Raw genomic sequence first — 1153433 nt, forward strand, 5'->3', positions numbered from 1 at the left:
CATTATCCTCATCACCTGGAAAGGTGTTAAAAATATAAATTCTTGGGCCCCAGACCTACTGAATCAGAAACCCTGCGAGTGAGTTCCAGTAATCTGTAGTTTAACAAGTAATACAGGTGATTATAATGCATGGTAAATATCAAAAAAAAAAAAAAAAAACACCTTTTCTCAGGAGGATATACCAAATTTATCAGCATACTCGGTTTATTTCCCACAGATTACGGGCCCGGGATGGGTTTATAACTCAGACCTACATAATCAAAATCAGGGATGTGCAGGAGACCAAACACGGCATACTTTATTGAAGCTGAGATTTTTCTTGCTAAATACAAACCAAGATGCATGTAATGAAAGATCCATGCCACCATGAATGAAGCCAGATTGAAAAATTAAACTGTATCCCTGGTGACAGGGGTATATGAACTTCTGGGTTTTAACCATTCCTGAAGCTTGCCCTATCTCCTGACTTTCATTTATATAAGCTAATGAGGTTCCTTATTGGATTGAATTGGCTTACCTCTTCTTTAAAACATAGAAAATTCTGGTGGTAAGGCATTTCCCACATCCAGTGGAAAAATTAGAAGAGGACAATACCTCTGATGAAAGGTTGTACAACCCATATTTTCAAACCTCTAGTGATCAGAAATTCACCTAATTCAATGACAAGCCATTCCAACTTGAAGATGATTGTTAGAAATGCCCTTTTTATATTGAGCTGAACTCTGAAAGTTACATTTTAAAACCCAAACGCCTGATTTCCTCTACCATGTAACATCCCTTTAAACATTTGAAGGTACACCTAATTCTCCCCCCAAATCTTCTCTTCTTTAAATAAACATCCAGATTTCTTTTCCATCATAATGTGTTTTTGAGTGCCCCCACCATCCTAATTGTTTGAATACTTGGCCTCAATTTCTCTTAATTAGTGTCTTGCAAATGGGTGCCGTATTACAACCCATGTAGAGAACACACCAAATATTCTCCTTCTTCAAATATCAGATTGCACTATGCATAATAGAAGTCTACTCTTCCTGTTGCTGCCAAGCAACATTTGTGAGGCAGTGATTCTCAACTGGGTAGGAGAGAGGTTACCAAAATCTGGACAAAAAGAGAGGAAACTCTTTCTTCCAAATTTTGTACACCTCCTTCACCTCTCACAATGACTATTCTTTGATTGAAAGCCAAGGAAGTTTCAATCTGTTTTATAACCTAGATCTGACACTATCCTTCTTCTGGCCTAGTTGCTTCATTGATTCATTCCCTTTGTGGTTATTTACAACTTCTTAGGATTTTAATTCAAACTTTCCTTCTCTACTTATTTTTAGCTATTCTAGTTTATTAAGGTTTAGTTTCTGCATTTATAACATGTGGATAGCAGTGCCTTTATCCTAGGATGGTGCAAAGATTAAGCAGAACGTACTATAGGTAAACTGATCAGTTTCAGCTTCTGGCATATATTCAATGCTGAATAAATCTTGGCTTAAAAATAATGGCATGCAGGGCTTTCATGTGCCGATTTATGTATACCTTCCCAACCTCATGTGCTTGCAGCTCTTGTATCCTAAATTCCAACCATTCTCAATGATATACAATTTCTGTAATGTGCAGGTTTACTCTTTAATGCCTTAGTTTCCAGCCAAATACAACACTGAAGTGTTTTTTTTTGCATATATACTTCTATTCTACAACATAACCCTATTATGCACTTGTGTTGTAGTTTCTGTGGACCGAAAGGTAGTACTTTACCATGATCAAAATTCAATTTTACCTCATCAGATAAGGTCCATGATTCCGGCATTTTAAAATGTTTTTTTAAATCCTAACTCTGTCATGTAATATATTGATTTTATCTTTTCTACCATCATTCTTTAAGCCCTAAGTAGAACACTGATGGGATAAAGTTTTTGATATTAACAAGTTTATACTCTAAATAAGAAAGACACAATCCAATCTAAAAATAATTGCAAAATAACACACTAACGAGTTAGAACATATGTATGATAGAATAAATATATTACAATGATTAGATATGTACTAAATGAAAATCTGAACAAATGAATTAGAGTAGGAAAATCTTGGAAGGTAACTTGGGGAAAACTAGTTTTGAGATGGGACTTAACCACTAAATATGGACTAATGAACAGGAGAGGAGAAGAGGGAATTATTGCAGAGAGACATGTGTGGGAATGGTCGGAAGCAGGGATGAGCAAGTTCTATATTATGGAATGAAAGTTGATATAAGTCTTCCAAGCTTTATTTTCCTAAGGTAAGTAAATGTTTCCATTTGGAATCTCTACCTTTGTTTGCCTAAAATTATCAGGGATTCTGAATTCATACCACAAAGTCGTGGGTGAACCCTTAGCATATGCTAAACATTTTAGAGATGTCTGGCCTAGAATCATATGTGATTGGTCCACATTAGGAATTTGCATTCCAAAGAAAAATACTGCCAACGTGGGGAAATATTTTATACAAATCTTTGGAGGTGGAGAAAGGAGGGAATTAAAATTATGATTAAAAAAGACATTTACGTGTTTTGCTCTTTTGATTAATCTTTTCTGTCTTTTATGAATACCCACAATATGCAGTTACCATCTGGAAAACCAAACACAGGAAAGCTGCAGGGCTAATGTTTTATAAATCTCTTGATTCTAACATTCTCTAGTCTCCAAAGTATTATAAAATAGACATAGAACCAGCGGACTGTCTTGTCTTTTCCAACTTTCTGGCTCATATTAGCTAGTTTCTGCTATGAAACTTGGATTGTATCTGCAATTCTCCAAAACATCCAGATTGAAATATTTTTAGCAATTACTTAAATATGGTGTATAAATAATAGCAAATCTTTTAATATCCAACATTTTTCTTATTAAAAAATTATATTGGGTGACTAATTTTTGCAAAGATCAACTAATTGCCGCTGGAAGTTTATAATGCATTAAGGGTACTAAAACATGTATACCATTGTCAAAAAATACTTGACAGTACTAGACAAGAGATAAGATATTCAATTTCCAATCACTGTTGTTAAGGAAATCATTGAGAAAGAGGTGAAATTTGCACTGACTGGGTAGAAAAAATAGTCAGTCTGACTGAATTTGGGGAGGACTCACCAGGCAGTGAAAACGGCAGGAGTAAGATGAAATTTTGTTAACTGTGAAAATTTTTCATGGATTTCTAGCAAAATAAATTCTGTTAAGTTAAGTAGGCCCTCAAATATCAGCCAGTCAAAACTGCTAAGAAACGAGTTATCTTCTGGTTTTGCATTTAGAGGGTAAGTTTTGTTTGGGAGGGCACTTTGTTTGTTTATCTATCTACCTTTTGAATAATATTTATCTTAGAATAGCAGGGATTTGTACTAGATTTTTCTTGCCACCATAAACTATCTATACCAATTATGCTACAAAATTAGATTATGTATAAACATCTAAGAAAAAATAAATTTTAAAATATGTTATTGCAATAAAATAGTGATATCTTCACTTTAGAATAGAGAAAACAAGGAGAGGAATTATTAAATATTAACATTTCTGATAGTGACAAAGATTTCACTCAACATTTTAGATTGAGATATGTAAGACTGGATACAGCTATGTACTCCTAATTTAGAAAGCAATTTCTTGAGATAGAACCCAGGGAAAGCAAAATTCTCAATTCGAATTTTATTTTTCTGAATTAAACTTGGACAGATCTATTACCAAAACTGTCAATTAAGTTCTTAAACTAACTATATCAGTTAATAAATGCATGAGTATACAATGATCAGAAGGCACTAAATTGGTAACTGATCTCAATGCACAGTAGAAGGTGTGTTAATAGGGTAGTCTTATAGGAAGCTGGTTCTCTATAAGTGGGAACCCTCTCTTTTTGCAAGTTTCAGGTATTCAGAGTGGACCCAAATTTGACTCTGGGATGTTAAAAAAGAGCAGTTGATATATATACATTACTTTTAATATTAAATGATGTTTTGTGTAGGTTTTTGTTTTCTTTATTCTTATTTCAAAGTATTTGCTTTTTTAATAAATCCATTGTTATATTTTTTATCTGTATAACTGTAATATCTCCTCTTTTCCCTCTTCATTCTCAACATATGTATTGACATAATTAATAACTGTTTAGTGTCTATCCTTCCGTAATGGTTTTCTACATATACATACTTGATATACATATCAAGTATATGTGTGTTTTTCCTTTGTTTTCTTCTGTTTTTTGATAAAATAAGATTATATAATATATATTCTTCTATGTATTTTCTCCTTGTTAACAATTTTGTGGCCCTCAGACCAGGTCAATACATGTAGACATAACCTGTTTTTATTAGCTGCATCCTGTTTCATACAATGGATGCCTATAATCACTTCAAGTATTTCCCCTGGGATAAAATTTTTTTTCCTCAATATTTGCTGTTACAGTACAGTAATAAACATCCTTGTATACATATCCTTAGATACTGATAGTTTTATTTCATTATGATAGATAACTAATTATGGGGTTGCAGAAACAAAGCAAAGGCATATTTTGATTTTAATATTACAGATAAAGCTCTTGTACTATCCAAGAAGGTAGTTGTGTCAATTTACACTCACTCATGAGTGGTCTATGATGGTTCTCCTTTCCCTGCACTTTTTCCATCGCTGAATGAAATCATTTTTTTCCATTTTGCCAATGGAAAAAAATGGCACGTTATTGTTTTAATTTGTGATTGCTCAGCTACTAGTGAAGTTGAACATATTTTCATATGCTATATGGCATTTGCATTTAATTTCTTCTAAATTTTCTGTTCAAATTTATTTTCCATTTTCTATTGGATTTTTCTCTTTTTACGAAATCTGTAGATATTTGTCTAGTAAAGATATTAACATTTTGTCTATTTTATATAATGTCAATATTTCTTTCCATAGTTTTAAAAAAATCTTTTCACTATTTTTTATTCACTTAGTCATATAAACATCCTAACTATAACATCATCTAATCTCTCAGGGTTTTTTGTTTGCTTGTTTTGGTATAGTTTCTCAATTTTGTCCTTCTCCTCACAAATTATGAAAATATTTTCTTCAAATGTTTTATAGTTTTATACCTTGTAGTTAAAGCTCTAACACATCTGGTGTGTATGTGTGTGTGTGTGTGTGTGTTGCCTGTGATATGTGGTGAGGTATACTTTTACATTCTTCAAACTGAATAACTATATCAATTAGGATCCTGGCATGAAAAAGAAGGCATATTCAAACAGGGTAAATTAGGAGGTTTAATAAAGGACTGTTTATAAAGGCAAGGCAAAGTTGAAGGAAACCAATAAATAGTGAAGCACCCTTTTCCTTCCTTCTACTTGGAAGGGAAGGAAAGGCAGGAGGAGAGAGTGGTTACCAGAGCTCTGCAGGAGAGGGCCAACTAAAAGAAATTATGGCCTTCAGGAGAGGGTGAAACCACCTCACCCAGTAGGCTGGTACATGGAGGAATATATACACCAAACTCACTGTCCTTTCACTCTATGTTCCTCTCTTTGGTGCCTCCCTTTGGCTGAACTCTGCAAGAAACCACAGAATAAGGGAGTCTGATCTATGCAGTCCACGGCGGAGAGAGGATCCAATATGGCAGCCATTAGTTACATGCTGCTCCTGAGTACTTGAAATGTGCTAGTCTGAATTGAGATGTGCTATGCAAAATAGATACCCGATGTCAAAGAATTAGTAGGAAAAACAAACAAAAGAATAAAAAATATCTAATTCATAATTGTTTATATTCATTGCATATTAAAATGGTTGGGTTAAATGAAATACACTAAAATTAATTTCCTCTGTCTCTTTTTATTTTTTAAATGTGGTTACTAGTGCATATGTGACTTGCAGCAGTGATATAGAGGGGTAAATGGAAAGTATCCGATTATTCTAATTAAATAATCTATCTCTTTCCCACTAAATTCAAGTGCCATCCTTTACATATATTAAATTTTCCTATACAATAAAATTTGTTCATAAACTCTGTATTCTGTTCTGCTTAGTCCTTATCCACTTGCCTATCCTTATTGTAATAACATACCATTAAGATTAAAGGAACTTTCTAGAAAGTTCTAATGTGAAGGAAATACAAAACCTTTCTCACTGTCAGTTTTATTTTTGTTCTTTTCTTAACAATTTCCATATATGTGTTATTTTATGTGAAATTGAAAATTGACCTATTATTGTCTTCTCCTAAAAATGTCAATTGGTAATCTGAATCAAAGTATGTTAAAAAAATCTGATGTCAAAGTATATATGTACATCTGGCAGGAAATGTCATTTTTATGTTGTTAATTCATACCTTGTATAAAATGGGCTGTTATTCCATTTATTAAGATCTTGTTTAATACTCTTCTATAACATTTTATAGATACCTTTATATTAAGTGTTACATATTTCTTATTAAATTCACTTCTACATATTTTATACTTTTTGGTCATTATTATCAATTTTTTTTCCGTTTCCATTCTTGACATATTATCCTTTGAATAAAGAAAACGATTAGGATTTATAAATTCATTTCATAATCAAACATCAAATAACATTAATTCCTATATATTAGATTCATGAGTATTTTAAAAACACAGGCATGTTATCTGCATTCTAAGTTAATTTTCTTGTATTCATTTTATGCCCTATTTTAAATTACATTATATTAATTTTATAAAATGTCTACTACAGTGCTGATTAGTAGTGATAGCAATCATCCCTCTTCTGATCCAGAGTTTAATGAGATTGGTTTTAATATTTCAATTTTTAAGATGATGTTTCCTATTTTGGGTAAATAAATAGGGTCAGGTATAAGTAGTTTCCTACTATTTCTATTTTACTCTCATTGAATTTTATTTAGAATGAATTTTTGTTCTTATTTAACTTATTGATATATTCCTTAATAAGTTGTAGATGTTATTTTTACTTTAATTGAAATACATTGTTCATATTTTGATAGATTACTTAACATTGAACAACATTTGCGTTCCTAGAATAATGCCAAATTTCTCATGGTTTCCTATTCTTTTAATATATAATTTATTGACATTTTGTTTAGAATTTTCACATCTGTATTTATAAATGAATTTTATCTATAGATTTTTTACTGTGTTTGTTAGATTTGAGTAAGACAGTTTGTGTTGACCTGTAAAATTATCTGGAGAAATTTCAATATTTGTCTTTGGTATGGGATTATCAGAATTTTAAATCAGCTTTAAACTTAATTCTTATGTAACTCTTGAGGAACCTATGATTCCTAAACCCATCTGAGTTTAGCACCTTTTAAGCTGTAATCACTTAAACAACTTCTAAAGTTTCCCTATGATTATCTGTCTATTATTATTTTATAACTCTTCCACAAAGCGATATTTATATTTTGTTACAAAGTCATCCATTTCTCCTATAGTTTAAGTATATTTTCAGTTATTCACTATATTATCTTGTAAATTTCTATACTTTTACATAAATCAGGTTAAACCTTTTCATTCTTAGTGTTGTATGTGTTTGTTTCCTTTCTCTATTTTGTTAATCAAACCAACCAGCATTTCAAAGAATAGCTATTCATTATATATAATTTTCCAATCTATTTCATTAATTCCTATTTTTGTCTTTGTTAATGTTTCTTTCAATTTTTTGGCTTATTTTTTGTTTCATTTTACTAGTTTCTTAAAAGTAATAATTTATTCACAATTTAGTTTCTCTTTTACTTAAAAAATATTTAAAACTACAAATATTCCTCTGAGTCTAGCTTTAGCTTAAGCTCATGTTTAACTAGGATTTATTACTTTCATTAATTTCTAGATAATTTTTAACGCTGGGTTTAACATCACTTTCATTAGGAAATACTTATAAGAATTTTTAATTTTTAAAGAGTAAAATTTTGTTCTCTTTCATTGATATTTAGAATTTGTGTGCTTATTTATTTTAGTTATATAGACTTATCGGATTATAATAAAAGAATTTGGCCTATAAAGTATCTAATATTTGAAAATTTAGATTTTCTTCATTGCTACTTATAACAGTGGATTTTTCCTTAAATATTCCATCACTTTATGAAAAGAACATGTATATATGTGATCTCTTTGGAAATATTTGATTGTATTATTCAATTTTTTGTTTGATTTTTGCCCACTGGATTTATCAAATTCTATAAAAGTCACATGAATACCTCCCTTTATGTATTTTTCTGCTATAAGATTTGGTACAAGACAGTAATGACTAGTGTACTACTACAGATGGTTTCCTGTAGGATAGAAAGATATTCCTTTTCTTTAACTTAAGGTAGTTAGTATTGAATAAAACATTGATATTAATAAAGCCAATTCCTTTTTTTTGAAGTTACATGATGTTGATATAGTAAGTACAAAATACATACTATAAATGTATATGTTTGTGTGTGTGTTTAAGTAAACTTTTTTCTAGAGCTGTGTTGAGGTATAATTGATAAACAAAGAACTGCACATACTGAACGTATACAATTTGATGAGTCAGGACATATGCAAATGCTTGTGATAACATCACCACAATCAAGATAATAGACATACCCAACACTTTCCAGAGTTGCCTTGTGCCTCTTCGTTTTTTGTCTTTTTGTGATAAGAACATTTAGCATGAGATCTACTCTCTAAGAGTTGTTGAAGTGCACTGTACTGTACTGTTAACTATAGGCACTATGTCACATAGCAGATCTCTAGAATTTATTCATCTAGTGTAACTGAATCTTTATACTATTTGAATAACTCCCCAATTCCCCCACTCCCCAGCTCCTGGCAACCACTATTGTTTTCTCTGCTTCTGTGAGTTTAACTATTTTAGATACCTAAGTGGCAAAGAACTTGACAGATATTTCTTCAAAGAAAACACAAATGGTCAACAGGTGTATAAAAAGATACTCAGCATCATTATTTTAAGTAAACTTTTAATCAAATTAACATTCATAGAGGCCAAAAATCATAAGTGCACACTTGTTAAATTATTATAAATTCTATAGCCACAATGAGATTAAGAAATACAATATTCCCAGTATCAAAGAAATCACCCTTGTTTCTCATTCCAGAGATTTCCCCTTAAATAAATACCTTTGTATATGTACCTGGCAGGCAGACTTTAAGGTGCTCTTCTCCCCAATGAACACTGCCTTCTTGTGTTCATGCCTTTGTAAAATCCCATCCTATTGAATGTGAGTGGGACCTGTGACTTTCTTCTACCAAAAGACACAGCAAAGGTAATAAGATGTCACTACATGCTTGTTAAGTTATATATGACTTCATCTTACTAGTGAATTGGGAGACTCGTTGTTGGCTTGAAGATGTAAGTGACTGTGTTGCAAAGCTACATGTGGCAGTGACTTGAGAGCGGCCTCTAGGAACTGGAGGAAGCCTCTAGGACCCAAGGGCATCTTTCAGTTGACAGCCAGACAGAAGCCAGGTCTCTCATTCTTACAACCACAGGGAAATAAATTTTTCCAACAATCTGTATAGGTTTCAAAACAGATTATTCCCCAGCTAAACCTCCAGATGATAATGCAACTACTCAGACTCCTTGATTGCTTCTTCCTGATGCCCTAAGCAGAGGATCCAGCTAAGCCACGCTTGACTTCTGAACCCATAGAAATTGTGAAATAATAAATGTGTGTTGTCTTAAGCCTCTAAATTTGTGATAATTTGTTATGCAGTGAGACATGACTAATACACCCCTATTCTGAATTCTATCACCATAGTTTTGCCTGTTTAGAATTTTATATAAATAGACACATTTAGTGCATCTGGCATCTTTAAGTCAGTGTTTTGTTGCTTCTGCAGTTCTTTGATGCATTAATGTACGTAAATTTTTAATTTTATCTGTTTTTTCTCTTTGTTTTTATGGCAGTATTGGCCTGTACACCTGGCTCTCCACTAGGCATCTACAGTCAGTCCTACTTACTTTACGAATTAGAATGCCAAGCAGGTGACAAAAAGTGCACATGAGGAACACCTATTTAATAATTGGCCATCTTCTCTCATTCCCTCCATTTTATTTTATTACTAAATATACCAAAGAACAAATTATACATTTTATTTCTGAGTTTTTGTTTAAGTTCAAAATTATGCAGACAAATTTATGTTTAATTCAATTCACAATTTTAATATTTTGCCAAGTTATTTTGGGTGAATGTTATTTAGAAAATCCTGGTTATAAAAAGAGGGTTTTTTGCCACTAGCTAATGTGGAGTGTTCTCACAGAGCTGTAAATGAGCTCAATATTCGTTATGCAAATGAATAGAACCAGACAAAATTAAATGGGTTCAGCTTTGTGGCATCATCTCAGGGATCTAATTTGGGGATTTCAGGCCTCTAGGCAAAGAGAGCTATGGGAGTCACATTAAGCTGCTCTTAATAAACAATAAAGCATTTCAAAAAGAAATTGCACGGAAAGGGGTATGACCCAAACAAAGAAAGGTTTTCAGGGAAATGACACTAGGAACTGATCACAACTCCATCATATACTGTTCCATGCCTAAAAGTGACCTTTACAGTCCATTCCACTTTATTTGGTTCTGTGATCAACTTTTAGCCCTCCGTTTTTAAGGACCAATCATCTATTTTTATTAGCTCCTTCCTGGTAAACTAGGAAATATATGTTCTCACCTATTTAACTTTTTGAGAGATGGGTCAGAGTCAAACAAGAAAATTTTCCCAATGTATTTAGCACAAAACTAAATCTAGATACTATTTCTGAGTCTGCCACCAAAAAACGTGGTATATCTTTGAATAGATAACTTCATCTTTGAGGATCTTGATTTCCTCCTTGATTAAAATAACAATAGGGGCCAGCCCCATGGCCTGGTGTTTGGGTTTGGCATACTCCAGTTCAGCGGTCTGGGTTTGCGGGTTCAGTTCCCAGGCATGGACCTACACCACTTATCGGCCTCACTGTGGAGGTGACCCACATGCAAAGTAGAGGAAGATTGGCACAGACGTTAGCTCAGGGCAAATCTCCCTCAGCAACATAAGTAAATAAATAATGATAATAATAATAACAACAATAATAACGAGAGAAGTGAGATATATGGACCAGATGATCTGATAGACAACTGAAATCTTAAATACTAAGACGGAAAGAGTATTAAACACAAAGTAATTCACAGTCCTTATGTGCAAAAGGGTGAAACTGATGCTAGTAAAGTAAAGTAACTTATTTCATGCGACGTGGTTAGTGACTAGGTCCCAGTTTTCTTGAATTAAATTTCTGATTTTTTTTTTTTTACTATGGCACTCAGATTTCTAAGTGCATTTATGTAAGTTTCAAAAAATATGTACATGATTCCACATTCTTGTCTAGACAACATAAATATGTCCAAAAGGATCTGCAAGATAATTGAAGCTGTATTGGAAAACACATCTGGAACTCTTTTGGTGAGTAAAATAAGTTAATCAAAGAATTAACATTTCTGGTTTATGGACAATATGTGGAGAATTCTATATTTTCTGTTTACTCATTCAGCAATGTTGAACCATTAAGAGAAAATTGACCCCTACCCAAAGGAAAAATCTAAGGTTAGATTGTAACAATATGACGCTAAATATGGTTAACAAAACTGAAAGTTTTCACAAAGATGAGTGACTCGTGGCCAATTTCAGAAAAAGAAACAAACTGATCATTTTCATCAACTATTTTTCTCATTTAACAAACAAGTGAATGGGTAAAAATAATAATAAACTTAGATTTTATTTTATAGTTAAGAATGCTTTATGTATGTAATATCATTTGATTTTATACCAATCAACCCATGAGAGATAGATATTAGTATTGCCAGATATAAAATTCATCTGCATTTCTCAGGTGGGAATTTTGCTTCTATTTTTGTAGTATCACCATAAAAAGTAGGGAACCCCCTATAATTGGCTCAGAACATCTAAATAAGCCCAGCTCTTTCGAGAGTGCTGTAATTACTGTGATGAGGTTGTCTAAACACCCAGCCATCCTGTCTTTGCAGGATTCGATGCAAAAGAAGCAGTTGTTTCTCTAATGTGTTCTGCTTATCTCAAGGAAGTGTTTCCAAATGGGAGAGAAAAGTTCATCATTTTTCTTGCAAGCTGTTCTAAAAGTATTATTATCAAAATAATTGCAATTTCAGACCAATCAAAGACATGTTTAGTAGAACCAGCAAGTGCTCAAGACTAGCATTATATTGAGGTACTCTGAGAATTTCATTTGCAGCTCACTCTTTCCATCACGAGCCTCACATGTCTAATTTCCCCAAATCCAGCCGGAAAAATCTCCCTTTTACTGCTGGGTGTTGAGACCCTGAGATAAAACTGAACAAAGTCAGCTGCTGCTGTAAGCCTCTGGCAGGTCCCTGAGGAAGTCTGCATCTGTCAAGCAAAGCCCCATCTTACTTCTCCAGATCTCACTCCTGGTATTATTCTAACAAATAGCCATTTTCACTCTGCCTTGCCTTGTATGACATCTTCAGCAATGCTGATATGTGTTTGAATCTGTGTGTCATAGCCACAAGACAGCCGTACCATTTTAATGAGACATTTTCCCTATCCTTAATGCCTGTTTTTAAGTATCTTTTACAAGGATCCTGGGATGTTGTTTTGAAGATTAAATCAGAGAAAATGAAGTTACTCTAAATCAGGGTAGATTTTGGTGGGACGTTAGGAAGAACGTCTTATTTACCTGGGATAAAAACCAGAAATATGTGACTGATGAAGGCTGAAAATCTTCAAGAATAAAAGAGACAACATCCATTTCAGAGTAAACCCGAAGGCAGGACTTATATCAAACGGTCTCTTCAAATTTTAATCTAAGAAGATGTAGTTCAGGTATTAATTCTCAGCTTTTAGGCAAGGAAACAGGCTCAAGGAAGAGCCTAATTTGAGGCTTGTTGATTTAGATGACTGGAAGTCACCTTCACTGCTTTTGCAGAGTTTTTAATCTTATTCTCAAATGCAGGGCCCAAATTTAGCCTATTCTGGGTATTCAAAACATATCAGTTAAATAAAGCAATAAAGGAGTTAACCATTGTCCTTTATTTCACAGTAGAGGATTCTCAATTCTAAAAAAATAAATGATTCATCCAAGGTCACACAAAGAAACTTGCTCTTATTTAAAAAAAAATAAATTATGCTGGAGCAGAACAGTACATGGAGGAGACAGCCTGCCCAGGAGTCTTTGCAGCAGACCCCCATAATTAAGGCTGGGGCTTGAAGATAACTCTTCTTCCTCTACTCTTTCCTCCAAGACTTCCTAACATGGCAATGCAGCAAAACCTGATAGTGGCAGTAATTCCTTTCCAAGTCCTCCTTTATTGAGGCCCAACATCTCATTAGTCTATCAAGTTAGTTGCTCACCTTCACTGATTAAGGAGTTTTTTTGTTTTTACCCTAAAGAAATAATAACCAGCTCCTTATCTGTACTTCTTGTGAAAAAGCATTTGCTTAAACACCAGCTTGCTGTATGTGAAGTGTATGTATTTTTGAACCTGAGAGTTAATCATCATCCAATTATCATCTTAGGCATTACTTGAGAACTTTGTTTTTCTTGTTTTCTATGCACCTGATATATCACAAAGAATAGGTTTGTGTAAGATAATTGAGTGTGCTGTTGTCATATATTTATCAAGATGATTAATAATATTATCCAAATGGACTTAAGAGATGGATACAAAATAGGCAGATGCTAAACAGATTAAGAAAATCAATGAATGTTTGGATCTTTTGATGCATCAAATCTCAGGATCAGAAGGAACTCTAAAGGTCGTCTCATTCTTCTGTAACATGCTCAGTTACTCTGTCACTCAATTTATGCTTGAAATCACCAATATCCAGTCTCCTCCATCCATTCTAGATTTCCCTCACTCTTGGCCAGCACTTCGACTGATCCTGATAGCTTACTTGATGGAATGACCCAAGCACTTATCCCTGATATATCTGTGCCCTTAATTGTTTTATTCTTTTAAAGTCAAGATTTTGCAAGTGTTCATTCTCTCTTATTGCTGGGCACAGAAGTACAGGTGCCACAACGAACCCCATAGGTTTAAGACATTCCTCCCATCACCCACTATATAGGACAAACCCCAGCTCAGCATGGTAATCAGGATCTGCTACTTACAGTAGTATAGTATCTCTTTTTATGCCTGTCCCACTGGTAAGAAGCCCAAAGCGACCAGAAAGAATTTATAGTTTAAAATTCAACAGAAACCTTAGTATCTCTAAGAGAAGCATGCTTTCTTCCAAGATCTATGACCACAAACTTGGCAAAGCCTCAGGTCAGGGGGACCAAAAGTATTAATTTCACAAGCAGCTCACTGAGAGTAAGGTGAGAAAAGCCAATCCTACTTCCATTGCTTAGTTCCTAGACCCATTTGTACTAGCTATTATGGTCCTTGTTGGTCCAGCAAATAGACTGCATTCTGACGTTCATGCCCCAATCGCCAGGATGCTGTTCCTGAACTGTCTCCTTAGCTGAACCTTTCACAATTCATTCTGCTGTTCTGTCTGGATGATGGTGTTTATGGTAAGACCAGTGGAACTGTTATCATGCAATCATTGTCAGAGTTCCTTTGCTGTAAAAGGGTCCCTTGTCCTGAAATAATGATTTGTAGGCTACTATGACAATGGACCAGGTATTTTGTAAATTCTTAAGCAGTGATGGTAGATGTACTTCTGGTAGTGAAGAAAAATCCATATATGTAGTAGGTGTCAATTATTTCCCTTTCTGTGTGGAATGAATGCAATTTAACTGATTTGCCACCATGTGGGCAGCTAGTTTTCTTGAGGAATTATGCTATATGGAGGGGTCATCCTTACAATAAGCCTAATTTTCAGTCCAGTCTGTGCTGTGGCTTCAGAAGATGAAAATCTCCTCAACAGCTGCCCCAGAGGCTCTCTGGCTTTAGAATGCTTTAAGTTAGCAGTTGGCTGCCCTGAACCTATCACGTTCTTATCTCAAATTTTTCCAATAAAGAACTCACTTTACATTTCTTATCCTTTCCCCCACCCCATTAAAGCTCTCAGCTACTGCATAGCCAGTGCTTCACCTTCCACCTGTCCTTTATTCTGATTATTCATAAGTGAAAGCTTCAATGGTAATTACCACCTCCCATATCACCAGTAATGAGATCCTCTTGCCATCAGATCAGACAGTAATCTAGCCCCAAATTTCTGTCTCCTTTATAGAGTCACTCCCAAAACTAACTCTTAGTCTGCCTTCCGCCCACAATGCAGGGTCTAATGCAAAGAGGTACCAGCTATTGCTTTATCAGGAGTGCTATCTCAAGGAACAGGAGTAAGGGAAAGGAAATTGAGATAGGAAGCAAGGAAGAGATAATATGAGGGTGTGTTGTAGAGCTAGAATCCATAAAGTGGAGCTTATTAAATTGTCCTCCAAAAACCATGTTAACTATATCGTGATAGACCACACAAGAGTGGATAGAGGGAAGAATTTATCCATCAAGTTTCACCCCTCATTGATCAAAGGTTTGCACCACAGTATGTGAATTCCCATATTTTTCTGGGTTTCACAGATGTGATCACAAAATGCAGTCCATGGCATCCAATGGCCACATGTCCCCACAGAAGACCCAGGGTGGGAGGCAAGAAGAACATGGCACAAACATGAGGCAGAGCACTGTCAGGTTGAGCCTGGGTGAAGTGAGTCTGTGTCCATTCTGACTGTGGATGAGCTGCAACCTCCACTGGAATAAGACAGGTAAGACTGAGAAGCTCTGAGGTTGTGCATAAACAGTTTCTGATGCAGTGAATAAGATTGGGAACAGGTGAATGCATTTATGACATATCATAGCTTCACTGGGTCCCCTGGAATCACTCATCTTAGATAGTCACCCACTCTATTTTATAATACTGCTTCTAATCAAAGGATTGAATTTTTCCCAACTTCTTGGTGAAGCAGAAAGGCCATGAGGTCTGCTGAAAGCTGTTAAGAGCTCAAATGGTGGGTGGGGTCTCTTCTGTAATCTGATTTGTATATATAGGCATCTCTCCTGTTTATTACCTGAATGGAAGTGCAAACAGCAGAGAAACATAACAAACATCTTATTTTGATTGTCCAAGCTGAGACTAATGAAAAAGGCAGACTGATAGAAATGAGGAAATAGAAATCCAATTTACAAAATTCTGCCAGGGTTAATAAAGCAAGGTATATCATCAGTTGCACAATCAAAAGACTACTATTTTATTGTTATTTTTATGGCATATGATTTTGACATTGACAACATTCTTTTTAATGTGCTGCTTATATGAACATTCTATTCAACATTTAAATTTAAAAAGCTGTAGAAACAAAGCAAAGATCACAGATCTCAATAACCAGTCAACTAAGAGTCACTAAACTAGATTATAAGGTAGGTATAAACAATGATGTTATAAAACAGAGAATTTCATCATACTGCAGGTCATACATTCTTCCTTCACACTTACTGACGCCGTCTACTTCCATCTGGCATCTTACGCACACCCCGGGAATATGCCTTCCACACATTGCTGAAAAGAAAGGCCAAAGAAATATCCCCACAGCCTTACTCCAAATAAAATAATTCAAGAAATGTGTGGCCTTAGTCAATTTTTTTTTTGATATATATGTGTGTGTGTGTGTGTGTGTGTGTGTGTGTGTGTAGATACACATACACATACATATTGAGGGGCTTCTATGTGCAAAGCTCTGGGCACTGGCAATATAACATTGTAAATAGACAAAAATGCCCACTCACATGGAGATTACATACTAGATGTGGAAATATATACTAAACAGGTGAGTAAGTAAAATACAATATATGGTATGCCAGTTGAAGATAAATGCTGTGGATAAAACAAAGTAGGAAATGCCAATAGGAATGAAGGAGGAGAGCAGCTGCAAGTTTAAAATTGATGGTCAAGATGTTACTAGGAAAGCAACATTATTTATTTGTTTGTTTATTTATTTATTTATTTATTTATTTTTGGTGAGGAAGAGTAGCCCTGAGCCAACATATGTTGCCAAACCTCCTCTTTTTGCTGAGGAAGATTGGCCCTGGGCTAACATCCGTGTCCATCTTCCTCTACTTTATATGTCGAATGCCTGCCACAGCGTGGCTTGATAAGTGGTGCATAGGCCTGTGCCTGGGATCTGAACCTGTGAACTCCAGGCCACCGAAGCGGAGCATGTGAACTTAACCACTACGCTACTGGGTCGGCTCCAAGAAATCAATATTTAACAAAAAAACCTAAAAACCAAAATCACAGGTGACAAAAGCAAAAATTGACAAGTGAGACTACATCAAACTAATAAACTTCTGTATAGCAAAGGAAACAATCAAAAGAGTGAGAAGGTAACCTATGGAATGGAAAAAATATTTGCAAACCATATATCAAGTAAGGTGTTTATATATATATATAAGGAACTCCTACAACTCAATAGTAAAAAAACCTCAAAGAACATGACTTAAAAACGGGCAAATGACTTAAAGAGACATTTCTCCAAAGAAGAAATACAAATGACCATGACCGGCAGGTATGTGAAGAGGTGCTCAACATCACTAATCATCAGGGAAATGCGAATCAAAACCACAATGAGATATCACCTCACACCTGTTAGGATGGCCATTATCTAAACAAACAAACAAAAGATAAGTATTGGCAAGGATGTGGAAGTGAGGATGGAACCATGTACACTGTTGATGGAAGTGTAAATTGGTGCAGCCACCAAGGAAAACAGTATGGAGTTTCCTCAAAAACCTAAAAGTGGAGCTAACATATGATGCAGGAACCCCACTTCTGGGTAATATCCAAAAGAGTTGAAATCAGGATCGTGAAGAGATATCTACACTCCCATCTTCCTTGCAGCATTACTCACAGTAGGTAAGATAGGAAAAAAACATAAATATCCATCAAAGGATAAATGGATAAAGAAAATGTGGTATATACATGCAATGGAATATTATTCAGCCTTAAAGAAGAAGGAAATCCTGTCATTTGTGACAACATGGATGAACCTGGAGGACATTACGCTAAGTGAGATAAGCCAGTTACAGAAAGACAAGCACTGCAGAATTCAGTTTATATGAGGTATCTAAAATAGTCAAATTCATAGAAACAGTAGAATGGTAGTTATCAGGGGTTAGGGAGAAGGGGAAATGGGGGGTTACTGTTCAATGGGTATAAAATTTCATTTATGTAAAATGAATAAGTTCTAGATATCTGCTATGAAGCCATGTGACCACAGTTAACAATACTGTATTGTACCTAGCTGAGCTGTGCCAAGACTTCTAACTCACAGAACTCTGAAATAATTCATAGCGTTGTGTTAAGCTTCTAAGTGTTTGATAATTTGTTACACAGCAGTAGAAAACTAATACACATAAGAAAGACTAACCATTCATACCATTATATCAGAATATGGCAGTGACCTGGGTCATTGCAGAGGGATATGATAGACTAGTAGGGTCAGGCCCTGACTTATTATGTTTCCTTATAGTTATTTCCAGGTGTCATTTTTTTTCAAGGTGGAGATTTGGAGCCACAATAAAGTTCTTAAAGAAGGAGATATTTGTTCATCATAACCCTGAAGCTTTTCTCCTGTCGACTCCACTGAACAAATGTGAGATTTTAAAAAAAAAAAAAAAAAAATCAACCTGTTTTTCCTAGAGTGTGGATCAATAACTAATTTGAAAACTAAATCACCAACCCTGATTAGATAGTTTGTAAATAACAGCAGTGATGAAGGATATAAAAGAAACAAACTGTTCAGGTAAGTGTCCACTCATTCAGCTGATTCCAGTGGTGTCACTTTTAATTTGTCAAAGGGTGGAAGTGTTCCAGAAGACATACCTTAAATCTTTATGACATACTAAACTGAGCACAATGAAAATAGTGGCTGATTTTTCTTAGGGGACTTCATTGTATCAGAAGGTGAAATTATACAACTGCAGACTTGTGTGCTTTTTATTAGAAGTCGTGGTAGAGTCCCATTGATCTGGGTTCCAATTCCAGCTTTGTCCTGTATTAACCGTGGGAAACTGGGTAAACCATATACTTTCTTTAAAGACTTAACACACCTGTGTAGTGGTAACAATTCTTAAGTCATGATCTTGTGACAAAGCTTGAAAGTGAGGATATACATTGGGTAGGACCAGGACTTTTGACATCAGGCAATCCTGTGTTTGATCTAAAGCTCTAACGTTTGTGAGTTTCTGTCCATGAGTGACTGCTTCAACCACTAAGCCTCAACTTGTCATGTATAACATGGGAATTCTAATTCCTGCTCCATTCAATTGTTATGAAGATTAAATGACATAATGCACAAAAGCACTTGGCCTAGGGTCTTATGTATAGTAAATGTTCAATAAATGTTATCTAGCATACCTAGATCGTATAGTATCTAGCATATTACACACTCAATACTCAGTTCCTTTTTCCATATATTTTTATCACCCTTTCCTGTGTCTTACTCCTACCCTAATATTCAGAGATAATTCTTCGAGAAGGTCCTGGGATATCTCAAAGATGTAAGAGATTAAATAGAAAAAGATGCTCAAGTAAACATTCTCTGAAAATGCACCCTTACTAAAATCTAAAAGAAAGGTGTATTCAAAATTTCAAGCTGTTTGAAGTAGTATTCAAATTTCTTCTTGGACTTTGTCTGGACAATATAAATAGCTATATTCCAATCCATAATAAGTGTCTATGCTGTGTATGTCACTCTCCTAAGTACCATGTGTAATTTAAAAAGTGGAAGCCATCATTTGTTTTGCAATTTAGTTGAAGAAAAGATTTAATTACTACCAAAGGGAATTTACAAATGCCTAATCAAATTATAGGTGGAGAACATAAATATTATATTTTGGGCTTTGTTCACTTGTTTGCCTTAAAAATATCAGAACTCTGGAAAAAAAAAGCTCTGACAAACATGAATACTTGTGGACCTCCTACTACTTTTTAGAAATCTGGCCAAAATGGAGGATAGGGAACAGGAATTAAGTGATATGATATTAATGTAAATGTTGACAAATTGTAATAGATTTTTAAAGGTTGATGGTGGGGATAATGGAAATGGACTTTATTGTATTGAATAAAATGCCAATATTCCAGATAGACAAGATAGTGAATTGTGAACACTTGACTAAGAAGTATATTACTACCAACCTCCTACTTTGATTTGACAAGAAAATGTGAATTACATAGCAAAGGCAAGTTTTGGATGCCTCATGGAACATCTGTGGCTAAACATTTTTCATGTTCTTCATCAAGATGTAAGATATAGAGCCAGCTCTGATGGTCTAGTGGTTAAAGTTCGGCGTGGTCTGCTTCGGCAGCCCAGGTTCGGTTCCCTGGCACAGAACCACACCACTCGTCTGTCAATAGCCATGCTGTGGCAGCAGCTCACATAGAACTAGAAGGACTTACAACTAGAATATACAACTATGTACCGGGGCTTTGGGGAGGGAAAAAAAAGAGGAAGATTGGCAACAGATTTTAGCTCAGGGGGAATCTTTCCTGGGGGGAAAGAAAGATGTAAGATATACAAAAGTATTTTTTAATAAGAATTTTTAATTAGAAAAGTTCAAAATGGTTTTCAAAAATTTTAAATTTATAGCATTTCTAAGCAAAGTAGTAAATTAAATTAAAATATCCTTATCTCTTTGACGGTTGAGGAAGAAGAATATAAAGGAAGGAGGCAAGCAAACAATCTATAAATCACTAGGTAGCTGGCTGACTTTATTGGACCACGGTAACAGATCCCTCTTCTTCCCCCTTGTCTGACACATTTTCCTGTCTCTGTTCTTCTGGTAACTCACACGGTACTTTTGATCACATAGATTGGCAGGTGAGACAGGTCTGTGGAATCATAGCACCCTATCTTCCTGGTAACAGTTTTTAGGATATGGGATAGTCACCCAAATCTAGAAGAATCAGAGTTCATACTCTGGATTGATATCTGGACCCTAAGGAAAAGAAACTCCTTCTGTTGAAGTTGTTAAACTGGAGCTGACAATTGTCATCCATCCTAACATGTTAAGAAAGTGTTTCTCTAAGTAAAGGGAATGACATCAACACACTAAGAAGGTGGGAAAAGCAGAGATGAACTATGGGTGGAGTCAGAGAGACCGTGAGAGATCCTTCCTGGAATGTCATCTTAGATCATAATCCTTTAGGTCCTAATTCCTATAGAACCTTCTTCATTCTGCTGATCCCCTAGTATCTTTCCTTTCGCTATGAGCTAAGATAGCCTTTTCTTCATCAAGCTAATATGAATTGGGTTTCTGTTACTTGCAACAGAAAAAGTCTTGACTGCAATAAGGATATAGTTTAAAAACGCATTCTAGTAAGCTTTCTGACATGAAGGAATTTCATTCTACTCTGAAATAGCAGAAACCTGACCTAAATGTGATTTTCAGTATAAAAGAAGTTAGAAATCCCCAAAATCTTTCTGATAAATGTCTAAACTTTTAGTGCACATTTCACCTTTACACCACAATACTATTCCTCAGAATATGTTTTTTTCTCTCTCTGATCACAAGAGTATAAACCTCTATATAACTATGTTTAGATGTTTGGAATGATGGTTCAAAAGGCTAAGAATATGACAGAACTAACTTTCTCAAAATAGTTACTGATTCAGAAAATGTAGCTGTTGTATTCATGAGAAAAGTCTCTCAACTGGTAATTTACATCCTAAGGTAAATGACAAAGATCACACTGGTTCCATGACTACTATGGTTCTCAAATTAAACTATAGGAAGATATAAAAATGGGAGCCAAGGAAAGGAAAGGAAAGCTCCGGAAAGAGAGTCACATTCTGTATCTCAGTCTCTGTCCATGGAGCAAAGAGAGATCTATTGCTTGGGTAGTATGTTGTAGTAGTTCAGACTACAGTTTGTGGGGAAAGAATCTGGGTTCAGATCTTGGCTCTGCTTCTAATGAGACGTATGACTCATATACAGATCACCTAAATCAGTTGCCTTGCCTGTAAAACAGAGCTAATATTAGCTCTCCATATGATATGCCATTGTGAGGATTAAATCAGTGACCCACAGGAACACTTTGTGCTAGAGAGTCTTCATTTCCTCCACTCTTCTCTCCCCACTTTGATGCCTGGGACACAGACCTTTGTGTTCTGAAGCAGCCAGCCTCCTCCTCTAGCTTCCAATTAGGTTTGTCAATACAAGACACACCTGCAGGAGATTGGCGAGCATGCGGAAAGTGAGGTTTGTATACTTCTTCCCATAGCAGCTCTCTGCCAGGCCACAGATAGGCCCTGCTGCAGTCCTCCACCAAAAGCCAAGCTGGGATTGAGTGGCAGCGTTCCGTAGCTATAGCTTTGCCAAATTCTGGTAACCCCTCCCACCTCTTGCTCTTTCTAGCTTAGAAGCAGTAGTAGCTTCTCTCTCTTGCTAACCCTGAAGTACTTCACCATCCCCTGGTGTTTTCCCTGAATTCTGCTCAACTTTTTGTAAACAGTCCATCACTTAAACTCTCTAATGATTCCTTCTGAGTATGCCATCTCTTTTCTGCTGGGTGCTTGAACAATGTACACTTAGAAGAGTGTCCATCATGCAGTAAATATTACATGAATGTTATCTATTCTTAGAGAAATTGCAGAGATGAAAGTGGTGTCTTTTCTAAGTACACAAATCATCATAAGAACAAACAAACAGAAACCCTTCCAGAGCAAGATTGTAATTCAAAGACTTAAGAGGACCAGAACTACTACTTGATTCTAGAAGCAGTGCCCAGGAACATTGCTGCTTATGAAAAGCAAGACAAGCAACAAAGATTAAGATATGCAGTAAATGAGAGTATTTGAGTGAAAAAGAATGAGTACTCTGTTACAGTCGAGTTTTTAAATACTACATTCATTTATTTGAATAAAACAAAGTACACGAGTAATCAAAAATAGAATAAACTAAGAATTGTTTTGAAAACAATATGCTGAATTATTTTAGAAAATAGGCACTCTGGAATAGGGTTAGTTCTTTTAATTTTTTTTTTTTTTACTATACTAACAAAACATTACTGTATATCCAGCTATATAACTTTGCAGTAATCTTAGGGGAAATACACAAATATCAAGTAGCTTTGAAATCCGGTCTGACCACATGATGATAATACTATGCCAACTTGCCTTAGAAAACATATCAAGAGCAAGGATTATGGAAATAAGTGGTTGCAGTTTTGCATCTTTCTTATTTAAGAACTGGAGGGAAGTGAGCACAATGAATAACAACAACATTGTTGTTTGTAGAGGAAAAAAGAAGTCATCATGAAAAATACAGATAATATGGATTCATGCATTCATCTCATGCCCCACATATTTAAATGGGTAAACCATAACATGTGATTGTATAAATATTAGAATTTTAATTTATTAGGATTTTTATTTTCCTTATAAGGAAAGAAGAAGATGCAAGTCCTTTAAAAGTCTTGCCATCTATTTTTAAAAATGGGATTGAATGTTATCAGCAACTTACTTTAAGGAGAGTTCCTACAAGTAGAAATAAATGCCAGACAAAACATTGCTGCTAGTTTGTTCCTTAAGTCTGCCAAAAGGATTACATATTTACAAATAGAATATATTCTATTAGTAGTTTTTTTTAGTATTACTGCAAAACTATAAAGATTTTCTATATAATAGGAAAAAAAAACTCTTCCCAGTCCTAGAGAATTGTTTTTTCGGGGGAAAAGAAGGAAAAAAAAAAAAAGAGAGAAATCATGCTCTTCTCAGCAGAAATCATTGCCAGGGTGAGAAGGTAATATATTTCATCTCCCAGTCTATTAGAATTTTAAAGGTTTCATATTTTTTTTCCTCTTCATGCTTCTTTTTCCACCTGCCCGTTGTCTCACCAGCTCTTCTGCATTGATCAGATGTCATTGTTATTATTCTCTCCTGTGAAAGGTGAGCGATGTTTCTAGGATATTTGCCTCTGCCCTTTGTTTTGGCAAAGAAAAAACAAGCAGCTTCTCTTTAATCAAATCAAGCTTAAGGTAAGAGACAAGGTTCTACATGCATAGGCAATGGGGATAAGCAGGATGGGATGGATTGAAGGCAGCATTTAAACCTATGGAGACTGGTTTTTTACTGGTTTATTACGTCTCTTCAATGAACTGACAAGCTATTTGTGTGCTAAGCATCTTGTGAACTAAGTAGGCTTTTCCTATTGTGTACCAATGGGTAAAAATAACTATATATTGAGTGCTAACCATATAATACAACCTAATAGAATCCTCCTCTACAAAGTACTAAAATTACATATTGGGTACTGATGGAAAAAAATAGAACTATTCCAAATTATCATGCTATTTTAATAAAACAGGAGGAAGAAGCTGTTAGAGGGATATTGGTTGAGAAAGCATGTTTGCTCTTAGGGGCCTGGCTAATTCCTCTTCATGACCAATCTCTACTCCATTAGATTCAGATCATTGTCTCTGCGTTTGATATTGAAACTGAGCTTAGGCTCAGGGTAATGAAGTAAAAGAAGAGATGACCTTCAAGTCTTCCTATGTAAAAGCTGAATAGTATTTTCTATGTAAACACTTGCAACGAAAAATGACAAGTAACATCATATTGGCATTAGAATCAGTAGGTTTTAGTTTGCACAACTTGCAGGAAGAGAGGGAGATGAAGGTTTGATAACAGATTGGGGGCATCTTAAAACAGGGAAACTAGTGATTAGAAATTCTATTTGGCACATTACCTCCCTGCCTTATCAGCATGTGAAGCAGTGTAGTTGTGAATTACACCTACAGGGTTTAGTGGTTTATACCATTCAAAACTAAATTCCAGTGTCATTGGGCTGTGGAGTCTTTCCTAGATTTGTGACCACCACATTTCCACATTATCTCCCTCTCACACCTTCAGGGAAGAGGGAATTGTCTTTTGTTGATGCCTCAGTGCAATAAAAGACCTTCAAAACTAGCCAATGTTTTCTCTTTTAAGATCACTTTCTTAAAAATTTATCATTTTCCTTTTATAAACACCAATCCTTCCTTATGTCCTTGAAAATAGGCTAAGGCCTGTGAAGCCCTCAGATTGAGTGGAATTTAAGGTTATTGATGGTGGTCTCAGTTTGAGAGGCATTGGACTGGTCATGGTATCCCTCGATATTTGCCCATTTGACTAAACTTCCAACATAGGAAGTCTAATTCCAGAGGAAATACAACTGCCCCAGTGAGGAGAATTATCTTAAATTTTGTAAGAGCTTTAATTAATTAGAGCAGATATCTAAAAGCATGCAGCCTGGAGTATGGGCTATAGGGATAGGCAATGAGCGGAAAGGGGAATGGGGAATAGGGAACAGAATGAAGAGAGACATCCATTCATTCAACATTCAGTAGACACACACTGAGCAGCTCATATGCCAGGCGCTCTCTGGATACTGAGATAGAGAACGGACACTCAACAAGATGGACAGGCCCCTCATGGAGCTTTCATTTTAGTGAAAAGAGACAAACAGTAAACAAATAGATAGTAAATAAATGTCAGATAGTGGTAAATGCTGAGAAGGCAATGAGAGAACAATATTGTAGAAAGTATTGGTGGTGGGGATGAGGAGATACTCTCAATGGTGTGATCAGAGATAAACCCTCTGATGAGGGGGCATTTGAACTGAGACTTGAAGGAAGAGAAGGAGCCAGTCTTGAAAACTGCCAGGGAAAGAGAGTTCCAGACAGACAAACTTAAAGTGTAGGGACTTTAAGAACAATTTTTTTTTTCCCTATGAACTTAGAATGTCAAAGGAATACAAGCCAGTGTGTATGGAGTGTAGTGGGGAGAACAGCAGGAAATAAGCTTGAACAGGTGGATAAAGCCAGATATAGGTTTTCAGACGTCATATTAAAGAGACTGAATTTTATTCTGAACTAAATGGCGTGATTGGAGACTTTTATGCAGAGTGTATTAGTCTTCTCAGGCTGCCATCCCAGAATACCACAGACTGGGTGGCTTAGACAACAGAAATTTATTTTCACACAGTTTTGGAGGCTGGAAGTCCAAGACCAAGGTGCCAGTAGGGTTGGTTTCTGGTGAAGCCTCCCTTCCAGTCTTGTAGATGGCCACTTTCTTACTGTGTCCTCACATGGCCTTTCCTCAGTGCTCTCGTACTCCTGGTGTCTCTTCCTCTTCTTCTAAGGATACCAGCTCTGTTGGATTAGGGCCCTACATTTATGACCTCTTTTAACTTGAATTACCCCCTTAAAGGTCCTATCTTCAAATTAAGTCAGTTTCGGGGATAAGATTTCAACATATGAATGTTATGGAGAACACAATTGAATCATAACACCATGGCTGGGTGATATAGTCTTATACCTGTAAATTACCCCTCTGGCTGCCACATAGAGCTTAGATGGGGGAAGGGGTCATAGACACATAGAGTCAAACACAATCTTTCTTTTCTGTACTCTAATGTCCCCCCAAAGCCTCATCATTGTTAGAAGCAGGTAAACAAACAGAAAAACTTAGTGGCCGGCCCTGTGGAGTATCAGTTAAGTGTGAGTGCTCTGCTGCTGGCAGCCCGGGTTTGGATCCCAGGCGTGCACCGATGCACTGCTTGTCAGGCCATGCTGTGGCGGCATCCCATGTAAAGTGGAGGAAGATGGGCACAGATGTTAGCCCAGGGCCGGTCTTCATCAGCAAAAAAAAAGAGGAGAATTGGCCTGGACATTAGCTCAGGGCTGATCTTCCTCACAAAAAAAAAAAAAAAAGAAAAACCTTATTAGCTGTTCATATTTGACGTAAAGGTCAGGGTTCAATCCAAAGAAAGGAATCTTGGATATACTCAAACAAAAAAATGTCTTATTTTCCTCCTGTTTTAAGGATTACAAGGTCACAGTTTTTCTTTCTATAAATTTCAAAAAAGGCACTGTTGGATCATCAGCAGCAATACAAACACTGTAAAAGCCTCATAGATCAGAAAGGTCTTGCGTCCTGCACAAGGCAGTGTGCCAATGTCATCCTCTTAGCCCAGAAGAAGTGATTTGTGCCCCATTTACCATGCCTGTTCAGAGCTGGGATGATGGCTCTTAAACATATTCAAACAGAATTCTTTCCCCCAATTACACCATCTGGAGCAAGAAGTCAGAGTAATGGAATAGTAATAACAGCTAAAATTTTTGAGCCTTTACTATATCCCAGCTATGTGCTTTAAAACATCATCTCCTTGAATCCCGAGAACAAACCTATGAGGTAGGTATTATTAACCTGATTTTAGAAATGAAGAAGATGAGACTCAGAGAGATGAAGCAGCTTGCCCAAAGACACACGACTAGTAAGTACAGAGTCAAGTTCTGACCTTGATATACCTCAAAAGCCTTGATTCTGAGCCAAGTGCAATGGTACATACCTCTGCACACCCGGGGTTTCACTTCTGAAGTTACCCAACACAGCAAACATTAGCAGAGTTCTCCTAGACTTGAAATAACCAGAACTACACACCCAGATGTGCAGCTTGTGAAACAAGTTCTTGTCTATTCTGATAAAAAATATAATCATCTTTTATGCGTACATATTGCTTCACAGCTTATGGAGTACTTTGATATGTATGATCTCATTTGACTATCAGAATAATTCTGTGCATGTTAAATATTGCTTGTTCCAGTTTACATCTAAGAGAGAGGCTCTAAGTGTCTAAGTGACTAGTCCATGGTTATATGGCTAGCAAATGGCAGGGTTTGAACAGGATCAGGATCATCTCTTACTTCTAGGCCAGTGTGATTTCCACTAAGATATTGCCCATCCTGTAGCACCTACCCCCTCCCTAATCAACTATAGTCCTCCCTTTATGCCTGCTAAGTTTGGACCACATCCAGCTTACCAAAAATGAGCAGTAGAAAAGAGCGAAGGCTATGGAATAAGACAGTATTGTTTGAATTCCTCCTGCCACAATGATTTTTTTGTGTGACTTTGAGTCAAATTACTTAATTATAAAAGTTTCATACACTGGAAAAGTTCTGCCTTCCATAGCAAGTGGTTTGTCATTTTTGTTATATTAGACCAGAAAAAGTCATTTGTTGGCTGTACCCGTGTATCTGGCTTCTAGTGATAAGCTGGAACAAGGAAGCTTAGGCTGTTTAAATGAGGATAACGACAGCACTTACCTTATAGTTGATTGTGTATTTACGTGGAAGTATGTGCATGATACACTGAGAATAGGAGGAATGATGTGATCCTAACTCTTTTTTAAAAAAACAAAGGGTGTGGGTGTGCATAATCTCACAGATGGATTAAATGAGACTCTAGGTGCAATAAAAAAATATTGCATTCCTCTCCTGCTCTCTCCCTCTTGAACCCTGCTTGGGAGGCTGGTTATACCTCTACTTCACATTAGAATATTGTGCAGCCTCCATATCTTATTCAGTCACTTTCAGAGAAGATAATATTTTCCTATTTGCAGAAAAATTTCTGCAAATTTAAGTAATTAAAATGTTCAATTCCATGTGGTAATCAAAACCTTTGAAATTCATTTGATACCTCTCTCCTCTGCAAATGGAACTACCCCAGTAAGGAAGCCTGCGCTAGGAAATGCTGGCAGAGGCATTATCTTCTCTCTTTACAGGAAACCCTCTTCTATTCTACCTCCACTAATAGAAAGAGGGACCAAAGCAAGAGGGTAGGTAGGGCCAGCAAATGTCTTACTGACCAGTGTTAATGCAGTTTGCCCTTTGTTTCCTCTGAACCAGGTACATATCTAAAGGTAACTCTTCCTTTCTTGGGTCATTTGTAGGTTCTTCAGAACCACCTACTACTGATGATCTCTTAACTACAGCTCCAATGCCTCATGGAAATGTAGCTCCACCAGTGGAGTTGTGGCATTTGGTGGCACACACCCCCGACTCTCTCAGCTGAGAGTGCTTTGTCCCTCCAGGTGACACTCTCAGACATTGCCAAGCCTGCTTTCTTTCACACATGGTTCATATCTAGTCAAGTGAAAACTTGCACATTTGGCTTGCCATCTGTAAGAATGTGATTGCTTCTCAAACACAGCCCTCTCCTCTGCTGCTCCAGAAATCATCACAGGAGACACATTTGATTTTCTCCTTGAGAGGGGGCCTGATATGAGAGAGAATTAACCCCTCCATCCTTCAAGGCATAGAGAGAGGGAGCTCAGAGCCAACACTTCTCTCCAAAGAAACCCTTTCTCTAAACTCCAGTATCTCTTTTCTTGGCTTCTTCAAAGTCTTAGAGGTTGGAGATGGGTGGTCAGCTGTTGAAGCTTCATAACCAGGTAGCTCTTGGTCAGCTCTTCCAAGTTCTTCATTGTTGGTCTAAAGACTCACTTTGAAATGTGGAGTTATTGACTTTTAGGGCCACAGATGAAAGAGTCAGAATATGCATGGGCATAAAATGTATCTGCAAGGATATATAGCATGCTATGAATAGAGGTTACATCTGAGGAGTAGATTTAGGTGGAAGGAGATTGTCTGCACTGTTTACATCCCTTCCCATTGAGGATTTATTATTTTGTAATTATAAAATAAGACATTTTTATAAAAAAGCTTCTACTTCATCAGTTGTGTGTACCTGTAGTGGGGCTTGGCGTGGACAAACCTTGATGACATTATCGCTATTATTACTATAAGTATTAGTATTATAATTTATGCATTCAGAAAATGTTTTTTGAGCACTTTTTCTATACAAGGCACTGTGCAAATTTCTGGGGATATAATAATGAACAAGACAAACATTTCCTGCCTTCACTTCTGTTAAAGGAGACCAAGTAAAGTCAAATAAACAAATGAATAAATACAATTATTACAAATTATAATTAGTGCTATGATAAAAAGAAACAATGAGGGACTGAGAGAGAGTTAAAATGATCACCCTAAAATTACCTAGGGTGGTCATGGAAGGCCTCCTGGGCATGTAGATTTAAACTAAGACCCAAAAGATGAGAAAGCTTAGAGAGAAAAGTCTGGGGAGAAACATTACTCTTGGAGAGAAGAGCATTTCCTAAGGCAGGAAGGAATTTTATATGTTTGAAGAACTAAAGCAAGATCAGAATGGCTGGAATATAATGAGCAAGGGAAACTGTGGTGTGAAATGATGACAAAAAACAGAAAGGGCCTCCAAACACCTAGTTGCAAACTGTAGTCTGGTTTGAATTTCATTCCAAACACAATTTTGATATTCTTTGGTAGTCCATTAGAGCATGTCAAACAGCATAAACCTAGAGAAAGTGGGAGTGACCCACTGAAAGAATTCCTTTGCTTTAAAACCATAAAGATTTATGTTTCTCATCCTTTAATAAGCCCTATGAAGATAAAGATGATGACTATCTGTTGACTATTATATCCCAAGAACTTAGAAAATCTGGCACAAATTAAATCTTCAATAAACATGTTCTGAATGAATGAACAAAGGAATGCATGATGTCACCATTACGTAGTAGCCAAATGTTTAAGCTCTGGAATATAACAGACCTGTATTTGAATACTGACTTTCTAAAATTTATTGAACGTGTGGCCTTGGACAAATACATTTAACAATTAGAGGTAAACTAATTAGAGGTAAACAATTAGAGCTAACTCAGAGAATGATAGATTCCCTGAAGTATGGCCTCCCAGAGAGGCACATAGAAGGAATTAGTCTCCTATAGAGCAGAGTCATTGGAGAACTGAAACCTGCACCATGGAAACTGGCCACTGTTGGGCCACAGAAGGGACTTGAGCCTCCCACCAAGAATCTGGGGCAGGGAAACTGCGACCACACAGCTACAACCAATGCATGGACTTCTGCTCCTAGCTATGCCAGGGGAGGGACCAGTGCTCTACCAACCCTGAATACTGAGGTGCAGGAACAGGGCTTGGAGGCCACTGATCCACCACATTATAACAAGTCAGCCTTATCCTCATCAGGCAGCTGAAAAGCTCCAAAACCTAGGGCCACAGCTCCCCTCTGCATCTGACATCTGGTCCTACCTAGAGCCCTATGCACCGCCCAGAGCACCATGGAAAATAGGTGACCACATACCTGTGTCTGCCTCTGAACATGTCTCCCAGCAAACACTATGCCAAACCTGGAGTGGGTCAGCTCTCAGGTCATTTACCCTCTTCTTGCTCTTCACTGCTTTAACCCTCATTACTTATCAGTAAAATACGTAAAAAAATAATACCAACTTTATATGGTTGGTTGGGTATTAAACCAGACAATGTAGGCAAAGAGTTTAGTATCTTACTTGTCTTTATTTAATATTCTGATATTTTTTCAAAATGGAATTTTTTGCATTAATTTGGATTTTTAAAATATTGTTTTAAAATCTTATTTATCTTGATTACTGAGTTTTTTGGCACCTTCTTAAATTTTGCTTCTGAAGCGAGTTCCACACTTGCCTCTCTCTAGTCTCAGTCCTGCCTCACCTAACATGCATTAAACACTGAATAAATATTACACATTATTTTTGTTGCTGTTATTACCATTATTATATTACTAGCTTTACCCTTTCTCTCTCTATTTCTCTGTTTCTCTCTCCCTTCCTTCATACACGTGTGCACATGCACACACCCCCAAAAGACTACTATTACAGCTGCACAGTTATTTGTTAAGATAGAGCTTGATTTCTGAAAAATAAAATATATAACATTCATCGTGGATAGCCTTTTTATTTTTAATTACTCCCTATCACAACACACAGCACACATTGTTTTGTAAAGGATTCGATGCTGGAATTGCTACGTAATGAGGCTTTATCTGTCACTAATGTGCTGTTGCTATAAGCAACATTTCCATCTAATCTCATCAACAATGTCAACAATTCTAAGATTGTGCCTCAGGAAACAGGCACAGATTTAGAGCTCAGCATAACCTCTTCTAATGCCCAGCATGAGAAAGCAGCCAAGGAAAGGTTTCTTGATCTCTGATGGCTTTCTTGAAGTAGGACAGAGACCAGATTAGGGAGATATGCTTTAGGTAAGAGCTACAAACAACTTTGCTGTGCATTAGAAAAGTGTGCTGCAGACGGTTAAGAAAACAGCCATTTATTTATAACAATGGATTTCACTAATTTTTCTATGTGTTTTTAAAAAATATCAATAATTAATAGTAATACATTATTTCAGCAACTATGAAATTTAACCTCCATTCTCTGTTACAACTGCATATTAATGTGTTTGACACATGCCCTACCTAACTTTTGGCAACCATGGCCATTGCAAAGACAACAGAGAGAGGGGAAGAAACAGAACGAGAAAGAAAGAGGAGATGGAAAAGGAGGAAAGAGAGAATGTGGAGGCAGAAGGGGGTGCTTATAAATAACAGAGCATTTGAAAATCAACTTTGGTCTTACACAGAACAAACCTAGTCCTAAAATAAATCTAGGAGCACTGTCCTCAAGACTGTAACAAAAATGAAATGTGAAAGCCACACTCTAAAGTAGGTAATCGTCCCTGGATTTTCATGCTTCTTGCCAACAAAGGGGTTGTTCACTGATTGATCACAAAATCTGAATGCTGGCTGAGATCTGATTTAAAGAAAAAGTCTGGGAAGAATTAGGGTTAAAGCAAACAAAAAACACGTGGAATCACTTTCAATTAAATGAAGTTCTGAAGAGCAAGAATCAGGAGTCGTGTATATGCTGGCAAAACACCCTGATCATCTTAAACTAGGTGCTATCTTGAGAGTGGGTGGAATTTATGAAGTCCCTCACTGGATGCTATAAAAATCCATCTCTCTATTATCAGGTTCTATAGAATTGGAAAGTACCAGAGGGAAGAGGGACTTTCATGAATGATTAAATAATCAAAGGAAATAAAATGAAGATGAGCTGCCAGCAAACCCAGGAGTGTCATATTATGGGCATAATAAAAGCGACTTGATATAAAATTCTTGGGAGTAGTTGCCATTTGGGTTTATAGATAAGCCGGGGGAAGAATTAATGCAATTCTTTTGGTAGCTTGTTCTCTGGACTTTGTGTATGGGCAGTCTCTCTTAGGATCATTCTCTCTTTGTGTGTATGTAGTCTATTTAGAATGGAACTCTCTTGTTTAGGTATTCTGAGTCTCTCTAAAATGAATGGGATTTCAGATTTCCTTGTGGAAGAAAAGATTTCCAGTTTCATTTTAGAGAAATGATAAACACCAGGTTGATTTTAAACTATAGGAGAGGACCAATGGGGATTTTGTTTTTGTTAAGGAGCTGTGTTTTCACTCTGCTTCCCATCCATAATTTGCATCTCTCTTCCCCGACTCCAAAGTGGCATACTATGCACTATTTTAAGGCTAATAACTAACTCATAACAGGCATCCTGTGTTCCAGCAGACTTTTAATAAAAAATATTTGTCCATAGAATAAATCCTAGATATACATTTTAACAGAAAATTAATTCTAGCAATTTGAGTCTTGAATAGTCTTAACATATACATTTTAGATTGAATGTTCTAGTAAAAGAAATAGCTGGCCAAAGTTGTAATAGGTTATTTTTTTAAATATTGAGATACATAATATTTAACAGTAAATTAAGCATTTTATATAGCCTACATTCTTGGAATATTTTGTTACAAATCCTTATGAGATTTAGAACATCTCCAGATTCTCTGGTGAATAGTCCTGAAGGAAATATTCAAGCATACCCCACCTCGTGGTTATTGTTTAAAGTGTAATAGAAAGAGGACTATTAATGGCCCATATTTAGGTTCCAATAAAATGTATCTAATTAGATAGTCACTGAATCTAGTGCCCAGCTATCAGTAAGACAATTAGGAACCACCTCTATATTTGCCATGTAAGTGAGAAAGAATAAACACTATTGTGTATGTTCATTTTTGTTGTTGTTGTTGTTATGTTTTGAGTGAACCCACAGAGCCTTATTTAGTAACTTAGTAGGAGACATAAATTGACTCTTTTTAATATTTGCCAAAAAAAGCAACACGGGGACAATTCAGGCTTCAGAATTAGGAGGACAATGCTATGGGCCTGATATTAGGAGGTACCTAGTCATTTGAAGAGGGACCGGTTCTGGGACCTGTTGTAGACTTGATCATACCACTGCTTGCAGAGACAGATTCTCATTGTAGAGCGGTTTTTCTTCATCTGGGTCCACAACATTTTATTGGGGATTAAAAACAGTGTTTCCCTTTTAAAATGTATCCGGGACCCATTGACATTTGAATATCATTGTGATGGAATAATTCCAGAAGGACACAAAGATGAGGAGCTGTTATTATTTTTTTCTTTATTTTCTGAGACCTTCAGATGAAAGTGAAAATAGACGGGTAAAACAATATCCCCACTTTCACTCTTGGAGCAATTTGCTTGGATCCCCCAAGGATTTTTCTATATCAAAAGAGAGAGCCTGTGTTTTGCTGAGATGAGCTTGAGGGTATAGAGGAAGGCAAAATGCAAGAACTATAAAGAGTATTTTCTTACATCTTTCTAAGTGGCTGTGTCTGAGCTGCTCTGTCTCACGGACACACATTTATCAAGGTGATACACAGAGAGTAATGCAGTAACACAGGAAGCAATGTTTATCAGAGCTTACTTACATGAGAGGAGGGTGCCATGGCTTAACTAAAGGGAATGGAGAAGCCTGAAACTCTGAGAACACTGGATCTAACATATCTTGGGAGATGTGGTGGGGAAGAAGCAAAAAATAAACCAATAGCATTAGCCTAGAAAAGCCAACCTTAAAAACGAGACAGTCACCACAATTAAAATTTCCTTTCCCTAAATTTCAAGGTCAATCAATCTGAAATTTCCTTTCCCTAAATTTCAGTCAATCTGAAAATGCTGGAAAATTAGTTTTTCCAAAATACAACTCCGAGCACACCCCTGCTTTGCTCGGAGACTATCAATGCTGGACTCTGCCATTCTGCTGTTAATCTAAAATACTCAACCTGGCATTCAAAGCCTTCAACAAACTGTTCCAAACTACATTTCTATTCTTAGTTTTCATCTCTTTACTACCCTATAAGCTTCAGCCTTACTATTCTTTCTACAGTCTTCAATGTTTCATCCTATTTCTTTATTTATATTGCATTTTGGCCTATGGTATCCAATTCTGTCCTTCCTTGCCATATGTCCTAATCTGATCCAGCCTAAATGCCACCTCTTCCATAATACTTCACAAGATTTCCCCCAGCAGGAAGCACTTTTTTCTTTTTTTTCTGCTTCCTTCTCTGTTTTTCTTATGCTCTAGGAGAGTCCACATGATGGAAAAAGAAAAACACAGGCTAGAGTTGGAGTGAACTGGTGCAGAGTGGACTTCACAGGCTACTCAGTGTGTAATCTTTGACATTTTAATCTTGCTTCATTTTGATGTCCTCATCTCTACAATGGGCCTAAGAGAAGTCTCCAACCTCACAGAGTTACTGGGAGGACTGAGTGCAATGACGTGGTAAAGATTCTAGCCTAGTGCTTTCTCTGCATTTGTTCCCCTTTCCCCTTCTCTTGTGAACTCTCCTGGAAGAGAGCTGATGAAGCTTTACCCCTGTGGATTCAGCTCCTCCCCATGTTATCCTCTGTCGCCATGCCTAGTTTCGAGTCAGGATTCTTCAATGCTTGGTAGACCTCACACTCAGGACGTCCAAAATCAAACCTATCACCTCTCCATTGCCTTCCTCCAAATATATACATCATCTCACGTGTCCCATTTCCTAGAGTTCTGACAAAAATAGAATCATAGCTTATTCAATCGACAGAGGAAATTGAGGCCCAGAGAGGAAAAATAACCTGTTGAAGGACATACAGTGAGTAGAACCAGAATCTAGTGAATATCCACTCATTGAAATCAAAGATCTTGTTTTTCTTGTTGAGGGCTATATGTCTCAGAGCTGGCACAGTGCCTAGTACATTTCAGGCGCTCAATAAATGTTTTTAAATAAATGAATGGGACAGGAAGGACTCCAGATCCCTTGGCTCATTATCTGGTGTTGTTTCTATTACATTATGCCATTAGAGTTCTCAAGAGCTATTCCCTGGTTACATTCTTTTCTCTGGGCTTCTCTGGAGAGATGAGGGCAGGGGTTGGCATCGTTCTTAAGACATCCTTTCAGTCATGAAGTTTGCTCTCTCCCAGTGCCTTCTTGCAGTACCAGCATTCTGACATGCTCACTTTCTTACTGGTCATACATCAGTGGGTTTTTTTTTTTTTTTTTTTTTTTTTTTTTAAAGATTTTATTTATTCAGTTTTTTCCCCCCAAAGCCCCAGTAGATAGTTGTATGTCATAGGTTCACATCCTTCTAGTTGCTGTACGTGGGACTCGGCCTCACGTTGGACGGAGAAGTGGTGCCTCGGGGCGCTCCCGGGATCCGAACCCGGGCCGCCAGCATCAGAGCGCGCGCACTTAACCGCTAAGCCACGGAGCCGGCCCCATCAGTGGGTTTAATTAACTTTTTTTAAATGGCACTACATTTTACCTCCCCAGGACAGAACGTGGACTCTGGTGGTCTACCGCAAAATCAATGTCTGTGTCTGGATCTTTTACAAAATATATAGCCCCTGACTTTGTCTTCCAGTGATTGATGCAAATGACTTCCTTTAAGTCTTTAATCATCTCAAGATGATAACACCTCTTAATCTAGCCATTGCTGAAGCTCTTCTAAATAAAGAAACTGGCTGTGCAAAGAATTGTTCCCTTATGGGGAAGAGGCAAATCCTCTTTAGATTAGAAAGACAAAATACTGTAGCTGTATATGAATGGCATATCAATTATTTAGTGGAAATTACATACCAAATGCTTTCTTATCAATGTTTTAAATTTATAATGCAAATAACAAACATCTTGATAGCACCTATTCTCCCACATAAGATAGGAAACCCCCTCAAAGTATTTCCTAGCCACATTTGGAGGTCCACAATGGGATGCTTTCAATGTGCCTGTAAACATTTCTGTTGGCTACAGTCATCAGGAGGAATCTACCCTGTCCTTCCAAGTCTAATTGCCTACATGGCTGCTTGGAGAGGCCTCACAGCTGCTTCTATCAATCATGAGAAAACCAATGTCTGTGCCAAGAGTGCTATATTTTTATGTCCCCAGAATTTTCAATCCCATGTCACTAGATCAATACTGGGTCTCATGCAGATGATGAAAAAGTTGCCCTGTTATGCATGACCATAATCAACGTTGTACGCAGGAAAACCCTGTTTAATAGCTCTTCTATTAACTCCACTTTACAGATGATTGAACCAAGGTCCAGAGAAGTAAAAAAACTTTCCTAAGTCATGAAGTAAATAAAGTGTTCAAACCTAGATAATACCCTCAAGTGACTGCTACTTTGTAAATGGTATCATCTAAATAGTATTACTGGGTTAAAATCATCTTCAGACTTAAGCCATATTCCTGATAACACATCACATGTGCAGGTATACTCACATTTATACATAAAAAAACATATTTTTCACACTGTAAGTATAAACATAGAATTTAAGTTTTAATTAATTGGACTTTGGGTCAATGAGTAGGAAAGAAAGAAAATCTGGGGGAGAGATTCACAGAGAGAGACAGAGAATAGAGCACAGTAATTAGTGCTAATTTTAACTAAGTTGATAGAGTGTCTTCTTGAATCTTTTGGAAGCAGAGTTGTCCAGTAGATACGGCCCTGAACACATGGCCAAAAGACCTGGGTGGTAGCCCTGGCTCTAGTTCACTGTTGTTTAAATCTGGACAAGCCAAAACTTCTTTGGGGTTCAGTGTTTTTATCTGTAATTGAAAAGGGGGGTCATATGCTTTCTCAGATTCCTTATTCCTCTGGCATTTTATGATGTGATAGTAATAGATGGGTAATAGAATCAGTAAAATACATACATGGATATTTATAACATACACACACAGGCATACACACATATGCATATGTATCTTAATTATTATTTTTCTTTATCAACACCTCAAAGTGCCTCTTGGTGGAGGGAAATATGTAGTTTCTTGCAAAGCCCCTCCTACCCATAAGAAAGGCAGAATTAGGTGCTTATAAAGCAGTTGAAAAGGGCAGAGTGGCACAAGTCAGGGAGTTACCTCTGGCTTGCTAAATTTAAGATCATTTTATTGTAGCTACAACCCTGAGCTTAGCAAATTGCTGCTGTTCCCAAGTCTTAAAGACCTTTCACCACCACAGCTCTGAAAAGTGAAAACATTAGAGCGAGACATCCAGCTGCTACAAACAGTTCCAGTGGCTCCCACAGAAGGATGATGACCTCTGTCTGAACTACTCATATCTGGATTCTGGATTCTGGGTTTGCACATGTTCGTCTAATGGCAGAACCTGATTCGTATCCAGACCCAGCTGCAAGGGAGTCTGGGAAATGTGGTTTCCAAATTTTCCAGCCTCTCCAAAGATAAAATACGTAGAAAGGAGGCTAAGAGACCCAAGACAAACTGTCTACCACACATAGTAATTAGGTTCCACAGTTATGGCAAAATATAAGCATTGCTTATAACCAACATTAGCTTTGAGCGTGCCATCAGTTTCCCCCAAAGAGCAGTATTATATTATCTCTCCCTAAATTCAATACAGTCAGTTTTACTCCTAGTGTTGCAGCAGACTGTTGTATTCTAGTTTTGTACTTGGGATCTGTTGAGAGACATACAATCATTACAACCATTAGAACAAGTCAAGGAAACAGAATGCAAGGCCCACAGGGACTTGAAAGCAAGGAGTCCCAAAGCCCAGAGAGTGAAATGGCAGGATAAATAGCCTCAATCTATGTTTTTTTATTTTTATTATTATTTTCCACAGCCTGTATAGTTGTATTTGCTTATGTTAAATGCTCATATAGTTGAATTCCAGTGAATTTATTAAGTGTATATGATGTGTGTCTGGTACTATGCCCAGTACTGCAAACATTACAGATGTGCAGCAAGAATGGATCATAACTTCAGGGAGCTTGTGTATGGCTTGGAGAAAAAGCACGTATACACATATGCAAACTAGGAAGAGCTAAGCAAAAGAGACACATATTAGTATTTATGGAGTTCACAAAACAGGGAGGGGGTCCCTTTTGACTGGGAGAGGTTAGCATCTGAGATAGAGAAATGTGATGATGTATGGAAACAAGTACATATTTTATGGGGCATTTCTCGCTCCAGATGCAAATAATCAGGTTTCTGTCACTGTGACAAAATAGAGTTGACATCCCTTAAGGGTCAAGTATAATGTTTTCTTGGTATTCGCACATTTAGTCAATTATAATTTGCCTAGTTGCAGTATGATAATTTTTAAGATATTAGTTTGCTTTTATTTAGGATATTTTTCCCTTTTTCCTTATCCTCTGTGCCCCCTCCAGGCCATGCAGGTCTTAGTGTTTGTTTCCAGGATTTTATAGGTGCAAAGCAAAATCTTCAATGTGAAATGTTTCCCTCCACTCTTCAATACAAGCTTAAACTGAGGGAAGAGAACATTCTTGGTGTACTGGAGAGGAAGGAGGAGAGTCTCTACCTTTGCAGGTTATAAGAGAAGGAAGGGATATTTTCCCCAGGCCAAGTAAGAGTTAGAGTTCTCTGGGTCTCATAGGCAGCAGGAACATGTTCTCCAATTCTGGACTTCTCTCCAGTGTGCTGGTGAAACATCTGGAGGAGGAAGTTTAACAAATTTATGGAGGCCATTCCCTGGCCCGTGACCTCTGGCTCTCCCCGACTTAGTAAGAATCACATGCCAGCATGTGGCATGGAATCCAAGAGACAGAATTCTTCCAGGAAGCCTGGGGACTTGAACAATAAGGCCAACAGCAACAACAACCATGACAGACTGGAGATTAGAACTCGCTGGATTTTCCCAGAGGCACGTAAACCTCCCACAGATGAGTGAGATAGAATTCCCCACCCGTGTCCTCTTGAATACTTGAGTTAAGTCACATCCACTACATACATTTCTCCAACAAAAGTAAATATTGATTCGCAGCTCTGCAAAAGAGAAAAAAAATATTTGCAAGGGGAGTTGTATGGACTTAGAGACAAGGAAAATAAAATCCTGCTGACAGATTTATCTCTAGCTGTTGCAGAGCGGTATACACTGGACCTGGATACTTCAGGAAACAGGAGCCTTCTCATCTCATTTTATCTCTGACCAATTGTCAGACATCATTTGATTTCCACAAAAATGGGTAGACTTTTACCAGCTACCGTAAAGTTTCCCTGAAGCCATTCTGCTCTAATCAGAACCACAGAATAGGGAGGAAGGTCAGAGGCTGATTAGGATCTGTGTAGTCCAGCCAGCCCAATGCACAGAGGCGTGATTTTAAGTAACAATCTCACTTCAGAAGTGTGTACACAGTTCTGAATCACTGACATGAAAAGTTTCTTAAAAGTCTGTTTGATTTTTGGCATTCTCCTCTAAAGTAAAAAATGCCAGAAACATAGTATATGCCCTGCTTACCCCTCAGTAAAAACAACAAAAAACCACCTTTGGACCCTGTATGATGAGGTGGTTTCTTGATTCATTTTCCACATTTAAAGACTGTCTGGGGATGCATGTTGGGTTGAAGAGATTTCAAGCAATATTAGTTTTGATGGATGGTTTATAAATTCCTGTGACAGAAACGATTTTAAAAGGAGACAAATTTCAGATAGTTTATTAATTATTTTCAATTGTGAGTGTTGGATATTTTTTGAGAAACACACCTGTTGAGGGCTACTTTAAAAACCATGTAGTAAGTAGTTCTGTCATTCAGCCAAACTTTTCTAATTTCAGATGGATTTAAAAAAAGAAAATTATCCTAACTTCTCATGATTTAGTACCATGTCTCAGAATAAAAATTTTAAGGGCAGCCTCACAGATAGATTGAAAAGTACCATATCTCAAATAATTTAGAGAGTAATAAATATGTGTTCCAAATAACCATGTTAGATGACCCAAAAAGTGATTGCAATAATAATGAAAACAGGGATAGGAAAGATGATGTAAAGAATTCAAATAATATTGTTTTATGGAATGTGTGAAAAAAGTCATTATAATATGTTATTTTAAACATGCATTGATAACCAAATTAATGAATAAGCAGATATCTATTTCTTGTGTAACTATAAGACTTTAAATATTAGCGTTTACAAGCAAAAGGAAAACTTTTTAAAGAAATGTTCCATTGGGGAAAATCTTTCATTTGATACAATTTTACATATACATGTATATCTGTATATATACACATATATGACATCTATATGTGTGTATATTACATATACTATATATTTATATTTATGTAAAAATATATAGCATTAATATATGTTATGGTATTATTTTTTTATTGATGTTTTAATAGTTTATAACATTGTAAAATTTTTGGTTGTACATTTTTGTTTGTCCATCACCATATACATGTCTCCCTTCACCCCTTGTGCCCACCCCCTACCCCCACTGGCCCTGGTAACCACACTACAGTTTTCTCTGTCCATATGTTGCATTTATATTCCACATATGAGTGAGATCATATGGTGTTTGTCTTTCTCTTTCTGGCTTATTTCGCTTAACATAATACCCTCCAGGTCCATCCATGTTGTTGCAAATGGGATGATTTTGTCTTTTTTTATGGCTGAGTAGTATTTCATTGTATATATATACCACATCTTCTTGATCCAATCATCAGTTGAGGGACACGGGTTGCTTCCACTTCTTGGCTATGGTGAATAATGCTGCGATGAACATAGGGGTGCATAAGACTCTTTGGATTGTTGATTTCAGGTTTGTTGGATAGATTCCCAGTAGTGGGATAGCAGGATCATAAGGTATTTCTATTTTTAATTCTTTGAGGAATCTCCATACCGTTTTCCATAGAGGCTGCACTAGTTTCCATTTCCACCAGCTGTGTATGAGGGTTCCTGTTTCTCCACATCATCTCCAACATTTGTTGGTTTTTGTCTTGGTGATTATAGCCATTCTAACGGGCATGAGGTGATACCTTAGTGTTGTTTTAATTTGCATTTCCCTGATGATTAGTGATGCCGAACATCTTTTCATGTGCCTATTGGCCATCTGTTTATCTTCTTTGGAAAAGTGTCTGTTCATTTCCTCTGCCCCTTTTTTAACCAGGTTCTTTGTTTTTTTGTTGTTCAGTTGTGTGAGTTCTTTATATATTATGGAGATTAACCCCTTGTCACATATATGTTTTGCAAATATTTTCTCCCAGCTGGTGGGTTGTCTGTTCATTTTGATTCTGGTTTCATTTCTCTTGTAGAAGCTATTTAATCTGATAAAGTCCCATTTGCTTATTTTTTCTTTAGTTTCCCTAGCCTGGGTAGGCATGTCATCCAAAAAGATTCCTTTATGACCAATGTCAAATAGTGTGTTGCCCATATTTTCTTCTATGAGTTTTATAGTTTCAGGTCTCACCTTCAGGTCTTTGTTCCATTTTGAGTTAATTTTTGTGAATGGCGATAGCAGACGGCCCACTTTCATTCTTTTGTATGTGGCTGTCCAATTTTCCCAACACCATTTATTGAAGAGACTTTCCTTTCTCCATTGTATGTTCTTAGCTCCTTTGTCAAAAATTAGCTGTCCAAATATGTGTGGTTTTATTTCTGGGCTTTCAATTCTGTTCCATTGATCTGTGTATCTGTTTTTGTACCAGTACCATGCTGTTTTGATTACTATTGCTTTGTAGTATGTTTTGAAGTCAGGGATTGTGATGCCTTCAGCTTTGTTCTTTTTTCTTAGGGTTACTTCAGATATTTGGGGTCTTTTGTTGCCCCATATGAATTTTAGTATTCTTTTTTCTATTTCCGTGAAGAATGTCATTGGGATTGTGATTAGGATTGCACTGAATCTGTAGATTGCTTTAGGTAACATAGACATTGTAATTATGTTTATTCTTCCAATCCATGTGCATGGGATGTCTCTCCATTTCTTTATGTCATCATTGATTTCTTTCAATAATGTCTTGTAGTTTTCATTGTATAGGTCTTTCACCTGCTTGGTAATATTTATTCCTAGATATTTTATTCTTTTTGATGCAATTGTAAATGATATTATCTTTTTGAGCTCTCTTTCTGTTAGTTCGTTATTAGCATATAGAAATGCAACTGATTTTTGTACATTGGTTTTTTACCCTGCGACTTTGGTGTAGTTGTTGATTATTTCTAATAGTTTTACAATGGATTCTTTAGGGTTTTCTGTATGTAAAATCATGTCGTCTGCAAATAGTGAGAGTTTCACTTCTTCATTGCCTGTTTGGATTCCTTTTATTCCTTTTTCTTGCCCAATTGCTCTGACCAAAACCTCCAGTACTGTGTTGAATAAGAGTAGTGAGAGTGGGCAGCCTTGTCTCATTCCTGTTCTCAGAGGAATGGCTTTGAGCCTTTCTTAGTTGAGTATGATGTTGGCTGTAGGTTTGTCATAAATAGCCTTTATTATGTTGAGGTACTTTCCTTCTATACCCATTTTGTTGAGAGTTTTTATCATAAATGGATGTTTTATCTTGTCAAATGCCTTCTCTGCTTCTATTGAGATGACCATGTGGTTTTTATTCTTTGTTTTGTTGATGTGGTGTATCACGTTGATTGATTTGCAGATGTTGAACCTGGTATAAATCCCACTTGGTCGTGGTGTATGATCTTTTTAATGTATTGCTGTATTTGGCTTGCCAATATTTTGGTGAGGATTTTTGCATCTATGTTCATCAGCGATATTGGCCTGTAATTTTCCTTCTTTGTATTGTCTTTGTCTGGCTTCGGTATTAGGATGATGTTGGCCTTGTAGAATGAATTAGGAAGCGTTCCATCTTCCTTTATTTTTTGGAATAGTTTGAGAAGGATGAGTATTAAGTCTTCTTTAAATGTTTGGTAAAATTCACCAGAGAAGCCATGTGGACTTGAACTTTTATTTTTTGGGAGGTTTTTGATTACTATTTCAATCTCTTTACTTGTGATTTGTCTATTCAGATTCTCCATTTCTTCTTGGTTCAGTGTTGGGAGGTTGTATGAGTCTAAGAGTTTATCCGTTTCTTCTAGATTGTCCAATTTGTTGGCATATAATTTCTCATAGTATTCTCTTATAATCCTTTGTATTTCTGTGGTATCCGTTGTAATTTCTTCTCTTTCATTTCTAATTTTATTTATTTGAACCTTTTCTTTTTTTTTCTTAGTAAGTCTGGCTAAGGGTTTGTCAATTTTGTTTATTTTCTCAAAGAACCAACTCTTTGTTTCATTAATCCTTTCTACTGTTTTTTGGGTCTCAATTTCATTTATTTCTGCAATGATTTTTATTATTTCTCTCCTTCTGCTGACTTTGGGCTTTGTTTGTTCTTCTGTTTCTAGTTCTGTTAGGTGTAATTTAAGGTTGCTTATTTGGCTTTTTCTTGTTTTTTAAGGTGGGCTTGTATTGCTATGAGTTTACCTCTCAGGACCACTTTTGCTGCATCTCATATGATTTGGTATGGCATATTTTCATTTTCATCTGTTTCCAGATATTTTTTGATTTCTCCTTTAATTTCATCAATGATCCATTGGTTGTTCAGTAGGATGTTGTTTAATCTCCACATCTTTTTCACTTTCCCAGATTTTTTCTCGTAGTTGATTTCCAGTTTCACAGCATTATGGTCTGAAAAGATGCTTCTTATTATTCCAATCTTCTTAAGTTTATTGAGGCTTGCTTTGTTTCCCAACATATGGTCTACCCTTGAGAATGTTCCACGAGCACTTGAGAAGAATGTGTAGTGGGCTGTTTTTGGATGCAGTGCTCTGTAAGGAAAACTTTTTAAAGAATATGACCCATTGGGGAAAATCTTTCCTTTGATATGGTTTTACATATACATGTATATCTGTACATATACACATATATGACATTTATATGTGTGTATATTACATATATGATATATTTATATTTATGTAAAAATATATAGCATTAATGTACATTATGGTATTTTTATAGAACATAGCAACATCATAGAGTAAAAACAGTGGCTACTGCCATTGAAAGTCTCATCTTTTTTTTAACATTTCCTCTTTTGAAATAACTTTAGACAAAGAAAAGTTTGCACTGTGCAAAGTAATACAGAGTTCCCTTACACCCTTCACACAGCTTCTCCTAATATTAACGTCTAACATAACCATAATAAAATTATAGGAACCAAGAAATTAATTTTTATATAAAATTATTAGCTAATCTTAAGACCTTTGTTAAATCTCCTCAGTTTTTCCATAGTGTCATTTTTCTGATCTAAGATCCCATTCAGGATCCCACATTGCACTTAGTCATCATGTCTCCTTAGGCTCCTCCAGTCTGTGACACTTCTCAACCATTTTTGGTTTTTCATGATCTTGACATTTTTACCAGTGATCATTTATTGTAGAATATCTTTCAGTTGTGTTTGATGTCTTCTCAGGATTAGATTGAGGTTGTACAGTAAAAAAGTGACATTACGTGCTTCTTAGAGTATCTGAACAGGGCACACATGATGTTCATACATCTTATTACTGGTAATATTACTTGATCACTTGGTTAAGATAGCGTCTGCCAGGTTTCCAGTGTAAAGTTGGTAATTTTTCCTTTGTAATTAATAAATATACTGTGGGGACACACTTTGAGATGATGCACATCTCCTGTTTCTCATTGTACTTTGCCCCACTAGTTTCAGCATTCATCAGTGGTTCTTTGCTATAACAATTATTAATGTGGTATTGCCTAATTGTGATTTCATTTGTTAGTTCTGTAATGTTGTTCCTCTTCAGAGGTTCTTCTAATACTGTTATTATTATGCCTTCTTTGCCCGTCTTCTATTTCTATTACTTTTTCTTTGACAATTTTTTAGTTGTTTCTTTATCTCATTTGCTTTCTCTTAGTTGATTCCCTTCCTTTCTTCAAAATCACTTATTACATTTTTCCTTTAGTCTATTCTCCCTTGGGTGCCTTGTTATTTACTTTTAATTTCTGAGACAATTTGTATTTTTCTTCCATGTCTTTCTTGAGTCCAATCACATCTCTTTTAATTTCTTCCTATTTCTTGACCATTGCTATTTTCAGTTTCTGAATTTCTGATTTAAGGTGGTTTTCATATACTTAAATGCTTGTTTGGGTGTATTTAATGCTGTTTGAAGTATTGATTTGCAGTTTTCTTTTGCTTCCTGACTGTTTTGCTAGAGAATTATCTGTAGTTGATGTGTTCTGAATTTTGTTTTCTGAATTTTTATAATAGATGTGTATGGATTTGTTAATTTTCCTTCTGTGAATTTTTGTGGTATTGGGTATCTCATGGGATCCTTGGTTTAAAGGCACTCTATTCTGTCAGTGTAGACATTTGAATGGATTTTGTTTGTTCTAGTGATAGGGAAAGAGTTATAACTCCTTAGATTCTGTGGCTAGCAAATCCTAAATTATGTCTTGCAAACTCTATATTTTGCTCTTTTGCTTCTTTTCCCTTTCACCCAATTGCCAAAGAGTGTTTATTTCTTTCATTTTTTACCCCTTTCTTCCTTCAGAAACTATGTTTATCAACCTGCCCCCTTTAAATCATGCATATTGTTACGTCTTTTCTTATAGACCATGCTCTGATCTATCAAGAAACTTTTTAGTATTTTCATACTAATGGTGGTGGTTTTATATTAAGCTTAGGCCTCACAGTTAACTGTGCTTTCTGTCCTCCATGGTTATTCTCCATCTGTCTGTGCTTGGCCCAAAGATTTGTAGGGGGGCAGAGGTAGAGTGGTGGCATGAGCAATTGTAGCTGGGATCTAGTGATTTTCCTCTTTTTACTTAACTTTCTGTGAAAATTGGACATTCTTATCTTTATGGAAATGGCATGATATATGTATATCATTGATATATTGATAAATGTATAATTGATACATATTATAATATATGTGTGTAGATATATTATTATATCTTATATTATATGTTATATATCCCCTTCTTGCTGTTCTGTATTGTTTGGGGAGGAAATATTGAGAGATAGATGGGTAGGTAAGTAACCACCTTTGTCTTCAGCTACCTAGACAGTTTTTTTAAGTATTTATTATCTTTTTCTTTCTATTCTTTCAAATCTTTTGTCTCTTTCTTCTTCCCAACTTTCTCCTTCAGGCTATATTATGTGATTAAAATATAAGCCTTAATATTTATGATCGAACTATTTATGCTTGGATTCTTCCTTTCAAAACAGACAAACAAAACAATTGTGCTATAAAAAACAGTGGTTTTTCTAAGCCACATGGCCTTCATTTTTTACCCTTGAGATAGAAGAGAGTAGGAATCAGCCTGATTTATGATTTAACTTTTTTTAAATGAAGAGGGAACATCATGGCGCTAATTCTTTTTAATTTTTTATATAGAAGTATGTGTTTAATTGTGTAATTTAAATCAAAGAATGCAAGGTTATCAGATACTTTGTATTTTTACATGTATTTTGACTTGTTTAGAGCATTTGCATTATATAGCCAAAACACCACATCATTTAATGGAATTATTTTTCTCACCTCACTTCAATATGTGATGCATCTCTCTTAGAGTATTTATAGTACCCTCAAAATTTTTCGCAAATCTCTAGTCAGAAATAAAAGAAAATATTTAGACATTTAACAAATTATAAATGTCCACATTTTCAGTCTTTCTTCATGCTTAGTGCCACTCTTGCAAATAGTGCCTGTTTTGTGATTCATTGTCTCTTGACTTCTCTCTTCCGTGTTTATCTGACAGTTGTTAAAATCAGGCTATGATTGGGGACAAGGCCTAAACCACTGTAGTCAGCAGGGTGACATTGGCACTGAAGAAGCCACACACAAAGAAAAGTGGAAGCAGCAGCCTCAGCAAACAATTGCTCAGAGTCCTAGAGTTATAAGGCTGGAGTTAAGGCATACATAGCTCACCAACGTCAGAGAAAGAGCAAGTCAGGAGATGGCGATAGATAGACAAGAGAGTTGGTTGGAGGCAACAACAGTCTGGATTCCTCAGAGATCCTGAAGCCACATCCATTTCCAGTCCAGCCCAAAGCTTCTTTTGTTTCCAGTTATCTTATTTTGTTTCCAGAACCTTATTTTTAGACAGGGTTGGCAAACATGTTTCAATTTTCATGCTAAGTCTAATCAATTGACAATGAATTATGGAACTTTTACGAGTAGAGAAACAATATATCCCATTTCACCTAGGATGCTCCCATTTCATACTTTTTATTCAAGCATTTATTAATAGTTCTCGCTTTGACTCTCAAAAGAGTCCTAGTTTCAACAATCAATTATGTTGTCACCTCAACTATTAGAAAGATCTTGAGTCTTCCTAAGGCTCTGTGAGAATATTTTTGATTGATTTGTGATATCTCCCCAGGGTTAAGGGTAGTTTAAAAAGCTGGGAGAGTTGGCCATATGTACATCATGTTTTCCATGTCCACGTTAATGGATGAGCCTGATGCAAATATTTTGTTTAACTAGAAGAATACAGGGAGTCGACAAATGGGAGTGTGTAACTTGACAACATATTCTATATTGGCACATATAAAAAATATTAAAGAGAATGGTGATAGGAAGGGTAAGTGCTTAATAAAAGTTTAATAGCATTTTCTGATTTCATTGATTGTAAGATGCACATTTTCATATTGCATCACAATTGAAATCAGGAAACATCTTACAGTTGGTGAAATATTGTAGTTTAAGTACCAGCGTATTTGTTCTCAGTGCTAGATAAAATAGTAGCGCATTGTACCTGCCCTGATTTCTCTTTCAACAGCCATCACAATCTCCTTAGGACGTCTGTCCTCAGACTTCAAGCATCTACTGAACTTAATTCTCCCTGGAGTGACCCTTAGGGAATAATTCTGAAATGAATTTACACTCCTCGGTTTTCCTGCAGGACATTTTCTGAGATCACACCCTTGTTCAGCTTCCTCTCCATGCTAGGCAGAATAATGATCCCCCCAAAGAAGTCCATATCCTAATCCCCAGAACCTATGAATAAGTTGCATCAAATGGAAAAGGAAAATTAAGGTTGTAGATGGGATTAAAGTTGTTAACGTTGTTAATCAGACGACCTTAGCTAGGGAGAGTATAGTAGATGACCCAGGTGGGCACATTATAATCACAAGTGTACTTGAAAGTGAAAAAAGGGGACATATGAAGAGGTTAGGGTAATAAAATGTGAGAAGGACCCCATCTGCGGTGCTGACTTTGGAGGAGTTGGGTGGAGGCCATGAGCCAAGGAATGTGAGCAGCCTCTAGAAGCATGAAAAGGCAAGGAAATGGATTCTTCTCTAAAGCCTCCAGAAAGGAACACAGCCCTGCCAATACTTTGATTTTGGGTCAGTGAGACCTGTGTTTTACTTTTGACCTAGAGAACTGTAAGAAAAAAAATTGTGTTGTTTCAAGCCATTGAGTTTGTGGTAATTTGTTACAGCAGCAATAGAAAACTAACACACTTCTTTCCTGTGCTACTTTTTAAAACGCTTGAGTGGCTTTCATTGCATTTCAGTAAAGTCTAACATCCCAATTTGGTTTACAAGGTTCTGCAAGATCTACCCTGTGTCCATGTCTGTCAACCTCCCCCTTCTGTCTCTGCTCTGGCCTTCCTTAGATGCTCATGAGAACCAAACTCCTTTCCTTTCACAGATTTTGCACATGCCTTTCCTCTCCCTGGAACACTTTTCCCTCGTCTTTTCTCTTGGCCTACTTTTACTTGTCTTTTGAGTCCTAGTTTAATATTCTTTTTTTCCTTAGGGAAGACTATCATGATCTTCAGACTTCCAAGCATTTCACTAAACCTGGTAAAAATTTAAGTAAATAATCATATGTGACTTAATATTTTAAGTCTCTCTCCCTTGCTAAATGGTAAATTCCGTGAAAGCCCAAGCATGTTAATTTTGTTTATCCTGATGAACCCAGATCTAGTGCAAAACCGGCAAAAAATATTTCTTGATCGATGATAAATTCTATGAGGCAGACACAGATGAGATAAACTTGAGGATCAAAGATAATAACTTGCCTCAAGATCACAAAGCTGGTAAGGGGTAAATCTAGGATTCAAATTAAGTTTTTTTGTTGTCAAAGTTGAATACTTACCGTAAAACTCTATATTATATTGCCTCTCATAGACTTTTAAAAATTAACTTCTGAGCATGATAAATATACGCTCAGAAGCAAATAAAATATAGGGTAGAACCAGGTATATAGAAGACATTTAATATGTAAGCAGAGAATGAACAAGATAGTTGGGAATTACGTGTGCTATAGAAAAACCATATGAGTGAAATGGACCGTAAGCACTATTGTGAGAAAATGGCACTCTGTCCTCATCAGAAATGCCAGAATTTTAATCAAGTGGAAGCAATTGTTGGTTAAACTTCCGATGGTTTCTCTGATTTCAAGATGCCTTCTCAATATAAATAATAACATCAATAGCGTGTTGACCTCATTTTGCAGGCCTCACGCCCTACTGTGATTTTATTAAATGCTAGTGGGAAAGTTAATTTCCCTAAATTATTCAAGTTCAACTCCAGTCCCTGAAAACAAAGTAATCCTGCCTAACCATTAATAAATTGGCTGAATGTTAAATAGCACTTTAATTTTGTGTCATTAATGTTCATTAAACAACCAAGAAAGGAAGGAAGTTGATTATGTCAAGCTCACAATTTTTAATTAAAATGGAAAGAAGCAGGAGCTCCTAATTTGCAAACACAGAGCTTCAGACAGCAAACAGATAAAGTTGACTGTGCACGCCGTGGGAAGAAAAAAATTAGTGGTTAATTAAAACTTGAGTTGTTTCGAATGTCTCTACCTCAAACACAAATTGCTACTTTGCATCTTCCCATAAACCTCCAAACTCTATGGCATGTCTCATATGAAGGAGAATCTTAAATATTGATGATGCATTTTGTTATTGTGCCGCTAATCCTATGTACTTGAACGCTCTATAGAGGCTGCAGAGTAGTGGAAGCAGTGGTGGCTAGGAATCAGAAAATGTGGTTCTACTGCTGACTTGAGTTTTATCTGATTCGTGGTGTGATTTGGAATAAGATGTCACTAAGTCTTCCTGTGCCTTGATTTCCTTTACCAGTAAAGTGAAATAATACTTACTCTTGAAAAAGCAGCTGTGTGTTTTTGTTATTTGACTTAGTTTATTTGCTTGTCTGTACGTTTCGGCAATAGGTGTTTGGGGCTGCCTTAGAACTGGATCCTCATTCAAGCCAATTCAACATCAGGAAAGAATAATCATAGAATGGCTCAGCCTGACCCTTGGAGAATTTGATTCAGATTCAAGGTGGCAGCCTGTCAACTCAAAGGCCATGTAAAAACCACAGACTTCCTTTTATGCTAACTGTCTGAACAGACAAAGGGAATACGCAAACTTTTCAATCTTGTTTCCTCCAGCCTAGGAAAGACAGAAAAGATATGATTTCCTGGAAAGTAACCACTTTTCAGAGCAAGACAGGTGAAAATACTTTATGTTACAAATGTCTTCATGGGAAAAAATGGTATGTAATTTGAATCCTATTTCAAATGTACTTGGAGAACTTACTATTTTAAAATGGCTTGCAAGGAACACACAAAAATATAAAATTTTTATATGTATATCACATAGTCAATTTTACTTTTATCTTTTAATTTTAATTGTACCTTAGGTGCACAGAATTAAATTAAATTAAGTAATCATGCCCACTATCACCATTCACCCTTGCAGGGCCTCTCTTTTATTTCATTGCACTGTTTTCCCTTCATTTCTCATTCCTACGGCTATTTCCCTCCTTCTGAAATGTACTCACACTAGTGTTTTTAATATATATCTTTCCAGTTTCTCTTCTGTGTACCTATTTAGATATATGTATATCCTTGAAAAATATATGGTGTTAACTCATGTTTTTAATTTGCATAAATGGTCTATAAATCTTATTCTTGCTCCCTTTTCTTATTAACATGTTCATGAGATGTAGACTAATTGCAATAAATCTGGCTATTTGCTTCTGATTTTGCATCATATTTTATTTTATGCATATACCATATTTTATTTAATAATTCCCCTGGGAATGGGCACGCAGGTTGCTTCCAACTATTGACATCCACCATCAAAAAAAAAGTTTGTTATAAAAAATTTTGTACGTGTCTTTTTATGAATTTATGTAGACTTTTTTTTTTTTTGGATCTAAACCTTGCAGGCTTTTTTTGGATATAAACCTTGGAATAAAATTTCTTAGTCTTAAGGAAATGATATAAGAATATATCCTAGTCATTGACAGTCTCTTCTTCACAATGAATAGATAGTTTAATCACCCACCAACAATGCACAAGAGTTTATAATAATCTCAGCAGCATGTTAATATTTGCCAACTTTGCAATTTTGCCATTTTAAAAATTAATTTAAGGAAATTTTATTTTGTTCAAAGTTGTGTATTTTTATCATAAAGTCATATAAAACATTATCATATTTCTGCATATTCTGACATATTTACATGCTAAAACATGATTACATTTCTGTAATAAACCTATTGATTCATGATGTATTATTTTTAACATACTATTTGCTTCTGTTAGATTTATTTAATTTAGAATATTTACATCTATGTTTAAAAGATTATAATTAACTTCATTAAAGGAATTGAATAACTTTCTTCTTTATTTGATTTTATCTCACTTTTCATAATTTCTTGTATAAGATTGAGATCATCCGTTTCTTGAAAAATTAGTGGAATGTCACCTTTAAACTAGACCTGGGCTTTTGGATGGGAATGGAGTTAGAAGTTTCATTACTAATTAAAGTTTGTGTTATTGTTATCATAAAGTGTGAGAAATCTACAAAGACACCTTATGATATCAGATAATTCCAAACAGGCTGCTCCTAACATATGGGGGGCTAGCAACAAGAGTGTAAATGAAGGGCTCACCCTCTTCTCCCCACAACCAGGCCTGGCTGGCATGTGTATGGACACTCATCTACACATCCAGGCTCTATCCCTACCCTACCTAGGGCCAGCACTTATGCTCAATAAAGGGGCAGTCTGCCCACAACAAGGAAGGACTTGGAAAGAGGCCCTCACAAGCCCTGAAACAGACTAGAGACAGGTTGAGCAGGGAAAATTTCTGAATCCCAGGTACCTGAAACATGGTCTAGAAGGGAACATATATGCATATACCGTTAGTGGACATATCCCATTAGCTCCACGGACTCCTTGTCCCAGAGAAGGGGGTGGGATACAGCTGGAGAAGGGCAAGAGCAGACCCTATAAAACATAGTGTCCAGGGAAGGGGCTCATTACCTTGAATATAAGGACAATACTCTTCCCAGGTTTATCCGGCGTCCGATTAGTCAGTAATTCCAAGAGCCATCTTCTCCAAAACCATTAAGCTTTTATTTCATTGCCTATAAGGTAGCTTAGTGAAGCAGCTCCTATGTGTAGTGTAACAGAATAAGGTGTTTTGTTTATTTGTTTGGTTTTGGTTTTAGATATCATGTCTGGAAATTCAGATTCACTGGTTCTAAAGTAGAATTGGGACTACACATATTTTAAAAATCTCATAGGTCTTTGTTATTTTATAAACCACTTTATTGGGGTATGAGAGACACACAAGAAGCTGTACATATTTAATGTGTACAACTTGATGAGTTGGAGATAAGTGTATACCCATGAAACCATCACCACAAACTATGCCATAAACATATCCTTCAGCTCTAAAACTTTCCTCCTGCCCTCTTTATCTATTTATTTATTTTTTGTGATAAGAACACAATATATAATCTGTCCTCTTAGCAAATTTTTAGGTATACAATACAGTAGTGTTAACTATAGCTCTCTACTTTACAGCAGATTTTTCTAAAGGAGATACTAGTTGTGCACTTAAAAATTAATCGAGCAGGTAGATCTCATGTTAAGTGTTCTTAACACACACACACACACACACAGAGCAAATAGACACAAGAAATCTTTTGGAGGTTATGGATATGTTTATTACCTTGATCATGGTGATGCTATCACAGGTGCATGCATATATACATACTCATCAAAATATATACATTAAATAGGTGCAAATTTTATGCATGAGCATACCTCAATAAAGCCAAAAAAAGAAAAAAAATAATAAAAAGAGCATATAACTGCCCTTAAAGGCTAGTTCAGACATCAGAAACTTTAAAAAGGATTATAGATGGTCAGAAATCTAGTACACTGCATGGAACTTAGCACCTCATCAGAATATGACATCAAAAGTTGTAAGTTGTGGGGCCACACCTGTGGCCTAGTGGTTCAGTTCAGCACGCTCTGCTTTGGAAGTCTGGGTTCAGTTCCTGGGCATGGACAGATACCACTCATCAGCGGCCATGCTATGGCAGCAACCCACATACAAAATAAAGGAAGACTGGCACAGACATTAGCTCGGGGCGAATCTTCCTCAGTAAAAAAAAAGTCATAAGTAAAAAAAAAACCTAGAGTTATGTAGGTTTAAAAAAAGTCATTGTGAGATTAGTAAAAAGACAAGAATATTGAACCCAGTGTCAGAAGAGTTACACTATCTAGATTCTAGTCCAAAAACAACCACTAACTCTTGGCTTTTCCAGGCAGCTCAATTCACTTTCTGAACCAAGTTCTCTCTTTGAAATGAGGGACATCAATTAGATAATAATCAGGTTTTCCATGAGGCCAGCCCCGTGGCGTAGCGATTAAGCGCGCACGCTTCGCTGCTGCAGGCCCGGGTTCCGATCCCGATCCCGCACCGATGCACGGCTTGTCAGGCCATGCTGTGGCGGCGACCCACGTAAAGTGGAGGAAGATAGACACGGATGTTAGCTCAGGGCCAGTCTTCCTCGGCAAAAAGAGGAGGATTGGCATGGATGTTAGCTCAGGTCTGATCTTCCTCACAAAAGGACAAAAAGAAAAAAGTTTTCCTTTTATCCCCAAAATTTAGATAATGAATGAACAAAAGTCTGCAATTCCATATTAAATCTAAGGTTGAATGCCCTATCTTAAGCCTTCCTGGCAGTTACTAGAATCTCAGTGAAGGTTATGGCAAATAAAATGGCCTTCACCTTAGTATAGTCTACCTGATGGGATTGAAGAGGAGGATTATTGCTTGGTTGCTCTCCACAAATTAGTGTCAAAGGTGGGATTCTGCCAAGGAGAAAGTCTAATTATATTTTAATTGGTCTGTCAACCCACTCAATTATATGTATTTAAAGTCAATAGATATCAAGAAGCACAGATGTAAGAATTTTAGCATATTCTCCCACTCCAGAGTCTTCTAGTCAGAATTCCACTAGAATTTTGAACTAACCTTTGGATTTTACAAGGAAAGATGGAACAATGAAAGCAACACCTGTGAATCAGGAGGCTTGACTTCCACCCTGCTTTTTGCTGTTTGATGGACAAGGGAAGTTATTTATTCTGGCTAGGCTTCTGTGTCCTCATGTGTTGAAGGAAATGATGGCCATCATATTTGTAAGAAAAGAGGTTCTTAGGAAAGATATAATGAGAAATAAATATAAAAGAGTTTTAAATTATTTTAAAAAGCTGTAGACATTTATATACTAATGATGACATTTTGAAACCTGGGAAGATTGGCACTTTAACCCATCTTGTCCTCTCTAGGCTAGGTCAGGCTTGCATATATGTCTGTAGGGAAAAGGAGTGGAAAAAGAAGACAGAGAAGCAGTATAACAGTGCTCATCATAGTCATCAGGCAGACAGTGGAAAGAAGGAGTCACTGTGATAAAAGAATAGAGGCATGAGATCATGAATTGGCTGTTATTAAGTTTCCCTAAGACATTCCAGTTGTGTTTTTTACTTTTTCTAATTGTTAAACATGATGCTTGCTGTCCCATTATTTCTATACAGCTATACTCTTAATAGGGAGCTATTAACATTTTTTTTTTTTCTGTGAGGAAGATCAGCCCTGAGCTAACATCCGTGCCAATCCTCCTCTTTTTGCTGAGGAAGACCGGCTATGAGTTAACATCTATTGCCAATCCTCCTCCATTTTTTTCCCCTTTTTCTCCCCAAAGCCCCAGTAGATAGTTGTATGCCATAGTTGCACATCCTTCCAGTTGCTGTATGTGGGACGCCGCTCCAGCATGGTCGGACAAGTGGTGCGTCGGTGCACGCCACGGATCCGAACCTGGGCCACCAGTAGCGGAGCACACACACCCAACCGCCAAGCCACGGGGCCGGCCCCAACAATTTTTTGTATATATACCAATTATAAAAATATATACCAATTTTATATTGTATATTATATTAATATATAATTTATTACATATATATGCCGTAATGCACAACACATGAAATCAAAGTTGAATCTGGGTCACATGAAAGTGAGATTCTGACATCCAAGAAGAAAATTAAAGGTATAGAATAGGCATGTATTTTAAATATAAATGTGATGGGAGGGGTGGAAAGGGAAAACAATTTTTATTAAGCATTATCTTTTTGATAATCACTAAATCACTATGCCTGACTTGTTTTACATATTAACTCATTTTATCCTGCCAACAAATGTATATTTCTAGATGATGATTCTGAGACATGCCTAAGGTCACAGAACTGTTCTAGTAAATGAAGCTAGAAGCGAGATTTGAACCTGGGTCCATCTGAGGTTGAGGGTCAGACATTTTCCATTCTGCTATACTGCTTTCCAAAGGTATGTCAGTTATCTTCAGTTGTTTATGTCCCTACAGCCTCCCTTTGCCTTTTCCCAACCACATCTAAGAAGAAGGAAAAGATGTTGAGGGAGCATGCTGTTTATTCCAGTTAACTCCCTTTACACACATTTTGATCTTTACCTTTTAATTCACCATGATGCTTATCATCACAGACAAGTGATTTGCTCATATTTCTGCTTCTTGTCACCCTAGGTAGAAGATTTTTGTGACAATTAGGACATTTAGCCCCTGAACTCCCATTCCCTGTGAATCATACATTAATTAGTGCCAGACTGGATACGGATCGTCAAAATACCCAGATGAATTGCGCAGATACCAAGGCTAATCAACACCTTATTTTATTTTCCATCAAGTGAACAATGATGTCAACCATGTTCCATCAAGACCTACTAGATTGAGAAATGTACCAATTTAATGTAGCTATTGAACTTGTCATCATGTGCTCTAAAGAAAGGCGTTCTTCTGTCTTCATTATTTCCAAAAACAATCTTTATGCCTCAAACTAGCAATAGGGGCACACTCTCTTTCCCTTTCATATCAGACACACTTCCTACAGTTATCTTTCAGTGCTCCGGATATTTTATTGAATGACTTCTCTGTTATTTTGATTATGAGTAGACAGACCAAGTGCTCTAGATTCTACTATATATCAGGGCCATTAGATGGATGAATTATTCCTGGAATTCTGAAAACAGTAAAAAAAATATACTTCACTAACAGTTATAAAACCACCTTTTTTACAAAAGTGGAAAATAGTACCACTCCCAAAACATGTTATTCTTTTTCTCAAAACCTAGCAAATGCAATTCAAATAATAGATTTTTCATGTAAGTATATACATTTTTACCCCATATTTCAAATTCTTCTAAAGAAAATAGATATGCAGCAGGCATCCATGGGCAATTATGAGATTTCCTCAAAATTAAGACTCTGAGGGATACATATTAGATAGGGATGAAAGGAATTTTACTTGGAAGCAATGGGAAGGGATTGACTTGCACTAGAAAGGATGTTTTATAATGTAGATTTAGAGAAAAACCTTCCATTACTCCACCTGTCAAAACAGGATGGCAATCTGGGATAGCCACTTCACACATTTTCACATTTGGGGTGACAGCTGATTTCCTGTACAGATGGTAACACTTCCTTCATGTACAAAGTCATCAGCCGCTCCAGCTAGGAGAGAGGCACCTGCCATTTTTTCCACTAGCATCTAACGCCGACTTCTCCACATGCTGCAGAAAAGAATTCACAGATTTTCTCCACGTGGTCCAATGGCTTTCATGACAGATACAGGGAGGAAAGTTAAGCAGCTGAAGTTGTGCCCACACAAAGTTCATATCATCTCAAGAAGTAATGGCAGTGGAGGATCAAGGGGAGCCAAAGAAATCATTTCAGGCATCAGGTGACAAGAGTTATCTTTTTTATCCTACTCACCACTTCCCTACATCAACATTTGTCGAAATGTACTTTATAAAAGAATAATCCCAGAAGATACTCAATTAAAAAAGGGTCCAATGAATATGTAGGTTTGGGAAACACTCAAAATGGATAGCTGTCTTGTAAATTCACATGGCATTCTGACCTATTAACGGTACTGATAATTCTAGAGTTTTGAAAAATCTGTTTGATCTTGGCTAGAATGTATTAAATATGTGTGAATACAGAACCCCCTTTTTTTTAAAGCCTATAGAATTATTTTCCATGAAAGACACTTTAAGAAATATTGCCCTATACAATCCAAGTATTAAAAATTATCTCTATATACAAATCTCAGGTCATTCATGCGAAGAGATTTGATCCTTCCTTCCCTTTAATTATATAAAGAGACACCTGGTTTCAGAAAAGATCCATGAGAATAGGGATTTTTGTGAGTTTTTTCCTTCACTATTCATTGTATCTCCATTGCCTAGCAGAGTTTCCAATACCTAGTAGGCATGTCACAAATATTTGTTGAATGAGTTACAAGATCCTCTATTGGCATCGGTTCCTCATCTCTTCTCATCCCTTTTATCTTCCTCTTGACGTCTATGGCTTTCTTGGTCCACATCAGTTTGCCTGGCTGTTAGCCCACTTTGCTTGAGTTTGATTTTTGGATCTTTGTTGTAGGCGATCTAACTGAATCCTGACCCACCGTTGGCTGTTACTTTGTTCTGAGTCTGCCTTACCTGGCTCATGTTCTACTCTGACCTCTAAAACCTGTGTGATCTCTCTGCAGTCTGCTTCTTGTTTTCCAGTGCTGACTTCTGTCCGGATAGCCCAATCAGTTGTGAATACACAAAACAATGCGAGGGTCAGTACAAGAATAAGGCCCATCCAAAGAAGACAGGCTGGTTGGATTGGAGACACATCTAGGAGTGCTGAGAATCAGAAGTGTTCTGAACAGTCTGTAGTCTGGAAGCACCAGTAGGGTCATATTAAGCAGTGGGTCAAGCACCAGAAGTAAATCAGTGCCAGTGAGCAAGTTAAGGAAGCTGAACATAGAATAAGATAAAAATAGAAAATCAGCATATCTAGAGGACAGTAATTGATTTCAATTCAAACAAAAATTAGCTTTTATCTACCATGTGCAAAATTGTCAGAAGTGCTTCCTTGAGTAACAAAGGAGCACTGATATTGAGATAATTTATGGCTGAAGCTTGAAAGTGTCTTGAATGCTTGCTCCCTTCCAGAACAGGAACAGTCTCCTATCACGTGGCAATTTGTCGGCCTTGATGTATAGCTAAGCACCTTCACTCAATCAATTACGGAAACCTGACAGTTATGCCTTTTTGTTCTCTTAATTTCTTGATTTTCTTTTCACAATAAGAAAATCCATGTACCAGAAATCCAGAGAGGCAGCACTCCACTTCCACAGAGACTCTCAGCGTGAGCCATTGCCAACTACTACTGCAGACAATAGTCAGTGTTCAGGAGAACGCTGGACTGCTATTCTGGGAAGGACGTGCAGTTAGGGTGGGACAGAGCCTTGAAGGCTTTCCTATAATTCAGGCAAACTAGAGGCTGAAACATAATTAAAGTTCAGCCTCATTTCTGTTCCCTTACAGAATCAAGCTACAATGAGAGACATAGAAGCAAGAATAGAAAGGATGATTGGTACCCTGAAGTGGCATGAATATAATGAATTAATTTCCCTACAGCATTCTTATGACTAAACGTGCTGTGCTGAATGTGGCGAGCCTGCGAACAAATGCCAGTCATTTCATGTCCATGCCAGCTCTTCCATTAAGCTTAAGATAGAGTAACTCCCATGTGCACAAAGACCTATGTACAAGGTTGTTTATTGCTTCATTTGTTCCAGTAGTAAAAGATCACAAAAAAGCTAAATGTATATCAGTAGGAGATGGGGAAAATAAACAATGGTGTATAAATGGAATACTCTGCATTGAGTATATCTGTAATATATTGTTATTGGGAGAAAAAAATGAAAGCATAGAACAGTCTATAAAATGTGCAAGTACTTTTGCATTTTTAGCATACATATGTGTCTATTATATATGTGTAATAGATAAATGAAACATATGTTTATGTATTCATAGTGTATCTCTTGGCAGATATAAAAGAAACTGACAGTAGTTGTAATCTCTGAGAGAGAGAAAATTTTTACTGTATATCCTTTTGTACCGTTAATAGTTTTTACCATGTGCTTGTATTAAGAAAAATAACCCACTCTAGACACAAAGGCCTATATTTTTTCTCAAAACAAAGAGGAAGAGGAGAAAAGAGGTGGAGACCATACACCACACTTTCATTTTAGAATGTCTAATGTTTGCTATCATTGTGATTAATCCATTTTATAATCTACATAATAGGAGTTCTCAGCCTGGAGTGCAGGCCTATAGAGTATACAAGAAAACTGAATGAAAAAATTTTAGTATGTCTGCCTATTTCCATTTTTCCTCAGGATAGTGTTCATAGCCTTCATCACATTCTCAAAAGAATCTAAGGACTAAAAAATGTTAAGAAATACTGCTCAGCCTAGGCAGACTTGATAGAAGGCTTTTGCCAATTTTTGTCAAATTTTATCAATTCTTTAGATTACATATGATATCATTTGATAAAATAGCCATGTGACATCTTTACTTGGCAGGGTGATAAATATTCATCTTTTTTAGTGAATACTGTGGTTTGCAATCTGATCCCATAGTTCTGTGATATGAATTTATAACAACCATACCTTACACCAAGCTTTGTAAATGAGAAAACACAGACACCTATGTTACTAGCCAGCTGGCTAGAGATTCCTTGAGGTCACAGAACAAACAAAACACACCTTTTGGCAGGCATTCTACTCAGGAGTTGTAAAATTTTATTTTATCGTAGAACAAAGTTAGATTGATTATGTAATATTTAAACTTATTTCTGAGATAACACTTGAGATTGAAAAGATTTTGTGTTCCAGGGAGGGATACAATTCTTGGCTATAGCCTCAACACTCCCAGAATTTGCATTCTTCTCTGCAGTAGTTTAATGGAAGCATTTGAGATTGTCTACCTTACATTTATTAATGCTCTAGAGTTTGCAATGCATTTATAGTTCCTTACTCTTTCCTTCCTTTCCTCACTCAGCCCTTGAGTAGATGCCAGGCCAAATGTACAAAGTTCTTGCCTTCTTGGAGATAATATTCAAATCCAGACACATCATTTTCTTAAAGCAGCCATGCAAGGTATAGTAGAGTAAATCTTTAAATAACTCATCTCACTTGAACAATAATTGAAAATAATCGAAGACTAAAACCTGGTCAGTTTTTACTGGTTTGTAGCCTAATAAGGCCTGAGACCTGCTGTTCCTCACATTCACAGAAATTATTAAGAAACTAATTTCTTTTTTTTTTTTTTTTTTTTAATTTTTTGTTTATTGCAGTAACATTGGTTTATAACATTGTAAAAATTTCAGGTGTACATCATTGTACTTCTATTTCTGCATGGACTACATCATGTTCACCACCAAAATACTAATTACAACCCATCACCACACACATGTACCGAATTATCCCTTTCACCCTCCTCCCTCCCCCCTTCCCCTCTGGTAACCACCAATCCAATCTCTGTCCCTATGTGTTTGTTTATTGTTGTTATTATCTACTACTTAATGAAGGAAATCATACGGTATTTGACCTTCTCCCTCTGCCTTATTTCACTTTTGCATTATACCCTCAATGTCCATCCATGTTGTCACAAATGGCTGGATTTCGTCGTTTCTTATGGCTGAGTAGTATTCCATTGTGTATATATACCACATCTTCTTTATCCATTCGTCCCTTGATGGGCACTTAGGTTGCTTCCAAGTCTTGGCTATTGTGAATAAGGCTGCAATGAACACAGGGGTGCATGTACCTTTGCAAATTGGTGTTTTCAAGTTCTTTGGATAAATACCCAACAGTGGAATAGCTGGATCATATGGTAGTTCTATCGTTGATTTTTGAGGAATCTCCATACTGTTTTCCATAGTGGCTGCACCAGTTTGCACTCCCACCAGCAGTGTATGAGAGTTCCCTTCTCTCCACAACCTCTCCAACACATGTTGTTTCCTGTCTTGTTAATTATAGCCATTCTGACAGGCGTGAGGTGATATCTCATTGTAGTTTTGATTTGCATTTCCCTGATAGTTAGTGATTTTGAACATCTTTTCATGTGTCTGTTGGCCATCTGTATATCTTCTTTGGAGAAATGTCTGTTCAGGTCTTTTGCCCATTTTTTAATTGGGTTGGTAGTTTTTTGTTGTTGAGATGCATGAGTTCTTTATATATTTTGGAGATTAAGCCCTTATCAGATGTGTGGTTTGCAAATATCTTCTCCCAATTGTTAGGTTGTCTTTTCGTTTTGTTGATGGTTTCCTTTGCTGTGCAGAAGCTTTTAGTTTGATGTAGTCCCATTTGTTTATTTTTTCTATTGTTTCTCTTGCCTGGTCAGATGTGGTGTTTGAAAAGATGTTGCTAAGACTGATGTGGAAGAGCGTACTGCCTATGTTTTCTTCTAGAAGTTTCACAGTTTCAGGTCTTACATTCAAGTCTTTAATCCATTTGGAGTTAATTTTTGTGTATGGTGTAAGGTAAGGGTCTACTTTCATTTTTTTGCATGTGGCTATCCAGTTTTCCCAACACCATTTGTTGAAGAGACTTTCTTTTCCCCATTGTATGTTCTTGGCTCCTTTGTCGAAGATTAGCTGTCCATAGATGTGTGGGTTTATTTCTGGGCTTTGGATTCTATTCCATTGATCTGTGTGTCTGTTTTTGTGCCAGTACCATGCTGTTTTGGTTACTATAGCTTTGTAGTATATTTTGAAATCAGGGAGTGTGATACCTCCAGCTTTGTTCTTTTTTCTCAGGATTCCTTTAGCTATTCGGGGTCTTTTGTTGTTCCATATAAATTTTAGGATTCTTTGTTCTATTTCTGTGAAAATGTTGTTGGAACTTTGATAGGGATTGCATTGAATCTATAGATGGCTTTAGGAAGTATGGACATCTTAACTATGTTAATTCTTCCAATCCAAGAGCACGGAATATCTTTCCATTTCTTTGTGTCCTCTTCAATTTCCTTCAGCAATGTTTTATAGTTTTCGTGTACAGATCTTTCACCTCTTTGGTTAAGTTTATTCCTAGGTATTTTATTCTTTTTGTTGCAATTGTAAATGGGATGGTATTCTTAATTTCTCTTTCTGCTACTTCGTTGTTAGTGTACAGAAATGCAACTGATTTTTGTATGTTGATTTTGTATCCTGCAACTTTACCATAGTCGTTTATTACTTCTAAAAGTTTTCTGGTGGATTCTTTAGGGTTTTCTATATATAAAATCATGTCATCTGCAAATAGTGACAGTTTCACTTCTTCCTTTCCAATTTGAATCCCTTTTATTTCTTTCTCTTGCCTGATTGCTCTGGCTAGGACTTCCAATACTATGTTAAATAGGAGTAGTGACAGTGGGCATCCTTGTCTGGTTCCTGTTCTTAGAGGGATAGCTTTCAGTTTTTCACCATTGAGGATGATATTAGCTGTGGGTTTGTCATATATGGACTTTATTATGTTGAGGTACTTTCCTTCTATACCCATTTTATTCAGAGTTTTTATCCTAAATGGATGCTGTATCTTGTCAAATGCTTTCTCTGCATCTATTGAGATGATCATGTGATTTTTATTCTTCATTTTATTAATGTGGTGTATTACGTTGATTGATTTGCGAATGTTAAACCATCCCTGCATACCTGGAATAAATCCCACTTGATCATGGTGTATAATCTTTTTAACATATTGTTGTATGCGATTTGCTAGTATTTTGTTGAGGATTTTCGTGATCGATGTTCATCAGTGATATTGGCCTGTAATTTTCTTTTTTTGTGTTGTCCTTGTCTGGTTTTGGTATCAGGGTAATGTCAGCTTCGTAGAATGAGTTAGGGAGCTTCCCCCCCTCCTCAATTGTTTGGAAGAGTTTGAGAAGGATAGGTATTAACTCTTCTTTGAATGTTTGGTAGAATTCACCAGGAAGCCATCTGATCCTGGACTTTTATTTTTGGGGAGGTTTTTGATTACTGTTTCGATCTCCTTACTGGTGATTGGTCTATTCAAATTCTCTACTTCTTCTTGATCCAGTTTTGGGAAGGTTGTATGATTCTAAGAATTTATCCATTTCTTCCAGATTGTCAATTTGTTGGCATATAGTTTTTCATAGTATTCTCTTATAATCTTTTTGTATTTCTGAGGTGTCTGTTGTAACCTCTCCTCTTTCATTTCTGATTTTACTTATTTGTGCCTTCTCTCTTTTTTCTTGGTGAGTCTAGCTAAGGTTTGTCAATTTTGTTGATCTTTTCAAAGAACCAGCTCTTGGTTTTTATTAATTTTTCTATTGTTTTTTTGGTCTCTATTTCATTTATTTCTGCTCTGATTTTATTATTTCCTTCTTCTACTGATTTTGGGCTTTGTTTGTTCTTCTTTTTCCAGTTCCTTTAGGTGCATTGTTAGATTGTTTATTTGAGATTTCTCTTGTTTGTTGAGATAGGCCTGTATTGCTATAAACTTCCTCTTAGAACCGCTTTTGCTGTATCCCATAAATTCTGGCATGTCGTATTTTCATTTTCATTTGTCTCCAGGAATTTTTTGATTTCTTCTTTGATTTCTTCATAACCCAATCGTTGTTCAGTAGCATTTTGTTTAATCTCCATGTATTTGTGGCTTTTCTGATTTTCTTCCTATAGTTGATTTCTAGTTTCATACCGTTGTGGTCAGAAAAGATGGTTGGTATTATTTCAATCTTCTTAAATTTATGGAGACTTGTTTTGTGGCCTAATATGTGATCAATCCTGGAGAATGTTCCATGTGCATTTGAAAAGAACGTGTATTCTTCGGTTTTTGGATGGAATGCTCTGTATATATCTACTAGGTCCATCTGTTCTAGTGTGTCGTTTAAGGCCAATGTTTCCTTATTGATCTTCTGTTTGGATGATCTATCCGTTGGTGTAAGTGGAGTGTTAAAGTCCCCTACTATTATTGTGTTACTGTCTATTTCTGTTTTTATGTCTGTTAATAATTGCTTTATATATTTAGGTGCACCTACATTGGGTGCGTAGATATTTACAAGTGTTATATCCTCTTGTTGGATTGTTCCCTTGATCATTATGTAATGCCCTTCTTTGTCTCGTTTTACAGTTTTTGTTTTAAAGTCTATTTTGTCTGATATGAGTACTGCTACCCCTGCTTTCTTTTCATTGCCATTTGCGTGGAGTATCATTTTCCATCCCTTCACTTTCAGTTTGTGAGTGTCTTTAGGTCTGAAGCGTGTCTCTTGTATGCAGCATATATATGGGTCTTGTTTTTTTATCCAGTCAGCCACCCTATGCCTTTTAATTGGAGCATTTAGTCCATTGACGTTTAAAGTAGCTATTGATAAGTATGTACTTACTGCCATTTTTAACTTTTTTTTTTTCCCTCAGTGTTTTAGTAGTCCTTCTCTGTTCCTTACTTCTTCTATACAGAATTGATGGTCACTTTAGTTTGACCTCTGTCTGAAAGCTGTACTCTTTAACTACCCTCCTCCCTCCTTTTATGTTTTTGATATCATATCCAACTTCTTTTTGTGCATTTGTATCCATTACGTTCTAATCGTGGAAATAGATAATTTTTCCTATTTGTGGTCTTCTCTTTTCCTTAAATCAGTCCCTTTAACATTTCTTGTAACACTGGTTTCTTGGTGACAAACTCCTTTAATTTTTGCTTGTCTGGGAAATTTTTGATCTCTCCTTCCATTTTGAGCGATAACCTTGCTGGGTAGAGTATTCTTGGCTGTAAGTTTTTTCCTTTTAGCACTTTAAATATATCATGCCATTCTCTTCTAGCCTGTAAGGTTTCTGCTGAGAAGTCAGCTGATAGCCTTATGGGGTTTCCTTTGTATGTAACTTGACATTCTCTTGCGGCTTTTAGCATTCTCTCTTTATCTTTAATTCTGGACATTTTGATTATGATGTGTCTTGGTGTGGCGCTCTTTGGGTTTATCTTGTTTGGGGCTCTCTGTGCCTCCTGTACCTGGATGTCTGTTTCCTTCCTTAGGTTAGGGAAGTTTTCATCTATTATTTCTTGAAATAGATTCTCTGCCCCCTTGTCTCGCTCTTCTCCTTCCGGGACACCTATAACACGGATGTTAGTGCGCTTGATGTTGTCCCAGAGGTCCCTTAGACTGTCCTCACTCTTTTTAATTCTTTTCTCTTTACCTGTTCACCTTGGGTAATTTCTTCTAGTCTTTCTTCCAGCTCACAGATCCGTTCTTCTGTATCCTCTACTCTGCTTTTGAGTCCCTCTAATGAATTTTTCATTTCCAGTATTGTATTCTTCATTTCTGATTGGTTCTTTTTTATATCTTCCATTTCTTTGTTGACATTCTCACTGAGTTCATCTATTCTTCTCCCCAGATCAGTTAGCATCCTTAACACTCTTAGTTTGAACTCTCTGTCGGGTAGGTTGCTCATTTCTGTTTCACTTAGTTCCTTTTCTGGGGTTTTGTCCTGTTCCCTTACTTGGAATGTATTCTTTTGCCTCCTCATTTTGCCTCTTTCCCTGTGCTTGTGTCTATGTATTAGGTAGGTCAGCTACGTCTCCTGCTCTTGGATAGGACCTTATGTAAGTGATGGCTTAGGAGGCTTCCAGTGTGCTTCCCTCAGTTCTCAATGTTCCAGGGGTGGCCCCTATGTGGGCTACGTGTGTCCTTCTATTGTGGCCTGTTAGCTCTCCTATAGGCCCAGGAGGCTGAGTTATGCTCCTGGCCAGCTGTTGTAATGCTCAGCTGCTTGTAGTTGTTGTGGGCCCTTCAGTCTCTTTATCAGGTGTGAGGAGCCCCAGCACAGTTGGCTGCAAGTTCTAATACCACATCTGTGTTGCAGTATTTCTTTTAAGTGAGTAGGCCCCAGCGTGGCAGGTTGTTAGGCTCAGGGCCTTAGAATTGCTGTAAACCTCTAGCCTATTAGGTCTCTTGTCAGCTCTCTGAGGATTGCAGCTGGGTGGGGCTGGCCTCAGGCACAGGAGCACCCAATTGTTTCAGGCTTTGGAAGGTGGGGCAAACCTCCTATGTGGGTCTTTGAGAAGCACAAGTCTTCTGCAGCTGACAAGCCCTGCCAGCCCACAGGTCCACACACACAGTCAACACAGTCCTGCCCCGTGTGGCGCCCGACCTCCCAAGCGGACCCAGTCTCTCACGGCGGGAGCCCCACACACTCCGCCACCACCCCACACTCTCCACCGCTTCCTTGTGCACACCCTGCCCCGCTCAAGTCAGCTCAGTTGCCAGGCTGCAGAAAATCCAGTCACCAATCTATGCAGGCCCACACGTTGCCTGAGGGTTTTGTTGTTAGAGTGGGGCCAGTCTAGGGTGGGCTGCCTGCCCTGGCTGAGCTGGATTAAATGGTGCTCTAGCGGGTGGAGCAGACCCTGGGCTAGCAGGTCTCAGGGAAAACTCCAATGGCGTCTGTGTCAGCACGCTCACACCAGGAACCACAACAATGGCCGCCAATGTCCCAGTCCCTGAGAGGTCTCACCCCTCACCGAGATGCACTCAGGGCCTATTAGGTGAGTCTCTTGTCACCAAAGCAGTGTGCACCTTTCTTTCTGGTGATTTTAGGATGCTTTCTGGAACGGGTGAGTTTGTGCGCGGGCCCTTTAAGAGCCAGTTTTAGTTTCTTTGTGAGCCGGGTTTTCTGGGGATGCTACCCAATGCTTTAGTAGCAGCAAAGTCAGATATTATGCCGCTGGTCTCGATTGTGCTGGGTCCACACAATGCCCACAGCAGGGCGCTCCCGGCTCAGGGCCCAGCGTCTCAGGAGGCTGCGTCCCTGTGAGCTGCTCCCGGCGGCCGTGAAGCTGGCGGCTTGTGAAGGCGGCGTTTTTCCTCTCCGGAAGGGAGTCTCTGCCTCTTCCACCCCAGTTAGGATTGTCCGTTGTTGCAGGAGTTCCTCTCATCCAGTTTTCAGCTCTGTCTCAGGGGTAATTTTTCCACGAGTAGTTGTAAATTGGCTGTGTCCACGGAAGGAGGTGAGTTCAGAGTCTGCCTACGCCGCCATCTTGACTCCCTCTCCAAGAAACTAATTTCTTAATTTGTGTCCTTTTGGTTGTCTGTTCATCGCATATAAGTCAAAATATACGTGATATTTAAAAGGAGAAAAAAGTTTCCAATCTGGCATGTAGGAAGCTTAGAAGTCACCACTCCTTTCTAACAACAAATAAAAAGCTGAAAAAACTGAAAAATTAACAACTCTTCTTAGATTCATCAGAGAAGTGAGGTCACAGGGCCAACTACTCTCCCCCAAATTGGGAAGACAGATACGTGGATGCAGAGAATCACAACTTCACCACAGCAGAACCCCACAGGCAGAAATCTTTGTGAGAATCAGTGCTGAGGTAGGAGAACATGAACTATAATTGACAAATTGCTGGACGGTCAGTGTGGACAACTCTGAGAGTTAAAACTCTAGAGGGACCCAGTCACAGGGGGCCCCCACACATTTGTGAGTTTTACTTCCAGGAGCTCTACCAGGTCCTCAGAGTGAATATCAGACAAAAATCCCCTTGTGCTTCTGGCAAGGGGAAAGGAAAAAGAACAATTTTGTAATACACCAGAGCATTCTGTTCTTCTAACAAGACCTTCCCTCAGGAAAAACTATATTACCAGATGCTAACCTGCTGGAGTTTTATCAGAGCCTAACCTACTTGTGGAAGGTGGTGGGCAGCTCCAGCTCCCCCTAGCCTTCCACATGGGAGAAACCTGCACAAGGATGTTTATAGTAGTTTTATTCATAATTGCCAAAACTTGGAAACAGCCAACTTTTCCCTCAGTAGGTGAATGGATAAATAAACGGTGATATATCCAGACAACGAAATATTATTCAGTACTATAAATAAGTGAGCTATCAAGCCTCGAAAAGACATGGAGGAACCTTAAATACATATTATTAAATGGAAGAAACCAATTTGAAAAGGCTACATACCATCTGATTCCAACTATATGACATTCTGGAAAAGGCAAAACTACGGAGACAATAAAAAGATCAATAGTTGCCAGAAGTTGGGAGAGTAAGGGAGGGATGAGTAGGCAGAGCAAGGAGGGTTTTAAGGCAGTGAAACTATTCTGAATGATACCAAGATGGTGGGTACACATCATTATACATTTGTCCAAACCCATAGAATGTACAACACCAAGAGGGAACTCTAATGTAAACTATGGACTTTGGAGAATAATAATGTATCAATGTACATTCATCAGTTATCAGAAATGTACCACTCTCATGTGGGATGTTGACAGTAGGGGAGGTTGTGCCTGTGTGGGAACAGGGGATATATGGAAACTCTATACTTTCCACTCAATTTTGCTGTGAACCTAAAACTACTCTTAAAAAAGTTTATTGGGGCTGGCCCAGTTTCCTGGTGGTTAAGTTCATGCACTCCGCTTCAGCAGCCTGAGGTTCCCAGTTTTGGATCCTGTATACAGACCTATACACCACTCATCAAGCCATGCTGTGATGGCGTCCTACATACAAAATAGAGGAAGATTGACACAGATATTAGCTCAGGGACAATCTTCCTCACACACACACAAAAAAAGTTTATCAATTTAAAAAGGAGAAATATGACAATTGCTCTCAAGAAAGAGCCCGACCAATTTTTACATGAGTATGTCTGATTTTAATTGATAGAAAAATTAGCCCTTTCAATCAAAGAGTTTCTAGTTGCACAAAAGCATTTGGTTAATCATATAGAACTTGGTGAAAAGTACATCCATTGGTACAAAGTTTTTAGTGCTTGCTGTAAACAGAAAATCTAGTTAATTATATGCAAATAAGCTTCACTAACAAATACCTAAATAACTCAGCCTTTTCTTCATTAAGCTAGAAGATATAGTACATTTCTCAGGGAATTAGACAAGGAATATTAATCAAAGATGCTTGTAAGTCCTAATGAGTTTATTGATTGTTGACCTTGATGCTACAACAAGTGGCAGAAACCCAAATGACAGAGTTATTTGAGGAAGCAAATGCTGATCTTTAAAATTTAGAATAAAATTGTTTGTTCATTTTTGTGATATCCTGCCCAAAGCTTTTAGTGTCAACTTTCTTTGTAGAGAGAAACCCTATATTTAATGTTGTCCCTATTGTCTACTGTGCACCGAGAATCATGAACAATTTCTATTTTGAAGCAATCTGGAGGGCATTTGTGACTGGGAGAGCTGGAAGTTACTCTGTGAGCTAAGGGCAGAGAAAAAGGGCATGCAACAGATAAAAGGCAAAGGACTGAGAAGCAAAACTGAATTTCTTCATTACTAGCCATCGACCTTGAAGCTGATTTCTCCCCTTACTCCTGTATTCTCAGATTTCAATGGCTTCTTTTCTCTTACCCCTGGCTAAAGTGGCTGGAGAGCATATCCCGTCACTAATTGGGCTTAATGTTAGCTAAGTGCTTTCAACACCACCAGCAACTCCTGAAACATGGCTGCCTTTCTGTACAGTAGATGCTTGGTTACTTTTCTGTAATAAAACACTCCGTTCTCTACCTGCTGATGACTCGATCCAAAGTTTTACAGTGTAATTTAGCCCTTGTTATTTTCCATTTTAAATCTCTCCAATTGGGCCTTTATCCCATTCCTTGATACCATTGATTTATTTCAATTAAGATTCCCCATGTTCAAGCACCACAATTAGCTACTGTCACTATTGATTCCCATCCCTAGGGATTTGTACATAGTTCGAAGTTGACCACTGACAGTTTAGCACTAGTCCATTAGGGCTGACTGAAAAGTGAAGGCGGCAAGAATCTTCCAGCAAAGAACATCTTATAATAGCGATAATAATTATCAAGTATGGATAAAGTGCTTATTATGGGGTAGACGTTATTCTATAAACTTTATATGTATTAACTGTTTTAACTCTCACAACAATCCAATAAGGTGGTACTCTTATTATCTCATTTTGCCAGTGAAGAAACTGAAGCAGAGAGGTTAACTACCCAATTCACAGATGTAGTAAGTGATGGAGCCAGGATCAGAACAAAAGTAATCTGGCTTCAGAATCTATATCCTTCACCAGTACAATCTACAGCCCCTATAGTTGATATTGAATGAGTGACAATATTACTGTTAATAATGGCTGCTTGTTCTGATAAAATAAGCTTCTTTCACAGATATCTCCTGGCTCTACAATTCTTTGGTTCTCTACTTGTTCCAAGCTTTGAAATTGAACTGACTGATAATGATCATATATCCAGCTACTGGGAGAATCAGAACCAGAACTCAGGTTTTCTTTGTGCTTTACTCAATGTTCTTTCCACTATGTCACTCTTACTGGGCATATGGAGGCTGAAGCATTGTGATATTTGACCATTTTTATCTCCATGGCAGTAACTTTCTTCTGGTTCAACCTAATGCATAAGAATGACAGTAGCTCTTTTCTCCCTATAAAGAGATAGCATTCTCTGTTGAGTAAAACAAGGAATAACTAATTTGGGATAAATGTTCCTTTGTTTCAGGAGTTAACATTTTGGGCAAAGCGAAACTCCTCATTGCCAAACTTCTTACAAAACTTGCCACATGCGGTGTGTGAATGCCAGGACCTTTGTATCTGAATCTGCTCAAGCAATTCAAACCTGGAGCACACCTGTGCAGAAGCAAAATGGGTTACTGTGGTCTTATCCTTCTGAATTCTTTATTTTTCAAATAATATACTCTCCAGGAGACCAATTGGTCACCAAGTTGTTTCATGGAGCTCATTCTTATAATTGCCAACACATATAATGAATCCATGTAATGCGTATCTGTGTGCCACAGCTCAATCAACTATTAAACATGGATATAGGATACAGTTTAGTATAGGCAGCTCTTAACTTCTTCTCAACTCACAATCAGTTCTTCCTCTGATTTCTCTGTCACCTTTTACCACCACCATTTCCCAACATGTAATACTTTACAAATTTGTTCTATTCTACCCATGCAGTTTTCTGTTACCCTCAACTTCTCTCCTGTGCTCTTGCAGTAGCCTTGTAACTCTTCTCTGTGCTCCTCCTTCTTCAATTCACCACTATATTGTTGTCATAAGAAGTTTTCTAATACATGCTCTGTTCATATTTATTTTATATTCAAAAAATAATCAGTGATTCGCCACTGATTACCAATGAAAATGTTCTGCCTGACATTCACGTCTTATCTATTTCCATCCTCAACATACTTCCCACTTTTATTCCTCCTACTCTCGTACAAGGGACAGATTTCTCTCTATACCCCAGGGATGCCCATCTATACTTTCTCACCTCTATGTTTTTGCTTAAGCTCCTGCCATAACCTATCAACATTATACTACTTTTCGAGGCTTTAGTCAAACACCATTTACTAAAGCATAAAGAAAACTGTCCACTAGACCTTTTTTTGGGGAATGATGATCCCCTATTCTGGAATCCATGCATTCTATCTCTTTCTTAAGGGAATTCCCACATTTTTCCCATCCTCAACATGTCTTCAAGTTTCTCAAAAGGAGTGACTATGACTTTAGTCTTTGAATCTCCAACATGTAGCTTACATAAAGTTAGCTACAATAAATAGTACAAGAATGAGTAAGTAAACATATGTTAATTTCAATAAATTTTCAAGTCTCCTTTAAGAATTCCTATGCTATACACCTTTCTTTCTGAATTTCTTAGAGTTGTCATACTAGATACTATAATGTGGGATTCAGCTGTGTTCACTGTATAGCAAAGTGAAACCCATGGTAATGGAATGTTCACGCTAGAGATTGGACCCCAAGACTGAAGAGCTGTTTTTAGTTTAACATCTTTGGCCATAATTTATTTTACATAATATCTACTTGTCATTCTCTGAAAAATCAAATTATTACTGTCTTTTTTTGTCTGTGTGCATGGTATCACTGCTTCCCAGAATGTCTTTTCTCTGCCTGACCCTCTGAGTCGATTTCAAAACAAAGCTTCAACTTCTCTTCCATGAACTCTTCCCTGAAATCCACTCTGGGAAGAGCTGACTTCTACTTTAATTGTTGTTTTACCTTTATTTATCTCTTCATTGTTGCTCTTATCAGATGGCATTTTAATGGCACTGTTTTAATGTCTTTCTCTTCCATCCTACTGTGATTATTGTGAGAGTAGAGGACAGGTCTGATTCATTTCTCTGTCTCTAGTACCAACCCTAAAAATGTTTCCCATAAATACACATAATGCTGAACCATTTATTTAGTACTAAAGTGAGGACTAAAATTCAATGTAGAGTATGAGTAAAAGACTGACCAGTCTTGTCTTCAGAACGAGTCCCTGAGCCAAGAAAAGAGAAGGGCTTTAATTTGAAAAAACATTACATTTTTACTTGGATTAAATACAATTGGAATTTTCCGTAACCAAACGTGACAGGGAACCCATGGGATCTGTACAAAATATTGGAAGGAAGATTCAACATAACGTGGCTAAGCAAAATTCCGGGAGTAAAATTACCTCAAGTTTGTACTTAAGTTCTGATCTTTTCATACATTGACTATACTAAGACCCGTGGTCAAACATGGCCAAACATTTACACACAACTTCTGAGAAATATTAACAACCTTAGTTTATTAAATAACACAATATAAGCCAACATTCTGACACACTTAAGAACAATTGTGAGCATCTTTCTCTCAGGACTAACACAGAATACCTGTCTCACTCAATTCATACTTTACTTTGTGAAGAAGGACTCAAGACGTAATCGCTCCTTGAAAGTCTATGCTATGAATAATAATTTATAAAATCACTTGGTGGAAGTATTACACGGTAGATTTTATAAAAGCTAGCTTTAAGACCCATGCTTATTTCTTTGTGCTTTTCAGCTCTTCATAAAATCTTTGCAATTAACTCCACAAACATTTATCCTTCTGTTTACAATATAAGTAGTTGCTACTGAGAAGGTCAAAAATGCAGTGGCATTTGAAACTGATTTTTAGGAAAACTTCTTTTAGAGGTATGGGTGTGTTTTGCTTTTACTCTTTTGTTTTTTTGTGCTCCATACTCATGTCCAAAAAAAAAAAAAAATCTTTTAGATTCAGGCCAAATGCTATTGGTAAGTGTAGCCTTGAGTGGGAGTGGGGATAGCTATATATTGGTTCTTCAAAAGAATGAATAACAAACTACGTTAATACTGTCTTTACCAGGTCATCATCCATCAAACATGATACATAGAAATAAGGGAATGTAGATTCAAATTTGACAGTTATAATCTCTTAGCTATGTTTATTATTCTTTAAACTAAAATGTTTAGAAGTTTAATAAAGAAACCCAGAATTTTTTCTACTCTTTACTTGGCTGTAATTTTTCTGAATTTCATAAATTACACATAGGCTAGATTAAAGGGTCAAAAACATTGACAACAAAGATCAGGACTGTTTCTCCTGTTTTAGTGAAGAGAGTAATAGAGTATACTGTAGTGGTTAGGAGGATAGGCCCCAGGGTCAGATTAAACGTGGATTCAAGTTCTACTCATCAGACTTAATTAGTTGAGAGACTTTGAGAGGATTGCCTAAATCTCCCAAGCCTCTGTAAAATGAGGATAATAATAGTTTCTAACTCAAGGTGGCCATAGGTTTAAATGGCATAACCCATGTAAAGGGCTTAGCATAGTGCCCATGCCAAATAAATGATCAACAGATGCTAACTATTCTCTTATCTTTCTGACACTAGGTAACAGTGCACCTATCAAGCCAAAAATAATGGTGTTCTCAATCTTCCTAAAATCTCTTGTTTTTTTCCTTAGTTTTATGACAGAAAGAATATCTATCACATGCCATCTCCCATTCTTGAGTGTTAGTTTGTTCAACTCCATCTCCAAGTTTTCCTCAGTCACGTGATAGCCAGCACTTAAAACGCCTTGGCTGCGAGTCATGTTTGTGTGTGTGATTTACTCAACACTTTGATGAATAACGACCAGGCCCATAGTTAGAATAACCAAGTATTGCAGGCCTAGTATGTGTTCTGCACAATGTTAAAATTGTTGTACATATAGTTGCGTTTAAAAACAATATTTGGAAAAAAGCAATATTAATCCCATTTTACAGCTGAGGCATTTAAAGATGCTGAGGCATTTGCCTCAGGTCACATAGCAAGTGTAAACTTCTAATACAGCTTTAGGTTCCAAAGGCCTTGAACTTACCAACACTCTCTTTGAGTTCTTAACATCTTCAACTTCTTTGGAAACACTACACAGGCTTATTGGAAGAATTTCTCATTTAATTCGTTAATCAGTGTGTAAAATCAACAAGAATTTAAGAATCCCCTATTCTGAAGGCAGAATGTTTAAAGATCTAAATAATATGAAGGGAGCATCTCTATCCTCAAGAAACTCTTATTCTTTTACATTCGTGATTCAACATACAAGCAATTTTTAAAAATTAAATGAGAAAAGAATACATATTCTGTGTATACACATGTGCATATGCTTGTAACATTGGAATTATTATCACCAATACCTCCCGAAATTTGCAACACTTCCTATATATTAAGTTCTTTACAAAAATTATGCCATGCAGTTATCCCACTTAACCTATTTTATGGAATGGACACTATTATCATCCCTTTTTATAATAAAAAATATCACGGGGGCTTAAATATGTTAGAAACTTGTCCTAGTTCCTACAGCTAACAAGTGGCCAAGTCAAGATTTCAGAGTGATACCTGGATTTTTCATTGTAACCTTATATTGCATTTAACTAAAATCCTACTGGAACTTATACTCTTTAGGATCCAGATCATGCTGCATTTTTATTTGTGTCCCCACATCTCCTAGTAGAGTGTGTTATATATTATAGGTGTCCAACAAGTATTTGTTGGAAGAGTGATAAGTAACTATGAACTGATCTCTCATGATCCCTTAGTGAATTCTAAAAAGGCTATGGAAAAATAAACTGTCTTTGTCACTGAAAAATAATTTAATTGAAAACAAATCAGGGGATTCAATAGGCAATGAATGATAATACAGCATGATAGCGCTTTCCACAAATCCTCAAATCAATTATAAGTTGCTAAGTTTATAAGTTTGTAAACTGTAGTGATGAGTTGCCCATACTCCTCAATTGTCAATCAAACTTCTATCTCCTTCATTTACCTAAAAACAACAATAGCTATAAGATGTCTTTTATCCCAAGAAGTATGTTATTGCTGTATTTCACATTTGCCCTGGAAAAAGAGACAGTCTTCCCCAGAAAATGGCAGCACCACCCATTGCAGCACAGGATCGCATGGCCTACTCCCAGCACAGGCTAGTACAATCCAGCCCAGACTAGGCTATCACAGCCCACTCCCAGCACAGAACGGCACAGCCCATCTCATTCACAGGATCGTAGATCCCCTTCTAACTCCACTCAGTAAGAAGGTCAGCAATGCTGATATCAAAGTATCCTTGATTCCCATAGGGAGGATAGCCAGAGGAAAATGAAACAAAATTAGATCAAGTGCCCATTCAACTATAAGATATGCCATGTGAAATTTGGGTTTTTGAAATCTAACATTACAAGCTAATCTAAAATCTATTCATGATAGATTCCACGATATGATCCATTTACTCCCACCTCACCCAATGGGAAGTTAAACAACCATCACCAAACTTGGACCCCTCTACTGTGGTAATGATAATGATAGGAATCAGCCTGAAATTCTGAACAAACTTGCCTTTTGATTCCACCTAAAAATTCCAAAAATGGCCATGCTGGCCAGCAGGCTACATACAGAAGAGGGAACAAGAGATGCTGTCTTGGAAGCTGCAATACCAAAGGCCTCCAACCCTCCTGCAGTCTAACAATGCTTGTCAGTAAAAAGGAGTGAGCTGGTGGCCACATGTCCACTTGGTGTTTACAGTGTCCTTGTTAAGAATTTTTATAATGAAGGCTTAAATAATTTTACATGAAACAAATTTGGAGGGTGGCTTCTTATTGGTTTTGGCTAACTCAGCAAGTTGAGTCTGATACAGGATTGAAAGAATTGTCATTGTCAGGAAAAGGCAGGTATTTTGTGAAGAAATCCTATTGTTTGGTATGCTACTATGTTGATGACCTGGGAAGTATACAAAAAGCTAAGAGGGAATTTCCGTACCAGTGTTGTGATATGGTACACTCTGCAGGTAGCAAATTAGAAGGCTACCTGTCAGCCCTCCTGTGACATGGAGCAAAGCATAAGCAATCCGTTAGTAGGGGTTCTGATGCACATATGCAGGGGAACACTGCAGGTAAATATTACTAGTGAGGACTGGCTCCCTCTGCTGGGTATGCAGGTACCTCTTATACGTGGCTCCAGTGTTTAAATGGTGAAGGTTTCCTAGTGCTATGACTCTGGATTGGCCTCTTCGTGTATGGGGAGGAGCAGGGGTGGATAAAGAGGGTCTCAGCTGAAGAGACAGATCACTCCTGTGTACACTCAGCCTGGAAGACAGAGCCTGAGGGGCCTGGATGATTTGAGTATGGTCATCTTTCTGCTTGGGAATATTGAATGGGTCCTGATATGGGAAAACTCCTCCACTCTGGTTTGAAATAAGATGCTGAATCCCCTCATGGAGATATTTGACAAGCAGAGAAGGAGGGAGTCTAGGATGATGTCACAGGCTTTGTACCAGCCATTTGGTAGTAAACACAGTGTGCAGGAGGGCAAGGGGATCAGGCCTGAGCTCATTGTCACAAAAGTCCTCCTCAGATTTAGATGTTTGGTCTTATCTTCTCAAGAGGTCATATATACAGCCATTGAAAATTTATAAAAAGTGTTAATTTGTTAAGTAGAAATACTGTTAGGGGCAGGCCCAGTGGCGTACGGGTTGGGTTTGTGCACTCCGCTTTGGCGGCCTGGGGTTCTCTGGTTTGGATCCTGGGCGTGGACCTATGCATTGCTTGTCAAGCCATGCTGCAGTGGCATCCCACATACAAAACAGAGGAAGATTGGTACAGATATCAGCTCAGGGCCAATCTTCCTCACCAAAAAAAAAAAAAGAAAGAAATATTGTTAAATGGAAACTTTAAAGTGTCAATGCATTAAATAGAAAATTAAAAATACCTCAATGTGCATGAACTTTTCTCATTTAATAGTGCAACAGGAGACAAACAATGGAAGTCTGCACCTTGGTTTCTCTTGCCCAGGAGAGATGCTGATTGTAGGATTAGCAGATGTCCTTTGGAAACTTGTTTCAGTTCTGTTTGTATTTTCTGTTAATGCTTCTCTCAGTTGTTAATAAATTTCTTTTCTAATACCAATGTCTCAGCTTTTCTAAAGAGAATTGGCTAAAAGATTCCATTCAAACTTAGGCTAGGGATGCAGACATAGTGCTGGTGAGAAGGAGAGACGAAGACAGCATGGGCAGGCAAAAATTAGCGTGTGTCAATCATGAGGATCAAATGTGGGGACACTCCTAAGAGTGCTTTTGCAGACACAAATATAGGTGACTCTGCATTTCAGTTTTCACAAGGAAGGCTGCTACTGTACAGTACACTTCATCCTCCAAGGACCCTGCTCAGACAAGATTAAATCCACCCATTCCACTTGGCAGAGATATGACTGTATCTAAGCCCTCTCCACGTCTGAGTGACCACAGGGAGCTCAAACCAGGTTACATCCTGCTCTGCGTTTCTCTGGCTGCCTTAGAATTAGCTAACACAAGAATCTCCTCACTCAACTCACAGACAGGCAGGAAAAGCAGCTATTTTCTACTTTCTTTCTTTTAGTCTGTCACAGAACCATGACACTAGAAAAGACCAAATCCGCATAATATTACACATAGAATTTGGTTCTTCCAAAGAAAGTTTGGAACTAGTAATGGAGTCTATTGCTAGTTCTGTTACAACAAGTGTTTCTTTTAAAGGACTGCTGAAAGGTACATGCTAACTGAAATCTTGAGGATGGGGGCTGGGCATCAGTAAAGAGATTCAGCCTGGCTTTGGGGAGGCATTTGTCACAGACAACACCGCTGGAAACGAAGCTTATGCACTGATCCCAGAACAAGCTGAGCAAGGAGAAGCTCCCTATCTCCGTGCATACACCACAGACTAGCTTTCCACCATAGAGCACAGGGGCTCCTGCTGCTGTAGGATAAAGCAGAGCAGATGCTAATGCCTCTTGTCTGTGGACAATGTCTCAGAACATGTTCCCATAGAAGGGAGGCAGCTTTCAGCTCAGAGAAATCCGGCTTTATCTGCTCGGCTACAGAATGTCATGAAACGAGTGCCCTTGTTGAGGGTACGAAGGAGGGAGGGAGAGGAGAGGGGGTAGAAAGAGATACAAACTGATGGATAAAAACCGAGCTTTCAGACTCAGTACACAGCACCCGCCTATGGGCAGATGAGGTTTTAATAGTAGGGAGGATATGCAGCTGCCCACTGGGATAAGTCCCTTAGGAGGGAAGACGTAAGGTAACTTATTCACCTCTTCACCCCCAAACCATCAGTGACAGTTAAAACACCCTCGAACATGTATTTGAAAGGATCTGAATCCAAACACTAGTGTTTTTTAAGGGATTGCAGGGCTTCCTCAATTCAAGTGCCTTTAAAATCAGTATGTTTGAAATGCATGCCCCTAAATGAACATCTCCACCAGAGTCATCTGGACCCCAATTCAGCTACACTGATTCAGAGTCTCTGGGTAGAGCCCATAAGTGAACTCCCCTAGCAGTCCCCTAAGCCCAGGTGAATATTAGACATGCTAATGTTTGAGATCCATTGCCCTAGAACTTCCAGGAGGGATTTATCACTGAAAAACAATCTGGACTCTCCCTCATCTGAATCTTCTTATTCATACCCTGCGTATTTTTCCCAATTCTTTATCATCTGGTATTATTTTCATAATTTCTATATCTTAAAATTGCTTGTTTTGATATGGGTATGTTCTTTTTTCCTGATATGTTTTCCACCCTGTGATTCCAGTGGATTCTAACTCTAAGGTTAGCCCGTGAGTTTCAGGTTTATCCTCTCAGTGCCCAGGCCATAACCCATGGGAGTTCTTAATAGGAGCATCTTCACAGCCTGCCTTGACTTTGCAGTATTATTCCTTTATATCTTAAAAGATATTTCAGTATTAAAGAGCACCTCTACGCCCATTAGAAAGACATTCTCATTACTGATGACCAATTTAGCAGTACTTATTAAATGAGATTTTTAACTGTATTTCCTTACCCAGTAAATAAATAATCAGAGACATACACTAAAATAGGTAGGTAGGTAGGTAGATAGATAGATAGATAGATAGATAGATAGATATTCATTATGGCACTATTCAACCTATAATAGTAAAAATTTAGAAGCATCTTAAAGGTCTTTTAAATAAATTTCTATACTCGAAATAAAGGAATGCTATTAATATTCAAATGTTTTTACTATGTAATATGGTGGACAATTTTTTAAACAGTGTTAAATCTGATCACTCAGTTTGAGCTCTACAGCTTTTGTCCCCAAAGCTACCTTTGCCACTAAAAAATGAGAGTAAGAGAAACCAAAAAAGAGAAAGAAAGAAAGAGAGAGAGAGGAAGGAAGGAAGGAAGGAAGGAAGAAAGGAAAAGAAAAATATTAAAATTTAGAATAGGCTGGAGGAGAGAGTAAGGGAATAAACAAAAATAAATAAAATTATTAAAAGATAAAATAGGTAGCATACGATTCCAAAGAGTTCATTGAGCAGGCTGTAACACAGTCCCAGCCAACTGGACCCATATTGTTCTCACCTAGGTGTAATTCATCAGGGTCTCTGAAGTCACTGGCTTAGCTGCTGGCCATGAAAGGAGCTCTAAAACTGAGTATTGCCAAAGATAGTGGGATTTTGGAAAAGGAACCTCCAAATAAGTAAACAAGTAAGAAAAAAATGCAGTGTTTTGGTCCTTACCATATAAAAGCAGCCTTTCTCCTGGCCAAACACTCTAGTGTAATTATGGTTGTAAGGAACGAATTAGATAAATAACAGTAGAAAATTCAACTATGAGAATGAATCTTAGACCACAAGTTGAGAGATGGAAAAAACAGAACGCTCTTTGATTTTTCTATGTTGCAACTAAATTTCTATTTCAAGCCCCTCCTCTGCCATGGTATAGGAACACTCGAACTATTTCAATTCATCTGCCCTTCACAGCTTTTTCTCTCTACGTTGACTCTGAATACCAAGTCATGAGGTCTCAGCATGCTGTTACTTCAGCTAGTCATTTTTAAATTATCCTTTGTGCCCATCCACAAAGCCCCTCTCTATTAACTGGCTCTTTCTATTAACGTTGTGCCATTTGTGGGTACAAAGGAAGCTTTCTGATACTTCTGTGCCTTGTTGAGGCCCTGGAAATATCTGCAAGGCTGCCTAAGGCCCCATTTGTCTAGGCACATCACATAGATATTTCCCTTTTATGGAGTCTTACCACCTCTCCACAAATGCTTCCTTTTCCTGTATCCATGAGTTTGCTGTGTGACTTTGCCTTTCAAACACTTGAATAACTTTTTTAGTCATAACTTTTTTAGTCAACATACATGTAGCAAATGTGGTACAATCAGAGACTCCCTCTCTCTTTCTCATACACACATACACTATGTATATATATAAGATATCCCTCAACTGGCTGTGGATTAAAAAAAAAAAAGTAGTATATCCATACAGTGAAATATGATTCAGCCACAAAAGAATGAAGTGCTACTGACCTATGCTACAATAGGAAGGAGTCTTGAAACATAATGTTAAATGGATAAGCCAGATACAAAAGGCCACATAGTGTATGATTTCATTTATATGAAATGTTCATAGACAAATCCATAGAGGTCAGAAAATCATGTGTTTAGTGGTTTTCAGGGGCTAGTGGAGGGGGAAGAAGAGAGTGACTGCTGACGGGTATAGAGTTTTTGGGGGGACGGTAAAAAGATATTCTAGAATTAGATAATAGTGATGTAAAGTTGTATAATCTTATGAATATAGTAAAACACTGATTTGTACATTGTAAAAAGATTATTTTATGGCATGTGAATTATATCTCAATTTAAAAAAATGAATGAGAAGATATGGCCATTGTGATAGGAGAAGAAACAAGAGAGTATGCTGTACCGGACGCTAAGTGATAAACAAAAATGGTTTTATTAATAGGGACTGTTCATCTGTGTAAAAATACTATGTTGAGATTGATTCTATTCTGGACTGAGAATTAACCATTGAATTCAGCAAAGATGGAGCATGTTGATGATCATGCCAAGAATGTTTTCAATGGAGCGGTAGCAATGGACAGAGTTAAGGAGAGAATGGGAGATAAGGATTGGAAACAATGAGTAAAAAATTCCCCCAAGGATTTTTGTTATGCTGTTTAATGGAGACATGAGATTGTATCTGAAGAGGTTCATTAAACCTAGAGAGTTGTTTTTCCTTTTTTATTTATTTTTGGGGGATTGTAAATGGCTAGCACAATTGTATATTGATTGGCAAAGATTCAGTAGACATGGAAAAAGAGATGATGCAAGAGAGACTAGGGATAGTAGCAGGAACAAAGTCCTTGAGAAAATAAGGAGGAATAGAACTTAGAGCCTGAGTGTAAGGTCTGATTAGTGACAGGAACAGGGACATGCCATACACTACAGGTATTTTCTTGTGCTTCGCTTTAATGAGCGTCGCAGATATTGCGTTTTTTACAAACTGAAGGTTTGTGGCAACCCTGCATTGAGCAAGTCTATCGACCTCATTTATCCAACAGCATTTGCTCACTTCATGTCTATGTCACGTTTCAGTAATTCTTGCAATATTTCAAACTTTTTCATTATAATTGTCTTTGTTATGGTGATCTGTGATCAGTAATCTCTGATTTTACTATTGTAATTGTTTTGGGGCCCCACAAACCACACCCAGATAAGATGGTGAACTTAGTCGATAAATGTTGTGTGTGGTCTGACTGCTCCACCACCTGGCCATGCCCTCATCTCTCTTCCTCTCCTCAGGCCTCCCTATTCCCTGGGAAACAAAAATATTAAAATTAGGCCAATTAATAACCCTACAATGGCCTCTAAGTGCTCAAGTGACAGGAAGAGTCGCACATCTCACACTTTAAATCAAAAGCTAGAAATGATTAAGCTTAGTGAAGAAGGCAGGTCAAAAGCTGAGACAGGCTGAAAGCTGGGCCTCTTGTACCAAACACTTAGCCAAGTTGTGAGCGCAAAGGAAAAGTTCTTGAAGGAAATTAAAAGTGCTACTCCAGTGAGCACACAAATGACAAGAATGTGAAACAGCCTTATTGCTGATATGGAGAAAGTTTTAGGGGTCTAGATAGAAGATCAAACCAGCCACAACATTCTCTTAAGCCACAGCTTAATCCAGAGCAAGGCACTAACTTTCTTCAATTCTATGATGGCTGAGAGTGGTGAGAAAGCTGCAGGAGAAAAGTTTGAAGCTAGCAGAGGTTGGTTCATGGAGTTTAAGGAAAGAAACCATCTCCATAACATAAAAGTACAGGGTGAAGCAGCAAGTGCTGATGTAGAAGCTGCAGCAAGTCATCCAGAAGATCTAGCTAAGGCAATTAATGAAGGTGACTGCACTAAAAAATAGCATTTCAACGTAGACAAAACAGGCTTATATTGGAAGAAGATGCCATCTAGGACTTTCATAGCTAGAGAGGAGAAGTCAATGCCTGGCTTCAAAGGACAGGCTGAATCTCTCGTTAGGGGCTAATGCAGCTGGTGAATTTAAGTTGAAGCCAATGGTCATTTACTATTCTGAAAATCCTAGGGCCCTTAAGAATTATACTAAATTTACTCTGCCGGTGATCTACAAATGGAACGATTAAAGCCTGGATGACAGCACATCTGTTTACAGCATGGTTTACTGAGTATATTAAGCCCACTGTCGAGACCTACTGCTCAGATAAAAAAGATTACTTTCAAAATATTACTGCTCATTGACAACACACCTGGTCACCCAAGAGCTCTGTTGGAGATGTACACAAGATTAATGTTGTTTTCATGCCTGCTAACACATTCTTCAGAGCATGGATCAAGGAGTAATTTCAACTTTCAAGTCTTATTATTTAAGAAACACATTTTGTAAGGCTATAGCTGCCATAGATAGTGATCCCTCTGATGGATCTGAGCAAAGTAAATTGAAAACCTTCTGAAAAGGATTCACCATTCTAGATGCCATTAAGGACACTCATGATTCATGGGAAGAGGTCAAAATATCAACCTTAACAGGAGTTTGGAGGAAGTTGATTCCAACTTTCATGGATGACTTAGAGGGGTTCAAGACATCAGTGGAGGAAGTAACTGCAGATGTGGCAGAAATAGTAAGAGAACTAGAATTATAAGTAGAGCCTGAAAACATGACTGAATTGCTGCAATTGCATGATAAAACCTTAACAGATGTGGAGTTGCTTCTTATAGATGAACAAAGAAATTGGTTCTTAAGATGGAATCTGCTCCTGGTGAAGATGCTGTGGACATTGTTGAAATGACAACAAAGGATTTAGAATATTACATAAAGTTGGTTGATAAAGCAGCAGGGTTTGAGAGGATTGACTCTAATTTGGAAAGAAGTTCTACTGTGGGTAAAACGCTATCAAACAGCATCACACGCTACAGAGAAATTGTTCATGAAACGAAGAGTCAATCAATGCGGCACACTTCATTGTTCTCTTATTTTAAGAAATTGCCACAGCCAACCCAGCCTTCAGCAACCACCCTCCCATCACTCAGCAGCCATCAACATTGAGGTAAGACCCTCCACAAGCAAAAAGATTATGATTTGCTGAAGGCTCAGATGATGGTTAGCATTTTTTAGCAACAAAGTATTTTTTAATTAAGGTATATACATTGCTTTTTTAAATATAATGCTATTGCACACTTAATAGACTATAGTATAGAATAAACATAACTTTTATATGTACTGGGAAACCAAAAAAAATTTGTGACTCACTTTATTGCAATGTTTGCTTTATTGCGGTGTTCTGGAACTGCAGTATCTCCAAGGTGTGCCCATATCATGTTATTTTTTTCTATGGTTTCTGTGTCATCATTAGTTGACTCATAAAATGTAAATGCATGGCTGGTCATCTAAATTAATTTAGTCACCAAAGATAAGCAAAGAATACATAACTGAAAGTTGTCAAATATGGTAGTATAAACTATTAGCTAAAATAATCTTAGGTCGTGCTAAAAAAATCAAATGAGGATATTTTAAAAGTTAACTCTAACTTCTATATTGGTGTTGTGCTTTAAGTGAATGCACACTCTTTTTTTCCAGCCCTGTTTGGAATAGCTTTAACGTTAAAACTAATCTCAATAAGCTCATCAAATTTAAGCTGCATCAGGGTTTTATGGATCTTGTTACCCAGCCCAAGACAAACATTAAAAAAACATTGATCTCTAAAATGAAAAATAACTAGTTGGCTTGATAAGGGACCTTTTTTTCTCAAAGGCTGAGAATGCAGCAGGGATCAGCATGTGTAGTCTTCCTTGCAAATCAAATACTTTATTTGTGAAGAAAAACCCTATGCAGAATTCTGCTGAGATGAAGAAGTAATGATGGTTAGTTTGTAGTTTTGGTTGAATAGATGTTGATGGAAGAAAAACTCAGCTGCTGGAGCTTTTAGAATTAATATTTTCCAAAGTTGTAAGAAAATCTAAGGCGTTCTCAAAAAATTGGTAGGGGGCTTAAAGACAAAACTGAGGAAAAAATAATTTTCCTTGATGCTTTTCTGATTTTCTATATTTGTAAGTCATTGCTGTATTTGTGCAAATGGCTATGGAGAATAAAACAAAGAAACAACATTCTAGAAACATAGTGGATGGAAAAACATGAATTAACCCTCATATATATACAGCACTTTCCCATCTATTGTCTCATCTGCTACATATTCTGCTTTATATGGAAAGTCAGAAATATCTGTCACCCTTTTACAGACTAGAAACTAAGGTCTCAGAGCAATTAAGGCCATTTATGGAATGGATGTTGTAGCCAAGAACAAAAATGTATATATCCTAACATGAAAAATTCCCTTTCGGTCTGATGCAGTCCTATACCAACCCTTCTAATTCCAATTAGAAATGAATTCTAATTCATTTGTTGTCAAATTCAACCAAGAAATTTATTGGGAACCTCCCATTGGCTGGTTCAATGTTAGGGACTAGAAATGAAGTGAGAGACAGCTTTGTCTTCAGTGGCCATAGAGTTTAGTGTGGAGATAAAGAAGAAAAGCAACAATTGCAAAACACGGGAATATGGAACATTAAGCAAACAGTGCCCTTGGATCACTGGAGGGACTCCAAATTTAGGATTACCCTAAGTCTCAGTTTGCTGGAACAATTCTGGTTTGCTTCTGCTGCTCTTTGGTAATTATTGATGGCACCCAATTTCTCCCTGGAAAGCATCCTCTTGGGATTATAAATTATATGGCAACCTATACTAGGAGATGAAGAAAAGCTTTTTTGAATGAAGTTGCCCTAAATTAATCATCTCCCATATAGTTTTCCTACTAATTTCTCAAACTGCTGTCTAATTCACCTCTAATATATTATCTGTATTGTCACTAAATGATCTTTCTAAAACCCAAATCTAGCAATGTCATACTCCAGACTGAGAAAACTTTCAATGGTCCCTCTTTTTCTCTAGGATAAATTCCAAACGCTTTAGTATGATATATAAGGAACTCCCTATTCTGGCTTATGACTATCTGTTCATATTAATTAAAAACGAACACACAAATAAACAAACATAACATGCTTCTTAGTTCTTCAGCCATAGAAAATTACTTGGAATTCTCAAATGTGCCATGCTATGTCAGGCCTCTGTGCCTTCACACATGCTATGCCCTGTGACAGTAATGTCCCTCCCCTAATATTGATTTGCCTGGTAGAAACCTACTCCTTTTTTCTAAGAAAACCTCCCTGAGCCTCACAAGCTGAAATTTCCCTCTTCCTTTCATCACCGCACAATCTCTAGATTGGTGTTCATCATACCACATTACACGTTTTGCTTACATCTCTGTCTCCCCGACTTAGCTGCAAATTCTTTGAGGCTTACAATCAGGTCTTGTCTGTGCCTCACTATACCTGTGCTCATTCAATAAATACTTATTGAGCTGAATTCATTTAAGATTAGGGGGGCAGGAAAGGGAGTGGAATAAGAGAAGCTTCCCGAATATACAGGACAGAATTTCTAGAGGCAGAGATATGCAAGAATATCACACCATCTCTGGGACCTGCAAATTGTTTAGTGTATCTGGGTCATGGTGTAACTATGGGTGAAGAAGTTAGGGAGGAGAATGTCTCTGTGTAATTTTAATTCAAAAACACAGATACTATGAATTATCTATTTTTCTAGAGTGTATATTTTAAAAGGGATACACACACTAAAAGATTCATTCATGTGTTTCCTTAATGGATAATGATGGAATAACTACCAAGCAGTCATTGTGCAGAGCAGCACTGCATACTCTGGTTGGAAGAGTAGCCATTAACATTGGTTCCTCGCTAGAGCACTTCTTAGTATTCCACTTAGAGACTCCCAGAAATAGAAAGGTCTCACTTAGGAAAGGGGGAGATTAACATTTAATGAGCATCTACTCTGTGCACTCCTTATTTCACACAAAAGAAAACCAAGGATAAGGTCACAGCAGATATCGGTGGCAGAACCAGCATGACTCAGAACACAGTCAGGCATGACCCTGGTCCTAGAGGGCTCTGGGCTCAGTTAACTTGCTCGGAAAACAATAGTAAAAACAGCTTCACTGGCTACTGAAAAACACCTACTGACTATCCCTGGATATGCAAATATCCACATAATATCCAGCATTGATGGGATTATAGTGAATGCCAGAACGAAATCAAAGAATCAGGAAGATGTTGGGGGGGGGGGACACTGACAAATTCACCTACACAGATTTCAAACACAGTGAACTTGAAATAATCTCTCGCTTGTCCCCTGTCGAGGGATTCATGGCCTTCAGTTCTGTACATTCTTGGAGCTATTTATGGACCAATAGGTGTAGAATTTGAGAAGTTTGAGGAGAGGGGCTCTGGTATTAAAGAAGTACGCTTTCCAGGAGATTTTTTTTCTGGCTGACTGCCTGGGGAAATTTACTGAGACTTTGGGGAGGAAGGGAGATTAAGTTAAAACATTTTCAAGTAGCTTCAGAAGTTACAACAGAGATCTCTAGATCTCTACAGGCTAATTCAATGTGAAATGCAACAATATAATAAGTCCAAAGACTTTTCTAACCGCTAACCCTGTGAGACATCAGTCTGGGCTGTAGGAAAATCTTGCTTACTTCTTGGTGGTAGTTTAAGTGTTAATCTCTCTTTCTCAGATGGTGCATTGCCAATTACAGCTAATCTCATATGGCATTTTTGCATTTCATCCTTCCATAGGGATTTGGGGAGTAGGGCAGATCATATATGTCTGCCTGAGGCAAGACATGGCAAGGTGGATCTTGATTCTCTCCCATGATGCACTTGTAAGAGCATTTTGTGGTTGTGCAAGGGCAAAAAAGAAAAAAAAATATATATATATATATATATATATAAATGTAATATATGTCACAAAAAAGCCAGCCCTAGTGGTCTAGTGGTTAAGATTTGGCACTCTTGCCACCATGGCCTGGGTTCATTTCCAAGTCAGGGAACCACACCACCCATCTGTCAGTTGTCATGCTGTGGCAGCTGTGTGTTGCTGTGATGCTGAAAGCTATGGCACCCGTATTTCAAATACCAGCAAGGTCACCCATGGGGGACAGGCTTCAGTGGAGCCTCCAGACTAAGACAGACTAGACTGGCTGCCCATTTCTGAAAAAATTGGCCATGAAAACCCTATGAATAGTGGAGCATTGTCTGATATAGCACTGGAAAATAAGAGGATGGTGCAAGAAGACTGGGCAGGTTTCAGCTGTGCTGTACACAGGGTCAACTAGAAGTCAGAATTGACTTGATGGCGCTAGCAAATAAAAATATAAAATTTACATCCAGCCCTGATGGTCTAGTGGTTAAAATCTGGCTGTCTCACCGCTTCAGTGGCCCAGGTTTGTTTCCTGGTGGCAGAACCACACCACTGGTCTGTCAATTGCCATGCTGTGGTAGCAGCTCACATAGAAGAACTAGAAGGACTTACAACTAGGATATACAACCATGCACTGGGGCTTTGGGGAAGGAAAAAGAAAAAGGAAGATTGGCAACAGATGTTAGCTCAGGGTGAATCTTTCTCTGCAAAAATAAATATATATAATTTATAAAAGTATATAAAAAACAAAAAAGAATATAAATATATAACAATTAAAATGTTTGTTATAGAAAGGTATTTTTACAAGTATTTACTTTCTAATTAAGATGTGTAGAATCTGGGGTTATGGAAAACACACCAATGTTGTATCTTGCCGTGATAGGTAATTCTAAAACAACATAGTCCCAGTCAAAAGCTCTGATAGGGCGGCAATGCTTTTAAACAAAGCAATTATCTTGCTTAGATGGATAGGTTGCTTTGAATGCTTCAGGAATTCATCAGCCTATAGACAACTCAGGCTATAGACAACTACACCCAGTAGCTAGTCTGGGATACCCTTGGGAACTCATCTCACTACTAAGGTCAAGAAGTAATTTGTATGATATGACAGGAAAGTGCTTCTGAGATAGATGGTTCTCTTTCTGGTTGCAGTTCATGCCTCAGCAGGCCCATGACACATAGATGCATGACGATATGCTTTGAGTTGTGTTCAACGGTAATTACAGCATAAAAATGGAAGCATTTCAAGAGTCACAGGATGCCTAGAACAGCCAGCAGTTGTTTCACTTATACATAGACTTACCAGGACATGTTTCATGCTGTATTCTAATTCAAAAGGCTGCCACATGTATGGTGCTATCTTGTGAATTAAAGCAGTCATGTCTGTTAATCTCCATAACTGGTCTTCACAATGACCCCTAACTGACATCCCAAAAGTACTGAGCACAGCATTATTTTGGTCTCCAAGATCTTATGTATTTTTTCCATTCCCAATCCTATTTCACTGTCCTTCCAACTTCCTCTGCTCCAACCATACTGGTTTCTTTTTACTCTTTGAACATATTCTGCTTTTCCCTGTCTCAGGGCCTTTTATATCTGATATTCTTTCTACCTAGAATGCACATCGTCCAGATTTTTCACATCTGCATCCTTCCCAATATTCAAATTTCAGTTCATATATCACCTCCTCGGAGAGATTTTCCATGATTAGCTATATTAACCCTTTGCCCACATACACATGCACACCAGCACTCTCTATCATATTTCCCATTTTTATTTTTTGTAACAGTTACCACTATTTAAAATTCCTAATTTTTAATTTTCTTGTTTATCATCTATCTTCACCTGCTAGAATTCAAGCTTTATTTGAATGGAGACCTGTGTGTCTTATTTATTGGCATATCCACAGAACTCAAAACAGTGCCAAGCATACAGCAGATGATCAAAGTTTGAATGATTATATGTCTAATAAAATAAACTATACTATCATTGCCATGAGTGGCCTAAATTAGGAATTTCTTCCACATACTCTGTCTGGAAATAGTTAGTACCATAAACTAGGCTCTTTGCTTTCTCCATGGGCTCATCCTTTATTCCTTACTCTTTTGATACAATAATTGAACATGTACAACTTTTGGAAAGAGCTGAACTTAGTAGGATGCAGTCAAGAAAGCAACATTATTCTTTCTTACCTTTTCCCACTAAACGTGCCCTATGGATCCCCTTTTCCTCAGTACCTGGATTAATTTCAGGCAGGACCCTTGGCTTTCCCAACCATTTTTATGTAATAAAAATAACTTTGTTTGTGTTCAAGCATTAATGATGTGACATAATTCTAAAATTATTCAAAGTTAAAACCTTCCCCTCCCCATTATCCAGCCTGCTTCAATGGTGTAAGACTGCAGTAGGAAAAGGGGTCTTGGTTGGCTTCTTTCCTCGCTTCATTCACCACCTCTTTCATTAGCTAACTGCTGATTTGTGCCCCTCCCAGTTGGACTTGGGGGAGAAGGGGTTAGGAGGAAAATGGCAAAGCTTTACGTGTCTATCACAGGTGCAATATGGTACCAGTGCCCTCTAGGCCTGAGTTGAGCAAAGATGACTCTTCTTCAGCGACAGTTTTTCAGGTTCTTCAAATATCTTCTAGGCTGCAGTTCTCTTGTCCTGGGTAGTGTTTCTCCTTTGGCTGGCCACTTATGACCCACCCGTCACTTGCTATATTAGAGCCCCTTTATCCCTCCCTGTGGTCTTCTTCTACAGGACTTTATAAGAAGACCTCAGTCAACTTCATTTTCTGGGGATCCACATCAAATTCCCAAACTGCAGGTTTTTGCTCTGTAAAATGTGGAGGAAAATGCGGCTTGACCCTCACCACAGCCTTCCAAACTCCACGGTTCAAGCAGCAGCACCGGTAGCCGTAGAGTCTCACCTTTAGACACTCAAGTATGAGTCCAACACTGGTTACTATGGCCCTTATATTCCAGAAGATGCCTTCCAGGCTCACTGAATGGTCTCCTGAAATCTTTCTATCTTTATTTGAATTGGAGAGGAAGCCTCCCTCTACGTTTCCCCATGGTTGGGAATATAAATAGTACAGGGAATACTCTCTCCAAATCAATCCTCTCTCTCCTTGTTCTGTCAGATTTGGCCAGGCTCTCCTTTCAGATTTCTCAGGAGTACATCAGAAACCAAGCCACTGATCCCAAAGCTCCAGAGAAGATGTAGCTAACTCTCCGAAGAGTCTCTTTGAAGCCTTTCTGGTTGGACATGATTGAAAGACCCACCAATTCTCTCCTCTATGGAGGGAGAGAACACACAGCAAATTAATACCTTTCTTCAAAAACTATTGTTTTCCTTCTAGCCTTCTCACCTGAAATCTTTTATACTCCTGAGGTGGACGTTACGGTAAGGCAGTTTGGACAGTTTTACAATCCCTGCATGTCCTGACTAGCAGGTCTAGCACCTTATTTCTGGACATGAGGGTGATTAACATTTAGTGCCTTAGTCTAGGCCTTTGGGGAATCAGCCAAAGACAAGACAAAGTCTTGTTTTAAATTCCCATTGCATTAAAAAGTGCATTATTTAGTAATATTAAATCAGTAGTTCTTTCCCTCATACTGCCATATTTCAGCTCTCATGTGAGTTTGCAACATTAACTAATGGCTCAAGAGTCTTTCTGGAATGAGCAGTGCCTAGTTAGAAGTGGGATCTCTACTGGAGGAGAGAAATGAACCATTGTTAATTACTATATATCGTATAAAGGCATAGATTCAGGGAACATACACAGGTAAATGGGACCTTGTAGAGAATGAGACAAAATAGAGAGGAAACTGCTGAATGTTTTACATTCTTCTATCACAGGTGTTACACATAGAGTAGAGTTGGAGTTAGACCAAGCAGAGTGGAACTTCTCAGCAAAAGCTGAACCTCACATTTACTACCCTGTCAATGGGGCCGCTTGATTATTTGGATATAATTTGAAAGATAACAGCAGCAACTTAGCACTTTAGTGCTTTGGAAACTTTCTTTTCATTTGAATTCCTGATACCTATTATCTGTGCCTCTCATTGGGCCCTGATCTCTCAGTTAAATGAGTCATCATCTTTTATATAAACCATGTATGTATGTCTTGTTTCCACAAATATTTTCCACTCAAAGTAGCAAAGAATATGTCTTTATACTCTCCTATTAGGTCCATCAATTTAAGCTTACAAGTAGTAGGTGCTCAGCTGGTGACTACTGATTGATGATTAGGTTTCCTTTCTTTGTTTATTCTTTAGGTTTCTATTATGTGAAAAATACTATGAGAGATCTTGTATTAAATAGCAAAAGTCAAGTCACAATCACCCAGGAGTCAACTTAAAGAGGCTCCCACTGGCCAATGATGTGGAAATTTGGTCATCTATAAAGACACTAATAGGAATTGGTTAAAACACATCAAATATGTTTAAATCTGAGATCTTAATAAGAAAAAATTTATTATCATTAAAAAATAGTGGGAGCCTGTTCATTATTTGGAGACCACCAAATAAAGTGAAGAGTCAAGTATTTAGCCTGCTTTTTCTATGCTAATTGTATCACTGAGTAACCAAATAGATGAAAAGTAATGAAGAAAAAGGAATGTTAATGTTAAAGTACCACGATTTTCAATCTCTAATCAAGAAATGAGTCTAGGCATTCAACATCAAAGACTGCCTACATCAAAAAAAAAAAAAAAAGAGGGAGACAACCAGATATTTTCCGCCTTCTGATGGAAAAACACATCACTTAGAAATAGCCTTAAAAAAGACGTAAAATCTGATCTGAATCTGATCAAGTTTCTAGATCCAATTTCCAATTTATAGGAAATACAGAGGACAGAGGAGCATATTAAACTATACCATGGGAGTGCAGTCAACAAAGTCTTGATTTTGTAATACTCCACAAGAAAAATGACCCAGTTTATTTGACTAATAAATTGCAGGAGACGGACAGAGGAAAAAGAAAGAGAGAACATATAGAGTAAAGATTTAAAACACATATCAATCAATTCCAATGTGTGGGCATTATTTCAATCCTGATTTTAATAAATGGTAAAAATAAGTAAGATTTCTGTAAAACAATTGGAAATTTGAACACTACTTGTAAATTTGATTACATTAAGAAATAATTGTTAAATTATTTTTAGTGTGACAATGATATTGTTCTTATATCTAAAAAAGGTCCTTATCTTTTATAAATGCATACTGAAATATTTATGAATGAAATTATATGATGAATGATATTTGTTTCAAAATAAGATGGGAGAGCAGATAGATGGGGCATAAATGCAATGTGATTCACCGTGAGTTCATGATTGTTGAAGCTAGATGATGGGTGTATGGGAGTTCATATATATACCACTCTGTCTATTTTTGTATCTATTTCACATTCTTCATAAAACAAAAATTTGAAAAATACTGGAGGGAAAGACAATATATTAATTAATGTAGACTTCCTTCATAAAACCTAATGCATTAATTCCCAGAGAGATAAATTAGTACATTTCATTGTGAATATTTGATTTTGTTTTTGTTTTTTATAGAAAATATGCACTCCAGAGTAGCAATATAGGGACTTTTAACCTGGTATATAGGTCCAAGAGTGATTCAGGAAATCCAGAACTACCCAGAACTATATGCAAAATTAACTTTGGATGTGTGTGTGTTTGCATTTTGGAGGTCAAAGGACCTTATAAACCAAAAGACTATAAGAACAAATAATTAATAGACATTAGTATTTTTTAAGAGAGACTACCGAGAAATTTTGATTTGCTTAGTATGAGTGGGCAACTAAAATGGAAAAAGAAAACGCATTTTCAAAATAACTAAATCAATGAGAAAAAGTCTCCATTCCGTCAAATCCAGGCATTTCAATTTATAATTTGAGGCAAACCTGCTATTGGAGCAAAGACAGTGATAGATCCTGTGTTATTTGAAGTTTTCATTGTCTGGCTCTGCTTTGTCCAAATTCTTGCACTCAAAACCACCTCCTCTCTAGACCATGTCCCTTCACTCATGTAAGGCAACCTCCCTTCTGGACCATAGCCTCCTCCTCCAATTTACCTTGGGCAATGTTGAACTAGAAGAACTCTTATGAGCACCTTTTAGATTTCTATATGTATTATTTTATATATGTTCTCTCTGCAAGTACAGGATAAGTTCTCTACTGGCAGAGACCCTGTTTTTGTTGCCTGTGTATCCTTCTAGTCATGTGAATCCAGTGCATAAGAAAGCATCACTATGCATTTGCTTCCACTGTTCATTCAACATACCCTTGATCTAGAAGTAAAAGTGCCTGAGTTAGATATTGTAGAGGAAACTGAGTAAATACCATGTTTATAGCAATTATTAGTATAATCCTTACTTGTTTGGTAACCTAAGTTTACTCAACTACTTTTATTCTAGTTCCATCTGAAAAATCAGATACACATGGAAATATTCAATGCCATATCTGTACGCAAAATTCTTTTTTAAGTAGTTCTTTTTTTTTTCAGTTGTTATTTAATTTTAATGATTCCTCATTTTAAAGCCCAAAGGGTAAATTCTAAGATAAAATTATAAGAAACCTTTCTTCCTCATATAAATTTTCTCATAAAGTCATTTTGAATGTGATCTTTTTTTCCTTGCAGTTTCACTTAAAAACTTTTTTTGAAGTATACACATTCACAGGTTTACTAGGTTATCACTACCTCTTATTCTCACATTTAAAACTGATTTTAGGAAAATATAATATAGGAAGATTCTCGTGAGTTTTCCCATCGGCAGGGTTACCTGTTTTTCTGCAATGTAACTGCTTTGGGACACAAAGGCATTTGAAATAGGCATCCTTGATACAAATTGCAGATTACTTTCTCACTACTCCTGGCTGTGTACTCCCAAATCAATAGAAATTCATGGGATCTGAAAATTGAATCTTGCAATGCATTTTTTTTTCATTCTGACTTTATTGATAAGGTTATAATCCTTCTGCCCCATTTTAGCAAGTTCAGGTGGAAAAGTATTAACATTGACATTAGAAAGTGAATGTGTTAGGTAGGAGAGGCATAGGAGATGTTAGGACTCCGCAGCCCAATTACCTAGGTCCTCTTTAAATTTCATAGACTGTGCTAAGCACATCAGAGACATTTTGCTGAAAAGCCCTGCTAATGCCCAGTTTGATCTTTTTGCATTACCCAAACGCAAGAGAATAGACTCATCAAAAAAAATGGAGAAAAAGAAAACTCAGTCTTTCCCAATTAAGGAATCGCTGATCTAGATCATCAAGACTCAGAGTTCTTCTACAAAATCTAAGGCAATTTTGTAATGATAATGACGACAGCCTCGTTTCTGAAGGGCCAGCATAGGGAGCTTTTCTAAAAATGAACAGATTCTGAATTTAAACAGAGCCTCTAGAACTCCATATGTTCTTGGCTGTAATATACCATGTAGTAAGAAACAAGGTGTTTCCATAGCTCATCTCCTTCTTGGTAAACCACTAATGCATGCCATGCCATAGGGACTGTGATTCATTACTTCAACCAGTCTCAAGGAAAGGATATTAGAACTTGTCCATCTTCCTCTGGTAAATTGCTTGGAAATAAGCAATCATTCTTTATATCCTTGTTTACCTCAACCACCATCGGAAGTCTAAAATTCCCTGTTTCTACATCCAGATGGATTTTTTCTAATATGGATATGTATATCCCTCAATATAATTCAATTCCACACTTTTCTTCAGTCCCCCAAAACGCCCAAAGCCCTCAAGATTTCATAATCTGTCATCATGAAAATTCCCCATCTCTTTAACTTCTACAGTTGTTGGTCTCTTTCTTCTTGCTATGAATAGGATGATGTTCCTCTCCTGAACCCACTGCTTCCCTTGTAGCTCTATGAGTTGTCACTGTTTTTTTATCGCCATACTCCTTACATCACAAGTCCCAGAAATAAGATTGCTTCTTGATTCTAGTTGTCATTTCTGGATCTTTCTCCCTCAAAAACCCCTATTCCTTTGAAGAGCTTGACATCACACTTAACTACCTGCTACCCCTTCTTATTGCTGTCATCTATCAACCTTCCAATTTTAGCACCAGGCTCACTGTTTTTCTTTTAACCTCTACTAATTTGGAATAATTTTTGGTAACATTAACAGTCATGGGGATAATCCATTGAAAGCCCTGGGCTCTTATATTTTTACCAGTCTAACTCAGCCATCCAGTCCTATATTCATCGCTTAGACATTACCAGTAATACCTGTACCATCTCTCCAAAATCTCAATTTCAAATCTCTCTGAACATCATCTCCTATATTTTATGCTCATTTATTCCATTCCATTCCTGACAACAGCTTGACTCCATTTGAACTCCTAATCCATTTATCCTACCCTTTTTCTGCTTTCTCCTGGATTGTGTACTCATTTTCCCTCTTACCCAGCTTAGGTTCCAGGGTCTATCACTGTAGTCACTTCCTAAAATGTACTTTCAATTCCCTTGCACCCCTCCCCGCCACCCCCACCAATCTCACAAAAGTCCAACATTGCTTAACCCAACTTTCTCCCTACTCTGCTCCTGCTCCCATAAAGCAACATCTAGAGAAATCACACAACCTTACAACTAGGATTCAATTTAAATTTGTAACAGCAAATTTAAAGTGAGGACTCGGAACTGCTCAGAAGTGCCCAAATACCCTCTACATTTCCCTAGTCACATCACTTTCTCTCTCTCCAGAATGTTTTACTTGTCTGCTTTCTTCAAACCTCATATCCTCCATTAGATCCCCTCACTTTACTGAGATCCTCTCAGTAAAGAATTCATAGAGAATGAGAATCATTATCTTCCACCTTTGAATCTACCAATGTATGTACAACTGCACTCACACTCTTACAGAGTGTACTAGAGCACAATCTGCTCTAGTATGCCTTCTATGGTGGGAGTTTATTTTGTGTATTTCAATAATAGCTTTTCCTGTTTGGTTAGATTTTGGCCTCTCTTCACATTTAGGAACTAACCACCTTTTTACCTTGCTTGGCCAGCTGAAAATGATGCCCCAACAATCTCCTACCCTTATGTTTCTCTTCTTTCAAATGATCACTCCTGTGTGCTGATGGTAATGATCACACACTCTCTGGAATCAGGGAAGAATTCGTTAGCTACCCATAGTAAAGCAAAATTATTGTTTACTAGGACAGAGGCCAGGCTGGAGATCCTGTCCAATCTTAAAAAAGACAACAAAATTTTCCTGAGATTATTTCCTAGCAGGTAACTAGCTCTGAATATCTAAGGATTGTTGTCCTGCAGGACTGTTACTAAAGACAAAAGGTTCTGGCTCAGACGAAGTTCTTATAAACCTTAAAGACAAGATTGATGTTTGCTTGTTTGGTTTTGCACCACTGGAGATAAGGGTTAGGTCCTCAAACCCTCTCCCTACTCAGAGAACCAAAATGGGTAAAAGCTACAAAATCCTCTCTGACATTTCACAGCAGGGATGGAGAGAGGAAAAGACAAAAAAGAGAAGTACAATTTTAAAAGTATCCTTTCAAAAGTAGATATAAACTCGACTGGTCAGATACGCTATGCCAAGAACTGTAATTTCTTTCATGTAATCTTATGGGCAAGGGTATAGGGGAGAGTGGTAGACACTCCAGTCTTCATGAACTGCTGCTCTTTCTCACTGAACAGCAATGTCTGAGCGCCTACATTGAGGAAAGACTTGCACTATCTGGAAGAATCACAAGAAATGAACAACTCAGTCCCTGACCTCATAAAGCTTATGATCATTTGAACAAAGCACATATACACATTTCAGACATTTTTTAACCTGTGCTACACTAAAGACAAAAATTAATTCACAATCAAGTTCTTTTATATTTAAATTATTTGCATTAAGTCAGGGTGTAGGTGCAGAAAATCATTACTTTTTTCAGCCAACAGTGTCACTAACTATGATAGGCGTTAATTCCAAATTTGGGGATGCAAACTGGCTTTGAGACATATTAACAGAGAACAAGATTAGACCCCTAAGATCTTGATTGTAGTCTTGGTTCTGTCCTGAAATAGCTGTGTGACCTTGAGCCAAGCCACTTTTCCTCCCTTGGCCTAAGACTGTCATCTAGGGGGACATAGATTGCATTTTTACATTCTTTGAATTCTAAAAGTCTGTGATTCATGGTGCCAGAGGACAATGAATATCAGTCAACATTCAGGCACCCACATTCCATTTAGGTCTTTTCATGGCATTGTAGTTTCCAAAATTAGGACCGCTTATGGGAGGTGGACTATTTTTTTAGAGTTTAGATGCAATTCAGGATCCTCTTGTGTTCCACAATATTCCCAGATGATTAAATTTTAATTACTGTTAATGGGTAAAATTCCATATCTCAGAATAATTGGACAAATATATCAGAACTTAGTGCTCACTATTTCTTTAAGGGAAGCTCTCCAAAGGGAGAGCTGACCTTCAACTTCATCTCTGCAACATTTCAGTATTTTGAATAGATCCAAAATGCAAGCAGAAAGAGTATTTTCATCTTCCATTACCAAGTGTGAAGCCAGAATCCTCTTTAAATAGAAAAACTGCTTTGGAATTCCGTTTGCTGGCTGTGGATGCTGATTAGCTCTCTGTGGAAGAATTTTTGTTTCAAGTGTAAGAAAAAAAAAAAAAAGCTTATAGTCACTAATGAGTACTCTCATATGGGAATGATAAAGAACCCCATTACATTTGGTCCATAGGCTGTCCAGAGCGCAGGCTGTGTCCTCTGAAGTCTGAGTTTGAGATTCCAGGCTGAAGCCTGTGGTAATTTAGACAAAGTGTTGAAAATTATCTCAGCCATGCTAATACAAATGAGTTTAATTGAAACATTTGGTTACAGGGCAAAAGTAAATCAAATATTGTGTGATGTTTCAATTACAGTCACGTGTCCCTTAATGATGGGGATATGTTCTGAGAAATGCATCCTTAGGCAATTTCATCATTGTGTGAACATCATAGAGTATACTTACACAAATCTAGATGGTATAGCCTACTACACACCTAGGCTATACGGTACTAATCTTATGGGACCATTGTCGTATATGCTGTCCGTTGATGAGTGAAATGTCGTTATGTGGCGCATGACTACATTTAGTCTGAGTCCCTCCTTTTTATCTTTGGACCTGAAGTCTGATAAAAAACTTCATCTTATTCTCTACCATTCCAAATTTAAGTTTTCTTTGATGCCCACTCCAGGTGCCACCTTGTTCATGTTATCTGAACTTCTAATTACAGACTGCCATGAATTGACATCACCTTCACTGAACTTAGAACAAAAACTATCATTCTCATTGTTTTGGCAATTAAATATGCAAGATCTTATGATAGCTCTTCTGCTATTATTTTTTTTTCTTTTTTTAGCTTATTTGTTTATTGCAGTAACATTGGTTTATAACATTGCAAAAATTTCAGGTGTACATCATTGTACTTCTATTTCCGCATGGACTACATCATGTTCACCACCAAAATACTAATTACAACCCATCACCACACACATGCTCCGAATTATCCCTTTCACCCTCCTCCCTCCCCCCTTCCCCTCTGGTAACCACCAATCCAATCTCTGTCCCTATGTGTTTGTTTTTTGTTGTTATTATCTACTACTTAATGAAGGAAATCATACGGTATTTGGCCTTCTCCCTCTGACTTATTTCACTTTGCATTATACCCTCAATGTCCATCCATGTTGTCACAAATGGCTGGATTTCGTCGTTTCTTATGGCTGAGTAGTATTCCATTGTGTATATATACCACATCTTCTTTATCCATTCGTCCCTTGATGGGCACTTAGGTTGCTTCCAAGTCTTGGCTATTGTGAATAAGGCTGCAATGAACACAGGGGTGCATGTACCTTTGCAAATTGGTGTTTTCAAGTTCTTTGGATAAATACCCAACAGTGGAATAGCTGGATCATATGGCAGTTCTATCGTTGATTTTTTGAGGAATCTCCATACTGTTTTCCATAGTGGCTGCACCAGTTTGCACTCCCACCAGCAGTGTATGAGAGTTCCCTTCTCTCCACATCCTCTCCAACACATGTTGTTTCCTGTCTTGTTAATTATAGCCATTCTGGCGGGTGTGAGGTGATATCTCATTGTAGTTTTGATTTGCATTTCCCTGATAGTTAGTGATTTTGAACATCTTTTCATGTGTCTGTTGGCCATCTGTATATCTTCTTTGGAGAAATGTCTGTTCAGGTCTTTTGCCCATTTTTTAATTGGGTTGGTAGTTTTTTTGTTGTTGAGATGCATGAGTTCCTTATATATTTTGGAGATTAAGCCCTTATCAGATGTATGGTTTGCAAATATTTTCTCCCAATTGTTAGGTTGTCTTTTCGTTTTGTTGATGGTTTCCTTTGCTGTGCAGAAGCTTTTTAGTTTGATGTAGTCCCATTTGTTTATTTTTTCTATTGTTTCTCTTGCCTGGTCAGATGTGGTGTTTGAAAAGATGTTGCTAAGACCGATGTCGAAGAGCGTACTGCCTATGTTTTCTTCTAGAACTTTCACAGTTTCAGGTCTTACATTCAAGTCTTTAATCCATTTGGAGTTAATTTTTGTGTATGGTGTAAGGTAAGGATCTACTTTCATTTTTTTGCATATGGCTATCCAGTTTTCCCAACACCATTTGTTGAAGAGACTTTCTTTTCCCCATTGTATGTTCTTGGCTCCTTTGTCAAAGATTAGCTGTCCATAGATGTGTGGGTTTATTTCTGGGCTTTCGATTCTATTCCATTGATCTGTGTGTCTGTTTTTGTGCCAGTACCATGCTGTTTTGTTTACAATAGCTTTGTAGTATATTTTGATATCAGGGAGTGTGATACCTCCAGCTTTGTTCTTTTTTCTCAGGATTCCTTTAGCTATTCGGGGTCTTTTGTTGTTCCATATGAATTTTAGGATTCTTTGTTCTATTTCTGTGAAAAATGTTGTTGGAACTTTGATAGGGATTGCATTGAATCTATAGATGGCTTTAGGAAGTATGGACATCTTAACTATGTTAATTCTTCCAATCCAAGAGCACGGAATATCTTTCCATTTCTTTGTATCTTCTTCAATTTCTTTCAGAAATGTTTTATAGTTTTCGGTGTACAGATCTTTCACCTCTTTGGTTAAGTTTATTCCTAGGTATTTTATTCTTTTTGTTGCAATTGTAAATGGGATGGTATTCTTAATTTCTCTTTCTGCTACTTCGTTGTTAGTGTACAGAAATGCAACTGATTTTTGTATGTTGATTTTGTATCCTGCAACTTTACCATATTCGTTTATTACTTCTAAAAGTTTTCTGGTGGATTCTTTAGGGTTTTCTATATATAAAATCATGTCATCTGCAAATAGTGACAGTTTCACTTCTTCCTTTCCAATTTGGATCCCTTTTATTTCTTTCTCTTGCCTGATTGCTCTGGCTAGGACTTCCAATACTATGTTAAATAGGAGTGGTGACAGTGGGCATCCTTGTCTGGTTCCTGTTCTTAGAGGGATAGCTTTCAGTTTTTCACCATTGAGGATGATATTAGCTGTGGGTTTCTCATATATGGTCTTTATTATGTTGAGGTACTTTCCTTCTATACCCATTTTATTCAGAGTTTTTATCATAAATGGATGCTGGATCTTGTCAAATGCTTTCTCTGCATCTATTGAGATGATCATGTGATTTTTGTTCTTCATTTTATTAATGTGGTGTATTATGTTGATTGATTTGCAAATGTTAAACCATCCCTGCATACCTGGAATAAATCCCACTTGATCATGGTGTATAATCTTTTTAACGTATTGTTGTATGCGATTTGCTAGTATTTTGTTGAGGATTTTCGCATCGATGTTCATCAGTGATATTGGCCTGTAATTTTCTTTTTTTGTGTTGTCCTTGTCTGGTTTTGGTATCAGGGTAATGTCAGCTTCGTAGAATGAGTTAGGAGCTTCCCCCTCCTCAATTTTTTGGAAGAGTTTGAGAAGGATAGGTATTAAGTCTTCTTTGAATGTTTGGTAGAATTCACCAGGGAAGCCGTCTGGTCCTGGACTTTTATTTTTGGGGAGGTTTTTGATTACTGTTTCGATCTCCTTACTGGTGATTGGTGTATTCAAATTCTCCACTTCTTCTTGATCCAGTTTTAGAAGGTTGTATGATTCTAAGAATTTATCCATTTCTTCCAGATTGTCGAATTGGTTGGCATATAGCTTTTCATAGTATTCTCTTATAATCTTTTGTATTTCTGAGGTGTCTGTTGTAACCTCTCCTCTTTCATTTCTGATTTTACTTATTTGTGCCTTCTCTCTTTTTTTCTTGGTGAGTCTAGCTAAAGGTTTGTCAATTTTGTTGATCTTTTCAAAGAACCAGCTCTTGGTTTTATTAATTTTTCTATTGTTTTTTGGTCTCTGTTTCATTTATTTCTGCTCTGATTTTTATTATTTCCCTTCTTCTACTGATTTTGGGCTTTGCTTGTTCTTCTTTTTCCAGTTCCTTTAGGTGCATTGTTAGATTGTTTATTTGAGATTTTTCTTGTTTGTTGAGATATGCCTGTATTGCTATAAACTTCCCTCTTAGAACCGCTTTTGCTGTATCCCATAAATTCTGGCATGTCGTATTTTCATTTTCATTTGTCTCCAGGTATTTTTTGATTTCTTCTTTGATTTCTTCATTAACCCAGTCGTTGTTCAGTAGCATTTTGTTTAATTTCCATGTATTTGTGGCTTTTCTGATTTTCTTCCTATAGTTGATTTCTAGTTTCATACCGTTGTGGTCAGAAAAGATGCTTGGTATTATTTCAATCTTCTTAAATTTATGGAGACTTGTTTTGTGGCCTAATATGTGATCAATCTTGGAGAATGTTCCATGTGCATTTGAAAAGAACGTGTATTCTTCGGTTTTTGGATGGAATGCTCTGTATATATCTACTAGGTCCATCTGTTCTAAGTGTGTCATTTAAGGCCAATGTTTCCTTATTGATCTTCTGTTTGGATGATCTATCCGTTGGTGTAAGTGGAGTGTTAAAGTCCCCTACTATTATTGTGTTACTGTCTATTTCTGTTTTTATGTCTGTTAATAATTGCTTTATATATTTAGGTGCACCTACATTGGGTGCGTAGATATTTACAAGTGTTATATCCTCTTGTTGGATTGTTCCCTTGATCATTATGTAATGCCCTTCTTTGTCTCTTTTTACAGTTTTTGTTTTCAAGTCTATTTTGTCTGATATGAGTACTGCTACCCCAGCTTTCTTTTCATTGCCATTTGCGTGGACTATCTTTTTCCATCCCTTCACTTTCAGTTTGTGAGTGTCTTTAGGTCTGAAGTGTGTCTCTTGTATGCAGCATATATATGGGTCTTGTTTTTTTACCCAGTCAGCCACCCTATACCTTTTAATTGGGGCATTTAGTCCATTGACGTTTAAAGTAGCTATTGATAAGTATGTGCTTACTGCCATTTTTTAACTTTTTTTTTTTTTCCCTCAGTGTTTAAGAGTCCTTCTCTGTTCCTTACTTCTTCTATACAGAATTGATGGTCACTTTAGTTTGACCTCTGTCTGAAAGCTGTACTCTTTAACTACCCTCCTCCCTCCTTTTATGTTTTTGATATCATATCTAACCTCTTTTTTTGCATTTGTATCCATTACGTTCTAATCGTGGAAATAGATAATTTTTCCTATTTGTGGTCTTCTCTTTTCCCCTTAAATCAGTCCCTTTAACATTTCTTGTAACACTGGTTTCTTGGTGACAAACTCCTTTAATTTTTGCTTATCTGGGAAAATTTTGATCTCTCCTTCCATTTTGAATGATAACCTTGCTGGGTAGAGTATTCTTGGCTGTAAGTTTTTTCCTTTTAGCACTTTAAATACATCGTGCCATTCTCTTCTAGCCTGTAAGGTTTCTGCTGAGAAGTCAGCTGATAGCCTTATGGGGTTTCCTTTGTATGTAACTTGACATTCTCTTGCGGCTTTTAGGATTCTCTCTTTATCTTTAATTCTGGACATTTTGATTATGATGTGTCTTGGTGTGGGCCTCTTTGGGTTTATCTTGTTTGGGGCTCTCTGTGCCTCCTGTACCTGGATGTCTGTTTCCTTCCTTAGGTTAGGGAAGTTTTCATCTATTATTGCTTGAAATAGATTCTCTGCCCCCTTGTCTCGCTCTTCTCCTTCCGGGACACCTATAACACGGATGTTAGTGCGCTTGATGTTGTCCCAGAGGTCCCTTAGACTGTCCTCACTCTTTTTAATTCTTTTCTCTTTTACCTGTTCACCTTGGGTAATTTCTTCTAGTCTTTCTTCCAGCTCACTGATCCGTTCTTCTGTATCCTCTACTCTGCTTTTGAGTCCCTCTAATGAGTTTTTCATTTCCAGTATTGTATTCTTCATTTCTGATTGGTTCTTTTTTATATCTTCCATTTCTTTGTTGACATTCTCACTGAGTTCATCTATTCTTCTCCCCAGATCAGTGAGCATCCTTAACACTCTTAGTTTGAACTCTCTGTCGGGTAGGTTGCTCATTTCTGTTTCACTTAGTTCCTTTTCTGGGGTTTTGTCCTGTTCCCTTACTTGGAATGTATTCTTTTGCCTCCTCATTTTGCCTCTTTCCCTGTGCTTGTGTCTATGTATTAGGTAGGTCAGCTACGTCTCCTGCTCTTGGATAGGTGACCTTATGTAAGTGATGCCTTAGGAGGCTTCCAGTGTGCTTCCCTCAGTTCTCAATGTTCCAGGGGTGGCCCCTATGTGGGCTACGTGTGTCCTTCTATTGTGGCCTGTTAGCTCTCCCTATAGGCGCCCAGGGAGGCTGAGTTATGCTCCTGGCCAGCTGTTGTAATGCTCAGCTGCTTGTTGTTGTTGTGGACCCTTCAGTCTCTTTATCAGGTGTGGGGAGCCCCAGCACAGTTGGCTGTAAGTTCTAATACCACATTTGTGTTGCAGTATTTCTTTTAAGTGAGTAGGCCCCCAGTGTGGCAGGTTGTTAGGCTCAGGGCCTTAGAATTGCTGTAAACCTCTAGCCTATTAGGTCTCTTGTCAGCTCTCTGAGGATTGCAGCTGGGTGGGGCTGGCCTCAGGCACAGGAGCACCCAATTGTTTCAGGCTTTGGAAGGTGGGGCAAACCTCCTATGTGGGTCTTTGAGAAGCACAAGTCTTCTGCAGCTGACAAGCCCTGCCGCCCAGAGGTCCACACACACAGTCAACACAGTCCTGCCCCGTGTGAGCACCCCGACCTCCCCTAGCGGACCCAGTCTCTCCACGGCGGGAGCCCCACACACTCTGCCACCACCCCACACTCTCCACCCGCTCCTTGTGCACACCCTGCCCTGCTCAAGTCAGCTCAGTTGCCAGGCTGCAGAAAATCCAGTCACCAATCTATGCAGGCCCACACGTTGCCTGAGGGCTTGTTGTTAGGTGGGGCCAGTATCTAGGGTGGGCTGCCTGCCCTGGCTGAGCTGGATTAAATCAGTGCTCTAGCAGGTGGAGCAGACCCTGGGCTAGCAGGTCTCAGGGAAAACTCCAATGGCGTCTGTGTCAGCACGCTCACACCAGGCCACAACAATGGCCGCCGCCAATGTCCCAGTCCCTGGAGAGGTCTCACCCCTCACCGAGATGCACTCAGGGCCTATTAGGTGAGTCTCTTGTCACCAAAGCACTGTGCACCTTTCTTTCTGGTGATTTTAGGATGCTTTCTGAAATGGGTGAGTTTGTGCGCGGGCCCTTTAAGAGCCAGTTTTAGTTTCTTTGTGAACCGGGTTTTCTGGGGGTGCTCCCCAATGCTTTAGTAGCAGGCACAGTCACATATTATGCCGCTGGTCTCGATTGTGCTGGGTCCACAAAATGCCCCCAGCGGGGGCGCTCCCCGGGTCAGGGCCCCGTGCCTCCAGGGAGGCTGCGTACCTGTGAGCTGCTCCCGGCGGCCGTGAAGCTGGCGGCTTGTGAAGGCGGCGTTTTTCCTCTCCGGAAGGGAGTCTCTGCCTCTTCTACCCCAGTTAGGATTGTCCGTTGTTGCAGGAGTTCCTCTTATCCAGTTTTCAGTTCTGTCTCAGGGGTAATTTTTCCACGAGTAGTTGTAAATTGGCTGTGTCCACGGGAGGAGGTGAGTTCAGAGTCTGCCTACGCCGCCATCTTGACTCCGCCCCCCTCTACTATTATTTAACCTTAAATATTTGTGCCTTTTTTGTCCAGTTGTACTGTGGAGGATATGAGTTTTGTGTTCTCTAGTAGAGACCTTTCTGTTCAATAGAACTTTCTGCAATGAGGAAATGTTTTAAGTTTGCACTGTCCTATGAGGCGACCACTGGCCACAGGTGGCTTAATGAGCATCTGAAAAATCACTAGAGCAACTGAGCTTTTATTTTATTTAAATCTAAATAGATTCATGTGCTTAATAGCTATAATATTAGACGGCCCAGCTCTAAAAAGTCTGACATGATCTCCTGAATACTGTAGGTGTTCCTATTTCCTCCTTTGCCTCCAAAGACAAGGAAAGACTCATCCAGTTACTCCCCATCCTCAATGGCCCCTTGATTGAAAGTCTGTTATCGCTTAGTGAATTTACTTCCTTATTTGAAAGCTGCTTTGCTGCCAAGTCACTGAGCAGTTTAGGAACAAGGATTCTTACTTTGTCAAAGATTCTACCACATTCAGCTTCAAATTTTCCACTGTGTAGATGATTTTGGGGGAAATGTTTAATTCTAAGCTCTTTTTCACTCTTAATCTTGACCTCTCCTTTTCATATGTTGAACTTGCAAAAACATTTTAATATCTACCTCATTAGAAATGCTTAATTGGAAGTGAAAATATGGAGCAGCCATACACACGCACATTTAAGAGATTTTTTTTTTATGAAAGCATGTCTCAGTTCAGAATCTCTGTGCCTTTTTCAGGATAAAAAATAATTGCTACATTAATATTCCCACACAAATTTACTGTTATCAAAACAACAAGTTCATATCCCAGTGAAATTAGAGAGAAGAGAGAAAATGCCCGAAGCGAGAAAGGATAAAAAGGAATTTAAGGGGCCAGCCTGGTGGCGTAGAGGTTGAGTGTTCACACTCAGCTCTGGTGGCCCTGGTTTGCAGTTTCGGATCCCAGGACTGCACCCGTGCACTGCTTGTCGAGCCATGCTGTGGTGGCATCACATATAAAGTAGAGGAAAATGAGCACAGATGTTAGCCCAGGGTCGATCTTCCTTAGCAAAAAGAGGAGGATTGGCATTGGATGTTAGCTCAGAGCTGATCTCCTCACAAAAAAAAAAAAGGAATTTAATATTTATCATTTTCATTTTTCAAAAGTAAAAACACAGATGTACATAATGACAAAGGAAAAATTTGGATTTACATACATAAAATGTTAATAGTAGTTTTATCTACAGGATAGGATTTCTAGTGATTTTTTTTTAATTTTTTGTTTATTGCAGTATTCTTTTTAATACAGTCATGTGCCACATAACGATATTTCAGTCAACAATGGATTGCATATGATAGTGGTCCCATAAGATTAGTAGCATTTAGCCCAGGTGTGTAGTAGGCTATACCTAGGTTTATGTAAGTACTGCGTACCTATATCTAAGTTTGTGTAAGTACTATAAGGAAGGAAGAAGTTTTCCTCTACCCTTCTAGGTTCTCCTGGTTGGTCTAAGAATTAAATCGACATGAGACAGATTAACAGAAGAAAAACAAAAGTTTAATAACATGTATGCCTGGGAGAAACCCAGGAAAATCAAGTAACTCACCAAAATGGCTTAAGCCCTCATCTTAAATACTATCCTCAGCTAAAAACAAAAGAAGATGTTGGGGGTGGGGAGAGTCAGCGACTTCAAAGGGAAGGAAGGCAATTAATAGGTACGTGAAAAGGAGCAAACATTTGGAAAACAAGTGTTTGGCCACACAGAAACAGAAGAACACAGAGGGGAACATGACAACAGGTTTTTCTAGGTTCTTCCCTGTCTACCACCTAGTTCATGTTATGCTAAGATGATAGCTCACTTCCTGAGACAGGTTTATTTATTTATTTTTTTGTGAGGAAGATCCGCCCAGAGCTAACTTCTACCAATCCTCCTCTTTTTGCTGAGGAAGACTGGCCCTGGGCTAACTTCCATGCCCATCTTCCTCCACTTTATATGGGACGCTCCCGCAGCATGGTTTGACAAGCGGTGCGTCAGTGCGCACCCGGGATCCGAACCGGTGAACGTTGGGCCGCCACAGCCGAGTGCACACACATAACTACTTGCGCCACCAGGCCAGCCCCAGTGAGACAGGTTTTTTTAATCTGAATTCTTTTAGGCAGTTAAGGACGAGGTAACAAGAAAAACTTTTTGAGTATTTTGTTTCTTAAAAATAATCAGCCTAAAATAATCTTCATGCTAGAGATACATTTCAAGATGGCAAATTTTGTTCCCCTTAAGTACACTCGATGATGTTCACACAATAACAAAATCACCTAACAATCTATTTCTCAGAATGTATCCCTTTTGTTAAATGAGACATGACTGTATGTTCATGTATTTTAAGTGTACTAACTTCTAAAAATTGAATATACTTTGCATGTGTAATGAAAACATAAAAATAAAAGAATGAATGCATACACATTCTTTAATCTGATATTTTGATTACATATCAACATGTTAGGAATTTAGGTAACCTGATTCTTTGCATTTCACTTATGCTCTGATTTCAAAGGTAATGCATTAGACACATGCCTCTATAATCCTAAGGGAAGCTCACATACGTGTTGACTACTCATCTGAAATTGGTCTTTTGATTTGAGTATAATGCTGAAGTAGAAATGTCTGTCCTTGCTTTTGCTGTATCATAAATTCACCATTTTTTAAACTCTTCAGTCTCTAGTTTAGCAATCTTTGAATCTCAAATAGTTTCTGGTCATTCGTCTTGAGCAGTTTTCCTACACTTGTGCCTCACATTCGATCATTTAGACCAATATTGTAAACTGTTTGATTTTCTACTGTCCTTCATCTGACTCTCTTGAACTTTCCATTCATTAGCAGGGAGGATTGAAAGAGAACCACAACTCAAATGAAACTTTGTTAACAGTGAGTTGGAACAGGGGAAAATACAAGGAATTAGGGATTCCGAATACTGGTACCAGTATGTCATTAACAAATTCGCACATCAGTTTATTCACTAGGTTAACATTTACAAAGTGCATATTATGTACCAGGTTATGCTGGGTATCTGTGGTATGGTAGTGAGAGGAAAAGACACAATCTCTGTCCCGTTGTCTGACATTGGGTAAGCCATTTCACTTCTCTTTAGCCCTTCCGTTATTTGAAGGGGATGGGAGGCTCTCAAAGGTCCTCTTTAGCTCTGTATCCTGTGAACTTACAGCTTCTTTTCTCTCCATTAACTCAGAAACAAAACACTAAGACTTTGCCCACTCTAAAACAAACAAAATTTTGGAGAAAACAGAAGGAGAACAGCAATATGAACAACTGAGAAGTTTTCCATACTACTGAGTGTCCTGTAAGAGTCCTCTGTCATCTATAGGAATAAATGCAGCAATGGTAATGACATTTTCTGCTAATAACCTCATAAATATTTTTACAATCTTGTCTTGAAATTCTAGACATTATTGGGTCAAGTTAAAAAAAAGGAAAGTATCACATGCTCTTTGGTATCTGGCTAGAAAAATGGCCAATGCTGTCTAGAAATGGGACCACTTACCGTGTATTACTTTTGTGTAACTGTCCTTGTGTCCCAGAGTACAATGGCTTCAGTTCCACACACAGATCCCTAAAACTGTATCTTTTGTTCACACACTCAGATACAACCTTGAATTTCTATTTCTCAGAATGTCCATGTGATTGAAAGTATGGTTCCCACAGAGGTCATTAAATAAATTTCTCCTTGCCAAGAATATCATTAATAGACCTAGATTGCCTGTATTGCAGCGTTAGAGTTCACAGTCATATACGCAGGTCTCAAGGGATCAAGTTAATGGTCTGAATGTTATGATGCTGAGCAAGGTGGGAAATGAGAGGATGGAATCACAAAAAAATAAGGGCAATATTGTGTGGTCAGGTAATCTATTCCCATCAAAAAGAAATTATATTAACTACATAATCATGAGATTTAAAAAGAAATGCCATGAGGAAGATCTTCCCATGCCTCATTCATAGTTAATTGGTGCTATTTTCATGCCATGTTGAAAGTATTAAGGGACTTGCCATCTCTAAAGAGTGTGATAAGGAGAGCCTGGCGTGCAGACTGGGGACTTTAGTTGGTTGAGTTGTGCCTACAAGGTAGCCGTTTCATGATGGATATAACTTTGGGGAGGTTACTGCATAGAGAGGATTTTCAGGACATTCTGCTTTTTCTGTGTTGTGAATTTACTTTTGATGCTCCCTTAAGAAAATCTTCAGTACAGATGTACCTGATTTTTTCAAACCTTTTGAAGTCCTTATGTAGCCATTTGTTTGTATCGTTGTCCAGAGACCAGGCCATTTCCATGGTGAGAGCAAAATAAGCCAGTTTTATTCAGATTCCCCATTAACACTGGTGAGGTGGAACAATGAAGTAGAAATTGCAGTACTGACTTTTAAGTCTAATATGCAAAACTTACAAAATATCTTTCCTATTGCCCTCAGAGCAGTAATGATTCCTGATCTGAAATTATATGCAACCAATTCAGAAGACTGATTTTATTATTACCATCTGTTCATGGGGTGTATTGGAGACAGCTTCTGTGCCCCAATTCCAACGACTTCAAATCATTCCTGACCAGCTTACGTCTGTCTTTCCACCCCAGGCCATGGAGGGTAAAAATATTTATTATTATTATCATTATTATTAATATTAATAGCATGAAATTAAATAACGTGAAAGGATACCAATTAAGAACCTTTAATTCCAAGGGAAATCAAATTTTTTTTTTAATTTTTTGTTTATTGCAGTAACATTGGTTTATAACATTGTAAAAATTTCAGGTGTACATCATTATACTTCTATTTCTGCACAGATTACATCATGTTCACCACCAAAATACTAATTACAACCCATCACCACACACATGTACCAAATTATCCCTTTCACCCTCCTCTGGTAACCACCAATCCAATCTCTGTCCCTATGTGTTTGTTTATTGTTGTTATTATCTACTGCTTAATGAAGGAAATCATACGGTATTTGACCTTCTCCCTCTGACTTATTTCACTTTGCATTATACCCTCAATATCCATCCATGTTGTCACAAATGGCTGGATTTCATCGTTTCTTATGGCTGAGTAGTATTCCATTGTGTACATATACCACATCTTCTTTATCCATTCGTCCCTTGATGGGCACTTAGGTTGCTTCCAAGTCTTGGCTATTGTGAATAACACTGCAATGAACACAGGAGTGCATGTACCTTTACAAATTGGTGTTTTCAAGTTCTTTGGATAAATACCCAACAGTGGAATAGCTGGATCATATGGTAGTTCTATCCTTGATTTTTTGAGGAATCTCCATACTGTTTTCTATAGTGGCTGCACCAGTTTGCACTCCCACCAGCAGTGTATGAGAGTTCCCTTCTCTCCACATCCTCTCCAACACGTGTTGTTTCCTGTCTTGTTAATTATAGCCATTCTGATGGGCGTGAGGTGATATCTCATTGTAGTTTTGATTTGCATTTCCCTGATAGTGATTTTGAACACCTTTTCATATGTCTGTTGGCCATCTGTATATCTTCTTTGGAGAAATGTCTGTTCATTTCCTCTGCCCATTTTTTGATCGGGTTGTTAGTTTTTTTGTTGTTGAGATGCATGAGTTCTTTATATATTTTGGAGATTAAGCCCTTATCAGAAGTATGGTTTGCAAATATCTTCTCCCAATTGTTAGGTTGTCTTTTCGTTTGTTGACGGTTTCCTTTGCTGTGCAGAAGCTTTTTAGTTTGATGTAGTCCCATTTGTTTATTTTTTCTATTGTTTCTCTTGCCCGGTCAGACATGGTGTTTGACAAGATGTTGCTAAGACTGATGTTGAAGAGCGTACTGCCTATGTTTTCTTCTAGAAGTTTCACAGTCTCAGGTCTTACATTCAAGTCTTTAATCAATTTTGAGTTAATTTTTGTGTATGGTGTGAGGTAAGGGTCTACTTTCATTTTTTTGCATGTGGCTATCCAATTTTCCAAGGGAAATCAAATTTAATTGCATTCAATTTGGGCAAAATACCTTAAGCATTTGATGGTACTCAACTTGTTCAGAGGATCTCAAACATACTTTGCCACTTTGCCATTTTGGACTTTCCTTCTCTGTTATGTACACCATTATTCTTGGCAGTCCTTTAGTTGGCTCAATGAAAATGGGTTTTTGATTATTTTTGCAAGTGACTTGCTATATTGTCCTTTTCACCAAATATCTTAACTATCTGGATAATTCTTACAGATTCTACATCAAAACTTTTGTCTTAGGAAGACGTGACACTGTGGAAAGTGGCTTTTGGAGTTTTATAGACCTGAGTTCAAATTCTGATTTAAATTTTAAAATATGAGCCTAACTCTTTATCTTTTTAATTATGAGAATCAAGGTGTGTTGCTTAATTTCTCTGAGTCACACTCTCCTTATCTATGAAACAATGTTTTTTAAGAGTATTAAATAGATATATAGATATACATGTAGATATAGATATCTCTCAAAATTATATACGTATAGTTTTTTGCTTCTAAGATCAGATTTTTTAAATTCCAAGTACTTTTTTCTGTTTATAGAAAATAAAATGTTGATTTACTCTTTATCTGATTTTTTTGACAATATGACTCTAATAAAATTATCTCCCTCACAATTTAAGTAACATTTTTTTCAGTTAAGAAAAATTGGGGGGAATTTTTCCCTTTTGTTAAAAGATTATTCTCCTCCTGAAAAGGAGATCACACAGATGTTTGATGATCCTGTACTTTACATTGGCCAATATCCTCCATCCTGAATTAGCAGCTGAGCTACTCTCTATTTTTATTTAGCTAGAGGTAAAGTTGCCTGCAGTTTTGTGGGACCACTTTCCACAGTAAAATAAAAATATATATTCACTAATTGTGTGCGCTTGAGGCGCTGATCATACCCCTAATCTTCACATGGGGCATTTTAAAATTTTGTTACTTAACTGATCCAGGGCCAACACATACAAAGGTCAGTAAATGAGATGAATTACAAATGTCTGTTCCCCTTTTCATACAATGTGAGGGTTCCTAGTCTGTAATAATCTGAATCTGAGCAACCAATTGTTCAAACCAGCATGGGGTAGGGGGAACAAGCCAAGAGGTAAACCATGAGGGTGAGGAAATAAAGGGAACTGATGATATGTTAGACGATAGGAGCAGACAGTTGGAAAGCAAGGGCTGGAAGAAATAGAGAATTGAATAAATTCCCTGAGGCAAACAGTCTTATATTTATTAAGGCTTTCATTTCACAGATGTCAATAATCTTCGAGTGAGTCCTACAGGAAAATGTAAAGAACCTTCACTAAACGCATACAGACGTTACAGAAACTTTGCGAAGAGGCTCCTTCCAGCTCTTCATGGTACTCATCCCGGCAAGCATAATTAGAGTCTACTTAATGCAGCTGGCTACAGATCTCTGCTCTTAGCAAAGCCAGACCCAATAACACAAACACACTTACATCCATTTCACCAACGTGAGCAGGGGACCATTAACTGCTTTGAAGGAGAAGCCACGCCATAATGGGCCTGAGATTATGAGGAAATCATCTCTCTACAAAATACACGGTGTAAAAATATAGCTCAGTGATTGAGTCTTGTTCCATACAACTCTGAGATAAAATAGGTTTCCTATACCTTTTGGATAAAGATGACAAATGATGTAGCTCAGTTGTAGAACAGGTAATGGGGCTGCCTCAGATCATTCTAGGGCATAATTTTAAAGTCAACAAAAGATCTGTCAATCAAATCTTCAATCCTGGCTTGCCTAGAAACAACGCTATAACTACCTTCCTCAGCAGTCTCAAACTGCTTCCTCTACTGCCTTTTCATCATAATCTCAGCAATAAAAAATCCTATGTATTTTCTAAAACACTTTGGGTCTATATAGACTCAAGTGTAGCAATTATTCTCCTTGCTTCTGGAGGAAATAAGGGAGACAGTTTTAGAAAGCAAATAATGAAATATAAAAATATAAGTTTGTGTCTGCCTTAAAAAGACAACAGTGGTGTTCATTTTACAAATTACAGAAAGTAAAATTTAACAAAATCTGTTTTCCTTGGTAGATGATGGATGATCATATCACAATCTGGAGGAAAGTAGAATTCTTCCTCAGGTTGAGATAAATTGGATTAGTAAAATAATCCTGCTAGAAGGTAAAGAGCAGAAGAATGTTTGCTTGAAGTTTAGTAATCTGGTGATAAGCATGCAAACTCGAGACAGCACAAATGTTTGTCTTGTGAAGATATAGCCTCTGGGCCCTACCATTAAATTAGAATCACACTCAGGGTATCACCTGTCACCATCTTTTCATGATGCTTTAGTTAATTGGTTGTGAGTTCTTTGCCCCATAAATGAATCACCTTTGATAAGAAAGAAGAGCCAACGGTAATTTTTAGACTGCCAAAGAGTGATTTTTGGTCACTGTAGACTTTTTGCTTCAGATTTTAAAAAATCCTTCCCTGCTGCATTGATATACTTGGGCTTGTTAGGATCAAAGATGCTGAGAGGTGGTGTATGTGTTTTGGGCTCCCCTACACCTGGCTTTATAGTTACACCTCCTCACTATTCCCACCATTACCAGATAACTGACTTCACCCTGGGAACAGCTCTCAAACTTCTGTTATCTTATTACTTTTCTATAAAATGAAAATAATGCCTTTCTCAAAAAAAATCAATCAAACATATGATAACAAATGTAACATTGTCCATCTAGAAAATCACCTGACACATTCCAGCAGCTCAACAACGTGTTCCCTAGCATTGCATCTTATAAAACTCTTGTAGCCCAGAAATATTTTAATTGGTTTTAAAAGTACTTATTTAGACTAGAGACACTAATGATTGAAGATATGGGGAAAAACTTTACCTGAGAAAACCAATGATAGTAGGGTTGTTTTTGTTTGTTTGTTTCACTTATTTAAGCTTCCAGGAAAAAGAACAAAATAAAAGCTTTCTGGAGTTTTATGCCAAAGACAATAAATATTGAAAAGATTCTGTTTGTGATAAGTTTTGAAGAAAGAGAACTCATTTGCAGAATGGCCGGGAGAACTGCAATAGAAATTAGAAGAAAGAAGAAACAGAGAAATCGAAACTGAACAATTTAATTTTTAAAAAGGGGTGAAGGAGAAGAATAAAAGCATAACAATAAATGGTACAGCTAAAAATAAAGAGACTTTATCAAACATTAAAAGATGACCTGTGAGTTAAAACAATAACAAATATTCATCTAAATTTCTGGGAGCTTTTCCAAGCTACTCTAAAATTCAGAACTTGTGGAATTTTATTCATTACACTTTTTTTTTTTACAAGCTGTTAGTAATGAAAATAATATATTATTGTTATTTTTTAATCTCAAAATGAATCATTTAGAATCAGTTCTCGAAAAATAGGTTCTACTGCCTCACATTAAATAAACTACTGACAGTTATCATTTGGAGAACCTACATGTGCCCTTGTACTGTCTGTTGTGTTATAGAAAAATATTTAAATTTAGGATATAAAATTAATGCTTGGTCTTTCCTTAGAACCAGGCAGCTTCTAGTATAAAAATGAAACTGGCATCCAACGCTGCTTTGAGAATTGCAGAAAGAAACATAGGATGTTATTTTAAAAGGGATCTCGGCCACCAGTGTTTTACAGATGAGGTCATTGCAGCCCAAAGAGAAAAATTGTCTTCAATTATGGACATTCAAGAAAAAAAAGACTTGCAAAGTAATTGCTAATCAGGTTCAAGAAAACAAATTTGAATCAAAGACAAAGCTGAGAATAGAAGGAAACTTTGTCAGAATTATTAACACAATCAGCCTTTAGAAGTGAGAACCATATCTTTGCAAATATGTGTCTGAGTCGGGGTTGTGGGGCATTATAGATTGAGTGTAAATATTAGCTTCTCTGCATGGCTCTGAGCAGACATAAAAGAAACACAGATTTTTCTCCATAAATGTAGAAAATGTTTGACTAATCTCTGATTGCTATTTTGGCCCCATAGTCTTGCCTATTATTAGGTTTCCTGGCAAATCAGATTCTCTCATTTGCAATGGCTATAATCATATGAATTATAGGATTCATTTAGACTCATCTCACCTCTCCCAGTGGGAAGTATCCTTCTGTCATTTTCACCAGACAAAAATAAGATTTGCCAATATAAATGAGGAATCAAAGATGCTCATTTACACAGCCTATCTGTCATCCACGGACATCAGAGAATCTTGTGTCTTGTCCAGAGCTGTGTCCTGATGGAAAAATGCATTGTGAACATTTGATTTCTTTAATGTCCTTTTGGATAATCCACACACTGATAATTATCAAGATCCGTTACACTCTGCATTCTATCTGTTATCAGAAACCGCACCTTCGCCTCCCTAGCTTATTAATCTTCATGAGACCTCAGAATTTCTGAACAGTATTCAAACTTGAAAACAGCTATTGACTTTGTAAGAGTTTCATTTCCAGCTTATTTTGACATTTTCATTTCAATGCTGCATTCTAAATATCTACACAGGAAGCTTAAGGAAAACACTTTTAGAATATAGCCAGAAAGGTGGACACTCCTGTACAGAGATGGGCCATACCTATTAAATTGTTGTGAGGATGGAGGAGAGAAAGGGAAATGAGCATTGCTCTGTATCGTGTATGGCCAAGTGAGAATCATTAGTCCCATTTTAACAGGTGAAGAGCTTAAGTGACTCGTTTGAGACCCAACCTAGGCATCACCTCCTCCAAAAAGCTTTCCCAAATCCTTCGTATCATCAAGCTGCCAACTAAGTTAGGAGCTTCTATTGTTACCTGCTCTTTCCTAACAATAACAATAGTAATAAAAATTATGATAGAAATAAAAAGACTTCATCTCTCTGGACGGACTCTATGAGGAACTCTACAATAAGCACATTTCGTCTATCATCTTATGTATTCTTCAGAGCACACTAAAAAAGTGGTGGTGTTTTCATCTATTTACAGATAAGGAAGCTAAGGTGTTGTGAAGTTAAGTAATATCTCCCAGATTACAAAACTATAACTGTCTGAACTTGCAATTCAAACTTAAACAATTTTAGTCCATAGCACATCCTCTTGTCTTGTCCTCTCTGGTCACTGGATTCCATATTCCTTAAAAGCAGAGCCGAGCCCTCCTCCCATTTATTTTTGTATTATTCAGAGCTTGCAAAATGACTGGCCCATAGCATGTGCTTAATAAATGTTTGTTTTTCACACCACACACCTCCTAAGATAGGTTTTAAAGTATACTTTCAAAAAGTAAAGCTGTGTTCAAATATAAGAAATTAGCGGTAGAAACTAGAATTTCAGGTAAAGAAAGGCTCCTGAGTCTGGTTACATCTGAATCTTTCCCTTTCTGTACCACGTTAGGGAGTACTTTAAGAAGTTGGATGCTAAATGATTCTTGAAGGGACAGAAATCCAAGGATGGCTGCTCCATGTGCAGAAGTTTAGACAAAAAGAAAGATTTAAAGAAGGAAAGTGATGGAAGGAAAAGTTTCATGGAAAAAAACAATACTTTAGAAAATGTGAATGAAGTTTTATTAAATATGTGTGTTTTACAACATGAAGTAGCTCACAAAAGTTTTTGAATGGCCCAAGGATTTAACATTTAATGATAGAGAATTGTTAACCTAAGCCGTAATCTAAAACCAAAGAGAATAGTTCCTTTCACTTCTAAGAATTTAGAAGCAATGCAAGCTGAACTCTTCCGGAAAGTAACGAGGTTCACATTTTCACATGTATTTTTACAGATATCCTTAAGGCATGAGAATTTATTCTTTCACCAGAGACTACAATTAATATTTCAAGGCCAAATTAGCTCTGCTCACCAAAGATGGAACAGAAGACCCCAAGGAAAACATTGTTAGGAGAAGGGAATATAAAAAGACAAGACACTACCTGAAAATGTACCTTAAAAAAAGTATGGAAAGCTTCAACTAGCAAGGAAAATGCTGCTAACTTTTCCTGAGAAAACATAACAGAAACTCCTGTTCAGGTCCCTTTAGCCTGAGGTGAATATTTAAAATCTAGCTACAGTATATTCCTTTTGGAGTTGGACTATCAAATCACTTGAAAGTCTTTGAATATAAAACACAGAACCAGGGCCTAGCCCCGTGGCATAGTGGTTAAGTTTGGCACACTCCTCTTTGGCAGCCTGGGTTTGTGAGTTTGGATCCTGGGCGCAGGCTTACACCACTTGTCAGCCATGCTGTGGTGGTGACCCACATACAAAATAGAGGAAGACTGGCACAGATGTAAGCTCAGGGTGAATGTTCCTCAGCAAAAAAACCCAGAACCAAACAAATCCAAAGCATAATTTAAAAGGCAAAGTCTTCCCCTATAGCCCAATTTAGTCTTTCCAGATCTCTAACTTAACCTAAATCCCTAGTCCACAAAAGACAAATCAGATATCTAAATACTGATTCACAAGGAGAAGATCAACACCCACCCCAACTCTACCCTGTAGATAGTTAGTTCCTGAATGGAGTTCCTATATTTAAGAACCATTTCAGAGATAGCTTCAGATAGAGAAAGATCCAATTAGCATCCTGGTATCTGCAAATAAGGATAACCCCCTCATTTAAAATTGATTATGCTGAAACTAACATAACACTTATATAAGCCCTTTTCACTGACATCAATGTATTTAGCTATCTGAGCTAGTGCTACATCTATAATTGGTGTTGGTCAACTATGACCCACAGGCCAAATCTTGCCTATTGACTACTTTTATATAAACCATGAACTAGAGGCGGAGTCAAGAAGGCGGCGTAGGCAGACTCTGAACTCACCTCCTCCCGTGGACACAGCCAATTTACAACTACTCGTGGAAAAATTACCCCTGAGACAGAACTGAAAACTGGATAAGAGGAACTCCTACAACAACGGACAATCCTAACTGGGGTAGAAGAGGCAGAGACTCCCTTCCGGAGAGGAAAAACGCCGCCTTCACAAGCCGCCAGCTTCACGGCCGCCGGGAGCAGCTCACAGGTACGCAGCCCTCCCTGGAGGCGCGGGGTCCTGAGCCGGGGAGCGCCCCTGCTGTGGGCATTTTGTGGACCCAGCACAATCGACACCAGCGGCATAATATCTGACTTTGCCTGCTACTAAAGCATTGGGTAGCACCCCCAGAAAACCCGGTTCACAAAGAAACTAAAACTGGCTCTTAAAGGGCCCGCGCACAAACTCACCCGTTTCAGAAAGCATCCTAAAATCACCAGAAAGAAAGGTGCACAGTGCTTCGGTGACAAGAGACTCACCTAATAGGCCCTGAGTGCATCTCGGTGAGGGGTGAGACCTCTCCAGGGACTGGGACATTGGCGGCGGCCATTGTTGTGGCCTGGTGTGAGCGTGCTGACACAGACGCCATTGGAGTTCTCCCTGAGACCTGCTAGCCCAGGGTCTGCTCCACCCGCTAGAGCACAGATTTAATCCAGCTCAGCTGGGGCAGGCAGCCCACCCTAGAGACTGGCCCCACCCAACAACAAGCCCTCAGGCAATGTGTGGGCCTGCATAGATTGGTGACTGGATTCTCTGCAGCCTGGCAACTGAGCTGACTTGAACGGGGCAGGGTGTGCACAAGGAGCAGGTGGAGAGTGTGGGGTGGTGGTGGAGTGTGTGGGGCTCACGCCGTGGAGAGACTGGGTCCGCTTGGGGAGGTCGGGGCGCTCACACGGGGCAGGACTGTGTTGACTGTGTGTGTGGACCTGTGGGCAACAGGGCTTGTCAGCTGCAGAAGACTTGTGCTTCTCAAAGACCCACATAGGGGGTTTGCTCCACCTTCCAAAGCCTGAAACAATTGGGTGCTCCTGTGCCTGAGGCCAGCCCCACCCAGCTGCAATCCTCAGAGAGCTGACAAGAGACCTAATAGGCTAGAGGTTTACAGCAATTCTAAGGCCCTGAGCCTAACAACCTGCCACACTGGGGGCCTACTCACTTAAAAGAAATACTGCAACACAAATGTGGTATTAGAACTTACAGCCAACTGTGCTGGGGCTCCCCACACCTGATAAAGAGACTGAAGGGCCCACAACAACTACAAGCAGCTGAGAATTACAACAGCTGGCCAGGAGCATAACTCAGCCTCCCTGGGCACCTATAGGGAGAGCTAACAGGCCACAATAGAAGGACACACGTAGCCCAAATAGGGGCCACCCCTGGAACATTGAGAACTGAGGGAAGCACACTGGAAGCCTCCTAAGGCATCACTTACATAAGGTCACCTATCCAAGAGCAGGAGACGTAGCTGACCTACCTAATACGTAGACACAAGCACAGGGAAAGAGGCAAAATGATGAGGCAAAAGAATACATTCCAAGTAAGGGAACAGGACAAAACCCCAGAAAAGGAACTAAGTGAAACAGAAATGAGCAACCTACCTGACAGAGAGTTCAAACTAAGAGTGTTAAGGATGCTCACTGATCTGGGGAGAAAAATAGATGAACTCAGTGAGAATGTCAACAAAGAAATGGAAGATATAAAAAAGAACCAATCAGAAATGAAGAATACAATACTGGAAATGAAAAACTCATTAGAGGGACTCAAAAGCAGAGTAGAGGATACAGAAGAACGGATCTGTGAGCTGGAAGAAAGACTAGAAGAAATTACCCAAGGTGAGCAGGTAAAAGAGAAAAGAATTAAAAAGAGTGAGGACAGTCTAAGGGACCTCTGGGACAACATCAAGCGCACTAACATCCGTGTTATAGGTGTCCCGGAAGGAGAAGAGCGAGACAAGGGGGCAGAGAATCTATTTCAAGCAATAATAGATGAAAACTTCCCTAACCTAAGGAAGGAAACAGACATCCAGGTACAGGAGGCACAGAGAGCCCCAAACAAGATAAACCCAAAGAGGCCCACACCAAGACACATCATAATCAAAATGTCCAGAATTAAAGATAAAGAGAGAATCCTAAAAGCCGCAAGAGAATGTCAAGTTACATACAAAGGAAACCCCATAAGGCTATCAGCTGACTTCTCAGCAGAAACCTTACAGGCTAGAAGAGAATGGCACGATGTATTTAAAGTGCTAAAAGGAAAAAACTTACAGCCAAGAATACTCTACCCAGCAAGGTTATCATTCAAAATGGAAGGAGAGATCAAAATTTTCCCAGATAAGCAAAAATTAAAGGAGTTTGTCACCAAGAAACCAGTGTTACAAGAAATGTTAAAGGGACTGATTTAAGGGGAAAAGAGAAGACCACAAATAGGAAAAATTATCTATTTCCACGATTAGAACGTAATGGATACAAATGCAAAAAAAGAGGTTAGATATGATATCAAAAACATAAAAGGAGGGAGGAGGGTAGTTAAAGAGTACAGCTTTCAGACAGAGGTCAAACTAAAGTGACCATCAATTCTGTATAGAAGAAGTAAGGAACAGAGAAGGACTACTAAAACACTGAGGAAAAAAAAAAAAAAGTTAAAAAATGGCAGTAAGTACATACTTATCAATAACTACTTTAAACGTCAATGGACTAAATGCCCCAATTAAAAGGCATAGGGTGGCTGACTGGATAAAAAAACAAGACCCATATATATGCTGCATACAAGAGACACACTTCAGACCTAAAGACACTCACAAACTGAAAGTGAAGGGATGGAAAAAGATACTCCACGCAAATGGCAATGAAAAGAAAGCTGGGGTAGCAGTACTCATATCAGACAAAATAGACTTGAAAACAAAAACTGTAAAAAGAGACAAAGAAGGGCATTACATAATGATCAAGGGAACAATCCAACAAGAGGATATAACACTTGTAAATATCTACGCACCCAATGTAGGTGCACCTAAATATATAAAGCAATTATTAACAGACATAAAAACAGAAATAGACAGTAACACAATAATAGTAGGGGACTTTAACACTCCACTTACACCAACGGATAGATCATCCAAACAGAAGATCAATAAGGAAACATTGGCCTTAAATGACACCTTAGAACAGATGGACCTAGTAGATATATACAGAGCATTCCATCCAAAAACCGAAGAATACACATTCTTTTCAAATGCACATGGAACATTCTCCAGGATAGATCACATATTAGGCCACAAAACAAGTCTCCATAAATTTAAGAAGATTGAAATAATACCAACCATCTTTTCTGACCACAACGGTATGAAACTAGAAATCAACTATAGGAAGAAAATCAGAAAAGCCACAAATACATGGAGATTAAACAAAATGCTACTGAACAACGACTGGGTTAATGAAGAAATCAAAGAAGAAATCAAAAAATACCTGGAGAAAAATGAAAATGAAAATACGACATGCCAGAATTTATGGGATACAGCAAAAGCGGTTCTAAGAGGGAAGTTTATAGCAATACAGGCCTATCTCAACAAACAAGAAAAATCTCAAATAATCAATCTAAAAATGCACCTAAAGGAACTGGAAAAAGAAGAACAAACAAAGCCCAAAATCAGTAGAAGAAGGGAAATAATAAAAATCAGAGCAGAAATAAATGAAACAGAGACCCAAAAAAAATAGAAAAAATTAATAAAACCAAGAGCTGGTTCTTTGAAAAGATCAACAAAATAGACAAACCTTTAGCTAGACTCACCAAGAAAAAAAGAGAGAAGGCACAAATAAGTAAAATCAGAAATGAAAGAGGAGAGGTTACAACAGACACCTCAGAAATACAAAAGATTATAAGAGAATACTATGAAAAACTATATGCCAACCAATTCGACAATCTGAAAGAAATGGATAAATTCTTAGAATCATACAACCTTCTAAAACTGGATCAAGAAGAAGTGGAGAATTTGAATAGACCAATCACCAGTAAGGAGATCGAAACAGTAATCACAAACCTCCCCAAAAATAAAAGTCCAGGACCAGACGGCTTCCCTGGTGAATTCTACCAAACATTCAAAGAAGACTTAATACCTATCCTTCTCAAACTCTTCCAAAAAATTGAGGAGGGGGGGAAGCTCCCTAACTCATTCTACGAAGCTGACATTACCCTGATACCAAAACCAGACAAGGACAACACAAAAAAAGAAAATTACAGGCCAATATCACTGATGAACATCGATGCAAAAATCCTCAACAAAATACTAGCAAATCGCATACAACAATATGTTAAAAACATTATATACCATGATCAAATGGGATTTATTCCAGGTATGCAGGGATGGTTTAACATTCGCAAATCAATCAACGTGATACACCACATTAATAAAATGAAGAACAAAAATCACATGATCATCTCAATAGATGCAGAGAAAGCATTTGACAAGATCTAGCATCCATTTATGATAAAAACTCTGAATAAAATGGGTATAGAAGGAAAGTACCTCAACATAATAAAGACCATATATGAGAAACCCACAGCTAATATCATCCTCAATGGTGAAAAACTGAAAGCTATCCCTCTAAGAACAGGAACCAGACAAGGATGCCCACTGTCACTACTCCTATTTAACTTAGTATTGGAAGTCCTAGCCAGAGCAATCAGGCAAGAGAAAGAAATAAAAGGGATCCAAATTGGAAAGGAAGAAGTGAAACTGTCACTATTTGCAGATGACATGATTTTATATATAGAAAACCCTAAAGAATCCACCAGAAAACTTTTAGAAGTAATAAACGGATATGGTAAAGTTGCAGGATACAAAATCAACATACAAAAATCAGTTGCATTTCTGTACACTAACAACGAAGTAGCAGAAAGAGAAATTAAGAATACCATCCCATTTACAATTGCAACAAAAAGAATATAATACCTAGGAATAAACTTAACCAAAGAGGTGAAAGATCTGTACACCGAAAACTATAAAACATTTCTGAAAGAAATTGAAGAAGACACAAAGAAATGGAAAGATATTCCGTGCTCTTGGATTGGAAGAATTAACATAGTTAAGATGTCCATACTTCCTAAAGCCATCTATAGATTCAATGCAATCCCTATCAAAGTTCCAACAACATTTTTCACAGAAATAGAACAAAGAATCCTAAAATTCATATGGAACAACAAAAGACCCCGAATAGCTAAAGGAATCCTGAGAAAAAAGAACAAAGCTGGAGGTATCACACTCCCTGATTTCAAATACTACAAAGCTATAGTAACCAAAACAGCATGGTACTGGCACAAAAACAGACACACAGATCAATGGAATAGAATCGAAAGCCCAGAAATAAACCCACACATCTATGGACAGCTAATCTTTGACAAAGGAGCCAAGAACATACAATGGGGAAAAGAAAGTCTCTTCAACAAATGGTGTTGGGAAAACTGGATAGCCATATGCAAAAAAATGAAAGTAGATCCTTACCTTACACCATACACAAAAATTAACTCCAAATGGATTAAAGACTTGAATGTAAGACCTGAAACTGTGAAAGTTCTAGAAGAAAACATAGGCAGTACGCTCTTCGACATCCGTCTTAGCAACATCTTTTCAAACACCACATCTGACCGGGCAAGAGAAACAATAGAAAAAATAAACAAATGGGACTACATCAAACTAAAAAGCTTCTGCACAGCAAAGGAAACCATCAACAAAACGAAAAGACAACCTAACAATTGGGAGAAGATATTTGCAAACCATACATCTGATAAGGGCTTAATCTCCAAAATATATAAAGAACTCATGCATCTCAACAACAAAAAAACTAACAACCCAATTAAAAAATGGGCAAAAGACCTGAACAGACATTTCTCCAAAGAAGATATACAGATGGCCAACAGACACATGAAAAGGTGTTCAAAATCACTAACTATCAGGGAAATGCAAATCAAAACTACAATGAGATATCACCTCACGCCCGTCAGAATGGCTATAATTAACAAGACAGGAAACAACATGTGTTGGAGAGGATGTGGAGAGAAGGGAACTCTCATACACTGCTGGTGGGAGTGCAAACTGGTGCAGCCACTATGGAAAACAGTATGGAGATTCCTCAAAAAATCAGCGATAGAACTACCATATGATCCAGCTATTCCACTGTTGGGTATTTATCCAAAGACCTTGAAAACACCAATTTGCAAAGGTACATGCACCCCTGTGTTCATTGCAGCCTTATTCACAATAGCCAAGACTTGGAAGCAACCTAAGTGCCCATCAAGGGACGAATGGATAAAGAAGCTGTGGTATATATACACAATGGAATACTACTCAGCCATAAGAAACGACGAAATCCAGCCATTTGTGACAACATGGATGGACATTGAGGGTATAATGCAAAGTGAAATAAGTCAGAGGGAGAAGGCCAAATACCATATGATTTCCTTCATTAAGTAGTAGATAATAACAACAATAAACAAACACATAGGGACAGAGATTGGATTGGTGGTTACCAGAGGGGAACGGGGGAGGGAGGAGGGTGAAAGGGATAATTCGGTACACGTGTGTGGTGATGGGTTGTAATTAGTATTTTGGTGGTGAACATGATGTAGTCCATGCAGAAATAGAAGTACAATGATGTACACCTGAAATTTTTGCAATGTTATAAACCAATGTTACTGCAATAAACAAAAAATTAAAAAAATAAAAAATAAATATAAACCATGAACTAATGATGGTTTTTACATTTTCAAATGGTTGAAAAAATTCAAAAGAAGAGCAATAATTCACAACATGTAAAAATAATGTGAAATTCAGATTTCAGAGTACCTAAATAAAGTTTTGTAGGATTACAGCCATGCTCATTCATTTATTTATAGTCCATGGCTCTTTCACCCTATGACAACCAAGCTGAGTAGTTGTAACAAAGAGAGTGTGGCCCACAAAGCCTAAAACATCTACTGTCTACCCTTTATAGAAAAAGTTTGTTGATCCTCAATCTACAATAATTCTAATTTTCTGGGATAGAACTAATTTCAAATATTATCTTCTACTGTGAATATATGTATCCTAATTGTTTGATAAAACATGTGCTAACTACGAATCTCCATCTGAATAGTATAAAATGACTTGTTTCAATATAATCAGGTTCATGGCCTTAAATAAGCACTTTGAATAGGAATTTGTTATTCCCTGAGTCCTTGTTTCTCATTCACATTCTAGTGAAGAGTCCAAATTTTGACCCATATTTATTCAACATTGAATGACCATAGGATCCTAGTAAAACACCCTGAAGGCCGACATGTGAGTCTGTTCATTCAATAACTTTATACCTGGTGTGAGCCTGCAGCTGTGCTTAGGAAGTTGATAGAGGTTTTCTCAACTGCATGGCTTTGTCAATCCAAATAAGAAAGAGACACAGTCTCTAACCTTAAAAAACTTCTAACATATAGAAGAACATCAGCTAAGGCGGGAAATTACAGTATGCATTTAGAAAATAAACTGGTTCTGTGGTTTCTATACCATTATGGGAGTTCTTTACAGATTATTGGCAAAATGAGGATAAAAATCATAATTGTTAGTGTTTTATGAAGAGAAGTTGGTTCAATTTAAAAGCAATTATTTATTCCAAATTTGTAATCATCCTAATTTTTTTACATTAAAAGTCTTTATTTTATGAACTAATGATGTAATTATTATAGATGACATTTTTGTATTTTTTACTTTTATGTTAATTTTAAATAGTATAATCTCATATATTAAAGGTATTTCCAAAGCCAAAAATTAAAGTAATTAATAATAATGTAAAAATCAATAAAATCCCAAAGTCTGGAAACTACTTCTCTGGTTGGCAAGACCATAGAGTCCAAGTAGCGGAATAGTAGTTGGAAAGGTTCAAAAGTGGGGTTGGTGTGTTCAAATTACCCAAGTAGAGATAATGATGGCCAAGTGGAAAATTTTAAATTTAATTTATGAGTCAAAAGGGAGCCATTAATAGTGTTTGAGCTAGAGAATGGCATAATTAGAGCTGTGCTTCAGGAAGATTAATTTGGCAGGAGGAAGGATTGGCTAGAAAGAGACTGGGAGCAGGGAGATCATTTAGGAGAAGATTGCTATTGTCCAAATGAGATGGAATGAAGTCCTGAAACTGATAGTGACCATGGGAGTAGAAAGGAAAGACAAATGGGGGACACATGTGGAGTCAGACTTGACAGGACTGTGTGAATAACTGGACAGAAGAGATGAGAGAATAGAAAGAGTCAAAGAAGAAGATCTAGTGCTAGGCAACTGGATAGACTTGAGTGCTATCATCAGAAACAGCAAATGGTAAAGGAGAAACAGATTTGGGGGTGATTGCAAATGCAATATTAATTCTAAAATGATGAACTACAGCTACTCTAGATTTAAGGCACAGGGTATGGCCACTGAAAATATGAATATGACTAAGTAAATGCTATAACACAGCCATGACCTCTTCATTATAATGCTCAGAGTTATATGGCTGCCTAGGGCCCACAGGAACAGAAACCGACAGTACTATATTTCCACAGGACTATAAGTTCAGGGCATTTTACAAATTTAAGTGAACTAATACAATAAGGGCTATGCCTCCTTAACTAATAAAGCACCCAGAGGAAAAGTAGATCATAAAAGTCTAACACCCTTACATCCTTAATTTCCAGACATGATAATTGCTCTCTAAATTCCCAAAAGAAATCTGCATTTTTGTGTATACGCTGCCATCAGCTACTCATTTGGCTCAGAGAAGCAGCCAGTGTGCTACAGTGTAAAATTATCACTCCAACTGCCTTAGTTACCAGCACCTAGGACCATGGATCATAAATAATTCCAACAATTCTAAACTTCAAGAATGTAATGAATTATGAGCTTTTCATCAGAAGACACGAGGATCAATAGAAGCAGAGGGTTTCTAGATAAGCACATTCCATAATTACTGCTTAGGACTGAATAAATCAACTTAATACCACACTTCAGAAAAGTTTTTAAAATGTATTTTCCCCCAGATTTATTAGAGTGACAGTGTGTTGGTTCATGGTTTCATCCCATTTCCTTCTTAATACAACCTTTTAAGGAAATTTAATTTCTACTTTAAAAGGAGTTACGTATAAAACATCAATTCTGCATAACTGGATTTGACACATTTATATTTTCTTTTTTTCCCCTGGAGGAGATGAATCAATCATTCAGTTACTCCTCAACTTATCTTATTTTTTCAGTGTCCCAGTAACTTAAATTTATCAGGCTTCTTTAGCAATTAGAGAATAAATAAGTATTTAAATATTCTTTACTTGCAATCTAATAGTCCATGTAATGAGGCTAAAATAGACTGCATGATATATGTCAAGCTGGCCACTTCTTTCAAATTTAATAAACTTTTTTCAGAATAATTAAAAATGCACATTTGCTGATCACCTAAACAGTCTGCAAAACTGTAAATAATTGAACACTTTAATGCTCAATGCCAATAACTATAAAAAAATTCATTTGGGTTATTATTTCTGATGTAATAACCACATTAAAGATTAACATGGGCCATAATATAAAGGTATATATTTGTTTTGTGGCATGTGTGTGTTTATATTATAATACATATATATAATCAAAAATTCACTGGTCTTCTAAAGAGGAATTGTTTGCAGTACATAAAAGAGGATTGTTTAACAGCTCAACACTGCAAATGCTGCAAAGATTAAATAACTGATGATGTTTTTGAAAGTGAAAAAAGAATCTTGATAAAACTAATATCATCTAATCTCCAAGGCTTTCTTACCATTCTTGTCAAGTGAGTATTGTGTTCACCAGTTTTAAGCATGTATGAGTTCTGTTAAATATTCTGCAAGATAATAAAATGAGAGATCTGTGAGTATACATAGGAAAAATATCAGGGTAAATATTGGGAAGCTTTTGCAGAATAAGGGATATTAGATGTTAAAGAAAGTTACCAATAATGCTCACAGAAATTCTTTTTCTATTGAATTAGGAATTAAAGATCTATTAGTCAAGCAAGTCAAGAACTCGGAATGAAAGAGTAAATAACATGCCATTTAATTAATGATCATGCAAACTCCTTCTTGTCACTCAAAGACTTGAAAACGAAGGAGAGGCAAACTGAGGCCCTCTCTGCCTTCCTCTCTCCATTCCAAGGGCCCCAGAGTGGCACAACCTTAGTGACCCAGGGTCCTGAAGCTACATCATTATCACTCAAATCCAGGAGAAATCAGGATATTTGGAAGTGAATGGAAAATTTTGGGGGCATTCACGGGGAGGGTAATCAATAACAGTTACAGAACAGGAACAGTTACAGTTACAGAAAGAGCACTTTTAGAATTCATTTTCAGTCAGGCAAGGATATTTTTTAAATGAGTTGTTGAAAGGAATGTTTGGAAAGATTGTCACATTCCTTTAAATTGTGTAGCTTTTCATCTCTGGCACTGTAGGAATCAGTTTCCCAGTCCTCATTTTTTTTTTTCAATTCTGACAAGCAATTTTCAGAAGACAAGGATTTTCTTCTTTAATTATTGAGGCTTTAAAGGAATCTTACCTTCTGTTTTTAATGATATACTTAATAAAATTGGACCTTGAAAATGGAATGGTGATTCTTTATCCTTTATGAAATGTTTCTAATAAACAGAGAATTTGATATCAAGACTAGGTCCTTGAGCAAACAAAGTTACAGAATGAGAATTTGGTCTAACCTTGGAAGTGTTAACCAACATCATGAATTTTGGCTTGATTTAAAAAGACAGGCTTGCTCCCCAAAGCACTGTAATTTGACTTTAGAAATTAAGAACTTGCATTAAACTATTAGTAACTCATAGACATTCTAACCATAAAGTAGCAGATACATATATATTCTAGTATTCATTCTCTTTTTAATATTGAACATTGGATGTGATGATTGTGTTAATTGCTAATGGCACATAGCAAAGCAAGTGAAACCAACCAAATAGAGAAAGATGGCTTTGAGTCATCAATGTCCCAGAGATTAAGGTTGTAACTAGAGTCAATAACCAATTCCTACCTTGAAGCCCTGACTAAAATTATTTGCTTGTCTTGAAGATGCTTCTAAGTGTGAATTAAAACTGGAGATATCCTTTTCAGATACTCAGTTGAAAAACTGAGTTTCCCTCCCCTAATCTGGGCCCTTCTACCAATAGTTATTTCAGGGTGACTTTTCTGCCAGTGTTACAAGTGCAATTAATCCTACCAAAGGGAAGATTTGTGTTAAAATTTTGCATTAAATCAAGTTTCTCTGCCTACAACATCCTTCTCAGATACAGGAAAGAATCATCCCAGGGAGAGTGAGGGCAGAGATACAAAGAAATAGGAAGATATTAGTGGATGGCTCCTGCACTCCAGACACACTGACCCCTTCTTGCATGGCTGCTTTTGGCTGTGCACTTTATTTGAAGCCCTCTGGAAAACTCAGGATGATGTGAGCATCTAGCTCAGCACACAACCTAGCCAGCTCAATAAATTAAAAGCTTTGTAAATAGTAAACATAGACAGAGACAAGCAGGAAGACAATAAATTCTGAATTTCAGACACCATGAAGAATTTGCCTCTAGTAGACCCAGAGTAGAATCACACCCCTTTAGGGAACAAGCTTTATGACCAGAATAACCATCATTAGGAAGGTTTAGCTACAGTAGCCCTGGTTATGAAAGAAAGAAAGAGAGAGAGAGAGAGGAAGGAAGAAGGGAAGGAAGGAAGGAAGGATGTGGGTGGATCCTAAAGAAGGCACACTGATCAAAAAAATTGCAAATGATTAACACACCGAATATCCTTTTTCAGTGGGCTTTAGGACACTCTCAATGGAAAATTCCAATCTTGCCATACTAATACTCAAATGTATTTTACCTTGTTCTCAATGTGTAATTGAATCTCAGGTTCTACAAAAAACAAAATTTAAAATGAGCCCAAACTGTTCTAATTATCTCATAGAAAAAAGTATTGTTTTTATATTTTGTGTCATCCATGAAGTCAAACATATAGTAATATTCTTTGTGTTTCTTTGCTACATAGTCTTACCACTATTTTAATGAGGAAGGAAAATGTAGAGCAGTAATTAAAAGTATTGGCTTGAAAGTCAGAAGAGCAACAGTTTGATGCCCAAATCACCTAGTTCTAGCTATGCAATCTTAGAAAGGTAATTTGGCTTTTTATGTCTTAGTTTTCTCATCTGTAAAATGATGATAATAATATCTATCCAAAAAATAGTTGTGAGTATTAAGTGAGATAATATAGACAGTTCCTGAAATGAGTGTGTACAATGTTACCTGTAATTCTCATTATTATGGTTTCATATTAGGATTTTTATCATTGTTGTTGAAAATTATTTACGTTACCCACAAGAAGTTGATTCTGCCTCCTGGGATAAGTGTATTGGACTATCTAAAGAAAATAGAGACATCCTTAGCTTCAGGCTCACACATTACAACTATGTTAATAGTTTCCCTTTCCATCTTAGTTAGAAAAGTGAGTATTCTGGTTGGAAGAGGGAAATATTCACTCTTGTTGCGGGAGGGAATTTCTGTGCTATGATTTTCTTTCCTTATCTGCATCGGAGCACTTTTAATCATCTCTTATATTGAAATGGAAGAATAAAATAAGGAATATACAAATCAAATTCATCAGGGACAGAATTAGTGAAATACACTCAGACCAAGTAATAGAGACTACAAACAAGTGGGTGGCAACTTGACCTTCCTGAGACAGGAAACATTGAGAGGAACAATTAAATGCTCTTTTAAAAATAAGTGCTGAGATCTTGGTAAGTAGTCTCTTTACAAACTTAGTGCGTTATTGCTAGTACTCCAAAGAATATTTTATTCATAACACAAGGGCGCCATAAAAATCAAAAGTCCTAGAGCTTGAGAAGGTCTTGTCCAACCTTGAAAGGACATTTAGAATAAATCATTGCCTATTCTTGCAACTTTATTGAAATTGCAAATTCAAATTTCTCTTCACTATTGTGTTTTTCTTCTATTTGTTAATGTTATCCTTGCTCTACAAGGAGAATTCATGAGTCAAAACGCTCCACCTGACAGGTAGACAGACCACCCCAGAGGTTACTTGTGGCAGAACCAGTGCAGACTAAATCTGGAAGCAATCCACTTGTGGGAAAAGATTTGGAGAAACATCTGAAGATTTAGTGTTTGCATGTTCAAGTGCAGATCATTTCCATTTCATAGCTTGTCCTTGATTGGCAGTGTGCCCACCTCTAAACATTCTCATCTCAGGAAAGGATAAATCAGAATAAGGAATCCATCAAGGCAAAAGTTACTATTAATGCTGCAGAACTAGAGACCTGAGTTAGGTTTAAACAGTAAATACTAACTGTTGTGGAAGAGACCCATATACTACTTTTTAGTTCAGTAAGTCAAATCCATGCTGCAGAGACAAAAGAATCTATAGCCCATCACAGACCCTGAGAGCTTCGATTTCACACCAATCTTATTTGATAGAGGAGGTAACAGCAGAGAGAAATGAACCACAAAGGACTTCTTAATGATACACACCAAGACTAACTGAAATACAGTCATTCAGTCATTCTTCCAACCATCTGACATTTACTGAAGACACAACATACATGGCACACATTGAGTTTATAATCTACTAGATGACAGACTTTTAAATATCTAATTATAATGTAAGAAAGATTTTTGGAAGTGTACTTATTAATTGCTGCCTAGGGTTATGGTTATGGTTTCTAATAAGAAAAAATATCACATTCACATTAATATCAAAAACAATAAAAGTAAGGTACCCAGGAACAAATCTAACAAAAAATGCACAAGCCTTTATAGAGAAAATTGCAATATATTAAAGTTACTGGTGGGGCCGGCCCTGTGGCTTGGCGGTTAAGTGCCTGCTCTCTGATGCTGGCGGCCCGGGTTCGGATCCCGGGCGCACACCGACGCACCGCTTCTCCGGCCATGCTGAGGCTGCGTCCCACATACGGCAACTAGAAGGCTGTGCAACTATGACATACAACTATCTACTGGGGCTTTGGGGGGAAAATAAATAAATAAATCTTTAAAGTTACTGGTTCTTTCCCAATTAAATTAATGAAATAAACCAATGCAAATTATATTAAAATCCAAATAGGATAGCTCATAGAACTTGATGAGTTTATCTATCTATCTTTCTTTCTTTTGGCAAGCTATCTAGCACTACAAGACCAAGAATAAAAAGATAATTTTGAAGAATATGGGTGAAAGGAGAAAACTTACCCTACTATATGTCAAAATTCATAACATCATTGTAGTTAAAACAGAATAGTGTTAGCACAGATGTAGACAAAATTGACCAGTAACCAGACTAGCAATCATGAAAAAAAGATTCATGAATATATTAAAACCTGATGATATTATTTAATAAATAATATTATTTATATGTAGCATTTTTAAATAAATAATGCTGAAATAATTAGTTGCTCATATGGATCTGTACTTTACATTGTACACAAAAACAATTTCCAGGTATATTAAACACAACGTAAAAAAGTAAACTTAAAAAAAGTGTTTTCAAAAGAAAATGTAGGAACATATTTAATGACCATAACATTGAGAATGAATTAGAAAGAAAGAAAAAGTATAAACTATGAGTAAAGATTGATGCATTAAAAATGATTATGTAAATGTTCACATAATAAATAGATAAATAAAAGACTGAAAACAATGTTAAAAGAGATAATATTAGCAATGCACAAAACTGACAATGTTTTGTATTCAGAATATACAAATCTCTCTCTTTCTCCCTCATATCTTATTCTATGGAATACTACTCAGCCATAGAAAAAGATGAAATCTTGCCATTTGCGACAACGTGGATGGACCATGAGGGCATTATGCTAAGCAGAATAAATCAGATGGAGAAAGCCAAATAGTACATGATTTCACTCATATGTGGAAGATAAAAACAACAAAAACAACAGACAAACACATAGCCACAGAGAATAGATGGGTGGTTACCAGAAGGGAAAGGGCGAAAGGGATAAAAGGGCACATGTATAAGGTGATGGATGGCAATTAGACTCTGGGTGGTGAACATGATGTAGTCTACACAGAAATTGAAAAATAATGATGTACACCTGAAATTTATATAACGTTATAAACCAATGTTGTTACCTCGATTTAAAAAAAAAAATATTCTGGCAATATCATGTAGAGCAGATGTACAACTTCCTTCTACCAAGAAATTTCTCTCAAGTATGCACTCCTGAAAACCTCCAAGGAATATTCAGGAAGACATAAAAGAATATTTTTCACATCATTATTTCCAACAGTGAAAAATTAGAAACAGTCCAAATATCCATCACAGAAGAATGGATGAATATATTGTGGTAAAGCCATACAACAGATTACTATAAGCAACAATGCAAATAACCTAGACCTATATCTATAATTACACCTATATCATTACTTATTGGCTTAGATAAATCTCAAAAAAATAATATAAGTAAATAAAGCTGTAGATTGAGAAGATATTGATAATATTCATATAAAATGTAACAACATGGAGAATATACTATACTATGTATTGTTTATAATATACATTTAAATGTTTATGTATACATTTTGTTTTCAGTTACATATATATTATTGATAAAGGATATAAATATTTATGGAGATGATAAACAACAAATCCCAAATAGTAGCAACCTTTGGACTGAAAAAAGGAAGTGATATTGGGAAAACATACAACGGCAGAACCAACTCTAGCTGTAATGAGAAAGCAAGAATAAGAGCAAAAGTGCCTGTTAAATTTAAAATGGAAAAATATAAGATTGGTTAAAATTAGGTGGTAGAAACAAGTGTTAGTAATATTCGCCATACTTTTCCCTATATTTGAAATAATTCACTAAAATAATTTAAATAGTTGACAAAAAATTATAAAGAATTTCTAGCCTAAAATGTTTGAACTTGAACCACTTAATGGAAAGTCCTTGAAGGTTTTTAAATCATAGAGTAGCCAAACAAACACCTCATTTTTCTCAGCTTGCCAGGAAAAAGGCTTCATTTGCTGCAAAAAAATATGATCAGCCCTGACCTAGTTTTTGAACTCACGTATAGGGCTGTCTTCTTTACATCTGTACTTGAATGTGCTACTCTAAATGTCCCAAATAGGGTTCCTGAACTTCTTTCTAAAGCATCCTGCTCCTGTGGTCTTCATATTTTTCGATAAGAGTAACTCCATTCCTTGAATTGCTTTGTAAACCTTGGAGTCACTCGTGGCACTTTTGTTCACTTGTCCTATCTTCAAATCCTACTTGCTCTACATCAAAATAAATCCGGGTTCTTACCATTTCTTACCACCTCTATTACTAGTGTGTTCATCCAAACTACCATCTCTCTTGCCTTGATTATTATATCCCCCATTTCTATTCTTAATTTTTATTTTTTCTTTTTTTTGTGAGGAAGATTAGCCCTGAGCTAACATCTGTTGCCAATCTTCTTTTTGCTGAGAAAGATTGGCCCTGGGCTAACATCTGTGCCCATCTTCTTCTACTTTATAGAGGAAGTATATGGCACACTGCCACAGCATGGTTTGATAAGTGGTGCGTTGGTCTGCACCCGGGATCCGAACCTGCGAACCTCGGGCCGCCGAAGCAGAGCACACAAACTTAACCAGTCTGGCCCCCCTATTTCTATACTTGATAGCCTACATATTGATAGAGATCCAAAATGATACTTATGAGACAAGTAAGATAATTTCAACACTTTTCTGGAAAATCCCCAATACCTCCCTGAAGTGAAAGCTGTGGGGTGTCACTCAGATATCTATCTTCCGCAGTAAAAGGACACTCATTTCCCCAGCTGCTAGGAGTGTGAGCTGCTAATAACTTACAGCTGGGTCTCTTTCCAGCACTTGCCCTTGGCCAAAGCAAGTAGCCTCACCTAATGTTGGACTCCTTTCCCAGAGGCAGCTCTCATCCAATGACTGGTTAATGCAGGAGTACAAAGGTCCAGGCTCCTTGTCTCAATTTGGAACAACTCTGAAGTATCATCTTAGCTCTAGAGTTCCTCATATGATTTTCTGAGGTTCTGTCGCAATTAGATCATGGCTCAACACCTCTCTTTGCTAAATCCCACTTCCCTCCTTTACAAGTTTTGTTCCTGAGAGCACTCCCCAATCAACCTCTTGCAAATATCTGCCTACAAATCCCTACACAGTTTGCTTTCCTTCTACTCCTTACATCTTTTCCTTTACTCTCCCTCTCACTCTCTCTAGTCCCTCCAGCCCTCTGGTCTCCTGGCCGTTTCTGGGAGATACAAGACACACTCCCACCTCAGAGCATTTGCTCTCACTTTTACCTTTACCAGGAATACTTCTGAGATACACTACTCCTTCCTCATATCTTTCAGTTCTACATTTTCCAAATCTACCTTTTTCTAACCATCTAGTGTAAAACTGTAACCCTCCCTCCACTGCCCCACTCCCACATTGTGTGCCCTCTACTTCGATTGCTTTCATCACCAACTTACGTGCATATATCTTATTTTATTTAATGTCTATATCCTCCCGCTAGAACATGAGCTCCAGGAAGACATGGGTTTTGTTACTGCTACATTCCCTAGGGCCTAGAACGTGACCTGGTACAACCTGGGTGAATCAATAAATGAAAGTGCACTCAGGACAGAATTAGAGAGGATAATTTGAATGCCATAGAAACCTCCACATGATTCTATTCCTATTCCAAGTGTCTCCATTCCCCCTCAAATAATTGGCTCTGGAAGTAATATCCTCACCCCCAGTTGAACCACTAATACTCTTGAGAAGGTAGGAATTGGCACCCGCCTAGGCAAATATAAGTAAATTTTCAGTGATCATAGATCTGTAAGTGGGATTTTCTCTTTACATAAGCTGAATTTTTATGATAAATAAGAATACACACTTATCTCCCCAGATGTGTGTGTGGTGGGGGAGGGGGTCTGATATTGAAAGAGGTCCCAGATTACAGCCTTGGGAACAAGGATTGAAGCAAAGGATGGCAGAAATTTCAAGGTCATAAAAGCGTGAAGAAAGCAAAAATTCAACTTTTGAACAGCATCTCCTTACTAATGTATTGCTTATAGGTCACAAGATCATCAAAAGTTACATTGCTTGCACAGCATTGATTTATGTATTCCTTACAAGAAAAAATAAGGTAGCTTTCCAGAGTCTCTTTGATGAGATAATATTAATACTGCATCTTGGTTACATTTAATGAATGTCTAAACTGATTTTATATCCATATCTCGTGTGATCTCCACACAAAGCCACCAACGAAATCAATAGGACCAGCCTTATTCCCATATGGCATAAAAGGACAGTCAAACACAAAAGCTTGCTTAAATGCCTAAGATCACACTAAACTCATCAAGGACTTTGAATCTTTCTGCTAAATATATCACTCTTCACTCTTTGCTGTAAGAAACTGCTGTGCTGTGAAAAAGGGACTAAGAAGCTTCAATGGATAATTATGAATTTGAGATCAAAAGGTGTCTTCAAATTTGTGTCATAAAAGATCTGTTAAGAAAACGCAAGCTGTAAAGACATTAATGTGCCAGTTAGGAAAAACCGCAAGCTCATAGTAGGAAGAAGAAAAAAAGCCTTTCTTAAAAGGAGATGATTTACTACAGTAAAATTGTAGTTTATTGCACATTGAAAAAGCATATTCTCCTTATTTCCTTTCTAAATTACAACTAACACCAATCTTTTAGGAGAAAAGAAGCATGGCTGAATATTTTAGATCTCCTAAATTCAATAAAATCCTTAACTGGGGTAATTCAGAGTACTCTCCCCTTAGATTTCTTAAAATCTTATTTTAGTATCATTGCAATTTAATCAATCTACAATTCTGATTACTTATACTCTGAACAAGTTATTAAGACTGTGCATATAGGATGCCAAAAATGCCAGTTGATTAAGTAAAGGGGAAAATAAGGCAAACTCACTGTTGGTGCTCCAGAGAAGAAATGACGGTGGATTGACTCAGAATTTCATTTTCAGTCATTGTGTAGGCAGAGTTTAAGTCATTTCTCTATTATGTTTACTTGTCAGCTTAAGATAACGGAAACCTATAACTTTTTTGCCACAAATGCACTCCACCAAATGAGTTTAAGTTTGTAAAATACTCTACAGCATGAGCCAGGTCGACAGCAAAAGATACCCAGTACTACCTCACCAAATAGTCTGTGATTATTATTATCATCATTATGATTGCATGTACGTACAGCAAACTCCTCTTAAGTGTTTGAATAAATACATATATAAAGGAACACTTATAGTCTATCCTAGGTATATATAGACATTCTGTATAAAGGTAAAACAAACACTGTAAAGAGAGAAGAGAAACCTATGATAGACAAGGAAAGACTAGTTTTTAGCTATGTTATTGTGGTTTTTGAACACACGCCATCACACTCTTGGGCAATTAGAAAATTAGTATTCAAACAGGTCTGTAACCTCTATCTCTAGTCTACATCAGCATTTCTCAAACCATTTATGGTAAAGGACAATTGTTCCTCGTTTTCCCCTCTCAAATCTACCACAGATGGATATTTTTGTAAAACACAGTAAATATAGAACTAGAAAAATGAAATAAAAAACCAAAAGCATATAAAACACAAAACCTTTTTTATTGTTAGATTCAATACGCATAAAATTACTCTGTCAAGTTGCTATAAAATTGTTTAAATACTTATTCTCTATTTCAGTACTCATCTCATCAGGGACTAGTAACAGTTTGCAGACTGACAACCATCTGAGGGACACCTACTAAGTGGCACAAATATATTGCTTATAGGTCACAGGATGATGTTAACGATGATGGATAAGGGTTATGAAATGCTTACTATATGTGAGGTATTGTGCTAAATTATTTATATATGTTATCTTGTTTAGTCCTCACAACATTCCTGTGGAGTTGTTACAAATTTTAGCCCCATTTTACAGATGAAGAAACTGAGGCCCAGTCTTGGCAAGAATCCTGCTAAGCCGGTTTAGAGACAATCCTTCCACTCTTGATATCTGATCACCCATAATATCTGATTAAGTGCCTCATCCTCAACCTTTGATATCTAAGTCCTTGGACTGCCTGTAGCAAGGATCCTGTTAGGTCAGTTTAGCAAGGATCTTTCTGCCCTTGAATCTCCTCTTAGTAATATTCCATCCACTGACCCCTCAGCCTATTCCTTGGCTATAAATCATCACTTGTCTTTGCTGTAAATCAGGCTTAGAGTTAAGCCTGATCTCTCTCCCTTAGTGCAATACCCTTATTGCAATAGTCTTGAATAAAGACTTCCTTACCGTTTTGACAAGTGTCAACAGTTATGGTGCCATTACTCAGACAGGATCAGATTCATCAGTGGACCCCCAGACCTCCCACCCAGGAAGCCAAGTGTGCACCTTGAAGCATTTATCCCCACTTATGACTGATTAATGGGGGATCCACTGGCGAGTCCAACTTTGGAGCCAGTGCTCTGGATGACAGTCTGCTGAAGCACAGTTAAGGACAGATTCTGAGTATTCTCTGGAGTCTGGGTTACAGTCCCGAGCTTCTCTGTTTGTAAGAAGCTGGGTTAAAGTACCAGCCAAACAAAGACTGGGTTAGAGTCCCAGGCTTCTCTGTTTATGAGGTACCATTAGTTAAGAACATGGGAGCTTCTCAGTTGGCAGAAATCACCCCTTCTCAAACCCCTACTGACTCTATGCTCTGCCACTAAGGCACTAGCTCTGTCAGCTTCCTTTCTTGTTGGCATGATTTGACTAAGGATAATTTGGAACTTGAATGTCTTCCTTTAATCAGTTTCTCTAAGAGCTCTCCCTTTTCATTGCTTCCTCTCCTCCTTCTTCCTTTACCACCTTTCATCTTCCCTTCAGTTCCCTTAAATCCTTTCATATGTCCTCCTTCAAACTCCTACCTGCTACATGCTTCTGTCCACCCTGCCAGACCTTTCCCTTCCCACTCCAGCCCCTCAACTCCCTACAATCACTCGAACTTTAGGCCACTGTCCCTGTCAGGGGCTCTCAAGGGATGCCCCAAAATAATTGCATATCAGAGCAGAAGAAAATATTAAGTCTCCTTCACAAATATTGGTAAAAAGCTGTAGCGCTAATATTGAGCAAGTAACCTTAACTTGTTGCATCTGTCAGAAACACAATTTGGATAAAAATAGGAAGTGGGGCAAAGACGAGAGCCAACTATTTTATTTTATTATTTTATTTTATTTATTTAAGTTTTTTACCAGTGAGTTTTATATTGTGTTTACCTGACTCATGGCTAAAAATTTTACAATGAACGCTATAAGATTCCTAGTTGTGTCTGTCTGTGTTGGTTTGAAAGCTTCTTAGATGACATTGGAAACTGGCCCCCATACATGGAGGGCATGGAAATACCAAAGAAAGAGGCAGTCCTCTCCAGATTGGTAGGTGGCAGGCTTAATAAGCAAGGAAACTTACATACAAGGCTTGTCTTGGGTGGCCATAAGATGGGTAGATCATCACACCTGCCTGTCAGAATCTTAAAAGTTTATATAGAGGCCTTAACTGAATTCAGTCACATATACCATCCAGATGGTCTCAACAACATATTTCTCTCTCAAGGCTGCATCCTTGAAAATGGCTCCCACTGTGGGAACAGTGAGTAGAACATACGCTTTTGTTTGGGACATTACTGGTTCTTTATTGTTCTATTTTATGGATATAAGTAATCCTTTTCTTTTTTCTCTTCACTACCTATAACTCACAACAGTTACTAGATTATAATTCTGTAGAGACAAATGAAACATTTATTTTTTTTCTCTCAGCCTGATTCCTCCAGAATTCAGAAATTCCTATTGAGTGTTCTCATTTTCATGGCAATATGATGATTTGCATAAGTTCAATAGGAATCTGTCCTCATTGTAACAGAACATAATTGGAAAAAATTGTCATATAACAGATGCTTTGACTGGAATGTCATATTGAGAATGATGATGCATAGAATCAAATATGAGCAGACACTTTTAGAGATTAAGGCTGACTTTATGGAACCAATGTTTACAAAGCCCTCTCAGGAAAATTGGCTTGGTACCTGGCTTACAGAGTTCCCAGCTTTACAGGTGAGTAAGGAAAATCATTTCGTGGTTAGGCCCAGGAATCTTAGGATATTTTAGGGACCTCGAAAAGAGAGGACTTCACCAAAATCTATAGCTACTGCAGGTGAAATCCGGTGGTGAGTTTGGCTTCATTTCCCAGCCAGAGGCTTTTAAGTCTAATCTGAGATTCCTTATGGAAAGGTCCAACAATTCAAACTTCAAAAAGTCCATGTGATGAATTACCATTCATACTGCACTAATGTATCCGTCCACATCTAATACGGTCTGTGTAATCAGACCATATCAAATGAGGCCAGACTTATTTTGTAAATGAAAATAATCTTACTTTGATTATCTTTAGTCAAAAACAGGGTGTTTGTAGAGAGAAATTTTATGTTTCAATAGAAAACTATAGCACATCTTTGTGGGTTATTAGTTTCTAGTCCTGATCATTGTGTTTGAGCTATTTTTTACCTCTTGGTAAACTACATTTTCCTTTTTTATTTGTTGTCTACCTGTAAATTGAACTGATCCTGGCATTAGATCTTTTCAAGATCTAAATAAGCCCTGCCAGCTAAAGCTGGGAAAATTGATTTAAACTTCAAAGAACTCGACACCACAACAGATTAAGCATGGGCAACCTTCCTGCTGTGCTGTATGGGCCACTGAGAAAGTTCACTGGAACACCTGCATCTTCCACGCTCTGCTCCAAAAAGAAACCATGACCGTGACACTGATGTCTACACCATCAACAAAGACATTCAAACCGCAAAACAGAAAGTCAGTCAGATTGCTTCTGCTGTCCTCATTTGAACATCTGAAGGTGCTTTGAGCCAAACATCTAGAAGTCTTCTCAATTGGCTGCCTTACAGACTCAGAATCTGGATTTATAGTCTGCTCCAATCACTAATCTTTGTTTTTATTTTATTTTCATGGAAATCCTCCTCATTAAATGCCTAATGGCTCACATCATCCAGCAAATATCCTCTACCACCAGTCTCAACAGATGTATTAGCTGGTCCTTAATGAACAAACGGCAACCAAACAAAAGAAATGGACTTCTATTGTTCAAAGAAAAAAAGAACATCTCTTATTTTCTTGAACAAAAGGACTCACAAAGACACTCTCCTTCACCAAACTTCACTCAGGCTCCTCTAAGTGTTCTTCTCCTTCTTCTCCACTGGCCTCATTTTTGGCCTGACTCGCTCAGTCCTAGTAAGAGTCCTGCTAAGTCAGTTCAGCAAGAATCCACCCCGCCCTTAATATCTGATCACCCTTAATGTCTGATCAAGTTCCTTGTCCTCCCCCACTAATGTCTAAGTCCTTGGCCCACTTTTAGCAAGAATCCCCCTAACCTTGATATCTCCTCTTCGTAGTTTTCCATCCACTGACCCTCTCACCTTGCTCCTTGGCTATAAATCCCCAGCTGTCTTTGCTGTGTTCAAAGATGAACCTGATCTCTCTCCACTATTGAAATAGTTTTGAACAAAGTCTTCCTGTTTTAAGAAATATCAGAATAATTTTTTCTTTAAGAAAGGCAAGCCCTCCTTAACCACAAAACTCAACAAACAGCCTTCCTAGGAAGAAGTAAGAAATGTAGAACACATATTTTAAGTAAACCACAGAAAAGATTATTTAAATAGCCCACATAATTGTTCTCACTGACTATTGTTTCCCCTGACTAAATCAGGGGCTATTTTCATAGTTCTTATAAGTAATATACCACAGTGGTTAAGAATATGAGTGTTCAACACAAACTATCTCTGTTTGAATCCTGACTCTGCCACTTACTAAGTGTAGGTCTTTGAACAATTATAGAGCACCTCCATCCTTCATCCATCAGTAAAATGGGAGTGTAATACTTACCTCATAAGATTGTTGTATATATATGTTGTATATAAATATGTATGTATATAAGATGTTAATATGTGTAAACCATGTACAAATTTCCTGGAACAGAATAAATGTTTAAGTGTTAGTTATTTTTATTCTTACCATACTCCTACTTCTGTAAGTGTTATGCATGTTGGATAGGGAATTTGATGTTCTTGAAAAGTTTTTTTATTGCTTTGTAAAATCCTGCTCAATCCCAGGTACATTGAGTTAACAATTGAGTTAGCCCAGTTGGATCGGGATAAGATAGGAAGTGTTTTTTGGGGACAGGTGTCCAGCACCCTGTTTGGTACAGTGCAAGAAAGGAGCTTTTTAGATTCTCATGATAACAAAATGATGTGGTCATGACCATTAAGTCCTCTAAAGTAGCTCCAAATGTCTTCTGTCTCTTTCTCATCATCAATAAATGTTACTGATGAATTCTCAGGTGCTCTGAAGATCATAAATGATGTTTAATCCTTCTGCTGGATTATTTATTTCAGGGCTTGGCTAAGGAAATTGTATTTTTAACCAATTCTTGATTTTTAGTTGGTATAAACAGATATTTTCCTTTTGTACTGAGTATTCGCATAAAGAAAACCAAATTTCAGAAAAGAAAGCTTGGTCCCATCATCGTGTTAAGATGATGGTCCTTTAAACATTTCATAGTACATTTTAGCTTTTGGTAACAATGCTTAATTTTCTAACTAGAGGCGCAATTTGCAAACTTCAAAATCCCTGTCAATTATGAGTGAGAGGAAAAGATGCCACATAATTACCAGTGACTGTGAAATAACTTAATTCACACAAACAGACATCTTTTATGGATTTTTCTTCCTTGTCATTACATAGTCACATGAGTAATAAAGTTGTAAAGGTCAAGAAGAAAATTGTCTCCACCCACAAAATCTCCCATGGTACTCTCTGAGATTCTGCAATAGATTCTACCCACCCTCTTAAGGGAAAAAGAAGGTATCAGGAAGTTTGTCAAGCTGCTGTGGGCACTAAACCAGATGGATGCGTGACACATTTTAACATTCCAGTGGCCAGAGACATCTCATGATGCCCAGATGTAAAGAGAGGTATTTCAACCACACTTGGAAACTTTTCTAACAAGAAATGAAGCTCTATTTTCCATGAGACCTGCTTCTACTTTTCTTAACAGACTTTTGAAAAAAGGAATAAATTGGTTTCACTTTTTAAAATTCTTTATGCAACCAGTGTCACAAGTTCATATAGGTAGAATTATCCTCTCTGACTCATATTCCAATATACACATGCATTTTTGCACCTTTAGTAAAGAAACCATCAGGGCAGGCCTTATTTCAGAATTAATTATGTCTTTGCTTTTTTCCAACCTGATACTAATCTCCTGGATGGCAGAAACCACCTTTCATTTATCTTTGCGTCACCCACATTATCAAAGCCTGATGCTTTGTGCCCAGAGGCATTCGATAAACTTTTTTAAAATTTAGTTGATTATTATTCATATCTAAAACCAGAAATAGTGTGTTTATTTAGGGGAAAAAGGGCTTTCATCATTTAAAATCTTTAGATAAAATGTAAGTTATCTCGCCATTCTAATCATCATGGATCTGAGAACAGAGTTAACAGAGATGACTTGAACATAATTAAGGACAAGAAGTAATTGTTTCCTCAATCCAGAATGGCAACACGTTGCAAATTATGTCACAAACTCACCATAGAAACATGTTTTTTTTTTCCAAGACCAATTTAAAGGAGGAAGAATACTGTTCAGTTTCAATAATGAAAGTGGGTAGAATTTGTCCTTAAAAGTCATGCTGAAATTGTTTTTAAAGTTTGCACAACTGTAATTACCCTGGGGCTAAATGTTGTAAATGTAGTCGATAAAACAAAAAATGAAATAAAATTAGCCTTACTCCTTAAATGATTATGCCTTCTGACTATCGAGGGAAAGCATTATTTTTAAAAATCACATTCCTCTTTGGATTGCTGAACAGTATAGCTCATTGGAAGGACTTCTCTTAAAAAGAAATATGGAAATCTTCTGATGGCTTCCTATTTAAATAAGCCAAAAGCATTAAAAATAAGTAGTTCAGTGGCTTTTTTAAATGTTAATAAGTGAAGGAGAATTGAAATATCTAGTTTCTAATGTATTTTCTATAATATTTAAGATTTAACCCGTATCCAAACAACTTCCTTTGGCTAAGGTTTACGCATGTATATACGTAACATAAATCATCAACAATAAAGCTTGTTTTTGTGCTACAGGCAGATTATATGAGAGAAAGCACAGACTCTTCTGAGCTAGCCAGATGGCCTACCAGTTCTCTGCTGTATAAGAACACATTCATTAGTCTGAGTAACTCTGACCCACTCAAAATTGGGCTGGTTTCTGGTTATGCTATTGTAGCATGCAAGTAGGCTAAGTTACAGATACCTATAAAAATGAAGGGGCCTTTTTACTTTTCAATACAGAGATGAGAAACCAGAGTCTAAAACTGCTGCAGTGGGTTAGAGTGAACCAGCCCTACAACACCCAAAGATCTTGGAAATATTAGCACATGTTGATGAAAGTTAGGGCAGAATCGTTCACGCAGAAATGATAAAGGAAATGGAGTTTTGTTTTTATTATATTTACCTTGGTATGCAGCTAATAAGGTGATATTCTCCTTTACTACAAAGCCTTGACTTCCTTGGCAATGAACTTGCCCCTTCAGGTAACCTTCACCAAGTCAGTAGTATACAAAGGGTTAAAAATATGTCATGCTAGTACCAAAGGTTCTAAAATCTATTGCCCAAGGCAACTTTGCCAAAACTTGTAGTCCTCCTACCCATGCATTCCTGTAGAATAATATATCTAAATTCTCTCTATTATATTCAATCATCATTTTGTAAATATTTATTGAGCACCTGCTCTAGAGCAGACGTTATGTGAAACAGAATAAAATGATCTTTACTTTCTAGTTGCTCAGAATCTCATAGCTTATCTAAGGAAAATAAATAATTGTATCAATATAAAGCTGTTATAATAGAGGCACACATAAGAGAGTAGTCAATTCTTGGTTGGAAATCCATGGAAGACTTCAACATCAGGAAGCTGCTATGGGATTACAAAAACAAACTGTAAGTATTTACAAGTTGAAGAAGACAAGAAAGGAGGGTCCATGAAGCTTAATAGTTTAACTCCCCAGCTTAAAACCATCCACGGCTCCCTATTGCTCTTAAGATAAACTTTAAAGTTTTTATTAATAAGGCCTTGTTGGTTTACGTGATTTGACTTCTGATGGACTGTCCAAGCATCATCACTGGATTTTTACCGACTAGATTTTTAGAATATGTATTTAACAAATATTCATTATGCTTCTTTCATGAACTAGGCATTGTGTTAGGCCCTGGGAGCACAATTATGAATCAAAGAGACATACATACTCACTGCCTTCATGGCGTGTAAACACCAAATAAAATTATGGCATAATTATATGTGACAAAATAAATAAAGAGGGTGTGGTAATAGAATAATGAAGTGGGAGTCAGTCCAGAAATGGGGATAGAACTCACTGAGGAGGCAATATTTAATCAGAGATCTGAAATTTAAAAAGGAAATTGTCTTGCTAAGAGCTTAGAAAAGTATTTTCAGGCTTAGGGAACTGTTAATGCAGAGGTCATGAAATGGAAATTAGTTTATTGCATCCAGAAAAAGAATAATATCAGTTAGGAAGGAGGGAGAGGCTCAATGACACACAGCTTTGTAGGCCCCTACTAAGAGCATGGATTTTATTCAAGGCACAAATAATATGCACTGTACTCTCTTTCTCACACCAAGCTTTTGCACACGTGGTCATAGACCAATTCCTACTGGTCCTATTGTATCAATAACAATGTACCAAAGTTTTTGCAGGGGCAGTGAGCAAAAACTGCAAGTTATGGGGCTGGAGCATGGTCAGAAGATGGGAACCTCATCCTCAGATGACCTCAAGCCACCTAGGAACCAAAAGTTCCCTAACTATGGAACTCAAGGTGAAGAGAAAGCAGAATAGGGAACGTAATAAGAAGTGAGAGGTCTCTCAATTTGAGGCACATCGGACTTAAAAGACTCTTACTCTCCCACCCTCCAATCAGATCCCGCCAAGTTAACATTTTGTATAACCACTTACTCTCCCAACTCCTTGAAATTCTGTCCCAACTTGCTTGGGGAGACAGATTTGAGCCTTGCCTCCTGTCTTCTTGCTGGTCATCATTCAATAAAGCTCTTTCTTCTCTCAAAGCCAGTACAGTAGTATTAGCTTCTATGTGTTCTTCCTCAGTAACACCTCTGCCTGATCTGCTGTCCCTCTACCTTCTCTGCCTGGTTAATGTTAGTCATCGATATCAAAGACCAGGTCTGAATTCACTTTTGCACGCTCAGGACTGGCTTATATTAGGTGTTTGATGATTGAAGAAAAGAATGAAAATATGGAGGCATCCTTTTGCTTAATTAGACTTTTGGTAAATCATGGAATAATCTCTTTGCCATTTCAATGATAGTATAGAAAATAATATTGAGAGCTGATGGAACAGGAGAGAATTACCCCTTAAATTTGAGGGAGGAATCTACCTGCCTCCATTGAAGAATATATACAAAGTATTATTGTGTCTAACTCTTTAACTTTTGCACTCAGTATTTTAAAATCAATATTTTGGTCTTGAGTTATCTCATCCTTCACACTAAATATATATTTTTTTAGTTTCATAATGTGGAAAAATGAACAGTTTTGCATTAGGTCACCGAGAATATTGAAGGAGGATACCAATGAAGATATAATTATAGTTAATACTCAGACCTTCTCTCCTTTGTAAAGGCAATTGTTTTGTAATTATTAATGGGGTCATTGATATACAGAGTATAGTCTGTAGGATGCATATTACCATCTAATGGTATACTTCCGATGATGCTGTCATGGTAACTAGTAGCAATAGGAATGTGGTTCTAGCTGCTGTCATTATCAAGGATATGCTTAACACATTCCACAAGGAAATTCTCAGCTGCAAGAGGAGTCCTCATAGGCTAGTTTCCAGTCACAATTGGTGAGAAGATGCCTCATCCTCTCTCAATGCAGATAACTCCAGTTGTGCAAAGTAATAAAGAGCCAGTTGCCATGAATAATGGCTAATTAGGAAAATTTTGACAGGGGTATAATTTCAGTTGGTGAGTCTCAGCACTGAGATAATTTCATGCTTTGTGAAAACCATTTGGTGAAAAGTTAATTCAAATCTAAACTTTATTTTTGTAGGAATCCAGTGAAATTTCTTTGACATTGGCTAATGCTTATATAACAAGCAATCAAGATGAGAACCCTTTAGGGAGAAGCTTAAAAGTCCCTGTTTTTTGCTATGTGATATCTAGGTAGCATCAGAAAGACTTTAGCAACTATCCATATATAGAGAAAATATATAATTCAATCTCACCTTAGTGGGTGTGGGAAAAAGAAGTCTGTACATTTATTTAACCATATTCACTGTTTCACAAGCCAAACATTTGTAAACATTTGACTTAATTTAGGTAATTTTTGTTTTGTTTTGTTTTTTTTGTGAGGGAGATCAGCCCTGAGATAACATCCATGCTAATCCTCCTCTTTTTGCTGCGGAAGATCGGCTCTGAGCTAACATCTATTCTCAATCCTCCTCCTTTTTTTCTTCCCCAAAGCCCCAGTAGATAGTTGTATGTCATAGTTGCACATCCTTCTAGTTGCTGTATGTGGGATGCTGCCTCAGCATGGCGGGAGAAGCGGTGCATCGGTGTGCGCCCAGGATCCGAACCTGGGGCGCCAGTAGCGGAGCACGAGCACTTAACCGCTAAGCCAGGGTGCTCGCCCTAATTTACCTATTTTAACATTTCAATTTGCCACATTTAAGACAGTCTTTGAAATTCTTAAATGTGAGATAAAAGGATCTCTTTATACAAAATTTGGATTTCACAAATAACACCAAATTCTATACAAATTCTCCACTTGAGATCTTTGAAGGGAATTGTATTTTTAAAAATTGCTCTGGCTAATGTAATTCATCTTTCCTTTGTGGTAACTATTTCTCAGTAGTAAACACATCTTTTTAAATTCTTTAATGCAATGAGGATTTTGATGGACATTTTAAAACATTATAATTTTACAATGTGATTCATTTTCTAAGCTGTAAAATATCCAGTAAAGAGAGTTTTAATTAACTAAGTAAAAAAATACAGTAAGATCAATTCACGTACTAATAGAGCAGGAATTGGGAAACATTTTCTGTAAAGAGCCAGATAATAAATGTTTTAGATTCTGTGGCCCATGCAGTCTCCATAATAACTATTCAACACTGCTATTATAGTTCAAAGGCAGCCATAAACAATATGTAAAGTAAAGGGGTGTGTCTGTGTTCTAATAAAACTTTATCTACAAAAACAGTCCATGAGCTGAATTTGGCTCATGGGCTATAGTTTGCCAACTTCTGCTATAAAAGAATAAGAGGCAGTTCATAAAAAATATGCTTTAAAGACAATTTTTTTTTTAAGGAAGATTGGCCCTGATCTAACATCTATTGCCAATCTTCCTCTTTTTCTTTTTTCTCCCCAAACTCCCAGTACGTAGTTGCATATCCTAGTTGTAGGTCCTTCTAGTTCTTCTATGTGGGATGCCACCTCAGCATGACTTGATGAGCAGTGAGTAGGTCTGCACCCAGGATCCAAACCAGCGAACCCCAGGCTGCCAAAGCAGAACACGCAAATTTAACCACTATGCCAGTGGGCTGGCCCCTAAAGACAATTTTTTAAATCATCATATTGAAACCATCAGCTTTTACTCAAACTTCAAAAAAGACTAGAAATTATCAAATGATATTTCATAGTAATTTTTCATATATACAGTATATGAAAGCAAATGTCAAAGAAATTAGTAATACTTTGTAGTCATTTGTACTAACACTCAGTAAAAGTATTGCTTTAAAATTATTCCAGATTTGAGAAATTTGATAATTTAGATCGTTCTTATGCACAGTAACCCAAATGGACAACTTAATCCCATATATTCCACTCCTTCAGTCTTTCAAATCTGTCCACTCCTCTTTATCCCCACATGTGATCATGTCCCCAGCATCATCTCCTTTCTTGATCACAGCAATAGCTTGCTAACTTACATCCCTGAAACCAATTCTCCACATTGTCCCACACGTTCCCATCCAAATCTCCATTCAGTTACCAGAATGATCTGTGATAAATAAAAATCTAATCATATCTCTTCCTCTCTCCTGTTTAAAGCTCCAAAGCTTCTGACTATGTTTAGGATAAAATCTAAAGTTAATGTGGCCTGCAGAATCTTGACTTGCTCTTGGCTGTACACTTTAGCACCACTGCTGTTCTTTCTTTCAAGTCATCATGTTCTTTTCAAATCCAGGACATTTGCACATACGGTTCTCTTAGCCTGGAATTCTATAGTTAATAATGATCTCCCCACCTAGTTCCATGAGAAGAGGAAAGGTAACATATATTTTAGCACTTGACCCAAGGTTGACATGCAGTAGATGACTGATCTAAAAGGTGCTCAGTAAGTATGTGGAAGGCATGAATGATTGAATGAGTAAGTGAATGAACGGTATCCTAGAAGCTATATTTAGACATCTTGAAAATACACTGTAGTCCAATGATGGCAATGGGGCAAAACCATTCATTTTGCTCTTATCAATCGTTAACTGTATAGATATTGCTGCCTCCTAGTCTATAACTTTTTCTATAAAACTTTCTAAAATCCTTTTCACTCTTCCTGCCCATGTAATATTTCAGTTAGCCTTCAAATCCAATTGATTGGGTAAGACTTTTTTGTTTTTCAGCTCACTAATACTAATTACCAAGCAGGAACTTTCATTCCCCTTAAAACATTCCTAATCTGAGACCCTAGCAGGGACTTCAGAATAATGGAGAGCTGGAAACATTCCCAGGTCTTCGAGTCAATCTGCTGACAGCTTAGGGTTATAAACTATTCAGAGGAGAAAAGCTGTTAGATCAATTTGTCTTGTAGAAGTTCTAAGACAGTTTGCTCATGCACACTTTCTTTCTGATGGGTTCAGCAGTCTATAGCTCTTTTGCTGAGCTGATGAGAGACGTGACTTCCCAGATGTTAAAACAGCTGTCATGTTCACCCCTAAGGGATCAGAGCAATTGCTAAAGTTTTCGCTTTTGCCTTCTGGATGAAATTTGCAAAATATTTGAAACTTTGCCCTGTGAGAGAGCTGATCTTCAGCATTCAATGTTGTTACAAAGCTTCTATATGCTTGTGAGTTGTGTGGGTTGGGGGCTGCTCTGGAGCCAGGGTAGAAAGGTCATAAATGAACTCGGGATAGGATTTGCAAGGGAGAATGTTATTTCCAGATTTAGTGGACTGAAAAGTATCTTCATTCCAGAATTCAGTTAGCAGGCCCAGTATTTCAAGAAGCCCCACTAGAAAGAAACATGAAATTATCAGAAAGATACATGTATCTAGGGCTCAGTGTATCCCCAAATCCCTATGAATGTCTGAATGTATACAATCATATTATAAAATAAATATTCTTGATTAGGAATCTAAGTGCATTCAATAATTTTAATGGTTTCTTATGGCATTTTTGTGACGGTAAGAGGAAAGGAAAATCAATTTAAAGGTTATTTATATAATAGTATGTATTCCCAAATCTTTTTGGAGGAAACAGAAATCATATTATCAAAATACCTTTTGCAGAAAGGAATCTTAAGTAGAAATAGGAAATGTCAAATAATTTGCCCAGTATCACAGAAATAGTGTCACAATCTGAACCAGCATCCTGACTTGTATTCAAAGATACTTTCCATTACATCATACAGATAGTTGTATTAAAAAAAAACTCAATTCTATCTGTCATTCTACAAATAAATTTCCTAGTTTAATTAAGATGTATAATGATTTATTTTTTAACTGTGCTTTAAAATTTGCAACTTTAAATCTCATGCAAATAAGATTTCTCCCCTCCTGTCTTAAGAAACTGAATAAGATTCACACATCAACTTATACTAATTAGGTGCATTTGACATCCAAAGGAATAAAAACATTCAAGAAATTAAGAAAATAAGAAAATGAATTCTACATATTTAAAGAACACTCACATAGTCTTATCGGAAGGAAGGATTATTGTGCTAAACCGCCAACAAATTGCAAAATAAAAGCCCTGGGACTATTTGCTCCAATCAGTATTTTATCTTAGTTTTAGCCATTCCTGCCTCTGCTTTCCTGAAATTAGGACAGGTTACTTACAGTAAACCACCAGGGTAGTTCCTAAAGCCCTGACTTCTTTATTTACATGCATAAAACAAACATAAACTCCCTCCTTGTATGTTCAACAAAGAACATTATTTTCCTGTAAAGATATAAAGTGAGGCAAATGTATGTCAGCAAGTTTCATCTAAATAAAGGGGAAAAGTTTTAATACAAGGGGAGGTGATTGATATAATCCCTACTGTTACAAATTGTAGGAATAATAACACTACTACTACCAGTAATAGTAGCTACAATTCTTCCATTTTTGCCTGAAACAGAAAGAAGCTTCAATATACGTACTTATTATATGGCTCCTGTGCCATGAAGCAGCTGAAGAGCTTCCTTGACCTAAAGGATGAAACCATTTATACTTTGTCACACAATTATGCAGCCACCTACCGATTCAAACCCTGAGCCAAAGGAAGTCATCTATAAACAGGACATTAGCTTATGAGATCCCCTGGGATAAGAACTCAGCCCAAAAGTGCTTTCAGCATTGTATATTGAGCATTTAACCCAATCCCTTCAGAAGTTCTGTCTTAGGATATTGGAGGCAAAATTACATAGCTGCACACAAAGTGCTTGACACAGTAACTGGTACAAAGTGAGTACTAATAAATAAAACTAGTATTAGGAGTTGCTGAATAGGAAGCAGCCCAGGTAGCACAGAGGCAAAGACAAGCTGAATGATGAGAATGATACATTGTTAGAATTGCTTCTGGGTTACAGAGATATTTTGGATGAATGTTATTTTTCTATAAGAAATCACTGATGAGTTACCGAGGTTAATTTCCTGAGCATCCTGACTTCTTGTTGTTTCCTCAAAATTAAACACACCCCCTTAGTCAATCTCTGTCCTCACCACCTGAAAGAGCCTAACTCTATAGAAGTGGCTACAAGTCAGGCACCTAGAATATTTTATCATATAAAATGGAAGACATGGGGCCGGCCCCGTGGTGTAGTGGTTAGGTGCGCGCGCTCTGCTGCTGGCGGCCAGGGTTCGGGTCCCAGGCGCGCACCGACCCACGGCTTGTCGGGCCATGCTGTGGCAGCGTCCCATATAATGTGGAGGAAGATGGACACAGATGTTAGCCCAGGGCCAGTTTTCCTCAGCAAAAAGAGGGGGATTGGCATGGACGTTAGCTCAGGGCTGATCTTCCTCACAAAAAAAATAAAAATAAAATGGAAGACATTTAATATTTGCGGGCAGAGGGAATAGTGCTACCTGTCAACTGTCTGTCCCTTAACATTGCTTAATGAACATGATAATCACTATGATAGAACAAAAGCAAATTAATTTCTCTTCATAAATGTCTAATATTCAGAAGTATACCTTATTCAAGGGGGAAATAGAACCTCATGTACCTGCCACTCTTCCAATACGTCTGAATTGCCAACAGATATTTTGAGACATAACTCAAGACTTAAGAAAGACAAAAGCTCAAAACTTGAGAATTGACTGGTCTTTTAAGGATGTGCTTAGAAACAACTGCTGCATTGTTTCTCCTTTCTCTTCATATTTGTGGACAAAGCTAAAAGTGATAATTAGTTATGGTCAATACATCAACATATGCCAATAGTTTCTGTAGTTGAGAAAAGCAAGACAATGCCATTTGAAGGCAGTACTGTATTATAAAATGTATCCAAACTGCAGAATGTCATAACAGCAGCAGATAAGAACACCACATTGTAATTCTTACCTCTGATAACAGTGATGAAGACACTAGCATATCTATTTACTTTTTACCTGAAAAAAGTGAGAGTTGAATGAGAAGAGATCCAGGAAAGTAAAGCAATCTATAAATCTGGATACAACACTTACAATGAAGAGGTTTCGTATCAAAATTCTAAGGAGAGAAAAAAGCTAGTACAGACTTAACTAAGGGATTTAACCTTGTGAAGGGCATATTCTAAAATGGTCTCTCCCTAAGTCTCTTTCTCCATGATTCTACAATAACATGAACTAAAAATTATTTTCTCAAATTAAAGGCCTAACATTCAGGGAAGTCGAAATGAAGAGTCTCTGTAAGCAATATGTATTCCAAGTTGGTTTTGGTAGGTGACCTTGGGGCTGTAGTAGATATTCAGGGAGTATTTCCTGATATTTACTGCTTAATTTCAAAACCAGACAGGACTTTAGATAATTATCATTTAATGAGCACATAATGGGCCAGGAAGTTTATTTAGATTTCTTCATGCTATCCTCACATCAACCCCTAAGTAGGAACTATTATTATCTCTATTTTAAGGATAAGATAAATGAGACTTGGAGAGGTCAAGTAATTCATTCAAGGAAAGATCTATCCATAACTGGGGGAGTTGGACTCCACATTTAGGCTTGAAAACCTACACTTGTAGCATTTGTCTTTGAGTATTGCTTATTCTAACCCTCTTTCTTTCCACAAGAAAAAAAAAAATGGGAGAGAAAAGAAAAGTTGCTTTTTTTTTTCAAAAACTGAGGTTTTGAAAGATTAAGTAACTTGACTAAGGTCGTATGACAAGTTCATGACAGAGTTGGATTTAGAAATTAGTCTCGGTGCTGTTAGTTCAGAACATTGTCCTTCCTGCCATTCAGTTATGGTTTATTTTTAGTTTAAATGATACCGGCCTGAAAGTCATGTGGCAAAGTCTGCAGCCTGCTAGGTGAGCTTAGACAAACCATTTCGTCTTTCTGTGTTCCATTTACTTTGTATTTCATATGAGGACGCTATGCTATCAACCAAGATTTTTTCCATTTCTAAAATGTGACACTTCTATGTTTCTGTAACCTATAATGCTATCGTCAATCTATTTAGCAAATACCTAAGCTACAATCCCAACTTTTGATCAAGAAGATCAGTATAGTATGATTTATAGGACTGTAGTCATGGTCTACGGAGTCAGAAAACCTAGGTTCGAATCTCAGCACCATTTCCTAATTATGAGAACTTGGGGAATTTACTTCATAGTTCTGGAGCTGAGCTCTCACATCTGTAAAATGAAATTAAAAATTGTCCCAACATTTGAGGATGGTAAGGATTAAATGAGATGCTCACATATATTCTGAAGAACTGGCAGGATTAAGCACTCAACACGTGGCAAATGATGATGATGATGGTAATAATGATGGTGATGATGATGGTGATGGTGATGGTGATATAGGGATATGTGCTATGATTACAAGGTATATAAGTTTGTTTCTGTGCTATTAAGTGCAACATAAATTTCTTCCCAGTATGGACATAATCTTTCATAGTGATGTTCCACAAAGACTTAAACAGAAAAATATTATAGATGAAGATGAATAACTGCAGTTATAATTAAAGCTGATAAAGCCAGAAGTCATATGACTAATATGACTAGTTTGTCTCTCTCTCTCCCTCCCTCCTTCATATCCATCCCTCCCTTGACCTCCCTCCCTCCACATCCTCTCTTTTCTACTTCCTTCCTTTCTTTTTTCTCTCTCTCAATAAATCTGATTTAAATGAATGATTTCCCTAACAGGATAGTAATAATGGATTTATAAGGATATAAAGGTATGATCTCAAATTATTCAAAAAATGTATAAAAATGTAAATTATATACTTAGATACACACCTGTACTTATGAATAAATGTGTATGAATGTGTTTGTATGAAAATTCCCCCAAATGTTAGCATATCTTGATTGTGGACTTGCTGGTGATTTTAACTTTTTTCTTTATAAATATCTGCCTTTCACAAATAAACGTGGATTACTTCTAGTTGAAGAGGAAGACTTTTTAAGTCAACAAAAGTCATAGCAAAAAGACTGTAAGAAATCACAGTCCTTCAGAATCTTAACAATGGTTATTTCCAGGTGGTAGGATTAAAAGTGGTGTTTATTCTACTCTTTAACAGCTACTGTTTTCCAAATTTTCTAATTGAGCATGCATCCTTTTAAAATCATTTTTAAAGTGTTTAAAATCACATATAAGTACTCTAAAGAATATAGTAGAGAGATTTCTACCCACTATTCAACCACTTGATTTATGGGCTTAAACAACTTCCCCCTAGAGGCAGCTACATCCTTGTACTTCAGAAGGTCTCAAATTGTTTGACATTAGGCCAGTTATTTAACTTATGCCTCACTTTCCCTTTCTGAATAATGTAAGATCAATATTTTCCTTGAAGAGTTATCATGAGGATGAAATGGGAAAATGTACATGGAGTGCTTGTAACAATGCTTGGCACTTAACCCCAAACCACCATCAATTCAACATTCTCTTTTATCTCTGCTAATGTCTACAAGAAGATAGAGGCCTCTTGGCCAACAAATTGTTGCTGAATTCAACCTTCCCTCGAGTCTCTAGTACATCTCTGTGCTCCCATCCCATTGTCATATGTTAAGAGTTCTGCAAAAGATCATAACCATTAGGATGACACCACATAATTGAAGAATTACTGCCTAATTTAACAAAGCCGGTGTGAACGTCTTCAAAAGGAACAAATAGCTAGTTGAATTATGATCCTGAAGCAAAGAATAGTTTACCGGAGTGCTTGTTTGCAGGCTTAAGAGCAGGACAATTTGTCTACACAGAATGGTCTCAATGCACATTTGTTCTCATCAGTACTGGTGCCCCTCTCCAATGACGTGGCTTTGAATGGAATTGCTTTGGATAAAAAATGTCACTTGAGTTCCCCGTGCATTTAAATCTCACACTGTTCATGGACAGTCTCTACCACTTGAATTCTACAGCTCCTTGTTTACTAACAAAACAAAAGAGCAGGATAAATTTGGAGGAAACGCTTGGATTTAACTCCTCAATGTGAGGAAATTCTGAGTCTGGTGACTGTTTATTGTCTCATCATGTATGCAAGTGTCTGACCTGAGAAGATGCAAGTTGGATCACAAACTCCTTGCTAGAAAGGCTACTTACTAAATCAGGAACTACAGTAACTATTTTGCTTGGCCAAAGGCAAAGCAGACATTTTTCCCATGGCTGATTATCATGGGCTATATCAGAGCTTCTGGCACATAGTAGGCATTTGATCAATGTTTATTCGAATAAATGGGAAAATAAATAACTAATATTAACTTCTCATTTGGATTTATTTCTTGAATAGTGTACGTAAATATTACTCACGGTCTGTTTATTAAACACCTGAGCTTGATATTTTTAAATCCATAGTTTCTATTTAGGTGGCAGTAAAATAAATACAAAACTCAGTCACAATTAAAAAAATTGTAATTAAAGAATTAATTTCAGGAGCTATGTATTAATAGCTACAATTTATTGCTTGTTATAGATTAGACATTTTAGTATTTTATTTATTATTATTTCATTTAGTCTTCCCAACACAGTTGTATCACATTTATTATTATTGTTTCCATTTTGCAGATGATAGAACAGTCTTATTATTGTTGCTAAATAAACTACCTCCAAATTTGGTGATATGAAACCATAATCATTTTATTACTCATTCTATATTTTGCTATTTACGGGGATGGCTTTTCTTGGGTCCACCATGTCTGAGGTCTCTTCTGGGAAGGTTCCAAGGCTGGGATGACTCAAGACTTGTAAGATGGAATGATCTGGGTCTCCTTCATTCTCATGTCAGTCTCCACTATAACTTGAAAACCAAGACTACTTGTATGGTTTGGCTTCCTTATGGCATGTTGACCTCAATGTTGGCAGACTTCTTACCTGGTGGCTCAGGGCTCCAACAGCAAGTGTTCCCAACACCAAGGCAGAAACTATGTCATCTTTTATGACCAAGCCCCAAGAGTCACACAGAAGCATCGTTTTTGGTTGAAGAGTCACAAGCCACCCAGACTCAAAGGGAAGGTGCATAGTCCCCACAACTTGATGGGAGGAGGGTCAAAGAATTTTAGGGTTATGAGACTTAAAGGAATTAAGGAACGTGACAAAGTTTTAAACCTGGAGTACGTCTTTTGAATCCAAAGCACAAACTACTAAGTATCTTATTGAAATGGCAAACTAAGGTTTTCAAGGAGGATATTCGTTGGGATGTGTTTCAACAACAAACAGTAAAAGCAAGGGGAATATTATAACCAAAACTTAATTTATAATTCAAGATGGTCCAGTTTATAAGGTAAAATATTTCCCTATATACTTTCTTTCATTATGTTCATCTTCAATAAACCTTTACAGGAAAAAAAAGAAAAACAGTAATGGTATATTGCAGCCCACTCTGCGTTAATTATAACAAATATCAAGTTAATGAAGTCTGAACTAATCAAGTGTAATGCAGCAATAATCGTGCAGTCCCAGTGAGAGAAAGGAAAATGGTTATTTGGACTTTATTTTGCTTTAGAAGTATAAATTGTGGCTTTCAAGGTACTTGCTAAGTGACTGTGCATGTGCACACACAAACCCCTCAATCCAGTGTTTGTCAGGAATACAAATGCGTCATATTCTGGAAGACTTTCATTGATGAATTGCATAGTAGACCACAGCTCTAAATAACATTGGAATCTACTCCTAGACTTGCGGGTTATTTTAACTGACTTGATAGATCCAGTCTAGGGGTAGGCAAATTTGCTCTATAAGGGACAGATAGCAAATATTTTGGGCTTTCTGGGGCATTCAGTCTCTGTTGCAACTACATAACTCCGCTGTCATCACCCAACAGCTTCCATAGACAGTATGTAAATGTATAGACGTGACACAACTATATTTAACAAAACTTTATTTACAAAGACTTGTGACATGTCAGATTTGGGCCTTGGGCTGTAGTTTTCTGACCCCCATTCAAATCTTTCATTTTACAAGTGAGAAAAATGAGACACAGAAAGAAAAGTACAGTTTACTTTTTTATGTGAACCTAAAAACAATGGATGAAACTGTCCAGATCGAGAAAAAAAATCCAATAATAAAATCACGTATGCTGGATTTCTCAGGTTTTAAACCATCCTCTGATTCTCATCATCACCAATGAATATTTATTGACCATCCCCCTGAGTGCAAAGTTCTGTATCTTACATTTGGCTTGCAAAGTGTCCCTTTAGCTAGGTTACATTCATCATACTGTTTTCTCTTTTTTCTTGCCAAAGCTATTCAAAACTCCTCTAGTTTCATCAGCTTTCAGTATGCACATCTGAATGTGTTGAATTTTCTTTTATTGAAGCTTCTAATATTCTTTGCATCTCTCCATCTATACTTCTTTATTAGGGGACCCAGACAACCAATGATAGTGGTCTATTAATGATGTCATCTGCTAGCTAAAGGCAGTTAACATTTTTCTACTCATGTCAAGCATCAAACATCTCTAAGCATCAATCAGGTAGAGATGGTGGCACTGCCCATGGAGCAACCATCTTTTTCTCTGCTCTGGACTATGTCTGTTCTCCCGAGAATCAAGATCTGAAAACATAACAATATTCCAGCTTCAATGAGATGCTCCTCTCGGATAAACTTGACAGTATAGGGATGAATAGTGGTTTTGCTCTTCAGTGATTCATTGTATCAAATAATAAGGAAATATTTCTATTCTAGCTAATTTGTCAAGAAAAATGAATATATAATAGAATGTGGCAGTTTAGATAGCCCATCTTTTCCATCATTGTGGGTATAATGCCTCTCTCAAAGGCAGTTTCAGATACATATAGCAAAATTTCATTTGTCTTTAAGACATAATTGAATAAATAGCTAAACTGTATTATGCAGTCTCAGGGGTCAGTGAGGACTTACACATCAGCAGATTAGTTGCTTATACTTCTGATAACCTATTTATGCCGCATCGGTTGAAAAGAAGATATGACCAAAACTCTTTAGCTTGGCATTCGAGGTATCCAACATGCTTACCTCAGTCTTCCTTCTCAGCTCTATTGTCTGGCATGTTCCTTTGTCAACTACACATTTATCATAAACTTTCCCCAAACAGTATTTTATGCTTCACCCTTCAATGTACCATTTCTCTTGCCTATAGTTCTCTTCCTCCTTGCCCAATACCCCTTAAACATCATAGCTTCTCTGGGAATCATCCAGATGCCTATTTCTTCATGGAGACTTTCTTGATCCATCTAGTTAATTTGATGCATCCAGCTAATTCCTCCAATATTTAACTTGAAAATCATGTTATTGCTACCCTTGTTATGACATTTAATATATACTGTTTTGTATTATAATTGTTTATACCTGGCCATGTTTCTCTTTGAGGTTTTTTTTTTCTTTACTCACATCTGCATCTTATTCAAACACTGACAGGTTCTTCTCCCATTGTGGACATTTACTAATTGTTTAAGTATGAAAAGATAGTTGGATAAATACATGTTAAATTTTGTCTCAGTGATTCAAATTTTGCATCGTTATACTTCATAATGACACTGAGAACATCATAATGATATTGAGAATAGCCTATATGGTAAAATACATGTCTGAAAGAGATGTGAAATTTAATTAACATATGTTTTTTTAAAATGCCTGAACATACTCTATCATTTGAGAACATAATGAGACCACCTCTCTCAGACAATGAGCTATGTCCTGAAGCACTTACAGAGTGAAAGAATTTATACAGATTTCAAAACCATCTAACTTAATCTTAAGACATGTTTTATATTCTATAAAAACTTGCTCAGTCATGCCTAATGAGTAAAAAAAAATCATAGAAATTAAATTTTGATGAATTTTATTTCTCTCCTTTCACACAAGCATACCATCTCATTTATACCTTTTGCTTTTATACACTGTCCACTTTAAATATACGTACTCATTTTCCTCAAGAAATTGGCTAATTTATGATAATAAGTAACACTCTTTCTCTCATTATGTGAGAATAATGTTCTAAAGAGAGAATGCTTTAAACTTTAATAGAACTAATACATTTTTAATAAGCCAACCAAATATTGTCTAAACTGGCTGACGTTCAAGCAGATTTCAATGGCCCTGTCACCATACAATATTTCCTCTTTGCCCTTGATTGAGGCTAAGCTCTTGTCCTTATCAGCTTAGGATATTCTTAAATGTCAGAAGGAACTTTAATTTTGATACCCACCACTTGTAAGATACTCTGACTCCATTGGTTCCCAAGGAATTAGAATAAGAGTTTTGTTGTTGTTTCTTTGTTTATTATTAATCAAGAGAGATTTAAGTGAGAATGTTAGAGCATAAAAATCATGGGTCTTTTGTGTTGAGGACAATTGGGAAGTTCAAAAATAAGAAGAGAAAACAAATGCAAGGAGCCTCAGACTCAGAATTCTTGCTAAAGAAGCTTGAGTTCCAGCTGTAATTTACCTGAATGATATACAGGATATTAGCTGGTTATCGGCCAGTGAGGTAAAAAACACCCTTTTTTTAATACTAAATAACTGATGGTCAATAGACCAATTCTCAGAATGCCTGCCAGAGCCACAGCCCCCTTCTGTGTAAACTCTCTCTCTTGTAGACCCTGTTTGCTCTTTGCAAAATCCTAGGCAGACTCTATAACACTGTCCTAGACCCAAAGACGATGGGATTCTAGGACAACGATGTTCCAAAACAGTAAACTTTCGAGTTGATTAGTTGAGATGTTACAGCCTAAAAAATAATAGGCTAGGTCAAATAGAGTCTCAGGAGTTCAAGCTAAAAAGAAAATAAAACAAATGAAACAAAACAAAATCAGAAAATTAGGCCATTAGCAGAAGGAGGATATCAAAAGATGCCTTGAAACAGAATTTGATCCATGACAGGTCCTGATATGTCAAAGCTATGGGTAAACCAAAGTCATGAGAAAGAAGAAGCATAAAGTGAAGAAAGCATTCAACAGTATAGAAAGAGAAAGATATCAAAAAAAGAAAGAACTAAAACAGTTCAGTGGCACTGGCATTGCTAGTAGTTTTCCTTCCCTCCTGTTGGTCTGGCTTATCAGTTGCCTCACATTTTACTCAGAATTTAGAGTCCACAGTGAGTGCATATGATAAACACTGAAGATAGTCATCATTTCCCTTGAAAATCCTTTGGGGGAATGCCACTAAAGAGACTAAAATATCTTTTTTTTCCCTAGCTTTGGAGCAAATCATGGTTTCTTTCATTGAGTACCAGATGAAGTGACTGTCTTGCTTTTGGAAGAAATTTTGTGTAAAAAATATACTTCTTTGAACACTATAATCCCCCAGTGTTTCATGTGATGTTCTCACTGTAAGAGAGAATGACCAAGGAAACAGAAAATTCCCATCTTCCAACTCAGGCTCACTCTTGGGCACACGTTTATTAATGGAATAGTCACAGGACTGTCCCACACATTTTAAATGTACCATTCCTCTTCCCCCTCAGAAAAACCAGTACAATAGGATTTGCATGAATTAACTATGCCTATCTCAAGATGTGCCATGGGTTCTTGTACATGTGTTTCCTTCTAAATAATCACTGATGCTTTAAGTAAAATCAGTAACCTTCAGTCCCTTGCAACCAAAAGAATGTAATAGGATGGGGAAACCCTGTGTTTTACCACTTTATCTTCTTACAGAGAAATAGACAATCAAAAATACCTAAAATTAACCTTGTTGAAAAATCATCAAGGAGAATTGTAGAGCACGTAGCTTACAAGGATGTTATACATCTGAGCTGAAAAATCAATAAGCTAGCTCGTGGTTTTATTAAAAATAATCCCTTCTTCTTAGGATAGATTTGCCCATTATTGGATAATCATCTCTCTTCTATTTCATTCAGCGTTCTCTACTGAATACACCAGGTGCTCTCCCCTCATCATCATTTTGGCCCACCTTGTATTCCAACCATTGCTGCAGCAACCAGCTCCACATAGGTGTAACCACAAAGTGTCTCACCCCAGTGGCACCTAGCTTTCTGACCTTTTGCCTCTCTGGTTTTGCAGTGTTGGCATTATTAGGTAGCTGCCGAAAACCTACCAGTGCACACAAGCAGGCAAACCAGAAATGAGAAGGAGTTAACATCCCATTTGGGTGGGATGGAGAGAAGTGCCCAAGACAGTCTCCTTTTTTGTTCCTCTGATGAGTAATCCTGAGGCACGTTCAGTATGTTCCTCAGACCATAGCTGGCCACTGTGAAAACAGACCCTGGGACACATCTGTTACGTAAGCTTTCCCTCTTTTCCTAATTCTCTCTCTCCAGCCGCCACTGGTATTCCCTGAGATCACTTCCCCAAATAAACTACCTGCATGCAGGCTCTTGGGTGAAGCTCCATTATCCAAGAGTACTCAGATTAAGGCCTACCCCAAAGTACGGGAAAGGATCATGGAGGCAACTAATATTTATTGAATGTATACTATGTACCTGGTGTTTAGCATGTGTTATCTCATTTTATCTCATCCCAGTCTTATCAGTTGGCTATTATGACCCCCTTGTTTTACACAAGATAGCTGAGATTCTTAAAGATAATGGAATTGACAGAGGTCACATAGCTAATAAGAGATAAAACAAGGACTTCAAATCCTAATCTCTCCAATTCCAAACCCATCTTCTTTTCACTATAACAACAGAGATCTCTGTTATATAAATAAACCTCAGTTGGCCTCCATATTTTAGCCCCTAGGTTGTTTATTTCTTCACAGCAGACTGAGACCCAATAGCTCAAAGACCTGCTGGCACCAAACACAATTTTTTACACATCCAGTTGTTTTAAACATAACCCAAATAAGCAGATTTTTAGCTATTTAGAGCCTGTCTACTTTGCATATCCAATGAAACTTTGCCCAACACATGCTAGCCATAGATAAGCTCTGGGACTATCTGTACCCCAAGCTGCTGCTGCCGTAAGGAGCTCTCTGACCCAGAGACTTCCCATCATGCTGAGCAGCATCACTTAGACATTAAGCCTCCCCTCTGATCCATCTCCACCTGGGAGTTCCTTGCCCTTCTCCCCTTCTGGATGGTGTCCCTCCTCCTACAACCTCTAGATGGTCTCCCTCTGTGAGGGATTTCTCCACATGCAAGCTTGTCAGAGGGTCACCCAAATAAAGCCTGTGTGTGCTACTGCCACCAGGTGGTCATATGTTTTTCTTTGATGAGTCCCCAAATTCAAGGAACCCCCTACACTCCTGCCCTAGCTTGACTACTCTTCTTGTCTGTTTGTCCGGCTAGTACGATAAAAGTTTGCCTTAAAGGTGAAGATTGAAATTGTGAATTAATAAAAGCAACATTTGTTTGAGAGAAAAAGGAATAAATCTGTAAAATGTATTACCAGAAGAGGTGACCCAGGTTGAAATATAAATTGATGCCAAGAAAATTCAGATAAATTCAAAGGTGACAAGGCCATACTGGTTTATTAAGACTGTGATTGTCATATGCCCTTAGTCTTTGAGATGAGAGTCAGGAAGGCTAAAAAGCTAAAAGGAAGGAAAAGAGTTTTTTTATTATATAGGTGTCTTCCATATTTACCCAGCACAATTCTTACTAACAAGAAAAATACTTAGTGGATGCTCATTAAAAGGAAAACAATGATTTTTCATAGTCCATCCTTCATTGTTACTGACAGAGAGAGATTCTGTAGCTGAGAGACACATGAGGCAGAACCAGGGCGATGATGTTAAGATTTTTTGGCCAGTTTTGGCCCAAAGCTAAAGTATCTGCCTCTCTTCTATCTACTGTATTTTCTTAATTTTCATAAAACTCATGTGCTATCCAAGATAAGATCCATTTGATTCAAGGCCATTAGTTGGGCAAATTGGAGCTTGGTAATTTACTGATCTTCAACACTTCTATTGCCATCAATTAAAATTTCCAAAATATTCTTAATAGTTCCTAAATTTTACAACTTGACTTGAGTCTCAACAATCCTCAAATTACATATTACAAGTTAGAATGATTAATGTATGGGTTTAGAATAAGGGAGCATTAAGGAAATTTGGAGTACGTCTTGGGTTATCACAGTGACTAGGAGTTATGACTGGAATCTAGGAGTTGGGTGCCGTGAATGGTTAATGACCTCCAATGCGTGACAGTTTCATCCAATAAAAAATTTTTCTATATCCTGCATGACTTTTGGATACATCTGATTTTCAAAGACTTTTTGCTTCCTCATTTCTCCACTTCTAGATTTTAAAATTTATCCTGAAATGTTTTCTGTATTCCACATAAGCATTATCTTTCCTTCTTGTATTGTAGTCAAATAAGTCTAGTTGACTAATACTTAGTCTGACACCAGTTTTTATTCTAGTGTCTACTCATATAAATTCGCTTTTAATTTCCTGAGTGTCTTGTATGGAAAAGCTTCTGATCTTTTACATCTAAACTTATTAATTATAAGTGGGTGCTACTATTAATATTAGTATCATAATCTAATATAATCACACAGAAGTATTTACATATATAAACACATGGAATTTTACTTTTCTCTTATTTTTCCTTCATATTACAGAGTTTTATATTAATTGTTATTATGTGTTTAAGTAGGTTATATTATTTGTGAATATCATTTTGTGATAGTAAATAGGATATAAACATATTTGTAACAAAAAAAGAGAGCTGTTAGGTCTGATAGGTCTGAAAGACACTTTAAAATTCTACTAGAAAGGGCTATCTTACCTCTTACTGGCTGTGTGGCTTCTAAATATTAAGTTTTATCTCTAAATATTAGATTTGATCACTTAGATTTTTCATTTGTAAAAAAAGGAATCATTATACTTGCCTCGTAGGTATAGTTTTATGCTGACATGAGATAATGCATGCCAAAGTTCCTGGCCCATATAGACCATCCTTCCTACCCAATAGTTTGAAATTATACATTAAAAATAGATATTCTTGGGGCCAGCTGGGTGGTGTAGTTGTTAAGTTTGTGTGCTCTGCTTCAGTGGCCCAGGGGTCGTGGGTTCGAATCCTGGGCGTGGACCGACACACTGCTCATCAAGCCATACTGTGGCGGCGTCCCACATACAAAATAGAGGAAGATAGGCACAGATGTTGGCTCAAAGCCAATCTTCCTCACCCCCCCCCAAAAAAAATTAAAAAATAAATAAATAAAAGTAGATGTTCACTCCAAAATAAGAACACAAACAACCTAATTTATAAAACGGGCAAGAGATCTAAACACATGTCTCACCAAAGAAGACACACAAATGGGAAATAAGTATATGAGAAGATGCTCAACATGACTTGTTTTTAGGGAAATAAAAATTAAAACAACAATGAGATATCACTGCACATCTGTCAGAATGGCTCAATTCCCCCCAAAATGGCAACACCAACTGCTGATGAGGATGCAGAGCAACAGGAACTCTCATTCATTGCTGGTGGGAATGCAAAATGATACATCCACCTTGAAGGACAATTTGGTAGCTTCTTACAAGGCTAAACATAGCCTTAGCATATGATCCAGCAATTGTACGTCTAATTATTTACCCAACTAATTTGAAAACTTGTGCCCACACAAAAAACCTGCACATGAATGTTGACAGTAGCTTTATTCAAAATCACCAAAAGCTGGAAGAAACCAAGATGTCCCTCAACAGGTGAATGGATAAACAAACTGTAATACATCCATCTAATGGAATATTGTTCAATGATAAAAAGGAATAACCTTTCAGGCTATCAAACACATGGATGAGTTTCAAATACATATTGCTAAGTAGAAGAAGCTGATCTGGAAAGGCTACATTCTATTTGATTCCATTTAGATGACATTCTGGAGAAGGCAAAACTATAGAGATGGTAAACAGATCAGTGGCTGACAGAGGCTAGATGGGAGAAATTTGAAGAGGTGAGGCACTGGTTACTTTTTGAGATGGTGAAACTATTCTGGATGATACTGTAACAGTGGATACATGACATTATGCATTTGGCAAGACCTATAGAACTTTACTGCACAAAGAATAAACCTTAACATATGCACATTTAAAAAAGTCGTTTAGGGGGCTGGCCCCGTGGTATAACAGTTAACTTCAGTGCACTTTGCTTCAGTCGCCCAGGTTCACAGGTTTGGATCCTGGGCATGGACATACAGCACTGGTCAGCCACGCTGAGGTGGCGGCTCACATAAGAAAAATAGAGGAAGATTGGCATAGATGTTAGCTCAGGACTAATCTTCCTCAAGCAAAAAGAGGAGGATTGGCAATGGATGTTAGCTCAGGGCCAATCTTCCTCACACACACACAAAAAAAAGTGAAGATGAAATTGTACCTCAATTCCAAACTCACTGAAGCACTATTACCCAGTGAAATGGTATTAGTAATCAATATTTCTCACACAGAACCTCTCACAAACCATCAATATACAATGCTCAATACAATAGAGAAGGGTTTCCTGTTTAAACCAGCCAGCCCATCTTGATAGTTGGGCAGTCAAGCTTTAATTAATCTGTTGGAAATCTTGTTCTTATTTACCTTTATTCATGCCTACCCACATGGGTAATTATGATAGCAGTAATTCAATTTTGAAAGGATTGTGTAATATGAAAAAAAGTCATAAAGCCATTATGGGTCTGTGTCCTTTTATTTCCTATACCAACTGACCAAGCTCTAACATCTAACATTTTCAAATGTTGGAGTCTCCAAAATACATACTATCATCAATGCCTTTAAATGTGTAATAATAATGTTGTAACCAAACAAAAACTAGTAATATCTGAGTGCTAAAAGCCATATCTCTGCCCTTGCTCATTAAGAAGAATTTTGGCTTGGCCCTCTCAATATCCTTCTCCCTCCCCTCACCTCTTACATTTCAAGAATGGGAGTAGAGAAGAAGACAGGGGACTCCTGGGAGGGGCTTTAAGAAATTATTGCTGCAGTGTGCACGTTCTCCATCATGGTGTTCCAAAATCCAAGGAAAGAATTCGAGTCATGTTCATGTTATCCTCAGTTTCTAGATTGTTTTATTTTGAAATGCATTACCTCACTGATCCAAATCCTAACTTTCTGGCCTTTGGCTGAATTGCTTAATCTTTCATTATCTCACTTTCCCCATCTGTAAAACGAATATAATAATAACACATACTTGACGTTAGTAGTGAGGAATAAACTGTATAACCGTGTAGAAACAACAGAATAGAGACTGGCACATAGTAAGTATCCAATAAATGTTATCCAAGACTGCATTTTCCTTTGTATTGCTTCTCCATAACTATCTGAATTGTATTGTTTTGTTAAAGGTTTTTACCGTTAAGGAAATAAGATATTGACATTAAACAAATATATATTTCTTTTGTGATTAATTCCCATTTATTAGGGTAGCTAAGTCTTGAAAATGTAGTGAAGATGTTTAACCCAGTGATTGTGTGATTATGTTCATTCCTGCTCCTGACTGGCTACACAGAGGATACATTTTGTATTCAGTGAATGTGAAATCTAAAATAGCCGATTTTCTGAGTAATGCAATTTTAAGGGACACTTAATTTAAATAAAGTCCTTTCCAATTCTCTTTGTTTTAATGAAATGATGACACCTATCAAGTTGAACTTTCGTCTATGATGCTTAGTCCTTCCCCTGTGGGTTGGCCATTGATACAAAAAAAAAAAATCAGCCAAAATGGAGCTATCACAGATGGTTCAGCCAGACAGCAAGGATTCTTTATGAACTGAAAAATCAGCCAATAGAGAAAACACACAACAACAATAAAAAAAGTCTCTCATAATTCAGATCTTCTTTTTTTAAGGAATTATTATTAACTTTACAGGAGCAGCTGAACCACATTTTGCACCCAGTTGCTAACATTTTTCTTCTAATCATACTGAGAATTCTTTCTCCCCATGATCTGCTTTTGCGTCTTAATGCTTTTGGGAACCAGTAGACTAAAAACAATATTATGTATGTTAATTGTGCTGTGGACTGCATTAATAAAAGAGTTTAAAAAACATTTGTGATATTATGCATTTAAATTTTGTCTATATCTTCACCCTTTGATGACAGCGGCATTTGCACAAATGGTAAAGGATTGAAAATAAATTCATTTTTTGTGACAAGCTTGCAAACGTGAAGGCGAATATTAATGGGAAGGCATGAACAAATGGAAAGCACTGAATTCTCACAAAAGAGAATTTCAAGTAGCATTACACCCAAAACAGAGTGTAAGGATAGCGAGTAACTCACCACATCAATTCTTGTAACTTAGGCTGGAATAATACACCTGCCCTTGCTAAAATGAAGGGCCACAGTGTGAGTATTACTAAAGACATTAACAACCAACCTCTTCTTAATTCAAATGAAGAGAGACAATCAAGAACTCTAAGTGAAGAATCTGTCCAAGCTTGATGTATAATTAGTGGCAGGTCACAGAGAGTGAAGCAGAAATCATTAACACTATATTAATATTTCCACTTAAATAGCTAGCATTTCATAGTTGTCATTGGCTTACATGCATTATATGTGAAAGTACTATACAAGTACAAACTTAATAATTATTTAATTAAAATGATCTCAATTTAATCTTGTAATAATCCTTCATGTAAGAAGGGCAAAAGTTATCTCTTGAGAGATGAGAAAGCTAAGACCAGGGAAGTCATGATTTGCCCAAGTTAACAGGTGACTCGTACAATTGATTTTTTGAAAAACAAACTCTTTCAGAGGAATACGTATATACTACTAAATCAAGTTTCTCAGGTTAAATTCAGTCTTCCACGCATCTACTGAACAGCAACATTTTATCTGTTGAGTGGTGATACTTTCTGCCACATACAGTAGAGTTTTGTTGTCATCGTTGTATTAATTATCTATTGCAGCATAATAATATTACCACAAACTTAGCAGCTTAAAACAACACATATTCATTACCTCATAGTGTCTGTGGGTCAAGAATCTAAACATGGCTATACTGGGTCCTCTGCTTAGGGTCTCACAAGGCTGCAATAAAAGCTAATTTGTCTGGGGTTGCGGTCTTATCTGAGGCTCAACTGGGAAAGTTTCTGCTTTCCAAGCTCACTCATGTTGTTGGCTGAATTCAATCTCTTGCAGTTGCAGAACTGAAGGACTCTGTTTCTTGCTGACTTTTGACTGGAGGCCACTCTCAGCTCCTCAAGGTCACCCACAGTTCCTTGCAATGTGGGGATTCCCCAACATAGCCGCTTGCTTTCTCAAAGTGAGCAAGGGAGGGAGAGATTTCAGCAAAAAAAGCACTACAACGTTATGTAACAATCATAAAATCACATACAAATAATCATGCACATCTTATCACTTTTGCTATATTCTATTAGTTCAAAGAAAATCACAAGTGTTGTCCACACTCAGGGATAGGGGATCACGCGATAGCATGAATACTAGGAAACAGGGATCATTAGGGTTACCTTAAGAGCCTATTTGCAAAAATCGCTATCAACTTATGCAATGATATGAATAATTCATTGCATTTTTTTTTGTCCTTCTTATGAAAAGGTTAAAAAATGTGCTTGTTACTGATAAGAACTATTATGTTTATCAATTCAATACAAAGTTAGAAATTCTTGGGTAAATATTTAGTCTCTCTCAGATGCTATTATAAGTTTAATTGAAATGAAGAAAAAAGGAAATTAAATAACATGCAAAATTCTAAATATATGTTGACATAGTATCTAAAAGAAAATTGGGGAATTTACCATTTGTTGTAGCTCTCTTAGAACTCTTTTTATAAAGTGTAAGGGCACAGTTCAATGTTTGCACACACAAATTTCATACAACAATACATGCATTTACTGGGTATGAAAGTAAGCATTGTCTCTAGTTAACGAGTGGCCAAGAACTCAAAAGTAGATTCTGTAATATCTGTTAGAGTTTTCATTCCAAAGTTTAATTGTCAAAGCTTAGATCTAATTTGTCAATGTCTGCTTAAAATTGTCCAAAACCTTCTCATTGCACATAAAATAAAGTCAAAATCCTTAATCTTCCCACACTCTTACCTCATCCACTGTTGGTTTCTCATACAACCCATGCTCCTGTGTACATACTGCTCTGGCAGAAATCAGTGCTCATTCACCACTCTCTTCCTTATTTATTTGTCACCTACTAAGACTGCAAGTATCCTTTTCTCAAGAAAGCTAAGTTCTTTTGTAAGTACCTTATTGAAAAGTGGTGTTCCATTCCTTCATAAAATTTATCTCAGTTCATAATTATATACTCATTTAAAAAATACATTATTGTTTGATGAATGTCTTTCTATCTATTAGACCAGAAGTCGGTAAACACAGGGACTGGCTAAGTCTAATAGTGTGCACTAGTGTATTCCTAGTGTTTGGCACCATACTTGGGACATAGATGCTCAATAAATATGTTCAAAGATGAGCCAGTCAACCAACCTACCAGTCAATCAATGATTACCAATATTTGTACACAGGAACATCCAACTCCCGTCTCCTAATTCAATCTCTATTTTTTGCCCTCATTAACTTATTGACTGTTCTGTGTACTTTTAGAAGTAAACCATAACCCATTTTCAATAGGTAGAGTTAAATGGGATGTCTTTTTTTATTTGGAGGATAAAGGGACATAGTTGAAACTTTGAGAATAAAAAAAAAGTACTTTAGAATGATTTATTTTTTACTATATTTTCAATGATAATGATGGCATTAAGCTTCTGGAAGGAGTGAAGGCTTTTAGTATCAATTTCGTCATAGGCAAGTGGAGCCCAATCTTCTCTTTTCTACAGCTTGCAAGAAATAGAATTGTTGGAGTCAGGGGGTGGATATTGTTAAATTCTTCATATTCTTTTGAATTTTTTGAATTGCAATGAAGTAGCAAAATACTTTTTTAAGGAATTAGAGAAATTTCCTGAAGACTAAATGTAGGAAGCAGTCCTCCTGGAAGTTAGATAACCAAAGAGAATCCATTAACATTAAAAGGAATTGAAAAACTAAAAGAAAACAAAAATTTTGTACCATAGTCTCCAATTTAATCAACAATTACATTCAAAATCAGAGAGAAAAAACGATAATTCTGAGATGGGTCTGCATGATTTATTCCATTGTCATTTCATGCCAGTCTCGACATGGAGTTAATCTTCTAGAATTCTGTTAGAATTAATATATGCTGATTGTAAACAGATCTTGGGTGACTGCTCCCTCCCTCTACATTCTGTCACAATTTCAGCTAGGAACTTTTCCATTTGCTGGCTCTATAGGTAAACTCCCTGGGCTCTGCCATTGCAAGTTGTTTTGTTCATCAGACTTAAGCAAATATGTGTTAAAATCAAATGAGGATATCACATGGGTCTTTTTTGGATATCCGTTTTAACTTCTAAGGAACTTCTGCAGAGAAAACTTGGTAAACTATCTCCATTAACCCCAGGGTAGAAGTCGCAATCAACATCACAAAGATTAAACACTTCTGTTATATAAAAGGAGGAAGTAGTCTCTGGAGTCAGCCACCCTTTCTCCTACTTCTTCCGCACAGAAAACTAGAGAAAGAAATACTTTCCCCCAAAGCATCAATGGTACACTTACTCCAAAGAAAGAAGGCTCTTAAAACTTCAAGTCAAATTGATTGTTACATTATTTCCTCTACATATAGCATCTCTGCTAATTTTTCCTAATGTGACAATATATTTGAGACCTCAAACCATTTCTTGTGTTACTGTTCAAATCTCAGATTATCAGTATTATTTTAAGCGAACGCCTAGATTTTAAAGGGAATTGTTTTAACTATGGCTAAGGTGTATAATCTCTTTGTAAATAGGTTGAGCTTTAAAGCAATCTGGACACTTTTCATAAGGAGAAAATAGGCTTTGTTTTCAGAGACATCAATAGGGCAGAGATTTCAAGCTGCCTCTAGTCATGAAACAGAAAACAGTGTGAAGGCCATTTATCCAGAGCATTCATTCCAGGCTGGGTCAACCAAGCCCTAAGCACCTGTTTTCTTTATTAGCACACAAAGCACCTGAATTACCCCGATTATTATCTCGATACTTCCTTTTACCTTGCCTGTGGGGACAGTCTGCCAACATTCAGGGCTTCAACCAAGAATGACAAGAACCCACAGGAGGCTCCATTTGGCTCTTGCCAGCAAAGGAGAGAACTGGAGCAGAAATACAAGCTACCCAAAAGACTTTCCCTGTTGATTTCAGCCTTTATCTGTTCTTCTAAAAATACCTGTAGGTATTCTTATGCACATTATAGATCAAATCACATCGTTTACTTCAACTGCCCTCTAAGGCTGCTATTTTTACTGGCACCCACATTTCCAAGCAAATGAAGATTTTCTGAATCAGTTTTCCCAACTCTATCAAGAAGGTGCTGTCAGTTTCAGGATGGAAAAGATCACTTGAGCCTTCATAAGGCATGCATCATCTGATACATTTTACTAGATTCCAAAAAAAGTGAGTTGATTATCTTCCTGAGGAACATGTGAGCTGAAAACTATGCAGTTCAACATCACTTTCATTTATACATGCAAGTAGCTAAGGAGAGCCTACTCTATCCAAGGCATAGAGTGAGGTACTGTTGCATACGAGGACAGGTTATAAGGACATGAATGATTTCACTTCTGCCCCTGCCCTTCCCTCCACCCTAGGAGAATATAATTTAATTAGGAAAGGAAGGGCTCATATACAATTGCTAAGTAAAGGAATAAGTAAAAAGAAATCTTAAAAGGAGATCAAATATAGTGGTTTATGTATCAAAGGAGGAAGACAAAGTATTTCTGCCAGTATCAAGGAACAAAGTAAGAAATCAGGAAGATGTCAGGGAGATAAGAATGCACTTGAAAAATAGATTAGAAAGGAAAGAAAAGAGGACAAGACATGATCCAGGTCTTCAAGAACTCAGGGATGTCTTTGAACTTGATCGTCTTTGTTCCATTATAGTAAATCAAATAAGTAAATTAAAAAAAAAAAGACTTTATTCAAACAATACAGGGAATTTGTAATTCCTAAAGGGTGTTAGCCAATGCCAACACAAGGGTCTATGCACAAAAATAGAGTGATTATCAGACTGTAAAAGCTGTGGGAAGGATGCAGTACAAGAAATACAGGAAAAAACAAATGCCCAAACTCCAAAGAATTGATGTACTAATATCCTTACTCTGTACAATAAGTTATCACAAACCTAGTAGCTTCATATGACACATTTATTTTCTCATAGTGTCAGGAGTCCGAGTTCAGTGTAAATGGGTTCTCTGCTCAGGGTCTTACAAGGCTGCAGTCAAGGTATCAGCCAGTCTGTGATTTTTTTTGGAGATGGAGGTCATCTTCCAAGCTCATGTGGTTATTGACAAAATGTAGTTCCTTGCAATTGTAGGACTCAGGATCTCCTAAGAGCTTACCCAATTCCTTACCAGGCGGCCCTCTCCGTAGGCAATTCACAACACAGCAGCTTACTTTTTCAAGGCTAGCGGGAGAGCGCCTTTCTCGGGCCTCCCAAGACTGAGTCTTGTATAAGCCTTCCATCATTTTTGCTATGTAACATAACCAGTGACATCCAATCACCTTTGCAGTATTCCACTGGTTAGAAGTAAATTACAGATTCCATCCATACTCAAGGAGAGGGGATATCCATACTCATGGAGGATGAGTATGAGAATCCATACTCATTGGAGGTCACTTTAGGGTGTGCCCCCCATAAGTAGAAATACTGTAAGTGGAATGATGGGGGTGGTATAATATTGATCAAGTACAAATTGGACACTTGTCTTAGTCCAAGTATGAATTATCGTAATTCATTTTCCTTTTTCTTGTGTTTACAAAGAAATAAAATTTACATACAGTTAACAACCTTAGACCTAGGCAACCAGCCACTGTCCTAGGCCTTATGCTGTAGTGGTCCCTCCTATGGCATTCTTCTACCTGTGTCCCCCCATATAGGAAGAGGGGTCTGCGGGGTCCAGAGAAATAAGCCCGACTGGAGCCCCTATATCTCCTTTTTTATTTTGCACTCTGGATACTTGAGTCTGCAGAACTCCCTGTCCAAAAGGCCCCAAGCCTGCTTCCCATAGCCCTTTTCTTCAGTCTGTCCCCCTAAAGGCAGAGCATGCCACTGATGTACATGCCTTTAAGTGCTAGGAATCATTCAAGAGGTAGCTCTTTTCAAGAAGGCATTGGCTGACAGGACTGGGACTTATGGTCTGAGATATCCACAAACATGTTCCTGGGTCTCCGCAGTACAGTCTGGAACCAAGGCAGGGAATTGAAGAGGCGGGCATTAGATGGAAGACTCTCCATTCCTCCTCTTTCTCCAAGCTTTGCAAATGTTAGCGGTGGGCCTGTTTACATATAGAAAATAGGACACCCACTTTGAGCAGATAATTTCCTTCACGCCCATGGTGTCAAGTGACAACCCACTCAAATATTTTCCCTCTTTACTGAGTGAAAAACAGTCTCTAGAAAAGTTCTAATACAAAATGCTACCTCATCAATAAAAGTAAACAAATGAAAAAACTCACAACCATTCAGGGAAAAAAAATGGTTCTCTGTAGGGTAATTGTGACATAAGATACCTGAGACCTTTAACTGTTTTGACTTACACGTTTTTAAAGGGAGTGTAAGGATCTTTGAGAACCAGTTTGGACTCTCATCATACAAGGCATGAGAGATACAATAAAATGTTGAATGTAAAACTCAAAAGAGACACTGGGGAAAAAGAAAAGAAATTTCTCACAAAAACATTTTAATTGGAAATTTTGTTCAGAGATGAAAAAAAGAGACACCTCTGACTTGAGGTTTTAGTGCTGAGCACAAGCACTTTTGTGCACCCTCTGTTACCAGAAGATGGTAAGAGAATCAGGTATTAATGCTGCCCCTTGGAGGCTGTCCTGCCTGTTTACAATATGGCATTGGAGAGGTTTTGGAACTCAATAGCTTTCTTCCGAGTTTTCATTTTCCAATTTCATGGCCCTTCCAGATAAACATCTGTGCTTCATACCGTGTGCTGGGCACGTTGCTACTGATCTGATATCAAGTGGTTTCTCTTCCATCTGTCGCCTGCTGAGGTAACACTTGATTAAAATTTTTTTTTAAGTAGTTCAGTCAAATCTCAACTTCTACCATGTCTGACCCCTAAAAGGAGGGAAAATCTGGGCAAAAACTCATTTAACATTAACAGCAAAAGGAATTTTCATGGGTTGGACTTTTTGTAAGTTATTATAATTTAAGTATCTTAAGAGGTATATATCCTAATTGGCCCTGGGTTTTGCTTGGTATATGCATAGTCATGCCTGAAACCTTAGTGGCAGAAAACACATTTGATTTAAGGCCACAGGAGTGTGGATGCGTGTGGGTGATGTTACACAGAGTTATTCACTCTCTTTGGCCTAGACTTTTTTTTTTTCCAGGAGCATCTTCTTATAAAATGGTTGGGTCTTGCCTAAGGTACGGTGATGGTCAAGAAGATGAAGTCAAATGAGGTTGAACTTTCTACTTTAGTTCCATCAGCACTGACTTAACTGACAGTTCAGTTTGCCAAACACTTCTTTTTAATAATAGAATAGAAAATGACAGTAATTTCCCTCGTGAGCCTCATGTCTTGAAAGATTGTGTCAATCAATTAAATGACATCTATAAATTCTTAATATGTCTATTGTTTATTACAAAGGAATATGTAATTGCCAATCAGCATAATTTGTCTGTCTGAAATCATCACTGGTTATTGGAGTAAGATGATCTACGTCAAGGCAAAGCAAGAGCAAAGAATTAGTCTTTCAGTTATCAGTATCTCAGGTTTTGAAATATATAAGATCCCATCAACCCTTATCAATCTTGGACCAAAGATTAAGAAGAACTTACTCTTGTAAGATGTAAGATGTTAAGATGAAGTTTTTAACAGATTACTGTGAAATAAGGAAAATTAATTAATACAGTGATTTTTTCATTATATCATGCATGTTCGTTTTAAAGTGTCTTTTATTGTGAGATGTTCTTTTCACTTACTTCTGTTAACATCATTTTTTCCCTATTAAATAATATTGATGCCATATCTTCTTCTCCTCCCTCCTCTTCTCTCTCTCCCGCTCCTCTTTCTCCTCCTCCACCACTGTCTGACTATGGCTCTATTTTTAGCTCAAATTCTCAATAGCTCATTTAATTAACCAACTTATGAATGGATGCCAACCCCAAGTCAGCTGTCCAGAAATGTTCCAATCAACAGTGGCCACTAAGAATAGGGTCTGGTGTTACAAACTTGTCTCCTATATTCAATTACATTTTTTTTAAAGCAAGTTACAAAAAACACATGTTTAGAATGCAAATCAGTATGGATATAATGATCACTGCTTAAAAATAAAAAAAATTGTAGAATGCATTAGGACAGACAGGATCCCCATGTTTACCCCTCCCGCATACGAGACCCATAGCAGCCTGGTTCCAGACGTATTATGCAGTCAGCAAGAAAAATAAAGAGAGATTAACATTTGGAAATCTCATTACAATTGCAGACACCAATCTTGCCACATGGTATGATGTAGTATCAGTCCTTCAGTATTCTGACAGTACTCATTTCTCATGGGTTTGTGTGCGGTGAAGGAGTTGGCAGGGGAAGTCAAGCATGATAAGGGCCAAAAGGACGGTATTTGTTGTTAAGGCATTTTTAGGGCAAAATCTATAAGCTGATTTGTATAAGATGAAATAGTTTTATGCTAATCTATCATCAGAGAAATGACCAGCACTCACCCATAAATAATCAATCAAACACAAGATATTATAAATATAAATATGAAATATGCAATGAACGCCTGGGACAAAGATTATACCATGTTCTTAACATGTGCAATATTGTGACCAAGGGGGTAAAAATTGGTTCTTGAGGGGTGAAAAAAATCTAGAAATCACAATGGATTGTGGCCCTCCAAAATGTCAGAATATATAATCAGGTATACAGTATATGAACGGTATTAAAATTTTATGCTGGGGATGCCAATTAGGAAAATATATCTAAAAATGCTTTTCAGAGGTGAACAATAGTGAAAAAAGGTTGAGAAACACTGGATTACCTCCAACATACAGCAATTGTGGTGGTAGTGGTGATAACTATAACAATAGTTTAAAGCAACTATCACTCAGCTAGATGAAGAGAAAGAGAATAGCAAACACATTTCCAAGTCAACGTAATATGCTAAATGCTAGTGTGCTTGTGGAATATTGGGACAAAATATTGAAGATATGCAGTGTTTAGTTATTTAATATACTATAAAAGTAAAGAAAATAAGACTTCCAAGAAAGTAAAGATTAGATGCAACTTTTAGCCTAGGCCTCCATGTGATTGTTCCCAGTGTAATCGACTTAGAAGAAATTGAAGAATTTATTCACGTAGTGTTGGAACAAGATCAAAGGAAGGTATCAAGAGTGCATTCACACGTAATCTTTCTGGAAAGTGGTCCAGAGTTGGTAAAATATATGGAAAAGGATCAGACAAAACCCACCAATACGCTTTAATTTAGAAGGGAGAGGCAAGAAGGTTGGATAGCCATGGATGATATAGAGGGCACACGTGTAGAAGACCACTTAGTGTGTCTGCTTATTGAACATTGCTTAAACGCATCTGCAGTGGAAATATGGAGGGCTACTGAGGCCATATCAAGTAAAAAGCCAGCAGGTGTCTAGATGTACCCTAATCAAGCAGGAGTCCTGTCTAGAATATATGATAAAAGAGACAAGACGGAGTCACATAATATGCAAAGAATGAGCACCAGATATATCCTGTTCACCCAACCCATGGTTTAGTGTGGTCTCTTGATGTGAGTACCTATAACTCCAGCTTCCTCCTTCTCTCCAACCAGCTGGGCCTCTAGATGACTGAGCAGACGGTAAAACTTACATCAACTCTCCATTTATCTCCAACAGCACAAATTTGGACAATAAGGAAAACATAAAAAACTTGACTTGACGCAAAGTAAAGGACCATATAAACTTTTACTCAAAACTAATGAATAATCAGCGAGAAACATGTGATGCAGTATATGAAGTACTCTGCAACATAAAAATAGAAACAAAAAACACAGCACTTAATCCAAAGGAAGAGATGCTTTGAAATAAAAATGTATGACAAGAATCAAAAAACAATTAAGAAAAAAATTAATATTAGAATCAAAGAAAGTACTCTAAAGTGATTGTCACATGATAATTATATGGTAATAGTTTTCATATTTACTTTTAGCGATTTGTTAAAATGTATACACACACATTGTAAAAATGTCATTCACTAAATCACTTATATAAAAGTAAGAACAAATTTTAAAGACAAATGCACAGAGTCTATGAAATAACATAGTTATCAAAACCCATATGGAAAGCTAAATATTTGGGTTAAACAGACTGTTTTGAAATAGAAGAGTTATAAAAAGTTTATTGTGCTTTCAAATATTAAAAAAAATAGTACTACTAGCATTACATAGATCAGTGAAAGATTACTTAATTTTCCCAGAGAGAAATTTAGCATATGAAAAGAACGGTATTTTTAAATGTAGAGGAAGGTAGTTTGTTTTTATTTAAGTTTTTCTAGTACAGTTTGTTAATTTGAAAAGAAATAAAATTGGATTCTCTACCTCACAACATCCACAGAAACAATTATCATTAAAAATGCTAAATGTGGGGGCCAGCCCAGTGGCACAGTGGTTAAGTGAGCGCGCTCTGCTACTGCAGCCCAGGATTTGCAGGTTCAGATGCTAGGCTGGCACCAACGCACCGCTTGTCAAGCCATGCTGTGGCGGCAACCCACATAAAGTAGAGGAAGATGGGCATGGATGTTAGCCCAGGGCCAGTATTCCTCAGCAAAAAAGAGGAGGATTGGTATCGGATGTTAGCTCAGGGCTGATCTTCCTCACAAAAAAATAAATAAATAAATAAAAAATAAAAATGCTAAATGTAAACAATGAAACTAAAATTTCTGGAGAACATACAGATGTATAGTCATCTATCTCATTTTCCAATGTATACAGGTTTTCTAAACACAAAACCAAGAAAAAGACAATCTAGCTACATAGAAGTGTAATACGTTTAAACAACAGCAGAAAAAACTTGATAAAATTAAAAGAAAAATCACTAGCTGGAGAATACATTTGCAACACAAGAGGCTAAAGGACGTTACTCTTTTGTGGAGAACTCTGACATGTGGTAACAGGGAAGGGCAAATAGCTTTCCAAACTTTTTCCTTTTTTGGTCACACAGGTAAACTACATTTCCCATGCTCTTAGCATCCAGTTGAGGTATGCTATTAGTTCTCACTAATGGCCTAAAAGTGACTCTTAACTTCCACACTTTTAGCCACTCTTTCAGAATAGATTTTCTGGCAATAAATTTTCTTCGATTTCCTTTGTATAATAATGTCTTTATTCCCCTTTATTCCTGGATATAGAATTCATGGTTGATAATCCTTTTTTTTTTTTAATTATCTTATTGAGGTCTTATTGACAGGTATAAAGCTGTACATATTTAATGTATACAACTCAATGAGTTTAGGGATAAGTATACACCCATGAAACCATCATCACTATCAAGGCCATACACATACCCATCACTTCTCAAAGTTTTTTTTCACCTATTTTATTGTTATTATTATTTTATTTTGTGTGTATATGTAATAAAACACTTAACATAATATCTACCATCTTAGCAAATTTTAAGTATACAATACAGTATCGTTAGGTATAGGCACCATGCTGTATAGTAGATCTCCAGAACATGCTTATCTTGGAGAACTAAAACTTTGTACCATTTGGCCATCTCCTCCCTTTCCTCCCACCCCCCCACAGCCTGGCATCCAGCATTCTACTCTCTGCTTCTATGAGTTTGACTACTTTAGATCCCACATATAAGTGAGATCATACAGTGTTTGTCTTTCTGCATCTGGCTTATTTCACTTAGCATACCCTTCTGTTTAATCCATGTTGTCACAAATAACAGGATTTCTTTCTTTTTTAAGGCTTAATAATATCCCACTGTATGTATATACCACATTTTCTTTATCTATTCATCTTCCAATGGACCCTTGGGTTTTTTCCATATCTTGGCTATTGTGAATAATTCTGCAATGAACATAAAAATGTAGGTATCTCTTTGAGACCCTGATTTCAATTTCTGTGGATAAAAACCCAGAAGTAGGATTGCTGGATCATATCTTAGTTTTATTTTTAATTCTTTGAGGAACCTCCATACAGTTTTCCATAATGGCTATACCAGTTTACATTCCCACCAACAGTGTACCGGGGCTCTCTTTTCTCCACATCCAACACTTTGTATCTTTTCTTTTTTTAGTAATAGCTATCCTGCCGGGTGTGAGATAATATCTCCTTGTGATTTTGGTTTGCATTTCTTTGATGATTAGTGATGTTGAGCACCGTTTCATATACCTGTTGGCCACTTTTATGTCTTCTTTGGAGAAATGTCTATTCAAGTTCTTTATAATTTTTTATTTATTTTTTTCCCCCAAAGCCCCACTAGATAGTTGTATGTCATAGCTGCACATCCTTCCAGTTGCTGTATGTGGGACACGGCCTCAGCATGGCCAGAGAAGCAGCACGTTGGTGTGTGCCCAGGATCTGAACCCGGGTCGCCAGCAGCAGAGCGCGCGCACTTAACCGCTAAGCCACGGGGCCGGCCCTATTCAAGTTCTTCATCCATTTTTTAATCAGGTTATTTGTAATTTTGCTACTGAGTTGTATGAGTTCTTTATATATTTTGGATATATATTTGGACATTCCTTATCCCATATACAGTTTGTAAATACTGTCTACCTTTCTGTAGGTTGTATTTTCATTTTGTCGATTGTTTCTTTTGCCATCCTAAAGATTTTTGGTTTGATGTGATCCCACTTGTTTATTTTTTATTTTGTTGCCTGTGCTTTTGGTATCATATCCAAAAGATCCTTTCCAAGACCAATATCAAGGAGATTTTTTCCTCTAGGTTTTCTTCTAGTAGTTTTACAATTTCAGGTTTTATGTTTGTTTAATCCATTTTGAGTTTATTGTTGTGTATGGTGTAAGATATGAGTCCAATTTCATTCTTTTGCATGTGAATATCCAGTTTTCCTAACAGCATTTATTGAAGAGACTATCTTTTCCTTATTTTGTATTCTTGATGCTGATGTGGAAGATTAGTTGACTGTATATGAATGAGTTTATTTGGGGGCTCCCCATTTTGTTCCATTAGTCTGTGTGTCTGTTTTTACGCCAGTACAATACTGTTTTTATTACTATACGTTTGTAATATAGTTTGAAATCAGGAAGTGTGATGCCTCCAGTTTTGTTCTTCTTACTCAAGATTTCTTTGGTTATTTGGGGTTTTTGTGGTTCCATACAAATTTTAGGATTTTTTTTTTCTAGTTCTGTGAAAAAATGCCATGGGAATTTTGATAGGGATTGCATTGAATTTCTAGATCCTTTTGGGTAGTATAGACATTTTAACAATTTTAATTTTTGCAATACGTGAACATGGGATGTATGTTTTTGTCTTGTCATTTATTTTGTCTTCTTCAATTTCCTTTATCAATGTTTTATAGTTTTCACTGTACAGATCTTTTACCTCCTTGGTTAAATTTACACCTAAGTATTTTGTTCCTTTTTAGGCTATTGTAAATGGGATTGTTTTCTTAGTATCTGTTTTTTTTTAAAGATTTTTTATTTATTCATTTTTTCCCCCCAAAGCCCCAGCAGATAGTTGTATGTCATAGGTTCACATCCTTCTAGTTGCTGTACGTGGGACTCGGCCTCGCGCTGGACGGAGAAGTGGTGCCTTGGGGCGCGCCCAGGATCCGAACCCGGGCCGCCAGCATCAGAGCGCGCGCACTTGACCGCTAAGCCACGGAGCCGGCCCTCTTAGTATCTGTTTTGTATTGTTTATTAAGTGTAGAAAAAGGTAACTGATGTTTGTATATTGATATTGTGTCTTGCAAGTTTATTGAATTAATTTATTAGTTCTAACAGTTTTTTGATGGATTCTTTAGGATTTTTTATATGTAAGATCATGTCACCTGCGGAGAAAATTTTACTTCTTCCTTTCTTATTTGGATGCTTTTTATTTATTTTTCTTGCCTAATTGCTCTAGCTAGAACTTCCAGTACTATGTTGAGTAGAAGTGGTGAGAGTAGGCATCTTTGTCTTTTTTCTTGATCTTAAAGGAAATGTCTTCAGCTTTTCACCATTGAGTATGATGTTAGCTATGGGCATGTCATTTATGGCCTTTACTATATAGATGTACATTCCTTCCTTTTTTATCAGAATATTTTATTTCAAGAGTTAACACTTTTTTCAAAAAGTAAAAACAGTATAGTTACTTCCCTGAACATAAAGAACTACTCCTGCAATAAAAGAGTTGCAAAATTAAGCAATTAGAGGTACATAATTCTCTGCATTCAATTATACTTTATTACAAATTTATTCTTAAAAATAACATGTATTTTGAGACTTTAGTTAATGTCTCAAAAAAAAAACCCAAAACAGCTCATTTTGCACTAGTGTTGTTAAGGTATGTCTGATCTGTCTCTCTCAAGTTCCAGAGCAATCTTTAAAGTAGTGCTACTGACGTCAACAGATTACGTTACATATAATAGAAATAATTATTCCTCTTAGGGAAACATTGTTATTTATAGCTTCTGCATCCAGTTTTTCAGGAAGGACCAATAGGACACAACTCACACCCACTGCACCTCTAGTATGTGAAGCAATACTCACGTTGTTGACAGAATTCAGTTCCATGCAGCTGTAAGAAGGAGGGCTTCAGTTTTGCGCTGGCTATTGGCTGGAAGCCACTCTCAGTTCTAGGGGCTGCCCACAGTTCCTTGCCATGTAAGATTCCCTCAAATGGCCAATTGCTTCTTTACAGTCAGGGCGAGAGAGATTCCAGCAAGGTGGACACTAACCATTTTATGAGACATAATCACATACATACATACATCCCATCACCTTTGCTATATTCTATTGTTAGAAGTAAGTCACAGTTTCTACTCACATTCGAGCAAAGGGGATCATATAACAACTTGAATACCAGGAGGTGAAGATCATAGGGGCCATCTTAATGTCTATCTGTCACATAAGGGCAGAGTAAATATTTGTCAAATAAAGTGAATCAGTGGTCCTCCAAAGAACTCTGGTATTACCAATTAGTCCTCAAATGCAAAATCAAAATTGGGTAAGAAGTGTTCTATCCATTACCTGCAAAGTTAGGAGAGAAGAGAGAGGATGGAGGCATTAAACAAAACATACGTAATTAGAACTTAGGTTTGACTAGTTTAAAAAATTTTATTTCCTCATGAATTTATCTGTATTACTTACACTGTTTAACCCAAAGGGAAAAAACGGAAAGTGCAAAATTGAATAACTAGGGTAGTTTATAAGGATTTCTGAAGATCTGCTTCAGTTCCTATTATCTCTGAGCACATCTGTCAACGTTTCCGATTTATTTCAGATGAGATAGGAAGACCTCTGACATTAGGGTAGGCATCACCCGAATCAAATCCCCATTCTCCAGAATGATTTCAGAGAATGTATTATAGGCTTAGGGAAAGTCCTGAATGCCTAACATTTTAAACACAATAGGCCAACCTGGAAAAAGAAGTAGGGAAGAAAATAAGAGGCCAGGGGTTTTAGATCAGGTGCCTCTACATTGCTCATGTTGGAGGCAGGAAATTGTCCACATACCCTTTGGAGCGAATGAAAGCATATATCTACACAGGCCGATAACATCCACTCTTTGAGTGACACATTTTAGTTTTTGCAATTTGCAATGCCAAGCCCAAAATGGTCTGGGGCAAAGGAGAAGTTTTGTGCATGAAACTTTCATCGGGCAGAAGACATACGCTGCGAGTCCTCCTAGACTCAAAACTGTCATGTCTCGGTGATTGGACTGCAGATATTTAGGCTGAGGACTTCTAGTCCATTAAATGTGACTTTGGGAAAAATATCTTAACTTCTTAAGACCCCAATTTCACTCTGTGAAATGAGGTCACATGTATGTCATTTCCATAGTCAGCCCACTCATCTCTGTCAGGCTATCTTTAAAGACGTTGTGTAGGGAGCTTGCTTAAAAATACAGATTCCTTGATCTCCCCTCCTGGAGATCCTGATATAGCATGTTGGGCTGGTCTGAGAATATGTATTTAAATTTTTTCCCTCCAGGAGATTACAACACAGGTTTGAAAACTGCTGATCATTAACCATACTTTGTGTCCAATATGCTATGATTCTCCTATCAGCAGAGTTTCAGGTCTTACAGGTCTTAGGGAGAAATGCTAATCATGAGAGCTTGAGCCTTAGGTTAACTTGATTTGGAAAAGTAAATTATTGATTCTTATGGCAAGAAGGAGAATATGAGAGGATTTCTGGCTGAGGCAGACTTTGCCACAATTTTAAGCTCTTGTTACTTGTAGTGTGTTGTGACTGCTCTACTCTCTTTACCCATATAGAGTATATGGCTATAGACTGAATATTTGTGTCCCTCCGAAATTCGTATGTTGAAATCTAATCCCTAATGTGATGATATTTGGAAGTGTGGCCTTTGGGAAGTTCTTAGGTCATGAGGGTGAAGCGATTATGAATGGGATTAGATTAGTGCATTTATAAAAGAGACAGAGCCCAGAGAGCTCCCTCACTCCTTCCTCCATGTGAGGACACAGTGTAAAAGATGGTTATCTATGAACTAGGAAGTGGGCTTTCACCAGACATCAAATCTGCTGGCACTTTGATCTTGGACTTCCCGGCCTCCAGAACTGTAAGAAATAAATTTCTATTGTTTCATAAACAAAAAAAAGTCTATAGTATTCTGTTACAGCAGCCCAAATGAACTAAGACAACCCATCTCATTGCCTTAACCTCTGGTCAGTCATAATTATTTTTATGGAGGAGTGTTTCATCTGATCTTCTGCCTTACCCATGGCTACATGTTCCTTGTGACTTAGAGCTAGTACTTTTGCTCCAGGCCTTCCCTTGCGTATTCCAGCCCCAGTTTATTTGCCTTCCACCTTGATTCACAGCACATAAACAAGGAGGATGCCAAAACTCCCATTATATAATTTGGCACTTGTAGGATCCTGGTTGCATTGTAACTGGCAGCAGAGGTGCTGAATAGTAGTCTCAGGTGCTGAAGGATTAAGTGGATGACACAGAAATGTTAGAACAAAAGGAGAAATAGAAATAAATTTGAAGCTGACTAATGTGATGGAAACATACTTCCTTGTTTGTGTTAATGATCTGAGTTTCTTTATGAAACTTGATCCCTTTCAATGGTTCCTCCTTCTCCGCAGATTTAAGGCAATCCCTTTGAGCAATTATTCAAGGCTCTCCACATTTAGCTAATTTATCTGTGGTAGGTAGAATAATGCCCCTCCCCCAAAGATACACTCCACATAATCCTAGAACCTGTAAATATGTCACTTAATATGTCAAAAGGACTTTGTGGATGAGATTAAGTTAAGGCCCTTGGGTTAGAAAGATTTTCCTTGATTATCTGGGTATATCCATTCTATTTACATGGATCCTTATTGGAGTACCTTTGCTCGAAACAGAGAACCAGAGAGATGGCAGCATACAAAGGACTTCACCTGCTGTTGTTGACTTTAAAAATGAAGGAAGGGAGCCACAAGGAATGCAATCGGCCTCCAGAGGCTAGAAAATGCAAGGAAGCAGATTTTCCACCGGAGTCCCAAGGAAAAACGCAGACCTGCCAATGGCATGATTTTAGCCCAATGAGGACTTCTAACCTACGAAATTGTAAAAACATAAATTTGTATCTTTTAAAGCCTCCAAGTTTGTGATAATTTGTTATAGCAGCTAAAGAAAACTAATACATCCCCCAATAATATGCTCATCACTTCCCCTGAAACTTTTTCTCCAGCTGAACTGACTATGCATATCTCCCCCAAATATTTTGCTTTCTGGAGTTTCATGCTGTTGCTCACAGTTACAGCATTTGTGACTTTCCAACTCTCTCTGCCTCTCCATTTGGTCCTACATCTCCTTTAAAGTCCAGTCAAAGTCCTACTATCTTTATTAACCTTGATCGTATCACACAAAAGTTTGTATGTTATTCAAACTTTCATAGCATTGTATTCACCATTCAATTTCACCTTTACTTATAAGCTTATATTGTTACATTTTTTTCCAGCATTTAACTCTTCAAAAAAATACATTTTTTAGGGCCAGCCCGAGCCTTAGCGGGTAAGTGCATGTGTGCTCCACTACTGGCGGCCCAGGTTCGGATCCCGGGAGTGCACCAACGCACCACTTCTCCGGCCATGCTGAGGCCACGTCCCACATACAGCAACTAGAAGGATGTGCAACTATGACATACAACTATCTACTGGGGCTTTGGGGGTAAAAAAAAAAAGGAGGAGGATTGGCACTAGATGTTAGCTCAGAGCCAGTCTTCCTCAGCAAAAAGAGGAGGATTAGCATGGATGTTAGCTCAGGGCTGATCTTCATCACAAAAAAAAAAAAAAAAATACATTTTTTAAAAGGCAAATATTATTTCATAACAATTTAAAATCCCAATTATGCCCTGAAGGGAGGTACAGTAGCTCTGTATTTAAATAATGTATACATTTGTTATAAAACCCATTCACCCAAAGGCAGAAGTCTAATAAAAAAGAAGTGTTTAAAGATAAAAGATGAGAGGAAAAAATAGTTTATGATAGGTGCTTGACCAGACAATGGAAAGGGATGATGAATTAATTACTACTGTACATCCTGGTCTGGTCATAGAGGGGAAGTGTGGTGGTTAGAAGACTGGTCTGAGAAAATGATGAAGGAAATGATAAGATCTTGACTGGAAATTTCATCTCCTAGAGAGCAAAGGAATCTATTCAGGCAGTGGTTCTCAACCAGGGTAATTTACCTACTAACAGGATATTTGACGATGTCTGGAGACATTATCATAACTGTGAGAAGGTGATACTGGCCTCTAGAGGATAGAAACAAGGGATGATGCCAAACACCCTACAATGCACAGGACAGCCCCACAAAAAGAATTATCCAGGCCCAAATTCAATAATGTTGAAGTTGAAGAACTTTAATCTGAGGAAATTGTGACTCCGGCCAAAAAACAAATATTGTTTGGTGAAATAAAAGTGACAGAATTTATGAATGGACTTTGAAAGGACAGTTAATTGTGAATAAAATGAACAATTTTACTTATTAAGCTCTAGTATATATGGATGTGAAGCCTGGCTATTAAATGACTAGCATGGATTTTCAAGTAGGCCAATTTTTTTAATATTCAGTTCATAGGAGTGGATTCCATGGCACTTCATCCTGGAAGGAAGATGGCTTGAGGGGATTGTGAGGTTCTAAGAATTAAAATTCTGACCATGCAATTGTAAAGTACCTCAGTGAGGTAGAAAAGGAAAACCAGGATGATTGTGTAACAAGATCTATAATGAGCTCAAATGAGTGACATAAAGAAGGATATCGTGATAAACCATGCTGATCATTGTCAGCAAACTAAAGCTAATTTGTACAAAGTATTAAGAAAATGAGAGTACCAGAAAGAATCAATTGTTTTAATGCTGGTCATTGACAAAGATAAACTTGATTCAAATCCTACATTTTCTGCCTTCTCTGATGAAGAAAATTATATGCAAGTAATTATGGTAAATGATGACAGAAGTCTAAGGTGGGTGAAGAGATTAAAAGGGATTGTAACAATTCCAGGCTCAGCATTAGGACTGCATTCTGGGATGCTGAGGGGAATAAGTGAGTGATCTCAGCTACATTCGGTTTCTTGGAAGAATCTGATAGAATGGCAGTAATGCAAAGAAGCTGGAGATGGGCTAATGTCTGTGCAAGACTCAAAATGAAACAGGCAGATTTTACATGCTTCTGACTGGCAAGCTTTATGTAATTTCCAGGAAGACTTCTAGAATGATGTTATAATGGAGTAGTTTATGAGTATTAAGAGGCAGAAATGCGTTTGTTAAATACATGAGCAATTGAAAATGAGCAATATCAAACTAATTGCATTCATTTTTTGTAGAGCTGAAAGATAGCTCAGTCAGACATGGATGTAATACCACGTGTATACCGTTTGCACATGGTATAGCTGGATTGCAGTAAAGCATTTGAAAATATTTTCTTGATATCTATATGTAAAGTATAAAAATGAGTTTGGAACTAGTAAAATTTAGTAGATTCATAATTGATTGAAGTACCATGCCCAAAGAGTAGCAACTAATGAATCAGTTCCCTACAGGGCTTGGTCCCCAGCCTATCTTGATTAATATTTTTGTCGGTGACCTTGCTGAAGTTGTTACAGGCCATATTTATCAAATTCTCAGTGGCATAAACCTAAGAGTGTTGTGAATACAATACATAAAAGAATCAGGATCTTAAATTAACTAGCTGGGATTATGGAGAAAAGATGAATATCCATAGATTCATAGTGTATTGGAGTTGGAGAAAATTTTAGTCGAAATCTTCCTTTTGTAGGCAAGTAAACTAAGGCACAGAAGAGTAACTTTGTGTGGTTCACGTACGGGTTTACAGGAAGGTAGTAAATCTACGGGTTTACATGAAGATAAATATGAAGGGCTGATTCATTAAAAAAAAAACATGGGTGATTGTTTTAAGCAATTATTTAAACTTCAATAAACTGTAGCACTAGCAAATATAGCAGAAACAAATAAAACAAAAATCAAAAAGACCTATTGCCATCTTATGCTGCATGAACAAAGCTGTAGTTATTGATGATGAAAAGGTAACCAGTTCGAGATTTCTTCCCTTTACTTTCAGTACATGTAAAAAGTATAATGTAATTATTTATAGATATTAAAAAGAGAAATCAGTTTCTCTGTATGCTGAGGTTTTGTCTCGGAAAAATGATCCACATGGGACTGACTAAACATATAAAGGACACCTTTATAAGGTAAGGAGATGTGCTAGGGAAAAAGAAAAAGAAAACTTCACTGTTAGCAATGCTTATTACAGAAATGAAAACACAGTGTGCAATTCTGGGTTCCTGAGAAATGTCAATAAACTTTGCACTGGCATAAGAACTTGCTGTTACTTGCAAACAAAGATCAGAAGAGGGTGTTAATTTATTTGAGTCAGTATGTGTCACACTGTTCTGAAATGCAAAAAAACAAAAAGTCATACATTATCACCATAAGGACAAGAGAAAGTATTGGTGATAGCCTCACTCAAAGGAAATAACTGACGCTTTTATGGCTGTCTCAGAGAATCTCAAACCAAAGAAAACTCAATCTGTGAACCCATGGGAGTTGGAAAAGAAAGCTCCCACTACCAGCTCACAGGACTAGGATTGGAAGGAATTGAATATTAAGGAAAATGGTGATTATATCTACTGACGTAATTAAATATTTATTATGATTGCATGGGCATCAAACTTGATGAAATTAATTAAATTACTGATTTATTTCTTCCTGTCCTCATTCAACAAATGTCAGTGACTGTTTACCACATGTCAGGTGCAGTGATAAGTGCTGGGGATACAAAGATAAATGAAATTCATCCCTCACACCCAAGAATTTACAGTCTTTTATGAGACACATAAATCTCCAACAAAATTTTCCAAGGAAGCATAATATATCCTATAAGAATCAAATCTATTAGGTAAATGGTGATATAATGGAGGGAGGAATAAACAGATTAATGAAGTAAAGAAAGAATTTACTAAGGGAAAGTCAGCACAGAACAAGCATTAATAATCTCCAAAACTTGTTCTGAATTTTATAGCAATCTCTGCTTAGAATAAAGGAGCTGAGTTGACATTTGTCACTATACTGGGGTATTAGTTGTTAATCTTACCTGAGTTTCTGTTAGGTGGAACCATAGCCAGAAGATCTAGAAATACCCAAGTCTTATCCCAGAATGCATCTCCTCCCCCACTTTTCTCAAGATAGCTGTATAAACAAGAAACTAGTATCACAAAACAGAATAGCAATGTATTATGATACCCAAAGTCCAAGTTTAGTTCCAACCTTACATAATAGGTCTCATTCCCTCATTGAACTGAAACATGAATCTCAGATATTGCTGTACTCCAGCTAAACACTTGGGTGGATAACCACAGAAGAAGAGAGAGAAGGGAATGAAGGTTGGATCCACACCTGGGCTGGGTCCTCTTAGCACTCAAACCACATGGAATACAGAGCCTGAGAGAGCCAACTACATCTATGCACAATAATCACAGCTGTGCAAAAATCAGACCAATTCATAGAACTCCTCCTTGTATAGTCTAGGTGAAGATGAGGACACGTGTCTAGAGGAGATATTCCTGGAAACCCTTCCCTCAAGGGGAACATTGACCAACAGAAGGATGACACTCTACTCAAGTTGTCAGTTGAGAATGCAGCTTGGAGGTACATTTCACTAACCCTTTGTCTTACAATGTGCTTGCATGTTACAGTCTACTGAATGAAAATATAAAAAATTCCCCATCCATTTTTATATTTCTGATCATCTAGAACCACATCCTATAAAACAGTAGTTTTTATTCTTCTGCCATTTACAGAATAGACTTTTTTAAATTTGCATGGCACCCGACATAAAAGTCATCTGCTTTAGAAAGTTTTCCAGTAAGGGTATTAATAAAACAAAAAACACCAAGAATAACAACCCCCACCAAGTACCTTCATGATATGCCATAAAATAGATAATTTTAAAACCAAAAAAATAGGAAAGGGAAACAGTAGATTAAATAACAACCTTGTAAAATTAATGATAATAGCATAAAGAATTGACAATATTCTCACTTCGGTCTCATTCTCAGACCAGCGAAAGTAGCGCCAACATTGTAATGGGCTAAGGATGGGTATCTGGGGAAAACTGCTCTATAAATTTCATACTTCCCTACTCATAATCATACTGTCTAGAACAAGCATCTTAAGAATATTGGAAATTGCCGTATTCTAATGTATTGCACATAGAAGACCTTAGCACCTCATCCTTTCTTTCACAGAAGGAATTGTTCATTGAAGGTCACTGTTGTCACTCAAATTGTGTGTATTTGAAACAATTCTTGGATGGATAGATTTACCTCCCCTCATACAAATCTTCTAAATCTCTTCAAACCTCACCTTCCCAGTCCTCAATGTGAGTGACATGGTTGGCTGGCAAGGACATTGACTTAGTGTCTGAGGGAGATTTGTGAGAGTGTGCCTGCCTTCAAAGCCCCTTAGAACCATTTCAGTCATTAGAAATTATTTCATTTTTGTCAATGTTGAAATGTTTTCCACTGTAAGAGAATGGCGAATGTCACATTAGCTACAAAATTAGGGGTTTTACCCAGAATAATGAACCTCAAAACAGTTTTAAAGTCAGAGAAAGCAAGTTTTATGTTGTAAGTATATGGCACAGAGCTGTCAAATTAAGAATAATTTCTGAAAATAAGGAAAGAAAAAGAGTTGCTTTAAGAAAGATTTATAGCAAATTGCATAATTCAAAGCAAGGCTGTCAAGATCCACTGTTCCCAGTGAGAGTATTAGCTGAATTAGTTTTCTAGTGAGAGCATCAGTTGGGAGTTCACTTCATCAGCATGACTTTGTGTGTAGTTAAAACAAGACAGCATATGAACAACCACCTAAAGAAAGGGACTGGTGATCTTTCGCTACATTAAGGACCTATACCAGGAAGGAGTTGCCTACGTCCATTCGGTCTTGATGCATTGAAAGGCTGGAACTTATGCAGAATTCTGTAGAAAGAGCAGATCTTATTTCATAAATATTCCTCTCTTAAAAAATATAGGCGTCCTCCTAGAGAAGTTCCTGTCACACATCATTCTCGTCAAGATAAGTTCTAAATATGTTTGCTATCTGCAAAAAGGGACTAACTGGATTTTAGCCATTGAGCAAGACATTATGGCCCTAGTTACACAACACTGACTTGGTAAAAAAGAATCAACTAAGTCCCATTTGGATTTAAAACTTGAAATTATTGTCCATCACTTAAAATTAAATAAGACTTGATTCCGTTATACATTATAGTCCCATCCTTCATGCTCAATGTGTGTGTTAATGAGCCATCTTTTCTTATCATAGACCTTCTGTATCCTTTGCCACATTTGTTAACATACAGGTGGATTCTAGAATCTGTTAAGATCTAAATGTCTACCCTGTAAGACTAGAAATTATTATCCTAGTTCCATTTATGTGGCACCTTTCATTTCCCTCAAAAATCACATTTATTACTTCATTTCAATCTTCTAGAGTCATTAACTAGTAAACATTAACCCCATACCTTGTACTTGAATCACTTAAACAACTTATCCTCAACACTCAACAGAAAATTCCTTGGAACCTCTGACCCAGAGAGGAAGAGACCATACTTCTCTTCTGCAAGTAAGGTCGTTTCAAGCATGTATAGTGTCTCTACGATCAGTAGTGCTCCTTTCACATGCATCCTATACTGCCTGATAGAGTGAGCTGTTTTTTATGCATCATTCCAATCCTTCTTATCTTAGGGACATCAGTGTAGACTTCTTTGAATCCCTAATATAGTTTATATTATATTTGGTTTGAAAGAGTAAGGAACAACATCGATTTTGCCAGGATATATCTATTTAATGCTGTTAGACAAATAGCTGTTTAACTACTGGAAAATTGCAAAAAAGGAACTCTGTTTTAGTTAGGACTCCAAACTTCCCTTGAAAGAGTCTAGAAAAAAACTCTCCTGTTGGTAAGCATTGACGTCATATGTAGGCCACATAGCGGCACAGCACCAAGTTCTGTTCTATCAGCACTAGGATAGACACCTAAACTCTATGGATTTTATTTGAGTGAAAGAAGAATGACAAAAGAATATAAACTATATGATTCTATGTATACAAAGTCGAAAAACAAGTAAAATAATCTTTGGTGCCAGAAAACAGGATAGGGTTGTCTTTGGAGGGAAGCTAGAAGATGATGACTGAGAGAGACTCCTAGAATGCCAATAATGTTGTCTCTTGATCTGTGTGGTGGTGACATGGGTGTGTCCATTTTGTGATAATTCATTAAGCCTTACACTTATAATTTATAAACATTTTGTGAATGTTAGATTTCATTTTAAGAAATATACACAAATGTGTATGCCTACTTCCAACCAACTAAATTGGAATCTCTAGAGATGTGTCCAAACATTGGTATTTTCTCAAAGCTCAGAGTGCTAATTATGCTTCATTTGCTTCCCCACTACCTGTCATTCTCTGTTTAGTACTATGGGAGCTTGACAACTAAGAAATGCATCACCCCAGCTCCCTCACCCTCAACCCTCCCGTTGGATTTGGGCAATGTTGGGGTTGGGGGGGTGGATTTGCAGGAGAAGAAAAGGATGTTGGAGGATTTGTTCCTCCCACCATGCTCTCTCCCTGCTGGACTGTGATTCTAAGTGTGGCAGTGTTTCCTCTGGTGGCCACTGCCATGGCAATGACTCATTGTGCTCAGATTGCACTGTTTCCTTCTTTTGCCCCTTTTGCTCTGGAGTAGTAATGGCATCTGAGGAGTCTGGCTCCTGGTTAAAATCCTATGTGTAATTTTTCAGCCTTGACTGTAGGTAATTACAAAGGCTTTATCTGACAGGGCTCAAGGTGGGAAGCAGCCCTTCCCACACTAGACTTAGTGCACAGCCAAGGCATTGCAGTCTCTGAAGGGAGTTGCGGTCAAGGACTCAGGCCCGTCTGGCCAGACATGCTCTTACACATTTGCATTCTTAGCCTTAATCTTTATTCCTAGGTTTCTTTATCTGAGGCCTTGGGCAGAGGTCTTCTTCAGGTGCCCCTGCCAAGACCTCTTTATCTGGGGAGGACAGGGAAACCTTCAGACGTTTTTCCCCGCTCTATCTCAACACCCAACATTTTTTCACTTCTAGCCCTTCCCTCTCCCCACCCTCTCCCCACCGCTCCTGACTCAGGGTCCATGAAACTTCCAGAGCCTTTAGTTAAGGCTCCCTCAACAGTGAGGCAGCCCCCACGTTTATGCTGATACACCTGACTCCTGACCTTGACCAGTGTGCCATTCCACGGGAACAAATGGAACAGTGGGAGTCTGTGCTCCTTCCTCCCTCCGGTTTTAGACTCTTGCTTGCTTTTACCATCACAGCAAGTGATTAAACGCTTTCATTTTTGGCTCATTGCTTTAATTGGCTACTCCAACACCTGGCAGCTCAGCTCTCCCTCTCCCAGCTCAGCAGAGCTCCTGACAGTGTCTTGCTGCTAATAGTACTAGATGCTTCACCACCCTTTGGTGGTTCCCATAACCCTGCCCACACCTCTCTAAATAGTAACTTTATTCAAATTTCCTTCAGTTATTCCAACTGAGTATGCCATGTGTCTTGAGAACCTTGATATATTACCTAAATGGTTCTAATATGCAGGCAGTGTTGAACAGTATTGACATAAACCTTATATGCCATTTGAAGGAATAAGCAGTTGACCTTTGTATTAGTTTCCCAAGGCTTCCATAAGAAACTACCACAAACTGGGTGGCTTAAACAACATAAATTTACTGTGTCGCAGTTCTGGAGCTAGAAGTCCAAAAATCAACACATCAGCAAGGCCATGCTCCCTCCGAAGGTGCTAGGGAAAAATCGAATCCAGGTCTCTCTCTTAGCTTCTGGTAGCTCCTCGGCTTGTGACAGCATAACTCCAGTTTTCACATAACGCCTCACTGTGTGTGTGTCTGTGCCCAATTTTTTCCTTCTTATAAGGACACCAGTTGTGTTTTATTAGGGGCCCACCCTGCTCCAATATGACCTCATCTAAACTAATCATATCTGCAAAGACACTGTTTCCAAATAAGGTCACATTCTGAGGTGCTGTGGGTTAGGACCTCACGAATTGAGGGAACACAATTCAATCCACAACAGCCTTGTAGGGGAATGATTTCATAATGAACTTTTGTTCCTTTGTTGTTGTTCTTGCTATTTTATGTTTCCTCCTTTGAAAAAATGATCTTAGTAGAAGTGGTTCAGGTGATGCTGCTGCCACTCACTAGCTCCAAGTAGAATATATGACCCAAATCTGGTTAATCAGAATACTCCATCTAATGGGCCATATTGATCATTAGTTCAGGGATGTGCAAGTGACCCAGGAGAAGCCAATAAGGGCAATCCCCCTGGTCCTGAGACTGAAGCTATCAAAACAAAGGTCCATGAGAATTATGCAAGCCTGGAGCTGCCAGTGCCCCTCTTTACATATACAAAACCTGCCTTATGAAGGAAAGAACCTTGAGAACAGACCCGAGAGCTAGAGAGAAACGATGCTGTGATTAACATTTGAACTCTAGTGGAACAAGCTGAACGTTTTGACTTCCCAGGCACGGGAGCCAATAAAAATCCTCTTGGTTTAAACTAATTTGAGTTGAGTTCCTGACATGTACAAGCAACATAGTCTTGATATACATGCCCAGTATGAGACAAATATGTTGGATTTTAGGGCACTGTTCCTCAATTTTTTTTTGCTGAGGAAGACCAACTCTGAGCTAACATCTATTGCCAATCCTCCTGCTTTTTTTTTTTTTCCCCAAAGCCCCAGTAGATAGTTGCATGTCATAGTTGCACATCCTTCTAGTTGCAGTATGTGGGACGCGGCCTCAGCATGGCCGGAGAAGCGGTGCGTCGGTGCGTGCCCCGGATCTGAACCTGGGCCGCCAGCAGCGGAGCACGTGCACTTAACCGCCAAGCCACGGGGCTGGCCCTATTCCTCAAATTTTAGTGAGTATCAGAATCACCTGGAAGCCTTGATAAAACACAAATTCTTGGCCATCAGAGTTTCTAATTCAGTAGATTTAGGGTGCATCTTGAGAATGTCATTTCTAACAAGTTCACAGGTGATCCTAAAGCACTTGATACTGCTTCTCTGGGAACTACACTCTGAAAACTACTGTTTTAGAGAGATCATTTAGGTGACAGTTTGGTGGATGGAATAATTCTACCCAGCAGAACTGAGAATTACATCACTTTTACTGTTTTTATCAGTTTTAAAAATTACAACTGATTCAATGAAAATGTTATTTGGTATCTGGCATCTGATAAGTGTTTCTCTTTTTCAATGAGATCCAAAATAAAACCAGGTCCCAAGCTGCAGGGCTTCATCTAATTTCCATTCAAATGACTAGATCCGTGGGTTGTTTTCTCAAATCAGAAATCATTTGCGCACCTATTTCAGAGTAGTACTTCATTGCTGCTAGACTGATGAAATTTTCCATGGCAGAACTCAAGCTGCAACAAATCCCTTGAGGCCCAAGGAATTTATTATTACCCAGCGTCAACAACCAAGATAAAATGTAATCACATGCTGCCTGTTCAGGTATGATGGATCAGTTTTGACACCAGGCTCTCACCTCTGACCTCCCTAATGTGAAATCATTCCTACAGGGATATTCATTTGGATGGCAACCTCCTTTGAACCTTAATAAGGTCAAAGTGTTTGGTCAATCAGTGGATGCATTTCTGGATTCAAAGTGTACAGGCTGTCAGGGAAGACAGAGAGGAGAATGTAAATGGCAAAGACTCCAAATTCTCATAGCCTCAACACTTAGTGGCATAGTCTAAATGGTGTAAGGTCAAGGGGCATAATACTGGCCTAGGAATCTAGAGACCTGGGTTTCAGTAATGGTTTTGGCAACACTGGGATGAATTACCTTGGAAAGTTATTTAACTTCTCTGAGCTAATCTAAAAAGAAAATAAATTAAACTACTTAAATGCTACATTTTCTTTTATCTTTTCTTTCTTCTGCCTATGTATAGTTTTGATTTTAACTAGAGAGGTGATATTCTGACTTGGAATTCTATTAGCTAAAGGGAAAGCAGGATGAGAGAGTTTACAGAAACCCAAACCAGCTTTGGATTCAGACACAACTGGCTGTGAATCCTGGCTCTGCCACACCATAACTGTATAACCCTAGATAGATTGACTAAATCGCTCTGAGTTATAAATTTCTCATCAGTGAAATTGAAGTGAAAATACTTACCTTGAGGGTTCTTGTCAGGATTAGAGATAATATATGCAAAGCACTATGCATCAGTTCTCAATCAAGGGTAGAATAAATCACTTGGTGTCTTAAAGAATTTCTAGAAGCAGAAACATCTGAACGTGGAACAGATGGAAATAACAAGTAAAGATAAAATCCAGCAGCATCAGGCCCAGCCCAGCAGAGTTCGAGCTGTTTCTTTGCTCCTGATGAAACATCGGATATGTGCTGGGTTTTGACCACATTGGCTTTCTTGCTTCTGCTTCTGCACTGCCCTGAATTATTCCTACTTTTCAGCTTTAGCCTCACCTTGGCTTTATTCCTACTTACCTGATGTAGCTTTCACCTGGCTCTACTCTATTCTCTCCAGCGTTGGACTTCTTCAATGAGTATTTTGACGCCTGCTTGTGGCTTATGACGTGGTTGCTATATTCTGCCTCTGCCTTAATTCTAGTATGTTTATACTGATAAGGGTTTGTGTAACCAGGATTCCTAATAAAAATGAACCAAAGTGACACTGTGTTTGCAGCTTACTGATTCCTCAGTACAGCTGTGAACGTAAAAGAGCAAAAGTGCTGCTATGACAGCAGCAACAGATAATGAAAATAATCAGAAAAATCAAAGACAGACTGAAAGGGAGCTTTAAAGGCAAAGGCACTGGTAGCAACACAGGAGAGCATTGTGGCAATTCTCCGTTTCTAAATTTAATGGTGGGAGACAGAGACATAGATCTCAGGGGAAAAGATTATCTCCTATAATAAATAACAAGAGACTGGCATTCCTACACCCTGCTAACCAAGACAAGGAGATATTCTGCCAAATAACTCTAAAGCTGGTAAGATTTGAACATCTGAATGTAGCAGTCACTCTGAAATCACCAAACCTAATGTTGCATTTCTGATAGCTATAAACAAATTAGGTTTATTCAGCAGGGCAGTCTAAATGTCTGAGCCACTCCTAAATCAGCCTAGTGGTAGGAGGATGATCTCAATGATGTATGACAAGACTTGCATTACAAAATAATTTCAATTACTGGACACGTTAGAAAGCTACTTTGCAGCTGTTAGAAAAATTTACAGATAGATCTTAAATACATCGAATGCAAAACAGGCTTTAACCTTTCTGTTCCAGTTCTAATTTCACTCTAACCTGTGGAAACAAGCTGGGAAACAGACCCAGGGATGAGGACAGGAGGTGCTGAGGGAAATTGGGATGAAATGAGCAAAGAATGCCTTCTTCCAATTTAGAAGATACTTCCTTATCAGAATGGCATCATGGACCCAAATGAAGATGCCTCATTACTGATGTTATTTCAAATTGCTCCAAAATCCTGGCTCAACTTAAAAATCTCACTATATGAGCAATTAGAAAATTCCTTAGAGATCGCCCCAGAGAATTCTCACCAGGCTCCTGAGATTGGTGTTGGAGGCTTTCTATGAACTGGCTCCACTGTGCCCGTGCAATCTCCAAAGGCACAAGCTCTGCAGTGAGACATGGCACATTTTACTTATCACTCTACCAGCTGTAGGCTGGGTCATTTGGGCAAGTTACATAACTGCACAAACCCTCAATTTTCTGGACCATGAACTAGAGATAAGGCCTTCTAATATAGATTTGTTTTGAGATTTTATAAAACCACATTCTTCAAATGACTAACTTGGCACTTTATGATAAGAATAGTTCATATTATTAAGAGACATCTTCTGCTCCAATCACATTGGCTTCATTGTTCTCCAAGGCACCAAGCTTTTGCTATTTGTCCTCATCAAAAAAATCTCTTGACTCTTCTCCAACTACACAGAGCCTACCTAACTTATAAGATCTAATTCAAGTCTCCAATCCTCCATGAATCCTTCTCTGCACACCCCAAACCTTATTCATCTATCCCTTATCTGAACCATCAGATTCAATAGTACCTCTCATTTTGACAACTATATAAAGCTGTTTTCTCCACTCAACCACTTCACATAAGCAATCCTATCTTCCCAGACAGAAATGAAAATTTGAGATGACAAGATTTTGTTTTTAAACCTCTTTGTTACTCCCTTAAAGAACCAATGCCATAATATCCACAAAGTAGTATAAAAAAATCATTCTCACTAATGTATCCATATTTAATAAGTATTTTCTCTACTCAGTGAGAAAATACTCAGTTTTCTCAGTGATCTCAAAAATATAGTGTGACATGGCCACACCGCCACAAATATAACTGAGGAAATCAATACAAGCTAACATATATTGTAGCATCAAAATAAGCAAGACATTAAATGTTTTCCTTAAGTCCAGTTTACAAGGGAAGGCAGAGAGGATGACAACAAAAATGTCAGGGACCAGGAAAATGAACCCTAAAATGAATATTTCAGGAGATGCACTCTCAACACCAGGTCACAGAAACAATGACTCAAAATGGAAACTTACTAATTCCCATAAGGAAGAGGGCCAGGATGGGGCCAGCTAGATATTATGACCTGATCTCTCTCTGTCCACTGGGCGTGTTCAGCTGCACTCTCACTCTCTTTGGGGTAGCAATATGGCAGAGCAGATCTAGGCCCCCATTCTGTCATGATATAAAGATAAGAAAAACAAGAAAAGAGTGCTTTTTCCTCAGCAATCCCAATAAAAGTCCCATTTCCTTCTATTGACTCTGATTATCTGCCTACACTGAACCAATTACTACAGAGTGTGATATTCCGATCGACCAGACTAAGAAACACATCCAGTCTGCAAGCTGGCAACTTAGTCAACTCCACAGAAAACCTGTAACCTGAAAGTGGGAAACCAGCCTGGTTGCCCAAGGGAAAGCTGAAACCTACTGTCAGAAGAGTGAACAGCTGCTGGGCCATATAAACAGTACATGTCTGCTACAGGTAGAAAATGACTAGTTGGTTGATATTTAAATCTATAGATATGGAAATGATCTAATTCTCCCACCTTGTACTCAATTTTAAAATTAAATCCTGAAGGAAATATCCACGAGCATATTGTGTACAATGAAGAACAAGTCTTTGGAGAACCGTAGTTCACTGTCTGAGTCTCCCATTACGTGGGTTTGTTGACTTCCCCAATCATTCAGCAGTATGACTGGAATTCCCAAAGTCCTTCTACCTGGGCTACTATTAGGGCCAGACATGAGATAAAAGGACAAAGAACCAGTATTGTTTCACACTCCCCACAAAGAACATACACTGGAGTTTTGGAAGTTCATGGACAGTAAAAAATAATCTTCCAGTATAAATAATTTTCTTTTTAATAACATGTAAAAACAGGATCCTAAGAATTACAATCATTATGGATTCTCATCCCCACCCCATTTTCTCAAAAAGTAGATTTATTCCACTTTGTTAATTACATGCTGCCTCCAAAAATATTCAATTTAGTGTTCAGTTTTCTTCTTGCTTTATTTTCAGTTACACTTCTGCATTGTCTTAATTACTATAATTCAAATCACATTAGATGTTGCTCTTTATTTCTTTAAAAGAACAAAATAAACAAATCCATGCCCTACAAAATGTCACTGATGTGCGAAAACAGCAACAACAAATATTTATTGAGCACACACTATAAAAGAGATATGGTTTCAGTCTTAAAAGATAAGTGCTCTGTGGATGACGAAAATAGGGCAACATGATAGAAAGCAACTGGATGGTCAAAGGAGATTTTTTTTAGAAGACAATACTAACGTTGAAATCTGAAGGACAAGAAAGGTAGCCAAGCATCAATAAAGGGGAAGAGCATTCCAGAACACCTAGTACAAAGACCTGCTATGGACTGAATATTTGTGTCCTCCCCAAGTTCATATGTTGAAGCCATAATTCCCAATGTGATGGTATTTGGAAGTGAGACCTTTAGGAAACAATTAGGTCACGGCCTCTTGTCAATGGGATTAGTGCCCTTATAAGAAGAGGCTAGACCGGCCCCGTGGCTTAGCGGTTAAGTGCGCGCGCTCCGCTACTGGCAGCCCGGGTTGGGATCCCGGGCGCGCACTGACGCACCGCTTCTCCTGCCGTGCTGAGGCCGCGTCCCACATACAGCAACTAGAAGGATATGCAGCCTATGACATACAACTATCTACTGGGGCTTTGGGGGGTGGGGGGAGAGGAGGATTGGCAATGGATGTTAGCTCAGAGCTGGTCTTCCTCAGCAAAAACAGGAGGATTAGCATGGATGTTAGCTCAGGGCTGATCTTCCTCACAAATAAATAAATAAATAAATAAATAAATAAATAAATAAAACTGTTAAAAAAAGAAGAAGAAGAGGCCAGAGAGCTAGCTAGCTCTCTTTTGACCATGCAAGGATACAACAGGAAGTTGACTGTCTGCAAACCATGAAGTGGGCTCTCACGAGACACCATATCTGCCGTCACATTGATCTTCGATTTTCCAGCCTCCAGAACTCTGAGAAATATATACTTATTGCTTAAGCTACCCTGTCTTTGGTATTTTGTTATAGCAGCTGGAACTAAGACAGACCTTGAAATGTGAGCAAGGTTGCTGTGTTGAGAACAGAAAGAAGCCATTCCATGTGTGTGCATGTGTGCACGCATGTGTAGTTGTTTTGTTTTTTCTTGGTTACAATAAATTTGGGGAAGACTGGCATGAAATGAGTTCAGAGACTAGTCAGAGGCCTGGTCATGTAGAACTTTGTAAATCAGAGTAAAGGTTAGATTAAAATTCTAAGTTCCATTAGAGGGTTTTAATTTCAGTAGGGGTAGTCAAGTTATCTGCAAGTTTAAAAAAAAAAACATCATGGAAGGTATATGGGCAAAGAAAAGGGAAAAAAAAAAAACAAGAAAAGAACTGAAGGCCAAGCATTTATTAAAGAAGTCCGAGCAAGATGGGATGCTGAATTGGATGAGAGCAGTAGCAGTAGAGAGACGTGATTGTATATTTGACATGTTTTGGAAGTAGAGTCAAAAAAATTTGGTGGTGGATCTTACATGGTAAGAGGAGGGAAAGATAAGGCTAAAGACTGCTCTTAGATTGTTGGCATAAGCAGCTAAGGGGGTGGTTTAACATTTACTTAAGTAGGAAAGAAAACAGGATGAGTAGAGTGAGGATGGACATCAATCAAGAATTCTAGTTCATATCTCTTGTTTAAGATGTCTATTAGAAATTTAAGCAGTATGGTAAGTAGATATTTACGGGTGCTGATGTAAAGTTGTGGGAAGAGGTGATTCTGTGAGCAGTGAATTTGAAGGAGAAGGGCATACGGTTAGATCATATTTACAGGCAGAGGCTGAGTGAGCTCACCTAGGAAGTGAGTAGTTAGGGAAGAGAAGGGGGTCCAGGACCGAACCCTGAGGCAACGCAACAGTTAAAAGTTGAGTAGAAGAGGAGCAGTTAGCAAAGTAGGCCAAGAACAGGTGGTCACCATAGTAGGAGAAAAGCCAGGAGAGTGTTCTGTCACAGAAGCCAAGAGAAGAACGTTTGAATAGTTGTGGAATAATCAGCCATGGATAGTGCTTACAAGAGTGTAAGATAAGGACAGAGAAGTAATCATTGGGTTAGCAACATGGGTGTCATTGATAACTTTGACAAGACTGATCTCAGTGGAGTGCCAGAGAGAGAAGCACAATTATAATGTGTTGATAAAATAATGTAAAATGATAAAGTGGAAACAGCATCCATACACCACACTTTTAAGAATCTCATAACAAAGAAGAATAGAAAAATAGGATACTCACAAGAGGAAGTCGAGTAGAGTCAACGCAACACATTTTAAGATAGGAAATATTTGGGCATGCTTTTATAGTGATAGGAAAATTATCCAATAGAGAGGGAGAAACTGATGATGCTGGAGAGAGTGAGTATAAAGCAGGAGTGAGGCCCTTGAGTAGCAGAGGATAGATTCAGGAGTCCAAACAGAAGGGTCAGCCTTGCCTAGGAGCAGGCACTCATTCAGTCATCGTAAGATAAAGGCAGTCAGAATGAGTAGAAATGAAGGTGGGTTGGTAAATGTGATGTTGGAAAGATGAGGAGGTACCTATTGTTTCTCCTTCAATAAATAACAAGGGAAGTTATCAGCTGAGATAAGGAATTGTTGAAATGAAAGACGTTTGAGGAGAGTCAATAAGGCCGTATATAATCATTTGGGTAGTGGGAAAATATACATAATTGACATGTACAGGAAGATTGCTGAAGAGTACTATGTCTACATTTGAGATAAGGAATAAACATAAAGTAAACAAAATTACTATATCATTGAGTATATATCCTCCATCAATCCTTGGCATTTGCCTGTAAGCAAGAAAAAAAACCATCTTTTGAGGAAAGTCTATTATTTGTGTAATGTAGAGATGTTAGCCATGAACAACCAAGGAATATTTGATCAGTAAAGGACACAAAAGGTGTAAATATTGACCATACAGAACCAGAAGATACTGATAAGGGACCACTGAACATTCAGAGCAGAGAGAAAAGTTGGAAGCTGGATTGCACGTACAAAGCAAAGTCTTTCCCCGGTAAGTAATGAGCAACGTGAAGGACCAAATATTAATATATTGGAGGAGAGCAAAGCCTCCTTGCAAATCAACTGATAGATGATACTTGTACAGCAGTGCACTCCTTTTGCAATGTCTGCCTAGCCCACAAATTCTCTCCTCTGATATTTTCACCTGCTCAACCTGAGGAACAGGCCCCTGTAACCTCTTTGCCCTAATAGCCTTCTCCTCACGGCCATTGTTGATTCATGCAGAGATGGATATCTCATCCAAGTTGGTCAGTCCACTTTGTCTTGATTATTTTAATCAGGATTAATTGCTGCAAACAAGTCTCTGCTGGTCATTTGGTCTAGATCTGTAAACTCAGAAGCTGAAAAATGAAGGAGAAATGCTGAAAAAGCAGAGATGAAATTGTGTGTCTAGAAAGGGAGAGCTTTCTTTAAATCTGCTTTGATTCTTGAGAGATTTGCAACCCCAGGTTTCAGACCTCTCTAAGATTTGACTCCACTCGCCAAACTGGGAGGAAGTCCCTTATCCCTATAATAAAGTCTGTTCTGTGGCCTAAGCATTTTGAGTGGATTTTTGTAATTTACAAACAGAGATTTCCAAGGCTTAAAGTGAACTCTAAGTATATAAGCAACAGCAAGAATCTCCTGAAAATCATAAGATACGATATGAGGAAGCAACAGCTCAGTGTGGACTGCCATGTGCTTAGTCATAAGATATGAGGAAGAAATGAAGTAGAAATTCAGGTTTTATCAAAACAGAGATTCTTCCTTTAGCTATACCCACCTAAGAAATTTCACCAGCTCTTTAATTAAGAAGAACTAAAAATACGATATCCTTCTCTACAACGTTCAGAGTCACCATATTTAGTTGTGCTAATATAAAATACATAGTATAGTATATATACTTATTCCATAGTGTGGATTCACTCAGTCTCAATTAATCCTTCTGTTGTTTTCATGAAGTTCTAAATATAAGATCCCTTCCAGATAATGGAAAGGTAAATAACTTAATAGAACTAACACATCCTACTTGGCTATTTTAGACATGATTCTTGTGGTCAGAGAGGATAAAACAAGACAAGCGATATATCTAAAAAATAATGCTGTTTTAACCACACATATCAATCTAGATTCATTACAAGTTGAATTACAATGGAATATCATGATGAACCCTGGCATCTTGGAAGAGACATGGGGAAAAATAGGACCAAAGTAATTGTCATTGCTACCAAGATCTACTATCAACTGAAACTTGCTCTTTGATGTCAGTGTGGATGCCTTGAGGAATGCATAAGGGTCTACAGTATTTTCACTACTGGGTTTCCCTCCTCTCAGCATGTGAGAACAAAAGACAAGACAGTCTCATGGAAAAACTCCAAAACATATATCAAGAAAACAGAATCTTTTATTCCAACAATGTCAATACTTGATCTTTTTGGCTTTAGCCCCCTAAGGGTCTGTAAGAACTTTGGGAATTCTGTTAGTCTTTCTTAGCTACAGTTTATTCACCTCTAAGTGGATTTAGCTAGTTAATATCTAGTATTCATTTGTGTTTCTACAGTTTATGATATTAAAATCAATGTAGATTTTCAATTTCCTTAACTCAAATGTAGCAATAAAAATATTTACTCAGTATCCATCTCAAAGGGTTGCTACATATACAAGGCACCAGAGTGAATCTTCCAAGCAAGGATTGGCATTAAACCAAAAGCAGAGACCTAACCCTGTATTTCTATTTCAACTATTTTAATGCATTGTATGAGTCTGCAAATATGGTCTGTTTAATCTTTTAGTCAATTTAAAAATCTATACAAGCAAGTGAGTAATAAATGTGAAGGGCACTGTATAGATTCAGTTTAATTTGACAAACATTTATTGAGTAATTATTATATGTTGATCCCTGCAATAGGTACAGACTGTGACATGGTCCCCGATCTTGAGGTGCTCACAATCTTGAAGGGAGAGAGAGTTTTGGAAGAAAAGTATACTAAGTAAATACAGTGAGTAATTCAAATAATAAATTAGTATATGAAATGTGTGTGTTTATGTGTATGGGTATATGGGGGTATATGCATAAGTAATTTCAGGCAAAGATAAAGAATGAGAACAAGTGTATGAGTAAAGGGCAGAGGAAGTGGATATTCTAGCTATGTTAGTCAGATAAGGATTCTCTGAGGAGGTAACATTTTAAAAATACATAAATGCACTGAGGGGGTGAGCCATAGGAAGATGTAGTGGAATAGTGTTCCAGGCAGGAGAATAGCATGCTGCAGAGGTAGAAACAACCTTGGTGTGCTCAAGAAACCATGAGATGGCCAGTGTGGCTGAAGCAACATGAATGGGGAGGAGGGTGAGAGATGAGGTCGAAGAGGTAACCTATGACCAATAAGACAGTCTTGATCAGTCACAGTAAGAATTTTATTCTGAGCGTCATGGGAGACCATTGAATGGTTCCGAGCAGATAAGTCACATGATCTGATTTATCCATTTTTTTAAATGTCACTCTCGCTGCTGCATGGAGAATTGATGTGAGGAGGACCAGGGAAAAAATAGGAAGACCAGATCAGCTACCAACACAGCCGGCCAGCTTCAGAGAGAATGTCAGCTTGGATTAGGGTGGTCAGACTAGGAATCTGTTTTGAAAATAAAGCTTATAGAACTCACTGGTTGGATACGTATGTAAAGAATCAACGTCGACATATTCATTTTGTACTTGAATGAGCCACTGAAAAGTGGTACTTGAAATCTCACATAAAGAGGAAGTTTGTAAGAAAGTTGGTGAGGAATGTTTGTTGAGAATGTATCAGAAGTTCTGCTTGGGACATGTTACTATCAAGATGCATACTAGACATTTGATAGAAGATGTCAAATATGCAACTTGATTTTCATGTATGGAGCTCAAGGGAGAGGCCAGAGCTAGAAACTAAATGGGTGAATTATCTGCAAATAGATGGTATTTAAAACCATATGACTGAATGGAATCACCTTGGGAGTGAGTGTAGGATGAAAATAAAGAATAATGACTAATGAAGAGTAAATGACATCATATATGTAAAGCAGAGCTAGTGAGAGCTCAAAGATGACTTTAGGAGTCTTGGAGTAGACAAAAGTATGACGTATAAGTTTTAATAATATTATAAATGTTGGGAAATATACACACACACAGATACATACAAACACACACACCAAAAATTCCCCATGACATCACGAGTACAAAATAGTTATTACTTTTTGTTGTTGTTGTATATTGCAGTAACATTGGTTTATAATATTGTATAAATTTCAGGTGTACATCGTTATACTTCTATTTCTGCATAGATTACATCATGTTCACCACCCAAATACTAATTACAACCCATCACCACACACATGTGCCGAATTATCCCTTTCGCCCTCCTCCCTCCCCCCTTCCCCTCTAGTAACCACCAAACCAATCTCTGTCTTTATGTGTTTGTTGTTGTTATTATCTACTCCTTAATGAGGGAAATCATATGGTATTTGCCCTTCTCCCTCTGACTTATTTCACTTTGCATAATACCCTCAATGCCCATCCATGTTGTCACAAATGGCTGGATTTCATCGTTTCTTATGGCTGAGTAGTATTCCATTGTGTATATATACCACATCTTCTTTATCCATTCGTCCCTTGATGGGCACTTAGGTTGCTTCCAAGTCTTGGCTATTGTGAATAATGCTGCAATGAACACAGGGGTGCATGTATCTTTACGCATTGGTGTTTTCAAGTTCTTTGAATAAATACCCAGCAGTGGAATAATAGCTGGATCATATGGTAGTTCTATCCTTGATTTTTTGAGGAATCTCCATACTGTTTTCCATAGTGGCTGCACCAGTTTGCACTCCCACCAGCAGTGTATGAGAGTTCCCTTCTCTCCACATCCTCTCCAACACATGTTGTTTCCTGTCTTCTTAATTATAGCCATTCTGACGGGCGTGAGGTGGTATCTCATTGTAGTTTTGATTTGCATTTCCCTGATAGTTAACAATGTTGAACATGTTTTCATGTGTCTGTTGGCCATCTGTATATCTTCTTTGGAGAAATGTCTGTTCAGGTCTTTTGCCCATTTTTTAATTGGGTTGGTAGTTTTTTTGTTGTTGAGATGCATGAGTTCTTTATATATTTTGGAGATTAACCCCTTATCAGATGTTTGGTTTGCAAATATCTTCTCCAATTGTTAGGTTGTCTTTTTGTTTTGTTGAGGGTTTCCTTTGCTGTGCAGAAGCTTTTTAGTCTGATGTAGTCCCATTTGTTTATTTTTTCTATTGTTTCTCTTGCCCAGTGAGACATGGTGCTTGAAAATATGTTGCTAAGACTGATGTCGAAGAGCGTACTGCCTATGTTTTCTTCTAGAAGTTTCATAGTTTCAGGTCTTACATTCAAGTCTTTAATCCATTTGGAGTTAATTTTTGTGTATGGTGTAAGGTAAGGGTCTACTTTCATTTTTTTGCATGTGGTTCTCCAGTTTTCCCAACACCATTTGTTGAAGAGAGTTTCTTTTCTCCACTGCATGTTCTTGGCTCCTTTGTCGAAGATTAGCTGTCCATAGATGTGTGGGTTTATTTCTGGGCTGTCGATTCTATTCCATTGATCTGTGTGTCTGTTTTTGTGCCAGTACCATGCTGTTTTGGTTACTATAGCTTTGTAGTATATTTTGAAATCAGGGAGTGTGATACCTCCAGCTTTGTTCTTTTTTCTCAGGACTCCTTTCGCTATTTGGGGTCTTTTGTTGTTCCATATAAGTTTTAGGATTCTTTGTTCTATTTCTGTGAAAAATGTTGTTGGAACTTTGATAGGGATTGAATCTATAGATTGCTTTAGGAAGTATGGACATCTTAACTATATTAATTCTTCCAATCCAAGAACACTGAATATCTTTCCATTTCTTTGTGTCTTCTTCAATTTCTTTCAGCAATGTTTTACAGTTTTTGGTGTACAGATCTTTCACCTCTTTGGTTAAGTTTATTCCTAGGTATTTTATTCTTTTTGTTGCAATTGTAAATGGCATTGTATTCTTAATTTCTCTTTCTGCTACTTCGTTATTAGTGTATAGAAATGCAACTGATTTTCGTATGTTTATTTTGTATGCTGCAACTTTACCGTATTCGTTTCTTACTTATAAAAGGTTTTTGGTGGATTCTTTAGGGTTTTCTATATATAAAATCATGTCATCTGCAAATAATAAGAGTTTCACTTCTTCCTTTCCAATTTGGATCCCTATTATTTCTTTTCCTTGTCTGATTGTTCTGGCTAGGACTTCCAGTATTTTGTTAAATAGGAGTGGTGAGAGTGGGCATCCTTGTCTGGTTCCTGTTCTTAGAGGGATAGCTTTCAGTTTTTCACCATTGAGGATGATATTAGCTTTGTCATTAGGGTTTGTCATATATGGCCTTTATTATGTTGAGGGACTTTCCTTCCATACCCATTTTATTCGGAGTTTTTATCATAAATAAATGCTGTATCTTGTCAAATGCTTTCTCTGTGTCTATTGAGATGACCACGTGATTTTTATTCTTCATTTTATTAAGGTGGTGTATTACGTTGATTGATTTGCGAAAGTTGAACCATCCCTGAATAACTGGAATAAATCCCACTTGAGCATGGAGTATAATCTTTTTAATGTATTGTTGTATGCGATTTGCTAGTATGTTGTTGAGGATTTTTGCATCGATGTTCATCAGTAATATTGGCCTGTAATTTTCTTTTTTTGTGTTGTCCTTGTCTGGTTTTGGTATCAGGGTAATGTCAGCTTTGTAGAATGATTTAGGGAGCTTCCCCCCCTCCTCAATTTTTTGGAAGAGTTTGAGAGGGATAGGTATTAAGTCTTTTTTGAATGTTTGGTAGAATTCACCAGGGAAGCCGTCTGGTCCTGGACTTTTATTTTTGGGGAGGTTTGTGATTACTGTTTCGATCTCCTTACTGGTGATTGGTCTATTCAAATTCTCTATTTCTTCTTGATCCAGTTTTGGAAGGTTGTATGATTCTAAGCATTTACCCATTTCTTCCAGATTGTCAAATTGGTTAGCATATAGCTTTTCATAGTACTCTCTTATAATCTTTTGTAATTCTGAGGTGTCTGTTGTGATTTCTCCTCTTTCATTTCTGATTTTACTTATTTGTGCCTTCTCTCTTTTTTTCTTGGTGAGTCTAGCTAAAGGTTTGTCAATTTTGTTGATCTTTTCAAAGAACCAGCTCTTAGATTTATTAATTTTTTCTATTGATTTTTTAGTCTCTATTTCATTTATTTCTGCTCTGATTTTTATTATTTCCCTTCTTCTACTGATTTTTGGCTTTGTTTGTTCTTCTTTTTCCAGTTCCTTTAGGTGCATTGTTAGATTGTTTATTTGAGATTTTTCTTGTTTGTTGAGATAGGGCTGTATTGCTATAAACTTCTCTCTTAGAACCGCTTTTGCTGTATCCCATAAATTCTGGCATGTCGTATTTTCATTTTCATTTGTCTCCAGGTATTTTTTGATTTCTCCTTTGATTTCGTCATTGACCCAGTAGTTGTTCAGTAGCATTTTGTTTAATCTCCACGTATTTGTGGCTTTTCTGATTTTATTCCTATAGTTGATTTCTAGTTTCACATAATTGTGGTCAGAAAAGATGTTTGGTATTATTTCAATCTTCTTAAATTTATGTAGACTTGTTTTGTGGCCTAATATGTGATCAATCCTGGTGAATGTTCCATGTGCATTTGAAAAGAACGTGTATTCTTCAGTTTTTGGATGGAATGCTCTGTATATATCTACTAGGTCCATCTGTTCTAGTGTGTCACTTAAGGCCAATGTTTCCTTATTGATCTTCCATTTGGATGATCTATGCATTGGTGTAAGTGGAGTGTAAAAATCCCCTACTATTATTATGTTACTGTCTATTTCTCTTTTTATGTTTGTTAATAATTGCTTTATATATTTAGGTGCACCTACATTGGGTGCATAGATATTTACAAGTGTTATAACCTCTTGTTCGATTGTTCCCTTGATCATTATGTAATGCCCTTCTTTGTCTCTTTTTACAGTTTCTCTTTTAAAATCTATTTTGTCTGATATGAGTATTGCTTCCCCAGCTTTCTTTTCATTGCCGTTTGCATGGAGTATCTTTTTCCATCCCTTCACTTTCAGTTTGTGAATGTCTTTAAGTCTGAAGTGTGTCTCTTGTATGCAGCATATATATGGGTCTTGTTGTTTTATCCAATCAACTACCCTATGCCTTTTACTTGGAGCATTTAGTCCATTGACGTTTAAAGTAGCTATTGATAAGTATGTACTTACTGCCATTTTTTAACTGTTTTTTTCCCCTCAGTGTTTTACTAGTCCTTCTCTGTTCCTTTCTCCTTCTATACAGAATTGATAGTCTCTTTAGTTTGACCTGTCTGAAAGCTCTACTCTTTAACTCTCCTCCTCCCTCCTTTTATGTTTTTGATATCATATCTAACCTCTTTTTTGTGCATTTGTATCCATTACGTACTAATCATGGAAATAGATAATTTTTCCTATTTGTGGTCTTCTCTTTTCCCCTTAAATCAGTCCCTTTAACATTTTTTGTAGCACTGGTTTATTGGTGACAAACTCCTTTAATTTTTGCTTATCTGGGAAAATTTTGATCTCTCCTTCCATTTTGAATGATAACATTGCTGGGTAGAGTATTCTTGGCTGTAGGTTTTTTCCTTTTAGCACTTTAAATATATTGTGCCACTCTCTTCTAGCCTGTAAGGTTTCTGCTGAGAAGTCAGCTGATAGCCTTATGGGGTTTCCTTTGCATGTAACTTGTCTTTCTCTTGCAGCTTTTAGGATTCTCTCTTTATCTTTAATTCTGGACATTTTGATTATGATGTGTCTTTGTGTGGGCATCTTTGGGTTTATCTTGTTTGGTGCTCTCTGTGCTTTCTGTACATGGATGTCTGTTTCCTTCCTTAGGTTAGGGAAGTTTTCATCTATTATTGCTTGAAATAGATTCTCTGCCCCTTTGTCTCGCTCTTCTTCTAGGACACCTATAACATGGATGTTAGTGTGCTTGATGTTGTCCCAGAGGTCCCTTAGACTGTCCTCACTCTTTTTAATTCTTTTCTCTTTTACCTGTTCACCTTGGGTAATTTCTTCTAGTCTTTCGTCCAGCTCGCAGATCCCTTCTTCTGTATCCTCTACACTGCTTTTGAGTCCCCCTAGTGAATTTTTCATTTCCAGTATTGTATTCTTCATTTCTGATTGGTTCTTTTTTATATCTTCCATTTCTTTGTTGACATTCTCACTGAGTTCATCTATTCTTCTCCCCAGATCAGTGAGCATCCTTAACACTCTTAGTTTGAACTCTCTGTTGGGTAGGTTGCTCATTTCTGTTTCACTTAGTTCCTTTTCTGGGGTTTTGTCCTGTTCCCTTACTTGGAATGTATTCCTTTGCCTCCTCATTTTGCCTCTTTCCCTGTGGTTGTGTCTACATATTTGGTAGGTCAGCTACGTCTCCTGCTCTTGGATAGGTGACCTTGTATAAGTGATGCCTTAGGAGGCCTGCAGTGTGCTTCCCTCAGTTCTCAATATTCCAGGGGTGACCCGTATGTGGGCTACATGTGTCCTTCTATTGTGGCCTGTTTGCTCTCCCTGTAGGCACCCAGGGAGGCCAAGTTATGCTCCTGGCCAGCTGTTGTAATGCTCAGCTGCTTGTAGTTGTTGTGGGCCCTTCAGTCTCTTTATCGGGTGTGGGGAGCCCCAGCACAGTTGGCTACAAGTTCCAATGCCACATTTGTGTTTCAGTATTTCTTTTAAGTGAGTAGGCCCCCAGCGTGGCAGGTTGTTAGGCTCAGGGGCCAACAAATGCTACAAGCCTCCAGCCTTTAGGTTTCTTGTCAGCTCTCTGAGGATTGCAGCTGTGTGGGGCTGGCCTCAGGCATGGGAGCACCCAATTGTTTCAGGCTTTGAAAGGTGGGGCAAACCCTCTATGTGGGTCTTTGAGAAGCACAAGTCTTCTGCAGCTGACAAACCCTGCCACCCACAGGTCCACACACACAGTCCACATAGTCCTGCCCCGTGTGTGCGCCCTGACCTCCTGATGTGAACCCAGTCTCTCCATGGCGGGAGCCCCACACACTCCACCACCACCCCACACTCTCCACCCACTCCTTGTGCACTCCCTGCCCTACTGAAATGGGCTCAGTTGCCAGCCTGCAGAGATTCCAGTCATTGATCTATGCAGGCCCACAAGTTGCCTGAGGGCTTGTTGTTGGGTGGGGCCAGTCTCTAGGGTGGGCTTCCTGTCCTGGCTGAGCTGGATTAAATTGGTGCTCTAGTGGGTGGGGCAGACCGTGGGCTAGCAGGCCTCAGGGAGAACTCCAATGGTATCTGTATCAGCACACCACACCAGCCCACAACAATGGCCGCCGCCAATGTCCCAGTCTCTGGAGAGGTCTCACTTCTCACTGCAATGCACTCAGAGACTATCAGATGAGTCTCTTTTCACCAAAGCACTGTGCACCTTTCTTTCTGGTGATTTTAGGTTGCTTTCTGAAATGGGTGAGTTTGCATGTGGGCCCTTTAAGAGCCAGTTTTAATTTCTTTGTGAGCCAGCTTTTCTGGGGCTACTCCCCAATGTTTTAGTAGCAGGCAAAGTCAGATATTATGCCACTCATCTCGATTGTGCTGGGTCCACAAAATGCCCACAGTGGGAGCCCTCCCCGGCTCAGGGCCCCGGGCCTCCAGGGAGGGCTGCACACCTGTGGGCTGCTCCCGGGTGGCCCTGACGCAGGTGGCTTGTGAAGGTGGCATTTTTTCTCTCCAGAAGGGAGTTTCTGCCTCTTCCACCTCAATTAGTATTGTCCTTTGTTGCAGGAGTTCCTCTTATCCAGTTTTCAGTTCTCCTTCAGGGGTAATTTTTCCACAAGTAGTTGTAAATTCGCTGTGTCCATGGGAGGAGGTGAGTTCAGAGTCTGCTTACACCGCCATCTTGACTTCCATCAGTTATTACTTTTTATATTACCTTTTGCTATCTTTTTTCAGGTACCTTTATCTTTTTTGCAGAATGATAATACTTTACATGACCTTATGTTACTCAAGTACATATCATTAGCACATTACAGACAACTGCAAATATGACCTATATGGAATGAAGGACACAAGAGAGGAATCACTCAGGAGTATAATTTCCACATGATGGAAGGGACTGCAGAAAAGAGATCAATAAATATTTGGTGAAGTAGTGAATAAATAGACGTATTCTATATCCAATCTCCAAGTCAGAAATTGTATTTATGTATCACTAAGGGAAAAAAGATCAGAATTGCCCCTACGCTCATTCAAGCTCATTAGGAGTATTATTGGGATAGTATTTTCTGTTTCTTTGGGCAAATGCGCCACAAAGTCACACAAGGACAAGAAGGCTGTACATTTTCCCACCAGGTTCCCCATGACTCATTTCATTTAAATAAAAACATAGCATTTTAATGGAACTTCTCCAATATTTTATTGCCAGACACTGAATATTCAAAAATTGGTTCCTATGTCCACTAGCCATAAATGGTGAGATGGAGCTTTTCTTGTTTTATTGTTATTTCCAAAAGTATCAGTCTATAAAAGGAACAATGAACTAGAAGGACTTAGGAGAAAGGTTGGGGTTTACTCATTCGTGTTAATGGTAGTTGCCCTACTGACAAAATTCTATTTTGCCCACCATCTAATTCAATTTCTTCTTATTTTTGTGCAAGAATAGAGCTACCCTTCACAATGGGGTTTTTCTTACCATACCCAGGGCAGCCCAACAGAAACTCCCTTTACTAATAATGTTATGGTGGTAGCTGCCATTTAAAAAGGATCTACTACGTGCTAAGTTTATAACAGGCTTAATACAACATCTCATTTAATCCTCATGGCAACCTTATAAGGTAGGTTTATATATAAAATATAATACACGTGTGTATGTGCACACATGTGTGTGCATGCATACACACACCCAAGTCATCAAAGTTATAGTGGCAGAGCTGATACTTAAACTAAAATCTGTCTGATGTCGAAGTTGCAATTTTAAGCACTATGCTGCACAGAAAGTCCCAGGGGTTTTCTGCAGTGGCCACTGGCACAGACAGTGATATAGTATAAGATGAATGGATTTCAGAATCAAATAGTCCTTAATTGAAATATTAAACTTCTCTGAGCATCTCATTGTTCATGTGTAAAAATTCAAATAATAATTTTTTTTCTTTCAGTACTGTTATGAGGATTAAGTGAGAAAATTTATGCTGAGTCACATAGTATTGTATCTTGTATTGCTGGATTCCAATCCCCTTGAAAAATCAGTATTTATTTATATTCCAAACTCTAGCCCTGTATCTGTGGAAAACGCTAATTGTGTATATGTTGAATGAATAGTACATAGTAGGCAACCTACATAACAGTTGCCTCATTTGCCTTTGGAATCATCAAAACAGTCTGTGGGTTGTCTCTTTGCCTTGGATAAAAGAGGTAATTAAGAAAGGTAAGAGATTCACTGCTTTAACTCTGAAAGTACAGCCTTCTAATTCAGATATTTTGCTTCGTACCCATATCACTAAGTGCTTCCCACGGAGATCACAAGTGTCGCAGACTAGCAGAGATCAGCCCATTTTAGGCTAAAGTATTTTCCGGGTAGTATATTAACATACTTGGCACATAGCCTCACCAACGTTGCTTACGGTAAGTTGCTTTTACTATGGAAAATTAAATGGGACTCTCCCGAGAGCACTATTTTAGACAAGGATATCCTCTGAGCCATGAGGATACTTAAAGAAATTCATGGTGCTGACACTGACTGATGTCATCCAATTTTTGATAATGGATAATTTTCTCAGGGAATCCAGAGTAGGAAGACTGTGTGTGTGTGTGTGTGTGTGTGTGTGAGTGTGTGTGTGTGTAACAGCTGACACAAATCAAAAGAATGAGAGTCAAGAATAGCAATAACAACACTCAACTGCCTTCCCAATTTGAAGGAACCTCAGATCTGACAACAAAATAGGAGTGTCATGAGGACACTCACTGAGTATAGCCACATAAACAATAAATCAGGACAATAACGAATGCAATGAAAGGGACTTGCCATACATAACATACATTGGGAAAGTGCTATAGAAGGAGGAAATAACACAAAAAAACCAACAAGAGCAGATCAGACAGCAGGGACTTAGTCATTTGGATCATGAGAGTCAGACAGACCTGGGTTTGAGCCCAGCTCTTTCATTCACTAGTTGACTGACCTTGGGCAAGCGATTTCCATTCTAAGCTTCTGATTCTTCATCTATAACGGGAACAGCAACAGTACCTAGTTTATGGACTGATAGGTTTATAATGAGAATGCAAGGACAACGCCTGGCACTTATTAAAAACCTAATAAATGTTGGTGGAAGTGGAGGTTGGTAGTAGCCAGTGCTCAGTAAATGTGAGTTATGATGGTCTAGGAACTGGGCTACATGCATTTAATCCTTCTAATAACCTTATGAAGTGAGTGCAATTATTTTCCTCCTGTAACAAACGAAAAGACTGAGGCACAGAAGCCTAAATAACTTGGCTGTAAATATACAGCTGATAGGTGGTAGAGTTAGAACCAAGGCAAGATGGTTCTTGTGTCTGGGCTCTTAGTAGCTGGGGCAGTGGGGATGGTGGTGGTAGTAGTAGAATTATAGAAGTGTGGTAGTTTATTAAAAGGCATTAATGTCATCTTTCTTGAATAAAGCATTCAATAATTTATCTATCCATAAAATATGAAATGAGTATTTGCTTCCTGCCTGATACTCTGTGAGATTTAGAAAGCAGTGCCTAGCTTCGTCTACTTGCATGAAGCCTGAGGAAATGTATACAAAGCCACATGCTCTGGGATTTGAATTCAAGCTCCACTAGGGCTGTGTGATATGGGGAATGTTGCTTAACTCTCCCAGCTTCAATTTCCTCTTTGGTAAAACTTCACAGCATTGCCATGAAGATTAAATTAAGAGGATAATCATATAATGCACCTAGCATCATAGAACATTTAATAAATGTTAATTAAACCTGCTGTTGTCTCTTTCCTTTAAACTAGTTGAGTAGAGTTTTATTTACATATGAAAGTTAAACCAAAAAAATGGAAGTTCAGTGACATTTTAACACAATGCATGCAATACCAAATTCCTTTCTTCCTTCTGTTTTTCCTTCTGCCCATCTTCCTTCCTACTTTCCTTCCTTCATCATGCAGCATCAACTATATCAACTACATGCCATGCCGTATGTATACCACTGGGGATATAACAAAAACCAACAATAAATATATGATTAAGTGCCATACTTAATGTTCCAGAGGGAGTGATCACTCTGTGCTGAAGTGATCAGGGACTGTCTTGCACATATGATGAAACTTGACTTGGCCCTTAAGAATGGAGGATTTGGATAGGTAGTAATAATCTAGGAGGAGGGAAAGGAGAGAAGCAAAGTGTAAGAAGCCAGAATGTGTGAGATGTTTGCTCGTCAGTATTTGGCTAAATAAACTGTTTATAGAGAATAGCCGTTATAATTAATTCCCACAACACCCCTATGGAAACTTATCTTTAACAGCAACCTTGCAATGAAACCCAGAGCATAAACCAAATAAAGCTGAGGTATTCTGATTGAAGTTGGGAAAATAAGTCCAGAGTTCTTTCCACAAGCATGCCTTTTGCTTCAGGGCATCTACAGAGATCCCTTAGCAATTTTTGGAATAAAATGTAAAGCAAAGAAAAACAAAAGCTCCCTTAAGAGAGTAGCGAAAGTTTAAACATTCAACTGGGAACAGACGAAGGAGAATTTTGAGTACAAGTCTGAGTAAGCCCATATACAACAGAAGTTAAATGAAGAATCTGAACAGGAAAATAATATAATGAAAGTCATGTTGAGGAAAAAAATCACCCGATTTAGATAAACAGTCTGATTTGAGGGACTAAAATCTTGCTTGCAAGGTGATTAAAAAGATAATACTACAGTCTAGTTTTAACCCACTCCAAAGTCTCTTGTAGAGAAATCAAGATGATCTGAGTGGCAAGAAGGATCTAACCACAAATTTGCAGGTAGCTCTGAATGTCTGCTTCAAAAGAGAAGAAAATGGAGCCCTACTATTTTCTATCAATATTCGAAGTGTGAACACTTTTGTGTATGAAATTAAATGCATGAAACTATTTTTCCACAGCGATTTCCTCAGATCCATGACAATGTGAACCTACATCAGTAGTTTATATCTTTACATATAATCCAGAATCCCAAACACAGGTAAAATTGCACTCAATAAAGTAGCATTTGATCTTACTCAAAACACTACTCACTGAACAATTTTAATATTATGTTGCTTTGGATTAACAGTGCTGATTAACTTACCTCTTAAAGAACGTCAAATAAAGTCTCTGAGATGTTTTACCAACTTCTTTCTATTCTCTATATGGACCATGTAGTACGTAAAATAATGAGCCCCCAAAGATATCCATGTTTTAATCCCTGGAACCTGCAAATATGTGACCTTACATAGCAAAAGGTACTTTTCAGTTATGATTAAGCCAAAAATCTTGAGATAGGAGATTATTCAGGATTATCTGAGTGGGCCCAATGCAATTATATGAGTCTTTCTAAGTGAGAGAGGGAGGAAGAGTCAGAGAAAAAGATGTGATGATCAAAGCTAGAGTCAGAGCAATGCTACATGAGAAAGACTCGACTGTTTTTGAAGACAGAAGCGAGGTCACAAGGCAAGAATGTGAGTGACCTCTAGAAGCTGGAAAAGGCAAGGCAACAGATTCTCTTCTCGAGTTTCCAGAAGGAACACAGTCCCATCAACTCTTACATTTTAGCCTAGTGAAAACCATGTTGTTCTTCTGAACTTCAGAACTGTAGGATAATAAATTTGTGTTGTTTTAAGCCAGGAAGCATGTGGTAATTTGTTAGAGCAGCAATTGGAAACGTATATATACAGAACAATCTCAATAACTTGAAAGACAGATAACCATAGAGAACATCTTGAAGGTCAAAGAGGTTCATTGACCCATTCCTAGACTTAATTCTTAGAACATCTCTTTTCTGGCAACCTTATTTTTCTTAAAATTTCCCAGTGACTATCTATGCCCACAAGTTTTCGAATCATCCTGAAAAGAGTACTCTAAGACACTAATCAGTTGTATATTCATGGAAAAGTAAAAATCCTCTCTAGGTCTCAGTTTCAATTTCTTTATAACAAGCTCAATAAAAGCACCAATTTTGTAGATTTTTGTGGGAGGGAGCAGGGGGACTAAACTTAAACAAGAATTGCATAGCTTAATATGTCCATCCATTAAAAAAAATCCTTTGTAATTGTGATATACTATGAACTGTCTTTTCTGGTCCATGATGTTATGGAGAGGTATGAATGTATAATCAATGCACTAATACTCAAACTAATGAGCTGTAACAGCTTTCTCTATATGTCACATTGACATAGGGCATTTAGCAAATGCAACGAAGTTTCCAAGCAAAAGGTAGATTTCTTACTTTACTCACTTCTGAATTTTCCAATATTCACATCTCCCTGGCAACAGCAACATGCATTCCTTAGAAGCTGCCAAATGAAAACAGGAATAAAAATAGAGTGGTACACTGCCACTTAAGTAAATCACACCAGCCTTGAAGCCTGGGGAAGATGGCAGGGCAAGTTGGACTTTCTTGAAGACAAGATTAAAGTGCAGTTCAGAGAAAAGTCACCGAAATGAATACTTCATATTTGAAGGCAACATATATTTACAGAAAATGAAATCTTGGTTAAAACATTTTTGAATCATGTCTAAGTGTTCACTATAAACTAGAAAGATTTTGCTTGATTTACTCGGTTCAATTTCTAAGCTTTTCCCCCCTCTGTGCTAATGGCAAGCTATCAATCATCAAAGCTGTAATCAGATTTTGCAGAAGGCCGCCGGCATCATTTTCAATCATTTAAACTTTGCCAGCCTGCCTCCCTTCTTTATGAATCACAGAGATTAATGTGAAAGGATTTGTAAATGCATTTTAGAAAAATTAGCAAATTATGATTGTTCTTCAACTCACAGCTCCCCATTTCATCAGGCATTATGCATAGTCTCTATTGAGGCTTCTAACAGCCTTATCGTTCAGAGGAGAAAAATAGTCAAGGCATCCTATGCTTGATACTGGGATGCTCTTTGGACAGATAATGCATATATTCAAAATAGAAAGCTTTAGATAAAAATGCTTTTGGGGTTATATCTTCTTTTTCCCCAAGTTATTTTCCTGAATAAATATTTCCCAAAGTAGGCTATGGTTCAAATGGCAATAAAAAAAAAAAAATCACATGAATTTTGTCTTCAGGCTGATCACTTTTTGAAATTCTCCATAGCCTCTTCAAGTACAAGATTTTGTTTCAGTTTGGACAAGAACATTTTTAGATTTTCAACCATAAAATTTTCTTTTAAAAATCTTTTCCAATTCATTGAAATCAGCTTTATTACATTTTTCTGTTTATGTAAGCATTGCATGCTTATTTTAAAATAACAAATGAAAGAATAAAGTATAGTAAATAAACTAAAAATGACCTAGGGGCCAGCCCCATGGCATGATGGTTAAGTTCTGTGCATTCTGCTTCGGCAGCCTGGGTTCACTGGTTCAGATCCTGAGCACGGACCTACACCAGTCATCAGCCATGCTGTAGTGGCGATCCACATACAAAATAAAGGAAGATCAGCAAAGATGTTAGCTCAGGGCTAATCTTCCTCAAGGAAAAAAAGAGGAAGATTGGCAACAGATGTTAGCTCACGGCAAATCTTCTTCAAGAAGAAAAATCAAATGACCTAGTATCCTATCAGTCTGAGGTAGCAACTATTAATTTTAAGACAATTTTTACATACATGTATATTTATTTTAATGCCTTCATTCTTTCTCTTTCTCTCATTCTTTCTTTTGTTTATATCTTCCTCCTTTTCTTCTCTCACTCCAACATCCTTAATCTCTGTTCTTCCTCCTGAAAACCACAGACCTAAATGTAAAATGCAAAACTATAGAACTCCTAGTGGGAGATAACATAGAAGAAAATCTCAATGACCTTGGGTATGGTGATGACTTTTTAGATACAACACCAAAGGCACAACCCATGAAAGAAATAACTGATATGTTAGATTTCATTAAAATGAAAAACTTCTGTTCCACAAAAGACAATGTCAAGAGTATGAGAACACAAGCCACAGAATGGGAGAAAATATTTGCAAAAGACACATCTGATAAAGGACTGTTATTCAAAATATACAAAGAACTCTTAAAACTCAAAAAATAAGAAAATAACCAAATTAAAAAATGGGCCAAAGTGGCGTAGTGGTTAAGTGCACATGCTCAGCTGCTGGCCACCCGGGTTCAGATCCCAGGCTCGCACTGACACACCGCTTTTCAGGCCATGCTGTGGTGGTGTCCCACATAAAGTGGAGGAAGATGGGCACAGATGTTAGCCCAGGGCCAGTCTTCCTCAGCAAAAAGAGGAGGATTGGCATGGATGTGAGCTCAGGGCTGATTTTCCTCATACACACAAAAAAATGGGCCAAAGATCTTAACAGACACTTGGCCAAAGATACACAGATGACAAATAAGCACATGAAAAGATGCTCCACATCATACGTCACCAGGGAAAGGTAAATTAAAATAACAATGAGATACCAATACGTACCTATTAAAATGGCTGAAATCTGTAACACTGACAACACCAAATGCTAGCGAGGACTTAGGGCAGTAAGAACTCTCATTCATTTCTGGTGGGAATGGAAAATGGTACTTCCAGATTGAAAGACACTGTGGCAGTTTCTTATAAAACTAAACATGCTCTTACTATATGATCCAGGAATCATGCTCTTTGGTATTTACCCAAAGGAGTTAACTTACATCCACACAAAAACCTGCACTCTGATGTTTATAGCAGCTTTATCTATAATTGTCAAAACTTGGAAGCAACTGAGATGTCCTTCAGTAGGTGAATGGATAAATGAACTGTAGTACATCCAGACAATGGAATATTATTCAGTACTAAAAATAAACGACATGCATATTATTAAGTGGAAGAAGCCAATCTGAAAAGGCTACATACTATAGGATTCCAACTATATTACATTCTAGAAAAGGCAAAACTATAGAAACAATAAAAGATCAGGAGTTGCAAGGGGTTAGGAGAGTGAGGGAAGGATGATTAGGAAGAACACAGAGGAATTTTAGGGCAGTGAAAATACTCTTTATGATACTATAATGATGGGTACACACCATCATACATTTGTCCAAATCCATAGAATGTACTTCAATAGTGAACTGTAATGTAAACTATGGACTTTGGATCATCAGGCTGTGTCAATGTAGGTTCATCAATTGTAACAAACACATCACTCCAGTGGAGGATGTTGATAATGGGGAAGGTTATGCATGTGTGAGGGTAGGTGTATATGGGTAATTTCTCTACATTCCTCTTAATCTTCCTGTGTACATAAAACTGCTCTAAAAAATTTGTTTTTAAAATTTTTTTGAAGGATAATTTCAACTCTCTGGATGAGAGAATTTAATTGCTTCTGCATATGTAGCTAGGCCAGAGGTCCACTGTCTTAATTCAATCAGTGTTTGACATTATTCAAAGCTTTGTTTCAGTCCTCGAGAGGGTCTTCAATTTCCAGTTTATTTTTATTTTTAGGAGGTAGCACATCAGGGTTTCAAGCCTAGGTTGCTTATTAGGGTTCTTCCTCCCTGGTGAGCCATTAATTCCAATCTTTTGTTCTCCTAGATATTGTAAGATTATTTAAAGTTCTGCTCAGTTTCTCAGCCAAGACTTTTACTCTCAGATATGGCAGAGATAACAAACTTTTAGAAATTATCTCAAAGAAAAAGCAGCACCAAATAGCAACCTTGCTTCTTTTGAATTCCTTTGTCTTCTAGATATTAGCCCAGCAAATTATCAATGCTTTTGGTAACTCTCTCATTCTTTCAAAAAGATTCATTTTTAATATTTTATTTAGCGTTCATACTTGTTCTTAGTGGGCGAGTTTTGTCTGCAACAAAATAATCAGCTGGAAGCACAACGCTTTTGTAAATTTCCTGTTCATTTCTGTGTCCACTTTATTTGGATCATTTGCCTTTTAAAATAAGAGCTTTTTGCCTATTATAATTTTAATAAACTAGTATCAGTAATTGTACCTTTTAGTCACAAATCAAGGACTCTTCACTTGACTTTTATTTCATTTTTTAACAAAAAATATCTAATGATTACCTGCTTGTGAAAAACTACACTAGGTGCTAGGGAGACAATGAAGACAGTCATATCTCTTGACCTCACAGAACCTACTGTCTAATGGGAAAGACAGAAAATACACAAATATTTCCCTAAAAATTTAAAATAATGCTATGAAGAAAGCACGTGTAGTATGTAGGGAAGAATCTTGTTTAGTCAAAGGATTCAGGGAAAGTTCTAAAGAAGTTACTTTGAAGAGAAATGGGAGCAGAGTTATCTGGGTAACTGAAGAAGGGAAATGCGTATGCAAAGACTTCGAGTCAACAAGGAGCACGGTGGCTTCCAGAAATTGAACAAAGAACAGCATGGTTGAAGTTTTGTGTGTCAGGACGAGTGTGGTACAAGATGAACCTAAGGGAGGAGATATAAATGAGATGATTTGGGTTCTTATAGGACACGTGTGTTATTTTTATACTACAGAATAACAAATTTATCACAAAACTTAGCAGCTTAAAACAATAAACATTTGTTATCTCATACATTTTCTGTGGATTAGCTTAGTGGTTGTGGGTCAAGATATCTCACAAGATTGCAGTCAAGCTTTCACCCAGGCTGCAGGCACCTGAAAGACTGACTTAGGCTAGAGGATCCCCTAACAAGGTGGCCCATGACATACTTGGAAAGTAAGTACTGGTTATTGGCAGGAGTCCTTCATACCTCACCACATGAACTTCTCCAGATAGCTGCTTGAATGTCCTCAAGATGTGATAGCTGGCTTTCTCCAGAGTAAATGATCCAAGAGGGAGTAAGGCAGAAGGCATAATGTATTTTATAACCTAGCCTTAAGAGTCATACCCAGTCATTTGCACAAAATCTCGCTAGTTACACAGGTCAACCCCATTCAGTGTGTGAGGACTAAAAAAGGTGTGACTATCAGGAGATAATCTTGGGGGCTGGTGACCACATCATTGTGGATATTTATCTTTCCTTTAAGAGTGATCTGAAATTATTTAAGGATTTTTACTAAAGGACTGCCATAATGAAATTTAAATTGTTAAGAAGATAATTTTGACTGCAAAGTGAAGAAAAAATTGGAAGGGAGCAAGAGTGAAAGCAAGATACTTACTGGAAAGTTTCTGCTGTGGTCCCAACCAGAGATAATGGTGACTTCCATCAGTCTAAGGGCAGGAGAGATGGAAAGAAGCAGAAAGGGACATTTGGGATGCAATTGTTTCAAAGTTTTCATTTCTAAAAGTCCTAATGGGCTCAACTTAAAAAGAAAGAAAAAAAAGTCCTCAATCCCAGTTCCTCTCTTTTCTTTTCCCTTTTTTGGAGCCCTGATCAACAGTGCCATCAATATAACCCTGGCTCCAGGAAAACAGCCTCATAAGGAAGATGCCAGCATTTCAGGATGGCACACCCCTCTTCCATCCAAAAGGACAAATGCTTGAAAACATAGAGCAACACTGTTTTATTGAGCTACAGACACCAATTTGAAGTATAAGGTTTTTTTCTTAAGAACTAGGATCATTTGTAATTATGGAGAGTTACATGAAGGAGGAAGAAAATGTGGAGCTACTCAGAAAAAAAGCCAATGGATTGGAGACTGTTATCAGCACAAATGTCCTGCAAGGTAAACCCTGGTGGAATTTCAGCCTCCACCAATAGATTGGTTGTTTGTCATGCTTGGACCTCCATGAAGTTAGGTTCAAAATGTTAATCCTCCCCCAAAATCAGATGCCAGTTTCTTTTATTAGTTTTTTGGGATCAAGTCCTTAGTTCCAGGTTACCTGGAATTGCCAATTTTGATTCTTGTCTGAATCTTCCCCACTTGAATCTTGTTTGTGGTTTTGATGGAGCAAATTCTCAGCAAGTGTTTATGGACGTAGATAGGGATTTAAAATTAGTAGATGGTAAATTCATTATATATATATTTATATATGTATTTCTTCATATATAAAATATCTATTAAGCATCTCTGTTAAACCGTGGGACATAATGCTGAATTAAATGGACCCAGTCAATCCCTACCCTTAGAGCTTAGTCTATCCTTGTCCAGTTGGTAAGGACATTGCTACACTTATCTGCTCTCTCTTCTTCCCTCTTAAAATCCTAGAAAAAACTTCTCTGGAGCTTTTTACATGTTCTAATTGGCATTGGTTTTAGGTTGATTTTCTTTTATTATTATATACTGGATGATGTGTACAGGAAAGATAGAAAGATGATAATATTATAGCTAATTTGGGGAAAATTTGCCAACCGGCTCTCACTTTAAAACAGACTTAAAAGTTTTATCCATCTGGTGCTACTTAATCTAGAAGTTCACTATTGATCATCATCAAGCATTGAGGTTCTTTTCCTCCAATAATACTCCTAGAAAGTGTGTGTGTGTGTTATTTGTTCATTTAGTTAAAATTAGTAACTGTTGTCTGCTTAGTAATGATGGTGGTGGTGAAGAAGTAGCAAACCATGCCGCTTTTTTTTGAAGGATCTTTATTTCAGAAATAAACAGAGGGCTTAACCTGATAAAATAAAAACAAAAACATTTGCCTTGCTAAGTCCCATGGATTGTCATAACTCTTTGCCTCTACCTGTGCTATGACCCTACTTGACTCCTTCTCCAGATGTATCTTGTCTTTCCAAGCCCAGTTCACATCCCACCTACTTCAAGAAACACTTCTTATATTACATATTCTCCTCTGATGATCATCTCATGCAGCACCAAACATTCAAACACCCAATCTCATTTCACTAATTTTGCCTTTATCTTCCAATCAGGTTTCCTTCTCCTTGAGGTTGGCAATCATGTAGCATAGTTCTCATAGGAAAACCATGATGATGAGGACATAGCAAAAGACTGAGGGATACTAACTGAATTTTTATTCACTCATCCATTTATTCAGAAAATAATTATTGAGCATCTATTATATCGTAGGCTTTTGTACTAGGCATATACCTGTCAACAAGACTCCCACAGTGTGGTAGAGAAGGCAAATATTAAAAAATTTTTTGAAAAATTATATTTATAATTATCATGTGTGCTAGGAAGAACAAATGAGATTATATGGATGGCTATAACTGGAGAAGCCATCCTAGTCTTCCTTGGTTAATATTTAAGCTTCCTAGGGGGAGGGATATTGAAATGTATATGAAGCAAATCAGGAGACTAGAAGGTGAAGAGTCCACTGTCCTTAGGGAGTCTGGCAAGTGAGGCCATTCTAATTGGCTGTAGGGATTAAATTGTCCTAGAGTGTGGCAGTTGTTCAGTGATCACAGTTCTTTGAAGCCCACAAGCTAAAAAGGACCAGTACCTATTCCAGATTCACATCCTAGTGGTTCCCTGGTGTAAATGGCCTATTGAAGGTACTCTGAAAAAGTCTAGGGTTATTTCTTCAGCATTCCTAATTGAAGCTCAAGTTTAGGTAGTCATCTCCTTTTGAATGTTCATAACAAATCAGCATTTTTCACCTCTTGTGCAGTGCTATGGGCTGAATTGTCCCCCTCCCTCCAAAATTTAGACATTGAAGCGCTAACACCCAGTACCTCAGAATGTGTCTGTATTTGGAAACAGGGTCTTTAAAGACGTGATTAAGTTAAAATGAGGCCTTAGGGTGGGCCCTAATCCCAAATGACTGGTGTTCTTATAAGACTTCAAGTCTAACTAAATGTTCTTCACATTGAACATATTGGGTCCAGGCAAAGTTGCCATTGTAGATACAGAAACATCATTCCTTACTACCAATCCCTTGCTCTTCCCCTTCTTAAGATATTCTGCTCTCCCTAAATTGCCAAGGTACAGGACTCTTTTCCCCAGACAATACCTCCTCTGAAAAAATATTTTTATACGAACAGGAAAATGCATACCCTTATTCACATTTTGGCGAGCTAGTTCCTGGCCTGTACCTGCCTTTTCATGACTTATATCCTCCCTGGATATGCAGACCTCTCTTCTGAAATACTATTTCTTGAGCATTGTGACTTAACTTGTTGGCAAAATTTCTACAGAGCAGCTAGATAAACCTTATGTACTTGAGGGTCTTTGATTTATTATTTTTCCAGTTACAAGGGGCTTCTCAAAGGGCATTTTAAATTCAGTATTAGAATGAAATGTGCCTTAGGAAAAGTAACTTTCATACACAGATGTATCATTTGTCCTTTTATGAAGCAATATTGTACAGCAAAAAATAATCTTCATTGAATTCTCGTAGACCATATAACGTTTCGGACAAATGAAAAGACTCTTCCCTGGAATTAGATATGGAACACTGAAGAACATTCCTGGCTCTCTTTGGTTGCAGGAGTACATTATGCACTAGGGCCAACACTTTTATGGATCAAGAAAGTCATGATCTGAATCATCTGGAGTTCAGAATGTTGTTTAAACATTTCAGAGAAGAAATAAATCGTAGGCAAAATGTGGTATAACTGTTAGCATGCAGGAGGTTATATAAGACACTGACAGTCTCCAATCCTCATTTGTTTTAAAGATAAATCTAATATGTTACAAATAGAAATCCAATGCTTTTAACAGAGTAGATGCTGTCAATCTAAAACTAAGTGGAACAAACCACCTCCAATAAATTCATCAGTCAATGATCATTATTCTTTCATTTTATCATCGTATTCCCAGAAACATAGTTGAACGTAATTTATGGAACTTCAGGAATCTGCTGTTAGCAGAATAGGAGCAACAAGAGTCTGATCTTACAGGGTACATTATTCGCCATTATAAAATGACGTGTTATTTAATACCCAAACTTTGAATTTCACCTCAAAACCAGGCACTTCATGAAATTAAAAAAAAGATGAAGAACATTCTCTTTGTTCACATATTTACTATTTTAATAAGAAAAAAAGAAGAAAATATTGGCAAATAATTTTAAAATGCTGTTTTGAGCAGATTTTTTAATTTAGGAGTATATTTTGAAGGCTAGAATCCAGTTGGTTGAAGCTTTGAAGTCACGCAGAATTCTTACTCTCTTCTTAATCTGGAAAATTTGCTCAGAAAAGAGAGGATTTTAGGTGGGTTTTAGAGGCCATATATGGTAGAACAAGAATAATTTTTCTAGCACATCCACTTTGGCAAATTGCCACATTCTCTTATTACTACTAAGGATAGGAGAGTAACCCCAAGAGGTTGAGTTCCTTCTAGGCTTCAATACTTTCTCCTCAAATGAAAGTTAGTTAATCCAAACAGCACAGTTCTTTTAAAATAGGAGTTAATCAGAAAGTCAACTCTTTGATAATTTAATCAGTCTCCTGATAAGGTAGCATCACAAATGGGCCCTCAGTGTCATTCATCCAACCCCACTGTTTTGCTCATAAAGAGCTTGAAGCCTACAGGCATTTGGAAAGTCACACAGATAGTGATCTAACTGGAATGAAACACTTGGTTTCCTTATTCTTAGACCACGACTCCTTCCACCCCAGCACACATGCTTTCTATCTTGAGCCAGACCAGATGAAAAAGTCCATGCTGAGCCTTCGGTTACACATTGCCCATCCTCAGGTTTGATCCGGTCTTGAGAAACTATGCTGTTTAGAGAGATCTTCATGGGCAACAAAGATAGAAACAGATTAAGTAACTTTGCCTTAATGCCATGTGGGATTTCTCCTAAAATTTGTTCTTTATATTTATATCACCATTAGATTCAAATACAGTTAAGACAATTTTCAGAAATTATTTGTTTGAAGATCCTCTGAGCCCAGTCAATGAATTGGGATTCTGAGGAATCAGGAGGAATTGTCCACTTTAGGTAGCCTCAGCCCTCATAGCACCATTTATTTACATAACTTATAGCATGAATACGTTGAAAAAAAGAATCATTATGAATTTTCCATTATACCAAAGAATAGCTAAACACTCTGTGTGATACGTAAGTATATTTTGGGGGTTAGTTGGATGGGATCAGATGTACCATGACATTTAAATGTTCACAGACCTATGTGATATTCTTGGAAAAAATGCACTTTACCATCCCTATTCATTTTCAGGCAATGCTTAATTATAGTGTATATTAATGCTTAAATATACTGGAGGCAAAAAGAAGTACAATGTAAGAGGAAGGAATTAGCAGTGCAGTCTTCTTCAGACAATGAAACCTATGGAAGATTTTTAATAATAATGAGATAGCATGAATATCCCTGCTCTACCAAAGCAACAGAGCTCTTTTCTCTCTGACCTCACACCTAAATTTTACCAAACATTTTTGAGGTCAAAGTAGACTTTTATAATTTGTGGCTTTCTTTTGTCCGTAATAGAAGACTATTGCCTAAATATTGAGTCCAAGGCCACAGTTTGGAAATATGCAGATATGACCCTACTTCTAAGTTAACAGAAAGAAATTTAATTCAAAAACAGAGGTATCCCAAATGACTGCACTTCCTTCTTCAATATTAAAGAACAGACACATCCTCACCACTTCTCTAGAATTCTGTGGGCTGATTAATTCATTAAAATCAACAAATGTGTATTGAGTCTCTGCCATGCCCTAGGCATTGTTCTTCCCATAGTCTAGTGGGAAAAGACAAAAAAGTAATGAAACAAATATATCATGTGTCAGATGGTGGTACATGAGAAGAAAAATGAAGCAGAAAAAGGGACATAAGTAGTGAGGCATCACATGGGTGCTACTTTATATAAAGCCATGGGGAGATAACTCTCTAATAATGTGATATTTGAGCAGAGATTGAAGGAAATAGGGGACTGAGTCATGCATGTGTCTGGAAGAAGAGCATTCCAGGAAAAGAAAAGGCAAGTGCAAAAGCCTTGAGTTAGGAGTATGCTTAGCATGTTAGTTGAAAAACAAAGGAGGCCACAGTGGCTGAAAAGGAATGATTGAGAGGGCAAGTGGTAGGAGATGAGGTAGGAAAGATGGTAGAAGTTAGGCCATATAGGACTTTGGCTTTTATTCTGAGTGAGACAGAAAACCATCTCACTGGTTTTGGAGGGTTTTGAGCAGAGAGTTAAATATTGGCTGCTCTATGGAGAATAGAGTGCAAGAGTATAAAGGTAGAAACAAGGAAACAAGTTAAAAGTCTACTGTAATGATCCACATAACAAATTTGGCAGCTCAGATCAAGTAATAGCTGATGAACATATGGTCAATTCTTTCTCAGGTCTTGCACCCACTCCAAGCTGTCCCTAACCTAGTAGACGCTACCTGCTCAAAAAGCTTTCCCTTTGCTGAATCTGCCATTGAGAACTTCTGGAGCCTGCCATATTCTCTTTCTACCCACTGGCCTAGGCTGTCATCACTAATATGATAAGCATGATGAGTGTCAGATCTACTGACTCTCAACTCTGTATTCAAATATATGGAGGCCTAGGGAGCCTCATGAGTCCAAACTATGAAATTCATTCTCTTCTCACTATGCAACACTCCTTGCACCTTACCTCTGCTTGAGTCTGACATTATTAGGTGGGGGAGCTATGCAGAAAGATTTCTCATGGAGTATGGAAGAAAGCATCTGTGCTATTGGTTTCCCCCTCATTCTCATACTTAGAGAGGTAGACAAGGGTACATGTGTGAACATCTCTCTTCCTATTGCTTTCTTCTCCCCTCCTTCCTTTTAATTCCTTCTAGGATAAAAAGGGTTAACTTTTCTTTAATGGTCTTTGTGACATATTATTCTAATATATAGCAACAAGCCTCTGCCTGGCTATCATAGGTAAAGGGATAATTTTTCTCTATGAGAGGAGAAATATGAAAATCTGAATCTGGACTTTGTTCTTTACAGACTAAAGAAATTTGGAAAAGTCTCTCTGCTTGTCTTGCTAAAGAACTGATTGTTTTGCTAAAGAGGTCAAGTACCTACTTTTTCCTTATTTGGGGTAAAAGACCTGATAGGCCTCTGAGATGGAAAGCTACAGGGGAATATAGTTTAAGATTAAAATATACTAGTTTGTCATTTGCTAAATATTATCCCTGGAAGAGCCATGATAAATGCTAAATGTCAAATCAGTGAGGAAAATGATGAATTATTCAATAAATGGTGTGCATTAGTTTCCTATTGTTTCTGTAACAAATTACCATAAATTTAGTGGCTTAAAAGAGCACAAATGTATTCTCTTATAGCTCTGGAAGTCAGAAGTCCACAATCAGTCTCAGTAGGCTAAAATCAAACTGCAGGGCAGTGTGCCACTTGGAGGCTCTAAAAATCCATTTCTTTGTCTTTCCCAACTTCTAGAAAATTCCTGCATACCTTGGCTCACATCTCTAGAGTACATGACTCAGGGCCAGTCTGGTGGTGTAGTGGTTAAGTTTGCGTGCTCCGCTTGGGCGGCCCGGGGTTCGCAGTTTCAAATCACAGGCGTGGACCGATGCACTGATCATCAAGCCATGCTGTAGTGGCATCACACATACAAAATAGGGGAGGATGGGCACAGATGTTAAGCCCAGAGCCAATCTTCCTCAGCAAAAACAGGAAGATTGGCAACAGATATTAGCTCAGGGCCAATATTCCTCACCAAAAAATTAAAAAAAAATAGAGTGCATTACTCCAACTTCTGCTTCTGTCATCACATGACCTTCTCTGACTTGCACTCTCTTGCCTCCCTTTTATCAGGACCCTGTGATTACATTGGGCCCCTCCAAATAATCCAGGATAATGTCCCATCTCCAGATTCTTAACTTAATCATATCTGCAACATTCCATTTGTCATACAAGGTAACATATTCACAAGTTCAGGAGACAAGTTCACAAGTACGTGAACATCTTTGGGTGGCATTTATTCTCTTTGCCACGTGATGCTAGAGAAACTGCCTAACCACTTAAAAGATACAAAATTATATCTAAACCTCACATTATGTACCTCAGTAAATTATACACAGATTAAAAATTTTAATGTTAATTATGAGAGCAATACTTATAAAATCTTTGTTCAAGGAAGGGACCTTACTATGCATGAGAGAAAAGTCAGAAACAATATAGAAACCCAAATTTTACATTCAACTTGGTTGGACCGTGGTGCCCAGATATGTAGTCAAACATTATTCTGGATGTTTCTGTGAGGTTGTTTTTGGATAAGATTAACATTTAAATCAGTAGACTTTGAATAACGCAGATTCCTTCCATAACGTGGATGAGTCTCATCCAGATAGTTGAAGGTCTGAATGGAACAAAATACTGACCTCTCTGAGCTACAGGGAATTCTGCCAGGAGATGGCCTTCAGACTTGAACTGCAACATCAGCTCTTCCTGGGTGTCCAGGCTGACAGCCCACCCTGTAGATTTTGGACTTGCCAGCCTCCATAATCACATGAGCCAGTTCCTTAAAATAAATCTTTTACTATATATATATATACACACATCCTATTGGTTCTATATCTCTGGGGAACCCCAAACAAATACACAACTTTAATGGCCAAGCAAACTATAACATGTAGAACAAAAAGGCTAAATATCCTAAATATATAAAAAGTTCTTGAAAATCAACAGGAAAACAAAACACCCCATGAACATGGACACGAACGTATTGGGGGAAAAAAACCAAGCACTAAAAAAAAAAAAAAAGCATATAAAAACAAGTTCAGGTGCCCTAGTTTTCAGAGATGCTGTTTACAATAGTAGAATAGAAAGACTGGCAAAGAGCAAAGGTAATTGTAAGACCCAGTATTATTTGTTATGGTGATATCAGTATTCATAATCTATTTCTTAGAATGCAAATTGCTAAGTTATATGCTAGAAATTTGGTTATATGTATCAAAAGTCTAATAGAAGGCACTTACTCCATCAATGTCAGCTCTGTGAATGTGTCACTAAAAATAAATTATCACATATGCAAAGATATATTCAAGCTTATTTATTGTCATGATGCTAATGATAGGGATCAATATAGGCAGCCTAGTATCCAACAGATGATTCTTTAAATCATAGTAGAGTCAAAGTAAATAATAGACAAATGTTAAAAATGCAAGCATATATCTCACATAGAATATACTTTATATTAAAAACAGCAATAAATAATGAGGAATAGTATAATGCATTTCAACAAATAAATTCTATGTATATGTAAATATATTTAACACATACGCATATGTATTTACACGGGAAAATCTGGAAATATATAGCAAAATTTTAGAAGTGATTATCCCTTGATGGTGGAATCTAAGTTGGGTGTTTTTTTCCTTTTATATATCTGTATTTTTTTCTATCCATTGATTATTTATTACTTGCATATTTTAAACTTTCAAAAACAGGTTAACCTGTAATAATAATTTTTTTTAAAAAGCTCTTCTGCATAAGAAATGTAGCATGGTTGGTTGGTTAGGTTTTAAGTAATTATTTAATAAATAAATAATGGAGAGGGACCACAGCAGTAAAGTGGAAGTTACCTGCTTTAGGAGGAGAAGCAGAAAAGAGCACTGATGATGCTCTCTGAGACACAATGCCCTTTGTAGTTAGCACTTTATTTTCCTTGGTGTGTAAATAAAAGGATGGCAATCTAAGTTCCGTTTTTAGTTCAAACCTCTTGGCTAAATTGGTTCATCTTTTTCTAAGATCTCTAAGCAAATACTGATATATAAACAGTCCATGGATGTTTTGATATTGTCACAAACTGAAAATAAAGAGCTCACAAATGTTATTTAAGAATTTAATGGAAATTGTCTCTGACTCTCTCTCAAAATTATCACATCTAAAATATACTATAATTTTTTAATACACTTTGTGGAAAAGTCATAATAAGCTTGTGAAAGCTTATATAAAAAGCTTCATTCAATGATACAGATGTCAGCAAAAATGGGGGAGTAAGGATCAAATTTATATCAAATTATCTCCTCCATAACAGCAACAATAATACTGGCAAAAACAGTCAGAATCAAAACGTTTTTAGAACTCTGGAAATTAACGAAAGGTCTGCAGCAACATGGGGAATGCTTATTCAAGCAAAACAGCTGATTCTCAGTAAGAATGCCAAGACTTGTGGCAATTCCACTTGCACTATTCCCAAGTCTCCCTCCTCAGATCTGCAATATCCTTGAAAACCACAGTCCACAGTCACAGTAAAAAACAACCTGGAGGAGGCAGAACAGGGTTAGAGCTCCTTCAAAGCCCAACTGCCAGGAAATTCTCATTATTTGACCCGTCTTTTGGCTCCTAAAAGACCACACTTGTAAGGCTGACTTTATTTGACCTGACTCAGCACACACAGCACATACAAAAAACCTTTTCCCCAAGGCATTTATTGAAAACTAGAGGCAAGCGTTGCACACTGTGGCTGCCTGAAGTGCTGTATAACAGGGCAAACAATTAGCTAACCAAACATACTAATAGGAAAATCTGGAGAGTGAAGTGTCCATAAGGGGATTTAAAAAGCTCAAAAATATTTCTGGGAAACTAGAAGGCCATGCACGTATATAGGGCAGTGCATATGTGCAAGAAAGCCCTGAGAAAGCCCTAAACTCCCACTTCTGGATAACTTGGAGCCTGTGTGCAAGTAGAAATTAAAGGTCAATGTGGAGTTGTAAACTGCCTGGCAGAGTGTTGAAAACACTCACCACACACAGGGAGCCCTCAACAAAGACTGGGAGACTTTTTGTTTCCAGGGAGCAAAGGAAATAACTGTCCAATCATTAGCTGACTCCTAAGTTAAGTTAGCAGAGACTTTAGTGGCCACGCATGACTGAGAGTACAGACTTTGCATAATTAATTCAAAAAAGTCACTAAACAAACAATAACAACAACAAACACTGGGAAATGGAAAGAAACTGATTTCCAGAGTTGTCATATTATATTATTTTAATGTCCATTTTTCAACCGAAATATTGCAAGTCATGCAAAGAAATAAGTATGCCCCCTAGAGAGAAAAATAAAGCAATCAATAGAAGCTGAAACTGAGGAAGTCCAGGCATTGGATTTACTAAACAAAAACTTTAAATCAGGTATATTAAACATGTTTAAAGCCCTAAAAGAAACCACGTCTAAAGAACTAAAGGAAAATATGGAAATAATGTCTAACCAAATAGAGAATATCAAAAAATAGACAGAAATTATTAAAAAAAAGACAAATGTAAATTAGGGAGTTTGAAAATATAATAACTAAAATGAAAAAATCACTAGTGGGGCTCAGCAGCAGATTTTAACAAGCAGAAGAAAGATCAGCAAAATGAAAACAGGTCAATTGACATTATGCAGTCTGAAAACAGAAAGAAAAAAGAATGAGGAAAAAGAACAGAGACAAAGATTTTAAAAGGAAAACAAAAACAAAAAACTAGAGATCAATATTCCTCATAAATGTTACCACAAAAATCCTCAACAAGATAATAACAAGTTAAATTCAGAAACATGAAAAACATCATACACCATGACCATCTGGGATTTATGTCAAGAATCCCAGGTTAATTCAACATATGAATATCAATCAGTATAATACACCATATTAATAGAATAGAGGAAAAAGCTACATGATTAATAAAGGACAAAATCCAATCTCAATAGATACAGAAAAGTAATTTGACAAAATCCAGCACACTTTCATGAGAAAAACACTCAACAAACTAGGAATAGAGGAGTACCTCCTCAACATGATAAAATTATCTATGAAAACCCACAGCAACTTTATACTAAATGGTGATAGACTGAAGCTTTCCCTCTAAGATCAGGAACAAGGAATGGATGTCTATTCTCACCACTTCTAGTCAACATTGTACTTCAGGTTAAGAAATTAGGCAAGAAAAAGAAATAAAAAGTATCCATTTTGGAAAGAAAGATGGAAAATTATTTCTATTTGCAAATGACATCAACTTATACATAGAAAATCCTACAGAATCCATCAAAAAATGATTAAAGCTTATAAACAAGTTTAGCAAGTTGAAGGATAAAAGATGCATATGTAAAATTTAATTGTATTTCTAAATACTGGCAGTGAACAATCTGAAAATGAAATTAAGAAAACAATTCTATCTAAAATAGCATCAGCAATAATAAAATACTTAGCAATAAATTTATCAATTTATTTCTGCAAAAGTATAAGACATACATTTAAAACTACAAAACATTGTTGAAAGAAAGTAATAAAGGCCTAGATAAATGGAAAGATGATAGAAGACAAGGTTGTTAAAATGGCAATACTCCTCAAGTTGATTATCAAAATTCCAACTGCCTTTTTTCAGAAACTGACTAGCTGATCCTAAAATTAATTTGGAAGTTCAATGGACCGAGAATAGCCAAAACTTGAAAAAGAACAAAGTTGGAGGACTTACTTTTCCCAATTTCAAAAGTTACTGCAAAGCTATAGTAATACATGTAGCAGTAGTACCAGCATAAGAAGAAATGTATAGATCAATGGAATAAAATTGAGAGTTCATAGATAGATAGATAGATAGATATCCACATATCCATTTATATATATATATGTGCTAATAATGTGTAGTATTGTCAATTTTTTAATATATTATTATTTTTGAAACACAGATTTAAGCTATGACTGAGGAAAAATAGCAACCTGGTAGAGGTATATCTAAATTTCAATATTAGTTATTTAAAAAAAAAAAGGAAAGCACCCCTGCTGGAGGATATAAGGGCTTCCATGCTCTTGGTATAAATCAACCTAGGTGTTGGTCCAACTAGAACTATTTATGAAATTACATTTTTTTCTGTCTTGGTATCCTCTGACAGTTTTAAACATGTTTTGTTAGGTTTTCTGCAGTTACATCTCAGATAATTGTAGAAAAGAAAACTACCAGTATTCTAGTAAATATATAAAGAAAAATTGATTAAATTATATTTCTTTAAGAGTGGCAAAACAAAAAGAAAAATATGATTGGACAGAGAAAGCAATGGAGGAATGTCTTTCCAACAACTGTGCAATCTACATCTGTATGCAATAATGCAGACCTTCTTCTTTACCAACCAATGTGCCTAATTGAATTCTGCATTACGTGGGCTGCAACCTTCCTTCCGGCCACTGATTGGAAATATATTATATCATTGTCCTACTGTAAAGATCAAGACACCTGCCTTGAGCTATAACAACTGAACAGTGAATAGCAAGGTGAATAAATTATCAAGCCCCAGAAGCCCAGCTTCTGTAATAAAGCCCTTTGTTATATTTCAAAAGAGATCCTTGGGAAATGCAGAATGGGAAACAATACTTTCATTGATGAGAAATGAAGATTATTCTCTCTTCTCTATAATGAAAATTTATGAGAACAAATAGCTAAAAAGAATCACATAATGCCATTGTGCTATACTGAGAACAGGCAAGAACATAACAGAAAAGGTTATTTTTTCCACAAAGTTTTGTGTCTGGTAGGAATGAGTGAAAGTTCTTCATTTTAATAAAGCCCACTGCCAACTCAGAAGATTATGATGTTGTTGCAGATTTAAATTGCAATTTCTTAATTATATGGTTCAGGTAAGAAAATGCCAGCTAGGATAATTTATTAGTTTAAAAGCCCCCAAGAGATCTTTTATATTAGTCTTCTATATTATATTAGCTTATATTAGTCTTCTATTGCTGCATAATAAATTACTACAAATTTAGTGGCTTCAAACAAAATACATTTTTTTTTCACAGTTTCTGTAGGTCAGATGTCTGGACATGGCTTAGCTCAGTTCTCTGCTTTGGGTCTCAGAGGCTACAATCAACCAGTCAGGTGGGCTGCATTCTCATCTGAAGGCTTGAGTGGGGAAGAATCAGCTTCAAACTCATTCAGGTTGCTGGCAAATTCATTTCCTTATGGTTGTATGTCTGATATGTCCAAGCTTTTTGCTGACTCAGCTGGAAGCCATCCTCAACTCCTAGAGGCCACTCACAGTTTCTAAAGACCCCTTGTAGTTCCTTGCCACATGGGTTTCTCCAATATGGCCACTTACTACATGAAACCCACAAAGAGAGTCTCAATCTGCTAAGATGGAGTGTCACATAACATAATGTAAAATGGGAGTAACATTCCATCATCTTTGCCGTATAACATAAACTAATCAGAGGAGTGACATCCCATAACCTTTGTTATATTCTATTGTTAAGAGAAAGCCACAGGCCCCGCCTACTTTCAAAGGGAGGGCATCACACAAGGGTGTGTGCACCAGAAGGTAGGGATGATTGGGTGTGATCCTACAGACTGTCCACCACACTGCTCTTCGGCTATTTCCAAACTCAAAAACTCATTCCAAAGGCCTAAAAGTTTTAAAATCTATCCTCAAAAGAAGGCAGAAATTTTCTAGGACTCATTCTCTACTGCAATAACTAATAGGCATTGCTTCCTTCTGAAATATCACTGCAGTAACAATCAGTTAATTGGTGCCGACATGCTGGAATTCTAATTTCCTCATCAACACCCCGTGGGTTACATCCACGACCCTTGCATCAAAAGCCTCTGCAATAGGAATACAAACGCAACCACTAGATAGAGGCCAATTTAAAAGATAGCAACCACAAGCTGCATTGTAATCTCCCATGGAAGGAGGTTGTGTGTGTCCTTATGCCTTTGTATTCTGGGCATAACTTTCTTCTGCTTCTAAAACTAGGAGGCTCAGCCCTTGGTGCCTTGAGGACCCAATTAATCGAAGGCCAAAATAAAACACTCCCTCTCACTTTCTTTTTTTCAAGCGCAATCATCTGAGGCTGAAAACACATGCACCTCTGATATCCTAGGGATGAGTGGAACCAGACCTGTCACCTGTACATATCTGTAAGGAGATGAAAGTCCTGAAATCCCCCCACATGTGTGGCTTGCTTTAAAAAAATAGATATATACTTTGTTCTCTTTCATTCTGAGAGAAGAAATTATGCATCAGAGTTGGGCCTCAAATTGATGACAGAATGATTCAAAAGCAAGCATTTCTTGCTGCTTTTGACCTAGCATCGAAATATTTCCAAATGTTCCAAATCTCAATTCTGGCAAAAGTGATAAATTTTTAGGAAAGAAAGCATGAAGGTCTCAAGTGGAAAGAAGGCAGTCATGGACTGAGGTGGCAAGATAGTTTGTGTTGCCAGGAAATAGGCAACATGATCCATAAATATTTGTTTTCCTTTTTAATTCTTGAAACTACTGTCTATGCTGACTTATTTGAGACATAAACAAAGAATTAGTTCCCACTACTATTTAAGCACAAGCAGTTAGTTATCTCGGTCATATAAAGTATTTTTTAAAAGGTTTTTTAAGCTCCTTTGTGCATTGAGAAGATAAATAGGATGATGGAATCGTGTTATAAACACCTCACAACCCACTCTCCCCCCCGGCAGGCAGCCTTCAGAGGTGTGTTCATTTACCAGGCATTTTCGTCTAATACAAATTATTAAAAACTAAATGGGGGAAAAAAATTACTCTTGCAAAGAGGAAAGTATCTCCTGGTTTGGGTGAGAGGTGGAGTGGGGTAAGAGAAGGGAAAGAAAAGGCATGAGAAATGGCTTAAATTAGAGGCCACAGTCATCCATTTCAAGTGGTTTTGAGGGATTGAATTTAAAAAGGATGTCTATTCAGTGGTTCTCGATCCTGCCTACACATTAGAACTACCTGGTGAGCTTTTAAAAATGCTAATACCAGGGCCTAGACTAATTATACCAGCATCTGTAGAGGTGAGGTCCTGGTATGAGCTTGATTAGAAAGCATCCCAAGTGATTGTAATGTGCAGCTATGGTTGAAAACCTCTGCCTAAAGCTAGAAAATATAAATTTTATACGAGCACGAACGCCTTCCTCAGTGCTAACACTCTTGGGCTACGCTTGGGAGTTCCGGGACACATCCACAAATCAGTATCAAAGCCTCTGGGGTGGGCTCTGAATAATTTTTTTAAGCTCTCAAAATGATTATGATGCAACCCTCTTGGCTGATCCATGATTCATAGGCTTTTAGAAACCACTGCTCTAGGCTGATGATCTTGCTTTTTTTTCTTGTTAACCAATAACCATTTGGGGTTCAGGATGCAACATTGTGTCTTGGAAAATTGTCTATTGTTTACTAGACTCACAAACATTTATATCACATCTACTTTGGGCTCACATATGCAAAGATACATACAACTTGGCTCTTGACCACATATTGCCGGCAGTCTGGAAAGCCTCATGTTTACTAGTATGAATTATTGCTCGAGGGATTCAGAAAAAGGAAGAAGTCATGGAGAGCTTGTAAAGGCAGAGAAATCTTCTATAAGGGGTACCCAAAAGAGGTAGCTACAAGAGGTACCCATAAGAGGTAGCTAGGATTAGAACTATTGATAAAAATAGTGAGTCTTGAGGGAGGTATACGTAGAACTGAGATAAACAGAGAAATAAAAGGTTAATGCATATTTTATAAATAGTAAACATGGTTTATGCTGAGGAAAAGTATTAGGTGATACAGAAAATGGAGGCCAAGAGAGGATTGAATGCCAACATTTACTGTTTTATTCTAGAGGCAACAGATCATGGTATTAGATAAATTTATGAAGACATTTTCATGTTTATTAACGTGCACAACAATAACAACTCTAACCACAAATAGGTACATTTTGTAACTATTTACTGATGTAGATAGTAGCCAAAGGTGAAATGAATACACATAGACTCAGTGTGAGTAAGCTTGATATTCATTCAGTGTCCAGGTTTTGTCTATTTACTAGCATTTTTCATCTGCCCCTTCTGTCACATTTTTGCAAAGCAAATACACACACACATACATATAAACACACTTGTGAACACACACATGCAAAAACACACATAGTCATCGGGAAGTGAAAAAAATTTCTTTCTACATGTTGCTTATTCTCTCAAGGGGATCATGCTGAGAGAGCGCTATAAAGATATTCAAAGCTCAATAAGGACATTCAGATTTAGTGGAAAGGTAACTGGGATTTTAGTTTCTTTTTGCTACTAATTAGTAGTGTGACCTTGGGAAAATTGCTTCTAAACAAAGAAGTAAATTTCTACATAGATAGATAGAGATAGAGTAGTGGGGTGGGGGGAGTAATTAAGTCCTTAATATTTCCAGAATTATGTAACATAAACCATGTTTTTATACATTAATAGACGTAGTTGGACATTTTTCAATGAATAAACCTTACCTTCTGCCAGCAGTAAGGTAAAAAAATATCTATTTTCAAGTGAGTTATTAGAATACATTTATGATCAACTGGCTGACATCATGATTATTTGCAGTTTGCCAAAAATTCGGCCTTTGCTCCTGCTATAGCCGTATTCTCGCTAACACCCTGCTATGGCCATATTCTCGCTAACGCTTTTTTTTACAGGTGCAAAAAAGTGAGAAAGAGAAAAACAAATGCCGGCTAGTCATAATTGGCCATAGCACATTCCTGTACAGCAGTCAGACCCTATTACCAAATTAAGACCAAGCTATTTTCATAACATTAAGGGCTTCTATAGATTTATCTTGGATTTAAGCAGAAGTTACTACTATCTTATAAAAATCGCATAGAGCAGGTTTTTAAAGGATTGTTTACCATAGTGAAATTTTTCAGAGGAAAGGACTTTTATTCCACATACAGACAGATATAAACATAAATATATTTAAGCATAGGTGAATAAGAAAGAAGTTAAAAGAAACCAAAAAGGATTGATGTCTGTTTTTGAAGAAACAACTTAAGGATCATTGATAAAATAAAAACTTGTACAACATCCATTTCCATGAATTTAGGCAATGGATTATGAATGAGTTGGTAGACCAGTGCTATGGATGAATTTGAGACAAAAATGCTTATAATGAAATGGTTTAAAACTACTCAAACCAAACATTTTCTAGAGACTAACCTTCCCTTTGCCCTTAGAAATCATCCTAAATGTGAGCAATACATTTCTTTCTAGACATCTAAAACCATTTAGGACACAAACATCCTCAACATCGGATAGAGTTAGGAATAAAACTCAGAATATATTTGCACCACATTCCCTGCAATCATGACAGTGGCTTTTTAGGTTTTCTGCTAATTCTCCTTTCATTTTCTTGCACATATGTGTTTCTCAAGCTTTAAAAAGAAAAAAACTTTTTTGATTCTAAAACATTTAAAAAATACACAGAAGTAGAGAGAATAGTGTAATAAACTCCCTATACCCATCACCTACTTTCAACAATTACTAATACATGGCCAATCTTGTTTTATGCCAACTGCCTACATCTCCCTTCCTCTTTCCAAACTGGGTTATCACATAATTTCCTCTGTGAATACTTCTGTACACAACTCTAAAAAAAATAAGGAATTTGTTTTTCACTAACAAAATTATAATACCATTATCATACCTAAAACAATTCAAAGTAACTGTGTAATATCATCAAATATCCAGGCACTATTGAAATTTCCTTGTTTTATTTTTCTTTTGTATAGTTGGTTTCCTTAAATCACAATCCAGAGAGGTACTACATTTAGTACCTCTATATTATATTTAGTATAAATATCTTTGAAAATCTTTTTATAATTTTTTAACTTTTTTTTAGTAAAATTTAGTTTTGAACAGTTTTAGAATGTACAGAAAATTGGGGTAAATAGTACAAAAATTCCCATACATATCACACTCAGTTTCCCCTATTATTAACATCTTGCCTGAGTATGGTACATTTGTTAAAACTAATGAACCAAAATTGATATATTATTATTAGAAAGAGTCCACACTTTGCTCAGATTTCCTGCGTTTTTTCCTACTGTCTTTTTCCATCCCAGCATCCCATCCAAAATACCTGATGACATTTGGTCAACATGTCTCCTTTGGCTCCTCTTGGCTGTGAGTTTTTCACTTTCCATGTTATTGATGGCCTTGATAGTTTTGAGGAGTACTAGTCAGGTATTTTGTAGAATGTCCCTCTACTGGTATTTGTTTGATATTGTCTCATGATTAAACTGGGTTATGGATTTTAGGGGGAAGATCACAGAGATAAGGTACCATTTTTGTCACGTCATATCAAAAGTATATACTATCTACATTGCTTATCACAGTTAGTGCTGACCTTGCTCATCTTGCTGAGGGAGTACTTGTCAGCTTTCTCCATTGTGAAAATACTTCCCCACCCTCCTTTTCCATACTACACGCTTTGGAAAGAAGTCACTACATGCAGCTCACACTTAAAGGAGTGGTTAATTATGCTCCGCCTTCTTGAGGACGGAGTATCTACATAACTATTTGGAATTCTTTTGCATGGCACATTTTTCACTTTCCCTCAGTTTATATACTTGTTCAATTATTTACTTATATCAGTATGGACTCAGGAATATTTAGATATTTTATACTTTGTATTATAATTTAATATACTTTGTTTTGTATTTATAATCCAATACTAATTTATTTATTTTGTTGCTCAAAGTATTCTAGGTATAGCCTTTGGGAGCTCTTTCAATAGACTTCTGTGTCCCTTTGACATATCTTCATCATTGTATTTTATTTTAAGCATTTCCTTACTTTCTGACACTACAACGTGTTCCAGCCTCATCTTTCCTGCTGCAGTCCTAGAATTAGCCACTTCTCTAAGGATCTTGGTTCCTTTTATTGGAGAATGGCATTAGAAACCAAGATCTGGGCACTAGGTGTGCTCATTGTTACTGGGATATCATTTCTTTCAGGCCTTCTCAACTGACAAGGCAAAGAAACATGTGTATGTATTAACCCGTGCAAATTCACATATCTGTAAATATATTTCTATGTAACCATCTATATCCATATTAAGCTAAACTGAACTTTATACTGATGTCTCCAACTCTAATCCATGACCATATGCATCATTCTGTCCGCATCCGCTTATTTATCTGTAAACTCCCTCTCCAGCAGGGAGAAACCTGGCTCACATCATCTGCCTTCCATTTATTTAATTGTTCACTTCCAGTGTACATGTATAGTAGTACCAGATTTGCTAACCTGTATCCCTATGGGAAACAACATTACCAACTGGCGTATAGTACTTGTGTAAATTTTCTTTTGCTTTGTTTTTACAAACTCCATTTCCAAAGTTATGTCACCCTTCTTTCCCTACCCTCTTCAGTGAGCTGTTTCATATATTTGTAAGAGTTAGACTGTTTTGTCACATTTTGCATTTCATCATTGGATTGCCCCACTTTCTAAATGATTTTTTAAATTTGCATATATTAAGGTTCATTCTTCATGTATAAAGTTCAATGAGTTTTGACGAATGCACACTCTCATATACCCATATTATAGTATCATATAGAATAGTTTAACCACCCTAAAAAGTTCTCTATGTTTCACCTATTCAACCATCCTACCTCCTTCCAAATTCCTGACAACCACTTATTTTTTTACTGTCTCCACAGTTTTACCTTTTCCAGGACGTCAAATAATTAGAATCATACAGTATGTAACTTTTTCAGACTGCCTTCTTTCACTTAGAAATATGCATCTAATAGTCATCCATGTCATTTCATGACTTGATAGTTCATTTATTTTTATCGTGAACAATAGTACTCCATTGCATGGATGTACCACAGTTTGTTTATGCATTCACCTATTGAAGGACATCTTGATTGCTTTTGGTTTTTGGCAATTATGAATACAGCCGTTATTAACATTGCAGGTAGGTTTATGTGTGCGCATAAGTTTTAAATACCTAGGAGCACAATCACTGCATCATATAGTAAGACTTTATTTTAGCTTTGTAAGAAACTGACAAAGTCTTCCAAAATGGATGTAACATTTAGAGTTCCACCAGCAATGAATGAGAGTTCTTGTTGCTTCATAGTCTTGCCAGCAACTGGTATTATCCCTCTTTATTGTCTTTTAATCAATATGTTCCTCTTTCTACTTTTTCTTTCCTTGCAATTAATATGTTAAAGAAACTAGATTTTTTGTTTTCTGCTATTTTACGGATTTTTCTGGTTTTCATCCCTGTGTTCCTCTGTCCCCTATATTACTTGGAACTGAATGTTAAGTTTAGAAGCATGATCAGATTTAGGTTTGATTTTTTTTGCGAGAACACTTCATAAGTAGTTTGGTATGTTACCTATTGCATCCCAACCAGTGACACATAATTTTTGGCTGACTCTCTTTTTGTGACCTTAAGCCTGATAAATAGGCTTAGGTGTAGCCCCTCTGATGCATCATTTATAATGGACTCTGTCAGCTTATCTTCTAATGGATTTCTCATCCAGTGCTTCACTCCATTACTAAGGGTTGTCTCCCATTTTTAGCCAGTTCCCCAATGGAAATTATTCTAACTTCTTTACTTCCAAACCTGTTCTTAGGATTTGTTCAGTTTTTCCTGCTATTACAAAGAAATAGCTTTGCTGATAAGCATTAATTTTAAAATAGCAAATATTTGTTTTTAAACTATAGTCACCTCATTAGATTCAGATATGACTCCCTCTTGGGATTTTTTTTATGTCCCGCTATTCCATGATAATTCAATAACTTCTACCAATTTTACCTGCTCTATACTCTTTAAATAATTGTGTCGTTTAACGTCCTTACTTTATCTCTTTTTGACCACATTTATGCCTGACAGAACTCTCTATAAACTCTGTCTCACATCATAAATCAGTACCTGAAGCTCTTTAATCATTCTCCCCTTTTCTAAACTGTCTCTGATTTATTCATTTGGCATCTTTCGATCAATGTGTTATACAAAATCCAAAGCCATGTTGCAAAGGGACAATTAGAATTGACATCTATCTCAAAAGATTGTTTTAAAGATCAAAGAAAATAATGTACATAAAGTTCCTATCACATTTTTAACACAAAACAAATACGTAAAAATTGCTTGCTCTTAACTCCTCCAATTTTATGTCCTATCCCAAGGAAACTTCATTGGTACATATAAAAATTATATTATTTCAAATGTTGATTAATGCTGTATTGCATTTTCATTGCAGAAAAATTGAAAAATTCAGCATAAAAAAGAAAATAAAGATCATTCATAATCCTAACATGCAATAATAATAATGGTTATAATTTTAACTTACCTCCTTCACTTTTTCAGCATCCTGTTTACTTAGTTGAGCACACGTTATATATAAAATTTTGTTTATTTTGATTTTTCATTGAACTTATAATTTTATGATGTCTTTTATAATACTAGGTAAATATTATGTTTAATGCCAAACTATCTTTCATGCAACACTTTTGACACAATTCTTTCTCAATTACAATTCTTCAGGTCTATGATGCTATTTCACCTTCTCTCCCATCCAAACTCCTAACTCACACCAATACAATTCATATCTTTTCAAGCTTACAAACCTCTTTTGTCTCTATTGGATCAAATATTCCCAAGACAACCTCTCTAAGAATCAAACACACCCTAAAACAAGGAAATATCTTTTTTAAATATTTCTATTTTTTAAAATGAAGGAAAACATCAGAGAGCCTCTTAAACCAAATATAGCACTCAGAGCTAAATTAAAGCTCAGGTCCAAATTCTTTGTCTTGCCTTCACCTAATAGATCACTTTACTTCCAAATTCTCCCACCTTCCCGCATCTCTTTAAATTAAAAAGAAAAAGTGAGGAAAAAAATGGCCATTGTGTGCTGGTCTCATTGGCATGCACTCATGTGTTAAATTTTTCATTCTTCTAAACTGATAAAAGTTTCTAGCAACAAAATTGTCCCTTGGAGACCTCAAATGAGTTATTAGAATTCAGCTTCACTTTAAACCCAAATGGATCAGAATAGCTTACTCTTCTCCAACTACACACTTTGCTGTTGATTTTTCACTGTTTGAGACCTTAAGTAGTTTTCCACCCACAAAGCATTATTCATTTTCCAGAAAATTTGAACTGATGTAAATTTCACTAGAGATTATCATATATAATAAAATAAAAACATATTACAATGACTTCCTTTCCATAGTCTATTAATTTGGTAATCCTATCAAAAAGCTATTAAATTCCATCTGTCACAATTTTTTTCTTTATAAAACAATTCTATTTATCATTCATAATTTTGTTACCTTTGAGAGGTTTTTACAGGTTCTTCTCTTTAATAGTTGTCCCATTATTGAAGGATTTAAGTTACATTCACTGAACTGTAATTACCATGATAGCAGTTCTTTCTATCCTGGAAAATTGATACAATGTTGGCATTCAATTCTGTCATTTCCCAGTTCTCAGCGAATTTTCATTAATAACCATCAGCAGTGGTTCAGTAAGTTTTTCAACAAAATCCATTAACACCTTAGATGGTAGATCATTCAGACTTTGAATGCTTATTTTGCCCAAGTGTACTCTTACCTGTTTTTAATCAACAGCTATTTTTGAAAGTATTATGTTACATTGAATCCTAAAGTTAGAAAAATGATTTTTTGTAAAGCAATTTCTTTGTGTGAAATACAATTCTCATATTTGCACTGTACAATAACAGTGGAATATTCTGAGGAGATACACATATGGGCTGGTCACACACGCTGTGAGGTCTGTGTTTAGAGATTATCTCCTCCCGACTATCACTGCTCCAACTTATACCTTTCCCTCTTGGTTGTACAGGAAGACATCTCTTTCATATCCAAGGACATCTTTCATAGCTTCTGAAAATGAAAATGAATCACATTTACCAAAACATGATGGACATTGTAGTGGATTGAATAGTGACCCCCCCAAAAAAGATTTGCCCACGTGCTAACCTCCAAAACCTATGAATGCGATCTTGTTTGGAAAAAGTATCTTTGCAGATGTTATTAAGTTAAGGATCTTGGGATGAGGTCATCCTGATTTAGGTGTCCTTATAAGAGAAAGGCAAAGGGATGCTTGAGACACAGGGATACATAGAAGGCAAGGTCATGTGAACATGGAGGCAGAAGTTGGAGTTATGTTGCTGCAAGCCACGGAATGCAAGGATTATTAGCCACCAGAAGCTAGGAGAAAGGCATGGAATGGATAGTCCCTCAGAGCCTCCAGAAGGAACCACTCCTACTGACACATTGATCTTCGTATTCTGGCTTCAAAAACTTTTTGAGAATAAATTTCTGTTGTTTTTAAGTTATCCAGTTTGTTGTAAATTCTTATAGCAGCCATAGGAAACTAATACAGATCCTTTGAGGGGAAATGGTAAAACTGTGGTCAATAATATTTAGATATACAAATTCTCTATTTTTTATCCATTCAGGTTCAAAAAAAAAGTATGAAATTATTTTTTAACTAGAATCTTTACAAAGCTGGTCTTGTTTGTGATGATAGCTTTTAATTTCTAATTTCTTTCAGAATCATGGTCTTATAGTTACAGCTCAACAGATTTACCTAGAGGATGAGCTGGAAAGGTAGATCTTTCCCTAGAACTGGCTAACGTTATTGGTGCTCAGAGTCAATTACTTTAACCATTGCAAAAGTAGGATTAGTGAGGGATTTTGAGTTTAGCTATTTGTTCTCCTCACTAGATATTGGCACAATTCTTATCCTTAGCCCAGACACTCTAATAGGGGTTGACTGCAAATGAAGAAAATACTTGTAAAACTTTAAAAGTGAAAAAAATGAAGAACTCAGTTAAATGTAATTACCATGTGAAAAAACTAAAATATTCATAGGTCACGAGTTGCACATGTTTTACTGCAAAGTAATAAAGTAACTCATCCAAAACTCTTTTTCTAGGTGTTTAAAACATGGTGGTTACAATCCCTTCTAAGCCGTGTCCTTGATTTATCACAGTTCATTCGGAGCATCATGACACATAAAGTCATCTAACTGACTCAAAGTCAAGGCACTTCCTCTGAGAAAACTCTTCCTCTTCTCACTTATAGGTGAGGAATCTAGGAAACCATGTTCAAACTAGTATAGAATGTCAAATAAGCCAAGAATGATAATATTCATTGATGGCAGAGGCACAAGGAAACAGGCACTCCTGGATAGAGAAAGCAGGAGACGAAAAGAGAGCTGGCAGAGGTAAATGAGAGAACAGTGGTATATTTTAAATGATCTGTGATGAAGAGCTAATTGTTATGGACAAGACATAATATCATCATTCATAAATAGGTTAAGTGAAGGAAATAGAGGGATAGCTAATACAAATTGCAGATATAAATTCATGAAGTTATTAGTGGTAGTGACTGACTATCACCATGACATATCAAACATACTAAAAATAAAGACAGAGAAAAACAAAATAGTATAAGGATGTAATTGGAATCAGGTTCAGGTAGGTAAGAGAAAACTTAAAACAATAGTGTTTTAAGCAAAATAAAAGTCTCTATTATATAAAAATTCATAGTTGGTCAATTCAGGCTTGGTATGTATCTTTGTTTCCCTAAGTTTTCAAGGACCCACAATTTCTCTGGCTTTCTACTCCACTAACATAAAGGAGTAAACTTCATTCTTATGATCCAAGATGGAATTCCAGCAGTCATATTTATATTCCAAGCTGTATAATGGAAAAACAGAGGAAAACAGGTCAACAATGCTTGACATATATCTTTTAATAAGTTCCAGGAGGTTGATGGATGATATGCTTACATTCCTTTGGCCAGAACTTCATCATATAGCTGTGTGGAGGCTGAACATTTTGTCTTCATTCTAAGAAGTCAAGGGCCCATCAAAAAGTTATATTATAGAAGGGAAGGATGGACAAACAGTATTCTCTGCCGAATATATAAATCCTGAAATAAGAGAAAATAGTGTTTCAAATATTTATGGAACGTGTACTAAAATTGACCACACATTTATCAAAAAATAAAACACTAATAGATTCTCCAAAATAGAAATAATAGAAACAGCATTCTCAAAATCATATTCAATACAATTAAAACAATATTGAATGATAGCAAACAAAACAAAGTCTTCTCTAATTTTAAGAGTAAATTAAAACTGTAATGGCAATAATGAAAACACAATGTCTCTAAACAGCTAAAGCAGAAGTCAATGAAAAAAATCATAGCTTTAAATATTCACATTGTAAACAGTAAATAATGAGAAAAAATCAAAATAAATGTTAAAATTTAAAGCAAGGAGATAGTTGCAGTGGCTATATTAATATCAGACATAGTAGATTTTAGAACAAAGGAAATTAAATAGGATAAAGAGAAACATTGCATAAAGGTAAAAATGTCAGTTGTCCAAAAAGATGTAACAATGTCAAATGTGTATCCACCTAATAAAAGAGCTTCAAGATACATGAAGCAGAAACTGAAAAAACTGAAGGGAGGAATAGACAAATCTATAATTATGGTTGGAGACAATACTTCTCTCCCCATAATCAATAGAACTAGTAGATAGAAAATCAGCAAAGTTATAGACACGAGCAACAACATCAACCAACTGGATTTAGTTGACATTTATGGAACACTCCAACCAACAACATCAGAAAACACGTTTTTTCCAAGTGCACATGAAACATCCACCAAACAGACTATATTCTGGGCCACAAAATAAGCTTTAACAAGCGTAAAAAACTTGAAATGATAAAACATGTTTTCTGACTATAATGGAGTTTATCTAGAAATAAATTACAAAAAGATAAAAGGAAAATCTGAAAACATTTAGAAATTAAGCAACATACATCTAAATAGCCCATGGAGAAATCTAATTAACCCAATGAGAAAGTCTCAAGGGAAATTAAAAAAATTTTTTTGACTGAACAAATATGAAAGCACAACATGTCCAATTTTGTGGGATGTTACTAAAGCAGTGCATGGAGGGAATTGATAGCAATACAGCTTATATTAGAAAAGAAGAGGTGGGGGAAATGGAGAGATGCTGGTCAAAGAGTACAAAGTTTCAGTTACACAGATGAATACGTTCTGGAGATCTAATGTACAGCATGGTGACTATAGTTAACAATACTGTATTGTACACTTGAAATTCGACAAGAGGATAAATCTTAAATATTCTCACCACAAGAAAAATAAAGGTAACTATTTGAGGTGATGGATATGTTAACTAGCTTAATTGCAGTGATCATTTCACAATGTATACATATATAAAAACCTCGGGTTGTACAACTTAAATATGTATAATTTCTGTTTGTTACTTACGCTGCAATAAAGCTGGGGGAAAAGAAGTTTTCAAAGCAGTAGTCTCAGATTCCACCTAAAGAAATAAGAAAAAGAAGAGCAAAACAAACCCAAAGCAAGCAGAAGAAAAGAAAAAATAAAATAAGAATAGAAAGTAATGAAATTTAACATTGAAAAACAATAGAGAATCTTAAAAATACCAATAAAACTCATAAACCTCAAGCAAGACTGACCAAGGGAAAAAAAGAGAATACACAAATTCTTCATATCAAGATTGAAAGAGGGTCTATTATTACAGATCTTGCAAATATTAAAACCATAATGAGGGAGTACTATGATAACTGTATGCACTTATATTTGACAATTTAGATGAAATGGTCCAAAGCCTTGAAAATTTCAAATTGCCCAAACTCACTCAAGATAAAATAGATAAACTGAATAGTCCTATAACTATTAAATATATTGAATTCAGTGTTAAAATCCTTCTGAAATAGAAATCTTCAGGCCCAGACAGTTTCACTGGTGAATTCTACCAATCACTAAATAAGAAATAAAGCCTATTCTACATAAACTCCTCCAGAAAATTTAAAAGAAAGGAATACTTCCTACCCATATAATGAGCCCAGAATTAATGATACCAAAACTAGACAAAAGAGAATAAGAAAACAATACTATAGAAGAATATATCTCATGAAAATCAATGCCAAAGTCCTCAATCAAATATAAGTGAATCAAATTCAGCAACATCCAAAAATAATAATATACGAAAATCAAGTAGGGTTTATCCAAAAACACAAGACTTTCAACATTCACATATCAATGTAATTCAGCATATTAATAGTCTAAAGAAGAAAAACTACATCATCATGTCAATTGGTTCATAAAAATCACCTGATAATTCAAGATCTGTTTGTGATAAAAATTTTCAGCAAACTATAAAGGAAATTTTTCAAAAATGATAAAGGGCATTTATGCAAAAACAAAACCTACAGCTAATATTATACTTGATGTGAAGACAATGTTTTTTCCTCTAATATAAATATTAGAGGAAAAATTTTTCTTCTAATATCAATATCAAGGCAAGAATGCCCACTCTCACTATTCCTAATCAACTTTGTACTAGAAGTCCTAGCCTAAGACTAAGTCAAGAAAAAGAAACAAAAGCAATACAAATTGGAATGGAAATGTGTCCCTATTCACAGATGACATTATTGCCTAGCTAAAAAATTCCAACAAATCTACCAAAAAGATATTCCTAGAACTAATAAGTGAAATTAGCAAGGTCACAAGATGCAAGGCCAACATACAAAACCAATTATATCTCTATATACTATTAATGCATGATTTTAATACGATGTTTAATAAACAATACCATTTAAGATAGTTTCAATATAAAATATTTTGTTATAAATCTAAGAGAACATGCAGAATCTATATGCTGAAAACTACAAAGTGCTGATAAAAGAAATCAAAGACAATCAAAATAAATAAAAGGATATAGTGTGTTTGTGGATTTGAAGATTCAACATAGTACAAAATCTTACAGAAATCTATAAATAATAAGTTCTAGATATCTGAAACTCAGTTTCTCATACTGCCTTCAGTCCAAACTCAAGTCCTGATCTTGCAGAAAAGGCAAGAGAGAAGAAAGGGTCAGCCTGAGTACATGTTCTGAAACTGCGTGTGATCCCTGACGAATGTAAAATGGTTGCCCTTGGTTGGATAAGGTCAAGTTAAGAGACTTGGAAGCATTTGTGAAACAAGAAAATTGATAGCTTTGTATATTTAATGTCTCCCCTGCAAGCAAAGTCACAGAAGAAAAACAATGCCACTTTGTACGTAGTGTTCCATAGGAGATAAATCCTTTCAAATGATCTGAGATGGTGGTATACATTATCTGAGAACTGGCAATTTAGTAAGAGCTGATAAATCATTTCACTTGACCTAAAAATGTGTAGAGAAGATGTGATAAAATGGCACTCAATGCACACTTTCTTGACATGCATCTTTTACATAAATGACTGATGGATTTTTTCACTCCTTCTCTGTAACATAAATTTAATATACTATTTCAGATATGAGAAGCAGATTTTTTTTTATTTATGATTCAACCACTTTGAAAATCTTAAATGTCAACAAGTTTTGGTGGGTTTTTTCCATTTGGTAATGGTAATGCACTTCTAATGTGGTTGTCCCTCATCCAAGTAAAATGTCCATACACATTCACCCCAGGACTTACTTTAACATGCAAGTATAGATTATATAGATCTAAAATATTTCTGCAAATAAGTATAATTCACGAACTCTTATGTAGTCTCCCTCACAATGTAACTCACATTTATTATGCACTTTACATTCCAACACTCACTACCTTAATTCAGATCCCAGATGCTGCTATCTTATCCTAATACTGGTCCCTGAAGGGATGTTCTCTATCTTTTCCAATTCCAGTGTAACTTATATACAATTGCCAGATTTTTCTTCTCAAAACAGTGTTCTATTAATAGTCTTCCTTCTTCAAAATTAATTAGTGGTTCTCCATTATTTTTTAAATCAATCATGAACACCAATGCATAATATTCAGAACCCTCTATAATCTGGCCCAAGCCTGTCCCATACATACACATACCATAGATCCAGCCACACTAGACTGTCATTTCCTGAACATATTTGGTACATTTTCATAAGTTACTACTATATCTATAAAGTTCTATCCCTTCTAATTTAATCCCTATCTACTTACTAGGGCAAATTTCAAATGCACTTTTTGCCATGAAGTCTTCTCTGATCATTTCACAGATAAAGGTCATCTTTGATCATTTCACAGATAAAGGTGATCTTTTGGGTGTTAGGGCTTCCATAATACTCACCATTTAAGTTCTTTAATAACCACTGGCAAAATACTGAATAGAATCCGAGTCGTGCCCATTTTCTATCCCTTAGTAATTACAAAGGGCACAGTCTCCTTTCTAGAATCTATAGAGCGCTTAGTCCATGCCTGGTACACAGAAAGTATTCCATAAAAATGGGAATGATGGAATATGAAATAAGCCATAGTCTACCTCAGATTTATAGTATATATGATTTCTTTCCTAACACCTAAAATACTTATATTCAATAATTATATCTATGTTTTAACCATTTTTCTCTCACAGAAAATCTATTTTAAGTACAGATTTTTCTGAGAGGGATAAAGGATTAAATTCCTTATATTTTATATTTATCAGATTCCTGTCTTTTGATAAAAATTGAGGGTCCCTTAATAGGAGAGCTCTTGGAGGTGTATGAAGGGAACCATAATTGACGCAAAGTGGAGGGCAGTTCCTGAAGACAAATGTCTCCTGACTTCAACACTAATGAGAGGTGCAGTGACCAATAATAAACAGACATTATATAAGCCGTGTGAAGAGAGCTACAGAGGGATGGAACGTTAATCCACAAAGGAAGGTAATAGCAGAGGTAAACCTTAAATTCTAAGGCTGGTCCATAAAGGAAGCATCAAGCTAAAAAGGGCCATTGATCCTGTGAAACAAATGATCTTTCCCAGAGATAGTAGGAGAGCTAATATTTAAAGAGAGCTAATATTTACCAAATTCCAACCATATGCTATGCACTTACAATTATCTCATTTGATCCCCATGGAAGATAGACATTATTACTCTCCTTGTTTAGAGACAAGTGGTGATGTTGATGAACTTTTTAAAACACATGCAGTTAGAAATGATGTAACAAGGATTTGAAGTCAGCTCTGTCTGATATCAATCCTATGCTCATTTCAGTACATCATGCTGCTCTAGCAGAGGTTATTTTCCAAGATTGTTTACTTTAGGCATGACTAAATTTTGGTACATTACATAGTTACCCCCTCCTAATCTTAGAGTAGATGTTAGTAGTTGATCATAATACTCTTTGATTCCAGATTCTGCATCAGCATCCCTCTCAAGACAGTGATTTGAGAGGCCACTAGAAAACAGAGTTCTTTGTATAAGTTAAACTTATACATTCCTAATTCCAGTGACTTTTCTAACAGCGATGAAATGAGCAGCATGATCTCTGACATTCTTCCTGGCCTAGAGATTATATCAACAATAACAACAACCAGCTAACCAAACAAAAATTCAAACTCATTTATTCCTAAACAGCAACATTTTTTTTAATATGGACATCTAGAGAAATATATTATGGAGGCAAAGATTTTTTCTTACATACACACTTCAAAACTACTTGTTTACAAAACTCGTTATAGGAATCTATAACAATCACTATCAATTACTCAGCACATTCTAAGTGCTGAGCACTGTGCTAGACTTTTAAATTCATCATCTCTAATAAAACTGAATAAGTCTGATTACAACATTTGACACTCCCTGATTCCCAGATCCCCAGGGTTCATCTGACAGATCGCTCTGACCACACAAGTGCTCCCTTCCCCCCCAATTTGTCTCTTTATATTTTCTTCCACATCTTCACAATTGTTTGAAGAAGAGGGCCTTCCCAAACAGAGAATAGTTCTTTGATCAAACATACATGCTATCCACCAGAAATTCCCATACAAGTTCTTCAAGTCCATTTGTAAGAAATCAAATGAGCTGCCCCACAGCAGCCTGTACAGGTACCTGCACAGCTAAGGCATCATCCCAGAATAGTTATTTGGCAATGACAGAATATATGGCAACTAAAATTTAGACCCATTAATTGACTAATCAGTCTCTCCTTTATTTTTCTTTTCTATGAAGTGTAAATCAGATTTATCAATTCACATTGCTTAAAATATTTCAACGGATTCCTAGTTCTCTTAGAATATCTAAAATACAAAATGTTTTCCTGGTCTAGCATCAGCCTACTTCTTCTACCTTACCTTTCTCCCCACTGCTCACACTGTACTCATTTTGTTGTTCAGTGCCTGCTGCCATTCCTTTCACTGTATGCCTTCATTTCTTATTCTCTCTGCCTAGAATACTCTTTCTTCATTGCTTCTCAGGGCTGGCTTAGTCTTCCCCTTTTAGTCCCAGATCAAACAACACCAGCCCTGCCTAACAATTACTCTCTACCTCATCATCCTGCTAACCACCTACATCGACTATCACAACTTGTATCTTTTATTGTTTTTTTACTAGCTTATTGCATTCCTCACAATACTAACAAAAAGTGTTTCTCTCACAATAGAATTATCTTTCTTTCTTTCATTCATTACATCATTAAATATTTATTGAGCACCTATTAAGTAACAGACACTGTTCTAAGCGTTGGATATATAGGAGGGAAGACAAAATCCTTGCTCTTATAAGTTTGTTTTATTTGGGGAAAATAAAGAAATAGAAAAACAAAACACAATCAATTCTCATTATTTGCAGTAGCTATATTCTATAAAGTCTCCACAAACACTGAATTAGTGAGTACCTAACCATTGCTTCTAGGGCAAATAGAGGTTAGGTACCCACAAGCCTCTGGTCACAACATTTTCATCAAGCAATCAAAATATAACCTTGCTTTATATGTGTTTCTGTTTAAAGACACCTTATTGAATATACATTGTTGATTCATTTAAGAATGAACTTGTGGCCACAACACTTTAACTCATGCCTGAACGAAGCTCATCTAATACAGGTATTTTCTCTGTGAGGCACATCACAGCCTTCTTGCACTTAGAACACTAGACCCACTTAAGATGTTTTAAACAGAAAAATCACCAATGAAAAGCAGAAAAATGAGGAAAATGTGGCACTAATAGACTGCAAAAAGGATACGTGTTTGTAGCAGTATGAGAACTGAAATAAGAAGGCAGAGCATCTCTCGTTCAACCTCAGCTAAGAATGCATGCCTCAGGCACTCAAATTTTTCACCACTTTGCATATGTCTGTGAATGGCCGTGGAAGTGCTGCAAGTATTGATTTGGGGCTACAAAATAAATTTTAGCAAATGGAATTCACAAATATGGAATCCACGAATAATGGAGGATCAACTATAATTACAGGTGAGTAGAAGTATGAGCAATACTAAGAAGAAAGGTTTAAAGGCAGAGTAAGGAGGGTGAATATGTTATTCTACACGGTTTGGTCAGGGAAGACCACTCTGATAAAGTGAAATTTAAATAGAGAGTTAAATAAAATGAAAGAAAAGTTACGCAGATTTTTGTGGGGAAGAGCATATCAAGCAAAGTGAAGACCAAGTGAAAAATCTGGGGGAGAAAATGTGCTTGGAGTGGAAAGAGGTGGACAGAGAAGTGGTAGATGATAATGACAGAGTTGGGGGGAAGTGAGCAAAGCATATAGGAGGTCATTTTTGGAGCTTTGATTGTTACCTAGAATGAGATGGAAAATTATGAGAGGATTTTGATCAGAGGAGTATCAAGATCTAAAATTTTTTAAATGTCCCTTCGGGCTGCTCTATGGAAAATAGAATGTAAGGGTCCACATTGGAAGCTGAGACCAATTGAGAGTGATTACAATATTCTAGATAAGAAAACTTGGTGGCTAAATGCAGCGTTAAGAGTAGATATAATAATTGGAAGTCATGGAACTGGGAATATATTTCATGTTTACCATTAATAGAATGTGTTGTAGACTGGATTTAGGTAGGTGCAGTAAGTGCACGAGAGAGAGAATGGTTACAGACCACTGCAAGCTGTTTAGCTTAGATCAATCAAAAGAATGAAGTTAGCATTTTCTGGATGGAGAAGGGAAGAGGAAGAATAGACTGGCAGAAACCTGAGTGGTGAGAGCAGAACAAGACTTGCATTTTAGACAGTTAATTTGAGGTACCAAATAATCTTCTCAGTAAAGATATCAATAAGGGAGTTAGATATATGAATCTGAAGTTCAAGGGAAGGACCAGACTAAAGATGATTTGGTCGTCAACAGTTCAAACCTGATATTAAAGCCGTGAGACTGATGAGATTGACTAGAAAGTAACTAGAGGTGGAGATGTGAAGAGATCTAAGGACAATGGAATATCACTTTCAAGAGGGCAGGGATCATATCTGACTTATTAACCCTTAATACACCTAGTACTATTTTCAGTGTCTACAGAAAAATATCCTCAGTAAATAATTTGAATTATTTTTGATAATACATTAATATTTTTATACTGATCAAAAGCTGTACAATGGGTTTTTATTTTGCTTTTTCAGTTAACTTTTATTTATCTATTAATTTTTTTTGTGAGGAAGATCAGCCCTGAGCTAACATCCATGCCAATCCTCCTCTTTTTGCTGAGGAAGACCGGCCCTGAGCTAACATTTATTGCCAATCCTCCTCCTTTTTCTCCCCAAGGCCCCAGTAGATAGTTGTATGTCATAGTTGCACCTCCTTCTAGTTGCTGTATGTGGGACGCCGCCTCAGCATGGCTGGACAAGTGGTGCATCTGTGCGCGCCCGGGATCTGAACCCAGGCTGCCAGTAGCAGAGTGCATGCACTTAACCACTAAGTCACGGGGCCAGCCCCTCAGTTAACTTTTAAATATGTTTTCCATGTGTCTGTGGAGCCAGAAAGTATAATTTTGCAATAACTAAGTACTCTGGATTAAGGTTGTTTGTTCCTTTATTTCATTTTATTTTAACAGAATTCATATGTTCTTGGGCCTTGCTTATGATTTTTCAGAAAGACATTGTTTCTGTAAATCTCAGTTGATAATTAGGGTAAAAAAGAATTGTCTCCAAAATGTCAATCAAACAGAGGAATTTTATTCTCCTGTTTGACTTTCCACACCCACTCTAAGACTAATAGCTTTCTGAAATAACCATGATAATTACCGTTGTTGTTACCAATGTTGTGAGCTGGTACAGAAGCAATTTTTAAATGTTAATTCCTGTGTTGGCTCATCAGAATTTCATCTTTCTTTTTCAAAGGTTACCGTATCCTCCTAATTGAGCAGTCTTCTCAGGAGAATGAGCCTATCCGATTCATCTTTAGAATACAGTCTCAGAGACATCAAAAGGAAAAATAAAAGAGACAAGGCAGCATACAGCCCTGTTGTAGGCTTTCCCCTATTGCATTGTACATATCAGAATCCAAATTTTGAAAAATAAAAGAAGGTATTGTCTTTAGGATTTTGAACCCAAATTGAAATTACAACTCTCCCTGCCCTGGTCTACAAGTTCGGTTGGGCAGCTGGGGACTTTCCAGCAGAACCCAGACTTTCATTTAAGAACTGTAGTTCTAATTCAGATCTCCTGACATCACTGAATTAATTCTCCAGGCCCACTCACTTTGAGGAAAGGTCCCAATTCAGTGCCTGAGACTTTTTCTAAAGGCCTACTACTTTATATGTAGCAATAGAAATGCAGGCTCCTTTTTCAATAATCAAGTGTGGTTATTACTATAGTATGTGAATTTGGTCCATTTATAAGCTCTTAGTGGACAAAAAATATTTTACTCTTCTATCCCTAAACCTCATGGCAGAGCACTTCTAAACTGTTTGTCAAGAGAATGCATCTTCAAACTACCTCTATCATAATTTCACTTTCACAGTTCTGATTTCTCAGAAAGAAAGAGAGTAGCCCAGTTACCACTGTCTACTAATTCCTAGTTAACCAGCCATCTCAGAAGAGATCACAAGAAGTAAGCTAACATGGGCTTGATGATTACTTCTTATTTGAATGAGTTCTTAAAATAGCACCTTGATAAAGTCACTTTTCCTGATGTCAGATGGAAGATCTGGAGTAAGATACCACGTTTATCTTCCTAAATATCAGATAACAGTATCCTGAGATGCAGGTGTCTCAGAATGACTCATAATTACTGTATTTCTTCATTCATTCTTCAACAAATATCAGTTGAGCACCATGCATATGCCTGGGATGGCAAGTGCTTTGTTACAGGCAGTACTATTTCATAGTGAAGGTATCTCTAACATCTGGCACTGTCATTAGCAAGGATTCAACAAAGGCCCCTCACTGTATATGGTGAACAGAGTGTCAGCTGATCTGAGATATTAATGTGTCCTTTACAATCAGCTAAGGATAAGGGTGTTCCTTTGAGTAGGAAACCCAAATGGAGCTGAAGGACTCCGGAGAAGCAGTAGAGTTGAAAGTAAATGTTTATGCTCAAATGAGTTAGAGATAAAATGAGCAACTGAAAACCTTTTACGCACAGGAAATAAGCTGTGAGCTGTCTCACAGGGAAATTTGTTGGGAGGGAAAGAAATCCAAGAATGGCCTCGTAAAGCTGTTCCAAGTCTAAAGCCTAGATTTTACTTACATCAGCAGCAGGATCTTGTGCTGCATAAGATTAACTAATTGTATGACTCTCTTATTTTATGTCCTTTCTATTGACGCTTAGTATTTAAAAGAATTCTTTTTGAAAATCCCAGATTCTCGTGGATGTGCTAGTAGAAGGATAGAAAAGAGTCTGGGTATGGTGATAGGAATAAAAATTAAGGTGAGGGAAATCCTGTACTTACCTGGGTGGCTTGTTACAAATTCATATTCCTGGGCCTCCCTCCAAACCTACTTAATCAGAATTCATGGAGAACAAAACCTAGAAATTATTATTTTTGAAAAGCATCCCAAGTGATTCTTCAGGTCACTAAAAATTGATCCTTATACCCAAGGGGAAGTTAAAACTCAGAAGTGTCACCTTCATTATCTTCCCTTTCTACCCAGTCTTATTCTAGATTCTCCTCTGCCAAACAGTCTAGGTTCAACGTTTTCTTTACATAAGTAGATTTTTTTCCCCCTCTTACAAGATTTTTCAATGGATTTCAATTTTACCACATTCCCTTAAGTAGTTAGAAGAGGTCATTCTAAGCCTCAAAAAAGTAAATTTGAACAACTCTTTACCTAGCCAACATCTACTTATATTTTGATACTCAATTTAGACGTCAATTTTTCCTAGAAACTTTCTCTCATTCCCCACCTCACCCTAATGCCCCTCCTGTGTGTTCCTAGAACACCGTCTATTTACTACTAAGGCACTGTGGTAGAATCATCTATTTACTTGTCAGTTTCCTAAAGCAAAGATTCTTCATATCAGATTTTGCATTATTTGTCATTCATGTTTTTACCTCCAGCTTCTCAACCAGCACCTGGAACACGATAAGTACTCAATAAATGTTGGTTGAAAACAAACATGCATGCATGAATAAATGCATGAAAATATGATTCTGAAAGGAGCATTGAACTAAGCAAGCCTGAAGCTGCAATTTTAGAAACTAGAGTTTCATTTTCTAGTTGATACTTAAGGACATAGAAAGACTTATCTGAGAAACAGTTCAGATTATCTGTGTTGTAGGACCTTGAGAAAATAAAACCTAATGGTTACCTACTCACAGCATCTATTTCCCAAAGCAACTGAAGAGAACGGCCAGCTCATTATTCTTTGCTCTGGTTCCAAGGTAACTAATGTCTTGAGTGTTTTACCAACAACAACTGACAGATGCTCTTACACTAAATGGGTTTTGTACTTGCCATGCAATGTGCAGACTAAAAAATACAATTAACCAACTAAAAACAGGAGAGTAATGAAAGAAGAACCCAAGACACCAAGGAAAGAAACTTAGAATAACTACTCTTCCACAGGCCTCTTGTTCTCTTAGAGTATGGTATTTTGTCAAGATGGAAAGAGATTTTCCCATCAAGGTGAAACAGGTATCATGGCCACATGCATATCTACTGCAGCAGTACATTTAACTGTACACAGCACAGAAATTTAAGAAAAACAAAGTATTTTACCCAGTGTTAAGGGTTTTTGTTTTTACATGGCATGATGTTACATTGTACTATGGGAGCAAGTTTGCAATGGAGGGCAACTTTCTCAGCTCATCTCCAATGGATGGCCTCAGAGTCACCAGCTCAGCCACTAACGAGCACTAGTCTAGTTGCTTTCCCACAAATCACCAATTAAAGCTAGCCTCTTGTTGGTCTAGGTATAGCATAAGAAAACAAAACAGGATTCCCAGCACCAGTCTGCTGAAATTAGGTGGCATTTAGATAGACTCACAGTGACTCCTTAAATAAATCCAAAAATAATAGATATCTGTGAAAGATCAAGATGAGAAGAATGATCTAAGTTAGCCACCTAGCTAAGGATTGCCCCTTCAAGACTCTAATTTAATGCTAGAAAAAAAATTTATCCAGTGCATAATTTAAACACTTTCAAACTATCCATAATGGTTCTGATTTTGCTAGATGGTTGCTTAATGGCAGCAAACAAAGCTTAAGGGAATGTAACTTTTTTGACGTGCTAGTTTGGAGCACCAAAACTTGTACCCTATTGGCTCCAAAGCATGCATTCCTCTTCTCAGATTTCCACCTTAAACTGAAAACTTTTACCCAAGCATGGAATGGGATCATAGGTCCCCATAGGAGAGATTCTGTAAACCTTGGGGCCAGGAAATCTGTCAGTGGAGAATCTCAGGAGCACCTGGAGACCCATTCTCTAAACTATTTCTAGCCTGATTAACATGAAAATGGGTGCTCTGGCAGAACTACAGGTCATTAGAAGATTAGGAAACCATGGGGATAAGCCAGCATTCACCATGCATATACACTACACCATAAAAAGTTGGGTTAATCTTGTCCCAAAAGGGAGGCACCTAATCAACACAGACAGTATCCTTCATGATCCCCCTGCTCCACCCTTCCATAGTCATCCAATTTTCATCCATTCTATAATTACATTGAAAGTCAAAGGAAACTTCTTTTATTTATAATAACAATAATCACAGACAATGTTTTGGAAGGCTTTTTAATTGCCAGGCACAATGTTAACATACATATATAAGAAGAAGATGGGCACGGATGTTAGGCCAGGGCCAATCTTCCTCAGCAAAAAAGAGGAGGATTGGCATACAATGTTAGCTCAGGGCTGATCTTCCCCACCAAAAAAAAAAAAAAAAACCCACATATATATATTTTTTCTTCTCTTATTTAGTCTTTTCAACCTGTGGGACAGAAGCTATTCTCATTCACGTTTTTATTGTTTCATTTTACTTAATTTTGTTTTTAATTAAAAAAGCAATACATGCAAATGATAAAATTTTAAATGGAACAAAGAGGAATACAGTAAAATGTGATTTTTCTTCCTTATGACCTATGTCCCAGACAACTTACATAATCTACATATATATAAACATGCAAGAAAAGATATCATTTTCCATGCAAATGGACAGACATTGTACATTATCATCTACAGTTTGTTTTTTGTACTTAACTGTTGATATTGAACATCCTGCCCTATTGGCACATGAAGCTCTACCAGTTTATTTTTAATGGTGCCGTAGATTAGATGTACCACAGTTTATTTAATCATCTCATCTTGATGGATGCCTGACACTGTAGTAATATAAGAATAAAAACAACATAAGTGTTTTACATATTAGCTAATTCTCATGATAACTCAATGAGATAGGTGCTATTATTAATTTCATTTTATAGAAGAGGAAACAGTGTCTTAAGAGATTAGGTTAGTAATTTATCCAAAGTTCTAGAGCTAGCGACTTAGAATTGGAGTACTTAATCATGAGGCCTGCCTATCATTTCTTTTATCTTTTGCATATTTTCTCTGTCCTCCCCCCACGTTCTTGCTCTTTTCATCACTCCTCCCCACTCCCCGCATCACACACACACACACACACACGCACGTGCGCGCACACACACACACGTGCTCCCAGTTATTTCCTCTTCCTTCTCCGTTGTTGATTGGTCGATTATGCAGCAGAGCCCAGTTATGTTAAGCCCAGAGTGAATGGGCTCACAAACCTCAAAAGAAGAGCCCTTGCTTGAGAATAAACTGCACTGATAAAGGTTCCATCACACCTTCCTGAGAGATTTCTGCTCAAGTGCCTCATTCACAGTAGAAGGAGCAGTCTCCATCTACAGGACTGGTCTCTCTGCACACTCCTCTTTCTCATTCTCCTCCTCCACTCCTCCTTCTCCTATTCTTTTTCTTTGTTCTTTTTCTCCTTCTTCTTTTAACTATCTTTAGTTGTGGTGAATCCTATATAGTAAGTAGATATTTTTAATTCAGGGAGAAATAAAGATACACAACCACATAAGCAGACTTTTTTCTTATTCGTATCTGCTCAACTTCCCCCTCATCCATAATCATATCATTAAGTTGTTTGGGTTTATGTGTTTTGTTGTTTTATTTCACTTGTTGATTATTTTGCTTATTCTGAAGATGTCAAACCTAGTCTGTTCATCTCTGAAGCCCTTGCTCTTTTCTGCTGGTTTTTCATGTCACCATCCCAACCCTACCTTGGACTGGTCAATAACTGGTTCCAATGCTTCCAGAATGGCCCCCCTTTATATAAATACCTATGAGGTATCTGTGAATCACATATCGCACTGTACTTCTGGTTTTCCTGCCCTTGACTCATAGAAAAATGTCCGCTCACCAAATGACCAATGGATAAGGCAGAGTGAGTAGAAAGCTAGGACTGTAACCAAACAGTATTAACAACAATAAGAAAAACTAATAATTGTTGAGCACTTACTATGTGCCAGGAAATTTATGTGTATGTATTGTTCTGCTACGGCTGCTGTAACAAAATGCCATGAACTAAAAAAGGAAGTTTGCTGTCAGTTCTGGAGGCTAAAAATCTAAGATCAAGGTATTAGCAGGGTTGGTTCCTTCTGAGGTCTGTAAGGGAGAGTCTGTTCCATGCCTCTCTCTTAGCTTCTGGTGGTTTTCCAACAATCTTTGGTGTTCCTTGGCTTGAAGATACATCACCCCAATCTCTGCCTTCATGTCCACAGGTTGTCTTCCCTGTGCATGTCTCTGTGTCCAAATTCCCCCTTTATACTAGCACACCAGTCATGTTGGATTAGCATCCACCCTAATGAACTCATTTTAACTTGATTACCTCTGTAAAGACTCTATTTCCAAATAAGGTCACATTCTAAACTGATACATTCTGACGGGGTTAAGGCTTCAATATATCTTTTGGGGGGGGCATAATTTGACCCATAACAATATATAACCTCATTTAATTCTCATTACTGTTGAAAGGTAGGTGTATTATCTACACTCAAAAAAAAAAGAATACTGAGCCTTAGAGAGGTTAAATAATTTACCAAAGGTCATACAGATAGAACATGGCAAGGTTCAGATTTAACCCAGGGCATCTGAATCCACATCCTGAGTCCCTAACTACCATGCTCTATTACCTCTATGTATAATAAGTTTCTTAACATGTAAACTGGGCTGTGCTGGTAGACACTCTCTATTGCAGCATCACTTGTGCATGCTATGATAGCTTTACCCCCTAAATTGTATAAAACTTCAGCTGAGGTAAATACTTTACCTAAGGTAAATAAATGAAATAAGCCAGACAGAGACAAATACTGCATGTTCTCACTTACATGTAGAATCAAAAAAAACCCCAAAATCTCATAGAAACAGAGTAGAATGGTGGTTACCAGGGGCTGAGGAGTGGGGGACATGGAGAGATGCTGGTCAAAGAGTATAGCCTTCAGTTGTATCATGATAAGCTCTGGGGATCTAATGTACACCATGGTGACTATAGTTAACAATACATACTGTACGATATACTTTAAATTTTCTAAGAGAGTGGATCGTAAGTGTACTTACCATACATACACAAAAAGGTAACTATGTGAGATGATGAATGTTTGAATTAACCTGAACATGGTAATCATTTCACAATGTATACGTATATTCAATCATCATGTTGTACATCTTAAATATATACAATTTTATTTGTCAATTTTATCTCAATAAAGCTCAGAGGGAAAAAAAGAGAGAAATGGGAAGTGACTTGACTCCAGTTAGAGATTTAGCAAAGGCAAATTTGATGACAAGAAAAAATGGGGGAAATAGGGGGTGGATACTTTATGTCAGCTAATCTCAAACTCCATTGTGCATAAAATTCAGATTCCTCATTTAGTAGTTCTTAGGGGGGACAAAGAACTCTGTCATTTTAATCAGCATCAGGAGTGATTCTTGTGAACACTAAAATCTGAGAATAACTGCTATAGGTCTTACAATAGAATCAATGACATAAATAAAAGCACTACAACTACTGACTTTTTTCTTTTTTAACCTCTTTTCAAGGCATAATGTTAAAATAATTTAAAACAAGAGCAGGTTCGTTAGTCATTCTATCTACATGATTTCCTCCTTGTCGTGTATCTTCACATTTCTTTGTACGAAGCCGGTTTAAGTCATTTCTTCTACCTCTAATTCACACAAAGCCCTTCCTAAAAATCTGAGCTTCATTACTTAATTACATGTTGTGGGGGCTATGACTGAGAAATCCACAGACATTTTATTAATTCTTCTTGAAATAAAGAAGAGCTATAGCTGAAGACGTGGAGTTTGTGAAAAATCAGGTAATTATTGCCAGCTAATAGCTCCCATTTCTAAACAGCTGTATAAAAGTATCTTTCTTGAAAATGATCGTAGTCAGAATTTTTTAATGTAAATTTATTCTCAGCCTCAATAGAAAAGAACCAGAAGCAAAGATATAAGAGCATTTGTTCAAAGAGTACCACCTCAATAAAAGAAATCTGACCTGGTATTGGCCAAACTATTCAAGTTTCCATCTCTCAAATACCCTACAAATTCTCTATCTTTAAAGGGTGCTAAAATAATAAAATCTATTCCCTGGATGAAAGATACTGCCATAAAGCGAAAGTGCTGGGAGAAATCGCAGGACCCAGAGGGCTCCCCTGTCTCCTGTGGTTTACTGGTTTTATCGTGTTAACAAATCACTAAGTACTTAGTCCAGGTCAGTGATATTATCTGAAAGGAATTTCTTATCCAGAGAATTTAAGAGAATGAGGAGCTATAAAAACTTCTCTGTCTATACGTCCAAAATAAAATGAGTACTCTTTTGGGAACTGAAAACGTCTTTAGGAATAAATATAACCCTGATGAAAGATTCAAGCCTATCAAAAGAACACATTGGCTCCATACCCAAAGACTTCACAACTCCTTCAAGAACTTTTGCCAAACTCTACCGCAGCAAGCCGGCTCTTCTCACGCTCACCAAGAGGTGCATTTATCTCTTGATACAGAATGCTGGAGAGCTCTCCACAGTGGATTTGTGGACTCCTATCCACTTAAGATTGCCAAGACATGCCTTGATAATTTGAGTAGTTCTAAAGAAGTGAATGTTACCTATTAAAAAAATCAAAGAGATAAAAATATGAGTTAGCTGAGTGTAGCAAGCAAAGGGACTTCTTGGTAATAAACTATATTAAAAGTGCTATTTAATGATATTGAGTATTTCTTATGTGCCGGGAACTGTTTTCTGTATGTATTAGCTCTCGTAACTCTCATAACCACTCTAGGAAATGGCACTATCACTGGTCTCGTTTTGCTCTGAGGTGCAGAGGGGTTGAGCAACATACCCAAGATCATACCATCAGTATTACAGCAGAGCTGGAATTCAACCTGGGAAGCCTGGTCTTAAAGCCTAAATACTTAATTAACCACTGTGTCTGCTACCTCTGATGAGTACCTTCCTCTCTCTATCTCCTTCATGTAAAAGAATAATGAAAAATTAGGCTAGATAATGATGAGATTTTTGATGGACATTGCAAACTCTGTTTTGTCTACAAAGGACCCTAAATAGGATTGAGTTAGGAATGAAAAATTAAAAAAAAAAAAAAAACCCTCCAGTGCCAAAGTCAATGTGAGCTATTTTGAGCTTTAAAATCGTTTTCACTCTTGAAGCTTTCCCTCGCCTCCTATCTTCAGAGCAGTATTTGTAGTTCTGAGTTTTGACAGAAACTCAATGAGCCAAAATTCTGTTGGAGCAGCTGTTCTTGAGCATTTCTAGATTGACTGGAACCATGAGACACTGAACATACTCTATTCATAAGTAGTGAAAACGGAGGTTGGTTGTTTTCAAAATCGTCGGTGATACTTTGTCAGAATTGGCTAGCGTGATACATGTGGATGATATATTTCCAGGCTTTTAAATTTGTTTCCTTGAATTAAAATTCACCCAGAGGCCATCCCAAACACTAACAGTAGCTAGTGATTTTTTAAAATACAATAAATACAACACAAAAAAATAGTGAATATTTGTCATTACCATCCTGTGAGCCAAAAGAGTGCTAATACCCTTTCTATTCCAGATCTTTATCGATGGATGGGTTTATTAAACTGCAACAGTTGCCTTTAAAATCTGGCATGGAAACCCTAACTATAGAGTTGAAAGGTTTTTTCTGGCCATTCTGTAGTGGGTAAATTAAATCTCAAACTTTCTGATGTTGCAACAGTTTTTCAAATTATAATCTTAGCTTCCAATATCTTAAATTCATGTTGAATATTTATTTTATAAAAATTTGAATGAACTTGACTTTTCTCCATTATAATTTTTGTGAATTCTTTGATCACTAACATTAAAGTGCTATTAAATTCATGTTTAGTCTATTATTTCTGCAAAATATATCTTCCTTCATACCAGAATTTCTTAGAATTAGAAACTTCAGCATCATAGTTTGGTTCAGAAGGTGCTCTGAGGGAGATTCCAGATTAAAAGGCATATGGATCTTTTACTACAATATATTTGGGTAGAGTAAATCAGAATTTTAAACTTAAAGAAACATGGAAATGCATTTAGTCCAGAGGTTTTCAAAGCGTGTTCAGTGGAATTCTGGTTGTTTTATGGAGTGGCCTCAACTTTCAAAGGAAGGCAGAACAAAAATATGGAAAGAACCTGAATCTTCAGTGATTCATGGAACCTGCCCTAGGACCATCCTAACTCTGTATTTCTTATCCCTTTTGAGTTGTTTCTTCAGTGACTCCATCAAAAGCATCCTAATTGATATTCTCGCTAAATCTATACTGTCCAATATGGTAGCCACAACCCCTGGATGTGAGTAAGATGGATTGGCCAAAGCTGAAAACCTACTTTAATCTAAACCAAAAGAGCTTCACTTTTCCCTGACACGCAGCAGCACAACCACACACACGCACGCGCACACACAGACACATGCATACGTCACAAATTCTACTACTTTACTTCCGGCCTTCAATAGGGGATTAACTAAACTTTTAAAAGGAAAGAGACTAATTATCATCTGAGTTCTGAACCTCAATACAAGGACTGTCAATTTTTTTAAATTAAATTGAAGCAATGTAAAATTTTCTCCAACCACTCATCAGGCTGCTATAATGATTGATTATTAGTTCTCTTAAGTTGCATTCTGATGTCAATGCTACGCTGTGTTTTGTTTGTCCTTTCTTTGCCCTAGACCTCTAAAGTGTGGTTTCTTTTTGTGGAGTTTCCAACATAAATCTGGTGGAAGCAGGTGCTTTCCATAGGCATTCTCTATTGACTTTATAGAGTCAATAGAGAAGCAGGCGTCTGAGAATACATACTCGACGCCTCGGTGAAGTCTTAGAAGTTTATCAGAAGTATAGTTCGTTGGCAATTATATTTTAACCAGTAATTATATCAAGTCATCTGGTTCAGCTTGCATCAAAATGGCATATCTTTTTGTGACAATTTCTAATTTACACTATTTGCTCAGGTGAAAGCTATCTTCAAAAGGATTAATAATATGTAGATGTGTGTGCTAAACAACATCTCACCCCAATTAAGCATGTGAGAAGCTTCTAAGATCTCTGGTTTCTGGTCAAAGCACAGTTGAATTAATTGGTTGAAACCACACAAGTCTAGAAAGTTTTATTATTTACCGTTTTGAGTTTTGCATACGCATTATGCTCCCTCCCCTTTGCTGAGAACTCTATGCCCAGAACATTCTGCTTTGAAACAATGATAGCACTCAAGATCCTGCTTGATTCAATCCCTGATATGGGATTTGAATAATACCATATAGTGGTCCTACTGTGCTTTAGTTTTCAAAGACTTTTTCTCTACATTTCCTCATTTACAAATTGGAACTTCTACAAATTGGAGAAGTTATATATGTCGACAAGAAGTGACAGGACTTTTTTCTCTGCTTTTAGTTCTCTAGAAATGCGGAATACTATTCTCCAGACCAGTGTTAAAATGATCCCATGGCCCAGACTTTCAGATTTTCTGCCTATTCTATCCTACTGACTCCTTAAGCACACTGGGAAGGCAGATGATCAGTTAATACATTTTGGATAATACATAAAATCCAACTAAAAATGTCCTTAATATTATGGAAAATAACTCCTAAAAATCCCAAGGTAGGAGAGTTCCAACATGGTTCATTCTTCAGCTCAACAATGTCTCATGTGTCACCCATCTTTCCGCTTAGCCATTTTCAGCCTGTTGGTTTTGCCCCGAGGGTCACCAAATGGCTTCCACAATTCCAGGTATAACTTTCAGACGTAAAAATCTCTAACAGAAGAAGAGGGACAATTTCTTTCTTGTATCGCTTATTACAAATAGGGCAAGCTTTCCCAGAAATCTCCCCAGAAGACTTTCCCTTGCCTGCCTTTGGCCAGAATTATATCACACACCTATTCCCAAACCATTACAGGGAGAAAAGGTTGAGATTCCTGGGACTGGCTTAGTAAACCATATGGCCATGCTTAGGAGAGTGGATTACCCAAACAAAAGCATAGTTTTGTTAGAATCTACTGGATAGGCAACTGGCCATGTCTATATGTCTGTTGCAGTATGAGAGGGTTAAGCTGGGGACTGTGTTTTCACTAAATAGCACAGAATTCATGTTTGATTACAAATGCCAGTAAAAAAAAAAAAAAATGCCAGATAGTTCAAGTGAAAAATTCTATTATAAAAAGTATATACTCAGGGGGCCAGCTAGGTGGCGCAAGGAGTTAAATGTGCATGCTCCGCTGCGGCGGCCTGGGGTTCCCCAGTTTGGATCCCGGGCACGCACCCGACACACTGCTTGTCGAGCCATGCTGTGGTGGCGTCCCTTATAAAGTAGAGGAAGATGGTCACGGATGTTAGCTCAGGGCCAATCTTCCTCAGCAAAAAGAGGAGGATTGGGATCAGATGTTAGCTCAGGGCTGATCTTCCTCACAAAAAAAAAAAAAAAAAGTATATACTCAAATTAGGCACAAATAAGAGTCTGGATATTTTTCCCTTTTACATTCAGTAGCCACATCTCTTCAATTTTTTTGTTGTTGTTCAGAAGCAATTTGCTCAGGAACATGTTTGATTTGAGGGAGGGTGGGTGGTGCTTCAGAGCTTTACATAATTTAGAAGAGGAGTCGTGTGCTTTCTCATTGGTCGGGAGTAACCAATTAAGATATTTTGATTTTTTTTTCTTTTCACATCAGAAATACTTGACAAACACTAACCTGTGACTTGCTGAAAACACACCACTCCATTTTGAAACTGTTCTTTCCAGGGAAAAGATCATTGCTACTCTATGGCACCTCAAAGAATGCTTTTCAGAGAAAACTTTGTCCCCTAAAAATCCAAGGAAAAGGAATCTGTAATTTCTATTTCCTCATCATCTCCTGAATTATCTAGGTATTTTTGAAGCCAAGAGACTTTTCTTTATCATGGACTCTTAGTGAGCAACATTTAGGAGTTTTCTGTAAACGAAGGGCACATTTAAAGGCACAGCTACATGTATTTGAGATCATAACGCACTAACTTGAGATCTTTTTTTCATCTGTTAGAGCAAAGTGGTTTCTGGTCAATTTCTGATGCTCACCGAAGATATGAATAAACTAATCCTTCTTCAGTTTACCTCATTGTTGTTCACTTCTTTCTTAAAATTCTGTCCTCTTCACCTTTCTTTTGGCATTGGAATTTCCTTATATTTCTTCTATGACTTTCACTACTCTCAGTTTCCGTCACTGAACACTGATCTTATTCCTATTCTTCACAGTTTTTTTCTTAACCTCTCGTTTTGCTCCCTCCATATCTTCTCCCAAATCTCTTTCACCAGTCTCATGTGTCCCCAAACTTCAGCATTCATCTCTTTGTAGATAGCTGCCAAATCAATGTCTCTGGCCCAGATTACCGTATTTCCAGGTGCCTGTTGGGCAACTCCTCGCAGAAACCATCCAACGGAATCTTAACCTTCTTCTCACGCCTTTTATTCCTTATTTCAGTTAATAGCACCACCTTCTTTCTAATCACCAATGCTTGAAATCACAGTTACCCCTGACCCTTCCCTGCTCCCTTAATTTCCATTCTAATTACTTACAGGTCAAAGTCTTTCAGATTTGAGCCTGGTAGGCTTTCATATGTGTCCCTTTTGCTATATTTACTACCAAAAACAAAATTAAAATCTTATTAAAATGACCATGGTCAATTGCAATAACCTGTAAACTGGAATTTCTATTTCCTGCAACTTCTCCCAAAGCAAATGGGCTGCTGATGTTCTGCAATCACTTATCCTAGTGTATAATTCTGATTTCATGATTGTTCTGCACAAGAACATTTCATTGTGCCCTATCACCTTTGTACTGGCCTATAAAGCTTTCCAATTTCAAACCCTAATCTATCTGTCCAGGCTTATCTCCCTATACTCCCTTACCTGTTTCCTTCATTTTATTCAATTAAGATTAATTTTGTTATGTACCACCTGTGGTAGGTAGAATTCTAAAGAAGTCTCCCTACCTCCAACCCCAGCCTTCTGTCCTCTAGTTATTCAATCAAACATTAATCTAAATACTGCTGTAAAAAGACTTTGCAGATGGAATTAAAATTACTAATCAGCTAACATTAAAATAAGGAGATTATCCTTGATTATCTGGGTGGGTACAGTATAATCATAGGAGCCCTTAAAAGCAAAATGGAAAGCAAAAAGTCAGTCAGGGAGATATGGTAGAAGAGGAAAAGGAGAGATTGGAGAGCATGAGATGGACTGCACTCACAGGCCCACCCACGTGGCTGCTGGAGGGAGGCCACATGGAAAGCATGAAGGAACACAAGCAGCCACTAAGAGCAAAGATCAGCACCAGGCTGACAGTCAGCAAGGACATGGGGACCTCAGTTCTACAAGTGCAAGGAGTTGAATCTGGCCAACAACCTGAGTGAACCTGGATGTGGATACACACTCAGAGCCTCCAGAAGGGAACATAGTTCTGCTAATACCTTGCTATTGGCCTTGTGAGACCCCAAGAAGAGTATCTAGCTAAATGATGCTCCACCCAGAATTCTGATCTTCACAACTATGAGACGATAAATGGGTATTGTTTAAGCCACTAAATTTGTGGTTATTTGTTATGGCAGCAATAGAAATCAAATACACCACCGCATTTATGCACTGCTTTCTTTTCCCAGTTTATTCCACTTTCTAAACTAGGACACCAGTTTGTGCCAGTCTTAGGCTACTGATTGTGATATTACGGGCTAGAATGGCTGGAGGCACTCACCTGGGCCCGAGGGGAGCCCCCACAAACATTTCCCCCTTCTGAGCCAATGTTGGGGCTGGACTGCCTCTTGTGGTTCTTGTTATGATTGCAAGACACACTTCAGCAACAACCATCAAGGAACTTGGTAAAAAAAAAACAAGGCTTATTACTCACAAGTCCTGGAGTGTACACAGCACACCTGAAGCCACACAGTGAGGTTGTGGGTAGAGAGAGAAGGTGTGCAGGCCTAGGGTTTAGCTTTTATTGGGGTCAAAGGTGGAATGCCTGGGGTTTTGCAGGTTCACTCTTTATCTGTGAATTTAAAACATAAAAGCAGGAGGAGAAAAACAACCAATCAAATGGTCAGTTACTAAGTCAACCAGAGATCATCCCTAAAACAAAGGAAACTTGAAGTGTGGGGTGGCCTGACTCTATCTATTTGTATATCTGGCAATGTGTTTATTCAAGATGGCTGTCTTTGAAGTGGATGCCTCAGCAATCAAAAGCTTAATGTTAGGCACTTGTGTTATAATAAAAACAAACTGTCAGGTGTTTACACTACAGATACCTTCTCCATCTTTCTCTTGCTCTCCACAATCTGCTCAAATCCTACCCTTCCGTCAAGGGTATTGCTGTCACTTTCATAAAGTGTAAACCTGAGGCCTCTCACCTCCTCTGTGACCCCTATTCCCCAGAATACTTTATAGTTCTTTCAAGACACTTATCCTATTTACTAAATAGTATAGTTATTTAAACACAAACCATTATTTCCCCTTTAGATTACAATTTATATGAGGACAATCTTAATTTCTAGATCAGTCAGCTTTTGCTGTGTAGCAAAAACCTCCAATCATAGTGGCTTACAACAAGAAGCCTTTATTCTTCTGCTCTTGATCTGCAGGTTAAAAACAAATTAGCTGATCTAATCTGAGCTCTGCTGCAGAGTTGTGCTTCAAGATAACAGAATCCAGCTGTGCTTAGATACAGTCTAATGTTGGGCTTGGATCTGCTCCATGTCTATTCCTTCTCAGGTCTGGACAGAAGGGGAAGTCCTTAAGCAAACTGCTGACAGGCTAGATCAAAGACACAAGGGAGCGAGTTCAACCACGTGAGCACATTTCAAGCTTCCGCTCCCATCATATCCATTAATGACTCATCTGCCAAGGAAGTCACATGGCCAAGACCAAAGTGAAGGGAAGGTACATCCACCCACTATATACCATGGTATGAGTGTAGAAGTATAATTCTATTATAGGAAAGTGAAAAATTGAGACATCTCATTCAATTCACCTATGTATTCCTTGTGATGATACTCTTACCCCTCCCCCATCCAGTATAAACAAAATGTTTAGCACATGGCTTTCTGTATGTTAGATAGAGGTCCAAGAGGGAATTGATTTAATCTCTTTTCTTGACCATACTTTGTTTCTCCAGGATCGTTGTTCCCTTCCCAATCATTCAAAACACATATTCTCTGTATCATCCACAAACACACACTTGCCTATGTTCAATTTAGCATTCAGTTCATTTATAATTTTAAAAAATTTCTCCAGCATATATGTTTTACCTCTCATGAATTCTTTTGGGAATTCATGAGATCCTAAAAGACAATTACGCTTCATTTACTTATTCTAAGGCTCCCACTCAGTGTCTAGCCGAGGGCTGAATAAAGTGGATACCCAATAAGTACCTGATGACTGCTATTTCTTATTAAAAATGATGGCTCTTCTTCTCTGGGAATTTTCGGAATGTGTTCCCTGTCTTACTATACAGAAAACATCAATAGTGTTCGTCTCATTACAAACCCAAGTGTCAGCTTTAGCTGTATTTTATTTAAAGGTGAATAATGATACATAAAAGCTTTCATAGACCCTTGAGAAGCTGATGTGCGACATTTCCTGTCAATCTGAGCTTGTTCTGTCAGGGTAACCGACACTGTTCTTGACATTTCCGCTGATAGAGAGCACACCTGTGCTGTTGAGAAATTAACGGAAGCCTTCCTCTCTTGTAACAAGTTATTGGTTATAATCTAATGCTACTATTTGTTTGGTTGTCGGACACTGGTATTGCATTGCTGAGGGAATGCAAGGCAGCAAGGAAGCTTGGGACTAAGAAGAGTGCTACTGCTGCATTTGATTAACCTTCTATAGGATAAAATTGAGGGGAGGAAACACACTCTTTTCGCTGCAAGGTAATGTCGTCTCCTTGACTTCATTATTATTCATAGATATGCTTCTGACAGGTTAATAAACCATTGCAAAAGGCTTTGGCATTGTAGTTCATGCTATTAAGAAGAACCATGACATTAGAAATTAGGCTGAACAAGTTTCTTAAAGATCTCCAGCTGGTTTTATCCCACAGCAGGTGACTGAGTCATGCTCTGGCTTCATCACAAGATCAGTTGACAACAGAGGTATCGGCAAAATAATCACTTTGGCACGTGTATGAAAACGAGTGGCTCTCCATAAACCAGAGGAGCAGAATCACATGGGTGCAATGCTCTCAGCAATACATCAAGGTCTCATCCTCAAATTGACTTAAGTGGACTATAATACGACAACGTTACATAGTCCTGTGGCTACCATGGGATCAAAGAGAGAGAGAGAGACATTTAATGAATGACTGCCTGCCCACTAAATTCAAAGCTTCAACAAGACTGAAACTCCATAAGCATTTTTATGTTTACGGAGATTCTAGAAATCACGGTACAGAGTGTACGGAACTTTATGCCACAAACATTGCATTTAAGTCATAGCGATACAATGACTTTGGGCAAGTCATTTAATCTCTCCGGGCCTCCATTGTCTTATCCATAAAATGGAAAACAATCTTACCTGCTTCCCCTGCTTTCTAGAGCTGTTGTGAGGGTTGCATGACACCATATTTTGAAATGGTCCTGTAAACTAGAAATAATCACGTAGAGATCATCGGTTAAAATTTTGCATTTTACGGGAGAGAGAACTCAGGTTCAGAGAAACTGACTTTTCCAAAGCAAACAATTATTGTTATCTGTGGGTGCTTAGGGGATAACAATAATAATAATAGTAATAAAAATAGCTAGCACTTATTAGGAATTTACTATGTGACAGACACTCAAGCATTCTATCATATATTAACATATTTAATCTTCTCAGAAACAAACTATGAAGTAGCTGCTATTATTATCTCCATTTGCCAGGTGCAGAATCTCAGACAGAGATTTTAAGTAACTTGTCTGAGGTTATACAATTAGCAAATTTTGGAGCCAGGATTTGAACCAAAAACTTAGGTTCAAAATCGATACTTGCAGAACAAATTACAGTAATATTGTTTTTGCAGATATGCAAGATTTGCTTTAATCAATTTTCAAGAGTTTATTGAGTCTCTATTATGAATATTAGGATAGTACTTTCGACTTTCTAGAAGCCCCATGAGTAAATGTGACCTTTTCCAACCTTTGCTAATTTCTCTTCTAGGTCTTCCCATGGAAATTTGGGGGTAGTGGTAGTTTGTTTCGTTTTGTTGTTTTTTTTTGTTTTGTTTTATATTCCTCATGGTCTGTCAATCAGTTTGCGGAGTACTATATCTGAGCCATGAATCTGCTGCATTTGTGAATTAGCTGAATTCATATCAGCTAAATCTGAGCAATTAATATGGTCTGTGAATCAGCCAAACTAAACAGTGACTTCTCGTGCCATAATTCACCTTAGAAACAAAGGACACTCACCTTTCACTTTCATTTCAGTCCCAATGTGAAATTAACTACCAGGCTCTCCTCTGTAACAGCTCTAGGAACTGCCCCACATTAGAAATATGTGCATGATTTCTAAGCAACTCTTAGTGACAATCTGCCCCTGGTAAAAATCATTGTTAGTCCTTTCTAAATGAAAAACTTTCTCCCTCTCTCTCTCTCTTTCTCTCTCTCTCCCACATACAGAGGAAATTTCTCTAAGTGTCTTGCTTTTTGAGTAAAAGAATTAGGCTTAATCCTACAGACCAAACTCTAGCTTAGTTATGCAGCATTTGAAATATAGCATTCTATTTGGTAGGGGGAAAGCTCCCATAGTTTAGCCCATACCTGTACACTGCCAAAATAAATGAGAGAAAATATAAGGCCAGAGAGAAATAGTTCTGCACAGTTGCTTATAAAGCTAAAGATTGTCAGGAAATCTTGGAGGACATTGTATCTCTTTTATGTAGGCACATGGATTACACATCAGTTACAAAGAGTCAGCGGCATAGTATATAACTTCCCCTGCTACCGCATCACAGGCTGGGCTCCTGAGACATATTATATAAGTGTACAGAGACAATTACCTTATATAACTATAACTGTTAATATTTTACTTCTGTGTGACAAAGACTGAAAATGTATATTTCAAAGTGACACCAAGTGGCTATTTTGCAGATTAGCCATGAGACTTCTTGGCCTAGAGCCACATTTGTGTGGATACCCAAATCTGTAATTCTCTCACACATTTTATTTCAATTTTTGTAGGAAATCTAAATGTGCCAAGCTTCTCAGGTAATTCTCATGCCTGTAGTAAACCACTGTTGTTTTTACCTACCCAACATTTTTCTCCTTTTTTGGAACAGGATCACAGTTTTTATTGGAGGAAACACCTTTCCTCCATTGCCTGTGCTATTGGTGGGACTTCCAGTCAGGGAGTCCTGCATGCCCTTTGGTGACTTGAGTCAGGCAAGGCTAACTCTCTGTCCCTGGAATTTGTCTCTTGAGAGGAATAATACAAGGACAAGAAATGTATCCAGCTGATCAGTCCCAGCTGTGGATATCCAAACCAATTCTCTATTAAATCTTGCTATCTCTACCTAGACTTTGACATTTTTAAGACCTATTTATTCAGTTAACTCCTTTATGTCCTTGAGCTGCTCCATATCTTCTTTTGATTTTATATATATTGTTTTTGTCAAATAAAAAAAAACACAAATCTGGACTTAGTAAGGAGACACTTTATTCAAAAGGATTATTTCAAGGGAGGGGGAGGTAGAGAAGGCATATTGCACTAGGGAGAGATGGACTTTTGTGATAAGAAGAATACTCAGACCATAAGATACACAAGTGCTCTTAAAGGTTGGGCAAACAGTTTTCTTTTATAGAGAGGAGTAAACAAGTTTAGAAAGAACCAGGTATAGAAAAGTGGGGTGAAAGAACACTTTGATGGATAGGAGATCAGAGAATGTTTTATCCTGAGTCCAGCCTATTCTCTGACGGCTGTTAAAAAGAAGTTGTTTGCAGGTTCAGGCTGAGGATGGGTCTAAGTTCAGGGGCCTGGGGGAAGGAAAGAAACTTAACCGAATTTGATTAAAGAACATTTTGTTCCAATTGATCCACAGGGACAAGCATTTCAACTTATCATTTAGGAGGCAAAACGAATGGTAATCTGAGGATCTATATCTGGTCTTTTCGTAAAAACATAAGAGGGGCATCCAGGAGTCTATTTAAATCCTATGGGGAAGGGTGGTTCTTGGTAGTAAGCTGTTTCCCAGAACATAAAAGGATTGGAGGATTTCTTAAACTTCACTGTTTTCCAGATTCCCAGGGCTCCAGTAAATTTCAACATTGTTAGTTTGTATTGCCTGCCACAAAAGAATACAAAATAATGTGCGACCTCAATTCTCAGATTATTTGATCTGGAGTTGCCTTTAATTTCTTATGTCACCTGATGCCTGATGCAGGCAGGAGGGAGGAAGGAAGGAGAGAAGGAAGACAGAATGGGAAGAAGATAAGCATGCCAACTCTAACCACACAATGAAAGCTAGAAAAAATGATGATTCCACCCTGGGCTCATATAAGAAAAAGGCATACTATTCACAATCTAAAAATACGCAAAATTGCAAAGGCAAACAGAACCCCAGGTTACTTCTCCCCATGTTTTATCCAGCCTGTGAAATCTTTGGGGACGTTCTAAACATCTCTTTAGCGCATCTTAGAGAGAGCTGCCAAAAGTCCACCTTGCGCATTCATTCTGGTGCAAGAACTGCATTTACATGATATGATGAATTTCCCCAAATGCCTCATCCTCCAAAAAAAGAAAAGAAAGGACATGAAGTGTGAGATACATTGATAATAAAAAGAGCTTTTCTCTAGACTTCTTTCCCTAGTCTTTGCTGCCAAGCTTTGCATACAGGCTATTGTAAATTTCTCAGGATCATTCCAAATATGATTACATGCTAAGATAACTCCTAAGAAAATCTGATGAGTCCACTGCATAATGATTTGTAATCACTAGGAACAAAATAAAGACCATTTAGCACATTCCCTTTCTTGAAATAAAGTATATCACAGTACAATATCTTCATTGAAAAAGACAAGAATATGAAAATCTCATGCCCATTGCTTTAACCATCACCATGGATGTCCTTATTATGGAAATTGATCAGCAAAGAGAAAACTTGGTAAGAATATTCAAAGAACCACATAAAGTCAGTACGTTTTTAAAGGAAAGGGAAATAATTATACTTGGCTTGGATTACCTATAAATTCCTCATTAAGATCTCAAAGTACGTTATAAATTCCCATTTTGCTCCTAGGATGTGACTCAATTGTTTCTGACTTGTTATTGTTCATCACCTCTTTATGCCTATTTTAACCTCTTTATGCCTATTTTATGGAGTCCCATAGTGAACAACAGTCTGTTTCTTTTGACAGCACCTCCTTTATATAGCACATCGTTTCCATTCACCCGTTCTTGGACTGTGTTAAATTCAACTACAGTCATGCACTGCATAATGACTTTTCAGTCAGCAATGGACTGCATATACCACAGCGGTCCCATGATGTTAGCACCATATAGCCTAGGTGTGTAGTATGCTGTACCCTCCAGGTTTGTGTAAGTACTATAGGGGAGGAAGAAACCCAGGAAAACTGAGTAACTTGCCAAAATGGCTGAAGCTCTCACCTTAACTACCATCTTCAACTAAAGACAAAAGAAGATGTTTGGAGTTGCGAGAGTCAGGGACTTCAAAGGAAAGGAAGGCAATTGACAGGTAGGTAAAAAGGAACAAATAGTTGGAAAACAAGTATTTGTTTGGCCACACAGAAACAGAAGAACACAGAGGGAATCCCAACAAAGAGGCTTTTCTAGGTTCCTCCCTGTCTACCACCTAGTTCATGTTATGCTAAGGTGATATAGCTTGCTTCCTGACACAGGGTTTTTTATCTGAATTCTTTTAGGCAGTTAAGGGGGAGACAACAGAAAAAACTTTCTGAGTCTTTTGTTTCTTAAAAATAGTCAGCCTAAATAATCCTCATGTTAAAGAGACACATTTTGGGGTGGCAAATTTTGTTCCCCTTTAGTACACTCTATGATGTTTGCACAAAGCAGAAATTGCCTAAGGACGCATTTCTCAAACATATCCTGGTCATTAAGTGATGCCTGACTGTAAGTCAATTTTAACAAGCCCCTTCTTCAATTGTGAAGAAGCAATTAGCACCCAGTGATGTCACCCAAATCCCGATTATTGCAAAGCAAATGTCTTCCATCTTTCCTCATAAGTTTTAAAATCCAGATAACTTGGCATTGTTATTGATCCATTCTCAAATGGAATTTAATTTGTCTTTTTTTTAAAAAAAAAAAGTCCCATTTCCCCTAAGTTATTTGAGTTATATAAGAAAGGAAAATATTCTGACATCTAGAGAAACATCTATGAAATATCTTGGCTTTTATGACATTCCTGCCTCAGAGGCATTCTTTAATAAGCATAGGGGGCAATTCTAAGAGAATATGGCATCTGATTGACAGGAATTCTCTCTCCTTTCTTTCATATTCTACACTGATCTGTTTTGCCTAAGTGAGGAATATTTCTACTACTCTCTTTTCGGTTTTCTGGTTCCTTAATTCTGGTCTCATTACATTATGCTAATCCTCATCTTGCTGAATTTGTTGCCTATTAGACCACATGCTGAAATAATCAAAACCTTTCTGTGTTTCAATGTCATGGTCTTTTTATCTTCCTCTTTACTGAATCCCTCCAATATCATTTCAGGCCACAGATCTTTCCAATGTCTGGAAGTCTCCCTTCTCATCCCAACCTCTCCTATATCAAATGCCATGAGAATGACAGTGAGCTCTTTGAAAATTTGATGCTTTTGATTATTTAAAAGAGACCTGTTCACAAAGTTCCCATTATTTTGAAGAGGAGACAAATTTGGTTTCAATTTGGGAATGGATTTTAAGTTGCTTCAATTCCACATCTAGGGAAAATGGCTGAGGTTATAAAAGCAGATCCTATGTTTATATATACTTTCATCAGCAGCTTCTACTTTTTATCATAGATAAATGCAAACTTGGCTTTCTATTTGTAGGAGAAGGAAAAGAAACGCCGTGCTTTCTTTTCTTTGAAAAACGATAGAGAAAATATTTTTTAATGTGTTGACCCTTACAAAGGAAGTAGAGAAAATGCATTACACATTTGAAGATTATTGGATCTTGAACACATTGTCAGGTAGAGACTGGAAGATGGAGGGAAGGGTAAAAACATGAAGATGATTTAACACGGTCCCATCATCAATGGCATTAATAGCCCAGTAGGAGTCAAAAGAGAAAATGTTAGAAATAACATAGAGATCCTCTTGAAAAACCTTAGAATCTTTAGAGATTCTTTGGGTGAATAATGAAAGGCAAGGACAGCTAGCAGGTAGATAGTCTCCGAGGAAAGGCTGGAGAAAGGCTGGTCTGTATGTTTTCTAGGCCTCCAAGCCTTAAAATATCTTCTCTCCATACTGCCTGAATTTGTTCACTTATCCTCAAACCATCTGAAATTCCATTAATGAAATAAACTTTGGATTAAATAGTTTTTGAAAAATAGAAATGCCTTTGGGAGTGTTCTCTGTCTACCAGTAGCTCTGAATTTAGTGTAAATTAGCTCAGTTTACTTTTCTTTCACAAATAGGTTAGACTAGAAGTGCCAAGGAGATGGAACATGAGAGGGACACATACTCCTGAAGCATAAAGTACCTTGGACTAGAAGTAGGCAAAGGTGGGACATTACAGTGGAAGGTTTCAGGACACATAAAAGCCTGGGGTGATTAGTGGAAGGTGAGAGCTATAGAGACACAGGATCATCCCAGGACAAACCTTCTTAATCAGTTTGCCTGGGGTCAGCCATCTACTCTGGAATAGGGAGAAATCATACTTCCTTCTTTTTATAATCTCTGCCTTTCTGTGCTTTCTCTTTATTTGCTTTCTACCTTTCTTCTCCTTCACTTTCACCTCATCCTCTCCTCTCACTCTTTCTCTTCTTTCCCCGCCTTGATTCTTTGATTCAAAGACTCAACCACCAAACCAGTATTATATGCATTCAGTTGCATTATAAATTAAATTAGTTTTGGGTCCTGGCCTAATGAAGGAAATATCATTCTGAAGAAAATGTGTTAAGAATTTGTAATAACCAAGTTACAACCACATTTTGGAACAAAAACAGTGTGTAAAGTGGGTCCTGAATCCTTCTGCACTCTAAGGCACAGATTATACATCTTCCAGTTGTACTGACTCTGATGGAATAATTTTCTCAAACATAGCTGACTCTGGATGGCATGGGCCTGGTTGGTGCCTCAGCTCCATGACAAACATTTTGGAAAATGACTGAAACACAGGAGATATAACACATTTTTTTCCTCCCCAAAATTACCACAGCTTTGACTGTGTTTCTGTTGATTATACCCATTTAGAAGTAATCATGTTAGTATCATTGTATCATAAATACTTCCTTGTTTTTGTTGTATTGAATCTGCTTGAAATTCATCCAAAATATTTTCTATTCTTAATCACTTCATTAAAACCACAAAAAAGCATGTTCAGGATTTAAATGCTCTGCCCTAAGATTTTGTGCAGGAATATTATGGCCTCATACGCTGGCCAGAGATGATAGAAATAGACCTTACCCTTACAGAGAAGCTAAATCAGTGGAACAGAGTTTTTTCTTTCTGAACATAACATTTCCACATGGTGTTGGTTACTTCATGGGTGTATGACTATTCTTGAGTTAATCAGGTGATATTGGTTAAATAATTACTGATTACTACTCTTTAGCTTATCAAGGTTCAAATACCTATCATTTAAGCCACACTACTAGACACAAAGGTATAAAAAGCCAAAAATTCCAGAGCTATAATAATGTTCTATAGACTAATGGTTTGATAGACGGTTATGGGTGTGTGTCCCTCCCATAGAGCTACCATGCCCATTACAGATGCACCCATTATGACAAATCCTGACAATAGTAGCTTCTTCTCATCCTCATTCAGTCCTTCCTATTGTCATTGCATTTTCATCTACAGTCACAGAGAAGGTGCATATATAAATCTATGAATGCATATAAATCCATGATTTCATTTAGGTCATTTTATAATTGACTCTTCTGATTCCCATACAAAACTGCCGTTAAATGAAACAATAGACAAAACAAGGTGGTATTACTCAGGAATTGAGTATTGGAGCCCAAGAGAATAATAAAACAATGACTGTGGTTTATTCAATATGGTAAATTTTAATTGTGAATTAACATAAGAATCAAAATAAAGGCACCACCATTTAAGAACAAAGTTAGCCCCCAAAAGAGCTAGCAGATGATCAAGCTGGGGTTTAGAGGTCTTAGCATCATCTTGTCACTTCTTCTATGACCTTCTTGATGCCCTCTCACCTACTCATTTAGGTGTGCAAGATGCATCCCCCCCCAGAAGATGCTTTTGGAAGCACTGCTTTAGGGGGCAGCATAAATTTAGACAGGCCAATGAGCCAGCAGAATACATAATTTGCTTCTAGTTCTGGCTACAGAGAGCTATTTACCTCTAATCTCGGCCAGTCTGACTACTAGACTTACCTTTAGACTGACCCCATAAAGCTTAACCAAAGTTCTATTAACCCGTCAAATGCCAAAGAACCTTGCCCCTTTGGAGTTCTACCTCTGGAATGTTCTTCTTACTTCACTCCTACTCATGCGGGTCAGTTTAAATGTCCCTTCCTAGACTGACTCAGATCCCCTCTATAATGAACTCTCAAAGCATCCTCTATATTTTCCTGGTAACATCCATAAACATTATAATAAATTCATTTCATGGTATAGTACAATGAGTTCAGAGATAAGATGCTGTTAGGCTGGTCTCTAGAATTAGACAACTTCCCTCAGAAGTCCTCTGAGTTCCATAAGTGTGGCAGTCTGCCAACTAGCACTGTTTTTGAACATTCTGTGGCCATTACAATGTTCCCCAAACATTCTGTGACAGAAATTCCCAGCTATGGCCCTTGATGTCAATGGAGACCTGAGAGAAAGAATTTCACCCAAAATTAAAGTTACAAGCTGGACTGGGTACACTAAAGGAGTTCAGCCTTCAAGGAGAGAAACAAAGAAAATCTCCATATATATATACACTGCTGTTGCAGAACCAAACAGGTGGAATAACAGGGCCAGAAGGGGATAGTGATTCCAAATATGGTGTTACACTGTGCCTCACCTTCTCCTTACCTCACTCCACTTCTATCAGTCGAGTCCCATTGAACATATGTTTCTTGGTAATGTGACTCATTCCTTCCCAGGACTAACTTTCATTCACAACATATACTGTCTTGGGAGAAAGCAGTAAATAGATTATCAGCTTTGTCACAAAGGTTGCTATTTTTGCTCTGTCACATCTGGTATAATCTCCTAAGTAGCCATTCAATTATCTGATTTTGTTCCTATTTTTTTAGGAATTTACTGGCCACTAAATAATCATGTCAACCAGCTTGTTCTTGATTTAAGGCTTACAGAAACATTACGCCAGGAGACAACAGTCCTGAATTATTTCAGTTGTAGTTTCCATTTTGTTCTTTGTCTACGTGGCTTCCTCGTGACTATTAAAGACTCATTTCTAGTCTTGATCATCTTCTTATTCCTTTCTTCTCAATTACTGTTCCAAGGACTTAAATTCCCAGTCTCCTAATCTCACAGTTATTTATGGATTAATCTTATGGTATCATCACACATTTTTTTCTTAGGAAGCTCTTCTCTCAAATAATAATTAACATTTATTGAGCCTTTACTATGAAAACAGGCACCGTTTTAAGCACTTTATTTGTAATCACTCATTTGATCTTTTGAGTAACCCTATGGTGAAAGGAATCTGTGTGTTCTATAAATGAGGATATTGAGGTACAACTGCAGCTAATAAATCGTAGAATAGGATTCCAACCCAAACAGTCTAGTTTCAGAGCCCAAATTCCAAGCTTCACCATTTTAGTAATATTCAAGTGTTAGTGATAGGGTTAAATATAAGCCAGCTCCATTGCAAGATACTTACAGCGGAATAGCACTTCAAACAAGCTAAGATTCAAATATAAAGTTTGTACTGAAATCACTTAATTAGAAATTTAAACTTCTAAAACATAAATTGGGTTATAATAGATCTCAATAGGAGGTCTTGGTTTCATTCTTCAAGGACAATAATTATAGTCACCAATGGAATGGTACCTACATGCAAAAAAGCAGAGGCAGATTTCTATTGATGACTGGTATTGTGAAATGACTACTGTACATACTGTCAGGGATCTGGATTTAATTTTAGCTCCAACACTTACTACCTGTATGATCTTTATAAGTCTCCTTTTCTAATACTCCATTTCCTCATGGTGCTGGAAACCAACATTTTGCTGAATGTCTACTACATGCCAGGCTCCCTGCTGGTGCTTCATGTGCATTACTTCATTTAATTGTCAGATCTGTTGGGTGTTTAATATTATCTCCATTATATAGGTTGGGAACCTAATGGTCAAAGACATTAAGTAACTTGACCAGAGACAATAGCTATTCAATAGCATAAGCTAGAATTTGAATCTAATTCTGCTTGACTCCAAAATCTGCCTGATTTCAGCTACACCACATTGGCTTGCAGAGATAATGCATGAGGGCTGCCTCCCAGAATTATGAGTTTTGAATACAGAAATTTATAGGAAAAGTAACTAATAATATTACTGATAGCTGGTGAGCATTCAATGTTAGCTAAATAGGGATAGCAACTTGACTTCACAAACAGTTCTCCAAATTTTGTATATTGGTTCTTTAAAGCATAGACTTGGTATAGTAATCAATTAAAAAATGTCTATTAGTCATATAAGCAGATAGCTTTCAGAGGATCTCAACATCAATACTATTGAGATTCTGTTTTACTTGAGGGATTCACTGCCCACAACACAGTTTACCCTAATAAAGCCTTCATGTTCAGCTCTAGAGAAGACATCATTGGGCCCCACACTTATCACCTTATCCTCTTCTATTGCAGTGCATATGGGCTAGAATTTCAAGACCAATGCATCAATATCTTTGCCATGCATCTGTCTATCTGGCTCCACAGCCTCTCTGCCCATGTCACTGCAGGCCTGAAGTCTCAGGGGATTAATGCCCATCAGGAGCAGCTCCCGAATCATAACTGGTAGAAGTTGATGTATAAATAGTCCAAGTCTCTCACTTCTCAGTTGGGATAACTCTGGGGCCATGTTCTACACTGTTTCCCAAGTTCCCCAGCTGGATAAAGCTCCAGTTGGTCATCATGGAAACTGGCTTAATAACATGCTCTTTATTCACCTCTTTCTTTCCCTTTTCTTTCTCACTTCCTTCATTTACCTACTGAACTATTTGCTCTCTAATCTGTTTCAGTGTCTGCCTCTGCGAGACTATAAAATAAGACACATCCTTTTAGCCAATCCCATTGGTGGAGTTTGAGGATACCAAGTGAAAAGCTCCCCTGTTTCTGTCATAGTTCTAAACTGATTAAAAGTTGTTATGAGAGTAAATCATATAGGGTCCATAAATATTTTTATTACAGATAAATCTGATTAATTTCTCTGGGCAAATAGCCATATCTATCTGTGGGCAAATGGCTCTCTTAACAGTGACCTTCAGAACTAAACAGCTACTCACTCAGGACATCTCCTGCCCCTGCCAGTTCAGAGGCTGACCCCTGTAGGAACTATGGCATGGAGAGCAGAAGAGAAAGCATGATCCTCTGGGTATACCACTCTGATAAAGAGAAGAGAAAGAGGCTGGGAAAAAATTACCAATTTTTTTTCCAACCTTGCCAGTCAGGTGTCTCTCCCTCTCCTGGGGTCAGAGTGAGTAAAGAGGCAAAGAGAGGTGAGAGGTATGTTACTAACTGGTATCCTTCCACATGGAAGGAAACATCAAAAGTAGGGAAATTATGTTCCTAACACATGTGTTCAAAAGGTTAGAGCCCATTAATATGCAAGACAGCACTTTAAACTTTGATGCCCACATTCTTCTTTAAAAAAATGCTAGATTAGAACTTTTCATCTAATGTCATTCATAAGGAACAATTAGATTTAAAGTACAACTTTTCCATTACTAAACGCTCCTATATTTCTTGAACCTCACTGAGAAAATAAGAACAAAGAAAGAGTGTTTATACTGCTACCTGATCTCTTGTCAGCCTTAGATTCTATGGCTACCAGCTAAACCAAATTTTATGATCTTAGTACAAATCCTACACTTGTAACGGGTCTCAAATTCTGCCTATTAAAAAAATTGTCAGAACCCGAAATGGACAAACATTACATTTGCAGCTGACACTACAATACAAAATGCCCATCTTAAATGCTAGGAATATCTTAAATGCTCACCCATATACTTAAAATTATATTTAAACAATTTGAGGTGACTTATATCATTTAAAAGCATGTTTATCTGCCATAGCAAATAAAAGTTAAAAATAGTTTAATGATGATTTGTGAACGTATAATCAAAACCTTAGGATGTTTCAAGTTATCTTAAGATGTTGGATTCACTGATAAATTATGTTGAAACAGAAGTCTTTAACAGTTATTAAATTAAAGCAAAAATTGTTGTATTTAGTAGACAATCTCCAAAAAGCAAATGACCAATGCCAAATAATTTTAATTTTACTGTGTTTTCTATTAAGAATTTAATTGTGATGAAAGTCATGCTAATAGGCACAGCACAATTCAGAGTTCTCAACATCAGATGTTCTGTGGAAACCATATGGCCCCCTTGCATATGACTTACCCTGCCTAGCCCACTGGTGAACTCTTATAGGTCCCTTTGACCTAACTCAAGAGTCAGTTGTCCGTTGAACCCAACACAGCCACCAGAGTCTCTTGAACCCATGGTCATTATTACATGTGACTAACTCGGTTATATCAGTTCCTTCTACCATATTTTCAGGTCTCTGTTGACAGTAACTGCGTATTATTTATCACTTGCCCCAAGCATCCTTCTCAGTCAGGCAACCAATAGATAATCAGTGAATTTTTTCAATAATCATATAAGCCCCCCAAAAATGTTCATATAGTCAAGGCAGCTAGTTTGAAATGCATACCATTAACATCGTCACATATAAACTGTCTTTCCTACATTAAATACCACAAAACTCTGAGAATCTCAACTGAATATATACCCAGAAAAATTTATACATCCCTTTTATTCTCCTATTTCTTTATTTAGTCAATCAAGAATATAAATAGGATATATGAGTAGAATATAAATGTATTCCACCTACACATGTGATACTCTAAAGCATGTGGATCTCTTTTTAATCAAAATTGAAGAATATAGGACATCTGAGACATTCACCAGATATGTGTATCACAAATTAACTGTGATACTTTCCTTACCTAACATTTAACCCAGAGTTTAGGAAAATACCATCCAATTTTTAGGTCTTCTATTTCTCCACTGAGATATGATAGCATGTTTTAAGGTAATCACTATCTTATTTAAAGGCTATTCCTTTATCTTTGGAGAACTATAGGCAGAGATCATGACCTATGGAATTTTATAAGGGAATTAATACAATAGTAAATTCAAGAGTACAAAGTTATTATTAATTTGAAATACCATGAACTCAGAATTTGAAATATTTATGACCAAAGGTTTATTTGTAATTTAGCTTTACAAATCTTATATAATCACACACATAGATACACACACACAACAGGATAATTGATAATGTCAAAATTATAATATTAGTATAAAAATGAATAATATGAAACCAAATTACCCTCTTTGGATTTTTTTAAAGCCTGCTTTTTCTCTAGTTACATTTTTCTGTGGTAGAAAATTGGGAAATGAAGAAATGAAGAAATGTCACCTGTATTTACCTTCAGACAGATTTGTCTATTGGTATTTTAGTTTATAATATACATCTAACAGAGGTCTTTTCAGCCATCCCAAACATCGTAACATATTTTCTTCCCTTTTATTCCTTGTGTTTCACACTTTTCAATACACCATATATTAACCAGACATTCATATATGGTCTTGTGCCACATACAGACGTTTTGGTCAAGGACAGACTGCATATGGGATGGTGGTCCCATAAGATTAGTAGCAGATAGCCTAGGTGAGTAGTAGGCTATCCCATCTAGGTTTGTGTAAGTACACTCTATGATGTTCTCACAAGGACAAAATTGCCTAACGACCCATTTCTCAGAATGTATCCCCATATTAAGCAACACATGACTTTACTGGCTCTGAAGAGCTACAGAAGAATATGAGGTAAGATACGGCATTTCAATATAGTTGACTAGACACGATATAAAAACACATAAAATGGTGTTAAGATATCAAGAAAGGATATTACTAATTAACACACTTAATAAACTGGCAATGATCTATAAAGACCAAGGTCCTAAGACAAACTTCATGAAAGACATGACATGAGATGTCTCTTGTTGATTTAGTTGTTGAAAACTGAGACAAAGTAAAAATAACTGGTGCGGTCTCCTCATGGGAAGAAAGGCCTGACACCGCAAGAACAAAAAGCACCCAAAGTCCAATGGTTTGAATATATAAGAACCAACCATGAAATCATTTGTGCCGTGAACATTTATTGAGACTCTACTGTGGGGGCACTGTGGGAATTTATACGAGAGGAGAAAAATGGTACTTCTTCTCTGTCTGCATGGATCTCACATTTCGGCGGAAGAGAAAAAAGTCTAAGAAAATAGTAACGTCAATGATAATTATGTGACAGTGTAATAAAGGCTATGGTCAAAACACATTTGGATGCTATGAAAATGCCAGATGGTGAGGGATAGTTTCCGCCCAAGGACTGAAAGAGGCCTTCTTCACAAAGAAAGTCAAGAAAGCCACTGGTGAAAACATTTCAAAGGCTGGTAGATGTTAGACATTATTTGTTCATGTGTGTCTGGCATCCATTCCATATGCCACCTGTATACAATAACCGCACCCTGATTTTCCAGTGGGAGACGATTCCGCTTCTACTTTCACCCCAAATTTTCACAAATGATCTCTGCTTGGTCAACTAGATGTACTCCATGCCATCCAGCTGGCGTAAACTGATTCAGAGGTGGGCCTGGGACCCAAGCCAATGAAATGCAGGTGTGGGAATTACTGGTTATGCTCAGCTGACAAGATTAAAACCTGGAGTTGCATATACCATCACAGAGTGGGAACCTGCCTTAAGAATACAGCCCAAGAGAAGGGCAGAACTGATACGTGGCGAGAAATAGACTAAACTCTAATGACATGACTTGAGGTCCTGAACGTAGCTGCAAATAAAGCAAACTCCAATACTGAGCTTTTTGGTGACATGAATGTTGGAAGGGGGAGGAGGTGTGCAAGAAATTTACTTTTGCTTAAGCCCCTTTGAGTTGGGTTGCATTCAACTACGAGTAGGAAATGCTGAGTGTTATAAGGAATTAATGAGCATGTTCATCTCGACGAAGAGTCAAAATATAAGAAGATAACATTAGTCTTAAGTGAACAAAGAGAGACATTTTTGAAGAGAGAACCTATATTTTTAAAGTAATGGCATGTGGCAGTATATTCTGCTTTTATAACACACCTACCAAGAACAAAAACTTCTGTATTCCTAATTCCGTGAGTCATCAGCGCTAACCGATACTGTTTGTGCAGATAAAAACCCTCTTGGGGACCCTGTATGCTTTGTTTGTGACACAGGATTTTTTTTCCTCTGCAATTTCTCTTATTTTTATTGACATGCCAGTGGTGTTAGAGATGGATTGGTGTGATTCCATTCATTGGTACCTTCTGCAATGAAAGCTGCACATAATAATTACTGGTGAGAAGGTTCCTGGTGGTGGAGGCGCTAGTGGCAACATAAGAGAGATGGCTTTTACTTAATCTCCCTCTTCAGGAGGCTATTTGTCTCATCATAGAATCTGTAAGCTACTTTTTTTTTTTAAGGGAACAGGATAAAGACACAGCTAAGTAAGGATTTGCATGCTTTGAGTGATAGTAGAACTGGAAATTGTTACTGAACTGGAAACCTAACAGACGCTAACAATACCAGTGAAAAATGAGTGGAGAAGATAACAGAAGGTATTTACCTTAATAATAATTCCTCTTGGGGAAGTATAAAAATGCCTTTAGCTACCAACACAATCTGTTTAGTTGAATTAAACAATTGGTTTTTTTAAAAGTAACTAGATCAGGGGCCGGCCCGGTGGCACAAGCGGTTAAGTGCGCGCGCTCTGCTGCGGCGGCGGCCCAGGGTTCACCGGTTTGGACCCCGGGCACGCACAGACACACCGCTTGTTAGGCCATGCTGTGGTGGCATCCCATATAAAGTAGAGGAAGATGGGCATGGATATTAGCCCAGGGCCAGTCTTCCTCGGCAAAAAAAAATGAGGAGGATTGGCATTGGATGTTAGCTCAGGGCTGGTCTTCCTCACAAAAAAAAATAAATAAATAAATAAATAAATAAATAAAAGTAACTAGATCAACAGCAACTTTTAAAGAGACACTGGACAAGCCATGGTTGTAGTAGATTTGGGGACAAAAATTCTGGCATTATGCATTTGAAGAATGATTTTTTCAAAAGCAATGAAGCTGTGTTGAGTGTAACTGCAGAAAAAAATGATTATACCAGTATCAGTTTCAATATCACAATTCCGAAAGGTGCTCGCCGTAAATAAGGTCTACAAAATAAATTACAGGCCAAAAATGCTAAGTAACAATACAGCTGAATTTATCCCAAACAACTGACTACCAACTAGCATAAAATTGATTGTATGGGAATTCATGAGTTCTACTGCTTTTTTGTATGTTTTTGCTTTGTTTTGATAAAGATGAGGAAGGATTGTGGGGGTATAGCCACAGAACAATGGAGGATTTAGTTCAGTCACCCTAAATATAAAGGTCATAATAAGCGACACCATCCTACAATTAATTTAACCACAATCTATTGTCAGTAGCCGTTACATTTACTAGGCTACTTATGGGTTTAGGACAAGCTTAGCAAAAATATTCAGCTTTCCCCAAACAAAAGAGCAAATTTTTCCATGAAAGAGGATGGTAAAATGCAGAGGGTTGGCTCTTATAGATATTTTGAGAGGAGAGCAAAGCCTGCACTTTTCTTGAACTACTACAGTGATATTAGCAGACGTTGGTATGGAAAAATTGGCAAGGATGTTGTAGGGAGTCTTGATTTGTCTGAGAATAAAAATTAAAACAAAAATGAAAAAAGGGAAGCAGCACTCAATGTTAGGAGATGGTATATGCGTTGAGTAAAGAGCCTACAATGTATCTCTGCAGTGAAACTTGCTCATGGTTTTCAGTTATCCTGTTTATGGAATTCAGGGTTCCTACTTAGTTTTTAGTAATTCCCACATTTCCAGCTGCTTGCAAGAGAGCTCTGCTCTGAATATCTCTGACTGAACATAGTCAAATCGAATCAACCACAACTTCACCACAAATCATCTCCTCCTTGAGCTCTCCCTAGTTTTGTTAACGACACTATTTAGAAAACATTATCTAGACTTCTTCCTTATTTCCTCCCATTCAATCATCTTCTACTTTTTAGTGGCCTTCAAGTCGTTAAGACTCTCAAATCCATATTCTCCTTTACTCTTCCGCTACCATCACCATAGTTAAGATCTTTTCTCCTAACTTCTTAGCTGGAAAGCTTAACTGAGCTCTGGTTTCCTGTCTCCTTTTTGAATCCATTGAACGTTCCAGTGCTGTACTTCCAGGCACGTGGTCCTGCCCATGCTCAAGGCCTCCTGTGGTTCCATTTGCAAAGGTATTCGGTCTAAGTTAAATAATGTACAGGCTTATTCGTGTCCCAGTATGACATTGACAAGCTTGTCATCATCTTCTTTGCCTTATTTCCAAGTTCTGGAATTTTTTCCTTAAAATCAGCATAGAATGTAAGATGCACATACTAGAATTCCCTTCTACAGCTATGTTAAACTAGACAAATCAAAAAAAAAAAAAGAAAGAAAAATAAGAAAAAGGCTGGATAATGGTTCCATATTATTCACGGAAAAATAATAATTCCTAACAATTAAATAGTACTTACCCTTTGCCAGACAATGTTCTAAGAGCTTTACCTACATTACCTTGTTTAATCATTACAACAACCCTATGTAATGAGGATAATAAAGGGACACTACCACAGTTCCCTACTTCCACTGTCAGATTCATCTTTCTAAATCACAGCTCAAAGCATAGCAGACACCTCTAAAAACCTTAAATATTTCTCAGTTGATTTATAATAAGTTCAGCTACCTAATCTGAAATCAGACCCCTGCATGTTCGGACTCTCAGCTAACTCTCCTGCTTTATCACCTTCTGCTCCACTAGTACAACTCCATACCACAGGCCTCCTTCCCTAACCCCGTCTCCTGCTTCCCCACTTCCACACCTTTTTCCGCACTCCTCCTTCCACTTGTCCCAGATTTGCAAAATGAAATTATACCCAGCCTTCAGCTCTCAGTATTTGTTATCAGTTGTTTTTCTGAAGATTTTAATGAACCCACCTATATGTGATCTCTCCATCCTCAATACCTAATAGATTGTTGCAAATCTTTTAGCATTTACCACATTCCCTCTTGAAATGTAGCAATTTGTGGATATAGTTTTGTTCCATTGTGGCAAAAATTCATTGAAGACAAGACTGTGCCATTTTTATCTTTCTTTTTCTAAGCAGAGTGAAATAAGTTGATGAATATAAAATGATTAGAACAGTGCCTATTATATGCTAAATGCTCAATAAGTGTGAGGTATTATTCACTAGAGAAACTATTCAACTTTGATGAAAAATCCAGCGGCAACACCGTCCCTTGCCTTAAGAACTGTTATTCCCATTTTAGAAGTGAGGAAGCTGCATCTCACATAGGCTAAATGACATTCTCATATTTTTATACAGCAAGGGGTGGCAGTGATATAAAGGTCTTGAACCGAGATATTTTTTACTATAAAGTTAATGCTCTCTTTAGTATATTTCACTATCTATCAACACATAGTGGTGGGTATTCCTTTATTAAATTAATTAGTGGATTCTGAGGCTAAAATTAGGATTAATGAGTTGCTAATCCAAATCCTCAATGTCAGGCTAAATATGGCCTCCCGCCTTTGATTATTGAAAGGGTTCTGGAACCCAATTACAATGTGTGTGCAGGGGTGGTGTCGTCCTCACACCAAGCAATTCTCTGTGAGACTAGCTGGGTATCCTACAATCCAACTCAATTCTGATACTATCTACCTGGAGATTCCATCAGATTCCACAGGACACACTTCAGATGCCAGTTGCAAGCCCAGGTTGTTACCTGTGCTTCTGACCAACCAACCGGCTATAGACTCGAGGTTCCAAGGACCTCCTCCTCGCATTAGATTAATTTGTTAGAGTGGCTCACAGAACTCAGAGAAATATTTTACTTATTAGATTACTGGTTTATTATGAAAGGATATAACTCAGGAACAGCCAGATGGAAGAGATGTATAGGGTGGGGTATGGGGAAAGAGTGCGGAGCTTCCATGCTCTCTCCAAGTGCACAACTTTCCCCAAACATCTATGTGTTCACCAACCCGGAAGCTCTCTGTTTTGGGGGGTTTTTTAAGGCTTCATTACATAGGCATGATTGTTTAAATCATTGGCCATTGGCCGTTGGTTCAACCTCCATCCTCTCTCCCCTCCCCAAAGGTCAGGGGGGTGAGAGGAGTAAAATTTCCAACCCCCTAATCACATGGTTGGTTCTCCTGGCAGTCAGTCCTCATCCTTAGGTGTGGTCCAAAAGTCAGCTCATTAACATAACAAAAGACATCTTTATGCTTTCATCACTTGGGAAATTCCAAGGATTTTAGGAGCTCTGTGCCAGAAACTGGGAAGAAGACCAAATATATATTTCTTATTATAATTCACAATACCACAGTTAAAAATAAAGTTTTACCTGATGCAGCCATACCCATTCATTTACATATTGTTTATGGCCGCTTTTCGGGCAGAATTTCAGTAGTTGTGACAGATTTGAGTAGTTGTGACTCAGCCTAAAATATTTCCCATCTGGCACTTTACAGAAAAAAATTGCTGACCTTTGGTCTATGCCAGTGATTCTCAACTCTGGTGCACCTTAGAATCACCTACCATGGAGTCCTACTTCTAGAGATTCTTATTACATTGCTGTGGAATGGGAATCTGGGCATGTGTGGTTTTTGAAAACCTTTCAGGTGATTCTAATGTACAGTTGGGCTTAAGAATTACTGGCTAGGAAATACTTTTACAAGCTAATTGTGATGACAGTCAAAGCCACTGGATACAGAATTAGAAAATATGACCAAGTCACAATTTAGGACTTTGTAATATGCCTGGTTGGTAAAGATACTGGCATAATTTACTCAGTGATTGCACAGGGCTAACAATGTATAAGCACTAATTTTCTGGCTCTGATGACAAAGCCATTGGAGAGAAGAGAGAGAAGCCTCATGATAAAGGCTGGGATGATTCTAACACCTACTTGATTTCCCTAAACAAAACTACATTTTATTCCAGGGGATCAGACCAAGGCAGTTAATTAGAAGATCATTTGTGCCTTGATTAGAAGGCTCACCTTATGAAAAATACAGAATGCCACTTACATTAAACACAATTGAAACAAGTGGAACACAACTTTAGTGCACTTGGGTTATCAATTATCTACCTAACGGGCTTATAATTGTAGCTGCTCTTGTCATGTGTATCTCATAATAAAGAATGATTCTTGAATAGCCCTCCTCTACACACACGCAACCTCCAGTCCACATTTATGTAGAAAGGTTTATAAACCACGTAACCATGATTTTTTGGCTGTGTGTATGTGTGTGTATGTGAAAGAGAGAGAGAGAAACTACCTAAACACGGCTAAGATGAAATTCTGTACCTTGCGTCCTTCTAATTTTATAGCAATGTGGTGGTCTTTGTGAGTTACGAAAAGAGATCTAAAGAGGGATCAATCTGTGAAAGGGATTGCTCTAGAGTTTTCATACCCAGCTCATAACAGATACTTTCACCCAATCCTTTCTACAGGGTTTAGAGAGTTCCTAGGGAGGTAGATTACACCAGGAAGAACATCCAGAGTATGGACCAACCAGGGTCTAGAGTTTTCTTTCTGGTGTCATTAGAATGCTTTATGGTAGCCAGAGAGAAATCATGCTAAAAGCTACCACCGCTGCTCCTCTACTCACTGTGAAAATATCTGCAGTACTCCAGGTCACTAAACTTATGTCCAAAAGATCCTCACAGAGTTGAATCCTGTGTCACTGAAAATAGAGGGAAGGCCACAATGATAAAGGGGAAAATAATGTTAATAGAAATAATTTCCTTCCCCCTAATTCCTGCCAACCTGTATTCGAGGAACTTCTATTGCTCAGAGGTAATGGGTAGAAAGAATCTATCTCTTATTCCCTCTCTTAATAGCTTCTCCCTGTTGGAGGAGAATGATTTATTTGATTGGTGAGACCGCTCAAGTACTACAGCCATTAGTTCTCATTTCTCTCTTAGGCAGGACTAACGTGTTAAAGATTGAAAGTGCCACTTGAGTATTGGAATCTTAGCCTTTCCCTCCTTGATGAGGTGTGGGGTTGGCCACTATCTTCCATGTGGCCAGCTGGGTAAGTCTGTGCTCTGCAGATGCAGACTCTCCACCCGAACTTTAGACTTGGGAAGGAGAGAGGATCTGTTAGGAAACCTATTCTAAGTTCACATTGCTGCTATGTTCTTTAATCACAATAGGCAGAAATGAAGCTGGCCCCATTAATTCAGAATTTGGAGGTGAAATACATCTGATTAACTAGTGGCTTCAAACCCCCAACAATACTGTTTTGTATATTTACTATTCTTTATATGATTCAAAGCACGGGCTGTTCATAACAACCCTGTGAGGTCACTGAAATAGGTATTTGTTTCAAATCTCTTTAGAGAGTTTCTGGCTATCCCTTCCTATTGTGTTTATATGTCTATTAAAGAATCTACTGCAATTTATTTCTCCCTTTGTCCATCCTTCCACCATACCTGTACCAAATTTAACTCTTTTGACAACACACAAAATTACCCCAAACTTTGGTGTTCCTTCTCCAACAAGCTCCACCAAGCAGTCTGGTTATTACTCCTAAGAAGTTTTCAGTTCCTTAACTGAGCATAAGGAGTCACAAACTGTTGGTATGAGTACACCTACATGTAGAGACTGGAAGAGAGTGGTACTGTCAATTTCATTCTCTAAATAAGAATTATTGACGTCCTACCATGTTCTAGGCGCCGCAGATACAAAAGCAAAACATCAGTGGTACTTACTTTCCGAGAGATCACAGTCCAAAAAAGTTTAATGGTACATTACCTTGACCAACCATTGGGTCCTATTTTGTGCTTTTGTTTCCCAATATCTGGTACTGCCCCAGGAGGGCACATGTGGTACTATGGAAAGAAGGACATGCTCACAACGTATAGCTACAGAGAAGAAATGCAAAAACGAAATACATTTGGGCAACCATCATCAGGGGATCTACTTCTCATTCCTATTTTTCTTGGCCTTATTTTAAACAAGGACATGAAGGGGATTTTGTGAAATCTGATCCTCTTCTTCCCAAACCACAGAATCAGAAAACCACCCATCATATAGAACAAAGCAGCTCATTCATCCTCATGGCAACTAATGATAAAAGCAGAAACAATTTATAACTTCAAGTAGGAATAGAGTAGTGGAAATAGATGAACTTTCAAAAGCAAAAAATTATGTCTCCATTCAACTGTCTCATGAAAGATTTACCCCCCAAAAAAGAACATAAACAAGACTGGATGTAGTAAATAGCCAGAATTGTTTCAAAATACTATTGAATATTTTTCTAGAGATGGCCTTGAAGCATCAAAGACTCTTTGAGATGCAGCAATCAAATAAACACAATTTGCACAACACTCTGCATTATTACTATTTCAATAATAAGGAGCACTTTTTAGAGATTGGTTCCACATTAACACACTGGAAGGCAGATGATCATCATAATTTTTAAAACATCATAGTTAACCTTGGCCTTGGTTTCCTTCAGACATTAAAAATCACACAACATTAAAATCTGCTAGTTTGAGTGCAAGTTGTATCTTTTATGTTCTTTTTTCAAAAAAAAATAAGCCCCCAAATTTTCTCCTTGAAAGAATTCATGAATCTCTCATGGTTTGTAGAGATCGGAGGAAATCTGGAAGAAATCTGCTCAGTTTGGGTTTTAGATAATTGCAATGAATATTGCAGTCTTTACTAACTTAGTCATAATCACTGATCTGATTTTTGGAATGAACTAGAAGACAATCGTCAAATTATATAGGCCCACAGTATGTTGACATGTTAACAATATATTAGTGCAATTTTTACATTTTTGGTGGTTGTTTCCTCGTATATATATTGATAGAAATTTTATGATAACATTCTTCTTATAATTTTTAAAAATCCAGATCTGAAATCACTGATGTTCCTTCTCTAAGAGCATGCAAAAAGAAGGAGAATCCATTTTGAAATCTTAACCTGCTATTTCTCAGCCGAATGTCTTTGGAAAAATTATTTCACTTCTCTGAAGATTTCTCATCTATAAAATGAAGATAATAGTACCTACCTTAAAGATTAGCATAAAGGAATAAAGACATTTTACAATATTTGTTCTCACTTCTCCAAATGACCCACATCACCCTCATCCCAGCAGTGATTCACATATTCATCGTTTTCCCAATTACTCTCCTCTATTCCCAATTACTCTCCTCTATGTGTATTAGTCCTTATATTAAAAAAGATACTTTTGCTGAAAGATATTTGGACCCTGAGAAAAATGCTAGGAACAAAATTACTCATGATGCTTCCGCTGAGTTCACGTTTTAGACTTAAGATGTGAGTTTTGGCACTGGTGTGGGCATGGTTAATAACTGCCAAGAAATCCTGCTGGCCTCTAAATATATTATCATTTGCCCATATGAATTGTCTCCTCATGTTTGTTGAGAGAAGAGTGCTTACCTGAAACGCTGCAGTATCATAAAATCATTCTTCAATAAGACATTCTGGGTGAAGGACTGATATATCAGTCAGACAGATTCTCAGGCCGTAAGGTTTAAGTAATCAAGTTTAGTAATCAATGGGTTTTAAAGCTCATAATGGATGAATTCATCTTTCACTGAAATAACCTGAGTAGCAAAAAGCTTTTGGTAATTTTCCCATTATAAAATTCAGGTGTTTAAAGACAAACTGTTTTCTAAACTCGACCAAGCGTATTCTGTAAATCCCAGTTCTGGCAGCTCTCACAACCCCATATAAATACCTTCCTTTCTGAAGTAGATTTTGGATTCATAGAATATTCATTTGTGTGCCTGGACGCTCCATCAAACAAAAAAAAATCCTGCATGATTAAACAGAATATATTATTCTGCCTCTTTATTTGCATAATAAAACAGACCTGCACTGTGGGTCATTGAGTGCTGGTTACAGCATCTAACAAGTTGTGCCTTTAACTTCACTCTGAATTTTCAAATTAAAATAATTTTAAAGGGATACAAAGGTTCCACAATTATTAAATTGCAAATGGGTATTCAAGAATATGTGGACTTTTTTAATATGCATATTGCAGCTATGCGATGCCAAAGCAAATAATTCTATCAATCATACAGTTCAAGGTTTGACCTACTATGCAGCGGCTGATACACCTACTTTTGAGATTGAACACTGTATTAGGATGTTATAGATACAAACTTATGCCACAGTCTGGGCTTAATTATCAGCAATGGAAGTCTCTGCTTATATCACTCTGTGTTCTCCCTGTTGCTCAGTTAGGTAAGAAGACATTAACTACACTATTCTCAACAGAGCTATATACCAAAATGGCTAAACTTACCATTAAATGTTTAAATTATCAAAACATTAAAATTGAAAGTAACAATGATCCAGGTTTGATCCTCATTCTGTTCATAATTAACCATTAAACGCATAATATATGAAAAAATAGTATTCAGGGCCTCTGTGATAATATTGCAATTAAATTCAGTCTACGTGTGCATAATTGTACACAATGAACAAATATATTAAATGTAAAATACATGAACTAATAATAGTGTACCTCTATATTAAAGCGAGTGCTTCTAAGTTCGGAGCTAAATTAGTCAAGATTTCAGATTTATCTAATCACGTCTGAAGGTGGGAAAGGTGGGTCCTCCAGAAGCCTATTTATATAATGGATCCAGTAACCTTCTGAGAAATAACTTGTCTCAAGAGAAAAGAGAGTTTAGGAGCATTAAGTTGGTCCAAGAACAATAGAATAATGCTGAAGAGAAAGAGTGGTCTTGAGTAGAGCAGAGTTTTGATCTCTTACAGCTGATCACTTACACTTATAGATCACTTATAAATTCTTCATAAATTTATATCTAATGGTTGAGTAGATTGGTTAGAATTTTTAAAATCAGTAAAAATAAAAGAACTCTCTTACTAAACTTTATACAAGTATTGAGGAAATGAGTTAGTTCTACTTTGTAACCTGGATAACAGAAAAAATCAAAAGTAAGAGTGAAATATCATCTCTCTCGGTCTGATGTATGGGAAAATGTGAAATACGGAAGTTAGTGTGAGCAAAGATGTGGAACAGAGAAAGAAGGAGATGACATAGCATACCAATAAGTTTTTGATGGCCTCAGCAGAAGATAATGAAACAGAGAAACAAAAACAAATATAAAGTATAAAGTATAAAGTATAAACAAAAAAAAGTAAGCACGAGTTCATGAGCATATAGTATGCCCCCGGGGACTTTGATAACTGTTTGAACTACATTTTTGTAACTTCTTTTCCTGATTTTATAAGTAGTTATATTAACAGTGTAGAAAAAAATTAAAAAGGTACAAATTATGGTAAATATAATTCATATGTGACCTTATCAAAATCAGGAAGAATTAGAGGAAAGTGAAGTTCTTGTAGGTGAACACAACAAACAATAATAACCACAACAAAATTCTATGACTGTTATTGTGACTCCATCTTTACTCTTAACCGGGATAGTCTTGTTAATTTCATAGATTCATGTTAGCATACCACAGACCCTATGTCTTATGACTCATTCCTTAAATAAGCCATTTTCCTCTAATAACTTAGAAGGCAGCTTTTCCGGTCATGTCTATATTTGTAAATCTAGGCAACAGCATCCCTAGAAACTTGGAGTTACGGGGCAAAAATAAATATCTAGATCTAACAGCCTCAAATACATTTGTTCTTCTCTTAGTTGAGTGCTAATGACTCTTGGCTTACTTTCTATTTCCTTGAATTTCTTTAATATAAACTACAGCAGTCTCCCTCCTCCAGAAGAAATCAACACAGTGATTACTGACCTTTTGGATATAATCTCACGTCATTAGCAGAGTGAAACCAGCAGCAGTAGCAAAATGATGCATATTTTAAGCTTCTCTGCTCAGCCCCATTTCTGTGGTTTTTAATATGCTATTACAACTGGAGTTTTGTCATTTTCACAGAAAATTGAATGTCTGGGATGATACTGGCTCCATTTATTGTTGCTTTAACAAACATTAATGTCTACAATACCATCAGTCAGGACCCCCCAAATTGCGCCATGATAGTATGGCACAACTGAGTTTGGTGCTGTGTTATAAAAGGCATAATCAATTCCAAGACATTATAAAGGGAAGTATCCTTTATTCAAAAATTTTATAGATAAAATTAATTAGGGATTTGAGCTGAACATTTTAAGGCAGAGTGCTACAGCTCTATATCCCTAATCTGTTTCTGAACATTTGAATCCCCATAAATTGCATATTCCCTGACACATGATAGATGTGCAAGAAATGTATACTGAATAAACGAATGAATGAATCCTTCACTTTTGGAAGTGCAATGGAGTTGTAAATGTCTACTTTTATTAGACTTAATAGCCTTTGTAGGATGAATCATAGATGGTGGAGTCAAATTACTGGAAGTCATTCTGTTACTGCTCTATTGCTGAATACCAGTCACGTGGGATCCGTCTGGTTGGTTTTCCTGTTCATTCTGCACCTCTCTGTCCAACCCCCATGCTTGCTCATTGTCTCCACCATCTCACCCCTCTGCCCAAATCTATTCATTTCATATTGCAGTATCTGAATTTCAATTTCTTATCCTGACTTTCAAGGATTTCCATGATCCGTGGCCTAGTGAACATCAGTTCCTATCACCCTCTTTCCCATGGTTTTATCCTTTCCTTGAATTAGTGCTCACAACTTCCTGATCCATGACCATTCAACAATCATTCCTACCTCTGTGATTTACATCATCAAGACCTCCACACTACAAATATTCTTTGCTCCCTTCTGCCCTTTCAAATCCTACTCAGGCTTCACTACTTAGACTTAGGCCCTCTGTGAAGTCTTTTCGACTATTGATGTCTCATTAATCTCTCATTCATTCACTGACAACTTACTATGTGCTGAAATACAAAGTTACCAGCTGCCAGAGATGCAAATACTAGTATAATGCAGGTCCAAGTTTTAAAATTCTTATATTCTAGCTGGAAAGATCAACATGTAGACAAATAATTACAATGTAGAGAGATAAGCACAAACTTGAATGTATACAGAGGGCTTTGGGAGTACATTTATAACTCTTACAACATCTTGCATACAATTGAGCGTGCATTGTATGTTTATAGCCTTGTTGTTTTTTGATGTTGTATATGTGTTCAATTTGATCTGCAGGTTGAGGACACACATCTTGAGGACAAGAACAATGTCTGATTGCATTGTGTTTGTGTGTTCTCCCCACTGCCCAGCACAGGAATTCTTATTAGTTGATTTTACCTTTCTCCCTGTGGATGCCTAGATTTATAGGAAAAAAACAAATTATTACAAATTAAAACAAATTAATTTTTGACATCATTTTCAATATGCTCTCATAAAAATTCCTTGATTTACACAAAAGGAATAGCAGATGATTTATACAAGAAGACTACAAGTAGAAACCATGGTACGGAAAAATATTAAACCTTACAAATTGTTAAAGCTGTGTAAAATAAATCAACAGATACCATTTTATACAAAATTTTTCAGGTTTAAAATATTCTGGGTTATATATTCTATAAATTACAATATATTTGTCATTAAATAATGGAACACCTTGGTAAAAGCCACTTAAGTAATGAGGGTTTGTAAGAAATCTGGAGGCATGTACAGCAACTCAACAACGCTGTCAAAGAGTCATTCGTTCATTTATCCCACTGGGGATTCAGCAGTGAACAAAATAATTATTATTCTCTTGAACTTTTATTCTAATTGTATTTGGGTTTGGAAGTAAGAAACAAATGAAAATCAATGATAGATTAGATAGACAGACAGATGTAGATAGATGTATGTGTGTGTATATACACACAAACATATATGCATACACACACTTATATGCTTGTTAGAGCAGGTAGTGATAACTATTAACAACAATAATGCAAGGTAAGATAGATAGATAGTTTGGGGTTTCTAACTTTCTAGTCTTCCATATTGGTTAGCAATATCTCCATTCATATTCACAAGATGGCTACAGCAATATCTTATGCTCGTATGATAGCCTTTACCACAAGAAGGGTAAGAATAAAGGGGGAAAATCTTTCTCCTTCTGAAGCTTTCTGTTTTCATCAGGATGGAAAATATTTCTCATAATTCACTCAGTCCACATCCCCACCTTTTTCTTATTGCACAGCAATAGGTCGCATGTCCTCCTCTAAAGCCGTGACTGAGAATGGAGTGTGGGATTATCAAAACTGGCATAAATAAAAATGATTCATCCTCTGGAGCAAGACAAGGTGTCTACCTTCCCCCAAGCAGATGGTTCAGCTTGATACCTGAACCAAATCAGTCTTCTGTTAGCAGGGAAAAGAGGAGGAAAATGGTTTTAGGGAAAGTGAAACAGCAGTGTCAGTCACAAGTTTAAATGAGAAAGTTTAAATAGGCTGCCCATGGTCACACAGCTACTAATTGGCAGAGCCCTGACTGGAACCCTAGTCTCTCAGGGCTTTCTCACCACTGAGCAGACTGTAAGCTCCATGCTGTTTTGCTTAGCAGTATAGACACAGACCACCAACACAGTCATAGAGTAAAAGTGTGCAGAAGGAATGGGGAGTGAACAGAATAAACTGATAAATGAATGACAAGCAATAGGATATATTGGAGTATATGAGGAAGCCATTTGGGTTAAAACTAATTTGGCCTGACCTTGTTTTTCCAAAAGGGCCTGACATGGCCTGTTGAGCATGCATTGTACATCTGCTTTAAACATTTGCTCTGTCCCAAAGACAAGAATGATGCCCTTAAAGATAGGGATGTAGCTTCCCCCACACTGGCATTTCTTTAAGGATAAGCATCTCTTCCTGGAAACTAAGGATTAATTACCGACCTGCTGTGCTCACCTTGTGACCACTGACCTGCTACACCAGCTAAGCATCTCGTGCCAGTAGTAAAAGAGATATTCCTGTTATATGGGCTGTGTGCTCTTTGTTCCAAGACGGTATCTAACCACTCTGTATACCCCACATTTTGGTGCCCTTCCTTCCTTGGGGAAGGAAGGCCAAGGGCTAGTCTTCAGATCTGGCTCATAATAAACTTATCCCAATTTTGTTTGTAGATTGATTATGGATTATTTGCATCAACAAACTAAATAGAAGCACTAAAATGTTTCTCTTGAATATCATACTGTTTTTGAACACATTTCAATTTTTCAATTACCCTCCTAAAATATGTCCATAGAATTGAACACACTGCTGAATTTCAGTTCTTTGATTATAAGACAAAGGATTAAATCTGATTTCAGTGGCCTCTCAGCTTTATGTGTCCCCCACCTGCAGATGTGTTATCACTTTAACCAGTAAATGAATTCATATTCCTAATCCATAGACCTCCAAGGGCCTTAATATTTATGAAAAATGCATCATTTCAGTATCAGTATAAACAAATTATTAAATAACTTTTTTTTCAAAGGGTTCTCTACCACCAGCTCAGCAAGTGGCCTCAACAAGCCCTGTGATCATTTACAATCTCTATTCCTTCCCTTCTGAAAGACACTTATTTTATTTGCCTTGTTGGATTTTGGATAAGATCATATGTGATTTTTACATGTGAGAATAAAGGCACAGTGCCTGGCACATAGCTATCATTTATTAGGTGATAATTGCTGTTTTTAACGATACATTGTATTTTTTACATCCATAATTTTTTATTCTCTAGTAACTCAGTTTTACCTTTTAATCATGTCTTCCTAAATCGTCTCTAAGAGCTTAGAGGGCAAGAAAAAGAACAAATTATTTCTTTATTATTTTTACTCGGTAGATTTCTGGATGCACACCAATTAATACTAAATATATGTTAAGTTAATGAATATATATAAATAAATACAGTACTTGCTGTGGACACCACTTAAAGATATGATGAATAGATAACACTGAACCTCAAAAATCTTATGAGTTGGTGGTCCTAAAACCATAGACTTTTACTTACTATGAATCTTATAAATTATCTAGAAAGCCCTAAGAAAATAATTCTTTTTTTCTATTAAATCTAAAACAGGAATACATAAGCAAAATAATATGAAGGATTTACTCAATCTGCCAAGACTGAGGGCTTTTTGATATGAGAGTCAGAGATTAGCCAGTAGAACCCTCATGAAATACCAGATAGAAAACTGTCAGATATAGCCAAGGTGTTTGAAATTAAGTCTGGTGTGAAAATAAGAGGAAGTACGTTAACCTAGTTAAGTCTTCTCTCATTTTATGCTAGGAGAATAAAAATTATTTTCATCAAAAATATCCTTTGATGTTCATGTCAGTTCAATTGCCCTTCCAAAGCAGAAGTTCAGAGCAGGGTCCCAGACGTTTGTCTTTCCCATTCAATTATCTCCAAGGAAGATATATGAAGCACATATTTGCATGAGTCTGAACCACCAGCCTAAGGGAAAGAAACTAAAGGCTTATCTGCTTGTGAACAATGGGCTTCATTTCATGCTTTCTTCTAGTGGGCAATGGATCTTATTCAATCACGGAAGAACAGTAGCTAATTTTCCATTCTAGTCCCCAGGGCACACTTGGTATTAAATGAAAACAGTAGACTGGCATATAGAAAGCATTCAATAACTGGTGGATAACGTTTTATCTAAACTTTGGATCAGTCCTATTGCAGTAGGCTTTATTATTCTCACATTGTAGATAATGCAATGGATGCTCATTGCATCCATTGTATACATTGTATACATTATATACATTTGGCATCCCACACACCTGGATTTGAATCATGGCTTTGCCACTTCCTAACACTGTATCCTTGGACAAGGTCCGTCCTCTTTCCACTATATCATAATATGTCCATTTCCCCCTCCAACAGACAGTCACCTGCAATGGAACTTATATTATGTGGACTGTCCATATCTAACCCCTGATTTTTACCTTGGACTACACAGACAGGACACAGATCAGCATTGAGCTCTCTGCAGATTTACTCCTGTCATGTCAGGATGCGCACCCTTGCTCTTATATTGTTACTGTCAAGGGAATTTAGAGCTTATTTTTCTGCTTATGCAAAGCTTTAATTCACGAGCTAGGGAAGTGCTCCAGCTTTTCATAAATGATTTGTCTTTTGATAAAATTTCATCTGATAATTCATAAAAAATGAAGAAACGCTATCACTACAGGGCACCTTGGGTAGATCAGAGCACAATATTACAGAAACTTTTCCCCAATCTTTTCAGATCATCAAGCTAAATAATGAATCAGAAGTTTCCTGATGTCTTTCCTGCATGAAGTTTAAATTAGATGTGGTCTCCCCTGGGTACCATTCAAAAGAGTTCTAATGACAGTGTAAAAATATTGAAAGAAGCTAAACGAGATTCTTTTATTTAAATATACATAACTATATACGTACTAACTTCACCTCATTGAAATGAAAAAGAAAGAGCTAACTTCAATGTTAATATCATTCTCTCATTGCTTGACTTTATATATAAATGCCAATAATTCTGAGGTTTTGCAAGATGGATATTTATAATTACTGCAGATTTCATTAGCTAAAAAGCCAGCATTAGAAGGTAAAAATTAGATTTTAATGAACAATTCTTTGGAAAGATGGCATCAATTGGTATCTGGAGGATATAATCATGACTTAAAAATCAAGCAGATTAAATGAGTCCAGGAAAGGACTAGATAGAATAAAGATTAAAATAACTTCAAAGACAGGCCCCTCTTGAACCACATTTCCCACCCCCTGGGGAAAATGATATCGTAAGAAAAGAAATAAGAAAGAATAAGAAATGTGTGCTTTAAAAATGTAATTTGTGTTTTAATGCTTTATATTTGATGGGGAACATTTGGGTTGACAATTTTTACAGTTGCGATTTAACACAGCAAATTAAAGGCTTTGGCAGCAAATAAATAGATTCACAGTGATTGGTGCTGAAATTCAATGGCCTGCCACAGGATTTTGTCCAAATTCTGCCTTGTCACTCTTCATGACTCCAGCACCATCTTGGGAGAGGTTAATGATCAAGATAAATTTAGGGTATGGGTTTTCCAACGCAACCTGGGAGGAAATCTGCTGCTGCTGCTAATAGAAATAATAACAAGTAATATTATCATAGCCAAACGCAAAGAGCAGTTTTCTATGCCATGGACTGTGCTGAAGACTCAATATTCATGAAACATGTTTACTTGAAGTGATGATTTAACAAGGAGATTCAAGAGCCAAAAAGTAAGGATAACCTTGCCTTGCAGTCTTAGTTTATTTCTGTTAAGTATTGTGTATTGGGTCATAATAGCTTCACATCAGTTAGACTTGAAATTGCATTTATATTTTTAAAATAATAACTTTTTAAAAATATATAAGAAAAAGGAAAAGAACCACCTGTATCTACTTAGTGGTAATCATTAAGCACGAACACTTTGTTCTAGAAGCTAACACTTACTTATAAGAAGTTTTGAAATGACTATAACCACCTAACAGTCAGTACCGTGTTTAAGATAGATTACAGTGAGCTTGTGTTACTTGTGTAGAGGAGCAAGAATTATAATTCAGTCTAGCTGGCGGTCCAGTAATTCTCAGATCACACTCATGGTCATTCATAATTCCTTTCCCTTTTGCTAAAACATATCTTCCTTGCTATGGTCTCATTCTGAAATATCTGTGTCTCCTGTGATTTTTATTTTATAAACAAAGCAAGGAAAGGAGATTCTTTATCGCTCTGTTTTTGATTGCTCACAATTCTGTTGTGGGGGCACTAATAGTAAATCATTTCAAAAACTGACCCTGCTGAATTGTTTGAGATATTTTGGCCTTTCTAGAAACTTCATGTTAGTTTGGTGTTATTATTGTTTTCGTGAGAGCGTGTGTGTCTGTGTGTGTGATGATTAAGGAATGGACTTGTAATTACAACAGGGAGAAAACAGAACACATTAGCAGGCACATCTTAGCCCTCAGGTATCTTTCCACCTTCTTCCCCCTCTATTCCTCTACAAATCCTAACTATAGAATAACTGGGCTATTCCTTGTATTTGCTAAAATGTAGTCTCTTCTGCCACAAAATCTTTGTTTACTCTGTCCCCTAATACTTTCACATCTGTCCACTAAAATATAACCTATTTCGTATGTATGTAAAGTGCCACCATGTCTGTCAAGCCATCCATTAACTGCTAATCAAATTCTCCTCTCTGATACCAAAAATCTTTAGAAACATCCCATGGAACTTTGCTAGTCACGCATTTTCTGTCTTACCAACTAAAAGAACCTTGAAGACAGGGCCTGTGATTTATATATCTTTATCCTCATCACTGCTCCTTATTCAAGGCTCTGCATTTTGAACACATTCAGTAAATGTTATTGAATGATGTATGCCTAAAATGAAATTTAAGTCCTATAGAATTTCATCCTTCAAGACTCCATTGGAAAAAAATGGTTCCTATAAATAAGAGGAATTCCTTGCTTTAGTCTGCAAATCCCAGGATCAAATGCAAAAACTTTGCAGTCAGATTACCTAAAGTCAAATCTCAGCTCTGTTGTTAAATAACTGAGAGATCTTGGGCAAGTTACTTAACTTCACTTTTTTTGTTTTCCTCACCTGTAAAATGGATGTGATAATAATAATACTGATTATTAATACCCATCTTATAGGGTCATTGGAAGTCTTAACTATATTAACATATGTAAAGTACTTAAAAGTGTGCCCACCCAGCATATGGTATATGCTAAATAAGTATTAACTATATTGCTGTCTATTATACAGATGGGAGATTTCAAACTGGCATTGACAAGCTGAATCTGTCCTGCAATCATGTGTTCAGCCTAACACTGTTTTATATATATATATATAAATGTTATATATAAAACTTTTTATTTGCTGCCAACATTTAAAGAAGGATATTTTGCATTAAATCCAGATTTCTGGATTTTCTTGGAAAAAAATGGAAGGCTTGGTTAACACTGAAGCCTTTGTCTACTAAAGGGAAAAAATCAGTTGGAAGCAAATAGCGCCTGCCCTGTTTGGACAGGGTGTGTATTTTCTGGTGTTACAGGCTCCACAGCTGCTTGCTACCTCCCTGATCGGGATCCCAAATGCCATATGCCATTCCTCACATCACATCTCATCTGAGACACTCATCCCAGCTATCTAGCTGGCCCACGTAGGCACTGGACTTAGAAGATTTGAAATTTAAAAAAATAAATTTGTGAATACATGGTTGATGATCGCCTACAGCAAAATGACACAGCTTGGATGTTAATGTTACTATTGCAATGACCATGATCTTGACTGCCTCCCCTGCTATTGGCCAAGGTTTATTGAGTACACATTATTTACCAGGCACTGAAAGAGACACTTTACATGAATTATCTCTTCTACTCATGAGAAATTTGCAAGATAGGTAATATTCATTTACTTATTTTATTAGTGAGGAAATGGAGGCTCCATGCAATTTAGCTGTTTGCCCAAGGTCAATGATGATGTCAGCAAGAAAACAAGTCTATCTGGCTCCAAACCCAATGCTTTTCCACTAAATTGACCTCCCCTCCTCTTGTCAACTTTTCCGGCTTCTCTCACGTGATATTTATCCACATATTGAGGAAGATTGAAAGAGGATGATTTTAGCTCTATTGTATAGAAGAAGAATCAAAACCTAGGCAGACCCCAAAGGAAGAAAGTGACAGAGACAAGTAAGCACAGTCCTGGGACAAATGCAAACATTGTTTCTCTACTAGAATTATTATGAAATTAACTCAGAAAAAAAATCTTGCCCTCATCTATACTAGAGTCTCCTCCAACTGAATCCTCTGAAGTGAGACAATAGCCTTTGAAGATAATTTTCCAACTGCTAATGCTTATCTCTATTTTCGAAAATATAAAAATTTTGTTTTGAAGGCATAAGAACCCCTTTCTAATGAGGCAGAGAAACAATGCATTTCCATTAACATTACAAACTGGGAAGGGTATTTCAAGCAAGAAAAACCTCACTATAGATGTGTAAATAGTGAATTAGGTATCTATTATTCATTCCCGTTAGGATACATAACAAATATTTTCATAATTTTACTAAGAATAATTTGCAGTTGCTTGTTAATTTTTGTTTATAGTTTCATTGAACTCCTTGGAGCTCAAACTCCTAATATTTTGCTGGATCATTTGCAATATCACTAGGAATTATATTTTATGATATCTGTTGGGGAGAGATGATCCATTTTTGCAAATCTTGACTATATTTTCTGATTCTCCAAGAAGCAAAGTATTCAATGCAATGTTTCAGTTTCAGAAGAAATTACTTAGGATGTCCTGAAATTCTGTCTTCTCTCCTTCTCTCTGGAAAAAATAGGAAAGCAAACTGTAAATTGTCATAATAATTGTCTGGCAGCTCTGATATTCAGTTATCAAATATATTTATGTCTGATTAATTAATAATATTTTTCAAGAGACAATATTAAATGTAGATGAGCTGAATAATTCTTAGGAGAAAATGAACAAAAAAACATTGAAATATTGCAGAGATATCACTTGGAGACCAATTCCTCTAAGCCCTGAATAATAAAATCTAGAGAGTTCATGAGCTCTTGAATGTTGATGAGCATTCACCATGGCAGTCACTAAATAGATTCACCAAAATTATTTACAAACAAATGAGCTGTTGCTTCAGAAAAGGAGCAAAATATGTCTCAAAATTTTGTATATTTTTTCTAATGTCCACACTTGCCATGCTTCAAGCAGGCATAAAAGGGAGAAAATCCTAATAAGTAACAGATAGAGGAAGAATGCCTTGATCTCCATTTAAATTACAGTGAGAATTGATAGCCATAAGCAAAATAAAAAAATGATCAAGCTCTAGGTTCTATTGGAATTCACCTTAATCTTATTCAGATTTTACCACCTCATTCTATAGTAATTGAAAATGTCACAAAAATAACGCTTCCTTTAGTGTGAAATCAGCAATTACTGTAAATAAGGCATAATCAAGTTCAACTATTTTAACGATAAACCATCATTATGCAGTTTTTAATCTATATGTACAAAATAATTTATCATTTATATAGCACCCACTCCCTTGAATATGTCAACACATCAATCTGGCTTTCTGTTTCCTGCATGTTCTCAATCATCTCTACATGAGCAGTCACATTCTAAGGGAAGCAAACATTCTAATATATTCACACTATTATTGTTCCCTGGAAAGGATCCAGAGCCTCAATAAAGCAGTGATTGGAAATGCACAAAGTATTTTAATATCCTAATTATTTTGATTTAACTTCCTCTAATAGTTTAAATTGATACTGAATTTATTTAGAACCCACTAGAGTTTTTTTTTTTTTCCAACAGATCATAAACACAGTCTGAACTTAATCTCAAGACAAAATTAATTATTCATGCTTCAAATTGCCAATACACTTTTCCAAAAACCTGCCATCCCCTTCTACATTCAGGCTTTTATTTTAATTCCTCTTCCATTTTAGGAAAGTAATTACTGGCAATGTATATGTCATTCTGAAGAGCAGTGAGGCCTTCTCCTCACTGATCTGAACAGAAAACAGACACTCAGAGGTACAAGGAGAAAAGTTGGTTGGTGTCATCAATTCAATATCACCATCACAGCCTACTATCCCCTTTACACTGAGCTACCATGGGAAAAAAGACAAAAAGTCAAAAGAATCATCACTACTGTATTAATAAAAATAAAACTGATCATTAAATTATCTCACACACTACAGAAAACTCAAGGCTGTGTTTTCAGTGAACACAGTGCACTTCTTTCTAAGTTAATGCTCACCTTTTGGCCATTTTGCTGAGTTCAAATGGTTGTTTTCAAAGACGAGTGGGTTATTGACTCAGTGGAAACATTATGTATTCAAACTTGTTAGTAACCAACTGTGGCAATGCAAGACCTTTTGACTCTTTTTTTCCCAAACCTGAGTAGAGATAGGTAATAATAGCTACAATTAATTAAAAACTTACTAATGCCACAAATGGTGCAAGCACTTGGCACGCATTAATTCATTTCAAATCTCAGAGAATCTTAGGAGACAGATTAAGTTCTATTAGTATCTCTATTTTACAAGTTAAAAAAAATCTAAAAATTGGAAAGGTGAAGCAACTTGCCCCAAATTCTACCAATGGCAATAACAAAGCCAGGTCTGTGTACTTTTTAACCCTAATGTAATTAACTACATCCTGCTACCTTTCTGCTTCAGTGGCACATGGACATTTATTTATTCGTTCAACACATAAAGCAGGACATCCTTGCATAGGACCCTGGTATATGCTGGACTCTGTGAAAAAAGCTAAGACGGTTAAGACATGGTCCCAATGCTCAAGAAACTCCTAATGTAAAACACAGGAATACTTAACAAATACATATTTTGATTGTAAAGAATGAAAGTGGTAATTTTGAAGAATATTTTTTTCCCTAAAATAAGAGACACTCAATAATGTAAATGGAAGAAAATTCATAGCAAGGGCATACACCATCTAGTTTGACCAGGCAGAATCTAGAAGACCTGTAATCACTAACATCAGCATTACCTTGGCAAATATCTTTGATTCTTTTGCTCTACATTCCTCATCTTTGAAGAGGGTCTAGATTACTAGATCAAATTTTAAAATAAAATATATCAAAAATCACTTAGAAAAAGAATAAAGAACTATTCAGTTGTAAGATGATATCTCTAGTTTCAGATATGTAACTCATTTCATCTCCGTCTTCTATTGTACAGTATAAGAATTACTTTTAACAAGCTGCAATATTAATTTGTTTTATGTTGCTTTTTGATGAACAGTATCTTTATTGGAAGAAAGATCTAATTTTTTTTCTTTGTCTTTTTTTTCTCTCCAGGCTCATTTTCCTTAGGCGGAGAGGGTCTGATCAGTGATGTTACCCAGAGCCTAGGGAATAAAAGACAAATAAAAGGATGATTCAACAGGCTTGCCTGTCTTTTGTTCTAGTTGAAGCAACAAATGGACAGTAACTCTATAAGTCATCTGTCTTGATATGGGATGTAACCTATTTCTGTGCTTCCATTTCGCAGTATTCCAAACAACCGTCCTGTTGGGCCCTGCTGTGCTATACTACCAGCATGCCAATTATATGATCCCAATAGATGTGATTTTGGCATAAATTACAAGCTTCTTAAGCCATTGAGTTCTCTGACTCTTCTTATTCCCTCCAGTGATTTGCCCTTCTCTTTCATCCTTATCTACTCAAATCACAAACAATCTTTGGTTCATTGCCACGCCTTCCATGCAGCCTTCCTTGGTCAGAGTTTGGCTGTTAATTAAAGTCCCTGAAGTTGACTCCTGGCTCCAATACTTCATAGTTGCGTGAGTTTGGGCTAGTTACTTAAAACTTACCAAGGTTTAGTATCCTCATCCTTAAAAGAGGAAATATATAGTCAACTGGAAGAATCTAAACAAGCTAATATATGTAAATGTATATTTAGCACAATGTTTGATGCATATTAAGGGAACAAGAAACATCAATGAGTGTTGCAATTTGTAGTATCCAAAGCCCTGATAAACTCTTTCACCTTGTGGAAATCATACATTTTTTGCCTGTGCCTCTCATTTGGTTGTTAGCATTAACTTTTTCTATCTTTGACAGCTCTTCTTCTAGAATTTTTTTCAGGTGTGGCCCTCTAATGCAATTTTGAGGATAAAAAAGAGTGATTTATTTTCCATTCTCCATAGCATTTAGTAGAGTGCATTTACATAAAAGGAGCCCAGTAATATTTTTTATGTGAACAAATGAATAAATGGGTTACTTACTTGGCTCCCGGAGTGTGGCTTCTGGCTAAGCTTCCTCTGAATGTTTCACCTGTTGGTTCTTCTGATAGACTCTGATAGTTGCATTATCTCCTAGCCTGTGGAAAGCTCCTTCCCCTTTCATATTCTGCTCCATAAAGTAGGAAGCTCTCACTCCACTGTAGCCTATTAAGAAGGGACAAAACTCACGTCCCAGTGCTGAAGGTGGTTAGACTCCAGGGCACTCAAGCAGAACAGGAGTCTGGACACGTGGTTTATTGACAAGAGAACACACTAAAATTTCAGGAGTAGCTTTCAGGCTAAGTGTGGAAAAATGTGCTCAACAAATGTTCAAGGTGTTCTTTCTAGAGGGAACAAAGCAGAATCTTCTCTTGAATACAGACCCCACCCCTGCTATATGGAACAGAGGCGTGTCATTGATAACATCCGGGCCTGAGGGTGAAAGCAGGAAGGACCAGAATTCCTGTCAATCATTTTCTATGTGAGCTTGGGTAAGCGACTTCTCTCTGGACTTCAGTTTCCCTTTTGCAAAAGAGGGTAAACCAGATGTCCTCTCCGATTCTTTCAAAATGTATAGTTATACGAATCTAAAATGTGTAATACATATAATACTGCATAGCATAATAAATTAGACCAGCACGAAGAAGGGACTGGTTAAAAATAGGAGAATATTTTGATGTCTACTTTAGAAAAATAAAAACCCCAGCTCAATGGCTCAAGTTCATACAATTTGGTCAAGATTTGACATTATCAAAGAGTCACTTGGTTTGGAGTCAGAACGTAGGAGACAGAGGAAAAGAGGTCAGGTCCCATGTGACACAACTCAGAGCCTATTTCAGAATAGTGCTCAACATAAAGAAAAAACAAAAGTTAACTTATTTCTTGATTTTTAAAAAGAGTTTAAAAAGCTAAAAGAAGATTTTTTAACTGAGAGAGAGAAACACTGTACAATGCTTTTCTTATACATTCTTGGATAGAGCAGGTTATGAAGATAGGCTGATTTTTAAATCTTTTCTGTCCCGAGGAATGTGAATTCAAGTATAGGGATCTGAATTTAAGCAGTTCTTATTGTTTAAAATCTGGGACCTGAAAATTCTTCATATGAAATGCAGATTAGAAACAATATAAGAATTTCCTACAGTCACACCAGGTCCCTTTGATAACTATCATCCTCCTGAGTCCCTCCAACACACACAGATCCAGTATCAGTTTTTCTCCTGGAGGAGATGCTATGCCTATACCGAGAGAGGGGAGGTCAGGAGGAGAAGGAGGTGGAGGAAGCTGTTTGCCATTTGTAACTATTTCCCAACAACCTGCAAATGTTCCAAGTTGCTTGGCAGCATGCTACACATAAAATTAAATCTGAAGTGCTAATTTGGCATAATTTTTTATTCATAACATCAATTCTCAACATTAATTTTGACATATCCTTTTTTTTTTTTTTTTTAAGATTTCCATCTGGAATTGAAAAATTACTTGGCAAAAGTAGGATCTGGTGAGAAATATGATGAAGTCCCTGCGTCTGGCTATTGGTGAGCTGTGTTCTCTGTCTCTCCTGGGTAGGTGGGAGCTATTTCCTTATCGGGCCCAGGAGCCAGCTCTTTCTCCAACTCTGTGCCATTGATTCCAGTGAGCTGATAAATGGCACTTATTTCCTACTCATGACCTAGTTTGTGAGCTCCTAAATCTCAGCAAACACCCTGAAACCCATTTGCTAGAGCCTTCTCTTGATAAACCACAGAGTCAGGTACCTGCGAGAGGTCAGGGAATCAGCTCAGAGATCTGGGCTCTACTCCTAGAGCCCATTAGATTCATGAGTAAGTCATTTCAGTCATTAAAACACTGGCTGGTTGGAATGTTTACCATTGGAACTGTGTGTGTGTGCCTGTCTGCAGTTGTGGCCAAGAAGGAGGGTTTTGTTTGTGCTGACTGTGGGAAAGGAAGAAGGGAGGTGCAGAGGATGGCTATGTGATATAACACTAAAAATCAGAGTGCTTAAGTTTAGCTAATAAACCTTCCCAGCATGTTTCATACAGTACTTTCCCCACCCACAAAATCCAAGCATTTCCATATCACCTTTATGATTTTTGCCACATCTGTGTTCCCCATATATTTATTAAATCTTACATCTCTATTTTTAACTCAATATCCACCTTAAGCCTTGTCTTTAAAAATATCACCTGTGAAATTACAGGATCCAAGTTCTGCTTATATATTTTATAATGCATATTGAAATAGACACAGAACTTTTGAACGTTTTTAAAAAATGATCTGGGTACCATCTAAAATTGTGTATTTATCTTCAGTAAATTGTATATCATACTTTGGGAAACTACTGTAAAGGATTCACCATCAGTGACATCATAGGTCTTTGCACTAGTATGGAAAAGCTAAGTTCTTGATGAGAATGTTTTTGCCTATTGTACGTCTAAGACTGAATGGATGGAGCACTGCTGGGGGATCTGTTGCAGAATTCAGACTTGTAAGGGGGCCTCTAGGAATTTAAAATTCAGCTGGGAAATAATTTTAATATATGAGACAGCTAGACTACATCAGTTAATCCAAAAGAAGATGCTCTATGATTGAAAGGCAGTATCCCAACAAAGAGCAATGTTATCAACTACTGGCTTTAGACTACTGACAGAGCCAAGCTCAAGGGAGTCCTTTTCCCTTTGGGAGAGAGAGAGCAACCTAAAGTTACCAACAGTATACAAATAAGTCTTAGATGAAAACTGGGTTGTGAAGTTTCTAAACCACACTATATTGAACTCATTTAATTAACTGCAAAACTTACAACTTAGGTTTTTCATGGTAGAACAGGCTTGGCTTACGGGCACAGACCTTGCTCAGTTAAAAGTATGGCAGAAAGGATCAAGCCCTGACCTTACACTTGAGTATCATGTATTGGCCACTGTGGCTCTCTTGGTCACTTGGAGCTCCTGAACTCTAGGCATTTACCCTGCTAATTGTACTGAGCTTGAAGAGAGACCAAGTCCTGGGCAGGCAGGCAAGTAGCTTGATCTTGCTCTATGGGCCCAAATCATAACCAGCTCTGTGTAAATGGGAACTCTCTGGCACAAGCAGAGCAGAGGTGGAATGTAGATGGCTCCGTCCAACTCAGCTTTAATCCTGGGAAAAGTCAGTACTCTTGCTCTAGGGTCAGAGAGGAAACAGAAGAGTCTTTACTCCTGAGAGTCATAGAGACCACTAGGCCATATGACAAATTTTACTGCAAAGACTTGGATGGGCTTTGGCTGCTTGGAAGCAGAACATCTCTGACCATAATTTTTTTTTTAACTGGATTTTGTTTCTTAAAAATCAACTCTATTGATTTAAAATTTAATTAAATATTATATCATATATTATAATACATATATAATGTAATATAAATTACATGCAATAAAATGTATCCATTTAAGTACTATTAGAGGAGTCAGAGCTGTATACTTGTAAAAGTAGCACCACAATCAAGATCAAAAATGTCAATCACACCAAGTTCGTCTCCCTGTCAAAACCTGTCTATGTTATTTATATTTTAAATGGTTTTGCTGTAGACAGTATACAGTTTGAAAAATCTCTGCCTTTTAAATGGAGTATCCACATCATTTAAATTTATGATTTTCAAATATAAATAGGTTTAAACCTACACTCTTTTTGCTTCCTATTGATCGTGTCTGCTTTTTTTCCCTTTTTCCTTGCCTTTTATTGGACTAATTTATTCTATTGGTTTAGTGGTTGTTTCAGAGTTTGCAACATGCATCCGAAATGTACAAATGTATAAGCCTTACAACAATATTCTTTCCTTTCCTCCTCTTGCCCTTCGTGTTATTCTTGACATATATTTTTATACATATATTATAAACCCCACAATAAATTGTTGTTTTAAACAGTTAATTTTCTTTTAAAGACACCTAAAAATGAAGGAAAACATCTTTTATGTTTACTATTTGTGACAGTCTTCACTTAGTTATGCAAATCCAAGTGTCTCTTGTGTGTCACTTCCTTCCACCTGAAAGACTTTTAAAATATTCTCCATAGTATAATTCTACTGGTATGAAATTCTTTCAGCATTTGTTGTCTGAAAATTTTTCATTTCACCTTAATTTCTGAAGAATTTTTTTTGCTGGGTACAGAATTCTAGGTTACCAGATTTTCCCCACACACACTTGAAGATTTTGCTCCACTATATTCTGATTTGCATAATTTATGGTAAGACACCTTAAGTAATTCTTATCCTTGTTCTGCATTTGGTACGTCCTTTTTCTCTGTGGTAATTCTGAACTCTATTGCTAAGTATTTCATGTGTCTTTTAACCTCCTGATGCTTTTACATTATTTTTCCTCTGTCACTGTTTTTTATCCATTTCACTCTGATGTCCCTTGGTGTGGTTTTCTAAAACCTGTGCATTTATAGTTTTCACCAAATCTGGAAAAGTTTCATCATATTTCTTCAAATATTTTCTGCCCCTCCCCCTTTTTTTCTGGGACCAAAGTTATAAATATGTTGTACCCATTGCTATTGTTCCATAGTTCACTGAGGCAATGCTCTTCTTCTTTTAGTCTTTCTTTTTGTCTCTATGTTTCAGATTGAATAAATTCTGTTGCTCCTCCTTCAAGTTGGATTGTATTTTCTTCTGCAATTTTAATCTTCTATTAATTCCATGCTGTGAAATTTTCAGTTCAGATATTTTACTTCTAGTCTTTTATTTCTAGATGTACAATTAGTTCTTTTATATATCTTCCCTTTCTCTCATGTTAACCTTTAAAACTTTTACATATCTTTAAAAGCTGTTTTCACATCCTTCTGAGGTAGTTCTATTATCTCTGTCATTTTTGGATCCTTATTTTTTCTTTTTAAGACCTTATTTTTTAGAGCAGGTTTAGGTTCATAGCAAAATTGAGAGGAAGATACAGAGATTTCACAAATACCCCTTGCCTGTACTCATGAATAGACTGTCCCATGATCAACGTTTCCCACCAGAGTGCTACATTTGTTATGATAGATGAGCCTGCATTGACACATCTTTGTTACCCAAAGTCTATAGTTTACATTACAATTCACTCTTGGTGTTGTACATTCTATGGGTTTATACAAATGTATAATGGTATATATCCATCATTGTGGTATCATACAGAGTATTTTCATTACTCTAAAAATCCTCTGTGCTCCATCTATTCATCCCTCTCTACCCTCTACACCTAGCAACCACTGATATTTTTACTGTCTTCATAGTTTTGCCTTTTCCAGAATGTCATATAGTTGCAATCAGACAGCATGTAGCCTTTTCAGATTGGTTTCTCTCACTTAGTAATACGCATTTAAAGTTCCTCCATGTCTTTTCATGGCTTGATAGTTCATTTCTTTTTTAGCACTGAATAATATTCCATTGTCTGGATGTACCAGTTTATTTATCCATTCACCTACTGAAGGACAACTTGGTTGTTTCTAGGATTTGGCAATTATGCATAAAAGTGCTATAAATATCCAGGTGCAGGTTTTTGTGTGGACATAAGTTTTCAATTCTTTTATGTAAATACCAAGGAGTGTGATTGCTGGATCATATAATAGGGTATGTGTAGTTGTGTAAGGAACGACCAAATTGTGTTCCAAAGTGGCTGTACCATTTTGCATTCTCATCAGCAATGAATGAAAGTTCCTGTTGCTCCACATCCTCTTCAGCATTTCTTGTTGTCAGTGTCCCAGATTTTGGCCATTCTAATAGGTGTGTGGTGGAATTTCATTGTTGTTTTAATTTGCATTTCCCTGATGACATATGATGTGAAGCATCTTTTCAAATGCTTATTTGTCATCTGTATATCTTCTTTAGTGAGGTATCTGTTAAGATCTTTGCCCAATTTTTTAATCTGGTTGTTTGTTTTCTTATTGTTGAGTTTTAAGTATCCTTGTATATTTTGGATAATAGCCCATATCAGATGTGTCTTCTGTAAATATTTTCTCCCATTCTACGCCTTGTATTCTCATTGTCTTGACATTGTCTTTCACAGAGCAGAAGTTTTTCATTTTGATGAAGTCCAGCTTATCAATTATTTCTTTCATGAATTATGCCTTAGGTGTGTACCTAAGAAGTCATCATTATACCCAAGGTTATGTAGGTTTTCTCCTACGTTATTTTCTAGGTGTTTTATAGTTTTGTGTTTTACATTTAGGTTTATGAGCCATTGTGAGTTAATTTTCGTGAAGGGAGTACAGTTTGTGTCGAGATTCATGTTTCTGCATGTGAATGTCCAGTTGTTTCAATACCATTTGTTGAAAAGACAATCTTTGCTCCATCTTGTCTTTGCTCCTTTGTCAAAGGTCAGTTGGCTATATTTATGTGGGTCTATTATGAGCTCTCTATTCTGTTCCATTGAGCTATTTGCCTATTCTTTCACCAGTATCACACTGTTTTGATTACTGTAGCTTTATAGTAAGTCTTGAAGTAAGGTAGTGTCAGTCCTCCAACTTTGTTCTTCTCCTTTAATATTGTGTTGGTTATTCTAAATCTTTTGCCTCTCCATATAAACTTTAGACTAAGTTGGTCAATACTCACACAATAACTTGCTGAGATTTTGATTGGGATTGCTTTGAATTAATGGATCATTTGGGGAAAAACTGACATCTTGATAATATTGTGTCTTTTTATCCGTGAACTTGGAATGTCTCTCCATTTATTTAGTTCTTATTTGATGGATCTGTTTTTAATGACTGATCTTTCTCCTGGCTATGGAGTATATTTGCTTGCTTTTTGGCATGTCTGTTAATAGCTGGATATCATGAATGCTGCATTGTTAAATGTCTAGATTTTGTTGTCTTTCATTAAAGAGCACTGGGCTTTGTTCTGTCAGGCAGTTTGATTACTTGCGGATCCATAAGATCCCTTTATGGTGTGATGTAGGCTTTTTTTAGGTGGGTCTAGAACTAGAGTAGCCTTCATTCCAGGATAGTTCAGCCTTACTCTTTTAGCATGAAATTTTTGGGGAATTCACTCATTGCTTTCGGGGATCACAGAGGACTCTCCACTCTGGCTGGTTGAAGCTTGAACATCTCTCTACCTTCTGTGAGATTTGGGTCTTGTTCAGCTTATTGCTCTGTGGTCATTATTTGTTTATCCTTGTAGCTTCACCCTACATAAGTATGGCTTATTATTCAGTAATAACTCAAGAGGACCCTTATGCAGATTTCTAGAGTTCTTTTTTCTATACTGCTCTATCTTTTCTAGAGTTCTGCCCATACTTCTAGATGCTTAGTCTCCTTGAATTTTGATCTCTATCTCCTCCATTCAGCAAGATCACCAAGCCCTGTTTGTTTCCCCTTCTCTGAAGCATGTTTTCAAAATTGTCACTAGGCAGAGATCTGGGGAAATTGTGGTACTCACTTCATTTATTTTTCTTTTCTCAGTTGTCATATTCCAGCACTTCATAGTGCCCAACATATGAATACAGTCAGTTAATATATTTTGCCCAGTTTTCTAGTTGTTTATGGTGGTACTTTATATTCAATTACGGAGTATACATACTGGCCATATGTATTTTAAATTTGATAAAGTATACTGTGGTTGTGTATGTTCACATGACAGTTTGAATTTTCAACTTTCTGGATTTCATACAAAACACTGAATTTTGTATTTATTTTATGCCAGATAGCTAATAAACCATGGTCTTTGCCTTTTCCAAAGCCATAGAGAAATGTCACTGTTAAAAGAGAATAAAGGGAACATTTAATTTTATCCTTGCATGATGTCCAGATGACTTTCTACAAAACTTTTCGATTTTGTTAGCATTATATTTGAATGTCTGTAATGATGTAGAACTCTGTTATCCCAGAGGGATCTCATCCCATAAGACAGCTGTGTTACAAAGTGCCTTCTTAAATTTACCTAAATTCTTTCTTCTTGTACTTTCCAATATCTGATCCTTATGCCAGCCACTGGAATCATCCAGAATTTAATTTTTTTAATCATTCACATGCTACTCGCTTTCAAATCAGATTTGAAGCAGATTATTCAGAAGCTAGGCATGGCAGATATTTGATGCATGAGAATAGCTCTCAAGGTCCCTAGGCATACTCTAGTGCAAATTAAGCATTCCTGGTCCCTCAGTTATTTCTCATATGAATACGGATTAGTGCCTTTATAAGAAGAGACAACAGAGAGTGTTCTTTCTCTCTCCCTCTCTCTCTGGCATGTGAGGACACAGCAAGAATGTGCCTGTCTGCAAACTAGAAAGAGAGCTCTCACCAGAATGCAGTCATTGGTACCCTGGTACCCTGATCTGGGACTTCCAGTCTCCTGAACTGTGAGAAAATAAATTTCTATTGTTTAAGCCTCCTAGCCTACGGTATTTTGTTATGGCAGCCCTAGCTGAATAATATACTCATGTTCATTTCAGCATTATTCATAATAGCCAAGAGGTGGAAGGAACCAAAGTGTCCATTGATGGGTGAATGGATAAAGAAAATGTGTATACATACAATGGATTATTGTTCAGCTTTTAAAAAGAAGGACATACTGAGGCCGCCCCGATGGCATAGTGGAAAGTTTGCGTACTCCACCTCGGCGGCCCGGGGTTTGCGGGTTCAGATCCCAGGCACAGACTTACGTACCACTTATCAAGCCATGCTGTGGCAGCATCCCACATATAAAGTAGAGGAAGATGGGCACAGATTTTAGCCCAGGGCCAATCTTCCTCTGCAAAATGAGGAGGATTGGCAAGAGATGTTAGCTCAGGGCTAATCTTACAAAAAAAAAAAAAGACATTCTGTCATATGCTACAACATGGATGAATCTTGAGGACATTATGCTAGGTGAAACAGTGAAATAAGCCAGTAACAAAAAGACAAATACTGCATGAAGTCACTTATATAAGGTATATAAAGTACTCATATTCAGGAACAGAAAGTAGAATGGTGGTTGCCAGAGGCTGGTGCGGGGGGGTGGGGGGGAGGGAGTTGTTGTTTAATATAGAGTTTCAGTTTTGCAAGATGAAAACGTTCTAGAGATCTATTACACTCACTACTGTACTGTACACTTAAAAATGGTTAAGATGGTGAATATTAATGTTATGTGTTTTTTACCAAAATAAAAAATATTACAATGAATGCACATAACAGACAATTGAAGCAGTAAGCAAAAATGGAAGTCTTTTCCAGAGCTCATGACAATGTTTTCCTTCTGTTTGCTTCAATACCAGAGCTTCTTATCAATGAATATGTCAAATGAAACCTTGTTTCAGAGCTCTGTTGAGTGGGAGACAGGAAAAAAAGGAATTAGGACCATGATGGGGTCTCCAAAAATGAGGCTGTAAGTTAGCCATCAGTCTGAGGCAGCTAAGTCTGTAGAACCAAATATGCAAACTCTGTTGCTACTATAGTGGCCAAGAATTTAGAGGTTTTTACATTGGATTAAAATAAACACCTTGACTTGAATTTGGAAGCTGACCTAGAGCCAGTGTACATTAAAAAGTTAATGTCCTGGGCTGGAAGTCAGCCAACTGGCTCTGGAAGAAGCTGCACACTAGACTCGGGCCAAAGAAAGCTTCCGTGTCATCCACAAAGTGAGCATCTCTTGTGAGGCTAATGTTGCTGTGACAAGCCTGATGGTCACTGAGTAGGGCCACATGATACTACACACCAGGGTTCTGTAGTCATATGTGAGGATTCTGTTGTCATGCCCATGCAGCGTCCATTTCTCCCTCATCTAGTTATAGCATCTGATTTTCATTTTGGGAACTCCCAGTCCCAGTCCATGTGGTTTGCAGGATGCTGACCCACTCCAATAGTTGGCTAAAAAACAACATAGTCCTTGTTATCAGAGAATTTCTTCCCACTGGCCACAGAGATGGATTCAGGGATTGCACACAACCTAAGCTAGGCACACTAGATTCAAATTTTCTGGAATTACTGAGAAAGATATATTGCTTCAGTTACTAAGCTGGAAAAAAGATAAGGTTCTAGAGACATGGAGTGAAGGAGAACCAAGAGATAGAGGTAATTTCCAGGTGATACTTTTTGAACCCCTGGATTTGGCTGTGCCAAGTCCAGATGTTCAAAATTCCCCTTTGTGCCTAAGTCAATTTGAGCTGGTATTCTGTCACTTAAAACAAAAAGTAATCTGAAAATAATACTATACCAAACTAAATAATTCCATAGATCTTTCTCTTCATTCCATATGTCTTCATCTGCTGCCCAAATGATTTGAAGTTTTCCAGAGGGCCCTCAGAAGGACTTGATCTCCTTTGTGATTTATCATAATGCATAGCACAATCCCGGCAATATACGAAATGCTCAATAAATAATTGGTGGTTAAGCTCTGTCTCCCTCAACCACCCCCAGGCCAACTGCATCATTCCTGAGTTTGAGAGGTCAAGGTTCGAAGTGTAGTACATACTAACGGTGGTGTCTGGGTGTGTTACTTTTTTGTTTCTTTGTCTTTTTGTTTGTTTTCTTTCTCACAAAAGCAAAACTCTGAGTGTGTGTTTTTAGAAAGATGTATTGTTTTTCTTTCGTATTAAAACCAACTCCCCTCCCCGCAAAAATAACAAACGGGAACAAAAATCAATCTCTTTAGACATCTCTGTATTTCAGTATACCCTCTCTACACCCAAACCCTCAGGTATCATGTTCCAGACCTTCTGTTGCAGACATGACCTGAATACTGCCTTCCATGACAAGGAATTGAGTAATCCTGACATGAGTATACCAAGTCCAGTACTTACTCTCTAGATGTGCTTGACGTTTCTATTAAATGCTTTGAATATTTAAAATTAACATGTTTTGCTTCCTTACATCTATGGAAATAAGTAGGAGGTAATAAATTGAGGTCCAAAGGAAAGAGGGCCACGAGTAAGTGGATTACTGAGGACATAACTTGAATTTGCCTATTTTCTGCAATAGGTTTTTCTTAAAAACCAAAAACAAAAAACAAATACATGCAGAACAAAAGACTTGGCAGTTTTTTTAGGTAGTGAAGTGCTTTAAGGAATACCATGGTGGCAGAGGGTGATTGTCTGGTCCTATTCTAGTCCGGTGATGTGATTAAGAGTGTTAAATTGCAAGCTGCTGGGGTTTGAATCACCACTTACTGGCTGTATGACTTTGAATAAAGTATGTCACCGTCCTGTGACTTTATTTTCTCATCCATAAAATGGATTCATAATAGAATCTACCTTATCAAGTTATTGTGAGGATCAAGTAATTCAATGCACATAAAACATCTAAAACAGTGCACAGATTAAGTTCTTAATAAGTATCAGCTTTACATTGTAGAGGAATGTAAGGATGAGTAAAGGCTCTTTTGGTAGGGAAAGAAAATTCTCTTAAATGAAAGAAGAATAAAACAAAACAAAAACAAAAAAACATTCTCTCATTTCCTCCAAAGTGTTCTTCCCTTTTCTCCCTCACAGGGTGGAGAAAAACAAGACAGTTCTGAAAATAAATGAGCAAGAGATGTGTCTCCGTGGGTAACTTCTACATACATTTTTCCTAGCTGCTAATGTGGAAATTAATAAAAGAAACCTTAACTAAATTGGAGTCGGGAAGGCCTGTAGGGGGAGCTTTCATGTCCTATCACGCATCACACATCCTCAATTACACCAAACAGGAAGAGAGGGAGGCTTGCACCTTGGACAGGAAGGAAAACTACTTTACTACTGAAGGAAGACTACTCTTCCCACCCAGCAACAGCCCAGCCAATGGGAAAACCCACAGCTCAGCCAATGAGAAGCCATTGCTGCCCTGAACTGCTACTTCCCCCAATGGATTTTCATTTAGAACAGCCCCTTCCTACTCCCCCTTTTTCTTTATAAAAGCAGGCCCCCTCCTTCCTTTTCCATATTTGCCCATGGTTTGCCATAGCATTCACATCCCAAATTGCAATTCTTTTGGCTATTCCCGAATAAACTCATTTGAGATAAAATAACAGGCAAATTTGCTTTTTAAGTTGACACTAAGAACCTCAATGCTGATGCCCCAGATTTGGGAATATCATTTCATGTCTATCCTGAGGTGCCATGTTTCTTTTCCCTACTGATATCTTAAAAGAATGGTAAAAGTCATTATTGATGGAATCTGTCTACATTTTTCTCATTGCTCTGGTAGCAAGATGCTATGTACTGGAGGCTAGAGAAAGTCACAGTTTCTTTTCTTTTCATTTCAGTACCAGGGACTAGTGGGACTGTAGGAAAATAGGCAGCCCATTCAGGTAGGATAGTTCCGCCATCAGTGCCAGCTCCATGGCTGCTAACAAACTAGGAAAGAACCTGTGCCACTCTGGAAATTTACTTGGCTCACTTTTAGGCACTGATTGATAATTTATTGAGTGGATCTTCGAGATGGAACTCAACCTTGAACGCACCACAAAGGAATCAATCTTTGCACTTTCCCAGTTGATCCCAGCAGTGTCATTGCCTCTTTTCATTTGCCCTCAAACTTGCACTTTTCTCTTTGCTGCTCCACTACTTATTTTCAATGCCAGTGCCTGCATTTCTATTTCTCCAGTGTCTTTTTTTCTATTTTTTGGGGGGGAAACCATAAGAAAAAAAATGATGAAGAAAGAATTTAAGGTTTTTCTAGGAGAAAGCAGAGCGTAGAGTAGTAGCTTTCAAATTTAGGTTCAACACGGTTCGGGTCACTTTCTTAATAAAAGAGACGCAAAAAACATTTCTTCCAAGTCGTTGCGAATACATCTCATATCCTAATACGAGAAACATCAGTAGGAAGGGAAAAGTTAGGGACGTAGGAGTTATCCACTTCAAAATCAATAGCTCTGGTCACACTCAACATGCAGCCTAGGGAAACTGACTTAGCTTTCTTGAACCTCAAACTCCTGATTTGTAAAATGAGGATATAATAAGAACCATCTGAGAGGATGGTTGTAGTGACCAAGTATGGTAACACGTGAAGGACCTATGACTTGCTAGGCAAGCAACAATTTTCTTTCCCTCTCTCCCACCACCTATTCTCTTATTAGGAAAAAGATGGTAATTTACCTGAGAATAAATTTAACTCACTTCACATTCTGCATTCCATCTTAGGATTCTCCTGAACTCCTACATGATTTTTTAAAAATTTGCATACATTAATGCTCACTTTTTGCACAGTAAAGTTCAATGGTTTTGAAAAATGCATAATGTTATGTATTCACAATGGCAGTATCATACACAATAGTTTCACTGCCCTAGTCAACCCTCTCTCTCTCCCCTAGAATTCCTTGAACTCAGTTTTTGTGATTATGAATAAATCTACTATAAACATTTGTGGATAGGTTTTGTGTGGACATAAGTTTTCAACTCATTTGGGTAAATACCTAGGAGCCTGACTGTTGGACATATGGTAAGACTGTGTTGAGCTTTGTAAAAAACTGACAAAATGTTTTCCAAACAGCTGTACTATTTTGCATTCCCACCAGTAATGAATGAGGGTTCCTACTGCTTTGCATCTTCAGCAGCATTTGATATTGTCATATTTTTGGAATTTAGGCATTCTAATAGGTGTGAAGTCTATCTCAGTGTTTAATTTACATTTCTCTAATGACATATGATGTTGAACATCTTTTCACATGCTTATTTCCCATTTGTATGCTTATTTCCATCTGCTTATTTCACCATTTCCTAGGTGAGATGTCTCTTCAGATCTAGCGTCCCTGTTTTTGTGTTCCTGTTGTCTTTGTCTTTGGTTTTTCCTAAGAACTATTCCTTAGATAGAGCCTGTTTTTGCAGCTCTCTTATCTGTAATCCACTATGATTAAGCTGGAGCCTTGTTGGAGTGGTGGTAAGGTGTAGGGAATGGGAAGTGTTCTATAACAGTCTCAGTCTTTCAATGGGCCTGTTGTCCTGGGTTGTGACTTTCACAAGTGTTGCTTAGCATTATTCCTCCATAGGTGAACAAGGAAGCTAGAGATGTCTGGAATGGGGGAATTCCCCTAAATCCAAGTCAGTTAAGGTTCTGGTAAAGTATTTTCTTCTGGAGAGTAGGCCTTTGTTATGGAGAAGGTCCTAGGTGTTTTTCACAAGGTTATTTTTCCCCTACCCCTGGCAAGCCATGAGAGTATCTTTCTTGGTTCTTCACCATGAGAACCTGGTGTACTTCCTGGAGGCAAAATTCACAAAAGTTTGGAGGCCCTCAAGACTGAGCACCTCAGGAGTTTCTCACTCTCAAGCTAATCCACACCATCCTCAGCAATTCCTCAAAATTACCATTGAATTATTTCTACCAGTTCATGCCCCCAGTAGATTCTGCTCCAAGTAAGCATATTTCAGCAGTGACTTTTGGGATTCATCTGTCTCTCAGAATTTGGGGTGGCAATTTGCCCTATGACCTCAGTTCTCTGATGGGTCTAAGAAAACACTGCTTTTTTTTCAATTTGTAAAGTTTTTTTTCTCGTTGTAAAGATGGGAGTGACAACTTCCAACCTCTTGACAAGTCAGAGCTAAAACCAGATATCTCAATTTCATTTACTTCACTCTGAGAAAACTCCTGTTATATGGTTTTTCCCATTTCTACTTATATCTGATGGAAAGGGGTTTTGGCCAGGGCAGCTGATAGGCTAGTAACCAATTTAAGAGCAATTCTCACACCCAGGTTTCAGGATTCTAACCCAGGGTTCTTTGCAACACATCTTTGTGTTCCTCAATACCCCCTACAAAACAGGCTAATCATTTATTTGTTCCTTCAACAAAGATGATTGCATACCTAGTGTTCACCACTGTCCTAGATGCTGTGGTACAACCGTGAAGAAATAGACAAAAATCTCTGCCCTCATGGGCTCACATTCTAGTGAAGAAGGAGACATGTGATGTATTTTACTTTTTATCTTATTTTTGCTTTTATTGTTGTTATTTAGAAAGTCATAAGTCTAAGAAAAATAAGGGAAGAATTTTAGGAAAATTTGTAGAAGACTCGAAAATGGGCACAAATATTATTTAGCATCCTTCCAAAGGAATGCTGGGTTTTATCTAGTAGATTCTCCAGGGATTATGTGATTCTACAGGAGTCTGAGCCTTTGATTGACATTGATAGTGTGGGGAACAGATTCTAAGGTCCACTCCAATGATCCACACCACTGGTATTCATGCACTTGTATAATCCCCTCCTCTTGAGTGTGACCAGGATCTGTAACAAGGTGGCAGAGTGTCACTTTCATGATTTCTTTATGTTATATATTATATATCTCTGTCTTGGTAGCAGACTTGCTCTAGAGGCTCTCTTTGCTGGCTTGGTGAAGTAAGTGGCTATATTGCTGAAACCCACATGGCAAGGAACTGCAGGCAGTCTTAGGACCTAGGGGTGGCCTCTAGGAGCCGAGGACAGCCTCTAGTTGACAACCAGCAAGAAGCCAGGGTCCTCAGTTCCACAACCACAGGAAAAGAATTTTTCCAACCATCTGAGTGAACTTCGAAATGTATTCTTCCCCCGTTGATATTCCATATGATAACTTAGCCCTGGCCAACACCTTGATTGCAGCCTGGTAAGACACTAAACAGGGATTAAGCCATACCCAGACTTCTGATTCACAGAAACTATAGGTGTAATTTTCATTAGAAACTGTCTTAACATCTTACTGGTTCACTCATTAATTAATAAGTTATATACAATATTTGACATGTTAATTTTATGTTGTATTCATTAGGGTTCTCCAAAGAAACAGAACAGCAAGAATATACATTTATATATATATATATGGAGAGAGAGACAGAGAGAGATTGATTATAAGAAATTGGCTCACGCAATTAGGAAAGCAGGCAAGCCTAAAATTTGCAGTGTGGGACAGCAGGCTAGACACCCAGGAGAGGTGATGGCACAGTTCCAGTCTGAAGGCCAGCAGCCTGGAGATCTAAGACAGCTGATGGTTCAGTGCCAGTCTAAAAGAAAGCAGCTTGGAGACCCAGGAGAGCTGGTGGTGCAGTTCCTGTTTGAAGGCGGTCTGATGGAGAATTCTCTTGCTCGGTCTTTTTATTTTATCCAGGCCTTCAACTGATTGGATGAGGCCCATCTACATATGGTAGCCAATCTGCTTACTTGAAGTTCACCAATTTAAATGTTAATCTCCTCAAAAAAAACCCTCCAGGTTAACACATAAATTTAACCATCACAGATGTTTATATGAGAATTAAGAAATTTTTTAAATAAATTGTCTTTTAACAAGAGGGATAGGAAATGCTAGCAGTAGTTAAGTGTCGAAATTTTGGAAGGCCCAACTGAGATTTAACTGAAAGAGCAAGTCCTGTAGAAAACTAGGGGAAGAACATTCAAAGAATAGGTCCCAGTGAGTACAGAAGGCTAGTGTCAGAGTGTATTTCTCTAAGGAAAGGGAAGAGACCAGCACGGCTGGAGCAGCAGGAGCACAGGAGAGAGGAACCGAGGCTGAGGTCAAAGTGGCAATGTGGAGTCAGATCATAGGCCATTGAAAGGATATTGGTTTTAATCTGAGTAAAATAGCAAGCCATTCCATAGTATAAGCTGAGAAATAACATGAGGTAATTCTGCAATATGCTTTTATTGATATTATTTCAATTAAAATAGGCCTAGATGGTGGAAAGGCAGGCACTATTTCAGACATGTCATTTGAACTGAAATTCAAAGCATTTAGTGAATTATTGAAGGTCATAAAGCTAGCAAGTGACAAAGCCAGAACTGATTCTCTTTTCCCTCACACAATGTGCTGACGTCCAGGTCACTCTACCCCTTCCTATAACCTGAAGAGTCTCCAGGTCATTATTTGGTGATGTAGAATCATGATGATTAGAGCCATAATTTAGAATTCTCAGAAAGAAGAGTCAGATTAGTCTAAATATTAAAAGACCCAACTCCTCTTCTTTTCTGTGAACTCAGGACAAGGATTTGTACGCAGTGATGGAAGCCATTCCTACCTTCTACAAAGCTCTTTTTCTTAAAAATGTCAGCCTGTTCATTCTCCCAGATTTCAATCTACTCAGTGATATAAAGAAATGTGGGGTTTTTTTTCCCTTTCCTCCAGTCGGGAGTATAAGAAATATTTCCCTGGATGATGCTATTACAATATTCAACAGCAGCTCCCTGGAGAGAAAGGATAATTCAAAATCTTAAATAAGATATTCAATTTGAGATTAGTTAAGTGGTTGTTTGGCTGAAAGGGATTTGACAAACAAGAAGCACTTCTATATCTTGAGGTAAAAGAAATATTCAGTTGGATTTAATTAGCAGTGGAATTTTTCTGGCACCTCTCCATTACGAACCTTCAAGCATTGAAAGGATAATTAAAATTCTGCAGGTTAATAATCACAATAAAGTTTCACTTAAAAAAAAATGAAGATTCTAAGCTCAAGTGCAAAATACTGGTGTGGGAGTCCCAAGTGTATTTCCTCCGAGATCATAGTTAATATACAGACTGTAGTCATGCCTTCATTAACAGTTGTGGTCTTGATCAATTTGCTTTAAAATCACATAACTTTCAAGTCTGGTAATTTTAGGCTTGGAAGAACATACATCATAAATAAATATCGGCACTGAGTTTCTTCAAAACTCTCCAGGAAGCATATTGCCCTCGGGCACAGAAGAAATACTTACAGGTTAGAAGAGAGCCCTTGTTTTTGTCTTGTCTTTGTTAGGATTCCTTTGTGGAGGACTGGTGGCTCAGGATCAAGGACACCACTGACAAAAATCACAATGATGGTGAGAAATACCATGTTCTGGCAGAGGGAGGTAGTGTGTAGCTAGTCTCTTACTATGAAGTCTCATTTTACATATTCTAATTATGAGAGGACATGATTCTCCTCCCTCTTTTGTCCCTTTATATCTAGCTGTTCTTATCCCTGGTGTGGAAGAAGGCTTTAAGCATGACATATAAAAATTCTACTATGAGAGATGACAGATATTAGAAAGTAAGAAGTTTGCTTGTTTTCTTTTATTTTCATCTGTAAAGAACGCGAGTGTTCAAGGCAAAAGATTCATACTTGAAAAACGCAGCTGCTGTGAGGTGAAGTCAACTCTAGGGGAAGAGTGATGGAAAGGAAGGAGGGACAGAAACTAAGAGAAAGGGAACTCCAGGTGGCCATGTGAACTCCAGGTAGGTATGTAAAACTGAAAGAAAGGGGCACAGAGAATGGAGCAAAAAAGATTTCCTCTGTCCTCTGGATACTATGACCATTACTGGATAATTACTGGAAGCTTTCTGAGATGACACCATGTGTTTCCACATTGATAGAGCGTAAGTGTAAGTTACCATGTTTGTTTCCAAAAGTTCAAAAGAATACCTTACATATACCCATTCATCTTTCAGTTCTTCCAGTGATGTACTACAACCAGCTCATACAGGCTCAAGAGAACCAATTGTTAAATTTTCAGGAATCCTGTGAGACAATTGTTAAAGCATTGTTAGCTCGAAATTAGCCGTGATGGAAGTATTTACACCATGAAATCCAGCAAACGCTACAAATCAGGCCTTCTCCCTGCCACTCACCCAGAGAGCCAATTGTTAAACATTTTCAGCACAGCACTGAGGCTTTCCGCTCACTACTTAACTCCATACCATGAGATTTTTGTGTCACTTTCCATCCCACTTATAACCCTCCCTTGGATGTCACAGATAACATAATTTCCAAATACAGTTATCGCTACAGTCCTCATCTTTCCTGACCTCTCAGCATTTGACAGTGTAAACTGACTCCATCTTCTGTTTCTTCCCCTGATACTGTTATCTCTTGGGTCCCATGCAATTCTGAACTCTCTCTTTGGCCAGTTTCAACGGTTCTGTTTCTTCTGTTCTTCCTTTAAATGTAAATATTATTCGTGAGTCTGAACTGAGCCTTCTTTACTCTTTCTCCCTTGGCCAACCCATTCATTGCTTGGTTTGTATTACTGCTCAGTGCAGATGACGACCACGTCAACCCCTATCTCCCAGACTCACAGTCCAGTTCCAGGTTAGTATTTCGATAGCCTGCTAGTGCTTGCACATGGTAGGCTCACTGATATCACAAACTCAGCCTTTCCAGAAGCAAACACATTATCTCCCCATCTTTCCTCAGCTTAGTTTTGACTTCCTTATTTTTGCCAATGACTTCATCATCCTTACTGTTTATATCTAATTTACTGCACATCTTCCTAAAATCTCCTCCATGATGTCACATATGTCACTGTAGACATTCCTCTTATCACCACACAGCTTTAGCTAAGATCTGCTTGTTTGGTCCTCTTCACCATTGCTCTAGACTTCTAATTTGTTTTCCTGTCTCAAATACCTGTTGGAATAGGAGGTACCAGATGTAAGGTAGAAAATCCCTAGAACATTTCAATGCTAAACTATCAATGTTGGTTTTAATTTGGGTCCTTAAATTTTTTGCTCTCTCTCCCTCCCTTCAAGGGGTGGAGCCTAATTACCTTCCCTTGAGTGTGCACTGAACTTAGTGACCCACTTCTAATGAATTTAATAGAGCAGAAGGGACAGTGTGGGACTTCAGAGACTAGGTCATTAAAAGCACCAGACTTCCTCCTTGCTCACTTTCTCTTGGATCATTCACGCTAGGGGAAGTCAGCTGCTATGTCATGAGGACATTCAGGCAGCCCTGTAGAAAGGTCTGTGTGATGAGACTCCAAAGATTCCTGTGAAAGCCATGAGACTGAGCTATCTTGGTGGATCCTCCAGCCCATTCAAGTTCTCATATGATTATCGTCCTGGTCAACAGCTTGACTGCCACCTTATGAGGAACCCTAAGTCAGAATAACCTAACTCACTCACTCCTGGATCCCCGCCCCTTGGAAACTGTGAGATAATACACGTTTGTTGTTTTAAACTGTAATTTTTGGGGTAACATCTTATGCAGAAATAGACAACTACTATACCACCCATCTTGCACTCCATTCCAAAGGAAACTTTAAAAGTAAACATTATTCCACTTCGATGCTGAAAATTTCCAAAGGCTTTGGAAATGAATTTTCTACTAGATGAAATCATGTCTTTTTAGTCTGGTATTCAAGGCCCTCTACAATATATCAACAACCAATCTCCTCAACTTCATATCCCAGAATACTCTCTATCACAGCTGATGTTTTAGCCAATCTGGAAGATTATCCCTTCTCTGTATAATATGCTCTGTATTTCCTATCCCATTCTATTCCTAAAGAGGAGTGTAGGGGCTGTGTTACGGTGATTACAGAGACTTTTAGCTTCACTATGTTTTCAAACCCTCTTCCCTAAGGAAATCCAGACATTAATGCTTCCCTTAAGCATAGCGGAGGGATAGAGCCTTAGAAGGAAGATAAAGGTTAGAATATACTTCAGGTCATCTAGTCTTTCTGCAGTTAAAGACACCGGAATCATTCTGTTTTGATTGGTCAGGTGTGTGACTCTGTCCTCTTTTCCCAGCTCTTAGCCTCTATTGCCTTTGGCTTGGGCTCAGGTCCGCCCAAGCTGCTGCTTTCTGGAGTACCCTGTCTGAATGTCCACTGCCCTGGCTCCTGCTTCATCATGACACTTTGTTCCAACCTCCCTAATATTAGAGAATTGCTCTGTTCCCAGTTTAACAGTAGGAATGGCTACCTTGTGTTTTCTTCAATTAGCTATTTCTAATTCCATGGCTCCTCCACTTAGACTTGTAATTGAATTCATTTCAGTATCTTGGTTTCTTAGAAAGCAAAATACACCACACACACCTCCTCTTTCTCAGAGGATCTCCGGGCCATCTCCACCCTGCCTGGAGGTTTATGAAACAATAGAAAGAAAAGTAGTGGGTGTCCCCTCCAGCACTCCAGATGCTTCTCATCATACATGGAGTGATGGCTTTGCCGAGTTGATAAAGATTATTTCATACATCATCTGCCTAGATAAATTTCTGTCTTTTCCTTTCCTTTCTCTCCTTTCTTCTCTTTTTCCTTGTTCTTGCTTTCAATTTTTAATCTTTATTCTCTATCTTTTCCTCCTCTCTTGCTTAAATGCTATTCTTCATGCTTTCACTCTGTGAAAAATGTGCCTGTGCAAAAACAATTACTGTTTTTAATTTGTTAAAAAGTTAAAACAATAGTTCAGTCCTCATGCACCAGCAACTGCTATAGGAAGGGAAGAACTGACTTCTCCTGCTTGGTGCCTTTGGGTTCACGCTAAGGACATCTCAAGTCCTGATGTACACTGTCCATTTAAACCATCTTAATTTATTCATATGAATGAATTAAGGCCTATTTTTGCTCAACTCTCCCATGAGAACAGAGTAGTCAGGCATGAGCCAGTCATCTGATATGCCCTTAAAGTGGGCAGAGACTTGTATATACGTCTAACCTCCTGAAGTACCAGACTCCACTAATTTTATATCTGGAAGAGAAAAGTGGTTGTATTTGCTTCTCCAAGATTGTCAGATATTTGTGTGACATTTCTTACACAATGACCATCTACCAACTTTCCTACATGAAGACAATCCCTAGAAAGGGGCTTGAGAAAATGGAAGAACAATATCTTCTACAAGAGAAAACTGATGCTGGGAGAAATAAGTGACTTGACCAAGGACACTAAGCCGAAAGGGAAATCAAAGGGAAAAACACAGTTCCCTAACCGCCAGACCAGTGCATGTTCAAGGGAGTTACGCTGATGACATGTGTTGATTAATTAATTTTGTCCGTCAATTTGGTTATGGTGCCCAGTTGTTTGGTCAAACCCAGTCTCAATGTCACTGTGAAGATATGTTTTAGATGTGATTAACATTTAAATGAGCAGACTTTGAGTAAAACAGGTTACCCTCCATAATGTGGGTGGACCACATCCAAAAAGTTGAAAGCATTACGAGAAAAGACAGAGTTCCCCAGAGAAGGAAGGATTTGTGCTTCTAGATTGCTTTATGAGTCAAGACTATAACATTAGCTTGTCAGAATTTCCAGCCTGCCGGTCTGTCCTGTAGAGTTCAGACTTGCCAGCCCCCACGATCACATGAGTCAATTTAAAATCTGTCTTCATGTACATATCCTATTGGTTCTGTTTCTCTGGAGAACCCTGACTAATACATGGCAATACCGCATTTAAGCCATGCTTATTTACCTTAAATACAGATATAGAAACATTTGTACCACTGTATTGTTACTAGTACTGCTTACTAATACTAGAATTCCTGGCCAGCATTTATTGAGTTCTTACTGTATACTGGACTCTGCACTAAAAATTTTCCATAGATTCTATTTTTAAACCATACATTAACCATTTGAAGTGGTTGTATATTTCATTTTATACAATTGGGTTTAAGGAGAAAATGAAAAGAGGAAAAGAAAGTAGAGGAGAGGAAAGGCAAGAAAAGAAGAGAAAAGAAACACTTTCCCACACAATCAGTAAGAGGAAGAGCCAGGACATTGACCCAGATCTAACTCCAAAGTCACATTGATACCAGTATACTGATCTCAGGTGCAGGAAAATCCATTAGTCACTTGTGAATTGAGGCTCTGATATTAGGGACTCCAAGCACACGGATAGAAATCCAGTTTAGTAATCCCATTCACTAGCACTACTAGGGCAATTTATAAGTAGCTGGTCCTGGTAAGAAATGGGTTAAACCTGAACTGAAAAAAATAAGGATGATCAGTCATTACCAAGAGACAATCTACAAATCAAACCTCCAGATCTGCTGGTTTCTTTAGAATATTGAAATACAGAAGGTTCGCACTCCATTTAGTTTATTTATGTAGCATCACTGGGGCATTAAGAGTTTTACGTAAGTGAGGATTTCTTATCTTCATTTTAAAGCAATGGAACCATATGGCTTTAAATGACAAAATATTTGTTAATAATTGTCAAGGGATTTTTCTAAAATATCCTACACTCGCTACCTCCTCCTCACAAAAAGAGACTCTAACATAATCCAAATGCATCTTTCTGGCGTAGGATCACCGTTATGACCACATACTTTTCTTCATAGATACCTTCCAGAACTAATAATATACTTAGAATTTTTTTTCCTGTACTAAAGAGCCCTGGATGTCTGGGATTTTATATCTTCATCTAATTCTTTCGATTTCCTCATACTATCTGCTGGTACCACTCAGCACTGCTGTCAGTAGGTCCTTATTGCCTTTTTTATGCAACGTGTCTAAATCTGAAATCATTATCTTTGGCAAATCTTCTTTTTCAAATAGCATTATTATTCTCTAGGTTCCAAATTTTATATTACTGTTTAACTTCTCTTTGTCTTGTTTCTCATCTTCAACATATTGCCAAATTGTATTGAATCTACTTCTTCCTATTAATTCTTATGTGACATTAATATATATATAATGCTCAGACAAGATTTATTAAAGTGTAACTGTTCTCCTCCCTTCCCCTCATTCACCTGTCTAAGAGATCTTTAGAATGCAGAACCAAGTGAATAGGTAGAGATCTGGCCAGAGATTGGATTTAAGCAGCAATCTCAGTTGATTTACACAATGAGGAACCTGGGGTGGTGGGTGCTGCGGAAGTGAAGAATAAAGAAATAGAAAGAGTTCAGGGTTGGCTGTCAGGGACTGCACAGCAATTGTGAGGAGGGGAAAATTGGGATATGTAAAAAGTAGTTTTTAAAATTGTTGCTACAGTTATGAATCACTTCTCCAATAATATTCCTTGAAAGAAGCAAGTGAAGGTTAGACTTTCTTTTTTTTAAATTACTAGTTGATGACTAGACTGCTTCTTTAAATGTTACACCCTTCAGAGACTGTCTTGTGATTCAGTAGTTTTTCAAATTGTTGAATAAATAAATGAATAGATGAATAAATGAATTAATAAACAAATACTTTATTTTTGATGGATTGAGGGTCATTCCACACCCTCATAATCTGGGTTGTGTGGCAGTCATTTGTCTCACTTCTGGATCCTTTTTTACCCATTCCAAGCATCTTGGCTTGTTCTGAATAGATGGGAGAAGGTGTCCCAGAGAAAAGAACAGAGGCTAATAATCTGGTGAGGGAAGGGGATTTAATCTGGATTCATGAGTCTTTGCTCTGCTCTAACTTGCTATGTGTCTATGAGAAAATAGTTGGACCTCAGTTAAATGAGGTGATTGGCCAAGTCGATAGGCTAGCATGATGCACAGCACTTAAGAAATACTTAGAGAATGATTTTTAATTTCCCTTCCAGCTCTAGAATTGAGTCTATGATTCTAGTAAAGCAGTTTTGGCAGACAATTCTTAATAGAGATGTCCCCTGAGCTCTGAAAATTTGGACTCAGGCTGAGTTACCTTCTGTCTCTGCTTCCCATAGGTGGATGGATGGCGGTCCCAGTTGTAATGCATCTGAAATTATGCAGAGTGGGCCACTGTAATACACTTAATAAAGCATCCTGGCATTGCTTTTGCTTTGTGTCCAGAAACTTCCTACACACATTATTCCAAAAAGAGCACCTCCGCATATACACAAAGCACACAATCCTGCTTGTTCACTAAAAAGTTTTCCCTGCAAAACAGTTCAAGGTGAGTTGGTTATATGTTCACTGGTTTTATTTGTGGTCCCCTAAAACCATACAGCTAGGACTCAGATCAGTGCTGATGCCAAAGGAAGAGGAATAGTGTGAAGAACGAATGTGGGGAGAAAGAAAGTGCAGACAAAATCTATTTGAGTCTGATAACAAATGCGCAGTTACTCTTATTTACTTGACTCCTTCTTCACGTCACTTTGTGAGAGACTGTCAAAGAAGCTCTGAAATTACCGAATAATCCGTTCATTCTCAGAGGGTTTGGAGGAAGTGGAAACCACAGTCACCAAGGCTACCAGGATTGAAGAGTGTATTAGTAGTCAGTAGCTCACGTCTTCAGTCTAGGAGAGGTTGAGATGCTTTTAGCTGTGGGCCCAGTGTGCCTGGAAGTAGCTCTGGATGCTTATAATTTTACTGAATCCCAGCTATTCTCTTGTCTCCACCACATGACTCAGTCCAGGGTATTTGGCCTTCACCTCAGTATTTCTCTTAGACTCCAGACCCTTGCTCTATCAGCCACTGAAATGGAACCCAGATGCCCTGAATTGTTTCTGCCACCCCCTGTCCTTCAAGGACAGACCTAGTTGACATTCCAACCCCAGTAGAGTCTTATTCATAATAGACTGACACTGATGATTGAGGACACCCAAGGGCCACCTCGATTATGGCTACCAGCCTGACTTCTGGTGTAATCACTGATTAGAATCTTCAGGCAACATGTTCTACCTGTGGGATTGGGCCTCATACAATCTAAATTTCTCATGCCTCTTTGGATACTACATTAAATTCGAAAAGCAGCCACTCACCTGGGTCAGTCCTGCCTCACCAGTCCTTTTTAGTCTTGCTTTCTTCTTCCCACTTAAGTATCATGATATCTCACATCTCAGCAGGACATCCCAAATCAACCAGTTCTTTCCTATTTGCAATAATACTGTAGACTCACATCAGTTAAGAAACAAAAACACGTTTGGTCAAATGTGCCCGTCTATAATAGAGCCACAAGGCTTCATTATGAGCTATTACAAAAATTTCCTCACTCCATGGGCCACAGTGGAGAAGAAGGTCTTGCCCTGCAATGAGGCCCCTGAGGAGAAACCTCATGCAGAGGCATGAGAATTGCAGCAGGGAATCCAATCTCTAATGGGCTAAGCCATGTCTCTGTCTATGGTTTACACGCAGCACTCTGGGTGCTGAGCTCCTGGGGTTCAGATTTCTTAGTGCTGGTATTTGGAGAACACTTCCTCTATATCTACTTGTTTACCGAAGTTAACAGCAAATATCAGTTCTTTCCTCCGGGAGAGCTTAAGCGGCCTACCGTCCCCGTGTACCATGTCAAGTAAGGTCAAAAGGAGTAAGTCTTTATTTGTGTAACTCAACAGCAAGGACTGAGACGGGATCTGATGTGTGCTTTCAAAAGAATGATAACTCTTTGCCTTGTGTAAACTCTTTCCCACAACCATATTTGGAGCAGGGAACTGTGTGAATATGCAATTTTCTTGTTTTAAACCGTCTCCTATTTGTGGCTTACCTGTAGGAGACTGGAGGGGAGGGTGGTGAATGGAAGAGGAGTAGGCGTGTCCATTAGGAATCTTGGGTTGAAATTCTGACTTTAATACTTTACTGGCTATGTGACCTTGGACATGTGACTTAAACTTTCCAGACAGATGTTTCTGCCTTATTAAATAAACATTCCTTCCTTAAAGCATTTGCATGTTTTAAATCATTTATTCCTTATAATATAGCACATGTGCCACACATCATCACCTCTTCCTCTTCTTTTATAGTTCATTGTCCCTTACTTATATCAAATCCTTTACATCCTCCTGTTCCATAGCCCCAACATCCTTGTAACATGTTACATAAAATCAAGAGGCTAAAAACAAGGAATAATATTTATAGAACATTTGGAAATACATCTAGAAACTGAGATTGATATACTAGCCAAACCAAATAACTTTCTGATTTGTCACATTAAAAAAAAAAAAAAAATCAATAGTTACCTGGCCTTCTAGATTTCCTGGGAACATTTTCAGATTATTTCTATGGGAAAAATCTCATCTCATGTTAGTTATTTCCCTTGTGCTTCTTAGTTTAGCAATTTGTCCAAAAAAAAAAAAATGTGCAAGAGAAATCTATTTTACCAACTTATGTTCACCTTCCCTTCCTGGGTGCCCACAGATTTGATTCCATAAAACCTGAGGGACATCTATTCAATCCCAACCAGGAGACAAGCTCTGCAGAGCGAGAAGGAAGAATTGAATCTTTTCTGGGCATTCTTCCAGACCGTAACTTGGCCAGGCCTGTTACTGAGGACGACTGTATCTGCCTTGTTTTGAGCCATCTGAAATGCAGCACACTGAAGGATTCCGAAAACAGTCCTCATTGCATTGAGCAGCTCTCTGATTTAATCCAGCACAGGAGAGTGCTTTGATTTGGAACAGATCCAGTGGTGTTTCTAACCTGCCCAAGCCCCAGGCTTGTCTAGTTTTTGAGTCTTGACCCATCCTTTGAGTCAGCCCAGACCATCAAATCAGGTACCTACTAACCATGGAGATGATTCTGAAACATTACTCATCTTTTAGGAAGAAATGCAGCACAGAAGGAAAAGCAAAGGTTTTGGTGTCATAGAGACCTGCTACCCTGTGATCAGGAGTGAGTCATTTCACTTTTCTGAGCCCAGCTTTCACCTAATCTAATTTTTACTTTGGGAATTTGTATGGATTAAACAAGACAATGGGCATACAGAGCATTAAATAATGACACAAAAATAATGTTCAAAAAAGGTAGCTGCTTTGTTATTACCATATTTTCCATTCATAACTTCCACATTCTATACTTTTGTTTCATTCACATCTTCTCTTTTCATTTAACTCTGAACTCTTGACTTGGGAATTAAAATTGTGATAGCCTTTGGCCCTTTGGACTTAGTGTTCATATATGCTCACACCAGCATTTGGACCTCGACTTTACAGTATGAATTTGGTTTGCTTACACGTCTGGCTGTCAGTGTTCCCTCTGTGCCCTAGCCTTGGGCAATGAGAACATCCTATCCCCAGTATTCAGTGAACACTTGGCTAAGCCAGTCTCGCCATCTGTCACGTGTATGTGTGTGTGCGCGCACGCATGTGAGGTATTATGCGTTGGTGCTATTACTAAGTAAGGTTGGCACCCTTCTTCTTGTGGCCAGAAGATGGCAGGAGAGTAAGCAGTTGCTGATTGAACAATTAAGGTTACTACACAAGTTAAGTCAGAGGGTATCCTCCAGCAGCTTCCACATCTCCTCCAGAAGTAACTCTTCCGCTTACACCTCCCGTCCCCACCCCAGTTTGGGTGCTGATCTTAAGTACCTAAGAACAACAACCTCAGAGAGCACAACACACATACATACTCAACACATACTCAATACACAGTCTAAGCTATGGGTCTCGACTCATGAATAGGACATGTTTCTCTGTTTACGGCCCATGACTAACTACTGTTACCTCATTATGTGTTTATGTGTGTGGGTTTATTTCTATGGGCATGTGCATATATCTACATAATGTGTAAATATGTATGTATACATATTTACATCACACTTCCATTGTAAAATTTTATAAATCGTTTGCATGTGTATGTGTGTATATATATAATACAGATATATAAAAAACATATATACACACAGTTAGCAAAGTTACACAGTTTAAAAATTTCCAATATTTGAAACTTCATGAATTAAATTGCAAGTACCATAGTAGCAAAATAATGTTTTCATCTCAATATGAATTTAAATTGATCAAAATGAGATCAAAATTGTCTTTTTTTCTAGAGAAGCCATTTTTTATTTATTAAATGAATTTAAGTATATACTGTAAACAATTTTGAACTTTCCTATAAACTTTACATATTAAATATATATTGATAAGAAACAAGTATATAATTAATACAGTAAGCAAATATATTTTAGGTTAACCTCACAATATATTTTTTATAAATTTTATTTAAAACAGCATTTTTTCTGACCATACAAGTAATATATGTTCATTTTAGAAAATATACAAAAAGATAAAAAAGGGAATTTTAAAAATCTGGGATTTTACGAGTTAGAAATAACCAGTGTTACTGTATTTCAATCTCTCAGTCTGTCCCTATATATTTTCCATACCATACAAATTATTTTCATACTATGTAAAGTCTTGAATTCTGCTTTCTCTTCACATCACATGAGATTTTTCTCATGCCATTAAATATTCTTTAGAAAAATAGTTTTAATGGAAGTATTCTATTTTATTATATGGATTATATATATGATTTATTACTAAACAAATTAGTTTATAAATACTGTTTACTGAATCCTTTTTCCGCATCTGCAAGCTGTTATTAATGTTTACATTGGCAGGAAGATTTTATGAAGATATCTATACATGCATATATTGAAATATCTTAGTCTGGTTCATAGAGTGTTTTTTACTATCCAAATAACTTAAGCTTATTTTTAAATATTTCGAAGCTTTCTTTACCTGTTTCACTTTTCTTGGAACATCTTAGAAATATATTTTTTCATACTATCGTCTTCTTTAACAAAGAGTTTTGACCACAATTTAACAATCTTTGGGGTAATTCATATTTCTAAAGATTAGTTGCTGGGGTTGGTGGGAACTGAGTGATGCTCTAAAGTCTGTGGAAGTGGGCAGGCTGTTGGTCTCCACACCAAAATCCTCAGCCGGCTGCTGCTACTGCTGATAATGAGGATTGGCACCATGTTTTTATCTTTTTCCTCCGCTGCCAAGTTAGACTTCTTCCTCCTACCAGTATATGCAAATTACTTTTAAACTAACATCTGAATTACTGTCAGTTCTGCTATAAAACTTTTTTTGAAGATGTAAATTTGTTCTAATGCGATTGATATATGAGAGAGGAATTTGAAGATAATGCAAATTTTGTGTTTGCTTATGTGTGATTTTGCCAATGAGAAAACTACAGGACTAGGTGAACACAGGAAACTACACACAGCTGAATTCAGCTGTGTAAAAATACATGGAACACACACACACCCCCCCACACGCACCCCTCAAACATATACTGGCTACCTCCATTTGCCTCCTTGTGTTACAAGCCACACCATCCATTTGGTGGTATAACTTTCTGCTGGATTTCACATAACTCTCCTTCCACCACTTTACAGAAACCACAAGCTGTAAGCACTCCAACGTCCGCTTTCATCAGCGAATCTTAGGTCTTTTTCCAGGTAAGTGTTTTTATTCATGAATTTCTTAATCATTGAACATGCGTAAAACTGTGCTACCATTTTTATTAGGTTTCGCTATGGTCTGAATGTTTGTATCCCTTTCTAAATTCATATGTTGAAAACCTAATGCCCAAGATGATGGTCTTGGAAGGTGAGACCTTTGGGAGGTGATTAGGTCATGACAGCAGAGCCCTCATTAATGGGATTAGTGCCCTCATAAAAAAGACCCCCGAGAGATCCCCTGCCCTTCTATCAAGTGAGGACCCAGCGAGAAGGTGCTGTCTATGAACCAGAAAACAGGTCCACTGCATCTGCTGGCATCTTGGTCTTGAACTTCTAAGCCTCCAGAACTCTGGGAAATAAATTCCTGTTGTTCATAAGCCATCCAGTCTCTGACACTGTGTTATAACAGCCTGAAGGGCTAAGGCAGGTTTGTATCTTTTTGTAATGTGTCACTGACACTACTCATCACACTGACAGGAGAAAGGTTTAGTGTGTTGTGTCCCAGTCTCATTTTTTTTTTTTTTTTGAGTCTTGTGGTTTTTATTGTGCTGTTTTGCTTAGTGAGGTGGTTTTTAGGAACACATACATCACATAATAGTAGAACTGACTATATATACAATTGATTCCCTCAGGAAATTCCTGTGCATTAAAATTCTGAAAGCTATTTTTCCTTAAACTCAGAAGCATTTCTAATTGTTGTTGAGGTCCAAAATTGTCTTCTGGTTGAGGTTGTTCTAGGACTGACTTTGAACAAGTTGGGACAATGTATGTTTCCCCAAATGGCTGGTTCCTTTTCAGCTTTCAGATCTCAGAGAAGCCAGGGACCACCCCTGTCTCTTCCTATTCCCATTCCCGCCAGTCTGCTCCCTATTGTGTTTTATTTTTACTATCAATATCTTAAAATTACCTTATATGTATGATAGCATTGTATCTGTTACACTAAATTTTATTATCTGTTCATTGTTCCTATTAGAATATATGCTCATGAAGGCAGATATCTTATCTGCCTTGTTCGCAGTTATATTATCACCACCTAAAGAAGTCTGCACCACACATGGATTAATAAATATTTGTATTCTGTAAATCAAAGATTTCTTTTCAATGTGTTTAATGTGAAAACTATAACAGCTGTTTCCTTGTATATGTCCATCTGGAATTATTTTGGGATTCCCCCACTATGAAAGCATTAGCCTAACATACATTTTCAAAATACTATTAACTCCTAAGAAATAGGGAAACAAATTACATAATGATTCAGAAACCAAACTTAGACCTTTATTTTTCATGCTACTTTCTAGTCATTTTTTTTTCTTTTTCTAAACTGCAATTATTTCACTTAAATTAATATCCAAGAATAGCTCCCTGAACACAGCAGCTTGGGTGCTAACAGAGAGGAAGGGCAAGGATGTGTTGGTTCTTGACAAACACCAATTGAACATGTAATTAGAGGTGCTAGCTGGGTAAGGGAGTCGGACACAAGACGGCACCTCAGAGATCGTTGCTAAATAAAATGGACTTGCTCCCAACACAAAGCTGAAAATACAAAGTTGAGTTTCAGCAAACATTTATCTAGTGCCCCCTAATGGCAATGTCCAGTGCTAGAGGCTGAAAGAGTGAAAAGAAAAGTAAAATATAGATCTTCTCCTAAATGAGCATAGAATTTGGTGAGAAAGGCATAAAGTGGTGGACATAAACATAATGCCAACTGTTAAATACGTGTTGTTTAAAGAGAAATATGTGAAAGAATGTCACAGAGAAAGGAGCACCTACTATTTCATAAGTGCCTTTGGGTTAGGGGAGATTTGTTGGATTTGATGTGGGTTGAACTTGAAAGAGGTGCTGTACCAGTCACCTGCCTGTAGTCTCTCAAGTCTACTCTCCACTCCTCCCCTGCTCTGCTTTGTTATTTCAGGAAACTGTGTTTCCCAGGTTCCACTGCCCACAGGCTTGCGGCTGGGTTTGGCCACTGGGAAGCATGGGCTAGAGATGGCAGGGCCAGGGCAAGGGAAAGACAAACTCTCTTTCTCCATCTTCTCGGCTTGGGCAGTGTGGGAGATCAAGATTTGGCCACCCTGAAATCTATCTCTTTACCTTGGTTGTTTTCTCGAGGACATTTGACCTCCCCCACTAACTGCCTAAAGAATTTGACATAGTAACTGCTTCCTGGAACAGATCTTCTACCTGATGGCTGTAATATAATGTAAAATAGATGTTACAATAGAAAAGGCATCAACAAGACCATCTTATGTCTCTCTGGCTACATTCTCTGGATGGCCCTGCGAGGAGTTGCCAGACAAACATTTACATTTATAAGGGAAATCTCCATTTGTAAAGGCATTTCTCTCTCTGTATTGGGAAGAGGGGGGATGACCTCATTTCTAGAAACTTATCACTGTGGAAGGTGAGGCCTTAAATCTGCATAATAACCTTACTCTTGTTTACAGTGCTTTAGTGGTAATCTTCTGTAACTGACTCCCCCCACCCCCAACATCCTCCTTTGTCATTGGCTGAACATGGTATTTAAGACGAGAATTTCTGCTATTGTGTTGAGAAACGCAGTGTCCCTGCTTTCTCCCATGTATACATGTTATTAAACTTGGTACTATTTTCTCCTGCTAACCTGTCTTGTTAATTATTTGGCCAGTCATAAGAACCTTAAGGAAAAGGGCAGAGGGAGATTCTCTCTCTCTCCCGACAGCAGCATCGTTGGCTATGGCCTTGTCTCCTCCATAGCCCTTCCATGGCTCCAGCAACTGCCAGACAATTCCTTCCTGACTTCAGCTTCATCTGTGTACTGGGTCCTGAACTCTGGGAATCCCTGCATCCTTGCAGCCCAGGGAAGGTAGAGGCTTCTTATTGATGCTAATCTTGGGGTTGCCTCCCCTTCCCCTATTTGGCATCTTGGCTCTTCAATTATTTAAGGAATTTGTCACCTAAAAACAACAGGAATTCTCATGCATGCTGACACCTTGCTCTTGAAGCAACTGCCATTCTGAGCCCGGCAGGTCTTGGGGAAGACTAAGGAGGGTTCTGTGTTTACCCAAATGTTTCAACCAAATATGAGAGCAAAATATTGCCCAAGAAGAGTTGCCACTTACTTAGGCAAGACACAAGGCTGAAAAGATTTGGATCCAGTCCACCTATTTATTTTCCACCAAGTTTAAATCAGCTGTTTGGGACTCTCGGGAATGACTCACCCACTCAGAATACCAAAGCTGGATGGTATCTTCTTCCTTCAAATTATATGCGCGAGGACACTAATGCTTTTATATGTTAAAGTGCTTTGCTCAAGGTCACACAGCTGGCATAGCCAGCTGGAAGGAGATTTCCACTCCCCTAATTCCAGGTTCCAAGCCATTTCTATGCTCTCATGCCAGCCTTCACCACTCCCCAAGTTTCAGTTCATTACATGCAGGTTTGGTCCTTAGTAACTAAAAGATTATGAACAAATTTGAATGGGTTTGTTGCATATTAATAATTTCTAATTTTGAACTAAAAATAATGAGCATGTTGCTCATTCCTAAGTAACCAGCTTGGAGTGATTTTTATATGGAATCAAGTAATTTAATAAAGCAACAGACCTTATATAGTGAACTGAAATGCAGATAGAATTCAAGTAGTAGAATATATTCTACTTTGTTAGCAAAAAAAACACAAGCCCTTCAAGCCTGTGGTGCTTACTGCAATGAGCCTTAATGAAATCCCATAGATGCATCACTTCTATATCAAGACTGACCACCAAGGTTTGGGATAAAATAAACACTATGAGGCCAAGACTTTAGAGACATTATCTGTTTAATAAATATGATTGTAAAAGCAATAAACAAGAGCAATTATACATTACACTACATAGTATTTAACAAAAAATACATCAAAAAGTCGTTTTAAAATAGGAAGTAGTTCTGATACTATAAGAAAACTTTTTTTTTTTTTCTTTTTAAATTGGCTTCCTATAAAAATAAGTTGGCAAATGAGGGATTTCAATGCTCAGTTGGAATCCTGGAAAACACAGAACAGCTGCCAAGCACCCCATTGCTCTCAAAGTTGCTGTTTGGAACTTCTGAGAAAAAGCAAAGCAAACCTCTGCATTTTGGACAGTGAATCCAATTAGGAATAAGGCAAAGGAGAAAATGTTTGTTGGGTAGTTCAGGGTAGAGCACGCACAGTTTGCCTTCCGGGATTTTGGAAAATGTTGCAATATCAGGTTGTTAGTTTGCCCTGAATATTACCTTCTATATCCATCTCCCTCCACCCACTCCTCTGCCTCAAGCCCACCCAACTCCTCATTGCGTTTGCACCTGCTGTTGGTGAGTAGGTAGGCACTTGGGTCCCTCCCATTTGCAGTCTCTCATTACTACCTTCTCTTTGGGATTGAGCTGGAATGGCCTAGTACAGTGGTTCTCAAACTTTAGTGGACATCACAATCACCTGAAGAGCTTGTAAAAACAGACTGCTGGGCTTCACCCCTGGAGTTTCTGATTCAGTAGATCTGGGGTGGGGCACCCAAAATTTGCATTTCTAACAAGTTCGAGGTGATGCTGATACTCCTGAGAACCACAGAACTAGATCATGAGAACAATGAGGTCCCCTCTGAGCAGTACCTTGCCTCACGAATCTCCTACAGGTGGGAGGGAGCTTTGAGGAGAGGCACATGAGGACCTTGGAGATGCTGAATCTAGAGCTGGCCATCTTTGATCACTTTCCAAAATGCCAGGCATCTCATGTCCACCTCTATTTTTAATTAGGACTTACAAGCCCATTCTTCCCTATGTCTCTCATGTATTCATTCATTTATTCCTTCAACAAATAATTTTCTTCATACCTACTCTAGGCAAGGCACTGTGCTAGATCAAGAGTGTTATTCCCTTTTTCATAATTTTCTAATTAAAATTAACTGAACTGCAACTCTGAGGACTCCCTGTGCTGTGCTGAGTGAGCCTCTCTTCGTTTCTAAACACTTTGTCTTCCAGATTAAATTTGGGAGGCTCCAACTGAAGAGGATCAATGAGGATGTTTCCTATGGGATAGGAAGCCTGGCAGGTTAGGGATCAATTGAGTTCTACAAACAGATGGCTGCCTCAGGCGTAATCCATTGCCCAGATTCCTACTGGGCACCTTTAAGCATAAAACCTTCTGCTTGATTAGCTTCTGACTGCTGCGTTGCTACTCGTCCCTTGCTGGGTACATAAGGGGAGGGATCCTCAGGATCTTTAGGACACCCTCATTACCGCAGAGCAATATTATACCCTGTTGGCTTGGGGACATGGCTAAGAAGGAGGCTGCGCTTTCTGAGGGGTTTTTCAAAACCACTTTCTCCTAGATTTTAGACTGGGCTTTGCCCAATTCATAATATTCCAAGGGCTTCTGCTAGACATACTTTCGTTCCTCTCCTTCTCTGAGCCTTCTTTCATGATTGCGCTGGGAAAACGGGGATTTCTTCATGCTTTGAGCCCATCTGCTTTAGTCAGCTAACTCCTCCTCTTTATGCTTATTGATATTTCCTTTGCTGAGACTGTGATACTCAGAGATCAGAGAGCACATATGTGATATGTTGGAGACCATCATACATCATCAAAATCTCATCCTGGTGAAGACAAGACCTCTGTATATTCTCAGACGTTTTGACACTCTTAAACATTAAATCCATTAACCTGCTTCTTCTGTTTGAAATCAGTTTTATTTTCCAAATATTTTACTCTACTGTGAGAGAGGAAATACCGGGTAATAGCAACCATCACAGGAGGAAATTGCCCTGCCACAGGGTAATGCATTCAAAACAATTCTCACAAGAACCTTCTGGAATCTGACTGCACGAGATTTTTGTTAAGGTGTGAGAATACCGCCATTTATCTGTATGCTTTCTTTTCTAATGTACATGGCTAGGTTTGAATTGCTTTGCACGTCTCAACTCTTTAATACACATTGTACTTTTCTAGGTGGGAAAAGGCGGAGATATTTGGAAGAGGCAGGTTCTACAGGAGGAGACAAAGGATACAGGAAGCTGAACCCTGCAGGGCAGGATGCAGCTTGGTCAATGTGTAGGGAAGCTGGCATGCTTGGGAGTCTACAAAACTGATGGAGAGATCAGAAACTTGCGGTTGGTGGAGGCAGGGTTGGCAGAGGCTGGGCCGGTATTTAGGGAACATCAAGATTAATGTCCAGAATCTAGCGACATGTTTGGGAAGAAAAAGTAGGCGCAGTTGAAGGATAACTTGGGGATTGGAAGGAAGATACAAAGATGTCAACAGATCGTGACCACACGTGGAGAGCAAACAATGGGAAGGCAGAACAATGGGTACCTGGGATTCTGTTTTCTACCTACGTTGGGGGGCAGGAGTAGGGAAAGCTGCCAGGGGTAGCAGTCCTGATGGGAAGGAGTGAACAGGAAACAAAGGTCCTCTTCTGACATGCTTGCCCTTCACCTGCCTTCCTTCACTACTCTGCTACATACATGGAATTTCAACTTGCTTTTTTGTCCCTGTGGCCGCACAGAATGGAAAAAGCAGCCTTGTGGCCACTGCTGGCCAACAGAGCTACCAAAGATAACTCAGAAGGGAAAATGGCAACAAGGAAAGTGGAACAGAGAAACAGCTCAGGGTTTCAAACTCCTGTGCATGTCTTTGTGTCTTATGAAAGGGGCTGGGGTGGCTAATCCAACCACCAGCCTATAGTGCTAAAATAGCTGTTAAATCTAGAGCCAAGAATATTTCCAAAAATACATGCAGATTTCCTTGGCTTTTTATATGTTATGAATTTTCTACAAACACGACCGATCAGAAAAAAGAGAGAGAAGAAGAAAGGGGGAGGGGAGTGTTTTTCCAGTAAAATACAGCACCTGTACACTGCCCTCCAAGCATGTTCTCAAGGTATTGTCCACATGCACAGGCTTAAAGCTAAAAACCCTTGTTGTCTGTGTCTGAAGAATTAAAAAGTCCCGATGCAGTGAGTGTTTGTTTGTTTGTTTGGACTTTGATTGTTTTTATTTTATTTTTTGTTTGTTTTTGTTTTTACTGGCGTCCTCCATTCAAACATTTACATAGGTAGGGATTTCTTTTGTGCTTTGATTCTCAGCAACTATGGAAATACTTCCTGGCGAAATAGGAAACAGAACAACAAAGGAAAGAAAAAAAACATAAAGTTAGTGGTCATGAAGGATGATGCACTTGACAAGAGCGAAATTCTTTCCTGATCAGCAGGTCGCCTGTAGCCTTTGGGGGTTTTCCTTAAATTGCAAATTGTGCCCCAGCAGATCCCCGCTTTGGCGTTGAAGGTGGAGTGGCGTGTCTTGCTCTTTGCAATCGGAGAGATGAGTCACCAGGTTGAGTAGAAGGGGAGGGAGGGGAGGGTAAAGCTACTCTCCTAAGAGAAAACGTGTAACACTTACTCATTTAATGACACTGGAAATGGAAAGGTGTCAGAGACTTTGCAATGTGCTGTGAGACGTTCCTGGAGAAGGACGGATTGCTACCTTAATAAAGTAAACAGCGGCTGTGCTTTGTACCCCGTGGAAATGGGATTGAAAACCAAATGATCCACAAAAATGCACTCAGAAGCTTTAGAAGTGAATAGACAGGGTGAACGCTTCTCTGGACTTGAAGACAGAAAAGCCTTTTTCTTTTTAACCCAATGCAATTACACATTTATCACCCTGTCTCCCCAAATAAAGGAAACCACACTGTGAAAATTGGACACCAGACATGGCTGGCTGTAGTTGTTATTATTACCTCCCATAGGAGCCAGTCATCGCATTTAAATTTCCCCTTAATACAGCCACAGAACTTTCCCATATCCATTTAAAGAGAGGGTTATGTTTCCATTTAGGTACTCATTTTTTTTCCAAGTAAGCAATTAAAAATCTATAAGGGCATTCTAGGTGGTTTGGCATTATCCCAGCAGGGTGAAGCAGGAAGGGTTATATCATAATTTATGCATGGTAGTCATCGATGTAGGATCTAGATGGGAACAGTTACAGCTTCAACTCCTGATGCCAACAGACAGGATCGCAATAGTGTCTCCATGGGTTTGTCTAACCTCCTGGAAAATTCCCTCTGCAATAAATAGGACTGAGCAATTACACTTGAGACTCTCTATACCTAACTGTTGGATTCCCATGCTTACTTCACAGGCAGAGAGAGAGCTCTATTGAAATATAATGAAGTCCTTGTTAAGACTTCTGGGAGGGGGCAGGTAAAAAGGAGGAAGAAACCTGCTAGTCTGCTCTGTAATAGTCTAACCCTCCAGTGGTCTCTCTCAGGAAGTCCCACTCCTGGGATGGTTGCAAACTTTATGCTTCTTGTCCTTAAATTTCTCAGGTTCCCTGTTTATTGGGGGACAGTTTTTAGATTACTGCTAGATTAAAAAAAAATCCCAGAGTGATCAGTCTGCCCCATCTCTACTAGTCTCATGATGCCCCCCCTTTATGAGTGTTCTGGAACCGTTTGCTGTCCTTAGAGCTGTCTCAAGGTGAGGCTGCCATGTCTTGTCTTGGTCATTACAGACTCTATCCTTCAAGCCCTACTCGGCCCTCCAGACCACCAGATGCAGCCTCTGAAGCTTGTCCTTCTTGTATATTGTTAGAGCAAATGCTTTGCTCTTTGCCCATGAACATTTCGAAGACCAATGTTTTAGCAAAAGTTTTTGCAAAAAGAAGAATAAACTTATGAGAGAAAAAAACTAGACAGGAGCAAGAAGGCTTTTTTTTTTTTCTCATTCCAATGGGAGGAAGCAGGGAAAGAGGCATCTTAGCTGTTTCTCTCAGGGATGTTAGAGCAGAAAAAATTGGTTATATCAAGCAAGAAAGGGGTTAGAGAGAGAGTCAGCCATTGACTACTTGGCTGAACAGCTTATGGCTACTGGGAATCATTTACCTATGAGCTGTGATTCCACCTTCTCATCTATCAGCTGGCCAGGCCTCCTTAGTTCAGTCTGAGGGATATGGGGCCTGCTTTCAGTGTGACTGACTCGACTGACCATCTCTTGTTCTTTCTCATTCTGCATCTGGGCATAAACATTAATCCCCGGGATCTTCCTAAAACATTAACAGAAACCATCACTGCTATGCATGGGAGATGTACATCACTGCGACGCATGCTTCTGAACCTGCCAGGAAGAAGGAAGAGGGAGGGGAGATGTGGACGGAGGGACACGTACCTTTTAAACTTGTAGATGACAAACACCGCCAGCCCCACAAACACCACCGAGAGCAGCATCAGCATGGCGGATCCACTGTGGGTTGGAGTGAGGTCCACCAGTGGGGCTAGAGGAGAAAAAAGGTATGGTCATGAGCAGAGACGTGGGCAGGCATGACTCTGAAAGGCTTACACTGTTCACATAGAGGCACGGTGAGTCCCAGAAAACCACGTGGGATGCACATATCTACATATGTGTATGCGTCTCAGCCCATGCCAGGCCCCAGAATGCTCTAGCTGGCCTGTTCAAGAAGTGCAGCAGAGCAATTCAAAGCACAGACCCTTGAGCCAGACTGCTTGGATTCAAGGCCGGCTCTACCACATGCTGGCTGTGTGATCCTGGGCAAGTTAGTTCACCTTAATGTGCCTCACGTGGTGAGAGGAGAATAACAGTACACATCTCACTGGGTTTTTTGTGAGGATCAAACGAATTAACGTATGTGGAACACTGATAACAGTGTCAGGTACAGGTTAAGTCTTCCATAAGTATGAGCTTTCACTGCTACAGCTGCTGTTATTATTATTTTTAATCAATATTTATAATAACATAAGTATTAAATTTTCCTATACTCTGAATGCAAGCTTTTCCCACTATGCAATGCGGATAACCAGAAAAACCACCAAAAGGAATATTCCTATGAATTATCCACTCTCTCTCAGTCCTATCCCAGCCATTGTCATGTGAGAGAAAGAACCAGAGAGTCATGGAGCCTGCTTATATTTTTTGCACACAAGAAACTGACGGCTAAGTGAATATTTTACAAGGGCAGCCACTCTGATGCTGGAGGAGGGGTGAGCAATCCGGTGTTGTCTCTACAATTTCCCAAAGCCCTGACAGCTCGTGCCAGGAAGCGCCAGCCTCTCAGAGCACTGAGTCTTCCTCTCGGACCAAACAGATGGCTTTGCATCTGTAAAAGATTCCGCCTCCCTGAGTTTGCCCTTAGAGTGCAGCTCTGAGGAACATGTCTCTCCACCTCCAGATCCTCCTCCATCTCAAGGTCAAATCTGTTGTACTTTAATGACTTTGCTTGCAATTAATTTTCAGCCTCTCAAAAACTGACCTTTTGCAAATATAGCACAGCTCAAGCATAAAACACAAGCCCCATGTACCTCTTAGAAGCCTGGATGCTGACCTTTACCTTCCATCAATTTAAGCAAAGCCTGATACCCAGAAATGTGGGTGACCTTTAAGCACCATCTCCTGTGGCTTTTCTCTGTTGAGAACCAAGAGGGCAATGTTCTGGTCACCCAGGTACAAAGTTTCAAGCATACGTGGCTGTAATACTGATGGTCTCAGACAAGACTTGAGGCTGCTTCCCCTCTGGTTATTGGAGGATTACATCCCAGCCACTCAGTAACCACTGCTGGAAAGCATATTCCACACACCAAATAGTTTTGGTGAAAAACAAAAGTCAAGCCCTCCTCCTCAGAAAACAGGCTTAGTTGTTTTAGTAGAATCAGCTTTCAGAAAGCATGAAAATTAAGCAACCCCTGTGATTCTCTCTCTCTAAGTTAAACAGTGCTTAAGCCGTGAAGTGCGAGCCTGTGAGTCTGTGTGTGAGAAGATGGGTGTAGTGCCACTGCACTGGAGCACCCAAGGCAAATGTGCTCTCAACTCGAAATGAGAAAATAAAGGTCCCTTTCATTTACTTAGGCAAACACAGTGCCATCAGCACAGGAGTCCAGAAATACTTCAGAACTCACACCACAAATGTTAGGATGCCATCAGGGGGAGAACACCTTCCATTTGTCATAGATATTACCGCAATTGACTTTCAGAAATAGAAGGCAGGGGCTAGGATCTCCACTGAACAGATAAGAACAGTGAAGTTCTCATTGGTTAGTGTCATTCCAAGGATTCAGAACTAGTATATGGAAGAGCTAATACTTGAACCCAAGTCATCTCACACATACACACACTTTCTAAATATTCAACCCCGGGCTAATTTCAGTGGGAGATATCAGAAATTTAAAAAGATGTTTCTGAGGATGGGGATTAGGCCTAAGACTATAGCACAAAAAGCAAATTAACAAGTGACACAAGGTAAAACATTACTCAGTATTACAAGGAGCAGTTAGAATCATAGCTCACATACTCAAACTTGGATGACATGTATTTGTACACATATATGTATATGTGTGGTATGTGTGCACAGAGAAATGAAGCCTCATGTCCCCACCACCCAGCTTCAACAACAATTAACCCACAGACAATATTATTTTATTTCTACCCCCATCCAGTTCCCACAACCTCCAACCACTGGGTTATTTGGAATCAAATCTCAGCTGTCATATAAATGCATCTGTAATTCTAAAAGACAAGGTGTCTCTCTCGACATTATCACAATACCATTATCATACTTAAGGAAATAATAATAGGAAGATATCTTAAGGGTAATCTTCTAATGCAAACCCTTAATTTCCCAGAGAGGAGCCACAGACAGTTAGAGGCACGTTAGCTTTATTAGCTAAACTGCTAATTCCTAGCTGACTGCTCTTTCAGAATAAGTAGAGTCTCAGTGTTATGGAGCAACCAAGAAGAAAGCTTGAAAGGGTTGGTATCTGAAACAAATGGAAAACTAAAGAGAGGAAATTGCTTTGGCCAGGCTCTAATGAACACAGAAAGCAAACACACACACACACACAAATAGACTCTCCTTCTCTCTCTTCACTTCCTCCACTTCTCTCTCCCCACACAAGCTTAAATCTTCCAATTCTAAATCATTTCCACTCAAATCCTCATTCGTGAACAAGCAGCATTAAGATGGTTAAGTAATTAGCATATTATTTTGGGAAAATGAGCTTCTGTATCCCCAGTTCTAAAATGTGTGCTCTCTCTCCGCCCGCCATCTTGGCGTCACTTAGTCACTCCTCGGAGGCAGGCAAGCAGGAGGCAGCAGTCAGAGATTGAGTACCACTGCCCTCTGTGTTCCGTGGGAGGCTGCTGCTTGCTGGTCTGTGCCTGAATATAAACGGGCCTATTATCATTCTACACACAACAGCAGCTGCATATTTTAGTGTGCCCAACACTTAGGTGTGCTCGTGTGTGATTTGCTGAGGAACGGAAACTTGTGAGAAATGGGCTTCAGCTTGTTGTGTGGAATTAGCATAAATTAATCCCTCTTCCATTGCTGCCTAAACAAGGTAGAAGTGTGGGGGAAAGTGCTGAGCAGTTTATTTGCCATTATTCATACACAGAGTAAAGCATGGGCACAACAGTACTGCAAGTGACTCAACATTTCTGAGTCTGGTGCTGTACACATCGTTTCTAGAAGCCTCGAGGAACTCAGAAATGCATTGAATTATGATATTCCATTCAGGAGGACCTGGGTTGATTATAATAATAGCAATGCTTACAGTAATAATAACAGTCTTCTTGTGAAAAGTGATCGATGTACAGTGAGTGCTAAACAAATGGTCACAGGTTGCGTGTATGAGAACAAATTCAAAACTCCACATTTGGGGTAAAGTAATTGATACGGTCCGCTTTTGGAATCAGATTCTGACAGCCACTTATGGGCTAAATGACTTACACTGGACCTTAGTTTCCTCACCTGCATAATGGAGATAAAACTCGTGCTTGTTTTAGAAAGTTGTGAGAATAAGACAAGATAGAATTTATAAAGCACTGGCATAGTGTTCAACACATATACTTGCCCAATACTTTTAACCATGTCATGTCATTGCTATCATATTTCTGAAAGTGTAGTCTATAGAAAACAAGCCCTAAAAGGTGACGAAAGAGTTCCACAGTCAAATAATTCTGGGAACGATATATATGGTGTTTTCCCTTCTTGGAGATTCATGAAGCTCCTCAGTATATTAAAAGTTCACAGCAGTCCTGCAGGAAAAAAAGTCAATTACCTTTACCATTAGTGTTTCACACACTCATTAGACCACGGTCTAATGACCCTTGCAGACCACAGTCCCACACAATACCTTTGTTTGGTTTATTTCCAAATTTTAATGCCAACAATATGGTGGCATAGTCTGGTGAAGCTAGGCAGGAAACCCTTGTTGCTGTCTATACTCACTCACATTCCATGAAAGGGACTTTCCTGGAGAACTTCTACTTGCATTATGACCCTGAAGCTTTGAATTCTAACTGCATTTCTAATCCAAGAGGTAGTGCTGTCAAGAAGTTGCAAAAGCAAGTTCACCATACTTTGATTTTCTTTTTTCCTCTCCTGCGTCCAAGGCAGACCCAAGCCTGGCTTTAGTCACTAGCCTTGAATATCATAAAATCCATGTGGTCTGAAATCTCTTTTTCAGAAATTAAGGTGATGTGGGAATGGCACAGAGAAAGTTTATCTAGAGTACATGAAAGGGCAGAAAGGCTTCCATTTACAGAGCACCCTCCCTTGGCCAATAATCTTTCCCTCCAGTTCAAATCCAAACCTGATCATGAGAGTCTTATGGATTGCTATGCCCTAGAGAGATACAGCCATGATCCTGGAGGCCAGACTGGGTGGGAATTAGGGAAGGCTCTAATGACTAGTGAAGCACTGCTGCTAGTTTTAAACTGAGGATGAGTCTTCAGGAACATCCAGTCACAGAAGGCTGAGGTCATTTGGCCAACTGATGACAACCATGGGTACCTCAAAGGCCAATCTTATCACCTCACTTGACAGATAGGAAGAGAAGGATGCCTTTTGGTTTTCTAGGATTGAAAGTCAATGAGAAATCCTGCTTATTATGTAAAGTATTTCTCAAAGTGTAGTTTACAGACTACCTGAATCAGAATTACCTGGAGAACTTGTGAAAATGCAGTTTCCAAGGCTTCACTTGAGAAAAAATATATCAGTCTCTGAGAGTGGGTCCCAGAAATCTATATATGTAACAAGCTACACAGGTCATTATTATGCATACAAGTGTGAGAGTACTGCATGGTAGGCGCCACCTACTGTCACTCATAAAACCTCCAGTGCTTATCTTTAGAGTGTGCCTGATCACTATATTCTCTGGGTCACTAAAACATAACAAAACAAAACAAAACAAAAAAACACAGCCCTTGACTACTAATAGTAGCTCAATCTGGTTATGGCTCTAGGAGAACTTTCTAAACTACCTAAAAGCATTTCTAGTCTCCCTTCAGAGAATGGTCAGCCTCATGTAGATTAATTGCATTGCTGGATTAATTCTCTATCCGTCTCTGTGTACAAGCCTTGTAGAATTTGAGTTTGAAAATTCTCCCTGCAAGAGGTGAAATCTGATTCCTCACCTCTTGAATCTGAGCTAGCACTGTAACGTGATTTGACAATGGAATGAAATGGAAGTGACAGTGTGCTAATTGTGAGGTTCAGGCCTTGTGCACTTTTGCTCTCTCTCGAATCCTATCATTGCCATGTGTGAGCAAGCCCAAGGAAGCTTGCTGAAGGAGGAACGACCACATGGAGGAGAGCTTAATTATCCCAACTGAGGCCATTCTAGAGCAGCCTACAGCCAGCATGTGGGATAGCCCAGCCAAGATCAGTAGAACTCCCTACCCAATAATTCACAGCTGATTGCAGATACACAACTAGCACAGACAAAACCAAACCACCCAAATGATCCATAGACTCATAAGCAATAACAAATGTTTATTGTTAAGCCATTGAATTTCTGGGTGGTTTGTTACACAGCAATAGCTTACTAATACCTTCTTTCTTCAAAACTCTTCTATTTCAATGGGTCAAACATCCAATTCTTACCTTTGGGCTCTACATTACCCAATTCTTGCTATGGACCTCTGCCCCCACTGGCAGGGAGGCATGGTAAAAGTAAGATGACCATAAATGTTCACTTCTCAACCAGGACACTTTAAGAATGAAAGGGAGTGCTATTAAAGCTTATGCAGACACAACAGATATAACGCAGGACAGTCCTGGCCACTCTAGGTATAAAGAATGTGGTGTCTAAAAGGTAGCTTGTTTTGGGGCCTGGTATCTTCTCTGTGTTTTATATATGTTCTCCTGCCTTCTTTTTTTCTTGCCAATTTCTGTGGACTATCTGCCTTGCTTTCCCCCTGGGGACCAGGGGGAAATTAGTAAGCTATTGCTGTGTAACAAACTACCCAGAAATTCAATGGCTTCTGCGTCCTAACTACCACTTATTTCCAGCCTGATGCATGTATACCCTGTTTCTGAACTGTTCATCTGATCACTGCCCCCTGACTATTCTCTGCTCAGAGTTTCTAGGTACATCCTCAGACCAGTTACCCTGTGGTCACTTCCGGCCTTTTTATGGGCCCAGGGAATCTTAAAAATAAAACAGTGAAGAAAGAGTCTCTTAGAAGCTAAAGAGCATCCTCACTGCTGGCTCTTGGTATATTTATGAAAGTACCACCTTCATTTAATCACATTGGGGTGAGGAATATGTTTAGATATCTTGGCACCTGTTATTAGTTATCATAACATCATAACTTAATACTGTCAAAAGCCACTGGGTCCATGTGTCTGTGAAACAGCCTAATTTTCTGTAGAGGAAAAAAAAAATATTTATTTTGGGGGAAAATAGAAGGAAGGAAAACTACTACTAGCATGACTTTACTCACAAAAGACTTGTAAAAGATAACTGTGTAGATAATAAGGCAACCAGAGACTAAAGAGACAGATAAATTTACGGGCTGTGGAAGAATTTCACTAGTACTAATTTCATCCCTAAATGGAAAATGTTATTGCAACAATTTATTTCACTCTATAGTTCAGAACTCCACAACTACAATTTGGCATCTGCATCTATAATGACCTGGTTTAGATTATATTGTATTTTCTAAAGCTTCTTGACTAATGCTAATTCTGGCTTCGAGTGGAAGGGTCTTTCTCAATGTAAAAGTGTGGGGCAGAATTCATGATGTATCCTGACCTAAGCTGAAATTCTGAGTTCCTATCCCCTCCCACAGTTATTCATAACGTACCCAGTAATAGCTACTGAAGCCTGGAAATATTAATTCTCTAATATCTCTGTGATAATATCTTTTTATTACACCTGAAAAAGAAATTGAGCCAGCCAGCAGCAACCAAGGAGGCCAAGATAACACAAGATAACAGTTTTATTAAAAACCCACACATACCCTTGACAGAGGACAGTTTTCCTAAATGTAACAGCTTAAGCAAGGCAAGTGCTTCAGGAGAGGGTGGAAGCAGCGTTCCTGTGTATTTAAAATGTATTTATTCAATTGGGAGTTGAAGGCTCTTCCTTTGAGAAATATTAACCTTTCACTTTTTTTATCATATGTATCCAAAACTCCAGCAGAGCAGTGACCCCACTGGAAAGCCAAGGATAGAAGAGCCCCTGATTCTCTAACACGTGCAGAAATAGAGTGAGATGCCAATTGTATCATTGCCTGCTCATACGAGCACATTAACAGCATCTAGATGATATCATTTGTTTAACTTTCATAAAACGCATGGCTATGCAATTACATCTGCCACTAAGATTCTAGTTCATACTTTAATCATTTTTCAACTGCTTCGTGGTCACAGCTCTTGGCTGGCCTTTGCCATTCATCTAGATTATGGATATAGTATATCCCAGATTCAAAGACATACTTCATTTTTTTCTTACTCTCACTGTCGTCTACCCATTCTGCCAATTAGGTTGGCTCTAAATATACCGAGGAATTAGATTTTAATGTTTATTACTAATTTCCTCCTACACTTAATATCGCTGGCTCTTCTTTATTAATGCATGCCTCTATTTAAATGGATGCCTTGAGTTGTAAATCAGATTTATTGGGGGAGATAGACGTGCACATTTCCTTGGTATGCAGATGGATTTCTGTCCGTGGAATGCTCTACAAGAGTGGTTGTTGAGACGGGTGAAAAGTCTGGCTGCATAAGCATCATTTGGGGAACTTGTTAAAAATGCATATTTCTGGATATCACTCACTGGGATTCTGATTCAAAGTATGTGCAGTGAGGCTTGAAAAATCTCTACTGCTAGGAAGCTTCCTACGTAACTGTGATGTAGAACCAGGTTCAAGGACAGCGGCTTTATAACAGGGATCTCCTATACTGGCTTACAAAGAGTTTTTCCAACCACAGAACAGGGTTTCATTGATCCCAAATGTTTTGAGGGAACCAGTCAGTTCTAGTCCCTCTGTGTAGCAGTCCCACCACTCAAGTTTCAGTTTATTTGCCCAATAAATAACTCTTGTGAAATGCAAATAATCCCTAAAGCACTGTTCTTTGTAATTTACTGTGAATCAGTCTAGTTAGGCTCTGTGTTCTCAAATAAGCATCAGTCTTACCCCTTGCTTGCTCAGTCTTGAACTTCTGTTCTCGTGTGGGCTATCATCTGTTCTACCATAGAAGAATCAACAAGTTTTTAAGCTGCTTCCTTCCTACTCCCATTGCCACCCCCAAATTTAATGACTGAATTTACTCATGACCATGGTTCCTCATAGGAACAAAGATACAGAGTTTGATGTAGAGTTTGATGAAAAATGTGTCAGCAATTAGGGGTTTAATTTATCACCTGTCAGCAGATTCCCCTCACCTGGCAACGTACTAAAAGGTGGTAAATTAAAGCTCATAGTTTAATGCACAGTCTGATCCTGGTCTGTTCACCTGAGTTTCAGCCCCCTATTTCCAGCTTCCTGATATGTTTTTTGACATCAAACCCAACATGCACCACTAAACCCATCTTCTTTGGCAACCAAGGAGGCTCCTACTCCTAGGTCTCCATCTCTATCTAATAAATTGCCATCTCTTGACACTTGGCTTGAAAACTTCTTGTAAAATGTGTAAATGCTTTGTTAAAAGGAGAAAGGATTATTGAATGCTGTCCAAATTTATTATTTAAAAAATCCTTTCATCTGCTACTTCTTCTCTTTTCCATGTTTATTAATCTTAAACCTGCATTAATGAAAGCTTTCTCAGTAGTGTGCAGGAGGATGAAAAACAAAGTTTATAATATACTGGCATATTCGCTTTCCCTGAATTTTATCCCTCTCTCTTTCCTCTGCTCATAATTTTACCTTCAGTAAATATACCAAATAGGAATATTTGAGAGTATGCATCTAGATGCCCTAAACATGTCAACTATGCATCACTTTACACATAAACCATATAATGTCACCTTGCTGTGCCTCTGCTCAACATAGCCCCTCAACTTGGCATGCTTATTTTCTCTCCTTTTACTGAACTCCTATTCAACATTAAGCTTCATCTTTATTGGGCTTTCTGTTTGAAATGTTTTTCATTCCCTTCATTCAGAATTAGTAAAGCTTCATGCAACTAGTATTTGTGCCTCAGGCCTAACCAGTGTGGAGTGAGTGAGGGTCCTAATTCATCTCATATCCCCAGATGGACCATAGTTTTAAAGGAATAATGGCAAAGCGAGGTATAGAGTCACGTGAGGAATAAGATGATAAACCTGACATGGACCTTGCCCTTGAGTAAATTCCAAGCTACTAGGCAGCATTGAGAAAACTACTGGCATTTTAGGGATATTTTCTTAATGGCTCAGGTTTGTTCTTCCATAAGGACCTATAGAGATCAAATGCTCTATATCAGATTCAGAGCCTTCCTGTGAGTCTTGCTGGAAAAACTCTCCCTAGGATGACATCACAGCTCTTAAAATATAGAAGAATATAAATAAGGGGCCGGCCTGGTGGCGCAGTGGTTGGGTGCGCTCGTTTCACTTCAACGGCTAGGGGATCGCAGGTTCGGACCCTGGACGCGCACCAATGCACCACTTGTCAGGCCATGCTGTGGCGGCGTCCCATATGAAGTAGAGGAAGATGGGCACAGATGTTAGCCCAGGGCCAGTCTCCCTCATCAAAAAGAGGAGGATTGGCGTCGTATGTTAGCTCAGGGCTAGTCTTCCTCACACACACACACAAAAAGAAAATAAATAAATTAAAGATAACATAAACAAATAAATGAATAAACAAACAAATGAATGAATAAATAAATTAGTAAATAATCGAAGGCCAGGGTAAAGCATGGGAGAGAGGGAACACAAGGGAGAGGTCACAAGAGCTGTGAAGAAGGTCTGGTTTGTTTGATAAGGTAAAGATAGTGCAGTCTAAGGTGTGTGACCCTGAGCTCTGCCATGAAGTGAGGCTGCTCTCTATATTGGAAACACTCCTGCCAGTGACCAGAGCAGTAAAATAAGGGCCAATAAGTGGTACTTGCTTCAGTGTCTTTCAGGAATACCCTTCTTGCCAGTCCTTCTCCCATTTTCTCTAGGATCTCTTATTTAGGGACACAAAACTTTAGTTTTCAACCTATCCATTTTCCACAATGTGTATATAAACTATTATAACACATCTTAAAGGGATACCTGACATAAAAACACAGAGTTGGGTTTTCCCTGGATGCTTATTGGATAAATGAATGCAAGGTTCCACTCACCAGTTATTTGGTAAGAAGTGGCATCTTGTGGGGACAGGTTCACAATTGAATAAACTGAATCCCAAAGTTAACTGGGGGAATGGGATTTTGAATATGTCTCTACAGGTTATAAATTGATTATACATGTAATTATTTATAAAAGCAATATTTATTGAACACCTGACATGTGCAAGTTCTCTGCTAGGTACAATGGTGGAGACAATATAAAGATATGATGAACTCTCTCCTCAAGACTCAACTCCATGTGAGTTCAGACAAGGAATAGGTGTATCCAGGTAAAGGTCTCTAGAAAGACGCCATGCAAATGCTGGCATTGAGCTGAGCCTTGAAATACAAAGAGACTTAGGAGACGTACAGAGGTGGAAAAGAGGGGAAAAATGTTCTAATCAGGAATACCATGAGCAAAGTACACTTCAGTCAAAACACCAGTGTTTCCAGTCCAATCTCAGCTAGACTGATTTCTACTCCCTTTTCCAACTCTCTGGGTTGTTTTGCAACATCATAGCCTTTGTCTGCTAAACATAGATGCCAGCTGCCATCAGGTCCTAAAAGTCAAAGAGAGCTACTCAGGCCGTGACCCTCCCTCAGCCTTCTTGGTAACAGCTTCTCATTCTCTCTCTATTCTCATACACTTTCAAATCTCTCCTTTCTGCAAAGAGAATTTCAGAAATATAGCTGTCAAAAGTGGTTAGGTCCTCAAGAGGATTGCACAGAAACCAAGAAGCATAGGAATGACTAAGAACAAAACAAAGACTGCATTCAAAGTTTAGCTCAGCTTAGATGCCAGTTAATGAATTCCCAAACAGAACCTGGGCGGTGGTGGGGGGAGAAACAAACTAAATCCAGTCTCTAATGACATCCAGGTATCTGGAAATGCTTACCTTGTGTTCCCATAAAAGCAATAGGGAACTGAATTTGAAAAACAAAGTAAGGCGAGTAAATTCCTGAAAGGAGACAGTCCTTTTTCCTTGGAGACAAACGAAGTTATGCATTGCCTCTCTCATTAGCAACATACTCTGGCTCAAACATTTTTAAAAGAAGGCTGCTGAACATCTGCTCAGCAATTAATGGAACGCAGTAGTGTGCTGTAATGGTCCCTGGGAAGGTATTAGCAATCCTGCTTATGAGACATGAAATGTTGCAAACAGTGGTCCTTTTTTCTTTTAATTTTTATTTTCTCCTGCCTGCAGGGGGGATGAGAGGAAGGGAAAGGGAGGTGAGGTGGAAGTTCTGCATCAAATACTCTTCCTCACTGTTGCTACTTTTCCCTAGTTTTCTTCCTCCTTCTCTTCCTACCCATCCAAATAGAAATGTGTTAATTTCAACTTAATAAAAGCAACTGTGGCAAGTGTCTCAATCCACTGATCCCCCACTCAATGTGCCAAGTTTTCTATATGTGAAAGCAGAACTCCCTCCACTGTCTTGGTAGATATATCAACCTGTTCAGAGAGTTAAAAAAAAAAAAAATTCAGATAACTACAGTTAATTCAGGAAAAATCTCTAATGAGAAACTGATCCCTCATACATTTTACTTCCTCATCTTAATCACTGAAGAGTGCTAGCCTTAACACAAATCTTGTCTTTTGTATATAAAATCTTGGTGAGAGTGATTTTTGCACCTGTGGGTACTGTCAGTTCTAACCCTATTATGACAAACATGGCTGAACTCAATATAGCAAAAGGTTCCAAGACTCAGTTATCATGTCAGCCCTTGACATTCTCTTCCTTTACTCTTCAAACTGCACCTGCTTATCCTCACATAAGTCTATATCTATTCCAATCGCTGAGCAGTCATAATAGGAAGCTCAATAATGCCCGTTGATTGGGTTTGGAAATTACACCACCAAATGGCCCTACTATCAAATCTAACGGGGAAGAACTCTGAACAGCCATAATGGTTGGATGTCAAAGATTTTTCTCCCTTTCTCAAAAGTGGCCCAGTTTAAGATTGAGTTTTTGCCTCAAACTGTATTTTTTCTTGTTGTTGTTCTCTCATTCTTTGGTAACCTTGCATCATAAATGTCTATATTGCAGGGGGCTCTCCTTCAAATCTCAGTGTGCTTATCTGAACTCCAGTAGTTCCCTTTTGCCAGCCCTTCTTCCCAGGGATCTGAGTCTTGCTCCCCAAATTCCCAGTTATGGTTATTCTCCAACTATGAACATTAATTGGAGAAATTTTCCAGATCTTCCCAACTTTGCATTATTCCTTGCCATCTGGAGTTTACACCAGTGGGCTAAACCCTTCATGGTTACCGGGAATGGATTTTCTTTTCCACATGGAACTATGGAACCATGGATGCCTTTGCTGTATCAGTTGCCCTGGCCAAGCCATTGGTTAAACCAGTTTAAGCTAATTACCCACTTTTTTGATCCTTATTTTTCAGCTTGATCCCAGCTCTACCAGTTGTCATTATAGGAAAGCTTCCTCAAGTAACATCTGAAACAAGCTTTCAAATTTAGCAAAATAATCTGAACCATCTTTGGAATGTGATATGACAATCTGTTAAGTAAAAACCAGGCACAAAAAATAACTGACAGAAGAGAGGTATGGGGAGGTAAAAAGGTAAGAAATACAAGTGGCCTCCAGAAATGGAGAAGTGGAGAAGTGGGGTTAGTTCTCTGCCTAGCTTGGCCTAGGATGCTCCCCTTTCCAATAGAGGCCCATGGTAAACAGTAAGGGAGTGTTTTCTAATAAATCAAGCTACTCTACAGCAAAATATGCTGCCTGAAGATAGTGTTCATTTAGAAGCTGAGTATGCTGTAAAGCAAATTTTGCATCACAAGGGATGCACTAGTTGGCCACATCCCTTCAAACTCAGAGTTCAGTATGGAATATCAGGCTCAGTTGTTTTTAACCTCTAAACTCAAAGGGAACAAGTAGCTCTAGCTCCATAGGAGAGGATGGTTGGTTCAGTCAGCCACCGAAGTGGGCTGGACTGTCTGATTAGATTAAATAAGTCAGTGAACCTATTTAAACCAATTTCAAGTAGTTACTTCCTATTCATTTGACAAAATTTGTCAGTGGCTTGGCTATCAGGATAACTACAACTAATGTTTCCGGACTTTGTTTTCCAGTACCCCCAGCCATGTGTAACTGCCGTGTGTCACTATAATTCACCAAAGACCAAAGAAGGTCAGTTTTCTGAGTAGGAAGCAGCCAATCCAGATCATCAAATGCTCTGAGATAAGTTGGCAGTCATCTTTCAGGCCTTAGGCTTAGGGCTTGCTTTCACAGGTGCTGCTTACTCGATGCTCTTTTCTTACTCATTCTCTCACACTTCCTTATTTTCTTCGTGGCATTCTCATCAGCAACACAATTCAGAAAGTGGCATTTGTTAATTTGCTTCCTGCCTGGCTTTCCCCAGTGATGGAAGCTTCATGAAGGCAGAGACTCAATCCCATTCTGAGAACATTGCTTGGCTCAGAGTAGCCAGGCTCTCAATAAATGTCTGCTAAGTAGATGAATTAGGATGACAAGATGCAGAACAGCAAATCAGCTTTACCCAATCCTCCCTGTTCTTAAGAGTCACCTTCCTCAAGTGACACTCTCAATTGGTCACACCTCTGTTCAAACGTCTAGATGGCTTCTCAGAGCCCATCAACGGAAGTACAAGCTTCTCAGCCTGGCATTCCACGTTCCACGCCCATATCCCATGCCCAAGAACAGTGAGCTTTAAATACTTGTTTTTCTAAGGCAGTGGATTTTTATTTTATTTTAAACAGAATATTTTATGAAACCCTAATAAAGAAAAAAAAAAATAGAATTCAAGAAGAAAAGAGGCCAGTGGCCAACCTGCTTGGCCTTCCTCTAAACCTAGGCACACCTCCAGAATCTCCAGGAAACCAGAGACTGGAGTTGGAAACTACTCCTTTTTGTCCCCACTTAATCAGCATCCCCAAAGCCCTTGAGGCTTTCATGCTCCTTCTTTGATGCTTTGGTGCTTGAGATGATTTTTTGAGTTCAATCCTATCCATCTTTCAAGGTCCTTTCCAAAGACTATCTCCTTCATGAAATTTTCCTGTATCATTTTGACTGAGCACAATTTATCTCTGCTTGAAATTTCCTATACAACTTTGATTGTTAATAATAAAAAAGAATAAAAAGAAAAATAATACCTTACTGTGCACTGGGCACTATTCTAAGGGCATTACCTAAATTAACTTAATCCTCCCATTGATATAAGTGCTATTGCCATGCCTATGGTACAGAGAAGTTAAGTCTCTTCTCCAGGTCTATATAGTGGGTAAGTGATGGAGCCAAGATTGAAATCAATGATCTGGCTGCAAAATTGCAAAATCTAAGTGCTTAAAAATACTCTATCGCCTCGCTATACAAGCATTTATGCATTGTGCTCATTGAGATACCCCACCACTGCCCACTTCCCCTACCCCAGGGCACCACCACCACTGCTACCACCAAACTTTGCCACACCACACCAGATTATACGTGTTTTGAGGACAAAGACCACTTCCTACTGGCCTTTGTACTCCATGCAGTACCAGCATGGTACTCTGCAAAAATAAGTACTCAATAAATATTGTTAATTTAATTTATTATTAATATAACACAATAATATTTATTTCTATATACTTTGGATTACCTGAACCCATTGAAATATCATTGAAACTTCTATATAGCCTTAGGAGGAGGATTTTCCTCTCAACCTTTTATAGGTGAAGAGACAGAAGCTCAATGACCTTAATTAATTTGTAAGATCATGACCAACTCAGGGTTCAACTCCTGGCTATGGTCCAGCTATTTCTACTGTACTACTTTATCCCAAAACTTAAAGAAAAAATTCTTTGTAACATGAATGATTTGAAAACAAGGTTTTGCAGAAAGCCTGGAAAAAAGTTATTTGTAGGGTTATTTTCAAGATTTCTGTTGAGATGAAGCATGTTATCATTTGAGGAGTATGTATCTAGGTGATTCACTGATGGTTTTCGCCAGGGACTAAGTAGGAAAAGTCAGCTTATTCTGTTGCCTTATGGGTTCCCATTAAGGTAAAAAAGCCAAGCAAGGGAACCCCCAAAGACTGATGCCCTATTTCCTATTAGCGGTGGCACCATCTAGTCTTGTTACTCTGAAACAACAGATTGGGATCCCCCTTTGCCAGAGCCACTCGCCAGAGCACAGGGACATGGAAACTGACCTGCTGTTAAGTGGGCTGCATGGACAAGGACTTGGACCCCAGGCTTCAGCTCAAAGTGCACTGAGTTTTGGTTGAGCTTGTGGATGAGTAGTTCTGATATCTGAAAGAAGAAATGTCACGGTGAGTGCCACCAAAATTGTTATACTGACTACAAGCAAACCTGCTTAGACACACTTACTGCATTTACCTAGGCATCCCAATATTATACCTGTGAATTACATAAACGAGTTTTATATGATTTTGAGTTTTTATTCCAGAATATGCAGATATAATTATTTTTTAGGCAGGATCTGACTTCATATCTCAATTGCTACAAAATAGGACAATTAGTAAATCAAATAATTTCTACTCTTAAAAAATTATCCTATATTATCTTTAGAAAAGTACCCTCATTTTTTGAGAGCATTTGTCATATACAAGGATTTTAAAGAAGTAGATATATACAATTTACATATTCTGGTGAGATTCATATACATTTATTTTACTTCTTGATAGTAGACTCCACCTTATTTCTCTCTATGCCTCCTTCCCTTTCCGCAAACCATGTCTTGTGAATTTCACAGAATAGATACTTTGTGAATATATATTGAATGGTACATATAGTTCTGATAAAATAAATACTATACAGTTAAAACAAAGTGTAACCATAACTTAAGTAATGAAATGGCTGATCCTTGTTTCATGATTATGGACATTAGCTAAATTGCTCCTCAAGCTGACAAACGTGTACTGGACAGACCCATGGAATTCTGGGCCATGAAATATTTAATCCTAATATGGGGCAAAAAATCTTGTCTGCATAGTAACAGCATAACATAAGGTTTTACAAAAAGGTAAATCTCTACTCATTTGTTTAAAATAGAAAACTCAGCTCAATTTGCTGTTTTGCTTATCTTTTTGAGCAATTTTTAACAAGCTATCAGGGAAAACCACATTCCTATTATTTTTATCTGGATTCTTTGCTTTATTTTTTATTTTTTTATTTTTTGCTTGAGGAAGATTAGCCCTGAGCTAACATCTGTGCCATTCTCCTTTTATGTTTTTTTTGTATGTGGGACACCGCCACAGCGTGGCTGGTGAGCAGAGTAGGTCCGTGCCCAGGATCTGAACCTGCAAAGACGAAGCAGAGCACATGGAATTTGAACCACTTGGCCAGCAGGCTGGGCCCCCTTGCTTTATTTTTAATATTCTAATCATCAACTTAATATGCTATTTAAGTCTAATTAGATGCTTTTTGACCACCATTCTGCTAGTTAAATTCTTAATTTTTTTTTCCTTTTATATTTGCTGAGTTTCACTTAGTCCGCTGAGTGGCCAAAATGACATCTTTGATCCTTTTATCAATTAAGCAGAGCCTGATGGCTTTGTTTTGAAGCCGAGTCCCTTGTAGACACCCCGATTGGTAATGGAACCGAACTGCCCTGCGGATGACCTTCTTTGCTTAACAACAGGAACGTGGGATGACTGTCAGCACCGGTGTTTGAGCACCTGAGATCCAGTGCAAGCTCAGACTTTCAAATGTTTTCATTTGGCCAACAAGCCATGCAGAAAAACAAGGTTGTGATAAAATTATGTTGAAAACAACTTTATTCTCTATATTAGGCTACTCTTTTTCCTGGGCACTGAGACTCTTCCAGAATGCTCCAGGTTTATAGGAAGAGTGGATTTCTAACACTGACTATGTAGAACGTTCTTCCTCTGCGTTCTCTAGAGTGCTGCAATGCACAAGTTTCTATCCTATCTTATTCTTATTCAGCTGGTAAAGTCTTTACAGGAATCTGACAGTGGAGTTTCAGTGGAGGTCATTCAGAATAGTTTTGGCTATGAAATACAAATACACTCACACACATACACACATATAGACATGTGTAATATATGTGAAATATGTATAATTATGTATTCATGAAATATACGTTTATATACACATGCCTATATATGTGCAAATATACACACTTACATTTGCAGAAAAGATATTTTAACTCAAATAGAAAAGACTTAGAAGTAATCAAGGAATTGCCCTGTTTTGCAGAGTCCATCACATGGACAAAAGGAAACTATGTATTTGCAAAAGAAAGACTTCTTTTTCAACCAATTGAAGTGATATTTATTTCTTATACCTGAGAATGTGTTTTCCTCAAGTGAGATATATAAACAACTAAACCAGAAAATAGAGTTCATCAGAACAATATACTTCTAATTTATAATCTTCGGGGTAAGTCCCTTGTGAAAATAATTAACTTCCCAGTCTTGTTTTAGTTTATGACATTGTTTCATTGGCCTTATCTGTATCATTTACAAAATTAAGCAGGCTATGAAAAAATGATTTAGTAGCAGAAAATATGTTTCATGTATTTAACTTGCATCAAAGGACATGCAATAAAGAACACATACTTTGCGGGAAGGAAATTATGCTCAGAAACAAAACTAAATGAAATTTACATTGCATACAAGAATAATCTCAATTAAAACCATGTACTTCTGTACTCAAATGAGTATGAAACTGTTGATGGATTTGATAATATTTTAAATGTTTTTCATGCCACTTGTAGAAGTGTTTACCCTGTTTCATCAAATCATGACGATATATATTTTAGTATACTATATATTATACATATATCATATATGCATTGAACACTTCATATTGGTAAAGTTGCACATTTTTTTCTAACGCAGATTGTTTTAGGTGTCAGTGCTGGTATTTTCACAGAAAGGAACACAGAGGTTAAAGGACATACCTAAGTTTACCCAGTTAATATTTGAAGAGTTAAGACTAGACTTCAGTTTTATTTGACTCCTAATCCTAGGGCATTTCCATTAAAACATTTTTCTTGAACCAGCTGACAAAGAAAGAGAGCAAAAGATATTTGGAAAGATGTCTGGCTGAGCAGGTTTAAGAGATTAAAAAAATATAGCATTTCATTAATTATGCTTCCATCTCTCCTGTGTGCATCATCTGTGAAGCACACAACTTATAACACCAGTCCCATGTTAGCTGACCAATATGAGCTACAGGAATAGACAATTCCTAACCCTATCCTCAGGAGTGCCACATTCTGTTTACCAGTTAATACAATTTGTAATGTTTGAGAGAGCCTTTGGCTGTGAAAGGAGTAGAATAAACCACAATCTATAGAAAAGTGTGGTGACAGCCTAAATGAGAAGTACAAAAACTTGCATGATAGACTCAAGCGAAACAATATATGATTGCTGGGATATTGGACCTGCTAAAGCAAGCTGAATTTATTTTTGTTTTTCTGTCCAGCGAAAGTGTGTTGTCTTCACAAATTTCATTTATCCTTTTTACTGTCATCCTTCTTCTGCTACTTGCCTACACAGTCCATTTTCTATTCTCCTTCAGGTAAATAATCAGGACCAAAGAAACAACATATTATACTTGGTATCTGTCTATTTGGTGAAATATGCCTGTGACTCAAGTGCAACGCACACTTGACCTAAAGTACCACTTAAAAAGACAGTAAGGACTCAATAAAAATACTTGGAAAGCTACCGTTAAAAGGATGTAGTGGGGGCCAGCCCCGTGGCTTAGTGGTTAAGTGTGCATGCTCCGCTACTGGCGGCCCAGGTTCGGATCCCAGGTGCGCACCTTCGCACCGCTTCTCCGGCCATGCTGAGGCCGCGTCCCACATACAGCAACTAGAAGGATGTGCAACTATGATACACAACTATCTACTGGGGCTTTGGGGAAAAAAAAAGGGGAGGATTGGCAGTAGATGTTAGCTCAGAGCTGGTCTTCCTCAGCAAAAAAAGAGGAGGATTAGCACGGATGTTAGCTCAGGGCTGATCTTCCTTACAAAAAAAAAAAAAAAAGGACGTAGTGGGAGGGACCTGCTACAGGGAAAATACCAATTCTCCTCTTCTTCACAAAACATAAAATTTCAGTGCAGCAATGAGAATAAGCTAGGTTAGGCTGAGGAACAATGTTAAAATCTCAGAGACTGGAAACAATGAAGGTACATTTCTTGCTTGCACTTCATATGCACTGCAGGTAGGCAGTGGTGCTGTGCTCATTATGGTCACACAGGGTCACAGGCTGGTGGAGCAGCCCCCTCAAACGTTTCCATTCACAATATCATAGGAAAGAAAAGGAGCTCTCGAGGATCTGCAACTGGCATTTGAATACTTCAGCTTGGAAGTGACACATATCACTTCTGCTCCCAACTCATTGGCCAGAATTAGTCACATGGCTCTGCCTACAGAAAAGACTCATGGGTACAACCCTACCATGAACCCAGAAGGCAGTAAGCTGGAAATATTTAGTTAACAGCAGTGATAGTTACCACACAAGGAACACATTCAACATCTAAACAATTTTTAATGAAAACAGTAGGGGAAAACACACTCTCAGATTATTAGAATGGAAGTGACAAACAGTGAAACATGAAAAAAGAGAAGTTTAAGGATACCGAAGCAATTGGTAAATTTATTAAACACACAACCCAAAGAAGAGGGACAAGGTGAAACCATAGATTCAAAATGGCAGATTTATCAATGACAAAGCTACACTGGGCCAAAAAACTAATGCTTGGCTCTGAAGGTGGTAGGAGGAATGCAAACTCTACTGAACATCAATAGCATTCTGGTGCCATGTTTAGAGAGAGACTTGCCTGGGATGACCTTGGAGCTGACCCAGTCGATCAATCTTGATTCTTTTACATTATTAAGGTCCCTTCAAATAGTAGTTGAATAATATTCCTTTTGGATGCCACAGAGGAAAATCTTCCCAATTCATAAAACATAATTTCTGGATTAAATCATGAAGCAAGCAACAGAGCTAGCCACTAATTCTAGTTAATACTAGCTCACCCAATTCTCTTTTCTTTGGACCAAAGAATCAGCTTGATTAAAGTGCCTACGAAGTTTCCTGGATGGCATAATGCAGAAATAAATTGGCCATACACACCTCCTCCTCTTGTATGCCCCATTACCAAAAAGCTCTAAGCTTTTCTCTTTCTCCTTTTGCCATATTCCGTTTGGTCCAATTCTTACCCACACTACTTTCAGTTATTGTTTTCTGCTTTAACAACCTTCCTTGTGAACTCCGGAGGATTTCTATAATTCAACTCCTATGTTAAAAACTCTGACCAGGGCAGACTATGTGAGTATATAGAAAATAGTCTGAGATTATTAATTATATTTCATAATAAATCTTTAATTTCTAAAAATGCTGACAATGGACTGTTCCATCTTCAAAGGCACCTTTCCTTTCCCTGGATTTCAGACTCTGCATCTGTCAAACGTATATGGTAACATAAACTGCCCAGGAGGAAATTCATTTTTGGTGGTTGACATTTTTTCCGTAGTCTTTTTGTTTCTTTTAAATGTTTTCATGCCCTTTAAGGATTCTGCAAGACAACATGTAGGCTCCCTATCTCCCCAGCACAGCATCACAAACAATCTCAACAGAGCATGACGGTCTTTTCTCCCTTCAAGAGAGCCAGATACAAATCTCCTCACCTCCGAGGACTCAGAGAGGAGCAAGGGAGTACAGGGGTGGAGGGGCTGCAGTGTGCTCCATACCTGAGCAGCTGGCCGCAGGGTAGGAGGATGTGCTATCCCTGATGAGGCCAGCTAAGGGCAAGAGAGCCTTTTCTCACTCACCAGAGATCTGAAGTAAAGACTGGTGGAGCTCTCCAGACAGAGGTCACTTGATTAACCCAGCCCACGTTATCTTGATAACAAGGTCAAGTACTTCTCACTGTGAGGAATCTTCCATTTATTTCACAGACAAGATAGCTCGAGCTAAGCCAGCATCCCTGCTCCCCTGGGAATGCTATTAGAGGAAGCCAAGGGAGGAGAACCAAGAGCCCTTTGCTGGGGCTTTGCCCTTGCAGTCTTCAGGGTCCATCTGGCCAGAGTCCCATTTCTTCCTCTGCTGGAGGTTCTGTACTGTATCTTTGCAAGAATGGGGCCAGAGCATTAAGAGAGGGGATAAAGTTAGCCCTTCCCAAGTTCCATCTGGGATTCAGAGTGCAGCCTTCAAAGGAGGGTGTTCCCTTCTGTTGTTTGGTTTTGCTTTGCATTCCTTTTAAATTTCTGTGTAATTTATTACAAAGGAAGTCAGTTGCTTTCGCCTGGCGTTCCTTTTCTCTCCCCCACATTTTTCTTTGAGGAATTACGTCCTTCTTTATTCTTGGTCCATTTGATTTAGGAGGCGCTCCCTAAACCTCTGATGCAGGGAGGGTACAGAACATCTGAGTTGTCACTGACAGCACTCTATCCCTCTGACTACAGGGGCTGGTTAAGAGATGCCCACTTCACCCCAGTCAGGCCAGTGAGAACTGTCCACCTGGGGCTCTTGTGGTGCAAGCCGCGGGGGAGGGCACTGTCTTTTGGATGGGGTTGACAGACTAACTAAATAGAAGCTGGGGCTTCCTGTGGCCATTCTTGCTTTCCTGAATTTTGGCTTCATTATCAGGCAGACTTCTCACATAGTAGCAAAGAAAAGAGATGCAGAAGGAGGGAGAGACGAAGACGGAGGAGTAATTTGTTGACACTTTTGAGTGGCTCTGAATTCATCTATGCCTGAAAACTGTATCCTTGGACTTCCCAACTAAATAAGCTCATAACTTCACTCTTTCCCATTAAATTTGTTTTAATTGGATATCTGTTCATCGCACCAGAGGGGAAAAAAGAAAACACGCAAAACTCAAAACAAAGCAAAACATCTTTCATTCATTTCCTGGTGCAACAGCCTTGTTATTTCTGGGCCCACAGAAGTAAAGTGGTATCTTTTTTTTTTTTTTTTTTTTTAACAGAACAAGCCTTTTGACTTTTTTTATTACTCAAAAAAGCTTCATTTGTTTTATTTAGCTTTCTGACTCTGTGCTTGTGCCTTCAACACTTTCACAACGATTTTCTGCTCCTCAATAAGGAAAGCACGCTTGATCCTGTCACGGACACATTTGGCACACATGGAACCTCCATAGGCCCTGCTGACATGCTTTTTCGTTTTAGACAACCTCATAAGAACTTTAGGTCTCACAGCACGAACTCCTCGAAGTCGGCCTGGGCACACGCCACATGCGGATTTTGGTGCTTTCCCAACTTTCTTGGTATAAAGGTAAACAATTCTATTACCAGGGGTTCGGGACAGCCTAGTTTTGTTAGAGGCTGTATTGTAGGACAGCCTACGACGATATGTCAAACGCTGGACCATTCTGAATGCCTCTCTACACCGTCCCCGGAAGAGGAAAAAGCAGTAAAGTGGTATCTAAATCCACATCTGCAGCATGGCGGAGTGGGAGGACTATGGTGGTGTGGGGGGACAGCCAGGCTTGCGAGTTAGCTGCAGAAACAGAACTAGAATCTCATTCTCCCTGAAGAGTTGTGTCATCTCAGTCAATCTTAGTTGGGACCTGAATTCTTCATTTTAAAGTGACTGATTCAGAGAGAAGGATCAAAGGACCTCTCTCAGGATGAAAACTAGAGGTTCTCGATGGGCAGCCCCTGTTTCACAGGTTCTTGACACACGGGTCAGTTTTACATGTCGATTTCATTACTACACTTTTTAATCAGGGTAATGATATACTCCATAACTAAGACACTGATTTCCTATGTGCTTGGTTTGGCATTTGTTTGGTCACTGTATTTAGTTTAGTTTGAGTCTTGGATAAGGCTGATGATACACTGGCAACTTCCTTCAACAGACTTTTCTTTTCCTTTAATGCTATAAATCTGCATGATAACTTAGGTGGGTCATCCTTACTCCAGTATAGTCATTCATATATGTTCTGTCTATTTCTTATTGTCCTTGTTCCCGTGTGTAATTTCAATTATTAATCTTTTTTCCTTACTCCCACTATCGTCTTTCTTCTAATACATGCCCTTGACTATACCAAATAGTCTTTAATAGGCCTAAGTTTTCTTTTGCATTTCCCATATATTCTCCTCCTATCATAAAATGGCCATAAATGTAACCATCATCTATTTACCATTTATTGAGCATCTACTATAGGCCAAGTACTTTGCTGTATCACTTCTTTAATGACTCTCAAACACCTCTGAGATGGGTATTATAGATTGTGTGACTTCGGCTGAATTATTTAACTTTTCTGGTCCTAATTTTCCTCATCTATAAAACAGACATAATGAATATCAGTGCTGAAACTAGAAACCTGGTTTATATTTCTCCAAATCTGTGCTCTTTCTAATAAAATGGCTGGACTCCCTATATATGTACCAAATGCCAAGTCACATAGCCTTCAAACAAGCCAGCTGCCTTCAGATCTCTAATTAAATGGTCCTCAATATCTTATGCCAGGCTGCCTTGGAGAGAAGCATTCAAGTCTCCGAGAATGTCTTTGGAGGAGGCACTCAGACAAGATGGGGAATAAAGAGAAACAAGAACTCCAGAGACAATGGACAGTCAAAGCAAGATACATTCCTACACAAGCAAAAGAAGTTTCACAGAACATACCCCTCTTCTTTCCACACTTCGCCTCAAGGAAACACATAGAAAATATTATACTTTTAGAGAAAAATGGAAAGTATGAGAAATACAGATGCACAGATGATGTGGTGCCTGGGAAATTCACTAGGAAAATCCAGACCCTTCTATACTTGAAAAGATTATAATCTGGATTTCATGGACAATCAATAAGATTTCCAGAGGAGAAACAACTGCAAATGTTCATACCTAAAGACCTTGGATAGTGATCTACTTCCCCTCTCAGTTCTCATCAGCTGTGCTGTGATGAGAAATAACCCATCCTTTCTCCTGCTAAATTGCAGGTGCAGATAATAATTTGTAGAATCTAATGGGAAGCTGAGTGCCAGGGCTGAGCAAAGTCAGATGCAAATCTGACGGGTTACCTGCTGCCCGACCTTCAATTGCAGTTCACTAGGAAATGGGGTTCAACAGGGCTTTCCGTGACAGCTCTGTTCTTCATTACTTGCACATGAAGACAATTATAGAGGTGAGTCTTCCGCCAAGTGAGAAAGTGGCATTTGAAAGGAGGGTGTATGCTAGGAGGTGGGCCAGGCTGTAATTTGGGGTTGTTGTTAATAAGGCTGTTATAAGAGCTTCTCAAGTCATCTTGAAAGACGAGAGATCACGGGAGTAGATTATGGGTTTATTCTAAGTAAATTGAAAAGCTCCAAGTACTGGAGGGGACAAAACCAATATTTCTTTAGTGTCTGAGAGAAATCCTATTTTTAATCCATCTGCCAGAAAGAATTGAGAAACCAAAATCATGTAGTTTCTAAAAGGGTAACCAGACCAAGACTGATCGTTTTAACTAAATAGATGAAGAATAAGATAAACAACAATAATATAATAATGATAATAATCTCCACTATAGAGATCGGAGAATCTTTTGAAATTAAGAGGAGGAGAGGGAGGAAAATAAAGATCTAAGGGGACAGAAGAAACACACACACACACACACACACACACACACACACACACACTCTAATACTCCAGAGTTGGTGGAGATGTAGAGGTGCTCGGAGCTAATATTACTCATTCATTATAAATACACATCAGGTCATCTTAGCATGGTGGTGATAAAGAGGACTCATGATTTGCATAAAACTTGTACCTTTTTAAAAAGATATCATGTCATTTGATTCTCATAACACTCTTGTGATGAAAGTATGTGAAGTAAGATATAAATGGGTTCAACTTCTATGTATTGTTTACTTGCTTTTTTTCCCTTTTTGTCATGTCAGTACACATAGATTTATCTAATTCATTGTAAACACTGTAGAATATTCCATAGTGTCAATATACTCTGAATAATTTAGCCACTGTCTACAATAAACACTCCTGCACATGTTTTTTGGTGAAGCTGTAGTTAGGATCGCTAGATTATGTTTCTCCATGGAGGACCAGAAAGTCAAAGACTCCACAAACTGCCGGTGCCCTCCTTCTCAAGCAGAGACTGCTCAGAGCTGCTGTTGTGGTGGTCAGATACCAGCAAGGGTGTGGCTCAGACTTCTGGGAGACGCTAAAATGTTGCCTGGGGGACTCACCTGCTCCAGGTCCTCGGCTGACCTTTTGTTTTCTCCTGTTGGATCCTGATAGGGCAAGACAAAGAGCTCGGCAGCAGTGGGCAAGCCAGGGAGCACTGCCACCAAGATGTGCTGGCCTGGAACCCCTGTGGCCTGAGGGAGAGACACAGAGGCGCATGTAAGTCCTGCAGGAAAGGTGATGAGAAGGGATCGAGTATTCAGTGGGGAGTGGGGGGTGGGGAGTGGTAAGAAGACACAGGGCTGGCGTTGGGGGCCATGAAAGCAGGGTCTTGGGTGCACCAGCAGGAAGGGATGTAAGAGACAGCACCGGGCTACAAATGCAGGCTCCGGAGTCAGACTGTTGAGGTTTGATCCCAGCTCCACCCCAGCGAGATCATAAACACTTTGCTTATCTCCTCTGCCTGCATTCTCTCAAATAAAAAATGAGAATAACAGCAGTTCTTGCCTTGAAAAAGGGTGCTTTTGAGAATTAAACGTGTTACACATGAGCATTCGTAGTGGTACCTGGGGATTCAAATGTTTGCTCTTCTTCCTAAAGGGCATCTCTAGTAAATGGACCATGCCAGTGAGAGACCCTCATTTACTTTATCATCTGCCCCTCATGCCTTAATCGTTTTTTTTTTTTTAAAGATTTTATTTATTCATTTTTTTCCCCCCAAAGCCCCAGTAGATAGTTGCATGTCATAGGTTCACATCCTTCTAGTTGCTGTACGTGGGACTCGGCCTCGCGTTGGACGGAGAAGTGGTGCCTCGGGGCGCGCCCGGGATCCGAACCCGGGCCGCCAGCATCAGAGCGCGCGCACTTAACCGCTAAGCCACGGAGCCGGCCCGACCTTAATCGTTTCTAACCTAGCCTGCTTCATTGTAGTACTAGAATTACTCTCCAAATTGACCAGTCACATCCTAATCTCCTAGCCTAATAGAACTCCTCCATATCACAACCCTCAGGCACCTGTTGACTTCACAGCATCAGAACCTGTTGACCAGCCCCTGTTTCATGAAGCACTCTGAGCCCTTCACTTTGCCATGCTGAATCTTTTGTTAAAATTATAGATATCACTCAAAGACTTCCTCTTTGTCTTAATTCATCTGCTCTCTTTTGAGCTTATATGCCAGGGTTTCCCCTGAGCCCACTCTCTAGATGGTTCTGGAATCAATAGCTACAATCCCAGTTTTTCTCTCCAGCAGCCAGTCAGAATGTCATTTTGGTTGTTTTACTAGGCCTTCCAACAAACGTGTCAAAAAAAGAACTCAGTCTCACTCCCCAAATCTTCATTCTTCATTTGGATGACTTGAAGCAGTGCTTTCCCAGATACCCTAGTTGAAGCCTTACATTTGCCTCTGACACTGCACCCTCCTTCCCATGTTGTACCCAATCAGTCTATGAGATCCTGACAAATTGACCTCCACATTAAGGATCCCATTGGTTCCTTCCTGTTTAAGTACTCACTGTTAGTATCTCAATTCAGGCTTTATGCTCTCTCCCCTCAAGTTTTACAATAGCCTCCCCGTCTCTAGGAGACAGGCTACTGCTTCCAGATTTATCTTCCTACAGTCCAACTCAGATCCCGTTCCCTGTCCAAATTCTTGCAATGATTCCCATTGCTAACTGGATTAAATGTATATTCAAACTCTTCTGCAATATGGTCCCGCCTTTCCTCTCCAAACAAATTACCCACAACTCACACAGTCATCTTATGCTCCAGCCAAATGGAATCATGTACAATTTTTCAATATTCTGGCCTTTTCCTGCAATTGGTTTTGTGCATGCCATCTCCCCCAGAATGTCTTTTCTCTACATTTGCTGCTAGAACCCTACTTATCCTTCATGAATCTTCTTAAAGTCCACTTATTTCAGTATGTTTTTCATGACTTCCCAATTAAGTGATTGTTTCTGAACTCCACATTTATACCTTTATTGAAGTAGCAAAAAATTCCATTTATTAGGTCCTTACCATGGGTCTGGCATTGTGCTAAGCAACTTGTTAATATTATGTGGCACAACTCCCCACAACGACTTTTTGAAGCAAGCATTATTATGCCTCTTTTTGCAGGTGAAGACATATCACAGGTTGGGGTCCTCAGTAAGCTGACTCTGAGTTTAGTGTGCAGAATGTTTTTTAAGGGGTATTCTTGGGATCAACATCTATGGGAGTTAAGGGAAGGAAGCAAGAATGGGCAGATGGAGAAGTTGAGCTGTGATGAAGGCCAACGACAGCCTCAGGAGACTTTGTAGGGAGTGAGAATGGCCCTTCAGATTTGTCTGAGGTTGAGCTGAGATGGCCAGGCCGTTATATAACTCTCAGTCAATCATTGGACGTGAGCCACCCTGGAAAGGAACATGATATGGGGCAAAGCAGCTGAAGCCTCTGCCCCCACCACTCCCAGCAGCTAAGACAACAGTCTCTCCCTGAATGGGGATCTGGGTGGTGCATCTCTATTTCTGCTACAGGATAGATGGTAGATGAAGAAGGTTAAACAGTGTCTCAAGGCCATCCAGGTAGTGAGTGGTGACGCTTAGTTTGGAACCTCAGTCTGACCATGAAGCCTATGTTCTTAACCAGTGCTCTACTGCCTCCATCGTCCCAACACTTAGCACACAGCAGCTCCTATCACAGCTAATTCCTACTGTTTTATGGTCCTACTAGATTTTAAACTCAAAATTATGTCTAAACCATCCTCATCATGTACAAAAATGTTTATTAAATGACATTCAGTTAAAGATTCCTTTGTGAAACGTCAATAGAAAAAACCTATTTGATGAGGAGAAGGCAACCAATTTTATTTCAAATTCTGTCATGTAATGAATAGGAAGAAAACTACAAATAAGTTGACCCCAACTTGTACCGCTTGTAGAGCTTATTAGGTTACAGTTGGCTATGCGGTACTTCAGGGCTTAAGGAAGTGGCCAAGTATAATCACTGATCTCAAAGACAGGGTGGGACACTAGGAACTAGGGGCTGGGTCAGCTGCCTCTTAGGATTGGGTAACCAAGGAGTCTTCAGAACTCCCTCCACCCCATCACACCCTGTCTTGAGGGATGTTGAGCCAACCTATTTATTCTGCATTTAGTTGATTATGCTATGCAGCAGCCTAGAAAGACTGATGAGCAGTAATTTCTAGCCTACTGGACAGCTGGTGGAAAGGTGGAGACCCAGGGCCTCTGATCCCTAGATAATAAATGTGAAGAAAAAAATCAGCCTGGAAAATTGGTCCCTGCTGAGCTAATGCCTGGTTGATAAATCACCTGGGGGCGTTGGACAGCTGCCTGGGAGATCTACAGGGACATGGATCCCTAGAACGTTGCAGACTGAAGGAGGTGGGCTGTGGTTCTTTGAAGGGTGTCAGTCATCTCTCTTGGACAGCAGAGGAGAGAAACCAGTTGTCACATCAGGAACAAACACCAAACAGCTCCAAGGGTAGAACAGCCTATTCCAGTTGGGCCTGTAGGCTAGGAGCCACGCTCCCTGGTGGTCATAATGTTTATCCTCCAATAGTGTCATGGATGCTGAGAGTCATGAAGACAAAGGTGAGATGGCATTTACCCAGAGGCACATGAAGATACCCCTTCTACCCCCCACTATTCCATTTATTCATGTTTCTCCATGTAACAAGGCAAAGGATGGCAGTAGAGTGGAGTGATTAGCAAACCACAAAATCAAGATTCAAACCTTTGTGGTCTGACTCTAGAGCCTGAACTTTAAATGTATGACCTTGGGCAAGTTACCTGTCTCTAAGTACAGTTTCCTCACCTGTAAAATGGGAATAATCATACTATCTACATCATAAGCTAGTTTTTTTGTGATTAAATGTGTTAAAAAAAAATGCAAAGCACTAAGAAGAGTTTCTGGAATGTTGTAAGTGCTAAATAAGTACCAACAAAAATAACGGTGTGAATATGGGGAAGGCCAGCTCTTTGCCAAAAGGCTGGGTGTGAAATCCATTTTCTGAGCAGGGGTTATCTGAATCATCCCATCATCTCTTTGTGTCATGAGGCACCATGTGTTGGTTGCAGAAAAGAATAAAAAACCCTAAATTGACTTTCCTTTTGGGCTAAGAACATACCCCAGGGAAAAGTCTGTCATCTCTGATTTTCTGAGTTTGTGCAATACATCCAAGCAGCTCCATGAGCAGAGATCCCATTCTTCTGATCACTCATGAAAGTGGACTATGCAGAGGGAAACATCCCTAAAAGAAGGTGTCTTAACAAATTGTCAGTGACGTTAGCTTGGAAAAGGATAAACCACACCACTGTTATTCTCCCAGTAATGTGGGGGGCTGTGTTTCATTAAGTAAAAACCCAGGCATTGAGCTGAGATCCTTCTTCACTTCAATTTTGTAGCTTTATCACTTACTAGCTGCAAGACATTAGGCAAGTTACTTAACCTCTCTAAACCTCAGTTGCTTAATCTGCAAAACGTGGACAACAATACTTTCCTCATGGGGCTGTTGTAGGAGAAAAACACCTTTAAAAGAACTGGGACATAGAAAGATGGCTAACCATCAAGTGCTGAATGCTCACTGTGTTGTTATGCTCGCCATTTGTGGAGCTGGAACCCAGGGCTGATCTTACTAATTGTATTCACGCTGTGTCTTTCTGTATTAATGCACAGTAGCTGATTTCACACTTACTAATGTCTAACCATGCACTTTTCTATATGACTGTCACAAATTTCCATGTTCTTCTTCTCTAAGCAGAATAAGAGTTTCACAAGGGGTAAGGACCACATGTTTTTTCAGTTTCATTCCTCCCATAGCACCTATGATGTGTCTGCGTGCGTGCGGCTCAGCCATGCAGATATCAGACAGATTAGCCAGACCTCCCATGGGCTCCAGCTCTTTCCTGTCATTTGTTTGCACAAGGGTCCCCTCACCATGAAGCTCTTCAAGGACAGAAAGGAAATGTGCCCGAGCCAGAGAAGGCACTGTCTGCACTCACTTCCACCAGGGACTTTTTGATGACTCGGCTGATGTCCCTCCTCCACTCAGGGATGTCCGGGTTGTAGTCGTCCAGGTTTGGAGAAAAGGACAGGCGAAGAGAGCGGAATTCCTCTGGGGACACAACAGTAGGGTGATGGCTATAAGTCAAATAGTTCTCTCAAGAAGCCTATGATACTTTATATTTTATGAAAAGCCCTAATGGAGGGTCCTTTTTCTCCATGCTAACCAGAGAGACCCTACTAGAAGGCAAATTCAATATCCCAACCCTATTATCTCCCAGCTCCTCATTTTCCAGACCAAAGCACAAGGCTCTGGCCCATGTCTAGCTCTGCAGCCTTTGTCCATGGTTCCCAGTTCTAGACTCTGCACTCCTGGACACTAAATGACCTGGAGGGCTCTGAATGCATCTCAGTTTTATGACCCTGGGCCTTTGCACACACTGTCCCTTGCCTAGAATGCCCCATCCTTCCCACAGTCCATGCACACAATATGCAAGCTCTAGTTAAGGCATTTATTAACTGAATACTCTCCCCTACCATGCCTTAATTTTCTTTTTCACGGCACGACTGTGTTTTGCACATACTTTCATTATCGTTATATGATTGTATAATAATTATTATTACATGATTACATAACTATAATTATTATTGTAGTCATTCTATTGCTATTTTTTGTTTGCATGCAAGTTTCATTTAATGGAATTTTAAGCTCCTTAATTCAAGGATTTTGTTAGTTGTCTCTGCAGCCCATGAGTTAGTCCTGGTCCTCCAGGAAGTAGATGAAATTATAAAAGCAAGGATGTTATGAGGAGAATTGTCTAAGAGAGAATATGGGGAAGAAGACAGAGGAGCTTGGAGCACTATTAGCCATGATGCATATATGACACTTAGCAAAAGAGAGGGAGGAGGGATGGATGACTGTTCAGCTGTCTGAGGAAGGTTCAGCAAGAATGTCGGGAGCCTTGGAGCCAGAGCCAGCCAGAGGAGCCCCCTGTGTCCCAGGAACAGGTACGCCTTAGTATCCCTGGTGCATTTACTCACTGGCTGGGATCAGCCCACAGAAGGCGAGCCTTGGCGCTCTCACAGTGACGGCTTTCAGAACACAGCCCTAGGGGCCTTAACTCAGCACAGCATTTGGCTCACGGTTTACTCAGATCACATCGCTCCCCGAAAATCTGCAAGTGGCTCCATGTTGCATTTTGAATAAAATTCAGATTCTTGCCATGGCCTCCATAGTCCCATACAACCCAGTACTGACTCTCTCTCCTGCCTCGCATCCTGCCAGGTTCCTGCACTGTCCTTCTCCACGTTCCTCAGTCTGCCATGCTCCTTCCCACCTTAGCACGCTTCCACTTCCCTAGATTATGGCATGTTTGGCTCCTTCTCATCATTCAGTGTCCCCAGGAGAAGCCCTTCCTACCAGCAACCTCAGGTAGCCTCCCTTTCACCAACTCAAACACCCTTCATTGTATGACCCTATTTGTCTTCTTTATACTTCTTGCTATTCAAATTATTTTGTTTTTACTGTCTGTCTCCCATATTGGAATATAAGCTCAATGAGGACAGGAGCATTGTGTTCTTGGCCCTTTGGGACAGTGCCCAGCTCACAACAGGTTTTCAATTACTATCTATGTCGTTTAATTAATACATTTTTGTTGAATAAATAAATGCATAAATTACAGTGGAGGCTCTCTATAATTTATGCGTTTACTTATTCAACAAACATTTCTTTCTTGTTTCAAGCATGTCCTTGTGTTTCAGCAGGGGTTTAGCCACATCAGCAACGCCGATTACACATGCAGAAAACATGAAAGCCCACCTGTGCATTTCCTAACAATGCTAAAGACTTATCTGACACAGGCTTTGAGGACTCTTGCATTATAAGGTGTGTATTTATGGCAGTTAGCCTATTCTAAAGACGTATGTTTCAAAGCTTGACTATTTTATGAGTCACTGGTCACTATGTGAATATCGCCACTTCCGTTCTGATGGAGAATAATGAAATGCATATTAATTACTAGCTTGGTAAATGGCAGTGCCAAGGAATCACCCACTGAGTCCTAACTTTTGACTTTGAAGATATGTTTATGTCATTTTCACTTTCCCTGAACCTCTTAACCAAATCACAGAGACATCATCAACGAGAGAAGATATTTATCTTAATAAAAGGACACAAATGAGAAAAATGATGCAGCTCCCTCTGTAATTACTTAGCATGCTAAATGGCAGGACGGAGACATGTTATATTTGAGTTTATTCAACAGATAGGGGAGGGATGTGAGAGGACTGAAAAGGATAAACACCAATAATGTATATACACTTTACAGCTGCTGAGAGAGATGAATTCTACACATTTGCATTTTCCTTTTTGTATTTAAAAGCAAACCTGTGCCCTGAGGCAAATTAAAGAAAACAATGGAAACTAAATTTTCTTTCCTCCAGTCTGTCGTGGGGCTTTAGGTAGATTTTTCCTCTGTCAACTTTCCAAATATGATGCCTCATTCTGTCTACCAGCGATGGTCTTCATGTTCCCCTCAGCTTGACTAAACTTTATACAGGTTTCTTCCTGACTGCAGGCCCCGATCTCCCTTTTTTTTGGAGTGTTTACTTTAGAAAACTTGCATTGTAAATTTTTTCTCTGCACCTTTGAGATGTAAATCTTCTACAACCCAGGAATGCCTTTCTCAAGGACCTGGGAGCCATCTCTTTGAAACAGAATGATCGAGAAAGATAGGACCCCTGTCTCTAGAAAAGTAGGAACCTGACTTCCATGAGCACCGATTAGCAAACACAGATGGCCTAATCACATTGACAATCCCTCACTCTAAAAGTCCTCCAGTACTTTTCCACTAGCTTATCCCAGAGTTCAAAAATATTCCTGCCTGTTGTTTCAGTTGAGTTCAATCTTGCCTGTTTAACCTCCTGTGAAGCAATTTGCCTTTAATGGGTCACATCTGTCATTAGAATTTTCTAGTCATACATTTGAACCTCGGATAAACCATCTGACTGAAGACCAATTAAGGGTGCTTGATTGATCAGGAACTTCGCTGGGGGGGGGGAGGAGATGACTTCCCCTCCTCAAGCTTTTAATGGAGAAATCATTTTTAATGAAGATAACCCATTTGATGGAGAGTGACTCACTCTTGGATGATGCCTTTACAGAGATTTTAGGAAGAGGAAGAATTAAGCATAGCAAGGGAGTGGAAGGTGGTTAGAACATTCCCTCTGGATTTAGAATTCTCAAGATCTGTTTATGATACTTATATCATACTTTCTCATTTCTAAAACAGGGGTAATTTATAGCATATTTCTCATAAGTCTGTTCAGAGAATTCAATTAAACAGATCATCTATATCAAGTGCATAGAACAGATACTAGTAAGGGCTTCATCAACGTTAATTACTACCACTGCATCACCATTATTGTTATTGGATCTCTCACTGAACTGCAGAATGACTTTAAGCCAGTAATTTCCCATTTCTGGGCCACAATTTCCTATCTGTAAAAAGATGGGTTGGACCAGATAAGCCCAAAGACTTTCTAGGTTTAAAGTTCTCTCTGTGGTTCTAATGAGGTCGCTGATGTGCTTAACCAAGAGGACATCTGTTGGACTAATGGGACAGTGCCCATGAGTGACACCTATGATATCCAGGAGGGAAAGAGAGGAAAGAGAGCATCAGATGGAAAAGACATGAGAGCCAGTTATGAAGAGTAATTTCAGAGCATGGGCCCTGGGTCTAGATGGGCTGGGTTGGAAGCCCAGCTCCACTACTTACTAGCTGGAGCAAGTTATTTACCTCTCTGAAAAAATGAGAGTAATGACATCACCTACCCTATCCTAGGGTTGTTATGAGGATTAAATGCATCCCCAGAGCAAAGAAAGGAGATGGAGAAGGAAAGAGAAGCAAAAGCCCTCCTCCATTTTGGCCACCTGGCTGAGAGGTCGCCTCACTGATGGGACCTTGTTAGGAAAACCGCAGCCCTGGTTTACTTTCACTTACTATTTGGGCTTATCAAGCCTCTTCAGGAGGGGGGAGGGAGGAAACATTATGAAATCTAACACCCAGCCATGCGAGGAATAGTGTCCTCAGACACGTTCAAAGTTGCTTACAAATTACTTTCTGAATTTGAAGGTCAAGTCGGCAAGATGAGAAATAAAAACGGAACCTGCATCAGAAGCAATTAATTCTGGAACTGGGGCAATTGATATTATTTGGACCACTAGCTAGTCTCCCTCTCTCTCTCAACCTCTGTCTCACCCTCCCTCCCTCCATTTCTCTCACCTTCCCTCCTTTCATCCCTCCCTAGTGGTCTCTCTCTGCACAGCATTTACTTTCCGTATCTATCTACTTTTAAATTCTTGCTTTTTACATTTTCCGTGATGCATCCATACCACTTTCATTTTAACAATAAAAGTTCACATTTTTTTTTTAAAGATTTTATTTATTTATTTTTTTCCCCCCAAAGCCCCAGTAGATAGTTGTATTTCATAGATGCACATCCTTCTAGTTGCTGTACGTGGGACGCGGCCTCAGCATGGCCAGAGAAGCGGTGCGTCGGTGCACGCCCGGGATCCAAACCCGGGCTGCCAGCAGCGAAGCGCACGCACCCAACCGCTAAGCCACGGGGCCGGCCCAAAAAGTTCACATTTTTACCATCCACTAATAACACTTGGTTTATATCCATCTGACTATCTTTCTATGCAGAAAAAAATTACCAAAGGGAGATCAATTTGTATAAACCGTTTTTTTAATTTCCCATTTCCAATCAATGATACTACCTTTCCATTTCAGTAAATTTCCATTCCATGTAATACTCTGACTATATTCACCTTCCCTAATTGATTACCAGATTGTTCTGTACAGCTGTTTGTTCACACCAATATCCAGTCAATGAGGATGCATGACATCTGCTGGTTATGACCCTTCCGTCACTTTTAATCTAGCAGAGTTTTTTCTTAATGATACATATTTATGGAAGAGGTTTTCAGAGTATTTAGTATTTGCAGATTCCTCTTAATAATCAGAACTGTTAAAGTTTAACTTTAAAAAAAGCCTCAATATTAACCGTTTTCTTTCAAAATGGGTTTTATTTATTCGAACACCACCAAAATACCAAATGGAATGAATTAGCCTTACACATAATGAAACTCCCTCTACCCTACCTAAGGTATGTGAGCACATAGTCACTCTATGTGTACCAGAGCCACTTTAAGAAAACAAAACAATAAACCCTCTTGGGGTCTTGGGACCACTATTTTGCTGATGAACCACATCTTCCCCAAAGGAGACCAGACTTGACTCAGCTCTTTCTCACTACTACGCTCTGTTCTCTGGGTAGAGGTCAGATGCTGCAGTGGCCTCCAGCACCATGGTACCAAACAACCTCGTCTGAGCACGAGGGCAGTGATCGATCAGTGAAGACGGAGCACTCACCATACACTGCGATGGTCTTCGTGTCTTGTAGGATGGCATTCCCAGCTGAGACCTGCACTGTGATGGTGTTCATTCCTTCAGAAGTAAACTTGAATGATATGCTTCCCTCCAAGGTGATCAGGGGCTAAAATAAATGAGGGCACAGAGTGAGGGGAAAGCTGTTCAGTTACAGATGAGACAGCCTCTAGCTCTGAGCCGCCAACAAGCTACTTAAATCAGCAGAGGCTCTTTCCGGTGTACCGCAGTGCGACTGACTCCCTCTACACCTCCCATCATCTCTAGTCCAGGCCAGAAAGGAGCTATTAGAGCCATTGCTCCAAGGATTCTGCTCATTCCTCGTGAATTTGACACCTCTCTTCTGGTATCATCCTGATTCAGGGCTGGGAGATTGCTGGTGGGGTATATGTCTGTCTTTATTGATAATCTACTCATATCAAGCGGATCCCTTAATCCAAGGAAACACTCCAATCAGACCAAATCAGGGAGCTCATATTAATCTAGACTTAAGCAGTAGTCATTGAAAATCTATAAGCTGCCAGTTGTTTATCTCCAGGGTGTATATATTTATATAAAATTACAATGGAACACAGCAACCATGGACACCAAAACTACGCAAGTTAGATAGGAGTGGCCTTGTGTGGCTTGGCTTCCTCCAAGAAGCCCTATCAGCAGTTTCCTAGAAGTAGCAGCTATGAAAACAAGTACTAATTGGATAGTGGTTTGAGAACTCAAAAAAAAAAAAAGATTTGGAGTGGTGGCTATAATACAACAGGAGGCCAGGCCAGGTCCTGGAGGAAAGGATTATTAGCCTACTGACCTCCCTCGACTCACTCCCCACAAACATTTCTTTTCTACTTTTTCTTAATTAATTTCAAAATCAAAATTCATTTAACTCCCTGTAAGAGGAGGCAGAGGAGGCAGAGGGAAGACTACAGCCTAGCATAAGAAGTCTACTCAATATAATCTGTTGTGAATTGGGTTTTCTGCTAAAAGGTAAAAACATAGGAGCCACAGAAGAAAGTTGTTTAATACTTTCACCTTCTAGTACTAGTTTTCAGGCAAGTAACATAGATTTCTCCTCCTCCACTGTGGATAGTGGGCCCAATTTGGGCCGAATTTATACATAGTTTCAGAAAAACTAAAAATGAGTTTCTTTTCCACTGAGTTATGTCAGCTATGTCAGGGTTATAGTAGAGGTGAGAGATTCCTTCCTCTGTCAGACGTGCAGCAGGTCTGGGGTCAAGAGAGGTTTCCTCCCTGCGCCTATGCAAAATTACGTCTCCAGTTAACGCCAAAATTCAGCTCTGGAGTAGCAAACGGTTTGTATTAAAATAAGATGCATTGCACTTGAAGAGCAATATCACTAAGCGAAAGCAACTCTGCTAGAAGATGAAGATTTCCAGTCCAGAGCATTCGTTCCAGTGCCCTTTGGGGAGAGATGCTTCGGGGCCTTAGTCCTACAGCCTTAACTGACATTTGGAAGCACATTTTAATTTCCAAGAATGGAGTGAGTTCAAAACAGAAAGAGAGCATGCAGCCTGGTGTGAAGGGAAGAAAAACTCCTGTAGGCTTGAGAACGTCTTGGATCTGACCTCTGCCAGAAGCAGTGGAATGAGATTGGAGCAGCCACTTCATCTGCATCATCCTCACTTTTTTCATCTGTAAAATGAAGGACTTACAGGAAATGAGGTTTAAGGTCTCTGCTGGTTTTAAAATTGCTGCTGACTTTTGATCATAGGCAATGTTTTGGGAAAACAGAAAGGGTAAAGTTGAGCTAAAGAAGTGGCCATGTCTGATTCAGGGTGAGGAGGCCATTTGGGGCTGGGCTGTAACAGGCATCTGTTGCTTCTGCCTGTCTGGTAGCCACTGGCCTCTTTTCCTTTTAGGGACCATTCCCTCCCTTTTCTTGGTCTATGTGGTTTCTAAGCAGGCTGACTTCAACACCCCTTTCCACCCCCAGCACTGTGATTAAGGCCTGGTCAAAAATATTCCATGCTGAGACTTCTGTTAGACCTTTTGGGAAAGTCAGTTTTTCCCTGCTAAGCTGTGAGAGTATAAAGCTGGGGCTGCTGCTAAGGCTTGCTGTGAAGGAAAGTCCAATTGGAGAGGGACACTCACACAGAGGAAGGGAGACGTGAGAGGGAGGAGGTGAAGGGGTAAGAGAGAGAGTAAGACAGAGGGAGACAAAGAGAACATACTGATGAGATTATTGGAGCACTAGAAGCCTGCTGTCCCTGAAGCCAGGACTACCCCTAGACTCTTGAGTTACATAAGCTTTTTCATTCCTTTGCCTTCAGCCAGTCTGAGGTGAGCTGCCACTAGACCCCGTGCAGTAGGCCGACCCACCTCCGTGTTGTTTCCGTACCACCACACGTAAGTGAGGGTGCCCACTTGGCTGGGCCACAGCACTGCAGTTGCGTTGACCTCTTTGTTCTTTGTGGTGACAAAGGGAAGAGACAGGTGTACATGCTCCAGGGGACCTGAGGCACAAGAGAAAAGAGGAGGCATAGGGAGGGAAGAGCTTCCTCTGCTTCACCTTCCCTGCTCTGAAGAGAACACATATTCCTTCTGGAACCCTTCAAAACATCATGGTCATAGTCCCTGAGGGAAATGCCCAGGTGCTTTCTCTACTTTGGAGAAAAAGATATATTGTGAACAATTGCGTCTCAACACTTTCCATTTACCAATCTTTCTTCTAGGCCTAAAATCTGAGTTATTTATGTGCAAAAGTTTAAAAATTTACAAGTAATTTATGAAGGCCTTAAATGAAGAGGCAAATATGAGATTTCACAGGGACATGCAAAGTCTTTCCAAGAGGTTGTATACTTGGTGCTGAACCAGGGTTTTGAAAACCCCATAGAATCCATGTTGGGCAGTGGTGGGGTTGGGGGGGGGTGGTTATTATACAAATCCCCAAACCACTCCAGACATAATTATTCTTTACTCTTTATTGGATCTTAAAGATCTAAGTGAGTGTGTATAAATGTGTGTGTGTGTGTGTGTGAGAGTGTATCTGTGTGCGAGTGTAGGTTAGGTACGGCCTGGTTAGGTAAGCATGGAACAAACTGTGTTTAGGGTTGCATTAAGCTGGTCTGGGACAAGGGCATGCATGAGTAGGTAGAGAGAGCTCTGTGGTTCTCAGGATGTACTCAACTATAAAGGAGGACGATTCACCCTATGGAGGCCTATTAGACCAGAAACCTTAATCAGATGTGCAAACCCACAAAGATATGAATATCCTTTTCATAGAAAACTACCAGGACCTTTCCTGTGACACCTGATCTTCTCTTTGAGTCACTGTTCTGGGAAAAATGTAGTTTCCTCTGAGGTGAACATGACAAAAATCTATCATCCTCACCATTATTCCATGAGGTGGAGAAGAAAGTGGTACCCTCAGGCCTTTCCACCAGGTTTGATCATTGCCTCTTCTGCGTGACCTTTAAGTGTGTTTCCTAGAGTACTGTCTTTGGCCTTTTTCTCCCTCAATTTGTTCTTCTGCTGAGTAATATCATCCATACCTTGACCTTCAGCTATAAACTACACGCTTAGGCCTCCAAGACCACCTTCTTGACTCCAGACTCAATTAGCAGCCAAATGTTCCTAAGAAACACTCTTTCCGCCATTCTGTAGTCTCCATAATCTCGATAAATAAAACCCATGTTTATCTAGGGGACCAACCCAGAAGCAGACAGTCAATCTAGATTCCTTATTTCTTGCTGCCCATATCCATTTAGGAAACCATTGATTGGGTTTCATAAATCTCTCTCAGTTAGAGATTCTTAGCCTCCCCCATCCTGCCCCGGTTCATACACTAAGCACCCTCCCATCTGGACCGTTACAACTCCTACAGATTTTCCTGCCTCTAACCTTTCCCCACTCTAATCCACCTGCCTGCTTTGTGTTCAAGCCTGCGTCCCTCAATAATACATAAGGTGCACCAAGTGCCAGGTATCCCCGGCACCTGGAATAAAATATGTGATCCAGGTGAGGGTAGAGCAGTGCAAAGGCTTTGAGGAGAAGGTGGCTCTCCAGGTTTGAGGAATAGCAAGAAAGCCCAAATGGCTGCAGCAGGGAGATGGAGGGAAAAAGTGGAAGCCAATGAGATCTAAGAGGTAGTTAGACATGACCTGACACCTAGCATGTCAGCTTTGTAGGCCCTGAAATATGTATGTGTGTGTTTGCATATGTTCATTCTTGCAAATTTATACATTATCCATTCATACAATGTAAGCGATGTCTATGTACCTTCTCACCTTCCAAATCATTGTGATTTTTCTAGACAGCCAAGTTGATCGTGCTACTCGTTTGCTCAAAATTAAAATTCCCATTACCTAATTATAATAATAATGATAACTACCACATATTGATCTAAAGTTTGTGAGACAGAAAACACAGGCTGCTAACTTCTTGAGGGGAATAACCCTTCATGTATATCACGTATAAAGACTAGCACAGTTCCTGAGACATAGCAGATACTCAAACATTCACGGGGTAAGTAAACTAACAATGATAAAATTTCTGTTTCTGCTTTTGCCATGCTTCTCTCTCTTTATAGAATTAGAGGCGTCGTGACCGGCATGTAGAATAGAATTAACTTTCTGGCTTATAAGCCATATAATAAGAAGTAGGTGAGAGCCAGCCCTGATGGCCTAGTGGTTAAAGTTCGGCACACTCAGCTTTGGCGGTCCAGGTTCTGTTCCCGGGCATGGAACCATACCACTTGTCTGTCAGTAGCCATGCTGTGACGGCTCACATAGAAGAACTAGAATGACTTACAACTAGAATATACAACTAAGTACTGGGGTTTTGGAGAGAAAAAAAAAAAAAAGAGGAAGATTGTAACAGATGTTAGCTCAGGATGAATCATTCCCAGAAAAAAAATAAAAATTAAAATTAAAACAAAAGAAAAGAAGTAGTTGATCTTACATCAGAATGGTTGACTGAAATAATAAAATGGCAGCATTTACTTAGCGATGACTACGTACCACATATTCTGCTAGTGGCTCTTTTTATTCTCATCTAATCCTCACAACAACCTTATGAAGTAGGGACTGCTATCACCCCCATTTAGAGAGGAACAGACAGAGGAAGGTGACTTTCCCAAGGTTACACAGCTAGGAGACATCAATTCCAGGGTGTGAACCAAAGCAGTCTGATTTGAGAGCCCATGCTCTGGCCGGCTGGCAAATGCTCCAAGAGACCTTTCCCATTTGAGCAAAACAGCTATTAAGAGTCGCTACTTACTAATTACTTAAATATGTTCCCGCCATTGGGAAATGCACTTTACACCAGCTCTCATTTCTTCCACGGCTCTGGCCATCTCCCCATCACACTCCAGCAGGCCATGCCTTGTCCCACCCTGGGACCTTGGCTTATCCACCTTTCTTATGGCACCTGTCATTTTCAAGACTCAGTCCCGGCGTCTCCTCCTCTGTGACACTCCTCCTGACTCCCTGATCTGACTTCAACGAGCCAGTTAGAATGCAAGGACTAGGGAAGCTCTGCTAGACATGCTAGTTCCATTCAGAAAAGGTCTCACTCACAAACAAGCATTTAATAATGTTTTTAAAGTCAGAAAATCAAACTAAGGATGATACCTCTGTCCTGTTAATGACAAATATTGAACCTTGTTAGTGCAATATGGTCATTCATTCATTCAATAGTTTTTGAGTGCTACTATGTGTCGGGCCTTATTCTAGGTGCTGGGGACACCTGGCGCTTGGTGGAGCTCATGTGTTATTGAAGGAGGCAGACATGGAACACATAAAGTTGGGGTAGGTGAGAGAGTGCTATTTTTGATAGGGTGGTCAAGGAAAGTCTCTCAGAAGAAGTAACACTTGAGCAGCGACCTGAATAAAGTGAGGCAGTGCACCAAATATCTATTTGGGATGCTCCAGGGTGAGGGCAGAGCAAGCGCCAAGAGGGGAGGAGGTGGCTCTCCATGCTTGAACAATAGCAAGAAACAGCTGCAGGGGAGAGATGGAGGGAAAGAGTGGGAGCCAACGAGATCTAAGAGGTATTCAGGACACCTAGCATGTTGGCTTTGTAACCCCTGAAATATGTATTTGTGTGTTTGTATGAGTTCATTCTTGCATGTTTATACATTCATACAAATGTGTGGAATTTATCTTTCAGATTCCCACATCCTCTTGTATTCATTTACTTTTTACGCATTAAATATACCTAGTTCCTGCTACCTAAAAGCCTGTCTTTTAAGCATCTCTTTTCTGCACAGAGGGTGCGGTCTGCCCTAATGGAGTCACGGAAATGAACCCTGAGCTAAGAGCTGCTGCTCAGAACCCACTAAGTGCAAATGCATGTGCTACTTCGCGCTGATGGAAATGAACCTCCAGCCCTTGAAGGACCCCAGCTGGCTGGCTGCACTAAGCCCAGAGGTGAACAAACTGGCAGATGTGGCTCCATCAGACAGGTGCCTGCGATGTACAAAAGGGACGGAAGGTGGCGCTGCATCACTCCTTATGAATCTTCCCAGGCAAGGCGGTTGAGAGAACTGGGGAATTACTTGTCTGAACTGGGTTTCCCTTCCTTTTCTTGTTTAGCCCTGCTGTGCTGCAGGAAACAGCTGACGTCCGTGAGACTGAACATTGTGTGCATGTGTGTGTGTGTGCGCGTGTGTGTGTGTACACATATGCACTGATTGCTTTGGCCTGCCTCTAGCATTTGTTCTGGAGACCTCCTCTGACCACCAAATGAAACATCATGTATGCATCACATTGCTGTTTGTCTGAAATGTTAAAAAATCCACTAGAAGAAATAAAAGTGATTTAATTGTAAAGGTGAGATCCTGAAACAGAGTTCCTTCAACCTCAGTGTACATAAGGACCATACTCATCTGTTCAAAGCAGATTATGATGCCACACTTCCAGGAATTCTCATTCAGTAGGTCTGGAATGGGGCCCAGGACACTACATTTTTATCATGTAATTTTGGGGCAGGTGACTCATTAAATCACACTTTACAAAACCCTAGTCTGACATTTGCTGGCCAATATAATGATCATGTGAAAAGTTGCAAAGCTACACAGGTTTTCAAGACACTGATCACTTTATGCTAAGCTGGGCACAGAAAGATATCTGTAAATGGTGCCCATGTGAGGACGTAGCTGAAGAGAAGGTTTGGGAAAGACTAGAAAATCCACCTCATCTTTTTTTTTTTCCTCCTACCATTCTGCACATTTGTACCATTTTCGGTGATTTTTTTCCTGCAAGACTTGCTGAGACAGGGCAGCTTTCTGAACAGAAACCTGCATGTCCTCTAAATTCTCTGCCCCATCCAGCTGAAGGGAACACTGGCTGCACCACGTGTCTCATTAGTTTGCAAACTAGCAGAGCACAGTGAATACCATCCCCAAGGAATTTCCAACTGTCAGGCTACAACAGATTACCCAGCCGCCTGGTGAGAGCTGCTGGCCCACTCCTGGAAACGTTACAGCAGGAACATCATCTCCATTTGTCCCTGATGACCTTTGCAAACCCACATTAAAAACCTCTGATTTGGAATCAAATCCTTTCTGCACTGGAGAGCGGAGGGAGTGTGTGTTCTAGATAGGCAATGGGGCTTTCTGGAAGAGTCTCGGGGTCGGGGTGGGGGAATGAGTGAGAGGGGCAGAGGGTAGGCTTGGCACCCTGAGCTAAGAGCTGCTGCTCAGAACCCACTAAGTGCAAATGCATGTGCTACTTCATGCTGATGGAAAATCAAGCCTTGCTGGTTGACAGGGCACAGAATATTTTGCTTCATAGAAACTTTGGGAAACAAGATATGCATTCGTCATGTGACAGAGAAGAAAATCTAGGCTCAGAGAAATGGAGTGACTTGGCCAGGAGTTCAGGCCTGCATTTGGACCTAACAACAACCAATTCAGTCCAGAGCTCATTTTCGTTTTTTTCTACAAAGCCACCTCCCTCCTATATCCTGGCATTGTGGCATCAAAAACTGCCATGATGCCCTTCAGGTTTGAGCTTTTGGGGAGTATGAATCAATTATGGTCTTGTTCTGCCTTCCTCTTAGTGTAAAATAGTGTGAAAGACACAGTACTTCTCCAATCTTTGTTTTCTCTGAAAGCACGCACCAAGGCTGCCCATCACGGTAGAGGTGTCAGGATGAGCAAATGAGTTCATGTGCTTGGTAAAGTGCAATGGGTCCTCTAGGAGAGAGGCGCTAAGCAAACATGTCGGAACCTGCTGAAACTGCTTATGACGTGGGTTTAGATGTATGTGACTTAATGAAAGTGTACAAATAACCCTGCTTTAATATAGTTAGTAAAAAAAAGAGTTGACTCTTGTCCCCAAGGCCAGGCTTAGAAAGGTGTTCCATTACATGAGGCATGCTTATCCAACCACTTAACCCAAGAGGAGACTAACAGAATTAAAATCAGAACACAAACCCTTCCACTACCAATCATCTGCCACTAATGTTAGGGTCAAAACGTTTAGCCACTCGGCTAGGCTAATGAGACAATTTAAAAAATGGCAAGTAAACAAAGAAGCTCATTTCTTTTAGAAGTCCTGGCATCAGCCACCTTTAATCTTGAGCAGAGGCAAGCTCTGTGCTGTTTTCCTTCCCAGGATGTAGTAAACCCGGGAGAGGGCTGGGGTGGGGAGGTATCTCTCAGGGAATGTGATCATTTTCAGGGGTGAGGAAGAATCCACAGGGCGACCAGAAGGGTGAGCTGTGAATGACTGTACGGGAGACCCTGAGAAATGGAGACAAAAAGCTGCTGCTGAACTTTAAATCAGCATTGACACGTGGTTAGAGTATGGTGGATGTTTAATATGTATATGGGATATGGAATAAAATTACTATAATTCTGCAGGAGAGTGGCTCTCTAACAAAAATCCCCCTTACAGAAAAAGCTGTGGAAAATGATAGGCTGCTAGGCAGGCAGCCATTCTCAGCAAATGCACTGTCATTTGTGTTGCAAGTTATTTTTGCTACTAATAACCAAGGTTTGTGATGTAGTTTGGAAATATTTTATGATTATTCCTATGCTATCATCACTTGAGATTATTTCTTAGTAAGAGGCAACTCCAGAAAGTCTATATAAGACAGCTTAGGGGGGAAGTCAGCAGGAAGGGAGCCTCTGAAACATGTCTTGAACCTACGTAGTTGTATAGCAAGTACACTGCTTCTAATGTAAATGTTCATGTTTCTCAAGATGATCTGCAAAGATGTTGAGGGGGATAAGGGCTGACAGAGACTTAGTTCCTCCCACCCCAAGCCACTGTTGGCACTGACAATAACCTTAGTGATCAAGAGCTGGGATTCTTGAGACAGGTAGACCTGAGCCTGAACCCTGGCTCTGCCAGATAGTAGGTCTACAACCTCAAATGGTTATTTAATCTCTCTGAACCTCACTGTTCTTTGAAAAGTAGTGTTTCCAATAGTGCCTACTTCATAGGGTTGTCTTGAGAAGTGAGAGCATACACATAAAGAGCTTGTTTTGCACAAAGCCTGGCACACAGTAAGACCTTAATAAACTTTAGCTGAAATGGTGTTAGCATACTAGGAATCTTGTAAAACTTTGTTTAAACCCAAAGAAGTGAGGGTGTGTTTCTTCGAAGCACCTCTGTCATGAGTGTACAGGAAATAAAGATCAAGAATTACTGATACAGCAGGAATCCTTGGTAACAAACAATGTTTGTTGCGGATCCCTAAATAGTGTTGTCCTCCACTGGACCACAGCAGCTTAAACAAATTCTAGTTGGTACTTTCTCTACTCAATTCGGTTCAATGGGTAAGGGTCAGGTGAGAGGGCTGGAAAACTGCCTGGCCTTAATACTCTTGGGTTGGAAGCTGGAATTAATTTGAACAAGACCATTCATATAAAGGAGGTACTTTTGTTTTAAAGTAAACCATTTCTCTAGCAACCTAAACATGTCCTACGCCTGTGTGGGGACACCCACACACCTACCATAAGAGGCAGTCATGGCACACATTTTGACTAAACATAATTTAGGAGTTATCATCTCATCATATCTAGTATACCTTTAGATTCTTCAATGGGGGAAAAGCTTGAACATTTCTTGGAACCATTTCCTAATGTAGCTTCCTTAACATTGTTTACCCTCTTTTCCTCTATACCACCTTCTCTCTAACACCAAATCATCCACAGATAAAAGCCCAGAAAACACACTTTCAAAATAAGGAGCAAAAGTCTAAAAGAATTATTACTAGTGAGATATAACGTGGGGAGAGAAGACTAATAAGATGGGGAGAAATTCCGTTACTTGTGCTAATTCTCAATGCATTAGATGGAGCCATACAAGAAGACTGTTTTCAAACATTTTTGACCCAAAAAAAAAAAAAAATTCAACCAAACAGCTCAGCAAGTTGCACAGGCCCAGCCCCCAGACACAGGTGTTATATCTCAGAGGCACCTGGAAGAGGCAAAGTAAGGGCAATGAGAACAACTTGAAGCAAACCAGAGTCTGGGATTATTCAAATTCCACTCGCTGATTTTCTTCTTACTTTCTCCCCACTTGGCTCTCTTCTTCCCCCTTCCCCTTCTGCTAAAAGGTAACTAGTGAGCTTCTTTTAGATATGAAATTTTGGTTTATATTTCAAAAGGACACAATATTTAAAATATGTCATAAGCCAACAACAGCAATAACATACAAGTTACATGTAAGTACAGGACGGCGCTGTCAGACCCCAGACTGTTGTCCACCTGCACGGTCACTCGGAAAATGCCCACATTGTGATAGACGTGTTTGATCCCGTCTTCCATGGAGCTGAGATTGACATAGGACACTGCGATGCCATCACCGAAGTCCACTTGGATGAGTGTCCTCTGAACGTCACCCTGAAAAACAGCCCAACATCAGAGGAAAGGGAGTCAGTGCTGGGGCTTGTCCTGGTCCCTGGCTCAGGGATAATGACAGCCCTGGCTCCCTCCTACAGCTGGGAGCATCTGTCTGTTTTGACAGAATCCCTGTGACATTCCCTGGCAGACAGTTTACTAAGATGGATGCTCTCCAAATCTGAAGGGCACCGACTACTAAAAGTTTCAAGGTTTGGAAAATTAAGTGTTTGATTATCAGCTCCAATGTGATATTCAATTCCTCTGAAGGCTTTGTTTATAGTCTTACCATGAATATGACTAAAAGGTGTACCCATACAGTTTTAAAAATTCGGCATACCTGACATGGTCATGGGCCACTTCCTATGTGTTCAGGACCCCTGAATTCCCCCCTCTATTTCTGATTCCCTAACCATGTTGGAGGAAGGATGGGAGACACCTGGCCTTACACCTGACATGACATTGGACTCAGCCCTATTATTATTTAAGATAATGGTGGTTAATTCTTTTATACTTCAGCATTTTGTTCTATCAAAATCATTTCATTCTTCACAGAATCTTATTCTGGAGAGAAAAGCAGGCAACATTCATTACTTTTACAGGTAAGGAAGCTGAAGTCAAGAAAGGTTTAGTCATTTGCTTAAGGTTAACACAGCTAGCTAGTGCAGTTCTGGGATCAGAACCCATCTCTCTGGACTTGCATTTCATTCATTCATTCAAATGGAACAATAGCACTGTGGGTAGAGCATTGACGGCTCCTCCAGGTTTGAATCCTAGTGTGCCATTCACAAGTTGGATGACTTCATGTAGTCATTCAGCCTCTGTGGGTCTCGGTTACCTGATCCATGAAATGGGCATGATAATACCTTAGCATCTTAACTCAAAGGGTTGTTATAAGAGATGTGAGTAATTAGTAATCTTTAAAATTGTATACCTGAATAAATGACTACAAAAACAATGCAGGTGTTAAAGACCTGCAATATCCCTTTTAAAGCTTGATTGGAATCACACGATTCTAAATTTCCCACAGGTAGGCAGGAGACGATAAAGTTGGCTTTATAAAATCCCAGACCTGTAAAAAAAAATGGCCTTTGGAATTTCAGTTGAGATTCTTAAGGAACAAAGTTTCTTAGACCCAAATGACAACAACCAGCTTCCCTCATGCACAGCCCATCCTTTAACAAGTTTTTTGTTTGTTTATTGGGTTAACTTTTCCATTTTCAAGGGAAAAAAAACACAAAACCTTTGAACTATAAATGTATTTTCGATTAAGTAAGGTTCATACGGTATCATATTTTTTGAAAAGGCCAAGTTTAAAATGCTGACATTTAAAAGATTAATTCACAGGGAATGGAAAAGCAGTTCAAATCCTATGAATCGATGTGACCTACTCTTCTGATCTGTGCCCAGCCAAGCATCGTGTTGGGGGCACACGGCAGTGAACTCTTGGTAAGGACATGGGCAAAAATTCTCCCCTAGGGTGGGAAAAGAAACTCCCTTAAAAACTATAAAACAAATATCCAAAAGCCCAGACACTGTGCAATTACTTGAATTCCCTTCACTAATAATATAAATGTCAACCATTCTTGCTGACTTGTCCTGCATTTGGACAACCAAAGTGGACTGATGGATCAATTTCTCATCCTGTTTCTAGTCAGTTTCCACTCCCGTGTTTCCCGGGGTTTCAACAGAGTTGCTGCCAGGTCAGCTCTATGCTTGGGCGTGGAGGAAGAGCCCACATTATAATCCACTCACATCGTTTGGAACAAATGCTCCAGGGAAGTATCAGGAGTAGCTATAGGGTTAATCGTGGAACAAAACAAGCAATATAGTTTCTGAGAAAAAGAGAGAAAGAGAGAGGGAGAGGTGTTTGCGGTTCTTTGTGGGGATGGAGTGGACATCACGTAGGGGCCAGGATTTGCAAGAGGATGGAAGGGAGATTCACATCTTCAGCTGATTCCACTTCAGTCTCCACTGAGAGAGAGCAGCTACCCGCACAACTGGGAAAAGTACAACTCTGGCTGCCATTGCTTGAGTCTACTTTGCCTTCCCTTTCTGATTTGTATTCACCATTCTCCTTTTGTGGGCCTGGACTTAGACCTCTTGTCAATTACATAAAACCCCTCCCAAGTTCTGCCTGTCTGGATGTCTACAGTTTGTCATGCTGGTCTTTTGGCCTGAAAGCATTCTTAATTCTCCACTCATGATAATATTCTCTATGTATAGAACAGATGAAAGGAGGGAGCTACACAGTGTTGAACTAGTGCATCAGTGGGGCTGCCGTTACAGAGTCAGACTTTTAGGGTATTAGGTCAGGTTCTATATACATATATAAAATGGATATATGTTACTAAAGTATTAGGCTTACCATGCACCTGAGACCCCCTGTAGGGAAAGGCATGGAATCCCCTAATCAAATCGGAGGTCCCCAGGACCTTCTGATGAGGGTGTAGGCCTCTGAGCTTGGTACCCTGCACTAGGAGACAAGAGCACCAAGGGGCCAAGTCTGACAGCTGAAGGCAGCAGGTTTCATCCCTGCTGTTGCAGCTTTGTCCACTCAGTGGAACAAACTGGATCCCATGCCTTTGCCTTTAGGGGATCTCAGGTGATTGGTAAGCCTGATACAGCAGTAACCGCATCACCTTGAGGCTCATTTGTCATCAGCCTCTGACGTCCTTGGGTTTTATAATTACCATCTGAGGCAGGAATGCCAACTCCTTTCAGAGAATAAGAAACAGGGCAAAGGAAAGAGCCCAAGTCCTAGGTCGCCATTCAATTAGGCACACTTGCCCTGCTTTCACTGGCTCTCTGGTCATTCATTCATTCAACCAACCAGCAGGTATTTACTGAGTGTTGTATCAGGCACTAACTGGTAAGTAAATTATAACCAACCAAACAAAACGGATGTGGTCTGGGCTTTCATGAGCATACAGACTACTAGTGAGACAGATGGACTTTAATTAAATAATCATACAAATAACTAAAAATGCTATTACAAGGGATGATATGAAGGAGAGGTGCACAATGTTGTAAGCTTGCACAATAGGAAGCGGTGGAGAGATGAAAATCTGATCTGATTGAGAACTTCAAGGAAGGCTTCCCAGAAGAAGTGACATCTAAGCTGAGAAGGCCTAAAGAAGTAAATTAACCAAACAAAGGACATGAGTGAGTGAGATGGGGGTGAGGATTCCAGGCAATGGGGATGGAAGGAACCAGATGTGCAAGGGCCCTGTGGCAGAAGGGGGATGGTATAAAGGAAGCTGAAGATATAGACGCAGTAGGAACATGTTACAAAATTAGACTGGAGGGGAGAAAATGACATTTTAGGACCTGCGGGCCACGTTTCTGATTTTGATCTTTTTCCTAAGAGTAATGGGAAGCCATTAAAGTGTTTTAAGCAGGAGTTTGGGGGAAGATAGCATGATCATATTTTTAATTCAATAAGGTCACTCCAGCTACTACATGAAGGATGAACTGGAAGGAGGCTCAAGTATTCTGAGAAGCCAGTTGGGGGTAGTTCTGGGCAGATAATGGTAGATTGAAATGTGAGTTGCAACAGGAAATTACATTCACCTTCCTGTCAAAATTAACTCCCATAGTTTATTGGTTCTGAAATCAGTGAATCTCAGCCTTTGATATCAGCATCTCTTATAGAAAATAAAAGAAAACAGTGCTGATGCTCAGCTACCACCCAAGACCCACCTCCTGGCTCAGGGCCTCTGGGGAGGATGCTCGTTCTGCTGTGGTCTGAGAAGGTCCACAGCTGATGCTGGGCTACACCAAAGGTCCGGGTTCAGATAGTTGAACATTAGGTTTTCTGGTGATTGAATTTATCTGGAGATAAATATAGTGCAGCACGAGCTGACGCTATTTTTAGTCCATTTTGATTCGATGGTAAAGCTTTCCCAGGATGTTTTAGGATTCTAAATGCTAAGGGTGCATTAATAAAGCCGGGAAGGGAAGCACTAAACTCATTGTTAGTGACTGGTGCATCATCACACACAGAAGTTCTACAATACATGTCATCAAGATTAGCTAACCTCTTCAGGAAAACATGTTGCTGGATGATAGGAGAGTAGTTTGTGTAAACTACTAAGAGCTAAGATGTGTCGTTATTTGGCTGTATCATCAGCACCTAACACAATGCTTGCAGGTGGTTCTTTTCTGTTCAATAAATTTTAAATATTTCTGTTCCTTTTCTGTTCAATAAATTTTAGTATTTCTAATGTGTTTCTTCATCAAAGTGCTTTCATACATATTATTTCATTTGGCTGTTAGGACTCCCGGGAGATAGCAAGGGCAGAGGTTAGTTCTATTTGGTATATCAGGAGAACTGGGGCACAGAGAGGTTAAACAAGATGCCTAAGGGCCCAGCTAGGGAGAGACTTAAGAAAGTGTTTAAGATTATCTGCGGGTTAACTCAGATAATCGGGTTATCTGCGGGTTAATGCAGCTCAGTGCTTGTTGAGCCTCTTTAATTGAAAGTTACTTGTAATATTTCAGAGGGGGAGGAAGCTGCTTACAAAAGAGAGGCATCACTTTCTTTTCTTCTTAGACTCTATTCCTGGCTTTCACTTTGTTTCCCCCCTCTGACAATATTTTTGCTAAGAAGTGGAAAGAAGGGTTGGCATGAACTATACTCTACTCTTATGTCTTCCCTCCGGTAAAGCAGTATCACATTCAAGCCATAAAGAAGACAGAGAAAACGGCAAACAACAGGTATTCATAATCAGTAGTCAGGAAACTCTAGTGTATAATTGAGAGTTACTTCAGTCTAATAAATCATGTCATCATTCCTAAAATGGAACCTAGGCTAGCAAATATCTAGACCATTATACAAAATGCTTCAGACCAAATGCCCTTTAGTCACAGGCCCTGATATAGACACAGAACTGAGAATACTAGCTCAAAAGAAGTTCTCAAGAAAGGCACAAAAGCCACATGAAATCCATATGGGGATTCTCCAAGGGCATCACTGACTTCTCTAACAGAAAAACAAATATATCAAATGGCCACCATGAAGCCAAGATTAACCTGAGGAATGAAAGGTGTGTGAACCTATCAGTTCCTGTAACAGGGCTTTAGTGAAAAGTGGGAAAGCAAACGCTACAGTAACTCCACACCGACAGCCTCAGTCCAGCAATGAGACTCCAAGATGCTCTTGAAGGCATTAGGGACCCGCCGCAGAGAGAACCTGGACGCCTATGTCAGAGCCTGGTCCCTGCAAAGCTCGAGAGCGGGCCTGACTCAGGCTCCACTGACATTCACTCTCGAAAGGGACCTTGAAGTCCATGCAGCAAAAACTACATTGTAGAGAAATAACTATAGTATAACCCATTTTTATAAGAAAAGAAAAAAAGGCAACAAATAACACAGTATATGTACTATAAGCCTGTGTGTGTTTGTATGAGCACAGAGAAAGGTGCTGGCAAATATAACCCAGCCTGCTGATGCTAATTACCTTAGGGGGTAAGGTGAAGTGAGAGGCAGAGGGAGACCAGCAGCATTAAGAGATGGGGAGGAAGGGGCTGGCCCAGTGGTGTAATGGTTAAGTTCGTACACTCTGCTTCAGTGGCCTAGGGTTTGCTGGTTCGGATCCCGGACATGGACCTATGCACTGCTCATCAGCCATGCTGTGATGGTGTCCCGTATACAAAATAGAGGAAGGTGAGCACAGATGTTGGCTCAGTTGCCTCTTTTTGCTGAGGAAGATTGGCAATGGATGTTAGCTCAGGGTCAATCATCCTCACCAAAAAAGAGAAAGAGGGAGCAAATAAGGGCAAACAAAGATTTCACCAAATTTAGAGGGGGGTGGAGTATGTTACAGCACAAGAACCATCACAAAACACAACATTCTATCTCATTGTTCCTGGACATATTTAAATATTGATTAAGTATATGGGAAATAACCAGAAGGTAACACAGACATGGGTTACATTGATGATGGGATACAGTCAACTTTGGTCTTGGACTTCTGTTGTTATTTTAATGCCCTTTTGACCTCAAAGTAAGATAAAAAATATCATTAAGCAGCATTGAATGACAAAAACAAAAATCAGACATTTCAGCTTTTTCTTCTTGTGGCTAATGACACCAGGCAGAGTGGAGAGCATGAAATAAAAGTAGCCCACCATTGCCCTGCATACTCTATTAGAGGTACATTTAGACTCAGGTGAGTGAGGTCTTGACAAGAAACAGGAAAGGACATAGCTATGGTACAGTGTGCTCTGGCCTTCAGAGAAGAGATTTTGTCAGCCAGAAGAGCTGAGTACATGGAGAAAAGCGCTATTCACCTTGCGCTTATTCAATAAGAGTGAACTCTGGCATGTGACTTCTTACATAAAGTGTGCAGCTAAGATTGTTCTAGAACATTCCCTGACGGTCACTAAGGGAAAAGACAGAGAACATTTCTTGAAAGTTTACTGTGCCAGAAATAATAAGAACTGGTCTCTATGTAGTATCTCGTTTCATCATCAACCCTAAAAGACTCAGGCCTGAAAGACTATTAAAATTTGCCTAGAGTCACAAGACCAGTTTGAACAAAGCTCTTCTTCACTCCAAGTTTAGCACTCCTACTACTTGTTTACAGAAGACATTCAAACTATTCTGTTGTGCTCATTCCCAGGTGGGTGCAGAAAGATGGATTCACTCATATTTGAAACCAGAGAGCTTTTGTAAGCTTAAGTAACTAAAACCCTTTAGAGAAATGCCAACATGGACCAAATTCTTCATTACATAGTGACATAAGAGGAGCCCAGTGTAATATACCAGGGTCTATAAAATACCATGGGAGCTGCAAAACATGTTTATGAAGACCCCTGGTGATGTGAGTGTTTGATTAAGAGTGAGATGACTCTAAATAGGAAACAGCTGCTGTAACTGTGTTGGACCTGCTATTTTATAATAGTAAACTGAGCCCTTCGAGCACAGAACAACACTAGTCAATGATAAGAGGCACTTGCACATGCCCTATTTTCTGTTCCCAAGCAAGTTCTTGGTCCTCTCACGTATCCCTTCCAAGAGGTGCTACCATTGCTGAAAGCGAGGCTGCCTCTCTAGATCAGCTGGGGAAGAGTGTTTCCTGGATGTCTGGTTTGAATCATGCCCTCTGGGCTTCTTTTCAGTTTCAAAACTGAGTTATGGACAACAATCCCAAGATATCTGGATATCAGCATAACTGCAGAAGATAGAGTCAACCTCCTCCCCTTGCGTATTCAGAGATGGTTTTCTATAGCACAGGTATCTCTCAAAATGCACAGACCCCCAAGCTTCTCTGCACACAAAGGCAACAGTGAACTTGGATGCCCCGATCTGGAGGGAGAAGGTTCGCAGAGCAAGGAGGGAAGTGCATAGGGATTTATGATTTTACCAAAGAACTCATATCTGACAAGGCCAGTGATGCCAGGGAGACCAAACTATGGGCCCACCAAACCATTTGACTGGATACATGATATTCCACCTTCTCTCTGATGAAATGCAAAGGACTGGGTCCTTTTTTGAGGACTCCAATCCTTGGGACTTGCCTAACTAAACTTCCAAATACTTCTGGATCTAATGGTCATGCCAAGAACTTCCAATTGGAACATCACAAAATAGTTTAATCCCTCACTTGCAAACATGCCATAGCACCATGTGTTTGAATGAACAGTAAATTTCCAAATTTCCTTTTTATGTCTCTGTACTTGGTGTCTGGCTTAGAATGGAACAGAATACCATGAGGCAGGAGGAACACTTGGCTTGTGTGAGCAGATAAATAACTATTAGCCAAGTCTTCTTTACTCCATCTAGACATTGTGGTACAGAGAGGTCAGAACCTTGACCTGCTGTGCTTTGGAAACACTTTTTAGGTGATAAAGTGACACTGTTACCACTACATAGTGGCTTTAGGAATTACCTCAGCAGGCTTTGGCAGCAAAACTATGGGGCTGCTAAATGACATAAATCTTATAAATGTTTTGAATGACTTTTTTAAATCACTCTAAACAGTTAGGTATGCAATAAGAACAAAATTATACTCTTTAAAATATACATATACTTTTTTAAAAGAGTAGTAGAGAGATTCCTTTAGGAATAAACCTATGCAAGGAGTTTTTCCTAGGAGTAAAATATGTAATAGAAATATGTTAGCTTTATTAGAAGAAAGAAGAAAAAATAGAGAAAAGGCATGATGTATTCATGGAGAAAATGTAGCAAATACATAAAATGAGGAAAAAGAAAATCCAAATTACCCATAATGGTACTACCCACAGATTACGTTGTTAGATTTGTGAATACCATATTAACCAATGAGAAGACACATGAACACACACACACACGCACAACAATACTGGAATCATTACACTGTTTACTTTATGCTGTCAACATCTTTAAATAGCTTTCCAAACTTTTGTATCTAGCATCACTTGGTGGACTTAACCAAGTCATAAGATCCTGTCTTATAGGATATATGATTTCTCTGGATGTCACTTCAACATGTTTCCAAATTATTAGGCTGTTGTGAGATGTAGGTGACTTTACAGAAGTCTACAGAGGAAGTGTATGTGGAAGAGGTGCTCTATGGAAGTCAGGTGGAAACCTGCGAGTTAGAAGACCTGGTTATAGCTCTTTGAAATGCATTTTACATTTGGACCTCAATTTCTTTACCTGTAAATTAAAAGTGGGCAGAATGATGATGATCCTATCATTTCTAGTCCAGATAACCTGTGATTTTTATAATTTATTATTCTTCTTATTGGCATTGTTGGACATCCACACATATTCCCATATCCCTCCAGGCTGCTGAAATAATCTCAGCTCTTAGATGAAGATGCAGAACTTATTCAAGTGCTGTTGTCACATGGTGGAGACTTTCCACACACTTTTTTTTTTTTTGCACATTAATGGTGGGTTACAGTGAGAACTGAGCTAGTAAGGCAAAGAGTCAAGGAATAATGAAGGGTGAAGCATGAAGCCAGAAACCTGAGGAAGTTACGTACCTGGGCAAGAATTGTGTGGTTTAGTGAAGCCTTGATTCAGGAGTGGTGGCCACCCATGTGGATGCAATGGGACACCAGTGTTGCATGGCATAGAGCAGACAGGCTGGGAGACTGAAAATCCAAACTGAAGACTATTTCATGACTTCAGCCCTTGGGATATTCACTGAACTGGAGCTCTCAGTAATGAGCCAGGTATCTCTCTTTGCTTGTCAAAGCAGACTGAAGTTCTTTGCAAACATCTATTCCTTGAAACCCTAAAGAACAGCAATACCCCAATGTATGTGGACCAGTACTGAGGGAAGAGGAAAGCAGAGCCTTAGAAAGAGTTGCAAACCTATTTGACCTGAACTTCAGACACCAGGCCTTTAGCTAAAGACAACTTTTATTGCCAGCCTCATTTTCTTCTTTCCTTTTTAACCTGAAGCAACAAGGGAGAAGAAATGAAGTGGCTCAATTACCTTGCTAGAGTCAAAGAGAATAAAGCTGAATGGAGTATAGAATAATACATGAGAAAGTCTCTTAAATCTCCACGGCTCATTGAAATCAGCTCCCGTTCCTTTGTGTGGAAGGAGAAAACAGTTGAGGCTTCTGAGTCAGATCTGGGCTGGCTTAGAAACTGACACCTGCCTAGACTTAACACTGCCTGCTAACTCTTTGTGCCATCTCTAAAAGCCCCGATTTTTCTCTAGATGAAAAAGTAGGTCAAATTCTTTCATGACTTCGACAAATGAGTGTCTCACAAAAAAAACAATCAAGAGTCATCTTCTACCATCCGACGACTGGCAGTATCCTGCAATATTATGAAGTGTTATTACATTGTGGCTACTTTCATGCTGCCATAAGTCTTTCAATGTATGTGAAATTACAGATCATTGAAATTCATCTAATGAGGACACAGCCTTCACGTTTTGGAGTTAAATCTCACAGAAGAAGTTATAATCATGAATTTTCCTTATTAAGTTCCAGTCTTTGTATGCAAATTGAAGTATTAAAACAGTGAGATACAGATCAAAGTTTTAATTTTAGTCCCTTGCCTCAGATTTAATTTAAAAGTCTTAAATTATGCAGAGAATTGCATCTCTTTATTCTTATAGCTGTTTAAAACAGATTTAATTATCTGCCGTAACACACAGACACTACTTCTGCCTAGCAGTCCTCTCAAATGAATGCCTCCCAAATCAGTTTTGTCGAGTTCTTAAGACTGATTAGGCCCTTCACCATCCACCCTGTACCTTCAGATTCTTGCATTGGATTTCTCTGGGAAGCTGACTTATCATGCTGAAAGTCTACAGGCTCATTACATGCTCATTAGTGGTCCAGAGGACATCCATCTTGAGGGAGTCTCCAGACAGAGACATGCCACCTCTCATTGGATGCTTAGGCCTCAGTGCAAAGCATCTTCAATCAGTTTCCTAAAATTCAGGTGTAGTTGAAAATGTTTGGCTTCTTAGACATAACTTCATGGACTCCTTCTCTCCCCTCTTGGTTGGTCTCTGGATCAACTGTTCTTTGTTCTTAAGGAAACAATGGTGAGAAATGCATTGTGTGTGTGTGTGTTTGCATGTGTGTGTGTGCATACGTGCAGCATGTGGGTGTTTTTGGATCTGCCACAATGAGTGAATCTGGGATGGAAGCAAGACGGGCTCCTTTGCCTTGTTGCTTCTAATGAAGGTTCTTTCATTACAGTATATTTGGAGAGAACCCCATGAGCAGCAGGGATAGGGTTCCTGACAATGGGGCTTTTCATCAACTTCACAGAATTGTGTAGTTCTCTGAGAAACAGATGAGCCAAGCTGTGGCATTTTGAAGGAGTTGTGTTTTGTCACTTAGATGTAGAGGGTGGCCTCACATGCTATTTTCAGGAAGGGATTCCACGTCTTGTATATGTCAAATTTGCAAAATTCTGGCTCTAGTACACAGTATTGACATGGTGTCACAAGCTTTTGATTATCTTCTGTGAATAAGAAGTTCTCTTTGCTCTGTTTTTAGAAAGTTTTTCATTGATATTCTTATGTTAGAATTAGGACATGCACTATTACAGTATAAAGGAAGGGATTTAGATTTCAGATGAAGACCTTAACACCTTTTGGATGTTATTCAAACTTAAGAGTCTTTTCCTTTTAAGTTTGGGCTTTATCTCTACACTCTTTGGGGAAACTTATCCAAATCCACACATATTTATTGAATTCCCATCAATATATTAGGCACTAAGAGCAGAGACGCTGGGGCTGCAACCAGGCGTGGTATGACTCCTACCTTAATGATATTTATAATTTATTGGGGGATGCCAAAAATGATTATTACAATATAATGCAGTAAATTAGTTTTTCTTTTTGCTTTGAATGAATACAAAATATTAAATATTTTCTATTTCATGTGGTTAGATTTTTATTTAAAACTTGATACAGCAGAGGTCCTATTTAACCCAAAACATGTATTTCCATAAACTGAAGTATGTCTACAAATGAATGAAAAGTATATGATGTAAAATTAGAACTCAGTAACATGTTTGTTCAAGAACAAATAAACACTCATGTTTAGACTCATGTCTAACTACTTGGTTGGACAGTTGATTCCTCAGGTCTCTAAGGCTTTAGTTGATACACTTAGGAGATGGAGCCCTCATGGAGGGTTTGTACAAAAGTAACTGCGGACAAAGAAAGGGGGGTTGCATCAGTCCCTGGCCCAATCTAGCCCCATAGACAGAAGACAAGTCTATATAGGAGAAAGTTGAACTATGAGTAAACCATGAGAAACAGAGGCATAATCTTCAGTGCCCAAATGACAAAATATACTGACTTGGAGTGTCTTCGCCCACTTCTGCATTAATCACAGTGTACTGTGACATCAGAATGTAGTAGGGACCTCTCGGTCCCTTTGGCACCTGGAGGACTTGCTGCTTTAGGGGCATCAGAAGCATGGCATTAATATCCCTATTATTATGAAGAACTGGCACTAGGTATGGGGGTAAGAGTCAGATATTATATTCAAAATAAGTTTAGAAGCACCAAATTCAAATGAGAAGTGGACTCAGAGATTTTGAGGAGGATAAAGAAACCCCATGTATTGCAGGTGGCACATGTCAAAGGTTTCTGTTTTGGATTTAATTTTTTTTAAAATAATTATTATAGCCTAATTCACAACCAAGTCCTGGAGAAGTCTGGTATGCATGGATGATAAACTCCTCAAGTGCTACATTCATAGCCCATATTTTCTAACATTCTTTAGAATGGATAAAACAGTGCCAGATACACAACAGCCGTTCCATAAAGGCACGGTTTTGCAAAAAGGGGGAAACCCAAGAGACGATCTGGCATCTCTCTGCTGAAATGATTTTCAGCAAACTGATCTCAAGCCATAAATATTCTCAGAAAATCCAGGAGGAAAATCTTGGTTTATATATTGACGAGCGTCTAAGAATATAGCTGTAGCCATAGGCCAGATTGGCTTGGGTGTACATAATTTTGCCTATTCTTGATTTTTGTTACTACCTGCCCCCAGCCAAGTGTTTCTAGGGAGCCTTAGGAACTGCGTGAAGTTCTTTCCCAGAAAACGGTTCTTTCCACCACGGAGAAGCAATAGCAAGGCAAGATACCATAGAGCCAGGATTTGACTCCTGGCTCTATTACTTAGCAGGCATGTGGTCTTAGGTTAGTTACTTAAGTAACTTTGCCTTTCTGTGCTTCAGCTGTGCTATCTATAAAATGACAATGGTGATGATAACACCTACTTGCATAGGGTTGCTGTGAGATCTAAGTGAGATAATGCGTGAAAGCACTCACAAAATGGACCAGAGTTAGTGCTCCATAAATGTCGGATATCTAAATTATTATCATTGTGTCAAATTTCAATGCTCCCCCACTTCTCAGAGACACTCTGCTTTTCTTTATTCCACATTGCTCATCGCAGGCATCACCCATTCCTACGTATATAATCCAGAGATTAATAGAGAAACTGACGTTTCTGTAAAGAGAGCTTGTGAATCATTAGCACAGAATCCCACAGTCAAATGTGAGGTTCCCAGGGCCTGCTGATGTAGGGACAGTCCTTTTGGCTCGGTGCTCTGCACTAGGAGACAAGAGCATCAAGGGGCCAGGTCTGACAGCTGAAGGCAGCAGATTTCATTCCTGCTGTTGTAGCTTTGCCCACTCAAGTGGAATGAACTGACTTGTATTTTTTTCCCTTCTTGCGCCCAGAAGGCATGAATTTACACGTCTTAGAACCAGATTCCCCAATCTGTTCCCACATCACTAGGCCAAGTTTGAGATGCCTGCCGATCTTTGTTACATAGAAAGCAAAGTCGAACAGATGAGAGCCTGGCCTCCATCCCTGGAGGGTGTACAAAGATTGCAGCTGACCAGGAGTGAGTTTTTGTTTCAGATTTTGCTCTGTGTTCTTAGAAATGGAACAAAAATCTGAATTCTGAAGCCTGCTCCAACATAAACATCTGCTGCTTCAAAAGATGATGTTCTTCTCAGTATCAGAATCGGGTTCCTTATGTCTCTGGGAAAGGGGCCTTCACATTCACCATACAAGGTAAGCATAGGGTATAGGATTGGCCCAGAAAATGAATCCTTCCCTAAGAATCCAAAAAAAGTTTTCTTTTTCCTTTTTTTCCCTAAAGACTTAAATACAAAGCACTATATTTTATTTGCATTTCCAAACATTTTTAAGTAAGCCTTTTGTTGAGCAGGAAATACATAAAGAAACATATGCAAATGATTAAATATATAACTTGATTTTTTACAAAGTGAATGCATCCATTAATTACCAAGAAATTAAAAATTGCCAGTACCCCTCAAATCCCCCCTGCCACTCCCCCTCCAAAGGTAACAATTATTCTCACTATGATCACCATAAATTAGCTTTGTCTGTTTTTGCAGTTTCATAGAATCATACAATACGTATTTTTTTCAGTCTGATTTCTTCAGCTTAATATTGGACATGAGATTCATTCAAGTTTTTGTAGGTAGCAATAGTTTTTTCTTTTTCATTTTTGCAAGGTATTCCATTTCATAAGTATACTGTAATTTATTTCTCCATTTTACTGTTGATGAATATTTGTTTCCAGTTTTGAGTTCTTATGAATAACTCTGCTATGCATATGACTTTACATATATTCTGGTGCATATCTGTATGCATTTCTGATGAGCATATACTTAGGAGTGGAAATGCTGGGTCACACATTGTGCATATATTCAGCTATAGTAGTTAATGTCAAATAGGTCTCCAAAGGGGTGGTACCAATGTACACTCCAAACAGCATTGTATGACTGACAGCTTGCTCCAACAACAACACTTGATATTATTACTCTTTTAAAATATAAATCTTTTGATGGGTGCATAGTAATGTCTTATTATAGTTTTAGTTGCATTCTCTTGATGAGTAGTGATGTTGAGAATTTTTTTATATACTTATTGGCTATTTGGTTACCTTCTTTGAGAAATCTATTTAAGTCCTTTGTGTATTTTCTATTGGTTTGCCAGAATTTTTCTTATTCATTTGTAGGATTTATTTATATTTTTCTGGGTATGAGTCCTTTATTGAAATTATGTATTGCAAATACCTTCTTCTACTCTAGGGCTTACCTAAATAGTGTCTTTTGAAGAAAAGAATTTCTTACCTTTAATGTAGTCTAATTAAACCATATTCTCCTGTATACTTACTGGGTTTTGTTTCCTGTTTAAAATAATCATTGTCTAACCCAAGGTCATATAGATACTCTTCTGTGTTTTCCTTTAAACATTTTAGTTTTATTTTTCAAAGTTAGATTGGCAATCCTGTTAGAATTATTTCTGCGTGTTAAGAGAGGTCAAGATGTATGTATTCTCACACGGATATTCAATGTCACAGCACCACTTACTGAAAAGATTATAACTTATCTACTATACTGCAGTGTCTCATTTGTCATAAATAAAGTGTGTGTGTGTATATATATATATATATGTATATACTTACTTATATACATATACCATATGTATATGGGTATGTTTCTTGACTCACTATTCCCTTTCTTGGTCAGCTTGTGTATTTAGGAGATATATATATATATATATATCTGGACATGGTGTCTAAATGTATATATATGCCATCACTACACTTTCTTAATTACTGTAGCTTTATAATAAATCTTGATATCTGGTAATGTAAGCCATCCAATTTTGTGAGTTATCTTCAAGAATATCTTTGCTATTCTTGAGCCCTTGCATTTTCATATAAGTTTTATGATCATCTTGTCAATTTTAACCCACAAAAACATGCTGTGGATTTTATTGGAATTGCCTTGTATCTAAGATCGATGTGAGGAAAATTGGCATCTTTCCATAATGCATCTTCCAATCCATGATCATGGTATATCTCTCCATTCATTTAGATTTTTTCAAATATTTTTCCAAATGTGTTGTAGTTTTCTAGGTAGAGCTATTGAAAATAAGTTGTTATATTTCTCTGTAGGTATGTGTTGTATTTTGATACTATTATAAATTATATATATATATATGATTTTCTATTTGTTTAGATGATTTATATGCCCAAAGATCAAGACTTCCTCTAGATCTAGAGTAATTAAAATGCCTTTGAAATTAGCAATTAACACAAGTTTGAAAGTTAGACTAGTGGAACAAAATAAAGTGTCTAGAAATAGACCCTCACATATTTGGTCAATTGATTTATGACGACAATGCAATTCAGTGTGAAAAGAATGGTTTTTCAATGGTCCTGGGTCAATTAGGCACGCATATGGAAAAAATACGTAAACCTTGGCCCCTGCCTGAAACCATATTATTCAAGATGGATCATAGACTTGAATATGAGAGCTAAAGAAAAACCTTGTCCTATGATATCTTCACAACCTTGGGTTAGACACAGACTTCTAAAGCAAGCCACAAAAATCACTAATTATTTATTTTATGCAATTACTGATAATATTTGGGTTTATATTTACCATTTCAGTATTTGTTCTATTTGTCTCAACTGCAGTATGTTCCTTTTTCTCTCTTTCTTGCCTTATTTTGGATTAATGAGGCATTTTTAATATTCTTCCAATTCCCCTGCCAATAGCTTGATAGTTAAATATTCTCTTACTATTCTTTTAATTGTTACTCTAGATATGAAAGCACACATTCTGGACATGTTGGTGTCTAATATAAATTAGTACTTTTACCTCTTCACAGACATTTCATGGAACTTAAACTACTTTAACTCCATTTAATTCCTTCCACATATTGTATTATTGTCATGTACGTATTTTAATTCTACATATATTTTATTGTCACACATATTTTATTGTCATACATATATTCTGTTGTCATTTATTTTAATTCTACATATATTTTAAATCCCACTGCTGATTATCATTATTGGTCTGCAAAGTCATTATTAATTTCAGTTTATCCATATATATATACCCTCTTCCTTGCTCTTCATTCTTCCCATGATTTTGTGCTTTTGTCTGATGTAATTTTCTTCATGCCTGAAGAATTATCTTTAGTATTTCTTTCTATAGAAATCAGCTTATATGACTCATCTCAGTTTTGGTTTGTCTGAAAAATGTCTTTAATTTTACCTTCATGTTTGTTTTTTTCCCCAGCACTTCAAAGACAGCATTCCATTTGTTCTGGGCTGCTTTTAAAATTTTCTCTTTGCTTTTAGATGTAAGTAGTTTGAATATGATACCTAAGTGTGGGGTTTTTTTGTATATATGTTGCTTGGAGTTTGCTGATTCGCTTGAATCTATGTGTTGATATGCTGATATCTTTTATCAGTTCAGAAAATTCTCAGGCATTATCTCTTCAAAAATGATTCTGGGGTCCAGTCTGGTGGTGTAGTGGTTAAGTGCGCACCCTCTGCTTCGGCAGCCCAGGGCTCACAGGCTTGGACCCTGGCGCGCATCGACACACCACTCATCAAGCCATGCTATGGCAGCGTCCCATATAAAGTAGAGGAAGATGGGCATGGATGTTAGCCCAGGGCCAATCTTCCTTAGCGAAAAAAAGAGGAGGATTGGCTTCGGATGTTAGTTCAGGGCTAATCTTCCTCACCAAAAAAAAAAAAAAAAAAGATTCTGGCTCCTTATCTCCATCCTCCCTTTCTGGGACTCTCATTACATCTGTGTTCACCCCTTTCACCATTTTCTATTTGTCTCTTATTCTTTTCTCTATTTTCCATCCTTTTGCTCTTATGCTCCAAATGTTATGTTTCCTACTGTCCTTTCTTCCAGTTAACTGATCCACTGGGATCATCTTCATCTGGATTCAATCTGCTGCAAACCTATTAAAATTCTTAATATCAGTTATTGTATTTTTATTTCTACAACTTCCATTTGATTACCGCTGTCAACTGATTACTGCTGCAGGGTTAAATTTTCTATCATCTTCCCCCATATTCATCAACATATTAATCATATCTCAAACAACTGTTCTTCCAATGATCAATCAAGTGTATCTCAGACAATGTTGCTTTTTTCTTCCTGTTGGTCCTGTTTCTTGATATATCTGTAATTTTTAAAAATTAAATGCCCAACATTTTATATGAAAAAATAGGTAAGGGCTCTGATTTATGTTATTTTCCTCTAAAGAGGATTTGTTTTACCCCCTCTAAAGTGGGGGTAAGTCACCCTAAACCACTCAGAGACTGAAATAATTTCAGGTTGGATTTCAGCATTGAGAAAGCATGGTCTAATTCTGGTTTATCTTTCCTCCTAGGCTAAAGCTTTCCAGGAGTCTCAAGAACCTTGTCTTATATTGTTCACCAGGGGTCTCCTCCTTCATGTCCCTGAACTCTAATTTTTATTTCCCAAAAATGTAATACTTCTAAAACTATGGTGGATTTCCCATCCTTTTAGTGACTTACTTTCTATTCTGCCTGTATCTCTTAGGTATGGTCAAATAACTCAAGGAGAAAAAGGGCACAGAATACTGTGCTCCTTCTCTATGCTTCCCTTCTCTCTAGAATTGACCTCCTCAGTCCCAGTGGCCATGGTAGTCCTCATGTCCAGCTTTTATCTTCCAGCCTTGTGAGTCCACCAAGAGCTGTTCGGCTAACACTTCTTCCGTCTCGCCTTCTACTGGGAACCTGAAATCTGACCTCTTATACAGTGTGATGTATAAATTGGCAAAGTTCTTGAGGGGGAATATAGCATAAAATATTGGACTCACCACCATGAATTTCCCATCTCTCAAGAAAAGAATTTTGGCTTCTCAAATCCTCTTGATAGTTCTCTCATGCTCGTCCTCCTTCTCTCTCTCTCTCACTCTTGCTCTAAATACATACATATATATTTGGTTTGCTGCAAGCTAATCTGTCACAGCCTCAGGCAGAAGTCCCCAAAGATTTTATTTCTGTGAAATGCGAGCAACTCCAATTGGCCTAAATTGGCCTGTATCTTTCTTATTCTAACTGAAGAATTTTGGGGAACCTTAGTATTTAGAAGATTGGGTATGGCTGAAAGGCACTTATTAAGGAGATAATAGAAAGGAGTATTAGAACAGTGGTTCTCTAAGTGGTCCTTGGACCAAAAGCATCAGCATCATCTGAGTCAGAGTTTCAAACTCATTATTTCACAGTTGTTTTTTCTACAGGAATTAAAATACTCATAATTTTGATCAAACATGACAAAGCAATCCTAATTGTTTCATCTTTTGCACTTCAAGTCACACTCCAGAGCCTCTCAGACAACTCTATCGCCCTTGACTTTGCCCTTGTTTTTTTTTTTCTTTCTTGAAGTATAATGCATAACCTATGACCTTGTTAGCAGTGCATATTTTTGGGACCCAGCCCAACCTACTGAATCAGAATCTTTGGAGATGGGGCCCAGAAAACTGTCATTTATTTATTAATTTATTTTTATTGAGGTCTTGTTTGCCTATAACATTGTGTAAATTTAAGGTCTACATTATTATATTTCAGTTTCTGTATAGACTGCATCATGTTCACCACCAATAGCCTAGTTTTTATTCAGCACCATACATGTGTGTCCCTTCATCCCTGTTTTAATATGGTCACCAGGTGATTCTTACATATGTCAAATGCTGAAAGCCACTGGGCTATTAGAAGAGGAAGCTGGAAGTCAATGTTGTATATCTTAATCTTGGTGTCATTATTAACTTTTTGAATCCCTTTGTATGCACAGCTCAGTGCTGGCCGTATTTTAGGCACTCAGAAAATATGGTTGAAGGTAGGACTGTCTGGTTTAACAACTGAAATCATTTAATAAAAGTGTTTATTCTTTGTGAGACCAATTTCCTCATTTACAAGATGACAAAAATGCCTGTGTACATTCTAAAATACATAGTATAAATTTCATCTTATCCACCATCTAAATATTCATAAATTTCAGACAACCATAATTTGGCAAATAATAATTGATGTTAAAAACGATATCCCTGAGGTGCTACAAAAATACAAACTCTCAATTGCCAAAGAAAGTATACTCAATTATGTTTAGATTGGCCTTAGTGCCATATGTATGACCAGCATGTTGCCTTTGGAAAAGAAATGCTAACACGTTTGGTTGAGAAAGGAAGACAGCATTATAGTGATGTGCTTCATAATGATGTTTCGATCAATGACAGACCACATACATGACGGTGGTCCCATAAGATTAGTGCCACATAGCCTAGGGTTGTAGTAGGCTATACCATCTAGGTTTGTGCAAGTACACTCTATGATGTTTGCACAATGATGGAATCACCTCATGATGCATTTCTCAGAACGTAATCTGTCATCAAGTGATGAGTGATTGTATATCTTTTAGGTTAGTTGAGTGTGTGTGTGTTAAATTATTCTAGGAATACTACTAATGCACTCTGAGAAAATTTTTGCTAGAAAAGAGCCAATAAGGCAAAGTTAAATCCAAACAGAACCCCCAAAATGTGTGCTATTACATAGGAGTGAAGAACAACTTGCAGTGAAAGGAAAATAATTGAAGAAATGTGACTGAGAAGATGACATAACAATAACCACAAAAAAACCCAAGAAACTAAAAGTAGAATAAAATAAAAATTTTAAACAACATTTAAAATTAAAAAAATGTAAACGAAAACAAAAAGATATGTAAACAAAACTATGACTTCTTTGGGAAAATCACTGGCCCTAGATCATAGAAGTGAGACAGGAGCCAGTCCTACCTCTTCCAATTGTACCATGAGAGTAACATTGTGCCCTTGTTCCGCTGTCAACTTTCCATCAGCGGTGACGATCCGGAGTCCTCGCGGGGCCTTCCCTGGACACTTCTGCGGTTTGGCAGTGTACTGTTCTCTCACTCCATCAGTACAGTTATTGGAAACCACCTTCCTATACCTAAATGGAGAAAAGCTCAAGTTGTAATCCAGCTCATTATAATTCAGATCACTCCCACCTTTTTAAGCTGGATCTACTGCCTAGCCATGAGGGCTATCAATAACTACATTTCATGTTGCTCTGAGGATTAGAGCTAATTCATATAAAACACCCAAAAGAGAGACAAATCATCATAGTACACATTGTACCTATTATTAGCACTTTAATATACTTCTTTTATTCATTTAGTCAACTGCTGAATCATTTTACTTTGGAGCTATGGGAAATGCACAGCAGTAGAAGACATGGTCCTTGCCCTCACCGAGTTTATAATTTAGTTGAAGAGACATATGTGGATAATCAAGGAGATACTTCTAGGGTTAGAATGAGTAATATCTATTGCAAGGAAATTTGCAATTCAGAGAAAGAATAGATTATTATGAATTATATGATTTAACATTAGATCTCACAGATGATCCTGTAGTAACAGTATAGTGCTGAAAGTTAGCTAAGCTTGGTAAAAGTCAGGCTAAACTATCTATACTTTACATTAAGAAGATTTTTATCTGCAGATGGAGTAAATCCTTCCTATTCTGTTGCTTATTTCTTCTTGTTTTAGCTTTAACAAAAAAAAAAATTATCCTACAAATTTATCCTACACAGTTTATCAGATTCATAGTAAATTAAAATCTGTGGAAAAAGATGACTAATCTTTAAGACTTTTGAAGTTCAGTATTATTTCTTCATTATCTTTTTCTCTGGGGCCCACAATAACCACTTTATGTATTCATATATTTAATTTCCCCAGCCTACTTGCCTGGGGTTACTGGTAGAGCTCAAACTGGAACCAATCAAAGCCCAAGGCCTTTCCACCAGGAGTTGACAAACTTTTTATACAAAGGGCCAGACAGTATATGTTTTAGCTTTGTGGGCTCTATGGTTTTTGTCATAAGTATTCAGCTCTTTGGTTGTAGCATGAAAGTAGACATAGACAATGCATAGAAGAATGGGTGCAGCTAGGTTACAATAAAACTTTATTTACAAAACTATCAGTGTGACAGATTTGTTCTTCAGGCTATAGTTTTCCAATCCCTTCAAATCTAGACAATGTCCTTTCCTCTGTTCCTGAGTCTCAAGATTGGCTACCTAAAAGCATGGTTGAGAAAGTCCAATTAAACACTGTGTGGGAAAGTGCTTTGAACGCGGTGGATCACAACAAGGTCATTATTAATATTTAACTCATCTCATAGGGTAGTTGTAAAGATTAAATGGATTAATGTACACAGAGTACTTAAAACCACCCTGACAATTAGTAAGTGCTTATGAAATGTTACCAATTATTTTTATTTAATATTGTTATTATTTCTCCTACCTTTTCACAACCTCCATGGCTTTCAAATGTCCTTTGGATAAGTCGCAAATCCTGTAATCTTGTGCACGGAGCCCTCCACAAGCTAAGTTCATTCTACTTTTCTGGACTCTTTCTCTCCAACAAACTCACTCTGCCCTAGCCAAATCTCCATTTTCAATCCTCTTAAAAGTATTTTCTTTTGCTCCTTCTGCTTTTATGTCCTCCCGCATGCTGCAGCAGCTGCCTAAAACTTACTCATGCTTTAGTTACAGCCTATCTACTGTTTTTCCCTGACTATGATAGTAAAATAGTAAGATAGCAAAACAGTAAGTGCATATTTAGAGAATACTTACCATGGTCTAGTTATTGTGCTAAGTTCCTCATATGACATTTCTCATTTACCTTCAAAATATCACTAATAAGAAAGGTATTACTATTCCCAATATACAGATGAAGAAATTAAGAGTCATAGAATTTAACCAATTTTCTCAAGATCACACAGCCAGGACCCTAGACAATTTGTCTCTAGAATACATCCACTCTTCCCCCCTACACTGTACTGCCTCTTTAAACGGAGTAAGATCATCCCTCCTCTAAACTCCTAAAGAAATCTTGATGGTTTACTTGAAAGGAATCATTTATGCCCTGTTTGATTGTCTTCCTGTGTGTGACTGTGAACTTTAAGCTCCTTGAGGGTGTCCTTGTGTCCTGGACATGCAAGGCTGATAATAAGGAGGTCCACACTGGGATGACTGTACCATTTTAAATGTTGAAATATCTCCCTAGCAGTTGGTTGCTACCATTGCCCCAAACCCTTCAAATACCTCACCTACCAACCCAGCTATGCTGATCCCTATTCTTGGAGTCCCTGCTTCTCCTTATAATCCAGCAACTAAAGGGTTAACATCTAGCACTTCAGGCAGCCTCCCAAATGCTGCTCCAGCACTAAGATCTCTACCTATTCTGATTGGTCATTGCCCTGTCTGAGCATTTTTAAGATCACCCCATCCGATATTTTAAGAAATCTATTGTAGGTGCTTATGAGTGTATGCTGATTAAAAGTGAAAATAATGGCAGGTAGAAGAGAGAAGAAAAAAAAAAGGTGCAGACACTGGAGAACGGTGGCACTCTGGTACTGGCAATGGTAGCAAGGATATGACCAGCAATGTCACGCAGTAATTATGGCATCCCAGTGAGTTTAATTGTGCATCAGAAACTCCCCGCGTGTTTCAGAGGCAATGCGCTATACAAACTAAACGCAGGTTATGATTTTTAATCACTTAGCATCCAAACACACCTGTGACTCTGTCTTGGCGAGCAGCTATAGAGGCATGGGCTCACCATCACCATTGGCATCATCAGCTAGAGAACATTCCTCTTGTTTGTCACTATTCTGGCCAATCATATGCCAGGCTTTCCTGAATCCTGCAGCAACAGAAGTTCTGCTTAAATCCAAGCACGAATCCATCCCCCTGGGATTCTGCCACAGAGAAGACTGTTGGAAATTTTTTTAAATGCTCATTAAAAAACTTTCTGAAACCATTTTATTTCCTGGACGAAAATGGCATCACATTAGCCCTACCAGACCTGTCCCTGAAATTGAGAAGAAAATTGTGCAGAAATACAGAGTTCATTTACTCAAGTAAGCACACACCTGCTTTTTGCATTACGGAATGGTTCTATTTTTATTCCAGCAGCTGTCCCTGGGCCTGAGTTACATAAATGAATAATGCATTTAATATGTTATTAAATGGGGCTGCTACCTCTGTAATAAGAAGGCAACTTATGATTATGTTGGACCTAAGTTCTGAATATTAGTGGGATGCATTTAGTTGGTAAAGCATTCTTCAATCCGCCAAGAAGAAAAGTGCTTTGTTACGGCAAGGGAGTCTTTGTACAATTACTGAAAAGGAAACATTCTGCAAATGTGCCTTGGATACTACGACTGTTCATCAGCAGGTGGTGTCTTCTTACTACAACAACCCCAACTCCAGCTATTCTCTTCCTCCCTATCTTGAACTCCTCTGTCACCTTTTCCTTTTCACCCCTGCCTTCTTTCATTTTGCTTCTGTGCCGCCTGCCAGTCTTAAAAAAGATGAAGGCCATTGTTTTTCTTTGCGAGAATAAAACTGGAAAAAAACACGCAAGTCTTCATATTCTGCGATTTTACTATTTGGTATTTTTTTCCTTGTGATTTTGGGGTGGTGGGGGTGGAATACAGATGTTTATGACTATTCAGTGTATGTTAAGGTAACGTATAGTCTAGCTCAGTAGGTTGCAACCCTGTCTGCCCTTTAGAATCACTTGGCAACACTTTTAAAATATATGGATGCCAAGACCTAGCCCCCAGGAAGTATGATTTAATTGAGCATTCTGGGCATAAGTGTGTTTTTGTTTTTGTTTTAAGTTCCCCTGGTGATTCTAGTGTGCAGCCAAGATTAAAAGACCACTGCCCTGGTGGTTAACACTAGTGTTAACCAAATTGCCTGAGTTTATATTCAGGCTCTTACTATATGAACTTGGGCAATTTACCCAGCCTCTCTCTAATGACTGGTTTCTCTGCCTGTAAAATAGGGATAAATACAGAATCTTTTCACAAAGTTCTTGGGAGGATTAAATGAGATAATGCATTCAGAAGGGCTTAGCATATAATCTGGAACATTGCAAGAACTTAATAAATATTAAAATATCAAAATGTAGCAAAAAGTTAGTATTTGAAGTGTTAAATATTAACTTGCTATTACACATCAAGTTCCCTGAAAATACAAGCTGCACTCTTAGTGCCAAGATTATCTTAAAATCAGATTGGACCATGTCAATTCCTTCCTTAAAATCATTCAAATCTTCCTATGGCTTATTCTAAAGGGTAAAGTTCAGGTTTAAAGTAGAGGTCCACGATCTGTCCCTATCTCACTTTTTAACCTTCCATTCTTTCCACGGCCTGACATGTTTCCTGAGCTCAGGCCACGCTGAAGTCTATGTGCCTTTGTTTGCCTGTGCTGTTTATGCTGCCTGGGACGCTCTTTCCTCCTGTCAAGCTGCTACTCATTCTTTAAAAATAAGCTTAGAAATCACATTTTTCTGTGAAGTTGTCTCCTTCCTTTTTGCAAAGTAATCACATATAATGACCAAGGTAGAGCGGGAGCTCCAGCTCTTCATGTCGCCAAGGCAAGTCTATTGTTACTGAGCTATGGTGTCTCTCACTTGTGTTCACAATAAGAAGAATTTAAGTAGTTTCGTTTCTTGGATGGTAGTATGTACTTTTGCTTTCAGGAGAAAACTGCCTTGTTACAATGATACTTGAATTAATGAAACAAGAAATGGAGCAAGCCTTGGTGACAGAGAAGGGACTAGTTCTGGGTACAGTGTATGGCTAAGACTTAAAATCTTCCTAGACCCAATGTGCCCGTATTTCAACAGTAATCCTGTGGAGTAGCCACGACGTCAACCTTCAGAAAGAATGGGGTTCCATGGCTGACTAAGCAGGTTCTCCAAGTTTCTCTACTCAAGGCAATAGCTCTCAGGACTTTTCCCTTAAACTGAGTAAGCAGACCCTGGGAACCATCATGAGACAGAAGACCAGGTGGAGGGAAGAAAACTTCTCTTGCATTAAAGCAGGATGGAAGCACAAGTCATTTAGCTTAAACAGTAAATGGAATGTGACTTCATTTTGAATGCCAACTTGATGCACTGGGACATATGGCCACGCTAAACTAAATGATTTAATATCAAGAATCATGAAAATGCCTCATGGAATCCACTACCTAAGTCAACTAGTTGTACAACTCACTTATGTAAGGAAATTTTCCCTTCTTTTGGGCACCTGCAGTCCAAGGAATCCTAATATTGAATCATTTCAAATTGGTCATGGACATGTCAGAGCCTGAAGGGGTCTCAAAGATCATCAAATACAATCCCTCCATTTTGCACATAAGGAAAAGGAGATATAGTTTAGAGAGTTTCCTAAGATCACATGGGGGACAAGTAGTGGTTATGCACCTCTGGACTGACCCTGGTGTTCTCTCGCCACTATGTATGCCATACCACCTGGATGAGGATCGTTAATGCCAATACCACTGACGTGGGCAAGAACAGCTATGTGAGGAACTAGGTCTCCACATACAGTGACTTTCACCTTCTTCTTCATTTCCCAACCCCAATGCCATCTCATGAAAATATGGAAAACCATATCTAAGAAAGGTACTCTGAAGAGTCAACTTCGTAGCAACAAACAATTATTGAGTGCCTGCTGTGAGACTGCACGGCACTTTGCTAGAAAACAGCTACATGGGCCCCTGCAGTGTTGAGTCTGTAAATAATGCAAGTGATTTCCTTTCTGTGGACTTTAAACACATGCACCACTTATAGGACCCATTATTCTCCATGACGCTCACTGACAAATCTTGCAAAGGAGATCAGACTGAAAATCAAAATCCCCACCAGGCACAGGAATGGGGTCACTTGGGAAAAGACCACAGCCCCCAAAGATCCTGGAAATAGCAACTCCAGGGCAACGGCAGGTTAGCCAAGGTCAAAGTGTTTGTATGGTTGATATAGGGAGGAATGTTTATAGAAAGTATTTTAACAACATTCCAAATGTATGTTGACAGTACGGAGATTACTATTTTGAGATAATTGGTGTGTATATATTTTTTCCTGGATCCACTAAATGTTCTTATATAGATACTGAATTAATGCTATTACAAAATCATTTTTTTAAGCTTCTTAAGTAAATATCCCCATTGTATGTTGAGAAACTAACCCCAAGGAACAATAAGAGCTGTCGTTGTACATTCTTCCAGGAGGGATTAATGGTTTCTCTAAAGAAACTCCATGGACAGAAATTTTTATACACACTTTTTTTTAAACACATCTAGAAATATCTCTAGCTTAATAGCAAGAAGAAATCTGTCCCTTGAGAAGATTATCTTGGTTTCTTAGAATAAGCCAGCCCAATGCCCACTTTATTTTATATTTACAGAATCTTTTATGGTTGACATGAAACAAGCAATGTCCTAGTTAATTTAGCAACTTAAATTTGCAGCATGTTCCCTGGACCCCAAACAGTATAAACAAGATATAACCATATATAAGTACAACTAAATGAGCTTGTGCTTGTGTAAGTAGAAACTGAGATATTTATAGGCACCGATGGAGAAACAAAGAGGAATGAATCTGGGGTTATTTCAGCACTAACATGAAAGAAAATATACAGATAAACACTGACTTCATTTTATTTGAACAAAAGGCACTCATTCACTCATCAGACAAATGTGTCATCTGCCTTGAGTGGTACTGAGGGACAGACGTGTTTTGGTGTACAGTGGTTTCTAAATTTGTAACTTTATGAGCCTGTGCAGGTTATTATTTCTGTTTTACAGATGAGAAAACAGGGCCTTAGATTAAATATGTCCTAGATCTCAGTATTGCAGTGACTATTAAATATCAAATAAATGTCTGGACTATAGACACAGAATAAAAGAGTCTTCCCCCCTTTTTTCTCCTTCGCTTCAGAGGAGCCCTTAGATGATGACTATTGGTGATGGTATCTGCATTTTGCAAAGTGACTACTATCTGCTAGGCATTGTGCTGCATGATCTACATACAGTATCATATTTAATCAAACCCCAAAAACAAATAGCAAAATTTTATAGGTTAGAAAATTAAAGCTCAAAGAAAGGACGTCACTTGCTAAAGACAACAGTAAATGGCAGAGGTTGGATTAAAACCCTTATTTGGTTCACTCTAAAATAACTCTCTTTTTCACCAAATAAAACATCCCTCCATTTATCCATTACAGGATGGACCTCAGTACCAGGCACCTTGCTTTCCATGGAATGGCTTGCAGAAGATGTGAGGGCAGAGGGTGAAAACAGGCAGGGATCTGACAGTGGAGAACATGGCAGAACTTGGCTCACACAGTGCTCCACGGTGTGAACATTAGAAAACTAACATCACTGGACCAAGGACTAAGGACTGGTGGTTATAGCCACCTGGAGGGACATTCGACACCCATTTCAGCTCTTATTCCAACTATCTTTTCTAAGTCCTGCCCAAGAACTAAAACAAAAATTGCACAACCATTCACTTCTACACAGTGAAGCTGATAAAATTTTGGTGTCTCCTCAAAATAGCATTTCTATTGAGCATAATAATAACCGAAGCTAGAATGTTTCCATCGTGGTGAAGTGAGTGAACCTGAGAACACTGCTATATATACAAGGTAATAAGCTGACTGTGAAAGCAACCATCACCATTTACAAAGGGAGGTGTTAAAATAAAAAGGAGAAGGAAGGTTTACCTGCATGCTTTCAACAAAACTCTCAGAAAGGTGATGCTGGGCGATTTGCTTGTTAAGCTTGACTGACATGGGATGATTGTTTAGTAGACCTCAGTCAATTCAAGTTCTGACTGCGTGACTGCACCGTGTGCTCTGCTGTAAGGGATAGGGTGAGGCAAGCGAGGCGCCCGGGGATTAAAATTTATGGAGGCACTCAGTCTCAGCTGACTTTGCATTTGTGAGTCCCCTGTGCTTCATCCCAGCCTGAAGCTAATACAGATTCTGTACTGACTGAGCACAAGATGCCCGTGGATGGGTTCAACCTGGCACTGGAGAGACTTAAGGTGCAGGGTGGCCCCTTAACTCTATAGACTTCCATGCACTGACGTCAGGGCCTGTCCTTGAGAAAACTCCCACCATGGCCCTTTCACCCTGGTCATCTCTTACTTCTTTGCCTGAAATGATCTTCCTCACCTTGTTAACGTGGGAAATCCTGCTCAGTCTTTGCTTCAGCTTTCCCTTACAGAATTCATTGGCATTTGTGTTTTCAAGGAGGATGGCAGTTAAGACAAATAACTCTCTAATGTGTAGGACTCACAGGCAGTGTGTGAGCAGGAAGCTAGTGTCCTAACTCTTCTGGGAGAGCTTTTTGGCAGTGCCTGGATCCTCAGGTCTCAGAAGTAACCAGTTAGCTGGGTGGAATTTGCTCTAGAAGCCAGGAGAAACACCTCCAATTGCCAAAAGAGACTCTAATTATTGTTGAATGTTTTTAATAACAACTATTATGGGATGAGAATGTTAATTGCAGCATTGTTTATAGCAGCAGAAAATGAAAAATGACCAAAATGTTCACGAAAGGGGATGACTAAATAATCCCAGGTGCTGTAATACTATGGAATTAAACGAAATAGATAGAAGGCAGCTCTATATATTCTGACTTGGAAAAATATTTAAGATATATTTTTGAATGAAAAAGGCAAATGGAAGAACAATATAGCTAGTAGGAAATGACATACAAGAATAACTTCCCAAATTACTTTTGTATATTTTTTCTTGGCATGATTATTCACTGGCAAATGCAAAGAAAAGTGTTTGGAAGCACGCATACCAAACAGACCACAGGTGTGTGAGAAAGGCGGCCAGGATTGGGGTGATGACCTACATTGCCTTTTTAAACATAGAACACATATGTATGTATTTCTTTTGTAATTCAAGGTTTTTAAGTGAAAAGATAAATGCTTACTGGCAGCATTACAGTGGCTACAACGTTGAATACTGAATCTGCACTTATGAAATGCCACTGAATCAACACATAGCCAAGTGACACCTGGGTTGAGGGGCTGGAGGCACATTATGAAAGACAGAAAGTTCTTCTTCAGTTTCATCTACACTCTACCTCTTGCCAACTCTGAGTTGATTATAGACACTGCAAATAAGAATTTGATGGTATGGGGCCTTCTTTGAAGATGATTTCAGGCCCCTCTCCCAGCTAAGGGTCTTCTTGTTCCTAATACAAAATGTGTAGTTTACACAATCTGCTGATCAGTGGTGTTACTACTGTCACCTCTCCCCTCCAACTTTAGGGTCCTGTGGGGGTGGTCACTCTTCCACCTGTGAGCATCTTACTTTTGAGAGCAGGGCATTTATCCCACCTGCTGATGGCTGGTATTTATCGTATGTTCACTTTACACGGGCTCGCTCACTGATGCTGATGCTTTTCTGCAAAGAGTTTGAAAGGGATAGACGAAACCAGTGGATGTGGTAACTTAACAAAAATCCTTTGGGGTCAGATGCTATGATGTAGTACCCACTGATATGAACAACCTCTGAGAGTGGAGGTCGAGCCCTAGAAAGTAATGTCTGTGATTTTATGATTCTTAAACATGACAGCACTGACAAATATTTATATACCTGGACATTTACCATTGAATCACATTTCTAATTTAAATTTTAATTTAAATTTTATAAGGCATAAATGAAAAATCGCACTGAATAGGACAGTATAATTTAATCATGTCTGATGTTTTCTTTTACACGAATCAGGATTTATTTGGATTTCACATTCTGAGTTTGCCAAAGGAATGGTGAAATCTATTTAGGGGTAGCTAAAAATGTTTGTGTGTATGTGTGTGTGTGTGTCTATGTGTGTATGTATGTATGTGTGTGTGTATATATATATATATATTCTCCATAATCTGAAAAGTGAGCAGTCATGGGCCTTCATTCTGCATTAGTCCAGTGATTTGAGTAGCATCTGGAACAATTTAGATCCCTCTGTATTTCAGCCTCCTCTCATCAATACCAAAGAGAGAATAATAGAACTTCTTTGACTGATTGAGTTAGTGAAAAAAAATAAACTCTGAAACTAGCTTTAGGGGTTTCAGGTGCCCTTAATAATGTCTAAACATGCTAGTACATGCAAGTAATAAAATTCCTTTCTTTGGCATTAATTTACTTATTTCATCAGCCCTTTTCAATTTTTTTTCCCATGGTACTAGATGCTGAAGACCTAACTGACCCAGTGCTGTAAAAATGTCACTTGTATCTCCCTCAGATTTTGTGTTATAGTTCAGTTAAGTCACAACTTATTCCTTCATTCAAAAGTTCTAGAAATCCCTGACATCAGAGATAATATTTGAGGTACATGTCTGTGTTTTTTTTCTTCTTCAAAAAAGTAGTATATATTATTTTGTTAATCTTTTTTCAATTAAAAAACTTTAAAAATTTTAAGTATGGAAGTACATAAATGGAAACATGGAATTCGTCACCTCTGTAGTGCAGCTGGCATGAGAAATGAGGAGTTGCCAAGTAGAACTGGCCTATTGGGGGGGTTTCTACCCCTCCCTGCCTTCTTCCTTCTCTCTTTTTCTTCTTTTCTTTTTTCTTACTTTCCCTGTCTTTCTAACTTTTTAATATCAGAATTTTCAAATATTCACAAATGAGAGAAAATAGTATAATAAATCCCCACGCCCCCCTTAGCTCATCTTCACACATTATCAATACCTATTCCTTTTTTAACATTTTAAAACAAATCTCACATATCATGTATCTCTAAAAGATAGGCTTTCTTTCTTTTTAGCCTAACCAAAATACCATTATCACACCTAAATATATAAATATTTAATTAATATAATATAATAAATATAAATATTTATATTTTGATTAGGTATCACCCAATATCACCGATGATGGTTAATTTTATGTGTCAGCTTGACTGGGCCACAGGGTGCCCAGATATTTGGTCAAATATTATTCTGAGTGCTTCTCTGAGGGTGTTTTTGGATGAGATTAACATTTAAATCAGTAGACTGAGTAAAGCAAATTGTTCTCTTCAATGTGGGTGGGCCTCATCCAATCCATGGAAGGCCTGACTAGAACAAAAAGGCTGACCTTTGCTGAGTAAGAGAGAATTCTTCCTGCTTGTCTTCAAACTGGACATTGGCTTTTTTCCTGCCTTTGCACTTGGACAGAAACATTGGCTTTTCTACGGTTTTGGGCCTGCTGTCCTTCAGATGGGAACTACACTGTTGACTTTCAGGGTCTCATGCCTTCAGACTGGGACTGGAAACAAACCATCAGTCTCCCGGGTCTCCAGCTTGCCAACCCACCCTGCAGATCTCGGGATCTGGACTTGCCTGCTTCCATAACTGCGTGATCTAATTCCTTATATTGAATTTCTTTATATATATGTGTGTATTGGAACTATAAAAACATATCTCTGCAAAACCCTGACTAATACATCACCTAATCATCAGTCCATATTTCATTTCTCCAAATGGTTCAAAAATGTCTTTTTACATATTATTTGAATTAGAATCCAAATAAGTTCCACATACTATTTTTTAAGTCTATAAACACCAGTTACACTTGTGATAAAGTCATGGAATGTTTTCCCTTTTATGGTATTTCTTAAATAATACTGGATAAGCCCCACAAAACAGAACATTAAACACAAAATTTTAGAATCTGATTTCATATTTATAAAGATCAGAATGCATGCCTTAAATGTGTCAAGACTGGACATAGAGAGAAAATTAATCATATTCCTACTAATACCAGCATACTCTTGAAAATTCAAGGAGTTTCTTTTTTGACTGTAGGCTCCACATCCATAAAACAGGAAACACACATATAAAATAATTTATTTGGCCTTCCTCCCAGGGATGCAGTGAGAATAAAAGGTAGCCTCACATGATTAATTAATTCTGAAATAGAGTATCAAAAAATAAAGAAATTTATATATTATCACCATCGTCATCTTCATCTAAGGAAACTGTTTCATTTCTTTATTTGCAACTGAGGTCATTCTCAGAAGAAATTTGCACTGTAATGCAAATCTGTGCTGCATTATTAAAATGAACAAAAGCAAATAAATTGTGCTGTAATGAAATAGGCCTGCTGTTTGATCAGAAGTAATTCTGTAAGTTTAACACACGCTGAAACGCAGCAAAGGTTGACCTCTCAAGGTCACTGCTTCAGACACTCACCCGGTACTATTGAGGTAACTCTGCCCCAAGCTGCAATCCTTCGACAGAGAAGATGGATTGAACCAAAATGCTGGGAGGCACTGACCATTGCTGTGTCGCTCATAACCATAGTCACTGTTGGGGAAAGAGCCAAGAGAAATCTTTCAGTAGGTGAAAAAATTACCGAGAATAATTTTATGTTAGTCCACAGCCAACTTCTACTCTAGTCAACTCGTCAAAAAAAGGCATTCACTGGGGCCGGCCCAGTGGCGCAGTGGTTAAGTGCACGCGCTCCGCTGCAGCAGCCCAGGGTTTGCAGGTTCGGGTCCCGGGAGCGCACAGATGCACTGCTTGTCAAGCCATGCTGTGGCGGCGTCCCATATAAAGTAGAGGAGGATGGGCACAGATGTTAGCCCAGGGCCAATCTTCCTCAAGGAAAAAAGGGGAGGATTGGCATCGGATGTTAGCTTAGGGCTAGTCCTCCTCACAAAAAAAAAAAAAAAAAAAGGCATTCACTGAATCACTGTCTTTCCAGAAATGGAACTTCTTTCCCCCTGGAATATCTATCAATTAGATAGATATTGAAAATATCTACAGAACCCATTTTGAGAAATGCTGACTTGAAGCAAAAGAGATGCCTGTGTAGAGATGAAGGCTCAATGCCCAATAATTCAAATTAAATGCCTTTAAGCTGAGAGAGTAGATTATGTTCTCTTTAGAAGGATACACGATACTGATTGTGGTTGGGCCCAGACAAAGCTATAATTGGAAAACAGTCAGTGGTAGAAGCTCAATTCTCAGTGTAAACCTTCACTGAAGTGTTTAACACAGCCACATGTGGCACCATTCTCGATCCTGGTGATGTCTTTGGGGTGCTCTTCCAAGACATCTGGATCTAGCAAGTAGAGCTGAGCCAAGTCTCTCTCTGCACAAGCCATATGCTTCAAAGTCACAGCAGAAAAAGAAATGTCCTTCAAGAGTGTCGCGAGCATTCCCCCAAGGAAAAGTTTTGTCCTAGTCGGTAACCACTGCCAGTGGGACTAACTGCTTTAAATCTTTTCTCTAGTTTGCAAATAGTAAAACACTTTTCTCTGGGTCTCCTCTCCTTCTTGCCTCCAGGGGCCTCTGAGTGGCCTGATATTCTTGGCTTCTGGAAGATGAACCTGGGCACGGAGGATGACAACAAATTGCACCTCTGCATGCACAGACAAATTGCAGGTAGCAACCAGCAAGCATTAGTATGAACTGGCCCATCTGTGTAATGGAGGTGAGATGCTGGCACATGAGGGTCGGGAAGGGAGAAATAGGCTCATCTAAGGGGCCTGTCACCAGGCAGCTGGCACTTAGAATTCTGCACACACCAGCTGGATTTGGTGCTGGTTCAACACAGCATGGGTAGGAGGACTTAAGAATTGCTGCCCACAACCAGTGTTCATTTCAGGGAATTACTTTACAAATGCTGGAGAATGACAGGCAAGGTCATCTGGAGGACTGACCAGGGGAGAGCCAAGCTAAGAGAGAACATTCGACAACCACCTTTCATTATGCTATAGTCAAATGGAATCACTGAAGTTCCAGCTACTGGTAGAAACTCAACAAGGTCGTGGTGAGCCTTCCAAAATATTTTCAGAAATCACGCAGTTACAAAAATCTCATTTGACCAGAAAATCTTACAATGGCTTCATTTATGATTCATTTCCCACTTTCGGAATACATTTGTTAGTGGGATGAGCAGCAGATTCCAATCACGGATGAACTCAAGAACTGGGCGAAGGTTGAGGGGAGTGAGAGATAGGGGAAGGGAGAAACCTAATTACTCTCCTTACCACACATTCCCTTTACTCTAGACGAGCTTAACATGGAAAAAGGGAAACAACAAATAACCACGACAAAAACAAAAGACTGGCTTATTTTGGAACTTTGTCAAAAAGATTCCCAAAGGAACAAATGTATCCAGGAGAAATCTGGGAATTGGGACACCTCACCTTACTTTTTCTTTTTGGTGTTCTATGACAGAATACATTGCTCTTTGCAAAAGATCGACCCTTTGGAAAAGCCAAAGTTAAGCCACCAAGATAAAATGTTAACTTCCTTTACAAATCCTCCTTGAGTAGAGTGGATAAAGGAGAAGTAGTTAGGCTTCAGAAAGAGGGATGTGATGAATGACTTAAAAATTCCATGTAAGTTTTCCCTCTGAATTTATTTCAGCGTGTCAATCCCAAAAGGTAGGACAAGGATAAAATATCTGCATCATTTTAATAATGTTGCACTGACTAAAACATAAGTCATGGTTGGCGAGGCCCCTGCAGAATTCCTTTTGAGCTTAACCGAAGCTCTGTTGCCCTCCGGCTGAGCCTAGGGAGACACAGCACTGGCTGTTGGCTTGCCTTGTTTACCCACAAGAGGAGAACAGCCTTGGGTTACTGGCGTGATTGCTGGTGGTCAATTTTTCCAGGCCTGCCCGGTACTATTTATTCAGAGAACATCTCCAGAGGTTTACCATGAGAGACTTACTTTTCCTAAGATACCTGATGTATATGTATACAGTATCTCAGCCCAGTCACTGATGCTTTGATGATCAGATATGTGACCTGTGATTGCTACACAGAAAAATGGTTAAAGGAATGACTTTAGTTCTTAGGCAGGTCAAGTTTCAATCGTTCAACGTTGACATACATATTTACCAATTGCTTTCTCTAAACTAAAAATACATAAATAAATAAAAAAGAAAAAGAAAAAAGAGGGGAAAAAAAAGGAACAGCAAATGAGATGGATATAACCAAGAGAGTTACCACCTACTCATCCTCAAGAATTTGTCAACCTCACCTGAACACTAACACTGACCTAGAACAAGGCGAGGGCATCAGCGGTCCCATAAGCTAGCTTTCTGCTTACCAAATGCTCCAGAAATAATGCTATGGTACTCTCAGTTATTTAACTTCTAAATGTCTCAGTACTTTTCCAGTTTAAACTAGTTGAGGCCTGGTAAAGAGAGAAGTCTCCTTTACTACTAGGTTCACAGAGTCATAGATTGGCAATGCCTCTGAATCCATCTTTGCATTGAATTCAGAAACGTCTGCCACAGCTTGCGTAGCAATAGTCAGCTAACCACTGACCGAAAACTTCCAGGGATAGAAAATTTACTGCCTTATAAGGTCATTGTTCCATTACCGGGAACCCTAGATTCTAGAAAGTTTTTATCTTGAGCATAAGTATGTTTGTTCTCTCAAAAGTCCACTTATTGTTTTCAGTGCTGCTGTTTGAAGCAACTTGGGGTGGATCTGGTCTCTCTTTTTGCCCTGAGATCTATCAAATATGTGAGGATAATCACCAGCCATCTTCTGAATCCTCTTTAAATCTAAAGAAACTCTTGGCTTTTCCATATTCATATGCACATAGCCATGTGTCCATGAGCCATGATGTCCCCAAGACATAATTTCCAAGAATATGAGGCTTGTCATTTAGCTCTATGGATGTTAATATTATTTCAGATCTCAGCTGTCATTAAGGCCCATATGGATCTGATATACTGAATGACTTTTATCCACGAGATAAAAGCACAAGCTCACCAGTCAAAATCAGCCTCTGTGCAGACACACGGTTCAGATTCCATAGCTCCTGCATATTTTCCTTGCATACATTTCCGCTCTGATTTACGCTTCTTATATATCCTTTTTGCTCCCATGATGCATGCTTCCCCCTGGAAGGAGACAAGGATCTCATGCAGTTGGGCAACATAGTTTGGACCCTCCCTGCTCCACATCAGGACAGTTCAGGGAGATGTTCTCAAACTTCAGTGTAATCCAGACGTGGGTAGCCTGCTTTGTGCTAACAGAATTTTCTTTTTGATATCTAGAGCCCTATTATAGAATGTGACTATACAGGCAATCCTACGAAGCACTGAGGGTGTGTAAAAAAAAGTCCTTAACTCCTTATGCATTCAGCAAACCTTTACTTGGCCAGGCGTTGGGCGCAGTGCTGTGAGGGACACACGGATAACTAAGACTCAGCCCATAACAAGTGTATTGTCAACAAATCTGTAATAATTAGGTTTAATTCTCCTGTAATAAAAGATTTATACATTTGGTCATTTATGAGCACACGAAAGAAGAGTATTGCTAATAAATATAAAGATCTATTTTCCCCTGATTTATTATGCCTCTGCTCACACAACTGTATAGCATGAATTTTATGTCCATCTACCAGACAAATGAGAGAACTAAATTCAGTGTTTCTCTACAGAATAAATAAAAGCTTTGAATATCATAATCCTTGTGCATCCCAAAGTGGAAAATATCAGCAATGTAAATGAGCAATAATTTTATTGTTGAGTCTCCGAATAGAGTAGATGATTCTAGCTGACGCAGCCCCCACTGTCAAACATAGTTCTTCGTGTGTTTGAAGGACCAGAACAGAGTTTTCTCCAAGTGACTGTTGTCTTTCTTGAGCAAATTCACTTTAACTGGCTCCATTACACATGAACATGTAACTATACTACTTAGTCAAGGTTTGGGGTCACATATGATGGGTCACTGTCTGAATATAGTGATGACTTTGTGGCAAGAGCCTCCGCCATGTCCTTTGAGAGACCCGCAGGATGACTTCTGCCTTGGGAAATCAAAGGAGAGAAGTTTTCAGCCAAGCACGTTGATATGAGCTGAATAGCTGCAGGGCCAGGATGAAGGAAAGTTTCCTATTAGTAATTCTGCATTCTTGTACCATGAGTTCTTTAGAAGGAGACAAGAAGCGCTATCTAATCCCAGGGAATCGCAGTGGTGGGGAGGAAGGATTTTATTGGCACCGCTCACCCAGCATAATTTTGTTATTTTATGTCTCTGTTTGCATTGCTAGATAAAATTGAAGATCTTTTCCTCACTCCTGCGCCCACCGTGCAATCATATGACATGCTTAGATAAATTATGTTCAGATCTCCGTGCTGAGTTAGTATTTCATTTTGAGTTGTAAGTCTAAGCCAAGCACATTTGAATTTTATCTCATTATATCCTAGTACAATAAAAACAGAAATTACTTCACACCAAGCTATAAACGTTGAGTTTGTTCACTGCTGTGGAACACAAAACACATAAGAAAGTAAGAGATGGGCATTTTAGCCTGAAAAACACCAATTCCTACACTTTAATGATTAGTTTTCCCCCAATATGCCCCATGCCTCCCACCTGACTCAACCTCAGCTCTCTTCCTCCTACCTGGCTATGCAGTTGCCAGGGTCTGTAGTCCTCTTCGGCACACCGTCTATCGAAAATGGACTTGTAGTCCACTTTGACCAGCTGCCATTCAGAGCGGTGGCTGAAGTGTCCAAACACTCTACAGAGTTGATGATGATGAAAACAATCACAATAATAACAATGCCAATAGTTATAACAATAGTTAGCATTGGCCGAGTGTTTACAATGAGCTTAGCATAATGCCAAGAACATTACATTGATCATATTATTTAATCCTCAAAACACATTTGTGAGGAGGGCACTGTCATTGGCTCCATTTCATATATGGGTAACTTGAGGCTTAAAGAATTTTGTTAACATGCAAAAACCAAAGTCAGGTCACTAAGAACTGGTAGAGTCAGAACCCAGGGTATTTGACTTAAAAGCCCACTTCTACATATTGTACCACAAGAACGGTTGACAAAAGAAAAAAACGATTGAGAAAACAATCGCAAATGCTGCATTCTTTGTGGTCATGACTATACTTCTAGCTTCTGTTGCTAATGTACATGGTTCCCATGGTTTCCACACTATTTTACCTTCCCACTAGTCCCTAGGGAAAATGGGCAGCAGAGTCAAGTAGTTACAACTGTTTCCTACAGGGTCTATTCTACTCTCCTTACTCACAGAGACTTAGGCAGTTAATGAGGTGTGTCTGAATCACCAATTGTAGGTGTGGATAAAAGCCACAAAGTAGCCTTTTCAGTCAGCTTTTTTTCATCTATGTTTGGAAATATAAAAATTGAATAAAGACAAATTATGGAAAAATTGCTAATCTAGCAATGTTTACCATGCACAAAAGTGTAGAGTGTAGGCATATTAAATTTTTGTTGATCTTTTATGATCATTAAAAAAAGTGGGAGGGAAGAAAAAATTAGAAAATGTACCAACTATTCACTTTGATTTTAAAATTTTCATTGATGACAGGAACAACTACTTTAAAACCTTCCCTTTCTGTTTTCCATGTCCAATTTTCCAGGGAAAGAAAAAAATCACAGTTTCATATTTCAAATTCAAAGCTCATGTTTTGAAACCCATAGGCAGGCAAGTCATTAATCAAGTCTTTCACAAATTAATGATCATCACTTTCCAGAGAAGAATGAGTGCAAATACAATTTCACAAGAACAGATTGTTCTCATGGTTTTCCTAATATGCCTCACAATTGCGTTAGGTAAAGAGCCAGGGAAAAATAAAACACTTTGTGGGGTTTTTGATCAAGTTCTGTGTTCTGTCTTAAAGTGAAATCATTCGTAAATGCCTGTGATTTTCTGTATATCGAGTTTATTATTAAAGTGGTAAATTTATAGCTTTATTTTCTATGGAAATAACCACTTCTAATTTCCCCAAGGCCATTCACTATGGGAATAAATAAACTATGCCCTTCTGCTGCCAACCCTCAGTGTGGGTCCCCTAATAATGAGGAAAGAGCCAAGAAAATGGCTGCCCACATTTTTCTTTCCTCTTTGCTGGAGAATCATGAAGTTCGACGTACTGACTTTGCTAGTAACTTCAAACCTAACAGCAAAGTGAACAGGCTTAGCTAAAAACAACATGCTTCTAGGTTTATATTAAGACTAGAATACATCATAGTTTTCCACTTACGTCATGATGAGAGTCTCTTCCCCAGGCTCTCCCAGAACCCCATCCACAAAAAGTGGAATGGATGTAAAGCTGTATTTGCTCCAAGATCTCCCTTCATCAAAACTCAACCTAATGACAGAAAAAATAACAGTTATGGGATCTCAAAAGAAAAAAAATCCTTTCAAAGGAAAGATACTATCAACCAGGAGAGAATACATTTTAAAAGTATCCGGGGCATTGTCCAAGTGAGGCTTTTATATGAATAAGTGCTCTTAATTACATCAGAAGGTAGAAATAGAGTTAGCCAAGCGTTTTGGAAGCCAGATGTGTTATAACATCAATAAGGGAAGAGCTGCATGAAACAGGAATAATAATAAGTCTTTGAAAGAATTTTTTTTTTAATTTGGATATTTAATTAGATCTTAGATCTCAATGCGACCCTCTCCAAAACCTCACTGTAATCTAGCAGCAAGCCTTGCAGGTGATTCCGAAGAGCAATGACCTTCTGAGACCACCTTAGATGGACTTGAAGCAGCCACCTCTAAGTGATCAAACCCTAAGCAGTAGCCCTCTTACATTGTTATAAATCCTGGTTGACTCATTGAGTGAATGGGTACAGGGAGGACAGGCTCTTGAGAGTAAGAAAAGTCTACAAATCTGATGGTCACACAGGATGTTTCTTTTGCTCTGCCTTTCTCTATGGATGCCTTCCCCCAAGCTATGCCTCTGTCTCTCTTATTTCTGCAGCTTCCTTTTCGGTCACCAAAGTAACTAACAGTGGAGGGAAAACCAGGCTTTTGACTTTGATCAAGCTTGCACATGGAGAGGACCACTTTCAAAAACACAGATGAAGGAGTCTATTGGAAATCCCTCTGGAAGCGAGGCCTTGCTTGTCCATCTGCGGAAGACCTACAGGTAGACTTGCAGAATGTCACCCCTGAAAAGGAAGCTAAGGAAGTAGGGTCAGGAGAAATGAGATAGGAGCAGAAGTGTCATGAACTGCTGATCTCTGTGCAGAACACACATAACACAAATATTAAACTCCAGGAGATGTTATTTGGGAAAGGTGAATGCAAGAAGTTAGGCTACTCAGAGATTACACCTGACACACCATTCTACCTATGATTATGCTGAAAGAATAAGGTACGGGGGTGGGGGGGATATCATCACATGTGAAAACCATAATGCAATTCCTCTCTCAGGGGCTGAATCAATCAATCAATCACTCTCTCTCTCCCTCCCTCCCTCCCTCCTTCCCTCTCTCTCCTTTCCTCCTCCTTTTGTGAAACTGCAGGCAACAATCTTATTTTAATAGAGCAAAGGTATAAATAATGTTCGAGTAGACCTTGACATTTTACTACAAACAGTCACAATCTGATGGCCTGACTCCTAGACTGGTCTTAGCAGTGTGCACGACTCATGGGCAATAGATGCCTTTACCAGAGATGTCGAATTGGGAGAGATGTGTGCTTCATAGCAACCAGGACTCCACCTTGATCCAGATACAAAACACTGTGCTCTTCTTCAAAGATCTGAAAAAGGAAAACACACATGGACACACATCCACATCCATGCACACCCAGAATTCAAAGAATTAGTCTTCATATGAGGGGAAAAATCCTTACCATGATAGAACTAGGTTTCCCAAAATCTTTGGGAAGACAAAGTTATGAACAATGTTTCCCAAGGTGGGCTATATGTACCATTGGAGTTACATAAAATGATTTTAGGTACACCACAAAAGAAATTTAAAAAATAAATAGTTATGTTTTCATCTCTATATTCCTGTCTTTTTGCGGTAAGTTCTATTATCCCCATTTATAATGATGTCAGTATATTGGGTAACTGTCATATTGAGCAACATCATTATATGGAAGAAATCTTAGAGATGTTTTACTCCAATATTCTCATTTTTACAGATGAGAAAACTAAGGTTTAGAGAGATGTGGTGACTTGCTTAAGACCATGCATATAGTAATTGATGGAGCTGGGACTACAGTGCCATTTCCAAATGTAATGATTTCAAAATTTCCAAGTATTATAGAGGAAAGGTATTCTTGTTAATTCATAGATTCTCTACCAAGGCATAAAGTAGTTCTGATCAAAATGGAATCATCATCTTTGGGTACATGTGTCATTGGATCTTTCTCCAAATGTGGAGAAAACAATCTGAAGTCAAATGGAGACAGGCTGAAAACAATTCGTAAATCCTCTCTATATAAGACACATGCTGTTTTCTCAGAGTTACATTGTTAGTATAGCCTTGTCTGTGGTTACACTACAGACATAATCTTTTTCCCCTTTGTTTACTGCTTATATGTAAACAAGGACTACGGTATGTATCCCAAGACTACAGAAGTAGAGACTTCTTTGCTTTGTTTAGGGTATTGGAAAGAAAAAAAAAATGGGATCCTGGCTCTCTAACTATTTTCCAGAGGAAGCTTAATAGTCCATGTTCCTACACACCTCCAAGATCAATAGCCCTGAGGTTTCTCAAGCAAATTTCTTTCCTGCTCTGCTCTCCTCAAAACATATGAATCACACTGAGGATCTACGAAATGTCTGAAACTAGGACATGGTAACTGGACCATAACACGAACATCTCTGTCTAAAATTTAAAGCAGAGTGTTCTCAAGGCTGTATGATTACCTATGCATTAGATTTCAATTTATGGTGCTAGTTATTGTATGATAATTAAATGTCAGTGGGTTATTAAAACATATTTATTGAAGTGTAACAACCATGCATTAGGCACATATCTTGTTATGATTGCTAAACCTCATTAAATGCCTGTTTTATAAGCTATGGGTATCTAATTTTCATTCAGAAGAAAGAAAGGCAGCATTTAAGCTAAACACATTGGTTTAAAGTGATTCCATTTCTACTTTCCCTAACATATGCACGCTGATGGTTATTACTTTGTCTTTTGCACACGAGATTTAAACATCTCAGAACACCACCTGGATAATGGCTATTTCTATATCACTGAATTCCTCTCTATTCTGACTTCTAGGCAAGGGGAATTTGTGGAAGCAACTCAGTACTAGGTATATAATCCACCCTCGGGGATCCATGTTCCCTATATGACAAACTCTTTGGGATTCTGGTTTTCTTTTATGGGAAAAATTAAGTCAGATCTAATTTGCTTTCATTGTCACTTATAAACTTTCTTATATATAGGCTCCAAATAAGGGTCATTTTTATTGAACAACAAAAAAATCAAATTGCATCAATATCTGCTAAACTCAAAGACTTGTTCTAAACTTTCATAAAACAAAAAGGAAAATAACCACACTGGCAAGCTTTAGGATTTATGTGTAGCTAAATAAGTTCCCAGAATTAAATTTTTGGCAATTTGGGCAATTTTTATGTCATTTGAACTTCAGCAACTTGACCCAGGATACTTTCTTACCTGCCTCCAAGTGTTCCCTGCATCTGAAGAGACAAACATGCTGATGTCGCTATCTGACAATTCAGAACCTATATTACCTAGAAAAAGCACATCACCATTAGTGACGGGAACTTTCTGCAAAGGCTAACAACAGGCTATACCGGCATCCGCATTGCCTGAGATGGATTTAGACTATAAACATCTCTGAGCAGGGCTTTTCAGCACACTTGCTTCAGGGTCAGTGGTTTAGGTGCCTTTCAAAAATATTTTTAGCTTGCTCATTAAGTTTCAAGCACAGATATCTAGCTCCTTAAAATAAACACAATTTACAACAGCAAGCAAATCAGGAAAGCTTCTTACCTGAAGCCACTATGATGCTGGGAGCTGTGTCTCGGCTGGCAATGATCCCCGATGTGTAGGGATTCTCAGAGACCTTAAGGTGAAGGTGTAGTGAGCAATAGGGCTGAGAAGAGGAGAGATGAGTGTTATAAAAGCACATAATCTAAATGGTCATTTAAAGCCCAGATTCAGAGCAATCGTCCAATCAACCAACCCTCCCATGGATCTGTCCATCTATGTACACATCCATTCACCTATGTCTCATTCCACAAATATCTGGTGTCCACTCAGTATAAGACAGCTGCCAAGTTGGCAATGGAGAGATCACCTTCATTTTAAGTCTAATCTACTGCCTTAATTGCCATTTGGTCATTCAGCAAACATTTTAGTACTTTACCCGTAAAACACTAGGTGTAGCTTATGAAAGAGTTACATTGATTAAAATTTGGTCTCTGCCATTATGGAGTGTATAATTTAAGATCTTTCTATTGATTACCATAAAGAGAGAATATTTTAACAGCCATAAGATCAATATAGACAAACTATGAGATTCTAGAGGGTGACAACACTATGGCCACCTTTGGATCAGGGAAGGTTCCCAAGAGAAAATGGTGCCTGAGGCAAAGATGGGTAGGAATTAAACTCCAGATGAGATGTTCAGGAGGATAAAGAACATACAGGCCTGAGTAACATCAGTAACAAAGAAAAGAAGCAGAAGAGCTGAGCTACAATAGAGTATGTAGTCATGTAAGACTGAGGAGGAGAAGTGGGATATGAAGTCAGGAAAGAAGGTTTGGTCAGGCTGGGAGGGCTTTGAAGAAGTCAGTTGGCATCTCTTAGCTACTCTCCATTTGAGACCACAGTCTCAGTTGGATAGAAGAAGTTGCATGACATGCGAAACTGTCCTAACATCCACGAGACAAATCAAAACAGTGTTTGTATCAGGGTATTATCAGAATCAGTATTATTCAATATAAAAGTCATGTGTGTAGACAAAATGTACACAAAATGTGTAATAACAATTTAAATGAAAATTTAAGGGACTTGTTTACTGTGCATAACAATCTCGATCAAATTCTCTGATTAAGATATCAACAGTTTTCAGAAACAGGATAATAAATCTTATACGAATTTCATTTAAAATAGTTCTTGTACTGAGTTGTCGAAAACTACAAGTTTGTGTCTGAACCCATATTTCTTTTCATCTCTCAGGAAGATTATTTTCTAATCTTATCGACTTGAGGTTTTGGAATCACCAATGTATCTCTGTTATTACTTTTATTCTGCTTTGTAAGTCTCAGCCAGCAGATATTCAGAGATCTAAAGAGATACAGTGATTAAATTTATATGAGATAGACTAAATGACAAACTAAAAATGAAACTCAGGAATAAAAGCAGCCAAAATACTGGTGAAATAAAAACAGTGGATCACAGTAGGGTCTTTTCTTCACTGCCAATACATTGGGTAAACTCTCAAGGAATAATGACAGTAATAAATTGTTGGTTTTGTATGAAAATTTCATGTAAAGTTTTCAAAAAAGGAATTTTTACTTTATAAGATTATGTAAGAATAAGGAAGACAGCCGCTATAAGAAGAAACAATCAGATCCAAACACTTAGCTGCCTTTTGTCCCAGAGGAAGATTAGAATGGGTTTTGTTGTATGTTAAAGAGGTTCCACGACAGTGGTGCACAACACTCAGACAGATGCTAAGAGAGGATACAGCAGAGGTGTCAAACCATTTTTCCATGGAAGTTTTCCTGGCAACTGCAGCCTATCAGGATCGCCCCTTTTCTGATCTACAAAAGTTTATTTTACCATGAATAATCCTATATTATCTATTTGATGTATGTATAGTTTTATCCCCCTAAGATGCACTCTACAAATAAAGAGAAAATATCAACTACTACTTTGTGCGTTCTGCAGAACCCAGCATAGAATCTAAAAGACAATCAATAATGCTTGAAATATCAAGCAAAGCTTTTACGTTAGGACATGAAAGACACTACTTTACTATTTTACTCAGAACGATGCCAGAAGTACGTGGGCTTATTTATAAACCACACAATCAGAGTAATGTGAGTATCTCCGTAGTATTCCAAGAAGTTCATCACTCCTTGGGGATTATGCCTAGACATGAATTTAGTGGAGGGCCTTTTGTACCACTCAATTGAGCAGGATATCCCTGGCCAAGGGAGCACCGAGTTTGCAATCTTGAGCCAGCCACCTGCCACATACATCACCACCCAGTGGTCTGGGAGACTGTGAAGCTCACTGCCACCTGACCTAGGGATTATTTGATATAGGACACTTGCCATTACGAAGGAAAAACGGCATTTTCAATTGGCCATCTCAGCACTGCTCTGTTGCTGTGGCTTTCAGAGCCCCAAGATAAATTAATCTGAGAAGAAAAGACACCAGTTCATGCAGTAGCAGCAACACTAGAAATGATCTTTTTGGTGCACTTTTTTCTCCACTCTCACATTTGTAGTACTGGATTGCCCCCAGCTGGTACAAGGAGAATATTCTGTGGCTTTTTTTTTTCTTTCTTCCTTCCATTTTTTCAAGGAAGTTATACAGTCTAAGCCAATGTTTGAAGAAAAACAATATTAAGTGATTCATCTTCACTTTTTTAACTTAAACTTTTGTACCTGACCAGTTTTGGACATTTGTCAAAGTTAAGTCACCAAAAATTAATAGAGAGGTTTATTATAATGGCTAACTAGCCACTGGGAACTCCTGGAGGACACCAGAGAAGGCTTTCTAATTCTTATGCACATTTTGCCCAGGCAGGAGGCACTCTGTCCACCTCTCTCTTCTCTCCTTCCTGCCTTCTTTTCTGTCATTAGCAAACATGTACTGAGTACCTGCGTATCTTTCCAGAGTTATCTCCAATTCAGTAGAGTCAAAGCACAGTTTGTCCCAAATGTATTCCTCTGTTTCCCTTCCCTTTTCACATTAAGAAAATAGAGAACTGAAACCACCATGACCTAGCAGTGGACTTACAGAGAGTGGAGGGACCAGCATACGTGTCTTGAAGCTGTTCTTTGTGCCCTTACTCACACATAGTCACAGGGCATGGAATATCATCAACCAGTCAATTTTAGGAGCAACCAGATCCTTAGTCTTGAATCTTCTCATGGTCAGGTACAGAGTTTGAGAATCTGATGCAAATTAAGGACTCTTTCCCAAGAAAAAGTGCACAAAGGCAAGTGCACACAGTTTTGTGTTCAATTTGAGGGAGGTGACAAACTCCTGTGGCCCATTGTGGACCTCTAGGTCTCAATTATTTTTCTTTTGCTTTATTCTTTTCTTTCTTATTTTAACCAACAAAATCTTTTGGCCATTGCAAATATTCGATAAATGTCTGTTGGATTTAATGGCTCCATTAACTAGCTGCTGTCTTCTTAGCAGTGTGTATGGCCAATGGAGAATTAGTAAATGACAGAACATTCCCCCACTATGATATAAATCAACTTAAAAAAACTATTAGATTATTTGAAAGTCAACCAGCTTCTCATTCTACTTCCTCTCCCTCCCCCCACTCCCATTGCTGTATTAACAGCCTTTAGATCTCATCTTCACGGTACCTTTATTCTTAGGGCTCCTAATCTGACTATTCTGTTGAAAAGCCAGATCAGAGCTTTCATAAATAATAAGGCAGCAGGTGAATTCCCAAATATTGTCCCCCAAATCCACCCCCATACATACACATTTGTGCTGTTTCTGACCCTGAATTGGAGCTGGGAATCCATTAGATCTTCAGTAAAGAGCCAATGTCAAAGAAGAGGGAGATCCCTGAGCCAATTGGCTGGGTACGGGGCATCTGGCCCCACTCCACTCCAGTACAATATGTAGAGTCACAGCCAGTGCAAAGGAGGTGGAAGGCAGAGTCAAGAAGCTCGTTGGGTAGCTGGCTGCTTAGGTCTAGTAGAAAACTGCCAACTGCATCCATCAAGAAGTCATGGCCTCTCTCCATGAAACACTATGCTTTCCCTAGGGGCCGAAGGATTTGTCACAGGCTCAGCTCACAGATCTTGCTTCTTGGGAACCCAATCCTGAGGCTTTGGAGGCAGGTGGACCATGACCTGTAATACCCCATCTAATTGTACAATGCAGTCTTCAGAGGAAAGAAATCCCAGCTGAGCCCTCCAGGCAATCAGTCTAAAAGTCCTAAAAATACAGCCCCAAATTACTCTGAATGTCTTATTTCTATAGAATACATTTTACCAGGAGCATTCCATTTGGGGCTGTAATTCTGAACTTGTTCCACATTTGTAACAGCCCTGCTGGAAAATCTCTTCTCTAATCACTAAGCTGTGCTTTCGGTGACACTGTCACTTTCCACGTACTCACAATCTAAAATCACTTTTTATCTCCTCTCTGCCACCAGCTCCCCAGCCTAAAGAAGGTTTTTAACGGTCTGGGTCTCCTGTAGCTCAAAGATTTTCTTTCCTGTTTTGTGACTTTGGCAGATTTTTTAAAAACGATTTTGGTTTCTCCTCCCCACTCCTGTTGTCATTTCCCCTCCTCACCCTGCTGCCTGTTTTCTAAAGCTCAGATTGAAACTATAGTCATGTGCCACATAAGGACATTTTGGCCAATGATGGACCGCATATAAGACGGTGGTCCCATAAGATTAGTACCATACAGCCTAGGTGTGTAGTAGGTGAGACCATCTAGTTTTGTGTACTATGATGTTCACACAAGGACAAAATCACCTAATGAGACACTTATCAGAACGTATCCCCGTGGTTAAGTGATGCATGACTGTACATTAAACAACATGGTTAATGAGGGAGGAAGGCCAAAAGACTCTTACCCAGGGAGTATACACTACTATACACCTAGATCTCATTAATTCATCTTTCCTCAATCTTAATGAGCCTACTGATTTTGTCAACTTTCAGGTCAAGTTGAGCCCGTAAGCTTCAGAGAGAGATATTATGACAAATCCTCCAGTGTGGCTATCAGTGGCAAGGAAAGCCTTTCACAGAAGTCCAAATTTGGAACTCAAACAACACCCATCAACGGGGCATCCACTTCAAACAAACACAACACCCACAACAATGTGTGTGTAGAGCACCTACCACGTGGCAGGTATCACTCTTGAGCTGATTCTTTGGAGCGGCCAGAAAACAGCCACAATCTCTATGCTCATGGAGCTCCTTTTCAGCAGGGGAAGATGAACAAGAAGGTCAACAAATGTGTCTGCTGATTTCAGACAGTGAGAGACGTCACGAATAACAAAGGCTGGAACAACTACAACTTCAGAGAATGCTCAAGAAAGCTCTCTGAGACTAAGGTAACCAAGCAAGGAGCTGAATGCCAAGAAAAAGCCAGAGTAGAAGGGCATTTTAAGAGCAAGAATGGCAAATGCAGAGCCTAAGATATAACTGAACACAGTGAGTTAGTGGTATGGAAAGAAGCACCCTCCTCCCCCATCATGGTCTGTGTGTAAGGAAGGAGAGAGAGGATGAAGACCAGACAGGGGAAATAGACAGGTGCCAGACCATATGGGACCCTGCAGGCCATGGTAAAGTATCTGAATTTTATTCTACCTGAATTAGAAAGTCATTAGAAGGTTCAAGCAATGGAGGGACATGATCTGAACTTTTAAAGCTCAAGTTGATCCCACTGACATAAAATTTTAGAAAAGAGAAATCTAATCTATTAGTAAAGGAAAGCAGATTAGTGGTTGTCTGGGGCCAAGAGTGTGGACAGTGACTACAAAGGTGCACAAAGAAATTTGTTAGGGGGATGAAAATGTTCTATCTTGACTGTGGTGATGGTTACATGGGTATATACGTTTGTCACGATTCATCAAACTATACTTAGAAAATGGGTGCTTTTTATGTATGTATGTTTTACCTCAATAAAGTTGGATTTAAAAAAATGAAAGGTTGAATTGGCTGCGATGTGGAGAAGAGATTGCCAGGGAGAGATGGGAGAAGCAGTTAGGAGCCTGTCACTGTAGGGGAAGGGAGAAATGATGGTGGCTTGGATTAGGATGGTCCCAGTGGAAATGAGAAGTAAACTGACACTGCATTTATATTTTGGAGGCACAGCAATAAGACTTCCTACCACTGGGCTGCAGCTGGAACAGGGAACTCTTCACTAAGTGCTTTGTGTAAGAGGCATTTCTAATGGTCCATTTATGATGCCAGAGCATCCAGGAAAGCCTCTAGGGGTGATATGGTTAATTCTCTCTTGTGACCATTTAATCTCCAAAGTGCATGGTGGGACGGAGGACCACATTAAGGCACTGGTGCATCCCATGCATCTTTGGCTAAATATCATGCCGCTCCAACTTAAAAGAGCTAAACTAAGAAAGTGGCCCTGTTTTTTTAAAATGCTACTGAACTATGCCTTGCATAGTAGGTATTCAATAAATAACTGTTACATTTACTTACTCTGTCACAGGCTTTGTGCACTTACTTTAACAACTGGCTTTTTTTTCCCTCTGTAAGTTGCCAGTAATAAGGATAGAAGCCGAGTGGGAGGCTGCATTTTAGACTGCTTCCCTGATGTACAGTGACAACTGTGATATCCTCTGCACTAATAAGGTCAAGCTATGGCTGCTGGCATCTTCTCGAGTAGGAGGGTGACCCACCTACAGCTGTATGAGATGAACCTGCAAAGTGACTCTTCAGAATTTATGGGACAGAAGGAAGCAAGCTGGATAATATCAAAGTCAGAATTGTATGAAGAGTGTGAACACTGTTGTACATATTTATATATATGCATATATACCAAGCCCTTCTTATTAAGAGTTCTCCCCTCTAAATTTATATACTAGGTTCTCCCTTTTATGAATTTAAGCAGAACTTCTGATTCTTTTTACAGAAATTAGCATTTAATATACTTTGTCTTGCAATTAATCTCTTCCTACCCTCCTGAATTCACTCAGTATCTATTCATGTGTCAAGTACAGGGCAGGTACCAGAACTACTAAGAGGAGTGAGATGTGACCCTATAATCTTTCATTTATTAATCTAGTCTCTCTCAAGTACATTGCAATATCCTTGAAGGCAAGATTCACCTTTAACCCCTCAATTTGGATGCCATCAGATAATCAAATATATAAACAAATTCATGCTGATCTACCTAATACCCAAACGTTACACAATTAAAAGAAAGCTATACTTTAAAGCAGGGGTCAGCAAACTTTTTTTTTAATAGAGCCAGATAATAAATATCCTAGGCTTTGTGGACCATATAGTCCCTGTCATGACTACTCAATTCTGCCATTGTGGAGCAAAAGCAGCCACAGACAAGATATAAATGAATAAGCATGACTGTTTTCCAATAAAACTTTATTTAGAAAAACAAGTGGTGAGCCATATTTGTCCCACTCGCCATAGCTTGCCAACCCCAGTTTTATAGAATGAGACATAAATAAATAGTATATATAAAGAGCACCAATAAGAGTTTAAATCAGTGGTTCTTACCCTTTTTTGAGGCATAAACTCCTCTAAAAATATGATTAAATATCTTTGCTAGAAAATACTACTACACAATTCTGCATTCAGTTCACCAATTCTACAGCTCAATATATGTATCATTAGACCTGTAACAGGTTATGCACGTGAAAGTAAGGATGTATATCCCCATCACACATGAAAACTATCATATTCTCGCTTAAACTACAATTTGAGATCCTCATCAGAACTTGGACCTCAATTGAAGATCCTTGGAAGTGAGCAAGAAACTTTCTCGTGTTCTCTTATCTCTTTGGTCCATCACAAATGGCAGCACTGTGACTCTTCTACACACTCAGCCTTCACACCCTTCTCTGTCTCCTTTTGTTCATCAAAGTGAGCAAGACGCCCTGTAACCATTTTCATCTGCTTGTTTAACATCCATTTCCAGCCCTCACTGGGTGGGACATTCTGTCCCAACATGAAGACTCACCAGTAAGCACTGAACAGGGTCCCCCCTTAGATCCATGTCTGGTGCCTGCAGCAAACGCCAGTCTCTGCCTTTGTTATATGTGATGAAAGTCTTCACTTGGTTGTCAATCTTCTTGTTAGCCAAGAACATTCCCTTTATCCCTGCTACCTGGGAAAAATTGACATGGCTGAAAAATACATCAATTTGAGAAGGGATATATTTGTTTACATAAAAAAAACAACAACAAAAGCAGACTGTCAAATTCAGCTGTGAGCAGTTGTCTTGGAGGAAGGAGAAGGTGAGGATGGAGGAAGAAGGGGTGATGCTTAAGTACAATGACTTCCTGGGCTGTGGGACAGAAAAAAATAGATTAGTGCCTCTTAGAGCATGGGGGCTCTAAAGCAAGTTTGATAGAGGCTTCTTATTTCCCTAAGGTAGGTTGGTAGGAGCTTGCAGTTGCCTAGAGATAAACTTTGGTGCTTTCAGTTCTGTTGCTTGGTAATTGATAAATAAATAGGAGATATTTTTATTATATGTTAGGCATAGCACCCATGATCTTAAATACTTTATCTCATTTAATCCTGTAACACTCCTCTTGGCTAAGTGTCACTTATTCTATTTCACAGATGAGGAAACAGGCTCATCCAGATAAAGTGACTTGGCTAATGTCACACTGCCTGAGGTCAAACAGATAATAAGTGGTGACCTGGGATTTTAACCCAAAACTCTCTGGCTTCACAGCCCATTCTATTAAGGACTATCTAAATCGTTGAGCTATCTACAGCCTTGGGCAATGGAAAGAGGTCAGTTAAAGCTCAGGACCCAATTACTAGCATTTTTTTTTTTCCGTAAAAGATCGCTCTATTAAGCCACCAAAGTACATTGAACAAAAGAGAACAGCTTTTAAATTTAAAGAAGCAATGGTTTCCCTAAATTGTTAAATAATCCCTCCTCCATTCCTATTACAGCTTTGTTCCCACTATAAACAGTCCTTATTTATTATTTGGCTCTGAAAATATGATTGCCTTCTCTCCTCTATACATTAGGAAAGAGGTAAAAATTGGTAAGTTGCCAAAACTGTGCAATAACAAGTCATTAATTGAGCATTATATTTTTCATGTGTTTTAGAGTTTATTCAACACATTCATACATAATTTACTCTGCTTGAAATTATGACAACACAGGAAAACTAGAGGGCAGTGAGAAAAGGGTCTGAAATGTGTTGAATGGTGCATTGTAACCCTATGCATAGGTATCTCATTCAATGCTCATAATAACCTGAGATAGTTCTCATTAGCCACATTTTGAGGATGAGGAAACAGAAACTTAGATTAAGTGGCTTCCCACAGCACAGACAGGGAGTAAGTAAATAAGCTAACAAGCATATTTGAACCTGTTTAACTTAACCCAGGTCCTTTATATTATAATACGAAAATTTTTAAGCAGAAGAGTGAAACAATAGCATCAGTCCTTGCCATGTACCAAGCACTACGCCCAGTACTTTACATACAAAACCTCCAATATTCACTGCAACTGGTCCCCACTCAAATCTTTCTGATTTCCAATGTTCTTTCAACAACTACAGCTGTGAATTTCTCAATTAAAAAAGGTTGAGTTTCCCATCAATAGAATACGCACGTTTTGCCTTTGCTTTTGACACAGTCAAACCTCATTAGTTTGTACCTGCTGATTTGGCACCTGGGATAATTTAGAGTTGGGCCAGCTTCGTACTCTTTTGGAATGGCAAGTTTGTTAAGCAAATAAATGGTAGAAACGAGTTGCTGGGAGGAATAGTTTGAACTACTTAGGAAAACAAGCCATTTTGGGCAATCAAGAGAGGCCAGAACAGTTTGTTATGCATTGTCGATCCTCAACAACTGCGGAAGACATCAACTCCAGGAGCACTCTACCTCCAACAACGGTATGTTAATTACAAATAATATTCAGTTATTCACTATACCAGCTCCATAAGGACTACACACTAGGGAACCCCATATTGGTTTTGCATATGTTCGAGAGGCTGTTACATATTTAAATAAGACTAAACTGCCAGTTCTTTAAAAATTAAATTTCATAAGTCAGAATTTTCACAAAGACGTACTTGTCTTCCCTCCACAGTGTACCCATATGTGAGAAACGACACTGTCTTAACCATTCAACACGCTCGGAGGCTACAATAAGTACAAAATGAATAAAAATATTACCCAATCTAGTAGTTTCATTGCTCATTTTCCTTCCTGCCCTCTCCCTCTCTTGGCAAGGGTGTCAGAGCAGTGTTAGGCGTGTTTAGGAGCTGGTTCATTTGATTTGCAGAAGTGGTGACTTTATTGGCCCCCAACTGCTTGGCATTATCAAATGCCACTTGAGCGGAGAGCTGCACTTTGTAATTCATCTCTGGCAGCTTGGGCTTCAGGTTTATCTTGAAGAATAAAAACTTGGCAAAGCAGAGGGAATGTGTGACAACAGGGGATAGAGCTGGAGAGGCTCTGCTTATTTTCCAAGGCACTCTATCTGTGAAAATCCCATTTGCGGTGCCTTGTTATTTTTTTGCTTCTTTGACCTGGTCTGCAAAGATGGTCACCCCCGCTCTTAGGTTTTTTGTGCCATTCACTGTTCCTTTTGCTCTGAGCCTGAGAAGTCCATCTTTCTGTGTGTCTCAGTGCAACCCTGCGCACGAGGCACTTTCCTTAAGGGCTCTTTTGTGAGGTCTCATCGGATATTTCTTGGAACCTCTACACTCTCACTGTAGGACTTTGGATATCAAGGGAGCAGCATTGGTGCCCAAAATGTGGAATGTGTGTGGGTGTACACGTGTGTGTACTTGTGCGGACATTTATGTGCATGTGTGTATATGTGTGTGTGTAAGGTCTGGGGTTCCACTGAGGACAAGGGGACATGTTTTTGTTTCCAGACAACCCCCCCTTATATCCACAGTATGTGCATATTTGTGGAATGGGGTGGGGCTGAGGGATGGGACGGGGTGGGGAAAAGTAATATTCCCGATGAAGATATGCCTTCACAGAGACACAGAATTTCCAAGGAAGATCTTCCTGTGAGAATGATACATCCCACTGCTGGAAGTCTGTCTTCCTTCGGGGAATGACATGTTACAAAGAATTCTGCACAAGGATGTCTGAGGATGCCGAGTGTGTTCAGAAGCCACTTTTCTTTCTTTGCCTCTCATATGGGAGAATCTGATACCATAAGTCTCAAAGGTAATTAATAATTATTTCTTATTCTCTACTATCATATAAGCCAAAATATCATTTTGATTAGACTTTAAATATAAAATGTTATAGCTCAAACCTCAAGCCAACACAAAGCCCATCAGCACGTTTACTGTGCCCCATGCACCAAAGTGCTACCTTCCCTTCTCTTATCTTACTCTCTCTCATCATATAGACTACTCCCCACTCCCCTGGATAACATCCTGACACATCTCTACCTATCCATCCCTCCAGTCCCAGCTCAATAAGACTTTTTCCAGAAACCAGAATCTTTTTATCCTGAACTGTCCCCAACTCTTTTTCTCTGTCTTCCAATTTGTCTCTCGTGTAGTTGGGGCCTACATCTTGGCTCTCGACAACGTGTAAGCTTCCTAAGGGCATGTCTTCCTGAAAACTTCTCTAGGACTCCTTACACTCCCCTTACCACAAGTTAATTCACCACAGCTACTCCTGTAATGTCTCACACTGTGGCCGCTCACTCTAATAGAACTTTTGGATTATCATTCAATCTACCATATTCCTTCATTAAAACTAATAATAGAAAAATCATTTTGTACAAGAAATCCTATTTCTGTTTTTAATAAAACAGCAAGAATTCTTCATTAGAAGATATAACAACAATAGTCATACCCCAGATTTACTGAGTACTTATGAAGTGTCAGGCAGTACATAAAGGGCTTTGCAAGTGTGAACACATGACTCTCTCCATGCACTCTAAGTGGTGGAGTCAGCTATCCTTATTTTACAGATTTGAAAACCAAAGTTTGGATGTGGCCAATCATCTGTCTAAGGTCACTCCCTAGAGAATCTCAGAGTTGGACTCCAAATCAGTCTGTCTGACTCTAGAGCCCACACACTTAACCCTTTGGCTGTACTATTTCTTCAAACTTCTCCCTCATCCTAGAGTATCCTGAGAGAAATAGCATATACGATGTCATACTTAACAGGAAGCTGCCTCTTATTCATTCTTCAGTACATTTACTCAATAGTTGTTCAATAAATATTTTTGAGCATCTACTATCTATCATGCATTCTTCCAAGCACCGGGAATACAGCAGCTAGAATGTCTCAGCACCTACGCATTCATTCAACAGACTCTTTTTCAGAGTTAGAATGCGCTAGGCGCTGGGACTTGGATTTCTTTGGTGATTTAAAGGAAGAACTCCAGATATCTCATTTGTTTTTTGATATTTACCTCTCCTGTCCCAATCTCTCATGTGTTCGACGTGGAAGCTAAGATGGGAAAACTTTGGACAAGAGCTTTTGCTTATTTCTGTCTCTGATGCTGACTGGGAGATGATTCCTCCCACCCTCTCTGTCTCAGATTTTAACTGCAAATCCAAAGTGTCAAAATTTAGAGAGAATGAAAAAGATGAATCAACAACTGTGGCAAGAAAGAGAACATATTTGTGACTTCTTTGGGCTTTGGGGATAGGATATTTTTCTGTTCTAAAGAGAGGATCGCAGCCAGGATAGAGGCATGCGCAGCAGGGGCCAAGGGTTCCTCTATAATCAGGGAACCTATTGCCAAAAAAACGCTAAGTGTTCCTTCTTTCCCTGTTGCCTTGATCAGTCAGCACTCTCTTCCCAGGGAGAGAGTAGCCTTAAATAATTAGACGGTATATTCTATGTCCTATAATAAATATATCCTGGATGGGAGAGCATTTTCCTTCCCTACCTCCTATGCCGGATTGTAAGAGGCAGTCTTGTGCCAAGAAATCAAGCTGTAAGCTACATCATCACAACTGTTGAGCTTTTTCTTTTAAAGAGAGGGTACTTATAATAAGCAGAAGACCCTACGTGTGCAGAAGAACATGCATTAGTCATTGGTTATGTATTTCATGATGCCTACTGTGGCTCACTCACGTATGCACGCATTCTATGCATTCTGCATTCGTCAGCCAGGTGGCTTCAATCCCAACACAACCCTTTCCACTCAGCTGGGGTGAACTGTCATTGTCCATTAAACCAAAGTGCTCTTCATCATCATTAATTAATATTCCCCTCCCAGAGGAGGCAGGATATTGTCCAAATATGTCAGACCCCCTCTCATCATCCACATCAGATGAATACACTAGAAATCACATGTCTCAGACACACTCGTCACATCCCTTTTGCTCTGGCCACCATCATGCATGCTGTCACCCATCCCACATGATGCCACTGGAGCATTTGTGCTATTTGGGAAGAAAAGAATTTTAGGACACTTGTTTCTAAGATTATCTTACACAAACACATCCACCACACACAACTGGGAGCCACATGATAACACTGCCTGGATTTAGCTCTAACTGTGGGCTCAGGACTTGGTTCAGAAGGTGGTGAATAGGTTCAGAGCAATCATCTGCTGATCCTGTTTGTGTTGGCTTTTCCTCAGACCATTTTGTTCTTCCGATCAGATTTCTTCTCCTGCTAGGTAAAGTCTCATACTATTTATCCTGCACTTCAATGTCCTTCTATTTCTATCTTAGGGCTATTACTTGGCCACAACCAAATATAAGCCCAAACACTGATCTTTCTGGAGACACAAAATGGTTTGTAGTTAAGAGTTCGTGCACTCTAGATTCAGATCCTAATTCTGCCACTTACTAGCTCTGGGATCTTATAAAAATGATTGTACTGTCTCTGCCACCATTTACTTATATTTGAAAGGGGAGTGATTATAGTCCCTATGTCAAAAAGTCAATACATGGATTGAATGAGAGAATTATTGAAGGTTCTTTACACAGTGCCTGGCACACAATGGCACTCTAAATATTAGCTATTCTTATTATGATCTTTCATCAAGAAAAATCAGTTTCTAGCATTTTTGCTTTGTAGCCAACTTTCCTGGCTCACATTTCTTGACTCTCTTGAATGGAGTCCATGTTCAATGAAAAATTCACACTGAGAGAAAATTTTGGTATTTCAATAACTAAACCATGTAAGATGGTCCCCCAACATTTTGTCCCCAATATTTCCCTATCTCATCACATACACACATGTAGTTCTAGTGTAGAGAACCACATTTGTTGCAAGGTTCCAAGGTGCACGTGAACAAAATGATTGATTTTAATGAGAACTGTGCTACCTTCTGCATTTCCCACAAAGACTCATCAGCAATACATATCCTCTATACGCAGACTCATCATACACTTATACATTGTACAGTTCACCTCTGCTAAAATAGCTTAAAGAGCACACAGATACAGGAATAGCAGGTAATTGGCATGCAGAAGTATACAAGCAAAGAATGCATGTCATCCTCCTCAGTCAACCCCTAAGTGGGAGCAGACGTGCACTCCATGTATTCTATCTCTGTCACTCCCACCTTGTATGGTGCTCATCTCTGCTCCTTATTAATTCATTTATGGATTTTCTTACTTTTCATTTATCTCTAAGTACTCATCATTCATTGCAATTCTACTGGGAAATTCATGCTGGATGGCATTCAGCTTCCTGCTAGCCAGAACAATCAGATTTAAGGAACAGTTGTGCCAGGTTCCATGTCAGCCAATATTCTTTCTATCTAGGTAATCAGCAGATACGGGACTGCCGTTCTGATCACATCAATTTCAATTCAAGTTGCTGTGAACTGTCAGGCTAATAAAACAAAGACTCTTCCCAGGATGCAGAACACCTTTACATAATGCAGTCACACCACTGCACACAGAGATGATAATGAGAGCCAGCAGTTTCCCTACAGATAGTCAACTGCAAGAGAGACATAAAGGGGCAACTCGAGGATTAACCAAAAAATCGTTTGCTGTGTCCAGAGGTCACCCTGTTTCCTCCTCTCATTCCGTACCTGTTAGCGATGTTTGAATTCAGAAAACCATTCGAGGAAACAGTTGCAAATAACATGACATTGCAAAGTCATCCCTATCCAAACCTGTCATCTTTTCCATCAACAAGGGACCAATTAAAATGGTCTCGATTTTGGCAGAAAACAAAATCTATCCAGAGAAGCTATTCCACATTGACTTGAAATGAAGGAAGAAGATAATCAGGAAGGGGGAAATGCAACCTGAAAGTCAGGAAATGTTTTTGGAAGACCAAGGGCAGAGCCAAGACCAGGGAGGCAAACTGGGTGATTAACCTGGAACAGCTGCTTTGACTTCATACCAGCCAGACACTAGGAGCAAGATACTTCCATTGCGTGCACTGGATCAAGGCAAAATAATGCGTGGCATTTCGACAAAACACATTTAAAGTTTAAATGTTTATAAGACATTTACAAATGAGGAAAGAAATGTGGCAATTTACACTTGTTTATAAGAAGACAACTAGTTGGTGTTAAAGAATGTCATATGGCCATGCTAATTGCAATATGGGAAGAAGTAGAGACCCAAAATAGTGGAAATGTGTTGTATTTTTAAACAACGTGGGTAGATTTTAAGACTACAAGAATCGAACATTGTATTGGGGCTTAAACTCATTGGAATGTAATATTAATTATGCTATCTATAATTTGTTGAGCATCGCTGTATTTCAGGCACTAATCAGTACTTTAAGAAGATTAACTTATTTAGTCCTCAAAGAAATCCTGTCAAGTACATACCATATTTATCTTCATATTTAAACAAGGAAACTGAGGTTCAGAAGTTATTGGATTTGTCTCAAGAGCACATACATGTGGTATAGCTAGGATTTAAACCCAGGCAGCCTGACTCTAGAATTTATACTCTAAGTCACAATTTTATCCAACACGAATTTGAAACTAAATCACCAGAATATGTAAATGTTTTCCAGAAAACATGTTCAGCTTGAGGCTGAGATATATGATACTATATTTATCTGGAACAGGGGCAGAAAAGGAAGTGAAAGAAACTTGTGAATGTATAAAAAAGTTTGCAGGGAATTTTTCTAAATATATACACACAAACTATGTCCTATGCTAGTCTACTGTAATTTCCATTACAAATACTTGGGCTCTAAATTGGGCATACAGTTTGTTAACATGCCTTTCCTTATAGATACACAGAGAAGTTTAGATACTAGAAGCAAATCCCCAAGAACTCCTAAAGGAGAAGGAATATGGATAGCATTAAAAGGAATTACAATGATAAGTTTAAATTTCTTAAGTGAAATTGCTTTCTTTCTTTGACATACTGGTTATAATTCCCTTGCTTCTCATTACACAAACAACCTCTTGACTCTGAACTTATACTCAACTAAACGGTAGCATCATTATGCCTGTACATATTTGAATCAGTTTTAGAATTTTTTTCAGATAGAATATAGGTATATGATTACACTTCCAAAATTATGAATATGTTTCGTTTCTTTTTTTTGTGTGTGTGAGGAAGATTAGCCCTGAGGTAACATCTGTTGCCAGTCTTGCTCTTTTTGCTGAGGAAGATTGGCCCTGGGCTAACATCTGTGCCCATCTTCCTCTCTGAATATATTTTTTAATGGCTCATTATAACTCATTATAAATCCTTCATAGCACAAGATAAGACTGACAAATGGCTAATATCCATCCCAAAATAGCAGCTTTCTTTCTACCCAACTGTGCCTTAAATGGCAATTAAAGCGTTGGTGTTTGTCATGAAAGCTAACTGATTCAACATACCTGATTTTATTTTGAATCTTGGTCACTTTGAGAAACCAAGTGCCATAAGTTCCCTTAAGGTAGAATGGTGAACTCTGCTTTTTGTCTCTCCTCCTCCTCCCCCTCATTTAGGAGAGAAAGATTTATTAACCTTATCTTACTCATTGGCCCTCTGAGAGGATGGCAAATAGCCAGTGGAGGTTATCTAGTTAGAAAGGTCTTCAAGTCCAACAAGAGTGTCTTCTGAGGCAATGCAAAGATGTCCCCTTCATTCTTTCTTTAGGGAGAGATAGGGGGGCACTGCCCACCACCCCTTTGCTCACACCCTGACACCCTGTTGGCCCTTCAAGACTATTTTCAAATTTCACACTAGGATCACTCTTGTTCAAACCCTATAATTGTTTGACTGCTTCCCAAGACACTCTCCAAGCCTTCTGAGACTTCATGGCCTGTGGACTTGGTCAAAAAAGCATCCCTCCCAGAGATGTTCTACGGATTGCAAATTAACAGATAAAAATGTTCTCCAAACCAGTCTCTCTCTCAAATGAAACGAGGCCACATAAGGAACTAGTAATTAAAATGATTGAGGAAACAGCCAATGTTGGGCCTACATAAGCCAGTCCAGGCACTGTAGTGAGTCAGAACAACATATGCCTTGTGACATACCTCATAGAGGTCGATCATGATGTTGCCCTCAGGGCCTCTGCTGCTCTGGACATTTTCCAAGGCCAGGGTGAAGTAGACACCACGGGTGTCTGAGATGTAGAGGTTGTACGTGTCGTTTTGGTTCCATTCTTGGACCGCTGCAAACACTTGATTCTCATCTGTGCTGATGACATGCATGTCCTGAAGAAAGACACAGGGAAGTGAAGCAGAAGAAGTGCTTCATAAGTTAACCTGGACTGTGTCCAAAGAGTGTGGAATCTAATGAGGAATAGGAATACCTGATTAGGCACTTAGGCACTATAATGGAAGACAGAGATTTTCCTATGGCATATTTATGAAATAATAATTAGTTAAGTGTTAATCAAATGTTTCCTTTGTCACTTGTGGGGTTAGGCAGTAAGGTCATGAGAAAATAGGACAGAGAGATGCTTGGTAGCTCAGTTATAATTTAATTGCCTCATTAGATAATTTGAAGAATACTTTCTCAAATATGTATGACTTTGGAGAATCAGTCATCCTGATACATTTGCCATGCACAAACAGGGTACATGCTCAGAAGGCTTATATGGGGCAAATATGAGGAAAAGATGGAGGGACAGAGAGAAAATAGACAAGTCCTGCATCTCTCAGTGTGGTCCACGGACTAGCATCGCGGGCATCACCTGTAAGTTTATTAGAGGCACAGAACCTCAGGCCTCCCTAGTGTATTGAAATCTGCATTTTAATATCCATGAGTGATTGATATGCACTTTAGAGTTTGAGAAGCACCGTCCTAAGGCTAGGCTCAGAAACCCCCAGAAACCCCAGAGGAAAAACCCCAGAGCACTAATCTCCACGTTAATGAGTGCTCAAGAACTTATCTGCTTATTTAACCTTTGCTCTGAGCAGTTCAGTTAGGAAACCTTAAGTAAAAGAGGGAAAAAATAGTCTGCATCATTGATGATGTTTTCAGATTCTGGTAGTCCTGGAAGATAGAAACAAAGCAAAGGTAATGTGGAGGTAGTGAGCAGATGTCCCGGGGGTGGGAATTCCAAATCCTTTCTTCTCCCATTCAGAATTCAAGAGAAGTGGATGTTCAGGGAGAGACTGGCACAGGCCAAAGCTTGTCTCAGACCAAGGCTTGCTGTCTTCTGTAGGGGATGCCTGCTCAAATGCTCTTGGCAGCTTTTCACCCTTTGCCCAAGGCAGTAGATATTTGTGTGACTTTCAAAAAGCAAAAAGCAAAACAAAACAAAACAAAACAGAATTACACATAAGCACAAAGGTAGGAGAACAACATGAAAAGATTCTTGGCCTTTGTTTAGTTTAGTACCCAAATCTTCCCAGATGGACCATCCTCCACCCTTGAAAAGCTTCAGGAGATCTGTCTTCCTTAACAACAATTCCAGCACTAGAAAATTCTACCTAACTTCTAACCTAAATTTCTCATTGTAATATAAGCCCATGTTCTCTCAACCAACCAATCAGAAATTCAGCTCTAACTCTGCTTTAGATACATGGGAATGAGTCTCTCCCTCCTCTTTAGCCTTGATCATAGTGAACTCATATGATCCCAGAAGGAAGAAGTTCTTATGCAAAGGGTTTCATATTCCTCACCCCTACCCAGGCCTTACATGCCATACTCTAGAGTTTGGTAATGTTTTTGTAGAGAGAATACAGAGAGGGGAAGCCAAAAATGAGTCCTGCCCGTGAATTCAATGTGGTCAAAAACGTAAACTAAGGTTTAATATAAAAATTGGCCATATCTTGTGTCTGCCCAATGCCTATTTATATTTCTTCTGGTAATTGTAGCTTGACAGTCTTTGAAAAACATGCTCACCCCTCTCAGAGAAATTTCCTCCCAATACTCAGTCTTTGCTACTTTCTTCCACCCTCAGCACCAGAAGTGAGCTTGTAGGCCTGGCATTCAGAAAATTCAATTTCTCTGATGATAGTTATTGGATCAGTGATGGCTATGTGACCCAAGCAAAGTCAATAAGACATGATTCTAGAAAGACTGTGGAACTATTAGAGAGAGAGAGAGAGAAAATATCTTTTACTATTGGTTTGTAAGCAGACAGAATTTAAAAAAGTCTAGATCATATCTTGGAGGCAGAGGATGAAGCCAATCCAGAAAAAGTATGCTCAAAAGGTAGAGAGCGATAGGCCAAATTCTGTGACATTCTTTGAGTCTTTGAATGTGGATATCTAAGAAGCCTTCCCACCTGTAACTCTTCAGTTAGAGAGGACAGCAGAGCAAAATGGTTAAAAGAATGGACTTTGAAGTAAAACTACTTAAGTTCAAATCCTGGCTCTATAACTTAGCTGTATGAACTGAACTCTGTGCCTCAGAATTTCTACCTGCAAAATAGAGATAATAGTATGCCCTCCATGGACTTGTGAGGATTACGTCAGTTAGTAAGTGTTAAGCATGTGTAACAGTGCCTGGCACTTAGCTTCTGCTCCACACATGCTAGCTATTTTCAGTTAAGCAAGCCCTTAAATCCCCTTTTGTTGATGAAGCAAGGCTGATTTGGCCTTTCAGTTCGTTGCAAATGTTAGGGTGCTTACTGATCTACTCAACAAAAAGTGGTTCATCCAAATGTTTTGTTTCTTTCTAATGGAGGGAATTAGCTGTGGAAATTAGCCCAAGGGCCATTCATCCATTGAAAGCCAAACCTTCTATGGCCCTCCATTTCCTATAGGACAAAGATCAAAATCCTTACCCTGGCATCCAGAATTTTCTTTCTTTTTTTTTTTTTCCCAATGAAATCATTATAGGATTTTATTTTACTGTCAAAATGTATACAAACAAAGGAGGAAAAAATATAGTTTTAAAGGGATCCTGCAATAGGGATATCCCTTTTGGAAGAAATATGACAATTCCAAAGCAACATTTTGTCCCTGACACACTATATTTCATCAAACAACTATTCCCAATTCATGTTTCCTTCCTTGTCAGCAGGATGTAGCATCATCCTTGAATTCAAGTTAAAATATTTCAGCACTAACCTGGTCTCTGCATAACTAATTCCCACCTCTGTGCCTTTGGAGTGAATTTGTGCGCTGGTAAACCTCTGAGGTCTGGGTCACAGTAGACATCTCATTAAATAATCCTGGGGGCTAGAGTAAACCATCTATACTATCCCAGCTTGCTCAAACCTTCATTGGTAGATATGGAACTGAAAACACAGATGCATCAAGTGTTTAAGTCACTTAGAGAACTAGTCACGTAACAAAACCAGATTAAAATGGTCATCTCCATGTAAAGGTCATGATCAGATCTCTTTCTCGCCATATAATCTAATTACATTGAACAGACTTTTTAAAAATCATGTTGGTCTTAAATATTTTAATTGAAAGGTTTGACATATTTAAATACCATCTTTCTTTTTTCTTCTTGCCTACTTCTTCCTCCATCATGAAAATATGCTCTTTCTCCCCAAATGGCACTTTATGTTGAATGCTTTTACTGAGACAAAATTTTAGACCAAGAAGTGATCTTTGAGCTCTTGTACTAGAGTGTTTCCCAAAGTCTGTTCCATAGGACACCAGCATTATTGGATTTTAATAGAATTTTTTTAAATGGATCCTTTTGTAAATGTTTGGAGCAATGCTGAATTATACAGCTTTCTTGCTTGCAGGACATCCTAGAGCGTTCAACATTCCAGTGAGCTACTGTTACTCTCTAGGCAAGGAACACAGAATGACGTTTATTTCTTTTTTTAAACTTATTTGATCATAGAACCAAATTTTCATGAAGCATCTCCGAAGACATTTTATTCTAACACACTTAAGAAAATATTGTTGTGAATCTAAGCTCCTTATTTTAAAAAATGTAAAAAAAAGAAAGAGAGAGAGAAAGAGAAATCGATAAACCAGCTTAAGGTTTCAAAGCAGGTTAGTGGCAGATCTAGGTCTGGATTTTGGGTCTCCTGCCGCAAAATCAAACAGCCTTTGCCCCATGCACCCGCCAGTTCACATCTATCTTCTACCCCACAGACAACTAGATCCATACTACTAATAATATTACCTTGCTTTTATAGAGTATCTGTCCTCCAAAATGCTCAAAGCACTTTCATATGTATTGCCTCATTTATCTCACTTGAGTAGCTCAGAATGAGCTCCAAGTAAGTTAAGGGAGGGAAACTGTCACTATGTGTCCCTGTCTGGAGGGCCTCATGCTCTTAATGGCAACAGCAATATTAAAATCTCCCCATCCTCCTCTCTGATCATTTTTACAATCATATTAAATCTTTTTTTTTTTTTTTTTTTGACACAGCTCACGGTAACCACAGTCTTTTAAGAACTGATACAATGGCAGTGGATGATTAAAGAAAATTTGAGCACTGGTTTGTCTTGATTCCTTTGGCAGGCATGAAGCTTTGTTCATTTCCAGCCACGGCCATCCTGGCTTTGATAGAAGGCCATGAAATATATTCACCCTTGCCACAGATCACTCCACCTAAGCTAGGGCTTCTCTTTGAAGGTGTAATGGGATTATAATGAGGCAACTCATTGCCTTAAATAATAAACACCCACTTGGACCAAATAGTACATTTATTTGCTGTACTGGTTCCTCTGTTCCTGGGGACAAGCTAAATTAATCACTGCATTCTACCCTCAGACCTCAGATGAGGCTGAGTAATGGAACCTGCATATCTGAGAGAGCAGGGGGAGGGGACAGACAGCCGATTCAGGTCAAAGTAAAACTTTTCCTTCAAGATTGGCTAGATGCCACCGGGGGCGACTGTCAACAGTGATCTGTGTGATGGCTATGAGCAAGCAATGCAAAGTGTGTGTTTCTTAACGCCAGCAACGGACCAAAAGATAGATGTCTCTTTGATTTTAAACTACTGTTTCTGGGGTTGCTTAGGTCAATGGAACTTCTTTTCCTGATGCCCCTCAGTATATCAAAATTTGGGGTGGGGGTACTGCTCTCTTTTAATAGTAGAATCTACTAATTTATTTCAAGGGAAGAAAAGTATGATATAAAGAACGCCAGTTTGGGAGTCAGGAGGTTTGAGTTCTAGCCTCAATTCTGCTGCAAATAGGATTTGGTTTTGCTGAAACTTATTCCACTCAAAAAGGATATTCCCAAGAGTAAGCATGAGATGAGTGACTCAAAGCTGCTGTTTCCTGATTCGGTCTCAATTACCACATGCCTCTTGAACAAGAGCATCTCATCAAATTGAGTATAATTCTTGTTTTTAAAGGTGTAAATCTTGCAAGCCAACTACTTCATTTGTTGGTCAACCAGAGAAACAGCAATGCATTTCACCACTGGAGGGGTGGGGGGGGACGGCTCTGTTGGACTTACTGAGGTAACATGATCATCTCCCTCAGCGACCTTCCTAAAAGATTCTCAAGGGTAATTTTAACAACACTAAGTTTTGCTTTTACAAACTGATTTTACCCAATTCTCTTCTAAGGCATGACTCCGATGTTGTAACTACTTGCCTTTTTGAAAAATACTTTAAGCCAAATCAAGAGCAAGGAGCAGTTAAATATATACAGGCACAGATGTATAGTTCTGGGCAATTACCTGTCATTAATCTCTTAGCAGCTGAAAATAATAATAATTACTAACATGGATATAGTTTAGTTCTTCAGAGTTAATAGTGCTATCTAATGTGTGTTATTATTTCTAATGGTCTGAGATTTACATCCCACCTCTCACGATGCTAGGGTTAGGGGCAGAGTGATGGTCAAGACAGAGAATTCTGCTGGAGAAGCCAGAGCAAATAGCTACCATTTTTTCTCCTGGGAGAAGAGACCTGCTATGCCCTTGTGCTATATCTATCACAGGACTTCCTGGGCAAGTGTTGGTCCAAGACAGCATATGAGAAAGTCATGGATAAAAACACAAGAGAAAGAGTCATGATAACTCAATCAAAAAAAGTTTTCATGTTCTCTGTTCAACCCAAAGGTTTCAAATCTGAGCCACAAATATATTTAAACTTACACAGTCCCCTCCGTACAGCCACACACATCTTCCTTGCTCTAAGATCAAGGCACAATACATTAACAATTTCCGGCCACTGAAAATACATAAGGATGGCAGCAAGACCGCAAATCCATAGCTTTCAGCTCCCAAGTCAGTTTGACCTCCACTAGGTGGCGCTCCATATTAACGCAGTTCTTCAGTGTTTATGGAACGATAGCCCAGAAGGGCAACAGTTGAGAGTCTTTAACTTTTCTCTGCCGCTATTTTCAAAGGAGTATATCTTTGGGGAAATCTAAAAAATTAGGTGTGCCTCAAAACTCTAAAGACAACCAGTCTCCTAAGTTCCATTGAGAGAGAAAGCAAAGGTTGGATGCCATATAAGGCTGCATCACCTCTCAATAAATAACTGATAACTACAAAATGGGATAAAAATATATCACACTGTTGCACTGATATACCATGTATTCAAAGCATATTTTCTGTCTTGCTAGAAAATATGATTGTCCCAATACCTACTGCTTGAAAATCTTTACTATTGAAAAGCAAAAGCAGAGCAATTACCAATGTATTCAGATGCTCCTATAGCAAGAATTCCAGGCAGTGTTGGGAGGAGAGAGAACAAACTTGAGAAATGGAGGTGGGGGATGAAAAGAAATAAATGGCTGGGCCAGCCCGGTGGCATAGTAGTTAAGTTCGCACGCTCTGCTTTGGTGGCCCGGAGTTTGTGGGTTCAGATCCTGGGCGCAGACCTATACACTGCTCATCAAGCCGTGCTGTGGCAGCGTCCCACAAACAAAATAGAGGAAGACTGGCACAGATGTTAGCTCAGGACCAATCTTCCTCACCAAAAAAAAAATAAATAAAAAATAAATGATTACGAGAGACTGAAAGGGTCCAAGGGTCCTTCGGAAAGGGAGTGGAGGCAGGAATATGTGAATCAGAGGAAATACTGAAATGAAGAAATCAGGTCATACCTTGGGCAAAGCATATTTGGGCAGCTTCATTTGGGCAAATGCATTCCTTCGGTAGGACACGTAGTAATGTGGCCGTCCTCCTGATGTCAGCTGAATCATAAACACAAAGGTTGTAAAAGGAGCTACTATAATGGTTACAGGTCATAGAAGAACAGCCACCAAATGGAAGGGGGTAGCTGCCAACACAACAGTGTGAACGGCTATTGTGGACAAGAGTAAAGAATTGGCATTCAGTTCAAAAACAACTCATACAGCGCATGTGAGTTGGTCAGAGGCCCAAACTGAACCCACTGCACAAAAACATAATTCTTCGATTTGCACTGTGGCCCAGAAGCCAGGAAACAGTTTCAGTTTTTTTTTTTTCAAATGACACAAGGCTTAGGCTATATTAGCTCAATGTCCATCAGCAGCCCAGCTATTTAGCCCCAAGACTACGGCCATGCAAACAGGTCCCCCTGCCATATCAGAAGGGAATGGCCCAGGTCAAACAGTGGCAGAACTAGAGACACATCTCTGGGCACTGGATGCCAGTTTGATGCTGTCACATTGACAACTGTGAGCATGTCCCACACACAGCAGTGCTGCTGACATGTTAGACGGAAAGCCAAACTGGGACCGTGGGCCAAAATCATTCTAGATCTCTAACTCCGAGAAGAGAATTGTGGGCTACCTCCCCCAAGTTTGTCCAGGACATACAGTCCCATGAACCCTGTGGGTGTGTGGGAGGGTGAGAATGGGTGTGGTCCCCACTTCAGCACGAGCATCGTTTGGTGCAGTGTCAAGGGCTCTACTGCCAATCTCTCTCTCGTGTGTAGCTACTCTTTTTTCCCCAGCTTTATTGAGATATTGTTGACATATAACATATGTACATTTAAGGTGTACAATGTGATGATTTGATACACATATATATTGCCAAATGATTACCACAATAAGGTTAGTTAACACCTCCATCCCTTCATTTTATTATGATTTTTTTGTGTGTGGTAATAACATTTAAGATCTACTCTCTTAACAACTTTCAAGTATATAATACAGTATTGTTAATCTTAGCCACCATGCTGCACATTAGATTTCCAGAACTTATTCATCTTATACATAGAAGTTTGTACCCCTTGACCAACATCTCCCCATTTCCCCTACCTCCCAGCCCTTGGCAACCACCCTTCTACTCTCCGCTTCTATGAGTTCGTGTAGCCACTCTCAACCCACATAAATATGTGGAGTTTGAACGTTAGCTGGAGTTTGCATACTAACAATGTCAACAAATGCTCTGGGAGAATATGCATCAGACACATAAAAATGTGGTTGGAAATTACCATTTACCACTATGTGGGCAGACCACCTCTTAGTACTCATGATGGGTTACGGGATCACGTTCACAGTGGCCTGGGTGGAAGGTATATGAAACTCTGAACGCAGAATTGATTCTCAATGTAAGTCATATATGTGGATTATAAACTGTTATTCAAAAACAGAAAAGGTTTGTGGGAGCAACATTGACAGAGAAATGAATTATAGATAGAACCAATATATGTAACCATTTTAATGTCACTTGATAACTTGACGCTGAAGTTATCAGAGTACTCATTACTCATTTCTCTGAAGAAAAAGGAAATGTATGTGTGTGTGTGCATGTGTGTGTGTAATCATTTGTGAAACATTTTAAAAGTACATAAGCTGATATTGGGCATTTTGAACATTTGCTTCCTCAAAACATGGAATTAAATATTTTAAATTATTTCTTTCTAAATAAATATAATAGTGTCTAGAATGTGTCTCAATGATAGTGAAATGATATATATGTGTTTATATATATATAAACTATTTAGCAATTGTACATTTGTCATTTTTAACATGGAAATCAATAAGTGAATTTTTAAATGCCTTGTCCAAACAAGCCTAAAATTTTCCTTAAATGCTAAAAAGAAGCAAAGCATACTTGCTCCCTGTGTCTTCTAACCACTCATGAAACTTCAGCTTCTCAAAGTGTTTCCCACTCACTCTGGAGGTGAAAAACTTGTCTGAATACATCTCATCTAAACTCTCTTTATCCCAATCACAGTCAGTGCACGACAATAATGGCTGATTACTCTCTCCCTTGCTTCTGCCTCCCACCACCTCTAGCCTCCCCACAGTTTCCTGTTCCCACCTGCTTCTCTATTTTTAAGGTGGATTGCGGAGGAGGCTGATTGGCTGGCCATTCTCCTGATAGGAAGAGATTGACACATCTGCTCAGTGCTGTTGATGACTATCAGGAGCTTCTCTGAATGCAGATGAGGGGGCTGAATGGAAGTGTGACTCATTCTGGAGACAACTTTAGTACTCTAAGCAGTGCCTCCTGACCCCTGTTGATAAGGTCTTCCAGGCATTGCCCAGAGGAACTAATTAATATTCTGTTAGGATAGAAGCTCAGCATTCAGTAATGTTCCTTTTGTTGAAAAGATAATGCTTTTCTTTCTTTCTTCCTTTTTTACTCTTAAGGGAGTGTAAGCAGACAAAAGGGGCTGCAGTAGGGACAGAAACAGGGAAGAGAAGTGTTTTTGAGAAAATCAATAGAAGTGGATCTTTCATACCTGAACAAACACGTAATCATCCTGGACAATCAGAGAGTCTGGATCAATGTAGCCCGGGAAAGGTTTATGTCTGTTGGCCTCTGTGCAGTTCTGCATTCGGCAAGTTAGATATTGGGAATCTGACAAAAAAGTGGGAGTGGGGGGTAATATACACACAGAGTATTAGAGTCAGAGTGGACATTTTCTACATCCCTTGCTATCTTCAAGTCTATAAACAAACCTCACATTCTTTGTTAACCACATTACTATTATCATTATTATCGTTAAAATTATCATCATTATTATTTTACTCACTTGCTATCAACACCACCACCACCATCTCCCAGTGCCTTCTCCAACTCTTGCCATCCTAGAACACTAAATTCTTATTAATTAATTTTTCCCCTCCCAAACCCAAATGAAAATATTTTCAAAAACTGGCAATAATACTTGTGCTTTCATAGTTATTTTTTCTCATTAATAGGCTTCACCTCCACACTTTGACCTTTGACTGACAAATAGGAAAACACACACATGCATGCAATCATCTCATGCTAGAAGCGCTGTTGTTATAAATAATAAGGTTCTAGGTCAAAATAAAGGTTTTTCTTCTACTACTAATTAGAAGGAAAACACAACAGAGAGGAGATTCCTAGTCAAAAACTTGCTCTCATTTTATAGATGAGTAAACTAAGACCCTGAATCTCACCAGAGACTGTACAGCAGACAAAAAACCTATCAGTAATAATAACTCTTACACAGATTTGATCCCTAGTGCTGGAAGCCAGTGTTGTATCAGGGAGGCAGTCCTGTTGTTCAACCATGACTATCTCGCCCTCTCTACTAATCAGATGTCACTTCCTTACTTAAAACTCCTTTTGCCTTCTTGCATTTAGAGTAAATTCAAACCCTCCACTGCCCACCACTCCAACCTCCCCTCATGCTAATCTCTTTCTCTCTCCCTGGGATTCTTCTAATCTGCCCTACTTTATGGTTGGAAATTTGGCCAAACTTTCTACCACTTAAGAGACTTCATTTGTATTCCCTCTGCCTAAAATGCTCCTCCTCAGGTTGTTCCCAAGGAAGGTTCTAGATTTCAGCTCATTATTACTTCTGAGGGTCTTCAATGATTTACTTTTGACCACACACAATCCTGTTAATTCCCTTCCTGGAATTTATCACAATCTAAAATTACCTTGTTCCTTATTTATTTCTGCCCCCCACCCCCGCCCCCATTAGAATATAATCTTCCTGAAGTCAGAGACCTCTTTTGTTGTTGTTCCCTGCTGTACCCCCAGGATCTAATACCATTCCTAACACATAGTAGCCAATAAATATTCACTGGAACATGCCTCTTTATTGGAATGTATCTTTTTGAATGAAAAAGGAAGTCATTTGCCTTTTTTTCGATGCTTAATGAATGATGAGTTTGATTTTAGGACATTAGAGATGTATGCAGAAATCCACTCTTCCAAAGGAAAAAAATCAGGAGACAATTATTTACATGATATGAGGATGGGCAATAGCGTGTTGAGTTGGATGTAAGGATTCACTAATGACTTCCCTTAAGGAAATTTCCAGGACTATCTTTCCTTTAAGGAACTTGGGTATCCCTGGATTCTATCAGGAGCACCACTAGGAGGCGGCGTGCACATTTGCTCCATTTGACCAAAGACTGATGCAGTCATTGATAAGCTCTCAGGAGACTGATGGAGGAGAGCTTTATCCACAATCTTCCTCCATCTGGCTGTGAACCATGGGGACAAACGGGGATAGCTCTCAAGTACTTTAACCCATCTAGTCCTGGTGAAACAACCTCCGAAGACAAACTAAAGAAGAATCTTCTACTCACCCTTCCCTATCTCCTTTTTCAGATATTCTTATAGTTCCATTTTAGGGCATAACTCAAGACCTTTCTCCTCGAAAACAATTTCTGGGACTCATCCATTCCCAGATTGGTCCGCCCCATAGCACACAAAATTTTTACCTCACAATTTCACACTCCATCAGAGCCTTTTACAACTTTTAGTCGACTTCTGTTTTTCAAAAGGTAGCTTGGGGTCATAGTAACAATGGAGATTGGTGACTATGAGACCTGTGTTTGAGTTCTGTTGTGGTCACTACTAGTGATCACACAGTTCAAAGGAAATCACTTCATCTCCCTGAGTCTTGCCACCCTCATCTATTAACTGGAGATGCTAATATCAACTATCTTGTAGTTTGGGTCTAAGAATTAACTGAAATAAAATGTGTATATATATATATATATATATATATATATATATATATATATATGCGCTAATGTTTTGAAACTCTAACTTGTACAAATGTCAGTTGTTATTATCACTAACGATAACATTCTTGTTTTCTCTTTTGCTACCTTTCACAATGATTAGATCAGTTTGGGGCACATAGTAGGTCCTTAAAAAGACTGGTTAAACTGAATTTGAGTATTCCAGTTATATTTCTGTATCAGGTACTGTTGGTGACCTATCCAATGCTCATTCCTTCCTGTGTCTTTGCTGGAAAAGCCAATAATAGATCTGTTGGCTCATTCTTCCTCCATGTGACTCAGAAGTTCGCATATGCAAGGATTAATCCTCTTGGGTCTATGGGTCTATGGGTCTATGGGTCTATGCCCACTCAAGGTCTTCCTACTCCCCTTGTCATTGGATGGTTAAGGAAAGGGCATTTAAACCCAGTTCTAGTAAATGAGAAGTGAGGGAAGTCTTTTAAGGGGCTGCAGGGAGGTACCAGGAGATATAGCAGAAGACTCTCTTCTGTCTCTATACAACACTGAGTCTCAGTGCGATGCTTGGGACTGCTCTAGCCTTCTTGTCATGAGGAGAAGCCAGTCTTAAAGTTAAGCTTACATAATGAGTATGACAAAGAGATGGAAAGGACCTGTTCTCTGATGATATCATTGAGTTACTGATTGTACTAAGCCTAGAGCTGCCGTTTCTCTGTGCTTCTTGTTATGCGAGATAATGAATAAAAACAATGATTAACCAAATTGATTCAAAGGTCCCTGATTAGGAAGTCTTGTGCTTCAAATTACAAATACAACTTCCAATTAGAATTTCTAGGACTGCTACCTAATGAGGACTTCTTGATAAATACACAGTGCTTGTTTTATTTGTAATGGAGTCTAAGAACTTCTTTCTTAAGACCTCAATCTCTTCTTCAAAGGTTCCTGAACAAGCATAAGATGAAAAATATAAAAATATAATTTTCATATTTATAACTCAACAATACAGAAATTATGAATCTGAGGGATTTGGGGATACAATAAAAGAACAGGGAAACTAACATTTCTGGAGCATCCATGTGCCAGGTATTCTAAAGCATGTTCACATTTATTTAGTACATTTAATCTTCACAATACTACAAAGTACAATATGTCAACTGATTTTTCAGATAAAGCGAATGAAGCTCAAAGAGATAGTGTTTTATAGAAATGGTGTTATGGGTTTCAAACTTGGTTGGTTGGTTTATTTCCACAACTGTATGTTGAATGAAAACCCCAGTAAATTTGGGGCCAATTTTTGTTAAGCGTATTTTGGCTTTCATCTAAGTATCAATGGATATACCTAGATACAAAAGAAGACCCGTAAACTGATATTTTTTGTGGGGGTAATTTGGCAATATGGATCAAGAGCCTTAAAAATGATATATCTTTTGACCTGAGGTTCGTTTCTGAGATTTCTACTTGAGGAAATAATTAATGATCTATGCAAAGATTTAGCTACTTCGATATTCATCAGTGTTGTTTACAATCAAAAAAAGAGAAAACAAAATGGACAATAGAGGAATAACTACATAAACTGCGGACATGAATCGTTTGCTATTAAAATCCTGCTTCTAAAGAGTGTATGAGGATTTACAGAAGTGCTTAATACATTTTATATTATAAAATTAGGTTACCAATTAATAGTATTGTATCAATGTTAATTTCTTAGTTTTGAAAAATAGACCATGGTTATATAAGATGTTAGTATTACAGGTAGCTGGGTAAAGCTGTACTTTCTTGGTAACTTTTTTGTTTATCTAAAATTATTCCAAAATAAAAGTTTTTCAAAAGTAGGTTGCCAAAATATGTTGCATATGGACCCGATTTTGTGCAAATTGTATATATAGATATCTATATATGTATGTTTGCATGAGAAAACTGAATAAAATATATATATGAGATATCAACAGTAGTACAGAGGCAGTGATGTGAGAGAGGTGGACAACAGGTGTGCAAATCTCTGGTCAGCGCCTCTCAGCTGGGGGAGAGAGGGAGTCAGAGTCATGTTGGGCTTGTGAGATCCATCTCACAAAAATCAGAGAATTGTCTCTCATTCCTCTGCTCTTTCCATCTTCCTCCCCTCCCCATGCCACATACTGAGGTGGAGCTGTGCAATGAGCCTATCCTTGGGCTGAGAATTACAAAATATACAACTGGGTGACACAAGAAAAGGCCCTGGAAGAGGTCTTGAAACCATTTCTCGCTCAGAGTGGCTCAAAGTGAAATTTGCAAGCTGAAGGGGAAATGATCAATTTGGAGCTGCCTGCCCGCAGTAAAGTGCTCCTGGTTTGTTCGCTTTCTCCTCCTAATGGAAACAGAAAGAAATTGGCTGCACATCATAATGAGGGACCAATCACTCTTATTTCCCTCGGGGCTTGCTGTAATAGCATTAAGTATGATGAACTCTTTCCATATTCAATTCTGGTGAGCGTATGATGCGATTCCATAGGAAGTATCTTGTAATTTGGCATTAATTAACGTCAATTAATGTATGCAACTGCTAGACTTTAGAATTAATTTCATTACTTTTCCCACACAGATGTTTTCCTTGCCATAGGTAATTAGGACACTGTGCTGCTCTTTTCAAGCATTCTCACTCTCTGCAACAGCTGCTGCTTAGAATAATGCAATCCCCATCCCCCCAAAATCTGTGCTGGTCTAGAGAAAGGAAGCTGTCTTTAAAAGGCGAGGCTTTGAGCAGAGGAACAGGGGTTTAAATGCAGGCTCAAGGCCTGCTCACTTGGTAAACCTAACCAATCATTTGACCTCTTTAAACTCTGATCTGTGAAATGGGAACAGACGAGATCCGTCTTCCCACTGGTTATGATGATTGAAGACCTCCGTCATGAGATGTGTTCAGTCTCCTGCCTGGCTAGACTGCACTCAGATAATGGGGGCTGTCGTCGTCCTTACTGAGGGTCTCCCTCTTTCATCACCAGTATGGCTCGCTCTGTCTCAAGGGAACCAACCATGAAGCGCTACAGACATTTCTACCTGAGATAATATCTTTCTTTATATTCAATGTTTGATTTGGGTTAGTTTTTTTTTTTTTTAAGTAATTTTTTTAAACATCATGAAAAATATTCCCCTTGTATAATTAATAGATAACAAACATTCTGTGCAGGCAGTGTGAGATAGTGGTTGGGGAAGAACCAGAAAATAACTAAGGCCATGAAGATGACGTGGAAGTCCCCTTGGCACCCAGCACACAGGGCCAGCCAGCCGGCAGCCATATCGTTTTGTAGGCGCTCCCTCCTGTTGGAATTATTTCCGGGTCCTAGCTCTATCGCCAACATGCTGTGTGACTCTGAGAAGGTCATTTACTAAACTCTGCATCAAACTCTCTCTATATATAATGAGAGTAATTAGAAATTTAGAACTAAAACAGATGTTAAAAATCAGATTATTGAGGCCACCCTAGTGGTTAAGTTCAGCGTGCTCCACTTAGGCGGCCAGGGTTTGTAGGTTTGGATCCCAGGGGCAGACCTACACCACCCCTCAGCCATGCTGTGGCGCCTACCCACACACAAAATAGAAGAAGATGGGCACAGATGGTAGCTCAGGGCTAATCTTCTTCGAGCAAAAAAAGAGGAAGATTAGCAACAGATGTTAGCTCAGGGCGAATCTTCCTCAGCCAAAAAAAAAAAAAAAATCAGATTATTACTTCAAGATTTGACAAGTCTTTACCATACTTTACCTATTGAAACCTGTTTCCTTCCCATTCCTGCCCAAAACTATGTAGTGTTATTGGCAACTTTGTGTCTTCAGGGCTTCTGCTATTTCTAAACACTGCGATCACTCCTGGCTGACACCCTATGCTCATTCAGCGAGTTCTCTGGTTTGAACTGGCTTTTCGTTTCCTGTTACCCTATATAAATACTTCCTGGGCCTTCTTCTATGGAGTTTTTCCTGAGGCTCAGGCAGACCTCTCCCTTCCCAGAATGTCTCCACTGATAGCAGCAGCAGCAGCAGCAACCTCCAAAATAACCAGAGCAACCTCTCCTCTGGGTCAGGAACTGTGCTAAACGGATCACATGCTTTTTCTCTTTTAAACTTTGTAAAAAATCCAGAAAGAGGTACATTTTACGAGTGAAGAGTTCCAGCCTTAGGAATGAGATTACTACAAGCTCATAGGTTAGCAAATGACAGAGCAAAGAATATATCACAGATCTCCAGGACTCTATCCATTGATTCTATCATTCAACAAACGTTTATTTAGCACCAAATCCTTTAATATACCTTAATATTGTAAAAGTTTAATTTTAAACAAAACTATAATCTAGGCAGGCAAGTTTGAGCACTTTAAACCCCTCTCTTCCCTCATTAATTTTCAACTTTAAAGCAAAACAGTTTTTAAAGCCCATACAGTTGCATAGAAATCTTCCTTTTTTTCTTTCTATTGTTCTATTTTTTGTTTTATAACCTTCCTATTAAATGTTCCCACTCATACAGACATACATACACACATGCACATGTGTATGCATGCATGTGTTAACATGCTCATGCTCATATAAACTCCATTCGTGTCAGGGTTCTAGAGCCTTCTGAGGCATGTACCTGTTATAAATCGAGCTCTTCAGCCCTGGCCGCTGAAAGACTATGTAGAGGACAAGAAATTTCTGTGAAAATTATAACTTAGATCAAATGTCCTCTTTTGGCATGATGAGCTTATGGCATTGTTTTCTTCTATGAATCTCTTGATTTTGGTCCAGTGTAACTTTCTAAATGTTGTCTTTTATTGTTAACCTTTGGACATTCAGAAGGCCATGATTACTACAGGGAAAGGTCTGGGATCATACATTTTTTGCCAACCACAGTGCTAAGAACTGGGGACATGAGAGAGAACACAAGGACATAATAATTTAATAGAAATACAGAAAAGTCACTTGCCAATTACGATGCAGTGTGGTGAGTATATCTAGGAGAGGTTCAGGTGCTGTGGGTCCACAGGGGAGGGACATCCAACCTTCCTACCTCTCCACAGATGGTCTGCTCTGTGCCAGGACTTCTTCTGTGACTCTGCATTTATTTTACTTTGCATCACACAGAATGGCCTATAGTACTTTTGAGAACAGAGACCATTTTACTAACAATTACCTGTGTGGGGGTGAGGGTGGGGACACTCATGGAAGGTTTCATGGAAAAGCTGAGAAAAGCCTGGGTGGCTGCTTGGAACGATGACAGGGATGAGTCATCATTCCAGAAGGAAGGAGCATTGGGCAAGAGCACAGAGACATGAGAGAGAATGTGAGATATGTTTGGGGAATACTAGCTGTCCGTTTTGTGAGAAAGCCACACTCGAAATCCAGTTTAAGTTGAGAAAAGACACAAAGTTATCTATAAGGTCCCACACCCAGCCACGGAAAACTGAGAAGTACATTTTTTCAAGTAACTTTACAAATTGAGTTTACAAAAAAAGGGGGTGGGGGTGGGAGAGACACAGAGGAAGAGGGAGAGAGAGAGAGACATAAAGAGAGAGAGAAGGACAAACAGTAGGAAAGAAAGGAGTAAGGAAAGCAGGAATAGAAGTTGAAAGGAGAGAGGGGGAGAAGGAAGGGAAGAAGAAATGAAAGCAGTTTAGTGCATGGGGGAGAAAATACATAGAATTTGTTTTCCAGGTCTTTTTGGGGAGAGCAGTGTGCAATATTTAGCTAAATGTATTCACATGTTATGTGATTAATGCCAGGACAAAGAGTCCGTTCAAGAGACAGTCTCTGAGACATGTGGGTATATTCAATCTACTATTTCTTCACTTAATAACTTTCTATTTTTGTTGCCCTCAATACAGAATATCATACTTGGATCATGGTACACGGTCCACAAAGATCAATAAGGTACGATCCCTGCCTTCCATAGCAGAATAAACAAAGGCAGATGACACATTTGCCTGTCCTATCTACGTTCCAGCCACCCGGCCTTCCTGCTATATCTCAACCATGCCAAGTATGCCCATACTCCATATCCTTCACATGTGCTGTTCCTTCTGTCTGGAATGCTCTCCCACCAGGCAGACATATAGCTCTCTCTCTTACTTGCATAAGGACTTGGCTCAAATATCAAATGCCTCCTTATCAGAGATTCCTTCCTTGACAGCTCCCTACTCTGCTTTGTTTTTCCTAGAACTTATCACCACCTCACTGTATACATTTGTTTATAATCTGTCTCCTCTAACTAAAAGGTAAACTCTGTGAGAGCAGGGCCTTTGCAATGCTGCCTACTATCCCTCATTCATGCCTAGAAGAGCACCTGGCATAGCATACATGTCCAACAACATCTGTCGGATGAATGAATAATAGGTCTGGAGTGAACCAGACCTGGCTGCAAATTCTAGCACCGAGGCAATGGCAAAAAACATTTAATCATTGTAAGCTTCGTTTTCCTCACAGTTAAAATGAGGCAAATAACAATAGGACCTATGTCTAAGAGTTGTAAGTAATGCAGCTGAAAAGTATCTAGTGCAGCAGCACCAGGCAAATAATAGGAATATGATGCATGATAGTAGCATCATTGTTGCTTGAGAACATACAGTGACAGGAAGGAGATGTATGAGTAAGTGCGAAGATCTTTAGATACCCCTCTCCCTTTTTTTAGCAGGAGTCAGAAGTATTAGGAATTTTCCCAACACTTGGAAACTGCCACAGATACATGTTATGTGGACTGGTGCTGCTGTGTCCTGGGGGATCCTGAGAACCAACAGAAAGCCAGACCTTTGTCCTAGAGTTAAGGTCTGGGGATGAAAAGTTTCTCTTGTGCACCTCTGTCCTCTCATCCTCAGGATGGGAGGTAAGGGCACAGACCTCCTCACAGATGGGTGGGCACACAGGATGCAGGAGAAGTAGCACACAATGGGTACAAAGAACCCAATTTGAAAGCTGCCCAGCTGAGCCTGTGATTGCACTGTCGCTGTCAGGCTTTTCATTGCTGTGTGGGGAGGCCTGTGTTATCTTATTTCATGCTTTCCTGGTTGGTTTTCACGGCTGTCTTTAGGCTGCTAAATCAGAGAGGCCAGGTTGAAATCACTAGTAGTTGAAATCAAGAGACTTCTGCAATATGAAAAACGAGGTCAGAATGATAGAAGCGCTAGAAAGAAAAGCAAAGTTCTAGATGCCGCTGTGTTATGGAGTCCTCGATACCTGATTTGGGGATAGAAAAGAGGTAAGAATGCATTTGTTTAGCATGTTGGGAAGCAGTGGAGAGCTATCACAATCTGAAGCTGGCCAGAAATGGAAACTTCTAATCTCTTCCCAGGCCGCACCCTAAAAGCTATTGATAAACAAACTGATTGAAAAATAAGGTAAATGAAGGCTATGAAATGTGGGTCTAATAATGCCAATTGGTGTGCTAGTGTTGGGACTTTGGCTGGAGTAGGGATGGCAAGTTTAACATTTTCTATATTTGTATATAATGCCAAAGTATTATTCTGTTCTAGAATATTAAAGAGATTTAATACCTTTTGAAGGTTCATTGAAAAGGAAATACAAATAGCCAAGAAAAATAAATAAAAATTCTTAACCTCACTCCTAATTAAATAAACACAAATTAAAGCAATAAGGATATGTCAGGGTTTTTTTTTTCTCCCTAAAGCCTCAGTACATAGTTGTATATATTCTAGTTGTAAGTCTTTCTAGTTCTTCTATGTAAGCCACTGCCACAGTATTGCTACTGACTGACGAGTGGTATGGTCCCGTGGCCGGGAACTGAACCCAGGCCGCCGAAGCGGAGTGTGCTGAACTTTAACCATTAGGCCATCGGGGCTGGCTCAAGATATGCCATGTTTTTTGCTCATCAGAGGGGTTATGTCTAGAAAATCTTTCATAATGTCCTGGATTATTGAGGGCTTGCAAACACAGCATTCTCATATTGAGAGAGTATGCATAGATGCAACTATTTCAGAGGGCAACGTGACTACCTCTACGAAAATTTAAAATATATATTCTCTCAGGCCCAGGGATTTCTCTTCGGTGATTTCTCTTTCAGCTTGCTGCCTGCACAAGTCTGAATGCTTACTAACCAAATAAGAAATATATGTGTATGAGTATGTATTAGTACTGTTTGAAATAGCCAAACCTAAATATCCATTAATGAGAGAGTGATTAAGTAAATTATGTTGACTGTATAATGGGGTTCTGTTGTCCATAGAATTTATACCTGCTAATATGGAAAAATTTTTAACTTGCTGTTGTATTCACCAACACTGAATTTGGCATAACAGTTTTACAACATCAACATTTGTGAGTGTGTATGCATGTGTACACACAAACATATTTATCTGTATAAGCTCAATTTCTGGAACAACATAGAAGAAATATTTTTAAAAATACTGCCTTTTGGGGATGAGAATGATCAGGAAGTGGATTTTACTTTTCACTTGATACACTCAAGTACTGCTTATTCTTTTTATTGTTGTCATTGCTATTCTTGTTGGTATAAAAGTAATCTACGCATATAGTAAAAACTCAAAACACCCCCTACTAATATATTGAGGACTGATGCGAACTGAGGTCTCTATCACCTCCCCACAGTATTTCAGCAGTGCTCACCCTATTCAGATATTGGTATGCATGCCATTCAATATGGAAATTAGATTGGAGGGCTGGAAAATGGGATGTAGAAATGAGGTGTCCACTTCTCACCCAAGACCAGGATTAGTGGGATGATGGTTATAAGAAGTTGTGAGTTTCCTTTGATTTTATTTCAGCTTGTAAAATGCCTGTTTGGGGTTCATTTCAGGAAGTGTTTTTGGGCAGTCATTTTCACAGTTGGTTAAAGGACTAAGGTTGTTTTTCCCCAGTGCAAGAGATTAGTCCTTGGGGCAAGTCATTACAAGGTTACTTACTCATGCAAATAGACATTGAAACCAGTAATTGTCCCCTGTCCCCTGTCCATGCTAGCACGGATCACCACCAGTACAGAAACATTCAGGTCACAGTCCAGGCTTTTCATCTCAGAAGTAACAGGAAGAAGCAGTCAAGGTCAAACTTGGTACTGCAGGTTCTCTTATAAGATGATGTTTACAGATGAGCCTAAATACAAAACTGTACATCCAGGTGTAATTGTCATGTGAAGGATTCTGACAAAAGTTATGTCAGATACATACACAAAATCACATACACATGTGGCACACAATTTCAGGGAGTTAGTGAGTTTCTTGTGCTCATCCCTATGGGATTCCTCAGACCCTATGGTTACAGGCCCTTCTTTAAGAAGACATATCTATACAGTGACGCACACATATGTTTATTAGATCAACAAACATTAAGTGCATCAGGCTCTGAGCTATGTTTTGTAGAACCACAGAAGCAAGAATAAATAAGATATGGCTTTTCACAAAGCTTCCCATCCAACAGTTTGTTCAACATTTTCTCTTTAACTGCATACATTCTATAGACACACACACAAATGTATCTATATTAGGTAAATCAATTGAATGTAGGTTTCTTTTTTACTGTTTTAATGTACCGGGTAGCAGTTTTAATGTACTGGGTACATACAATGCATGCATGCATGCATGAACACATGCACATACACATAGACACGATATTTAAACAGTAAAATCTTTGTTTCCTGGATGAGGACCTGTCAATTTGTCTTCAGTTGAATGCGAAGGCCAATAACAAATGCCACACCAATAAATATGTTCAGAATTCCCCAACATTGTGATTGATTGTAACTGAGGTTGCTCTCTTCAGCTTGCCTCCCAAGGCAGAGAGGTAATACAAGAAAGAATAACGTCCTTGTCACTGTTGTAGACTACATTACATTCGGATTTCAGAGCACAGCTGGCAAGAAACATCTACACCACTCACAGACCCTGGTAGAACAAAAGCTTTCCAGAGCTCACCTCCCCTGAAATACGGAGACTTCAGTTGAAACAGAAATTAATTATAAAATGTAATCTAGGGAGATTTGAAATGAAACTAAAACTAAACTTTGAATAACAAGCCCAGATAAGCATTTACAACCCACCCCATGGGGATAAGCCAAAAAAGCTAGAAAAGGATTTCTCCTGTGTCAAATGTGTCAGCACCTTGACTACAAAATTACTAAACCCATGAAAATTAGAAAAAAAATTACTTGTTAAAAGTCAAAAATAGGGCCGGCCCCGTGGCTTAGCGGTTAAGTGCGCGCGCTCCGCTGCTGGCAGCCCAGGTTCGGATCCTGGGCGCGCACCGCTGCATCGCTTCTCTGGCCATGCTGGGGCCGCGTTCCACATACAGCAGCTAGAAGGATGTGCAGCTATGACATACAACTATCTACTGGGGCTTTGGGGGAAAAAATAAATAAATAAAACTTATAAAAATAAAAGTCAAAAATAATATATTATTTTGGCTTATACCCTAGAAATGTATGACCTAGAATATAAATAATGGGTTCCATAATCTTAAATATTGTACTAAATAATAATGAAGGGATGGAGAAACAACAGGGATCTCAATCAGGGAATGGGGAGAGAGATAACACGTAGATATTGGACATCTTGGAGTAACTGATCAGCCTGGAGCCTGATTTTGATAAACACACTCTCAGCTACATCTGCTAATCCCTTGCTACTCTGACCTCTCTGTGCTCTCTGCTTCCCTCCTCCTCCTCTCTGTTTCTTTTACCTGGAGCCATGGGTACTGACTGCCCTGGAGAGAGGAGGACAGGGAGGGAGGGAAGAAGGGAAAGAGAGGCGGAGAGACAGAAAGAGAGAGAGAGAGAATACGATACTGAGAAAATCTCATTTTTTTTACACTTAGCCAGGTCGGGCGTTATGCTTAGATCTTTTATTTCAATTGGTAGGTAATTTTTTTTCTCTGTTTTGTTTTGACAGGGATAACTTTTCAAATTAAATCCCTTTATTGAATTTTCACTGTTGGGTAGTTTCTGAAGATGCTGCCTTTGCAAAAAAGTAAAATAAAATAAATAAAATTAGAACGGATACATTTCACGCCTTGTGAAAGCTGAGCCTGAGATGACAGTCTGGCATTATCAATCTCTATGCATGCAGGGAGCACAGGAAGAATGCCCAGTGAAAGGAGACATGCAGCTCAGAGAAAGTGATGGCCTTGGGGTTTTCAGGATAGGGGGTTATGTGCATTAGATGCCACAAGCCAGAGAGCAGCATTATCCCCAAGAGCTTGAAAAGGAAAGCAATCTGGGATGCTAGCAATTCCATCCAGAGCTTTCTAAACAAGGGAGTCATGGGAAATAGACCCCAATGCTCTTTCATTAGTTTTTCATTGTGGGACTCTGTTACTCTAAGCGTGTTCTACAGATCAGCAGCATCGACTTCACCTGGGAGCTTGTTAGGAATGCAGACTCTTGGGCCTCTACTGGATCAGTATCCATGTTTTAACAAGATCTCTAGGTGAGTTGTATGCATGTTAAAGTCTGAGATGTAACGCTCTAAAATTTTCAGACAACTTGGTAAGTGAGGTAGGTAGCCAGCTGGTAGCCCTGACAATTGATCAACTATGCATTCATTCATTCAGTAAATATTTACTAAGTTCCATCTACATGTAGACACTTTGGCATGTTCTAGAGACACAATATTGAACAAAGGTCCTGTACTCATAGAATTTATAGACTGGTGGGGAGGAAAAGTTGTGAGCAAATAATCATATAAATGGAATGCATAATTTCAAACTGAGATGAGTACAATAAAGAAAAAGAATAGAGTTGGATGAGAGTAAACAAAATAAAAGAAACTGGTTTAGATTACGAGTTCAAAAAAGACTTCCTTAAGAAATGGATGATTTCCCTGGTTTTGATACCATTTTATGGTTATATTGGATGTTATCTTTGGGATAATCTGGGTGAAGGGTACAGGGAAACTTTTTTTACTATTTTTTTTGTAACTTTTACGTGAGTCCAAAATTATTTCAAAATTAAAAATTAAAAATACATAGAAATGGATGTTTAACCTGAGATCTGAACCATTAATTACACTGACTTGGTCGAGGAAGGGGGAAGAGAGGAGGGTATTCCAGGCAGAGGAAACAGCAGCTATCAGAGTCTTACCAAGACATAGAACCCTGTATGTTACACGAATTGAAAGCAAGCCCATAGGCCTCCAGGCAAGGAGTGAGGAGAGGACAGAGTGAGAGGAGGCTGAGGAAATGGGCAGGCACCAGATTATGCTGGAGCTAGAAGTCAAGAGGAAAACTTTGCTCTTTATCATCAGAGCAATGGGAAGTAAATCAAAGCCTTAAACAGAAGACATGATTACTTCTGCCTTAGGAAAAGATCACTCTGGCTATTGTGAAGTAAGAACCAGAACTTGGAATCCAAGACAACATAATCAGCTCCAGGGCAATGGAAGGGTCACCACCAGAGAGAGACCACTGAAGAGGTGGGCAAGAAGCTCTAAACTGTTGAGCTCATTCTGTGTCAGGCACAGTGCTGGGCATACGACATATGGCAGCCCTGCCTGAGTTTATAAAGGAGGAAGGTGATGGTCCGCTTGGCCCCTGATCTGTCCCCTGCACTGATCCTGCCAAAGAATACATGCATTCCCCCCAAAGGGAAGCAAAACCTCTGGAGATGAAAAATCTCACAGTGTGTGCATAGTAATGGAGCAGGTGTCATTTCTGGAGGGTTTGGATTGCAGGCTTGACTGGCTTCTTCTGGTTGTAAGCTGGTAAAGTACAGGTATCATCTGCCTTTGTGTTTAGAAGAGCTGAGGACAAGTGGACAGGCACAAGTGACCGTGATAATGAAGTTTTTGAAGTGTAAAGGATATTTTCGAAATAGGAAATGTTTCAAAAATTAGATTATCGTTCTCTGGCCCAGTGCTGGACAACCTCTAACAGCCTCATTACTCTGTGGTAACTGTGGACAGGCCATTCTCTTTCTCTCCTCTACACTAGAGACTTTTTTCTTTCCTTTCTTTTCTCCTCTCAGCCCTTTTTCTTCTATACATTTTCCCCTTTTCTTTTTCCTTTATCCCTTTCACCTGGAACACCCCATCTTAGGTCTTCTGGTACCCCCTCAACTGCTTAGGCCTTCTGGAGGATCCTCAGGACCAACGAAGGGGAAGGAAACTTACGTTGTTGTTGTTTAAATATATTACTTAAACTTTCTATGCCTCAGTTTTCTCATCTGTAAATCAGAATAACAACCGACGAGTTGTTGTGAGGACTAATTGTGATAAAATATATAAAGTGCTTAATTCTTGGTACAGGGTAAGTGCTCAGTAAATGTTAGCTGCTGCAGGAATCATTCTTATTGACTTATTTAATTTACAGAAGAAGAGACTAAGAGTTTAAGGCATAAAGAGTTTAAGTAGATTTTTCAAGGTCACACAATTAGTGAGTGGACTTTTGAGTCATTCAGGATTCTGGATCTGCAACTTACTTTCCTGTGTATCATGTACCTAAAGCCACATTCTCCACAAAGTGTAGCCCAGCTCCCTAGGGTTGTTTAGAACTACCAAAGGGCAAACAGCTGACTCAACTGACTTTCCTTCCTATCGCTTATGATGGAGACACACAGGATGAGACTCTTTTCTTCTATGTTTTCCAAGTGCTTTGTGAATCTCCAAGCAAGACAATGAGGTCTTGTCTGGTTGATGTCTGATAAATTAAGGAAACTGGAAAAACAAAACAGCAGCAATAATACAATAACAACAAAGCACTTTAGAAATAAGGCATTTTGGAATTTTCCCATCGCCTGGAAAGAAAAACACCTTGATTGGATGGGAGTTGCTGAAAATTATTGAGACAATTCTGGGTTACCAAAGATAGGAAAAGTCCTCAGGTCCAAATGACTTGGAATATTGCCACTGTGATTTCCCTTAACACAGATGCCATTTATGGCCGTGACACTAATATTACTATGAACATCATGGAAAAGTTGATTTACTTACGACCATCCACAGTTCTGGCCTCTAGATGCACAAGATCTGGTTCCTTGTTCGACCCCATTACAGACCTAAAACATGGAGAAACATGAAAAAAAAATCACCATTAATGACTTCACATGTGCCTTAGAGCGACTCAGTTGAGCCCGCAGACTATTCACGTCCACAGGATTCTAAAACCACAATCCTTGGAATACATCTACTGTATTTATTTATATAGCCTGACAGTAAAATGTCCACTTCAAATAAAAACAATAATGAAACCTTTATTTGATGAAGGTTAGGCTTAACTCTGGCAAGGATATTGTGTGTTATTAGCTCAGACTTGCAAATAAGTTCTGCACATGGTGTATGTGTCCACTTGCAACAATCTCACTGACAGTGCATTAAACTTTCAAGGCTTATCAGGCAGAAGCCAGACAGGCTGATATAGCTGGGTGACTTGAACAGCGATTTACATAGCAAATTGATCTAACAAATATTTTCATTTGAAATTTCCAGAACCTACTACTACCCTATGAACTATGAACAGACCACGTGACCCAACCAATGTGTAGCGAGCAGTACAGCAGAGTAACAATTCTCTGTATCGTTGAACAGTGTGAGGGGAAAATGCAGGTGCACCTCTCTACGGTATGTGCCTAAAACTGCATGTGTAAGTAAAATAAACACCTATTTAAAATGCCTCAGAGGCACATATTATTTAGTGTATCTTGCAGTGAGCCATATTAAATAGAAAATAATTATTCTGTTGCAGAAATAATATGGGCAATCATATTCTATCTCTAAGACTTTTCTACAGCAAGATTAATTAAACTTGGGACCATCTATAAATTTTTTCATCAAGATTTGCAGAATTTGCATTTAATTTGTTCCATTTCTACATGGAAAATAGTCAAATGCCTCAAAACTGGTCCCTCTGCCTGCCCTGAGCCACTCAGCCCAGCCATCAAATCCATGAAAGAAAATGCAGATGTTAAAAACACTTATCACGGGGCGTGCCCAGTGGCATAGTGATTAAGTTCACGCTCTCTGCTTTGACGGCCTGGGGATTGCAGGTTCGTATCCTGGGTGTGGACCTATGCACCACTTATCAAGCCATGATGTGGCAGGTGTCCTACATATAAGGTAGAGGAAAATGGGCATAGATGTTAGCCCAGGGCCAATCTTCCCCAGCAAAAAGAGGAGGATTGGCAACAGACATTAGCTCAGGGCTAACTTTCCTCACAAAACAAACAAAGAAACAAACAAAAATCCACTCATCACTTTCAGGACTCAGTGTGGTACCCAAGACCCTATGCTGATGGGTCCCATTTTGCTTTTTCTGCCCCATCTCCTGCCACACTGAAAGATTTGCCATTCCCTGAAAGGCAGTGTCCCATTCATTTCCTCAGCCCTCCGTAAGCCTCTGTTTCTGTTTTCAGCTTGAAATGCTCTTCTCCAGCTCTACTTAATTTTCTTTGACTCTTATTTTAAGATACAACTGAAAAGTCACATCTTCCATTAAATATTTCCCAGTTATACCAAGAAAATGATTCTCCTCCTACCAACAAATAATTCTTAATATAAATCCTGTAACAGTTTGTTATAAATAATTATTTTTGTGTCTTTCCCCATGTAAAAGCAGCCACTCCCCCAACATGTGTGTGGGTGCACATGCACACACACACATACACACACAGACACACACACCAAACTGAGAGCTACTGGAGGAGCTTTATTTTAAATACTTTATATATACATATACTTTTTTACATTTCATTTATATTTATATTTATATAAATTATTTATACATATATATATATCGCCCCTAAGCTATAATAGATAGTGAAATGTTGAAGGAAGGAAGGAAGGAAGAGAGGAAGGAAGGAAGGGCATAACCGTCTGTCAACTCTTCGAAATATATAAATTTATCATTGTCTTAAGGGCATTCCCAGAACTCTTCTTATTTAAACTCACTTTCCCAGCTTAAAGAGGGAAGCCTAGCTAAATTAGTCTCTCTTCATCTTAAGAAAAGAAGTCTCCTTAAGTCCCTATTATCGATGTCAGTAAGTTTTCTCTCACTGATACATGGCCTGAAACTCAGAGTCTATGCTTGAAACATTAAACCCTGCTTTCTTCTTCTCCCAGGAGCAGAAATGTCCTAATAAAGCTTTTATAATTTCCCCCAAAAGAGACAGGGGACGTGCACTTGGACATTTCACCTGACTGGAATCTGAAATCAGGCAGATGGTGACACTTTCACCATCATTTCAGCTAAGTACTGTAGCAACTGCTTGTCCAGGGATGGCTGTCCACTTCCCACACTGATGCATTGATTGGATCCACAGGTGACCTCTTCCGACAAGGCCACAGTCATGAGCACTAAAAAAGAAAACAAGCTTCCTGACAACCCTCAAACTAGAAAACTCAGCGGTTAACTGGTTTTTGCAAATTATTACTAGGTAGTTACATGTTGTTCATCTCTCACCTTGCCTGCTGCGAGTTTCTTCCTTGAAATCATGAGCACCTATTACTTGCAGGAGAAGGCTAGCATCCCAGAAACACAATGTCAAAGCTAGCCTGCAAACCCATCTGCTTTGCTTGGGCTTAGTGTCAATAGGAGGCAAAATAATTACCCTCCATCCAGTTGCATCTTTCCATGTGCTCATCGTCCTAAATCAATACCAGCAAAGGCAGGAGCTATTGTTTCAACTGACATTTCCCTCTTATCAACTAACGAAAAGAGACAGAGACAAAACAGTCCTTTATTTCTCCAAAGTCTACTGTGGCTAATCAACTCCCTTACCCTGCCTAAAGTTTTTTCCATCTACAGTAAAACAACTGAAACAACAACAAAATAAAACTTGAAAGTCAAACCACAGTGTTTGCAACCATTTTTATTTGCTGATGTGCTCACCCCTTTTCCTAGTGGTCCAGGAGTACCTCTAGATCTGCAGGCACAGATTATAAAGAACTATTGCTGCTTTTACTTTGTGGCACTGGTGAATTCTCAAGAGCTGAAGCCAAACAATGCTAAATGTCTGCAGAGGTGCTGGCTTTAACGGTCCTGTCATTGACCAGACGCCATGAAGAATCACACTGCTGCAGCTCACCCACAAAGTATCATTCTCTAGCCCATTTATACATTGTAGTTGGAACTGTGGAGTCTGGTGGTTTTCTGTGTTTCAAGACAAAGTGTTGTGCCTGATGATGATGATGATGATAGGTGGTTGTCAGGGGCTGGGGGGAGTGGGAAATGAGAAGAGGATGGTAAAAGGGTATAAACTTTCAGTTATAAGATGAATAAAGTCTGAGTATCTAACGTATAGCATGGTGATTATAGTTGATAACACTCTTTTGTATAATCGCAATTCGCTAAGAGAGGAGAACTAAGTGTTCTCACATAGACAAAAAAGCAAATATGTGAAGTGATGGATGAGTTAACTCGACTGTGGAAATCCTTTCACAACGTATGTTTATCAAATCGTCATGATGTATACTTTAAATATATTACAATTCTATTTGTCAATTATACCTCAATAAAGCTCAAAAAATAAAAAAAATCAGAAAAACCCAGCATAAACACAAAATTTAATCCAAAATATCCTCTTGATGATCTTATTTTCAGAGTGAGATCTCAAGAATGACTTCAAGTATCCCTATTCAATCATGTTAGTAAGTCTGACTTCTGGTACTAAGCAGAAACGGTTGGGCACCTTTGCTTTATGCTTCTAAATTGCCCTGTACACATCCCTGTCATGGTTCAGAATGGTCTGCTGGACCTCTTTGCATAAGTGCCTCTTTTACTTCACTGAGCCCCCAAAAGGCAGGTGCTCTGTTTTTTTATCACTGAATTCTCTGTGCTTACCAGAGCAGAGAGAAGAATGTTTCCTCAGTAAATTTATAGAGAACATTTTTACACTGACCATTATTTACTATAATATCCAATATATTGGGTTATTCAATTCCAGGTCTCAGAAAGAACCTTTCTATGAATATGAGATAAAAAATTTTGGTTTAGGATCCTTTAGTTATATAAAAAGGTAATAGGTGGTTGTATCTTGTATATCTTTATATTGCCTTTACGTCTAATTGGGAAAATGAATTCCCTTCTTAAATTTAATTTCAAGGAAGGGAAGGGAAGTCTTCACGACTTTGCACACACAGTCATGCGCTGCATAATGACATTTTGGTCAACAACGGACCACATATATGACAGTGGTCCCATAAGATTAGTACCATATAGCCTAGGTGTGTAGTAGGCTATACCGTCTCGCTTTGTGTAAGTACACTCAATGATATTCACACAATGACTAAATGGCCTAACAACGTGTTTCTCAGAACGTATCCTCATTGTTAAGTGACACATGACTGTACTGGTGTCTCTGCCTGGAATTCCCTTTTACTCTTCTTCTGCCTTCTTAACTCTTATGGTCTGTGGCTCAGCCGAAGATGACTGAAGTTGAAAATAGGCTTCCCAGTGGGGGTGCCACTTAAGTTGGTTATACCTTCTGAGACTTCCAGAACCATGCACATACTTTTGCATAGCACAAATTAGGCCATGTTTCAATTGGTGACTCATTTATCTATCCCTTGCATTGACAGACAAGCTCAGCCTTTCTGTGTTTCCATGCCAAGTACCATGCGTGTCATGTATAGATATTCAATAAATGTTTACTGAACACTTTTGGATAAAAGAGAAGAGCACGATCAGCCACATCAGCATTTATCAATTTATCTGGATGGATGACATTTGGCAAGTTACTTAATATCTCTGTGCTTTAATTTTTTTAATGTATAAAATGAGGCTAAAATAAGTTTTCCTAGAATATACATCTTAAAGCACCTAGTAGATTCCTGGCACAAAGAAAGGGCTCAGAAAGGCAGCTGATTTCTTTCTTCTCTTCTTTCCCTTTCTTATTTCAGGATATAGGTAGGAAATATTAATACTCATCTGAAATTAAAATTAATGTTGGTAATAAAAGCTTCTTGGGATATCACGGGTACCGCATTAGCAGAAATGATCTATCATTATAAATCAATAGACAAAAGAAAGAATCAATCACCTAGAGATCAACTATATGAATAAATGAAGTCACTTATTTATTGAGTGAAACATTCCAATACCCTATTATTTGATAAGGGCTACAGATTCCCTGTCCTTATGAGCTTTAGGGCCAGAGAAGAGACAGTAATCCAATGACATAAGGGTTCTATTTTCAAGGTGCTATTTGAAGGAATGGAAGGAATGCCCTTTCACTTGCAGATAGAGACCTAGGGGAGCAGGAAGGTATAGGAAGCCTTTAGAGTAAATGGGTTGTGGGAGATCAAGATCTGGCCACCCTGAAAAGTATCTCTTTACCTTGATTGTTTTCTCTGACGGACATTTGACCTCTCTCACTAACTACCTAAAGAATTTGACATAGAAGATCTGTTCCAGGAAGGAGTTACTATCTGATGGCTGTAATATAATGTAAAATAGATGTTACAATAGGAAAGGCACCAACAAGCCCATCTTATCAAAAATTCTGTCTCTCTGGCCACATTCTCTATAGATGGCCCTGCAAGGAGTTGCCAGACAAACATTTACATTTATAAGGGAAATCTCCATTTGTAAACGTATCACCCTCTCTATATTGGGAAGAGGGGGGATGACCTCATTTCTAGAAACTTATCAATGTGGAAGGTGAGGCCTTAAATCTGCATAATAACCTTACTCTTGTTTACTGTGCTTTAGTGGTAATCTCCTGTAACTGACTCCCCCCACCCCCAACATCCTCCTTTGTCTTTAGCTGAAGATGGTATTTAAGACGAGAATCTCTGCTATTGTGTTGAGAAACACAGTGTCCCTGGTTTCTCCCATGTATACATGTTATTAAACTTGGTATTATTTTCTCCTGCTAACCTGTCCTGTTAATTATTTGGCCTGCCATAAGAACCTTAAGGGAAAGGGCAGAGGGGGATTCTCCCTCTTCCCTCACAGGGTTGAATCTTCAAAAATATGCAATATGATCAATGGATAGAGGGGTTGGAAGAGCATTCTATTTAGAGATAAATATCAGGTAAAAAGGCCCTAGATCAGGGAGAGGATGATCCATATAGGCTTCTACTAGCAAGTCAACAGGGTAGATCTAATGTTTCAGAGTAGAGCAGTTCAAGAAAAAGTGAAGAGTTAGGCAGGGATGCAACTGAAGCACCATGTGCATCATGCTAAATTTTTGTATTTGATTCTAAAAGCCCTGGGATGCCATTGAAGAAAGTTAAGTGTGTAAGTTTATAAATAGCTAAAAAGAAGAACTTCTGTCCTCATCTATCTATGTGTAGGCCTCCCTGTCCAAGGAAAGTCTAAGGTGAAGGCCCTCAGGCCACGCTAGATCCAGGTCTGCTGACGAAAACAAGATAAGCCAGCCTCAAGCATCTTTGCTTCCTTAGGTCGGTGTTCACACTTAGGAGCCATTTTGCAATACAATCTAAGGATTACCAAAGTCAAGAATGCAAATAAAACAATCACTCCCTGATATAGTTCACTGTGATGTTAGCAGGGCAATAGCAGCCTTCTGAAATACAATCAACGAAATGCAGCCTTTGTAGACATTTTCTACAGAGCAACTCAGAAATGTCACCAGTTCATCATTCTCCTGGCATTTTGTTTGAGTTCATACCAGTTTAATATAGTGCTCAATAAAGGCTGCAGAGCCACAGAATGTCCTGATGTAGATAACCGCAGAGTGAGTATTAAAAAATGAACACCGTGAAGGGATGGCACCTATTTATTCAGATTTAGATTTGCAGCTAATGGCACAGGGAGGAATGAGGAGGGATCTGCAGAGGAGCAGAGGCTGGGGAGTTGGAGATATCTGCTTTCCTCCTTTTTGTTTTAGATGGAGCATTCCCGTTCCCGCAGGCTCTCTCCATACTCAAAGCCCAGAGAAGCACGTGGGCCTGTCTGCTCCAGAGAGAAGAAACAAAATGCAGGCAGCTATCAGTGGCTCGATACTCTGATTTCCTCTTCTGGAGTCAAGAGTTTCCCAAGCACCTGTCACCACAGTCAGGCTCTCAAGACACACATCATCAGGAGAGTCCTGGCTAATGTCACAACTTTTATTCTTGAACAAAGCAGCTCAGCCTGATGTCTCATCTCCTGCCCATCTGGGGGAAATGAGCTAGAAAAAATAAAAAGCAGCCTGAAGGTGTCATTTTAACCTCTCCCTTAAGCCTAAGAAACATGCTTGCTTGCTTTCTTCTTGGCCCCATACTATTATGCTGGTTTCCCAGAACCAAAGGTAGCTACTACAAATAAATAAAAAGATAGACAGACAAATAAAAATAATGCTTACTTTCTTGAATGCACAATGGCTACCGAGAATCAGCGTGGCCAACATCCATGAGCCAGCATGGCCAAACTCATCAAATTCTGCATTTGGTCATCCTTACTCCCCAAGCCAGAAGCCTGACTGCTTAGTTATATGACATCTGCAACAAAGTGTATGAAAGAGAGAGAGAATGTGAGTGTGTGTGTGTGTGCGTGTGTGTGTAGGAGAGCAAGGGGAGGAATGCCGTGTCTGACTCAGAAAGAAGGAATTCAGAAGGCTCAGGAGGGTCCTGAGAGGTGAGGATGTTTGTTGCACAAAGTGTCTGGTGGAAATAAAGCGGCAAGTTTAACGAGCAATGCTTGGAAACAAGCTACACGTCTCTCTAGACATCAGAATGACCAGGTCTAAATTGGTCCAGACCAAAACCATACTGCCACAGCGCACACCTCCCCTTCTTCACTTTCTCCTTTTGTAATGTCATGATTTTGCTTCTTACACCATGGATGGCATTTGCTGTTTCCTGCTTATTTCCCTACTTTGTGGCCCCTCCCCATCTCTGTCCTTATTGTTTCTTGAGGGGATCCAGATGAGGGGATCCAGAGAGACACCAGGGAACATGATCAGATCCCTAAGCAGAAAACATAGTGCCAATGAGACACAGAGAAATATATTTAAAATGATCAAAGAGTTTAGGATTGAGGTAAAGAGGAACTCACAATATTTTTTTAATAAGGTTTCTTTTTATCTTTTCAAATTTTAGTGGTATCATACCCTATGTATTTTCAGCAACTTGTTAATTTTACTCAATAATATATCTTAGACACGTTCCATGCCAGAACATAAAATTAATGAGATAGAGCTCCAACTACTTTGTTGCAATCTATTAAATGAAAATACCCAATTTATCTAGCTATTGTCTATTGATAAGTCAAAGCAAAAAATGCATATAAATGGAAAAAATGCTACTGGAAATATACATTCAAAATTCATAATGGTAGCCACCTCTGGGAGGTTTTGGAATTGGGGGTCATAGTCAAAGGAATCATTCTCCTTATTAGTAATTTTAAAAATTTTTATAAGGAAGATGTCTTTATGCATTACTCAATATTAATAAATCTGTACTACTAATAAAAACAAGAAAATTTCTTCAATCTGGAAAACAAAGTCTAAGGGGTAATCAATCAATACACTGATGTAATCAATGTGTCCAAATCACAAAGGAATAGAGAGAAGGGATGAATGAAGTTTGTATGGGGAAGAGATCTGGAATTATCTCAAATCTCAGAATACTGGCAACTCTGACACCATCTTACTAAGAGTGCTTAGGAAGGCCACAGCGGTGAAAGAGTTGTGATGGGGAAAACAATGCTAGGACACCAGGAGGTATCTGTGTTGATCTTATATTCAGAATGAGAGGAGGAAGGTGTGGAGGTCTTGCTTGGGACTGGAGGGGCCCCATATTAACAGAAGATGAGGAGACGAGAAAACCTCTCGTTCCCGTTTCTTCCCATTTCTGTTAAGGACAAAGAACTTCAGACTAGAAGGTAAAGGAATTGAAACCTGAGCGTTTTGCTGCTGGAGACAATCAGACCCAGAGAAATTATATTCCATAAGAGAATTCCAAGGACAGCAATATCCATATTTTTTGTTTGAACACATCAAGCAAGGAAAAAAAATGAGCACACAGTACATGATGCTGTTAGTAATAAGCTGTGGCAATGCATGAGTATTTATATATTAACTTTAGAAAATATACACAAAATAGAAACTAAAATAGCAAGAAAACCTGAGAAATTCTCATATCTTCTCCCCACATCTCAATGAATCAGCTGTACATCCCTGGGGTGATGTTGGAGGTGACTCATCACGGAGCCTATTGCTCTGGACTGAGGACTCCGGGGGTATCCTTAACACTTAAAACCTAGTAGGGCAGACAGTGGATCCTCAATTAAAATTTTTTGATTAATGAATGAATTCAACAAATATTTACTGAATACTGACGAGTGCCAGTGGTAGCTCCAGGTGCTGAGGGTTTGGCAGTGGATAAAACAGAGGAAAATCCCTGCATCTCATGAAGCTTACATTCCAATAGAGAAGGCAAGGAGCGTATAAATATCAATGTATAATATATCAGGTGGTGATAACATTTCTTGAAAGTTGTGTAGGAAAAAAAATATATATATAAACTATAAGGGGCTTTAACTACATCAAAAAAACTGTTATATGGTATTGATCAATGGCTGGTGTCCATCTGTTAAGTGTGGGATTGATGTCATATAGGGCTTGTGACATCCTGCTCATCGATTGTCCTGCTCATCGATTGTCAACAACTTGGATAAGGATACATATTGTGTGCCTAGAAAATTCACACACGACACAAATTCAGGAAAAATAATGACGAGGTAAGAGAAAGGCAGTGTTAGCTCTGAAAGCAATTTACCTGCCTAAGGGCATACCACTAACAAATGACAGAATCAGATTGGAACCCAGGCTTTCTAATTTCTCTACAGCTCCATGTACCATCTGTAAAAACGTTGATAATAATAATACTTAATAACAAGACTGTGGTGAAGAGTTAAAGAAAGAGTGTGCACAGCTACCACCAGGGTCAAAAATATGAATTAAGAGACCCTTTAGAGATGGAAAGTCTGTTAGAGATTAATCAATCCAAACCCCTCATGTCACAATTAAGGAAACCAAGGCTTCAGGAGAGCAAATAGCTTGTCCAAGGTCACACCACTCAGACAGTGTCAAGGTTGCAACTACTAACCTGGGTTCTTCACTCACTCCAGTGATCCTTCTCAAGAAAAACACAAAACTCCTTTTCTTTTTACCCCTTTGTATCTCAGGAAAAACAGTGTTAACTCAGAAGGTAATGTGTGTGTCTTACACTGTGAGGATAAAGAGAAATAATGGGGATACTTCAGACATTTTGACTTCCTGCAAGGATTATATGTTGCTTTGGTCTGAAGGTTTTTGTCTCCCTAAAATTCATATGTTTAAACCTAACCTCCAAAGTGATGGTATTAAAAGGTGGGGCCTTTGGAAGGTAATTAGATCAGGAGGATGCAACTCTCATGAATGGGATTAGCGCCCTTATAAAATAGGCCAGAGAGAGCTCCCTTGCCCCTTCTGCCATGGGAGGACACAGTGAGAAGGTAGCTGTCTGCAACCCAGAAGAGGACCTTCATCAGAACCCTACTATGCTGCCACCCTGATCTTTGACTTTCAGCCTCCAGAATTGTAAGAGATAAATTTGTGTTGTTTATAAGCCATCCAGTCTGTGGTATTTTGTCACAGCAGTGTGAAGAGACTAAGACATGTGTATTGGGGATTAGGGTACCATAGGGCTAGGCATATTGGAGAGGGTTCCATGTCCTAGAGATTGGAAACAGACTAGATATTAAGTTTAATTTAGACCCTCACGTATCAGGGCTTCTAAGTTGGAAGGTGACTTCTCTGTAGTTACTTGCAAAATGACTAGCAAATTCTGACCCTTCTCAGAAACAATGTCAGTCTCTGCACTGAACTTCCAGGTCCCCGGCCCTCACATAAGGCTGGTTTAACCATCCTTGAATAGTTCCTCCATACTTTTTCAGCCTATTATGACACAAAAACATTCTCTTGCTTTATTGCTGGGTATTGGTACTTCTGAAAAAATACCCGAAGATGCTATTACCCACAAGCCCCTCAATAGAGAAGGGAAAGTGATCCAGTCAGTAAAGCGTGGAGGGGAGCAGGGATAGAACTGGGTTAGATATAGGAGGAAATTAGATTCATCTTCACAGCAGACACAAAAATTCCTGGGGTGTCAAATGGCAGCTATTCTCCTCAGGACTTGGCTTATTTACAAAGAATTTCCGGAGTTCTGAGTGTAACGTGTGAAGGGATTTGAAACTGGGCAAACGTAGAGATAATATCCTGTGAAAATACTTTGAAGGCTATGCCAATTTGTCTTTGAACTCATATTAACTGTCTGGCAAAGGAAACCAAGTGATGATGGAAAATGTAAAACACACCTTTTTATTTACCTTAAAAAATGGGCACTCTATTATGGATGCAAATTCCTAAAGTTAGAGTTGAAAAGATCTCAGTGTGATAGAAAGAGGAGAGAGGAGAAGAGAAGAGGGAGGGTGAGAAAGGGGAAATTAGGAAGGAGGGTAGGGACTGGAGAGGAGAGGAGAGGTGGATGAAGGAGCGAAAGAGGAGATGGGAAAGAGAAGATAGGGCGAAAAAGAGAAGTAGAAGAAAGGGCTGGAGACACGATGAGGATGACAAAAAGAGGGAGGAGGAGGAGGAGAGAAGAGAGTCCATTCTCTGTGACTATTCTGCAGTGGTCACAGTGCCTTCCTGTTGGTTGTCTCCCACCAACACCACCCCCCCCCATTGGGAAATATGCTTGACTGCTTTATTATTATTATAATTGGTATAATTTATTTAAATAACACAACATTTGTTTTAAAAAAATCTAATTGTAAAAGTAATATGTGTTCATTTAAAATATAATGGAAAGTGTACCAAAGTATAAAAAGGAAAATAAAACATTCACACAATCCTTCCGTCTAGAAATAACCACCTTTAACATTTTGTTGTTGGTCCTTCAGTACTTTTTCTGTTTGTGTAGGCACTCCTTTTTTTTTTAAACAACTTTTGCATCATTCCATTAACAGAACATAGCATAACATACTATAATGTTGGGATGCACTGTTTTGCCAGCTGTACAATATTCTGTAATTCACTTAACTAATATTCTGACCATGGAGTATTGGTAGTGTCTACATACATTACTGCACTTATTATCTTTGTAGGTAAATATTTCTACATCTCTCTGATCTCTTGGTTTTTCAACAGGGAGAATTATTAGAAGAATCATTAAAAGAATTTCACTGGCTCAAAGTGAATGGGCATTTGTTTAAGACCCTTGATATATTGTCCAACTGTGTTCCAGAAAGTTTATGCAAATTAGGCTCCTAGAAACAGCATATAAGAGTGTCTGTTTCCCAAGCCCTTACCAAGGCTAACTATAATCATCTCAAGAATTCTATCCATTTGATAGGATACTGAACTGCATATCTTTCCGTTTACATTATTATTTCCTATTTGTGAGATTAAACATTTTTACGTTAATTAACTTTTTTTTTAATAAATTGACTGTTCACATTTTTAGTCCTTATGTCTATAGAGACGTTTTCATTCAAGTTTTTCATTTATAAGAGTGCTTCAGTTGTTTAGGATATTTACCCATTTCCTGTACTCTATTTTTCATATATTTTTCAGCTGGTCAATTCAGAGCCTGCATTGTTTGTTTGGGGAATTAAAATCACTGTTAAACAACAGAGGTTAGCATCCTTTATAGAAGTTTGTTTAGTTTTTTGGGCAGCAGCAAGCCTTGTCTTTTTCCTTGGCTTGGACAGAGGAGGGGGGAAGACACGGGGAAAGGGAGACGTGTGTGTGTGTGTGTGTGTGTGTGTGTGTGTAATGGTGAGTACCCCCATGTTACCCTCCTTATGGTGAAGGTGTTGTGAGATGCCTGCCTGAACAAACAGGGGAGAGCCCAGAACCACTTCGGGGAATCCCCACCTCCGTGGTCAATCAAGTGAATGCGTCACTGGTAAAATGCATTTCCTGCTGAGTTCTTCATCCAGGTCAGACCCTAAAACGTTCCTTTAGAAAGAACTTTAATAGGCAGAGAGGTCTTGCTCTGAATTAGCAGGTGGCACCTTAATGACACGTTAATGCCTAATAGGGATTATTTGGCTACCAGCTCAAAGCCAGGGCACAGAGATACCTGAGGTGAAGAAGAAATAACAAAACATAATCCAGAATTGGGCTTATTCACCATCTTTTCTGGTCTCCTCTTTGTCTGAGCGACTAAACAAGGGTATTAATAAATAAATGGTCAAGAAAGGGCAATTTCTCCTTACAGAAGAATTCCAATTACTAAACATATAAGAAATGATCAAAATAGAAAATTTCCGTTAGAACACCATGGCAATAATCGCTGCAGGCAAGATCGACTGATGAATGCTAAAATTAGTGGGCGAAATGCATAGCCTCAAAGTATCTCTTCCAAATATTTATTAATCATTGTGGTAATTATAAGATATGTTCACAATTTTTGATACTCCTTCTTCCAGGAGTTGGAGCTTAATTCTTCTTCCCTTGAGTATGAACTGGACTTAGTTACTTGCTTCTAACAAATGGAGCATGGACTAGGAAAACAGTAAGTCTGCAACAGAGAAACCCGGCAGACACTATCTTAATCAAGTGATCAAGGTTAACATCATCAGTAATAAGACATACTGATATCTTGCACTCCTTGATATGATGTCATAAGAAGGGCACGTCATTTTTGTGATATTCTTCCCAACAGTCTATAACCCTGTAATCATGAGAAAATATCAGACCAACTCAATTTGAGGGATATTCTACAAAATACCTGACTAGTACTCTTCAGGTCATCACAGGCAAGGGAAGACTGAGGAACTGCCACAGACTTGAGGAGACTAAAAGATCTGACAAATAAATGCAATGTGGGATTCTAGATTGGATCCTGGATCAGAAAAAAGGATATAAGTAGAAAACCTGGTGAAATCCAAATAAAATCTCCAGTTTACTTCATAGTATTTTACCAATGTTAATTTCTTAGTTGTGAATATTGCACCATGGTTACATAAGATGTCAACATTTGGGGAAGCTGAGTAAAGAGTACAAGGGAACTCTCTGTCCTATCTTTGCAATTCTTCTGTAATTCTAAAATTATTCTAAAATAAAAAGTTAAGGGGAAACAAACCATACCCAAATCTCATAAGGACATACTCAATTATAGCAAAGCTATTATAAATAGGAAAGCAATCTATTTTCACTAAATCATCATCATGTAGAATGGATTGGTCATGTTGTCATTTCCTCAAGCAGAGAAGTAAACTACTGTAGCATTTCAGTTGTCATAAGTTTATGATTCATAGATTCAACAATCACAAAAAATAAAGTTTTATTATTTTTCAAAAAATAATAAGATTAGAAAAGTGGCTCTTATTACTGGATGTTCTTACTCTCCAATTGTTCAGAAGTAGAAAACAATGTGGACAGTCAGAGTTTTTATTTATTCTAAGGCTGCCCTGGTTACTATGGAAGGAGCCTGATTTCAGCTGACAATATAAAGATGTTGGGCCCAGGAGCTGTTAAAATGTGACGTCAAATGTGAGGCTTGTGCCCAATGTGGCTGTATGCTGTCTGTTTTGGATTCCTCTCTCTTAGGCATCTTGTTTTCCTTGGCTACTGAATTACTCAGGAAAGCTAACTGCCCATAGGAGACAAATAGAAGAGCTAGCTTGTTCTCTGGGTTGGTGATGCAGACACTATCCCAGGCACATAAATATTCTAACAAGTTTCATCTCGTCACTATAGAGTCATAAAGTTGCTCTGTTCAGCACATGATAATGGCTTTGTAATTCATTTATTGGTAGTATTTGTCTTCTGGGATTTATCTGCCTTAAACTTCGGCATTCATGTAAAACTCTTTACCATAAATCTCTCAAATGCCGCGGCAGGTTCTGTCCCCCACCCTAGGGCACACCTTGCCATTTCTGTGAAAACCTTGACAGGCTTCTCTAAATTATGGGATAGCTCTGTTTAGCGATGTTGATGTTTTAAGTGCCAGAGCCAACAATAAAAAACGGTGGGACAGGTCCGTTTCCTCTAGTTATTCTCTTTAGATCCTGACAGACAAAGTTCCATTCTCAATGCAAAAGGCTGTTTTCAGCCATTTATCTAGAATTTTGTAGAAAGGATTCCTGCAAGTCATAAGAGGTCAGATACAATAGCTTCTTCTCTAAGAATCCTGAGATTCTGAGGTATAAACCCACCAGAGTTAGTCATCTACATGGATTCACTAGTCTTACAGTTGGTTTTAGGATCTTCCTCTGCTTGCTCTGTCTTTCATTCCTACCTAGTCAAATGAGCCAGTTTCTGGGTCTTCTCTACCCTCTTGTCTAGAATTTACCATCCCAAGCCTAATTAGTTATCCACTAAGACAACCCTATCTAACATTTGATTTGAAAATTAAATATCTGTGGTTGCCTCATCTCCAATATTCCCACCTCATTTTTCACTCATTCAAAAATATTTATTTAGAACCCATTTTATCAATTCCAAAATGCTCATTTTTTTTTCACTTTAACATTTCTTAAATCAACAGGTGTCTTACAGCCATTAAAATGTTAAAGTTTAATTGGCAGAATTTTTTTTGACAGATATATAAAATAAGGATGTGCCTTCACTTGACAAATTTTAGATCTGATGGTATATGGTATGTGCCAGACACTGTTCTAGGCACTTCTTTATCCTAGCTCTTTGGCCAGTTTCTTCTCATTTTTGACCTATCAATGAACAAATCCCTCTCTGTAGACACCATTCCTCAGAAACCACCCCCCCATCATAATTTAATATGAACATATATTTGTGTGTATGTGTAAATCTTTTCCTTTCTTGTTCCTCTCTCCCAGTCCTCTATGCTTCAACATAAGATTTGAAGCGGTATTTTGGTTACAGAATATAGAAAGGGGAAGTAGGACTCAGTTAGAAGAGGAATATCACCCAAAGATAGATAATGTGACATACGCAAATTTTTCATCTTTTGGGGGAGATATCATGTTTTAGGTTGTATGGGGAGAAAAGCTCATGATGCTAAGTAGAAGCTTAGTTGTGTTTTTGTTTTTATTTGGAAGTTATATGTAGTTTCAAAAGATGTGCACGGGTGCCACGTGTTCAAGGGGTAGACTATGGTGATTTTGTTCTGGGTCAACTTGGACAAGCCACAACTATATTTCCAGAGTCTCCATATGGTTCCAAGTTAGAATTGACCAAAAAGAAATATGTACGATTTGGAAGGAAAGAGAGAAACAGAAGCCACTTCATTCTGAAGGTCCTTTTGTTTATAGGTGATGAGAGGCAATGCAGAAGTGCTGGTAGGTTCTAGTTTGTCCTCGCCCTTCCCCTCCTAATTCCATCTCCAGCTTTTCCTCCAGACTGCCAGCCTTATGACCTCAGGCCCCAACCCAGATTCTTAGCTGCAAACTCAGAGGGGCAGCTATGCAGGGGCAGTATCCTTCCACATACTTCTGAAGGGGCTCCCTCTGCAGGCCCACCTCAGCAGCTGCAAGTCCCTTGAGGGGAGGGACTATGTGTCCTCTATCTTCGTGGCCAGGAGGCAGCTCTGAAAATTACTCAACTGATGTAAATTAAATAAATTGGGCAACATAAGAGTTTTCAAATAATTGAGAAGGTATAAAACAAAACAGCTGATTTTCTATCCATTGTTTCTAATTCTGGGGCAACACAGAAGTAAAATACATGTACACATTAAAAATTCCCATTGAAAATATAAATTATTAAACTGAATATCAAAATGAGATTGCCACATTTCAGAAACTCACTAATATCCAACTCCTCCCTATTCCTCTTTTTTTTATAATAGTTATATTTATTCATCATATGTTATATGTGTTTAGAGGTTAACCTGAATTCTTAGTTTTATCCTGACAAGTATATGAGGAAGACACTATTATGATGACCATTATACAGATGAAGACTGTAAGGTTTAAAAAATCTAATTAAATAGCTCATCATCACACCCCCTGAAAACAGGATTCTAACAAATTTAGTATTCTGAGTCCAGAGCTCTCACTCTTTTTTTGTGTGTGTGTGAGGAAGATCACCCCTGAGCTAACATCCATGCCAATCCTCCTCTTTTTGCCGAGGAAGACTGGCCCTCAGCTAACATCCGTGTGCATCTTCCTCCACTTTATATGGGAGGCCGCCACAGCATGGCCTGACAAGCAGTGCATCGGTGTGCGCCCGGTATCCGAACCCGGGCCGCCAGCAGTGGAGCGCACGCACTTAACCGCTATGCCACGGGGCCGGCCCCAGAGCTCTCACTCTTAAACACTAGACACCATCTCTTACCCACTTAGGGAAACATACAAAGGTGGTCAATGACTGAATGAGCAAGAGAAACCACACATATAGACACTGTACAAACCCAAAGGCTCTTGAACTTGAAAGCTAAGTGAGATCTGATCACTAGGGCATAAGTCAATTTATTTTAATATTATCCTAAATTAGGAAACCATAATTATGAGGATTTTTCCTCTCCCTTTCTCTCTCATTCACTGCCATCTCTGGCACTCTGCCATCATAAGAGTTCTTAGTGGAAATCTAGAGAAGTGATAGAATCTCAGTGCTCAGAGATAGAGGAGCCGCAGTCCATGGAGACAGAAAATCGTCAGGATAAGGAGGACAAGAATCAGCAATGACCATTAGTGAAAGAAGGTCACAAGAAGAGTGATGGGCTCACACTCTAGCAGGAGAAATTTGATTTAATTTGTAGAGAAAACTTGCTAATCATATGAAGAGATGAAGAAGTGGAGGAAGGCACAAGAGGGTTGGAAAATAGTACTCATGTGAAGAAATTAACAGAAAAACAAAACAAAATACCAGGTCTCTCAAGATAACGAAAATCCTCTTATCTAGCACCCCTAGCACAGGTACCAGAGATGCCCCAGTGCAACTCTTGGGATGTGATCTCAGGAACGGTTTGCTGCCACTTCTCCCTGCTCTTTACCCAAGCCACACACATGGTTCAGCTCAGAGGGTAGGGGACTCAGAATCAGAAGAGACTGTCAGAGAGGATGAGGGACAGTATAAGAGAAGAGAGAATAAAGCCCATAGTCCACATAAAGTGGGGTTCAGAGTTCTTCTGAATCCCATATTCTGAAGTGTGTAAAGGATTTGTCAGTATCGGCAATCCAGGGCAGTACTCCCTGTGAGAGAGGTCTAGGGTGCACCCACTCTGTCTTTGCTTAAATTTCTCTGCTTACATGGATCTCATTACTCCTTAGGACAGCCTGTTGAGTTAATAAATAGACTACTGCATAGAAAAGTGTTCATTTTACTGATCTAGAATTTTCCTCCCTTCAATATATACTTTGATGGCTTAGAAGTGTAACCTTTTCATGCTAGAGGAAAGAGGTCATTTATTAATGGTCCCTAATTTAACAAGTGAAGTCCACTCAAGATGTGTTTCAATCTAGATGTTTGTGGGTTTATGTATGTGCATACACATGCATGTGTGCATTCAATGAATTTCAGTATCTTATATGTGTGTGTGCATTTGTACACACAAGTTTCTGCTTCTCCATTTACTATCATAAGCAAGATAGAAACATTTTAAAGACAGAGTCTTGGTCCTTAAGGAACTTACTTTCTAGCAGGAGAAGAAAATGAAGAAATAAAAAGATAGATATGGAGAATATACTAAGTGCTAAGTTACTTAACAATAATTATGATAAGTCATTTTTATTTTCAAAATAAGCCTTGGAAGAAGGAAATTGAAACTTGGGCACGTGAAGCAGTTTCTCCGAATCACTCAGTTAGTAAATAATGACGCTGGGATTTGAACCTGGATACGCTGACTCTAATCCCATGCTCCTTCTATCAGTCACATATACAGACCTGCAATACAATGGTGTTATGACGCATCACATTTTATTTGTGAAGTAATCACATTTAAATTCAGAAAAGAAAGATATTCTTCCTGCCTGGAAAAACAAGAAGCAAGAACCAAAGAAGGCTCCATGGTAGAGGCAGACTTCAGAATAAGGTCATAAAGGTCCAATATTGTGATCCCAATAATGACAAAGATCCTCACACATTATCTTTGTAGTCAAAGACCAAAACTATCCTGACACATAGTATGTGCTAAAATTTAATCACTGCTAAAACAAATAAGGACAGTCTGTCCCCAGTTAGGAGCATGTATAAAACCACAAGGGATAAGAGGTATAGACTGGTCCACAGACTAATCAGTGCCTAGAATTATTTACCTGGCCTTTTGGAATTTAGCAAACAGAATTGGGAGGGTGGTGGTTGGGTCAGAAAATGTACATTGGAGCCCAGGTTGGCAAGAACCTAGTTATGTTCTTACTCTTTTCAATTTTATGTTGTAAGCAATGAGGAGCAAGGCAAACACTTGAACAGGAAATGCTTACATGATTCCTTAGGCAGGAGTGTGATATGGCAAGACCAGGGGAGGGGCTTTCTCACTATTCCTAGTGAGAGAGAAGGGGACTGAACCCATGTAATGTGAGAGAGAATGGAAGAGAAAATTGGCAGGCATAACTTCACAGGGTAGAATTGATGGAAACCCAAAGATATAAGAGGAGGTAAGAGAACCAAGTAGAGTATGACTCTGAATGCTAATGCTAGGATAAGGGGAATGTAAACATATGGAAGCTTATAAGAAAAGCTGATTCTGAATGGACAGATGTTCCACTCCCAGGTCAACATAAAATTGAAAGCAAGTGATGGTCTTCATTTAAAAGTTCTCTGCCGACAATGACCTGCTTCATAGCTTTGAGTGAAAGATGAGGCAGAGTATCTTGAAAAAAATAGCCATAACCCCTTACAAATATAGTATCAAATTATCTTGTTATTTTGATAGAATAGCGTTTACATTTTTTTTTTTTTTTTTGGTAATATCATTAGACTCCAACCAATTTCTAGTCTGCAGAACCTGGGATAGGAAAAGTGCAGAGGATTCTCTGGTTATTGAATCCATTAAACCCATCTGGGGAAAGAGAAAAGAGTTACAACCATCTCATGCCACATCCTCCAAGTCCCTTTGGTGTGAGTAGCTTAGAAGTCTTGGAGATGCTATGTTGCATAACCAGCATATCTGAAAGAGGAAGATGAAGGGTCATGGTGATCTGCTGTATATAAAACAAACAAACAGTCAAACAACAAGAACAAGGGGGAAAAAAATCCTTGAAATTGGCTCAGCAGCAATATTCAACAAGAAATGGAGGTTGAGTGGTAGTAGTATGAGTCAGAATCAGAGAGAGAAAACTACTTTAACTCCTGGAGTGTTTTCTGACCACAGCCAGATGGGTTGGTAAAAGTTTATGGATCTCCCTCTTATGCCTGAGGTTAGAGGAGAGAACCATAGGCCAGGTATACAGATAAATGTGACTTTAATGACTGGGTGTAGGGCCCGATGGATATGAGGCCAATAGGAAATATCTGCCAACAAAGCAGTTCTGAATAAGAAGAGAGCTCTGCGGAGCAGAGCAGAGAAGCTTCAAGGAGAGCTGGAGCTCAAGCCAGTATTTATTGGTCCCTAGCATAACGGGAGTGGTGAACGTATGCTGGAGAGAGCATAGCATGGTGCTTAAATAAAATAGCACAGGCTCTTTAGCCAGACTTATCTGGATTTAAATTCCATCACCATAACTTACTAATGTGTGACATTAGGCAAAATTATTTAACCTCTCAGGGATTTTGTTTTCTTATATCTTCTTATTACTCATCTATAAACGGGAATTAACACACCTCCGAGTAATGGGCACCTCTTCTTGATGCCTTCCCATTAACCTTCCCTATTTCCTTGGTAAAAGTACTCCAGTCCTTCCTGGGGCATCACCATTCCTTACTTTCTGTCCATGTGGTTTATTGGAATTGATTCAACACCCAGGTCTAGATGTGAACATGTTACCTAATCAGGGCCCATAAGATTTAATCCCAGTTTTGCTGGAGCAACAAGCAAGAAGGTGTTTTCTTTTCCATTGGAGTGAATCTGGGAAGACGTAACCTGCCGGAGACCACCAGGAGGAGAGAGTCTGCCTGAGAGCGAAGCTAAAACAGAGGAGAGCAGAGCTGAGTGATGGGGCGAGATCAAGATCTGATGACTTTAATGAGTCTGTGGATCTAGTGGAGTATAGGTCAAATGAGACCTGACTTTCCAGACTCTTGAGCCAATATCTCTTTAAAATTTTTTTTCTTAAAACAGGTCGCATTTTTCTTGTCTTGAAAACAAGTTTTGATCAATAAATTATTTCACCTCATTGATTTGAGGATTGCTTGAAACAATGTATGCAAAGTACTTAGCACAGAGCTTGGAACACAGGAAGTGCTCAATAAATGGGACTTTTTGCCAAAGATGTGGAATGAGAAGTCATTCGTGTTGACTGGCATTGGACCATGGGAATGAATGAGAATGTGTATACATGCTCAAACACACTGAGTATGGAGTTTTAAGTATTCTTGTATCTGTCTGCTATACAATATAGCTGTCATATGCCCCGAGGGACATTACTGACACAAGGCTGGCATATCAGAACAACAAAGGTTCATTGTTGAGCCAACTCCTAATCTTCTATGTGCAAATTAGTCACATGAAATATGTAATCAACATTCAGTTGTCCCTGTTTCCAGCCAGCCCCCTATGTGTGAGAATAATATAATCAATAAGGTAAGCCTGCACCTATTTTTAATTAAGTGGAACAGCTCTAAGATTGTATTGCTCTTGTCTTTTGTATAGATAATAGATTGCTGAATGGTTTATAATGAAAACTGCCCTCCATTGCTTTGTCCTAAACTTGAATCACATTCCAACAAACCACATTCATGAACCTCTAATAGAAGATTTGGCTTCACTTATTCAAGGCATTTGGGTACCACTGATCCTTCAATTCCACATTCCTCTTCAATGTCAAATGCAACACCTTGGGTCTTACCTATTGAACTGTTAAACTCTAAACTTAGTTATTACTGGGGGATACAGGCAGGAAATAAGTCTTGAATTTGGGGTTAATCTTTACTACTGCAAGCAAGGGCCATGGACACAGACAGACCAAGTTTCAAAACCTGGCTGTATGACATATTATGTGTGTTACGTTGGATAAACTACCTCACTTTTATACGTCATCAAAAGAGGATAAGAATCCCAACCTCACAATCTTGTTATGAGGATCAAATGGCATGATTTATCATGTGCCCAGATTACTGTAGTTACATAACAAATACAAATCCCTATTATGGAACTTTATCTTGTTGACACTCAGTTCTCCCATCTGTATTTTTTTCCTAGTGAAAATCTATTCTCCCTTTTTACAATAACAGAATCCATTTTTTTCCTGTTTTTAGGAATCATCTCTCTCCCAATCTTGAACCATGCAGTTTGACTGGAACTCAACCCCATCTTCTATTTCAGTTCCCAGGGTAGATATGTGTCTGACCTGTATGAGTAATGTACCACAGTTTACAGCCTTGATCCAAGCCAGACCACTCAGATTCAATCCCTGTAAATACAAGGAAAGAGGCAGACTGGTTTGATGGGGCTTCTAAACTGTTAGAATATAAGACTAAAGCTAATGATGTTCATCATTGCTACAAGTGGGGAAAGCCAATCTGAGAATGAAGCCAACACAGAGGAACACAAAACTAATAGCTGCAGAAAGTCAGCCACTATTCATAATATTATTACTACTAGTCAGTGGGCACTTAATACCATTCTTAGGTGCCAGGCATGTAATCAATTCACAAGAAACATCTCAGTTAATGCGGTAGGTATTAATTATCTCTACTTTACAGAGGAAAAAACTGAGGCACGGAAAAGTTAAGTAACTTCCCCATGATTCCTTACTTAGCAAATGGCAAAGCTAGAACTCACGCCTCAGTATCTCTGAGCCCCTTAATCTCCAGACTGCACTGCCTCCCAATATAATTGATATGCGACATAGTAAAGACCAAGACTGCTATCACAGTTTGTTAAATAAAAAGGACATCTATTCTATTAAGGGCAATATTGTGCTAAGATGTGATTTATAAGATGCCTTATACATGTAAATTGTTTTTAGAAGCAATGTGAACTCCTTGGAGGAAAGTTCATATTTATGTTAGCTATGGTAGTACTAAGAGCAACCACTGTGATAACATAAAAATAGGCCCTTACAGTCCATAACTATTTTACAATTGCCATAGATTACTTCCAGGGGTGGCATTACTATTGCCACTCAATGTAAAGATATTTCCCGAGTGTATCAGGTGATGAGGAAAAGACAGAAATTCATCTTCATTTTTCTCTATGGGAAATGCTATGTTATTACCCAGGGTCACTTAATTTGATGTTGCTCCACACCCCCATAGCCAGGCTCCAAGAAGAAATGATTAAAGGCAGCTTCTTTTAATTAAGCTTACTGAATAATCCTAGATAGCCCCGTAGTTCCCATGTAATTTGAAGCAACTGGTTTCCAGGAACGAGTCTAAAAAACATTGCTTTGGTTGACATCTTTTCTGCCAGCCTCGGGAAGTTTCTCAGAGTCAGAAAATACAGACCATGTGGCCAGAGACCAAGAGATTTTCATCAACAGTCATGTGCGCTCTGCAATTTACAAGGTCTCATGCCTTCTCTGGAAAAACCAACCAAGCTTAAAGAACCCATGGGGGCCATTTGATAAGCCCAGTTGGAGAGCTACACATGCAGGCACAGTGGCCAAAAGAGCTTTGGGTTTTCTCCACTCACATGCCTGAATGGGCTGGATTTCCAGGGCTCACAGCCCCAGCCCAGAAAAAAGGCCATGAGGTAGAGGCAACCGAGTCCACTGATTCAGTTGAGCATGGATATTGGAGCCAGACTGCTTGCGTTTGAATACTGGCTCGGCCAATTTCCAGGTGTGTGATCTTGGCTAAATTACTCAACCTCTCCATGCCGTGGGTTCCCCATCTGTTAATGATGATAATGTAAGGCTTACATCATAAAATTGTTATGAGGATTAAACAGCTTAAGTTTGAATAATGCTTATTACAATGTTAGGGCTTGAATAGAGAAGATGTGTTTCTCTGTTCCCAAAGGTGGAAGGAGAGGTATTATTTATTTTACTTAACAGACAGATTAATTAGAATTCATACACAATCATGTGTAAGGTTTTTATAAAGATAATATTATCACATTTGGTTACAAGGGCTTTGCTAATCAGGCTTTCACAGAGAAGACCTCCATTCAAAGAATAGATAAGAACGGATTGCAATTAGCACCAGCCAAAGCAATGATGTAAATATGACTCCCAGTGAGCTAGAAAACACTGTGTACCATGTATCACTTACAAGGGAAGTATTCTCATCTCAATTCTTTTTCTTTGTCCATCGTTTGTCCATCCTAGTCAAGGCTTTTCTTTGTTTCTGTTGGTAGGAACAAACTTCCATCTAGTTCTCTGTGAATTGCAACTTTCCACCTTCTATTGCTGGGTCCATCTGCAGATATTTTCAGTCACTCAGAAGCAGGACTTGAGGAAAGATTTGTCCCTCACACTTTTTCATCAACTCCATTTCCAGGTTAACTTAGGAGGACCACATAAATTTATCTTAGTCTTTCATTTATTTATTTTCTGAGGCATTTCTATGCACATATAACACCAAGTAAAAGAGAGAATGGAAAAAAAAAAAAAAGACATGGACTCTCCTTCCAAAAAGTGACTTTATAAATTACAGGCAAAACATATAGAGGTGCAAGGTTTCTCATGAATAAGGGACACGTTGAGTAAAAGAGGAAGAGAAGTGCTGATCAGAGAAGGGAGACTCAGAGAAGGGAGACTCAGTGGTAGCTAGAGTTGAATTCCCAGGGAAGGGAAGAAGCTAATTTGGACACCAAAAGCAAGGCTCAAGCCACTCCTGAGCGGGAGCAGAAGTGGGAAAGAGTTGAATAGCTTCTGTGCAACAAAAACCTTCTGTAGTTATATAACAAGTGGGACTTGATCAGACTAAAGAGCTGCAAGGCAAACGAAACTAGGATAAAAATGAAAAGACAACACACCAACTGGGAGAAAATAGTTGCAAACCATATATCTGACAAGGGGTTAATCTCCATAATATAAAAGGAACTCACACCTCTGAACAACAACAACAAAATAACCCAATCAAAAAATGGGCAGAGGATATGAACAGACATTTTTCCAAGGAAGATATACAGATGACCAATAGGCATATGAAAAGATGTTCAACATCACTAATCATCAGGGAAATGCAAATCAAAACTACACTAAGATATCACCTTACACCTGTGAGAATGGCTATAATCACCAAGACAAAAAATAACAAATATTGGAGAGGATGTGGAGAAAAGGGAACCCTCATTCACTGCTCGTGGGAATGCAAACTGGTGCAGCCTCTATGGAAAACGGTATGGAGACTCCTGAAAAAATTAAAAATAGAAATACCTTATGATCCAGCTATCCCACTTCTGGGTATTTATCCAAAGAACTTGAAATCAACAATCCAAAGAGGCTTATGCACCCCTATGTTCATTGCAGCATTATTCACTATAGCCAAGAAGTGGAAGCAACCCAAGTGTCCATCAACAGACAATTGGATAAAGAAGCTGTGGTATATATATACAATGGAATACCACTCAGCCATAAAAAAAGACAAAATCGTCCCATTTGCAACAACATGGATGGATCTGGAGGGTATTATGTTAAGTGAAATAAGCCAGACAGAGAAAGACAAACACTGTATGACTTCACTCATATGTGGAATATAAACTAACACACGAACAGAGAGAACAGTTTGGTGGTTACCAGGGGGAAGGGAGTTGGGGGGTGGGCACAAGGGGTGAAGGGGCATATTTATATGGTGACTGACAAATAATAATGTACAACTGGAATCTCGCAATGTTATAAACTATTATGACATCAATAAAAAATTTTAAAAAAATCAAACCTTCTGTAGTTATAAATGTCTCCTTATGATGGGGGAAAAGGTACCACTCCACACAGAAGTCTCTATGTGTTATCTTTGAACCAGTTTATTTGCAAATGACTTCTCTTTCACTTTCTCAGGCAGTTTCACCAGCATTTTAAGAGATTTCTCTAATGCAGTTCTCTGGCTTTCAACTCCCACAGGGGTTTTAGGGCAGTGTTTGAAAATGAGAAAGATAAAAATGCATTCCTCTTCAAAGTGAGAGAATTGGGGTGGGGGCGGGGGGCAACTGGGAGCATGTAAGTCCAAAGGCTGATGAGAGGCAGTGTGATTTTAGGAGGAATGTAGGGGAGACGTCTTTTATTGTCATAGTTGCAGGGAGCTCATTGGCTTCTAAAAGGTCACTGCCCCAATGATTCTGAATGATGTGAACGAGGGATATTTAAACTCTACCTGAGCTAGTTCTTTATAGCACTTTTTATACTAGGAAAAGTCTGGAAACAACCTAAATGTCTTTTCCACAGGCAGATTACATAAATTAGGGTAAGGTAGAGTCATATCTTTTGGCAGGGGTTAGGTTGTAAATTCAAAAGTGATTGATAACGAATGTCAAAATTACACTAGAGTGCTTCGTATTTCTTCTTAGTTTACCAGGATCTAGGCCCTTGGAAACTCAAAAGCCAAAAGGAATTGTGTTATTCCCCTTCTTTTCAATTGTAGCCACCCACACCCATGGAGGGTGGCCACCTCTAGTTTAATCAGGGGGATGGGCTCAGTTGGTAAAAAAAAAACACACACACACAAAAGAATATTACTTTCTTTGTCTCCTTTCTTTTGCTGCTCCTCTCCCTCCACCCCCACCCTGCCCCCCCCATGTGAGGACACCGCAAGAAGGCAGCCCTCTGAAATATCCTGGTCTTCACCAGGAGCTGAATCTGCCAGCACCTTGAGCTTGGGTTTCCTTGCCTCTGGAACTGTGAGAAATAAATGTGTTGTTTAAGCCACCCAGTCTATGGTATTTTTTTATAGTAGCTCAAGTTGACTAAGCATATATATATATATATGTTTTGTAATTCATAGAACATATATGGCAGGATAAGTAAGGAACTAAGAACATTGGTTGTGTCCCATATGAAGAGGAGAAGGTCTAGAAGCCTCGAAATCAGGAACGGGAGGAAGATCCACTTTTAGACTAAAGAATATCTACTTATTTACACTGAAAACCTTTATTTGAACATGTAATATATGTGTGTATAATGCTGTTAGTAATAAAAATCACTATTAAAATGTTTTTTAAGTGTCTGTCTCACAAGTCTCATCAAAATATAACAAAACATCAGTTACAAAGCCCTTGCTGTTCACTAATCTCAAGTATCTATTTTGGGTTCATTAAATAATTTGTGACACTGCTTTAACATTCCCTTAAAATGTTTACTACTCTAATGTTACATCCTGCCCTGGAGGACGTGGGCATATCCCAATAAGAACAGACCTCATGTGAGAGCTCTGGGTGAGAAAAAGAATCCCATGCTCATTTACTAGGTGATATCTTAATATGCTACAAAATAAAGTGAAACTTACCAGTAGAACCTGTTTGGTACGACTCCTTCCTGGATAAGCTGCCACCTTCTTCCAAATTCAGCAGAGCTGTATAACTGTAGAGAAGAGAAATTATTCAGCACTGTGATCCTATAATACATCGAATGCACAAACATCAGTTCACTGGGTCAGTAATAATAATAATATTACCTACTATTTATTGAGCACCCATCACATGCCAAGTGAGTGTTCTATATATCATCTCTCCTCCTCACATACATTCTGCAAGGCAGATATTAATATCCCCATTTTACAGTTGAGGAAATTAAGGTTGAGGAAGATTAAGTGATTTGTTGGAAACCACATGCCCACTAAATATTAGAACAAACAGGGATTCACACCCTGCCCTGCCTGGTGACAAAGTCAGCTGTACCACTTGACCTAGCATATGCAGATCATTGTGTGGGATACAAAGAAATGCAAAATCTAGACTTGGCTCTTGAAAAGCAGATAGTATAACCTGAATCTGACTAAAATAACAAGAAATGCTTGAGGCCACCAGTGATAAATGAATGCAAAGAAGGAGACTCAGAAGTCAATCAGGGATGCTTCACAGATGTATGGGGATTCAGCTGGGATCCAAATGAATGACAGTATTCAAACTGACAAAAATGGGGCAGTCATTACTCACAAAGGGAACAACATAGGTCAAAGTGGTAAGATACATAAGGACAGGAATGTGTATCTGTCCATATTCATATAGGATATGAATAAGCCTGGCTTATCCAAATAGATTTAGATGAAAATGTTGAGGGCAATTGGAAAAAGTTGAGACAACCAGAATTAGTGCTGCAGGCAAGAGGAGCCAGTGTTGGTCTTTTTAATAGTTACCAGAGAGGAATTTCAGGCTATAACAACAGCCCACAAGGACTAAGCTCTTACTATGATACAAATGTTTCTCATACGTTATTTCATTTAATCCACACACTATTCCTGCAATATATGAAGTTACCATGGCCATTTTACAGATGGTTATACAGCTGGTAAGATTTCAAGTTCATTTGCTACACTGCTTCAGTATTCTCCAAAGGCAACTGCAAAGACATACTGCTCATGACACAGGGTCTAACCCTCTACATACTCCATCCTCTGCAAATGTCTTTCTTTTCTTAGGGCTTGTTCTTCATCTTGGTTTGCCCCACACTTCTGCTCCTCTCCAATAATCTTCACAGCACCATGGAACCCTCTTCTGCCCCTAGAAGCGTCCTCTGTTGGCAGCCCAGAGATTCTTATTGCTCTAGGCATCCTGGTTCCCATGGGCATTTGGCTACTGATTTGAAAAATACCATTTGGAACATCTTTCTGCTCTGTGCCTGGTCTGTAACCCACTCACACCCCAATCTCTCACCATCGTATCTGCCAAATCCCACAGTGAATGGATGGTGAGTCACGCTGTACCGAGTACCATGATTGTCCAGCCTTGTCCTCCCTCCAGCCCCAGCACTCAGTGAAGGGTCAAATGACCCACCCAGTGACTCACCAAAGCTGCAGATGCACCAGGCATATCCAAGGAACAAGTCAGCTCAAGTGAGTACTTACTGACTCTTGGAAGAGCTTGCAGTGGCATGGTGTCCACTGGATCAAAACACATTCTTAAGCCAAAATAAAGCTGAAATATCTGGCTATGAAAGCAAGCAGGTCGATTGGCTCCAACTACACCGTATTTGGGCACCTGGCCAAGGAGAATCTGTGGCTTTTTCTTTCAAGTCTTATTATTTTTCTCTGCCCCATCATGCCTGGGGGAAAAAGCTTTCCTGGGTACATTTCATGCTTGATTCATTCTAAAAGTGCCAAGGAGAGATGAGGAGACAGTTCTCCTCACAGAGATAACAGAGGATGAGACAACTCCTTCCCTCTTGATGCAGAACCCAAGCAGCCAGAGTACGTAGATCCTTCCTCTTGTTTCCCAGCATGTCTTGAATACCTTGCATTTTAATATGCAGACTTGTATAACAACAGCAAGTACTGCTCTGGGATCCAGGAGTGTCTGCTTCTGCCTCTCCCCTTGCTCTGGCTTTTTTTAAACCCAGAGCTGCACTTATTTCTGTGAGCTTTAAGGGAACAGAGTTTTCATACCATTGTGTGTCCCTACGTCTACATATAAATAAATGTTATATTTACATACAAAGATTTATGCAAATGTAACAGAATCAGGGTGGTTTGAAATAATAATAATTCTCTGTGTGAAGGCCGGACTCACATATATCCTGAAAATCACATATAAATTCTGAGGGCTCACACAGCTACACCAAGGGATTGCCATCCATGCTCCCACACAGAATTCATCTCTGTGAGGCACTGCTGGGTGTTAGCGTCAGTGTTTTTTTTCCTCTATGCTTTTTTTAATTGATCCCCCTAGGCTTGGACTCAGAATCTGTGGACCAGTCAGGTATGTCCCATGATATTTGTTTTTATCCTCTTCAAGGGGCTGCTTTGTTATTTGTGAGCATCCAGAGGGCCCTCAAACAGTAGGTATACCAAGCAATCCAATAAACCAAGCCTCTCTTATTCAGCTCAATGATATCTTTTTCAGTTTCCTCTCTCAAAAGGTAGCCTTTGGTGTTGGTGGACTCACCTTCTCAACTTCCCATTCATACCTAGGCACACTACCCCTGCCATGCCTTCACTGATGCTACCCACTCTGGCAGAGGTGGCTTCAAGACTTGCCTACCTCAACGCAGTCTTCTTTTTAGGACCAGATCACCGGCCACCTTCTCTATGAACCCTCTCCTAGACACTAAAATTCCCAATGGCCTCGTTTCCAAAGAAGTATGGTACAATAAAAGATGCTATCAAACTACAGGCCACATACTTACATTTAATTTTCTTAGTAGCCTTTGAAGACAGCCTTCTACTTACTAATGTAAGGCAGAAATTCCTTCCTATCTATTTCTAAAATATCTGAGATGACTCCCTCCCTCTTTGATGAGATCACAAAGCCTTTATATGCCCAGAATCCCATCCTTCTATATCTATACAGTGCCTAGCACAGAGTAGATGATCAAGGAAAAAAACTATCGATTTTGCACCATGCAAATCCCCTAAGGATGAATCTACCTAGCAAAGTACCCAGGTTTCCCAGTGAATGGGCAAAGGTAATTTATCAGAGGAATATGTTTTGCTTCCATGGATCCATAGCTAGAAGACTATATGTAGGTATTTTTGTTGTTGTTGTTAAGGAAGATTAACCCTGAGCTAACATATGTTGTCAATCCTCCTCTTTTTTTGCTAAGGAAGATTGTCCCTGGGCTAACATCCATGCCCATCTTCCTCTACTTTATATGTGGGACGTCCACCACAGCATGGCTTGATAAGCGGTACATAGGTCCAGGCCCAGGATCCGAACCTGCGAATCCCGGGCCGCCGAAGCGGAGCTCGTGAACTTAACCACTATGTCACCAGGCCGGCCCCTAGAAGCCTATATCTTAAAAAAAAAAAAAAAATCTATAAATACCAGCACATTTGAAATTCTCAAGGATTTGCAGGCAGGTCTTGCATATTCACCCATAGACAAAGCTGCCCTGTATACTCTACCTACTACTTTAAACATTTTTCCCCTAAGAAGTTAATTGTCCAGCTTGGTGTTATATTAAGAGAAGGAGAAAACAACAACTCACAGCCATTCAAGGTAACGTGTTAATTAAACCTGCAGAGTCTGACAGCAAAGTTTTCCTCCACAAAGAAGGGAATGGTATCAAAGCCTTTTACTCAATGACTCTGTCTCAGCTGCCAGTGGAAGGCTTTTCGGGTGGACAGAGTCAACGGCCTTTAATAAAATTCATAGTGTTGGCAGCACCTAAATAAGATTTATTTCCCTTCCTTTCTGTCTTCGGCTCCAAGGGTTCTTTTGACTGTCAGAACAGAGAACTGAGAACTATCGTTACTATCTGTCACATTAGAGAAAGCAGCAGCAATGTTCGTTCTCTAGTGATGTCTAGCAGAGAGAGAGAGAATTAGGGACAGGAAGAGAGAACATTTGAACTAGTTTTAGGAGGACAGTGTTCATCTACTAACCCTCTGTCATGAACCCTAAAATGCCATTCTTGGAGGGTTTTGGGTTTTGTTAACACTGGTACAAAATACTGGTAAAAAATAGGAGGAGTAGAAATTTTAGAAAAGTAGCAGGGAAAGGACTTTGGTTAACTAAGAATGCAAGAAAATCATTCCTGTCTAAAATCTTTCTAAACTCTGAGACCACTTCCCTACCTCAGTAAATATAACTTAATGAACACAGGCCTAATGCTCACCTACACTCAAGATCTATGAGCAACCTCAGGGCCAAACCCTCCACTCTGTCATTATGCTGGTCTGGGGCTGTCAACACTCTCCTTCCTGCCATGCTCCTCTCCTGAAGGGTTTTTCTTTTCTTTTCTTTTTAGACATCTCTCAAATTAGCTTGTTTTCTTGCCATTTGCTTTTGTCTGCTACAAGAAGAGTGCAGATAAAAACACAGTTAATTGCTAAGGATGCAATTGCAAGGGTTAGTTTTGTTATAAGCTTTTAACCAATTGTTCCATCCTCTCTGCCATCCTCAGGAGGCCTGTAGAGCTGCAAGTTGAATGAGGGCACAGGCTCCAAGGGAGAATAATGAGGGATGCCACAGAGGGACAAATAGCTTGGGGGTGGGAAAGAGTGAGAGTCACTGACTTTGCTTAGGATTCCTAATCTACAGCAGATTAAGATGGGCTGAGAGAAGGTATGAGAACAGCTGTTTCCAACTTTCATTTTCCATCTTCTTACCATTCACATTTTGGTTGAATTCCTAGCAGAGTAGCATCTTTCTTTGAAGAGAATCCACCTTCCTTGTGTTGATGCAAAAGCTTACAATCGTCACTGTCCCTGGAAAGTCTTCTCAATATTTCTAAATCAGATCAATGCAGCCCCTTTTTTCAGATTATTAGACAGGTATGTATTAGGAATTTTCTTTGGCATCTAGGAAATCGGTGCAAGAACACAATTTGGCAGAAGGTAAGAGTGATAATGTGTTTTCAGTCTTAGTTTGATGGGATTGGATGCTTTCACCACAAAGCTCCCTATAGCGACTTTCCCAGTCAGGAGGAAGGTCCCTGGGTCTCTTCCACATAGGCTCCTTGAGAGGCTTCCATGTTGGTGGAACACTTCCTGCTGTCAGCTCTTTTTAGGGTTGGCTGCTTACTCCTCTTTGCTTCTCTGCCCTTAACATTTTAGAGGCAGGAGTCCTGCAAATTGCGCTTGTTGAAAAGGCTGACAGAAAATCCTACCAGTTTTATTTTATTAGCCTCATTCTCATACTGCCCTGGGGATGGCCTGGGTTCAAAGCACTCATCCACCTCATGATTCCCCAGTCCTCACTGCTGTTACTGTATTCTTTTCAGCAAAAAGAGATGGTACTGTTGGGGCCCAGAGCAAGCCACCCCGAAATATGCCACAGTGGCATATTAATTATTTTGAATTAAAATTACTTGAGAAACAACTGGTGCAAAAAGAACACTTTGACCCTCTCCCTTCCCTTGAAAGCAGGAAATAAATCTCCCATGTGACAGTTGCCCTTCTTGCACCAAGAGGCTGAGAGAGACAGCCTTATCCTTATCACCAGAGTTAGGGCCCTCAGGGCCAGAAAGTCTGTATAAACAAACCTGGTTACTTTTTACTAATTTACTACTCCAAGCCCAAATCCTGCTTAGAATTTTTTAGGTTCTTTACTAATTAAGGACCCAACCCTATGTTTCTTTGTCATGTCAAATCATCACAAATTTATTGTTTCTTTGTGTAAAAAGATATAAAGATGCCTACTTTGGTCATTTATCTGAGAATCATTTTCAAGACCTCCCGTCCACATGAAATTAAATTGGTTTTTCTCCTGTTATTCTTCCTTGTGTCAATTTTCGTATTAATCCATCCACAAGAACTCAAGAGGTGACAAGGGGGAAATTTCCCCCTCCCTGTCAGTACCTTGCGGACTTCAAACAAATTCCTAATGACTGGCCTGAGGCATTGCAAATATGAAGCTCTTTCCTCCACCAGCCTCAACAGGGGGAAAGAAAATCAATCCAAAGAAACCCATGGTCTTCGGAAGTATGCTCTGATGCTCTGGATTCACAGCACAAGACAAAGCCAGAACTCACTCTAAGGGGAAACCACATTCTGCCTAAATACTTTCATAAAACCTAAAATAATTTCCTAAAATTTCGCTAAGTGCTGACACAAGTCTTCTTGGCTGCTGGGGACCGGGATAGTGAAAGAACCATGATGACTATCCCAGACTAGCTCCCCAACCCCGAAAGATGTAAGTACCTCAAAGAAAAAGCTAGCTCATCAGGGTATATCACAGACAACGTATAGTAATGTAATACTCTGTTCAGAGCACTATGGTGGGCTACATAGGAGAGGAAAAGTTGGGAATCTGCCAAAGCTTTCAAGGTGGGCCTAGGAGTACAGTTAAAATTTCTTAATATGAAGATGTGAAGAAAGAGTGTTCCAGGGCAGATGGGTCAGTCTGAGCAAATAAACAGAGTAGCAAAGCTTAGGGTGGTGTTTTTGTTCCTCTTTTGTCAACTGCAAGAGACCCAGTTTGGCTGGGATGGGTAAAGAAAAGTGGGAGCAGAGGCTATAAACAGAGCCTGGGAGCAGGTTGGATAGATGCAATCCTACAAAAACTTGTGATGAGCTAATGTAGACTGGATCCAAATGTCAATGAGGCCAAAAGACAAGAACATCAAGGCTGAGCATTTAAGCTTTGCCGATGAAGAGCGAGCAGGAATGACGACATGTCACTGGCTCCATCAATCTCTCCCAAGGCTGGATTTATCAAATCTGTCACTAGCCATTCCCCAGCTGTCACTGAAGTCTGTCACATGCCCCACAGTTGGGTTTGGCACTCTGAGGCAGGTTTAGGGGATTAGACATATGGAACCGGGATTGGCTGGAAAGGAAAGGTCAATACATGACTGTGGGCCAGTTTGAACTGTAGGTACTTCCTGTGTACCCAGGTCTAGAAGTATATAGGAAAATGATAAGATGGAAGAGTTTGTTTGGAGAAACAAATACAAGATAAATAAAATAATTAGAAACTAAGATAAGGATCTATACCACAAATCCCTCAATATCAAGACAATGATGAAAAAAATGAGTAGCCTTCAATAACTACATAATCACACAATTATTTAAATGTATAGATGATGAAGCTCAGCAGTCTTGAGAGAGAAAAATAAGCAGAAGGAGAAAACTGTCACTTGAAACATAATTGGAACTGTGCCTCCAAAAGATGGATTTATTAGCAGTGTGAAGATGGAACGGAGGAGAGAGAGCTCAGTTAGAAGGTGACTCTGACAGGGCAAGGAAAAGATGAGCACCTGGATTAGTCAGGGTCCCTGGGTGTGAGAAGGAGATAAGGGAAAAATATTTAAAAAATAAACAAACAGGGGCCAGCCTGGTGGCGTAGTGGTTAAGTTCATGAGCTCCACTTCGGTGGCCCGGGGTTTGCAGGTTCGATTTCCAGGCGTGAACTGATGCACCGCTCATCAAGCCATACTGTGGCAGCATCCCACATACAACACAGAGGAAGATGGGCACAGATGTGAGCTCAGGGTCAATCTTCCTCACCAAAAAACAACACATAAACAGAACGAAACAAGAAAAAAAATTATGACCAGATGTAGAGCCTAAGAGAAGATCACTTCTGAAAACCCCCGTCATTTTGCCTCCGCAGGGGAGATTTTACATCAAACCCCTGGGATTAGAACTGGTGCAAAGTTGGGGAAGCTGATGTACAGAAGTCACAGAGCTCATGTCCCTCAAAGTGTCACAAGCTGGTGTGATGAATCACCAGGGGCTCTGGGTGCCTGGAAGCCAGCCAGGGGCGACCTCCCTCTTGTTCGCAGGTCCCTCCCTCTCCCTGCCTCTTCCCTGTGATCATCAAACAACAGTCCTCCCTGTGCTGTGAAACTCAGCTCTTGAAATGGGTACCACAGCATCTGTGAGAGGGAACAGGTCTCATGGTAGGTTGGACAGGGAGAGAAGGTTAAATGAAAATAGGAAAAAAAATGGCAAGTAAAGAAAAGGAAAAATATCACAATGGCTTTTTTAGGGAGGCAAATGTTTTGGTGCAGTGAGGACTGAGTGTGAAGACAGTCAAACCTGGGTAGATCCCAGCTCTACCAAGCACTTGATATGCTACCTCGGGCAATTTTCTTAACTCCTTGGAGCCTCAGATTCTCCAAATGCTCAATGGGTATAATGACACATTTAATATTTGGTGTAAGAATAAAGTCAAGTAATCAATGTGAAAAGCCTAGCAGAGTGCTTGCCACAGAGTAAATGGTGAATACTAGTTCTCTCTCTCCCGCCTTTCTGCTGCTGATTATTGCCTGTAGCCTTAGCTGTCTTTTCTTCCAGACTTTCAGGAAGAAAGGAAGGATCCTAGACAATGCTTCCATGTCCCCACCCTCTGAGGTTGAATATTGCTTAGCATGGCCTTTCTTGGAGCAGCGTCTGGATCACAAGTCTTGTTTTGGGATATTTTCTCATCACGCCTGTCGTTAGACCAGCCAGGCAGGCACTAGTGTTAAGCAAGACAGGAGAGTGAGAGCCTTGGAGATCTGAATTTGTGCCTTTCCATTTGATAATATTTTACATTAAAAGTATAGCTCAGTAAAGGAAGCTGGCAATTTTAGAAGGATACCTAACTTCTGGTTTCTCTTCCTCTTGCCAGCTATGAGATCCTGGCTGGTCCTCTGGATCTCTTGGGACACTGAATGTGCCATTTGTTATGCGTACTTACAATATCCTATATACTGAAGGTGGGAGGTTGGACAAGATAACATTTTTAACTTTTCTTTTTTAATGTGAAAACCATAGAGTCATAAATTCGCAAAATGTGCCTATTCACAAGGCCGGGACTTCCTCCTCCCAAAACCACTACCTTCCTCGGCGACATCAATGGTTGCAGTCACTCTTGACAAGGAAGAATGCAGGAAAATCTTAGCATTCCTACATTTTTAAAGGGCCTCCCTTAGGGATAGGTCTTTTCTGGTTATCCCTTGAGTTCATTTAAGAAAGAGATCCATGCTCTCTTTTGAGGTCAAATGTCCTTCAAACTTTCCCAGACTGGTGCACGGATTAAGGAGGCATCTTGATCCATTCAGTCAAGTGTTGGTGGCGTAGAAGAGATCAAGAGAGCTGGCTAAAAAGCTGTACGAACAAAAATTTCAAAGCTTAAATAGCTACCAAATAGCATAATTGTGCCTGTCCAAACCTTAATCCCAATCACTTGTTTTAAAATGTCCACTTCTCCTTATTCTTGCAGCCCATTTCATTTAAATCATTAGGAACAGGTAGATCAAACTGTTCCAGGAAGCAACTGAAAAATAATGGTACAACATGGTTAAACAATGTATAGAAGGGGAACGTAGGCCTCCTCGTTTGCATATGATGGCATTTCGGCTTGAGAATTTGTTTTATAAACAAGCATTGGGGTTGACATTTAGCAAGCTCCCTGGTTTCTACTCTAATTGTCAGTTTTGTACTTGGATACTTAAATTATTTACATATTCATGAGATTAGAAATCAGCTCTGACATTGGGAAATTTCAAGCACATGGAAATCCTGCCAAACCAGCATGGTATATAATGCTCAACATATTTCTTATAAATAACTGAGTGCCTGTTCACTTAATGCAGTGCCGTGGGGAAACGTGATGGCATTAGGTAGATATCACTTTCCTAACTATTTGTGTTTGTTCAGAAATCATTTGAATATCCCCAGGAGGCTGAATTTCAAGGATCCATTTATCTTTTATTTCTGTCTTGCCCTTTTGACATTAAGGGTCAGCTAGTTCTATTCAACACAGAGTAACCGTGATGACAAATACTTTAACATTCAATGGTTTACTGTTATTATAATCAATAATATTTTCTGAGCACTGTATGTTGGTTCTTCCTTGCTCCATTCGTTCTGATTTCATGGTACCTTCTAGTGATCCACTAAGCAAGCATTCAAAATTGACTAAAGTGACTATAACTGCAGGTACGGGGAAGACACTGGACTACTGCTGAGGCAGCCTTGTATCTAAATCCAGCTATGCCACACTAGGTCAGCTATCTCTCCGGTTGTTGAATAATACATTGGCTAGCATCCATGAAATGCTTGCTATGTGCCAGGCTCTGCATTAAGTGTTTTATGTACATTATCACAGCATCCTCAAACAGTCTTGTGAGGCAGGTACTGTTATTATTACTGTATTCACAGTGGGAGAAACTGTAAAGTTAAGTGACCTGCTGAAGGTCACACAGCCATTGGTAGGGCCTGACAGAGCAGAGAGCTGACACTCTTACCTAGCTTGCTCTATTTTCTATCAGTAGTGACAAACCAGTACTACTGAGTTTTGGAAAATGACATCTATTCCCTTGTCAAGTGGTCATTATTTCCCAGGGAATGCCTGGCATTCAAAGCAGCCCTCTGTTAGAGCCCAGTCAGGAAATGGAAGGAAAGATTAAAAAGGAATAAAGAGAAGATTTTTTTTTCAGAATGGATATGAAATTGTTTAAATAACATTGCAAGACTGGTAGAGAGAACTAAAAGTAGTTCTTTTCCTTAAATTTACTTTTATGCCTGTTACTAAAATTCTATTGTATGCTATCAAACATATTGACAGTATATTTTTCCTTTTCTATCAATATATGATTTTAACTCAAAGTCAGCCTTCATTTATACAGAGAATATGCACTGTTAATATTTAGGCTTTCAACTATTTGTGAAAAGAACCTTCCTTATCGAAACATGTTTTTCCCCATAACATCATGTTTTGATTTTGGGTGCCAAAATATTGAAGGTGAGGCCAACATGCATGCCTTAGGACTTCTTATTTCTTACATAAACTGTGATTCTCTGGAATATAGAGGAGAGGAGGAATCATGCAGGTCCCCACATGATATTACTTGGACTTCGGACTCATCGAGCTCCAGTATAAGTGAGACAACATAAACTTGTGAAGATTCTAGAACTGCTACAAAATGAAGGGTGGCCTAAAGATTTTGTCTTCCTTCTACAGAGTTGACCACTCATTTCGATGCATTTTTTGAATTCACAAAACAATGCAACATCTCCTGAAATAAAATCAACAGGGAGATCCATGAACCGGAGATGATATGAAAGATAGAAGGAAAAGAAACAAGTGATTTGGGGACCAACACAAGGCAGCAGAAGAGGTTAATTTGCCTTGCAGTTTTCTGTTTTAAATTTTTGAGTTATTTGTAAACACTTAAAAATAAGAGGGCCGGCCCCGTGGCTTAGCAGTTGGGTGTGCGCCCTCCGCTGCTGGCGGCCCAGGTTCGGATCCTGGGCGTGCACCGACGCACCGCTTCTCCCGCCATGCTGAGGCTGCGTCCCACGTACAGCAACTAGAGGGATGTACAGCTATGACATACAACTATCTACTGGGGCTTTGGGGGCAAAAATAAAAAATAAATAAAATCTTTAAAAATAAGAAAATATCACATTCCAAATAATGCAGGATTACTTCTCTCAAAAACATCTGAAGGTCTGGTGACATTGGACAAGCCATCCTCAGTGGGAAGAACAGCAGGCTGGAGTTTCCCAGCATCCCCTTGGGCCCCACCCTTCTTAATGAACACCTGCTCTCCTGGTTCCCACAGCTCAGATCCAGCCTCTTTGTTCAGTTAGATTTCTTGCTTGTCCATGCAGGAATTGAGTTCATGACCTAGACGGACTCGGACATCCACAATGGTGGGGAGAAGAAGAATACCACAGAGGATGGGAGAAAAGTGGTCCCTCCTGCTTATGGTCAGGGGCAGCAGGACCTTCTGCAGAACTACCTGAGGAAGAGGGCTTGCCAGCCTGGATAAGCAGAGCAATGGGGTCTCTCCTCCCCTAGGTAGCTTGAGTCCCGGGAGTGTTCATGTCCGTTTCACAACATTGCAGATTGTCCCTTTTGTAAATCGCTCCACCAGCGCAATCCCTAAAAGAGAGACCCTGAGCCCAGCGCCCCAGGGTGGTGGGCAAAGCTGAGGTATATGCATACTCTTATCCTTTTCTCCTGTTTTTTTCTTTCAGTCACATCGGCGTTTTGTTTTTCTCTCATTTCAAATGTTTCCCAACACATCATGTTTAGTGAGGTGTTTAAGACAGACTGAGAGATGCCGTTGGAGGCAATGTTTTGTAGCACAGTTTGTACACTAGTTTATTGCCAAATTAAAATAAAGATGTAATCTGGTAGATTCAGCCTGCTGCTAAACCTTCCTTGGGTGGTTTCCTGTACTGAGGGAAGAAAGAGAGGGAGAACTAGCCGTGAAGTGAAGAACTCTATCTGCGTTCTCCTACCTGCTCGATTTCCAAATGCAAAGAAACAAAAAGAACAAGAAGAATGTTTGGTTTGCCTATTGATTAATTACAGAAATAAAAAAATAAATAAAGGAAAGCAAGATTTTGGTACTCCTATAATAAATGCCCTGGAATTCTTCAGAGTGTCCATAGTGATCCACTGCTGTTTTGTAAGATGTCTAAGGGGTGTGACTTTACATGACCAGTGTCCCTTTGCCCATTTGACATGAAATTTCCATAATGTGCATAATATTAATTTTTCTGGAAATTCCGGGGCTGTCCAAAGGCACATCCTCACATAGACCCTTCAGAGGTTAAGGAGTCTAGCTCCTGTGTCTGTATACTATAGAAGTCCCCCGACAGGGCTTCCTAGGGCTACTTTTTCTAGAATTTCAAAGGGAAAAAAGGCTCTAAACCTTTTCTCCTCGTCATTCTGGTGGTGCCTGGAGGGCCACATGCCCATTCAAGAAAGATTTTACCTCTTGGCAACCACCTAGACATTGAATATCACACATAGATTTCTCTCTCTAAGAAAAAAGACTAAAACATCAAAACATCCTGATTTTACAAATTTTGAGGGCTTTTGGCCATTTACATTTCTCCCTGACTAAAAGCTATTTTTTAAAAAAATTTGGCTTCCCACGGAACTGATGGCCAGTAAAACTCTATCTTGGGCCAGAAAAGACAGTCTGTTCAACAAAACTCTTTGAGTCCCTTAAAATGCTCACAGCAAACAGCCTCCTCTGGGGGTTGAGGCATTCAAGATGAAATGTAGTCAGAGCAGAGCATCGCAGCCCATATGGGGCTCTATCCTGCAAGCCAGAGATCCAGACTCTCCTCGGGGCCTTAAAAGTCTCATTCATTGAAGGAGAGAAAAAACAATGGCAGGGAAATAAGGGAAAAATCAAGGTGGCTATGTATTCAAAAGAGGGACAATATGCTACAAAAGACAATGAAGACAGCAAACAATGAAAGAATAGAAGAGAGGAGGACTCTTCACAGGTGAGTTCTGAAGGACCTGCCAGCTCAACAAGATACTTTCTAAGAGACAGTACCTTTTGCCTGAGGATTCTGCTCACCATAGGCTAGGGTAAAACAGCATCCAGCAAAGTGAATACTAGCACTGAGGCTAAGATCTTAGCTGGGAGTTCTGCAGCAGCAGCAACAGCAGCTGTCAGAGAAAAATTGATGAGCAATACTTATATGAAAGAATAAATGTTCCCTTTTCCTGGGCGAATACAGTCATTGGGCTGCCAACACCAGCATGGGGCCCTCCTTGGTGCTTATTGCTGCATCCCATCAGTGTTAAAAGCTCCACGATTCATGGGTGATTGCCAGCTATTATTTCCATATCACTGACCCACCTGAGTGGCCACAGACCCTCTTAACTTGCTTCCAGCCAACACCATCAGCTAATGGCTATCTGAAGGCTGCAGCCCACTCCCCTCCCAGCTAATGGCCCACTCCTCATTCTGTGATTCAAGCTCTGAGATGTGGAGTTCTTCTCCAACCCCTATCTTATTAGCAGGTAAGCCATAATTTTTTTCCAGGATGATTTCTTCTTCCTTTTCTCCTAGAGAAACAGAGAGCTTAGCAGAAAGGCTGGTTTCTGCCTGCTTGCTAGTCTCAAGATATCACCATCAAGAATGAGAACCCTACCAAGTTTCATGTAAGGCTTTATTCCATTCACTGAACTTTGACATATGACACCAGTGAGTGGTTTTTCATTAACTTCTCAGATTTTCAGTTCATTAGCTACCTACAGAGCAAAGACTGTTAAGGCTTCTTCCAGCTCAAAAATGATAGAATTCATTTGGTCTATCATCACAAGATATTTTTTGGTCCAGACTAGGACTACTGCAATATCATCTTAACTGGTCTTCTTGCTTTTGATCTCATGTTATCACAGTTCATCCTAATATTACTACCGTATTAATCTTTGTAATCTACAGCTCTGAACACATCACTCCACTGACCAAAATTTTCAAAAGGCTTTTAATCAGGAAAACAAAAATTAATTTGCCTAATAGTCAAAGCAGTCAAAAATAATCAAGATTAAGTTCCAAAAGTATATATACATAATTAACTTTACCAAATTTCAGTTTCAGCCAAATAGACACATTCACAAGCCTGTAAACATGGTTTTTCTAACTTTATATTATTGTTTATGACATTCCTCTTGTGTAAAATGTGCCCCCCACGACAGAAATATGGCATATTCATTAAGGTCCAGGTGAAATCATTTCATAAGATCTCCATCTTCTGAACTTCAGGTTGTCAATTTCATACACTGCATCCAGCTACTTTGATTGGGTGACCATTATATGGGAATGAGGGCACTGCCTTTTTGGCTTCTGTTAGATTATTGGTGAACTCATGTGTATTTATCTTCTCTCCCCAGATGGATTGAATGATCCTTGATATAGTTATTTTATACCAACACTGCACCATGCTGAGTACCTAAAACAGATGTAGAGTCTAATATTTGTTTCTTTTTTTTTTTCCAATCTCATTGGAAGTGCACCTGCAATTGTAGTTATCCTTACAAACACATTTTAAGGCAAAGAAAGCCAATGCCAAGTACTATTCACTATAAGTGGCTGAGCTGGGACCACAGCCTGGATGTCTTAACTCCTCCAGGGTTATCCACTCTGCCACAGTGATCATGGGAGGCACTGTCTGAAGTACTGGGACATGAAGGGTTACATTTTGGGGCATCCCCTGCAGTATAATTGCAAAGATGCATAGTTAAGTAGCCAGGTAAATCTGGCCCTCACTGTGCCTCTGGCATCAGGCAGAAAATCAACCAACTGTCAAATAAAATACAATAACCCAGTGGATTAAATGACTAATACTCTGTGTCCTGAGCTGCTCAGCCTCGCCTCTGGTAACTGCACCATCCTGGATCAGATGCACTGTGGCTTGACTCCAGGAATGAAATTGTTCATTCTGCTGAAAGTGTAGCCAGGCTGCTCAAGAGGAAAAAAATACTAATTGTAAATCTTTTCTATTTTTAGGCTTAATGTGCATTTTATTTGGCAGTAAGGGCAGCATGAATAAATCTCCAATCCTAAGAATTCTAATTTGCTTCCTCCAAAATGCTTGGGTCAGTAGAGACCTTGGAAGGTTGCTTACAGCATTCCCCTCCCTTCAGGAAGAACTCCACACATTTATACCACCCCTGACAGATAAAACTCTAGAATATCCTCCTCAATCATGTCAGTCCAGTATTTCTTAAATATATGTAATTTCTAACATATGATTCATCTAAGGAGAATCCTCAGAATGCCTCACAAAATCATGCATTTCACAAGGAGCATTCCAATATTGCACCTATCTTCCTTTTGGCTTTTATGGCTGGAGTCTCACATTTGCCTGTGTATATTTTGTTTCTTTTAATTTTAACTTAATTGTATTTGCTATTGTTAGCCTTATATCCTGAGAATATAAGTTTCTTAAAACCAGGGGCTACATGTATTTTATAGTGTATCTTTAGTATAGAGTATATGATAAATTTTATAGTATGTATCCCATAAAATATATACACATATATCACACACACACAGACATATAATAGTATAAATTCACTCAATGATTTCTTAAAAAGTAGACCTCTCCTTCAACCCAACAACCAAGAGAAGACAAGCCCTGAGATTACCTGGTTCTGAATAATGTTATCTAGGTACATTATTGTTGCTCCTTTGGCTATTTCTGTCACTGTTTTAGCAAATCCCTAGTCAGTGTTCTTAACCTTTTCAGGGTCCTCCTTCCCTATAAGGCTCTAAGAAAAGCTATGGGTTCTTTATCCAGAAAAATGATCACATCTGCACATACACAAAACTCTGTCTCGAATTCCATGGGCGTTGGGGGCTCCTGAAGGCCTGAAGCATCCAGGTTAAGAACTGCCTCTCCACAATATCCTCCTTAGTGTCAAGCTTGTCCTTTGTATGCTGGTTCAGACATTTACACAGCTCAAGCAAGCAATCTGAGGTCTGCCTTGCTGCACCTCGCCCCACTGGCAAAGAGTTCAGGATACCACACAACAAAAATAATCATTGAGAAGAAACATAGAGATGATTAACTATCGGTCTTTTCCCTAGAGAACCATGCACCATTGTCTCAAACAAGGTCATCAGACTCACCTTCTGGTCTTGGCTGTATGCTAGAATCCAGTCCTCTTGCTTGGGGTGGAAGAGTAAGCTCTGGAGGTAAAAGTTCAGCCGGTACTTTTGATAGGTTGCCCCTTCATCTGAGCTGATCAATAAGCTACTCTCAATCTCCGGGTCTGTGAGTAACATAATCTGCAGCAAAGAATTGATGGGGAAGGAAAACAACAGAAAGTTAAGTTTATGCATTCACAAAACTTAAAAATGAGCTAAAATTTTGACAAGGGAGGAAAAAGGAGTAGGCCAAACAAGGACCTTGACTCTGTCAGTTTTGTTCTCCTACCTTGGACCAACGCTGTGGACCTATTTTCACTAAGAAATGAAAGAGGCCGGACAAGTTGGAAGGAAGGAAGAGGAAACAGATGACTGCATTTCTTCTCTTCTATATGACCTTTGTTTTGTTCCAAGGTTATTTCTTTAATCTGAAATATTTCCCAGTGTTCCCCTAACCTCAACCCTCCTTCCTACTGTGCCTTGTCTACTTTCCTTTTTGGGGGAATAAAAGAGCAAGACTTGCCCAGTCTGTTGTGGGACAGGTGAAAAGAAATAGACAGAGGATGGAGTCTGTTGGTTTTTCTCTGTCACAAGACCTCTTGTTCAAATCCAGAATATCCCATGTCATCCTACTTTTAGCCTGATTATCTGAGTCTTGAGTCAAAGGCTGGGGTTTCTAAAACATTCTCTGGGCATTGTACAGAGGCCATTTTACCACCTTCTAACCTATTACACAAGTTACTTATTTATTTTGTTCATCGTCTGTATACTTTCTACTAGAACATAAACTCCATGAGAATAGGGATATTTGATATTTCTCTATTTTTCTCCCCCACAGGTGTATTCCCAGCAGCTAGAGTAAGGCCCAGCATATATTACATACTCAATAAATATTTGTCAAATGAATGAATGAATAAATAATGAATAAGTGAAAAGAGTTTTCAGAGTAGTCACGTGGAACTAGAAAGACGCCATGACAGTTTGAATGGAAGCTCCATGCAAGGAGGAGCTGGATGCCCTTCTCAATCTTTAGCCTACTGACAAGAGAATATGCTGTACACGTGTAAAATTTCATAGCTTCAGAAGCTTTGTACTCTCTCATTGGGATGGTTACACTTGGCCAGAGCAGTGCGAACAAACCACAATAGGAACAAGACGGAGGAGCTGCCCTGAAAACTGCATGTTATTCTTTGGTTTTCTGTGGGATAGGAATGTGTGATAAAGTACCTCATTCCTGACTCTGCAGGTCTCCTTTGACTCAGTCAAAGTGCGCACCTAATGCCTCCAGAAAGGCAGCCTTAATGCTACCCGTTGACTTCTTCCCCATCAACGTATTAATTGGCACTTTCTGAGTTTGGTTCAGGGAAGCATGCAAGATGTGCTTAATGTGTGGCTGTATGAAGAGAAATCCCTGCAGCCTGGGGTTTAAAGATTACCAGCCAAGGATGCGGCAGTTGCAGGAAAAGAAGAGAGAGAGAAAGGAAAAAAAAAAAAAAAAAAATAGACCCGTGTCATAAAAGAGTATAGTGCCAGGTAAACACACAGAGCTTTCTCAAGCATTCAGAAGCAATCATATTAAAGCCTCAGAATAGTTAGTGTCATCTTCGAAAGTGGTGTCCTGTTACTGCAAAAGGCACATAAGGATCACACACCAGACACGCTCAGCCTGAACTGTGTTTATGTTATCCAGGGTGAATTTAAGGTTCCTTGCTGTTCTTTCAACTTCCGCTTCTTGAAGAAGAGAAAAGGGATGTGGTATAGTGAACGGAATGCTGTGGCTGCCAGCCGCACTCCAGACAAGATGGAAAGCACACACGAAATTGGAAACTAATTGCCTCTCATACCATGTCCGTGAAGCCACTGTCCCCCAACCATGAGTTCTTTCAGAGTTATAGGTTTCTCTGTCTCGCATTCACCAAGCAGGTAGTGTTCCCTCATTGGATGGCTGACATGGAGCTACCAGGTAATCTGCTAACTACAAATTCACATGGCTTCATTAAAATCCATCTATGCATTAAGCAAGGATGTTCAGATGGCTCCTAAATTCACAAGAATATTTCCAGGTGATTTTATATTTACTGGCACATAAAAGCTGTCATTTTCCAAATAACAAATAAGTCATCAAATGATCATAGTGCTTTGTGTCTCCAACCACAATTAACAATAATACATAACAACTTTTGGCAATACTGCCAAAAAGTAATTTCCATGATAATATGAAGAGGCTCATTTTATAGAGTATCTATTGTCTCTGGCAAGGTGATTTTTCCCCCCTCTGATTTTCTATTTCCCTGTTAACCAGAATATGTTTTCCTCTCTTCCCATGAGTGCAGATCTCACCACCTGCTTCTCCTGGAAGAATACTTCACCAAAATAAAAACACCGGGCCTACAGAATATCCTCAAATCAAGCTGATTTTTGTTTCGCATTTATTTAAAATATTTTTGACACTCATTTATGCTCTAAATCATCAGATTGTATGAGATGTTCTGCATCCAGGTTATATTAGATGAGGGGAGGTAGAATAACGCAAATACTTTCAAACATACGGATACTTAATATCGAATAAATAAAACTTCTGGCTTCCTTGGCTTTTCTTCTGGGTACTGAAAATATGTAGACCAAAATCACCTTCTCTGTACAGTCCTCACCTGAAACTCTCTATCTGGGAATTTTAAATTTTGGAAATGATGGAAGATGTCAGAGAACTCCCTCTGTAAGATTTATAGGTATGTCTGTATTACACAAACCTTCCAGTGGTTCCTCTGTCAAATCTCAGTTCAAATCCACTCAAAACAAACAGGACAATCTGGATCCACTTTTGTTTAGCCATTTTTTATGGCACAAACAACTTTATAAGACCACCAGTAGAATTCAAAATAAAAGAAAAATAAATTGCTCATGACCCTATCCCTTCAACAAGCTAAACCATGTTTGTGCTTCTTTCTACCTCTTTACCCACATCTATATATCATATCATGGATTGAGCTTTTCATTCAGATTTTTTTCATTTACTATTATGGCCTATATTCATTTCCAACTGAATCATAAACACAGAAATGCATGCACACACCTTAATATACACCATTGTGTACAATGTATTTCAATTACTTAATCACAACCTTCAATATAATTAGGTTACAATTGGTGCAGTGGTTGAACTGTAGTAAGTACTTAATGAATTATTGTTAACCGAATAAGTAAAATCTTATTATTTCAGTCTTCAAACTCAAATTCTTTAGTAATTTTATTTCAAATGGGTCGAAGTTTGCTCTGTCATTTTGTAGGTTATTAAAAGTAAATAATAATAAAAAATTTAAGCAAGCTCTAAATAGAAAATGTTTAACCTATTTGAGAAAAAGAAACAACAGAAAAATAAATGCGATCTAATCTTTAGACATAAATGATGTTGTTTATAAATTCTACTGGGAAATACTATCAAAATGGTAACTTCAAGTTAGTGAATACTCCTCAAAAAATAATAGACTACATTCCTTAAACATGTTCAATATTCCCTGTTTTTGCTGGTTCACACTGGCTCTCTCCCCACTTCTGGCTCTTCATGTGACTTTGAATAAACGGTGTTTTGCTGTGTTTAATCCTCTGCATTCTGGAATGTGATTTGAACAGCAGAATTTTAGGACTTTGTAAAAGTCATGATTCCAAACTTTGTACAATTCCTAAAGTAAGCTCTCTAAAAAGAGGGATCATTGTTTGCGTGGCATAAAGCTTGGTCCATGGTAGGTCCATATGTCTTTGTAAATGAACAAATAAATGAGTGAAGGAGTAAGTCCTCTTCATCCCTGCATTCTCCATGGATCCCTGTGATATTAAGAGTCTGAGTTCTTTTAAACAAATCCCTGCTATTCTACTTGGAGGCAGGAGGGTGGAAAAAAAGGGGAAGAGTCTGTCTTTAACAGGAAAGTAATTATTTTCTGTTCAGATCAGCCCATGAGTGATTAGAGGCAGTTTACTTATGCCCTGCAGGGTGCGCAGACGCTGCACTGACTACATCTGCAGATGAATTGTTTTCCATAGAAAGTCAATAACGGCAACACAGGCTCCTACCACCCAACTCTAAGCAATGATTCATCACCCACCTCAGGAAAAGGAAGAAACTTTATTTGCTTTTCCTAGAGGTGACAAATGAACATGAAATGCAATTTATAGATTTCAAATACGTCACTTCTTCCTTTTTTTGGTATTAGTCTTTCTGACAGCTCAGTGTCGTCAAAAATTAAATGCATCTCCACTCTCTTTGACTTGCTTCCAGTTTTAACACATGGCTACATGATGTAATTCTATAAAAGGTTGCGTGGTAGCCTTCTGATACTTCCAGGTGTCTACAGAAGACATTCCTCCCAGAGGAATGCTGCTACTATTCAGTTTTCGAGATTCTTTTCCTAGCAGTGTTGTTTTTGGAATTCCATCATTTACCTGGTTAGATGGGGTGAAGTTAATAAAGGGCAGCTTCACCACCTCTATGCATATACTTTTCCCCACAATTCCTTTGGTCTTAAAGCAAAGAGTATTTAATTTCTGTGTTGTTCATCATTGTTTGCTCATTTGTCTATTCCTTGTCATTCTTGGACTGGAATCAAGAATAGGTAATGTACTGGGGATCTCTCTTTTGCTTTGCTCAAGGCTTAATTCAGATTCAGAGGCCCATATCACAGGTGCACAATAAATACATTCCACAATGATAATGACAATGTCAAAGAAAAATAGTAATAGCAGTAGTTGGGCACTCCAGTTATCTAACCACTTTATTCAAACAAAAATCTATCTATAAACAGTATAAGAGACTATTTGCAAACCTCTGGCTTCAATATTAAAAACAAATTAAGCAAAATGTAATTAGAGCAAGTAAATTATTTGCTGACCAATGTGAGTGGAAAAACTGTCTATTCCCAATGTGAGCTGAGCATTTATCCTTCCCTGATGAGCTGAGGGTGAGAGCAATAAATACTTATCAATTGGCAACTGTTTGGAGGACAATATTAGGGAAAGTTACACAGGATCCCAGAATGACCCATGAAAAGGAAATCACTGAAGTACAAACAATAGTGAGAAAAGGAGAGGAAACTGATTAAGTAGAAAAAGTTTCAAATAACTATACATTGATAGAAAACAAACTGTAGAAAGATGGACCCAGTGTGCAATCACTTGTCCTAGACCCCCTCCCACCCCCTCAAACTCAGCGAAGCTCACCTAACGCACAGTCCATGTTCAGTAACACAAAGTAGGGTCATTCAATACTAAGAGATCAAGACACATTTGGGCAATAGACCATCTACTTGTGACATGAAAGTTGATTTCAATGAAATTGCACGGAAAGTTTGGCACTGTATTCTAAAGAGTTTATTTTGCGAGCTTACTTTTAAACTTTTTTTTTTGAGAGCCCAAAGACTTTGATTTCTTAGGGGAAAAAATAGTTTTCAAGAAGTGTACAATACAATTTCAGTCCTTCACATGTCTCTTAATAGCCTTGTCAGAAGACTCCGCCTATTAATTATTATGTAACACCAATGACAATTCATTTAATACTCCTTTTACCCAACCCTATAGAGTACAGAAAAGAAGAGTAAGGCCATCAAGAATGACAACATATGGGTTACACTCCTTGGAAGACAATTCAAGAAAGAAAGTACTACAACCCTCTCCTTTGAGTCACCTTAGAGAATCTCAAACTAAAAAACACCATTTCACTGTGAGACTCTGCTTCCATTACTGTGGATGGCACTGACCCTCCACAAAGAAAACACATGCCCATGTATATGGGCGGGTTGATCTGCAGGGCTAAGCATGGGAATCGTGAACTACAAACTTGTTTCCCACAAGAAGAGCTATGATCAAATCCTAAACTTGACCCTAGTCAATGTTGCTGTGGATGTGTGCACTTCCTCAGAAAAGAGAAAGCAAGAGAGTGTGTTCAGTGAAGTCCATTCATGCCATGAGAAGGAGCAAAAACAAACTGTAAATATGTACTATAATCACAGGAAATAGCATGGGACCTGACTCCAAAGACGCATTTGAGTTTTATCTCTGCCATATATCAGGGATGCCACTTTGAAGAGCTCATGGCTCACTTAATCTTTTGAAAAGCCTCAGTTTTCTCATTGAGAGTAGTGATACTATAAAAAAACTTACATTTATTGAGCATCTGTTGTGTACCAGGCACTCTACTAAACCTGTAAAATATATTACTTCATTAAATTGTTAAAAAATACTTCAGATACATATTATTATGTCCATTTGGCAGATGAGGAAATGAGGCTTAGAGAAATGAGGCTATTTGCTCAAGGTCACAGAGCTAGTCAGTGGTAAAGCTCTATGGCACACATTGCACAGGCTTGTGTGAAGAGCAAATAAAATCATCTGTGTGAAAGCAATGTTAAGTTTTGTGCGAACGTTACTATTATTACTTCACAAAGGATGGCACATTTAGCACTATATGTTTTGCTAAAATGAGATAGTTGAGTTGTGTAGACAGAGAGAGATAAACCTTGTATTGCAAATATCTCATAAAAATATTGCCTAGATGGGAAAAACGGGGTTGGCAATAAGGAACTAGGAGCTAGATAACGGAGACTCTCAACAATAAGATGATTGGTGAGATATTCTTGAAGACATAAAGATAATTTTTTTTGGCTTTAAATATAAATCTATGAGATCAAATACCAAGACCTGGTTCACACTCAGATCTTTCACAGTGGCCCAGGTCTCCTTTTCCTTATCCTTCTAGCATCACTCCTCCATTAAGACTGGCTTTATGCTTTATCATAAGTACAGATGAGAAAAAAATGATAGACAGGGGCAAAATGTTCTGACTTAATGATAGTACAGGTGGGGAGATAAATATTTTCCCACAAGCTAATTCTCAAAGAAGTTTATGCTAAAACCAACAAGAATAATTACAATGTAACTGTTTTCTTAATAAACAGATTCTATGTCTAATTGGCATCTGAAACATGAACTCATTTTGGCAGAGAAATACTTTTATCATACCAAGGGGATAGTGGGGAATATGGAATATTCATTAATGCTTAGCATTGTATCATCTGGTTTTAAAAATCGGTATTTTAGAGGAAAAAATGATGCACAAATTCAAGAGACATTTTTATTACTGCAGTTGCTATGGAGACTGATTAAATACCTTGAGAATATTTGAGACGCCTTAAAAATCCCAGCATAGCCTCCCCTTACACTCAATCAGAACACACTCCCATGGTCATTACAAGTCCCAGAGTAACTTCTCTCTTAAATCCCCAAAGATCTATAAAATGCCAAAAGGTTACATCATTTTAAAATGTTAGCTGCTATCAGAAGGAGCCGTGATGCTGGGAGAAACGGACATTCATCTTCTTTGCCCATGGGAAACTTTACAAGAAACGATGTTCATTTAATGATAAGAAATCTCTTTATTCCACCAGAAATGACAAAGAGGAGGAGGTGGGGAGGAAGAGAGAGCAAGAAAGAGAGGCTATAGGTATATTTTAACATTCATTTAGGTGAGGGACACACCATTTTTGGTAAAATCTCTAAGTTGTTGCATTTGATTTCAGAGTTTGAATAAATGTCAAGTTGAAAGTCAGAAGAATGAAAAGAAGAGCCTGTAGGAATGAATCCTTTCTAAAAATTAGTGAACAGAATGTACCCGTATTTTTCATCCCTTGCTCTACTTGTATCATCATCCTGACAAGTATATTTTAGTTTTACTTACTTAAATTAATGCTTCATGGTAAATGGGCAAATATACCAGGGAGTATTGGGAAGATTAATGAAGTCTTAGCCACATGAGACCTTGCTAATATATTTTACTATTAAAGCTTTCCTGAGAAGACTATGGAGACCACCAGAGACTTCTCTCAAACAGGATTTGCAGATTAGTGATGTGAGGATCACCTCTGCAGCTCTACTGCAGAGCTCTCAGGAAGTGGGGCTGCAGGGGATCATCCAGCAAGAAGTGCCTCCTGTTAACAAGGAGATTTATTTCATGTAAAATTTTTTCTCAGTTCTTCAATTATTTAATGACAGATACTGATCGTCTCAAGTTGTTTTTGAGAGGCAGAAAAGGGTGAATGTGCTTAATCAACATGCCCCTGAGCATAATTACATTATCTGCTGCTTTCCCTCTCCTTTCTTCTTCTCTTCCAGAGTAGGCAATATAGTAGTGCAGTGTTTTAAGACGATGATTTTCTTTCCATGATTGCATTTTCTAGGCGTTTCTATATCTTGGGCTAATTCTATCTCAAAATACTTCTCAGAAGCAACAGAACTGGTACAGTATATTAAAGAGAAAAGGACCTCTGTTCTATGTATTGGTTGCTGTGTAACAAACTACCTCAGAATAGTGGCTTAAAACAACCTTTTATTATGCTCATGGTTTTGTGGGTCAGGAATTTGGACAGAGCTCAGCTGGATAGTTTCAAGTCCATACGACGTCAACTGTGGTGGCTGGAACTGGAGGTTCCACTTCCAAGATGGCCCCTTTACTCAGGTATTTGGCTTTAGCCTCTCTCTTTGTCTCTACATGGCATCCCATCCTCTCCATGTAGCTTGAACTTCACATAATGTTGCATTTTCACGGTTGTTGGATTTATTAATTGGTGGCTGGCTTCCTCCAGTGTGAGTGTCCCAAGAGCAAGCATTTCAAGAGATTCAAGTGGAAGCTGCAAGGCTTCTTCTGACCTGGCTACAGAAGTCCCAGGACGGGCCACCCTGGTGGCTTAGCAGTTAAGTGCGTGCGCTCCGCTACTGGCGGCCCAGGGTTCGGATCCCAGGCGCGCACCAATGCACCGCTTGTCCGGCCATGCTGAGGCCGCTTCCCACATACAGCAACTAGAAGGATATGCAACTATGACATACAACTATCTACTGGGGCTTTGGGGGAAAAAAAGGAGGATGGCAATAGATGTTAGCTCAGAGCTGGTCTTCCTCAGCAAAAAGAGGAGGATTAGCATGGATGTTAACTCAGGGCTGATCTTCCTCACAAAAAAAAAAAAAAAGAAGTCCCAGGACATCCATTTTACTGCATTCTATTAGTCAAACAAATCACCAATTCTGGGCTAGATTTGAGGTGGGGGGGGGAGTTAAAATAGACTCCGTCTCTTAAGGGAGGAAGGACACATACAAACACATACAAAAGGATGATGAGAATTGGTGGCAGCCATCTTGGAGATATACGACAAGAACTATTTTTTCTGTACAATTTGTCACTTATAATTAAAAGAAGGGAGGTGTAACAAAAAGTTTGTTATTATTATTATATTCAATATGAATAACAAGGTCTTCTCACAATTATAACATATCTGGGATATAGATAACTTGAGGTTGTTAGATATTTCATTGGGTGTCACAACCTTAAACTTTTGAAGGCTGTAAATTCCTAATGTGATATCAAGTCAAGGTGAACATTTAATGAAGACCAAATGAATTTTATTGTTAGTCAGTCTCAGAGACATCAAGGGACCCAAGGTCAAGAAATTCCAGACTGTGGATTTTCAGGGTGCATAAATTACTCAGATTAAATTATGGAAGGATAGATCTGCTAAATGTCCACTGAAGTGTGAATAATTAACTCTTTAATAAGAGAGCCCATATCAAGGCATTACAATCCCATCATTTAATTAAGGATCTGATACCATAAAAAACAGGTTTCTTAGGGGCCGCCCAGTGGCGGAAGCGGTTAAGTGCGTGTGCACTGCTGAGGCGGCCCAGGGTTCGCCGGTTCAGATCCCGGACGCGCACTGACACACTGCTTGGCAAGCCATGCTGTGGCGGTGTCCCATATAAAGTAGAGGAAGATGGGCACGGATGTTAGCCCAGGGCTAGTCTTCCTTAGCAAAAAGAAAAGAGGAGGATTGGCATTGGATGTTAGCTCAGGGCTGGTCCTCCTCACACACACAAAAAAATAGGTTTCTTAAAAGCAAAATAGTCCTTGTCCCTTTATGTTCACAACAAAAGCACCAATATCAATTATAACATAACTTAGCAATTGAAAACAGGATACTTATTGTTCTCTTGGGTCTCAAAATAAATCAACTTTTAGATAGCCTTGGACCAACAGAAAAAAAATAAAAGTCCATTTGGTTCTGAGGGTGATCGGTTGAAAGGTAAATGTGTCCCAGAAACATACAGCAAGTTCAATTTTTATCATGCACAAGCCTGTGTAAAACTATCCAAAATTTTTATTTTACATTTTTTATTTTGTATGCATCCTGCTGTGTAGTTTAATTCCTACTGCTACTATGCCAACCCTATAAAACACTCATCTGCTCCAAGTTACTACCAACAGAGAATTCATACTTTAAGAAAACAACCACAAAATCAGCTCACTTGACTTCAGTGGATTTCTCAGCACCCTGATTCAAAAGGAACAAAAGAGTTCCAAAAAAAGGGTTCAAAAAGAACAAAAATTTTACCATCATAGAACCTTTGCAAACAACATGATCTTTATGTATCCGGGCTAATACCTTTTATGTATCTAGTCACTACAATTGCGCAGAAGTTAGCATTCTTTTTTTTTTTTTTTTTTGTGAGGAAGATCAGCCCTGAGCTAACATCCATGCTAATCCTCCTCTTTTTGCTGAGGAAGACCGGCTCTGAGCTAACATCTATTGCCAATCCTCCTCCTTTTCTTTTTTTTCCCCAAAGCCCCAGTAGATAGTTGTATGTCATAGTTGCACATCTTTCTAGTTGCTGTATGTGGGACGTGGCCTCAGCATGGCTGGAGAAGCAGTACGGCGGTGCGTGCCCTGGGTCTGAACCTGGGCCGCCAGTAGCAGAGCGGCACACTTAACCACTAAGCCAGGGGGCCAGCCCACAAGTTAGCATTCTTACCAATCAGACTGATTCCTAATCAAGGTGCTATCATGCAATTATAAAAGTGCCCTTCTATTTTGTGATTGTACAAAAGCATTTTCAGACTGAGATTCATATTCATGATGGGTTGAATACGCCCACAAAGATACTATCATTTACCAAGTAGGCCGATCTTGATTTAGGAGCGGCTTTGACCACATGAAAGACAGTTTGGTTTTCTCTGAATGGATTATAGATAGGGTGAACATATGTCATATTTTGTCCTGGACAGTCCTGGTTTACTCCTATTACACCATCATAAATACTGTTACTGACACTCAGAAATGTGTGGTTTGGACAATGAATTATACGGTCATCTTAGTGAGATGAAGATTTCTTTATCTGAAACCTTCAGAAAATTTCTCCCAAAAGTGAATTTTCCAGATAACTGGGCAAATTTTTAAAAACAGTGATTAGGTTTAATGAAAGAAAAAAGTCTTCAAACTCATGGACAAACTCACACCTTCCTTAATAGAATAGACCAGATATTATTTACCTTTCCCTGAAACTCAGGGTCATGAAAATATATCTCAATTAATTCATTTTACTATAATATAGTAATGCTTTCTGGAATTACTGAAGTGTGCTGAGCTCTCCCTTGAACATGAAATAGTTTTCTGAGTTCCAATCATTCTCCTTACCCTGCCCCCACCCCCACACCTTTCCACGGTCAGACATGCTCCTACCAATATAATAGAAACCTCTTCCACTTTCAATCTAACTAATTCTTTGGATGACATATTTTACGAAATTAAGAACACATTTTCAAAGTAAAACCTGTCTTAAAACCAATTTATGTTTTTCTAGAAACCTTACTCAAATATCTTCATCATCAAGTAAAGCCTCGCCTGTAAAACAGTGAGTGGCTACTTCCCACTTCTTAGACATTCTAGACTTTCACTTGTGTGGAGTAGTCTCTAAGACTGGCAGGTTCTTCTTTAGAGCTCCCACCAATCAGGATCTTTTTCTCTGAAGGCCACACTTTAACTGTGTGAGGCTGCAGCTTAGTCTTGTCCTTGGGGAGCCCCTCAAACCTGGTGCTTCCTCAGTTCACAAAATGGCTGGTACTGGACCCAATTCCTTCAATTCAGAATAAAAGGATGAAGACAAAGTGTGCTCCTAATGATAAGAGGGCAGGTTTTTAAGCTACTTGGCAGGTGTCCAGTTTTTCTAGATACGAATGTGCCAATGATACAATAATTTTGTTTCTTTTAAATTATTCATCTTACCTGCTCTAAAATTCAGTAATTTTTTCAAATATGAACAAGAATTAACACATATTCATTGCATAAAATTTCAAAAAATGCCCCCCAAAAAAGGACTTAGAAAAAAGAAAAGAAAAATCACTCAAACATCACTATGCAGAGATAATTATCAATAACATTTTGAGGTTTGCTTTCCCTATCTTTGTTTCTATGTATATATAGATACATACACATATACATAAATTGACGGGGGGACAGAGAGAGAGATTTACACAGCAAGAGAGAATGCCATGTGATACTTTCTGCTTTTAACCTGCTTTCCCTACTTTAAAACTACACTATAAACATTTTCCAGGCTATTAAATATTCCTCCGTGTTATCATTTTTTATTGGCTACATAGAATTTGATTGCACGGATACACCACTATATAATTAACACCTTATTAGAAGGTTTCCAAATTTCATTAATATAATCTTATGACCTAATGTAGATTAATATTTCTATACATCAATTATGATTTCTTCAAGTAATTTCCTCAAAGTAGAATTTACGTATCAAAAAATATGAATTTTGTAATTCCTTTTGGTCTGAAAGACATATTACTTAATGTCTTTCAGAAGAAGAGAATACTAATTCATAGTTCCTTGGCAGGGACTTGGGAAATACCTATCACGAACAGTATGTATTTTTCCTCTCTTTTTATAACAATTTCAAAGCTAACTGAGGAAAAGGGTATATTTTGTGTCAATACACATTGCTAATAATAGTGAATTTTTCCTTTCTCCCTCCCTCTCTCTCTTCCGTTTGACATTTGTGTTTAGACATTTGAATACCCTCATTTGGTAGACTGCCAGTTCATATTTTTCTCCATTTTAAATCATGGTTGTTTCTCTTTTTCTTATTGATTTGTATAAATTGCCATTCTTACTTCACAGTCTATTTATAACTGTCTGTTTATGCATATTTTCTATCTTCATCTAAGTTTCTGGAAAAAAGCAATAAATTATCATTCTGCACATATTATACACACATACACACAGTTGACCCCAGGTGAGTACTTCAAGTTTGAAGACAATTAATATATTAGATACTCTAAACTGCACGACACATCAGTAATTGTGTTCCCTAAACATTATTTCTCTATTTTTGACTACGTCATCAATTCACAGGCAAACCTTTCTTGTCACCCATTTATTACAAATTGTAAGATGATAAAAAATAGTTCACTGCACAAAGAAATTCAGATTTATTAAACTACTATTTAAGAAGATTTTATACATACTTGATGTTTTCATTCAAGCATTACACAGCACTTGTTAATTAAGATATTCCAGGGGCTGGCCCCGTGGCTTAGCGGTTAAGTGCATGCGCGCTCCGCTACTGGCGGCCCGGGTTCGGATTCCAGGCGCGCACTGACGCACCGCTTCTCCGGCCATGCTGAGGCCGCGTCCCACATACAGCAACTAGAAGGATGTGCAACTATGATATACAACTATCTACTGGGGCTTTGGGGGTAAAAAAAAAAAAAGGAGATGGATTGGCAATAGATGTTAGCTCAGAGCCGGTCTTCTTCAGCAAAAAGAGGATTAGCATGGATGTTAGCTCAGGGCTGATCTTCCTCACAAAAAAACAAAAACAACAACAAAAAAGATATTCCAACTGGAAATTGAAGCAAACCTCAAGAGAGCGAAATTAAGCAGGGCGGGGCATGATGATTTCTCCAAGATAATTCCATAGCATTTTTGGCATTTCTATGGCTCACACCTAAGAACCTATTCCCAAATCTGCATTCCAAACATTAGACCACATACTAAGCAGGTCTTCTAACCAGTGAGCATGGGCTTGGAGTGGCTATTAACCAACATATTTAAATTTGCCTAAAACATAAAAGAAATATAAACTAAACAGAATATTCCCTCTTTGATACAATTTACCTTCAAGTCACAAGTAAGACACTAAATTGAACCTTATACTCTATCTTATCTATAGGATATTTCAATAAAAAAAGTCATGCACTGCATAATGACATTTCTGTCAACGATGGACCACATGTAAGACAGCGGTCTCCTAAGATTAGTACCATATAGCATGGGTGTGTAGTAGTCTATACTACCTAAGTTTGTGTAAGTATACTCTGTGATGTTCGCACAATGATGAAAACACCTAATGATGCATTTCTCAAAACATATCCCTGTCATTAAGTGATGTGTCACTGTGTAGTCATACTCTCAAAAATTAAAATTCCTAGAATCTCTTTTCAGGCATTTCAAGAACAAATAGAAAAACAAAACTTTTGAAATATAGAAGGTTCTTTGAGAGCAATTTTTTACTCCTTGTGGGGTGGCCAGATGTTCACCATTCAACTGTTCATTTCATCATCTTCTTTTTTTTTCAAATTTATTTAAGTAGTTTTAGGCACCAAGTGATAGCTACTATGCTTAAGACTGGGGATTAAATGATACATGAGACACTGAATGCCTTACTAGACTGTGAATTCTTGTACAACTGGCTCCAATACAGAAATAATAGAGCAAATTCAGTCCTGACACATACATAGCATTGTGGGAACACAGAGAAACACTTTTTTTCCTGTTGTTGGAATGAGGGAAGGAGCCATAGAACACCTGACACTAAAATGGGTTTTGAAGGCTGTGTAGTAGGTGTTTGATAGAAGGGGCGGGAAGGGTTTCATGGCAGAAGAGTCAAATATGCAAGGACAGGAGAGTGTTAACCTGCATTACATGTTCAGGTAACAGCAAAGTCCTCAGTATGGCAGAAGTTAGGAAAAGCCGTCTACAGCCAAGTTGAAAGAGCTTCACTACCACGCAAAGGGGTTTTGACTTGAATATCAGAGAACCTATTTATTCTGAGTCACAAGTACAGAGTCAAGATTTTTAAGCAGGGGAATGAAAGACTATCGCTCATTTAGAATGATCAATTTGGAGGTAATATAAAAATTGGGTTAAAGAGAAGAGAACATGGAGTTGGGGAGCTCACTGAGGAAGCTGTTGCAATGGGTCAACTGAGAGAAGTGTGTCAGGAACACATACAGACAATCTTAGTCCAAATAAAAGTATCCTGAAAGCCGGGCAGTGAAGCATTGCCACAAGGATTCCAATCCACTGCGATTCCAATCATACTTCATAGTTATTTCCAGCCAGATTTATAAGTACAGGAAAATCTGAAAAACGTTTTTCAGAAACATACCACTTGGGAAATTACAGCTGAGTCTGACAACCAACACTCTTCAAGGATCTAACAGGAGGGGAGAATAAAGGAAACATATGTCTTCCCAGTTTAACACTTGCCAATGTAAATGAGCACATGTGCCTTTTCAATGTTCAAGGAATTCCTTAAGCCACAGAACGTGGGACTGCCACAGAGGAAACCATCAGGCTAAAAAGTATTATTTCAGTGAAAGACTTTTTTCCTTGGCAAGTAGCACAGTGAAATGCAGAGGTTAAATCCCCACGGTCCACAGGCTGACTCTGACCAGAACCCAAGTTCTGTTTGATGTAGATATGTTGGTCCAAAGAGCACTGTTTATCAGCTGATTTTCCAATAATGCCCAGACATACCAGGACCCTATTCCCATATGGCCATAATCAACAAGAGCTTTACAGTTGCCATCCCCTATAGAGAGAAGTCACATGCTTTTCAGTGTGCCACAATCTAAATCATCCTCCATTGTCTTCTCAACACTAAAAGCTGGCCTCTGTTGGCATTTGTCATTAATACAAGAAAAAAAAAAGTATAAATTCAGAGCTATAATAAAAGATAAGTACTGTATCCTTGTTGCTGTTCAAAATGGGACAAGAAACAACAGATTGAGAGGACAGGGAGCACATTAGACACTAGGGATATTCCTCACTTCCCCTAATTCATATGCTCTCTCACATTTTCTTTTTACTTGAAATAAAGTGCCTCTGCCCAGGGGCCAGCCCGGTGGCACAAGTGGTTAAGTGTGCACACTCTGCTTCTGTGGCCCAGGGTTCCCCGGTTCGGATCCCGGGCGCGCACCCATGCACCCCTTGTTAAGCCATGCTGTGGTGGCGTCCCATATAAAGTAGAGGAAGAGGGCCGGCTCCGTGGCTTAGCGGTTAAGTGCGTGCGCTCTGATGCTGGCGGCCCGGGTTCGGATCCCGGGCACGCCCCGAGGCACCGCTTCTCCATCCAACGTGAGGCCGGGACCCATGTACAGCAACTAGAAGGATGTGAACCTATGACATACAGCTATCTGCTGGGGCTTTGGGGGGAAAAAAAATGAATAAATAAAATCTTTAAAGTAGAGGAAGATGGGCACAGATGTTAGCTCAGGGCCAATGTTCCTCAGCAAAAAAGAGGAGGATCAGCATCAGATGTTAGCTCAGGACTGATCTTCCTCACAAGGAAAAAAAAAAAGTGCCTCTGCCCAAAGAATCCCTAGTCACATCTGCTCAAGCCAATCAGTATTCGAATGGAGAGTCCTGTAGGAGCTCTATCACAGACTTAACCTTGAGTCCCAGTTCTGATTATTACTAGTCATGCGACCTTGGGAAATCACTCATTATGTCTGTTCCTTCATTTTCACAGCTATGAAATGGGGCTGAAAATCCCCACTTCACAAAGCAGGTGTTTATGATGATTAAATGGAGCCAAGGCACTGAGCACAGCATTTTCTGAGTGAAATTAATAGTTATAACATCATAAAGATTCAATAGTCATGTAAATTTGAGGAATACTAGAAAAAAGAAAATCTTTAAAAAGGTTCCTTTGGTTTACTAAAGTCTCTGAAAAGCACTCTCTCAAGCAAAAAGAGGGAGATACTTTTGTAACATTTGCCAAATATATTCGAAGATAGAATCCATTATTGTTCATGGAGCTTCTAGAAAACCAAAGCTCTAAGGAACATTGACTATATATATTGTTAGCTCATAGAAGACACATAACAGTTGTTAGTTCACTCTTATGACTGACTCTAGATCTTCTGTGGCTTTAGGTAAATCTAGTACTTTCAAATTTATCTGTGAGAACAAGATACAAAATGATCAGAATGGGAACACTGAGGAACAGATCAGGTGACATTGTTACTGGCTACAGGTGTGGAAAGAAGCTCTGGTTCTGAAGATCCTTTTTGTTTGGAGAAATGACCAAATCTGCATCTACTCTGAGCCCTTAGAATAATGGACTGTTTTTTTTTGTGTGTGTGAGGAAGATCGGCCCTGAGCTAACATCTGCCAATCCTCCTATTTTTGCTGAGGAAGACCGGCCCTGAGCTAACATCTGTGCCCATCTTCCTCCACCTTATATGGGACACCGCCACAGCATGGCCTGACAAGTGGTGCATCGGTGCGCACCTGGGATCCGAACCGGCGAACCCCGGGCCCCCGCAGCGGAGCGAGCGCACTTAACCTCTTGCGCCACTGGGCCGGCCCCTGGATTTTCTTTTTTATCTTCAGCATCTATGTTTGCTACGTGTACTCAAGTTATCCAACATGATTAAGTTAAAAATTTTCCTACAACTATAAGACTAAGAAAGAGATCTGGTGTTCCAAATGGGAATGTTCTGTGAAAGTGGGCGAGCTGCTGGAGAGGCAATGGGGGAAGTCAGTGTGCAGTGGAATGGAAAATTGGTCCATTTCTGCCACTGTCTAGTTCTGGGACACTGGGAAAGTCACTTAACCTCTCTGAGCCCAAATTTCATCATCCTAAAACATTGGATTGGAATGGAAGGATAGTCTCTAGTGTCTCTTTCAGTTCAAACATTATATAATTTTTCTGGGGTGAAAGATAGATCTAGCGATGTTATGGGCAAATCAAATTTTAGTGAATCAAATCCTATATACCTGTAAACGATACAACCATTTCCAAAAATACCATTCTTCATCTTTAATTGATTTTTTTTGGCACTAGATCCTGGCATTTGAGTCTTAAGTTTTGCCTTTATTTAGCAGAGTGTACAAGGAACATCCGCTATTTAAAAGAAGTGTGCGCTGTTTCTTTGTGTCAAGCGAAGAATTTCTTAATTTACGTCTCGGCAGTTCAGATTTTCTGAAATCAAGGTAAACCTATGGTAACAAGGACAGCAGAAAGCAAGTTTGTACTAACGGAGGCTTTAAATCATAGAAACTTCAGCATGCTTCTAAATCTAAGATGGCAAATTTTCAAGAAGATGTAGATCTTCTTGACATAAAACATTTCTCACCAGTCCCTTTATCAAATTCGTTTTTCCCCTGGAGGTAAATTCTTCTAGTGCTGTGTTATACCCATAAGCCCCATCCCACCCAGGCTCTGTTGCCAATGATACCTATCAGATTATATTTACTTCTTTGAGCTAAAATGTAAAGGTCACTCTGTTTATTAAAGCTCAGCCTTGAGGCTAAATATCTTTCTTCACTTTTCCTGGGGAAACGGGGGGAGAGAGAGAGAGAGAGACAGAAGCTTGGGAAATAGAAACTTTTACTGATTAATTGATCTGAAACTGAGTTCTCCGGATCGTAACCAGATTTAATTTGGCTCATCTATAGTTGAACCATAGTTTTCACTTTGAACCAAGAATAAATCTTACACAGAAGAGAGAGCACCTTTCTCTGATCGGATAACAACCGCTTTTCTCACTGATCTATCATCTTTAAGAGATTCAGTAAGATTATCTACTGGGAAAAACAGTGCCATTTGGCTCTGGCTCATTTTGTCTGTATCTAGTGCATCAAAGACCTCTGAGCATTTTGGAATTCATAGGCAATAAGATCCAACTCAAATTTCCATTTTTCAAATATATCATTTGGCTAAAGGATGTTTTGCTCTAAGACTGACTAAAAAGTAAACTTCATGTTACTGCTGACTCTTGGGATTTTTGACCTGGAAAACACACTATCTTTTCAGTTCACAGCACCTATACTTCAGCGATTTTCATGAAAACTGTGCAGATTTTCGTCTAAGCTCTGAATATGACTCTTTTCCAACTTAGTCTCTTGCTGAGGAGGTTTCTGGCTATGCCAGAATATGTAAAAGACAGAGAATAGGAACAAACAACCAGGTGCATCCATGAATTTTTAAACCAGGTCTGCTGAAGAACATGCAAAACAAAACCGCTCTAACCATCCTTGGGGTAAAATACCAGTCTGAATCTTATCCAGTATCATCTCTGTTACGTGTCTACACCAGCCTCAGACAGATGGCTAACTTGCTTCTATCACCTTCAAGTCCATGCAGCCAGCTGCTCCCAGCTGATGGCTTTTGCAGGCTGGGGCCCAGATTGAGCAGTCTGAGCATTCTGGGAACAGAGCATCCCAGAGTGGTAGAAGGTCACAGAAAGTAAAGCTAATCACACAATCCTCTAAAATATACATATTTTTAAAAACAAACAGTAGGCACATATTGGCCAAGAAATAAAACTATCCAACACAAAAGGTTTATTTGGTCTTTCTTTGAAATATGAGGTATCATTTCTTGTGAGTCCTAAAAGGGGAATTTCCTTCTGACACTATATTCTTTCATTTCCTGCATGGAAGCCTAGGATTCCTGGATTCAGGCAAAGATCTATGTGACTGAAGGCAGAACTATTATATGCATTTCCACAAACGTAGCATTTGGCTAAAGGGATCAAGCAGGGCCTATGATAGGGAATCAGAATCATCTGTCTATCCTACTTTGCTGCAACATAGACCAAGCTTCTAATTCTGATGCAGCCGTACAACTGGATATATTGTCTCATTTGTAATTGGCTTATAGTGAGTGGTGTCTTCTAACACTAGCTCTAAGCTATGCCTCCAATCTCTCAAGTAAGAAATGATAATCTATTAGTAAATAATTAAGTGCACAAGTAGGACTCACCCACTATATAAAGTAATTGCTCATTTCCATGAATCATTTTGGAAAATAAAAAAGTATTCCCTAAACAATACTTACATAAACCAACATATGAATACAAGACTTCACAAAGGCTGGTATCTCTGTTTTCCAGAACATTTGTAGGATTGTAAACAGAATCATATACAAGAGGTTACTGTGTCTACCGGTTGTAGCTCACCAGTGAACCACCCACACCACAGTTGAGGGGCCAAAAAGTAAACAGATTGTATGTCAGTCCTGAGAAGAAACAGGAAGTCTCCCATACCTTCCGCAGGCTAAGTTAGGGGACTTTCCTCTGTTCCTCAAAAGCACATTAGATGTGATGCTATCCCCAAACCAATCACTCAGTGTTGTTGTTGTTGCTTTATTTGTGTGTCTCCAATACTAGATTGGAGTATTGAAACCACACACTGAATCTTTCATCACCTTCTAGTGCCTTTTATATAGTAAGTTGTTAATCAAGATTTGGTGATAGAACGGATAGGAACGGAATTTCTTTTTTGTATTTTAGGATAATTTATTCATAAATTAACTCATTACATGTTTAGATGAGCACTTAATATTCACATATCATTACATTATATAATTCATGTGCCATTGTTCATAATTTTTTTTTTTGGTTAGGAAGATTAGCCCTGAGCTAACATCCGATGCCAATCCTCCTCTTTTTGCTGAGGAAGATTGGCCCTGGGCTAACATCAGTGCCCATCCTCCTCTACTTTATATGGGATGCTGCCACAGCATGGCTTGACAAGTGGTACTTTGGTGCGCAGCCAGGATCGGAACTGGCGCACCCTAGGCTGCTGAAACGGAGCACGTGCACTTAACCACTCCGCCACCGGGCTGACCCCCATTGTTCATAATTTTAAGCAGAGCAATTGGAACAAAAAAGAAAGGGAAAGAGGAAAATAAGGAAGGAAAAAGAATAAGGAAGAAAGGAAAGAGAAGGAAGGAGGGAGAAAGTCTTCAAATAACATTGTTTGGGGCATTAGACTAAATCCCTGTATGTGCTTTATGCATTAACCATAATTAGTCTATAATTTTGACCTTTTACTAATTCATAAAATATCATATTAATAGCAAATATTTAATAGCCCTTACTATATGCTAGGACCTGTTCTAACGACTTGATATATATTAACTTACGTAAGCCTGTAATTCTATCATGTAGCTACTATGAGTATTACCATTTTATAGGTGAATATACTGAGGCACAGAGAGGTTAAGTGACCAGCCCAAGATTACACAGATAATAAGTGGCCAAAGCAGGATTTAATGTAAGCAGTTTAGCTCCAGTGTCAACGTTTTCATCCATTACGCTACCCAGCCTCATCTTGAATTTGTAAGCATTTATCGAGCACATTCGAAGTCCAAGTCACTTAGTCAGACACATGAGGGATATATGTCCAAGCCACTGCCTCACAACGCCTTATATTGTCAGTTTCTTTACTGACTACGCATCATATCTTCTAAAATAGAAAGTCAGGGGGCCGGCCTGGTGGCACAAGTGATTAAATGCCCGTGCTCCGCTGTGGCAGCTCGGGGTTCGCCGGTTCATATCCTGGGCGCGCACTGACGCACCGCTTCGCATGCCATGCTGTGGCAGTGTCCCATATAAAGTGGAGGAAGATGGGCACTGATGTTAGCACAGGGCCAGTCTTCCTCAGCAGGATTGGCAGATGTTAGCACAGGGCTGATCATCCTCACACAAATAAATAAATAAATAAATAAAATAGAAAATCAGCATCTTGAGAGTGAAGACAAGATCCCAAACAGGGTGTAGATACTGCAGAGGTACAGGGTTAGGAGAGATGTTTCAAGATTGAGTAATCATAGAAAGTATTATGAGGGAGATATGGTAAGCTTGGCTTCAGGGAGGATTTGCCTGTAGAGAAGGTAGAGAAAAGCATGTACAATGAAACACATGCTTAGCAAAACTTGACTCTATACAGTTAAAAAAAAAAAGGCAGGAAAATGCTAGTTTAAGTGCAAATGACACAGGAAGGAAGGAATCACCTTTCACTCAGAGATGATCTTGTCCCTTCTGCTTAGGAAGACTGGGCTACTTCTCTTTTCACCTGATCCCATGTGATGGCCTCACTGACTACAACATAAGTCATAACAAACCTAGAGCACAGACCTTGGGCCCAGACCTCTGTTCACCAAAGCAAAATCACCCAGCTTGCAAGATTTAAAAGGAGACTCTTAGCCAATGTGCCGATAGATGAAAATCATGGTTTGAGAATGAAGGTAGTATTCTTTTTTTTTTTTTATGAGGAAGATTGGTCCTGAGCTAACATCTGTTGTCAATCTTCCTCTTTATTCTTTTTTTCTCCTCAAAGCCCCAGTACAGAGTTGTATATCCTAGTTGTTGGTCCTTCTAGTTCCTCTATGTGGGATGCTGCCTCAGCAGGGTTTGATGAGCGGTGAGTAGGTCTGCACCTGGGATCCAAACCTACGAACCCTGGGCCACCGAAGCAGAACACGGGAACTTAACTGCTACGCAACCAGGCCTGCCCTATGGGTAGTATTTTTGATGAAACAGATTTATGAAGACACAATCACTCCTGTGAGTATCCACACCTTTGCAAAGAACTATATTTTTTGTTATAAAAGGAGCACATACTTATTTGGAAAATATTGAATAGTGGGGAAATATGCAAAATTGGGGCACCTAACTACGCTTATTAGTGTATTTATTATAAGAGGCTATAATCCTTCCCCTACACATGCACACGCAGAAACACACACAATCTTGAGGCCTGGCAGTAGTTTTCACTCTCATAATACTCTGTACGTTTGAGCTATTAGATTCTGTCCTCTTGACAGCATGGCTGAAGGTTGTCAGTCAGAATCCAAGCTGTTGTGGGTACTGGTAATACTCAGGATCTCTTCTCCAACGTCTATCAGCTCTTTAGGCTTCGTTATCTCAATGACATACCTTGGCCTCTCTCCAGCTAGTATATGGTTTATTGATTGATGCGAATAAGGTAGGGCAAGTAGAACATTCTCTGAAAGTTATGAACTGATAAAAGAGGTTCTGAATGCAGTATCTGTCGGAATCATAGCAGCCAAGGGATGCAATGAGATAGATTACGATGCATCTTCTCCCTGGCTCCCAATCTAGGCTTGCAGCAGAGAATTGCTAGAGAAAGTTTCCTATTACAGTTGATTTCTACAAGGACATTTTTCATACCAAAATCTTCAAACATGTACTTTACAGACGACTTGTGTGAGTGAAACTGACATGCAACCATTTAACAATCAGCCTATCTTACAGGTTAAATTTGAGGAGGATATGGGGTCAATTTGTGGGAATAGCATCAAGAAAGTAGGGCATTTAGAAACTTAGTGTTTCATTAGAAAAATGAAGTCAGTTGGGCAAGGCGCAGGTAATTCAAACAAATTGATGGGAAAGAAAAAGTACTTGTTATAATTGTTGCATCAAAGAAAATCTCCGCTTATTCAAAAAAAAGGACAGTGTTCTCGAGGACTAATTCGGCTAGCTGCCATATCAGCTATAGTTTGGCAACATAATTAACAACTGTGTATATGGAAATAATTAATCTCATGCTTCTGGGAAAATGTATAGTGAAATGTTTTTCAGAACAGACAATGGAAGATTATGTTTTGGAATTTGGACATCTGGAAATAATGCTCGAGAAGGAGAAACTTCTAGTTGGTGATGTCATGGATCCAGCAGACATGTTCCCTGGATGCCACCTGGGACAAGAGATGAAGAAAAGTACGCTAGCTACACACACAACCCAAAACCCTAAAAGAACTCTATTCTAGGAAGGCAAACATCTACAGATACCCTTGAAATCTTTCTGAAATCTAAGGTCAGGTAATACTATTCTCAGATTCAGAGGACTTTATGTTTAAATCATCAAAGTAAAATCCTTCCACAGAAGTGTCCAAGTAAACATTGGGTATTTAAATAATTTTATCAGTGGGAAAAGGGGTTTTCATCTCGGAATCTCTAAAGGGCAATGTATAAATATGGGAATTCTTGAAATTCTGCAGGGTGCAGATTCCACCTGCCTTTTAGCCTTTTATACCAGGATTTTATTGAATATAATGGTGATTTTGTTCCTGGTTTTCTCAAATCTCAAGCTTTCATATCTTGATATGCTTGGACTTATACTCTTTGATCAACTCCCTGGTGCTGGGAATAGAAAACCAGGCAGGGAAAATTCATGGCATTTAAAAAGAATGAGCCTCCTTGTTAGAGAGATGCTACAGGTTAGAATGGAAGGCACTAGTTAAGAGGTCCACAGAAATCTTTCACTTTAATGAGAGGCTAATCAAAATATAATTGTTTCAAATTTAGTCTTCATAAAACTTTCATTTCTTTCCCATTTCAGATTTGAAAATTCCTCATTAAGGTAGCAAAATGAAAACCTTAACAATGTAGCTATAAGAAAGTACTTACCCAAGGACAAATTCTTCCATATGGTACACAGAAGCAAAAAAAGATTAGTCACAACAAAAACTTAAAAAAAAAGGAATTCAATCAATAACGGAAAGAAAATGCATATCACTTACATACCACAACCATTGCAAAGAATAATACCATATGTAAAGTTCATATAATGAAGGAAATAGCAAATATAGAAGACTTTATTTAATAAGGAAGGTAAGGATGTAATATAATTTTGAAATATTTTTAAGTAAAATAAGAGGAAGAAAGGCACTATTGTCTTCTAAAGATTAGCTTCAGTTATCTAGAAAATCCACAAATAGAGCACTGAAATCCCCTAGCATCGTGCACCCACAAACAATATTGAAACACGTGGGTCTCTTACTGATCATAACATATTACCACAGCCCCATAGCACAGAGATATACTCAGAATTAAAGCAGGTGTTCTGGAAAAGAATATCACTGTTTCTAAAGATACATACCCATCACATGGGATCTAAGTACACTAAGAAAAGGGTATTCATTTATATTTACTTCTGCAAACTAGGTCCTGGTTATTCAGTATTTCCAGAATGACCTTTCACTGATGCTCTAAGATTATATGCAAACTGTAGATATGAGAAATTGAATTTCAAAACCATTTGTATCAACCTCAGAATCCAATTGTCATAACCTTTTAAGCCTCCCTAAGCACTATAGATTTACACTCCCCAGGCTTTCCAAAGGACTTGAAAAGATATTTTATCTCAATATACAGCATTTAAGTTCATTCAGTGTAATTACTTGCTAATGGACGTCATAGCTGCAAATTAGACTAAAATGGTATTTAGAGATAACAAATCAATTGGTTAGATTAAAGGATATTATCAAACAAGTATCAGAAAGCCTGATAAGGAGGATAAGGAACTAACTGTGGGGATTTGAAAGGATTAACTTAACTCCTTGAGGAAGTACCTCAATCTTGTAAGGCTTGGAATCTATTACCTTCAGGGCCCCCATACAGGAATACAGCAGCTGCAAATTACTACTTAGTTTTACAAAGTAAAGGTGAAGTAAAGAGAACAGACTGCAGTAGACATCAAAGGAAGTAGAACATGTTAAGTAGAAGGGACCCTATGGCATTTATATGAGATCTTAAGGTTACTATCCATTTAACTCATTAAAAAAAAAAAATCCTATGATGCTAAGTATTTTATTCCCACACGTCAAGAAGATTAGACAAGTTGCCCAAGACCATTCAGCTTGTTGACTGGCTTGTCATTCAGAGTTTCCAATAGTGAATGCATGCCATCAGAAGACTAATTTATATGCCTATGTGGCATCTGGGTATGGTATTTATTAGTCTTTTCCTGGCTATGGATATATTTTGGATATAGATCTGGATATATGGATATAGCTACATCAATATATGGATATGGATATATTTTCTGAATATATATATATATTTCACTTATCACAATAATCTAAAGGAAATAGAGAAAAGAGTGTTTTTCATGGAGCAACCTCTACACTTGGGTATTCAGAACAATACCAAGAGTACAAATTACACAGCAAGCCAAGTCCTGTGGGACTAGAGCCCCATCTGATGGGAAAGGAAGCCTTTTAAATAAAGAAGACAACTCCACCTTCCCTATTATACACAACAAATGCATAATTGCTTGGCTCTTTTCAACATCCTGTCCCACTCACTTACTATCATGCTATAAGTAGAACTGAGACACTGTATTTTAATTTTCATAGTCCTGAGCAGAATATCAATAAAGGCATGGGGGGAAAGCACATATGTTTACCATTCTACTTCTCTTGGGAATTTAGCACAATGAGATTAACTCAGGGGAATCCAACTAGTTTTCCCTTTCTTTCTCATCTCTCTCTTTAGATTACTTCTGTAGCTGCTTAGCTTGTACTGTAATGTAGGTCAACGACACTATCAAAAGGTTTTCTGCTAACACGGCGATCTGCTTTGGAGAAAGAAGGTAGGAAAGAACGAAGCGAGGGAGAGGGATTCCATCAGATTGGATGATGCCGGGTAGGATATAAAAAATTTTCTCTTCCTAATGTCTGTGTCTGGATAAAGACCAAATAGCAAAGCTGAAAGGGGACCTGCCCCTTTTGAAAATGGAACTTCTGTTTAAATGGCACTTAAAACGGGATATAATAAACTGTTTCATTGACTAAGCACTGGGACTCTGGCTTACATCTCTCCCCCAAGAGCCCGAAGGCCCTACTGCCCACCCCTCTGGGCTCAGATGTTGAGTGCAGATCTATGCAAAAATAGTGATTTCTCTTGACTGGTGATTTCTAGCTATGGTTTTGGAGTCTTTTCACTGAGATGTAAAACAGAGGTCCTGACCACTCAGAGTCATTAAAGCTCCCTTGGAACTTTCTGCAAGGGTAGTGACAATACAGCAATTGCCCTGGCCAGATTCCATTCCAAGTAATTGCATTCCACCAGGCAGTTTACAACAAAAGCCTCTCTCCATGCCATCTTCTTAGGCTCCTTTCCCAATAATACACCAGCTGCTGAGATCCAACTACTTTTGGGTCAAAACAGAGCTTCTGGAGCTAAGTCATTTAGAGAATATGTACAGTAAGCTCAATCACCACAGCCTCCTTTGTCATCCATCTGCAGTGATTCCCCCATTAGCTTGCAATGTCAAAGCATTCTGTAAGTCTTCTCATTTTCCAAGGTCCAGCTCAAAACTTTTCTTTTCCAAAGAGTCCTACAAAAGCCTGTCTTGTTGGGATCAATCACACTGTCTCCCAAGTTTCCTCCTCAGGGTATTAATGCAGTTTTAAAATATTTGATTTGTCTCAATAAATATGCATCCCTTTGTGTTTGTGATTTCCTTATCCTTGTTCCCATGCAATGAGCTAACAGGATACTTGATATTATCACTATTCACAGATGAAGAAATAGTGGCACTCAAAACTGTGTGGCTTTTCATGTACATCAGAGAAGAGTATATTTAAGGCAAAGCGATGAATGGATGTCTTTTGTTAGCTAGGGTGGTAATTAAAATCAGAAGACTCTGCTGCTTTCATCCCAGTTAGGGATCTTTGTTCTTTTTCTGAAATTCCCTCTGCTCTGTAGGTGTCACTTTTCTTTCACATGTTTGCAAAGCCAAACCAAAAAAAAAAAAAAATGACTGGAAAATGTAATCCTCCAGGAATCTGCTTCCTACTTTTTTTTCCATATACGTGTTTCTCCGTATCTTAATTAAAGCCTCCTCCATATAAAGCACACCCTCCTTCCCTATGGTGACATTTTCCAAATAGTTGTCTTGGAAATAAGTATAATAACTTGAATCTTGTACATCTGAACCTTATTTTTCAAATATCAAAATGTCTTTTCATATATGATTACATTTTTCTCTTTTAATAATCTTGAGAGTCAGGAGAACTAGTACTTTCTCCATTTTCCAGATGGAATAAGCTGTTCGAGCTTCTATTACTGGTTCTGAAATGAAACAACCTACTATGTAACTCAGAAACAACCTACTATACAAGTTGAAACCCCTCTGGGCTTCACTTTCTCCAAGACTGGTCCCACGAGTCTATACTTGCCTAAAATAGGACCGTCCACCCCTTGCAGCGAAAGTTCCCTGCAATACCAGTTGTAGACTATCTTCCATCTCTTCCTTTGCAACTGCGCTTTGAGTTTTTCCTACAAAAGGTGCATCAGAATAAAATGTCCAATAGATTCTGAGTTCATAAAAGGCAAAATCTTACACCTTGAAATAAAATCTGTGTCTAGTGCACAGCCAGTACTCAAGGATGTTCACCACATGCTTTGTGTGTGCTGTTTCATTTAATGTTCACCACACCCCTCATCCAGGTCATCTCCCTGATGCATAGAGAAGCACATCCTCGAGCACACACAGCGGTGTCACTGAGGGTGGGATCTGGGTGGAGGCTGGCTGCCCTGGGAGCCACACTCTTAACCACTCTTTGGCATCGCCTAAATGCAGTTAGGAAGAAGTTACCAGGTCCCCTGATTCATTCTGCCCCTTCCTGCTGCCGCATATAGTAGTCACATTGCTGTTTCTTGTTTTCCTACAAAACTTTAGAGCTAAACCAGAAGAGCAAAAAAGAAATAAAAAGGATATTGAACTTGTTCAGAGAAAAGCTGAGAGGGTTTCAAAGCAGTTGTCCATTTTACTGCCAGTTGTAAAGAAAACAAGACGTGGGCTTCGAGCTAAGTCATCAGACTCAGATTCAATTTTTGCATATTTTTTTCCTAGCCAAGGCACATTTTCTCCCTTTCTTTCTTTCTTTTTTTGGGGGGCAGGGGTGGGGGGGGTTTGTAGGTATACGATATATTTAAAAAAAATCCTCTCAGACTAAAAGTCTCCTCCAAGTTCCTGGACATCGGAAACGATGCTTGACCTTGGGCTTGGCACAGGGACAGATGGTGCCAGGGATGGAGGAACTCACTCTTCTCTTGGCTAAGATGCTCTGCAGCCAGGCTGCCCTTTTGAGAAGACAGCAGGAGCTGATGTGCACTGGTCTCTCAGGAAGGCCCTCTCATTGTGCCAGGGTCCCCCTGCTAGCCCTGCTCAATTCCACTTGTCACTGTAGGAACTTGAACAGCATGACAGCCAAACTGCAAAATGGAGATGAGTGACAGCCAGGCCTTGGCAATGCTGGGGCAGAAGAAGGCTGACCTGCTGAGTAAAAAGGAAGGAACTGGAAAAGGGGCATCCAGTGGTATCGGAACCATTTATTCTTCCATTTGTTCTACAGCCTTCATAGACTTTCCTTCATTGTGAACAAAATCTCCAGAATCTGTCTGCCTCCTTTCAATAGGAGTCCTTTTCTTCCTTTGTTTTTTATTTCACTTATCTAGTGTTTGTGGGTGGAGGCAGGGATCAGAGGGGAGAAATAAAAAGTACCCATGTTCAGTACCATCTTTCTTTCTTTTGGGCCGTAGGGAGGGTTCAAGTTCAGTGATAAGGCAAGAGCTCACACATCCATGCTTCGTTAAAACTACCCTGTCAATGGTCCAGGCTAAAAGCAATGATACCCCTTCCCTTCATTCATCTTGCAGACCATGACACATCTTAGAATTTATTCCCAAATCTGTTTTTGGAAAAATATCTGCTTTTTTTTTTTTTTTTTTTTTTATATTTCTCTCTCATGGGCTCTTTAAAAAGCAGTTTGTAGCTAATAAGTCTGTGTAGCCTGCGTGCGTTTCATATCAAGACAGAGCCACTTGCTGTGCAAAGGAATGAAGTTAGAACCCTGGAATAATGGAGTGGAACTCTCAAAAATAAAATTTCAAGAAGCCCCCCTCCCCGAGCTTAACAAATGTCTTTGAAAACACTGTAATAGTAGTCTCCCAGGGCTCTGCAAAGTTAAATTGCTAGTAAGCAGCTGTGTGCCATGAAGTGACTAAGAATTACGTATGCCAGCCCCTGCTTACTTCATTCCTAGGTGGAAGAGTGACATGAAAAAGGGCAACATGCTGCCTGTACCCTGTGCTTTCCCCATCCGCTCCTAAAGACTAACCCATTTCTTCAAATCTCAAAGATGCCTTGAGAGTATCTACACGATCTCGACATTTATCCCACCCAGTGGTCAAATGCGTAATACAGTTGTCTTTCTGCAAAGGGGAATAATGAACCCAGTTTTAATGTCTGTCAGAGACAAATAGAGAGAGTCTAATTTCAAACAAATCTCCCGTTGTCCAGTAGAGGGCAGCTGGTTCCAAACACATAATGAATATTTTAGACTTGCATCACCAACACCGAGAGCTTTACCTACTTAACTATTTTTATAAAGAAAAACAAACCCAAGAGGTTCATTAAAAAACGATACTTTACTGTTAGTACAGCTCATCTCTGCTCAGTAAAGTGTAGTCCTAGGTCTGTATGCAGTGGAATTACGGGAAGATGGAGAGGTGGTACCTGCTTGTTAAAATGCAGATTCTCAGAGCTTCTGACCCTGAATTTCTGAGAAATAGGCCCTCAGAATCTACATTTTAATAAGCTCTCTAGATGATTCTTATATGTGCTGAGGTTTAAGAACTTTAGTACTAATTTGGCTGCTTCATTCCACTAATCTCTGAATTAGGTAGACATATCTTGAAGGATTTTCATGTATATCAGAGAAATCCAAAGAGATCAAAACATTTAAGCTATGGCACTCTTCTATAAATGCCTAAAAAATAGAATTACTATTACTGCTTGCTCCATCGAGCAGATGCGATTATCTCCCATGCACCCTTAGGAGAAATAACTGTGGCTCTAGGGGGATTATACTCTTTAGTTAACATATAGGGAAGGAGAATATTAACCAATAAGCTTGGGGAAAATCTTCATGCTGGCAGGTCCTTGTGTAGTTACCAGCTACACAACTTAGACAACCCACTCTCTGAGCCTTAGTCTTCTCAAAGTTAAAACATACTTTATGGTACTTACTCTGCTGATTTCAGAGTTTTGTTTTGTTTTGTTTCTGCATCAACAATCATCATACGTGGGAATGTTCTCAGTACATTTCACATATGTGTATCTTACAGCTTACAGTTTATTATAATCACTGCCCTGAGAAGCAAGAACTACTGTTGTTCTAGTACTTCTTTGAAAAGTGTGAATCTGGGTTACTTCAAACACCACTTAGCTCAAGAGGCAAAGGGAGATTTCTGGTTCCAATTTAGGTCTAGTTTAAACAACTTCCTTTCTAATACTTCTTTTTATAGCTCTCCCTCTCGTAGTTTTAATAGCTTCCTTTATACATTTGATGTAGAAAAAAAGAAAAAAAAAGTGGGTGCAGGCAATTTATTCACTAGGGCTCACATGTCCAATCTTAACAGAATAATTTTTTTTTTTTGCCACTGCTGCTACAGAGGAAATTGCTTAGACGAGATGTCTTTTCTAAGGAATCGAGAGGAAGTAGTAGCTCCTGAATAACAAGTGGATGCCTAGAGATTTAATGATGGTATATTTCAAAGATTAAGGGCAATGATGGAATCACAAGGTCTAATCAGAGCCCATGAATAAAGGTGAATGAGGGAAAGAACAAGTCCATCCCAGCCTGTACATGCAATGATGGAAGAACCGTTTCTCAGTTGTCATTTCTCTAAAGATCATCATTCAAGACAATGGAATCTAACTCTAAGCAGATCCTTGCACCAAATATTGGCCAGTTGTCTTAGTCTTCATGTCACCCGCCATAGGTGTGATGATAGAATGGGTGCATTTCTGATATGCATTCCTTCTAGGGGAAAATAATCCAGAGTACCCAAATGCATATTGTGAATAAATAGAGGCAGCCTACTGGGCTACCAGGAAAGCTCAGAGCCAGGATAAAGAATAGTGCCAGCTATAGGAATGGCATGGCAGATTTGAAAAGTACTATGAGGGTTATTTGGTCCACCCTCCTGCCATAGCAAATCTGATTATTGTTGGCAACTCTAATCTTAGAAATATTGAGGAAGAAAATTACTCACAAACTTCCTTTAACTTATTCATTTATTTATTAGCAAGTATTTACTGAGTTCTTCCTGGGAGCCAGTACTGAGACCTGGGGTTAAAGTAAGGTTACATGGAGTCCTTTTCAGAATTTTTAAAAGCATCAGGCTTATCCTGTAAAGCTGTCAAGGCTGTTATCATGAAATGATAAGCAGGAGGCAGATTTTATTCAAGCAGACTGAAAATGAGACATATGGTCTGCCTTTAAATGTTCTCTGTGCTTTGCATTTTATTTGAGATTATATAATTCATATTTAAAACATGAAATTTATTAAAGGTCTATAAAGGAATCAGCACTTAACTTTAAGAACACTAGTAAAAAGTAACTGTGTCAGACAAGAAAACTGGAACAACATTTGGAAAATGGTCAACTATGATAGAAGGAACACAGACTAGAAATGCAAAGACCTGGGTTCTACTTAAAGATCACCAGTCACTAACTAGGTCTCAGGGATAAAATACCATAACCTCTCCTACCCACCTCATAGTCTTTTTGTATGAATGAGATGATTACACACACACGTACATTTTTGTGATCATTTTGAAAATATATTCTATGTTAAATATATAAGGTGGTTTTATTACTCCCTCTTTTATATAAATGAGCTTTGGGAGGGAAAAAAGACAGAGAGAGAGGAAGGAAGGCAGGAAGGAATGAAGGGAGGAAGGAAGAAGGCAGGGAGGGAAGGAGGGAAGGAAATGAAAGAAGAAAGAAACCAAGCAGTGGTAGACAGGTAATACCCAATTTCAACACTTCTCTCTCCCACATATTTATTTCAGAGTTCTTTGTAATTCCCCTGAGTTGGGTTTGTATGGGTGGAACATAATAAACCATGGGCAAAACCTTGTATTTGTAATAAATGGAGCCAAATGGTTTGGGTTTGATTATCTTCTGAGCTATATCATACGAACTTAACCAGTTTCCATTGGTTGCTGGGTAATGGGATGCTGACATGGATCTCCAGGGAGGCAGAGGACTTCCCACTCACCATGTTACACTCCCAGGCTGTGCCAAGGCCTGTGAGGTGGAAAAGCAAAATGTTGTGGCTCTTGGGAAATTTTACACCTTCATACAAGTATAATCTTCACAAGTCTATAAAATTTCAAACAGTAAAGAGAGGGGAAAAAGGGGGAGGATAATATACCTGCAGGAACCATTTTCTCTGCAGATCAAAGAATTAATTACATTCTCGCAACCTGGTTAGTCACACCAACAGTGCAGGGAGAAGGTGGGAGGAAGACGCTATTTCTACAAGAAAAGGACAGTGCTTTCTGTCAAGCTTTAACTTGCTTAGATCTGGCATTTAAAACTAAATAGGGAAAGGCAAATTTCAAGCTCCATTTACTTTTAGCAAGTCAAGACTTCTTGTCTCAAGCTGAGTATAGACAGACTTGTTCCTGGGCCACTGTGTTGCCACTATGGCCATTTCTACAAAATAACTAGGTTGGTAGAATTTGGCTTCAAACCTCATTAAAATGTCAGCATCATCATATCCCCAGCACAACCGAAGGTGGGAGAAATAGAAGTAAAGAGTAGAGTTACAAACAAGATGATACACCTCTGAATATACTGTCAAGTTTGTTTCCCTAAATTAGCACACCTTAAGGTCTGCCAGAAATAATAATCTTCTTATGATGAACATCTGTGATCTCAGACCAACTACTCCTGGCTCTAAATGCCCTGATCTCAAATTCCATTATAGAAAGGAACTTAAGTTTACCTAAAAGGCTACCATTCTAGCCGTGTGCTAGTAACTCATATAATTTGACATGTAGAGGGCTCCGTGCCTGACTTCTGCACTCTGGGACTTTGGTCTCTCTGTCAGTTTGCCTTGGAGCAGGCCAGCTCTGCCTAGAGCAGAATGGCCCTGCAATTAGCAACAAATCACCATCTTGAAGTAATTGGAGAGCTTTGCTGATATGTGAATCTGGAATAAAACTGCAGGCCATGTCCCAAACTTTGCCTATTATTTTATTTATTTAGGGTCTTCATTAGTGTTGACATAAAAGGTGATTTAACTGAAAACTGTTGTTAACTCTGGTGGTGTGCTCCTTTTTCTTACAGAGAAAGCATACATTTCCACTTACAGGTCACTCTCTTGTTTTGGGAAGAAAAATAAGAAGACTAAGAAGAATGCATCCCACCAGTTACACTGGGCATTGAGCCAGAATTACAGCAAGCACTGCAGGGGTAAGAAGCAATAGATTTTAATTAGTGCCTAGGGGTAAAGGTCAGCTCTCTTGGAACAATGGGCATCTATGGTGGTAATTGACTGAGTCCTCTGTGGGAGTTTGTAAATGTCAGTAATGCACTTTCAAATGGAGGCACAAAGGGCTTGGGCCCAATGAACAAAGACAGCATTAGCCAGTCGAGAAAATATGTAAATCTGTTGGTTAAATAATGCATTAATAAAGCACAAGGGGTGGACACACACAAACACATCACATAACATAAATTCAAAAGAAAGTAGACTGCTTCCAATATCAGACAAACACCTTCCTAAGATCCAACATCTTTTTCTCCAGTACAAGTTCGGCTCTTTTCCTGGACATCCTCTGGAATTCAAACACTCTAATTATCTAAGTCAAGCTGGATGTGTGGTTTGGTTCCTAAAGCTACAGCCATCTCAGTGAAATTTGGGTTTGCTGACAGAGGAAGCATCAGCATTTATTAAGAAGTTGTACCTGTTCTTTCAAGAGAATTTTGGCCCTTTTAGAAAGCAGTTGGGAAAAAGATGAATTACTAAGTCACTGGAACACCAGAAGCCCCTCCCGATCCTCCACAAATGCTTGACTGCTTCCCTTATTGTCACGTTTCACCCCACACTTCTCACATCCCAGTCATCCCCAATATTCACCTACTGCCCTGATCTGGGTGCTCTCCTAAGAGTTCAGTAAGTTTAAGGAGATGATATTTTCTAAATCTACAATTGAGATAATCTGTCAAAGGAGCACTTTAAGGAGCACTTTTAGGATACAAAAGAGTAGGATGTTTAATATATGTATTATCAAATTATTAAGATTTCAGGAAATGAAAGGTACAGTACTTGTAAGTGTAAATCATACTCATTTCTCCCTACATCCCTCTCCCTTCCATCTCCCTGTCTTTGCAGACAGGGCCCTGTTTTATGCATGTCTGTATCTCTACTGCTTAGCACTCAATAAACGTTCAACTAAATTATATTTTTCTGTTGTGAATGTCATGACCCTGTGTCATACCAGTCTGCTTCATTGAGCAATTTAAGCCCTCTCATACTGTTTTCCTGACTATCCCAGACCACAATCCTCTCCAAACTCTTAGAGCCTTTGTCATCTGTACCATGCAATCCATCATCTTCTGTCTTACGCTGTTCTTTAATTGCATCCCTGCAGCAGGATGGTAAACCCCATAAGGGCGATGTGAGGTTCACGCTTTTTTTTTTTTTTTTTTTTTTACATTCACCAATGTGCTTGCAAAGAACTGGGCACAAGCCAGGTATTCAATAAAATATGTGTCAATTTTTTTCTTAAGATTGCACCTCCAAATCTCATCAATAGTTCTAACTGACCAATAGTTACTTAAGATAAATGCTGAATATATCAGGTAAATTTTAATATATAAGGTAAATTTTAGTTTTATTAATTCAATCTTAATAAGGTCACCACTGCCTATTAATTGATTTTATAAGCAAGACATGAAAAAAGTTTATAACAATTGAAAAGAAACTGTGTTATTATGTTAGAATTATAATTCAATTGGGTCATGAAGACTTTTCTTTTGTCTAATTAGTATAGTCAGATATAAATGGAAATTAGTATGTTTTAGGAGTCAAAATAGACACATGATTATTCATTTAATATTTGCAAATTAATCAAAGCTATATACACACTGTGGTCTGTGAACACTGGTTTCTCACAATACATACACTGAAAAATATCTTTCATCTTCTTTTTCCCTTCTCCTTTGACAAATATTTGCTTCTCTGTGAAGCCTTCCTTGAGTTCTCAAAGATAGAGTTCTATATACATAGCTGTTATGATACATAAATTCTTTGCTATAGTTGACTGTTTATACGTTCATCTCCTCTACCAGACTGTACAATCCTTAAGAGCAAAGACAGTGTCTTATATTTCTCTTCTACTTCCCGATTCTTAAAAAAGATCTGGCACAAAATATGCATTTAATAATTTTGGTTGAGTTGACAAATGACAGCATAAGGCATGGCCATGTAATGTGAAACAGATACTAATGATAACGATTAGAGACTAACATTTATCAAAATCTTGCTATGTTCAGGAACTGTTCTTCTTTGCTTGTTTTGACTCTTCTCACAACTACCTTATGATATCGACACAATCATTATATTTTATTTCAGAGATGAGAAAACTGTATCATGGAGAGGTTAATAACAAACAAACCCACAAATAAAACCTTGTCTAGGGGTGTAAAACTAGTATGTGGCTTAGCTAGAATTTAAAGCCAGGCCAACTGGCTCCAGGGTCCATTATATTAACCATTACACCACAACTAATGACTCTACCAGGCAAAAATTCACAATGACTGCCTTCAAATCACAAAGTATAGCTCCACCGTGACTGCAAATAGGTGTATGGTTGGTACACCTGACCAGTGCAGAAACTACAATGTGTACACATAAATAGAAAGGTCATTCCACAGAGGGATGCGGGAGTAGCTAGGAGAGATAGCATTAAAAGGACAAAAGTCCATTAAGTGTAGGCAGCAGCAATGACATTTGAATCTGCTGCTGGGGAGCTGGGGAGCCTGGATCTAGGCCTGCCACTCCCCCATACTTGAGTCAAAATTGTGTTTTCCTTCCTGGCAAAACCAATTTCGGCCACAGCCATCAACATCTTTTACCCCTTTGAAAGCACTCAGGAAGAAGAGAGATAAGGGTAAATTGTACTCCCTCTGAAAGTCTTAATAAGTTCCTGGTAAATTAGCCTTGCTCTCTCTGAGAGATGTCAAGAAATTCCTAATCTACTGCTGAAAATATTTATGATTTTATTATTTCTTTTTCTTCTACCTATGTCTTCATTGTGCTCTTTGTATGAGCTTTTTCTCATCACTATTTTGTTACTTTTAATGCCTTGTCATAATCTCTGCCATCTTCCCTCTTGGCTTAACATCTGTGCCTTTCTTCCTATACCTCCTCTTATCTGTGTAAGATTGTGTATTCAGGGTGTTTCATTTTTCCCCATTCTTTGTTTTTTGGATTCATCCACATCGTCCTTTTCTCCACTACAGGCATGTTTATTTCCTGGTGGCAGATGCTGTCAATCACGGCAATACTTAGTATTCTAGTTCCCACACAAACACACACAGCCTCAAGCAGTCAAAGAAAAAGAGATTGCTCTTTCCCAGTCATCAAATCATACATTCCACATTGGAGGCCCTTTTACCTATGAAGATTTAAGCCCATCTTGTTACCTACAAGTTATAGTATTTTGTTCTGCAAAAGTTTTGTTAAACAGTTGACTTGGGTTATGGAATGAGAAACATGTTATCAGTTAGGGATCCAGTAAAATGGGAGGTGGATGCCTAGAGGAACAGAGGGACAAAACCATCAAAAGATTTGGTTAAGAGAAAGGTCAGGTCAGAAAAAGAAATGTTTAAATGGAAACAATTTAGCCTTTGAGGATGGTGGTGCTCTCTTCATTTCTCCAGGGAAGAAAAAGGTGGTTTTTATTAAAGGTTCATCAACATTGACTTTGTTTTTCCTGACAGCACCAAGAGAAAGCGGGGGCCAATCTGATATATTGGAGTGAAACATCCCCACCCTAGTAAATATGGCAAATTTCCTGTAGCAGCGAGCATTCATCTCCATCCATCATGAGAGCAGCATGGGCTATTCACTAGAAACACATGTTCTAGATACAGTATGTCAAACATCGGATGATGGAAACATCTGAGAAACCACAGGGAGTATGCTGGAAGCAAACAGACCAGAATGTTGAAAAGACCTCTGACCATTTTCCACAGCAGAGCGTAACTTGGAACCAACCTGAAATAATGCATTTGACCTTCATGAAAGGGTAATGGATGGGCATTTAACGTTAGGCCAGCCAGACCTCAGAGAACACTAGATCTAACAAGGACAGATGATGGGGCAAAAATAAATAAGTAGGTAGAAACAGATAATCTATTACGCATATTTGAAGAATGATTAGCCTCTGACACAGGCTTCCTTTCATTTTTGAGAACTCCTGTTCACCTAGCCACAGACGCAACCTACCCTCTGAGACCCAGTCAGTGGTATAAGAAACAGGCAGTCTCCAGATCTGTCTTACATCATAATAACTGGAGACTAATTCAGGTTATCTCTGTCCTGATAACTTCATTTGTTAAAAAGGAATAAAACCAAAAGACAGAGTTCTATTGCCCCCCAACTCCCAAGCCGGCCTTTTGGTAAAGAAATACCACCTGCGGCCGGCCCCGTGGCTTAGCGGTTAAGTGCACGCGCTCCACTACTGGCGGCCGGGGTTTGGATCTGGGCGCGCACCGACGCACTGCTTGTCTGACCATGGTGAGGCGGTGTCCCACATACAGCAACTAGAGGGATGTGCAACTATGACGTACAACTATCTACTGGGGCTTTGGGGAGAAAAGGGGAAAAAAAAAAGGAGGAGGACTGGCAGTAGATGTTAGCTCAGGGCCAGTCTTCCTCAGCAAAAAGAGGAGGAACAGCATGGATGTTAGCTCAGGGCTGATCTTCCTCACAAAAAAAAAAAAAAGAAAGAAAGAGAGAAATACCATCTGAAGCCAACTAGAAGGTATTACCTAAACTTAGAAAAGGCTGATCTGTGGATCTATCAATCACCTCTCTACCTACCTACTTATCTAGCTAGCTCCCTGCATGTATTTTTTATTTTTTTATTTTATTTTATTTTTTTATTTATTTTTCCCCCAAAGCCCCAGTAGATAGTTGTATGTCATAGCTGCACATCCTTCCAGTTGCTGCATGTGGGACACAGCCCCAGCATGGCCGGAGAAGCGGTGCGTCGGTGCGCGCCTGGGATCCGAACCCGGGCCGCCAGCATCGGAGCGCACACACTTAACCGCTAAGCCACGGGGCCGGCCCTCCCTGCATGTATTTTTAAACAACTTTTCCCCCCGCAAAGCCCCAGTAGATAGTTGTATGTCATAGTTGCACATCCTTCTAGTTGCTGTATGTGGGACGCGGCCTCAGCATGGCCGGAGCAGCGGTGCATCGGTGCGCGCCCGGGATCCGAACCCGAGCCGCCAGCAGCGGAGCGCGCACACTTAACCACTAAGCCACAGGGCCGGCTCCCCTGCGTGTATTTTTAAAACATAAATGTGGCTCATAAAACTCTGAACTATGACAGCAAGATGGTATAAACTTGATCTTCATACATATAACTTACTTATTTTTTAAATCAGCAATTCATGATTAATATTTAATGTATTAGATGCTTATTATATGTGATAAACATCTTACACATGAGGAATGACAAATATGTGATGTTAATCATGCAAGAAGCTTCTTTCCAACAACAAAGTATTTAGTACCACTTAATGTTACATTTCAATAAAACAGTGAACTACTATTTAACCTCATCAGTTCTGAGAAGCCAGGTACAGAAGCAAGGTACATTCTGAACCTATCTTTCTTTCTTTCTTTTTTTTTGAAACATTCGTGTTAGAGAGACACAGATAAGATTTAATAAAAAGCAACTAGGTACCTACTAGGTAACATACTGTGCTAAAATAAAAAAGACTGTGGTTTTATTAGCATTTGTTTATTTATGAATGTTATAGGTGCTTTGATCTATATAAAATAGTACAAGGTACATGGCGGTTTCAGGTGTAGTTCAGTATACAGAGGAGAATGGCCTACATGAGTTTTTTTTCCCAGTTGAGTTCTATGGAGCCCAAGAGTTCCAGAGGGCTCCTCGGGGCCACCTTGGGCCAATGAGGGAGTTTGCTAGTGGGAACTGCTCCTGGCATTCTGCTCCCATTTCAAACACAGCACTTTGTGCACTTAATTATTCTGTAGCTTGTTAGAAACCCAGGGGCTTGGATGGCTGTTGGAAAATCACCCAAAGAAAAAAATGTAGATGTGACATGCTTTCTTGAATTAGATTTTATTTTTGAACGCTCAAGGAGAGAACAGAATATGACTGAAACAGTATCAACACTCTACTGTACTCAGGAAGGATCAAAGGAGATGATCTTTCCCTTTAGCCATCATTGCCCAGGTTAAGCGTAGGGAAGTAAGCATTTGTTTGCTTTTATTGAAGTTTGGAAAATGCCACTTCCGCTATGTCTCTGAGTTCAAGCATTGCACTTCTTTATGAATGAAACATACCTTATTTCTAAAGATTAGAGGCAAATGCATAATCTTGTGTACAAAGGGACAGACAAAAGAGTTAGGGTGTAATGAGCAAGCGTTGAGTGTGTGCCAAGGGAAAATGTCATGCACCCCCTTTGATGTATTGTACAATCCACTGGTTCCCCTTGGCCTCGCCAGATAATGTCAAGTGAGTGCTATGCAAAGTCCCTGCATTTTAAATATTAATCATGCTCTTCTTGGAAAAGATAAAATTATACATTATGACCTAGAAATGACTAAAACCTATGGGGATTTTTTACTATCCTTGTTTTATCCACTTGAAAGTATTAATTTTAAAATTAGAGAAAATAAATGAGTCAAAGCTGGTTTCACAATGTACTTTCCTTTTCAAGTTCCAGCCTAGGAGTCCAAAACCCAGCCTAAGTTCAGTTCAAATCCTCAGCTCTGTGTTGGACAGCTACTGTAAACCAAGATTCTACGCTCGGCAAGCTAGATGACACAGCTGATCAAGGCCCTTTGTCCCATCTAGGACCTGGCATTCTAAACGGGAGATTACACATGGTCAAAAACAACTATAACCAGAAGTGAGAGAAAAGTGCTAGAAAAGAAAAGCAGATGCCTGGGAGATAAGAGGGAATGAGAAAATCTCATTAGTGGAATTGATTAGATTTTATGGAATAGGTGGCATTTGAGGTTTACATTAAAGGTCTGATGATTTTAGCTTTTCATTCATCAGTTGTATGCAACCTCAGGCAAGTCATTGAACTGAGGACTCAGTTTCCATATCTGTTAAATGACAAAGCAGAATCCTCATACCTCCAACATCTTTTAGGTTCTGACTCAAAGATCCCATGATTTTTGGCAGACACTATCAACCATACCTCTTCCCTGTCCCCAAAAGTCATCATCCATTATATAGACCACCCAAGCAAATGACAAGAGGAATTAAGCATGCCCAGGATATAAAGAGAAGAAGCAAGTGGTCAATAATCAAGCATATATTTAGAAAGTACTGGGCCGGCCCCGTGGCTTAGCGGTTAAGTGCCTGCGCGCTCCACTACTGGCGGCCCGGGTTTGGATCCCGGGCGCGCACCGACGCACTGCTTCTCTGGCCATGCTGAGGCGGCGTCCCACATACAGCAACTAGAAGGATGTGCAACTATGACATACAACTATCTACTGGGGCTTTGGGGAAGAAAAGGAGGAGGATTGGCAATAGATGTTAGCTCAGAGCCGGTCTTCCTCAGCAAAAAGAGGAGGATTAGCATGGATGATAGCTCAGGGCTGATCTTCCTCACAAAAAAAAAAAAAAGAAGAAATTACTACATACAGTATGGTAATTAAAACCTAAACATCTGGATAAAATGCAAACAGTGTTTAATGTTGGCATGTACCAAGAGACCTGCAAGAATGATCAATGCACTCTGAGGAGCTAGGGTCCTATTTATAGGATGAAAGTCTTAGAAGGCTCTCTCAGCAGGAATGCTATTAATTAAGTGGTGAAAACACAGAAAGGAGAAGGAACTGGGGTATGGAGGGGGCACAGGAAACATAAAGAACAAACACTCTCTAGTTTTTTTTCTTTGCTGGGAACATAGTGAGCAGAGAGTACAAGGATATAACCACTAAATGAATTGACTGTTCCAAGTTTAAAAAAAGCAAAACACTTTTTTTCTTCTTCTCCCCCCAAATGAATTCCACTTGGGGTTTTGTATTCTTTAATCCTTGAAGATGTTATACAACAACTGGTGAAGCGAGAACAGCTAAGGTTGGTCGGGGGTGATGGGAAAGATACACACAGAGTATAAAGAAGTTTTCCTCTTAGTCAGAATACAAATAAACAGTGAGAATTTAAAAGTGAGACTGAGATTTCAGCGTTGATTTTTTTTTCTTTGTTACATTTGTATTAGTTCTTTCCATCACTCTCTACATCCCAGCTGTTCGTTTCAGGTGTAGGTTAAATCATCTTTTCTCATAGAAGATTATATGTTTGTAGCCAATAAACCATTGCTGACACCAACAAGCCTTGGGATTTTTCAAGAACTGGGGGTGGGGGAGTGCTCTCCCTCAGAGACACGGTGACAGATAGCTAGCCTGCCTCTCCTCCGGCACTAGGACCCACTTATCTTTATTCTTTTGGGCCTACATCATATATCAGAGGCCAGGTGCAGGGATACTTCGAAAGAGTATGCATGAGCTAGGATAATACCTGGGAGTAGGCTTTCTGTCTCTGTTAGTCAAGATTTCCTAGACTGAACTATGATGAGCTTACAGTTTCTACTGTAACAGACATATCCAAGGAAAGCTGCGGTAATTTACAGCAGGCTTGCAGAGAAACCACCAATGGATGATCATCAATTTAAACTGTAAATAAGGGCCTGTTTTGTTCTGGACTCTGATCCCAGTAATGCCCCTAACAAGCTGCCTGCAAAGCCAGGGCATGATGCCGACTGTTGGAGACATGTTGATTGAAGAACTGTGCTCATCCTCACAAGCTGCTAAAAATAGCGATAAGAACATGAAGGCAAAACAAGTTTCTGGGAATGCAAGACAGTTATCCTGATGTCAGTTTTATTCTAGTTGCTCCCACTGATGTGAAAGCAGAGAGAAGTATCTGATACAAAAGATGTTAACTTCCTAGATAGCACCCTAGAGACCTAAAAGAATCCAACCCTTTAAAGGAGCCTGCCTTTTCACGGGAGGACTCAGAAGTCCTAGAAGAATTGGAGCAAACTTGAGTGCTTTTGCTCTGCATAATTAATAGAGCCTGATATTTCTTCATTTTTCTTCTTTTCTTTTTTTTTTAACATAACCTCTCATTGATTGGGGGAAACACATTCACACTTTAAAATGTTGTGCAGGGCCGGCCCCGTGGCTTAGCAGTTGGGTGCGCGCACGCCGCTGCTGGCAGCCCGGGTTCGGATCCCGGGCGTGCATCGACGCACCGCTTCTCCGGCCATGCTGAGGCCGCGTCCCACATACGGCAACTAGAAGGATGTGCAGCTATGACATACAACTATCTACTCGGGCTTTGGGGAGAAAATAAATAAATAAATAAAATCTTTAAAAAAAAATTCTGCAGGTACTATCTCTGGTTCAAGTATGTCCCTTTGGGGGGTAAACTACGTATTTCATGGTGATAAATTCATTTCATAAGTAGGAAAACTGGACACAAATATACTGCTATGTCAACTTTATTGATTTTTGCACCATTGTAAAGACCTTCATTGTCCTCCAATATTTCTTAAATCTATCAGCATCTCAGAAAATGACCCTGAAGGCCTCATTTATCTGTAGAGGAAAAGATCCCTTTTCTTAGGTTCACCCATAAACATTGTGATTTAAACAGCTGAGGCCTGCCTCTGCTTCTGGAAGGTAACCAGCCCAGAGAAAGCTGTTCTCTCATAGTCATGGGCAACGACTTCTCTTTCTCTGGAAATAGGGTAGGCCAAGTCTTAATTCCAGCTAAATGCTCATGGCCAAGTGCCCTTTTTAAAATCCTCCAGATAACTATAGATTAAGTACGCTGCCTGATTGATACTGGTGTATTGACATGAGTGGATTCGATGGCAGGGCTCCTTGCTGTATTCCCTCTAAGCTTTCCTTCCAGTCTCAGAAGCTACATCTGGACTTGAGAGTCTCATCTTCAAGATGCTCCCGTAAACAATCTTGGAGTCTCCAGATCACCACCACATATTCTGCAAGTACAGTAAAGCCTATGATCACATTCAACATTTGGCATCTTTTTTAAAATCATATTCCTCTCTAACGGCATCAATAAAACAGAGACTGTCACTAGATTAGAACAATTCTAAGGTCTCTTCCAGTTGTAAATTCCTTCGTTTTTGCCTATATCACTTTACAAAATATAAATGTCTCACCCAAAGTCACCTGCTGGGTGGAAGCAGAGTCATTACAAAAAGTCATATTGCATTTAATATTAGAATACAGGACCTTTGAGGGTGGAATGCTGGCTTGTTTCTCTTTGCGTCCTATGGTGCCTACAGTTTGTTGATTGTTAAACGAAATTTACTAAAAATGTAAACTAGAGGAAAAATCAATAGGGATTACAAGAATCGATTCAAAGCCAACAAACATAACTAAATCTCATCATAAAAATAAAGGATATAAGTTCAGCTCCTCAATTTCAGACTGTATACAGCAGATCAAAATTATTTAGATATAATTATTGATGACGGACCAGTAATCAGCCAGTAAGGGGAAGATAGTAATGTTCAGGGTGTACCTCTAAATTTGTGAAGTTGACATTATTGAGCTGTGCTGTTCAATACCATGGCCATCAGCCACATTTGGCTATTGACATTTAAATTAATTAGAATTAAATGAAACTTAAAATGCAGTTCCTCAGTCACACTAGCCATACGTCAAATACTCAATGGCCACAAGTGGCTAGTGTCTACAGTACTGGACAACTTAGAGGACATTTCCATCATTGCAGAAAGTTCTCCTGAACACGGCTATTTATAGAGGATAATCACTACTATTACTTCCAATAATTATATGAAGAAGGAAGAGGAGGAAGATGAGAAATGGAGAATAAAGTGAAGAGAAAACATTGATTAAGCCTTAACTATTCTGTGCTAAACACTTGAAATGCCTTATTTCATACAATCCTTACAACTTGCCTCCTGAAGTAGATACCATAATTATCCCCTATTTTAAATCTGACGACACTGTGCTTGGAGAGATTAAGTAAATCACCAAAGCTATACATTTGTTAACTGGTTTAGTTGGGTTTTTTACTGAAGCCATCTGACTCCAGAGTCTATGTGTAACTGGTAAGTTATACTGCTTCTACTGAAGAACTTGAAATGTTTAGAGCCAGAGTCGTTTACATAAGTGTTTCTTCATCCTGGGTACATACCAGAAGCATCTGGGGAGCTTGCTTAAGGTATAGTTACCTGAGCCCTAACCCAGAGCAACAGGGGCTTGCATATTTGGGGACCACCTACTGCTTTGGATGTGCAGCCAGAGTTGAGGATGACTGTTTAGGGATGTTCTCAGCCACCTGCCACAGTCCAGATAACAAAACGCAGAACCTACCCAAGGTCACTAACAGTAACTACTGAAGATATGAAATGAGAACCTAGACATCAGTGCTACCATCATAACAGAATATGGCTTAGGACATATTAATGAACAGGACTTTTCTATTTCCTGGTTGATACTGTTATTTCATGTAATTCATGTAATACTTAGACATTATATGTCAGAATTCAGAATTTGACAATGCAAGGTTTATAAAAACCAAACAATGGATGTAGCACCACTCTCCTCCTGAGACAAATAGGTCTTTTCTCATTAAAAAGTAAATATTTTCTTCCTGAGAAAATAACGTCTCTCTCCGAAGATAAATCCTCTTAATAGGAGCAGTAGAATGTAGTAGAAATGGTATGACTGCCAACCAGGAAGCCTGAATTCTAGTACCAACTTTGCCCATAACTGTGTGATGGCAGTAAACCATTTCCTGTCTTTGAACCTTAGTTTTCTCATCTGTAAAGTTAGGGTGTGGTGTATGATGATCTCCAAGTGGAGATCCTTCCAGTGGTGTTTCCACCCTGACACTGTATGCAGGCTGAATAAACTTTACAAAGGAAACTTCCAATCTGCTGTAGGACAATACATTCACTTTAATTCTAGTTAATCTATTTACTCTATGCCAAGGGAAAACAGGGACATCAGATGAAAATCCCACATTTTCCTTTGTCAAGGCTCATTCTGATTCTTGTGACTGATTGGTCAGAGCTCTTACAAGGGAGTAGGCAGCCTCCACTCAACAAGACTCATTCCCTACAGCTGCCATTCAGAAATGGTAATGATATACCTAGCCCTCGCCCTCCTACATTCACAGCTGCTGACCTGAAAAGTACGATGCATCAGACATTTTACCACCTTAATATCCATCAACTCGCCTTTACACCTCTAATCTCGATTTAACTGTAATGGATTTTTAGGTGGTTAGAGACGTTAGGCAACCAAGACAGAAGTCACATCATGAATAAGTAGCATTCTGAATATACATTTCTTACCTTACGCTTGTTGGTGGGACACACGTAGAGATAGCTCAAAATTGTTTTCAACCCAACTTTATCATTCAGCTTCTCATAGGTTGTCCCATAATCAGTTGACCTGTAATTCAAAAGGAACAATAATGAGGACAGAAGTATATGTCATTTGGCTGCTTGTCAGTATAATGCACGTTTTACATAGTAGCATGGCTCTCGGGAGGTTTCTAAATGATTCATATAGTATATAATAATGCTTAATTATGTACACAGTAGCATCATGTGAGTGGTTAACATTTGCATTTAAATTGAATTGGTAAAAATTAAAACTCCATCTCTCTACTGCTCCTTAAAGTACGCACATTGCATAAAGAATGTGGTTAATCTTAAAAGATTAAGAGATGAGGATGTCCCTTGAATTGACCAAAGAAATATGGAGTTTTTACTCAGAGTTGACATTTCCAAACTTTTGCTTTATCTTTGGCACAGTAGAAAAGCAGGTTCTCCTGATTTATCTACAAATTGTGTTTTCTTTCATGAGTCATAGAATATACGGTGGGTCAGTCCCTTCAAAGGTCATTCAGTATTTTCCTATTATTTAAGAGTAAGAAAATGTCTTAATAGTAAGTGAGATTTCACAGTCTTACTCAGTGGCCCTTTCTAGTGCTAAGCAACCTGGAGTTGGGAGGACATTACTTCTTGGCACTGACCCTATCTTTTTAGAGATTTTCTCATCTTTCTCTAACCATTGGTCAATAACTTATCAATTTAGATTGAACAAATAAACCTTAATGATCTTCTCTATGAAAGACTATTATATATTTCAGAATTGTAATCATTAAAACCTTGTACAGTAGGAAATGTTATTTGTATTTGAAGAAAGTGGTTGAGAGAACTTAAGTGACACTTTCAAAGAAAACAGCTGATAAATGGCCAGCTAGAATTTGAATCCAGGTATTCCGGTCCTAAAACCTATGTCATTTACATTATATCACAGCTTTTTTTTTTTAATTTAAAGGAAACAGATATAAAATTCCTTCTCAGCCTTCTTTTTACATATAGGAGATTCCCAATGCAATTCATTCATTCATTCATTCACATTTCTTGAGCTTCTAAAATGTACCAGGCCCTGGATACAACACATTGTCCCTACTCTCAAGAATCTAACAGCTTTATTTGAGAGGCAGCAAGATAAAGTCATAACGTGTTAAGTGCAATGATAGACATAAGAATTAACAAGGCATAGAAAATAAAGTTGGTTTAACCAGAAAAACACAAAAATGTAATCATTTTAATTCATTTCTGATCTTACATATTCCTGCAGGTCATAAAGACTAAATAGAAGAAGTTTGTGTTAACAACCTTATCACCATGCATTAAGAGCCTACTCTGGACCAGCCACCAAAAAAAGAAAGCTATATAATATGTGATCTTGGAATGCAGGAATTAAAAATTTATTTTGGCTGGGGATACGGGACATTTTTCCCCTAAAATTTATGTATGTTATATATAAATATTATAGATAATATTATATTATTATAACTATATCTATTATATATTTTATATATGTATATTACAACTAGTCAATACTTCACAGAATATAGATGATACACCAAATCACTGCAGATTGGGGTGTTATGCAAAGCTTCTTGGAAGAACTGTGGACCACCTTGAAAATGGAAAATGGGTAGGACTTCAGAAAAGGGATGTGGTAAGAGCATCATCAAACCAGTAAACTGGAAGGTGCCAGTGTAACCCAAAGATATAACTGGCTTTCTTCAGGATCAATCTGTACTCTATCCCAATCAGACACTGGCTTGATAGCCAAGAATATTTGAAGGGCATTCCAGAACTCTTTCACAGGAGATCTTATCCATGAACCACAACAAACTTCTTTAAATCCTCCTTCCACATTCATCTTTGTCTCCTCAAACTCATGCTGGTATGAAATTTCCTCCTACTCTCTAAGAAGTATCTGAGACTTCTTTCCTTACTTAGTCCAATCTTGGTGCTGGGCATTTTTTTCCATTCTTACCCTGGCCTTACTAGTTAAGTAAGAAGTAAGAAGGGTAAGTAAGAAAAGAACTTTCTCTCTTACTAGAACTTGCTTGTCTCCAAAATTCACTAGCCTTTCTCTACCTCCTTTTATTGGATAACTGTTTCTATTCATTATTCTGAACCATACTCCCAAGTTCAAGAACAAATAGATGCAAAATCTATCTAGGGGGGTGATGAGAAGAGGATAGAATGTGCAAATACTGATACCTTAATAAATTTTGCCTAGTGATAGACGGAAATCAGTAGGACTATGTTGGAGATGAGAGAATGGTTCAATTTTCCTAGTGAGATAATGGGAAAGGAGGCTAGTGAAGTAGAGACCAGTCTATAGAGGGGTGATAATTAGTTTCTTATAATTTATATTAACTTGTTCCCTGAGCTACTCTACTCAATGAATATTTTTACATTTAAAAAATACACTCTACAAGGGCAAATTGTACATTTGTATATGTGTGTGTATATACTTAACTGAAATCTCAATGCGACAAGAAGATAATGGAGTAACTAGTTCAGATTTACATTAGCAAATTTTTTTTCAGAAAGCTTACCATACGTTATTGGATACTGTTCTCTTATTATAACATCATCAACCCAAATCCTTCAAGGTATATGCCATTATTTTTTGCGCTACCTCCTGTCCCTTGATTTTTCAAAGCTCAAAAACTGAGTCAAAAGTTGTTAATCCTCAATTCCAGCAGAGCTACGTGTTTAAGCATCATGGCATTGTAATAATCAATAGATAGTAAGAAAAAAGTGATGCATTTCCACACACCTAAAATGGCATAATGTAGCAGTTGTCCAAGGTTGTCCCACAGAACTAGAATTAGATAGTGTTGACATGTGTCATTGGTAAAACTAACAATCAGCTGGGATACATTGGTACAATGGCACAGAAGTGAAAATATCCAATACTTGCAAACCAGTTGGTACCAAGTTCTCTGAGTAATGCTCCTGCCAGCCTTACCACATGGTCTCTCCCTTGGAGACCTCCTAGATCTCCTCACAGTCCAGCAACCAAAAGATTGAGGGCTGGCACAGTAGAAGTCCTCAAGAAACTTGGTGTAGCACTAAGGTGAACACCTGTTCTGATTGGTCAGTGCCTATGCCAACTAGCCTGAGCCCCAGTGAAGGAGACAGTGACCTTGGAAGAGGCACCACACTCTGGAAGGCAACTCCTAGTGCCCATCTGCAAACCCCCCTTCACAGCTAACAGATGCTTCCAGTTATCCTTGCTTGGTCAACCATGGGAACTGCAGACTCCTAGGGATGTGAGCTCTGAAGAGCAGAGGAGAGACAGATAGTTGAACAGCAGGCTGGCTGGTGAGCCAAAGTATTAGCTGTTAAATATTTTAAGTATCATCCCTAGGTATGGGGGAGAGGAGTGTTATGCAAGATCAAAAAATGTTAAGAAATGCTTGATTAGGCAAAATTTAATGTTCCTTTACTTCAGAACTTATAAATTTTATTATTCTTATATACATATATAAATTTTATTATTCTAACATATACTGTGAACCTCTTAAATGCACATTTCATGGAGTATTTTCCAAACACATTTGATTATAGGATCCATTCTTGAGAGATATCTAATGAAATTAGTGTTCTGAGCAACATATTTTAGGAAACAATATCAAAGACAAAAAGAAAGATTATGGATCCTGGTTTCATAAGAAAAGGGGAATAATAAAAATATTTAAAACAAATCAAATTTGCAAAGAGAAATGCCAGCCTATGCTAACCATAAAGTGACTACTGTTGTTAATGTGAAAAAAAAAGTAATCTTAAAAAAAAATGTATCATACACAGACATATTGAAGACACAATATAAGCAGCCTTGAATTCTCAATTTGTACCGTTAATTTTAAAACATTCCAAAGTAAGCATTTTTTTTTCAGGTATGGTTTACAGGTTGACTTAGCTACAGATGAAAAACAGAGCTTCTGTCAACATCTATGTTGTGCTGGAAGAAGCAAAAAGCTTAAAAAATAAGCATTCCAGGAAAATAAATATGCAAGTGATTAAATCAAGGCATGCTTTTGCTTTTGATGCTTAATCTTTACCCTTTTTACAAACATACCTTAAGTAGTACTTTTAGAATATTTCAAAGTATGTCTTTATTTAAGTATTTACTATATGCATAGAGCTGAGATGAGTCGCTCTGAGTGGTGGAGAAGCACATTCAAGGCGTGGCACCTGCCCTGCAATACCTTATGACCTCTTTGAGAGGGCAAAGTCTCCCAGCAAACTTGAAGAAGGGATCAATATTGGGCATGACTAGTTTCCACAAAGAGTGGTAGAAATAAAATGTGTGATTGGATTTCTTCTACTATAATCTTATACCATCAAATGAGATAATAAATAAGCACAGAATCATTTGTAAACTAAACTAATCCATAAAAAGTGCTGAGCACAATGACTGGCATGTAATAAGCAATCTGTAAATGATAGCTTTTGCTATTCATTTTATCACTCATTTTTTTCTTTATTTTTTTGTATTCTTTGCCCAACACTTACTAAAACCCATAACACGAAACCTCAAGGAAAATCTCAATCACTGAAAATGATTTAGATTTAGTTTGCTTAGAAGAGAAGATATTCATGAAGCTATTGTTGTTGTTAGTACCATGGAGTGGATTCCGACTCTTAGTGACCCTGTGTACAATAGAGTGGAACCCTGCTGGGTCTTTTTGCGCCATCCTCTCACCTTCTGGTGCTCTATCAGACAACGCTCTGCTGCTATACACAGGGTTTTCATGGCCAGTTTTTTCAGAAGTGGGTGGCTAAGTCCTTCTTCCTAGTCTGTCTTAGTCTGGAAGCTCCGCTGAAACCTGTCCATCATGCATGACGCTGCTGGTATTTGAAATATTGGTGGCATAGCTTTCAGCATCACAGCAACATGCACCCACCACAGTATGACAAGGGACAGACAGGTGGCGTGGCTCCCTGATGGGAAACGAACCTGCGTTGTAGCAGTGAGAGCACTGACTCTTAACCACTAGATCACCAGGGCTGGCTTCTCATGAAGCTATTACCATTTTTAAATGTAAAAAAATGTAGTCTATCTTAATTTAAAGAATATATGCTAGTAGTTTTATGTGGTACTTGGATCAAAGAGGTAAAGGTAAGAACTAGACTTGAGAGTTAAAGACTCTACACTCTGCTTCTATAATAATTGTGCCGGGATTCCATTGCTGCACAGACTATAGTGCTTAAGATACCTACCAGATAAGAAAAATGAACGTTTATCGGGTGTTTACAATGTGATCTAAGCTCTTTACATGCAGAACCCCATGAGATGGACACTGACATGAATCACACGTTACAAATAAGGAGGACCCAGAAGTATAACCAGCCTACTTAAGGCCACAGAACTTGGAGGGTGTGGTCCTCACCCAGGCTGCCACTCCAGATGCAGCCTGAATCCTTTCCTCCACGCTATGTCGCCTCTCTCAAAAGCTACAAGAGGAAAAGAAAATATACTTACAAAATCTAGTTTTGCATTTCTTAGTAAAAGGAATATGAACGGAAATTGCTCGAAGTTCTACATGGTGCAGACCAAAATCTGGCTTTTCTTCATCCTGGTAAAAAGACAGAGGGCCTGCCAGGGAGAATCAATTTTAAGAAAAGTATACGCAGAAACTCTCACAATGATCTAAGAGAAAAAGAAGGTACATCTTGGATCTGGTCCACCCCGGCTCCTGGGAAGGCTAGAAATATGGACAAGTGAGTGCGTCAATCTGTTAACGATTTGATGATGTTGCATGAAGATTACTAAAATGTCACATCCTAATAGAAAGAGCAAGTACTTGAAGTCAAAGAGAACTGGACTCAGGCACTCACTAGCTGAGTAACCAGTCAGCACCCTGGTTTCCTCAACAAATAAACTCCAGACTTGCTATGGACACTTCACATTTACTTTTTTATCTAATAGGTTTGTGATATAAATGTGAGATGCCTAACCCTTAATCACTCCACTTCTGCCTGTTCCCCGTCCCCTGACCACTGCAGCCTTGCTATTCCCTTTACTTGGAAAGCTCTTTCCCTAGATACTCCGACAAATGGCCCCCTCACTTCTTTCTGGACACTGGTCATGCTATATAAAATAGCAAATCCTCTCTGTCCCCCAGTAGTTGATCCTCTTTAGCCTCTTTTATTTTCTCTTCGTAGTATTTACCCCTATTTGATAGATTTTTACTTGTTTTTTAATGTCTGTCTTCCCCCACCAGAATGTAAGTTCCATGAGAGGAGGAGAGATGTCTGTTTTGTTCACTGCTGTCTTCCTAGCTCTCAGAAGAGCCCCAAACACAGCCAGCACTCACAATTTGTTTTTGACTGACTGGCTGATTTGATGGATGCTGGCTCGTCTTTGTGGCCTGTTGGCTTTCTATGATTTAAAATTAAGAAGCTCACATAATTTGGCAAGGACTTCTGCAGTCCCCGCTATTAGCAGATACAATCTACTGTGTGGGACGCAGTGGGACTGCGAACATGCGAGCATGTTCGATGCTCCTCTACTTTTTAATCAAGAAACCTCTGCCTAGCACCCATTTCCCGACTACTCTAAATGCCATAAGGGCAGAACATATCAACTCCCCAGTCCCCAGGACAGAGCTGGCACAGGTTGCCTTCTGCATATGGAGGGTAAATGAATGCATAAAGCCTGAGGGACACTCTTTGAACCAAGGATGAGCCAGGCTACTTGTTCAAAAAGGCTTTAGAAAGTATCCAGATAACCCCACCTCCTCCTTCTTCAACTCCAGGCCCCAGAGAAGGAAGATGCTCTACCCCAGACACGTCAAGCCATATTGCCAAGGTCACAAAACAAGGTCTTGAGCTGTAGAGGGAAGCGCCGGGACAGGAAGCATGGGGGCATTACTCAAATCGGCGCCAACAAGATGTCCTGAACGCGGAACAGTGTTTACCTCTAAATCAAGCAGCTGAGGCTTCTGTGTTTTGTTTCTTTCCTAAAATCATTAAGAGCAGCCACTTTCATTGCTCCTAGCACATTTGGTGGCATAAAAATAGCTTCCAAAGCCAAAGGCACACTGGCTGCATCGCAGACTCTGCTCCTTAATAACTTAGGATGCATGAGGTTAAAGCAGTGAGAATAATTTAGGGTTTGGAAAATGTTTGCGAGTGAGTCGACATTTAAATAACTTCATTATCATTCATTGACAGATTTTTTTTAACCTGTCAGTGCAATTGATATTTCTATTACCATGTTATAACAAACCCCTGCACATTTTAAATACAGTCACCAGATTCCATTAGTCTACCCACTGTCAAGAAAATATCTCCAAATCCATTTTTCATAATACCTTGAGAATATAATAGGCAATCTACATCAAACGATGACGTGGAGCTGAAGGAAACTGTCTCCTGCTTTCTAAGGATTCTGCCCTGAAATACGTTCACCTGTCAGCCTAAACATATAATTTAAATGTGCTGCTGAGACATTATGGTGCATCCTGAGCTGAGCAAGCCTCCCTCTGTTTCTCGGGTTCCCTGAGCTTTTCAGATTAACTTGCAAAATTAGAGGGAAGGGGGTTAAACAGTGGGGAAATGCGCATCAATGGGATACAAAGATATATCCACTCTGCCATATGTCACAGAATTTGGAATTTAATTGTTCACAACAACATTTTATTTTTTAAATGTAAGGGATGGTTACTTATGTGTTTAGAAGTTGTAAAAGTTCTTTCTCATTTTCCTGGTCTTGCTGTGCCATTGTATTCTTTTCCTTATTGATCATGCTGTGTTCTTGATTTTCTAGTCATATAGGGCAGTTGAGATAAGAAACCAGAATGTATTTGATTGTGACTGTACGCATATTGCTCCAAGGAAAAGGTGGCAATATGGTATACAACACATTGCCACACACATGCCATATATTTCTGCTGTAGGTAAAATCGTTCGTCTATAATACAGAGAGCCTTAAAGATAGGGGTTACCTTTACCTCTGAAACATCTGCTAGTTCATTTTTTGAGTGTAAAAATAACCAAAATTGATACCTGGTCTGACTGTTTTGCTTAAGAAAGGGAACGCAAATTAACTGAGGCAGAGGTCTCTTGTTTAGCTTTTTTGGAAGCAGGTATGGGGAAGAGTATTATCCTTAACTAGGTGATGTCCACGACCTCCTTCTTAGACACACACACACACACACACACACAAAGGATTGTCTGCCCCCAGAGTCTCTTATTTGTCCCCTCCACTTCAGCTCTTGCATCCCTGGGGCAGGCCATTACCATCTCTGCTGTGGCTAGAATTTGTGCAGTAGTCCAGGTAAAACTAACACTTGCTATTTCTCATAGATATCAATGCAATATCAACTGCTAAGCAGACAAGCTGGTGATAGGGAGGGCAGAGGGCACATAATTCCTTCTCATCTTTCAAGATTCCACTCCACAGTCATCTTCCCTGGGATGCCTCTCATGACAATGCCAGTCAACTAGCAGACTTTATTCTTTCTTCTATGACATCCTACATTTTATTGCAATTGTCTATGTTCACCGTCTTCTGCGCTAATAGACCATGTTCTCTGAAGGCAGAACTAATTCATATTTATCCTTTCACTCTTCTTTCTGCCCATCAAAATTAACTTACATACTTCAAGGCTGGACTCAAATATCCCTTCCTTCACTGAACTTTCTTACATCCCTCTATTGAATGGAATGACTCTCTCCTTTATATTCCATGTAACTCATTTGAACCTCTCCTATATTGCTTTTTATACTCTGCCATGTATTGCCTTAAATGGATCTGATCTCCCCTACCTGATGGCCATCTACTAGAGAGCACACTGCATTTATGCTTACTCTTCTGTCTCTCTCTCCAACATTGTAGCTGCTTCTTACAATCCAGGAGGTGTTCAAACAATGTTGTTGATTAAACACACTACTCTTAAATGTTCTACTCTATTACTAGAAAATATAATTTGAGAAATTTCACATTTAGCTTTTGCATTTCTTTTTGGAGGGTGAGGGAGCAAGAAAATTTCAGGGTTCCCTGCTGAGTTTGTGTCAGGCAAGAGTAATTATGAGACATAAATATAAAAGAATTTAGGGGCTTACTTAGGAAGAACTCAGACAAATATGTATGCAAAATGTATTATGCATTAATTTATTAAAATATTATATATAAATATAGCAACTGAAAATATAATATGTATTTATCAGTTATACAGGTAAATATAAATTTGGGAGGGGAAGGGCATGTCTGATCAGCTTTATAAAAGGTTCTCTCTTTTTATATGGCTCTAATCCCTAGGCATTTCTGATCCAATGCATAGTGCTTCCATCATCATGCTGAGGTCACGTCTTCCTAGGCTGCATTATTCTATACCCATAACTGACTGTGCCAAATAGTTTATGAATAATAATAGTGAACATTTATTGAATGCTTAACACATACCATACTCTGGGAAAAGCACCTTACAAGGATTACATCATTTAATTTTCATAACATCCTATGAGTTTGGTACTGGTATGATTCACATCTTATGGATGAGGAGATTGCGACTTAAAGAGGATGACCAACTTTCCCAACGCAACAATGAGCAGGACGGCCTGGATTCAAACCTAGGCAGTTAGTCTCCAAAGTCAGCATGCTTAATATATAAAGATATGGTGGCTCATCCATTCAAGTGTTGTGCTCTTTATAGATAGAAAAGATAGAAAGTTTGTCAGGAAAAAAAATGGAATTTCCCAATGGAGCTCCCAGAACTTAGATCATCTGTCTCTCAAACAATGAACCACCACTGTTTATATCTGCCAATTATCATCCTAAAGTCAATTCTCTATTTGAATGAGGACCCCTAACCCAAGCATCTAATAAACCAAGACTTCAAAAGTATTGATGGTACTAGGGATTACAGACTTTCCCCCTAGTTTTGAAGAAGGCACCGCACTAGATGTGAAGTGACATATATATACACATCCTTCGTTTCAAAATCCCTTATTATTCTAAATGAATCCTTGTTTTAGAATTTTGTCAGAAAATTAATTTAAGCTGCAACTGCTCATTGTCATATGCCATTTCTGCCAGAGTGCTTCACTCTTCTCTCACATGGCACTTGGTTGGCTAAAGGAGCACTGTGATTGCCTTGCCTGGGAATATGCAAAAATTACTGAAATATTTACCAAACGAAGCCAATGTTACTCTGTCCTCCAGAACATATATATGAAAATCGTGAAAAACGTATTCTGAAAGCATATGTGACTAAAAATTTGGCACTGATAATGGTATTTACTTGCTTCCCTGATATTAAATGCTTCAATTATCCTAAATTGTGGAAGTTATTCTCTGCATGCCATGGTGTAAGGCTAGCTTGTTAGCTGTTTTCCATAGATGGTGGGAGCCTCAGTCTCACAGGCAGGGTGTGTAACTGAGCTTTTGATACCTTGAGTTTCCTAATGAGTTACTTCCTCATGTGTAATTGGAGAGGACTAGACCAGCTGATCTCTAGCCTTGAGTGTAAAATTCAAAAATTCCTATAGTTGGAGGAGTTTTAGGGAACTCTACATCCATAGTGAAGCCTACAACACACTTCTGAGAACTTAGACCTAGAGACAAATATCATTCCCAAATTGTAGGAAACAACTAGGGGCTGAAGTGTCAAGATGGAGGTATATCCTCTTTGTCTGTTACATCTTGTCAGTTTTCTACTTAGCTTCTTTAAGGGTGAAATGATTAAGCCTGGTCAGAAAATATAGTTTGTTCATCATTGTATATCATTGCAATGTCTTATAATCATGATTTTTTAATTTCATTTTGAGGAAAGCTAAAAATTCTAGAATGTTAGAGCTTCAATAAGGTCTTAAAGATGCTATCATCTCAATTGAATGGTTTTCCTTTTCTTTTAAAGCAGTGTGATAGTGTAAGCCCTAGTCTAATTATATGTTAGACAGATATGGAGTTATCCTCACTGAAACATCTGCCTTCCACCTCAACCCACCCACACACACATCCTAGTTTCCCTCTTTCAGTAACTCTTTAATATTTTCACACAACCTCTTGGGATCAATAAAGCATAGTTTCTACGCAATAGAAGTCCAACCTTATGATTCCACAGATGAAGAAGCTAAGACTCAGGGTAAAGTAGTCAAGCTTTTAGTTGAGAACCAAGTCATGAAGAGAACCCAGGTTTTCTGATTCTTGTGCTGAGACATTTCTCAGAACTACAGGTTATCAAATATGCAAATGTACCCTCATCTCATCAGAGAAAAAAAAGTTTATAAATACAGCCTAGCCATCTCAGAATTAATTAATACTGTAAAAAAGGAACATGATACTATATATGAAAAATTTGATTCTCCTCCAAAATATAAAATAAAACAAACAAAAAAATCTGAGGCTTAGATGTATAAGAAACTGTCTAACTACACTTTGGAATCACATCAAACTGAAATGAAAATTATGGTTACATTTGGGAAAGGGATCAGGACTAGGGATGGTAGTTGATCAAAGAGGATATTAAAAATCAAAAATTACATATAATGCTTACAGAGAATGTATTCCAGCATCTCTCATGGAATAGAGTTTTTTTTAAAAAAAGCCCAGAAACACTTCAGTCATTGATCTCTATCCCTTCCAGTCTGCACAGAGTATATCCAACTGACGACCCACAGGCAACAGGCCTTTCACAAGATCTGGATGGTCCAGCCAACTGGAGATGGAGCTGTCACCTACACCATCACTCCAGGCCACACAGACATTGGTCCACAAGTACCCAGGAGAACTGCCAGGTACCAATGCCCTCAGCTTTTCTAATTTTATTTAAAAAGGAAAGTAATCCAGAAAAACTGGCAGTCCCATCCAAAATCTTACCATAACCTCTTCCTTGAATTCTTAAATGCTTCAAGATTAAAACAGTATAAACTAAGACACTCAGATCTGTCTTCTCTTGCATCTTTCTGTGGCACTGGCAGTACCTGAATACTTGGTAACAGGTGTTCCAAAACGTTCACCAAAAGTCCAAGACTTTGATTCTTCATAACCAAGCATAGGGTGTAGCCTCTATGGAGTTAATCTAATTATTAGAAATATGGTGTAGCAATAGAGTGTAGTGGCCCATTTATTCATTCAACAATTATTTATGTTGTGTTTCCCCTGTTCCAGGCCTTGCTCTGGTCACCAGCAATAAAACAGAGAGAGGAAAAAAAAAAATACAGAATTGCTGTTCTTGTGGAGCTTAAATTCTAGTGGGAAGAGACAGGTTGTAAACACATAAACAATCATATATAAGTAATTTTTCAGGTGACAATAAATACCACGAAAAAAAGAAATAGAGTAACGAAGATGAAGAGTGAAGATGGGGTATACTACTTTATATAGGGTAGTCAGAGAAGGCCTCTCTGATAAGGCATTTGAGAATAAAGCTGAATGATGTAAGTGGGGAGGTATATACGTTGAGAAAGAATGTTACAGGCAGAGGGAAAAAAGTGCAAGGGCACTAAGCCAGGTCCAAGCTCAGCGTCTGACTTAGGGCAAGGAGGTGAGCATGCACGGAGCAAAGGCTAGAAACAAGGAGGAGCAAAGCTGGTCACCCCTGAAGATAACAGCACCTAGGCCACATTGAGCCTTGCATGCCATGTTAGCCTTTGGAAGCTTCTGAGACAGGGAAGAGCATCATCTTACTAAGGTTTTAACAGAGTGAAGGTTCTGGATTTACACTTGGGAGCTTAGTTTTCCTATCTATAAAATGGGGATAAAGACAGTATCTGGGATTGTTGGAATTGGATTCCAACAATCTATTCCCAAAATGGGATTGTTGGAAGGGTTAAATGAGATGCTCCCTGTAAAGCTCTTGGCATATAGTGAGCATTTATCAATGTAAACACTTATTATTGTGGTTAGTTCAAGAGAATTTGCTTCCAAGGAACAGAGTTAGGAGATATAATCTGAAGGTCTAAAGGACCAAAATTATATAGGACGTAATAGATCACTGACTTAGAAATACTTATCTTAAATCCTGATGGAAGAATAAAACAGAAAAAAATATGAATGGAAAGTGAGATTGCAGCATGATTTCTTAAAACTGAGATCATTTTCCTTGATATATATTCCTAGAGGATATTTAGCAGGACATGTAGATAATGGCGAGGCCTGTGTAATTTGTATGTTGGGCTTCAAGGCCTGAAATACTACATACTTGAAAATGAGATTTCATCCCCCCAAAACATCAGAAAATATTGCTTGATGGAGGTGAGTTGGTGGCATTGTTTGGGAGAAAACTTATTTCTGAACAGAACTTATTTCTGATATCATGCCCCAGACTCTTCCTAAAATATTTTGGCCATATAACTCATTACTCCTCACCCCCCTAAAGCCACCCAAATTAATTTTCCTCATACATCCTTGCTTTTTACCTTCCTATTTTTCAAACTACATTTCTCTCATTCTCTCAAAAATAATATGTCCTCCAACTCACCTCCATTAAGCAGCATTTTCAATTTTCAATAGCTGGCTCCAATTTCTGATTGCACCAATAACTTCTTCAACTCAATGCCTTTACACTCCTCTCACTTCAGAACATTTAGTGTTTATATGCCTACCTTACAAGAAAAGCGATTAGGGGTCACCCTTCCAAGAGAAGTCAATGCCAGGGCTTGTCATAGTAATGGGCTCTGAAGTTGCCAATGCAGGCTTTGCCAATGACCTGCTGAGTGACCTTGGGCAACTTGCCCAACCTCTCTGGGCTGTTCTTTAATAATGCTGATTGACCTCAGAAGGCTGCCGGGAGGAATCACTAATCAACCTGATTGTGAAACACTCAGTCAATATAAAGTGCTTTATAAATATTTACTAATGTTCAATGAGCTCACTGGATCTGAGAGGCAGTGAGATTTACATAATCACAGAAAACCCTGTCTAGACCCCAGAATAACAGTCAACATTATGCCTGAAATGGTTATTTTCTCTTAAAACTTACGGATACTGGGGTCAGCCCAGTGGCGTAGCAGTTAAGTTCGCGGGCTCCACTTCGGCAGCCCAGGGCTCTCGGGTTTGGATCCCGGGTGTGGACCTATGCACCGCTCATCAAGCCATGCTGTGGCAGGTGTCCCACATATACAGTAGAGGAAGATGGGCACAGATGTTAGCCCAGGGCCAATCTTCCTTAGCAAAAAAGAGGAGGATTGGCAACAGATCTTAGCTCAGGGCTAATCTTCCTCACAAAACTAACAATTAAAAAAAAATTATGGATACCATCATCCTGGGATGGTTTAGATTTCTTATCCTAACTGAGAGGAATGAATCAGATCAGTGAAGTTTTAGTCACCTACTGGACAAAGAAAACAGAGATTCTAGTCCATTAATGTGGTAAAATTGTATGCAGGGAAAAAACTATATATAATAAGATCTTATAATAAATTGTGTGTAAAACTGAGCTTATCACTCAACAAACTAAGTGAATTGAGGACAATGTATCATAAACATACATTGGGATAAATATTCAATAAAACAAGCAAGGATCCTACTCTCAAGGAGCCTACATTTTAGCATTAGAAACAATCAACCCCACCAATAAGACTATTTGATATTTTCTTGTTTACGTTAAGTACTCAGATGAAAACAAAAGAGGGTGTTGCTGTAAAGTGACAGTGTGGTGGCTATTTTAGATTGGATAGCCTTGGAAGACCTCTCTGAGCAGATGACACAAGCTGGGGAGGAGAATGGACGTGCATTGGAAGCAGAGGAAGCTACAAGCTCAAAGGCCTTAAGGTGTATTCGAGAAACCACAAGAAAATTGTGTGCTTACCGCTTAGAGGGTAATGAATAGAGAGGAACAGGCAGGGCTAGATCATGTAAGGCCTTCCTTGAGTATAGGGTAAGAAGTTTGGATTTTATCATGTGTGAGACAGGAAGGCATAGGAGGGATTTGATCAAAGGCATGTCAGAAAGTGACAACATTTTTAAAGGACCATTTGGCTGCTATATGGAGAATAAACCAGAGAATGGAAGAATTAGCAAAAGAAGGGAACAGGTGATGAAGGTGATGAGGGTGGGCTTGGATGAGGGACTTAGGCCAGGAGTCATTACTGGTCTTGGTTTGTCAGTGAGGGACACTTGTATCCTGTCATCAAGTTATTTTTTGCATTAAAATGTAGTAACCTATGATTATTTCCATTAACAATTCATAATAATTTCTATTTATTATTTATAACATTTTCTTCTTATAACTTACAACAATGTCTTCGATTTATGCTCTTGTTTAGCATAATCTTGATTCAGTGCCTGATCCTTCCCTTTGATTTAGGACTAGGCAATTCCTGAGACATTCTGGTTACAGATACACTGTAAAGAGCGTGGCTTCTTTGACACTGAGGGTGCGGTTTTCATAATCAACATGAATAATTCAGTAGTGTATTAGTTGTGCTTTATTATTATCATTTACTTCAAACTGAACTATAGCTTGAGAGTTATGGACTTTTATTTTTAATCAACAGAAGCTCATCCATCACTTTGCATCCAAGGGATCTATCAGGTTAAAAAGTACACTATGTTTAGCAACAATTGTGATTTGAAATGAGAATCAGTATTTTGTTCCCCTGACATCTAACCTTAGGTCAAGCACAGGATCCACAGATGGATTTTTATAGGAAGAGAAATGAAAGCACATAGCTGGAGATTAATGCCAGTGCGAGTTTTCAAGAGAATGTGCTCTCTGGCTGCTTCCCAGAAGAAAAATGGTCAGTAATGTGGATTGTGTCTCAAAGCTACACAGAGGGGTGGCAGAGAAATGACAGACAGGATGCCCCGGCATTTTCACATCAGGGTGCATGAGCCTAATTCTCTCAAAATGAAGCATGATCTCCCAGAATCCTGTTCAGAGATTGCCTTGGGAAAGGAGTCTCCAGGAGTCTTTAATTCACTCAATCTTCAGCTCTTTATGGAGCATCATTATGTGGTTAGCTGTGAGTTAAACCCCCCTCCCACATCACAATGTAACTTCCTGTGTCTCTTGCAAATACCACCACCATGAGCCCCAATTTAATCAATCTTTCCATCCTGGTACCCAAAGATGTGGTGTTTTCATATTGTTAAGAGGTTTTGTTTAGAGTTTCTTAGGTTTCTCTAAGAGTGAGCTTCCCATAGACAGAGACTGGGCCTGTGCAGCTTCCTTTGTACAGTGGCTAGCATAAGGCCTTGAGTAATTTTACCAAATTTTTCTGATAATGATGAGGCCAATGAGAATTAGGTGCTATTTTCATTCCTCCGAAGGCATTTCAACCCTTGTGTGCTTTAAAAAGTATTTTAAAATCCTGAAGGAGATCTTTTCTTTTTGCTACAGCTGGGTTTTTATACAAATTATGAATAACCAATCTTCCTTAAAATTCAGGGAACAAAACTCAGGCTGCTTAATAGGCTTGAGGAGAAAATTCAAGCATCAAGCTACTTTTGAAGAGGCAGAACTCTCTCTATTCAAAAAAATGGGCAAAGCCCTCAGCACAAAACATAGGCAGGGGTTGGCCGGGTGACGTAGTGGTTGGGTTTGTGTGCTCTGCTTCAGTGGCCTGGGGTTCCCAGGTTCGGATTTCAGGAGTAGACCGGCGCACTGCTCATCAAGCCATGCTGTGGCGGCATCCCACATATAGAGTAGAGGAAGACGGGCACAGATGTTAGCCAGGGCCAATCTTCCTCAGTAAAAAGAGGAGGATTGGCAATGGATGTTAGCTCAGGGCTAATCTTCCTCACAAAAAAACAAAAACAAAAACAAACCCCAAAACATGGGCAAAGTTTGGTGAGCAGTGGAAAATAAAATGAATAATTGATCTACTCATCATGCCAGACTTCTAGGACCTGTTGGATTAGAATTCTGGAGAAAGACCCATGAATTTGCAGATACTGGAAGAGTCCAGTCCTTCTGGGAACCCAACCACACCATGCAGGTTCAACAAGCACCTCTCTCCCTCATCTGCTATACGCAGAATCCTGTTCTGGTTCTGTGGTGCAGAGAAGAGAAGCAACAGGAGACAGCATGCCTGAAAAAAGCAGGGAGCTTCTTCTATGGCACCTGGCAAGGTATTCTTACAGACATCCTTCCCTATTTTACAGATGGTGGAAATAAGACTCCAAGAATTGAGGGAACTTGTCCAAACTCACACAATTGATAACCGGCAGAACTGGGTTTCAAATGTCAGTCTATCTGACTCCAAAGTCCACACTACATTGTAATCTCTGCCTTATACTATCCCCCCAACATACTACCCAAGAATGAACTGAATATTGCAGGTCTCCCTGATCTTCGCTCCCTACCTATGCATGTCTCTACGTTAATGGCCAGGTCACATGAAACCTAGGGAATTTGTTTTTGGCGAGTTATTAAATGTTTATGAGCAGGCCAAGAACAAACAGGGGCTCTTTCAAAGATCAAGATAGAACCAACCAATATTTCCAAGCTCAAAAATTCCCCTTCTCACTCTGCCAGTGTTTCTCAAAAGCTGGGGTGCCATCATCTTCTAGGAGACCCTTTGTAAATTTGTGGGATATTTTAATATTGTCATAATGATTGGGGGTATACAGGGCAGGGGCCTGGGGATGCTACATTGTCATCACACATAATTTTCAAATATCCCACTAAGTTTTCATGAAGCTGGAAAAATATCTCTAGAACCAAACTCCATTTTACATATAAACATAATATTTTTTTCATTTTTAACGTACATTAAATTTAACAGAATCTGACTCCCATTTAACTTGAGGGAAGATTGTATTCTTTTCTTAACTTTATTGAGAACTTTACCAGGAGCTGTTCACCATTTCTTAAAGTCACATAACTGATGACCACGCTGCTCATGGAACTTGAGTTGCCAACCCTACTCACTTCTATCAGTCTTCATCACACTCTTCCTTCTGACAACTTGATTTCTAATAGTACAGTGTCTAAACATTCACATATTAAAATACATTATAAGTGCATTCATTTATTATATGTTACACTTCTTTTACGTCTACTTTATATTACAGTTAGGCAATTTATTTTTTATTTTTTGTCATGTGTGTAGGTGAGTATGGTATGTAGAATTTTGCCTCCCCCTCCAAAGATGTCCTTCCCTAATGAATATGTTAGATTACATGACAAAAGGAACATTGCAGATGTAATTGAGGTTACTAATCAGTTGACTTTAAAATAGGAAGATTATCGTGGATTATCTGGGTGGACCAATATAATCATATGTGCTCTTAAAGGCAGAAGAAAAAAAGCAGAAGAATAAGCCAGAGAGTAAGCATGAAAATTCCAGGTGTCATTGCTGGGTTGAAGATAGAGCGGCCATGTGAAAAGAGATGTGGGTGGTCTCTGGGAGCAGAGAACAGGCCTAGATGATAGCCAGCAAAGAAAGAGTGACCTCAGACCTACAGCCTTAGGAACTGGATTTACCAATAACCTGAATGAGTGTGGAAGAGAAAGCTTTCCCAGAGCCCGCAGATGGGAGCCTGATACCTCAACTTTAGCCTTGTGAAACCCTAGGCAGCAAACCAGCAGAGTTCAGCTGGACTTCTGATCTACAGAACTGTGAAGTTATATATATATATAAGAGCACTTTCTTTAAACTGCTAAATTTATTGTAATTTGTTAAGCAGCAGTAGAAATCTAATACAGTTTCATGTGAGATATTAGTTCTGATAAGATTGATAATGACGGCACGAGGCAGTTGGTAGCTAAGATGGTTGGCATACAAAGTGTATCCTTATTTGGAACCTGGGACAGACACTGATCAGGCTCCGACGACAGTCCAAAATGAAGTCTTTGTGTAGAAGAGTTCTATTTTACTTGTTACACATGCATGTTTTGTTCTTCCTGACAGTCAGAGTTGTAAAAAGAGTTATTATACTTCAGCCATTTTGTACTTAAAAATATTAACTAGACTAGCCTTGGAACTAAACAACTATAAAATACTATTTTTTGTTAAAAAATATCCAAAAACATAATTAGGAAAACATTTCTAAGCTGAGGAGTTCCTAAATCTTATGTCATTGAAGAGCATTAAAGGGCCAACTTTCTAAATGACAGCCTGCCTGATACTTATGACGGAAGGTGGAAGAAGGGTGCCTGTTAAAAATTCAGATTCCTGGGTCTCTTCCCCAGAGCTTCTAATCCAACAGGTCCTAGAAGTGCTCAGGAATCTACAACTTCAGCTTCCTATATTTAGACCAATGTATTTTGAGAAAAGATTTAGAGTATTCGAAACTCTATGGGATGAACAAAGAATAGGCTAACAAACAAACAAATAAGTAGAAGAAAGAAAATGGAGCAAAAATATCAGAATTCCTCTTTGTGCAAGTGTGCAGAAGCAGGTGCTACCCTAAGAACCAAGCAGAAGCCCCACTTTCAAAAGCAGAGTAAATCTCTTCAAAAAGTACAAACAGGACCAATTACGTTCAAACAGAAAAGATACCACGATCCAGAGGAAAGACCTTGGGCTTCGGAAACAGCTAGACCTTCATTGATGTCCTAGCTGGTTCACTCAAAAACTAACTACAAGTAATTTCTCCATCTTCTCTAAGTTTTAGCATCTTTCTCTGCAAAATAAGAACAATGATATCTAACCCTTATGGTTGTGGTAAAGTTTAAAATAACTATTATGATTTTGGCACACTGTAGTTATTTAATAAATACCTATTCTTCTGTCCGCTCTCTGTTAGAAACAAAAGTTCCAAGGGTGATAAATATATTCTAAATTGACTAATCCCAGCCCTTCGTCTATAACCTTTTCAGAGAGAAGAGCTTGCATCCCATTGTTTTTTAAAGGCCAGAAAAGGAAATTCATTAACAGCTCTTAGTCATTTGTTCCAGTAACATCATTTATACCAGGAATGCCTTCTTCAAATCCCACCTAATATAACTCGTCTATTATCCATCCACAACATGTACTTATGGAGAAGAGGAAAAATTAAAATGAGACAACTAAGGTAGTCAAAGACCAATGGGGCTTAACATCAAGTGCCGAGAAGATTAAAATTTGCTGCCACTCTACTAACCCACTGTTCTTAGAACAGATTTCTTACCTGGTAGCCTATCAATCCCCAATGGATTAGTAATAATCATGGTGCCAATTGCCCTTTGATATACCTATATTCATTCAACCAATATGTAATGAACATTCAATGATATGCCATAGGTCTTGTAAATACCTTGGGCACAGAAATGAATACAAATTGGTCCATTTTCCTCTGCGGTCTCTGAGGGCAAGCTCACCTAAAGTGAAATCTCACTTTCTATCTCTTTCAGATACTCAGTGGAGGCGGTAAATACCTAAATTTTCTGCCTCTGGATTTACTGAGGTTGTTCCCGGGTTGCCTGTGTATCATTCTCATCTTCAACAAGATACCTGCAGAATGGCTTGCAATTGACCTGGTTCTACCAACCTGATTCTGGGCATACTGTTCGGAATATGGTCTAGATCAGGATTAGGAAACTTTTTTCTGTAAATGGCCAGACACTGAATATGCTCAGCTTTACGGGCCATACGGTCTCCCTTGCAATTACTCCACTCTGCTGTCATAGCAAGAAAGCAGTCCTAGACAACATGTAAACAGATGGATGTGGCTGTGTTCTAATAAAACTTTATTTATGAAAACAGTAGTAGACAGAATTTGGCCATAGCTCACTGATCCCATTCTAGATTCTAGATTCTTTAGACCAGAATTCCTAGTTGCTGACCCTTAGCTTTTTATCCTAAGAGCTGAGAGCACAAACACACACACACACTCTCTCTAAGGTGTTGGGGGGATGACAAAAACAAAAACAAAAACAAAAAAAGCAGTGATTCCCCTGACATGGGGCTTTCCTATAGAATTTTAATAAGAATAGGATATACAACAAATTACACTGTCTGGAGATGTAGCCCAGGGCTGGATTTGGAGCTCTGTACTAAATGACCCCTTGATGGCCGTTGAGGTTGAGTGACTCAATTTAAAAACAAAAACAAAAAACAGCAAAACCTTCAGAGACTCAAGTTCCATTCTGTTTATACCGAATAACTGTCACCACACGTACGTGAGACTTTATATCACTCTGCCCACAAAAGCCAGATGATATGCAGAAATAATTGTTGAAAGACCCAGAAGAGGTTCGACATAAGGTGTTCCAAGCATGCTTGAGAGACACCTACCCGGCCTGCTCCCCTTGCCATTTGTAGAACGTCATTGACATTTCAGAGTAAGCAGGTGTCTTTCAATTTGATTTGCTTTCAGAAGAGCCACTTGCTTCCAACCTGAGATATGTGTCTGATCTACACAAGCATGTTATAAGCCATAAAAGTACCTCTGAACGAGAGGCGAGGTTCATAAGTTTAGAATATATTATCAACAATGTTAATAGCACCTTCATATTTTTTTTCCTTTTACCCTTTGAAAGAGTTTTCATTTCTCTTTATCTTACAGATTCCATGCCATGCTGAATGAGGAACATAGGAGCAAATGTGCACAATCATAAAAAAATATTTAGCACATTTATTAAACAATGGTCCTGGTTGCATCTCTGGTGTCGGCTCTACTCATTTCTTTGACTTAAGCTTCACTGACTCACCAGAGTAAAAAAAATAATGATGTTTCTGACTTTGCACAGGTAAGTGGACCCTTCATACAGTGTCACAGCAGGAAGAACCTGGCTTGTTCACTGTTTTTATATGTTAGTATTTCTAACCAAGGCACAAAGTCTTGCTCAAACTTCCTAATACATCCATAGAAACTTACTCCTTCCTCCCTTATTCCTTCTCTTCCTCTTCCCTTCCTTCTTTCTTTCTTTCATTCTAAACATATTTATGGCATTCCTACCATGTGCTATGAGCTGTGGAGCTCTTGGATTCTAGTAATATGAAAAACTTAGCATTCAATCTCTTTATACAAGATTCTGAAGAGTCTAGCCATAGCCGACTATGGAATGAACAACTTTTTTCCCCCAAATAGAGTTCCGAGATGATATAAGATTAACCACTTGGAGGACGAGGCACCTTAACCTTCACATCCTTTTTTTTCCTCTTTTAAATTTATGGACACCATTTAGGGAGATTTCAATTCCCATTAATAATATGTGCAATTGATCTATATTTAAGAGAATTTAATCATGTCTTGGTGACAAATTTAGCTTAAAGCAGAGCTTCACTTAGGACTTCCAAGTAAATTTCTGTTGAAAAGGTCAGTTTCTAACATTTGTCAGTTAAAGCCCATACCAGACAAATTAAATTTTCCTCCACTTATCTGGAGCACACTTTCAACGCTGAATATCACCAGTGGTTGTCAATTAAGAAAAGCACCAAAAACAACAACTAAGAACATTTTTTAAGAAGATATGAATATTTATTTATTCAAGGGTTAGAATTTTTTTCATACTAAAAAGCTATCTCAAGATGGTAATGGAAAAACAAAACAAAACATTATCTTACTGGATAATTAAAATCAGTTCCATTTGAATATCTATTATTGGGGAAAGAAGTGGAGGGAGATTTTAAGCCCTTACTGAAGCTTATGAATCTTACAGGGGATACAACAGCACCTGAACAATTGGAAATTAATATGCAATCATCATCAAGGACAAAGTTAATAAAATCATGGTCCCCATGTTACGCTGAAGACAGTACAGTCATGTGTTGCTTAACGACAGGGATACATTCTGAGAAACGTGTCGTTAGGTTATTTCATTGTTGTGCAACATCATTGAGTATACTTACACAGACCTCAACGGTATAGCCTGCTACACATCTAGTCTATACAGTACTAATCTTATGGGACCTCTGTCATATACGTGGTCTGGTGTTGACCAAAACAGCCTTATGCAGCGCATGACTGTGTTTTGGACAGCAGAAAATTTATGTTGTTTTGGATTTCTGGGGAAAGCTTTATAGTACAGAAAGGGTATCATAAACATTGAGTTTAGATAGACAGATAGATAGACAGGCAGTGCTATAGTGACCACATTATGGGTGTTTATTTTTTTCTTTTGCTTCTCTATGTTTTATAATTTTCTACATCACACATGAATATTTAATTTAAAAGATAACACAAATTTTTAAAGAGAGAGGGAGCTTGGAGAAAAGAGAAAGAAAAAAAAGAGAATTCTTTTCCAATTTCCTCAGGTCAGTCTCAGATCAAATAGGACTGGACGTCTTGGTTTTCTCTGCTTTTTGGCCTTCAACTATTAAATGGTACATAATTTACTCTGAAGAAAAGATCTTATGACCAAACATCTAAAGATGATTTTTTTCCCATGAGGTCAGCGGCAAAGGACTGAGACTTGGCAGGTCTTACAAAAAGACTACATTCATTGTTCCAGCAAATCTGACAACTAATAAGGCTATCAGTGAGCACCACTGGGGCAAAGAAGTGAAGGACGGCCTCAGAGTAGGGGAATAAGGCTTGCTCATTGAGTTGTTTGCAGGCTTATCTTCCAATAAAGAGGAATATGAGGTAGTGGAAGCCATGGGGAATTTTTTTGTTAGCAATCCTTAAAATCAAATATTACACACACACACACACACACACACCCCATCTTGGGTTGAATGGCAACACTTAACTAAGCTGTCTCAAGATTACAGAGGAGGCTGTCTTTCCTAAGCACCCTGTGATTACTATCGATCCGTTCAGCTCATTGCAACTCAACCTTACGAGGCTGGTCATGAAAGAAGGATGGATGTTATTAAAGATCCTAAGTAGCTGCTCTGCAGGTATCATTCATTAGAAGTAAACTAAATGTACTGACTTCCAAGCATACAAAAAGATAACGTAGCAGATATATTCCCTTTCCAGAACCGGGAACCTCTAATGTCCGAAAGTACAGACAGGTATAAGTGGAAGCACCTACTTCCAAAGTGTGATATGGAAGCTCAACTTTATTAGAGAATACAAATAACCGAGCAAAGCCAGGACTGGAGTTGTTGGATTCAACAGCCAGCACTTAACTTATTAAGCGGTCATGTGTCCAGGGCTATGCCAGGCACTAAACAGAGAATGTTTAGAAAGAGATGACCAGGAAAAGGAGAGGCCTATGACCTTGAAAACATAGTGATTTGCATAGACCAAAGAGTCAAAATCTTCTGAAATGTGGTAGAAATATCAGTTACAACAGATCTTACAAATAGATTCATAAACACCAATGAAGTACCAACGGACACATGTCAGTCACATAAGAGAGTATTACTATATTAATGCTAATTAATATTAATATCAATATTGATTAACAATTGATCGTGACCACAGTATTTCAATAAATTCAATAAAGTGTTAAAACTATGTAACAATTGTTAAAATAAAGTGAAAATGAAATCAGAAATGTGTTACTTTACATTATTTTGAGATAACATCACTATTTGATTTCAGCAATAATTCACACAATGATCTTTATAGTATTTTGGGTTAAAAAGAATAGAGATCAACATGGCAAAATCATATCTGACATTCAGTAATCTTAGATGGATTAAAGGTTTATTGGAAAATGAAAAATGTTATTACTGTGGCACAGAATCATGAGACTCTAAATTTAAATAAAACCTCCCAATAAAGAAGCAGATATAAAGTGCTTAGCACATAGTAGGCTTTCAATAAGTGGAAACTATTATTAGTAGGACAAATAATTAGCTTACAAAAAACTTGCCCATGTGACAGTTATAGAATCACTCTAAAAAAGAAATAGAATCTAGTCTTGAGCACTTCAGAGATTCACTTTCCTAAGCTACATTCTGTAATGTTTAAATGACTATAATTTTCATTACAAATGCATTGTTTCCTAGAGTGTGGGCAATTTACTGAATACCCTGTATTTTTGTGTTCTCTCTTATACAGAAGCACTATATCTGAAGATAGAGTGGCTAAGTAGAAAAAGCCACAAACTGTGTGCTCACCAGGACAGGTTTCTACTTTTTCCTCTGTCACTGACCTACTGGGTGACAGTAAGCAAATTCCCAACTACTTGGGCCTTAGTTCTGTCAACTATAAATGGGGACAGTGCTGGCTCCTCCCTGCCTTCCTTGGTGTCGCTAAGATAAATGAAATAGAATCTGGGAATGTTCTTTGGATTCTTAGAGGAAAACACATGGGACACAAATACTTTTCCATTCTTCAGAAGCTGGTTTGAGGTAGTATCCATTTTATAGAATGGATGGAAAGAATAACATGTTAGTGGCCTAATAAACAGGTGAAGTCTCTGGCCTTCTAACTTCATGGCCTCCTTAATAAGACTAAGCTGACAAAGGCTTGCTCAACAATCAGAGGTATGTGAGCCCGGTGGCTGTTTATTAAGGAGGTTAGAGCACACACACACACCCCCTTTTTCATGGTAGAAATAGCACTGAAGGAAAGTCAAAAGATGGAGGCCATGAGCAACATGGGGGAAGTAATTAAGGATGCCCTATTTACCACTGATGCAGTGTCAGGGTTTTGCTGAGCACCTGGAATCAGTAGGTGACCAATAACGATTTCTTTTTTTTTTCTTTTTTTTCGGTTGGAAGATTGGCCCTGAGCTAATATCTGTTGCCAATCTTCCTTTTTTTGCTTGAGGAAGATAGTCGCTGAGCTAACATCTGTGCCAACCTTCCTCTATCTTTTTCTATGTGGGACGCCGCCACAGCATGGCTTGATGAGCGGTGTGTAGGTCCGCACCCAGGATCCGAACCTGCGAACCCTGGGCCGCCAAAGTGGAGCCCGTGAACTTAACCACTATGCCACTGGGCCGGCCCCCCAATAAGGATTTCTTAAACGAAAGTTTTCAATCCTAGTTTTACTTTTGGGAAATCAATTAGCCTTGGTTACATTAGTTAAAATGAGAGTAGCAATATTTTGTTTAGTTGGCCTCACACGTTTTTATTCCATGACCAATTCCACTGTCACTTCATTGACAAGCTCAGATAGAAATAACCTACTCTTCACTGGAATGAATATCCTATTTGCATACAAAAAGGAAAATACAGCCAATGATACAGAGCATGGAATTATGTCTTATCTCCTCAGTTACATTGTAAGCTCTTAACGGTAGAAGAACCCACGTCCTGAACTTACTCCAAGCCTTGTGTCAAGCACTGGAGGAACAGAACAGAACTCATGCCCAATACATTAATAAACTACACATGTGAAAGCATCTGGAAAATTTGAAAGTATTTAAAATTCCAAGGTGCTGTTTTTAGGGAGAGGCCTATGTGCCACAAGAACTACTGGAGAATAGTTATTTGCAAAACATCAAGGTCATTCCAATAAACTCTTTCAGTGGGAGACAGATTTAAAAAAAAAAAGAATGTCTGCCTTTGTGTTATGTATTCAGAAATTAGATATAATCCTTCGGTAGCTTCAGAGAATGATGGAGAAAGTCAAGATGTTACTTTTTGAGACAGTAGGCTGACGCATCCTGGGACTAAGCCTCATTCTCTGGTTTCCCAGGCAGCCCAGACATTGGCAGAAGTCCCGACCTCCTTGTCTTACGACTTTTAGTAGCTCTAATGGGCAGACAACTGGCAACTGGCCCTGCCAACTCCTCTTTCAGCACAGCACTGGGGAACCAAGAAAAACAGACCAAGGTTCAAGAGCCTTGCCACCCCAAGGGCATTCCGCTGCCCAGTGGCAATGGCACCACTCGCTGTGAGCTTGTTAGGAATACAGAGTCTCATGCCACACACATCCCTAGTGAAAGAGAGCCTCAGGTGATTTGTGGCACATTAAGGCATAAGAAGCACTACCCTAGGCCTGGCTTGATATTAGGACACTCTGCTCTTTTGATATCTTTACACTAATGTTTCTCAAAGTGCCCAGTGCAGACGACAACCTTCTGGGGTGAATCATCTGGAGTGTTTGTGAAAATACAGATTTCTGGGCTCAACTGAAGTTACCAATGTGGGGAGCAGCAATCTGGATTTTTAAATAATCACTCCAGGTGATTCTGATGCACACTCAATTCTGGGGACCACTGCATCATTCTTCGCTAGAGGCTGGCTCTGAAGACCCATGGCTATATTTCCATCCCAACTCCCTCTCTCATTCAGAACTCTGACATTTCAGGTTGCCTTTCTTTTTCTCTCTATTTATATGGATTGAACCTTTTTTTCTATCTCTAAATTATCTGGGGATTGTTTTCCTCTAATAAAATGGCTACACTTCTGATTAAGGAATGTGATAAATCTGCTGTCAATTACCTTAATTGATCTGACAACCTGATTAGACCCAGAAAGGAGAAGATTTCCTCTGCGGAGCCTTATTAAAAAGGAGAAAACAAAACAAAGGCCCATGTAATTAAAATGTGATCGCTGGCGATGAGTATGTAAAATCAGCCCTGAGAGGCATTAATAATGGGAAAACTTTTCTAAATGACATATTAGGAAGACAAAGGAACACAAGATGGTTAAATAAATCAGTGGGCGGCTAGGGGAGAATGCTGAACAGAAACCTAAGGAACTTTTCTCAAGTCTTACGTCACCAGTAGCTTTGAAATTAACAAAACCCACTCTTGGTTTACGGTGGGAAGAGCCTAGTTACTGGTCCCACTTGTGGCACTCTGAACCCAAGTAGAATACCAGTTACTGGCACCATTTGTGGTTATATGAGTTATTTTTTTTCTGGACAACTATGCTAAAAGTAGAATCTTGGATTGGTATCTCTACAGAGATTGGATAAATTGTCCCATGAAACAGAGTTCAGAGCATCGATGCCAGGTCATAGTAACCATGACTCCTCCAGAAAATAGGCCAATACTTAGCATGTGTTCCAGATTCAAGGGTTATTCTTTCATTATTATTCATGATCCATTTTATTCTCTGAGTCAGTCTCAGTGAAACACATCTTCTGAACTCATCCCACACTTGGGTAGCCCCCAGGCCTTCAAGAAAAGAAAGGCAATATGGTGACGGTGTTATTTCATACAACAAAAATATCTAGGTCCCAAGAGTGCTCAGAAATAGAATATTATTAGCTAATTAGGATGAACTGTCACACTGGAGTGTTTGATTAAATTAATTAATCAAGCGGATGATTGGTCTGGAGGGGGTAGGAAGCTGTTTTTACAGTGCACCTGGTAAATTGTGCTATTAACCAGTGGCCCTTTAGAAATTTAAAGAATAATTATTTTTGGATGAGAAATAAACAAGTTAGCATAAAGTTGATAGAGTGATCAGAATAAATGATAATGCTTGTGTACGGTAGGTGCTGAATAGATGAATGAGTAGAGAGATTTGGGTTTACAGTTCTCCTGACCCATAGCATACACTAAAGTAATCAGAAGTTTCAATTTGGATCTTCTTTAAATTGAATATAATGATTTCCTCTTTGACAATTACACAGAATAACAGATTTAAAAAGACAAAAACACAACCAACTTCACAGACTTTGTCTTAATTTAGAGCTTCAATTAAACCAATCCATCCATCCACTCTTTTTTAAACACATAAAGGAGAATTAAAAGGCCTCTAGCTTTATTTGATAATCTACTCGCATGCCTAACTCGCTTAAGAGATGTGTAGTTCTTTCATTTCCTTTTGAGCAGGAGATGAACCATTCCTTCCACTACAGCTTTCCCAATTTGGTAAGCATCAATACTACCTAATTCTGACCAGTTCACTCCAAATCTAACATTCTATGCCAGTCAACATTTACAGGTGATCCTGAATATGCTTGACACAAAGCCTTCTCCATATCTGTGAGCAAAGGCTCCTGGCATTTTATTCCCTAAGTGAGTTTGCAACTAGGCTATCTGCAGATGTGAAATTGAATGAAATGGACCAAGATTTCCCCCGTAATCAAATCAACCGGGATACCTGTCAACAGGTCACTGACACTCCTTGGCGACCCTAGAACTAAGCAATAGTTCAAATAGGATTGCAACTGCATGCTATATCTCTGATTCAAAAACAACCTTTTATTCTAAGTCACCTAGAGTTTGATTTATTTTAAACAGATGTGGCTGTTTACTCATTTCAAATAGTCACTAGACAATGTCCTCAATCACAGCATAGTTCTAGCTGGGAAAGCACAGGGATTGTGTCATTCTTATGCTCTATAGAACACCTAGCACATTTCACTATTTTGTGCCAGCATTTACCGAAGTGTTCGCACAGTTCAAAGCCTTTAAACTTGAATAACAAAGGTTGTAGGCACATATGTTGGGACTTTATCAAGGCCCATGATTCATCTACCCATTTACTCATTCATTTATACATCCATTCCCATTACTCCACAGTCTTTCAAGGAGTCTCCTTCAGGCAAGATGTAAATATAAATAAGGAGAGTTCCTACTCTTCTAGGGATCATAGTGTATAGTATTAACATTCTAAGGGGCTTTAGATAAAATAAACCCCATTTAACACAATATATTATTTAATGAACTCCATATTTCAAATGAACACTTTTTTACTGTCTTTTTGATAGCTTCTAAAACTCCCTCAGTAAAATCAAGGGAAAAAAAGACCCATTTGGAAAGTTTATCAACTGCTATCCCCCTACCCTCACCCAAGAACAGAGCTTTTGTCATCAAATAGCAAATTTGGTCACATTCAATAAACACTTTAAAAAGTTATAATGGATGAAGTCAACAAAATGAATGAGAACCACTTTTTTTGATCTAAAATATTTAGTTTAGCTCCGATTTCACAATGATACATTCATTTAAATATATTTATCTATTTTTTTTTCCTTCTCTATTAGCCTGAAAGCTCCATAAGGGCAAGAGCCAGCTATGTGTACTTCTGATCATTAATGTTTTATCTGCACCTAGCACAGTGCCTGGCATATACTGGACTCAATAATTATTTATGGAATGGATAAAATGAATTAACGAATGAAATAAAGTGATGCAATATCATCTCACACACCCAAAGTTGTGAATATCGCTAAACAGCCTTCAAATGAAAAGATGCTGTTGCCACATGCTGCCTGTAATCTAGTGAAAAATAAGTAGAAAACTACTGCAGATAATTTCAAAAGGCCAGGAAAAGTAATTTTCTTTTTTTTTCCCTAGAAGATCCACAGAAAAAACAAATGTGAGTGGAAAAGAATAGGAAAAGGAAGAGTAAAGGGAGAGTTCAGCTCAAATGACAAACTAAACATTTTAATTCAACACTTCATAGTCTTCAAAAATGGGTAATTATCTCCCCAGCTCTCTGGGCCAGCAGCATGAGGTTGAATGCATCATCAGCTCTGATACAAAACATGAGTCTGCAAGTAAACAGGAAGTTTATCTTATAAAATGGAGCATTTTATTTGCATAGAAGTTCTTCATTAATTGCAGCGATGGACTTTCAACTACTTACTACAGCTGTGGCTCTTGGCCATGAAGCTTCTTAAAGAGAAAAAAAAAAATACAGGTCTGGGGGATTTCTCAGCAAATTCAATTCCTTTTATTTTCCAGAGGGGCGGGAGTGAAGCAGCAGGTGGCAAATTCATTTTTATCTAACAGCGTTTGATCACATGACATATTTTATTTCCACAGTTAATGTAACTTCATGAAGAGCAAATTGGGAAAATCTGTCAGCATATGGAGAGTTAGTGAGGCGTGTGTGTGTGTGTATGTGTGTGGTGTGTGTAGAGAAAGAACAGGAAGGCTTTTGTGGTGAAGGTGAGGGAATAAGAAGGTTGCTGTTATATGTCCTGTGTAGGAAACATTTCTTTTATGTCACTAGTTCCAATCCATGTTAAGAGCAGTCTAAAGCAATTATATAGGCTGGAGAGACCATCTTTATTAAATGAGATGTGGTGATCTCAGGCCAGGTCCTTAAAAGAATGGATTTACAAAAACAACCCCAAGACTGACAGCAGCAATGCTGGAAACCTCCAAGGCAAGATTACAAAGACTGTGGGGAATAAATCAGTGTAGCCTATGAGAGAGCTGTCAATCTGACCGTTTCCACCAAGAAAAGTAGTTGCTCATGAGTTTCAAAGTTATACCTAGTGTTAGATATATGTAATACCAACAAAGCAAAGCTTTCTAAAGGTAAAACAAAAAGTGACTTGTTGTTTTATTACATTATTGACATTACCAAGAATCCAAAACTCTGGAAGAAGAGCCAAGAGCTCTGGCTAGATTCAGAAACCCTCTTAGTGTAATCTTGGGCAAGTTGTTCTCCCACAAGCCTCAGCTTTCTCAACCCATAGAATGGGGATAATCAGAGTACATGTTTCATATGGCTGCTGAGAGAATTACATGAGTCTTTTTTTTTTACTCCAACATAGCTTTTATCATAATAGATGTAATCCAGATGTCAGCTGGGAATGTTCCTGACACGGATACCCATAAACTTGGTCTAGTCAAGCTTTTAGACTGTGCTCACCTTAGTTCATTTGTCAGTCCAGTTAAGATCCCAGAGTAGGATGGTTTCATGCTTACCTTCCACATGCCCCTCCTGGGCATTCTCTGTCCCATTCATTTGTAGCAGGGGTTTTAAAACTTCTGGAGCTCCCAGGATATGATGGAAAACAGTATTTTAGGGATCTCCACCTATTCTAGACACTCACTAATTCTTCTGTTCATGGTCTGTGACTTTTAGGTAGAGAAGGTTTTGTTTAAAAAATGAAGTTGATGAAGAAATGGAGAAATTAGAACTCTTGTGCACTGTTGGTGGGAATATAAAACAGTCTAACCCTATGGAAAACAGTATTTTTGAGGAGGTTCCTCAGAAAATAAAAATAGAATTATCATGTGATCCAGCAATTCCACTTCTGGGTATATATCCCAAATAATTGAAAGCAGAGTCTCAAATAGATATGTGCACACTCATATCATAGCAGCACTATTCCCAATAGCCAAGAGGTGGAAGCAACCCAAATGCTTATCAATGGATGAATAAATAAACAAACGTGGTATATATATACAATGGAACATTATTCAGCTTTAAAAAGAAAGGAAATTCTGTCATATGCTACACCATGGATGAACGTTGGGAACATTTCCCTAAGTGAAATAAGCTAGTCACAAAAAGACAAATACTGTATGATTCCACTTATTTGAGGAATCTGAAGTAGTCAAATTCATAGAAACAGAAAGTCAAGTGGTGGTTGCCAAGAGTTGTGGGGAGGTGAAAAAGGGTAGTCCTTGTTTAATGGGTATAAAGTTTCAGAAATGCAAGACGAAAAAGTTCTGGAGATCCGTGTCACAAAAATGTGAATATACTTAACACTACTGAACTGTACACTTAAAAATGGCTAAGATGAAGTTATATGTTTTTTTACCATAATTAAAAAATATATAAAAATGAACTTTGTAGACATACGAGGCGTACATTCTAGTTTCTACATAATAGAAACTTTCTCCAACCAAAACACCCACCCATAACAGATATTAGAGCTGGACCTCAGTGTTCTTGGAGTTCACGGAAAAAGGGGAAATGACTCAAGGTCACAGGCTCAGGTATTCTGACACCCTACCCACTCTATTTCCATTGTTTAAGCCCAAAATATCATTTTTTAAAAAGATTTTATGTATTTATTTATTTATTTTCCCCCCAAAGCCCCAGTAGATTGTTGTATGTCATAGCTGCACATCCTTCTAGTTGCCGTATGTGGGACACGGCCTCAGCATGGCCGGAGAAGCAGTGCGTCAGTGCGCGCCCGGGATCCGAACCCGGGCCGCCAGCAGTGGAGTGCGCGCACTTAACCGCTAAGCCACGGGGCCAGCCCCAAAATATCATTTTATTTATGTGCCTAGGCTGAGAAATGTCAGAAGGTTTTGAGGAGATCTGATTGCCCATGATCAATCTGCTGTTGCTTTTATGACCCTCTTTCTATCTTTCAGTTTACTCTTAAACTATGTTTTGCAAGAAAAGGGATGTACCTTTTCCATTTATTCCTCCTTGGTCTGAAATCTTAATATTTGACAATCCCATCATAAAAAGTCAATTTTTGTGGTTGGACTTTTCTACCACCTCCATACCACATTCACAATAGAAATTTGCTTTTGTATGTGCGTGTGTCTCAAAATCCATTCTTGCTTCCCAATATCCAAATTCCTTATACAGAATTACCTCTCCACCACTCAGAAGGGTCTTGGGTGCGATGGTTAAAAACAGGGGTTTACTTCTCTCTGTGGAATTCAAAGGGGTCAGAATCCTTTTCCCTCTACTCAGTAGAGCCAGAGTGATCCTGTAACCAATGCTTCACCAATGGGGCACACTAGCCCGGGATTCTGAACTTGAAGTGAGAAACATAAGCATGGGAGAAACATAAGCATTTGGAGTTTGGACATTTGCTGTCAGCATCCTGACCTGATGGTTACTGAAGTTCCTGCTTCCCAGTCCTCTGGTGCAAGCTTGGACACCACCCATTCCTAAGCTGGAATTCACCGCTATTGATTCTGTAAACACCACCTGCCAAGTAACCTCCCTTTCAATTAAATCAGCCAGAGTTAGTTCTTGTTGCTTGCAAATAGAAAACCCTACCTGACAATGTTTATTTGCACAGGTAATTTCAAAAGAGCAATGCTGTGGTTGCCATCTCAATAAGCTCCTAGAGCACTGTGAAAGCCTCTCAATCCTTTGGTTCTTTTATGGAAAGGTTTGAAAATGTCTCCACGTTTCTACTTCCAGTCTTGTCGTTTTGCTCTTTAGATTTCTTTAAATCCATGCTGATCAGCTACCGTTCTGCCCAATGATGTCCCAAACACTATTAAAATAAACCCACCCACAGCACTGAGCCTGCTAATCATCCTCCCACCTAATTAGATGTCTGACAGCCAACTCCTTCAGCAGGATTTGTCCTGCTGGGCTCTATGGAGGAGTTTTACAGGTAGATTAGGAACTAGTTAACCACCCACATCCATGATCTTCTTCCTCTGTTTATTCACGAAAGAACGACTGTTCCAAAATCCATGCAGCACAGGAAGCCACCCTCTCAAGGTCAAACAAACAGCCACTGTCACTGATCAAAAGATGAATGTTTTGCGTGGGGGGCCAGGAAGTGGCTCTCAGGGTGCAGATCTAGGTTACACTGCCGAGAAGATGTGGGTGGTGTGGCTGACAGGAGCCAGAGCCAGAATTGTGGGGGAGTGAAAGACATGTGGGGCTGCTGGTCTGATTACATCATTCTTCTTTTTCTCTGTTTTCCCTTCCTTACTTCTTCTCAAAGAAATGGCTCCTGATTTTATTTATCATTCTGATGGTTTCTTTCTTTATTCTAAGCCATCCATTTCTTCCTTTGTCTTTATTATAGCCTTTTCCCACAAACCTTAAAGTACAATTATGTATACTCTGTCAAAGTTCATAAGTAAGGGATGCACCGTATGGTCTTGACTACTCTTGTCAGAGTAGGCTGGTTTTTTACTTAATTTCTTTCCCTTAATTTATGAATTAATTGCTTTTATATTTATATGGTCCTTCAGAGTTTACCAGACAGATTTTAACTCCTTAGGTCATTCATTTCTCACAACACTCTTTCTAGTCTACACACGAATGCAAGTCGTAGCCACTAAGTTCCCTGTATGGATTCCCCACCCAGCCCTGGGATTTAACCATATGGGTTTGGCAAGAAAAGTGAAATACGCTCTATTGAGAGTGAGGATTCAACTAGGCACTAATAGGAGACAAGAGAGAGAAGGAATGGTGGATACCAAGGAAAGATAAGACAGCAACACTGTGCCCTATTACATCATCCAGTCCTCTGTCCCCTAAATTGTCAATCTCTCTCTCCAGTGCCCACACGATGAGCGGCATAACTACGGAGTCAGCTGCCTAATCTGAAATCCTGAAAATCATCCAGTGCTGCTCCATCTTACTCATCTTACTCCCCAATCCTTATAGCCTACCTCACATTCTTTTGATTCCACCTCTTTACTATTACTTAAATCCATTCTGCCACCAGGGATTACTACTTTTTTGCTAAGAATTAGACAGTTGCCCACGAACTAGTCTTCTTGCTTCTAGGATCACATTTCTACAAAGTATCTTCCAAATTGCATTCAAAGAGCTCTCTGTGTAAGGTCTTCCAATGACTCCCCAGGTCTTTCACAAGGTTCTCACAACTTCCTTCACAAGGTCCTCTACCACCTGGCCCCTGTATGGCTCTCTAGACTCAACAACTACCACTTGACCAAACGAACCCTTCCTGCCAGTTGTATGAAAGTACCTACCAATCCCAGGCAAAGCCCTCTTATTTCACTATTCCAGGCTTTTGCTCATTATATTACATAGATTTTCTCCCTGGGATGTCCATCCCTTCCTTCTTTGAAAGGCTATCTGCTCCTTATATCTCACAAGGAAGCTCAAGGGTCACCTCTACTGGAACCATTCTCCAAACCACACACTAAACAGATGTGGCTTCTCCTCATGAATTCTCATGGTTGTCCCTCCTACAAATTTTTATCCCACCCTGTTTTTGCATTTGAAATACTGTGCATTTAACACACTGTTTGTTGGCTGATTCCTCTGTTTGTAATAACAAGATTGTGAGCTACTTGAGTTCAGAAACTATGTCTTAGTCATTATATCCCCAGAGGCTTCCACAGTGACTGGCAACAATGTTTGTTGAATAGAATTGAAATCAGAAGTTACATTGCTTGTTTTTGAGGTAGGGCATGACGATCACAGCAATGTTCAGGTATGGACTGTCCAGGGATCTTTAGTCTCTCTAGTATTGGAATAGTGGCAAAGCTGCCAGTTCTCTAGCCACATCTCCTTGGCCTCACCACTATAATGTATTAAAAGCTCTACTTCCAACTTCTTGTGGCTTTTCTCTGGTTGCAGGAGCACCCTCCCCTCCAGTGACTGCAGGGGTGGGCAGGAGATGCCAGAGAATTAACACCCCCTGCGGCAGCCCTCAGTCAATGACTGATAAAAGTTGCTATATAAATAATCTAAATCCTGCCCTTATATAGGATAACTCAAGGGTGTTAGTTTACATCAACTCCCAGACTTCCCCAGTGAGATTAAGCTCTAAACATCCACAGTGTGGACTGGCTTGATAATGTACCATTTACTGACTGACTTCCTATGCCTGTCTCACTTCCCCACTCTCCAAATTTTGTTTCCAGGAATCATCTTGCAAATAAATGACTTGTACTAGAATCCTACACTCAGAATCTGTTTCTAGGGGAACTCAACCAAGATGGTATCCGATAACTCTCTTTCTTTTCAAGTTTAAAAACAGTTATATAACTCTATGAAGTAGGAATTAATACTATCACTATCCTTATTACGCCTATGAGGAAACTGAGGTACAGAGAGGTGAAACTTCCATTAAGTTTAGAGCATGTAATTGAATGGACAATCTACCATAAGAAGGGCTTTATAGGCTTTTTTCCAACTTAGTTCTTCCACTGGCGCTTTTAACATCTTTAATCAGGAAGTTCACATCCCAATTGCAGATGGTGCCCTCCATCCAAAGGTTGCCCTCTCGGGGAGGTTTATAGCATCTAAGAGAGCTGAGCCTGGCAACTCAGCACAGTTGTAGGCTAAACTCTCTCCCTAAGAGAACATTAGGACCAAACACAGAGATCACCCCAGAAAGTCTCAGGAGCAGTGTTGCCATCATGGTGATCACCCAGAATATGAGGGATTCATCAACAATAACTAGTAAGCAGCCCAATGCAATACACAAAGCAAAATACATTTCTATAGACTGTTTTAAATGGGAACCAGACAAGGTAGAAAGGTATGCAAGAGACAGAAATTTATCTACAACATGGAAGACAAGGAGGAGAACACATTAAAATGCTCAACTTCCTAAGCAATCCAAGACACATAAAGTTGTAAAAATGAGATTTTTCAGTTCTATTACAAAATATTAAGCAATGATTAAAATAGATAATGTTCAATGCTTGTGTACCCTTAGTAAAATAAGCACTTGATATAATGTCAGTCGGAGTATAAACTGGTAGAACATATTTGAAAATTAATTTGACATTTTTATAATAGAAGCATTAATATAGACCCTACAATTTGAAACAGCAATTTTTAAAATAATCCCTAACTTTTATTTTATTTTATTTATTTTTTTAATTTTTTGTTTATTGCAGTAACATTGGTTTATAACATTGTAAAAATTTCAGGTGTACATCATTGTACTTCTATTTCTGCATAGATTACATCATGTTCACCACAAAAATACGAACTATAACCCATCACCACACATATGTACCGAATTATCCCTTTCACCCTCCTCCCTCCCCCTTCCCCTCTGGTAACCACCAATCCAATCTCTGTCCCTATGTGTTTGTTTATTGTTGTTATTATCTACTATTTAATGAAGGAAACCATACGGTATTTGACCTTCTCCCTCCGACTTATTTCACTTTGCATTATACCCTCAATGTCCATCCACGTTGTCACAAATGGCTGGATTTCATCATTTCTTATGGCTGAGTAGTATTCCATTGTGTATATATACCACATCTTCTTCATCCATTCATCCCTTGATGGGCACTTAGGTTGCTTCCAAGTCTTGGCTATTGTGAATAACGCTGCAATGAACACAGGGGTGCATGTACCTTTGCAAATTGGTGTTTTCAAGTTCTTTGGATAAATACCCAACAGTGGAATAGCTGGATCATATGGTAGTTCTATCCTTGCTTTTTTGAGGAATTTCCATACTGTTTTCCATAGTGGCTGCACCAGTTTGCACTCCCACCAGCAGTGTATGAGAATTCCCTTCTCTCCACATCCTCTCCAACACATGTTGTTTCCTGTCTTGTTAATTATAGCCATTCTGACGGGCGTGAGGTGATATCTCATTGTAGTTTTGATTTGCATTTCCCTGATAGTTAGTGATTTTGAACATCTTTTCATGTGTCTGTCGGCCATCTGTATATCTTCTTTGGAGAAATGTCTGTTCAGGTCTTTTGCCCATTTTTTAATTGGGTTGGTAGTTTTTTTGTTGTTGAGATGCATGAGTTCTTTATATATTTTGGAGATTAAGCCCTTATCAGATGTATGGTTTGCAAATATCTTCTCCCAATTGTTAGGTTGTCTTTTCGTTTTGTTGATGGTTTCCTTTGCTGTGCAGAAGCTTTTTAGTTTGATGTAGTCCCATTGGTTTATTTTTTCTATTGTTTCTCTTCCCCGGTCAGACGTGGTGCTTGAAAATATGTTGCTAAGACCGATGTCGAAGAGCGTACTGCCTATGTTTTCTTCTAGAAGTTTCATAGTTTCAGGTCTTACATTCAAGTCTTTAATCCATTTGGAGTTAATTTTTGTGTATGGTGTAAGGTAAGGGTCTACTTTCATTTTTTTGCATATGGCTATCCAGTTTTCCCAACACCATTTGTTGAAGAGACTTTCTTTTCCCCATTGTATGTTCTTGGCTCTTTTGTCAAAGATTAGCTGTCCATAGATGTGTGGGTTTATTTCTGGGCTTTCAGTTCTATTCCATTGATCTGTGTGTCTGTTTTTGTGCCAGTACCATGCTGTTTTGGTTACTATAGCTTTGTAGTATATTTTGAAATCAGGGAGTGTGATACCTCCAGCTTTGTTCTTTTTTCTCAGGATTCCTTTAGCTATTCGGGGTCTTTTGTTGTTCCATATAAATTTTAGGAATCTTTGTTCTATTTCAGTGAAAAATGTTGTTGGAACTTTGATAGGGATTGCATTGAATCTATAGATGGCTTTAGGAAGTATGGACATCTTAACTATGTTAATTCTTCCAATCCAAGAGCACGGAATATCTTTCCATTTCTTTGTGTCTTCTTCAATTTCTTTCAGAAATGTTTTATAGTTTTCGGTGTACAGATCTTTCACCTCTTTGGTTAAGTTTATTCCTAGGTATTTTATTCTTTTTGTTGCAATTGTAAATGGGATGGTATTCTTAATTTCTCTTTCTGCTACTTCGTTGTTAGTGTACAGAAATGCAACTGATTTTTGTATGTTGATTTTGTATCCTGCAACTTTACCATATTAGTTTATTACTTCTAAAAGTTTTCTGGTGGATTCTTTAGGGTTTTCTACATATAAAATCATGTCATCTGCAAATAGTGACAGTTTCACTTCTTCCTTTCCAATTTGGATCCCTTTTATTTCTTTCTCTTGCCTGATTGCTCTGGCTAGGACTTCCAATACTATGTTAAATAGGAGTGGTGACAGTGGGCATCCTTGTCTGGTTCCTGTTCTTAGAGGGATAGCTTTCAGTTTTTCACCATTGAGGATGATATTAGCTGTGGGTTTCTCATATATGGTCTTTATTATGTTGAGGTACTTTCCTTCTATACCCATTTTATTCAGAGTTTTTATCATAAATGGATGCTGTATCTTGTCAAATGCTTTCTCTGCATCTATTGAGATGATCATGTGATTTTTGTTCTTCATTTTATTAATGTGGTGTATCACGTTGATTGATTTGCGAATGTTAAACCATCCCTGCATCCCTGGAATAAATCCCACTTGATCATGGTGTATAATGTTTTTAACGTATTGTTGTATGCGATTTGCTAGTATTTTGTTGATGATTTTCGCATCGATGTTCATCAGTGATATTGGCCTGTAATTTTCTTTTTTTGTGTTGTCCTTGTCTGGTTTTGGTATCAGGGTAATGTCAGCTTCGTAGAATGAGTTAGGGAGCTTCCCCGCCACCTTAATTTTTGGAAGAGTTTGAGAAGGATAGGTATTAAGTCTTCTTTGAATGTTTGGTAGAATTCACCAGGGAAGCCGTCTGGTCCTGGACTTTTATTTTTGGGGAGGTTTTTGATTACTGTTTCGATCTCCTTACTGGTGATTGGTCTATTCAAATTCTCTACTTCTTCTGGATCCAGTTTTGAAAGGTTGTATGATTCTAAGAATTTATCCATTTCTTCCAGATTGTCGAATTGGTTGGCATATAGTTTTTCATAGTATTGTCTTATAATCTTTTGTATTTCTGAGGTGTCTGTTGTAACCTCTCCTCTTTCATTTCTGATTTTACTTATTTGTGCCTTCTCTCTTTTTTTCTTGGTGAGTCTAGCTAAAGGTTTGTCAATTTTGTTGATCTTTTCAAAGAACCAGCTCTTGTTTTATTAATTTTTTCTATTGTTTTTTTGGTCTCTATTTCATTAATTTCTGCTCTGATTTTTATTATTTCCCTTCTTCTACTGATTTTGGGATTTGTTTGTTCTTCTTTTTCCAGTTCCTTTAGGTGCATTGTTAGATTGTTTATTTGAGATTTTTCTTTTTTGTTGAGATAGGCCTGTATCGCTATAAACTTCCCTCTTAGAACCGCTTTTGCTGTATCCCATAAATTCTGGCATGTCGTATTTTCATTTTCATTTGTCTCCAGGTATTTTTTGATTTCTTCTTTGATTTCTTCGTTAACCCAGTCGTTGTTCAGTAGCATTTTGTTTAATCTCCACGTATTTGTGGCTTTTCTGATTTTCTTCCTATAGTTGATTTCTAGTTTCATACCGTTGTGGTCAGAAAAGATGCTTGGTATTATTTCAATCTTCTTAAATTTATGGAGACTTGTTTTGTGGCCTAATATGTGATCAATCCTGGTGAATGTTCCATGTGCATTTGAAAAGAATGTGTATTCTTCGGTTTTTGGATGGAATGCTCTGTATATATCTACTAGGTCCATCTGTTCTAGTGTGTCGTTTAAGGCCAATGTTTCCTTATTGATCTTCTGTTTGGATGATCTATCCGTTGGTGTAAGTGGAGTGTTAAAGTCCCCTACTATTATTGTGTTACTGTCTATTTCTGTTTTTATGTCTGTTAATAATTGCTTTATATATTTAGGTGCACCTACATTGGGTGCGTAGATATCTACAAGTGTTATATCCTCCTGTTGGATTGTTCCCTTGATCATTATGTAATGCCCTTCTTTGTCTCTTTTTACAGTTTTTGTTTTCAAGTCTATTTTGTCTGATATGAGTACTGCTACCCCAGCTTTCTTTTCATTGCCATTTGCGTTGAGTATCTTTTTCCATCCCTTCACTTTCAGTTTGTGAGTGTCTTTAGGTCTGAAGTGTGTCTCTTGTATGCAGCATATATATGGGTCTTGTTTTTTTATCCAGTCAGCCACCGTATGCCTTTTAATTGGAGCATTTAGTCCATTGACGTTTAAAGTAGCTATTGATAGGTATGTACTTACTGCCATTTTTTAACTTTTTTTTTTTTTCCTCAGTGTTGTAGTAGTCCTTCTCTGTTCCTTACTTCTTCTATACAGAATTGATGGTCACTTTAGTTTGACCTCTGTCTGAAAGCTGTACTCTTTAACTCCCCTCCTCCCTCCTTTTATGTTTTTGATATCATATCTAACCTCTTTTTTGTGCATTTGTATCCATTACCCTCTTATCATGGAAATAGATAATTTTTCCTATTTTTGGTCTTCTCTTTTCCCCTTAAATCAGTCCCTTTAACATTTCTTGTAGCACTGGTTTCTTGGTGACAAACTCCTTTAATTTTTGCTTATCTGGGAAAATTTTGATCTCTCCTTCCATTTTGAATGATAACCTTGCTGGGTAGAGTATTCTTGGCTGTAAGCTTGTTTCCTTTTAGCAGTTTAAATATATTGTGCCACTCTCTTCTAGCCTGTAAGGTTTCTGCTGAGAAGTCGGCTGATAGCCTTATGGGGTTTCCTTTGTATGTAACTTGACTTTCTCTTGTGGCTTTTAGGATACTCTCTTTATCTTTAATTCCGGACATTTTGATTATGATGTGTCTTGGTGTGGGCCTCTTTGGGTTTATCTTGTTTGGGGCTCTCTGTGATTCCTGTACCTGGATGTCTGTTTCCTTCCTTAGGTTAGGGAAGTTTTCATCTATTATTTCTTGAAATAGATTCTCTGCCCCCTTGTCTCGCTCTTCTCCTTCCGGGACACCTATAACACGGATGTTACTGCGCTTGATGTTGTCCCAGAGGTCCCTTAGACTGTCCTCACTCTTTTTAATTCTTTTCTCTTTTACCTGTTCACCTTGGGTAATTTCTTCTAGTCTGTCTTCCAGCTCACAGATCCGTTCTTCTGTATCCTCTACCCTGCTTTTGAGTCCCTCTAATGAATTTTTCATTTCCAGTATTGTATTCTTCATTTCTGATTGGTTCTTTTTTATATCTTCCATTTCTTTGTTGACATTCTCACTGAGTTCATCTATTCTTCTCCCCAGATCAGTGAGCATCCTTAACACTCTTAGTTTGAACTCTCTGTCGGGTAGGTTGCTCATTTCTATTTCACTTAGTTCCTTTTCTGGGGTTTTGTCCTGTTCCCTTACTTGGAATGTATTCTTTTGCCTCCTCATTTTGCCTCTTTCCCTGTGCTTGTGTCTACGTATTAGGTAGATCAGCTACGTCTCCTGCTCTTGGATAGGTGACCTTATGTAAGTGATGCCTTAGGAGGTTTCCAGTGTGCTTCCCTCAGTTCTCAATGTTCCAGGGGTGACCCCTATGTGGGCTACGTGTGTCCTTCTATTGTGGCCTGTTAGCTCTCCCTATAGGCGCCCAGGGAGGCTGAGTTATGCTCCTGGCCAGCTGTTGTAATGCTCAGCTGTTTGTAGTTGTGGGCCCTTCAGTCTCTTTATCAGGTGTGGGGAGCCCCAGCACAGTTGGCTGTAAGTTCTAATACCACATTTGTGTTGCAGTATTTCTTTTAAGTGAGTAGGCCCCCAGCGTGGCAGGTTGTTAGGCTCAGGGCCTTACAATTGCTGTAAGCCTCTAGCCTATTAGGTCTCTTGTCAGCTCTCTGAGGATTGCAGCTGGGTGGGGCTGGCCTCAGGCACAGGAGCACCCAATTGTTTCAGGCTTTGGAAGGTGGGGCAAACCTCCTATGTGGGTCTTTGAGAAGCACAAGTCTTCTGCAGCTGACAAGCCATGTTGCCCACAGGTCCACACACACAGTCAACACAGTCCTGCCCCGTGTGAGCGCCCCGACCCCCAAGCGGACCCAGTCTCTCCACAGTGGGAGCCCCACACACTCCGCCACCACCCCACACTCTCCACCCGCTCCTTGTGCACACCCTGCCCCACTCAAGTCGGCTCAGTTGCCAGGCTGCAGAGAATCCAGTCACCAATCTACGCAAGCCCACACGTTGCCTGAGGGCTTGTTGTTGGGTGGGGCCAGTCTCTAGGGTGGGCTGCCTGCCCTGGCTGAGCTGGATTAAATCGGTGCTCTAGCGGGTGGAGCAGACCCTGGGCTAGCAGGCCTCAGGGAGAACTCCAATGGCGTCTGTGTCAGCATGCTCACACCAGGCCACAACAATGGCCGCCGCCAATGTCCCAGTCCCTGGAGAGGTCTCACCCCTCACCGAGATGCACTCAGGGCCTATTAGGTGAGTCTCTTGTCACCAAAGCACTGTGACCTTTCTTTCTGGTGATTTTAGGATGCTTTCTGGAACGGGTGAGTTTGTGCGTGGGCCCTTTAAGAGCCAGTTTTAGTTTCTTTGTGAACCGGGTTTTCTGGGGATGCTCCCCAATGCTTTAGTAGCAGGCAAAGTCAGATATTATGCCACTGGTGTCGATTGTGCTGGGTCCACAAAATGCCCACAGCAGGGGCGCTCCCCGCCTCGGGGCCCCGCACCTCCAGGGACGCTGCGTACCTGTGCGCTGCTCCAGCGGCCGTGAAGCTGGCGGCTTGTGAAGGCGGCGTTTTTCCTCTCCGGAAGGGAGTTTCTGCCTCTTCTACCCCAGTTAGGACTGTCCGTTGTTGCAGGAGTTCCTCTCATCCAGTTTTCAGTTCTGTCTCAGAGGTAATTTTTCCACGAGTAGTTGTAAATTGGCTGTGTCCGCGGGAGGAGGTGAGTTCAGAGTCTGCCTACGCCGCCATCTTGACTCCGCCTCTGCCCCTAACTTTTAATCCAGTATTTTTTTTCCCTATGGATTTGCCTTAAGGATATAAACCACACCCACATATGTGTACATATAACAAAAAATATGTCCTGAAAATTATCACAATATTATTTATAATAGCGAATTAAAAAGAAATCACCCAAACAACAACCAAAAGAAGAAAAATAAAAAATTACTATTCAACCATATGTTAGAATACTTAAAATAACATTAATCTTTGAGGTTTTGAAAGCTACAAAATGGCATGGAAAATAGTATATAAAACTTAAAAAGATGTAGGGTTTATAATTTTATATATAGTATGAACTTACTTTTTTTTAATATTAATAAACCAGAAAAAAAAGACAGGAAGAAAACACATCAAGTGATTCAGAATTCCTACAATTGGTAATGGGATTATGGGTGACATTTTCTTATTTACATTTATAAGATTTCCACACTTTCTGCAATAAAATATATGTATAATTTTTATATTTATGTGAAGTTATTTTAAAATACAGATTGGCTATGCCTAGGAAGTGAATCTATGGGTGGTTATTCCTGAAAAATGGGATACCAGGAATCAAGAAGAAATATTAGCAGGTGAAATAAACAAAATAATTTATATTGTGCTCCCTTTGTCTAATTCAGCCTCCACATCTGGTGGTGCATGCCTTCTTTCCCCTTCCATTTTAATGTTTTCAGTTATAATGTCCACCATTGAAGAGTCTTGTGGTTAAGGGGTATGTACTAATTCTAAAGGCTCATGGACCCCTATGAAGGCATTTGTTTCTGCAGTTTCAATTAGGGTGTCAATCGATAAGCATAAAAAGTAGCAAAGCCAAGGCCATATATCTGGTAATGAACTGCTTTCCTAAATTGAAAAAAAAGAGGTTTACTGTGAGTGCCAGTTGCTTCTTGACATCTCCAAAAATTGCACACAATAAGTGTTACAAAACAAAAATACAATCCAAGACAATCCTATTGTGACTTGGCTCTGTGTTGATTTACCACACCGACACCTCTTAACAATTTTGCCTAAGATTCTGTAAATTAACGAACGCTGTTTACTTTGGAAGGTCAAACTGACTCAGCAGGACTTTCTCAGAGACAAGAAAGAATGAAGATTTTGACAAGAAAGCAACAACCGAACCAAATGTATTTTTAATTACCTTTAAAGTTACATTAATAACAACAATCTCAGTGGGCAAACAAATCAAACCCTACTTACTATGAGATTTCTCATTAGCTTGGGAAAAGGTTTCCTTACTTAATTTGTTTGGTTTTGTTTTAGGGGCTAGACTGTAGATATTTGTGAATCTCATAATTTATGTCCATGGTTATATGCCTAGAACTAGATAGTTTTATTTGCCTGTTTATTATGGTCTCTCTGAGACAAGTGATGGGTTTTGCATCACTGCCATTGTTTGCCTTATAATAACTTAGAAAAACCACCCTTCCTCCCCCAGCTCTGACTCAGAGTCTGGAAATCAGGACTCTCAGCTCTAGGAAAACACAGCTTCGTTTTGTTTATAGATGAAGCAGAGAAAAGTTAATTGACATTGCCTACGTTCAAATATTTGCAACTGGAATCATGGATATCATCCAGCTCCTTTAAATTTCTCCCTGGAATATTTTCAATAGTCGACACCAAGGAAATCCTCCATACAGTAAAGATAGAGCTCTGCCTATTCCCACCAGTCTCATAGGCGGCCATGAAATTTGCCAAATCAAGCAGATTTACATCAAATTTAAAAGTTAAACTTGGTCTCAACATTTATTAAAGAAAAAAAAAACACTTTATTCAGTGCTTATTATGAGCATGGTATATGCTCAGAGCTATATCAAGACATATAAGAACCCAGAACAGCCTTCTGGGAGTTTACCTTCTAATGGAGAAGAGTAGATCCATATATCACAGTCTCAGCCCCAGGAGAAGAAAAGCAAAAAGTGCCACAGAGACGAATGCATCTAAGGACCACAGGAGTTTAGTGGTAAGACAAATTACACTTTTGGGCTTGAGAGGAAAGTGGAGGGCAAGTACACTGAGTGCTTACACCGAGACTTCAAATAGACCATTAACTGTTTTTGATAGAACTTCAAGGTTTTAATGGCATTCCAATTTCCCTTGTCTCCCATGGACAAACCCATAAAATCACAGAAAGATGCACAGCCTAGAGGCGGGAAGGATTACAGCTAAAATATGCCAAGTTTGGAAAAATCCTACCTAATTATCCCACAGACGGGTTCAACTGATAGGTCCCTGTGGGCCAACTTGTATTTAGAAATCTGGTCTAGAATAAGGGGGAAAGTTTGGACCCATAACTTCTGCACTAAACCACTTTGTTTGCTAACTTCAAGAAGTAAAATTAGATGATTAAACAAATTTTTAAACAAAAGAAATGTTAGACTAAGAAATCAAAAACTCTCCCCAAAAAGAAGTATTGAGTGAAAGAGGAAATAAAAACTACAATTACAGACTAATTAGAAAATAATGAAAATGCAAACACTTCTATCAAAACATGGGATATTCCACAACTCCACTCAGCAGTAATATAAATGTTTAACCTCAAATGCTTTAAGAACTAAATAGTTAAAAAAATAATTATTAAGTTTAAGAAGGTAGAAAAGTAACCACAATCCTTACAAAAACAGGAAGAAAGAAATAATAAAAACAAGGGCAGAAAAGAATGACTTAGAGAGGAGAAAAAAAGAAAACCATTAAAATTGTTCAATAAATTCAGGAGTTGCTTCTTAGGGAAATATAATTATTATATTAATAGTAAGCATTAATATACATATGTGGTGAATTTATTAATAGAAAAATAAATAAAATTGGAGAAGACAAAGATAAATGCACAGTGTTGAAATGATATATAAATTCCTCTATTTAATTTGATTTTGATATATTTGAAAATCTAGGTGAAATAAACACGTTTCTAAGAAAACAGATATTATCAAAATGTAATAAATAAAAATTTGAAAAAATTACCAGAATTATGGGGCAATATTATTAAAACTTAACAAACTATTAGTCCTTCTTCTCGATCTCCCCCTCTCCTCAAAAGAGGCTAAAGTGTAAGGCTATTTTGCGAGTGACTTAAAAATATATATGTTATTTCCACTCCAAGTAATCTTATAATTAAAATGGTCAGTTATCATGGAAAATGGAACGAATTTGTAAGCAAGCTTAGGGGTTCAGGGATTTGCTTTTCCAATAATTTATTGTGTAACTTTGGTCAAATTACTCCACTTCTTTGATTTTCACTTTCTTCCTCTGTAATACAAGCATTGGTGCACACGTGTGTTTGTGTATGTGTCAGAAGGATGAATTATATTAAGTGTCAGTAAACTCTACTATTAACCATGGAAACACTGACTTTTAGAGTTAGGGAGCTCTAGAGTACTTTAAAACAATCTCACAATTTATTATCAGTCCCTCCCATCATCTATTGCAAACTCTTGGTACCATCTCTGAGGTTATAACTATGTCAATTTCTATCGTCTTATAGCCCCAATCTTATTTATCTCATATCAGCACCTTTCTCTCCATTGGGGAAACACTTAGGTTCAACAACTATAAGTTAAAATAACAGGTGAGTCTGGTTTAAATACAAATGTGAGAGGCCAGAGCACAGAAATTCAACGTTTAGCTTGGATCCAAAGCAACTCTAATCAATAGAGTGTGGCTTGTTCAGCTACAACACCTTGGGGAAGGGGCTGAGTATGTAGGTGAGGGATGTGCCAAGTGACCAACTTGCCATAATATAAAAAAATTGGCCTCCAGACACTATAAAGGTCATATAGACCAAAACAATGCCATTTCTTTCTATGCTAGCAGATTAACAAAGATGGAAAAAGAATGATAATACTCATTTCTGCCAACTGTGTGGGGAAACGCACTCAAATAACTTGCAGGTTGGTGTATATTCAGTGCAACCATTCTGGGCAGTAACTGTGAACCCCATTTTGCGTGAACCTTTGCAAGATTTCTCATTATTTCCTAGCAGTGAAATTGCTAGGTCAAGGGATTTTATCCCAGTATTATATACAACAGTAACATATCAGAAAGAACCTAATGTCCAATAATGGGGGCATTGGTAAATATTTTTATACATCTATTAAATGAATATTGTCACATATTAAAATGATTTAGACTGATATTTATTGATGTGGAAATATGGTTAGTACACACTGATAAGAGAAAAAATAAAGGATATAGATCAAATATATTATGATTAAACTAGCTCTCTATTTGCGTCTACACACATAGAAATAAAGAGTAATATATATACAAATATTGAAAGTTATTATTTTAGGGTGCTGAGATTACAGTAGATTTTATATGCTTTTATTTTTCTAACACAAAGTAAATATTACTATGACAAGGAGCAAAGTAATAAAGGTATTCTCATTTTGATAACAAAAATAAAATAAGAACAGGGGCCTGCCTCGTGGCGTAGCAGTTAAGTGCGCACGCTCTGCTTCGGCAGTCCAGGGTTCGCAGATTCGGATCCCGGGCGCACACCTACGCACTGCTTGTCAAGCCACGCTGTGGCGGTGTCCCACATAAAGTAGAGGAAGACGGGCACGGACGTTAGCCCAGGGCCAATCTTCCTCAGCAAAAAGAGGAGGAGTGGCAATGGATGTTACCTCAGGGGTGATCTTCCTCACACACACACACACAAAAAAATAAAAATAAAACAAGAATGCCTATGAAAAAGGTCAAAAAAAGATGATGCCACATATATAGACATTCTACTCGTACTGTAAATATGGTCTTGGCTCCAAATTTCCTAGGAAAGCTTAATTAACAGCCACAGACCATTGTCCTTCCTCTGAAGTCTTGAACATATCCATCATTTGATTCTCTGCATATGCTGCCTTGAGTTCTTATTCAACCACTTTCTCTTGGTAGAGGTCTCCCTATAGTGGTTGGCAATCATGATTCATATGCATATTCCCTCCGTACCTAGCATGACAGCTTATATATTGTCACACCCAAGTATTTGCATTTCCCCCCAATATTGTCAGGTAACAGTTCCACAGGCTATGACCTGTGGGCATATGCCAGTACTCCTTGTTCTAACTTGTCAACAGTCTTGGAAATGTCTAATATATGGGTTAAGTGTTTTTACCACTAAGATGTACGAAGAAGTTTCATGAACAACACAATTACATAGAATTTAGCTGTAAAACCTGAAGCTAATGTAACCTGCCTATCAACACTGAGGGCTTCCAGGAGCTCTTAGCATTGACCTTCTTTTATTCCAATGACCACTTTTGTCTCTTCTCTGGGCTGGAGTGGTTAACATGGGGAGTACTTCTCTGCTTTAGCTGTATAGCTGAAGAAGTTCAACGTGTGGGTGAGTTTGTTCCCTCCAAGGCCCAAGCCAGATGCATCTTCACTGGGATACACTGCCCATTCTTTCCCAAGGGCCCACTAGCCCTTACACACAGCACACCCTGAACACTGGAGGGACCTTGCAACAGAATTGCTCCCTTTAAGGCAACGGAAGCCATTCTCGGTAGGCAGGCTGCACTGCTCTGCTTCTCTTAGTCAGCTTCTGGGTAGTTCCACTTATGAATTCAAAAATTATCCCCAACCAGCATCTAAGGAAATCACTAAAGTCTGTGCTAGGAATCTTTAGCCTCCAACACCCAATTCCTGTCCCTCCAACCATCTTTAAACATTCTATGTACTCCATTTTTTGTCTTCATGGTACTTGTATCCTCCCTGTCTTCCTTGTTCCTTTAGATGCTTTGGAAGAAATGTATGCCTGTCTTCCAGGCTTAGCTTTTCCCTGAGATGTGCACCTCAGCTAATCATACAACAGCCGCCAGGCAAGCATTATCTTGCCCACTCCACCTCCTCTCTTCTCTGGGTGTAGGATCCTAGCCCCCTCAGTGTTTGGGAGGGAGGCTCTGACATGGCCTTTTGAAAACCCAAAGAACACATGGCCTTTGAGGACTGCATTCAATTTTATGCTGGCTGCCTGGCTGCCTTGCTTGCCCTCAATCCATCGCTCCCATGCTGAGGACCCTCGCTGATTTCACTGGGGTGAAAAGAATGTATTTCCTTTTGTCAGAAGTCACCATCTTTTCCTTGCAAAGTAGCTATACATATAGAGTAGGAGAATACAAAATGATGGCAAAAGTAGGGTACAATATACTCAGGAATAGAAACTGAGATAGAGAAACACAGACTCCCATACATGCACACAGTTACAGAGATGGAATCTTTACTCCAAGACCATGACATCATATCAACTCTGAAACCAACATACTCATTCTCCTACTTCCCCTCTGCTGAACAGCATATGGGCTGCCTTTTTTAGTTACCACAAATACAAGACTGTATGAATAGGGGTTGGTGGGCTGTGCTTATCTATCCCAATTGACAGCTTCATCTCTCTATCCCACATCCTTCCCCAAATTTTTATGCATTCTTAGAATGTTTAATTTTCAAAATTGCTTCCAACTCCAAGCTGGTTCTCCATCTCTCTTACCTATTACCTCTAGTGGCTGTTCTCTTCCCTCTGATCCATGAAATTCAGTCCCCTTTCTATGATATCTCTACACACACATACACACACACATACCCTACAACACATATATGTACACAGACCAAACAATACCCATCCACACAATATATGTGCAGGTATTGCTGTGATGTGGTTGCTGATTTGCAGGGAGAGTTAAGTCTCCAGAGCTTGGCACAGCAGGGAAGAAGCCATGCTGTACATTACGGCAGGAAAAAATGACTTTAAAAGTTCTCTAGCAATTTTCACTCACTCCCACCTACTTACTGGCATTTTTTTATAGCCACACCATTCCACTTTAGCAAAGTAAAACAACTTCTCTAAATATATAATACAGAAAAGTTCTGTTTTCTGTGGCCCCTACCTCCAAACTTAGATCTGATTCTGCCTCCTCTGCACATGCAGAAAGTCTTTAATATGTTGCCGTGGCAGAAGAGAGTTGAGAATTGGCCTCTGGGTACAAGGAGCCTGATTTTCTACTTGTGTGACATTTGGGGGTAGGCTACTTCACAACTTCGTGCCTCAGTCTCTTTACATATAAAATGTGGCTAATGACATAGTGAATCATGACGTTGCATGAGGCGTAAATGTGATGCACAGGAAAGGTGCTCATCAGGTGCCTGGCACAGAGTAAACCCTCTTTACTGTTCGCCTTTAGCAGAGGGTCACACACAAGTTCTCATCCCATCTCTCTCTCCCGTCAGTCAGTGCAAGAAATGTAGTGTGCAGATATATTATTACCAATGATATCAGTTAATAGAAGTGTCTCCCGTAGAAGGCAAACGAAGCTCTAGTAAGTTGTTTTTACACAGCACAGTTTTCCTCCACTTAACCTACCCAACGATTATTATCAATAGAACATCTATACACATACAACGATGGTGTGACTGGAGCAGTAGCACCCCAACTATGGTCAAGTGAGCCACCCTCAGGGTTCTACCTGATCCCTGGACCACTTGATCCCTGGACCATAACATGTGTTATTATTCACATCACTTTTTTTTTTCCTTCTTTAAATCAAGTATTTTTCTTAGGCCTCATCTAAGATAATAATCATGACATCATATATCTGATGTGCTGTTTGTTAATCATTGCTTCATGGGCATAACTAAGTGCAAAAATTAACATTTTAAATATGTTTATGTCCTAACTATGATAATTACCCTCATTTGGAAGCAGAATCATAAGACTTGAATTACTGTCCCATAATATTGTCTGATATATTCTTGATGTGTGCCCTTGGATAAATCATTTAAACTCTCTAGTCCCCATTTGCCTCATTTGGTCCAGTCCACAGATCTCATGTATAGATCAAGAGAGAAAATGTGTGTGAAAGTGTGTAAACTATAAAGCACTGTTCAAGTGTACAGTGTTAATTTTCAGTAGATGTCCAAGAGCTATTTCTTGCTGATGATGATATCTGTAGATTAGCTTCAATAACCAAGAAGCTGGCTTTTCCACGGGAAGAGAGTCTCCTTCATCCACAAGCTCCCTGGTTGATGTGCCACTCAGGATTCCAGAAGGGACTGCACCCCAGCCAGGGGCACACTGGGATTCCCTACTGTAGGGGCACAGATTATCGACATCACCTCAGAGACCAGTAACGAGAACAAACCTGCAGTGTCCTTTTTTCCTTCTCTTGAACTTTTTTTTTTTTTTTTGGTCACACAGTTTCAGCCCTATTCTCTCTACAGATTAGATTCATGACACCAGGATCCTGGTCCCCACAGATGGAAGACCTGACCCCAATCAGCACTGTCAGCCCCTGCAGTCACAGTAGATCCCTTTGCATTTCTCTGCCCATCAGGAGCTCCTGTGAGATTGCACATTTCTCTAGGCCAGTGGTTCTCAATCCTGGTTGCACATTAGAATCACATGCGGAAATTGTCTAAAATACCAGTCTGGCCCCATCCCAAACCAATTTAATTAGAATCTCTTGGTGGAGGTGGGGGCTCAGGCACCGGCTTACGTTAAAAGCTCCTCAACTATGAAGCCTGCTTGGAAATCACTGCTTTAGGTTAACCATGGCTAGATGGTAAGCCTGCCTCTACTGAGAGTGGAGAGAAGCAGAAATGAAATCCAATTAATGTGCTTAAGTTGACCAAATCCTCTAATTCAGAATTACCAAATAAGAAACGAAACAAAAACAAGCAAAACTCAATAGCAACAACCCCTGACAGTCTACCTGCACCATTTTTTCTCATGAGACGATCCTTTTATTTCTTGCACGAGAAGATCTTGTTAAATTGTAGATTCCTAGTCCTCACTCCCGACCTATAGGAATTAGAGTCTCTGTGGCCAGAGAATTTGCATTTCAACAGGCTTCCCCAGAGCATCTGAGTCCACACAAGTTTAGGACCACTGCTCTCTACGTGATTACATTAATTAGAGAGCTGTACAATCCTTTTCTGGCAGTGTAATCCTTTTGGGGTTCTCCACTCTGGTTGCACAAGAAGTGAGCAATATTTGAGCTTTAAAATATAGGCACCTGGATTCTACCCCAGGCATCCAGATGTGGGACTTGCATTGCTGAATTTTTTTAAAGCTTCATGTAGGACTCTGATAGACAGTCAGATTCTGAGCCTCTACTACAATAGCAATGCTGCTGGGCAGTAAAAAAAGGAAAAAGAAATGCGGCCACTATATTGCTGAAGCATCTTTTCTTTGGCCAGGTGTCATTACCAAAACAAACTCCTCTATGTCAATTCTCTTTAGAAGGAGAAAAAGAAAGTCTCCTTCCTGTCAATTCGCCTTTTCCACAGAAGGAAACACAAATTTAGAAAGTATTTAAAGCAGTGGGCACTCCAAATGTTCATTATTCAATGCCAGAGCCAAAGCCTCCCCAGGCATTATTAAACAAATTGATGAACTCTGTGGCTGGATTTAGAGGGAAGAAAAATGCTGCTGGAACTGAAATACACTGATTCTTCATCTAAATGTCTTTTAAGTAAAGACCCAGGAACTGACTTCATGGATTTTCATGTAGAGGCGATAGTATTTACATCTGAAAGCCCACATCTACAGCCTTCTTAGTTAAGCTGGCTGTTGGGGATTCGGAGAATGAGCACAGGATGAAATCAACTTAATTCTGTCCATTAAGGAGAGAGGGGGTTCACAGCTCACCCTGCTGGGTGCTGTGCATGGTGAGGCAGTTATTATGGCCTGAACAAATGGAAACCCAAGCCAATTACTGCTTCAACTGCCTGGTTTGCTTTTCAGTAGGACTTTGAGGCATGCAAGATGGAGTGCTGGCTCTTGTCAGAGTTCATGACTTAACATAGAAGGATAATTTTTCCTGCAAATCTTGAAGGCAGGGGTGAAGTCCCCAGAGCAGGCCACTCTATTCCCACTCAGCGGGTGGCTACTGGAACTGGGCATTTGAGAGACAGAAGCCTAAGAAATGTCTTTGTGTGTCAAAACCATATTCTTTTAGGTGACAAAAGAGAAAAATAAGAGCCACCTGCCACTCACAGAGGCAAGGAAGTGCAGGTTGAGTCCCCACTCTGCTTTGTAAGTCCTCCCCAAATGGAAGCAACCAACACACACATCCAGTCAGGGGAAAAAGAGCCATGAATTCCCGTCTCTCCCAAGCCTGTGATTGGCTTCAAAACACTGTCATCAATCACCCTAATAAGCACTTAAAAAGTAAATCAAAGGCTATGAAAACACTTTTGACATTGAGCTTGCTTCCTCAAGCAAACCATAAATGCCCAGAATTTACAACATTTGCTGGGGGGAGGGAGGAGGATGCTGGGTTTTAAAAACAAATTTATTAGCTTGTTTCTTATACTGCTCCCCCCCCCCGACTCCTTTTCTCCCCTTGGGACAGTGATAAACTGAAACTGCTGGATGCCATAACGGACTGCTAAATACATAGTTAAGGTTCATATCATTATCCAAGCTATTCTGGATTTCAGTGGGGTGATTTATAAGTGTGTGCTAGCAAAAAGCCACAAAATACCTCTTCCTTTAGCTAAAGGGGCCTAAGGCTATTTGATCAACGTCTATAGTCAAAGTATAGGGCAGTGAAATAATACTGTATGTCACCCCCTTCACAAAATTTCAGGGGATAGAGCCAAGTGGGACAGTGAAATAAACTGGGATAAATGGCAGTCACGCTCTGTCATTAATATGTGGAGTGAACCTAGATAAGTCATTCATCTTCTCTGGACCTCAGTTTCCTCAACTGTAAAAGGCATGGATCAATCTAGGTAACTTTGAAGATCCCCTTCCAAAATACAACCCCGTCATCCAATTAGCTCATTAGCCAGCACAGCATTAATCAGCTATTTCAGGGCTTACATGAATGGCTGATGTGAGACCCCAATTCTCTTCTCTCCAAATTACGTGGGGTGGAAGTGTTCCCCCTTCATACTGGCAAACCCGATTTCTAACCCTTCACTTTCTGTCTTCCTCAACATGTGCTCAACATTGATCTTGGAATTAAACTCTCCTTGATTCCTTGTTTAGTTTCAGATTAGTGGTGTTGTCAGCTGGCAGGGGTAGGCTGCACCCATTTTCAAGCCTGCAGATTAACAGAGATGCAACTATGATGGGGGCAGGATACCAGCCTCTGCAGAGGGAAGAGTGTCAGCTTTTAATTAACCAGGAGCACAGTGGTTGCTTATCTGCAGCCCAGACCTCTTCTCTGAGTTCCAGACCTGCATTTGATAACCCCTCTTGGATGTCTCAAACACACCTCAAACTCAACTTTTCTAAAACTGAATTTGTAATCTTCTTCCCCCAAATGGGCCCTGTTCCAGAGTTTTGTCTTTCAGTGGACAGTACCATTATCTATCCTGGTAGGCACTGCAGGCTCCTAGCCCTCATCCTTGACACCCCCATCTCCTTTACTGGTTTATCCTCAAGCCTTATCTTTTACCCCCACCCCCAGCCCTGAGCATTTCTTGAATATGAGCAAACCAATGCAATCCCACTAACATGACCTTAAATCACACATTATTCCTTTCCTGATTTTCTGCAATCTTTTCCTACATGATTTCACAGCATTTTCTCTTGGACCTTCCAAAATGTGTGTGTGCCCACTTCTCTCCTCCCCCTCTACCCCAACCCCATCAGGCCCCCTCCCTCCTACTCTTCTCTACCAGTGTGGTCTCATTTCACGCCCTACTTCCTGTCACCTCTCTCCATTCCAGTCACCTTTCTAGTTCCTTCTTCTTTCTTGCCATGATTCTTCCCTCAACACGCTGAGACCTCTGCCCAGTGGTCTCTGCACCTTTCCTTTTCACCCCACTTCACCTGGTCAATTTTTCACATGCCTCTTTGTGTTCACTTTCTCAGAAAGGTTTTCCCTGCCACTACCATCTAGGTAAAATCCTCTAATCATAGGTTTAAATAAGGACAAATATCCGTTCATCCCAGTACTTAACTCTGTGAATACTTTATTTTTATTTTAGTGGAGTCTCTCCCACTACAATGTAAACTTCCTGAGAGCTGAAACCATTTCTGATTTTGCTCACCAATATGTTTCCAGGGTCTAACACATCATTAGCATTCAAACATATTTATTGAGTGAATGAAGTGATGGTTGCTGATAGCAGTAAGTTTAATTGTTTTCCATGGCACCATGGGTCATTTGAGGTTCAGGTCCTTCCTTCGAATTGTATGATATTTCCCTACTAGAGATTGCTTTGACATAAAGCTGACTGCCAGAATCCCTTTCCAAAGAAGAAGGGTCTACTTTTTCAAATTGTTCATTTTTTCCCATCACTCACATACAATGTCATCAAAGAAAGGGCCCCCATTTAAAAAGCATTCTAGGGGCCAGCCCCGTGGCCTAGTGGTTAAGTTTAGCATGCTCCGCTTTGGTGGCCTGGGTTCAGTTCCTGGGCATGGACCTACGTCACTCATCAGCGACCATGCTATGGCAGCAACCCGCATACAAAATAGCTCCCTATTTCCTCCTCTAGATCTTCCCTGGGGACTATTATTCATATTTATTTCTCCCTTCTCTGAATTCTTACCAGGTTTACTGGCTTGACTACACTCTCTATATATACTGGCATATCCCCCCCATCGCTCAAAATCAGCAGCTTTTTCCTGCCTCTGAGCCTGGGGCCACGTGGATACCTCTGCTTGCCTTTCTCTTCCTTCACTTCCCACTTGGCCAACTCTTTGTCAGCTTAAATATCAAATTCTCAGAGTGGTTTCCCCTGACTAACCAACCCAAACTAAGTCTTCCTGTTATTCTCTCCCAGGGCAACACTGATTTTCCATTCCAAACAGACTTATCCCGTTAAACAGTGAATTTCTTGTATGTTTTCCTTTCTAACCTGTGTCCTCCTCAGTAACTTCCAAGCTTCTTCAGGACAGCTGCTACCACAATTACAAATAATACTAAAATGTTGCAGAGTTCCTAGCACATAGTAAGTGCTTAGTAAATATTTCCAGATGCAGAATTACTCCAACTAATGGATGAGTGTATTTGTTTGGTCTCTGCATTAAGGTTCTAAATCTCTCAAGGGCAGAAATCATATTTCTTGCTTGTTCTGTATCCCCCATAGGGCTGATAGGTTAGGCCAGGGTTTGTCAGCTCTGGCACTGTTGATATTTTGGGCCCAATAATTATTTTTCGCAGAGGGCTGCCCTGTGTACTGTAAGATGTTCAGCAGTATCCCTGGCCGTCACCCACTAGATGCCAGTGGCAACCCCCACCCTCAGTCCTAACAGCCAAAAACGTCTCCAGACATTGTCAAATATCCTCTGTAGGCAACATCCACCCCCTAACACCCAACTGAAAGCCACTGGGTTAAGTGCTTAATTCAAACAGTGTTGATTAATGGATTGCAAACTCGCTTGGCAATCTCTGCATTCTAAAGAGTCTCTAAAACCCTTGGAGGAATTGTTTCACTATAGCCAAGAAATAGGACAAATATCTAAAAATACCTGACAGCTCCCATGAGTGGTGCTCACTTCAAGTGCTAGAAACTGAAGCCAAGTTGGCCAGGAGCCTATGCTAAGTTCTTCCTTAGTAATTGTTTTCTCAATAGCTAGAGCTCATTTTGAACATCCGTGATACAATAGGTGAATTTATATCTTGTTTACTATTCCCCGAACTCACCAATTAAGTTTTCATCATTGTAATTTTTTTTTAATCTTCTTGTCCGCGACATCCTCCTGAGGGGTAAGACTCTGCACCTGTTTTATTGCAGCACCTTCTGCCTGACACAAGAGCACCTGAGCAAAGTGGCTTCTTAATAACGAATACTTGGTTGAACTTTGCCATTTGCTGTGCACTCTCCCATACATTATCTCATCAAATAGTGAAGGACAGAGAGAGAGAGATTGAATAGTGTACTCAGTGGTCTAAAATCTGTGACCAGGAGTGAAAAATAAGTAATTATCTCTTTACCAGAAGTTTCAACATCTGGCTCAGATGCAGAGAGAGGTAGAGGCAAGGCTGAAAACATTTTCTACTTAATTTTAGTGGTAAACAAAAAGAACTAACAGGAGCATTCATAATAACTGCCTTGGAAGTTGTATAATATAAAATATATTTTAATATCCTCTACAACGCTCACCATTTAAACACGTCTTTATAAAAAGGGGATGGTATAACAGCAATGCCCTTTTCAGTGGAAGAAATTAAATATTTGCTAAATCTCACGAAGTACCAGTGTGATGTACTTAAATCCAGGTCTTCTGATTTTGAATCTTATGTACTTTCCACCCTGATCCCACTGACTCGTAAAAGGAACACACCTAATTCTACTGACTCCCATCTTCTATCCTGCCAGGTGTGGTCATGTTTTTTCTCTTACTCTTGAATATGGTCTGCCTGGGAAAAGAATATCTGCTGGCGGGGACCTCTAACCAGGAGCATGTAAGGACTCCTGGGGAGATATGCACTGCTTCATAATCTGATCCCTCGGTTTAAGTGCCTTGGCTGGATTCTGACAGGAGTCTGTGTGACCCCACAATATCATGGAGCATGCAGTGAATAATCAATTCCCAGAGCTACTTGGTTCAGAGGATGCTTCATGGTGTTACATAGTAAATGTCATGAAGCTGCACAAATGCAAGATGTGATTCCAGCTCTCACCTCTAGCAAAAAAAAAACAGAAGCTCTTTCCTCAACAGGTTAGGAGACGCATAATATAGATAGAATGGCCATTCATGTCCTGGTTTGCTCAGGACAATCCCAATTTATTCCTCTTGTCTCAACATGATTATTCATAGTGTCCGCTCTCAAAAGGGTCCCAGTGTGAAAGCAAAATTATACAGTCATGCTCAGTATGGCTCCAGTTTCACAATGCACATGATTGATTTAGTGTATTAATCAGTTTCAAGCATAATCACATTTAGAATGGTTATATGTTTCCTCCCATAGGTTGTTGATGATATTAGACAGGTTTTAGGGATTGGGTGACAAATTCCTTCCCCTCTTCAGAGGCTACAACATTATTTCCCAAAAAAGGAGTGTTACACTCCCACCACTGTTACCCCCAACACTGCGGTGTGCCAGAGAACAACGACCACTGCAAAGAGCAAAGCACACACTGAGCATGAGCTGCAAGGGGCCACTGCCCACCCACGGGGATCCACATTCACACCTATATCCACAACCAGGTGTTAAACAAACATTACTAGTGACGTAAAACATGGTTTTGTTTCTGTCTTCCCTTATGTTTTATTCTTCTTTATATATTTATTTATTTTTTTTTGGTGAGGAAGATTGGTCCTGAGCTAACATGTGTTTCCAACCTTCCTCTTTTTGCTGAGGAAGATTGGCCCTGAGCTAACATCTGTGCCCACCTTCCTCTATTTTGTATATGGGAAGCCGCTACAGCAGAGCTTGATGAGCGGTGCACAGGTCTGCACCCAGGACCTGAACCTGCGAACCCCGGACCACTGAAGCGGAGTGCGCAAACTTAACCACTAAGCCCCTGGGCTGGCCCCTAAATTTTATTCTTTGGGAGCAATCTTCCTCTACTCTTGGATGAAATCTCTGGCAGATCCCTGGGCTTTCTCTTTATTTTAATGTAACAGCCTCAAAGTCAGTTGAAATCAGTAAATAAAATGTCCAGTTGAAGATAGTAATCAAAAAGCTATATTTGACTGTATTAAATCCTCCCTCTTCTCTCTCCATTCCCCATACCTCCATCCTGAACTCCCCTACCCCTTTCAGGCTGCCACCAGCATTATGGAAGGGGGTTAGGCTTCTGCTCCCCCAGCAGTTCAGTCAAGCTCCCTCAACTCTCTACCTGCTGCCTTGCTCCATGGGAGCAGGAGAGGGAATGAAGGGTAAGGAGTAAGGGCTGTTCTTACGCGGGTGGTTTCCAGCACTCTGGGCATAGCAGATGGTGAAAGCGACTCTTTCTTTGGTGAGGTCTTCAGAGCCCCCTGCTGGGCCCCCTCCCCTGCATTCCCATGACTTGTATGGTTGTATCTCCAGTCCAAGTAATGGCTGGAGACCTTCTCCCGGCTGATGGTCACCTGGCAGCCCAAGTCCAAACCGTCCTACTGTGAGGTCTCCTCACCCCTTCAGATGGGCTCACTGAACAAGACCTGAGAGGACCCCAATGACACTCTCACCTGCATGGTCCTCTATAAACATTCCCACTTTCCCAGCCCCAATATACCTAAGCTGTGGCACACTCTCTGACCACCATCTAGCAGGTAGTCAGCTCTTGCCTCTCGCTTTATATTTCCTAGGCAGAAGTCAGACCCCAATGCACAAACCACTTTAATTGCCTCAGTGAAGAGTCAGGTGCCAGTCTTTGTATCACCAAACTTAGGAGGATACAAGTGAAGCTCTCTTGAAACCCATTTCTTCACGGCCATGTGATAGAGACAGGAACTAGCCCAGTACTCTGGCAATTCTTTCTCAAGAAATTTTCTTCATCCAGTTCCTCACATTCAAGTCCTTCTGAATGCCTCTACCTCCCTGGTCCTTTCCAGGCTCAACTTATGTGACAGGCATCAACCTCCTGAAATTGGGAAGATGCGGTTCTGAGTAAAACTGTCTCTGGATCTCTTTGTAAAGATATCCACATTACAAAATTCTCTCACCCTCCTGACCCATTTGTATATCCTTTATCCGACTCCTCTATTTGATTGAAGGATATGAATGTCCTGACACAGGTTATAACAATCATTTGCCTTATAAATCAGCACATGGGATGCAGGGGTTGAAGAGGGAATGGAGTGTCCATCTCACAGTTAACCTTGACATCATGACATTGGCACCTCAGCAGAAACTACACAGACTCAGCAGAAACTATAAGAAACTATAAACCCTCTGCAGGTACTAACGTTAAGGGTCTGGTGCCCAGGAAGGCAAAACCAGGTACGCAGGCTGACATCCCTCCTCTGCCCATTGCGAATTCAATCTGAACAATGCTTAGTTCATTCCATGTTGCCTGGGTTTCCAGAAAATCTCTCTCTGGGGTCCTACTTCATACAACCCAAGCACCTTACTCCCACAAGGGAAATCTAAGAAATTGCTTTCCTGTCTGCTATATCCTATAGTAAGTTGAGAAATCCCCTCTGATCTGCTGAACTTTTGAAGTCCCAGAAGTTGAAAACACTAAGAGATACATAAAAAGGTCAAGAATCTGAAAATGCCACTTGTAAATGGGCAGTCTTATTGAGTAGACAGGTGTCCTCTGATGGTGAACATTAGGGTTTAAGAAAGAATGAAAGGGATACGTTACTTTGGGCACTTTAATTCTGAACCAAGGACAAAGCTTTGATTTCCTTTGAGTAGTTTCTATGTGTCATGTGCTCAACATACAATCGACACTGAATACTAATGTAGAAACTCAACAGAGTAAGAAATTTTAGGGTTGCCTCACTAGCGGACATGGAGGACGAGATTTAGTAGATTCAACTCAACATGAAGACTCCAGCAGGTTCTGTCACCTGGACAGATCCCCGGTTCCCCTTTGAAGGGCTTATAAAAGTAAACAAACAACACACACAGAAAAAAGTGTTGATCAGAAAGTCAAAGCATTGAGAACATCAAATAATAGAATTGTTCAAAGACTGCCTTATGTTCTTTTTTGTTAATAGACTCTGTTTCTGAGAGCAGTTTTAGATTCACAGCAAAATTAAATGGCAAGGACACCAGAGTGGTAAATTTGTTATAATGGATGAACCTACATTGACACATCATCATCACTCAAAGTCCATAGTTTACATTAGGGTTCACTCTTGGTGTTATATATTATATGGATTTTGACAAATGTTTATAATGACATGTATCCACCATTGTAGTAAGAACAGTTTCACTGCCTAAATATCCCCTATGTTCCACCTATTCACCCCTCCCCCCTCCCAAGAGCCTTGCAACCACTGATCCTTTCATAGTCTCCATAGTTTTACCCTTTCCAGAATGCCATGTAGTTGGAATCATGTAGCCTTTTCAGATTGGCTTCTTTCACTTAGTAATGTGTATTTAAGGTTTCTCTGTGTCCTCCATGGCTTAATAGCCCATTTATTTTCAGGGCTGAATAATATTCCATTGTCTGATATACCACAGTTTATTTTTCCATCCATCTACTGAAGGACATCTTGGTTACATCCAAATTTTGGCAATCATGTATAAAGCTGCTATAAACATCCATGGGCAGGTTTTTTTGTGTGGGCGTAAGTTTTCGATTTATGGGGGAAATACCAAGCAATAAGATTGCTGAATCATACAGCAAGATTACATTTAGTTTTATAAAAACCTGCCAAATTGTCTTCCAAAGTGGCTGTACAATTTTGCATTCCCAAAAGCAATGAATGAGAGTTCCTGTTACTCCACGTCCTCCCTAGGCATTCTTAAAAGTGTGTAGAGGAATATTGTTGTTTTAATTTGTAATTTCCTTATAATATATGATGTTGAACATTTTTTCATATGTTTATTTTCCATCTGCATATCCTCTTTGGTGAGGTGTCTGTTCATACCTCTTAATCATTTTTTAAGCAGGTTGTTTTCTTATTACTGAGTTTATAAGTGTCTTCTGTATATCTTGGATAACACTCATTTATCAAATATGTCTCTTGCAAATATTTTCTCTCAGTCTGTGGCTTGTCTTCTCATTCTTTTGATGAAGGCTTTTTAAATGATCATCTACTTTTTCACTAAAAACAATTTGTTCGGGCCAGCCCCGTGGCTTAGCGGTTAAGTGAGTGCGCTCCGATGCAGGCAGCCCGGGTTTGGATCCCGGGCGCGCACAGACGCACTGCTTCTCTGGCCATGCTGAGGCCGTGTCCCACATACAGCAACTAGAAGAATGTGCAACTATGACATACAACTATCTCCTGGGGCTTTGGGGGAAAAATAAATAAATAAATAAAATTATTAAAAAAAAAAACAATTTGTTCTGGGGCCAGCCTGGTGGCCTAGTGGTTAAGTTCGGCCTGCTCCGCTCCGGTGGCCCAGGTTCACAGGTTTGGTTCCTGGGTGAAGACCTACACCACTTGTCAGCCATGCTGTCGGGGCAACCCACATACAAAATAGAGGAAGATTGGCGCAGATGTTAGCTCAGGGCGAATCTTCCTCAAGCAACAAGAGGAAGATTGGCAACAGATGTTAGCTCAGGACGACTCTTCCTCAGAAAAAAAAAAAAAACAATTTGTTCTAGCAAGAAATGCATGATGATGGAGGTGTCTGATAAATTGCTCAATGATTGAAAGGAATCTTTTAGCCTATTGATATGATAAAACTGTCCAATGTGGTAAAAAATAAAACAAAGCAAAACAAAGTCAAAACAAACAAAACTCTGACATTTGTTAATTTTATTAACATTTGTTAATATTGTGAAAATCCCACAAATTTCACTATTACATATACATTTTACATATATATACATATGTATATATATATAATATGCAGGAGCTATTTCAAAAGGTATGCAAAAGGCAAAAGAGGAATTTGAAAAGAAGGGGAAGTATAAGAACATGAGGATGGGTGGGATGGAAGGACTTAATCAAAAGCATAGCCCATCATCCTGTCCATTTCTGCAGATGTTAATGCCACTGCTGGATATTCCCTGAGAGAGAGATGCATAGGAATTCTCTACCCATTTTTGAAAGTTTTTACATTTAACTACATTTTGTTTTTGCATTTTAAGGTAATATGATTTTAGTGTGAATTCACGTTTTTTTCTATAAGAACAGACAAGCAAAATGTATTCCTTGTGTAACTTTGGTAAGTATCTAGGGTTTTACAAATCTTCGTTCGGCTTTCAACAAACTTCAGATGTTCTGATCTATGCAAAATGACAATTCCTTTGCTCACTCACAAGATATTTTTATACTAAAGAAATATACACATACTTTCTAGAACATACGTACTTCAAAAATTATTTTAAAAATTATACTTTTACTCCTTGATTCTACAGTATGTATCATAATGTATACACTAAAAATATCCTTTTGCCATCATTGAGTCCTTGTGAATTAAAATATCAAGAGTCTGGCAGTATTGCTAATTTGGAGCAGGCAAAGCCCTACAATGCTGGATAAATGATTGTCTTCTGTGTTGTTTTCTGTTGTGTGGCACAAAGGCCCCTTCCCCTATCCTGTCTTCTTCTGCAGCCAGAGCAGCCTCACATTTCCCCCAGGGCCCACTGCCAGCCAGCCACAACTCATGCTGCCCCTCTGCATGATGAGTTTTCCACAAGGCACAGCATTCACTCTCTGTTTGTGGACTCCTGGATGGGACCACTACCACACTCAACTAGCTGTGCCTGCAGCAGAAACTTAACACCCAAATTATACTGGCTCCCGGCTTAGCATGAAAGTGGCTTGAAATACAGATGCTAATAAGCAGCCCCACTTGATGGCCTCAAGCTTGCTTACTGATACAGAACGGGTTGACACCACAGGACAAGAGCCCGAGTCTCTCCAACCCTGAACAGCAATTTCCCCCCTCACTGTTCCCTCCATCTGACAATTGCTTGAGAGAAGAAGTAAGAATGTTTCAGCCAGACAATTAGTTTTTCCTTTTATGTCTAGATAACCTGAAATTTGTTCATGCAGCATTTCACATATAATTGCTTCAAGTCTATTTCTGTGTTTTTACGATAAAATTGTTCCTTCTCAGCAAAACAATACAATAGAAAACAATTGCCCTATATCTTTGGGGGTAATACAAGAGCCCAAGGGACAGTATGTTCCACGGAGAAGTGAAGCCAATGATTTTGTTAAGATTTTCTTGACCATGAAAAGGAGCAGCTACAGGTATATCAGGCTCTCTAAAACAGTTGTGTTCCTGGAAATTTGTGCACAAACCTAATGTTTTATATAAACACGTTACCGGGTCTCTACCATTAAAAAGATTTCAAAATAAAACACTTTGAAAATAAAAAATGACTTTTAAAAGAAAATAGATAATAACTTCCTTGTTGGTAAATCTTGAGGCTCATATTGGATATTATCGATCGATGGAAAACACAGGAGTAGATCTAGAAACAGCAAATGTTTCTACAGTTATATGGATACTAAGAGTTACGTTATCACGGCATTCTCCATAGTAATGAAAAAAACAGAAACAACATAAATGTTAATCAGGGAATTCAATCTTTTTAAGATAAAAATACTAAAGTAGATCCCTACAATGAGCTATTATGCAGCTGTTAAGAATATATATATATTTTAAATAATTTGTGTGCCTTGAATAAAAAAAACTCTAACATCAAAGAGAACTGAGTTTAAATACTGGCTTGCCTCCTTACCAGCCATTTAATAGTCAACTAGCCACTTTACCTTTCTGAGCCTTGATTGTCTCATCTGAAAAGTGGGGATTAAAAAAAGTAATTACCTGAGCAGGTTATTGTGAGAATTAAACGAGATGGTCTGTGTGACATGCTTAGTGAATGACAAAGTTATCTTTTACTGAGCACTCATTATTATTACTAGATTGAAGCATTTTGTAGTTCAAAAGCTGACAATCCTATATGGTTAAAACGAATATAATAAAATATTAGGAAAAAAGATACAAAAGTAGACTACAAAATCTCATCAAGTATAAATAAGCACAAATCGAACAGTTAACTTTGAAGAGAATTATTACATAATTTTAATAGTATCAAGATGATATTAGATCAAGGATTTTAATCATAACCATTCTTCCCAAAAAGTTTCTAAGGGAGATATATATACCCAAGAGACAATGACTAATGCCTAGGTCAGTCATAACATGAGTTTATCTATCCAGTTACTAGGAGTAGAACATAAAAGAAAAATAATACATGATACAAGGTTAGAGCCAGGGTTCTTCCAAGATAGGTACACAGATAGGAGAGAGGGGACAGAGGAGAGGATAGTGCAGGATCCCATCCTGGCCAGGCCATGCGCCCACAGAAGGAGGAGCCCCATCTGGGCATGTGATCTGGCATTTTAAGGGACTATGGGCAGAGGTTCCATTCTCCTGGGAGGAGGCCAAGAGGAGTAAGGAAAAGGAAGGCTGCTCCATACAGAGGAGAGGAGTTGACAGCTTTCATCTACTAACCCACTTCCCATGCCTACTTTTTCTCACTTTTGCCTTTTTCCTTAGCAAATAAACTTTCTATATTTTTCAAATGTTTTTCTATAACGAGAGTGTGTGTAATTTTATAAGAAAAAAGAACAAATCTCTTTTTTTTTACTTGCAGTTACGTCCAATTAAAGAATACTATTAAAATATACTGATGATGAGACACATTAAAACATCCATAGGAAAGGCACAGACTCCCAAGCGAGAAATCAATGGCTCCTTCTGGGTCACTCCATGAATATGCCTCAGTGGTTAAGAACTGTTTCATGTTCAAGGGTGACTCAGCCTTAGAGGAGGGACTTACAAGGGGATTATATTAAAGATTAGAAGAGAATTAATTTTCCCGGAACAAAAGATTTCTAAAATCCTTAGGAATTGCGCATTGCTCATCCTTTTCCATCTCCTTTCCACTATACATTATATGTAGGTCTCCCTGTAGCAGTTAATAGAAAAATTCAAATAATAAAAAAAAGACCTGGCATATTAGAATAGAAAAAGATGTGAATTGGCCCATTAGTGAAAACTGAGATCCGTGGAGGTATGGCTGCTGTTTACTTTCCCTCCCTATTAAAATGGCCTTTTTCTAAAAGAAAAGGCACTGTCTCTTTCTTCCTCTTTCCCTCTCTCTAATAATGAAGCCACACTGAGACAGATCAGACCCCTAATCAGCTTCTGGAAAAGCAGATCACCCAAGAAAGGCTATATTGCAGGCTTTTTGGTTCATTTTCCCTCCATTGTTTTAGTATCCGGAGTATATGGAAAACCAAACTTTTGTCATTTAAGCTGCTGTTCTTGGTTGAATTTTGGAGCAGTCAGCAAAGTTTCTATAACAAACAAATGACCACACACACTTGCAAGGGTATATGCATGCATACACACACACACATACACACAGTACAAATCAGAACACTCAGTTGCTGAGATCCCAGCCAGAAAGATGAAAATAAATGATGTACAGTCATTAAAATTCCCGAACTAATAATTTTCAGTATGGTGTAAAATGAATACTAAGACAGAAAGAGTGAGAGGGCCCCTTTTGCTTAAGAAAATTAATTAATTAAAGGGTTAAGACTGACTGGTTAGAAAATCACCAGGAAAGGTCACTCCTAACAGAGTCATTATGCTTAGAGTAAACAGTCATCAGCTTACCCTGCAAAATAAGTGGCAGGGCTGCTGTATATCTGAATACAAATTATTTGCAGAATTCTCTGCTAGCCTTGCCTCATTTTGCCACTGGGAATATGCAGAAGCTGGCATGTGTAGGTGTATGCATGTATGTATGCTTTGTGCATCTCATTATAAATTAATGTCTTTGTATTAAAGGAAATAGCCAGTTTGTAGGCACAGCCCCAATACAGAAGACCTCTACCTATGTCCCATGTGCTTGGATTAGGTGCAACTTGTTTTGTGTTGTTTTTTTGTGTATTGTCTTGTTTTTTCTTAATAGAATCTGGGAAGACATGGTGTTTCTTAGGAGTCAGGACTCTTTTTTTTTTTTTTTTCTAATCACTCTTGTTAGTCAGGTAAGGCTCCTAAGCGAAATTTCTGTCGAAAGTTCAGGAAGCCTAGCGTCCTAATGCTTCCCAAGACTGCCTCCTCAAATCATATTTGCTCAAAAATCTTAGTAATCAAGGACAGACTTGAGGGAATTTGCCTTTCAAAGACAAGATAATCTCAGCAGATTTCAGTGGAGTATTGCAATTATAATTTCCTAGAGTCTAACTGTGGTGGAACCAGCTATGAGGTGTATTAATGCAGATACTGCAGCCTTAGGATCCCTACACAATACAGGTCGGGTGTGTGATCCTGGAAAAGCCACATGTTGTGAGTAGAATCCTGGGAAAATAAATACTGGGTGTCTGATTTCTTTCCTAATTTTGAGAAGACTCAGGGAAATCCATGTCTTCCCCTTCCTCTCCGGGCAGACTCTCAGGGTTCAACAATATTTGGGAGGAGGTTTGACTTAGATCCTACTGAGAGAATTCTAGAAATATTCTTCTGGATCTTCATTCATTCATTCAGTTCAGTCATTCATTCATTTAATTAATTTTATTTTTTATTTTTTTATTTTTATTTATTTATTTATTTATTTCCCCCAAAGCCCCAGTAGATAGTTGTATGTCATAGTTGCACATCCTTCTAGTTGCTGTACGTGGGACGCGGCCTCAGCATGGCCAGAGAAGTGGTGCGTTGGTGCGCGCCCGGGATCTGAACCCTGGTCGCCAGCATCGGAGCGTGCGCACTTAACCGCTAAGCCACAGGGCCCGCCCTCATTTAATTAATTTTAATGAGTGTACTTAATGTGCCAGGTGCTCCAGTAGGTGAGGACGCACAAAGAAATGTTGTCTTTCATCAAAGGGTTTACAGTAGAGGCAAGACAGAAAAGTGACGAAATATATTCGACATGATGGAGCTAAAAGCAGCTGCAAGAGCAGGGTCTCAGAACTCACTGGGGAGAGCATGGAAGTGGGTAGGGAACATACTTGGTAGTAAAGGCAGAAAACTCTGTTTCACCATGCTGGACTCATGTAAAGTTCTTTCTTTGAAAGTTGGCAATCTCTCCAAGTGCACAAATATAGATGTTTGCTTGTTCCTAACTCCTGAACTGGAGAGCCACCAGCTCAGAGGCATCATCACAGGACAGCCTCTTGCAGTTTTCATGGATCGCGCCTTATGAATAAAGGAAACTTTCAAGAATGATTTTGGTTTAAGATCAGGGATAAGTCCTTCTTGTTGGGCTGTGTATGTCAGCACTCTGCCCTGGTAAATTATCTGCAGGCAGCATAGTCTATCAAAATGAGCACACCACTATTCACTTTTTCCTTCCTGCCATGTTGTTTATTAACTACCATCCATTATTTTTAAAATATTTCTGGAATCAAAGGTAAGAACAGAAAGAGAAACAAAAGAGTGATAGGAGATAAATGCACCCCAAATCCAGGCTGCCTGTGCCATGGGTTAGGAAAAGTATCTGGGGAAAAAATGCAGATTCTCCCAGAACAGCAGGAATAGTCATAGACTTGCGTGGTTCCAGGAGGCTCAAGAAAGCACAGGGCTTGGGGACACTGATAGTTATACTCTGGGGACATTCTCATGAAGAAATGAGGTGTCAAGCAGATCAGTTGTCCATTTGATCCTTTATTTCTGGAGCAGTGACATTATGTGAATTTTCTCCTACCTCCATACTTACTGCTAAAAGCGTACTATGGTATTAACATACTCTACAAATATATTATTATTTTTGAGAATTGTATGACATTTTTTTTGAAATACCTGGAGATACCCTATGGTTTTTAAAAACAGAGGAGAAATCACTATCTTGAGTAAAAATAACTTCACATTTAGCTGCTGATAGCCCCCGATACCACTCATTTGGCATCTAATCGCCCTTCCTTGAAGCGCGTCCCAGCACTTCACCTTGTGTTATTACTGGAACCTTGAGTTGTTACTTAACTTTGTCACTGGGTGACAAAGCAAAGGCAGATGTTGGGTTAGAGTGATAGCGATCTTTCCCCCATTGCTCACCACATGTGCAGATGCCCAACTGCTGCATGACTTACATTTGCTTCTTGGACAAAATGACACTTGACTGGGACTCAGGAACTAAAGAAGAATGAAAATGTCAACAATCCAAGAAAAACACAGCAACATAATTCCAAAGAATCCAGACAAGGTTTTGCTCTAAGGCCATCCTCAACAAGCATGCAAAATGAGACTGTCTCCTCTACCCTCCTTAGAATCAGAAGTACCTTCAAGGTGAGCACTACCCCCCAGTGGCAATGGCAACATTTAGCTGGGTTGTGCCAACACAGTTGCAAACCAAACATTTAAATAAGAATTAGCCTCCAACTCAAACCACCTTCAAGACACTGCTTCCTCATTTCATAAAGCTACAGAGCGATTACCAATAGTTGTGATTCTGAAACCAGTCTGAGATCCAGGCCTCTGCAATTTACAACATAGCGATCTTTGTCAACATTAATTTTCTCCATGCTGATTTATCTGTTTTCTTTCACAATACACAAGGCTCTAAGTTTATGATTTAAGTGGACAGCATGACTGTGTTTCAGGACTAGATGCAAAAGAGATTATACTCTTAACGCGGATGATAAATTTGCATCCTTGTTAATGTGGACTATTTTAGCCATGACAAATGGCAAGATGGGAGAACATGTTCACTAAAACTGGGATGCCCAGAAGTAACTGGCCACATTAGCAAGCAGCCCAGTTGAGCAAACTCCAGGAAAACATGCATCAAGAGTTCATTGATTCTGTGAGTCCCTCACACATTAAAATCACTTGGGTAGCTTTTCAACTATCTATGTCCCAGGTTCAGCCCAGAGATTCTGATTCAATTACTTTTGGGTGGGACCACACATACACTATTTTTTAAAACTCCCCAGGAGATTCTAATGTGCCCAGGATTAAGGGCCACTGAGTATGAAATATACTTGGCATACCACCAGGCATATGATCAATAGAATAGAGGCTAAAATCAGTGATTTATTAATTCACTGATTCATTAGAGATACTTATTGAATACTCACTATGTGGCAGGCATTGTTCTCTGCTCCAGTGCTACAAGGCAAAAAAAAGTTGCCAACTAAACACTTACTCTCAAGGAGTCCAATACCCACTGAACTACAATGATACTTGGACAGTTGCATCCAGGACAGGTGCCCTGCCATGGTGGAAGAAGGCACAAAGGTCAAGTTTTCCCTCCTCCAACTCCAACTAAGGATAATTAACATTCACAGAGCACTTTATAACTTGCAGAGCATGTGGGCCATCATCAAATCTGGTTACCAGATATTTATAACAACCTTAACTAAGGAAAGAATTTTTGGAATCCCCTTTTTACAAATGAGGAAACTGAGGCTCACAGAGGCTTTTCAGTAACTGATAGCTAGCTCTTTTCCCTCGTCACCTTTACAATCAGAAGACTGAGTTTCAATTATATTTCTACGTCTTATAACTTAAAATGTGCCAGATCTTAAAATATTTTATTTTCTCCTTACAGTAACCTGATTGATGAAACAATATTATCACCAATATGATACGGAAATCAAGGTTCAAAGACATAAGGTAACTTAGTCAAGGTAATTCTCTATTTTCTATCATTTTAACTTAGGATATATGGGTTCTCTAATTTAGTAGCCGTGAAAACCAGGCTTCCTACCTGCAATACTATAGTGAGTTACCTGCCTGTTTACCTCTAATCAAGTACTAACAAGTTATGATGGACACATTTAAGGAAAAAATCCTAGAAAGAAGAGGGATACAGTCATGCACCGCATAATGATGTTTTGGTCAACGATGGACCACATATGTGATGGTGGTCCCATAAGATTAGCACCGTATAGCCTAGGTGTATAGTAAGGGTATACCATCTAGGTTTGTGTAAGTACACTCTATGATGTTCACACAACGATGAAATCACCTAACAACACAATTCTCAGAATGTATTCCTGTCATTAAGCAACACACGATTGTACTCAGTAACATTCCAAAATATATTAGGACAACTGCTTCAAGCAAGGCAAATATATGGGGCAAGAATTCTTAGAAATATGGAATGTTAAAGCTAGGTTGAAAATCAGAGCCCATCTACTACATACTTTTCTTCTTAAAAATGAGAAGCCCAAGACTCTATGAAATAAAACAATATGGCTAAGATCCCATAATTAGTGCTAAGACTAGAACACAGGACATGCTCAAACTAACTCTCAAACATGGACAGGACATACTGTTTACTTTTCATAGGACTCATCAAAGTAGTTCTCTCTAATAGATTTGATATTTGATGATATTGCAAAAGTTTGAGGAAAATTCAAGTAGATGAACCTTATTGAATATTAATTGAGAATTTTTAACATTTCTAGAAAGTACTTTGAAACTTAGGAATTAGACTGAGCCTGTAGGTTCCATTCTTTTGAATACACACCCCTATCGCCATCTGACTGGAACAACTTTGAATGTTAAGTATTCTATACTACCTCCTGAAAATCTGCAAAAGTGATCTTTGCAGGATGATACAGGAAGCTAACTATTCTTAAATACTGATTCACTGATGAAAATCTCAATTCCCCTATTCTCTAACTTTCTGTTAGCCATCAGTTGAGACACAGACACTTGACTAAGCTTTTTCCTTTGTATTGCCATTTGAGTCCTGACTCATATCTTGTGGGCATGAGTTGCATGATTTTCTTAGGCAAAACAACAGGATGGTTACCAACTCCCTTTCCCAGAATCCTGCATCCAGCAAACAGCACAGAACTGAGGAGAAATGTAGCGAAGAGGCACTCAAGTCCAAGACAGCAGCTTAGATTTGGTTAGCCAATCTAAGAGCAAGCACTCTCTTAGCCCCAGTACATCTTTCAGTGGATTGATAACAATACCTTCAGGCATCAAGAAAAGAAGAAGGTATAGAAAATGCTTTTAATAGAGGGAACTTAGATTTAATAAGACCCCACTATGCATCTGGAACTTCAGATACATTTTCCTCACAATAAACCGACATGAGATGTACTTGTGGGGGATTAAGTTTTCATGGACACTGGGAAGCAGGAAGCAGAGCTATTGTTCAGGGATTTACTGAACTCTGATTTCCTCCATAGATTAGATGTAGCCTTGATGATGACAGGTTTGGCATAAGCCCCTGAGGAAAAAGATGTCTTCATTTCCTTAAAAGGAAGCATCAAGTGCAAAGATTTACTTGAACATAATTCAAGCCTCAACTTTAAAAGCATTGTGGAAAATCAAAATAGTAGACTTCTCAGATATGGCAGGATCTATCCTACACAGACAAAATCACTAGCAGTTCTTTGTGACCACCCTGTTTTAGATAAATTTCTGAAACTAATTTTAATTTTAAATTAGCATATGCATGTTCTCTTGAATCTGAAATGCTGAAGTATTATCAGCCCAATTTACCAGAAGAGGAAGTGAGGACCAGAAAGGGTAACATTAACTAAGGCTTGAATAGATTCAGTGACCTTCTCAACTCTATTTTTTCCATAAAGATAAAGAATCTATAAAGAAAGGAAGGGCAGCATTATTTCCAGTGGGCATAGGGACTATCAGGTAGTAGGAAGTGTCAAACCAGTGAAGAGAGCAGGCCCAGAAAGGGGAGGGAAGAGGAACCAAAATCCACAGTCTCAATATGCTCTAGTCTATGAGGCCTATTTCAGGGCTTAACACACCACACATGTATCAGCTTGATGTTGCCATTATAAACTAGATTGGTACCTGCACCTTGACCTCTGCCCTACTACAATGGGTCTTTGGACTAAGAGATATGGCCCTAATTTTCATTCTGAATATATCCTGCAGAGTTATATCTGGAGAAGGTGAGGAACATGGGTGAATTAGTACCCAAGAGCAAAGGTGGCAAATTGATGTACCTCAAGCTGCCATGCTGGCTAGTGAAGCTAAGCTATTCAGGACAGCCATGGAAGCCGCCATTCTCAGCTGTTCCCTGCTGCCTGGAGTCCAGAGAGTAGCTGACTTCGCTGTCCCCATCGCTGATCCCATATGCTTCCTGGTGATTAGAGGAGCAATTGCATCATGTGCTTAGACTGCCCAATGAATAAGTAAGCAGGGTCCTTTTCGAGTTAAGAGTCTTCCAGTTTTGTAGATACTGTAAAACTGACCCAAACAAAAAAAGTGGTGGGTATAGACAGAGTCCACAGATTCACACGTCATTTCAGCATCAGAGCATCAGCCTCTGACCTCTGCAGAGCTGCCAAAAAATGGAAGTCAGAGGCCAGACCTCCTCTATCAAGAGTGCAGCAGTAACTAGAAGCACATGGTGTCAGCAAAACTCTGATTGCCAAGACTACTGCAGGCCAGGACCCACTGCAGCCTGGTAAAAATACAGTCTCCATGTTACAACAGTTGTTTGTTAAATTTTGAAGAGACAGGTCTTTTGGATTGCTTCCTGAAGCCCCAAAAAGGAAATGTCCCATGCAATGTAGAAGGAAGAGGACAGTTTAAATTTTAACACTTCTTTGAGGTCCGAAATGATAGATTCCCAACTTAGAGAAAGGCAATAACAAATTGAGAAAGGGTGATCCAGGAAGTTGAGAAATGACATCAGTAATGATAAAACTGATATCACAATAAATACTAATCAAATTCTAAGGGTTTTCAGACAAAAAATTCCCTTGTCGCACCAAAGAGAACTTAATTCATCAACCTTCAGGCATGGCTAATCCACGTCCTCCAATTATTTCAAAGGATATGTGTTTGGCATACTACAAGGAAATTTCCCAATTAATTTGGTTTAGAGTTGGGGAAGGGGAAGACCGACTTTTTTGTGAAGTCATCTTATTTCTTTTAAACTCAAAGAGTTAAGGCTAAGTTCACACTGGCCAGACTCAATGTTCCTATTTGAAAGGAGCAATGAAGCAGGACATTCAAAGATAAATTCTTTTCAAAAAACTCTTTTAAGTCTTGGTCCCCAGAAATGCTAGCAGAAATAAATATACATTTGTTAAAAGAAAAAAAAAAAAGTCCTGTGCCTTTCATGAATTGATTGCATCTCCTGCTTCTGCAAGCTAAGAAGTCATAATCCTCTGCAATCACAGATTGTTTGAAGCCAATAAACCAAAGGTGATGACCTTGCTAATATATCCCAGCAGGAGAAAGAAATAAAGCCGTGCTGAGGAATAACTCTTCAGCACACCATTTCCCTTTGGAAAGAGGAGAACGGAGCCAAAAATGCTCCAGCTTGATTTATGGATGAACAATATTTCGGAAACTTCACTTGAAATAAGAAAAAGCGTTTTCTCAAATTCTCCAGTAATGCTGCTTTTAACCCTCTTGCCCTAAGATACATAGGGCAAACCCCCAGCCCTAGGTACCAGCTTCACTGACACACTAGCTCTCCTGGCCTTTGCTCACACAGTTAAGCCTGGTCATAATAATGCCCCACATCCCCCTACCTAAAGTTAATTCTTCGGGGACAGCACCATGTGCAGTGCTCTGGGTTAGGAATTCAAATGGACCCAATATTACATTTGTTTCTAAACAACCCTCTAATGCTAACAGAAGGAAAAGAAACTAGGAGACACTATAGGAATAAATTCATCTACCCTTTACCACAATACCAGCTTCCAACACTCACAGAAGCATCATTACAGACATGCAGCTTAACAATGTCAATCTGTGTGCTGAAATCAAATTAATATTTGTCACCTCTTTCATGTTCGATGACAATAAATGAGAGCAAGACCTGACATTTGAGTAAACTACCTTCTGTTAGCCTTTGATTACCTGTGATATATAGGATGGGACAAGCTTTATATCAATTAATTTCATCCACAGACAACACAGATAATTTTTAAAAAATCTTCTTTCCCCAGTATATTTGTCCTGGTGCTCCTTTTACTGAACACTTACTATGGGTCAAGATCTGTCACTGGTACTGGGGATACAAAGGTGAATAAGATAACAGGTAACCTTCAAAATAGTCCCAGTGAGGGGAATAACTATACAGAAAGTGCTTATAACTCAAAGTAATACATTCAAAAAGGAAAATACGTACAACAGTAAGAGTTAGCACATGAGTAGTAATTTATCCTCCTTGGGAAGGGATCACACAAGAGATGGTCCCTGTGGGGTTCAATGCCTGCGTTCCAGAGCCAGACTGCCTGGATTCAGATCTCTTCTCTACTGCTTAGAATCCTCGTGACTCTCTGCCCAAGTTTCACCATCTATAAAATGGGTATAATGATAGTACCAAACTCATAGGGTTATTGTGAGGATTAATTTAGTTGGTATGTATACAAAGCACTTAGAGGAGTGCCTGGCACACAGTAAATTGTCAGTATAAGTGGCTATCATTATTATTTATTAGACAAATCGAATAGAAGGGAAAAGATATTTCAAGCAAAGAAGACCACAGAAGTACAAGATCCAATGTTGTCTATTGTTTATTTTGTATCATTTACTGTGTGTCTAGTAGGTGATATATATTTAACATAAGTGTCCCCACAATCCTATGAGATAAATATTATTACAGCCCCCTTTTCTGAGGAGGAAGTGAAGCAGAAAAATCAAGAAACCTCACCACCATCTCAGAGCTAGTCAGTGGACAGAGCCTGGATTCATGCCCAGGCAGTCCAACGCCTGAGCCCAAGTGCTGACCTGTTTACAGAATGGCCTTCAAGAGCACATCTTGTTTGGCAGAACCTACAAGTGGTTCACCCTGACGGGAACATATAACGATCTTCCTGTATCAAGAATTCTAGTAAGTGCAGTGATCAAAGTCAAGGAACATAAATACCCAATAGGAAAGGGATAGGAGAAGTCACAGGCAAGGTCAATTGAGAATCCAGAAAATTAAACTCCAAAAAAGAGACTTTTAAATATAAAAAGAGCAAATTATTAGCATGGGTTCCAGAGCAAATTGTGAGAAGGAGGAAAAAAAGCCACTAGAAAAGAAATTAACATCACTTCACTGTGACATCTGGGCTGGCATTCTCTGTTGACAAGGTATCACTGTGACTACCAGTGTGGTTAATATACAAGTCTTAGGTCTTGGCGTTAGGAGCTGCCTGGAGAAAAGACGTGGAAGGGAGTCGTCACTCATGAGTATCTCAGGAATGTGGGAGACCTGACAAGCAGATCCTGCTGTTCCACGTGCACGCAGAAAAACAGCAGCTCCTTCTACAAAGCTGAGTGGATTCCTTAACAGCAGCTTTAACAAAAGGCTTTTCTGATTAACTCCACCTGCTCTGACCAGTTCCATTTCACCTAGTCCCCTAGGGGATATGTATGTTCTAAATTTAATATTGTAAAAAGCACACTCCTCTGGATATTATTTCTTAAGTGTGCTTTAGGCCTTTAAATATGCTTGGATTGAGGGTCCTGCTGTTTCACTGTTTATCCTCCCCCAGCTTCCGGCTTCGCTTTCTTCTCTATTTAGCAAGGACTCCCTCATCTACCACTCCCATACCTCAGCCCCTTGGCTCTTTTGTCGTTCTTCAACATGTCTCCAGAACTACATAACCAGCTGCCTTCTTGAGTATTACACCAGGCTCCTGGAGTAAAAGCACAGCCATGCTAATCCCAGTCTGCAACCTCAGCTGGGGTTGAAGCGTTGCCCAGAACAGCACCTGCATGTCCCTGAGCAGTCCCTCCTCATGCCTCCTCAGCTGGTCTTCGAAATAGTCAAGCTTCTTCTCAAGTCCATTCCCACTCAGCACACACCCAAAGGGCGGCAGCTCCTTCAACTCCTGGTCTCCCAGAAAGCATATCTGTGTCTCTCAGGAAAGCCCCACTCTGGCCTCCCTGCTTGGTGAAAGAGATGTTCCCCCTCTGCCCACCCTCACCCTACCCTGATCAATGGTGGCTGGATCATCCCCCACATAAACTCCAAATCCATATCCTCTCTGCCACTCAATCCTCTACCAATTTTATTCCCTCCTAAGTTTCCCTACATTTTCAATCTCTTTCCACTGATTTATCCCCCTATAAAACATGGTCAGGGGTGTCCTCACTCAATGCAAGGAAGATATTCCTTTAGTCTATGACCTCCTTTATGCAAAATCACGTTTCTTCCTTTATTTCCCTTCACAGCTTCTTCCTTGAAAGAGTTGTCTCCATATCCTTTTCTCATTCATAGTTGTAGGTGCTCAGTAGAAGTCAGCAGAGCAGATGTACACAATAAATAACCTCACCATCCACTGGACTATCCAAGACAAAAGCAGGAAAGTCACTGTCGATACGTCTCTTCCTCTCACCTTCTCACTCATCCAACTAGTCCTGTTCATTTTTACTTTATAAGATCTATTGGAATCACCACCACTACACTCACATCCCATACTCCATTTCCTCATGCCATAAAAAAAGTCAGCCCCTTTTCATCTCTTCTTACTTCACTGACTACTTTCTCATGGTCACCAGTTTTGCTCTTTTCCAACTGTAAACCTCAACTTGACATCATGATCATTATTTTCCCCTAAAATTTACATTTCATCAAATCTTTCCCTTGCCCCAAACCTTTTAATGATGCATAACTTCCTCTGGGATAAATGTCAGAATACTTAGCATGGAAGAATTTGAACAGGTCCATTTCTATTTTTCCAGAATCATCTCCAAACACTCTATCCATACATAGACTATATTGAGATCTGTGCAGTTTCCTCAAGATGCCATGCCATCAGTACCCAAAGGTGCCTGGAATACAGTACACACTCAATAAATAAATAATTAGTCCCTTTACTAGTCTGATTCCTGCTTGTTCTTCAAGATTCAGATCAGGTATTCTTTTACCCACAAGCTTTCCCTTCCCCAACCCAGAGCATATTATGGTACCTCTATTAAGGCAACTGATACACTAATATAATCTCTCATTTATTTATCTGTCTCCTCCACCAGAATGTGAATTCCTTAAGGGCAACAATCAGATCTTATTGACATCAGATTCATACCATTTAGCACGATTCTAGGTATGTACTTAATTTATACACTCAACTAATTTGACAAATCTCACTCGAACATCTATAGGCCAGGCACTTTCCTGGGCATTTGAAATAAAATGGAAAGTGAAACAGACAAAGTTTCTGCCCTCGGGGAGCTTATATTCTAGTGGTGGCATCAGACAATAGGTAAGTAATAAATAAAACCATTACGGATCATGACACATGCAGTGAATGAAATAAAGAGCTATGGTAGAAAGAAACAAGGGCCCTCTTTTTAATAAGGTAGATATAAATGGCTTTTTTTAATGAGAAGGTAGTATTCAGGCTGAGACCTGAAAAATGAGGAAGAGCTAGTCATGTTGACTGAATAATGAGACTGCATGTTGCTAGAAGGGGAGAATTAAATTATGTCCTAGGGTATCTTTTGACCTTCTTTGTGCCCAGTTCAGAGCTCTATACTCAAACAGCATTTAATCCTCACTGTTCGATTACTAATTAATAATAAGCTCAATTTTTGACGTTAAAGGACAGACCAAAGGATCATAACCTCTGAGGTGTTATGAGGATATGGAAACATTTGGCTCCTACCAAAGAATTGGATGGGGTGACCTATATCTCAAGGGACCCCCCGGATGGAAGATTCTACCATGTAGTGTTCAATGGCAATGTAGCAAAATAGGAATTTTTTTTTTTTTTTTGTGAGGAAGATCAGCCCTGAGCTAACATCCGTGCTAATCCTCCTCTTTTTTTTTGCTGAGGAAACCGGCTCTGAGCTAACATCTATTGCCAATCCTCCTCCTTTTGTTTCCCCAAAGCCCCAGTAGATAGTTGTATGTCATAGTTGCACATCCTTCTAGTTGCTGTATGTGGGACGCCGCCTCAGCATGGCCGGAGAAGCGGTGCCTCGGTGCGCGCCCAGGATCAGAACCTGGGCCGCCAGTAGCGGAGCACGTGCACTTAACAGCTAAGCCACGGGGCCGGCCCCCAAAATAGGAATTAACATTCCAAATACTTCCTGAATCTACATCCAAGTTTGCTATTGGAATGCCAGTTGCTCTGCTTTCTCTAGTGAAATTTTCTTCACTTGTTTCCTGGGCTCATACTGATAAACATCAGGGCAATGATGGCTTTCGTGTGTATCTCATCCACTACTTGCTAAAAGGAGAGGTAGAGAACTCAGCCAAGTGCCAATCACTGAGGCAAACAAGCAGTGTAGAGGTGCAATCCGAGGCCAGACTCTCATAGCGATCTCAGAAAGGCCTGCTGTGCTTTTGGGCAGAATGCAGCCACATCTCGGTAGAAACAGCCTTCACATGGGTGTGCAGTAAGATTTTGTCAAAATTGATAGGGCTAACATGCATGCATAGTGCTCTATGGACATAACCAGATGCCCCAGCTCAAATCTGGGCTTTTCATGCTTGGCATTGGCTACGTTCTTACTTTTTGAATGTAGTGCAATGGCATTTCACAAATTCATGTAGCATATAAGTCAAAACAGTATCTCTTACAAGGAAGGCATTAGGTTAAAATTTTAGGATATAAACAAGTATAAGACACAGACCTGGCTTGCAGAGACCCTGAACCGTTTCTTAATATTCTGCTTCTAAGCAAAAAACATTTAATGATACTTAATATGTGCCCAGTTATATTTTAGGTGCCAAGCAAACAAAAATAACTAAGACGTGGTCATAGTCTTTGAGTTTCCAGGCTAGTATGGAAATAGATGAACATCAACAGTAACTTGTGCGTAACTTTTACATTGCATTTGCCACACTTGTATATAATTACCCACTCAGTGTCTGCCCTTTGCTAGATTTTGAGTTTTTATAGGGAAGGAACAATTTCTTACTTGTATCCCATTCCCAGTGCCTACCTAGCACAGTGCCTGGCATAGAATAAGGGGCTGGTAGATGTTTGTTAAACTGAACCAAAAAATATGCATCTGATAACCATTATAAGACAAAGTAATACACTACAGGGTTACTGATAAAGGAACAATTACCTTTGCTTGGGGGGATAGGAGTTGGAGACAGAGGGTCAACAGTGCCACAGACCAATAAACATATGAAAAGAAGCTAAATAGCACTAGTAGTCAGGAAACTACCCCTTAAAACACAATGAGATCAAGACACCATTTTCACTCATCGCAAAATTGTAAGTATTGAAAATACTACCCAGTGCTGGTGAAATTGTCAGGAAACGTACAATGTGATCTTGCTTGTGGGTATACGAATTGTTCCAATCTTCTTGGCAAGTGCTCTCAGGTATCTATTAACATTATGAATGCATTTAATTTTGATAGAGCAATATCACCTCTAGGACTCTACAGTACTTTACAGAGAGAAAATTACCAAAATGTAAAGACCTGCTTACAAATATGTTTACTGAAGCACTATATGTAATAGCAAATACTGTGGAAATTAACTACAGATCCGTTGAAAAGGTAATGGAGGGCATGTAGCATAGGCATTAAGAGAACAGACTCAGGAGACAGCTCTGCCACTTACTGGCTGCATGATCACTGGACACACAACTAATTTTTCTAAGCCTCACTTCTCTCATCTATAAACCTGGGATACTAGTAGTGGCTATTGTATAGCATTGTTATAAGGATATAAAGCACTGAGGACACTTCCTGGCACACAGGAAGCACTACATGTTAATCAAGGATGCAGTTGTTTAATTCGGCATAAAACAACACACTATTTGATGCTTATAAAACTGACCCATTTTTTTTTTTAATGTATTCATCTGGACAGACTCTCATAACTCATTGTTAAGTGAAGTAAACAGGTGTCAGAGTCCTGTGAATAGTTACTCTTATTTTCTTAAGCAGACAAAAAAGCAGTCCTGATATATGTATATATCTGTTAACATTTTTGAGTTGGGTCTAAAGGTATGGACAGAATCATCCAAACTCTTAGCATCACAGACCTCAGGAAAGCTGGATCTGTGTGGGAAGTAAGAGACTACTAACATTCTTTTATTTGTCTCTGTATGGTTTGGCTCATTAGAATGAGCATACATTACTTCTTTGATTTTTAAAAAAATAACAATAAGGTTTAATGAGACAAGTTTTCGAGTCAAGGAACTGTAACCTGCACCGTGTGACACAAGATGTGGGGATGGCAGCAGCAGTTAGAAAGCTCGAAAGAATCCAGAATCCAAAGAGCCAGAATTCAATGCACCTCCTGATCCTGCTGGGGAGCTTGGCTCTCTCCTGGGGGCCATCGGGGAGGCACGAACATTTGCAGGCACGGGGATGAATAACATCACCGGATTTTTGTAACACACAGAGTCCTCTTGTAGGGAAATTATCACATTCTCGCTTTATTCTTTTTCTTTTTTAGGGTGGGTTTCCCTGTTCGCTATCCTTATTTTTATAGTTGACTAGAAGCTGTATTTTGTAGCAAAACATCCTTCAAAGTAGGGACTAACAATCTGTCCCAAGCCGCCCTTTGCTCTTCCTCTGGATGAGAAGTAGGGAGAGAAAAGAAACTCACAGCTACTGGGACTCGCCCTCAGGGCTGGCGCAGTCACTGCCTTCAGGTCAGCTTCTGTCAGCCTGAGCACCTGCACTCTCCAGAGAGCACTGGCTACAGCCAACCCTACACAGATGCTGCCTCAAGGCACTCTATGGCTTCTCTCTCTACAAAGACTCTACTGGGAAATCTCTCTTGGTAATCCCTGTGCGTAACACCCAACAAGAAACAAAGTGACTCCTATGATAATGAAACAGGGCCAACCGGCTTCCAGCGCAGAATTAAACAGACAGCCTAACCCATTCTCTCGACTTTAACCATATGCTCCTTTGTCCCCAAAAAGCAGGTTTTGCTGTTTGAGAAGTACACAGGCTTGAAGATCTGCTGGAAGCTTGCCTGTGTTTCACGTGGATCTGAAAGTGGGATACAATTGAGTTTGAGGAGAAGTCAGCCATGTCAGGCAAGCTGCAGGAGCCAGAGGCACCGCGGGTTGTGTGTCCCTTTAAGAGAGGATACTTTCAGCTCCAGCCAGAATTGCCTAGGGCTTTCTCAGCAGCTAAGCCTCTCAGCAGAGTGCTGATTACCCTGGCACTAGAGGGAAAAACGATGAATATATTTCTTCTCAGAGATACCCTATCTAGATTTTGACATTTTATTTATCTCAACCTTTAAGCTTATCTTGCCCCAGTATGGTAAAACGACCGGCTCTACCAAATCTCAAAGCTTAACCCACTGCAAGATGGAGAAGATTCTGAGGTGTAGTTAATCGTTCTGTGTCACATCATCCCCTTGTCCTCTCAGTTTGATTCCCTGAATGAAAAACAACAGAAAACAAAACAAAATCAACAACTTGCTCCAGGATTAAGGTGTAATCAATGACAAGACCAACTGGGGCAAAAGCTCATTAATTTGGTACAGCAGCGTCTCACTCTGTCATCCAGGGCTTGTTGACTGAGGGAGGTTTAAAGCCCTAGGGCATCACTACACGGTCAGTGGCCTCCTGGCCTCTCTCCCATTCTAACACCCCAAAGGCATTTGCCACTTGCCCCTTTTGACTATTCAGCTGGTAAAAGCTGTAAAGACTAAGGGCTCAATTGAAAAGTGCAGGTGTCTATTTGTCAGACAAGAAGCCATTTCCCTGTTGCCCAGTATTTTTCTGGAGTAGGGCAAATGCTGCTCAGAATGTCACAGTGCTTTGAAAACCCTACTATATACTGATATATATTATATACTATATATATATAACTATATATGTAAAATATATATAATTAAAATTTTGTTTGCTTATGTACAGAAAGACCCACCAGAAGGCAGATGGGACTCTGGAAGATAGATAAGCAGTGAAATGATTGAAGTTTATTAACTAACATGCCTGTAAGTGTGTGGACATTATTTACAAGTTGTGTGACCTTGGGCATACTATGAAAATGAATTGAGAGGATACAATAACGCATGTCTAGCACTTAGCATTGTGCCTGATACACAGCATGTGCTCAACAAAAGTTAGTTTTTATTATTGTTGTCATTATTATCACTATTACCAGCATCATTGCCATTATCATTAAACCAGCAAGGTGCTGGGTTTAAGGACTTAAAGTCTAGTCGAGAAGACAAAACATACACAGGAGCAACGTAAAGAAGCAACACATCTCATATCTTTATTACAACACTTATGGTTGTATGACAGATTGTCTATGACATTAGATCTTCTTCTGCGATCTGGCAGCGCTGGGTGGCTGCTTAAGTACCATATTAAGTACAATTACATAAGGCAGGTTACATGTAAGTACATTTCTCTCTGACTGGAACTGTCCACAGATCTTTGCCCCCTCTCGACAATGAACACCTGAAGGCCAGAGCTTATGTGCTGTTGATCTATGTACTCACTTACCCGCCTCTCCTTTGACCACAACAATCTAAGGCCTAAAGGAGTTAATCAAACATCTTTCTTGAACAAATGAATGAGAAAGAAAATTATATATTGTTGACCATGCAGTAGAGATAAAATTGTAGTATTCTCTGGTCTGTTCAAAAACAGATACTTATCGAGCAACATCTATGTGTTAAGTCCAGTGCTCTGTGCTGTGGATGCCATGAGAATACCTAAAACCTACTCTGTGCCTCCGGTAAACCCCCAATTTTTGGCATAGGCTGGTTTTCTGAGAAGAAGGTAAGAGCTGATGTGGGAGAAAATGAGTCCACACTTGGCAGTCTAGTATCTTCAGGTAGGGCTGAACTAGATGACTCAGAACCATGAGGACCTCTCTTCCTGATCCCCGTCCTTGGCTCATCCAGGCCTGCCCCATTCCTCCTCTATATTAATACCCCCAAAGAGGTTCCCTAAAGACCACGTATGGGCATCATGAGCCGCTCAAAAACGCAAGCCCTACCAAACCACTTGTGAAGTAGTCTAAATCTTTTTCCTTCTCCTTGTCTCTTTTCTTCTCTAAATTATATTTTCACTAAGGCATGTGCTCTTCTACCAAAGTATTAAAATAAGTAGTTCTAATAGTATAAAACAGACATGGCAGTCATTTGCCACATATGACCTGTAGAATATATGACATGTATGACAAAAATGACTGTTGTGGGTATACTAGAAAAGTGAATATATGTGAGTATATGTCTATATGTATGTGTGTATATATATGTATGTATGTGTGTATATATTTATCTATGTGTGCGTGTATGTGTGCATATGTACATATTTCTCTAGTGAAATTAATTCTAAGACTGAAAAGTCAGCATGTCATTCTTGCCACACTTTGCCAAGCTTAAGCCCATGGAGGTTATTCCCTCTGAAGGGAGGCCTGATACTATCGGAAGGTGATATCATTTTTATTTCGCTAACCCCCTCCCTTAAGATCAGAAAAGAACATTCTCTCTACACTGGGGCATCAGTAACAATGCTCCAGCTGAGGGATAGAAGCACGTTGAACACGAGCTTCAGTAGTCTAGGACAAGCTGCTCCTCATGTCTCTCCAGCATGCCCTTCCCCCCGCTCAGGCTGAGAGTATGGCTGCTAAAAGCCTCTGTCCCACTGAGACAGAACTGCATATCTCTTAATTTCCTAATATGCCGACTACACTTTATATGGCAGATGCACTGCAGAATAAAAGCTGGCTTTTACTTTCATATATGTACATACATTAGAGAAATCTATCAAGGAAGCATAAGCTTACTCAGAGTCATGGAGATTCTGATGAAAAGGTACTGAATTTAAACAATACAGCAGGTGTCAGGCCCTTACTGCATTAAAGAACTGCGTTTTCTGAGGCTCCTACCAAACTTTCCACACTTTATTTCAGTTACATAATTTCCTTGGGGCAGAAACTCTACATAATTGACCTCCTAGCTGGAGGAGGAGTTCAATAATCTAAAAACCTGACAACAAAGAAAATAACAGGATCTATTCTTTTCTTTAGTCTACGAGAGTTTTCCTAAAGCTCAGAACAACTTATTTGGGGCTTCTTGTACATAGTGTCAAGCCTAATAGAAATAGATATTAAGTAAAAATAAAATTTAATGAACAATCCCTTTGTGGTGTATGGTAGATTCCTTTGTGGTGTCTAACCAAACCATGATCCTTTTCTTGTATGACACCTGCATTGCCCTATAAGGATAGGCCCTGCAACCAAATCACTATGGTGTAAATCAAGTTTCCCTCCCCAGTCACTGTTGACTGTACCAGGGGTGGACACCTAACACAGTAGAGTCTTTCTCCCTAGACCTCAGCACTGAGACTGACTGCCAGTATCTCCCAGTCAAGTGACCCGACAGGTGATGGAATCCTCCACTGATCTTGTGTGGTGGACACCCACAGCCTTTGTCTACACAAAGACCACACCCCGTTTTTCTGTTATTAGGATAACCACTTAGTCCTCGCATGCACGTGTGTGTGTTGGGGGTGGCTGATCAGAAGTGATACTTAACAGTTAGTTAAGTATCGTTATGACAAGGGCACTGACCAATCAGAACAGACTCTGGGCTTGCCACCAAGCCAGTGATCACTGAATATTATCTCAGAGATTGTCTCCATCCTTTCCCAGACTCAGGGATTATAATGTGACCCAGGCCTGACCAATCAGAGTCAGTGTTCTCCTGGGCTTCAGAGATTGGTTCGGGTGTGGGCACATGACACAGGCTGGCAAAGAGGCAATCAGGAGTGAGATAAATAAAGCAGATTTTTAGAAACAAAAACAGAACATAATCATATAGTCTCCAAGAAAAAAAGGAGGCGAGAACAGCTGCCTGGGTTTCTGAGGACTTGCTTTTCTGGCGGTATCCAATGAATTAGTCTGTACCTAAAAGATCTGTAGCATTCATTTGAAATAGTATTTATTGCACATTCTATATGTGTGAGGCAATACAGCACGAATCCCAGAGATAAAGGTGTGCATATAAGTGTGTGTGCACACCTGCAGGACCACGGAAAGGAAGCCGTGAAAGAGTGTTGCACTGGTAGCATGCCTGGGTTCTGCAGACCTAGAAGTTGCGTTGATCCTCTCTGCAAAGTTACCTCCATTCTTTCACTTCGGCTGCAATAAGCTCACAGATCAGTGAGAACTGTGGGAACCAAAACGCATAAAGACAACCTAATGAACAGTTTAGCAAAAAGATCTGACTGTGACGAAAAGAAGGGGTCTATAAAGAAGGTAAGGATCTGACATGCCTGCAGATAAACTCCAAACCATGGCTAAGACAGAGAGCAAACAGAAGAAGGAAGCAGTACACATAACTACAAATCTTCCCACCTGGAAAAAGGGCATGAGGGAGAGCAATTGTGGGCATCATGTTTAAATAACACAGTAATTACTAGCTCAATTTATCCACGTACCTCCAAAGCGAGCTCTCAGTGATGCTCCCCAGGTTATAGTCATAGAGCTTTGTCAAAATGAGAATCACCTGAAGGCAAAAGAAGAAATCATGGTTAGTCTCAAACAATTACAGTCTCATAGAACTGAAATGGCCCAAGGGAGGGCTTAGGATTCCTTTAATGGGCGCTTAACATAATTGAATGAATTGTTACAGCCTTCTCTTACACTGACTGGGGAAAGGTTTGCCACTGCCTTCCATTAAACCACTCAAGCCTGATCCCCTTCCCAACTTTCTCCCTCCCTCCACTCCCCACCACACACTCACACTGCAGCAGGAGTTACCTGCCCATCCAGGCATTTCCAACTCTGGTGGGCTTAACACTATCAGGAAAGGCTCAGAGCTGTCAAACATGCACCCTGCAAAGTAGCCAATGAGCAGAATGTAGAAAGAGAGGAAAGTCAAGGATGTAGGTCCCAGCTCTCGTGGCTGTACCACACTGGGTAGGTTATTTAGCTTCTCTGAACCTTAATATCCCCATCTATTAAGGGGGGTGGTCAGTATTGCTTTCTCCCAGAAAAGGTTGCTGTGAGGAGTTAAATTACATAATAAATGCAAATTACTCCTCAATTTCCCTGGGGTTCTTAAATGTTAGTTCCTTCCCTTTCTTCTCCTCTGTAGGTTTGTCTTTATATGTTCTGATCTCTCAATTTCTGTGAAACCCATTGGATGGAAACCACAAGGGCTAAGCAACAGCATTTTAACAGGAGAAAATCTACGTTTTATGGGGTCGTGAAGCTTACAGAATTTGGAGAACACTCTATAAGGAACACAATATAAAAGTATGAATTCAGGGGCTGGCCCCGTGGCATAGTGGTTAAGTTCGGCATGCTCTGCTTCGGTGGCCCGGGTTCTTGTGTTCAAATCCCAGGCACGGACCTACACCACTGTCAGCTATGTTGTAGCAGTGACCCACATACAAAATAGAGGAGGATTGGCACAGATGGGAGAATCCGTGCCAGGGAGAATCTTCCTCAGCAAAAAATAAATAGAAGTATGAATTCAAACTTAGGATCAGGTCCTGGGAAGGGACCTGTGCAATTGAGGGACACTAAAACTTAAGCTTCATTAGCTTCACAGCAAATCCTCCTGTGATTTTAACCTATCGTTATTTTCAACCTCTCTTGGAGCCCAAACTATTTAGTTCATTCTTTCAGAATTCAACCAAATAAGCATTTATTAGGAACCCAGGATTTTGCCAATGTCAGAGGACATAAATACAAATGAGGCCTGGGAGTCGGTGATCCAGTCAGGACAGGAAGAGGACGTAAGTTGACAGACAGCTGATCTACCCCTTCTCAGTCTCACTGAAATTCATGCCCATCACGGCAGCTTGAAAAGGCCGCTTCTTTTGGCGTCTGCAGCGATGACCAGGGCCTACCTGATTACCTGAAGTAGACAAGCACCAGGACACTTGGGAAGATACAGCAGAGCAGTGTGTTCCTAACCACTGATGTTCTCACCCCTTCCTTATTCTTATTACATAAGGAAAAAGAATCTAACGGGTCTGCACAGCTTGCTGTTGAGGTTCATATTTCTCTCCTGATACTCATAACCTAGAACATTTGGCCCAGTCCTGCTGTTTCCGACTCAGTAGAAAAATGTTGACATGGATTTCCTAGATTTTTCTCTGAAGGCCAAGGGATCAGTTCTAGCCACTCTGAGCACAGAACATTCTAACCTTGAATTCCCAAAGCAGGGAGCTTCTGAGGAGTGCTGAATCCTTCCAAGTTCCACTGTGCTAACACAAGTCTTGAGTTACTGAAGCCACAAGCATCAATGAGCAGATTCTGAACACTTCTTTCACAGCAAGCAAACTGGAATTCCATGACCTTAGATTTGCTCCAAGTTCAAGGGAATAAAGAATTATGGTAACCCAAAGACAAAGGTAGAGAGATCTGAGGACCTGTGCTCTGAGGCCATCCCTCTCCTAAACCACAGCACCAGCTTCTTTCAAGGACCTATTCAAAACTTGCTTCTTTAGCAAAATGTGAGCATGTGTGAGGTGCTGGGCACCCTATGGGCACATCAGATGGCATGCCTGTGGTGGGGGCATATGCTTAACAGATCTGTGTGCCAATTAAGTCGCTCTAAGTGCTAAATTTCAATCACCACCATCCCAGGAACGCTGATCAGCAGCAGCAGGGTAGCTGTTTGTTTGAAGACACAGAGCAATGTTGCTGCTCCACCTCGGTACGATTTTGCCGAACAGGCCTATAAATCCCCTACCAAGAAAATGGGGGTGTGGGCATAAAGCATTTCTAGGTAGTTGCTCTCTTGATACAACACGGCAGTAAACTAAATAATGAACTTCAACTGGTCACAGGCTGCGCCTCCCATCCATCTGAAGAGGGAATTCAGAAGAGCCCCAAACAAGGAACTTTTTAACCCAGTATGTAATGGTGTGGAGTCCCTCACGCGCACACACACAGAAATTGTTTAAGCAATTCACAGGCAGGCGGGCAGGGAGGTAAAAATCCACTCCCTGACTCTTCTTGCTGGCCTAGTAAAACTAAAATGCCAGTGATATACTCGGCAGTTTATCAATACTGCACCAGAAGAGGCATCCTTAATGGCATTTCAAAGCATATCTGCTGGAATCAATCTAATCTTTCTGTTTTCAGAACAAGAACAAGTAGAAGGGAGAACTGCTAACCTTTAGTTATGTTTTCAATCGATTATTTGAAATCTCTCTTCCTCCCTTTTTTCCCTTCGCTGTCCATGTGCGTTATGTAGCACCTCACTCCTGGAGAGCAATGCGTCATTGTATTAGATCTGTTGGTTGTTGTTTCTTTGTTTTTTTGTTTTGGTTAATCAGCAATACTATTTAACAGAATTAGCACCTGTTAAAGGGGCCACAGCCAAAACCACCATTATAAGATGAGAAAAAGGGAAAAAGGCAATACTATTTTTGCGTATTTTTTAAATTAAAAAAAAAATAGAACTTTTTAATTAAGTGTCATGTTAGACATATTTAAATAATATATAAATGGTAATTTATTTTTATTTATTCAGCAAACAATTTTCAGGTACAGATTTAATTCTATGAGCCCAAGTGTATAGCATTTAATTATAAATCCAATCAATGAAAGCAAGGTTGTTTTGAACACACACTCACACAAAATGGAATATCCATCAGCATCTCGTTTCTTTTACATAGTACCAAAATACCCCTGATTCAAAACAATAAGTGGTGACCATATGGTAATAGCTTTTTTAGATTCCTCTTTAAATCTTAGGATACTTTTTTTAAATAGCTACAATCTAAATATTGATGGCTTGACAACTGCTACCTACATGTGCAGGACCTCAGTGCCCAGTTTTTTCTGGGGCTTTCCACAGTGACATGTCTAAGTACCCCTCAACCAATCTAGGAGCTGCTGTTACCACATACCATCTGTCTTGTTATTTTGCTGTGGCGCCTTCCTGCCATATCCATTGCTAACAAAGCTTCTGGGGGGAACTTCACTTTGTCCATACTTATAAAGAGCAGGCTGAAGCCCACCCACCAAGCTGCTATTCTCAAATCGTCCATTCCTCAGGGGGTGTGAGGGTGCCAGAAACAGGGCCAGGATGAGTGCGGGTCTTTGAGGGAGTGATCGTGGGCTTCCTCCACAGCGCTGAGTCACATTTTCACCACCTGGCTCACCAAACTATTATCCCTATTCCCAAGGTCTTCCAAAGCTCCTACTGAATGATGCCACCAACTCCAGCCTCTCATCCCTCACCTCTGCACATAGGTGTTAAGAAACCATCACATAAAGAAAAGATGGCATTACATTTAATATACAATGGAATATTAATTAACTGGCTATAAAAAAGAAGGAAATCACGCCATGTGCAACAACATGAATGAACTTGGAGGGCACTGTGCTAAGCAAAATAAGCCAGACAGAGAAAGAAAACTCTGTATGGTATCAGTTATATGTGGAATCTTAAACAAACAGAAAAACAATTTCATAGCAACAAAGAATAGAATGGTGGTTGGCAGGGGCTAGGGGAAGGGGAAATGGGGAAATGTAGATCAAAGGGCATAAACTTTCAGTCATCCAAAGAATAAGTTCTGAGGATCTAATGTACAGCATGGTGACTATAGTTAATAATGTGATATTGTATACTTGAAAGTTACTGAGAGTAGACCTTGAGCATTCTCAACCAAAAAAAAAAAAAAGCAAAAATGAAACACAAAGCGTTAACTATGTGAGGGGATGTATTTATTAATTATCCTGATCTTGGTAATCATTCCACAACATATATGTATATCAAGTCACTACGCTGTACACTTTAAATATATACAGTTAGATTTGTCAATTATTCCTTAATAAATTTGGGGTAAATAAAAGAAACCATCACAAAGGACCCTGGGGGAGGAAAATGCCAACCTGCTCCTTCCCTCTTCTAACCCCAACTTCTTTCTGCACTCAGTTGCAAAACAAAAGCATTCACAGAGGTGAATAAAGACACTAGTTTATAGATGATTGTGTTATAGTAAAACAACAAAAGCCAGTCAAAAATGTCCTGTTGTATCAAAACGGCAGGGCAAGCCTTGTTCCAGGTATGCGTTAGAATGAATTAACACAGCAGCAGGCTAAGATAATACATCGGCAGTTTCCATTATGCCAAGTATTTAGACATGGGACACCTTTGAATGTGACAGCATGGTTTTTTTTTTTTTTTAATTAATACAAAAATATAATTTAGAAACAAAACCCCAAACAGTTAAGGAACCCCTAAAACATCTTCCTGGTAACTTGATTCTACACAGTATACTTTTGAAAATATCTGTATTAATTACATACTAGACTACAGAGAACTGAAATTTATTCCAGCTTCCCAAAGTAACAACATAGGAATTGTCCATTTATTTTCTTAAGGAACAAACATGGTGTTTTGACCCTTTCCTTTGATAACTTAAAGAATGCACCCCAGAGGAAGGGGGAACGGAGAGTTGGGGGGGGGTCAATGTATTTCCCATTCCCCTCACCCCCTAAGGAATGCACATATTCCCCCATGAATGATCTCTCCTAATTCCTTTGCTTAGGAGTAGCACTCTGGTGGGAAGCAAAGGGGTAATGAGAATCTTTCTTGAAGGAGGAGTTTGCCCAGCAAGCTTACTATGCTTCTTAAACTATGAATTTAGGGAAGCTCTAGGAGAACCAATGGACATTTAGGGAAATCTGAGTTCCACCAGGACACTTGACCTGGCCACTGCCCTTCACCTTATCTCACCTCCATCTCAGGGAAATCTCGGAAAAGTAGGACATGTCTCCTCAGTTTTCAATTGTTAATGATTTGCATTCTTTCTCTGTGTCCAATTGCGGGAGGGAATCTAATCTCAGGGGAAATGAAAGTGTGGCTTGGGCCTCTTAGTGCAGTTTGGGCTATAAGATCCTAAAGTCTCTCACTCCTAATGGTCTATAGTTCCAAATCCTGAAAAGAGAAGAGGGTGAAAGGAGTCAAAGTCTATAAAACAGGACATTTTCTTTTGTATTCCTCTCAGTCATTAATGATTCAAGGCTGGCTTGGGTAGGTGTTTTTGTCATTGTAACACATGGGGAGACTCCACAGAGTTCAACCATGTTAACATTCATAATTCTGTTCCCTGGGGTGGGCCACAATCTGGTTTGAAGATGCCAGCAGATTGTGGAAAGGGCTGAAGCTGGCTACCTCCATCCTTCCCCCACCAGCTTCCAGGAGGCCCTGGTGTTTCTTCATCACTCAATCTCAAACGGCCACTTCTCTGCTTACTGCAGCAGCTTGCCAGAGACCATTTGGTCGAACGTTTTTACAGATGTGGGTGGTAGTGAACATGGTGTCAGAGAATTATAATGGGCCTGAAGAGATTCGGAACAATCTTTCACAAGGATTGAAGAGTTGGATAAAATAAAAGAAGGGTGTTCAATAGCCAGAAATTTGTTTTGTTTTCTTTGTACTTCAGTTTTAGGGAAAAGAAGCAAACTCGCAACAGTGGTTTTCCTAAAAATATGCATGTTCCAGATTACATCTTTGTCTCAGTAAGCATTTATTCCACCTTCCAACTTAAACAGAGGTTCTCATTCTTTTTAGGATCCATGAATTCTTTAAGAATCTAATCTAATAAAAGCTATGAGCATAAAACAATGAATATTACTTTAATGATATCACTGATCTCCTGAATCCTAAGGGGGGGTCATGAATCCAAGAATCAGAACATTCTATAATTCCAAGAAAATGAGAGCTTTGTCAGAAGAAAGAACTTCTGGCTCTAAAATTATACACATTTAATTCTATAAACATTTATTAAGGCTTCTTAAGAGACAAGAATAAAAAATATGTGCTCTGATGACACAAAGGGAGAATGCGGCTTCGTACCAATCCCTAGAAGCTCTAGTCAAGTAGAGAGGCAGAGTTGTACACAGATGTTACAAAATAACGAAGAAAAAGGTAAGCAGCAGGAGAAAAGTGTGTGTATCTTTTAGAGAGCAAGAAAGAAAAGTACAATCGGGAACAGGTTCTTACAAAAGGAGCGCATTCAAGACAAATCCCAGAGGGTGTGCAATTTTGATGGCAATGAGGCTATAGAGATGGTACTTTAAGAGAAGGGAGCATGAGACTAGAGGTCCAGAGGTATGAAAACTCACAGAGAGAAGAGAGCAAGTCCTCAGGTACAGCTAAAGTTTAGATCAAGGGTAGGGATGCACAGAATATCAGAATAGGAATATATCTTTGGCTTTACAGTGGAGGGCCTTAATATTAGGACGGCAATGTGCTCTGCTGAAAAGAATACAAGCTTTGGAATCAGAAGACGACCAGATTTTCAGCCTTGGTTTAGCCACCATACCTGTTAGAATATCATTAGCAGCAAGAAATAGAACACTAAAAGTGACTCAAACAGTAAGGGACGTATTATCTCATACAAGAGGAGGTCCAGAGTTTATGCAGTTCTAGGACTAATTTAGCCTAACAATGTCATCAAGGACCCAAGTAATATACATAGTTCCTCTCTGACAATGTTAACACTTGGTGCTATTTTCCCTCATGTTTGCAAGAAGGCCATAACATTTCTTTGTATCACGTGCAGACACAGAAATATCCAGTAAAGAAAAGAAGGGCCTCTGTCTATGTATGTTTTGAGTTTGTTTTGTTTTTAAATTAGAAAGAAAACTCTTTCTCAAAAACGTTCCCAGCAAAATATCTGTAGTCTCAATGACCAGGATTCAGCTACATTCTCACACTGTGGCTGCAATAAAAATATCACTGGGGAAGTGAGGAGCTGGTATTTTGCCTGGGCATTTTCTATGGTAAGAGGTGGGCTTTGTTAGCAAAGAAAACGTGAGGAGTGCTGCTATGTCACCACTAGTAGTGTCTGCCACTGTGTGACCTTGAATAAGTCACTTAAATACTAAAGGGACTTCTCTTATTAAAAAAAAAAAAAAGGAGATAATGTTATCTCTCTCCTTCATTTTGTAGAATTGTGGGAAGCAAACACAACAGGAAGTGGAAAAACTCTGTGTAAATGTTCAAGTCCTATGCAAATGTAAACAGTTGCTATTATTAATAACATCTAGAATTTATTGGATGCCTACTCTGTGTGCCAGGCAAATATTATTATTAAAGGCATTTCAAGTAATTATCTGATTTTTTTTCTGATGAGGAAATTGAGGCACACAGGGGCTAAGTAACTTAAATTATTCAGCTAGTAAGTGGCAGACAAGTTTAACTCACATTATGTACAGCCTCTAAATCACTGTGCTAAACTGTCCCCATGGTATGCTGCCTAATATGACGATGATTGTTACTAGAGGCAAGGCAGAACCACTGACAGATCCTCACTTTGTGTTCAGTTCAAAAGTGTTCAAGACCTATTATCTATCAGGCGTGGTACTGGTCACAAACTCCTTCTCTCTCATTCTGCCTTCTTCCAGACATTCCTGGAATATTTTTCCTTATTATAGACAAACTTGAAGTTTAACTTTTTGCTGACCTCAGGTCAATGGCAATTTTGTCATTTTTAATTTATTTTTTTAAATTTTTGAACCCTGGTGGAATCTTTTTTTAGGAGCTGATCCTTCCATTTAACTCACTACAGAACTTGGCTGTCCCCAGATCAGGGGTTCCTGACAATGAATGTGCACACATCTAACTGCCTATTTCAACAGAGTGGTTTATAGTATCATCATTTTCAGATGATTTAAAGGAATGTGTAATTGCGCTCTGTTTGAGTCATAAAAGAGAAGAGAAATCAATAATTACTAAACTGTATTAAGCACCCCAGAGGGGGGCTGAAAGGTTGGCATGATCTGCACGCACACACACAACCACACATGTGCACTTGAAGTCATCAGACAGAGGTAATCTAGCAGATACAAACACAATGGAGAAATGAAAAGCCAGTAGAAAAAGTGGGATGAATCTGGGGTGTGGGGCCAGCCAGAAAGCAGTTAGTAGATCTTTGTCTCTGGAAAGTCCTTAATCACCAAATGACCTTCATGTTTTGTAAGGGCCCACACATAACTAAAAGTAATGTTTATTTATATAATATCCTCAGCATTACACAGAAACATGAGCATACAGAAAACCGAATCAATGCTAGACACAGAGCAAATTGTAGCATATGGAAGAGCCCTTGTGAACAGTGGAAAAGTTTGTAGTAAAATTTTCTATGTCTTCCCTCTGAGCCTATTTCCCCATAGAGGTCATTTGCAGCTAAGATGCAAGGCCATGGCCTGCAGACAAGCCATGAAGCACTGTCCCAGGAGCCTCCACATGAGAAAAACTATACTTCTCACTCAAGGCAACTCATATTTCTTCACCACTCCCTCCTTGGTATGCTGAAAGTTGAGATCTTTCCTGTTAGTAACAAGCAAAGAAATGCTTGTAATAAAAGGCCAGTAGTATACTGTAGTCCTAGAGGCTGGTCATTATATTTAGCAAACAAATCCAAGCTCATCAAATCCACTAGCCCTAAGTTGCTTTTTGATGCAAATCTTGAAAATACAACCTTTGATCTTCAACTGGTTGTTCTATTCCCCAAGGTGACAGAGGCTATCAACTAAAAAAAAAAAAAAAAAAAAATACTCTCTTCAAAATCTATTAATGTCACAATGCCATACCAAACAGACTGATGACACTTCAGTCCTATCTTTCTCCCCTCCTTCCTTCCTTCCTTCCTCTCGCCCTTCTTTCTTCCTTCTCTCCCTCCCTCCCTTCCTTCTTTCTTTCTTCTTCTCCTCTCCCTCCTCCTCCTTCTTCCTTTTTTTTTTGAATAATAAAAAAGAAGATAATTCCCAAAACATGTATCCATTTCTAGTGGATAATGGTGATCATTTCACATTCTTCTTCCTCTAGTTAAATTATTGTGCCCTAAATTACACTCTATTTTAATCCTCTGCATTAAACCAGGGGAAGTAGGGAGATGCTAAATTAAATAAATTTTTCTAGAAAAGAGCCAGATATCTGCACCAATGTAATCCCAAAAGAGCACCAAGATAAAATGATTGTACAAAATATGAGGAAAATGCATATTCAAGACAAGGCCTCTCTGTATAGGGATAGTAAAACGGAAAAATTAAACAGGCTTGGAAAGCCAAAGCCAGTTTCAAGACATGAAAGCAGCTGGGCTAGGGAGGAGGGGCAGAGGAGCAGGTGACTCAACGCTCAATTGGTTGTCTGGAGAGCTACAGCTCAAAGAAATCATGCAGAATATCCTACGCAAGTCCACTGTTTCACAGTTAAAGAAACAACCTGTATACCAAGTTGTCCTCATTCCCCTCCACAGTGCTAGAAGGGAACGGAGATTATATCCAAACCATCCTCCTTCCAGTCAATCCCTATTCAAATTAGGTTCTTGGTCCTTGGTTACAGAAACACAGACAACGCAGAGAATTGTTAATGCAGAGTTGTAAAACAATAAGGATATATTTCTTGCATTATTTTCTCTCTGGAAATCTAGAAAACAAAGAGAGGAGACCTGCCACATGCTTAAGCAAGAAGGATACAACCTGAGTTTGGTAGGAGAGAGAGAGAGGCAGGATTTGAGGAATGGAGAAATTTCCTGTCAACTTCCCTGTTGTACTGATCTGAGAAAGACAGATCTCCAAGCTCTCAAATCACTATCGCTGTGAAATATAGACACTATCTAAATAATAAGACTCTTCCTATGTGAGAACCCACACACAAAGTGAACACATCATTAAGCAGCAAACTGTGTGTTAATGATGAGGGGGCCCTTCTGTTCATATGTTTCCTTATTTTAAGCTTCAATACAAAGAAATGAAGCAAGTCTTTCCCTTTCCACTTCTCCATCTTGATGTTTATGCTGTTATTCATGGGTCTGAACAAGTGAACTTAATTTTTTTAAATATTATTTTTCAAGGTTAACACAACATACTTCCAGGAAGCTAATAAATAAAGATATGCATATAACGGTGATCCAAGTGTCAGAACATAAGCCTCAATAAATAAGACACTGGAATAAAAAATAAAAAGAAGGAAAGCTTTTAATTTTTCATTTACTCTTCTCATTTACCATACAGTACAACGAACAAAAGCAACAAGAATAAAACACCAGAGACAGTCAATAAGCTAAGTTCAAATATTTTCCTTAACTATGGGAAAGTCTTGAGGCAGACCAGGGAGGAAGAGAAAGATTTTATTCTCATAAAAAATAAGCAAATAAACAATAACAACTGACTTCTCTGTTAGCAGATCTTTTGTTTGGTTTGTCTGAGTGCTAGGGTATGATGGGACCTGATTTGCCTAAAAGGAAATTCAAAGCTTAAAAAGGCTGGCTTGAAAGTGAAATTTAAATAACATCTTGAAACCCCAAGTAAAATGTATCAATAGTTAATAAGGGTTTCTGTTGGAGAAAAAAGTCCTGTAGAGGTGAAGTGATTCTTATATATTCCTTGTCATTTAGTCACAGAACCAAAATGCTTCTATATGATTCTAGCTCTACTCCTCTACAATGGCATCTAGACGGCTGGTGGGTGGTTATAAAAAAAATTAGCATTTTGCCACTCTTTTAAAAGAAACAAGACAAAATTGGAAGGGACTGGAAAGATCATCTAATTCCAGCCACCTCATTTGACAAATGGTGTAGGTTATACTTTTAGAAGAATCAGTTCTATGAATAAGGAGCTTCTGAGAGTAAAGAATGATCTTAACATATCATATGTGATTTGGGACATGAGGCAGGAGTCCCTATGTACAGAAGGAAGGCCTGGATTAGGCCAGTTCTGAGATGGGAGAGTTGGAAGAGGTAGACTGAGGACTGCAACCAGTAGGATCAGGCATAGATCCAGGTTTCGTGAGGATGAAAGTCATACAATTTGGGGGCCACTCTTGAAGAAAAATAATATAAGATTACGAATGAAATGAGATTTAATCGTAAAAACTTATTAGAATGGGAAATTAGATCAAAACAAATTACCCAGTGCGTTAAAGATTCACATACTTTTCTTCTGCAATACCTTCAGGCAGTTTGGCAGAATTGAAAAAACAAAAATGTTTTCTGATTGCAACCTGGCTTTCCCTCTGCACTTGAAACAATCTGCAACCCCCCAAAACAACCAGCCCTCACGGGAACCCGTGCCTTCACAGGTTCAAGGCTCTGAATCTTAAGCTTCATCAACTTCACTGTAAATCCACCTTTACGTGGGATTCCACATTACATGATCATTAAACCTTTTCAATGGACCTATCCATTTCAGCAGGCCTGGGCTACGAATCAGGAGATATGGCCTTGAGCCAGAGCTCGGCTGCTAAGACACTGTGACACTGAGGAAGCCAATGTACCTCTTTGGACTTTAGTTTCCTCCGTGATTATACTACATGTTTGTAAGGTCTCTTCCCATTGTATTACCACTCAATGCTGAATACCTCCATCTATCTTCAGTGTTGCCAGGCTGAGTAAATGCTGTTGCCATTGCTCAAGCCAGAGCTCGGAGTCTGCCTTGACTCCATCCACCTCTTTCCTTCCCAAACCTAATCGGTCACTAAGTCCTATATACTTCTTCCATCTAGGCTCATCTCCATCTGGTCTGGTCTATTGCCATGCCTCTCACAACTCTGCCAGCATCTCATCCTGCTTCCCTCAAGTCACACGCTGACTGCTACCACTATGATATCTTTTTAAATTGCAATCTTGTCATATTTTCCCACTCTTTAAAACTTATCTGTGGCCTCCCATTGATCTTAAAATCAAGTTTAAATTTCACAATATGACCTACAAGGCCAAGTATGATACGGCTCCTGAACTCACATTCAAATCAATGTCATACCAATGTCTCATTTACTCTCACAAGTCCATGTGAATTTATAATTTTATTTATTTATTTTTCCCCCCAAAGCCCCAGTAGATAGTTGTATGTCATAGCTGCACATCCTTCTAGTTGCTGTATGTGGGACGCGGCCTCAGCATGGCCGGAGAAGCGGTGTGTCGATGCGCACCCGGGATCCGAACCCGGGCCACCAGCAGCGGAGCGCGCGCACTTAACCACTAAGCCACAGGGCCGGCCCAGTCCATGTGAATTTAGACATAATGTTCTCCTGCTGACCTAAAGAACTTTAATATTTGTTGATGGTCTGACAAACTGACTGTAGTTATATTGGTGATGGACTTTTCCAGGCATAAACAACATGTTCCAGTCATATGAGCATTTATTGTAGCAAGCCTCTAAAGTAGAGTGAGATCGAAAAGTCCTGAGTGATTGCAACACAAGAGCATTGCCATTTCATCAAATTCCAGTTTTAGGAAGGATATTCCAAACACTTTGGATTTCCTCTTGAAAGTTTAGACTGATTAAAGGATTAAATGCTACAGATAATTCAAAGCTGTGTATCTCTTTTGGGAGGGCTGAGTTGTTGTAAAACATGTCTGTGATCCAATCCAAATGTTTATCGATTTTTCTGTCCTTTCATTCAAAAGTGTTAGCTTTCATGCAGAGATCTGTGAGACATCTGAAAGTTGGCCAGGATGCTGCCGAGATCTACTTCCCATTCCATGGGTTTCTTCTGTCTAGGAATGGACAGCCCTGGATAAGTGCAAGTACATCAGGGGGCAGATTTGAAATCAAAGTCTGAATTCCAGGTCTTTCACTTATTTCCTATGAGATCCTCAAAACTGCTCCCTACGTACAATGGGGTCAAAGCCAAATAAAGTCTGTATGGGCGGCAAAGTGGAGGCCTAAAGTTAGAAGTTTAGAAGGCTGGATTCTGCTTACAGAGCCAATTTTAATTCCTTGCATGACCTTAGTCAATTCATTTAACTTTTTTCTTTTTCCTATTAAATAGGATTGATAAAATTAGAATTCCCTTTTCCAACTGGACTATTATCACCAGTTTACTTTACTGAGTGCTTTTGTTTATTTTTGTTACTCTGCTAAGCATTTTAAATAATATAATCTATATACATTCTTAACTATTCTACAAAGCCAATACTTGTCTTTTTTTGGCCATTTCCAGATGGCAGACTAGAGAGTTTAAGAAATTTGCCGAACATCAGCTAGCACATAACTAGGAAAGCTGGATTTAAACCCAAATAACTGAGACTGGAGCTCAGATGCTTAAACACCAAGCTACACAGCCTCCGTGGAGAGGGAAAGACAACAGCATTCAAGAGTTTCAAAGATTATACTTGCTTTCAACCTGTCTGTCTATCTATCTGTCCTATCCCTCTCTCTTTCTATGTGACTGTCTGTCTATCTACCCAACTGCTTTTCTAGCCACAGACCACAGTGTACACTTGTTCTAAGTGCTACTGAGGATGCAAAAAGAAGAAACAGATACCTACTCTCATTACACATGATAGTTGGAGAGAGAGACTCATGGAGCTGACAGGTTAGAATCGAATGCTTTAGAAACTGAGTACTGTGGGAATAAAGAGAAAGGAGCAATCCCAAGCTAGATGTAAATGGGGCCCTTTTCAAATCTTACAACAAGTCAGATGTTTTACAGACAGTAGGGAATCTAATGCACTTCATAATCCTGGGGAGGTGGTTTTCCATTATTCTCATATAGAAGATGGGATTGGCTGGGGCTCGGGTTGCACATATTTAAGCCTAGATCTTCTTGGCTTCTAATCTGGAGCTGGGGCCTTGAAGGATGGGCTGAGTTAGCTCTTCTATCATCCTGGGCTGAGGGTTCATCATTGCATCTCACTCGCTGAGACTCTGTGCATTCCACAGGCCAGAGAGCCACACGTCTCCTTGCCCACCAGGAGGTATAAAGCATCGGAGTGCCATATTCAGAAAAGAGCAGAGGAACTTCCCAAAAATCTCCACGATCATCCATCTGCTCCTCTGCTAATGAAGGACTTCATAAATTGAACATCATTTAAATGTCCCTAACTCAAAGGAAAGGAGGCTTCCAGTAAAGGAGGATAAGAAAGGCTAGAAACAAATGGTATCTCTATTCCACGTGGGAAATCAGTTGCAAAAATGGTAAGAATGTCACTGCTGCTTCTCTCAATTTATAATCCTTTAATCCTAAATCAAGACACCAGTGAAATTTAGAAACCCAACACCCTGTCTGCCCTAGGAAATGCAAATCTCCCAGGAAAGAATCTCATTCCTGGCCTTGTGACAGTGATTGGCCATTGAAAATCCCTGCAGAGAAAATGAGCCAAGGTGTTCACAACGTTGAAGAGGGGTGTGAGGGGGTCGCTGGGCCCAGTTAGCGGCTTCAGTAAGTGACTCAGAGTGACTGAGGGATGGGGAAGCATCTGCCAGAACTCTGCCTAGCTGTGGCAGGAGGCTGTAGGAAAAATGAAAATTGAACCTCTTCTTTAGATTTCCTCCTCTTCTTTTTTTCTTTAAACTGTCCAAGATTAATGTGGCAAAAAATAAAATGCCCCATAGGCTGCTTATTCTGACGCTTACTACAGCACATAAAAGTGAAGAATTAGCATGGAATGAATAATTTATTTAGCACTTTACTGTTGTTTTAAACAAATCACTTCCATGAAAGCAATGTGTATTCAAGCAATAAATCACTGTTTAGCACTCTGTCCCAAGGAAAGACAACACTTGGCAGAATTATTGAATGGCAGTGCCTGGCAGGGAGGCAGGCACAATAAAGACAAAGGTGATGTCCTTGTGTAACTGGATTTTGTTTGGATATGGAGGAGGCTAGGTTTGAATGAGATTCAGGAATGAGACCCTTCTTTTTGGTCACAAGGTTTAAATGAGCACCTACTTGTGCTAATGTAGCTGATATTATGACTGGCACAGACTAACTTACTATACATCATAGCCTATTCTTATTTATTTTATTTTTGCAATGACTGTGGGTCAAGCACAGAGCCTAAGTGTCAGGGATATGCCATTGAAATAAAACAATGAGCTCTGTGCCCTTGAGTTTATCACTACCTTTGGGGGCTTCAGACCACTTTATGTAATGTGGTAAGTATTATGATAGCAGTGCATACAAAATGCTGTAAGGATTTGCCTAGTAGGAGGATGGGAATCTGGAAAGATTTCATAGAGGTGGTGTCATTGTATCCAGACCTTGGTTTAGCCAAGGGCCTAGAACAAAGGAAAAGAACTTTCACTACAGAAGTCTGGGTGGGAGCAGAGGAATGCAAGTGTGAAGCCCATGCGATGATGTCTGGGTGGAGAGCATGTATGTTGACGTGGTACAACTCAGTGAGGGTGGAGAAGGAAATGAGAGAAGGGAGGCAGGACAAGAGGCTTAAAGGGGAATCAGCAGGGATGCAGGATGACCTTCGTGGACCCTAGACACTGTGCCTCCTAGATAAGTTGGCCCTAGAGACCAAAAGCCGAAACCAGTTTCAGTCTGCAAGGCAAGGCTGTTGATGCTCCTTTTTACAGCTTTGCTGATTACCAAATCTATCTGCACTGGAACCACAGCAAGGGAAACTGGCTAGCTCAGAAAACAGCATGACCCTGGTACTCTCCTTACAGTCAAATCGGAGGTGGAAGTACTTCATTGTCCCAGCTTTGTCAAGTTCTCAGAATGAAACCAGAATCCTAGTTTTTGTTGGGGGAAGAAACAAAACAGTTCCCACAGGGCTAAACTATCTCAGATTACACATTTTGAAATGTCTTTTCTTCTTTCTTAAAAGCCAATGCCACAAACATAACCCGAGGTCTGACACTCAAAGCTGTGATGCCCGCAGCCCTCCATTACTCCTGGCAACTTGTAGGCTGATAATTCCTGTCACTTACAGCACAGAAGACTGAGGGCTTGGTGTTTACACATCTGGAGGAAGAGCAAAACCCTTCCATTCTATCAACTGCATCAAAGGTTTCTGAATTATCTCATTTCCCTCTGGCTTAAATAATAATCATTAATAGCATGTCATCCTCAAGCAGTTTAGAAAGCCAGTATTTCCCAACACTACTTTAAGTGGTTTAAAAAAGAATAAACTTTCAGCCTCTTTTAGAGAGCTTCAACTTTGCCAAAAATTTGCTAAAAGCTGAAAACAACACCGCTGGCTACTAGAGTGAAGGTGACAGGCACGGAGAAATGTCATGAATTTGATGCTTCTCATCACCTTAACGATATTTGCTGCTTTTTTTTTTTTAAACCATCTTGGTGTCAGCATTTTATCAAGCTCAGAGAGAACTCAAAATGTTGCTGGCTACCAACCAGTCAGAAATGCTTCACTCTCAGGAAGAAATTAATCAATGAACAACTTTCTATTGAATGTTCACTATGTTCAAGGCAGAGCTGGGAGACCCTGTGGGAAACGAAGAGACATGTAAAATGTTATTTTTGCCACCCAGGAATTCACAATCTAGGTAGAATGTGATTGTCACCCGCTTGTTCAGAAACACTCAGGGTTTCCTCACCTTGACAAGATTAACTCCCTATTCTTCAAAGGGCATCCAAGGTCCATTCTATATAGCACATATCTACAAAGTTTTATCTGCTGCTACTTCTTGCAATCCTGCAATCTTGACTTCCTTGTTATTCTTTGAACAATCATGAATTTTCAAGCCTCTGGGGCTTTCTAGATTTCCTATACCCAGCTCAAATGTCACCTCCTCCATGAAGCCAACCCAACCGCTCTGGGCAGTTTGTTGTTTCATCTGTGCTTCGTCAGTATTTTCTGTTTCTACTATGGCCTAAGCACCTCATTCTTACTAGTTGTTTACCTGTCTCTATCGCTAGACTGTGAATTTTTTTCTAGTTGTTGAATTTTTTTAAATATAATTTCTTGTGCTAGGAGAAAGCCTGACAAAAGAGAACCCCCAGGATACGGTCAATGAATAATTACACAATGTACAGACACGCATGTTTAAAAATATAAGTCAACATGGGACAAATGAAATTATTTATATGTGCAAAAGCCTACTACCATCCTTGATACATAGTAGGTTCTAAATAATAATTAGCTTTATTAGATCATAAATGCCCACTGAATACCACAGTTCAAAGAATAATGAGCTGCAAATTATACTGCATAATGGTGGCAGCACATTCTTAGAGGTTTAAAGTCAGGGCGAGCATGGTATGTTTGTGGTTCATCAGTTAAACCAGCCTGATCAGAGATCACAGTGATGATAAGAAAATATGACTGTAAAGACAGACAAGAGTCATTTCTGGATGGTCTCCAATGCCAGGCTGAGAAATCACTAGTAGTCTTCGTTCTGTGTGTGTGTATGGTGAAGTACAGAGAGCAATTAAAGATTTTGAACACAGAGGTGATACACACAATCCCGCAGATACAAAGTTTAATCTGACAACTACGTAAGGACTGGATTAGCAGGTATTATCAAACTTTTCTTAAAGGACAAGACAGTAAATACATTAGGCTTGTGGACCACAAAATATTTGTCACATCTACTCAATTCCAGCAGTTGTATCATGAAAGAAGCCATAGACAATATGTCTACAAATGGGTGTGGCTGTGTTCCAAAAAATCTTTGTTTACAAAAGCAGGTGACGGGCCAAATTTGGCCCTCAGGCTCTAGTATGCCAAGTCCTGGATTAGAGTAATAAGTGACTGAAAGTTAAGAAGACATTTAAGAGTCTATTTAAATATACTGACATAAAATGTTGGAGGCTGCACCAGGGTGGTAGGAGTAGAAATGGAAAGAAAAGAATAAAAGGAAGAGAGATTATAGGGAAAACGAGAAGGGGTAATTGGATACTATAGTGAAAAACAAGGAAGACTCGAAGACAACTTTTTAAGAAGGTTTTGAGAAAAGAGGACTAGGTGGGAAACATAGGTGTTGTTAATGGGGCAGGGTCTTCTTTGTCAGCCACCTGGGAAAAATTCTCCCAAAAAGTTTGAAAGAAAGCAATTTGAAAAGATGCATATAAGGAAACTAGAAACTTGAGATTATCAAAGAATTCGAGAGAATTTTGGTGCTAGGCGTGACTTAGAGATTATTTAGTCCAAACTTGTCATTTCATAACATAGCAGGTTGCTTAAATCATAGATCATTAAACAGATGACTGTCAAAAAACAGTGGCCCCAAATCATGTTTTGTTTGTCATACACAATATTGGCCCTCAACATGTTTTAAAAACAAAGTGGATCAGTTGCCAGCATTTAAAAATCAGAAGTTGAAATATTGAGCTGGAATTCTCACTTCTCTTGGGGAAAAAAAAAAAAATAGAAGATCTGGCAATACTTGGCTTTCATTCCCACACAGCAAAATCAGCCAGAAGGATGCAGCAGTAGCTCCTGTTTACAGGATATGGGCTCTCCATTCGCTCAAGCAAACTCCACGCCGTTACTCACCGGCATCCCTGGAGTGGCCCCAACAGGCATTTGAGTTTGTGAGCCCTGATTTCAATGTCCAGGCTTTGAAGTCAGGCTGCCAGGCTAGTGTCCTGGCTCTGCCCCTTCTTTTGGGAGGTAACTTAACTTCAGTTTCCTCATCATGGATGTATGGAATAATGTCAGCTCCTACCTCATAGAATTATCCTGAGGATTAACTGAAATATTATACATAAAACACTGGCACATAGTAGTCCCTCAAACATTAAAATATCGTGATTATTATCATTATGGAAAATTGAAGCCCAGAGAAGTTACATGAATCGCCCAAGTCCACATCAGTTGGTGGCAGAACCAGTAATAGAACTCATTTCTCATGACTCAGTGCTATTTCCAATACTCTGAGTATATTCCACCACAAATGTAACGGGGATGTTTGAAAAACCTAACAAAGGTATGCCCTGAACCAAGAAGAGAAAGTAAAAAAAATGAGTCAGATATGATGATGGGCCAATATGTTGAACCATTTCTACAGGTCATACCCAAATGCAGCATACTGGAACAAACATATAATAATTGTGTGTCTGTGACATACATTTTTGCCAAAGCCACATGAAGGAATTCTAGACACTTATTCTACCATTTGCGACAGAGAGTAAAAACCAAGCCACATCTCAAATCAAAGTTTGGTGACTTCTACCCTGGAGAACAACTGCAGGTAGAAAGACTGGCACAAATACCCTGGGGCTATTTTGTCCTGTTTATGAATTCTAAGTCCCTGTCTGTTTCAAGAGTGGAGGAGAAAAAGTGCTAAGTCAACCAACTTCGGCTAATTAGTTCTTTCTCTTTGGTGACTGTAAATCAATGCCAAGCAAACTTCTAATACTTTCACCCTGGCTGAGAAGTTTGCTGCCACTCACTATCCATCACTTCTGCCTTTAAGTGGCCTTGCTGAGCTCTGTCTAAATAGCATACAGTTCTCCGCTTATACGCATTCCCTCTTTTCTGCAGCCTACAAGAAAATGTGCTGGTGGCAGCTGTCTGTAATAAGCTGAAGGCTTTGTGAGACCAATTGTAATGCAAAGATCATATTTTCTAAGCTGTTTATAGATTGCAATTTGTAAGGTTATAATGTCACGTGCTGTCAATAACTCGAGGTAGAGAATTACAACTCCTAATAGGTCACTAATTCTTCATTCTTCTCCTTCAACCCTCATTCCCCTAAGAGCTTTAATTTATTTCATTTAAGTGTGATTCCTTGAACTTTGAACTGAAGGTTTCATTTGTTTATGAGGAAAAGAAACAAAGCAGGGTGGTACATTGTAAGTGATTCCTTAACAAGTTTCGAGGGATTTGAACCAATCAAAAGACTATCGTTCAGATAGGAAAGATTCCATAAAGTCCATTTTCCAGGAATCCAGTGATCCAGAAAATGGGTTTATGTTGTCAGTATACAAGAGGCTTAACACTCATCCTTCCTCCCCCCCCAAAAAATAAATAAATCAAATGGGAGGCAACTGTTGCCAAAATGCATGGAATACTGGAAGTTAAAGGAGTTTCAACCTGTTTGCAAGAATGTATTTGCTATTATTGTGCACTGTCAGGAGTCTGTCCAAATGCTTTATTTGGGAGAATAATTAAATCTGAATTCTAGTAAGGTCATGAGTGCTGAACTTGTTACACCTGGCTTTTTTGGGAGGTTATAAACTTTTCTGAGTATACGATGACACCTATGGATACTACATCACTTCTAATCAACAATGGCTATAAACAAAATTATGGGTCAACCTTCTAAAGCTCATTTATTTAACTCCGTGTAAAGAACTTTGGTTATAGAGATGATCTTTCTCATACAACCAATGTGCTTTCAAAACAGACAGAGGATAGACACAGACGATGTCATCACTTCTCCTGGGTGTTTATAATCTCAGAGGATTCAAAAGAATAATTGATTTTTCATCTTAGAGAATTCTTTCCCTGTCTCCAACTTTAGACTGAGGCATATAAAAAATGGCAGTACTCAGAAAAATAACCAGTTATCCAAAGAGAAGACAGGTAGGACACGGCTCCTCATCACAGTACTGGAGGAGGCATTTAACAGACTATTTGTTTTGTTTGTTCTTCCTGTCACCTCCTTCCCTGTAAATGCGCTCCTTGCTACTTGATTTTCTGTGTCCATTAGGGTTTGAAACTCTCATGGATCTCCCATGAAAGGCTCAAAAACTGTTATAAACACCAAACATTCACTGAGGGTTCCTGAGTTCCTGACACCACCACCCATTCAAACCTATTGGCTTCTATAATTTTTGTAGAGTTCCAAATCCCAGGTCACCAAGAATCAGACATCAATACATTAGTTAAAGCATGATAATTACTTATGTATGGATTTTGGTACATGAAAGTTGTCAGATATAATTAAAAGAGTTAGAACACAGTCTCAGATTAGATTGTGTATAAGAGACTAAATTGGATTCTTTAACCACAAGAAAGGCCATGACTGAAATCTGATCAAGGAAAATACAATCTTTAGATTCAACCATGACTTAACGCCTACAATTCTCATTGTGCTGACTTATAAGGAAAATATTAATATATATTAATACATGTTAATATATAAAAAATACCAGGGGGATATATATATAACTAGAGCTAAATAAACATTGATGGAGAGGAATTGCTAACAAAATTGTGCTTCTGCCTTCCAAGGTAAGGATCATGCGTTTTCAACATACTGTATATTCATTAGCCAAGACAGCTAAGCTTGAAATTTCACAGTATGTTAGGCCGTGGAATGTGGAAATGTAAACAGAGAACTGGGCCCAGTTTCAAGGATGAGCAAACTAATTTAGATTTTAAGGGAGGGGGGCACTTCTCTTTCATCAAACTATTACCATTTCCAGAAATCTATCTGAACTCAACAGCTGAGAAAATATCTTTTCAAGGCACTCAACTGTTAGACAAGCTCTCTGCTGCTTTCTGTTTCTTATGGGTTTGATTTTGCTCTCAGTTCCTTAAACGGATCAGTCTCACAGGTAAAAGATGCAACCAGGACAATTAAATATTCAAAAAAAGACAAAGCTCTGGCTTGCTGGTTGTGGCTTACTAGAACTTCATTTTAATATTATTGGAATATTGTCCGAGTTTGGTTAAAATTCACCCATTAATATGTTGTTCCTCCTAGTGTTAATTTTTTTAAGGATGGGAAACAATCAAATAAAGAACATTTGATTAATCCTGAGGGCAGACTATGGAGGCTCTTTGATATCAGAGACCTTATTATATACTTCTTATATCACGAGTACCTAGCTTCCTGGCACAGGAGTATTATAACTGTTGGTAAAATGAATGAAATACCAAAAGTGCCAAAAAAGGACATTCAAACTAGTGCTGACTCTTAAATACTTATTTTGGTAACAATATACAGTTTATTGCCTCACTAACTCAGAATAATTATATATATAGTTGCATTCTGATATTATTTTCTTATATAATCTACCTCGTAGGCAGGGAATAACGCAATGTATAGAATTCTGAATATCAGAGAGTGGGTCTTCTCTTTTCATAAGACAATGAGGACCAAGGCAAAAACAGCATGCTTTTTTTCTGTGATGTAATAATTGAATGTGGCCAGCAATTCAAGTAAAAAGTGCTCCCTGCTTCCCAAGGATTTATTTGCCTTTTTGTCACTAGCAGAGTTCCCATAAGTTCCCATAACTGCCCATGGTCTTTGAAAGCAAATTGCCCCCATATTAGTAGCCACTCTTATGAACAGTAACCGCTGGTAAACATTTATTTAAGTTCATACAGTGCATTGCCATCTTTGTGTTTGATTTCACCACAAAATTCCCAATTGAAGAATTCAGTACAAAACACCAGCAACAGCCAAACAGAAGCCTAAATTATCTAGACAGCAGCAATTGTAAGGAATTTTCCAGCAGGGGGACCAATGGCATAATTTTTGTAACCTCTAAGTTGTCCAGGGCTCTAATGGCAACTTATAAAGGTCACATCTAACTTGGTGTTCGTAAATAAAGCAATAATTAATAAGATGACAATTTTTTTAAAGCCGGTTGTTGAGAAATTTTAAATATAGGAGCTAATGACTTTCACCAATTTCTAGGTTACTGGAAATTACCAATGCAGTTTACGTAACATAGTAACTGGAGTGTAATAAGGGACCACATATTTGAACAGGCTGATACATTTTAATCAATTATAAAAGAGAATCATAAAACAAAGAAGTCCCACTGAAACATTATTCCAATAATCAAAAGGTGAGATTTCAAGAGGCTAGAATACCTTATAGGTGAGAGTGATTAGTTTATATTTTTAACCAATTTAGAAATATTTCCAGTGACACAAGCTTATTCACTATAATGTAAATTGTCTAACCAATGTCTCAAATATTTCTCAGATTTCCCTGCAAAGCTTTAGGCATAGCTAAACCAATGTGATTTTTCAGAAATAAAATAGTGATCACTATCCTTAATTGTAAGAATTACCATTCTCACCATCATTCGTGTGGTACTAAAAGACATAGAGGTGAATTTTATCTTTGTAGGCACACACTTAATGAATGCATTTCAGAGATGCTTTCAATTCTGAAACCTCATGCACACATGAACACGATGAGCCCATTAGTAAACATGTACTACCTTCTCATTAAGTTGCTTAAAAATATGGATGAGCAAATTATCAGGGTTCTACACTTTCAATGCATGTCCTTCAAACCCACGCAAGTGGAAACATTATATGAAATATTGTAAAAGTTAAGTTGAGATTACCAGAGGAAAAACTATACATACACAAATCTCACCTAGTTCAGTTCCCTTCTTTCACGGGTTCAATACCCTTCTGTTTCTGCCTGTGGTTGATCCCCCTCCAATGCCTTCAAGTAGTTGGTTTGTTTTGTTTTTCCCTCAGAGTTTATAATTATTATCTACAGAAGGCTAGTCCAAGACAAGCTACTCCACCAACACCCTAGGACTCCTTCCAAAAAAAAAAAATCTGTGTTTTTTTAAGAAGTGCTGTATTCTTTTTAAACTCTATTTTAAACAAGCTTTGGAAGATGATGATGATGATGATAATTATATTGCAAAAATCACCTGCTTACTTATGTTCTAGAACGCTTTTTATTCTTTTCTGATTTTGTTCAGGGTAGATTCCTTCAGGGTCAACTTTAACAAAAAGTGATAAAAACAGAAGTATACTGACACTGTTAGAGCAAGGCCATTTCACCACTCATCCTCCTTTCCCCTCACTGTATTACAGAAGAATATGGGAAGCTATCAATCTGCCATTTATTTCCATGCCTGCTAAATTTCCTGCATTGTGTCCAATTAAGTCATCAAAGAAGTAATGGGAAAGGCAGAAGCGGACCTCTATCTCATATGTCAACTTTGAAGAGCACCTTTACTCTATAAAATGTGTCACGCCATACCCACATTCACATGGGGCAAAGGAATCTATCACATACTCCCAAGACCTAAAAGAGTGATGGGTGTAGAATTATTGTTTTTTTCAGAGAGGTACCAAAGAAAGGGCAGCATCCATATCTCAGCTGACAAGAAGAGTGGTAGATGAAAAAACATATTGTCTCTGCCTACCACTGGCTAAACTAAGGCTGCTTAGTATAATTTGGAGCTAGAGGGTTGAGAATTATGCCAGCCCCTCAACTCAACTTCTCAATATCCAGGAAAAGCTTCTTCTGGAGAGAAACTGTTTCTAAGGAGTCACTGGGTTGAAAAATGGGTAGATAATCATTTTAATGTTTTTTTTTTTTTTTTTAGAATTCTCTGCAAGAGGGCAGCCTTTTAAGGGTAAAGTAGGGCAGCTCCTAGGAAGCTTTTGACTGCTTTTCCAGAATTATGCACTTGCATGATGCCTGGGTATCCACAGAGTAGCAAAAATGCATTAATATTTAACACTCATATAGCAGTATAAATGCTTACGATGCTCTACAATAAATAAAATCAGGTCTCAAAATGTGCCTTTTTAACACGACTGTAACACAGAAATATCTTTAGACTTTGTAATAACCTCCCAGGGGAAACAGCCAGAAGTCCCATCACATAAAACTATAGTATACTGAGCAAAGTGGAGAACACTATTCTATAAAACTCAATCTCGTACTGATGAGACAAGGATCAAATGTCCCTAAGAGGGGCTTTTTTCCTCTAATTTAAATGATGTTAGAATATTATAGAATAAGATGTGCCTTCCCTAAAACTCCCCTTCAGGCTGTCTATCTCCCTTGGCAGTACCCTCATTCTGTCAAGTTCACTAACAGTAAGCAGAAACCTTGAGGTATGGGGAGTTAACTCTCTCTCACTCCTTTTCTCTACCACCCATCTTCAAGCCTGGTCTACTCCTTGTCTCCATTCAGCAGGACATTGCTGACACTTTGATGCTCATCCATAAAGCAGTTTCCCCAGCAGAGCCTCTTCCAATTACCCACCATGGGCCATCCTCTCTCCCTCATCACGTAGGATTTCTTGGTGGAAGCAAGTGGTACTGGGTGTTTCTTCATTGAAATAATCCATTCTAAAGCAGCACTTCTCTTTATGTGTACATACTTCCTTAATTCAGCTTCATCCATGTTGCTGTTAACATAAAGGGTCATTTACTGAACAGGTACAAAAAAGGTCACCTTGTAAAAAATTCTCTTGCAATGAAGACACCTCTTAAATAGTATATAGCTTCCTTTTTAAGATCATCTGCTGGGAAGCACATACAGTTGGCCCTCTGTATCCATGGGTTCCGGATTTGCAGATTCAACCAACCGCAGATGGTAAACACAATATACATGCACAATCCGCGGTTGATTGAATCCGCGGATGCGGAACTGACAGACACAGAGGACCCACTAAGGGACTTGAGCATCCAAGGATTTTGGTGTCTGTGGGGGTTAAAAAGAGAGGACTGTAGTAGGAAGAGGTGGTCTCTTTAGGCCCTTTCAAACCTAACATATCTTATCCAGCCAAGGCCTAACTGAAGCAAACTTTCATCCTACTCTGAAAACTTAAATCCTTCTCACAGCCTATACAGCTTTGGAAGTCTACCGCGTGTTTCAAATTGCTCTTTCTTCAGAAAGAATGCTGCTACCGATTCCACAGTCTAGGATAGTACAAATCACAAGGGCCAGTGGAGACCCAATGGTTGCAATTAAGAATAATAGGAGGAAGGAGAGTGGAGAGAACCTAAGCCTTCATTTGCACTTTCCATTTCTACCTATATCCTATTCATTTTGCATGCATGTATGTAGTTAAAGCAACAGGTCTACTTTTGAAAGACTGTGAGTAAACTGATTCTAAAATAAAATAGACAAAGAAAAACAACCAATTAAACATATAAAAATGATTGTAACTCCATTAAAAGAATCTATAATTTAGAGGTTTATAGACATTTCTTTTAATTGAGGCAAATTACCCTTTTGCAAAATGAATAATGACCTTTTACTTTGTGCTTTTCATAGTTATGATTGTTGACAAAATAGGTTTGCTTAAAGGGAGTCTCATTCGTAGCTGCTGATTACTGGAGCTCAGTTATTCTACATCATGTCAAAAAGAAAGCTGTCACTTTTTCACCTGTTCAGTATTCCATGAGCCTAACTAATCTGACTTATGCTTATGTTTAGCCATTTGTCAAATACCAGCTACAGCATAGAAGTTTATGTTCCATTGCCTTGACTTATGTTTTATATTTGACATGTAAGGCCCTTGGGATACAAGAGAGCTTTCCACAAACCAATGCCTACTCAGCACGTGTTCTAAAAGCAAGAGTGTTATTTCAGCTTTCATGGTTCTTGGTCGCAGAAGTCAATAATGGCTCAATAATTCTTCCCATAGTGATGAGTTTGACAAGCTGGATGAGGAGATGACTCGCTCACCCTGGCCTTTCCATTCCCCAAATATATGAAACCAAAACTTTAAACAATGAGAACACATGTTTAGCTGGATTTAACTGGTAAGTGGCGCTGAAGTGTTTGAAAGTGCACAGATCTTAATTAGAGTGGGCAATTCTAACTTGAAAATTGATTTTCTCTGAACAGATCTTCTCTGTGTGAGTCCTCAACTTATGCCTGCCAGCTTTACTGACAAAAGTAGTTATGCCTTTTGGAACAAAGTCAACAGAACCAGGAAAATGTGAATCCATGATATTCAGCCTTGAACATCACTAATAATTTTCCGTCTTTGATTAAAAAATCATTACCCCTGGAGCAGAGCTGGATTTTAAGTCTCAGGTATGTTACAGAAAATACTAGAAGGGGAAAAGAGAATAGAATAAAGAGGGAGGAAGAGAATGGAAGGAGAGAAAGAAAGAGGGAAAGAGGAGAGAAAAGAGGTGGAGGACAAAGAGGAGGAAGATGAAGTTGAGGTTGGATAAAGTCATTTTTGTATTTTCCTTTTGTAGCTTCATTTTAAAACTATGCAAACGTCTCATTAATTCCTACATTCTAAACCTGATTCTGATGGTAAAAGTAAATTACTCTTTTGGGTCTTTTCATCCTCACTTCTACCAGTGTCAGATCTGAAAGAGATGAAATATCTTATGCAATTAAATATTGTATGTTATAATGTGACTCAGTATGAATACTGTCTCAATAACTTAGAGTGAAGAGAGGTATGGGAAATGAAAAGGTGAGGACTGAGCAATCAACACAGGATCACAATGGACAGGCTGTTGGACGCTTGTTTGTAATTTACTTCTTGATACATCTCTCAAGAACTAGAGTCTGCATGGGCTTAAAAGCACAGGCATCGACAAAGAAACCCCTGGCTTCTGTATATGGTTCCCCAACAGTCACAGCGCTTAGACTTTCTCTCCTAGTCAAGATAATGAGGAGCTAGAGTGGCCTTCTGTATAGGCTCAAGCCAGGAAAATAGAGGCCGATTTTGAACTTAATAGCAATGGATTATAATAAAGTGAAAAATATCATACATTTACCATAGCTTTTTCCAAGACAGGAAAACTATAAAGTGGTTTCTAACGATGTGTATTGCAGACTCCTACACTAGCCTTTCTTGTCAACTCTAAGATCCAGCTAATTTCTTTATACGGCTTTCATGTCAGGTCTAAATACAATTTCCTGGGCCAAGGTTCTCAGCACCTCTTCAATTCCCCAGGTGGGGCTGGAAATTCTTCCCATGCATCTCTTTGTGGAAGGTTTTCACGCGTGGGCTCTGACACTAGACTGCTCCCTTGCTTTGGTCTGTGACACCAACTTTACATAAAGCTCCACTGGTAGTTTTGACTATACTTTAAGTGCAAACTACACTCACTTTAACGTACCCCTCAAAGCATCCCTGTTACTATTTATCATTTCCATTTCACAGACGAGAAAAGTGAGGTTCAAAGAAATAAAAATTTTAACTATCGATGACATAAGGGAAATGATGGAGGTTGAACTTTGAATTAGAATTTTGACTTCTAGAGGAGTGCACAGGAATTCCTTTTTTAAACAAATAATTCCCTAAAGCTAAAAACTAGATAATATATTTTGTCCATTCTATAACAAATATTAGCACCAATCTGGCATGGAATCATACCCCAATGTTCACAGTTGAAACTATCAGCACTTTATCTGAATGTATATAGGAGAAAAAATACTCTTTTGGAAGTTAATAATCAACCAAGTAAATTTTATTGATGCAAGGATGTGACATGAAGAAGGGGACATAAGATATATAGAAGGGAAAATTAGAAATAAACATGTTCTTAATTCATGATCCTGATAAGAAAAATAAACCCACTTTGCTATTAATATAGGCCCACTAAAATTCTGATTAAATCTAGTCCCAAGGAGTTTCCAATAACCTGAGTAATATTGAAATTCGTACCTAGAGAATTGATTTTTTTCAGGTCAGCTCTTTATGTAAAATGACCACAGCATGACAAAATCCTTAGGAAATACACTGAACATCTTAAAATACAGGAGCCAGAGAAAAATTATAATCAGGTATCTGTTTCTCTACCAGCGTGTTACTATTCAGTATGTAATTCAGTTCTAAGTAATCCGGGAATAAAACAATAGGACTATATCATATAAATAGCAAATAAAGATTACAGAAATACAATGATAGCAATTGACCCATGTTTAAGCCAGCAGACACTTTGGGAAAAGATTCTGAAACTATTTTTCTTGAAAATGTTACCAATTTAAACGGTGATTTTTATTTTAGCAGCTGATTAAAATTACTTTGGACAGAAGTATATGCCATGGAGCTGTTTTTGCCCTGAAGTAAAAGTAATAGTTCAGATTCAATTTAAATTTTTCTGCCAAATGTGCTATTTAGCATTACTTGAATATGAACATACTGGTGAAGGTTTAACAACTCAGGATATAACACCCTGAAATGGTGCTGAATATTTCTGAGCAGAAGGGTAAGATGAAGAGGCAGTAACTCATTGATAGCAATCTGGCTAAGAGTTGACAGATACTCTAGAGATAGGCACCAAAATTCATTTTGCCTCCTCTCCACCCCTGTGTACAGAAAGCAAAGTGAACCTACCAGTCTATCGCATAAAAATCAAAAGGAAATTTTGTCAATAGAATGACTACTAGTAATAACTGAAAGAAGGAATAAAACGCATGTGAGAAGGATGGATATTAGGGGTTAAAAAGTGTGATCAGAATAACAAAGAAGAGAAGAGCAGCTTTAGGAATGAATTAGGAATTTGAATCAAAAGGTACTAAATCTTGGAGTTACACATCTGTCTGGGTGGGCAGGAGAACTAATGGGATCCATTCATCAAGTTGTATTTTTTCTGCTCTGTTCTGGAGAGGATTACCACAGATGAAGCAAATATCAGGTTATCCTATAAATTGGGAAGGGGTAGGGGAAAATAGTCTGTGCGGGCATGGAATTTTGCCTTGGCTTCGCCAGGTGAGGTACATTAATAAAAGTAACCTAGAGTGTTGCTTTTCTGGATCATTATATTGCTCTTTTCTTCCTAAGTTAGAGCTCCGTGGGAAGTTGGGCACCAACATTGTCCCAAAAATACCAGTCATGGTAGAAGCAGTAGGTGTAGCAGCAGTAGTAGTCACAATAGCAGCAACAATGATATGAATATAGTGCTAAAAGACAATTTTCAAAAAATGGTAAAATCCTAACTCTTATACAGATATAAAAAAGAACAGGGGTTGGGGGCCAGCCCCATGGCATAGTGGTTAAGTCTGGCACGCTCAGCTTCAGCGGCCTGGGTTCGTGGGTTCAGATCCTGGTCATAGACATACACCACTCAACAAGCCATGCTGTGGCGACAACCCACATACAAAATAGAGGAAGACTGGCACAGATGTTAGCTCAGGGCTAATCTTCCTCCACAAAAAAAGAGGAAATTGGCAACAGATGTTAGCTCAGAGCAAATATTCCTCACACACACACACACACAAAAGAACAGGGGTTAAAGATTTTTTTTACTCATAATGAGGGGAACTGGCAGATGTTATAACCAGTCAAGGGAGAAGTCCCAACCAGCCCTAATTTATATAGATTAAAAGAATGTTGAAATAAATGTGCAAATGGAGGCAAAACTACCTCCAGAGGGTGGGAAGAGTCAATGAAGCCTGTACAGGTCAGGACAGAGTTTACTTTTCTGTGGACAAAAATTCTTTTGCATCGCTATCATTTATCTACAATTTAAAAAATTATAAAAGAACTCTCATAAAATCAGAATCAGACAACTACCAGAAGGGTGTGCTATAGACAATGTATTGTTTTCCACTGAGGCACAAATTTTTCGCTGTAACAGTAAATTATGTGATTTAAAACTGTAAACCCAGGATCCTTAGAAATCAGTTTGAATTCCACATTGAAGTCGCATGCATAACTTCTGTCACGCATTACCCCGACCACCACCCGCCTTTCTTTGTACCAAGAAGTCAGAAGCATATTGTTTCCAGAGCTGCAATTTTCCCATTTGTAAATGAGGCATCCCAATGATATGATGGCAGGCAGGCAGCGCGGTGATAATTCTGGATGATTTGACCAGAGTGTGTCACCTACATAATGTGATTAGTGCCGATACTCTTTGGGGAAATGATAAAGCTCAATTTGTAAGGAACTTAAACTCAATGTCTCTAACACTCAGGGAACCTTGCCCAGTGCCTACATGGCAGTTATAAAGGAATATCCATGATGTTTTCTAAAAATGAAAGGAAGTAAGTTTAAAATCACAAGAGAAGCATATGGGACTCCATTTCCATTTCTACTTTTTCTTGGATTTTCTTTTCATTTATGGAAAAGGAAAGAGTAGGAGGAATGCATAAATTTTTTTTTACATCCTCTTTTCTTTATAAAGCTGCACCAGAATAGCCTGGTGCCTTTAAGTTTTTGGGTATAGTATTGTGACCACACAGCTGGCACCATATTAAATAGTCCTCTGATATTCTTCTTCTCAGTAATTTTAACTCCCCTGAGGGAAAGAACTATGCATTATTTATCTTTATACTCAGCACAGTGCCTGGCACACAGTAGGTATGTTATAAATGGTTGTGAATTCAGTCTTCACCTTGTTCTTAGTCTTCATCCTGAGCCACTCATTGTGTGCTCACCTGTTTCCTTGTCCTGCTCCTGAATGTCATTGCTTCTGAATTCCTGACTTATTTTTCCATGCCTGCAGCTTTGCCATGCTCCTAGTATTCCACTGCTGGCATAAATTATCTGAATTTGACCCACTGCTTTTCTCTGCCTATAGCTGGAGACTATACTATAGTGAATATGCTGTCACAGAACAATTCCCCAACTCAGCCCCCAGTAAAATAACTATCCCAATTCATCTCATCTCCAAGCACTTCACACTCATGCAAACAGAGGGTATGTATCCAAGTCATCTGAAGAAAAATTATAACCAAAATAGAGAGATTTCCCTTATTCAGAAAACCTCCCAAAGGGCATCAAAAGTCAGAGAAATGTGTGCTACTCTTAACGGCTTTTCCTAAATGTCTATATACACACTGGGGTTTAAAGTGTGAGAATATGACCATTTTTGCAGTAAAAAACAGTAAGTAAGTTCAAAATTGTGCTTTCATTTGGTGAATCACCTCTCTCCACCACACTAACCAGCACTCTTTCTCCACTATCTCCCAAGAACCCCCTTCTCAGCTGCCCACTTCCCTGTTCACAGCTGCATGCGTGGGGAGAGGAGAGAGAAGGACTTCACATTGGAGACCATTATCCTGGTTACTTCTCAGAGATTCAGCAGATACTTTCACTGTCTGCTTTTAATTTAGGAGACAACTTCAACTGAATGCAACAGATGAGCAGCCTCACAAATAGAAGTAAGAACAGAAGCCTAACGTACAAAACCTCCTTGTGTTGATAATGTCAGGCCCCACAATTTCATAAGCACATCCTAACACACGCATTCGCACATGTTCATATCCATTGCCTTTACAGGACTTGTTAGTCTTTCACTAAAATGTGCCTGAGTCAAGAGGTGTAGAACTTTCTGTGAAAATACCAGCTACAAGAAGCAGCTCAGCCTCTGAAAACACATGTCTCTGTAGCGTCGACATAACAGCACTAATAAAGCTAGCTTGGTTACCTGAACTACTAGGGTCATTCATGTTGGCCTTTCTAGTCATCAGGATTCCCAACCTCTGGCTTCTTTCTTGTTTTTAATGTTCAATTAAGAAACACATTTTGTGTTTGCAAGGAGACCTGGGTAGGGGTGGGGTGAAGGAGCAATTGAGCACAATTTCACCTCAGGCTCCTTTTATTTTTAAAAGTGCACTCTAATATGATAGCCAGTCTGAAACTACTTTTAAAGGCTGATGACTTGACCTGGAATAAAAATAAGCTGTATTAGATACTTTCACATATACCGTTAAAGCGAAACAGCCATTATCTTTTTTACATTAAGAGAAAGGCAGAATGCCATCCCCTTTCATTTCTCCAGTAAATCAAATTGAATTATTCATTAGCACTAACTGTTTCCAAACTCCCTCCCCCTCACACATACCATTACCTCATTTTAAACAACGAGCAGTTGCAGTTTTATCTCTTCTAAAAATAACCTCTCTGATACATTGAGCTCCGAAAGTTTTGGACTTAGCCAAAATTAATCTCTGTGGTGAGTAAAGCTAACAGTCTCTAGAGGAGAATCAGATGGTAAAGACAATAAACAAGCAATTAAGAAGCAGCTCCTTGTACTGTTTTCCAGTTCCCCCATTTGTCACTGACTATAGAACTTGGGTACTGAATAATTCTTGGCATCTGAGGTTGGCAAAGAATGACGCTAAGTAAAATCGTAAGAAATCACTAGTAACAAAACTTCTTTTTTTTTTTTTTGTGAGGAAGATCAGCCCTCAGCTAACGTCTGATGCCAATCCTCCTCTTTTGTTTTTCTGAGGAAGACTAGCCCTGGGCTAACACCCGTGCCCATCTTCCTCCACTTTATATGGGATGCTGCCACAGCATGGCTCGACAAGCAGTCTGTCGGTTCGCGCCCAGGATCCAAACCGGCGAACCCTGGGCCGCAGCAGCTGAGCGCACGCACTTAACCGCTTGTGCCACCAGGCTGGCCCCACAAAACTTCTAAAGTACCACATTTGGTCAAATGAAGGCAGGTCCGCAAATGTCTTCCCAAGAGCCTGCATGAAACCACAGCTTTAGATTTACACTCTTCAAGTTTGATGGAAACACACGCATAATGCCCAGCACCTTCAGACCACTAAATATGCATGTATACACACACATCTCATCAAACATACACACATATCCCATCATACACACATACACTGCCAAACACACACACACACCACCACCACCACCACCACACACAACATCAAACATGCATACATATCCCATCATACATACACACTTCCAAACACACACACCACCACCAAACCCACACACTGATACACACACACATCCCATAAAACATATTCACACATCCCATCAAACACACACACACTGCCAAACACACACTCCACCATCACCAAAACCCACACTGATACACACACACACACACACACACACACATCATTTTCCCTCTCTAAGATCAGATCTCCAGGCACTAGAGTCTGTATTTCACGTGAAATCCCATCTCCCGTCTTGTACTCTGATCGTTTTGCAACTGCTGTGTCCTGTTTCATTAACAGGAGCTCATCAGAGCCACATCAAAAAGTGAAGATGCATTGTTTCTATTACCATTTATAGCACCATTTGTTTCATTTAAGAAAATGTGCTTAGTCCCTGGCCTTAAATTACACAGCAGAAACAGGATTCTGGAGTTCAGGATACATATTTATTCTCCCATCTCTGTACTTTGTCAGAAGAGAAATCACTTTGAGTCGACTTCTAAGACAAACTGTTTCCATTTGCACCCACAGAAGCTCTGCTCTTTCAAACAATAACTTAGCTTCAGGGACTCTGAGCCATTCTTGTTTCCAGATCAGGCAGTAGCCTCAATATTATACCTCCTTAATTCAGGCCTTACAAATTCAGCCAAGGGCTGAACTCACATTTTACTTATACATGATGAAAACGGGATTTCTCAAGTGTAACAAGATAGGGAAAATTGTATTATCTTAACAATTGACACCAGAATTCCTCTTAAGAGGAAAACTGTCTTTGTTTGGAAATAGATCTGGATTCTGGGTTTTTTTGTTTTTTGCTTTGTCCTATCTGTTTGTTTTGGAAAAAGATCTCAGCAGATGCCAGCTGGACCACAGGAGAGAAAGTTTGGAGTTTCTGGGAGAAATCTAGAAAAGGAGAGGTGAGGAGGAGGGATGGAGGAGAGGGAAGAGAGAGACCAAACCAGAGTCATGGCAGAAAACTGTGCTCCTGTGTCACTCCTTTCCCCCAACTCCCTGCCAAATCTTCAATTACGTCCACAAAACTAACGAAGTTTTGAAATAAGTGATTTTTTTAAAAGTTGATACTATAGAAGCCAGAGAAACATTTGTATTTTATTGTGTGTGGTGCATACCCAGAAACAGGATGCCAAGGTGGTCCTGAGAACATACTCCCACCTTCCCCCAAGAACTGACAGAAACCTTGGGAAGGTTATTAACTGTATGAGTCAATTTTACCTCAAACTTGAATTTCAGTCAGGCTCAAGCTAATATCTGGCTTATCCAAAATAAGTGTTTAAATTAGATTGTACAGGCAACAATGAACAAATAAATACAAATTAATAAGTGATACTCATATTTTTAACACATTATTCTCAGTACTGTGCTTGCTTCAGAGGACCCATGGAGTGAATGACAAGAGTCCCTATCCTCAAGGAGATTACAATCTAGTGGGGGGAATAAGATACAGACACAAATAACTATAATATGAAGCATAATATGGAGTGTGAGAACACGGATCGGGAAGAAGGATCAATGCCAGTTTTGGGAAAGGGTAGGAAAGGAAGATTCAGTGATTATTTTGAGAGACTACTAGAGGAGGATGTTATTTGTATGGACAAAAATAGTGGGAGGTGGAGGAAAGATTACTTCATTAGAGCTTCTTGTATAGTTATCTCAACATCTCCCACATTAGACTGAAGGATAGTAAGAATGTCTTACTTATCTCTACAATGCCGGAGGTGACTAGTCTAGTGTCTTGAACACAGTAGTTCCTTAAAATTAACGTTTAATTGAATCCAAGGCTGAGGCTCAGCATGAACATAAGCAGAGACTTTAAGATGTGTAAAGTAGAAAACTGCACAAAAATGTGGTGATGTTAGACTGGGGCCAGATGTAGAGTTGTCTAAAATGGAATTTCATCATTTTCTTTAGGCAATGAGGAGTGTGGTGGGAGGATTCTTGGTCAGGGACATACAGCACAGGGCACATTTCAGACCAGCTACTCCAACGTCACATGCAGAAGAGAGTGGGGACAAGTTTGTTGGTGGGGAAGCCACTAGAAGCCATTCCAGTAGTCAAGTTAAAAGCAAAGCCATGGAAGGTCAAGCTGGGGTTGAATGAAAAGAGATTGGATTGGTGGTTACCAGAGGGGAAGGGGGAGGGAGGAGGGCGAAAGGGATAATTCGGCACATGTGTGTGGTGATGGGTTGTAATTAGTATTTGGGTGGTGAACATGATGTAATCTATGGAGAAATAGAAGTATAATGATGTTCACCTGAAATCTGTACAATGTTATAAACCAATGTTACTGCAATAAACACAAAATTAAAAAAAAAAAAAAAGAAGTGGGACACTGCAAGACATAGAATGAGGTTATTCATAGCAGGGGCTTGCTTCAAGTCAGTTTAATGACTATTTATTGAGCATCTACTGTATGCTGTGGCTAAGGCAGCTAAATTTGGCTCTAAAAGGATTCATGCCAAACTGTTATTATTGGTTATATTTGAGATTTGAGTTGGAAGAGAAGGAATTGATTAACTTTTTTCCTTTACAGAATTTCTTTTCCTTTGGCTTCTTATAGGGGCTTTGTGTCACTTTTATGATTTTGAAAGGAAAAATTCCAAGAATATATAAATTTTAAGAAATGTGTTACATAGCAAATGCACACAGCAAAGATCACTGGATTTGTATGATGAACCAGGGAAAAGAATGGCCCTGAGCGAATTAAAAATTATCTTTATCTCATCATTAAAGCAGGCCCAGGAGCATCCCACAAAAGGTGTGAAGCTATTAGTTTGTGGTTTTGAATATAGCTCCAAGTAATAAAGCCGTGTTTCAATTTAAAATGTTACATTTTTCATGCTTCTCATTAAGCCAAACTAATATCTCTCTCAATAATTCTGAATTAGTAAGGTCAGACTATATGGGAACTAAAAAATAATTATGGAGTGAGTGAATCTTTCCAGTCTCCTTTAATTACTCTGTCAGACCCAGGCCCTGAGAAAGCTCCTACCTGAGACTAATTTAGAGAGCCTTGAGAAACAGGCACTCTTTGGGGCTATTAGCTGCCCTGTCTCTCTCACTGTATGCAATTCCTTCCAGCCCACATAGCACATACTGAAGCAGAAACTGTAGCTAATGAGTCTTCATTTCTACAGCTGGAAAACCCTGGGAGAATTTAAGAAAACATGACATAAATTTCCTAAAGATGCTATATCATATGAATGGTATGTATGTGGGACTTGCCCACACACAAACTAAGATAATTATGTATAGTAAATCCAGGCTGCAATCTGCACAGAGAATCTCGTCTGTAACTATCAAGACCTCAACTGGTGGGTCCCACTGTTGTCTCTTCATAACTCAACAGCTCTGATTTTAAATTCCAGAAGAAATAACATGGGTTATTTTTAAAAAAAAGTGTAAAGGTGCCACATGCCTTTTGTCCCATTATTTGCTGACATGCATCATTCAGCATAAGGTTGTTACTGAGATTCCATTAGGGGACTAACATTCTGATAGAAATCAATATATATACTAATGTATATAAAACATATCTATCAATTGATAGAGCGAACAATATATCTATCTCCTGGAGACTTGCTTCCTGCTATTAATCATTTAAATAAATGTCCAAGGGAGAATATTAGATCTGAAGCTTTCTTGGTGTCTCTTCCAGACCTAAAATTCTAGCCATAAAAATGTGCCATCACACTGCACTGCAGTCCTCAGGGTAGTGATGTTATCTGCAGTATCTGTAATTCTGGATGGAGTCTCTGGCTTGCTGAAAGGAAGGCTGTATGGGATAGAGGCCATGTCACAGAGAAGATTCTACTTCTGGTCCACGACCACTGTGCCTTTCATTATATAATTAATATGGCTCTGAATACTTAGGAGGAAAGAAGGAGGGTAAGAAGGGAAAGAGGGAGAAAGGAAAAGGAAGCAGGAAGAGGCAGGGAGGGAGGGAAGAAGGGAGAGGGAGAGAAATATTATAACTGTAGAAATTCACAATTAAAGAGCAATCCATGTGACTATAGTTAATAATTTGGTATTGAATACTTGAAAGTTACTGAGAGCAGATCTTAAGCATTCTCACCACACACACACACACAAAGAACTATGTGAGGTGATGGATCTGTTAATTATCTTGATCTTGTCAATCATTCCACAATGTATATGTATATCAAATCATCACACTGTACACTTTAAATATATACAATTAAATTTGTCAAAAAAGGAATGTGATTCAACCATACCTTCTATTCTCTAACCTATTTTTAATGTATAATTTACCAATAATTTTCCATTATAAATACACACAGAGGTATTTCACCACAATAATCCCCATAGTGTGTTTTACTGTATGAACAAATCTTAATGTCTTTACATACTTAAAAAAAAAAAAAGAGTGTCATTGAATGATTTATCTGGTAACACTTTCAATACCATCAAGTGTATTTTATAGAACATTGCATAATAAGTAAACATTAATAAAGAGATTCTTTAAACCTCCTCAAAAAATAAAAAAATAAAAAGCAATCCACAGCATATCCCCTTTCGAATGCAGAGAATCCTACTGTCATTGTGTGTAATAACTCCCCATATACAAGTTTGATTTTTAAACAGTCCTCTAGAATCATTCTAATTGATTAATTCCTAATTACTCTTCACGATTCAGTTCAAGTGTCTGCTCTTCTAGGAAGTCTACCTTAGATTCCTCTTCTATAAGCCTATATTTTGGGTTGTGGGCAGAGCATCTAAAAAAATGTGAAACGTCACCTCCACTGTAGTTGAGGTGTTTGTAAAAGTAGATAAATCTCCATAAGTATGCTAAAGCAGTGACAACAAAACAAAAACAGCAAGTCATCTGACCCCGAAGAATCTTTCTCCAATTGCCTACGAAGAATCTTTCTCCAATTGCCGGACAGATACTTTAATGCAAACTTCTGAAAAAGAATATGTCCTGGAATGTTCACGGCTGTTATTAAAAAATCCCAGATAGAGCAAACAACTCTAAGCAAATAACTGAAATATGGTCACAGATACGTATGTAAGAGAGCTCATCACAGCATTATTTATCATAGAAAAAGAAAAAGCTGAACACCATATAAACTTTAAAAATAGAGATTGATTAAATTACAGAAATGTTATGTAATGGAATAATATAGATATCAGAAATTAGAATTTTTTGAGAAGTACTTCATGAATAAAGCCAAGTATAGATTTTAACTTAAATACGTAAGAATTTTTAAAACTGCATAAAGCATTACGATCCCCAAATTCTATTTTCTCCCGTTTTTTTCCCACATGATTTTATGTATGTCTGTATATATAGAATTATCCGCCCGGTTCAGATCCTGGGCATGGACCTATGCACCGCTCATCAAGCCATGCTGGGGGGGCATCCCACACAGAGCAACTAGAAGGATGTACAACTATGACATATAACTATACTAAAAAAAAAGAATTATATATACAAAGAATTATTATGTATTATATATATTATATATGGAATTAAATACATATAGAATTATAATATAATATAGAGAATTAGTTGTAATCAACAAATATTCCAGTTTGTACACTATTATGATTGAAAATTATGTCAACTGTCCATTCTCAATTTTGTGGTAATTTGTTTTGGCTGAGGTATACAATCTAGGCTGCATTTGTGGCCCCCCTTTATATGTCCCTACACCCTGCATATCTATTATAATACATAGCACAGCAAGTTTTAATCATTTATTTGCTTCTGTTTCTCCTGTTAGGATTTCTGTTCACTGAAGACTGTGAACTTTCACTCATGCACCCAACACATACTTACTGACAACTTATTATATCATAGACCCTGTTCTAGGTCCTGGTGATAGAACAGTGGAGGAATAAGAGACAGAAAACTCTAACTTATGTCTTTGGGTCTCTGTATTCTAGCTTGCCCTGTGCTTAGCATCTAGTAGGTCTCAATAGGCATTTCTTAAATGAATGAACTAATGAATGGATGGATGAATGAATGAATGAAGATAAATCAGAGCAGCAAAAGAATAAATAGCACAGAGATGAACTATATAAGTAATGAGGAAATGAAGGAAACCCAGGAGGGTGACAAGTAGGAACATCTTTACATCTTTGTGTAAAGAAGAAGAATTGGGCTGTGAAAGAAGAGTACATGAAAAGAGTAAGTTTCAAATTATGTTCCCTAGAACCCCAGATTTGCCTATTATTTTCATTTCTTTTAAAAATATTTTTTCATTTTTTAAATGATTATAGTTTAAAAATGAACTTACATACTCAAGTGTGTTCTAGAGCAAATATTAACACTCTAGAGACTGTGTTAACCTCAGTCTACAACTTCTCCTGCAATCCCTGTGTAATTATTTGGAATTTCTTGTAAAGGTTGATTGACTATCAAGGTGGTAACTTGGTGTGGTGATTAAAAATGGTCACAAATTCTTTGACACCACTCCCAAGAAAAAGGAGCATCTTTGTCTTAACCCCATGAATCTGTGCTGACTCTTTGACTGCTCTGACTTTAGAACATAGCAGAAATGATATTGTACCATCATCCAGACTGGGCCTTAACAAACTGTCCACTTCCATTTCCTGTCTCTTGAAACACTCTTGAAACCTAGCCTCCATGCTGTGAGGAAGCCCAAGAAACCCTACACAGAGGGCCCCTTCTCCTCTCAATGGAGAAGGAGGAAGGACCCCGGCTGACAGCCCTGGCTGAGCTCTGAGGCAACAGCCAACACCATCTTGCCAGTCATGCGAGTGCGCCATCTTGAAAATGGATCCTCCAGCCCCAGTTGAGCCTCATCAGTTCATATTGCATGTCAATGCCACTGCCAAGCCCTGCCCAAATTGCAGACTCATGACAAAAATAAATAAATGTTGGGGTTTTAGGCCATAATGTTTTCAAGTGGTTGGTAACTCAGAAATAGATGAGTGGAATATTCTGCATGAGTCTTTTTTAAAAATCAGACCTGTGCTTGTCTATTACACATGTATTCTAGTAGTGAATGCACTACTTCAGCACATCTGTGCCACACCCAACTGAGTGCCATGCAAGGCTCAGGCCTTTCTCATGACTGTTTGATAACCATGCGATAACATATTGCAAGAAAATATTCTTACAGAATTTCAGTGTTTATTTAAGTTTTAGGTCTTCCTATGATTATTATATAATTTTTGTATGCTGTCTAAATTTTGATATTATTTTATTTATTCACTGCAGGGTGACTGCTCACATTAGAACTGTATCCTCACATTTATGGAGAATTATGTTATTAAATTAGAATGATTGTGATGACATTCATCAGCTTCAAAATGAGACAGCAATTTATACTATACTGACATCATATGATTCTTCAACTCTTGCCAATGACAACTTTAATAATACATAAAATAGTAGTGTCCCCAATATTTTTCATAAAGTCACTCATAAAAAGGTAGTACAATAAGCATTTATCATTGGTTTCAATTTTTAAGGTGATATAAGTCTGAGGCCTCCACATAATTTATGTAGTGTAATTTTACAAAAGTAGTGTTCCAGCCAAGTCACAAGGTCATTTCTATACAAAATACAAATATATATCCTAGAATCTCTCAGAGATAATTAAACATGTAAATGTTATTGAAGAAATGTATGCAAAGAAATTTCAAATATGTTGCTGAAAATGCAGTTGTAGCATTGTTCAATATAAACTGCTTTGTCACATACAAGGGAGATGTGCCCACGATAGACAAACAGTTTATTAATGCCTCTGATATTGACGCAATAAGTAGTTTGATGACTAGGTCATGTTAAAAAATACAATTAGAAACATTATTTGATAATATAGTGCAGAGATGGAGCTAAGAAAGTGAAATCCACATATTGGATAAATTTGTTTGAAGTCTGGTTTATATGGGATCTTGAGAATTCAACTGTTCATGAAAATGATTATTTTGGATCTCTCTCCGTTTTGCTTGTTTGGGTAAGTTGTGATCATGCAAAGAGATATCAGGAAGACGTATTTGGCTAAGTTATTCTATATTTATACAACAGAAACTCATAAGGGTCTGGATCAGTGTTTTAAACACATGATCTAGTATGGCAAAAATGTAGTTACATCTGTATAGATGTTGAGAAAACAACAGAAACAACTGTAAAACGTCATGGCCCTTGTAAAAGCTATTCCTCCAATATATTCAAGTAGTCTTTCTATCTTGCATGGACTAGCTCCACTTTTTAAGATGCCATCCTCTATCAAAACTGTGTTGGATAATGAATCATATACTGTTCGCTAAATTCAAGATGTTTTAGAATTATCTGCGCAGTGAGTTCCAATTTTTGTTTTTTACTGAAGTTCTTCAGCTCTTCTGATCAATGCAAGGTACAAGTATGAATGTTTCAAATGAGACAAGAAATCATTGGTTTTCTCTCTGAAATAGAACAGAGTTGCAACAAAATTCTTGTGTATCTTGCTGAAGTTTTTAGTAACCAGAACACGCTCAACTTGGCAGTGCAGGGCATGTTACTGAGCTTACAACTATGGACAAAGTGACTAGAACGAAACGGAAATTTAAAGTTTGTACTCAACATGCAAAGCAAAATAAAACTTCCTGTTTTGAAATCTTAATTGAGTCACTAAGAAACAATACCGAAATATACACAATTTAGAAAAAATGATTGAAAATATCACAATCTCATAATATACACAAAAGTATTTTCTAACAAACAAAAAGATTTTAAAGTTATTGTGGAACTTATTTTTTTTTCCTTCCTTTATATTGGGATTTTACCTATTGAGAGATGCAAATTATTATTAAATGATGGTAGTGATTCAGTGGATTCAATTGGAAAGAAGACCAGTAGGAAAACTGAAGTACATTTTGAGATTTGAGCAATTAAAAAATTATGACATATAACTACTTAACTATGTGAGCCAGTGTAATCCCATTTCTGAAAAACTAAATTAACATAACCACAGCATCAAACATATTTCTAAAATCAGTAATAGTCATCCATAACACCCGTTTTCAAATTTTTGTTCATCAAAATAAACTCAATGTTTGTATGGATTTTATAAATACATGTAGATCTGAACTTACAAATTAGTTAAATGAAATGCTGTTTGAATCTTTTTGGAAGGGTGGAGTAAGGGTGATTTAACAAAAGGTTTCATTTATAAAATGAGTTCCCAGCTAAATAAGTTTGAAAACCCACTGGGCCAGAAACATTTTCAACAGTTGCTCTGCAGGACAGAATATGAAAGAAAACTCCAGCCATACTTGATCATGCTCCACTGATCTGAAGCCTAGTTACTTGCTCACAAGGCAGAGCATTTTTTTTTTTCCAATTTTCTCTGAATGACTCTTGAAAAGAAAATGCCATTCAGTTAAACATCCTGCGCTGGTGAACATTCGTCACTTGGCTCATCTCTCCTGCAGACGTGTTTATCCACAGCTCTGTGAAGTGACGTACTGTGGCATCAGCTTCCAGCAGGCTCTTCCCTTAACCACAAAGATCAAAACTTGGAAAATCAGCCTAGCTCAAGAAAGTTGTATAGGAACGGATGGAATAACTAAGTTAACCTTAGGGTGTGGTCATTTAGGCGGGACTCACATCTCTAAATAAGTTAGCCTTCCTTCTCTTTTCTAAGGCAGAGCTCAAAGCTCCGATGGCCATAACAAGCAATGGCAGTATCTACTGGCAGAGCTGTCCTGTATTGTTGTTTTCTGCTGTATCAAACACGTCCTGCAGATAATTTTAGCTTCTCTCACGTTGGAGCTTTCAAATCAGATATCCCCAACAGAGACAGGAACACAATGATTTTTCACATGCCCCACCAGAAAATGCCTAAGTCAAGTGAACCATATGGAGCCAAGCCTTGCTATTCTGTAACACATTGTAAGATCTGCCTAGAATGACAAGGGCAATTCCCACATGCTGGGCTGAGCAGAGGAACCTCTGGAGGAAAGGAAACAATAATTCTGCCCTAATCACCAAGTAATGCCGACAGGTGCCCAATGAACAGCAGCTCCTTTTACTGAACTCTCCACTTTTTTGTCTGTGGACAAAACGAAGTCCCCTTTTTGGGTGTGTTTTAGTTCTAGTCTCACTTTCACAGAGCATCCTTCACAGTGGGAAAAACTTGCCAGTTTCTATTTCTCAAACCACTTCTCACTCCTTATTGAAATGCCGCCTCCTGCAGGAAGAATGTGCTAATTGGAAGTCTGAGAGGGAATCGAGATGGAACTCACCAAGAGCAGATTACAAGAAACAAGACCTTCCCCATAAAAGAGAGAAAAGCACGTTCTTGTCTTCTTAATAGAAATCCACGCAAGCCTCAAACAATTGCTCTCTCTCTCTTGCAAAAGCTGTGTCCTTGCTTCTGCCCTGAAAGCCACCTGATGATTGCTTCTTTAGAAGCTACATGGACTCTCGTCCAATCTTTACAGCCACGGGCTTTACCTTGCAGCTAGCCACAACCTCTTGCAGAATTCCAATTCTCTGGAAATCTTGACAAGTCCCCACCTCTTGGAAACCTGGTCCAAGAAGATGTTTAGAAATTTATTAGAGAATAAAACAGAGAACACAACTGAATGTTCCACCTTTTCCCTACATAACTCCCCACTTAGTTATTTTTGACTTTCCCAAACACCAAAAGTCATTGCCTGTACAAAGTGTTCTCTCTGAAGCCTCAGAAAACCAGTTAATTTATTACATCTGGAGTATTTTAGGTTAGCAGACACTGGATTGAAAAGGTAAATCTGTTCAAATATTGAGATTTCACTATTTTATCTTTACAATCACCAGTGAGATAAGGAGATCCTCTTTTCTATGAGGAAAAAAAAAATTACAAAACATATGTACTGTTTCATCCTCTTTTTTTGGTAATTTTTAATATCAGAAGCAATTGCCTAGGGATGACATGACCACCATGTGGTTTTGGCCAGGCAACAGATAGAGAGAATTGTTACTGCGATGGATTTGTATTTCATGAGTTCTTATGAGAGCTTATCTAAGACAGAAATTGGGACATTTGCTTGGTTTCAATTTTGCACCTGCTTTCCATATTCCAAGTTGGGTTTAGCCTCACGGAATAACCTGGAGTATCAATCTAATTTCATCTCACACGCCCTTGCCAATTTTTTGGCTAGACATTGGAGGTATACCACCAGAGGCCTGTGGAAGTGCAGTGTAGTTTAATGATTAACAGCCAAAGTCCTGGAGTTGGACAGGCTTGGGAAAAATCCAAGCAGGGACACTTACAACTCAAAGGGTTGTTGGGAGAAATAATGGAGACGATGCATATTAAGTGTTTAATAATAATAGATAATATTTATTTAGCTCTTACTATGCTAAGCACTTTCCATATATTAACTTATTTTGCTTTCACAATAACTCTGTGAGAAAGGTAGTATCATTATCCCTATTTTACATGCAGTGACTAAGACACAAAAAGGTTACGCAACCTGTGCAAAGAGGTTAAGTTACTTGCCCAGGGTCACACAGCTATTTGGTAGAAGAATCAGAAATTGAACCCAGGCAATCTGCTTCAAAATCCATGTACTCTACCACTAAATTATACAGAAACACTGAATGCCTGTTAGCAGAATGACTGTTAACTCACTGTGATTCTTTCTCCTTCATCGCCTTCTTAACATTATAGTTCCCCATAGATACCATGTGACTCAACATGTTTGTTTTTATTTATAACATTTTGTCTGTCCTTGCCATGTTCCTCTCTCTCTCCATTTCTCTAACTCCTATTAAATAATAAAGATGCATATCTCAAGTTATCACCTCCACTAGGAAGCTTGCACCTGCCCCTTCCTGCCTGAGATGCTTGTTCCCCTTCTATAATCACTTAATTCCTGTTCATGTCTCTGCCATTATCTGTCCAATTTCCTCCCTTGATTGAGCTCTTGAAAAGCAGGGAAATAGCATTCACTTCCATATTCCCAGGGGCTTGCAGAGTAGGTGGTACACAGTATGTTGAATTAATGAACAAAAAGAAGTCTAGATACTGCCCCCTAGCACCTGGTAGGCTCCCTTCACGAAACTAAACTGCATCTGCCTTTAGTAGGTTTGGAGGAGGGTGAGGAATCAGACCTGTGGGAAAAGTTGGGTAACTCGAGTGGCATTTAACCCAGAGCCCAGGCTTCACTGAGATTCAACAAGAAGCCTTGCAGAAGTTAAAGTAAATGGCATGAAAAGGTTTCAGATCCAGCCAGGAACTCCACAGAGCACTGAGATGGAACCTGTCACCAAGAGGAAGGTAATTAGTTCTGAGGTAACTGCGAATCATGGGTAGCCAGCAGGGGACTCACTCTTACTTTGGATGGGCTAAGATAGGTCATTACCTATCCATACTTTATTTCATTGCAATCCTCTCCCTTCCTGCATTAGCACTAGGATTAACATCAGTACTGGGCTGTCTGCATATTTACACATCATAATTAAGCCTAGGTGAAACCTAAAGAGCTCTTCAGGGATATTTATTAGCATGCAGAACCACCTCAGCATGTAGGCTACCCTTGGCCAGTGGTTGGGAGATAGAATTAAATAAAACATGGACTCTGCAATGACACTATAAATTCCCTCCAGGCCTCCTCCTGCCAACGCGTCTGACCTCCTCATGCTGCAAGGATGTAGGCCCAGGTAGCTGAAGATTTTGTTTCTAACAAGCTTATCAGGGCAAAAAGTTCTGTAAAAATGTGTAATCCACGTAACTCTCGACTCCTGCTCCTGCTAATTCAGAATCTCTAGATTCCCACAAAGAAGGCCCACTCAGTTATATCCAGTCATCCTTGGAGATGGTTCAAATGTGCTCATTAAAGAAGGAAAGAAAGAAAGAAAAGAAGGAAAGAAGGGAGGGAGGAAGGGAAGAAGGAAGGAAGGAAGGAAAGAAGAAAAGGAAGAAAGAAAGAAAAAAAACATAAAGAGAAAAAAGAGGGAGAAGGAGAAAAAAGGAACACCTTCCATCATGTGGCATCCACCATTTTCTTCCACCCTTTCTCTGGCCTTTGCTTAGTGCTGCAGGGCACCAGACCTCTTCGGGTGCCACTGTTCATTCCAGTGGATACTTCAGAGCTGTTAAGATGCTTTCAAGTGTCAAAGTTCAGAAAGTTTTCTGTGGCAAATTGAGAGACTGGAGAAGGCCAAAATACTTCTTTCCCCCTTAAGGTTACACCAAAGCAGTACTGAAGCCGAGCTCCCTTGCTTTCTGATACCTTATATCAATGGTTCTCAAAGTGTGGGGCCTGGACCAGCAGCATCTGCATAACCTAGGGACTTTTTAGGAATACAAATCATCTGGCCCCATGCCAAAATTATAAACAAAAACACACACAAACAAATACTGGGTTGGAGCCTAGCAGTCTGTGTCTTAACAAGCCTTCCAAATGATTCTGATTTACATTCAAGTTTGAGAACCTCTATTTTACAGAATGTCTATAGAAAAAAGTTTCATTTTATTTCTTTCTTTTTTTTTGTGTGTGAGGAAGATCAGCCCTGAGCTAACATCCATGCTAATCCCCTCTTTTTGCTGAGGAAGACTGGCTCTGAGCTAACATCTATTGCTACTCCTCCTCCTTTTTTTTCCCCAAAGCCCCAGTAGATAGTTGTGTGTCATAGTTGCACATCCCTTTAGTTGCTGTATGTGGGATGCGGCCTCAGCATGGCCAGAGAAGCAGTGCGTCGGTGCGCACCCGGGATCCGAACCCGGGCCGCCAGTAGCGGAGTGCATGCACTCAACCGCTAAGCCACGGGGCCGGCTCCCTCATTTTATTTCTAACTTGTATCTCCCCTCACTCTAGGATGCAGACATGAATTCCTGCAGGAAAGAATAGCCAATATTAGAAGGTGGTCAGAATCGTCCCTCCCCTCCAACCACAAAGCCAATCAATTACTGGACCGAAATGTCATGTATAGGATTAGGATGAGCTCTTTCCAGAAAGCTCCTCATGCACACTGACTGACTTCTCTAGGGCAGCCACACCCTTTCACTAGACCATCCTATATATGTCTAAATCACAGGTAGACATGGATTAAGCTTAAGAAGGAAATGTTTCATTCATTCAATTCATTCTACAAATATTTGTTGAGCACCTACTCTGTTCTTCCCTTGGGATGTATTAGCCAACAAAGCCAAGACCGCTGCAGTTGTGAAGAGACAGACAACAGAGGGACTCTAATCAGGAAGCACATCAGATGGTATGTCAGAAAGTGACAAGTGTTCCTGCAATCACACACACACAAATAGAGCAGGGCAAGGGGGTTAGAAGTTATAGCTTTAACTAGAATTAGGTTTCATTGAGAAGGTGGTATTTAAGCAAGGTCTGGAAAAAGGTGAGGGAGTTAGGCATGCCAGTAACTGGGGGAAAGGCCTTACAGGCATAAGGCGCAGGCTGTACAGAGGTTCAAAAGCAGAAGCACCCCTGGCTTGGTTAAGGACAATTCCTCTGGAATCAAAATATGGAGACTTGATCTGCTACACCTGAAAATAATATATAGACTTTGAAATAATTTTAAAATAATAACTAAAATAATACAGTAACGTGTAACACATGGCTCCCTGGCTCTCTGAATGAACTATGGTCTTGAACAATGAAAACAGATATTTGGCATGCAATCTTCCTTACTACCTTCTTGAAAACATATGCATGAGTTAGGAATAAGAGTTTCATTTCTCTCATTTCTGAGTGTAGGTGACAAATTTATAAAAGCCTCAAAGAAGCAACTTTGGACTAGAAAATATCTAAGTCAAAAATAGACTATTAGAAATTGATTATAAATTAATAGGGAGACAGAATTGGCCAAGAAGATCCAAGAATATCATAAATAGGAAGGAAAATTTAAAGGATTTCCACTACCAGATATTAGGATTTTCTATAAATCTACAATAACTAAGACAGTATTAAAGGATAAACCAATAGGAAAGAACAGAGAATTCAGAAACAGGTTCATAGTGATAGAAACATGTGATTTATGACAAGGTTGCACTGCAGAATTGTGGGGAAAAGACGGTCTTTTCAATAAGTGGTGCTGGGTCAACTGGATATATCCATATGGAAAAAAATAAATCCTGAGCCTTAATTTGCACCATACAGAGAAATCAATTCTAGGTGAATCATAGATCTAAACATGAAAGGCAACACAATAAAATTTCTAGAAGATAATATAAGACAATATCTTTGTGACCTTGGGGTAGACAAGGGATTTCTTAAACAGGACACATAAAACACTAACCAGAAAGGCAAAGAATGGTAAATTGGCTATTTTTTTTTTTTTTTTTTTTTTTTTTAAAGATTTTTTATTTATTTATTTTCCCCCCAAAGCCCCAGTAGATAGTTGTATGTCATAGCTGCACATCCTTCCAGTTGCTGTATGTGGAACGCGGCCCCAGCATGGCCAGAGAAGCGGTGGGCGCCGGGGATCCGAACCCGGGCTGCCAGCAGCGGAGCCCGTGCACTTAACCGCTAAGCCATGGGGCCGGCCCTAAATTGGCTATTTTAAAATGAGAAACCTCTGCTCATCAAAAGAAACCATTAAGAGTGAAAAGAGACGGCCTTGAGTGGGAGAAGATATTTGCAACACATATAACTGATAAAGAACTCATATCCAGAATATATGAAGAACCTTTCAATCAAAAGAAAAGATAACCTGAAAAAAACAGAGAGAGGATATGAACAAGGAATTCACAAAAGAGGAGAGCCAAATAGCTAACAATCATTTGAAAAAATGCTTAATTTCATTATTCTTTAGGGAAATGCAAATAAAAGCCATAATGATATACCTGAACACACCCACTAGAGTAGTTAAGACTAGAAAGACATGAAAAAATTGTGTTGGTGAAATGTGGAGCCACTGGAACTCTTCGCACTGCTGGTGGGAATATGCACTATTGGTTTAACTACTTTCAAAAACTCTTTGGAGGTGTTTATTAAAAGTAAACAGTGCTTACTCTATAACCCAGAAATCCCACTTCTGGATATATCCAACAAAAATACATATACGTGGGTACTAAAAGACAAGCGCAAGAATGTTCATTTCAGCATTATTTGTAGCAACCAAAAACTAGAAACAACTCATATGTGCATAAACAGTAAAACAGACAAATTAAAGGTGGAATATTTATACAATAGAATAGAAAACAGTGAAATGTGCAAACTACTGCTACATGAAACAGCAAACACAAATAGATCGCAGAATCACAATTCTGAGCAAAAGAAACCAGACACGAAATAATACAGAGTGTATGATTGTATTTACAACAAGAACAAAAACAGGCAAAATCTAAGACACTCAATCTATTGAGTTAGAAGTCAGGAGAGTGGTTGGCTTTGAGGAGAAAGGCAAGCACACAACAGGGATTCTGAGACGCTGGGAATGTTCTGCCACTTCATAGAGGTGATGGTTTTATAGGCACATTCCCTTTGTGATAATTCACTGAGCAGTGAATTCATGATTTGTGCATTTTTATGTGTCTATGCTATACTTTAATAAGAAAATATATTTTAAAAACTGAAAGAAAAAATAAATATAGGCTTGGGACGAAGCAGGTTGGTGGAAAGAACATCAAACCAAAAAACTGGGGGTTCCAGGTTCTAGTCCCAGCTCTGTTATCTAACAGTTGTATAATTTTAGGTAACTCACTTCAGCAATCTGAAACTCAGGTTTTGCATCTGTGAAGGCGTAGCCTGCCCATCTCACAGGGTAGTTGTAAATACTAAATGAGATAACAATTGTGAACAGTTTTGTAAACTCTTAAGCACCATATAAATATATGATGTAAATTAATGGGTAAACTATAGATTCAGAATGTAGATCTAGATTGTAAACATAAACTTTCTTTCACTAAACAAACTTGTTAAAAATCAGGAGATTTGTCATTATAAACACTGGTTTCAGATTATTGTTGTTGTTGTTGTTTTTAACACGGGAAGATCTTACAGTCCTTAGCTCAGCTCCCTGATGGCAACAATGGAGTGAAGCTGACCACACATTCTAAGGCTTACCACAGTATCCTTCATTCATCCTTGTTGCTAGACTTGTTTTTATAGGAATATGAGTTTGGGATCCATGAAAAATGTTATTATTGAGATTTTTTTTTAAACTTGTCTAAATCAGAAAAGGCAATCAGATTGCAGAGTTCCGCACTGAACCTAAGAGGTCAGGATCTGCTAGGCAGGGAGCCCATTCACTCTGCCATTCCTTTCCCTGTGCTACATACTTCAGTCTCTGCGGGCTGCTTCTAGAAGGCATCCCTTTTAAAGCCCTAACAGCCCAAGTGGGGAAAGTGCCATTCAGTCAAAATGTATCACTGGAATTTCTCAAATGCCAAAGGTAAGTACAGATGGGCTGTGCGTTCGGTTCCAACAGCAGGTATCTGTCAGACGTGCGCTGCATGTGGTATGCTGTGCGGAGCCCACTGGGGCATGACTCTGCCTTTTTGGAACTTAAGATCTACGTAGGGAGGCAGCTCTAACACAGGAATCTGTTGGACTGACAAGGAAAGGAAATGCCAGAACAAGAGCTGCAAACAGAGTGAGTTCTCTGGGGTTCCAAGAAGGAGCAAGCACTGTGAACTGTGGAAAATCCAAGAAGGCTCTTTGGAAGCAATCAGGTCATTGAGATATGGACCTAAAATTCACTAAGCCAAGGCCATTCTGCTCCCTCTGCCTAGGGAGAGTCACCCCATATTCCCTACAGTGATGACCACTGTGTTGAAGTCAATTTGAGACGAGTGCTTTTACCTCAAATTATCCAAGTCCAGATAAGAAGGACTAAAAGAAGATACGAATAGTTACCTTTTATGGTAACTAAATGCACAGCCTCTAATCTCAGGATTTCACTAATGGGCTTTAAAAAAAATGCTTCTACGTTAGAATTGCATGTAGTAAATGGACTGTAGTATGGAATTAGAACAATCCTCAAATGACTCAGCCTATAGTATTTAACTCTCCTGTACTCTTAACTCTCTCTACGCACATACTACACACACATAAAGGTGTAGAACTTTCACGTGGGTAACTAAGCTTTCTTCCTCCTCCATTAAAAAAAAAAAAAGTGAAGTATATTTTAAAAGGAAGATAGTCCTGGTATTTATTCAGTGCCTTTTGTGTGCCTGATAGTTTGCATACAAAATCTCAGGTAAACCTCACAATAATTAAAGAAAGTAGAGATAGGAAAACAGACCCAGAGGGCATGCCTAAAGCCACCAGAATGTCAGAGTCTAGATTAAAGCTGAGGGTGTATGTGTGTGTGTGTGTGTGTGTGTGTAACTGGACCAGTCAGAAGAACAACACAACAGTGGTTCAGACTTGAGGGTGTCTAAACTCACCCGAAGAACTTGTTAAAATGCAGATTACTAATTCCCACCCCCAACATGCTGATTCAGGGTGTGGGGAGGGAGTCTAAACACCCAGGTAGTCCTTCCTGGTATTCAGCAGACCACACCTGGGATACTTTTCAATAGAGTGAGGCCCTGATAATGAAGGGTTTGGGCTCCAGAGTCAGAGGCCTGGATTTGAATTCTGAGGTGCCAAAGATTGACAGAGGTTAAGTGGCCTGTCCAAGTTCACAGTGAAGTATGCATTCCGAAAAATGAAGGTAGTAGTAACTTCCTGCAGTGTTATTGTGAGAGTTACATCAAATGATGCACGTAAATTACTGAGTCTAGAGCATGACAATAACTGTGGCCGCCACTGACTGAGCTTTCCCATTAGCCTCAGGCCACAGAGCTCACTATTATAGAGTCAGGATGACCCCCCCGGTCTCATTGTCGGTACAGAGCTCCTGCACCCCCACACCATGGTTTCCAGGAAATGTTGACCTTCTTACCTCAAAGGGAAATGATCAACGGGCCTCTCTCTCAGGCTCACAACTTTTCTTTCATTTTCTATCACTCTCTTTCCCCACACTAACTTTCCAGGGGTTTAAATTGGTTGTATTCATTTATCATTTCAGAATTTAGGCAATATCCACCTTTTTGTTTCTTGTAAGTCAAATCTAACCCTATAAACATGTGCTGGGGGGGATAAGAGTACAAAAGACATAAGGCATAGCTTGCGACATGAGACTATCTGCAGTCTCTGAAAAATAATAATACACAAATTTAAACTAACAATTCAAGATAGTATATGGTTATATATCAATATAGTAGAGGCTAGAAGGCCTAATGAAGCTTAAAACACGGAGAAATCAATTTGTCCTGAAAAGAGGGGTAAAGATCTTAAGGAAGCCATGGAACTTGAGTTAGGCAAAGGATGGAAGGAATTTGTTATTTTGGAAAATTCTGAATATTTACAAATGCAAAGATAATATACTCATGTGCTCGCATAACAACAGTTCAGTCAATGATAGATCACATATACAACAGTGGTCCCATAAGATTAGTACCATATAGCCTAGCTCTGTAGTAGGCGATACCATCTCGGTTTGTGTAAGCACACCTTGATATTCACACAACAACGAAATCGCCTAGTGATGCGTTTCTCAGAACGCTTTTCTCTTGTTTTATTTGTACCTCTGACCACTTTCTTACCTTCCTTTTGGATTATTTTCAAGGAAACCCAACATGCCATCTCATTTCATTAGTAATTGTTTCACAGGGTACATCTGAAAAAGACATAGTCTCTTAAAAAGAATAATAACTGCAAGACATTTCCCATGTCTAAAAATATAATAATTCCTAAATATTATTAAATATTCTGGAAGGATGTGAATAGGTAAGGAAGAAGAAGGATATTCTATATCGAAAGAATCTGCAGAGATTTAACTAGCCAGCTTGGAGCTGAGCATTAGTCTTCTCAGTATTGGAGAGCTGTGAAGCTGAATAATGCCCACAAAATTACCTGACACAATGCACAGTATGTTACTGATAATATTAACTATGTCAAACTATTTTTGTCAGGTGTTGTATGAGGGGTCACAAAACTTAAGTCTAAAAAGTGAGGAGGGCTGCACTGTTATAAATGACTTGCCAAGGGAGTAAAAGGGACTGAGAATGTTAAAACTTAAAGAAAAAAAGAAAGCATGTGATTGGTTAGGCTATAAAGAAAACTAAATTTACTAACACCCCAGCTGGAAATTCTAATTAAAAACACAGAGATTTAGAACTATGATCATGGTAAAAAGAAGGGATCTGTCTAAAAGAAGAGCTCAAACTCAAGAAATGCCAGCTTGGGTATAAATAGTTCTCGAGGGCTCAAGCAGACCCCAGATATGTGGCTAAGACTTGTAGGAAGACTTGTCACCTCAGGGAGCTTTCAAGTACAATGCCCCTCTATGGAATCAGGTGACTGAAATTATAATGGAAGCCTAACCATGATATAAACTATCATAAGCTATTTGAGGGGTTTAGGTGAGAGAGAGGTGTGACAGTATTAAGTTTTAATAAGGCTTAGTATATTTGACTATAGAGAAGACGAAGAAAATCAGAATTGTAAACAAGACCCAAAACAAAACCAATCGATTACAGAGTACAACAAATGGTTAATTTCTGTGTCTCAAGGGTACTCCAAGGGGAATCTAAAAACCATGGCATGTTTCAGGAAGATAAATCCAGTCAGGGGAAGGTTCATTTCCGGAGGACCCTAGATGTCAGACTGAGGAGCTGGAACTTAATTCCACAGGCAGTAGGAAGCCACGGGAGTCTTTGATGGGATAAAAACAGCCCTTGAGGAAGGTGCATCTGACAACAGCAGTAAGTGAGAGTGAGAGCCTAGAAGTGGGAGGACCAGTGAAGGGATTGCTGAAATAATCCTGCCAGAAAGAGATAAGCCCTGGAATGGTTGAAGAAGGTCAATTGAATGTCAGCCTTAAAAGTTACATCAGCCTCTCTTCACACAATTGAAAAGCTCTCCTCTCTCCTACCCAGGACCCCATGGTTGCCAACGTAAAAATCCACCATCTACCACAGGAATGTGACCACCTACATTAGAAGGAAATCTTGAGTATCTTGGTAAGGAATAAATGGCTCCAAACCTTCATGGACTTTCAAATGAGTTTGAGTTAAACTTCATTTACACACTGGAATGTTTCTGAAAAGTTTAACGAGATGGAGAAAAATGTTATTTATCTAAATTTCTTTAACAATATGAATTTCTTCAGGTGAAGAGAGCAATGGATTTATTTGGAAAAGCAACAGACTTATTTGGAAGGGAGGCCTTGATTAAAGCTTGAAGCAGAGGTTACCCCTAAAATATTTTTTTCCAGAAAGAGAGAGACAGAGAAACAGAGATACAGAAGAAAAAAGAGAAGAGAAGGACCAGGAAAAAGGAGAAAAGAGAAGCGCAAAGGGGATGGTAGGAGATGGTGCCCATTGTGACACCTCCCCATGACCCTTCACACTGGCAGCAGTTACCGAACACACAAGATAATTGATGTGTATGGATTTGTACATCTCTGGGTACAAACCAATTAAAGAGCTGAGTGTCAGCAAATCTGAAATCTAGCTTATACGTGCAATTAAATTTCTGTAAGTCAAATGTAAAAGCATCTCTTAAAGGAACTCTCTAATGAGTCCTTTAGCAATATGAATAACTCATGTTCCAATTTATCTGCTTGGTAATTAAGGTGCTTGACGATCAGGTTTTCTTATACTGGGGTGGTCCTGAATCTCCTCCCTGAAGGCATGGCAAGCAAGAGAAAGTCTGGTTACATGATTTGTAAAATATTTACCGTTTAAAATAGGACTGGAGGGTGGGGGTGGGGGAGGAAGATTTGGAAGCCTTCCAGGATGTGGCTGAGCGATGTGCCTCCTCTCACCTGGATAATGATGTTGTCAGGGGCTGACTGAGGGATGAGCGGGGTGATGGTGGCTCTCTATTCCTCACTAATGTCCTCATCCGAGCATCTATTTTCTCATTTACTCTCTCCTTGACACCGACTCTATTTACATGGCATTGGGATTAATCAACCAAGAGTTTTTTAGCAGCAGGAATCAGGCAATCCGTGTAACTCAGCGTGGCAGCGTGACATTATCACCAGCTAAGCAATATTCGTTCTGTATGATCACCATCTCCAGGGAACTTGCTGTGTGATAGGACTTCAGGTGCTGAAGTCATAAACCATTACACTCATCCTCAAGCAGCTGTATGACACCTTTCCTCAAGGACAGCCACAGAAAGCCACACAGTGGATCCAGCCTGATTTATTAGCAGGATCGGCAAGGGCACCGCAGAACTTTCAATCACCCGCTGCTACAGGGAAATGTACCCAACTCCTCAACTCCTCTGGCAGGTCCTTATATACAAAATTACCTGAGACCCCAAACACAACCCACTGGCTCCGTGGCAAACGGATCTCTGTCAAGGTACCCATCAATGCATCACAATTATTTGTTGGCCTGCCTGTCATATCCAAGTGAGAAGGTGAACACCTTGATGGAAAGAACAGAGACCTATTTATTTATAGCCTCAGTTCTCCACCTGGTGTCTGGTACAAAATAAGTTCTCAAACTATGTTTGGTGAGTGAATCAAAGAATGAATAAATGAGTTTTGATGAATGAGATTATGGTTATTTTATCAAAGAAAATAGGAAGTTGGAGTTGAATTAGCCTCCCTTAATTTTTTTTTTATTTTATCCCTCAAATTGAACAAATCAATCAGTTACCTATGGAGAGGGAGGTGCTTTCTAGATCAACTGGCTCCTGCCAGGTGGATCAGGGGCCACTGTATCTTTACCTGGTAAAACTACTCAGTTCAAAAGGAATTTCAGGGTTTAGGCTAACATATATCAGAAGGCAGTACTAAACATTTTCTCATCTGACTATCCTTAAATGTTGAATTTCCCATCCTTTCCTTGTGTGAAATAGCAGACAGGGAACAGAAAATGGTTCATATTCAGACAGATCTGGGTTAGACTCCCATATGTACCACCTCCTATTTCTGTAATTTTAGCAATGTATTGATGTCCTTGGAGCCTCAGTTTCCTCATCTGTAAAATCGGTCTAGACCACACACAATTGTAGTGGCTATGATACTCTAGGTGAAGTACTGAATGTAAAGGTTTTAACATTGGACTGGGCAGGGTGCTCATTAAGTAGAAGGCACCACTGTTAATCAATCCATTCTCTTGAGGGAGATTAGCAATACTTGGTTTGTGTGAGTGGTTGGCTATGTTTTATTAAAGCCTCAGCAAACCCTTTGCAACTCAACTAAGCACTGTTATAGAAAACAACAAACCAACCAACAAACCACGGGAAACAGGACTGTGAACTCTGGCAGTCACGTGCTGTATCTGCTGGTGTACCCCCAAGGTTCTCATCTCAAATCAAGTCTCATTCTCTCTTTCTCTTTCTCTCTCTCTCCCCCGTTCTTTTCTTTTTTTTTTTTTTAGTGAATTTGTTTTTATTTATTTATTTATTTTATTTTTTTTTTTGGTTCACATGTTTTTTTGTTTATTGCAGTAACATTGGTTCATAACAATGAGATAGCACCTCACGCCCGTCAGAATGGCTATAATTAACAAGACAGGAAACAACATGTGTTGGAGAGGATGTGGAGAGAAGGGAACTCTCATACACTGCTGGTGGGAGTGCAAACTGGTGCAGCCACTATGGAAAACAGTATGGAGATTCCCCCCTTCTTTTCAATGCAGGGGCATAATAGACGACATATGCTTACTTCTAAATCAAAGAAGCAGATGTGCGACCTTTGCCAAGTCACTTAACCTCTCTTGGCCTCTCTTTGCTCATTTTTGAAAGGAATCAGTTGGACTATGCAATCTCTAAAGTCTTTCTGGCTGAATGGTCTGTGATTCTAGGAAATGAAGACTCACAGTTCCTAGATAACAAATCAAGAAATCAGGCCAATTTAAGATATTAAGCTAAATGAAGCCCTATAATTTTCTTAAATTTGTTCTAATGGAAAGAAGAGTATATACATTAAGCCCATAGGATACACAGACACTGTGCTAGATGCTCCCATATGGGATTTCAATCAATAGCTATACTTCATTAAAACAAATTCCCTAAGGCAAGTCTGACTTTATGTTTTGTGTTTATGAGGATGTTTTGGTCATTCACTAGCAAATTGGTATATTTCTTTAATACTGAGAGAGTACCATAAAGGCATTTGCATTATGGTCAATATTCCCTTCCACTAGTCAGGAGGATGGATTTGTTGGTTTGGGAGCACATTAGTCAGAAAACATCCCACTATATCTACCTACTCACAGGGGAACTCACCAGCTCCTTACCATACACTACTCATTCAAGCATTCAACTGCAAAATTCAGTCTTGATGTTCCTCTCCCCACAATTCCCCCAAACCACAGTATGCAGTAAATACGAGGTAAACGTTAGTCCACTTACTCCCGACAAAACTCCAAGATTGAAAGGAGAGCCTCTCCATTTCAAGCCTATTGCTTAAATTCTCAACAGGTCATTCAATTAACCCAATAAATATATATTGAACTCTTATTTTGTGTCAGGCCAGAACTAGGTGCTCGGGATATGGAAGGAGGTAAAGAAAGTCAGTCCCTTATTTCACAGACATTACAATTAAGGGTGGGAGCAGACATTAATCAAATACATGCACACATAGATGTATGTATACATACATATGCAAACTCATTCTGTCTCTATCCCACTCTTAACCAAGTTCTAGGTTGTAGATAGGCTCTTTATCTACTTTGACTTATTAGTGTTGAAAACATAAGCTGCATTCCAGGCAGAGCAAACACTTGTGTGACATCTCTGAAGCAGGAAGGAACAACATGGCAAAGGAAGAGTTGATAGAAGGAAGGTGTGTTTGGGGTGCAGCAAGAGGAAAATAGAGGTGCCCAAGGAGAGGTTTTGTAGGTCCAGAGAGGACTGCCATGTCATACAAGAACTTACAGATTTTAAAATTAGTTTAACCATTTGCCACTCAAAAAACTTAAAGGCATTTAAGTTTGGTGGCCAAGTGTGGTCTACTTTACGTTGCTTCTTTTAGTCACATCTCTTGTATTGGCCAAGTGCCAATTCCCACACAATACTTAACTACCAGGTGACCTCAGACAAGCATAATAATAGCATTATTAATAATAATGGCAATCATTTATTGAGAATGCCTTAAAGACCTGGGCTAACTACTCTATCCACATGACATAGTACTTCATCCTCCTATCCACATCATGAGGTAGGCATTATTTTTATCCCTGAGTGACAGATAAGAAAACAGGGTTAAATATCTTGCTTGAGGTCATTCTAAGTAATTGAACCACATCTAAATCCAAAATTTGTACAATTCAAAGTCCTCTGAGCTTTTACCCATGCCCAACTTTTTGTGTCTCAATCATACCCATAGCTCTGCTATGCGGACAAAGGAAAAATCACAAATATAACAGGTATAGACATATGTTAACAAGATGCTTTTAAATCTGATTTCACAGAAGCGAAATAGCAACTTAATTACTCAGCGTTTTTCTTTGTTTGGAAGAATAGTAAAAGGTTGAGATTTAGGGGCCAGCCCTGTGGCCTAGTGGTTAAGTTCAGCACACTCTGCTTCAGCGGCCTGGGTTCATGGGTTCAGATCCTGGGCACGTACCTACATCACTCATCAGCCATGCTGTGGTGGTGACCCACATATAAAATAGAGGAAGACTGGCATAGATATTAGCTCAAGGCTAATCTTCCTCAGCAAATAAAAGATTGAGATTTAAACTCACTTGATTTTGAACAGGAACAAAACTTTGCTCCATTACTACAATAATCATTTTCAGGGTAAAACTCGTTTTTATATTATACTGAGTTTAAAACTGCAAAGACAAAAATATAGGGAAAGGGAAATGGACAGAGGGGGAAAGAATGCAAGAAAGAAGACAGGCTGATAAAAAACTAAGGAAAAAGTCACAAAATCACAAACTCAAAAAAGGAAAAGGAGAAACACCAGTAGGAGTGAGAAGTGCCACAATGTGGAGACACACAGGGGACACTGAGTCCTCTCAAGTATTTGTGCAATTCACCTGAACCTCAGAATCTCAGCCCCCTCATCACTGTCCTCAGAGAAACAATTTGAGGGATAACCACTGCTTACAGTTCTCAAACTGTTCTTTTCCCAGAAACTGGTCTGTTTCCCAATGGGACAGCTTAGCTTACATGAGGGGCATTACCATCTAGGCTGAAGCAGATGTCTAAACAGATGAACTCACTCCCAAAGTAAGAAGTTTCCCACTTCTGTTTGAAAATATTGATATGACAAACTCTCCTTTCCATAACCCTTGAAATAATTGGAGAGCATGAGAACTATTAGGTACATCAATAGTTTCTTCTTTATTTACGGCTAAGCCACCTCATTTGGTTTCATTAAAAAGTAGCTTTCCAGTGATCCTTTCCAACCCCTGCCAGATTTTTTTTTTCAATTTCTAATGCATTTTTTTCTAGCCATGGCCCATAATACTCATCAAATTAGCAATCCAAAAGCAATTAATCATGTCCATAGTCATTTGAGAAATCAATGCCTAGGGCTTGGAGGAACAGAGTAACATCATTTGGCAAAGTGCCTTGAATGACATTATTTCCACTTTTATTGAAAATGACTGACTTTTTTGGAAGGTTTCTGTGATGTTGGTAGGAAAGAAGAACTTTGCATTAACAGTCTCAAAATGTGAATGACACCCAATCTACATTTAGCCCTGGCTTTCAGGTCATTATTTTTAACTGTTTAGAGGCCATCCTCTCTGGGCTTCCCTCTAACATGTCAAAGCATATCTGTGTTCCACACTAAACTCAGCATCTCTTCTGCTTCCCTTGGGTTCCCTTTCCCAAATTTTATGCATTAGGACCCTGTGTTTCTGCTTTCCAAAGTCAGAAATCTGGACTAACGCTGATATATTATTCTTCCCCATATGTTATTCTATCACGTTCAGAATCTCTGACATATGCACAATCCAGTGGTGGCCAACGGAGAGAAAGGAGAGCCCCCTGGAATCAGTGGCAGCATTTGCAACCTTTTGATAGTCAGACTCAAGAGCAGAGCCTCACTGCTTCTCTCTGGGACTGAGACTCTAAGGGATCACATTTTGAATTGGTTCTGTTATCCGGAGCTGCATTCCAGGCACATAAGTACACATAAGACACACAGACATACATCTATTAGGAGGACTCTTGTGGTTGCAACAATTAACAGACACCAGCTGGAACTAGTTCAAGCAAGAACAAGAAAATAAAGGGAAAGTTATTACTTGCATAATGGGGCATGGCATGGATTGAAAGCCTTGGGGCAGGAACCAGGCATGAAAACCATGAAGATCCCAGCAGTGCTCCTTGTCCATACCTTTTCTTGATTTCTCTCTGCTTATCTGCCTTATTTTACCCTCTCCTGCTTCTCAGTCCACATGCTGGGTGGAAAATGGCCACCCCAGAACTCGCAGTTTCCACCAGTTATAGAAACAGTTGCTCTCTCTCAGTCCCAATTCCAGTTTCCTGGGGTGGGAAATCGGAATGATTTCAACCAGCTATAAGTTAGGAGAGGTAAGTCACTTACTATAAACAAGTCTGCTGGGAACCTCCCCTCATTGTTCCACTGATATATGGAGATGTCTCCAGAAAAGAGGGGTCTTGTAAGTTGGATGGTTCTCCACAGTGTCCAATGCCAAAGAGAAATGACAACAGAGCTGTTGTTACCTGAAACTTTTCACTGAGAGAGGCAATCAGATGAGGCTGGAATAACACACTTAAGGCTCCCTCCTCACCCCCCTCACTCAGCACACTTCAGACTACATCACGCCCTCAAACACACTGCTACAGCCATCAGTCTAGAAACAAAAATTGACCGCTGGAAGGATTTTTGCCAAAATCACTATCAAATCTGTCCACCCCACAACCTGCTAGCAGAACAAGCTCATCATCTTCTTTTTTAAAGGGAGACATGGTTCCAAGAACGAACGATATGCTATAGCCTTCCCAATTCTTATTTCCCGTCAAGCCTCAGTCTTAAAGCTACAAAATGGCAATGGTTTGGTTCTTTTCTGGGGCATAGCATAACCTGTGCAAAGTGTCTGGCTGTGACTACAGCCAACAAGTGATGATAAAGACCTTGAACAAAAACACTGATTTACCTAAAAGTGAACACTAATTTCTATATGCCAAGAACTATGCTAAGCTCTTACTTCAATTAATTAGTAAATGATCATGTAACAATTCAATAAAGTAGAGAAACCCTCACTTTACAGACAGGAAAACTACAGGTGAGAGAGATTAAATCTCCCATTAACAGTATAAAGAAAGCTTCTGGAGTTCAGCTGGTTGTTTGTTTTCCCCTCCTTGAGGTTTATTAAGTTTTTGCTGCTTTTCTTAAAACCTCATCCCCATTCCCATATTTTCCGAGTTGTGTTATTTACACTACAAGTGGGTTTTCTGCTTCCAGGAGAACTTTTCAGCCATGTGGAGTGAGGGAGCCTGGAGCTGGTGAGCTTTCCTGATAATGAAATACAGAGTCAGGGAAGGCAGCTGCCTGTGGCACATTCATCACTCCTGATGCTCTGGGAGAAGTGAGATACAATTATAAGTCAGTTAATCCCCTAGTTCATTGGTAGTGGGCTGGGGAAACTGTTAATCAGCATCATAAACACATTTGGAAAGAGATTTCCACAGGACAGCTTGGAGAGAATGGAGATAGGCAGACCAATTCAACAGGAAAATCTCTCATTTGTCACATCTGGAAGCACCCTGCTTAGGTCTTAATTAGATTGTGTAGTAAAGAAGATCTCATAAACAGTAATGGTGGGGAGGGTTGGGGAGGGAGTTCAAGGCTGTTGAGTCAATATAGTTGGCCATGTTCCAAGTATCAGAAAAGAGTCGAGAGTGAGGAGCACAGAGGCTGATTGAGGAAGTGTGGGTAAGAGGCATTTGTGAGCCTGCCACCTTTCCTTCCTTCATACTCCAATTTGAAACAGTGCTAATAATTGTAAGGGAGAAAACTGAGCCTCTCTCCAGCTCCATCCAAGACCTGAAGAAGGGAAGAAATACCTATCTATCTAAGGAGGATGGGTTATTAGAACATTGACTCCTATCCTTTTTTCTACCAGAACTCCTTTCACAATTTTCCCCCATAAACACCATCTTTTTTCCTTTTTAATAAATATATAGTGAGTTACCTATTTACCCATTTTTATGAATTAAATATAGAAAAATGCTAACCTGACCTACAGATCACTTTGATATAATCAACATAATTCTCATCACGTTAAAGGAACATCAGCCAAAAGCTGAATGATTTAGCTATTCTATATAATTAAGAACACAAATATACGTACAATTTCAATTGGGCATTTGTAACATCAAAAAAAAAAAAAAAAGCCTAGGATATTTATTACCACCTTTTAAATCCCAACCAAACTCCACAGTGAATGGAAGACAATGATGTAGATCATCTCCAGACTCCCTACATCTTTAGAGATGTGGAGACAGATTCTGTTCCAGGGTTATCATAAGGCACCTTAGAGCACCTTGCTTCAGTGAATTCTTCCAGAAAAAAATCTTCACACGTAATATTATGCAGGGTTACTCCTTGGGGAAAAGGCACGGGGAATCAGGTGTTTTGCTTCCCACTAAGAAAGTCTCTTCCCACTGATTTAAAAAAAGTACCTTCAACTGAAGCCAGTGACCTAGAGCCCCACTATTCGGCCAACCCCATGCCAGCAGAACCATGCTTTGGTAGAAGAATGGAGTGAAAACCTCCTATTTATCATTAGTAACAGATTCAAAGTTAATCAGGACACTATGCATGGTGTTTAATCTTCTGGAGCTCCAGGGCCATGAGTTTCCCAGATGAGACACAGGGCTCACTGATGGACTGCAAACATCACCTATAATTTCGATTTTTCCTCCTCTAACTTGTTTTTGCCTGTCAATGGTAAGTCTATTTCAATTAAAAGTTACTTCAGGGACTGGCCCTGTGGCCTAGTGGTTAAGTTCAGTGTGTTCTACTTCGGCAGCCTGGGTTCAGCTCCTGGGTGCAGACCTAAACCACTCATCGGTGGCCATGCTGTGGTGGTGACCTACATATAAAATAGAGGAAGACTGGCACAGATGTTAGCTCAGGGTGAACCTTACTCAAGGAAAAAAGAGGAAGATTGGCAACAGATGTTAGCTCAGGGAGCATCTTCCTCAGCAAAAAAAAAAAAAGTTATTTCACATTTAAGGTTCATTAAATGTTGAATGTGTTTTAGAATAGACTAATAGTCAAAGGGATAACACTTCTAGAATTCTGACTCTCTAAGTGCTTTACCTGAATGGTTTCCTTTAATCCTCACAAACTTCCTAAGAAATTGATATTACAATTACTATCCCCATTTTATATCTCAGAGTCATTTATTGTAAGTGGCAGAATCAGGATTTGAATCCAGCTGTGATTCCTGAGCCCATATGTTTACACTATGCCATAATGTTATACCTGCTGGGGATAGAGTGACGTTAAAACCTGCCCTGGATGCATATTTTTTGTTTAATTTAGCCAATATTAATGGGAAAGTGTTCAATACTTTGCTAATAAGAAAGGCTGGGTTTTAGGTCCTTTCATTTTAGACACCAATTAGAGAGTATACATGATAGAAATGAGGAACCTTGAACCAGTGCCAGTATACTTCATGTTCAGACAGACATGCATACACACGTAATATGTTGAGGAGAGACTTACCGATACTTATATAAGTAAACTTAAGTTCTCTGGCCCACCAAGCCTATAGGTGACCTCACCAAGTTATTTAAATTAAAAAAAAACTTTCTTTTTAACTTTATTTATTTTTTTCCCCCAAAGCCCCAGTAGATAGTTGTATGTCATAGCTGCACATCCTTCTAGTTGCTGTATGTGGGACGCGGCCTCAGCATGGCCGGAGAAGCGGTGTGTCGGCATGCTCCCGGGATCCGAACCCGGGCCGCCAGCAGCGGAGCGTGCGCACTTAACCATTAAGCCACAGAGCTGGCCCCTCACCAAGCCAGGTTGCTGCACCAAGACATCCATTGTTTCTCTCTGAGGTAGTTCCACACAACTGTTCGTAATGGTGACTTCAACACAAGTGAGAACTATAGCTGTTAGAATCAGCCATAGCTTCTGAGCTAAGACTTGGGACCTCCTTAGATAGTGCTTCCTCTTTTTCTGCATCTCCTGAATATCCCGTTACAATAACTAGACTCAAACCACCCAACTCTCATTTGGGTGAAGGAAATCTCTTGGTTAAGAAAATTTTAGGTTCTAAAATACTTAATTGGGTGCTATAATCATCCCCTTTATTGTTCACGGTTCCATTTAAAAAGAAAGTTCCCTTTTGCTATCTGGTTTTCTATCTGGTCATTTATGTTTTAAATTAAGAACCAAAGAAATGAAACTGGTCTTCCAATAGGTTAAATAACTGTAATATGCTCCCATGGTGACAAAAGTTACTTAACTAACTGTGAAGTGGATGAGGACACACTGGTATGCAGGCTCCAGGAGAGGAGGGAGGAGTCTATGTGCACGTTTTAGGGCTGTATACAGTCCTGGTGATAACTCAATAAGAACTAAGCATAATATGCTTGCATTTCTATTTGGCTTCTGGACACAAAGAAGCTAGAATAAATATTGGCATACTTTATAAATGAGCTGTGGGAGTACGGAAACCCAGTGTCTTTCTCAGATAAAATCATTTCCAGGCAAAATCACGGGGAAACTTGGTGCAATTCTCAAAATATTGAATATTACACTGTTATTCCTGCAAACAACGCATCCAATTCTTATAATGTACCTTTGAGGTAAACACCAGAAAAGGATCATTAGTCCCAATTGCTTCAGCTGGAGAGCCTAATAGGCGAACCCTGCTCATCAAATCCCAAACAAAATTTAAAAAGAAGGAACTTTCTATGTGCTTTGTTTTAAGGATACTTTATTTGTTCACTCCTCCATTTAGTTATTTATGGCCAGTGTCACCAAACAAAGCTATAGAGGAAAAAAGGAGATTTGTTAAAGAGCACCAAATTGAGACTTCACAAGCTTCTCTAAATGGAAAAAGAAAACAAATTTCTCCTAAAGCTGCAGAAAATGTGTGGAGAAGAGAAAGCAAGCACCTAGCAAGGTGGCATAACGAATCCAGTAATCAGAGGGAGTTCTAGCTCTGAATTGGCTGCTTAATAACTGTTGTCCCAGGCGAGCAGCTTAAATTCTCTTTGCTTTTAACCTGTAAAATGGGGATGAGGGCGAAAGTAAAACATCCCCGTGGGGGTGCAAGGATGGCAAGGATTAAATGAGATAATGCACGTTTAACACTGCCCAGTGCCTGACACATTTCAAGTGCAACAAAGGCTATAAATGTTAGTACTTTTGTTAGAAATGGACATAAACTTGCATAACATTGATACTAATATACGCTCCAACTAAATATTCCCCATCTATGGGAGGGGAGTTGGCCTCCCATTGGCTGAATCCGTTAAAATATTTGTAATGTTCAATATTATGCTCTATCTTCTAATCCCTGCCAACAGGTCAGCAGCAATCGTTTCTTCTTTTGAAGATAGCAGAAAAAAAATACCAACGTTAAAACACAATAGGCTTTAGGTTCAGAATGCTAACAAATGCTAAAGAAATGCCACAAGAATGTATGCCAAAATAGAGGACTCATTTACAAACGCAAAACATAAACTACCAAACACAATTAAGCTAAGCAATAGGAAGGTTATCCAAAAAGTGTAAAATAGAAAGTATACCAAACCTCTTTATAAATTGACTGAAATTTCTAGCCCTATGTAATGCTGCTTACTAGTTTGTTCTATAGAAACTTCTAAAACTTAAATGTGCCAAGAATATTTTAATATTCTCTAGTGTGAGCCACAGTATCTTAAATTTATCTGGTCTGATTATTTCCTGGTTCTCAGAGTAACTGAGCTCACCCCATTCTTTCTGGAATAGTTGAAAGCAGGCTTCTTTCCTCTCTGGCTCTCCTCTGGGTTCAGCTGGGAGGCATGGCATGCCTTTTCAACTCAGCAGCGACCAATTAACCACCTTCTAAGAGCTCAGCAGCTGATCTGTTTTTTAAAAAGACCAGACAGGGCCGGCCCTGTGGCTTGGTGGTTGAGTGCGCGCGCTGCGATGCTGGTGGCCCGGGTTCGGATCCCGGATGCGCATCGAGGCACCACTTCTCCGTTCATCCTGAGGCCGAGTCCCACGTACAGCAACTGGAAGGATGTGCAGCTACGACACACAACTATCCACTGGGGCTTTGGGGGGAAAAATAAAAATAAATAAAATCTTTAAAAAAAAAAAAAAAAAAAAAACCAGACAATCTTCCACCACTGCAATCTATGTTAAACAGAGCTAAACATCTGACCACAATAACTGAAGATTAAATAAACACATTTCATCACAGGATTAAGTAAAATAAGGCTACTTAATACCAACCGACTCCAGGAAGCCAGCGACAAAGTGATGGCGCTTACATCCCTCAAGGATTCCTGAGACACTGTCTTCACCACACCAACCATTTTACACAAAGCCAATGACTCCGCTGAGAAACACACCCTACTCTATGAAATGTGTATCTTGCTTTACCTAAAGGCCCATTTTTTTCCCCAGTTTTTTCCTTGCCATGTTAATTTTCTCTGGGTTGCTAATGCTCAGATCAGTAAGAACCTCAGTAGCAATTTCCTTTTATTGACTTTGCATTTCACTCCACATTTAATTATGCCAGATCATAACTGCAGAAATACTGTATGACACCCAAATCACATATATGGAACACAGGGATAGAACATTTGTGGATTTGCCCCTTAATGTATTCCGCCCAAGACTCAGGGATACATTTCTCCCTGAGCAGCTGGGATGGTCCAAGTAATATACCCTCTAACTTAAGACTATAAAGCTCATCTTTAGTTTACCAAGACAAGACAAACACTTTTATAAATTTAGGTAAATGACGACAACTCTCTAAGCCTCAACATGCTCTTCTGTAAAACGATGATAATATTAGCATGTATCTCATAGGGTAACCCTGTTTGGGTTGTTGTAGGATTAAATGAGAACACTTAGCACAGTGCCTGGCAAAGAGTGAGTATTCAATAAGGATTTGCTATTAGCAGCAGCAGGAACATTATTATAACCTGAAAAACTAATAAGACTAGTGAAACTTTTCGGAGGTCAAGTGGCACTCATCAAAGTTAGAAAGATTATAGCTTTTAACCCAGCAGAGCAACCTCCTGCTATGCATCCTAGAGAAATAATCTCATATGCAGCCCAAGGGGTATGTAAAAGCTGTCAAGATGATGTATCATTTGCTCTACCAAAAATAACTCAAATAAGTTAAATGCTCATTATTGGTAAAATTGTTAAATAATCAATGTTATACGTATGCAGTGTAATACCATACAACAGTTGAAAAGAGTAAGATAGATCTACACGTATTGACACCCACGAAAACATCTATCAGATGCATCGTTAAGTGGAAGGAAAAATTCAAGTTCAGAACAAATGTGTAGATGATATAATTCGTATTTAGGGGGAAAAAAAACACTAAAATACAGCACATTTTATCACTTATATTCCTAAATGGTGATTTATCCAGGAGAGCACGTGGCCCTGACTAATGCAATGTGAGGCAGCCACAGACCTCCAGTTAATGCCGTTGGGAAAGAGGCTCTCCTTCTGCTGTGGGTTAAGCATTTCATGACTGTTGGCTATCTTTGCCACCTTCTGAAAGATTCTGGCCGAGAATGAAACAAATTTAGAGAAGTGTCGAGATGAAAGATGGGAAGGGAGATGTCTGATGACTAAAGCCCTAGAATCAATGGGGCCTGATGCTAGGGCTATCCCTTGACATTGTAGTTACAGCAGCAGTAATCTTCTGGGCTCTGGTGTCAGGTTAGTCCCATCTGTGTTCTTCAGTTGCAAATGAAATATACTCGAACTCCCAGCTCTTTTCTCCTTCCACTACACCAATGGTTTTTAAACATTTTTAGCCCTACATTCAAATAGAATTTTATGTAAAAGCCCAGTATGTAAATCCAGCTATGCAATGAAAAGTGAGGAGGGAGGAGATCACAGACCTCAGAACTCTTAGCCAGCTGGGCTGGGGCATGGGTTTCAAACAGGACTTTCAGAGTATGTCTCTGTTTTTCCCTACACAAACCAATTAACCTTTCAGTGCCTTGATTTCTTTATCACAAATGGGAATAATAATATGTTCCCTATCTACCAGTGAGGTTTGATAAAACAGAAAAGAACAGCTCTTAAGGCATTTTGGAAAAATGTAAACCTTTTTAAAATTAAAATCCTTGGTCCAGTTTCAAATCTGAGTCCATGATAAAGATTCGTTAATCTTAAAATGCACCATCTCAAGATAGTCTTCAAAACTTCACAATGCTATCAACCCTAAAGCACGGCAAACTCTCTCTCTTTTTTTTTTTTTGTGAGGAAGATCAGCCCTGAACTAACATCCATGCTAATCCTCCTCTTTTTGCTGAGGAAGACCGGCTCTGAGCTAACATCTATTGCCAATCCTCCTCCTTTTTTCCCCAAAGCCCCAGTAGATAGTTGTATGTCGTAGTTGCACATCCTTCTAGTTGCTGTATGTAGGACGCGGCCTCAGCATTGTCAGAGAAGCGGTGCGTTGGTGCGTGCCCGGGATCCGAACTCAGGCCGCCAGTAGCGGAGCGCGCACACTTAACCGCTAAGCCATGGGGCCGGCCCCACACAGCAAACTCTTAAGCACAACCTCTGTAATTATGCTTGGAACAACCACACTGAATAAAAGGTGCTGACCAACTAGACAGCTACAGATCTCCTGTTGTGGTTTAGAACTTCTACCTACAGATTTCACTCTGTCTTTGAGTCTGGTGTAATCATTTCTGGCACTGTACTGGGAAACATTATCCAGTAACTCAACAAAAACAAGAACTATGAAGAATATTAATAATGAATAGCTCTAACCTGGCAGGAAGGGACTTGAAATTTACCCAATTCTAAAACAAAGACCTGAAGGAGCCTCACATAATCTAGAGTTATAAAGAACCTTGGAGATCATCTAGAACCAGGCTGGCAAATAACTTTTCTCTCTTATGCTAACTCAAATGTGTTGGCTGGGAACACTTTCTGAAGCCATCCTAGAACAGTGTGGATGTGCTGTGACAGATCAGCAGTGTCTGCCTTTCACATGGGAAGGTAGAGTGCAGCTCTCATGCTGTGTACGGGAAATCCCTGATTTACCTCAGACATCCATTTTACCACTGGGGACGTGATGACTGGCCATTAAACATTGACAGAACTGTGCTGGGCAAGAACTCCACGTTGGAGGTTTGCGGGTATCCCAAAGTACATTTATCAAAATATTTGAACTGGATTTCCCAACTTATATTATCCCAAAGATCCCAGGCTTCTAATTCTTTCCTCTTTATCTGTCACTCTTCAAAAAACTAATTAAATTAAGCAAAGAAATCTCAGGAGCAAAAAAAAAAAAAAATCCTGCAAGACAAATCGATTTGATAGCTTGAAAATATTTCCAGGGAAATACTGAGACTTCTGGATCCTCATTCATTAAAATCTAGTCCAGGCAACGAGCTGGAAAGCATCTAAGAAGAAACATAAAATCCTTTTTTCATGTCCTCAGGGAGGAGGACTTAGGAATGGATAGTTTAATAGGTCCTTTCTGTCACAAGTTTTTATTCAACCTGCAGGTTTCATATTGGAAAATAAGTCTTGTCACGTTGATTTTGCCATTTCATCTGGCAGGTTCTCCCTTGCCAGATGAAATGATGCTCCTTCCATGAAGACATAAGGGAAACAGGAAACAGCGGCATTGAGTTTATAGGAAGAACAGCTTTCCAGACACACAAAGCAATAAAGTCTTTCTGATTTTCTTGAAAATTATTAACAAGTTAATGAGTCTTTCTTAGCTTGTGGTTGGCTTCTTCCCTTCTTTTCATGGCCCAAAAGCTTGCAATTGTCTATTTTCTCCATTGCCTGAAAATGCTCTAAGTTATCATGGCCTTCAAGCCACCTTCCTCACTGCCAAAAATCTGGCCTATGTTATCCTGTCAGCCTCGTGTTTCACCACCAGCCCCCTTTGGCCCCAGCCCTTCCATAGGAAACTGCCTATAATGCTTACCAGAGTTTGCAATTATAATCGTAGGATTTCATGTTTAATGTCTGTCTACTTACTAGAGGAAAAGCTTCAATGAGGGAAGATCTGTGTCTTTGTTTGGTTCAATAAATAGTCAATGAATTGAACTAAATTGTCCCTCCAAAAGCCCTGCTCATTTCTGTCTCTGAGTTTTTGATAATGCTGTCTGCATTAGACTATGAGTTCCAGAAAAGGAGGGATTACATAGCTTGTCCATTTTTATGTTCTCCCAACTAGGCACTCATGCTTTTCCCACATCAGCTTTCCTACCCATGCTCACACCAACAGATCACCTACAACAGTCAATGCTGGTTCCTATCTAGTTCTTCTCTTCTCCCTCTTGCTGAAAAAAAATAAAAGACTGTGATGGAGATCTGTTTATAATGAAGTCAGAGAATCTTTTATTTTTAATTATTTGCTTTCATTAGTTTCTGGTGATTTTCATCTTGCTTCTGAATCTCAATCTTATCTAACCCAAATACATGCCTGCATTTCCTCATTTAAAACAAAAAAGAGGGGCCAGCCCGGTGGCGCAAGTGGTTAAGTGCATGCGCTCTACTGCGGCAGCCTGGGGTTCGCCAGTTTGGATCCCGGGCGCAAACCAACGCACCATTTGTCAAGCCACGCTGTGGCGGCGTCCCATACAAAGTGGAGGAAGATGGGCATGGATGTTAGCCCAGGGCCAGTCTTCCTCAGCAGAAAGAGGAGGATTAGCAGATGTTAGCTCAGGGCTTATCTTCCTCAAAAAAAAAAAAAAAAAGAAAAGGAAAGAAAGAATCAAGATAATCTACCCTGCATGCCTAATAGACATGTGTTCAGCCTTAAGGATTAAAAATATAAGTAAACAAACAAACATATAAATAACCAAACAAATAAACAAAACACACATATACACAAAAAGCAAACATAAATAAGAAATGTACTCTACTTTTAAGAAACAAGCATTGTGTTTTGTAAAATAAATAAATAAGAAACAGGTCCTGCTTTTAAGAAACGGACATCGTAACTCATAAGGGACAAATAACAGCTAAACAAATGCAATAATGTGTCACAGGTGGTAGATCAGTTTTATCTCCTAAAGAAAGGAGACATCAGTTTTATACCAAGGGGTCCACACAAGCTTTAGAGAGGGGATGGCATATGGGGTAAGTCTTTAGGAATGCAAGTGAAACTGACAGGCCTGTGAACGAAGGGGATTTTAGGCCCAAAGAGAAGACTGAGCATTTGAGTAACTTCAGGGATGTCAGCAGGGTTGGAGAACAAGACGCCGGGCTTTGAAAGGAGCGGGACCATATAATGAAGGACAGTCAGTGCCAGGTTAACGAGTTGGGCTTTATTCTGCAAAGAAGAACTACTAGAGGGGAGTAACCCAAATAGATTTTTGTTTTAGGACAGTGGCTACAAGCTTAAGTGTGCATGAGATCCACATGCCTCAAACACTGAGATTCTGATCCAAAACACCTGATTCCATTAAAGGGGCCTAGGAAACTGAAATTCCAGTAAAAGGGACCTAGTTAACTGACCCTGGTGGTTTTCATGTAAGTACTCTGAGGCCCACATTTTTCCTAAATTCACTGCAAATAGGAGATTGCAGCTGCCACTACTGACCAGAATGAAAAGGTCAGTAAAATGGATCTGACCTTTTCCCATGTTCCTAGTGTACAGTTGGGAGGTATTTTTAAAGTACGCAATATCTGACTTGAAGTCCGTACTTGTAGAGTCTTATGGGGCATGAAGAACTTTGGGCCCAGCCATGCATACTGGTTTTCAATTCAGCTTATCCTCAATTTTCCACAGAAAGGAAGAAGAACCAACCTACTCTTTAGGCACAGTACGTAGAATTCCTAAGGCTCACATTAGTTTTAAGGGACCAGGGCAATGTTTTAATCTATTTTAACATCAAAAGAAAAAAAAATAAATTTTAGCTCAAAGAAAATGTTTAAATCAATTAACATTATATATTTGTCTTTATACCAATGCAGTCATAAAATATAATTTTAATACATTTTTACAGAGAAAGGGTCCTCAAAGGCAAAGTGACTACAGCCCATACAAGTCAACATGCAGCCCAGAAAGAGAGGGTAAGAAAACGCAAAATGATTAACAACTCTTTACATTGGGCACTGACATGCGTCTTATGTATGTCAGGGTGTGCGAAAGGAGACATTTACTATTCCAACAGGAAGCAAAGAATCTGAAAAGGGGAAGGACTTTGATTCCAGGGAAAAGATCGTTTGGTTTTCTAAATTCCTGTATTAATTGCTGGGATTTAAAATCCTTCCAGAAAAGGTAATCTTTAATTAGGGTCAGTCTCCCCTGAGGATTCACAATGCTTTGGACAACCATTTAGAGTAGAGGGTGCAAGAAAGAGCATTAAGCAAAGAAGTCTTGCTATCTCTTAAACAGTCCCTAAACCATGATGGTGGCTACATATTTGAATTTCATAAGGTTTCCGGAAAAGGCCCATCTGGCATTCAATTTTATTTTAGATAGAACCCAGATGTCTGCAGAACAAGTAATGAAAAACAAAACAAAACAAAACTACTGTAGGTGACGTCAATAAACTTACATGATATTTTGCAACTCTTTCCACTCTAAGATTGTCCATACACCACTGATTGGTTATTATTTTGTTACCAGAGCTCTGATTAACTCACCTTTCTGCCTAAAACTTTATTATTAAGAACTGTCTGCATTGTACACAATGAAAATATATTATTCTGATAATCAGTAAAAAAGTTTTAAATATTTATTTTTAAGTTGCTCTGATATTCAAATTTCTCACTTTGGCATCTGAAGCCCTTCAAAATTTGGCTACGAGGGAACTTGACACTGCTCTCAATAGTACCCAATTCTTTCACTCATTCTAGCCAAAAGGGATCATTTGTTACTGCAGCGCATTGCCAATATTTTCCCAACGTCATGTTCTTGCTCAGGTGGTTCCCTGTGAATGGAGCCCCATCCTCACCTGGGCCCAGCTCCCGCACCTCTGTTCTGGGCAGCCTTTACAGTCCTGCTACCCTGATGGGTCCTTTCTCTTTTTACAAAGCCCTTTGATACTGTTCTGTACCTCCCTTATTGGCTCGATTATTTTCAACATTGTGTTTTAGTTATTTTTAGGCATTCCCTATCTCCATCATTAGACTGAAAGTGCATTACAGGGAATGGGCTTTTAGCACAAAGCATCACAGATAACTGGTGCTCAGGAACGCCCAGGAAGCTGCTTAGTAACAACATAATAACCTTAGCGCATCATCCCATGGTCTTTACACTTGCTCTGCCTTACTTTTCTTCACAGTACTTGACACCACTTGAAACAGCACACCCTACATTGATTTGTTAATTTGTCTTTCAGTCAGGATGTAAGCTCCATGAAAGCAGAAGCCTGTTGTTTTGTTGTTTTGTTTGCTGCTGTATCTCCAGTACCTAGGATCTTGCCTGGGATGTAATATTTGCGAAGTAAATATTTTTGAATGAATTAATAACTGATATTTATAAATAAATATTTTATGGGGTATGTGAAGATGGACAATGTCTCATCACCTTCAGAGTTGACTTATGTCCTCTGTGTAAATTTAGAGTACAACTTTTCAGACCCATTCAGATTATAGGTGAGAGAATCTTTGGGATGGAGTAAAAAGTCATTTGTGTTAGGCCTAAACGAAAAGCCACAGAAGGGACACACTAGCGAGCAGAAGGATGGCTTTTATGGAGGAGGTACTCTGACAAAACCACACAACAAGGCCACATTTAATGACAGTAACAGAGATTTTGTGTTTGAAAAACCTATGTCAAGGAAACAAAAAAAGGGAGAAAAAGCAACACAAATCATAAACAGGTTATCTTATTTAACGCAATGAAGATCACACACTTCAGGCATTTTAGAAGTCTATGGACATATAGCCTGTGGGTCACAGAGCCACATTCATACAGAGAAAAACAGATGGAATGATAAACTATACCAACTTCTAGTCTTTGATAAGAGGAGGGCACTGATAGCTTGGAAACCCATGACACCACTAGTTGGCACAGCAAAGGGATTCCATTTGTGAATTGAACAAACACCTACAGAGTGTCTACTGGTGTCAGGGAATCTGTTGGGGACTGAGTGCACAAGAGAGAATTAAACAGGTAAAATTCATAGAGAGTTTACTATGTAGACTCTCAATGAACTGTCCTGTCCTTGAGTCCTTGGCACATAGACAACAGGATGTATTAGGTGTGAGATAAAGGCACTGAAGGTAAGAGGGGGCAGCTGAGAAAAGAGCAGGAGATAAACACCCCAAGGCAGGTGGTATGCTCTGCTGGTTGAACCTCAAACTACAGCCATCTAAGAAGACACTGCCTATTTCACATCCAGCTTTGGACCTGTGGAGAATCAGTGCTAAAACTTACTCATTTCTACATTTCTATTAATAAGAAACTCCATCTTCTATAACAGAAGAAAACTTTCTCCTGTGTTTTTTACTAAGCATTGAAGTTTATCTTTAACGTATTATTCAGGTTGGGCAATGATTAATTAATCAGAACCCTTTTGTACCAGGAGAATAGAACTAGGCTCTCGGCTAAATAACACCAGATGCTCCAAGTTAGATTCTGTCAAGAGGATGACAGTGTCAAACATTATTGTTAATTATGCAGTAAAAATTATAAGAGTCTAGAAATGAATTTGGATTTTTAGGAAAAAAATTTTGTCCAGTACTTTTCGCATAGGTATGATGCTGCTAAAATTTCAGCTCTGGCTAATGGTTTGTGTTAAGAGAGAATAATTGGTAAACAAACGCAATATGCCTCAGTTTAGGATTTTGGCTTCAAGCCCATTTAATAAGGGATATTAGTATATGAAATTGAGTTTGTTGTTCCACAAGCACACATGCATATCCCAAGAGTTTCAAGGAACCTGGCCCACTAACACACGCTCCTATGGGAAGAAGCCTAATCAAACAAAATCCTTAACTTTTAAAAACTAGCCTAAGGGAGAGATTTAGCCAAAACAAATATATTTGTTAGTTAATCTTTCTGAATCTTAGATATAGGTAGATCTGGCTCAATAGCTGATGCTTACATATAAGGGTCAGACATTTTCTTTTATTCTACAACTTACTATCCAAGGCCGACAGGCTTTCAGAGAAAATGGTCACTTTTAAACACTTGATAGAGAAAATCAGGTGTGAGATATGAATCAATCAAATAAGAACAAGAGTATGGGCTTCAGCCAGAAGGAAAATTCCTTTTCCACAATCAGAACAGGTTGATTCCTGTGAGAAGAATCTAAGATATTGCTTTCTGATTTTGAAGGATGTATTTTGATTGTAGAGCAGCTCAACAGAAAGCCCAGTGATAAAAATGCCACTCCACTTAGGCTTTATTTCTGGAAACTTCTAGTCCTGCTGAATGCAAGTAGGCACAAAATGCTTTTAGTGGAACCTCTCCTCAAAACTGAATTCTGGATAGACTTTCAAATGCCAAGAGTTCATCTTGTCAGCAGTTGAACCAAAACTCCTGTATGTATCCAAGAAATGGATCAATGGACAGCTCAGTCCCTTCTTACAATACACAGGAACTGTGACTGGGTATTTTCTTTTTAGAACCAAAAGCACCACCCAGAACTACTTAAGGACTAGATATTGTAAAAAGTTTTGCAGGCTAGAGAGCAAATCTCCATTGTGCCAAAGAAGAGTAAGGTGAATTTTTCCATTGCTGAGGCATCATCCTTCTCTCCATATCTTTACAACAATCTCAGTGAGTCGTACTTATTCATTCACACACACTTTCAGTCTTTCATTCATTAAATTATTTTATATATATTATGTCACAAGTTCTATGTAAAAAGTTCCTAAGTTCCTTCCTTCCTTCCTTCCCTCCTCTCTCCTTCCTTCCCTGCTGCAAATAACCATTGAGCACCTATTATGGATTAGGCACTGTTTCAAGCATTAGGCATATGGCAGTGAGCAAGAAAGTCAAAGACACTGTTCTCAAGGAGCTTATAGTTTAAATGATGGCAGCACACAAGTGAATAGAAATAATAAACAAGAAAATTTCAAATTTCAGATAGTTTTGTGTTATAAGGATAACAAAACAAGGTTCCATGATAGAGAGTGCCTGAAGATGGGGTAATAGTTTAGGCCTTTCCAAGGAGCTGTAATTTTGCCAGCCACGAAAATACCTGGAGGATGGTAGAGGTAACAGCAATTGCCCAGGCCCTGAGCTGGAGCCATTGTAGCATGTTGAAGGTATAGAAAGCTCAATGGTGGCTAGATGCTGAATAGGAACTTAAAAGAAGCTTACGATCCAGTGCAGAGTTTCTTAATGTGTTTCTAGTTGTCAACACCACTGAATACATGATGAAAACTAGTAGACACTTCCCAGAAAAACACCCAGCCATGTGCACAGGAACACATCAAATATTTAGTGTATTATCTCAGGGAGTTCATGGATCCCTTGAAGCCCATCTATATATTTACTGGAGACTCAGGGACTCTTGATAGAGTGGAAGAAAGAATGATTTTTGGTGTTACGATGCTACTCTTAAAATCCGATTTGACCAATTTGTATTGAGTTTCATGTTTGCGACAAGAATTTTCAGATACATTACTAATTTAACATTTACAAAAGGAAACTGAGAACTCCAGAGAGTTGCAGTGAGTCGCTCAAAATATTCTAATCTAAGAAAGGGCTGGAATTTGAACCCAATTCTTTTGATGCTAATCCTATGTCTTGCCACTATCCTTTCCCTGCCTTAGAGACTAAGAAAATTGTTGCCACAGACTTTTCAATGATGTAAGTCATCTTTGTGCCCTGCCCCGCCTTGGTCTTACACACTACTAATGCAGCATTGAATTGCTTTACAAAGTTACCCTAGTCCCTGCCTGGGCTTGGATCCTTTTTTATTCATGTTTCAATTGTTGCCTCTAACACCTACAAATTTAGTGTCATCTGCAGGTTTCATTAGCAAGCTGCTTACCACAGCTCTTCCAGGTCATTAATGGAGCTGTTAAGTACCTCTGGTCCTGACCCACCGCTGCAGAGGCCTGATGGTTACAGGATAGACTCATTTATCATTTCTCAGCAGTTGGGAATCTATGGACAAACTCAGACATGAGGATGACATTTTAGTCCAAATCAAGGATCATTTTCAAATTTCAGGATTTGTCCAATCAGTTGCATCTCAGTTAATCAAGACCCAAGAGGTAGGACTCATTGCTTCTAGTGAAAGTGACCATATAAGTTATCAATTAACCAGGATGTTTTTGAAAAGGGCTATGAATAATTACCCAGAACAACAGATGTAAACTGAAATTTTCCAGGACAAGTCAAGATATACAGTAACCCTAGTTCTCTGCATCTTCAGATTCAAGTAATATTTACTGAGCACCCACTACGTGGCAGGGATAAATATATACACATACATGTCATCTCCTTAAAGGAGAATGTAAAGACATAAGTTGAATTCCAGCTGCTGCAGTCACAGAAGCACTTTTCAGAACAAGAGTATTACAGAAATCCTAAATCTGCTCCTAGCCTCCCATTGATTTATTTCTGTCTTCTTCTGCTTGTCCACATGAATTCTTTTTCTGCTACTTGTCAACTTCTATCCTACAATGGGAATTTTTTTTCATCAAATTTTTTGGATTATATTCTAGTAGAATAGCCCTTTTTTAGAACATTAATGATAGGAAAATGCCTGAAATCAATAGTTGGAGAAAATGATATTTTTCTCCCCACTGAGCTCTATAGAAAACTCACAGCAAACAAAGGAACTCTCCCCTCTCTCCTCTCAGCATTTTTACTGAAAGCCATGTGGCTCACTATTATTTTAAGGACATATTGGGTACAAAGTAGGAATCAATTACCTTCTAGGTGAGGCAAAATCATGAGGCAATAACATATCTAATTTGGAAGTACATTTCTATATGTAAATTCAAAGCCTACAGGCAAAACCACTGCTTTTCCCTCACTTAAAGCCACTCAATCATTCACTTAACTGCTTAAGAAACCCTGTTCCAAGCCAAATTCTCCTATTTAAAATCTTCAATTGTGATTTCCACTAGCAAAGTAGCGATGCATTAGTCTCTCCAAATATGTACCCTCCACTTAAATTTTAAAACACACACTTCCAGGGAAATCCACTTCACACATTCATGATTTATTATGTTGAAATAAGAATTGCTTTTAGCAGACTTTCTGCCATTACTGGAAGCCTTTAAAATCTTTATTTCTAAAAAAAAAAATTTTTGCAGGTCACATTTTGCCGCTGGTAAATGAAGTTGGACAGGCAAAGGTTAACTAGGTAGTCGAATATGAAATGCAGAGTGAACCAAATATGAATATTTATTCTTTACCATTTGTGTATTTTTTTCTTGAATCAGAAAAACATTTTTAATCAATTGAAAAAGTGACCCCAACTGGAAAAGAAGGTTGACTTGCAACTTTGAAGAGCTACAATATTTGAAACTCATACATGGATGGCAATACAAAGTCCTCCTACCGAGTTCACTGAAAATGCTTGCAAGAATCTGCCCGGGGCAAAAGAAGAAGCAAATCAAATAGGTTTCATTACAAACACAAATAAGCAGAACCCCTGATGTCTCGAAGATTTTGGTTTCTTACCATCACTGCTAGGAGTTTGCAACAGTTCTTCAATCATACAAGTTCACCTCCAGCTGCACAAAGCTTGTCTATATTTAAGAAATGCACACACTGGTTTGGCAGAGAGCATGTCTATACAGAGTCCCTATGGTGGGCAATCACCATTCAAATCAATCCAAGTTCTCAATCCTTGTGGTGCTTTAGAATCCCCCAAGGGAAAAAAAAATGCTGATATCTGGGACCCACCCCAAACAGATTCCAATTTAATTGATCAAGAGTGGAACCCAGCTATCAGAACTTTTTAAAGCTCCCTACATGACTTTACTATGCATCAAGTGTTGAAGACCTCTGATTTAGATGATATTTATTTTGAAACACCTCAACAACAGATGGTTGGAGAAGTACATGAGATATGGTGCAGAAAGGGGAAACAAGAAGTGGAAACCTTTACAACAGGTAAGATGCAAGTGGAAATGTGAACAACAACTTAAATATTTTTAAGATTTTCACTGTGATAGGTGGTGGGGATAAAGCCATGTGCATAACCAGCCATGTGCATAACCAGCCATGTGCCCCCAGACAATGTAGAATTCTAAGTGTAATAACTTTTGTAAAAGAAAAGGTGCATGGTACTGTGAAAGCATGTAACTGGGTGCTTTTGTTGGAGGATTTCCTGAGGAAGCTTCAGCTGAGATCTAGAGGAGGAGACAAAATGAACCAGGTGAAGAGGGAAGGATGTCAGGCAGAATGATACATTACCTGTGCGACAGAAAACAGCTGGGCACATTCGGTGGCCAGAAAAAAGGAAAGTCTGGCTGGAACTGAGTGCAAAAGGGAGAGAATTTAACCGGGAGTCAAGGGTTACCAGGGAAATGTCAAATTCAGAGCCTTGCTGAAAGACTAACATGACAGCTCGGGGCAGGCGGTGAAATGGGTCAGCTAACAGCCAAGAACTCTACTCCCTTGGACACTTATTAATCAATAGCCAAGCAGCAACTACAGGGCAGGAGCTATGAACTGACCAGAGTGGGTTCTGGGTTGTCAAACTCAGTCCCAATACTTAATTCCTACCCGACTCAAGCAAATTATTTACTGTCTCTTCACTTCATCTATAAAATGCAATAAATAGTGGACTCTCCTCCTAGTGCCTACTAGTAAAGATGGAATGAGGGCACGCTTGTTGAGGCCCTGTCAGTGGGACATGCCCAATGAGTGTCAGCTACTCTTATTAGCACTCATAAGAGCCTGCTGTGTAGTCAGAGACCAGACATGAGCACAGGTGTCCCGGAGCCAACAGAGAATGCACTGAGGACCACGGGAGAGCTGAAATAAAATGCTATAAGAGCACAGACTGAAAGAGGATTGATTTTGAATCATGGGACCAGAGAAGACTTCATGGGGAGAAAAGATGTCTGAGAGAAACCTTGAAGAACAAATAGCATCATCCTCCTGTTCTCCTCTGGTGTATTTTGCCCAGACCACCAAGTCTTTCATCCCTGCTACTTTCTGTGTTCTAAATAAGAGCAAAGCACTAGTATCCTTTCATGTGAAACCAGAATGTAGGAGAGAAGCAGAGATCTCTAGTACAGGGGAAAGAGATCTTGACATAAAGGAGGAGTTGGTGAGTTCAATTCTGACCAGCAGGATTTAATAAAGCAGCGTGTTTAACACATGTCCAAAGATTTCCTATGTTACTTGCAATGAAGATGACTTTGGTACATTTTTATAACTTAACAGAAAAAAATCATTTTTAAAAACCACTTTTTAAAAGCAACATCTATCTTATATTTTTACACTTTACCAGTGGGCAGAGAATATTGCTGTGAGCATATTAGTGCTGTTGTAAGTGCGCTCCGCAGGATCTGACCTGGTGACAGAACTCATCCATTAATACCACACAAAGTTCTGTGGTTTCTTCCCACCAGAGAGCAGCAATGGCAGTTTGATTCAAAGGGAAGGGAGGCCCATTGGGATGATAGGAGACAGGGAAAATAATACAGCTAGATAGTTCTAATTAACACCTGGAGTTGTCTCATAGTTGCTTCAGAAATAGAGAAGATATCAAGATATGCCAGGCACCAGACTGCTGAGAGTGCAGCCTGCCTCAGCATGGGCCATATCAGGACAGAAACCAGGAGAAATATTCCATTCAAACGAGTGGCTATCAGATTCAATCCGTAACTCCCTTTTCTGTTCTGAAGGCTGAAGTCATCCGTGAGAGATTACTGTAAGAGATTATCCTTCTTTGCACACACCCATTCCACAATTTGAACTCCAGCCATGGAGAAACAAAGCTATTTAATTTCAGAAACCAGTAGTTTCTTTATGACATTTGGCAGAAGAGAATGTGAGAACTTGTGGAGCTAGCTCTTTGTAGACATTGGTTGTTACAGAGTACAGACATCTGGGGGGCTTTAATCACAACAAACACCCCATCAACCATTCTAAAAAATGTGCTCAGGAATGGAAAAGAACCTCGTAAAAGAGCCTAGATGAAGCGATGTACTTGTAGGGTTCAATGAGCTGAGCAATGGGCCAGGACTCGAGAGATTCCAAATCGCCACCATGTCCTGGAAGAACAAGTCACTTGTTCTTATGATACTCTGCTCTCTTGCCTCATTGGGAAAGCATGAGGCATGACCACTGCCCCAGCCTGCAGGGTGGCACAGAAGGAGAGCTATGGGCCCTCGGTCTGCGAGACACAGATATAATGTCTTTCTTTTGCCACAGAGATTTCCTTTTCATTTTAATTGTTCTCTGCCAATTACTAGGAAATAGAATGAGGTGCCATGTATTCTGGTGGCACAGAAACTTTAGTTTGCAGAAGGAAATGGCTCATGAGGACAGCAGAAAACTATCTTTAATCATATAACCAGCACATCACCACTGATAGCTAATTCAAAGATTTCTAGAAAGCAAAATAATGTGTCTTTTTCATTCAACTCATTTATAAGAGACAGAGGGCAAGAGGGCAAGAAACAAGGGAAATAAGTTGATCCAATTGGCTGATACAATGGTGAAATTTTCTCTCTGCTCACTCAAACTTCTTCCACGGCAGAGAGAGAAAGCTAGAGTTCTGTCTCTAATCGTGCTAGAGTTTTATAGTGAATATCCATGGCCCGACCATACAGGGAGGTTCATGTCACTAAGAGGGCAGTTAATTGATATCCCCACAAATGAGATACTTTAAGTTGATTTCTGTTTATGTCTTTTCTGTCTGTCCCTCTTTCACCATGACCTGGGTGGCCTTCTTGTCACCATATAATATGCTCAGAAACTTTCCTTATTAGTTCCAGCATCCAACCTCCCCCTTCCCAAATCCTCAACTGCTTGACCACTGACTTCTCCCATCTACATGTCATTATTAAAACTCCAAGGCCTGGTACACACAGAGAAGTGAAAAACATACCACCAGAGCTCAAAAGACAAGAAAAGGATAAAATCAGCATTGTTTATTCTCAAATAATCAGTGCATAACCACTTTATGGAACAGATGTATCCCCCAGAAAAAAAAACTGCCCATAAAATGAGTATCTTGAACACAAATCTCAGTTTCAAGAGATCGTGATTATAAAGCCGGCGAATGTGTTCTTTCTTATACACACACAAACACAACTCAATAAATAAGTTTAATTGTTAGAAAAAGGAATCAATTAAGATAATGGCCTGTCCTTTATATAACAGGCATTATAAAATATTATGAGTCTCTGCCTCTTGGGAGTCATAGCCCCAAATCAGGGGCTCACCTTTCCAACTTGTACCTCCTCCAACAAAGGCCCAGCTGCACTCAACCCCTGGACCTGACCAGACAAAGCAGTTCTTTCTCCTGTTGAACTAGAGTCAGGAATAGAGTTTCCACACATGATCTGTGACTGTCTCTCCTTTTTTTTCCCTCCCTCTCTTCTCCCTTCCCTCTCTAAATCCAGGTTCTTACAATGTCTAATAGAACTGGGCTACAATGTCTAATAGAACTGGGCTTCAACATCTTATTTGACCCCCAGATTCTACCATTTAACAAAGGGCAATAATAGAAAACATATTAAATTTTAGACTACATTCATTTCCAAGTGGGAAACTCCAAATTCCATATGGTCAGTTCACTTTATAATTACATACTTAAATGATACATGAAAATAGAAGTATATTGCAATCAACACATTAGTACTAACTCTTCTGCCCACTTCTTTGTTCATAGATAGCCATTGCCTAGCCCTGTCAGAAGTGGCACGGGAGCTCTCTGGGGCCTCTTTTATAAGGGAACTAACCCTATCCATGAGGACTCTACCCTCATGACCTAATCCCAAAGGCCTCACCTCCAAATACTATCACACTGGGGATTATGTTTCAACATATGAATCTGGGGGTGGACCAAACATTCAGTCTATAGCACCTTAAATGAAAAGAAACCCATTTGATTGGCAGAACAGGTTTGCTGTTGTTAATGGAAAAAGAGTACATAGAATCTTTTACAATGCAGCTATTATAGAACAAGAATAACAGTCTTCCTTTAGCAGAAGTATGTCCACCAGCCCTATTTCAAATATATTTGAGACACCTATCAACTTTTATTCAACATGACAGAGAAATAGGGATTTTGGGTTAATAAATAATCTAGCTAATACAGGATTTTTATTTAAGTAGTCAACACGGATTGTCATTCAAAAATATGGAATGTGTTAGACTACTAACAATAAAATTATCTTGACTGTAATTTTCTTTGATGATTCAGAAGGAACTCCAGACTGTTTGTTGTACTGTCTCAGGAAGCAAGGATGCTCAATTCAGAATGTCTAAGTTTGAATCCCAGCCCTGTTACTTATCTGTTTGGTCTTGACCAAGTTGCTTACCATCTCCATCCTTCAGTTTCCTTATGGGTAAAATGGGATGATAACAATAGTGACCTCCTAGGGTGACAAATTAGTATATATAGAACCGTGTCTGGCACATGGGAACCAGAAAATAAATGTTAACAATTACAAATATTGCAAATATTAAATATTATTAAAGTATTGGCTGACACAGAATTTCGGTACATAATTCCAATTGCCTAAGATTTTATTCCAAGTAGTACAACAGGAAGTGTTGCAAATCTGAATCTATTTGATATCAAATGGTATTCATGTAAACACAATTTTTCAACTTTTCAGAGAAAACTAGGGAAACCACCAACTATAAAAGCACATTGCTAATAGTGCCACCCTGGGTTTTCTTCATGTGCTGAAACTCTTCCCTGCAATGCATCTTGTGATGGGAAACCAATAAGCCATTTTTATGTTTTCATTGATCTTAATTTGTTTCCTGTGACTAGTGTCTATATAAAAATTCCTTAGCATAATCTAAATCGCCTCTAACACAAAACATAAAACCTTCTCTGTTGTTTTCTCATTGGAGCCTAGGGTTACAGGCAGGCCAGCCAATAAGCGCAAAACAAGAGACTTCCCTCCATAGAGCTAGCTCCTACAATGAGGCTGAAAGCAAATCCCACGCAGACATTATAAAGACACTCTTTCAGCAAAAGTGACAAAGGCAAACAGTCTAGTTTCGCTGAAACTGGGACACGATATGGCTATAGTTTCCCACACCATCTTATTTTTCAATGTTTTCTATTCCAAGATAAAGATCTTAAAACAAAAGCAATTACTTTGGTATGTTTTACACTGTTTAAAGGCATTATCTCTGGTTGAGACAAAGGCTCTACGCTGCCTGCTAACTGCTCAGATGGCAGGAGAGATGTTCAAAATCCCACTAAGACAAGAAGCCCAGATTTCCTGCAAGGTCATAATGAACAATGAAAGAAAAAGTTGCAGAAACACTGTGGATGTCAGATTCAAGGACCCGCAGTCCTGCTGTTGTAAAGAATCCAGGGGATTCTGTATAAAGGAGGGGCCTGTTTAGTGCTTTGACTATGAGCTTTAACATGAAAGGACCTTTGGAGCAATAGGAGATGAGACCATAATGAATTCTGTAAAATGAAAGAGACCTCTGAAGTCCATCTGGCCCTTCCTCCCACCATCAAGCGGGCTTATGCTCCACAAGCCCAGACAGCAGAGATCCTGCTTTATTTTATGTTTTTGGATGTCAAAAAGAAAAGTGAATTAAAAAAAACTCAGTAATCTACTCACAGACTCGAGAGTAGATGTTCTACCAAATGAAATAAAATTCAATTACGAAGTACATCAGAATGCCAGAGATTTGATTATCATGAGGATCAAAGAATGCTTCTGACTGACACGGTGATCTTTAGTTTATCATTTGTCCTCATACACAGAATCCTTATCAGTGAGAGCACACAGCTCTACTGTAGCAAACAAATCCCCTGCCAGGCCCCATCATACACACACATACACAATCACACATGTACACATGTACACTGCAGTATTAAGACCAAGAGAGAAGGATGGAAATGGCAATAAGGATTTAGAAAGTCTGAGTTCCACCCCTGTCTTCAGTGCTTTCTATCTATCTGATTCTCAATCATTTATAACCCAGCCAACTTCTATTTTTTTACTCATCTGTGAAACTGGGATAATGGGACTGAGGAGGTTTCTTGTGAGGTTAAAACTAATTAATAGATGTGAAAGCCCTTTGAAGATAATAAAGTGTACACTGAAGTAAGTCTCTTTGCTATAGTTTTTATTGTCAAGTACTCAGTGAGGTCTCAGATGTCCCAAACCTGCAAATGGAGGCTGCCAGACCTACCCTGCCCTATGCTCACACAGGACTCTTCCTGTGTGAGCCCTTGAGTCCTTATTTTTCCTGAACTCAGCCCTTGAGTACCCTCTTCTGATCAAAGGCATCCCCCTGGGATCAGGTAAGGGAGCTGCCCAATTCAGTATCTTTGCCAACAACCTTTTTCCTTTTCTTTGTCGTAATTGCGACCATAAGCCCCCAGCTCACAATTTTCTCCTCTCCTTTTTGACACTTGCACTTATGTTTCCTCTAACTTAGACAATATCTTTTTTACATGAACAAAATTACTGAATGTAACTTCTTTTAACACTCTTTACTGCCTCATATCATGTTTGCTTGTCTTTCTTTTCCATAAGATTTTTAAGGAGCATAAAATATCTTATCTAATCACTAGCACCTAAACCAATGCCTTAAAAATGCTCAATAAATGTATACTGAATCAAGTTCTCACATTTTCAAATATAGCTTCTCTTTCTCTTTCCAAGTTACCTCAGGAAAATTTATCTTCTGTTTCTATTCCACCAGATACATCTATGAGTAAAAAGTAACAGTAATCTTGCCTGACAGGTATAAGAGCTATGCTAGTGATGTATTCCATCAAGAAAAAGGAAAGACAATATGAAGGAAAATTACACGTAAAAAATGAACCTGTTCAGACTCTCTACTAAGTAATCTAATGGTACTCAACAAGAATTTTACCACTTATTATAATCTATCTCAGGGAAGAATGTCTACAAATAAGTAATCAAAAGATAAAAGAAAAAGTAATTTGTTCAAAAAGATCCATATTACACATAAAAATAAATTGAATACGTAAATTTCCAAAAAAAAAATCACTATGACATCATAACAAAATACTACATTGATACAGCATTTAATTAAAATGCTTATTTCCAGCTTATCAAAGGCAAAGAAAAGAACGTGACTTTAAGATTATTCATGACTTTTTTTGGAGAAAAACTGATAATAAAGACACCATCCATTAGGTTTTTCAACCTCCCTTACATAAAGAAAGGCCAATGCAATATATTTCATTTAGACTGCGGAACAAGAGAAAAAACTATTTGAAAAACCAACATGGTGCCCTTTAAAAGACAGTAACAACTCCACAATTCACTGTTTTCCTTTTTGCCTTTTGGTGGGCAGTTCAGAGCAAAATCTAGGGCTCCAATATAATAGCTTTCTTAACCTAGGTTCTGATATAATTATTCATTCATCCCTTTAATAATTTGTTTTATTTCACTCATATAACTTATGGTTTCATTTTATCTGTATCACGTAATGTGAAATATCTTAAAATTATTTTGGAAATAAGTTGGGCATAATAAATACATGAATGAATCACTAAAAATTGCAAATATGCTGATTATATTGCAATAGAGAAATACACTAACAGAATAAGGTTAAGTCAATAATAAATGTGAAACAAATATTAGAAGCTAATTTGAATGGATAATAATATTAGTTGCTAATCTTTACTGAGCTTTTACTCTGATTCAGAAACTGTTAAATGTACTTCATATTTTATTGTGTCAATGAACCCTCACAACAACCCTATAAGGCAGGTTTTGGCAGCCCCCAGTTTCTCATCTATCAATGAGGAAACCAAGGCACAGAGAAGTAATCTGTCCACACTGCTTACAGGCTACCTGCCTATAATTTTAAATGCAGGGCTATTTTCGTAAATTAAAAGAGCTTATATTCATAGCAATAATATTCATAAAAGGAATGAATATTAAATTTAATTTCTTCTAAAGTTGATGGAAAAATCAAAAGTCATCCTTTCAATCTTCACCATGTATTTATTAATATTAACATTTTTAAATTTATTAACACCTCAATAGTATTGTTTTCTATTATTTTAATCAGAATATTACAGATGAAGGGGGTAGGTGAAATTAATTTGGGGTGGGGGCACACTTAGGTTACTAAACTAGAGCTAACTAAAGGCACTTTTTTCATTAAAATACTCTTGAAAACAGAAGGAGATGTAATGTTAAAACACCACCGGAAGCAAAAACTATGGATAACCTACATGCCATAGCTCAGAATAATTAATACAGCCTAGCTGAGACATGAGGTCTGAATTTCAGGGTCAAGAAAATAGAAGTCAGTTGTTCAAACACCCCAGAGAGATCGCCACCAAAGGAAATGTGGCTATTCCACAGGTGCACCGGAACTGATGTGCAAATCACCTGGATTTATGTCATGCCTTTATCACTTCTCTTTTCCTTATGTGAGTACCTCTTCTCTCCCCAGTTCCCATAAATTCAACAAGGTCAGGGATACTGCATCTTGAAATGAGAAGTCAGTGGTTAGGATGTGTGAAGACATAAGAGTTTTACCGTGGTTCAGTGTGGTGTTTTGTTTTTGATTTTTGTTTTTGTTTTTTCAAATAGTTCTTTCTGCAAAGGGAAAATTCCATATTGCTTGTTTCAAGTTATACAGGAATAACCATGCTTCCATAAAATCAGACAATCAGACAGTGGAAGTGGATGACCTTTCTGTGAACCATAAGCAGCTCGCCAGATGAATGACTGCTAGACACTAGAAAGGTAGCTAGAAGATGTGTTTCAGAGTGTGTGTATATAATTACTCTCACACATGTTCATATACATATGTTTTACATATGTATATATTTATGTAAATGTGTATGAGTGTGTAAAGAAATGCACCAACATATTAGGAGTTATTTCTTATTAGTGGGAAAATGGGAGCTTTTGTGTTCTTCTTTATATGATTCTCTACTTCATGTTTTCTAAAATGAGTAAGTAGCAGTTTTATAATAAAACTGTATTAAAAAGCTTTTGGAAGAAATAAAGATAGTTAAACACTTTATATTATTATTTCTATGAGAAGAGAACACTCCAACATTATAATCAGCTGACAAAGTTCTGCAGAACAGACTATTTAAGACCATTTAAAAACTAGTGGCTTTTTCAATTCTGGTTAATAAAAAGTAACCATGTGTACCATATGCAGAAAATCAATTCTCAAACACTAGGATGTGTGACGCTCAAAGATCCTTAACCTGATTTAACATCCTTTTGGTAATTTGAAAGGCAATCCAAAATCTCACGGTGTCTCACGGTCATAATAATAAACATAAATTTTCATTGCCATGAGTCTAAAGTAAGTCTGGTTACTTGAGATTTAATTTTTGCATTCTTAATGAAAGAAACTTGGCTTTATATGTTTATAAATTCACATATTACAAACATATATGAATACAGATGGTAATATTTTGATATTAATCCTTAGTTTTTTCATACCACAGTCAAGTACCTGAATGAATTTGCAACCTCTTCCTCAGTTCTCCACACTCCCAATTAAAAATGGAAACTTACTGGGGTCTCGTACAAGTTTACAACAGTAACTCTTTAGTTGCAATGAAATCTGAGTGAATTTTAAAATACTTGAAATAAATGTAGAACGGGCAGAGCAATAAAGATACTAGGCTTAAAATGTTCAGTAGACATTCAATACTTGCTAAACCTCATTGAATTGAAAGACATTAACCAACTTTCTTCATTACATCCCCACTCTACTCTCACTCCCTCCACTAATACTTTTTGTTCACAAATGTTTAAAATTCTTTTAGGCAGCAGCTACCTGTGGCTTTAAATTCCCCCTTTCCCAAGTAGTTCAATTCATTCTACTTTCATATTTAAACAATTATCTTAGCTAAGAATAGAAAAGATTGAATAAGGTACTAGCAGCTGGGCCTACCATCTTAGAATTCTCAACTCTGAACTGGAAGGAACACTAGAAATTATTTAGACTTACTTGTCTTATCCCTGTCTCCTCTGACCCCCACAGTCAATTGACACTTTGGCTTGATTAATTTTAGGGCTTCAACAGCCTGTTGCTCAAAGCTGTACTCTTCCTACCTGAGGGAGAGAAATAGTGAGGAGAAGCAGATCCACTGCGGCTCACGGTTACCATCGGTTCCCAAGGAAACAGTGGGTAGGGCAAGAAGCAATAACCAGTAAAGTGACTGCTCTGAAGCCTTCCCTTCAGCCTGCCTGCTATCAAGCTCCAGTTTATATAAACAGCCTGCTGCACACTGACTTGCACTTTATATGCTAGAATTTTATTCATACTAAATCCCTTTGAAGATGTGTTTACTGACAATCTATCCAGGAGTAGGATCTACCTTCCTCATCCTACCCACCCCTCAGCAGACATGAATTCTTTCCTCTTCTCTTGCTGACAGCCATCTGTTTTATTGTTAATGCACTGTGTTATATTTTTTGTGTAATTATACCATCTCTGTAAACTCTGTCCACAAGACTTTATTATATACCTCCAGGGGTCGTGGTACAGATTAAAGGAAGTAGTATTTCTACAGTACTATTTTTGCAAATAGCTTCCATCCCAATGATGTCCACCCATCTTCAGGACAGTCATGAAGTGTCATTTACTGTGATTCCCATTTAATAGAAGAAGAAAGTGAGTCTCAGAGTCCTTGCCTAAGGACACCGTCTAAATAGTGGCAAAGCAGAGTACAGAACTCAAAGGCAACACCACTTTCCTTTGAAATTCTAGAAATGTCTGCAATTTGAATGAGCATTCTCCTCCCCTACCAACACACAAATCCTAAGAAGCTCTGCATATAGTCAGCATTCCTAACTAGTACGTTTTGACTCAGCCATGAGAATGCGGCAAAAGACGATAATAAAAAGATCAATGGTTAACATTTAGCCAGTGCTTCAAGCTTCTAGTACTATGCTGAATATTCTCATACACAATCTCATTTAAACTTGTCAGAAACTCTAAGGATGGGTACTATTATTTCCCTCATTTTACAAATAAAAAACCTGAGGCTCAAGCTCCCAAGCCTGCTAAGTTGCAGAGACAGGATTCAAATCCAACTTGTTTGACTCTAGGACCCATAACTTCACCACCATCTCCTCATTATAATGAAAACAATACTTCTCATCCTTCATAAAGGAAGTTCTCAGTCCCTAGGGAGACTGCCTCTTTGAAGAAAAATGGAAATGTTAATGATCATTAATATTTTTGTGACTTTCCCCAAGCCTTAAGGTCGCATCAAATCAATCTAGATGACTCCTTTTCTCATTTTGTCTGAAACTGAGAGGGCATTTGTAGCTCTGAGTCCTCCCCTGGGTTCCAAGCATCAGGAGCATTTTTTATTGCCAGTTAGCCATGAAATAACTCCTGCACTTCACTCTGGAGTTGTCTCTGGACCCCGTGTTCCAAGAGCCTCAAATCTCTTCAGGGAGAAAACTACTCTGTGAGTTCCTACCATTTTCATTATCCTTCAATTGCTTTACCAAATAAAAATGTATTTGAGTGAAATAAGAACGTGTTATGCAAACCATAAGGAAATCTGGAAATATTACTTAGTATCTTTAGTCTTCCTTTTCAAAGATAATAGCTATCTGAAAGTGAAAAGCCAGCCATCTGCTACAAGGCTCCACAAATGAATCTATTGCTCTAGGCACTGAAGACTCAAAGCTAGAGAGAAATGAAGTTCAATGATCAAAAGTCATTTAGTTAATGCTGATTAAGCCTTCACTCTTACATCATAAGGTACAAAATGCCTACTTTGTTATAATAATTTAATCATTTCTATTATTATTTTCTGAACACTATAGAAATTTTTCTAGGGAAGAAACTCAAAACAGAACTGGGTCCTCTATTAAAGATTAAGAGAGGGCCGGCCCCGTGGCTTAGTGGTTAAGTGCGCGCGCTCCGCTGCTGGCGGCCCGGGGTTCGGATCCCAGGCGCGCACCGATGCACCGTTTCTCTGGCCATGCTGGGGCCGCGTCCCACATACAGCAACTAGAAGGATGTGCAACTATGACATACAGCTATCTACTGGGGCTTTGGGGGGGAAAAATAAATAAATAAATAAAATTTAAAAAAAAAAAAGATTAAGAGAGATAAAAGGAGGGAGAATAAATAGTGTGTTCCCAATCATGTAAGTGAAGGAAAGGAAAGACGACAGATGTTGACTTGTCACTATTGGGATATGAAAAATCCTGTTTCTCGCTGTAGTTGGGCCCTCTGTAATATAATCTTGCTTACCTAATTAGCCAACCCTAATACTAAAAATGTGTAGTTAATACAGAGAAGTTCTAAAACCTACTACATTAGACACAGCTCTTTGCTAGGCTGAGAAACCCAAACAATCCAAGGATAAAAAAATGAGGAATGTAGGCAGGGTATGGAAAACCACAAAGAGTTGATAGGGCAGCATGGTTTCATGAGAGCTAGGCTGGAACTCAAAATCATTCTGGACATGAAGCAGTTCCAGGGATTTCAGCTGTGGGATTTTGAGGTCATTTCTCCTGGGTTCTGCCACTCATGGACTCATCCGCTCTCTAAATATAGCCTGCCTTCCCTCCTACTACTAACTGACACTTTCCCTCAGTCAAAATCCAAATCCTGGGAAGGAAAGTGGTTGGTTCAACTTTTTTTCCCACGCAACAAGTTGCTGGCCAATCTCTGGATGCCCATCTGGATGACCATCTTCTGACCCTTGCCCAGTGGTCTGAGAGAAGGTTACATTGGCCTCCTAGACTTGCCCCTTCTGCAAGGCATCAGTCAAGAATATTTCCTGTGGAATGGGGTATCAATTAGTCTAACACTCCACGACATCTTAGGATAATTTTTGTATGCATATAAGCCTATTAATAAGATTTATGGAAGGCTTTGTGCTTTTCAGGTAGAGCAAGTGTAAAATTTGCTCCATAAATACAGCTTTTTAGGAACTATTAGTCTCCTTATTTTATACAACAAGATTCAATTTATCATTAAGAGAAGCATGTAACATTGTGCCTAAAAGCAGTTGGAATCAGACTGTCTAGTTCAAATGCCTCTTCTCTCTATTACTATCTGTGTTACCGTGGACATTTCACCTGCACTGTGATCCTCACTCAGTTTCCTCATTAGTAAAACGAAGATACTGAAGAGTACCTACTTCAAATAGTTGTTGAGAGGATTAAATAAAGCAATATATATAAAGTGCTTAGAAAATGCCTGGCACATTAAGGGCACTATCTTAAGTGTTGGCTATGATGACGACGATGATGATGACAATGATGATGATGATTCTAAGCCCCTATCCCACAAAGCTGTCAAGAGGAAAAAAAGAATAAAAGCTAGTTCTGTGCTGCATCCATGGCAAGCTTGGTAAAGCATAATTTTGCAAGCTCTCTTAAGACTCCATCTCTCCTTCCCTCTCCACAGTCTCACCACTATCACAATGGTATTGCTGGGAAACAAGGCAAAGACTGCCTTACTTTTGGTAACTCTAATCCTTTTCCCCTCCCTAGCTTGGAGGAATCTCTTTCTAACATGCTCTGTTAATAGGGAGGCCTGTTACCACAAATCCTGAGTCCACTCTGGGTTTGAGCTTTTGGAAAGAAAGGCCTGGAAGATTTGTAAACCACATCCATGGTTCTTCCTACCAGTTTCCTCACTGAAGCAATTGAGCAGCAAGCACACTACCTACTTGAATTTGGTGAAGCAGTAGAAGGTAACAAGGAGGGAGAATAGATTAACTTCTCAAGATATTATCAAGCTACACACGCATTATATCTGTTAAACCTTATGACAAACCACGAAGAACTGGGTACTAACGTGGTTAGTACATTTCTAAAGGCTACGCGACTCATAAGTTTTTGAACAAGCATTACTTTCGGCATAAGTCAGTCCGACTCTAAAGCTTGAGGGTTTTTTTTCCCCTTAGAAAGCTCACTATGATCTTTGGGGGGAGGGTGGGCATCATCCAAGTACGACAATAATTAATTATATATGAAATCTAGCTGGTGAGAGAACACATTGCTAGCAGATTCCAGTAGTCCCTGAGGCACATGCTTGCTATTTTGTTGTTGTTGTTGATTATTTCATCCGTCCTTCTGACTATAAACTGAGTTCTCAATCTAGAGTATCTTGAATTTGGTTTGACATTGTAGGTGCAGCTATTGAATGAATAAGCACCTCTGGAGGAGCTCAGCATTCTCCAGCTGAGGGGATCCTCCCGTATGAGCATGGAGGGACCTGACCTGGGCAAGCGGATGTGGTCAAAACTGTGAGACATCCATGCTGACCCCCTCTGCAACTCTATCATTTTCATGTTTCTAGAATCCCATTGCAGATTACATTTTAAAAATCATGTACCTATCCCTAAAAGTTTCTTCTGAATTAGATAAATTAATCAGTCTTTTTTTGGAAGAGGAAGGAGTACCGAATTCAAACAATGTCTTATGCAATGATTCTCGCCTTCAATGCAAAGGACTAATTTTTCTCCTTCAATGCAAAGGACTAATTTTTATCAACTGCCTCTTTAAAAAGAAAATTTAAAGGAGATATAATTCACATACCCTAAAATTCACCATTTAAAGTAAGCAATTCAATGGGTTATATTCACCGAGTTGTACAGCCATAATCACTATCTAATTCCACAACATTTTCACCACTCCTAGAGAAACCTCATACCCCTTATCAGTCATCCCCCATTTTCTCCTCCCCCAAGCCACTAATTTATTTTCTGTCTCTATTCTCTATGGAATTGCCTATTCTGAAGATTTCATATAAATGAAATTGTATAGTATGTAATCTTCTGTATCTGGCTTCTTTCACTTAGCATAATGTTTTAAAGTTCATCCATGCTGTAGCATGAATCAGTACCTCATTCATTTTGTATGGCTGCATAATATTCCAAAGTATGGATAGACTACATTTTGTTTGTGTATTTATCAGTTGATTGACACTTGGGTTGTTTCCACATTTTGGCTAGTAGGAATAAGGCTGTTATGAACATTCATATACAATGCTTTGTGTGTGAATATATGTTTTCAATTCTTTTGGGTATATACCTAGGAGTGGAATTGCTGGGTCATATGGTAACTCTATGCTTAACTTTTTGAGGAACTGCCAAACTGTTTTCTATAGCAGTTGCACCATTTTACACTCCCAGTTAACTGCCTCTTTCCTCATTCTGAAAGAATAAGAGTTAATGAAAAATAACAGAATGGCAGAATTTAAAAAATCAGTTTTAAGCATTTATCCTCCATTTAAAGAGTCTTTTCCTAGACTTCCTACTGTGTTCAGATTTGGTGGTTGCAAAATCAGAGCCTCAAGAAAGACAAATAATTTACTTTCCCCTTTGCATTTTTAAAAATCTCTTCTTTTAATCCACTCCACTAACTCTCATGGGGCATGAGTAATACAGAAAAATAACACATGGTTTGTAACAATTGTATGGATTGTTGGAAAATTCACGAAACAAAAATTATCATTATTATTTATTTAATGATTATGTTACTGAATATTTTGGATAATCTAATTCTTATATATATATATATTTACATACATATATATATTTATCCTATGAATATATATGCTATATGAGGAGAGTGATATAAATCTCCAAATGATCATTTTAAGAGAAAGTAAGATATCTCAAAAAAGAAAAAAAAAGTCCCATAAATGAGACATGCGATTGACCTGAGTCAAGTGACCAGGAAGTTTTCACTTGGCTTCTACTAAGCGTTAACACTGTTAACGCAAAGATGCAAAATGTAAACATTTGCCTTGGCTCTATCCCATCTGAGGTCGGGCACACGAGAACGACCAGCATGAGTCAGAATCACAGCCCATCTGGCTCAGAGTCACGCTGCCAAAAGAGGGAGCACAGACCTTGGCAGGGCAGAGGAGTTGTTCTCCCCAACATCAGCCTCAAGGGCAGGAAATATCCTGGTAGATTTTTTAAGTAGTTATTTTTACTCACGTTCATTCCCAAAATAATTTTTGGGCTTTTTTAAAAAAAAAAATCCATGTATATGTTCTTTCCAAATAATCCCACTGCAACAGTGTTTCTGAAGTTTTTATGGGTCAGAGCTCCACAAACACCTACTGAAAGGAAAAGCCTCTCCTTCAAAAAGTGTCTGTGCACTCAACTTTTGCACAAATTCAGTGAATCCCCTGGAAGTAACCTATGGACATCTTCAAGGATACCCGCCTTAGGGTGAGTCATTTCACCCATATGGCACTTGCTGTGTGGAAGAGAATGTCCTCTATAATAGTTAAGGCTCAGATGATAAATGTGATAATTTCTTTAAGGAGCACTGAGGTCACGATATCCCTGGAAAATCACCCCTCCAGATTAATCCACTTCCTATATCTAAGAAGTATACTTAGCGAGCCACCACCCAATTAGCATGTTGCCACCTGGCACTCAGTCTGGCACTATTAACAAAAACTGGCCCTAACACACGCATCAGTCAATCCAGTCACTAGACAGAAACCACATCACTTATTTCCACAGAGAGAATTTAAAATGAAGAATTATTAGCTAGGTATGAAATTGTTAACTTGGAAACCGACACTGTCAAAGAGAACTTAAAGGTATCATGGAGGTAGTAATTGCAGACAGCTGAGGGGAAAATGGGACGAGGTTGGAATCAGCAAATCTTAGAAACTCCGGCCTGTGAGGAGGGGGTGCACCTTGGCTCATGAGGTGTGTCTGAGGGGCATGATGAGGCTCCGTCTTCGAGTGTTGGAAAAACTGCAAGCTGGATTCTACTGCAGAAAAGAATTCCTGCTGCCCAAGTGAAGAAGCATTGCTGGGTGATGCTCCTGGTAACAGGAAGACAGGGAGCCCAAAGGAGCAAAGAAGGAGCGAGTCCTTACTTCCCCCTCCAACTTTGCAGTTTTTCTCTAGCGCCCTCTATGGGCAGAGCCTAACATGGAGCCCCCAGGAAAAGCAGAAAGGCAGTTAGCCCAGGCCTGCCTTCAGCTTCCCAAAGCCGAGGACAGAGGGGTGGGTTGAGAGCTATTAATAACCGGCAAAGCAAATTCTCTCAATGAGAGTCCCCAGATTTTTTTAAATTTTGAAATTAGCAATTAAACAAGTTTCTACCTAACCCATACAGATGCCTTAGAACACCTAATCACACTAACAAAATGCACTGAGCACTTGTTACATGCTAAAGAGGGTGGTGATTTAGTTATTTTAATCTGTACTATTTTATTTAATCTCCATAACATGAATTTCCCTCCCTTTCTTTCTCTCTCTCTCTCTATATAGTATAGACATACATATATTCACACATATACATATATAGATATAAAGAAATAGAGAAAAAAGTGAAAGCATTTGATACTGCATAAAGAGAGAGAAAGAAAATGAGAGCACATGCGTTATTTGGATAAACTCTAGACAGCTAGTATAATATTCATTTCTAAACAAAATAAAAAAGGAGGTAGCAAGACTGGGAAAGTCTGAATAATTGCCCCAGAAGCCACTTGCAGATCTGACCCTCAACCATGTGCTCCTAACTATCTATACTACTATCCAAAGCCAGGAAGGGACACACCAGATCTCTGTCTAAAAGGCCACTTACCCAGTAGGGCACTCAGTGATATTCAGTGACACTGACACAAAGGCCCATTGTGCCCCAATGCCGCAGGGTTACTGGAGTTCAGTGGGCTAGGAAAGCACCAGGACACTCTATCTAGCTGATGCCCGCTGTGCTCCTCCTAAAACCCATTCACTGTATGGTCTCAATTACTTTTAATTACAATGAGCTACTGCTTCAATTACATGTAGCACAGATAGTCTTATATAATTCTTCCCTAAGGACACTACTTTAAACAGAGAAAAAGATTTGGAGAGATGGGCTCAGCCAAGGCAGAAAGGCCATGAATAAAAGGGTAAAGAGATGCAACTAATTTTCTAAGGAGCATTCACCTGACGTTTACAGTTCTTTAAAAATACATGAAAAATACAGCAAAACTGTGAGAAATATCTCCATAGGCATTCATTCAACAAAAATACTTATCCAGTGCCTATAGTTTGCCAATAGAGATGAATCAGCTATGGCCATTGTCCTCAAGAGCTTACAGTCCAACTGAGGGTACGGACATGAATTCAATAACTACCATTTGTTTAGTACTAATACCTGTCAGTCACTGTTCATGGTGTCGAACATGTACTAACTCACTAACCACTCTCAACAACTTATAAGGCATTTAGTCTTAGCATCCCCATTTTACAGATAAGGAAATAAGCACAGAGAATTTAAGCTATTTTGCCCAAGTCACATAGCTAACATGGTGGAGGCAGCACTTAATTCCAGGCATTCTGACTCCAAATCCTCTGTGCTTACCTAGGCCATATGCCCCTTATAATAACAACAAAGAAATGCTAAATATCATATGGCACTACAGACACTTAGGGACTGGAGAGATATGTTCCAAGTTGGGAGAGCAGAGAAGGGTACATGGAGAAAGATAATATTTAATCTGGGCTTGGATATCTCTTAAATAAGATGCATTCTATGACAGTTTTCACTGGTAGTGGTAACTCACATTTATTGAATGTTTACTATTTGTTAGGCAATAGATAGTCAAGGCATAACTATTCAAAAGTGGGATAGTATACATCTATAAAATCAGCCTCGATTAAGTACATTCACCTGGAAGAAATCTTCAAAATAATTACTGGGGATTTTATAAACTAGGCAGTTCAGTTTTGTAACTAATCAGAATATATTGAATTTTATATGTTAAAATAGAGGGCTTGAGGTTCTGATACCACAAGCCAGAAACAGTGACTTCTCAATTAATCCTAATTAAGAAGCCATTTCTTTATTAGAAAATAGTATGGTACAGTGCAGAGAGTTTGAAAGTAAACAGGCTTTGCTTTGAATCCCCAGCCTTGTGTGATGGAGTGTCAGTGCCTTAACCTCCCTGGACCTCAGTTTCCTCATCTGCAAAGTGGAAGTCAAGACTTTCTTTAGAGTAAAAGTTCTCGACCAGAAGACAGTTCAGAGAACCGGATAAACATTACCCCTCTACAGAAGCAAGATTAATACTCTCACAGGGTAAATCATGAGGATTGTCAGAAATCCCCAAATTCACAAACACGGAACAGTCTTCAGACTCCTGAATTTCTCCACTCATGTGTCTCTAAAGTCATGCACTTCCTATGCATGACTATTTACACACAAATTATCTACCTCTTTACCTTTCAGTAAAGTTCTAATTGTTATATGTAGAGTAATTACATATAACACTAGCTACATATAACACTAACATTTGCACTAGCTGGAGAACTGAGTAAAATCTGTTCTTGAATCATACTTGTTTCCATTCAAATCACATGGTAGAGATGTTCCTATTGAGAGAAGCCACTGCTGAATTCAATTTTTCACTCCTTAATATCTCTACAGTTTCCATTTTCTGGCAAAGATTTTCTTAGAGGGCTTCACACTCACTTTATTAATGTCACCATATCAGCTGACTTTCTTCTGATGCCTTTTTTCATAAAGAAACAAAGCTTATCACTTCAAAAGGGTGACACCACCAGGAAGAAAAATTGAGAAGGTGGGAAATAGCTGGAGTCACTAATTAACTAAGTGACTTTCTTTACAGTGTCTGAAATTCAAGTACTAAGTTGGACAAAATCACAAATTATCTCAAATCACAGGATTCTGAGGGCTGCCCACAAGTTAGTGACACTGTGAATATCAAAATCTGTTACTAGGTTTTTGTGAGATACTCTGGAAAACTTAAATAAGCTTAGCAATATAGCCATCTTGGTGATTCACAGTGCACACTCGCATATTAAAGTCTCTCAAGTCCTCCACTCAAGAAATCTTCTTAATATTGCATAAACCAGCATATCCCAAACATATTTGACTATGGAAGCCTTTGTAACATTTTTGTTAACACATATTAATATCCTGTAGCACTGATAATCCTCGTTGCAATCTCTTCTAAACAATAAGCACAGTACCCCAATGAGTACAAAACTAGCTGTACCCAGCACAACATGCAATGTTTGAACAAGGTTTAATCTACTCATCCAAGAAATATTTACTAATAATTAATAATCTATAAAGGCAGGTTGTTTATTCGCTTGGTTCAGGCTAAGCATAATTCACTCTCCCATTCTCAGAGTCAACACTTAATAAGCCCAGTGATGGAACTTTTGAGAAAGCAACATACAGCTCTTTGTGAGGAAATAGAGGCAAATATTTTATTTTGGCTCCCACTGAGCTGAATGTCACAGTGAGGTGGACTCTTCTGGGTGTTCCCTGGAGGTTATTTTTTTGACTGTTCTAGGGGTGGCTGTTCTTCCACTCATAACCCTGAAGGCAACACGCACAATACTGCAGATGTCTGGGACACTGGATTGAATCAAATATTTTCATCGTGAGAATAGTTAGTATGTTTACTCAATATATTTAGCTCCTTTGTGAAAAATGTTACACTGCAGCCCTCCCATCTGACATGCATCCTTTATCCGTTATGCTTTTTCCAGATGACAGCAGCCTGTTGACTACGTGCATCTGTTACTTCTAATGACTCGACCTCAGAGGGATTCGCTCTTTTTTCTTTTCAATCATGCTTCTCTTCCTTCATGCTTTCTGTCTCCACTGACATGGAGCTTCATGTGTTCCTGTTTCATTTTTCCCCTCTGATGTTCTATTTGTTTTTCTTCTACGGCCTCTGAGGTCTTGCATGTGGTTTAGCCATGTTTCCAGTTTTCAAAATACTTAAACATTTCATTAGGTAATCAAATTCTCAAAATTGAATGCCATGTTTATAAACATTTTTAGCTCAACTGAGTTGACATCATGAATGTTACATGTATAAATTCTAGATTCAGTCTCAAATGTTTAAAAGACTGCATACTATAAAATCATACCATTCTTATAAACTGTGACTACTTGTCTACCACTAGTTATTGTCAAATTTATAAATTAACAGGCACAATGTTACGATGGTATTTTCTGGATGCTCACATGAAAAGAAGTATAGGATGGGGGCCAGCCCGGTGGCGTAGTGGTTAAGTTCATGTGCTCTGCTTCGGCGGCCCCGGGTTCATGGGTTCGGATCATGGGCACAGACCAACGCACCGCTTATCAAGCCATGCTGTGGCAGGTGTCCCACATAAAATAGAGGAAGATGGGCACAGATGTTAGCTCAGGGCCAATCTTCCTCAGCAAAAAGAGGAGGATTGGCAACAGATGTTAGCTCAGGGCTGATCTTCCTCACACACAAAAAGAAAAAAAGAAGTAGTACAGGATGAACCTTAGGTTTTTATTTTATCTTTATATATTGCTATTAATAACTGCTGGAGTTAATCAAATATTTGTTATAAAACAAGCATTGTATTAAGCATTTCACATACCGTATCTCATTTAATCCTCACAACATTGTTTTATGTAGGTACCATTATTATATCTATTTTATCAATGGATATAACAATAAATAAATTAATAAAATAAAGTGTTATATGAGTAAAAGGGAATTAGAAAATTTTAGATGTAGCCAAATATTAGTTTTGAAGTGTCTTTCCTGTGTGATGTATAACTTTAAATACTATTGTAAAATGCTTTGGGACAGTGGTTCTATTTTCATTAATTCATCAACAAAATCTTCCACTGTAACAATTATAACTTTTCTGAGAAGATGGCTACAGTGTTAAATAACTTACAGCTAGAAAAATGGGGTTCTACCCTGGAGTCGTAGAATTATTTCAAATAAAAAATACTCATTTAATTGAATCTAGTTCTAGCTCAGCTTGCAGAGAATTCAAAACAAGATTAGAAACAAGAAGGTGATTTATCACCCAAGGGAGGGTAGCCTGTCTTTGACATTGAATTATGGTGTAGGAACTTTGCATGTGAACTCTTTCTGCACAACAGTCTTGCCCAGATCCCAGACTGAAGTGTTCACTGGCGATGAAAACAATTCCAAAAATAATGAATGTCTTTGGTCTGGACACACTTTTCCCATTCAACACAGTTCTCTAGCATTCCCTCAGCATCCAATCTTCTTGCACAAACTGCTCTCTGCATTTTTCTCCGCTGTGTTTAGGGAACTCCTCACATTTTGAATTACCTAAACCCCCGTACTTGATCATTCTTTCAGGACCACTGCTGAGTTTGACTAACCGACATCCCTCTCTTCTGAGCTCCAAAGCCACAACATCGCATATCTCACGAAGTTTAGCACTCGACAATAGTAAGGTCATTTATTGTTTCATGGTGGTTGTATTTCTGTAAAGTACTCTCTGCAACTAGCCTTAAATTCACTGAGCCCAGTTGCCACATTTTACTACACCATATCCCTCACAAAATACATAAAAGGCGCTCAAGAAGTTAACTGATTAAAAATGGTGGTGAGATCATAAGGGAATACTTTGAAAGAGATGATACCTCTCCCTATTGAGAATTTTCACCAATTTTTGGAAGAGTTCCATAGGTGTGCCAACATAGATTCTATCTAGAATTGGGTCACTGGTGTCAAGCAACTAAAAACTACATATCTTTAAGTAGCCACTTTCTATAACAGTGGTTAGAGTGGAGGGTTGGCTTTGATGCCTCACACGATCTTAGCACTTATAGCTGAAGAAGGAGATACCAAGGAAGTGAACAATCACAACTCACTCCAGTAATCACCACTACCAGAGATTTTTTTGCTACATCTTTCAGTGTAAGGCAAAAAGCAAGGAAAGAGAAAGTTTGCTAGATGCTGGGATATCACCTAATTAACACTCCACAGAAACTTTGCTCCCGAGTTCTGGAAAACAGATAATAAAAATTTGAGGCAAAAGATTCTCCAGAAACAAATCAGGAAGGTCCTGTGTGAGAAACTCATTCCATATGACTAGCCTCCTTGGTGGAGTGACAACTCAGTGGAAGTCAGCACAGATGCCACACAAGCATCACCAAGGGGAGAACTCTAAGCTGACACAAAACCTGGATTTACTGGCCAATAATGAAGGTATCTTGGATGGACCCCAGCTCCTGCCTTTGGCTGGCTTACAATTTTCCTCATGAGCTGCTCTCATCTAAAAGATTAATAAAATAAAATGTATGATAAAAACAAAGAGAGATTTAGCTCTCAAATTGTAACATAATCATGCTCATGCAATCCAAATAATTCTCAGCCTAAAATTCCTCAGAGACCCAAATGAATATATTACAAACACTCTGGTCGTAAAGCCCATGTTTCCCAGCAATAAAATTGCTGCAATAAACATTTGGGTTCTTTTCCATTTTTAGAACCATTTTGAACAACCTGCATCTAATGGATTTTATTAGCACCCTCAAAGACTTCCAATGAATGGCAAAACCCCCAATGCTTTTTCTGAGTGGTTGACACTAAACAATAATGTTGTTTTTCAGTGTTTAGTCTTCCCACTGCCAAGTACGAGCTTTCTGTTAGGTTCCTTGGCACTAAATCGCTCCCTAAGATACCTTCTGCAATCTACAGGCAACTAGTAAAATGAGATGATCTCCCTTAAACTCATGTCATTCCAGCATTACCCAGAAGGGATACTGAATACCACTAAGGATCTTGCTTCCTTAGATCAAAAAAAATCAAAGTGCTCTTTGAGCAACCACTCACAATCCTTTCTCCAAGTTCCTGTGTCTGGTAACAACATACTTACTGATAAGATTGTCTTCAGTCAAATAGTGTATCATTTTATAAAGAGTTTTGTACATGAAGGACTTTCGGCTATTCTGTAATCAAACATTATTGTGCTTCCATCACAAGTGCTTTGCATGCAAGAGCTAAAAATTGCCCCACTGCTATGATAATTAGAAAAGCAAATTTTAACAGGTTCTTCTCTTTATTCATCCTCAAACTCAATTACTGAAACCACAAAAATAATACACATTCTCCCAAATTAATTGTAACCTGAAGATACTGATTGATCTCAATGGCTTAAAAAATACTATATTTCAAATAAAATGCTATAGAAAATTCAAAAGGCACTGTTGGGCCCCAGGTTGCTACTGCACACCTAGAGGCTTCCCTCTATTCCCCACTTTCTGTTTTTCATGATTATAGCTAACATACTCCATAAGAGACAGTGTGTTAGGTGCATTATGCTTATCATCTCATTTAAGTCCCACAGCCATATTAAGAAGTAGTATCAAGGGCTGGCCCAGGGGTGCAGTAGTTAAGTTCGGCACACTCCACTTCAGTGGCTCGGGGTTCGTGGGTTCGGATCCCAGGCGCAGACCTATACCACTCATCAAGCCATGCTATGGCAGTGACCCACATAAAAACAGAGGAAGACTGGCACAGTTGTTAGCTCAGGGCCACTCTTCCTCAAGCAAAAAGAGGAAGATTGGCAACAGATGTTAGCTCAGGGCCAATTTTCCTCACACACACAAAAAAAGAAGTATTATCAAGGGGGCTGGCCTCATGGCCTAGTGGTTAAGTTCAATATGCTGTGCTTTGGCAGCCCAGGTTTGCAGGTTTGGATCCTGGGCACACACCTACACCACTCATCAGCCATGCTGTGGCAGTGTCCTAAATACAAAATAGAGGAAGACTAGCACAGATGCTACCTCAGGGACAATTTTCCGAGCAAAAAGAAAAAAAAAGGTATCATTGATATTCTCATTTTATAAATGAATCCACAGAAGTTCAGAGAGGTCAGTCAACATGGTCACAGAGCTAGTAAGTACTGTATACACAGTTCAGTTTCAAGTCTGTCTGCTTCTAGAACCTGAACCCCTAAGCACTCTGCTAAACCACCTCTTTAATCTTTCCCTTCCTGTTCTACAAGAGTCCAATCTGATCATAACTTTACAATTCAGTGGATCATGCCAAAGTAAGAAAATATCTCCTGAAACAAGTCTCAGGTCACCAAGTCACAGGCTGACGCCAAATAAAATGACCTAAGAGGAAATCATCATGCATTTATTCACACAGAATTTTCTATAATTCATTGAAATAGAGAGAGTTGACTTGATTGCTTTTGATGTGAACAGAGTGTGAATTCAGGGACATGCCTACCACTGTACCGAACCGTTGTAATGTTGACCCACAAGATCTGCCTTTTTGAGACTTGTTCTCAGCTACCCCCACCCCTGGTCTGCTTCCTGTGGGAAAGACTTGAGAACCAAGTTCCTTCTGTGCTTCTTTCTCTCTCTGCATTCTGTAACAACTGCATCCTGCCGTATCTAGAAAAAGTTAATCACATTTTATGTATTGCCTGCTCATGGCTATCACTTAGCCTATTTCTAGATGTAGCAGGTTTTTAGAGCTCGTAAATATACAAAGACACAAAGAGAAAGAAAAAACAAAACAAAACAGAATGTATTATGGGAAGCAAAACAGAATAAGAAGGAACAGGAATAACATCAAAAAGCGAAAAAGCAAGAGTGGCCCCTTCTGTGGCTACCCAGGTGAAGGGTAATTAACATGATCCAGAAAACCAGAGAGAAGAATTCACAAAGCAAAACACTGTTGTGAGCTACCCGGACCAATGAGAAAGTGCTAGAAAAATCCTCTTGTTGACTGTCAACTCACAACAAATACAACGTACACAGTTGTGTTTCTATGTCTGTGAAGAAAAAAATCAGTTTAAAACTGATAAAAAGAGACCCCACAAAGAGATAGCAGCACTCTCCCATTTGGCATGCTTGAAGCAACAGTGCCATTTCTAAATTGTCCAATTTGTTGTAGAATTGCACAGTTTTCCTTCATTTTAATTTCAGGGTTTGTTTGTTTTTTAATCACACCTGCACTTCCAGAAACTCTCAAAGCGAAGATTTTCCTGTCGTCAAAGTCTGGTTTCCCAGCTGTCAGAACAGAGCTTTGTCTGCGCTCAGTGGCTCTGAGGTGGAAAAGAAATGGCTCAAATGTTTAAAACTTTACTTTCACTACTCTTTAAAAGGATCTTATTTTAATTAATTAATTAATTTTACTTTTTAAGTGTTCTTCAGGCATGCCTTCTAAAATTATTTTTTTTCATTTTAGATACAGTTCTGTTCAAAGATGAAGAGTTTTTTTGTTTTTTGTTTTTTGTGAGGAAGATTAGCCCTGAGCTAACATCGGTTGCCAATCCTCCTCTTTTTGCTGAGGAAGATTGGCCCTAGGCTTACATCCGTGCCTATCTTCCAGTACTTTATATGTGGGATGCCTGCCATAGCATGGCTTGATAAGCAGTGTGTAGGTCCGTGCCCGGGATCCAAACCTGCGAACCCTGGGCCGCCGAAGAACAGCACATGAACTTAACGGCTACGCCACTGGGCCAGCCCCTGAAGAGTTTTTTTATCGCACAGGGTTATAATTTTGTTTTATAAATAAGATTCTTAAAATCCAAGAGCTGGATTTCCTGTTGTGAGGGATCTATGGGAGTCAGATGCTTGAATATTTGAAAAGGTTTAATATTACTCAAGAAAATGCTCATTCCCACATCACTAAGGGGAACTTGGAATTTTGGAGAGCATATTTGAAGAGGAGAATATTTAAGCCTAAAGCAACATCCTATGACGTATAAATCTTGGAGGACTGTCAATCTTACTACTCATATATTTCAAAATAAACTTCTGGTTTTGTTGTGTTTCGTTTTTTCCATTAAACTTTCAAATGATTTTATTTCAATTATCAGTTTGTATTTTTTTCTCATACTATTATTCCAATCCCATTTCACATGCATTTTAATTAATACCCTTCAGCCATTTAAAGTACAAGAGCGTCATGGGTCACACTTTTTCTTTATCTTTACCCGCAGAAGGCTTAGTAGTGTTCATAACCATTCTGTGAACTCCAGTAATCCTTCAAACCAATGACCTCCCCAATTCTAGGAAATGGGACATATCTTCAGAAGATTCTTATCCTACCCCTGGTCTTCAAAATGAGTCAGAACTACTCTAGGGAAAGCCTTTCTTCTTGAAGAGGAATCTACATCTTTCAAAGAAAGAATTAGAGTTGTATATGGGCACTCGAACGGAAAACATTTGTGGGGAATGGGGCCACCCATGGCATTCTATTTAAATTCTGACTGCAAACAGGTCATATTAAGGGTCTGGACATGATACCAGGGCTCCAGAATGTGGTCTTTTGCCCTGCTATTAAGGACATAATGTATGGAAAGGTGGTGGATATTCATCCAGGATTGTATGATATGATATATCATCCCATATTCTAGCTAAGAGAACTTGTTAAAATCTATACATCTAAAACTGTAAGGAATAATTCCTAAAGGTAATGGGAATGTCTACAGTAGGGGGGAAAATGTTGTAAATGAACAAGAACTATACTATTTCTTACTGTCCGGAGCCAAATCTTCATTTAAGCCATAGTTTATATAATGAACACAGATGTTAGTGTGTGTATGTACATATATGTATGAAGAGAGGAGAGAGGCAGAGAGAGAATGAAAATATTGAATTGAATTTTCAGGTGTGAAAAATAGGACTTGGAAAATTGAAATGTAATTTCATCTATCAATGGTCAATAATAGTCTACAATAGGGTTACATATGCAAGCTAATTGAATGTGCTCTTTGGCCTCTTCATCTGTAAGATAAATAGAAGCACAATAATGCATTCTTTGATGTATTTCTCAATTAACTTCCTGCCCCATAATGAGAATAAGTAAATGTTACAAAACCATAAAGACAAATTATTCAAAAGATTTTGTGAATTTATCCAAAAAGAGTACAGATTCCAAAATTATTTGGGGCTCTAATCTATTCCATTTCCTAAAAAACACTAGGAGCGGGGCTGGCCTGGTGACCCAAGCGGTTAAGTGCGCGCGCTCCGTTGCAGCAGCCCGGGGTTCGCCAGTTCGGATCCCGGGCGTGCACCGATGCACCGCTTGTTAAGCCATGCTGTGGTGGCGTCCCATATAAAGTAGAGGAAGATGGGCATGGATGTTAGCCCTGGGCCAGTGTTCCTCAGCAAAAAAAAAAAGGGGGGGATGGGCATTGGACGTTAGCTCAGGGCTGGTCTTCCTCACCAAAAAAAAAAACACTGGGAGCATGGTTCATGAGATCCTGATTACAAGCCTATTAAAATCTTGATGATCCACCTGATATAAACTCAAGGGCATGCAAATTTTCAAAATCTCAGCTTCTGAAACTGCGCTCATCTCTCAATACCAATATCAGGTCTTGCTGAAAGGTTAGAGCAGAATGAAGCCTCAAAGCCTCCGTTTTATTGAAGACACCTCAGGTTCCAGCTACATAAAATCTTAGGGACACAAGAGGCAAGTCCTTTAGCTTACCCACATTTGAAGAGAGACAGAGACAGAGTTAGATAGGGAGAGGAAGAGACATAGAAAGAGATGTCACTCAAAGTCGCTTCTGACTCTTGGCTTTTCTAAATCATATCTCAAAGAACTCTGAAAACTACATTGTCTGATTTTTAGGAAAGCCTGATTTGTCCTTAGGTAATCCTATTTAAATGCAACAACAAACAAAAGCTGGCTAGAGTATCAACACACAATATCTAAACTGACTCAACACACGTCTTCTCAAATTGGAGTGACTAATTACACAGAGTTTAACGGTTAGTCTTCTACAAACAAATGTGAAATTTACTTCCAAAACACAGAAACATGATTAAAGCTCATTTCACAGTTTGTCTTTTATGGACAACTTACTCTGTGTTTATTTTATTAAACTCTTAAATAATTTATTTACTAGTAAATAGCATCCTAATTAGAGACTGCAATAAGGGAGACACAATGTGACCACGGGGAAATGTGGGAGAAAAAGTGCTACGGGCTCTTTTGAAGAGAAATAGGGCAAGTAAATTGAGTTCTTGAGAGCATTTGCTTCATTTCCTAGCTCAGAAAATACAGAAGTTTGGTGACACTCAAACATACGTCACACGTTGAAGATGCATCTTAAAGATCCCACTTGGCTGAATATTGTAGAAGTATAAGCAGAGCCCTTTTTAACGGCTACACAATGTTTTTCTCAGGAGGAGTTGACAGTGAGCATTTTGTATTATGTCGAAACAATTGCAGTACAGACACTAGCTCTACATTTTACAATCATTCACAAAGCAATTGGAATTTGACAATAAAACAAACCAAGGCCTTTTTCCCATTACCAAACAAATTTCTAAGCCATATTGTTCAAAAGAAGAATGTGACTGAATAAAGAAGTCCAAAGCCTGGAAGTGACTTGGGGTTTAAAGCACGTCCACAGATGCTGTCAAAATAAGGATTTTCAAAGCTTGCTTTCACAGTGAAGAGAATTCAGGCACTGGAGCAGCATCTGAGTCATCTCACATAAGAAGAATACCTAGAGGGCTCATTGCTTTCTAGAGACATATAATCATTTAATAGTTTCACAATTCACACAGAAGTCCTAATCCATTGTATATTATAGTAAAACCCAGCCAAGACCACAGAAAGTCCAAAATCTGAATATACAGATGCAAAATTAATCCATTCTCAAACCTCCGATGCAAGCAGATGATGCATTTAATGACACAGATGGATTATTTTGGGGGGAGTGAGTGGGGATGTCTAAACTCATTAAGAGACTACAGTTTTGATAACTTAGAAAAGTTAACATAGCATAGCTTAAAATGTTGAGATATTCTGAAAATTTTATCCTAGACTTTTTCTCTCTTCAAATAATAAATTTATGAAACTATACATAGTATGTCAGAATGGAAAGATCATGAATTAGGAGCCAGGTAGGTCTAGATTCAACATTTAGACTTTGTTACTTATAGCTGTGGGACTTTAGGCAAACTAACCAATCTCTGTTTTTTTTTGTTTCTCATTGTAAAAAAAAAAAAAAGCAAAAAGCTATTGAAATAAGATGTATATTATAGTTATTGGATGGATTAAGTGACTTCTCAGCATGCTTTGTAAATAGAGCACTCTGTTAGTCACACTATTTAATTCCATCCAGAAAATATTGCCAGCAATAGAAAGAGCACTAGAATGAGAGTTACAAAATTTCGATTTCATTTTTAAGCCTCTGTGACCTCCTCTCTTTTACTTTAAGTCAGTCTTGGTCTTATTCTTGGTAAGGACAAATAATTGTCCTCTATAAAATTCAAGAAGCCCACTGCATTTAACCTGCCACCATGTGGTTGGCTGACCCCTCCAGTTTAGAGCATTATCAGCAGCTGAGAACAATCCATTTGTTTCTAGAAAACTCCATAGTGGCACTAGCTAGTCTGGTTTTATTAAGCAGCTGACTCCTTATTCCATATGTTCAGTTTTCCTGGAGAAAAATGTTTTCATTTTATAAATAAAAGGCAGCACAGTATAATGGAAAGATCCTTAAAGAATTAAGTAGATTGGTTCTATTACTTCCTAGCTTCCATATTAGGCAAATTTTTAATGTATCTGAATAGCCATTAAATCCTCTCTAAGTAATAATGATCTCTCAAATTGCTGTGAAGACTGAATAATTTTATATATGTGTATATATATATGTTTTACCAAGCCTAATTCCTAGAACCTGGTGGGTGCTCAATACATAGTAGTAGTGATGATAAAGACGATGACAAGTAACAAGGATTAACTGGAAGATCACTAGAACCTTATATAGGCAGGGCCACCAAGGAGTCAAATGTTTGAGGAATAAACATTCCATTCATCTTGAAGACATGGCAAAGATGGAATGAAGAGTAGAGGAGGGAAAAGATAAATATTAGTGAAGGATTCCTGTCTGCAGAAACCTTCCTTATAGCCTTTTCCTGTTTCTCTTTTGGTTCCTAAAGTTTCTCAGTTGCTATGGGTTGGGTAATTGTTTCATCAACTGAATTTTTTATTTTTTAAAATGGTATAATTTTGCTTTGTTCCCCACTCTTTTCTCCAAATACTGTATACAGGTTGCACTGGTGATAGTTAAATTCACCATTTTATCCATAGATCTCAGAACTATGAGACAAGGTCGAGATAAACATTAGGGAGGCAAGCACCTAATGTAGGAATCTCAGTGACTGACAAGCAGTCTTTGTAGTGGTTCACTGCACTGCATCTGGATGCAGCCTCTGGTTGGGACTTAACTTTTTCCTGGTTGGTAGGGGATGACTGCCACTCTGGTTGTCTGTGTGATAACTGGATCGTGGTAAGCTAGGGTATCTTTGACACACAGGGAGACTAGTGTAAATTGATATAGCAGGCCCAAAGTTGTAATGAAGCAGGCATATTGGTCATTGTCTGACTCACCTCTTCTTAGAAAGTCAGCTCTTGATAGCCACCAATGGGTGATCAGAACCTTTTTGCCTCTATCCTTCTGGGCACAGGGCACAGTTCATAGGCAGTTGAAGCAAACTTGGACAATTAGAGTGTCACTCCTAGCCTTTTGTAATTTAGATGCAGAGTTGAAGTTACACAAATGGTAGAACCTTAGAATAAAAATTTCATGAACAACTTCTACTGCAGTTGCCATGGGTCTTCCTTTTCTGGAACCCTCCTGTTCAGCTTTTCCTTGGATTATAGGAGGGAGATCTGTGTCTTTCCCAATTAGTGTCCCCTTTTCAAGCTAATTTGAGAAAACATCTATTAATGTTACTATAATTTATTACTATTACTAATATTAATTGCTGCTATTAATTGTACTCAAATTGCAGTAAGAATGTGACTTAGAATCTCAGGATATGCAAAAGTCACTCTTGGAAAATAGACTGTACCAAACAATGGCTAATCTCTAAAATATCAATAGGTATAATCATCTAAAATCAAATTCCTACATTTTTCATGTAAATATATGACAAACCTTGTCATTTTTTTGAGCATTTTACTGGTTAGTTTTGTTTTGTTGGCAGCTTTGCTAAAATAAAATAAAAGCAAAAGCCAAAGTTTTCTTAGAAAAAACTAACAAATAATAAAGCTGAGGTTGCCTGATACGAAGAAAGAATGTTTATTGGAGTAAACAAAAAAGTGGCATAGATTTTTTTAGTTTTTATGTAATTTTCCCTAGTAATACTAATACTGCACATAGTCTATTCCTCTGAGCTTCAGGAAAAACTAGTCTAAATTAATCCAGGCACATGAAAATCTATCTTGTTTGAAAAATCTGCAGAAAATAACATATATTCATGTGCTTTAATATCATCTAACACATATTGCTATCCAATTCCGAGGAGTCAGAAAATGTGTGTCCTTCTACTGCTATGTCCCCATCACTAAGCAGAGTTCTCAGACTGGCTATCGTATAATTAAAATAATTAAATTAAATCAATTATTATATTAATGAAATTAAATTAAATTAATGAAAGAATAAATGAATGAAGTAGAGAGGTAAAATAATCCAACAAAAAGACAACAGGATTCAAATATGATGCTGTCGGGGAAAGGCAAACCAGCTCTCCCAAGTGTAAAATGCACACAATGAGGGCACCTGCACACTTTCTCAAACCCCATCTTTATCCACCTAAAGCACTGAACTCAGAAAATGGCAGAAAACTAGATTCAAGTTACTCTAAGTTCTCATAGTCTTAAAATAAACCCACCAAAGTCTAGCAATACTTATTCCATCCATCTTTACAATTTTTTAAAGGACTATAAGATTGCAGAAAGCTCTTTTCAGACTTAAAATCTTGAATGGGAAACTAGGAAAAAAGAATTATCCTTAGACCCACGAAATCCCTTAAGTCTGTGTTAATTTCATTCATAACTCAGCCGACAGTGACAGAGTGGCGTTAGAGAGTGAAAAGAGGTCGATAGCCTGGACAGATTCCACGTACAGGGGCTCAGGACTCTCCCTGGGATGAATAAGCCTTCTTGATCTTCTTCCCTCCCACTTACAATTCCGTGAAAGGAGAAGAGGAGCACTAAGAGTACTTTTCCCACCAGTGGCCCATCAGTCTGTCCATCCCAAGTGAGAACTCGATGGAAGCATGAGCCTAACTGGACACTCTGAGGGATGAAGTAGAGTAGGAGAGAAAATGGAATGGGAGGCATCAGCTTCCAGTTACCATTTGTAAGCTGGGGAGAAATTACATGTTTCCCTGATGTGACTAATCTTTTTTTAGCATTGTGTCCATAGGAAAAGAGCATAGAATGGTTTGGATATGTAATTCGAGCTGGGTCACTGCTTCAATGGGACCTTCCCTTTCTCATATGTAGAATGATGGTAGTAGTAGTAATGATGATGATGATGATGATGATGATGATGATGATGATGACTGATAACAATAATAACACTTTCTACCTTCCAATATTTTTGAAGATATTAAATGAGAGTATGCAATTACTCTACAAAATTTAAAGCTGTGGGTAGCTGTTAGTTATTCTCTTCCAACTCTAGGGAATGAACTCAGCTGGAACTGGATGTTTAGCTGGATTGGGAGATTCTGGGCAAGGCAGAGATGGAAAAATGATAAATAATAATAGCCTCATTGACTGCACATTTAATTTGGACGAAAGCCTTTATTTTGATGAAGCAGAGTTCCAGAAAGGTTGGCCAGTAAGATGCTGAGCTGGGACGCAGAAGCCAAGACTGGCAGACATACAAGCCAGTTTTTCATTTTGTGTTCTTTTGGTCCTCACTATACCAAGATCTCACAGCTGAAATGATATGGAGAGACAGTGTCAGGAGAAACCCTGGATCTAGGATTGATGAGCCAAAACAACATGGCCAGAAATCTATTGTGACACACACACACACACACACACACAATCTGGGGAGTAAAATGAAAGTAGAGATAGCCAGTGACCTAAAAGAGCACAATCATATGGAAAAAAACCTATCCCCTCCACAGGGCTTCTGGAAGAAAAAGCAAGGGCAATCCAAGCCCTCTGGTACGGTGCAACTTGGGAAAACACTAACAAAAGTAGTAAATACAGCCGTCCTTTACTATATTTTGTCACAAATCTTGTCCTGCGGCTGGCTACTGACATAACTCCTCTACTAATCCCTTCCTGCCTGTGCAATGGAGCTGGTGAGTAGTCCCATTTGAGCTTTTTCTCTGATAAATCCCATAATACTTACCACGTATTTATGAGTCCCCAGCATCAATGCTGACTGATTCCTTAGGATTTGAAGTGGACCCTGCTCCCACTCCTTTTTTATGGAATCAGCCTTCTGATGATGACAATCCATTGTTTCATCATTTAATGGGATCACATAAACAGGAGGGGGATATCTGAAGTTAAGATGGGACATTAATTTCCATTCTGGGAGGATAACTCTTCTTATGTTTCTAAACTTGTGCCTCTGGCCTTCTGACAGTCCTGTCAACTAAGGAAGATGAATGGAGTGTCTCTTTTAAGGTCATCCTTAACAGTTTATGCATGGGCATGGGCTTGAAATTCCAGAGACTGACTGAGTTCATCTGCTGCTACATTAAGGTACCAGGTAGAGAATAAGTCACTGAGATTCAATCACCTACAATAATGCTTACCTCAGGGCCCCTTACCTGAAAGCCTTTGAATGCTGAAGATACAGTAACAACTGGATATCCCCAACTGCCTCTAACAGCTGGACTCTGCTTCCTCAAAGCCTAAATGGTCCATATGGCTACATTTTATTTTTTTCAACTCATTTCACTTTTCTGGATGGTAAAATGGAAAAATCTTAGTATTCCCCAACAGCCAAGTAGCTGCCATATGGTTTCATGACCCATCACTCACTTTCTGATTATCTTGTCTTTGTGTATGAGTGAGCTCCTCAGTAATACCGTCAGAGTGTACAACACTCTGTACCTCAGTACATATGGGAGCACCTACAGGACCAGAAGATGCCAGATAATCCAAGAAAATTCCAAGAAGAGCTGCAAACATGACTTAAGGGTATTGAAAGTTGATTTGTAAAGGAAGATGAAAAGATCTCTCACTTAAGCAAACTATGGAAATATGGTAAAGAGAGCACATGAATACACCTGAAGCTCAGATATGCTCCTACGTAGGAGGATTGGAAGCCATCCTAAGTGCAACCGAAAAATGTGAGCTCAGAAAAGAGAGAAACTCACTGACTGTTAGATACATCCTCTGTTAAATTGTAAGATGCCAAGAACACTTCAAGAGCTGTTGTTGCCCGAGATTGAGGTAAGCTAACACTGAGTGAAAAAGCCAGAATGTAAGACAAGGATTCTTCAGGAAATGGCTGTATATGTATATGGAAACTGAGTGGTGTTGAGCCTCATTTATCTGGAAAGTAGGAATGGTATCATCTATATTTATTGCTGGATGAGAGTTAATGGATGTAGCACAGGGCTTGGCACACACTAAGTGCTGAATGCATGACAGCTATTAGTATTGACTCTCAATGGTATCATTCTCCCCGCCTTGGACACGTAAAGGATGCAATCCAATATGCTTACCAGTCAAATGGCTCTTAAGATCCTGCATTCTTCCTACTGAGTCCCCATTGAGGAACCAAATGGGTACTACACATCAGCAAAGAACAGGCTTGAGAATTTACTAACTTGATGTGAGAGACCTATCACAATTTTATTTTTACACCCTCTTTTCTCAATAACCATAAGATGCCAACTGCATCTTTTTGTGGCTTTCAATTTGAGAACCAAGTGCAGGACTTGAGAAACAGAAGGCTCTATATTTTACTTCTAAGCACCTTTACCAGACAAATCCTGAAAGCATTGAAAGCTTTTTGGAAAGTATTCCCAGATTCATGGGCTGAAAGCAAACCATGAAGAAAAAAAAACAACCCTAAATGCTTTGGGTTTCCAACTTTGCTTTTCTCGAGCTCAGTGATAAAAGAAACCATGACAATAATAATGTCAGGTAATGGTTTGAGTTTTATAAGCTAGGCACTGTTTTTGTTGCTTTTCATGTCATTACTCATTTAATCCTTATAAAAGCCCCATGTTGCTTAGGCTTTTGTGGAATTCTCCAAGATTCCAAAGTTAGTAAGTACTTGAACTACAACTCGAACCCAAGTTGCCTGACCACAGAGCCCATGTTTTTTTAACCATAATGCAGTACTGGCTCCCAAAATGTATGGGTGATTTCCACATGTACATCCAACATGTGCCCACTTTCCTCCACCTACAGTGCTGCATCCCTGGTCTGAACCAGCTTTATCGCTTGCTTCAATTTCTGAAATAGCCTCCTGAATGGAATCTCTTCGTTCTACCCTTCACGCCAGTCTATTCTTAACTAGAGCAACTCTGTTAAAAAGTGAGCCTTTCATGTCACTCCTCGTTTAAAACCTTCCATTGCATCCCCATCTCCTCAAAATAAAAGCCACGTTCCCTACGATGGCCTGCAAGGTCGCACACAATCTACCTGTCACTACCTCTTCCTCCATGTCCTCTCTGACCTCACCCCTTTCTATTCTCTCTGTCACTCGCACTGCTCCAGCTACTCGTCTCCTTGCTCTTTCTTTAATGCAGCAGGGTCATTCCTGCCTGAGAAACTTTCCTCTCGCCATTCCCTCTGCTTAGACCACTACCCATTCATATGTACACACCGCTCGCTCCCTCACCTCCTCAAGATGTTTCAACTTTCATCACTCTACTTAAAAGTGCAAAAAGCCCTGCTTCTCCCAGACTTCCTACCATTCCACCTTACTTTATTTTCCCCAGAACACTGACAACAATATAATGTCCTTCATATTTTGCTTATATTTTGTGTATATTTTCTGTTTCTTCTCTTAGAATATCAACTCTATGAGGGCATGTGATTTTGTTTCTTTTATTTTCTGCTCCATCTCCAGCCATCAAACAGTGATGCATGGCAAATATTTGTTGTAGAATGCATAATACATAGTCTTAATATTCTAATGGACATCTGTCAATCATATAGAGAATCTTAAATCACTGGGAAATCTTTTCTATTAAGTATTCTTCTAAATTGACATTAAGAAGCTCCAATCCATTACTAAAGTTGGCTAATATTTCTAAATATTACTCAAATTATATTATTCCTTCTTGATAATTTTTCCCCTTAAGCAGTCCTTCCTCATTAAGGATAGACCAGGAAGGTAAGGCATATAGTATCAAAAGAGGGGGCAACAGATATAGACTAGAGAAATAAATTCATCAAACTGTAACTTCCAAAAAATAGTTGTTGTTTTTTTCAAACTATAGCCTATACAAGAGATTTAAAGCCCAAGACCTTTTGACTAGCAATAGTTAGATACAAGACATAGAGAAGTGGCTTTTGTTTTGGAATTTTTTAAAGTCTCCACATATCAGTGGTTGGTAGAATCAGAGGGTAGGATAAGCAGTGAGTATGGAAAGATACAGGAGCAGTTTGCCAGCCAAAATATGAGAGAAGCATTTGACCTGGAAGGAGGAACCCGGATAATTAAAGAAACAACATGGTTAGCAAGTATGGTCCCTGACACAGCCGGACCTGCACTTTGGAGAGAAAATCTTCAGTTGGGGAAACAACAGAAGTCTCATAGATAGGTTTGATGATCTGTGGGTAAGAGATACTCACCTGATTTCTTTCTGGAACATGGGAGAAGGCAGTCTTTCGGCATGTCTCACATCAACGTGGGGCGGCCCAGTGGTATGAAGAGATATGGAAACTCCCCCTGGCCTAGTGTAGGACACAGATGATTCCTAAGAGCACCAGCTGGTCATTAGGCAAGAGGCGAAGTGACTGGAGAAAGAGTTAGAGTAGAAGGTCCAAGCTAGGGGTTAAATGGCATTCATAGGCAGTCTCAGGGAAAATGTTTCACAAATAAGCATTAAGATGCAGGCCCAGCTTACCAGGGGAGTGATCTCAAAGCGTTAACACACAAAAGGCAACAGAAAACAATTTATCTCCTCTACAGTTGCATCAGAGTCAGAGTCAACACAAAAGACCAAGGGGTGACATTCTTCAGTGGAAGTCTACAAGAACCAGAGGGTACACAGTGACCTGATGCCTCTTCCCCATTTCATCATGCTACATGTGGCCCTTGAACTCATAGTCCCCATAAACCCAGGTGAAAGAGAAAGAGAAGGGGTGAGGAAAAAACTTTGAAAGAGTGAGTATCTTCTCTAGGGAGTTGGATTTAACCTAAAAGCCATAGACTTAAACTGGAAGTGAGTGAGATAAATTCAAGTGGCATATGAGTATTCCTTCCTTAGGCAGCAATGAGCAAGCAATACTCAGTTATGAAGAAATAAAGTTATATTTCTACCCACCTGAGTCGCAGTGTATAAATTTTAAATCCACTCTATATGTAAGGCCAGTGATTTATCAGTGCTGAGTTTTACAGTAAAATAAAATTTTAGAAACTTACCAAGCGGCTAAGTATAGGGCAGAAATCATGAGGAATAAAAAAAAAAATTGACCTCTCATCCAAAGAAGCATGGTCAAAGTGATTCAGCTAAAATATTATAAAGCCAAATATGAAAAATAGTATGTGCCCTGCTTACAATAAACCATATAACCCCAACATAGTTATTTCCAAATGGTGTGTGGGATTCCATTTGCATAAAAACCCAAGAATAAAGACACACTTCACAACTTGCCCAGGAATTTTCTTCTTGTATTTATGAAACCCTCACTGCCTATTCTCCATTTCCATCCAACTAGACACAACCATCCATTATAAAATATATTAAATTGACATAGTTACTCATATTTACAAATAGATAAATTACATCTTATCCAGTGCTTGTAGTCACCTTAAATGCAGATAATATATGGATAAGTTATTGTACTGCAGAAGCAAGAATAGACGAAAGTATTTTATAACCCACATTTAATGAGGAATAAGACCTTGAAGGCTTTCCACTTTGCTTTAGTAAGTGTTAAGAGGCCAAAGGGACTGATTCTGAGGTAAGCCAGGTGACTAGGTTCAAATCCTGTTTACCAGATACTGTTGGTATGACACTCACCTTCTAAAATGCCTCCATTTTCTCACCTGTAAGTGACTAAACAGCTAACTATAGGGAATACAGAGATTATGCACATAAAGACTGAGATTTAGCATACAGTTTGCCATATCATATGCACTCAGGAAAGGTTTGCTAAAATTATCAATATTTTTAAAGGCCAAATTCTTAACATAACCAATAGACAGACACTCACTCCTAACCTAAGATTCTGTCTGTGAACTTTCCCCCCATTAATTCCTTGTTAAATCTCCCATCTCATTTTCCCCATTCACTTTTCTATGCTATCCCAACACTAATTTTCCCCGACACCTCTAAAAAACAATTAATATACTTTAAAGAGAATAATCTCTCTCGGTATTGAGATATTTGCTCAAAGATAAGGAAACATACACACTCTCACCATATCCACTTGTGATGAATGTAAACTTCTAGAAAATGACTGGTAGTATTAGGACATAGTCTTCAACGAAGGAACTGAAAGAACCTCGGTGCTCAGGGGATGGAATCCAGGAACCTAGTCCAATTTGTACTTTATTTTAAACAAGTGAACCAGAAATGGAGAACTTAAAAAACAAAATTTTTGGAATCAGAAATCTTTGGTTTGATTCCTCTTTTGCATGCCATTAATCAAATCATTTATTTATTCTGGGCCTCAATTTCCCTATTTGCAAAATAAAGGCAAAACATTGGTTGGATAATTTCAATGTGCCCCTCCAGATCCTTTCCTACCCTCCTTCCCCATACTGTGTGCCATAGGTTGCTGACATCTGGGGCTATATCAGCTGGGCTCACTTGCCCTGTGGCTTCTGGTTGGGCCAATGGGAGGAACTGGCAGGAGTTCCAAGGTTGCAAAGAGAGAGAGAACAAAGTGTCTATCCCTCTCCCCTTGCCATCTGCCTCTCTACCAGGACACTGATTACAAGTGGCCACGTTCCTCTGTCTGTGCCTGCAGATCTTCCACTCTCTGCCTCCCCCTCTGCTATGGCTCCTTCTCAATTCTGGTCCTCACATTCCCTCTTTGCCTCTTTGGGACTAGGCATGATAGCTGCATGCGCCCTGTTGCTAGTGCTTGGGTGCTTCCTCATTGCTTATTGGTTCCTTTAACTCGGACAACAACCCTTGAAGAGTCCCTTCATTAAACTCTCCTTTGTTTCCATTTGAGTGTGCCATCTCTTTGCTGCCAGGATCGGCTCATACAAAGTTTACATCATTGAGACATTGTAAAAATGATATAAGATAAAATAAGAGAAAATGCTTTATTCTGTGCCTTTTACACAGTAAGCTGATCAACGAATATCTGTTAAATCCTACATATGAAACAGCATTTTCTGCAAAGCACTGTTGTGAAAGGATTCTTCCTTGCACAGGTCACATCTTAGTTGTATGTAGACAATCATTAGGTGAGCTGCAGAGGGGCCAATTTTGTAATATCTGTCTCTTTTTTTTTTCTGGCATACTATCCAGGTTGTTCTCTATATTACGTTAGACAACTATTGGCAGCCGGTTATATTTCTCATTAGACTTCTCTTTGCCAACTTGTCTACATTTAGTTCTTTTTTATCTTTCCTCCCAAGTCAATCCATCCCAGCCCCTTAATCCTGTGGCTCTTCTCTGAACATCTAGAATGTCACTCAGCAGATAATGAGGGGCCCAGAAACAAGCAATGCTTTCCAGGAGCTGCTTGCCATTCTAAAGAACTAGCCAGTTTTCCTAATGCAGTCTGGTGAGCTGTCCCTATGGCCTAAATCAATAACTGTATGTTGTTTTTTCTCCCCATGAGGTATTTAGGCTATCTTTATCTGTTATAAAAATAAAGGACCTGGCATATGAGAGTGTATCATATGGCAGGGAGATATGTCAAATTAGGAAATTCACTGTTCTCTGTTGGGGCTCACCTAACACCTTGTTCTTAGAGATGACATCATTTTATAAGGAATTAGAGAATGGAACTAATGCATGTGGCATAACTCCCAACACTTTTGGAATGGCTTTTTCCTGGAACTGAAATCAGTTCCCTGGAGATATCAATATGAAGCCCCATATTGACAACAATTAGATCTACTTCTGATAATCTTTACACATGTATGCTTTCTCTCATGTGATCCTCATGCATTACCCTTGGGAAGCATGTATTAATATTCCTGTTTTAAAATTAAGAAAACTGAAATTTAGAGGTGTCAAGTGTTAGACCCAAGATCACTAAGTAAATGGCAGAGATAGGACTAGAATTCAGATCTTTTGACCCCAAATTTCATTCTTCTTCATTCAGTAACTATTTATGAAAGATCAACCATGTGTGAGGTACTGAATTAGGCCCAGTATGAGATCCTGCACAGAAATAAATAAGATACAGTATCCAATCCATTAAAGAAGTTTTAGTTGCCTTGAAAATAATCTATAGTAGAGGCATATACAGTGTTAGAGGTATTCACAAAGTTCTGTGGAGCTCCAGAGGAGGGAGGGCAGAAAGACTTCACAGAGGAGTAATAGTTGGTTTCAGTTTTTATTGGCAGATACAAGTTCTTCAGAGGCAACTTGATACATGATGTTTTCTTCCTCTATTAACTACGTGCTAAATAATGTATCTCTCTATATTTTAACTCAGGATCAAATCCCATTTACTCTTCATTGAGAATTTTTTTGAGGGAGGAACTACTAGAAAACACAAGAATTCTACACATCTATGTCCTAGCAAGTCCAAACACTGAGCCCCTAATCAATAGTTAAACCTTATTCCCTAAAGTTTAGGAATGATCTATACACTGTGCAATATGGCAGCAACTAGCCACACGTGAATATTTAAATTTAAATCAAGTAAAACTAAAATTAAATTAAAGGAAAAAATTCAATTTCTCACTCATACTAGTCACATTTAAACTGCTAATAGTCACAGGTGGCTAGTAGGCACCACATTGAACAGAGCAGGTAAGAAACATTTCCATTCTTGTGGAAAGTGCTATTGAACAGTACTGGTATATGTTTGAAATCCATTTTGCTTAAAATTTTTGAACCAAAGAAACATAGGTTCAGAAAATAAAAGCATAAAAGAGAAAATGATAAAGACATTATAGCTGAAAGTAATCTAGATTCATCCATTCATTTGTTCTGTATGGATTTAACAAATATGAATTAAGTCCTAACATATGCTGGGCATTATACTTGTAGTAGGAGATATAACGAGCAAAATAAACATGATTCCTGACCTTGTTCATTTTAAAACCTAGAGGGAATACATACAATAAAATATGTAATCTCAGTAGAATGTGATTGATTATTTACTCCTACCTCTAATTTTGTTGTAATCACAACACATGACAACTCTCTTACATCCGCACATGCAAAGAGGAGTAGACTTTTTTGTTTCCTGAGAGGTTATAATCTTGCTGAGTCACATAAACCACCCCCTTGCCAACTAAAGGAAAGTTTTCTTCCAGAAATTTCCATAAGTTTTTTTTTAAACCATGAAAATATATTTACTGTGAAAAATCGAAACAATGCAGAAGTATAAAGAATTCAGTGAGTTTTTGAGATGTGAGTTTATTAACAAGCATTTAATGTTTTTACCTCACATAGATTCAAATATGAGTTTTTCAAACATGAGTGCATTTGTTAAACTGTAACAACAGGTAAGTAAATAGTCTCTTCAGCAGGCTTTATGATAGAGTCAAAGCTATCTCATGTCTAGGGACACAAGAAAACAGCGTTCAGTGAGAATCTAAAAAAAAAAAAGTTTGAAAATAAGCCTTTGGTTGGGTTGGTTTAAGTCATCCTAGTTGGAGGGGGAACAGTTCTTATCTTTAGTTATTCAGGCTGAACATTACTCAGGAGCGAGCACTAGTTCTAACCCACAACTTTGGTAGTTAGTGGGCTTCATCTTGATTATTCTCTCTGACATTGTTTTAAGATCTAACTCCTACAAAACATTCAGGAGAAAGAACAAGGAAATACCTATATGAGAGCAAAAGTTTATCTGCCAAGATTCTTAATGTTACTTCAAAATTATCCCTAAGTTCTTTCTGCTGAGAAATAAGGGACATATGTTCTTGAATGAAAAGCAATAACCTCAAATTTGAGAATGTTAAATAACATGTTCCAGAAACAAATCTTGCATGGACTAAATGCAAGTGTGTGTCTGTTTATATTTAGGGGAAGTTGACTCAATAGTCCTTTAAAATAACCTGAATGTCTTTTTTTTCTTTTTTTAATTTTTTGTTTATTGCAGTAACATTGGTTTATAACATTGTAAAAATTTCAGGTGTACATCATTACACTTCTATTTCTGCATAGATTACATCATGTTCACCACCAAAATACTAATTACAACCCATCACCACACACATGTGCCGAATTATCCCTTTCACCCTCCTCCCTCCCCCCTTCCCCTCTGGTAACCACCAATCCAATCTCTGTCCCTATGTGTTTGTTTATTGTTGTTATTATCTACTACTTAATGAAGGAAATCATACGGTATTTGACCTTCTCCCTCTGACTTATTTCACTTTGCATTATACCCTCAATGTCCATCCATGTTGTCACAAATGCCTGGATTTCATCGTTTCTTATGGCTGAGTAGTATTCCATTGTGTATATATACCACATCTTCTTTATCCATTCGTCCCTTGATGGGCACTTAGGTTGCTTCCAAGTCTTGGCTATTGTGAATAACGCTGCAATGAACACAGGAGTGCATGTACCTTTACAAATTGGTGTTTTCAAGTTCTTTGGATAAATACCCAGAAGTGGAATAGCTGGATCATATGGTAGTTCTATCCTTGATTTTTTGAGGAATCTCCATACTGTTTTCCATAGTGGCTGCACCAGTTTGCACTCCCACCAGCAGTGTATGAGAGTTCCCTTCTCTCCACATCCTCTCCAACACATGTTGTTTCCTGTCTTGTTAATTATAGCCATTCTGATGGGCGTGAGGTGATATCTCATTGTAGTTTTGATTTGCATTTCCCTGATAGTTAGTGATTTTGAACATCTTTTCATGTGAATGTCTTTAAGCATGACATTCTCCAGTTAACTACAAGCTCCATCACAACCTATCAACTCTCAGCTGAGCCAATTTGTACACATATGTAACCTATCTTGTCCTTTTAGTTTTCTGAGTTGGCAATCCTTGATTTACAACTCTACTTGTTACCTTTTTCCTTGCTATGGAATATTCAATGTGCATTTTCAATATGGATTAGACAAAACAGAAAGCGAGCTTTCCTTTCTAGACCTTAAGACACTATATCTGTCTTGTTCTTGTTCACCATTTTCCCCTAATGACTAGCATAACGCATCACATAATTTGTATTTGTTATTCAATAAGTAAACAATGAACGAATGAATGGTTAATAATAGTCATTGCATTTTAGGCCCTTCTCATTATTGAGCCTTCATTATTTTATTTTACTGTTCATTCAAACACTGTGGATTTGAGAATATTTAAAGTACAGAAAGAAAAACTCGGGGCCTTTCTCACACAAACCAGGCTGCATGCCTCATCTTCCTGGAGCTGGATGTGAGGAGACCTCTGAATTCAGGGAAGTCAAGGGAAATAGTAAGGTGTTCGGGATCTGGGCCAGGACAGTAGGAATAGGTAAGTCCTATCAAGTAAAGACTGGTTTCCAGCAGCAGCACGGTATTGAACCATAGTGGCTCATACTTTTAATGGTATCATGTCTTTTGAGTTACACATAAAAAGGGAATCTAACTGGGATTTGTTAAAGGTATTTTATTTTGCTTCCTATATCTCAGTGGGCATTTCATTAGGGTTTTACTTTAGCACTAAAAAGAAAAAATAAAGAAAGAAAAAGCCTTGCAAAACCTATTAGATGCAAAGCTATGAATTGTGGTTCTTCAGCCTAACGCAGCCTTTTCTACTCTGACAACTGGATAGGCTAAAAACACACACACAATTAGAGGGGCAAGTATTGTAAGGAATACATATACATATATACTGTAAAAAGTAATGTAAAATCTTTACTTTTTGTGAGCAGAAAGATGTTCTGTGATCACTGTCCACAATATTTTATTAGCATTGTGCTTACCATACTGAGGAGTCACAAAAATTGCCACAATATTGCCTCCAAATGCTTGCTATCAATTTTCCCTCTTCAGTGAAATAGCACCAAAATGATGCAGAAGCATTTTCTGCCTATCTTATTCTTTCTATCCCCATACCTTTCTCTTTTCCACACTTCTGCTTGGGCAGTTGTCCAAAGTCACAGTGAGCTCAGGAGAATATGATCAGAAAGTATTGTGTAATTTTTGTAATTCTTTAATCACTACACCTTGACATAGTTTCATACTTTAAACTTGGGCATTTTGATTTAACCCAATCACAAGTAGAAAGAGAATTGGGTCTGCTCTGCAATTAATCATTTCTGCATTACATTTTCCATAAAACAATATAAGAAACAAAGGAACAAGAGCCATCCTAACCCAGCCCTTGATGTGCAAATAATTGGCCTGACTTGGCTTTTGTCATTGTGGAGGGCAGTGGCCCCAACTAAGGTTTATTAACATACGCTCTCTAGACAGACACAGAGCACTAGAAGTCCTGCCCATCCTCGCAAATTCACAGAACATGTGAAAAAGCAAGAACTTTTCTTGCTCATTCCTTTTCACCACAGCTTCCTCCACATAAGCACTCTTTGTCCAAAAATACTGATTTTGATCTTCCTACTTTTAAATACCATAGAGTGCCTAAGGCTTGAAAACTACATGTTTCTTTGCTCTTGGTTCAATATGCTCAGTGGGAGGAATTTGTCTTCGGAGTTGTTGCTGTTGGAGAAATATAGAGATCTCCTTTCCCTTCAGTCCCCGAAGCATCTGTTGCCCGGACTTCTGTTTGTATTAATGAAATACGCCATCTGCACTGTGTAAGCTTTTACATTTCAGTAGGAAGAAGAGAAGGGAATCCTAAAGAGGAATCCATTAGCCATATAATGCCACTTTGTGCTCCTTCATGCATGACTCAAACACCAAATCCTCTTGTCTACCTGTGGCCACTGCCATGGGCACCATTTTAGAGCAGGGCAAACTCAAGTTCTAAACAGGCCATAATTTCATTGTGAGTTGACTCACAGTCCACTCCTCTATTTGGAAAATACATTGTAGCCACGGTTTTTTCTTTGCCTTAATGGATGGTGGATGAGTCAGAAACCCTTTTAGACACAAATGACAGAAACCCAACTCTATCAAGCTTAAACAACAAAGATGTATTGCCCATGCAACTGAAAAGCTCAAGGTGTAAAGAAGTTCCAAGTGCTCAAATGTTGTCAGGAATCATCTTCTCCCCACCTCTCAGCTCAGTTTTCCTTGCTGTTGGATTATACTCAAGCAAATTCTGACCAGGTTGTCATCTTCTTGCACTAGGTTCATATCTCATGTGCTTAGCAACCCTAATATGAAAAAAGTTCCTGTTATCCATTAGTTCCATAAAAAGTCTAGAAATTGAGTCTCTTTGGCTTGAAAAGTCTGGCTTTGGTCACCTCCTTCTCTCGAACGAATGTTTTGGCCAAGAAGGATGCTATACCCTTCTATACACATGCTAGACCAAAGTCATGTGTCCATTCAGCAACTGGAGTGTGGGATCCACTCTAGTGTAACCACATAGTGAAGAAGCATAAAGGAACATCAGCATGATGTACCCAGAAGAAGAGAATGTTTAACAAGCCAAAACCAAAGATGTCCACTCCAGAGAGAGAAGCCCGAAAGGCCTTCCACCACTTGGCATTTTGGAAAAACGCTTAACCTCATCCAATTCTAGTATGGAAGAGCCCTTTCCTTTGCTCAGGCCTCCTTCACCAAATTTTTTGAGGAGTGCAGGGAAGTTCCATCTGGATATACAGGTATTGCTTACCTTTTTAAGAGTCACATCTGGGTCTAGGTTCAGGAAAGGGCAGGTCAGGAGTTAGTGCCCACACCTAAGAAATACTGAGCTGGTAAGTGTGAAACAACCTCAGTTGTGCGGGAGATAGAATCAGGAAGAGCAGAGCTAGAAGAGCAAACAATTCAGAGCAGAGCTGAACGCCAATGGTGTTTCCAGAAGAATCAACATGGAAAAGAAATGCTGGAGAGAAAGCTTAATTTTATTTCTCAATAATCAACATATATTTTGAAAGTATAATAGTAATACTGATAATAACAAACAGTAAACATGTATTGAGTGAATACTATGGATCAATCACTGTGCTCAGCATATCCAACCCTAAGGAGGAATCAAGTTCTGGAGGTGAACATAGAAGTGGCTCAAATTTAACTATTTGGGGATCAGGGAAGCATTAGGACAGGAGGTGATATCTCAGTTAAGATCTGAAGGACATGTAAAAGGCAGATTGTAGAGGGGGGTTGATCTAGAAAGCAAAGTGTATACAAAGTCCTTGTGGCAGGTCTGAGAATGCAGAGATCAGGGAGGAAAGAGTAATTCTTGATGGCTGGAGCACCGCATGGAAAGGGCAGAAAGAGAGAGGAAAAGAGTGGAAAAGCTCCAGAAGGTTAGAATGGCAGAAAAAATAATATTAGCAAGCTATGCTGGATTTGGACATCCTTGGACTCCCAGGGCTGACCAAAGCAAGAGGTAGTTATGCCTCTGCTGTTGGATAAAGATGATGAGAAGTTGGATTAGGATCTCTTCACCAAATATGCTCTCCTATTACTGTGTACATTCAAATGTATATACAGGACTCACTCTTAAGATAATTTTATGCTGGATAAACTCAGCCTTCATTCCACATTAGACAATAGCAAGATGCTTTCCCCATCAATAATCATGCATTAGGTCAATCAATCCAGGTACACAGAAAGCACCTAACTTGGTATTCCCCACATCTAGCACAGTGCCCAGAATCTCAGAAGCTCAATAAATGTTTGCTGAAAAGATGTTATGGACAGATGAGTATGAAATGTCTCTTATTGGGATCAAACCAGACCTGAGAACTACCTATTTATTCTGCATTTATTTAGCTCCCAAAGAAGTGCCACTCTCCCACAAGCCATCCATCTAAATATTGAACGGGATTATCAGAAAATAGCTGTTGTATCTCTTGAGGGGATGCCTTCTGCAGAGTCCCAAAGAAAAATCACACTCAGCTCTAAGTATCAGGAATAAAGATGCTTCTCCTTAACCACATTTTTAAATTAAATGAACATTATTAATCTTATAAGTACGTGTGGGTTTTTTTTGCTTTAGCTACTAGAAAGTCTGTAGTGAATTTGGGGAATAATCCATAAATTGAATAGGCCCATGTCAGACGTATATGCTCATGAACAGATTTATCCTTGGACTTTATTATTTTCCTCCATTGATTTTACTTAATATCCAAAGCCCTTTGATTTAACAAATATACCTATCTCATTCCATAAGGTTCTGAGAAACTTTATAAAGTTTATATAATATAAAAGAATAAACAGATCAATGGATAACTACACAGAGGAATTGATAACCAGGTAAATAACACCTACTCAGGTCTTTATGCCCTTGTCTACCTCCACTTAGTTTTAGTTTTTTAGGATACCTGCAATATTAAGCACATTTTTCTTTTGTGAAAACAACCATATATTGAGTACATCAGAATCAAGATTCTGATGTACTTGATCCCTCTATTTCTAGGTACCATAGGGACATGTGACTAGATTTGGGCAATGGGCAGTGAAAAGAAGTGACATGTAAGGGATCAGCCCTGGTGGCATAGTGATTAAGTTCAGCACACTCTGCTTCAGCAGCCCGGGTTCGGTTCCTGGGCACGGACCTATATCACTTGTGGCCATGGTGGGGTGGTAATCCACATACAGAGTAGAGGAAGACTGGCAACAGATGTTAGCTTAGGGTGAATCTTCCTCAGCAAAAAAGAGGAAGATTGGCAACAGATGTTAGCTCAGGGAGACTCTTCCCCATCAAAAAAAAAAAAAAAAAAAAGAAGTGACATGTATAGTTGACATGTTCCAGATCAGAATACTTAATTATAAAGTGAGATTTTCCATGGCTCTCATCTGCAACCTCAAAAACTAGCAAAGTTACAGATGGTAGACTCCTCAATGCCTGGGTCCCAGAGTAATAACTACACAGAGCAGAGCCTCCAAATGATTCACACTGCTCATATGGTATAAATAAGATACAAACATTTCCTGTTTTCCGTGTCTAATTTGGAGCTATTTGTTACTGAAGCATCAGCTAATCTATCTTGACTGCTATATAGCCTAATGAAATGCTGTAAAGAGCAAGTAAAATGAAAGTAGTGGACAATCCTCCAAAGTACACAAATCTTCTAGTACAAGAAATGAAAGCAGAAGGCAAAATATCAATATATTTCATTGCAGATTTTGAAGTATGCTTTCAAAATTGTGTAGAAGGATTAGGAAGCGTTCAGAGATGAATGACAAAAATTACTAGGATGGACGCAAATACAGCAATGGAGTATTAGAAGTGCTGTTATTGTTTACCCACAGAATCTTGTTGCTTTGTACATTTCATGCACTCAGCTGAGGTATACAGTTGGTATCTTAAAAAGAATATGCTTTATGTAAGATTTGCATTTCAAGAGTCCCTAGCAGCGACCGAGTTTAACCCTTCAGGGGAATTATAAAGCATGGGATTTGGAATCAGAAATACTTTACTATGTCTGAAGCCTTGAAAAAGTTACATTGTCTTGCTTAGCCTTGATTTTTGTTTTATTTGTAAAATAGAGAGTATTGTGCCTCTTATGGCATTGTTGAGACAATCAAATGATCCAAATAAATCCTCAGCCAAGAAAAAAAGTTTGATAATTGTTAGAAGACTCTTCAAACTTTTTCTTTTACAAATGAAGGCTAATCCCCAAAGAGGTTAACCTAGTTGTCCATGTCCCAGAGCTGGTCAGGAGAGCTAAGAAAAAAGTCTCGTGATTCCTCATAGGTGCTGGGTAGTTTTATATTTCCTGAGGACCAAACAAGCAGATCTGTAACAAATTCAGTCAAAATAATTTTCAGACAGATAACATAACATGTGTATTGATCATCAAGACAATGCAGTTGTGGAAAATGAAGGAGGCTGGAGAGTCTCCCTGTTTGGAGTTATCTACTTAGAGCCAAGACTGATCACAGCTATCCAAAACCTGCCACTCACTTCGTAGAGCCTTTCATGGCCTCTTCCAGTTCATTCCGATGTCTACCTTTTCTAAGCACAAAGCACGTGCCATCTAGGATAAATATCAAGCTTTTAATCATGGCCTGCTTTGTAATATATTTCCTATGTTATTATCATTGTTATTAATCCTACTCATATTGGCATTACCTTTGCAAGTGAATAGATTTAACGTCAGAAAAAAATTAGAAGCCAAACTCTTTGAGGGTAGGTATTGGATGTTAACTACCTTGCATCATCATACATTATAAAATACATCACAAGGTATCTCTTAGCCAGCTCTGGTGGTTTAGTAGTTAAGATTCGGTGCTCTCATCACCATGACCCGAGTTTGTTTCCTGGTCAGGGAACCACACCACCCGTCTGTCCATGTCATACTGTGGTGGCTGCATGTTGCTATGATGCTGAAAACTATGCCACGGGTATTTCAAATACCAGCAGGGTCACCTATGGTGGACAGGTTTCAGTGGAGCTTCCAGAGTAAGAAAGACTAGGAAGAAGGACCTGGCCACCCACTTCTGAAAATTAGGCATGAAAACCCTGTGAATAGCAATGGAGTCTGATAGAGCACTGGAAGGTGAGAGGACAACGCAAAAAGACTGGGCAGAGTTCTGCTCTGCTGTACACAGGGTCAATAGGAGTCAGAATCCACTCGATGGCACTAACAACAAGGTGTCCTCTTACAGTGTTATGCACATAGCAGGCACTTCATTTTTATTTGCTGAATGAATAAATAAATGCATGAATAAAGAAACAAACCAATAAAAGAAATTCACCTGCCTGTAGCCAAGTGCCTGGAAGAGATGACTGCATAGTAATATATTATTCTATTCTCCGATGGTAAGAGTCTGATTTAGACTGGCAGATTCAAAATAAGTAAGAGGACATTCAGAATAAGCAAATCACAACAGTGATATTAGTTTATAGAAAGAGACCAAAGACTCATAACGTGGGTCGCTTGAAATGGGGATAAAGCAAAGACCCAGCAAATTCACAGCAGTAAGCAATCTCATAATGCACGGGATAACCTAATAGATCTTTCCCACCTGTTATTTCTCTAAGGGAGGATTCTTTCCATGAAACCAGAGATGACTAACTTGAGAGGCAAAGCATGATTGCTTAAACCAGCCATACATCACTGGCACCAAATTGCTACAACTGAAAATACGGAAAGCAGGCTAACCACATTCAAGAAAACCCATTTAATTTCCATAGAACATCCCTTCTTGTAACATGCTCCTTGTAGGGGAGACCACAGCAAGAAAATCTCTAGGTTCCATATTTCAAGTCTTAAGTGCAAAAAGCAGCAAGCACTGATCTATGCAGAGGAGCAGCAGAAGATGGGGATGCAATAGCTTTGCTTAGAGTCTATATGCAGAAATGAAGAGGACAAACAGCAAAATAACCAGCACTTTGAAAATGAAGTTCAAGTTAGAAGGTAACATGGCAGGGCTGGCCCCGTGGCTTAGCAGTTAAGTGCGCACACTCTGCTGCTGGCAGCCCGGGTTCGGATCCTGGGCGCACACTGACGCACCGCTTCTCCATGCTGAGGCCGCGTCCCACATGCAGCAACTAGAAGGATGTGCAACTGTGACATACGACTATCCACTGGGGCTTTGGGGAAATAAATAAATAAATAAAATTAAAAATCAACATAACCACTTAAAAAAAAAAAAAGGTAACATGGCAGAGTGGAAATCACTAATGTCTTTGGAGCTAGAGTATTTAAATTTATCATGCACCACTTACTGAATGTGTGTAATCTCAAGCAAGTTACTTCATTTCTCTCAGCTTCAATTTCCCTTATAAACTGGGTACAGAATCACCTATTTCTCAAAATTTCCATAGGATGACATGAGGTCACTCATAAGTGTGTCTGACATGTATACTAGGAACTCAGTAAAATATAATTCCTTTATGGCTCTCCTCAGGGACATTTTGAGTAAACAAAAATGTGTGCAATGTTGAGGAGACTCATAAAATGCACAGATTTAAGCAGAGCACGAGTTAGGAGGTGAGCTGACCATAAGAACATAAGCATTCTCCCTGCTCTTTGTGAATCAGGCTTTCACAGCACAAAATTCATATAATGGTGGGTTTGGGACGATCCCATCTAGCTTTTCAATTGTTTCAAGAAAAGCAAAACAGAGAAGGCTAAACGGTGCCTGTTATCACCTTATCATTAAATACATTAATAGTAAAATGGCTAACTGTGATTTAACCACATTATAAAACACCAGTCTACAGTAAAAATCACATGATATCTTTAAGTAACACCATGGCAATTGCCCAAGAAATATCATTTAGAGAAAAGACAAAACTTGCATAACAGTATATATAATCTGAAACTAGCTATGAAAGAAAATTTTTAAATATATTTTTATTTCCTTGTATATGCATCTCCATGCAACAAATATAAACTATCTGAAAAAAATGCACAGTGGTTCCCTTTGGCAAAAGAACTGCGGTTTGGGCACAGGCAGAGGGGACCAGAGGAATCCAATATTTTTCTTGATTGTTTTTACCTTTTACAACAAAAGTTTGCTCATGTATTAACTGTATAACAAAAAAATAAAGGAGAAAAGAAATGAAGGCAAGAGCATGTATATGCAGAAACTGGCTGGTGGATAGGCCATGCCCTAAGGGGAGGAGCTCAGCCACTGGATGCCTCCGTGAATGCAGATGTGCAGTCTGCACTCAGTGCCAGGCTTGAGAAGTGCTATAGAGCCTGGTTCTGGCCTCGTTGACTCCAAAGGGCACAAAGAGGTCACCTCATAAGGGAAAATATCCTTTCAAATTACACCCTTATTTCCATTTCTCTGTTCTCACCCCTAAGCCCAATACAATCAAGTGCCCGCCTTTCCCGACCTTGGTCAGCCCTCATATTTCTTCGATGTTTTTTTTTCCTCAAGTAAAACCATCAGAAGTCTGTTTTTTATTTCCTTCCTTTTTTTCCATTCAGAAAGAGAACTGCTGAGCAGAACGTAGCAGGAGTTCTGCTCTAACATCAGGGTTCTGCTTCTCTGATCGCTAAACCAGGAAAGGTGGGGAAGAAGCTACTCAAATTAATTATAGGTAAAAATAGGACATTTGACGGTGTGTGTGTGTGCGTGTGTGTGTGAATCTGAAGGAAAGAACCAAGACCTTAATCTTAAATGATTCATAAATGAATAGCTGTAGCATTTAGTTATTTTTTATTGAATAAAAAAGCTTTTCACGTTGATCGTCTTTAGCTTTGATTTTGGTGGCACGATAGTGTGATAGCAGCTTCTGGAAAACCTCAGCGTCATTTTAAAATGTCTATCATCTCTTTACGAGCTAAAAACAAAAAGGGGAAAAATCTCATTTCATGGTTCAAAGTGAGGCACCAATTTAGCACTTGCCTTACAGCCTGAATTTGCAGCTGGAGATAAGCTATGAATTGGGCATGAAGAGGAGCAGGAAAGAAAACTCAAGTTGGAATAATGATAAGTAAATCCTCAGTATTGTTGATGCCACTCTAGACATTGTTAGAGATGCACAGACAATATCAGTCATTTTGACAAGCCCCTTCTGTGCATTGTTACTGCTTTCCCAGTGATGCTTTCACTCACATTCAAGATGAGAAAATATATTCCTTGACATCCACAATTCTCCTCTCTCTTTTCACTTTCTTCTAGCTTCCATAAATTATGGGGCAGAGACAATCTCACATACACACACAAAAGTAAGATAACAAGCAAACAAACCGAATGAGGCCCAAAGCGTTAAAAGAGGCAAAGCAATTCCAACTTAGAAGTGGCTACATGGTAAAAGATTCTAAATGAAGTGGCATCTCCCCACTAAAAAATGACATAATTGGTACGTGCATTCACAGTTTTGCCCATAAATGATGTTGAATGCTTAGAATAGATAAGATAATGTGCATATGGTAATGAAGCAATACGGCAGAAGACCATCCTGTTCAAGAAACAGTAAAATGGGAACTAAAATGGACTAGAACTATTTGAATGTTAATTCTTGAAAGTAGGTTCAACCAGAGAACCTTGAAGTGAATAGATGGAAAGTCACAAAGCAGAACACTTCGAGAGCAGGGAATATGAAATACGTCTGAATTCCTTTCTGACTCCAGCAGTTAACCCAGAACCTAGCACATGAGACTCAATAAATACAAGGTATCGTAAATTAATGTTGAGATTATAAACAAGAATCTGAGATTAATCCAGAGTTGAAGACGATACTATCACTGGAGAATTTTTAGAATTTTTACATAATTTTACCTATAGGATATAGCTGAGTGTTTAAATGTGGAGGCCCTGGATACAGCACATAAGGGTTTAAATCTTTGTTCTACTGCTTATTAGCTGTATGACTTGAGCACATTACCTTTCTAAGCCTCAGTTTCCTCATCTGCAAAATGGAGACAACACACTGAATCTTACCTATGAAGATTAATGTGAGGATTAAATAAGAAAATGTATGAAAACTCCTTTGCACTGTGCTTCAGTGTTTGTGTGCTTACAGAATATGTGTTGTAATTGTTCTTATTGACCACAGCAGCCTCAAAAACAGAGGAAATGTGTGCATCTGGCCTCAATATGCATGACATGTTCCAACACTAGAGTTCCCAATTTTGACCACTGTCTACAGTGGAGACAAGCCTGTATCAGATGTACCTAAGTCTTATTCCCTCTGCAAGTCTGATTCCAATGTTAGGATCAAGTATGTAATGAGAAACTTGTCAGCTGACATAAAACAGAAACAAGGCTGGTCAGTTCCGAAATTTGTTTTTCTCCCAAACCAGTGACTACTTATGCTTGCTAGCTCCAAAGTGTTCGTAACCGAGCACAGAAAACTGAAAAGGACGGTAAATGTATAGTCAATAGCATCAACTCTTACCTGTCTACCTTTTCCTGGGAACTGGTAATCAATTTGATCTGAGCACTAGTGTAATTACTAGTGGTGGGCAGTACAAAAAAAAAGAGAGGCAATCTAGTCTATGAGTCAGTGATCCAGAAACTTGAGGAATTATGTTATAGCAAACCCAAAGGAAAAAAGAAAAGAAAAGACAAGAAGAGAAAAAAAACCCATCCAAACCTGATAAATAACCAGCCAGGCTGTGTATGAAATGTGTAATTTTCTCTTTACAAAACTCACAAAGCAGACAGCATTTCTCCAACCTGATCAAGGGAACTGTCAGCCTTTTGGTCAGTAAAATGCAATTACTGACAGCTGAATTCTCCCTCACTGCCCACTTCTCTCAGATTTCTCAAAACAAAAATGTTCATTTTCTTTATTTCCAGAAAGGCCTGGAAATTTCACCAATTCACTCAGACAGAAATTTGCAAGGGTTATAGTGATATTTGGCCACTTCAACATGAAAATTGCCTTGGCCATGCCATTCGAAGTTGGGACCAACTTAAAGCATCCCACCTGGCTGTGCCTGCCCTCACTAGAAGGGCTTTCCTAGAAACGTCAGAGCAGAAGGGCTTGTCTCTCTGGATCTCCTTCTTATTAATTACACAGACAAGTGATATTGAGTTTCATTCAAGCATGCTGGATCAGCCTGGTTTTATATTATCAATGTAATATTAATCTATTATAAACTAATGACTAACTAGAATAAATCTATTTACCCAACGTCCCTGAGTATCACAACATGATTAAAATCAAGCTGGATTTCCTCCAAAATTAATAGTTAAGGGACTTACAGACACACACAATGACATAAGAGATTCAATATAAAAATTATCATTATGGGAAAATCCACTGGTATCTAACATGCAGATTCTAAGATTTTTGTATGTGCTTTTTTTGTGTGTGTGTGAGGAAGATTAGCCCTGTGCTAACATCCGATGCCAATCCTCCTCTTTTTTTGCTGAGGAAGATCTTCCCTGGGCTAACATCCGTGCCCATCTTCCTATACTTTATATGGGATGCCGCCATAGCATGGCTTGACAAGTGGTGCATCGGTGCGCACCTGGGATCCGAACCTGGGAACCCTCGGGCCACCGAAGAGGAGCGCGCGCACTTAACCGCTACGCCACCAGGTCAGCCCCTGTGTATGCTTCTTTTATTCATTTGTTTCTTTTGGTCTTTCCTGGTATTTGTAGAACCATTTCACAAAATTATGTAACACAGTTGCTAGAAGGACTCTTAGAAATGCTGTAGAATCCTCTCTTCAATTTACGGAAGAAAAAAAAACAGGTGTTTTCCAGGATTAGCGCTTTACCCACCACTGAATATCAGCAAAGCTGAACCTAAAACCCAGCATTCTTTGGAAGTGATTTTCTCCCTTCCCCAACAAACATTACAATTTGTGGCTTATTTTGCAAAAGGATTGAAGATACACATGATTTGTTTGTTTTTTAGAAATGGTTAGTGAACTATACACAAATGTGCCCCATACATAAGTCAGGTAGTTTCATTCAGTTCCCTAGTCCCAAGAAGCAATATCTCAAACCCTGGCAATATCTCCCATCTATCCTCTGGAAAGAAAGCAAGGGAGGGGGTGTGGATACTCAGTCTTAGTCACTGCTCACCTGCCTTCCTGGTGGTGGCTATTTCACCTCTGTATACAGAAGAAATTGCTTAAGGTGTTTGGATATGGGCTAAATCTCTGAAAATCTGGCAACTGAGGGAGCATCAGAAGGCTTGTAAGCTAATATAATGGCGAATAAGGGGGAAAATAGGCTTTCAGCCAACTTGAACATCAGTATTTCTTGGTCATAACAGGAAAACTAATTCAGTGCCACAGACATCTGGTCGCTTGTGTCTTAATTGAATCACTCAGGGTTTTTTTTTTTTTTTTTTTTTTCCTCTGCTACTAATAACGGAAGTTTAATGGGATTTTAACATTTCCAGCAAGGTGGCACGCATCCCCAGCTCTCACAGAAAGGTAATTGACCAAGATTGTACTAAACCATCATTATGGGAAATGCTTCAGGTCCCAGAAGAAATGCTTCTAAAGTGGAATGTTCTTCCTTCCTTCGTCCCTAAGGTGACTTGCCGATAAACTAACGTGTCGGCAAATGTCTATAACACATGATTAAACATGATTCAATCTGATTAAATACCTATTTAAGGTCACATTTATCTCTGCTCGACTTTATTATCTCCTCTTTGACCTACTTGTCCCTTTTCTTTCCTTCTTGTATATGTCTTTGCTTTGGAAGAGTCCCTTGAGTCACAGTATTCCTTTTCATTTTAAGCTCACTTTAAGCCTGACCTCCTCCAAGGAAACCCACTATCACTTCACTTTCTAAAACAAACAATCAAGCAATAACAACAAAAACATCCTCCAATGCCTGCTCCTAAATTAAAAAATTGCAGTGAAATAAAACACTTAGATCATCAGCCTAGAAAAAGCTGACTTCGGAGGACTTCGAGGACATACGGTCAGCATATTTGAAAATTTCCCTGGACCACTCAGAATACTGTGGTTCATAAATAAGAAAAATCTTAGATAGACAGGTATCTGCCTTATTAAAATTCTTGGATTCTAGATTGTAATCAAATTTTAATGAGAAACAAAAATAATATGACCTCCTGTTGACCTTTACAAGAAAAGAACCTCTGTGATCTGAACCATTTTCAGCTTCTGGGATAAAGTCAGAAACCTTCCTCAGGACCCTTTCTCTGCACGTCTGTGGAGAGCCTGTCTCCATGCCTCTAGGCTCATTATGAAATGCCAAGGAGAGGGGACACAACAGTTCTGCTCATTGCCAGAGCACTTCTTTTGATGGATGTGGATTTTATCTCCACTAATTGTGGGCATTTCCCTGTATCCCAGTTATGAAGGAGGATCTGTGACCTCAACATAATTGTATTAATGAATCAATTCCAAGCAGAAGAGACACGGTCTGTCCATGACAGAAAAAAGAGTCTAAAAATATTTGCTAGCAGCTAATGAGCAAATTGGGAGAATACTTGTAAGCGCTCTGCTTGCCATAAATAGCAACAGCAAAGGAACACTGTACAACTTCGCGTCATGGGCAAGTAGCCTTTCCTCCCACTCACCTGCTCATTTGAGCCCAGCAGTGGTTAACATGATGTACTGATCTTTGGTAGCTTCGGCAGCAATGAGATGCCAACCTCAATCCTGATTGTGACAGGCTGATTATTCAGAGGAGATATGTAATTGCAAAAAATGCCCATGGTACATTGGCTCTTCAAGGAAGCTTGCCGATAATGAGCCAGATCTTGCCAGGTAAGAGAAATTAACTGGTCCAAGATTCTATGTTGCCATTTAGGGCATTTCTTTTTCTTATGTTGCTTGAACCAATGAATGCACTTTCAGTTGAATACAGCTCCCTTTGCTTTCAGCACCATGCTTCAAATTCTAATTCTCCAGGATTTATCTGTTCAAGTATATATAGGTCCTTACCCCACCATTACTTTGACTTCCTTAGAATACACGTTGTTTGTAGGCATTTCTATGTAACTGGCATGTCCTTTAGTTCATTTTCTTAAATGTTCATCTGTCCTCTTTGTGCATCTTTCCCACATGGCATAACCTTGCCTACTGCCTAGTTAATTTTCAACATAGTAGAAAGATGGGATCACTTCCCTAAAGATAGCAGAGGAGTTTAAAGAACAGAACAAGCTCTAATCACGTCTTTTGTATGCATCCTATGCTGTTCTGATTCTGTATCACCTCACTTGTGCTTTCTTCAGGCATAGACTGGCTCTCCCCTTCTGCCCTCATGCTCAAATTCTGCCTTTCCATATGGCTTTGTTCAAAGCCATACAGCCTTCCCTGATTTCTTCCAACTGGTAGATAGAACCCACTTCCACCTCTGAATCTGATGGCACACTGTCTTATATAATAGAGAGTTGAGTGAATATGGCAATAAAGACTGGTTTTGGAGTCAGGCACACCTGGGTTTAAATCTTGCCTCTCTCATTTACCAGCTGTGTGACCTTGGGCCAATAACACGTCATCTTGGAACTTTTTCTAATTGTAACATGGGGACACTAATAGAGTCTTCAGCTGTTTCAAGGATTGAATACAAGCAGTTCCATAAAATAGCTATGAAAGCAATTGGAACTCGGGAAGTTCTTAACATGTTACTTTCCTTTTCTTCCAACATTTCTGCTAGATCATAAGCTCTTCAAGGTAAGCATAAGGTCTTACAAATCTTTGTAGGCATGAAACAAATTCCACAACATTTACATTTCTGCTCAGGAGTGTTAATCCCTTCTTTCAGATACAGATAAACTTAGCCTAAATTATGCCCTACATGAGAAAAAATTTACAGAAAAGTAAGAAGAGACTAAAGTGTCCTTTGGGAGAACAGGATATAGGGCTGACGCTATGCTCCATTCTCCTTTCACAGTTAGGAAGCCTGCAAAAACCAAGCATGAACTTTCACTGGCATGGACAAGGAGTAAAGGCAAAATGGTCAGTGTAGCTAAGACTTGGGAATCATCAGGCCTGTAAGTATTTGACTGCATCTCCGCCATTTAACATCTGTTTTGCTTTGGACAAGTTTCTGAACCTCACTGAACCTCAGTATTCTCATCTGCAAAATGGAAGTAATAAGAGGGCCTTGTAAGATTAAATCTAATAACAAAATCAATATAATATGCTTAGCAAAAACAAACAAGCAAACATGCAAATGAACAAAAGCCCTACCACAAGTTAGGTGATTACTGAATAATTGCCAACGTTCTTTTTCCAGGACACATTTTCCTAGCTGGGACTTCATCAATTCTAACATCCCTTTCTTTAACCTGGAGATGGAGCATTTCCCCTAGTCTTCGTCTTGCTTCATAATGCTGATGCTTCATAACGCTGATTAACATTAGTTCTCTGGCTTTTCTCCTTACTGCCCTTTAGCTATCATCTTAGTATCTGATAAGGTTTCCTGGGTTTTATTTCCAGGTGGTGCCACTATTTTTAGCGACCAGGCTCTGAGAAGGAACACATTTCATTTGTGCAAACTTATTTATAAGATCGTTGCTGAAAAACATATAATACACATTTAAAGCCCCTTTAAACCAAAATTATTTGCAAATAAGGATGCTCTTTCCCAACACCAATCTTTGAGCAAGAACTTGTACAAATATCAAAGTAATATCGAAACTTTCAGCTCAGATTCAAGATGCCAAGCACAAGTCCAGCTGGAGCAGGCTCCTTCAGCTGGTTGCTACTGACAGCAGACTGGGTGAAATTGTTCTGAAGTACCACATGCATGATAATAGCTGTCTAGATACAGCAAATAGATATAAGCAAATGAATGGTCTTGGAACTGTCTGCTGTCATTCATTTAAAAAAGAATCTCTCAGAGAGGCTGACTACCTTTGTTCAAAAATAAATTTAACTAGAATTTAGTTGCCGTGGGACGAAAGAACATGGAATAAATCAGTCAGGCTCAAGCAGGAGCTGCCAGTTCCTTCAACATTAAGAGAAATACAATGATTGGGCTCAATTGCTCACTGGCATAAAAAAGATGGAGGAAAAAGAATGTACAAATAACTCTGTTGTTATCAAAGGCTCCACAGGGACCAGAACAATAATACAATTGCCATTGTTCATTAAGGAGAAACCAGGTAGAGATGGATTAACATTAATTAGGAAAATTTTTCACATGAGCATGATTTAAGTTTTTATATTTTATCCACTTTCCCCAATTTGCCATTTAATTTGAAAATGGGAGGGCGGACTTGTCATCTTACATTCAAGAGGCTTCTCTGAACAAACCTCTTCAAAGGGAGATCCTTAAAACCCTTTTCAACTGCTCTCCTAATTCTCCTTGCTCACTGCCCCTAATAGCCTCTTTGATGCCTTGGCTGAAATCTCTTTTCTTTATTGATTTTGGTTTCCCTGTCACTAGCACGATTGCTGTTGTTGGGTTCTACATGAGAGACCATTGATCCTTCTCTGAAGTTCACAAAAGCTCTGCCCTCCTCAAGTGGGAGTTTCTGTGGGCGTCAATGTCAGTGCATTTATTGGAGATGGAATTATGTTGTCCTGCATCACAGAGGAGATTCCATCCCCTATGACTGAAGCAGACTTAATAATGTCTTCAGATATGGCCAGGTTTTCTATATATTCCAGAGAAAAAAGACCAAACTATCAGGGAATGAGCTTCACATGCAATAAAGGACTGTCCAACTGGAAGGAACCACTGTTTTACAATCCTGAAATTGAGAATTTATTGTGAGTTAAGAGAACCCAAACACTCTCAGTAGAACCACCAATACTGAGGAAATCTGGAAAACCTAGCCGCTCGAGGGCCCTTAGGGGCAGAGTAAATTTTTCAAAAGAATGGGATACTTTGTCTTATGGCTGCTTTTATTTGCAGAAGGAACAAGTTGACTCTGCTATAGAGTTATAGACTGCATAGCAACAAATAATCAGCATTTCTTGAAAGCAAGCTTGATATTTCAAATATCTTTAAAATGGGAAATGTAAAATAGTCTCCAAGCAGTGACAGAGTTAAATAATTTTAAGAGTTAAATCGTATTACAAATGATTAACTGGGCCAGCCCCATGGCTTAGTGGTTAAGTTCGGCATGCTCTGCTTCGGTGGCCCAAGTTCATGGGTTTGGATCCCAGGCCCAGACCTACACCACTCGTCAGCCATGCTGAGGCAGTGACCCACATATAAAATAGAGGAAGATTGGCACAGATGTTAGCTCAAGGCTAATCTTCCTTAAGCAAAAAAAAGAGGAAGATTGGCAACAGATGTTAGCTCAGGGTGAATCTTCCTCAGCAAATAATAAATAAATAAATAAATAACCAAAAACCTTCCAAAATCTACCCAGAGGAGCAAAGACTGGGAACAATTCCATCCCCAAGAGTCATTCAACATCATAGTGATGGCCTTGCATGACTGAGAAGAGGTTCTATGCAGCACACAGACAATGAGAGGAGCACAAAGTCACAAAGATCTTAAGATTTAGGACCTGTCTCATATCAACTTCTGGTCTCACTTGTGGCCTTTACGCAACTTAAAGGTGAATAGATTTCCTTACGGACTTTCAGCCCCAGAGTTCCTTCTAAGCAAGAAGTTATTTTGTTAATCCTGAAAGGCCTAGATTTCTTTTTTATTGTGGCAAAATATACACAACATAACGTCTACCATTATAACCATTTTTAAGCACACAATTCAGTGACATTAAGTACATTCAAAATGTTGTATAACCATCACCACTATCTATTTCCAGAATGTTATTGTCACACCAAACAGAAACTCTGGACCCATAAAACAATAACTCCCAATTCCTCCCTCCCCCAACCCCTGGTAATCTCTGTTTTACTTTCTGTCTCTATGAATTTGCCTGTTCTAGGTACCTCCTGAAGTGCAAAGGGACAGAAGTTGAACTCACTTTCAACACTTCCTTATTGCAAACAGCACACATAGGTTGCTAGGCCCTGTGAACTCTCTCCCACCCCTTATACTACCTGTCCTAATTCTGAGCTAACTATCTTGCATTTGGGCTCTTTTTAATGTCTGTCCATTGGTGTTGGCATAGCCATTATTATTGGCATGCCCTCTTCCCTGGGTCTCTTACTGAGATCCCTCAGATCACATTTCTGCTTTATCCTCTGACACAATTCCAGTTCCTCCAAGTCTCACTTCCCTCTCCTACAACTCAACTACCAATGGTAGAGCCTCCTTCAAAAACTGCTGCTCCTCATGGTCTGGCTTCAGCCCTTTCCTGGATGTTGTGGTACCTTGGAAAAGGTACCTCACCCTTTTATAATTTAGAATATTTCTAGGCAGAGCCCATACTACACAAAGGACACTAAACGACAATTCTTTGTGACTAAGTTATCTCTCATCCATTTTACAAACTGGGCAACTGAAGCACAATCATGGATGAGAAAATCCTTTATCTTCCTTGTCTACTCCCTCCTGTTGCCTGTCCCTAGCATGTCTGCTATTGACCAAAAAATAGAAAATTTGTTTTCCATCAGTGTTTTTTTCTTTAAGAAGAAAGTAGTAAAATAAAACCTTAAAAATTAAACCTTTCAGACTCAACTGAGTTGGAATTTACGATAATTCTCTTTGGCATAGCATTTAAAGGCTTCCAATACAGGTGAGTCTCCCTCCTTCTCCATCCTCCTCCTCTTCCTTCTCCCTTTCTCTCTCTCCCCCTCTCCTCTCTTTCATCATTCCCACCCCTCACCCACCAGACCCACAGAGTCAAGCTTAAATAAACTCTAGGAAATACCATTATTTATTACTATAACCAAGCCTTTACCCATTTATGGAAAACTTCACATTTTTCCTCCCCAAAACTACCTATCCTTAAAACCCAATGAGAACCCTGCTTTGTTCTAGAAAGCAGTATGCCACCCTCTCTGCTCTCATTTCCTATACTGTAGGTTCATTTCCACCAGGTAGCATTTAATTTTTAAATTAGTTAACATAGTCTCCTTAGTTCTAGACTCAATCTCCTTTAAAAACTGGAGATGTTATATATTACTTATATTATGTATCCACCATAACGCCAAGCAATCTTTAGCACACAGACAGTAGACAACAAATACTTGTTGCTTGATTGAAAATTCAGTCACAGCTGGGCTGAAGCTTATCTCCTTACTGTCAATGAAATAAAAGGCTTGCTAAGCAAATTAATACTATAAACAGAGAGAGTTTGGCCTACTTTAATGTGAAAATCAACACACTATTTTAAGCAGCACTTCCGTGGCTGCTTGCATTCAAAGAATCAGTGTGCTGATTGTGATAATTGTCTGTTTGTTAAAGCATTAACCAGATTCACTAAGATTACCATCGTCAACAGCCCTGTTCTTACTCCATGTGCGTAACCATATTTCAGTTATTATTTCCTCTCTTCCATATATTTTAAGGACAAAATCGAGAAAAATGAGTTCTTGCACAGCTTACCTCAGCATACACACAGGCTTTTTCTTTGCTTTGAAACAACACTCACCTTTCTGGAAGAGTCTTAGAGCAGTTTTGTTTTGTTTTTCCCTTGTCAGGAATATAAGACGTCTTTAAAGGAGTTAGAAATCTAGACGGCAGGAAGGACTTTGTGGGAAGAGCCCTTCAACTCAGTCCGGCTGCTTTTCTCACATATTCCTCTTTGTGTCTCTTTCACTACTCTTGGCACTTGAATACAACCACAACTTTTGAAAATCTCTAATAATCAGAACTCCAGGAATTTGCAAACCTAAATAGAGTCTAGTGACATCCTTGAAAGGAACAGAAATCCCAAATGAATGCCCAGATTTCGATTCCAGTTAAATAATTTTCTTCTCCTGTCTGTTTCTATCTCTCTAACAAACATGAACAGCTTCCTCCGGCACTCTTTCACACTAAGTGAGAAAGGCTTCTAAAAGAAGGAAAAGAATAAGGAACTATAGATTCCAAGAACCTTTCCCACAAATTGCTAAAATTTCTGTGTGAGTCACTGAGATTCTCTTCCCTAGGTACTGCTGCTGCTGCTACTAGTAGTAGTACTGAAAATAATAAAGGGGTCAGAGAGTCTCAATGGCCCTGGGCATACTTGCCTTCTAACAGGATGCAAGAGGTGGCATACAGAAGAGATGTGAGGAAGAAAGAAAAGAAATTATATGGGTGCAATTCATTCCATGAAGAAATAACTATTATTTTACTGAAAATAGTTTAGAACTTTTAAACTTTATAGTATTAACTCCTACCAACCAGCCTTCCCTCCCTTCACCTCTGACTAGAGTGGGTCATCTAAGATCTACATTCTGTCATTTCACAGGAGTTTAATGCAGCTGGACCACAATGTGGCGGGGGGGAGTGGGCCATGGAAAGGTCAGCAGAGGACAGATCATTATTGTTCCCAGATACACAATAGGGAGCCCTGTAAGATTTTAAAGGGAGTGACAAAATCAAATTCATCTTTAAAAAACTAATTCTGGCTGTTCAGGTGTCTGTCTTGGGCCATTAGCTGGATGACTGTGGTTTTGCTTAAGATAAAGAACACACAACACAATGGAAATTTGGAGAGGAGAAGTTGCTTTGGAAATCACACTCACGCCATTCCACGTGTAAGTATGTACAAACGTATCTTTGAATGAGGATCCTGTCCTGTTTACCATTGTAAACCCTGTGCTGAACACAGAGGCTAACAGAGTAGCTGCTCCCTGTATATTTGTGAATCGAATTCAAATAGCCCAAAAGAGGGGTGTAAGAAAGAACTATTATACAGTGACAGGTAAGTCTTCACTATGGTAAATTTATTCTGAAGAAAGTAAGGTCTTCAGCCTCTTTAATCATTGCATATCTCTTCTAGCACTTGCCACAACTGTAAGATTATTTGTGTTATTCACATACGTGATTCCCTCCCCTATTGGAATATGAATTCCAGAAGGCTGCAGACTATATCTACTCACCCGACTTGGCACTGAACATAGTTATTTGCCCATAGTAGGTGCAAAATTGGATGCACTGTAACTGTGGTCTGTATTCTCTTCTAATTAAGCATTCAAGAGGTAAAAGTGTCATACACACAGATCAGAATTCCCTTCAACAAAAGAGAAAGATGCCCAGACAATTATGTGACCAAACACAACTTTGATTGTATGAAATGAGCAGAAGTCATTGGACAAATCATAAAAGGGCACTGATCAAACTACCCTGCCCACCCAACACCTGCCAATCCATAAGGGTGCTCCGTCTAGAAGCTCAGACACAGAACACGCACTGGGAGTTTCCTGACGACTCCAGCTATCAGTGTAATAGATTAACACTGTATTCTCCAGAAAGCAATATATCCTCTACAGTGTTCTAGAAAAAAGACAAAATGACGATGAAATGACATATATTAAACACCCAGTAAAGTGCCTGGCAGATAGTAGACCCACAAAACTTGATAGCCATTGTTGCATTTGCGTTTCTTTTTCAAGGTATTGTTGAAAATCACGTCCTTTTGTAAAATGATTTTTAGAATCAGAAGCCAGAAGACAGATTAGATAAGCTACTAAAGGCATAGAGGGAAGAAACTACAGATATTACATATGGTTGTTATAGCAACTGAAAGCATATCCTGATCTCGCTCTCATTTTTTCCCACCCTTCGCCATGATCCTGTTTTCAGATAAATAACCTCTAGTTTTTCTTTTAAGTTGTTCATTGGGATGAAAGTAAACTGTGGCCCCTGTTTAGTAGTAAAGACTCTGAAGTCCTAGGGGAAAATAAAAAAAAGAAACAAAAAAGGGCTGAAAGGAAAAGATGACTTGAAATCAAGAAGGCAGAAGCTGGCAATTTGTTTGCGTAAAACTTATGGGATATTTTTCATCAAAGACTTTTCACATGAGTGGCTTATGAACCCATATGCAAGGAGGAGGGCAAAGAATCCTGGCTTCTTTTCATGCAAATGATCTGCTGAAATCTTAAAAACCAAAGGGAATAAGAGAGTAGTACACAAACAATAAATCTTTATTTTTTCTGATCCAAACTAGGGTTCCACACAAACTGCAATGAAAACAAAATGCATCAAGTTCAGATTGTGGGCCATCAAGGCTTGAAAGCAATGGGTTCTACTACATAAATTTGGGGCTGTAATTGTCAATATCGGGAGCATACAAGACATACTTCAGCACTAAGCTGTGTGATCATACCATTTTAGTTTTGGAGAATCATAAATGTTAGCATCAGAAGGAGCCTTGGAGACCTCAGAGTTTGGGTGCAGATGAAGAAATTGAGGGTCAGAGAGGGAATGTGACTTGCTCAAAGTCACAGCTGGTAAGTGATAGGGCCTAATTAATAATACCTAACACTTACAGGATGATGTGATATAGCAAATGCTATTCTAAATGCCTTGGACATAATCATTTAATCCTCACAACCACCTTTATGATGGTGTCCATGTTAGACATGAGGAAATGGAGGCATGGGCAGGTTAAACATCCTGCTCAAGATTACCGAGCTAATAAAGAGGCATGCCAGGATCAAGCCCAGGCCATCAGATCTCAGGATTCCTTTTCTTAGCCTCTTTGCAATACTGCCTCTCCTCAGCAACTAGTATCTGCTGAGTAAGTCACTCAGCCATTTGTCCTCGTCCCGCACCAATATCTGAAAAAGATAGCAGATCAAGTGTCTCAGAAAACACTATTATTCTTTTGGCCTTTCCATTCTTCCTCTAACCCAGGGCACATCAACTGCTTCCCTACACTCCACTGAGCCTCCCCTACTTCCCTTTCTTCCATTTGCAAAACAAATTTGGGAGAACTAATCAGCTCCATCTAACTCTATTTGGGAGCAAATTCCCTTCAAATCACTCCACCAGACAGGTCTAAAACCATGGTCTAGCCACTTCTCCTAATGAAAAATCATGCCCAGTGTTCCATTTTGGAAAGGAAGTCTTTCATCAGTAGAAGAATCTGGGGATTTGTGGTCACATGGCTCTCCACAGCCCCTCTCATCTGTTGTCTCCCACCAGGTAATCCCTGCATTCTGTAGTTACCAGCCTGGGGTCTCAGTCATCATTCCTCCAGCCTGGGAGCCAGATACAGGAGGAGAGGGCTGGGAGGTGGGAATGGCAAAGAGGGTGGAGTAGACCTTGGGTGTTGTGTGGGCAGTCAATGACACAGGTTCTAGGGCATCCAGAGTGAGGCCCACTGCGCTGTTCTCACTCAGTCTCTAGCCACTCTTGCCCCAGAGGACCTCCTGAATTGATTCCGCTTCCTGTTGTGGAAGCAGATTCCACCTCAATGTCAGTATACACCATTCATTCTGCCTTGGACTGCATTCCCTCTAACTCAAATTTCACTTCCTCAAAAAGTTTCTTCTGCTGGACCAGATTAGGTTAAACCCCCTTGATATGTACTTTCACAGAATGTAACACAATTGTTGCAATATTGCTCTTTACAAGAATATTCATAGCAGCAGTATTTGGCCCCAACCTGGAAACTTCTCAAGTAGACATTATCGGGAGAATGGTTAGATAAAATGGGTTATATTCACACTATGGAATACTACACAGCAGCAAGAATGAACAAACTACTACCATAGGGATTAATGTGAATGAATCTCACAACAGAAGCCAGTTACAGGTAGGGTGTACAGTATGGCTCCATTTATATAAAGTTCAAAAATAGGCAACATTAATTTTTTGCCTTTAAAAGTAAGATGGTGATTACTCATGATGAGAAATAAAAGGGTATTTCTGGGTGCTAATAGTATCGTATTTCTTGATCTAGGTGCTGGCTACACAGTGTTTTAACTGTGTGAAAATGTACCATTTATGATTTGCGTATGTTATACTTCAACAATTTTTTACCAAGAAAAAAAATAATACTGTTCTGTATTTGGTATCTTTCTCTACCTACTAAACTTCGATTTCCAGGGGACAGGGGCCATGTGTATCCTGTTCATCACAGGACCTCTGTGTCCTATTATTATCTTCCTGGAATAGAATAAGCTCTCTATATGTGATTGTCAAGTGAGATATTGAATAGAGGGATGAACAGTTTCCTTTCTAGTGTCATTATCACCAAGATAATCAAAGCTATAATCATCTCTCTCAGGTCTTGATTTCTGAAGTTTTTGGGGGCAAAATTCATATTCGCTTTGTTACTGTTAAATCTCCTGTTCCTGGTATGGTGCCTAGGGCATAGTAGGTGCACAATTAATATTTTTTAAAATATTTTTTAATTTTTTAATTTTTTAATTTGCCTCCTAAATCATCTCTCCACTCCTCCAATCCTTTCTGAACCTCATGCCTGACCAGTCTTACTTTAATGCAACTTTCTTTAGGTCACTTTTTACTTTTAGTATCTACTGGCTCCCTAATGCCCATAAGAGAAAGATAACACTTGGTGTCCAGGATCCAAACTATCTTTGAAAATGTATTGCTTACTATTTTTCAACAGGATCCATCCGTCCAAAGAGAATGTACTTCCTCCCTCCTATCCTTCCCTGCCTGCCTCAACCCTCAGTAATCATTTCTGCCTGCAACCTCCTTCCAAGTTTGATGGTCTACACCACTCATCAAGCTTTTACCAGTCCCTCCTTCTAAGATGAGCAAACAGAGATATCAATTCATATTTATATTTTACTTCTCAGGTAGACAATGCACACTCTGAGAACAACATATCTTCTTTAAATCTTAGAAATTCTTTTTAAGAGTAAAGATCCCCAAGGCAATTTGACTGATTGTTCATGGGTGCACTTCAATATGAGCAGAGCACATCTTAAAAATTTAGAAGACTTTCCATTTAAGCCAAAGAACACATTTTCAGCAACAAATATGTGCGAGGCTCCCGGGAAGTAGAAACCTTAGTGCCTGTATTTGCGCCATGCTCTCTGCTGTCCTTCACTCTAGACTGACCCCCATGAAGAAGCTGTACAAGAGCTCTTTGCTACAAGATTTAGTCCTAGGGACAAAAGTGTTCCTTTCTTAGACTTTCCACTCTTTTTCCCTTCTCTAGTCATACAAGATGCAGCTTTGTGTGAGAGAGAAATTCCTCTGGTGCCAAACACATGAGGGTAAACAAAATCCATCTCCCCTGGCAAAGTTTCTCCAATCTAATTTGTGTAATTACCTATCTCCCTAATGATGTGCTTGTTTACAGATTAAAGCCATGAATCTAAGTACAGAAATAAGATTAAATCTTATGAATTAAATTCTCATTTGCTTAAATCATTTGGATATTCTTTCCTTCTTTAAAAAGAAATTCCAGGTAGAAAGAAGGACATTTAAGTCACTGGAAAGACACGTACAAACACAATTTTTAAAATTAGAAACCAAGCTGGTAACAGGCAGAGGTGTACACTTAGTTTTAGGCTTGCTCATGGAAGACTAGCTTATTTGGAAAGTCTTGGGGGGCAAAAACCAGAACAAAACATAATTTCCGTTATTGTTTATCCTTCTAAAATCTTTCCAAATGAAATAAGGACACTGCCACCTGGCCCCTGTGGTCTGGCCCTGCAATCAATTGTTTGACTTAGCAGTGAACTCCTAGCAAATCCCAGAGGGCATAAAGGAGAGGGGCGAGGAAAAGAGAGAGGTAGAGACAGAGAAAAGGGAAGAGGAAAAAATGGAAAGTAGATTCTTAAAGGTACAGTCAGGCCCTCACACATGTACACCAAGACTTAGACATGAGTGAAACCTGCATACATTAGGCAGTTCCTTCACCAAAAGACTGCTTTGATGCAATCCATACTCCACAAGACAAAACATAACCAATCCTTGTGGACTAGTCTTTTGGCAGGCGCTTCTTTGAACTACTTCTAGTGATTGCACAGTCATTTCTGAGAAACCTGGAGTCACCAAGACATAATAATAATAGCCCAGACATAAAGCTAATAATAATAACTGGCAGGTAGATATTCAGAACCTCGATGCACCTAACCAAGCACAAAGTGTTTTATGTATGTTCTCTCACTTGCCTCTCACAACACTTCTGTTGAGTTGCCATTTTGAATTTTTTTGCTAAGTTTGAAGAAGTTGAGGTCTAGAGTGTTTAAATAATTTGTTCAAGGTCACCTAGCTGGTAAAAAGTGCAGAAAAGATGCAAACCCAGGTTTGTGGCCTCTAGTGATTCTCTTAACTATTACATTCCATTCCTCCACATGAACAAAGAGAATGTTGAAGCAGCTTTCAAACTAAACCCAGTAATAAAACAAGCTCAATATTGATCTCAAAGTCATTCATAATTTTCATTTGCCTACCACTCAAAAAGAAAATATGTATAGCTATGTTTATCTGAACATACACTAAATATCTCCAGCTTGGGCAACCAAAAGTTCCTTGAAAAATCTAAGTTAGGTTTACCACTACCATCACAATTCTTTCATACATATCGATTCCAGGAACACAAGGTTTCAAAAAGCTTTTAAAAAGTGTGCTATGATAAAAGCTGTTAAAAATCAAACTTCTAATTTCATGACATATGCAGTTTTACTGTCAGCCATAATTTCACACTATGATTTTTGTGGTTTATTTCTTTGTGGTTGACTTTTAAGTGTTGAGTTTTCAAATAAATGAACACACATTTGTTCTTATTGGACCGTGTTGTCACAGACTGAACTAAAGCTCTGAATGTTCTCAGTGAATGCCTATAATGCTTCTTTTTAAGCGAAATGCATTCTACAACCTGCTTTTAGTAGAAAATTCTTATGTTATGAAGGCCTGCTGTCTTATCAACTTTTATGATAAGGAAAAATATATATATACACACACATACATACATGTTCCCATAATAAATTATTTTCAAGACATCTATAGCTACATCCTCTCAATATCCCAACATCTAACATACATAGTACTTAATTTGGACTGGGGATTGTGCAAAATGCTTTACATACATGATTTCTGGTAATACTCAAGTTAATCCTGTTAAGTGGATGCAATATTAGTTTCATTTTATGGATGAAGACTGTCTTGCAGAAATTAAATGACCTATCCAATGTTGCCCAACTAGTAAATGGCAGAACCAAGAATCCAAACCCCAGTTTAAATTTAAATCAAAATTTAAATGCCATATTACACTGCTAGTGTTTTGAATCCTTTATAAAAATCAAGGGCATCCACACTCTAAAGTCCTTCACAGCATGTTTAGTTCAGTCTCTACAGTGCTCAGATTGCTCATCTGTAAAACGAGGGCATTGGAGAGAATGACCTCAGAGATCTTTCTGCTTCATAAGGGATCCAGAAGTTAACAACACTCAATGACCAAAATCAGACTAGTGGAAAAACAAGGGATGAAAGTATCCAGCAAAATCCCCATGTGCACTCAAATTGAGTTCATAAGACTCTGTACTGAGCATCCCTTGGGTGAAGTTTTATCTTGTCTACTTTTCCAGAGATGGACACTGTGGAGGGGTGGGGCGCATACACATTATCTAACACTAGAACAAATTAAAATTATTACTGTCTCCTCTAGGTAAAAGCATAAACTTCAGCATTTCCTCCCTGGGCCAAATGTTAGCACTGCTACTACTCTCCAAGCCGAACAAGCTGAGAAAGTATGCAATGTGCCCAACAGGGATTATTGGACTATTTTTCAAGAAGGTGGTAGTTATGTAATGCAGACTTGCTTTGGGGCAGTGCTCAGACTATTGACTCGAAATTGTTCCTGGCTCTTTATCATGTAATACAAAGAAGTTATTATTACTGTTTCGTGTTTGTGTGCATGCAGAAGTCCTAGGTAGTGCGGTGATGGCATGGGGCAGAGGAATCCCTTAGGATCCTAGTTAAGGGCCTAATTGGGTCTATTTTAAAGGCTGGCTGTAGCAAAGAGGAGTTTTCGCCTTTGATCACGACTCCCCAGATGCCTGGCTTCATGCTGAACACAGGAGTGTCCCCCAGCTCAGTCCCAGCGGCAGGTCCTGCACTGAGGGAACTATGCTGAGGCAGCAGTGTCATTTTCTGTCTTCGGCACCATCCCTCAACTTCCCTGAATGCAGCACAATCAAAAACACCAGTGTTCACCTTTCTATAAAATAGCCCCATTCTTTCCCCCTGACTTGCAGCACTATGGGTAAAACAGTCTTAATGACTTAAAACACTTACAGTTCCTTCATTTTAAGGAGTGGAAAAAGATGGTGGAGGAGGAAAAAGATATTAGGTATCTTATATTATCCTCCCCAACCAATTCAATCGCTTTAGTCTTCCAAAGCTTTCCCATGCAATTCTGGGAAAATGAATCCTGGGGTAGCCCTCTTCATCTGCCACCTCCCAGAGACCACTCTCCATTTTCTTGTGGTGTCCAAATACAGCAGAGGTTTGGGAGGAGGAAAAATATTAAAATGAGAGCCTGGGAGATAAGGATTCTAGGAGAGTTACTACTAGGGACTGAATTTATTAATCCTACTGGGGATTGTGGTGGGAGCTTGGATTTTGTGGCACAGAGAACCAGCACTGCGAGAAGCAGCCGAAACCGCAAGTGCTCATCTTGCATAAATGTTCAACGATGCTCAGAAGAAGACATTTTACATCATCTTTATCAACTGATATTTCTCAAGAACTAATGTGAGAAGGGCATTGTGTTAGGCACGGCGACCAGAGGAAAATAGATGTCATCTGTTCCTTAAAGCTGCTCAAAATTAATTTGAATATTTATTAAACACCACCTGTGGGCTCAGCAGATTTACCCATAGCCTATATTTCCATGCTATTTGCATAGTGATCTATTTTAAAATGTCTTAGTATGGTTCAAATCTATATCCCTATGAAGCCATCTCAATCATTAGCACTTCAGTCCAATGTCGAGTTTCACCTGTTGCTCTTCTCCCAGCTCTTCTTACAAACCATTTCAAATCCTTCTCATCACTAGATCATAGATAGGCTCACACACTTACAGGTTTATAGAATGAATGAGAACTTTGCTATTGTCTAGACTGGCATTTTCATTTCGGAATGGAGGAAATAAGCCCAAAGAACTAAAATGCCTCTTGTCAAGTACACAGGAAATTTGTGGTGGAAGTGGGGCCCACGCCCAGGAATCCTGACTCCGAGCACAGGCCTCCCTCTAGCTAGCTTCTGGCATTGCTGAGGTAATGTATATTTATGCTTCCAAAGGCAAAGGATGAAGTACATAACACACAAAAGATATCACTATTGATTACACACATTCTGTGACAGACTGTGTGCGTTGGCCCTGCCCTCTGTAGTGTTATCTTGAAAAAGAATGTGTGAAAATCACAAAGCCCCAACAGCATCCACGGTCAGGCACTCAGCTGCTCACACAATGCCTCACAAATGGGCTCAGTGGGTGAATGAATTCTACAAGTAGCTTTCTAACCAGTCTCCCTTTCTCCAATATTTCGTCCATCCAATTCGTTGCCATGTTTTTTCTTCCAAACTGAAATGTTGATCATGTCCCTCCCTAATACTTTCAGAATGAAGTCCAAACTCTTCAGCCTGGTTTGCAAGGCCCTTTGTGATATGATGCTATTTTGCCTCTCCAGCCTCATCTCCCTCCCTCACCTTCCACCCTGTGCTTCCTTTAATGGGCGGTTCCCTCTCAGACCTGTGAGCTGCCACATGTGCCAATCCTCCCATGTGGAGCATGTTTTCTTCAATTCTTCACCTGAAAATTCCTATTAATACTTTTTATTTACCACAGACACGATACATTACCGCTTCTTAGAAGTCTTCGCTGATATTATCTCCTCACCCCACCCCTGCATAGCCGGATTCTTCTTCTCTGTAAACACCTGTGTATTGCATCTACCAAGTTGTATTTTAACTGTTTCTTTTCCCCTTAGACTGTGAACCACTTGAGAGGAGGACTATTTCCATATTCTCAGCCCTACCAGAAAGTTAAGCACATGGTAGGGTTTACTGATGCTACAACAAAAGGCACAGCATTAGTAAATAGAAAACAAAACTATGAGTAACCACAGTCAATATTTTTAACTACTACTGTCTTCTTCCTTCTAAGTCTTTGCTGACCATAGATGATGTTCCTGGGTATCAGAATGGTCAGCCACAGAGCAAGGCACATGTTGACCCCATCTCATCATATAAAAGGACATATTCATATGGAACCATGCCAGAGTTTAAAGACAGAGCGTGATCCTGCAACTAGCTTGTCTCTGCCAAACAAATAAAAGCCCACGGCCTTGCCCTAGTCAGCATTCAGCAGCGAGTGGCTGAGGCCAATGCAGGAGCCAGATTCAGCACCGTCTTACAGGGAACAGCTCCACCTGCTGAATTCCTTGACATTCCTCATCCCCTTCAGCAGTTTCGAACCTGTGAAGGCATGGTCACAATCTTTGAGAAACGATAGCATCACAGAGGGAAGAGAGGCATTTTGCATTCAGCTACTTGCCTACATTTTGTAGAGGGTTATAAGGATATATGCATGACCAATATCCTCTTGAAAAGGAAAAAAAAGGAAGTGTGATGTCAATATGCCAAGGCTTTCTGTAGTGCCTCTTTTAAAGAATGAAGCCACCAGGGTGCATGGTGCTATTTAATCCATCTCCCTCTTCAGCAAGGTGGCGATAATCTCTACCTTCCAGTGGAATGAAGGGGGAGGTGTGATCCATCAGCAAACAATGTGATAAACACTGACGTGGGTGGTAGGTGGTGTTAAAACACCGCAAGCAATGAATAAAGCAGATTGTTTGGTAGGAAAATCTTGGGCAAACACATTAGGCACTTCTTGATGGTATAAGTTATTTGAACTATCAGGAATAGTGAAGGGAAAGCGGCTGAATTGAATCATCTAAAGAAAAAAATGAGGAGACTGGAGAAAGGTCAGAGACCAGCAACTTCTGGGAAGGAAACTTTTCACCAGTCATTCCAGATGGGCAGATTGCAGAAACGGTCTTGTCTAAAGAATGCAAAACGCATTTACTATCCTGCTTTTCTGTCTCGACTGCAGTCCAAATATTGCGTTTTAAGCAACATGAAATATTTTTTTGCATTTTTTTTCCCACTGTGCAGGAAAATTAGCCAGCATGCACCAAGTGTTTTAACAAAGAAAGAGAATAGGTCTTAATTAGAAACCCATGATTTTGCAATCAGTTTAACAAAAATAAAATATAAGCTGGCCTAAAAATAAGAAAGTCCATTAAAGACATGAACAAGTTGGCTATAGGGTAGTTTTAATAATAAATCAAGGTCAGACCATTCAAATTTGTTCTGTGTTGAATGAAAGCAACTTCGCTGTTAGGGTGAAATATAGCAGGCTGCACACAATACAATCTAGCTTAAACAGTCCTTGATTTAGAAAAAGAAATCAAGGACTCCTTAAATAGAAAGGAGCATTTTCCAAGTGAGAGAAGGAATTATTGCAAGAAAGAAGGACCCCAAATTCTTTGCTAAATACCTGTCAATTTAGCTCTATTTTTTTTTTGTGTGTGTGTGTGTGTGTGTGAGGAGGACCAGCCCTGAGCTAACATCCAATGCCAATCCTCCTCTTTTTTGCTGAGGAAGACTGGCCCTGGGCTAACATCCATGCCCATCTTCCTCCACTTTATATGGGACGCTGCCACAGCATGGCTTAACAAGCAGTGTGCCGGTGCGCACCCAGGATCAGAACCGGCGAACCCCGGGCCGCCGCAGCGGAACGTGCGCTCTTAACCACTTGTGCCACCGGGCTGGCCCCAATTTAGCTCTATTTTTAATTCAGTGCTATAGCCACTACTGGCTTTGAAATAGTTTTATAATTTTTTTCATCTACACATAAAATGTTTGCTTAATCATACAACTGGGTCAAGCATTTTGGTTTTCATAGAAAAGCAGCCCTACAGTTTCATTATATCCTTATATAATACAATTTGCCTCAAAATTTGAAAACACAGCACAAACATTGAATGAGATTATCCAGCTACGGGGGTAAGTATGGCTGATCATACAGGTACAGAGGCAGAAGCAGAGATGTGCATGTATATATAAATGTCCTTCATACACACCCACATACACACACTAATTTGCCAATGTCCATGATAAAGAGAACCCTGAATGTTTATGTCTCTTTAGATACAGATTTCTGTGAATACATTTTTACATGATTTTAACCGTGACAACCAGTGCTCTACCTGTTGCCTAACAATGTTCATCTCATTTTAAAAAATGTTTCCTCCATATTTTTTCAATTAACTCCTAAGAAATGAGTAAGCTGGGGGGGTTCTGAAAAGTCTACCTCTCAAAAGGAGTCCCGGATCATAACCGCTTAAACGCTACAGAGAGTCAGTAGATGGACCACCAAGCTCTGAGCTCATGGAGGATCAGGACTCTTACTGGTTTTGATCATGAATAAATAAATCTCCAGTGCCTGGTATATGCTCGATATGTCTTAGGCACTTGATAAATACTGGTTGAACACATGAACAACTTGAGGCTCCTTGAAGAGGAAATGCCATAGTATTCTAAATGCAGTAGAATATAATGGCGAAGAGCTGAGGCTTTTAGAGCACAACTGTCTGAATTTGAATCCCAGTTCTCCCTTCTGCTGTCTCTGTGACCTTGGGTGAGTTTCTTAACCTCCCATTGTTTAGTTCCTTATTTCTAAAATAGGAATAATGAAAGTACCTACTTCCTATTGTTGCTGATAATGTTTATTACTAAGATAGTGCCTGGTACATTGTAAACACCCAACAAGTGCCGGTTATGATATTAACTATCACGGAGCCCTCAATAAACAGCAGTCCTTACCCACTTTTAACTGAAATCTTAGGATGTCCAAACTCGCCTGGGAAACCCAGCAACTGTCAAGTTACCCTTTCAGGTAAATGTGCCTGAAAGAGCCTATAGGTTTAACCCATCACTCTTCTCATTGTCACAGTGCTCTCAGTTCAGTCTATTATCACAAATGCAATTTTATCTCTCACAATGCAATATGTCCTCATCGCTTCTCAAATGTTCTGGCCCTGCTGAGACTTTTGTATCATGGGCTGGTTCTCAATCCAGCTCCTTAAATGAGGAGCATGAAGTTATTTTCTCCCTCAGGCCTGAGGCAATGCTAGCCCCTACCATCCTTGCAGCTGGAACATCAGACTTCATTAAGATGCATCCCTACCCTTCCTGCTATGAGGAAGCTGTGACTCCAACACAGGTCCAACGCAGCTTGATTTATTTGGTTAGAATCTATGCTTCCTCTCTCTCTCTCCCTCTCTGTCTCTGTCTCTCTCTGTCGAATTGTGGGCCATTTTTCCAGAACAATTTTGATGAGGCATTCCAGATAATTCATACTTCATTAATCATTAAGACAGTGAAAAATATCCAGGCAGCACATCATTATGGTGTCTCAATGCTGACCATTTCCCTTCCCTACTAAAAAAGGCCAATAAAAGGATTCTATACTGCTCTAGTGTTCTGATTTTTTAAAATATGCTAAGCATCTCCTATGTGCCAAATACTGGTATTTGAAAAAGAATGAAATGGAGCCTTGCCCTCAAGGAGCTCACTATTAATTGGAACACAAACCCGATGATGCTTAGTGCTTAGAGAGAAGTATAAAGACAGTGACCGGGCACATACGATAAGATGTCTTCTCATAAGATTCAGGTGTCTCTTCTTGGAAGTCTTGGAGAAATTCTCAGAAAGGAGGTGATATCCAAGTGAGGACTTAAAGAATGAAATGGATTTAACTGGACAGAAATGTTGCTGATTAAGTTTCTAAGCAGAGGAAGTAGTATAAGCAAAGAGACAGGAACAGAGAACGAAAAGCCCACGTGTGACTAGGAATTTGCAATGGCTAGGAGTATGTATGCCCTTGAGGTAAGAAAACCAAGGTCAAAGGACCACCCTCAAGTTAGCATGCAGATGACAACTGCGGCATCTTCCTGTGCCTCACTGCTTACATTCTCTCCAATCCCCTAAATCAGGAGTTGGCAAATTTTTCCTGTAAAGGACCAAAGGATAAATATTTTAGACTTTACGAGCTATACAGTCTCTATCACAACTACTCAACTTTGTCCTTGTAACACAAAAGGAGCCATAGAAAATATGTAAATGAATGAGTGTGGCTGTGTTCCAATAAAAGTTTATATCAAATAAATAGTTTATATCATGTGTCACAACATATCACTCCTCTTTTTATCTTTCTTAGCCATTAAAAAATGGTAAAAACCATTCTTAGCTTGAGGGACATACAAAAACAGGTGATAGGCCAGATTTGGCCCATGGTCCATAGTTTGCCGACCCCTGCCCTAAATAAACTACCTCAAATCCCACCTGCAAAAGAAAGATAAATTAATGTCTTTCCCTATAATGGGAAATGTAAATGTTACTTCTTTACAGATATTTTCAAGATCTACATTTAAGTTGAATAAAAGATACTACAGTACTTGTAAAGTTGGTGAGCTTTTAAGGCAAATATTATTTTCTCCTCCTTTTCCTAAGATTTTAATTTAAGTTAAATGAATATCAAGGGGAATCTCATACAGGAAATAAAACCAGGGCTTAGGTAACTGGAAAAGAGGTTGTCTTAGTTCATTCGGGCTGCTATAAGTAATACCATAGACTGGGTGGCTTATAAACAACAAACATTTATTTCTTACAATTCTGGAGTCTAGGAAGTCTAAGATCAAGACACCATCAGATTCAGTGTGTGGTGAGGGCGCATTTCCTGGTTCATAGACAGTGCCTTCTCAATGTGTCCTCACATTGTGGAAGGGGTAAGGGAGTTTCTTAGGCTGCTTTTATAAGGGCACTAATCCCATTCATGAGGACTCCATGCTCATGACCTCATCACCTCCCAAAGGCCCCACCTCTTAATACCACCACCTTGGGGGATTAGTTTTCAATATATGAATTGTAGGGGCAGGGCGGCAGGACGCAAACATTCAGATCACAGCAGAGCTCATCCTAGTCTTTGGGGTAGTATTTATATGTCTCAGGGCATATTTATTACCAGGTGAACAGTTCATTCTCAAGTCATTTCTATCACAAAATGACAAAATTCCTTAGTCGTTTAATCTACAGCAGCGCATTGCTTAACGACGGGGATACGTTCTGAGAAATGCATCCTTAGGCAATTTCGTCATGTGTGAACGTTAGAGAGTGTACTTACACAAACCTAAGTGGTATAGCCTACTACACATCAAGACTGTATGGTACTAATCTTATGGGACCACCATCATATATGTGGTCTGTCGTCGACTGGAACATTATTATGCGGTACATGACTGTACTACAGCAGGACAAAATGCTAGGCAAAATTTCCTGTCACAACACCCCAAAGCCACGTCTGGACCTTGTAACATCATCTCAAACCACAGTCTGTTTGAGAGTCATGTGCATGGAAAGAGTTCCACCCTTTCAACCACTAATGGGCTGGTAAGCCAATTACGAGAGCACATGTTCCCTTTATCTCTGACCATACCTTTCCTCACCTGCTACCCCTGGTCATTTTTTTTTCTTTTATCTAGAAGGCCGACGAGAGGGAGGAAAAGGGGCCAACCAATTAAAAGCTAAAGGTGTTCTTTGGGAATATTCTATATATTTAATTTACGTGTGCTCTGACTCTTGTTTGCAAGGCATAACTACTTAAGTATGGATAACACTGGTGAGGAATACTCTATTACATTCTCTTACTGCCTTGAATAATCATACTGCAGTCCTAACTGGTGACCATCCAACTCAGCCTAATGTACCCAGTTCCCCAGATTGATTTGGGAAACATGTCCAAGAAAATGACATAAACACCCACTTTTAACTCTTTCAGAGCAAAAATATACAATATCCAAGGAGAAGCCCCACCACTCCTTAGTTAATCAAATTTCACTGTGAATAGAGAAGATAGTAACACTTTAAAGTTGTTTTTGCATCTGTGCATGTGCGTGTATGTGTGTGTGAGCACACACAAGTGTGTAAAGATTCAGGGGAACAATTTATCCCTTTGGGAAAATCAGATTCCTTTGGCCAATTGGATGCCAAGTACTTAATAGGATATTTTAAACTGGAGAGTCTAATCTGATAATGTAAACACATTGTGAGCCTTGGTTCCAAATATCTTGGTCACTAAAATGAAGAAGAAAGAAAGTCCCACACACAGCTTGTTGACTGTGCTAACAACCTAAAATGAACCCAAAACCCAAGATTAGGGGCGTTTAACATGGGCAGGAGTGGCCTTTCCTCCTGCCCAGCCCTATTCTGTCTGCAAAATTCCTAATTTTGTATAAAGTCCCAGCTTAAATGTCACTTCCCTTTAAAGCCTTGCCTCCTACTCTCAGGCAAAATTAGTTGTCCCTCACTCATCTTTGCTCCCATACCACTTTGCACAAAACTCTATTACAGCTATTACCCACTTATCACACTAAATTGCGATTTATCCGTTTATGTGTCTGTCTATTTCCACCAGAATATGTACCCTCAAGGCTAAAGATCAGGTCTTATTCATCTTTGTATTCTCAGTGCTCAGCACAGTGCTGACACAACAACCACTTAAAACATGTTTTAGTATTTTTATTATTAAAGAAATGCATGCCCATGTTAAAAATTCAAAGCAGCTCAGACTAGTATAAAAAGAAAGGTTAAAAGTTGCCTTTTCACCATCTAGACCATCAGTCCCATTTCCCAAAGGAAATCACTCTTAAGAGATTCTCAAAAATGCATAAATACTATATACATCCCTTCCACCCCAGACCCAGCAAACCAACATATATGGCTCTCAAAGCTGTCATACATGCAGGACTGGCTGCCTCTGCTAGCAACATGACATGGCTGGGTGCAAAATGCCCCAGAGCAAAAGGCCAGAGAAGTGCTGTCACTGTAGTAGGAAGGGTAAGGTCAGATTAGGAATCAGTTCTACTCTGCACTTTTTATGAGTTGATAAAGTTCTTTCCACTCACTGACACTTCTCTTGTTTTCATCTCTCATTTTATTTCTGTGATTTACTCCACATCTTCAAGCCCCTGTGACAACTCTTTCTTTTTCTCTCAGTCTGTCTTTCTCTGTCCATGATGTCTCTGTCTCTTCGTCTCTCATCTTTTCTTTATCCCCCTCTTTCTTAATCTACCTCTGCTCTCTGTCTCTCTCTGCCTCTGTCATGCTCTCATATTCTCTCTCTTTCTCCCTCCTCCTCCCTTCCTCTTACTCTCTCTCTCTCCATCTCTCTGCTTCCATTGTCTCTCTGTCTCTTTCTCTTGGTTTCTTTCTCTCTCCTTGTTCTGGAGATCTTTTCACTCACCTCTCACAACAAGTAAACACCCATACCATGGCCTTACAACACCATCTAATATTTCACTCTTAAGAGTGGAGAGTTAAATGTTGTACATACAGTTGCTGTGAATGTACAGAGAAACACAAGGATGCATATGTCTGTTATGTATGCACTCATATGTACATATATGATGTAGAGAAGGATATCAAGATCAGGATAGAGACTGAGATTTCAATTGAAATGTATGTTTTTTATTGGGGAACTGGACTACTAAAATTTCCAGGAGGTGTAGTCAGGTTGGTGAAATTACCTCCAGCTCGCCAGCGTGTGCGCTTTCTCTCTCTCTCTCTCTCTCTCATCAACAAAGGGGATGATAAACAAAAGGCCTGGTAGCCCCCGCTGCTGCACACCCTGAAGAGAGACACAGATCTTGCTGCTTTGCAAAAACCCTGGGCACCAGCTCTGTCCCAACAAAAGTGATTGGAAGCAAATCAGGCAGTTTGAACGTGGGCTCTTTGTCTACTTCAGTTGCCTGGAATTCAGTTCTAATGAGGCCAAGTTCACAAACAAGCTTGCTCTCTCTTGTTTTGTTTGTTTGTTTTCACTTTTCAAATAGCTTTTAAAGCAATGCATGTTTATCGAGAAACAACAGCAGCAAAACTATGGACAAACAAAAAACATCACCTACAATCCCAACATTCATCATAATCACAGGCAAACATTTTGAATCACACCCTTCCTGTATTTTTTTCTTTTTTACAAAAGTGGAATTTTATAGTACATAATAAATTTTTTTTTTAAATATTGAGCTCTTACCATGTCCAGGTATATTTCTAGGGACTTGGGATACACAAGGGAACAACATAGACAAAAAAAAACCCTGACTTCATGGGGTTTACATCTGTTCTACTTTTAATCTGTTTTTTTCTCCCTTTCTGGTATTTTGTGGGAGGTTTCCCAATTCAATATACTGTATACATTTACATAAGCAATCTTTTAATGGCTGAATATTCTACCACATTCATGTGCAAGGTCATGCGTTGTTTGTTCTATGTGAAAAGCCAGTTTTCCCCCATGGAAATAGCAAATAAAACAGCAAATATTTAGTAAGCAAGTTGTGATATTGTGATTTATAATAAGAAATATATATTTGATCTTTGTCCCCATTTCTGGCACAGAGCTTCTAAAACCCTTGGAATTTCCTGTGAGGAGAGCGATAAAGGTGTCTTTTATTATGTTAATGAGGTGACTTTTGGACTGCCTAAAGATGGGGCTGGTTGCCAGGAGAACCAATCATGTGATTGGAGGGTTGGAACTTCCAGTCCTACCCACTGGACCTCAAGGGTGGGGAGAGGGGCTGGAGGTTAAATTGATTGCTAATGGCTGATGATTCAATAAATCATGCCCATGTAATGAAGCTTCCACAAAAATCCCAAAACACTGCATTCTCAGAGCTTTAGGGTTGGTGAACACGGAGATTTGGGGCACAGAAGGTCCGCTCTGCCTCTTCCCTACATCTTGCCCTACGCATCTTTTCCATTTGGCTGTTCCTGAGCTATATCCTTTTATAATAAACCAATAATCTAGTAAGTAAAATGTTTCTCTGGTTTCTGTGAGCTACTCTAGCAAATTAATTGAACCCAAGGAGGGGGTCAGGGATCCTCTGGTCTATAGCCAGTCCGTCAGAAGTACAGGTGACAACCTAGGCTTGCAACTGGCGTCTGTAGGAGGTGGGGACAGTTCTGTGGGACTGAGCCTTCAACCTGTGGAATCTGATGTTATCTCTGGGTAGATAGTGTCAAAATTGAGTTGAATTGTGGGACACCCAGCTAGTGTCTGAGAATTGCTTGCTGTTGTGAGGAAACCACCTCTGCCCCAACACACACACAATGGAAATTGGGAACAGAACCCTATTACAAGTATTATGTGCAAATAGCAAAAGATGTTGAGAGGGATGCCAAAAAGAGTAAGACAGGGTCCCCGCCTTCATTATAAGAAAATGGAACTGGAGTGAAAGAACATAAACGCAGAGACAGAAGCAGCATCATGAGCAACATGTTACAAATATCTTTTAGTAGGCCACACTTGAGCATTATTAGTACTAGTATTAATACTAACAAAATCATGGTGATAATAACAATAATAATAATGATAATATCTAACCCTTATTGATTGCTTATTATGTGCCAGATGCCACTATAAGCAATTTATATCTATTGTCTCCTTTAACAATCAAGAAACTGCATAAAAAGTATATCATTATTATTTCCATTTTCGAGATGAGGAAACTAAGACACAGAGTTATAAAGTTAATTGCCCAAGTTCACATATCTAGTAGATTGTGGAGTGGGGATTCAAACCAATCACTAAACATTATATTTAAAATAAAGTACTCATTTAGCCACCTAAGACATGTCTTTCCCACGGTCATATGGACTGCCAGGAAGGATAATTGCCTAGAATATATTCAGTGACAGAAATATCACCATCTGGCAGAAAGGCATCATTTTCTTCTGCTCGGAAGGCCATGTGCTGTCCCACGTAATTATCTCTCATTCTCCTACAGAGCCTTCCACGGGTGTTCACCATTGGGGTCATAGTTTCTTTTGAGAAACTGATAAAAGCTGTGGGCTTCAGCTCTCCATGGGGAAAAATAAAGCACATGGACATAATGTTGCGTAGACAATGGAAGGGGTTCATAGACCCCAAAACTAAGATGAATCTTAGGGAAATGATTTTCAAACTTCTGTGTTCCTAACAATCTCCTAGAGAGTTTATAAAACATAAAGATTCCTAGTCCCCATCAGCAGATTCAAAAGCAGGTCCCATGAAGACAAACTCTGAGAAATGCTGCCATAGGTGCCCAGGGAGAGAGCCCCCATCTCGCAGGTAAGAATACCTCCATCAATTCGGCAAAATGCAAGTCAGGGTAAAGAGGACTGCAGACAGGTTTCTAAGCAAGGTGACAACCATGCCTAAAATAGCCTTTTCTCCCCTTTAAGGATTCTAATCAAGAATGTGTGGTGGGAAGAGCTGAGATAAGGGGAAGACCTTTTATTTTTAACCCCTCCACACACACAGGCCCTGGAGCAGAAGGATGGATGGCCCACAATTTTGTGTCTCAATAGCCCCTATCACTCTGGTTAGGGGAAGATGACTAGAGGCATCAATCCATTGGCTGCAGGGCACAACATGATTAGCTGGTTGTCTGATAACATGATTTTTATTAGCACTTTCTTTAAAAAGTGTATGAGTTGTCCACATTGTCACTCTAGGGTCATTAGCCAGCAGGGAGAAACCAAACAGCACACCCCACACTTCTTCCCAGGATAATAAGACTAAGACGACACATATTAATAACCCCAGGCGAGCCACTCGTGGGGATGGATGGATGTTAGGGCTCTGATCAAGAGGCATCAGGGACCAGCTTATTACCAAGTAAAGTGCATCAAGTCAGTTACCTAAGATTGGGGTGACGCGACAGGAAGAACCCTGAGATGGGGTACTCACATCAAGAGTTCCCCTACTGCCCCTCGGCACTGACCTGTGGTGTTCTCTCTAAAGAAACTCAGAAATAAACTCTTACCAAGGAACAACGTGATCAAAAAGAAAAAGCTTTGGAGCCAGAAAGGGCAAAAATCAAATTCCAGCTCTGCCACCTTCTACCCGGGTTACCTCAGGCAAGATCTTTAAGCCTAGACTTTCACAGCTTTAGAATGAGGAGAATGATACCTAGTGCGTAAGGGTGGTGTGAGGTTGAAGTAAAATAATGTGGTAATGCTCTAGAATGTACTCCCAGGGAAGCTGTTCACTAAATTAGTGGTTATTTATGTTGTTATTGTTAAGAGGGACTTCTGCCATCATTAACATATCTTGCTACAGAGAGCTATGCCTATTGTTCAGCAAACTCTCCTTCCTCCCTTTCTCCACCCCAACCCCCAACCCCTCCCCCAAAAGTTAGAAGAAGTAGAAAAGTCAATAGCTGATAACTCAGTGATAATCCTTGAGCAAATAAAATCCATTGGTATCAACAGGCACCTCTTCAGTTTGACTACTACAGCTCCCAAATGTTGACATGCTAGTTCCCTTGACAGAGACCATACTTAATATTATTTTCAACTAGATTTCATCTGCATAACAATTAAAGAGAAGAGGTGGCAATCTCCCTTTTCTCCCCCAACTCCCTGCTGCAATAAGCCCAGTCATAAGTAATCTTATCTCCGAAGTCCATTAGCAGGGGAGCACATATGGTGGATAGATTATTGCCGAAGACCTCATTGCAGAAAGTCCCATCATCTCTCTTTAAGGTCCCTTTTAAAAGGTTTAAACAACGTCAAGAGCATGACTTTTGACAAGGCCACTTGCTCTGAAGGCCAGAACAAATAACTTGAAGCTGGGCCTAGAACTCAGGAGCTCCATGGCCAATATCCATACTTCTTCCTGAAATGACAAACATTATAGAACCAGGTGCAAACGCTTCAGGCAAACCATGAGGCTAGGATGCAGCTGTGTTCTAACTCTTGCCTGTGGAAAGCGAGCAGTGGGCTAATCGAAGAACCAGTCGTACACTGTGACAAAACATTTTTGACCCTCCTCTTCCACTAACTGACCTGCTCAACAGTAATCAATGCCTTCATTTCTCTATTTGAAAAACGTAGATAATATTTGTCTTTCCTGTCTCATAGGGCTGTGGTCAGAATTAAACTGAGGTAATGTTCCAATCTTGGAAAACTGAAGCATTTTGCAAAGGAAAAAGGGTTATAACCAACATAACATGGTATAACAACATTCAGGAGTGCTATTGAAATAGACACAATATCTTTTATACATGTGTAAAATTTCATGTGGGATTCCCTACAGAGCATTCACGTCCTTTTTTTTTCCTACCTACATTTTAGAATAGCCTCTGTTCTTTCCTGATAAACCTTACACAGTAGGATTCCACTTTTGTTTCTCGCCAACCGTTTCACTATTCCCTCCATCCCATCTGAGCAGAGTGCGCGCTTCTCAAGAGTAACCATTACACCTCCATGGAGCCTGCTTCACCTCACACTGACCACGCGTCTTCTCTGCCATCCTCTTTGGCCACTGCAGACACACTGCTTGTCCAGTTTCCCCTCTAGGACACACAGATACATTCTCCTCCCTTTCTAGCCAGAGATATAGGGCAGTAATTGAGACATACACAAAGACAAGACAAATATTTTACATACGTTTAGGGACTTAATGTAAGCTGGCAGGGAGCCAAATTAATTTACCCACCAGGCAGCCTGGCCAGTGATACTTCTGACCAAGAACTTTAACAAAAGAAAGTCCTTTTGAGAAAACTGTGTGTGGAAAATGTCAAGGTAAAAATGAAACAATAATGACTCCAGCTGAGATTTAATGTGCAAATAAGGGCAATCACGTCTTTAAGTGATCATACAGGTTTTTATTTTCTTTGGGGGCTGGGAATATACCTAAACTCATTGGATGGATGTGTATATTTTTTGCTTAAATATCATATTTTTAAAACTATTTTGAAGATTAAAACTTTAGCTAACATAGTTTACATTTAATGTCAGTTAATTTTCTGGACATAGGAATTTTTACATCTCTACTCTTGACATTTACTCACACCATACATTCATCTCAAAATATCCTTGTAATAATCTCCATCTCTTGATTAAAATTTTCTCTACATTTCAAGGTTCAGTTGAAGCACTTGCTCTGCAATAAAGCTTGAAGACTGCCCCAGCCAGAAGATGTCCATCCCTCCTCTGAAATCCTATAGCATGTCATGCCCTCAGAGGACACTTATCTTCTGCTGCCTCTTAAGAGGATTCTATGGGTACAAAGCTGGAAGCACTTTGAGGGCAAGTATTATTTCTTTTCATCTTTGTGCATCATTCCACATATGCCCACATATTATCAGTGCCTGACAAATATTAGGACTCAATACATATTTGTGGAATGAAAAGTAAATATGATAATTTATGTAAGATTCTTAGCATAACGCTGCCACACGGCAATTTCTCTTTAAATGTGAGGATTTAGGGCCGGCCCCGTGGCTTAGCGGTTAAGTGCGCGCGCTCCATTACTGGCGGTCCAGGTTCGGATCCCGGGCACGCACAGACGCACTGCTTCTCCGGCCATGCTGAGGCCGCGTCCCACATACAGCAACTAGAAGGATGTGCAACTATGACATACAACTATCTACTGGGGCTTTGGGGAAAAAAAAAGGAGGAGGATTGGCAAAAGATGTTAGCTCGGAGCCGGTCTTCCTCAGCAAAAAGAGGAGGATTAGCATGGATGTTAGCTCAGGGCTGATCTTCCTCACAAAAAATAAAAATAAAAAATAAATAAATAAATAAATGTGAGGATTTATTATTCTCTTAAATAAATTAGATAATTACATCAGCTTTTGTACCCTAGTCTATAAGTTTCTGGAGTCTTTCTTTAAAAAGATCTGGATATAGTTCCCAGAGACAACATTCATGTCATTTTACTCTAGAAGGATTAAATATCTTAAGAGATTTTTACTTTCCAATTTCACATTAAGCAATTTTTTTGTCAAAAGATAGCAAGTTCCCTAACGTGAGGATGTGATACAATAAACCTAATAAACTATGTTTTGCTGCAAATCCACAGTGAAATAAATGCCTGCTTGGATCTTAAACGTCTTGATTTCCTAGATATGAATAGATACAAATATGAACCATGGAAAAATGAAGAATCTCATGAAATAAAAGGCTTGCTCACTTACAGGTCAAGGGCATAGGTCACTGTGCCATTTCTGCATCCCCAAAACTCCCAATGCACTTTATTTAAATGTAGTAGGTGCATAATACCTTCAGGTTCAACAACCTATTAAATTAATTTCAGCCTGAAAGGGATTTCAATGGTGTTCTAGTGTATTAGTATCATTTTGCAGAGGATGAAATTGAGGCCACAAAATTTTAACAGGCTATGACTACATATCTAATTTTTGTGTTCAGCCAGGACTATAACCCAAGATTCTTAATTCCCAGTAGAGAATTATTTCTTTAACTAAAATAAGAAGTAGCATTTATTGAGCACTTACTGTGTACCAGCCTCTTCATATACATGATGTTTAATCTTCAGGAAAAAGCCTGCAAAAAACGTACTATCCCCATATTTTAGTTGAGGAAACTGAAGCTCAAAGAACTTAAGTGTCTGGCTCAAGGCAAAGTGCTGGTAAGCAGGAGAGCTAATGTTCAAACTCAAATCTCTCTGCTTCCAACACCACTGCCTTCCATGTCACACCATATCAATGTTCGTTAATAGCATAAAGCACTGATCAGAGAAGGAATTGTGTGGGCTTGCTAGAGAAAGCTAAAATCTTTTACCATTTTGCTTAAAAAAAGGTAAAAAAAATTTTCAAAATCTATAGCCAATGAAGTGTTCATACCCAACCCCTCTATAAAAGTAGATTGGTAATTAACTTAGAAAAGGAATCTATTCCTGAAGAACACCAGATCTGAAAGCTGCATAATGGCAAGTTACCTCGTGCTCAATGAATCACCAGGTGCAGAATCCACATCTCACTAAAGATGAAGAGGTGGGCAGATAAGAGAACAACCAAATCACTCCTCAAGGGAAAGAGAGCAACGTGACAGGCACATGTGACAGTCCTTGCTTTTCAACAAAGAAATGGAACTTCCAGCTAAGACTATGCCCTATCCATCATCATCTGAAATCCACCCAAGATAGGATTATTTAAAATACAGATTCCCAAAGTCTGAGTTTTTCTGTCCTACCTTAAAGTCTATAAGACAAGCCATTCTGTGGGATTTGGGGGTCAGATCCCACTGGGTGCCAATCTCTGCTTCATCACTGAACTGTTGCATCCTCTGGGTAAGTCATTTAGCCTTCCGGAGCCTCAGTTTCCTCCTTTACATAATGGGAATAATAATATCTACTCACAATATTTTTGTGAAAATTAAGTGAGATGATGAACGTAAGGCATCACGCAAAAACCTGACCCAAGTTGGTACTCAGTTTATCCACTAAGGTTGGATGGTCCATGTCAAGTCCCAGAAGAACTAAAGGCAAAGAAGTTCGTGAAAATCAACCAGACCATCATGCTTTATGATAAATGCTCTATTAAAGAAAACATAATGGCAAATATGTCAAGTAAAAGCCTCTGTTAGCAAATCTTATAACACCATTTCCAGTGAGAAAGGGACAAGGTGGTGAACTGAAATATTCAAATTGACTCCAGCATAGAAATATGAAAAAGAGATATTAACACTTGCCACCTACCTATTACCTGACAAGGATTTTATAAGGATTAATGAGTGTAGCACTTTGAAATTCCTTGGAAATAAGGTCCCATCACACACACATATATATACACAAAAATATATTTTAACAAACTAAGGATTACTTTATAAATTTAGATCAGGGCACAGCATGCCTCGGATGAGTAGGGTAGGAACAATATGTTCTTGCTTACGACACCAAGCTCATGACAAATGATTCATACCCAGCACCTTTCATGCCAAAAGATCCCCCCAGGTGTTCCACCAACTCTGGCAACAGTTTCCATCAAGCTAGACTGCAGGAGGAAGGAATCACATCACGCCCACGGAGAAGGCAAAACAGTCATGTCTTTACACAACTGCACAAGTCCAACAGTGGAGGGGCAGGAAGGAGATGGGAAGGGGGTGAGGGAACCATCAGAATTTCTCACAAGTTTGACAGGCAGCCTATAATTACCATACATTTACACTGTTAATGCAGGTGTTATTGGAATCAGGAGCCCTACTTAGCAAAGGCTTTTAGCTAAAGGTGAGACAAGTTCAGTTCCCTATTGTCTGCGGCCCTGAATGTGTTGAGGGCGGATTTACGGGGGACGACATCTAAATGTGAAAAAAATGAGAGCCCCCAATCCTGTCCTCAAGTGTAGGTTAGCGGATTTCTCCCTCTGGGGGAAAGAGAAGTGCTGTGAGATGAGAGTTTCAAACAGGTGTACAGTACTTTACAGTCACCATGCCCTCTTATGTACATCCTGGCACATAATTCTCTGTAATGAATCCGACAGGCATTTTGGAGATGAGGAAATTCACACTCGGAGTGCAATCAACTTGCCAAGATCAAACCACAAATAAGCAGAATTAGAACTCAGATCTCCACTCTGCGTTTCATGTCACCAAGTGGCCCAGGAAAGTTTCTTTCTGCCTTCTTCCCCTTTAAAAACTATTTTAAACTTTGTCTCTCCTATGAATCTGGGCCAGCTTTGTTTTGGAGGACCTAGATAAAGACTATTGCTCTCCCTCTACCATCTGTACGTATACACTAAAAAAACAATTTATGTGTAGGCAGCAGGATGGGGGTTGGGGCGGCTGTCCTCACAGAAGAAGAGACTTCAGGGGGGAGAAATCTTATTAGTAACATGATTTGAGTGCTCAAACTTTTAACATGCACCACCTCGATTATTTCCTACATTATCTCAGACTTCCCTGCACGTCGCCCATGCAAGCTCTGACCTTAATAAGCCCAACTGGGTTTATAAGCACCATTCAAAAAAAAAAAAAAGGCTGGCAGTGCTTGGCACCATATCTTAAATGAAGTTTAAAATTTGCCAAAAACATACTCTCTTGTTCTCACTCTTTCCAAGCTCTTTCAAGAGATGAACTAAAGTAGAGGTCTAATGGGTGAGTGATATTTTACAGCTTGAATTACATTAAAAGCCAGAAATATTTTGAGTCCAAAATCCTTTATTTCTTGATACAATAAGATGTAATATGTTTGATGTGTTTGCAATCTCCCCTTAAAGCCAGAAGCTTCGAGTTAAATCACTTAAAGCAGTGCAAAAGCTATTCAATCAGTTTAAGAAGATTCAAATTCAAATTGGGGGATTAATTTTAGTGGTTATGATATAAAAGATAGGATAGTTAAGTTAAGGCATGAGGACAAGGATCTCCAGAACTTGAACGGAAAGAATTTCGGCTTCAATTACTTGATTAAACCTCTCCTGAGAACCATATAAAACCACAGCCTCAGTCATGAAGGCTGAATTGTAGGCAAGATCCTGCTGGTGCTCTCAGGACGGAGACATAATACAAAATACTATTTATCACGATTGCCTTAATATAGTTTATATCTATGTACCCGAGAAATTCATAATGACAGACTATTATTTTAAAATGTTCATGACTTTCATTAAAAAGCTGACAACCAGCACAACTCACTAAAGTGGCACTTCCTCTGTGTCTAGGAAGGTTTCTGGCAATTACATCACAACTGAAAACATCTGAAAGGTACCAGGATGTATAGACTGTGCATATTACAAATACTACAATCTCAATAACCTGACAGAAGCTGAAACTTTGATTTTTTTTTTCATTGTACCTATCCTTAGTTTTTATGTTTTTCTTGTCTGCCTAATGGCAGCCAGGAGAAGTTTCCACAGTTTTAAACAGTCTTCAGTTATCATCAAAGCTGGTTCTTTACTATTTCCGTTCATTGAAATTTCCAGGTGCCGTTTAAACTAGAATAGCTACCTAAGATTCCAGACATGCAGGCTTTGCCAAAAATCTAAAACCTTCCCTGATGTGGCCAAAGCTCATGGATTTGCACCCACTCTCCCCAGTGTCAGCCTCCTGGAATCCGGCAATCCCTCTCTTCCCCTCATAAAGAAAAAGCTAAGCCTTTATTTGTGCTCTTCACTAGAGGAGGTCAGGCAGTGGGGGAGAACAGGGAGTTGTTGTCACTGGGATATATCTGATCTTCCTGGGACTGATCACGCCAGAGAACAACCACTCATTCACAGGCTGGAAAGCCCCAGCTCTCAAAACACACTGGCTTGTGCTGTTAGAAGATGCTGGAGAGTTCCCGTCCTGAAACTTGCATCCACTTGGTCCCCAGAAACAGAGAATACATCAAGGGCACCTTATCAGCCACTGTCCATTGCATTTCTCTTCCCTTGTGGGTAAGAGGAGGTTGGCAGCTCTGTATAAAAAATAAAATTAAAAGCCTACAAACAAAGCCTTCTTGATCTTACCTGAGCTCATCCACAAGTCTAGCAAGTAAAGGGAAAGTCACTTGAGGGAATGTCAGCCAGCCTGGAAATTTAACCCTTTCACCTCCGCATTCAGAATACTTTGACCCCCACCCCTACCCCCCTACCCCTGCTTGCCTGGTCTTCAGGTCCATACTACACCAATGTGACCAAAGAAACAGGAAATAGGGATTTACCTGACCCTTTAGAAGCGTTATTCCGGTTTGGAGAGGACTCTGGTTGTGTTGGGGGCTGGGGGTGTTTGGTCATCTAATAGGTAACATTAACTCCTGAGGGAGGTGAGCAGGGAAGACCTTAGTTTGCAGCGTCTTTCAAGTCCAGAAACCCCATTTCCCCAAATTCTCCATCAGATCACAGAGCCCACTTTAACCCTTTCCATCTCTCACCCCTTTGCCCTCAGTCCCATTCTACTCACGCTGCTGTTGTGGCCAGACCAGTGGACCATGGCTTGGTTGTGTGCTGAGTCGCCTGTCAGCGCGAACGTGGTGCTGGTCAGTCTCAGCTCCTCCATCCGGAAGCGAGTGGCTTTGTCCGGGTCCCGCTCCAGAGTCCCAGGCTCCTGCTGCCCTCCGTCCCTTAGCACTCCCCGGGGGCTTCTACTCGTGCCTTCTCCCCGTTCTGCCTTCTGCTGATCCGCTGCACTCCGTCTCCTCCGGCCAGAGCGGGGAGCAACCGCCACCGACGCCCCGGTGCCGGGGGCCCGCTCCAGGAACAGCGCTCGGTCTCCCGGGGCCACTGCGAACAGGGGGCGCCCAAGGAGGGGCAGGGGCGTGGCAGGAGCCCTGCCTCGCGGTCCCTGGTGAGGAAAGCCCCCTGGGGTCGGAGCCCAGCGCTGGGCCGAGCTGGGGTGCAGCGGGGGACAGCAAGAGCCGCCGCCGAAGGCGCCCGGGGCGCAGAGGACCAAGAGCCCTGCGCCGGCGAGAAGCGCGCTCAGCCGGGCTGGGGAGCCGCCGGCCGCGCCAACTTTTCCCATCGCAGGAGCAGAGAGGAGTGGAGAGAAGGTCCCGGACCGGAGGTGGAGGCGCGGTGCTCTCCGCTGGCCGGCTGTGGGGGACAGGCGCTCAGGACCCCAACTCCATCCAAGTTGGGCCGCGGCGGGGGCGGACGGAGGCGGCGCGGGGCAGGTGGCTGCCGCTTGTCCAGGCTGGGCTGGTGCCGAGCGCGGGTTCGGACCGAGCGAGCCGCCGCCACGCGGGGGTGGAGCTGAAGTGAAGTCACGGGCGGAGCGGGCGCTGGCGCGCTGGCAGGCGACGCGGGAAGGAGGGCGGGCGCTGCCGGGGCTCCCGGCGCCGCGTCCCGCTCCCGAGCTGCGCTGCGCGCGGGTGGCTGCGGGGACCCGAGGCGCTGCCGACCGTCCCCTTGGGCTCGCCGCCGCTGTGGCCGCCCGCTCCTCGCAGCCGCCCGCTCTGCGCCCGCGCGGCCGCGGGTCTCCGCGGTGAGCCCGCGCGCCCCTCGGGTGGGGGCGGTCAGCCCGGACCTCGCGGAGTGGTCACTGTGTTGGGGAATTCCTATTCCTGTTTTATTGTTTCTATCAGTCTCTGTTGCTGTTTCCTTTTCCCTTGGTCTTTTCCAGTTTAGGTTAGAAGGTAGGGATGGATGAGCTCCTGCTCTTTCCCTTCTTAGTCTCGGTGAGTTGGCATCTCGACCTTACCTTGAGCAGAGCCTGAGTGTCGGGCCTGGGGGAGATCCCGGAAAGGCAACAGCAGAGAATGATGTAATTAAATGATCGTGTGTGTGTGTGTGTGTGTGTGTGTGTGTGTGTGTGTGTGTGTAGTTTGGGGTTTTTTTTCCATCAGTTATCAGCTTAGACGCCTTTCCTGACCTCCTAAAGCATCCACTGTATTTGAACCCAATCTTCTCGCATCTTCTCGCCGTATATCTTGGCTTCCCTAAGAGACTACAAACTCATTGAGGACAGGAAGACCAAATTGTGAGCAACCTCGAAGAAGCGACGAGCTTATTTGATTTGCCATTTTATCCTCAGAGCTTGACACAGTGCCCTACCCGGTGGGAAATCTGTCAGTCGTTAATTCAATAAATGTTTATTGTAAGTCTATCCTCTCTATATATGCAAATAAATACAGGACAGGAGGCATCCTGCTGTATTTACTCTGTCAGTTGTGCCTAGCCCAGAGCTACTAACGCATGCCTTAAGGTTCTTATTAGCAAATCCCAAGTCTATGCTGGGTGCTCTGCCACTAGTTTGCTGTGGGACCTCAGACAAGCAGCAATCTCTAAGCTTCCTACAATTTAAAATTAAGTGGTTGTTTTAGTTGACCTTTAAAATCCCTTCCAATCCTAAAATTCTATAATTGTATGATTATAATGTCTGCCCAGCCCAGCTCCCCTGCTACTGTTCAAAAGTTCAGATGAAGATTTACAGTAGGTGAATGGGCTTTGAAAATTACAAAGAACTTCTCAAAATCCAAGCCTTTTTCAAATAGAAAGTTTGCTTCTAAGGGTTGAAATACCTTCAGATTTCTTTGTAGTCTTCACTTGCCTAATAATACTTCCTTATCACCTGGTAACTATTAAATTATTCAATGAATATTTACTGATTGAATAAATGAATGCCGCAACGTGATAGTACAATTTCCAGTTTCTAATTACATTTTTGTTCATTTTGACACTTGCAAAGGTAACCTCACTGAAAACTCTGAATGCTGAGTTTGTGATGGAACCAACTTGAAAGTAACAGAGTGATAATTACTCTTCAATTAATGATACCTCTTTTGATGTTGTCCAAGAGGAATTTCTCTTAAAACAGTTAAACCCAGAGTTCTGTTACAAAACGTTAATTTAAGTTATTGTTCTTATGACCAATCCAAGTAATGTGCAAATGCAAGGAGGGCAGGCTTCTCAGCCATTAAACTGAATATTTAAAAGGACAAAAGAGCATCCTGTTTGTCATTAAAGGAGACTCAGTCTGTTCTCTCAAAAGCACCTTTACTACCCAAGCCTGAATCCTCTGGAGAAAGGAACACTATCTGGCAGACTGTGGTTTCTAGATGGAGGAGAGGAGAGCCAGAGGTCCTCCTTCCTCCCAGAATTACAAATGCTCTTTGTCAAAGCCCAGGGCACTGGTTCTCCTCTCCTCAGCAAGGTTTTCAGAGCTTTGTAGGATCATTTGCTTAATGCCTTCTTTCTATGCCCTGCTAACCTCCTTTCCAGTCTGGATAAGGGAGAATTCCTCCAAGAGAGGAAAACCAGATGAAAAAGTCAGAACCCATATACATTCCCATCCAAATATAGGACTGGAAAAGGCAAAATAGAAGAAGAAATTAGTGGATTCAAATTTTCTGGTCTTAGTCTATTATTGCCCTACCAAAATTTAGATTGTTTAGGTTTCAAAATGAAGTTCTTCCTGAAGAATTGGTACAAGCAGAGCTGATTTTTCCTCCCCAAAGAGTTTATAACTCCCATCTTTTAAAACACACCTATTACAAAGATCCCTTTAAATTGAATGCATTTGCAGGCCACTTGCTGAGAATTCAGAGAGGGCAGGCACTTTTTTAATGCCTGATTTTTGTTGTTCATTTGAGAAAAAGGTTACACAGATGACAATGAAATTGGCTCCAAGTATTCTTGTTGTTTTTATAAATTCATTTTATTTCTCGTGGGTCTGATCCCCATTGAAGTTTGCCAACAAGCAGAAAGGGAAAGTACCAGTAATTCCCTAAACCATCCTCCTTTTCCAGAAAAGTTCAAGAAATAAGCTAATCATGGAGGAAAGTGGGCTAGTCTATTTCAAGGTGTTTTCAATCCAACAACCCGCTAAGAAACCCAATAGGTTTTATAAATATAATGCATTAATAATGGGTCATTTATTAGGAAAACAGTTTATATCAAAGGCCGGTAGAGAGTTAGATCTGTAATCCAATAGGGAGTCTTTTCATTATGTATATGAAAAATTTACCACCACCTAGTCTAAGTTACCATCACTTCCCACCTGGACTAGCACAGCAGCCTCCTGACTGTGCTCCCTACTCTGCAATTGCTCTGCTCCATCCTTTCTCTAGAATAGTCATACCAAAGGGGGGTACGAGTACCCAAATGGTACCACAAGATGATTTATTTGTGTGCAGGAAGAAAATAATAGCCTCGTTAACATTTAATTACTGAAAAACATATATCTGTTATATATACATATAAGAGAGAGAGACAGAAAAGAGAGAGAGCAAATATGAACGTTTTGGAGCCACATGCTGGTTGGTGTGCATGATCAAAAAAGTTCAGATGCCTTGCCCTACAAAACAGCAAAGGTGGTCTTCCAGAAGTATAAAAAGTATCATTCCTTGCCACTGTTCAAAATCCTTCACTGACTTACCATTGCAAACAAAGAAAATCTGCACTCCTTACCGTGACCAATCAGGTCTGCATGAGCTGGGTCCTGTCCCGTCCTCAATCACATTTGGCAGCACGCTCCCTCCTCACTCATATGTTCCAGCCATTCTGGGCAATCCTTTCCTCCGATGTGCCAAGTTGTTTTTCCAACTCATAGCCTTAGTATATGCTGTTCCACCTGCCTGGAATGCCCACGGCCATCCCCACCTCACATGGCTGACTCACATGGCATGACTTCTTTGAGACCTTCTCTTTAAATGTACTTCCTTAGAGAGACTTTCCCTGACTCCCTACCTAAGAAGAAATTCCTTTCATATTTTCTGTGCCAGCCCCATATTAGTTTTTTCTTAGCATATATTATAGCCTTCAGTTATTTTATCCGAATATTTTTTGTTGATATTCCTCAAAAACCATGTGCATAAAACCTGTCTCCCTTTGCCTCCTTCAGTGCCTGGCTCAATGTAAGTGCTCAATAAATAACGATTGGCTGGCTGCACAGCACTTGTGTAGCAGCATTACCTGCACAACTTCTAGTAGTTAACACTTTGTAAATCAGTTGTTACATGTGCCAGAAACCATGTTAAGGATTTAACATGTACCAGCTCATTCATTTTTTTACAAAATTTATCTCAACTAAGTACTATCATTGTCCTCTCTTTACAGACCACGTTAAACAGCTACCCAGAGTCACACGGCAATTTAGTGCAAGAGGCGAGGCTTTAACCCACGCATCTTATTTCTAATATGTTCTTGACTTTATGCAATACTGTTTCTACTCCAAATCCAACTAATAACAGATAATATTCATTGACAATTTACTATGTGCCAGGCACTCTAATTAGCACTTTGAATCATTTTTAGTAATGTTGAGTAAGCAATTTTGGACAAGTGAGCAAGATTGTCTGGGCTGAGGGGAAAATCTGTATTCTCCAACTTATATTTGCTTGTATTGGTGAGGGCGGGGGGGTAATGTTAAAGAGAGTGGTGTATTCATTACTCACATAACCTCACTGCATGAAATACAGTAGCTGTCACATTGATTTTCTTCTTCCTTTTTTCCTAGCTCTCTCCATATCTGATGGATACCTTGGCTTCGGCTGCACTGAATCACATTATGTGTCTCATCATTAGAACAATGTCTTTTAATAGCTCTCAAAATACTTGGCTCCCCTTGGATACCATTGAGACAAGGTGTCTTGCCTTTCAGATCAATTTCATGAAGCACCACAGAAAGAAAACTGGGGAGAATAATATGCAGACTCTTCTCATTGCCTGCCAAGAAGATGATGAGATTTTTTTAAAGCTGCCCTTTAAAATACTTTCAGATATCAGCAAATACTGGCCTAGGTATGAATCCAGTAATTGTGTGTCTTCTCATACGCCCAGTCTAAGTGGCTTTAACAGAAGGGCTTAAGCCCTCTTATCTGTAAAAATAGGTCTAAGATTATCTACCTGACTCGTAAGGATGTTGTAAAAGTTAATTCAACCTCATATACCTGTTGGAGATAACAACACTGTGTTGTATTTATGTAATTTGGATCTCATCAACAGTTTTAGACCTCTAAACAGTTTTTGGGTTTTTTTCCCCTAGTTTAATAAATCTTGCAGCAGCTCCAAAAGATAGGTAGGGGGCAGTTTTTGCCTGCATCTTACAGAATAAAAGAAAATTTATCCAAGGTCATAGAGTTAGAGAAAAAAACTTAGAACTGAATTTTGTTATCCCTTTTCCTTCCATCTAGTCCAAATCCACCCTCAATATGTACATGTGTGAATTAAAATTCCACATTATTTTTGTTTCTCTCTTATGCATTGCTTACACAATCATTTCAGGTTTCAAAAGATAATTTGTATAATTAAATAGGAAGAGAGAAGCATGAAATAATATCACTGTCATCGTGTAAACTCATATATGCATATATATTTTTACCATTTAAATAGTCGGACTTAATGTGAAATAGATAAAATATGCACTATGACTAAGTAAGTTTATTTAGAGGTATTATTAGACTTTTAAAAATATACCTTTACCAAAAAGTCTTAGAATGCATTAAAAAAATTCCTTATAGTCTTAAAATGATATAGAAACTGTAAAAAGTAATTTCTATCATCTCTTTCCTCTCCTCCTCTAGTCTGTTAGTCCAACATAAAAAGGCTTTGACGTAGTAAATCAGGAAACTGACTTCATAAGTATTTTTCGATTCCAGTCTCCTTGAAAGTACAAATAGGAAGAAATGAACTCAGTCGGAGCTACATTTCACTTCTGTTTCTTTGAGACTGCTGAATAGCGGAGAGAAGACAAGAGAAACAGAAAGCCACACCCTAAATTCTTTAAGGGCCACCCAGATGACAACCAAAAGCTCCCATAGCCCAAGAAGAAGTCTTTGGTTATTTTTGTCTCTTTTCCAAAGAACTGATCCAAAGATGAATGAGGTTAACATTGAAGCCAAATTCAGTAGATTTCTAGGGCATAATATTCCAGCAGAATACAACTCTGTAAAATGTACAGTAGCCATTGAAAAATAAGATCTTTGGGACTTTTCTCTATCAACTTAAAAAGTAAACTGGCCAGTTGTTTTACCTGCAAAATGAGTTATTCAGGAACAACCAAAAGGAGAGAGTCAGACTATGGAGGACCATAGGCAAATCTGAAGAACAAAGGAGGGGAGCTTGCTTTTATAAAGAAGAGGGGGATTTGGGAGAGCCTGTAATAAAAATTCCACTGGAGGAAACTGGGAGTCCAAAGTGTGAAGGCTTCTTATTGGCTGGGTTGCTGTAGTCTTTCACTGGCTGGGCTGTTGCCAGATGGGAGAGAAATCTTCCATCCTCCTGCTGGGTAGTAAAGTACAAAACACCTTTCTGTCAGAGATGCAAGCATGTGTCTTCTTTTCCTGTTTGGACTAATTGATGACGTATGCTAGGGCGTGAGAGCAGCCCCGACAGGCCTTCCCAACTCTAATTTAGTTGAGGTTTCTTTTATTAATTTCACATCTCTCAGAGCACAAGTGTAGCTTGATAAGAAAAGGAGGAAAGAAATCCAAGAATAAGTAGCACAGTGGGCAGACATTAACTACTTTGTACTGCTTCCCATTTCTCTGCTTGATCCCGACAAAGAGTAGATATACTCCAGCCCTCAAGAGTCCGACAGTATGTTAATCTCTGGGAAACAGAAGTACAGTGAAGAGGAAGGGAAGAGAAGTGATCAAAGCCCAGAGTTTATTGTGTCTCTCTGCTTCTGGTGCTTGCAGGCAGTATAGTGTGGGGCTTAAAATCCTAAACTTTGAAGTCAAAATCCTAGTTTTAAATCCTATGTATGCCACTCTCTAGCTGTACAGTATCATTTGGCTTTCTGAATCTCTGTTTCCTAATCTGTAAAATGGAAGTTACATCACCTTCCTCATGTAAGGCTGCTCTATAGGGCACAGAGCAAATGCTCAATGCCTGTTAGCTGTTGTTAAAGTTATTTCACACTTCAAATACCAGCTTCAACTTGACACTGTTCTCCAACACGCTTCCCTAGATGGGAGATGAGAAGTTAAAATCCAGGCAATTTTTTAAAAATAAATTTATTTTCTGCTAGAAATAAAACAAAATTTAAGGACCATCTTACCCCATGAGATATAACAAGAGGAATAGAGAACAGGGGTTGAAACTCAGAAGTTTTGCCTGGAAGCAAATTGAAAGGATGGAAAAGACTACTGCCTTTTTATTTCTTGTCAAACCAGTCTTCTATGTGTATTGTACTACAAGGTTATTGACACCTGAGCTTCACAAACGCCTAGGAGGTCAACAGCAGATTGGGCGGTAGACTGAACTTTCCACTACGTACTTGAATTATTCTTTGCAATGTGAAAAATTAACTTTGGAAAAGGTTAAAGAGAATCCCTTATTTAATACATCATGGAGTAAATGCATACAATTTATCATGTAGAGATGTTATAGAGTCTGAAGACATGAATAAGCTTAGATAAATGCCTAGATGTAGATCCGTGATTGTTTGTGATGAAAACTGTTATGAGGAAGTGCTCAGCTACCTTTACCTGCTCAGTTACTATCACCAGGTATGACTATTTGAGTCACATTGTGGGCTGAGGCCTGTCCATTTTCTAAAGTCAGTTGTGGTCTTAGCAGTGGTGATCTAATGAACCCCTGTCTAAGAAGGCAATTGGTTCATTGTTAAGCTGGTGCTATATGCCTGCTATCCAAATACTGGACTTCTGTAGAGGCCCTGTTCCAAAACCTTGTATTCCATTTCTCTATCTCCTAGTCCAACTCCCTGATATTTCTAGAATTTGGTTCCCTTACCTACTTAGACTTACATTATCTACTTTTGTTTCCCTGATATCTGCTGACCGAGAATTTAACCCTGAATTGGTGCCTAACAGCCGTAGTGCCTAACAGCCATCCTTTGTACCCTAATACCTGGTTTCTGCCTGCCATATCCTATGTCATCACCCCCTAGATCTTGGCATTTCATTAAGGAATGTTTGGAATTTACCCATAGACTTTTATGAGTTCTTATTATGTAAATTATCTTATAATATATATTTCAGTGCTGTTGTTCTGATGCTAAGTAGGTAACCTAAATAGGTAACAGTATCTCTTTTCCATATTCTCTTGGCACCCTGTATCTATTCTAACATTGTACTTTTATTATTATAATTATCTGTCTTACTCATCCATCACCTCCATTAGATTGCAAAGTCCTATAGGTTAGGAGTCCTGTACGTCTTATATATTTATCTCTTTGCCTTAGTACCTAACCCAATGCAGGCTCAGGGTAGACATTAAGTGTTTGTTGAAGGAATGAATGACAAAGCTGTTGTTCTCATATCTTTGATAGCCTTTCTTAATATCAGGTAATCATCACTAGGATGAATCACAGACACCCACCACAAATGTCACATAAAGTTAAATTTACACCTAAGACAGAAGTTGAATCAAGGAATAAAGCAATGTAAAACAAAATATCATTAACTGAAAATGTACATGTTTTCCAACCTAATGCTAGTTCCAACCCAGTAGCTGCATCTTGTTTGAAGAGAACCCTGCCCAACAAAAGTAAAATGCCTTTTAGCATTTAAAAAATATTTTAAAAATTATTTCAAAATTGAACTTGTATCTGTAAGAGTGTCCAAATCTTAACTATATTGCTCAGTGATTTTGTTTTTACACACACATGCACACGCACAATCACAAAACTAAAGAGAGACATTTTTTCCAGCAACCCAAAAGCTTCCCGTACCCCACCAGTCAATAACACCAATGCACATCCACCTGACAAAAGAATGCCTATTTTGACTTCCATAACCATAAATTAATTTTTCTCTTCTTGGACATATTTAATAGAATCAGTCAGTATGTACTCTTGTGTCTAGCTGTTATCATTCAATATTATATTTGTGAGATTCATTATGCATGTAATGTGTAGTAGTGATTGGTCTATTTTATGGCTATGTAGTCTTCCACAGCATGAGTATACAACCATTTATTTATTCCTTCTATTCTTGATGGATATTTGGTAGTTTCCACTTTTTGGCTATTATGCATACAACTGCTCTGAGCCTCATTGCACATGTCATTGGTAGACATAAGCACTCATTCTCTAGGATATATTCTTGGGCCTGGCAACAGTGAGTTCTAAGGAAGGCATGTGTTTACTTTTACTATATGGTGCCAGTTTTTCAAAGTGTTTGTTCCAAATAGCAATGTATGAGAGTTCCAGTTATTCCACATTTTTACCAACACCTAATTGTTTTAAAAAATTATAGCCATTCAGGTGAGAGTGTAGGGGGATCTCATAATCATTAAATTTGCATTTTCCTGAAGAATAATAAGGCTGAGTTATTTTTAAAATACTTATTCGACATTTGGATATCCTGTTTTCTGATGCTTGTTCCAGGCTTTGATCAATTTTAAAAACATTGGGTGGTCAGTCTTTTTCTTATTGATTTTTAGGAGATTTTATGTAGTCTAAATACAAATCTTGTTCCACATATAATTTATAGACAATAGTAATAATTTATTTATAATGTCCCAGCCTTTCTGTATTTTGCCTTTTCTATACGTTGTTTTTTGATGAATAGAAGTTCTTAATATTTATGTAATCCAATTTATCAATTAGTTCAAAACTTCCCTTTATTGCTAATGATTTTTATTTTCAGTTTAAGAAATCTTTTCTTACCCTACGTTCATGAATATATTCTCTTATTTTTTTCCTATAAGCTGTATTGTTTTACTTATCACATGTATGTCTGTAACCCACCTGTAATTAATTTTGTGTGTAAATTATGAGGTAAAGGTGAAAATTCATATTGTCTCATGTGGATACCAATTAACCCAGCACCATTAATTAAAAAGACCGTCCTTTTCCCACTTCGTTGCTGTGACATTTATTTTCAATTAGGTGACTATACATGTGTATATATGTTTCTGAATTTTGTATTATGCTTAACCGATCAGTTTGTCAAACTCTGTGCTAATAAAACACTTTTTAGTTACTGTAGCTTTATAATAAATCTTGATATCTGGTGTGAAGTCCCTTACTTAGTTCTTCCAGATTGTGTTAGAATTACCTTGTCAGTTAAAAAAAAAACGCTGGGCTTTTTAATGGAATTGCACTGTATCTATAGATCAATTAGGGAGAGATTAGCATTTTAAAAATATTGAGTCCTCCAATCCATGAATATATTATTTTTCTTTCTTTATTTAGACCTTTTTAAAGTTCTCTCAGCAATATTTATTAGTTTTCAGTGCAGAACTCCTACATATCTTTCAATAAATTTATTCCCAGATATTGGAGGTGTTTGGTGGCATTGTGATTATTATGTTTTTATCTTAATTTTCATTAATTTTTGCTAGTATGTAGAAACAGAATTAATTCTTTCATTAATTTTGTATCTAGGGATCTTATAATTTTACTCATTAACTATAATAATTTTTAGATTCTTTTAGAATTTCTATGTGCCTAATGATATCATGTGCAAATTGAACTTCTATCTCTTTCCTTCAAATATTTCTACCATATACCTATTTATTTATGTATTGCTTATTGCTTTGGCTATGCTGTTGAATAGAAATTGTGGCAGTGGGCTACTTTATCTGTGGGCTTAGAAAATCAGAGGGAAATGGTTCCTTAGTTCACTATGAAGTATGTTTTTCACCGGGGATTTTTTTGCAAATGAATCACATTAATTTTCTTTTATTGTTAGTTTGCTGACTTTTTAAAAACCAGGAATTTTGAATTTACTTCTATGCTTTTTCTGCACCTTTTGAAATGGTCACATATTTTCTTCCCTTGTTCTGTTATTATAAATTGATTATTGAATGTTAAACTAATCTTGCATTCCTAGAACAAATTCCACTTGAACATAATCTATTATTCTATTATGTTGGTGAATCTGATCTGCTTATATTTTGTTTAGGATATTTGCAACTATATTCATGAAATATATTGATCTTTAATTTTTGTTTTGTGTAATATTCTTGCCATATGTTGGAATGAAGGTTATGTTGGCTTCATAAAACAAATTGATAAATCTTCCCACTTTCTCCATGTTCTGGGGGAATTTGTGTAAGATTGGTATTATTTCTTCCTTATGTGTTTGAGGAAAATAACCAGTAAAGTAATCTGGGCCTGGAGTTTGCTTTATGGGAAAATTTTATTTACATACACAATTTCTTTTATATATACATATATATATATATATATATATTTTTTTTTTTTTTTCCTGGTGAGGAACATTAGCCCTGAGCTAACATCTGCCAATCCTCCTCTTTTTCCTGAGGAAGGCTGGCCCTGGGCTAACATCCATGCCCATCTTCCTCTACTTTATGTGTAAGACGCCTGTCACAGCGTGGCTTGATAAGTGGTGTGTATGTCCATGCCCAGGACCTGAACCTGTGAACCCTGGGCCGCTGAAATGGAGCGCGCGAAATTAACCTCTATGCCTTGGGGCCAGCTCCTATATATATATTTTTTATTTTTAAATTTCTTTCTGCATTAATTTTGGTACATTGTGTTCTTCAAATAGTTTATACATTGAATCTAAATTTTCAAATCTATCAGCATGAATTTTTTTCTATTATCCTCTTATACTACACTTCCTGTTTTGCTATCTGTTAAATTTATATTAATGCCCTCCTTATCGACCTGTCTTTCTAGAAGTTTGTCAATTTTATTAATTGTTAAAAACAACTTATGGCTATACCAGTTTTGTATATTTTATTTTACTTTATTTTCCTTTTTCTTATAATTTCCTTCCCTTTTCCGCCTTGGGTTTAATGTGCTATTATTTTTCTCTTTTCTCAATATAGAAGTTTATTTTTTTCCAACCTTTTTTGAACACACACAGACACATACTAATATAAATATTTAAAACTTTATATACCCTCTAATTACTGCTGTAGCTGCATCCCATGAGTTTTTAATGCCCCATTCATTACCACTCAGTTTAAAAAATGTTCTAATTTCCATTGTAATTTGTTGTTTGATTAATGAGGTATTAACAAGTATTTTTAATTTTCAAAAATCTGTATTTCTCAAATTGCCATTTTGTTTTTAATTTCTAGTTTGCTTCCATGATGATCAGAAAAATGTTGGACATGATTTCAATTATTTGACGTTTATTGAAACCTGCTTAACAGTCTATCCTATGATTGATAATGATAAATGCTCAAAGCACACTTGAACAAGTGTGTTCTATAATATTTATATTTGCTGTTCTATATAAGTTCATTAGGTCAAGTTTGTTAATCGTGTTTTTCAAATAGTTCATGATCTTGATTTATTTTCTGTTTGATTTTTACTTACTAAGAGAAGTGTATCAAAATTTCTAATTACATTTCTGTATGTCTCTTTGATTTTTTTGTTTGTTTTATATATTTTGAAGACTTTTTATTAGGATCAAATATATTTAGAATTGTCATATCTTCCTTTAAAATTCATCCTTTTATAATTTTGAAATGCTCCTCTCAGTCTCTAGTATACTTCCTGCCTTAAAAATGACTCTGTGTGCTATTAATATACCTATGCCTGGTTTAAAAAAAAAATGTTGTTGCACTGTATTTATTTTCCATTGTTTCACTTTCTATCTTCCTTATAGTTAAAGTCTGTCTTTTAAATCAACATGCAGTTTTTTCCGCCTGTCATTATTTGTCTATTTTAAAATTAATCTTTTTTATTTTGAGATAATCGTAGATTCACAGCAGTTGTAAGAAATGATTCAGAGAGGTCTCATGTACTCTTTGGCCAGTTTTCTCCACTGGTAACATCTTACAGAATTACAGTATAATATCACAACTGGGTATTGACATTGATAAGATCAAAATACAGAACATTTTCATTGCCAGAAAGATACTTCATATTGCCCTTTTATAGCCACATCCATTTCTCTCCCACCCCAGGTCCCTGGCAACCACTAATTTGTTCTCCATTTCTATAATTTTGTCATTTCAAGAATTATATAAATGGAAGAATACAATATATAATTTCTTGGGACTGGCTTCTTCACTCAGCATAATTCTCTAGAAATTCATTCAAGTTGTTGAGTACATTAAGTGTTTATTCTTTTTTATTGCTGAGTAGTATTCCATGGTATGAATGTACCACTCTTTGTATAATCATTAGCCGACTGAAGGGCATAAGGTTGTTTCCAGGTTGGGGTATAATAAATAAAGCTTCTATAAAATTCGTATACAGGTTTTTGTTTAATTGTGAGTTTTCATTTCTCTAGGGCAAATGCCCATGAATGCAATTACAGTAGTTGCAATTTTAGTTCAAAAAAAAACTGCCAAACAGTTTTCCTAAATGGTTCTACCATTTTCCATCCCCACCAGTAATGTAAACCATTTTTCCTCCACATCTTTGCCAGGGGTTGGTGTTGTCACTATCTTTAGTTTTGGCTGTTCTGATAAGTGTATAGTGACATAACATTGTAGATTCAGTTTGCATTTACCTAATGACTAGTGACATTAAACATTTAAAAATATTGGTGCCCCTTTTGTGAAATGTCTCTTCATGTCTCTTGCCCATATTCTGCTTGGATTGTTTGATTTTTTTTTGCTGTTGTGTTTTGTGAGTTCTTTACATATTTTAGATACTAGTCCTTTTTCAAATATATGGTTTGCATATATTTTCTTCCACTCTATAGCTTGTCTTTTCATCCTCTTAACAGGGTTTTCCACAGAGCAAAAGTTTTTAATTTTGTGGACATCCAATTTATCAATTTTTTCTTTCATGGATTATGCTTTTGGTGTCAAGACTAAGAATTCTTTCTTAGCCCTAGATTCCTAAGATTTATTCTATTTGTCTTACATTATAGTATTATATATTATAATATTATAAGTATTATAGTTTTACACTTGAGATTTAAGTCCATGATATATTTTGAGTTAATTTTTACATAAGATGTGAGACTTAAGTCTAGGTTCTTTGATCTATCTATCTATCTATCTATCTATCTATCTATCTATCTATCATCTATCTATCAATCATTTATTTATTTATTTTGTGGATGTTCAATTGTTCTAGCACCATCTGTTGAAAAGGCTTTCTTTCTTCCTCCATTGAATTGCTTTTGCACCTCTGTCAAAAATTAGTTGGGCATATCATTTTTCCATTTCTGAGCTCTATTCCATTCCATTAAACTGAGTGCCTATCCCTCCACCAATACCATACAGTCGCGATTACTGTGGCTATATAATAAGACTTGAAATTGGGTAGATTGATTCCTTCCACTTTTTCTTCTTTTTTTTTAACACTTCATTTATTTTAGAGCAGTTTTAGGTTTACAACAAAATTGATAGGGAGATACAGAGATTTCCCATATACCACCCATGCCCACACGTACATAGCCTTTCCCATTATCAACATCACTCATCAGAATAATACATTTTTTACCAAGCATGAACCTACTGGGACATATTATAATCACTCAAAGTCCATAGTTTACCTTAGGGTTCACTCTTGGTGTTGTACATTCAATCGATTTGAACAAGTGTATAATGACATATATCCATCCATTATTATAATATCATACAGAGTATTTTTACTGCCCTAAAAATCCACTGTGCTCTGCCTATTCATCTCTCCCTGATGTCCCAACCCCTGGCAACCACTGATGTTTTTATTGTCTCCACAGTTTTACCTTTTCTAGAATGTCATACAGTTGGAATCATACAGTATGTAGCCTTTTCAGATTGGATTCATTCACTTAGTTTTATTTAAGGCTCCTCCATGTCTTTTCATAGCTTGATAGCTCATTTCTTTTTAGTGCTCAATAATATGTCAATGTCTACATGTACCACAGTTTATTTATCCATTCACCTACTGACAAGCATTTTGGTTGCTTCCAAAATTGATTTGGCAATTATGAAGACAGATACGGTAAACATCCTTGTGCAGGTTTTTGTGTGGGCATAAATTTTAAATTCCTTTGAGCAAATACCAAGGAGAATGATTGCTGGATCATATGGTAAGAGTATGTTTAGTTTTGTAAGAAACTACCAAACTGTTTTCCAAAGTGGCTGTACCATTTTGATTCCCAGCAGCAATGTATGAGAGTTCCTGTTGCTCCACATCCTTGTCTGCATTTGGTGTCATCAGTGTTCTGGATTTTGGCCATTCTAAGAGGTGTATACTGGTATCTCATTATTGTTTTAATTTGCATTTCTCCGATGACATATGATGTGGAGCATCTTTTCATAAGCTTATTTGCTATCTGTACATCTTCTTAGGTGAGGTGTCTGTTAAGGTTTTGGCCCATTTTTTTTAATTATGTTGTTTGTTTTCCTATTGTTGAATTTTAAGAGTTCTTTGTATGTTTTGTATATTAGTCTTTTATCAGATATGTCTTTGCAAATATTTTCACCCAATCTGTGACTTGTCTAATTCTCTTGATTTTTGTCTTTTGCACAGCAGATTTTTTTTTAAATTTTAATGAATTCCAACTTATCAATTATTTCTTTCATGGATTGTGTCTTTGGTGTCATATTTAAAAAGGCATCACCATACCCACGGTCATCTAGGTTTTCTCCTATGCTATCTTCTAGGAGTTTTACAGTTTTGTATTTTACATTTAGATGTATGATCCATTTTGAGTTAGTTTTTATGAAGGGTGTAAAGTCTGTGTCTAGATTCACTTTTTTTTGCATTGGATGTCCAGTTGTTCTACCACTATTTGCTGAAGAGACTATTTGTGCTCCATTGTACTGTCTGTTCCTTTGTCAAAGATCAGGTGATTGTATTTATGGGAGTCTATTTCTGGACTCTCTATTCTGTCCCATTGCTCTATTTGTCTATTCTTTTGCCAATACCACACCGTCTTTATTTCTGTAGCTTTATATAAGTCTTGAAGTTGGGTAGCATCAGTCCTCCAACTTTATTCTTCTCCTTCAGTATTGTGTTGGCTATTCCGGGTGTTTTGCCTCTCCATATAAACTTTAGAATCAGTTTGTTAATACCTAGAAAATAACTTGCTGGAATTTTAATTGGGATTTCATTGAATCTATATATCAAGTGGGGGAGAACTGACATCTTGACAATAATGAGTCTTACTATCTGTGAACATGGAATAGCTCTCCATTTATTTAGTTCCTTGATTTCATTCATCAGAGTTTTGTAGCTTTTCTCATATTGGTCTTGTACATATTTTGTTAGATTTATAACTAACTATTTTATTTTGGGAGAATGTTAATCTAAATAGTATTGTGTTTTATTGCTCAATAAATTCCACTTTTTCATTGTTAGTACATAGGAAAGCAATTTTTTGTATATTAATCTTGTATCTTGCAACTTTACTATAAACTCTTATTAGTTCCAGAAGTTTTTTTGTTGATTCTTTTGGATTTTCTACATAGATGATCATGTCATCTGAGATAAAGACCATTTTATGTCTTCTTTCCCAATCTGTATACTTTTTGTTTTCTTTTCTTGCCTTATTGCATTAGCAAGGACTTCCAGTATGATGTTGAAAAGGAGTGGTGAGGGAGGGAATCCTTGCCTTGTACCTGATCTTAGTGGATAATCTTCAACCTTCTTGCCATCAAGCATGATGTTTGCTGTAGGTTTTTTGTAGATAGACTTTATTGAGTTGAGAAAGTTCCCTTCTATTCCTAGTTTACTGAGAGTTTTTGTCACGGACGGGAGTTGGATTTTGGCAAATGCTCTTTCTGCATTTATTGATATGACCATGTTATTTTCTTTTTTATTCTGTTGATGTGATGGGTTACATTAATTGACTTTCAAATGTTGAGCCAGCTTTGCACACTTGGGATAAATCCCACTTGGTAATGATGGGTAATTCTTGCTATATATGTTTTGGATTCAATTTGCTAATATTTTGTTCAAGATATTTGCATCTATGTTCATGAGAGATACTGGTCTGTAGTTTTCTTGCAATGTCTTTGTCTTGTTTTGGTGTTAGCATAATGTTGGCCTAATAGGATGAGTTAGGAAGTATTCCTTCTGCTTCTTTCCTTTGAAACTGGTTTTAGAGAATTGTTGTAATTTCTTCCTTCCATGTTTGGTAGAATGTTTTCCCAGTAAACCCATCTGGGCCAGGTGCTTTGTTTTGGAATGTTATAAATTATTGATTCAGTATCTTTACCTCCTCAAATTGTGTATTTCTTCTTGTGTGAGTTTTGACAGAGTGTGTCTTTCAAAGAATTGGTCCATTTTATCTAGGTTATCAAATTTGTGGGCATAGAGTTGTTTATAGTATTCCTATATTATCCTTTTAATTTCCATTGGATCTGTAGTGATGTCTCCTCTTTAATTCCTGATATTAGTAATTTGTGTCTTCTCTCTCTTGTTCTTTCTTAGTCTGGCTAGACACTTATCAACTTTATTGATCTTTTCAAGGAACCAGCTTTTCTCTATTGATTTCCTCATTTCAGTTTCATTGATTTCTGCTCTAATTCTTATGATTTTTTTTCTTCTGCTTACTTTGGATTTAATTTGCTCTACTTCTTCTAGTTTCCTGAGGTGGAAACTTAGGGTATTGATTTCAGATCTTTCTTCTTTTCTAATATATTCATTCAATGCTATCAATTTCCCTCTAAGTACTTCTTTCATGCATCCCACAAATTTTGATGTTATATCTTCATTTTCATTTAAGTAAAAATATATTTCTATTTCTCTTGAGATTCTTCTTTGATACATATGTTATTTAGAAGTGTGTTTTTTAATCTCCACATACTTTGGGATTTTTGAGTTATCTTTTTGTTTTTGATTTCTAGTTTAATTCCATTTTTGTCTAAAAGAAGTCATTGTATGATTTCTATTCTTTTATATTTCTTAAGGTGTGTTTTATAGGCCAGAATGTAGTTTATCTTGGTGAATGTTCCATGTAAGCTTGAGAAAAATGTGTACCCTGCTCTTGCTGGATGAAGTATTTCGTAGATATCCATTATATCCAGCTGACTGATGGTGGTGTTGATTTTAAGTATGTCTTTACTGGTTTTCTGCCTGCTGGATCAGTCCATTTCTTAGAGAGGGGTGTTGAAGTCTCCAAATATGCTAGCAGATTTTTTTTTATTTCTTTCTATCAGTTTTTGTCTCATGTAGTTTGATGCTTTGTTGTTAGGCATATACATGTTCAGAATTGTTATGTATTCTTGGAGAATGACCCCCTTATCATTATGTAATTCCTTTCTTATCCCTGGTATCTTTCTTTGCTTTTAAGTCTGTTCTGTCTGAAGTTAATATACTACTCCTGCTTTCTTTTGATTAGTATTAGCATTGTATATTTTTCTTCATCCATTTACTTTTAATCTATATGTATTTTTATATTTAAAGTGGGTTTTTTATAAACAACATATAGTTTGGTCATGTTTTTTGATCCACTCTGACAATCTCTGTCTTTTAAGTGTTGCACTTAGACCAGTGACATTTAAAGTGATTATTGATATAATTGAGTTAATATTTAATATATTTGTCACTATTTTCTATTTGTTTCCCTGTTCTTTGTTCCTATTTTTGTTTTCCATTCTTCTTCTTCCTTTTGTGTTTAAAATGAACATTTTATATAATTCCATTTTCTCTCCTTTCTTAGCATATCTTTCTTTTTACTTTTTTTAGTAGTAGTTCTAGAGTTTGCAATATACATTTACAACATATCCAAGTCCACTTTCAAATAACATTATATCACTTCAGGGATTGTGTGAGTATCTTATAGTAACAAAATAATTCTAATTCTTCTTCTTGTCCCTTGCATCATTGCTGTCATTCATTTCACTTATATATAAACGTATATATATGTATATGAATATATATATATATTCATACACACATATCTACATAAGTATACATAGTGGAATATCTTATTGTTATTATTATTTGAACAAACTGTTATCTGTTAGATCAATTAAGAATAAGAAAAATAAAAGTGTTCATCTTACCTTTACTTATTCCTTCTTTGATGCTCTTCCTTTCTTGATGTAGATCTGAATTTATGACCTATATTGTTTTCCTTCTCTCTAAAGAACTTCTTTTAACATTTCTTGCAAGGCAGGCATACTGGCAACAAATTCCCTCAATTTTTGTTGTCTGAAAAAGTCTTTATTTCTCCTTCACCTATGAAGGATAATTCATAGAGTACAGAATTCTAGGTTGGTGGTCTTTCTCTCTCAACACTTTAAATATTTTAGTCCACTCTCTTCTTGCTTGCATTGTTTCTGATAAGTGAGATATAATTCTCATCTTTGTTCTTCTATGGGTAAGGTGTTTTTCCCTCTGACATTTTTCAGGATTTTTTTTATCATTGATTTTCTATTGTTTGAAGATGATGTGCCTAGGTTTTTCTTCTTTTTAAAAACTATTTTACCTATTCTAGTTCTTTTGGTTTTCAATATAAATTTTAGAATAATCTTGTCTATATCTATGAAAAATCCTTACTGAGACTTTGATTGGAATTACATTAAACCTGTATATAAATTTGAGAAGGATTGATAATTTTAGTAAATTGGGTCTTTCAGTTCACGAACACTACATATTCTCTCAATATATTTAGATCTCATTTAATTACTTTCATTTGTGTTTTGTAGTTTTCAACATACAAGTGCTGTACCTATTTCGTGAGATTTGCACATAAGTTTTTTATTATTTAGACAATTTACATTCAGTGTAATTACTGATATCTTGAGGATTAAGCCTGGCGTTTTATGCTTTGTTTTCTGTTTGTAATCTCTGTTTTTCGTTTCTCTATTTTTTTTCTGCATTTCTATGGGTAAGTTGAACATTTTTTAAAATTTCATTTTGTTTTATCTGTTATGTTATTTAGTATATCTCTTGATATATCTTATTTAGTGGTTGCCTTAGGTATTACATTATACACACATAACTTATTAGAATCTACTAGTATCATCATTTTACCAGATCAAGCGAATTATAGAAACCTTAACTTTTTCTACATTCTTTTATCATTCCCTATTTATAACATAATTGTCCTGAATATTTCCTCCACATACGTTTAGAGCTACATTAGATAGTGTGATAATTTTTGCTTTCATTGTCAAACATAATTTAGAAAATGCAAGTGAACAAGGAAAGGAAGTTGAATTTACCCCAGTTTTTGCTTACTCTGTTTTTTCTTCTTCCCTGGTGTTCAAAGATTCCTTTCTATACTATTGCCTTTCTGTTTAAAGAATTTCATTTAGTTCATTTCATTATTTTTGTGACACTTTCTTCAGCTTCCATAGTTTCTGATGGGAAGTCTTCTGTTGTGTTTTTCTCCTATAGGTTAGGTGTCTTTTCTCCCTTACTACTTTCAAGATTTTTTTCTTTGTATTTAGTTTTAGAAATTTGATTATGATGTGCCTTGGTATGGATTTATTTCTGTTTATTCTCTTCGAGGTTCACTCAGATCTTAAACCTGTAAGTTTAAGTCTTTTGCCAAATTTGGAAAGTTTCCAGCCATTACTTCTTTGAGTATTATTTCAGTCCTTTGCTCTTTCTCTTCTCCTTTTTGTACTCTGACATAAATATTAGACCTTTTGTTATAGTCTGACATGTCCTTGATTGGTCTTAATTTTTTTCACTTTTTCTTTCCTCTTTGGTGTTCACATTGGTAATTTCAACTGCTTTCTCTTTCAGTTTACTGCTTTTTTCTTCTGTTTTCTCTGTTCTTCTCATAAGCCCATCCATTGAGTCTTGTATTTTAGTTACTGTATTTTTCAGTTCTAAAACTTTCATTTGGTTCTTTTTTGTATCTTCTATATCTTTCTTGTGACTTACTATTTATTTGTTGAAATTTTATACTTTTACATTTGTTTCAAGTGTGTTAATAATTGTTCATTAACGTATTTTTTGATGGGTGCATTAAAATTATTGTCAGATGATTCATTGTTGCCGATAGTAATGAATTACACAACTTCCAGAGACCTTGGAGGTCCAGGCTTTCTATGTGGTCTTCCCTACTCTGGGAGGAGTGCCTCATTACTACCAGGTGGGAAAAAAAATCCTGGCTCCCTACTCTGCCTTCTTTAACGTCACCTGGGTGGGGGGCTTCGTACACCTTGCTACAGTGTGGCAAGAGTGGAAGTCTAGGCTCTCTACTTGGCCTTTGCTGGTGTGGGTGGAAGTGGGGCAATGTTTTTTGTTTTTGTGATGTTTGGCTTGAATAGTGCAGTTATTGACTAAAAGTATTGTGTCTTACTAGTCTGCACCTTTTGTGGTCCTTTGGCTAGAGACAGAAGGCTTTTGTTAGGACTTTTTTGTCTACCTATCGGCAGTTTTAGGTTGTCAGCTTTTCCAACTCAAAATCTGTGACATATTGGCAAAAAAGAAAACCTAGGAAATTCACCACCATGTAATTCTTTGGGCCCCAAGGTCCCTAGCTGATCTGCCTTCTTGTTTCCACCTTTCAGAATCATTTTATTTTTATCTAATATATAATGCCCAGAGTTCCTAAATATATTACTGGGAGGAACAGGGAAAAGTATGTTTACTCTGTCTTCCCAGAAACCAAAGTCAGTCTTTTTCTTTTTTCCTTTTTTTTTCGTTTTTTAAGAAAGGCAGACTGCCACATGCAGTGCCTTGTTTGGATGTGTCTGGAGTATTGGATGCTTGACAACCCTATGTTCTCATACAAATGGACCTTGAGAGCTTGTTTAGAGGTTCTAGCAGGGGAGCATGTATACCCATGTATGCTTGACCAAAGAATGATTCTCCTCTCTTGAGGAAGGTAGCTCTCTTTCAACCGAGCTTGCAGTTTCAGGAGGAACACACCTGGGGCAGTGAGGGAGGAAGAGGACACCTTCCTAGCCAGCCAGATCAGCCAAATCAATCCTGGTGATTAAAGGGGTGACAGATGTCACAGCCAGATTACTCTCACATCCAGTCTTTTTCTTTTAACTGGAGAATTTGGTACATTTATATTTTATATTGTTTGCTATTGCCATATAGCCCTGTATAAGAAATAATCCTTCAAAATATTACCTTAAACCTAGAATCATAAACAATAACCTTTAATAATTTTATTTATTTATTTTTTCCCCCAAAGCCCCAGTAGATAGTTGTACGTCATTGCTGCACGTCCTTCTAGTTGCTGTATGTGGGACGCGGCCTCAGCATGGCTGGAGAAGGGGTGCATTGGTGCACGCCCGGGATCCGAACCCGGGCCGCCAGCAGCAGATTGCACACACTTAACCGCTAAGCCACGGGGCCAGCCCCAATGATAACCTTTAATTCTTAGTCATTCATGTGTGGGTTGGCTGGGGTTTGGTGATCTTTGATGAATTCAGCTGTGTCTGCCTAAAGAAGGCATATTGTTTGCACAAGTGCTCTATGTGTTTGCCATTCCCCTTGGGTCAGCAGACTGTCTGAGGTATAGTCTTCCTTGGAAGAATCAGAGAAAATCCCAAGTACGAAAGTATATTTCAAGTCTCTTCTGTGTCTTAGATGCTATTATCTCCTTAGCCTATGCAACTCAAAAGACTGAACCCAAAATCAAGGATCAAAGAAACTCACTCAACCATCTATGATATCAAAGCAAGCCATACAACCAATCTAAGACCCCCAAAATTCTAATTCAGTAATGGTATTAGGTTAGAAGCTCATGATTACATGATTTTCATTTGTTCTTGATGCTAGATTTCACTCTTTTCTAGTTTTGGATAATTATTGGCCAGCATTTCTTCAAATATTGCTTATAAATCTTTGTCTCTTCTCCTTCTGGATTGCAGTTTGAAGAGTATTAAAACTGTTATGCTCTTTTCTGTGTTTCCATCCTTTTTCTCTAAGAGCATCAATCTGATTACATTATTCTGACATAATTTCCAATTAAACAATATTCTATTATTCTGTTATACTCTTTTATTGAATTCTTAGGTTCAAAATCACATATTCTTTCAGTTATATAATATATATATATTCTTTCAGTTATAGAATTCACAATTGACTATTTTTTATGGCTCACAGGATTCTTCTGGCATTATTCATCTTTTCTTCTATTTTTCAGAACATATTAATTATAATTGTTCTCAAGTGCCTGTCTATATGAATGATCTGTGGGTCTGTTTCTATTGTCTCTCTCTCTCTGTCTTTTAGTTCCATTTTGTTGCTTGCTTCGTACTTATATTTGGATCCCAGACAAAACACAAATATTTAGACTCTGGATGATGTTGTCTTTATCATAATATTATACACATTTCTTCTGAATGATGCACTGAATACACAAACTTTATCTGTGTGAGATTTGGCTTTAGAGTTTGTTAGAACTGCTCTATGTCAGTTTTCCCCTTACTACTATAATGTAGTTTTAGGGTCTTGAATAAAACCATCAAAAGGACCACTCCACCTTGATGGGCCTTGAACTTCAACTTTTGTTTCCCCAGAACTGTAAGGTGGCTGAAATCACTGTGTAGCTCAGCTCTTTAATCTCCAAGTAGTGGCTACCTTTTGCTAATTTTCTGGAAGCTTTATCCTGCAATGTGCAAATCATGAATTGTTTATGGGAAGATTACACGCATATTTTTTTTTACTCAGTTTATGTATTTCCTTTATCTGCAGTATCTTCCTTTAAAGTCCTACCTGCTTTGTCAACCCTAAACTAAAGCTTCTGACTCCTTGGCCCAATGTGACTGCTACTTTTTTTTAGGAAAATATTCCCCCAAGAGTGAATTGATAAATGGACTCAGGAATAAAATCCTGGGAATATGAAACTCAACTCATTGTGTGAATTGTAGCCCCTTGAGTCCTCTATGCATAGTTTATTTCTAAGGCCTATTAAAACAGTTATTTTATGTTATTGCCAAAATTTTCCAGTTGTTTTCAACAGGGGGATTACTCTGATTCCAGAACTTACATCTCAGCTGTAACCGGAAGTCTAAAATACCATAATGCTCTTTTGTTTTGGGGTGTCCTCTGGACTCTTTTATTTGTTTGTTTATTTATTTATTTATTTGTGAGGAAGATTAGCCCCTAGCTAACGTCTGATGACAATCCTCCTCTTTTTGCTGAGGAAGATTGGCCCTGGACTAACATCTTTGCCCATCTCCCCCTACTTTATATGGGATCCTGCCACAGCATGGCTTGACAAGTGGTGCATGGGTCCATGCCCCCGGGTATCCAAACCCGTGAGCCCAGGACCCTGAAGCAGAGCACGCAAACTTAACTGCTACGCCACCAGGCTGGCCCCCACAGGACCCTTTTAAATACATCACTTGGTTTTAGTCATTGCCAGCAAGAGTATGACATTTTAATGCTGGGAATTCATTTTTATTGACAAGATGATAGAAATTCTTATTCATCACTGTCACCTGTAGCCCTTAACTTGATTTTGAAGGAGCCAATTGGAGGAAAGAGAATAATGTGAAAAAGGAGAAGAGTGCAAATGTAATCATCTGTGAACTATATTTCTAGGTTTTCATCATTAATGATGGTATGTTCTGTGTTGCTAAAAAAAAACTTTTTTCTTCGGTTGGCAAATAAGTTTAAAATTATTTAGATGGAGACTTTCACTTTTAAAGAAAGATATTGTTTTTCTTTAGTTTTAAAAACTGGAAAGAGCAAAGAGAAATGCCTAACACTTCAAGACAGTTTAGAAGTGTCTACTGACATTTGTTCAGCAACAACTGGGAACTTGTTGGAGATGTAAATTCTCATGCCTCACCCTGGATCTACTAGATTAGTAACTCTGGGGGTGGAGCCCAACCATCTGTGTTTAACAAGCCCTCCAGGTGATTCTGATACATGCAAAAGCAGCACTGCTTATGCTGGTGGGCCAGAGACCACACTTGGAAAAACATTGTCCCAGAGAAACAATACCTGGCACAGACAGGTGAGCAATAGATGTTTATTGAATAGTTGAATGAATAGACGGATTGATAAACAAAATTAATCATGTTGCTATAGAGAATCACTTACACTATGGAAACAAAGTTTCTAATTCTAAATATAACACTAGGATCAGAGATGATGTGAGGAAGGCTTACGTTTTTTTAATCTTATATAAGAATTTCACACTTATGAATTTCCTATATCTCCCAAATGTTAGCTCCAAAACAGTACCAGAGCAGCATTACCCTGGCATCTTGTCCTATGGCAGTGGTTCTCAATGTGTGGTCTCCAGAACCAGCAGCATTAGCATCACCTGGGAACTTGTTAAAAAGGTAAATTATTAGTCTTCACCTGAGACTTACTGAATTAGAAACAGAAAGTTTATAGACTTCCCAGGGGATTCCAATGCACACAAAACTTTGAGAACCACTACTCTAGGATATGGATTTTACTAAATTGGCAATGAATGACATGGAAAAGTTAAAGGTGATGTTTCATTGAGGCACCAAGGTACAAGAGGTGGAAAATTCCAAAGTAACTTTCCAAATTAATACATGCAAATTTTCAAAGGAAATCCTTTAAACTAGTTCTACATCTCTTGTGACTTTCAGCTAGACAGTATATACATATGTATGTGTTTGTGTGTAATCCTGAGAATACAGAAACTTAATATATGATTTTTGTGATCAAAGCTTATAGTCTGACTTGCATCAATGGCATCTAGATAGTGCTGGAAGGGCTGTTCTGTGGTTATCTTGCAATAAACCTGCACTCCAAAAATTGGTCAGTACAAAGGATACATAGGTCTTTCTCTTTGGCCAGAGATAGGTCATGTGGGAGAATAATATCCAGCCTGGAGTCATCTTGGCTCCAGTCTAGTAGTACCGCCAAGAGATTTCAGGAATAAGAGTTTCAAGTCCTAGCAAAAAAAACCTAAGGAGTAACCGTGGATATCTAGGGTTGCTGAAGTTAAGGCAAGGCACTACCCATAATATGATGCCAGAGTATGAGATCTATAGACAGAGGAGCCTGATAAAGAAACTCCAAAGCGTCTCTGACAGCATCCAAGGAGAAAGAATCAGCTCTACACAATCGCCAAGCCCAGAGAGCAGAAAATTCACTTATGAAACTACCTTTTAAACAAAAGATTACACTTTTCTTTTCCACTCCACCCTCACTCTGCTTCAACTGTGTAGGAGTCAGAAACTATCTAGCAAGATGGGGTGAGGGCAGTGAAAGTACAAGGTAATGAAGTGCAAAAGAAGTCAACCATGCCCCTCTTTTCCACTGCAGACTTCCAGGAGATGCAGGCTTCTGCAGGCTGGGAAGGTGAGAGCATTATAATGCAAAATCAAATTGAAAGTTTGCATTCATATCTTGAACTGGGCATTCTAATTTCTGAATTAGGGCCATTTCGTTACTTAAAGTGGCTCCAGGATATTTTAAACAAAAGAAGTGAGCAAAAATATCATGGACTTGAAGTTTTCATCCAGGGGTAGAGAAATATTATCAGAACAGAACACATTTTAGAAGGATGGTGAGAGACAAAAATAAAGTTGTGTTTTGATTATGTCAGGAGTCGTGCTTGCTCAACATACTGGTTACACACAGATTGAGCCTTAAACAATTTGGTTCAAGTCCAAAAATTCTAAAAACCCAGAGCTGAGGCAGCTCTGTGCACGTGAAGCCTATTCTACAGCAAGTCCACAATGGACACGTGCTCAGATGCCCAAAGAAACGTTGACTGTGAATTTTATGTTTAAAATAGTTTATAAAGATATGGAGCAATTTTGTAGGAGCAAAGTGGTGTAATAAATATAGATTTTCTGCTTTTATTTCTGGTGCTTTCTTGATGTATTAGGTCTGCCATTCCCTAGCATGTGATATAGAGTATGCCACTAATTTTTTAGACCTCGGTTTCCTCATCTGTGTCATAGACAACTGGGCTGGATAATTTTAAATGGTGAGAGTTGTGATTTCATGACATTATTATAAGAAACAAATTAATGTATGAAATGTACATTTAGTTCAGGCTCTTGCACTTAGCTTGAAGTGTGATCTTTAGCAAGTTTCTTAATTTCTCTATGTTACAATTGCTTTACCCCTATGATACTTGCCTTGCATTCCTACAAGGTGGCAGTGCAGCTCAAAAAGATAATGACTGTTTTCATAGTTGGAATAATGACCTTCAGAGATGTCCTAGTCCTTGGAAACTGTGAATACATTACCTTACATGGGAAAAGGGACTTTGCATATGTGATTAAGTTAAGGACTTAGAAAGGTGCAGATTATCCAGGTCTACCTAATCTAATCACAGAGGTCCTTAAAATTAAATAACCATTCCCAGTTGTGGTCAGAGGGAACAGTAACCATAGAATGGTCAAAGAGATGCGAAGTTTCTGGCTTTAAAGACAGAGAGGGGGAGCCACAAGCCAAGTAATGTGGGTGTGCTCTAGAACTGAAAATGGCAAGGAGACTAATCTTTCCCCAAGACCCCAACAGGAACCTCAGTCCTGCCAATGCCCTGATTTTAGTTTAGTGAGACCCATTCAGACTTTTGACTTCCAGATAATAAAGTTGTATTGATTAAGGCACTAAATTCGTGGTAATTTGTTATTGTAGCCACAGAAAACTAATACAAGTGTGAACATTTTAAAAAAGTTAAAAACCTTGTGCAAATGTAGGCTCTAGTGGTCATAAAGACAAATATTCTAAAAGGATGTAAAATGAATATTGATTTTTAAAAAATATACCAAAATGCTACCAAGAATAGGGAAGAAATTCTAAAGGTTATCCAGAGAACCTGCTCCTTCCTCCACAGCTCTTCTTCTTATCCAGATGGTATATTCTTTTCTTAAATATCTCATGCACAGAAATTCAGCAAATACTCTTAGTCACCAGTTCCAGAATCTCACAATTTTTATTATTGCAAACTTCATTTCATTTTAATTAAGACAGATTTTTAAAAAGCACATAATTATTTTATTCTTAGTTGTGCTACCATAAAGACAAATAAAGTCTTCTCTACACATTAATATGGGAAACTATCCCCACATTAAATAAGTTTTGAGCTAATGTCAAAGTATATCTTTTTATTCTTGTTTTTAGGTAATACACATGATTTGTTTTGATATTGGGATTATTCAAACTATTCAGTAGGTGGTATTTACCAAGGTAGTGTCTCTCCTTTTAAAACTCACCCTTTTATACTGTGTGATGCTGGATCTGGGACTGTGCAGATTAGATTTCTCTTTTGCCTGCTGGCTTCCTCTTAGTTTCAACCAATAGGCAGAGCTAGATGGAGTCTGTAAGATGAGAATGACAGATGAACTTGCTACATACTATCTGTGTCACCACAGAAACTGTTCATCCTGACTGCAGTAGCTGGTTTTGGTATCAGTGGTTAGTTCCAGTTCGCTGCTTTTTTCCCACCTATAGAAATAACCCCCTACTTCCCCCTCAGAAATATCAGCACACCTTCCCTGGAGGTTTGACTTCCATCTTGATGGGAGTGCTTCTCTGGGATTCTGAGACACAAGTTCCAGTCTACCAGTTATCCCTGCTTAGAAGGCTGAGTCTCAGCTCTGTGGGCCCCTTCTCTCCCATCTTCTTCCTTTTGTTAGCCCAGGTCCTAGAGGTGGTAGGTGCTGACTGAAGCTACTACCTCAGTGATCTCTTTTTTGCCTCTTTAGTTATCTAATATCTGGTTAAACATGTTATATTAAATTTGCTCTGTTAAAATTTGGTGATTTGTTCTGTATCCTGACTGGAACCTGAGTGATACAGAAATAGGTAATAAGTGTGCTGCCAGGAAACAAACTCTTGAAGATGGGGATGTGGGATTGGTTTGTTTATGCCCTTGAGCTTGAATGCAGTGCTGTATTCTTTGAGATAGGAATGAATACTAGTAATCCATAGCATTTAGTAACATGATAATTATTAAGTGATCAACTAGGGTTGTTTGTGATAAAGAGAACTCTGACATAAGGCCTTTGGGAGATTAAATACTTGTTGCTTTTGACCGTGATGGCAGTGATAATGATAACAAGGATTTTGGTGTGGGATAACTGCTTCTGAGTGTTGTGGAGTGCTTAAAGAAAGAAATGACAAGATGAGGTCACAGTTGAGGAACCAAAGGACTTCTATAGCAGTCCCTCAAAGAATATCTTATTCTGATAGCCACAGGGTTAAGCTCAATAAATGTAGACACAAACAGTAATTGTGCAAGTTGCACAATTTTAGGGGATTACTGTACAAGAGGATGCCTATTTTCCACAAGTCCCTCTATAAACCCACCTATTATTGACACTAGAGTTATTCGTTAGAATCCTAGAGTCGTATCTTGGAAACCTCTAGAACAAGTCCAAAATCTGACCCAGCAGAAAATAGCTAATACTGTAAAATTTTTTCAAGATTTTGCTAATTTATACCAGCAGAATCCAGGGAATATATATGAGAGAATGGATTCTAACAGCCTCGATGGTAGCCCCTTAAAGATAAAGCAGGATATAATATAACTCTTGATTAGCCTAAATATGTTGATGTGGTAGCATTTATCAGGAATTCTGGATTTAACCTTCACCAATCTAGAAGAGTTTATAACAGTTTTGATGGTTATCTTGAGAAACTTGAACTTAATGGTTTCCCTCATTTAATGTGATTGAGATGCCAGAATTTCCATAGAATAACGTAAAGGCAAGAATCCAAAGGTTCAGGGAGATAGAAATGTGGAATGGAATTAGCATTCAAGGCTTGCATTTTATCACTCTCCCATTACAGCCCCCGAGTGCCCAGAAGACAATAGCTTCACTAAGGCATTGAGAAATACATTAATTATGAGAGCATTGATATCCCGGGTAAGCTCTGTGATAGCTTCCCGATCTAGGTTGAGTATGAGAATAGGACATAAATCTAGTGGTCTACGAGTTTATTAGGGGCCAGTGGAGTTTGGGCCCAAGTTTGAATTAAAGTAGGCCCAGTACTTTTATCAATACACTCTATGTATATTTCTCTACTTCTTGAATGAATAATTCTAATAGACAGGCGTAGCAAATGTCAGAATCCACATAATGTCTCTCTGACCCATTGATTGAGGGCTACTGTGAAAGGAAAAGCTAAGTGGAAGCCTCTGGAATTTCCCTTCCCTTACCAGAATAATAAAGGAAAAACCATACCACATCCCTATGAAAATTGCAGAAAAGGTTAGTGTCACCATAAAAAACTTGAAATATTCATGAGTGTTGATATCTATCATACTCCATTTAGTTTTCCTATTTAGCCTATGATAAAGGGAGAAGGATCTCCAAGAAAAACTGTGATTATCATAAACTTAATTAGATGGCAACTCCAAATGGAGCTGCTATTCCAGATGTGGAAAGGTAACTTTAGGAGCAAATCAACACAGCTCCTGGCACCTAGAATGCAGCTATTAACCTAGCAAATGTTTTTTTTCCTCTATACCAACTGGCAACCTCCATCCATCAGAAGTAGTTTGATTTTACCCTACAATTCATCTCCACAAACTTTACTCATAGCAACATTAAATTTGTTACTATAATAGTCTTCAGAACTCTTGAATGTCTTACCAATGTCCACTACACTGATGGCATTGTGCCCAGCAGACCAGAGGAACAGAAAATAGCAATTTCTTCAGTTACTTTAGTAAGATACATGTAAGCCAGATGGTGAGGGATGAACTTTGTGAAAGTTCAGTGACACATTGTCTTTGTGAAATTTCTTAAGGTCCAATGGTCTGAAGCGTGTTGAGATATCCCCTCCAAGGTGAGAGACAGTTGCTTCATTGTGCATTGATACTATTAAATAGGAGGTACAGTGCTTAGTGGGACTTTTTGTGTCTTGCCGGCAATTTATACATATTTTAGTGTGTCACTCCGAGCCTTTCACTGAGAAACCCATAAGGCTAGAGAGACATCAGCTCTCCAGAAGCTTCTCCTTAGTGGTTTGAGTTTCAGCTCCACAGGGGATGACCTCCAAGCTTCTTAGCTATGAACACTTGTCTAGAAGTAACCACTCATCAGTGATCTTGGTCCCAGCTCTGCAGGGACCTACTGTGAACTTTTGAGGTATGTGTGGCGGTCAAACTGTAGGTCTTCCTCAAAGATCTGAGTTCCAGCTCCCTGAAGCCATTTCTCTAAACCTGTACATTTAATAATTCCAACTTCTTCCCTTTGTCCACCCAGTACTAGGGGTGGTAGATGTTTCCTCAATCACCGCCTCTGTCATACCTCAGATTCTTCTTTTTGTTTTATTCAGTTCTCGAATACCTGGCTAATGATATGTTACATTAAATTTCTTTCTGTTAAAATAGAAAAATTTGTTTCTGCCTTCTGAGTGGAATTTGACTGATATTTAAATGGAAATATGTTTGTGAACTTAATTTTGCTAATGACTTCAAAATCATTTCCTACTCAGAAACGAAAGTAGGAAAATGTTTCCAAAGAGCAAAATGGGATGATTCACTATTCATAGTGTTTAAAAAAAAAACAAAACCCACACCAACTAATAATGATATTGCATGTACAAAATTCTCTCGCCTAACATCTTCGATGCTATATATATATAAAATTTCATAGCCCCACAATGGCTCATCTAACTCATTTACATTTTTATTTGATCCTGTGTTTTTCTATAAAGTCTGCTTAAACCATTCCTAAATTTAAAAATCTGAACATTTGTTCTCCAGAATTTTGACACAACTGGGTCTCCTTTCTCCTTTGTATTTATGACTTCAAATTCTTTGAGCCAATAAATAATAATATTGTCATCATCTGAAGTGTCTCCTTGTAGCTTCCAGGCTAGAAAAATAACATGTAACAGTGAATGCATTTCTTTTTATGGCTTGTATCATCTCTCACAGAGTCTTAGGTTTTATCCAATCTCAGGATGTTTCAGATTTGGAGGGTTGTTGGTGGTGATTGCTAGTTGGTAAAAGATTTTTAAATTAACTCCAGGTGGGATTTTGGCATATCTGTGTGGTAGAATATTGCTAGAATTATTGTTTGTTTAGTGGTCTCAACAGTATGATCTGTAAAATATGAGGATACACCTGGTTTCCTAGCTTTCAACTTTCCTTTTTCTCCCCCAAGATTCTCTTGCCTGGTTCTCATGGAAAGGAGATGATGCTGCCTATTGAAAGGCATGAAACTGGTAGAGATATAGCATTTCCCAAGATCTTTCTTTCAGACCTAGGCCTCCATGGTCAGGAGGCAATTGTGCTTACTTCTCTTTTCCTCTACCACTGACGGTTCTGGCAGTAATTCCTATGAGTGCACCCAGAATATTCAGGAAACATAATTACGACACTGGGGACCAGCTGCTTCATGGAGTTACCATTTTAAAATGAAAAGTGTGAAATGAGACGCACAGTTTCCTTAAAAAAAAAGTCTCAAATACTCAGAAATGCACCCCAGATTTGCACGTAAAGGAATAAAGAAAATGATTTTGTAAAGTGTACAAATGTTACTTTCCAAAAAAAGGTGAGGGGGATAGTTAGAGAGGAATCCAGATGGAGACAGATAATGAAGTAGTCTAGTAGAATCATTTTATGCACTTTTCACACACACTTATTTTTTCATTCAATTTGTTGGAAGTATGTCTGTGACTGAGAAACTTTGACTGCTTCAGCGGAGTAAAGAAGAGCAAAGGGTGTTAAGTTTGAAGGCAAATTGGACTTACTTAAACTATGGAAATGTGCACCTTCTCTGATACAGGAGAGAACACAGAGTGAGCAATCATAGGAAATGTTCGCCAGAGCTTATTATTTAGGAAAATGGAATTTGGTGGTTAAATACTTAGGCTTTAGAGTCAGACAGACAAAGGTCAGAATTTCCGTACAAATTCTCCAAAAATGGTCCTTATTCAACATTTTTTCCGAGGTTATATTTTGTTATGATGACTGTTAAGATATTGATAAAAAGATGTTAGAGGAAGCCCTCCCCTATGCCAACACTAGGCAATTCCTCTTACGCAAGAGCTTATTTTTATTGCACAGGCCAATTATAATAATATGTTCTTCACTAAAGAGAATGGTTTACTGAACTTTCTGCTCTGAGATCCAAAGAAAAAAATCCTCCTGTTATAACTCTGGTTTCCTTATCTGAAAAGTAGAGATTATTATAGGGCCTATATTATAAGATTTATGTGAGAATTAATGGTGATCATTTTTTTAATTCATGATGTATTATGTGTGCCATGCCTGGCACATAGTAAGACCTCAATAAACATTAGCTGTCACTATTATTATTTGTAGGCAAGGAGACTTACCTAATCCTTTTCTGACACAGACCACACAGAACCCTGATGCTTGGGGACCCCAGATTAATAGTTGATTATTAGTGGGCACAAAATCTTTCCCAGTGTATTAATAATGTTTTTTAATCTATATTTCATGCTGTTTTGACATTTTGGGGAATCCTTGCTGGCCGGAGAGAGATTGCCCCTCCCAAGACTTGCTAATTCTCAGAGACAGTAAACTTGTTGTGAGCCTGCCTTTCATATATAAACCAACTAATCCCAAGTCCATACCCCAACCACCTCTTCTATCTAACTTTCACATACCAAACCAATATTTCCCCTGCCCTAAATCAACACAGGAACAGATACCAGACAATTAGGGACAGTCCCTATGCTTCAAAGCCCACTGAAATAATTCAAAGTAGCCAGTCCTAAGATGTTTGTCCTGCCCTGCCTTGCCTGACTTGCAGAAACCCCAATAAAGGCTGTGGCCTATGCCTTCCCTTCCTCCTTTCTGCCCTGACAGACACTGGTTTTTCCTTCTGTGCACTGTGTAGTAGTATGTCAAGCCTCTGGTTTCTAGGGGAACTGTGAGTAACATTAAATTTGTCTTTTGATGGCACTGGGCTTTCCATGTCGTTACTCAGTCACCTCTATAAATTAAAATCCCATAGGTACACTCTGAGACACCCACATCTTTCATCAAGAAGTGCCTTCAAGTCCCCTCAGACATTTACTCAGGCTTGGCCATGTGACTTGCAAAGTATGCCCATATGACTATCAGCAAAGTAAGACTTGAAAGGTATACACTGGCATATTTCCTGAGTTTAGGCTGCCCCAAGATCTACACACTAAATGGAAACTGATCTATCCTACTGGACAATGAGAGGCTTCACAGAGAAGAACTGAGGCGTCCCAGCTGATAGGCAGCACAATGACAGACAGGGGAGTAAGGTCATTTTAGATATCCAGCCTTTCAAGCCATATCTGACTTCATCTGCCCAAGTGAGCCCTGTGATCTACAAGTGAGATCAACAGAAGAACTGCCCAGCAAACCCACAGGATAGGGCATAACAATAAGTCATTGTGTTTTCGTTAACTAAGTTATGGGGTGGTTTGTTATACAGCAGTAAAGAAAGAAACACAAAAGAAACTTGTGATGGAAATTAAATGTGTTATTAAATGCCTTCTACATACATTCATACAAACACACATACACATATTTCTACATATGGACCAGTTAATATGTAATATGAGACAACTTATAAAAAGTTCTAAAAATGAAAAAATATATAGAAAGGCAAAACGATCTCTTTAATAATCAATATAACTTTGGTTAGTAAAAGTCAGAAAAGGAATTAATCCAAGTGGGTAACATAGAAAATTGAGCAAGAGCTTATGGAAATATAACAACATTCTCCCTCATAGGGTTCTTTTGATGTTTAAATGAGATAAAGTACAGAAAGCACATAGTTCAGTACCTGGCATGTGTTAATTTCTCAAGGACTGCAGCCATTACTGATCTCACACCACTTACCTGAGAAATAAATATGATGAAATTCCTATAAATCAACAATAAGGCAAAAAAAAAAAAAAAAAAGAAAGAAAACAAAACACATGGACAAACAAACTGAAGAGATACTTCACAAAATCATCTGTCTTAGTCAGCTTGGGCTGCTATAAGAAAAAACCAAAGACTGGGTGGCTCAAACAACAGAAATTTATTTGCACACAGTTCTGGAGACTGGAAGTTCAAGATCACAGAGCCAGCAGTTTGGTATCTGGTGAGGGCTCTCCCCTTGGGTTGCAGTTAGCCATCTTCTCACTGTGTGCTCACATGACCTTTCCTCAGTACATGCCTGTGCGGAGAGAGAGAAGAGAGGGAGCGCTCTCTGGTGTCTCTTCTTACAAGGACACTAATCTTATCTGATCAGTTCTCCACCCTCATGACCTCCTTTAACCTTAATTACTTCCTTAGAGGCCTCATCTCCAACTACAGTCACATAAGGGATTAAGGCCTCAACATATGAATTTTGAGAGGACACAAACATTTAGTCCATAACAATATCTCAGTGGACAATGAGCTCATAAAATAATACTGAACATCATTTTTGTAGGTAAATGCAAATTAAAACCTCAGAGATATAGCATGTCACATCTACTAGGATAGTGAAAACAAACAAAAAATGTCTGATAACACCAGATGTTGGCTTTGAGGGGGTGCCACTGGCATCCTCATTCATTAATGGTGGTAGTGAAAACAGAAATATTGGAAAGATTTCTTATAAAGGTAAAGGTAAATATACTCCTAGGTTCTTGGTCAAAATAAATGAACATAAATGTCCGCTAAAAGGTATATGCTAGAATATTTATAGCACTCTTATTCATAAAAGTTAACAACTAGAAGTATGGAAACAACCCAGATACACATCAACAGAAGACTGTATAAACAAATTGCGGTACATTCAAAAAATGGAATGATACTCAGCAATAAAATAGCATGGGTTACTGTTACACACAACAACACAATAAATCTTAAAACACTATATTAAGCAAAAGAAGCCTGACACAAGAAAGCACATGCCATATTATTGTATTTATATGGCATCCTAAAACAGGCAAACAATTTCTGAAGAAATATTTTGTTTGGGTGGAGGCATGACTGAGTGATATGGGGCACAAGTGAATTTTCTGGGGTGATAAAAATGGATGTATTTTTTTATTTTATTTTATTTTTTTGTTTATTCAAGTAACATTGGTTTATAACATTGTATAAATTTCAGGTGTACATCATTATACTTCTATTTCTGCATAGATTACATCATGTTCACCACCAAAATACTAATTACAACCCATCACCACACACGTGCCGGATTATCCCTTTCGCCCTCCTCCCTCCCCCCTTCCCCTCTGGTAACCACCAATCCAATCTCTGTCCCTAAGTGTTTGTTTATTGTTGTTATTATCTACTACTTAATGAAGGAAATCATACAGTATTTGACCTTCTCCCTCTGACTTATTTTACGTTGCACAATACCCTCAATGTCCATCCATGTTGTCACAAATGGCTGGATTTCATCGTTTCTTATGGCTGAGTAGTATCCCATTGTGTATATATACCACAGCTTCTTTATCCATTCGTCCCTTGATGGGCACTTAGGTTGCTTCCAAGTCTTGGCTATTGTGAATAACGCTGCAATGAACACAGGGGTGCATGTATCTTTATGCATTGGTGTTTTCAAGTTCTTTGGATAAATACCCAGTAGTGGAATAGCTGGATCATATGGTAATTCTGTCCTTGATTTTTTGAGGAATCTCCATACTGTTTTCCATAGTGGCTGCACCAGTTTGCACTCCCACCAGCAGTGTATGAGAGTTCCCTTCTCTCCACATCCTCTCCAACACATGTTGTTTCCTGTCTTGTTAATTATAGCCATTCTGACAGGCGTGAGGTGATATCTCATTGTAGTTTTGGTTTGCATTTCCCTGATAGTTAATGATTTTGAACATCTTTTCATGTGTCTGTTGGCCACCTGTATATCTTCTTTGGAGAAATGTCCGTTCAGGTCTTTTGCCCATTTTTTAATTGGGTTGGTAGTTTTGTTGTTGTTGAGAGGCATGAGTTCTTTATATATTTTGGAGATTAACCCCTTATCAGATGTATGGTTTGCAAATATCTTCTCCCACTTGTTAGGTTGTCTTTTCGTTTTGTTGATGGTTTCCTTTGCTGTGCAGAAGCTTTTTGGTTTGATGTAGTCTCATTTGTTTATTTTTTCTATTGTTTCTCTTGCCCGGTCAGACATGGTGCTTGAAAATATGTTGCTAAGACAATGTCGAAGAGCGTACTGCCTATGTTTTCTTCTAGAAGTTTCATAGTTTCAGGTCTTACATTCAAGTCTTTAATCCATTTGGAGTTAATTTTTGTGTATGGTGTAAGGTGAGGGTCTACTTTCATTTTTTTGCATGTGGCTATTCAGTTTTCCCAACACCATTTGTTGAAGAGAGTTTCTTTTCTCCATTGTATGTTCTTGGCTCCTTTGTCAAAGATTAGCTGTCCATAGATGTGTGGGTTTATTTCTGGGCTTTCGATTCTATTCCATTGATCTGTGTGTCTGTTTTTGTGCCAGTACCATGCTGTTTTGGTTACTATAGCTTTATAGTATATTTTGAAATCAGGGAGTGTGATACCTCCAGCTTTGTTCTTTTTTCTTAGGATTCCTTTAGCTATTTGGGGTCTTTTGTTGTGCCATAAAAATTTTAGGATTCTTTATTCTATTTCTGTGAAAAATGTTGTTGGAACTTTGATAGGGATTGCATTGAATCTATAGATGGCTTTAGGAAGTATGGACATCTTAACTATGTTAATTCTTCTAATCCAAGAGCACGGAATATCTTTCCATTTCATTGTGTCTTCTTCAATTTCTTTCAGCAATGTTTTATAGTTTTCCGTGTACAGCTCTTTCACCTTTTTGGTTAAGTTTATTCCTAGATATTTTATTCTTTTTGTTGCAATGGTAAATGGGATGGTATTCTTCATTTCTCTTTCTGCTACTTCGTTGTTAGTGTATAGAAATGCAACTGATTTTTGTATGTTGACTTTGTATCCTGCAACTTTACCATATTCATTTATTACTTCTAAAAGTTTTCTGGTGGATTCTTTAGGGTTTTCTATATATAAAATCATGTCATCTACAAATAGTGACAGTTTCACTTCTTCCTTTCCAATTTGGATCCCTTTTATTTCTTTCTCTTGCCTGATTGCTCTGGCTAGGACTTCCAGTACTTTGTTAAATAGGAGTGGTGACTGTGGGCATCCTTGTCAGGTTCCTCTTCTTAGAGGGATAGGTTTCAGTTTTTCGCCATTGAGGATGATATTAGCTGTGGGTTTGTCACTTATGGCCTTTATTATGTTGAGGTACTTTCCTTCTATACCCATTTTAGTCAGAGTTTTTATCATAAATGGATGCTGTATCTTGTCAAATGCTTTCTCTGCATCTATTGAGATGATCATGTGATTTTTATTCTTCATTTTATTAATGTGGTGTATCACGTTGATTGATTTGTAAATGTTGAACCATCCCTGCATACCTGGAATAAATCCCACTTGATCATGGTGTATAATCTTTTTAACGTATTGTTGGATGCGATTTGCTAGTATTTTGTTGAGGATTTTTGCATCGATGTTCATCAGTGATATTGGCCTGTAATTTTCTTTTTTTGTGTTGTCCTTGTCTGGTTTTGGTATCAGGGTAATGTCGGCTTTGTAGAATGAGTTAGGGAGCTTCCCCCCCTCCTCAACTTTTCGGAAGAGTTTGAGAAGGATAGGTATTAAGTCTTCTTTGAATGTTTGGTAGAATTCACCAGGGAAGCCGTCTGGTCCTGGACTTTTATTTTTGGGGAGGTTTGTGATTACTGTTTCGATCTCCTTAATGGTGATTGGTCTATTCAAATTCTCTACTTCTTCTTGATCCAGTTTTGGAAGGTTGTATGATTCTAAGAATATATCCATTTCTTCCAGATTGTCAAATTGCTTGGCATATAGCTTTTCATAGTATTCTCTTATAATCTTTTGTATTTCTGAGGTGTCTGTTGTAATTTCTCCTCTTTCACTTCTGATTTTACTTATTAGTGCCTTCTCTCTTTTTTTCTTGATGAGTCTAGCTAAAGGTTTGTCAATTTTGTTTATCTTTTCAAAGACCCAGCTGTTGGTTTTATTAATTTTTTCTACTGTTATTTGGTCTCTATTTCATTTATTTCTGCTCTGATTTTTATTATTTCCCTTCTTCTACTGATTTTGGGCTTTGTTTGTTCTTCTTTCTCCAGTTCCTTTAGGTGCATTGTTAGATTGTTTATTTGAGATTTTTCTTGTTTGTTGAGATAGGCCTGTATTGCTATAAACTTCCCTCTTAGAACCGCTTTTGCTGTATCCCATAAATTCTGGCATGTTGTATTTTCATTTTCATTTGTCTCCAGGTATTTTTTGATTTCTTCTTTGATTTCTTCATTGACCCAGTCGTTGTTCAGTACCGTTTTGTTTAATCTCCACGTATTTGTGGGTTTTCTGATTTTCTTCCTATAGTTGATTTCTAGTTTCGTACCGTTGTGGTCAGAAAAGATGCTTGGTATTATTTCAATCTTCTTAAATTTATGGAGACTTGTTTTGTGACCTAATATGTGATCAATCCTGGAGAATGTTCCATGTGCATTTGAAAAGAACATGTATTCTTCGGTTTTTGGATGGAATGCTCTGTATATATCTACTAGGTCCATCTGTGTCATTTAAGGCCAATGTTTCCTTATTGATCTTCTGTTTGGATGATCTATCCGTTGGTGTAAGTGGAGTGTTAAAGTCCCCTACTATTATTGTGTTACTGTCTATTTCTCTTTTTACGTCTGTTAGTAATTGCTTTATATATTTAGGTGCACCTACATTGGGTGCGTAGATATTTACAAGTGTCAAATCCTCTTGTTGGATTGTTCCCTTGATCATTATGTAATGCCCTTCTTTGTCTCTTTTTACAGTTTTTGTTTTAAAGTCTTATTTTGTCTGATATGAGTACTGCTACCCCAGCTTTCGTTTCATTGCCATTTGCGTGGAGTATCTTTTTCCATCCCTTCACTTTCAGTTTGTGAGTGTCTTTAGGTCTGAAGTGTGTCTCTTGTATGCAGCATATATATGGGTCTTGTTTTATTATCCAATCAGCCACCCTATGCCTTTTAATTTGAGCATTTAGTCCATTGACGTTTAAAGTAGCTATTGATAAGTATGTACTTACTGCCATTTTTTAACTTTTTTTTCTTCTTCTTCTTTTTTCTTTTTCTCAGTGTTTTAGTAGTCCTTCTCTGTTCCTTTCTTCTTCTATACAGAATTGATGGTCTCTTCAGTTTGACTTCTGTCTGAAAGCTCTACTCTTTAACTCCCCTCCTCCCTCCTTTTATATTTTTGATATCATATCTAACCTCTTTTTTGTGCATTTGTATCCATTACCCTCTTATCATGGAAATAGATAATTCTTCCGATTTGTGGTCTTCTCTTTTCCCCTTAAATCAGTCCCTTTAACATTTCTTGTAGCACTGGTTTCTTGGTGACAAACTCCTTTAATTTTTGCTTGTCTGGGAAATTTTTGATCTCTCCTTCCATTTTGAATGATAGCCTTGCTGGGTAGAGTATTCTTGGCTGTAAGTTTTTTCCTTTTAGCAGTTTAAATATATCGTGCCACTCTCTTCTAGCCTGTATAGTTTCTGCTGAGAAGTCAGCTGATAGACTTATGGGGTTTCCTTTGTATGTAACTTGACATTCTCTTGAGGCTTTTAGGATTCTCTCTTTATCTTTAATTCTGGACATTTTGATTATGATGTGTCTTGGTGTGGGCCTCTTTGGGTTTATCTTGTTTGGGGCTCTCTGTGATTCCTGTACCTGGATGTCTGTTTCCTTCCTTAGGTTAGGGAAGTTTTCATCTATTATTTCTTGAAATAGATTCTCTGCTCCTTTGTCTTGCTCTTCTCCTTCCGGGACACCTATAACATGGACGTTAGTGCACTTGATGTTGTCCCAGAGGTCCCTTAGACTGTCCTCACTCTCTTTAATTCTATTCTCTTTTACCTGTTCAGCTTGGGTAATTTCCTCTAGTCTTTCGTCCAGCTCACAGATCCATTCTTCTGTATTCTCTACTCTGCTTTTGAGTCCCTCTAGTGAATTTCTCATTTCCAGTATTGTATTCTTCATTTCTGATTGGTTCTTTTTTATATCTTCCATTTCTTTGTTGACATTCTCACTGAGTTCGTCTATTCTTCTCCCCAGATCAGTGAGCATCCTTAGCACTCTTAGTTTGAACTCTCTGTCGGATAGGTTGCTCATTTCTGTTTCACTTAGTTCCTTTTCTGGGGTTTTGTCCTGTTCCCTTACTTGGAATGTATTCCTTTGCCTCCTCATTTTGCCTCTTTCCCAGTGCTTGTGTCTATGTATTAGGTAGGTTAGCTACGTCTCCTGCTCTTGGATAGGTGACCTTATGTAAGTGATGCCTTAGGGGACCTGCAGTGTGCTTCCCTCAGTTCTCAATGTTCCAGGGGTGACCTCTATGTGGGCTACGTGTGTCCTTCTGTTGTGGCCTGTTTGCTCTCTCTGTAGGCGCCCAGGGAGGCCGAGTTATGCTCATGGCCAGCTGTTGTAATGCTCAGCTGCTTGTAGTTGTTGTGGGCCCTTCAGTCTCTTTATCAGGTGTGGGGAGCCCCAGCACAGTTGGCTGCAAGTTTTAATACCACATTTGTGTTGCAGTATTTCTTTTAAGTGAGTAGGTCCCCAGCGTGGCAGGTTGTTAGGCTCAGGGCCTTACAATTGCTGTAAGCCTCCAGCCTATTAGGTCTCTTGTCAGCTCTCTGAGGATTGCAGCTGTGTGGGGCTGGCCTCAGGCACGGGAACACCCAATTGTTTCAGGCTTTGGAACGTGGGGCAAACCCCCTATGTGGATCTTTGAAAAGCACAAGACTTCTGCAGCTGACAAGCCCTGCCACCCACAGGTCCACACACACAGTCAACACAGTCTTGCCCCGTGTGAGCGCCCTGACCTCCCCAAGCGGACTCAGTCTCTCCACAGCGGGAGCCCCACACACTCTGCCACCGCCCCACACTCTCCACCTGCTCCTTGTGCACACCCTGCCCCGCTCAAGTCGGCTCAGTTGCCAGGCTGCAGAGAATCCAGTCACCAATCTATGCAGGCCCACAAGTTGCCTGAGGGCTTGTTGTAGGGTGGGGCCAGTCTCTAGGGTGGGCTGCCTGCCCTGGCTGAGCTGGATTAAATCAGTGGTCTAATGGGTGGGGCAGACCCTGGGCTAGCAGGCCTCAGGGAGAACTCCAATGGAGTCTGTGTCAGTTCGCCCACACCAGGGCACAACAATGGCCACCGCCAATGTCCCAGTCCCTGGAGAGGTCTCACCCCTCACCGAGATGCACTCAGGGCCTATCAGGTGAGTCTCTTCTCACCAAAGCACTGTGTATCTTTCTTTCTGGTGATTTTAGGTTGTTTTCTGAAACGGGTGAGTTTGCGTGTGGGCCCCTTAAGAGCCGGTTTTAATTTCTTTGTGAACCAGCTTTTCTGGGGGTACTCCCCAATGTTTTAGTAGCAGGAAAAGTCAGATATTATGCCACTCGTCTCGATTGTGCTGGGTCCACAAAATGCCCACAGCGGGGGCACTCCCCGGCTCGGGGCCCCGCTCCTCCAGGGAGGGCTGTGTACCTTTGGGTTGCTCCAGGGTGGCCGTGAGGGGCTGCGGCTTGTGAAGGCAGCGTTTTTTCTTCTCCAGAAGGGAGTTTCTGCCTCTTCCACCTCAATTAGGATTGTGCTTTGTTGCAGGAGTTCCTCTTATCCAGTTTTCAGTTCTGTCTCAGGGGTAATTTTTCCACAAGTAGTGGTAAATTGGCTGTGTCCGCGGGAGGAGGTGAGTTCAGAGTCTGCCTATGTGCCATCTTGACTTCGTCTCTGGATGTATTTTTTTAAATTCTTGAATTTCACTCTTAATATTTGTGAATTTCATTGTATAAGTACAAATGTTTTACCAAAAAGGGGAAAAAAAATCACAAATAGTGAACTCTTTTAGGTTTATTTTTATTGATGGTGTGTTTGCTGTTACAGACTACCTTCATTTTTCTGGGATTGACCAAGTGAGTAAATCTATAGCGTGTAATGGGAGCCAGGGTTCTCTCTGTTGGAGAAGGGAGTTACAAATATGGAAGGAAAGAATACTCTAATGTACCATACTGTATTGGATTGGAATTTGAAATATCAGTAGGAAAGAAATATATGTATACATGTGCATACGTGTACACACACAGATATCCAGTAGTCTGTCACAGCGTGAGCCCAGAATGCCAAAATTTGATCCCTCTGTGACATTGCAGCATCAGCTTTGTGACAACTGTTCTACAGCTATCTAGAAATGGAAACAAAACCACCCAGAGAGCTGCCTGCAAACTGCCTGTTAGTGACCTGAGTGGTCACAAAACTGTGGGACCACAGTTTTGCCAACTCCCAAGGCCTGCATGCTTTGATGGCTTCCTACCTCTACCAGCTCTTTAGAGAATGGTCTCTTGTTTATCCAGCAAGTCCAAACCAGCTCCAGCCTTCCCGAACTAGCCAACTTCCCTATCATCGGTTGGGATGAACCATACCTTTTCCAATGAGGCCTGAACTCCTTCTAAGTTTATAGATTCGTGGGTCCTCTCCCTCAGCCATAGGACACCATATAGATTTTCCTTATGTCTTGTAGTTATGCTCTTATCACAGTTAATAATTCCTTATGTTAAACCTCTCCTGTTCAATCTCCTGGTATTTTATGTCTCCTGATTGAACTCACTTCTTTTACAAGATCAAAACTAACACCATCAATATTGGAACTAATTAACATTTTGTGACCCTTGATGTGATTTACTGAGATACACACAGAATCTCTTCTGCCATATTTCTTCCAAAATTACATAACATCAACCTAGTCCTGAGAAAACACCACACAATCCCTAATTATGGGGCAATCTGAAAAATAACTGGCTTGTGCTTTTCAAAAATGTCAAGACCAAGAAAGAAAGAGAAAGACTGAGAAAATTTTCCATATTAAAGAAGATCAAAGAGACGTGACATGTGTATACAATACTTTATCCTTCATTAGATCTTAGACCTGGTGAAAAATATTTATAAAGGACATTATTGGGGCATTTGGCAAAATTTGAATATGAATCATGGATTCTTTAATAATATCAATGTTAGATTTCATGATTTTGGAAATTGTACCATGGTAATGTAAGAGAATAAACTTCTTAGAAAATATACATTGCAGAATTTGAGCTAAAGAAGCACAATGCTTCCAATGTGCTCTCAAAAGGTTTAGGAGAAAGATATGTGTGTGTGTACACACATGCATACACATACACAAATAGATGGAACAAATGTGACAATATGTTTAAAAATGGAGAATTTGGGTCAAAATTTTTTTTTTGCAATATTCTTTCAACTTCTCTAAGTTTAAATTATATAAAAATAATAATATTTTTATTATCAAAATAAAAATATTTTTATTTATCAAAATAAAAAATTTAAAAAATAAGATAAATAAGCCCAGGGTCTGGCATGATTTAAGTTCTGAACTGATTAACCTTCTCCAGCTGCCTCCACTGGATGGTCTCCTCTATACTCTGCCTCCAGATAAGCAGTATTTTTACCAGATGCTAGGCTTGGCCCTGGTCTTGCCCTTTCTTTCTTTCTTTTTTTTTTTTTTTGGTGATGAAGATTTTCCCTGAGCTAACATCTGTTGCCAATCTTCCTTTTTTTGCTTGAGGAGGATTGTCCCTGAGCTAACATCTGTGTCGATCCTCCTCTATTTAGTATGTGGGACACTGCCACAGCATGGCTTGATGAGCAGTGTGTAGGTCCATGCCTGGGATCCAAATCCGTTAACCCTGGGCCACTGAAGCAGAGCGTGTGAACTTAACCACTACGCCACTGGGCCGACCTCTGCCCTTTCTAATCTTCTCTGTCTCTCTCTCTTTCTACCTGAAATAACTTCTCCCTTTCTTCTGATGGTCGAAATCCTTATTTTCAAAGCCAAATTCAAATCCATCTTATTGATGTCAGTTAAAGGACCTTCCCAACTCTCTGGCTTAAATCACACTGATCTGTCTTCCAAAAAATTTTATTATACTCTCTACTTCATACTTCAGAACAATAGTTCTAAGAGGTTGGACATGCTTTTATCTCCTTTTTGGAGAAGGTCTCAAGCTTTACCACATAATGTAGCAGACTCCTTAGGTCTCTTTGATCTCATATCTCAGCCCCATAATTTATTAGCTTTGTGACCTTGTGGAAGTTTCCAAACTTCTCTGTACTTCAGTTAGTCTATAAAATGGGAGTAATGACAGAACCATACTTACAATGTTGTCAGAAGATCAAAGAGGACGATGTATGAGGTGATGTATGTAGAGCACTTAGAACAATGCCCTCCAAGTAGTAAGTGCTATGGAAATGTTCAAATTTTTTAGAAGAGCCACAGGGCCTAGTATAGGAAGGAGATGTTCGTTATATTGTTGTTAATAGTTTGATTGATTTCGATAGTCTCTATTTTTCTCTGTACTGTGAACTTTTAAAGCCTGTATCACAACCTCTTTATATTAGCTTTTCATAGCAACTACTATATTAGAGAGTTAAAGATTTTCTTATCTTTAATGTAATGAAACAAACAAACCAATAACCAACCAACAAATAAAGGCAAACCTTGCTCCTCTCTGTTTCTATAAGAAAAACAAAAAACTACCTGCTAAAAAAAAATAGAAATGAAAAAAGAAATCCCTTATACATAGTAGTTGACATTCATTGTTATTTTTGGCTATTCTCACACATTTTAACACTTGGGATTGAAATCATTTCAACTGAAAAGCTTCCCTCAGTTGAGAAGCCTGGATTCATGTTTATTCTTAGCTTGGCAGCAAGGAGACCTGGCCCAGCTTTAACATGAGAAGCATAATTTCCCACAGAGTCAAGGCAATGTGGGAAGACACAGCCTCAAGTTAGGGGTCTCAGGGACTCTCCTGAAATCTGTTAAAGTTAAACTCAACATATCAAACATCTACAACATTATGCACTAAGTGCTTCTGGGGAAAAAAATCTCTGCCTTTAAGTAACTTATCACCTAATATGTGTGGATGGCTATAGGCAACAGGCAACATAATTCATACTAGAGACATAGACATATTTGAGGATTCAAAGGAGACAACCATCAGAGAGACCTGAGGAGTAGTATTCAGCAGAACCAGATGTGGTATGTTAGTAGCATGACATTGAAGTTTGGGTGGGATTTCAACTGAATTGGACAAGGAAAAGCTAATGATTTGTGTTTGGATCCAGGAATATAGTAGAGCTGGCAAATAATGAGACTCCATCCTCAGGAGATAGTCTGTTCAGTTTAATTAGGAAGACAGAAATTAAGAGTAATAGATTCAAATATTTAATTATAATGCCTTTGGTATGTAGAGAGTACTCATAACTAAATTATAATCCAAACATCCATCTCATAAACCATGAGAAGGTGATTAAAATCACCACCGAGTAAAATCCTTATTTCTTAAGCTATATAATACATGAGATAGTTCTGTAGCATGAACTAGAAGTTCAGAACTCTATTGGGTGTTGTTGGCATAATGTCCTAGATGATGAGAAAATGTGCTATTCATTCTTTATAAAAATAATGCCATTGACCTATGCTCAATAAGTCATATGCTCTGAGATTCTGCAGGGATGGTGGCACTCTGCCAGCTGGTCCTCTTATAACAAAGATTCACATTCAAATAGTAGCCACCATAGTAGGGAGTCTGGAACTTAACAACATTGTGAAACTGGTTGGCCCATGAGGCCATGGGGACTGCCCACCAGATGGCCTCTGAGCTCTAGTCTCCAGCTCATGCTGAATGAAATAATTAATGACCACTGACATAAGCATCATACTTGCAAATATCTGGTAACATAATGATGACCTTTTCTCCATTATTTTTCCTTTGTTATTTTCACTGAAAAGATAATACCTCTAAAGGCCAAAAGGCCAGTAAGAGGTTAGGGTGCCAAGGATAATCTTGGAATTGATTTAAAATGGACTTGTCTTTTAAGGTCAGATCTCACAACTTAACAAAATGGCTGGCACACCGTTAGAGAGAAATAAATGAGACTTTATTAAAATTATTACCATCCTTTACTTAATATTTCCCCTTTCTGACCATGAAGTTCTGCTGCCTTCCCTCCTTTTACCATGGTCTTCAAAAAAGTCCGCATTGGTTTTAAAACCCAAAATATTGGTTTTGAAATCTAAACAGATCATGTTGACCCTCTGCTTAAAATCCTTCAATGGTTTCTGGTAGCTCTTAGAATAAAGACCCTGTAATACAGAGTTAGCACCTACAGCATCTGATGTCACCCTTCCTCTATAGACTTAGCCCTCATCACACTGACCATAAATCTCTTTGCTGCAGTACTACAACCCCTCCTTCATTTGCTGGTAGCTTTCCACACATGCATTTGCACATACTGTTCTCTATTCTTGGAATGCTTAGCTTGTTTCTTCTTCACTTGGCCACCCCTCACTTATCCTTCAGGTCTCAGCTTAAGTACATTTTCTCAGGGAAGCTCTCCCTGACCTTCCTGACTAGATATCATAAACCTTCATATCATCACGTGCCTCTCCTTCTTAGCACTTATCACAATTGTAAGTCTCTATTTCTGTGATAATTTGACTAATATCCATCTTCCTTACCAGATGATAAGCTCCATGAGGGCAGGGGCAATGTCATTTCACTCAATATTTTATCCCAGAACCTGGTGCAATACTTGGTACACAGTAGGTTTCATAAATAATATTCTATACAATAAATAAATATTTATTGAGCATTATGTGACTAAATTGGTGACAATCACTTGAATGAAAAGAGAAAAGAAATAATAGTGGTTATGGAACTACAAAGCAGAATCAACATAATATAAAAAGGTAAATGTATACATGAGTAACAAGAATTATTTCTCCTTGCATAAGCTTATATCAAAACAAATAATCACTGAGAGTTAACAATAAAATAACAAGATAAAAATTAGTAAAACAGTTTCAATCTTCTACAAAGGAAAGTTTCCTTGTATGACTCATTTTTTTGTGCCTATTGTCATAAACTTCCAGTTTTCCAGGGACTGTAAACTCATTTACGCAGCCAGAAGAACTTCTGAGACACCAAACAGTAGGGGAAAGTTGTTTAGAGCTCTAGGAAAATCAGCTTAGGGAAAATAAATATATCTATATCTATATATTTCTCTATAGAGATATAGCTATAGATATACATATTTGAAAGTACACTTAAAGGTACCTACTTAAATTATGTGTCATGGTGTAATCATACCATATTTGGTCAAGAACAGTTAGATCATCTTATCTGTAAAGAAATGATAGAGCCAAAAGACTGAATGTTAGCTGAAAAAGAATTTTACAAGCTAGGCTTATTTATGTCATTTTAGAAGTCTCTAGAAAACAGTATGTTTAGAATGAAAAATGAGAATTTCCAAATCAAAACCCAACTTTCAAGGAAAGGTTTGTTTTCACTAATATGCTGGAAAGCATCAATTTGAGTGTCCATAATTTGCTGAACTGTGGAACGAATATACTATACGACATCTGCCTTAGGCACTGGATTGTAAATATTTCACAGCTTTATAGATGTACCACTATTAAGTGTGTTTTAGCAGTCAACTGAATAATGTTTTACAGCATCAAAATGAAAAAGTTTCTTTTTTATCTTTATCAGAGAGCTTTGAAAATACATCACAATTTCATTTTATTTCTTGTATATTAGGACCAAATCCAAAGTTCTTCTAGTGAGAGAGGGAAAGAGTCTTGAGCTGTGATCTGCAATTCTTCCCTATTCTAGGAGGAAATGCTATAAAAATTCTGATTACATATCCTCAGCTAGGCCGCAGATTTGTTTTGATATGTGTGATAGACAGAATAATGTCCCCCAAAGATGTCCACATCCTAATCCCTGGACCCGTGGTTTTGTTACTTTACACAGCAAAAGAGACTTTGCAGATGTGATTAAATTGAGAATCTTGAGACACTTGATGATGGAAGCATGAGTCATAATCAGAGAGAGAAGTTGGAAGATGACATACTGCTGGCTAGAAAATGGAGGAAGAAGCAGCCACAAGCTAATAAATGAATGCAGGCAGCCTCTAGAAGCTGGGAAAGGCAAGAAAAGAAATTCTCCTCTAGAGCCTTTAGAAGGAATGCAGTCCTGCCAGCACCTTGATTTTAGTCCATCGAGACCCATTTCAGACTTCTGGCCACCAGAACTATAAGATATTAAGTTCGTTTTGTTTTAAGCCACTGTACTGGCAATAGTAATAGGACACTAATACAGTAACAAATTATATATATTTGGTGCTCAGAGTTTTAATTAATACATTAATAATGAGTGAAATAATTTTAATGTTAAAGTAGTCTCAAAAATAAATCAAACAAATAAAACTCAACAAATGCTTTTGAACACAGTATCTTACAGTTTTCTTAGTATTCAAACATATCTATTTAATCAGCATATCACTTGGTCTTCTGGGACTGTGTAAATATAGATAAATTTGCCTTGTATCCCTAATTCCACGTACTGTAGAAGTCCAATTCCCTCTGGCCCTGAAGGAACATAACAGGGGTGATAAGGCAAATTCAGAAAAGATTATAATACAGGAGAGAGAAGTAATGTGGCTACAGATGTTTAGGAGAGAGAAAGAGAAAGAGAGAGAGAGATACCAATTGGGAGAACCAGGAACTGGTTCTTGGAAAGATGGCCGCCGTAAAGGTGAAGACCGTTAGGAACAAATGTGATGTTAGGAAATCATGGAGCAGGGACAGAGAAAACTTGTAGTTGTGAGGATAAGACTGGAAAGCAGAAAAAAAACAAGCAAATGAAGACCCTAAAAGCCAAGTTCAGGATTTTGTTTTCTATTCTGGGGACAATGGAGAAATTCCTCAAAGTCATATAGCATAAAATACTTTCGTTATCCCTGTACACCAGTGTTAAAACAAGCACTTATGATTTCCTTGAGGGAGCTGGAAAGGAGAGAAAATCCACCAGTTTCCAAGTCCTTTTCCCAACATCTCACAATCTGGAAGAACCTCTTGAAGCAGAGCAGAATTGTCAGCTCTGAAAGAGTGGGAAGTTACACGCATGCTTGGGGTTGTGAGAAATGAATTGCTTTCTTTGTAAAAATGAAGACCTACAGAGATAGAGATTACTCTTCAGTGCTTCATGTCTTACTCCATCCTTGATAGGAGGTAGAAGACCATAGTGAAGAAGAGTGTGGGCTAGTGTGAATGTGACACATACTTTGCCATTAGATGTAGCCAAGGACTGAGTTTTAGTCATGGAATGTAACTAAAGCCATTTCCAGAAATAGCCCATATAAGAAACTCTCACACCTACTCCTACATGGTGTTTATTTTCCCTCTACCTGGATGGGATCTACAAAACCACCATGATGAAAGGTACATGCTGAATAGGGCACAGGTACCTCCATCTAGTCTGTGTTCAAGGAGGAGATGTGAACTTGTATTTTGTAATCTCTTGGCAGTCTATGACACAGGGAATAAGGTAACAGTTGCCATTTCCAACTAGAACTTTCTTATATCTTCTGCTAAACCAGGGATTTGAGGTCTCAGAGGGCTGGGATTAAATCACTTACTAGTGGATGCCCTAAAACAATTACTTTCACCTTTATCAACTAGTACATCCTTATCTATAAAGTAGGGCTGATATTAGGCCAACAGAACAAAATTGTAAAAATCAAGTAAAATGTGAAGTGCCTAGCATGGTGTCTTGTACATAGTAGATATTTACTCCAAATCCCAGACAGAATCCCTTTTGTTGAAGAACCCCTGATGATCACATGTCTATTTGTCATCTGAATCTCATAACTCTTTTTTAAGACTTATTACTCTTTTTTAAGACTAACCCAGACTATGTTATACTTGAAATCTGCTACCTGGCTGCTTCTACATATTGTCCTGTTTTATAAGAGAAAAATCGAGCCACTTGTTACTTAGGAGCTCTCACTATTCTGAACTACCTGCCCAGTCCTGCCTGTCATGCTCTAGTCCCACCCCCTCCATGAAGCCTTTGGTGAAAGCCTTACTTCCTACAGAACTCTCTGCTTCTTGATTGCCCAAAGCATTTATTGCTTTTATTGTATATTTTACTTAGTAACATTTACTTTTTATGTATACTATTTCTAGCTTTAACTTCTCTTGAAGAAGGTAAAGTTTAAGTAGTTATTATAATGTATTTTGAAATGTCTCAGATGATTACATAAATATACATTCCTACCTCCCACAATTTAATCACATCACTCTCTGCTTAGAAGCCTTTGATGGCTCCCTGTGGCTGACTTCTGTTGACCCCTAATTATCCATTCTCCACTGATTTTTTTTGACCTCTATTTATCCATTCTCCCCTTCTTAGATAAAAATAATGTTTAGTCCAACATGGAGCCATTTTAGTAGACTTCATTTCCCTGCCTCCCTGGTACTTGGGTATTGCCAGGAGACATAAGTGAACGATTTCCCAGTTTTATTTGAATGTTCATTTAAAACAAGACTTATATTTTATTTGTTGAATAGCAGTGTGGGAGAGTAGAAAAGGCACTTGATTAGAAGCCATAAAGTCTAGAACCAGATTCACCAAATTTTAGCCAGTTGTGAGTCGTTTGCCTAGGCCAGTTTAGGTGACTCAATTGTAAAATTAAGATAATGATATCTACTCTTAATTCTTCTCAAGGTTGTGAGTGGTCAAGTGGTGTGGTCAGGTATTTTACAAGTATTAAGGACTGCAGATATAGGCACATTTTTTATGGCTTTCAGAAATTATTTATTCGGTGCTGTCATTTCACATTTTAGGAGAATACCAAATGGAACAAATCCAAACCAAAACACCCCAGGAAGTTGAATGGCTTAAAGGTCACATAACCCTTAAAGACTGAGTCAAGAACCCCCTCCAGATCGCCTGACTTTGGGCCTGGGCACTTTCAACTACACTACCCTCAGCTTATGACAACTTTTGTCTTTTCCCATCTCACTGGGAAAAATACAATGGTGAAAACTGTACCTCTGAGTCATTCACTGAGTCAGTTGAACTCAAATCTATCTCCAAAGTCTGGCTACTTTGTAACCTTTCCTGAATTCCATTCTCCAGGCGTGGGAGGGAAGTCAATCCTTCCCCAGACTCACTGGTTAGTACCATTGGTAATTCTCTTATTTGTATTCCTGTCAACGTCACTTTTAATGCACCAAAGCCTGCGTTTCAAGCAATAACCAGCCAGAAGTTTATGAAACAAAAGATTGATATCAGATTCATAAAACTCAGGCAAAAGCAATATCTTTTCGACATTTTGTTAAGCCTTCAATTCTGGGAACCTTTTTACTTTGTGACTACTGGAAAATGTTATAATTACTAATAATAAGGGCAAAAATAAAAATAACAGTTGGAAATATCTTCCAGGAGCCACCATTTTTGTTAATGATCCTAATTTCTTTATTGATTTGGTGACAAGAAAGGATATACTTACTACTTTCTCTAGGTTACCAGTGTATTTTCTCTTTTTTAAAGAAAGTGAAAGCTTCTGAGTACGTGGCTTAAATGTCAGCATGTTGTTTAAAAATCACCTGGCTTATTTATGCATTAGAGACTTGGAAAGCTAAAATGCATAGCCACAGCTAACCTATTCCTCAAAATGAGGAGTGACTTTGTGAGAAAGACATAATTTTTTTGAAATATGAACTTTGGGAAAGTAACCATTTACAAAACTTTCTCAGAATCTATTCTCCATCTATTGGGCTATTATTTTTGCTCACAAAGACCAATAGCAAATGTAGGGATTTGATATTTTACAATAACTCCCTTCACACCTATGATTTGGTACCATTCAAACTTGGCCTTTTCTCTCACTTCTCTAATTCACAAACATGATAAATTAATCAGATTGAACAAGTTATCATTTCCCCCACACTTACTTTCACTTCCCTTTTTTTTGTTTTTTTAAATATATATATTTTTTCCAGCTTCATTGAGATATAATTAACATATACCATTGTGTAAGTTTAAGGTATACAATGTGTTAATTTGATATGCTTATATATAGCAAAATGATTGCCATCATAGCATTAAAATGAGAATGCTGTGAACAAGATTTACTTTTCTTCTTTTTTTTTTAATTTTGGTGAGGAAGACTGGGCCTGAGCTAACATCTGTTGCCAATCTTCCTCTTTTTTTTTTTTTTTTGCTTGAGGAAGATTAGCCCTGAGCTAACGTCTGTGCCAAACTTCCTCTATTTTATAGAGGTGAGTTGCCACCTCAGCATGGCCACCAATGAGTGGTATATCTTCCTCTATTTTGTATGCAGCTTGCTGCCACAGTGTGGCTGGTGAGTGGTGTAGGTCTGTGCCCAGGATCTGAACCAGCGAACCCGGGCCGCCAAAGCAGAGTGTGCCTACCTTTAACCACTATGCCATGGGGCCGGTCCCAGGATTTACTTTTCTTAAGTACAGAAATATTGAGAACCTACTATTTGTCAAGCCTCATTTTAAGCTTTGAGTTGGTAAATGACGTCATTTGATTTATCTTTGTTAAATTACAGTCTAGATTAACAAAAATTATTGATAGCCTATTGTGATCTGGGCCATGTGACAAGCACTGGGAACAAGACAGTGAAGGAATATATAATGGTCTTTCCCTTTGAAGAGCTCACAACCTAATTGAGGATTTGACATTGTAAATATAATGGCAGCAAGCAGTAATGCATTGGGAGACAGACGAACAAGAGATGGTTTCCTAGAGGAGGTAACCCTCAGATGACTCTTAAAAAAATGAGAGGATTAAAAAAAAAAGCTTAATGATGTGGAGAGTTGAAACAACCTAGAGAATGTGGAGAACCAAGCAGACTTTAGTGTTGCTAAGTGGAATGAAAAGCTTTGTTTACAGAATTCCTCCTGTCTCGAATGTTCTTCAGACTTCAATCCTGAGTTCCCCACGTGCATATTCTTCACTCTCTACTCTCTATTAAATACTTAATTAAATACTACCTACTTCCAGAAGCATTTTCTGATGCCCACAGGAAAAATTTATTAGTATCTCTATTGTATATCTAATTGTCTCTAAATAGACTGGAAAGACATTGCCAGTATTATCTGTACCTATTTTATATGTTTCCACTATATTTCATAACTTGCACATAGCCGACAAATTTTCCATTACCAATTCAGCTTTATTTATCCAAAATCAGATACCATTTCATCAGCTTTGGTTCGGCCTCATAAATATTTTCTCAAATTTATTAGGTTGCCATTTCTTCTATTTGTTATACAACTTTATCATTGACCACTTTCAGGTTAACTAATGGCATAACTTTCCTTTATTCACACCCTAATACATATTATCTTGTACCAAGAATGTTGGACCTGAAAGAGAGCTTAAAATTCATCTCCAGCATCAAGTCATAACTCTGGTTGCACATTAAAATAGAAAAGATGCCACTGAAATGCAGTGGGAAAACAGTGGTCTTTATATAAATAATGCTGGTTCAATTAGATATCCATATTGAAAAAAAGTTACTTTGACTCTTGATTCATACCACATACAAAAATTAGACATATTATAAAGTGTAAATATGAAAAATAAATTTAAAAGTTTCAAGACTAAAACATAGGAGAAAATCTTCATAATATTGAAGTAGGCAGAAATTTTTTAAACATAACACAAAAAGCACTAACCATAAAATAAAAGATTTATGACTTGGACATTGGAATAGAGATAGAGATGTGATACTCAGATCCTCTTTCAAGGAAGGCCTTGTTTCCTCAGCTGCTAGGAGGGCTGTCAGTGGACAGTATTTAGCTTTCATCCCACTTTAGGGATTGCCTCAGTTGTAGAGAGCCACCCTGGCCAAGGTCATGCTCTTCCAGGGTCAGCTACAATCAGTGACTGATCCAGACGGAGGTATAAAAGTTCTGCCATTTAGGCCCAATGCAGGACAGCTCTAAGAGGTTATATATGTTTTAGAGCTCCCTGTGGTTGGCTGAGGCTGTTGGGCATGCATCATCAACAGACATCTCCCTTTCTCCCCTCCTTATAGACCGAGGACAGTCTATAAGCAACCTGAACACTAGACTTTCTCAGAGCCTGCTGTCAGGAGAACCAAAACTGCATTAGAAGTCATTCAAATTAAGAACTTCTACTTATCAGAGGACACCATTAAGAGAGTAAAAAGGCAAGTCACTGCCTGGGAGAAGATATTTGCAACACATATATCTGAAAACTCTCTTGCATCTAGAATAGATGAACTTCTATAAATTTATGAGAAGCTGACAATTATATTAAAAATTGAGAGGCTGGCCCGGTGGTATAGAGGTTAAGTTCGTGCGTTCTGCTTCAGCAGCCCAGGGTTTGCTGGTTTGGATCCTGGGCATGAATCACTGCTCATCAAGCAAAGCTGAGGCAGTGTCCCATATAGAAGAGCTACAACTCTACAACTATGGTACACAACTATGTACTGGGGCTTTTCGGAGAAAAAAGAAAAAAAAAGAAGAGGAAGATTGGCAACCGATGTTGGCGCAGGGCCAATCTTCCTCAAGGAAAAAAAGATCTCTTTAAAAAAAAAAGTGGAGAAAGAACTTGAAAAGGTACTTCACAAGCAGGATATCCATATGGCCTATAAGCACAGGTAAAGGTGCTCAATTCTCCAGTCATCAGTGAGATTCAAAGCAAAGAAACTGCGAAAACCCAAACGAAGGACAAAACAATGTAATACCACTACACACTCACTAGACGGCCTAAGATTACACTGACTGACAATACCAAATATTGATAAGGATGTGGAACAACTAGATAACTCATATGCTGCTGGAGTTAAATTGGTTCAACTACTGTGAAAAATGTTTTGGTGTTATCTAAACTAAAGGTAAATATAGAGCTACCCTATGCTCCAACAATTCCCCTAGTAGGTTATACACCCAAGAGAAGAGTGTGTTTATCTTCCAAATGACTTGCATAAGAATGTTCACAACAGTGCTATTTATAACATGTAAGATTTTGGAAACAGCTCAAATATTCATGGATATAGCCATATCCATAACATGGATTAAAAACTTGTGGTGTATTCACATAATGGAACACTGTGAAGCAATAATTAATGAACAAACTCAAAAATCACTACAGATAAAATGTGCATGCTTAAAGATGAATGAAAGAAATCAGACACCAAAGAAGGCATAGTGTTTGATTCAGTTATATCAAGTTCAAAAACTAGCAAAACTCATCTGTGGTGTTGGAAGTCAGCATGGTGGTTACTTTGGGTTGGGGGAGTATTGATTGGGAGAAAACCTGAGGGAGTCTGCTGGAGTGGGGGAATTGTTCTACCATAGTTTTGATCCAGGAGGTAATTACATAGGTGCACACATGGTAAAAATTCATTGAACTGTATACTTAAGATTTTTTCACTTTATGGTATGTTAAGTCGTACGTCAACAACAACAACAAAAATCACTTGGAGACATACATACATATATATATATATATATATATATATATATATCAGACTTCACCCTCCAGAGAATGATTTCGTTGGTCTGCCAAGCCTTGGGCCTGCTGCTATTTTACTTTGTCAAGCTCCCCTGGTGATTCTAATCTGCAGCCAGTGTTAAGAACCGCAGATCTGATGAAACTTTCTCACACTATCATCTACAAGTAAAGAAAGTCAGCCCTGTGAGTCAAGTGACTCACCAAGGCGACATACAATAAATATATAAGTGTCAAAGCTGGCTCTGGAACCACATATCTCACGGTTTGTATTGCACTTTTTTGACCATGACCATCTTGGTGCCTTTTCCCTCTTGTAACCAAGTGAAGACGTTCTCAGTTAATGCTTTCTGAACCCCCTCCCAAATCCCCACTTCACATGAGAGCGAGTCCACTCTCCTGAGCCTCTCGCCTTGGTTTCCTTAAGTCCATCCTGATGTGCTTAGGTTTGAGGGACAGAATTTGTTTTCAAGCAGAATTAAACTACATTTCACAACAGAGATGCTTTCACTTATCTGGATTCGATAATCAGATGGCTGAAATCCCAGGGATATCCACATCAGAAAATCTTTACAAACCTCTACTGGATTGTCTCCCTCTCTGGGTTTTGTGAGGATTGAAGGAGACAGCACATAGAAAGCTTTTAGCACAGTGTGTGTTCAATAAATTGTAATGATAACGATAAGAATAATTACCCTACTACTAATGATGATGATTATAATTTTTTGACATAACCACAATACAGTTATCAACCTCAGTAAATTTAACGTTAGTACCATATTTTCCTCTAATACTGTTTGTGTTCCATTTTCATCAGCTGACCCAAGATGTGCTTTAGAGCATTATTTCCCCTCCAAACCAGAATCCAGTCTACAGTCAGGTATCACAGTTTGTTGTCATGTTTTTTAGCCTCTGTTAATCTGGAACATTTCCATAGCTTATTTTTTTTTAATAACATTGATATTTTAAAATAATATAGTCACCCTCCCCCTTTATTAATAAACTATTGGTCATTTTGTGTTTGTCTGATGTTTGCTCATGATTTGCTTAGAATATATATTCCGTGCCAGAATACTACATACATGAGGTTTTGTTTTTCTCAAGGTATCACATCCTGAGGCACATGATAGCCATATCTGCCTTGTTGATAAGGTAAATTTTGATTACTTAGTCATGGTATTGTCTGATGTTTGCACTGTATAATTATTTTTTTCTCCATTGCAAGTAATAAACATTTGGTGGAGAGCTCCTTTAAGATGATGCAAATATCCTGGTTCTCATCTAAATTTCCCCTTAGGTTTAGCATCCATTGATAATTCTTGCCTGATCCAATCTTTACTATGATGGTTGCAAAATGATGATTTTCCAACTCTAGTGCTCTGCTAGTGAGCAAATAAGGGGAACGTACTGGAAGTTTCCAAGGATATCTCCTAGAACCCAAGTGTTGATCTTATACCTGGGTCTAGTGAAGGTCTTCAAATGGATTTGGAAGCTTCAGGAACCAAAGCTGCTACTCTATCCCTCCCCTTTTCTCTCTTGCTCTTCCTCTCTATTTTCTTGTACACATTTTCTTTGTTCCATATATAGACAGATTTTCTGAGCTATTCCATGCATATATTCCAGTCAGGACCCTCTCATTTCTTACATGTCTCTCCTCTTCAAGTGCTTAAGGAAAACTCACAGGAATTACAGTTTTGAAGAGAGAGACTCTTATTGGTTCTAGTTGATTTAGGTGTCCGCTCTGATCCAGTTATTTGTAATGCAAAGACTGTGCCTTCATGGGTGATTTTAGAGAGTCCCAGAAGTTGGAGAATGGACAGAAAAAAATATGAACAAATAACATAAGAAAAAATTTTTAATTTGATGAAAACTATAAAGGCACAAATTCAAGAAACTCGATAAATCTTAAGTAGGATAAACACAAAGAAACTATACCAAGCTAAATTATAATCACATTTCTGAAAGTCAGTGATAAAGAGAACATCCCAAGGATAAAATAAAAAATCGGTGTGCTTAAAAACAAATCCAGAGAGAAATAAAAGAAAATCTGAATAGAGAAATACTACATTCATGAATCTGAAGTCTCAATATTGTTGATATCAATTTCCTTCAAACTGATCTATAGATGGAAAGAAATACCGATCAATCTTTCATCAGGCTTTTACAAATAAAACTTGACAAGCTGATTCTTAAATTTATATGTAACTACAAAAGAAGTAGAGTAGCCCAAATAATTTTGAAAAAAAAATTTAAATGTTTTTATGGCTTATTATGAAGCTACAGTTATCAAGAAAGTATGTTATTGATGTAAGAATAGACATATAGTTCAATAGAACAGTATAGACATTCCAGAAATGTATCTATATAACTATATATCTAGCTCCTGAATGAAGTAGTCTTGATGACAGAAATTAAGACTATACATGGTTGCAAAAACATGGGCTACTTCTTATCAAGGCTGAGCGGTACTGCTGCTGCTGGAAATTCAACCTGTCAACAATAAAGGCAAACCCTGAGCACTTGATACAGTCTCAATCTCAATAAAGAGACCAACCAGCTCTTGAGGGCCAGCTAATTACATTGGTCTTTTTTCAGCTTGGAAAGACCAGCTGTTTATTCTGACCAGGACACACACATATTTTGGGTATGAGTTTGCCTTCCTGCTTGCAATGCTTAGCATCATTGTCCAGGGGTTCATCCATCATTTGAATCAACATCAGATACTGGACATTATTACTTCAAATCAAACGATCACTTTATGGCAAGGAAAGTGTAGTGGTAGGCACTAACCATGGGATTCATGGTTCTATAATATACTACAGGCTTAATAGAGGTTTGGAATGGACTTTTAAAGTAGCAGCTAAAGCACCAACTTGGAGATGACACCTTATAAGGTAGGGTTGTATCATTCAGGGTGAAGTATATATTTTAAATGACCATTATATTGGGTGTATCCTCAATAACTAGAATACATGGGTCTGGGAACCAAGCGTGGAAGTAGGAATGGACCTGTTCATCATCATTCCTAGTGTGCCACTCAATGAATTTGTGCTTCCTGAACAGTATATTCCAGTAGAAATATATTGCAATCCATATAAATAATTTAAAATTATCTAGTAACCACATTTAAAAAGTAAAAAGGAATCAATGAAATTAAGTTTAATAATACACTTTACTTAACCAAATATATTCAAAATATTATTTAAACATGTTATGAATATTGAGTTCTTAATGACATATTTTACATTCTTTTTTCACACAGTAAATCTTCGAAATCTGGTATGTATTTTATTTCTAAAGCACATCTCAATTTGCACACTAGATTTTCATCAGAGGTGTTTGGTCTGTATTTAAATTTAATAAAATTTACAGCTGAAAAAGTAGATTCACATACCCAACTTGTTCCAAACATACTTAAAAGGTTTCCAATAACTGAACCAAGTAAAAAAATTATTTTTTGCTTAATATCTGCATTTAAATTGACAGCACTAATTCATCTTTTTAGAAAAATTGATTTGACTTGAAGCAAAAGTTTGTTTCAAAACTACTCTGTTCAAGTTAAAAAAATTTACTAATTCTGTGTCAGCTTAACACTATTAACATAAAATTCAAAGAAATATGGTATAAATTGAAAAGCAACTCTAAACTTATTAATAGCAACAAACTATTCTTCAAACTTTTCTAGTTTTTTGAAGTCAATTACATAGCACTGGTAATTACTGTTAAAATCTGAATATTGATTCATGTTAGAAAAATGTGTAACGTAACTTTTTATTGACATGAAAAGTTTTAATTTCAACAAATACTATCACACTTGTCTAGGTAGTTCACAAATAAGATTTTCCTTTCCTTGAATCTTCAAATTTAACTTGTTTATATGTAGTGTAATATCAATGGAAAATGTAGAAGTCACATTGCCAGTTTTGTCTTTGATTACTGAATATTTGGGAAACAGTACTGCTATGGACTGAATGTTTGTGTCCCTCCCAAATTTAGATGTTAAAAAATTCAGATTAATCCACAATGTGATGATATTTGGAAGTGGGGCCTTTGTAAGTAGGAGTAGATTAGTTCATGAGAGTGAGACCATCGTGATGGAATTAATGCCCTTATGAAAAGAGGCAGATCTCTCCTTTCCCTCTCTTGGCCACGTTAGGATACAATGAGAAGTTGGCTGTCTACAAGCCAGGAAGTAAGCTTTTACCAGACATCAGATGTGCTGGTTCTTTGGTCTTGAACTTCCCAGCCTCCGGAACTTTGAAATAAATATTTGTTGTTTAAGCCACTCAGTCTACAGTATTTGTTATAGCAGCTTGAATTACGACAATTATTTCAAGAAAATCTTGAATTGGAGTTAATATAGTGAATCTTGGTAAAATTATTTCATAACTCAACCAGTTAGCATTGACAAACAATATAAGATAATTAAATTTGTTATCTTGTAATTCTTACAAAATTCCTACCAACTGGTGATGATGATTCACAGCATTTGCACTTATACAGTGAGCAATTTTTAATGACTATACGCATGATATTTTTCATATAGTCAGGTTGAAAAAACTGTTTACAAATTATTTCAGTATATAACATTCAGTGGAATAACACAATAAGGAAAATAGTCTCTTATTTTAAAATCCAATACATCTGGACTTTTGACTTAACAAAGCTGGAGCATCATTTATTATGATAGAAACAAAATTTTTAATATCAGTCTGAATTTCTTCTTCGACAGATGTGAAAGATTAAAAAATATCTGTGTCCTGAGGTCATTTTTTAGGCTTCAAACTAACATCATTTCTCTGTAAATTTGGAAGGCCTTTGAGGTAAAATGTACCCAATGTATCACTTGGACCTTGTCTCCTATATCACCCAACTCATCTAATGCTAAATAAAAGTATCTGCAACTTTTCAAACTTTAATCAATTGATCTTTGATACTGCCCGAAGGATTTGGTATTTTATGAGCAATTGTTTGGTAGTTTAATCAAGGAAATTTCACTCTTTGTGAAATATCTTTTCTAGTCTGTTTCTCACAGATTTTTAACAGAATTTTTGTAACTGAAACAATAATCTTTCCATCTAATTTGTGTGAGTGTGTACCTAAGCATCCATGCCATTTTATAGATGGTCAAAGTTACAAGTTCAGATCCTATTAAAAATCACTTAAAAATTTGTTGTTGGATGTTTAATTGTGATTTCAGGTGACTAATTCTGATTTTTTTTTATATAACTTGAGAAGAAACTTCTTATCAAATTCACTATTATTTGCTGAGAATGTGTCTTAACACTGTTCAAGTTATTATCTCAATTTTTTTACCCAGGGAAATAAGTAGCTTTTCATTTTGCTCCATCTGAGAAAATTACAATCGCCATTCAACACGAAATTTATGACATACTTCCAGTTTCTCTTATTTTTTTTTTTAAAGAAAACTGCTAGTTGTAGTATTGCCCAGCACTGTATACTGCATCAGTAGTATGGTAGTCTCCTCTTATCCAAGGGGAATATGTTCCAAGAGCCCCAGTGGATGCCTGAAACCCGGATAGTACCGAACCCTTTATATATTATTGTTTTTTCTTATCCATACGTACATACCCACGATAAAATTTAACTTATAAAATAGTCACAGTAAGATATTAATGGTGCTTTGGGGCCATTATTAAGTAAAATAGGGGTTACTTGAATATGAGCACTGTGATGTCACAACAGTGGATCTGATAACTGAGATGGCTACTAAGTGACTAAGTGGCAGGTAGTTATATTGCCTGGATACGCTGGACTGAGGGATGATTCACATCTTGAGTGGGATGGAGCCAGGCAGCATGAGATTTCATCATGCTACTCAGAATGGCATGCAATTTAAAACTTATGAATTGTTTATTTCTGGAATTTTCCATTTAGTATTTTCAGACCCAGTTGACAGTGGGTATCGAACCTGTGGAAAGTGAAACTGCAGATCGGGGGGACTACTGTATATCTACATTTTAAATGTAAAATTTTGTTCACACATTTTTTTAAACATGAAAAGTAACTTAATTATATTCTAATACAAATAAAAGGTACTTTAATTTAATTGCCCATTATAACTCACATAGGTGTCTCTTAATTCATGCTGTCTGGAAAACATATTCAAATAAGCACACTACAATGTTACACCGATGCATAGGAAAAATCTTTCTAATTAAATCAATCTGTTGATACTGCCTAGATTGGTAATGTGTTTATGTATAATACTGGAAATTACACACACACACCTTAAATGAGCATGACAACAAAATAATATCTTACATGTTTTACTCTTAAAATCAAATGCTACTGTCCCCGAACAACTAGGTTGTGTTTAACAAGAAATTACACTTTTTCAGGGGCCGGCCCGGGGGTGCAAGCAGTGAAGTGCGCTTGCTCCGCTGCGGCGGCCCAGGGTTTGCCGGTTCAGATCCCGGGCGCGCACCGACGCACCGCTTGTTAAGCCATGCTGTGGTGGCGTCCTATATAAAGTAGAGGAAGATGGGCACGGATGTTAGCCCAGGGCCAGTCTTCCTCAGCAAAAAAGAGGAGGATTGGCATCCGATGTTAGCTCAGGGCTGGTCTTCCTCACAAAAAAAAAAAAAAAGGAAATTATACTTTTTCAGTTTTTAAATTTAACTTTCAATTTAAATTAATTAAAATCAAGCAAAATTAAAAATTTTGTTCCTCAGTTGCACAAACCACATTTCAAGTGCTCAGTAGCCACATGTGGCTAGGGGTTACCTTATTGGACAGTGTAGAAGAGGTCCTGATACCATGAATAGGGAATACTTACACCACGAGATACAGCATGACTCTCACTAAACTTAAAACTGTCACTGCTGCCTGATAAGTTTGGTCTCCTCATGACAGTGGACCAGAAGGCAAAGAAGGGAGATACCATCCTGATGAGAGTAATTGACTTCATTATCTTGAGGAGATAGGGTTGCTGCTGCATGAAGGTGGTAGGGTGGTGTATGTTACTCAGGTGATCCATCTGGGGTCTCTTGATACTTCCTTGACCAGGTTTCCCCCTGAATGAGTAATTACAGTAGACACAGCGTGAAAAGTGGATAGTAACCTAGGGTTTAGATGCCTCGGTGATGAAGGTCTGTATAATGCCATCCGATAAGACACCTAGACCAACAGAATTATAAGCAAGGGGTAAGTGGAATGTGGAATGAATCAGGTAATTTTGGGGGCTGGGGAATGTGAATACCAGTTACATCCTGGAGATTAACTGTGACAACAGGGGCTGTAGCTCATCTTGCTAAACTTTCTTTTAAAATTTTCCCTCAGAAATTGTGACCAACTATAATCTTGAAGATGCACCACATCATGTGTGGAGTGAATGTAAGAAGTGAGTGGATTTTAGTAGTGCAAGTGGCAGACTACAGTGGGTGCTGGTGGTGTCTTTTTCCTATTCTCTTCTATTCTTTTTACTGTTTTGTGCACCCACCCCCAGCTTCTATGTGCTTTGCTTCTAATGTCTCATCCTTGTGATTTTCTTCAGAGGACTGATCTTGGGCTACCGAGCCTCTTCTGAAGTCCCTGGAAGCTGTTATCTCACTAGCAGCTCTTGACTATTGACTGACAAGAGTAAGAAATCATAACTCCCTTGCCTGGAAATGCAGTAAACTCTGAGTTGTAAATTTATGTTCTAGAGTTCCCTATGGGATCAGGCTGATGCCGGGTCTTTGCCAATAATCATGACTTTTCCTGGCTTTCTCCCCTTGCCTGTCTTGCTATTATCCTCCACTCATTTCTTGATATCTCCCGGGAGCATGTCCTTAATAAATCACTTGCACACAATTCTTCATCTCACAGACTGTTTCTGGGGAATCCAATCTAAGAAACACTGAGAAACACAATTTCTATTTTCATTTTCACACTTCTTTAATTAATGCTATCAATGAGATGTGTATAATGTGTGCATTATGTGTTTTAAAAATCCAATTTAGTTTAAAAAAACTTAAAAGTAGTTTCCCTTTTTCTGTCTCTTTTTAGCCCTCTTTTTGAATAATCACAACTAGAAAGCTAGTGCAGATGGAAAGGTTGGTATTAATTTTTTTTCCTCTGAAGAGACCACAGGCCAAAAGTGTATGTGTCTGTGTGTGTGTCTGTGTATGCATACATTCCAAAATAGAGACATAGAGGGAGAGGAAGAAGAGAGACTGAGAGACAAAAAAAAAAACAGAGAAACAGATAGACTATCAGTAGTCGGGGGGGGCATATATATTATTTCAATACGTTTTAACATATGTTCATTTGACCCTTTAACATGTATGTTGGATAAAGATAAATGAATCACTCTACCTTCTGAGAGCTTAAGATCTAGTGGAGAAATGACATATATCTTTAGGTAATTTTAATCCCAGGCACTCCGTGAAGAGTGCTCTGATGAATGTGAAAAGTTCCATGGTAACCATGATGGAGAAATGGTAGTCAATGTGGGCTGCCTGGAGGATTCTTGGGAATATGGAATTTAACATGGACCTTATCTCAAAGCATTTTTTTCCCCAAGAGCAAGGCTGGTAACGGCCTCAAGAGCTATGGTTGTACACTCATCACATGTCAAGTAAAAACTTTTATTAAGTTCTTATTTGCACCTGATATTTCATAGTAGCTGGTGTGAAGTTTTATTAAGGTTTTTGAGTTATTTCCTGAGTTTTCAATGTGACTATAAAATAGTGACATCGATTTATTTTAAAACATAGACCATGATTTGTGTAAAAATGGATATTTCCTGTGCATAAAAATTGTTAATCTCTTGGATCATCTCCACCTCCTCTGTAAAACAGGGAATATAAGACCTGTCTTGCAAATATTGGAACTTGTGCTTTACTAAAGTCCCTCGTGTAATCCCTAGTATAAAAGATCTTCAGTAAATTTTTGCTGTGATCTCATTATTATGTGCACCATTCCCAGGGTTAATGAACAGTTAGTTATGTTTTAAGGAATTATTATCAACAAATAAAATAAATAAATCACTTATACCAGTGCTGTGCCAAGCCATATTAGAATCTGAGGCAAAAGGAAAAATCAATAATACTGATCTTGTCTTTATCTAAAATTTTATCTTGTTCATCATTGTTTTTGCATTAATTTTGATTAAAAATATTGGATTAGAATATTATTTATTTTGATTATTGACTCTTTTGGTGCCTCCTTAAATTTTGCTCATGAGGCCTCACTGACCTAATTCTACTCCCAGCGCTGAACACATTTTCATTATCTTATTGATGTTCCTGTTCTTATATTGGATGTTGTGCTGTGTGTACATGCTCCTGGTTAAGGGTTGGAGCAACTGTTCCCTCAGAGGCTGAGAGCTACTGACACCTCATCGCTGAGTCTCCTCCAGAGATCCTCTTTCATTAATGGTAGCTGTCTTGTCTAGATCACAGTGCCCTTCCCGGGGGAATCCACAGATAATGACTGGTGGATGTGGGATATAAAGGTCCAGTCCCCTGGCCCCAATTTGGGAAAACTCTAAAAAAATCATCAGAGTTTCCTGGAGGATTATCTCAGGCCTTTTTTATGACTGCCTCACAGCCCCATTTCTCCCTCTGCTCAATATGACTTCCTTTACTTCCCCCACAGGAGTTGATTCCAAGAGCATTCCCCAATATATTTCCTGCACCTCTACCTCCATCTTAGTATCTGACTGCCAGGAACAAAACCTGTGACAGTTGTGGCCAGGAGTGGTCTGAGAAAGCAGGTCCTACAATGATATTTTGGAGCTGAAGCACCCATTGGCAGGGTGACAATGAGAATTCAATCACTGGTGTTATGTGGAGCACGGATAGGCTCTGGCACAAGATAGCAGTACAACTTAAAAATTTCTACCAGTGATGAACTGAGATGGACTGTGAAAGGAAATGCACTAGCAGGTGCAATATATCAGGTATTTGAGAAATACTGGGAAATAGGAACTAGAAGGATGCTGTTCCTGGATGCCATAGATGCTTTGAAGAAAGATAATAAAAGGCTGAGGGCCAATGAACCAGCAATTAAAAGCTAAGAATGAAAGCCAGAGGACCTCCTTGGTAGCACTGAAAGAGATTCATATTCTCCTGCAGCTGGAGGGCTGAAAAAGATGAGGACAATTACCAGGACTTACTCATAAGACCAACAGAGATTCAAAGAGGGCTGACATCTCAGACCTGATAAGTCTGCTAAGCCAAGGTCAGAATTCTATTTGGGAAGGAATGGGATCCTGAGAAATGGGATTGGGTTGATGAACTAAAAAAATGTTGATTCCTTAGATTCCCTCAAATTACCTGTGCCTACAGAAGAATACCACTTCTCCCTGTTACCCCCACCCCCACTCCCTTACTTGAAGAAGGGAGAAACCTTTGTCTATTCGTCTCTTGATGGGCACTTAGGTTGCTTCCAAGTCTTGGTTATTGTGAATAATGCTGCAATGAACACAGGGGTGCATGTATCTTTACAATGGAATACTACTCAGCCATAAGAAACGATGAAATCCAGCCATTTGTGACAACATGGATGGACATTGAGGGCATTATGCAAAGTGAAATAAGTCAGAGGGAGAAGGTCAAATACCGTATGATTTCCTTCATTAAGTAGTAGATAATAGCAACAATAAACAAACACGTAGAGACAGAGATTGGATTGGGGGTTACCAGAGGGGAGGGGGAAGGGAGGAGGGCGAAAGGGATAATTCGGCACATATGTTTGGTGATGGGTAGTAATTAGTATTTGGGTGGTGAACATGATGTAATCTATGTAGAAATAGAAGTATAATGATGTACACCTGAAATTTATACAATGTTACTGCAATAAACAAAAAATTACAAAAAAAAAAAAGAGGCCAAAAAAAAAAAAAAAAAGAAGCCTTTGCCTTGCTAGACAGAATCTCCACTCTTGGCTACTAGATCAATAACTAGGATTAATGCACAACATAACCCAGCCAGTGAATGCTGGGCTTATTACGGAAGGAAAGGAACTATATCTTTAAAAAGCTGCAAGACCTATTAAACGTATACAGGCACAATTGGAACGGTACATATGGAATAAGCTTCTGAGGGTGCTGGATCAAAGATGGCAGAATATGGAGTTGGATTTTGGAGAATTTATTGACATGGGAGTACTCTTTCAGGAGTTGGAGAAAGCAATGGCTCCTGCCTGAGTGAAAAAGAAATGCCAGAATTTTTGTTGGAGAAGGTAAATGAAGGACTCGAAAGACTTACAGAAGTAGACTTCTCCGAGTTATATACCGTGTAAGTCTTGAAAATACACCATATGAATATCTTTCCTTGGAAAGACTTTTGAAAGACCATCCACTTACCAAAGCAATAAGGAATGTGCTGGTGATCAGGAAACCAGCCTCACTGAGAAGCTCAGAGGTTGTTACCCTCTCCTACCCTGTGTTATTATATAGTTTGAGGAGAGCCAGGCCATCTGGACACCCCACAGAGCATCACAGTGATAAACTTATTCATGACATCATGCTAATCAGACCAGATAAGAAAGAAGTGACAAATTCACTAGAGGACTTGGTAAAAGACATGCACTTCAAAGAGTGGGAGATAAAGCCTATGAATATTCAGGAACTTGCTACATCAGTGAATTATTTAGGGATCCAATGAGGCGTGCCAGGACTTCACTTCCAAAGCAAAGGACAAACTATTGCATCTCACAATGCTTATCATGAAGAAGGAAGCATAATGCCTGGTAGACCTCTTGGCATCTGGAGACAGCATATTCTACCTGTGGGAGTACCGCACTGACCCATGTATAAGGTCACATCAAAGGCATCAGGAAAGGGCCCTGTAGCAGGACCAGGCTCTGGTGCAAGCAGCCCTGCTCCTTTGTTTATAGGACATGCCAGGCCCTGGGTATTGGAGGTGATTGTGGTAGGAAAAGATGCTCAGGGAATTCTGCCAAGCATAAGTAGGGCATTGACAATGTATTATCTTGGGGTTCTGGAGCAAGATCATATAATTTGCAGTAATTTTCAAAAAAATTATTTTTAAAAAAGTATAGCCCCTGGCTGACACCCAGTCACTTTGGGTTCCTTGAACTTAGAGACCAGCAGCAAGGAAAATGATCACCACCATGACAGTGGTCATGACCCTGTTCATTGGGAGGAAGTAGAGATAATTTTCTACCTTGGAGATGGGGAGAAATATGATTTTCACCCTACTTATCCACATAGTTGTCTCTTGATACCAGTGTTGGTAATTAAGAGACAAGTACAATAGCCGCAGCCTGAGAAGTGTTTTAAGCTCTAAGGAATAAGGATCTGGGTTATGCTACTAGGTAAGTTACCTAGACAAGCAAAGGGGAATCTAGAATGGAATAGAGGAGGGAGGTGATAAGTGTAATTGTGGACGTTAGACAAGCTGCAGTGGTAGAGGTCATTGGTTCCATTCGCCTTTCTCTTATAAGTTTACTTCAGGGAAAGAGACAACCAGAATCCTGAAGGAGTGGTTTCCAGAACTTAAATGAAGGAAATGAATCTGAGTGACTCACAGGGAAAGCTGCCGTGGATGCTGCATTGCACCCTCCAATTCCCCAACTTCAGAACTGAAGCCCTCATTCCTCCAGCTGCTGACGGTTTTGGAAACTAAGAATTTGCAGCTGAGTATCCACAAGACCATGTCAGAGGATGAATGAGGCCTTTCCCAGCATCACATCCTCTTTCCTGGGGGTAGATGTGAGGGTATAAAGGCCCAGCACTTCCTTACTCCAAATTGCAACAACTCTGCAGAGGCATCCCAGTCTCAGAGTTCCCCCAAAGGATCAGCTGAGTCCTTCATTATGACTGCATCGCAACTCAATGTCTCCCTGAAAATTCTCCATCTTTCACTTTGTCCACATATGTTGACCTAAGAGTGCACCCTTGAACATTTCCTGTAGAGTCTGCTTCCTAGGTGCCCTGACCTTTGACAGATCCTCTCCACACAACATCTTCACCTTAAAACTCCCTCTTCTAACTATCCTCTAATTCACTTACATGCAGGTTAAATTGTCTGGAATTCCTATTTTTATCATTACCTCCCCACTGTGTGGAGTCTCATTTTCTATATGCAGTCCTGCTTTTTCAGTTGAGTAAACTTGCCCTTTGCAATTAATTCTGAGATGGCAGTCCCTGTCTCCAAGTGAAAGTAAGAACGTGGTATGTACTGTTTGCCTATTTCAATAATGTCATACCTCTTGCACCTGATGTGTTTGACAGATTCCAAATTGAGAAGAATTTGAATGGAGAAGACCTGAACCTTGTAAATGTACTTGTCATTGCTGAAGCATCATCCTCAAAGACTGTATGAGCTGAGGAGGCACAGAGGGCGTACTACCCAAGCAATATGAACACGAGGAGGCATTTTGGAATTTTGTTTTGTGCATTCATAAATAAATAAGCCCAATTCAGCCTATGTGGTAAACTGAAATCAGGCAAAGTATAGCCTGAAGTTCTCACCCAGACAAGTCACTCTCAAGGTTTTCCAGAAAATCTTGAAAAGATGAGAAAAACAACTATTAATTTGCTGTCACCCAGGGCAGGCCCACCAGTCATCGTGGCTGACATCCTTTTTCTTATAGTATTTAGTGAAATTAAACTGTCAGTCTTCATTTCTCCTGATGGCTTTAGTACTGTACCCATTTCTGACTAAGAGGTTGTTTTTTTTTAAACATTAATTTTAAATAGAGTCTTGGTGGATTCAAAGCCCTTATTTTCAGATTGGCATCTTTAGATGAGATCCAGGGTACTGGAGACAAAGACATCAGGACAAATGAAGGTTGGCAGCATAAAAGCAGAAGAAAGCATTTTTCCTCTTTACTGACTTGAAATTCTCTAATTAGGAAGCTTGGGAGAGTTCCAGGCCCAGAAATGGCCTCAGTATTGCTGAGGTTGGGTGTGGGATAGGCCTACGACTGTGCCCCAAGATAAATAATATCAACTAGACTAGAGATGAGGAGGGATCATCGCACCAGAGAGGCAGAGGAGCTGGCAATATAAGGTCACTTACCCAGGTTATGACCTCTCTAAACCTCTCTACCAGGGGCAACCCTGGAGGTGGCATTGTGTCACCTTCTTATTGTTTCAGCTCCCTGAGTTACATCACAGAGTGTGCTTCATAGATTAGGGACCTGACACAGTCCTCCGATCAGCTGGACCTTCCAAAAATAGCAACACGGACTAGAAATACTTGAAACTGCCATCGTACTCACTCATCTCACCAAGTCTCCCATCCAGCTCAGTTATGATTAAATCACCCAGTAGGCAAGTTTGCTATCGAGGACCACCTGGGTCAATTTCTTGTTCTTCTCTTACCTCTCATCTTCTCATTGACACAGACACACACAGTGCTCATGCTGCTTTCCATAAGCCCCGCCCTGACCCATATTCAGTTCTTCCTCTAATATTGTGATGTTCCTTAACAGAAAACCATATCCCTTTACCCTCCTGAGAGTCCAATTTACATTCTCTAAGGATGTTCAGAAAGCGCTACAGCTATCAGTCAGTTATACCTCCATTGAAACCAGTTTATTTAACCAAGGTTAGAGGAAAGCCAACTAATAAAAGAGATTCAGCTGGAGGTAAGAATGAAGTTTTATCATTTATAGATATTTACTTTTTAAAGGAGAGCACATGCTAACCAAATCTGAGCTGCCCAAAGACATATGTATGTCATATTCATGTGTCTGTATCCTTCAGGAGGTACCACAGTGCCTTGAGTAAGTGGGGAGTTCAGATAAATGTTGGTTTCACTATGATCGAATGAATTTAAAGTTACTGAAGGGAACTCTATGGAACACACTCCATTTGGCTGCTTAGCTTTGTAGTTAAAATCGTAAGCTTTTGGGTCAGAAAGGCTTTGACTCTGATTTTTGGGTATCATGTACTTGGGGAAGAGTGTTTTGAGGGCAAGTTATGCGGCATTGCTGAGTTTCAATTTCCTCATCTATAAAATGGGCATAATAACCTTGCCTGTCACATAGAGTTGATGTACGGATTACAGAACATATTTTTAAGGCACTCTGCACAGTGACATTTGCATAGGTAATGCATGTTAATAATAATAACAGTAATAGTAATACTAATACAAATAATTTGTTTCTATTTCTCATGGCTGTGGACTTAGGGTTAATTTAGTAGGCTAACTCAACTGTTTCTTTGATTTATTTGAACTGTAAGAAAAATAAAATTTAAACTCCCATTATTATTTTATTTCTATAAATAATACAAAGGAGTGAGAACCTTGTGCCTGAAGCTCATTAGAATAGAGCAGGAGTTGGAAAACTTTTCTTGTAAAAGACTAACAGTAAATATTTCAGATTTTGCAGGCAACATTTGGCACCTGTCATAATTATTCAACTCTGCCATTGAGCCATAAATTAATGGATGTGACTGTGTTCCAATATAACTTTATTAGCAAAAACAGACAGTGACCTGAAGAAGGTTAAAAACCAGAGGAAAACATTGAGTTAGTGTAATTCACCATTGGGTGATGCCTCAGTTGAGTGTCTTTTATCATTATTATTTTTTTTGGTGAAGAAGATTGGCCCTGAGCTAACATCTGTCGCCAATCTTCCTCTTTTTGCTTGAGGAAGATTGTCCCTGAGCTAACATCTGTGCCAATCTTCCTCTGTTTTGTATATGGGACACTGTCACAGCATGGCTTGATGAGCGGTGTGTAGGTCCATGCCTGGGACCCAAAACCCCAGGCCACCAAAGCAGAGTGTGTGAACTTAACCACTACACCACCGGGCCAGACCCAGTTGAGTGCCTTTTAAAGGCTTACCTTCCATCCAGCACCCATGAGACACCACTGCATCCTTATAATAAACTCTACATGTCTGCTTAAGAAATAAATAAACAACACACACACATACAAACTAGAAGAGGTGCTTGGCTGGATTTGGTCCCCAGGCTATAGTTTGCCTAGAGTAGCGTCTGAGGTCACAGTAGAATAGGTGAACAAGAGTGGATTCACTATTATTTCCATCAAGAACTGACAAGTGGAGCTCTAGAGAAGGTGACCTAGTCATATCAGGGAATACGTGCGTGGCAGAGAGGCTAATAAGACATCCATTGCAGGGCCAGCCCCATGGCTTAGCGGTTAAGTGTGCGTGCTCCACTGCTGGCGGCTCAAGTTCGGATCCTGGGCGCACACCAATGCGCTGCTTGTCCGGCCATGCTGAGGCGGCGTCCCACATACAACAACTAGAGGGATGTGCAACTATGATGTACAACTATCTACTGGGCCTTTGGGGAGAAAAAGGGGTTAAAAAAAAAAAAGGAGGAGGATTGGCAATAGATGTTAGCTCAGGGCTGGTCATCCTCAGCAAAAAAGAGAAGGATTGGCATGGATGTTAGTTCAGGGCTGATCTTCCTCACACACACACACACAAAAAGACATACATTGCAAGACCATCCTGGGACATGAAGCCAAAGTAAATGGATTCAATAACTAACTTCAGTGTCTTGTCAATCTAGCGTTTTCAGGTTGTGTTTCTATTGTGGGAAAATGGTTGGTTTAGGAAATCAGTTATTGCAGCAGGCTTCCAATATTAATCCATTGGACCTTAAATGGAAAAGAGAAAGCATGAGGGTTTTGCTGTTTTCTCTACAGACAAATTCAGGAGGAATAATGTTAAATATAATGTTTAAAAAATGTTAATGTTAAAAAAGAATCTTTGTTGATGTGAGTTGCCCCACAACCACAGTGTCCTCTTTCATCGTTATTTACAAAAGTGTCCACAGCAGACTTAATTACAACATACCATTAGCCATTGGGAGATGCTCACCCCATTTACAGTGGAAGAGAGGGAAACCTGAACTCTAGCTATTGGTAGCACTGAGGAGCAACCTGGGAGACCTCTAGCTGTGCTACCAAACTCCATCATCTTTTTCCCCAGCCTCTCAATCTTGGTTAAAAAAAAAATGCAGCTTCAAAACAAGTCTGGTAGCCCCACTTCCAAGAAGATTCCACCTTCCTTTTTTAAAAATAGGAAATCAATGGCAGAAAGTGTCACCAACCAAGAATATTAAAATGGGCCAAAGCAGCCCGAATAGGACCATCAACACCGGGCAAGATGCAATAATCTCTGACTGCCCTCAGAAAAGTAATAAAAGAACCAAATGTTGAGCAAATTGCTTTGCAAAGGTTATTTATACATACACTCACACCAATTCAATCTAAGCCTGATGATGATGATAGATTGAACATGAACATAAATATCCAACCTTCATTACCCTAGCCCTACCTTAGTTTGTGTATGATCAGATGACAGTATGTGAGTTGGTTTTCCTCTCGTAAAAATTTGAGGATGCAGTTGGGAACACAAATTGCCGAATGAAACCAAATTGCAGAAGCCAGTCTATCATAGCTTCCAGAAAATCATAAAGGACATTAAACTCGAATGAACATTACGAGATCTGAAACCCAGATTGAACTAATGCATATTCATTTCAATAGTATTTGATTATTCTTCTTATGTTATTACTATGTTCATAACCATTGTGATTTATCAGTGCTGAACGATTTCTTCCTCAAAGTAACATGGCTTAAAATCAAGAATGCCAACAATGGTTTGCTCTGAGCACCCATTTTAGAAGCAGTTGCTAAGACAGTATTTCATTCAGGAAGCTCAAAGCAGTGTGTTGGTCAGAGTTTGAACACTTATAATTGGGGAGAAAAATCCTGTAGAAAGAGCACTGAATTTGGACCTTAGTTTTGTCTTTAAATAGTTGCATGACCTTGAGCTGATGCTGCAAACTGCGTAATGCTGCCAGAACTTTGCACAAGGTGTTATCTCTATTGAAAAAGCCTCCCTTCCTTTTCCCCAAGGTCTTCTTGGTGAATTCTTCCCCTTCATTCAAGTTTCACCTCTAATACACAGTCCCTCTGATTTCCCCATGTACAGTTGATTGTCAAAAATCATTGAATAATAATAACGATAACATAATAATTTACAATTTTCATGCGTGTAAAATGGTCTGGTGTTTGTTATTAGGGTTCCTATACCATTTTGCATTTTAATTTTCTGTTTATATATCTTTCTTCTGCAACAGATTATTCTTAGGGGGTGAACGTGCTTCACTCAACTTTACATTTGCACATTCAGAACAGTGATGACCTACAATAGATATTTAATAGATATTAATTGAATAAGTTTCTACCTGTGTAAAATGAGGATAATGATATCTGTGCTTTCCATCTTATAGAGTTGTCGCAAGAATCAAATGAAATGATACGTATAAAAATTCTGTGTCAACTCAAAAGTACTTTACATATTTCAGAAGTTGCTATGATCACCTGACTAGGCAAATATAATCTATATGAGAACTCACAAAGACGCTCATTAATACTACTGGGATCAAGGTGTGGTGAGAACCCAAGCTCGTTACTTCAGCTGCTCAACAACAACAGAAAAGTCTAACTTTTCCCATGTTAAAAAGGGGAAGGTGTGTCCATATGTGATTTTTATAAGGAACACGTAGGGTGTGGAAAGATGATGAGATATTTTGAATAAAAATTTCCATTAAATATTTATTTACGTTTATTTTTTGCATCTTACACTTTGCTGAACAGGTTTGACTCCGAAATGCGGAGTCTTTCCCCTCCTCTGAAGAACTCAATGAAAGAGAGAATGGTTACATAGCACTTGCTCCTTCACCATGATGTATGAGAATGTGCACCAGCCTAAATGTTTACCCGTAATGAGTGAAAAGGTAAATTATGACATATAGATGCAATGAAACGCTATATAGCAAAAACGAACTACTACTAATGGGATAACTTGAGTGACTCACACAGATGTAACACTAAGCAAAGAAGCCAGTGCCTTAAAAGAAAACACACTATATGATTGCACAAAAATGAAGTTAAAGAATAGGCAAAAGTAATATATGGTGATGGCAGTCAAAACAGGGGTTAATTCTGCATGTGTTTTGGGTGGGAAAGGGAATGAGAGAGCCGTAAGCGTACTGGGAATGTTCTATATAGATAGGAAAAGTTATTGAGCTGCCCGTATAAGATTTGTGCACCTTACTCTACGTACTTAATTCCTCAATAAAAAGTGTAACAAAAAAAGGAAAGCAAAACTCCTGTTGGGGTATGAGGTTCAGGAGGGATGTGTGTGAAATAGATTCGCTCGCTCTCCTGTTGGATTAAACTGCATGCCTCTAGAGGGAAGAGGTGAAGGCTGGCTGACTTAGCTCTGTGTCTCCATCAACAAGCACAGTCCTTTGTTGATAGACATTTTTGGCTGTTTTCATTTTGTATTATTACGAATAAAGCTGCTATGAATATTATTTTAATGTCTTTTACGTGGTCATATGTATCAATCTTTCTTGGGTATATACTTAAGAGTGAAATGGCTTGTAGCAGATAATATTTAAGAATAACCACTTGTTAAATAAAAATGAATGAATGAGGAAATTAATGAATAAATTTTCTTAATCTATGCAGAGAGGAGAGAATCTGGCTCTATTTTAGGGGAAGAGTGTTGCAGGAGTGTGGAGACAGGGGATGGAAGGAATGAGACATGGCCCCTAGAGAGGACCGGGCACCAATAGCCCAGGGACTGCTTTCTCCCCTGAGAGAACATCTGGTGAATCTGTCTTTATCCAGAAATCCAGGCTGGAGCAAGTGGAATCAGGTGGAGTCGGCTAGCCTCGATCTGCCTGGCAGCCATTGGTGCTGCTTCTCTACTGCTGTGTGGGTCAGTAGAAGGATCCTGGAGGAGGAGAAAGGGGGACCTAGCTTCAGCTCTGCCCATAGACACTGTGCGGCCTGGATAACTCACTTTAGTTTTTTGAGTCCCCCTTTTTGTCATCTCAACATTGGTGAAAAGGCAGCTTAACTCTGTGCTTCTCTGATATTTCCTGATGGCAGTGGGGAGTGAAGGCAAATGCTTCAGGTGGGACACAACCTAAGCAACCTATAACAATCAGTAAAATTCCTCACAATATTCACTTGTATTTTTCAAATTTATGCAAATTGCTCATTTGAATTTATAACACATCTATGAGTTTTAGTATAAAATAATGTTTGTTTACAGAGGTTTCAAAGGTCACAGAAATCACCCTGGAGGCCGAGCTAAGTTGAACTTTGTCATGTCTCCCGCATTGTCACATAAACTGAATGTTGGTGAACTCAGAGCCGGACGATCTCCAAGGTCTCAATTTGGAGTAGACAACTCTTCTCACCACGGCTCCCCCGCCCACCAAAAGAAATAGACCAGCAATTAGTTCTTTTTTATTCCATGATATTTTATCCTGAAAATTGTCCTTTGATTAGTAACTTCTAGGCCAGCAGACTTACATATGGTTCTTCAATATATCTCTGAGTTCAATAAGTTTCTATATTGATTGATGAAATTCATGCCTTTCTGGTCATCCTACATCTCAATATCTGTAATCAAGTTAGATAGACATCATTCAGTGAAAAGTTTCTCCAGTTTCTAAACAATCATGCCATGATCATTCCTTAGTGTTTATGACAGCTAGGCCATTTGCTTGTTGACAATAAGCTGTTGAAAAACCTCCTTTAGAATTTTTATTCATCATTTTCATGTTTTTTTATCTTAGTAATTAGATTTATAATTGCAAGCTTGCCCTGACAGTGGTAAACAACTGTGTTTTCCATTTAAGAAGAATGCCTGAGATTCTGAGCATTAATAAACAATAACAAGTGCCAGGATTGTGTAGCAAAATGGTACATTCTACTTCTAAAGTTGCCGGGAATGCTTTGCCAACTTTTGTCTTTCTGCCCTCTCTCACTCAGCAACAGTCTACTAGGGGCCAAAAAGAAATTCTTCCTAGGTTGCAGCCCTTGGAAGAACACTTCCGAAATGAGAACAAAGAAATTTACAGAGGCCTTAAATCAGAATACTGTCATAAATTCTGTCTTAAATCAGAATGCTGTTTCCACCCCTGGGGACAGGAAGGGAGGAACCCCACTCCCAGTTAGGTGAATTGGCTTACAGATGATTAAAAGCAAGAATACAATTCCCAGTTTGAAGGACGATCTCAAGGACACATCTCTTAGTCATCTCAGGCGACAACTGCATGCCACAGAAAAGAATTTTCCAGCTCCGGAACACCAAATCATCAGTATGTTGTCTTTTGAGAGGAACAATTCCACATGAGAAAGGGGAATTAATCTCAAGGGAAAAAATGTATTGCTATCCTTTACATTTACATTTGCACGCCCATTATTGAAACAAATTCCCCAAAGCAACTTGTTTCTCATGTAGTAGTGTCTTAGTCTGTTCAGGCAGCTATAACAAAATACCATAGATTGGGCGATTTTTAAACAACAGAAATTTATTTCTCACAGTGCTGGGGGCTGGGAAATCCAAGTTCAAGGTGCTGGCAGATTCAGTGTCTGATGAGAACCTGATTCCTGGTTCATAGACAGCCATCTTCTTGCTGTATCCTCAAATGGCAGAGGGAGCAAGGGAGTTGGCTGTGATCTCTTTTGTAAGGGCACTACTCTCATTCACGATGGCTCCCCCTTCACGACCTAATCACCTCTCAAGCCTCATCTCCAAATACCATTACATCGAAGGTTAGTTTTCAATATATGAATTCTGGGGGGGATGCAAACATTGCTGACCCAGAACTTCCAACTATATGGATAGAATCTCTCTTGATGAGTGGAATGACTTCCTGGAATTGACATCATATATTTTTCACTTGAGCCAACTGAAAGTTAAGTGAAAATATGAGATGGGCACCAATTATCCCTGGCCTTCTACAAATCTAGAACACTAGTTCTAAAATTAAACCAAGGGAGGGTGATGACAACTTCTTGGTTATATTTAAAAACAGAAATTTTAATTTTGTTTATGGATTTGAATCATAAATTAATTCCTATATGATAAAGAAATGTAAAGGTTATCATCAAAGTGGGAGTTATCTGTTCCAATTGCGGGCTGGGATTCAATTAAAAATAACTATGACTATATATATGTATACACATGTATACATATATAATATATGTAAATTTATGTACATATATATACATACTTAAATATATATATTTAAGGCCTTCTCAATTAAATGTTACCAGTGAACAAATAACCTAAAGAAGGAAGAAATGTTCAGTATCAGCTGAAAAAGGTGGTGTTGGTGACTGAGGAGAGAGCAGGAAGAGAGAAGCAAGAGAGAGGGAAATAAAGATTCACTTGTTTTTGAAGAAGAGTTTCAGTCTGTCAGCCTATAAGGATGCTGCATTTCTTTCTTTTTTCCCAGATGTCTTTCCTTTTTTTGAGCTTTATTAGGTATAATTAACAAATAAAAGTTGTAGAAGATCATAACACACAAACAATTAAAATGTTGAATTACTTTTACTCCAACCAGTAGCAGACTCCTTTTTCTGTATCTTGTTCAACACTAAGTATTAACAAATTTTTAAATCTTTGTCAATTTCGTAGGTGAAAAATGATATCATTTTAATTTCTTGTTTGCTTACTAGTTAGGTTGAACAATTTTTCCTACATATTTCTAGATTTTAGAAATATATCTATATTCTAATTTTCCTATATTTTTGTCCATTTGTATTTCTTCTTCGGTGACTTTCCTATTCATGTATTTTGTTAATTTTTTTTCTTGCTGATTTGTAAAAGCTTTTTATATTTTTTAAGGGTACTAACTCTCTGTCTACAACGTATTACCCATGAGATTTTTCCCTAGTTTGTTGTTTACCTAAGGAAATTTTTAGTGACTTTTTAAAAGTTTTTGAAATATGTGATATCTGATCTTATAAAATAACTTGTTAACGTGTTATGAAGTACAATAATAAAATAAACCCTGTCAAATCCAAAAAAGAGAAGCAGCAGTGTTACCATCATCTGCAGGCAGATGTTCTCAAAAGGCTCTGATACATATGAAGTTTGTATGATATACTATCATAGTATTTTACATACTTTCTATGATGGAAGACATACAGATATATCTATGACATACATATATGTATATATAATTTTTAAAAATTTCCCACTGGAAAACTTGCATATATAAAAGAGTACAACTCAGCACCCCAGATCAAGACTCAGATCTTACCCCGACTCCAGAATCCTACCACATGTTCTCCCATTCTTTACCACCTCCAAGGTAATCTCTATCCTTAGATATATTAACATAAATTAGTTTTGCCTCTTTATGGAATTTATATCAATGAGATCTTAGAGTGTCTACTCTTTTATATCTGTCTTATTTTGCTCAACACTATGTTTGTGAGATTCATCCACACTTCCGCATGTAGTTGTGGTTTACTCTTATTGTGTATACTGTATTGTTTTGTGAATAGACTACAATGCAATTTTCTATTGTTGATGGGCATTTGAGTAGTTTTCTTAGACTAATCTTAAATAGTGTTTAATGAACTTTTTATAATCCTGCAGTTAAAGTGCCTATTATATGGGATGAAAAACAATATTAGGACTATGTTAAACTGTACTTTGGGGAAAAAACAAGCAAACAAGAAAATAGGTATCAAAGAGAAATTGCACTGGAAAATAAAACAGACAAAGGAAAACTTCAATCAAAACTGTACCCATAGGCGAAATAGACTGAACTCAACTTGGCAGAAACAAAAGGCAGGAGAGTTTTTAACCACTGGAGTGAGCTAGTAGAAAAGTACTAGAAGATATTATAGGGGAGGTTGGTCTATGAGATTAGGCCAGCTGTGTTTGCTAATTGGCTCTTTTTGAAGTTAGGCTCCTAACCTCCCACAGAGACTGAGAGATAGGGGCCATATCTTTCTTGATGATTACATTGCAAAGGGATAGCTTTCAGGTCCTTGAGAAAGACATTCCTGGGTTGTCAAACTGTCAAGAGACTGTGAAAAGAGATGCATCTCAAAGGAGTGTAGAAAGAATTTATAATCGCAAGTTTTCTAAAGTAACTGCTCTAAGAAAAGGAAGGGCAGGGGGCCAAAGGCAGCAAGAAACCTGTCTGAAGTTTAGTTACACTGATGGGAATGAACATTAAGGCATCTTGATCATAGGAAACATTAAAATATTACCTAACACCACTGCTGGATGATTTCATTGTCTTTATACTATTCTACACTTTCTAAATTGTCTACTATATGTAACAAATATCTTAATCAGTCTCACTTTGATTATTAACATCTATTAATATTTGAAAACTTACCAAGTAAAGCCAATGGTGCAAAGCAAAACCACGCTTCTTTGAGTTAACATCCCTCCTAGGGAAGAGAGAAAAATGAGATCAGTAGACAAAAGATTTAAGTGAAAGTTTATTGATCCCCCTGCATTCATGTCAGAGAAGAAAAGCAAACCATTAGCCCTCAAATCCTCCAATCTTTTAAATTACAAACAAGAAAATATGAAGTTCTCAGAGATATTGGTCCAAATAGAGACACATTTGATGTCAACTGTATGATCATCATAATGTAAAATGTGGGGGAAAAGGAGAAACACACAAAGCTGACAATAGCTCAAAATTAAGATTACGTTAAAATGTGCTATTATCATGGAGACACTTCATCTCAAGAAATGGTGTCAAAAATTTACTTTGGGTTAATTTCCCATAACTCTCACTTTTCGTGAGAGTTCAACATTCATCTCACATCATTATTTACACCCACCCTGGAACCAACATTTCCTTACTCTTAGATTATGTATTAATTCTATTCTGAAGCCCTATTTTAAAGAATGTATCTAAAACTTAGAAATATATGACATAAACAACCTCTTATGAACTTTTCTCTCTTATGAACCCACAGGTATGTTTACAGCTGTACCATCAGACTGCAATTGTGTTATACTAACACCACTTCTTAGCACTGTCAATAGGACTTCTTTGGGGGAAAAAGTGGTTTAAATTAATTTAAAAAACAAGTTTATTTACTTAAGCATTTCTTGGAGACTTAATTGTGATGCTCTAGGAAGGGGAGGTTTCATTATAAAGCACTTCCAACCATTTTGGCTGAGTAATTCTTTGTGTGTGTATATAATTTGTGTGTGAATGTGTATGTGTGTATGTAAAACCTATTTAACTTATCTTGGAACTGATGATAGTTTGATACACATTCATTTCAGTTCCAAAATCTGAATGCCTACAAGGACCAGGCAAGTACTGCAAATGAGTAAATGAGACAAGGTAGGGACTTTGACAAATAGGGAAGCTCATATCCATAAAAAATGGGTAGCTACTGCTCTACTCCAGCTGATTGCTGCCATAGAGAAATTTAGGCATAGCGTATTCAGATATTTTGATTTTCCAAGAGAAGACAATAATCCAGATATTTCTATGAAATCTTATTTTTAGATAGTGGCAAATAATTAGAATGTTTTTAAAATACTGTATAGGACAAACAAAATGACCTGCTGACCAGATTCAACCAATAAGCTGTCCATTTGTAACCTCTGAATAACATTCATCTGCTACTTTGTGGTGTATTTTGCATACCACAATCTTAATAATGGTATTTGAACCATGCATTCTCTTATTTATTTTTAAGTGCCTAAAGAAAATAATATTAATCTCTTTGTTGAACATTACTTATCAAGCACTGTGCTGAGCACTCAATCTATAATATTTCATTTAATCTTTACTTTAGAAAGGCATACATGGTTATCTTCAATTTTCAAACCACAGAATGGAGGCTTTTAAACAGATTAAACAGCTTTTGCAAGGCCAAAAATTAGTAAGTGGAAGAGACAGTATTGAAGCTGTACTTAATATTAAGTCCAGTTGCCTGATTGCTATTGCTATATTGTTATATAACTCTTCTCTTCTAGAAGTTGGAGGATACATTACTTATGTCTGATCAATGTCTCTTTGGTTTCCAAGGTTGAATGTAACTTGTTGAGGCAAGAACCATGCCTCATTTTTTTTTTTCCCGTATCTTAAAATTTTCTTGCGTGTAGAAAATTTTTAACAATGTTGATTCAATTCATGTTTGGATATTTTCAATTCATGTTTGAGTATAGGACCGTTTATTTATTCTTCCTCTACTACATTAAAGAATACGTAAAGCTCAGCATATTGTTGGCTCTCAAGAAATAAAATTTACTTTAATAAAATATTAAAGTAGTGCAGGGTGGTAGACAATGCCTTGGTGTTCTGATCAGTAACCTTGACTTTGAAATATAGCTTTATCACCAGCTAGTCACTGTGCACCATAGTCTTTTCATTTCTAAATTAAAAACATTGGATTAGAAACTCTTAACTTCAGTAACTCTATTGTTGGTTATTATTGACTGGAGATCAAGCTTTAAAATTAACTTTGGTGCAAGTTTCCGTGCCATTACATCACTTAGGACACTTTCTGTTACAAGTATTAGGAAATCCAACCCATAAGCCAAAAAGGAATGCGCTGACTCCCAGAATTGTCAAGTCCAAAGATAGGTCTGGCTTCAGTTACGGCTTGAGCAACGTCAGTAGGATTGCTTTCTCTCTATCTTTCAACTCAGTGTTACTCTCCTTTATGTTTTAGCTTTATTCTCAGATGACACCCTCCTTGCGGTTACAAGATGGCTACAGAAACTCCATATCTTATATCATTTTATTGTGAGGCCCAGCTGAAAGAGAGAACTTCCTCTTCCCTAGGCCTTGACAGTTGTGCAGTGCCAGGCTCTTATTGGCTCTAGCTATTTTGAATTCCTATGCATGAACCCATCACTATTGCCACTGAGATTAGATCTACTGATAAACTTATGCCAGAAGCTCTAAGATCTAGATGGATCCACATTAGAATTTCCTGAGGAGCTTTGAAAAATTCTTACATATGCTTCCTATCCTAAAGAAATTAAGTCAGAATATCTAGGAATGAAACTCAGCCATTATGTTTTTGAAAGTGCCCTGTGTGATTCAGTATCAATCCTGGTTTGAGAAATCCCAGTTCAGATAACTTAGGACCCAATCCTGGAGATATGACTTAGGCCAACTCATTTCAAAACTCTTGAACTGAGCATGGGTAAAAATATGATTCCCCAAATGAACTTTGGGCAACTCTTTAGCAGAAAATGTTTGATGGGTGCTAGACTTAAAAAATCTTGGACTCCACTATTCTGAACCAAACAAATTTGGACCCCTCTTTCTTGCTATAATGCCTCCTTATTCTTTCCTATGTGTTCATGAAGTAAGAGATAATATTCCCATGTGCTCCCGCAGTCATAGGGTCTGGCATAGCAAATAACCTGACGGTTGAGAGTTAAAATCTGAGAACCCTCGGATAGTCATGTCTCTCTTTCAAGAAGTTATAGTATCTACACTGGCCACTGGTGGATACAGTAGTGCCTTTTTCTGAGAGGGCTCCTTAAAACATTGGCCTCTCCCACAGATTTATCTGTCTGTGACTTCCATCCATAGTATTCACATCATTTCCATGTTCTTTTGAGATTTAATTCTTCTTACAAGTAACTGACATGTGCTCCTGAAGAAAAATGCATCCCTGGCTTCATGAAAATGTAAATTAGAATTTTAATTCCCAGCTTCACAGGCTGGACATATTCTCAGGCAACAAAGCATGTCAGAGCAATATAAAACTAATAGAAAAAACAACATGAACCTTGAAATAACACCCAGACACCTGAGTGCTTCTTCCAGAAAATAGGGAATTTAACCAAGGCCCACCTCTAAGAGTCTTAGAAATTCTAAAATGCCCAGTTCTAAGGAACTACTTTGTCATCCTTTCAGTGCTGTAGCAGATTTCTCCTAGGCAAAATAAATTCCTTCACAGCCTGTATTATATCAAGCCTTAAGTGTTACCTAACAGATTTAGTTTCCACAAAGATAGTTAATGTCTGAAGTTTTGAACTTTTTGAGAGCAGTGCTTTGTTCTTTGTGGAGTGCCCTGGACCTAGTTGGCACAGACTAGGTGCTCAGTAAAGAATGGTTGAATGAAAAAGATAGGCAGGTGGATGGGGAGAATATTTCTGGCTGTGGAAGGATGTTTCTGCCTCCTATTTTCTTACCTCAAATCTGACAGCTCATGGATCAACTCTGTCTGTTATCACCAAGGAATTAGAAGTATCCATATTTCTCCTCTTGGATCGGGGTATCAGATCTTTCCTTTTACTTCCTCTCAGGCCGAGAGAATAACAAAAAACATGTATAGCTACTTCTTCCTTTCCTATTTTTGCCTGCTGACTCTACTTTGGCCCCATTGCTAAATAAGTGCTTAAACGAAAATGTACAGCTTTAAATACTTGTATTAGAAAATAAGAAAAATCTGAAAATCAATAATGGAGACTTTCATCTGTGAAGATGGAAAGAGAACAAATTAAACCCACAATAAGTAGTAGGAAGGAAATAATAGAAATGTAGAAATAAAAGACATAGGAAAGATTTAAGAAACAGACAAAATTCAATAAAATCAATATCTGAATTTTTGAATAGAATAATAATATTAATAATCCTGTAACTAGACTAATGAAGTAGAAAGAAAGAATGCACAAATTGCCAATATGAGAATGAAAAGTGGGATATTACTACAGGTCCTATAGTAACATATAGAATAATAAGTGGAATTGTTCCACTTCTGAAGGGTTGTGTAAGATCTGTGGACCCACTACCCAGTGAAACAACCATAACTTGTGAGTATTATTTAAAAGAAAAACAACAACAAAGTGTATGAAAATTATCCTATGGGCATACAGCAGTGGAGAAACATTTATTCAAGGAAATCTACTAAATCTTAGTAAGAACAATGAGTCTGTGGCACTTGATACATGACCCTCTCCCTTTTTCCCCATTTCCCAGTTCAGCATAAAGCAACACTCTGGGTGGGTGTGGCCAAGAAGATGGGGATCCTTCTCTATTCAGTTTTCAGTCAAATGCTATGGTATCTCATTGGGAGGGGCAGGTCTCCAGCATGTCACATCATCCCTCAGCTGCAAGTTGTAGAGACTAAATTCCTGGCAAGTGTGGCTGAGAAGTCAAGGTATCTCTTCCTGCACCCAGCCCTCACTCATAGGATAGAAAGTCTGCCTTAGGTACAAGAGGCTAAGAATACTGAGGCCCTGATTGGCATTTCCTTAGCATGCTCAGAGGGTGGAGGTTCCATCCTGGGGAAGGCAAGCCAAGAAGATCAGAAGCTACTGAACTTGCACGGTGCCCAGCTCATAAAGCAGGGGCATCATTTTCAGAGAAGCAGGCCACTGTCCTCACACTCAGCTCTGGAACTATGGCTTAGAATTGCCCAAAGAAAGAAGCAGCCCATAAAATCAGAGAGTTCCAAAACTCTTTCCAAAGGTGGTGACTTTATTTGAAAAAGAGTTTGGAGAAGTGCCTAAGGTCACTCTTGAAAACAATGGAAATTTTGGTGATAAGCAATGAACGGATGGCTGACAGAAGAAAGCATCAACGAACTTGAAGATAGATCAATAGAGATTATGGAATGTGAAGAACAAAAATAAAAAGAATGAAGGAAAATGAACAGAGCTTTAAAGAAATGTGGCATACCATTAAAGGCACCAATATATGCATTATACAAGTACCTGAAGGAAAGGAGAGAGATAAAGAAACAGACAAATAATTCAAAGAAATAATAGGTGAAAACTTCCCAATTTTGATGAAATCGTTAATCTAATCCAAGAAGCTTAGTGAACTCCAAGTAGGATAAAGACATAGAGAAATCCACACCCATACACATCATAATTAAAATACTGAATGCCAAAGAGAAAATCCTGAAAGCAGCAAGAGTAAAATAATTCTTCATCTACACTGAACATCAATAATAGCAGCAGCCAAATTCTCATCTGAAAAAATGGAGGCTAGAAGGAAGTGGGATGACATATTCAGATGCAAAAAGATAAAAGTCAACAAAAGTCTTATGTCTAACAAAACTAGCTTTCAAAAATAAAGGCAAACTAAAGATAATTCCAGATAAACAAAAATTGACATAGTTCATTCTTACAGACTTGCCTCACGAGAAATATGTAAAGAAGTTCTTCACACTGAAATAAAAGAACATAGAAAGTAATTCAAACCTACATAAAAAAAAGTAAAAACAGGGGCCAGCCCTGTGGAGTAGCGGTTAAGTGTGCACACTCTGCTGCTGGTGGCCCGGGTTCAGATCTTGGGCATGCACTGACACACCGCTTGTCAGGCCATGCTGTGGCAGCATCCCACATAAAGTGGAGGAAGATGGGCACGGATGTTAGCTCAGGGCCAGTCTTCCTCAGCAAAAAAAGGAGGATTGGCGTGGATGTTAGCTCAGGGCTTCCTCACACACACACACACACACACACACAAAGTAAAAACAAAAAAATCAAAAAGCACTGGCAAGATAATTCTGTCATTATAAAAGATAATATAAATTCATATTTCTTCTTCTTTCCTCTCTTAACTGATTTAAAAAGCAATTATATAAACCAATATGTATATAACTGTATTGTTGGGTGAATAACATGTTGAAATGTAAATATTTGACAATAACAACACAAAGAAATAGAGTAGAAGCAAAGCTGCATTGAAGTAAGGAAATGACACTATATGGTGACTTAAGTCCACAGGCACAATAGAGGAGAACAAGAAATGATAAATAAGAAGATTAATATAATAAACTCTATAAATATACACTAGCTTGCTTTTCTTCTGTCAGCTTTTTTAGTTGACATAAAATTATATAAAGTAATAATTATAACAATATATTTTTGGGTTTGTAACCTATATATATATAAAACGAAAATACCGCAAAGTTGGGGCAAAGGGAATAGAGCAATATAGGAATAACGTTTCTGTCTTACTGGAGTTATAATCTGAATTAGCTTCTGATAAATTAAGATGTAAAAGGTAAGTCCTAGAGCAAACACTAGGAAAATAACCAAAAACAAAAAATTGTAAAATATTAAAGATTTAAAATGTTGTACTAGAAATTATTCACTTAATGCAAAAGTAATCAGTAAAGAAAGAAAAGAGGAACATAAAAGACATGAAGCACAGAAAAAAAGGAAAGTAGCAGACATAAATCCAACCAAATCAATAATAACATTAAATATGAATGGATTAAATAATCTAATTAAAAGGCAGTGATTGTCAAGTTGCATAAGAAAAAGATCCAACAGATCCAAATGCATGCTTTCTACAGGAGTCACACTTTAGTTTTAAAGATACAAAGAGGTTGAAGGTAAAAGGACAGAAAAGATGTAATATGCAAACAGCAGACATAAGAAAGTTGGAGTGGCTATACTAACATAAGACAAAATTGATTTTACAACAAAAAATATTGCTAGAGATAAAGAAGGACATTTTTAATAAAATGGTCAAGAAGTGATGTCAGAAAGATGACACAATACAAAGTTCTGGACCCTTCTTCCCCTCATGGATCAATTTCCTTTGTTACAAATCAAGAAACTAGTTGAGAGACTCCTGCACCTTGGGCAAGCGTGAAACCAATCATATCCAAGTAGATTGGAAGAGCAGGGACATTCTCTGTAGAGTATGTAAATCATGTAGAGTATGTTCTTCAAATACAAAAGTAAAAAGGAGTAAAATTAGAAACCAACAACAGAAACAAATTTGCAAAATTTGCAAATACATGAATATTAAACAACATAGTAAATAATGAATTAGTCAAAAGCAAAATCATAAAGGAAATTAGAAAATACTTTGAGATGAATTTTTAAACAAGACACAACATACCAAAACTTATGGAATGCAGTAAAAACAGTGCCTGGATGGAAAATTTTATCTGTAAACACCCTTATTAAAAAAGCAGAAATATCTGGAATCAATAACTTCACTTTCTACCTTTATACACTTGGGAAGGAAGAGAAAGCTAAACATAAAGCAAGTAGAAGATAGGAAATAGTAAAGTATCAAAGGGAAATTAATGAAATAAAGAAAAGAAAAATAGAAGAAAATCAAAAAAACAAAACTTAGTTTTTTGAAATGTTCTAATAAATTGACAAAATTTTACCTAGACTGATGGTGAAAAAAAAGAAGATTCATATTACTAAAACCAGGAATGAAATAGGGCATATTACTACCGACCTTATATAAATTAAAATATGTATATAAAAGAATACAGTGAAAAACTGTATGCCAAGAAGTTAGATAATTTGATCAAATGGAGACTTTGCTAGAAAGACAAAAACTACCAAAACTGAATGAAAAAGAAATAGAAAATCTGAATAGACCTATTGCATTAGTCTGCTCAGACTGCCACAACAAAATACAAAGGACTGCATGGCTTAAACAAGCAAAATTTATTTTCTCACAGTTCTAGAGGCTCGAAGTCCCAGAACAAGGTTCCACATTTGGTTTCTGGTGAGAGCTCTCTTCCTGGCTTGCAAAGAGCAGCTTTCTCTCTGTGTCCTCTCATGGTCTTTTCTCTGTGTATTTGTAGAAAGTGAGAGTGAGCTCTGGTGTCTCCTCTTCTTCTGAAAAGGACACCAATCCTATCATATTAGGGCTCCACCATTATGAACTTCTCTAATCTTAATTACTTAACTAAATCATACTATAACTACTTGGGAACACGACACAGCAACTAAAATGAGCTTACAAATAGTTTCATAGCATAAAGGAGCATATTTATTACTATAAATGATAATTATAAAAAGTAGAATTAAAAATTGTGTATAGAGCATGATCCCAACTACATATATATGACTATATAAAAAATTATTCTGAAAGATAACACATCAGAATAATAACAGTGGTTATCCTTGGGTTATTGAAATATTTTTCTTTCTCTTTTTTCCAATTTCTTTTTTCTAAAAGTTCATGATGAAGATGAAATGCTTTTATGATAGAAAATTCACAAAATACTTTATATATACAACAAAAAAACAAATAAACAAACAATGCCACTAACCGGAAAAGTCTGTCACATTTTCTGAAAATATAATTACATTTTGGTTAGGGCTTTACCATATGAATTTCAGGGGCAACACAATTCATTCCATAACACCTATAAATTTAGAGATTGAATTAGTTATCTAAACACTACCTGCCAAGAAAAACCCAGGCCCAGCTAACTTCACTGGTGAATTCTACCAAAGTTTTAAAGAATTAATCCCAACTCTTCACAAACTCTTCAAAAAAATAAAAGAGGAAGAAACATTTCCAAAATCCTTCTATGAGGCCATTATTGCCGTGTTACCAAAACTAGACAAAGATGCCAAAAAACAGAAAGTAATAGTCCAATATTGTTTATGAATATAGATGTAAAGTCCTCAACAAAATGTTAGAAAATTATATCAAGCAACATATAAAAAGGATTATACACCATGACCTAGTTGGAATTATCCCAGGAATTCAAGGCTTCTTTAACATCTGAAAATCATATCAAGAGAATAAGAAACAAAAACAAAATAATCATCTTAATAGACATAGAAAAATAATTTAACAAAATTTAATATCCCTTCATGATAAATAATTCAACAAACTAGACATAGAAGGGATCTACCACAGCCTGGTAAATGACATCAATGAAAAATTTCCAGCTAAGGTCATACTAAATGCTGAGAGACTGGCTTTTCCTTTAACATCAGGAACAAGACAATAATGACTTGAGCCCTAGCAGTGCTCTCCACTGCTATTCAATTTTGTACTGGAGGTTCTAGACAGGGAAATTAGACAAGAAATACAAATAAAGAGAATTAGATTGGAAAAAAGAAGTAAAACTACTGTGTTTTGCAGATATCATGATGGTAATAGGCAGATGATAGCAATTTGCAGATATCATGATGATAAAAGGCAGATGATAACAAGTGTCAGCAAGAATGTGGAGGAATTGGAACTCTCATACACTGCTGGTAGTAATATAAAATGTTGCAGCCATTTTGTATAACCATCTGGCTGTTACTCCAAGGGTTAAACATGAAGTTGCCACATAACCCAGCAATTCCACTGCTAGGTATATACCCAAGAGAATTGAAAACATATGTTCACACAAAAACTTGGACGCTGATAGTCATAGCACCATTATTCATACTGGCCAAAAAAAGTATACAACACAAATGTCTATCAATTGAGGAATGGATAAATAAAAGTTGTACATTTATACAATGGAATATTATTTGGCAATAAAAAATGAAATTCCAATACATGCCACAACATGCATAAACCTTAAAGAAATTATGATAAGTGAAAGAAGTTAGTCACAAAATATCACATATCGAATGATTCCTTTTAGATGAAATGTCCAGAATAGGCAAATACATGGACAGAAATTACCTTAGTGGTTGCCCAGCCTGGGATTGGTAGGGAAAAATGGGAAGTGATTGCTAATGGGTATTGGGTTTTTTTCTGGGCTGACGAAATGCTCTAAAACTGATTAGTATCCTGATTGATAAGCTCTAGGAATACAGGAAAAAAACAAAAAACAAAACAACATCAAATTGTACTTTTTATAGGGGTATATTGTATCTTATGTGAAGAATATCTCATCAAAACTATTATTTAAATGGGAGAATAAGTGAATATTATGAAAACCAACCCAATAAATTTGACAACTTAGTTTAAATGTAAAAAATTCATGAAAAACATAAATGATCAAAACTAGGACAAGAAGAAGATAAAATTCAAATTGCCCAGTGTATAGTAAATATATCGAATTATTAACATATTAACTTTTGTAAAAATCTTGAGGTGAAGACGGCTTCACAGGTAAATTTTATCAAACATCTAAGGGAGAAATAATATGAATTCTACACTAACTCTTTTGGAACACGGAGTAGAAAGAAACATTTCCCAACATGTTTTATGAGACCAAGTCTATCCAGACAGCAAAATCAGATAAGGTCATTATAAATAATAAAAATTACCAACCAATTTTCCTTATGAATTTAGACAAAATATCTTTAAGATAGTATTAGACAATCAAATCCAACATGTAAAATTGGTAATATATAATGACTGAATAAGATTTGTACCAAGAAGCGAGTTTGTTTTAACATTTGAACAATCAATTCTATTTTCCATATTAGCAAAATGAAGGAGAAAAACCATTTGATTATATCAATGTATGTTGAGATAGCATTTGACAAAAGTCATCACACATTCATTATACAAACTAAACAAACAAAGAATAGAAAGGAACTTCTTAAAACTGATAAAGCGCTTTTATGAAACACCCTCAGCTAAAATCACAAAATCATAAAATTGCTTAAAGATGAAAGAATGAACATTATCTGTGTAAGATTGGGAATAATACAAGGTTATATACTCTCACCACTTCTATTCAGTATTGTACTGGAGATCTTAGTCATTAATGATGCAGGAATAATAAATTACAGGCATAAAGATTAGAGAGGAAGAATTAAATTTGCCTTAATTCACAGATGATCTGCCAAGGAATTTACAAAAAAAAAAATCTACTAAAGTAAGATGCTAGTGTACTAGCATCTTACTTACCAGAGTCACCTGATACAAATTTTATAATCACAAATCAAATATATATATATTTTCTTTTTTTTTTTTAAAGATTTTATTTATTTAATTTTTTCCCCCCAAAGCCCCAGTAGATAGTTGTATGTCATAGCTGCACATCCTTCTAGTTGCTGTATGTGGGACTCGGCCTCAGGATGGACGGAGAAGTGGTGCCTCGATGCGCACCCGGGATCCGAACCCGGGCCACCAGCATTGCAGCGCGCGCACTTAACCACCAAGCCACAGGGCCGGCCCTATATATTTTCTTAATAAATGCTTGAAAATAAAAATTGAAAACTATAGCATTTATAATAACATCAACATATGAAATACTTAGACATAAATAGAGCAAAATATGCACTTAAACCATAGACTGAAAACTACGAAAAGGTTGTTCTGATAAATTTAAAAGGATCTAAATAAATGGAGATATATGCCATAGTCATAGATTGGAACACTTAGTATTGTTAAAATGTCAGTTCCTCCAAAATTTATCTATAGATTCAACACAAGCTCTGTTAAAATCTGAGCAGCGTTAAAAAAACGTGCAATCTGATACTAACATTTTATGAAAGTGCAAAAGATTTAAAATATACAAAATAATCTTGAAAAGGAAAACACAGGAGCCATACTTCCTGACTTCAGTAGTTGACGTCATATTTGCATTAAAAATAGACATATGGATCAATTGAATAGACTAGTAAGACTAGAAGTAGAAATATATATATATTTATATACATACAATATACATATTCAATTGACTTGCAGTAAAGATGTCAGGTGTCATGATAATTCAACGTGTGAAAGAATGACCTTTTTGTGAAATGGAGGCAGAACAATTAGGTATGTATTTGGGGAAAAAACCAAACCAAACCAAAACCAAAATAATTTCACCCTTACCTCACACTATATGCAAAAATTTACTAAAAATGGATCATATAACTAAACTAAAACCATACAACATAAAATAATTGTAGGAGAAAATCTTCATGGTTGTTAGGAAATCACAGTTTTCTTAGATAGGACCTAACACGGAAGAACTATAAAAAAAAAAATTGATTAAGTGGAATGAAACTTAAGAATTTCATATTTTATAAAAAGTTTAAAAATTAGCATGGACTACCCTCTTAGAAGTGAGGGGAGTAGCTACCCAGGGGGTGTTGTGACTATAAGGGAGCACAAGGTAGGGGCTTCTGCAGTGCTGTTAATGTTCCTTGTGGCCATATAACATATTTCAAAGAGATCGATACATTTTGGATTCTATTTCCCCATCCTTCACTTCACTTGTATGCTATCAATAAATTTAAACATTGTGTCCATTTATTTTACTGTATGTAAAGAGGGCTGGGGGCTTAGAACTCAATATTTTCATAGCCTTGTTTATGAGGCTTATTAGTCAAAAGTGGAAGAGGAACATTCTTCTTAATCTTTGGCAACATGGATATTACTTGTTATTTACATAATTACTGATCTTGCATTCATGGTTTTGTTCAAAACCCGAGGAAAGCAGCTAATATCCTTAGGCACTGTGCTATGTGATTTATAAATATTAAATTATGCAATCTTACAGAAACCTTGTAAGGTAGGTAATGTCCCTAATTTATAGACAAGGAAGCTGAGATTTAACTATAGCCATTCAGCCATTACATGACTCACCCTATTTTGGTCCCATGTCGCCCTCATTCAATGCTTTTTCATTATACCATGTTTATGAAATTAGCTGGCCACATAAACACAACACCATTCATGAATCATTAACTCAGATCTGATCAAATAGACGCCAAGTGGCAGAAACAGTAGCAAAGAATCATCCTCAGAAAATTTCAGGATTAAGTAAGATACTTATTTCCCTTTGGAAAATATTTGGCGAATTAAAATGCCCGAAATATCTTTGATTACAGAATTAAAAGATTATTTAGCTGAAAGGAAATTCATTCATACTATTTCAATTAACCTCCTTCCTTTTAGAGGTGAGGGACTTGATGTCCTAAAGTATAAAATGCCTTGTCCAAAGTGATGGAAGATTAGAGCCTTAGGTTACCAAATTCCAAATTCGCCCTCTTACTGTTAATCCAATTGTCTCCAGTAATATGCTAGATAAAAAATCTAGGGAGGATGAGAATGCATAGTGAATCAGAGGAAAACAAGCAATCCCGGTGGCATTCCTGACTTTCCTTACCGCACACCAAGAAGAACAGTGAGGATGTAATAGGAGTTGGCAGCAAGGCAGCAGGAGCCCGCAGTATGGAGGAGGTGGGTGAACCAGAAAGCAAATATCATTAGCATCAGATGTTGGATGGACAGCTTATTGATTTTCTTCTTACTTTGGTCACGATGCACATCAGTAAATAGCAGATCATGTCATGGGAGCCAACCCGGAACTTGGCAACACTGGGGAAAAATAAAGCCTTGAAGGGGACACTGACTGTTGTGGCAAACATCTCCCGTCCATAGGTCCCTCAAGTGCAGCTCTTTAGGTTAGAGAAGGTAACTTATTCTGGCATCCTTCCAAACACTGCAGAGTACCACAGCTTCCTGCCTATAGTTCTGTAGTTCTTTCCAATATTCACAGTAAGATGAGAGGAATGAGAAAACTTGGTTATCTCCTTCCTGGGAGGAGGTTGGTGCAGGCACTTCCATTATCATGTGGCAGATGGAGGATGATTCTGGAGAGTCTACGAGTCCTCAGGTCCCTGCCATAATCTCAGGCCCACAAGGCCCAGTGCCTGCTGAGAAAAATCATTCTTGGGCTCTGTAAGTTTAGAAGTCTTGTCTTCCAGACAGCAATAGTGCCGCTAAATTGCACACAAATGTTTGCCACTCAAACTTTTTGAGCTCCTCAAACCACTAGGCAAGGAAAGGAGTCATTGTCATGGGTTCTGATCATTAGGAGGAGCTAAGGCTACTGTTATAAAATGGGGCAGGAAAACATATGTTTGGCACCTAAATGAACCACATGGGAATCTCTTGGCCCAGGATGTGGGCCAGCTGTGATGGCAGCTGAATCTCTCGCCAGCTGTGATAGGAAATGAACAAACATAGAAACCTGATCCAGAGAAATCCCTGGTAACTCAACCAGGAATGAGGGTCTGTCACCCCACCAGGCAATTCACCTACACCAGCAGAGGCCGTAGGCTGAGGAGAATCTGGAAAAAAGGGTAGATAAAGAAGATGATAAGTATTAGTTTTGGCCTAGCAATCAGCTGCAGTAGTTAGGGCTCTTATTAATACCACCAATATTCTCCTTATACAATTCATGCAGAAAAAAAAAAAGCCTACCAGAATCCTGAAGAAGCTGCTCCCAGAATTTGTAAGATACAAGTAGATGCAAGTGCCTAAGAGGTGGACTGTAATAGACATGGTATTGCACTGCCCAGATCTAACCTTGTTAGGACTGAAACACTCATTCACTCAGCTACTGGTAATGTTAATAGCCAACAGCACAAAACTTGGTTTCCCTTCACAGCATTTGCCCTTGGTTGAAGAGAGGCACCTTCTCCAAGATCACCCCTGCTTCCTGGGGCAGGCCTCATCCAGTGAATGGAAGGTAAGAGGGTAGAAGAGCCTGGAGGATTAGCTGAGGCCTTTCCTGTTACTGTATGGCAGCCAAACTTCTCTGCCTAATCCTGTTTCTTTCTTTCTTTCTTTTTTTTTTTTCTTTTTGCTGAGGAAGATTCCCCCTGATCTAAGATCTGTTGCCAATCTTCCTCCTTCTGCTTGAGGAAGATTCGCCCTGAGCTAACATCTGTGCCAATCTTCCTCTATTTTGTATGTGGGTCACCACCACAGCATGACTGCTGCCTAGTGGTATAGGTCTGTGCCTGGGAACTGAACCCAGACCGCCAAAGCAGAACGTGTCGAACTTAACCACCAGGCCATGGGGCTGACCCAATCCTTCTTCTTTTACTCCCCAAAGGTGTTGATTCTGAGAGTGCTTCCCAGCGAACTTCCTGTATACTTCCTAGAAAGCCTAACATGTAACATCCTCATATTTTCCCTCTCTTATGCCCTTCATTTTTTTTTTTTTTTTTTGCTGTAGTTCCATACTTATATCTGGGGTAATTAGTTTTCAGCTTTTAGTACATTTTACAGTCAAGTATATGGGCAACAAATTCTTTCAGATATGTTAATCTGAAAACGTCTATAAGTTGCTACCAATTTTGGGATATGTTCTCCCTGGAATAGAATTCTAGGACAGGGCATTCTTTTTCTTTTTTTTTCCTTTCCACGCTTTAGATAGGTCATAGAATTGGCATCTGTTTTTAATCATTCACATAATTAAATCAGTTATCAGTTTATCATTGTTTTCTTAACATAATCCATCTTTTTTCACCCCCTCTGGATGCTCTTAACCTATTATCATTGTCTTGGTTTTTATTTGCTTGTCTATCATCTGTCTAGATGGAGCTTTTTTGGTATTTTTCCCTCTTAGGATTCTTGGAGTTTCGTGAATTTTTTTCAGGTAAAAAAAATGGCTAGTACTTCTCTACATTTTTCTTCACCTGAGACTCTGATTCCAATATATCTTTTCAATGTATTTCATGTGTTTTTTTAATAATCTTTTTCTATTTTCTATCATTTTCTGTCTCTGCCTTCAATTTGGATATTTTCTACATGCTTTCTGCTGTTTCTAATCTGATATTATGCACAATACTTAATGTTAGTCAATGAATTTTTCATATCATTAATTTTTGGTTTGACACATTTTCATGTTTTAAGTCTTTGCTCTAAATTTCCCTCCTTTCCTCTATTTTCTTAAATGTATTAATTATAATTATTTTAAAGGTCTTCTCTGAAAAGTCCAATTTCTTTTGGTCTTTTTCTCTTTTCTTCCTTTTTTTTCCCCTACTGATTTGACATCACTTAGTCTTCATTTTTGCTGCACATCATAACATATGATGTTGGACTTATGAATGAAAAAAAGTACGGAATCTTGACTTTTTCTTCCTGCAAAGATGCTTACATTTTCTTGTCAGGCAAGTAGTGTTGCAGCAAGTAAACTTTATCCTTTCAAGAATGGTTTTAGGCTTTGTTGATCTATTTCAGTTTTGTGTTTAATCCTAGGGAATTGTTCTTATTCCTAAGGCCAAGTCCTTCTGGAGTCTCAACAGAAATCCTCGGTGTTTACCAAGTCCCCTCTTGGCAGTGTTTAAATTACAGCTTCCAACTCTCCAGCACTGAGTGACAGTAGAAATCTGTGCTCTTGTCTTTTACTTACTAGCTACTGTTTTGTGCTGAGTTTCTTGGAATTTTCCTGGTGCATAAAGAATTTGTGAGTTATTCAATGACTTGAGGATATTTGTAGGTTTTAAGACTTGTTTCTTTGTGATTTCCTCTGCTCCAAAACGTTGTCCCTCATATTTATGCTGTCTGGTGTCCTGGGGTTTGGTCTCTGACTCTTCACTCTTCAGTCCACTAAAACTGACACTTAATGCTTGGGGCTCTATTTCCTGTGCCGCCAACCAGAAAATGTCCTCAGAAAAAAATCAAGAATAATGTGTCCCTCACCTTATGTATTATCCTTATCTCAACTATTGTGGCCCCTTAGGTAGTATTTGAATTGGTTGCTTTTCAATACAAACATCTAACTGTATATATTGTATATGTATATATTTGTATGTCTTTGTGTATGTGTATTTATAATTCTTTTCTATGGGAAAGTTAATCTAATCCACATGTTGGTAAACTGTGTTACTACCTCTCTTAGTAACTTTATTCTTTTAACTTCTACTTCAATGCAGCCCATACTTCAGTATACTGAAATATTTACTATTCTCTCTCGATAATTTCCCTACCTCATCAACTTTGCAAATGTCTACTTGTCCTTTGAGTTAGTGCTCAACCGTCTTTAACTGCCTCTTTTTCCCCACCGGGATGAATTGGTTAATTCTCCGGTATTACACCTTGAAACTCTGTTCTTAAGTATCCCCATACTATTTTCATAATATATTATAATCAGATATTTATTTGTCTGTCTCCCTCCCTAGATTGTGAGTTTTTCATGAAGAGGGATTCTGTTTTGTACATTTCCATATCCTCAGGTTCTGCTAGTATAGTGCTTGACACATAGCATGTGCTACGTCATTTCTTAGTGGGTTTATCAATGAATATTTTTGCCTCCATTGCTATAGACTTCATATTTAGGGAGACTGTTTAAAAGAAGTGAGTTTTGAACCCTGTTATTCATGAAGGGAAAACTTGGTGGGATGGAAAAATCTCTGTCATTACCAGTCCGGGGAATCTCCCAATAAGCAATAGGCACTAATCCCAGGCCCTTACATTGGCTGAATTACTTGGATACATTAATATCAGTTTACCTCTTTAACGCCCACTCTGCTTACTTCACCCATAAGTCTCCATAAAAAATGCAACATATCATTCCACCATAAATAACACCGTTCAGCCTCCTATATTGTTCATTTCTTCCATACTTAGGCAAATTCAGTATATCCTTCAAGGGCCAGACAATGCCTCCTCCATTCCACGAACCCTCTCTGACCACTCCATGCCTCCCTACTTCCTTCTGTCTCTAATATATCATAGGATCCTCTCAGATTCACTCTCAATTTGTCTTTGCAAATTCTTCTATCAGTTTTACCTACTCCTCACAATAGATTATATGTTTCTTAGGGACAGATAGTAGGTATTTTATATTTCCCCTGTTTTGTCAAACACTAAAGAAAACAGAACACTGGTGAGCTTCTGGAAATCACAAGCCATATTGCTCAATTAAATGTGCAGTCATCTGTCTCTTTTGGTTGGGAATGCTGAAACTATATTGATTAATAAATGATTTTCCTTATTTTAAGCAATATTCTCATAAGAGCTTAATAACTTTTGCCTTATACAATTTGCCATAATTACCATCTATTTTATTTACTTAGTAGTGCTTCCTTAAATTGGCTTTGAATTCTATCTACCCAAACTTAGCCTCACCACAAACATGAAATCGTAGTTAAATGCTATGTAACTTTATTTTTTCCTGACATCCGTGAAAATAATTATTTAAAAAAGTCTCTCTCTGTGCCACACAATTTCTTCTACAAGTCACCAGAGCTACACTGTCTGTATGAAGGATAGGCCAGTCTTATCTCCATTCTAGTCTATCTTCTTAAGCCCTAGAGGCATCTTTTCATTATAATTATTTACCATCCTGGTGCCAGTCAGCTTGGAGAATTAACCCAGGCTCTCCCTCTTATATTCTGCCGCAACCTTAGCTCTTATCACATTGGGCTAATTTATATACTATTAGCTTTGAATCTAGATTCTTTTTCTCTGTCTAAACATTTTAGACTGATAACTCAGTTTAGTAGTCAGCCTGGCCTTTTCACTGGTCTCCTGCACATTTTGACCATGGATCTCCATCCACTTTCCTTGAGTCCAGTTCTCACTCATTGCAGGGGTTATGAGACAGAAATGAATCAGACATATGGCTCAAAGAAGTCACCAGCTGTGAAAGCCAGTCATACATTCTAACCCTGCCCAGCAGCAGTAGAAAGAATAATCACTTATGCATCACATCCAGGTCTGTGTGCATATGATGTTCAGAAATATACTTAGGTTCTTTAAAGCTCAATTTTCTCATCTGAAAAAAAAATGTGAATGTTAATACATGCCTGCTGGGGTTTATGTGATGATTAAGTGAGAATATGAATTGATGTTCTTATTATTCTTAGCATTGGAAAAACTCAATAAAAGATTATGCCATTATTATTATTTTAATATTATTATACTTATACCATACCACTACCACTATTTACAATGGGCCTGAGTGGCTGGACCAACTCCAAATACTCCATTTCTTGGCAATTTCTAGAGAATTCAAAGACTGTTGCCTGATGACTCACCCTGACCTGACATCTGGAATCTCACTCGGTTGGCTCTCTGTGTAGGCAGCTGTTTCCTACAAAAGTAAGTTTTTTCTCAGGGAACCATGAGAGTAGGGAACCACAAAGACAAAAATCGAGAGAAGTAATCATGTTTACTTATTTTTTCGAAGATGAATGTTTGTTAAAAAGCAGAAGGTGGGACCCAATAATACAGGAATTGTTAAATGGATAAAAGAGATATACAGTAGATTAGAGACACAAAGCTATGTGAGCAGGTGACAGTGCAGAACTCTTCTGCTGGGGAGACATGAAGAGTGAATGCAGAGCAGATCATCCTCGAAGGAGAACTGAGTGGAGGTGTGATTAACACCTTTACTGAGGTACATGTTCCTCCTGAGCAGTATCTAAAATAGTCAGAGTATTCATTCCGTGTCCACCAGTTTGCTGCTTTCACACTTGTCATCCTGTAGGCCAGTGTTTTGAGGTTTTTAATGATTATCTATACCTGGCAAAATGAGCCACTCAGCTGCAGGAGACAGCAGGCTCTTGCTTATGACAGTGGGGTGGTAAACATTGCTTGGCCTTTCTGTTAACTCTATTCAACAGTAAGTTGTTGCTACCCACACATGCTGCCTTCTCTTTTTTCTTTTTTTTTTTTTTTTTGGTGAGGAAGATCAGCCCTGAGCTAACATCCATGCCAATTCTCTTTTTGCTGAGGAAGACTGGCTCTGAGCTAAATCTATTGTCAATCCTCCTCCTTTTTTCCCCCAAAGCCCCAGTAGATAGTTTTATGTCATAGTTGCACATCCTTCTAGTTGCTGTATGTGGGACACTGCCCCAGCATGGCCAGACAAGTGGTGCATCCGTGTGCGCCCGGGATCCAAACCCTGGCTGCCAGTAGCAGAGCACACGCACTTAACCACTAAGCCACGGGGCCCGCCCCACATGCTGCCTTCTCAAAGCATGTGGAAAGACCTTTAAGTGCTGTGGCCTGGTGGCAGTGGAGGTTGGGTTGGTAAGGAAGCCAGGGAACAGCGAGTCCTGCAAGGTGATCACAATGATGATTAAGTGCAGGGTTAATGTCTTCAACCTAGTGGCACAAAATCCAAGAGAATTTGCATGAAAGTTTTCCTGTGCATTAAAATTGATTGCAAGCAGACAAGCAGTAATTGCTTCTGTGGTACTAATTAAAATGTAGTACTTTTGTGTGTGGTTATTTGGCCAGGCACGTATAGAGGACTCGGGTAAGAGACAGTGAGTGTTTAGCAATAAAACTCATCTGAATTTTCCTGGAAGATGAGTCCCAAAAACACTTGAGAAGGGCAGAGGATATAACAACAAGAGGACGTGGCTTTGATTCATATATATCTGTATTTGAGTTCCAGCTCTGCCTCTCACTAGCTGTGCAATGTTGATCACATTATTTCCCCCAGCTGAGTTTCAAGTAAAATGGGCAACCTAAAGCTTAGAAATAGGAAATAATTTTTCAAATGGAGTTAATAATAATAACAGCTACTTCATGAAGCTGTTTTGAGGATCAAGTGTAAGAACACATGAAAGAGCCTGTATTAGTTTACTATTGCTGCTATAAAAAATTAACATAAACTTGGTGGCTTAAAACAACACAAATTTATTATCTTACAATTCTATGAGATAGAAGTCCAATACAGGTCTCAATGGGCTAAAGTCAAGATGGGAGCAAGACTGCATTACTTTCTGAAGGTTCAAGGGAAGAATTCATTTCCTTGAACTTTCTGGCTCCTAGAGGCCTTCTGCATTTCTTGGTTCATGGCCCCTTCCTCCATCTTCAAAATCAGAAATGGTAGGCCAAGTCTTTCTTTGTTGAATCATTTTGACTTCCTCTTCTGCCTCTTTCTTCCAATTTCAAGAACACTTACAATTATGTTGAGCCAGGGGTTAGGATGTGGACCTCTCTAGGGGAAACACTATTCTGTCTACCACAGAGCCCTATAAACTATGAGCACATAGGGCTATTGTCTTATCAGAACTTGGTGGTTTTCTACTGAAATTTTGGGGAGGGACGAGGGCTATGTTTAATCTCTCTTTCACCATTGTCATAGAAAACCACTTCATTTTTCCTTGGACCTAGAATGCTAGGTGATAGGGACATTGATTTACTTCAATGCCTTGATGAACATGTTTCACATATTTGGGGGCAGAACAGTTTTCTGTAACATTATGTAATACTAGTGTCGAGCTGCCAGGTGAGGAGAAAATGAGACAAGCTGAAAGTTAGCAATCAAGTGTTTATTCCCTTACTGAGAGTACTGGCAAGAGGCAAAAGAAAAAAGTGCCAGCTCCCCAGTGTTCCATTTTTCCCCACAGAATGGCACCTGGCTGGGGTCAGATGACATGTAGCATGGACGAGGGAATCATCTTACTGCTGAGAAGCCCCGCAAAAAAGGCTCCTGCCTTTTTATGGACGCAGGGACAAGGGGCGGGGGGGGAGGGCTTAGGAGTGGAGGAAAATTGAATCAGAGCGAGGAAAAGTACCTTAGTCAAAGCTCCTGATAAGGAGGTCTTGGCAGACGCTCCTGGGAAGTGCTTGAGCAGAGGCCTCCAACAAGGAGTCCTCTGAATGGAGGTGCTTAAGCCTCCATTCTTGATTGCAACTTCCTCCAGAAAACTGCAATGCACTGACTGTGCACCAAGCCTGGTGTGGGGAGGACAGCTTTCCCCCATGAAGCCTGTCAAGCAAAGCCCTGTAATTGCTCATGGTTGGGTTGAAAGATCACATAGGATTCTGGCCTGGAGCCAGACTCCTCAGCTCATATAAATTAAAAAAACAAGCAAACAAAGAAATATACGAATAGACCTTGGAGTAATTGCTATAATACCTTGCAGTCAGAAAATAGGTGCTTTTTTGTGGGACGAAAGCATTACTCATTTGCGGATAAAAATGACATTAGAAATTGCAGGAAGTGGTGTATAGGTAGGCACATTTGCTGAAATGTTACATACTGATCTTTTCCCATATAATATCCATAGAATTGGTGTAGAATTAGAAACAGGCCTGGAATTAGAACTTGAGTTCTAAAATTTTCTACCTGAGTCCATGTTGCTTCTTGCTATTTGAAGGAGTGATCATTTTCCCCCCTAGTTGTAAAGAATGTGTTAGCAAAGAATAGGGAATCTTTTTGTCTACAGTTATAGCTGATTTTAATAGGAGCTACAGAATTCAGCCTATAGAAAAATTGAACTGAAGATAGAAAACAAATCTTTTATGTTCATTTTCTTCATTCCCATTTGGCTGAAGCTGTGATATTCCTGGTAGCCCATATTCCACGATTTTCTCCAGTTGAATTTTAAATAACTCAGATGATTGCCCTCTTACTGTTTCTCCTGGGATCTAATTCCACTATATAATGGAGCTGACTGTTGTGAAGTTCTTGATATGATATTCTTGTGTTGAATTCTGGAGAAATTTTCCTTTACTCAATTTTATCTCCACAAAGAAATCAATAAGAATAAAAATAAAAAAGCAAGAAAAGAAAGTGGTAGTGAGATCGACTGGGGCAAGGGAGTACATTTTTTGTTTGTTTGCTTTGTTTTGTTTTGACTAGGGTGGAGGGAAGGAGGCAGGCAATACCAGGACACTCAAGAAAGGATGAGTGGAGGATGAGAGAAAAAAAATAAAACCTGTCCCTCAGAATGGATCTGAGGAGGCAGCAGCAGCCAAGAATCAATAGCAAATCCCCTAATTCCTCTCATTCTCTGTGTGAAATGAACCTCAAGGTGCCGATTTCGGTAATTTCTAAGGATTTGGTCAAGTCTCAGGTTGTTAACTTCAAATTGATATTTAACCATTTAAAAATCCATTTCTATCTGTGTTAACCTGCATAACAAAGATTTGAACATTTGTGCTGGAGGGATCGGGGAATCCTAGCGAGGAGCTAGCCTAACTCTCCTCCAAATTCTAAAATTGTAACATATCTGCTGCTTTTCTCACACACAACCAATCCACTCCCCTTCCCCACCCCAGAAGACATCCTCATGTCCATCAATTTTGGAACTCTGAGTTCTCGATTACTGAATTTTGGCAACTAACAACAAGAAGCTGGCAGGTAGCACTCAAAAAGTCTCTACTGTCTCCAGAGACAAAAAGCACCAGATTTTTCCCCACCTACCCGCCAGGGTAGTCCAGAGCGTGCTTTCCAGATGAATGCCACAAACATAAAAGTATCTGATGGCATTCTTAATGTTCTTTTGTAAAAAGAACCCAGAAATAGGAGTGATTTTCAAAGAAGTAATTCTTTATATCACCCCAAAGCAGAAATGCTTTGGAATGAAGACCTGCTCCATGTTATAAACATTTAATGCCATAGTTTCAAGGCCCTCAGGCACCTCTAATTGTACCGCTCTCCTCTTCACCTCCACTCCACCCCCAAGCCCAGTGATTACCTTGGTCTTGGAATAAAATTCAAAATCCTAAACACCATCCACCAGACCCTGCCTGATCTGGCCTTTGTCTCTCAAGCCTCATCTCTTGTATCCTGTCCACACTGATCAATTTTCTAAAATGAGTCATGCCCCTCTATGCCACAGGCATAGAGGAACTGCCGCAGTTCCTTTGGCTTTTACTGCACCTTCCAATAATACCTTCCTCTTTCCCTAATTGAACTCCATTCACTTTTCATATTATTGTTTAGTTATCACATCCTCAGAAAAAAGTTCTCTTACCATCCGTACTCCCATTCTAGATCAATATCCCTGTCATGAGCTCTCATAATACTTTGCACATTCCTTTTACAGCAGGTATAATTAATCACACAATTGCATAGGTAAATATGCAGATGTGTCTTTTTTCCCTCTGGATGGCAAGCCCCAAGAGGACAGGGACCTTGTCTATTTCACTCTCTGTTGTATCACCCCCTTAGTGTAGCACCTGATACAGAGTATATAGTATATAGCTTTTTGTTGGATCAATAACTTTGTATGTTCCAAACCCAACTGACAATGAACAGGGAGTAACCAGCCAAATTCAGAGACCCGTGGGTGGCTGTTCACAATAATTGAGCTGAAGAGGAAAAAAGCATTCTCTATGTGAAAACTTGGTTGCTGCCTTTTTTTTTTTTTTTGGTGAGGAAGATCAGCTCTGTGCTAACATCTGCCAAGCCTCCTCTTTTTTTTTTTTTTTTTTGCTGAAGAAGACTGACCCTGGGCTAACATTCGTGTCTCATCTTCCTCCATTTTATATGGGACTCCGCCACAGCATGGCTTAGCCAATCTGTGTGCATCAGTGCGCGCTTGGGATCTGAACCAGCGAACCCTGGGCCGCCACAGCGGAACGCGTGCACTTAACCGCTTGCACCACTGGGCCGGCCCCCTGTTTGCTGCCTTTTAAGTCTTCAAAGCAATGTTCTAAGTGTGTGCAGGTATCTTGTAATAGATTCCTGTTTTTCTTACACAGCATAATGACATGCACTACTCTCCATATGCTTAAAATATCCACACTAGTAGTTCTTTCCACTGTGCATTCTGAAAAAATTCCCCTTATGCTTTGCACCTTATTAGGATATATATGTTTATATGCATATTTGTGTGTATATGTATTTTTTCTTATTCAAACTGTAAACAGTGAAAAATGATGACATCCTTATTTTGTTACTGCAGAAAGTGCATTGTTAAATAATACTTATTCAGTGGTGAGCTGGAGCCAGCTCATATTAGCTTGCAAGAGGGGACTGTGTGCTTCTCTTCCAACTTCTGTGTTCAGTCATGCCAAATATGTAGCTTGAAGTCAGACATAGTGAGAATATTTATACCACAGAAATCAGCAAAAACTAGAAATCAGAGCTGTTTTTCCTGGAGAGCTGATTGTTAAATATTTACCAGCAAAAAACTGGTTTTAATACTAGTTAAGGATACCTACAATTGCCTGTATCTTGAGAAAATTAAGAGACTCTCAGAGCAGTCTACAGTTATTAGATCACTAACTGTGATATAGTTAACTGCAGTATTCAAATTCATGTAGATGTCAAGACTGACTTAGAAGAGTGAAGAGATTCTCTATTACGGGTGGAAAAATTCCTCAATCGTTCAGAAGTTGAATCATTCAGAGATATGAATAAAGGGAACTGGTAATTTTAAAATCCAGCATTTACAGGTGACAATGTAAAAAGGAGCAATGCTAGTAATTTTGGGAGAAAAATCTATTCCAGAGTTATTGCTAGGGCAAAAGGAAACAGATGTTTGGAGGAACAGGAGTGAATAAATGGTGTTTGATGGTCTTTGTTAGCAAAATATAGAAGCTTGAAACTTATGTAAGTAGAAGCATAAAAACAATCAGGGCTCTAAGTCTGAGTTGGTTAAGAGCATTCCACAAAGACTGGTACTGACAGTTGAAAACATAATGAGACAATCTCAGAAACAGGGTCTTATGGTCACAAATTTTGGAAAACTTCTGAATTGGAATTAAAAGTTTAGCAAAGTATGACAACATGGCAACCTAAGCTGAACTGCCAAGACCAGGACCCCAAAAGCCAATGAAAGATGACCAGACAGGGAGTACAGAGCTCAACTTGAATCCATGGGGCCTGGGTGAACTGAGCCCAGTCCCATTTCCTATGTGGTCCTCCTTCACCCCTCAACCCTAGCAGTCTCTTTTTGCTTAGACTCTATTGCACTCATTGCCTGTTTTGCTCACAAGGCATTGAAGTTTTGATGCTTCTGGTGGTCATTATCTTCAAGTGTAACATTTCAGCCATTCTCTTTGCTACTCTGTGCATGGCACAAAACATGGTGCCTACAGATGTCTCAAGTTTGAAAATAGCCGTTCTCTGCATCTAAGTTACAGCATCATTCCCACCTGCAGTGTTAGCAGTCACCAGGCACATCTTACCAACTCTCTCTATATATTTTGATTCTGAAGCTGAACTCCCGATTGCACAACTGTAAATTTTCAGATCCGGCTACTTCATGCAGATACCCTCTCACGGGACATTAGAACAGCTACAGCACAGCTCTCTGGGAGCTAACTAAGGCATTGGATTTTTCTTTTCTTTTCTCTCTTTTATTCTATCTGTTTTGAGCAAATTCCAGGTCTCAGCGATGCAGGTGGTCCAGCTTTGTACACTTGCTGTATGCTTTAATTAAGCTTATTTCTAGGTCATACTTTTGGTTCACTTCTGAGTGTTCCTGGATCCTAAGCTTCGCGGGGTTCTGGGAGGGCCCTTCAATTCTCTTATTGGATCCTGTGGTGGACCCTTCAAAGATTATTGGTTTTTAGAGATATTTGGGCTCTATGAACTTGTTTAATTCGCATTGATTTCTTAAATCCACCCAAAGTTATTTGTTTCTGTCTCCTGCTTGTGGAAATTTAGATTTAATTTATAAACTCATAATCTGGAGCTAAGAAGTTGGTAAAATAGACTTTTCCCATTTTTTTTTCTTATTATCCTTGTCATTTATTTTTGTTGTAGTTTTAGCTAAAATGTTACCAGGAAACTAACCAGAGAAACTTGCAGGTTCTTCATTTTCAGACATTAGGTTTGATGGCAAAGTGAAATGTGGGCTAGAACAGAGTCTAAACTTGGCATTGTCGATACCTAGCTGAATGGCCTTGAGGAAGCCACGTCGTCTTTTCAATTGATTGGTTTTTCACCTGCAAAATGAATAACTCTAAGTCTCTTTCTGGTTCTAATATTCTACGAAAACAGCACAGAAGCCAGAAAGTCTTGGAGAGGGACAGAATTGCTTTAGTCCAAAGAATACTTGGATAAGACTGAAATAAAGATCAATAGATATTAAAATGTCAAGAGGTAATGCCTTTATTTTCTCCTAAAAAAGATGTATCATCCATGGTATATCCATATATAATGTTACTGCAATAAGGCAAGATGAGAGAAAATAGCAGGGAGATAAAAACAAACCTTACTATTTTCCAGATGCTATACTGACCACTTTGTGCATATCATCTTCTTATAATACAACAGCTCTATGAGGTAGGCATTATTACCTGTGCCTTACACGTGAGCCTTAAAGAGGTGAAGTAACTTGCTTAATGTCAGATCACTCACAAATTATGTATATTGTATTCCAATCCAAATCTTCTTGAAGTAAATGACACTGCCAACCCAAGAGGGATGGAGCATGGTGCCATACCACATTTTTTTATCAACCTACTGGGTTTAATACTGGGATGTTCTCTGGAAAACACCATAGTCCAACAGCCTCAGGAAAGACTGCAGGTTTTGTTCCACGGTGGGTGAAGAAATCCGGAACTCACATGTTTCTGTCAACAGTGTAGCTTTGACTAAGTAAGAAAAAAATATTATTCATGTCAGGTAGATGCAAGATGGAGCACTGCTCTGTTTGTTTCTTCCCAGAAGACAGCATCTCTGACATGTTCACCAACACCATCTCCAAGGATGTGATTCTTCAACTTGCCATCCAGTTTTTGAGAAGGGGAGAGTAGGTTAAGTTGATTGTACAAATGATCCTGTGCCTAGAATAAAAAGCAATTTTACCCCCAAGCAGTGTTGTATACACAGTTCATTGCTATCTTCAAAGATTCCATCTATAAAGTAAACTCATTTGCTTCCTGTTCATTTTTTGGCTTATCATTCTTTTTTTTTCATGCTCACATTAAAGAGGACAATAATCCTAGAGTTAATGTGCTTATTCTAGACCCTTAAAGAAGGAACATGGTGGATACCTAGATTATCGTATGTTCTACTAGGAGAACATATACGTTTTGAGTTGTTTGTAGCATGGGAGTATGCTGAGTTATCTACCCACTTCTGAGTGGTCTTCACTGACGTTGGCAACATTTGCTAGTGTGATGAAGACATAGATTCTTCATGACAGCTATCCCTCAAAAGAACCTCCTCTAGAGCTTCTAAGTTAGAAGTGACCCAAGGGACTGTCTAGTCTAGTTTCATACTGGCCAGGGCTGACATGTTGAATCCAGTGGCAATGTAATACAGGACTTTGCCATCATTAACATCCTTCTGTATTCATTGGTAATGTTTGGTTTCTACAGGAAAATCTCTTGATTTAGTTTAAGAATAAAATTGAAATATATTTTAAGGGTAAAGAAAGGGTTTCAAAGAAGCAGAAGAAAGCTTCTGAGCCTCAGGAAGGAACTGGAAACAGGAAAGAGAAAGGTGTCAGGAATCAGGGAAGCCCTCTGTACCTCTCACATTTCTGCTTTATGCGGTGGTCATTCTGCTTCGTTCTTCTCTTTCTCTGTAGACTGACCCCTATCCCTCCATTCAATTACATGGTAGGAAGAGCTGTCTTTTGACTCTTTAGATCAGAAGTAACTGTTTAATGTCAATGAAAGTTTTTTGATTGACCTAGCATGTGTTGGATGCCGTGGTAAATTAAATCATTGGCCCTAATTCGTTATTTCCCTGTAGAAGAATAATAGCATTTACACCCTTGTGGTGGCTTCATGGTGGGCAGAGACTACTCCACGGGCTTTGGCATGTAATGTGCTTTGGTCAATGGGATTTAAATTGATTTTGTAGAAGCAGAAGCTTTAACTGTGCTCAGAAGTTTTTCCTTTTATGCTCCAGTGATCTGCCATTAGAAGAACATGCTCTGAGTAGCTACTGTTCCTTCGGCATGGACTCCAGAATAAATATACGTGGAACAAACATAAATCAAACCCACAGCCTTAAGCTGAGCCAGTCTAGATAAGCCAAACTGCAGCTGATATGCAGACCAATAAAATAAGATTAAGCTCTAGTTGTTGTAAGCTGTTGACATTTGGGATGGTATATTATGCAATATTTTTGTGCAATTGCTGGCTGAGACAGAAACTGGTATTGAAAGTGGTATGTTACCATAACAGAAGTCTAAAATATTGTCTTTGGGACTGGGAACGAGCAGTGAGAAAACACTTAGAGGATGCTGGAAAAGTGGCAACCCATGTTATGTCATGGCAAAATATTTGGTATATCTATCACCTGTGCTAACTTGGAATACAGAATATATTATTAATAAACTTCAGCTTTCAGCTGGGTGGTTTTGAGTCATAATATTGAAATATTGAGGTGGTAGCTACTAGGTGAGTTTGATAAGTTATTATTACCAAAAAAAAAAAAAAAAAAAAAATGAGCTAAGAGAAAAGAATTGCAAATGTAATTGAGAGAGAATATATACAGCCTACAGATTCCAAGGTTTGCAAAGTTAAAAAATAAAACTTTTTAGTCATTTCAAATGTTTTGCCATTAACACAAAGCTTTAGGACACAGTTCAAATTCTGGACACTGCCATTAAGACACAACCTAAGGGCAAAGCAGCTCTATAATGTGGTTTTCACATCCTTTGTTAAGAACTTCTGGAAGGATTAAGCTAATACAACTTTATGCACATTTAGAGTAACTGCAGACTTTACTTTTTAGTATACAGTTATAAAATGGGCATCTTGAAATTGCAATTGGCCAAAAGATTTCAGGCGAGGTCTATTGGTTCTCTATCCACCAGTTTTTCCCAGCCTTTCTTCCTTCTCCAAGTTTGACCTGGGTTTCTCTGATCCAGGAAACATGGCAGCTGAATTTCTTGTCCTAGGCCACCCTACCCAATCAAAACCCACACCTTGCCTAATATGTCTTTCTCTTAGGCTTAAGAATTGATGATACAGTGAGGCAGAGAACAGCTGGGGTGAGTTGCCTACAAGCTGCCAACAGGGAGTTGGCTCCAAGGCAGAGGAGACAAAAATCTCAGCATTTTATATGTTCATGAAAATTATTGGAATATCTAGAAAGACCTTTAAATAATAATAAGTTCTGGTCATCAAAATGCAAAACAAAGGAAATGTGTCATTTTCCCCCCTTCTTCTTCTTCGTATGTAATCATTAAACTTGAAACATATAGCATTATTGAGAAGGATCTCATTGATGCTTAATGCTTCCAAGTCGATTCCCCACTTGATAAAAGCCTGCCTTGGGGATCACAAGGAATTTGAGTATAAAGAATAGGCAACAGGGTGCTCTCATGTCTTCATACCAAGGTTCCACTGACTTGACATTCAGATTTTGAGAGTGTGAGGCTATGGGGCTTCTGCTGTCTCTAACTACAGATACATAGCAGATATCAATGCTCGGATCTTAGTGCAGGTTATAAACATTCCTTTTATCACCAAAAGGAAAGAAAAGGGATTAATTAAGCCAGTAAAAGTAGGAGTGGCTTGATCTACATATAGACAGACTTGGACACAGAGGACTTGTGCTTTGGGACAAACATAATCCAACCTATACAAGGCACACACACTCTTAGATTTTTGTTTGTTTCTCCAACTGTAGAGTGGGAGGTAAAGCAAAAATGCTTCTGCATTATGCTAACCCAAGAAAGAACTTCTTCCCTTTTATTGCTTCATTCCCACTATGACTCTTATATTTATTCTGATTGTAAAGTATAAGATGCAGCTATGCTTGGCATCTATTGGTGATGACTTTCTGGATGCAAGCAAGATACTTCCTCTAGTTCTCCTCTAGTACATTAGTGAGCAAAAAAGCCTACATGGAAGACCTCATGGGGGATAAAGGGTGGGTTGAAAGTGGTGGGAGTGTTTTATGTTGGACATTTTTCAGCAAGACAATCTAAAACCATCTATCAGAAATTATATTCTCCTAAAGATATTTTTTGACCACTGTGCCACCAGGCGGAACTCTAGAATATTCTAAAGTGCCCTTCATTTCTTCTTTTTCTTTTTATTGTCTTCTACCATCTCTGTCAGTAGCCACACGTTTTCTTCCTTGACATAACAAAACAGTCCAGTGACTATATCTGTGTCCTTGAGCTTGCACTTGGGGTCTTACCCTCTGGCCAAACATCATGCCCCTAAGAAATTTTTTAGTGAATAATATTTTCCACATCCCTTATATTATTTTCCACATCCCAGGACTTATGTCTATAACAAAGCCAGGACTTAAGACCTTGCTGAACCCACATTAAGACAAAACTCCTTATTTTCTTATTGTAATAAAGAGTTAATTTGTATCTGATTGTCATTGATACTTTTGGATTATTTTTCTTGAAAGAATTCACAAAATTTTGTTAGCTCAAGCCCCATAAAACCTGAATTCAACCCTGCCCTCCTCCTATATGTAATTTTTCCTGTAATGACTGCTAGGAACCAGAAAATGCAGTGAGGATGTCCCCATGCCTTCCTCTCTCTACTGCCAGGCTGCCCACATTTTCCCTAAGGTAAGGTGCGTGGAATTGCAATAAAAGAAAACTAGATGACTATTGTCAGTGTCCCGGAGTCTCAGAGGTTGGATTATAGCTTTGCCCTTTGGATATGAGAGATGGTTAGAGGCACAAAAGATAGAATTCTGGGCAAAGGGGATTATTTTGGAGCTAGCAGGAAATAAAATAGAGTCACTAGACCCTATTTTAACATGTGGTGGGAGTTAGTAGTAAAATTACTTGATGGAGAAATCTAAAATCCATAGAAAAGAGAAGTGATAATTTACACTGTGTAGGGACGCTGGAGACATTTTAAATGGGCAGTAGAGCAGAACACACTATCCAAATGACTCAGCTTGTCTCTCCTAGCAGTTGTCACAAACTGAAATAGGAGACTTTTTTTTTTTTAGATTTAAACGAAAGATGCATTTCATAGAGAAAAGCTAACAAAGCGTTTAAAACCTCTAAATACTCCAAGAGAGAATTCTGAAGGCAAAAACTACCAGTTTTCACTGAAGAGGTGAAGCAAGAGAGGAATGGCTTTCTGATGCCCAGTGAGATGTTATGATTATTAATAATAGGAGCAGAATCTTTTCAGAAAGCTCTAGTAGGCCAGATATTGTGGCTATTTTATAACATAAATACCTTCAAAGCAAATACCTGTTGCTTTTTGGATCTCACTGCTTGTCGCCTAACCTCAAACATACTCTCCCCTTATTAACCATAATGCAGGGGTGCGTGCTTCCCAAAGAATAAGTTAAACCATGACAGAAAGGGCAGTCTGCAGTCCGTACCCTTCCCACCATATGCACTTTGTATTCCTGTGTATTTGTATTTTCTTCCTAAATATTCTAGAATGTTTTCAGTGCTTATTTTTGCTACTTTCCCATAAAGTTGCAAGGTCTGTAAAAAAAGGAAGTAGAAATTCTATTTCTTATATTGCCTTCAAAATGGAAGTCAGGTAAATAAATATTTATCATTTCTGAATTACTGTACTGCATCTTTATTGTATCTTCACAACGATATTAAAGTTTTTCAGGTATTTTTGCTTTATCTTCCCAAAACAATGATTATTTTATTTTACTGTTTTTAAACTGCAGGGTTTTTTTTTCCCCTGAGGAAGATCAGCCCTGAGCTAACATCCGTTCCCAATCTTCCTCTTTTCTTTTGCTGAGGAAGATTGGCCCTGGGCTAACATCTGTGCCCATCTTCCTCTACTTTATATGGGATGCTGCCACAGCATGGCTTGACAAGCGGTGCGTCGGTGTGCACCTGGGATCCGAACCTGTGAACCCTGGGCTGCCAAAGCGGAGTGCACACACTTAACCACTGCGCCACCTTGCTGGCCCCCACAATGATTATTTTAACAAAAATATATTCAGTTTCAGAGATTGGAGAGTTGCAGAGTTGATTAGGACTTAGTCAATTCACTCACAGAGGTTTTAGGTAAAGGAAAAGAACACAAGACAAAATTGTTTATGATGTGTCAAATTATTTATTTCATTTAAAGTTGCTTATAATGCCCAAATTTGAGCATACAAATCTGTATGCTCACTAAGAGGGAGTATAGCATCTTCATCGGCTCTATAGTCTCCAACATCAAGAACAGTGCTTGGCACAGAGTAGATGTCCAGTTACGTCCATACTTTTTGGGACTATCATGGAATCTGTATCCAGACAGAATGCAATCGGGCATGTAAAGATGCATAACACAATCAACCACTCAGCTCACTGGAGGTGGTGAGATGACTCATAACTCAGAACAATGTGAGGAGTTTTAAAAATAAGTCCTTAAAAATATTGCTGACTAACTACCTCCTCGAAGGTAATAACATCCCTTGATCTGCATCACATTATCCAGTGGTTTTTACACAAAGGCTTCCCACACACCCCAAACACAGAAGATGCTACAGTTGAAATAGAAACAGAAGACTTCTGTTAACACTAAAGGGACAGTGAAGTGTGAAACTCTGGCTTTGATTTATATATGCTTTTAATTTATATTTTAGTGATGCTGCATATTGTCTTATATAAACAGAGTTAGAGGCATTTCAACATCCTTATTCATTTGAATGCACATGAAAATAATATCTGAGTCACAGGCATTTTCCTTTCCACTGTTTTCCCTGATGCATTTGCTTTGTTGAATAATAATGAAGAAAGTACTGAATGTTACAGTGTACTAAGAGACATCACAAAACCTACTCATCACAAAGTCTCAGTGGCCGTAATGAAAGATAGCTGATATAAAAAGCAAGGAAGTGAAGTCATTATTGCCACAATATCTTCACGTGTACCTATCATGGACCGTCTGATGCAGGGTCTTGAAAACCATAAAAGACAATGTGGCTTTTTAAAAAATGTGTTTTCCTATTTCAAACTAAAGCTGTTGTTTTCTTCAGTTTCTGATTATGCAACATGGCACCATGGTCTCCATGACAACTCCTTGTCCCATAGCAATTGACGTGATGGCGAAGCCATTGTTCCCATGATCCTCTGAGCAAGGACTGGCCTCACCTGGTCCAACTCTCCAGCTCATTTTCTGTGGCTTGTCCCCACACTGGGTACCACTTTAATTTTAGGCTTTGTTAACATCCCACTGATCCATGAATACTCTATACATGTCCTATCCTCCAAGCTGTTCGACTTATAGTCTATGAATGATTTAAAGCCAAAGATACCTAATACTTTATCCTTCTAAGCATTCACGTTATTTTGTACACGTGTTAAAATACCTTGATGCCCTCCCATAAAATCCAAAGTCTTGGCTATGTTCTACAATGTTCTGAATCATATATTCCTGTTTACCTCTTATCTGTCAGTTCATGGTTTTCTCCAAGCCAGCAAGGCTTTGGCCACACTGATCTTCTTTCAATTTCTCAGAAACTAAACATCATGGCTTTTGACAATTCCATTCTCTCCACATGGAACAAGCACAACCTTCTCCTTATTTTTCACTTGTTCACTTCCTACTTATTCTTCTATTGGCAGCCTATGAGGGTGTTTAAGAATTTGCACTTCGCGAAAAAAGAAAAGACAAATTCACATCCGAATTCTTTCTCTTGCTAGAGGTTTGACCTTGAAAAATTGGCCTATTATCTAAAGCTTTAGTATCCTTCTCCATAAAATGAGAATAATAATGTTAAATAGCTCTGAGAATTGTGAAAAATAATAAATAAGATAATCCAAAGAACTTTTTGAAAATGGAAATGATAGCATAATTTAAAACTGTTTCCAGTGCTCCATGAAATAGAGTACCTATACAGCAACAAAGACACAAACAACATAATCAAATTGGACAAAGTCTACATTAATACTATTTAAATCTTTTTTTCAACATGAACCACATGATATAAGAATGTGGGGATAAACTACTATCAGTCATAATAATTATAATATTATAAAATTTGCAAGGTGAAGCAAAGGGAAACAACTAGGCATCTACTGGACTTGACAACCCCAAAATAGAAACAAAAAAGCACACGAATAAACATGTGCTCGCTGCAAACTTCAGACAGCCGACTTGAAAACACCTGCTGAAACTGGAGGGGATTTGCCAACTCCAAAAATAAGTGAAAGCAGGGGGTTGATATAAGCTATAAGGGCGCTGAGCAGTCTGAGTCACATGAATTCTCAAAATCAGTCATCCAAAGCTCTCTTTCAGGAAAATTCCTAAACTGGAAAGAGGTGCTACATAGACAAAAGAAAAGTCCAGGGCTGGCCCCGTGGCTTAGCCATTGGGTGCGCGTGCTATGCTGCTGGTGGCCCAGGTTCAGATCCCGGGTGCTCACTGACGCACCGCTTCTCCAGCCATGCTGAGGCCGCAACCCACATACAGCAACTAGAAGGATGTGCAGCTATGACATACAACTATCTACTGGGGCTTTGGGGGAAATAAATAAATAAATAAATAAAATTATAAAAAGTCCAGAAAAAAAGTGGAGGAGAGAAACAGGATTAGGAGCCACCAGAAAGTAAGAAAATGTATTTTGAACATCATAACAAAACAATAGAAAAGGTACTCTAGAGCTATGAAGTGAGGGGAGGAAAAAGTAATTTCTTATGTAATGAATCTTTCTTACGAAAAGATAAAGATAAAATTTTATACAAAAGTTTTATAAGAAAAAGAGAATAAATAGCACAACGATATTCCTACAGCAATCAAAGCATTGCAGAAACACATGACCACAAAAGAGATGATAATTCTAATATATTTCAAAGGAAGGTAAGTATATAAAGATAATGATGTAAGATATAAAATATAACACAAAATCACGGTCAGATACACTTGGATGTGTATTATATCTTAATAAAGATATATAAATAAGATTTAAAAATAATAAGTTCAGAAATTATGAATGAACAGAAGACTGAATAAAAAAGCAAAAAACGAAACAAAAATGATTCGAGAGAAAATAGTAAATTTAAAACGTGCAAGAAGATAAAACATGATATAAAAGTGTCTCCATAGAAGAATAACAAAATGTAGAAACAGAGTGAATAATAAAAATTGTAATTCTAAGTAATTTTTCTGAATAAAAGTTTAAAATTACATGTTAAAAAAGCCCATTACATACTTAAGAAAAATTGACCCAGAATATCCAAAATTGAGATATATTTAGTAAAATTTCTCAATTTTAAAGAAAAAAAATCTCTGGACGTCCCAGAAAAATTACCATACCTCTTATAAATGAAAGAAAATCAATTTATCATTAGTTTTGTCTATAGCAACACTTTATTTCAGAAGAAAATGTAGTGATAGTTTTAATATTTCCAAGGAAAGAAAACAGAATTCAAGGATTTTATATCCAGCCAAATAGATTTCCAGGTACAAAGATGGAAGACAATTTATTAACAACTTTTTTTTATTGTGAAATTTTTGTTGTACATTATTGTTTATCATTCACCATATAAGCGCATCCCTCCACCCCTTGTGCCCACCCCTAGCCTCCTAGCCCCTGGTAACCAAGAAACAGTTCTATCTGTATGTGTGTTGGTTTATCTTCCACATATGAGTGAAATCATGCCCTCTTTGTCTTTCTCTTTCCGGCTTATTTCACTTAACGTAATACCCTCCAGTTCCAATCATGTTGTTGCAAATGGGACTATTTTGTCTTTCTTTATGGCTGAGTAGTATTCCATGGTATATATATATATATATATATATATACCACATCTTCTTTCTCCATTCATCAGTCGAGGGACACTTGGGTTGCTTCCATGTCTTGGCTATAGTGAATAATGCTGCGATGAGCATAGGGGTGCATAAGCCTCTTTGGATTGTTGATTTCAGGTTTGTTGGGTAGATACCCAGCAGTGGGATAGCTGGATCATAAGGTATTTCAATTTTTAATTTTTTGAGGAATCTGCATACTGTTTTCCATAGAGGCTGCACCACTTAGCATTCCTCCCAGCAGTGGATTAGGGTTGCCATTTCTCCACAGCCTTTCCAGCATTTGTTGCTTTTTGTCTTGGTGATTATAGCCATTCTAACAGGTGTAAGGTGATATCATAGTGTGGTTTTGATTTGCATTTCCCTGATGACTAGTGATGTTGATCATCTTTTCATGTGCCTGTTGGCCATCTGTATATCTTCATTGGACAAGTGTCTGTTCATTTCCTCTGCCCATTTTTTGATTGGATTGTTTGATTTTTTTGTTGTTCAGTTGTGTGAGTTCTTTATATATTATGGAGATTAATCCCTTGTCAGATATATGGTTTGCAAATATTTTTTCCCAGCTGGTGAGTTTCCTATTCATTTTGATCCTGGTTTCATTAGCCTTGTAGAAACTCTTTAATCTGATGAAGTCCCACTTGTTTATTTTTTTCTTTTGTTTCCCTTGTCTGAGGAGACATGGAATTCAAAAATATCCCTTTATGGCTGATGATGAGTAGTGTACTACCTATATTTTCCTCTAGGAGTTTTCTGGTTTCAGATCTCAGCTTCAGGTCTTTGATCCATTTTGAGTTAATTTTTGCACATGGATAAAGAAGATGGTCTATTTTCATTCTTTTGCCAGTGGCTGTCCAGTTTTCCCAGCAGCATTTATTGAAGAGACTTTCCTTTCTCCACTGTATGTCCTTAGCTGCTTTGTCAAAGATTAGCTGCCCATAGATATGAGGTTTTATTTCTGGACTTTCAATTCTGTTCCATTGATCTCTGTGCCTGTTTTTGTGCCAGTACCATGCTGTTTTAATTACTATTGCTTTGTAGTATGTTTTGAAGTCAGGGATTGTGATGCCTCCAGCCTTGTTCTTCTTTTTCAGGATTGCTTTAGCTATACGGGGTCTTTTGTCGCCCCATATGAATGTCAGTATTCTTTGTTCTATTTCTGTGAAGAATGTCCTCGGGATTCTGATTGGGATTGCATTGAATCTGCAGATTGCTTTAGGTAGTACGAACATTTTAACTATGTTTATTCTTCCAATCCAAGTGCATGGAACATTTTTCCATTTCTTTATGTCATCATTGATTTCACTCAATAATGTCTTACAGTTTTCATCGTATAGGTCTTTCAATTCCTTGGTTAAATTTACTCCTAGATATTTTATTCTTTTTTATTGCAATTGTAAATGGGATTGTCTTCTTGAGTTCTCTTTCTGTTAGTTCGTTGTTGGTATATATAAATGCAACTGATTTCTGTAAGTTGATTTTGTATCCTGCCACTTGGCTGTAGTTGTTGATTATTTATAATAGTTTTCCAGTGGTTTCTTTAGGGTTTTCTATATATAAAATCATGTCATCTGCAAACAGCAAGAATTTCACTTCTTCATTGCCTATTTGGATTCCTTTTCTTTCTTTTTCTTGCCTAATTGCTCTGGCCAGAACTTCCAGTATTGTGTTGACTAAGAGTGGTGAGAGTGGGCACCCTTGTCTTGTCCCTGTTTTCAGAGGGCTGGCTTTCAGTTTTTCCCCATTGAGTATGATGTTGGCTGTAGGTTTGTCGTATATGGCCTTTATTATGTTAAAATACTTTCTTTCTATACCCATTTTGTTGAGAGTTTTTATCATAAATGGATGTTGGATCTTGTCAAAACCCATCACTGCATCCATTGAGGATTTATCATTTTACCTCTTACATTTATGTCTGCAATCAATTTCATATTAAATTTTGTATATACTGTGTAACTCAGCATCATTTATTAAAAAGACTATATTTTCCCTATTAAATTACATTGGCCTCTTGTCACAAATCAAGTGATATCATATATTGGTTCTGTATATGGGCTTTTTAAGATTTTATTCAATTGGGCTACTTTTCTATCCTTAGTTTGACATTTACACTATCTAAATTACTGTTCTTCTGTATTTCTTTTGTTTCTCGTCCCATGTGTTTTGGACTACCAATGGAGTTTGGTAGTGCTGTATGGCGGTTCTCTTAGTTTTCTCTTTCTTTATTGTTTGTGGTTCTGTTATGATTATTTGGTTAGGGTTACCATGAGGTTTGTATAAAAAATTGCGTGGATGTGATAGTCCATTTTTTGATGGCCTCTTATTTCCTTAGACTAAGTCTATCTGATCTCTTTCCTCTTCCCCTTCTGTTATTGTTGTCACGTCTTATTCCTTTTTGTGTTGTGAGTTCACGTTTAACATGATGAGGTTATATTTATGCTTGGTGCTTACCTTCCCTTGATCTTTTGTTTTATAATTAAGTGTTTGCTAATCTATTTTGATAGAGGATGGCGATTTTTCTGGTTCTGTTGACGTATTTTCCTCCTTGTTCAAAACTTTGAATCCCCTTTCTCTATTTCCCTTCAGAGATGAGGGCCTTCTTGAGCACTTCTTGTAGTGGGAGTCTTGTGGTGATGAACTCCCTTAGCTTTTCTTTATCTGGGATAGTTATTATTTCTCCATCATATCAGAAGGATATTTTTGCTGGATAGAGTATTCTTGGCTGAAAGTTTTTGTGCTTTAGAATTTTGAATATATCGTTCCACTCTCTCCTAGCCTGTAAAGTTTCTGTTGAGAAATCGGCTGAGAGCCTGATAGGAAATCCTTTGTATGTTTTTTTTTTTTTTCTAGCTGCCCTTAATATTTTTTCTTTGTTGTTGACTTTTCCTACTTTACTACCATATGCCTTGGAGAGGGTCTTTTTGTGTTGATATATTTAGGAGATCTATTGATTTCATTTACTGGTATTTCCAGCTCCTTCCCCAAATTTGGGAAGTTCTCAGATATTATTTCTTTGAACCAGTTCTCTGCTCCTTTTTCCCTCCCTTCTCCCTCTGGAATACCTATAATCCTTATGTTGGATTTCCTAATTGAATCGGATATTTCTCGGAGAGTTTCTTCATTTCTTTTTAGCCTTGGTTCTCTTTCCTTCTCCATCTGGAGCTCTTCTGCATTGCTGTCCTCAATATTGCTAACTCATTCCTCCATATTGTCAGCTCTGGTGCTTAAGGCTTCCAGATTTGTCGTTTTCTCCTCTATTGTGTTTTTCATCTCTAAGATTTCTGATTGGTTTATTTTTATAGTTTTAATCTCTTTTGTGAAGAAACTCCTGATTTCACTGAATTGTCTGTCTGTGTTTTCTTGTATTTCATTAAACTTTTTTATGATGGCTATTTTGAATTCTCTGTCATTAAGGTTACACATTTCTGTGCTTTCTGGGTGCTTGTCATTTTCCTTTTGGTCTGGAGATTTAATATATTTTTGCATGGTGCCTGTTGGTGTGGGCTTACCTTTCCTCATAGTGAAAATATATGGTCGCAGTTTCCTCTTGCTTCCGCTGGGTGGGGGTCAAGGGCTGTGTATTCTGGCCCACCTCAATCTGTGGACACTCTTGTCAGCCCCTGGCTGATCTGCAGTGTGGTTGAGTGGAGGCTGCTGGGAGGGAAGCGTGGAAAGAACCGGAGCTGGAACACAGCTAGTCCGAAGCAGCGGGGACTTGGGTGCGGGTGGGTTGAAGCAGCTGCAGCTGAAGTGCCGCTGGGCCAAAGGAGCTGGAACTGGAGTGCACTGGGCCGAAGAAGGAAGAGCTGGAGCACCACTGGGCCAACGAAGCTGGAACTGGAGTGCACTGGGCCGAAGAAGCTGGAACTGAAGTGCACTGAACTGAAGAAGGAGGAGCTGGAGTGCCACTGGGCCAAAGAAGCTGGAACTGGAGTGCTCTGGGCCGAAGAAGCTGGAACTGGAGTGCAGTGGGCCAAAGAAGCTGGAACTGGAATGCAGTGGGCCAAAGAAGCTGGAACTGGAGTGCAGTGGGCCAAAGTTGCCAGTACCAAGTCAGCTGGAGCCTCTTTCCACTTACTCTGGAGATTCCAGCACCTCAGTCCTTGGGTGTACAGTTGCCTGGGTGCCTCAGACGTCCCCTGTGTTGTGTGAATAGCTTCTGTTGGAATATGAATGTCCTTTTTGTTGTGTCTTAGAGGGGGAGAATTCAATGGGGGAAGCTCACTCTGCCATCATGCTGACGTCACTCTCTATTAACAACTTTTAACTCAGAGAATATTGTTTCCATGAGTTCTTCTCAAGAATTCTATTAGTAAACAAGCTTCAGACTATCAAAACCAAATATATAAAGAGACATTAACATAAATATATGGGAACAGAAAAGGAAAACATTTGGTCATTTTTATAAACAATCACCATAATATTCCTGTGTGTAACTGTGTTTGGTTATTACAAAAATTTTTTTTCCAGTTTTACTGAGATATAATTGACAAAATTTTTGCATACTTAAGGTGTATGTGATACTGTGATACATGTATACTTTATGAAATGATTACCAAAATCAAAGGAATTAATGTATCCATCAACTCACTGTTATAGTGAGGATGTGGGATGAGAAAACAGGAGATCTACTTTCTTAGCAAATTTCAAGTATACAATATATTATTATTAACTACAGTCACCCTGGTGTACATTAAGTCTCCAGAACATATTATTCGTCTTATAACTGAGAGTTGGTACCCTGTGACCAACATCTCCCCATTTTCCCCACCCTCCAGCCCCTGGCAATGACCGTTCTATACTCTGCTTTCAGGTGTTTAACATTTCTTAGATTCCACATAAGAGTGAGATCATAAAATATTTGTCTTTCAGTGTCTAGCTTATTTCACGCGGCATAATGTGCTCCAGTTTTATCCATGTTGTCACAAATGGCAGGATTAACTTCTTTTTTTATGACTGAATAGTATTTCATTGTCTATATACACATCATATTTTCTTTCTTTATTAACCCATCAATGGATTCTTAGTTGTTTCCATATCTTGGCTACTGTGAATAATGCTGCAATGCTGCAGTGGTCTCTTCAAGATAGTGATTTTATTTCCGTTGGTTATATACCCAGAAGTGGGATTGCTAAATCATATGGTAGTTCTATTTATAATTTTTTGAGGAACCTCCATAATGTTTTCCATAGTGACCATACAAATTTACATTCTCACCAACAGTGTATAAGGGTTCCTTTTTCTCCACATCATTGCCCAACACTTGTTATCTTTTGACTTTTTTTTTTTTTGTGAGGAAGATTAACCCTGAGCTAACATGTGTGCCCATCTTCCTCTATTTTATATATGTGATGCCTGCCACAGCATGGCTTGATGAGTGGTGCATAGGTCCGCACTAGGGATCTGAACCCGCAAACCCTGGACCACCAAGGCAGAGCACGTGAGCTCAACCACTACACCACCGGGCTGGCCCCTCTTTTGACTTTTTGATGAAAGCCATCCTAACAGGTGTGAGGTGATATCTCATTGTGGTATTGATTTGCATTTCCCTGATGATAAGTGATGTTGGGCATCTTTTCATATACCTGTTGGCCATTTGCATGTCTTCTTTGGAAAAATATCTAGTTAGGTTCATTGCCCATTTATTAATCAGGTTATTTCTTTTTTTGCTATTGAATTGTATGAGTTTCTTTGATATTTTGGATATTAATCTCTTATGATTTGCACATATTTTCTCCCATTTCAGAGATTGCCTTTTCATTTTGGTGATTGTTTACTTTTCTCTACAAAATTTTTTAGTTTAATGTAGTCCCACTTATTTATTTAAGCTTTTGTTGCTGTGCTTTTGGTGTCAAATCCAAAAATCATTGCTATGACCAATATCATGGAAACTTCTCCTTATTAGTTCTTCTAGGAATCTTATGGTTTCAGACTTTATGTTTAAGTCTGCAGTCCATTTTGAGTTGATTTTTTGATATAGTGTAAGATAACAATCCAATTTCATTATTTTGCATGTGGATATCCAAAACTCCCAGCACCATTTATTGAAGAGATCATCCTTTCCCCATTATGTGTTTTTGGTAACTTTTTTGAAGAATGGTTAACCATATATGCATGTGTTTATTTCTGTACTTTTAATTCTATTCCTTTGGTCTATGTGTCTGTTTTTATACCAGTACCATACTGTTTTGATTACTATATCTTGGAATATAATTTGAAATCTGGAAGTGAAAAGCTTTATTTTATTGCTCAAGATTGCTTGAGCTATTCAGGGTCTTTTGTGGTTCCATACATATTTTAGGATTGTTTTTTCTATTTCTGTGAAAATGCTATTGGGATTATGATATGGATTGTACTAAATCTGTAGATCGCTTTTGGTAGTATGGACATTTTAACATTATTAAATCTTCTAATTCATGAACATGAGGTATCCTTTCATTCATCTGTGTCTTTTTCAATTTTTCATTAATGTTTTATGGTTTTCAGTGTACAAATCTTTCATCTCCTTGGTTAGATTTTGTTCTAAGTCTTTTATTTTTTTGTTGATGCTATCATAAATGGAATTATTTTCCTAATTTCCTTTTCAGCTAGTTTGTTGTTACTGCATAAAGACACCACTGATTTTTGTATCCTGCAAATTCAATGAATTCATTTGTTAATTGTAATTGTTTTTGTGTGTGTGTGTGGAGTCCTTAGTGTTTTCTATATATAAGATGATGTCATCTGCAAACAGACAAATTTAATTCTTCTTTTCTGATTTGGATGCTTTTTATCTCTATTCTTTGTCTAATTACTCTGGCTAGAACTTCCAGTTCTGCATTTAATTGAAGTGACAAGACTAGTCACCCTTGTCTTGTTCTTGATAGTAAAGGAAAAGCTTTTAGTTTTTCATTGTTGAATATGATGTTGGCTATGGGCTTGTCATATATGGCCTTTATTATATTGAAGTACACTTCCTCTCTATCCAGTTTGTTAAAGATTTTAATCATGAAAATATGTGCAATTTCGTCAAATGCTTTTCCTAAATCTACTGAGATGATCATATGAATTTTATCCTTTATTTTGTTAATGTAATGTATTACATTTATTGACGTGTACGTTGAACCATCCTTGCATTCCAGGAATAAATCTCATTTGATCACGGTATATGATCCTTTTAATGTTCTGCTGAATTTGGTTTGCTAATATTTTGTTGATGATTTTTGCATCTGTGGTCATCATGCATATAGGCCTGTAGTTTTTTTTTTTTTTTTTTTAAAGATTTTATTTATTTATTTTTTCCCCCAAAGCCCCGGTAGATAGTCGTATGTCATAGCTGCACATCCTTCTAGTTGCTGTATGTGGGACTCAGCCTCAGGATGGACGGAGAAGTGGTGCCTCGGTGCGCGCCCAGGATCTGAACCCGGGCCGCCAGCATCGGAGCGCGCGCACTTAATCACCAAGCCACGGGGCCGGCCCTTTTTTTTTTTTTTTTTTAATAGTCATTATCTAGCTTTGGTATCAGGGTAATGTTGGCATTGTAAAATGAGTTTGGCAGTGTGCCTCATCTTCAATTTTTTGGAAGAATTTGAGAAGGATTAGCATTAATTCTTCTTTAAATGTTTGGTAGAGTTAGCCCGTGAAACCATCAAATCCTAAATATTTCTTTGTTGGGAGGTTTTGATGACTGATTCAATCTTTTTACTAGTAATTGGTGTGTTCAGATTTACTATTTCTTCATGATTCACTCTTGGTAGGTAGGAATTTATGCTTTTCTTCTAGGTTATCTAAATGTTTGGTGTTACAATTAGTCCTAGTAGTTCTTATGATCTTTAGTATTTCTATGGTGTCAATTGTAATGATGTCTCATCTTTCATTTACAATTTTATTTATTTGAGTCTTTTTTCTTTTCTTCTTAGTTTGTCTACTAAAGATTTGTCAATGTTTATCTTTTCAAAAAACTAGCTCTTGCAGCCATTGAGTTTTCTACTGTCTTTATACTCTCTATTTGTTTCCTGATCTTTATTTCCTTTCCTTCTACTAACTTTGGGCTTAACTTGTTATTTTTTTCCTAGTTCCTTGAGGTGTAAAGTTATGTTGTTTATTTGATATATTTCTTTTTTCTTAATGTAGGAATTAGTGCTATAACCTTCTGTCTTAAAACTGTTTTGCAGCATCTCATAAGTTTTGGTAATTTGTGTTTCCATTTTAATTTGTCTCAAGATTTTTTTTGATTATGCTTTTGATTTCTCCTTTGACTCATGTTGTTTAAAGATGTATTGGTTAATCACCACAAATCTGTGGATTTTTTAGTTTTCTTCTTGTAATTGATTTCTAGTTTCATATCATTGTGGTTGGGAAAGATGCTTGATATGATTTCAATCTTCTTAAATTTGTTGACTTGTTTTGTGATCTAAAATATGATTTATCATGGGGAATGATCCACTGTTGTTAAGAAAAATGTGTATTCTCTTGCAGTTGGATGGAATGATCTGTATATGTCTGTTAGGTCCGTTTGGTTTAAAGTGTAGCTCAAGTCCAGCGTTTCCTTATTGATTTTCTGTCTGGATGATCTACTCATTGTTGAAAGTTGTGTATTGAATCCCCTATTATTATTGTATTGCTGTCTATTTCTCCCTTTTTTACTAGTTCAACTTCCTATTGTTGACATATAGGAAAGCAATTGAATTTTTCATATTAACCCATTAGCCTGCAACCTTTCTATAACTGTTTATCAGTTCCAGGAGTTTTTTGTTGTTTCTTTTGAGTTTTCTAACATAGATGAACATCTCTTCTGTAAACAAAAATATATAACTTATATACCTTTTATTTCCTTTTCTTTCTTTATTATATTAGCAAGGACTTCCAGTACAATGCTGCAAAGGAGTGATGAGACAGGATATCCTTGCTTGTACCTAATGATAGTGGGAACACTTTGAGTTTCTCACCATTAACTGTGATGTTAACTTTAGCTTTTTGTAGATAGTTTTATCAATTTGAGATGGTTCCCCTCTATTCCTTGTACTGTTACTCGAAAATTATTGTCTTCCCTTGGTGGTGTCACGTTTCCTTGATTTTTCACTTTCCCTGAAGTATTGCATTGCTGTCTTTGCATTTGAAGAAGCAGTCACCTCCTCCAGTCTTTACTGACTGGCTTTGGCAGAGGAATGCCTTCATCAGTGTTAGGGATTCTAAGGCTCTTTAAGACCTTTTCTATGAATAAGCCCAATCCAGACCTCTTGTTTCTTTTGGGTGGAGGAGAATTCTTAAGATTATTTGCCTTCTCTCAATCCTACATAGCCAGGCCAGGTGCTGAGAGCCTCCCGCTGCTTTCTCTAGGGTGGTGCCCTGAAATGCTCAGGTTTGTGTTCCTTCTCCCAATCCCATGGAGAGGGCCTACTTTCTGCATGTGTCTGTGAGCCATCTGAAAAGGCTCATACTCGCCATCTATAGGAATGAATGTGAGTAGCTGGTCACAACGGTGAAGGAGTGAGGCATGCAGAGCATTGGAGGTACCCATGGACCAGCTAGCAGTGTCCACAAAGGAGATGTCCGAAGCGACTCGTGGATAAGCTTCCTGTTGAATCCATGAAGCAGTTAATAACTCATGGGCATTTAATGAGTTTCAAGTCCTGGTTGCTGTGCTCCTAGCCTCTCCCAACCCCTCAGCTGTGCTAATTACCTCTGTATTCTGGGTGAGGTGAGAAAGGAAGGGGCCTCTTGACTGGCATCTTGCATGGCTGGGGAAGCCAAAAACACTCACTACACTCTCACTTTCCCCATGGGAGAAATTGCGGGCGGAGGGGGTCTCTCTTGGCGCTGAATTGTGCCACTTTGGGGGAAAGGTAATACAAGTAAAGTAAAACTGTTCTTCTTATCCTCTTTAAGGGGTCTATCACTAGATTGTTTTTGTTTCTGCAGTGTGCTTGAACTTCTCTGCTGAACTCTGGGCTCCCATAAATGTACTCTTGTCTGCAAGTTGTCAAAATCAATGTTCTGTGGGGAGGGGAGAGAGGGACGTGTAGAAAACTCCTATTCCACCATCTTGCTGATATCACTTGATATGCTTAATTTTTGATGGGGGTGTGGAGAGCACTCTTAGAGGCTCAACTTCATATGGGCAAGTAAAGGATGCAAGTGAGTTGTTTTGGGAGCAAGAGATTGGAAGACACAGAGCCTATGGATGTTAGGGATGGCATTAAGTTTGAATGCAATGAAATGGACAGGTAGAGTAACCAGAGTAGTCATAAAGGAACATATTCCCAAGTGTTGGGAGAAGACAGGTGGAAATGGAGTCAGTTAAAGAAGACTTCCTATGGAGAGGTTCCAGAGGCAATCCTTTCTCCCTAGCTGGAGTGCCCTCTCAGCTAGGAGTTGAGATCTAAGGAGCTGACTAGAGTAGAAAATCCAAGATTGGCGGCAGGAAGCCAAATGGATAATGGAACCAAGAATCTGGAGGACAGAATTTAGGAACCAAGCAAGGCAACGACAAACAGGAAGTATTTTGTAAAAATCATCATACACGTCTTTGGAGTATTCTCAACTCCCCTTTATTTTTGAATGTGTGCATAGCCCAGAGGAATATCAAGTTGTTCTGTAGTTTCAGAATTAGCCTCAAAAGTGTGGATCGATTTGTACCTAAAAAGAAGGGAAGTGATTTGTATTAACCAGTGTTCTCCCAAGAAACAGAATCAGTAGGATGTATAAATATATAGAAGGAGACTTCTTTTAAGGAATTTGCTCATATGATTGTGGAGACTGGCAAGTCCAAAATCCGCAAAGTAGGCCGATAGACTTGAGAACCATAGAAGAGCTGCAATTTGAGTCTGAAGGCAGTTGGCTGGTGTATTTCCTTATTGCTTGAGGGTGGTCAGTTTTTTATATTAAGACCTCAGCTGATTGAATGAGTCTCTCTCACATTATGGAGGGTAATCTGCTTTACTAAAAGTCTACTGATTTAAAATTTAATTTTATCTAAAAAATTCCTTCACAGAAACATCTAGAATAGTGTTTGACTAAATATCTTTGTATCATGGCCTAGCCAAATTGACACGTAAAGTGAACCATCACAGCATCCCTCATCATGACAACACCACCAGCTTAGCCAAGGCTTAAGAGTGGGAGTACGTGGGATAGGTAGTTCTGAAGAAGAGATTCCTGGCTCCTGAATTACATTCTAAGACCACTGCCTTCTGTCCTTCACTTACCTGCTACCTCCATTTTGCCAATTACACAACTCTTCAATCTTTTGATGTCATTATTTTTTCACTGTTCTTACTGTTTCACATCCTTCTCATCCCTTTTAGCCTGCTAGGTTTTATGGTCTATTTTATTCTCTCTTACAAACACCATGAATTATCTAATCCCTCCATTGTACTCAAATGGAAAAACTCAAATCTGGTTAAACCTTTCTTCTTGTCAATTACTGCCAAATCTTTATTTCCAGGTTTGACCTTTTCTAACAATTTCATCTGGCTGCCTAGCGTTATCACTTGGATAAAGGGCACTATAAACTTAAAATGACCAAATACAACAATTGATTCCTTCCATGAATAGCTTTTCTCCCATTTTATTTATGTCAATAAACAAAGCCACCTAGCGGTTAAGTGTGTGTGCTCCGCTACTGGCGGCCCAGGTTCGGATCCGGGGGCGCACCAACACACCGCTTCTCCGACCATGCTGAGGCCGTGTCCCACATACAGCAACTAGAAGGATATGCAACTATGACATACAACTATCTACCGGGGCTTTGGGAAAAAAAAAAGGAGGAGGATTGGCAATAGATGTTAGCTCAGAGTCGGTCTTCCTCAGCAAAAAGAGGAGGATTAGCACGGATGTTAGCTCAGGGCTGATCTTCCTCACACACACAAAAAATAAAATAAAAATAAAAATCTTAAACAAAGCTACCATTTTCTGTCCAATTGCTCAAGCTAAAAATCTTGATTCTTTAATTTCTCTTTTTCCCTCAACCACTACAATAAACACATTGTCAAAATCAGTGAATTTTTTTTCCAACAAATGTGTTGAATTTATTTACTCCTCTGTACCTCCATTGCTATCTTTCTGTGTATATCATAATTATCTCTCACCTGGAGTATTACAATAGTCTCCTAACTAGTCTCTCTGATCCTGCTATTGCCCTTAACTCTTCCTATCCATTTTCACTTGGTAGCTACAGTGATCACATAAAGGGGAATCAGTTCATGTCAGTATCATACTTAACATACTCTAATGTAATCTCTCTTGCATTGCTAGCATAAATGTAAAATGGTATAGCAACTTTGGAGTATGGTTTGGCATTTTCTTATTAAGTTATACATATACCTACCATAGGACTGAGCAATCATACTCCTGGGTATTTACTATAGAGAAATGAAAACTTATATCCTGCTAAATATCTACATACAAATGTTCATAAGAGCTGTATTTGTAATAGCCAAAAGCTAGAGACAATCCATAAATCCTTTAATGGGTGAACGGAAAAACACACTATGATAGAACCATACAATGATAACTACCCAGCAATAAAAACAAACTATGGATACATGCAAGAACTCAGATGGATCTCAAGATGTAAAAAAATCTCTGACACCATTTTTGATGTTTGATTTCTGGCTCTTTCAAGCCCCACCACGTCCTCTTCACCTCTTGTCCCATATGTGGGCAAGTTGATAAGAAAGCTTGGATTCTCTTGCATTTGGTGCTGGTGGAAAGTTCAAACCACACAATCCCTGGGCTGCATTTGGGAACACTCACCACAGTCCCACTCCTTGAGTGCAATAAAAGACAAAACCAATTGTCCCTCCAAAACCAAGTGTCTCTCAAGACATTTTGGGACCTGCTTGGGAGGATACTTTGATTTCACCAGAAAGCCTTATTATCTGAGTAATAAACATTTTCATACCCTCATAGTGGGTGTGTGGAATCCAAACCAAATTATGACATCCAAACCAAATTTTGAATCGGGTGTCCATTTCATCTCTGCAAGATGACAATAAACAAGCACATTATGCTGAGTAAAAAGAGTGAATTGCAAAAGTTACACAGTATATGACTCCATTTATATTACACTCTAGAAATGACAAAATTATAGTGATAGATAATAGACCAGTAGTTGTAACCATAAGATAGTAGCATGAGGTAGTTTCTTTGTGGTGATGGAATCATTCTATATCCTGATTGTGGTGTTAGTTATACGAATCTATACGTGTGATGTGATTTCATAGTACTACAAACACACACGCACACAGTGCATGTAAAACTGATGAAATTCAGTCTGTAGTTTAGGTAGTGGTTCTGTATCAATGTCCATTTCTTGGTTTTGATAATGTACTTATAAAGGTGTTTTCACTATGGAAATCTGCTTAAAAGGTATACTGGAACTCTATACTATTTTTATAAAAGCAAAAGCAAAACAAAACAAGTATACATATAAAAATTCTTCTCCAATGTTTTCTCATCTTCTTAGAATAAATTCTGGAACTAGACCTTGAAATTCGTACACAATTTGTCCCTATCTCCTTTCTTGATCTCATCTGCTACTATTTCTCCTTCTTGCCCACTGAACATCCATATCAGCTTTCCTCTGTTAGCTGGAATATGTCAAGCTTGTTCTTACCTTAGGACATCTAGGATAGCTTTTCTTTCTGTCTGGAATATTCTCCCCCTAGATTTTCTTTTAGTACTGAGAAAGCGATACTAAAAATAATCATACAAACTTCCAGCCTCTTGTCATTTAGACAGCAGGGGAAGAAATGGCCATTGATCAAATGATACCAATAAGAAACAAATGATAAATGCTATAGGGGAGTGGTGCATGGTTCTGTAAGCACCAATAGCAGGCAGGCCTGACCTAGTCTGGGGAGGCAGGGAAGACTTCCAAGGAGGAGTAACATTTGAGTTGAGATGTGAAGGTTAGCTGAATTTAACTATGTGATGAGCAGCAGAAGAGTTCCAGATAGAACACGGACAAAGGCCCTGTGGTTGATGGAATGGTGCCGTGAGAAGGAAGAGGAGTGTCACAGGTAGTAGAATATAATTCAGAGACCTGGGAAGAAGTCAGATCATTTAGGATCTGATAGACCATATCAAGGGTGATTTCACTAGACTCCAGATGATTACAGACTTTTCATAAGGCCAGATAGTACTAAATTCTACTTGTAGTAATTCGCTCTTTTAAACTTTGGGTCTAAACACAAACGGCAGAAAATTCAACAGATATTGACGTAAATGATGTCTCTGAGAGTAGATTGTATTGGGAAAGAGGTGGATGAATTCTCCTATGAGAGCCTTGAGTGAAAGAAACAAAAAAACTGCGGGCTACTTCACAATTTGGCCCATAGAGGCTGTTATAGTAATGCCTTAGTGGGAGCAGGAGAGCAAAATATCTCACAGTTGCTCCTGTTGACCAAAGCCTTCCTTCTCCCTGGAGGGCAAAGAACTTACTGAGAGGACCTTGGGTCAGGAAACAGTGGCCCAAAAGCTTCTTCTGTATGGTCAGAAGAACCAGCGGGAGCTCAGGCCAGGGTGACATGGAATGCCTGGTAAGCTGCCCTGGTATCTGGGTTCTTCCATTTCCATAAATTACTGGGACGAGAAACAGGTGTCTCTGAGAGCTCCTGAGCATTTGAAAATAAGGTTGACATTAGATTTGGACCAGGTTTGCTAGATGCTGAGCAATTATAGACACATTATGACTCTAGATTTCAACTTCCTCTATCTCTTTAGGTTCCTTGATTTATGTGTCAATTTCTTTTTTCTTTCATTCCTCCTGTCCTTCCTCTTGCTCTCCTGTTTCCTCCATCTTCTTCCTGCCCTAACCTTATTTTGAAAAGGAAAGACGTAAGTGTTTGATAACTCAGTGCTCATTGTTCATCTCAGAATCCCTAGTTTGACCATCAGCCTCAGGTTTCCAAATCTTACAGATGATCGCTGTCCATAAGCATAGAGTCATACTTTCAGGAAGAGCTAGAAGCTTCTTTCTTTCATTAGCCCATGAAATATAAACCTCCTCTCTTCTTCTATCTCATCTCACAGACCTGTTTTCCAAATCCCAGCTCCTTTATAGGCTTTGGGGCCACTGATGCAATGACAAAACTTATAACCGTGCCCTGAAAAACAATGGCAGAGGGAGGCCATCCCACATGCCCTTGGCCCAGACCCTCCAGTTTAGTAGATGAGCTGGCAGGAGGCCAAAGGCTCACTTCAAAGAGCAGGATGTATTTTATAGTGATTGATTACTTCCTCTATAAATCAAGGAAAAGCACCTTTGCTGAGGCCAATGACTTATTAAGAGGTCTTTCAAGCAGTAAATTCCCTCTTGTACCATTCTATAGGCTGTAAAGACATTTCTTAAGTTACAGAGAAATACAGGGCTACACTTCGCTGAAGTGACCCTTTCCTAAAAAAGCAAAATTTTACTTGCTAAAGCCACAGCAGGGAGGACTTTGGGAAGGACCAGCAACCTCAGTCAGCAACCATATCTCCCTCAGTTCTCATTTAACAGGGACTCTTGAGTGACTTGGAAATGGATTCAGAGGTGGGTTGTTTGAAAAACCAAACCATGGATAAATGACTCTTTAGGGCACATAATTGAATAAATTGAAATGCATAGGTTTTGTTTTGTAAGGTTTTGCTTTGGGCAGGACTATATTTGATTGTTGATTGATGCAGGAGGAATGGAGACAGAGGAGGGAGCAGACATAAAAGAGTGATGCCTAGTCATTTGTTCTCGTTTTGGTCCTTGACTAGAGAATGCTCAGGGGAGACAGTGAGAGAGCTATTTTAATGGGAACTCTGTGAGTCTGTGACCCAAGTAGTGTAAATTTGGGGCCTAGAAGACAAAATGCTATGTGGAGCTGGGAAAGGATCATTTCTCCCAGTACTGCACGGAACCTTGCTGTCCTCTTCAGGACTGATGGACTTTGGAGCATGGGGTGATATTAAGCAGAGTTTGGAGCCCTAGTGTGGAAAGAACTTAGGCCAAGAGACCGAACTTCCATGTTTAGTTCCTGCTCCTATTAATAACAACATGTAAACTTTTGAATAACATTTCTTTTTGTGTGCTACAATTTTTATCATCTTAAAATGAGGAATTTGAGGCTAAAGATCTATTAACCCCTTCCAGCTCCAGGAGTCTATATCTTACTCTATTTCTCAGCCACAGGCATCACTGAAAATATTAAAAGCATTCGGATCAAGTTGTTTCCATGCTTAAAACTTTTCAGTAACTTCCCACTGCATATGAAATGAAACCAAAGCCTGACTCATGTTCTCAAGATTTACCTGATCTGGCTCTTAATTCTCTTTCTACCACTTCTCCACAAGGTCATCATGCTACAGCTGCCCTGGCCTTCTTTCTGTTCTTTTAATATTCTAAGCTGATTCTCATCTCAAGGCCTTTGAACTTGCTCTCTTCTTTGCCTGGAAGGCCCTTCTTAGGGATTGTCTTAAAGCTAGATTCTTCTCATCATTTAGAAATAGAGAGTTCAAAGATTTATCAAAGAAACTCATCAATAAAATTGTATCCCCCACCCAGACACTGTCTCTTGAAGTTTCCTGTTTTAGTTTACAGTATTCTTGAATTTCTGTAATTATCTTGTTTCTTTCTTTATTCTGACTCTTCCTCATCAGAATCTAAGCCTTTTGAGAACAAGAGCATTTGATTGTCTCACTCTTTACTTTGAACAGTCCCTAGTCCATAGCAAGTGTTAAAAATCCTTTATTTAATGAATCAAATAAATGAATAATAACTCAGCACCCGAATTATTGACTAGGTACAAGAGTGTCTCATGAGCAAAAGAATCTGTAAAGTCTTGAAAAGGGAGCCTTCTAAACTTTAGCTCAGATTTGGGGATATCCTTTGCTTGTTCTGTGTTTGAGTACATAGTGATACAGGAAAGAGTTGTCTTCTTCACCCTGATTCCAGCCAAAGTGAAATTTGAAAGCAGGGAAACGTTTTGAAATCAGGTGGGTAAAAGTAATAGTTATCGATTACCCACTTGACCTAGGCCCTGTGGAAGTGACATTAATAACGTTACCTCTTTTACTCCTCACAGCAAACCTGTATAGATGCTTTCATTCCCACTTTTCAAAAGAGGAAATTGTGACTCTGAAGCAATGAGTCATCTGTCCAGTTTTCACAGCTAGTAATTAGTGGGATGAGAACTAGATGTTGGGGAAATCCAGACTTTGAGTCTCTACTTATGATGCTGCACCCCTGAAAAGAATTAGTTTTGTGACATTTTAGGTCCAAGTAATCTCTGTCAAGAAGCCCAATTTGCTTTCTTCCACTTCTGGCAGACAACTGAGAGAAGGGAGGTGTTGTCATTTGGAGGACATATAAAATCAAGGTCTTTGCCACTTATAGTCAATAAAATCTTCACGGTGCATTTTCCATGGCTGTTCTGGATAAATTCCAGTTGGAGCAATTAGCTTTAACGCCTTTAATTGTCCCCAACACTTTAAGATGCTTAGTGTATTCCAAGTGTCCAGCTAATTTTCAGTACATTACTGACTGAACTGTGAATGTCAACTTCCCCCAGAGCTCAGAAGAGAACATATTCCAAGGAGAAAGAAATACGTGTAATCAATATATTGTAGTAAGCATGAAGGATAGGAACTCATGAGAACAAAAAGGAGGGAGGGAGAAAGTGAGGCAGATACAAGGGAAAGGTATGAGAGATAAAGAAGGAATAGATATAATCATTTTAATTATTACAATAATTGTCACAACAAACATTTATTGAGTTTGAATGCTTATTGTGTTCTAGGTATTATTCTATGAATTTTTAAGCATTAATTCATTCATGCCTCAAAACAATCCTGAGTTTGGAAATATTATCCCCATTTTGCAGATGTGCAAACTAAGGCATAGAAAACTTAAGTAACTTGCCCAGGGTCACTGATTTATTAGGAAGGTGAGCAGGGATCAAGAGCCAGAGGTTCTGGATCCAGAATCTGCATTTCTAAGAAAAATGATATAAAACCTGATGGCATGATCAATCTTAAATATGTATCTTTGGAGTGGAGAGATGAGGAGATAATTATTTTCCTGTATCTCTGGTGCATTAAAAAAGTCTCCTAGCCTCAATACTTTCACACTGGTTTACCAATGGTAAATTGAATGTCTTTTAAGTTATTCTCATTGTGATAACTAAGATGTAACTTCCTGTTTCAATGCAAACGCTATATAATTTTCTGTTAATATTGAGTGTCTCTGAGTATCTCTCCTCTCTTTGGGTTCTAAAAATCAATGATGAATAAGAAGAGACACCATTAATAGCAAAGTTGAAATGGAGAACCTAGCTGTAGACCAGAGGACTGAGGAGGATTTTCTATTTCTTTCTGTATTGAAATGAACTGAACTCTTTTATCACCCTAGCGACACTATGAGAACCTGAGGGATGGTGGATTTACTCAATCATGTCTAGCCTGGTCTGCTCACTGAATGGGAGACACAGCTAAAGAAGGTGCCCAGGGCTTCCCACTCCGTAGAACATGCAACACAGGAAGGAAATTAAAGGTCAGGGGATTAGATTTACCCAGGCAAGTAAGTCATTCTTCTTGTAGGAAAAAGAGTGAGGAGCTGAGCCATGAGGATGAGAAGCATACTTTAAAGATTTTATTTATATATTTATTTCCCCCCCCCAAAGCCCCAGTAGATAGTTGTATGTCATAGCTGCACATCCTGCTAGTTGCTGAGAAGCATACTTTAAACACCCTTTTCTCATGCTTGGAAACAAAAGAACAGGACAACCAGAACTCACCATGAAATCCACCAGGCCTTTTCAATTGGCACCCGTTTAAGATAAGACAGCAATGAATGGACACAGAACTAAAAGTTAAAATGTGTTGGTGTGGAGGAACTGGAGATGTTCTGCATGTGGATATCAATTGGGGAGGCCTGGACTCCCCAAGTGGGGAGTCTTCACTGGTCTTCACTGGGTGTCTAGAACAAAACATGAAGGCAAGATTTGATTGTAATATGTCTCGATGTGATACCATGTGGAGTAGGTTTAAAAGGAGAATTGGGGAAATGCTGAAGATAACCTTACCTCCTTCTTAATTTGACTGGTGGCATCTGACTCTAGGGTAAAAAATAGACCAAAAGGATCATATTATATCATTAAGAATAATAAGTTCAGCTGCTATGATTTTTGTGTTTTTTACGCAGCAGCCAACATTTAGTTACTTCTGTACATGGATACTAAATACATCTGTCATAACAATCAAATGAGTAGTTAATCCAATTATTAATAATTATCAAGGTATTCATCACAATATTGTTAATATATTGGCTACTTTTGGTGGCAGAGTACCCAGGATACACCAAGTCACTTCCTAGTAGTCCTCTGCCAGTGTGTGATACTTAGCTGCAACTGAGTACAGAACTTGAAAGATTTCAAGGTTGTTTACAATATTGTGAATGGAAACAAGCAAAGTATTGTAGATGTCATTAAACATTACTCAAAGAGGAAAAGAAAACTATTATGAATGTAGAGGGGCCAATTTGCCTCATTGAAAATGTATTGAGCTTTCCTTTACAGAGAAGATTTTGTAATCTCAACTGGTAAACCATTTCACTAAATATTTTTGACTATCAGGTGTGGCTCAGAGATTTTTCTTTTAGGAATTCACATGCATTGATTATTTTGAGTTTATACATGCAATTAAGGCCAATTGGCACTTTTTTTACAGATTAAAATTGTCATTTCCTTAACAACATTAGTATTCCCATCTTGATTAACTCTTTTGGCCGGAATAATAATTTCAGATGACAATGTATGGATGGATTAATATGGCCACTCTATGATATTATAATAGTCTATTCTGGTGTTTGCAAGGTAACAGACATTGAGCCGTTAGCTTTTCTTGCTCTTTTCTTTGACTTACGTGGGCAACATGAATTAATTTCACACTTGGCATCCCAGTTAATGAGAATGTGTGCTCTATAAGCTTAATGTCATAAAGAAGGTGGGATGGGGATGTTTTTTGTTTTTTTAATACATGATTAGTAGAAGGTCGTGTAATAAAAAGACACTGGTTAAAACTACTTTGATTTATAGACTCTGTTCATTAGTAAGTTTTGACTCTTTTTTCTAATTTTCTTCTTTTGTTCATCTATGCACTCTGACATAGACTAATTAGGGGATTGCCAAACAAACAGAATCATGGAATGCTAAATTTTTAGAACACTGGGAGACCAGCTCTTTTTTCAGGTTGCAAAATCCTCAGAATGATCCAAGGTCACACTGTAATTTAGAGGCAGAGTAGAAAATTAGGACTCAGTTCCCTGGACTCTAAGGTATTTGTATTATATAGTCATTTTTGGAACGTTTACCAAAAGGCAAAGTAGGTGAATATGCATTTATTTACATCACTAACCCCTACTATATTCCAGGAACTGTGTCATGGCCCTGGGGACACAGTTGTGAGCAAGATGGACACAATTTCTGGCCTTGGAGTGAAGGTAGGACATTAAGACATCAAACACTATTATAAATATAATTGGAATCTATTGAAGGGAATAAAGCAAAAGTTTGACAGGGTCAGAATGATATATTATTGGACTCCTGCCAGCTTCAGGATGGAGAACTGAATAGGAGACAAGAGTGCAGTCAGACAGCATGACAAAGAAGAGTGAGAGTTATAATGTTGGAGATGGAAAAATAATTGGGATATGTTTACAAGGGTGAAACCCTAATTCGGTATTTACTTGGAAATGGGAGATGAATAAAGGGAAGAGTCAAAAGTAACTTCTCATTTTCTGAATTTAGCCACTTTGTTGATGGTGTTGGTTTTCACTGTGAGGGAAAACAACGTATTCAGTTATGGTGACACACCCAAAGAAAGGTGTCCGCTTAGAAGTGAGAGGTTAAAGTTTTGGCATTAGCTATGGAACCATTAGAATACGGATAGTTAATGAAGTCATAAGAGTGGAAGCAATCACCGATGGATCAACTATGGAATGAAAAGAAAACTGGCTTCAGGAAACAACCATCAGAGCATCAATCAGTAAGGGATGGACAAAGGAAGGGAATCCTATAGAGGAGAGTGGGGAATGGTCAGAGGTTTAGGAGGGAAAAAAAACTGAAAGAATTAATTTATGAAAGAGGGAAAAGTTAACAGTGTTGAATACTGCCAGAGTGTAAGAAAAATAAGGACTAAAAAGAGTACATTGAGTCTTAGCAAAAGAAGTTATTTTTGACCAAGGAGTGAGAAGTTTCCATGACATTATGGGAGAAAGGAGCTAGATTATAGTGGAGTGAAGAATATATGGCTACAACAGGCATAGAACAATTTTTCAAGAACTTACTTTGTGAAGGGCAGTGGAGAAATATGATGATAGATGGAGCAGTGAGATCCTGGGAAGGTGTTTTAACTACTTTAAATAATGTTTAGAGGAGTGAGTGAAGATCAAAGAGAGGCGATAACCAAGAGAACAAGGTCCCTGAAAGGGGGTAGATGAGGAGGAGAATTTTAAATACGTATGTGGAATGATTACAATGCAGGGAGCATGGACACATTTCTCACTGAAATAGGAGAGAAGGAGAAGATGAATGCTGAGGGAGGACACCGTATGGGTGCTGTGCCAGTATGTCCACATTTTTTTAAAGGCTTCCATTCTCTTCTGGGGTTTGGGGCTAGATCGTACTTTGATGACGGGCCATAATTTGCACAGGGGCTTTTCCGTGGAAGGCACAACTCCACCTCTATTACCCCTCAGTGTATAGTTGCACTTGCCAACCAAAATCAGTCTGCGAAAACTAACCTGGGACACAGATGTCCCAGCCAGCAATAAGTGCCACACCTACCACTAATGAATCTTTCTGATTGGTTTGAGAATAAAGTCAATAGAAAGCTTTATAAATGCCAGCCCAGTACATACACCTATTCTCCTCCTCTGCATGGTTTTGTGCTGAAGACCGTGCTAACGGGGCGCCTTCTACTGAGGAGCTAAGTGCCTGTGTGTTCTTCACTTAGACTTTCTGATTCAGAGTTCCTATCAATAAAACGGGAGAAACCACATATATATCTTAAATAGATATTGTGAAGGTCAAATTAGAAAATGTGTGGAAAATTCTAATGAGAACACTTTGGATTACAAGCAATTGAAACCTGGCACCAACTACCTTAAATAAAAAAGAGAAAATACTATTAAAAGATTGGACCAACTCATGGAATTCAAGGATAGGGAATCTTCCAGGCCTCAGGAACAGCTGGAGCCAGGAGTGTCAACACCACCAGGATTCTCTCCTTGTCACTTGACTCTGATCCCCTCTCCACAGCTACTTCATGTTTTTCTCCCTTTTTATGCATAATTTCTCCCTCCATTTTCTCTGATCCACAGACAGAAAATGCAGTCACCAATAGTTCCAAATCTTTCTTATTTCTCCCCCAGGCATTGGAACCACAAGGAAGCTGTTTTCTTTTAGTCCAAAAAAATGAGAGAACAGACTCATATAGTTTGGTTTTGGTATCCACTCTGAGTCAACCAACTGTGAACGGGAGTTCAAAACAATGTCTTACAAAATTGTGCTTACTCTATGGTAACCATAAGGTTGCTGGTGGGGGGCGGGTGGGGGCCATATCCCACAAAAGTGCTGGTTTGAGCAAATGAAACAAAATATGAATACATAAACAATGATAGACTGTATCAATGGACAGTATTGGTGCAATTATAATTAAATAGTTGACTATTATAGTGTTATAATTTATTATCCTCTGGTCTCTGTATTCTGCTGGATTGTTTTTCCCCAGGATCAAACTAAATGGACCTCTCTCAAGTCTTTTTTCTTTTTATCTTTTATCACAGGGCTCTGAATGTGTCCTTCCTTGCCATCTAATTGACTCCTCTCACTATCTCACACACACACATATACACACACCAGTCACACACCACATAGGCAGGAGCATACCCACCCACTTTTCTATATTCTCCTCTATTTAACAGCTCCCTTCTCACACCCTTCTACCAATGACTAGGAGTGTTCTTGGGATTCTTTGCTAAGAAACGTCATTCTGAAGGACATAAAATTCTCTATTAGGGTAAAAAGATCACTCTCAGTCCCTAATTTGCAGGAGATCTCAAGAATTTTGCCACTTGCTCCTTTAATTAAAAACATGAACAAACAGTAAAGATTAAGTGTAACTCAGAAGAAATAAGAACAAATTATAAAGCATTTTTGCATACATGGTCTTAACTAAACATATTGTTTCTTAGGTTTATTAAACTCATTTCTTTCTCACATTTTTGAAATTCGTGTTGACTTCAACTGGAATACTCTCTCCAGGAAGCTTAACACAGCTCCCTCCCTCACGCCTTCAGGTCTCTGCTCAAATATCACCTCCTCAGAGGGACAGTTACTCTTAAGTTAAAGGGTGCCCCTTAACATTGCCTGTCCCATTAATTCTTTATTGGACTGCCCCACTACAATGTAAATTCCATGAGGGCAATGTTCTTGTCTATTTGCCATTGTATCCCCAGCACTTAGAACAATTCCTGACATATAGGAGCATTCAAAAATATTTTTGAGCCAGACCTGGTGGCCTAGTGTTAAATTTCGGTGCGCTCAGGTTTGATCCCAGGCATGGAACCACACCACCTGTCTGTCAGTTGCCATGCTGTGGTGGCAGCTCACACAGAAGAATCACAAGAACTTACAACTATACACAACTATATACTGGGGCTTTGCAGAGCAGGGAGGAAGGAAGAAAAAAGGAGGAAGATTGGCAACAGATGTTAACTTAGGGTAAAACTTCCCTTGAAAAACAAATTTTAATAGAATATAAATATAAATGAATCTAGGTCTTTCAGAAGCAATGTTAAGAAGAAAATAGGGATTAAGTCTTGATTATACAATGGAATGAACTAAATTCCAAGAGGTTTGTGACAGACCAACATCACACCACTGATGAAGACTGGAAGAGAAGAGAACAACCAGTGATGGTACACTGCTTTTCCTTTTATGCAGCAGATTTTACAAACACTGGCTCAATGAAGCATCAATGGAACTCTATAGTAAGCGCGTAGGGGAAATTGGATGAGTATATGGGCCTTTGAGTCACAGAAAGCTGGATTCCAATTCTGACCCCCTACCTCCACCAGGAACATGACTACGCACTTCTTAACCAACTTCTCTGTGGGTCCCCTCTTGAATGAGAGCGATAAGACTATTTGCAAGGCCTCAGTAAACTGATGGATATAAAGGATTAAGCCAGAAAGTAGCCAATAGAAAGACTTCAAAAATATTAACTATTATTATTATCCTAGTACACGGATGAGGGAACTGAGGTTCTACTTTCTCCATGGAGTTCAGCAATAGATCTGATAGGCCTCAGAAAAAATGTGCCATATCCTGTGTCTGCATCCTTGGCAAGAAAATACCCGTGTAAAGTGAGAGAGGATAGGAAAAGTTGCTTCCAATCTGGCTGTAAACAGAAAATAAAATGATAAAGCACCTGCCATGCACCTCAAAAACAGGAATCATTTCTGATCAGCTCAATTATATTGGGCCTTTGGTGCAAATTTAAAAAGGTCACTTTTTCTAGGAGAGCAATTAGAAAACGCAGCTCCCATAGTGTGAAGAACTCCCCATGGATGTCCACCTCGGGGAACAGGGAGCAAAAGCTCATAGTTGGGCAAGAAGGGTAAGCATGGTCTAAATTTCAGCCCTGCTGTCTGTGTTCAGGGAGGCTTGTGCAATGTCCTAATTCTGGAGCAGGTGCTCAGAGCTGAGGCCACCCACTGGGCCCACTCTATAGGCCACAGCACCACATTTCAGGAAACCTTTTCACCCAGCGTTTCTGAGAGATTCGCATATGGCAGGAAAGAATGAAAACAGAAATTGTGAGGTTATTTCATGGCAGACTGTGACTTCGCCAGTTTCCTCTTAGACAGAGGCTCTGAGAATTTGTCAGGGAGAGAAGTCAGTGGTGTTCTGTTTCAGCATACAGTTCTGTTCCAAACACCTGCAGGAAACAAAGCCATTCTTCCCTCTCAGATTGAGTGGACCCTTTACTATTGCTTTTTCCACAAAAAATGGAGGCTCTTGTTAGGGCATAGTGTTTGCTTTATGCATGTTTTTTCGGTTTCCTGTAAATATTCCTGCCTAATTTTGCACCTGAAGGTCAAAGAGATGATTTGGCATCACAGAAAACAGAGTTCCACTTTACCTGTTCTGACAGGAAGTTGTGAACAAATTGGGAACAAAAGAGCTGTGGCTTCTAAATATATACTACTGTTTTCTGATATCTTTGGGGAATTGGGCAAAGATCTTGTCTAATTTTCTGTACTTGAACTCAAGTTGGCTTGATGTGTAATGTCTCCACCCTGTTTAAGAACTTTGCTGCTATTGTTGCCAATTCTAACCAGTTTAAGCTCCTTGGCCTGGATGTCTAGGTTCCCTCCATTTTTAGGGTTGTTTGTTTACTCTATCCAATCTACCATTATTTTTTTCACTTCTTCAGAAAGCTCTCTCTTTTCTAGACAACCTAATTTCTTCATTGCCAAATCTCTTTGTCAAAATTATTTAATTTTCCCCTTATTTTAAAAACTAAATTTAGTTATAGCAAATAATACGTGAATATTTGCTCTGGAAAAATATGAAAACTTTAGCAAGCCAATGTGGCAGAGACTGAGTGGCTGCTCACCAAACCTATTTCATATTCACGGCCCACACTGCCTTGCATCGAATTCACCTCACATAAGGTGTCTTCCAGGCAGAGGCAGTGAGGATTCTGCTTTCTCCATCATCTCTTTGTTCCCCCATGTGCCGGTTGGATGATGGCAGCACAATTTTCGAATCATGTGTTGAACATGGTGGAACGATAGCCTGCATAGCTGTGATTTCTGAGCCACTCAAGAGAGTTACACAGTCTCTCTTGTTGGACTTTTCATGTAGGATGTAAGAGAAATAAATCTTTGCTTGTCATAGGACTCTGAGATTGGGGACCGTTTGCTACAGAGATAGCCTATTCCACAGAATGCAAGCTATTAGAGGGTTTTGAGAGTGAATTGATACTGTGTCTCAGATTCTTACCCTTAGTTAACCTAGAAAAATTTAACCACACCTCCTAAAAAAGTAATTATTAATAGCAGTCAAACAAGGGGGAGAGGCAGAGAATAATGCAGTTGTTCTCAAACTTGTCTGCTTATTAGAATTTCCTAGATAATTAAAAAAAATAAGGATGTCTGGATTCCACCCTAGACCTATTAAAGCAGATTTTCTGAGAAATAGGACCTACATATCTGCATTAAATAAATAAATTCCCAAATGAGTCTGATATGTATCTAGGATTTAGAATCACAATTGATAGTCTTCAAAAACAGGTGGCACATGAAAGAAACAGAAGATTCTGGAGTGAAACAGGGAGCCACAATGAGACTTGGATTCTTACTTGGATCCCCACCACCCCAAACTGTCTTTGTGTGTCAACAAAATTCTGAGAATTCTTACTAATACACCCAATTGGGAAGGAAGCAAAATTAATATTTATAAGTTTCACCGTTTTTTGACTTAACAGAACTGCAAGCTGGTGAAAAAGGGAAGAAACAGGCTGCCTCTGACAAATGTTGAGACTTCAGGTGCACACTGAAATGCAGACCTGATATAATTTCTAAAGGTTCCCTCTATCAAGGTAATCTGATAAGAAAAAAAAAGAAAGAAAGAAGAAAAAAAGAATTAAGAAAAATAAAAACAATCAGATCTAAATGAAAAATATACCTCAAGGAACATAGGGAAATTATTCACAGTTTCTTAATTTTATGTTACTACATTAAAATAATTTTAATTCAATAAAACAAGAACTGAAAGACAAGAGGAAAAGAAGACAGAAGGAGATGCGACAGAGGACTGCAGAGGTGGGCAGCAAATTCAGAACAATAGTAGCAAAAATAATAAATGAACAGAAACAAAATGGTAAAAAATAAAGAATTATTGACAGAAGGGACGGATTTAAACTAATCACAGCAGAAGTATAGTAATGAAAATAGCTTGATAAACACATTCCAATGTAAGAATAACTGGAGTATTTGAGTAAATATAGAAGAGAAAATTCATTCAACCATATAATAAAACATATTTTGAATTAAAAAAAGTAAGAACTGTACCCAAATATTTAAAGAATGTGAAATACTCCATGAAAATCTGATCCAGAACCTTCAAGCTACTAGTTAAGCTACTGAGCATGAAGAAGTAAGGAAAGACACATTCAGGCATCAAAAAAAGAAGAAAAGCACTTACAAGGTAAAAAAAAAAATCAGGTGGGCTTCAGATTTCTCTGCAGCAACTATGTTCTGAAGATAAGAAAGTGTGATCCAAGAATATTCAAATACAAAGGTAGCAGGCAAGCAGTCTCAAACATGAAATCTCTCAGAGAATGAAACACCTATGAATTCTTGAATTAAAACATTCTAATGATCAAATCCTGTGATTTAAGATATTTAAAAAAATTCCCTCGAGAATGGATGAGCTGTGCAAAAAGACCGATAGTGGCACAGTTAATAAATTTATATTTAAAACTATATTAAATTATGCTTACAGAACAGACTTAAAAGAAGTTGACGGTGGAGAATAATAGCGCAACTTAAAACATCAGGAGGTAAGAGATGAGGACGAGCAGTCTGTTATCCTCATCTTTCACAGTAGGAGTGAATTGATGTTACATTAAGCTGTTATGCAAGGTTAAAGAAACACATGTTTTTATCCTCATTTTTTTCTTAATCTTTTATTCCTTAACCTTTAAGCTATAATTTAGGAAATAATATCTCTGTGGAAATGCATCACGTGTTTTAAAATCAAGAACTACTTTAGTTTAATTCTCCTCTGTTAATTCAAATAAAATTGAAGTTAGTACTTTCTACAAAAAAATCATCTATCTACAGTAAGAAGTCATACTTAAAAAATGATACTCTGTGTGTATATCTAGCTATCTCTCTGTATATACTCCTAAGAAAATATTTTGGAATGACATCCACCTAATATAAAAGATAGTTATTTTCTGGGTAGTGTGATACGGATACATTTTTACTTTTGTGTGGTTTTCCACATTGTTTGAAATCTTCATAATAAACATGCATTATTTTTACAAACAATAAAGTGGAAACAAAAAGCAATAGTTAACAGTGGTTACTTATCAGCGATAACAATATGGATGCTTATTACTTTCTCCTTTTTTCCTGTACTTTCTGTATTTTTAATTCTCCTTCTTAAAATAAAGATAAATAGCTAAAGTCTCCTTTGATGGCATTCAAAATCTTCTTCCCATCCCAGAGACGCTCATTGTTACCAGTTTGGTGTGTTTCCTTCCAGCCTCATTTTTATGCATGTCCTAACCTACTTACACATATAGTTTCATTTTTCTTTGTGTTTATGTAATATTTTGATGCTGCATATTTTGTTTCACTATTTGCTTTTTTAAATTGCTAAGTTATGAAGATCTTTACAAAAAAGGTAAAGATCTACCTTCTTCTTTGAACTCTATAGTATTTCATAATATAGACAATTTAACTATTCCTCCATTCCTTGTCATTTAATTGTTTCCAAATCTTTGCACTTTGAATAAATGCTAAAATAAGCATCACTGTGCATATCTTTTGAGTCTCAAGTGTGTTTCTCTAAAGGTAGATGTTGAGAAGTGAAAATAATGGATCATTAGAATCATGGATTTTTTTCTTCTTTAAACTGCTATGCACAGTGTTGTTACAAATTTATTCTCATCAGCAGGATTGTACCTTTCTAAACGAGCTGTTGCCATTCTCCTGCCCTTAGTCCATGTATTCTTCCTACTTCAGTTCACATTTTGCAAATCTTATATCTGGAGTGAATTGATGGTCCAGGAAATGTTGATCACTCACTCTCTCCATCTCTGTTTCTCTGTGCCTTTCTCTCTCTGTCTGTCGCTCTCTCTCTGTATGTTACAGTCTCGTGGAGTATAGAGAAATACTAAGAAATAATGAAGCCATTGTATGGTGAATGTTCTATGGATATGCAGAGAGGAAAAGTAGAGATGGAAATAATCAAATCAAGTTTAGAGTATGTCAAAGCACATTGAATTGTCCTAAAAGATAAGAATGTGTTCTCTGAGTATAGCTGGAGGATGGCCCTTCTTGGCAAATATATATATTAAAAATAAAGACATTTGAAGGACAGGGTTGTGATCTCAAAATCTTCTAGAAGCCAGGCAGTTAACATGAATAGGTGAAGTTGGTCAAGGGTAGGACAAATAACATAAGAGAGAAGATAATGTCTTGGCCCCATTGTTGGGAGACAATAGGGAGAGATGGGAATAGCAACAAACTGAAGGGCTCACACCCCATCTACAAAGGGAACAGCCCTGTTCAAGGACTCACTGCTACGAGGCTTTGAAGACCTAATGTTGTCAGGTATGATTTTGCAAGAAAAATTCAAATTCTAAATAACTATGTAGAATTTCTCAAATTTACGTGTGGGATATTGATTCAAAAATATATTTTTAAAAATACTGTGTAGTTCAAAGAAAAATTTTAGAGCAACCAAATCATTCTGATTTTCCTGGTAGTGTCCTAGTTTTTAAAACCGGAAGTCCTGCATTACAGGCTAACTGAGACTGTTGGTCATGCTAATTACAAAACCCGTATATGGCCCATATCCTGCCCAAGATCTGCTATTTTGTAATCTCGGAAGACTAAATCTTCTCATTTTAAGAAAGTATAGGGGTTCCATTTACATTGTGAAGCTTTAAGGGAAAGTATTTCAGGTTGGGGTCAAAGAGATTGGTAGAGGAAAAATCATGTGTGCCTATCATTTGACACTTAAAGAGACAAGAATTATGCTTATGAGAAACTAACTAGCCTAAAATTTCATTGCAGCTTTCAAATGTCTTTATTTTTCAGTAGTCAAAATTCACCACCTTGTTAATTGGTTCACTGCTGAAATTAAGAGGTGAGTTCTCCCAGAGTCACAGGTAATTACTGATCCTTTGTACAACCTTATTTTCCAATTATTGAGAGTGCTGCTACCTTGTACTTTTTTTTCTATGCCTCTACTTCCCCTACTGCAGAGGATTTCAGCATGGGTTCAGCTTCTCATGTACCACCAGCCACCAGCTTCAAGTTTCTCCACTCCCCACAAGATGCAGCAGGAACAATATGTATTATTTTTGATGAGAACAAAATTCAGCACTCCTATCTAAGGATTTGAGTTGCACTGATCACCATAGTAACTAGACAAAAATATAATTTGTATAATATATTTGAAAGTGATGTGGTGCAGAGGCCATGCCTGGGAGGAACACAGGAACAGAGGAAAGAGGTTGGGAGCAGAAAAACATAAGATTTTAGTCCTTTGTGAGAATAATGCAAAGAATTGAATTACAGAATACCAGTTTTGCATTCTGAAGAGTTCATTTTATTGTGGAAGAAAATAAGGTATAGAGAGGTTATGTAACTTTTCCAAGGTAACTCGGTAACTAAAGTTGGGGCTTTAGTCCCTATCTAGTAAAGTCAATGCTTTGCTTTTTTTTTTTTTTAATAAACAGTTGCTTCAAAAGACAAGAGAAACTAATTTAATGAAGTATAGTCTTTTCTTGTTTTCAAAAACCTATTGGACAATATTGTGTATAGTACTCTTCTTAGTGTCCTTCCAGAAGCCAATGTGGATATAGGAATTTTATTTTTGAGATGATTCTAGGACACAATGGTATGTAAGTGGGGAGAGGACATAGTCAATAGAGGATGCAGTGTCAAACAAAGTACCATTGGGTGTATATGACTTAATCCTTCTGGAGAACTCTCGAAGCCGGTGTAATACACGTGGCTCAGAATTATTTCACCCAAAGAGTGAGAGAGCATATCTATATTACTACCCATTACCCATTTGTTGAAGTGTGCTCCAGGTGGTACTGACTCTGGAATGTTCAGCATACTGGACATGTAGGCAGGACTGGGAGAAATAACCAGAGAATACCTTCCATCAAAGAGATGTGTATGATGGCAGTTGGAGGACAGTGCTATTCAGGGAGCATATATGCCGGGCAGCATAGCATCTACTATAGTCCACCTTCTGCACCATGTATCCAGTCAGCAGTATACTAGATTTGCTTCATCTTGTCACTAATACTTCAATGTATTGCCCATCACACTCGAGAGAGAGAGAGAGAGAGAGAGAGAGAGAATTCCTGTTGGGGCAGTTGTGGCTAAGGCACCCACTGCTATTCATCATCTTTCTCCTCTACCAAACATCTAAAATCCCCTTCACATTTGTCTAGCACTTTGGCTACTTTAGATTGATTAGTCCGTGGCATAAATCAGACCTGTATTCCTATGGGGTCCGGTCTATTTATTATGCCCTTGTTAAGCTCTGGTTGTAACTGCCAATTCATGGTTATTATTGGGGATAGAAGTACCCAAATATATCCCAGTGAATACCCTAAATTACAGTCATCTGTCCCTTCCTATTATGTAGCTGCAACCAGATCTCATGATAATTGGGAAGATTACCATACCAGAATAGCAACTCCTTTCTTTGCCTGCGCATATAATGACAATAAGAGACAAAATGACCAAAAGCATCTATATTCTCAGGTTTAATAGAACTTTCATCCCTTAACAGAAGCATTCTCATCTTGGAAAATTGAACTTCTGATACAGCAGAGAACAGAGTCCCCAGTATCACTGAGAGTGATGGTGGGTGGATCCATTCCAAAGTCCAACTACTGGTTTTCCCACCCACGTTTTTTACCAGTTAGAGACATTATCCAGTATAATGACTGTTGTTTCCAAGGATAAAACAAGTTTTAAAGGACAGCACCTGAAGTTCTCAGAGGGTCATCCTCATCTAGTGCCTTAGATAAGCTTTTATGTGGTCATTTCAATATTCTACTAGCTGGTAAAGTCTGAGAGATGTAGTATATAGTAGGATAAGCAGATTCCAGGGTCATTTGCATTTTGTTGATCCTCCTTCACAATAAAATGGACATCATGATACTCAGCACAGTATTGACTGCTCCAATCATGCATTTGCTTGATAGGCTGTGGTCAGGTGCTTGATATTTACAAGATGAGGTAGCATGGCATATGCTGCTTTATCTATTCATTCAATAATCATTCACTCATTAATACATTTCTACTTCCTTTATTCATTCATTTAATTAAGTGAATATGCACAGTAAACTAATATTATGTGCACAGTTCGGTGCATTTTTAATATGTAGTCACCTGTGTAAACACAAAAACATCAAGGTATAGACTCTTTCCAGAACTCCAGATGGTCCCCTGATGTCCATTTCAAGTCAATATCTCCACAGAGGTAATCTTCTGAGGCTAAAACTTTTAACACATAGATTGTAACCTGTTCTTACACATCATATAAGCAGCATCATATGACATGCACTATTTTGTTTCTGGCTTCTTTAGCTTAACATAAAATTTGTGAGTTTCATCCATGTTGTTATGTATACAAATAATTTGTTCTTTTTATGAATATACAACAATTTACCCATTCCACTGTTAATGGACATTTATATTTCTAGTTTTGGGCCATGATGAGTAAAGTTATACTCATATTTTGGTGGATTTATGTACTTATTTCTGTCACATATGTTCTAAGGAGTGGAAATATCAGACTATAGTATAGGTATATGTTTAGCTTTAGTAATTCTACAAAATAGTTTTCCCAAGTGTTTGAACTAATTTATACTCCCAGCAATATTCAAAGTTTCCACTTGCTTTCATTACTGCCAGTATTGGTATTTTAAGTCTGTTTTTTAATTCATCTGTGGGCAATGTAGTATAACATTATGTAATATTTGCATTTACATGATAAGCAACTTTTGATACTCTTATTAGTCATTTGGTTATCCTTTTTTGTAAGGAGACTGTTCAAAATTTTCCCCATGTTTTAATTGGGTTGTTTGATTTTTTTTTATTACTGATGTTTAAAAATTATTTGTATATTCTGGATGTAGGTTCTCTTCATGTCTCCTCGGAACAAGGGAAACAAAAGAAAAAATAAACAAATGAGACTACATCAAACTAAAAAGCTTCTGCACGGCAAAGAAAACCATCAACAAAATGAAAAGATAAACTACCAATTGGAAAAACCTATTTACAAATCATATATCCCAAAAGGAGTTTATCCAAAATATATAAAGAACTCATACAACTCAACAACAGCAAAAAAGAACCCAATCAAAAAATGGGCAGAGGATATGAACAGACATTTTTCAAAAGAAGATATACAGATGGCCAACAGGCACATAAAAAGATGTTCAACATCATTAATTGTTAGGGAAATGCAAATCAAAACTGTAATGAGATATTACTTCATGCCCTTCAGGATGGCTATTATTAACAAGAAAAGAAATAACAAGTGTTGGAGAGGATGTGGAGAAAAAGGAACACTCATACACTGCTGGTGGGAATGTAAATTGGTGCAGCCACAATGGAAAACAGTATGGAAATTCCTCAAAAATTAAAAATAGAAATAATATATGATCCAACTATTCCACTTCTGGATATTTATCCAGAGAACGTGAAGACAATAATATGAAAAGATACCTGTACCCCTATGTCCATTGCAGCATTATTCACAATAACCAAGACTTGGAAGCAACCTAAATGCTCATCAACAGATGAATGGATAAAGAAGACCTGGTATACATATACAATGGAATACTACTCAGGCATAAAAAAAGAGGAAATCTTGCCTTTTGCAACAACATGGATGGACCTTGAGGGTATTATCCTAAGTGAAATAGACAGGGAAAAACAGTTACTTTATGACTTCACTCGTATGTGGAAGATAAACAAACACATAGATACAGAGAACAAATTGGTGGTTACTAGAGGGGAAGTTGTGGGGGGAGGGCAAAAAGGGGCACATGTGTACGGTGATGGACGGCAACTAGAATTTTGGTGGTGAACATGACGCAGTCTATACAGAAGTTGAAATACAGTGATGTACACCTAAAGTTTATATAATGTTATAAACCAATGTGACCTCAATAAAAAAAATTCCCCATGTTTTAATTGGGTTGTTTGATTTTTTTTATTACTGATGTTTGAAAATTATTTATATAATCTGGATATAGGTTATTTTCAGGTATGTTCTGTTATCAAATATATTCTCTAAGTCTATGGCTTGACCTTTCACTTTCTTGATGATGTCCTTTGATAAACAGATGTTCTTAATTTTAATAAAATCTATCTATTTATCTACTTTATGTTTCTATCTATTTTTGTATCTACCTTTTTCTCTGCCTATGTCCTATCATCCATCCATCTATCTATCTATCTATCTATCTATCTATCTATCTATCTATCTGTCTGTCTGTCTGTCTGTCTATCTATCTATCTACCTACCTATCTATTTTGGTTAGTGCTTTTGTAGCTTGCTTAAAAATTCCTAAAGTTTTGAAGATAACATCCTACATTTTCTTCTAGAAAATTTACAACCATACCTTTCATATTTAGGTCTATGATTCATCTCCAATTAAATATTATGTATTAGGAATTAAGGGTATGATCCTTATGAATGTATAATTGTGTCTGCACTGTTTAATGCAAAGCCCATCCACTCTGCCGTTGAACTGTGGGCACACCCTTTGTCATAAGTTAAGTGCCCATAATATGTTGATCTATTTTGGAACTCTCTTATAGTCTGTCAGTCCATTTGTCCATGTTTCTGCCAATATAACAATAAAATAATTATTGTGTTTTATAATAAACCTCGAAATGGGGTAGCACAGTTACTCTAATTTTCTTTGTCTTCATGCTTGTCTTGGGTCTTGTAGGTCTTTTCTATGTCCATGTAAATTTCAAATCCAGCAGGCCAATTTTCACGTTTACAAATTACTATAATTTTGAGAGGAACGTTTTGAATCTATAGATAAATTTGAGGAAAACTGTCATTCTAACATTGTTTAGATATTTGATTCATGGGCATCAATTATCTCTCAAATTATTTAGCTCTTTTTAAATTTCTCACAGCAATATATTGTAATTTTTAGTGTAGAAGTATTTTCTTAGATTTATTCATAAATATTTACTTTTATGGGGTGATAAATTTAATTTTTAATAATTTTATTCTCCATTATTTTTTATTGTTAGTCCATAGAAACACATTTGATTTTGTGGTTGAATATCTATTCAGAAACTTTGGTAAATTTGTTTATGATTTTTATATTTTGTTGGTAGATATTTTTATTTTTCAACACAGAACCTTAAGATTAAAGGATTAAGAGGGTTTTCTTCTCATTTTCTAATATTTACAGATTTTATATCTATCTGCCTATCTAATCTATCATCTATCTATCTATCTATCTATCTATACCTATCTATCACCTTACTGCACTAGCTAGGACATCCAATACACTATTGAAGAGAAGCTCCTTTTTATTCTGCACTGCTGACAGGATTTTAACATGAGTGGGTGTCGAAAGTTGTCAAATGCTTTTTTCTGTCTATTATGAAACTATGTTTTTTTCTTTATTCTTTCAATATGCAATATGTTGAACCACTTTGTGGTGTTTAATCAACACCACATTGCTGAAATAAATCCCATTTGGTCATGATGTGTATTGATACTTTCCTATTTATTTGAATTCAATTAATGTTGCATTATATTCATTTTGTTATTAATTCATTTAGTGATTTTGCATCTATGTTCATGCAGATTATAACCCTATGATTTTATTTTATTGAGATAATTCTGTAGAGTTTTGATATCAAGGTTATGCCAGACTCAGAGAAATGAATGAGAAGCGTTTTCTCTTTTTCTTTTCTCGAAACGTTTGTGAAACATTGGTATTATTTATTCCTTGAATAAATGGAAGAACTTACCAATGCAGATAGCTGGATCAGAAAGTTTCGAGGGGAAGATATTTAATTATTTGATATTTAAATACGGGTTTACATTATTTAATAGATATAGGAATATTCAGATTTCCCATTTCTTCTTGTGTCACTTTTTGTGTTTTTTCAAAATAAATCTGTCCATTTAAGCTAAGTTTTTAATTTATTTGCACATGGTTTTTCAAAATATATTTTTATTTTTCTTGCAGTATCTACAGAATCTGTAGTGGTATTCACTAAAATTTATTATTATTTCTCCTTTTCTCTATGTTTCTCTATCTCTTCTTGATTAGGATTTTTAGGGCTTTATTGTTGCTTTAATCCCTTTGAAGAACCAACTTTTTTTTTTTTTTTTTTTTTGTGAGGAAGATCAGCCCTGAGCTAACATCTGTTGACAATCCTTCTCTTTTTTGTTGAGGAAGATTGGTCTTGGGCTATCATCCATGCTCATCTTCTTCTACTTTATATGGAACCCCCCCACAGCATGGCTTGACAAGCCGTGTGTGGGTCAGCGCCCGGGATCCAAACCTGTGAACCCTGGGCCGCCGAAACACAGCACGTGAACTTAACCGCCTCACCACTGGGCCGGCCCCTGAAGAACCAACTTTTGACTTTGCTGATTTATCTATTAAATCTCTATTTTAAAGAAATCTATTTCATTATATGTGTTGTATCTATTTTATTGATTTCCATTTCATTTTTTCTACTTTCTTTGGTTTTAATTTGCTTTTCTTTAGCCCTCTTCCACTACTGGAAGCTGAGATCTTTGATATTCGAACTTTGTTTTCTTTTATAAAATTTGAATTTTGAGTATGAGTAGACAGTGTTATTGTGTACATACAAATGTGTGATTACGATATCTTCTTCTTAGAATAATCTTTTTCCTCATAAATCTCCCTCCTTTTGGCTTTTAATATATCTTTCTAAAAACATACCCTTCACCTCATATTAGTAAGATCACACTATGTTTGCCTATTTGTTGGTGCTTGATTGGTACATGATTTTTCCATAATTTTAATTTCAATCTGTCTTTTTAAATTTTAAGTGTATATCATTTATACAAAATACAAATTTTGTTTTCCAGTCTGACAATCTTCCTCTTTAATTGGAGTTCTTACTTCATTTATATTTAAGGTTACTATTGACATGTTTGGTATTATGTATATCATCTTACAATTTTAAAAATATTTTATTTATTTTGTTATTCCTTTCTCACCTTATTTTGCATTAATCATATTTTATTATTGTTATTTTGTTTCACTTCATTTAATAGATTTTTATTTATTTATTTATCTTTTAGTGGGTTCCCTGGAAATAAAAAAAAATTCATCTTTAATTTATATAGTCTACCTTTTATTAGAACTTTTACCACATCTCAATTTTAAAACCTTACAATATCAAAGCATAGCTTTGATTCCAAAACCCGACAAGGACATTGCAGGACAGGAAATTGCAGACTGTACTGGAAGTCCTGACCAATGTCACAGGACAAACAAATGAAAGAGAAAGCATATGGATTGAAATAGAGGAAAGAAAACCGTCATTATTCTTAAATGATTTTATTTTTGTTCCAAGAAAATCCAAATCCAAATCCAAAAAAGATTGAATTTAATAAGTGAATTAAATGAAGTCAATGGATTCAAGGTCATTGTAGAAACCTAATGTATTTTACTCAATAGCCTATAGACAAAGAAAAATAAAAAATAAAAAAGATCTTCAATTTCATTTTTAAAATACACTTTTTATTTTAGAACAGTTTTAGATATACCAAAACAAACGCTGTGAAGACAGCACAAAGTTCTCGTAAACCTGACATCCAGTTTCCCCTATTATTTCCAACATCTTACAGTAGTGTGGTGCATTTGTTACAATTAATGAGCCAATATTGAAATGATATTATTATCTAAAGTTCACAACTTATTCAGATTTCCTTAGTTGTTTTTTCTAACAGAATGTATTTTTTTTTTTTTTTCTTTTTAGAATCCCATCCATAATACCACATTACATTACATTTAATTGTCATTCCTCCTTGGACTTCTCTGGGCTGTGACGTTTTCTTGGACGTGCCTTGTTTTTGATGATCTTAATTTTAAGGAGTTCTGGTCAGGTGTTTTGTAGAACGTCTCAATTGAGAATTGCATGATATTTTTCTCATGATTAGACTGGAGTTATGGGTTTGGGGGAGGAAGAAGAACATAGAAATAAAGGGTCATTTTCATCACATTATATCAAAAGTAGATACTATTAACATGACTATCAATATTGGTGTTGACCATGATCACCTGGCTGTGGTTTTGTCAGCTTTCTCCTCTGTAAATTTACTCTTTCTTTCTCCTCTGCCCTTTTTATACTGTAGTCTTTTGAAGAAGGTTGCTATGTGCAACCCATGTTAAAGAGCGAGGAGGCATACTTACCTCTTTGAGGACAGAATATGAACATAAATTATCTGGAATTCCACGAGAGATTTGTCTTTTCTCCATTTATTTATTCAATCATCTGTTTAGATCAGTATGGACTCATGGATATTTATTTTATAGTTTGGGTTATAATCCAATACTATTTTATTTTATTGCCCAAATGATCCAGCTTTGACCATTGAACCATTTTTCAGTTGGCTTCTATGTCCTTTTGACATACTACCATCATTGTGTCTCTTTGAGTACTTTTGTATTTTCTGATACTATAAGATGCTCCAGGTTTATTTTTATATTCTCTACCCTGTCCTAGAATAAGTCTTTTCTCTTAGGAGTCCTGGTTCTTTTTATTAGAGAATGGCATTAGAAACCAAATACTGAATGTGTGCTTGTTGCTACTGGTGTGTTGTTGTTTCTAGGTCCTCTCAGCTGACAGAGCAATGAAATATATGTAAATAAGCCCATGTATATACCCATGCCTATGAATATTTCTGTATATAAATTTCTGTATTGATGTTAATCTAAACATGAATTCATACTGTTTCCAACTCTAACCCATTACCACATAGATCATTCTAGCTTCTTCCCCTTGCTTATCTTTAAACTTCCATTCCAATAGTGAGAAATATGGTTCCTACCATCCACAATCCATTTCATTAGTTGTTTAATTTCAGTAAATGTATATAGTGGTATCAAAATTATTAAACCATACCTCCATGGGAAACAGCTTTTTCAACTAGAGTATGTGGCTTGTATACAGTTTCTTTTGCCTTTGGTGTTACAGATACCACTCATTTCAAAAGTTACTTAGATCAGCATCTTTTTCCCCCATCCTCTTCAGTGAAGTTGTTTAATACATTTGTAATACAGTTAGATTGTTTCATCACATTCTTAATTCCATCTTGGGATCCCCAACCTCTTAAATGACTGCTTAACATTGGCATGTGTTAAGGTTTACTCTTTACACTATAAAATTCTATGGGTGTTGACAAATAAATAGTGTCATGTATCCACCATTACAAAATTAAAAGAATATTTTTTTGGGGCCGGCCCCGTGGCTTAGCAGTTAAGTGCGCGTGCTCCGCTACTGGCGGCCCGGGTTGGATGCTGTGCGCGCACTGACTCACCGCTTCTCACATACAGGCTGCATCCCACATACAGCAACTAGAAGGATGTGCAACTATGACATACAACTATCTACTGGGGCTTTGGGGGAAAAAAAGGGAGGAGGATTGGCAATAGATGTTAGCTCAGAGCCAGTCTTCCTCAGCAAAAAGAGGAGGATTAGCACAGATGTTAGCTCAGGGCTGATCTTCCTCACAACAACAACAAAAAAGAATATTTTCATCATCCTAACAGATCCCCAGTGACTCATCTATTTAATCCTTCCTCCTGCTTCCCTTCCTGTGGGCCCCTAACACTCACTGATCTTTTTACCATCGTTATCGTTTTGCCTGTCTCAGAATGTCATATAATTGTTATCAAATAGTATGTATACTTTTCTGATGATCTTTTATGTATGAATATACCACAGTTTATCCATTCTTCTATTGAAGGACATTTTTGGTTGCTTCCAGTCTCAATTTCACGTTAGCATTAAAAATTCAATCACCTAGGAACAGCTCTACTAATACTTGCAAAAGATATCTCCCTGAAAACCATAAGACATAAATAAGAGAAATTAAAGAAGACCCAAATTAAATGAAGGAGAGGTCCTGTTCAGAGATTGGCAGACTAGGTAGTGAAAAGATGTCAATTCTTCTAAAATATTCTATAAATACACTATAATTACAATAAAAACTCCAGTGATTTTTCTCAGAAATTAGGCAACTCTTTCAAAAATTTATGTGGAAATATAAAGTGCCAAGTGTTGCGAGACAATCTTGAAGGAGAACACAGTTCATGAACTTACATTGCAGATATTAATACTTTTAAAAATTTATAGTAAATAACACAGAAGGGCCTTGGTACAAGGATAGATAAAGTAAACAGTGGAACAGAAGAAAGTTCCCGGGAACTCACTCACAGTTACTGGGTAACCTAACTTATAACAAAAAGTGGAAAAGAATGCTCTTTTGAATACTGATGACATGATAATTAGATATGCATATCAGAGAAAAATAAATCTGGATTCCTACCTCATACCATATACAAAAATAATTGCCATGCTGGTTGCAATTTAGTAGAAAAAATGGACAGAAGAGATTATTAGACACATTACAAAATAGGATATCCAAATGGCCAATGAAACTATGAAAAGTGCCCAGCTTCATTTATCATCAGAGGAATGAAAATTAAAATAATAATAAAATAGTACTACAGGAACATTAGAAGTGCTAAAATGTTAAAGATGGAAAAATACCAAGTTTTTATTAGAATACTTAACCCAAATTCTCATAGACTTATGGTAGGAGGGTATTTTGGTCTAACTATTTTGAAAACCAGCAGTATCTACTCAAATTGGGCATATTTAAACCCTCTACACCAACGATACCGATCTTAGTTAAAACCAAAGATAAATATGTACAAAAGTTCACAAAATGACATGAACTAGGTTTATAGTGGGGCTATTGTTATTAGGCAAAACTAGAAACTATATAAAAATGATAAAAATTGTGTTCTATTCACACAATGAAATACAGTACAGTAATGAGAATAAACAACATGTGAATGATGCTACAATAGGGATGAATTGTATCTCAGAAGCATAATGTTGAGTCAAAGAAGCCAGACACGAAAGAAAATATAATTCCATATATATGAAGTACAAAGCAAGCAATACTAATCTATATTGTTAGAAGTCAGGGCAGTGGTTACCCTGGGGGGATAGTGACGGGAAGGCAGCTTGAGCAGGACTTCTGGGTACTAGTAATACTCCATATTTGATCTGGACTGATTTAGTTTGTAAAAATTTACTGAACTATACAAATGATATGTACACTGTCCTTCACCTATATTATATTAAAAAATTTATAAATAAAAAATTTTTAAATAATATTCCCGTTCTGGTTGAACTGACCTCAAAGTTGTATATTCCCTTCTCTACAGGTACCCTCGATTCTGCTGTATTAAATCCACCAGCTGTCGCCTAGTCCACTATACTATCAGTCCTCTGAGGGACTGGGAACTCCTTTCCCATAGCACTGCCCTTCTGAGTTTTCTTTCCTGTTTCTCACGTGTCTTATCTTTTTTAGTTCTGCAAATCTTGAAATAAAATGCATTCTTTTTAGTCATTATTTTTTTTACCTACATACCACTCCACTCTCCTGGTCTCTGTGCTGTTCCCCTCTACCTGGGGAAACAAGATTTGGCACCTAGCAGATATCCAGACTTGACCCTAAACGAAGCTGTGATGTTGATAAATCAGAACCCCAGAGCCATAGGAATCCTCCTAGGCACAGAGAACTAATTTATCCACCACAGGATCTTTCTGACTATGACTCCCTCCAAGGAGCAGAAGGGAAATTGAGGTTGGCTTTACCCACCCCCCCAGTCTGGTAGTCATACTCTGTCTTCAGTCAAAGTATACTTGAATTTGGGCGAGATGGTGGTTCCTGATCCCTGTCTCCACAGACCTTCTGACACTTTCCCAATACCTCTCTTACATAACCTACCCGGGGTTCACGTGGTGACAGATGAAGGATGTCGCTCATCCCCCGCCAGGAAGCCATTTATTCACACTATGAAATATACACGTAACTTGCGTTACCACTACTAACACAATTCATCTTACCCAAACTATTTATTAATAATACAACGTGTAATCCCTAAATGCCTTGGATGATACTACTTTGACAGAATACTATTTAAAAGCATGCTTTAGGAAAAAAATGCCATAAATTATGCCTCCTTGGTTATTTTAATTTTCTTTTATTGCATCTTGGCAGTGCACACTAAGCATACATTGAAATAATGAGACATTATGCAGCATGGATTAATTACCACAATATTAACAGATCCTGTGGCTGTGCCTTTAGAGCTATCAATAGCCAACTGGGGCAAAAACTGAAAAAAATTAAAAATTACTTGCTATTTTTTCCTCCAAAACAGAATAAGTATTATAAATGCTTTGTGAAGATTGATTTTCTTTTTCTTTTCTTTTCCACGCATTTCCTTCAGTTCTCCTCAAGACGGGAACTGATGACCTTCTAGAACACAGAAGGTGTTCAAAGGGCTACTACACCAAGTGTCACTTACACATGTGATTTGTTTCTTGGCTGGTATTCTTTTATTTTTTGGCAGGAAAAGAGAAGCACTGAATGGCTTTGTCAGTTCACCTTTGACCCTTTCTTGGATCTGCACAGTCCTTCTCCAAATGTCGTCTCTACTTGTCATACCTTCTGTCCTGAAGTTTGTGAGCTTCCATCTACCCAGATGCAGTAATGGATTTAGATGCACCAGCGTAGTGGTTAGTTACTTGCATTCTGGAATCAAACTTCATTATTTTAAATCTAGATTCTGCTATTTACTGGCTGTGTGACCTCAAACAAGTGATTTTGTCCATCTGAATTTCAATTTCTTAATATGTAAGATTGGTAGATCCATATTAGCTATTCCAAATGAGTATTGTGGGTATTAAATATGTATATTATATATATAACACGGAGTCAAAAACCCTTAGCTACTATCATATTATTGCCAATTATGGTACTGCAAAGTTGGCCTTCTTCAATTTAGAAAGAGTTTCCCCTTACTGCATGTATTCCTACATACACATCCCTAAGAGCAGCATGCTTGCTGGATGATGGGATGGATACTGTCCTTGAGTCTACTTTTAAGTTAGTGTGTCAAAGTACTTACATATGATGCTCTTTGTTTCTTATTTATTGTTGTAATTCAGATGGCCACTGAGGGCTTCACTCTCACTAAGTATCCAGATAAAAATAATTTAAACCTCCACCGTTGGATATATGTCCCTTCTCCAAGATTTCAACAAAGTACCATAAGACTTCTGATTCTGCATTACTTCTGATTCTGCAACATGAATCACTACAATTCTGCTTCTCTGTGTGTATCCAATCTCTCCCTAAGAACTACTAACTTGTGATGAAACCTAGTACCTTCTTGTAAATCTGGTAAACCTTTCAGAGGATTTTTTGAGTTTCAGAGGAGACCTGAAAGGCACAGGGTTGACATTAGATCTTGCACATCTTTCTATGACCTTTTCGGCTCTTCTCTCCCCTATCAATTTTAGCTTTCTTTCCACTTTGTTCTGGATTATTACAAACAATTCAGAGTTTCCTGTCTATAATACAATTTCTTCTCTATCTGATATCTTGACACTTTGACACCCACTATTCCCTTATATCCAACACAATTATCAAGATACTCTTTTCCAAATAAGGGACAATTTTTGCTCCAAGAGAATCTCAAGTATCAGCTATTATGATAAACTATTTTTCTTGCTGAAAATCTCTATCAGGAAAACTATGCCTATGTCCCCTATAGACAAAAATATAAACCCGAAAAGTGTAAAGATACTGATTTTGTTTTGCTTACCACTCTCAAAATTATCAAAAGTATAATTTTCCCTACTCAACCTACAAATTTTGTCTGATTCCAAAGGGAATAACAACAAAGTTTTTATGGAACTAGAAAGTTGATTCTAAAACTCATATGGAAAAATAAACATGCAAGAATAATTAAGAAAATGCTGAAAAAGAAGAGGAAGGAAAGAGAAGTAGCTCTATCAGATATTAAAACTAGTAGAAAGCCTCTCCATGGAAACACTGTGATACTGGCAAATGAGTAGGCAGGACAATGCAATAGAATAGAAATTCGAGAAATAGACTCAACTGCCTAAGGAAATTTGGTATGTGATAAAGATGGTATCTAAAATTAATGAATCAAATATAGACTTTAAAATAAAAAATTTGGTACAATGCATAACTATTTCCAAATACACAAAATTAGTTATAGTATAGTTATATTAGTTGTGTTAGTATATCATACACAAGTAAAAAACATGAAACTATACAATACTAGAAGAAAACCCAATTTTTTAATAATTTGAATGTAGGGAAAAGCTCTTTATATGAGTAAAATCTATATTAAATAAAGTAAACATGGATGAATTTGACTATATAAAATTAAAATTAAAAACTTTTCATGGCGAAATCTTTATAAACAAAGATAAAAGAGAAATAAAAAATTAAAATATTTGTAACATGTCAAAGACAAAGGTTAATATTCCTAATGTAAAAAAACTTTTAAAATTGATAAAAATACAATATTCTTATGGGAAAATGGGCAATAGAGTCAAAAAGTGGGTAATAGATGTGAACAGACAATTGATCAGCAAGATAAAAAAATTGGCTCTAAATTTATGAGATATTCAAAAATAAATTAAAACTAAATTTAGATACCATTTTTCAGCCATCATATTGGCAAAAATCTGAAAGTTAGTGCAGCTTGGGGAAGAAAATTTGGCAATATCTAACAAAACTATATCTGCATTTACAATTTCTCTGAGAAACGACTCTTCCAGGAATTCATTCTGAAGAAACATTACCAACAGTACAAAACTCATGTGCAACTATTTCAGCATTATTTGTAATTGCCAAATATCAGATGCCTAAATATCTTGACAGAGAAGACCAGTTGAATAAACTATGGTGTATTTACCAAATACAACAAACTATGGTGTATTTACTTTATTTGCAGTTGTAATTGCAAGTAAAGAAAATTATAAACTAAAATGGTGTGATTTCTGGTGTGAAAAAAGCCAAATACAGAAGATTATATGTAGTATGTAAGAAATTAATGGAGATATATATATATAGAAAAGAAGAAAAGAGGGTGGATAAAGCAGAAAATGATGAAACTAATACCTACAAGGAGTTCATAGGACGGGTGGAAGAAATAGAGAAATGAGTGACATTTATACAATACAAAAGGGATACACTCATACAAAGGAATGCCATAAGTATCTTTTTTGATTTATGGAAACATCTTGATATTCTAAAAGAAATAAAACACAAACAAACAAAACTGCCACTAAATCCATCAAGGGGAGAGAACTAAAACAAATCATACCAAAACAAATGAACCCAACTCAATCTCAAATGGATAATATAGCCACATTCAAGGAAAAAGGAAAAATATAAAACAAAAAAACATAATCCAAGTAATTTTTTATGCACAGAATTAGACTAATTAGACTCTACATGCTCATTTGGGATGAGAGGAAGTAAACTGAACTCTTTGTTTTGAGTTCGTTTCTTTAAGTGCCATGGATGAAGCAATTCGGAAATTATTTTAGTGTACTAAAGAGTGTGCCAATGAGCAAAAGTGCTGATAATATTGGGACTCTGTGCTCTCACTGTGGACAAAAATAGATACAAATGTGGAATGGAAGAAAGAAAGGAAGAATTCTGTAGGAACGTACTGAACTAGAAGTTTTAACCTTTCCAGCTGGCAAAAGGTTCTTAAAGTAAGAAATGGCCCTAGAATGAAGATAAAATCTTGATTATTGCATGTAAAACTCAATCTTAGGACGCAGGAACATAGAGTACATGGCTGTACATCCCTTGTCAGGAACTCAGAAAGATTTATAGTACTGCTTGTGGACATTCTCAGGTAGAAAATTAAAGGGTTTCCAGTAATATTAAGGGTGGGGTCCCACAAGACCCACATTGACAACCCAAATTAGAGAGTGGCCAGTCTCCAGGATATTTGTGAATGTAAATTTTGTGTAATGAGATAGATTATAATTTGATACATATAAATCCCACAATATTTTAATAGAACTCTATCCCTTTAGACTTAAAGATTCAGAAAGTTCAAATGGAAAAGGGTCCTCTGAATTTCCAATGTTCTGCAAAGAGGAACAAGGCCATTCAGCTGCAAACACAGGCCATGCCTCATGGAAAAGGAAGGATGATTTAGAGGGAAGAGAAGAATCCAGAGTCCAGAGAAAAGATCTACATAGAATCACTATGCATGTATGTGAGTGTATGTGTACGTGCACCCACTTTGGGAGAAAGGAAAAAATTACCTTCTTGTCCCTTTCTTCTGACATTTTGTTTGTTTGCTTTGCCTTCTCCCTGCCACTGTCAAGAACAAGATAGAAACAGCCACGGCTGCTGTGTCGCTAAATCCTAATACTATTTTGCCCTTTAATCTTCAGTTTTTTCCAGTAATTATCCCTGAACAGATTTAACAGATTTCATAGTTATATTGTATTCCCATATATTTACAAAAGCAAACCATTAAATTGTCCCTTTAAAAATTAGTCTGGAAATATGTTGTTTAAGTATGTAACTGTTTGAATTAGAATCTTGGAAATAATTTTTCTCTTAAATTGGAAAAGGTAAAGATAAGTGAATTAAAAACATGATTAGGTCTATAGACCAAATTGAGATTTGGTTGTCTGTCTGACTTGAAAGTCCATTCTCACAGGTGAATCGGGGGAATTCTGTGGAACATGTGTCAGGCTCCTGTCCCTAAAATTCAAGTCTTTAGAGCTCCTTTCTATATTACTGTGTGTAAGCCACAAAATCAAACATCTCTTCTGATGGCAGCTCACACAATGGCAAAGTGAGAAAAAAAAAAAACAGTCAAATATGCTAAGATTTACCAAGCTGCACTGGTTGGCCTTTTGTGGTGACTGTAGTGATCAGTATAGTCCATGAGGTCACCTCCCTTGGGATTTGTAGAAATAAGAGCATGCTGATCTTTGCATGGTATGTATGTACCTTTTCTCTCCTTTTTTCTTTCCTGTGTGTAACCATTTTAGGAAAGAAAATAAAATATGCATTGATTTGAAAGTCTGTGTGATTCTCTGTTCCATTAAGATTAATTTTAATGTAATCAGCAAATGTTGGGTTGAAATAGGCCCTAGTACTTCTCACAGGATTTTATAAGCCGCTGATTTCACCTACTCAACCCCTATAGCATTGTTCTAAAAAATAATGTGGCTGCATTTAGTGCTTTCTGGCACTTCTTTCACTTTATTCCATTCCTCTTAGAATTTACTTCTTGCTTTAGAGTCTCAAAATGAACACTCATGTATATCCCTAGCCATTCTAGTTTTCCATCAAACTAAGATCTAAAACTTGAACTGTATTTAATGAAGCAGATGCTGAATTAGACCTTTCTTTTTTTTTCCAACTCTACTCTCATATGGAGAGAGGGGGGCAGGCAACATGAATACTTAAATTATAATGACAGGCTTGTCAAGTTGGGAAGAGGTGGAAATAGCGATGCTGTTTCCTGATCCATGACCAAAGAAGTTGTAAGAAGCCAGACATAAACTCCCAAGAATGCGACCATACTTAGAAAACTAAGTTTACTCATTGTTAGCAAAATATAGAATAATGAGGCTTTGGGATGACTTCTGGAAGTTTTGCTAAGTGGAATAACAAAGTCATTATTTTATAATCATAGTTACTTTAAAGATTTTATAGAAATTACTCTTAAGCAGTATTCTGAACTACTAGAAATATCTTCAGACTTTCGGGATGTCTTTCAATGTATAACATCATCGTTGATTGCTATGGAGAGGTTTCAAGGATAGGAGAGGCTGAGATGTCTTTTCTGAGGATAATTTGAGTTTTGACGTCTATTCTCCAATTCTGTGTTTCTTTAATATGACTCATAGCATATCTGTGAGAGAGTTATCAAATTAAAGATTCTTGCATCTATGATCAATTCGACTTCTTTCCCAGGAACATTCAATAGTTCCTTTCAGTACCAAAGATCACTTCTCCAGAAGAATCGAACACATTACTATCCCATAAAATAACACGTTCTATACAGATGTAGTCCTTAAAAAATCTAGGGGACTTTAGACCATGCTATGACCATGCTAATAAAAATAATAATGGCCTAATCTATAATGCCATTTATAGTTAAATTTGAAACTTCAAAGTTAGACACTTGTATGCATGACATCGTGTCACAACAATATTATAAAGGACCTATGTTCTTTCTACTCTTCCCTCCTCAGTATGTTGATGATGTCACTTCTTATATTTGTAACATGATTCCCTCCTCCAAGCATCGATTCTTCACACAATAAGAATCCAAAACAGGAAAATGAGGGCAGGAGGAAAATATAGGTTTTCTTTTATAATTCTCATTTTATCACGAAGCAAAGTATTTTCTTTCATATCAAATTGATCCTTATACTTTATTGATCAGAATTGGGACACATAATAAAGACGTTAGAAGAGCTAGAAGAGTAGCTTCAGGAAAGGCTGATGATGTATCTGTTTTTTTCACCCTCTATAAATACCCAGCATATGAGAAGGTAAAATTCACAAAATATGACTTCCAATAAAAAATTATTAGACATGAAAAGAGGGATTAAAAAAGATCTATAAACAGAAGAAAAAACTAATCAATAGTAACACATCCAGAAATGACAAAAATGACAGACTTGGTAGACAATAGCATTGCAACAGTTATTATAAATATTATTACTATTATTATAAGAATATTGCCTTAATATCATATGAGTATTGTACATATTCGAGATGCCAGAGTAAAGGCTGTACATGTTAAGAAGAGGCACAGAGGGTAAAACAAAATTCAAGTCAAATCTCTAAAAATGGAAACTACAGTGTCTGAGATAAAAATCGTAATGGAGAGGATTAAGAATAAATTATGATTAAAGACTTAAAAACATAGTAATAGAAATTATCTAAAATAAAACACAGCCAGCCTTGGTGGTGGTCTAGTGGTTAAGACTTGGTGCTCTCACTACTATTGCCCAGGCTCATTTCTTGGTCAAGGAATCAGACCACCAATCTATTGGTTGTCATACTGTGGTGGCTGCATATTGCTATGTTGCTGAAAGCTACACCACTAGTGTTTCAAATACCAGCAGCGTCACCCAAGACATATTTCAGTGGAGCTTCCAGACTAAGACAGACTGGGAAGAAAGACCTGGCTACCCACTTCTGAAAAAATTGGCCATGAAAACCCTATGAACAGCAGCAGAGCATTGTCTGATATAGCGCTGGAAAGTGAGGGGATGGAGCGAAAAGACCCGGCCTGATTCTGCTCTGCTGTAAACAGGGTCGCTATGAGTCAGAATCCACTCAGTGGCACTAACATCAAACAATAAAACACAGCAGGAGAAAAAAGACTGACAAATTCAAGAAGCCTGATATATAAATCATCAAAATCCCTGAGAATAAACAAACAGAAAGGACAACAAGCAGAAAATATTTGAAGAAATAATAAATGAAAAATTTTCCAAATTTGATGAAAACTATAATTCCACAAAGCTCAATAGAACCAAAGCACAAGAAATGTGAAGAAAACTACACCAAGTTTTCTCATAATGAAATTGCTTAAGACCAATAATAAAGAGAATATATTAAAATCAGCAAGCAGAAAAACTTGGGTTATAATGAAATTGCTCAAAACCAATAATAAAGGGAAAATATTAAAATCGGCCAGAGGCAAAACTTGCATTATACACAAAGGAACTAAGATAAAAATCAAAGCAGACTTCTCATTGGAAATAATACATGCCAAAAAATAGTGGAACACTTTTAAAGTACAGAAAGAGAAATCTGACAAGGTAGAATTCTATACCTAGTGAAAGTATATTTTAGTAATGATTGGTTAAAAAAAAAAAAAGTTTTCATATATTCAAAACTAAACGGGTTTGTGGCCAGTCAAGTCACTGTACCAGAAATGTTACAGAAAATCCAACAGGCAGAAGAAAAATGCTCCTAGATGGAAATCTGGATCAATATAAAAGACTAAAAATGGCAAAATTCATTCAATTAAACAGTCATTACTTTAATAGCCTTATATCTATTAAATAAATTTAAAATGTAGTTAAAAAAATTCTAGGCACATATGCCTTCACCGATGAATACTACTAAATATTTAAGGAAGAAATAATACAGTTTACAAAAAAAAAAATCATTCAGATAAAAAAAGAGGAGAAAATACTTCTTGAATAATTCTATGTGGCCAGCATTACTCTGATATTCAAACAAGACAAAATTAAAGGAAAATAAAATGTCCAATGTCCCTCTTGAACACAGATGAAAAATTCTTAACATGATGTTATCAAACAGAATCTAATAATATAAAAAAAAGCTAATATTTCATGACCAAGTGTGGTTTATCTTGGGAATCCAAGGTTAGCTAACATCAAAAAAATTTCAAATAATGTAATAAGCTATCTTAATAGTTAAAAAATAAAGATCAGCTCAATAGAGGCAGAAAAACATTTGAGAAAGTCACACATTTAATCTTGAAAAAAATCTCTGAGCTAAGTATGAATGCAAAGGAAGTCCCTCAAACTGATAATGAGCATCTTTGAACAACTTACAGTTCTCATTAGACTAAATAGTGAAATCCTTACTGCTCTATTTACTTCTATTACTGGAGGTTCTAGCCAATGCAATAAAACAATAAAAAAAGGAAAAATATGAGGAGACTAGATTGGAAATTAAGAATTAACATTGACTTTATTAACAGGTCACACGATTGCCTATGTGTAAAATTTTATTAAACCTACAAAAAGGATACCAAAACTAAATGGTGATTTTAGTAAGATTCCTGAATACAAGATTAATATACAAAAAATTTAATTGCGTTTTCTACATCAGAATGAAAAATAAACGTTTGAAATTAAAAAAATACTATTTAAAATAATTTAAAATATATAATACTTAGGAGTAAATCTGACAAAAGATGTGCAAAATCAGTACACTGAATACTAGAAAATATTGCTGAGTGAAATTATAATAGACCCAAAGAAGTGGAGAGGTATTACATGTTCATGTATTGGAAGATTCAATATTGTTATGATGCCAATTCTCTCCTAAATTATCTATATGTTCAACACAATCTCAATTCCAGCAAGCATTAGTTGGTAGAGATTGATAAGCTTGTTCTAAAATTTATAAGGAAATGCAAAGAATCTAGAATTGCCTATACAACTTTGAAAAAGAAGTTGGTGACCTTATGCCACTTGATATCAAGCCTTTTAAAATAAATCTAAATAACTGAGACTGTGTAATATTAGACTAAACTTAGACAAACATAAATAAAACAGTAGAAACAAAGTAAAGAGTTCAGAAATCGATTCACACTCATAGAGTCAATTGATTTTTGATAAATATGCAAAGGCAATTTAGAGGAGACAGAATAGTTTGCTCAATAAATAGTCTCACAACGATTGTATATGTATGTGCAAAAGAAAAAATAAGGAATTATGAGCCATAACTCATATTATATAAAAATTAAATGGACTGTAGATCTAAGTGTAAAATCTAAAACTATAAAAATTCTATATGAAAATATAGGAACAAATTTTTATTTCAAGAAAAGTTCTCCTGGCTATAGTACCAATAGCAAGATCCATAAAAGGAAAAATTGATAAACTGCACTTCAAGAGACACTATTAGGGAAATGAAAATATAAGCCACAAACTGGGATAAAATATTTGCAAATCTGATAAACAGCTTGTATCCAGAATATATAAAGAACTCTTAAAATCCAATAATAATAAAACAACTCAAGAAATAGTTACAAATTTTAAGACCAAAGAAGGTATATGGGAAGATATATGAAAAGATTTTCAGCATAATTATTCATTAGAAATTAAAACCGTAATGGAATACCACAACATAAGAATGTATTATATTAAAAAGACTCACTATACCAAGTACTGGTGAGAATTTGGAGCACTTGAAAGTCTCATACATTGAAAATGGGAATGTCAAATAGTATAAACCATGTTGGAAAACTTTGGCAGTTTCTTAAGAAGTCACACACACATAAACATATATGATATTTTATATATCTATAATATATTATAGATATATAAATATAAATAAAGATATATACACATACACACACATAGTGGAATATTATTCAGCATTAAATAAGAAGGAAATCCTATTTGTGAAAACATGGATAACCTTGAGGGTATTATGCTAAGTAAAATAAGCCAGACAGAGAAAGACGATTATTGCATGCTCTCACTCATATGTGGAATCTGAAAATAACCTGTCAAATCTATAGAAACAGAGAGTAGAATGGTAGTTGTCAGGGGCTGGGGGGTAGGGTAAATGAGGAGAGGATGGTAAAAGGGTACAAACTTTCAGTTATAAGATGAGCAAGTTCTGAGGATCTAATGTATAACGTGGTGATACAGTTTATAATACTGTATTGTTTAATCGAAGTTTGCTAAGAGAGTAGAACTTGTGTTCTCACCAAAAAAAAAAAAAAAAGAAAACAAAAGAAGTAAATATGTGAGGTGAGTTGATGGAAGTGTTAATTAATTTGATTGTGGGAATCTTTTCACAATGTATATGCATATCAAATCATCATGTTGTACACTTTAAATATATTACATTATATATTAAATAATATATAATATATTATATATTAAATATATTTTATCTGTCAATTGTACCTCAATAAAGCTGAAAAAAAGTTTACATGTATGCCTATCAAATAATCCAGACATTCTGTTTAGTTATTGTCTTAAGCAGGAGGAAAACACATATCCTTACAAAGACTCATGCAAAAATGCTCATAATAGTTTTATTCATAATAGGCAAATTTGAAAGCAACATAAATATCACAAGAAAGCATGTGAATGGATAAACAAATTGTTATATATCCATCCAAGTTCTTACCATCCTTTAATAAAAAAGAAGAAATGACTGATATGTTCAGCAACATCATTAAAAAAATTCAAAAAGAATATATTAAGTGAGAGAAGCCAGAAATAAAATACAAATATATGATTCTATTAAAAAATTTTAGAAAAGTCAAAACTATAACGAACAAAATCATATTGGTGGCAGTCAGAGAGTGGAGTAGGGGGAAGGGAATTACTGAAAGGTTTGCACAGGAAATATTTTGGGGTGATAGAAAGGTTATATGTAATGATTAAGGTGGTGGTTACAAAACTGCATATATTTACCAAAGCCCGTTGAATTACACAATTTAAATTGCTGAATTTTGTTGTATATAAATTGTACATCAACTGAAGTGGGGAAAGAAAAGGGAAAATTATTATATCAATAGATTTATCAGCCAACTGGACAAAGGATTCATGAATTCAAAATCCAACCAATTCCAACAAAAGTTCCTAAATAGAATTATATGGAGAATAATAAAATGTAGGAGATTAAAAAAGATCAGAATGTAAGAGATATTTGAGGCATATTATAAAGTTATAAGAGTGAGTGGAGTCACAGATGGAGAAGAGAGAATGGAACACAATATTTGAAGATAAAATGTTTGAAAAATTATTAAAACTGATGAAATATATAAACCTACAAATTCAAGGAGCTCAGCAAACACTGAACAGGACACACAGATACACACATAAACACAACACACAATTTGGCATATCATGCAAACAATGCTAAAAACCAAAGAGAGACAAGTAATATTAAAAGCAACACAAGATGAATAAAAGACATTATCTTCAAAGGAACAATAATAAAACTGAGTTAACTTCTCAATATATATGATCAAGTTGAGAAAATAGTCAATTATAGTAGTGAAAGACAATAATTTCTAACTTAGAAGCAGATAGCCAGTGGAAAATAATTTAAAAATGAGGAGGAGGTACATGCGGTTTAAAAACTTTAAAATTCTAGTAGGAGGAGCAAATGGTAAACGTTTTGATTTTTATTAGGTTATTATCTGCCACGGGTGCATTCTGTCACTTCTAATATATCCAATAAAATTTATAAAATTTAACTAACACATTGATAGAATAAAATAGATTAATTAAAATATATTAATTCAAAGGGAGAAAAGAAAGACTTAAAAAAAAGATGAGAAAACATAAGCCAAATAGAAAATAAAGATGGGAGATGCAAACCCATTGTGTCATTAATTAAATTAATTGTAATTGGATGAATTATTCCAGGTGAAAATTTAAGATTTTCAGACTATTTAAAAGCAAAAATCAACTTTATACTGCTTACTATAGACAAACTTTATATAGTAAATATTATAGCAATAATCTAGGGAAGAAAAACACCCTCTCTCCCCCATGTAGACCAACAAACATATCTCACAAGCAAAGCAAAGCAAAACAAAGCAAAGAAAGGATTAAAAACTAAAGACACTTTTGTTTATCTGAGGCAAAAGCTTAAATAATAAGCTTCAGCTAAGCTTTCTTTCAATTGTGCATTCCTTTACTTCTTTGGGGTATTTATTTATTTAGATATTTAGTTACTTCTTTTGAACATTTAAAATTCCCTCATCAAGAAACCCAGATGACATGTTATGTAGGCATAACGTCCCCATCACTTATTTCCCCTTTTCATCTTTCCTTCATGAAAGTGATTTCCTATTTTTGTCCTATTAGCAAAAATGATTTCATATGTGACTCAGAGGAATAATTTGAATTCCATTTGGAATTTGGAATGGTAGCTGAAATTCTATATGGAACTTTGAAATTCCATTGATATATCCAGGTGACCAACCATAGAGCAGTTCTTTGGAAAGGAACTTGGCGACTTTTTCTCTCTCACTATACCCAGGCCAGGCAAAGTCTCTCTAATAGAAGACTTCACAAGGTTTATAGCTTTGACATATGTAGCAGAGGGCTAACTCTTCCCAAGCTTATCCATGCAACTGATCACAAATGAAAAAAAATGCTCTCTTATATCCCAATTTCAACAATATGGAAAGAGTCAGATGCGTTTTCAAATATATTTTTCCCACTAATACTCTAACATGTTTTAAAATTATTCTGACAAAAAAACAATTGCAGCAACTTTTAAACTAATGATACAATCCCGTGGATAATCTCCTCTACATAGCACAGAGATGTGAATGAATGAATCATGTATCATTGCAGGAAGCAATTTCCCTCAATGAGTTCTACCTGCTGGAATCTCAATTCATTACAGATTGGGTAAAAGCTTTTATTTGAAATGACTCTCAGACTGACTCTGGAGCAAAACCTAAACCCTGAGGGGAGACAGCTGTGAATATATTTAGAACTTTCCACTCTCCGGGAGGGCTTGTGTTCCAAACATCTCTCTTCTATGCACAGTAACTTGGTGAAGTATTCCAGTGACATATGTGATTTCCAAAAATTCTGCACAGATTTTAAGCTGTTTAATGTGGTGTGGCTTCTTCCTAATGAGTTCCAATCGTCCAGACGATGTAACACTAGCCCCCTCTCATTTTATCTCTGTCTTCTCTTGAATGTGGCACAAGTATATGAATGTTTGTCAGTCAAGCAAGAAATTTTAACAAACCAAATGCCTGTAAGTCCCTATAAATTTGCAAAGGGAAGTTAAATGTAGCCTAACTCCAGAGAGCATTTTGTATCTTTGGACAGCTTTTGAAATTTTTTTTTTGTGAGGAAGATTAGCCCTGAGCTAATATCCATTGCCAATCCTGCTCTTTTTGCTAGGAAGATTGGCCCTGGGCTAACATCTGTGCCCATCTTCCTCTTCTTTATATGGGATGCCTCCACAGCATGGTTTGACAAGTGCTGCGACAGTCTGTGTCCGGGATCCGAACCTGCGAACCCTGGGCCGCCGAAGCGGAGTGCGCAAACTTAACCGTTAGGCCACCGGACTGGCCCCATGAAACATTTTTAAAGACATAATATAAGGAAACTTGCTTTTACACCAGCATCAAAAAGTAATAGTATAAATTTCTTCCCTCAGGTTAAAACAGAAATCAGGCAGGGAGCACTGTTCGCTTGTCATTGCTTAACTGCTCCTTTGCTTGACTTGGTGCTAGGTCTAAGGAAGGAACAAGACAGCTTCTATGAGGAACTTAAGATTCAGAGAGGATAAATGATTTACACAAAGTTAACACCTAGACCTCGTGGATCCAAGATTCTAAAGTAAGTCTTTTAATGTTTCTTCTTTACACTTATAATCAGCCTTATGCTGAGTCTTATGAGTGTTATTCTTGTGTCTCTACGTAGTACATGTATCAGCTTCCTAGGGCTGCCATAACAAAGTGCCACAAACTAGGAGGTATAGAACAACAGACGTTTATCATCGCAAAGTTCTGGAGGCTAGGAGTCTGAAATGAAGGTGTTAGCAGGGCCATGATCCCTCTGAAACTTGTAGAGGAGCATCCTGCCTTGCCTCTTCCAAGCTTCTAGTGGAGGACATCAATCCTGTTGTTCCTCAGTTCATAGCTGCGTCGCTCCAATCTCTGCCTCTGTCATCACATGGATTCTCCCCGTGTGTCTGTGTCTTTACACAGCTGTCTTCTTATAAGGACACTAGGCATATTGCATTAAGACCCACCTTAATGACTTCAATTTGATTAAATCTGCAAAGACCTTATTTCCACATAAGGTCACGTTGACAGGTACTAAGGTTAGGCCTTCAACATTATCTTTTTTTAAGGACACCATTAAACCCATATCAGACCATAAGCCATTTATAGACAAAGAAGGTGCTCTCGTCCTCATCTGGGCCCAACTCTGTCTTCTGGCGTAGTGTTGAGCACACTAATATTCATTGTTTGGTACACTATGGATTATCAATTTTGTTGAAAATTGATTTATGGAAAGTAAAAGGACTTGTAGATGAGAATGCTGCTTCGCACAGGTGAATAAGAAGTTTGGGGGATGCTCAAATGTGTAATAAGGTGCATCCATTAATGGGAGAAGCGGAGACTCGGGCAAGGAACCAGATGATCCGGGCTTTCATCCTATCTGTGGCACTTAACTAATTTAATGGCCTTGTAACTATGTTTCTTCAGCAATCATAAGAGAGAATACCTTTTCTGCTTATTCTACTTGGATATTGTTAATATGAGAGACATAATGGATACAAAAAATGTTTACTGCTGAGCAAATTCCCAGGCATCAATATTAACCTGATCTCATGGTGCTGTAGTACTGTCTAGGTGACAGAATAACTATGGAAGGATAGCAGATGCTGTTGGTGCTCTTCCCAGATTCATTTTGATCCCCTTTACTGCTCCTTTGCAAACATATTCTAGCTTCTATGAGCTGGCCTGTTAAGGACTTCCATCCAAAACTTTCTTCAGAGTATGCCCTTGGGCTTCTAGAGGCACTTTGTTTTAATGGAGCTCTAGAAATTTCTGGGAATTATACCACTCACTCTGTTCCACAGCAGCTCACAACCAGTAAATACTTGTTAAAGGAATACAAAAGCTCAACTTTCTTTTAACAACGTAGGACACATTCTGAGTTAAGATTCTAGAGCTTCTCATGGGATCAGACTGATGATTGGCTTCAAATGAAATTGAGTCCTAGCTTTGTTTCTTCTCTTTCATTAATGTGCATTTCCCGCTCATTCCCTAGTTTCACCTGGGAAATTTTACTTAATAAACCACTTGAACATGTACTCTAACTTTGGAGAATCCTTTTAGAAAATCTGACCTAAAACAGCTGGTACTACTAAGAAAAAGATTCTGGAGTTGGAGCACTCATTGGCCAACTGGCAGTGAGGAACCCATTACTGGTGGAAAGCAGGATGTTGATAGCCATTGGCATGTGATAGCATTACAATTGCTAAGGCTTTTATCTCTGCTGAACTGAGGAGGGATACTGATGGAAGGGGTTGTGCAGTATCTCTGGAGTTTGAGAGACAGGGGGAAAAGAGTTCTTCTGCTTATAAGAACAGTAAAACTGAGTGATTGCTGCTGAGCACCACTGAAGCACTGAAGAAAGAAAATGACAAATGTGACCAATTAACAATTTAAGGTAATATAGGAAACCCTGGTGGTCTACATAGCAGCATTTAAAGTGTCCTTCACCAGCAGCCATTTGCCAGAGATGAGAATATAGTGACCACCAAGGACAGGACTTAAATATAGAAGTAGCAGAGCCTGAGAGAAGAGTGAATTTGTAGGCTTGGTAAGTCTTTAAAGCCAAAATCAGGGCCCTGAAAGGGAGTAAGTGGAGTACTTAGACTTGGAATGGGGATGTTTGGTTAGATTTACTTCTGAACTTTGAACTTCCAGATTCCCCTGAAGCCTCTGGGCCTGGAGAAGCAGACTGCTTCTTTTGTTAGAGACTCACAGCCCATCTTTTGGCTGAAAACTCTGCAAAGACCTCAAGTGAGGCAGATGCCTGCAGAGTCTTCCCTCTGGATATCAGAATAATAACTAAGGTTAAGTCTCAACATGGCCTTTCCTGGGGAAGTACTGTACTGGTTAAAGAGAGAGAGAGATTATATGCAGGGATTATACACTGAAGAAGATCTGGATAATATATCCAGGCAGGAACTGAGAGATCATGCCTGATAGTGAATCTTGTCTATATAGGGGACCTCTCCTAAATCTCAAGACTTGACACCCAGACCAGCACCCCTGGAGCTGGTTCTGATATGTTTCTAGGATGGCTCTTAGAAGATTCGAGAAAATAGTAGTCCACGTTAAGCAAGGTAGAGATGCCAGAGGTCCTTTGGCAGAGTGTCTAGGTAGAGATTAAGAGGATTAAGCAGCTCAGCCATGGATGTCCTTTGTAGGCCAGACACGACAATAGGAGATACTGTTAGGAAACTGGGTTCCCTAGTATCAATGGGGTTGAAAGGATTCTGGAATAGCATAAGCCAGATGATAGCACATAAACATCAAGAGTAAGGTGGATATAATTATGGTAAAGGATGTTCAGTAGACTCTGATCTGCAAGAACTTGTGGAGATGACTTAAAGTTGATGTGTTCTTGAGCTCAAGATAGATGGGTAGCTGACAAGAGCTTGCATTTTCTATATATATATAGAGAGAAAATTATATATATATATAAAATTATATATTCTATATATTTATATATAGTAAGAGAGATAAAGAATGGTTTATAAAAGCTTAATGTCAACCAACCAATAAAAGGCATGATGTTCTACCTAGTTTCTAAATCAGAGCCAGTTCTCAGACATAGAACATATCATTTGACCAAGAGGCAAAATCAACTTAAGAAAAGTCCTTGAATTACCCAACTAACTATACATAAGAGAAAGCAGGATGCCCAGATCTTTCAAGAGCTGTTACATACAAGGGCTGGTCTAACAGATACAAGGGGAAACAAAATGCCATAAGTCTCAGTGATGGTTTATTGTATGTGTCAACTTAGCTGGGCCACAGAGCCAAGATATATTGTCAAACATTATTTTTGATGTTTCTATCAAGGTGTTTTTGGTTAAGATTGGCATTTAAAGTGGTGAACTTTGAGTAAAGCAGATTGCCTTCCATAATGTGGATGGGCTTTATCCAATCAGTTTAAGGCCTAAACAGAACAAAAGACCCACTTCCCCTGAGCAAGAGGAAATTCTGCCATCAGGGGGCCTTCGGACTTGAACTACAGCATTGGCTCTTCCCTGGGCCCCCAGCCTGGATCTCCAGCCTCTGGCCCACCCTGCAGATTTTGGGCATCCTATTGGTTCTGTTTCTCTGGAGAACACTGACTAATGCAGACTCCATCCAAAAAAGTGAAGCATATGGAGTTCAAGTAATAAATGCAGACCAGGCCTGTGTCATAGGTAGTCATCTCATTGGTTCACAGATGTCTACTTGTAAGTCTGGGAAAAGTGAAAATCGTTCAAGAGATGCTGTATTACAACACTGAGCTTGTAAGACAAGCTCCAATATTAACAGAACTAAAACACCATTAGGAACCTCTGATAAAGTAAGAGCATGTGAAGGTTAAGTAATTAATGGATTCCCGGCTTAGACTGTAACATAGTAGTCATTTTCTGCTTCCCAAATGCATAATTGTAATGGGCATAATTAACAATTGGCAGAAACCTCATGTTTGCTCTTTGATGTATTGAAGTAAGAGCTATTGTTATAGGAAAGGTAGAAGCCTGTGGAAATACCTGCCTTGGCTATATTAAGTCAAAAGGAACTCAACTGGAAAGGCAGAGGTTAATGTCATCTTCAAGGACCTAAAGGATACAGGAATGGTGTTCCCATTTTATCTCTATTTAGTTCATCTGTATAACTCCCACAAAAACCAGGTGGTTCATGGTGGATACCAGTGGACAGCTGCAAACTAATTAATAACTTCGAATACAGCTTTTGTGCCAGATATGATTTTTTTGTGTGTGAGGAAGGCTGGCCCCGAGCTAACAGCTTTTGCAAATCTTCCTCTTTTTGCTTGAGGAAGATTGTCACTGAGTTAACATCTGTGCCAGTCTTCCTCTATTCTGTATATGGGATGCTGCCACAGCACGTCTTGATGAGCAGTGTGTAGGTCTGCACCAAGGATCTGAACCCACGAACCCTGGGCCACCGAAGTGGAGCATGTGAACTTAACCACTACACTACGCCACTGGGCCGGCCCCCAGATATGATTTTTTTTCTTTTTTTACTAGAACTGATGTGCCTGATCTCTAGTACATAAAATTTGGTTGTTACTCTGCTTAATACATTATATTCAATAGTCACCGTGACAGGAGATCAGAAGAGATTCTCATTCACCTGGGATGGATAACAGTAAGCATTTACTCTCTTGCCTCAGAGCTATGTTATTCTCCTTCTCTGTTTCAGTGTAGTCTGAAAGTACCTAGATCATCTGGACAACCAAAAGACCATCATGATGATCAATTATATTAATAACCTTAGACCTGTTGAACAGGAAGTCTCAAGTGCTCTAGATGTCCTAGTAAGACACTTGTAATCCAGACAGTAGGAGATAAACCTTGCAACTTCTCCATGTTCATGCTCAAGAAGTGGTTTGGTGCATGCCAGAGCATTAATCCAGAGTAAGGGACAAATTATTGCACACTGTGCCTCTTACAACAAAAAGGAACACAAAACTTGTTAGGCCAATTCAAGCTGCAAATACTGCAGTTAGGAACAGTGCTATGTCTCATGTACTGAGTCATGTGGATAGCTGTCAGTTTTGCATGAGAGTAGAGGAAGAAAGAGCTCTGTATTAGGTACAGGCTGTGGTAGATGCAGCCCAGTTTCTTGAATTATATGACCTAGTAGATATCATAGTGATTGATCTACATTGGGTAGAAAAAGACACTGTGTGGATCTACTAAGTAGACTCAATAAGGTGCCACAGTGCAGACCCCTCGAGTTCTGCAGCCAAGATATGTCTTCTGTAGCAGAGAATTATTCACCATTCAAATAGCAATTCAAATAGCTACTGGACTATGGTAGAGACCAAGTAATTGACCATCATATCACAGGTGAATATGTAACCATTGCTCCCCCTCATGAGCTGAATGCTTTCATACCAGCAAGCATAAGATCAAGCAGGGCCAGTAACAATGTATTATACAATGGAAGTGGTACATCCAGGATTAGACCTGAGCAGGATAAAATGGCACAGTAAGCTGCATGAACAGGGGTCCCAGATTCCTATGTTACCATCAATGTTGCACCAATACTGCTCCTATAACACCCATGGCTCTTGGGAGATTCACTATGACAATCTGATAGACGAGGAAAAATGTACACAGGCCTTGTTCACAAATGGGCCACCTGTGTAAATTGTTCTAAGGCAACCATAGATTAACGGTGCACTACATCCTACCTAGGGGTTGACTTGAAAGACAGTAGGGAGGAGAAGTCTTCTCAGTTGGCAAAGCTTAAGATGATGCCCAAAAAGGAGTAGCCCAAGGGAATCCTGGAGCATGGTAAATGGCTTGGGTGGTTGCTCAGAGGCCTTAAAGGACTATATTAGAAAATCAGTAACAAATGGTTTCGGACAAAATGTATATGGATGGATATATGAGAGGCCACAAAGTATAAGGATCTTTTTGTCACATGTTAATTTCAACCAGAAAGAATGCATTGCAGAATAGGGAAATAGGAATGTGAATGGATTTATCATGTGCAACCTGCATATCTATACCCCAGCTACATTCTCTGTGAAGGCTCAGAAGACACTTCCTTCACTAAAAAATTGATGAATATATTAGTGAAGGGAGCAATTTCAACCTTGAAATACTCTGTTTTCTCTCCTTTGTAGGCCAAGTATGACCATGGGATATTCCTCCAATTAGACGTGCTTTCTTATTTTACTGGTAATGATTGGATCCTTGAGTAGCAGAGGCATGGTAGTGGAATTTAAGCACCACAGACAAGATGGGCACATTTATTATTAAAGGAATTAAGAAAGTATTGATAATCAGAGTCATTTTGGACTTCAGAGATCTGCAGCTGTGGCTATTTGATCACAATTTCTCTAGGAATTAAATAAATGCAAACTTTGCTAGAATATTTTTTTAAATCTATTTAATGGAAACACTCCAGTTCTGGTGGCCAGCATCCTGATTTGAGTCACCACGATCGAGAGTTAGCATTCTCCTGGTTTCCAGACTTCAGCTAGTTTATTGACCTGGAAGCCAATGGCAGCATTGCTACAAATATGTGTTTTAAATCTTCCTCCTAACTCTCCCCAAAGGGACCTGTGGCACTTTACTCCAGTGACTGTGCACAAAAGGAAACACCCAGACATTTTGGGTATTAACAGACACTGGCTCCGTATTAATGTTAATTCCTTGAGATTCAAAGTGCTACTACGATTAACCAAAGCAGGCGATTATAGTGGTCTTAGTTTACATTCCATTTACAGTGGGCCCAGTGGGTCCACAGACCTACCCTGTGGCTATTTCCCTAATTCCTGATGTGTGATTGGAATAGACATAATTGACAACTGGGGAAATTTCCACATGGGCTCTCTGACCCGTTGGATGAGAGCCATTGTATATGAATGGCTAGGCAGGAGCCCCTGGATTTTCCCCTCCATTACAACATAATAAACCAGAACAAATGATGTATCCCTGAGGGAATTAGAGATCAATGCCACCGCTAAAGACTTGAGAGATGCAGGGGTGGTGATATTTATCAATTCTCCTTTAACTTGCTGCTTTGCCTGTGAATAAATCAGATGGATCTTGGGTAATGACTGTGGGCTATATTGATCCTAATCTGGTGGTAACTTCAGATTTAGATTTAAAAGAGTAAATAATCACAGATATTGACTCTTAATAGGTAGCCATTGATCCAGTTAATGCTTTTTTCTTCATGTTAACTTACAAGAACCACCAAGAAGCAGTTTAATTTTTTTTGGTAAATGGTTTGAAATAACACATTCAATTGTGTTATGTTGCCTTCAAAATCTAAAAATGCCCATCAAACATTTTGCCTTTTTTATGTGGTAGGTGTTCTGAGGTGTAGCACCTGGTCTTTCACCTCTAGGACATTTCAGGCACCTGTGTGATTATCCATCATCATGTCTGATCATTGGCATTTTCTGTGGATTCACAATCAAGCATCTGGTAATGAGCTTGGAGATGCTGTTGGTAAGCAGGCTAATCAGTCTAAAATGTAAGAGGAGACTAGAGGAGAGGGGAACTGGAGCCAAGTGACACCTGCAGGGGCATTTTCGCATTTGTCCATCGCCATATCTAACTATGGAAACTCTTGAGAGAAATGTTTGTTGCTTCACTTCCACCTTTCAGATATCAGACAGGTTACTTTATTGGTCATCTGTAACCCAGAATGATGCAGAAAAAGGGATTGCGGGAAATGTAGTTTCCAGTCTTGGACAAGTTGTCATAGCATAATCCAGCACACTGATTTTTTTTTTTCTGGGCTTGTTCCATCAGCTGTTGGGAAAGATTTGTTAAAAGTTGCCTACTAGGATTATGGGTTTTTCCATTCTTCCTTTTAGTTCTGTCCATGTTTGCTTAATATATTCCAAAACTATGTCATTGGGTAAATTTGAATTTGATATCTTCATGTTATATTAGCCATTTATCATTTTGAGATTGCCCTCTTTTCCTTTGGTAATTGTTCTTGCATTAAAGTATACTTTATCTGATATTCTCCTCCACTGGCTTTTCTTCTAAAAAGTGGTCCCAGGTGGCCAGCTTGGTGGCGTAGTGAAGTTTGCACACTCCGCTTGGCGGCCAGGGGTTCGTAGGTTGGGATCCCAGGCGCGGACCTATGCACCACTTACTAAGCCTTGCTGTGGCAGGCGTCCCACATATAAAGTAGTAGAAGATGGGCGTGGATGTTGGCCCAGGCCCAATCTTCCTCAACATAGAGAGGAAGATTGCCAACAGATGTTAGCTCAGGGCTAATCTTCCTCACTAACCCCCCCCCAAAAAAAGTGGTCCCAGGCCTCCACCAGATGCTTGACAGTGGGCCCACAGAGTTGTTAGATGCACAATTTCCCATAGACCTCTTTATGAACTCCCTCTTTGTGGTCCTATATCGGTGTGTGGAAATGCTTGGCTTTTAAAATTTTCACTGTAAGTTTCAACTTGTCCACCTACACCAGCACTTGAGGCAGACTGATTAGTGACTCTTTCTCTGATGCTGTGAAATTCTTTTACAGATTTTATGTTCCTCAGCATATCCCATTTTCTTCCTTTATGTCTGTAATACTTGGGGTGGCTGCTTCTCTGACAGAAATTTAACTGATACAATCAGTAAAGATATAAAACTAACAAGCTTGACCTAATTTGTACGTATATATATGTATGTATGTGTGTGTATAACAATATATGATACTAAGCCCTACTACACAATGATGAATTTCACATAGTAGGATCATCTCAACAGATACAGCCAAAACTTTTGGCAAAATGTAACACTTGTTAATAATAAAACTCTAGCAAACTAAGAATAGAACAGAACTTCCTTACCTAAGATATATTTATAAAAAAATCTACAGCAAACATCATACATAGTTGTAAAATAATTAAAATTTTGCTCTATGATTGAGAACAAGAAAAAGAAATCTAATCTCAATGCTTTTATTCAACATTTTGCTGAAGGTCCACCCAGTGCAATAAAGAAGGGAAAATAAAATAACAGGAGAATGGAGAAACAAGAAATAAAGCAGTTATGCTTGTAGGATACATGACTGTGCACTTACCAAATCCAAACGAATCTATACACAAATTTAAGATTAATAAGTGATCTTAGCAATGTGTCAGAATGTCAGGTAAATAGACACAAGCCAATTTTTTTAAATAATTTTACAACAAACAAATAGGAAATAAAAAAATACACTCATAATACCATATAAACATAATAATGGAATGAATCTAAAAAAGAAAAAAAGAGGTACAAATCTCTACTGTGAAAATTACAAATCTTCACTGAAAGAAATTAAAGAAGACAAGTCAATAGGGAGATATACCCTATTTGTGAATTAAAAGATTCAATATTATAAAAATATTAATTCTCTCATATTCAATCCTAATCAGAATGACACATGCTTTACTTTTTCAGATCATGCTGATTATAAAATTCACGTGGAAATACAAATGGCCAAGAATAGCCAGGGGATACTGACAAAGAAGAAGAAAGCCAGAGGACTTATGTTATGAAGTGGAAAGTCCCATCATACAACCAGGGTACATAAGACAGTATTCTCCTGATACAAAGATAGACAACTGAACAGGGAACAGAACAATCCAGAAACAGTTCCACATAAATACATTTAAATGATTTATGACAGACGTTGAGACAACAGTGAAGAAAGGATTTTATTTTTTAAATTAACACATGGTACTGGTACAGTGGATATACACATGGAAAAATGTACCTCACCTGTCCCTCACATCATTCACAAATATTAGACTTTTAGAGGAAAACACAAGAGAAGGTATTCATGATGTCAGAGTAGGAAAATATGTGTTAAACAAGACACATAGTTTGCTATTCAAAAAAGAAAAAAATGACAAATTGAGCTATATGAAATTTAAGAAATTCTCTTCATCAAAAGACACTACTAGGGGAGTGAACGTGCAATCCAAAAGGAGAGAAAATGTATTTATAATACATATATATGACAAGGGACTTGTATTCATTAGATATATGAACACACACATATACATATATACACACATATGTACACACACATGTATATAACTTTTATAAATCAATAAACAGAAAACAATAGAAGATTAAGCAAAAAACATTAACAAGCATGTCACAAAGGGGACATTTTGATAATCAACAAACCTATGAAAAGCTTCTCAACTTTAGTAATTAATAGGAAATGCAAATTAAAAATAGGAACTAGACTTATTGAGGTGATCATTTAGCAATATATACAAATATCAAATCATTATGTTGTACACATGAAACTAATATAACGTATGTCAATTGTACCTCAATAAAAAAACCACAACCAAATGCTACTATATAACCAGCAAAATATGCAAAATGATAAAGCTAAACATATCAAATGTCATAGAAAATGTAGAGCTACTAGAACCTTCATACAGTGCTGGTGGGAGCATAAATTGGTAAAACCACTTCAGAAAACTTTTTGGCTGTATCTGCTAAAATCGAATGTATCTATAAACGTATATATATTCCAGATGACCCAATAATTCTGCTCTTATGTATGTTAGTCAACATAAATGCATATATTTACAAATCATGAGACATATACTAGAATGTTCATAGCAGCATTATTTGTAATAGGTAAAAACTGGAAACTACCTGAATGCTAATCAACAGTTGAATGCATAAATAATGAAATACTTTAAAGCATTAAGAACGAACAATCTACAGTTACACACAACAATATTGATGAAATGTATGAACAAACTGTTGAACAAAAGAAATCAGACACAAAAGAGTACACACTGTGAGACTGCACTTATGTAAAGTTCAATAGCAGCCCAAATTAATCCATGTTGTCAGAAGTGAGGGTAGTATTTATCCAACAGGGGCCAGTGATTGGAAAATAACACAAGGGAAAGAATGTTGGTGCTAGTGACAGTCTGTCTCTTTATCTGGGTGCTGATTGCATGCACATGTTCACTTTGTGAAAAATCCATGAACTGGGTACTTATACGTGCACGCCGGTATCTTCATTACATGTCTAACGTATGTCATAGAGCATATACGCATAAAAAAAAGTTAGCTAACTTCCTAAGCTCTAAGAGACAGAATTAATTGTTCGCAAAGTAAATCCAATGCATGCTGCACTGTATTACCTGGTTTTCCCTCAATGTAAATCTGCACAATGATAAAGCAGCTGCAGTCAGTTATTGAGAAGCTAATGGAGTTAATGTGGTTCTTTCTCTTACAGTATGAGCCTTTGTGATGACACCAAGCCTGCCCAAAAACAAATGTTCACGTGGCTGAGGAGCAATGCTCTTAGATCTTCCTTTCCTCTATAGTCAAAATTCAGAGTGGCTGGCCCAGTGGCTTAGCGGTTAAGTGCGCGCGCTCCGCTATTATTGGTGGTCCGGTTCGGATCCTGGGCGCGCAGCGCCACACCACTTGTCCGGCCATGCTGAGGCGGCGTCCCACATACAGCAACTAGAAGGATGTGAAACTATGACATACAACTATCTACTGGGGCTTTGGGGAGAAAAAGGGAAGAAAAGGAAAAGGATCGGCAATAGACGTTAGCTCAGGGCTGGTCTTCCTCAGCAAAAAGAGGATTGGCATGGATGTTCGCTCAGGGCTGATCTTCCTCACACACACACACAAAAAAATCAGAATAACAAAATACACCTCACTATTTCCCTGCACTGTATATTATAAAGAGAAGCTAGATCTACCGTCTGTCGTTCTTTTGTTCTGAGCTAGATCATTTTCATATTTCTTCTGATTGCTGCTCTTATTTATGCTTTGCAGCACAGATGACATTTATAGATGAGAAAGAAGGGCTATTATTCCCCTAGAATGGAGATAAGCAAGATCTCTCTGGAAATATTTCTTAAACAGAGATTTGTGGCTGATGACTCCTGCATGCAGTAAGCAGCTACACTCCACCTCTCACCCTAACCAGAGGGAAAAGCCACAGTCCTCATTTTCTGGCTTGACTGAATAGGGACCCTGGCTGTCAAGGAAAGACAAGTCATCTTATTTTAGAATCATTCTCTTTGATGAAAAACCTAATGGAAGTTTAAATCAGAATTAAATGTGGCACCCTAGGAACCATCTCCAGTAATTTGGCATCATTATACACACTCATACATTATTGGAAACACTTTTCTGTGGAAATATGGAGATTCAGGGTCTCAACCCAATGCTGTCACAAATTAGTTGTTTGGCCTTGCTGTTTACCCAAACCGGGTCTCAGTCTCCATTTCTGAAAAAATGGCTAAAGTTTAGAGTAAGTGATCCCTAAGGTCCCATTCTCCTTTGGCAATCTATGAACATGGGAAGCATAATTTAGCAGCAAGATGCATATTATTAAATAATGTGCATGTGAGAGTATAATCGTGTTAGCAATGTTAGGCTACTCCTATTTGTTCCAGATGTCTAATAGGTATTTAACAAATGAATAGCATTATTGTTGCCATAATCTGTTTCAGAGTTTTCTTTCTGCCGTTTAATGATGATGGACATCTTTAAAAATATGAAAAAAGGTCATGTGTATTGCACATTACTCTCTATTTGGTTTTATGGATGGGTGCATTTTCTCATTAGCATTAGCATTATACAGGCTGTAAAAAATGGCTGCATGTTTTCCAGATATATCTGAGTAAACGCTATTCAATAAGCACTCTCTTTCCTCTTTCCCTTCTCTCTGGTATCATTCACTAATCAGCTGAGTGACCTTGGATAAATCACTCCATTTCCCTATGCTTCAATTTTCCATTTTACATATTAATAGGGTTGGCTTAGACCAGTGTTTCCCAACATGTGTTTGGCAAGATACAGCAATACCCAAAAGAGTTCTGTGATCACACAAATCAGGAAAAAAATGTGTTCAATATCCCCTGTATCTATACTTAGAGAGTACCTATTAACGTTCTAAAGGCTCTGAAAATTCCTGCAGACCAGAAATGTACTTCACATTATTTCACTGAGCTTATTCCACACTCATTTGTTCAGGGAATCCTTTATCATTGGCTGACAACCATTAATAATGGTCCTCAGATGAAGTGATCTAATAGACTTCCTAATAGGTATGTGGTGATTTTGATCTGCTGTTCCCTGATGATTAATGATGTTGAGCACCTTTTCATGTATCTGATTGCCATTTGTATGTCTTCTTTGGAAAAAATGTCTATTCAGGTCCTTTGCCCATTTTTAAACTGAGTTGTTTGTTTATTCATGCTATTAAGTAGTCTGAGTTCTTTATATATTTTGGATATTAACCCCTTATCAGATACATGGTTTTCAAATATTTTTCCTCATTCTGTAGGTTGCCTTTTCATTTTGTTTGTTTCCCTTACTGTAAAGAAACTTTTTAGTTTGATGTAGACCCAGTTGTTTAATTTTACTTCTGTTGCCTGTGCTTTAATGTCATATCCAACAAATCATTGCCAAAACCAATGTCACAAAGTTATCCCCCTATATTTTCTTCTAGGAATATTAAGGTTTTAGGTCTTCTGTTTAAGTCTTTAATATATAGTTGATTTTTGTGTGTGGTGTAAGATAAGGATCTAATATCATTTTTTTTCATGTGGACATCCAGTTTTCTCGGCACTATTTATTGAAAAGATTATCCTTTCCCCATTGCGTATTTTTGGCACCCTTGTAGAAGATTAGTTAACCATATATTGTGGGTTTATTTTTAGGCTCTCTATTGCATTCCATTGTTCTATGTGTCTGTTTTTATGCCAGTACTACACTGTTTTGATTACCATAGCTTTGTAATATAATTTGAAATCAGGAAGTATGATACCTACAGCTTTGTTCTTGCTTAAGATTGTTGTAGCTGTTCACATCTTTTGTGGTTCCACATGAATTTTAAGGTTTTTTCTTTTGTATTTCTGTGAAAAATACTATTGGAATTTTGATAAGGATTGCATTGAATCTATATATTGTACATATTGCTTTGAGTAGTGTGGACATTTTGACAATATTAATTCTTCCAATCCATGAACATAGGATATCTTTCCATTTATTTGTGTCTTCTTCAATTTCTTTCATCAATGTTTTAGAGTTTACAGTGTACAGATCTCTCACCTTCTTAAATATATTTTGAAGTATTTTATTCTTTTTGATGCTATTGTAAATGGGATTGCTTTCTTAATTTGTTTTTCAGATAGTTCATTATTAGTATATAGAATTGCAATTTTTTTTGTATGTACGGATTTTATATCCTACAGTTTTAGTGATTTTGTTTATTCGTTCTAATAGTATTTGGAGTCTTTAAGGTTTTCTATATATAAGATCATGTCATCTGTAAAAAGAGACAATTTTCCTTTGGTGTCGTGTTTCCTTGAATTTTCACGTTCCTTGAAATCTTGCATTGTTATCTTCGTGTCTGAAGAAGCAGTCGCTTCCTCTAGTCTTTATGATTGGTTTCAGGAGAGAAGTGCCTTCACCAGCAGACAAGATAGGGATTCTGAGCTCTCTCCTATGTTTTCTATTGATATGCACACTTCTTGGCAGAGATTTCTTGAGGTTATATGCCTTCTCTCAATCCTGCAAAAAAAAGAATATATGCTGAGAGCCTCTCATTTGTTTTTTCTAGCGTGGTGCTATGAAATGCTCAAGTTTGTGTACCTTCTCCCAATCCCACAGAGTTAAGCTGACTGTCTGAGATACTTGTACTCACTGTCTGTGAGAGCATACTTGGGGAGTCAGCCTTTGGGAGGGAAAGGGTGAGGGATGTGGAGAGTTGGCGTGCCATGCACCATTTGGGAGGGATCTGCAGTCAAGGTGTCCCCAGTGGCTCCTGGGCAGTCTTCCCATTGGAGTCCACTGAGCGGATGGTAAGATATACAACCCCTCTTTCCTGATCTCAGCCTCTCCCAACCACTCAGCTGGGCTGATCACTTCAGTAATCTGCTGAGTGAGGTGAGAAAGAAGTGGCATATTGGACAGTATCCTGCGTGGCCAGGACAGCTGAGTACTCAATCACTACACTCTTACTTTTCCTTGTGGGAGAAATCATGAGCTGAAGCGGTCTCTCTTGGCACCAAGCTATGCTGCCTTGGGGGATGGGTGACACAGGTAAAGCGAAACTGTTCATCTTACCCTCTTTGATGCATCTATTCTCAAATTTTTTTTGCCCCAACAGTGTGCTGGGATTTCTCTGCTGGGCTACCAGACTCTCACAAAAGCACTGTTGTCCATGAGTTATTGTCAAAATTGATACTTCTGTGGGGAGATGATGGTAGAAAGCTCCTATTCCACCATCTTACTGACATCACTTACTGACATCACATATGTGAGATATAACACAAACTTAAATAGCTTCTCATACAGTAAAAATGAAAGCAGACTGAGTAGCTGGGTTTGAAGCTATCACAAATATGGGAAGCTTAATGAGATAATCTCAGACACGTCTGTACATTTTTCAGAGAATTATTAGAATGTTGAAATGTTAGAAGATTGAAGTCTTCTTTGAATCCCAAACTAGACTGTTAGAGGACAGAGGAAAAAAATAAGCCCTCCCCTCACCTTCACATAAGTGGAAGTCATTTTTGGAGATTGTTACTTCCATTTCGGAGATTGCTATGTAGGATATCCAATGCACATCCTACATAAACAATAACAATAACAACAATGGATCCTGGGGCTTAGAGAGACTCACGGAGGACGAAGGCACAATAATTCTCAAAGGCAGCCAGTAATGTTACAACACAGCCCTCACTTCTGAGAGGTGAAGCTAAGAGATATCAGTACTGATAGGTCCTCCATGGTCTTTTAGCCATTCCCGTAAGTGGGAAGTAAATGTTATCTATACAATCCTTCCAAAATGGTTGTCAAGGGCACGGAACCCTCCTACAATACATCACTTGTTCTCCTGTGAGGAGGAAGAGATGCTCTGGTATGACTCCATAAGTTCTTATAGAAAAAGATTTTGGGTAGAAAAATAGCTACAAATATTACGTAACACAAAATATAATGATTGATTAATATTGCTCCTATCACTGATATACCTCCAAGAGGAGAGTTGTGATAGTTAGACAAAGCACACACCATGAATGGAAATCAGTCTCAGTGCAGGATTTCAGGCCATTATAAGAAATAAAATAACAGAGGCTCAAATGGGAGCTCTTGTCAAGTTAATGGATTCCTCTGCATCCTGGAAAGGAAAGTGAAGAACTCAACAAGGATTTTATTTTTCCTGTGTTCTTGCTTCACACCCATGCTTTCTCTTGCCTTTAGCCAAGTCTTTGAGAGACAGTGTGTATTATGAGCCACTGCCTAAAGCTACATCTTCACTTTATACAAGGTTCTTCTATATATCTTATGTTATACCTTAATTTCCTTATGTGTCTTGTTTTCCCAACTAGACTAAAGTCGTTTGAGAGCAAGGGCCATACCTTGTACTTTCTTCTTTCTCTCTTAGCGTTTAGAAGGAGGCTCATCTCAAAGTTTGAGCTCAGTTTAAAAAAAAGTATATACATATAGAATGAATGAATGAATGAATGAATAGATGGATAAATGAATATGAGAAATCCTAATTTTATTTTTTCAGATTAAATTTTTAAGATTTTCCAATGAAATGTCTAATGTATAAACATTTGTAAGGAATAATACGAATTACTAAATGTGCCATCTAGATACCCAGATAGTGAAAATCTACATATACCTCCCTTTGTACTCAGAAGTAACCATTATATTGAACTTGATGTTTTCATTGCCATTCATATTTTTATATGTTTATTTCTTACTTACGGATATCTAACAACATACATCATTGTTTTTGCATGTTTTTAAATGTTATAGTCATGCATTGCTTAACGATGAGGATACGTTCTGAGAAATGCATCATTAAGCAATTTCTCGTCATTGTGAGAACGTTATAGAATGTATTACAAAAACCTAGATGGTATAGCCTACTACACATCTAGACTATATGGTGCTAATCTTTTGGGACGACCATTGTATATGTGGTCCATCTTTGACTGAAACGTCATTATGTGGCACGTGACTGTACAGCTATTAAGTTACATTTTTATGTATTCTTATGCAACTTGCTTTTTGCATCAATGTTATGTTAGGAAATAAAATCATGTTGATACGTTCCTATTCTGGATGCTCTTTCTTTCAGAAGTCTCAGAACCAAGCCACTCATCCCCTCAGCAGTTGGATGCGTTGGCTGCTGATGAGGGATCTGAGACCCTCTCCAGGGATTACTGTCTCCAGGAATTGCCTCTCCAGCCAAAGGGATCTGCCTTGCCCCAGGTTACACTTCCCCAGGAGCAACTATCCAATGACTGGTCAATTAAGGTACAAAGGTCTGGCCCTCTTGCTTGAATTTTGGGTGACTTTGAAAAGCTGTCCCCATTTCAGAGCCCCACAGGGGATGAACTGAGGCCTTTGTTGTGACTGCATCATAGCAGAACATCTCCTACTGCCATCCTGCTTCATTTATTCTTTCACAGATGTTGTTCCCAAGAGCAATCTCTAATAAACTTCCTGTGTGCAATGTGTGACTCAGAGTTGTTTTCTGGGGAACACATTCTTAGATAATTCTCTTCCACTTAAGTTGTTTTCACTGCTGAATAATGTTCCATTGTATGGCCATACTACAATTTATTTATTCATTCTACTATTGACAGGAATCTAGATTGCTTCAATTTTTTAAAATATTGAACACTCTTATAGATGTCTCTTGTGCACTTGTGAGCAGGTTTCTCTAGGGACACCCCCAAAAATGTAATTGCAGGTAATAGATTTCCTTAGCCTCAACTTTTCAAGGGACTATGAGGTAACACTCAAAAATTGTGAACAATTTGCTTTCCTATGAACCCTCACATTACAAAGTTTAGTTTTCTGACACTGTGTCTGGGTACTTTGGGGACTGACTTCTATCAGTGGATATTCTTTGCTGCCAGGCTTGTCCAAGTGCTGTGCCTCAATGCTCTTAAGAAATCTTTGGTGTCTGTTCAAAGATAGGGACTCTGTTCTAACTTGGTCCAAAAGGATTCCTATTCCTCCATTACAGCTGCATGATCTGAGACTATCAAGATTGCTCAGTGACTGGGGAGTAATAATTTATTTCTCTTAGTATTCAACTATTCAGAGCTTTTTCATTTTATACACAGATTCTAATATAATGGGGTTTTTCCTTTAAGACCAAAAAAAATGTGGTTGTGTTTATCTAAATACAGCGTTACGGGACTTTGTGGGATCCAGTTCACATGCTCTTGGTCTTCCTGTTTTCTGACACCCTTAATATCCTGTTTTATTGTGTTGTGGGATCGTGGCACTCCAAGCAATAATATTGCTGTTAAGATTCTGTGGTCATTGTAACTAACTAGGTTTCAACTTAGTACTTCTTATCATCAATTTATTAATATTCTAGTGTTTGGAATGAAGTTTATTAAAACAATTTGAACTCTGCAGTAGTCAGGCTATATTTCAAGGAAAAACCTATGTTAACTAATCATTTAAGAATTTAGTGCCTGGAATAGCCCATCCTGTTTCAGAGAGGAGGTTATTACTGATACTTCTTTCTTTACTAACAGTTAATTTTGTCCCCAGAGTTCCTATACTAACTGATAACACCTACAAAGAAAGCGGAAATTCATAGAGGCTTTGAATATTTTTTGTTTTACATTTATTTTCATATGTATTTATACTTAGCCTTTTTCAACTAGTGATTTGTTTGCTAGTAATTTTGTCTGAAATTTAAGTAGATATACATATGAATTAAACAAACTATTCCTCTTACACGTGACTCCACTGAAACTCAAAGGGAAGAACTGTCCCTCCCTAAGTCCCTCAGAGAGATAGTGGAAGATTAAGGGCTATGTCGTTGGCCTGCTGATGCCCTATTTCCAATTCGTTCTGTCCACTAGCTACTCTTTTGACCTTCTCTTCCACAGAAATGTAACAAGAAATGCTATGACCTTGGAATGACACCATTTTACTTCTATACTATAGAGGCCAAGACTATCTAGTTAACAGTCACGTTGAGTTCTTTGCCTGCCATCTCCCTGAGAAGGAAACTTTTGGACAGATACAGCTTTTAGTACTTTACGGATAGAGTAGAATGTGAAAAAAAAAAAACAAAACCTGCTTAACAATTGTCATTAACATATTATAGAAATACTTATATACTGTTTTGCTATATATGCCTTTTCTGAGGAAAAATAATCAGATTCATCAATTATAGAAAAACAAAAAAAAAAGACCTTCAGCAACTCTTGATCTGTAAACAGCACATATAGAATACCATTTTCCTGATTCCAAGCAAAGTGCTCCCTGTAACACCAACCTGTGAATATTTTGTCGATTGAGATTTCAGTGTACAGCGGTGCAGTAGATAGTGTTAAAATCTCAGAGATGGATAAACCAGAGTCTTAACCCCAGTTTTACCAGGTATAGGCTATGTGTTCTTAGATAAGTCACCTCGGCTCTCTAATTCTTAGATTCTTTTACTGAAAAACAGGAAAACATAACATTTACTTAAAAGTGCTTGGTTAGGATTAAGGATAATACATCAAAATAATTTAGCCCAGTGCCTGGCTCATAAAAATGCACTGGTAAATGAGAAATATATCTAAAACTAATCATGTGAATATAATTATTTCCATTGCTTCTGTGAATATCTTAATTCAATCCTTGAAACTCCAATAGGATCTAATATTCTCCATTCTTAGAACCTATCTCATATAAGACAGTATAAGAGGCAAGAGCCATTTTTCATCTCCAGCAGAGAGATTCAGCTGACAGAAAGAGCGATATATTCCACGTAAACAGGAAATGCTGAGTATGCAGTGCCTCTGGGAACACTGAAGGAAAGAACCTTCATGGAATTGTCAATAGAAGCCATGCTTGACTAGAGAGCATCCAGAGACAGTGTACAACTTCCTCTCTGAGTGGTTCCTACCTTCCCCAAATCAAGATGGCAGCCTGACCTGCTGGGACCCCCAATACTCTCCTGTAATCATATTGCTGTTGGTGCCTGCACAGAGTCCCACAGAAATGTCTGACTTTCAGAGATAACTCCTTGCTGTGTCCACATAAATGCCTGAATCAGGTCACTGAACAGTTAGAAACTTTGTGTATGGCCCCCTTTCTGTTTCTTCCTTCTTTTTTACTTTGTTCCCCTTGCTTCACCCTTCCCTCACTTCACAATTTCACTCTGGGTCCACACATTGGTTAGAGGCCCAGCAGGACATCAAGAAACCTCAAAGTGGACATAAACTCAGCCAAAAAAGTCATCAGGGACTGACCTGAGTGACAAGGCAGCATGGCTCACATTCATTTCCCACCTTACCTGCCCCTGCTGTGATTTCTCTGGGACACAATTCACAGCCCAGAGAAGAGAGATGTTGTAAGAGTTTAGAAAGACTCACAGATGGCTCTTTGCCATAGATATGTTCCATTGCTCAATTAATTCAGGGTAGACTGAGAGCCTAGAGTATTTCTTGGTATTTGCTATGTGGAGTCTTCACCTACTGCGAGTTTCATCTCTACCTCCCACCATTTCCTCCCAACCTTCAGAAAAGAGAGGGCCACCATAGGACCAATAACTTTCTCTTCCAAAAATTGTGTCACCTCACACACTGCTGCCTAACTAATCTTTCTTTAAAGGGCATTGGCCTTGGAGTTAGGGGATCTGGGATGGATCTCAGCTCTGTCATTCACTTGCTCTATGACCTTGGGAAAGTTACTCAGCCTCTCTGAACCTCAGTTCTCTTATCTTTGAAACACAGATAAGCTCCCACCACCAGGGTAGTTGAGAGGTATAAATTATGTATATGAAAATATCTGCTATGTAGGAAATACTTCATAACAATTAGCCTAGTCAATGTCATGTCACTCTTCTGCTCAAGAGCCTATTACTGATAGGTGTGGGCCCAAATTTCTTTGCCTTCTGTCTTCTGCCACAAGCACCTATAACCCAGCTCGTATTTATCTGATGTTGGATCTCACGTCTCCCCAATACACATATTACTCTCCACTGGCACATCGCCATTTTTTGTCTGCATGCACACTGTGCTCCTTTCACTCTTGTTACGTTGAATGATCTCCCTACAGTACTGACCATCCCACGAGTTTATTGACTAAGAATATGACAAGGCCAAAGACCTCAGTCACTTTCATAGGCAGATGATGTTTCCCTAATTTGATCAATAGCTTTGCATTTATTCATCTATATGTTCAATAAATTATTCTCAGAATTATATGCCAGATACATTGCTGGGAGTACAGGGGTAAGTAAGGCAGACACAGTCCTGGTTCACATGTAGCGTATAATCTAAGGAAGGACTAGGAAAATGGAATGACACAGAGAAAATTGCTTACCTTGACCGCAAGGCCAAGCTTCCTTCTTGGTGGGAGAATGATTTGTTGGATCATTTTGTTAAGACTAAGTGTAGAGGATGAGACTCTGAGTGCCTCATGACAAGTGACAGTAATGCTCAGCTTATAAAGGAAAAAGATTTGGAGCTCCTAAGAAAGCCTTGGAGGGAGATGATGAGGCCCAGACATAGTAGTATGGAGCTTCCAGAAATGGCAAACTGCGCTCAGATCCCTTACTCTGATTTGCCCAAAATATCCGGTGAAGTATATTTTACTTATCAATGTGTGTGGTGAATGCTGTTCTCTGGTGGTGTTTGTGCTGCTGGTCTGGAGACCAAACTGTAAGAACCACTGTCCTCTGAAGGATCACAAATCTGTTTCTAAAAGGGTGAGCCATGATAATCCTTGGGAAGACTATCAAGATAGGAGGCAGGGCTGGCCTCAGCAATTCTGTGAAATTAGTTAAGTTTATTTTTGGTTACCTGTTCTCACAATCATTATCCACTAACTAACAAGTGTCCAGTGCCCTATATTTGGCCATTGTAGTTCCCAGAAGTACCATGGGCCCCAAAGTTATGATTTTGACATGTCATTCCTTAAAGCTTCCACGGATCCTGTGATTTATTCTCCACCATTGGCAAGCACAGCAGATCTGATAATTATATTCCCATTGAACTTATAAGAGTTGATCCAAATTTTCTGTGTCATTTATCTAAGGAGTATTTCTATTTAACACAAAGACATTTCAGGTACTGAGAGAGACTGGAGAGATATCTTGGGGCAGGAGATCAGGGTGGGAAAGGATTCATGCCGTATAGGCAACCTCTTATTACAATTCCTGGCCACTGAAGGTAATTACACATTACTCAATGTGTAATTACTCAATATTAGGCTATCTGTTGGTGAAACACATTTTTCTTTTATGACAAGCCACACTCTATATGCTCACACACACACACTCAGATTACATGCATGCAAACAAATTAAAACACATGTACATGTTCACACACATTCACACTCCACAAGAAACAAGGCACATAATCAATTCTGCCTCATTTCTTGATGACAGATCAATTCTGTCTGACTTGTGCCAGAAGAGATCTCATCTAAAAATAAATACCAGAGCTTCTTACCCCAAATAAAATTTCTCCCTCACATCCTATATAATTTGAGAAGAAATTGTTGTATTTATTAAACAAAACATATTGTTTGTCAGGTAGATCTTAGATTTTTGAGCATTTTAAGAATTTTAAAGCAACCTAAAAAGTTAAAGCAATTTAAAAATTCTAAAAATATTTAAATAATTGTGGATTAGGAAAATATTATTTCTAGTTAATAACTATTTTACCTAAAATAAAGTAAAAGATGACTTCTTTTTCTTTCTTTTCTTTTTTTTTTTTTTTGTGAGGAAGATCAGCCCTGGGCTAACATCCGTGCCCATCTTCCTCTACTTTATATGGGACGCCGCCGCAGCATGGCTTGACAAGCAGTGCGTGCCTGCGCGCCTGGGATCCGAACCTGCGAACCCCCAGCCGCCAAAGCGGAGCGCGGGCACTTAACCGTTATGCCACGGGGCCAGCCCCAAAAGTTTATTTTAAAAAGCAGCAGATGATGAATTTGGGGAAAAGTCTGATCTGGCTGGACTGTTACTACCATCCACGTATAGCATTAACTTGGGCTTCAATGAATGCAAAGCTAGTTCTTCACTCCCCACCTCTCCAACATCTTCCCTAGCTTCAGCTTAGGATGGATATATTGTTGTTTCTCTCTTTGTTGCCATCACCCCAGGCAAAGCCACCATCTTCTCTTATCTGGGTTAGTCCGACAGCCTCCTAGCTGGGGTACTGTAACCACTCTTGCATCCTCCAATTCATTCTTCTCGCTGGGACTGGAGTTACCTTTTCCAAACACGAATATGATTATTAAAGGAAGAGTTACTCTCTTTAAAACCCCTCAATGACTTCCCATAGTTCTTAGGATAAAAGTCCCTATCCTTTATAAGCTCTCCAAAACTCAATATTGTTTTATCCCTGTCTCCATTTGCATCCTGAAATTGCACAAAATCCTCTGGCATCCAGCAACTGCTCTTTTTCCATGTCTCAGAAGGCCCTTGCTCTAGCCTCTTCATGATCTTTGCAAGCGTTTGTTCTCTGTCGTGAGGAATACTTTTTGTTTAGCATTCCCATCTCCCCCTTTATATCGTTATTTTCTCTTCATCCTTCAGATCTTTGTTCAATCATTCCTTTCCCAGAGAAGCTTTCTCGGAATCCTTTGCCTAGGTCATATCCCAATGACACACTCTCATAATACTCAGACTTACATGTTTATATTTTTTTAAATTAGCACGCTTCTCCGAACATAGACTATAATTTCCATCACTGCAGGCACACGTCTGTGTCCTCACCATTGAATCCCATTTACCTAACACAATGGCTGGTGCAGAGGAACTATTTGATAGAGAAGCATGGAAAGAATGAAACTCAGGTTAGTCCTTTCATTGGCTTCTTATGAGGATGGGCACATTGTGACCCTACTCTTCATACTTGAGAGAGACCTGAGAGAAATCTACATTAACAGTTAAGTATAACCTCTCTTATTAACTATTTCCAGTTCTGTTATTCATTAATTCAGCATACGCTCTCCAAAGATATGTATAACTGTACTGTACCCCCTTCCTATGTATAAGGAACTTCCAACTTCATAAGTATTAATAGAAGGCAAATTTCACTTCCCACCATAGGGATGAAAATGCTAGATGCTCACTCTCCCAACTTCTCATACAGCTAAGATGCCGAGATGTGACCTAGATTCTGCAAATCAATTGCACCCACACTCAACTTTGATTCTAAAACTAGTGAGGCAAAAAATCAAGAACACAAGAATATTTTAGAGTCCGTTTTGATGTGGGAAGTAGCAGAAAGAGCCTTATTCAGGGTCCAGAAGCAGTGGAGGCAGCAGTGATAACAGTTCAGCTCACTGTTTAGTATCTGAGCACAATGGTATCATCAGAGGACATGTGGCATGATTTTGGCCATTTTTTTCTGGAAGTAGGGTAATCATTTCTTATCCCTGCCCCAGCTGTAAGTTGCAGAGGCTAAATTCCTGGTAAGTGTGGCCAATAGTGTGTTCTCTCTTCCTCCCACAAATAGAGCAGAGGCTCTATATTAGGCATAGCAGGCTAAGAGTAATGGGGTTCCCTTGCCCTCGTGCAGCTCTCTCATAGGGTAGAGGTTCCATAATGGGAGATGCAAGCTGAGAAGACCAGAAGCTACTGCCACCACACAGCTCCCTTCTCGGAAAGCAGAGGTGTCTCTACAAGAAAAGCAGACTGCTACCCCTATGCCTCCAGATCAGTTTTCCCAGGGATGGAGGTAGCCCATAAGAGCAGAGAGCCCTGAAGCTGTCCTCAAATAAATTCACTTTATTTGAAACAGAGTATGGAGCAGTTCAAGCCTAAGGGCACTACCCTCCCTCCAAAGTGGATCTGTTGATGGTAAGCAAGTAAGAGGAGGCATGAAGCTTCATGAGCATAAGAAGCTAAACCATAGGCTGGCTAGTTTACCAAAGAGAACCATAGAAAGAGACAACTAAGGTGAATCAGAACAAACCTCAAAGATTAGTCTCAAAAACTACCTCTGTGAAAGAACTCAAATTTAATCAGCTCAGACTATGTAGCAATTTATACCCCAGGTGATTGTCAGTAACAATAGAGCAATCAGCCAGTAAATAGTGGAGACTAACAGATGGGTGTGATACTAAAAGACAGAATTTAACAAAGAGATCAGGAAAAGAGACAGAGAGACCTGCTAAACCACTTGTCATCCCAGGGAGACTTTGTCCATGCCCATGCCCAGTGCCCTCTGATGATCAGGTTCAGAGGCTTAATTGCTTTTGTTTTAAGCAAATAAGTTTAGGATGGTTTGTTTTGCAGCAAAATAAAAAGAAGAGAGTGTTTGTGAGATTAAATGAATTTATAAAGCATTTAGCACAGTGCCTACCAGAGTATGTGGTCAATAATGTCAGCTGTTCTCCTGAATCACTGAAATAAAACAGTTTATAGATTCAATGCTAGATACTAAAACTTTTATCTGTGCATATATACCAAACATTATGTTGGATCCTAGAGAAAGAAAGAAGAAAAATGTTTGATTCCTATCTCCTAGGAGCTTACCTACAATCCAGAGTGAGAGTAAATGGAATTTAATACAAACTGTTAGTCTCTAAAGCAGAAGTAAGTATAGAATGCAATGGAAACATAGAGAAGAAAAAAAATGGCCTGGGAATGAGTCAATTGTAGGGAGGACTTAGTGAGGTTGCTTTGATTTGGAACTTGAATTGTGTAGAGGTTCCTGTCAGATAAGGTGGAACACACTTCTTTTTTTCATTTTTGATCCTATAAGCAGAGCATCCAGATGATTGTTGAGATAGACTAGAACATGCAGAAATCAATAAGAGGAAGGATTTCATAAGAAAATTGGAGGTTGCACCTTCATGCCCATAGTGCATTGTGGCTAGTACTCATTTATCTCCCCACCCATTCTCAGGAGATCAGAGTGTTTAATGTGGGCCTCACTGGAGTAGAAAAATCCACCCGCTACAAACTTCTTTGCAGGAATCAGCCTCAGTAAGGTCATACGCTCTTTAAACCTGCACAGAACTAATTCCAGTTTCTATTATTCTTATTTTTCATCACTGCTCATCTTCCGATGATTAGAAGAGAAAATGCAGAGGGAAAAATGAGACTGTCAAACACAGCCCTTATATTTGCTAATAGACATGGAGAAAGTGGCCCTTGTGCTGCTATCGGTCTCGCTCAGGTCTGAGATTCTCAGCCTCTGATTGTGTAGTGCTCTCTACAGGGCTATCATTCTTCCTCTAGGGTAAGAGATAGGGGTCTGGAGTGGTAAAGGATTATGAATCATTCTTCACATTATGTGATGAGTATAACAGTCAAAACAGTAACACCAGAAATAAAGATAATTGCCAAGAACTACGCTAGGTCCATCAAATATACTCCTCCCAATTCAAACTTTAAATGAGTATTCTATCTGAATGATTAAGAATGATTAGGTACTTCTGGTTCCCCTAGAAGCAGACCCTGAGGCAAGGACTCTAGGCAAGAAGTTAATTTGTGAGGTCGTCCCAAGGGAGTAAAGAGTGAGACAGAGAAAGGAAGATAGCTATATGGCGAAATTTGCCAAGGAAGTTACCATATCTCAGTTTACTATATCTTATTATATATAAGGATTCAATCACATTTAATCATCTATATTTACATTTATATCTATATCCCCCTACATACTGTATCTATATCTATATATCTATATTATATCACATATAATCACATATAATATTCAAAACCCTGTTTATTTTTAGGATACGTATTATTATCATTATTATTCTCATTTAATCTCAGAAAAATTGCAAGAAGAGGTGAAGTGACTTATACAAGGTCAAGTTTATAATTAGTAACATAATGAAAATAATCAGATCAAGGAAAGTTGTGTGGTTTTCAATTTATAAATTTTCTAGTTGTAAAAGTTTAAACTACACCTCACAACCATTAGAATGGCTACTATAATACAAAACAGAATAACAAATGTTGGCGAGGATGTGGAGAATTTGGAACCACCGCACACTGTTGGTAGAAAAGTAAAATGGTGCAGCCACTATGGAAAATAGTTTGGCCATTCCTCAAAAAATTAAAAGTAGAATTACCGTATGATCCAGAAAAACCACTTCCGGGTATATATCTAAAAGAATGGAAAGCAGGTTTTCAAAGAGATATTTGCACACCTGTAGTCATAGCAGTATTATTCACAATAGCCAAGAGGTGGAAGGAACCCAAATGCCCATCAAAGGATGAATGGATAAACAAAATGTGGTATATACATATAATAGAATATTATTCAGCCTCAACAAGGAAGGAAATCCTGTCATACACTGCAACATGGATGAACCTTGAGGACACTACACTAAGCGAAATACACGCTGGTTACAAAAAGACGAATACATAGGATTCTACTTATATGAGATATTTAAAGCAGTTGAATTCATAGAAACGGATAGTAGATTGGTGATTATAGGGGATGGTGATTATAGGAATGGGAAGTTGTTGTTTAATGGGTATAGAGTTTCAGTTTTGTAAGATAAAAAAGATCTAGAGATCTGTTGCACAACAGTGTGAATATACCTAACACTACTGAACTTAAAAAAGGTTAAGATGGAAAAATAAACTTATCAAATTATATATTTTAAATATGTGTAGTTTATTATATGTCAATTATACCTCAATAAAGCTATTTTTAAAACTTTAAACTAATTTTCTAGTTTCTTAGAACTGGATGAGGCCTTGCTTTGCATGTAGTTAAATCACCCACTGGATGCAGGAATCTTTTCTCCTTAATTCACTGCTTTCAAGACAAGCTAATATGTGAGATCAGAATTGGCCACCTCAAAATATGTCTGTTTACCTTGATTATTTTCTCTGAAAGAAACTCTGACATCCCCCCACCCCAACTGCCTAAAAGAATTTAACTGTAGGTATGGATAGACGGGGAAGGTCGTTGCTAAGCCCATTCCAAGTAAGAGTAGAAGTTATCCTTTGTAAGAAACATTTACATTTGTAAGGGAAATCTCCATTTGTAAAGGCATCTCCCTCTCTGTGCCTGGAGGGGGGGGTGACCTCATGTCTAAAAATTCTTATCAGTGTGGAAGGCTAGGACTTAAATCTGCAAACTCTTATTTACTGGCTTTCTGGTAATCTCCCACAGCTGACTCCTCCCACCCTCAACATCCTCCTTTGTCTACCTGAATATGTTATTTAAGGTGAAAACCTCTGCCATTTTGTTGAGATACTCAGTTTCCTTGTGTCTCTCCCATGTATACATGTTATAAAGCTTTGTTTGATTTTCTCCTGCTATGCAGTCTCATGGCAATTTAATTTGTAGCCCAGCCAGAAAGGACCCAGAGTGGGTAGAGGATAGTCTTTTTCGCCTTCATTAGCCCATTTTGACAGCTCCAATTATCTGAAAAAAAAATTCACCCTTATGTTGAGCTGAAATTTGCAAATAGCTGACAATTACCACCACTATGAAGACCTAAGAGCAGTGCCATAATTCCTGCTCCATGTCGAGGCTGGTCCTGTCCTAGCCTCACCTCAGAATGCATCTTTTGTTCTGTGGCATAGCTCCTATAATAATCCAAAGTATATGGGACTCAAAATCTTAGTGTCCAAATGTGTAATGAGAAATCATTTGAGAGTTGACCAGAATGTTTGAGGTTGTTGAGAAAAAAGATACATCCTCCGTACTTCACACATTGCTCTCTATTCCACAATTATATTCTATAAATGAATCTAAAAGGAGGATAAGAAAGAGTATTCAGGATATGTTTCTTATATGGAAATTTACTGAGAAATTAAAAAGCCAAAGGACTGCTGGGATGTACAAGAGTGCATTTTTGCTGAAATTTCAGATCACAGATTTTGCTGGGTGTTGTTTCCTATTCTTTCATTTAACAGACCTGTCTCCACCACGAGATTATTACCAGCAGGCCATGACTTTGACCCTAAGACCTCCAATTTGCTTTCTATATTCTATGCCTCAATAAAATTGATAATGCTATGTCCTTAGTGTAGTGAGATCAATTAAAAGCACTTCAAGGCCTTTTACTTAAAGAAGCAAGCTGAGTACATTATTATAACTATAAATACAATTGAAAAATAAAGTCATATCCTCCCTTTAGTCATCGCTACTGAAGATTGTTGCTTCCAATTCTACAGTGCTCATGATAAGGTGATAAGCAATCTATCATCAAATTTTATTTTTATCTTTCTTCTGGAATAAAGATATAACTTCTTTAGGAACAATCTGAAGTTAAAATGAATATAAAAATTTTTTCCACATGTCAACTCCATGTAGTTCAATTCAGGATAGTAGATTTTTCCATCCCTTCAATTCCACAGAGGCAGAGATAAATCTAGACAGAGACTAGGTCTCTTTTGTACCAAATATATTGTATTATCTAATCTTGAAGGCTGGAAGATGATTTGTACCAATGCCCAACAAGTTATCCCAACTTCAAAAGGCTCTGTGCATGCTGAGATGAATCGGAAATGCAATGTCAAAGGAGGAAACAATAAAAAATTGAAACCCAGAAACTTATCAAAACTAAATATCCTTAAAGGTACTGAGACCCAGTTTTTACTATTTGGTTGAAAATTAGGTAATATTATTAGGGTGATTTGGGGCAAGTTGCATAATCTTTGTAAGCCTCATTTTCCTCAACCTACCCTTACTTGTGTGAAAATGAATTGAGGAAATGCTTACCATGGCCTAAGGACAAATGCTCAATAGTTGGTAGCTATTATGAGGAAGCAATTTATGATAATGGTTACAATGATAGGTTCTGAAGTTAGCCTGCCCGGATTCACGTAAAGGCTATGACATTTATAAACGGTGTGATGCTGGGGAGGTTACTTAATATATCCTTGCCTTCTTTTTCTCTTCTATAAAGTAGAATTGGAATAAAGTGATATTACCTACCTCATATGATGAAGAAATTAAATGAGGTAGTATGTGGGCAGAGCTAGAGAAATGCCTGACACACAATAACCATTCACACAATGCCAGATGCCAATATTATCATGGCCATCATAGCATTACAAATGTATTTTTTCATGATAAACAAGCTGTAGTATTCTATACAATGGAATAGTATTCATCAATAAAAAATAATAAATTATTGATACACACAATATAAAATTACTGAATATAATGATATAAATGTATATAAATGAATTAATCTCAAATGCATTATTCTAAGTGAAAGAATCCAGACTCAAAAGTTTGCATGCTGTATAATTTCGTTTATACACCAGTGCAAAGCAAAATTGTAGGAACAGAAAACAGATCAGTGGTTGCCAGCGGATTGGGATGGAGAAAGAGGTTGATTATAAAGGGACAAAGCAAAGGAATTTTGGGAGGTGATAGAATTGCTCTGTATTTTGATTGTGGTGGTGGATATAAGACTGATTGTGTTGGTAAAAACTCACATTAGTCTATATCAAAAAGAATAAATTTTACTTTTTGTAAATAAATTTTAAGTCAGCTAAAAAAAGTAAAAATTTCCCATTGCCAGTGTACTTTAGCTCAAAGAGAAAAGTCTTTAAAGATAAGGTTTTATGTATGTTTAAAAAAATAAGCATATAATAACATATAAGTCTATTATTAGAAAAGTCTCTCTCTTCTACAAAGTGCTGCATTACTTTCCTAAATTCTTTGCAATTGAGTTGTTGACTCTCTGGCCTCCAAATACCAGAAAGTAGATCCTTAATGCAGGCACCTTGTTTTCTCCATGTCCTGTGTTGGGACTGAACTATTCAAACAAAACTTTCAGGGTGGGAGGACTCTCAGGTTATGGTATCTCATGCATTTAGTGAATTAGCAATTTTTAATATAGAAGTTCCTAAATTATTAACGTTTCCCAAAGTGATATTTGATGGCAAAAGTAATATCTTTGTGAAGTACTAAGTGATTTTTATGAAAAAGTAGAATAAGCTGACAGAGAGTAATAATTACACTGTCAAAGAATACAAGATTCCATTTTCTCAAAGCCATCTATATTGCCTAGATTCGGTTGAACAGGCTGTCATCAAGATGGTAAGATTTATTTCTCCTCTAATGGCACCATGGCAGCCAGTTTTATGCAAAAGATATCTATGGTGCCTAATTTTTCAGAAAGGTGCAAAATCCACGGTGTGTCTTAAGAAGGTAATTCTGTACACAATTAAAGACAATGGCTTGCGTGCCAATGGAACTAGAGAATAAAGCCTTTACAGAGCCCTGGGGTGCTGTTCAGGTGTTTTAAAATATAAAACAACTGGTGATTTATTTATTAGCTGGAAGATGAAAAGTATTCTACAATAGCTTGTTCCAGAGTCTAAGCTCAAAGGAATTGTCCACCAGAGACGTGAGTTTGACATCTTTTGTGCAATTCCTTCAGTTTGCTTTCTCGTGCATTAAGTATGGAGGATGCATTTATTAACCCGTTACAATTGTATTAAGGTCTGTGCATTCTTTTTTTTTTTTTAATTTATTTTTTGTGTGTGTGTGAGGAAGATCAGCCCTGAGCTAACATCCATGCTAATCCTCCTCTTTTTGCTGAGGAAGACCGGCTCTGAGCTAACATCTATTGCCAGTCCTCCTCCTTTTTTTTTCCCCAAAGCCCCAGTAGATAGTTGTATGTCATAGGTGCACATTCTTCTAGTTGCTGTATGTGGGATGTGGCCTCAGCATGGCTGGAGAAGCGGTGCGTCGGTGAGAGCCCGGGATCCGAACCCGGGCCACCAGTAGGGGAGTGCACACACTTAACTGCTAAGCCATGGGGCTGGCCCCAGGTCTGTGCATTCTTATAACCTTGGAAATTTAACACATAAATCATTAGACAAGTATTATGATTTAGTGCTTAGAACCAAGGAGCATGGTCAATAGTTGCCTTGCCCTTTCGATCTGCTACTGATGTCATTGGAGGACAATCTAGCTGGTCTGCCTTTACTCTAACACCCTACATGCTCATTTCTCCTCAATATCATATATTGAATGGAGTTTACAGAACACTTATGAGTACCTTGTATTGAGCTAAAATCTTGGGGGAACACATGGAGTCATGTGGTGTGTCTCAGCTCTAAGGATACTTTTAGAATAGCTTTGGAGAATCGATATTTGTGTTTATGAGAAATTGGAGGACAAAACAAAACTCTAAACTGTCAAGTACTGAATTGAAAATAATTAGATGCGACAGCGGGTGGCACAGTAGAGCTTAGTTACTCAGAGTGCAGTTTTCAGCATCAGCTTTCTTAGGTCTGAATCTGAGTTTTACCGCTAACTAGTTGTGTGACTATGAGTCAGTTAAGCTACTATCTCTTCATGTAAAATTAGGATTATATTACGTGCCTCATCAGCTGTTGTATGAATGGAATGCAATTTTCCATGTAAAGCAGTTGGCACAGTGCCTGACATTGCTCTAATTAAGGCTATGGATGGCTTCCTAATTGCACATCCTATCACTTATGGAAGCTTCATCACTTGATTCCTCATTCGCACCTGGTAGTGTGGAATTATCCCTCCTTCCTGAATTGTACTTCAATGGATTCTCATAAATTATTATAACCTATTATCCCTCCCACTACTCTGACCATGACTTCCAAACGTGCTTCTTTCTCATGCTCCTCTTTTTCCGTATTAAATGCTGGTGTTCTTCAGAGTCCACCTTAGATTATCTTTTCTTCTTGTCTACTTAGTCTTCTTGAGTGGTGTCACTTATGATGATTATATAAAGAAAGGGCTAGAGATATGGCATACAAATCAATATTTACTCATATACTGTTCAATCAGAGATCCATATCTTTAGCTAGAGCTCTCTTCCTAGAAACCAGTTTACTCAACTGCCCACTGACACCTTCACCTAGGAGTCCTGGTGTTACCTACAACTCAGTGTGTTCCAATAGCCCATCCCATACCCATATTGGACTGCACTGCCTTCTATCTTAGCTTCCTCAGTGTGTGCTATTTCTGCACATCTAGTGATGCAAGCCATTAAATTGAGAATCATATTCCATTTCTTTGCTCATCAACCTCCACGTCAAATAAGTCATAGAGGACAGTTGATACTATCTCCAGAATGACCTTAATCCATCTTCTTCCTCTTAAATCTCCTCTCACAGCTGCCACCATGTCTCATCCTCCTAATCTCACCTACCTCTCCTTTGCAGTCCCCACACAACTAATTTAGTGGAAACATTCATCAATTCTATTTAGATTATTGCAACAAATTTCTAACTGAGCTTCTGTTTCCTAGCATTGCCTCTCTCTCTGTTTCCTTTTGCAGAAAGATAGCTGATGCAAAGATCTTGCTAAGGTTCCTACTTAAAATACTTCCAAGTCTTCTTGTAGTATTTATGATGAAGAGAAAAAAAATCCTTCATAATATAGGCCCTGCAATCCCGTAGAGTCCGTGGATGAGCAAATGTCTTCCTTATCTTTGTAGTTGCAGTGCATGACACAGGCTGGGTCCAAAATAAACATTTTGTTGATTGTATTCGAGAGTGAATGTCAACCCTTCAATTCATTCCCTGCCCTCCAAATTTCATAATAGACATCCCTCATTCCAGCTATAGGAATCTGCTTGCAATTTTCTTATATCCCGTGCTGTTTTTTCTGTCCACATCTTTGCATGTGATATATTCTCATTTATTCAATGAAGTTTTATTGAGTATCATACTATATCCTGAAGACTAATGAGCGGACAAGATAAACACAACTTTGTCTTTAGGAAGATTACAGTTTATTGGGAGAATGTTAAACAGGCCTCTAAAATATAATTGGAAATAGTGTTGTGAGTTTTCTACAGATTTGGTTATAAATGAAGGAAAATTTTTAATACCTTAAATATTCATAGAGAAATAATTAACCTAGTTTACATTTATTCCAGAAACTACTGTGAATCCAATAAAAATGTAGATCTTTAGTAATTGACATAGAAAGATGTTTGTGAAATATTATTTGGGAAAAAGATTAGGTTACTAAACTTGTTCTTCCCTATCCATGAGCCACCTTATTAACCACTACTCATTTTTTAAACTCTCAGTTTAACTACCACCTTTTCATGAAAATGCTTCTAGACTATCCCAGTCATCCTCTGTACTCTCATGCCACTCTAGCATGGGAAATTTATCAGACATTTTAAAATAAACTTTTTATTTTTGTATAATCTTAGATTTACAGAAGAGTTATAAAAATAATACAAAGGGTATTCTGTATATTCCTTCACCAATTTTCAGCTTAAATTACCATGATACGTTTTTCAAAATAATGCTATACATTTAGTGATGAATATTGTTGTTGTAAAAAAGAAATTGATTCAAGTTCTCTGAATTATTTGTGTAGCACAGACCTTCCTACCCCACTTAGTGCAAAGCCTGCCTCAGGTTGATAGCCTTTCATCATTTGGATCAAGTTATTTTAGAGCATTTTTTTTCTTGACCTCAGTTAAATATATTTCTATAACAAGTGGTTGTTGTAAGTGCAGTTACTGGTTTCTAGGTCTCTGCCTCTTTTTACCACATCCTATAAAGGAGAAGACCAAGGTCAGCTCAATAAGTGGATCTTATCTCAAGAGATAATCACAGAGAGGATCTCGGTCATTCTTGCCCCAGTCAAGGGCCTGAGAATTTACTTCTTTTGTCCAACTTTCTACGTACTGTATTGATCATCAGCTCTTTTCAGACTTTCCTTAAAAGTAACAAAAGCAAGTAAATTAAAGCCATTTGAGGATATTTGAAGGGTCAGTGGATACTCAAGACCTTGTGATTTTAAGCAAAGCTTTCATACAGTTTGTACAGTATTTATATTTTGTTAGTCCTTTGTTTCATCTGTATATAAATGTTTGAATCAAGTTATTAATTCTTATTTTTGACATTAATATGGATGTTATCCTTGCCTTAGACCTAAATGAGCCTCCAAACCAATGTTTTCCCATGGCCTGTAGAAATCAGCTACATAAGCATTTAACAATATTGACCAAGCACCCACTGTGTGAGCAGCCAGGCACTAGGTGCTGGGAGAAATAATTTTAAGCATAAAAGTTCTCTGCCCTTGAGCACAGAGGTAAATGTTAGCAGTCACGACGTTTGTGAGGTTTAGTATCTTAATGTGTTCCTTGAGAATTTAAAAATATGCTCTACCTACTTCACAGTATGTTGCAAGAATTAAATGAACTACCAAATAATATTGATAATAACACTAATACTAATAACAGCTAGGATTTATATAGGGCTTACTATTTGTTAGGCTTTCTTTCATGTGTGTTGTGTATATTAATTGATTTAATAAGAAAAACATCTGCGAACTACCAAATATTATAATAAAATTCAAAGTGTAGTTATTACCCCTGAATATGAGAATACATTGAGCAGGAGTTAACTCCAAGATGAATGTGCTTCTGGAGTAAATTTTGTGGGGCAGATTTTATATGCTGGAGGAGGTTAGAGAAAATAGAGGCCAAAGAGGCCGAGAGAGACTGGCCAGGCCTCAGTGCCATATTTGGAATATAGAGGTGGAAGGTCCTGAGTCTGCATCCTGACCAAAGTCACCAGTAACGTCATCATTATCCCCTTGTCATTGTCGTCTTTAGCACCGTCATTATCATTGCTACCACCATCGTGGCTCTTTCATGACCATTTCACTATCACCTACTTCATGTCAGGCACTTTGCATGCACTATTTCATTTAATCTTCACAAAAATCCTGGGAACTAGGTATTATCTTTTTATCTCATTTCACAGATGATGCAGAGAGAATATGTTACTTATACAAATTTATGAAGTTAGTAAGTGGTAGGACAAGAATTTGCATCTGTACCTGGATGACTTTGAATCAAGGTTCTTTCCAGTACCTTACATGGTCTTTTGTGCATGGGAAAGGTGATAATTCTCACCACATAATTGTAGCTCCAATAACAAGGTCAACATCCATTCTAACTTTCCTCAAGAAAGCTAAAGGATGGCAAAAATATCAAGGCCTAATGGACATAAGGTAGTCTGTTTTTCTAAAAAAGAATGAGATGTGTCTTAATAAGCAGTAATTAACTCTCCCTGAGAGACTTCACAGCACCTGCATTTATGCCACCATCATCATAGCCTTGCAATTTTAAAATGCCTCCTCTTCTTTTCTCTCATTTTCTTTTCCACATAATCAAGGATGCAGAATAGTGTCTAGCCCTTAATTTTTATGTCAGTTACTTCATATTTTTTTAATTCTTTTTTGGTGTGTGTGAGGAAGACCAGCCCTGAGCTAACATCTGATGTCAATCCTCATCTTTTTGCTGAGGAAGATTGGCCCTGGGCTAACATCCATGCCCATCTTCCTCTACTTTATGTGGGACGCTGCCACAGCATGGCCTGACAAGCGGTGCATCGGTGCGTGCCTGGAATCTGAACCTGCAAACCCTGGGCCACGGAAGCAGAGTGCACAAACTTAACCACTGTACCACCGGGCTGGCCCTACTTCATATTTTCTTTTGCATTCATGTGAGCTTCTTGAGGGCAGGGATGATGTCTTCTTTTATATCTCTCTTATTCGTACAGTATCTGGCAGAGGGTTGAATGCATATCAGATACTCCCATCAATCTATTTAATTCTATAAACATTGGGTGTAGCGTGTGTTTCTTAAAGACATATGGACTTTTGAGTTAAAAGTCATGAGGTTAATTCTTCTTTTGCCATTTATTGTGTATCCTTATACAAGAAGAAAATTTAGCAATCTCATTCAAAAAAATGAGGTTATATTCCACAGACAATGATTGCAAGTGTAAAATAATAGACATATGATTCTAACACAGTGCCTTACATATAGTAGATGCTCAGATAAATATGATTCAACTGTGTCTTTTTAGTTTAAGAAATTCAAAATGTGTTTGCTGCCCTCTTCTTTCGAGCAGACAATAATAATCAATCATGTTATTTTTTTTGCTTAATGACTCCAGTCAATATTCAGAAAGCAGGTCAACACAGAGTTTCATACAACATCAACTAATTAATTGGAATCAAGTAAAGAGGTTGAAACCAAGTCTGTAACCTCAGGATGTCTCAGAACTTGGACTATATAGTTAAAGCAAAGAGTGTAGATAAAATTACTCAGAATGAGGGTATAGAGGGTGTGGAAGAAAAGCTGCTGAAGATTGAACTTGAAATACGATTTTTAAGGAGAGGCAATGGAAAAGTCTCACCTGAATAATTCTTAGAAGGAAAGTAAAACATGCAATCGTGGAAGCCAACTATACAAGAGCTTACCAAGGCAAGAGACGAAAAATAAGAGATTATTTTTTAAAGACATCAATGAAGGATATTAAAGAGGTTTTATATTATAGGGAGAGGTAAAAGATACCAAATAACCAACACAATATTGAAGGAAAAGAACAAAGTTGGAGGATCGACACTACTCAATGTCAAGACAATATAAAGCCACAGTAATCAAGACAATGTGGTATTGGTGAAAGAATACACAAATAAATCAACAGAACAGAGTAGAGAGCCCAGAAATAGACCCTTATAAATATAGTCAACTGATCTTTGACAAACAAGCAAAAGCAAAACAGAGCGGATAGAGTCTTTACAGCAAACAGTGCTGGAAAAACTAGATACCCATGCAAAAAAATAAAAGAAGCTAGATACGGGCCTTACATCCCTCACAAAAATTAATTCAAAATGAATCATAGACATAAATGTAAAATGCAAAACTATAAAACTCCTAGAAAACAACACGGAAGGAAACCTAGATGACCTTGGGTATAATGATGACTTTCTCGATATGACACCAAAAGCACGATCCATGAAAGAAATAATTGATAAGCCGGACTTTTGCTCTGTGAAAGACAAATCAAGAGAATGAGAAGACAAGCCACAGACTGAAAGAAAATACTTGCAAAAGTCACATCTGATAAAAACTGTTATACAAACTATATAAAGAGCTCTTAAAACTCAACAACAAGAAAAAAAACAACCCAATTAAAAAGTGAACCAAGATCTTAATAGATACTTCACCAAAGAAGACATGTAGATGGCAAATAAGAGTATAAGATGATGCTTCACATCATATGTCTTCAGGGAAATGCAAATTAAAACAACAATGAGATACCACTATATATCTATTGAATGGCCAAAATCCAGAACACTGACACCACCAAATGCTGACAAGGATGCGGAGCACCAGGATCTCTCATTGATTGTTGGTGGGGATGCAAAATGGTTCAGCCATTTCGGAAGGCGGTTTGGCTATTTCCTACAAAACTAAACATACTCTTACCATACGATCCAGAAATGGCACTCTTTGGTATTTACCTGAAGGAGTTAAAAACTTATATCCACTCAAAAATCTACAAATAGATATTTATAGCAGCTTTATTTATAATTGTCCAAGCATGGAAGCAACCAAGATGTCCTTCAGTAGATGAATGTGGTACATCCAGACAATGGAATATTATTCCATGCTAAAAAGAAATGAGCCATTAAGCCATGAAAAGATAAGAAGAAACCTTAAATGCATATTACTAAATGGAAGAAGCCAATCTATAAAGGCTACACACTTTGTGATTCCAACTAGGTGACATTCTGGAAAAGGCAAAACTATGGCAACCATAAAAAGATAAGTGGTTGCCAGGGGCTGGGAGTGGGGGTAGCAATGAATTGGCAGAGACCAGAGGATTTTTAGGGCAGTGAAGATACTCTGTATGATATTGTATGATCATGTGTGATACTAAAATGATGGATACATGTCATTATACATTTGTCAAACCCACATAATGTAGAACACCAAGAGTGAACAGTAATGTAAACTATGGACTTTGGGTGATCATGATGTGTCAAGGTAGGTTCATCAATCTCTGGGAAATGTCTATATCTTCCTCTCAATTTTGCTGTGAACCTAAAACTACTCTAAAAAATAAAGTCTTAAAAAAAGGTTATCTACGTAGGTGGGCAATGAAATTTCAGTAATGCTCTGACAGGTGGAAATGGGCTAAGAGAGGGAGGGAATTGAGATAATTGAAACAAGTTGAGCAAAAGTGAAGAGGAAGGAGAAAAAATTCTTCAGAGTTTCTCAGTCAACCTGCAGCTAGTAAATGAATTAAATGAATGATTAAATGAATGATTTGTTGACAAATTAATTGATTGTAAATTAAAACTGGAATCTTCCCATTGTAAATACTATGTTCACAATCCACCATCATATGTAAGAGTATCTCTTATTCCAAATTTGGCTCAATTCCCTACCATGAAAAAATTCTAAAAGCCTATGTCACTGAAAAATGATAACCTGCCAGCAACATTTTCCAAAACATGTCTGAGGGTCCCTGGTGAACAGCAGTTGCTCTGCACAGGTCACTGCTTTAGCATTCATGGGTCTGAAACTTGCTGTTGCTTTTCTGAGGTTTACATTTTGAAAGGAAATGCCAATTATATTCAAGTGATTTTAAAAGGTAATTTAGAGGGTTTTCTTTCCAATCTAGCTTCTATTCCTCAAAACCTTTCAATAGTAATTTTTTCCTAAATCGTTTCAGTAACAAGGAGCACTTACTTCTTAATAGGTTTTTCTGAAATCGTAGTTATGTGATCAATGATGTCTATTAATGGCTAGGCTTTTCTTCTTGGCTGCAAGGTGTTTGCTCTCCTCCTGTAACGTGATTATCCGAGAGTGTGAGTATATGCGTGAAAACTTGGCTTACAGAAACGGGATTGGATCCTATGAGACAGTATTGACAACTGCTGGGCCAGATCTGACCCCAGATGGCTAATGTTTGGTCCACACAATGTTAACCAGCACAATATTTAGTATTCTTTTCCAATAAGTTATGAGCATTTAAATTCAGGACACAAAATTCTGGATTTCTGGCTTCTCATGAAAAATTTGGGGATACGTACACTGAGCTCACATGCCTCCCTGGTAACAATCAGCAGGAGCTGAGTCGGTCCTCACCTTTCTCCAGTTTGTGACTTGCCCCACCTCTCCCTGTTTCCCCTCAATACTGAGTTACAGTGAGAGTTGTCCTTTTATGTTGCAATTGCGCTTACATTTTCCACTAATGTTAAGAGAAAAGTGAAATATTCATTGGCTACACACGTTTAGCAGACGTGGGTAAATTAAGCTAGTGCAAGAGAGTTATCTGGTTCAATAAAAAGAGGAAGAAAGGGGGAAAGAGAAACAGAAAGAGCACGTAAATCTATGGAAATGAAGACCGTTACATGTTTAGTATGCAAATCAAGTGTAAACATGTAAGAATTACAATTATACCAAGCCTGCTTCACTAATTTATATTTCTCAAGGAGTCAGGCGCCAGTGAGGAGATGGAAATTATACGACTGCAGGAAGCAGTTGCCACCTCCGGGGCCGGGAGGAAAACAAGGAAGAGGCTGTACTTGTTAAAATTTGAAGGTCTGTGGGAGGGATCCTGTGGGGCTGAAATCAACCTCTGAGAGGGAGCCCCCTGAAGCTGCAACCTGGACTTTTGCAGAACGGGGTGCCAGCTGGTGTGGGTGTCTTTGAGGGGGCACGATGAGGCTTATTCTGCAAAGATTGGACAATCTGCAAACTGGAATCAACTGCTAATTCTGGAAGGTACTGCTGTTACTGGGGTGGAGAAAAGTTGTTATGCTGACAGTGATAGAAACAGAAATCTAAAAGTAGGAACAGAAGGAAAACAGGAACTGAAATAGAAGAGGAAAAGGAAGCAAATTGAAAGGAGCAAGTTCGTTCATCCTCCTCTAACCTCCCCGTCTTCCCCTCGTGCCCTCTGAAGGCAGAGTTTACAGCAGTTTGCTAAGTCAAGATGTGGTTTTCAGACTCTAATGTCACAAAAGAGTGTCAAGAAAGGCGAGTTGGAAGTTGAGAGTCAATAGCTAATAGCTGATACAACTAATGATATTTTAAAAACCCTTATATTTTATGTAGTACATTATGATCTATAATGTTCTTTCACAGTTTTTCTTTTGTCAGTGTAGTGCATTTCAACTCCACAATTATGAGAGGCAGGAATGGCAGATATGAACACCTCCGTGTTCCATGAGGAAATTGGGGGAGATAGAAGGCTATTGATATGCCAAAATCACGTATCACAAAGTCAGAATTGGAATCAAGATGCCCTGTCTGCCAGCTCATTGTCTAATCACTGGAGCAGGCAACTTCTCTAAATCCACCGGTAACTGGACTCAAAACTAGTGCAGTCCGTGAATCCCATTGCCTTGGGGAAAAGAACTCTGTGTTTGGCATGGATCATCGTCCCAGGTCAGAGATGAAACCTATTTGTTTGCTGACTGGTTTTATTAAGCTCTGAAGAAGAAGAAAAAAAAATGGGTCTCCAGTTGAAGGTATTGGGATATTTGAGGGCAATTGAATTTTATGTTTCCTGGAACACCAATTTTATGTCTCTTAAAAACCCTGAAGGAATACAACTCAGCTTATTACCTTAAAAGAACCATGTCTTGGTTTGTGGAATTTCTTCCAGTGTCACGGAAGAGCATGGCTCTGAGATGAATGGTGATACTTTCCTAGCATTTCTAAAGGGTGAATTTAGGTGAATTAGGGATAAAAAAAAAAAAAGACATCCTTTCCTTAAGAAACTTTATTGCCATCTGCCGGGAAATTGGAATAATAGCTACATAAATTTATGAGAATAACAAGGTGAAAGTCATCCTCTGAACTTGTACAGCATACAACTTGAACGATGGTATGTGGTAGCCTGTGTTTTCTCAGATACTAGTTCCGTAGATTACTAAGAGGTTTTATATGAGGAAATGGGTGGTGGATAGTTACGTTTAACTAGTGTTTGCTTTGCTTCAATGGTTGTAGTTGGCATACGCTTTAATAGGCTAATGGGTTTTATAGATTTCCAAACAGGAGGATAACTGCATTCCCCAGATTTTTAGGCCCAAAGAGGGGGTGGTGTTGGAATAAAACCTTTTCTTCAGAGACCAACTTCAGGGAAATTGTTCGGTGAAACAGATCTGGAATAACATTTATCTAAAGAAATAACACCCCTCATCTCCCCCTGTATTCACTACACTTTAGTTTTGCTAAGAAAGAGGAGCCCCACTCCTCCCCAAGTGATGATGTGGGAGTATCTGTTGGGGTGGGGATGGGGCACTTACTTCTTATGCTTCGTGATTCCCTGGAGAGATTTTTATTTCATCTTCCCCGATCAACACACATGTGCACACACATCCACACTCACAGACACATATGCATACTCAGAATTTGGCATTTCTGAGTGAATATTTTTATTTCATTTGCCAGTTCTCTCACTTTCTTTCCCTGCTGAAAAAGGAATTGCCTAATCTGCGAAGAGATATTGGGGAGAAGCTGACACTAATGGATTATCTCAAACAGGAAGGAAGGGGTACTGAACTGAAATCTTGGGAGTGGGACCCCATCTAGCTGACTCTATTTCTTTCTCTGTCTTGAATGTTGAGCACTTGCCCCGTATTACAGAGCCTCACATGACCAGAGCCTTTCTCTCTTCTGTCCTCGTCCTCACAATGAAGTAAATCTCTCATTCTCAGTCTCCTCACTCATGATCTGGCAGGTAAATTTAAATCAAGGTCTGAAGTAGGAAGCCATAAACGATTCTCCAATCCAGCTTTACTGGTAATAAAAAGAGTGCATTGTCAACTTAATCTTTATTAGGCTCTTATTTTTTGAATGTCTCTTACCATTTTACTTGCACTGAGATGGGTAACTGTAAGATTAGCACACCTAAAAATTCAAGAAGATCTATTGGGTTTCAATCTCACAATGATTTTGAAATACATTCTCTACCCTAGAAATGTCATGAGCTTTCTAGTAAAGTTGTTAGCTCCCTTATTACTGGAGAGATTTACAAAAGTAACCAGGTGAGTGCTTGCCAAGTATATTGGAGAGAAGTTTGAAACCTTGGATGTTGAACTAGATGACATTTAAAGTTGTGTACAATCCTCAAAACTTATTTTTGTAAAGTCCACTAAATTTTTATCCCTAAAAATTCCAAACAAATACATTCGTGAGAGCCAAAATGGCATAGTGCTTAAGATAATGAGCTTAGAAACAGATAATCTTTGCTTGAGTCTCAGTTCTGCCACATGTTTTCTTTGATACCTTGAAAAGATTACTTAATTTCTCTGAGTCACAGTAGCCTAACCTATGAAATGGGAAAAATCACAATATTGCTCCATAGAAATATTTTGAGAACTAAATGTAGTAATTAAAGATATATAGCACAGTGCCTGCCATACTGTAAGCACTCAACAATATTAGCTATTATCATTATCATTATTATTGAATGTAATTAAAAGCAGAAGGAACACTAAACAATTTCTCCAGCAGAAAACTAACAAGGAAACAGTACAGAAGCAAGGGTGTCTGAGAAAACAAAGGGATACAGATCATTCCTTGGCTTGGAACACAGAGATTTGGGAGAAGATGGTCACCCAGCTCAATTTGTTGGTAATATCCATTCAAGTTTATAATCTTTACCCCTACCCCAGGTTCCTCCTTCTACAAATCTACAAAGACCCTGTTGTAGGCCATTCTTTGAGCTTCAAAGGGGAGTTATGCAACCTGAGCCTAAATACATATCAACCATTAGTCATTCATTCCTTCAACAAAATATTTATTCAAATCTATGTTACTGTCAGTGGACTAGGCACTAGATATCAATTGGAAAACATAGTAGGCTTGGTGTCTGTCACAATGTAATTCAATGCACAGTTGGAGTGATGGTAAATGGGAGATGATATACAGGAAAATCTCTCTCTCTTTCTCTTTCTCTGTACTTAGCAAAAGTGGGAACATCCTTTGTATTGTGACTTTGCAGCTCCTCTCAACAAGAAGTTGATTGTCTTACCCCACTCTTAATCTTGGCTTGCCCATGTGCCTTGATTTGTCCAATGGAATATTAGAAAAATGTCTAACATAGAGGCATGCAGAGGCATGCAGTTTTATCAAAGGGTCTTGCCATCTCTTGCTGTTATTGGGAGCTCCATAATATATGTTTACAGAAGTCATAATAGTATTCTTTGGGTAGGAGTGTATTGACAGGAAAGTGGCACAAAGGAGCCTTCTGAAAATATTCTCTATCCTTTTCTGAGTGGTAGTTACACAAGTGTGTGCATATATAAAAATTCATTGAGCTGCAATATTAAGTATTTACTCTTACACATATTGTCCCTACTATATATACACATGTGCATGCATTCACACACTCGCACGCACACCCATAACTAAGGAGGAATGGTCCATGAGTTATAAGAAAAATTGGGTGAGTACAATATCACAGAAGCTAGAGATAATAATCTTTGACAATATTGAATGTGGTCAAAAGATTGAGTACGATGAAAACTGTAAGTTTGTACTGGAACAAGCAACGTGGAGGTTGTTGACATACTACTGATGAGAGTAGTTTTCATGGAAATAGTAGGGGAGAAATCCCATTTTATACTAAGTCTAACAGTGAATAGGAGGTGAGAAATTTGAGATGGTATCATGTTTAAAAGTCTCTCTTGAAAAATTTGCCTATTAAGAATAACAGACAAATGGATTGGTGATGAAAATTAATCCAGGAGATAGTGTTTTAAGATTGGGGATACTAACATATGCTTGTATACTGATAAGATCTAGGAGATAGGAAGAATTTGAGATAGCAGAAGAGAGGGAGGATAAATGAAGGAGAGATGTTTTTCTTTAAAGTCCAGAATTTCAAGAGAATTTGCCTTTATATTATTATTGGGGATCAGCTCCATTAATAGTTTAACACGTGTCAGGTGTTATCATTTTTATTAGTTCTGATACACATTAGTGGCTGGGGGATCTAGACCCAGTCAACCCCTCTATACCCCTAATTGTCAAGGAAAAGAGTGGCATCAAGATCTCTTAAATCTATGACAGAGTTACAAACTTTAGTTTCTTATTTCATCTTGGTTACTGGAGGTAACATGCAGTCATGGTTTTCTCATAAAGATCATAAAAGATTACAAACAGAAAATAGGCTAAAGAGCTCCCCTCGGAAATCTAAGATTTATCAGGAAAGTTGTTCTAGGGTACACTTGTCTTTAAAATTCCCCAAAAGGCCCTTGTGGCTCTTCAAGTTTTAATCTCTCTCTTTCATTCCCACAAAACAAGTACATTTCCTCCTTCCCCTGTAAAACTGTCTTGTCACTTGTGACATTAATGTAGAGAGGCAATCTGTTAAAGGCGGTCTTCGCTTCTCTTGATCTTACAGCATGCCTCAGCTCAGGCATTCCTCCAGTGCAAACAGATAGAGGGGAGAGAATGGGCTTTGCTTTCTGGCTTTCAAGTAGGGCAGGTGGACGGAGTGGGAAGGGCATTGACCATTTCATACTGTTTTCTCTAAAGTAGATCAAAGAATACCAGAACTGAAGGGACTTTGCAGATCATCTAATCCACCCTCCATTCTTTTACAGATGAAGAAATAGAGTGATGAGGTAATTTGCCTAGGACCTCAGTTAGTTATTGACAGAGGAATTCTCCAACCTCCTCTCCCATGCCTTGCTGTGTATTCATTGGAAAAGTTGCTTCAGGTGGCCAGGCTGTGATGAACGGCAACTGATTTAAATTAATTGTTTCCAAACTTGGGTAATCATCAGACTTAGCTATAAATCTTTTAAAAAGCTACAGATTTCAAGTCCCATTCCACACCTTGTGATATCTGAATCTGTGCTAGTGTCCTTGTTCCCAAATCTGTAATTAGGTAAGAAAGAATTAATATAGCAAGCCTAATCTTTAGAAAGATCTGCTTGCAGGGCCGGCCCTTGACTGGTGTCAGGGAACTGGGATTTTGTAGAGTTCTCTAAGTGACAAGAATATCTTGCCTGCCTGGGGCACCAATCACGATCACCTGATTTCCTTCTAGAAGGCTGGAGTTTGATAGTTATGGCTGGTTATTGTGCTTGTGTAACCAGTCTCTAATAAAATCCTGGTCTCTGAGTTTCATATGGGCTTTCCTGGGCAGAAGAACTGCCTATATGTTACTGCATTTCAGGGCTGGAGGCAGGGTGTCCTCTGTGTGGCCCCCTTAGGAACAGCAAAAGAAGTCTGCACATGGATTTAAACACTGGAGTCTGCTTGGGATACCTTTTTCCCTTACTGATCTGGTTGTGTATTCTTACTATGTCACTGCAACAAATCTTGGCCATGAGTAAAACTGCATGCTGAGTCCCTTGAGCCCTTCTAGAGAAACACTATACATGTGGTGGTCATGGGCTGCTGGAACAAATTGTGTCAGAAGTGGTTACAAGTAGTGACACAATTGTTGACAAAGAAATATAAAAAATGTCTTCTGTGTCTTATGAGGAACCGGGTTTGGAAATCTCTAGAGAGTCACGAGGAGATACCATTTGCCCCAAATTTGTTTTTGTATAATAATATTTAATAGGAGGAATCAGGAGATATTCTCCACTTGATATCTATCTCAAACTTAACAATTTCAAAAGTGAAATTTTGATTTTTTATCCCAATCATCTTTGCTGGTGTTCTTCCTCTTTCAATAAACGGGAATTTCAGATTTCTATTCTTAATTTTCTCAGACCCAAAACTTTGAAATCACTCTTAATTCTCCCCTTTTCCTCACACCACATGCAATCATGATTACTGCAGAGACTAACTTTAAAATGTATCACAAAATGCGATCACTTCATAAGAACTCTGCCTCTACTACTCTGGATTGTTATCTTCTCTCACATGAAATACTTTACTATTGTCACACTGATCGCCTTCCACCCACCCACCCCATAGTCAGCGTATTTGCCTCACAGTGTCCCATTAAACCATAGCTCACATTACATCACATATCTCCTCATAAACTGTCAATGGCTTCCCACATCAGTCAGAATAAAACCCAAAGTCCTTATCATGGCCTACAGGCCTTTTTATAATCTGGCCCCAACTAATGCTCTGACTAATCTCGTACTTCTCTCCACTGTGCCCTCCCCTCCAGCCACAGTCTCCTCCTTGCACTTCTCAAGCCCATTGAATATGCTCTTCCCCCAGTGTCTTTGTAATTGCTGTTCCCTCTGCCCGGAACACTTTTCTCTCGAATGACTGGCCTGGCTCATGCCTCACTTTCTTCAGGGCTCAGCCCTAATGTCACCTATTAAAGAAACCTTTCCGGAGTAGCCCAAGTAAAATAGTCCCCTCCCATCCTGCCCATATCTGTGGCCTTACCTGGCATCCTTTTCCTTCACAGCGCTTGTGAACCCCTGGAATAGTATGTATGCATTTGCTTATTTGAATATTGACTTTTTTTCTCTTAGAATATAACGTAAGCTCCATGAGATGACACTCTGCTCTGTTCTCTGCTTATCCACGGTGTCTAGGACAGTAACTGACTCAGAGGAGGTGGTGAAAATTACATTGAATGAATGAATGGATACAGCAGTGACTGAGCTGGAGGTGGTGAAAATTACGTTGAATGAATGAATGGATACAGCGGTGACTGAGCTGAGATATGGAGGGTGAGGAGAAATGTTCCAGGAAAAGGGAGTCGTAACGGGAAGGCTTCCTGAAAAACTTCAGTGAGAATCGGGACCCAGGAGAGGAATACATGAGACTGATTGTGTCACACACTAGGGGACAAAGCAGTTAAAGCAGTGACGTGTTCTATGTTGACTGCAGAGAAGTCCAACTCTCTTTGCTCCTTCCTTTTCTCTTGCTCTGTTCTTCTTTGGAGGCATAAAGTTGTCCTCACTTCTCAATTTTAAGGCTGTGAGCTGACACAGTGAATTGACACCAAGAACACAGGAACAGCTCTTCCTAACATGTACTTGCCACGGGGCCTTTGGTAAACCCGTGAATCTCTCCTTTCCGGGGCTGCATCCACTGACAGAGCTGGATTACAAGGCTGCTCCTCCGGGGTCCTGATACAATTAATTAATGGGAGGAATGGCCTTTGACACAGAGAAAAATATGACAAGAAAGTTTATTTCTCTTTCTTTCTCTATTTTTAAAAATAGGATTCTGAATTTCAAAAAAGCTAAGACTATAGAGAAATGCAAGTGGTTTAAAAAAAATCTTGGGCACAGGACCCAAAAATTCTTCAGAGATTGAAACATTTGTTTGAAGGGGGGAAGTGACATGCATTTTAAAAGCAGAATGAGACTAAATAGATCTCTCTCTTTCTTTCTCTTGCTGCTTAAGGGGCTAATAGGACAAGTGATATTTCCATTACAGATAAAAATATATGTTTTAACCATGTTCTGGAGATATTTGCCAGCTAGCCTACTATGGCTAGAAGGGAACTGCCATAGAAAATAAAATTCCACTCAGGTTATTTGGGCATTAGCATGTTTTGCAAGGAAAACATATATACAAATATGGAAAGGGGGTTTTGGGCTAAACTTGTGGGAGCAGGTATAAAAGTAGATGTGTTTGGGGGCAGGCCAGGTGGCATAGTGGTTAAATTTGCGTGCTCCACTTCGGCAGCCCGGGGTTTGCAGGTTCAGATCCCTGATGCGGACCTACACACCACTCATCAATCCATGCTGTGGCAGCAACCCACATACAAAATAGGGGAAGATTATCACAGGTGTTAGCTCAGGGACAATCTTCCTCACCAAACAAACAAACAAAAAAGTAGATGTGTTTGACACACCTCATTTTTTCTGTCACTGTAGATATGAAAGAATCTAAACTAGATTAGAAATCCTCTATTCAGATACAATTACATTCCAGGAATCTGAGGTGAGAATAGCTTTCCTCCATGGCATCTTGCCAGTCAACACTATGACCAAGAACAAAACTCATTTATGAGCACCTACTGCATGTAAACGAATCCCATAGTCAACCAAGTACTGAAGAGCAATATGAAGCAGTAGTTAAACATGTGGGCTGAAGTTAGATGACCCGAGATCAAAGCTCAACTCCAGCATCTTACCAGATGTGTACCTTTGGACAACTTAACTGTCTTCCTCTGTTGTGTCATAAATTGACTCATTGCAATTGTAAGATCAGATAATCCCTTCAGAACATGTAGAACAGTGCCTGTCACATAATGAAGCCCCAATAAAGGGACACTATCATTATTAATGGTATGGGAACTAATTCTGTGCTAAATAAATCACAATGCCAAGAAACATTATTCTTTTTTAATTTAAACATATTATTCAACAAATATTTATCACATTCTTAACTTGTGCTAGGCACCAGTCTATACAAAGTAGGTGACAAAAATAAAAATGACCATTCCTTCCCTTAAGGAGCAGGCAACATGGGTATGACAGTAAAGCATGAATATATGTTAATGGTGTCACAAGCTATTCTATTTATGATAAATTGTCAAAACACATTGTGTGAACAATACGTGCTTAAAATTCAAAGGAAGAAAAGATTGATGTGAGGTATAGAGACCACTTATGGGTAAAAACTTAAGTTAGACCTTACAGGAGGAATACTTCTGGCCTGCATAAATGGGAAGTAAAGGACATTCCAAACCTAGGAATGAACTGAACAGGATTTGGCATATGGAAAGGTAGGCTGGTTTAACTCTCAGTGAGTGGATCCTCTTGGGTGGAGCAGATTCCTCTTATTTAGATGACTAGAGGAGATAATAAGGTTATCCTTATTGGTTAATGATCGAATTTGGGCCAGAAGGCAAGTTTGAGCACAGGCAGAGAATTTTCCAGCAGAGGAAAGGGCTGCCTAAGAGTGTAGGGAGATCCTCAACACCAAAATCATTACAGGGAAGTCTCGACTTGGATGGAAAATGGGTGGATGACTTCTAACATTTTTCTCAAGCTCAGATTCTGTGGCTTGGCTGTGAAATCCTGCCAATATGGGTATATTGGGCTAAAACAGATGATTTCTTGGCCCTTCCATATCATTCATTGCATGGGTATCCCTGTCTGGTGGGCCATACATGGAGCATATAGCATGGGTGGTGTAGGGGAAGTATTCCTCATCTAGTGTCTATCTCATTTGAATGGCTGTGAATATTCAAGGAATTAATTTCTATGATAGTGCCTTCTAAATTGTCATGAACAGTGTCAATGTAGGATTGAGGCAGGTAGAATAATTTGATATTTTAAACTCATAATCGGTTCTGGCAACAAGGCAGTAGACAGAGCTAGACTTCAACCTCCAGTATACTTCCTTTCCATACCAACTCCACGAAACTTACACAACCATGTTTTTTTGGCATTGACAGAAAAGACATAGTTATAAAATGGAACTTTCTGGAATGACTGGCCACATAGTGATGCACTGGGAAGAGCAATGATAGAACTTTCCCAAGAGCAGCTTTAGGTTCTGACTTGGCCACTTGTTAAGTTCCCTCAGACACATAGCTTATATACTTTGGGCCTCAGTTTCTTCATCCATAAAGGAAGAGAACACTGCCTGCCTTTTGTACTCATTAGGGCTGCTTTCAGGATGAAGTCAGATAATTTATATAGAGAAAAATTTCAAATTGTAAAGCACTAAACAAATGGACAGCACTGTAGTTTGGTAGGCAGCTTTGCTGTAGAGAAACAATCATGAACTGAGTTCACATCCTAGTGATGCCACTTACTGTCAGAGTGAGTTTGTGCATGTCATTTAAAGTCCGTAAGATTCAGTTTTCTAATCTGAAAAATGGGGACATAGGGTTTCTCACAGAGTTTTGTGAAGATTAATTAGGGTATTTGCTTAGAACTTAGTTGTTCATAAATCATTCTAATATTTACCATAATGGATTATAGGTAGGAAATAATACACATTGAGGTATTTATAAAGTGCAAATAAATGTACAGAAAGATTAGAGATGAGTGTGATTTGTTGAAAGAACTTCAGGCTACTGGGGCCTTTTGGAGGCTGCCAAACAAGCCTGTATAAACACAAAGTGACCTGGCTTAAGTGGTTATGCTCCAGAGTGTCAGTAGGCTACAAAAGGGTCAGCTGCCTGAGATTAAAACTTCCTTTCAGTGATGGAGGTTTAAAAGACTTGTTGGATAGAAGACTGTTTACTACTATTAATAAAGTTGTCTGGTAGGAGCGTGAGCTAGGCAAGTCCCTGCTGTTCCTGTTATCAAGAGGAGGGAGCATTGCTGGATCCTCCTTCATCAGCCTCAGTCCCTTTATCCTTGAAGAGAGAATACAGCAGTGTCTTGCTTTGCAAGATGAGCTGGGCAGACCAAGCACTTGGAACAAGGTTGTGGACTTCCCTACCACCTGTGGCACCCACTTCCTTAATTTTTGGCTGTAACCGAGGTTTGCCCAGTGGCTGTGTTCTAGAAACCTGCTAGCCTGAAAAGGGATTGGCTTGTCTCTGAAATTCAGTTTCCAGAAATAATAATGGTAAGAGCTATGTCTTTCTTTTTTTTTTCCTGAGGAAGATCAGCCCTGAGCTAACATCCATGCTAATCCTCCCCTTTTTGTTGAGGGAGACGGGCCCTGAGCTAACATCTATTGCCAATCCTCCTCCTTTTTTTTTTTCCCCTTTTTCTCCCCAAAGCCCCAGTAAATAGTTGTATGACATAGTTGCACCTCCTTCTAGTTACTGTATGTGGGACGCCACGTCAGCATGGCCTGACAAGCGGAGTGTCGGTGTGCGCCCGGATCCGAACCCGGGCCGCCAGTAGCGGAGCGCATGCACTTAACCGATAAGCCACGGGTTTGGCCCCGAGCTATGTCTTTCTAAACGCAACAAGCAACATAAAAAACTTAAACAGCTTACACTTGCGCTTAACGTGGGCTTTGGAATCGGGTATACAAAGGTACAAAACACAGCTCTGCTGTTTGCTGTCTTTATATTTCTATGCAAATTATATATTCTCTCTGAGTCTGAGTTTCCTCATCTGTTTAAAGGGATAATAACGCCAGTGTTTCTCGTCTATTGTGATTAAATGTTAGTAAATGAGATAATGTATATAATGAGATGAGTATTCTGATGGACAATTTATTTGGTGTTTTCTTCTTTTGGGAACACAGACACAAACACAAAATATGTGTTAGCTTCTGCTTGCTTGTGTCAAAATGAAGGCCTTTATTTAGTGCTAATCTCGGATAAGGCAGTTTGCTAGAAGCTGTGGGGAATACGAAGGTGTTTACTTAGTAGCCTTTGTCTTTAAATAGCTTCCAAGCCAATAAAACATAAGTAGGTAAAAAATGAGTTGCAAAAGGTTGCATACACATGGGGCCTAATGAATGGTCAAGATAGCAAGTGCTACAGGAACTGAGATGGGGAAATAGAATGATCTGGGAAAACATTTCACAAAAAATCATTTTTTATCATATTTCATTTTTGTTGTATTTCATCAATCTTCCAGTTAGTCTGTCAATTACTAATATTAACGAATATCAATATTATCCCAAGAACTGTGCTAGAGATCATGTTGAGTTGGGCCTTGAAGGGTAAATAGGACATATATAGAGGAGGGGAAATTGGAATTAATTTAACCATGTATTCAACTGAGTAAAAAGAAAAAAAGAATTTTATTCAGTTTTCCCTTACCTGTGTTTAATCACTTACTGATAATTCCTATCTGTTTGTCTTCATCCCCTACTCCTCTCACTGGTTCTAGGAAAGTAGCTCTCTCTAGATGTCCTAACAATATCTCAAACGTATCACATTGTTACACATATTGAGAGTATTATCTTTTCTTAAAAAATGGGCACTACATATAGTCCTTGTCTTGACTAAGGTCATCACTATCTATTAGGAGAGGCTGTCAGTTATGGCCTCAAGCATCCTTGCCCATTCTTGCTGGTTATGCCAACCTCAAGGCCTAACTGTCTTCTGACGCTGAGCCTCTGTTGCTAGTCATGTAGGCAATTAAGTAGGCCAAGATGGCTGCAGCATGACTACAGTGCAACTACTCTCCTGGGGCCTGGGAACTGTTCTGTTTTCTGCTTGCTATAAAATGTGCTGGGCCCTTGGCCCTGGGTTCTTCAGCTGTAGTGCAGCCCACTGAGTGTGTAACTGCCCTCTGGGCCCATCACATCGCTCTGTGGGCCTTGGGGACAGCACATTGGTACTACCATGAACACACTCCTGCCATTTGCCATGTAGTGATTAGTATCCTGTCTAATCCTGATCCATTGAGTCTCATTGTCTACTTTTTGCACCTATGGAATTGTTGCAAACCAAGCCGCTTGCTGGCTTAGCCATGTCCTTTAGAGTCTTGTTACTCCTTGCTCTATGAGGTTGGAGTTCTCCTGTGATACCATTCATTCAGTAGTCCTAGTTCTAAATGTAAGATTATTCTCAATTCTTTTCTCTCCCTGGATCTTACAATCACAATGCCATGTGATCAGAACATCAAAACCTCGCCACTCCAAAGTTATATCCCATATCTTGTTCCTCTACATTTTTTCTAAGGTTATTCCCCATATCTGAGGCCTTATTCATCTCAGGGAGGTCTTATAATTCTGTGATTCCACGTGGGGTTTGAAGAAAAAGAGTCAAGATTTGAATCCCAGCCATGCTACTTGCAGTCTTTATGACCTTGAACAGTTTCCTAATATCTCAGTGCCTTGTTTCTCTCCGATATAAAATGGAGTTAGTAAGAGTAACTAACTTATGGGGTTATATGAAGATTATATGAGTTAAAACATGTAAAGCACCTGTAACAGTGCCCAGAAAATAGTAGGAGCTCAGTAAACATTTACCATCATTATTATTATTTTCATCATGAACTCCAGCCTTATGGTATCCCAGCCACCATGTAGTCTTCAGAACCATATCACTCACATACTTGAAAGCCTTCCTGCCAACTTGACTACAGATATGAAGGCAAAATCCTAAATCTTTGGCCTTTCAAGATCTGGACTCATTCTATTTCTTTCCTTTAATTACTCCCTACATTCATGTAATATTTAAGTCGTAATAAACATGTCCCTCTTCAAATATAACACATCCTTTTGTTTCCTTTCAATAAACTCCTTCCTGATTTTCTCAGTTTTTTTCTTTCTTCTTAAATGCCTATGACTAATCTACGACTCAGCACAGTGAATGGAACATTAAAGAGTCAATAAATATTTCCTTAATGAGTAGATGAATGAAAGAAAGGAAGGAAGGATGAGAGAGCGAGAGACAGCAAGAAAGAGAGCAAGAGAGAAAGAAAGAAAGAAAAAGAAAGAGAATTAGATCTTCAAGTTAAGAATTTGTGCATTGAGCAAAAATTATTTTCTAGAAGAAAATCAAGACTGCAGCATTCTTATGGCCATTTTTTTCACAAAAATTCAACGTTTCATATATATTCACAAATTAGTTTTTTGTCTTAGAAGGAATAAAGAAACTCACTGGATAATACTTATTTTATTTTATTTTTTTACATACTCATGTTTCCCTTTATTGTTGTTTATTTTCTAGAGAGAAGAATTCAGAATTGGATGTCATTCTTGAGATTTGAATAAATAGGCTTATATGTGAGTTTATATCAAAAATTCTTATTTACTTGTAGGAAAAAATATATGCCTTGCTTTGCCCAGGAAAGTCCCACATTATGCATGTTATTCTGGTGGAATTATTAATAGCTCCTTTTTTTGCTCTCAAAAATATCTCAGTTTTGATGATAAATTGTATTGTCATACCAGTCATAAGGAAGTTTTATGATTAAGATTGAATGGGAAATCAAAGAATTACAGTAAACTATTATTTACATGGTATAGAATATCTAGCTGAACCATCAAAAACATTTATTGAGTGTTCTCTGTGTAGTAAGCTCAGTATTACATGTTCCTTTGAATGATGAGCAGACAGGGAGATATCCTGCCTCATGCAGCTTCTCTTCATATTTCTGTCTTTGTCTAGGGCTGCTTTACTTAACCTGCAGATGCAGGATAATAGGAGGTCAGGTAAAAGAGTTCAAAACAATTATTTTAGTTCTGGTTCTCAGAAAGCCCACTTGGTCATTCTTAAAGGAAAGGTGAATTTATTGCCTACATAAATAAAATGTTCAAAGCTACCTCACTACAGGAATAGCTGGCTTTGGGTGTTTAAACAATGTCGTCAGGAAGCTATCTATCTCCACTTCTTAGTTTTGCTTTCTACTATGTTGGCTTCATTCTCAAGAAGGCTTTTCCCTCATGGAGACCTCACAAGAACCAGATTGACGTTCTTATAACTACATAACTATTAGAAAGAGAGACTGCTTTCCTGTTGACTCCAGCAAATCTCAAGATTCATTTTGATTGGACCGTTTTCTGGTTATGAATCCCTATATAACTGGGAGGCTGAGAGATTGAATATGCTGGTTATCTAGGCCTGAGTCATATGCCACCTCTGAATAGGGAGGATGTTGGGGTCAACCAATCAAGACCACACGGACTGAGATTGGGAATTGTTTTCTATGAATAAAGGGGAATAATAAATTTAAGATTATTCCCATTTTTTTTTTTTTTTTTTTGGCCTAGAAAGATTAGCCCTGAGCTAACATCTCTTGCCAATCTTCCTCTACTTTATATGTGAGTCACCACCACAATGTGGGTGATGAGTGGTATAGGTCCATACCCAGGATCTGAACCCATGAACCTGGGCTGCCAAAGCAGAATGCACCAAAGTTAACCACTACGCTGTGGGCCAGCCCCTATTCTCCATTTTTTTTTTTTTTTTTTTTAGGATGTATCTTTTATTTATTTATTTTTTTTAGCTTATTTGTTTATTGCAGTAACATTGGTTTATAACATTGCAAAAATTTATGGTGTACATCATTGTACTTCTATTTCTGCATGGACTACATCATGTTCACCACCAAAATACTAATTACAACCCATCACCACACACATGTACCGAACTATCCCTTTCACCCTCCACCCTCCCCCCTTCCCCTCTGGTAACCACCAATCCAATCTCTGTCCCTATGTGTTTGTTTATTGTTGTTATTATCTACTACTTAATGAAGGAAATCATACGGTATTTGGCCTTCTCCCTCTGACTTATTTCACTTTGCATTATACCCTCAATGTCCATCCATGTTGTCACAAATGGCTGGATTTCGTCGTTTCTTATGGCTGAGTAGTATTCCATTGTGTATATATACCACAGCTTCTTTATCCATTCGTCCCTTGATGGGCACTTAGGTTGCTTCCAAGTCTTGGCTATTGTGAATAAGGCTGCAATGAACACAGGGTGCATGTACCTTTGCAAATTGGTGTTTTCAAGTTCTTTGGATAAATACCCAACAGTGGAATAGCTGGATCATATGGTAGTTCTATCGTTGATTTTTGAGGAATCTCCATACTGTTTTCCATAGTGGCTGCACCAGTTTGCACTCCCACCAGCAGTGTATGAGAGTTCCCTTCTCTCCACATCCTCTCCAACACATGTTGTTTCCTGTCTTGTTAATTATAGCCATTCTGACGGGCGTGAGGTGATATCTCATTGTAGTTTTGATTTGCATTTCCCTGATAGTTAGTGATTTTGAGCATCTTTTCATGTGTCTGTTGGCCATCTGTATATCTTCTTTGGAGAAATGTCTGTTCAGGTCTTTTGCCCATTTTTTAATTGGGTTGGTAGTTTTTTTGTTGTTGAGATGCATGAGTTCTTTATATATTTTGGAGATTAAGCCCTTATCAGATGTATGGTTTGCAAATATCTTCTCCCAATTGTTAGGTTGTCTTTTTGTTTTGTTGATGGTTTCCTTTGCTGTGCAGACGCTCTTTAGTTTGATGTAGTCCCATTTCTTTATTTTTTCTATTGTTTCTTTTGCCCGGTCAGATGTGGTGTTTGAAAATATGTTGCTAAGACCGATGTCGAAGAGCGTACTGCCTATGTTTTCTTCTAGAACTTTCACAGTTTCAGGTCTTACATTCAAGTCTTTAATCCATTTGGAGTTAATTTTTGTGTATGGTGTAAGGTAAGGATCTACTTTCATTTTTTGCATATGGCTATCCAGTTTTCCCAACACCATTTGTTGAAGAGACTTTCTTTTCCCCATTGTATGTTCTTGGCTCCTTTGTCAAAGATTAGCTGTCCATAGATGTGTGGGTTTATTTCTGGGCTTTCGATTCTATTCCATTGATCTGTGTGTCTGTTTTTGTGCCAGTACCATGCTGTTTTGGTTACTATAGCTTTGTAGTATATTTTGATATCAGGGAGTGTGATACCTCGAGCTTTGTTCTTTTTCTCAGGATTCCTTTAGCTATTCGGGTCTTTTGTTGTTCCATATGAATTTTAGGACTCTTTGTTCTATTTCTGTGAAAAATGTTGTTGGAACTTTGATAGGGATTGCATTGAATCTATAGATGGCTTTAGGAAGTATGGACATCTTAACTATGTTAATTCTTCCAATCCAAGAGCACGGAATATCTTTCCATTTCTTTGTGTCTTCTTCAATTTCTTTCAGAAATGTTTTATAGTTTTCGGTGTACAGATCTTTCACCTCTTTGGTTAAATTTATTCCTAGGTATTTTATTCTTTTTGTTGCAATTGTAAATGGGATGGTATTCTTAATTTCTCTTTCTGCTACTTCGTTGTTAGTGTACAGAAATGCAACTGATTTTTGTATGTTGATTTTGTATCCTGCAACTTTACCATATTCGTTTATTACTTCTAAAAGTTTTCTGGTGGATTCTTTAGGGTTTTCTATATATAAAATCATGTCATCTGCAAATAGTGACAGTTTCACTTCTTCCTTTCCAATTTGGATCCCTTTTATTTCTTTCTCTTGCCTGATTGCTCTGGCTAGGACTTCCAATACTATGTTAAATAGGAGTGGTGACAGTGGGCATCCTTGTCTGGTTCCTGTTCTTAGAGGGATAGCTTTCCGTTTTCACCATTGAGGATGATATTAGCTGTGGGTTTCTCATATATGGTCTTTATTATGTTGAGGTACTTTCCTTCTATACCCATTTTATTCAGAGTTTTTATCATAAATGGATGCTGGATCTTGTCAAATGCTTTCTCTGCATCTATTGAGATGATCATGTGATTTTTGTTCTTCATTTTATTAATGTGGTGTATTACGTTGATTGATTTGCGAATGTTAAACCATCCCTGCATACCTGGAATAAATCCCACTTGATCATGGTGTATAATCTTTTAACGTATTGTTGTATGCGATTTGCTAGCATTTTGTTGAGGATTTTCGCATCGATGTTCATCAGTGATATTGGCCTGTAATTTTCTTTTTTGTGTTGTCCTTGTCTGGTTTTGGTATCAGGGTAATGTCAGCTTCGTAGAATGAGTTAGGAGCTTCCCCCTCCTCAATTTTTGGAAGAGTTTGAGAAGGATAGGTATTAAGTCTTCTTTGAAGGTTTGGTAGAATTCACCAGGGAAGCCGTCTGGTCCTGGACTTTTATTTTTGGGGAGGTTTTGATTACTGTTTCAATCTCCTTACTGGTGATTGGTCTATTCAAATTCTCCACTTCTTCTTGATCCAGTTTTGGAAGGTTGTATGATTCTAAGAATTTATCCATTTCTTCCAGATTGTCGAATTGGTTGGCATATAGTTTTTCATAGTATTCTCTTATAATCTTTTGTATTTCTGAGGTGTCTGTTGTAACCTCTCCTCTTTCATTTCTGATTTTACTTATTTGTGCCTTCTCTCTTTTTTCTTGGTGAGTCTAGCTAAAGGTTTGTCTATTTTGTTGATCTTTTCAAAGAACCAGCTCTTGGTTTTATTAATTTTTCTATTGTTTTTTTGGTCTCTACTTCATATATTTCTGCTCTGATTTTTATTATTTCCCTTCTTCTACTGATTTTGGGCTTTGTTTGTTCTTCTTTTTCCAGTTCCTTTAGGTGCATTTTTAGATTGTTTATTTGAGATTTTTCTTGTTTGTTGAGATAGGCCTGTATCGCTATAAACTTCCCTCTTAGAACCGCTTTTGCTGTATCCCATAAATTCTGGCATGTCGTATTTTCATTTTCATTTGTCTCCAGGTATTTTTTGATTTCTTCTTTGATTTCTTCATTAACCCAGTCGTTGTTCAGTAGCATTTTGTTTAATCTCCATGTATTTGTGGCTTTTCTGATTTTCTTCCTATAGTTGATTTCTAGTTTCATACCGTTGTGGTCATAAAAGATGCTTGGTATTATTTCAATCTTCTTAAATTTATGGAGACTTGTTTTGTGGCCTAATATGTGATCAATCTTGGAGAATGTTCCATGTGCATTTGAAAAGAACGTGTATTCTTCGGTTTTTGGATGGAATGCTCTGTATATATCTACTAGGTCCATCTGTTCTAAGGTGTCGTTTAAGGCCAATGTTTCCTTATTGATCTTCTGTTTGGATGATCTATCTGTTGGTGTAAGTGGAGTGTTAAAGTCCCCTACTATTATTGTGTTACTGTCTATTTCTGTTTTTATGTCTGTTAATAATTGCTTTATATATTTAGGTGCACCTACATTGGGTGCATAGATATTTACAAGTATTATATCCTCTTGTTGGATTGTTCCCTTGATCATTATGTAATGCCCTTCTTTGTCTCTTTTTACAGTTTTGTTTTAAAGTCTATTTTGTCTGATATGAGTACTGCTACCCCAGCTTTCTTTTCATTGCCATTTGCGTGGAGTATCTTTTTCCATCCCTTCACTTTCAGTTTGTGAGTGTCTTTAGGTCTGAAGTGTGTCTCTTGTATGCAGCATATATATGGGTCTTGTTTTTTTATCCAGTCAGCCACCCTATGCCTTTTAATTGGGGCATTTAGTCCATTGACGTTTAAAGTAGCTATTGATAAGTATGTACTTACTGCCATTTTTTAATTTTTTTTTTTCTCAGTGTTTAAGTAGTCCTTCTCTGTTCCTTACTTCTTCTATACAGAATTGATGGTCACTTTAGTTTGACCTCTGTCTGAAAGCTGTACTCTTTACCTACCCTCCTCCCTCCTTTTATGTTTTTGATATCATATCTAACCTCTTTTTGTGCATTTGTATCCATTACGTTCTAATCGTGGAAATAGATAATTTTTCCTATTTGTGGTCTTCTCTTTTCCCCTTAAATCAGTCCCTTTAACATTTCTTGTAACACTGGTTTCTTGGTGACAAACTCCTTTAATTTTTGCTTATCTGGGAAAATTTTGATCTCTCCTTGCATTTTGAATGATAACCTTGCTGGGTAGAGTATTCTTGGCTGTAAGTTTTTTCCTTTTAGCACTTTAAATATATCGTGCCATTCTCTTCTAGCCTGTAAGGTTTCTGCTGAGAAGTCAGCTGATAGCCTTATGGGGTTTCCTTTGTATGTAACTTGACATTCTCTTGCAGCTTTTAGGATTCTCTCTTTATCTTTAATTCTGGACATTTTGATTATGATGTGTCTTGGTGTGGGCCTCTTTGGGTTTATCTTGTTTGGGGCTCTCTGTGCCTCCTGTACCTGGATGTCTGTTTCCTTCCTTAGGTTAGGGAAGTTTTCATCTATTATTTCTTGAAATAGATTCTCTGCCCCCTTGTCTCGCTCTTCTCCTTCCGGGACACCTATAACACGGATGTTAGTGCGCTTGATGTTGTCCCAGAGGTCCCTTAGACTGTCCTCACTCTTTTTAATTCTTTTCTCTTTTACCTGTTCACCTTGGGTAATTTCTTCTAGTCTTTCTTCCAGCTCACTGATCCGTTCTTCTGTATCCTCTACTCTGCTTTTGAGTCCCTCTAATGAGTTTTTCATTTCCAGTATTGTATTCTTCATTTCTGATTGGTTCTTTTTTATATCTTCCATTTCTTTGTTGACATTCTCACTGAGTTCATCTATTCTTCTCCCCAGATCAGTGAGCATCCTTAACACTCTTAGTTTGAACTCTCTGTCAGGTAGGTTGCTCATTTCTGTTTCACTTAGTTCCTTTTCTGGGGTTTTGTCCTGTTCCCTTACTTGGAATGTATTCTTTTGCCTCTTAATTTTGCCTCTTTCCCTGTGCTTGTGTCTACGTATTAGGTAGGTCAGCTACGTCTCCTGCTCTTGGATAGGTGACCTTATGTAAGTGATGCCTTAGGAGGCTTCCAGTGTGCTTCCCTCAGTTCTCAATGTTCCAGGGGTGGCCCCTATGTGGGCTACGTGTGTCCTTCTATTGTGGCCTGTTAGCTCTCCCTATAGGCGCCCAGGGAGGCTGAGTTATGCTCCTGGCCAGCTGTTGTAATGCTCAGCTGCTTGTAGTTGTTGTGGGCCCTTCAGTCTCTTTATCAGGTGTGGGGAGCCCCAGCACAGTTGGCTGTAAGTTCTAATACCACATTTGTGTTGCAGTATTTCTTTTAAGTGAGTAGGTCCCCAGTGTGGCAGGTTGTTAGTCTCAGGGCCTTAGAATTGCTGTAAACCTCTAGCCTATTAGGTCTCTTGTCAGCTCTCTGAGGATTGCAGCTGTGTGGGGCTGCCCTCAGGCACAGGAGCACCCAATTGTTTCAGGCTTTGGAAGGTGGGGCAAACCTCCTATGTGGGTCTTTGAGAAGCACAAGTCTTCTGCAGCTGACAAGCCCTGTTGCCCACAGGTCCACACACACAGTCAACACAGTCCTGCCCCGTGTGAGCGCCCCAACCTCCCCAAGCGGACCCAGTCTCTCCACGGCGGGAGCCCCACACACTCCGCCACCACCCCACACTCTCCACCCGCTCCTTGTGCACACCCTGCCCCGCTCAAGTCAGCTCAGTTGCCAAGCTGCAGAAAATCCAGTCACCAATCTATGCAGGCCCACACGTTGCCTGAGGGCTTGTTGTTAGGTGGGGCCAGTCTCTAGGGTGGGCTGCCTGCCCTGGCTGAGCTGGATTAAATCGGTGCTCTAGCGGGTGGAGCAGACCCTGGGCTAGCAGGCCTCAGGGAGAACTCCAATGGCCTCTGTGTCAGCACGCTCACACCAGGCCACAACAATGGCCGCCGCCAATGTCCCAGTCCCTGGAGAGGTCTCACCCCTCACCGAGATGCACTCAGGGCCTATTAGGTGAGTCTCTTGTCACCAAAGCAGTGTGCACCTTTCTTTCTGGTGATTTTAGGATGCTTTCTGGAACGGGTGAATTTGTGCGTGGGCCCTTTAAGAGCCAGTTTTAGTTTCTTTGTGAACCGGGTTTTCTGGGGGTGCTCCCCAATGCTTTAGTAGCAGGCACAGTCAGATATTATGCCACTGGTGTCGATTGTGCTGGGTCCACAAAATGCCCACAGTGGGGGCTCCCCGGCTCAGGGCCCCGCGCCTCCAGGGAGGCTGCGTACCTGTGAGCTGCTCCCGGCGGCCGTGACGCTGGCGGCTTGTGAAGGCGGCATTTTTTCTCTCCGGAAGGGAGTCTCTGCCTCTTCCACCTCAGTTAGGATTGTCCGTTGTTGCAGGAGTTCCTCTTATCCAGTTTTCAGTTCTGTCTCAGGGGTAATTTTTCCACGAGTAGTTGTAAATTGGCTGTGTCCACGGGAGGAGGTGAGTTCAGAGTCTGCCTACGCCGCCATCTTGACTCCGCCCTATTCTCCATTTTTTTACCCAAAAAAACAATGAGAATGACAAAACTGGAAGATCACAGTCAACCCACGTTCATCTTGTTCAACCTTGCTGCCAACTGTTCTATGATCCTATATTTGTCATGTAGACTAATTTTTGTCCATTGTTTATTTCCTTCATAAAATGAATGCTTATTTCTTATTCAATCTACAGCCTGACCAAGATTTTCTTGGTGCTTGTCATTGGGCATGTGTCTGTGCCTGTGTTTGTGCATATCTTTTTTCCTTTTTTCTAAATAATTCTCCTTTAAGAGTAACTTGGAGTTCCAGGATTCTTCTATCTTGAGACTCATTATCTTAAAGTTTTCTCCAAGCAACCACAGATAGCGCAGAGCGTGGAGGAGGGGAGTATGCATAGGAGAGTTTTATGAGACAGGCTTGGAGGTGCATATTTGACTTCTACCTATATTTTGTTGGTCAGAACTTAGGAACACAGCTAAATCTAACTGCAAGGGGGACTGAGAGATGTAGTTCACCTCTGAGTACAGAAGGAACTTGGATATTACTCACTGAATCTAATAAGTGACTTCTTCTTGGTTCCTGGAAAAGAAATCTATGCTTCAGCCCCCAAAATGAGCTTCTTGCGTTTTGTCTGAGTCTCAGCCTCTATCATGGTTCTAGTATTTTGAGACAGGGAACTCTGATAGCTTTAGAAAGATCCCTTAGCCACTACTTATCCAGGGACCAGACGTCCATGTTGCAAACTGTCAGCCTGGACTCCAAACCAATCCTTATGTTATCCTTGAGGTCATGTCTCCAGGCCAGGTGAGAGTCTGTTCTGATAGGCCTGACTTTATCATAACCCCACCCCCAAACCGACCATAGAAATTCTTACTGTGTTGGTTGCTGTTTACCAACATATTTTTACTGCAGAAGCTATTGAGTATTTACTCTTCCACGTTCAGCAATTCTTACGGCAATATTTCCAGACTTGCTTTAGTTAACAGGCTGTCAACCCCTTGATAACAATCCCAATTTATCACGGAGCTATAAATATTGTCTTCAGGCGAAGCTTGGCCTACATGGTCTGAGCCCTGAAGCAATTTTATTTTTATTCATTCTAAAAAAAACCTGAATTACTCAGAGTATATGTGTGAGTGAACAGGAGAAGGGGAGGAGGAGAAAGAAGATAAGGAGAGGGAGAAGAGAGAAAGAGAGACAGAAAGAGAGAAAGAGAGCTATCTGTACAGCTTTGGAAATCTTTCAAGGAAGGAATAGGATAAAAAGTATGTCACCGGCTATTAAAAGATGAAAGGAAGTGAGAGAATAGAATAGGTAGGAAGATAAAATAGACAGCCAAGAAAGGATGAGGGACAAGTCATATCTTGGAAAGTGTGCAGAGAAAAGATTATAGAAAGAAATAGGAGAGGGGTCAAATAAGAAGCCCATTTAAGTACATTTTCTCTTTCTCACCAGCCATCATTGAATTGATCAGCATGCACTGAATGAGCTTCTCCTATTTGCTGGGTATATACGTCTCCACAAATGTATGTTTTGAGGTGCATATACCATTTGTGAAATGATAGGTAAGTGGCAAGTGGATAGGACAGATTCTCAGAGGTACAGGCTTTCAGAAGAGCGAGAGGTCTATGGAGGTTCAGCTGATCCATGAAGTCTGGGTAGGAATAAAGAAATAGAGACAAGCACTGAGGGCACTGTCAGCAGGGAGAGAAGCAGAGAGATGCATCAAGACTGGTCTCAAGGAGGAAATCTTCAGTACATGAACTTCTACTGATAGAAGTATTTGACAGAGGCAGGGGCAGAAAGAGAAAACAGAGAGAATCCAATGAAAGAAAGTAAAGAAAAATAGAAGAGAAGAATAAGAAAATAATATAAAGAGATTGAGGGGAAAATGAATAAAAGAAAAAGGCATGGAGAAAGGAAACGACAAATGAGCTTTCAGATGCTTACAGATTTTCTGGGCAGGAACAACTTTGTTGGCCTTACGGGGCACTTCAAGAAGAGTTAGTTAGCCTTGCCTTTGGCTGAACTTCTATATCTGTCCACTTGGTGAGATGTGAGCAGAAAAACCTCAGGCTGATCCTTGGCTGGATGTCCTGAATTGCAGTCCTGTTGGCAACGGAGCCATGTTATAAACCCGAACATACCCAATTGAAATGCTGATGTTAAAACAGAGGCACATCAACCCAGACAATGACAGGCAGATTTTATTTCCCCTGGAAATTTTTTCAGAGAATTAAAAAAAAATGCATCACACCTAAAATTTAAATCATAAACCATAAAATGCATTTTCCCCAGTCCAAATACATCAAAAGTAAGTTTGGGAGGGGGTTATGACCTAATGTTTTCTAGTGCACTTCATAAGTTAGCTACTTTATTAAGATTCATCTTATCTGTCAGTCATCAACCTTTATATGGGACAAAAGCAATATTCATCAAATTCCCCGTTATAAAGTCTAAGCACCTTAATACCACCTATAATCCTAGTTTTTCCTAACTGGATACAAGCTTAACCATTCTTGCCTCATCTTTCACTACTCACTGACTCATTCTCAGAACTCATGCTAGCTGTACTACTCTCGGTATCCTGAATAATTTCCTACACATATTGGCTTATTCCTGTTCCTAGAGGAGGCTGTTTCCTCCTCTAGGAACATTCACCCCAACCCTTCATCCCCTCCCTGCAAAGTTTCTTTCTAGGCTATCTTTATTCAACCATTCTACTAACAGGGATCAACTTTGAAGTAGGAACTTTCCATGACCAGCTAAGAATAGATTAGATTTCTCTCTCTTCTAGTTAAGTAATATGTTAATAGGTTTGTTTGCTATAAAATGGTTTCACAAAATGTATATAGACAATTATTTTTCATATAAAAATACATTTCTCTCTCATACAACATTTTGGGCTTAAACAGCCCAGGGCTGGAATTTGAAGTTCCACAGGGTGAGGGACTCAGCTACTTACTGTATTATTCTCTTCCGACATTAATGTTTTACTTTCATCTGTATGGTCCAAGATAGCTCACAGCGACATCCGCAAATCGTCCAGTGGCAAGTAGAAACAAAGGAGAGAGGATGTTTCATTCATTTGTTTACTTTATCAAGTGAATGTTAATTTTTTATGCCATAATAGCTTCATGATTCCCTTCTTACATTCTTTGGCCTGATTTGCTGTTCTTTTATTCTCACTCCTTAAAATGAAAGCTTTAATCAAGGACATGGCCCAATAACAGATTTCTGCCATAACAAATGCCTGATTTCGTTCACATCTGAGTAGTACTGGCCCTGAATTCCTCTCTGTTGCCAGAATTTCCCAAGCAGGCATCTTGCCTGGACCATTGTCTTCTAGCTCTCTAGCTTTTTCAAGACCTTAAGGGTGATCTATCAACCACCTCATCTGGGTGTGTACTCAGAACACAAAGCGTGGGTCTATGTTCAGAGCAGCCTAGCTCCTCCTGCTCAAAACTCAATTTCTAGCTGTGCCCTTTGCACACATTCAATCGTTATCATTTTCAGGGTAGGAAAGTAGACTATAAGCTATCTTTTCTGTTAAATATAAGCATGACACCTACCTCTTCCACCTTTTCCAACCAATGAGCACTTCTATGAGTGTACACACACACACGCACACACACACACACACACACACACACACACATGAGTCAACTCTGAACAGGGCTGTGCTGAGTGCTTGGGATAAGCAGTGAATAAGTTAATGTCTGGCGCAGACAAGTTGACCCAAGTAACAAGAATGAAGGAGTGAATAAACGAATGACTGGGAGGATGTGAAAGTGTTCGTTTATGCAAACATTTATTCACTTATTCAACAAATACATAATGAGTGGATGATGCAAGTTCCTAACCTTCAGGCACAGAAGTGAACAAAGGTAAAGCCTGTATAAATATGCACAATATATTGGTTCTTTCTTCAAGTGATTTACTGTTCAATAAAAATAAAAAGACTTTACAAATAATACATGGCAACATGAGAATATTGCTGTATGAGTGGTATAAAACATGCACGATGGCAATAAGTTTATTCGTTAATACAGAAAGTCTTGCTTTTAATCAATGTGTATTGAATTCCTAATCTACATGAAAAACAGTGCCTGCCACTGTTAGAGAAAAAGAGGCAAAGTACAGAGATACCAATGATACAATCTCTGGCCTAAAATGGCTTAGCATCAAAAAAAAAGAAGAAAATGTGTGCCCCAAATAAACATAAGACATAAAATGTGCCATGTGTGTATGTGTATGTGTCTTATGTATCGTATGTTAGATTCTATCCATTGATTCATTAATACAGCTAGCATCCATTAGGTCCCATCTTACATTGGATGTATGTGATAGGCACTAAGACATACTGCTTACCTGAAAAGAAAGGACTCTTGCCTGCATATTGGAGGCAAGGTAATCAATATTCTAGGAGGCAATATTTGATAGGATAGGATCTACATAAGCAATATGGAAAGAGCAGGCATTCAAAGTAGAATAAATGGCGTAAATAAAAGTGTAGGGACAGGAGAAATAAATGCCCTAACATAAATATTGTCTAATTTGAATGTGGGAAAACTATAAAACAGAAAGTAAGAAAGAAAGACTGGTGGTAAGGAGAAAGAATGTCTTAAAGTCCCAGCTTTTTCATCGTTATAAAATAATCCCCCTGGGGCCAGCCTGGTGGCATAGTGGTTAAGTGCGTGCAGTCGGCGGCGGCAGCCTCGGCTCGGGATCCCCGGCGCAAACGACTGCACAGCTCGTCAAGCCATACTGTAGCGGCATCCCATATAAAATGGAGGAAGATGGGCATGACGTTAGCCCAGGACCAGTCTTCCTCAGAAAAAGCAGGATTGGCAACAGATGTTAGCTCAGGGCTGATGTTCCTCACAAAAAAATTAAAAAAAAAAAATTCCCTTTAAGGTTTAGCTACTGATTTATTCATGGCATTGAGCATTCTCAGATCAGTTCAATTCAACACAATATAATACAATCAATTCAGTACAAATTTATTAAATGCAATATTTTATACATTAATGAATTAACTTATTGCCATGTTGCATGTTTTATACTACTCATTTACCATTTAGTAGTTAGCATTCTCAGAGCAGTTAGTGTAAGCTGGGTTATGACTCTCAGTCAGGTCTTTCCTCACGGTGATACAAAGCAAAACAGTTATCCACAGAGCTCTGAGGCCACACAGTCTCCATTCTGCCAAGGAGATTTTCTCTGGGAGATAAGATGCTCTTTGTCATATTTCCTCCATGTGACTAGGTCATATTTGACAGAAGAACAGACTTAAAGGAGAATACTTTTTGAAGTCAGAACATCACAGAAGGAGCCCTTAAGTGTTTGCTTTGTATCAGAAAGGTGGTGTGAGTGGGTGCAAAATGACTCATGATGAGAATGAATATGACACTCCTAAAGTAGCTCTCATCCAAGAGAATAAATTGTCTGTTTTCTCTCCAATTTTGGTCAGCCCATGGGTGGGTACCATGACCCTAGTAGGGAAGCATGAAAAACCAATTTATGAATTATTCAGATGATCACATTTTAATTCTAAAACCTGTATATTAGCTTGACTAATTGGTTCTCAGCTGGAAAAAAAGAATTGCAAGATGCTACGTTTCACATTTATTAGCCAATTGTAAGCAATAATTCCAACAAAACCTAACTGAGAAAAATATTTTAAATCCTTCATATCTTCATTGATGTTTATTTTTTAAAATTATTTTAATGCTTGAAAATTATGTATACATTTTAGGAAATCAAAAATTCAAGGTAAGCATGAAGAAGAAAATGAAAATTATTCATAAACCCACCATCCAAAAATAATCTCTGTAAACTTTGATATGTAAATCTTTACATATTTTTCTATCTCTAAAATTTTCTCTTTTGAAAATGGACTTATACAATAATATCTTGTAACTTTTAAAATAATGAAATGTGAACATATTTCTACCTTGACAAATATAATTATATAACATCAGTTTAATAGCTGTGTGATATGCCATTGCATGTGTCATAATTTATTTAACCAATTACTTATTGTTGGACATGTATATTGTTGCAGATTTTCTAATACTATAAACAATGCTGTGATGAATATTTTTATATTTGTATCTTTGCACGTTTCTCCAATTGTATCCTTAGAGTAAATTCCTAGAATGGAATTATTTGATCATAAGTTGTTAAACATACAATTTAATTAAAATTCCAGCTAATTAATACTTTTTATTTTCTTCCTTTACTATATGCTAAATCTATAGCTTCAACATATGCCTTGAGTTCAAATACAGATATGTAAAAACGTGAAAACTAAAAACCAATAAATAAAAGACTAAACTCATTTAATTTCCCTTGCAAGATATGAATAGCCCTGGTTAATATACTTTTGACATTCGTCTCTCTCTTTGTTAAATTGATAAGATGGTCCCTATTCTAATAGCTGCTGAAATAACCAGTACTTGTGTCAGTCTTTGGACAAAAAGAGTTTCTGAAAAAAAATTTTGAAAAATCCCTACCAATTCCTGGACCACATATGACTTGTGATTCAAATTTTCAAGAGCTGCATGAGTTTGAAATTTCTGTTTGAGATATTAACACAAAACTTATCTAGGAATTCCTGGATTCCTGGCAGAAGAAACTTTAAAACTTCTCAATAGAAATACAAGAATGCATGCAGCCACAGGAAATAACCATAGTGGTATTTTTTCCCCAATTTTTTTTATTAAGGTAACATTGGTTTATAACATTATATAGATTCCAAGTGTACATCATTATAATTGGACTTCTGTATACATTGCATTGTGTTCATCACCAAAAGTCTAGTTTCTATCCATCACTGTACAGATGACCCCCTTTACCCCTTTCATCCTCTCCCACCTCCCTTCCCCTCTGATAAAAAACAATCTGTTCTCTGTATTTATGTGTTTGTTTGTTTTTTTGGTTGTGATTTTAATCTTCCATAAGAGTGAAATCATACAGTATTTGTCTTTAACAAATGACAACCTACTGATGGAGAGAAGATATTTGCAAATCATACATCTGATAAGGGGTTAATATCCAAAATATATAAAGAACTCATACAACTCAACAAATAAAAAAACAAAAAACTTGATTATAAAACCAACAGAGGATCTGAACAGACATTTTTCCAAAGAAGGTATACAAATGGCCAACAGACACATGAAAAGATGTTCCACATCACTAATTATTAGGGAAACACAATTCAAAAGCCCAGTGAGATATCATCTCATGCCCATCAGAATGGTTATTATTAAAAAGACAAGAGGGGCCAGCCCATTGGTGTAGCGGTTAAGTTTGCGTGCTCCACTTTGGCAGCCTGGGGTTTGCTGGTTCAGATCCCGGGCGCGGACCTACACACTGCTTATCAAGTCACGCAGTGGCAGCGTCCCTTATAAAGAAGAGAAAGATGGGCACAGATGTTATTCCAGGGCCAATCTTCCTCAGCAAAAAAGAGGAGGATTTGCAACAGATGTTAGCTCAGGGAATCTTCCTCAAAAAAAAAAAAAAAAAGAGACAAGAAATTACAAATGTTGGAGAGGATGTGGAGAAAAGGGAACCCTGGCACACTGCTGGTGGAAATGTAAATTGGTGCAGCCACTATGGAAATTAGTATGGAGATTCCTCAAAAAGTTAAGAATAGAACTAATGGAACATGATATTCCACTTCTGGGTATTTATCCAATTTTGTTTTATTGTGGTAAAATGTGCAAATATAAAATTTACCATCTTAACCATTTTTAAGTATACAGTTCAGTGGTATTAAATGTATTCAAAATGTGCTACCATCACCACCATCCATCTCTAGAACTTTTTTCTTCTTGTGAAACTGCAACTCTATGCCCGTTAAACAATAACTTTGCATTCCTCCTTTCCCCTCAGGCCCCTGGCAACCACCATTCCACTTTCTGTCTCTATGATTTTGACTACTCTAAGTACGTCATATAAGTGAATCATATAATATTTGTCTTTGTGTGACTGGCTTATTTCACTAAGCATAATGTCCTCAAGGTTCATCTATGTTGTAGTGTATGTCAGAATTTCCTTCCTTTTTAAGGCTGAATAATGTTCCATTGTATGTTTATACTACATTTTGTTTATCCATTCATTCATCTATGGACACTTGGGTTCCTTCCACAACCCTATGGTTATTTTTGATAAGATAAAAAAATGAGATGAGATAAAAATATAAATATCAAATAAATGTATAGGATATAACCAATCACCTATTTTAATAAATCAAAAGTAAAATAAAACAACATAAAAGGGACTACAAAATAATTATTAAGGGGCTGGCCTAGTGGCGTAGTGGTTGAGTTCGCGCGTTCCACTTTGGCAGCCCGTGGTTTGCATGTTTGAATCACCAGTGTGGACCAATGCACCACTCATCAAGCCATGCTGTGGCAGCATCCCATATACAAAATAAAGGAAGATGGGCACAGATGTTAGCTCAGAGCTAATCTTCCTCAGCAAAAAGAGGAGGATTGGCAATGGATATTAGCTCAGAGCCAGTCTTCCTCACACATACACCAAAAAAACTATTAAAATTGTCAAATGGATAAAAGAAGAAAAATGGCAAACATCTATAGAAAAATTAATGTATTTGAAAGAAATTGTAGAAAAAAGTTTAACAGCATAATGCAAGAAGAAAAAGGTAAAGACAACTGAATGCAGGAAGAAGAGAAAAGGGAAAACAGTGAGAAGAATGATAAAGCAAAATAATAAAGTAGAAATACAAATGCAACAGTAAATTAGTAAACGTAAATTGATTACATTTTGCATGTTTAAAAAAGTCTCATATTTTTAAATAATTATTTTGTGTACTGATAATGATAAATATAACTAACAAACATAGAGTAAGAAAAAATAAAGCAAATCAATATTAAGTAAAATCTAGTATATTAATATTGATATCAGAGAACACTGATTTCAACATAAAGTTTTCCAATCTATAAGATATGCGTTATGAAGTTTCATGTTTTATGCTCAAACACACTTTTTAGTCCCAGATGTCCTGATATTAAAATGTGTAGACATATGAACACACTTGTATTTATGAATAGTCACATAATAGCGTCTTACCAGTAATGCCCATATTTACTCCCTCATGGGAAAATACCTTGTGCACTCCAGGGACACTACATGGGAAATCAAATCGGGAAAAAAAATCAAGATATTAGCTGCATTAAGAATGTTAGAGACAGATCCCTTTGATGAAGCCTGAGTATTCCACCCAGGCTAGGAATTCTATATAAGAAAACACACAGGCTGGGGATGTCAGAGAAAGATGGTGGTCACTCTGAGCCTCACACATCGCTTTACCTCCATAGCACCTAAAACAGTACAATGACCATATACCTTTGATTGTTCATTCATTTGCCTATTTAATCCTTCATTTATGTACCCTGGTCTTCAGCTCTGAAGGATTATTTAGATTTTGTTTTCCCTAGTGGCGATAGTAGGGATTTAAGAAGCAGCCTCTCTGCAGAAGTTTCTAGCAACATAAAGGGTAAACGGTTAACTCTGAATAGGATTGAAGAATTTGCCTAGTTTAATCTCCTTATTTTTCATATAGGAAAACTCATATGTAAACCTCTCTCTTAACCTCTCCTTCACTGAATCACATAGTTGATTTGTAGCCATGTGTGGAAGGATCTTTATTACTAGTTCAATGATGGACATGATAGTTAAGAATTTGAACAATGAACCCAAATTCAAAATTTATCTCCATGACTTAAAGCTAGCTTTGTGACTTCAGTCATTATTTTAATTTCAATTTTTCAGATTTATAAATGGAGTTTCAAGAAGGTAAGACATTTGTACATTCACAAGGTAATGATGAAATGAGTTGAGCTTGCAAAGCCCATGGTGCAGTGTGTGACACCATAGTTTATGGCACTTGATAAATGAGGGCTATTATCAATATCATGATTACTATTTTATTAACATTACTACCATGACATCAGCTGCCCCTCTTTAGTTGGTTTAACATCTTCCAGTAATCTGGATTCAGTATTTCCTTTTTGTTCATTCTCACGTACACGCTGGAGAATGCTTTCTAAGCCTGATTTCCATTTCTGAGTCACATTGACTCCCTTTTAAAATCAACCTCATTTGCGACCCCAGCATCAGCTCCTGAACTATTGCATTTCTCCGGGGTTTATGAGTTTTGCTTGTTAGATGCTAAATTACTACCACCAGAAAGTGACAAGTTTCAGTTTGCAACCTTCTTGCCACAATAAAACTCACTCAATAAAAACAAAAGGAGCCATCAAGATGCAGGGTTTGGGGGATCATAAAGAATATATATATCTGTTTCAAGCAGTTTGTGTTTATCCAAGTGGCAGCATTCAGTGAGTTAATGCTAAGAAAGTAGACAGCTCCAGTTAATGAGACAGATTATTTAGGAAAACAGAACTGTCACTGTTGCTTGCCATTAAGCAGTGGATTTGTTACTTTTGAAAGCTGGCTGCATTAGCAAAAACATCATTTATTCATATTGAGATGTTCCCCAGAGCTGCACTTTGATTAATAAAGATAAAACCATTATGTTGTCAAATGTTATCTTCCCATCCTGGGAACCCTTCCAACAGAAACCTGGGCTGATCCCTGAGATGATCTGCTTAGTGTGGGATCTTCATGTGTATTTCAGGACCCCGGTGGATTCTTGTAACTGATATCTGGGAGCACTTCCTATGAGAACCTAAGATCCACACGTGCATGGTTGGATAAAGTATGTAACTAAAGGGAGAAAACAAAAACTTAGAATCTCAGACCCAGGGCAAACTTGCATGTTTTCTTTGAAAAAATTACCCAGCTTCCAATTTCCCTTTTTTCTCTTTACAGCCAAACTTCCCCATTCTCTTCCACTTCCTCCTTTCTCCCTCACTCCCCAGTTTTCACAGAAGTCAAGAATGGGCTCCATGTCACTAACCCAAGTGAATAGTTTTAGCCCACTTCTACTTGATCTATTGGAAGTATTTCACACTATCAATACATCTCTGTTTCTTTAAAAACTATAGCCAGTTAGGTTCCATGACTCCATACTATTCTAGCCTCCCTCTTGCCTCTCTCGCCAAGTTTATTCCATTCCACTCAGTCATTAAATGCTGGTGTCCCTCGAGACTCAGTACAAGCTCTGCTTTTATCTCCTTCTCTTCACTCTCCCTAGAGGATCTCGCATAACGGCACCTTCGAATGTCATCTATCTGCAGGCAAGTCACAAACTGGCCTGTGTCTCCTGCATCTCTGACTCAGACATCTCCTTGAGGTATGGACCCACTTGACCAGCTGAACATTTTACATCTCCCAAAAGACATCTCCAAGTTTTCACAAATTCTCAAAATGTTCAATCCAAATGCTTGAATTTCCTCCCCAAACATAGGCCTTCATCCAAAACACTATACATTTTGCTTTCCATAAGCCAGAATCCTGTTACCCTTAAATTAGTCCCTCTTACACTTCATCTCCAATCTATAGACATGTATTGTTTATTTTAACTCTTAACTATTGTTCCTATCCATTTACCTCTTTTCACTTCCAGCCCCTAACTCAGGGCCTGGCATATTATAGGAACTCAATAATTAAATTTTGAATTAAAGAATCTCTATCATCAACACTCCAGTAAAAGCCTGGTCTATTGCAAAAGCTTCTGAATGGGTCTTCTCAATCCAAATTTGCCCCACTATAACAATTCTCCATTTTACCACTAAGTTGGATATTTTACAGAACAAAATAAGATCATGTCATCTCCCTTTCCTCAGCTTAAGTAATTTAAAATTTTGATCTTCAAGAACCACATCAATTAGCCAGCCTTTCTCTCTACAGACCCATCACATCCCACACTCCACCTTTCTCTCATTGTGACAACCACCAGTCTGCTTTATGTTCCTTACCTTTGCCATACTCCCTGCAGACACAGTGTCTTCTTTCTGGTCCACAGTTCTACTCTCTCTCAATCACCTCCTAATTAACAAGTACTCATTTTTAAAATCCAAACTCATTTCTTATTCCTTAAGATATTCATAATAACCTCCCTGACAAGGTCAATCATTTCTATTATGTGCTTTAGCAATACAAAAATTAAATTATTACTAACTATAATATAATTTTTCTATATTTAATGAATATTTGTAACCCCCCCTTAAAATACATTTCCCAGAGCACAAGTTCATTAGAACTAGGATGTCTGGTTATCCTCACCAGTGTATCCCCAGAAACAACTAGCTTAGTAAGTTTAAATATATATATGCATATATATATATATGTCACATATATATGTCTTAGTTTATCTAATATATATAATGTGTAATGTATCTTGACTTTGGATAATATAGTCTCTCTGAGGCTCAATTTTCTCATCTGTTTAATGGGGCTAGAGCTATAATACCTAAAGTCTTTTTATGTCTAGATCCGTAGAATAGAATATTACAAAATTTGACGGGAAAATAAGTGCATGGCAAAAAAGAAAAAACATAATCCCATACCAAAATTCAAAACACAGCTGAAAAACTGCAAGATAATATTTGTGATATATATGTCACAAATAAAGAATTAAATATTAAAAAAATTTAAAAATTTTAAATATAAAGAACTCTGAATATGAGTGAAAAAATACCAAAAAATGATAGAAAAGTGGGCAAAAGACATTAACAGATAATTCACAAGAAAGATATAATGATATGAAAAGGTATTTAATCTCCCTTATAATGGGAAGCAGAAAATAAAATTACCATTGCTCATATATCAGATTGACAAAAAATAAAAAATATGACAACCTACTCTGTTGGTGAGGTTGTGGAAAAATAGTCACTCTGATAATTATGCTATGGTGTTTGAAATACACTTTGGTAATAAATTTATGGAGGAGAATTTGTCAATATTCAACAAAACTACATGTATGTTCATGTAGTGTCTTAGAAATCCCACTTCTAGGAATTTACCCTGAAGATATATCTCCAAAAATAGAAAAATTCATATGCAGTGGTATTCATTGCAGCGTTGATTATAAATGAAAAATATTGGAAACAACCCGTATACTCATACATAGAAGAGAAGTTCAGTAAACTGTGGTATATCCACATAATGCAGTACAATGCAGCCAGAATGAAAGAATGGGGATGAGTAAGATCTCTATGATATGGAGTGCTTTTCAGGATATATAATTAGGCAAAAATGTCATAATACAAAAAATTACACAAAGTATGCTATTCTTTGTGTAAGAAAGAGGGGGAAATGAGAAAATATGCCTATATTTTTAAATTATGTATATAGAAACACGGGAAAGAAACCAGAAATTAATGAAATTGGTTATTTATATGGCATGGACAAGAAAGATGGAAAGTATAGAAGCGTAGGTTGGAGAATGATGCTTCTCCGAGCAAACCATTTTGAACAGTCTGACTTTTACAACTCTGTTAATGTTTCAAAATCTCAAGAAAGGAAAATAAATAAAAATGTATGAGGGGAATATTAAAACATAATACAAATAGAAGCAGGTTTTCTAAACCATATTTGGAGAAATAATGTAACCACACTGGAGAGAGAGAAAAAAAGAACTAAATCGGGTAACGTTTCAGTATTTAGATTATATGTCTGAGGCTAAAGATAAAACTAATTCTCAAATATGTGGATTCTGGTTAGTAGATTTCTTTTTCACAAACTGAAATTGTTGAAAGGTTGACAATTCTCAAAACTACTATCTGTGTTTTCTAGGTCGAAGCAAATGAGTAACTATATTGTAGAAAACGGGAGCCAGATTTCTTATTGTCATAAAAGGAAGTTATAAATATTGAAAGGGAGAAGGACGTTATGAATTCTCTAGTATTCAATTACAATTGGAGGTATCAGTGTGGACTTACGATTTTAATATAAAGAAAGAAATAGTTACAGATATTTTTGGTTGTGTATGTATGTTCATATATACGTGTATGGTTGTATGTATATACATACATCAATAAATATATGTTGAGAAATACATATAGATATACATGTATTAGTATATATCTATGTATATATATTTATATGTACATATAGTTCCTAACTCTATGCATTGAGACCCTAGAGGCAGTGATACTCAAGTAGCAATGAGCATACCTAGTGGCCAGATCTTGGTTTCTTATACCACTTTCCACTTAAAGAATCTAGGATACTTTGGAGAAATGGGTAAGGTGGAACACAACAAGATGTGCCTAGAATATTATTTTATACCATAAAGTAAAGAAGTGTTCAAAGAATGCTAGCTTCATGGGGTACCACTTGCTAAATCTGGGGCCATTTGTGCACATCTAAATAAATAATAATAGTAAGGAATTTTTAATCCATACAACACAACAATAATTCATGTGTCCCCTTGGATATAACTACATAAATAAATAAAAAGAAAAACTTTTTCCTTACAATAAAAATCAAAGTAGTAAATGTAGAAGGAATGATGGAATTAGTAAATCACCAATTGGCAGCCATCATTATAATCATTATTTCAGGCAAAAATCATTAACAGATGCCGAAACTGGTTGGTGAAATATTGATGGGTGAGAGAATATTTGCATAGTTTCTGTCTTAGTCTGCTTGGGCTGCCACAACAAAATGACAATGACTGGATGGTTGAAACAACAGACATTTATTTCTCACAGTCTAGAGGCTAGCAAGTCCAAGATCAAGGTGTCAGTAGATCTGGTTCCTGGTGAGGGTCATTTTCCTGACTTGCGCATGGCCATCTTGCTGTGTCCTCACATGGCTGGAGATGTAGAGGTTGGGGGAGAGAGAGAGAGAAAGAGAGAGGGAGGGCTCTTGTCTCTCTTCCTCTTCTTATAAGGACACTAGTCCCATCATGAAGGCTACACTCATGCCCTCACTTAAACCGAATACCTCCCAAAGGCCCTACCTCCAAATACCATCACACTGGGGTTTATATCTTCAACATATGAATTTGGGGGGGGGACACAGAAAGTCCATACAAGTTTTCAAATATCTCTTAACCAGTTATTAATTAAAAAGAGGGAAAAGTAGTAACTACAGCTTGGAGATACCAAGTGATCATAATTAATGTCACCAGAAATGCAAAAAGTCAACATCGTATGCCTTGGAACAAGATGCACTGAGAAGGTGAGAACATCAGTTATGTAGAATTCCAGCCAATGATTATCTGAATCTAATCATTTGGAAACATCAGACAAGCCCAAATTTAGGGAAATTCTACAATACACCTGTTTTGTATTATTAAAAAATGTCAACGTCATGATACAAAAATTTTAGAATACCTCCAAATTAAAGGCAACTAAAGAAAGATGACAACTGGTTGCAACAAATGATCTAATATTTCCTTAGGACATTATTGGAACAATGGTTAAACTGGAATGGTTAAAATGGAATATTGTATCAATATTAATTTCCTGATTTTGATAACTTCACTGTGGTTATATAAAATGTTCTCATTCTTAGCAAATATACTCTGAATGGATAAAGGGCATCACATCTGCAACTTATTCTTTTTTCTTGCAGCTTTATTGAGGTATAATTGAGAAATAAAAATTGATATATTTAAGGTGTACAAGAGGATACGACATAAGCGTACATTATGAAATTATTAGCACAATAAAATTTTAAAAAGCTAATTAAAACATCCATCACTTCACACAGTTACCATTTTTTGTTTGTGGTGAGAAAACTTAAGATCTACTCTCTTAGCAAATTTCAAGTATACAGTACAGTATTATTAACTATAGTCACCATGCTGTGCATTAGATTCCCTAGAACTTATAACTGAAAGTTTGTACCCTGTGACCAACATCTCCCCATTTCCCCCACCTCTCAGCAACTGGCAACCACCATTCTACTCTCTGCTTCTATGAGTTAGATTTTTTTAGATTCCACATATAAGCGAGATCATACAGTATTTGTCTTTCTGTGTCTGGCTTGTTTCATGTAGCATAATGTCCTCCAGGTTCATCCACAGTGTCACAAATGGCAAGATCCCTTTCCATTTTAAGGCTGAATAGTATTCCATAAGATATCTATATCTATATCTATATCAATATCAATATCTATATCTACATCTATATCTATATCTGTGTCTATATCTATATCATCCATATCTACATCTTTATCTATATATATCTCACATTTTCTATATCCATTCATTTATCACTGGGCACTTAAGGTGTTTCCATATCTTGACTATTGTGAATAACACTGCAATGAACATGGGAGTGCAGAGACCTCTTCAAGATACTGATTTCATTTCCTTTGGATACTTACCCAAAAGTGCGATTGCTGGATCACATGACAGATCTTTTTAAATTTTAATTTTAAATTTTATTTTTTATTTTTTATCTTCAAGTGTTTCAGAATATATACACATGTATAAGTGTGTGTAGAGACAGAGAGATGATAGCCAGATGTATAGATAGACATATGAAAGAGAGAGAAGGTAAGGAGGAAGGAGGCGGGAAAAGAGAGCAAATGAGAGTGAGAACACACTCATGTGCATGTACACAGGAAAGAATACAAGACAGAACATGTTAGCATTTGGGGAATCTGAATGAATGATATATGAAAATTCTTTGTACAATTCTTATGACTTTTTATAAGACTGAAATTATATCAAAATAAAATTAAAAAAAAAACCATTAAAATATCCTATGATTCTATGCATTAATAAATAGTCTTCTAGTACTGGTCAAAGCCCAAATGGTAACATGACCTGACCAATATCAGACAATTTGTCAGAAACAGAGCTAGATTGTAGAGCTAAATCTCGGGTATATTTTTTACTAAATAACAATATATTCTTTTTACTAGTCAACAACATAAGACAACAGTTTTCCACTCCTCCATTCTTACTCCTACCGTAGATGTTGATAATCAATTGATTGACTTCCCGCCCCCACCCCGGTGAACCAGGACATTTTCTCAGTATCCTCCTTCACGTATTGCTCTAGGGAACCTTTAACGGTCAGTGAAGGCACTCAAGTTGAAACTATCTCCCACTCTAAAGATCATACCTTGCCCACTCTGATTCATACTGAAGTGGAAATACCTCATACCAGAATCTTTAGAGGAATTTTCTTCCTTGGGGTGACAGAAAAAAAGTAGAAGAAACAAAAATTTTCTACTTGGAAAGCAAGATTTGTGCTATGATTAAATAAATTTTAATAACTAACAATCAGTCTCTTCCCTGCAAGTAGAATTCTGTTGGCCTGAACGCATGTGAACAACCCCTTGTCTTGTCCCACTAAGGCAGCCATGCCAACATACAGCTCGCCCCTTCCGCACTAATGAAGTATGGAGAAAGACTATTAAAAGTCCTTTTAAAGGTTGGCTTAAAGTTCTAAGACAGGGGAGATTGCTTTGAGAAGAAGGGGTGCATAAACTTACAGTAGCCACAGATAATTGATCATCACACCTCCCTCACAGCCCTTTACTCTCCACCACAGCCCCCACTTTGAGTCTAGATATCACTTCAGAATCTCTCTTAATGAAGTGCCGCAGATCATCACTACTGATTTCGTCACAGTATATGCCCTAAGCAGCTCAAAGGAGGTTTGAAAAGTACTTAATACTTCCTTAAGTTTGTTTTTCAGAGCTATTTTAGAAAGAGATACCATCGTCAACCGGCCTGAGCTGGGCCAAGCCCCATCACAAGAGCAGCGTCTGCGCAGATGAGCAGAGAAATGTCCACGAGTCACTTTGCTTCATTTTAATACTAAAATCTCTGCCCCAGGAGGAGTCTAAGCCTTATTAGCATAACATGCAATGTATGTGAGAGCATGTTTTCAAACCGAGCCCATGCAAGCTTATAACCACCTCTTCACATGATGATGAAACCTCCCTTTTGAATATTCATGCCCCACTAGAAATAAAGACCCGGGTTCCCTTGCTCAGAGAACCAGGGCTTTGGAAATGATTCCACGTGGTCTCCTTATTTGTGGCAAATAAATTTTACTTTGTGTAACAATTACTTCTGGTGAAAGCTCTTATTTCACCGAGAAGTGGACTCATTTTAGTTGGGTAACAATTTCAGTTGACACTCCTAATAAAATTCATATGCTTTCACAGTGATTCCACCTTCCTAATTGAAAGTCACTATAAAGGATAAATGGCTTATACTCGATTCTTTCTTGGGATATTATTTCAATTAGGAGCAGGAATGAGGTCAATGGGAGTGGGAGAGTTAAAGTGGGAAAGGAAAAACAGCTGAAGAAAATTGTCTGATTCATGGGAGGGATATCATTCACGGTCAGGAAGAAGAAATGTGAGAAATGTGCCTCGAGATCTCAAACAAATCATCTGCTGGTATTATAATTACCACGGTGTCTATGGTAGAAAACTCCGTTTGCATGTTAAGATTGGGTTCAGACATAGTATCCTGGACTAGGGCACATCTTTGCAACATATTTTAGTCTCAGGCAAAGGGTACTTTGCCCAAGTAGCCAAACCTTAAAGCAATGTATAATAGGTTTCTCTCTCTGCTTCATCGAGGGTCATATTTTGGCAAAGCTGCCTCAATGGGACAAGGCTATGGGTTGTTTACATGCATTCAGGCCAATGGAATGCTACTTGCATGAAAGGGACTGATTCTTAGTTATTGAAATTTATTTAATAATAGCACAAGTCTTGCAGGGGAACCAACACATTTACTTATTAATCCTTTAAGTGGTGGCTTTAGTCTCTAGAAGCTTGGAAATGCAAATTGGCAGCCCTTATTGCTTCAATCCAATTTTCCAAATTCCCTCCATTGGCAGCTGTGAGTGCCCCAGGGTGCATATTTCACATAATTGAGCTTTATAGCTGGAGCCTGTTCTGAGAGGGTCAGCTGCCCGAATCCTATTGAAAATGCAGAGAGGAGAGAAAGTGCTTGGCTGATTCACACTTTAGGATGCTCAAAGCTTGCCCTGGTTGCTCTATGGTTTGCAACAGCTGAAAAAGACTTAATTCTGCATAGGAAAATAATCGGATGATAGGACACCACACCCATGCAGAAGGAAGTAAACCTCTGATTAGGACCCACACAAAGTTAAAGGCTACTATCTCCCTCTTCTGAACCTTTTACAGAACACACTGTCTGAACCCAGGGTCACGTAAATTACTATTTTCAAAGACTGACCTATTTCATATATCTTATCACATTTTATCTTTAGGACAAGACTGTAATTGCTACACTCTTTCTGCCTATTTTTCAGATTAGAAAAATGAGCATTAGAGAAGCCAGTGGCTTATTCTGTTTCATCTCTGTAGTAAAATGATTTCAAGGTCAGCTTTTCTGACTCTAAAACCAGTGGGTTTTCTTACTTACTTCTTAACAACTTTGTTTTCCCTAACTCCTTGATATATTTCCACACACACACACACACACGTGCACATACACATCCTCTCTCTACATAGACTATAAACCTCCTAAGGTGCAGGAATAGTGTCCAATAATCTATGTCAGGTCAGACTGCAACACAAGGCTGGTGGTCCTAGGCTAGAGAGAGTGACAGGTGTAAAGCTGGGGACAAGTGCCTGATATCAGAGGAGAGACATCAACAACAGAGGCTCTAGTGGTCAAAGGATACTAAGTTAGTTCTGACTCTAGGGCAGATGTAGTTTACTTATAGCTTGTGGGGTGGATCTGGGTCCACAGATTTAACAGTACCTGGGATGAAGACAGAGTTTCTTGGAACACCAAGGGTTCTGTATCCCCTACAGTACCAGCACATGGCAGCCCAAAATAAAGATGGTATTAAAGTAATTGGAGAGATTTCCAACAAAGCGCCAAAGCCAAGATTTGCTATTTTAAACCCAGTATTAACTGAAGCCAAACTTGCCTTGGAAACACAAAAGAAAAGATATATTCACTCTTATAGAAATAAAAATGATGTACTGTCAAATGCACAGGTTTAACCCTCTGTCAGCAGGGTGGACTGGATTGTGACAGCACCTCTCTTATGCCCAACCCCTTTTCTCACTCTGGCCCCCACACTGTCTTTCCCCACATGCACAGTTCGTGAGGAGAAAGGGCCACCATCCTTTAGGGTACAGCAACTATATATATATTTTTCAAAAAGCACTAAAAGCCCTCAGGCAGCACAGTCTTGCTGGTGATGGGACCTTCCTAGACCCCAGGGTCATCCTTGGTTATATTTGCTGTGTTCCCTAATTTCACCTCTGCCAAAAACCATTAAGGGTGGATCGGCCCCTAAAAAGGCTGACTCTCAGGGAGGTAACTGTAAGACACCTTTCTGGAGCTACGCATTAGCCTCACACCAAAAGGTCTTATGGGGGAAAAATAGGGCTGACAGATTTATGGGACTTCTCTTAGAAAAGAGACCTCACTAGACCACAGGTGGCAATATAATTCACTCAATTCTCACACCTCAGGGCCTTACTTTATACCAAAGCATTAGGTTTTATAAACTGAATCTCGTTATATCCATCATGGTAATTCTTGGGCCAATTCAATATTTGAGGTAAAACTGCAGCGAATAATCTGAACATTTAAAGATTCCTTTTCTTTCTTTATTTTTTAAACAGCTTTATTGAAATATAATTTACATACCATATAATTCACCCTTTTAAGTCTATAATTCAATGGCTTTTAGTATATTCACACAATTGAGCATCCATCACCATAATTAATTTTAGAATATTTTCATCGCCCCGAAAAGAAATGCTTCACTCCTTGGCCATCAACAAAATCTCCCTATTTTCCCTAGCCCTCCTCACTAATCTATTATTGTCTCTATAGATTTGTCTGTTCTGGATATTTCATATAAATGGGATTATAGGCTATGTGGTCTTTTGTGTCTGACTTCTTTCACATAGTATAATGTTTTCAAGGTTCATCCACATTAGAGCATGTATTAGTACTTTATATCTTTTTACTGCTAAATAATATTTCATTGTGTCAATATACCACATTTTATTTATCAATTCATTAGTTGATAGACATTTGGGTTGTTTACAGATTTTGACTATTATAAATAATGCTGTTATAAACACTTATCTACAGGTTTTTGTGCACATATGATATTATTTCTCGTGGCTATATACTTAGAGGGGGAATTGCTGGATGATATGATAACTGTGTGTTTAACTATTTGAGGAACTTCCAAACTGTTTTCCAAAGCAGTTACACCATGTTACATGCCCACTAGCAGTGTAAGAAGTTTCAATTTTTCTGTATCCTTGCCAATATTTATCTGTCTTTTTATTTTTTATTTTTTTTAACATAAATTTGTTTGACTTTATTATCATATATTTAACAGTAATTTAATGCATAGGTCTACCCATCCCTTATTTTATCTCTTCTTAATGGTCACTTGGGGGGCATATTTATTATTAAGGTTTAATATTTTAACCTACTGTACCATATCAATCTAAAAAAGAATCAGGATTTGTACCTCCCTTAATGATTTGATGATTAAATGAAAATCTATCACTTTGTTACATTTGGCAAATTTTTGAAGAATTTTTTTAATCCTCCTATGAATAATTCATAATCTCTCTCTCTCTCTTTTCCAATCCAGGCAGAGTGATGTAGTTACTGCTCTGCTGACTTAAATATTTTTTTTTCTTCAGAAGAACAAAGACCTAAAACACATTTGGATCTGGTTGTGAAAGTTTAGATTTTCACATTGGAGTAAGAGTGTCTACTGAGGTTTCCATCAGATAGATGTGCTCATTTATGGGATGAGGGTTAAATGATAAGTGTTAGTTTCATATTGTAGTCACGCATTTGATGCAGAAATGCAGTCCTTTAAGTTTGCATCTGTGGGAGGCTTCCACTCCCCTTTAGGACACAGAAAGTCACAAGTGAAAATTAATCTCACTTTAAAAACAAGAATAAGCTCCATGAACGCAGGGACTGTGCATATTTTTGTTCATCTTTATGAATTTGTCAGTCAGAACTGGGACTGTTAAGGCAGATGTGGAAAAAGAACATAAGAATCAAGTCAAAAGAGAGAGTGGAATTTGAGATCCCAACAGAAAGATGGAGACATTAGAGCAGAGAAAAGTCCTGTGTCCTCAGTAAAGTGGCTGACCAGCCCTACAGGCTAGGGCCTTTCAGAGCTGGCCTCAGGCAGGAAGCCCCATAAGTGGTTGTAGGAAACAATGACCTACTCTCTGAACCTCAGGCTGCCTTGTGTCTAAGAATAGCGCAGATTGCAGGATGGCAGTGATACCTAACGCTCAGTCCAATTCAAACACATAGTAGAATGTTGGGCCAGGAGTAAATCAGCTGGTAGACTGATTTGGGCCTGAAAATCTTTTACTGAAAGATATCTTCTATCCAATCAACCAGATGTGTCCAAATGGATCTAAAACAGAGCACGTGGAAGATGTGCAGAGGCTGCAATGCACAGTCCTGCTCTCATGGGCTCCTGGTCAGAGAAGCCCATGTGTGATCAATGTAATATCTTTTATCAGAATTCTTTCTTAATTAAAAAAACAATTGTTTAAAGAGACGTTGAAGGGACTGGAGATTGAGGAGGCAGAGGAGAATCTTTTTATGACTATTTTGATGAAAATTCATCTGAATATATTTCTTCTTCTTTAAGAAGTAAGTTGCCCACTCACAGAAAGAGAAATCATCACATGAGCTTACAAAAAATACAAAAATATTGTAGAGAAAAGTAGAGAGCAAAGGAGCTTCAGCTCTGGGCCATGATAATAATAAGCTAAATAAGTGGGATTTAGCTATGGATCTGCCTCTTCCAAGGGTTGGCATGATTATCACTCTTTCTAGATGACAAGTGATTCAGATTCCAGATAAAAGCTTCCTTTAGGATGGTGATATTTGTGTTCTACCTGGATGAAACCACATAAATATATGAATATGTCATACATAAATATCTGTATGCATAATAAAACAGAAAAGCCAAATTTTCATATAATCGAACATCTATCTATTATTACTGAAATCTTTTAGAACCTATATTCTCATTATTTTTCTCTGAATTTCTATAGAAAACCCCAAAGATGACTTAAACATTAAAAGAGGTTTTATTAGCCAGCAAAATATTTCAAAAATCAGTGGATTGAAACAATAAGCATTTACTAACGCCGATGAGTCTACAGGTCAGAGGGAAATTCCACAGGACTCAGTTTTGCTGCAGCTGGTGTGTCAGCTGTTTGCTCTGGAATGGCCTTGGCTGGGTCAACTGGGACTTTTCTCTGTGTCACTTTTCAAGCTCCAGCAGATTAGCCATGACTTCTTGTCATGACAGTGGTGATGTTCCAAGAGACAGAAAGTGGAAGTATGCAAGACTTCTTGAGACCTTAGCTCAGAACTTCTAATGCGTTCTAATGTTCAAAGTAAGTCAAAAGTTAGCCCAGATTTAAGGGTTGGGGAAATATACTGCAAATGTTTGTGATGATGGGAGGAGCTATAAAGGAACTCACATGCATCAAAGGTTGTGAATACGGAGAGGAATGGAGAATAGGAGTCATTTTTTAAAATCTTGTGTATGTTATCATCATCATTAGGTACCAATGTAAGCAGATATATTACTAAATATTCTGGTACTGCAACCTCATCTTCAGAAGATTATCAGTCAATATTTGTGTCATCTATCCTAAATACCCAGCTGATGATTGAATTCCCTTTCTACATCTCCACCGAGGAAATCTCTCCAAAATTAAGAATCTCAAGACATCTTGAGTCATCTCTCAACAGAATCTTAGACACACCTATTCTGGTAACTTTCTCTGTGTGGATGACCTAGAAACTCCTCTTGACCCTGGACAAAAAAAGTGAACTCATAATTTCCTCCACAAAACTGTCTCTTTTCTTCTTATACTCCACATTTCGACGAATAACGTAATCAATTATCCAGTGCCCTAATCCCCATGGAAGCATCTAATATTCCTACTTTCACTTACTTTCTGTGCACAGCTGTTCAACAAGTCCTATAACTCTACCTCTAAATCACTTTTAGTTCTTGTTTCACCTCTGCATTCCATTGCCCCTGCTTTATTTCAGATTCTCTTTATTTTTAAGCTGGATTATACAACAACTTTTGGACTTATCTCCTTGTTCCTGGTCTCATCCATCTCTAATCCAATTATCCACAGTTCTGCTGAAATAGATTTACTAAAAAGAAAATCTGACCATGGCATTCCTCTAGCTAAATATCAGTGACCCTCAATTGCTTTCCACTTAAAAATCCAGGCTCCTTACTATGGCATCAAGGTCTTTTCTGATCTGATTTCTCCCTGCCCCTCCAGTATACAGTTATTTTCTTGCATTGCTGTGTTCTTGCCCAGCTCCCTGTTATCGCAGGTGCTTCTATCTGCCTCCAGTACTCTTCCTCCATTGCAATATAAGGGAGAAGTGCCCATGGTATTTAAGAGCAAGTGTTTTAGAGTTAGATACCCTGATTCTGAATGTTGATTTCCCACTTAACGTCACTGAACTGCCTTATTTGTAAAATGAAAATAGTAACGGCATCTACCTCATAGGGTTGGTTAGGGTATTAAATGTAATAATGCACGCAAATAAGTTAGCATAGTTACTGGCACAAATAAGCACTCCACAATGTTAAGTGTTGATACTAACACTTCTATCCCCTTTTCTCTACTTCTGAAGGCCTTATTAATATTTCAATATTTTAAACCATACATCTTTGAAGATCCAGTTTGGACTGAAATTTTGCTATCATAGTCCATTCTCATGCCTCCGATGAGTTCCCATCAAATTCTGGGCATACCTTTATTACAGCATTTATTACATAATATGGAGCTTTTTTCCCTTTCTTATGCCTATCTCCCCTCAGAAGACTGTAAATATCCCGAGGGAAGTGACTGTGCCTCATTCAGTTTTGAGTTCCTCATACCAGTGTCTGGTTCACTTCAGATCCTTGGAAGATATAGAATGTCAGGGTCCAGCTTTAGCAGGAATCAGTATGTGTAGCCATAGATGAGGAAATTCCTAGGGGATTGAAATTTCTTGGCTCAGTGGAGTTATTTACTCAGTCAACTTCCAAGTTATATCTTGGCAGCTGAGAACTGACCAGCATAAGAGCTGGTAACTCAGGCATGCCTCGAGAACCTTGGATCAAAACAATTGTGATCCAGCCCAGCCTTGGATTAAGACAAGGACAGTTGACTTTGATTCTAACCCATTCAGTTGATTCCAAACCCAGGATTGGTCAAGGAATCCTGTATAAGTTCATTTATTATGAAAAATATCAACATTGAGAAACAAAAATTTTGAGAAGTTACCGTCATTAACATCGGATGGAAATGTGATGGCCACATTTTGTTGAATCTGCCAATTTTTCTAAATTTCCAAGAGCAACAAGCATGGGAATGAGGCTCATTTTCCATCTTAATCATGCAGGATTTCAAATCAATCCTTTATTAGTTTGACTACTTGCTCTTTCTAGAAAGATCATTGTTTTTGGTGTTAAGAATATGATCTTTAACCTTGAGACAGTATCTACATTTTGTAGAAGAGATTGTTTTCCCCCTCATTTTTTTTCTTATTCAAATCCCCTGAATTTGCTCATCTATCAGTGAATGCATTAGAGGGGTAGAATTTTAACAATACATTCGACCTTCAAACTTTCTAGTAGGATTTTTCAGCACAAGTCTTATTTTCATAAATCCTTGCTTTTGATTCCTAATTATTTTTGTGGCTCTTGCTCCTGATTGCTCTGAGTTATCTGGCAATTAGTGGTGTAGTTATTTGTAGACACAGAAGCTTGAGAGAAGTCCAGAATTTCTGTCTGCCAATTTCTACTTTGATTTTCAAAACCTAGCTCTTTGCTTTGCTTCTTATTTATCTCTCTTGAAACCTTTTCAGTATAACCCATTTTCCCTATTTGTCTTTATTCCAGAGAACATGGTTTATATATAATATTTAACTATTGCAAAAACATGCCTGATTCCTTTCCTTTCCTGTAGAGGGAGTAATATTTCACCATCTCCAGTGTATTTTTGTGGCTTATGCAGGAAGAATAATGAGACAGAGGGAGAAATTTCGAATGGCTCTACTCTTACTATTGGACGAATGACATTGCATTTGAGTTTCCATATACTGTTTCTTTATGAAAGATAAACCAGTTAGAAAATGAAGACCTCTTACAAGGTCATTTCGATAAGCTCTTGTCACTTAATATTTTTATGTTTTATATTTGTTTGATATCTTTTTATGTAATGATTTGTTGTATTGCTTTGACCTATACTTAATAAGATAATTGTATTACAAAATGAATGAGAATCTATTTGATTTGGAGTAAATGTGTGTACAAGTTAAACTCGCTGTTTAAGTTCAAATACTATGGGAAGGATAAGGATATAGAAACATACTCGCACGTGTGTATCTGACCTCTTCCACCCACACATATGCGCCAGATTTTTCTTAACTAGGATCATAGAGTACTAAAAGCATACTGACACGTGTTTTATACCTCCATACTAACATTTGTCTATATTTATGTTTATTCTCTCTCCTCTCCCACAAACAACTACACCTCATTGATTCTTTTTCTTTGAATTTATACATTCACCCAAATTTTATACAAAATATGGTCCAATGTGACATTAAACCTTTTTATTTTTTAGTGAGGAAGATTGGCCCTGAGCTAACACCTGTTGCCAATCTTCCTCTTTTTGCTTGAGAAAGATTGGCCCTGAGCTAACATCTGTTTCCACCTTCCTCTATTTTGCATGTGGGATGCCGCCACAGCATAGCTTGATGAGCAGTGTAGGTCCGTGACCTAGATCCGAACCTGCGAACCCTGGGCTGCGGAAGTGGAGCACATCAAACTCAACCACTAAGCCACCGGGTTAGCAACCATTAAACATTTTTTTAAGCCCATGTATATTGGAAATTATTATTCTATTATCTCTGTTAATTACTTACCTTTATTTACTCTGTATTATGATGTTAGAAATGAATTAGGCAACACACATTTCTCCTCTGTTAGATGATTTCCTTATAGGTGCTACCAATAGAAGTCAGACTCCAGAGGGAAAGAGAAAAGAGGGCATGATTTTTCTTTTATCTGATACCCATATCAGCATCACCCCAACAAAAGAATTTAACTCAGTAACAGTACTTGGTTCCTGCTTCCAATTTCTTTCAGCACTCTTAGAACCAGCCTCACCTGCCCCTCACAAGTACTAGCACTAGGTAGGCTAAGCAGCTCCCTCTCCTTGGAAATCTGAACCCAGATTCACAGGACCCCTCTTATGCTCTCGTGTGTCTGAGCAATAGTTGAGCAACTCTTACTCCAGAGAAGTCTCATCTCCAGTTCTGAAAGGTCCTTTCTCCAAGCTCTTGTGATACCAGGAGAAACCAGGGGTCAATCTCTCCTCATTGATCTCAATTCCATCCCTGCAAGGCCCCTCCCCTGAAATTACAGATTTTGATGACTCTTTCTCCCTTTGTTCCCTATGGGTAATAGCTACTTTCTGTAGTTATTAATTCTATGTTATCATAATTCCATTTCTGCTCTTTCATGATTCTATACCTTGTTTAACAACACTCTAAATTAAATGATCACTGTTAAATTATCCAGTGTGATTTCCATTTTTCTTATTGGACCCTGATATGTGTTGTACTAATTCCAGTAGCGGCTCTAGAGGACAGATATTCAAAGTTAGGGATTCTGGAATTGGAGTGGTCATAACCTTGTCCTTGAACACAAAATTGAGTTCCTTACAAATGCCATACTGGACACTAGTAATTCATGGCAAGCAGTTTTGTTACAAATTGATTCATCACCTGTGCATCCCAGGAATTCAATGTGCATTTAATATTCCAAAATTAATTGAGATGCTTGAGGATAGAAAGGGCACCATGCTCATTCTTACAACAACAACAAAAATAACTCAGACAAAACAAAATTTTATGGGTTTTCTTGATTCATCAGAGATCTGAGTTTTCAGGGCAAACACCCCGCCTAAGATTGAAGGAAGGATGAGTGACTGTAGGAAAGATGAGATGTGAGCTTTGGCTTACCTGGGATAGATAGAAGTGGATACCAATCATAGAGCTCAGCAATGATCATTGGTTAAATTGGTGGAGGCTGGCATGCACTATTGAGAGAGTGTGAAGCCCCCGGAAGCCACAGAAATTGAGGAATTCTACATCCTTTTAAGGAGTATAATTTTTTTCCTCCATGAACCACACTGGGTGCTCATAGAAAAGATTGGAAAAAAAATTGAAGAAAGTGTTCTTTATGATACAGACTGGGGGTGGTGCCAAGAATTCAAGCAGAGGAGAAAATTCTTCTCCTCCGTCTGGTTGAGGGAACAAAAGCCTTAATCTGCGTGGGGAAGGGAAAAAGCACTTGTATTTATGGCACTGGTGAAGACCCATTGTAACTGATGGAAGAGAAGAGAAAAAAGGAGTCCCTATCATAGGGGAGAGGCAGGAATATGTGCTGGGCTCAGAACTACAGCCAGCATAAGAGCAGGACCATAGTGCAGGCTACACCCCCAAAACCCAAGACACAGTGCCAGAGAAGCTGAGGGTGGCGCAACATTGAAAACAAGACAAAAACCTCTAGATATCAGCCGCCTCTTTAAATAAAGGGTATAGCTACAAGGATCTGAAGAATGTGATGCACTGACAGTAACCATAGGAACAAAAACAATATCAGTGAAATTTCTAACTACACTAAATAAAAACCCATCAATAAAAAGCAAGCAGAAAGAAAAATGTGCCCATTTCCAGGCATAAAAGCTGTTTATCTCAATCTTTACACTTCTGCAAAAAATGTCTGGCTTTCAAGAACAAAACATCTTAAGGAATGTGAAAAGGCAGGAAAAAAACAAGCACTATCAGGAAACAAATCAATCATCAGAACCAGATTCATACATATAATGCAGAAGTTAGGATTATTTGACAAGATTTAAAATAACTATGCTTAATATGATACAAGTTCTAATGGAAATGTTGGACAACACGTTAGATCAGACTGGTGGTTTCAGCAGAGATGGGAAGTATAAGATACAATCAAATGGAAGTGCTAGGAATGAAAACCACAACAACAGAAATGAGTAGTGCCTTTGACCGGCTCATTAGTATGTCACAGAGTGGACACAGAGAAGGAAAGAATCAGTGAAACTGAAGATTTGTCAATAAAAATATCAAACTGAAATAAAACAGCAGAGAGAGAAAGAGACAGAGAACAGAACAAAACATCAAGACATGTACAGAACAATATCAAATGGTCTAACATATGTATAATTAGAATCAGAAGGAAAAGAGAAAAAATGGGGCTGACGGAATGTTTGAAGAAATAATAACTAAAAACTTACCAAAATTAATGACAGACATCAAACAACAGACCTGAGAACCTCAGGGAACACCAAGCAGAATAAATACCAAGAACACCTCATCTAGGCATATCATGTTTGAGCTGCTAGAAATAAAAGTCAAATAGAAAAACTTGAAGGCAGCTAGAGGAGAAAAAGACATATAGCATACAGAGTAACAAATATAAGAATTACAGAAAACTTCTTGTCTGAAATAATGCAAGGTAGAAGGAAATAAAATAATATTTTTAAAGTGATGAATTGTAAAAACAACAGCACATCAATCCAGAATTCTATGCCTAGAGAAAGTATGCTTCAAAAATGAAGGAGAAATATTTTTCCCATACATACAATCCCTGAAAGAATTCATTTTCACCAGACCCTGTACAACACATGAAGTGGTATAAAAATACTTGAAAATCTGATAAATTAAATATGTTCAATGCATTAAACTCTAGGGCAATCTCTAAAAACATTGTTTTAGAAAGTTCATTATTTAAAAAATACCATTGACAATAGTAACAAAAAATGGATTCATTATAATTCTGCAAAATATTTTCAGTCTGGATGCTGAAAACAACAATACTCTGATAAAATAAATCAAGAAGGCTTAAATAAATAGAGGGCTATACAATGTTGAAGTTGTTGGCAGAATTTGAATCTTTGTGTTTGCAGCACTGAGGTCTCTGTTTCCTTGCTGTCAGCCAGGAGTCTTTCTTATCTCCTTAAGACCACCTGAATTCCTCATCATATTACCCCTTCTTATCTTCAAACAAACCTTGCTGTGTCAAGGCCTTCTCATGCTTCATCTCTGTCTGACTTCACTTCTGCCATATCTCTTCTGCCTCCAGCCAGAGAAAGTTCCCTGCTTCTTTTTTTTTTTGGTGAGGAGATCAACCCTGTGCTAACATCTGCCAATCCTCTTCTTTTTTTGCTGAGGAAGACTGGCCCTGGGCTAACATCCGTGCCCATCTTCCTGCACTTCATATGGGACGCCGCCACAGCATGGTTTGCCAAACAGTGCGTCAGTGCGCGCCTGGGATCGGAACCAGCAAACCCCGGGCCACCGCAGCGGAGTGCACGCACTTAACTGATTACGCCACCAGGCAGGACCCCAAAAGTTCCCTGCTTTTAAGGGCCAATGTGATTAGGGTAGGCCCACCCAGATAGTCCAGGATACTCTCCCTATCTTAAGGTTGTAACTTTAATTACACCTTCAAAAGTCTCTTTCACCAAAAAATACTACATTTTCACCAGGTCTGAGGATTGGATTGTGTACATAGTTGAGGGGCTATTATTCTGCTTACCACAAAAGAAATCAATAAAAAATTGAAATAATAATGTTAGACATAACACACACACACTATACATACAGTGTTTTCAAAGGACTTTTTAATAATTTGATCCCAACAAAGGGAGAATCAGCAAATTTGAAAATAGGTTGATATAAATTATCCAAAACAAAACAGAAAGAGAAAAAAATGTGAAGAAAGTACCCAACAGAATATCTAAGAATCACGGGACAAAATCTTACATCTAACATACAGGTAATTAGAGTCCCAAATGGAAGGGAGGGAGAGACTTTTGCTCAAGAAATATTTGACGTGATAACGGCCAAGAATTTTCCGAAATTAATAAATGACAACAAACCACAGATCCATAAAGCTCAGAAATCCCTATTCAGAATTTGAAAAGCAAAAACAAAAATCCAAACAAGACCAAACTAAACAAAACAGACATACACTCATAGGCATATCATAGTCAAATTCCTGAAATGTAAAGATAAAGGAATAACTTTGCAGCCAAAGAAAAGAGAAACATAAAATACAGTAGAAAAAAATATATGGATTATCACAGAACCCGGGAAAACTGAAAAACAAAGAAGCACCATCTTTAAAGTTTTAAAGCACTGAAAGGACGGAAAAAGCAAAGAAAAAAAAACTATCTGGTCAGAGTCCTATAATCATAAGAATTATCTTTCAAAAATAAATCAAATGATGACTTTTTCAAACAAACAGATGTAAGAGAATTGATTGCCTTAATAACTTAACAATAGGAAATATTGCAAAAATTTATTCAACCATATGATCATTTCAATATTTGCAAAAGTAAATTTGAAAAGTTCAACTTCTATCCTTGTAAAAACTCTCAGAAATGAAGAATAGAAAGAAATTTCCTCAATATAATAAAGAGCATCTATGAAAAACCTACAGCTAGCATAGACTGAATAGGGAAACATTGAATGCTTTTTCCTTAAGATTGGGAACGAAGCATACATGCTCCCTCTCTCCTCTTCTATTCTTCATTATACTGGAGGTCCCAATCATTGACATAACGAAATAAATAAAATCATTGCAACAAATAAAATAAAATAAAATCAATAAAATTGTTTTCATGAACAGTTTTACAAAATCTGCAAAACAACTGCTAGAACAAGTAAATGTATTTAGCAAAACCACAGGATGATATTAATATCTAAAAATCAATAGTATCTTAAAGTATAATTGTAAACAATGGAACGAATAAAATATTTACACAGGTTTGAGTCAAAATTGTACAATACAATTGCCCCATTGTTGTTTCTTGCCTAAAAGGAGGGAAAAACTTTAAACAAGCATCAAATCTGCTTAGTAATATTTAGGGTGAAGCATAATGATGTATGCAATTTATTTAAATGCATCGACAATAAGATGGATAAAGTTATGGGTTTATATATGAATACATGGTCAGGTGTCTATAATAACATGTTTATAGCAGAATGTAGATGGGTACACTGAGGTTCACTGAAGCTTGAATGTAATGATGGGCTTACTAAACAGGAGCTTTAGAGGACCTAGTAAGGAAAGCACTTCATTATTATGGGTGTAATAAGAACTCTAAGGACTGTGGGAGCAGTATGACTATTTGTGACTGCACTGGAGAGCTCACAAAAAGAAAATCACAAGCTCTGACGTTTAAACCCCAGCTTAAATTATTATCAAGGAATTAAGAGTGCATTTTTTTTTTTTTTTTTTCTGTGTTTTATTTTTTGTTTATTGCAGTAACATTGGTTTATAACATTGTAAAAATTTCAGGTGTACATCATTGTACTTCTATTTCTGCATGGACTACATCATGTTCACCACCAAAATACTAATTACAACCCATCACCACACACATGTACCGAATTATCCCTTTCACCCTCCTCCCTCCCCCCTTCCCCTCTGGTAACCACCAATCCAATCTCTGTCCCTATGTGTTTGTTTATTGTTGTTATTATCTACTACTTAATGAAGGAAATCATACGGTATTTGACCTTGTCCCTCTGACTTATTTCACTTTGCATTATACCCTCAATGTCCATCCATGTTGTCACAAATGGCTGGATTTCGTCGTTTCTTATGGCTGAGTAGTATTCCATTGTGTATATATACCACAGCTTCTTTATCCATTCGTCCCACGATAGCCAAGACTTGGAAGCAACCTAAGAGTGCATTTTTGATGTTCCTAAGAGATTCTCTAATTCCTTGTATCTGCAAAGATGACCTTATTGATATTTACACTGAAAATATATTAGTTTGGGTTGCAGAATTACAACATAAGTTGAATTCACAGATTTGCTGTGTCTGTTATATGCTAATCAAGACATTGATAGAGATGGACTGGGGTCCTGAAAGTTGGCGGGAACAGTTGGATGGATTTTAGTGGGGCTAAGAATTTTGAAACTGAGTCTCTCTGAGTCTCTTCAGAAACATCCTGCCTTCCAATATCAAAGAACCTAGCCTGTCCTTTCTCTGTCTAAAAATCCTGTAATAAATTGATTCTGTTGAAACAGCTAGTGGAGTTTTAGTTTCATGACAGCACTCTGACTAATACACAATTCTGATAGATATTTTTTATTTATTTTATTTATAAAACAGTTTCAAGATGTGAGAAAAAGTCATAATAATGTCTATTTTCTTTCATAACATCTGGGTATTATTTATTCTTTACTTCCAGACCACAGTGCAGATCACGCTTTACTAAAGAGTCTAGTATTAAAAAAGATTTAAAACTTCCATATTTTCTTAAATATGGAGACAATATTTTGATATAATACTGACAACATATGATCTATATTTTATGCCCTCTTTTGTATGTTTTTCTTACAGCAATAGCAGCTATTCACAAAATCAGTTGGTCAAATTAAACTCATTACCTTCTACCCACTCTCAAACCTCCTCTTCGATTTCCTACCATCACCATTAAAAAACATGTAGCACAGGTGCCAGCAAATATTTTATGAAGTCCCAGAAAGTAAATATTTTAGACTTGTAGGCTTGAAGGCCACGTGGTCTCTGTTAGAACTAGTCAAACTCTGCCATTGTAGCACAAAAGCTGTTATAGACAAAATGTAAACAAAGGGACATGATTGTGTTCCAATAAAACTTTACTTAAAAAAACAGGCAGCTGGCCCCTGGGAAGTAGTTTGCCTACCTCTGATGTAGGCACTCTATCTGATAATCATTTTTAACTTCTATGTCCCATCAAATTCCAAATGCAAGTCAGTTCAATAAACGTTTATCAAGTACATATTATTTACCCGGCGTGGTGAAGGGCACGAATCTTATCTCTGAAGCAAGTTTCAGAGATACCTACCACTATATACTGTGAAATTGATATAACAAGGAGGCCATTAGCCTGAGCTGGCTTTAATGCATTAGCAGCGTATGTAAGCAAACTAACACTTAAGTCTGTAACACGCAAGGTTAAAAATGGAAATCTAAGGACAACCGATTACAGCCAACTAGGCTTTCCTGAATAATGCAAGTACTTAAGTCAATCAAATGATTTCCTCCATTTGCTTCTGCCTCTTCTCTATAAAAATCTTTCCCTTAGCTCTTGTCCCTGGAGTACGTCTAACCACTTCCAGTTTGATGCTGCTCAATTCAAACAGGTTTTTGCTCAAATAAAATCTTAAAATTTTTAACTAGCCTCAGTTTATCTTTTAACAATACTCTTACTGTCTCATTTTAAAGAGCCTCCAACTTGGTCTTCTGTCTAATTTCTTTCTACATCATTCAGATTATTTATTGACAGGATTTGAAGATACTCTCTTTAGATGTCTCACAGATATTTTGTGCCACAAAGACTATGCCAACACAGCCCAATTCATGGTTAGAGAGAGAATTGTCATACCATGTCTCAGAGGCCATCTGACTTCCATTGTTGTTATAGACATTGCTGAAGAACACAAAACACCCGAGTAAGCATAATTGTACAATTGCCCCATTGTTATTTCCAGAAAGGTCATTATTTCTAGTGTAAATGGTATCATTTAAAACAGTGAAATATAACGCTATTATATGAATATATGTTTTATATCTATATCTATCTGTACGTACATAATAATTGGCTCTTGCCTAGCTGTTTATGATTCTGGTAATGTAATGCATTCCTCACGGGGCCCTGCTGATGGCATCTGCCAGCATCTCTATTTGATAAAGAAAAGGATGGAAGCAACAACACTGGATGTTGATTTTTTGTTAATGAAGAAAGAACCCCAAGACCTGACTGACCTTTACTTGTCCAGAATCATTTTGATTTAGCAAAATTTGATGTGCTTTGGATTGAAAAAAAAAATGACTTTCTTATTTCTATTGCCCTATCTTGAAGGGAAAAATAAACTAAAGAGGTAAATAGAACCATCCGATCATCACAAGGTACCTGTGCTGCCTTTCTGCAGCTGAGGAGGCACCAAAAATTGAAATTTATAATACCACAGGCACTGCCCCTCTTCTGAAACCTGTCACCTTGATTGCGTTTGTATTATTGGGTTTGCTTTACACATTCACCACATGCCTGTTCAGTCAACTCCTTTGGAGAAAATTCTGTGTGCCTCTAAGTGCTAATATGTATTAAATTTGGACAGGAAACCAAGGCATTAATAAATATCATTGCATTTGGAAAATACATTTTTTCCAGATTCTTCTCTTGCACCCCCCTTCTCCATTATCCCTGTCATTTGAATTAATTTCATTCATGTACTACAGAAGGCACTTAGTGCTGAAGGGTAGGTTGGGAGACTGATAATCACAATTGCTCTGTGTGAGGTAGAAGACTTTACAGGAGCCGTTGCTTGCAAAACTTACATAGGTGTTACTATCTTCCTGGAGCCACCTTCTTTCTGCTATCCCAGATGCCCTGATTCCAGGGGTAACTCTCTTTTTAGGCACAACACAACATGCATTGGGCAGTATGTGTAGTAGTTTTTCTACTCCATCACTACATAACCTCAAAAAGCATCACTTTCCTCGTTTATAAAAGAGAACCAGCCTCATAGGATGGGACAGGCATTAGAAAAGATAATGAATGGAATGCAAATGCCATAGTCCGTTGCATAAATTGTGTGCTCAATACAAGGTAAATATTTTGAAAGCTATTTTAGAGAATCCTAAACCTGAAAGAGGACTTTTGGAGAACTTGGTCCATTGGTACCAAAAGCAATGGCTACAACTGAATAGCTAGGCATTGCTTGCCCTAAACCCAAGTTCTCAGGCTCCCCCTACACCTAGTGAATCAGATTCTCTTATGTTTGTATGTTGAAAAATCTTCCTAGATGATTTGACGAGCAGTCAGTTTTGTGTACCAGTACCACATTCACCCCACCTATTAATACTCAAATTCCTCTTTCAGGAACCCCACTATTTGTGCCTCTAGCTTCTTTTTAGATGTTTTCAGTGACAAGGAACACACATCTCTTGGAACAGACTTGTCTGCACGTGCTAGGTTTGAGAAGTGGTCCTCTATACAAAAGCAAATGCTATCTTCAGATGCTAATTTTAACCCTTGGAGCTATGAAGAGCAAACTGAACCCTTCTCCCAGTTAGAAAACCCTACAGTTATTTGAATAGTCTTATCTTCCTGAGTCTTCTCTCTTATATGGCTGTGCATCCTGACAAAGCCCATGTCCCAGAATCCCAGCTTCGTGTTTGACTAAATGTTGCCAAGTGTACTCCCACTGCTAGAGTTTCAGTTGCCTTATCCTTACAGTTCTCTGACAACTGCCCCCCTTTGAAGTATGTTTAAATGTTTCATCCCAGTTACTTCTTCCTCTAACAAGTAGGGAATATGTTCTTTCTGTAAGCTTTTGTAAAAGGAATCTCAGATTTTTTTTTATCTACGTGATTTCTGTATCCTCAATTATGATGTAAGTTGCTCAAGATTGAGAGTATAATTTTTCATATTGAACTTGAAGATTTAGAATGGGATAGAGTTGAAGGCATTAAGAAAACATATGGTGCAATGTTCTGTTCTCAGATCGATTTTAGAGATAAGACATCAGAGATCCTGGTAGGCTAAGTGATTTCCTCCTGTCTTCTATCTGCTACAAAAGCTACTTCTATTAATAAGACTACATTTGTATAATTCATAGAACTCGGGCTAGCACTATACAGGGATGCTTTTTTTTTTTTATCTTAGCCTTTTTTAAGCTAATGTTTTAAAGTCAAATATTTCATGTACTATTCTGGAAAAAACATTGAGAGATCTTGCAATTTTAGATCAGCATTCCCACATAGTGACAGCGGGCTGGAAGTAAGTGTTGCATACTCATTTGAACAGGAATTACATGCTCCATGTTACCTGGATGTTGTAGGCATTTAGTTTTACCTTGCCTCTCTTGTAGGCAATCTTCTTTTTTTCTTTTTAATTTGAACTGTAGGTTAATCCTGTGCAATATTCAGAATTGGTATATACATACACATATATTATAGATGTGTATAGACTGAGTTATCTGAGGCCTAACATAAGAAGTCGTGACAGTTTTTTAGTGGTTTGGAGTAGTTGCCAGAGTCAGCCTGCCTGCTTCAAATCTCCATTTTACCACTTACAAGCTCTGCAGCATTAGGCAAATCATTTAATCTTCTGTAACACGGTTTCTTCAGTTGCAAAATGGATAATGTAACATTATTGGGAAGTTCAAATGAGAAAATGAATGAAAACTTTTAGCAAAGAGTTTAATAGGGTTAGCTATCGTTATTTCGTACAGACTGGGAACCAGAGCCTGTATCTCGCGGAACCAAAATGGGGCTATCTCTATTGTCTCATTCTGCCATTCCTCTATGTCTCAGGTGCCTCCCTCGTCCAAGCTTCTGGAACTTCACAAGCGAAAACCTATTGGGACTGTTAATGGCACTAGATGAGCCACTGAAGCATCTTAACATCCTGCTCCACTCCCAAGGCTTGTTACATGGTAAATATGCAGAAGGATTTATCTGCAAGGTCATCTGCAAGATGACCCCCAATCATATATATAAACAGATTGGATTGTGGATAAGATTGGATTCTTTTATGATCGTTTAGCAACAATCGGTAAGGAATCAGAAATGAGAGAATTAAATTACACGATTTGTTAGGTAAATGATAGCATGGGATTCCAGCTGATGTTCTTTGCAAATCCTGAGTCTTGCATAACTGATTGTCCACCTAAGTGTGTGGCTTTCCTCTGTGGAATCATCAATCTAGAAAATTCACTTGTGAGAAAAACCTGGGCTACTCAGCATCACCAGGCCCAGAGGCAGCTAGGTATCTTCTAGCTTCTCACTCTCAACAGAAACCTCTTCTATTTTCAGTCTTAACTATTTTTTAATGCTTAGAATTTTGGGGGCTGTGTGAAGAGCAGAGATGTTCTCATTTTTTAAGACAGCATTTACAATGCCTCAGGAATACTCTGGAAAGAATCAGCTAAAAGCTCCTCATAAACATTTTTTTCAGAATTTATTCTTGCCTCACCTTTGTCAGAATAATTTGGTTCAATTTTACGAAAATGAAAGCAAAATTCCTGAATCTATGCAAGATCTTAATTGAAACATGAGGAGCAAATCCCAGGAATGTGTCTTTATATATATTTTTTCAACTCCCCCCTAGAGAATATTGAAATACACCAAATTTGAGAATTAACAAATCAGTAGTTAGAGAAATGTGATAATGTGTGTGGAAAGAATTGGGGTCACTACAGCAATAAGTGCTACTATAAACTCAGATATATGAGGAATACAATGTCGTGGGCCCAGCAGTTCAGGAATCTGTAAGTTGCTTTGGCTCTAAAAATGTAAAAAACAAAGCAAAACAAAAAGAAAAAACATGAGAAATATGTAATCAAAAAGAACTTCCATGAATAAATATTAAAATGAATTATGCTGATGATAAGTGATATACGATTTCAGTGACCAGCCAATGAACATAGGTGGCAATGGTTTGGAAAGGAAGTGATAAGATAGGTCTAAAAATGTGGTCAGGATTTAGATTGGATGAATGAAAGAGAAAAAGAGATTTTGTGGTGGGGGAAAGACAATAGGAATAAATGTGAAGTTGTAATAAACATAGGGTTTAGATTAATGGAGAGTGGAGAGGTTGTATTGAAGATAAAGGGTATACAAATTTGTGGAAGTGTGTCCAAAAGTAGTAATGCCAAGATCAGAGATCCAACAATTTCAAAGTGCATTGTTGTGTTTTAGAGAAAAGGTGATCTCTTACTCCAGCATAGAGAACATACATGTCTTTCCATAATAGTGAAATTTGACCAGGCATTTGACCAACAGAGTCCCTTGTCCCCACCCAAGACTCTGGTCTAGAAATATGTGGACCAGCTTCACTTTGGGCAAAAGGAGATAGTAAACATATCAAAGGCAGAATGAAGCATTTGTGACAGCAATGTAACCTATTCAAAGAAAAAGAAGTGAAAAAGGGGAAATAAGTTGAAAGCCAAAGATTTACCTGTCTCTTTAGCTGTGTCTCAGCGGACTACTCCTCAGCTCTGGAAGCCCGAGAAGTACCTCTCTGGTAATCCATGTGCTGCAGCAGGATCAACCTACGAAGCATAGCTTTATAAAATATTGTTGCTGAAATGGGAATTGGCAACCTCGTTCATTTTAAATAAGACTAAAACATAGAATCACATTCTTTCTCAAGGTTTCAGGTTTCATTTAATATTTCTTATGCCAAATCCCAGATCACTTGAAAAACCCACAGAAGATTAAATTCATGTTCTTTTTCTTTTTTTTTAAGATTCTTGTAACATTAGAAAAGTAAAGTTTTTGCCATTCTTTTTTTTTTCATTTTTTAACCAGGCCAGTGTCATTCGTCCACTGTGCCTTGGGACTGTGCTAGGTGGCCAGACAGCATCTAATGCACTAGGTGGACAAGATTCGGCTGCTAAAGAATTTGGTTGAGCTCCTACTCAAATAGTTCAGCGGCAAGGAAGGTGTTGTGTGAGGGCTCCAGTGGGCATAAAAGGCCTTCCTACTGCAGTGTGGGGGTCAGAGTGGGCCACCCCAAATATGTCTCTTTGGCTTGATTATTTTTAAGAACAAAAGACTGTGAAAGAAACTTTGACCTTCTCCCTAACTGCCTGAAAGAATTTAAGATAAAAAGCCTGTCCCCAGGACGGGCCATCACCATAGATAACTCTGGGTATTGGTAGACTGTGAGGGTCCTTGCTAAGCCCATTCTTATCTACCAAACATTTGCCTTTCTATTTCCATGTGAATTGCCTCCTTCCCCTTTGAAGTCCCAAACCATTACCCCTAAAATCCTTCTTTGTCTTTAGCTGATGATGATATTTAAATTGGCAGCTTTGGCTATTCTGGCAAGTTACCCAGTTTTCCAGGTTTCTCCCCTGTATACATGTTATTAAAGCTCTTTTGATTTTCTCCCCTTATTCTGTCTCACATCAATTTAATTCGTAGACCAGCCAGAGAGACCTAGAGTGGGTAGAGTATTTGTTTTCCTCCTCTACAGCAGCAAGACCAAAAGTCTCCATAATCTTGGAAAGGCGTTATCAGCCTTATTCCATAAATTGGTCTAAGAATTACAGTGTGATTCCTATTTCACACTGTAGTTTAAAATAGAATATCCATGTACATGCTGAGTACAATGGATGTCTGTTATTACTTTAGCTATGCAACTTAGAATTGCCCTTCTTTGGTAAAAATGCCATCACTTCCCTCTGAGGAATTGCAGCTTCTCTAATCCCAAATTGTGTGCTTTGGGTGAAGCTGACCCCACCTCTAGCTCCAGAGAGAGGCATGTGATTTAGGATTGAATCTCTCCCTTGACCAAAATATTGGATGAATAGATAGTTAGGAAACCAAATTGGAATGGATACAACTAATCTTAGGATGTGGTTGGGGTGACCAAGAGAGAGACTTTTGCTTTTTTTTGTTCCTTTTCCTACTGGAATTTCTATAGCCATCTTTTTATCACAAAGTGAGACCCTGTCTGAGAATGGGGCCAATGCAGAGAAGAAAGTGGAGCCCACACATTAGGGAGAAAAAAAATAGATGATACCACGTGCCCCTTGACTCATGCTATGCAAGAAGATAAATTTTATCTTTGATTTGTGTGTGTGTATGTGTTCATGAAAAAATAAATTTTATTTGAAGCCATTAAGGTAGGATTCAGTGGTATGTTGGTAAATGTCAGTGGCATGCTAGCGAATGTCTATAACTGGATCTCCAGGGGTGACAGGAAGTGGGATGGGGGTGGAAATAAAGCTCCACTTTGTAGCGTTTGCCAGTCTCTGTAGTGTAAATGCTCTGTCATGCCAATTTCAAACTATCAGCTTGATGCCACTGAACACGGACCTAAAAAGATATGTGTATATATAATTGGCTCTTGCAAGCTCACAAGAACTGGCTCTAAAACACTACACTTTTTTTCCCAATCTGTAAAATGTTTCTATGACGTGATGATGCCTGGAACACTTCCTCCTTAGTTTGTCAGTAGAGAATGAAGAATAACATCCTTATTAAAACTGTAGTAGGAGAGATTTTGAATACTTGAAATACTTCATAAAACTCTTATTAATGCACGGTAAGATGTGTTAGGAGCACAAAAATGGGGATCAGACACATAAATGTGTGGCAGTATTTAGGTTTTTCTGCCACTGTGGGAACTTGGGAAAGCCAGTTAAGTTCTCTGAGTCTCATTTTATAAATCTATAAAATTAGGGTGTACTAGTACCAACACATGGAGTTGATAAGAGAACTAAATGTGATACTCTATATGAAAGGGCTTAGCATGATGCCTAGAACATGGTAAGTGCTTAATAAATATTAGTGATAACTATCATAACTGTTAGTAAATAATACATTACTTTTTCTTTCTTCTCCTTCACAGGGTCTTTTACACATATGGTAAGTCACTGGGTATTTTCTCACAGATTACTAAAGCTTTGTTCATCTATATTTCACTTTTTTCAGGTTGAGTAATTTCTGTTGTTCTGTTTTCATTATAACTGACCATATTTTCTTTTGCTGCTCCAATTAGCTGTTAAGACCTCAGTACATTTTTCAATTCATGTATTTTACTTGGAGATTCTAGAATTTCCATTTACATTTTTTTTACAAGTAATTAATTTATCTGTTGATTTTTCACCTTGAGATTGCTCCTTTTCTGCTAATTTAACACCTGGGTTATATTGACACTTTTTCTATTGCCTGCTTTTTCTCTTAATCTTATCTAAAATTGTCCTGTTTCTTCACATTCCTAGAAAATTTTGATTGTACACTACACATTTTAAGTGATACGTTGTAGAGTCTGACTTCAGCTATCTTCCCCTAAGAATGTTCATTTTCATCCTAATAAACAATTAAACTATTAATCACATTGAAATTTTGCATTCTTATGTTTAAAACTTTATAAGGGTGTTTTGTTTTTTTTTTAATTCCTTCAGATTTGTCCTTAGCATTATGGTGAATTCTTAGTCTTGAGACCCAGTCTTTATTCCTAAGGCTTAGCCCCTCTGGGGTTTCAATGGAAATCCCGATGTTCTTACTACACCTGTCTAATTTGGTAAGATTCAAACTCTAAACTCTTTTTTCCCTGTAGTGGTAAGCTGCTGAAATTTCTACTCAGCTTTTTTGGTTTTGCAGTTATGGCTTTCTGCTGGGATCTTTGGAATTTCCCTCGTGCATGTGAAATTTAGGGGTCAGCTATGGATTTTGGAGGAGTTCATATGTAAATTTTGGGGCGGCCCCAACTGTGGCTCTTTCTTTTTCAGGATTAGTCTCTCAATTTCCAGCCACTATGTCAGCTGCAGTCTCTGTCCTCTACTATACCAAACAAATACGCCTGCAGTTTTCTATATGCATCGTATATCATAGTAATGTGGAGTGCCCTAGGGATAAAATCTGTACTACATAGATCTCACATGGTGCCATTTCCTTCCTTCAAAAGTCAAATGGCCTCAAGTTTTTGCCTGGTTTTTGTTATTCTCTAGTACCTGCAAACAGTATTTTTATAATTTTTCCAGAGATTTAAATTTTCCTTCAAGGGGGTTAATATAATACAAGGTACTCTGGCATTACTGGAACTGGAATCAACCCATTCCCTTTCAATTTCTACCATTTTTAAGATGTCTCCACATTTCTCATCTACTGAAGTTCCTCCTTCTCATATTCGAGAAACATTATGCTTTTCAAAGTATTATCTCGGGCATTTCCCGTGACTTAGAGTAGATGAGTCTGTAGCTTATGCTTGGTTCTTCAGATGGATAAAACTTTCCAAAGTAGTTATTAAATGGTTTTCTTTGGTAAACATGTGCCCCTAATTGCACTTAACTATTTTTTGGTAATGAGTTTAGTTTATATAACTATCAACTTTCCCTACTACTAGAAAAAAATTTTCTTTTTATTAAGATCTAGAATCTTTTTAACCAGATCCTAAAGAATGGGTTCTTAAGGGTTTTGAGTGGAGCAATAATTAGACTTGTGATATATCTTCAGTGCAGAAGTAGCTGACATTGTCATGCGCTCATGACTTACTCCTCACAATCAATGACAACTAAACCTGCGTATAGACAATAACCTGAGGCAAGTCAGAAGTAGGTTTGGGATCCCAGAAAACAGGTGGCATCTTTGGCAGCGTCAAGCCTGGCCTCCTTCTAGGCAAATTAGAGTTTGGCTTGTGCTTTCCTGACAGCCTAAGCTTCCCCAGTCACCCTCAGTAAACCTGGTCTCTGCCTCAGCTGCCTCCAAACCTGCTAAACGTTAATCAGTTCAGGCTGCTAAAAAATAAAATAGCAGCCACTAAGCAAAAGAGCAGGAGAAACTCTTCCAAATTTTCCATCCCACTGACTTATGAGAATCTTCCACAAAGAGGAACTATAGTTTCTTCCACATTCCTGTGGAATGTTACCTAAAAGAAGGCATCAAGCCTATACTGAGCAAAAGTTCAATTATTCAGACTAGAAGGGAAGTTCTTATCTCAGCTGTGATTTTAATTAAGATTGATTTGAAATCTAGCCAAGAGTTCTTCTTGACAGGAGGTATCACACAGTGAGAGAGGTCTGAAGGTGCAAAGAGAACTCGGTGAGGTCCAGAATCCCTTTCCAAGTTCTTTAAGATATCATTAACAGTGGGAAATGGTAGTAACTTTAACTCCATATGTTTTGTTTAGGATCCATATTCACTCTGGTACCAACATATGGACTAAGCTGTGTCATCTGGTTCCTTTCAAATGGAAGTCCAAATTGATATTCTTCAGAATCCTGTGTGTTAACTATGATTTGAGTTCTTATCCTATGACTCCGGAAAACTTCCAGAGTAAGATGTCTCTGCGGATGCTTCTTGCTTTTTAAGTAAAGGAAATTAAGAGATATAGCGGAGACAATAGGAAATGAATTCATGATCACAAACACCTATACAGTCTATGGTATCATTGGACATCCTGGTTATATATTTTATTTTACTTTTTGTTGTTTGTTTTGGGGTGAAGCTAATTCAGCTGTAGGTGCACTAAAGTATGTGACCGTGAGCATACGACTTTTAAATCTGTCAGTCACACGTGTATACACCGCACCTCAGACTTTCTAGTCATTGATTCATTCATATTTAATAAACAACAAATGCAGGGCACAAGAGGTAACTTTGAGGCACCTAAATTTGGTTAGAAGAGATAGCTGATTATGAAGGTGGGAAATGTAAGGAGTGTCAGTTTCCCCAAATCAAATATTTTTCTCCTAACAGTCTCTCACTGGGAGCAGATTTTTGTCATTAAAGTTTACTTTATTTGATTAAGTAATGGCTCTTTCGAAAGAGCATTTTTAGACTATTTGCGGCGGTAGTGGGGGATTTGGAATAAGGAGGTGATCAATTTCATTTTTGACGCGCTTATTTTGAGTTATCTGTGGGCATCCAGATGGAGCTATCAGGTGGATATATTGGTCTGGATTAGGGGGACAGATTGGGGTTAGAGACTTAGGTTAGAAGGGTCTGCCTATACGAGGTAGAAGAAGCCATGTGTATTGATATAATTGGCTAAGAAGAGGGTTAAAAGGAAGATGAGTAGCTTGCAACAAGCCTTTGAGGCAGATAATATTATTGCATTTTCAATAGAAGAAAATTAGTCCCATGGAGTTTACTTAATTTTTACATGATCAGTAAGTTGTGAAGCCAAAAATAGAACCAAGTTCTTCCCTTCTTAATCCAAAAATATTTTTTATTATGTCATTGAGGGCCTATGACATGCTCAGCTTGTGGAAGGCAGTATGATGTTAAGAAAATAAGAACAAGGCAGGAGCTTTTGATCTGTCAGCAGTCAAACTGGGACTGTTCTGTTTCTGAGTTTAGAATCAGTCTCTATCTCCATTTCTATTCTCCTCTTTTAGGGCTTTCATTGTGCTATTTGCGAATCATTAGAGCTTTCTAGTAACTTCCTTATCCAGAGTTGGTCACTTCTTTCCAAGTCATGGCCTGCATACCCCTGTCAGAATTATCTTCTGAAGATACCAAACGTTTTACTTTTGTCAAAGAGAAAAAGTTGAACTTTTCAGCCCAACATTCAAGGTTCCGTTAGTCTGGTCTAACCATGCTTTCCAGTTTTATTTCACTCTTATCCCCACCCCAGGATGAGGCATTTTCTCCAGCCAGATTGATCCTGTCACTATTCTGTTTTAGTTACCTATTGCTATGTAATACTATACCTCAAATTTGGAGACATGGGCAACAACAGCCATTTACTATTATTATCTCTCACGGCTCTTGGGGTTGTCTGAACTAAGCTCGGCATTCTTTGCTTGGGTTTCTCATGCAGTTGAAGGTAGGTAGCAGCTGGGGCTGAAGCCACCTTGAAGGCATCTTTATTCACATTTCTGTTATATGAATTGGGAAGACTCGAAGACCTAGGGGGTGAATCAGCTGGATCTCTTCAGGCTCCTCCATCTTTCTCTATGTAGTTTTTCTATGTGGTCTCCCCAGCATGGCATCTTCAGTGTAGCCAGAGTTCTTACATGGCAATTTAGGGTTCCAAAGTCACATGTACCATAAAAGAGAGAGCTAAGCAGAAGCTGTAGCACTTTTTATGATTTAGCCTTGGAAGTCATGCAGCGTCATTTGCCATATTCTATTTGTTATAAGGAAGTCACTAAGGCCAGATATATTCAAGGGAAATGGAATTAGACTCTAACTCTTGATTGGAGCCTTGTAAAAGCATTATAGCACCAAAAAAATCTTTGGTGCTTTCAAGGTTCTGCATTAATAGAGATACCATTTCCTAGGACTACTCCATTTTTCTGCTTATCTAAGGCTTATTTATTTTAACATCACAGTTAACTGTCACTTCCTCTGAGAAACCTTCACTTGTCATAGAAGCCACTGGTGATGTCAGGACTACTTTCTTCAATACTTTATACATCATGCTATACTAGGTATCATTTTGTATGTGTGTGTCCTACTTCCCGAACTAGAAAGATATAGTGAAGGCTTAAAAGAGAAGAATATCTTTGGATGCCTAATTCATTGATTAATTCAGGATATTAGAGGATCTTTCATTATATCAATAATAGAAACAAATTATTTCATAATTGATAAAAACATAGAAAATTTTTAATTGCCTGTCTGAGTGCAGCTACAGATAGAGGCACAGGTTTGGGGATCAAGAAGCTTCAGCTCTAATTTAGAAACTTTCGACAGGGCAAATCCCAAACACTCTGAGTCTCAACTCTACACAATCATAAAATTCACATAAGATCCCTTGGGTGGCAACTTGGAGAAGGGCAAACTAATCATTCCCAAACTGCGGTGTAATTTTTGGTATGTTATCCCTTTTGAATGCAGCAGATCTTGAAGCCTGTGACAGAGTGTAGACTCTTCAGCCTTTTTTCATGGTGACTGAATGAAAGTCACTTAGAGAAGCCTCTAATCTTGGCAAATACTCATTAAAATAAAAGGTCTCTCAGAGCCCCTGGAGGAAAACTTTATCAGGAAACCAATTAGTTTAGGTCCAACCCTTGACTCTCTCTGTTCAGAAATTTAAAACTACTACCTTATTTCCTATTTTATTTCCTTAACCTGTAATTAATTACTGCCCATTATGAATTCCCAGACAACAGGAAGCACTTATCTGCAGCATTAGGTCACTTGGAAGGAAGATTAAATATGTGAAAGGAGGATGCTGAGTGATTAAAAAATCTCAGGACAGAACATCCTAACTCTAGAAACAGCTCCCTGATTTGGGCAGTAACCCAAGGCATCCTGTCATCCATCCATAATGCACCCTTCCATCATGACCGGATGATCCAGTGGAGAACAGCAGGTGCTCTTGAAACAAGGGTCACTATCAAGACTGGATTCTGGGTGGTGGGGAGGTTTTCAGGTCTTGGTCTCAATTCTGAAATGAGTACAACCCTCTCCCACCAACAAAGAACTAAATAAAGACACATGCAGTCACATTTAGGATCGTGACACAACGGACTAATGTTAAATAGTGAATTTTATTCAGATTTGATTTCTGAATCTTGGCGTCTTAGAATCTTAAAGATTTCAGAATCTCCATTACTTGTCCTCTTCCTGACACACATACCAGGCTATTGGCATGCGTTATTTCATTTAATGCCCGCCATATGGTAAATATTGTCATTCCACATTGAAGAGGAGAAACATGAGGTTCAGAGAAGTTAAATAATTTTTTAAGATCACAGATCATCAGTGGTAGAGATCTGATTTGAACCTAGGATCTGCTGTTTTCAAAATAAACGTTCTTTCCACTACACCCTCTGTTTACAAATATATACTTGCTAATATATACAACACCTGTGTTATATAAAACACTTGTTCTACAGAATGAAGAGCATACTGGAGCATGGGGGAAAGTGCTTCCCCAGGAATCAAGGAATCCCGCTCGCCATGCTAGAGAAACCTAGTACTCAGAGAAATGAGCTGGGAAAAGTTCATATCACCTTCAACCCAGTCCTTTTCTTCCAGTTTTGACCTTCAGTAGGTGATTAGGTGTGCTCCACTGCCTGAGGTCTCTAAGAGCACTGTAGGACAACAAAGTGGGTACAATGTCTACAGGCAGCGTCCCAGGAGAAGAAGAAAAAGGAGATCAGCTGGTGAAAGAGAAGAAAGAGAGCTGAAGCTGAAATCACATTGTCTTACTGGCTGTAAATCATAATATCTGGTAATTATAGGGCACTTCTCCTATATGTATTTGTTGAATGAATGAATGAATGAGGAAATGAATAAATATTATTTCTTCCTCCTTCTCTCCCTTCCCTCCCATGTACATTAACTGAGCACCTGCTCTGTGCTGTGACTATTATAAATAAGACCCTTTCCTTGTCCTCAATGATTGTACAATTTAATAAGAAAAGACAATGTAAAGGACTGTGTCTCAGGACTCAACATGTAAGGAAAAGAATGATTCAGAGGGAGGTTAAGAATAGGAAATAATGATGACAGTGTGCTCACAAGATCCTAAATAAACTCTCAGCTCAATAGTCCAGCAGTATTAGTCCCATTTTCCAGATGAGGTGATAGAGGCACAGAGAATCTAAATATCTTTTCCCATCAAAAGCCTACTAGCTGGTGAAAAAGACCTAAAAACCCATCATCTGCCTTCTATTTCATTACTAAATATTCTTTCTCAAAAAATAGAAAATATTAAAAAAATCCTCTATAAATAGAAAAATTCTAATGTTCAAACATAACATAGCAATGAACACATAACACAAGCTTATATCTGGTTAAAATACTCAAAGTTGATAAAATTTGATTTATGAATTATAACTCAAATAATTCTATTAACGCTGGAATGATTTAGAACTATAACATTAAAGATTTATTTCACTGAAAGCAAAACTCCTTCTCTCTGTCCAGATTTTACACCACTCCACACTGCAGCCAGAAGGGACAATTAACCCTCTTATGAAGATCTTGATGTTTGCTCACACTGTGGATGATATGACCCAATCCTTGATGCCCCCTTGCATATTGGCACTGTGCCTCACCACAGTAGCTCGGTTCTGAGAATTTTTCTAGTTCTGTAGTGGAGAGAGACTCAGTGTTCATCTTTGAATAAATCAGAGTATTTGGAGCCCTACTTTGTTCTGGGTTCATTTTCATAACAGACGTCATCCAGTAAGCCTGACCCCCCTTCCCTGGCAACTCCAACTCTCCTGCAATGAAAATTATCTGCTCCTTTTTTCATAAGGCACAGGTATGAAATGGGAAGAGCATGACAATTAATGTTTACTCACGTGTCTAGATATTCCATCTTGTGGCTCTAAATACACACACACAGAAGGCAGAGGAAAGAAGAAACAAAGCCTGCTCTCAGGAAACTCTCCACTGGTAAGCAATCTTGTGTGAGTTCCTTGAGGACAAGGACTGAATCTTTTATATCCGTATCTCCAGTGCCCCGTCTGCACTCAACAATTGCTCATTGAATAAATGAAGAAATGATTCAATGCACATTCATTTACTATTCACTTACTCATTCATTTGACAAATATTTATTGAACTCTGGTAAAAATAATGGTAAGACCATAACAGTGGAAGGCAAGGATTATGCAGTGGGCTGGGCTCATATGCAAAGAAGTTACCATAGCTTTCTGGAAAAGGTAGAAAGGAACATATTAAGGGAGGGAACAGATATGGCATGGAAGGAGGGAATATTTTACACAATGCATGAGAAGACAGTTTAAGCATAGTTATATATGAGGGAAAATATGCCTCTCTGCCCCTAGTAGGAATTTTGAACTATCCTGATAATAGTAAATGCTGTTCTCATTTGTTTCCCCATTAATATTTTGTTCTACCTTATTTCTTTGAACTGCTTTATTAGCCAGATAATTCAGCTCTCCTTACTCAGAAACATACAATCTTTAATATTTACACTAATTAGTGGGAATTCTTTCATCATTCACTTTTGTAGTTAAGAGGTGATGAGTTAAAAAGAAAAAAATACGAAAGTACCAACAAAAAAATGCTCCAACACATACCTCCCCATCAAACTGTATATCCAGTGTTTCTTGATTTCTTCCCACTACCAAAACCTCCCTCTTTTTTCACACAAACACAGCAGTGCACTTGTGCTTCCTTTTCAAGGCTTTCATTACCTACATTCTTTTCCTGGCTAACCCTGACCAAACACTTCCCTCTGGGAAGACACCCTTGGCTCTCTGAACTCAGTCTGGGTTAGGTGTCCCACATCCTTTAGCATCTTGTGCTAATATCAATAGGTTCACACTTCAGATATAGCTGAATCTAAGGTCTCAAATCATGCCAACAAAACCTATCTTTTTCTTTCCTCTTTGTCCCAATGTTAGACTCATTCTGAACAAACGTTCTTCATATGTTGGGTTCTGGTCCACCATCTCTGAAGGAAAGATAGCCTCATTTGAACTTGATTTAACAAAGATAACAGTGAAAACTTTCACTGGGAAGAAACTGAGTTACGAGCTTACCCCTAGAAACAGAATGTACAATCCACTCAACCTGAATTAAATGGACAGAGAATGGAAATGGGATGATGTCTGAAGAGTATATTGGAGAGGGGTGCAGGATGCAATTACCAGAGGAAAGGGTATGTTGAACAATTAAAGGGAGCTGGATGGATTGAAGGCAGAGTGACCTTAAAACAGTTGGACAACCCTACTCAAAACATACAAAACAAGGACACAAAACACACACACACAGACACACAAAAGAAGAAATACCAGCCCTGATATCATTAGTATTCAACCAAATAGAGACCATCTTTCTCCTGTAGAGCTGTTCATTTGGCAATTAACAAAACGTCTTTGCTGAAATGATGGGTTTGGGACCCAAATTAAATCTTAGTTTCTGTTGGGAGGTGCTGGACAGTACTAGTCAGGGAACTGGCTTTTTTTTTTTTTAATTGAATAACATTTTATTTAATCTAATATATTCAAAATGTAATCGAAATTTAAAATTATTATTTTTTTAAATTTTTTGTTTATTGCAGTAACATTGGTTTATAACATTGTATAAATTTCAGGTGTACATCATTATACTTCTATTTCTGCATAGATTACCTCATATTCACCACCCAAATACTAATTACAACCTGTCACCACACACATGTGCCGAATTATCCCTTTCACCCCCCCTCCCTCCCCCCTTCCCCTCTGGTAACCACCAATCCAATCTCTGTCCCTATGTGTTTGTTTATTGTTGTTATTATCTACTACTTAATGAAGGAAATCATACGGTATTTGACCTTCTCCCTCTGACTTATTTCACTTTGCATAATGGCCTCAATGTCCATCCATGTTGTCACAAATGGCTGGATTTCATCGTTTCTTATGGCTGAGTAGTATTCCATTGTGTATATATACCACAGCTTCTTTATCCATTCGTCCCTTGATGGGCACTTAGGTTGCTTCCAAGTCTTGGCTATTGTGAATGACACTGCAATGAACACAAGGGTGCATGTGTCTTTATGCATTGGTGTTTTCAAGTTCTTTGGATAAATACCCAGCAGTGGAATAGCTGGATCATATGGTAGTTCTATCCTTGATTTTTTGAGGAATCTCCATACTGTTTTCCATAGTGGCTGCACCAGTTTGCACTCCCACCAGCAGTGTATGAGAGTTCCCTTCTCTCCACATCCTCTCCAACACATGTTGTTTCCTGTCTTGTTAATTATAGCCATTCTGACGGGTGTGAGGTGATATCTCACTGTAGTTTTAATTTGCATTTCCCTGATAGTTAATAATTTTAAACATCTTTTCGTGTGTCTGTTGGCCATCTGTATATCTTCTTTGGAGAAATGTCTGTTCAGGTCTTTAACCTATTTTTTAATTGGGTTGGTAGTTTTTTTGTTGTTGAGATGCATGAGTTCTTTATATATTATGGAGATTAAGCCCTTATCAGATGTATGGTTTGCAAATATCTTCTCCCAATTGTTAGGTTGTCTTTTTGTTTTGTTGATGGTTTCCTTTGTTGTGCAGAAGCTTTTTAGTTTGATGCAGTCCCATTTGTTTATTTTTTCTATTGTTTCTCTTGCCCAGTCAGACATGGTGCTTGAAAATATGTTGCTAAGACCGATGTCGAAGAGCGTACTGCCTATGTTTTCTTCTAGAAGTTTCACAGTTTCAGGTCTTACATTCAAGTCTTTAATCCATTTGGAGTTAATTTTTGAGCATGGTGTAAGGTAAGGGTCTACTTTCATTTTTTGCATGTGGCTATCCAGTTTTCCCAACACCATTTGTTGAAGAGACTTTCTTTTCTCCATTGTATGTTCTTGGCTCCTTTGTCAAAGATTAGCTGTCCATAGATGTGTGGGTTTATTTCTGGGCTTTCGATTCTATTCCATTGATGTGTGTGTCTGTTTTTATGCCACTACCATGCTGTTTTGGTTACTATAGCTTTGTAGTATATTTTGAAATCAGGGAGTGTGATACCTCCAGCTTTGTTCTTTTTTCTCAGGATTCCCTTAGCTATTTGGGGTCTTTTGTTGTTCCATATAAATTTTAGGATTCTTTGCTCTATTTCTGTGAAAAATGTTGTTGGAACTTTGATAGGGATTGCATTGAATCTATAGATGGCTTTAGGAAGTATGGACATCTTAACTATGTTAATTCTTCCAATCCAAGAGCACAGAATATCTTTCCATTTCTTTGTGTCTTCTTCAATTTCTTTCAGAAATGTTTTATAGTTTTCCGTGTACAGCTCTTTCACCTCTTTGGTTAAGTTTATTCCTAGGTATTTTATTCTTTTTGTTGCAATTGTAAATGGGATGGTATTCTTAATTTCTCTTTCTGCTACTTCGTTGTTAGTGTATAGAAATGCAACTGATTTTTGTATGTTGATTTTGTATCCTGCAACTTTACCATATACGTTTATTACTTCTAAAAGTTTTCTGATGGATTCTTTAGGGTTTTCTATATATAAAATCATGTCATCTGCAAATAGTGACAGTTTCACTTCTTCCTTTCCAATTTGGATCCCTTTTATTTCTTTCTCTTGCCTGATTGCTCTGGCTAGGACTTCCAGTATTATGTTAAATAGGAGTGGTGACAGTGTGCATCCTTGTCTGGTTCCTGTTCTTAGAGGGATAGCTTTCCGTTTTTCACCATTGAGGATGATATTAGCTGTGGGTTTCTCATATATGGCCTTTATTATGTTGAGGTACTTTCCTTCTATACCCATTTTATTCAGAGTTTTTATCACAAATGGATGCTGTATCTAGTCAAAGGCTTTCTCTGCATCTATTGAGATGATCATGTGATTTTTATTCTTCATTTTATTAATGTGGTGTATCACGTTGATTGATTTGCGAATGTTAAACCATCCTTGCATACCTGGAATAAATCCCACTTGATCATGGTGTATAATCTTTTTAACGTATTGTTGTATGCAATTTGCTAGTATTTTGTTGAGGATTTTTGCATCAATGTTCATCAGTGATATTGACCTGTAATTTTCTTTTTTTGTGTTGTCCTTGTCTGGTTTTGGTATCAGGGTAATGTCAACTTCGTAGATGAGTTAGGGAGCTTCCCCCCCTCCTCAATTTTTTGGAAGAGTTTGAGAAGGATAGGTATTAAGTCTTCTTTGAATGTTTGGTAGAATTCACCAGGGAAGCCGTCTGGTCCTGGACTTTTATTTTTTGGGAGGTTTTTGATTACTGTTTTGATCTCCTTACTGGTGATTGGTCTATTCAAATTCTCCACTTCTTTTTTTTTAAAGATTTTATTTATTTATTTATTTATTTTCCCCCCAAAGCCCCAGTAGATAGTTGTATGTCATAGCTGCACATCCTTCTGGTTGCTGTATGTGGGACGCAGCCTCAGCATGGCCGGAGAAGCGGTGCGTCGGTGCACACCCGGGATCTGAACCCGGGCCGCCAGCAGCGGAGCACGCGCACTTAACCGCCAAGCCACAGGGCCGGCCCTCCACTTCTTCTTGATCCAGTTTTGGAAGGTTGTATGATTCTAAGAATTTATCCATTTCTTCCAGATTGTCAAATTGCTTGGCATATAGCTTTTCATAGTACTCTCTTATAAACTTTTGTATTTCTGAGGTGTCTGTTGTAATTTCTCCTCTTTCATTTCTGATTTTACTTATTTGTGCCTTCTCTCTTTTTTTCTTGATGAGTCTAGGTAAAGGTTTGTCAATTTTGTTTATCTTTTCAAAAAACAAGCTCTTGGTTTTATTAATTTTTTCTATTGCTTTTTTGGTCTCTATTTCATTTATTTCTGCTCCGATTTTTATTATTTCCCTTCTTCTACTGATTTTGGACTTTGTTCTTCTTTTTCCAATTCCTTTAGGTGCATTGTTAGATTGTTTATTTGAGATTTTTCCTGTTTGTTGAGATAGGCCTGTATTGCTATAAACTTCCCTCTTAGAACCGCTTTTGCTGTATCCCATAAATTCTGGTATGTTGTATTTTCATTTTCATTTGTCTCCAGGTATTTTTTGATTTCTTCTTTGATTTCTTTGTTCAACCAGTCGTTGTTCAGTAACATTTTGTTTAATCTCCACGTATTTGTGGCTTTTCTGATTTTCTTCCTATAGTTGATTTCTAGTTTCATACCATGTGGTCAGAAAAGATGCTTGGTATTATTTCAATCTTCTCAAATTTATGGAGACTTGTTTTGTGGCCTAATATGTGATCAATCCTGGAGAATGTTCCATGTGCATTTGAAAAGAACCTGTATTCTCGGTTTTTGCATGGAATGCTCTGTATATATTTACTACGTCCATCTGTTCTAGTGTATCGTTTAAGGCCAATATTTCCTTATTGATCTTCTGTTTGGATGATCTATCCGTTGGTGTAAGTGGAGTGTTAAAATCCCCTACTATTATTGTGTTACTGTCTGTTTCTGTTTTTATGTCTGTTAATAATTGCTTTATATATTTAGGTGCACCTACATTGGGTGAGTAGATATTTACTAGTGTTATATCCTCTTGTTGGATTGTTCCCTTGATCATTATGTAATGCCCTCCTTTGTCTCTTTTTACAGTTTTTGTTATAAAGTCTATTTTGTCTGCTACCCCAGCTTTCTTTTCATTGCCATTTGCATGGAGTATCTTTTTCCATCCTTTCACCTTCAGTTTGTGAGTGTCTTTAGGTCTGAAGTGTGTCTCTTGTATGCAGCATATATATGGGTCTTGTTTCCTTATCCAATCAGCCACCCTATGCCTTTTAATTGGAGCATTTAGTCCGTTGATGTTTAAAGTAGCTATTGATAAGTATGTACTTACTGCCATTTTTTAACTTTTTTCTTCTCAGTGTTTTAGTAGTCCTTCTCTGTTCCTTTCTTCTTCTATACAGAATTGACAGTTTCTTTAGTTTGTCCTCTGTCTGAAAGCTCTACTCTTTAACTCCCCTCCTCCCTCCTTTTATGTTTTGATATCATATCTAACCTCTTTTTACCCTATTATCATGGAAACAGATAATTTAACCTATTTGTGGTCTTCTCTTTTCCCCTTAAATCAGTCCCTGTAACATTTCTTGTAGCACTGGTTTCTTGGTGACAAACTCCTTTAATTTTTGATTGTCTGCAAAATTTTTGATGTCTGCTTCCATTTTGAATGATAACCTTGCTGGGTAGAATATTCTTGGCTGTAAGTTTTTTCCTTTTAGCACTTTAAATATATCATGCCATTCTCTTCTAGCCTGTAAGGTTTCTGCTGAGAAGTCAGCTGATAGCCTTATGGGGTTTCCTTTGTATGTAACTTGACTTTCTCTTGCGGCTTTTAGGATTCTCTCTTTATCTTTAATTCTGGACATTTTGATTATGATGTGTCTTGGTGTGGGCCTCTTTGGGTTTATCTTGTTTGGGGCTCTCTCTGCTTCCTGTACTTGGATGTCTGTTTCCTCCCGTAGGTTAGGGAAATTTTCATCTATTATTTCTTGAAATAGATTCTCTGCCCCTTTGTCTCGCTCTTCTCCTTCCAGGACACCTATAACACGGATGTTAGTGCGCTTGATGTTGTCCCAGAGGTCCCTTAGACTGTCCTCACTCTTTTTAATTCTTTTCTCTTTTACCTGTTCAGCTTGAGTAATTTCTTCTAGTCTTTCGTCTAGCTCACAGATCCGTCCTTCTGTATCCCCTACTCTGCTTCTGAGTCCCTCTAGCGAATTTTTCATTTCCAGTATTATATTCTTAATTTCTGATTGGTTCTTTTATATATCTTCCATTTCTTTGTTGACATTCTCACTGAGTTCATCTATTCTTCTCCCCAGATCAGTAAGCATCCTTAACACTCTTTGTTTGAACTCTCTGTTGGGTAGGTTGCTCATTTCTCTTTCACTCAGTTCCTTTTCTGGGGTTTTGTCCTGTTCCCTTACTTGGAATGTATTCTTTTGCCTCCTCATTTTGCCTCTTTCCCTGTGCTTGTGTCTACGTATTAGGTAGGTCAGCTACGTCTGTGCTTCCCTCAGTTCTCAATGTTCCAGGGGTGACCCCTATGTGGGCTACGTGTGTCCTTCTGTTGTGGCCTGTTTTCTCTCCCTGTAGGCGCCCCGGGAGGCCGAGTTATGCTCCTGGCCAGCTGTTGTAATGCTCAGCTGCTTGTAGTTGTTGTGGGCCCTTCAGTCTCTTTATCAGGTGTGGGGAGCCCCAGAACAGTTGGCTGCAAGTTCTAATACCACATTTGTGTTGCAGTATTTTTTTTAAGTGAGTAGGCCCTCAGCGTGGCAGGTTGTTAGGCTCAGGGCCTTACAATTGCTATAAGCCTCCAGCCTTTAGGTCTCTTGTCAGCTCTCTCAGGATTGCAGCTGGGTGGGGCTGACCTCAGGCACAGGAGCACCCAATTGTTTCAGGCTTTGGAAGGTGGGGCAAACCACCATGTGGGTCTTTGAGAAGCACAAGTCTTCTGCAGCTGAGAAGGCCTGCCACCCACAGGTCCACACACACAGTCAACACAGTCCTGCCCCGTGTGCGCGCCCTGACCTCCCGAAGCGGACCCAGTCTCCACAGCGGGAGCCCCACACACTCCACCACCGCCCCACACTCTCCACCCGCTCCTTGTGCATGCCCTGCCCCACTGAAGTCGGTTCAGTTGCCAGGCTGCAGAGAATCCAGTCACCAATCTATGTAGGCCCACAAGTTGCCTGAGCGCTTGTTGTTGGGTGGGGCCAGTCTCTAGGGTGGGCTGCCTGCCCTGTCTGAGCTGGATTAAATGGGTTCTCTAGCCGGTGGGGCAGACCTGGGCTAGCAGGCTTCAGGGAGAACTCCAATGGTGACTATGTCAGCACACCCACACCAGGCCACAACAATGGCCACTGCCAATGTCCCAGTCCCTGGAGAGGTCTCACCTCTCACCGAGATGCACTCAGGGCCTATTAGGTGAGTCTCTTTTCACCAAAGCACCGTGCACCTTTCTTTCTGGTGATTTTAGGTTGCTTTCTGAAACTGGTGAGTTTGGGCATGGGCCCTTTAAGAGCCGGTTTTAGTTTCTTTGTGAACCAGCTTTTCTGGGGCTACTCCCCAATGTTTTAGTAGCAGGCAAAGTCACATATTATGCCACTGGTCTCGATTGTGCTGTTTCCACAAAATGCCCACAGTGGGGGCGCTCCCCGGCTCAGGGCCCAGCGCCTCCAGGGAGGCTGCGTACCTTTGGGCAGCTCCTGGGTGGCTGTGAAGCTGGAGGCTTGTGTAGGCGGCGTTTTTCCTCTCCAGAAGGGAGTCTCTGCCTCTTCTACCTCAGTTAGGATTGTCCGTTGTTGCAGGAGTTCCTCTTATCCAGTTTTGAGTTCTGTCTCAGGGGTAATTTTTCCACAGTAGTTGTAAATTGGCTGTGTCCGCGGGAGGAGGTGAGTTCAGAGTCTGCCTACGCCGCCATCTTGACTTCCTCAGAACTGGCTTTTACTGAAGAACTACTTTGATGCAGACTTTTAGCCAGAGTGCTGGGACGTTATCTCATTTAATCAGCACAAAAATCTGAACTATCACTCTCTCTGCTTCACAGATGAAGAAATAGTCTTCACAATATTAGTTATCTGCTTGGGGGTCTCACAGATGGTAAATGATCAAAAGAGGATTTGATCCCGGGTCTGTAATTGTAATAGTCCTTGCTTCTTCCACTGCATCGTGGGGGCTGCTTTCCATGTCTTCTATTTGGTTTGCAGGTACAGTTCCAGCTTTCCATTTGGCACATTAACATACCCCCTTGTCTGTCATTTCTTGCATATAGATCTTTCAGACTCTAGAAAGTTAGTACGGAAAATGACCCCTTTTCCGCCAACTGAGGCTTCTTCCTCTGATGTTCACTAACTATCTGGTGAAGGAGCAACGCAATAATAGGCTGAAATCACACAGCATTAGAAAACCCAGTTGTTGCCTTCCACAAGGGGACTGATGTGGAGGTTTACACATGCAGTCAGCTCTTATGCAGAATTTAGCTTTATCACCAAGATGTGCTGGTAATAATGTGAAGGCTTGTTTACACGGTCTGTTGCCTACTTGTGTGAACTATTGACCACTTGTGTGTGTTGCCTGGGCAATGGATTGGGAATGAGGAGACCAAGATTTATCTGCACTGATCATAAGCAGAAAAAGCACTTTTTCAAGCAAAGGCCTGACAAAAATAAATCAACCTGAAACAGATTCTCTAGACACAAATTACTGAGAGGAGGGAGAAGTGGCTGATGAAAGGTTTTGCTAATACTGTAATTTTTATGAATTTGTTGTCCTTTAAAATAAAGTGTAAATAACTGACAGATGAGAAATGAGATATACAATGAATTATAAACACAAATGAGTTCATAAAATATTTATTTTCAGTGAAATGGATTTGATACTATTTAACAATAAATATACACAAATATAGCACTCCATTGAAACCAGAATTCTTTTTTAACTTGTTCCTTTAAATTTTTTATTGAAATGTATCAGTATTGAGACTTAATAAGGACTTGCAAATGTGTCTGCCTTCATGTTTCTACTGCCACCTTCTCTAAATGCTAATATCTTAACTATAGAGTGAGATATACTTGGATCTCCCTTTGTTATTTATGGTTATAATGGTCACAATTTTGACTACTTGCAGGCAATTCTAAAGGTGCATATTTAAGAGTAATTACAGCTATTCCGTAGAGTTGTTGTGGAAGTCAAAGAGACAGTGAGGGATTTGAATCAAGTTAGCAGTGAGTCTGGTGTGAAGGAGCACATTATGGAGCTAATAAGGGTCTCTACCTAACCATCCTGCATCCATGTCTCAGTGTTAATTCCCCACACTTTGGAGCCTGTACGGCACAGAGATTAAGAGCACTGGACTCAGATTGCCTGGCCTACGTTCCTAATTCCACTACTCCCTAGCTATGTGACCATGGCAATGTTAATTCTCAGTGGCTCAGATTCCTGATTTGTAAGGATAATAGTACCTACTTCATAGGGTAGTTAGTGGAGAGAGAGAGAGATTATGTTGAGCATAGTTACATATGTTGAGTGTCAATCATATTCCAAATGATTTAATGCCAGCATGGGAACAACAGCACTGCCCCAGGCTCAAGGCTCCTTTTGATAGAGGCAGCAGCGTGTATTGAATGGCATATGTGTCAGAATTCTCTTCTAATTTACGAGAGTCAGTAATGTCAATCCCTGCATTCTTTCCAAATTGATTCTAGACAAAAACTTCAGAATCCGTCTCAACACATATCCTAGACAACATTATTAATCTATTCTAGTACCTGAAATATAACCAATTAGCCAACCCTGTGCTGACATAATTCTGAAGTGTAGCTCACATAGACTGTTAAGCTGGAGAGAGGAGGTGAGGTTGCTAATGTGGTCAGGAAGAGGACAAAGATTAACTGATATTTCCCGTAGCTTCTGCTAAACTCATTCCCTGTCATTCTTCATTAACCCAGCATAGTGATATATAAGACCTCAAAATTAGCTAATTTTGGAAATTTTTCAGGGCAAAAGCTAACATAATAAAAGTTTCAGATACATATACATAAAAATGACAGTAGAATTTATCTGTGCAACTTGGGGGCTGGAGGAGGGAAAATGCAGAGAATGTCACTTGGCAGTTATCCTTAATGAGTGGGAAAATGCTATGAAATTTGTTCTTTCATTTACAGGAAGGTTGATTAACCCTCAAGGCAGATAATTACTGGTTTAATGCTGGGTTTACTTTTAACTAAATAGGATTTGGTGCATTGCTTCTAGCTATGGTCCTTTATTTGAAAAAATCGTGATGGGAAACTTCTCTCACTTTGCCTCTCCAAGAAAATTCTTAGCCTAAAAGTAAAAAATAAATGTTTTCTGATAGAAAATTGAAATATGGAAAGAATGATGGAAAAGTCTCTATACCCTATTCGTCTGACTAGTGGAGGCGAACAAGTGTCTACTGTATTTCTTTCTTCTGACTGTCCAATTGAGTATTTCTTCTCTTCAGCACTTGCATCTGCTGCCACTTCACTAGAACAAAGCCAACGAGTAAGAAAAGTTGCAACTCACTAAGTGCCCTTTGTAAAGTGGGAAACTGTGGGCCTATCCTTTTAGGCAACTGTTTTTTATTTGCATTTTGTAGTATCTACCAACTCATAATAGTTTCCTTGACCACAGGATGACCCTGACCTTCTGGCCTTGGTTGATTGAACAGTCCATTAGCATTGGATACAAGTTGAGTAGATATTGCCTTCTCTCTAATAGGTGTTCTGAATGCAGACTTGGCAATAATTTGGACAGAGAGAGTCTTTGCTTATTCGTGGAATTACAATATGCACATTTTAGAGTTGAGAGAAGCTATCTTCTACCACCATATGGTCTCTGTAGCAGAGAAAAGTGTTCTGTAAAGAGTTGAGAGAGAGTGCGAGAGAGAGAGAAAGAGAGGAAAAGAGAGAAGCAAAGAGAAGTAGAAACGAGGAACATAAAGAAGCTAAGTAGCTATGTTCTGGGTTCCTGAAAGTTTTGATTTTCTGGGATCTGGAAACTTCTGGAGATCTGGCTGCATGTTGAGTCAGGAAAATAGATCAGAGCGAATCTGATAGAGACAAACACTGCTTGTTAAGGCAATTATTTGATAGGTTTGTTTTTTATGATTGCTTTGCCTTTTTTACAGGACAATCATGTTAGTAGTTGTCAGTTCTGAGCACTAGCCATTTAACCTGTTTTTTTCGCTATATCCAACTTTTAGACATTCATTCCAATGGGAATGAGAGATATTCCTGAAGCTTCAATTAACATGTCAAAGCAATTTCTGCATCTTCAGATCAGGAATAGATAATCTTTACCTAACTACTCATTATCACCCCAATCTTGGTAGCCTAAGTCAAGAGGCAGCATAAGAAGGACACATACTCTTTCCATATTCTCTTCCCATAAATTATCCTTCTTCATGATTAACCTGTTCTTTCCTGAGCATTATGAATAATCCTTACAAGAGCTACAAGGCAGATTTTATTATTTCCATTTGCAAATGGACAAACAAGCCTAGGAAATTAAAATGGCGTATACAATCCCAAGAATTAGTACATCGAAGGGTTGGAATTTTAACTAAGGACTGCCTCTCTCCTAAACCAAAACTCTTTCTAGGATGCTGTAGTGCCTCTTGTTCTTCCTCAGTATCAAGAATTCAACATTGAATTCTTTGTTTACCTTGTTCCTATGGTACTTTATAATATTTAATGCCAAGACCCATGTTAAGCACTTTTGTATTTCATTCTTCATTAGAATCCTATGATGAATGCATGTATTCACATTTTAAAGATGGGGAAACTGAGTCTCAGAGAGATTAACAAATGTAGTAAGGCCACAGCATTTATAGATTGTAACATAGAACATCACACCCAGATCTGTCTGACTGCTCTCCCAACCCACATCACTTGCTTCAGATCTTTACTCCGTCCTTTATGTACCAGCATAATCAGCATGTGTCAAACTGGGATGCTTGGCCCAGCCTGGTGCTGCTCTCAAGGTCAGATGATTTGATGCGCTAATTTAGAGAAACAGAAAGGAGAATGGAGAGAGAGAGAGAAGGAGAAAGGTGCAAGTACCAGCAGAGTACAAAAGGAAGCAAGGACTCATGCAATTAACAAGAAAACCCCCAGGTCTAAGTCATCCCGGACCCTGAGAAAAAATTAGGACAGCTGAACTTGTAGTAACACTCCTCTCCTAGCTGTCACACACTCCAGCTCCCATGCTGAAAGTTGCTACCTTGTAGCACAGTCTCCTGTTCTTACTCCTTCCATACTGTTGATGTTCATTTCAACCTGATTACACCTTGGGTGTAGGTCACTGAATGACTGATGCAGGTACCATGAGCTTTCTTCCTGCCTTCCCTGTTCCTTCCTTCTTGTCACACTTCTTTCATATTCATTTATTCGTTCATTCAGTTAGTCATTCACTCATTCTCTCCACCATCCCCCTGATTCTCTTCTCTCTGCTCTCTTTCTCCTCTATGCCTTGAATTAGAGACAGGAAGAGGAGGAACTAATCTATTCCTTCTTATGCCTTCTTCCCAAACACATACCTTAATATTTATTTCTGTAATTAGAAGTAATCTTACAAGGACACTGCAAGGACTTCTTATCGCAAGTGAGACTCTGTCCTGTCTAGATCTGGAAAAACGTAGCTTCAGTTACTACCTTTTGGCCTCCATTGTAAAGCCTTTCCATCCACCTGGTCAGAGGATTTTACTATTGCCTAGCCTAGCTTCTTCTGTGTGCATGCCAGCTCATTCCCTCTTGCTTAGACATCAGTATTTATTAAGGTTAGTGACCGAACATTTTATCCTATATAAGAGCCGTTCACATGGAATCTGGAACTTTTCTCAGAGATTCGCTTTACTCTTTAAAGCTGTGATAGCTCCCTCCAGATCTCTCTACATTTTCTGAGGACACTTAAGAACAGAGCTGTCCATCAACTGGGACCTCAACATACTTCACCTAAGCTCCTTGACAAGAAAGTCTACATAGTTACTCTAAGCTCAGTCCCAGCCTAACTTCCATAAAGATCTGTTACTATGAAACTTATTTATGTTTTTATGAGTTCTGAGACACTTATTTAATTACTGCCTACACAGAGCACAAGATCTATTGGGAACAATAAAGGATCATCCTCATTATAAACTCAAATTTACCTCTATCCTACCCATTACATCAACTTTTATTAGTGTCAGTTATGACCATAAGAAACCAGAGATAATGAACAAAGTTTACTTCCATTTAAGATGTGAAGGCAGACAAGTCACTGCTTTTTGTTTTAGTGTGGGACAAGGAATAGAAAATGTCATTCACTGGATATATAAAAATAAGTCAATCCTTTTAAGAAGATAATTTTCTAGGTCACCTATCACTTACCCAGTTCAGAGTTAGGAGACTGTCTCTCTGAGATGGAAAATGATGAGGAAGTGAAGGGAAAAAAGCAACAATCAGATAGACTGACTGATTGGTGAAGGAATAGAAGAGATGAAAATAGTGAAGAAAGAGGAGGCAGTAGCTTTCTTGAAAGCAGCAGTATGTGAAATTACTTCTAAACAAGAAATAATAAACCAGCAGTACAAGTTAAATAAATGATGTTTGGTTATTGAAAAATGCATCTCTTCCCAGCCTCTAACACACTTTAATATTTCTAAATATGACAAAGTGGAACAACACTCATTTTGGATGTTTTGTAATAAATACTTGTGTTTTCCTGATTTACCTTTTGTTTAGAGATCCCAAAGTCTCTTGCTCAATGTAGTTAAAGCTATCAAATTCTCCTTTATGGAAGAAATAAAAAAAGGAATTGAAATTATGCCAATGGGAAGGGCTGCATCCAAGATTCCATTATATCATCAGAATTCTGTCTATCTCTGATTCTTGGCTCTGTGGCTCCTACTTGGATTCTGTCTCAGGCAGATTCTATCCTGTGATGGTAGCACCCTGACTTCCAGCAGCTGCAGTCTTAAATAGTCCTTAACACTCATGACACACACAGACAGTAATTCACTTCAATCTTTAAAAGGGCTGTGATTGGCTGACCTGGTGCAAACCTTCTTCCCTAGGGAAGGAATGTGGAATACCCCTTGATTAACAGCCTTCCAGAATCCCAGGGAGGGGAAGAGAAAGTTCACAGAAGAGGAACAGTCCATGATACATTGTTTTCTGAAGACTTCTTCCCAGATTAACCTCGGTTAAGTCCAGTCTGTTCTTGTAGATGATACATAATGCAAATCATTGAACTCACAATATAGTTATTACATTTCTCCACCTGAAATACTTGCTTGTGCTGGAAAAGCTCTTCCCTTATCCTATTTCCACTAGACCACTCCTAAGAGAATTCCCTTTACTTAGAAACACCCTAACAGTCTGAAACACCCAACTTTGTGCTTAAAATAGGATATTTTGTGTTATTTACTGACATTTCATCTTATAGTTTCTCAGTGATACTACAAATTTCATCTTTATCATCCACTGCACCTAACACACTACATATATATACTCTGATTATATATTTAAAGATTACATTTTGAATCAATCATTTAGTAATTTAAGATTCCTGTGCAGTTGTCTGTGGAACTGTTTGCTTTCCTCATCTTTCAGTGGTGTCTGTAAAGAAGTGCAGCTAAGGAATAAGAAGTAAGGAGTAAGAAGTTTGTAAAGAAGTGAAGCTAAAGATAAGTATGACTAATTTCCATTTTCAAAGGTTTGGTGCAAGGGAAAACATGTTCACGGGTCTTATTCCAAAGTTTGTTTGCAAGTTGAAAACATCAGCACACAGGTCAATCTGAATTTTGGTTTTTAATTTATGGATTGCTATGGCTAAATTTATTTAATTTGGAAAATTTAGAATCCTGTAAAATCCATGGGAGTTCAATGTAGCAAAAATTGTATATATATATATATATATTTATACATATATACATTTGTGTATGTGTGTGTATATATATATGTATAATTTCTAGCACAGAAATCAAGGTCACAGCCAGTAGCTTCTTAGTGAGAAATATTTAAAACTGAAAAATATATAAGGGAAAATATTGAAATCTTAATATTATCAGGTCTCTGAGACTATTTTCATTGGCTAGGGCAAGATACAAAGGATTGGTTTTAAAGAACTCAGTTGGTGTATGTTGGTTGGGGTGGGAATGGTCAAGAATGGGAAAACCTGTCACTCCCATATTTCTGGATCTTGTAAACAATCCTGAAAGGGCCCAATCGTTGTTTGTTTTTACTCCGTATTTATGAGGGAATAGAGCTGAGTGGAAGAGAACTTGATCTTTGAATCACATAGACCCAAACCTAACAAAGATTCCATACTTTTCCAGTTATGGAAAGTTGGCAAGCTCCCTTCAAATTTTAGAACTTTTTGTTTGTTTGTTTGTTTTGTTTTGTTTTAATATCAATTGTAAAATTAGAATAATAGTACATCTCTTACTGGATTATCTGAGGAGAGGGTTAAATAAGGTAGTGTATGTTTGATACATCAAAAGAACTCAATTAAAGATAGCAATAATGAGAATAATGATTCTAGATATTGCACATACAATATGACATAAAGATTTTTTCAAAAAACTTTATAAAGTTCTCTGAAATCCATCAAAAAAAGTTTCATGACAAATTGCATAAAGGTACTAAATCCCGGGAACAACTAATGTTAAAACTGGAAAAAACAAAGTCCAACATCTTTATTTATAGGTATTGAAATTAGTATCAATAACTTAGTTACCAGCATGCAAGACTCTAGACTTGCATTCACTCTCAATTCACTCTCATTCCTGTGAATTACATCACATTGAAAAATATCCATAAGTTTCCACCTTCTGCCCAAACCCTCTAAGAGATCTATTCAATAGGATTGAACCTGTGACAACACAGATGAAGATAGTACAGACAGAAAACACAGGGAGAAGGCAGAAGTGTAGAAGCAATAAGCAAGTTAGCATGCCCTCTGTACTGTGCAAAGAGTGTTACATACGCAGCTGCACATGCTGGCTATGAGCATAGGGAATACGTTCATTTTTTGAAATTTAAGCTAAGTTAATATGTGACTGATGAAATATATTTAATGGATTGCTAAGTGTTTTCTACACCAGTGGTTATGAGAAAATTTCAGAATGTGCCTTTTTAAAAATCCGTCTTTCCCGATTATAGAGAAGTAAGTCTTGATTTTCAGTGGAGTTTGAAAATAATATATACATATTTTTGCCGTATACAATTACAGACCTGCAAGGAGATCACTGTGACTGATTGATTGAGTGCCAAAATACCCCAATTCTCCAACCCATAGTATTTTTCAAAGTGACTTTCATATTCCCACACCTTCCTATTCCCACCATTAAAGGTGGAATTTATTGCCACATTTTTCGGCCCCCTTATAAAATCCTTTTGTAATATGGTCAATAGAATGCCGTAGAAGTGACAGTGTGCCAGTTCTGAGCCTGGGCCTTAAGAGGCCTTTTGTGATTCTATTCTGACTCTCTGACCCCTGAATCGACATGGGAACAAGTCTGAGGTAATTCATTGGAGGATGAGGGACTACTTGAAGCAGAGCAAAGTTGTCTCATCCAAGACTATCCCAACTCAGTAATCCCAGACGAAGATGACCTTAATGTTTCCCTCAGGTTGCCTAAACTTCAGACAGGTTTTTTTCATTACTTTCTAGGCCCCTGACCTCCCTTTTTGTAGAGTATTTTCTTTAGAATAAACTTGTAATTATAAATTCCTAATCTGCCCATTTGAGACATAAAGGTTTTTAAAAGCCTCTTGCCAGTTTTACCTGTCTTTCTTAAGGATCTGGGAGCCATTTCATCGAAATGTAATCATCAAGGAAGATAGAGTCCTCCACCTCACAGTCTCTGTGGGAGAGGAGGAACCTAACTTCCAGGGACACTTTCCTCCAAGTTGCAAAATTACCTCTGTCAAACATGGATGGACATTGAGGGTATTATGTAAAGGGAAATAAGTCAGAGGGAAAAGGTCAAATACTGTATGATTTCCTTCATTAAGTAGTAGATAATAACAACAATAAACAAACACATAAAGACAGAGATTGGATTGGTGGTTACCAGAGGGGAAGAGGGGAGGGAGGAGGGCGAAAGGGATAATTTGGCACATGTGTGTGGTGATGGGTTGCAATTAGTATTTGGGTGGTGAACATGATGTAATCTATGCAGAAATAGAAGTATAATGATGTACACCTGAAATTTATACAATGTTATAAACCAATGTTACTGCAATAAACAAACAAACAAACAAAAAGTTAATGCCAATTGGAGACACTTAATTTAATATATTACTACTTTGGCTAGTTAATATCAACCTCTCCCGTGTTTTACAATAGATTAATAGAAAATTTAATTACTGTATAATAAAAAAAAAGTTATGAGAAGTTTATTTTTTCTTTGGATAAATCCCATTAGCAAACGCAGATGGGCTATGACTTCCCCCTAACATTCTCTAGTACATTTCCACTAGCTCACCTCAGGGCTTAGAAACTCTCCTGCCCTTTGTTTCAACAAAGTTGAGTTTAGACTGATTTTTGACTTCTCTTTCCTATTGCAGTAGCCTTGATTAAAATATTTCTTGCCTATTGAACTTTGTCTGGTGCAATTTTTGCTTTGACCTTCCACAAGTGACATAATTATTGACTTAGGACCACAGATAAGTAAGTTCAGACAAGATCGATTGAGCCTGGCCCAGATCTGCAAAACTTCCCAGCCAACCTATAGATTCATAAGCAATAATAAGTGGTAATAATAAACCTCTAAGTTTTGAGGTAGTTATGCAGCAATAACTAACTGATACAGAAGTTGGTAGCTAGACATAAGGTGCTGCCATGACAAAAACTTAAAATATGTAGCAGTAGCTTTAAGACCAAGCAGCAGACATGGGCTGAAAATACAATGAGCAAATTTTTATAAGTGGCTAGAAAAATGTGAACTCATGCTATATAGTAATGAAATTATTGGTAAATCAATCATCTGCAGTAACTCAATAGAAAACTTATTTAACAATCTTATGATAGGAGTAATGAGTGGACGGACCACTTCATAATCCAGTTTGGGAAGAATAAGTGTTCCCAGAAATTCTTTGGAACACTAAAAAATGGTGGCATAATCCTTCTGATAGAGCTGTTTGACAGAATCTAAAATCAAGCTAGAGAAGACACCAAGATAAACTCTTTCAAGACTTTTAAGAATCTATCTTCTTTCTGTAGCCATAGAAGGGATGGGGGTTCTCGCAAAGCCTCTAGAACAGCTTGTCAACCTGCCCATGCGTGAATCATGCTCTAATTGCTAGGTGTTCTTTACCTTGAAAATGACATTTCTGAACTTATCATGAATAAATCATACATGTTGATTCCCTTTACAATAGCGTAGGTCCTTATGCACTGACCTAAATATACTCTCTCCTTTCATTCACATTGTGATAAAGAAATGCCACTTTATAAAATGACTAGTAAGAATTCAGTTGCAGTCCAAGGACAGGCACTGAAGTTAACTAGGACACCCAGGGACTGAATCCTTCACTGTAGACTCTGCACTGGGCACCAACCATGGACAACTTAATAGTGGCAATAGGCATTATTTTTCAGTCCCTTTGACATGAGTAGGTGGAGAAGTACCTGATCCAATCAAGGATAGTAGAGTTTACCCCACTGCACAGGTGATGAGCAGCCAAGTGAGCAGAGACTGCACCTTTCCTTGAGATTCAAGATAGAATTGTTGCATGAGCTCCTGAAAAACTGTACAACTAATCTTGTACAGTAAACATAAAAAATAAGAGGCTCTGCTAGACATTTTTTGTAATGTGTCTCTTCCCTATCCCCTCAGTATTTCCTCCATCATTGCACTTCATATTCCTGTTAGTTCCATGATGAACTGAGCAGTCAAAATGTCTCAGCCTGCTTCTCTGTTTATTATAGAGACTCCCTGGTACTTGACACAATGCATCAGTGAAGTTCTGATGACCTCTGTAGGCCTCCCTTGCTGTTTGAATGCTCTAACACACACAAAAGCAAATGGTATTAAAGGATATTGATGAAGTGAGTGACTTTCTCTGAATGATGGTCCTGTAAAGAAAGGGAGAATACCATAGAGAGCACTGGAGACATGTCAGCAGACCTTAGAGAAGCTATTCAGCACACCTGAGCACAGAGGCAAATATAAAAACTAATGGGGGATTTGTAAAGGGATGTGCATTTACCAGGAAGACCAGCAGAACAGAAGAAGGAGTCCTAGCAGGAGGGCTGTGTTTTGTTTAGGGGTAGACGTTAGGGCAGGGGGAAGAACAAAGCTCCCAAGTTTTATGTATGAAAAGGGGCTAGGGAGTAAGATTGAGAGGGTTGAAGTGTGTAGTGGACTTCTGTATTTTTTTGCCTGCCCAACATCCATTTCCCCTTTAGTGAGCATTGCTTCCTCATTTTTCTTGGTGAACCATCCTTTCCTATTCTCAAACTCTATTGTGGAGTTAGGGGTGTGGTGTCCCCTCTCCCAGCTCCAGGGATTGAAATATAACTCAAGACTGGTCAGAGAATCACGTCATCCCATGCCATGAGTTTTTTCTCTGGTGGATACTCCCAGGCCTATCTAAACAATGATATGAGATCCAATTCCAAGTCTTTTGTTGGAATTGTTGGGAAAGAAAATATCTCTTTCTGCTGAACTTGAAACTATTTGTTCTATGTCTGTAGCTGTATGGGGCCATTGTGCATGAGAACCCAATTCAAAATGAAGCTACCACAAAAAACAGCAGAGCAGAAAGATACAAGGTGAATTACTACTAAAATTATCTGAGTTCCTGGATCCAGACTTGCCTAGATTTAACAGCTAATTTGGCTAATGAATCCCATTGTGTGTATAAACTAGTTTGGGTTAGATTTCTGCCACTTGAAAGCAAGAGTTTTGATGTACACAAAATATTAAGGCTTTGATTTTAGACTAGGCAATCCCCTCACTTCACCCGTACATCCCATAAATCATAACCTGAAACAAAGCTTGTGTGCAGGTAGTTATTCTGATAATTAATCTCAAGGAACAGGGGTGAAACAGGGAAGGAGCGAAGGCAAATCCAACAGTGTGTCGTCAAGTTTATCACCACTAGGAGCAAATGGGCTGGATCCCATAAGGGATTCTGTGAGAATCCCTGTAGAATGAGCCTGAGTGTTTTATGTGCAAGGAATGGGAAAGGAGGATATATATTTACACATTGGTCTCTGTCCCCATGGGTCACGGATCGTCCCTTGGAGTTTTCTAACTTCTTTCCACTTCCGGACTTGCACAGGTATTAAAAATGGTTAAGTAGGTTCCTGCAGGTGGTCTATTAAGCAGAGCACAGGAAGTACTTGATATAGTCCAGCACTTGGGCTGCTCAGACCCACTAGCATTCACATTAAGTCCAATCCATAAAAAGGCTGTGAGAAACCATAATCTCTTCAAAAGACCTCATGCACCAGGGTTGGTGGAACGAGCTACAGTAACATTTGCCTCTTGAAGGCACAGCTGAGGTACCAGATTGAGCTGCCAAATCTGTGAGTGTTGGGCAATATTTTTAAACTTAAATCAATAGTCACTATATAGTGTTGTGGTTCAAACAGGTAGAACATATGGGTCTGGGATTTAAAGGGTAAAGATAGGAGTGGGCCTTCTTTCCCACCCCCCTAGTGAACCACTTGGGGCATTTGTGCACTGTGTCCCCATGGATATAGAGGTCCTTCTTTCTAATCAGGGAACACCTTGACCAAAAGTAGAGTGACCAACTTGTCCTGGTTTGCCTAAGACTATCCAGGTTTAAAACTGCCTTCCAGGATCCTCCTCAATCGCAAACAAACTGGGATGTTGGTAGCTCTAACCAGGCAACATAACCTGAGTTCCATTAACCTTAAAAGCTATAGCTGCACTTGGTCACTTTTGCTTCCTCAGCAGGCAAAGAAAGAAGTTTTCATAAAGGCATGGGTAATCTACCCTGATCATCAGAAGGTAGGGTGTTGCTTCATTATGAGGACATGGAAGACTGTGTTTGACACTCAATTAATATACTGGGAAATCTGTTGCTACTTCCATGCTCAGATTGAACTGTAAATAGGCAATTTCAGCAACCAAGGCCTGAGAAGTACATGTAGCCATGGGCTTAGATCACTCAGGAATAAGTGTCTAGGTTAATTGCAGGTGACGGAAATGTAACCCAAGTCAGCTTAAGAGCTCAATATAACATATTAGCCAAATTAACTGTTAAATCTAAGCAAGTCTGGATCCGTGGTTAAATTGTATTATTAGTAATTGGCTTGTTTCATTGTTTCTGTTCTGCTTTTACACTGTAAAGCCTTCATTTCAGAGCAGGTTGCCATGCATGGTGGCCTTTTGCAGGTATAGGTATATAGCAAGTAGTGCCAAGTTTAACAGCAAGTGTTGTTCTCTTTCCCCACAGTTCCAACAGAAGATCTAGAAATGAGTTCTGACTGATACAGTTCATTGAAACATTGGTCTTAGACTAGATTCCCCTCAAAACGAATAGCCTGAAATGAGGGCTTCTGTATGGGTAGTTTACTTTGGGAAGTAAACCCACAGAGCAGGAGTGAGAGACTGGGTCTTATTCCACAGGATAAGAAACCAATGGCAGGGTTCTGCCAAGTGCTACATCCCAGTTATGTACTCAGGTTCTAGAGTGTGTCATTAAACACACTGAACCTACCATGAGACTAACTTGGACCAGTACTCCATTTATGATCTGACTTCCACAAGCTCACAGTATATCTGGGATTATACTATGGCTGTATTAGAGCACTAATATCAATATACTATTAGTTCAGACCCTTTACCAACAACCATTGGTAATGCTGGGCATGATTATTTTTCTAGAGTACAGTTTTTCTGGTAAATGACTATAAGTGCCTATTGGAAAAGAATAGAATATTGTGTATCATATGTACAAGCAATGGCATTGCAGAGTTGTCCCTAAAGGCGCCACAGCCTTCTTTTCAATCAATGAGAACTTGTTTACATTTGAGAACTCAGTGAGAGATCATTATTTTTCATTATGACGCCTGCAGTTAGCCTTCTGTTCACCAGCTCTTATGTGTTTCTCCTACCTAGCGTTTTGTTCAGCATCACTGATCCAACATCCTCAAGGTTCATTCTGACACATCGTTCTCTAGTTTCTTCCATTAAACAATAACCAGATATTGCAATATTTTGGGAGGGAGGGTGTACATTATTTTCTTCTACAACATACTCTGTATTTCTCTATTTGGACTGTGGTGAAATGTGATCATAGTTATTAGTGTAGATGCAATGAGGGAAGGTGGGGCCACTATTGAGAAGAGCAGGCATCAATTTTTTATGCATCTGACTCGAGGGAACTACTGGCCATTTCTCAAGGCCACTTCTTATTTGGAGAAGATAGCTGCTTCTTCTGGCCATTTGGATTTAGGGGAATATGGGCCTTCACTTTACTTATGCTGATCTATTAAAACGTCCTTTTATCAGATCTCAGGGTCCCACTGTTTCCTCCTATAATCTTTATTGTATCTTATCAAACTTATTAAGGCTTTGCACTCAGAGTGCTTTGTAGCTCTGCTAGTTTTATCCTGAGCAGAGTTTTATCCTTCAGTTAAATCCTGAGCTTAATATTCAGCACACTCACCCTGATGCTGCTAGAGTTAAGGGTCTATTTAAATAATACCATGGAGCCACTCTAACTCTCATAGTATGCCTTGAGTTGATAGTTGACTAACTTTGAGCATATTATATTTATTTTTCAAGGCTTCTAAAGCTGCCAATCAACTTTAAAACATCTATAATTTAATTGCCCATATATTGTTTAAATATCACCATTCAATATAAGCTAATACTTTACCTTCCTAATTCATCTGATTCCAAGCCACCACCAGTGACAATCCTAACTGTCCATGATGCTTTCATATGCCAGATTCTGTCACCATTACACTTACCATCAGCACTGGGAGCCCTATTGTTGCTGAACTATGAGTGGTCCAGTTTCAAGATGTTGTCCTGAACGTTTGCTTTCCAGGCACTTCTCTTTCAAACCATCTTAAATTAGGTCCCACTTAAAACAGAGCCTGAGATAAAGACTTGCATGCAGTTTGTTTTTGGAAATGATCCCAAGGAAATGGAGATTGGGTCTTCCAAGAGGGAAAAATGAAAGGAAAGAAAACTAATTCAAGATGAGTTATTGTGTTTATCACAATTATGACAACCCCATTACGAATCTTCTGAGGTATCATGTATAATAAAGATAAGAATTTTCCAACAAAGGGACAAAGATGAATTATTATCTACTAGCTCTCTTCCCCATTGACCACAGGATTTTCATTGGGATGTTAAAAACCTTCCATGTCTGGGTTTGCACATGCATCAAAGTGGCTGAGAGGGTTTCTACAGGTATCAAACACAGAGTCAGCAGAAATGTTCTGGGGTAGAAACAAGCAGTTCAGGGGAAGTGCTATCAGCTTACACTTGTATTAAACTGGTTGCTGCAGCAACGACTATAATAAAATATGGACCAAGAAGTAGTGAGTTTGGGTAAAAGTGAAGTCTCCTAGAGCATACCTACCCATGTATGTGTAGAGCATGGAGACAAGTGCTTTTCCCTTCAGGTTATTTATAAATGAAATTTCCAGGGCCTGTTTCAGGGGTTTCTAGTTGCCTACATAATGTGAGGTCAAAGAACCACTCACTTCTATGTTTGAAATTCTTCATTTCACTTTGTCAAGAAATCCACATCCCTCATGATTATTGGCTTTTCTCCAACCACTATCGATTTATCCATTAATAATTTCTTTCAACAATTACTTATGGTAAATCTTTAATGTGCAATGATGTTGAGGAGGACATAGTAATTAGCTAGAGATACACCTCACCTTCAGGTTACTTTGAAATAATTGGGGAGAAAACAGGTATCAGAACTTCCATACTGTCTTAGTTTTCTCATTATTAGTTCTGGAAATAGTTTTGCATCCTTGAATTAAAGGACATTATTCCAGGATTTCAAGGATGAAATGAGAAAATAAATTGCAGTCAATAAATCAAGACATGGTTTAGCATCTCAGATGTCTAATTTGGTAAAATAGAGACTGAAAATTTTGGAATATTAACTTAGTAAGTTGGAGAAAAATGATTAGGTATTAAAGATAAAAGTCTGGAACTCAAAAATGCAGGTTCTTTGGGAGAACATAAGTGCAGAGGTGGACCTTATTCTAGGTGAGGGAACAAATGTTCTTGGATAATATTTTTAAATGATAGAAACGTATTATTTTCAGAGTTGACATTTGAAGTTTCAACTATTATCAATGGCTCTGAAAATCCAACAGTGATTGATATTTTGTGAGACAGAAAATTGAATCCCAAAAGCCACTAGCTGGTGTGTAAGAAAGAGAACTGAGCTAAGGAGTAGCCTTGCCTGCTGCCCAGCATCTGCATTGAAACACATGTAAATACTACGTGGTGAATGATGGAGGCCTTAGTTTTTCATGCACTTACAGAAAGCAACTGATTCCAACAAGAGAGACCGAGGCCCACGTTGACCTGGATCCCCTCTGGAGCAGGGGTAGGGGACCTAAGGCAAAGAAAGTTAATACGTACCAAATTAAAACAAGTGATAAATCCAACTGTACCTCGTACTGAAAGGGTCTATGAAGCCATTCCTTGGCTGAGTGCAGAAGAGTTCCATGATTCATTGGTGGTGGGTAGCAGAGGAGAGAACATCAGGACAAGTGAGTTATAATTAACATCTTTGAGAAGGGTAAGAGAAATGTTGTCTTAGGATGAGTTCCTCTTAAAGCTAAGCATGAGAAAAAGGCTTCTGAGAAGGAAGTTTACTTTTGAAAGTAATCTCATAGAGTAGGTATGAAGGGCAAGGGAAATAAAGTGAAGCCAAAACAAGAAAAAGTTATTGATTTGGCCACTGTTAAGGGTGACTGCTCCCAGGGTGCCTTCTGAGGAGCTTTTGAAATGGTTCTCTAAATTTCTTTCCCAGGGACTGGAAGGTGAAAGAATGTATTCCTAAGCCCCTGGCCCATTGGTCAGAGTAGTTCCATGGTCATTAATTGACTGAACTTCAACATTGCGCATGCATCGATGCCAAATAAGTTCCTATCAGTTTCCCAGTCCACAACTTCATTAAGCAAGGGGAAGGTGGCCCAGGGCCTAAGGTTGAATTTGAAGCCAGCCAAAGTCTGCATTGAACTGGGGACCACAACTGTTTCTGAAATCAGATGAAGTACTGAGAGGACAGAGTGTTGCATGGGAGACTTGATACATATATTCTGACAATAATCTTCCTATTTTTATTTTCTACAAGCCTATGTTGACTCTATAAAAAAACTCTACCATATCTCACCAATTTGAGGGAGTATGCACACAAGTTGTGACCTTCTCAAGAATGATATTGCCTGGATTTTGTCCAAGTCCAGATTTAATCTTTGAGTAGTAAATCATGCCATTCAAGCTTAGGACCCAGCTGCTACAAAGGCAACAGTGTCAATGAAATAAAATTAACAGTGCAACATGCTAATAAAATGGGGAAATCCCAGAATTCCCTATTAAAAAAAGATATTAGCCTGACCCATGTTTATTATCTTTTTCTGCAATAATTAATTTTCCCAGAAGCTTCTGAGAAGCACACCAACAGTAATGAAGCAGAAAAATGATGGATGTTAAGAAATTAAGGTGTTCCAGAATGGGTTATAAACTTGTACCTCTTTGTTGCCCTTGCACTTTTGATGAGCTTGCAAAGTTTCAGACCTCTTTAATTTAAGATGGAGCAGTTTTATTTCTTTCAGCTACAGTGGAAATAATTTCCTTATCTATCATTAGAATGGTTTAATACTTTCATTAATCCACACATCATAAAGCAGAAAGTGATTTTTATACCTACTCCAATCAGTCATCATGCCTGCTTCAGAATGGAAAACGGTTGTTTTCTGCTGATTCCAAAGATAGACTTAAGGCCAATATCTTCCCAAGCCATCACTATTATGGGGGCAAATGGAGACATAGAAATGCTGTTGTCACCACCTCTTCCTTGGCATAATTTGGATTATTGCTACGAGCAGCAGAATGTTTGCAAATACGTCAGAGACCCTTGACTTTGTGGCAGTACACAGACGTGGGACATTAGGAGGCACCAGGGCTGCCCTATGGTGCAGGCAATTTGTTTCCTCATCACATCTATAGGAAGCCTGTGGCGTTGTGTATCTCATCCTCCTTCTCCATCTCTTAGTGGCCAAGACGGTGGGCAAGGTTTGAAAACAGATAAACATGTCATAGCACGGAACTTATAGCCACTCTTCCCAGATAAGCCCTACCTAGTGGCTATTATTTCACTAGTCTACTGAACATATTCAGGATATTCTCTCCCTCTCTATGCAGAACACTTGGCTTCCTGTTCAAAATGTGCTAGAACGAGAGAAGAGGCATTTACAATGTTATATTGGTAAATTTGTCAGCCCCCAGTGATATGGCTCCCAATGGAATTTTATCACTTTAGGTGAGCATTTAGTCTGGTATAATTTATTTTTATTTTTAATTTTTATTTATTTATTTATTTATTTATTTATTTATTTATTTGTTTATTTATTTATTTATTTTGAGGAAGACTAGCCCTGAGCTAACATACGATGCCAATCCTCCTCTTTTTGCTGAGGAAGATTGGTCCTGGGCTAACATCCTGCCTATCTTCCTCCACTTTATATGGGACGCCACCACTGCGTGGCTTGACAAGCAGTGTGTTGGTGCGCGCCCAGGATCTGAACCTGTGAACCCCGTGCCGTCGAAGTGGACCGTGGGCACTTAACCACTACGCCACCGGGTTGGCCCCTAGTCTGGTATAATTTAAAGAGAATGGACTATGGAGAAAAGACACTGAAGAGCTGTCAGACTTGTCAGAATTCACAACAACAAGGCTCTGACGGCTGAGACACAGGTTGTGCTAATGAAATCCTCAGTGTGTGATTCCCAGCCTCACCAGGCAATTGTGAATAATGTGCCCTATGTGTCCCGAGGAACAGTATGGGTCCTAATACCAAGGAACAAGGTTGGAGAGCTTGGAAAAGAGGAGAGGGGAGAAAGAAGAAGGTCTAGGGTGGGGTAGCAGATGCACAGCACTCCCCTCTCCCATACATGGCAAAAAGCATGTAGTCTTATCCCTAACCTCTGCATACGCTAAATCCTAATGCATGGGAAACAAAGAATGTCCAGGAAACGGTCATTATATAAACCACAAAGAATATTCCATTCTCTTCGTTTTTAGAATACTCCTGGTTTATAACACAATTTATTACTTTAAACATGTACTAACTTGTATGCTTTCATTTTTGTGTCCTAATAATATCTTAGATACTTATGATATTTTTAAGGTATTTTCACATATATTGTGTATTTGATTCTTACAACCACTCTGTCAAGTGAGGCAGGTATTATTATTCCCATTCAATGATTAAAAAATAAGTGAGGCACAGAGAAGTTGTGACTTTTCTATCTCATATTTTTAAGAACTGGAGGAAATTAGATAGAAATTTGGATCATAAATCAGAGCACTTGGCTTCTATGTATTATTTGTGTTGAATTAATTGTCCAAGATTGATTTAAAGAGAAAAAAATGTCAGCAGCTAAAAGAAGGTTGGGAATCACAAAAATAAACAATTTTGAAGGTCCTTTCCAGAGAGGGACTAGAGAGACTATAGAAGAACTTCCCGGGTTTCCTGAAGTCTTAGTGTGAGCTATTTGGATTTGAAAGCTGCCTTGCATAATGTAGCAATCTTATCCCCAGACTGAACAATGTCTCAGAAAATTATATAATAATGCATCATGAGAGAAGAGAATACTTTCCAATCCTCCAAGGCAATAGTTTTATTTACTGAAACTTGATTACTCTTTTAGCTGACTAATATGGAATGTCTATAAATGATATTAGACACCAGGATAATACCTGGCATTGTTAAAATTATGGAGCAACTTGCACATAATCATGGCCTGCACATATGCACTTCGTGTCACTCAAATGCACCACGCCACTGGTGGGCACGCTGTTGGGTGCTAGTCTCATGAAGTAACTGAGGTCAAAATCCATGAGTTACTCTCTACCCTCAGATTCACAGTTGACTCCTGAAATCCTGTTCTCAAATTTTTCGGTAGAATGAAACAACATATTTTCCTTACAGGAGGAAAAAAAAAATTTAGAAAAAATCAAATCATTAAATCTAATGGGAGTGCATTTTTCAGTGAAGTCTTCCTCTGATGAAGAACTTAAATGTCCTTAGCTTGTCACAGTGGGGACAGAGTTATAATGAGACACATCTTTGCTTGGCCTAGTCTTCTGAGATATAATCATTAGCATCTATTTATAGAGCATCTTTTGACTGTGTACTGCACTAGGTTCCTGAGATTATCTTCTGAGATTGTCAACAACTTGCAATACAGTGACTTTGGGTCACTCAGACAATTCCTTCCACAAAAGAAGTGTTTTGAGACATTATAATATTTTGGCTTGTTTATTGACTTAATGAGGGAAAGATTCCTTTGTCTCCATATTACAAAATAAAGTTGGAATCTGTATAGTACTATGAAAAGAGCCCTGGGCTTAGAATAGGGAAACTGGGGTAATGAGGTAGAATTAGGAAGAAAGAACTAGATGTACCTAAGATTAAGAATGAAGCCGGAAGAAAATGAAAACCAATGAATTGATGGCGTAAGGGTTTAAAATAGGTTGATGGGGCATTCTCGGGCTATATCTAGCCCTGAAATTGTAGACTACCTAAAACAGTCAGATGGTTCACCTGGCATTCAAGAACTATTGCCGATTGAGGGGAGGCCAGGCTCTGTACACACACACACACACACACACACACACACACACACACAGAGGGCTTTTTTTCTTCTCTTAATGGGCTGTGGAATTTAGTCCAAATATTGTAACTTGGAATGCAAGGCCACTCACCATCAAACTTCTCTTCTGTCACTTCTTCAGTTTTTCTCCCTACGTTTCAGCCCAAAGGGGGCTGCTGGGAAACTAGTTGTCCAGGACACTAGTCTATAAAGAAAATTAAAATAGTGCTCAAATTGTTACAATAAGAAATATGTTTCACTGACCACATCTCATTGTGGGGTAATTTTACAATAGGTATAAGTGACCTTTTACTGGGCTTCTTTGGTTCTATGGTGAGACTTCCAAAATGCAAGCTAGAATTTCATCGTCTTGTCACTATGATTCCATCTAAGACAAGTGTAACTACAGAACGTTAAGTTTGGCTAGTAGGGTAGACTAGGGTGAACTTCTCACTGTAATAGAAACCAGATAGGTTCCCAATAGTTCTTTTCCTTGGCCTTTACCTCAATTGACGATAAGCCACACTTTTTTAAATAAATGAATATTTGTGTGTGTTTATACTGATATCTATTTATTTATAATGGTCTAAAGGGACACCTAGAAATTAGCCTGCTCGTATCCCTACCTGTATTTCTCCAGCCCTACTCCAGTTACACTGAATGCCCTCTTGCTCCCTCAACATGCTAGGCACTGCGTGTCTTTGTTGGTTCTCTTCACTGAGACGGGAATTTAAATGCCTCTCTGCTCCGCCCCAGCTCATAGCCAAAAATACCATTTTCATCTTCAATGACTTAGCTTAAAACACACCAGCTTTTCCTTTTCACTCTAAGTTATTTCCTTCTTCCTCTGTAATCTTGTTGTACTTGGTTCCGATCTCAGTTTTATCACTTACCATGCTGATTGCAAAGTCTCCTTTCTGTAGCAAGCTTTCAGTCCTCAGGAACAAGGAGAACGTCTTATTAGTCTTTGTAACCCCAGTGCCTAACCCGTAATCTGGCACTGGAGATGTGCTCAATAAATGTTTGTTAAATTACCTTTTAAATTCTTTGGTGTGGGTTTTAGTCCTGAGCGAGTTACTAACCAGCCGTTTAACCTTGGAAAAGCAGCTCTAGCTCTGAGCCTTGGTGCTTCAGAAACATAAGAAAAATGTCACACTTACTTTGAAGCATTCATTCCAAATTCAAAGGGAACATGCTTAAAAAAAAAAAAGAAAGAAAAGAAAAGCACTCTGCAATCTGTACACTGACGTGGCGTAAAATGGAAGACGGATCAGTGGCAGATCAAGATCCACGCTGGTGCAGAACTCGTTACTGTAAAAGTTCAAGGTTTATTTACAGGCCCTGTCTCCTGATTAAAGATAATATGAAATCCATAAACACCACAATTTGGAATCTTAATTCCTCCAAAGACATCTCCAAAATGTGGCACTCATTGTCAGTGAGTATGTGATTCTCAAAGCACCTAGCAATAGTTCTGTACCTGAGCGTTCTTTGAGACACTCTGAAAGTGGAACAAAATCTTGGGTACTGGATTTGCAAACTTTCTCACTTAATGAGCCTTGGCAAAATCTGCTAAGAGGAATATAAAGAGAAACAGTATCAAGGAAGGTCTTTGCCTATCTTCTTTTGGAATGGTATATAAAGTGAAATTCTACTGAAAGGACATATTGGTTCAAACCAACACTTCAAGGTTTATTTATTACTTACATTCTCAATCTACCTCCAACCCTTTCCCTCCAAAATTAAGAAACAAATAAAATACCACACTTGTTTCATTCAAATTACTGTATTCCTTGTCCATTGGTGTGGAATATATGTTGTTTTATTTGTCCCAAATTGCACATCACAAATTTCTTTTCTAGTTCAAATTGCTATGTAACAAATTACGTCCTAAACTCATTTATTTTCTTAAAATAATTATTTTATTATTCTTATGGATTCTGCGAGTTGGGAATTTGGCTGTTGATCAGTGGGGTACCTTATCCTTTTTCATGATGTCTGAGGCCTCAGGTGGGTAGTCTCAGAGACCGAAGGTCACTCTATGGCTGAAGGCTGGAATCATCAAAGGGATAATTCACATGTATTCACATGGCTGAAATGATTCAAAGATTAGTACTGCCGACTTAAAAGTTTACATGCGATAATTCTATTTGGCTTGGCTTCTTTAAAATGTGGATGCTTCAGGGTAGTTAAACTTCTTAAATGGCAGCTCAAGACTCCGAAGACAGGTGTTCCAGTGAATTAGGTAGAAGCTACAATTGACCTAAGAGTCATGCAGTGTCCCTTCTGCTGCACTTTGCTGATTACATACAAGTTATATGCCCACTTAGAGTCAAAGGAGTGTGGGCATCTCAGTGGAAACAGTGGCAGCACGCTCTCTTGGGGGGATCAATCAGTTTGTCCTTAGGAGAATATATGTCCAAAAATATGACACTTCATTTTTATCACTCATATACCACAACTAACCTCCTCTTTCATCCCTGGCAGACTCCTTTGAAATGAAGGCATCGAAAGGGAGAATCTGCCATGAATATGAAAATTAGGAAGTTGGCATTTTATCTCAACAGATCATATATCCTCCAAAGTATTGTGTGTAAATTAGAATTTCTTTTACTCTCCATCTCACAACCCTACTTTCTTGTATTTGATTAAATTTGTCTTAAACTTCAGAAGTTTGCATCTTCAAGCTCTTCATCAGGTGGCTTCCTGATGGCCTCTATTTTTGGTAAACTCTCTGTGATTTGTGGATTCTTCTGATAATGCGCCTGGAAATGGGAGCTGGAAAGTTTGCATTACATCATGTGTTCCCGTACTAAAAAAGCTCCATATAATTACAATACAATTGAATACATTTAAAAAACAGTACAAGTAGAATATTTAAAGACTTTGACTAAGAATATTTTGGATATATTTTAAAAATATGCCATTACTTTAGAAATTAATGAACTTTGGTTAGTTGGTGAGGAGATGAGTTTTCTTAAACCATGATTAAGAATACATTCAAGGGGCTGGCCCGGTGGCGCAGGTGGTTAAGTGCGTGCGCTCCACTGCACGCTCCCGGGGTTCACTGGTTCGGATCCCGGGCGCGCACTGACGCACTGGTTGGCAAGCCATGCTGTGGCGACATCCCATATAAAGTGGAGGAAGATGGGCATGGATGTTAGCCCACGGCCAGTCTTCCTCAGCCAAAAAAAAAAAAAGAGGAGGATTGGCAGATGTTAGCACAGGTCTGATCTCCTCAGGAAAAAAAAAATAATAATAATACATTTAAATTAAAATGCACTTATAAAGTAGAACAGAGAAACCTAAAAAGTCTCATCCAACTGAAAAAATGTAATGGAAGTAATTTCTTCTGCCTATTTAGACATGGTTTATGGCATCACCTATACTGTGCTAGAGGGAAAATAGCAAAGTTTGCAGCTCACTGAGGACATCAAAACTGATTTATGCTCCTTTCATTGGCGCATGCATTTATGTCAGTCACCACGAGAGAGTAAGGGCTTAATTTTCTGAATTTAATTTGTATAAACATTCAAAAAACTTTTTGTTTTCGCCCCCAAGAAAATTTCCTGGTAATTTGGGTAACATTTTTCTTTGGGAAAGTTGGAAGAAACTTGTACAATTTAACTGGGAGAAGAAATAGTGGAGGAAAATTTCAAGTGAAAGTGATTGAAAAATATTAAATTCTTTATAAAACTAAAGTTCTATTCTATTACGATTATTACCAACATTATCATCATTAGTTATTATGCCATTTAAATCACCTGAAGTCTTTTGACAACAAAGGGAAGAGAGAAAGAAAGAGAGTGCAAAAGAGAGAGACACAAGGCTATTTAAATAGAAATGATTAAGAAAAGCTAATAGCTTTACAGTTCCTCATTCCTATGTCCATGTATATAATTTGGTGCTAAGGTGTTAGAGAGTGAGGTATTGACAACAGGATTCAGTAAATATTAGAGACATGAAAATTTGAACTGTCAGAGGCCTTGCTAGAGCACCTGGGACTTGAACCCAGCCCTGGTCACTAACAGAATTTGAATGGGTGGAAGGGAGAAGGGAGAGGGCTTGAAAAAAGCACACAGTTTGAATTGAGTATGATATGAGGTGGAGGGAAGTGAGGCATGAGTTTAGAAATTATCGTGACCATGCCAAACAATGTCTCCAGAGCTTCAAAGAAGCAAGAAGCATGTGAATAAATGTGAAATTGTTTCCAATGAACGTAATGAGAATCAATACTTTTACCAGACTTTCCAAATTTCTGAGTATTAAATGACTATGATTTCTAGACTGAAACACTTTATTCTTAGCTCAACACAATAAATGATAATAGATCCAAAGCTAGGAACATATTTTTGAATTTCAGAATACCAGTGATAAAGAGAAGACCCTACAGGTTCCATAGTGGCTAAAAAGTATCAAGATCAGAATGGCATCAGACTTCACAGTAGCAGCCCTCAGTGCCAAAGACATCAGATTCATAACTTCAATAACATTATGAGGGAAAATAGATTTAAACTAGAATTATACATTCAGCC

General features: G+C 38.4%; 2 protein-coding genes and 1 long non-coding RNA gene across 7 annotated transcripts; all 3 read right to left on the reverse strand.

Annotated features, from left to right (window-relative positions):
- Window positions 1–348640: 348640 nt before the first annotated feature.
- Window positions 348641–836226, reverse strand: SORCS1 (sortilin related VPS10 domain containing receptor 1). Of its 5 annotated transcripts, none has more exons than XM_087432564.1 (27): window positions 835407–836097; window positions 662992–663059; window positions 576577–576676; window positions 530398–530556; window positions 513923–513996; window positions 486522–486586; window positions 470404–470522; window positions 467831–467920; window positions 460931–461110; window positions 451526–451672; window positions 443633–443735; window positions 443294–443370; window positions 441322–441413; window positions 439903–440010; window positions 438282–438399; window positions 436644–436774; window positions 433096–433209; window positions 420827–420998; window positions 400541–400727; window positions 392252–392385; window positions 389906–390029; window positions 384470–384582; window positions 379531–379662; window positions 369538–369637; window positions 354007–354112; window positions 353724–353884; window positions 348641–348916 (listed from the first exon to the last, which is right to left on the reverse strand). In XM_087432564.1, exons 1-27 carry the CDS (start codon window positions 835962–835964, stop codon window positions 348837–348839), a joined length of 3612 nt encoding a protein of 1203 aa, XP_087288690.1. In that variant the 5' UTR covers window positions 835965–836097; the 3' UTR covers window positions 348641–348836. The 5 variants fall into 5 exon arrangements, with proteins under 5 accessions (XP_087288690.1, XP_087288691.1, XP_004428114.1 ...); XM_087432565.1 differs by lacking the exon at window positions 348641–348916 and adding an exon at window positions 351235–351945; XM_004428057.3 differs by lacking the exons at window positions 348641–348916; window positions 353724–353884 and adding an exon at window positions 351235–352215 and having other exon boundaries at window positions 835407–836226.
- On the reverse strand, window positions 376318–376748 carry LOC101403307 (large ribosomal subunit protein eL34). Its single transcript, XM_004428058.3, has one exon. The coding sequence runs from the start codon at window positions 376712–376714 to the stop codon at window positions 376361–376363; it is 354 nt and encodes a 117-aa protein (XP_004428115.1). The 5' UTR covers window positions 376715–376748; the 3' UTR covers window positions 376318–376360.
- Window positions 836227–911452: 75226 nt separating the features above from the next.
- Window positions 911453–924316, reverse strand: LOC147916887 (uncharacterized). The gene is made up of 3 exons (XR_015552576.1): window positions 924169–924316; window positions 916130–916184; window positions 911453–912380 (listed from the first exon to the last, which is right to left on the reverse strand). It is a non-coding gene; the product is annotated as an uncharacterized LOC147916887 (long non-coding RNA).
- Window positions 924317–1153433: the final 229117 nt, after the last annotated feature.

The sequence above is a fragment of the Ceratotherium simum genome, chromosome 6 (genome assembly GCF_057802395.1).
Source record: "Ceratotherium simum simum isolate JZ-2026a chromosome 6, ASM5780239v1, whole genome shotgun sequence".
Lineage (NCBI taxonomy): Eukaryota > Metazoa > Chordata > Mammalia > Perissodactyla > Rhinocerotidae > Ceratotherium > Ceratotherium simum.

What these genes read in the sequence shown, in the direction of transcription:
- SORCS1 (XM_087432564.1), bottom strand. Translation starts at nt 835,964, where the DNA reads ATGGGAAAAGTTGGCGCGGCCGGCGGCTCCCCAGCCCGGCTGAGCGCG. An exon ending in ATGATTACGTGTTTGTTCAG is followed by an intron (nt 467,921 to 470,403) that starts GTATGAAAGATC and finishes TTTATGATTCAG; the next exon opens with CTGACATCAGGAGGACGGCC. An exon ending in GAAGAGACTCTCATCATGAC is followed by an intron (nt 438,400 to 439,902) that starts GTAAGTGGAAAA and finishes TCAACTCTGTAG; the next exon opens with AGTGTTTGGACACTTCAGCC.
- LOC101403307 (XM_004428058.3), bottom strand. Translation starts at nt 376,714, where the DNA reads ATGGTCCAGCGTTTGACATATCGTCGTAGGCTGTCCTACAATACAGCC.